Source organism: Ursus americanus, chromosome 14, assembly GCF_024610735.1.
Source record: "Ursus americanus isolate L20-20 chromosome 14, mUrsAme1.1.p, whole genome shotgun sequence".
NCBI lineage: Eukaryota > Metazoa > Chordata > Mammalia > Carnivora > Ursidae > Ursus > Ursus americanus.
This window is the reverse complement of record NC_142140.1, coordinates 33,249,129-34,402,561: the sequence shown is the minus strand read 5'-3', so window position 1 is coordinate 34,402,561 and position 1,153,433 is coordinate 33,249,129. Positions and strand designations below refer to the sequence as shown.

The following is a 1,153,433-nucleotide window of genomic DNA, read 5'->3' as shown; positions in this document are numbered from 1 at the left end:
ATATTAATAGAAAGTAATTGCCTTTCTCCTTCTGGTTTATTTCACGGGCATAATGCCCTCGAGATTCATCCATGTTATTACACTTGACAGGATTTCCTTCTTTTTATGGCTGAATAATATTCTATTACATATATGATATATATATATAATTATATGTAATACGTATAATTGTAATAGAATATATATATATGATATAAACATATATCTCTATCCATTCATCGACTCAAGGACATTTAGGTTGTTTCTGTATTTCCATATCTTGGGTATTGTGAATAATGTTGTAGTGAGCATGGGTGTGCAGATATGATATATGATTATTTGACAATTTCTTTGTTAAATATTTGCATTGTTCCAATCTTTCATCATTATGTACAGTGCTGTGATAGATATCTATATATATATATAGTTGCTGCTTTCATGATTATTTCCTTAGGATACAACCCCAGATTAACAGGGATTCTTAACTAGGTATTTTTTTAACTTCCTAATATCCTTTTTATTTTTTTGATCAAGATATAATTGACATTTGACACTATATTAATTTCGGATACGCAATAGAATAATTTGATATTTGTATACATTATCAAATGGTCACCACAATAAGTCTAGTTAACATCCATCACCATACATAGTTATAAAAAAAAGTTCTTTCCTTGTGTTGAGGACTTTTAAGATTATTCTCTTTGCAGCTTTTAAATATGCAACACAGTGTTATCAATTATCAGTTACCATGCTATACCTTACGTCCTCAGGACTAATTTTTTTATAACTGAAAGTTTGTACCTTTTGACCCTCTTCACCTATTTCCTGAAGACAGACTCCCAGAAGTTAACAGGGATTCTTAAATTAGCATTTCATTAGTGGACAAAATAGGCTACGCTAGCATAAAACAAAGATGAGTCTAAGAGCTAATTAATTTATTAACTCAGTCTTCAGTAATAAAAAGCATGGAAAAACATATCCAGGGATTGATCTAGTTTACTTTTTTAATATTAGCTTTAGAAATATTTCTTTAAGTACATTTATAGTAGTCTGTAAAAAAATGCACAAAATTTTGAAAGGTAAATAAAAACACACAACTCATGGACCACAATGTTTACCCCTGCAGAAGGGGTAGGATTGGAGATGGCCATCAAGAGAACTATAACTTTCTCCAAAATATTTAAATATTTTACAAAGAGAATAGGTTGAATTGCTATATTCTTATGAAATTTACAATATTCCTTCTTTTATATAGAAGTCTTGAAAAAAATAGGATAAATTTTACTCCCTCAAGTCTATAAGCATGGAAATAACATATATCCTTAAGGAGATTTACATAATTTATGGAGGACTTTCTGCTTCCTGATTAGTTATCACAAAAGCCTCATAAGCCAGGTATTATTGTATTTTAATCTGTAAAGCAGATACGCACATTGAACAGTGTGTGTTAAATCCTCAAAGTTCCTCCCGGGCTGATATTTGGGAAAATGACCCTGTTCGGTTCCCCCTAGGTGTCCTCCCTGCTCTGTTACCAAAGCTCATTCATTCTCTCTCTTCCTCTCTCCCTCTCTGCCTCTCCTACCCCCTTCACCTCCCCTCCCCCCTTCGCTCTCCCTTACTAGCTTTACTAGACGAGTCTAGCTTTACTAGACTACTAACTCACTAGATGAGTTAAGAGGCCATATTGGGGAAGCCCACATGGCAATGAGCTGTGGGCGGCCTCTAGGAGCCAATGACATCCTTGGCTGACATCCAGCAAGAAGCCATCGGTCCTACAATAGCAAGGAATTGAATTTTGCCAACAAGGTAAATGAGTTTAGAAGCAAGTTCTCATCCAGGTGAGCCCACAGCCCCAGCCAAACCTTTGAAGTCTGGTGAGGCTCTCAGCAGGGGATCCAGCCAAGCCACGCCTGAACTCCTAACACACAGAAACTGTGAGATAATAATGTGTGTGGTGTGAAGCCATGAAGTTTATGGTAATATCATTACATCACAATTGAAAATGAACACCTGTTCCATGGAAGGAATTCAAAAATTGAGGCACATCTTTGGGAGCAGACGATGTCGAAGAAATGATAAAATTGGAATACCCACCCTCATATTGCTCATGCTGGGGATGAAGGTCAAGGTAAGTCAGGCACCCGCCCCAGGAGAGCAGCCCTGACCTTTCTGAACCAGGATTCTTTTGTTTTCGCTCTATGGAAGTGCTGACATGGCAGCTGTTTCTGCATGTGTGAAAGGATCTTACGCAGAGGACTCATGGCTTAGAGCATGCATGTGGTGTTTGTACAGCAAAAATAATGTTGGTTCACAAGACCTACGTATATAGGATTTTACTGGAGCAGAGAGGCCTTGGAAAAACCTTCCAACCCAGCAAGCTTGCGTTTTCTTTTCAAAGAAATACCCACCAAGCTTAATTTAAATCAATACTGAAGGTAAAGGGGAAGAAAGGGGAAAAAAATTACCTAAGCACTAGATAACAACAAAGAAAGTGGTAGGCAACATACATGAACATGAGGGGAGCAAAATTCAAGTAAAATGTAAGTGAAACTAATTGTTTCTCCCAAAGAAATGTGGCTGATTTACCTCCCTATTAGAAGGAGGTCCTCACCGAGTGCGTTTTCATTGAAAGGAAAGCATGCACCTTGCCCACGTCACAGTCCCTGGGTGACCAAATGTTGCTGCTTTCTTTCCAGCACCTGTGGCGAGAATCAGGCTATGCTGAACTAGGAGGAAAAAAAAAAAAAAAGAGCAAAAATATTAGCAACATTGTTTAAAGGAAAAGCTGTAAGAGAAGATGGAAACAGCTTACAATGATCCAAAAGAGAGACATTAAGGCAAAGAGGAAACATTAATGTAGGCTAAAAACACTTCTGTCTGGGAAGAAAATGAAAAATTCCCCTAATGGGTGATTCAAAAGCAATAATAAGCCCAGTAAAAGTCGAATACACACCTATTGAATTAACAACACGAATACGGCAAATGATGAGTGAGCATTTTGAGTCGTCATTGTACTAAACTTTCATCCATTTAGCAAATATCGGCTTGCCCTCACTCTTTTCTTTTCTTTTTTTTTTTTTAAAGATTTTATTTATTTATGTGACAGAGAGACAGCCAGCGAGAGAGGGAACACAGCAGGGGAGTGGGAGAGGAAGAAGCAGGCTCCCAGCCGAGGAGCCCGATGTGGGACTCGATCCCGCAACGCCAGGATCACGCCCTGAGTTGAAGGCAGACGCTCAACGACTGCGCTACCCAGGCGCCCCTTGCCCTCACTCTTTTCTATTTCACCACAACCCTATGAGGTAAACAGGGTTGTTCATCTCCATTTTACAGACAAGGAGGCTGAAGGAGATTCTGTAACTTGCCCACCTCGCAGGGCTGGAGAGTAGAACCGGGTTTTGAATTCAGGGTTCTCGGATCCGAGTTTTCGCAGGTGCTACAGCGATCGCAGAAAGGAAGAGCAGGGCACAAAGTTAAGAAATGCCCGCGTGCAGGTGGGAGGAAAAACAACTCGTTACTCCTGCGGGTTATAAGGAGCCCAGTGATTGCAGAAAGATGCCCCTGAAAGATGAGTAGAACCATAGCAACGAAGGCGCCAAAGACACAAGTGTGAGAGATGCTCTCAGGATAAAACGTAAGAATAGTGGAAGCTTAAGCCCCTGTTCTTTCATTTTAAAACCACTCTCCCAACCCCCATGCCGACCCTGGAGTGAATGAAAGACAATGTCTGCTTCAGGATCACCTGCGAAGGCTGTTGGAGTCCACCTCCCTGGGCAGCCCCCGAGAATGATTTTAACAAGTCGCCATTGACTAGGGGACACTCCAAAGCTAGAGAAAGATTCTGCTCCAGGACGTAACCAGGGGAATGCTACTCACGGGGTAATAATGGCCACAGTCACTGGATACATTTAGGTAATACTGACAAGAAGGCTAGTTCCCTGGGGAACCCAAATCATAGATTCACCTGGCCCAAAGCCAGGCATGGGTATAGCATGGGTAAAACTGTAAAAAAAAAAAAAAAAAAAAAAAAAATCATGAATAAAGCGATCTCTCTCATCCCTTCCCTCTATCCTAAACAAACTAGCAAATGAATACAGGAGGGAGACATGTAGGCTGACGACATGTGCCCCGGGGCCGGTCTCCCTGGCGGAAGCCGGAACGAGTGGAGGTGAGCCCCGCGCCCATGCTGCTGAGGTCCCCCAGCTGGACCGCACACAGATGGCGGGCCGTGTCCTGCGTCAGCAGTGCCAAGCCCAGGGGAAGTCTGGATGCACAGTCAATTTGAGAAACACCTGAAAGATGCCTAAAATTTGAGAGTTTCTATAACAAAAAAGGTTCTGTGGTTTTTTGCTTTTTTGTTTTATCTCTACATGTTGGGTGTGTTCTTTATTCAAATGACTGCATAGACATGACTTACGGTACTTGTGAGGGTGTTGCCTGCCATCTCCGCTTCTCCTCATCAGATCAAAGCCGTGGAACACGGGATTTCACCTTTTCTCGTTTAAAACTCTTTTCCAGCTTTATCGCGATATCATCGACATATCACATTGTGTAAGCTTCAGATATACAGTGTGTTGGCCTGATACACTTACACAATGCAAAATGATTACCAACATCCTGTGAGTTAGCACCCCGATCACATCACATAATTACCATTTCTTCTTGGTGTGGAGAACCTTTCAGACCTTCTCTCTTCCCGCGTTTCAAGTATATAATACATTATTGTTAACCACGATCCCGGGGCTGTGCATTAGACCCCCAGAACTCCGTCGTCTTCTAATGGAAGTCTGTACCTTCACCTTCTTTAATGTCATAACTCCTTGGTGAAAGGGGGAAAAGCAGACTGGAGATGAATTAGAGAGCTGGTTCCTTAAGGAGTCTAACAGAACTTTCCTCTCCACCATTTCTGTAGGAAGGTTTTATTCCAGCATCTGTATTTTATCCCAGCATCTCACAAATCTCTCCTAACCCAGACCATTGCCTGAATCCCCGTAGCTCTTGTACTTCTAAAGGCATCCCTGCGGTGTGTTTACCGCTATTACTCTCGCCAGCACACAGGAAACGGAGATAATATTTCTAAAAATAAAGCGGCTCCTCCTTTCACTACCTGTCTCCAAAACTGGGTCTTCAAACAAAGCCAGGAACACCCTTCATAGTGACTCCCTCGCTGCCGCTGCTGGGAGATTTGTGTTCAAAGCGCCTGACAAGCCACAGCCGATTCATCGTCAAAACAGACTTGTCAGGGGAATAAACAAGTGTCAGAACTTCCCGAGAAGTCGAGTGATGAAAGGACCCTTAACGATGAACAAATTAAATTCAGTTCTCACGCCAGCAGCAGAAAGAAAGTGACGTGGAGAGGCGCAGAAGATGAGCACAGGTATGATTTCAGATAAGGCTGGAGATGAGCTGGACGGTTAATGAGAAGCAGATACACCAGGGCTCTCCCAGACTAGCAGACGCCCGGGAGAAGGGGGCTGAGCTGGGAACGTCTTGCAGCAAGGAGACGTACTTTGGGGCTGACAATTAGTTAGCTTTTTATGAAAATATCCCATGCACGGGCGTCTACTGGAGAATCATCTTTGCACCTGCTTTTGCCACTGGCATCTTCGCGTCTCTTCTCATGGTCTCCTGTCCCAGGGCAGACACGTGCACACAGTGATTTCCTTGCCTCTGCATTCCTCTCTACTGCTGTCAGATCAAATGAACACGCTCTAGGTGACCGCTCAATCCTTCAGGCTTCAGGCTCCTCAAAGCCAGGATGTTAGATGAGCTACAGCAGGCTAATGGTGTGATGGTTTCCATTAAATTCTGAATCTTGCCCTGTAGGGATGCAGCTAAAAAATGCATAAATTATTTAATGTAAGGGCTTTGCTGATGACTGATAAAATCAAATTAGCTGCTTTGGGCTAAGGATGAATTTGAAACAGAGTTTCCTTCTTTGAAGAGACAGTGACAAATCTATTTGATAGGTCTGCATGTCAAGTTTCTTTGGTAGAAATTTTAACAGAATCCTTTGTTAGGCAAAGTGAATGAGACTGGCTTAGGTTATGAACTAGTTTTTTCCCCCAAAAAATGTTTATTTTTGTCACATTATTAAAGCCATACCCATCCATATAGATTTTATTTTTAAAAGCGAAAACAGAAACAAAAAACAAAAACTCTCACCCATAACTCCAAATGTCCAATAAAATCTGACACTTGGAGAACTTACTTACAGCCTTCTATCTATGTGGGTGTATTAGTACACAGATTTTTTTAAATATTGAAGTCATTTTTTTATATATGGATATTTACTTTCTTTACATAGTCATTAAAACCTGGGGATATAATATTCTATATTCTGACTCCATTTTCAATTATTGCTTTAGAATAATTAATTATTCCACCAAAAGGCACAAATATTTTTAAGGCCTTTGATATACATTGCCATATTATTTTCCAGAAGCTCTGATTCAATTTATAATCTCCCCAGGTATGTATGGGTTTTTAATGTTTGGGGTTTGGGTATTAAAAACTCGTAACAGAATTCATTTCGCACATATGGATACTTTTCAAAACATTTGCTAATTTGCTAGGTGAAAATACTATCTCATTGCTCTTTGACTTAATTGACTAATGAAATTTATTACTTCTAGGCTCGCAAGTTACTCTTTCAAAAACATTAGATTAGTGCATGAAGAGTTTCACTCTATTCTACTCCTTCCTGGCCACGTGACTTCCTAATTCTCTGGGTACTATGACTGGTGTAACCAAGAGTACATGTATTGAAGTAAAAACATGTCACTTTTTTATGACCTGAATAGCTCCCTGGTCACATGGGTTGTAGTCTTAGTCTGATTTCTTGTTTAAATAAACATGCTACAGGAGCCAAATTAATAACAATTTCAAAAACATACATTTAATTTTACTTCTCTCTCTTCAAGAATGTTTTTTAAAGATCTAATTTATAATCCATGCTATTCCTTTAAAAATGACCCTGCTTCTTCTATTCTTCTATTCTTTTTTACTTATTTTTCTATTCTTTTTTACTTATTTTTTGGATAGCAGAAAGCTTCTTTCTCTCTCCATCCATAGTCTCCATCAGAAGCTGCATCCCATATCCCAGAGCCCTCGGGACTTGCCTCTTACATCATATCCCCTTCCCTCCTGACCCTCATGTCTTGATTTCTTCTACCCCTACTGCAAATCTGGTATCAGAAAAGTCTAGAATCATGTTGCCAAAGAATGAACTTTGATGGAATGATAAGACACACGTGCACATTGACATATCTTTTCTCCACCCTGGCTTTCTACACTCTGCTGGCTGTTAAGCCGTAACTGATGCTTTGCCACACGTCATCTGTGTTAGTACGAGAGTCCCAGCTCAAACTGAGTTAGCACTTGTTGATGTCCAAGAACGTAAAGATTTTAAAAGTCATTATCAAGTGCTCACTACACCCAAGGTGTTGTACTTTATGCTCAAGAAACGGGGCAATTTACAGAGATATAGAGTATCTTTGTAAAAAATTTCCTGCCCCCCATGTGCCTTCAGTTGGAAAGATGAAAATTAGAAACAAGGGGAGAAAAACCCTACCTATCAACATAAAATGTAATAATGATGCAATTCAAGAGAAATGGTTTAGAAAGGTCATAGAGACTAGACTAGTACAATACTACTTGAAGGCATATTCCCCCATCCCCTTTCTTCCAACAAAACACATTCATCCCAGATTGAAAGATATGGCAGCAGAGTCTCCAGCTTCCAATTTTTTTGGTAAAGTCCAATCCAGAGAAGGTGCTCTCAAATTTTGGATTTTCCAAACGTAGTTTTGTTGATGTTAACAGAGGTGCTACAAAGGCCTACAACAGAAGAGTGCCCTTTGGATCCCTTGTTCATTGTATGTCTACTCCGGGCCATTCACTGGTGATATCTTTGTGGACACATCAGACATGGTTCTTGCTTTCCTACGGTTTTCAGGAGGTATATTTCATGAACTGGCCTCCACTTTGGCTCTAGTTGACTTCGTTTTCTACTTCCCTGATCTTTCTTATTCGTGTTTTTGGGTTTCCCCGCCCCCACCCAGCATTGTGTGTTTTTTTGTAAGATGCCATAAATTCCTAACACAAAACTAGATGTAAACAACAAAAGGATGTTTCTAGTTGATCACGTGCCAGCATTTCTTGCCTGGTACTTGATTATCTCCTTGAGGACGGGGATTCTGTCTCCCTCATTAGGATACGGTATTTATTTTTGCAATCGACTTACTACTCAGCATTGTACGCAATAAATTTCTCCATAAATGTCTGTATATATAATGTATCCCACTGAACTAGTTTCTCTGAGCACTGTCTTTGATTCAAACAACAGTTCTCCCTCCGTTCTGCAATCGCTCAGGCAAGAGGTGCTGAAATCTCCAAAGGCAAGCATTTGCACAGGAAATATCAGGCTTAAGAAGATCTGCCAGGTCATGAATAGATAAGAGTCATCCCAACTAGCTAGCTTAACTTTCAAGGAACAAACAGATGGTCAATAGTTCGTTAAAATCACTGTAAAACAAGATGAAAATGGTCTCACTCGAAAGAGGAATTTCACTGCATCTAGCTGAAGTTCAGGATCAAGCTGAATGAAACCGGGCTGTTGAAGAGTAAACTGGATAATTATATCTTGCCTGGTCTCCACTGGACACCCAAAGGGAAGAAAATGAGAAATGAAAAGCTTTGGTTTTTCTTCGGAAACGGTCCTTCTCCGGTTCGAGTTTGTAGGGAGCCCTAATGAAGTAACGCCAAGTGAAAAACGCGGGTGGCTGACCCAAGACTTGATCAACACAACATCTGCTCAGTTTGGTTCGGTGATCATCTCCCTGTCTGTTCTGTGCAAGGCACTGCCCCAGGCAAGATGCGAACGTGAGGGGGATAGAAGCAGGTGGGGGAGGCCAAAATGAACAACACACAGAAGACATGAATTCTGGCCCCAGAAATTGGGGAGGAGCTCATGGAGCTTTGGATGGGGAGTAAGTCGGAGATCCAGTAATGGAAGGATGGTTATTATTCTAGGAGGAGGAAACCCAAGCACGAAGGCATGATGACAGAAATTGTGCTCTGTAGTTGGTAAGGCGGGTTGGATGGCTGGACCATTGGGGTGACGTCACATTACCAAAATATTAAAATATTTGGAGATACATGGGTGAACTGAATTATCGCCTCAGTTCCACATAGACGATTGGAGTCCTGGACAGCCTGATCCAGGCCAGGGAACTCTATCTCATGCATGTTATGTGGGTACTGGGGGGAGCTCATGGAAGTCCATGCTTTCCCATTCCCTCCCTCCACCCTCAGTATGCCAGGACCATTTCCACAGACCTCCTGGGAAGCCCAGAACTAATACTGTTATCTCATTCATATGGAGGAGTGGTTCTTTTTTTTTCTATATCAAAAATTTCATTAATATTAGCACTTCAGATCCAAGATGATCTTTTCAAGGCATATTTCTACTGTATGAGTGGTTCTTAAGATACATTCAGTGGAATCCTAAGATTCCTTTGGAAACACCTCAGGGTTTCCCTGGAATGCAGAAGGAAATACATCAACATGGGGAGGAAATAGGAGCAAACACTCACCCCATTTCAAAGAGAGCAGATCTGCATTGGTCCATTTTATATATTAGCCCTCTGCATAGGACTTCATTTGGAAAAAAAAAAAAAGGGGGTGATTCCATATCATGAAAAAAAACAAAGCAATAAAATACTGTCATAATCTAATATTCAGGAAACAGTGCCAACCTGTGGGAGTGGGAAGGACATGAAGGAGGGATATAGACATCCAGACATCAATATTAATGACTGGAATAATTGCTTTTGTAAAATATCAGGAATTGATTTGAATTTGCTTGGGGGAGGCAGTCTCAAATCTACACCTAAGTATAACTTTGAATGACTTTTACCGTTCTGAAAAAAAATGGAAGAATCCAGTGCATGGAGAGAAGATACATTTCTCGTGCCTCGGGCAAGCCATACATAGGAGAACTTCAGTAATACTACCTATATTTACGGAGAACTTACTCTATGGCAGGTGCTGTGCTAAGCGTCTTTATGTCCATTAAGGCTAGTCTTTATGACAAATCAAAAGGTTATCATTGCTTTAATCTATATTTCTTTTAAATAAGAAAACAAGGTTCAGAACGTTACGTAACATCCCCCAATCACACATTTAATAATAATTAATAAGAGGGGTAATTCATAACAATAGGAACAGCTGATAGACATGATACAAGAAGTTTCCACTGCCTTCAAGTCCAATTTCAAGGGCAAACACTGGTTATGGGACCCAATAGTGTTATATTGGAAAATTCCACAGGAAGAAATTCATCCATCTGCCACAGCTACCGCAAACTTCAGATCTTTTACTTTATGACTCTTTCTTATCTCTTGTCTCCTTTCCCCACAAGAACTACAATATAGTGTTTTTTTAAGCAATGAGATGGGTGAGATATACCAAGCATTACATGTAAAATACGTGATTAATGGGACTGTAATTATGTCTTATCAAAATTTTTATCAAACTATTATCAAAATTTTATCTTACTTTATGACAATAGCCCCAAAACTTCAAAGAAATATATTAAAATTTTTATCTTAAAAAAAGATTTCTATTATCAATCAAATATTACGTTCCAGATTACTTTAGGCCAGTGTCTCTTGAGTTCTTTCCTATCCCTCATCTCTCAGCCTCAGTAACTCATTGTTAAACAGAAATAGGCCCATCTTGAAGACCGGTGTCACGATTACAAATAATGGCCATAAAACATGTCCTCTGAGGCCTGGTCCATGGTAGGTATTTGTGCTGTGATGTTGATAATCATTGTAAGGTATGTGTCTTTCTCCTCTACTTGAATATAAAGTCCCAGATGGAGTAGGTGTTCTGTTCCGTTGATAATTATTTCACTGCTTTGTGAGTTTGTTATTTTACAGGTACTGTGAGCTTGACAATCTAGTTAAGTCCACAGCACTTGCACGTGAGAACTGGGAAGGAGGAGGCATGGGGCCTGCCCAGGGCACACACCTCTAACAGTTCCAAGACGTGGGAGCCAAAGGAAAGCAGATGAGAATGTGAAGCAAAAGAGGAGTGGGGAGGGAAGGAAGGACAAGCACCCAAGAAGATAAAGGGAAGAACAGAGCAAATGGGGGCTTTTCACTCTTTACTGTCAATGTCCAAATGCCTCCTCATCTGAATGGTTCTTGTGCTTCATGACCAGCAGAGTCTTCCCTCCTCTCATCCCATGACTCTCCCACTCAGGTTCTTGGCAGACGACTCTTTTCCGCCGCCCCCTCTTGCTGCCCCAGGCTGACACGAGCTTCCCCTCGTGTGCATTCTGCATTCTGCCATGCTTTCTTCTGCTCGCTAGGCTGGATCTGTGCAGAAGTTCCGTCCATGTTTGCTGAACTGGACTGCTAGAAGGTTCTGCACCTCTCACAGATCCAGGGTATAAAGGGAAGTGTATACTCCTCCTGGGGATGAACTCGCATCATCCAAGTTCTACGCAGCTGACACCCAAGCAAACCTGGTGAAATATGTCTTGGTGACCTCTCTGTCCTCGTTTGGGACGGCCAGAAGTGGATGTTAATAAGCCTCCTTTTGCAAGCCATTTTATGAAGTGGTTTAGTCAGAGCAGAATCGAAGCATCCATCTCAGAGGTGGTTGTGGAGAGCACCAAGTCACCATCTGAAAGCCACCTTCTAGCTCCGAGGGCCTTTGTCCACCTGGTCTGCAAGGCCAATAACTGTCTGCACGTTGGTGAGAGCAAAGCCTCCGCGGCCTGGAGCTGTCGTGCACTGGAATCCCTCCCCGTGTGCGACTCACGTGTCAAAAGGCAGCGAAGGGACAGAGTAGCTGAGCACTAACAGCTAGTGAAGCTGCTGTGCTCCTCACACCTCCTACCTGCAGCCCTCCAGGTCCCCAGAGTAGGGACCGATCAGATTATGGTCCCCACGACTGTGCCAGTATCAAGTGCTTTATGTCGTAAAGACACAGGCTCGCCTGCAAGGCTTGGCAACAGCGAAACACTTAGCACGAGGGCAGAGGACCTAAAGAACTTGGCCTACACCTGCTTTGTACGTGCAGAAGGAGCTTATGTTCTAGGGCCCGCAGATCCATGAGCACAGCTCCAGAGATGTATTTCAAAGATGCAAGGGCCATCTGACCGTGTAGGGGATTGAGTACAAAGGGTCTTTGAGCTGATAATTGTCAAGTTCTCTTTCAGAGAAAAGTCTTTAGGAATAACTTCCCTGGAGATGCCCTTGATATCCGGAAATCTGTTGCGAGTCGGCTCTCCTAAACCGCCTGATGCAGCTTTGTCGTGGGGGCCGTGCATGTAGGATGTTTGACAGCAACCCCAGCTTCTACCCATGACACGCCAGTGGCAGCACCCTCCTCCTCCCAGCGGTGACAATCGAGGTTGTCTTCAGACATCACCAAATGTTCCGTGGGGAGCAAAAATGTCCTCGGTTGAGAACCACCCGTCTACAGAGTGGTAACTCTCATCTCGAGCTGTAAAATGAAACCTAGTGCTGAAACCTCACTCGAAATACAGTCGGAGCGACCCTGACGACACCCCATCTAGCTGTTCAAGATTTCAAGTTGGTTGCATTTTTCCCTAAGCCTAGTGCTAGCCCACCAAGTCCTTTAAACTATCGCAACTCATTGAATGCAAAGGACCCAATGTCTCCCTGGGGGCGATATTGACATACATGACAATGGCTTCTTCCGGGTCATTCATTAAACCAACAGATTTTTATCAATCAATATGCCAGGTTATAAAGTTTTGGAAAAATCCATCTGAAGCTTCTTATGCAGTAAAGTCCCTTTCCTGTCTCAAAGGAAAGAAAACCCATATATTTTTTTAAGCTACTAACAATCAGGTCTTCCGTACTGTTTCTGGGTAATGTGGTCACTTATTATCCTTGGGCTCGATCACCCTTCTGCCTGTTCAGGGCTTTACTTTGTGTTATCTCTGTGTTAACAGGAGCACAGCACGATGCTTTGCAGTTATCACAACGGAGAGCCTTTCTCCAGATAGCGGGATCCAGAGAGCCAGAAGCAAGCGCAAACTGCTGATGGAATGCCTACTGTCTGTCGGATACTCTTCTGCGGATTTCACGTATACTAGCAACTCGGACCAAAAGTTAGCGTTAGACAACCTCACAGACAAGGAAACTGCAATCATGAGACATATGAGAAAAATCCATGCAAACTCAGATTGCCACCCGGGATGGCAAAGGAAGGCTCTACCTCATCAAGAGAGGCCCACAGACAAAATACTTAGAGTGCACACCAACAACGTAGGCTGATAGCGTATGTCCAGAACCGTGGCCCTTTGCCGTGGAAATTACTCTCTGCTGCTGCATCACCCCAGCGCTTTACATGTAAGTCTGCTGTGCCCTTTACACGTACTGCCTTACCTTATCAGGACCTCTCTGGGTGTTTTCTTCTCCATCAGTCAAGGGCAGGCCCTTGAGGATCCGGCCCTGCCTGTCCCCGGGGGCAGTTCGGTTCTCTCTGCCGCACAGACACTTGGTACTAGGGCCGGGCGCCTACGGACTCTTCTGTTCGTCCTCTTCATCGTGATTTCCCCACCAGTGATGTTTGACTTGCAGCTCAGCGGCCACCCTCTCTACGGCGAGTTCCTCAGCCACGCCCTCCGAATTAGTCATCCAGTGCCCTGGGGAGAACTATTCCAGAATACACAGGCTTGATCATTATTTCTTAGTTCCGGGACAGTATTACTCCCAATAAGCGTTGCATTCTAACACGCTGTTCAGGCACAGAGTCTGCTTGTGTGACTGGGAATCGGAGACTCCTCCCAGTCCTCAAGAGAAGGATGATAAATAAAGTGGCGGACAGAAGACAGAATGCTCACACCTGGCCCGGGCCCCGGTCCGGTTAATATCCTGCCTCGTCTTTCACACCATGCTCTGTGCTCCCTGCAGAGACATGAAATAGCATCTGAGGGAAAATACCGTGGGTTAAATAGAACAGCACGGATAAAAAGGCCTCCTGTGGGTAGACCCATTCTTCTCTGGGCCTTGGCCATAAATCCAGATAATAGCACCTGCGTCTTTCCAGTGCAAAAGGAAGTTGTGAAGGTCATGAACAAACGTAAGAGTTTTGACCTCAGGAGGCACTTGCTACTTGTATTATTATCTTACCCACATAGTCAACAGTTGTTTTTCGGTAGATGCTATGCTAGGGGCATAGTGCTTGTTGGGCAGAAAGGAGGACACATAGGTTAACAGGACCTTGACCTGCTCCTGAAGGGCTTGCAATAAAGCCCCGCAAAGCAGGGCTCCATGGACTGTGCTTGGCCTGTGGGTTGTTGGTGACGCTTTGTGATGAATAAGAAGGGAAAAATGAGAGCAAGCATTCAGAAACGTGTATAGAAAGTCGTTATGTTTGTTGAATCTAATAACAAAAATTCAAATTTTCATTGTATGTCTTCTTTCTCATTCATTTCTACAAATACTAGCCTCATTTTACAAAGGTAAGTGTCCTCAGTGGATTGTAACTAAAAAACAACTTGTCCTTAATCACTGACAGTTTGAGCAACACCGGTCAAATATACACAGGATTAAAACAGAAGGCAGATAAAAATAAATGTCCTAAAAAGCTGAAATAGTTCAATGGTACACAGGAGGGGAGGAAAATTCTGGAAAAGATGGGTGCAAATGTACAAGAAGGCTAGAAATTACACGACTTCACTCTCCAGGCCGAACAAAAATAATCGAAAGAAATAAAAATAACAAAGAAATGATGATTGACACTGCTAGTAGATAGGGTCCCAATGTGACAGTTTAAATAACCAGAAATATCATTAAGGTATGAAACTATTGGCACCACATGCAAAGAAGATTCTGGAAATCTTATCAAAGTTTCCTTCTGGAAGGAATGAAGAGAGTTGGTTGAAAACAAGCAAGGAAATTCTCAAACATATCCACCAGTGTCTCAGCCTGAAGAAGGATAAGAACTGGGCACTGGGGAGGACTCCCTGCGAGCAAGTCCTTCAGTGTGCTTTCTAGGGTCACCTTTCTTTACCCCATAAACAAAATTTTAAGGCCACAGGGGTGGAGTTGGAGGAGCAGATAAACTTAGTAACAGCTTCCGCTAGCCTGGCAGATGGCAGAAGCCAAGTAACAATATTGCAGCAGCAAGTGCCTGGCAGACAACGAGTCCAATTCAAAGGAGGAAAACGCCTGTCACCACACCAGACCAGCCGCTGGCCAGCTGCAGGCTTTCTCTGGAACGTGGACTCTCTAAAGGAGACTGCTCACACCACAGATGGGAACAACCGAAGTCTGAAGGATGCCGGGTCCTTGGGATGGAACCTGCTGTGTCTTGAGTGAGGCGGTGTCTGGTGCGGGCGTTTCAACCAGACCAGCAGTGGACCAGACTGAGGCAAAGCTACCCTGCTTGAGAAGCGGACAGAATATCCACATGGAGCCCAGGCTCACGTTGCAGGAGAAGAGTGGACACATTTCAGGTAAACGTCATTTGTCTGGCTGACAGGCAGACAGACTACCCACCTTTTAAAAAATGAATGAGGAGAAAAAAATAAAAGGGAAAGAAGGAAAGAAAAAAAGAAAAGAAACATTAGCATGTTTCCTGCATGAAAATTCTGTTCCCGGACGACAAGGGCTGGAGCAGGAAGAGTGAGAGAGGAAGGACAGAGAGGGGGAAGAGGGAGAGAAGAGGGTTTCATTTTAGAAGAATTTCAATTAAAAAAAAAAAGGCAATTGTACTGAATTCTCAAATAGATTTTAAAGCATGGGTGAAATAAACGGCCAAGATGTGGCAAGTCAATACAATGGTATAGTGAATAGGGGTTTAGCAAAACTTAGGAAAGATACAGGGACTAAGTCATGCTTTTATAGGACATAAAACCACATCCAGAGCAAGGAGCAGAATCACCGCCACAGGAAATGTGGTTTAGAAAACACAAGAAATGTAGCAAATAATGGTAAATAAATACAAAATGTTAAAAGGAAGAATGGCAGCTCTAGAGGGAAAGACAACATCTATACTGACATATAGTCCGCATATTAAGCAGTCATAATAATTTAGGATATATACTTATATATCTGGCAAATGAATAATTGGTGATTGTTTTTATTAGAATAAAACAAATATTCACATGAGGAAGAACTACATGTACGCACTGAAAGGGTTGACAGATCCTGGAAAATTTGATACACATTGAACAAGGCCGAGAAAAAAAATTCAGTCAAATTCCTGTACTTCAGTGATCGAGAGAATTCTACAAGTATCTATGCAGACGAAAAGAAGTCGCTTAAGAGAGGAAAAGAAACCAGGCACATGTTCCAGAGAGTGAGACACCAGGTAATAATGATGGCGGCAGGTCAAGGCCATGGGCTTTGAGGCAGACACGCATGGCTTGTCCATTCATTTGCTGTGCTACCTTGTACTTGGGCCAGCTACTTGAACCTTCTGGTTCTCAGTTTCCTCATGTGTATGCAAGGATGTATAAGAAAATCTTGGGGCGCCTGGGTGGCACAGCGGATGGGTGTCTGCCTTCGGCTCAGGGTGTGATCCTGGCGTTCTGGGATCGAGCCCCACATCAGGCTCCTCCGCTATGAGCCTGCTTCTTCCTCTCCCACTCCCCCTGCTTGTGTTCCCTCTCTCGCTGGCTGTCTCTATCTCTGTCAAATAAATAAATAAAATCTTTTAAAAAAAAAAAGAAAGAAAGAAAACCAGCCACTGCATACTTTTCTAAATTCAGAGAGGTCATGAAGAGACAGACTATCTATCAAAATACGGAAGCCAAAGAAATCACCGCCAATGCATCAGAATCCTCAAGAGAGTTGCTGGAGATACGAGGAGAAGCCTCAAGAAACTGAAGAGGGAGGGCGACTTTATACACATCTCTAGTCCCCATCGGGTCAAGTAGGAAGCAAATTAACAAGCAGGAGTGGATTTAAATGGTGTAATCAGTTAGATAAATATCTGCTTTATGTCCCACAACCAAGAATATATATTAGTAAGCTCAGGCAGCATGTACAAAAATGTTCCAAAGTACTTTAAAAAAAATCCCAAGAAGTAAAAATAGTACAGGCTGCGCTCTTGAATCGCATGCAACGAAACACAAAATATGCAAAAGAGCAACTACTACCCACAGCAAAGCCCCTGCCCAAATGAAAAATAAGAGTAAAAAGTCTCCGCGGTATCTCCAGTGTTCAAGGGGACATCAAAACCACAAACGTAAACCATACGGAAAACAGAATGAGACCGTTTCACCCGAAATTCTGTAGGAAATGGCAAAAGCTCATCAGGTAAAGATCCAATCCTCACACACATTTGTTATTAAAGCAAAAGTGTAGAAACAGCCAGATGAGCATTTCCTCAAAAGTAGAACACACTACAAAAATAATTAAGGCAGCACAGGGAGGGATTCGTAAAGATAAAAGTAGAGAATTGATAAAGGAGAAAGTGCAAGAAGTGATCCTTTGAAAGCCCAGCAAAACAGAGAAACCAGTGGATAGTTTAATCAGCAGTCAAAAGAGGGACAGACCGCTCAATACTCAGAGCCAAGAATGGGGAAGAAAAAAACACCCGCAAATTTAGACTATTAAGAACCAATAAGGGGACACGAAAAGATATTCACGTTCACAAATAATCACAACACAAATCAAACTAACATTGAGATAACACTTTTAGCCATGAGATTGGCAAAGATATGTCACTCTCCAGGTTGGGGGGTGGGATGGGGGACAAGGAGCCTGGTTTTGAACTTGGTGCGGGTAAAAATCCATACACCTCTTCCGGAGGGAGATTTGGTAATATGCACCAGACTTTTGGGGCAATATGCCCGTAGCCTTTGACTAAATACCTTCACTCACACGGATATGTTTTAAGAAGATAATCAGACACACACATGCCCACGTGTGGCACAAGCAGCAAAACTTAACATTCGATATCTGAGAAAACATGTGCCTTTTAAAAATTATGTTGTCGATTTGCATTTATTGACTTGGAAAGATGTCTACAGTATGTGAAGTGAAAAAAAAAAGAAACATGTAAATGCAAAATTATAAATTCAAGAACAAATACTTTGAATACCTGCTATGTACCACACATCCACCCAGGAGCTGTAGGGAGCAGCAATGGCTAAGACAGAGAAAGTTCCTGCCCTCATACACATTGGAATAAAAGCCTAAGCCAGCACTATCACGTAACACGTACCTGAGGGAAATAGTCACCATCTATGAACAGTAGTTATCTGTATGTAGTAGGATTTGGGTAATTTTCTGCTTTCTTCTTCATTTCTCGGTATTGTTTCATAGTTTTATTTTATTTTTTTAAAGATTTATTTATTTGAGAGAGAGAGAGAACATGAGTGGGTGGTGGGGCAGACAGAGAGAATATTCAGCAGACTCCACGCTGAGCCCGGAGCCCCATGTGGAGCTCGATCCCACGACCCATGAGATCAGGACCTGAGCCAAAATCAAGAGTTAGACACTCAACCAATGGAACCCAGGCACCTCTTGTTTGATAGTTCTAGAATGCACATATCCAGTGATTTCATTCAGGCACAAGATTTGTTTTCTGAGAGGTATAGAAATCACTTCTTGAGAACTTGGTGGACTTGGCATTTGAGCAGGGTTGGAAAATAAGGGTAGAATTGGCATTTATTGAGACTTCAGTGGGTATTTCCCATTATGATCAATATATTATCATTGTTTATCAAATTGAAAATGAGAACAATACACCTGTCCATTAGGAACATACAGTGACTCTCACACAAGATTTCGTGTCTGGATTTAGCAAATCTAGAAGACTTTTGAGTCTCCCTCATCCAAAGATGAATGCAAAAATCAATTGACTACAGCCCTTTGAGGCCTTAAATAATCAAAGTTTCTCCAGGCAAGGTGAAAGAGCCAACGGCTAACTCCGTGTGGCTCTAGGTGGAGGCAAGTCTACTGCAAAAAGTAGCAATTTCTTAGATTTCCGTAACCTCTTTTCCTTTGGAAAAGCAATAAAATACTTGAAAAAGAAAAAAATGCATGCTTGAAGTTCAACTTATTTTTCATGTTTGACTTTAATTTGGGGACTACACACTTGGTATTTTGATATTGACATCTGTTTTATGTTTTGATTATTCTTAAATGTGCACTTCAGCGGATGTGAACTCCTCAACTTTTGGGTGACGTCTGTCATCTGAACCACAAAACTGTCTGCGGTTTCCCCAGGAGCCCATCGTGGGAATAACGGGGTTCGCTGCCTTCCTCAGTACCACGTTCATTCGTCTTCTTTATAAGGCTGACATTAGTGTTGGAATGTCCTGATGGCTACTGTCTTCCGGAAGCTGTTTGAATCTTCTTGGCCTGGGTCAGAGGTTTAACTCAGGGCAGAAGATTGTCAGTGGCCCCATGTTCTTATGTCCCTCAGAGCATGTCTGTTCTACCCTTCGGCCCATCTGTCTGTTAGGATACAGTTTCCCCCATTCAACCTTCAAATTGAAAATGAGTGTGTGGGGGGAGGGGGGAGGGTGCATCTCATAGGTGCTCTGGAGTAAAATGTGAGAGAGGCTTGAAGACGCAAGTTTTGAAAATAATGAATCGTGTTTTGATGTAATAGTTTGGCCTGAATAAAAGGAGCTTAAACAAGATAGAAGTTTTATTTTCAACTAGATAAGAAATTAGAAGCTAGAGCACCTAGACAACTTGACAGAGTCATCAGACATTTTGTCCCAATATCCCTCGGTGGGCCCTTCTCTTCATGGTACAAGATGACTGCTGAAGATCTAGCCATCTCGTTAGCCTTCCAGACAGCAGATTAAAGGAAAGAATAGGACACCTTCTCTCCCTTTTTTCGAGACATCCCACCAATCCCACACAATACTTCTGTCTAAATCCCAGTTTAGTTACTTGGCTCCTATGGATACAAGGAAAGGTAAAGGAAACAGTCTTTTTAACCAAGTGATAATGAGCCAGCTAAAAATCAGGACCCTTTTTAATGAAGAATGGGAGAATGGATAGAATATTAGGAGGCAACATGTAGGCACATACCGGCCCAGGTAGGCATAATTGTAATAACTGTTACCAAAATTCTTCTGAGGAAAGGGGCTATCACTACTGAGGTGCCACCAGGTACCAATAAGGCAAGATCTAGAGAAAAAGGGCAGGACTGAAGTCAGGCTGAATCTCAAATGGAAAGATTCTGACTTTGGCTGTTGTGCCCAAAAAAGAAGTGGGGTGAAGATCAGTCACCAAGAATATGTGAAGGGGCCAGAGAATTCTGAAAGGTAGTGCAGTGAGTTTTGAGAAAGAAAAAGAAGGAAAAAGAAGGGGAGGAGAGGGGAGAAAAAAATATCTCAGTGGTAAAGCAGCTAGATGGATTTGTCGAACAGGAATGGCCAATGTGCAAACCCAGCCCCTTCTGCCCAAACTTACTACATTCACAAAGCCCCTGTGGAGGGTGTATGCTGTGGGATGAGGGTGTAAATCTAGAAAAAAGCCTCGGAAGGACGCTCAGCTGGGTCAGTGTACTCCACGGGGGGACAGTGAACACGAGATCACATGAAGCAGAAGCAGTAGTTTCAAGACAAGTGTGGGTAGAGAACAAGAGACCTGCCCCCCAACCCCACCCCGTAGTCGCAAACATCTGGGGCTCTGAGGAACAGACATACTGCGAGTCATGACGTGGCATTCTGAGCCAATTCTCTCTAGAACTTTAAGGGCACTTCCACGTGACTTAAGTTGCCATTAAACGTTGGCTTTTCCCTCATGTCAATCTCCCAATGTACATGTGAAGAGCTTGGAGAAATGTTTATTTGAGCTTTAATAAAACATAAGCTTTATAATGAAGAAAAACAAAGTTAAATGCCATACAGCTGGTTAGTGGTTCAACTGGAACCAGAACCCGTGCTTCGTATGGTCTCCTTTATTTAGGAGGGAAATATGTGTCATTATCTCATTAACCAGAGAGGTTCTGGAGTGATGTGCTCGAATGCATGGCTGAGTCTAAGCTTGGCAGACAGAGCTCCCTCATCAATTAGTAATGTCTGCGCTGTGCTTTGGACGTGCGGCGTGAGCTGCCATGCGGCAGATGTACTGTCCTCCTCAGACCACGATGACACTCTAATTGCTGGGATTTACAGCAATGCCATTAGGTGTAATAGATGTAATCGGCCATGAATGTTCAGACTTGCTAGGAAGAGGAACTTTAAAATTGCATAATTTTGACTGAAGTCCTGTCTAAAGTGGGGCAGAAGATCAAAAGACACACTCTATGACTTGCAGATACTTTACTTTATCTAGTCCAATCTGCACTGTGATACTTCGACTTCTTCCATAACATTCTATTAAAAAGTCAGCCATCCCTGGCATTCCTCACGGAGCTAGAATAATAATAAACCTGGCAAGAGCAAATAGCATGGGCAAAGCCTCCACTATGTGCCTCATGTTATGCTAAACACTTCACAGAACACTGTCTTACCTAATTCTCTCAGTGACCTATGAAGTTCATGTTCCCATTATCCTCATTTCCTAGATGAGAAAACTGACAGCAAAGGTTAAGTCTCCCGCCCAAGGTCTGACAGCTGGTATGTGTTGGGTCTGTGATTCTCACTCTATTGGTCACCCACATCTTGCTGTCTCTAGGAATGACCACGGGGAGCAGAGTCCCACCAATTCACGGGAACAGGAAAGATTTCCATTCCACATCTGAGTCCTTCCCAGGGACTTGATCAGTGCCTGGGTGGACTCCTATCCATAGAAGCAGCTGGGAGGGTAGTGGAATGTTCATTCTCAAGCATCTTATTGACTTGGTTCCTATTAAGAAGGGATTCTCATTAGTGAAATCTGGAAGAACAAATATTTTTCTAAAAATATTTCCTTCCCCACAGCACTCCAAGAAAGAGACCAAATGTCCTCAGGCTAAGGTTGGATTGTAGTAACTAAGGCTTCTAAGTAGATAATTCCTATACTCTCTCCCTGAGGGACGAATTAAGAATTTATTGATCCTTCCCCTCATTAGTGTTTCAGTCAATGGAATGTGATTTTGTCACTAATATTCCAGTAGGAATTTTCCAGAGTGATTAATGAAGACAAATCCATAGATCCCAATTAATGGCAGGTGACTGCTTTCAGGTCAGGAAAGGCACAAAGTCTTGGGGATACATTTCTCATCTCCTCTAGACACAACAGTGTGAGGACATAGAGTGTCTGTCGTCTAACCCTACTATGCGCTCATTCACTCATTCGTTCCTTCTGCCTCACCCCTAATATTACAGACCCATAGGATGTGCCAAGCCCTATTTTGGGCACCAGGGATGCAGCAACAGATAAGCCATAAAAGGTTCCTGCCCTCTCAGGATTCATAAGTTCATTGTAGGAGACAGACAGACAATACACAATGACCAACGTTCCTAAAAATAATTTCAGATGGTGCAATGTCCACAAGGAGATAAGAAGTGACTCTCAGAGGAGCTTTAAGGACCTCTACAAAAATCTATAACACCCAACTAGACCATTCCTTAGAATAAACTCTAATAAGGCCATGCAAAGCCCATGAATTGTGAAGAGGCAAGGCCATCTTCCTCTTAAAAATGGGTCGCATGCTGTAGGATTCATTATCCATAGTTTCACACTGGCTCTTTTCCACCCCTGACCCAAAAGGAAGAAAGCTTCCATCTGGCCTGGCATTTTTCAAAAATGATGCAGTCATGAAGAATGAGAAGACAAAAAATAATAAACTCCAGAGCTTGCCCTGAGAATAATGTTTTACGAACAGGATGTGTCATAAATATGAAATGGCAAAGAAAGATATTCCAGGATTTGTCCTTTGTCCTTTGTTAGCCAGACAGATAATGAGTTACCATCAGGGAATTTTGTTTTCTCATTTAAGCATGAGCTACATATAACTTCCATACTTCTGTGAAAAGGAACCCTATAAATCACAAGTTATTGTTTCCTAGAAACTGGGATTATACAAGCAAGAGCCAAACAAAACCCTTTGTTTCATGAGCTTGCAACTTTTTAATTAAATACCACTTTAAACTCACACATGCATAAGCCAAATGTTCTCAATCCATTCTGCCTTCCAGCCTGGTGTCCAAGCTCCATTTTCTGTCACTGTTGCTGTGGTGGGGGTAGGATCCTTGCATTTATTTGTCTTATTTTTTTTTCCTATATCAATTTAGGTGAACTTAGGAACACAGATCACAGGACAGGGAATAGTTCTTAACATATTTTTTTGTAGTCATCATGACCAAGGACCAGGCCATACATGTAAGACTATAAACAAATAAGGAAGTGAAGGAGGTAGAGAAGGGGAAGGAAAGGAGGAAGGAAGGAAGGAAGGAAGGAAGGAAGGAAGGAAGGAAGGAAGGAAGGAAGGAAGGAAGGAAGGAAGGGGGAAGGGAAGGAGGGAAGGAGGGAAGGGGAAAGAGGAAGCAAGGAAGAAAGAAAGAAGAGGCTCCTTAGCATGTAAGGACCTTGTAAACCAAAAACACTTAATCCGACCCCTCCAGATCATTGAGGCAGAATCTAATTAGTTTTTCACCACTGTCTCTGTTTCCTTTGTCTTTGGCATACTTCTAAATTGCATTTCCCAATTTCACATGAGGACATGTGGCTAATTCCCCACAGAATGTGGGCAGAAGGGATGTGCATTCCTTCTAGGAATGGCCCCTAACATCTCCTGCTCTGTTCCTCATGTTTTCTCCCCTCTCTCTTGCTGGCTACATGCAAAGGATCGAGTGGAGCGCTCTGAGGCCCTGGAAGGTGAGAGCCACACATGAAGACACCTGGGTCCCTGAATGACTGCGTGGAGCCCAGCACTCCCTTCATACGGGACTGTGACATGAGAAAGAAAGCAGAACACCAAGAGAGGAGAGTTGTTGCCATATCGTTAGCCAACCCTGAACAATACAGTCCAGTCTTAGTCTGCCCGGGCTATCACAAAGTACCATAGACTGGGGGGTTTAAACAGCAAACATTGATTTCTCGCAGTTCTGGACGCTGAGAATCCAAGATGAAGATGCTGGCAGACGTGGCGTCTGATGAGAACCCACTTACTGGTTCATCAAGGGCGGTCTTCTTGCTTTGTCCTCACATGGCAGAGAGATGAGGGAGCTCACTGGGGTCTCTTATTTAAGGACGCTGACCCCAGTCCATGAAGCTCTGTTCTTATGACCTAGTCACCTCCCAAAGCCCCACCTCCAAATATCATCATTGGGGATTAGGATTTCAAATTATGAATTTGAGGAGGGGCACAAACATCCAGTCCTATAACAACTCCTTTGCTCCATTGTTCCATCCATGAAGGTGATAGTAAGATACTTGGTGGATAAATCCTCTCTTATACTATTCTCAAACATTTATGCCACGCTCCAGACATCCCTAATCTCACAGTCAGAAGATATCCCTGAATGTGAGATCTTATCCCATGACTCTAATTACAAAATTTATATTTTTAGCCAGTTTGCAACCTACCCTTCCCTACAATTCCTATTTTAAAAGGCCTTTAGGAATGAGTTCATGATGAGAAGTCAAGACAAAAAAAGTGTTCTAAATCAGCGGTCAGCAATTTTTTTTTTCTGTAAAGGGCCAGATAGAGAACATTTTAGGCTATAAGGGTCTCTGTTGCAGCCTGTCAGTACTGTCTCAGTGGCACAAAAGCCACCAGAGACAAACACAAGGAACAGGAGCAGCTATGCTTCAATCAGCTGTGATTTACAAAAACAGGCAGATTTGGCCCCTGGGCTGTAGCTTCCTGACCCCTGCTCTAAATCATTCCTACATTTTCACTAAATATGATAGAGGCCACATGTAAATGCCAGTATCGATTTCAATTCCTGTGTCATTGGTTTATATTTATTCGTTTGTTGTAAACATCATGCCTTGAGAAGTATCGGTTATGACAAATGAAGTTGTAAACACGATTTCATTTTCTCTGCGCCAGCATTCACTGTCCCTGGCACAAGGTAAGAAGCAATAAATCTTAGCTCCTTTCTACTTTCCATAAAGTTTGTCCTTGAAGGTTAGACTGGAAGTCAGATCTGAATTTAAGTCCCATTTCTTAGTCTGTGGCTTTGGTCAAGTCACTTTCTCTTTGTAAGCCTTGCTCTCCAAATCTGAAAGATGAGGAAAAGAATATATTACTCGCAGGATGTTTTGGAGGGGGAACCAAATGGAATAATGTATATATTTTGTGAAATGTAAAGCCCAGTACGGAGGTAAAAGACTATTATTATAAGCTGCCACTCCCTTCCTGGATTCCGGATTTACTTTCTTCCCACCCGAAACGTGTTTTTTTTTTCCCCCTGACAAATCCCAAGGAGGTCCACTAAATCCCCATTTAGCCTAGGCCAGGAGGCTGGTGTGGTGGGGGGTGGGGGGTGGGGTGGCACACAGACCAGCTCCACCTGTGTTCTGATTGACTGTCAGAAACCTGAGCCTTCTTTATGGGTACTAACTGGATCCAGAGAAGGCAGCTCCAACTGCCAAAAAGGGTTGCTGCTTTAAAGAGATAAAATGCAATAAACATCTTTCTGTAATGGGCATTCTCAGTATGGTTTGACCGGCCAATGACACAAGGCACTTGGCCTTGGACCCAATGATATTTGAAGTGAGCTGGGAATTGTGGTCCTATTCCCATCAAAAGAGTATTACCCTTAGTAGTCCACAGCTAAGACCTTCAAAGTGCAAAAATCAAGATTTCTTTTAGTCATGCATTAAAGTGGTAAAAAAAAAAAAAAAAGATTTGTAGATAGGATATTTACTCTGTCATTGCAAATTTTCATGTCTGCCCCATTCAGCTGGAAATTGCCACGTGTATAAAACTCCAGACTCTAGAGTAAGTCTTAGTCCTTCCTGCTGCAGGCAACCGTATACCATCTAAGAGTAGTGCACAATACCACTCTCAAAGGAACAAAAGGCTTTTTGGCTTCATCGGTGATGCTTGCATTAAAACCCGAAGGAAAAAAAAAGACTTGAAGGAAAACATTATAATTGGTTCTTGTTAACTAGTCATTCAGTACACGCCCAACAGAGTCTAGAACAGTGCCTGGCAAGAGAAGGGCTTCAACACAGATTGGCCAACAGACCAAGCCCTATAAGCTGGACCTTGTCTTGTATCTGATAAGGTAGGGATGACACATACCCAACAACTGTGCCATACTCCTCCACCTGTGTTCACAGCAGACATCGATAATTACTCAGGATGGTTTTTTCCTGATGAACCAACACAGAACAATGGTAACATCTCAACCAGGGCAGCTGCTCTGCATCCTGCATAGTCATGAGTCCGGGATGATGGACCTTCTATTTGTACTTTGCATCTCCCCAAACCAGGTCCTCCCACAATCTTAGCTAATCATAGTGAACTAATCTACTCAAGACCTCCAACTGAAAACCTGGTAGTGTCCTTGAAAACCCACCAATGGCTAATCAATCAACCAATCCTATGCACTCTAATGCCCAAAGCTAGTTTTGAATTGCTTCTATTCAGCTAGCTCCCTCATCACGAACCTGGACCATTTTTGGTCTCAATTACTTCAACAACTTTTAATGCTCCCTTACTTCTCTGTCAGCCCCCTAAGCTTTGTTTCCCATACGGCCTCAAGAGGGCCGCTATTAAAACTTAAAGAAGATCATGTCAATAGCTCACAGATGGACCACGTAAACTGCATAATCTAGATCTTCCCTCCCCTCCCCTCCCCTCCCCTCCCCTCCCCTTCCCTTCCCTTCCCTTCCCTTCCCTTCCCTTCCCTTCCCTTCCCTTCCCTTCCCTTCCCTTCCCTTCCCTTCCCTTCCTTTCCCACACCAGCTCTGCTTGCTCTCCTCTCCTTTACCGCAATGCAATTGCAACTTCGCTGACATTCTTCTGGTTCTTGGAAAACATCTGGGTCTTGGTCCCACTGAAGGCCTTCATGCATGTTCTGTTGTCTACCTATAAGTCTGCTGCCCGTGACTTTCATGACTAAGACCTGATTCTCCAGATCACAACCAAACTCCTACCTTCTCAGAGAGATCTTCCTGTATTACTCACTCAACTGCCTTCTTTTCTGTCAACCTCGATGCTCTGTTCTCTAACCTTACTCTTCCCCTGAAGACTTGGACTTATTGGGAGTTTCACACACTTGGAAGCTGCAATTTTGGGTAAAAAGGAAACATCCAGTGAAAACAGTACTACAGTAATTTCCTAGGAATTACCATGTTTCACAATGTTATTTTATTTTTTGTTTTTTTGCCACTTCTCTAAACTAATGTGGAGTAAGTTCTTTTGAGAGTGGGGACAATGTTTGCCTTGTCAGTGTTAGAGAAAAACAAGACACACACACAAAATAAACAAATACCCCTTCACTCTGTATGGTAAGAAATTCTAAACCATATTCATAGACACATTTTTTGGCATCTACCTTTCCCAAGAAATCCGTATACATGTAGAATGAACACCCCAAACATGAGTAGACCAGATCTCCATGTTGGAACCATGGACACTGTCCATGCTCACCATCTGTTCTTGATATTTGCCATCAACTGCCTTATCCAAGATACCTTGAGGGCAGGGATCACACTGGGACTTGCCCATTTTCAAATCCAGCAACTGACACTAGTGGCTGCTCCATAATTATGTTTTGAATCTGTGAAAGGACAGAGCCAGGTAGTGACCCAGACATCCAGGTTTTGTTTATTGGGTGGCCTGGATTTGGTTTAGGCTCCAGGAATCTAATAAAGGGACACCCAGAAAGATGAAATTAAATCCTTAAATGCCTGTTCATTCAATTATCCTAAGATCATTTCTAATAAAATTAGAAACAAAGAGCAATTGTGAAGGGTCTTTGTCTGTCTGCCCCCCTCCTCAAAGAGCCTCCAGGGGTAGTTTTCAGAGCTTTGGATGAGGTTTGGCCATGAAGCCCCATTGTTTGTGGTTCCATTGGAAAAGTGAGTCTCTCCTCACCCAGCCTCCATGAAAGTCTTTGAAAATGACACTCAGCGAGGGCATCCCTTGCAGAGGAACTTTGCCCTTAGGGGAAAGTTCCAGATGACAAGTCATAAATTTAGAAGGCCCTGGTCTCAGAAGGCATCCTAAGTGAGTTCAAAAATGTTCAGAAGGAAAGGGTTGTTTTAAAACTGTTCTACCAGAGGGTTCAGAAGGGAGAGGTCTATGCAGGAATATAGCCCGTTTTATTTCCTAAAGCATTCACACGTTTTCTGATCACCCAAGTCACATATCTTTTGGTATCAGTAAAGAGGATATTTACCTATCCACTTGACAGGTAGGCAAACTGAGTCTGGGGATTGCTGAGCACAGTGTCAGAAGAATACCTTGGAGGGGGGATCCCCAATAGGCCAGGCCATGTACTCCCATACCTCTTCATACTTAGAATATGGACTTGACTGGGGCACCTAGGTGGCTCGGTCAGTTAAGCGTCTGACTCTTAGTTTCAGCTCAGGTCATGATCATGGGGTTGTGAGATGGAGCCCTGCATGGGGCTCCACAATTAGCGTGGAGTCTGCTTGTCCCTCCCCCTCTGCACCTCCCCCCACTCTCTCTCTCTTTCATAAATAAATAAAATCTTAAAAAAAAAAAAAAAGGAATATGACCTTGATTGACATAACAAATGATCAGCCTGATAAATGGAGATCTCTTGTCTTAGATAAATTAGATGGATTTCAGGATGAGAGCAGATTAAGTGAAGGCCACCATAACAGAGGGAAATAGTGAGCTCAGGTACTTTGGGTAATTTGCATGAATTCTCCTGTAATTGACAATGGCACTGATCAGACAGAGAACTGATTTGACTTCCTTTTGGGTCCGGTGGACAGCTATAGGGAAGGTACAAATCACCTTACTTGTTAAACTTCCTTCCTCTTTGTACCCTTACTTTATTTCCAGCATTCAAGATACTGTCTGACATGTGGTAAACACTCAATAAATATTTGTTATATTGCTATTAATGACTATGATCCATTTACCCCTTCACTTTGGCCTCAGACATTCTCTAACTTTCTGGGATTCATATCACTGTTCTAAAATAGGTTACTTTTTTAAGCATATGTTTTGACCATCGCTTCTGCCATTGAAGGAAAATGCTAGTTGAGACCACCCTTGGTCACAACCCCAAGATATCCCTTGGTGTCTCTGAGGTGCCTTGTGCAGAGATTGGACAGCACAAGCTTCCCCCACGCCAGGTCTAAAGGAAGAAGGTACAAACAGCTGAGTATACAGCCCACGCACCAGATCCCAGTGAAGTCACTACTTTGGGGGCCCGGGACTGTCATCACTGTCGTCGCAAGTCCACGCTTCTGGACTCTCGTGCAGACACCCTGCACCTGCAGCGATGTGGGTTCAGACTCAGCGAGTCTGGGACGAGGCCTGAGATCCTGTATTTCTACCAAGCTCCCAGGTGATACCCATGCTGCTGTCGGGCGCCCACAGGCAGAGCAGCCATGTCGTAGGCATTCAGTAAGACAGCGAGAGAACTAGAGGGAGGTCATTATTAACATTCATAAGCATCACAAAGAAAATTATTCAGAATTATTATCAGTAGGAGCATTTAGGTGAAAACCCATGAAGTTACCACCGGCCAGGTTTAAATTAGACTGTTTCTGGCCCTTCGTCCTTTCAGGCGGGTTTGGCGATTCCATGTGAAGCCTCCTTCAAGACCCTCCTCATAAGCCCTAATGGAACTACAGAAGTCAAGGGCACAGTGAGAAGATATTTTACTACCCATGTATTTATGTATGGGTTTTGGGGGTTTTAAAACTGGCAATTAAAACCTTGTAAATTTGTATTATCAACAAAATAAATGTAGACGGGTTAGTTACTCATTGCTAATAAATTTGATCATTCATTTATAAAACGAATGTTCGCCCAAGAATCACAGAGCACTCTATAAATATCACTTCACTAAGCCACAAACCACCTCGACAAGGAAGGCACACAGCACCCCTGAGGGGTTCAACAAACCCTCCCGGGCCTGGGGGAGGGGAGCGCTGCCTGAACTCCAGGCCCTCGTCCCCTGCCAGCACTCGGGTTCGGCTTCTGCCCCACAGGGGCCCACTCTTTGAAGCATGATATCCGTTTGGAAGCATTTCAAATCAGCCTGCCAGGAGGCTCCGTCCCCAGATAGCCCCAGGAACCTGTCTGTGCGAGTCGGAGAAAACCCGATTTCTCTCATTGGAGAGGCTGAAGAGGACTTGCCGCCCCCTCCTTCCGCTTTCCTTATCTTGCACCCCGTCCGGGTAGTTCAGCTACTGTGCAGGAAGGAGCTCCCAACCCACCGGCCCAGCTCTGGACTCGAGCGTGGAGTTAATGAAACAGCGCTGTTGAACCCCAGTTTCCCAGGTCAATACCCCCTCGCCCAGCCTTCCCCACCGGGGGTCCTCTTCATTTCTCTCCCATCAAAGAACTCAGGAAACCCTTTGGTCAGCAAGTCCCGGTGCCCTCAGTGGAGCAGGGCTTTGGTATCTAGCAACACAGGGTGTGAATTCCAGCCCCACAGCGGAGCGGGACCATGGATCTCACGTCCCGTAGGCTGTGAATTGGGATTGTATAGCCTATGTCACCAGGAGCCTTGTGAGGATGTTCAGAAATGATGTGTGGAAGGGGCGCCTGGGTGGCACAGCGGTTAAGCGTCTGCCTCCGGCTCAGGGCGTGATCCTGGCGTTCTGGGATCGAGCCCCACATCAGGCTCCTCCGCTGTGAGCCTGCTTCTTCCTCTCCCACTCCCCCTGCTTGTGTTCCCTCTCTCGCTGGCTGTCTCTATCTCTGTCAAATAAATAAATAAAATCTTTTAAAAAAAAAAGAAAGAAAGAAAGAAATGATGTGTGGAAAGCACCTGGCTGGCTCAGCCCTCATGGGTGGAATTTATCACTGATCGGGCCGGCAGCGTGATGTTGGCCACAAATAGCAGAATCTCAGGCTAGATCAGGAATGAGTTTTGGGAACCCTAACCTGTAAAAAGGATGTGGTGCTCTGTTAACCTCTATACACACACACCTGTCACACATACACACACACACCTACATGCATGTGCCCATGTACATCTTCACACCCACACCCATCCATCCACACATGTGCACACACACATACACACACCAGCCCCTGTGCATCACTCACCCATGCTCTCCTCTCCCACCTGGTCACAGACCCCCTGCCACACACACATGTCATACAAAAAAACTCAGTCCCCAAAGCTATATTAATGCTAAAATTTCAATACCATTTTCTGATGTCAAAATCCTGGAGAAGCATATAAAAACGGACCTCCTGTCTCTGTGGTCTGTCTGCTTCTTTTGTAGACAGGGAGCACTGGCGGGGTGGCCCCTCTTTCGCTGATGTTCAAAGCAGAGTGTAGCTGCCTGCAGGGGCGAGGGGGGGCATCTGGCCTTACTGGGTATCACCTCTCACTTTCTCTTCCCTAGATCTCCACCAGACCATCTTCCTGAAACACCTTTCTGCTGCCCGCTCTGCTGGTAGGAGGACCCCAAATCTCTGCTCCCACAAAGTGTATGTTCTCAGCCCTGGTTTACTTATCCGCTGCCCTTGTTCCACCTTCGCCTGCCGACCTGGTACATGCATGTGCTCTTCGGTTTACACGAGGCCTCCCGGACGGCGGGGTAGAGGTTTATCCTCACTCGTTCTCTTTAATTACGTACTGACCTCTTCTTAACTGCGGGCCATACCTGTGTTCTCTCTCTGGATATGCAGTCTCTTGAAAGAGCAGGACTCATCCTAGAGTAATGAGCTTTATTCCAGTCTTGCATCGAGTAGGAATTTAATAAGAACTGGAAATATTCTATTCGTCACTGCTGCCTTTAGTAGATCAACATGGAGAACCATAGAATTTTTAAGCGGAGAATCAAAAATAGGAGAACATGTAGGATATTCAGCTTGCAGAGACATGCCCACAGAGCGGAGAGGATCTCGAAGCTATTTCATGTATCTTTCTATTAAAGGATTCCTGGTTTGCCCTGGGCTTGGAATGAATCATCTCCACTGAAGGCTCAAAGACAGTCATTGCTCGGGCGACCTGCCCCGTGAAGGCTCTTCTCTGCAAGGGCAAGTGTCTGCTCTGGGAAACGCGACGTGACATTTCACCCGTCTGAGCTCGGCTTGCTTTTGACCACCCTGTATCAGCCTTCCAGCCAAGGACAGAGGCCAGATGATTACCAGAAATAGACGTACTAGGCTTAAACTGTTATCGGAGTTCATGTTTTATAAAGTGCTGCTGGCAGTTGGCAACTCCAGACCCATATGTAATTTCTTTATGGAAACAGTTAGTGATACATTTTGCTTAGGAGAATAAAGGTTGCCTACCAACACACCTTATGATGTGAATTTCAATTACTTCTTTTTTTTTCTTTTTTTTTTTTTTTTTTTTTTTTTTTTTTTTGCCTTTGACTTCCAATACAGAAGTTATCCAAAAGCCGTTTATTTCTGTATTTGTAGGTATGGTTAAAAACTGCCATACACCTCTTTTGTTTAATTCAAAGGATGTTGGTCAGTGTTTTCTGTTCCTGGCTTTTCACCTCTGGAGCTTGGCTCACACCATTTCTTTCTTCTTTCTTTCTTTCTTTCTTTCTTTCTTTCTTTCTTTCTTCTTTCTTTCTTTCTTTTTTAAGATTTTATTTTTATTTATTTATTTGAGAGAGAGAGGGAGAGAGCACAAGCAGGGGGAGGGGCAGAGGGAGCATGAGAAACAGATTGCCCACTGAGCAGGGAGCCTGATGATAGAACTCGATTCCACGACCCTGGGATCATGACCTGAGCCAAAGGCAGACACTTAACTGACTGAGCCACCCAGGCGTCCCTCACGACATTCCTTTCACCCAGTGAATCCTTCCTGCATATGCCCACTTCTATTTCATTCTTCAAGGCACATTTGAGGCTCACAGCCTTTCAGGCTCAAATGCCCTGTTCTCAGGTCTTTGCTGATTTCTCCCCAACGTGCGTGCCCCTTCACTCGAGAAATTGCAAGTGTCGCTTCATTCCGTTTTCACGAGGCAAGGCGTCTTGGCAAGTCAGGCTAACTTTCTTTTCCACTGTTGTTATTACCAGCTTTATTGAGATGTCATTTACATACCATAAAATCTGCCTTTTTTAAGTGAACAATTCCATAGGTTTGGTGCATACACAGTTGTCCCAACATCATCATCATCATCTGATTTTAGAAGCTTCCCATTTCCCCACAAAGAAACCCCAAGGACAGGAGACATCAGCAGTTGTGCCCATCTGCCCATCCCAGAACCCGAGGCCACCAGTTACTCTACTCTCAATGTCCATGGGTTTGCCTATTCTGGACATTTCAGGTAAGCATCCTTGTACAAGACCTGATCTTTTGTGACTGGCTTCTTCTACTTAGCATAATATTCTCAACTTCATCCATTTTGTAACATGTACCAGCACTTCATTCCTTTTAATCTAATGTATGAATAGATTAAACCCATGAAACATGTTCATTAGTTGATGGATGTTTGGGTTGTTTCCTTTTTTGGCTAGTATGAATAATGCTGCTGTGAACATTCGTGTCCACGTTTTTGCAGGGACGTGTGTAGATATCTAGGAGTGGAATTTCTGGGTCATACGTTAACCTCGCATTGAACTTTTTTGGGAACTGCCAGCGTGTTTTCCAAAATGGCTACACCCTTTTACATTCCCACCAGCAAAGTGAAAGGGTTGCAATTTCTGCACATCCTTGTCAACACTGGTCATTGTCTTTTTTTTTTTTAAGATTTTATTTATTTATTCGACAGAGATAGAGACAGCCAGCGAGAGAGGGAACACAAGCAGGGGGAGTGGGAGAGGAAGAAGCAGGCTCATAGCGGAGGAGCTTGACGTGGGGCTCGATCCCATAACGCCGAGATCACGCCCTGAGCCGAAGGCAGACGCTTAACCGCTGTGCCACCCAGGCGCCCCTGGTCATTGTCTTTTTAATTAGCAGGCATGCATCCTTCGTCTGAAGCTTTATTTCAGAAAAGTCGGAGGAAAATAAGGGTATCTGGAAAACTTACCTCAAAAAATTTTTTCCCATAAAACTCTCCCTGAACCTCTGTCTCTTGAGCAGTCATGGAACATGGAAAGAAAGAAGCCGCCCTGTCTCTGAACAAGGAAGCACCCCATGGTTTCCTTCTCAGCACCGAGATTTGCAAATGGTATGCCTTTGGTAGATTTTTGTCCAACCCTTGGTTGCCGCATAGGTAAAATGATGATGTTTTCATTATGCATTAAAAAGAAATGAGACATGTTTGTGTAAACATGTCTGGAAGCCTACACAGAATGCAGGAGGCACTTGAGAAAGTTCATTTTGAGTGGTTCTCCCTGAAATCTTATAGTTTTGTGGCCTTGCCTCTCCACCAACAGACCAAAGGAGAAATCTTGATTAATTTTTGTAAATATCCCATCTGGGTGACAAGAATAGGTGTTCCCTATTGAAGACAAAGATATCAGATACACACGCATCAAGCATGTTAAGTGTATAAGTCAAATTCAATTGACCTTTTTTACTTTTGATCTCCTTGATTGCTTTCTGAAGAAGTGGTGAACAGTTTCCCACACCAAGTGTTCATTCATCCATTTCTCTTCGCGTATCTCTCATATCTTCACAGCAGAGATTCCTGTCTCGTCCTCTCGTAAGGGCTCTGGTCCATTCCCAAGCCCCCCAGGGCTTGATGGAGCTTTCCTCACGGGCTGAGAGCAAAGTAATGTGGCTCTCAGGAAGCAATGGAGGACCACTGTGATGGACACTTCCAAGACTCGTGAACCTGAGTTCAAATCTTGGCATCAGTGATTCCAAGTCTGCGAACTTGGGGAGCTATCTTCACTTCTCTGAGCCTCAGAGTTGTGTCCATATGATGGGGAGATTAGAGGGGCTTCTACTCGGGAAATCTGGACAGATTCCATGAGGAAAAGGCATGGAGAGCACTTAGCCCCGAGCCGGAAACAGGAACCTGGTAAGTTTTTAGTGAATGCCATGTTTTGCTGATAACGATAAACAACAACAGCAGCACGAATGGCTGCTAACCTTCCTGGGAGGCCTAACGTGTTCTGGGCACGAAGCCAAGGGCCTCGGCTGCATCGGCTCCTTTCACCCTCACAGCAAACCTAGGAGAGCAGGCTGACCGCCATCACCATTTCACAGAGGAGTCACCAGGGTACAAAGGAAGGAGGCAGCTGGCCCAAGGTCACCAGCAAGCTTCCACCATGGGAGCCTGGGCTCATCTTCTGATGATAATGTGGGTCATGGAACTGACAAAAAGACAAACCACAAAAGGGACTATTTGTCCCACATCCCTTCCTGTGGCCTCCCAGAAGTGCCCCACAGCACCAGGCTGCTCTCTGGGTGGCTACTGCGGTTCTTCCTTTGTGTCTGGGAAAGAAGAGGGCTCGATGGGATCCAGCTGCCAGCTCATTGCGTCCTGACCTGTGTATATCCACAGCAGCTCCTGGGCCTAGGACAACAGAGCCCCTCTTAGCCTCCTTGTTCCGAGCATAGTCGCAAACATCTGAGAAAAAGCTGCGATGGAAAACCGAGCAAACCTTTCGAATGCGTGCGATTCAAAGGCACTGTTGGGACACACGTAGGCACGGCATGCTGCACCTTCCCAAGTTAACACTCTTGGACAGCAGCCCCGGTTCCCAGTGCAAATTCTTTTTTAGAAACAAATATACAACACACAAATATATTCCCACCGTAAAATGAAAAAAAAACCCTCAAACAATAAATAAGTATGATGAATAAAATGAGAAGCTTGCTCGTTATGCCCCACCTCCACCCTGAACCCACATCTCTTTTCAGTGGTAACCACCGTGGATGGGCTGGATTGGTCTCCCCCCAAGCTTTTCCTTTTGTATTTGGATGCCTGTCTGTGTGCACATAACCATGCTTCATTTTGGAAAAATATTTTGTTTCTACACAAATGGTGTTATATTTGTTTGCAAAATAGCTTTGTTTGCTTTATTCCCTTAACAGTAGGTTGGGGAAGCCTCTCCAAGTCTGTGCACACATGTAGTGACGTCATTCTTATTAACTACCAAAGCGTTTCCCATGGTATGGCACCACCATGAATTATTAAACCTCATCTTCCTTGTTGGACATTTGGGTCATCATGGTGGGCAGACTCTGAGATGGTCCCTAGCGATCTGGTATGTATGCCCCTGTGTAATTGTCTTGCCTTGACTGCGGGCTGGCCCAGCGATTTGCTTCTAATCAATAGAATAAAGCAAAGGAGAAGAGATGTCACTTCCACGACTAGGTTAGAAGAGAGTGTAACTGGACTTTTGCTAGCAGACTCTTTCTTTTGCTGGCTTATAGAGAGGCTTACATGGCAAGGAACTAAGGGCAGCCTCTGGCCACCAGCCCACAAGTAACGGAATCCTGCCAACAACCATGTGAGTTTGGAAGCAGATCCTTCCTTACTGAAGTCTCAAATAAGTCTTCAGTCCTGGCCAATACCTTAATTGCAGCCGTGAGAGACCCCTGAGCAGAGGGCCAGCTAAGCTGTGCCTAGATTCCAGATCCACAGAAACGGAGATACTAAAAGTGTGTTGTTTCGAGCCACTCGATTTCATATCCAGCGATAGATAATTGGCACAGTTTCTAATCGTCTTCTACCACAAACAACACTAGAACAAATGTTCGGCTGCATATAATTAGTGGACTAGTCTAGGATCAAGTCCTAGACCTGAGGTTGCTCCAAGGGTAAGGATATTTAGCATAGATAAACGCACTAAATTAGCCTCTAACAAGACTTAGCAAGTTACATTCATGCAAACAGAATGAAAATCTCTACTTCTTCTGCATGCCCTTGACAAAGCATCGATCGTTTAAATAATAGCAGTCTGAGAAAATCAATACTACATTTCTTTGTGTTTTCCTGATTATCAGTCAGGGTGAGCAATTTTTTTAATAAATTCATTGGCTATTGTTTACCCCTTCATCTGAGACTTACATCTTGATATCCTTTGCTTTAATCCTATTTCAATTCAACAACTAGAGCTAGGGCCATGAATATTACATCTGGAGACCCACGATCACATCTGCCTCACTGCGGACGCTCATGTTAATCACCCAAAATGTCATCCAGTGTCTCCACTGTATACTTACTACTTTGTCCCTTGCGACTAACTCACAAGCAATTCATGGGAAGATTCTTTGAGATCATTCAAACATTCTGCTCCTCATCAAAATATCCCTGTGGACTTAGTAGTGTCCCTTGATGATTCTTGAATGAGCCAAACTTTATTACAGTGGATGCAAAGTAATGATTTCCCAACTCCCAGCACCCCCTCCATATACACCAGCCCACATTCAGCCTTCTTCTGTAGATAAGATCTCCTCTCCTCCCCCATTTATTTATTTATTAGTAGTACAGACCCACAGTTTCCTGTTTTTCTCAATGGTTTATAATTCATTACTGTCCTTAACTCTTTTAGTGCCCAAGTTTTCCCAGATTTGGCCAATGGAACCCCGTCAAGTTGGCTATGATTCCCTTGCAATATGCTTGCTTCTTTTTTTTTTTTAATCATTTCTTTACTTTCTGGCACTACAAAATATTCCAGGCTCATCTTGCACAAACCTGCTCCAGCCCCAGAAGTAGCCATGTCTTTGAAGAACCCTGGTTTCTTTGAGTGGGCAAAGGTATTAGAGACCGTGTCTGGGCACCAAGAATACTTATTCAAGTAGACCCATTTTAAGGGCAGTTTGGTAGGTTGTGATGAATGTATGAACTCTTGTAACTACCACCAAAATCAAGATATAGTTTCCTTTACCCCTCAAAGTCCCCTATCTTGCTGCTTGCTTTTACACAATTTCTTCTGTCCCAAATGCCCCATTTTCTGTCCCTCACCCATTCTGCAAAACACAGATCAAACTTTCTTTCCTTCTTAGAATTTTGTTCAGCTTCCCCAGCCAAGGTTCCTGGTTCCCTCTTCTCTGTTCTCATAGAACAGAGAGTAAAAGTGTTCCCTCAGCAGCCAAAGGGCTCTAGTAAAGATGGGTTCTCTTAGCAGCTCTGTGTCTTTGTAAGAGTTAACCAACCTCTCTCTGTCCAGGGTCTTCCCATCTGTAAAATAGGTCACTCTGGTACGATTCCATATCCACCACATACAATCCTGTCCGTTTGACCTTCAAAGTATCTCTCGGATCTTTGCGCTTCTGTATGTCTCCACAGCTACCATTCTAGTATCTCTTTCCATTAGTACCTAGATTAGTATCTGATAATAGCAATAGATTAGTATCTAATCTCCTATTATAATGCATTCTCTACAATGCAGCCAAAGTCATCTTTAAAAATGCCAATTGGCACTGTGCCCTTCCAGGTGCTACACATTCCAGTCGCTTCTCAGTGCTGTGGTGAGGACGACATCCCTCCCCACATGGCTTGCAAGGGCCTTGTGGGGCTGACCTCCCCTTGCTCATCTCATACCGCCTTCTGACTTGCTTTCAGTGAGCTCATCCAGTTCTCTGCACACTACCCTGCTCCCTTCTGCTGGAATACTTTCCCCATCTCACCTGCTTCATTCTTCATCCTTCAGATGGTTCCACCATCAGAGAAGCACCCCCTGATTTCTCCAAGAGGTCAGATCCACCCCCCACCCCAGCAGTGGGTGCACTCTTCTAGCTCTGTGTCACTTTCTTGGTAGCACTTACCATAGCTGTCCCATCTCATTGATATTTTGGTATTTTTGATGAATGTCTGTCTCCCTGACTAGAGTCAAATCTCATAACCATGGGCACTGTGCCTCTCCTAGGATTGACACTCAGCGGGTATCCGTTGAAAGAACGAATACCCCGTTGGGTTGATGTCAGAGTAAAGGAAATAACACATGGCATGGCCAAAACACAGCACCACATTTGCAAAAGCACTCCGTGTGGGCGGTGCGTTAAGCTGTTGCTGCATGAAGGAGAGAATTGTCTGCGTAGTTCCATCACTCTCTTACCATTTTCTAGCATGAGTTCTTATTTAGACGCCTGTTCTTCTCTACCATTCCCAAAACACCTTGAAGGTGGGGACAGAGTCACAGTCTTCTTGTGCCTCCAGCCCCTGGTTCAGCATCTGTGCTTAGTAAGGGCTCCATAAGTGCGTAGTGAGTCTGTGAGAGGTTAAATAAATGAATGAAGTTGTTTAACCTCCAGATGCTTCTATGTTCCCATATGGAAAGATGAAAATACGAGCACCTAACTCATGGACTTGTCGTGAGGATTTAGCTGGATTGATATTTGCAAGTATTTGGACCAGTATTTGGCAAATTGTTATGTTCTCTGCCTGTTAATGGAATATATGCAAATATGCAAGACAGCAGCCAAATGTAAAGGATTTGAGTTATCAGACCTGTCATAGAAAAGTTGTGTGGAAGGGAGAGGGGAGTTTGAGGAGGGGTCATTTCTCTCTCCACACACAAGACAGCGTATGTCTCTGTTTAAGAAAACCCTAAAGAGCTCATCCCTGACCTCTTTTCTTAAATTCACATCACATTTTCCTCTTGCACATTTTTAAAGCCAATTATTGACGGTGGGATAGAATGGATTTTTCCTTAAATTGTTCTCCACTGTTCTATAAAGCCATTGCTATTCACTCCTGTTCATTTAATCAAACCTAATTGGACTGTGAAGTGTTCAAAGCAAATCAAAACAAATCAAATCTGAAAACGCTCAATTTGGACATTTTTTCCCAGTTATTTATGATTATTAGTTTCGACCACATATGTGGATTTTTTTTACCTCTCCCAAAAGAACTTTACAGCTCCACGTACAGCCCCTTCTCAAAACCTCAATGAGCATAAAAAACAAATCTCTATGAATTCTCTGACTTCTAATAAAAATCTGATAAACTCCAGTCTTACCAACAAACCCAGTGGCTGGCAGTTGAACAATTTTGTCACATTGGCTATTTAACACCATGACATCAAGTGCCTGAGTCACTTATGTCCAAGATGCTTGCCCTTGAAGGTACGGTGCTCTTTAATGAGTCAAGTATAAGGCAATGAGACCCCATCAGTGACTATCTGCTCGGAGTGATCCTTCTAGTTCTGAATGAGAAATTCAAAGACAGCAGCTGTCTCTTTAGTATTCAGTTCATAGTTGTGAAGCCATCAACATTTTCCATTTAAATTTTATTGGTGTGAATCCCCTCTTGGAAATTAAATCATGCTTTCACTCCCTTACATCCCAGAACATAATCCTTTTCCTTCAGAAGTAAATAGGGCAGTATCTTGGGCTTTTTCTGAACGACTTGTCAGGCAAAAAATCCTTTTTTTTAGGGCCAGCATTCATCAGTTGTGCTTGTCTTTTACTCTGACTGAAAAAGAAAATGGCCCAGTCTTCCAACTGGCTATTCTCTGGTTGCCTTAATTCATGGGACGCCAAGAAGGGAAAAATTGGTAGGTTCAACAGTGTTGGACAAGGATAAACAGAATCATATCACATTAACTGTAATTTAGAACATTTCAACACATCCCTGCTTCTGCCAAAGCCAGCAGGATCAGCCCCCATTGGAAAAAAAAAAAAAAAGGAGAAGGAGAAGAAGAAGAATGGGGTGGGGCTGGAGGTAAAATAGAGAATCTGAATTTCTATTTCCTAAGCTAGAGTTTGAGAATTAAAGACCCATCAGCACTTTCTTGAATGTTTTGCTCATTCATGCTATAAAAATAAATATCACAAAATATTTTCTGGACTCAGCCTAGTCTGTTGCTAAAACCAAAGCCAACATGCTTCCAAACAGACTCACTGAGGCTCATTTCACAAGGACGGACGTTGTCAGGTTGGCAGGCAGCCACTGGAAGAGTCACTGAAATCCAATTCAAAATGATGTACTCTGCATGAAAATGCCCATTTATGAGCATTCAAAAGGATGGAGACTTTCTCAGGAAGATGACAGCAATGACAACTTCTAGGACCGACCAGTGTTGCCTGGAGATGATTACCTCCAAATACACACGCACTCCCAGAGTTTTGCTGGAGAGTCTTCTGAAGCCTGGACTGTTTGTGTTCAGATGAAATCTCTGTAGATGAAGCTATTTATTACAGGCTGAGTAAACAAATACACGCAATAGGGGCTTGGTGGAATTTGTAGCTAAAATACCCACAGCGGGGTCGACATCATGAATCCCAACCAACTGGTTTAGAACGCCAGAGTCTAGGGCTGAAGCGACCCCCTTTCTAACATGAGTGCTCCCCAATATGCCCAGGCAAAGGACATCTGGAAGTTATGATCTCTCTAGAGAACCCCAGGAAACACTGATACCATTTTTTCCAGCACATGACCTAGGAACAATCTTTCTAGCTAAAGCTATGGCTACATTATGGATATGCAATTTACCAACTCAACCCTCAATATTATCCTTTTAAAAAATTGTCTCTTTCTCTAACAAGATTGAAAGGATCTCTAGGAGGGCAGGGACTTAATCTCATTCACTTCTGCCTTCCCAGGGCCTGAACAAACATCCTCAGAAATGCCTGATGGTCAAAACGTATGTACCTACTCCTTTCACAGTTCTCTCAGAAATTTTATTTGCTGCTATGGACTTGGTAAGTGAGATGGGTAGCACTGTAGATTTTAAGAGGAACTTGTGGGAGAGGAGAATGCTCAGCGATTAAGAAAAGCCTGTTTAGGGGCGCCTGGGTGGCTCAGTCATTAAGCATCTGCCTTAGGCTCAGGGCGTGATCCCGGCGTTATGGGATCAAGCCCCACATCAGGCTCCTCTGTTGGAAGCCTGCTTCTTCCTCTCCCACGCGCCCTGCTTGTGTTCCCTCTCTCGCTGGCTGTCTCTCTCTGTCAGATAAATAAATAAAATCTTTTAAAAAAAAAGAAAAGTAAAAGAAAAGCCTGCTTAGCAATATCCTTTCTCCGCATCTTCTCCTCCGTGTTGGAAGAAGACAATCATCAACACATTTAGGGGTGGTAATTTCTGAGGTTATTTCTAAGGTCCACCTCTATTGAAGGCCAGCTGGTGGAAGCAAAGTTCGAGAATCATCAGCCTAACCTGTCCTGACATTGCTGAAAACATGGGTTTAGAATGGGATTATTTTCTCTCTCAGGTCAGATTAGGAAACCTGATCGCCAGCTTAACTGATTCTTGTCAATTAACGACCACAGAATGAAAGCATCACAGGAAGTGATTCCATCTAGTTACGCAAGTCCTGAAGCCAGGGATGATTGGTCCCCACCTCCATCTGGAGCTTTGCATACGTAGCTTTGGGCTTGGAGGGCGGAGGCATCCTTCATTCATTTGGTAAATAGTCTCTCAGGGCCTTTTTATGGGCCAGGTTCTATCCTGGGCTCTGAGAAGACAGTGGGGATGAAACCAAGTCCCTGACCTCATGGAAATTATTTCTTTCTTGTAGAAGAGAAAGGTACTTTTTTAAAGAGTATAATAGAAGGCCAGTTAGTGACAGGAGCTTTGAAGAAAAATCCAGGAAGATGAGGGGAAGGTGCTGGTGATAGGGAAGGCTTCTCTGGCGTGGGAACATTTGAACCAATTCTGGAATTTAGTCAAAGCACGCACTGTGTGATAATAGGGGCCACTGACATCTGACAAGATCCCAAAGGGCTTTTTGGTCTGAGGCCGCATCACACAATGACAATCAGATGAGAACCATCCATTGCACAACCATATTTGAGTGCTGAAAATAATTGGAAACATCTTGTTTCTTCCACCAGGCTGGCAGAAATTTCGTGAGGTATACAGAAAAGGGAAGGGCATAAGGACACATAAGTAAGGAAAATTCTCAAATCTAGGCCTGCCTAGTCATAATGAAAAGCAATGGGCAAGTTACTAATGAGACCCAAGTATATATTTGCAGGAAGTGTCGATCACCCTTAACTCCTAAGTATTATTTTTGGGGTCATTTTTCATATTCAACCTAAGAAAGAGAGGCAATACATGTCTTAGCAGAAACAGCACCAACACTGGGGACAGAGAGATGACACGCAAAGCCTTGGTCCTGTGACTTTTGGTCATGCCATCTTCCATCGATTATCTCCGTGAGCCAATCTGCACACTTGGGAAATGGGAACAGCCACGCTTGGTTTGTGGCGATGTTTATAAAGGTCTAGCCCATCCTGCCAGTAGTGGTGGAGATATAGTAATGCCCACAAAATTACACAGAAAATCAGAAAGCAAAAAACACTTCCCTTAAAACCCCAAAAGTAGCGCTTGGGGAAAAATTTCCTTTACCCTCCCCCAAATTACTATCTTTAAATCTTAACCCATTAGCACTGATGCCCACCATCCAGTCTACTCGTGGTTTAGGTATGTATCATACGGTCGCTTTTATATATTCTCTCTCCTTGTGTTTCAGAAATGAATGTCTGCACACACAGTCTCTGGAAACTATAGAGCTTCTGAATTGTCAAAGAAAATCAACTCCCACCGACTGGTGACTAATTCCAACCTGAATTAGAAACCTTCCAATCCACAGGTTATTTTAAGAAGTTTAACCTTTTATAAACCAACTTCCTAATTAGAACAAAAACAACCTCGTGCTACCTCGAGGAGAATAAACGTAATCAGCACATATAAATGGAGGTAAAACAAGGATTTGTTTCAGTTAAACATTCGTCCTCGACGTGTCCATCTCTATGTTCATCCGGCCAAGAGATATTTATTGAGGTTTTGCTATGTGCCAGGCACTGGTTTACAGGGCCGGGTTTCAGCCATAAACCAGCCCAGGCGGATGCTAGCTGCCTGGAATATTCTAGTGCAGAAGACAGATAAACACAATTAAGAAATAAATTTCCAAGTAATTTGAGGTATTCCCCAGGGTTACGAAGAAATTGTATTTGGGAGAAGTGGAGAATAAGGGAAAGCCCAGGGGAGGTAGGTTGGGTATTAAATGGGGTAGTGCCTGTGAGGCAAGGGATGGGGGCAATGAAAGAACGAGTTGTGTCAAGATCTGGAGGAAGTGCCTTCTGGGTAGAGGGAGTAGCAAGGCTCTGAGTCAAGAATGAACTAGACATTTTCCAAGCATGACAGAGCCGTTGAGACTGGAGCCCTGGGCAAGGGGAAATGGTGGGAAATGAGATTCAAGAGGGATTCAGGGCCATGTCACCGAGGGCCTCATAGGTCATGCTAAGGATCTCATAATTGATACTCAGTGTGAGGGGAACCTTTCGAATTTTATATATTTGTTTCTTTGTTTTCTAGTAAGGGAGTGATTTGATTGGATTTCCTTTTTGAAAATGCCTCTCATTGCTATAGGAGACACGGAGTCTGTGTGCCCTGCTGCAGGAAGGGGCAGGGTCTGGAAGTGGAGAAGGAAGAAGAGAAAAAAACCAAAAACCAGAGTGACCCATGAGGAAGTTACCGGTCTGGTACCCTCGAAAGAAAGGTCAGGGACTTAGCACAGAGAAGTAGTAGAAGGTCGTGAGAGAGCCATCCCATGAGGGATTTAAAATCCCTGTTTTAAAGCAGGGGGAACAGAAACTTCCAGTAAAGATACAAAGGAATAAGGAAAAGAGAGATATCAGGGACAATGTCCATTGTTTCCAGCCTGAGCTTCTGGGGACATTTATGCAGATGGGGAACCAAGAAAAGGAGCAGACCTGAAGAAGAAATCAAGAGTTCCTTTTAGTGCATATTAATTTGAAATTCTCCTTACACATCGAGATAAGGACACTGAGCAGTCATACAGAGAGGAGACAAATAGCCATGATTTGTTGCTGACAGGTTCAATGTTAAAATTCCGGGATAAAAACTCAGCAAATATGGCTTTCTTACCCCTTAACCTTTGGAAAATAACTTCATTTTTTTTTCTCAAGAAGTAGTTTCTTACCAACTTGACTAATTGACTATATCTAGAACTGCTAAGCTCCGTAACTACTGAATACAGATCCTTTTTTACGTATATACAGAACATTCACCAAAATAGACCACATGCTGAAGCAAAACGCAGATCTCCACGGATTTCAAAGGAGTATGTTTTCCACCTTGGTGAAATTAACCTAGAAATCAATAATGGAAAGATAACTAGAAAAATCTCCAAATGCTTGGAAATTAAACAATGCCATTCTGTACAATCTCGGAGTTGAAGAAGCAATTAAAATGAAAACTAGAAAACATTTTGAACTGAACAATAATGAAATATGTTATATCACAAGTGTGTGGGATATAGTTGAAGAAGTGTGTAGAGGCAAATTTGTAGCTTTAAATATATATATATTGGAAAAGAACACTGAAAATAAATTGTCTAAGCTTCCACTCAATAAACAGATTAACAAATTCAACTCAAAGAAAGGAAAAGAAAGGAAAAAATGCAGGTGAGAGCGGAACACAAAGAAATAGACAAAGATACACAACAGGGGAAACTAACAAAGCCAACGGTATCCTTTGAAAAGATAAACTGATACGATACGTAAGCCTTTGCTCAATTAGCAAAACTGATCAAGAGAGAAAAACACACATTACCAATACCAGGATTTTAAAAGGCCACGTTTTTGCAGATTATGTAGACATTAAAAGGTCATACCGATAAATTAGATGAAATGGATAAATCTTTTGTAAAACACAACTTATTAAAACTAACATGAGAAGAAATAAGAAATCTGTTAAAGAAATTAAAGCTTTAACTAAAAACCTTCCTACAAAGAAAATTCCAGGCTCAGATGTTTTCATGGGTGAAGTCTTCCAAATATGTAAGAAGAAATAATAGCAATTTTATGTAAACTCTTCAGAGTTGCAAGAAAGGGAACATTTTTAAGCTCATTTTATGAGGTCAGCATAACCCTGACACTAAGATGTGACAAGGCCATTACAAAAGAAAGCTACAGGCCAATCTCTCTCATAAACAAATAATAATAAAAATTTCTTTTAAAAAGCACGTTTTTCTTAACATATTCCTTGGCTTCATGTCTTTTTTTGTTCAGTTAGACTAACCTGTAAGTACCTTTGAGACACCTTTGATGGCTCTAGGAAACACTTCAGGAGAGGACATTTTTCAAACTGGAGTTTTGCATTAAAAACTAGGTGTCGGGGCACCTGGGTGGCTCAGTTGGTTAAGTGGCTGCCTTCAGCTCAGGTCATGTTCCCAAGGTCCTGGGATCCAGCCCTGCATCGGGCTCCCTGCTCAGTGGGGAGACTGCTTCTCCCTCTCCCTCTGCTTGTGTTCTCTCTGTGTCAAATTAATTAATTAATTAATTAATTAATTAATTAATTAAATAAAATAGAAAGTAGGTGCCTATAGTTTGCCTGATATCCCCAAAGATATACTTGTGTCCCTAGGACAAAAGGAATCCTAATTCCTCTTTCTAGATCAAACCCACCTTTTGGTCCCTTTAAAGAAAATAATTCAAATTAAGAGACTAAAATGACATCAGCTCAGCTCCCCAAAACTCATTCGCATGACCAATACCTGCTAACATAAAGGATGCTAAAGGGCAGCTCACTCCCTGGTGTAAGCTTGTGATGAGCTGCAGGTGAAAACAAGTACACGGTCACATCCGGGGAAGTACTCACGTATGAAAGACTTCTGTAAACTTGGCACCAATCATAGTGAGGACGGGCTGTGATTTGTGTTAGACAACATACAGCAATACACCACCTCAAGTTATTTTTGTATAATAAACAGATAAAAAGATAATAGCTTCATGCTTTCTTGCCTATAAAAATTTCAAGTATCTTCGCATGCCATTTTATTTATCTCGGTACCCCTGAAATATGTTCACCATGACTTGGGCGTTTGGGAACATAAACCAGTTAGGCTAGACTATCGGCAATGTCCCTGAACAATCAAACTGGCAGATTTATTTTACTGACTTGACCAGTGTTTCATAGGTGCTTACAGACCAGTCAGCTGTGGTTGCCACAGAGCAATGGTCCCCAGATCAGCCACATGAGCATCACCTGGGAGCTCGTTAAAATGCAAATTCTCGAACTCAACTCAGGCCCATTAAATCAGAGACCAAATCAGAAACACAGCCATTTGGGCTGTAATAAGCTTCTGACACCCCCTCAAGTCTAAGAACCACTAAGAGAACCACTGAGGACCCAAGAGTTATCAATTTCTTTCTTTTTTTTTTTTAAAGATTCCATTTACTTACTTGACAGAGAGAGAGAAAGAGCACAAGGCAGGGGGAGCGGGAGAGGGAGAAGCAGGCTCTCCACGGAGCAGGGAGCTGGATGTGGGGCTCGATCCCAGGACCCTGGGATCATGACACGAGCCAAAGGCAGACGCTTAACTGAACCACCCGGGCGCCCCGAGTCATCAATTTCTTTAAGGACTCCCTCCCTTCTTCCCCTTCTTCCTATTCGTACACAACATCTTCCCCTAAGACACAGTTTTCAAAGAAACAGAAGGAAAATTCATGGGAAAATAAAAGGGTACAGTAACTTGAAGTCTCTAACTATTGATAGGAGATCAGTACTTGTGGCATTTTGGTGATGGCATAGATATACTTGTGTATAGATTTAGGCATGATCTCTCTGGCTTTAATTCCATTCCTCTCTCACTCAAGAACACTTACCTGAATTGTAAGCTGTTGTGAGGGACAGCGGGGTCCACCATGATGATTTGCGTACGGGGAGAACAGGAGGTGGTGAAAAGGCTGGGTGGTCTCCGGGGCCTGGGTTTGAAGTTCACCTCCTCCTATTGGTTGTGAGATCTTGGGCAAGTCTCTTAACCTTTCTGTGCCCCCACGTCCGTATCTGTAAAACATAGATAATAATTGTTTCTACCGCATGGGGTTAGGAGGATTAAATGAGAGAATATGTATGGATAACATTCTTAGGATGGAGCTTGGCACAAAGCAAGTCTCAGTATATGTTAGCAGTTGTTGTTAGCACTGGTACTATGAGAGCAAACGAAAGTAATCTTTCATAAATTTCATTTTGAATGATGCATCAGACTGAGCTCTTTGGACAGCAAGTGACAGAAACTCAGAGCTAGATTCGGCAAAAAGAGAGAATATATTGGTTTGTGAACATCATGGAAACAGTGGCATGAGTGGGCCCCAAGGCTGCCTAAAACCAGAGACCCACCCAGGACCCTGTCTCTCTCTCTCCTCTCTGCCTCCCTGTGTATCACCTTCGTTCTCAACACTGGCTTCTCTCACCGGGCAGGGAACGCCGTCCCCAAGCGCTTCACGGCCTCACTGTTTTGTGACCAGAGAAGATGATCCAGTTAAAGCACTCCGGGGATGACCATGACCCGGCCTGGGTCATCGCCCTTCTCAGAACCAAGGACTCCTTCCCGTTCCGCCCACCAGGCCTGGCAGCTTTACCAACCCACCATGCATCTTGCTGGGGTTTATGTCCCTTTAAGGTAAGCCATGAGCAGACTTCCTGAGCCATCTGGCTTGAGAGAAGTAACCAACCATTTTATTCCCTCTTCCTGCTGTTGCTGTCATTCTGACCATTTCACAATCTGGTCCTTGATGAGTGTCCCATCTTTCATGGCTTTTGTTGAGTTTGACCCCAGGCTGAAAATGGGACGTGTGTTTATTTTACCTGACAAAGTACCCACGGCTCAGGCTTGGCGCACTCCAGTACTGTACTTTCTCCCCCTCCAGATGGGGCTGTAATTATAATTTAACTGTCTGGGTCCAAACTAAGGTGAGGAAAAGATATATTAAGTCTGCACACATGGTATTCCCCTACCCCCACCCACATCCCTTCGGCTCCCCACATTTCATAGGCGACCACCTTTTGGGGGAGGTGTGTGTGTATGTGTGTGTGTACACACAGTTGTGTTACAATTCTCATTTTGCAAAGTTTATGCAAAAACCAAACACCTGGGTTCAGAGTTTCCTAAAGGAGTCATCTGAAGTAGGAGCTTTATGCCAAAATGTCACAAAGATTTATGTGCTTTCATTTGTGCATTAAATTGAGGACAGGTGGGAGAATGCTCGAGCCTGAGAAAAACTGATAGCTCATTTCTCCCTTAGAAGGGAGATGGCTGCTATGACTACTGCTGGTTTAGATAAAATAGATACAGACCTTGTAAAAAAAGAAAAAGAAAAAAAAAACGAAAAAGAAAAAGAAAAAAAAAAAAAAGAAGCCAAGGAAAAAAGAGGGCTCATGTTTGAAAAGCAATATTTCAGCAGCCAAATAATTACCTCTGCGATCATGTTTCTCACAAATGGGAACCCTGGACCGGGATCCCGAGTTGAGTCCTGCCCCCAATTCAAGCAGAACGGGCAATCCCTTACCCAAACAGCCAAGAAAATGGCCCGGCCTCCATTCGCACTTGCAGAGAAAGGGTCTCTGGAACGGAGGCAAATGGCGGCCTCAACACATTCCATTTTAATGGCTTGCAACAGAGTCGGTTACACATATGTAACCACTCATTTTTTAATTTGATTCTTGTTTCAAACACCTTTTCGGGACCCAATACATCTACAAGATGTCATCACTTGATAGGTCGCTACTCTATGCCTGGCCTTGAAACAAGTGATTCGATGTGCTGAGTATTTGCCTGGATTTGAAATGAGAGTGTGAATTTGCATTTCAGAAAGGGAATACTATTTGGGAAACAGTCAAGCCAGATTTTTCACAAAGGGAAACGAGAGCCGCTCTTGGAAAGCCTGGTGGTCAGCTTCCCCTGGGAGGGGACACTGCTTGTCCCTGCAATGACCCGGAGGCATTTGGGATAAATCATAATGATTCTGTGCACTCGATCGCCTGCGGTTCAGACTGAGCTCTGAATCAAATAGAGATCAAACCATTGACTGGTTTCTGAAGCAAGAACTTTCTATTTGGAGATGGGAGCTCTATCCACACTGAGGGGCAAAGAACATACAGTTAGTCCCTGTTTTTGCATGACTTCACTCAATTACATGGATACAAATGAAATTTGAAACCTCCCAGTGATTTCTGATCTTTTCTTGTGTAGGCAATTACTACAATTCTAGTGATCTGTCATTTAAAACGACCGCTAAATATAATAACCAGATAGTAAAAAATGCTCAATAAGCAACAGGGAAAGCTTTCAGAGAAAATACTCTATGACTCCCAGACATTTTTTGTGTAAGTTTATTCAGCAGCTCCGCCTGTGATATGTGTGTTTGTGGAGGGGATAGCTATGACTGCCGAAGGCAGGTAGATAAAGGAAGACATTTTATAAATTGGAGATAAATGGTGTTAATAGTTCAATAAGATAAATGCTTGTCTTTTAAAGCTGAATTCCAGAAGAAATTGCAACATGGGAACTGACACAACATTTTTTTCTCTGCCAGAAAAACACACCATCTTGCAGATTGGAGAGTGGTATACAAGAGCCTGAACAATATTGGGATGGTGCCCTATTTAACTTCTAGAATATTACATTTCTTCTTGGATTCCTTTTTAGCTAAAGTTTTGATTAAAATTCCAACTGCTTGGTGAGAATAGTCAAAGATTATTTTACTATTTAAAAACAAATAAACAATTCTATTCCCCATCTTTTAAAAAACATGCCTTGAAAGAGAGCCCTACCTTTAATTTGCACTGTTCTTTATAACAATGGATCCTAACCATTTTTGAGATACACAACCCAAACATACAAATAATTGTATACCGTGTTAGCGAAACTATGGACTGTTTTTTTTAAATTTACCTTTTTTTTTTTTTTTTTTTTTTTAGAGAGAGAGGGGAGGTTGCGCAAGTGTGGGGAGAAAGAAGCAGAGGGAGAGGGAGAGAGAGATTCTTATGCAAGCTTCACACCCCGTGGGGCTCAATCTCATGCCCCTGAGATTGTGACTGAGCTGAAATCAAGAGTCGGACGCTTACCTGACTGAGCCACCCAGGCGCCCCAATCTATGGACTATTTAACGGCCATTGATGGACGCTGTGCAGTGTCATGGAGTCCAGTTACCACCCCCAGCCCTGCCCTTGCACCTTCCTTTAGAGTCTCTCTCACTTGATTCAAATAACCGTCCTTTGAGGATCTTATCCCTCGAGCCCCGGTCATGCTTACCTCAAAGAGAGCCTGTGGAGGGGACTGAGAACCCAGAACTGCCAACTAGTCCAGAGGGTCCTTCTTTCTCTGCTCCCTCCCTGACCTTGGGTCTCTAGCCTAACCTTCCCAGCTAGGGTCGTAGTTAAGGTTGCACTATGTCTTGTTTGGTGGGCTGATTGGGCAGAGTATGAAATACTTTTTTCTGGAAGGAAATGGACAGTTGTTTAGGTTCCCAGTTTGTATCTCTACAATGCCTAGTGGGTCAGGAGTGTTAGTCCTTTACCTCCATATATCACCAGGACTCCATGAGATAATTCACTGTGGCTCCTATGGGGTGAATCTCGTCTTACCATGGTAACACCGAAACATACTGTCCCAAACCTCTGGAGCAAGTAACTCCCCTATTTCCCTGTCATTGAAAGTGAACTCCACCATGACTTAAAATCATAAAAAGAAGATCTAACAATTAGTACTGGCTTTGTGCCAGGCACTCGACACATATCGACTTAGTTCATCCTTACAACAATCCTACTAGGTAAGTGCTATTATTCTGCACCTTTCACCATTGTGGGACCTGGGGTGCAGAGAGGGCTTTTCTAGATTGCTTATGATCCAAGCAAGTAAAGGTTGGAGCCAGGACTCAAATCCCAGCTCCTAGTCCAAGTTCTGACCCCTTGACTCTACCTAGTGATGAGGAAAGAAAATGCACACGTTTACGAATAAACATACATATGTGAGGGGTATTGACTCATGTTTTTTTAATTTATTTTTTAATGATGTGAATATGAAATCAGGAAGACTGGGATTACCCCATTCAGGTGATGGGATATGGAGTTTGAGAAGAAAGCTATAAGGTGTAGGGGTGAGGGGAACCAGAGCGTGCGGTGGACTCAGCTATGAAGGAAAGCCACGGAAGGTCAGCCTCTCCCCTTTGTCTAGCACCAACCTAGCGAGAGGTCATGGGGTCACATAAGGAGGAGAGTCTGGGTGGAAGTCAAGGGGTAGTTCCAGAGGGTAAGGAGTGAGAAGATGAAAGGGAAATGCCACGTGATGCCACTCGGCTGTAGCCAGAAAGTCCAGAATAGCTCACAAGCCATGTCTACAGTTCACCGGGAAATAGAAGTTGGAGACTGTCCCTGTGTACATACTTATGACCTATTGTTGTTCTGTCTGCATGCCTGTGTCATACTGTGTACGGTAAAGCTTACGTTAGGGGGACTTGTTTCTAAAGTCAGCAAAGCGAAACCTGCTGAGACTTAACCTTTCCCTGTGTATCCTTCAAACCCTTCGTGAAGTAGATACATACACAGACACAGCTCTGTCGGTGAGGGCAACGTGGCCTGTTTATCCACCAGTAAGGAAAGCCATTTCTGTTTCTTCCTTGGAGCAACCGCAGAAAGTAGTTGGCTTGAATTTAAGGGCCATGTTTATCAACCAATATAGATTTTTCAATAGCGGAATTGCCCTCATCGTAGCTGATGCTTACACTAAGAGATGTACTATGGAACCAGGACAGAAAAAGGAAACACCAGATTCCTAACTCATGCCCACCTAAGGCATAGCGCAGCTGAAGGGAATGAGACCCAGAATTGATCTGGGTGGGCGTGGTTCCATTTGACTAAGTTAAGCATGTGCGCGAGAGATTCCTCTTGTATCTTCATAGGCAAGGCTGGTGTTTAGTCATTACGCACTGGTGTGCTGGACTAAGTGGAAGTTCTAATTGGTCAGTGCCTAGAGTGCCTTGCTGTACCAGTTTGAAGTTTTGACTGTCGTCCTCTTGAAAGCATATATGGGCCCACGCATGCGCGTGTACCTCCACGTACTTGCATCCCCACCACTGCAGCCTAGACCTATTTCTGGTACTCCCTAGCTTTAAGGCAGGCTTCCTTGCTTCTCTCCAACTGAGCATTATCTCTTCTTCCTTTTACTTCGGTCCTTTTGCCATTTCTTATGCTCTTCCCTTTATTATAGATGATTGGAGATCTGACATCCCATCTAGGAGATGAGCTCATGCATCCTTAGTGACCCTTTTTTCAAGACTATTAGAGGGTTGCCTTTTACAAAGTCAGTGTTCAATAAGTCTTTCATAAACAATAAAATAATAATGAATGATTTCATTCATGTGTGTGGACCAGAGAGAGCCATGAGAAAAAGAATGTATTAAGTATGAAAGCATCAATTATATTAGCACAAAATGTATGACCTTCTGAATCTTTAATGTGACCAAACCATTCTTGTCTGTGTCCCCCAATCTCTCTTTCTAATCCCCTAATCCCAATTGCCACTATTGGAAGGAAAGATACAATAGAAAACCACTGAATGACAAAGGAATTAGGGAACTTGGAATTTGGAATCTATCTTGGTAGAGAGACGGGACCTCCCATTGAGTCAAGACAGCATCTACCTATGAGGTTTTCTCTAAACAGAAAAGACTATACAAAATACCCCCCCCTCTCTCTCTGTCTTTCTCTCTGCCCATTTGCTCACCATCTATTTTCTCCCTAGTTTACTAATTTCCTAATTACTCTAATATCTTACCAGGAAATAACTTCTTCCCATTGCCCCACTGTGGTGCCTTGTAGGGAGTGTAATTCTGGTACCATCTTCCATCATGGAAATCAAAGGGCCAGAGCCAGACCCACTTTTCACAGATCCAGCATAGATAGGGCAAGCTTCTCTCCTGGGACCTTGAAGCTTGGTCTCAGAACTCAAGGGCAAAAGGTCAACCCGTTTGATCAGGCTGACCTGGTTTTGCTTCTCTACCTGCTATCTTTCTGGCACTTCCACCAGCCCTTGGTGCCTGCCCAGCTTCCCAGCTTCTCATCCCCCTCTGTGAGCTCCCCAGTAGTCTCTCATAAATTCCCCAAGGCTTCAAGTCACCAAAATCTGTTTACATTGCTAGCAACCATTACTTCTAACCAAGAAGGCGCTTCTGGAAGAAATGTTCTGTACATGCTCTGATTCCACACGTGCCGCCACTACTGCGGGCAAGAGGAACCGGCTGTTCACTAGTCTTGTGAGTCACACGAAACAACTTCGGCAGGTGAGGAGCTGTGCTTTCTGTGGAAACATGCCCACGGCCCAACCCAGATCTAGCTGCCCTTCAACACCGCCTGCCTGGGATGTCTCCTTGCAAACGGTTTAAAAGCTGACTCAAATGAAAATATCACACACATACACAGCAGCTACTTCAGTTTTATCAAAGATGAGTTTTTCACACCATGTTGTCATGGACCAATCCATTCACTAAAGAGAATTAGTTTCTTTCCTTAATGAACCTGACTCTCTCACCCCATCCCCTTGGGAAAGCCCTATTACTATTACTTAACTACCTTTAGGGGGATATTGAAAATGACTCCATTCAATTGGATCTAACTGGTTAAAGTAGCCAAATCAAAGCTTCAGAGTTCCAACCCAAATATTTCTTTTTTTGGTTCTTATACACATAATTACATATGATTTACAATGACGCACAAAATTTCCGGAAATAAAAGCAGGAATCTTTGTTCAAAATTTCACCCAATCCAGAAAAAATATACCCAGGCAACAGAAGACATGTCATGAACATGGGACACATGAGGTTGGAAAATTTTTGCAGGACACATCTTCACCATCCCCTGAAATCCCATAAAGGGCAGGAAGGCAAGATCTCAGTGGTGCCTGGGGGCAGTGGTGGGGGGTGGGGATAAAGTTCACAGAGCCTCCAAAATCTTTTGTGTTGCTCTAACAACTTCCTCCCAGTTATCCAGTGATTAGAAATATTTCCCCACCAGTATAAAGCTATCTGCAGGAGTGCAAACTCAGAGGGAGGGGTGTGTATGAAGGTGGCAGGGGAGGACCCAAGCATGAGGGGTCTTAGAGAAATACTCAAGGTAAGCAATGCGGTTGAAAACATACTGTAGCTACACTATAAAGCTGGGATGGCGACATAAATATCCAAAGGCTGGGGGACTTGCAGCTCAGGACTTGGCCAGTAGGGAAGATGGGAAGGTAGGAGTATTATGTTGGCTCATGAGAGAAGGTTAAGCAACCAAATCTTAAACTGCTTATCTGAACTGAACTTGTGAACTGCTGAGGTTTGCCCATCCTGGGTAATAATAGCTGTGCTCAATTATCAGCTCTAAATAGCAGCCATCATGGAAAGGGAACTGGGCCAAAACACTGACTGGGGTTTTGCAACCCCAATGGTGAAATCAGCTTCATGCAGTTGGCCCTGGGCGTATTCTTCCCCATCATCACACTCTCAAAGACAGAGAGAGAGAGAGAGAAGATTGCCCCCTCCAACCATGGACAGATTGGCTTCTTTGGGTCAAGTGGAACCCCTGTTCTAGAAGGAAATGCTCATAGCCCATATCCCAATTTAAGTAGACAAATGAGTGGCCTGTCTTTGATGTAGGACCTACAAGGGTCCTTGTTCTTGGGTCCTTGCATATCTCCTCGGCCCACTTCACACGTCTCTTCCTCTCACACCTCTGGTATACCTGCCCCTCAGCCTTCCGCCACTTCCCGGACATTCTCTTTAGCCCCTTGGCATCTTTGTGTTTGCTGTTCCCCTGTCTGGAATGCTGTTTCGCACAACCAACCCTTCTCTTAGCTCTACATTTATAAGTCAACCTCTGCGGGAAGCAGTTCTCCGGAGACCCTCTTGGACAGTTCCCACCTTGTTATCTTCTAGAGCAGAGTCAGCAAATGATGGCCTGAGTGTCAAATCTCGTGGGCCACCTGGTTTCATAAAGTTTTCTTGGTACCTAGCCACGTCATTCATTTACACTGAGTCTGTGGCCGGTTTCATGCTGCAGTGAGAGATCTGGGCAGTTGTGACAGAGACCGCGTGGCTTGTGAGCCCAAAATACTTACTATATAGTTCTTTATGGTAAAAGTTCGCTGTCCATAGATTTAACACATTCTATAGTTATTTTCTCTCTATTTATTTATTATTTTTTCAACTCAAATCTGTAAGTCCCGGTAGGCAGGATTTTGTCTTTTTATCTCCAACATCCAGCATATCGCCTGGCACAAAGACTACACACAGCACTAAAACTAAGCAGGAATTACTATTCCTATTTTCAAGATGGAAATATTGAGTGTGAAAGAGAGAAAATGTATCTGGAGTGGAGGGGTTTCCCTGGAGGTAGGCTTTTATTTCTTTTGCTTTAGTCCTTTTTAATGGCCCTTATCCATATTGGTTGGTTTAGAATCTGTTCCCCCAACTGGGATGTGAGCGTGGAAGAGGCCTTTTTTCTGTCAGTAGCACCTTGAACAATGCCTGGTGCTTAGTAAGAGTTCAATAAATGTGTTGAGTGACTGAGGGAATGGATAGCCTTAGTTGTAGAAGGCAGTGCGTCTGACTCCCTTAGAGCCGGATGGACAGTATGGAGCACACTGAACATGACTGCAGTCGTAATCAGCATGGGTATTATTTCTCAAAAATTATATGTTCATGATCCTATTATTCATGCCAGTAGAGAGATACCCTGGCTCTGGAAATCCTGAGTGCAAATGGCCCAGGCATCCATTCTGTTCGGATGAAAAAAATACCTTCTCTTCTGTAGTTGTGACCAGGTGAACTTTCCCAGGGGGGATTCATTTTTACTAAATCAGTCAGTTCTCTCCTTTAAAGGTGAGCAGAGGAGGTAGGTATGGTAGGAGGAAATTTTACAGGCATTATGACTCTCAGTCCCGGGCTGGAACCAACACTTATTGGTTATATGACCTGGGAATGAATTCAGGAATCCCCCCAAGCCTCAGTGTGTCTATCCATTAAATATCGACACAACTAAGTCCATAAGGAGCTGTTCATATCAGCAGCAACATCATCAGTATCAACTGAAGAGCAGAGTTAGTGTTCAAAGAACTAGCAGGATGCCGAACTAGTTTAGAATAATAGTCAAGAGTGTGGACACTGGAGCTAAACCACCTCAGTAGAAATCCCAGTTCTGCCATCTATTAGCTGTCTGAACGTAAGTAAGTTGTTCCTGTTATCATTATTATTGTTAATGGTTTTACTCCTCAAAGGTCTCCCAAGCCCCTGAGAGCTTTCACCGCAAAGTCAAGAAATAACTTGCTATTGGGAATAAAACATGGGTCATACACCTCGTGACTCTCGGAACCTTCCCTCTAAGCCATCCTCCACCTGGAGCTAGTTCTCCATCACCTTCTGCAAAATGGCACCTTTCAATGGCTTGGACTGAAAAGAATTTAAATGCAAAATAAGCTTGGAACATCAGCACTTGGTCTGTGAGGGGAATAGAGAAGGTTGTCAAAGGGCAGAATCTTTGATTAAAGTGCCAATTCCCCCACCAATCAATGGCACAGAGCCCGCTCAATCCCCTGACATTACCCTGGAAGTTAGAACCTGCCTGAGCTTTACTTGGGAAGGGCATGCTAACACAGCTCTCCTTTGAATGGCTTTTTCCTTTTTATCTGGGAAGTGAAGACCAGTGACCAGACTCTCTTGAGAAAGAGAAACCAGCCTTGAGACTCTCTTACCCAAGTTTTTTTTAAAGATTTTACTTATTTATTTGAGAGAGAGAATGAGTGAGAGTGAGAGAGAGAGAGAGCACAAGTCAGGGGGAGAGGCAGAGGGAGAGGGAGAAGCAGGCTCCCCTCTGAGCAGGGAGCCCAACGTGGGGCTTGATCCCAGGACCCTGGGTTCATGACCTGAGCTGAAGGCAGAAGCTTAACTGACTGAGCCAACCAGGCACCCTCTCTTATCGAAGTTTTAACTGAGCCAAAGATATACCTACCATGTGGCTCATTCACCTTTCTTCAGTCAACCTCGCCACTGTAACCTTGGACATAGTGAGTTGACCTTCTGAGGTTTTTCTCCATTCTTTTGGGATCCGCTTAAATCCCTTTGGCTTGAGTGACACTCTGGGCAAGTTTTCATGAATGAGACAGAGGAAAGCTGCCTGAATCACATGACTAATCAGAGTATATATTTTTTTCACTTATGCCACCATAAGCCCTTTTTATTAATGTATTTAGTCAGTTTGGGGATTTTTATTAGATATTCATGTTTCTAAGTCTTCATCCCAAGGATAAGGCAGGCAAGAATTTGCTTCCAAAGCAACTTACTGTTGCTACCTTTTAATAACTGAAGGTTTTAGTACAGTGATTTATCCTTAAGCCTCTTGATAATCCCAGCAACCTCTAGGTGTCAGAAAATGGAAGGCAACCCTCCTGCATTTTGCCCGGTATCCAAGACATAGCGTTAATGGAGTCTAGCTAGACTAAAGACCATTTCAAAACAGGAGAATAAGATGTGGGCAAACCAAGGATCCCACATAAATCCTTCTGTGGAACCAGGAAATGAGCATCTAGTTGAAAAATGTGCCTGTTTTTCTCTCTCCACACCCCTTCCTACCATCTTAATGTTACTTTAAGATTTAGCCCTAAATAACTGAAGCATGGGCTAGAGCCACAAAATTTAGGCAGCGAAAAATCTGTACTGGAGCGCACCAATAAAGCTAATCCCTTTAATGCTGACGATGGCGCCATTTTTGTCGCCAACCTCTCACAGCCTGACAGAGATGGGAAGGGAGTGGGAATTCCCAGAGCCAATAAAGACCCCTTTTGGGTGTAAAAAATCAGCATCCCCAGGCACTTCTGAAGCCCTCACCCCAGGCAAGCTGGGAGAGACAGTGTACATTTTTTAGACGGGGGACTGCCCTCACAGGCAGTCAGAAGAGAGCCATCCATTGCCAGAAACCATTCATCAGACTCTGTAGAAAAGGCTGTCAGCTCGGCCTACAGGCCTCAAGCCAGCCTGTCAGGATCTAGGCTAACAGCCAGAGTGTCAGGGGCTGCGGCTGGTAGCCAACCAGAACTTTGATGTCTAAGGGTTGGCCAGCTGGTATGTGAGGGTGGCCGATGGGCTCTCTGAAACCATATACTCTGCTCAGAGGTCATGAGTTCTGAGAGTGAGCTGGCCGTTAAGAGGATCTCCAATAAAGATGGAGGTAGACATTTTCTATTTTTTTTTAAAAATTGTTCAAATTATTTCAGTATTTGTTTTGATTTAAATTTCCATTACACATGCTTTTCATTATGCAACTCAATTAGTATATAAAAGATTTTTTCTGTTTAAGATGTTTAAATGAACATAATTGTTCAATTTGGAAAGATTACAATGCTTTTATTTAATTAACACTGCAATAAATACATCGCTCGGTAATGAACCCCATACTTTTAGGCCATTAACCATTCAATAAATTTGCAATATGGAAGGTTCTTTATGGAGAAGAAGATAAATAAAGCCATATAAATGAATGCACGACAGCTATGATGCTAAGCAGCAAATTACAGCTTTTTGCTTCTCATCCGCTAGAGTTGTACCTTGATTACAAACACATGTGCGTGTAATAAACAGCATACATTTCAATTACTATTTTGAACATGAGGTACACTGGACGTTAAAGAAAGAATTCCACACCATTGGTGTGGGCTGTCCTCCATGGCAACTTCCCAACGAGAAGCTCTTTCAGAATTTGTCCAAAGGCTCCTCTGTCATTTGCCTTATCAAACCGGGCCTGGGCCCTTATGTCCGGCAGGCAGCCTCTCAGAACCGGCTGTCTCTACAGTGATCAAAAAATGAAAGCCACGTCCTTCACGTGGCGTTCCCTGACACAGCACCATTACCTGCACCTTCCCACCAGCCACAGATCTTGGTAGGTCTTGACGCGGCCAAGGGCATGTCTTCCATGGCCAAGGGCTTCCAGGCCCTCCCCTGCCTTGCCTTCTCCCCCTCTCACATCAACTGTAGTGAAGTGACAAACTTTTCCATGTGTACCACCCTCGGCGCTCTCTAAACCCCGGCCGCTCCTTCTCACACGGAGCCCTGCAAGGTCAGCAGACAGTAGCAGCTTCTAGTAAGCCCAGCGTTCAGGTGAACCCACTGAAACTTAGAGAAGTTAAGTATTGGCAAAGCATCAAGGAGCCAAAATCAGGAATCTAAGTTTGTCTCTTACCCAATAACCATGACTAGTATTGGTAGCTATAATATTAATAGCAGCAATGGCTAAACTAAAGTGTCGACATTGAAGATGGGGTCCGAAATTGAGTGATTATTATGTACGTGCCAGGGATTTTATAGATGGAGAAACCAAAGCTTGGATGGTGGGGAGCCTGCTTCAAGGTCACAGGGAGAAAATCGCAAAATCAAGCCCAAGTTCTCCAGCTCCTCCGAGGGTTCTCTTTCCAAGAGGTACCTGGGAAGGTCCCCGAAAACCTTCCTTTAATTCTTAGCACCCTTGCCTCTGCTCTCCTTCATTCCATCCCTGTGGTTTGAGCCTCTAGCTGGGAAATCTTAGAAGGATCACGAATGGGAGCTCTTCTTTCACCCTCTTCTCCACAAGCCAGGCAATACCTCTCTTGGTAGCCAACTGGCCATATTTGGCCCACAAGACCAAGAGCTTTCAGGTACGGGGGCCAGAGTACATGTGCGTGTGGAGCCAGGCCTGGTTTTAAGCTCCCCCTCTGCTATTTATTAACTGTGTGACTTCAACCACATTACTTATCCTCTCTGTGCCTCATTTTCCTCTACTCACCCTACCTTCATACAGCTATCACGAGATACAAATCAGATAACCAGATTTATCTGAATTGGCGTAGTATGTAGCAAATAGGAAATGCTTAGTACCTAGCAAATAATAAAGGCTTAGTAGAAGAGTCGTGTCCATGTTACAGGTTTAAAAAAATGTAAGCAATTCAGTTGCTCACTCAACAAATACTTATTAAACACCTATTATTTCTGGATTCTGCTCCAGGCATTTGGGGTAGACAGGTGAAGTTCCTCCTCCAGCATGTACTTTATAGTGTATGAGGTTGGGGTGGGGGGTATGAGGGGGAGACAAAATAAACAGGTAGACCAAAAAATACACACACACACACACACACACACACACACACACACACACACACATATAATATCTCAAGTTGTGACAAAAATAAAGAGAGGTGGAAGTACTGACTGATAAGAGGGAAGTGTGGGCCATTCAAGGAGGTGCCATAAAACCAAGTCCTGAACAAAGATTCAGGCGATGGGGCACATGTCATGGTGTCTGAGACAGGGTAGGAGGTCAACAGACATGCAGTGGGGATTCAAATCCAGACTTCCACCTCACCTCCCCAGTAGTCCAGTCTGGCCAGATTTGGTCAATCCAGCATACAAACTTTTACAGGACCTGCTGTGTGAGAGGCACTAGAAGAGGCAGAAAAATTACCTCCGGGCTTAAACTAGCTTGCAGTCCTTCTGCATTGTGACGCTGATAATAAAGGGTCAGAGTGCTGGCCTTTTGCTAGACTCCAGAACATTCCAGGACCCGAATCTCTCTTCTAAGAAGATGAGGATGGAATATGAGGGAGGGGACAGATGGAGCCACGGGACAGATGTGGCGAGAGGACCACTGGGTGGAATCCAGGTTTGCTCATACAGTTGGAGGCAATATTGCATATAGCAATGTGAGCTTCTTGCCGAGTCTCTATGTCTTTATATGGAAAATGGGAATGCTAGTCTCTGCCTCACAACAAATTAGTGGAATGATTTAAAATGACGTGTGTAATAGAAATACACCAAATCAAACATGCCACGCTTCGCAGTTGTCGATCCGAGTTGCTGAGTATGAGATGGTCACTATTTCTGTATATTTGATGATCTCCCTAAATAAAATATCAGAAACAATATTAAGAAAAACAATACATGCAAACTACTTAGGATAAAAGGAGATATTAGATTATAGTTATTTTGATTTTTTTCATTTGGAAATAAATTCTCAATTCCCACATGGCACCAAGCTCTGCCTTGGAATTGAAATGAAAACAGACCTTCTCCGATATCACTGGGTGTTATATGTAACTAATGAATCATTGAACACTACATCAAAAACTAAAGATGTGCTATATAGTGGCCAACAGAACATCACAAAAATAATAATAATAATAATAATAATAATAATAATAATAATAATAAACAGACCTTCTTTGTCTTTGAGGAATTCACACTCTCTTATACTCTTAACATCACCATTCTATGTCTCTTCATATTATTCCTGGACCTGATTCCCTATTTTTGCTTCAATTTTATCATTATCACCTTGTATGTGTTTATGTCTTAAGCCACAAATAATTTAAAGGACCAAACAGGATATAACTATCTGGGTGGAAGGACAGATGAAGGGGTGGACAGGTCATTCTAAGGAAAATCTGAGACTTTGCTCAGAAACCTATGTCGTTGGTCAATTAAAAACAAAGTCTGGGGGCGCCTGGGTGGCACAGCGGTTAAGCATCTGCCTTCGGCTCAGGGCGTGATCCCAGCGTTACGGGATCGAGCCCCACATCAGGCTCTTCCACTATGAGCCTGCTTCTTCCTCTCCCACTCCCCCTGCTTGTGTTCCCTCTCTCGCTGGCTGTCTCTATCTCTGTCGAATAAATAAATAAAATCTTAAAAAAAAAAAATCTGCCTTCGGTTCAGGTCATGATCCCAGGGTCCTGGGATCAAGCCCCACATGGGGCTCCCTGCTCAGCGGGGAGCCTGCTTCTCCCTCTGCCTCTGCCTGCCACTCCTCATGCTTTTGCACACTCACTCTCTCTCTCTCTCTCTCCCTCTGTCAAATAAATAAAATCTTAAAAGAAAAGAAAGGAGAAGAGAAGAGAAAAAAGAAAAGGAAAGAGAAGAGAAGAGAAAAAAGAAAAGTGGGATAACTCCCCCATTTCAATGGCTGAACTGAGCTTCTCTTTGTTGGCAGCTCCACCAGCCCTTCGAGCTCCCCGTTACCCCTTCCTCTGGTAACAGAATCTACCTCCTTGGCCACAGACTGAGCCGATGACTCAGGCTAAGCCAATCATATTATACCACCATTCCAACCACATGACCCAAGTCAGGCTAGAGACGTGGCCCAGGGTTTCCTCCTTGCTCATAGACCTGTTAGGATGTTAATGCAGGAATATAAGCACCATATCTTCCCATCCCTCCTTCCCCCAAATTGCCTGAAGGAGGAAGTCAACACACAAAGTGGAAAAAAAAAAAAAAGACTCATGTAGCTCCAGGTGTCCCTGGTTCCAGTCATCTCTGAGGCCAGCCAGCTCCATTCACAGCAAGTCTCGTGTGTCTGGACTGATGGACTCCTATTCCACTCTGCCAGTGGGCATGCCCCTCTCTCATCGTCTCTCAATGTAATTTTTTCTAATAATTAGTCCTGAAGACCTCCAAAGTGCCTGGGCCTATGTTAGAACCCACTGAGTTTCAGGAAACTATTTTTTATTCTAGTTGTGATGGTGCTGGGAGGCAGCAAGACAGCAAGTTATGAAATAAATTGTTAGAATAGGCAAAGATTTCTTAAGCTAATCCCAAAAAGCACTAACTGTAAAATAAAAACATTGATAATCTGGATTTCCTTGAAATAAGAACCTTTGTTTATCAAAAGACACCATCAAAACAGTGAAGAAACTGGGAAATATATACAAAATATAGAAACCTAACAGAGGACTTCTATCCAGAATATAGAAATAACACCTACAAATCAATAAGAAAAAGTCCAGAAACATAATAGGAAAAAAAAAATGGGCAACAGTTGAACAGGGACTTCACAGAAAACGACATTCAAATGGCCAATAAGCATACTAAATGGAGTTCAACATCATTACTCTTTAGGGAAATGCAAAATAAAACCCCTAGGAGATATATTTCTACCAACCTACAAGAATGGTAAAAGATAAAAGCCTGGAAATACCAAGTGTTAGTGATGGTACAGAACAAGTAAAACTCATACAATGCTGGTGAAGCATAAACTGATAACCTGGTTTAGGGAAAAAAATATTTAGCTATTCCTACTAAATGTAAATCTAACCTAGGACTTGACAATTCCACTCCTGAGTAGACATGCAAGAGAAATAAAAACTTATGTCCGCCAAAGGACATATACAAGAATACTCACAACTGCTTTATTCATAATTGCCCCAAACTGGAGACAGTTTAAATATCTATCAACAGGAGAATGGATAAATAGCCCTATATTCATACAACAGAATGCTACATAGCGATAAAAAAAGAACACATTCTTTTTTTTTTTAAGATTTTATTTATTTATTCGACAGAGATAGAGACAGCCAGCGAGAGAGGGAACACAGGCAGGGGGAGTGGGAGAGGAAGAAGCAGGCTCATAGTGGAGGAGCCTGATGTTGGGCTCGATCCCAGAACGCCGGGATCACGCCCTGAGCCGAAGGCAGACGCTTAACCGCTGTGCCACCCAGGCGCCCCAAAAAGAACGCATTCTGATACACAAACATGGGTCAATCTCAAAGACACTGTGTTGGCCAAAACTAAACACAAAAGAGTGCATACCATGTGACTCCATTTGTGTGAAGTTCAAGGTCAAGCCAAACTGATCCATGGTGACAGAGCTCCAAGAGGTACTATGTTAGTAGGAATAGCGCTGAGCGGAAGTAGGCCCAAAGGAACAATCCAGGGTGCTGGAAACATCGTGTATTTTGTTCTGTATGTAATCATGCAGGTGTAAGAAAATTATACCCACACATCAGTAAAAATTCATGGAGTTACACCTCCAGGCACATGACTGGAGCCCTATCTACTACCTAACTAGGGGAAAATTAGGAAGTATGATATTTTAAAGCCTAATCCCAATGTCTTCCAAGAACAACCCCTTTATAAGCAGGGTAGGACCCATGCATTGGAGGTACAGTGCTATGTGTGGGGTCTTATCTGGAAGCGTTCTCTCTCCCACAAATCATCACACACCTCATACTTACATAATACTTTTGAAGGGCAATTCATATCTCTTAGATCGTTTGAAATGGCAGCCCTAAGTGACAGACAGGACAGGTATTTTAGTGCCTATTCTAGAGTTGTGGAAGCTGGTGGAAAGACTTGCAAGGATCTGGGAACAGTCATGAACTGGAGAAACCAAAAGATCAGAACCAAATTATCATGACAAACAATTCAGATTCTGCTCGCTCGCTCTCGGGCATTCTCTCTCCCTCTCTCTTTTCCTCCCCATCTCTTCTTTCTCTGGTGTGCTTTCACCCTTCACTATTTTTAACCCTTCCCCGTTCTCTCAGCTCACTTTCTCCTTGCTTTTGTTTTCCTTTCCCTTCACTGGACTCCTCTCCTCCCTTTCTTACTCTAGTTTACCATGAACCTACCACTGTTTGCTGCAGACTAAAACTGCATTCAGAGCTTCCCGGGTCCTGTGCCAGCTCTCAGTTCTGTGTTTCCTCACTTGCAGCATCTTGGCATGGAGCACACACGTAACCTCTTCCCAAAGCCATCCTGCAGCAGAAATCTATCATTCTATTCCTGGCATCTAGTACCCCCTTTCTAGGAAGAGAACACCACTTCTCCTTGAGGAAACCATATTTTCTCTGGTCTCCATGTGTCCCTTTCCTTCTCGCTCTCCATGGACCTGCACACATCTGGCCAGTAAGAGCATTCTGGCCCCCAAACTGCAGTGACTGATGCATAGATGGGCACACGACCCAAGCCACGCCAATGAGATCAATCCTAGGATGTTTTATGCTGGGTTGTGAAGCTAGGGGGTGAGCCTAGACCTGTTTGGGATCATCTATGCCATCACAGGGGACACATTGCTTGAGAAAGAGACCAAGGCAGTGGTAAGCAGAGCCGAGGGATTATGATGGATTCCTAGCCACTTTGAGCACCAGCATCCAGTCATGACCGAAGTTAGACTACTCTTAGTCTTCCGAACTCTATAAGCCAATAAATGCCCTTCTAAGGTTAAGTCAGCTCAAAGTGGGAGAATAGATTAATCCATCACTCTCTCTCATTTTATTCTTCTTCTTACATGTGTGTTTGCCTTGAGAATTTGCAAATTTCTCTAAAGAAGCAGAGTCTTATTTCCCCACCCCTTGCCCACAGTCATACTCCTAGAAAGTATGAGAGTCAAGATGCAAAGTCAGGTCCTCTGCTTGTAGGACCCTTGCTCTCAACCACTGAGTCATGGGAGCAGCAGTTGGGTTGGTGACTGCCTTAATGTACTGGAAAGCCAAACCCCACGGAAACGTGAATCCCCGGGAAGTTTCGTCCATATTTTCTTAACGACCCTAACTGCACATGAAAACAAGTAAACATTAAAAACTGAGGGGTTTTTTTTCTTTTTTTAACACACCAGGAAGTCTAGACACCTGCTTTTGTATATTTTCTGGAGGGGAAAAAATAGACTCATTGTATGAAATGTATTTCAGCCACCCGGAGAGGTTTCAGTAAAGATGGGCTGCGTTTGTGACTCGGCAGTGAGACATAGATGTTTAACAGAGGGTCTTCCTCCTCACCCCCCTTCCCCTACGGATGCTTTGAATAATGCAAAGTCTGTTTTAAGCTCTGCTGATTTACTCAAGAAAAGGATCAGCATATTTGGAACTATTGGTCATACGGTCTGGCGGACGGGAGCATTAAAACACTGGTAAAACTCAACAAGCTGCTTCCTGTCAGCTGCTTCGCAAGACTTCATGGGCTCATAACACTTAATAAAAAAACATGAGCTGTAAATAATACGTGATTTCAACTGCATTTTTCATCAAACGCACTAGACATTTGTGAGACGGTTTTGTCCTCTTTGTGCACGAGATGCTCGTCTCCCGCCCCTTCGGTGAGGACCCACCGTGTGGAAGGTGCTTTGCTATCAACCTGGTCCGCACGAAGTAACGAAACTCGAACAGCCGCCCCCAAAAAGGCGATTCCTTGCGGCTCCAACTAATAGATAGTTTACACTTCTATTCATGACGCGGGTCCTCTTACTCTCCCCGGTTCATTAGAAGAGCAGCTCCGCGAGGACAGAAACTCCTCCGCTTCTTTACTTCTAAGTCCTCAGTGCCTACAACAGGGCCTGGCACACAGTAGGTGCTCATTAATTACCGGATGGATGGATGGATGGATGGATGGATGGATAGACAGACAGGAAGCTAAAACTTTGGGAGGCCATCCAGCAAGGAAGTGGCAAAACCAGGCTTTGAACCCAAGTCCGCTGCAAAGTCTCCCACTCACCGAGCGGTCGGTTGGGTAAAGGGAGAAGGCACCAATGGCCATCTTCATCTCTAGTCCCGTGAGTCACCGCCCGTGGCCTTTCTCTAGAAGTCGCGCCCTGTGTCTGTGGGCAGAAGAACGTGGGGCCGCCCAGCGCAGCACAGCCGACCGCCTCCTCCCAAGGGGGCACAGCAGAGGGCAAGCTTGCTCCCCAGCCTTCCGGATGCCCCCTGATGCGCAGAACGGGAGGGCAGGGCCCAGTCAGGGCTTGCATGGAGGGACAAAGGTCCCATGGGTCGAGGTGACTGACGGGAAGGGGAAGTCCAAGGCTTCCCTGAAGGCGTGGGGAGCCGTGTCCCCATTCTCCGCATCAGCCCGCAATGCCTCGCTGAGTGAGGCCCCCAAGGGTTAACCAGGAAGGTGGAGGGGGCAGAACAGGCTGGGGAAAATAAACCTGGAGGAGGAGGAAGACGGGGAAGCAACTCGGGCTGGGATCGTTTTGTTTTATGAATAGTTTATGAGGCGTATCAGGAGTCACACTAGCGGGCGAGGGCTGGAATGTTTCCGAACTTTCAAGTGAAAGCCGCCCACCAGGCCACGAGCGTGGGAGAGGCGAAATATGAAAAACACGGAGGCCCTCTCGGCCCGGCCCAGCTCTCTTGTAAAACAGGGATCTCGGGGCTGCACACACTGGCCAATGTGTCTCTCCCTGTCAAGGCTGAAACCGCCGTGGAGTTTTCCACAACCACTGGGCCCAGCTGAATGTTTTCGGGTGACTTATCTCCGCGCCTGGAGACGTGTCACGGGGTGGACCCTGGGGCTGAGGAGGGATCCGGAAAGGAGGGCCTCAGAACCCACGGGGTGCCCACCTCCCCACCAAGTGCTTTCCGTACTTGGAATTATGCACTGGTCACCATGGGGCAAGGAGGAGTTCCCCCAGGGGGAGGCAATCTTGCCAGGGAGGACGAACGTACAAGGAGCCTCAGAAAGGAATCTTTATTTGTCCAAATCAGCTCAGTGCCATTAACAGCTCCCTCTCCACCCACAGGCGAAGCCACAGGCGCCCCATAAACTGACCCCTCCATCCAAGGCCTCAGGGAATGCCTCCTCCCAGCCTTCCCCGACCCGGGGCTCTATCTCACAGGATGGAGCCCACACCCCGCAGCTGACCCCCAGGGTCTGGGCTGTTCCTGTGCTCTCCCCGCATCCCTAGAACATATTCCAGCACCATCCCTCAGTTCTCCAGGCTATGTCTGGGATTCCCCTTTGCCCCATTTCCCACAGTCAGAGCCTGTGCCCAACTGGCTTCTGGACCCAAGCCAGGGTCTGGTTGTGGGCCCCTTTCTTGCCTGGAATATAAACTCAGACATTAGCAAGAAAACGTAAGGGGCATATCTGTCATACAGGCTGTGCACTCCATCTCTGCATGCACCTTTTCAGCCCCTACCCTGTGACACACTGCCCTCTGGTCTTCCACTCATGAGCTCTGAAAATCTGGCTCACCAAAACATCCCACTCTCAGACCTGCTCTCCACGTCTTGTCCCTCGGCAGAAACCAAGTCAACACTTCTTCCTGATGAGGTTCTCTCTTGCTCTGAGTTGAAAGGTTAGGCAGTTACCCTGAGGGTCAGAGATATTTCTTGGTGTCCCTCCAATGCTACCTGCTCTGCCCCTGAACACACTGTTTTGAGTGTGTGTGTGTGTGTGTGTGTGTGTGTGTGTGTGTGTTTCCTGTAAGACGAAGTTGGTATATCCAGCTGGGAAGACTCTGGTCTTCTCACAGTTCATTCTGGGATGTTGTTTGCACAAAATCCCTCTAGCAAATGGATATTGGGATATTAGTGACGATATTAAACATGGTATTCGGCCAGGGAATTCATAGATGTCTAGCCCTGCTCGCTTTCTTCTTTCATTCATTTACTATTCAAAATTAATGACCTCCTGCCATGTATCATGCCCCATTCTGTATAATAAAATAGCAGCAAAAAAAACCCCAGATGTGGTAAAAGTTCCCGTGGAGTTCACAGCTCACTGAGGGGAGAGAAACATGAAGTGAGTACACAAATAAATTATTATAATCATGCAGGAAAGTAACAAGTCCATGAAGACATTACTGGCATTGAGCGTGAAAGGCAAAGTGGGAGGATGAAGGGGGACGAGGGTGGGATGGGGAGGGGGTTACATATAACCACAGAGAGCAAAGCAAGGAGAACCAACCCTATCTTCTGGAATCTTCGGTCTCCAAACCCAATACAGTGTCCTAGAGAGTTAGTGTGAGCTCTGGGGAAAACACCCTTTCCCTGAAGACGGCCGCTCTGAAAGGACAAACAACGTTTTACTGGAAAAGGCTAAAAACCCAAGTACTGATGTTGGCTTTTCAACGGAAGGAGAGAAAGAGCTCAGTTGCCAGGAACAAAGGACTGAGGAACTGAATGAAAGAAGGTGTGTGAGTGTGAAGGTCCACATCATTGGCCTCGCCCATGCGGAAGCTGCTGGATGATGAGAGGGGGCCCTTCCCAACCTTCCCAGTTGTAGGCCTGGACAGTGGGACCACCGACAGCAGCTGCTGGGCACCTTCCTAGGGTGGAAAAGCCAATATCTCCCCCTAGAAGCCAACAGATGGACAGATCCCAGCAGGAGGGCGCTGGCATATAGGGAGCTTTGGAATTTGGGGATGTCCTCAAGTCTCTTAAGCTATTCCAGTTTGCTTCCTAATTTAGGTAACCATGGAGGTGGTCATACGCTGCAAGGGACAGGGCTGGAGCAAAGTGGTAGATGCCAGGGAAATGTGAAAATGCCTTGAGTCAAGGGCCTGGCCTCAGGTGAGGGAGGCTGAAAGGTTGTTAGGCCTATAGTTCTTTGTTAGTCTCATGTTTCTGTGTTTGTGTTAGGGGCACACTGTGCCCCTAATGAAAACTTCATTGCAAAAGCCAAACTATGTTCTTGAAAGGGCTCAAGGAAGATAAACCTTTTAGAGAGGGAGCAGAGAGATTTACAATGAACTTGCTGGAAAAGAACAGGTAGCAAAGCCATTTTAGGAAGGAGGAGACACTACAGAAGCAGAAAAAAAGTAGAGATGCTAAGAACCAGAGGGAGTGGGTTTTCAGATTAGGGTGATCTAGGGCTGAGAGGAAGTCATCAAAGGATCTGCTCATCCAAACAGTTGCTGTAATATTCATAACGGCGGCCTGGGACATTTGTTTAGCATTTACTAGGTGCTAGGTACTAGGTACCACACTAACGGTTTCATACACATCGAATCATGTCATGCTTGTGACAATCCTTGAAGAGAGGTATTATGACTTTCGAGATGCTTCCAGAAGGGAAATTGACTTTGAGATCATTCGAGTAACTCTCCTGAGATCACACAGCTACTAAGCAGCACAGACAGGATCTGGTGACCACGGACAGAGAATCACCGAAGGGCCCGATGGACAGGAGATTCCCAGGCCCCGCCAGACATGTGGAATCACAGTCTGTCTGGAGATCATTTCAAAAGCCCCGTATGTGATCATTAAACACACTCTGGCTTTGAGAAGAAGGAGCAAATTCTGGTTGGTAGAGTGGGTTGGTTGGAACAGAGGCAGTTCGTGGTGCCTAAGGATCCAAGAGATGGAGGTTAGCAGGATCATGTGAAAAAAATAATTATAATCAGCCCTTCGAGAAGAGATGAGGGGCACCAGTACCTCTGGAGAGGTCTGGAAGGACCCATTTACCCGACAGGGCATGAGGGTAAACGAAGACTTGGCTCAGAGACCTGCTTCACGGCTAGAGGGAAAGTGGGTGGTTGGGAAGGATCTGTGTACAGATAAAGGCCAAAGACACAGACTTCTCAGAACTCAGGTCACACACTCAGCAGAGTTCAGTTTCAGGGAGCGGGAGACAGAGGAATGGAGACAGGGCTGGGGACTCAGAAGGTTAACCCTGCTCCCCTGGTCCTCCCTGGCCACGGCTGGGGGCTGCATCCGTCACGGGGTGGAAGAAAGGGCACAGCTCTATTTCTCAGGAGGAGAGGCCCGAATGTTCTCTGTGGTCCTGAAGACTTACTTGGAGAGAGGCAAACTACTGAAGGGGCTCTCCTAGGTTCTGGCATTTTCTTATTCCCAGGCTCTCATGCTAGAGGGGTCTTGGCCCTGGATCTGCCTCCGTGAGCCCCGAACAATGTTCTTTGTGCCACCGGCCGCATCAAAGGACCGAACCCCCACCGTGTGACCCGTACTGTGAAGACAGGAGGTGCAGTCAGGGTGACAAGGGAGTGGGCTTTCATCTTCCCACAGAGGGGCTGCCTTTGCTCTGCTCCTGCTTTGCCTTTCTGGGGGCCTCGGATAGAATAGTGGGTCATTGTGGCCGAGGGTCCACCACCATCCGGCTGTTAGGCTCCCGTGCGTGGACACTTTGGACGAGGGAACAGGGCCCTCAGGCCTCAGCCCTTTGAAGGCCCCCCAACGAGAGGTTGGAGGGCTGACAGTTCCCTCTCTGGGAGGTGGGAGAAGCAGGACCCGAAGACCCTCAGCCCCACCTTTGGAACACTGGGGCTCTTTTCTCAGTCTTACCAAGTGGGGAGGGAACATCCTGGTTAAAAGAAGAGACATCGTGTGGGCTTGGCCAAGGGCAAACGTTTACACCTGGCTGGGATAAAACTTGCCAGATTGTAGAGCTATTCCGGCCAGAGCACCTCAGTTCCTCACTGACACGAGGGCACATACACCCAGGCACACTCAGACACCCTGTCCTCGCGGGGCACACCCCATGACCCCGTCCAGCTCTCCCCAGGGTGAGAAGACAGGTGAACGCAGACTCGTAAATGCGGCCGGGTGCTCATGGGTGGGGATGCCGCCTGGGCTGGGTCACCCGGCAGGGACCAGACCTTGCTCGGGGCGTTGGTAGGGCAACCTAAGGAGTGAGCAGATTGGCCCAGAGGTGGCCCCAACTCCCCAGTGGCCACGCTCCAGGGCCGCGCGCCACTGAAGAGAATCCCAGGAGCTCTCCGAGCTTCTCTGTGAAAATGCCTCGGCCCATAATCAAGCTCAAATACTTGTCCACTCGGGTTCCATTAGCTGCTGGCGTAGCACAGAGCGTCCAGCAGGCTCTGCCGATGCGGCTTCCTCATCACAGAGGGGCTATGCGTTTATGTCTCCCTAAGAGGGGAAACTGTCCTTAAAAATAACTCTGTGTGTGGGTGCGTGTGTGTTGAGTCTGGGTGTGGCCGTGTGTGAATGAAGGGGAGAGAAACAGAGGCAGAGAGAGAGAGAAACAGAGGCACAAAGACACACTGAAGGACAGACACCCTGACCTTTCCAGAAAGGACCCACACTCTGACAAACCCAGCACAGCAAATCCAACCAAATCCAGGCGTTTCCAAGGAGAGCAGTGCATGTGGTCACCACAGAAACAAGGCTGTACACAGCAGAGTTAATCCTCTTCACACAGCACACCTGCAACTTTTCCACAGCGTGTGTTGTTTGGTTTTGCACACCCACCCCCAACGAGCATCTGAATTAATATAAACATTTCTTAGCTGGTCCTTATGGCAACAGCAGCAATATGGTGGGAGCAATGGACGCAGACAAAGCCTGGATAATGCCTTCTTTGTGTCGTCCTTCTCAGTGGAGCAGGGCCCGCGAGGCCATCCGAGAGGATTCTGGGGTGGTCCACCGGTTCATCAGGGGCCTGGACTTGTGTAAGATGGGGGGCCAAGGACAGGGGTGTGTTCAATGACTCCGTGTCTGTGACACATGCAAAGGGAGCTTCAGCGTGATGGGAACGTGGGCATGGCCGGAAGGAGCACTGCTTTTGCCAAAAGTGATGCATTCACATAAAAGTAGGAAAGGTGGGGGCGCCTGGGTGGCACAGCGGTTAAGCGTCTGCCTTCAGCTCAGGGCGTGATCCCGGCGTTATGGGATCGAGCCCCACATCAGGCTCCTCTGCTATGAGCCTGCTTCTTCCTCTCCCACTCCCCCTGCTTGTGTTCCCTCTCTCGCTGGCTGTCTCTATCTCTGTCGAATAAATAAATAAAATCTTAAAAAAAAAAAAAAGTAGGAAAGGTGGCAAGAGAGAGGACATGGGGGAGGGGGGTGCGGGCACTGGGCAGAGCTGATGTGGGAGTAGGGAAGCTGGAAACCCAGGAGAAAAGCAAAACAGTTTTCATCAGCAAGAATGGGGAGGAAAAATCAGTATCAGAAAATACAAGCCTAGTGATAACCAACATGTGAGTTTTTGCCGTGGCTGGTAGGGGCAGAAATCTCCCCTGCAGGGGAGGGAAGTGGCAGAGATAAGACCGCAGAACCGAAATGTCTGTGAATGTTGATGACGGCTCAGTTACCTGTCCAGCTGAACGCCTCCCTTTTACCGCGCCGTCCATCACTTGCTGTCCACGAGAGGTGCTGGCCGTACACAGTGAATCCGACAGATATGTAATCTGTATTCCCGCTCCTCTTTCTCTCCCTCCTTCCCCCTCCCCCGGACAATGAGGAAGCTTTACTGAAGTATTTATACATTTCAGGGGATGGAAAACAACAAAAAAGGAAATTACAGTCCAGGATCCCAAGTTAGGCCTTCCATTGCGCAATCAACCTGCACCAAACAAACCTTTATTTAAAAGTATTCCTCCACTCGCGTACCACAGACAATAGAAAACCACCAGAGCTTGCCAGCAATCCAGGGGCCTCCTAGAAAAGTCAGGTAGTCTAGGAGTTGGGAGGCATGAGAGGAGAGCATTCCTCTCGCAAAAAGACTCCTTTCCCAAATTTGTATGGATATACTTGGAAGAATCAAAAGGTCAGGGAGCATCAGAGAAGGGTCAGATTGTCAGATGGTGTGATAAGCCCTCTAATTTCAGTACAAAGTACAGAGGAGCTGGGCACGTGGGGTGGAAGTGCATGTCTCCCAGGCAAGCGTGTTGGAGAGGAAAGTAGTGAGCCAAGGCTTCCCGTAGGAAGTGCGATGCATCTTAGTCCTTAGGGATGAGCTCAGTTCACCCAGTGAAGAGGTCTGTGTGAAGTTTTGACACAGGAGGGAACTGTTCCAGATGGAAGGGAAATGACACAGACAAAGGTTCAGAGGTTGGGGAGGATATGGTATGTTGATGGAATGGACAGTGGTTCAGCAGAAGGGATGATACATTGGTGGTGGAAATCGCAAGAGTTGAACACACAGGCCATGTTATGAAGGACCCCATCAGCTACCATAAGGTGTTTAGGTCTGGTCCTAAAGCTATTTTTCTAACTTCGCTGGTGGGACAAAGACCAGGGATGTTCCAACTGGACTGCATAAGTGGCCTCATAGGGGAGATAGCAAAGCTAGAGGGAAGGTGGAATTAGCTGAAATCATGGTTTCCTCTGTTCTTTTCACACAGGAAACTTCAGGCCAAAGAGTACTGGGCCAATTTCCTGCAGGGCTGTGAGGTCGCTGGCATTCCCCCCACCCCATTTCATTTGGCAGCCTCTTGGGAGAAGGAAAGCACTTATTCCAGAGAGGAAGAATGGGCCCCCAGGCCTTCCATGCGGAAGCCATCCAGTGGAATAACATGGAATACCTAGGTGGCATGGCTGAAGATGGGTTTAATCAATGGAGTGATGGAAGCAGCCAGGCAGGCTCTGCTTGGTTTCATTTTGGGAGGTACCAATGGGGAGCAATGCTGAGGTTGGTGTGTGCACCGATGCGCTCAATCTCTTCTCTCCCATTCCCTTCACTGGCTCAGAGCCAGACTCAGGACTCATTGGGAGGTCGCAGGAGGAGCGAGGGCCATCTTCAACACGTGCTGCACCATTACCAAGCCATGGGCCAAGAGTGAGAAATTCTGCCTCAAAGTCTGGAGTTGGGGAAATCTGGATTGTAATGGCAGCATGACCCCTTGCAGACTCCGGGAGCCTGGCCCATTGACGTTCCATCTTAACTCAGCCTCTCCATCTGTGAAGTGCCGTTTATCATCATACTACCTCAAAGAGATATCTATGGCGAGGGTTAAATGTGACAGTGCACAGCAAGTGCTTAGCATGGGGCCCGGCTCAGTCAACGCTCAGTAAGTGACGTAACCAGCCTGCTCCTGTTATTAGCCACAGCAGTCTTAGTACTAAGTAGTATTCACGCAAGTCTTCCAAAGTATAGGGAGACCCACCTTTACTGATGACTAGATGCTTGGCTGCACAAGCAGATGCTGATGGAGCCACCCCACATTTTGCCTAAGGGCTGGGAAAGCCACGTAAAACCACACGGCGGTTACGTCAGCAATCCTTACCAGTAGGAAGCAGTGAGGTTGCCGGAGACGGAGTTAAGTTTTCACTTTCTGGCTGGCAGTGGCGGTCTTGGAGTACAGCGTGAAACAGGGTTGTGTGAAGTAGTCAAACACAGAAAATGTCTTGTCACACACCGGGAGCAACCATGCATTGTGACCAATGGCAGAGTGAAAATGAGCCACACAGAGAGCTGGCGGGGTGGGGAGCGGGGCGTCTTCCCAAATGCATCAACAAAGTACTTGTCACACAACTCAGCACCCGGTGAGATCTTTCTGGTGCTGGGAATCCACAGATGATGTGTGACATGAGGCAAGAGCAAAGATCAGACTTTTATAGGCTTTGGCTTCCCATGTGTTTATGGTGTTGTGCAAATGGGAGCTGCTGAGAAACTGGAATCATGAAGCAGTCCACCTAAGAATCAGGGCCCTGGGACTGCCACGGAGACAACGCCTGTTAGAAATGCCACAAGAGGGAAAGATGAGTAAGACGCAGCCCAGTGTTCCGATGTCGACGGCCCCTGACAGCTTACATGTCTAGCTTTACCAAACCGGGATCGTGCCATGCTTGCTATTTGGTGTCATGCCTTTTCTACTTAAAAATATATTTTGGAGAGCCTTACGTATCAATAAAGGAGCAGCTATCTCCTTATTTTAGAGGTGCATAGGGTTCTCTTGTAGGGTGCAAGTAACTTTCGCCTCAACGTAAATTACTACCCAGCAGTTTAGTCAGGATGGGTATAAATTATGCTGCAGTAACAACTCCAAAGTGCTAGCGGTTTACGGCAGACAATAATCAAAGATTGTGACATTTTACCAACATGACCTTCGGAAAGATTATACTACTTTATAATCCCAAAGGTGATCCAGGAAAGCTGCCCAGTTCCCCCATACTTCTATGCTTTAGGAAGGAAGATCACAAAGCAGGTCAATGAAAAGCATGTACTTGGCAAAGGCATTTAGTTGATGTCTTACCCTCAGTATCATGTCCTACCTTCTTCCCACCCAAAAACTCCCAGACATTCTCTAAAGAAAGCCTCTGTGCAGACACCGATCTGTCTGTTAATTGCATTGTGTCATGTTGCTTCCAAACTCGGAGTCAATAATGATTCCCAGGAGGGCCGTCTTCCTGGCAGGATGCACTCTCCAACTCCATCCCCCCCCACAGGCAAATCCGTGCCTCTTCTAGCCAGCATGACATTTATCTTCATAGCTTTGTCATTAGCACTGTGCAAAGCTCTGAGTGGGGAAGATGACAAAAAAGAAGAGGAAAAGATGACAGAACATTCTTTAGAAGCCACCTTCTTTTGCATTCTGAAGTTTTAATCACTGCTGATAACTTATCTCCAAAGAAATAGTCTGAGTTCCAAGAAGAGGTGCCTGTAGCTTCGCTGGACCTGGATATGGCCCCGAGAAGACAGAATGCAGGAACCGGGCTACTGAAGAGCCTCAAGAAAATCATTTTGCCAGCAGATAGTTATCTGTCCCCACAAGCGCTGGGAATGCCCCAACCACAGTGACATTTTCCAGGAACCAGACAGACACAGGCTTATGTTTCTCAGGGTTGTGACAACTGGTGGACCTCCACCGTGTTTCTTCTAATCATTGCCAAAGCTCGCCTCGCGGGGACCCGCAGGAGGCCTGCTACCTATGACTTGCCTCCAAGCGCTCCCCCCGCCCCGGATGGCTTTCATCTTCCCCTTTATAGTTACACCGCATAGGTTTGCATCCCAATTTATCAGGGTCCAAGGAGCACAGACTCAGAAAAATTAGCATTTCAACCTCGGCTCTTCTGCTTCCTAACGGTGAACTCAGTAGCTTGTTCTTCCCGAGTCTCACCTTGTAAAACATGGATGTCGGCATGTCTCCTGTTGGTTGCTATGCAGATTAAATGAGGCTATGATATAAAACTCAAGCAGTTCCAGACCCACAGTAAAACATTCAACCATCTTCACAAGGTCCTACGATCTATGTCCACTCTCTCCACTCTCAGCCTGGCCTCCTCACCTCACCCCAAAACTAACGCAATTGACTCCTATTGGCTTTGTCTCTACCTCTGCTCTCATCTCTTGAATTCCACGCTGAACACTCGGTGGAGAGATCTGTCATTCATTCACTCATTCATTCAGTAATTCAGTCTTATTTTGTGGGAGCCCAACTAGCCTCCTGGTTAGTTCTGGCACCTGGTAGACCCAGTTTGGTGTGCTGGACCTGCCGGTTACGTCACGTGGAACCTTGGGAAAGCTACTGAAACTACTGAAACCAGCCTCTGTTCCCTCACCTAAAAATAGGAAAAATAAGATCCACGCCATCAGGAAGTCGTTCCAAAATTTGAGTTTGTATAAAACCCATCTGGAGGGGAGCCTGGGTAGCGCAGTCATTAAGCGTCTGCCTTCGGCTCAGGGCGTGATCCCGGCGTTCCGGGATCGAGTCCCACATCAGGCTCCTCCGCTGGGAGCCTGCTTCTTCCTCTCCCACTCCCCCTGCTTGTGTTCCCTCTCTCGCTGGCTGTCTCTCTGTCACATAAATAAATAAAAAATCTTTAAAAAAAAAAACCATCTGGAAGCTTGTTTAAAGGAAGATTCCTGGGCAAGATCTGAGGTACAGCTAGATAAGCTAATCTCTAAACAAGCCTCCGTGGGATGCACTGTCATATTCTGAGAAGCTTGCTCTGAAGATAGAATCAGATGTTGCCTGTCAAGAGCTCAGTCCAGTGCTTTGCACATAGTAGGTGCTCTTACTATTAGTTATAGCGTTCAACAGACTTTTGGACCAATCAAAAAAATGCATGGAGCCCCTTGCACGTGCCAGGCGCTGCGGTAGGTAGTATAATGCATCAATAACCCGGAGAGTTGCAGTCCTGCCAGCGAGTCTAGAAGGGAGGGCAGACGCTGGACAAATATTCTAAGTATCACAAAAAATGAAACATGGGGCACTCTAAATCATCAGGGAAATGATTCAGACATTTCTCTTCCCCCATTGCCTCCTATCCCAATCTTTTCAGACCATCTTCCTGAACCATACAGACACTGGTATGCTGAGCCAGCTCATACCAGCGAGGGGGAACCCACTGTTGCTTTTTTTTTTTCAGTTTTGTGAGCTGAGTGACCTCTCATTGTTAACTGCCTGTTGTGGGGAGTACTGACACCATGGAAATCCGGAAACGTCACCAATTAGGGTTCTCCCCCCCCACCCCAAAAGCCAGGTGTTAAGTGCTTCCTAGCACACCACTGCACACCAATCCTCTCACCACCGCTCCTCCGTTCTATGCCTTCTCCCACAGTGCTTATGCTGGTGTGATCCCTACCCCCCTCCCCGATCCAATTGACTGGCTCAGAACCACCCAGATGAAATCTCATGCCATGTTTAGATTTTTTTTCCCTGGGAGAGTGGTTGAATGCCAGGTCACCAATCCCGCTGGCAAGGACGAGCATCTTCATAATGAATTCCACCTGCTGGGCACACCCTATGCTTCTTGGTGGATAATGGAGGGAAATTTCCCTCAAGTAACCATGATACCTAACGGAATTTTTCTCGTCATTCCTCTAAAGGTCCACTCCTTTTCCCCCTCCACCACTGTGTTGCTCTCTTGGGTCACAGAATAGGCTGTTTCTAGAAGTCCCCTCCACATGGTGGGGGCATTCAGGTGATATCACCAGCCAGGTATCGCCCCATGCCCTGGAAGGGAGGAGGGCTAACCCCGACAGGCCCCTACAGGAGGTCCCCTAATCAGATCCCTGGCTGGCCCCACCGCGGGAAATTCTTTTCTCTTGTACAGAACATTCTCTCCTCCCCAGATTCCCTCTGATAGAAACTCAAAAGGAGAAATGCCAGGCCATAGAATTTAAACAGAAGGGCCTTAGACAATTTATCTCACACTTCAGCAACTTTGGAGTTTATATTTGTAAACCTCACTTATTTACTTGTCCTGTTTTTGTTAAAGTAAACTCATTCGGAGCCACCACATAAAAGGGTTTTGTTTACATGGCCCCTGCTTTCAGTTTAGATTCCTGGTTTAGTCTATTAAAATGAGTTCCATTTTATTCTCCCAAAGAATAAGAAAACTCTAAATAAAGTTCTGAGCTTCCCAGACACGGATAACAGGCCCAAGACTTTGCCCAAAAGGCCCAGAGCATGGCAAGAGAAGGGTGGGGAGGCAGAGAAGGAATTTGTGGGAGGCCCGGGCCTGGAGTCCACAGATCAGGCTTGCCTGGGTACTAGAGTTTGAGGCTTGAGGCTTGCCAAGGCTTTCTGGCCTGAAAACCATGATAGGGTTCCTTCAGGACGGAGCTGAGAGCTGGTAACTCATGTTGGCTCAGTGGGGCTCATGGGAGGGTTCTCCGAGTCTCACTTCCACCCTGTTACCTTATCCCCAAGGCCCTGAGAGTCAGCACCTCACTGCGTGCTTGTGGGAAGCCCCATCCACTCGCCACACAGGAAATGGTCTTATTACCTACAGAGACAGCTAAAGAAGGCTTATTGGCATTCTGTGTGTGTTTGTGTGTGTCTGTGTGTCTGTGTGTGTGTTACGTGTGTGTGTGTGCATGTGCGTGCACAGGGGGTCTTTCTGGAGCACTGGGGGCAGCAATCACCGCCATGGGAATTACCCACCGACAAGGGTGAGCAATTGGAAAGACACTCATCCATTTTTCTCCTCCTCTTCTGGCTCATTTACGTTTCTGGATGCTAGGAAAAGAAAGGCACCTCCTAGCAAAAGATTGAAACAGGAGAGACTCGAGAACCATGAGAACTTTCTTACAGCTAGGAGACTCCTCCACAAAGTCTGTGGGGCACCCTCTCCCTGACACCCTTCTTCCTCCTTTCCAGGCAGTGGCTGAGCACAGCTCGCAGCTGAGGGGCCTCGGTGCGAAGGGGCTGAGGAAAGGTCTCGCCCTGCCAGCAGTCACTTTGAGGGGAAGCCAGAGAACTCACGGGCAGCAGTCAGCAGGGAAACAATGACGGTGTGAGGAAACTCGTCTGTGGAACGTCAGATGACAGTTAGCATGAATCGGATACGTCGGAAGATCTGAAAGGGGAAGGTCAGGGAAACACTGTCCAGTTCAAAAGCACGTGCAACACAGTGTCACGTACGTCAAAAGCACAAAGCCTCAATTTCAACGGCATTATGCTGAGTGAAAAAACACAGTCAAAAGGATCAAATGCTGTGCGATTCTGTTGATACAACATTCTCCAAATGACAGAATCATAGCGATGGAGAAAAGCTTGGTGGTTGGCAGGGATTAGGGAACAGTAGAGGGCAAGGAGGCGTGGCTTTAAAGGGATAGGTGATGAAACAATTAGAGTAATTTCTTGATGGAATAATTCTGTACCTTGACTGCAGTGGGGGCTCCGCAGATCTACGTGTGATGAGTGGCGTAGAACCGTATCCTCCCATTTTACCGACGTCATTTCCTGGTTTTGTTATCGAAGTACAGTTACAGCAGATGTAACCGCTGGGAGAAGTCTCAAGACAATACCATATATTCGCATAGATCTATCTGTAAGTAAATGGGAAAAAAAAAAGCCCTCCAAAAACTATAAGGATGTATATCCTACTGATTGCTGTGGTCAATTTACCAAAATAAACATATTTTAGGCTAAGGGCTGCTCAAATAGGTGTTTAACCTTTTCTGTAATGTTAGAATATTTTCCTGACAGTATGCATTTGCGTATTGTTTTTGTACCTTATTTTTTTTAATTTTTAATTTTTATTTTTTTGATGTAAAGTTCGACGATTCATTAGTTGCGTATAACACCCAGTGCACCATGCAATACGTGCCCTCCCTACTAACCATCACCAGCCTATCCCATTCCCCCACCCCCCTCCCCTCTGAAGCCCTCAGTTTGTTTCCCAGAGTCCATAGTCTCTCATGTTTCATTCCCCCTTCTGATTACCCCCCTTTCTTTATCCCTTTCTTCCCCTACCGATCTTCCTAGTTCTTATGTTCCATAGATGAGAGAAACCATACGATAATTGTCTTTCTCTGCTTGACTTATTTCACTTAGCTTATCTCCTCCAGTGCCATCCATGTTGCAGCAAATGTTGAGAAATCGTTCTTTTTGATAGCTGAGTAATATTCCATTGTATATATGGACCACAGCTTCTTAATCCATTTGTCTGTTGAAGGGCATTTCGGCTCCTTCCACAATTTAGCTATAGTGGACAATGCTGCTATGAACATTGGGGTGCATATGGCCCTTCCCTTCACTACGTCTGTATCTTTGGGGTAAATACCCAGTAGTGCAATGGCTGGATCATAGGGTAGCTCAATTTTTAACTTTTTAAGGGACCTCCACACTGTTTTCCAGAGTGGCTGTACCAACTTGCATTCCCACCAATAGTGTAAGAGGGTTCCCCTTTCTCCACATCCTCTCTAACAATTGCTGTTTCTTGCCTTGTCAATTTTTGCCATTCTAACTGGCGTAAGGTGGTATCTCAATGTGGTCTTGATTTGAATTTCCCTGATGGCTAATGATTTTGAACATTTTTTTCATGTGTCTATTAGCCATTTGTATGTCTTCATTGGAAAAGTGTCTGTTCATATCTTCCGCCCATTTTATGATTTGTTTATTTGTTTCTCGTGTATTGAGTTTGAGATGTTCTTTGTAGATCTTGGATACCAGTCTTTTATCTGTAGTATCGTTTGCAAATATCTTCTCCCATTCCGTGGGCTGCCTCTTAGGTTTTTTGACTGTTTCCTTGGCTGTGCAAAAGCTTCTTGTCTTGATGAAGTCCCACAAGTTCATTTTATCTTTTGTTTCTCTTGCCTTTGGAGATGTGTCATGAAAAAGGTTGCTGTGGCCGATGTCGTAGAGGTCGCTGCCTATGCTCTCCTCTAGGATTTTGATGGATTCCTGTCTCACATCGAGGTCTTTCATCCACTTAGAGTTTATCTTTGTGTATGGTATGAGAGAGTAGTCAATATTCCATGCTTATGGATCGGAAGAATTAACATAGTTAAAATGTCCATGCTACCCAGAGCAATCTACACTTTCAATGCTATTCCGATCAAAATACCAATGACATTTTTCAAAGAACTGGAACAAACAGCCCTTAAATTTGTGTGGAACCAGAAAAGGCCCTGAATCGCCAAGGAATTGTTGAAAAGGAAAAACAAAGCTGGGAGCATCACAATGCCGGATTTCGAGCTGTACTACAAAGCTGTGATCACAAAGACAGCATGGTACTGGCACAAAAACAGACACATAGACCAATGGAACAGAATAGAGAACCCACAGATGGACCCTCGGCTCTTTGGGCAACTAATCTTTGATAAAGCAGGAAGAAACATCTGGTGGAAAAAAGACAGTCTCTTCAATAAATGGTGCTGGGAAAACTGGTCAGCTATATGTTTTTGTAATTTAAAAAGGCATCATTAACTTTGTAGAGTCAGCCGAAATTAACAAGTATTGATTGTTTGCTATGTGCCAGATATTACGGTGGCAGCAGTGAAAAGCCAGACACAGACCCTGTCCCCATGGAAGGATGGTCCAGCCATACAAACAGCCATTAAACAGATGGTGACGAAGATGATGCTTGCCAGGATTCAGCAGCATCTAGAACAATGAAGATGTGGCACCCAGAACCTAGGATTCACCTCCATAGCCTTCATGACCTCCCTGAATCCAGCCGCTACTCACTCACTTGTTCGCTCACTTATTCACTCATCAAACGTTTGTTATGCCTTTCTGGATTACCCTGCAGAGACGGAGATGAACAACTAAGGCTTTCTGCCTTAGTTACGGAAGCACATCCAGAGACTGACCATATACAAGTCTGGACAATGCATTTGCCGTGGGGTGAGGCTTCTTAAAGATGAGAGAGAAAAAGGCTGAACCACTGGGACCTGCTAGAATGAACAGCACGAGGCAGTCTTGTGCTGGAGCTGGGCCAAAAGGACTACTTATTAACTCTCCTGGGATTCTGTGAACCAACTGGTCAACACATTCAATGATTAAAACTTAAATTATAAACAACTCACATTAAAATCAAATAAATACTCAAGATCTATCACTTCCTAGTTATTTTTTTTGAAGATTTTATTTATTTATTTGACAGAGAGAGTGAGAGAGCACAAGCAGGGGAACAGCAGAGGGAGGGGAAGAAGCAGTCTCCCCACCGAGCAGGGAGCCCGACGCAGGGCTCGATCCCAGGACCCAGGGATCATGACCTGAGCCGAAGGCAGACGCTTAACCATCTGAGCCACCCAGGCACCCCTCACTTCCTAGGTATTTTACTACATTTTGCTATTACCTGTACTCGAGGTTATTAAGAGTTTGGGGGTATCTAAACAGTGAAAATACGTATATTGGGGCATGCTACTGAGCATCTCTTCCCAACCTATGTCCAGTGATGTGATGTTGATAGCCTGAAATCAGCCATGGTCGGGGCACTGACGTCACGGAAATTAACAAATGCCACCAAGCCGGACTCCCTCCCCACATGCTCCCTTACCCCCCAGAGAATTGGTTGTTAAACATGTCCCAGCACACCACTGGACCAAGGGCTCGTTCTGGAAAGGGTACCTTGGCCATTACTGTTGAAAACATTCATGTCGTTTCATATCTTCCCCTTTCATTCCTGACCACAGGGCCAGGAGTTCAGCAGATGCTCAAGAGCTCATTAGGGGGCAGAAAAAAGGCAAGACAGGAACCGAATATTTCTGTGATGCTTTCTGGTGGCTTCGAAGCACACCTAGTGTTTCTTTAGCAAGTAATATCCTTTTATTTTTCTTTATTCTTCCCAGGGGCGAGGGAAGGCATAACTCCTCTAAGGCCCTAGAGCAGGCCTCTCATAATGTGATGCAAGCAGACAAACCATGCTGCTGGCACAGCCACACAAGGCGCCCATGGCCTGTGCAGGAATTCCCACTTGAGCAGCTGGTGACACCCAGGATTAGCACTGCAGAACAGTCCACAGCGAGTTCACCACTTTGTCTTAGCTTCCTATACAAATCCTCCCCCACACCCAGCCCCTCCGCTTTTCTGTGTATAAACCCTCTGCCCTCCACCCACCATTTGTGACGTAAGACATATGCTCCCTTCCATTGCTGATGGAACTCACACTGCCAACTTCCCAGGATCCCTGCCTCCCCACCGTGAAATCCCTTTAGATTAATACAATGGTTTTCAAACTTGATTGCATTCAAATTTCCCGTGGTGGCCCCCCATAAAACAGATAAGGACTAGGTTGCTGTAGTTGAAATGGAGTTTGGGTGAGCGGGCTGTCTATACAGACCCCATAACATGAATAGTGCCCCCTGGAGGTGTGTGATTCAGTAGTTCTTAACCTGGGTGCGTGGGTTCCCCTGAGTCCTCACCATCCTGCTTCACCCTACCTCTCAGAACCCTTCAAGGAGCTCCCCAGAGCTCTGTGTGGGGATATCTTTCTTTTCTTTCTTTTTTGACTGCTCAGCAGCCCCTTCCCCATCTTCTAGATTTAGTACTTTGATGTGCTTGGGGAAACCACCTTGTTTTTTCTCTCAGTTTCACATGATTTAATGTAGCCAGACGGGCAATCAAAGCCCTAGGCATGGGATCATCAAGACAATGAGAGGTTCAACTCTAAAACTTCTGGGGGAATTGTTGAAAAGAGACATTGTTTCCATAGGGCTTGTGAGAAGGGTTGGTGTAGCCCGAAGTTGCTGGCAGCCATCTTGTTTGAGAATGAAATCAACACGGAACAAAACTGAGCTGAGGGAGAGTCTGAGTCCTAGAGACATCTTTCGAGCATTTGGACCCAGCTATGCCTGAAAGTCTGAAGCAAGAAACTCCTGCACTTTTTAGTTACATGAGCCAGCAAATCCTCTTTTTTTGGCCTGAACCAGTTTGAGTTGGGTTTCTACACAGTTTGAAAACTGATGCCTTCTAATTAGCCTTTTTGGCATTAGCTTGGACAACCAACAATTTCTGATAGCGTTTTGGAAAAATATTGAAAATAGCTCAAAGGAGCCCCTGTTTAACCTGAGGGCCCGAGCATGCACACATTTTTTCCATGGCCTCCTTCCCAACCGAACCCTTCTAAAATGGCAATCAAGGATCGAAGGAGCCATCAAGCTGCAGGACCATGAGAACAAGATATCGAAGACGAACAAGAGAGGTCAACAGAATTGGATGGCAGGAGTTTCCAGATTGAAAGGGTCACCAAGTGCCCAAAACATAGAGTGAAAAAAACATTCACACTCAGATAAAGAGAAGGGCCTAAAAGCTGCCAGAGAGAGAGAGAGAGTGAGAAAACGGACAGCTTACGATAACAAAGAAGGGCAAACAGAATGGCAAATACTAATAGCATAGAATACTAATGGATTTATTTTTACTAAAATTGGGAAGTAAAACCAGTGACTTAAAGCAGTTTCAGAAACTCTCTGTGCCCCAGTTCCATCATCAGTGAACTGGTGATAAAACAGAGGGTAGAGGAAAGGAAATTAGGTTCATGAAGGGTAAGCAGTGTAACAAGGGCTCAGTAAAGCAATTGATGGGGAGCTCCTTTAACTGCTGATCAAAACCCACCTTGGTCAGGACACGGCCCCCAAAGCAGCCCTGTTCCCCTTTGGGAGGGGCTCAAGACTCCTGCTATAAACCAGCACAGCTCAGAAATCTCCTCCTTGATGGAATGAGAAGCTAGACCCTCCCACAGAAGGTACCAGACCGTGGGTTGGGCCCCGGTGAAAAGTCCAGTTGTGCAATCCTGCCTCATTCCTCAGATGTCTCCGTTGCCCGCATCCCTTGGAGGAGGTTACGGGGAGGACCCGCTAGGGCTCTAATGGCCCTCCAGAGTCCGTCCTCACAGATCATGGTTGGAGATGGACAGCCAGAAGCTCTCACCCGTGGCGTGACTGTGAGCAACTCATTCCCCATCACCACCCAGAACTCCTGCCACACAAAGACCCTGGGCTCTCCACGCCCGCCTCCAGTGCTGTCAATTCATTCTTGCCTCCACATGGCCAGCCTGCTGCCAGCCTCTCCCAGTTCATCTCCCACATGTCACACTGCTTTTCATTCCCAAAATACACATCTTATCTTAGCATCCTCTGGAAACTTCTAAGGCTCTTCATTTCAAAAGCAATAAAATCCCAGCTCCCCAGGCTGCCATGTTTGCCCCACTGTATGGCCTCTAACATCCCCACTCCAACCACACTGGACTCACCTCCCCTCCTGAAACATCTCCGGCTCACTCTCACCTCCAAACCTGTGCGCAAGCCATTGTCTCTTCCTGGAGGGCTTTTTCCTCCTATCCTGTCTCCCCACCAGGCTTCCTTGGAGTCCAGACTTTATGCGAGTTAGTTAAGAATGTCTGCCTCCAAGAAGACCAACAGAAAAGAGTGACCACAGTAGACTTAAGTCTGAATCCCTGAGAACATGCAGCACAGCGGTGAGCATTTAACATCAGTCCCAAAGAGTAGTGATACGTCAGTCATGTCCGAGGTGTGGCGATAAAATTCTGAACATCTTGACGCCCTTTGCCTTCTGGTCAGGGCTTGGTATGTTCTCCATTAGCCAGGGTCACTAGGGAGAAGATGCTCTGTTTTGTCAATTATGCATTAATTGCTATTAGTCACATTGTCTCACTTGTAGTTAAAACTGTGTCTCATTCATTTTTTCTGCTAGAGAAATGAAAAGCATCATGCCACACTCCATACATTGGACGCCAACCAGCAAGAGACGGGGAAATTTGGTGAATCGGAACGTCCTTCAGTGCGGTGTGGGGGTGGGGGTGGGGGTGTTTATTCCTTTTGACTAGTGGTAGCTCTTGTTAATGGAATCCCTTCCCCCTCCCCATCCCATCACCACCGTCTTGCTCTCTGCTGCAGGACAAGTGGCTGGCCCTTTGCCACGTTAAGAGTGGCAACCACTCCCTTCTCATTCGCATGTCACAAAAGTGAGGCTCACATTATTTGGATCCATTTTTTTTTAAATTTGCATTCCTCTTTCCCACTCCTTCCTTCCAGAACCTCCAAAGTGAACCAGAGATGACCTGAGCCAAGATAGAAATGAACCAGTAACTGCTTTTTAAGTTTTCTTTTAAAGATAACCATCATTATTCATCCCTCCCTGGAACAAAATTATTAATAATAATACACGAAAAACAATCACAATTGAATCCCAATACAAAGATCTGGAAGACTCATTAGAGACAGACGTGAGACCCAAGTTCAAGAAACACAGTAGGAGGAGAAACCAGCAAAACCCCCTGACTTTATCCCAGATAGGTAACATGTGTGGTTGCTCTCCCTCTGCCATTGGCTCTCCTAAAGGGAAATCTATCCAAACAGCAGGGTCCAAACACCCCCCTCAGCGGCCTCTGCTTTTGGGATCTTGACTGTGGCCAGGGGAAGTTCTTCGGAGAGCGTGTGTTTTCTTTTTCCCCAAATGCAAAGTGTTTGGGACCAGGCGGAAGATGACTGCTGTGCAAAGGCCCGGCTCCTGTAGGCTTGCTTTCTGGCTCCCAGAGCACAGTGCAGATCTGATGTTCGCCACCATTCCGCGGGAGGCTGCCTCCCACCAGCCTGGCTTGAGTCACAGACATGTGGCCACGGGAGCCTCACCTGACATGTTGGGACCTCCATGCTCAGCAGTTTACCTTGGGAGACCACGGATCCCGAAGCCTCCTGGAGCCCGGGTTCCAGCTCCTTCAAGGCAGAGTGCTGTTCATTTCGGCAGACGTTTCCAGGCTCCTCTGCCCTGCAGGGACACGCCTCAGCAAAGAAGGGAAAGGCCTGGGGCTCCGGGTGGCTGCAGGGGTGACCCCGCCGCTGCAGAGGGCCGTGGGCGCGCAGGAACTATGCACGGACCCCCTCGGGGTGCTCCTGGATGGCAGTGAATGGAAGCATCTGTCGGTGTTTGACACTCATCCAGGAGTGTGGCCCCCTGAAGAATTCTCCATACTGAGAAGACCCTGCCAACACCACCACCGATCCAAGCTCGGAGAGAAAGAGAACAGAGAGCAAGACGCCCTCCCCCCAGATGCTGCAAGATGAGCCGTGCCCATGAGGGTCCCAGGACACTTCCACCCAATTCATGGCGTGGCCAGGTGTGGTTTAAGACTTGAGTGCTACTGGTAGGTTTGCTGGGTCCCTCCAGGGGCCCCACCTCACTGAGCGCCTTGCCGAGCTCACCCAGCATAATTTCAGCAGCCGCCTTTCGCAGTCGGAAGCCCCGGGGGAGTCGGCAGCATTATCTCCCCATCACTCACACAGGTGTCAGCCAGGCAACGACATCAAAGATGTGGCTGAACCACCCTTCACCTTGATCTGCTCACCCTGGGATGCTGATTTCTAACATCTTAGGTGCCCTGGGCCTGGTGCTGGGGGAGAGGTGTCAGGTCAGAGCCAGGAAAAGTAGCTTGTCCCCTCGCCAAGCCATAAACTGTAACCATATCCAGGCAAGAGGAGAGACCATCCCTCTAGCACACGGGTCTCAAACTTCAACAGAATCAGAATCACCCGTGGGGTGGGGGCAGAGCTGTTCCTACAGGCTGGCTTCAAGAGGGCTGGAGGTGCCATGATGTGCCTTTCTGACAAATTGGCCAGCAATGTTGACGCTGCCAGTCCACGACGACAGTAAGACCCACTCACAGGCAATGTGCTGAGATGCGTCCCCAGCTGGCGATGGGCCCAGAGCGTCACCAAGTGAAGAAGTGGCCACAGTCAATGTAAACATCATCACAGGTTCAAAGGCAGGGTCTATCAAAGCTGTGGGGCACCAACTCCATCTAAGGGAAAGTTCACACTTCGTTCAGTCCTCATGGGCCCTGCCTCATTTCCGTTGGTCATACCTGGGTGCTAGTGTGTACCTCGAGGTTCAAACTTGGCATGAAATATCCCCAATATATCCTGATTGAAAAGCTATCAATTAGATCGTACATGCCGTGTGCCAGGCACGTTTATGCATTATTTTATTTAACTACTCACAGCAACACTGTGTAGTAATAACATTAACATCTAATATTTAAATAACACTATTTTGTGCCAGGAACTCTGCTAAAAGCTTTAGGTCAGGGTCAGCAAACTGCTGCCTGTGGACCAAATCTGTTCTATCATCTGTTTTAATAAATAAAGTTTTATTGGAACACAGCCATGCACATTAGTCTCTGTATTGTCTGTGAGTGTTTTTCTGCCAAAATAGTAGGCAGAATAGTTGTAACAGATACCATACCCCACAAAATCCAGCATATTTACTCTCTGGCCCTTTACAGGAAAAGTTTGCTTAAACTTGCTTTAGATATATTAACTTACCTAATTCTTGTGACAACACTACATGTAAATGCTGGGTTTTTATTGTGGTAAATACGCATAACATAAAACTTACCATTTTAACTTTTTTTTTTTTTAAGAGAGAGAGCACAACCCCGAGCGGTTGGCGGGGGTGGGGGGAGGTTGGGGCAGAGGGAGAGAGAGAATCCCAAGCAGGCTCCACACCCAGTACAGAACCCAACGTAGGGTTCAATCTCAGAACCCTGAGATCATGACCTGAGCAGAAACCAAGAGTCAGACGCTTACTCCACCGAGCCTCAGGCGCTCCCCATTTTAGCTCTTTCTAGGAGTACACTTTGGGACATTAAGGACACTTACACAGCCATAACCACCACCCATCTCCAGAACGTTTTTCATCTTCCCACATTGAAATTCCATACTCATTAAACAATAACTCCCTGTACCCCCAAACCCCAAGCCCGTGGCAACCCCCACTCTGCTTTCTGTCTCTGTGATTTTGACTACTCCACATCCTTCATATAACTGTAATCACACAGTACTTGTCTTTTTGCACCTGGCTTATTTTACTTAGTATAATGTCTTCAGGGTTTATCACTATTAGAGTACGTGCCAAAACTTCATTCCTTTTTACAGTAGAATAGTAGTCAATCATGTATATACCACATTTAATTTATCATCTGTCTTTCCCACCTCGGACTATTGTGTATTCACAATATTCACACTGCTGCTATGACCCTGGGTGTACAAATAACAGTTTGAATCTCTGCTTTTGATTCTTTGGTGTTTGTACCCCGAAGTGGAATTGCTGGATCATATGATAATTCTACGTTTAGTTTTTTGAGGAACCACCGTACTGTTTCCCACGGCAGCAGTACCATTTTACACTCCCCTCAGTGACGCACAAGTGTTCCAATTTCTCCACATCCTTGACGATGCTCATTATTTTGTTTTTTGTTTTTTCTTTGTTTTTCTTTGCTTTGTTTCAATAATAGCCATCCTAATGGAGATCTCATTGCAGTTTTTATTTACATTTCCCTGATGAACAGTGATGAGCATCTTTTCATATGCATATTGGCCATGTGCATTTCTTTTTGGAGAAAAATTTATTCAAGTCTATTCATTTTTTAATTGGGTTGATGATTTTTTGTTGTGGAGTGGTAGGAGTTCTTTATATATTCTGGAAATCAATTCCTTACCAGATATGTGATTTTCAAATATTTTCCCCATTCCATTAGTTGCCTTTTCACTCTGTTGATCATGTCCTTTGATGCACGGAAGCTTTTTGTTTTGATGAAATTCAATTTATCTATTTTTTTTCTTCTGTTGCCTGTGTTTTGCTGTCATATCCGAGCAATCATAGCAAATCCAATACCATGAAGCTTTTCTTCTGTGTTTTCTTCAAAGAGTTTTATAGTTCTAGCTTTCAGGTTTAGGTCTTTGATCCATGTTGACTTAATTTTTGCACAAGGTGAGTGTCCAACTCCATTCTTTTGCATGTGGAGATCCAGTGTGCACAACGTCTTTTGTTACAAACCTGTCCTTTCCTGTATTGCATGATCTTGGCACCTTGTGAAAACCCATATCCAAGAGCTTCTTTGAGGGCTCTCTATTCTGTTCTATTCTATTCTATTCTATTCTATTCTATTCTATTCTATTCTATTCTATTCTATTCGTCTCTACGTCTGTCTTTATGTTAGTGTAGACTCTTGATTACTGTAGCTTTGTAGGAAGGTTTGAAATCAGGTAGCATGAGACCTCTAGCTCTGCTCTTCTTTTTAAAGACGATTTTGGCAATTTGGAATCCCTTGAGATTCAATTTGAATTTTAGGAAGGATTTTTCGATTTTTGCAAAAAAAACCATCATTGGGATTTTGAGGAGGATCGCAGTGAATCCATACGTCACTTTGGGGAGCACTGACATCTCACACATAGTAAGTCCTAATCTCACACATCCTAATCCACGATACAGTGTATCTTTCCAGTTACTTGTGTTTTCGTTTCTTTCAGCAATGTTTTATAGTTTTCAGTATACGATAGGTCTTCAGCCTCCTTCAGTTTATTCTTAAGTTGATATTTTTTGATGCTATTATAAATAGACTGTTTCCTTAATTCCCTTTTCAGATTGTTCACTGTTAATGTACAGACGTACAACTGATTTTTGTGTGTTAACGTTGCGAAATTAAGTGCTATTTTAATCCCCATTTTACAAGTGGGAAAACTGTACCACAAAGAGGTTAAGCAGTTTGCCTAAGTCATACAGCTATAAATCAGGGTTCCAACCCAGCCATCCTGTTTCCAGAACCCCTTCTCTTCACCATTACTCTCAACTGCCTCTTCTGAAAAAGTAAGTAATATCTTGGCCAAGGTCTCACTTATAGTAAGTGGTAAATCCAGAATTTGGACTCAAATCTGACTCCACACCTTTGGTGGTAGGATAATAGCATTCTCGCGGCCTTAGGACACCCTAACCACAAATCCGTCAATTAAATAACTTGAGTATTCAGTGTGGGGGAAATTCAAATTTTGAGTGTTGTTTTTTAAATAAATTGGGTGTATGGAAGGGATGAATGAATGAATTCAGCTGAAGAGTAGCCTCGGTGGTACACTAAAAAAGAGGTAAGCCCTGTCCTGATTTTCCTCCAGATAGGCCCAGAGGCTTCATTCAGTTTAGATGATATGTTTTATGGCGGCTCTAAGTGTGGACACGACATTTCCTCAACTGGTCAGAATTTTAAGTTGAATTTTAAAAGGCAAGAAAGGAAGGTAACATACCTGAACAAATTTCTTCTGAATCCTCCCAGCATTTATTTTACGCCTCTCTCCTCTGAAGAGCACGGTGGAGCTGGCTGTTTAATGAGGAATTTCCCACTCTGAGCTACAAGGTGAAGATTCCAAATCCTGTAAGAAGCCCAGGGGTGACTTCCAGCCTTAAGTGCCAAACGAAATGACACCAGGTGGCCTTGTTTGAATCTGTGGGACTCCCAAGCTGCCCAAGAGGGGGTCATTGTACCTTACAAAGGAATGCCATGGACCCATCCCAAAGACCTTGGGCAGCAATGCCAAAAGGCAATGAACTTGAACTAAATAAGCCTCCTCATTGGCTGCTGCTATTGATGTTGTAAAAGATTCTGCCCAATGGCTTCGGGCCTGAGTAAATGTTGGCTTGGCTGACCCGGTCCACTAAAACGAATTGGGCATGACTAAGGTGCATGGATGCCAGCCCTTCCATTAACAGGGAAGGCATGCAGGGGCAGCAGAGAGGGTCAGCATACCAAGGAGCAAACAAAGATTCCTTTGGGAAGGGTGAGTTACAGGGAGGAGGGGAAAAAAGAGAAGACAGACTTTGATGTTCTTGGGGGATGGGCTGCTTAACCAATCCATCGTGATTGCAATGTGGCCTGAAGCAAGAGCACTTGATGCCCCTAAGCAAGCACATGGAAGCAACTCTAGCATCCATGAGCCTCAGCCTTACCCTCTGTAAAATGGGATTCATAAACCACTTTGCTCCTAATATAACTACAAGGAGTTGTCATAAGGGTCAAATATTAGGAGACAGGAGAAAAGGGAAAGAAAAAAAAAACACCTTTACATAGTTAAATGCCCTATAGGAATCTAAGGTATATTCTTAGATATATAATCTTACAGCATAGGTTGGAACGCTGAAGACAGTGGCAGGAATCAAAGGGGGCTTTGGCTTTAAGTACAATGCTTTCATTTTGTTTGGGGGTGGCAAATTCATACATATTTTCTGTGTATTTCAAAGGCATGCACCATGTAATACAGATACAAATCCATACATTCGTATAGAGTTTCAGCTCAGATGCCAACACACAACCCTATTCTTATCCCCGTTTGCCCATTCAAACCCACTTAAGGGGGCCAATTCTTTCCCACCTCTTGGAAAAAGCCCAGAGATGGGCCCATCAATTTTCTGGTCGGAGACCACAAAATGTCCTCTTGTCACTCATGGTTTCAAAAATTGTGTCATTTTGATAAATACTGTACAGTTCCATAATATAGTCCCAATTCCACTCAAAGCTCAGGCGGCCTCAGGTTGGTGTCCATCTAATGGGGGAAGAAGCATGCAGATTCTTCATTTCCTTGTCTTGCTCATATCTTCCTGCCCCCAGTGGCTGGATTTCTGACTCCTCCAGGCCTGGGTGGCAGTAGGAGAGAGAAAAGGCAGGAAGGGGCTCCTGGGTCGATACCAGTGTAATCTGACATTGGTCCTCTCTGGCCTTGGCGGATGTTTAAAGCCAGACCTTTGCTGGCCGGTCTGGTTTGTTGGGTGTTCCCTCCATGGCTAGAAGTCTCTTCCCCAGTTCCTTCATGCAAGCCAGGGTCTCCTCACTGGCTGCTCCACACTCTTCCCTGGGTCCCTGGTGTTCAGGCTCCGTATCCTGAAATCTGTAGGCAAGCTGTGCAAACCCATGGGCTGGCCCCTTAAACCTCACTCATGTGCTCTGGGGTTAAGAGGGAGCACACTTGCCGGCACTGAGGGGTGGAGATTGGGAGTAGGTAAGAATCACAACGTGTTGGTGGGAATGCAAGTTGGTACAGCCACTCTGGAAAACAGTGTGGAGGTCCCTTAAAAAGTTAAAAATAGAGCTACCCTATGACCCAGCCATTGCACTACTGGGTATTTACCCCAAAGATACAGACGTGGTGAAGAGAAGGGCCACATGCACCCCAATGTTCATAGCAGCATTGTCCACAATAGCCAAATCATGGAAGGAACCGAGATGCCCTTCAACAGATGACTGGATTAAGAAGATGTGGTCCATATATACAATGGAATATTACTCAGCTATCAGAAAGAACGAGTTCTCAACATTTGCTGCAACATGGACGGGACTGGAGGAGATAATGCTAAGTGAAATAAGTCAAGCAGAGAAAGACAATTATCATATGATCTCTCTCATCTATGGAACATAAGAACTGGGAAGATCGGTAGGGGAAGAAAGGGATAAAGAAAAGGGGGGGTAATCAGAAGGGGGAATGAAGCATGAGAGACTATGGACTCTGGGAAACAAACTGAGGGCCTCAGAGGGGAGGGGGGTGGGGGAATGGGATAGGCTGGTGATGGGTAGTAAGGAGGGCACGTGTTGCATGGTACACTGGGTGTTATACGCAACTAATGAATCATTGAACTTTACATCGGAAACCGGGGATGTACTGTATGGTGACTAACATAATATAATAAAAAAACATTTAAAAAAAAAAGAATCACAACGTGCTCAAACTCTCTCCAAAGGACTTTTCCCCCCAATTTCCCTCTCAGCTTCTTCAATTTTATATCCTCCACTGAGGGGTTAAAAGTTGCAAAACCCATCCTCACCTGCCCAATCAATCTGTCCCACATGGACAATCTGGTAGATTTTTTTTCTAAGTATTATAAGATATCAAAAGGCAACTCTTTGTTCATTGTCTGCAGTGGCCCCAGTGACACAACAGGCATTAAAAACTTCTAGGCTCTTTGCTAAGTGAGACAGACGGTTGTCATAACACCGTGTAGTAGGAGAAAGGCTAGAAGCAGCTATGTCCTGTGTCATTCCAGGGGCTGAAACTATGGGTAACGTTTTTTGTTATGCTTCTCTATATTTTTAAAATGTCAATTTAAAAAAGGAAAGAAAAGATGGAAGTAAAATTAAGAGATGAAAAATTCTAGAAAATGGGGAGAACGTGGGAAACTAGAAAAGAAAGAAAGGGAGGAGAGAGGCAAGATGGGTCAGGAAAGGTGGGTGAAAAGGAGAAAAAGCAGCAGCCAGGGCAGAAAAAAAGATGCCAGAACAGACATGGCTATCTTCTTTAAAAGTGTGCTTTTAAAGTGATGTCAGCCTTGGGGCGCTGGGTGGCTCAGTGGGTTAAGCATCCCACTCTTAGTTTCGGCTCAGGTCCTGATCTCAGGGTCGTGAGATCGAGCCCTACAACCGGCTCCACCTGGGAATGGAGCCTGCTTAAAATTCTCTCTCTCTCCGCCCCTCCCCACCCCCCCCCACACACTCTCTCTCTAAAAATAAAGAAAGAAAGAAAGAAAGAAAGAAAGAAAGAAAGAAAGAAAGAAAGGAAGGAAGGAAGGAAGGAAGGAAGGAAGGAAGGAAGGAAGGAAGGAAGGAAGGAAGAAAGAGAAAGAGAGAGGGAGGGATGGATGTCAGCCTCTGCATGGAAAATGCACAGATTAATTTAGAGCCAGCATTGCACACACCATCCCCTTTGTAAAGGGTAAGAAGGCAGGCTAGAACGAACCGTCCGCTGCATTTGGGTGAACCAACTGATTTGTCTTTGCATGAAGCCCAGGCACAGGCTGGCTCCGCTGACCAAAAGGAACTCAGAATGGCGATCAATCCGATGGAACTGGTGTGACATTGGCATTCTGCACAGGCCGTGTGGGAGGAGAAGTGGGGAAGTGAAGACGGAGTAGCTGTATAAACAAGACTGCCGAGACCACCTACAAGCTCCTCAAATAGCATTAATTTAATGGCATCCATTTGAACAATGTGCTAATCTCAGAAAATCTTCTCGTGAAAGCAGGTGTTGGCATCAGCTCTTACTCTAGCTGGAAGAAGCAAGGAGGCTACAATTAGTTTCTCTTTAATTCTAACACTTTGACTTGCCACTATTTGAGACGGGATAGCAGGCATCAGGCCTGAGTGCAGTGGGGTGCCGCTAGCATGGTTTTAAGCAGAGGAGCTGTGTGTGGGATCGTCTGTGTGCCGCGTGCCCCCAGATGCACTCTCTACTCTTCTCCATCTTGTTCTGTACCCCTGGAGGGTGACCTCCACAGAGTTCGTCCCCTGGGCCTTTCTGCGGTCTACATTTGAATTGGGTTCAGTCAGTGGAAGGTGCCAGAAAGATATGGAACAAGGAGAGAGAGATTGGGGTATTTATTCACTGTTCATTCATTCATTCTACTGAAGGCCACCTCTCCTGGAGTTATTATGTGTCTTTTCCTACAGCCATACAGGTCTTGCCGGGGTCTGGTAACTGCCCCCTCTGCTTGCCCCTTCAGATCAGACTGACCACAGAAGACATGGGGCTCAAGGATGGGCAAGAGAAGATTTTGGGAGATTAGTCCAGGAGGGAGATGGTGATGGTTTGGTCTAGGGTGTAGTGTAGAGATGTAGATAGGTTATGAAATCATTAAGGAGATAAACTCCATTCAACCAATGGTCACAGATCGAACATGAGGGTCAACAAGAAAACTACTAGGTTGTAGGTCTGAGAAATCTGATGGATAACGAGGCCATTTGCAGTGGTAAATAAAACTTGGATTCAATCATTTTTTTCAACGAAACTCACTTTGTGAGTTACTCCATTGGAGGTCGCGGCTGATCTATTTGGAAAGAACCTAATTTTCTCTTTGCCATTCGCTATGAGACCGCAGAGGAAGCAGGAGCCAGGACCTCAAGGGGGAGAGCATTTTAGGGGCAGCTCAGTACGGTTGAAAGAGCCATTTCCACGTCATGCATTTGAATAGCGAATTCTCATTTGCCTGTGCCCAGAAGTCACGGACTGTTTCTCTTACAGACCTAATGAAGACAGATCAGGCAAAGCAACTTAAAAACTTAACTTCTTCTATCTCTCTTAAGTACCAGAAAAATTGAATGTGAGATTTATAATTACTGTGCGTTTTGTTTGAGAGAGAAAGAAAAAGCTCATACGCAAAGAACATTTTCATAAATCATGTCTATGATTAAAAAAATATGGTTCGAACAGACACAACTGTGTTTTACCCTGCATCTGTTTCACATACACAAATGTGTCAGGTTTACATAAACCACACTGATACAGATGAAAAATAAGGGAAGAACAAGATAAAAATAGCTCTTACGGTATCAGTCACACATCTTTTATTATTACAATATATGATACCGTTGCAATCAATCACGCTGTTAGATTGCATTGACTAGTGACCTGAAGGCCCATGAAGGAAGAGCTAGCCGACATCCAGGAATCGATTCGGAACTTCAGCTTGGAAAAAAAATCTCTGAGATCGTTTGTCTGGATTTCTGGTGACAATTTCGAAGATAGTGAAGTGAAACCAGCTCACCCCCGTCTCCATCCACCCCTGTTGTCAGGTCCTGGTCTCAGATTCGTTCCTTTCACAGGAGACGCTCCCAGGGCACGAGCGGGAAGGGAAACTGACACGCTGCCCCTTTCCCGACGCTACCATCGCCAGATCGTCTGTGACGGCAGCCACCCAACCAGCCGCTACTAGCTTCCCAGGCCTGAGAGATAACACCGCTGATTTGCACTTTGTTCAGCCCCTCTCCTACTGTCCCTGACCAGCTGAGCAGACGCACAGCTGGAAAACCCAACTCATTTTTTTCCTTCAAATAAAACATTTTACGTCTATACTACAATTATAAAAATTGCTGAGGTCTCCCCGGAGGATTTTTTTTTTTTAATGCATGTAAACTTGACCCTAGTAAGTAAAACTCTGCTTTCTCATTCATTGACTAAAGCATACTTTTTTCTCACAAACTTTTACTACTTAAGTTTCTCTCGATGCTTTCGCTTTACTTTTCGTACCCTCAGTGGCTCTAATCTTAAAGCCTATTGATCCATAAGCAGATACTTTCTTGTTCTGCCAGAGGCAATTTTATTTAAGGATGAGGATAAGGATTCGATTAAGGATAAGGGGCAATTCTATTTAATGTCTGGTGCACACGTTTACCCCGGATATAATATTGAACCAATTTTAATCTTTAAATCTTGAGGTTGCTTAAAATTCTACTTTCACCTTGCTATCCCATTTTAAAGCATTTGGTATTTTCTTTTTTTTTTTTAAGATTTTATTGATTTATTCATTCGACAGAGATAGAGACAGCCAGCGAGAGAGGGAACACAAGCAGGGGGAGTGGGAGAGGAAGAAGCAGGCTCCCAGCGGAGGAGCCTGATGTGGGGCTCGATCCCATAACGCCGGGATCACGCCCTGAGCCAAAGGCAGACGCTTAACCGCTGTGCCACCCAGGTGCCCCCCCCCTTTTTTTTAAGATTTTATTGATTTATTCATTTGACAGAGATAGAGACAGCCAGCGGGTATTTTCTACATGTGTATCAGAAGATTATATTTTTTCATTCTTCAAGAGTGATCTTGCGTAAATGTGTAGTCAGTCTCTCTCTTTTAGGTGTTGTATTTATTTCGGGCTTTGTGTTTGCCAGTTGCCCACTGAATTTTCATGACAGGCATGTGACATTTCCCAGGCAAGAAAGGATGAGCAGTTGAACTCTCCCATTACCTCTGACTTGATCACATCTACCAAGCTACACTGAGTAAGAAATAGAATCAATCGCACGGAGAAACCCATGGGGCGGAAACAAGAAGTCTCCTACTGGAAAATGCTCGCCCCAACTCCCGTCACTCCACGGCTTCACAGGGGGTGCCGTCATCCTCCCCACACCAGGAGGCCCAGTGACAAGCTCCTGGAGACAAGGCCCGCTTTCGGGCTTCTCCCTCAGGACTGAATAAACATTTGGTCGTTAACTGGTAGAGATTTTACCTTGATTTTCCCCCCTCTTAATACCTGTTCATCCATGGGAAATGTGGATTATAAATGCAAATAAAAAATGAAAAATTAACACTGCATCCCATGACCCGCTGACAGTTAACACATTGGTGTACATTGTTTCTGTCTTTATTTCAATGCGTAAACTGCTTTTGTCGTGGTGGCATTTTAACACAGCTGTGACTACACTCCGTGTACTATCCTTATATCCTCAATTTTCCTATCGGGAATATTTTCACACAATAAAATCCAACAAAGTAATTTTTTTCGTCCGCACCATGACGTATCTGTAGCGATGTAACCACACAGCTCCTGATTTGAGTTCAAAGCTACACCATCTGCTTCTGCAATACCAAGGAAAGGTCTCAGTTCACGATGGAGCAAGACAGACCAATGAGCTACAAATTTAAGCCCGTTTCATCAAGTCTTCTCCCACTTGTATACCTCCTGCCACCCCAGTGCTCCTCTGGGTAAAAACAGAGAAGTCTTCAGTCTCTGAAGACGTTCTGAGTTTCTTTCAGTTCCCCAAACACAGCACACTCCTGACTCCTAGCTTCCAGGCTTTTGCACATTCTGTTCCTTCTGTTGGAAATGCTCTTCACCTTCTTGACCCTCCCTTCTTCACTGCAGCCTTAATGGAACCTGAAAATTTCCTGTTCTATTTTCAGGCCTCAAATAAATTACCTCCCCATCTAAGATGGGAATGATTCCTTTCCCATGTACTTCTCACCATTGGCACCTTCCACACTAATTATAACGGACCGCATTCCAGTCTTCCCTGCCAGGGAAAGGACCATCTTGTCCAAGAAGACAAGGATCATCATTTTCTTGCCCACCATGAGATGTTTAACACACTGCTTCTTCATGGTAGACATTCAATTCAATAAAGCTGCTCTACGAATCAATAAATAAAAGCACCATAAATAAAACCATAAAGTTGAAAATATTTCCAAGTCTTCTTATCTAAGATAGCATAGTCAATGTACAAAAGATGTCAAGAGATTCTCCCTAGACTCCTCTCTAGCCACTGCTCCTTCCTTGTAAAGGCCAATGGGAATTGATCACTTGGCAACTAGACCCACGATGACCCACTCCCTAAGAAATTTCACCATCATTTGGACTTTCCCCTCCTGACACCAAAGCCTTGAAGGTATGAAAAATATGGACTCACCCAAAAGAAAAGTGTTATCCTCTCTCAGAACTCACAACTGTGTATCAGGATAATGATCTTCAACTCTGCTATGAAGAAACATTTACAGGCAGCCCCTTCAAGATCATAAAATCTCCTTTGCCAGACATTCCTGGTCAGGGAGGGAACAGGAAAATCTCTTTCCTGCAGGGCTTTTAAATTCTTTCAGTTCTGAAATATAAGGCTTACAAAATTTTAATTTCATCCCCAAATTCCTAAATCCCTGGGATGCAGGCCTGCTGGGCTGATTCTTCATGGCCAGTCCTGGCCCATCAGTGAGAGCTCAGGCACTTCCAGGTAAGGCTGCTGCCTCCATTAGAACCATGGATGTTGTACTTGGACGGGAAGCTCTGGGAAGAGCTCAGTAAGGGAATCACCACACCTCTAATTCCTCAGACCCACAATGATCCACTTGGCAGAAGGACACCTACACGGGAATTAAAAAAGGAAAACTTTCCAGTAGTCTGCAAAATTTATGAAAACCGCGCTCAATCCAAAAGGGTCTCATAAATATAGTGACACACTTTTGTACACACACACACACACACACACACAATCCCTCAAGCAAAGAGTAGAAAATGGCAAAATGATGAGTTTTTCTGGTCTGGTTATTTTTACAAAAGGTCTTACAAAGATGTAAAAATTAAATCCCATCCCATTAAACTCATCAGGAATTATCTTTACTAAAAAGAAAAATATTATATGAAATTGGGGCTGTCCCAGAAGACCTTAAGCTACTCAGATGGTTACTACCCCTGGGTTCTGCATCCAACAAGAGAAGCAGGAAAAACAGAAAAATGGATCCAGGGCTTGGGCTCTATCCACTTAAAGGAAATACAGACATCATTAGATTCTTGACTCCCTATAATTCATTAATTCTCAATAACTTATGTATGCCACAAAATACCTTGACCCTCCGTACTGGCAAAGTTAATGCCCCACCACTGGAGATACCCAGTATTCATAATGATTTTCTCTTAACCTATAAGATAACTTTAATTCCAGGAAAGGAAGTGCCATGTGCTGTTTATTTGTGTCCCCCCCAAAATTCCTATGTTGAAACCCTAGCCCCCCCCCAGTAGTCATATTTGGAGATGGGACCTCTAAGGAAGTAACTAAGGTTAAATGTAATAGGATTATTGCGTTATCAGAAGGGATATAAGAACTTGCTCCTGCTCGCTCTCTCTGTCATGCTCTCTCTCTGCAGACATGCACCGAAGAAAGGCCATGTGAGCCCCCAGGAACAAGGCGGCGGTCATCAAAGCAGGAAGAGAGCGCTCACTAGAAACTGCATTTGCCAGCACCGTGATCATGGACTTCCAGTCTCCAAGACTATGAGAAAATAAATGTGTTGTTTAAGCTCCCCAGTCTGATATTTTCTTCTATCAGACTAATAAGGGAGGGAATACAGAAACGAAACCATGAATGACACCACACTTACGTCCCCTTTCTCCTCTTCCTCCCCCTCCTCCCGTGAAGCCCATTGGGGTCATTTGTACCATCAAACCATAGCTCTAGTCCCAGGAGCTCATGGCACGGCAGTGCTGCCTGGCGGTTAGGGACGTAGCCCTTCAAATGAGCAAACATGGATTTGAATCCCAGCTCCACTGTTTGTTACCCATGTGATGCTTAAAAAGCCACATCACCTCCCCACATCTTGGCTCTCTCACTGGCAGGATAATGGTGTTGTTAATAACAGTACCTGCCCACGAGGGTTGTTGACAGTGTTAAGTGAGATAATGTCTGTGAAATGCCAGAGTAATAATTCGGCTTCCAAACAGTGGCTTTGTTGAGAAGCATCTTCTTGGAAATGATAACCTATGGACACTGGGGAGAATTAGTTTGCCTTAGCCACCTGATGTTCTCCCCCAAATTTAGAAGTGGTGACATTTCCAGGCAAAAGACCTGGTGATACTTCATCGGCCTAGAATGGAATAGACCTGAACATGGTTTCTCTGGAGATGACAAATTAGGAATAAGAAGAAACATTGTTAGGAGCTATAAACCAACAAGGCTGCTGTCAACGGGCCATGAACTCGGTGAGGACAGGGCTAGACTTGTTTTGGTCATCACTGTTCATGCACTGGCTAACGTAGTGCATATCACAAATAGGACTTGGTCAAGATTTGTTGAGCAAAGGGGGAAAAGGACTAGCAAGTGGTTACTGACCAAATGCCAGTTGGCAAGTCAGAGCCCTATCATGGGTAGGCTTGGCAATGCCACCCGTGGAAGAGGCAAGGTTAAATGTCACCTTAATTAAGCATCGCAGATTACACTGATGGCAATGAATGGCCTTGTTTGTTAGATCCTCCTTCTTTGTCCTGACTGGGTGTGTGACAAATAAAGCAACAAGGACTTTAATAAATAAACTCACTGCAAGTTTCAAGCCGACCGTGACCTAGCGTAATTGTCACTCTGTGTTTTCACTTGCCATCATTTCCACTGACTAATGCCTAAATAAAGGAGATCAAAAACCTGGCACCCAAATGTTTGTTTTCTGAGCACACAGCAGATATTTGTAATCAATCATGACATTTTTCTCCCTTGGATTGGTCTCAGGCTATTTCTCAACGTGACATTCCAGAGAGCCCCTGACAATCACCGGGGCTGGCCTTCCAAGCTGGAGCCATTCTGTCTCTGTTCTTCACGGGTTTCATTTGACATCGTGGTGATGATAGTCATTCACGAGCTTGCCTCCCCAGCACCCACTCCTCCTGCCTAGGAAAACATCCTAATTTTCACTGGAGGACCCACTTCTCTTCTACTCCTAATTTATTGGCAGCCCGCGACAATGACTCCACCCCTGGATCCAGGGTCACACACGTGACCAGAGGGTTTGCTCCATTCCCTGGGCCACAGCAACTGGCTCAGGGTTAAATAAGGGAGAGTTGGGTGTTCTGCAACTTGCAACCAAGAGAATCAGACTTAAAGCAACGCCCATCCTGATGCATTCTTCCAACTCTTCAATGTTATGGATCTCTAGTAAAGATCCCCCCAGGCCTACCACTTGGCCAACCTAGCCTCGTCCTGCTCGGGAAAACACACAGGGCTGCAATCACTTCTCTGGAACTGGGGCAAACACCTGCTAATGCAATGAGAGTCTTGACAAAAGAGCTGGATGAGGCCTTACAGGGCCTAGAGACCACCCGGGCACCTAGGTCTGGGCTTTGTCTCCACCCTCCTTGCCATGTCAATGTCCCCAGTCCTGGGAGGCTTGCCACCTTCTTGAAGTACCATTTCCACATCTGCCAGCTCAAAATTCTTCAGTGACTAGACCTTTCGGGGAGAGAGGGGGAGTGTTAACCCTGAGCTCTTCATTCTGAACGACAGCCCACAACAAGCACTGTTTGCCCACTTCTCTGGCCACTCATTCAGCTCTTCCTACACTGAGTAAATACTTCTCAGTAGTTCCTGCACATCTGGCACAGGTCCAGGTATTTGGGAGATAGGAGTGAACTAAACAGAAAGAAGCCCTGACTCATAGAGCTTACATTCTAGAGATTTTATTTCTTTATTTATTTCTCAGAGAGAGAGAGAGAGAGAGAGCACAAGCAGGGGGAGAGGCAGGCAGAGAGAGAAGCAGGCTCCTCGCTGAGCAAGGAGCCTGACGCGGGACTCGATCCCAGGTGGAGCTTACATTCCAGAGACAGAAGACAAGCGATCCACCATAACTCTGACCCTTAGGAAGTGACAAGTACCTCAGGAGAAAACAGAGTGGGTTCAGAGTGACGCAAGGCTTGGTTTTAGCACTGGAAATAGTGGTCAAGGTGGGCCTGCCTGGCAACAGGACGCTGGGCTCTGACTTGAAGGAGGCGAGCGGTGACCCATGCAGAAAGCTGGGGTCCTGTGACCAATTTATTAAAGTTGCTTCCCCAGCTCCCCACCTTCGGAGCTACCTACTCTGTCTCCAACCACCAGTATTTGTTGGTAACTCAGGGCTGTATCCATACACGAACCAGTTCAACTGAATTTCTCGCTATTTTTTTTGTTTGTTTGTTTTAAGTGTTTGGGTGGTGAAGGGTGGAGAGCTGTCCGACTTCAGCAGCGAGAAGTTGAGTAATGTTCCTGGGAGGTGGGCCGACCTCACAGTTTGCTTGCACACCGCCCCCCCGGGGCATCGACTCCATAAACGTCTGGGAACCTGAGTCAGGACTCTGACAAATGTGTGACCCACAGCAACACCTGACAGGGATTTTTCTTCTCCTTCACAGCAGCCAGAGATGCTGCCTCTGCCAGGGCCCGAGACTGGCTGACCCCGGTGTCCTGGGCCTGATGAGCGACCACGGGGAGGTGGCCTCCTTGGCCCCGGGGCTGCCCCAGACTGGGGGTTCTGGGAGTCGGCCGCCCTTCCCATATGTGTTTGGGCTTTCTCATTCCTGACCTGTCCTCCCACCGGCCCTCCCACTTGCCTGAGATTTATGGGCCGGCGTCACGCTCACCCTGGATCCTCTGAAGAAAACATAAAACAAATCCCAAGGATTTGGGAGGGAGGGGCCAGTCATCGGTTCCTGTGAGGAAAGTCAGAGGCAGCTACACACAGCCTCCCCCGGTTCAAGGTGCGCCTTGATGTTGGAGCCCAAATCCCTTCGTTGCCAAAGCTGGCCGGGCTGCCTGCCGGGGCCTAGTCCCGGGCGGCTCTTCGGTGCTTCCCAGTGAGAGGCTAACTGGGGCACTGAACATCCCTCCCAGGCGAAGCCCTCTGTCTGTCCCCTGAGAGTCTGGGCAGGATGACAAGTTTGGGAGGCAGGGGGTGGGGCTGGACCTCCAGCCTCAGGGAGGGAAGTGAAAATCAGTCCCCCTTCTTACCTGTGAGAGCTTGGGCAAGTTCTCACTTCTGCATTAACTCGCCTGCGAGCTGGGGTAATGACAGTACCAAGTTTATCTAGGTATAGAGACAGCAATGATCTAAAGCTTACCAAATCCTTCGTGCCGTTCTTGGTATACGAATGGCGCCAAGAATACCAGCTGCCAGCATTATAGCGGGTATATTACTGATAGAAACACACACACACACGCACACGCACACACCACTGCCTGGAACCTGTTGGCTCTCCCCATCTCTGAAAGTTTTTCTCAAGAGCAATCCCCCTGGAAACATGATGAACAAAATCCTCTATTTTATTACCTTATCCTTTATTCAATGACTTCAAGGGGTGAAGCAATTTGTACGACTGCGCTGCCTGCCGTTTCTTTATGGGGACTATAAACCACACACGTTGGCACCAGCCCAAAGCCAGGGAGAAATCAGGCTGTAAAAACAAAGTCTTTAATGGTCATACCCGTCTAGTCTCCCAAATTACTTCAGCACCAAGGACACATCGATTCTTTAACCAAGACCAGTGGGAGGCATCTGTCCCATCAAGAGATAAATCCCAGAGGACCACGCTCAGCACCGCGGGGATACAACATGCTCAGACACACATAGACACAAATGTTCACACGCACGGATATGCACGCATGCAGACGCATACACAGACAACATGCACAATGTTCACACATACACACACGCAGACACACGTGCAGAGGCGCACACACACGCATTCACATAAACACAACTCACAAATCTAAACACTTCACATGGAAATACTTAACAGCTCACCTCCATGCAAATCATCATTTGGGTTAGGGAATTATCCTTCCCGTTTTACACGTGCAGAAACTGTAACTCCATAAAATCAAGCACATGCACAAGCACATGCACAAGCTGAGAACCTGACCTCAGCTTTGCCTGTTTCCCAAGTCCATGTCCTTTCTCATGCACGATACAGTCTCTACAAATATTTAGCACACGTGGCCCTGGATACCTGTCAGGATCCACTACAAGTTGCCATTTCAAGTCTGGTTTGTGGTCTAGCTTCAGATGGAGGGTAAAGACAGGGGAATGTGGGGTTATGGCAGTGGTTCTCAATTGGGAGTGATTTTACCTTCTTGGGGACACTTAGACGCATTTTAGTTTGTCACAACTAAGTGAGGGGATGTGACCAGCATCTAGTAAGTAGAAGCCAGGGACAGTGTTGAACACCCGACGATGCACAGAGCAGAGAATCCCTCCATCTCCAACGTCATTAGTGCTGAGAGCGACAGAGAGTGACAGAGAGACGCCATCCTGCCTGCAGGTTAGATCCAGAGCTCTCCCGTGCAAACTCCTTGCTGGGCTCAGCTGACAGTCATTCTCCCGTCCATAATGAGTCGCTTACTTTATTCCCAGAGTTTGGGCATTCTCCATAAATTTTCAGACCCATATTATTTCCCTATTTTTTATTAAGAAAATCTTTCAAATAATGACTTGCTTTCTCTTTCTCTTTTTAAGGTAAAATTAGAATCTTTTCTGGGATGAGTGAATCGGGGCTGTTATTGTTGATAGCTACCTCAAAGCCTACTGACTTTCTGCCAGAAAGAGTATTTTAATACCAATCAAGAATAATTGCACTTAGGGAATATAAACCACATTTTGCTACTCAAAACGTACCCTTCCTTTTTTATCGGTTTGAATCATTTTCTCCAATTAATTCACAAACATGCGAACACTCAGAATAGGCCAAGGGGTCCTCTCGCAACCAGGATGATGTTTAAGTAGTCCTATAAAGTCTGTACGTCATCTAAGGCTAATAGGAGATCAAAGTTAAGCAATTATGTTATCGGGATTCTTCAGAGAAGCAGAACCAATAGGATATAGATAGATGGACCTAGAGATAGAGATGGAGATTTATTATAGGAATTGGCTCACATGATTATGGAAGCTGAGTAGTCCTAGTATCTGTTGTCTGCCAGCTCGACACCCAGGAAAGCTGGTGGTATAACTGAGTCCAAATCCAATGGCCTAAGAATCAGGGGCTGATGGTATAAGTCCCAGTCTGAGACTGACAGCCACAGAGCCAGGAGAGCAGATGTCCAAGGGCAGGAAAAAGTGGACATTCCAACTCAAGCAGAGAGAAAATTTGCCCTTCCTCTGCCTGTTTGTTCTATTCAGGCCCGCAGGGGATTAGCTGATGCCCATCTGCATTGATAAGGGTGATCTTATCTTCCTTATTCAGTCCACCAATTTAGAGGCTTATCTCTTACAGACATACCAAGAAATAAGTTTTACCGGCTATCAGGACACCCCTTAACCCAGTCAAGTTGGCGCATAAAATTAACCATCACAGCAATTAATCACTGACATAATTCCTAAGAATGAGAGTCATATTGATTCTTGATTATAATATAGGGATACCTTGATCAAAGCATATCATAACTCTTTAAGTCATGATTTGATTGAGTCATGAAACTGAAAAGACCAGAGGAGGGATGACTTTAGGCATGGCTGGATCCAGGTGCTCAGAAAGCAACACCAGGGTAGGAGGCATCACCAGGATCTGTTTCTCTCAGTTTATCTGCTCTGCTTCCTCTGTGTTGGCTCTGTTCTCACAAACACTTTACCGTCACGGCAGCGAGATGCCACTCCAGCTTCTTCCTGCATTCTTGTAGGTTCTAGTCCAGTAGGAAATAGGATGTGCCTCTTCTCTGGCATTCCCAACAAAAGTCTTAGTGTGTTTCTGATTGAATCATATGTCCATTCCATTCACCGAAGCCACAGGAACATGACACACCACTTGGCTAGGGCCCCTCAGTGTTGTCAGAGGGGATGATGGGGAAAAGAAGGTGGCTAATGCCGTCCAAAACCACATGGACCACTTAAGAGCAAAACCAAGATATTCCAGTCAATAAAGGCTTGATCCTGAAGAATCAAGCACCTGATAGGAGTCCTTATGGTGACTGACAAGCCTTACCCTAACTTGCCAGAATGGCTCTGAGCAGGGCACCTGTCCTCTCTAAAGAGACCACAAAGTTCCATCCATTTCAGAATGCTTTCCTCTATGGATGCCTTCAAAAGTTGTTTCAGGATGTGTACTTCAAGGGAGTTAGAGACCAAATGTCCCACCAAACACAGCAAATGAAGAAAAACAGGACAAGGATCAGCAGAATTTTACTGTTGCTTTATGACTTCTCTGGTAGTTACAAACAAACCAGCAAATCACTTAGGATAATCTACTTGGTTTTTAAATTTCATGGTAGCGTAAACTGTTCATCTGAGTAGGTTCTGACTGATACCCTTTAACACCAAAATGGTACTGTACCATGGAAAGCAGGCTGAAGAAGAAGTCCTCCAGTGTCTGACAAAGACGGATGGGAAGAAGGAACAGAGACTAGCATGCTTACCAGTCTGGACAGGCTTGTCTTTCCCTCAAGGGGGAAAATCATTTTCTGGTGCTCAAATTGGGTAGTGTGGAACTGTTATCAATATTATGATAAAATGATATTCTTGGTTGCAAGCATGAAGCCTGTAATTATTGATTTCATCCTCTGTTGTGGCCAATTCCGGATACATATATTGGGAGTAACTCAGTTGGGCTCTTGGCATTACCTACCAGAGAGTTGGCTGGAAGTACTTGGGTGTCTTCTAGGCAAGTAAGATAAGCATTTAGTGGTGTTGCATGTGATCTATCGAGGCTGTAATTGTGTTACCACACAGAGTCTGTTTCTCTTAGCCAACATATTGTCTCTATGTCTACAGCTGAAAAGATGTGCTCTTCACCTAGAGAATGACAGGGCTTAAAACAGTAAGACCCATTTCTCCCAATGGAGGCATAACACTCAATAGTTAAAAGCAGTAACAGTAACATGTAACCACATTTGAGCAGTCCTCTGAGCTGAAGAGGAATTAATTGGAAGACAGGAGAGTATCCCAAACATAGTCAAGTTAAAAAGATGCACAATAAGCACAAAGGTTAAGACACACAGATGGGGCGCCTGGGTGGCTCAGTCGGATAAGCATCTGCCTTTGGCTCAGGTCATGATCCCAGGGTCCCGGGATCAAGTCCCACGTCAGGCTCAGCAGGGTAGTCTGCTTCTTCCTCTCCCTTCTTCCCCACTTGTGCTCTCCCTCTCTCTCAAATAAATAAAGTCTTTAAAAATAAATTAACAAAAACCTTTAAAAAAAAAAAAGACACACAGAAGATGATGTGAAAGGTTTAACACAAATCTAATTCAAGTTCTGGAAGGTGATAGAAGACAAAACAGAGGCAAAGTATTACCCACGAGATAACGTTACCCATTTTCAGATTTAGGATTCGCCATAGTTGCATCATAGTGAAACTGCCGAAAACCAAAGAAAACAAAACAATCTTAAAAGCAGGTGATGATAAAACACAGATCACCTATAAAGAATTAGATTTTGGAACAGCTGCTGACTTCCCACCCACAAATGTTCCCAGAGGAGCAGAGTGTCTTAAGTGGACTGAGAGAATTACCCCGTGAAATTCTCAATAATGATGTTAAAATAAGAACACAAACAAAAACTGAGGATTTATCTGCAAAATAGTAACCTACAAGATATCTTTAAAGCTTTAATTCTAAAGGATGTATGTTAGACCCAAGAAAAATGATCCCACACGAAAACAAGATATAAGTAGCGAAAAGTGAGCAAAGGCATTGGGAAATGTGTGGGCTATCTAATGATTGTATAAAGTGATAATACAAATACCAAATGGGATGGGGCAAACAAAAATAATAGCTGAAATAATACTGACCAGTAGTAGTAATAGAACTCCAGCTGAAATAGTAATTACGGATAATAAGAGTTGGAAGGAGGGTGGATCTGGAAGTGAAATTATCCAAAGTTTTGAAGACTGTTCTGGAGGAGGGGAAATGTGTTAACTAAATCTGGACTCTGTTAAGCTTAAGTACGCTTCCTAAAACTGCTAGTGTAACTACTAAAAGAATAAGCATGAAACATTCATTCATCAAAGAGGGAGCAGAGAAAAATGGAATAAGAAAACACAATCCTGAAGAAAGCAGAACAGTGGGGAAAGGAATCAGAGGAAGCAGGACGAACCCAAAGCACATGATGAGATAGAAGAAAGGAAGTTAAATACATCAGCATTCACAATGAATATAAATGGATTCTATCTCCACATAAAAGACAAAAACTGCCAGTCAGAGCTAGAACTGAAAAAGTTCAATGATACGCTGTATATAAAAACAAAAATTAACAGACCTGCAGGAAACAAATCCACCAATATAACAGAAATTGTTTCAACACACCTCTCTCAACGATGGACAGATCAAGCAGACCAAGAAGTCATTACGAATTGAAAAAGGCAATTAGAAATCCTGATTTCATGGGTTACGCAGAACATGGAGCTTGGCAATTGGAGAATACGCACCCCCTTCAAGCGCAAAAACTGGCCACCTATAATGCCACAGAGCTGACCTTGGAAAATGCAGGAAGTTGGCACCATCCATGCCATGTTCTCGGACCAAATGCAATTAAGTGAGAAAATGGGCGGGGGGGGTGGGGGGCGGGAGATAATTAGAAAAACTGCATATAATTGGAAAATTTTTTTAAAAACCAAGCAACTAGTGTTTCGAAAGAAAAATAATACTGGAAATTAGAAAATACTTAAACCTGTGGGAGGCAGCTAAAGCAGCATCACAGGGGAATTATACTTCCAATGCTCCAATTAAGAAATAAGAAACAGGCTCCAAATTAACGCACTCAGCATCCAATGGACAGATTCAGGAGGGAAAATAAAGGCATATGATAAAGACAAAGAAAATAAACAGAAAGCAATAATAAAGGTGAAAGCAAAAATTAATAAAATTAAAAACCAACACCAAGAGTAAAGATCAACAAAAGTCGGTGTTCTGTGATGACTGATAAATAGAAAATTATTGTCAAAGTTAATCAAGAAAAAGTAGAGGTAAAATGCAAATAAAATTAGAAGTGAAAGAAAAGACATTACAGATGCTGCAGGGATATTAATAGTAAATAGCAGGTTATTATCGACAACTTTGTGCTGATGATGTTATACATTTTGGTAGAATGGACACATTCCTAGAAAAATACCTATCAAAATACCTAGAAAAAGTCCTATCAAAATTGACTCACGAAAGAAAAGAAAGTAGGAATAACCCTATAATTGTTTTTAAAATTATATCAAAAACTTGGAATGTCACGAAAAAGAAAATGCTGGACCCAGATGGTTTTATAGGCATGTTCTACCAAACAGATAGGAACAGAGAATTCCATATTTACACAAACTCTTCCAGAGCATTATTTTTATTAGGCCAACCTAACCTCGATTCTAAATAAGACGGGGACAGTATGACAGGCCAATTGCACTCATGAGCATAAGTGAAAAATGTAAATAAAATATTGGCAAGTCAAATTCACAAGCACATGAAAATAGTAAAACATTATTACCAATTTGGGTTTGGTCAAGAAATATAAACTTAGCTTAATATGGAAAATAAATGATTTCAATCATCATATGAACAGATTAGAAAAAAAATACCACAGTTATCCTGGTAATGCAAAAAAAAAGACTCTCCCTAAAGTTCCACTCAGCCTGATGAACCTGTAACTCAACTACCAGCTCAGGTCATGATCTCAGGGTCCTGAGATCCAGCTCCGAGTTGGGCTCTGCACTCAGAGGGGAGTCTGCTTGCCCCTCTTCCTCCCCCCACTTGCTCTCTCCCTTTCTCGATTAAATAAATAAAATCTTTTTAAAAAAAGAAATAAGATTTGTAGTGACAAAAGTTGAGAGTGTTCCATCTAGGAATATTTTTAGAAATACAAAAGAATAACTTTATTACTTCAGTAAGAGAAGCATTTTTAAAATAAGACATAATAAGCACAAACCATAAAGGAAAGATGGAAAATTCTGACAATTTAAAAATAGAAATCTGTTTCATAGGAAACAACAAACTGGGGGGAGATGTTTGAACCCATAACCAACAGAGGATTCGTATCAAGGATAAGAGACTCCTATAAGTCAGTGATAAAATGTCATTACTCAATAGAAAAAAATTCATAAACATTTATTAAGCAGAAGATAAATAGACTATACACATATTAAAAGTTGATCCAACTCAATTAGCAACTGTGTAACCGTGAGTTAAAACCGTATTGAAATTATTACACAGCCATAAAAAAAGAATGAGATCTTACCATTTGTGGCAACATGGATGGACCTATAGGGCATTATGCTAAGTGAAATAAGTCAGAGAAAGACAAATACCATATAATTTCACTTATATGTGGAATCTTAAAAACAAAACAAACAAACAGAAACAGATTCTTAAATATGGAGAACTGGGAATTGCTAGAAAGGAGGTGGATGGGTGGGGAGGGAGGAGATAGATAAAGGGGATTAAGAGGTACAAACTTCCAGGTATAAAATAAATAAGTCACAAAGATAAAAAGAGCATAGAAAATATAGTTCATAACATCGTAAGCTGGCAGATGGGGACCGCCCTTACCACGGGAGCACTGAATAACGTATAGAATTGTCAAATTACTACGTTGTACACCTGAAACTAATTTCATAGTGTATGTTCATTATACCTCAATTAAAAAATAATTAAAAACACACAGAGATATGCTTTTGGACTGGGAATAATTAAAAAGTCTAACCGCACCTGATGTAGGCAATGGTGGAGTTACGGGTTATCACGACATTGCTAACGGGAATATGGTTCGGAACAGCCACTCTGAACAGTACCGTGGCATGACTCAGTACAGGTGTCCACGCACAGGCACTGAGCCCCAGTAATTCCAATCACTGGTTGGAAAATCCTTGCAAAAAGTCCTCCCTCAGAAACTCGGACAAATGTGTGCCAAGGAACAAATACAAAAATGACAGGGCAAGATTGTTCGTGTAAGTGAAAAACTGGGAACAACCTAAATGCCTACCCACAGTAGGATGAGTAGAGACATGTGGCCCATGCTGCAGTGGATAGTATCTGACGGTTAAACTCTTGCCTGACATAGAGAATTGCTATCAGGGAAGTATCAAGAGAGACCTCGGAAGGTACTCGAAATGTTTGTTTTTAATTAACATGGGTGGTAGATACTTGACATTCATTTTACTCTATTTTTTTTAAGATTTTATTTATTTATTTGAGAGAGAGAGTGAGAGAGAGAGAGAGAGAGAGAGAGAGAGACCACAAGTGGGGGAGGGGCAGAAAGAGATAGAGAAGTAGACTCCCCACTGAGCAGGGAGCCCAATGTGGGGCTCAATCCCAGGACTCCGGGATCATGACCCGAGCTGAAGACAGACATTTAACTGACCACCCATGTGCCCCTTTTTATTCTTCTTTAACTAGGTAAACACATTTTACAAATTTTTATATATATGACATATTTTACAATTCAAAGAGCATTTAATAAAATTAGTCTTCTTTTCAACTTTAGAAAGACTCTGAAAAGAAACAAGATATTTCATAACGAGTGTTTTAAATGTTTTAAGTCCACCAGCAGTACGGTGTTCTTTGAAGAAATGCTGTAATTTCCAATGAAATAAAGAACAGCATAGAGATAACATTACTATTAGGTAATATTCTCTTTTTTAGATTTATTTATTTCTTTGAGAGGGAGAGAGAGAGCACGAGTGGGAGGGGCAGAGAGAGAGGGAGAGAGAATCTCCAGCAGACTCTGCGCTGAGCACGGAGCCCCACTCAGGGCTCGATCTCACAACCCTGAGATCACGGCCTGAGCTGAAACCAAGAGTCAGATGCTTAAGCAACTGCACCATCCAGGCGCCCCACTATTATAAAATATTCTTTATGCTACAGCCAATGCAACTGGATGATAACATTAAACCAAAAGTAAACATATTAGAAAGGAAGATCATAACTATGTATTTTGCAAGTTATTTTTTTAACATGGAAAATCCAAGAGAATCAGTTAAAAAATAAAAACTAATAAAACATTGGGGTGCCCGGTGGTGCAGTTGGTTGAGCAACTGACTCTTGGTGTCCTCAGGTCATGAGCTCAGGGTCACGAGATCAGGCCCCATGTGGGCTCCACACTCAGCATGGAGTCTGCTTAGGACTCTCTCTCTCTCCGGCTCCTTCTGCCCCTCCCCCCTGCTCTTCTCTCGCTCTCTCTTTTCCTCTCTAAAATAAATAAATAAATCTTCTTAAAAAACGAATAAAACCAGAAAGAGAGTTAAATAAGTTACTCTCAGCCAAAATAAACATATGAGAATACATAAATTTTAGGCAATATCCTATTTTTAAAATACCAGGAAAATATCAGATTTAAAAAAATATCTTAAGAACACAAGATACCTAGAAATATAAATCAGACATATTCAAGACTTACCTAAATAAAATAGTAAAATTTTACTGGGGTACAAAATAAAGACAAATAAGAGATATACCATATATCCTGGATGGGAAGACATGATGTATCAATTTTCTTCAGAACTAGCCCCTAAAATAAATAATTTTTAAAAATTAAAAATAAAGCAATAAAGAAATAAATACCATCTCATTGCTTTGGGACTTGATAAAAATATTCTAAAATTAGTCTGAAGAATAATCGGTGAAAACTGCAAGAAAAAATATTTTTAAAAAGAACAGTAATGCTCTAGCAGAGATTTACCAAACTCCTGGATATTAAAATACATCATAAAGCTTTGGTGACTAAAACAGTAAGACATTTATTCAGGTACAAGGATATCATCCCAGGATGTATAAAAGAATAGGAACAGGGGCGCCTGGGTGGCACAGCGGTTGGGCTCTGCCTTCGGCTCAGGGCTTGATCCCGGCGTTGTGGGATCGAGCCCCACATCAGGCTCTTCCGCTGTGAGCCTGCTTCTTCCTCTCCCACTCCCCTGCTGTGTTCCCTCTCTCGCGGGCTGTCGCTATCTCTGTCGAATAAATAAAATCTTTAAAAAAAAAAAAAAAGAAAAGGAACAATCCCAATGCCTGTGTACATAAGCCCATTTACTAAATTATGTGACAGTCATACACTGAAATATTAGATGAACATTAAAATCTTAAATAAAAGCTCATTACATCTAGATACTGCTCATTAAATTGCAGGACACCAAAACAGAGAGAACATCTTAGAAGCAGGTAGGCCGAATGCTGTATTATGAACAAAAAGACGGCCCTTTAACTGGCAGGAAACTTCTCAAAAACAACAGTATCGGTCAGGAGTGGATGGAATAATATACCAAAAATAGTGAGCGAAAATAAATAGCCGAGAATTTTCCTCTGACTAAATTACCATTCAACAGTGAGAGCAAAGGATAAAATAAATGGGCTTCCACACAAATTTTGCAAGAACTTGCCACTGAAAGCCCCATGCTGAAAGAACTCTTAGAAAGAAGGGGTCCGAACCTCCCGGGCGAGGGGAAGGGGACAGATGTGGTGAGCACACTGGGTAAATCAAAAGCGAGACCTGGGTGCAGAAATAAGAATCGTGAATTTTGTAGGATAAAAAGGGTGAGACGCAAACATGAGATTACAAGAATATATAATCAGAGGGGTAACGAGAGCTAAAACATTACACATACTTCAATTGTAAGCTAAGCAACCTCATGAAAAATATTTTATGGAGTCTTTAAAAGAGAGAAAAGAAACACACAACGTGCAAACCAGCGAAGGGATCAAAGAAGAACTGTAAAGAAAAGAAATCGAACAATTCAAAACCACAAAAAAAAATGGAAAGGAGGGAAAACAGAAGGAATAAACAAGGTGAAGAAAATACCCAAACGGGCATACGTCCTGCTCCTGTTTAGGGAGAAGAAGGTTGTGGGTGAAGCATTTCGCTTGGTGAACAACAAGAAAGCACCAGACAAAATTTTTAAGTCATACTATTCTAAGGAGCTAGTAAAGAACAGTGAGAAGCCTTGAATCACCCAATTACAAAGAGAAAAGGGGCTTCGAAAGGGGGGAGAGCCTCAGCGTCAGTTTGGGTGCAGATGGACAGGAGTGGGCTTCCACCATCAGATACCATCAGATAATATGCACAGGTAAGAAGGAATGAGCCAAACCTGAAATGCAAACATCGACTGGCAGGCTGGATCCCAACGCAGAGCAAATGACTCATTGCAGCGACTCTCGCCCCCTCCCGCACCCTCAAATTGTGCCAAGAAAGCATCGATACAGGAGGAACAGAGAACACGAGAACACTATTCAACAGTCTTGCTGGAGTTGAATTCAGAAACAAAAAATGTGGGGCGCCTGGGTGGCTGAGTCGTTAAGCGTCTGCCTTCGGCTCAGGGCGTGATCCCAGTGTTCTGGGATCGAGCCCCGCGTTGGGCTCCCTGCTCCACTGGGAGCCTGCTTCTTCCTCTCCCACTCCCCCTGCTTGTGTTCCCTCTCTCGCTGGTTGTCTCTCTCTCTGCCAAATAAATAAATAAAATCTAAAAAAAAAAAAAAGAGGAAGAAAGAAACAAAAAATGTGAAACGACAGCCAACCTCCTCCTAGCTCAAAACTCACAAAATCATAAAGGGAGTGACTGATACGATGGGAAGGATGCTTTACCTCTGGGCTTTTTCTCCCCCAGATTCAAGTCCAGCCATGAGAACAACATGAAACAAATCCCAGAGGAGGGGCATTCCACCAAATGCCTGACCAGTACTCCTCAAAACTGTCAGGGTCCTAACAACAGGGAACATCTGAGAAACCGCCGTAGACCATAGGAGACACAGGAGACGCAGTGACTCAGCGTCATGTGTGATCTCAGATGGGATCCTGGATCTGAGAAAGGACGTGAGCAGAGAAGCCATTGCTGTCTGAATAAAGTGGACTTCCAGTCATAGTGATGTGCAAGTACTGGTTTCTCAGTTGTGGCAAATGCATAACAGGAATGTGAAACGGTCCTGCTTGGGAAAGCTGCACGAGGGATGTGCTGGAGATCCTTGTACGGTCCTTCCAACTTTTCTGTAAATCTAAAACTATTCTAAAATAAAAAGGCTATTTTTAAAAAAGAAAAAAAAACCCCAACCATTTATAAAGTGCAAAACATTTACGAAAAAAAAAAATTAACAGAGGAGAAGCAACACTGGCCTGTGGAAAACGAAAACGATATAGCTCACAAAAAAATTTTTAAAACACCGAACTGATAGGAGAGATACTCCATGTTCATGCATTGGAAGTCTTCATATTGTGAAGGTGTCATTTCTGCCCCAAATAGATTGGCTGATTCGATGTACTCCCAACCTAAACCCAGCATGCTTTTTTGTAGAAATTGATAGGCTGATTCTAAAATTTAAAAGAAGAGCCAAAACTACTCTGGTAAAAAGGAACAAAGTTGGAAGACGTACACTGCCTGATTTCAAGACCTTCTAGTACGGGACAGCAAGCAAGACAGTGTGGTGAGGGCAGTCTACACAGACGTAGAAATAGAACGGAAATAGACACGCATACATAGGGCACCTCGATTTACCCCACCGGAGTCAAAGCGAATCACTAGGTAAAGGACAGTCTTTTTGACAAATGGTACCGAAATAAATGGCCATCTGTATCTTTTTTTTAAATGAGTAAATACTGCTATGTCATACCACAAACAAAAATTAATTCACAGCGGCTCATAGATCTTCATGTAAGGGCTGAAACTATTATAAACTTAATTCAGGAAACAATGTTTTACAAGTGTAGGGTAGGTAAAGATTTCTTCATTAGGCAAAAAGAAATGAATCATGAGAAAAACTGATAAAATGGAGTTTATAAAAATTGGAAACATCAGCTCTTTAAAAGTTATCAGTGAGACAAGTAAAAAATAGACAACATACTGGGGGAAAATATTCACAATGTACACATCTATCAAAGTATTTCTATCCAAAACAAAGAGAACACAGTAACAATCAATAGTAATAAGATTACTGATCCAATAAAAATGGGTAAAGAATTTTAAACGCAATTTATAAAACTGTAAAAAGATATAACTTATACACATAGCCAATTAGGACATAAATCAATATCCTAAAGTCATCAACATTGTATGTCAACTACACTCAAACTTTTTTAAATCCATAGTCACCAAAGAAAGTCAAAACCACAATGAAATATCACTACCTACTCCAGAATGGCTAAAAGTTTTTAAATTGATAATATCCACTCTTGGCCAGAATGTCTAGCAGCTAGAGCTGCGGACGGCCGTGTAAAATGACCAGACAACCTTGGAAAACAGTTTGGTAGAGCTTATAAAGGTAAGTATCTATTTATCACGTGACCCAGAAATTCTACTGCTAGATAGTGACCCGAGGGAAATGAAGACACGTCCACAAGAAGTTTTTTAAACAAATTCACAAAGAGGCTTCATTCAAAGAAGTCCGAATGTAGGCGCAACTCCACCGTGCGTCAGCAAGAGAAAGGGTGAACGGTTACACAGTCGTTCAATCAAATGCTACCCATCAGGAAAAAGGATCTAGCTTCCATGCGTGCAACAGTGGGTGTAGATCTCAAAAATACTATTTTTTGCAGAAGAAGCAAACACAAAATACGTACAATAGACTTGCATGTATGTAAACTTCTCTATGGAATAGAAATCAGAACAGCGGTCACCTCTGGAAGGAAAAGGATTGCGTAGACAGGAGGCTGAGGGAATTTCTGGGGTTCTGGAACTATTCTAGATCTTGGTTTGGAGTGTGTACATTTGTTAAAACTCATCTGTCTCCAGATGTGGTGAGCAGTCGTCTCGGGCCCGTGAGCGTTTTGTAAGCCCGTGCGGAGTGCGGCTAACCACCTATGCGCCGGGGTGAGGTAGGAACCCCTGCAGTCTGCCCTTAGGTACCATCTCATCCTGCTGGGAGCCTGCACTATGCCCTCAGTCAAGCAGCGAGCACTCAAGGCATGGGGAGCACCCAATGGGGAGAGGCAGGCAGAGAGAGAGCTAGAACAGGGAACAAGAGCTTTCCCCCACGTGCCCATATGCAGCCTTATTTTCAAAGACTGCCATTTGCAGCAGGAGCCTCTCCCAAGTGGCTTCCCGGCCACCCCTACACACCCGAACGTCCCCGCAGATGACCCACAGGCTCACCGCTGACTGACACAGCCTTTGTTTCATCTTCTAAGTGAAGTGCAACTTCCAAGTACAAGGAACACAAAAGCCTTCCGCGGGCAGTAACTCAGCCACTTGCTCCGTGAAGACATCACCAAGGCCCCTCATGGCGGGAAGCTAGCAGGGGAGTGCTGGATTTGGGGTCTTCCAGGTCGGAAGCCTGATTGATAGTCTTCTGAGGTGCTCTGCTGCGAGGCTCTACGTGACTGATCTCCACGGGCAACCAGATACTACGGTGGGGAGGCGGCCTGGGCACCAAAGCCTTGAGATAAAACTTCCCCTTCACGGCCTCAGTTCCCTAAATCCTGTAGCTGCCAAATGGTGCCTGTTAGATCCTTTCTGCCCTTCATCCTAGTCCTTCCCCTACAAAGATGAGGAGAGCTTGTGAGGGCGCAGCTGGGTTTTAGGATACCACACGTGCGCAGTGGGTTACAGGCAGAAAAATTAACTGCTGGTCCCGACCTGCAATCTGTCTGGTTCAGAAATTGCAAGCAAACCCTCTGACTCAGGAATCTTCATCCCTACATTGGCCTGCTGGTCAAAGACCTGGTGTGATGCACACTTGTCCTTTTCCATTGTTCCTTCTATCCCTTTGTCTGTGGGGGTGTGTGTGTGTGTGTCTTTTTAGTTACCTTTTGAATCTCTGTGACAAGTCCCCTCACTAAACTAAAGGTACTTCATTTCTGTGCCCTAACTGAAATCAGTGCAAAGAACAGCTACCTGCAGGGGCGCCTGGGTGGCACAGTGGTTAAGCGTCTGCCTTCGGCTCAGGGCGTGATCCCGGCGTTATGAGATCGAGCCCCACATCAGGCTCTTCCGCTATGAGCCTGCTTCTTCCTCTCCCACTCCCCCTGCTTGTGTTCCCTCTCTCGCTGGCTGTCTCTATCTCTGTCGAATAAATAAATAAAATCTTTAAAAAAAAAAAAAAAAGAACAGCTACCTGCCTTTGCCTGGCTTTAGCAAAGGAAACAACCTAGCCTGGAAAAGATAAATAAATGAATAAATAAAATAAAAGACAAAAGAAAAGAAAAAAGAAAGAAAGAAAGAAATTGCAAGCAAAGACCTCAAACGGTGCTGAAGCTCCAGTTGGTCATCTGCACAACTGAAACGTAAACAGTGTCTGAGTGCATCTGAGCTGCCGTAACAAAAGACCACAGAAGGGGTCGTCTATAAACAACAGAAATTTATTTCACAGTTCTGGAGTCAGGACATCTGAGATCAGGGTGCTGGCCCCGTCGGGTAAGGGTCCTCTTCTGGGTCACAGACTTCCTGCTGTATTTCGCATGGAGGAAGGGCTGGAGGGATCTCTCTGGGGCCTCCTGCATAAGGGCACTGATCCCATTCATGAGGGCTCATGACCCGAGCACCTGGCAAGGGGCCGGTCCCCTAAATACCATCACCTTAGGAACTGGGATTCTGACAGAGGAATCTGGGGGGGACACAAACATTCAGACCATAGCAGATGGGATCTTCTGACGTTTCCCTTCAAATCTCCGATCCTAGGAATGTACATACTTGACTAATATTCAGCTTTCGTTAATTTATGCCACAACTATTTATTGAGGGCTGGACCCTCTTCTAGGTGCTATGAATACAACACCAAACAAACGAGTTGGAAATTCTGCTCTCGTGGAGGGCACGTTCTAATGAAGAAAGAAATGAACACAAGAACTTCAGATCATGAGAAATACAGACATGGGAATGTGGTGAAAGCATTCAGTGTGACTTGGTGGGAGGGATGGCCCTTAGCTAGCGAAGCTGGGGAGCCAGAAGACGCTCTTGGTTCAAGCACGGGAAGGCACTTTGTGTCTTCATTTGTCACCTATTTTCCTAACCTCACAGCCCAGAAGCCCAGCTGCCAGAGCTTTATACTCCTGAATCTTAGCTCTTAGTTTATAAAGAGCAGCCTTCTACTAGTGTTTAGGGACGTGAAGCCTCTATCTCTTTTAATCGCTCATCCACTTAACACCTTCTACGGGTCCCATGGGGAGCTGGCATGAGGGGATATGAGTCCTCCTGCTACTTCACCTGAGGGAAAGAGTAGAGGAAATGCTAGAAGAAATCAACCCACTATACTCCACTAGAGAAACTAGAAGGTGGCAACCCTTCCCCCAAGGCTCTTTACCTCCTCTTGTCTAAAAGTTGTCATAATCACAGTCATTCCTTTTTTTGAGAACAGCGCTCTATTGATATCTGCCAGAAAATGTACATAATAAATATCCAAATTTACAACATTTATGCTATAAATGGCGTCTCCTAGAAGTGGACTTTTGTGCAGTGCACGATCTGCACAGCCATACATAGTGACCTATGGGGGGAAAAATCATGTAGTCCTTGGAGAAAAGCACTGATGTGGGCACTCGTTCCAGATCTGACCTAATGTTCTCTGTGATTTTGGAGTTGTGAATTGACCGGAGCTAATCATGCTGCAGTATTAGATTTTTGGCAGATAACTTTCATTGATTAAATGTGGATGGGGGTTAGCCCTACCCCACAACCTTACTACAGAGCACAGATTTCAGCTTATATCTGCCCCACCGGAAGACCTTTTATAAACAAGCATTAACTGGGTAAGGGCGCACGAAACAGTCCACAGAGCCTGTACTACAAGGTTGATGAAATCCCAGCCCTGTGACTTCTCAGGCACAATGACCAAAGCTTACATGAAAGGTTGACTCAAAGCAGATGTTCCAATAGTCTAGAGTCAAGTTGGTGTTGCCTGTAGAGTCAGCCTCAGACAGACAGTGATCTGAGCTCCACTGGATGACAGTCTCATGGAAGGTCAGGCCTCATGGTCTAGCCCCACATGAATAGGCCATGGGTTTTTACACCCTGTTTAATGTGATGATAAGAAGTTGTCCCCAAACACTGAGATACCACCTTACGCCAGTTAGAATGGCAAAAATAGACAAGGCAAGAAACAACAATTGTTGGAGAGGATGTGGAGAAAGGGGATCCCTCCTACATTGTTGGTGGGAATGCAAGTTGGTACAGCCACTCTGGAAAACAGTGTGGAGGTCCCTTAAAAAGTTAAAAATTGAGCTACCCTATGATCCAGCCATTGCACTACTGGGTATTTACCCCAAAGATACAGACGTAGTGAAGAGAAGGGCCATATGCACCCCAATGTTCATAGCAGCAATGTCCACAATAGCTAAATCGTGGAAGGAGCCGAGATGCCCTGCAACAGATGACTGGATTAAGAAGTTGTGGTCCATATATACAATGGAATATTACTCAGCTATCAGAAAGAACGAGTTCTCAACATTTGCTACAACATGGACAGCACTGGAGGAGATAATGCTAAGTGAAATAAGTCAAGCAGAGAAAGACAACTATCATATGATTTCTCTCATCTATGGAACATAAGAACTAGGTTGATCGGTAGGGGAAGAAAGGGATAAAGAAAGGGGGGGTAATCAGAAGGGGGAATGAAACATGAGAGACTATGGACTATGAGAAACAAACTGAGGACTTCAGAGGGGAGGGGGGTGGGGGAATGGGATAGACCGGTGATGGGTAGTAAGGAGGGCACGTATTGCATGGTGCACTGGGTGTTATACACAACTAATGAATCATCAAGCCTTACATCGGAAACTGGGGATGTACTGTATGGTGACTAACATGATATAATAAAAAATCATTTAAAAAAAAAAAAAAAAAGAAGTTGTCCCCAAGGGCACCTGGGTGGCTCAGATGGTTAAGCGTCTGCCTTCGGCTCAGGTCATGATCCCAGGGTCCTGGGATCAAGCCCCACGTCGGGCTCCTGGCTCAGCGGGGAGCCCGCTTCTCCCTCTCCCTCTGCCCCTGCTCATGCTCTCTCTCTGTATCTCTCTGTCTCAAATGAATAAAGAAAATCTTAAAAAAAGAAAAAAAAAGAAATTGTCCCCAGTATTTTACAACCAATCCACAGTTACTGACAATACTAATTTCACCAATGAGAAGCCATTTCTAACGCCCTTCATGCTAACGGACAAGCCGCTCATTTCACCAAGGAAAACCCATCCTTTGCATTCCTTATGCAAATCCCCAGAGCCCATGATATGGATAGAGGAGCTAAAGACAGCCAAATGGGCTTTCTGATCAGAATGTTGGTTCACAGATCCTGGAGTATGACTTCCATCCCGAGAATTGGCTGCCTGAGGGTGTGACAGCTAATAGCACATTCTCAAGATCCCACTGCCGAACATGCATTGTAAAATATAGACATCCCCACCACAAGAACACCACCCAACATGCCTTGCCCGTTTCCCCATTCAGTCTACCTCATTAAACACATACTGTGAGAGAGACTAGAGATCATTCTGCCCTAAGGAACTTGAAAGTCTAGATCTTAGAAGGCAAGTAAATACCATTGCCTATTGCCAACCCATTGGTAGGAGCTATTTAGAGTAGCGTCTCAAGAAGAAAAGCTCAGTGAGACAAGATGTTTGGGGTAAATAATAATATTTGCCAGGCATGAAATGGAAAGTGGCCATACATATTTATGTGCTAGTCCCACACTAGACATTCCATGATGAAAAGGAGACAGTTTTACCAACCTCCCTAGATAGTTACAATAATAAAGTACATTAATTAATTGTAGAACTATGTTGAAAAGCGTCTTAAAACCCTCTGCCAACTTGAGGCATCTTTACTACCAGAAGTAGCTGCCAATTCAAGCAGAAAGATGGTACCACACGCCCATCTTCAGGGATTCAAGCACACGAGAGATGAAAAGAGAGAAATAAAAGTGTGGCGAGCTTTACTTACAGCAATTTCCTGTGAAGAAAGGTCAGTACATACCAGGTTATGCCAACATGGCTTCCATTTAGCTTCTCTGAGAAACCAAGAAAGGATCCAGTGGGTGAGCGCCCGGCCATGCTCGGCACAAGACGCCCATTCTGCAGTGAAACCACACCGTGGGCTTGCGCACCAATGATCTGAATCAAACCTTAGCGGCTGGCACAAGCTCCCATGTAACTGCAAACCCCCTTTGGAACAAGGGCAGCGTTCTACAGATGCATGGCCAACACCATCAGTTTTGCTAAAACACAGCACAGGCATTCCTAAAAATCACCACACGATGCAAAATTATGCAATAAAAAACCACAGGGCCTTTGGGGAAAAAGGTGTTGAAACACAATACTCAAAATCTTCATCAATAACACATTTTTTTTAAAAAAGAGAGGAACATCACAAAAATGGGAGCACAGTTGAGAAATACATAGTATTACAATGAATATAGCAGTTTACCTGGAAAAAGATCTGGTATGTCCTTATGGAAAGTGGTTGTGGGAAGAAGTGTGGCAGCTTGTTTACGGTGCAATGGAGGAAGGAGGTCGGCTGAAGTTGGACCAACAGCTGTGGTACCACACGAGGATTCACATGGTGTGGTTCACAACACACGTGGTGACCTGAGGCAGATGGTGAGTGTTTGAGGTGTGCACATTTGTGTGTTCCTACGTGTCTTGGTTCAGCTTCCCGAGTTCACCAAGTGTCCGTCCTGGACAAAACTCAACATACCCAAACATAAAATTTGTGTCATGCTCAAATTGTCGCTAATATATCAACCTTATTGGAAGAAATATGAATTTCTAAAACAAGCATCACCATAGAATGGACCGGATAAAAGTCTCACCTGGAGCACAAAGGGACTAACTAATTCATCATAGTTGTCACTTACCAGCATCACAACCCATTCACAAAAAGGGTAATATTTACAATATTTACAATTAATAATATTCTGAAGCTCAGAAAGTAAAATATTTGCCCCAAATTATTCATACTATCAGTGGTAAAGACAAGATTTGAACCAAATTGGCAGAAATACAATGCCCATGCTCTTCTCTGCATCTATTACTGCCTCCCCAAGAGATGATTACATGGGAGGAATAATTTATCCACTCATCGATTCATTCAATGGTTCTGAATATGTCCTTTTTATACTGTAGCACACCTGCTACCACAAATTGTACAATAGCTATCTATCTCAAGTGATAGAAAGATCAAATTAGGAACAAGGAATTGGGACTAGGCTATTATCTAAGCCCCTGGTCCCACCCCAGAGGATGGCTGATTTAGCTCAGCATGGGGCTGATGCTAACATCTCCTAGTTGCATGAAGACCAGAAAGAGCACCACAAAGCCATGGGAGACCCTTGGACTACACAGGACCCATCTCCAACAGCGGCACCGTGTGGTAGCAAAAGGTAACTGCAGATGGGCTGGGCAGAACAGAAAGGATCATTTACCTGTAGAAAACACCAAGTGATGGGTGATGCTCCCATCAACACAAGCCTGTGTGTCCGGATATTTAGCTCAAAATCATACGACGAATAATATTGAGATGACTTTGGCAAGTCACATCAGAATTTGGCAAGTGGTGCTCGTCAAAAGTGTCACCATCAAATGGTGTCTTACAGAAACTGCAAAGGCACAGGGTCAGGCTGATAGGTATGCGTGGAAGGCAGACCTGCCTTTGTGTGTTGGCTACATCTCTTCAGAGCTGTGTCATCTTGGCAAATGATTTGGCCTCTCCACACCTCATTGTCTTATCTGCAAAAATGAGATAATGGGTGAACCCAACAGGGTGGGTGTGGCAATGAGTATGAAACTCAAGGGCTTAATAGATGGTAGCTTTTGCATCAGCCGTATTCATCACTGCCATTATGACCACATCTTCAGGAAAAAGGGCCCAATACAGCAAAAAGGGATCCCAATCCATCTTGCATGGGGATGTTGTCAGAACTTCCCATGCAAATTAGAAACCAGATAAAGCCTTTCCAAGGTGGAGGAAATATGGAGAATTTTCATTGGTATAAAAATACTAGCTTTAAAATGCAGTCCAATGCTTTTCATTGGTGCTTGCTTTCTGAAAACCCTCACTCGACTTCCTCAACTTTGAGAAAACCAAGTGCCACCCAAACACAGAGAGCCAATTCCAAAATGACTCAAAGAACCACGGGAATCAGAAAAAATAAGTTAGCTGCAGTCTTGAAAAAACTTTAAAGCAGCAATTATGGCCTGTTCAGTCATATCCTGTCCCTTGTATTATAAAAAAAAAAACAAAGTACTCTTAGGGGACTAAGGAGCTCTGGTTTGCAACGAAGTAAATCCAGTATTACTCATTTTGACCAAGACAACTCTTCCCAAATGTACATTTTTTTTTAAATGTAAAAGGGTACGCAGAATTCAACTCGGCACCTCCAAGGTACGTAACAGATTTCCCAGTTTTCAGGTTGTTGTAAGTCGGGTACCAAATTCAAGAGAACCAGTGTGGTTAAAAGAATATCCTCGGGGACTCACATTGCATCGCCCTCCGTAGGAATCTGGCACGACTCCCCTGCTATCGGTAGCATTTAAGGAGCTACCCTGTCCCACCCTCCCCCCTACTTAGGTCAACTGACCATTACCTGAGACATGACCAATCAGATCTCATTCTCCTGGCCAGAGTGACGGGCTCAGCGATGGGCATAAAATCCAGTCAGTCAGCGGTACCCAATGAGACCTGGGTCAGCGTTGTTGGGATAGAAACCAGAGTCTTTTCCCCACACCACTGGAAGCAGAAGGATGGGGCTCATCCTAGCTACTGTGCCACAAGGAGAGGCAATCCCTTCTGAGACCGGACCTCTGTCAGAGAGCGGGAGATGAAGAAGGAGAAAAATAGGATCCTGGCGGCATCATTAGAATATATAGCTCTACCCGTGCCCGCAGCCGTACGCTCTCATGGCATATATTTACGTGGGACATTAAATCTGCTTACCACTTACACCCAAGCCTGGACCAGGCCCACCTTCCTCCAAAAGAGTTTCCTATGTGGAATGCCTTCATTATTCTTCCTCATCTGTCTTAAATCTAAACACCCCTTAAGGCCAAGAATCCTGTCTCAGCAAAGTCTCCCCCCAACCACTCCAGCCCCATCCACTGCTCCCTCCTCTGAGCTGCCAGCCACTGGCCACTGGCCCCATCCCTACAACATGACATGCCAGCAGAGAAGCTAGGTACTCGCCGTGTATCCTCCATTATGCTGGAAGCATGTCGGGGGCCACAAAGCCCCTCGCAGAGCCTAGCTCAGTTTCTTATACACAGGAGTTCTTGGAAAATTGACTAATGAAGCTGATAAACCATGAGTTTCTGGAACCCAGAAAATGACATTTAGTAAAAGGAGTATTTTCTTATCACACAAATGGAAAAAAAGATCAGAGCAATCTTTTTCTTTTATAGATTCCATATCCTTTGTCGTTTTTATCAAGAACCCCACCACGGCAACACCAACTGTGCTGACCAGGTGATACTTTGTGCGCTTATGGTAAGTCCCTTGAGTGACATTTTATTCCATCTTTGCCACAAACTCAAGAGATTATCCCATGATGAGCCCCACTCTATAAATGAGAAAGCCAAGGCTCAGAGACGCAAGGTGACTTGTGTGAGGTCACAAGGTTAACCAGCAGCAGAGCCGGGATCTGAACCCCAGCAGCCCGACTCCAAGGTGTCTGCCATCTCTGTACTGCACTAACTTGACAATCGCAGCCTCCCCACTAATGCGCACCAGGACCGCATCCTGCGAGTGGTGGCTGGTGTATCTCGTTAAATGCTCTGTGGGTAAATCGTTCATAATTCCTACGAATGATACCACAATTATTTTTGTCAGTTCGATGCAATTATCTTTTAAAACACTTCAGAACTATAGAGATAGGCTAATTTTAAGATAATTCCTATTAAAGGACTGCATCAGTAAATTCAATGATGCCTCTCCTGTAAATGGCCATGTTACTAATGTCCTGTCCATTATTTTCACGCGTGCTGCCCTGGACGTGTATTAAATCCAGGGTCCAACGATAAGATGAGAAGCCTCCTTTATAACACAACTACCTTTTTAAGTAAAACCACATAGATGTCTGGTAAAAGCAGGTTTAATGTTCTCTGTAAAGATGTGCCCTGAGATCGCACACGGGAACTGCAGAACCCCAGAAGGGAGGAACAGGATGGAATGAGTACTGGTCTAGGGACGGCCGTCGCTGGGACCAGATTCTGCGAGCCGATGTACCCCTGCCAGTGTGGACCGTTCAGCACACTCGCCTCATCATGGTTAGAGCCCCCGAGGCTAGCCCTTCTGAGTCTGCACTTGAGATTTAGATCTCCAAGCGAGCCCGGGGGAGTTGCACACATAAACACTCAACTTCGGAGACTGCAAGTACAATTGCTCAGCAGAACAGGTTTTTGTTTTGTTTTGTTTTCATCATTCCTTAAAAAAAAAAAAAAAGGCTACTTCATGGTTTCTGCCAGCTTGCCAGTGGGTACGTGTCCTGGGTGATGCAAGGTTGCGATGGCTATGCGTATGACTGATCTCGGCTCTACACCAGAGAGGGTATAAGGAAGAGGAGAGGACGAAGAGAGGGAGGGACTCATTGAAGTGAGCGCGGTTCTAGCATTTAGATGTGTATGTCATAAAGACCAGTCTCTAGAGGCAAGGCTAGTCTTTATCCAGTGCTCAACCAAAGAAACAGTGCTCTGTCCGACACTGAAGGTAATGATGACGATTGTTTATTCTTGCCTTACATTCTTCCTTTAGGACCCAACTCCTGTGCCAGATACAACTCACTTGTGTAGGAAACATGTCCAATATTCAGCAAAGAGGCAGCAGCTGCCATGAGAGCCCGCTATCTTCTGGCTGGTATGTTCAGCACCTCCCCCCTTGACCATCCACCCATCCTCTAAGCTGTCAGAGTAATCCAACTGGTGGGTAGATTTCTTCAAAGAAGGGAATGGATCATCTTGAATTCTCCAGAGCTTAAGTCCCCAGAACCAGATAATCATGTGGCCCATGGATTGAAGAAGGAGTGGAACTTTTGGGCAGAGGGGAAAGTTGAGTGACCTGGGTGACCATCAGAGCCATACTCAAGAGGCTGAGATTCAGTTCCTACGTAAATGTCAACTGTAAGAATTCTGTCACTGGCTCACTGAAAATTTCCATGAATAACCCTACAGGGACCCTAAAGACTTCCCCACATATTGTTCTCTCCGACGTCATCCTCAAAGGTTTATGGGTGTTCATAAAAAATCATTTCACAGAAATATACATGAACATACAAAACTCACATATGTGAAAAAGACAAGCATATTTGTAAAAATGTCAAGAGGGGATATTTCCAGGTTAAAGGATTATGGGTGATTTTTATTTCCTTTTATGGTGTTTTCCTCCTCCCTGCCACCCCTCAAACTATGTTCACATTTATAATTTGAAAAAGAATAAGTTCTTTACTTAATATAATGATAAAACACTGATAAAATTTATTAGTTAGACATTAATAGAGCAATACAATTAATACAAACCTTGGGGAATGATGGCACTGCTTAACTTTATATGCATAAGGCAGCTCACAGGATTGAAGGAAAAGCTGACCAACAAGGCCTCAGAAAGGCCAGGGATGGGAGTTTCTTGGGGATCCAGGCAGCAGAAATGACTTAAGACTTCAGTCCTTTTCAGTCCTTGAGTCTCTAGGCTCCAGCATCAAATCCCAGGAGAGACAATTTATGGGTCTTAGACCACATAGTCACTTCCTTCTCTGTTGAGGAAAGTTCACCTAAACTGACAGTCCCAGTATGACTCCATATGGTAGAGGAGGAGGAGCTCCCCAAAGGAAAACGAGGTGCTATCAGTAAAGGAAAAGTCTATGGAAGTGAAGAAATCCACCAACGAACATCCGCCGTGATGAAGACACTGAATATCTAGTGGGTACATAGTACGTACCATCAACCCAGCTAAACATATTCTTGGCGTAGATTGCCCCACTTGATAATAATAGGTAGACTCATGATTATTCTCAATTGACAGCTGAGGAAGCTGAGGTTAGAAAAGATTGCGTAACTTATTTATGTAACACAGGTGAGTGGGAGGGTTGGGATTAGCCCCATTTCAAAGGACTCTAAATCCCACACTCTCAGCCACTGTCCTTATAATGCAACCAAACCTCCCCATCATTGCCTTGTTATCTGTGCTAGATGCTCCATTCCTTCTTCAATCCATGGGATAAGAGATTATCTGGTTCTGGGGAACTTAAGTTGGAATGTCAAAGACACCGGGCATGGTCAAGTCAAGCACCATCGCCCCACCATGCCTCATTAAGTAGCTACCCCTGGGAGGCAGGGATAATACTATTCAATATGAGGGGCTGAATGCTGCTGCATCCAGAGAAGTGTGTTGAAAAGGCATGAAGAAATCGTCTCAGGAATCACACCAGATTTCACCTCTATTCTGTTATCAGAAAGTAGTGAGGCCAAGAAATGTGAGTGCCAGAATCCATGGAAACCCTGAACACGTCTCCCTGAATGCTTCTCCTTCTGGGTCTGGCCTGGGTGTATTTCCTGGAAAGACAATCTGTCTGTTTCTAATCCACTTACATTTAATTTATTAAAACGTTTTGGGCCAGGGTTATTTGAGTCCCAAAAAGCATTATGGGTCTATTTTACAAGACTTTAAAAAATCTATTTCCTTTGAACAAAGAAGTTCTATTTGCCTCAAGTGGTTTGACCAAAACCTCAAAAAAAAGTAAAATTGCTTCTAAATTCAGAACTAAATATACTTAAGCCCATTCTAAACTCCATAAACACTCTTGTCTCAGACACTTGAACATGCTCAGACTGTCTAACCACATGGGGGTCATCTGGACCCCTCAAATGTTGACCACCAAACAAACAGGAGATAGCATGATCCAAAAGGGTTCAAAGCTAAAAGGCTGAAGAACTGGTCACTCACTAGCTGTGTGGCCTCCACTCATCCATTCCCCATACCTGGGCCTGGGTGTTCCCTTCTCTTACACAGAAACAGAGTTTATGTTCTTAGTCCACAGGCTGTCCAAGGATCAAGAGAGAGAATATACATAAAGGCTTCACCACATAGAAAAGGTCATCTCCATTACTACCATCACTACAAACTCTACAATGAGAAAGTAGAAATAATCAAATTGGTATAGCCAGTGGCTTAACCGAAACAAAGGCGATACATTTTCCAAGTTCATAGTCAAGATTGGCCATGCCAAAAAGATTCGCTCAAAGATCTCTATTTACAGATGTCAGCAAAACTCCACACTCAGGGTGTAGCCCGTGTGCCCATCACTATGGTAATGGGTTTACATGAGAGCATGCGTTTGTGTGTTCAGGACTAAAATAGTCACGGCATAAATTGTGAACAAATTATCCAAATAACTCTGACTCCTGCCCCTCAAGCCCAGTAATAAATGTGCTAGGCATGGCTTACACAGAACCTCTCCTTGAATTTGATCATGATGTAATTTTTATTGCAGGCTCAAATAGGGAAGGTTAATGATAGAGCAAATGTGAAGGGAAAGAAGCTAATTTGGGTGAAACATTAACTCGTTCAACTTTCAGACCGCAGCAGAAAATATGACGGTTAATTTCGCATCTTTGTGCGGAGCAATGCACAGAACCGTAATGGTCTGAAAACTAACTAGCAAATGAAGAATTAAGTCTTCCAAATACTCAGAAACAATTTGCTCATTTTATTAAAAATGTATAGCAACATATATTATTCACGGACTCAAGTGACATATTTTCCCGTCAGGAAAACCAAATTGCAAGAATTACATTTGTTTCCCAATGTATTCCAGGGGACGGTGCCAAAAGGCAAGCTTATGGGTAGGAAACTTCATATCCAGAGGAGATTTTCCACATGTCACTGCTGGTTGAAAGCAGCTCCCCAAAGAGGCAACGTCTGCTCCCAGGGATCACTGAGGGCAATAGTCAGCCAGAGGGGATTTTTATTTAGGAGATTCTCCTTTGTCAACTTTGCTGAAGTTTTGTCCTTTTCGACTGATCTGGAACTGAGACGAGTTGGTGAGGGCGGAGCAGTCCACGATATTTATTCTACAGGGTTGGAACGGAGATAAGCTAAGGTAAACCAAGAATCCCTTCCTCCAGGAGCCTCAGGGAGCCGAGAGAAAGTATCTCCCCTTCCACCCACTGCTCTAAACCAGAGTCGCTGAGCTTTTCCGTAGAAGGTTGGGTAATTAGTATTCTAGTATTTATGGGCCAAGAACCAGATAGAGAATACTCTGTAGTTACCTCACAACCATTTGAAATACAAAAATCATTCTTAGTTTATAGGCCAGACAAAAACAGACACCAGGCCAGATTTGGCCCACAGCCTTGCCGTTTGCTAATCTCAAAGTAAGTCAATAGGCTTGTTTTAAAATCTGAACTTCTGAGGCAACTCGCTAGGAGAGCATAATGTTTGGAAATAGTGCGTTATTCTTTTTTTCCCTCCCCACTCTTCCCTCAGCCTTTTCTCTATTCATCCTGAGTTCATTGCCTCAGGACAAGATAAGAAATAAACAAAAATCTCTTCCTGGCTTTTGAAGTCCGCAAACCTGTCTTTCGTTCTCCCCCATGTGGGGAGGTGACAGAGGGAAAGACCCTTGTTTAGCAGCAGATGTAGAGGAAGAGGGGACGGGCCCCGGTGGCAAAGCTCCCCACCTGAACACTATTAAAGGCCTCAGTCAGTGGACGGTGAGGGCGGGGGACAAGCCCGAGCACGGAGACTTGGGTGTGTGGCCAGTGGTGCCTTGTCAGAAAGGGCACCAAGCACCAGTGCTTCCACCCCACGGCAGGCTGAGGGCCCACAGAATGACCGGAGACCTCAGGTCCCCCTGGCTGGTGTGCAGCATCGGGAAATAGGAGAATCCCAGGCCTCAGAGTCCGCGTAGAGGCCCAGAAAATACCAGGATGTCAGAGAAAAGGTGACTTCTCAGTGGGCTGAGCAAAGCAAGCCTCAGACAACCTCACAGAACTCCCTCTACCCCAGAAGGACACACTACCAGCCAAAAGATGCCCCATCCTTGGAGAGGAGCAAGGATACAGGGCCAGTGGCCGGAGAAGGAGTTGGGTGGGAAGGGACCTTGCACCTGGAAGGAGGGGTCACTCAGCAGCAAGCTCCAGGGACGCAGACCAATGCTCAGACTCTAGTGGGGGCCACACACCGGGGTGCCAGCATGCCAGCAGAAGGGTGGCACCGGTAGACGCCAGCCCAGAGATGTGACCAAGGAGAGACCATATGGGACTACCCATGCCTTGCCTCCTGGTGCCCCCCAGAACTTGGTACAGCTCCAAGGGGAGAAGCGGGTGCTGTGTTGCTGCCACAAACAGAAGCGGCTGGACTCAGAAACCGAGTACGGGTGGGGGTCGTTCGTAGCTATCCGTCTTGCACACGATGGATGGTGGCAGACACGCCACTGTGTCCTAGCCCTGGGCGGTGACATGCTCTCTGAAGTGCTTTTTCATTCAGAAAGTCAGTAGTTCTTCAAAATGCCTGACTCCCAGGAGTGGTTCTAGAAACTTTTCTTAAGAAACGTTTTCAGAGTTCAACTCACCGTAACAAAAGCCAGCTAGGGTCAGAGAGGTGACGGGGCCAGCCCTGGCACAGCGGGTGGACCAAGCAGACCTGCACGCTTACGGCTCCACGCCAAAAACTCACAGTGAAGTGGGAAGAGGACTGGACGTGGAGTCCACTTCTCTAAAGCTCTGAGTCCCCGGGTCTCCCTGGGCCTCACTACGCTTCTGTGATACTCAGCCCCAGAGAATGTCAGGAGGATCAGAAAGTGGGAGCTGCATCCGTCACACAGCGGGCACTCAATAACTGCCCATTTTCCCCCCTCTTGCCCTGGGGATTGCATTTGTCAACAAAATGGCGGTCTACAGAAAATTCCTTTCTCTCCAGGGAGGCCTGGGGGGGCTCAGTCAGTTAAGCATCTGTCTTGGGCTCAGGTCATGATCCTGGGGTCTGGGGATCGAGCCCCGCATGGGGATCCCTGCTCAGTGGTGAGTCTGCTTCTCCCTCTCCCTCTGCCCCTCCCCCGACTCTTACGTGTGTGTGTGTGTGTGTGTGTGTGTGTGTGTGTGTGTGTACGCGCTCTCTCTCTCTCTCCAATTAATAAAAAAAAATCTTAAAAAAAAGAAAAATCCTTTCTCTCAGAATATGAAAATCACTTGTCCTCAGAAAAATTCTTTTTAGGTTTACAAAGTACAGAAATTTCACAATATTTTTTTTAAGAAAGTTGGTTTTGACCTTCACATGGGAATTTCATAGGGAGCTTTCAAGGAAAGCAGATTGCCAGATGCTGCCTTAGACCTCATGAATCGGAATCTTTGGGTATGAGACCTGGGAGACTATGTTATCACGATTCCGACACCCACTAGCATCCAAGACCAGCATTTTGGGAGGCTCTTATAACCTCTCCCTATACCCCAAACTCTAAGGTTCATCCTCTCTACCTCCTAGGGGGCCTTCCCTGACCATCCTATTTAACACAGCAGCCCCCCCCCCCCAACCTGGGCCTCCTCATCTCCCTGCCTCATTTTATCTCCCTAACACTTTCCACGTACCTTGCCATCCACGTATTTTCCTCCTCTGGCTCATCCTACCCCCTGCCCCGCCCCCCCAACATCCCGAATGTCAATTCCACAAGGGCAGGTCCTTTTTGTTCACTGCCACATTCCCAGAGCTGAGACCAGCAGCTGACTCACAGCAGGCACTCAGTACTACTAGAACAGTAGTTTCTGCCGCAGCCCATATTCTCATTTGACCTTGGAAGGCCCCAAAAGGGAAGGTCAAAGATACTAGAAAGTCCGTTCGTGGAAGGCTGTATAATGACATGGGTGAAAACACACTATTGTAGAAATGTTAAGTACTGGTCCGGTGACCTTTCAAGATAAAAAGGAAGCAAATGATCCTCTCGAAGGTCCCCCCAACCTTGACGATTTTCTCAACTAAAGGGCTAATCTATACTGTGGTTTTCAGCTGCTTGGGTGGGTGAGGGGTGAGACATGGGAGCACAGGGCAGACCTGCGACTCCCCCTGTTGGGCCACTCACAATGTCCTCAGTGTCTGCTCGCCTCCCAGCAAGAAGTTCTGCTGTGCTGCTCTGGCTGCCCCCTGGTCCATGCCCTTCACAGCCAGACCAAGCCTGGCACCATTCTCCCTTGGCCCCGAAAAAATGAGGGTGTGGCTCCAAGCATCTGGAGATGAGGGGGGAGACTATTATTTAGCAAAAGAGACCATCATTATTTTCTTGCACCAGGATCATGTTTCATTTAGCTGACTTCACTCTCTGTTTAAACAGCATCCCCCAGGCAAATAATACAATTAAGCAAATGGAGAGGAGATTTAGTAACAAGAAATTCCATAGAAGTGGTCATTCTTTTGCATGCAGTTTTAAAAGGAGTGGAGCATTTAGAAGGATCAATCACCCTGAATCTCAGGGGCTCAAATATTATATAGAAACTGCTAGTAAAAGCTGATGAGGATTTGAAACACACACACACATACACACACACATGCAGACACACAAAAACACACCCTGCGTTAGGCCTAGACATACTTTCCTTTTTTTACAGTCCAATAACAAAAGACGATTATAAAAATAAACTTAGGATACACATAGAAGAATGCAGGAGGCCAAAATGGAAAACAAACTATGGGATAAAATCTGAGAGCCAATCAGGGAGGGAGAAGAGGCCTGGGAATGGAGCTCTGTGTTAGAGCAGATGAAGGATTGAATTGGGAACCAGGAGACCTGAATCATCCTATCAGCTCCACCATGCATATTCTGGGTAATTTTAGGCAAGACAATGGCTTTCGTAGGTTTGTATTTCTCTCCATCTAGAACAAGCCGTTGGGGCGCCATCACCACATTTACTACCCCCAAGCCCCACTTGCACTGCTATTTACTCACTACTTTCATTAAGTCAACTCTCCTTTATGTGTGCATGGTCACACACTGGGGAAGGAAATGAGTATTTATTATACTATTTGTTGCATTTTGCCACAACTTGTACGTATCTCAAAATAAACATATTTACTTGGAACGAAAATTATTTCACTAATATAAAAGGAAAGCTAGAATTACTGGTCTTAAAATAGAAGGTTAAGAACAAAAATAAGTACAATGGACTCCTGCTTTTACTCCGGACAGACTAGCTTGCTTCAGACCAGCCCCTTTGCCAAGAACAACTAAAAAATCTGGGTAGAATATTTAAGACGTAAAAATAAAAACAAAGAACTTCTGTTTGAAGACATTGGGGAGATACTAAAGCAGCTAGGACCTGAAGAGCCAAGAGCCCAGAGAGAAGGAAAATACACTGAAGTCCATCCAGTATTGCCCATCCCCTGCTGCCCTCCAGCCACTTGCAGATGTGTACATTTCATAGGCCCCAGAGGCTCAAAAGTCAACAGTCGATCTCATAATAACAAAAATTGAAGTATAGGGTCCACCAAAGAGAGGAGCCCTGGTAAACATTTCAAACTTCCAATTGGAGCCATGCAAGTGTTTCACGCACAGAGGTGAGCGTGAAATGGAAATAGCTCAATCCTTACAAAGACTAAAACCCCATTTCAAGCCAGTTCAAATCCAGATGAAACAAGAATCCAGTGCTCAAAACACCAGACAGAAGCAAAAGAAGATGTCATTCTCTGGAAGAAGATCGTATAATCCAAAGCTTCCAATTGCTTCTCCAGTGTGCCATGTACTGTAACCAGCATTGAACAGAAATTACCAGGCATGCCAGAAGACATAACCAAATAACTAAAACCAGGGGGAAAAACAGACCCACATGTGAGCCACAGAGTTATCAGATGCAGACTTCAAAACATCCATAATTAATCAGTTCAAGAAAGCAGAGGATTAAGATGGAGAATTTCACAAGAACTAGAATCTTTTTTTTTTTAAGATTTTATTTATTTATTTGACAGAGATAGAGACAGCAGCGAGAGAGGGAACACAAGCAGGGGGAGTGGGAGAGGAAGAAGCAGGCTCATAGCGGAGGAGCCTGATGTGGGGCTCGATCCCATAACGCCGGGATCACGCCCTGAGCCGAAGGCAGACGCTTAACCGCTGTGCCACCCAGGCACCCCTAGAATCTTTACAAAAGGAAAAATGCAACTCTAGAATTGAAATATAAAATCATCAAAAAATAAGAACGCACCAGATTGGGTTTATGGCAGATTAGACAATGCAGAAATGACCAATAAACAGAAAAGGGACATTCTGTCCCATTAATCATTAGAGAAATGCAAATCTGCAAACCAAAACCACAGTAAGATAAAACCACCCACCTACAAGAATGGTTGAAAACTGTGTACTTAACGGAAAGGAATAGTTCTGCAAAAGAATGTTCCTAGCCACCTATAACTACCCACCCCAAACTGGAAACAGAGTCCATCTATCATAAAATGGCTAATAACTTGTGATGTATTAATACAGTGGAATAATACACAGCTAAGAAAAAGAATGCATATTACATAAACAACACAGACGAAACTTAGAAATATAATACAGCCCCAAAGAAGAAAAAACACAAAAGAATGTAAACTGAGTAATTTCAGTCACATAGATTTCAAAGCTGGAAAAGCTTAGCTAAGGTATTAGAAGTCAAAATATTGTTCTCCTTTGTTGGAGATTGGTGGGGAAGGAGACACTTACAGAGAAGGGGACTTCTGAGATATCCCTACTACTTTGTGTCTTAATCTGGTTGGTGGTTACATCCATGTGTTGCCCTTGCCAAAGATCATCAAGCTGTATTCTTAGGTGTCCTTTCCTGTACAAATGTATACATTGATTACAACATTATTTAATGTTGTTTTTTTAAGTCAAACATGTAAGAGAATACCTATCATCATCCTAATGCTTTTAGGAATTATTTGAATCAAATGATCGAGTCCTTTCATGTACTATACTAATATGAGTCCAGAAAAATAAATATGAGTCCACAAATAGATATGCTTTTGGAAAAAAATAAATAAATTCAGTGAATTCAAAACTATGTTATCAAATTCTAGTGAGATCCTATTGCTTGCTGAGCACAAGGCCTGATCTCTCTTGGTTAAACATGTAAATAGGGAAGTGTTCAAGAAGCCCTTAAGATTTACCCCCAAGGGGAGATTGCCTCTTGATATGCAACAAAACAGGATTGAAAAGGAAATTGCTTTTTCAAAACCTGATATGGTAACATCCATTGCTATGTATCACCAGAAACTCTTTGGCTAAGCACCAGGGGCCTCCCCCACACTGTGGGACACACTGGCTTATTCGATCTCAAGAGTCCCTTCCTGATGACCTTCTGCAACTTGCTGATGGGAGCCTGCATACTCACTGAATGCTACAAATGGTAATAAACTCAAAAATGGTTTCAAAGTGGAAAATGGAATCAAGTCCATTGGTTGCAGAACTTCTGAAAGTAGGTAGATGTCTATCTATACCTCTGGTGGTATCATGATCCACCACCCCCCACATGTAACAGGCCTGACCTTGAGAGGAGGGAACTCCATTCAGGGGTGGGGGGAGGGGGTTCCCTCTCCTGCCCCACATCTGGGCTATCAGCAAAGCCATCAGCTCCACTTTCAAAGTATACTTGGAATCCAACCACTTCTCACCATCCTCCAAGTCGCCAAGTCATCCCCATCCCTCACCTGGTGGCCTCCTAACTGATCTTTCCACTTTTACCTTTGTCCTCCTTCAACATGTTGTCAACGGAGCAGCTAGAGAGATTCTGTCAACCCCCAAGTTAGACTTCCGCACTCCTCTGCTCAAACCCTCCCATCTCATGTAGAACAAAAACCAATATCCTTGCCCTTGACCTGACAGCCCATTGCCTCCCTGATATCACCTCCTATTGCTCTTGCCCAAGTCACTGTGACCTGGCTTCAGGGGTCTCACTGATGATCTTCAGCCATGCTCAACGTGCTCCCGCCTCAGGGCCTTGGCACCTGCTGTTCCCTCTGCCTGGGACACTCTACCGTAGATACCCCTGGCTCACTCCCTCACCCCTTCAATCTTTACTCAAATTTCCCGACTAGTGAACCCAGCTCTCACCCTCTTGTGCGAACTTACACTTCCCTCCACCCTCCCAGTCCCCGTTCCCTGTTTTCTTTTCTGTTTAATATTCGTCACCATCTAAAATTCTATGTGTTTATCAATTTACCTTATTGGGAGTTTGTTGTCCCACCTCTTTATACCACGAGATTTCTCAATAAGCAAAGCAGACTCTGAGATTCATGAACTTGAAATGACACGCACCGCCTTCTAGCTTCAGAGTGGGAACTGTGCCATCAGTCACGATCCACTTGGGTTACAAAGCCCCCTTCTTTCACTCTTATTGAGCTGATAAAGCCAGAAGGAGGGTCAAGCTGCTGACAAGAAGCTACTGTTTATCCTTCAAACCATGACATTCTGCCCGATCCCACCCTTCCAATTCCAGAGGTCTTCCTGATTCACAGTGGGGGAGGGGGGAGACTTCATCTCTCACCCCCTCAGGGTGGGGGACTGCAGCTGTTCATTCAGCAAATATTTATCAATTACTGTTTACGCACCAGGGAGCTACGTGCCAAGAACACAGAAGAATCTGACATCGCCTTCGCCCAAGTGAAGCTCACAGTCCCAAGAGCAGAGAGGAAGTGGTTCTCTCTGCACCCGGATTCAACCTACAGAGCCATGGTGGGCACGACAGATGTCACGTTGCTGCCAGCAATTTGTAGGTAATAAACTATTCACATTTGCAATCATCTCGTCTTTATTTGTAATTGAGAGTAGCTGGAAGGTTGTGCCTATGCTGACACCTTCACACTCTGATCTGTTCCTTAACAGAGAGGAAAGGAAGCACAGGAAACTAAACAGAAGTGTGGGGAGGCCCATGGAGTGGGGATGCTGTGCACAAGGTCATCAGGGTGCAGACTGGAAACAAGTTGAGAACCTCTGCTAAAAACTCCTTCCCTTCAGTTTATACCTTGTTTAAATTTACAGGGGGCAGCGCTAATGACGGCTGTTACTGCCGGGCGCTGGGGCATTCAGGCACGGTAACAGGCACTTGGGTTCATTTAACCCACTTAATCCTTACTACAAGAAGGGGTGTAGATATTAATTTTCCTTTCAGTTTTATTGAGATGTAATTAACACACACCAGTGTATACGTTTAAGGTGTAAAGCATAATGACTGGACTTATATATATATATATTGTCCAGTGATTACCACAATAAATTAACACTCTTCACCTCATAGAGATGCTTTTTTCTTCACGATGAGAACTTTCAGGATCTACCCTCTTTCATCTTTTAAATATACCATAGAACAGCATTAGCAGTTATCATCAGGCTGTGCATGACATCCCCAGTCGTCTACACTCCAGTTTTCTCAGAACACCTGCCTCCAATTCCCCCTCCCCGCACCTGTGGCCTCTGGTAATCATAAATCAGATCTCTTTTCCTATGAGTTTGTGCTTTGCTATCGCACACATAAGTGAGATCATACAGTGTTTGTCTTTCACTGACTTATTTCACTCAGCATAATGCCCTCAAGGTCCACCCATGATATAACAAATGGTAGGCTCTCCTTTTTTATGGATGAGTAGTATTCCAAACCATAGGTATTAGTCAACCCCAATTTTCAGATGCAGAAATTGGCAATTGGGTTTGTGTTAAATACATTACCCAAGGTCATTCCAACACTAACAGGTGAATTTGGAATTCAAATCCAGATTTGTCTGATTCTAAACCTTTTCCTATTATCTTCCTGGCATGCAACTTGGCAAATCAAGTTGGAAGTCTTTGGAATCAAACTTGCCTTTGAAGAGAGATTTGATGCATTGATGAGCCAATTTGTTACAACCAAGAATTATGTGAAATGAGTTATGTAAAGTGGGTAACCCAAGATCTAACCCAGAGCAAGAGCGAGATGGTAAGTTCTCACCACCATTGCCTATCACCTTTGTCCTACTTTCCTTCCTTCTTTCCTTCCTTCCATCCTTTTGTGCCTTAAACTAGCTACCACCTAGTCCTGCTCTTGAGCCTTCTGGTTGCCTGGGAAGTTCTGCTGAACAAGGCTGGACTCAGCTAACCTTGCTCATGAGTCAGCTTGTGAGTCAGCTGGGGACTGGCTGGTCCGGGATGGCCTCAGTCATATTTTAGAGCTTGGCTGGGATTCACTTTGAGGTGACAGGTATCCAGCTTGCCTGGGCTTGTGCGCATAGTGGCAATAGTGTTATAAGAGCAGGAATATAAGCAAGCCAGGCCACTGGAGGCCTAGGCTCATGAGCGGTATTCCATCACTTCTATTCCAGTTAAAGTCAGAAGGCCAGCCACACTCAAGGAGCGGGGAAACAGACTCCTACCTCTTAATGGGAGGAGCCAAACAAAATCGCAAGACTGCTCCCCGTTGTTGTGTCCTGACAGTTCTCCTGGTAGACTAACAGACCAGCACAGGCAAACGGACTTGCTGCGTTCACACAAGTTCCCACACTCAAGTTCAACCTGACCGACGACCTATTGTTTAATGCCAGTAATTCTTTTTTTTTTTTAAGATTTTATTTATTTATTCGACAGAGATAGAGACAGCTAGCGAAAGAGGGGAGCAGGGGGAGTGGGAGAGGAAGAAGCAGGCTCCTAGCGGAGGAGCCTGATGTGGGGCTCGATCCCAGAATGCCGGGAACCACGCCCTGAGCCGAAGGCAGACGCTCAACCGCTGTGCCACCCAGGCGCCCCTAACGCCAGTAATTCTTAATTCTCCTCTCATTTAGGCTTTTTTTCCCCTTTCCCTTTTCCCTTTTTCCCTTTTCCCTCTCATTTCTTTTCCCATATTCCCTCGCAATATCTTTTCCTAATGGAGTTTCCTCCGATTTGGGGTCCAATAGCGGTGAATAAGCACGTCATCCAGTACTCCAGAAGTAAGTAGCCCTAAAGTTCTTCCCAAGTCAGAAGCCCCACCTGAAGAGCTCTGCAGAGCCACCCCCGTGCCTTCAGAGCCACCATGACCTGGCCCAAATCTACCTCCTGCCACTGGTCCATGGGTAGCCTCCTTCTGGGTCCCGCTGCCAATGCCTCCCTCAACCCACATGCGATTCTATGTGCTCCTTACTTTTGAACATACTGTTCCTTCTGCCTGAAATAAATGTCCTAAGCCCTCTTCTCCACTTGGTGCACCCCCATTAATCCTCAATCACCCAGATTATGTCTCATTTTCATGCATGCCATCATTCAACAAATATGTACTGGCCTGCCCGGCCCGGGATGCATATGGGAATTGAAAACAGACTCAGCCTCTCCTCCTCTCATGGAACTTATGGTCACTCTGTTGTGAAGCCACCCCAGCTTCTAGGTTCCTGTCTCTGCACACATGCATGCATGTGTACGTGTATGTGTGTGTGTAAGTATGCACAGGTATGATTGTACACACTCACACACCACACATGAACAAACACACATACCTTTTACACCACAGACTGCATTGGACTCTGAGGCTTTCTTGGTGAATTTTGCTCTTCCATAAGACGGTGAGCTCTTTACAGTCAGGGAATCACACCTCATTATTCTATCACTATGGTTAGATCGCCCAGTACTTTCCTTATTCAAGATTCAAAGGAACATTTGTTGAATAGACAAATGAATGAATGTCAGAGGGAAAGGTGTTTTTGGAGGGGGGCTTAGCTTCATCCCCTCGTTTGGCAAATGAGAAAACTAAAACCCTGGCAGATTACACTACTTATCGAGACTGTCCTGCCTTCACACAGGAAGCAACGTGGTCCCCCAACTTCAGGGTCACAGGGGGACTGTTTTACATTTTAAACATAGAGTATGGATTTAAGGAAGTTGATTTCGCATTGTTTTAAAATGTTCGGTGAGTAATATATAGTGTATCAAAAGTGATTTAAAACAAAGAAAAAAGTGATTAATCAACTGGGTTTTCACACGAGACAGATCTGAAATAAAATTGTAGCACCGTCTGACCTGGGACGAGCTTTTTCACCACTGGGTCTCACTTTACTCACCATAGAATAGACCTGCCCATTAGTACCTGCCCCGGACATGTCGGGAAGATTTTAAGATTTAAAAGCGCAGGGCTTCATCCTCATAAAATGTGCACTATGTGAAAGCTATTATTTTCTTATTATTTTGTGACGAATTTAAATGATACCTGGAAAACAGCATCAGCTAAATGGTTAGAGACTCAAGTGTAACCATAACTGTATTCAAGGGGTCTCCACAAGTGTTGCTTTCTGAAATTAGGGACAGCAAACCTCTCTAAAGTTACAGAAATATCAGGTGTCCCTTTGTCAGAAATTTCGGCTGCAGAATTGCTTTTTGTCACAGGATTTACCTACAGGAATTAAAACATGAGCAGGGTCCCTGAGCACAAGAAAATGAATGCATTCCAACGTATGATGGCCAGCCCAGTATCACAAAGAGAGTGATTCAGATGCTGTTACTGAACTAGTAGAACTTGCTTTTGATGGCCAGAAGATGTTCATTTCCTGAGGCTTGGTTAGTGTACGGAACAGTCCTTTTTCCCATGCATCAAAATGGAAATGTAAAGGTTAGCACACTATGGCTAAGAATGGTCTTAAACAATATTTTATGGCATCTGAAAGCAACCCTTTTATCTTTTACATCTTCACTTTTTATTGTCTGGGCTTTTATGAGCTGTGTGCTTGAACTAGACCCAAATCCTGGGTGCCACACTCAAAATCATATGGTACATCTGTTTCCTTGACTGAGGATGTAGGGGGTTCTGCGTATCAAAATCTTCCTCCCGTGCTGAGATCAACACACTCACGCTCAATGGAAGAAAAGGAAAATGTGACCTCTACGCGCTCTCTGAGAAAGGGCAGTTTTGTTCACATTCCATGGGGGCATAGGCCAGGGCATAGCCCGAGTCACCGGGAGGACCCTTGACATCCTATTTGCTGTCTAGAGCTTCCTGTCCCAGCATTTATCTCTCGGAGGAATCTTCAATGCCGGAGGAGCACCAGAGCCTTGGCATTACCGAAGATGTCCCCAGAGTGTCTTGTGTGTGGACCTTGAACTTGGCTGGCACTCTCTGCACAAAAGGAAATGAATGCTCTATCATCATTTCGAAAATCAAGCAAATACCTTTTAGCCTTTTTCCAAATATAGGATGGAGCTTTTAAATGAAAACGTGATTATTTTAAATGAGTAGAAAGTCAGGAGAGACTAGTGTATTGAAGCAGTGGTAGGAGTCCTCCTGTTCTCTGTAGAACTAAGTGAATTTTGTCTGGCAGACGCAGTTTTCTCTCCCAAAAGGAATTTGTATTTATAAAAAAATGTTATGCCAAAATTAACTGAACACCATCAACTAGGTCCCAAGCCTGCACGTTTCACGATGTTATCCAGAATTCACCCAAACCATACACCAGAATGGCTGGGTGAAACGTGAGAAACAAGTTGGGGAATGCCAGTGGAACCATTGAGAACAGAGTAGTTGGCCTATAGGGCAAACTGAAAGCTGTGGTTGGAAATTATACTGGAAAGGTCTGTTGGGGTGAGATGAGGAAAGGTTTTGAATGTCAAGTGTAAAAAAGGTCTAGAATTCACACTCTACACCATAGGAGGCCATTGAAGTTTCTGAGCGGATCGGTTTCTGGAGCTCACAGGGGCCAGGCTGCTCCTGCCCTTTGTAACCTTCCTGAGCTCCCTCACGCTCACCTGTAGTTACTCGCTACCCCAGTTTCATATACTGCCCTGAACTGGCCGAGCGTGTTACCCAGCGCACACCTGCTGGAGATTTTCGGGTTCTCCTGCGATCGAGCCTATCACATGCCCTGTTGCCATTTTCTGTCTTCTGCTGTGTAGAGGCGAAACCATGAGGGCCTTGCAGGTCTTGGTGGTTTATCCTTACTCCTCCCATTCCAGAGTTTGTAGGACTACCTTGGATTGGGGGTGGGGGTGGGGGTGGGGGTGTTCTTTTGTGGGCAAATGCTGACCGTTTGTTTATGGCTTTGCTACCCAACTGTCCTTTTTGTATGTAGGAATTTGGAGAGATTAAAAAAAAAAAAAAAAAGATGCATCCACGGCTATGTTTCCGAACCTAGAACTGGGTTTGGTTTTGGTTTTTGGTGGAAATCAAGGACAAGGGGGAATTTTGACCTGGAACAGCACGGGGTAATAAGAATATACAGGATGGTGAGACAATATCTTTTAAAAACTAAATTGAAAAGGAGAAGAGCTCAGGCCTACAGATGGGCATGAGAAGGGCAGCCCCTGGGGAAGAACAGAGGGGTCTGTGAGGGCTTCGGGCTTCCTCCAAAGGTGCACACTGGGAGCTACCATCTGGTGGAGTCCAGTCAGGATCTCGCCAAGGGCGATGAGTGGCAGGGTTGTCTCTTCTGGGGTTAATGTCTCCTCAGGACATTCCCAGGTTTCCAGGTAAGTGTTCAGATTCAGCTCTGATGACCACTTCCTAGGGAGGAGGCCAACGCGTGAAGACAAGCGATATGAGAATTCACACAAATGGAAGCTGAAAAGGATCAGCTTTACTACTCGGGAAATGAATTCCACAAGGTGAGGATGACGGGGTTGGTAGGACTGACACGGGATGGAGTGCTGGGATGGAGTGCTGGGATGGGAACGTCCGGAGGTGGTTCCTTACTGTCCTGGAAGGGAGATAATGTCTACCCTCATTTGTGAGATACATGCTGAGAACCTCATTCAGCCCTGAATCGAAGCCGGTGCCTCAATCCTTCCCTGCTGTCTGTGACGAAAGCCTTTCTGAAAAGAAACAAGGCCCTCTCCTTCCCTTGTTCACGTGGCAAAGTCCAGGGACATTTTCAAAAGCTGACAATGTGGGGGAAACCCCTTAGCACCATGCCAGCTGTGTGAGCGACGCTCCCATTCACAACTGCAACCCGTGACACAGAAAGGCAGCCACAGGGGGCTACGACAATGCAAGCCAGACCAGAACTCCAGCCTCGCAGCAGGCCCCACACCCACGTTCCACAGGGTAGAACCCACCGGACCTGTAGATGTGGCCTAAACCCGGTGGGGGAGGCACATTTGAGGCAAAGCTGCAGTGGGTCGGTGGACTTTCTTAGCCAGAGTCCGACCCGAGACCCCTGCCAGGCTGTAGCCACAACCGATCCTGGCAAAGTCATGAACAAAGGGCCGCCAATCGTTCCTCGTTCTATCCTGCTCTCCCGCTCTGCCCTCAGGGACGTCTCTTCCCTGACCTGATGCCTTGAGGGGAGATCAGAGCACACACTTCCAAAACAGGGACTTCGGGCACGTCTCTTAGCTTTTCTTCCTTATCTATAAAATGGGGAGGACACTTAGCTTATCATTTCTACAAACATAGACAAGATCTCTCCATACAAAGGGAGCTCACGCCACCCTGTTGATGCACGTTACTCCCAGTTTTTGCCTGTTGCCCCAGCTCTCCATCCAATGAACTCCTCCTTCCACTCCCAAAAGCATCCCGGTTTGGATGATAAATTCTTCAGCCACCCTATAATACAGCTCCTAACACAAAACTTGGCCGGGAAGAGGCAGGCAGGCCTTCCTGACCCCAAATGTGCTTTCAGAGAACTTCAGTCACACTGAGGTATCAAAGTTTGACAATATTTAAATATTAGCCCTGACAGAAATCTTAAATTAAAAACCTCTCTCTCTTGTGGCAGAATCTCAGATACCAGTTAATGGGGCTGGGAAGATACTAACTAGGGGAGGAGGGGGACTGGGGGCCGTTGTACCTCCCATGCATAAGACTGACCCCCAGTGGCCATTCTGAGCTTTGTGACTATTCTCAATCCTTACCTGTCACCCCCAGCCCCTCCACCAAAAACATCCAGCATAGATGGCTAGATACCATCAGAGGTAGAGGTCTGAGCCTAAAGGTTATGTTTCCCAGACAAGTACTTTCTCCTCCAGCTGGTGCAAAGGCTTCTGTCTCAACAGGGGCTCCTGATATGCCCTATACCTTCACAGCAGCAAGAGGACACAATGCACCACAACCTCAGACCCACCAGGAAGCAGGAATCTGACCCCGGAGAGGAGGGGTCATTAGACGTGAGTGACACGGGAAGAACCCTGAGCCTTACAAAGCAAATCTGTTTTTAAATATTAAATTAAAAATGTACTCCACCGCTATTCAGTTCGGTCATTAAACAAACATATGGAAGCCTGTTATGTGCCAGGCACAGGGGTAGTCCCAGCTGGTCAGCAAGATGGCCAGGATCATAAGAACAAGGAGGGGCGGGGGGCAGAAGAGGCAAACGGTGCACGCGGGGACCACAGTGAAACTCCTGACCAGGGGCAGATGCTGCAGCCAATTTTAAACCTAACCCACCCAGAATCTTCTTTTTCCATTAAAGAAATATATATTTGTTTAAATAATATGTTTTCATTATTAAAAATTTGGCAATTGACATAAATTAAGAGAAGTGCAATTTTAAATGCAATCCCATCAGGCAAATACAACCACTATTGACTTTTGGTGTTTTTTCTGATCAACATTCTCTTCTGTCCTTAGTTACCTTTGCTCCTTCTTTTTGTGACCCCCTGGAAGATACCATTTTTTTTTTAAGATTTTATTTATTTATTTGACAGAGACAGAGACAGCCAGCGAGAGAGGGAACACAGGCAGGGGGAGTGGGAGAGGAAGAAGCAGGCTCCCAGCAGAGGAGCCTGATGTGGGGCTCCATCCCATAACGCCGGGATCACGCCCTGAGCCGAAGGCAGACGCCCAACCACTGTGCCACCCAGGCGCCCCTGGAAGATACCATTTTAAACATTTATTTCCTTTGATCACAAAAGAAAATAGATTATAAGAAAGGTGAGAAACACCCTCAATCCAAAGGATAGGATAAAATCAACCACAACTGGCCAACTATGGACAACTATTAGTGAAGCATGGAAGTGAATTTAATCAGTTTAAAACCACAAACACACCATTTTGCTGATTAAGAGAACCAAGAAAATAAGGTCCTTAAAGTTTTGGTGCTTGATTTATCCCCTTAGTAGATTCTTTTAAAGCTACTATTAGTGAAATTTCTTCTGTAAATATGATTTCTAACGTCTATATAGCATACCATCAATGGATATAAAACCATGTCGTCCTCTGGGTAGACATGGAGGTCTTATGTGTATCTTTGGTTTTTGTTTGTAATTTGCAGTTTGCTCATTAATAATTCTTTGCCAAATGTCCACCATCTGCTAGAAGCTATTCTAGGCTCTGAATATACTAGGAACATGACTGACAAAAGGTCTCTGTTTACTTTAAATAGATTTTTCTATATACGCTTTGGATTATTTCTTTACAGTACAATTCTAGAGGCAGAAACATTGGACTGAAGAATCATACAGATTGAATGTTTGCTCCCAAAAGTGAAATAGAAAAGTCCTTCTTCCTCTCACAAATAATGACTTTCTAACAGCTTTTGAGTTTGGGAGAAGGGTGATCATTTGTAGGAAGCCTGAAGGTGAAGTTCTAGTGAAAATCCACCAGGGATGAAGAAAAAGCTCCTTATTCATCATAAAGTACTAAAACAGAAGATGTGGCCAAGCACCCAACTCCAGAGTCAGACTCTTTTAATCCTGTTCCTACCACCCTTTAGTGAGTGGCTCTGGGAAGGTGTTTGTATCCTTCCCGTGCCTCAGTTTCCTTCCCGTGCTTCAGTTTCCTCATCTTTAAAATGGGAGTAAAACAACACATGCCTCAAAGGGGTATCCTGGTGATTACAGGAGTTAAACACACAGAAAGCACTTAGAACAGCACCTGCCATGGATTAAGTACCTGTGTGATCTTTGTCACATAAAGTCTAATCTACAGGACTTCCTACAGCACAACTGTTAGGGAAAGCCACGTCAGCCTAGTTCTCGAATTCCCAAAGATTTTAACTTGTTGATCCAGAAAAATCATGAAGGAATATCAAAAACTAGGTGTGAAACCTAACAGAGATGCAGTTTTTTATCTTCCTTCTATCAATTTCTCTACAGCCCAGCTCCTCACGCAGGTCCAGAGGCATCATCAAGCCCTTCTTGGGCCTGAGACCACAGAACATTCTCTATTTCCTCAGTCTGAACAGGACCATCTTTCTACAGACACCAAGAACCACAGACCTCGGTGGAAGAAATATCCTGCCGGGACTCTCGTTCTGAAGAAATGCATTCAACAGAATTATCGAAAGTTCTGGTGCCTTTGGCTTGCAGGAAAGTGCCGGGATCTGGAGAGACTTGGCATTTTGAGTTATGCAACAAATTACCCAAAGAAGGCAGATTTCGACAGGAGCTGTAGCTGACTGTGAATTCTGACGTCCGTCTGTTGGTGATTAATGACATCAGGGAAAACAAGCCAGCAGGCACCCATGTTAAGAGAGAAAGCTATTTTAAACATCTCCCATTCTAATTAAATACTTCTTCTTATAACACTTGCAACCTAAAAATAGGTTTGATCTGTCCATTGGGGGCCACTGCTTGTTGACAGCCGAAGTTTAATTAGATCGCCGCAAGCAGGAATGCTATTCTCCAAGGTTTTTGACGCGGGCGTGAGCTCCAGGACTGAAGGTGTGTATACGGCACCTGTTAAAGTGGAAGAGAGTATTTTCTACAAAATCCTGACAGCAGAGAGGGTCTGGAAGAAAGGCACACTTCACTTGGTGTGTTAGTCCTGTAAGAATCCAGCAATGGGTGAATATGAATTTATCGAACCCTTTAACACAGAAAGTGTTTATACGCTTAGGCTCCAGTTCAACAGAGAAGCACCCAGAGTGTGCTTGGCATGAATGCCTGATGGAATAGAAGACACCATCCCCCAAGGCACCATGTTGACCGAATTCACATCAATTTAGTCAACCCGCTGGTAGGTAGTTTGTGAAACTACTGGTCGCTTGGCAACCTAGACTGTTGATACACTTAAGCAACCCCACGTCGACCGCGGAGAGAGTCTCCAAAGTTTTGTTGCTCAAGACACTCTAGCATCCTTGGTGTCTATTCGGGGATCCATTCATTCAACCAGTTCTTATGGAGCCCCCATTAGGAGCACACCGGTGGTGCCCGAGTCCGACAGAGTCCCCATCCTCATGGTGATCAAGGAAATACTATGCGAATCTCAATCGTGAGAAGCAGAGCCATTGAGTTTGGAACCTGGCCAACGCACAACTATGCTGCCTCACCAATGTCGACCACACACTTACCCTTTTTCGTTTTTATTCTTCACAATTTGACAGGCAGAACGTGGTATCTCAGGGGTTTTGGGGGGGCGGTTATTGCTAAAAAAGATTGAACATCTTTTTCAAATATTTGTTGGCTAGTTGAATGTATTTTGTGAGTCATTTGCTTATGTCCTTCACCTGTTCTTCTGTTAACGTCCTTATGTATACAATTCTACATATTCTCTACCAATTTTTCAATTGTTTTTCTGTCCATGATTCGATCGTTTTACACATTAAAGAAATGAAGCCTGCTTAACATCACTCATCATCAAGGAAATGCAGATCAAAACCACAATGAGCGAGCACCTCACACCTGTCAGATGGGCTCTTATCAAAAAGACAGGAGAGAAACACTGGCGAGGATGTGGAGAGAAGAGAACTCTCATGCACGGTTGGTGGGAAGGTGCACTGATGCAGCCACTCTGGAAGACGGGATGGAGGGTTAGAACTACAATACGGTCCAGCAATCCCACCTCTGCGCGTATAGCCAAAGCAAACAAAATCATTATCTTGAAGACACCTGTCCTCTCATGTTCACTGAAGCATTATTCACAATAGTCAGGGTCTGTGTGCACCAACGCACAAACAGATCAAGAACAACGGAATATTCTTCAGCCTTTAAAAAATAGAGAAATCCTGTCATTTGTGACCCCATGGATGAACATGGAGGGCGTTATGCTACGTGAGCTAAGCCAGACAAAGACAAATACTACATGCAAAATTGCACTTCTGTGTTAAAAAAAAAAAAAAGTCCAATTCAGAAACAGAGTATAGAAGTTGTCACCAGGGGGGCGCCTGGGTGGCACAGCGGTTAAGCATCTGCCTTCAGCTCAGGGCGTGATCCCGGCGTTATGGGATCGAGCCCCACATCAGGCTCCTCTGCTGGGAGCCTGCTTCTTCCTCTCCCACTCCCCCTGCTGTGTTCTTTCTCTCTATCGAATAAATAAATAAAATCTTTAAAAAAAAAAAAAAAGAAGTTGTCACCAGGGGCTGGCTGGTAGGAGAAATAGGAAAGACTGGTAAAAGGATACAAGCTTTTGGTTATAAGATAAACAAGATCAGAAGATCAAATGTATAACATGATGACTGTAGTTGGTAATACTGCATTATGTAATTCAAATATGCTACGAAAGAAGAATTTAAGTGTTCTCACAAAAAAAGAGGTAAATAAAAACGTTCAAATAAATTAACCCTTTGTCAGCAAATAACTCCGTAAGGTTGTGGTTTCTCATGATTCTAACGGACTGGGGTGGGGGGCTGTGCTAATGATTTTTTAGCTCTTATGTGATTGTCTTCGTATTTACGTTTCTGCTTTCGGTAACGTATTTAGAGACATTCACGTTCCCGAAATCATGTGTTTTAAATGTTCATTCATCTTTTCTCCTTGTTTAAGTCTTTAACTCATCCAGGATTTTGATATGAGGTGAGAGGTAGAGTCTAGTTATATTTTCCCCCAAATACAACCAGTTGCCTGAGTTTTCTTTAAACTTTCCAAATGTTTCCAAATGGTGTCCAGAGACGCTGCCCAAACGGGGCCTCATTCAGCCGTCCAAAGCATCGAATGACCGCCAGTGGAATGACCACAAGGCAATAAACAGGTTCCATCAAAAATTATGGAGGAGAGAGCCAAATATTTTCCCTCTGAGAGTATTATTAAGAAAAGTATTTTGACTCAAAGCTATAGCAGGGGGGACAAATGCTATTAGAAAAAAAAAAATCAGAGAAATATTTATTCTGAGCCAGTGGTCAAGGTGAAGACTAAGGAAGACAAATGATACAAACACCAGATGGGATTGAAGATGGATTCTCATTTTTAAAGATCAAGAATAACTTTCCTCATCAAAGCAGGTAGGTGTTAATTTACTCAGATGTTGACTGCCTGTGCCAGGACAAAACGCCTGTGACCTCTCCACGGGTTAGAGTTCTGACAGCCTGGCTGGGACACCAGTTTGGAGGGTTCTTGCTGGACTTGGAAGAATCTCTGAGCCTAGAAAATACAGCTCGTGGGTGGTCGATTGTTGTCTTGGCTAGAGGCAGGAGGAAGGACTTGATGTCCAGAAATAGCTGTTGACAAGTCTTCAAATGCCTATCTCTGCAGTTGTCCTTCTTTTGTTCCTTGCTCCTTTATTCCTTGTTTTCAGAAACATGATGGCTCCATGTTTGAGATGCGTCTGATCAGCCCCCGATACAGCCTTCTCCGCCTTCCTTCCTCCCTCCGCTACTTAGTGAGCAAGTTCTCCGTCCCGAGAACTGGTACGGAGTTGGGGTACTGGGAAGGACAAGGCACACGGGCCGCTGGCCTCACGGGGCTTACATTCTAGAACAGAAACTGGCAAACTCCAGTCCACAGGCCAAATCTGTCCCAGGACAGAGCCAGGAATGGTTTTTACGTTTTTAAAGACTTTTTTTTTTTTCATCAAAAGGAGGATATTTCCTGACACATGAAAATGACATGAATTTCAAATTTCCACATCCACAAATAGAGCGCTGGAACACAGCCCCCTCTGTTCCCTTGCGTGGTGCCTCACTGGGCACTTTCGCACTAACACACAGAGATGAATCAGTGTGACAGAGACCGTGTGGCCGCAGAGCTTAAAATATGTTTTATCTGACCCTTTACTGAAAAGCCTTGCTCTTCAGAAGGCAGACTAAACAGGAAAATAAGATGATTACAGACTAAGGAAGACTCTGGAGGACATGGTCAGAGTGAGACTCAGGGAGGCCCTGACAGCAGGGGTCAGGGAAGGCATCGCACAGAGATGGGACTCCTCTCCCCCCTCCCCCCAAGAAGGACAAACAACCAGTTTGGGAAGGGCCACCGGGACCAGAGCTCCAGGTGGTAGAAATGACCAAGTCCGAAGCCCTGGCGGTGTGAAGGGTCAGGCAGGACGTGTGCTGCGGCGTGTGGGAATGGGCAGGGGGCAGGCTGGGAGAAAGAGGAAGGCAGGGTGGAAGCACGCCCACAGCCTAGGAGCATGGGGGGTGGGGAGGATTACTCCAGGTGCCCAGGAAAAGAATGCAGGAGGCTCACACCAGAGCAGTGGTGTGGAAATGCAGATTCTGGGTAGAATCAAGGCACAGGTTGGAGGTAGAACCCACAACACCGAGCCCTGGACTGACTGCAGGGAAGGGGCAGAGGCGAGGGTAGGGCTGGACCTCTGGCTTATACCGGGCAGGTGGTGGCACGGTTGCTGAGACGGGCAGGGACGGGGGTTAGTTTGCAGAGGAGTTGGGGGAGACATCAAGAACTCGTCTTTAAAATGTTCAAGGAAAGATGTCAAATGGGGGTTGGACCTAAGGATCTTGATCTCTGGGAAGAGGCTGGCGATGGAGATGGGAAATCTGACAAACCTACCCTCTGAAGCTGTGTGTTTAGAAAGACTCACCCTGAAGATCCTACTCATGAATTGGCCACGTCCCTGCCCACAGGCCACGGGGCTGCTGTGGCTACCAGCAGCCAGATGCTCTAAGTACGTCCTCCCTTCCAACCAGAGGAATGCTCTGTGGACATCCATTTGACCATCTGATAGTCGCTGATGATTAGTCCCATTATCTCAAGTCACACATGTCAGTCACTACCTACGGTCCCTTGGCATGAGGCAGGATTCCTGGAGGGGGGACGAGTTTTCATTACAGGAGGTCACCACACCTCATTATATAGGGCTCAGGAAAAATGCCTCCTGCTCCGCTGAAAGCAACTCGGGGCCTGTGAAAACTCACCTCCTGTTTTCAGCAGAAGAGCTCAGCTTGGAATGCCTGGGGAGTTAGGGAGACAAAGCTCTGGACTTCTGTGAGCCCTGGGATGTATTGGGGTCACTGGAAACACGATTAGCAGGGTCACTTCTCAGGCACCACTGGCACTGGTTCCCCATCTCCTTGGCAAGCCCCATCTTGTAAGTACGCAAGCATAAAATGACCCAATTTGTACCCTAGAGATCCCCTCCGCATTATTTCAGGCTGTGAGCGCCTCCCCAAATCAGTGTTAAGCAGCGTTTGCCAGCTCCCAAGGTCCAGTGCAGATCCAAGGCATGAAATCGCCACCCGCACTCCATGGCACTAAGTGACGATATTCCAAGTACCAGGAAAACCTTCAAGGGATGGTCTTGACAAAATTCAGGGTTTTACGCACTGCCATGGAAACACCGCTAGCTCAAAATGAGGAGCTGGGGTTCCGGTATTGCTGCTTCCACCAGCCGGCTGTTTGGGCACGGAGCATCCCCTCTCCGGGTCCCGGGCACCTCACCTATAGCAGGAAGGAGCATATTCCCTATTTCAGAGACATGCGATGAGCACCTGGACCTGGGGGTACAGACACTGGTAGACAGGTGCCTGTCCTCAAGGAGACTAGAGTCTAGGTCCATGGGTGCAAAAATCACAGCCATAGGCAGCAGTTTACATGCTACACTTACACTCTCGGGGCTAAGCCCATGACCTGAATGACCTCATTTCACTCAGCAATCCTAGGAAGGGGTCACTTAACTACCCCATTTTAACAGATGGGAAACGGAGGTCTAGAGAGAGTAAGCGACCTGTCCAACAAGGTCACACTGATAGCAGGTAAGAGGCAAAGCCAGGACTCGAGCCCAAGCAGGTGAAATCCCAGTGTGTTTGCTCCTCAACCTTTGGAGGCCTTCTCGGTCAGGTGCGGCTTCCCAGACGGGGCTCCTCTTGCCATTTCCACGCCAGCTTTCAGCAAGCCTGGGACTGGAAGCCCCCGCTGCTTTATCAGTTCGGAGGCTTATGTGCTCCGTTGCTTTCTCAGGGTGTCTGGCTCTCAGCTTCCCCAGAAGCAGCTCAAGGTGTCCAGTAGAGGCAGAGCCTCAGAAGCCATCAGGGCAAACCTCTCCTTCTCACAGGTGGGAGAAACCGGGGCAGGGAGCCCGGAGTGACTTTGTCAAAGTCTCTCCAAGAATGAGCAGGGGAGCCATGGCCGGATCTCAGTGGAGTCCAATGTCGTGGTCACTTTCTTCTCCACTACAGCTCTCAGGCTTTGTCTTATCCTTTTATGGAGCGGGGGTGAACAACTGGGGCTCAGATGAAGGAACTGGCTTAACCAAGGTCCCCCAGCTAGAAAGTAAAACATGAGGCCTGGAAACCATTTATTGCAGGAGGCAACACGGAGACGGGGTGAGAGCAGGAGCTTTAGAAGCCGTGGGAATTGGGATTGGCTCTTCCTAGCTATGTGACTTCGGGGGTTGACCAGACATCTGCAAATGGGAACACTTATAGTGACCCCCTCATCAGTCTATTGTGAGGATAAGCGAGACCGACACACACAAAGGGTTAAGCACACTGCCTGGCAAACAGCAGCCCTCGCGAGTATTTATTGAGGGCCTACTATATAACAGATCCCATTTCAAGTACTTTTATTTTTTCTAAAAACCTACTGCATAGGTCTTATTATCCCACTTTTCAGATGGGCAAATTATAGTGTCATTTATCGCAACTGCTCTCCTGTGAACTGGTGAGGCCAGGATTCAAGCCTGTGCAGTTTGGCTCCAGGTGTCAGAACTCTTGCCTGTCAAGCTCTTGTCCCGCCTGCACCTGCTTTCACTGTTGTAGTAAAGCAGGACTCAGGAAGGCACGGTTGGTATTCTTTCCATCGCATAGCAAGATGGTCCTTCTACTCAAAGCTGTGGGGGTGAGCAGGGAGAGGAGCCGTGGACGGGCAGGTCCTTCTGTGCAGGGAGGCAGGAAGCAGCGTTCCCAGGGCTGGCGGAAGACTGAACATATCCCAGCCGGGGAGGGCTCAGCAGCCCAGAGGGAGAAAGAGCCTGGGTCCCAAGTCCACAATCCACGTTCAGGGGAACCCACTCAGGGAAAAAGCGAGTTGGATGAACTTTGTGGTGTGGCCAACATCTGGGGAGAGCCCCGCTTTTGCAGATCCCACAGAAGCAGGTTTTCACGGGTCAAAAGACTCGTGCCCAGCCTGGCTTTCCTCCATCCAGCGATGGGCAGGGTTAGGAGGGGTTCACCCTATTCACCCTAAGTGACAGCTGGGTGCTTGGGAACAACAGGACCGGATCATGTACAGCAACCACGCTCTTCCACCATGTCGTCTTTATTTGTCTTCCTTCTAGTGGCTTTTCCCTTGTTCAAAAGTAGATTATGCAACGGCTGTTCTTCCAGTTCGTTCCACTCTTGTTGCTGATTTGCTCGGGCTCTCGGCTCATCAACATACGTTAGAGAACTAATAGAGAAGAGGACCACGGGAGGGTCTTCTCTTCCCTGTTGAAATACACTTGCATCACATTTCCTAAAAAGGAAGGAACGGGCACAAATGCTAGATTTGCACTTTTCTGACTTGATTTTTCCCTTCTGGTGTCCTTACCAAGAATGAAGTAATCTGCTTGAGTAACACTCCCTCGCCTCCAATCTCACCATCATGGGGCGTGCACGAGCACTGCCCAGAGAGCCACTTGTGCAGGACACACAGAAGCACAGGGACGGTGGAGATCACCTGAATCACACGGGACTTGGAATCAGGAATCCCCCAGAGTGACACCAAAGCTAAGATGCTATGCCTACCACCCCAGCATCATCTGAAGCAGGTAGGACGGGATAAGCATCCCTCTTGTGGATGAGGAATTTGCCAGTAATAATAGTCAAGCCCTATAACTGCACAGATAACTCCCTGAATCCCTACACTAATCACACGCGGCAGGTACTAGTATGGCTCCTATTACAGGGATGAGTGAGCTAAGTCATGAGAGGTTGAGTCACTGATCCGAGGTCACACAGGTAGTTTACAGCAGAGCCTAGGCCAACAGGCTCCAAGCAGTGCAAACTCTCTAAGGTAGTCCAAAAAGATAGTGACCTACCCTCAAGATCTGAAGGCATGGCTCAGAAGCCAGCCTGTGAGCTTACCAACCAAGCACCCCGGGTTTAGAGCTCAGAGTCAGCCGATCCGACGGACACGCTGCACCAGATGGCACACGCCCTTCCCAGTCTCCCCATCTTTCCCCAGCGTGCCCTTCCCATTGCCACCAAAGTCCATGCTATCTCTTCTTCCAGAACTTTGAACCCTCCTGTTCTTAAGCTTGGTGCACCCATACCTCCCCCTGAGCCTGGATCACCCCTACTTACCCTTTGAAGCTGAACAGAACCTTCCCCGCACCCTTGACTTCCCACATCTGACTTTTGTGCCCCTACTGCATGCACACATATCAAACCCAGCTCCCCCGTCTCTATGCGTATCACAGTAATGCTAGATGGGAACAGGCCTCTGCTGTCCCCTTCTAGACTGTCGGCTACAAGACGGAAGGGATAACTCTGTACTTGGCATGTCACAACATCTCAATCTCAATAATAATAAGAATTTAAGGGGTAGATGGAATTTGTTACTGTCCCAGCATACCCTAGGCAGAGGATTCATTCAGTCTTCCTTCAGCTCCTCTCTCGGGTACCATGCTCTACCTCACCACTGGACCTTTGCACATGCTATGCCTATGTCTTAAACACTCTCTGATGTCCTCCTTTTTCATCTAGTCTCCTGTCTCCTAGTCTAGGCCAGGTTGACTTGTTTTAAGCTCCCATAGCCCCATGTACTTTTTTTCCTTTAAAGAAGTAGTTCCCCAAGTGTGATGCCTGGACCCCTAGGAGGTTCTCAAGACCCTTTCAGGGAGTCTGTGAGATCAAAACTATTTTCATAAATCACTAAGCACTAATAAATATAGTATAACTGAAACTAATATGTTACATGCCAGTTAATATCTTAATTAAAAAATACAAAGCAAATCATAATTGATGCTCAATACATATTCAGAAAATGAGCAGACCAAAGCCCTACTGATGGGTCTGAGGGTCAAAGTGCATGCCTGAGACAAAACCGCCATGCCAATGCCAGTTCTAAATGCCACACTTGGGAAGGGGCTGCAGAAAGCTCCTCCTTGGGGACATAAGGAGAGGAGAAGGAATACAGGCAGCCCCTCCCCTGGGACAGAGTGCCCACTGGCCAAAATCTTTGGGCCCAACACAGTGCTATAAATGCATAACTTCCCACTTGGCTCTGCATTTTTCCAGTTTCTTGCACACGCATCTGGAACATATTAGAAAGGGGTCAGACTGGTTTGGAAAATGTTTGGGTAACTCTGGACATGGGAGGTGGAGCTGGAAACCTGTAGGAAAGAACATGACCCCCAGACAGAGTTCATGGTTATGGCCAGAAAGCTGGGGCCTGCCAGTCAAGGACAAGTTCCCTGGGTCTCCCCGACTCTTGCCCTACCCTTCTGAAAGGCCTCTGGCTCTACCCCCTCAAAGACCCCCCTTTCATACTTGCTTTGGTCAGGAGACATCCCTCCACACCCCCCACCACTATCCTTCTCCTGTTGCCTCTGCTGACCCAAACCATAAACTCAGCCCAGGCCCTGCTCCATGAATAATGACGGTAATGACAGTAATAGTAACCCATAAATTATTTCCAATCTACTGAGCCCTCATGTCCCAGGTAAAGAGCTTTGCATACATTCTCTCATTTAATCCTTTGAATAAACCCTCAAATCATAAGTATTCCTGTTCCCACTTCATAGAGAAAGAAACTGAGGGGCAGAAAGGTGACCTAATGCCCCCATGGGCATAAAGCTTAAAATCAAACCCAGAATGACCCATCACCAAAGCTTGTTTCATAACACACACAATATCCACAACCCACCAATATTTCAGGAACATAAAAGAATCCTTGTAGAAGCCAATTCCTCTTCTCTCAAATCAAGGAGATGCAAGGAGCTAAGAGAAGCTTGAAAGCAGAGGCAAAGTTCCTATCCACAGCACCTGGCCACCTGTACCAACGAGCTCCTCTCCTAAGTTCACTCTCCTCCACCCTCCGCCATCGCTCTCAAATCAAACCTTCTCATCAAATTCAATTCCCAGCACTATCTCACGAGCTCGACACAACGTCAGCTGCTACAATGGACTCATTGCTCAGCCCACCCCACTCCTCAGAAGACAAGACTGCTTCAGGATTGAGAGGAGTTAATTTTCTAAAACACTTCTTTGGTGTGGGTGATCCCTGAGAAATCCAGGGTTAATGTTTAACTCTGGGCTTGCCGCGGAGACCAGCCCACAGCTCAGCAGAGCAGAGAGAACAGAGGCTGGCCAGGCACGTCCCCTGCTCACGGCTCCTGGTCCAAGGACCCCCACAGCCCTGCCACCAGGGAAAAGACACAACTGCAGTCAACATCACACAAACTTGTTCTGGGTCCAGAGCTGCACTGTCCCGCAGGAGCCCGCCGTGGCTCCCGGAACAAGGCACAGTCAAGACTTTCTGCGTGAAATACACTCTGGATCTTGAAGACTTTGCACAAACGCGAATGATCTCAGTAATAATGTTCAGATTGATCTCATGTGGAAATGATCCATATTTTTGACATTGGGTTAAATGTATTATCAGAATTAATTTCACCTCTTTCCTTTTGCTGTTTTTATAGGCAATTAGTCAATTTCAAATGACATAGGTGGTTGGCATCCCATTTCTATCTGACAGCACAGAATAGACGCCCTGGACACAACCGTTCCTGGTACTTCTTCCTCCCCCTCCACCCCGATGGCTCAGTCACGTCCTCCTTGCTAAAGTCTGCCCCTCCCTTGCTCCAGAGCTCCCCTGGGAGCTCCTCCTGACAGGTCACATCAACCCAAGGCCACTCTCCCTTGCCTTCCAGGCAGCCCTGGTGGCTTCACTGGCCCTGTGCTGACCTTAGCCATCTCCTGGACCCTGGAAGCCATCTCCATCCTCTTTTCATCCCTTCTACCTTCCTGGCATGCTGCCCGTGCAGGGCAAAGAACAACCCCCACCCCCCGCCCCCATTCCTCGTGGTCTTTTACCTTCAGAAGTTTGCACGTAATTACTCCTTCCCTCCGCTTTAATGAGCTCCTGGCTCCCGGGGTGCAGGGAACATGGGCCCAGACTTGCCCTCCTTCTGGGGCTGCTTGCTGCCAGCCACACCCACTTTGCCCCAGTGTTCGTGCCCAACAGCTGGGGGCCCCCTGATCCCAGCCTGTCACCCTTGCTGCATACCTGTCGGGCACTGACACCCCCGCAGAGTGACAGGGACTGGATGCTCCCTGCTTCCACAGCTTCTCCTCGGGAGCTCCCTCGCTGGCGACCATCTCCTCACCTGCCCTTCCTTTGAGTAGTCAAGCTCCTCCTCTGCTGGGACGCTCTCTCCCACCACCCCAGGCTTCCTTGCCTTCAGTCCAGCAGCGCCCACACTTCCCGCTCTTAACAACTCCAACCACCGGGGCAGAAGGAACCCCCTACTGTCTGTGGTCAGATGCTCACCAAACAACTTCACCTGTAGCATTTAAGCCTTGCAGCTATTCCATGTGACAACAATCATGCCCAATTTACAGATGAGAAAACCGAGGCTCGGAGTGATAGAGGGTATGACTCAGGATCAGGCCGAGCCAGGCTCTGAAGCCAACAAGTCAGTCTGTAAATTTCTGTGCTTTCCTGTGTTGTCAGAAGAGCACAGACAGACCAAGGTTTGAACCCCAGCTTTATCATTTTCGAGGTCCACGATGTTGTGCAAGCTTCTTAGTCCCTCTCTGCCTCAGTTTCCTCGTTTGTAAAATGGCAGGAATTATCTCAGAGTTGCTGTGAGGATTAAATTGAGCAAGGATTGCACTGAAAACAATGCTAGCGAGGAACCTTACTGGCTCAGTTGGTAGATCACATGACTCTTGATCTCAGGGTTGTGAGTTCAAGCCCCACGTTGGGTATAGAGATTACTTAAAAATAAAATCTTTTTAAAAAATGAAATAAACAACACAATGCTAGAAGAGGACCAGTGGCACTGGAAGCAAGGTCAAAGCGATGCCATTGCTGAAAGGGATGCGAGCCAGGGAGGGCAGACCACCTCTAGGACTGGAAAGAGAAGGAACAGACTCTCTTCGAGCCCCCAGGAATGGAACCCTGCCACCTTTGATTTGAGCCCATGAGACCCACTGTCAGACTTCTATTCCAACCTGCACAGCCATAAGACAATACACTTGAGTTGTTTTAGGCCCGTTAGAAACACAAACAGTGCCTACAAGAGCCATGTAGTAAGTGCTCCATGAGCTTTAGCTGTTGGTATTAATGAGGACCCAGTCTTGTTCTCCACTAGGCTGGGAGCTCCTGGACGATGAGACATGTGCCCTGGGCCACTCTTGGTCCCCCTTCCCTAGTCTACAGCAATGGTCTTGAGGGTGCCATGATGATGAGGGTGAGAGGGAGGGGGCCGGGAGAACATAGGTGTTGTGGACGGAATGTTTGCCCTCCCCCCCATTCCTATATTGAAACCCTAACCCCCAACATGATTGGGAGGTAATCAGGGTTAGATGGGGGCCGGAGGATGGGGTCCTCTTGATGGGATTAGTGAGTCTCCTGTTCTCCCCCTGCTCTCCCTGTCACACGAGAAGATGGCGGTCTGCAAGTCAGGAAGAGACCCCTCCCCAGAAGCTGACCGTGAGGGTACCCTGATCTCACCCTCCAGAACTATGAGAAAATAACCAAACTCCTGTTGTCCCAGCCACTGTTCTCTGGTATTTTGCTGTGGCAGCCTGAGCAGACTGAGACAGGAGGTCAGTCTGCTTTCACTCCTTGTTTAGAAAAGCCCAGAAGATGAGGAACCTCACAGAAATCTCCAGAGCTCAGTGCTTCATGGCACAGAGGCCCTTGTAGCCAGCACGGAAAGACAGTCTTCTCTCCACATCTCTTGGACCTTTCAACCAAGAAAAGAACTGGGCTGGAACCATCTGTGGTGTGTGAGAAACAAGCCCAGGGGGGCTCATCTGGACACCAGCCAGGTGGGGTGTTCTCTCTCTTCACAACACGGGGTCCAGACCATGCTTTAAAAAACAACACAATTCCTTTTCCTGATCCCTAAAGGAACAGTGCACATTGCAGACATGGTTTTAGGTGTACAAAAGAAAATGCATATCGATCCTGCCACCCAGAGAAAACACACTCTTCATTTTTTGTGCATGTCCCCCAATCTTTGTAAGGCCTGTATAAAGAGGGAGACCTCTAAGATCCTTGCACAGCCGGGCTCGGGCTACAGATACTCTTCTGTGGCCTCCCTTTCCCCTTCCATCTTCGATTAGAGCTATTTTCCTTTGTCACTAAAATTTCTTCGTAAACCACATTTGAAGACTCAAATAACATTTCATCATCCGGTGGTACTGTAATTTATTTAACCATTTCCCCGTGGTTAGACGTTTAGGTGGTTTCTAACAGCACACCACCGTAAATAATGCCACGAGGAACACACTGCTACACAAATTTTGATTCACCTACAAACCCCTGACCACGTCCTTAGGATGGATTGCCGGACGCAGGATGACTGAGATTGCCCACGTGAGCTGCGTTATGACTCCCGACCCACCCTGCGTGGCGGACGCATGAGAGCATCTGCTCACCGTATCCCCACCAGCATTGGGTATTCTCTCTTTTCAATATTTTGATAATGTACTATGCTATCTGTTGGTGTATTTCTTTAAATGCTAGTGTGAGAGAATTGGCACAGGTTTTGATCATTTGGCTCTGGAGAAAAAAAATAAAACAGGTCAGAGAAATGTTCTACTGAATCTGACACCGGCTGGAATTAGACGTTTGTTTTCAAGAAATGCAACATTATGATATTTACCCGAACTTCGGGATTCTAACTTGTGGGTAGCAAAATAAACAATGTGGAGGTTTGAACAGCCTGGCTTTGGGAACAGATAAGCAAACGGGGAGGCAAATACTAATATTTATTGCGTGGTTCCCAGTAACTTGTTCTTAACGAGCAATGCCATATTAAATCTTAAGTTCTATAAAATAATGTTATTTCTAGATCTACAGACAGGGAGAGACTGAGACCCAGAGAGCATTGGTCGGCGACCCAGATGACTCAAGCAGTAGCAGCATACCGGGGATTCTAACACAGGCCTGTCCGCCCTCCGGGCAACCTCGTTCTTTCCACTCTCCCCACTCGGGCTGCTGTACAAGCCACGGGCTGCTGAGTCTGAAGGTCGGCTCTCTCGTTTAGGATGAAATGCCCCATACCACCTGCTTATGTCACTAGATTCTTCAGCAAACTGTTTCCCATAGAATGGGAGGGAAAACCGTATTTATCCGTTACCTAAATCATCGACTGACAACAGGCATGTATCACAAACGACCTGATACATTGGTATGTATTGTATTCCTAAAAATGTATATGAAAGTTAAATGTAAAAAAAAAAGACTCCAACAAAGAAGGACTATGTCTTATCAAGGAATTATATTCAAAGAGAGCTAAAACCAACACAAAACAAAAATCCACAGGTTACGGTTGTAAGCGGCTTACGGTAGTCACTCTGGTTGCTCTCAGACGTGGGCACGATTATTGACAATACGCCAACACATACAAAACACTAGCTCCCAGGAAATAAAAATTCATTTCTCTGAAATAATTACGTGCTGCACGTCCAAGTGTATTCTGAAGTTGCATTCGGAAGGCGGGGACTCAGGGCACCTGGATGGAGCTCAGCAGGAAGTCGGCTTCACCCTCTCCCTCTGCCCCCCCTCCGCTCATGCTCGCTCGCTCTCTCTCAAATAAATATATAAATAAAATCTTTAAAAAAAAAAAAAGAAGATGATGGAAAACTCTGATTTTAGTGTCGGGAAGAGGGGCTTATTGGTGGTTTTCTACGAGGGGCCAGGAGTCCACTGGCAGTAATTTAATGCTTTTTACCAAGTATTTTGAAAAACTGGGCAAGAAAAGAATTGATAGGGACGCCTGGGTGGTTCAGTCGGTTAAGCATCTGCCTTTGGCTCAGATCATGATCCCGGGGTCCTGGGATTGAGCCTCACATCTGGCTCCCTGCTCAGTGGGGAGTCTGCTTCTCCCTCTCACTCTCCCTCTGCCCCTCCCCCTGCTCGTGCACTTGCTCTCTCTCTCTCTCTGACAAATAAATAAATAAAAATCTTTAAAAAAAAAGATAAAAGAATTGATATCCATCTTTCTCCTCTCCATAAAGTGAGCTTTCTCAAGCTACATCCCTTTCAAGAATACCAGACAGGAAGCTTAAATATATTCCTGGCTATAAACGGTTAGCCGGGGGACTTGGAAAGCAAGTGCCTTGTATTTCAGGCTGGGTCTTGCCTTTTCCTTGTGAACCAAACCTGTCTGTCTGTCTGCCAGCCTTTTCTGTTTCCTTTCTTCCTTCAACTTCTCTACTATGAATTACAAATAGAAATAACAGCATTTTGGTATAAAGCCCCAAGCTTTACAAGCTCTTCATGACCCCCCAGCTGACCTTTCCAACCCAGTCGACCACCATCACCTCATTTTTGGTCTTCTTGTCACATGGGCCATCTTTCAGGTTCTATTCCTGAGATGCTATTCCACCACAGGGCCTTTGCATGTGCTTTCTTTTTCTTTTTCTTGTTCTTTTATGACTGGTACACTCTCCCCTGACTCCACTCCTCAGCCTTGCCTTTGCCAAGGTCCCTCCTGCTTACTCATCAAGCCTCAGTTTACTCTTCAGCTCAATTTCCTTTTCTTTGAAGGAAACCTTTCCTGATTCCACAGATTGGGTCAAGCTCTTTATTATAAACTCTCAGTGCACCCTGAGTCCTCTGCGTCAGTTACCAATTGCACTTCTGCATTTATTCGTGGGATGGTTTCTTTGTCTGTTTTTCCAATTATCTGGTTAATCCCGTAAGACAGAGTCTACACTAGCTCATCCCTGATGCCTCGGTATCTAGCACTGAGTTTGGCTATATGCATTTTGCCGATTACAAGGAATGGATAAAGAATTGTAATTGTATACTCAAGAAAACTTCCACTCAACATTTCTGGTCAAAGGAAGACATTTTCAATAAAACAAAAACTGAGGCAATTCTCAGCAACTCACTGTGGAACTTCTAAAGGCTGTAGTTCAGTCACTAAGGAAAATGAGTTCAGATCACAGAAGGTCTAAAGGACAAAATGTTGGCAAATAGGTTAGAAAATCTATGGGCCACTTGGTTAGCTCAGTTGGTTAGGAGGCCGGCTCTTGGTTTGGGCTGGGGTCATGATCTTGGGGTTGTGGGATCGGCCCCACACTGGACTTCGTGCTTGGTGGGGAGTCTGCTTGAGATTTTCTCCATCTCTCTCCCCCTGCCCCTCCCTCCCCTGGCTTATGTGCTGTCTCTCTTTCTCTCTCTCTCCTTTCTCTAAAATAAATAGATAAATCTTTGAAAAAAAAATCTACACACACACTGACTGTGTAAAATAATAATTATGATGTCTATTCTTGGATATTAAAACAACCACTATACTGGTCAAACAAGAGCATTACATTAGGAGGAAGGCAAATAGAATTAAAATAATCCAAGAACCTCTCCTTGTTTGCGAAGAGAATGGAGGCACTGATTAACCATACGTTCTATTAAGCACAAAGGTTTAGGTACCTACGGGGTCCACATTTAAAAATTAGATGGAAAGTATAGCTTCCAAAACAAAAGGGTGGAAAAATAGAATGAGGGAAAGGCAACAAAAATTGTCTAAAAGAAGGGAAAAGAAGATAAAAGAAATAAAAAGCAGGACACATACAAAGCTCAAAATATATCAAGGATCAGAAGCAATATAATGAATAAAACTTTTCAATTAAAAGCTAGAGATAAAAGAAGATTTAAAAAATTAAAGACTAAAAAAAATATTCCAACCCTGGATGTTTAAAAGAAACACTCACAACCTAAAGACACGGAGTAGTTGAATAGAAGGATCAAAAGAGCAAAATACCAACCCCAAAAAAGAGAATGGTAGCCATATTAATGCCCAACCCAATAGACTTGGAGGTTCAAAGCATTGCTAGCTTTAAAGACACTATATTATAATGAAAGCCTCCTTTTGGCAGAAAGATACTAAGGTGAAGAAATGGGTACGATTGCCATCAATTCATTTACATCTCCAAGTCGTTGGGAAAATACATTCATAGAAAGGGGGCACTCCGTCAAAACCAAGGGGGAGCTCACCCGTTGGCTGCCGATGCATCACTATGCTAGGGGCATGTGAACCCCCGTACCGCCTGCCTCAAGCAACGAGACCGCCCCCCCCCCCAGGCTCAGCGGGGCTTCGTTTCCCTCTACCGCTGGCCAAGTCATCTGACTCCTGCTACTGCCCCGCACAGGTCCTCACGTGTCCCACTGAATGCCACGTATCTGAATGCCACGTAGCTTACGTATCAGTGGTCCCTCCTTCTTGCATCCCCAGGGAAGAAACCTAAAGGGACCCAAATGCTCTGTGCCAAATAATTCCCTTTTGATTCTCCCTCTTCCCCAAACTTTACTGTGTAAGTCCGAGCTAAATTCTTCCTTCCTTCCTTCCTTCCTTCCTTCCTTCCTTCCTTCCTTCCTTCCTTCCTTTCTTCCTTCCTTCCTGCATTCACTCATTCATTCATTCATTCATTCATCCTACACTTTTGCACACATACCAGCTGCTGGGCACTGTCTGAGGTACACAGGAAAAACTTCTTGAAGTCCCCGGGCTGACTCAGTAGCCAGCCTAGAAAATCCTGCTGCTATCACCGCCTGGCGAGGGGGGTGTGTGATTCCACCTGCCAGACGGCTGGGCCATCTTCTACCGCTGGAAAGAGAAACTGTCCCAGCTTCCAGCACACAGGTAGCCCTCAGTTACCCTTTTCCACAGTTCACGAGACGTCATTTCAAACATGTCAATCCTTATTTCACTTCTCTATTTATATTTTAAAATGACCTTTAATTATTGCCCAAAATTAATGTTCATCACAGAAAAATTAGAACCTAAAGAGTGATGAAATTGAAAACTGATTCTGCCACTTAGAGATAATTACTGTGAGTGGTGTTTGGTGTACTCTGTTCGGGCTGTTTTCCCTCTCTCGCTCTCTCTCTCTCTGATACACACACACACACACACACACACACACACACACACACCAATCTTTTTGCCCACTGATTTCCATTACGAAGGACTATTCTGTCTGAGGGCAAAAAGGGGGTGAAGACCCTTGCCTATCACCACGCCAGGCACTTGGAGCACGCCTTAAAAATCACACATTCCCAGGGTTAACGACAAGTTCTTCGTTGATAATTGGCAAAATTGACAGCACACCAAATAGTAAGAGAAATACCTTTAAGCAGTGCCCCCCCGCCCCCCGCCAAAGTAGAAAATCTAGTTCTTTGTATTAGTTGTCTGCAAACCCATGACAGCCGGCCTCGGCACCTCGTAGGCCTCACAAGAGAAAGCACCGAAAACGGCATGGCCCTTGTAGGAGACGTGTCTGTGTTCTCTGAACTCCTCCTCCAAATCCTCTCCTCTTTTTTTAAAAATTGTGCTAAGGACACTTAACAAGAGAGCATCCCTCTTCACAAAGTTCCGTGTGCACAGCACCGTGCTGTTAACCGCAGCCATAATTCTGTGGCAGAGCTCTAGAAGGCAGCCATCTTGCATGACTGGAACTTGCTATTGTTCAACAACTCCCCGTGTGCCCCTCCTCTATCTTTGTCTCTATGATTTCGACTGTTTGGGGTCCCTCTTGGGAGTGCGCTCGTGCGGTGTTTGTCCCTCTGTGACCGCCTTATTTCACTTGGCACACCATCCTTCAGTTTCATCCTTGTTGTCACACATGGCAGGATTTCCCTTGTTTAAGGCTGAATAATATCCCATTATATGTATATGGCACATTTTCTTTGTCCATTCTTCTGTTGATGGAGTTTAGGTTGTTTTCCTGTCTTGGCTATTGTGAATAAACAGGAATGCAAATATCTCTTTGCAATCTTGATTTCAATCATTTCAGAGACACACCCAGAAGTGGGTTTGCCGGATCACATGGCAATTCTAGGAAACCCACATATCAGGCTTGAGCCAGGGAGTAGCAGCTCCCCGCCTGCCCCTCCACAGGCTGATGGGACAATGGGCTGTCAGGCGGGCAATCAGATCCTCTGGCTCCAAACCCCAAACCAATCTGACAGATTCCTAACAGGACAGATCATCGGGAGAGCTGGGGACACAGGTTTCCAGATGGCAACTCCAGTGTCACTTGAGGAACCTAGAAAAATACAGCTTCCCAGGACTCACTCCAAGCCTGATGCATGTGAATATCCAAGGGCGAGCCCTAGAATCTGTATATTATGACTATCCTAGCTGATGCCAGAGCTCCGTCAAATTTGGAAAGCACAGCAGAGGGCAAGTTCATGACTTTCTGACCACCCTGATGGCTCAAGTCTTTCTTGGATTCCAGGAGACATCCCAGCATCTTCCAGCAAGCTTGTGTCATGTTGGACTCTGTGACTGCACCGTAAAGACCCTTAACTAGTGTAGCCTAGAGCCATTGGCGCTCTGAGCACCTGCCACGTTACAGCCCTCCGTTTTGCGTCTGCGTCTCTATGGCGTGTTTTCCCATGTCTGGGCCTTACACATACAGGGAAAAAGGTCCACAGGACAAGGCAGCTGATCTGTGAGTTACAAATTCTAAATTCTAGGGACACTGTTCCCTGTAAGATGATTTTTCTGATTTCAATCACTTCCCTGTTGGCCACAGGTGCTTGTGCTAAAGACGGTGGGGGCCACTCTTTCTCCTTTGGGGGCGTTTTGAGCCTCTGGTGGGGGGCGGGCATGGTTCTGGGCCAGTGCTGCCAAGAGACCTTTCCTCCATGGTGGGAGGTCCTATGGCCGCCCTGTCATTTTGGATATGTGGCTATTGAGCGCTTGAAATGTGGCTAATGCAACTGAGGAACTGGATTATTTTATTTTAATTAACTCACATTTAAATAGCCACAGGCGGCTACCAGCTCAGGTTTTGGACAGTGCCACATGAGCCGGGCAGGGAACACCAGCTTAGTTTTACAAACCGGTACTCAGAGAGAGAAAATGACATGCCTGAGGTCACCGAGTGAGACAGGGCAAGGATTCAAACCCAGATTCAATCCATGATACGTTAACTGCTTGCCACACACACACACATACACACACGCACACACATACACACACACAGGCGCACACAATGTGTGTAAAATGGTGATAGGGGATCAAATACAACTGAACATCCCATTTCTGAGACATCAGCTCTGTTTTAGTTACAAAGCCAAAACAAAAAGGCAAGCCACGAAGCAGGACACACACTATCAATTCTGCCTCACCATGTAGCCGCCCGGCCAAGGGACTTGGCTGTCTCCTCCGCCAGCCCTGGCTCGAGAAGGGCCTTGTGGTCGTGCGGGTTTTACTGCGTGCCCAAAACTCCAAGATAGCTGGGCCTCCAAGCACACAAGTGATTGCAGGGGGAAGGGGGAAGGGGGCCCAGAGGCTGTCCCCGCATCTCCCAGGGTGAACACCACGTCCGTCTGACAGGTCACGTTCAGGCCACCGCACGGATGGGGACAGGGCCCCACCGCCCTGGGAAGCGTCCCCAGCCGCCCCCTCTGCTCACCGCGCCCAGGGAGACGTGGGTTCTAGCAGTTACGGTCAGCCATTTAAATCACATTACCCTGTAAGTGGATATACAAATTGTCAGCCCTAATGAAATTTAGGAGGAAGCGGTGGGAGGGGTGAAAACACTCAGAACTGGTTTCTTGGTTTTCGGACCCAGATTCAAGTGGTTTACACTACTCGCTGAAAACGTGCTTGGAGTGCGGTTTTTCTGCCAGCTCTCGGAGGCTCCCCCGGGAAGCCGGGGTTGAGTCTTCTGCCCCTGTTCACCCTGAAACTGCGCTGTGGGGCAGAGCCCCGGGCAGACACGGCGCTGCTCCCCGCAGCAGAGGGTCGTCTTCATTTCTGCACCCCACAAAAGGCCCGGCGCTCAGAGGCATCCAGGAAACGGGGAATCAAAGAGGCAGAGCAGACTGCCCCCATGCACAGCCTGAATCGTGGAAGTCAGAGAGGCCCTAGGAAAGGAAATCCACGGGGCGATGCCAGAAATCCCTCCGTAGAGACTGCGGGGGCGCGGCGGGCGGGGAGAATGGCCCCCTTTCAGGGTCTTCTCTCGGAACACTGGGACTCCGGAGACAGTGCGCGGAACTCCGTGTCGGATTAGCTAATGAATTGTCTGCCACTAAATAATCGATCAGGCTTCTCTCTCCGGGGCGGACAGGACGGCTAGTGGAGGAAGATAATAATATAATGGGCTCCATTTATTCGGTGGTTACCCCGTGTGCCTGTCACCGCGCAAATACTTGGCCCTGTAATCCTCACGAAACCCCTGCACCGTGGATATGGTGTGCCCCCTTTACAGACGAGGAAAGGAGAACTCAGAAAGGTCAAGAAACTTGCTGAAGACTCTGCAGGGGTTTCTGATTCCACAGCTCACATCACAGTGGATGGGGTGGGCTCGGGGGCGGGCGCGGAGGAGGGCTTCCCGAAGAGAAGCTTTCCTTCCATCACGGGACTGCTGGGCCCAAGCAGCGTGGGCCAGCTCTCGTTTGCATTCCTTTTATTCCCAAGCATCAGGCCTTGAAGTCCTGTTCTTCCACCTTGCTAGAGACTCCACTTGCTGGGACACGGGGACACGACATTGCTCTGCAGGAAATCAAACTCACTCGGGCTTTCCCGTCCAAACCACGGTGCATGTGTCAGAGAGCAAGGCCCAGAGAAGGAAAGGAATGTGCCCAAAGTCACACAGCAAAGTGGTGGCCAGCGTGGGACCAGAATCCAGATAGTGAAAGTCTTGCTGGGGCCCTTCGTACAGCCCAGGTCCAGGATTCTCCCCGCGCTGGTCCACGTGCAGAGGGAAACTCTGCCTGACACCCACTGGGGCGCTCTGATGGCACAAGAATGAGACCTCTGAGGTGGCCTCAACTTGAAGACTAGCACAAGTGGCTCTGGGTCAGGAATGAAATGTTACATTTGTAGCATTTCTAGCTCTCCATCTTTCTCTGCCCAGCAACCCCGGTGGGCCAAGAGACCTGGCTTTGCTTCTTACCAGCTGTTTAGTCTGGGAAACATATTGAATCTGGTGAAGCTTCTTTTGCTTCTATAAAATAGAGACAGAAACCCTTCTTTTTGTCAGATGCTGTGAGCTCAAACAACATAAGGTAAGTAAAAATATTACGTGCTTAGTTAATGGGAGCAGTTGCTAATAAACCAGATCTTCTTACGTCCATTTTACGGACAGGAAGACTGAGGCCCGGGGGAAGCTTAGTGCCCTGCCCAGGGGGCGCAGTTTGCTACCCACAGGAAGTGAAGTGGGGCAAAGGGTGTGCCTAGGATTCAGGAGCCCGGGCTGCTCTTCCCAGCCTCAGAATCCTGCTCTGTAAGGAGGTACACCCCCACCCTGCTCATGTCATAGTCTCTCCTAAGACATGGGAACTCATTCCGCAGAGTTTCCCATGGAGCGGGGAGGACTCGGCATGTCTGAGCTGAGGCTAAGCCCATCCTCTGACTCCCCACCCTCTACTTCTCCAGCCTGAACCTGATCAAGAACCTTCAGGAGCCCCCTCCCAGTGCCTTGAAGGGAGCGCCCTGCAATTTGCTGAATCAGGGAGGCTCATGAGTCATTGAAAGCCAGCGATGGAATGTGGCTGGTTTCTCCCCATGCCAGTGATCACCACCAGCTCCACCATCCTTACTACCACTTGAGTGCCTTCCTGGTGCCTAGCCTAGTTCTTACCCATAAGAACACTGAATGAAGCTCAGAGAGGTAAGTAACCGGCCCAAGGACACACAGCTAAGAAAAGCAAAGCTTGGAGCCAGGCTTTCTGAGCTCCAAATTCTTTGGCCTCCCCTCTGCACCACGCTTATGGTGGCTTTCTAGGGGTGAGAGAAGGGTATCCTCCTGCAGGTGCTGTCACAGGAGAGAGGGGAGATAGACCGCCACTCAAACACACTGAAATCTTGACCCATGGGAGAGACTGTTTGCAAAGCTACCGTAACAACTGCGATCCTGTATGGATCCCCTTTGCAATGTGACGTTGCCACTGCTCTCAGCCAGAAGCCGAGGCTAATTCTCCACCTCCGTGAACCCAGGCTCCCCGTGGGATGCTTGGACTGATACGGTGCTGCCGAAGTGATACATTGTAACTTCTGAATTCAGGCCTCCAGAGGCCTTGAAGCTCCTTTTCTCACCTGCATGGAATGTGGTCCCACGGCATGATGGAGGCCAGGCCAGCCTCCCTGAAGCTGAGAGACCACATCGAGAGAAAAGCCAGGGCAGCAGCCACAGTCAAGCACTGACTTGCGAGTGAGGCCATGCAGGATCCTCGAGCCCCTAGCTGACCTGCCAGGCCCCAGGTAAGAGCAGAGGAACCCCAGCTAACTCCGTCCGAACTGTTGGCCCACAGGACCGCAAGCAAATACAGTGGTGATTGTTTTTAGCCACTAAAGTTACGTGCGATTATTGTGTATCATTCAGCAGTAAACTGATAAAGGGAGTGACTTAATTTCTCCTGGCCTCAGCTTTCACATCTGTAAAATGGGGATGACGTTCATATCCATATTGGATGAGCTTGTTATGAAGAATGAATGAGATGAAGCCCGTGAATCAAATCTCGGGCTGAGTCTGGCATGGAGTTAGCATCACTGTCCCCAGGTCACCGTTGGAGGGCACAGCTCACCTGGTGTCTGAGGCGAGTGGCATGAGGAGAGCCCTTTGGTGGGTGGGGGGAGTGTGTACGTAGAGGGCGGCCCTGGGACAGGAGTGTGAGGTAGAACTTACAGCAGGTCACACTAGTGGAACAGAGGTTGGCAACCATGTGGCTAGAATCTTCTCAGTTACAGCGTCTTTAAGGCCTTCCCAAGTTGGGGTAGAAGCCCAGGATTGCAGGGTTTTAAGCCAAGGCAATGCAACACCAAAATGTCCCCAAGATTATGAAGTCCTTCAGGGTCCAAGAGCTAAGGAACTGAGGAGGTAGATGTCTCCACAGGGTCATTAAAGGTCAGTTCTTATATGTCCCACCGCTGTCAGATATCTTCCCATGATTCCCTATCCCCCAAAGGAAGCTATCTAGGCCCCACCTAACTGTAGTGTGAGCTGCGGTGCACCCCATCCTCCTCGCCCACCATTCCCCTTCCCCTTCACAAGCTGATGTACCCCTCAAATCACAGTTCCTTAGATGGACCACATCTTCTCCTACCCCCGGGCCTTTGCACAAGCAGTGCTCTCCTTCTTGAATGCTGTTACCCATGCTTCTCCCACTTAAACTAGGTAGCCCCTACTCGCCTTTAAAAGCTCAGCTAAAATGTCACTTTCTCTAGGGAGCACCCTTGATATCCAAGTCTGGGTTTGGCTTTCCCCTCTGGGCCCCCTCCAGCACTCCATCCTTCCCTGATCTCCTGTCATCGTGACTGCCCATTTCTCAGGGAGGCCTGGGCCACGTTTGCTTTGTGCACCTCTGTAACCCATCCCCTAAATCAGTGCCTAGCATATGGTAAATGTCCATTAACCGTCCATCCTACTGAGTAAATGATAAAGCAGTAAATGAGTTGGAAGGAGCTTTAGAGAAAAAACAACAAAAAGGAAATCAGAGGCTCAGCAAGGGGAAGAGATTTGCCCCAAATAACACACAAGCTATGTCAGAAGCAGGAAAAAGCCCCACCTTTACTGAACGAGGCCTATTTTCTTAGATGGCCGGGAGGGACCCTGGTTGATGGAGGGAGGAGCCCTCTTTGATAATGAACGTGGATGCGTCAGGACATGTCTGAGCTTTCCAGGGGATGGTGTTCTCCAGGTGCAATGGCATGCTTCTCAGGGGCCAGTGTCGTCTGGGGGTGGGATGGGAAGATGTGCAAGGGACCTTCCCAATCTGTGACCCTTCTGCCCAGGGACCCCCATTGTGTCCAAGGACTCGGGGACCGACCTGGGTCCTGACCGCAGGAGTGTGGCAGGTGGACTGAAGTACCAGGAGAAGCAGTGTGCCGGGTAGAATGACTACTTGCTGTAATCAAACTCCAAGATGCCTGTCAGTTGATAGAAGTTTATAATTTAGTCACATAACGGTCTAAGGAGGGAGTTTCTGGTTAGCGCATGGCTTTCCTCTGTGGGCGGGGGGGGGGGGGGGAGGAGTGACCAAGGACCCAGGTTTCTTTCTTGCCCTGGCTTCATGAATGCCTAGCACGTCAGAGCCCGCTGCTCCCGACTGGTGGAAGGGAAAGCTAACACAGAGGACTAAGACTGGCTTCTCGAAAACTCCCTGCTCCAAAAGCCACAGACACCATATGTTCCATTGCTAGAAACTAGCCCTCTGGTCACACCTAGCTGCAAGGGAACCTGGGAAATGCAGTTTTGGGGTAGACAGCCCTCTCTCAGGATCAATTCCACGTTGGTAAAGGAAGAGCATGAATTTGTGGTGGACAAATCCGCTCTTGGGTCAGACTTAAGTTCTTTAAACTTCCATTTCTTCATCTATAAAATGAAGGTAACAGCATTACCTCAGAAGATTCTTGAAAATCTTACTGAAATGAGTGAAAGATAAAACCCTGAGCAAGTACCAGGTACAGAATAAATGTTTGTCGAATACGACTTTCCTACCCCACCGTTTTTTAAACCATTAGAAATGAGATTTGTCCAAAGGTGATGGGCAAAGGACATCTGGACCCCCTCTTGGCTTCCTTCACCTCCTCTGCTTTTTACACCTTCCTCTCTCCCTTTCTACCCTTCTCTGTTCCCCTTCCTGTCTTCCGTTTCTGCACCTTTGTGGTCTTTCTGTGTCTCCAGACTCCCCTCGTCGCTTCCCTGAGCACATTCTTCCCCTCCTATCGACCCACGCTTCAAAGGAGACGAGCCGCCACTCGGGACCAGCCTCCATGGGTACGAGGAACAGACTCCAGCTCTCCAGACATGGCACGAGGTCGTGCCCCATCCCCTGGGCAGCCACGGACCCCAAGCCAGGCAGCTCTGGACTCCACAGCACCTGCCAGAGAGAGGGGCGCTCAGCCCCAGCGCTTCCCAGCTCACCACGGGGTAGGAACAGGTGCTAAATGGACAGAAGTCAAAACCTCCGACCAACTCCGAGTTAAGCAGCAGGGGTCTTTGGTGCTGTTCTTCTGTTTTAGCATAGCCAGGGAACATCGTACATCTCTCAGTGGGCAGTAAGCCGTCGTCTGTCATCTCCCAAGCTTGTTTGGTCGTGACATGCCTTCTGTTGAGCATCTCCTGGGTCTTTGAGTGATGGAAGGCTCTTTAGAAATTGCAGCTCGAGATCAAAAATCAAAGAACAGAACATACCTTTGTCAAGCTACTGGGGCAGGCTGGTTAGAACAATTTCACTGATAATTCATTGTTTTTGTTTTTGATACTAATCCCCCCCTCTTAAGTCGCTACTATTTTTGGGCTTTGGAGGTGGCCTTTGGCAGGTTATATCATGTAATTTCAGTATCCAACCTAATTGCTCGTATGCCCATGTTTCAGCGGAGGACACGAAGATCAGAGATTCGAGAATGACGGTGGGGCTACAACCTGAGAATGGATGTGGTTTTCATTCTCTCGTAAAGTAGTTATTGAGCTCCCGTGCTGCACCAGGCAGTTCTTTACACCAGAGACTAATCTTCTTTATTTCTTTGTTTAACCTCGTTGGCTGATTTATAAATCCAGATCTTTTCAGTTTAGCCCAGTGGGTTTCAACGAGGGTGATAGAGCCGCCCCCGTCCCAGGGAGCATCGACAATGTCTGGAGACACGGTTGGTTGTTAGTGCTGGGTAGGTGCTATCGGCATCTCGTGGAGAGAGGCCTTGGGATGCCACTAATCACGCTACGATGCATAAGAAAGTCAGTCCCTCGCAGCCAAGAATTGGCTGGCCCCCCATGTCCACCATGGTAAGGTTGAGAGACTCTGATTTAGCAGAAAAACACCTTTAAAAACCATCACAAGTGCAAGAACCTACAGGGGTCAGTTAGGTGACATTAATGGCTCGCTCAAAGGGGCAGCGGCTGCTCGGCTCCAGCTGACTGTTGCTACAGAGAGCCGGTGATATCACGTATCCAGGTGGCCGGCTCTTCCCAGTTTTCAAGCCAGAAATCCAAATCTGATGTGCAAATACTCATCTTGTTGGCAACTCCTTTGAGCATTTTTTTAAAATGCTTTGCCAGTCACACAAAACACATCCAGAAACGTGGTGTAGACAGTGGGCCACAAGTGTGCCTTCCTAGCATCACGCTGGCCCGGTGGGACTGTGAAACAGAACTGGCTCACGTTTCTTGGGTTTAGTCTTCAGACTTACTCTATCCTTCCTAGCGAGCGTTTAGCGAGCACTTACTATGGACTAGAACCGTGCGCTAAGCACTGCAGACACGTTAACTCATTTTATCTCTACAACAACTCTAAGAGGTGGGTATAGTACTGCCTCCCATTTTAAAGCCAAGGGTTCAGGGGCACAGAGAGGTTATGCAACTTCCCCAAGGTGACACAGCAAATGTTGGTACCGGGATTTGAATCCAAACAATCTGTTCTTAACAGCTAAGCCGGGCTGCCCTATGAAGATGTTGCATCTCCATTTCTACACAGGAAAACTTGCATGGGAATTTTCTAGCTCATTATTTAATTTAGGCAAGTGAATAGTCCCCCCCTTGTACTTAGCCTGTATTCCTCAAGTACTCAGGACCTCAGTCCCCCCGCCTGAAGCTGTGGTTCTCAACTGGGGGTGATTTTGGTCCCTGGGGCACATTCTGCAATGTCTGGAGACATTTTTGGCTGTCACGAATTGGGGGGGTACTGCTGGCATCTAGTGGTTAGAGGCCAGGGATGCCGCTAACCCCTCCATCGCGCAGGAGAAGCTCCCACAATGAAATATTAACCCAGCCCCAGATGCCAACAGTGCCGAGGTCTTAAACACCTGGCTCGAAACCGTGCACTATGTGAAAAGCAACCAGCAGAGTATTTCAGATGTTTCAGTTTATTTCGAACATGATTTTCTCTCTCCCCTCAAATCTAGTCTTTCTTCTCTTGCCCTGGAATTTTGTCATAATCCCATGTCACCGTGCTCCATTCCGACACTGAGTAATAATCTCCCAACATGACCCTTATATGTTAGCAGCAGCAGAACGAAAGAAAGAAAGATAAGCATCAGGCAAAACAAAAATGAGCCCGAAAATACAAAGTAAACCCTCAAAATGGGACCACAATATCACACACATGCATGAAACGTGAATTTCTTTCTCTGGACGCCCTAAGCCATCACCATGCTCGACGGCCACGGACACCATCTCGGCTAAACACACACGCGACTGCGCCAATTTCATAAAATGATTTTAATAGAAAAGTACAAGGTATGAACAAAAATAAATAATCTTTATCTCATTTCTAGCCCAGCAAATTGTACACTGCATATAAAACTGATCTAAGCGGCAATTTCCCTCGTTTCTTTTTTGCTTTTGAAATACTGAGACAGCATTTGAATGAAATCTAAAGTCAAATCGATACATTTTTTGCTTTAAAAAAAATCATACCAACCCTTAATCATTCTATATCCATTTTTAAAAGTTGTCTAACAAGATGTTGTTTCACTAAAATAAAATACCATCCAATCATCAGCTTTAAGTTTAAAGTTTGTGCAAACAGGTAAAAGATGAATTCCCTAAGTTTTAATTCCTACATTGCCAAATGTTTCCTGTATTAAAAACTCATTTCATCGTCTTACTTTCAAAACACGGCCTCTGGTTCTCCCCATTGCATAGAGAGAGAGGAGACTAAAAAATACTTTTTTAAAAAAATAAATATTTTAAAAGTATACTTTACAGTGATAATGCGGTATCTTCGACCTATGCCTTGGTGCGTATTTGCATTACATATAGGCTTCAAGTTATAAGTACCTTTTCTATCTGTCTCTATATTATGCACCACTCAGTCTTTGGGGACTGTTTCTGCTAACGAGCTCTTGGAGTCAGCCAGTACCAGTCTCTCATTTGGAGCCCTTATCCTGCTAGAACGTCATATTTGATAATTCCAGTGGACTGAATAACGTTTTGCAAAAACAAATTGAAAATTGGTATTGGCAAAACCGTAAGAGAAAAGGGTTTGGGGAGGCTACTAAACCAGTCTCCATAGCTCAGCAGCTCGAAGAACTGAACAGATAAACCCGACTAAAACTTAGAACAGTCTTCCTTTTCCTTGAGCCCATAATTACTATTTTGAACACGGCTCTGTTTGCTGCTGCCTATATATAAATTTTTTGTTAATTTTCCTGTATTGGGAAGATCTTGAATGCACTCCAGGATGAGAAGGGAAAATATGCTGACGCCCCTAAATGAAGTATATGTTTTTGCAATAAAGCACACTGGTCAATATACAACTGAGGAAAAACTGAAACAGATGTGAGTCCTAGAACCACAAGCGTTTGAATTCGCCCAGAAATGCTATTTTAAACACTCTATATGTTGGTCTACTGTTTTTTTGTGGAATAATGCATTCTTGGCATCCTTAAAAGGTTTCAATATGTTACAAGGTTATCCGGAAAGAAAAAAGCAAAGGGCTAATGTATCAATCTGGGCAGCACTGGCCAGATTTCGGTGTACATTTTCAGAAAGCACAAGAACTCCTATTAATTGCACTTAACACAACGAACCTTTAGTTTCCAATGAGTTTCATTCTCTGCAGACTGAGGCTTGCTTTTCATAGAACTGTTTTCAAAGGGGGCATAAAGACAATCCGTAGTAACTTCAAACAGAGAGGTGCAACAGACCAGCGGTAAACACAAATATACTTTTGGACTAAAATACTGGTCATGGATAAAAGCATGTGCCTTTTCAGCTCTCCTCGGAGATGTTACAACAGCAACACGCTCTAAAACAATTAAGTTACATGCATAATGCTAAAAGAATGTGAGCAATCCTATAACCAGCTTTAAGCCATCTGCTTGATTTCTTTTTTTTTTTTTTTTTTTTTGAGGAACATATATAGGAAAGAGAATTCCCCTTTTGTTCTGTTACATATAGAAATCTTTTGAAGCTCCCAAAGCTTGGTTTTGGTAAAACTCTCTACTCTTCTATTATTCTGACATGTAGGCATTCTAAACTATCCCTCATGGTTTCTCAAAAAAAAAAAGCCTCCACATGAAATATCTGAAGGACAATTGAAACCACTTACCGATATACAAGCAACGTTTTATTTTATATTCTATCTTCCATTTGGCATAAGCCTTTCGATGTTTGTTTTTTAAACCAGTGAAATATACAAATCACGCAAGACAGAAATATGTACATTAAAAGTACAGAATAAAGGCCATAGAAGATATACATAATATCTGAATGACAAGTAGAATATCTTACATTAAATAGTTTCTTTTAAAAACTAGGATTGTTAAACTCAACTCTCTTCATAAACATGAATCACTAAAAAGGAACAAAATCTGGTTTAGCAAATAAAAAAATTACTTCATGGTTTTTGTATAATAAAAACCAAAAAAGTGACATTTTAAACTAATTAGTGCTTTTTAATTTCAAGATCTTCTGCTTGCAATTCACTGCAACTGAGGGGACGAGAATATCTTCGTGCAATAAATTAAAGAGCCACAGGTGGTGGAGGTGACTGTGAACGCCACTGAGCCTAGGAGGGTCGCGGGAGATGTGTATCTTTCCAAACTTTTCAAACAGCGCTTAAGTCTGAGATAAGAACACATTTGATGGCACTTTTAGGAAACAGGTGTTTCCTAAAAAAATTATTTTTTTCTTTTTTTAAAACTAGCTATGCATGTCATGAGCTCGATTTTCCTTACGGACTCAAACAGGTACGACCAGATCTAACAGGCACCGGTTTCCACTCTGCAAAATGAACCAAGGAAATGGAAACGTGGACAATGCTTCTGAGTTTTGAATCTCTCTTCGTTTCCACGTCTATGACAAACGAGTAATGCCCTTTCTGGAAAGTGTACAGAAATGGAGGTTGGAGAGAAGGGGGTGGCACAGGGACGAAAAGAGAAATCTTCAAACCAACGTGCATTAGCAGTAGGACCTTCCAGATTCCTCAGAAACAAGGCTGCTCTGTGATGCTCCAGGTGTGACCGATCGCATCAGGGCCGCAGCCCAAGCTCAACCTGGAAACCTCTTGGAAAAATCCCAATGGGATGGCCATGAAGGATAACGATGCTCTAATCCGAGAAATAACCCCAGAGTAAACTATAAGTCACTGGCTGCACTGATATAATTATATTTATATTTATATATAGATGTGTGTGTATATATATATGTTATGTACAAAAGACTTTTGAGATATCAGGCACCATTAAACCATACCCCCCCCCCTTATAAATGCAACTGTTCGAGTACACTAGGAACAGTCTTAGGGTACACCGGCAGTATAATAGGAAAAGCTAGAGTGGATAGTCTACACACGGGATCACAAGAGTGAAATGCTGCAATGCCTCTGGGAACTCCAGTAGCCATGTAATGTCATCAAAACATATAAAACGACTGCTCCTCAAAATAAAAGTTTTAGGGGAAAAAAAAAATCCCTAAGTAGCAAACTGTTTCCCAAGTGGAGCTTGTAATGTTTCATTTCCTGTCCCACAACCAAAGGGGACCCAGTGGAGCTGCCTTTGGGCCAGCATCACATCGCAGCAAGGCAAGGAGGAATCAGGACTCGGGGTCAAGAGGGAGGGCCAATTTCATGGTTTCCCCTTCGCACAGGGTCTCTGCTCTGGTGTAGTGCTGACCTGCACGAAGTTACCTTGTTGTTTGGGCTGAGGATCTGTGAACGGAATTCATTTATTATTTTCATCATTATCATTTATTAACCAAGCATCCCTAAGAAAATTACAGCATATTTTTCTTTTTATATTCAAGCCAACCTCCCCGCCTCTCTCCAAACAAAAAGGCTAGTACCCAGAATCGTTCGGAGATCCTTTTCCAATCTGATAACCTAATTCCTGTAACAGTGTCAAATCCGTATCTCGATACAGGCGTTTTTAAGGTTTTTAACTTCCGGGGCTTTCCTCCCTGTTCCCCAAGTTTCAGTAGCTACTAGTACAGGACCTTCTGCAGATCGAACGTTTGACAAAAATGAGACAAATGATAGATCTTTGAGGGATGTGAGATTCTCGCTGTTACGTTGTAAATTACCATTTTGAAAATGTTTCGGGCTGCCAGCCCCTAGGGAAGAGGGGGGGGTCTCATTTTTTGTTTGTTTCTCAAGACCTCTCCACTTTCCCCAGAGCATTTACCATTCATATTGGTCACAGAAGCTGAATCATGCATAGAGTTGTACCACCCCCTTCCAGCTGGATGCTACCTGTCCTATATTCGACCCTATAGTTGAGAAAAAGAAAACATCTTTCCTTTCCCTAATAGATGTGCACACAACTAAGGGTACATGTAATCCCCCCTCATCCTATACCATCAAAAGAAGTCTTGTCTTACCTTTTCAAAGATGCACAAAATAAATATTTGTCTTGGTTCCTAACCCCCCCATTATTGCCAAATAATAATTATAATATTAATAATAAACCACAGAGTTCTTAGATGGGAACAGAAAAAAGAAAATGGTTCCGGTTGCAATGCTTGGGGGGGGAATAAAACAATATTAAAGGAAAAACCAGAATCACTGTACTTTCTATAAATAAGTGGGTCCTGGGAGCGGGGCTGGGTGACGGGCGGGCGGCGGGCGCCCGCTATTTGCACACGAACTGGTCCACGATCTCCGTGCACTTCTTGCACTTGACGTAACAGCACCAGTGGAACTTGCAGTGGCAGCGCTCCGTCTGCACGGTCTTGAACTGGTCGTAGCCGCGGCCGCAGCACATGAGCTCGCAGCCGTCCATGCCCTCCGACGTCTTGTTGCACAGGCGGCCCTGCGTGCCCAGCGAGCCGGTGCTCTCGTTGCGCACGCAGTAGTCGGGGCTCGGGTCGATGTAGACCAGGTCCTGCGTGGTGGGCGAGTTGAAGCGGCTGTTGACCTGCACCAGCTTGCCCCGGCTGTTGAGCCGCATGGCCGCCGCGCTGTCGTACTTCTCCTTCAGCGCGTCGCCCACCTTGCGGAAGTCGGCCAGCTGCAGCCAGCACGTCTTGAGGCTACAGGAGCCCGACACCCCGTGGCACTTGCAGGCCACGTCGGCCAGGTTGTACACCGTCTGTGGGGACACGGGACAGTCAGTGCACCCACCCGCGGGGGAGCCCGGAGCCCCGCGCCAGAGGGTAGGTTCCCAAAGCTCCCCTGTCCCTTCCCCGTGGAGCGGGGATCACCGGCTCCGCCAGGGCCCGGCCTAGGTCCTCCTCCTCCTGTGCTACCAGAAGGCTGGGGTGGCCTTCTTTAGAAGTCTACAAAATAAATAGGCTCTTAGCCCCTCAATAGTACACATCGCTGTGAGCAACAACCAGCTTTTAAATGGGAACAGGAAAAGTTCACTCCAGTTGCTTCTTTTTTTTTCCAGGAAAACGTTACAGCAACTAATACGTTGGGAATGCTCGTCCCAGAGATGATTCCAATTCCTCGCCTTCATCACCTGGATTAACCCCCTCAGCCAGCCTATGACAGAAGTGCTAGTATTGTGCCCATTTCACAGACAGGAAAAGTGAGGCCCACAGAGTTGTTACCCAGCCACTGGAAGGCAGCGGTGCCAGGATTTGAACCCAGGCAGTTGGGATTCCAAGCTCATGCTCTGTGACTTGCCCATGGGCACCCAGCTGCTAAGTAGGAGGGTGGGAGGGGGGCCAGCCCAGGTGGGATCAGGGTTCAAATCTCAGTCACTGTTATTACTTCTGTGTGCCAGGCACTGTCATCGGAGCCTTTATACTATTTATCTCATTGAATCCTCCCAAATAACATTATAATGGATTGGATGATGGCACATGGCACAGACAGGGTAAGTGGCCTGCAGAGGCCACAGAGCTAGAATGTGGAGAAACCAGGTCTGGATCTCAGGCATTCTCACTCCTGCTTCCTGCACAGTCCCTAACCACCCCCCTCCCACCCCACACACTGCCTAAGCTAAGAGCACCCACACCAGACCTAGGTGGATGTGAGTTTTGTCCTAACTCTGCCCCTGAAATTAGGCAACTGGCTTCACCTCTCGGAGCCTCCTCATTCCATCAGGGAAGGGGAACTGTAATGGTACGAACCTCGCCATGCTGTTCTAAGGATGAAATTAGGGGATGCAAGGAAAGTGCTGGGCATACAGGATGCTATCAGTGAATCTGCTCTTTCTCCAGGGTGATGCGCCCATGGCGTCTGGGTGCTGGTCCTGGGCTCTCACCCGGTCACCTTGGCCTCCCAATAGCAGTGTTCACTGGCCTGGCCTCACAGCACTGTGCCCAGCCGTCTGGGAGATGATGGCTGCCTGTCTAAAGTCCCCACTGCCCACAGCTCCTGTGCCAGTCACCCTCCAGAGTCCGAGTGGTGCTGGCAAGCTGCAGACGGCCTGTCAGGAACCTAGAGGTTGGACGGCTCCTTCCACCCAGAACAGTTCCCTTCGTCCTCTAAGGATTCATAAGGGGCTTTTTTAAAAAGGGGGGGTCAAAATGTACTCCTTTGGCATAAAGAGTTTCAGGCACTCAGCTAATGTGTGGAAGGGTTTTGCAAATGTATTTAACCTTTGCTCCCCTTTGAGGAAAATAAAAAGCGAATGCCCCGAGGCGATTCTAATAGGATTTCCTGGCACAGTGTCCAAATTTCCTCTTCCCTACCCCCACTGTCCTGGAGAAAAACTGTCTTCTATGTAACCTCATCTGTCAGGATCCAAGAGCAGCTCACTGCTCAAGTTTATAAAACCTACAAAAAGAAACTCACTCACTATTTAAAAATGTGGATGTTAAAATGACATTCTAGTAGCAAAGGTGCTTTTCCAATTCTCCAAAATCCCCTCTTTCCACTTGGAAATCCCTTGACCTTCTCTCCTTAGTTGCTAAGCCCCTGATCATCTCTCTTCATGACAGAAGTCAAAGAAATCCCCTCCATGGATGAAAGTACCAAATATGGATACAATGGGGCCCAGAAGAGTCAACCACATTTCTGTCCTGGAGTCACTTCTGGTCTGAGGCCCTGGGCACACTGTATGCTCAGAGTAATGGGGTGTGCCCCCTGTGAGGACAGGGGCAAGCTTTATGGGCTCCCACAGAGAGTGGGGCTAACATGTCCATTATGTGGCCTTGGTCAGCTGCAGTGGGGAGAGACAGCAACGGGAGGCTTGAGAAAGGAGAGGCCACACTCCCTCCGGAGCAATAATGTGACCCCTCAGGGCACCACAGGCAAAAATCTGCCAAGTTTAGTCCTTCCCCAACACTTCCACATGCTTAACATCAATGTGAGAAGCTAGGTTAGCTGGAATTGTCTAGATAATCTTTGACTTCTCTATTCCCTACTTCATAACGTCTAACAATTAAGTTATGGTTTATCAAGCACTTACTACAGGCTGACACTAAACTCAGCCCTTGGACTGAACCACGTGAAACTCTTATTTTACTGGTCAGAGCTGGCCAAGCATTGGTAACTTCGTATGGAGCCACCTCCTATATGGTCCCAGTTAGTCCTCCCATAACCCCAAGTGATAGTTCATGCCACGGCCATCCAACAAGTGTGGAAATGTGGAAACTGAGGCTCATACACGGAAAGGACCAGAACTGGATCTTAACCTAGATTTCTTTCATTCCAAAACCAATCGCCCTTTTACCCCTGAGCTGTGACGCATGAGTTTAATAAAAACGTGCCTGGACTTGAATCTCAATCCATCAATTTTCCCCCATGGCCATGAAGTGGTTCTCTAGGGCCTCAGTTTCCCAAGCTTTAAAAATGAGGGTGTGTGGTTAGAGGGTTCTAAGGCTCCTCCCAGTCCTCTATATTTTACTCTGTGATTATCTTCCCTTTTCCTCACCCCAAAATACAGAAGAGTGAAAAATCTGACCAGAAAGTTCCTGGCACCTACCTTGGGTTCTGCGAAAAAAATAATGACCCTGGTTTTCAATGCTGCCAAAGTTAAGAAAAGTTTCACCCCTTCATTTTAAAGCAGCCATAAAGTGCCATGTGTTTAACCGCAGGAAAAAAAGGGTCTTTTTAACTATTGTAGAGAAGCTTCCCACCAGGGGAAGGAAAGAGTGGACCCAGAAGGCTGGTGAGGGCTTGCAAAGCTGGTCTCTCTGGGCACTTCTGAGTGGCTCTCTCTTCTATGCAGAGCCACCCTGGATTGGCCTGATGGGCAGACCCATAAAATTCCACACTCCTAAAAATGCTGTAGTTTTCCTAGAAAAGTTCTTAACAAAACAGAACAAAACAAAACCCTCAATGTCAGGCCTGCTATCTAATGCCATGAGGGGAGGCAAGGAGAAGGCAAGTGAGGGAAAAGCTAAGTCCTGGTAGCTGAGCTGAGGGCTTTCTCCACCGGGCACCTACCGGGATAAAGAACTCCCTCTCCCAAATTTAAGCCCAACCACAAACATGTTCCAGGGAGGAGGGCGAACTTGATTCACATTTTTATTTCTGAGCTGGGCTGGCCAATTGCACTGGGGACTAATTTAAAAAGCAGAGAAAGCTCTCTTCTCAGGCAACTGCAGGAGCACCTTTGCTGGAGGGGGCCAGGCAGGGCGGGATGATTCACCTCCAGGAGGCCTTTCTGGGGCGTGCAGAGGCCTAGGTGGAGGTGGGGCGGGAGGAAGGGAAGGAGACAGGGGAGCTGAGAGGCAGGGAAAGCGACCCGAGACACAGCCGGCGTCAGAAGGGGAGGAAGGGGCCGGGCGCCGAGAGCGACCGGGGTGCAGGTACACCTGGAGGGCGGCGCGGGGCGGCACCGAGGGCCGGGGACGCCGCCAGCCGCGCCTGGGGAGCGGAGCGGGCCGGGGCAGGCGGGGCGGGACTCACCCTGCGGCCGGCCTCGTTGTTGTGCAAGTTCATGAGGATGCGCGCGCTCTCGTACGAGCCCTTGGCGTGGATGCGCTCCCGCTCGCGCGCGTCCACGAACTCCTTGGCGAAGCGGTAGCCGTAGTCGATGTTGTCCCCGCAGCCGCCCCACAGCCAGTCCCGCGGCAGGTCCTTGGGGCGCGCGGCGCGGCTGCAGCCGCAGGTGGACAGCTCGCCCTCGCGGCACGCGCGGCTCATGGCGTTCACCACCCCCGCGGCGCTCACCGCGTACGTGAAGGCCGTCTCGCGGCTGCCTGCAGGCGGGACGCGGGGGTCACCTCCGAGGGCCCCGGGAAACCCACCCGGCCACCCGGCCAGCGGCCCGGGCCCCCGGCGCGGAGGGGCCGGGGACGCCCCAGCCCGGACACAGCCGGGCCGGCCCCCAGCCCCAGGGGAGGCCGGAGAGCCGGCGCTCCAGGCGGCGGCAGCAAGTGCCAGGAGCAGCGGACCGCTGACGTCCCCGCTCCGACACTCGGGAGCCCAGAGCCGCGGGGGCAGCAGCGCCCGATTGCTCTTCCCTCCAGCCCCTGAAAATCCTGGAAACTTACTTCCCGAAACGCACACGAAAGGAGTCATGGAGGGAGAACAGAATGTGGGGAGTCTTCCTTACACTTATTTTAAGGTTTGGTGTCATTTTCATTTTGGGTTACCTCGGGCGGGAGCACAGAATTTGCTGGGCTTAGAGCCTCTGACAAGTCTTAGGCCCTGGCACCCAGAGGCCGCAGCAGCTCCACTCCTGGGGCCTGGCTCCCCCTGCTCCATCACCATGCAGCATGGGGCCTGTCTCAGGACAAGGCTCTTGACGTCCCCAGAGGACATTTCTAAACCTGTTCCTAGAGTATTATAGGGAAACTCGCCTCTTCTTAAATCCCAAGTTGACTGGCCTGGTACTTCTCATTCAGGAGGATGGAGGTCTACTTTTAAAACAGCCTGCTATCTCTTACCATATTTCTGCAACGCCCCACCACCCCACAGCCTCAGAGTGTTGGAATAAGTAGCAAGAAGGAAGAAAGCACAATCTAAGGGGAAAAGAAAAGTCTTCCTCTTCCCAAAACCTGTGAAGACTACTTCCCTGTACAACACGGACAGAGGAGTCCCATTTGTCAGGAGGAAAATGGAGGCAATCATAGACTACCTCAACTCCCACTTGTACGTGGAGACGTTTCTACGTGTAACAAGAAGCCACTTGATACAAATGTAGTGGTACCAGAGAGAAAGGGTTAACACCCTGCCCACTGAAGCTGGGCGGAGGGGTGTAGTGGGAGGTGGGGGGACCCACTTTCTTCAACTATAAAATAAGGGTATTGAACTAGATGCCTGGGGGAAAAAAGGCCACTTTTGGCGCTGAAATCCCTGTACCAGAGTAAGTTTCTCCGACACTTAAATAGCTTGCTAACCATCTTTTTTTTCAGGGGGGGCGGTTAGGGGGGAGGTGGTACAGCAGAAGAACACCTGACAACAGGACTCAGCCCCAACTAGAAGGGTCAGTCTGAAGGGGATGGCTATGCCAATTCCAGGATTCAGCAGCTGCCCTTTCTGGGACTTGAGTTCTTCTCTTCAATCTACAGACATTTGTGATTCCTTCTTCCAGGAATGGCAAAGGCTCCCAGTTACCACAGACCTTCCCCCCCACAATTTAAAAAATGAATAATTTGAGGAGTGTGCTGGTGGTTGGCAGGAGGATCTAGAAATTTCCTAAGGGGTGTTACATCTATCTAGCTCAAATGAGAGAGGCAGGGCCCATCAGGGAGCGGAGAGAAATGAGGTGAACAGATAGATTCTAGGGAGTTATCTGAGGATTAACACTGATAGTACAGAAAAAGTTGTGGCCCTGGATGGGAGACTTGTAGAATAAGGAGGTAGCTAGAGGAAGACGGATAAACAGTCCTGTGGAGATAGAAGAACATAAGGCACCGTCCTGTGAGTAGACAGTGCATAAAAGGGCTTTTATACAAAACACAATAATGCCGTTTTTTTCCAGGGGTCTACCTTGAGCGTTTCCGTTGTTTTTTTTTTTTTTTTTTTTTGCCCTGGAACCCAAACCTGGTAGAAATCTTAACGCTCATTGGTCACTGCAGGGAAAAACGTCCGTTTGAAAAGTGCTCTTTGGCTAATAGCCTGTGGACACAGCCATCCCGGATGGAACACTGCTGGTTCGGGTAGGTTTCCCTCCACTGCGAAATCTACATCTCTTCAGACCCTCACACCCCTTAAAAATGGAGCCTTTCTTATATGTCTTTTCACAGTGTGGAGACAAAGAAGAGACGGAGACAAAAGCTGGAGGAAAGGATAGCGTGATGAAAAATGAGAAAGTTTCCAAATTGAAGAGTGGGCCCTTCACTGGCCAATTGTGCACAGTGCCTCCCAGGCAACTGGCACCCTAGAAAAATGAGTCAAAGAGGGATGGAAATGGCAGCCTGAGTTTCTCAGACACTGGCCCCATCACAGGGTCAGATTCTCACAGACACGAATTGCTCCCCATATCCCTGGTTGTACTAAGTGCTCTGGAGTGAGTGCACACGCGTGCGTGCATACACACACACACACACACACACACACACAGACACCTCTTGCAACATCAAAGGTGTCTTAAATTTTCCCTTAGCTCCTTCTCTTCAAACAGACTCATAAATAGAAAAGTGAAAGCCAAGTAAATTTCCCACTGTTGGGGTTGGGTCCATGTTCCCCTTCTACAAAAATCTATTCTGGTTTTCCTTCTCTCCATCTCTTTTTTTAAGTAAACAGAAGAGAAGGCCCCCCGCAGTGTTCCTCGGAAAGCCCAGCAGCAGCTTCCTGCTATAAGACCCCAGAAACCTGGGGGACTTTGGGCAAAGGAGGATGGGGTGTGCTCTCAGATGCCCAGGACATCAGCTAACTTGATGGCAGTATCTAGCAGGGTGCCCTGGGAGGCTGCCAGGAGGTCTAATCCCACCCACTTGCCACCAACCCAGATGGGAGTACCACACAGCTGAGGACCAGACAGTGTATTTGCAAGGGACAATTAACCATAAGCCTTTGTACCAAAGGTTCTGCTTGTTCCCTGAGGAAGCAGACTCTTTGAATCTTGGACCACATTTTAAATAAATCTCCAGCAGAACTCAAATCCACTTAGCAAATGATAGCTTATTCTGAACATTTTGGCCCAACACAGGCTACATAGGAAGACGAGAAGAGGATCTTAAATCAAAGCCCTGTTCCAGTGACGACACAGAAAAACCATTCCAATTGCTGTTTTGCTTCCTGGTTACCATCAAAAATGTATGGCTTTTGCAAATTCATATACATGTGAAAAACTGCTCCCAGCCTTTGAGAGGAAGGCAGTTTAGGGGGGACTATAGAAGGCAAAGGTGAGAAAGGAAAGCTGACAACTTACCATTCTGACACAGCTAAAAAAAAACAGGTTTTGAGCTTACTCACAATATCACCATGCAGAAGGGAATCTGCACCACGCCAGTTAACTTAGACGGGGCAGTCCATGTTCAGGGCAAGGGAACACATGTCCTGTGTTCCTGCCGCTTAGCTCCTAGATTCAGACCCCAGTATAGACATTAGCACATTTTAATCATTAACGGGAAGGACAAAGCCCTATGAAACTGCAGGCGGGGGCTGCAGACCCTTTTGCCATTCAATTAGAGGAATGGCTTCCAGTCCCGTATTATTTTAGTATATGAAGTCCCTTGGCTCAAACATCCACTGACAACTCTTTTTTGTTCTCAATGAATGCACTTTTCAGGGTTTTTAAAAAAGCATTTTATCCGTCCGTGACGGATATTAGGCCAACTTTTTTATCTTCAGTCAGTCTAAACAGTTAATTGCTTTGATAAATGGCTTCTTATTTTAGGAATCACCGCGGTCATATTAATTATAAGGGCTTGTTTGCATAATACTAAATGGACCTAAAATATTCACACTAGAAAACGCACATGGGATCACATCTGTCAGATAGTATCCTATGCTATTAAACCAAACCAGAGGCAAACTGAGTTTCCAAATTCTTTGCCTTTAGCCCCATTTTTATGCCACCTCCTCCCTGCGTGGAATACCAAGTTCAATGATATGTTTAACATAAAGAATCTGTGAGCCATACATTTAGGACTTTTTCTAAGTTTCTAGGTTGGGATCTGAAGCATGTGCTTTTATATCAACTGCCAAAATCGCAACGTAAATTGGATCACTTCTAATTAAAATTCTTTCTGGGACTAAAAATAAAGCTTTTAACATATATATCTCTATAGCCTCAGGAAATATCTATATTAAGAAAATTAAAACCTTATTCACTTCCAACATAGCCAGCATTTGAAAGAGGACAGTATTTAGTGTGATGCGTGGGCCATTTGAATTGTGGCTTAAGAGACTTCTAACCGTTAAGAGTTTCAAAGTTTAAAAGGATCTAAATGACTCATCTTTCCTCACCTCCTTTCGAGAGACCAAAATAAGCGTTCTGCTTCTCTTCCAAACACAAGGCTTTTTAGAAAAAATTCAGTGTTCCGAAAAACGAAGGTGTCTCTGATGCGTCCCTTGTGATTTGGCTAAAGGAGGCCCCAAACTTATTATCATCAAGGAGTGGGAACAGGAATTGAGGCCAGTAGCAGCAGTGAGGCAAATTCCCCCTGCCCTCATCCTGCTGGGAGATTCCCTCCTTAGCAAGCCCCTAAGTGCACACGGAAGCCCTTGTGCGGGAGAAGGCTTGGTCTGTATTTAAACGTCTGTGGCGCAGTGTCCTACCTATCTGCATGACCCTGCCGAAAACGGAGGTGTTATCCACGGTGCTGCAGTTCCACCGCCGGTGCCGGAACTGGTACTGGCACTCTTTGATGCCCGTCTTCGCGCCTTCTCCAATGTACTGCATGTGGTCTTGGTACAAGTGGCACAGTTTCTTCTGTCCTTGAGAAAGTCCTGCCAGCTGGCTGCAGAGAGGCTGTGCTCCTATGATATATACTTCTGACATCTGAACAGGGTTATTCATACCTAGCGACCTAGAAAGGGGGGGAGATGTGCATTCAAGATTTACGTGAACTCTCGAGGTAGGCCCCCTGAACGCTTGTCAGCAAGACAGAGTTCGCAGCACACAGATGCTTTTTCTCTCCTGCTTGTCCTCATGACAAAGTAGGAGAAGGGCTTCATAAAACTTCTCTGTTTAAACTGCGCTCAGAAAACGAAGTATTGTATGGTCCCCACCCCACCATCTGGCTCCTCAGTTAGGTTTTCACTCCCTTCCTTGCCCCCGTTGCCACCTACCTGAACCCATATTTCCTAAATGCACTCAGAAAAGGGGGGGAGATGGCGGCTTTGGGGACGGGCCTCTGACATGAGAGAAAGTGTGACTCACTTTGCCCCACAAATTGGGCAGATCTGCCTTGAGAACACACGAATGCTGCAAGGAGGCACAATTAGACGTGGGGAGGAGGAGAGAGCAGCTCCTTCTGACTGATGCAAGACCTGGGACAGGAGTATAGAGACTGAAGAAAATTCACCATGTTCTGGACATTTTAAAAGGGCTCCTTATGTGATTGTGAAAGACCCAAGACAGGGTATCCAGTGAAGACAAGTCATATTTGACAGCCAGAAAAAATGCTGCTCATTTACAGGGAAAAAATATCCAGAACGCCGTCAAAAATAATCCTCTGGATATACTGCAGTCTATCTACAAGGGCCCTAACCAGAGAGAAACGCTCATTTAGGGACGTTTGGCTACTTCATGTTCACCTCCAATTTCAAGCCCCAATACTTCCCCACTTGCAGTGTAGCTGTCTTCCTAGAACACTCTGCCTACCTCAGACCCTGAAGGTTAATAACCTCAAGTGACAGAAAATAAAAGCTGGAACTCACTTTTACTACCTAGAGGTGGCAAAATTTTATCGATAGACTTACAATTATTAGAGAAGTGGATTTCGGTCCCCTTCTATTACATGATGTACTATAAGCAGACATCTGCACAAGGGCCTCATAGAAAAAGGTGTAGATTTATAGGGTCCCATTCCCTAAGGAGCCAAAGATTAAGCCTGACGATATTAACAAGTTGAAAGAAAATTCTGATTTCCAGATAAATAAACAAAATATATTATGCACATGTCTATCAGATAAAGGCACTCAAACTCACGATTCAGCTTTAAATAGTGCAGCATCGTACCCATGAATCTTTTTAAAAAAATAAAATAAAACAACATGTACTTAGAAGGAACTTACCACCAAGAATTGGCTTCTATTACAACCTGGGCGAAGGAGAAAAATATGGCCAAAGCCATTAGGAAGAACTTGGAAGACATTGCACTTCCAGCCGTCCCCAATGCAACTCCTGGGCTTAATATTCCAATCGACTTCTGGAGAGGGAAGAAAGAAGCAGATGTTTATTGCCTCTCAGATAATTTTCAAGCATACAAGTTTAAACAACGGAAGCATCCGGGGTCTCTTAAGTTTACTGTTGATTGACTGCGCTTCTCCTCCGTGAGTTTTTTGATGGCAAGATATAGGCAGTTTCTTTTTCCAAATTAATCCTCCTACGCAACCTCACCAGGAAATCTGATTTCGCTGGGATCCTGCGCGCGGGGCACGCCAGCGATTACAAACATGTCTCAATGCTGTTGAGTCAAAGCCCCGGTGCCAAGCGCTGCCTGCTGCCTCTTTGCTGCTTGTTCGCTTCCCGCACCCCCTCGCTCCCCTCTAGTCCGCGCTGTGCTGGGTCCCTCCTCGGGGATTCACTCGGGAACCCGCAGCCACCCTCGTCCGCTCCCCGACCTGGGCCGAGCAACAAGTGGAGCCGGACTTAATTCCATGGGCGAGAGGAGCGCGAAGGCGAGTGGAGCACGCCGCCGGCGGCTGCGGAGGAGGCGGGGTGGCCGGCGCGGGGGTGGGGGTGGGGGCAGGACGCGGGAGGGAAGGGCAGGGGGTGGGGGGCGAGGCCCCGGGGAGCGGCGTGCGCGAGAGTGCCCAGCTGGGAAATGCAGCTCGGAATTAACAGTGTATGTTTCCTAATCAGTTTACAGGCCGCTTTGGGGGAAGCCACTTCCAGAGGGGGAAGGGCAGCCTGGGTTTCCTTAGGACACTGTTCAACCAGATTGGAGTGGGAAGGAGATGGGGGGCACCGGGGATAACGGGGAGAGAGATCTGTTCTCTCAACGAAGGAAACCGGAAAACAGTGCCCCCTCCCCTGCCTGCGGCCTCCTCCTGCAACTCAGTGTACCCCAGAGAAGGGATAGCACCCCTGAGGAGAGAAGGGGGTCCGGGTCCCGCTGTCCTGGGAGAGGATCCCTTCCCTGCCCTCCCACGAATTCTGAGTTTTCATTTCACTCTCCCTCCCGCCCCCGTTCTGTCCCCACTCCTGACAGCTGCCACGGAGAAAAAGGAAAGGAAACCAAAGGGGACTCCAGTTTCCTTTGGTCTCGGTCTGGGGTTGTCGGCCACTTCGCCATCGCGGCACTGTGAGCCTGGCCTTAGAACACCTCCACCCCACCCTCCAGCCCAATTCAGACTCGGTTCGGTAAGTCCCGAACGGTGAGGGTGCAGAGCGAGGCCACAGCCGGTGAGAGTGAGCCCTCGGCGGCGCCAGAGATGCGCTGGCTCCCGCGCCACGGCTGAGCCCCTGGATTCAAGGGCGCAGAGGGCCCGGCCGCGAAGTTTCCCGTCGTGAAGAATTTCGGGGACAGGGGGCGGCCTTGAAAGCTTTCGCGGCCGTTCCTCCCCACTGGTGACTTCTCCACCTGTAGGCGGCGGGGCGCGAGGCAGTGGCCCGTGCGGGTGGGAGGAACGGGTTTCCAAAATCCCCTTTTACGTTTCTGATAAGCGTAACCGGCTGCGCTGCACCACCCTCAGCCCCCGAGGGAGCCCCTTCCTCGGGAAAGGAAAGGTGAGCCTCCTCCAGGAAGCCGAAGGACCTGGAACGTGAGCCGTCAAAGGGACAGAGGGGACCTAAGCAGCCCGGGAAAAGCGAGGGGGCACAAGAGCGTGCCACGGCTTTACTGTGCCAGCCGTCCTTTTGACCAGGACAGCTCCGGGCTTCTCCAAGAGGAAATGCTTATGTGGTCCCCCGTGCCCGCTAACCAGGGCTCTGAGCCCTTGGCCCACTCGTTCTCCAAACGCCGCAAAGCTAGGGGCGCATCCCGGAGAATAGAAACCTGGGGTTTCCCCAGCCTAGGAGAGAGAAGGCTCGGTCTCCCTCCCCACCCCCGCCCGAAGTGTCAAGTTTCCTCCAGGGGAGGGGGTGGGCTGCGAGATCTGCCTTCGCGCGCGGCCCAGGCTGCAAAATCGACTCTCCCCCTCCGCGGCCAAGGCCGCGCGCGCACACACACTCACAACACACCCATGCACATTCACACACTCAAACGCGTTCATAGACACACACGCACCGACGTGCTTCCGAGACGCGGGCGGAGATGGCTGCTGGCCGCGCGCACTTTCCGAGCTTCCCGACGGGCGGGGCGCGCGGGGCGGGGCGCGGGCAGCAGAGAAATTGATAACAGATTCGGCGGATTACAGCGGACCTCTTTGTTATAGGCGAAGCCACACAAACCGAACCGACTTTGGGCCCGATGACCCCGGGGAGAGTCCGCCCGTTCCTAACTGGGAGTGGGTCATTGGGTCTCCAAGACTCGGGTCACCCCAGCTCTAGACTGGGGGCAGGCCAGAAGTGTCCCAAAGGGGATCCGGCAGGAGAGCCCTGCGAGTCGCGTCTCCACTTAACCCCGCGTGCTTGCCCGGAAACACCTTGGCCCTCTTCCCGCTCCAATCCCCGTGCAACCAAAAAAAAGGCCCCACAAGTTTGAAGGGCTGAAAGAACCCACAGCGAACTCACTAATAAATACATCGACTCTGTAGGGTAAACACCCCTGCCTGTTTACCAAGAGATCTGATCCAAATAGTACGAAATGAGACCTCTCCGGAGACGGTTATACCAGGGATAAAACAAAAGTTCTGCGCAGAGGCTGAGTTTACTAAAGAACGGGCTAAATGTTTTCGAACACTTTCAGGGCCACGAGAAGCCCACTTATGTAAAGATCCTCAGAGTCTGTTCCTAGCATGCGATGGGGTGGTGGATTGCGGGCCCTTGAAAGGTTCTAGCGCGGGGGAGGGGTGAGGGGGTAGAGCATTCGTGCGCCCCAGTTTCTAAAGCCAGAGCAGCCCAACGCAGTGACGCTTATTCTGTCTCTCCTCCAAAACCTCCGCATTGGATTGAAGGTGTTCCTAAGCCTTCTTTATCCACTGGGGTGCAGGCTGGGGGTGATGAGGTGTGGGAGGGAGGAAACCATCCCTCTGGTTAGAGGACGTTCCCAGGCCACAGAAAGCGTCCAAACGGGCGCCCAGCACCCAAGTCCTCAGCCCCGCGGCACCTAAGGAGAACTTCCGCAAAGGCAGAAAGAAGATTCTCGGGCGCTACTTCATTCGGTCTGCGCATCTCCTTCCACTAGGTTTTCTTGCGTCCAGGGTCCCCCAAGTCTGGGAGAATGGAAACGAAGAGGGAAACCAGCTAGGAGTCAGAAATGAGTTTGACCTGGTCTCGAGGTGGCTAAAAGGAGAGGAAACTCCAAGAATCCCTGCTCTTAGTAGGAAATAAACTTGTTTCCCCACTGTGATCTCTCCCTACAGGAGAGAAACAGAAAATTGAGGGAGATAAAAAGGCTGCAACCACAAAGTTGGGACGCCCTGCCCCGGGAAGTGCCGAAAGAGAAGCGGGATCGGATAGGGATGAGCCTGGCGAGACCGACAGGAGGTCCGCTTTGGGGGAGCAGACAAGGACATAGGGCTTCCCTAAGCCTCATGTTGTGTGTGTGTGTGTGTGTGTGTGTGTGTGTGTGTGTGTGTGTGTGTGTGTTGGGGGGGTGTAGGGAAGCCCGAGAGAGAAGGTGTAGGAGGCTCCTTTGGCCCAAATCAGTACAAGGATCGCCCGGCTCAGGCCTGAACAGCAGGTCCGAGAACAAGGCGTCTCCAAACGAAGAGCAGAGGCCAAGCCCAGTTCTGTACCCTGACTCCCCACTTCCATCCCAGGACAAGTCTCTTCAGACTTCAAGACTTTCTCTCTCTCCTCTCTCACATCACTTACACCTTCTCGCACAGGTTAACCTCCAAGCACAGGCTCTCAACTTTATCCAGAGGAAAAGCAGAGTGAAGGAGAAATAAAATTAAGGATCAGTTCAACCCTCACCCTTCAGAGGCAGTTTCAACTTCACTTTGTAATAGACGAAGAAAGGGAGGCCGAGAAAGAGAAATCAACACTTGTCGTCTTTCACAGCACTGGTGGGAGCGCCAAGGCCGTACCCTAGGCCTCCTAGGGTTACGCTCCTTTTCCTAAGCCCTGGGGAGGAGTTAAACCCTTCCTCCCTTCGCCGAAGCCCCGTTTGCTGGATCGGACCCCTGGCCCCTTCCGTGCTGCGGCGGCCACGCAGAGCAGCTTGTCTTCTGGGGGCCTCCAAGGGGCACTCGCGAAAGAGGAGGACCTGGTGGTCGGGAAGGACAAGCGCAGCCAGAGGTGGGAGGGAGAGGCAAGCAGCTGACTGCCCACTCCAAGGAACAGACTCCCAGGCGTCCTACCTCAGGGCAGCCAACAGGGGGCAGCCGGCACCGCACTGCGAGAATGAAAAGGCAACGGGAAGAGCTGAGCTCGGTGCGCAAGGCGCTAACCCCTTGTGCACCGGGGCGCTACGGTGAGGAAAGGAAAAAACCAGGGACTCTCCGGCCAGTCCTCCTGGGGAGGGTCCTCCTTTGTTGGGCCCGGTGGGACTAAGGCTAGCTAATAAGCCCAAGACTTGAGAATTGACCCTTTACTCCCCTCGCCCCCCACACGCTGGGCACAGGTCTACACACTCGAACACAATTTCCACGGCGTCTCCACAGCTTGCGCGCTCTCAGCATCTCCCCCTCAAAGCTCCCCTGGCAGAGGCTGTCTAGAAACGAAATCTCCATATCAGGCTGGAGCAGCAGTGAATCTTGGCGGGAGGGCAGGGGCTGAAGAGGTGCGATCCCACCCCTGGCTCCAAGTGCCTTCCAAACAGCGGGCTGTCCATTTAAAAAACGGGAGAGGAGAAGGGGCCCCGATGCCAAACTGGAATTGGAGAGTAAAACAAGGCCCCTGGGGTCTCCGGATTGGGGGTTCTTTTTAAAAGTTTTCTGGGAGGGCGAGCGGGAATTTGTTTGCTCTAGGAAACATCTTAATTCTAATTCCGACCTTATTTTCTAGAAAAGTAAAATGGGAGAGGTTCAAGAAAAGTGGAAATAAGGATCGAAGCTTGGAGGACACACAGAGAAGTTGTTTGGAAAATAACAAGTTATATTGCAGGAAGAAATGTTAACTTTTCGCAAAAGTGAACTCCCGGTGACCCTCGGAGTGTGTGACTCGGCTTTAACATACAACTGACAATTAAAACAAACAAGAGTTCACAAACTGCCCCCCGCCCGCTCTCCCAAAGCGGAGGCCCAAATGTTTCCAAAGGACAAGGCAGATTCCGCGCAGGGGGCCGGGGCGCGCTCTCGCAGCGGACGGGATTAAAGCCACCACTGCCAACACTCCCCGCCCCCATCGCCGCGGCAAAGTGCCGAAGCTCACCCAGTGGCGGCTAATAATGCTAATAATGCGACCAAGCTCCCGCGCCGGGGTGCGCGCTGGCCCCCCACAAGGCACTCTTAAAGGCACACGGGCCTGCAACGCTGGGATTCCCTGACTGGGACGAGCCTGCAACCTGGCCTCCTGCAGCAGAGGACAAGGGAAGAGGGGGCGGTGCACTGCTCTAGGGTGTCGGCTCCTAGTCCTGCTGCCCGGTCTCCCAACCAAGGAGTCCTCCTCCCCTTTCCGAGCCCCGGCCACACACCCTCTTGGTACCCGCGCAGTGGGCACTTCGTAAATATTTGTTGAATTGAATCATTATCCTGGTACTGAAATATACATAGTAAATTACACTGGTGTTTCTCGGGGCAAAAAGAAAGTCTTCGGTGAACCGCTCTCAGTTCTTCTGCCCTAGCTCAGCCTCACTTTTTCTCCAAAGTCTAAAAGGTTTGCAGAACTTTTGGTGGGACGAGAAGTCTCCCGGGAGACAGAGGCAGTGCGCGGGGGGGAGGGGGCGGTGGGCGAAAGGGTAAGGGTCCCTGCCAGCTACACAGGAGTTCCATCTTCTGGAGGCAGTAGAAGAAATGGAGGGATAGGAAGAGGTGTGTGTGGGGGGGGGGTCAGTTAACTTCCAAAAGCAAAAAAGTAAAGGGGAAAAAAGTGGCGAGCGTCCGCAGCGCACAGAACACCTACCTTCATGGCGAGGGGGAGGGGACGCGGCCGCGGGGAGGAAGTCGCCACCAGAGCTAGGGCAGCCGAGGAATCCGAGCGGAGCGGCCGGGTTAAGCCTGGGGGGACGATCCGGCGCAGAGCTTCGGGCTCCTCCTGGGCGCGTCCGGCAGGCTCAGGAAATCGGTGGCGAAGCGGTCACTGACGCCCGAGTCCGAGGGCCCGAGCCGGAGCAGCGCCGGGATGCGCCCGGAACCAAGGCGGCGCCGAAGCCCGCGGGCCGGCAGCAGGAGCAAAGCCGGGCGGGCGCGCAACAAGGGAGCCGCCGGTCCGGCGAGGGCGTGCAGGCGACTGTTCCGCGGCGAGGCGCTCCCTCTCCAACGTCCATCAGCGACGGCGGTAATTAGGGCTTTCCAACCCCAAATGTGGGCGTGATTGTGCAAAAGACTTTACAACAAATAATAAAAAAAAAAATTCTTCACAAGAGGGTGAAAAAAATGCCCCACTACTCAACTCTGGCCCGGGGCGGGGGCGGGGGCGATCCGCGCGCCCAGGTGCCCCCAGTTCATTCACACCACGGATTCTGCAAACTCCCAGCGGCTCACGCCTCCTGATCTCCAGCTCCTCCTCTCCAAGTCTGTGGCCGAAACGTCTGCTTCCAGGCGCTGATCCTGCGGCCGCGAGTGTGTGGACGTCTGTGTACACACACAGACACACACCCACCACCCACCCCCACCCCCACACACTGAAGCTTTGGGGCCACAGAACAATCAGGCGCGCCTGGCTTTTTCTCCGGGAGATGCAGCTGAAAATGCACAAGTCGCCATCCGGACTACAAGAGTCAGCGCCAACTTTTGTCCTTTCATTTTAGGGTTTGGCAAAAAGGGGGCGCAAATTGGGTAAAAGTCGTCCCTCGAACGCGCCGCGCAGTGGTTTCGGGGGCGATGGGCGATTGCCCTAGGGGAGACACTGGCTCCCCCCTCCCCACTCCCTTCTTTCTCTCTTCGGGTTAATCCCCGTCTTTTCCCCGCCTTCCCTAGGCGAAGGGCGAAGAGGGGCGAGGGCACCGCGGGCGTGGGGCTGGGGAGGGGCGAGGGCCAGGGGCTCCGCGGCGGCTGTTCAGCTCTGGCGGTCCATGGCCGGCGGGGCTGCCCACCTCCTCGTTTGGCGCCGGGACCCGAGGGGCGGGCGAGCGAGCAGGCGGGCGGCGGGCGGTCGGGGGCACGGCGCGGCGGCGGCGGAGGCGGCGGGAGGAGCTCGCTCGGCGGCGGCCGCACCGAACCGGACTCTGGGCGGCGGAGGCGGCGCCTTGGAGCTTGCGGCAGCCTTCCACGCGATCCTGTGCCCCGCAGACAGACTGACCCACCGCAGGGACCGCGACCCCCCCCACCCACCCCCTGGCCCTCCTAGCCAACTGCCTCACTCTCTCTCCCTCTCTCCGGACTCCTCTTTCCCCTGCTGTTCTCAGAGGGGAAAAAAATTTTTTTTTTTAAGTTGCAGAACCAAAGGCGGCTGGAAAGAGAGAGGAAAGGGGGGAGAAAAGAAAGAAAAAAACTCAACTTCGCCTATGCGCATGCGTGGTGTGGCCGGCCTATGACAAACTCCGCAGGATTTTAAAGCCGTACCACGGCTGGGGTGCAGGGGGGGTGGAATACGCTCCCTGCTCGAGCCCCCTTCTCTGGGCTCCCCATCCCCCAAGCATCTGCTGAAAGAGAGAGGTCCACTCCGCAGCCGCTATCTGTCCGCCGCCCGGCTGTCTGCTATCTTCCAAAGCCACGGACCCTCGGGAGGCTGAACCCCAACTTCCCGGTCTGGACCCTTTGGCTCGCCTGTCCCGGGCCGTTCCCACTGGAGCTGCAGGGGGCCTGTTGTCCTAGCACGGAACCTCTGGGAGGACCTCCTCCCCATTCTTACCCCTGAGGGAGGGTCCCTAAGCCCCGGGGCTGGAGAACAGGGTAGACGCCCACATCCTGCCTGCATCGCCCCAGTGCAGTAGCTTTGGGTACCGGGGCGCGCGCGATTCAGCCTCCGGCTGCGACCCAGCGCACCCGGACGCGACGTGTGGTGCTGCCCGGTGGATCGAGGCGGTTGCCCTCAGGTGAGAAGCTTGCGAAGTTCGGCAAAACCGGATTCCAGGCACTGGAACTTCTAGACAATTGCGGACACCTGTGGTTGTCCCTGCGGGGACGCGGTTGGTGGATGTGTGCCCCGAAGTCCAGCATGCCAGGGCGCCGCCCCCAAACCGTGCCTCACCCTGGAGCACCGTTCTTGTTTTCAGTCCTCCCCATCCTCTAGACATCCCAGATAGAACGAACACACACACACACACACACACACACACACACACACACTCGCACACGGGATTCAATTTCCTCCATCCAGCAGCATGCACTTGACCTTAAGGGGGAAACTGCAGCCTGGGTTCTTCAGGGTGGTGGTGGCTGTTTTGTTTTGTTCTTCCATCCCCAACTCCCACCCTTGGCTGACCGCCCCATGTTGCGCGGGAAAGGCTCCTGAGACTCTGCCCAACCCTTCGCGGCCCCTTCCTGGACCTTACTTGTCTCAGCTGACGGGACTCCTCCCCAGCCCTGGCCTCCTTTTGCTACACGCACCAAAATGGCAGTGTGGGCTTCCCAGGGACTGCAAGACACGCCCTTTCTCCCTCTGACTTTGCTTTATTCAGCCAGGGGTGCAGGAAGCCTTAGGGAGGGGGAGCCCAAGGTCATCAAATCTCCTCTTGAGACATCTCCCCTTCATCTCCTGAGTCCCCGGTCCCCTCACATTTTTTAGGCCTTAACAATGGCCTAGTCACTTTACAATGACCTGTGGGCATTTTCCAGTTTTCCAGTCTAGTCCGAGATCTGCCAATTAGAGAGGAGGGTCTAAACATGAGGGGTCTGTGCAGGGAGAACAGCCCCTTGGCAGGGCCCCTTCCCAGTTCCCTCTCTCCCTTTTTGGTTTTGACCAGCAATGGAAGCCTGGGATCCCCCTGGCCAAAGGGGCATTCCTATCTCCTGGGCAGGCAACCTAGATGCCCAGAGGCAGTGATTCAGCAGACCCAGTACGCATGTGAAGACACCCGCAAGTGGCAGGACATGAGTTGTTCAAGAATGGAGCTCTCAAGGGGTGCTGAAACCACTCCATGCCTGAGTGTCCCTGAGTCCATATAGATGATCTTATTGCTAAAATAGAAGGGCTGTTAACTTGCTTCCATCCCTACAGCCTATCCAGAAACATTGGCTATCTAACACAAACCTTTTTCTAAAACTTGCCAAATTCTGAATTATCTGGATTATTGCCTGCTTTTCCCCAGTTGCCTTTGCTTATGTAGACACAGCCCCAATAATTTTTATTTCCTATTTTGCTGTGTTTTCTCTAGAGGAAGGTGGTGTTAGGTAGTTGTTGAGGGCAGACGCGGAAGTTCCAACCCTCCTGGGCTACTTTCTAGCTGGCAAATCTTGGACAAGTCACTTAGCTTCTCAGTGCCTCAGAATCCTCTCAAATACACATATAAACACACAAACAAACTAAAGACAGAGAAATATAATGACCTGTGGCAGGGGTGCAGTGAAAAGGAAATGGATGACCTTGAAAATCAGGCACGTGGCAAGAATGAACAGGGAGGGTCACAGAGCACTCAGCGTGGGTCACTTGCCAGGCACTCCATAGCCACTCTTGAAACGGCAGCTCTGAAAACAGAAGTTTTCAGACTCCTTTGGTGGCAGAACTGGACCTCATGTGACAAGACCATATATAGTCTTGATTTATACCAGTTGCGGGGAATAGTTACACTTTTCGTTGAAGAAATACGAACAGCATTGAGTTATTGGGTACTTCCCCAGATTTCACTGGAGCTGTTTGCAAACTAAATCATTATATGCCCCCCCCATTTTATCATCCCAAAAAAATCTGAAATATCTGACACACTGATCTGGCCCCAAAGACTTCAGATACGGGATTGTGAATTTTCTCTGAAGATACTAATAATGGGTGTGCTGAGGTTTCACCCCACAAGGATGCAGAGAGCTCCCCCTAACAGTATCTTTCATGGCTAGAACACCAGCACTTGGGCAGTGCTCAGCACCTAGTAGGTGTTCAAAACTATCTGTCAAACGACCAAATGAATGCATGAATGGCTGAAAGGATTATTTCCAGAGAAAGATGTCAAGGGCAACCCACTGGAAATCCACTTTGAATCCTCAGTCCAGAAGTGCCTTTCTGGAAAACCAGGCTGGGTTGTAAGAGCCAGTCCGCCCCCGGGTGTTAATGGAATTGGCTAGGAGGTGAGCAGACAGTTCAAAGGAGGGGCACCGATGCCTCCCCATCTCCACCTCAAAGGTTCTTGTTCGGTAGACCCCCGTTTGTCCAACTCCCCTTGCAAACCGTGTGCATTTGGGCGTGTGCCCCCACATTGAGTCATCTGCAGACACACTGGCAAGGCATCACGACGCTCCACTCATTAAAAATGCTTTTGAGTCCGTGGAACAAATAAATCAATATTCTTGGCTGCTCTCCCAACAGGGTTATTTCACAAAACAGAGCGCAAGATAAGGGATTTATGAACGATCGCATCCCTGGGCCGCCTTTCCCAGTGGGAGAAAGCAGGGACTGGGTTGTCATTCTGGGAAAATCTCCCCCCCTTTTATGCCCGGCAAATAATATTTTATGGCCCTGGGTTTATGGTGGTGTTTTAATGATCCACCGTAGAAAGCGGTTTTCTCTCCAGTCACTAGAATTTGTTAAGAAGGGCTGGAAGCCATAAAAGAGGGATGGGCCCCAGGGACAAACAGGCTCCATCTTCTGAAATAAACTAATAAAGCACCCCAAGATGTTTACTCCTTCACCTCAGAGTCAAGACCAGCCGGGCTGCCTGGGAGGGGCCCACAGATGGAGCCCTAAACAGGACAAAGAGGCCGGAAGAGGGACAGGGGCTTCCTCACCCCCGCATGGCCACAGTCAAAGTAATTCTGTCCTGTCTCGATGCCACCAGCCACTGGGCTGGGAAGGACAGGGACTCCCTTGCGGGTAGAGGACTAGAGGACATTTGGACACTGGGCTGACTCAAGCTTTCTTAGTGCTGTGTTCCCCTCACTGAGAGCCCTCTTTATTTTTTATTGTCAATGGTGCTTTTGGGGGGTCTGAATGGATGTCTTTCTCTTCCTTCCTTCCTTCCTTCCTTCCTTCCTTCCTTCCTTCCTTCCTTTCTCTTTCTTTCTTTCTCCCTCTCTCTCTTTTTTTAGTTTTAAGGGACATCAGGGTCAAAAACGCCTAAGTCTGAATCCCAGCTCTGCCTCTTGCTGACTGAGTGGTCACTTCCCCTTCTGAGCCTTGATTTCCTCACCTGTAAAACGGAACAGGTTAGGGATGTTCTAACAATTGAGATAATGTTCTAAAGGCCTCGGTCCAGCCTCTGCCCGTGGCAAATAAGTGTTGTGATTATTTCAACACGAGGAATGTCTGTCCCTGGGTCCCTGGGTCAAACCTGGAGACATGAGTTGCCTGAGGAGGGTAGGGGCAGGGGTCCAGGAAAAGAAGAGAAAGGTGGGAGGCAGTTACACGATTATCTGCAGTGTCTGTGTGATTCAAGTCAGTAAGTACGAGGCTGAGAAGTGCCTCACTCAATAATGACTGATGAGTAGTGATGATCGCTGGTAACATTGCTGCTGTGACTGTAAGCCAGATATCAGCCTGTTTGAACCTTCATATTCATTGATGTGTTTCGTCCTTACTGCCGCATGAAGTAAACCCCATTACTATCTGCATGACATGGAGAAGGGGAAAGGTTCGAAGAGGTCACAATTTCTATAAACTCAAGCTGTTTTAGTGTCCAGCCCCCAGGGTACGAACCCTGGTCCTCTGACTCTCAATTACAAAGGCTTAACGACCATACTTTATCTACCTATAAAGACAAAACTCATTTTTAAAAGGTGTCTTCCTGGTTCCCCAAGTGTGCCCACACTTTTCTCCTGGGCCTCTCCCACACAAAGCTTACTTTAATTGGAAAGAGTCTTTTCTGAAAGCTTCAGCGTTCACTCCACTAAGCACCAAGCACGAAGACCAGCAGAATCGGCCACCCCAAACGGCCTGGCTGATGTCCCATTTGGCAGAGCTGTCGAAGATTCGTCCTGTCTTCATTAACTGGCTTTCAGTGAAGCCCTCCCTCCACCACCACCCCCATCAGGAACCACAGCATCCACGCTCCGCAATCCACGTTGAAGTCTGACCTCCTGCGGGGCGGTGTCCTTTGACTTCCCTGTCCTCCCAAAAGAGCTGGGTCTGGTGCTCCCCCCGCGTTATCCCTGACATCTCCATCTCTCTCTCACCAGCGCAGCTCGGATTTTCTCATCCCCCTGCCTAAAGTCTCTCAAGGACTCCCTCGATTACCAGATAAAGTCTAACCCAGTCCCCACCTGCCTGCAAGACTCAGCAGAACGTACCCTGTGAATGTGCTGCTCCTTCGGCCTGAAAAGCTGTTGCTCTGACCTGGGCACATCACCCTCTTCAGGGCAGGACCTCAGTGCGTATATATCAACTGTATGTGGCCCCTGCTCCCCTCCTGACGACCTCTGTTGGTGTTCTTCTTGCATCCTGAGCTAAAATGATCTGATTTCATTTGCATGCATGTTTATTTCTTTATTTTCTGTTTTCCCCGCACGAGAACATCCACGCCAGGAGACCAGGGGTCTTGTCCGTGTTGTTCAAACCTATACTCACTAGTAACCGGCACAGAGAAAGTGCTCAGAATAAATGAGTGAATGATCATACCCATAGCCATGTAACTGCTAGCAAGAGCTTGGACCTGGTCATCTGGCTCTAAAGAGCAGGGCTTCACCACCATACTTTATCTTCCCATAAAGAAAGGAAAACTATTTTTTAAAAGGTGTCTCCCTGGTTCCCTAAACGTGCCCACACGTTTTCCTCTGGCCTCTCCCACAGAAGGCTTACCTTAAGTGGAAAGGGTCTGATAAGAGAAATAGTTTTCCTCTGAAGAAAGACAGTCTTCTCTTCCTCTCCTTTCCTGTCATACGGTTTCTTCTGAAAAATTTTCTCCTAACTGGCATTTCTTCATAAAACACAGCTGGTATACTCACTCCTGTTATCCATCCATGCGTGTTCCCTGTGGGCCACTGGGCATCCAGATACTGGGTTTAGAATGCGGAGTAACCACTTCCGGGGGGACACAAGTCCAGTTACCCGAGAACCTGACTTTCTCATATCAGAGAGAGGAAAAAATGTTGCAATTTTCATTCTGTCCTATTTTGCTTATTGTCCAGAATTTTCAATATCGTGTGCCTAATTCTGTGTGTTAGGATTTGGAAATCTGATTCAGTCGTCTCGTGACCACTTTGGTTCCCAAACAAACCATTATCCAGCCGCACTCCTAGGTATATAATAGCATGTTTTTAAGCTCTTCCACTAAGTTCCTTTCCCTGGAAGGGGGATCCAGAAAAGGTGTAATTATTTTCTCAAACTATTTTTCGGACTCAGGCATGCCGTGAAACTGGCTGGCAGACAGATGAAATCTCATCAGACACCATCTAGATAATGAGCAGATTTGGCTCTTTTTTTTTTTTTTTTTTTTGAGGTAGAGAGAGAACACACACACACACACACACACACACACACACACACACGCAGGGGAGGGGGAGGGGCAGGGGCACAAGCAGGGGCAGAGGGAGAAGGAGAGGAAGAAGCAGGCTCCCCGCTGAGCAGGGATTTCCCCACTCAGGGCTCAATCCCAGGACCCCTGGAACATGGGAACATGACCTGAACTGAAGGCAGACAGACGCTTAACTGACTGAGCCACCCAGACGCCCCAAGCAGATTTGGTTCAAACTAGATTCTAATACAGATCACATCTATCCTTTCCAGATGAGAAGCGAGGAACAGTCTTCCTTTCATGACAACCTGGAAAGCCTACCATGAGGACACATTTGGATGACTGTTAAAACGGATTTTGCCCAAAGAAGAAAAGTACATCCTGGCATCTCAGAACTACCTGCGAATATGAACATCTCTCTTTGTTAATTTCAGCCATGTGACACTTAAATTTTAATATCAAACCAATGGTGGAGAAATATTTTAAGGGAGAGATACACAATAACAAAATATCTAAGTAAGAAAGACAGAGTTTACCATTGTTCAGTTACTTGTCTTCCTGACGCCAAGCTTGCACAAACCATCTAGGAAACTGAGAACATTTTTAACTTTTCAGGACTGTTCTGACTTATAGCATTTCCACATCTTATTGAATTTTAACTGGAGTGATTTTAATATGATTTCTTTCTTCTATGCAAATATCCTTGACCTCCTTGAAAGAGACCACAAATAATTCTAAATAGCAGAATTAAATCCCAAGTTCTCTTAATTTTGTATACTTTGCCATTATAATCTTCAATGCTTAATAAAGTGACACTGTTATGACTTCCCAAATCTGTCTCAATAAATCAGTGAATTTCAGATAAAAGCTTCTTTCCTCTACTCAGTTTAATCCTTAATTCAGTGATCTACAAGTGTCCATGAAGGTCAAGTGACAATTCACTGACTTTGAAAAACATGAGAAACACTCCCAGGGCAAAAGATCCCAACGTCGCTGAATGTATTTAAAGTAAGTGGTTTTGACTTAAGCAAAGATTTCTACTTAACCCAGAAGAAAAGCAGTCACTCCTTGGAAATACCACAGAATTCAGGGAAGTGAAATGAATAATGGCAAAGGATTAAATGCACCTATTCCAGTCTGTACATATATCTACAGAGTATATACAGGAACACGATGGCTCCACTCACGTGTTGTTCGTGGACAACCCTCTTCTTCTCAGCCCGGGAGCGTGATCCCCTCCGTCATGCAGATATGTCATAACAGAGATTAGTGGGTCCATAGGCACCATCCCTCCCTGGCTCTGCACGCTCCATTCAAGGATGTTTGAAAATATCTTTTTGCCGTTTGAAAACGGAATTCAGTCCGTATTGATAGCAGTCTCTATTTCAAAATTCAACAACAGAAAATAAAAGATCATAAATTTAGAGTCAGTTCGCTGGGACGAAATTACAGCTGCAGACAACAAATTGAAGGGCAGCTTACCGCATGGCTATGGCACGACCAATAGGTATTCATGCATGCATGCATTCATTCATTATTCACTCTATTGTTCACTCATTCAACACATATCCATGGGTTGTCTACTCTGGACCATCCCTCATTCATTTAATAAGCATTTATGGCACACTGTAATGGATTCATTTATCAAATTAGTATTGTATGTGCCAGATCGTGTTGGTTTGTCCAGTGGAGCCAAGGGATAATTACTGAGCACTTACTAAGTGCTAGACCTTAATAGGTTCTAGAAAACAGGCTCAAATGAATGGGTGAGATAGAAGCCCACAAAATGTGTAACACATCCGGGATGTTATTGCTACTTGGGTGATGTCATTGGGCCTGTGGCTTCTTAGTGTGTTTGGAACAGGGCTTAAAAAGGGCTTAAGAACCAAGTTTAACATGAGGAATTCCTCCTTGCTCTAGCTGGCCACCCTAGACTTTCGGGGGGGGGGGGGTCCAGCAGGAGACAGCGGTTGATTCTGACCCAGTGCGTCACCACCAGGAAACAAACACTCTGTAGCCATGTCATTACCAGAGCCCCCAAACACTGTCTTCTCCTAGGAGGCTCAGAGAGCAGAGGCATGGTGACCTCTGCGTGGGAGGCTGGTTTGAAACCGGGCAAACTTGCAACCAAAACCTGTTTTCCACAATCTTGACTACCCCACAGACATGGGGTCTATGGTGAGCATTTTATAATACGTAATATCCTCAAACTTGACCTGAATAATAGTAAGGGCTGTATTATCCAGAAGGTAGAGCTAGAAAAAGGAGAAGTAAGGGGGGACGAAAGCAGAGGAGAGGGAGGTGGGAAGGGTGAGAGACGGGGATGAAGAAGGTGCTGAGTCAATTCTCCGGGAAGTCAATTCTCACAGAAGCGGAAGCACAGAGAGAAGGGATTCTATCTGCTCTCCGCTCTTTGTTGACAGAGGATTAGCCTCAGGATACCAAGCACCCGTATGCAAATCAAAAACTGTAATCACTGCGTGTTGCCATAGACCCCGTGAAGCGGTCACAAGGCCAAAGTTAGATCGCTTCTTTTTCTGAGCCGACTCATCATGGTCCACTCTTCAGTTTGCTCCCAAACGGCACTGTTCATGATGGAGAGCTTTCACTCGGGCCGTGAAACAATGTCTGTGCCTTGGAACGAGGTCCCCCAACCAGAGGTTTGAACCCCAGAGGGTTCATCTTTCTCTTCCTTTTTCTGACAAACTTTCCCCAATTATGTACTGTGGGCCAGGAATTATGCTAAGCATCGGAGATGCAGAAATGAATGAGCCACGGTCCCTGCTCTCAAGTCCTCACGATAAAGCAAGATAGCCAGGCTCCCGCAATGATGGTGTGGAGGGTGACGTTTATTCATGCTGCACAATACAGTACGTAGGAGACGGAGCAAGGAGAAAATGCAGGCTCAATACTAAAGAGAGGAGACAAAGGCTTATGTGCAGAGATAAGGGCCCTTCGTCTGGGTGCTTAGAGTGTGCCTGTCCAGCATAGACTCCTCCTTTCCCGGGGAAAAAACACCGGACTCTTGGGGCGCCTGGGTGGCTCAGTCGTTAAGCGTCTGCCTTTGGCTCAGGGCGTGATCCCGGCGTTCTGGGATTGAGCCCAGCATCAGGCTCCTGTGCTGGGAGCCTGCTTCTTCCTCTCCCACTCCCCCTGCTTGTGTTCCCTCTCTGCTGTCTGTCCCTGTCAAATAAATAAATAAATAAAATCTTTTTAAAAAAAGCACAAAAAACAAAAAACACCGGATTCCCCTTTAAGGATTCACCTCCACTCTCCTTCCAGGCCAGCGGAGTCCACCCTCCAATTCCAGGTATGAGCGTGTGACTCAAGCAAGGCCCCGTGGAGAAGGGTCACGTGACCTAGATTAGCCCAATGAGAGATGGTCTCGGGACTGCTTTTTGGCAACAGTGCAGCCGGGGAGCTGACCTTCCCTGGAGGCTGCGACCCAGGTTGGCTGTACATGTGTTTCTGGGTGAGGCGTTGGGAAGTGCTGCATGACACAAACAGCATGGAAAATGAAGACAAGGAAGTAAGCCCAGCCCAGACGTGGAGGAAAGACTAAGAGACTATTAGCCTGAGCTGGTTGGAGTCCTTGGACGCAGTTGTTCCTGAGGTCCGTATTGCGCTCCTCACCTTTCCTTCGTGAAACTAGTTTCAGTTGGGTGGTATCACATGCGATTCAAAAAGTTCCAGCAATCCAATAATGTTGGGTCGTTTTAGGGAAATTCATGTTTGAGCGAAAAAGGCAAAGTCAGCTTTACAGTTAAATGCCAAACACCCGTTCCGTTCTGTGCTGGGTTTGGACCAGCCCTTGAGAGTCTAGAGGAGACTTGACCCAACACCACCCTCAGGCTCCCTCCAGACGGAGCGTCTTGTCAGCCCGGAATAGCCGTGGGGAGTCACCACCACTGTATGAATGGCGTGGAGTGGGAGGCCAATCGATATATGAGCCAGGGGGAGATCTTGGGGGCGCTTTGAGGATAAGCCAGTGAGGTCCAAGCCAGGAAGAGAGTATGGGAGGAGCTTCTCTTGCAGACAGAACACTCTGCCGCGGAGTGATGGAGGATGCAACCTGTGACTATACCTACAACTGGAGGACATCTGGCTTTGACATCCTTGGGACCATCAGTGGGAAAGTCAGCAACTGTCTTTTAAAGTAGACTCTTGATTCTTCTGGTCTCTCCGTTGCTACTTCATTTGGAAACATAAATAAACTGGTTTAAATAAGCTATATCCACCGGGGTTTGATTTGGGGTCTTAAAATCCAAATACGCGGGGCAGAGAAAGGACTTCAGATTCCCGATACCCACTAGGAATAAAATTTTAAATATCTACTTTCTCCATGTGGATTCATCAGTATATTCCACCGAAAAAATGCTTTTTGCGAGCTTCCTGTGTACTGGGCGCTGGCCTACAGGCAGGGCTGCAGAGGTGGGCCCAATTAGATAACATTCTTGCCCCTGGGGAGCCTCCACCGCTTCCCTGCATGAAGCCCATCCTCTGCTATGCTAATGAATCTATTCATTCAGTCAGTCAGTCAGTTCACGGTTTATTTCTTTGCACCAGCTTGTGTAACTATGCATATTACACACGGCAAAGATAAAGCTCAGATAGCAGGATGTTCCAGAAAAGAGCTATTCTTTGAGGGCGAACTAATTGTTTGATAAACAGAGAACATAAAAAGTAACGTGCCAAACTCTCTTACGCTTCTAAACCTCCCCTTTTTATTACCTTTGTTCAAACTGAAAAATCTATGATTTGCTTCCTCGGTAAATGCGGTTGGGGAACCCTGGTTGATACAATCTGCCGAGAGTCAGGCATGATGGTGCAGTGCCGAGAGCTACGGTGTGCAGAACAGTGATCGTGAACCCAGGCGACTGCTGACTGCTGAAAGACGGCTGGTCCAAATTGAGACAGCCCGTAAGTGCCAAATATAAACTGACTTTCAAAGCCTTGGTATGAAAACAGAAAAAAGTGGTAAAGTTTCTTATTAATAATCTCTATATTGGGGCGCCTGGATGTCTCAGTCAGTTAAGCGTCCAACTCTTGGTTTGGCTCAGGTCAGGATCTCAGGGTTGCAGGATTGAGCCCCTGGTCAGGTTCCGTGCTCGGCAGAATCTGCTTAAGATTGTCTCCCTCCCGGGGCACCTGGGTGGCTCAGTCGTTAAGCGTCTGCCTTTGGCTCAGGGCGTGATCCCAGCGTTCTGGGATCGAGCCCCACATCGGGCTTCTCTGCTAGGAGCCTGCTTCTTCCTCTCCCACTCCCCATGCTTGTGTTCTCTCTCTCGCTAGCTATCTCTCTCTCTGTCAAATAAATAAAATCTTAAAAAAAAAAATACTGTATTTGTGATTGTCAACATATTAAAAAAAGATTCTCTGTCTCTGTCTCTCTATCAAAAATAAGGAAGAAATCTTCAAAAAAATAATCTCTTTATTGACTGTGCTGAAATGATAGTATTTTCAGATATTTTGGATTAAAGACAGATGGAAATTAATTTCTCCTGCTTCTTTTCCCTTTTTAAAAAACATATGGCTACTAGCAAATTCAAAATGACTTACATGGCTCACGTTATTTTCCGGGGGACAGCACTGGGTTAGAACAGGACTCTGGAGTCAGAGTGAAGATTGAGATCTGGCTTCTCTATGTAATAACTGTGGCACTGGAAAACTTCACCTCACTGCACCTCAGGCTCCCCCTCCGTAAAAGGGGTTATTGACCGTCCCCACCTTGTGACGATGACGTGAGGAAATAGATACACAGTGTTAGCACAATGCCTGGCATGTAGTTCCTTTTTAGTAAATGCCAGTTATTCAGAGCTACTCCTCAGTGTCGCCCCCGGGAAGTCAGGGGATTGGGCCAGATCGGTAGCAAAATAGAAGATAGGGATTTGGATAAATCTCTGACACAGAGTTGTTTCCTTTCGATTTGCCATTTTCCCAAGTCTAAAGCGCTCGCAAGAGGAGGGTGTTGTTAATGGCCAGCCCTGGCTGGCTGGCTAATGAGAGACGAGCCCTCAGGGTCATTCTCTGTGGCCCTGGAGGGTACGTGCACGGACTGTGGCGCACACTGTTAATTTAGGTGATTTTTCCTGTGAGCCGACCAGGGGTCAGACATCGTGCCAAGCATGTTATCTACAGGTTGTCTCCCAACAGCCAGCCCGGAAGCACAGGAGGGCCAAGAGATTTGCCGTGAGTCCCCCGGCCAGGAATTGGCAGAGACAGGACTCAACCCACGTCCGTCTGACCCCAAAAGTCAATCTACGTGTTGACCAAGGCAGAAATATTCTGGGTAATTCCTTGTGGCCATGCTATCACGGTACCTTCCTCAGAGTCCCACGGACTGTTTAGATAGAGGAGAAAATTAGGTTTACCGCAGGAATTTCAGATTGTTGCCCCAACAAAAGGGAATCAGAGATTTTATAGGAACGAAAAATTCTACTTTCAAAAGGTGTCCATTCTCTAGCGAGAAGGCAGCAGAGAACCACCTGCCGTCAGGACCCCATTCAATGCAGTCCTTCTCATCTGTGGCTTGAAAACATGACCAGCCAGAAACAAGAAAGTGGTGGAACTTTGTCTCTGGAGAATTTTCCAGGACCTTACAAACATGACCCCATTAATCCACTCAATACCCGGATGAGATAGGTAGCTGCAAGTTATTACTATTCTCCCTTTCAAGATACAAAACATGAAGCCAAGAGAGATTAAGCAATTAGTCCAAGGTCAAGTGGTGAGCTAGACCGACCTGGCAACGGAACAATTATCTTCTGAAATTCCACTCTAAGACACAAACCGATTGGCTAGTCCCCCCATGTGCCCATACCCACTTAGATGCCCTTGCACAAATGGACTGGCTTTTGCCCGAAATTTCTGTAGCTGCCTTTGACTGAATTTGTACGGATTGGTTTAATATCAGTGTCCAAACTGACATCGGATTTCTCCAAAATATTGGCTGAAGGCCAGTACAGCTCCCTGCTCCAAATGTGGTATCCATTTCACCTCGCTCCGTTACATTCAATCACACCTACACAGCGTAAAGGGAGAATTGTTCTACAAAGAAGTCCTTTTTGTATTTTCTTTTTCTTTACAGATAATCTGTAGCCCATAAAAAGGTTTAGGGGCATCTGCCATTTTACTGTGATGTTTAGACTGAGGAACGATGAGCGTAAACTGTCTCAAAATTGTACAAAATCTGCAATCCCATGGCTCACCTTGGAGCTCACTTTCAGTCCTCAGTTCAATAGCCCTTACTCTTTTCGGCTAGGTACCCCTGGCAGTAGGTACAGTTATGTGAGCCAAAGTCATAGGTTGGGGTAAGAGAAGACTTTCAGGGGAGCCTGGAAGATTCTTCGCTGTGAGCTGACATTGCAAAGGCACTGGCACAGATAAAGGGTCCGTTGGGGACAGCGCTGCAAGTCATCCCTCTTGTCCAATTTTGCAAAAGGCTCTGCCTCTCCGAATGTAATTTAAAATCAACTATTCTGTTATCAGTTTTGACTGGTTTGGGGCAACGTGAGACATCAATGAAACTGTTGTTGTGAGAAGGGAAATAAGGCCCCGTTTTATTAACTTGGGAGGATGGCATCTACACTTGTAGAAATGATGAGCCACACTCTGAGCTTATTGGTGAAGATGTCACAGAGGTCACTTTTGGATTTGTTGAATTTGGTTTCTTTGACCAGCCAAATGAGGCTGCTAGCGAAATCCTTCTTCCATGACTTCTTAATTTCTGCAAGTCCAGGAGATGTGGTCTTGGTCATCCTAGAAAATTCCGGTTCTGCCCCTCTCACTGTTCAACTTGCTCAACCTTTCCCAACCCCTTTGGTCCTGTGCTGATGTGGACAGCTCCTTCCAGAAGCACAAACTCGACCTAAGCCTACTTGCTATCTTGCTAATAACGCACAGACCCTGAAGGGGGTGGGGGTGGGCAGTAAGCTTACTCGTGTTCTTCTTTCCAGAAATCAAACATTTTGGAGGAATGCGATGGCAAAGCCATCCTTTCCCTGAAACTCACTTCTACCTCCTTTCTCATGGACTGAAAACATGACACTCAGAAATGAAACATCTTTAACTAGTTTTTTTGAGGGAGGGAGGAGCAAGTCCAACATCTTGCAAAGGACCATCTTGAGCATTTTCAAATGGAGTTATGGTGTCCGAATATTTCCAAAAATCCTAGTATGTTGCTGTCTCGGGATATTTCCATGGAGCCCATTAAACTACCTGGTTTGAAGGGTGTTGAACAGGATAGCACCATTTGCAAACAACCACGCTATAAAATGAACTTAGAAAGCCACCACATTACCGAAGGAATGCTGAAAACCAAAGCCATGGGTTTTGGCCAGAGGCAAAGGTACTGATTCCCAACCAACCCACGACTAATCCCGGAGCCTTGATTCTTCTTCCAGCTGCGTGCGGCATTTGGGAGGGAAGGGGAAGTGGTCCCCTCCAGGGGTGCTTTGCTACACTGCAATTAGTCCTTGTTCTGTCTTCCTAACCAGGCACACGTTTCTTATCACGTAAGTTGGGCAGAACTTTTCTGTATTTTAAAAGCCCCGTGTTTCATTGTCCAAAACCCTTGCTCGCTCTTGACTTGAGTTCATGTGTTTTGTGGAAGTGCAAGTGGTAATTACACAAGTCTTTCCTTCCCTGTCATTGGCAACAGTCGCCAGGAAAATTTACAGCCCCCAATCTCCAGATCTGGGAGCTGGTTATTAAACAGGGTCGAGGAAAACCCTGACGTGGCAAACGGGATCTGAACAAGGACCAGCTCAGCAGCGATTCCTGCGAGAGAATGGCGGGGAGTCAGCGAGGGACCATCAATTTTATTTCATTAAATATTTTTATTATTTATGACAATATTACTACTACTAAGCGTTATCATTTCCATTCATTCAGAATCTATTATGAGGACAGCATTGTGTGAAGTGCCCATTTGATCCTTGTTAAAAAACAAACAAACAAACAAAAAAGCACTAAGACTTCTGGGAATGTAGTATCACTTTAGGATGAGAAAACATGGAGAGGTTAAGGAAGCAGCCCAGGGTCACCTCTTGGGATGTTGGGCAGTAGGATTTTCACATTCGCAGAGGCTGCGAGCTCAAATACATCCAGGGGTCAGGCAGGTAACACCCCTGGGTCCGGCTGGCCGGGTGTAGCCGTTCGGAGAGGAATGAGGACAAGGGAGAAACGGGACTACGACTCACCCTTCACCAAGCTCCCGGCCCCCAAGCCTGCCTCTACTGCCCTGTCAAACAGTTCTAAGTCACAGCACTGGCCAGACGAGAAGGTTTCGAAGCCTGAGTTCATTCCACAGGCTTTAGTTTTCTCGCCTCTGTAATTTGAAACTGGATTCGTGCCTAATGATAGCAAACATTTTTAGGATAAACTCTTAAAATAGATATAAATACAGACAGAAAAGTATCCAAATCGTATCGCTTGCTGAATTTTCATAAACTGAACATAACCGTGTTGACGAACTTCCAGGTCAACAATCAGAATGTTACCAGCATCCCAGAAAACCTATTTTTGTGCCTTACCAGCTACTAACTCCCAAAGGGTAGCCAGTTGACTCCTAACCCCACAGATTGATTTTGTCTGTTTCTGAGCTTCCTATGAATGAAACCACACAGTATGTTTGCTTGTATCCGTCCGCTTTCACGTAAAATTCTGCAACATTCACATGTGCTGGGCACGTAGCAGTACTTCCTTCCCGAGGCTATTGTTCTCAAATCTAGTGCTCGGTCTAGTCACCCAAATACCTCCCAACTAAGCGACTAAGGAGGAAGACCTCCTTCTCCGCATATAGCTTCTGAACATTGAAATAAGCCATTCTAGGACTTTGCAGAATTTTATTGTTATAATATTTTTTCTAAGCATTTTCTCATTGATGGTCTCAGTTTCTCTTTTCATATCGCATGTCAGGCGGTTAAGAGACCAATCATGCCCACTGATGAGATTTGGAAACAGACAGAGCACCGCCCACTCTTGCGTGCACGTGGCCACTGAGATTTTGGTGGAGATGTTGGTTGGTTGCCTGTCTAAGGCTGGACATGCGTCCTGGGTCAAAGCTCTATTCGAAGGAAAAATAAACCAGTCTCTAATGTCATTCCACTGTGTGTCCTACTGCTGTGGGCATTTGATGTTTGCCTCCTGCCTTATTTGAAAATTTACATTCCCCTTGTGTCCAAGAGCACATGACTCTTCCTCCAGGGAGAAGGGTTTAGGGTTTAGGGTCTCACTTGCAACCTTGAAAGTGCTCCAGGATGGATGAACACTGAGAAAGCAAAACCAAGAGAAGGAGAGTAAGACGTTATTTGAGCCCCTGGGACAAGCCGCATCTGAAACCCACTACCTCTCAACTGTCGGTTGCATGAAGCACTCTACATGTATGTGTGTGTATATATTTATTTTTGCTCAAGTTATCTTGTGTTCTTTTTTGTTGTTGTTCTTTTATTCTTTTTTTGGGGGGGGAGGGGGGGTGATACTTGCAAAAGAAAAAAAAAATCCTAACGGATACCCTTACTCAAATAAACATTCATATGTCTCCTCTCCAATAGCCACACTGTCTTTATCCAGTGAGTCGCACTTGTGCAGACATGGAGGGTTTGTCTTGAATTTATGCAAAGGTTTTCTCCTGCGTCCTCTCTACGTGGCACAGACAATATCTGTTTTTAAACTATAGAACTGCTGGCTTTGCCTTGAGGTTGGGAAAGAGTCTTGTCTGCCCATGCGGATCATTTCTGCCGTTGTTGCCTAAGTAATTCAACAGGGGAAGGCAAGGCTGGAGGGGGCAGAGTTATTTTCAAATAGAAGGGAAAACCAGTCCAAACGGTAAAGCTGCTGATTCAACGATTTTGATCCAAAAGGCTTTTAGAACTGTTTTCTTCTCTAGCCAGCACGTCCTCTGCACTTGCCAGCGGCATATTGTGACACAGAGATCGGATCATTTATGTATGTCCGCACTTTGAAAGTCTGTCGCAAACAGGGGGGAAGAGTAACTATAGCGGAGAAACCTGATAAGCACGACCTCAGGTGATCAAGGTCAACACCGATAGTGAGAAGTCATGCTGATCATAGGTACCGATGATGTCTCTGTGGTGAGCATAACATTTTACCTTCGTGGTCTTCCTCCTAAAACCCATACCCCTACTCTGATTCTGAGAAAAAAATCCCAGGAGAGGGGCAGCCCACAATATGTCTGACCCATACTCCTCAAAATCATCATGGTCTTTATCAAAAATAAGGAGAGTAGAGAGACGCATGGCCAAGAGGCACCTAAGGAGGCCTGCCGGCCCATGTCATGTGCTGTCTGGATGAGATCCTGGAACAGGAGAAGGACATTAGGTAAAAACTAAGGAAATCGGAATGAAGCACAGAATTTAGTTAATAGGATGACGTAGAGATATTTAGTTAATAACATTGTATGTGTGTTGATTCAATTAGTGACAAGTATACTGTACTAATATGTTAATAATAGAAGAAACTGTATGTTTGTGGGAAGGAAGTTTGTATGGGAACTCACTGTATTATCTGCTCAAGTTTTCTGTAAATCTAAGACTGTTCTAAAAAATAAAGTCTATTAAAAATAAAGTTTATTTAAAGATCCACCACTGGATTTCTGTTGCAGCAGGTGGGTTCCTAAAATTCAGAGATCAAAAGGGTCCTTGAAATGTTGTCCACCAACACAGTCTTAAGTAACCCTGAGCCACATGGTTAAATATGCCTTCACTGATCATTTTTCGATCCTTCTGATTCAGTAACAAGGAGAACTCTTGGTTTAGCCCCCAAACACTTCTCCAACCCTCGCCTGTCTCCCTTTTTAACAAAGAAAGAGAACGACCCAGGCTCAGAACTTTGTCTTCATTATTTTTACTGTTCTTCTATTTGGTGATGCCTATGAATAGAAAACGATCCTACTTTCGCCTTTGTGATAGTGGTATTTTTTTCCTACCCTTATTTAAATAGACAAGTGAGCCCATTTAATTTTTAAAAATACTTTGTAAGACTATATACTGTCCTCAGCTATAGCAAGAGTCAGGAGAGTGGTATTTAAATGACCGAAGTTGAGACCCCATGTCCTAGGTCTATACCCTTCCGCTTGGTGCTCAAGGCCCTCTCCCACCTGGGGACACCTGTCCACTGTCTTGTCACCAGATGCTCCACCCTGCAAACCCAAAACCCCCTAGGTCAAGGGTGCTGATGCCCAGACACTGGGCGCTTAGAAGAAACTGAGAGGCCCATGGATAACAGGTGTAAATCCAATGCACTGTCGGGGCTGTCTTTTTCCACGTGGCTTGATTTCCACCGGGATCCATGGCCTCGATGCGTGGCCATCCGTTCTCTCAAAGTATTGGCCAACTGTGGCATTCTTGAAGCAACCGATTCCTTCAGGTCTCTGTGAGCTGAATAGCCACGTTGGAGCCCAAACTTGCAACACAGAAGCACTGCCAGGTGGGAACGAGTGGAATCTGCATCCTGGCTGGTATGTCCCTGGGGCCTGAGGCATCCCTGGAACAGAGGGGCTCTCTGATACTGGGTTCGAAGCCTGGCTCCACCATATACCATCAGTGGGCCCCTGGGTGTGGTATGCAAGTTTCATGGGCCTCCCCTTCGTTGTGTGAGAACGACTGTTCCTGCCTCATGAGATTACTGTGAGGAAAAGTTAGCGTGAGCTCAGCATTTAGCACAAGGCCAGCACCAGGGACATGTTCTGTAAATGCACGCTCCTCGTCTCTGCTGGCCCAGAATCTCCCTCACTGTAAGGTGTGGATCATGACAGTATCTGCCTCATGGGACTGTTGTCAAGAAGAGACAAGTTCATGCATGCTAGTCCTAGCGCCATGGCCTGGCTCCTAGCAAATGCTCAATCACGTCCAGTTATTTTTATCTGTGCTCATCGACTAGTAGTACCCGTATTACTGTGGATTAGCGCTTCCAAGGATTAGAACAGCTCTCCAATTTTTTGTGAGAGCAGTTTACAAATACAGGCAGCAGTCAAGGCAGATTTTCAAGGTCAAAGCCTCAGGCAGACCCAAATCACGTCCCTGCGCTTCGGTGGAACTAAAGTACGGACTGCCCTGTGGGTGAGTCCCGCCGCGCCTAGGCTGCTACCTTTCTTAGCGAAAGGAGCGGTTTGTGAGTAAAGCAGCAGAGGCTCCATCTGGCCAGCTGGGTTTACATAATCGGGCTTGAATGCAAGCCGGCGGCTTCAGGAAGTTCTATGAAGTAAGAAATTCTTGTCCAACAAAAGTTCTTTTTCTACAAAAAGGCAACATAATGAAAAGGGCACGACTGCAGACTGCCCCAAAATGTTCCGGGCTGTGGGAGAACTTCACACGCAGTGGCTGTGAGTCCATAAAGCAAATGATTCGTCCCCTGTGTCATCAGGGGCCGACTGGGGGTAGATTCTGTCCCATCCTCTCCTCCCCAGAGAGCCCTCAAGGATCTATATTTCTGTTTCAGAGCCCTGGGGACAGTCTTGCATTGCAGTGAACTTACCATACATGCTTGAATCAGTCACGTCTAACTGGGTCTCAGTTTCCCCATCTGTAAAATGAGACTATTGGACCCAGGGCATCTAACATACTTTCTAGCGTTGATAATCAATTACTCTTTGATTTCAATAATGGTAAGATTTGGTAGTTCATTTCTTGGAATACAACTCAAACCTTGAAAGAAATCAGGAGCTGGTTCCCCACCATGATCCACAGTTGGGCTGTGAAGACTGTGAGTGATTGCATGGATGATTTTGTGTGTTTTTCTGGATGATTTTGTGTGTGCAACCAAGTGTATCTAGGGCTACCTATTATTCTTGCCTGCCCAGCTTTCTTGTCCCTCTCTTCTAGAATAAAGCCCATTTTTTTCCCCCTTTGGAGACTGCTCGTCCCACATCAGTGAGGCTGTCAATCACATGGCTTCTCCCCCCCCCAACTTCCTTGAATAAGGTAATTAGATGCATGATCCAAAAAGGACCAGTCAGAGTCCCTTTAGGGGGCTGATATGGATGCTTGGAGGGAGGGGGTCCCTGCTCTCAAGGCCCAGAATGCTCAAAGCTGCTGGGAGTCATCTTTTCAGCAAGTAGAAAGAACCCAGCAAGGACTGATGTCAACCCCATGGAAAGTAAAGAGGAAAGAGGGGAAAAAGAGAAAGGGAAGGAGGCGACGAGAGAAAAGATGGGAAGGAGGAAAAGAGGGAGAGATACGAGAGACAGAGAGAGAGAGAGAGAAGCAGGGGGCAACTGAGAGAGAGAGAAAGAAAACAAAGGGGTTGGGAAGGCGGGAGGGAAGGAAGGGCGATCCCACCAATGACTTAATTTCTTAATATGAACCTCCGGATCCAGCTACGTGTAGAGGGAAGTTTGTGCCTCGGCCGCTCCAGTGAAGTGAGTGTACTGCTTCCTTCTGCCATTCTTTGTTCTCCAAGACTGACCTTAGGTTCCTCAAATGAAGACCCGTGACCCAAAAAAGATTAGAGACGACCCCCATCGGAACATTTATTAGAGATGGAATGAACTGACTTCAGAAAGAAACAAAGTTTATTTGATGAATATAAATAAGGCGATCAGCACAAAGTACTTGTCATACACATGATAACAAAGTTATGAATTGTACATACCTTGTATGCTGTCGTAGTCCTACTAGACACGAGGTCACAACGACTGGCTAATACATGCCCACTGGGAGTTTCTGAGGGTTCCTTAGTTTTATTTATTGTTTTCATATCGAAGTCCATAATCACATGGTCAATATTCACAACCCACATGCCACTCACTTGAAGAAAAATTACAAGAAGCACTATCAAACGAGGGTCTCTGGGAATTAGATACACTGACCCCTGGCAGCATTCAAACGCCACTCTACACAAACACATCTCAGATAGAGCTTATGTCAACACATTGGAGGTCTCATCATAAACACTGTTTAAAAAGTAAATTGAAACCCACTTTCAAATGAAAGTTGACACGCTGTTAACGTGCATACTGGATACACAAAAATCATTAAATACAAAATCGAGACTGTACATCAGAATCAAATGGGGTATAAAGTACAAGTCTGCTTTTGCACAAAGCAAGAAGACCAACTTCTCCTAAATGTTAGCCTCAACTTTTTTTTTTCAACTTCATTATGATTAGAGGGGTACCTGCTAACGTTTGCGCAAAGGAAATATCTCCCCAACATCACAGTGTTTGTTGTAAACCCAGAGACTATTTTTGTGAAAAGGGAATTTTTTTGGTATCCCCCAAACATCAGAGAATATTACACGAAATGGGAAAAGATGCTATGTCAGACGGAATTTAATTTTTTAGGGACTAAATAATACGCCCCCATAACGGTAAGATTGATAATACTTTAAGCCAACAAAAGTGGGGCAAAAAATGTTCCCCCAAACAATAGCCGTGACAAAATTGGCACATACTTAGAAATAGCTAACTATACATGGTTGGTTGCTTTTTCTGTTTTGAGGACCCTATTTTCCCTAGTGGATTTCCTAATCCTACTTCAAGTATTCAGTTGCAGAGTTCAGGTCAAGATCTGGCTGTAGGAGGCAGTGAGGACCGCCTATTCGAGGACACCCAAATTATTCATGGGGACACATTTGTGTGGCCTGGGTTTTCAGTGCGACATTACGTCAAAATGTGCTATAGATGCTTGCAAAGAACTCTGCTGTTTTCTCCAACCGAGATCCTAAATCTCTTTGATAAAGGACACACTGTTTAAACATGAATGTATTTGGATTGTTTATGCAACACGAAAGCTTTACGTAGTTCGCTATACTTACTGACGACAAGAACAAAGCCAGAAGCAAGAAACCTGCTTGAATATATTACTCCTAACGCACCAAGGATGAACAGCGCAGCTCAGACACTGTCTCATCTTCCGCGACAAATAAGGTGTCTGTCTTTTAAATATCTCTATGGCTCACGGGAGAGGTCCGGAGTTAATTGCACCAACATTTTGAAAAGTAATAATAACAACTAAATTCAATGCAAGACTTCAGGAACACCTGTGTAGAATCCTTCCCACAGCAGCAAAGAAAGACAACTGTATTTATTAAGGCCACTCATGCTTAACTTCACTGTTTATCCTTTTAAGAACGCAGATTTTCATCTCCCACTTGCATACCTGTGGAAGGCTTCCTTCCATGGACGAGAAAGTGGATCAATGCGAGAGTTGCACACGTTTGCCAGACCGGTCGTGAGTTTTATGAAGTTAAAACAACTTTTGTTATTTATTAATCTTCGGAGAAAGCAGTGGGAGTTAAATTCTCCTTAGTACCATGTCACTGTATGCAAAAGACCTCCAAATTTGGTCTCTGTCCCTGGCATGTGCTTTAAATAAAGACTCTGTACCCACAACACATGTTGCGTAGAGCTATATACAGATACACAGCTTTTGTGATAATTCCTCATTCATCAGTGTTTTCATGTTTGATGCTGAAAATGCTTTGGAATCCATGTTGGAGACATTAAAAAAAAAAGAGAGAGAGAAAAATGACCCTTCATTTCCAGAAGATCTACGCTTATACTGTTTGCACAGCATTTGGACCTGGAGATGTGAATGAGTCCCAGCTTCTTCATGGAGACCTGCGTGCATGGAAATGGTAAGAGACTGAGGCTTGGGACGCATGGAACAGAATGATGCGGGTGCCTCAGGCTTTGCCACTCTCCAGTACAAAAGCAGGGTGGATAAAATCATGAATGATCGGTTTAGATGAGCCATGCTTTGTCAGAGACACACACCATGTTCTCATAAGGCGATTTCTTGGCAAGTATTAGTGGTTTAAAAAATTGATTTCATTTCCAACCTGGCCCAGAGGTAACTACAGGTCACACCATCAAAATGCGGTTCTTCAGACAGCGGATTAAAGAAACAGAGGAGGGTAAAGGCTCGCCATTTTTGGTGTTTTGGTTTCTTCGTCAAACACTCCATGCATCTTGGTATACACACTGCCAACACCACTCACTCACAGAATTCACACTTTTTGATAATCTAATGCATTAGGAATGAACACTTTGACCAAACCAGCGGAAAAACTGGAGATGAAGCTAGTGGTCCAACAGAAGCTGAAGCCACAGGTAAGATCCCATGGAGTTCAAATTTATCCCACGATGTGTAAGTAACATAAATAAAATGTATCAAATAACGACATTCAGAAGAAATGATCACATTTTAAACGCCCAAATCCCGACAAAAAAATGGAGGATCTGTCATTTTCCTCCTCCTCCTCATTCTTCCCGTCCAACATATCTGAATCCATGAGAAATGACATGGGAGGATAAAAGAAATATCAAGTTGAACAGAACTGTGCGCCATAACGAAAATGAAAGCTCCTCTTCCGGTCCTGATGAGCGTTCCAGGTGGTAATGGCCAGTGACGTGAGCCACGCTGCAATAGATTATCAGAATATTGCTCCTGCAGGGCTGCATTTCCCCTTTAGTTAGCTCTTCTGATAGCTGCAACAAGAAAGCACACAATTTAGCAGGGAAAGCAAGCGCCATTGATAGAGGAGAGAACCCCCACTGCACTGACCCTCCGCTACTCGCTTTGGTTGGGGTTGGTTGGGATGGGGAGGGGCTCATGGGGAGGAAGCACAGAGGAAGGACAGAGTGAACATGAAGTTAAATTACATCCTGTAAACACATCTGAGGCCTCTTTCAAAAGATGTCGCATACTGGTAAGAAGTCTCTTGATAGGCAAAAGGAAAGTGAAAGGAAATACACCAAAACGTTCCGGTGATTACCTTCTACGTGACCAGATTATGTGTTCGTTGCCTTCTCTCCACACTTCTCTACAATGAGTAAGTTCTTAAACTATTTTTAACTTGACTTTATAGAGATTAGAGGGTGAAAGATGGTCAGGACACCAGAAAGCTTAACAGCTGAGACCAAGAACGTAAAAGAATACTAGACCTAGCCATTTCCACCAAGTGGTGTGAACGCAGAGGAATGGAAACAGGGACACCACAACCAACAGGTAGCGACAAATGCCGGGCATCTACCAGCAAAGGCATGGCTAAACAAAAGTGGTATCTACATCCAGTGGAATGCTACTCAGCTCTAAAAGGAGTGAAGTTCTGATTCACGCCACAACACGAATGCCATCTGAAGACGTCACGGCAGTGACGCAAGTGAAAGAAGGCAGACACCGAAGGACAAACACTGTACGATTCCACTTACATGAAATATCTCGAATACACAAATTCATAGATGCAATGAACAGATTAGAGGTTTGCCAGGGGCTGGAGGGGAGGTGGGGGAGGGGAGCTATAGCTTAGCGGGTGCAATTAAGCCATCATTTAGGATACTGAGAAAGTTGTAAAATGGACAGTGGGGGTTGTGCAACCCTGTGTATGCACTAAATGCCACTGCATTACACTTCAATTGTACATTTAAACTGGTTAAAATGGTGCATTTTAATGTATATTTTGCCACAGGAAAAACGCATATTTTTAAAAAGGATATTGATCTCTCCTTAAATAGAGAAGAACGAAACAAAGTTGGCCTTCCTCCCCGCACGCAATGGTGTGCGCATGCTTGACCTTAAACCATCTGTCCGCATGGCACGCGTCATTCTCCGGGGCACGGATAAGCGGGAGCACCCCACGTTTTCTCATGGCCCCAGCAGGAGGCCCTGGTGTGGAATCCAAGTACTGCCTGGGAAGAATCAGCGAAATGGGTGGGAAGAGAGGCCCGGCCCATGTGACCCTTCAGAGGACGACTGGCTTCCCTGCTGATGTTCATTATCATTCACATATGGCCTTTGAATACTTGGGGAGTTTCCGGGCACATGGCAATAGTGCAGCTATCTGGGGAATATGGCAGGGAGGGGAAAGATCAAACACACACACGCACTCACACATGTGTGAGCCACTTTTTGTACATAGCCCGAGCCGTCTGACTTGGTGGTTGATGCACAGAATTTCTCCAGCCACGCCGACTAATGAGTGTGCCAAAGATCCCGGTATCCCAACAGGTATGCAGTTCCTCCCAGCCCTGGTTAAACAGTACAAATGAAATATGCGGCTTGGATGAACTCTGCTAATTCATACTCTGAGGAGTTTGGTGTAACCCTTCTGGTTAAGAAACTTGAATCGGGGCAAAAAAATGACTTTTGCAGAGCCAGAAAGCTAGGGAGTTCCTAGAGCGGATCATATTACTCATTCTGGCACATAAAATCTCTGCAAACTTCGTATGAAAATTGTAAGTCCGAGCACGCTTTCTGCTTCGTGAGCTGTGCATAGCTCTAATTCTTTTGTGCATTAAGCATTTCTTAATCATCCTTTTAAAGGGCTGACCAATATTTAAAAGGCCGCATGATTAAAAGGTAAAGAGAAACCCAAAGTAGTACTAAAATGCACCGGTCATATTTTACAGATGGGGAAACGAGTGAAAAATAATTACAGTGAATGCCTGATGTCCTTGATGTTTTTCCAAGATAAAGTAGCAAAGAACAATCATTTATTCAGTTGAGAGAAAGATTTCCAGCTGGGTGACTGGTCACTAGGCAGAATACAGTGCCTTATAACGGCTGCGCGCTGCTTTGGGGCAAGGTTTATGCTGTGGAAAAGGGAACGCTCAGAAATGGTTTGCTGCTCCTTCCACCAGATGATCCGTTCTGTTCGCTGGGAGGCCGACAGGGCTTTGAGAGAAAGACTCAGATGACATTGCCAGCACTTAGAAATGCAGATGATCCCTTGTTGGGGGACAAATAAGCCTCTGCCTTAAAAAAATAAAAAAGGAATCCTCGTTCCCAGCCATGAGGCAATCCAGGCAGCCACCCACTGTGGGATCATCTCTGGCCAGTCCTGCCTCCCCTGGAGGGTCACAGCAGGCCCACTCTGTCCCCATGCAGCTTCTCCTGAAGCATCCCACTCGGTATAGCTCACCGGTCCCCCAACAGCGCTATTCCAATAAGGCCAGCTCCTCCATCTTGGGCTTCCTGGGTACCACCTGCATGCACAATCCCGTTGCCCCTGGGCACGGAGGAAGGACTCTGGCCGTGCTGGCCCCTCTCTCTCCCGCCCCACACTTCAGGTTCCACCTGTGCTGGACTTGCTTCTGCAAGCTCAAGCTTTCTTTCCTCCTCATCTCACAACCCTGTCTTTCTCTGATGTGCATTTACACCGACCCTCCTCGTGCCTGATGCCTGCTCGCTCTCTGGTCTCAGTTTCGATGTCACTTCCTCCCTGGAAGCCTTGCCTGACCCTCCTGAGTGTGGGACGTGGCACAAGGAGTCTCACGCACATTTCGCTGTCCCCTTCTGGTGATGTGTCTGGACTTCAGCTAACCAATAGCGTAGCCACCGGCCACACGTGGCTCCTCAGCTCTTGAAATATGTTGGTACAAATTGAGATGTGCTGTAAGTGTAAAATATACACCAGATTTTGAAGATTAAGTAAGGAGTTATTTTTTTATGTTGGTTTTACATGATTATAAATTAAGATATTAAATTTTAGATTTATTCTGAATTTAGCTTTTTTATTCTTTTCTTTTCTTCTGAATTTATTTAATTTTTGTTTCTTGAAATTCCAGTTAACATACAGTATAATATTGGTTAGTATGAATTTCATTTTTTTAATACTGATTTCATGTTAAAATAATGTTTTGGACATATTGGATCAAGTTAAATATAGTATTACAATTAATTTCACCTGTTTCTCATTACTTTTTTTTTAGATTTTATTTATTTGTCAGAGAGAGAGAGAGAGAAAGAGCACACACAAGCAGGGGGAGCAGCAGGCAGAGGGAGAAGCAGGCTCCCTGCTGAGCAAGGAGCCCAATATGGGACTCGATCCCAGGACCCTGGATCATGACCTGAGCTGAAGGCAGATGCTTAAACAACTGAGGCACCCAGGCATCCCTCTTATTACTATTTTTAATGTGGCTACTAGAAAACTGAAAACTCCTGATGTGGCTTGCTTTATACTTCTATCTGAATAACACTGGTGTAGGCTATAAGATCTAGGAGGGAGGGGCCAGGCCGGTCTTGCTCACTTAGCATCCCCTGTGCCTTGCACAGTTCATGGAACAAATCGATTCACTCATGCATTCCACAGGTATTAGAGGGCATCTAGAGTAGGCAGAATCCCACCCCCCACCAAGATTTCCTGCTCTGACCCCTGAGACCAAGACTGTGAACTCTCACACCATGATTATGCCACCCTGCAGATATAATGAAGGTCACTAATCAGTTGGCTGTAAGTTAATCCAGAGGGACGATGTGAGTGGACCTAATCTAACTGCAGGACCTTTGAATAGCACAGACTTTTTGTGCCTGAGAAAGGGACACTTGAAACATGACTGGGGTTTGCTGTGCTGAGATGGAGGGGAATCGTGGGACAAGGACCTGAAAGTGTCCCACACAATCAAAATGCAGTTCCCGTGGACAGCCATCAAGAAAACAGGACCTCAGTCCTACAACCACAAGGAACTGAATGTGTCAACAACTCGAATGAGCTTGGAGGTGGGTTCTTCCCCAGGGCCTGCAGGTTATCGCTGTCCAGCTTGGTCAACACCTTGACTTTGGCATCATGAGACCCTAAGGGGAGAACCCAGTGGTGCATGACTTGGCTTCCGATGTATAGAAACTGTGAGATAATAAATGAGTGCTGTTTTAGTCACTAAGCTTGTGTTAATTTGTTATGCATTGATAGAAAACGTATATCGCGCCTCTCTGTCAGGCAACGTGCCTGGTGCGGGGGTATAATGATAACAAAGACAAAATCTACACTCTCATGGGGGCACCTGGGTGGCTCAGTCGTTAAGCGTCTGCCTTCGGCTCAGGGCGTGATCCCGGCGTTATGGGATGGAGCCCCGCATCAGTCTCCTCCCCTGGGAGCCTGCTTCTTCCTCTCCCGTTCCCCCTGCTTGTGTTCCCTCTCTCGCTGGCTGTGTCTATCTCTGTCAAATAAATAAATAAATAAAATCTTAAAAAAAAAAATCTACACTCTCATGAAGCCTGTATTTTTAGGAGTAAGACAGACAATAAATAGATACACAAATAGATAAGAGACTGAGGATTTAAAAAAATTTGTGGCTCAAAGGAAATGAACAGGGATCTGTGACAGGCATCCTTAAGATTTATTGACTCTATGCCAATCATGATGTATTTCTTTAATATGGAAAGCTGTCCATAATTTTCCAGTGAAAAAAGCAGATTATGATTCTTTATGTGTAGTTCAATCTTATTTTGCAGCAACACACTCCTAAACGTAACCACTTGCAAATGCACAAACCAGAATATTGTTAATAATGACCTCTGCGTGGTGGTTTAAAACTTTCTTTAGAATCTCTGTTGTTGCCGCACTTCTTAGATTTTTTTAAACCAAAGAATGTGTAACTAGTATCATAGTAGAATAGAAGTCTATTTCTATTGTGAAAAATCTTGACTTGGCTCTCTGGAAGGGAACCAAGCCTGCAGTTGGTGTGCAGGGGTGGGGGTGGGGTGCCTGTGGGGGTGGGGCAGGCAGGCTGAGCCCCTCAGTAAGATTCCGCCCCAGGACAAGCGCCCCCAGGAGAGCAGGCTACAAACGTGTGGTGTCTCACAAATATTCCTTCAGACTGTTTTTCTTTGGAATAAAGACACCTGCCCGATTATGACTTTCTTCTCCTGCCCTTTCAGTAGTGATTTGCAGAAACTGGCTGGGAGAAAGGGGTCTTTGGTAAACACGGAGGGGTTAAAGGGGAAACTGTTTAATAACAGTAGTAAAATGCAGGCTATTTTTGACATCTGGGTTAATGTCCATTACACTCCATGTGCTTTCCAAATGTGTGCTGTGCCCCCACGTACAAAAACACACACCCATTCACCACGGCTTCGGATGCCCCTGACATTGCTCACGGTGCCCATGGAACAGCAAGCCCCTGATAGGCTCATTAACAGCTGCCCGAAGAGAAGAGCTGCTCATTCTGGGGGGGCAGCAGGCATCCTGCAGAATACCTCCACTAAGTGATTCTGCTCACAGGAAAACCCAATAGAGTCGTTTCTGCTCAAAAAAAAAAAAAAAAAAAATTCTATAACTACATCTGTGTTATTACTTAACATCTTTTAAAACGGGGCGGAATGGGTTTCCCGTTTTTCTCATGAAGATTTATTTATTATTGTTGTGATCAAAGTGGCAACAAATTATGTTAAATCATTTAATTTTCTTGATAGGAGCAACCACCTTGAAGCCATAATTCAAAAATATGAGTGGAGAGCAACATTTTACCTTGCGAGTGGCCTCCTACAGCTCCACGGGGCAATAAAATGTAACACTTGAGAGCCCGAAGGGCTGGGGGTGGGGGCTGGGGTGGGCCCAGCCAGGGCTCAGCTCAGAATTGCAAACTGCTGTTAGGGGTGGTAGAGCTTTCTGGCCCGGGCAACAGAGAGACTCTGGATTTGGATTTCAACTTGGGGTTCTGCATGCGGAATGCAACTCACCCACAGTGTTTTAAATAAAGGACATCAAATGCATGGCAGCATATACTGCTAGGTCTCCTTAGGATTTATTTCTGTAGCTATTATCGTAGTCAGAATTACTCATAGCTAATGTTTGGGGTGCGCCGTCTGCCGTGGTGCTCTGTGATTTTGCTCCAACGATCGCCAACAAGCTTGAGAGCGCCATGGTACTAATTGGGGTGACAGCCCCTGACACAGATGAGGAAACCGTGGCTTCCAGGGACTGAACACTTTAGGTCAAATTCCCACCTTCCTGGGGTCTGATTTGAACCCGTATCTTCTCACTTCTAGAGCCCATTCTCTTTACTATGATACCAGAATTTTCTAGACCTTGGTCCTTTGTTTTCCACCTTCCCGATTTTTGTAGTCTTCATAACACCTGTCACATTAAATTGATAATTTTCTTTAAAAATCTTTTCTAAAAACTTAAATTTCCCTTCTAGGAAAGATTTGTTTTTATGTAAGTGCTTGTTCGCATCATTCTAAAAAATAGAGCTTGTGCTCGAAAAACAAAAAAGATTTATTTTAATGCCGTAATGGAGCCAGTATTCATCTAATACACATTACAATAATTGCAAAGCTATTAAAATAAAAGTGTCCAGGAAACACCTGAAGCTACCTTCTTGTGGACGCGCAGGGCCCTGCCTGCCCCTAGCCCCGTCTTGGAGACCATTCCCACGGCCCAGCCGCGGCCTTGCATGGGGCACCTGGGGTGGGTCATCGGGCTCACGCTCTCTCCTACTCGGGCCACCAGCCATTCTCAGCACTGCCTCAGCTGACATTTTAGGCTGGGATACTACGGGCCAGCTTTACTCTTCTCTTTTCAGGGGCAGACAGAAGCAGAAGTGCAAGTCGGACTAACATAATATAATAAAAAAACATTAAAAAAAAAAAAGAAGTGCAAGTCAGAACTCTGCCTCTCAATATCAGCATTAGGTACCCTGCGTAATTTTTAGAACATCGACTGAATAGAAATGTGCTTTCAGTTGTAAGTTTCCTTAAGATAAAACTTCCTCAGCCTGGGGCACTGCCCACAAGCCAAAGGGCTTTGTTACTTGACTCCAGGATTTCTTGATTTGATACCATGGACACCTGGAGCTGAGTCATTCTTTGTGGTGTGGGTGCTTAGCAGCACCCCCGACCCCACCCACTAGACACCAGCAGCCTCACCCACTCTCCCAGTCATGACAATCAAAAATGGCTCCCAATGTTGCCAAATATCCTCAGCGGGGGGAGGGGAATCCCTCCCCGTAGATGAGGACCCTGGTCTAATCCATTGCTTTTGTATTTCCTGGGTTGACTGTGCTGTTTTAAATATAACTGTATTTATAGTAAGGCATGTGTCACATGCCTGCATCTACCAACCTCTACAAGACATGAATAATTTCGCAGAAATAAACATCTATTCTAAGCCGCCGTCGTATTATTTGAGACACGGCAGCACAGATTGAAAAGTCCCGTGGAAATAGGTACAATCTAAGTAATAAAAATAATGAAAATGTCCAACTTATCTGACATAAAGTAGAAATGCCACAATCCTGAGATAGCGAGACACCTAAGTCACTTGCTGAGCTAACTGAAAAGGTAAAATCTAGTTTAAATTTATAGCATTCCTTCAGTGTCCCTCTAGGAGTTTGGCATCTTGCCAGGGTTCCTTGTTAAAAATTTGTTAAACGTGTTTGGCATTAATGCAAACACAAAGTGGTCATTTGTTACAAATTCTATTGGAATGCATTCATTTAAGGCAATGAAGTAGTTACCAGAAAAGAAAAAAAATGTTCATTAAGTACATTTTAAAAATACAGTGATGTATGCGGTGTGTAGCGGCAGCGGCCCAGCGGCCGCAGAGTCGCTGACAGAATAACCACACATTGTGTTTAGTTTGAAATCGGAATCTTTTAAACATAAGTGATAGAACAAAAACTGGTTTTGTTTGTTGTCAAAACCGATGTGAGTCTTTCTTTCCTGAACTAGTTAAAATAACCAAAGGTTTGGCATACGATTTCTCACATCTCCAATCAGTGAAACGTACAGGTTAAGATAATGCTTTGGGAATCTCTGGGAGCGCCGAGAGGGACACTGGAGACAGGGACTGTTTCAACAAACAGAACACCCGGGCCCGGCCCCGGAGACAGGGGAGAATGCCCGAGTCATCCTGGAGAACCCCACGCGGCGTGGGGAGGGCCACCACCTCCGTGCCGCCGGTTGTCTGAGGTTATGAAGGGTACCTGGAGAGGGAAAACCATCGGCTTTCATCGCAGAGACAAGGGAACCCTATGAGCAAATATCCTAGGCCTCGTGTCCACCTTTCTGTCCCACCCTGAGCTGCTCACACAAAGGAATTACTGCTGAGTAACGGTCCCTCCCTAGCTCGCCAGAGAAAGGGGTCTGAGGCTCAGCTCTGGGAGAGGGCGGTTATTTGTCACCATGGGGCATTTGGCCCTGCAGCGCAGCTGACTGCGGATGTCGGTGCAGGACGCGCCGTCTCGGAGCCCCCAGTGCTTGCTAAAGCCTCTCCGAAAGGTGAATAGAAAACTCGCACTTCGCGAGAATGTTCAGAAATTATTCACTGCTTTCTTCTTCCCTCTCTCTCGTCCTCTGACATATTTATTGCCATCCAAGTGTCCAGATAATAAAATCCCCGTGGTCTGGAGAGTCCCAAGCCCAAATCCCCATGTCCCCCAAGCCTCTCTTTCGGTTGGTCTCGCTTGTCATCCGAGTTTGGTATCAGCCATCTTCCCTTGAAGGGCATGGATCCAGGGTATCTTGGCCCCAAAGTTCTTGAAACCGTCTCCTAGACCAAGAGTAAACCTAGACAAAACCTAGAATCCTACATGTGGCCTAGAGAAGTTTGCCCTTCTCTTTCCAAGTAGCCCAAAGGACCAAGAACCAGTAGGTCTAAGAACAGGGAGAAAATACTTAACTTCCAGAAGTCACAAGAGTATCCGATACAAAAGATAAGGAACACACTCTATGCTATATTACAGAGCACGTCTTGGTTTTATACCTTTTAGATCTGTTTGGTGTAAACAGGATTTTTCGGAGCGGAGTTTGGTTTAGGAAGAAGAGAGCATTCGGTGGGCCCTCTTACCGAGAAAGAGCACACAAATAGTCCACATCATCAGGGCCTCTCCCAGGGTCTTGGGAAAAGTCTATCTACTTGCGGGGGGCCAAAGCCTAAGCCCCATTAGCTTCATGATAAATGCCTGTGCCTGCAATTAAACCGTATTTTTGAGATGGCATTTTCAAATTCAATTGAGAAGGAAGTAAGATGTGTTTTGAAATCCCTTACGGACAAGAATTCAGTTTTAGGCTGAGCTTGCCATACACAGCAGACCCACAGGGAAACATCTCTTCAGCCTGGGTGCTAGGAAAGGGTCATGGGCAGGAACGAGGTGCTGCTCCTAGAGAGAGGAGCCGGCAAGGCGTTTTGCAGAATTTGAAACATGAAGGAACAATTTGATATCTCAAGTTTGCCGACGAGAAGTGGCTCAGATGACAAGTGTTTACAACAGGATCTTCATAGAGCCAGTAATGGCAATTAGTCCCCAGAATTTGAAGGCTCCCTTCCCGCCGCCTCGCTGAGGTGGAATGCCATTTACTCTTGGGCTGGCGACTAATTAGGGGTCTCTTTTGAAGATCAAGGTTTTGTGATCCCTGCTTCTTAATAACATGGTTTGCCTGTCGGCCACCTGGGTCCAGGCGAGACCTCCCTTTCCCCCTCCCCGAACAGCAGGCACTGCCTTAGGCCAGGAGCAAGTGTGGGCAGGAAAACACAGATCCAGCCGGTTGAGCAATTTAACCTCTTCACCACCGAGGGCCTGCAACCCAGGGCTTGATTCGGCTGCCCAGAAACTGAGAGTGGACTTCGTTTCTCAGGCGGGGCGGAAAGCCTGAGTGTAATGCAAAGAACCCCCTGGATGGTGCAAACACTATGCAGCGTGCCTTCTTGTGCAGGAAGGGAGGCGGGAAGACTCCCCTTTTCCCGGTGAGTGCAAATCAAGAGGCCCTTTGCACTTGCTTCAGGCTGGGCCATTTCCAAAAGGGACTGGCGTAAAGAAGGCTGGAGGTCAAGGACAGTCAAGTGCACCTTCTGGGGCTCTAATCTAACTGGTCATCGGGCCCAAGAGGCTGAGGCGTCAGCATCCGCAGAGGTCCTGCCAGGGTCCGCACACCCCTGCTATACATGCTGGTGGGCTGGCGGCTGCGCTCTTTAGTTGGAGAGGCCAACACAGCAGGAAAAGTAAGCTGCAAAGAATTAAACTTGTAACAACTTGGGCAAAGCACACACAGGGAGCAAGGCTGGTTCTTCGGCTGTTGACACACTCTGGCCTGGGTTGGTTGTGGTCACTAAACCCATTAGCGTTCCGATGTGGCAACAGCTAATGCAGCAAGTTCAATGTGTTTTTGTTTAATCTCCAAATGCTGGGTGCATGCTGGCAATGATGGCCGCCGAAGGCAGTCAGCCCCACTGCCATAAACACAGTCGTCATTGTCGCTGATCTGAAATTCATATTTTAAGCTATTTATTTTTGGCAGATAGGGGCTGAATGAAGTTTTGCATTCAATTAACTGTGCTTTAATTTCAACTTGCTTCAACTTTTCTGTGTTTTCGAAGCAACCACAAATCAGTTTCCTACAACAAAAGGTGCTAGCCTTCTTGGGGGTGGGGAAGAGCCTTTGGTAGGTGGAGAGGAAAAAAGGAAACTATAAACACAAGCCAGCAACAGCTGAGGGAAGGCAGGGCTTTTGGAGATATTCAGGGTCTCTGAGCCCTCTGAGACCTAATCCACACCTACCTGCAAATAAGGGAATAGGAAAAAAGGGACCTCATTTTGGTCGGCAGAGTTGAAAGGGATATGGTCGGCAGAGTTGTGTCTTAAATGAGACACAAAAGGCAGATTTGGTTTGGATTTGATATGGTCTTCAAGTTACGCTTATGAAAAGTATGAGAATCCTTCCTTCCATCCTTCCTTCCTTCCTTCCTTCCTTCCTTCCTTCCTTCCTTCCTTCCTTCCTTCTTCCCTCCCTCCCTCCCTCCCTCCCTTCTTTTCCTTCCTTCGCTCCCTCCCACAATTTTTAAAGCATCTATCAGGAGCCATGCTAAGTCCTGGGGACGTGTGGCCAAACGAGACAGATCCTGCCTTCGTTAAAGCACATCTAGTGAGCATGTCAGACATTAGATTCAAAAAAATAATTAAAATGAACATATGATTAACTAAGTAAAAATTTGGTAAGTACCGAAATTCACTGAGCACAGACACTTGTTCTATGGCATCCAGTCCTTAGGCTGCTGGAGAGGTTGCTCTCATCAGCCCATTACACCGCTCCGGAAACAGGAGCAGAGAGGTCAAGTTACACACGCAGTCACAGCTGGTCGGTGGTGGGGCCGGGGTGCAATTTTGCACACTGAGATATCCAGTCCCAATTTGCAGGAGCACGACGGGGCCTGACCTGATCTGACAGGAGGGCTGGAGAGACTTTCCAAGGAGGTAACATCGCTGGTGGCTCCATACACCTACTAGAAGGGAACGACTACTTCCTCCTCCTCTTCCTCGCCTTCTTTTTCACTGTGCTAACAGAGACGCATGTCTGTGGATTTCTATGCATTCCTAGGTCTTGTCCCAGACTCTCTGTCCTTTCAAATGGATTTTTAGTTGATGCTTTTTGTCTCTCAACTAGAGCTTACCTACGGGTTCTTTCAAAAGCCTCCCCTTCAGAGTTAGCGAGGTACATGCATCCTCCTTCCCCTCCAAGAGTTTGCATCGTGGCCTTCCAGCATCATGGCACTGGGATGATTAATCACTTTTAAATATGAAAAAAATTAACGTGTCCGAAGCATTCTTCTCCACCGTCAAATGTTTTGCTTTAACATAGATACAGAATGGCTCCCTTTCCCAGCGGTTCCAAAGCAATACATTTTCGGTTGGAAATTCAACGGCAGAAATCCCATCCAGAAGCCCCAAGCCATATATCTTAACATCTTAATTTCATTTAGGAGGAATGTAGTGATTGATCATTTATCATTCTGAGATTGAGTGAACTATCTGGAGGATTCCAATCTATTGCTCCTATGCAACTGATGGGATATTCACATGTCCTCTGGCTGCATGAGGGCTTCGGGGTCCAAGTTGTCTTTGAAGGAGTGGAATGCTAAAAAGATTATTGAGGGAGGGTCTGCCTTTACCGGCAAAGTATAACTCCAAGGCTTTACTTGCTCCAAATTAGAGCCTCCCCCAGTGATGGCCAGGATGTCTGCTGCTGAGCTACTCCCACTCCTCCACCCCCCACATGGGGAATCTTGCCTTCCTGACCTTATCCTTTGATAGGTAACTTTGAAAGGTCTGGGGAAAACCTTTACATGAAATCCATTGGCATGGGTGGGACTTGACTTCTTTTCCATGAGATTTCTATTTAACCTAAAGCTGCTTTGTCACAAAGGAATTTTTACTGCAGCATAAACAAAATGGCACCTTCCTGGGACATCTGGGCCAGGCCATTGGCATCACAGCTGCTATTCTGGCTTCTACTCAGGGTATCATTACAATCTCTTCATGTTGGGTAGGGTTGCTTGGTTGGCAGGGAAATGGCCAGAATGTTATAGAACAAGATTTCTGGAGTGTCTATAGTACCACTAATCTTGTGCTAGATGGGGGGGGGGGCAGCAGGCAATGAAAACATGGTCCTCAAGTCCGAGTATGTGTTCTATAATGGCGGCTCCCAACTGACGATCCACCATGAGTTTCACATGGGGTAGGCTGTAAGGAACACACACAGAACAAGATGCCTCCAAAATCGCAATCCTCCTCTGCAAACACACACACGCACGCGCGCACACACACAGAGTTTGCTCAGGAAGCCCATTGCTCAATGGACAGTTGCTCAAAGGGAAATGATGACACCCACTCCCAAGGAGGAGCTACTAGAGGAAAGCAGAGGCGATTTCTGCATTTCTGAGGAAATCCAAGGCCAGTCACATTTGCACAGCACTTGAAAGGAGACAGCCTCTCTGGTTTGAATTTACAATTAAAAGAGGCTGTCTGCCCTTCCGGGTCGGCAGGTAATACAAGGCCCAGCCCTGGGTCTACGGCTTCCAGCTCCTGCTCAGGGATTCAGTGAACTTGGTCACTGCCACCAAGCCTGAACAATGGGCCCCTCCGGCAGACCCATTCTCCCATCTGCCATGAGGCTCCTGGCTATCACAATTGTTTCCAGCTTCAGTGTGCCCTGAGAGGCAATTCCTGTGCTGCTTTTGTCGCTGGTCACTTTGAAGATTAAAGAGGGAAAAAGGCATTTTCATAATATAGGAACTGGCTGGAAGTTTCCCTATTAAATCCCAAGGTCCTGGCAGGCAGAGACTGGGTTTAACTCTTCCAAGACAGGCCTGGCAGCCAGGAGTGAGGGCTAGGATGCCTGGAGGGAGAAGTAGGCCAGAGATCAAGGAGCTGGGGCATGAAAAAGTGGACACCTGCTGCATGACACCAGTGGGGGGACATCTTTGGAGCCACTTCCAGAGACCCATACCGCACGCCTCCACACTACGCTAGCAGTCCCCTTGTGATCCAGGGGTTCATACACCAGAGGCCCGGGCTTTGCTACAGAGAACTGCCCGAGGATCCAGTCCTGTGAGGTGCTGCAAACCCCTGCAAAATCACACAAACCTCCCACCCGGTAGCGCCGATCTGTGGAGACAGATTCAGGTGCAGAAAGAGGCGCAGAGCTGGGTCCCGCTTCAGGGCTTTTGTGCATACAGCCCCCTCCTCCTGGAGCACTGTCCCACCACCCTTCACCTAACAGCCTTCTGCTTGTCCTCAGATGTTGGCTTAAATGCCACTTCTTCCGGGGGGCCGTCCCTGACCACCGTTCCTGGTCACATCCCCTGGCCCAACACACCCTCCGCACTCCCTCCCTCCTCTCCCCAGAGCAGCTTCTGCTTCAGAACAAGCTAGCATCATGCACTTGTGCTAGCACTTGACTCAGTCACAAGGACAGGCTGCGGACGTCTTGCTCACTGCTGTATTTCTTACATGCCTGCCACATGGTGCGTGCTCAACAAACATGGAAGAGGATTAAGGGGACAGGGGAAGCCATCGATACAACAAATTTGTACTGAATGCTCACGATGTGCCAGGAATATTCCTAAATGCTTTACTGCAGGGATCTTCAACTTGGGCACTACTCACGTTTGCGATTGGATCATTCTTTGTTCTGGGGGCTGTCCTAGGCTTTGTACGAGTTTCTCAGTGTCCCCGGTCTCCACCCACTGGATGCCAGCGGTGCACGCAGCCCTCCCCAAGTCATGCTGATCAAAACTGTTTCCAGACATTGCCAAACGCCTCTAGCGCGGGCAACCCCATGCCCCACCCCCTGCCGAGAATAATTGATGGACACATATTAACCTATTCGGTGTGCACAATCACCCCAACCTCGTGTCAGAGTTAAGAAAACAGGCCCCGAGTGGTCAAGTGACTTGCTCCGAAAGTCACATCACGAGTCAGAAGCTATGCCAGGCCCCGGGCAGTTCAGTTTCTCCACCTGAAGAGGTGCTGGAGTGATAAAGGCCTGGCTCCAGGCCACACGGGTAAAGAGGTGGCCATGTGGGACCTGGCCTTTCTCCTCTTCACTCACGGAGCTTCCTGGCCATGGCTCTGGGCTGCAATTTCAGATTGTCCCAACCCAGGGCCCTTCTCTGGGGCTGGGCTGGGTTTCTGAAAAGACTCCTCAGAGATCGGAAGTGGCTACACGTCTTCTGCTCCCTGACTGCCTCTCTTTCCTGGGTCAGTGGCAGTGATGACCAGACCCTCTGGGAGCAAGGCTGTCAGAAACTAGCAAGATGAGGTCAAGAGTACCTCACTCTTAGGCACGCAGAAGGCTCGATGGAATGTCACCGGGAAACCAGGCCTCAGATCCAGGTCTGCTTGCATCTCACCATGGTGGGTCCATAAGCCCCAGACCGCAGTCCGGCCAAACTTGGTAGCAATCCAAATGTGGGGACCACCTACCTTTCTGCACCTGCTCAAGTGACTCCACGTGGGGACCCTTGGTCTCTCATCCAAGGATGGATAAGAGGGACGCCACTGTCCACCTCGGAGGTTTACCATTGGACGGGGCCTAAAAGCAGCTCTGCGTACATGACCTACCTGTCACTTCTTCCTCTTTCTAGTTTGGCTGCCCTCAGGTAAATCACTTAAGTTCTCTGAGCCTCAGCGGTTTTGGTTTTTGTTGTTTTCTTTTTCATTTACAAAGTGAAGATAATAATTCTAACCTTTCCAGGTGGTTGAGAGGATAAAATGAGTTTGCTTATAAAGCCCCTAGACCCGTGCCTGACACGTAGTAGGTGTTCCATTACCAGTACTTCTTGTTACCTCCTCCTCTACACTCACCCACACCAAGTAGAGAGCTGGGCATCAGGACCAGCTTGATCCAGAGTCTGAAAGTTCCAGCATGGGGTGTTCATGCCTAGGTTATTCATGGGCTGGACCAGGGCCTGATCACCTTCATCAAAGGAAGTATGCAGAACAAAGAGGGAGCACATCACAGGGGCCCGGAAGGAACCCAGAGCTTCCCCCAAACTACAAATTCCATGCGTCCAACCTGCGGCACCCCTGGCAGCCAGCCTTGTTGGCAGCCTCACCCTTTCTCTTTGGGCCCTTCCTGTTGGCACAGCCGACCTGCTCTCCAAAGCTTCGGTAGGGTTTTTTTTTCGTGACTCCAGCTGGTAGATAAACTTTCAAGGATATTTCTGTGGCAGGTACAAACCTGGACAGGAAGCCTCAGGAAGAAATCCTAAATTAATTATATGTCAACATTTAAGCCACAAGAAGGAGCAGTTGTCATAAATTTTTGGGAGGTTAGAATCCAATTTTAGTTGTAAATGCAAGCAAGCTCACTGACTCACTTGTGAACTGGTGCCAATAAAATGATATATTTTACATTCTTTCACAGCTTGTTTTGGCTAAACACAATGAAGAGAAGGGGGGAGGAATACAGTTTTTATTCTTCACTGGGCCGATATGGTCAATCACGCAAAAGAACTACACCATGTATGTGCCAAAGCAGAAGAAATGAGCTCAGTTTACCCACTTTTTCTGTTGCCTTCGACGCTCACTGAGAAAGGAAATGGGGCTGAAAAATCAAAAGAAGGTCTTAAGTACTACAGTCACCTTTAGCATGACCCAAGGCTGGACATTCCTGACAACAAATCGAGATCCCCTAGGAGTCTTGCTCAATTTCTTCAGCCCTGACCAAACCCTGGCATAACAATGCCTTCTGAAACATCATTTCTCTGCCCATTGGTCACTAGTTAAATTTGGTGTCAGGCAGTCATTGGAAGAAAGGCAGAAAAGTCTTTGATCTTCATAAAATTAAGAAGGTGGGAACTTCTGGGTTGGTGGAGATTTGGGGAGAGTGGCGTGCCTGGAGAGGCCATGGGGGCTCTGAGCCTTTTCCTTATGCCTTGCCCTATGTATCTCTTCTGTCTGGCTGTTCTTGAGTTATTTCCTTTTATAATGTCCCTGTCATCTAGTTCAAAAAGAAGAGGAAGAAGAAGGAGGAGGAGGAGGAGGGAGGGGGAGGCGGCAGAGGCTAGGCTAGGCTACTGCTATGGGTTTTACTTTCTGCTGACTTTTTCATTCATTCATTCAATTGATTACTCTAGTAGCATTTATTTTTGCTGAGCTAGGACTGGGGATATAGTGGGGAGTCAGACATAGACCCTTATCTTAACATCGGACAGCCAAGTCCAAGCCATAGGTGAGAGTAAGGACACAATTGCGATGCAATGTGATGTGTGAGCGAATGTGGGTAGGTAGGAAGGGTGCCGAGGGAGCCCGGGAGGCACCAGGATACAGTGTCAAGGAGGGTCTGCGATGACCCCTAGAGATGACTTCCAGGTCGAGATGTGAGGAGTAGTAAGTAGGAGTTAGCCAGAGAAAGAGGACAGAGAGGAGCTCTCTGATTACAGGGGAAGCATATGTAGAGGCCTAATATAAAGCCAGACCAAGGCCCACTCAGAGTTGCAAGCACCAAGGACAGCTGAACACAGAATGTGAAGTCTCGGGGTGCTGACAGGGCAGTGAGGAAAGCAATGCCGGCCACACAGGACTTTGGCTACATTGGGGAGACTGGATGCTCCCCTGAGGGCGGTGGGATATCATGCAAGGGGTGTGATCTGGCCAGATGTGTGATTTAGGAGGATCCCTTCAGGGCAATGTGGAGGCTGGGTGGAGGCAGCTGGTGAGGCTGTGGAGAGGCCTTAAGGGAAAGACAACAGCATGGGTAGTAGTGTGGGTTGAATTGCGTCTCCCAAAAGGAGATGTTCAAGTCCTAACCCCTAGTACCTGTGAATGCGACCTTATCTGGCAATGGGCTCTTTGTAGAAGTAATCAAATTAAGAGGAGGTTATACTGAATTAGGGTGGGCCTCAGTCCAAGGACTGGTGCCTTTAGAAAAAGAGGGAAACGTGGACACAGAGATACAGAAAACCCACACAGGGAGAACACCCTATGAGGATGGAAGCAAAGACTGAAGGGATACATCTTCAAATGAAGGAACACCAAGGATTACCAGCAACCGGCAGAAGCTCGAAAGAGACAAGGAAGGACCCTTGTCTAGAGCATGGCCTTGCCGACACGTTGATTTTGGACTTCTGCACTCCTGACCCACGAGAGAACACGTTTCTGTTGTTTAAGCCACCCAGTCTGCGGCACTTCGCTACAGCAGTCCTAGCAAATGAACACAAGAATCATGGCGGCGTCTCGCTGTGCTGCTCGTGACAGCACGGCCTGTGTGCTGAGACACCAGCGTCCATTTGGGCGAGAGTCATCTGCGATCCAAGAAGCATCTATCCGTAACTCTGGCTCCCTTTGACCTGGTCGAGCAAGCTTCGGGGCCTGCAGTGGGCCTCTCCCAAGGGTGGCCATCCGTGAGAGAGTTAGCACCAAAAGTCAATATTTGTCCCTAGGCAACAGTTGTGTTTGCGCTATGAAAGCTGCACCAGGTTTTCTCAGAGATTTCAGTCCGTGTGGTCTTCAGGCCGTGAGGTAACCTTGTCCTGAGGAAACCCCTGCAGATGAGCCAGGAGGGATGCAAGTCCCAAACAGTGGGCTTTGGCAGGAGTGGCTCAGGAAGCACGAGGTGACTGGTCCCAGGGCCAGGGGCTTCAGGGGGCCTCAGCAGACAATCGCTGTGCTTGTGCTACTGGCAGACTGGACTTCCTTCCGTGGCCCAGCTGAGCCTCCCCGGGCCCTCCCTCAGTGCTGATCAGCTGTTCCCAGCTGGAAGCGCTAATGTCATCCGCTTCCCAGGGACACCAGCTGACACAGCTGATGGGACTGTGGGCCGGGCCGCAGGAGTACATGTGTCCCCACACCTCCTGCACAAGGAGGAGACGCCTTGCCACCCTGCTTCTGCCTAGGTAGGGTTGGGGGTTAGGAAGCAGCAACAGGGTCCCTCAGGGCCTAGTACAGTGCCTGGCACTAGAGGGTTCTTCATAAATGCACATGTAAATAAATGAAGACCACGGGCTTTTGATTCAACGGAATTTGAGTTCAATCCTGGCCTGGCCCAGGGTTGGTTGTGCAACCTTGAACAAGGAATTGTACTTTTCTGGGCCTCGATGGCCTCATCTGTGAGACGGAGACACTAAAAATACAGAGGTGTTGAGAGGATTAAGTGAGATCATACATGTGAATGCTTAGTAGAGCGCCTGACAGTATAAGGGCCCCTAAATATCAGCCATCACAATCCCAATTTTTCTTCATGCTGTCATGTGCCAATGTAACAAGAGTGTTGATACTTGCCAGTTCTAGACTTAGGGGAAAAGGTAGGGGGAGAGAAGAGAGGGTGGAAAAATCCTCATGAGAATTCCGTTTGCAAATTCCTTCTGTTGCTTTGATCACTATTGGCTGTCATGACAGCTCTATGACATAGGTCAAGGGTTGTCATCTCCACTTCTGATAAGAGAATCTGAAGTTCATGGCAGTTTAGTAACTCAGGCAAATGCTTTCTAGTGATAAGTGGCAGAACAAGCCCCGGACCCAGAAGTTTTCCCACCACATCCTGACAGGGCACAGAGGCACTCGACGACCCCTCCCTGACTGACTGACTGACTGAACGATCCAATTGGAAAATGATCCACAGGTGGGGAAATAAGGGCAGAAAAAGACAGGATGGAAGCATCCGGAGACCGGCCTGGGCAGCACGTCCTGTGTGGGCTTGGGCAGTCACCTCTCCTTCTCCAACCTCTGTCCCCAAATCTCTGCCAATTCTCAAACCCTAGGAGGGGTAATAAGGAGGAAGGAGAAGCTACTGACTAGCATTCATTTAATTTTCCGAGCCTCAGCTTCCCCATCTGTGCAATGGAGACGACAGCACCCCCACAGTCTTTTTTTTTTTTTTTTTTAAGATTTTATTTATTTATTTGACAGAGATAGAGACAGCCAGCGAGAGAGGGAACACAAGCAGGGGGAGTGGGAGAGGAAGAAGCAGGCTCATAGCAGAGGAGCCTGATGTGGGGCTCGATCCCAGATCGCCGGGATCACGCCCTGAGCCGAAGGCAGACGCCTAACCGCTGTGCCACCCAGGCGCCCCTGCCCCCACAGTCTTGTTCTGAGACTGGTGATACGTACATGAAAGGGCTCCACAAGCAGCACCAGTATTTAAAAGGATGAAGCAAAATATGATGGCACATTGGAAAAGAGAACTGGAAGGAAGTGGCCCAAGATAAAAATGCATTAATATTAACCAACAGGTTCCTTCAAAACAACAAAGCAATAAAACAATAATTTTAGAGAAACAAAACCCAGCCTAGGAAAAGTCTGCCAGAGGGAGCGGAAATGAAGGCACAACCAAGTGGCCCTTGGCTTACCTATCTGGAAAACACAAGATGAAAAAGATTCTTTGTAAACCAATATTTGTAAAAGCCCCACTGGGCTTTCTGCCTGCACAGACTGCCTATTATCTTGGCAAAGGATGAAAACAAGGGAATTCTTATTTAAAATGAGCATGAAACAAATTCAGGTTTGCGTTATCGGCATCCCCTTGAGCTACCGTTTACTGAATACCTACTATGTGCTGGGCACTGTGCCAGGAACTGTGCATACTCTCTCCAGAAGAAAATTTGTTAGCACTCTTACAAAGCAGGCATAATATTCAATCATTCACATATTCATCTATTTTCACAAGTTTATTTGTTGAACAGATATTTCTGGAGGGTCCTTTATGTGCCAGATACAATACTGTCTGTTTCAAATAGAATGAGAAACAGGGTCTAGTCCCTTTCTGTAAGTCAAGGTTTCTCAATGCCGGCACTGCTGCCTTTTTGGGCCACTGCTTTTCGTTTGAACAGTCTTTGTTGTGGGGGGCCGTCCTGTGAACTGTATGGGGTTAGCAGCAGCGCTGGCCTCTCCTCACAGAGATGCCAGTCTGACAAAAACATCTCCAGAACTTGCCAAAGGTACCCTAGAGGGTGGAGAGTGGGATGCTTCCAGTTTTGAACCACTGCCTTAATAAAATGATGGAGTGAATCCCAGAGAGGCTAAGCCCAAGGTTGCAGCGCTAGAAAGGGAGCTGTATTAAGCAGAAGCCAGAGCTGATCTTTGCCTACCTGACTTTGTTTCTGCACGCTGAGATCCCGGAGGTGGGGCTTCCCAGGCCAGAGCCACTGTGATCTTGTCTTGTTTACCAACAGTGCATGTCTACCCCTCAACTCTCCCTTCGGATTCTTTGGCTTTTCTCTCCGTATCTGCCACATCATATCAGTCACAGACATTTAATTCCTGAACGTTGGAGGAGACTCTAGGTAACCCACATGCTGAACCCAAGACGTCCCCGAGCCTTGCTGCAAACGGAAGCCAGTTCTCTAATGAGCCCCTGGATGGCCCTTTGGAGCAAAGTTCATGTTTCGGTTCCTTAAACAGCAACTCCGTGGGGGTGTGCAGAAAGTCTCAGAAGACAGAGAATTGGGATTCTTATATTCCCAAAATATCTTGAGATTTTTAAACTACTAAGTTGTATTTCAGTTTCAAGATTAGCCTAACCTTTGCAAGGGTTACTCTGCAAATATATGCAAGATAAAGAATTCCCTGGGAGAATGTCTGCCAGGATCCTAAGCCTACATTCATATCTAATTTATAATCGCGCTGAAAAAAACGGGTTCCTTTTTCAAGGAGCTCACATTACCCCTAGTTTGGCATTGAGCACAGGAGTGACAGGTGCAATTTATGTGAATAATCACTGCAATCAGCCACCCTTAAGAAGGAACCAGGGACGTACCCTTCAGAGACAGAAACTGCTGAGTCACAGAGTCAACCATCACTCCCCAAAATGGTGCCAAAGCCACTGGTTACTACTGACCAAATTCAGAGGACACTGCAGAAGTAACATAGTCATCTAGCGTGATCTAAGTTCCCCGGCCTGGGCAACCACGGTGCCGGTTCCAACTCTGCCAGTAACATGCCACGTCCCGTGGATCCAGAACTTTCCCCTCACTGAGCCTCAGGTTCATCATCTGTAGAATTACATCATTGGACTAGATGAGACAAAGGATTCCTCTGGCTTTATCAGTCAATGATTTTCTTCTCCACAGTAGTTGTGGTCTGTATATAGGCTGGGAGGTCCTCTGGGAAGGCGCCAAGAGATGATGCCTTTGATAATAATAGCTCCCAGCAAAGTACTGCTTGAATGAATGACTCAGTGAATGAGTGTGGGTGTGGTTTTCCTGCAACTGGAGCGGGGAGCCGCCTCCGCCATCATGTGTGATCCCAAACCAAGGAAACTCACTCCGGGACAGAAGTGATTTCCAGGTTTAGGAAAACCATGGTGTGGACCAGGGGTTGGCAAGATAGTAAAGGGACAGAGTCAATACTGGAGGCCTTGCGGGCCTCATGGTGTCTGTCACAACGACTCCCTTCTGCAATTGTGGCATGAGAGCGGCCATCGACAATAAGTAAATGAAAGGGTGTGGCCGCGATCCAATAAAGGAAATATAGGTGGTGGGCTGGATTTGGCCAGGGGCTGTCGTCGGCCCCCGGTGTGGCCAACCAACTCACACGTGTCCGCCCCATCTCCAGCAGCCCCTGGTACTCTGGGCCTGGAGAGCCACACGGCCTCTTCCTGAAATAGCTGCCATCATAGAAGCCCCATCCCTCCCTCGGCTCATCTTGCTGTCGTCAGAGCTGACAAAAATCTCCTTGCGAGAGCCAAGTTTTCAGCTGAGGAGCAGAGAGCTCTAAGATTATTGGCATCAAAGCCACACTGTCTCCCTGCATTAGGCTGGGGCCTCAAGAGCAGGGAAATGAGACGGAAGGGATGGATGGAAATGGAGCACCCATGCATGGGAACTTGGCTTGTCTTCCCTGGAAAATCAAATCCAAGTGTTAAAAGAGTTACGATGCCCAATTATCGCAGGCAGCAGTTGAAGGAGTGGGCTTTGCTCCCACCAGAACACCTTTCCGGCTCACACATGAGCACAATTTGGATTCTAACAGGACTACGAAGGAATTGTTTGATCGTGAGGTCATCACATGGGGCTCCGGAGCCCAACTGACCTTTTGAAGTCTGCTCAGGGAACCTCATTATGTCGCATTTTTGAGTGACCCCTTCTCTGATTTTTCCAAGTCGCTTTGCCCCTGCATTCCTCTGATTAGATTTTTGCCTCGATAGAGAGGCACAGGATGAGGGGAGGGAGAGCCATGGAGGGAACCAGGAGGAAAGACCTGATTATTAAGTGAATAATCTACCCTGGGGGCCTTGGACTGCTACTCCTTGGGCTGGGCTTGCTGGCTAGAATGTCTTTAAGGAGCAGTAATTCTCCAGAAGGCAAGACTCCCATCGCTTACCAACACAATTTGGAATGAATTGATGCAGGCCTCGAGTGGCAAGCAGGAACCCTTGCCAAAGCAAGCACAAAGTTTCCCGGCTTGTAAAGCAGTCACTGGGAGTAGCTTCTAGAGAAAGGAAGCTGATCCCTCCCCGTGACAAGCCACCCCTCCCTTGCCCCTTGAACATTAATGTGTTTGCTCAGCCCACTGTCTGCCCCCGGTGTGCATTTGTGTCCTTGCTGCCATTTTTCATAGTAATGACTCTCGACTTCCTGCTAGCAGAATGTCAGAGCACAGAGAGGTCCCCAAAGACTCTCGGTTCCCTTTAAAAAGATGATAAAGGGTGGCTTGGTGTATAACCGCATGCACAAATCACCGATACTCATGATCTAGTCAGGAAAGGAGGTAATTCTCCCCCTGACTTCAACCTGCTGACGGGAACTCTCAGCCAGGCCCTGGCTTCCAGCACAGCGATAGAAATGACCTCCCTGGCCTGGCTGCCTTTCTTAGAAAGCTGGGCTTTCCCGGGACCACACCTGGCATGGATGGGACACAAAAAATCCCCCCTCTTCTCTCTCTCTCCAGCTTCAGCATATTTGAAGAATTTTAAGTCACCAAGCAAACCTGGGGAGCTTCTCTCACTTGTTTGAATGAGAGGCTTGGAAATTTCACAGTCATTCATCACGGTTGTAAAAAGGTCGGCAAATACAACCCAGGGAACTGTCCTCCAGGCTTTAGCTTTTCTGGGTGGACGCTGCGTATCCCAGGCTGCTTCCTCGTAACAAGACTCCAGGGCCATACAAGACCTTGCGTGAGCCGCGTCATCCCCTCCATAGGAGTTCCAGATTTTTTTTGTGGTTTAAAGGTACTGAGGGCCATTTCAAAGTAACCGTGACTTGGAGAAGCCCCCACGTGAATGGAAAGACCACAGGGCTAACCTGTGGTCCTGCCTGGACCTGTGTCCTCGTCCCAGCTTCCACACTGACACAGAAGGTGACCTGGACTAAGTCACTCAACTTTTCAATGCTTTGATCAGGGCCCCTGAGCCGAATAGGTCTCTCCCTCTGACCTATGGACCAACATGGGATGATTGCTTTCCCTTCCCAACACAAACATCACCAGCAATAGGGGCTCTTAAGCATGTGCCAGGCATGGGCAGTATTGGGGTACAAAACTCAGTTAGACTCACTCCTGCCCTCAAACAGTCAAGCAAACAAACTTCTCTGTCTAATAGGTCAAGTGTGTCATCGTGAGGACAATACCTACTAAGCACGAACCAGGTGTCAAGGGTGGTTTCTAAGGCCCATTCTATATCTTAATTCATCGATTCTCCCCAAGTGCCTCTATTTTAACAATTTTATTTTATTTAAATTCCATTAACATACAGTGTATTATGAATTTCAGAGGCAGAGTTCAGGGATTCATCCACTGCATTAATACCCAGTGCTCCCCAAGTGTCTTTTAAGTGCATACTCTCCTCATCCTAGTTTGAGAGACGAGAACACTAAGGACCTAACAGGTCAAGACAATCGCTCAGAGCCACACAGGTACCAAGTGAAGGAGACAGCACAAACCCAGCCTGACCGGAGGGCCCTCTCGAGCTGCACGCCTGTCGCGGGGACGGAGAAGCGGCGTGGGGTTCCTTCCTCACCTGTGCTGTGCTTCCAGTGAGCAAGTCGCCTTTTCATTTATTCCAAAACATTTTAATGAACCTCTGGGAGGAGCCTGACCCAATGGTAGGTGCTGGGATTGTGGCAGCGGCTGAGAAAGGCAGGAACCCTGCTGTCACAGGGCTCACCGTGGAGTAGGAGAGACCTCCTCCCCCACTACCAATGAGCCTTCTTCACTGGTGAAGACCCTTTGTCCCCAGAACCCTGGGGCACAGGTCGTAAACTGTCTTCCCAGCTGACAGAACTCTCTAAACTGCAAAGACAGAGTCAATGCTGGGAGGAGCTCAGGGAAGACTCCCCCCCCCCCCCCCCCCGCCTTTTCCCCAAGTACATTTTTCACCTAACATGGGATTTTCTCAGTCAGCAGAAGATGTATTTCTCAGGGGACGCAGTGAGGTCCCGCAGGGGCATCACAGACAGGAGCGCCTAAGGTGACACAGAAGCTTTCCGGGCCTGGAGGCTGAGCATGTGGAATCTCGGTGCTTCGGTGATTCTGGAAGCTGGACCGTGGGGGTGGGGTGGAGGGAGAAGTACGGGACTGAAGATTATAACCAAGGCTCACGACTCCTCCCCTGCCCCCTCATCTCCATCACCCTCCGTGTCCTTATGATAATGGCAAGATCCACATTAATCCTATTAGGCCCCACCATTCGTCCAGTGCCCTGTGCCAGGCCCAGGGCTGAGCGCACGACTTGGAGTCTGGCATTCGGTCTGCCTGCCCCCCTGTACGGTGGGTGAGACTATCCCAATGCCGGTCCTGCTCTCTGTATGGCCATTATCTCAGACCAGAGGGGGCAAAGCACCAACGTGTCCAAGATGGCAAAGAAGGGAAGAGAAGACGAGAGGTGGTAAAAGAAGTTGAGGGGGCTAAGGGCAGAAGATGGGAGGCCCAGAGGGAGTTTCTACTCTTTGGGCTGATGCGCAGAGGTCAGGATTACAGCAAACAAAACAGAACCGTGTGAGCCCCTCCTCAGCCCCTTCCTGCTTCCCTCTGACCCTCACACACCCACATGACATCCACGGCAGGCCTGCATTTTCTCTCTTCTATATTCTGAGGCTCCTGACATGATTTCCTAAGGTTCCATATCATTTTGATGACGTGGAACAGTGAAGCCCAGAGAGGGGTGGGTCTCCCCGCAGGTGAGCGATGGCACCAGGAGCTGGTTAGGAATGTGGCCGCTCCTGTTGGAGCTGTGGGGTTTGAACCCCGGCTCTGCTGCTTCCTGGCCTGGTGCCTGGGGCAAGTTGTATCACCTCTCGAGGCCCAGTTCCTTCCACTGTGAAACCGTAAGAGGAAGTCCTCACTGGCCGCAGGGAAGGCTTTGCTGAAACGTGTCCTAAAGGACCTGTCACAGAGCCTGGCACAAAGCAGTAGCTCAATAAGCAGGAGCAAGTATTACTTTGAGTCTCCTTCAAATTCTGACGCTTATTCTCGGAGTCAGGCAAGTCAGTGCCAAACAATGACATGAGGTCCCTCAGTCACTTCAGAACAGGGACCCAGACAGAACTGTGTGGTCCCCCCATGGCTTTGGAGAGAAAATGGGTATGCAACATGGTCAACGAAAGACAAGGGTGGAGAGGTGCGGTGTCCCCACAGAATCCGGTGACTGGAGGGTAGCATCTGGAACAGCCTGGGGGCATGTGTGCCCGTAACTCCCCACCGGGGCATCCAGACCGCAGTATCTCACCCTGTGTGACGTCAGCGTGTTATTTCAGTGACTCAGAGCTTCATTTCCTCACTGCGATTCTGAGTGACGCTGACACACGGTCCCTCTCCTCTTGCCTGACTGGAGATTTCACTAGGCCCTGATTCTAAATGACAGGGGAACCATCCCCTGGAATATCTGAAAGCAGGAAACTACTTTACAAAAATAAAAGGGTACCTTATGCCAGCCTCCCAGGAATCTACTACAAGATGGCCTTCCAGATTCCCAGACGGACAGCAACGTGTGTGCGCTCCTGCAGGCCGGGGAAGACTGTTTTTAGGAAGAAAGGCTGGGAGCAGGGGGAGGATAAAGTGGAAGTCTAACCAAAGCCACGGTGGAGGAGTGACATAGAGCAAGAGACTTACACCCTGGATGCAAGTGTTTGGGCAAGCTGAGTGTCTGGTGACGGGGCTGAGCCCCAGGTAGCAGAGGACAGGAGGAAGGGAGGGGCTAAAATAGATGCAAGGCTCCCACACGTGATGGGGCTGTCCATACCCGCTCCCTGCCCCAGGACCTGGGGTGCGACCCTCTCCCCCATCCAGCATGGACCCTCTTCCATCCCTGGTATCCAAATAAAACAATAGTTGTAAGTTCCAAATTCCGATTCGTTGTCCCCAGCATAGCCAGTGTGAACCTACTGAAACATAAAAGTGACGAGGCCCTCCCTTGTGCAAGAGCCTTCAGGAGCTCCCTGTTGCTTCTGGGAGAAAGGCATGTGACCATTCACCTCTTCCGGCTTCCCTCTTTGTCCCAACTGCTACCATGCTCTGATCTAGCTCTCTCCCTTCCTGTCACCTCACAGACTTAAACGCACCCTGCACCCTTTGAATCTCAGTTTAGACAGCAGCTCCTCCTTCAGGAAGCCTTCCCCGAGCCCCCGGTCTGAGTCAGATGACACTCCCCTTGCTCCCAAGTCCCCCACACCCAGCACCCACTTGCCACACACACATTTGCCCGGTCTTCCCAGCTATACTGTGAGCTCCAAGGGGACAAGGATCCTGTGGGGACAAGGACCCTGTGTCCAACCAATGTTTGCCGATCCACTGAGCTGACTTGATGTAGGGCCTGGAGTGTCTTACAGAACCCAAATTTATCAGTCTCTGTCTGAGTTGAAGTCATAAATTGACAGATTGTGAAATGTAAAAATTGAAACTGAAAGAGTTGGGCAGTAATGAATCTGAACTTCCTGCCTCCCACGGAAGGGCCACCCTAAACACAGGGAGGGTGGGCAATCGCTGGGTGGGGGGAGGCCCCTACTATCCGGTTCAGTTACAGGGAGACACTGCTAGAAGTGGGGGCAAGCCCGAGGCTGCTCTCAGTAACAGGCCAATGGCCTCCCAGCCCCCTCTGCCAGGCCTCCACTCTGCCCTACAGGAAGGGACTGTGGAACCTCAAGCTTTTGCCTTGAAATTAGAGGCATCTAAACCTCTAGCTTAAGAACTTTCGCCACATGTAATTATTGACCTGAGACATCAGTCACCTTCAAAAACTCTGCGCTGACAGAGGGCAAAAGAAAAGCGTCTAGAATATCAAAAGGTAAAGGGTCCAGATTAAAAAGGGAGATGCAGGGAGGGCTTTTCCCAAGTTGTAGCCTTTAATTGACTCCAGTCTCTGCCAAGCACCCTGGCCTCCTTTGTCAGCATGCTGGGAGGTGGGATGGGTTCCCTTGACACCGGAAACAGCGCGGCCAGCAGCCACATTTCCTGGAGGAATTTCCCCTCGCTGCCACGCTGGGTGCCACAAGCCATCAATGTCTACAAGGGACAAGTGTGCTGAAAGAACAGTCTTAGAAGCAGGACTTGGAGCACAGAAATGGAGGACTGTTCTGTCTGCCCTTCCCACCCCCACCCAGTGTGACAGACTCCAGAAAACCTCTAGAATATCAAAGGGTGAGATGCCAGGCCAGAGACCTGACAAAGCCTGGGCCAAAGGCAGGCTGGCTGGCTGGCGTTTTTAATTCAAAGGTCAGTTGAGCAAATTTCATAGTCAGCTCATTCCTCTGGGTCCAGGCTTACCAATCTGTGAAGTGGTTCTAGAAAACTTCCTGTGCCTCTGCCCCCCACTCCCACCTTAGAGCAGAGGCACATTTTTAATAAAACAAGGCTCCCCTCTTGTCACAAAGGATGCATGTGTCAGCCTCAAGTTCAGTATGAATGCAGCTTTGCACCGTCCCAATATAAAGAAATCGCAGGCTGCCTTGGAAAAAAGCTCAAAAGACAAACCAGAGTAATTCCCACAGAAAGCTTTAGAAACCAAAGTCCTGTTTATTCTGCATGGAGAACACAGGGAATGAGGACACATATTTCAACCTCTTTTTTTTTTTTTCCATGTTTCATTAGCATTTTACTTTTCTGCAAAGAAGTCCAAAAATGAACCAAAGGGCTTTTGAACCACCAAGGAAAGCTGTTCCTTCTGGTCTCTCAGGACACTGCACCCCCCTCAGCCCTGGCTAGACTGTGGATGAGCCCAACCACCTTCCATTTGTCTCTCTGGCAGGCATGTGGGAGGCAGGAAGAAGGAGATGCTCTGTAGGACTGGCCTGTCCAATCCTTTGAGTTCATTTAGGATAAAAACTGGTATCAAAAGGAATGTCAAGCAGAGAAATCTAAATATTTCAAACCTGTTTAGTGACTATAGACAGCCCATCATCTCTTTCTCTTGGGGTTTTTGTCCTTTGCTTTTTCTTTTTCTCTGAATTCCCCACCAACCCGTGGGACTTTGCTGGGTAAAACTCAGCTCTCCTCTGGTTGCTGGGCTGTGCTTATTAAATGGGGATGAATGTCAATGTCACCCAGCTCATTAATAATTGATTTCCAGCCCTGTCTCTATTTGCAGAGCAGAAGCCACTTACAGAGTCTATTATTCCAACTCTGTGTGTGGGTCACAGGGCCAAAGAGGTTCCAGCAGGGGTAACCTTTGTTGACAGCGATCACCATGGCAACTCCACACATCTCCAGCCTCAACCCCGATGCCCAAGAAGGTGCGTGTCCTGCCCTGCACTGGGGACTGGGCTGGAGTTTGCTGAGCTCAAGGGCTATATGAGCAACTCTGCTGGCAAAATGGGATTTTTCCGTTTTAATTTTTGGTCTTTGTCGAACTGCATCGCATTCTTTAACCAACCTTCTCGGAATCTGGAATCGGGCTTGGAAAAGGACATTTTCAAATTTAAAAAACAAAACCCTGCTTTTCTTTCTGTCTCCTCAGGCAAAAAATAAAGACAAAGTAAATCCCCTCTGGCTGCTTTTAGGTCATTTTAAGTCAATGAAACCTATATAATCCCAGAATAACCCATTGCTTCTTTTCTACCCAACCAAAGACTGCAAGCTTAGACCAGAAGAATTACTGTTTTGCTTTTAACCACCTATTAATATTTTGTCCTACCAGCCATGCTTCCTCTATCCCTCTACCCCTTCTTTGAAGATTCCCCCCACTAAATTAATGTTTAACAATTAAATGAAGCCAACGGAAAGTTTTGAAAGATCCACACAATTACGGAATGGGTGGGCATGCAGAGCCTTTAATTTAAGTGGGAAATGTTTCCCAAATTATGGCCTGAGACCTCACAGCTAATTACATAATTTTCTGCATCTGAAAAAACATAAGCTGAGAAAATGCAAACAGAATCACACTGATAATGAGAGAGAAAAACCTGGAAGTGGGTCCATCTATTATCTTAGAAAACAGAGCTACTAGTTATGTCAAGGAAGAGGACGTGAAAGAAGCCCAAAGCTAGAATTGCACGTGGTTTGAGAGGTCATCTGTCCCGTGTTTGTCAGGTTGAGGCAGGGTGCGTGATCCCACAAGACCACTGTGGCCAAACGTGTTGGAGAAATAGTGTGTATTTCATCTGTGCTTGGAGATTTTCTAAGGCACATTTTCATACTGAAGGCTCTACTAAGCCCGGCAAGGAAGCAACATATTTAATCTTGTTTTGTCCAGAAATGGCCAAATTCATGTGATTTTCTAAAAGAGTCCTTATTTAAGTAATGTTTATTAATGTAAGTAAAAGATTTTTAAAAAGCCATTTTAAATAAATAATACTGATTTAATACATCCTTTGGGGAATCTTTTTTTTTTTTTTTAAATAAATGTTTTATGGTCCCATGAATCTGTGTTTCTCAGAATGCACTTTGGGGGCGCCTGGGTGGCTCAGTTGGTGAAGCACCGGCCTTGGGTTCAGGTCATGATCCGGGGTCCTGGGATGGAGTCCCTGTATCAGGCTCCCTGCTCAGCGGGAAGCCTGCTTCTCCCTCTCCCTCTGCCTGCTGTTTCCCCTACCTGTGCTCTCTCTGTCAAATAAATAAATAAAATCTTTAAGAAAAAGAAAAGAAAATAAAAAAAGAAAAGAAAAGAAAAGAAAAGAAAAAAGAAAAGAACACACTTTGGGAAATGCTAATCGAATCCCATACCTCATAAACAAAGATCCTGAGTCCCAGGAAGAGGAAAGGATTTGCTCAAGGTCGCAGTGGCATCTTAGGGGGTTCTTGGAAGAAGAAGACAGTGGATCACTACATTGGCAGGCCAATGCCCTCTGGATTACAGGTGCCCTACCTTTGAGGTGAGAGTAGAGAACTGAGACACAGACTGGATGGCCTTTAAGCCCATGATCAGGGTAAGCCAATGCACTTCTCTGTGACGTCTTCAAAGGATCACACTTTTAAGTGAGAACACAGAATGCACTTGGGCAACTGGTGCCTTTGGGAGGCCGGGGCACCTGCTCATCAGAGGATGCCCACCGAGCATTCCTGTGACTCACTTCACACGTTGCTCTTCTGCTCTGTCTGATGATAGCTTGCTGTAGTAGGAATGTCCCAGACCGGCAGCGAGGAGACTAGGCTGGTGCTATTTCAGAGGGATCTTTGCTACAAAATATGGACACTGAGGTGGCTGGGGGGGTTGGGGTGAGAGGTAGCCTCTCTTCACTTGGGGAAAGAAAATATAAGATTTCATGAAAGCTTGGTCACTGACTTCATGTGTGAGCTCAGGACATGCCTCCTTATCTGAGGTCTGAGAATCCCCATCTGTAAAAAGAGGGATGTGAACCCCAGTAGTATCTTGAAGGCCCCTCCCAGCTTTCACATTCTTTATCCTATGCTCCCTCCCAGGAGGGAGTGACACTCAAAGCCACATTCACACAATGACTGTATCATGAATAGCTGCTTTTAAAGTCAAAATCCTCTTCTCTGGGAAAGAATCTTCTTTGTTCTTTCAAAAAGCAAGGTCAGTTCAGACCAGCACCCCACAGAACAAATGCTTATGCAAAGCTTGTGACATTTCTGGGAGGCACCTGGGGTAGTCCTGTAAGGCTTGGCTCTCCTTACTCCCCAGGGCCTGCCAGCTCCTCAGAGAACAGCTTCTCTTGTCTGGCTCCCACCCCCTAAGAAGAAAGTGGGAGGTACAGATGTGCAGAAGCCAACAAATATATATATGTTTATATTTATATAAAGTTTTATATATATAAGTTTTCTTTGGAAGAGAATTTCAGAAACTCTGAAAACTTAGGTCCCAAGTTTGGGTTCAGCTCAGGTCTTCCTCCTGATCAAAAGTCTCCATTCCTGAAATGCTATCTGAGTGAAAACAACTTCATTCAGGACATCAAGCCGTGAAGTCATCAAGTTTTGAAAAAGATCAACCTCCCAGACCACCATCTGTTATGCAAGCTATATGCAATGTACAAAGTTGCTAATTTTTTTGGCCAGAACTTCAAATTCCATGCTTTTAAAAATTAAGATGACAAACAACTTATTTTTACAAAGACCTTGAGCCAGCCAAAAACAGTCCGGCTCCCCCTCAGGTCCCAGAAAAAACACAGTTTTGACTAGAGGTCTTAGATTGTCAAGTCATGCCACTGGTGTTTGCGGGGTTTGGACCCTGGATCGGAGCTGACAAGACCCCTGGTGATGGGGGTCCTAGAGGAAAAGTCATTGGCTTTCCATTGTAAATAAAAGCTAGGAATGGCCGTTCCCATTCTTGCCTCTTATCTGGCATGCGCATCTGACCATCTCTGGTAAGGAAAAGTTCACAGGACAGTTCAATGATTTATCTAGGGCAGCTTTCATAATCTTTTTTTTTTTTTTTAAGATTTTATTTATTTATTTGACAGAGATAGAGACAGCCAGCGAGAGAGGGAACACAAGCAGGGGGAGTGGGAGAGGAAGAAGCAGGCTCATAGCGGAGGAGCCTGATGTGGGGCTCTATCCCGTAACGCCGGGATCACGCCCTGAGCCAAAGGCAGACGCTTAACCGCTGTGCCACCCAGGCGCCCCCCAGCTTTCATAATCTTTATGTTACTTTCTCCAACATAAAAACTGACCATTTCTCAGCACATAGCATCCACAGAATCCAGAAATTGTGCAGCTGAATGTCTCCGCAAAATAGGTTATCTAGAAAGCCAGACAAGGACTGTCATTAGATTCCAGATAATAGTCCAAACAGGAATGTTTTTGCACTGCCTGGTTTCAGAGATGTTGAAAACAGTCAAGTCAATGTGCTAACGTGCTAAGTCATCGTTGTTTGAATCAACTCGGCCCCACACAAACTGAGTGAACAGACTTGAAAGAGCTTTAAGGTTTCCCTCACTTTCCAAGCGACCCTTTAGTGGACACCTATTTTTCAAGCACCGTGAACAGCAATGACACATAAGGTACCATCTTTAATCCTCAAAGCAATCCTACATGATTAATGGTATGAAACCCATTTGTAGTTGGGGAAAACTGAGACTCAGAAAACCTAACGATTTATCCAAGATCACGGGGTTTGAATATGATGAAGCCAGAGTTTGAATTCAAGTTTGCCAAGCTGGGTTCTTTCCCTCAGATCCTGTCATTTCTGGTTCTTTCAGTATGGCTGTCATGGTGGTCACCTTCCCCTCTGCCACCCAAATCCCCAAATTCTAAGATGATGGAAGATTGTACCAAAAAGAGAACATTGCCCAAGATGGCAAACATGTTTCATCTAGGGGGTTAATTGAGATGAGCCAGCCCTGGTTGCCTGGAAAGCTGTATTTACAATGTACTTACTACGGACCCATGAAAAGAAAGCTGGGAGGTATCACAGCTTCTAGCCACGGGAGAGGAAAGGTGTGGCAGATTTCTGTATTTTCTGACTCTGAGCTGTAGGATGCTATCATAACCAAAATTCATCTCTCTCTCTCTCTTTTTCTCTGTATCTCTCTCTTTTTCTCCCCTTCCCTTGCTTCCTCTCTTTCTTTCATGCTTTGAAAAAGCAACGCTTAGTCTAACTCCATGACACATGCCACCAAATTTCAGTCCCCCCAGGGACTTATTCCAGCAGTGAAATACCCAAGAACAGAGAATAGAAGATGGCAGGGGCACCTGGGTGGCTCAATCAGTTAAGCATCTGCCTTCAGCTCAGGTCATGATCCCGGGGTCCTGGGTTGGAGCCCAGCGTCAGGCTCCCTGCTCAGCAGGGAGTCATCTTCTCCCTCTCCCTCTGCCCCTCCTTCCTGCTTATGCTGTCTCTCTCTCAAATAAATAAAATCTTAAAAAGAAGAAGAAGAAGAAGACGACGACTACGGTGGCATACATCTCCTTTCATGAAAAAATGGAGAATCCTGAGTGTCCCCCAAGTCATTTCCTCTTTTGCTTCTTCTCATAACAGCAGCTCTGGGTCACCTTTTCATCCAACTTTTTGTCTGCTTCAAGGTGACCCACAGTTTGCCTAATAGCAGACCAGAGAGCTCTTGCCTGACACCAACAAGGAATGCTCAAAGGCTTCTTCAAGTCTTCTAATGGATCCCACTGTGGCCAGTACTTATATTCTTTTGGCCTCCTATTTCCGCCCAGAAAGGCATCTGGTCTTCCTACAAAATCATATCTAGTACTCTCAGCTTCCACCCCCCAGAGGAGGGAAACCTCTGTAGAGATCCCTCCCGGGCTCTGGCTGCTGGGGTGGTCTCTTAGGTCCTGTATCTGCTCAGAGTTTCTGCATCCCGAGTATTCCTCTGCAAGCCCCAGAGAACCCCTTCTCCTGGACTGCCTTTCTGCCTTCCTGCGCCTGCTGTGTTTAATCTGTCCTTCCATCCGTCCCTGAACTCCACTGGACCTCTTCTCTGGGAGGAATGGAAGAGCAAGGCTGAAAAAACAACAGAGCTGTTGAGGAGTTGTCTGGAAGGGGAGCGGCAGCGATGGGCTGTCCACGCGTAAGCAGTCAAACATCTGAACTTGGAGGGAGAGCTTCAGGAAGACGGGGTTTATATCAGCCAGTAATATCGAGGGCCAGAGCTTAGACTAATAGGAAGAAATAAAAAATGGGAATGTTTCGGCTGGACATCAAGAAAAACATCCTGATGAAAAGGGAAGGCTCCCACGTGGGGGATGTTCTCATAAAGATGAGCGAGCGGCCAGGTCACTGCTGCGCTCCCCCAGCTCGGCTCCAGCGAGGTTATAAACAAGGCCGTGCTGCCTCGGGTGGGTTGGAGCCTGGCCTCCTTCCAGTTTGTCTTCCCTCGGAGAAGACCCCGGAGGTGGGGCATGGAGATGATGCAGTGTACGGTCAACCTGGGTTGTTAGAATCAAGGAGGCACTTAAGCTACTCCATGAGCATGGGAGTCTGGGGAAGTAGTTACTGGTCTGGAGGATCTGGAGAAGTGTCAGGAAATGGGACAGCTTGAAACTCCTCCCTCCTGCTTGTGCTGTCTCTGTGTGGCATTCAGTTCTCCCTGCTGACCCTCTTCCTCTGGTTCCTTCGGATTTCTTCGTCCTTGCAACTTACATTTGCATGTCATGCTGGGCCTGGCCTCTCTTACCTTGCCAGCCTTGCGGCCTTGCCTCTCACAGCTAACCAATGCTACCTCTCCATGTTCCTCAATTCAGATTCCCAAGAACAAGAACCCAACTGGCCCATTTCATCGGTTCCTGAAAGGCCAGGTCACAGCTCACCATTTGGGCAACGGTTGGCTCTTATGGGTTCAGGTGCCCGATCTTTATCCAGTCCCTGGTGGCTGGGGCTGGGCTGGGCAGCAGAGGCCTTCCCACGGCTGCCTCTGCAGCAGGAGCTGAGGGCTGGCAGAGGTTTCTTTAAAAGTGATGTGAGCCGCAGACCTGTCTGGGACTTTCCCTCTCCCTTCTGTCAAGCACCTAACTCGGTCTTGCAAACACTGTGTTTCAGCCTCCACTTTAGAGCGTGACCCCCTCCTGAGCTCCAAGTGCCTCCTGCTTGGGTTGGGTGAGTGCTCAGCAGATGGAAAAAAGACGACCTTCTCATTCACACATATGGCCCAGTGACTGGCTACTAGGTTTATTGGGCCTCACCAAGAGCCTTTTATCAGTGACTGATGTGCCATTTGTTCCCCCCCCCCCAATTCTACCACATCCACCCCCTTTGCTTCTGGCTGTGAAGAGGCCAATCCCTCCCCACCTATGATGTCCCCCATTTCCCCTACCCTCATATCAATGGAGTGGGGAGAGAGGGACATCCTTCCATAAACTGTCCCCTAGGGGGTTATTTGTTTTCCTCTCACTTATCAGTGTCATTTAGGATAAATCTGAATTCTAAAATGGTTGCCAAATGCTGGCTCCTTGCTTGCTACTCCTTGGATGTGTTGAAGAATTCAGCCAAGGAACTACTTCTGAGACCCTTACCAGGCCTGGGGTGGAGAGAGACAATCCAGCAATCGCTATCACTCAACACAACAATCTACAAATCCCCACAGTGTGCCAGACACAGCTACGGCTATCACCTCACCGGCTCCCCGAATGAGCCTGCGAGAGGGGGCTCATCAGTATCTCCATTCAACAGATGAAAAGACATGGTTAATGACCATGCCCAAGGCCTGGTGACTGGTGCCAGACGTGAGACAACTGGACACCCACGGACCAAGAGGCGAATTTTGAAAGGCACATCCCTTTGTGGTTGTCCTGGTAAGATGACTGCCACTTAGCAGAGAAGAGCCCCTGCTTCTCTCACGGGCTATGTCGCACCCTCCCTTGTATTGTTGGTTACCATTTTTCCTGCTCTACGAGAGCTTTCACCAAAGCACTTCTCCTTTCCCATTTAATCAGTCACCAAGCCCTGTTGCTTTTATCTTTAGAGTGTCGCTGGGAAGTGGCACCTCTTGCCTATCCTCACTGCCACTCCTGCCACGTCCCTCTCCCAGATTCCTGCCCTGGGTTCCAACCGGGGCTCCCCGCCCCCAGTCCTGGCGCCTCCTCGGCCACACTCCAAATGCCAAATGGCAGCCAAAGGGCTCCTCCTAAGAGGTACCGCGATTGCGTGACTCCACTGGGGAAGGACTAGAAGGAGTGGTGACAAGCAGCAAGCAGAGTGCCCCGAGCACACTGGTGACCTCCTGAATTTCTGCAGAGCTGTGGAAGGCTCTGGGCTGATGTGTGTAGGATCAGGTGGACAGGTCACAGAGCTCATGAGCCTTGAGCCTCTGAGGAGCAGTTCCCCTTCTCAGGAGGGCTCCTCGGGACGATCTGCTGCAGTTGGAGAATTCTTCCCCCTGGAGTGCTCAGTATCAGCAGATCTCTGCCTTCCAGGAAAGAATTTCTGTCTGTTGCATGCAGCAGAACCAGTACAAAGAGCGGGATGAAGAGGAAGGAGTCAAAGAAGAAACAGGATGGGTGGCAAGCTGTGCTCACACCTGCCGTGCCGAGGTATGGCCCCCGGGCTAGGTCCTCCTGCCAGGGTCCCAAGAGTCAGAGCCCAGAGTTCTGGGGCTTGCTTCCGAGTGTGGCGGGACAGACAGGAGTCCCCTCTGTTCCTGGAGGAATTCGAGGGGTAGGGGACTTAGAGAAGCCCATTTAGGGGGCCCTACGTCCTGCCACCCTATCTTCTAGGGTCTTCCTTAGAGTCTCTGAGCACTGACTGGCTCACGGCTCACACGGGCACTCAGTAATTCCTTCAGAAGTGAGTAGATAGAAGGAAGGTACAGCAGGAAGGGAGGACCCGGTGGCCAGGAGCCAGGTGGTAGCACCTCATAAGCTGGTAAGGGGTAGGTCAGGAAAAGCTTCAGACAGGTGTGGGGGGTCCAGACCCCCGGCTCCACTGTTCATTACTGTAACGAAAACAAGACCAACCAGGTGCTGTTCAAGGAGCTCTACGTTTGTCTCCCTTCCAGACACCCTGGCCTCCCTGCTGTTCCCTCAGACCAAGCTTACTCCCACCTCAGGGCCTCGCCCTCCCTGTGCCTCTGCCAGGTACGCTCTCCCCTCATCTCCGTCACACTGTTGCTCTAAGTCCCATTCCAGTGAGAGCTTCCTTGGTCACCCTATGAACCCGGTTCGTCAGCCCCAGTCCCTACCCCTTCTGAGCTGCGTTTTTCTCCAAGCTATTTACGTCATCTTCTGACACATGGCACTATTTCCTTATTTATCATATTTCCTGTCTGTCTCTTCCACTAGAATCCAGGTCGCACGAGGGCAGGGATTTTAGCCTACTTCTAGTGTGGCCAAGCACGGTGCCTGGCACATAGATGGTGCTCAATAAACGTTTGTTGAATGACTCTTAGCCGACACAACGACCCTAATCAAAACCAGGCGTTGTGGCTCTTCCCGTTTCATTGCTGAGTAAACTGAGGCTCGGCAAGGGTGGGGAACTGGCGAAGGGCCAACAGCCAGGAAGGGGTGAGGGAGGAAAATGTGTGTGTGTGTGTGTGTGTGTGCGCGCGCGCGCCCTGGTCTCGCTGATACTGAGCAGGTTTCTCCCCACCCCACGTCTGTCACTTCCAACGTAGGTAGAAAATGAGGAGTCTGTGCCTGATGACTTCCAAGGCTCTCCGTCCGGAGTTCTGCAAGTCAGTTTAAGTCCATAACCATTTTCTCACAGGAGGCAGAGCCACAGGGGTCTGGAGCAGTGTCTTTGCAGGAAGAGTTTGAGTTCTGTTTTTCCCACTCAGCCCTGGGACCTCGGGGCACGTCTCAACACCTCTGAGCCTCTGCTTTCTCTGCTGCAAAATGGGGATGCTGACAACACATCTGTCCAGGGCCATCAGGGAGCCGGCCGCGGTGCACGTCAAGGGCTCCTCAGCGCCTGGCACAAAGCAACACTAGCTGTTATCACTGCGGCCATTCCGCGGATGCCAGGGACCTTCCCCTCCAGCACCCCAGCTCTGCTTCCGTCCAGGTCCCCCCCGCACTGAATCTCCTGGGTGGGGAAGCTCCCCTGACTCATGTTATCCTCCAGATCGGCCAGGACCGACGGTTCCGCCTCACAGAGGCGGGGTAGGGCCCAGCGGGCCGTGTTTGCAGCCCAGCAAATGTTCCTGGAGCCTTGTTTTTTGTTCTGTTGCTGGGCCATTTGTTTTTATAGCTTATCGTTTCTGCAGGGGGGCTTTGAAAGGCTGCCATTGCTCCAATGGATGTTTCCGGTTCGCCTCCGTCAAGCCACATTTAATGAAAACCAGTTTAAGGTCTTCTTTCTCATAAAATGTCTCATTGTTGCTCCGGCAGCTCGTCTTTGGAAATAATGAAGATGAACGCTCCCTCCGTGGGGTAGCACACAAAACCCTGGGCCGCAGGAGAGCTTTGCTCAGTCCCCGGGAAGTTTCAGAGAGCGGAGGAGAGAAACAAGCCAGCGCAGCCTCTATGGAGGAGGCGGCGAAGCAGAGGCCTGGGAATTCTGAACGCTGCGGAGGCAGGAAATGGAACCTGGGCTCCTCGTCCCCTCTGAAGGAATTGTCAACCAAAGAATGTCTGCCGCGGAAGGGGCTGTTCCATAAGCCCCTCAACAAAAGCTTGCCGTCCAGAGAATGACTTTTCTGCCAGGGGACCTCCTTCAGGCTTGTCAGGCCTCGGCCAGGGTCAGGGTGCCTGACGAGGATCTGATGGGTCTGCAGGGAGCAGGGGGAGGGGGAGGGGAACAGCTTGTGGCCAGTGTCACCGACAGCAGGAGGCCTCCTCCAAACACAAAACACAGGATTTTAGGCGAGCGCTTGAATGCCCAGGCGCTCCGTGGTTTCCGACGTGAGCACCCTGTCCACACGCGCCGCACGGACGGGTCCCCCACGGCAGAGTAATGCCCTTCTCCTGAAGATGCAGCTGGTTTTCCCCCTTCACGATACCTTTGCGGTAGTAAATCCTTCTGGAACTCTTCTCCTAATTGATTTTGCCACTTGTTGCAGGGGATAAAGGGTTAAATAAATACAGTTGAATGGTCTGGGTCCTTGGCAAGAGGCACCTCCCCCTCTAGTGCGCCCATGCTCACTCCTCGCTGACTCCTCACTCCATCTGCCGCACTTGCTCTCCCCGAAGCCCTTCTCCTCCGGGCAGGAAGACCCGGAGCAGAAACGGCCAGGCACGAGCCTTTCTTGTGGACTTGGCTGTCGGCAAGGACGGGAGGTGAGGCGGGCGTGAGGAGGGCAGCCAATCCTCTCTGGCTACCCGTGCTCGCCCCCACCAGCTGTGTGTCCTCTGAGGGGTCACCTGCCTCTCTGGGGCTCCGTTTTCCCATTTCCAAATGAGGAGGTCGGTTTCGACGAGGGGTCCCAGACGTACAGTGTTTCCCACAGTCCCATGGCAGGAGTGGGAGGGGTGCAGGCCGACTGGGGACGTCCTCGCACTGACTTGGGGCAGCCACCGCTCCCTTCGGGCCGGGGTTGGTTTTCACAAACGGAGATCCTCAGCAGCCGGAGTCTCCATTTCTCAAGAGAAACTAAAACCCTATTTTTATGTGAACCACCAAATTCTTAAATCTTGGCAACGAAATCCGATGTTTAAGACGGTGTGCATGCAGGTAAAAAAAAAAATCGATTTGTTGATCCCTAAAGTCACCCCTGGTTTAAAACTCTATGATCCATACTTATTTATGACAGAAGAGTGGAGTGTGCGTAAAACAGAGAACTGACTGGCTGCCCCGGACAGGAGCCGGGGTCCCGGATGCAGTGCTGACTCACAGCTCCCCACACCCGGCCTCCCGGCCCTTCGTCTACCAACGGGGAGGCGATCCCAGCGCCCTGGGAGGACCCGGTGGGTCCCTTTTACAAAGGGGTAGCTTGAGGGAGCGTAGAGTGCCATGCCCTGGTTATTCTCATCGTGTAAAAATTCTTCTCACCACTGGGGACCCTGAGGCCCAAACCTGGAACTAAGCTGTCTCACATCTCCGAGGCTGCTCTCCCGAAGCAAATGCCTCAGACGATATGGAAACCAGATGCAGAGCAAACACCGCCTTACCTTTTTTTTCCCCCTCAGTGCTTTTGTAACTTTTCAAAGTCGTTCCACGTTCATGAGCTCTGATATCATTGAACTCACAGCTGCCCAGCCAGGCTGTTAGATCAGGGATGATTACGTTCCAGATGGGGAAACTGAGACTCAGAGAGAAGAATGACTGGGCCAAGGTCCTAGAGAATGTGAGAGGCATGAGATGGAGGTCCCATGGGCTGCTGCCTGCTGGCAATCCTTTCTGGGTGGCCGGCTGCTTGCGAAGCACACACCTCTCTAAATACAGGCTTAAAGCAGAGGGCCCTGCCCTCCGCCAGTGTCAAGACAGCCGGAGCCTCTCGGTCAGTCCCGTTTTCGGTGGCAGTTCTAACAACGGTAAAAGCAGCCGTTGCTTCTAGCCACTGTCACTCCTGCTCGGGGAAGGGGGCTCGTGGCCCACTGGGCCCCCTCTGCCGCTTCACCAACCCACTAAACCATAAAGTCCAGGGTCATCTTTGCAGGAATACTGGCCTCTTCTCTCCCTCTTCAAGGCCTGTGCACTACCTGTTCCCCCTCAGCGCCAGCATCACTGCCTCCAGGGCGCCCTCCCGGAAGCCCCCTTTCCAGCTCACATTCTTTTGCTCTCAGGGAATCCTGCTTCTTTACCTCAAAGCCTTTATCTCAGTTCGTGATTACACATTCTGTACGCCCGGGCTGTGATGATCTCATCATTTAGTGCCACCTCGTCCACTGAAGTCTGCTTGAGGGTAGAGATCGCATCTCTTTGCGTTCAACGTCCTAACTCCAGCACCAGAGGTGGCAAACAGGAAGCATTTCTTGAACCAGTGCATGAATAGATATGTGAATTAAGTGATACCCACCATGTCATGTAATCCTCTCTAAACTCCACGAAGTAGATAGTAGGAGGAGTCCCTTATGGTAGGCGGGGAAACAGAGTCAGAGAAGGTCAGTGACTTGCCCGAGGTCACACAGTTAGCAAGAGATGGAGGCCAGATTCAGCCACAGGTCTGCCTCATTTCTAAATTTTCAAAAATACACTAAGAAAATAATATAGTGAACCTCCATATTCGTAAATGTTCTCCAGAAAAATAGAACCAACAGGGTACGTGTGTGTGTGTGTGTGTGTGTGTGTGTGTGTGAGTGTGTGTGTATGGAATGAGAAGGGGGGGAGAGACTGATGTTAAGGAATTGGCTCAATCAATTCTGGAAGTTTGGTAATTTTATAATCTGACAGGAGAGTCCAGCAGGCTGGAAAGTCAGGGAAGAGCTGCAGTTCAAGTCCAGGGGCAGTATGCTGGCAGAATTCCTTCCTGCTCTGGGGAGGTCAGTCTTGCTTCTTTAAGGCCTTCAACTGATTAGATGAGGTCCACCCACATTATGGAGGGCAAGTTGCTTTACTCAAAGTCCACAGATTTAATTATTAATCTCATCCAAAAAACACCCTCACAGAAACATCCAGAGTAATATTTGAAAATACCTGGGCACTATGGCGCAGCCAAGTCAACACACAAAATCGGGCATCGCCACCTCCATATACCCATCACTCAGATTCAACAATGATCAAGAAGTTGCTACATCAGGGCACCTGGGTGGCTCAGTCGGTTAAGTGTCACCTTCAGCTTGGTCATGATCCTGGAGTCCCGGGATCGAGCCTCACATCGGGCTCCCTGCTCGGCGGAGAGCCTGCTTCTCCCTCTGCCCCTCACTCTGCTTGTGCTCTCTTACTCTCAAATAAATGAATAAAATCTTAAAAAGAAAAGTTCCCACTCTAACTAACCTTCTTCTTTTTTTTTTTTTCTGTTGGTGAAGTGTTTTGAATCATACCCCTGGCCCCATATTTTTATTTACCAACCTACTTTTGAACTCAAGCCTACCCAACCACAACACATGCCCTTAATTCCCTGCACCTCCAAAAGCGGGCTCCTGTGCCCAACTTGGAGAAACACGGTCTCTCAAAATGTGGAGAGGAGGCTTCCAGTGCTCAGGGCCCAGCCTCTGCTGCCTAAAGGGAAGGTCTGATTTGTGGGACAACTTTCACAGTCTCAGTGAGACATTTCCTCTGCACTCCAGCAAGTCAGCCTATAAGGTGACCTTCGCCAGGGCGGGGGTGGGGCAGGTGGCAAGGCTTGCACCATCGACTTCAGAAAATCACTCTCCGTTTTTCCACAGCCATACTTTTGTTTTCATTTTCATGTTGCGCCTGCCTGCTCCCCGCCTGTTGATTGCTTTCTTCTCCCTCTTCCTCCCTGGCCTCCTCCCCCTCATTCTTGTCCTCTGCCTTTGAGGGGTCTGGACTTTTGTGCACTAGAGAAAGGGACCCATTTAATCTACCATATTTACAAGCTTCGTAAACAAGGTACAGTGAGTGAATCATGGAAAAAATGCATTTTATGTGAAAAAGTTCATTATATGACTTTGTTCTATTAAAATTGCCTGGTATAACTAACCCCACCCTGTGAATTAAAAAAAAAAAAAACAGAGAGAGAGAGAGATGGAGAGAGAAACAAAAGGGCCCTAAAAATGACCCATTTGGCATTTATGTCCCATAATTTCGTATCAATATTCATATCATTTCTGTGTTTAAAAACCCTTGAATGGCGTTTTCCTCTAGGCAGAAGTTACAGGGACACATTTAATGTGGCTTTCCAATAATTTTCCCTTAAAAAATTATTTTTTAATTGTCCGGATGGATTTAGGCACTAGGATTTAAAAACTGACCAACCAAATAAATTCTTGTCTTGACCGGTTGGATAATTTGTAATCATTCTTCTACTTTAGTGTCGTTTTGTTTGGCTTTTGTAACTTAATAATTTCGTGTTGTTAGGATTATGGGGCTTCCAGATTTTTCTAATTTTCTTATGATGATGATAATAACAGCAAGTATATGAAAATGCACCAAGCACTCTGCTGAACACCCTAGATTAATAATTTGGTTTAATTCTCACAAGAGCCCCATGAGGACGCGGAGGCTTTGCAGCGTTAAGTGGACTGGTCCCAGGTCGGCATGAGGAAATGACAGCCCTGAGACTGAGACCTCACAGCCAAAGCTCTGCATCATTTTTTTTTTTTTAAAGATTTTATTTATTTACTGGACAGAGAGACAGCCAGCGAGAGAGGGAACACAGGCAGGGGGAGTGGGAGAGGAAGAAGCAGGCTCCCAGCGGAGGAGCCTGACGTGGGGCTCGATCCCAGAACGCTGGGATCACACCCTGAGCCGAAGGCAGACGCTTAACGACTGCGCCACCCAGGCGCCCCAAAGCTCTGCATCATTTAAAATCTAATTTTATAAGTTGAAAAAAAAGAGGCCAGGAGACCAAGACATACTAATAGTAATAGAATTGTCTTGAGCAGGTAGGGACATGGGCAACTTTTAATTTCTTCTTTAAACTTCATTAAAATTTTCAGATTTTCTATAATGAATCATGGAATAGTGCTTATATAACTGTTGTGGGGGGAGTAATGTAATCCTGCCCAGCCTTATCTAAGGAAGACTGAATGTCTTTTATAAAGTGTTTATGCCTGAGAGTGTCTGAATACAGAATTTGCCTGATACTTTGTATATCGGGATAGAATGCAGTGTTCCAGGATGCAGAGGACTTGGGCTGTTCGGGCTGTCCAACTGCTCATCTGTGATTATGTGGGCGAGCTTCTCCCCTTCCCCGGCCTTATTTGTCTCATCTGTAAAATGGGACTAGTAGATTGAAATGCTTTTAAGAGCCCTTCTGGCTGCAAACTCCTGTGACCTCTTTAATTGCTTATGAAATAATCTACATGGCCTCTTTGTCACCAAATATTCAAAGACCCTGCTTGATGGGAGCTCATGATATCCTTAACAGTGTAGAAAGCGCTCTTAGGCATTTTCTGTCCTTTTATTGCGGCTTTCAAGACACAGGTGCAGAGAAGGTCGGAAGGGCTTAGTAGCCAGGCTGCAGACGGCCTCTTAGGGACTGTGACTGGAGACATAGGCCTGTTTTCAGAACATACCAAATGGATGACACCCTCTCCTAGGATATGGAGCGTCTCAGGCTGCTATGATCAACCCTTCCGCTCCTGAAGGCACAGACTTGGAATCAATATCAATGACAAAACAAAGCCACCTGCAAATTGCATGGCTGTGATTTTTTCTCTGCTGCTTCCCAGGGCCTGGGTTTCCACACATGTGCCCCACACTACAAGCCACCCTTGTTTTAAACCAAGAGTTAGGGCTGAGACCAGGGGCCTGGCCAGCCTCATCTCTGAGCACCTGGGTTCTCGAGAAAGGCAAACATCTCTCTGCCCAGGCCTCTAGAGAGGCCACAGCTGCTCTGTCTGTTTTAAGCCTGCAGCTCACACCCGTCCCTGGAAAGGAAGGAAGGGAGCCTTGGGCTACGTAGAGGTGAAGCCCAAAGCCGGCCCAGAGCCCTGGCTCCCAGACAGAAACTTCACCAGTGATTCTGAGGATCCCATTTCCTACCACCACATCCAGCCACCGCAGGGAAGTTGGCACTAGGCGCCTTGGAAAAGAAATCAAAATGCAGGCTCAAATAATACGAATAATCCTAATAATCTGAGACCCGCCGCCCTCGCTAACAGGACCATAAAGGGCATTTGTTTCTAATTAAACACCAAAACCCTAAACCTTTCAACTCTGCATCCACAACTACTGTAAATGTTTATGAAAAACGGGAAATTCTCATTTAATTCAAACCATGCCAGAAATGCGTTTTCGTTGTCTCAACTGGTGGAGAAATCCTATCGGCCCCAGCTCGAGCACATCTGAGCTTTAAATTAAGAAAGGCCACAGTCCTGGGAGCACAGCGAAATCCTGGGGAGGACCTGTGTGAGGCAGCTGCGTCTCCTCATCACAGCCAGCTTCTCAGAGGAGCCTGGAGCAAAAGCCGAAGTGCCTTCCAGAAAGAGAAATGGGTACCAGAGGCGAAAGGGAGGGTCACAGACATCTCAGGAATGGGTCCACCTGCCCAGAAAAATGGTTTCAAGCAGAAGCTCTAAAATCAGACAACTGGGCCAACTTCTTACCACCTGGGTGCCCTGGGGCAAAGCTGTCCGACTTTCCGAGACGTAGGCTCTTCACAGATCATTATGATAATTAAATGAGATGAAGCCCTAGGTGTGGCAGCTAGCAAATACGGCACGGTCCTTGCCCTGGGAGGCCGATGGACCCGGCAGAGAAGCAGCATTCATCAGGTACTCACGCCCAGCTCGGGGTATCTCCGGGCAGGGCTCCTGTACCGTCCTCAGTAAACCCTCGCAGTTGCTGAAATCGTAGCCCTCACCGAGCTAGCATGTCGGAGAGGAAAGGTTCCAGCAAGAGAGAGCAGCCCTCGCAACAATACCAACACGACTGTGCCCCAGGACTCGTGGAACCTCTCGAATGCCTCTCACCCAGCTCCCAGGCTGGAGATCCTGTACCCACACAGATAACCCCACGGGGCTGCAGAAATTCCCAGAACGGGAGGAACCTCTGCCTTCTTAATCAGAGGATGAACGTCCTCCCTTGGAGACAAACATTTCATTTTGGCTGAGAGAGAGCAGGAAAGAAGCCTCGGGGACTCGCTTAACTGCATTTCCTAACGTTTCATCCAGCCTTAAAAATTGGGGGATTTCCTTTGCAGGTCTTTGGGGAGAAGGGTTAGGACCTAAAATCTGGGGCTGAGTCATCCTTTCTCTCACTGTGGATATTCCCACTCTAACGACGTCAACAGTGGCCTTCCAAAAGCGGGGAGGTCCACCCTCCCATATTACTGCCCTTTAGGCAGACCAGACGAGGCATGGGTGTTGCCCCATAGCATCCAGCGACCCTACCTCCAGGAAGGTAGCCCAGATTCCCATGTCTTCCTCTTCTGTCCACAGGGTCCACCCCAGGCCCAGCCATAGAGCATGTGACTCAGCTTGGCCAATCACACTTTCATATTCCCTGGCCGCAGGGTCTCAATGGATCCAATGAGGTATATCAAGAGTTTTGCTGGACTATTAGAAGAAAGGCACCTTCTCTTTGCCAATGGACCTGAACCTGGAAGCATGACAGATGGTAGCCCTTGTGTTACCAAGTGGGGCCTGAGGAAGTAACCAGGCCACAGAGAAGTACAGGGACAGGATGGAGAGAAATCAGGTCCTTACCACGTATATCATTTGAGCCCCTAGGTCCCACCATGCCTGAAGGTGGCATCTCAACCTTCCAGTTCCACAAGCCAATGCATTCTCTCTCTTGCTTATGTGATTTGGGGCTGCTTCGTTGAAGACAGCAGCATCCAGCAAGTACTTCCTAAAAGCCTACCATGTGCCTGGCTCTGGGCTGGGTACACTGCAGGGTACCGGGACTCAAACACACAGAGATCTGGAGTTGACAGTCTCTCAGGAGAGGAGGATGAGACATAAGCTTGAGTGACGGTAATAGTAAAAAGTACTGTGGCAAATGCTGCAAAAGGGGGACACAAAATCCTGATGACATACAAGGAGTGAGGAGAGCCTTCTTCAGGCCAAGGGCCAGGAGAAGGTTTGTGGAGATAGCATTTTAGCACAGTTTTTAAGAGTCCACTGACAAGCAGAATTTGGGGTGGAAAGTGGCAGACAGGACCCCTGGTAGAGGGGACAGTGTGAGCCGCATTGTGGGACACATGTTTTAGAATGAGGGACAAGGACTGGGGAAAACACTGGGCGGACCGCCAGAATTCTGTGGGGGCGTGGCCAGCCCCCTCCCCCCCCCCCCGGGGCCCATGCCCATCTGCTGTCTTTGCACCACTCTGAATGCTGTTCTGCCATCCCCGGCTGCTGGCAGCCAATTTGTGTAACAGATCTCAGCCTGCAAAGGAATCTAGCTTTTGCTTATTCAGATTATTCAGGCTACCTCTGGAGGGAATACTTTACTTACTAAGTGGTTGCTATGTGAGCTCTGCTATCTCTGAAAGTTAGCCAGTTCACTTTGCACTCCCCAAAAGGCCACTTCCAACCATTAAGCCATGCAACGTGGGCAGGAAATCCACTTGGGAGAAGCCTGGGAAGAGCACTCCAGTCCATGCCTTTGCAGGGTCTGGCCCTTGCCAACCTCTTCTCACGCCACCAGCCTTTTTGCTTTCTGCATTCCCCATGGCCTCCAGCCACAGAGCCTTTGCATGCGCTGTTCCCTCCACCTGGAACACCATCTCTCTACCTAATCAGCTCCAACTTTTCCTTTAGATCATGACTCAATTGCCATTTCAGCATAAAAACCCTCCCGGACTCCCAGGGCTCTACTCCTAGTGAATGGGTTAAGGATCAGCATTCCAGGGTCAAAATGACTGGCTCCGAATTTGGCTCCAGTGCCTTCTAAGTGTGTGATGTTTTCATGCCTCTGTTTTCTCATTTGTAATGTCGACATCATAACGGAGAGGCTCAATAGCAGCTGTAACATTAGCACAGAAGAACACAAAACAAGCACGAGCCGTGGTCCTATGACTTCAAAGCACCATGTCCTTCTGCCTCCTGCCTCTTCACTGGTGTACTTTCATGTATTCATATGATCCTTTGATTGGCATCTGTCTTTGCCAATTGACTGAAAGCCCCACGAGGCAGGGGTGATGTCTGGGTTTGCCCATTGTTATATCTCTAGTACTTAGTACACTCCCTGGCACATAGTAGGTACTTGATAAATATTTCAGGAATGCAGGCATGAAGAAAAGAATAGAGGCAGAAAAAAGTAAGATCCCAAATATTCTCATCATTTGCAGAAACCCTGATCTAAAGATGTCCCTCCAAGTAACTCAGGAGCAAGATCTTGAAGTTGCAAACATCTGTGGTTTCAAAGATGAAGAAAACAGATTCCAGAAGATGCTCCAGCCACTGAATTCCCCTTTAGCAATTCATTTCCTCCTTAAAGAAGAATACAAGGCTCAGGGTAAGCATGGCCAGCCAGCCAGATGCAACCCTCTGAAGTCCGCAGAAGTCTGTGTGATGTGCATCAAATGACTGTAATTCCTCTCCTAGCATCCCTGACGGTTCCAGGGAAGTTTCTGCATTTGTGACCTTTGGCCCAGATTTTAAATAATATTATGCTTTTCCTCTGCAATGCTATTGTCTGGGAGTTTACATATTTGGGGTATGTTTTTAATATGTGTCTCATACCATTTAATGGGCCAAACTCTCCTCCGAGATCCATGCTAGATCTCCAAAGTATGGAATACGTTATAGATTGAGGGGTAAACAGCAGTTTCCATGCCAAACTTTTGATCCCTCATTTTTCTGTGGTCCTCCAGAAAGGATGGCTCGGTTGCAAATGACCAAAAGTGGGCTTGGGGTTTGCAGTAGGGACATTTAGCATTTCCCTGTGCAAAACTCCTCAGATCAGTCCTGCAGAAAGGTTGAGAGAGGCGGATGTGAAGGCTGAGCACTAATGGGAATGGAGTTGGGACAGCCAGACACGGGAGCCTCACCTCTGCACGGAGCAAGTAACGCCGCTCTGTCTGGGCGCTGGTTTCCCTGGAGCAGGGCTCCTGAGGCCTCCCTCCCTTCATCCCACTCGCCTCAGCCAGCCTGGCAGCATGCACTCCGTGTGTCTCTTAGCCGGTTTGAACCACAGAGATGTTTTGCTTCCCGGATTGTTCACCCTTCTGAAAGTTTTCCTGCATATTTCTTCCTTCCCCAAAAGAAATAGTTCTCCACCTCTGAGGTTCTGATTCCATGAAGCATCTGGGGAGAGTAGTTCTGAGCCACCCCCTCCCCTCACAATGGCTTCCCACAAGGATAAAGTGCTAGAGGAACAAAAGACGCCTGCATACACTCACAACTCACACCCCTCACGCTGGCACTGAAATCACACCCCTAAAATCTGCCCCCCCATAACTTACCAACCTGAACTCCCACCCTTCTGGGGTCTTACCTCCGTACCTCGTTTTGGTCTAAATATCTACTTGTTTAGCAACGAAGTTGCTGGAAATCAATGCTAGAAATCAAACTCGCCTCCTCAGATAAATGTGTGTCCCCGAGTGACCCAGCCGGTGAAGTGAGGTTGGGTGGAACGCTCCAATGGTTGGGATCTGAGCACTATGGTGGGCTAGGTTTTCAGGGTACAACCTAGATCCCTGCAAAACTCCACCCAAAGAGGCCTCAGAGGACAACACCCTCACTCTATCCATCAATGTCCTCCTTGCCCTTGGCCTCTCTCCATTGGAGATGGCGAACAAAGAGAGAACAAGAGAGATTAATTTCTTTTTAATCCTTCCCTTCGAGCAGGGGCCTGACCCCGGGCTTTGGCCTATTTCAGCTCCATCCCGGGCAAGGCCATATTTCACACCAAATCATTAGTTTCTAGCGGAACAAGGCACCACCCATGGGGTATGGATGGCTTCCTATCTCGCAGGAGCCCACAGGGGCTACTCAGACATGATCTCATCCATCCCCACCCTCCAGAGCAAGGTGGGGGCAAAGAACATTCTCTTGGCTATGCTGCTGAAGGAACTCTAGCCTGGAGGTGAGGCCCCTCTCTCCAGTTGTGCAGGACCAGGGGCGATGCCCACGCCAGCCCTCCCTAGCTCCAGGCAAATCCTCAGCAGCCCCTCTCTTCCCGGGCAGGACAGCATGGTGGTGACAAACTCTTTGTACCACAAAGCAAATATAGGTAAATGAATGGCTATGGCTGTGTTCCAATAAAACTTTATTTCCCAAAACAAGCACTGTTTGGTCTGTGGGACAGAGTTTGCCAACCTCTGCCTTCATATAAGGCCTGACGGAGGTTCCTGCTCAAGAAATGATCTTAGAATGTCAGATTGGAGCAGGGTTCCTCAACCTCAGCATTACTGACATTTTGGGCCCCCTAAATGTTGGGGGGGGGCTGTCCTGTACACTGTCTAGCAGCATCCCTGGCCTCCAGCCATTAGATGCCAGTTGCACCTCCCCTAAGTCATGACAATCAAAAATACCCGCAGACATTGTCAAGTATCCTCTGAGAAGGAAAACTGCCCAGAAGTTGAGAAGTACTGGGTTGGAGGGAACTTAAAGAGCGCGTGACATTTGTGTGCCCAGCCCCCCACATCTGTGTTATTGCAGCCTCGGTTTGCACACCTGCAGACAGAGGGATAGTGACGCTCCACCTGGAACCTCTCTTCCTGGGTGCTCCTGTTTCCTGAGCACTCCTACGAGCCCCGCTCGCATGCATCATCACGACAACGGCACGAAGTGGGCACTGCTTTACCCCCACAGGAGAGCAAAGCAAGGTGGGCCCTAGATCACATAGCAACAAGTTCAGAGGCCGGAACTCAAACCCGCAGCCCAGCTGCCCATGCCCTCAGCCCCTGAATCATTCCGGGGCTGATGTCAGCTCCCTTTGTCTGCCTTCCTCCCTCAGACTTTCTGACACTGGCCTGTCTGCCCAGGATGGAGACTTTCCCCCTCTGCGTCTGGGCAGGGCAGTGTAGAGACAAGAGCTAGACTCCTCCAGGTCCACACTTAGCTGCCTGACTCTGAGCCAGTACCCCATTCTCCTGCAGCCTCATGTTCCTTGTCAGTGAAGTGGGGATGATAATAGTACTGCCTTTGAAAGGCTGCTGGAAGACCAGAACGATAATGCAGAGTAAAGGCTTGGCAAGCCCTGAAGTCCTGAAGAAACATCAGTATCATTACTGTGACTGGGGCCAATGGTCTCTTTCCATAGGGTGGCCGTGACTTCCAGACTGGCTCCCTCTCTAGCTTCCTTCTGAGTTTGTAGGTTTCATTTTGGGGTCTGGCCCCCAAGCCCTTCTCGGAGGTTCTTTTTGCACCCTCTGGAGCACGGCAATTAGTCAGATTCCAGGTCCCCTTGTGCCACTCTCTTCACCCAGAGCACCTATGTTTTTATCTTTTGTAAATACTGAGCCTCAGCTCCAGATTTCTTTTGTAAAATGGGTTCATCTGCTACATAGAGCTAAAAACCATCGCTCAAGGGCTGTGTTCTCTAGGTGTGGTCCTTGAACGTGCACATCAGCATCAAGCTTCACCTGGGAGATCGTCAGATATGCAGAAGGTCAGGTCTTGTCCCAGACTTACTGTCTCAGAACCTGCGTTTTCACCAGGTCCCGCAGAGAAGCTATGCCAGCTGAGTCTGAGGAGCTCTGCTCTAGGGGTCCTCTGATGCAGAAGTTCACACTGTTGCAGCTTCCTGAGAGCTCCTGCACGGAAAAAGCCGCACCGCTTTGACTAAGCTTATCTGAAGCTGCAGTTAGGAAATCCGTTGGGAAGGCGGAGATTTCTGTAATCTGCACCAGGGGATTGGAGCCACAGTGTATTACTATATGGAGTAAAGATGACCATCAGAAGTGAGTCCCTTTTCCCACCCCTTGAATCTGCTCTGGTCTGTGACCAGTGTGGTATGTTGCAAGTGATGCTATGGCCCAGCCTCTGCAAGGACTTGTAGCTTCTGACTTGGTCTCCTGGAGCCTTAAGCCACCATGTAAGGAACAGGTCTACCCAGATGGAGAACCCACAGGAAAGCACTCAGATAAAGTACATGCAGAAGAGAGGCTCAGTAGAGCCCAACCTGCAGCCATGCCCACCAAAGTGTCAGGCATATGACCGAAGCCTTCTTGGATTCTCCAGGCCAGCCCAGCCCAGCCCAGCCCAGCCCAGCCACCAGCCGAATATCATCAAGTCACAAGGTACCAAACTGTCCAGCTTAGCCCTGATGGAATTCCTGACCCACAGACTTGTGAGACATAAGAAAATGAGTGTTTCAGCCACTAAGTTTTGGTGTAGTTTGCCATACAACAAGAAATAACTAGAATAATTTCAGAGGAAGATCTGTCATTTTGGTTAAAAGTCTTACCAACTCAGGTTAGAAATATGATCAGATGGGAGCCAAATGATCAGAAACTCACTGTTGTGGCAGAGTGTTCAGGTCACTCTCTTGGCAGACTATCAGGCTATTAGCCCCTCACCTCCCTCTTCTGAGTGCACTGAATCTTATCTCCAGCAAGACTCATGCAGCAAAGGAGGGAGGGTGCTGCAGACCTCCTCCCCGTGGCTTGGGATGCAAATCGGAGAGGTTGGCTCACCCACATAATCAGTGGCTAAAGGCAAATACAGTTTCATCAAAAGGTTTAGATGATGCCAGCATGTTCCCAGTAGAAAGTTCACCAAGTTGTTGCTTCTTCACTTTAAAAAAAAGAGAGAGAGAGAGAGAGAGAGAGAGAAAACCTCTGGGCTAGAAATCAGACACCCTGGGATTTAGAACCAATTCTGTCACTTTGAACCATCTCTGTAAACTTGGAAGGTGACAAGCTTTGCAACCTTGGGCAAAATCCTTTGCATCCTGGTTTTTAATTTTTCCATATGGCCCTTATGTTTCTGTATAAAGTTTTCACCTATAGTTCTTAGAAGTTCGTGGAAGATCCTCAGAGACTCCATGTGTCTATGGGGGTTAGCAGAGGTGAAAGGGACAACTCGGCAACCTGAGCACTGGGTCCTCCAGCTGCACTTCAACCAGAGGAATTTACTGACATTTGGCAGAATTCTTAATTTGAAAATGAAAAACAAAACAAAAACAAAACCATTCCTGAACACCACCAGTCTTTATGATTTGTAAGGGACTTTCTAGAACTCTCATCCCTGAATTCTCTTCTCCAAATTTTGAGGGGGAGTGGGTGTGGCAGTCCGTGCACCGATTTCCCCCACTGCAGACTTCAGAAAGGTGGGCACGGTGGGCCACTCTTTGTCTTTCCTGCATGGCATTCACCACCCTTCTTTTAATAATAGCACCCCAAATTTCCTTGGGGAAATCACCTCTCCTCTCCTCTCAGTCTAGGCCCCATCTAAGCGGGAGCACATGACCAGACACAGTCAGTCAAAATGCAGTGTCCTCTTGGCTTTGCCATACTGTTCAGTGATGGATGGGCACAGGTCCCAAACCAGCCCAATGAGAGTCTGTCCTGTCAGCAAAACTGGCCACCTCTTCATGGAGTTGTAGAATGCCAGGTGGGAGCTGACGGGAGTTATCTCGCCACCTCTGTGTGACAACCAACCAAAGAATGAATCCACACCAGAGGAGAGCAGAGCTGAGAGGAGTGAGACAGTACCTGGATGATATCATATAAGCTTCTGGATCTGGCTGAACCTGGAGTCAAAAGGCCCTTGGACGTTTTAGTTATTTAAGCTGAAAATTCCTCCTTCTCTCTTTCTTTTTTAATTAAGCCAATTTGAGTTCAGTATTTGTCTCTGAAACCAAGGGTTTCAGCTCACAGAATAGGGGTAGATAGAGCTTACTTGAGTCTGGGCATGTCACATGAGAACAATCTCGGTGTTTTTTACACCCTGACTGCAGAGAAAGCAAGGCCTGAGAGTCTGTGCAGCACCCAGGAACACCAAGCGCACCCAGCACAGTCACCCTCCCGTCCCTTTTTGTATTTCTTTCCAGCTGCACCTTCTTTTACGGAGCTTATCTTTCTCCAGCCAAGACATCCCAAATGACATGCTATTGGAAGACATTTCTGTCTATGCTAATACCTGTGTTTAAATTTTTTTGTTGTGGCTTAAAAAAAAACCGATCATGATGTGATAGCAAATGAATGTTGGCAAATTACCAACTGACAGGCGTAAAATTTTATGAACGTGCACATTCCAGAGGAATGTGGAAATAAGCCATCCACTGTAGCCAGTTTGGCAGAAATATTACAAAAATATAAGTTTGGCATATATTGTAATTCATTTAAAGATGCTTAAAAACCCATCCATCAACCTTGCATGGAAGGTCAAAGAAACACATGGATCCCAAATAAACAATAACTGATGTACAAGGAAAAGGCCTGAATATCTGCCCCGAATACCAGAGAGAAGGCACACATGTGGAAAAGATGGTGGCGAGGTTTGAAAGGCTGAGCTTCTAAAACCTTCATCAATGTTTAAAAAAATAATAATCGCTTCTTAGTAATATGTAAGGTGGGCTGTTTCCCCTGAATGGCCATCTGAATTCTGCTCCTCAGAGAGAATTTTGCTAATGGACTGATGGGTATGTGTGCATCCTTAAACCCTTCATATTTTTTTACTTCAAGAACCACGTCTAAAAAGAGCAAAAAGAGCACAATAGATTGCTCTTGCATATCTGGCATCCAGACCCTCCCTATGTCGTCCGGAGTCTGGAGGGGCCGACCTATTCCTTCCCAATCCTCAGATGGGTTCCTAACTTGGACCCGGCCAGTCAGATTATTCGTGGTCATGGTGATTGGCTCAAGGATGGCAAGTTCCCCATCTGAGTCTTCCATAACCTCTGATAAGTGAACATATGAGAGACAGACAGAAAGAGAGAGAGAGACACCAACCATTTTCCTCCAGGATCCTGGGGAGAAAGGACCATAGGATGTGGAGAAATTGCTACTTTCCCCCAGCCTTTTCTAGAAGAGAATGAAGCCAACATCCTCAGAGAAGCAGAGAAGAGAGATAAATGCAACAGGGGTGGGAAAGATAGATAGATGGATGAATAGATAGACAGATAGATAGATAGATACATACATACATAGGAAGACAGAAGCAGAGAGATCTGAGATCCAGCTGTACCTGCAAATAGAACCACCACCCCTGCCTGGACTTCTCAGTAACATCAGCCAATAAATATTCTTTTCAGTTGCAGCCAATTTGAGCTGGGCTCTGCTACTTGGAACTGAACTAATTTTGACTGATACAGTTACCCACAATATTTGCAGCATGATCAAGACCATAAAAGAAACTGGACAAAGGAGAAGGATGACATGGTTATTACTTCAAAGAAACTCACCATTTAACTGTGTTCGGTTTGGTAATGGTTTGCTAAACATCTATTTTGTTCCAAAACCTGTATAAGGGGCTGAGTGATCCTAAGATGATTAGAACACAGGCCTCACCCTAAAGGATCTCCCTGTTGAGTCAAGCAGCGGCTTTCTTCTTGGTGTTTTGGAGATGGGGAGATGTGTGGCTATTTGGAACCAGGAAGGCCCCATTCGGCACTTGAACAAGGTGGACAAAGTCTAGGGGAAGAAGGAAAGCTTGAAGGATATGGACTCGGAGGTCCAGTTTTAGTGTTTTGGTACAGTGGAAAATTAGGAAAGGAAGATGCTTCCCTGATGTCCTCCAATCCTCCCATTCTAAGTGGCCTATTTTTTTTTTCACATTTTAACTATTTGTGAAACTGGGGTGTGGCTTATAAATTGCTGACATGTTCGAGAGGCAGTGTTCCCAACTGTCACGTGGGAATAATATCTAAGTTGCAGAATTCCTGTGACAGACATACTGCTAGTTGTCCATCTTTTGTTTGCCATTCTTCTTAGTCTTAGGATCCCTGACTTTTAAATGCGCTCATGGCTCCTAGAATAATGACTGTATTTCTTAGCCTCTCTTGCAGCTGTGTGTGACCATTTGCCTAATTTCTGACTGACGAAATGTAAGCAGCCGAGTTACCTGCAATTTCTAGGATGTGTCCATGAAGGAAGAAGAAGGGCTCTTCTTTTATCCTTTTTTCAGTCCTGTTGCCTAGAATACAGCCATGAAGGCTGGAGCTTTAGCAGCCATTTTGAATCAGAAGGCAGAAACCATGTCCTAGGACAGGCATCAACAAATGTTTTCCTTTCAGGGTCGGATAGCAAGTATTCTTGCCTTTGCAGGCCATATGTTCTCTGTGGCAGCTACTCAACTCCGTTGTAGTGCAGAAGCAGGCATAGACAATACGTAAATGAACAAGCATGGCTGTGTTCCAATAACACTTTATTTACAAAAGCAGGCGGTGGGCTGTAGGCCACAGTTTGCTAGGCTAGAAGAGCAGCAAATTAAAAAAACCAGCGTTCCTGATGACATCATGACGCCCATTCCCTGAACATGGACTGCCTCTTCCCAGAATTATTTTATATGAGAAAAAAATAAATTTCACGATTTTTTTTTTTAGAATTTCTGTCATTCGAAGCCAAACTTAATTCCAACGAAAATAGTTGTTTAAGGAATGAATAAGCGGCGCATGTGAAATATCCAGAGTACACATTAAGACAAGTGGTTATTGCATAAAATGGGTATTTCATAACAACAACCAGATAGCTGTACTCGAAAAAGCTTTAACCACCTGCAAGTTGAGGACCTGGGGGCCAACAGATCTGAAGTCGGCAGGGATGAGAGGGAAGGAGTCAGCTCCACGGGCAGAGCGTACAGATGAACCCTTTCTGACCTTGGCCGTGCGCCTCTGCCCTGCACGGGGCCCGCGATCCCACGCTCCGCAGCTGCACGGCCCTCTATTGTCTTGTACTGGTATTCCTTCCCACCTCTGAGATGTTACCATCAGGACAACAATAAAGCACTCAGAAAAGAAAATGTGCTAACCTTTATTGACTATAATAAAAAGATGACGGCCTAGGCCCATGTAAGCTGACTTGGGTTAGAGCGCCCAGGCTTGGCCATAAGTCACCCTCTGGCAACTGAAACCACATGAAGCACAGTGTTGAAAACTTGCTACATCATTTGTCACTCAAAGGCTTTTAAAATAAAATACTTTCAGAAATAATCATTTGATTTCAGCCTCCAAACTGTGGGCAGCACTGAGCTAGATATAATGCTCTCTCTTCACAGGCACATTCAATGGCAACTGAAATCAAGGCCAGTCAAAAGGCTTTTGCTGTCAAGTTTCAAATCCAAAAATACACTTCCCTCAAATTCCAAATTTCTTCTTCCTCATGCCTCAAATGAAATTATTACATCCAGTGGGGAGGCAGAGGTCTCTAAGCCTGGGGGGGAAAAATGTCCTGGCCACTGAGTTTTCTGGCTCTGGATTTAAGTAAATTTGACTTTCATGCTATGATATCCACTCATTGAATGTCCTACTGTGTGTCAAGAGCATCTGCTCTAGTCTGACCATGTGGGTTCAAACCCAGGCTTCACTGCTTGGCAACTGTGAGACTTTGGGCGAAGGTGTAACCTCTCACCTGCAAAATGGGTTACAGGAAGAATTACATTCATTCATTCATCATGAAAAAAATTTTCTGAGCACCTACTATGTGCCAGGCACTGTTAGATGTGCAGGGAACACAGTAAACAAATGCCATGCATGTATTATGCCTGATGCAAAGTAATTATTCAATTAATTCTCATTGTCATTTATGTTGAGCATTCAGATAACAAATACGGATGTATGTACACTAGACCACATTCTAGGTGCTGAAAATCCAGAAGGAAATGAGAGTCCATCTTCTCATAGCACTTACATATAGTTGGAGAAGGCAGGCAATATGTAAGTACACGAATAAGATCCTTTCCTAAGGTTATAACTGTCATGAAAACAACTAGCTGAGGTTATATGATGGAGAGTAATCAATAATGGTGTGGGCAGGGGAGGTCAGGGGAAGATTGCTTGAACCACCATCTGCAGATCTGGGAAAAAGCATTCTGGGAAGTAAGGTAGGCCTGTGTAAAGACCCTGAGGCCAGAAGGGGCTTGATGTGCATGAGGAATAGATAGAAGACCAAGTAAGCAAAGGGGAGAGTGGGATAAAGTACAGTTGGAGAGGTGGGCAAGTCCCTCACTGTATGGGGCTTTGAAGCCCTGATAAGTCTTTCAGATTTTATCCAAATGAAACAAGTCCTATTGGAGGGTTTTAAGGGAGAGCTTAATCTGATTTTCATTTTAAGACTTGATCCTTATGAATGTGTTGAGACCAGGGTGGAAGCAGGATGACCGGCTGGGAGCCTGCTGTGGTCCAGCCAGGAGATGATGGGCTGCATGGTGAGATGGTAAGAAACGGACATAGTAGGGCCACCATGTTGGGTATAGGAGGTGGGAGAGGTGGAAGAGATGACAACGATTTCCAGTTTTTCAGAAGGAGGTCCAGAGCTGGAACGAGGGTGAGAAGACACCGTGAAGAATTACCACTGGGGATAGAGACAGCAGTCTGGAGGCCTGCTTCAGGCCTCAGAGTCATCACCCATGGATGGAAGATGAAGCCAGAGGGATGGATGAGGTCACCCCAGTGATTAGTGGAGCAACAGACAGCAGCCTGGAAAATTTCCTTCCGGCCTTTCCCCTCACAACTGTTTTATTGCTATCTGGTGAGTTTCACTCCTGGTGATGGCTTCCCTCTTTGGGCCCTTCTAATCTGTTTCCTTTTAGAAGGTGGCTGTGTTCAGTGGTTTTTCATTTCTTTCTCCGGACTAATTTTATTGCTCGTAGCCCTCTCTTCAGCTGCCTTGGCAGGGAGATGTTGTATATTAAAACAGTTATTATTTTATTTTATAGCTCAGTTGAATCTATATTCAGCTCATTAGAAGTGTATGGGTCCCACTAGCCAAATACATTTCATAATGGTAAGCTCTTATTGAGAGAGAAATCTCATGTTCTCTTGGTATCTCCCAGAAGGCTGCCCCCTAAATTGTGATGAATCACATGTGGGCACAAGAAGTCTACAGTTTGGGTCAGTGCTAGTTAAACCATGCTCCTGGTTCAACTTGGCAATATTTATAAAGCTGGGACCCATGCGGTCCAAGCTCAGAGTGGTAAGGAGGTGGGAGGAGAATTATTCAACGTCTCAAAATTAACATTTCCCAAACCTAGCTCCCGATCATCAATTCGTCCCCTTCGGTAATCTTCCCTATTTCAGATGGTGGCAACACCACTCTTTCAGCTTCTCAGGCTGAAACGTTGGCACCATCTTTGACTTCTGTCTTTCACACTCCACATTCAATCCTTCAGCAAATACTGTCATTTCTTCTTTCAAAATCTATCAAAAATCTAACCACTTCCTTTTACCTCCACCATAACCGTCTTTGTCCAAATCCTCATTATCTCTTTTCTGGATTATTTTACCAGCCTTCCTGGCCCTTGCCCCCTCCTGTCTATTTTCAAGTGGGCCAGAGAATTCTCGTGAAAATAAAGTCAGATCATGACATACATCTGCCCAAAACCTTCCAATGAATTCCCTTCTCACTCACAGCAAAGTCAAGTCCTCCCTGTGGCCTATGAGGCCTTACATGGTCTCTCTGACTCATCCCCTGCTGCTTTCCCAGTGCTCAACATATTCATGTCAAGTTTCATGAACACATGTCACACACATTCTACTTCAGGGCCTTTGCATTGGCTGTTCTGACAACCAGGAATGCTCTTCCCCCAGACATAAGCAAAGCTCACTCCCTTACCTCCTTTAGGCCTTCACTCAAATAGGACATCCTCACTGAGGCCTTTCCAAGCATCCTTAGCTAAAACTTCAACTGTCCCAAACCTTTCATAGCCTCTTCTTTTCTGGTTCCATTCGCCTTAGCAATATGAACCAGAGGCACTTCTCATCAACAAATATTTTCCATATTTACCTTTTCCAAATCCTGTGTCTCCCTGAACGAGCATATAAACTTGCCAAGTGTAGGGACTTTTGTTTTGTTCATTGATGTGTCTCCAGTGCTGCAACCAGGGGCTGGCCCACATTATTGGTGCTCGGTAAACATTTATTGTATTAATTAACTCATCAGTCAATTAATGAAAAGACTCTCTTTACAAATTCAATTTTTTGATTGGGTTGTCTTTACCACTACAATGGGCATTGGCCACATATCAGCCAGAATACGCCAAGTTACACTGTAGGAACAAACAAACTGAAATCACAGCGGCTTTACACAGCCAAGTTCATTCCTTTCTCACACTGTGTGTCTACTGAGGGTCAGCAAGGGGTCCTGCTGGCAGTGGTTCCTTGGGCTCCATCTTGGCACCTGCTCCCACAGCCAGAAAGGCAGGAAGGCAGAGCAAGGTTGATGACACATGGCTCTAAAAGCTTCTGCCTAGAAGTAACGCACATCACCTCTGTATCTCATTAGTCAGAGCAAGACACAAGGTCAAGTCTGACTTCAGGAGGAGAGGCCTTGTGCCCAGAGTGAGACTGGGGAAGGGCCCCAATGACCACCCCAGTCCAGAAGAGCAGAGTAAAACCCCCTTCATCTGTCTCTACTTCTCTCCTTCACTGCAGCTGTCCCAGTTCTTCCTATATCCCTTCATCTCCCAAAGCTCCTTCAACAAATTCTCCTTCCTTCTTCAAGGAAGAAGTCCTAACTCTCCCCCAAACAGATCATTCCCTGGATTCTGCACCACAGAAGCCAAGTGCCCGGTTCTGCACAGCCAGCCTCCACACAGGGTAAAGTCGGTGGGGGCAACTCGGCTGGCAAAGTCAGAACCTTTTCAGCAGGCTGACTGGAGGGCAAGGCTGGAAAAGCTCACGAGTTATGAAGCTCTGTCCGGTAGCACAGGCACATGGCATCCTGCCCACTAGACAGAGCACAGCGCTGGCTGATTTCCAGAAGGCTGACACCGAGATTTTAGTGATCAGAGCAAGAGCCAGCCTTTTGGCATTCTGTTCTTTAAAAAAAAAAAAAAAAGATTTAGACTATTTTTTTAAATGTATGGAATCTATGAGGGCTAACAAGACTATCTGGTTAGCAGTCCCTGACTACTCCTTTTAATAGAGATTTAGTATGTCAATAATTTTGTGAATACTTAAATCTCCATTCATCATTTCAGCCATTTTTTACTGAGTATCTACTATGTGTCAGGCACACGGCAAACAAGACAAAGCTCCTTGCCCTCAAGGAGATTAAATTCCTCCAAGGGGCAAGAGACAGGGAACGAGATAGGTGAGTAGTTGCCATGGTACCGGAAGGTGCAAGTGACATGGGAGAAGCCGAGGTGGAGCAGAGGAAGGGGGCTCTGGAATGTGGCTGGAGGCAGAGCCGGTGTTCCAGGCCCTGGCAGACACAGGCACTGTGCAGGAAGGTCATGCGAGATTCTGGTAAGCTGTCAGGTCACCTGTAGCCCCCGCGAGCAGCATGGAAAGCTAGTGTCGCAGGGACGCTGTGGGTGGCTCTCATCACCCCCTGGTCTGGGGACCACTGCTTCTTTTTCTCCTCTCCTTTTTAGAGTGATGAAAATGGAATGGGCTCTCCATTTTCCTCACCTTTCACTCATCTCTCATTGGGACCATTCCAGGAACTTCTGGGTAATGTGATTGAGGGAGAGGAGCGAAAAGTTGCCTCTGGACCCACTTCAAGGAAATGTCACTGAAACCCCAGAATTCATCCCACTTCAGTGAGCAGGTACCCCTGTCTCCAAGGAGCTGAGCTGGCAGCAACTTTCCAACCTAGCTGATTAAACAAATACAAGAGAAGACCACATTTGGCAGCAACAAAGGATTAAAAAATCCCTCCATGATTATCTTGGGCCAAATCTGAAGAAGGAATCTGCATTCATCCTGATAACATGTTAAAGTTCAGTGGCTGAAAAATCTGCAGAACAAGTTGGGTCTCGGTGTGGAAGGGGCAGGGAAGGAGCATGCACTCGCTCTGCCAACGAGGAGGAAAAAAATTTTAACGAGGGCAAGATAAGAGCCAGACGTGTGGAAATATTTCTCTTTGAGGATATTCTTTGTACCAATTACTCTTCAAAGATATCACGTTAGCGTTTTTGGCACAACTTGACAATTAAATTAGACGAATGGTTTTCAATGTTTTCGCATCTGATGTGCCTGAAACTCTCCTTAATGCTAACATTTTCAGCCCGTCACACACATTCTTAAAACTTGGGCAACTCGCATAAACACTGATTTCAATTAAGTCAAGAATTTAAAAACATTTCACTATTCATCTCTTTTTTAAAATGACATGACAGGTAATTAATTGGGCTTGATTATCATTTTGTGGTGCCTGAAGTTTGGGGATAGAAAGAACACAGGCAATAAATTTCTGCTTTTAGATGATGACTTCCAAGATGGCTTCATTACTTATATTCATTGACTCTCCTTTCCTCCCCAGGATTAATGGTGCCTTGAATCACCCCCCTCCCCCGTTCAATTTCATGCTCCCTAATGGTTCTTGTCCTGGTCTGCTGTCACCGTCGGTTGCCCAGGAGAGGAGGAGAATGCAGCGCTGGACATTGGGAAGGAGCATAATAACAGTGTGGTCCGAATAGGAACGTCAGCCAGAGGAGAAGCAAATTCCAGGTCTTATATCTAGGGTTATGGTTTCCCACTTGCTGATGTGACAACGTAACTTGACGAGATAATGACTTCCAGGTTGGTTCCAAATGGTCTGGGATTGGAAGGTGAATGTGGATGGAGGGCCAGGTGGAGTTGCAGCAGCCAGATGACGCATAGATTGGAAGAGGTGGCTATTCTGCAGGACATCTCTCCCAGGAGTTCAAAGAGTACTGACGATCTTCTCTAGCTGGCCGCTGACATCCCAGGAGAAGCACAGATGGTCGATGGTCAGATAGGCCAGTAAGACTGGCACGCGATAAGGAAGTTCAAGGAAAACTCCGAAACCTTGTGGCTTCCCTTTCTTCTCCACCTTTCCCTCACTTCTGGTCTTTCCCCTCGTACCCGTCATTCTGTTTTCTTCTCACTTTTGAGATGCTCCAATTTTTAATTGGTTTAGAAGATTCCGATCAACATCAGTAATGAGAAGTGATGTGTCCTTTCCATACCCATTCTCTGTGCAGAGGGCTCTTTCAGGCCATCAGGGATATTCACTTAAACGAAAAATCCCAAAGAAATCTGCTCTTTCCCTATTTTACCTCTCGACGTGTTTCGTAACAATCAGTAATCTGATGTCCTCTTTCTCGCTGGATGGAAAATTCCTTGAGGACAGGGGTCAGGTCTGTTTTGTGTACCATGTACCTCCCCCCAACCTTAGCTGTACCCAACATGTCTTTTTATTCCGATGTCTTGACATCGGGGAGCCTTACTAATCCTTAGGGAGACCGATCATCTGAGGGTCAGCCAATTCTGAGAGATAGCATGTGACTTTCAGATGCAAACCAATCAACCAAAGCCCATGCACCCCAGCTACGTCCTTTACGGGGCACTGTACCCAACATGTCTTTTTATTCCGATGTCTTGACATCGGGGAGCCTTACTAATCCTTAGGGAGACCGATCATCTGAGGGTCAGCCAATTCTGAGAGATAGCATGTGACTTTCAGATGCAAACCAATCAACCAAAGCCCATGCACCCCAGCTACGTCCTTTACGGGGCACTCACAGAACTCTTTAACACTCCAGGCTAATATTCCTCTGCCCTAATCTCCCTGGGCCAGGTACCTCCCCCCAACCCAGAGACTGCCAAAGTTATTCACACTAGCCAATCCTAAGCCTGTTTACTCTGCCTTCTCTTCCTTTTCCGATGGAAACCACAATAAAGGTTCTTGCCCACTTTCCCCTCATCCCCTCTGCCTCCTGACTGACCCTGCTGCTTCCCTGTGTGGCCCCGTGTGGCATGGTGTGTCTCCTCGGGGTCTGAGTAGCGAGCTATCTTTCCAATGAAAGTTGTCTCCCGCTCTGTTGGTCTCGCCATACCTGAATAATAGTAGAGCCTCTATTGTCCAACACGAGCACAGTATCCAGCACTCAGTAGGTGCTCAATTAATATTCGTGGGAGACTAAGTAGATGACTCTTGCAGCCCTGCCTCCAAACTTCAAAGTCCACAAAAATTCCCTGTCCATTATTTCCTCAGGCTTCTTCCTTCCTCACACCAGGCTACAACCTTGGCCAAAATTCAGGTGGTCTCTCCCAACCCAGGGGGTGCCGTTCCTCCTGCCACCTGCAGGCTTAGTGTGGCCCAACAGGGCAAGCCTGATGGTGCTGCTGAAGGGAGAGTGTGCTAGGACATCGAAGGGGCTTTTCTTGGCTGCCTGTCATTATGAGACATTCCAGCTAGCAAGGAGAACAAAGACAACAGCCAGGGAGCCTCGCCTTTTATGGTCCCGTCCTGGCAGCACTTCAGGAACAGCCAGAACGTGGATTGGGGGCCAGGCAGGCTTTGTCGCCTTACTTACATGCGTCCCAGCCACCGGTCCTCCAGCTAGAGGAGCATAGATGCAAGAGGCACGGGGATCTGAAAGTTCGCACATGGTGGTGGAAGGGGGACACCATTCCCAACATTAGCCTTCCTCAGGCCCATCCCCCAAATCTCCCATAAACACCTGGGCTGGCATCAGAAAGAAAGAGCTGAAATCATCCCATGCTAGGATAACACCAGTGACTTTTTTTTTTTTTTTTTGGTCCCCTGGGGGATATTTGGAATCTTCTACAAAGTAATAAGTAACATTTATCAAGCAGTCACTACATGCAGGGCACCATTCTGGGCAATTTGTGTATGAGAGAGCCACACCTCGCAATAACCCTGCAAAGGGGTATCACCGTCTCCATTTTCAGATGGGAACATGGAGTTTGATTGTGGTAAAGGGACTTGCCCACGCACACAGTGAGGGTGCAGCCAGATGTAAACTCGAAATACGTGGCTTCAAAATCTCTCCATTACTCCACATGGCCTCCTTCAAACAGTCAAATTCTGTTCAGCATTCAAAAGCCTCAGCTGGGTGACTACTCAGGGCCTCAGTTTCCCTCTTTCTACTGTGAAGAGGTCGCTCCAGATAATCTCACTAAAAGGCTTTCTGTGCTTTATTCTTTTGACTCAACAAGTGATACTTCCAAGCACTGTAGATGTCCTCTGGGAGCTAAGGGGACTGCAGGGCATTTGAAGCCACTGTTACAGGTTCTGTGACCTTGAGCAAATTGTTCAACTTCTCTGAGACACAGAGAAGGGAACAAAATGGTCCCGAAGCAGGTCTGACTCCAAACCCCCAAGCTCTTTCCAAGAATTCTCTACCTGTACCACTTCCTTCCTCACCAGTATTCCTGTCTCAAAGCAAATATTTCTGGAATGTGATAGAATTACAGGACACGACACATAAAAGTGTGGGTAAGGAATGGGCTTTGATGTTGGACAGACTGAATTTTACCTCCACTACTTACTAGGAAATATTCAGCTTTCTCTCTGACTCAATTCTCTTATCTGCAAAATGGTCACCGACAATAGTCATGGTTCCATAGACTTATCTGAGAATTGCCTGAGATGATGCATTTTGCATGGAGCTGGGCAGCAGAAGCACTTAGTGAACGTTAGCCATTAATATGATCATTGAACTTTATGATTTACTCTATTCTTCACATGCCTCCCACATCTGGAATGGTGATGTGAAGAGCAACAGATGGGAGGGCAATCAGGACAGCGGGGGCCACAACCGCCATCTGGTAGCGAGCTGGAAGGCAGCACCAAGAGGCAATGTCACAGCTAGTTGGAGGCAGCCTATAAAAGGGAAGACTGGGGTAGCCTGATGACCCATTGGGCTACCCCTTGTGTGAGGAATAATTGTTCCTCACAATCATTACTTCCTCCATTTGCACAACCAGTGTCTGTCAGTCCCTTAGTCATCTGCTTGCCAGAGTCAGCTGCCTGGACCTTCTTGAGCTCCCAGGTCCCCGCCCCATCTTTACTCTGCATGCACGCAGTTCAGGCATCCAGGAAGTCTGCCACAGGCCATCAGCCTAAGTAATAGTGGTTCTGTCTACAAACTTTTTGGTGTGAGGAAGAGCCACGAATTTCCACAGTCTTAAAATGCATACTTTCCCTACCTTTAAGGTTTTCTGAAATGAGAATAGAGTTTACATTTGATGAATGCACTTGATGTAGTGTTTCTTTTCATCACCCAAGAGCTGTTGATAGATGGGAGGGGTGTTTTAGAATTGAGGGTGTTTTAGAATTGAGGGAATTTGTCCTGGCATTTTGTGCACAGGTTACACACCGTCCTGCTAGGGCTGGCAGTAGTAATTATAATAATTACCATTACTATTATTAGCAGTTACTTTGTGTTGAGTTCTTACAAAGGCCTAGGACTTTGCATGTACTATTTTTTATCCCTATAAATAGAGCTCTGAAGAGTAGGTTCCGTTACTCCCATTTGACCAGTGAGGGAACTGTGGTCCATAGAGGACCTCTGACTCTCTGAAGTGAAGTGACTCACTCAAGGCTTCAATGCTGTACAGCTGAAGGGCCCAGATTCAAACCCGGGCCCAAATGGCTCCAAATTCCTCCTGTATCATCTACACTATTTGGTAGTGTTTCTCTCTCAAATCCCTGACAAAATCTTTGATAGGACCTTCCTTTGCCAAAGTCCCTTGAGGAAATATTGCAATAAAACAAAATTTTCTCTCCCAAGTCGTCGGGCCAATGCACGAACCTAAATAAAAGGATGTCGAGAATAGATCATCCTATGGATGACGGGCTCTCTGCTACTGGATATGTCCAAGAGAAGGAAGATGCCCATGATGGCGGTGTCAAGGAGAATTCCTGTGGCCTTGGGTCTGTCGCCCATCAGTATGTGACCCGGGGTGAATCAATGTGCCTCTCCGAGCCTCCATTGGCTTTGTGTTGTGCATATGAGCAATGAGGATAGGAGTCTTCCAGAATCATTTGAGGATTCAAGATGTTCACTGGGTGACACTCACAGGAGAGCTCGAACGATGGTGGCTTTGTTACTGTGACTGTGGTCATCAAGTCTGGTCCCTCAAGCCCCAAAGTCCCGTAACTTCTCTTCAGAGAGTCAGACATAGATTAACTGTATCACTAGCACCCCCGCCCCAGACATAGGTCAGAATGGGCTCTTATGTTTCCCTGGGCCAGTTCGAAAGCCCTAGCGGATCCCCACTGCCACACAAGCACCACTCCGTCCATGAGAGAGAAACCACACACCAAAGGAGTGGTCACTTTTGGGTCCTCTTCTGAACTATTGGCTCATAAAAAGTCAATAAACGGAAGGGCATTTCAGAACTATGAAAATACACTCATTTATCCCTCAAAACTTGGTACACCTAAAATCCTTCAAGGGAGATATGTCTACAACTATATCTATATAGCTAATTTTACAGATGAGGAAACTGAGGCCCAGAGAGGCGAAGGGGTGTGCCAAAGGGCAGTGATGCAGCAGGACCGGAATCCAGGTCTGCAGGGCTGCAAGCACTGGTCCTTTGGCATTTTGTATGTCACCACCCTGTCTCCCCATCTCCGGAGTAGACACAGGAGATGGGCTTTCCCTCTCCAGCTCTCAGCCAAAAGGACAGGTAGATAACCAGCTCTGAAGTAAGGCTACCATCTTGTGGGCCTTCCCGCTGATTGACAGCCCTTTCAGTCAGTCACCTTATAGCTTCAGCTGATGGCCTCTTCCTGGTTTCCTGTCCCACTGACCCATGTTGTAAAAGTACAGCTTCAAAGTGGTGACAAGCATAGTCACACAGCATCATGAGATGCTCAGGGGAGAACATTCTAGGGGGTGATATCACACCCTCAGGGCCCCCTGGCCTTTTCTGAGCCCTATTCAGAGTCCCTAGACCATGGCTCTAGTCTCTCTGTCCAGAGAAGGGACTTGTCACACATGGTCCTAGACAGTTCAAGTGATAAAAGATCAAAAGGCAAGCCGAAGCTTGTGGCTTGCCAACAGGCTGTTGTCTGCCCCGTCTCCAGAGCTGCCTTCCAACCTCAGAGACCAGCAAGCAGCCCCTCTCCACCCGGCCACCTTCTCTTTCACAACTGATTAAAAAAAAAAAAAAAATCCCCTCCTGCTCTTAATTGCATGCTGTGTGTTCAGATTTCCTGAAGTTCATGAACTGCTGTGAAATTTAAGACAAGTCTGCATTCCCCCTGCATTGCTACTTTTTAATTCTAAATTCCACCCACCTCCCTAGGAAAAAAAGAAAAAAAAAAAGCCAAGCTGAGTCAAAGAAAATTTATGCCAGTTGAAAGGAGAAGGCCAGCCCCAAATAATTCTACTAATAAAAGGGCAGTGAGAGACAGGGTAAAAATAATAAGGTTATATCCTCATAAAGTTCCTTTATTTGTGATTCCCAAGGCACTTGGGGAACACTAGCTCATCAGGGCAGGGTCCCAAATGTAGCATCTGCTCCCACTGGTTGCCTCCGTCGCTCCGGGGGTTCCATAAACACGGGATTGTAGCACTCGAGAGTCTTCGAGGTGGGTTGGTGGGAAGCGCAGACCAGAAGAATTTTACAGCAGGAGAAAGAGGTGCCAAAAACCCTAAAGACTTCCCCACAGTCACCTGATGAGTCAGACTGAACCCCAAACAGACCCCAGGCACGCACTGCTCTCCAGGCCTTGGAGAGGAACCCACTGGGCGGTGGCCACAGGCCATTAAGAGATGCTTTGTAATGAAAAGACCGTGTCCTGGAGGCTTCATGGGGCCTCCACAGTCCTGTGAAAGAGGAAGAGCACCCCTCCCAAGGCATGGAGTGAAACAGAAGAGACTGCACAGGACATCAAGCATGAGTTAGGATCCAACATGTAAAACAGAGCTTTCCGAAGGCAAGCACTTACTCAGGCCCTACTATGTGCTAGGCACTGGAGATGGGGAAACGAAGCAGACAAGGCCCTCTCGTGGAGCTCGCCATTACCCGGTGGGGGCTCAGGTAGGTATGCAGCGGGCTCTGGACAAGGAAGGCCATGGTGAGTGCTGTAGCAGGCATAAAGGGGGTCTGCCTGCTTAGGGCCATCTTCCTCTGAGCTGCGTCTCCCATCTGACTCGGGCAGGGGTGCACCCACTGGGTTCCTGCAGCTACCCTCACACCACACCACAGCCAGAGGGAGGGCATGAGGTCATCACTCTCCCGTATCAAAGTCCTCTGTGGCTGCTCCCAGCACGTGCGCCCAAATCCACACTCCACAGAGTCTAGCCCCTGCCTCTCTCCCAGACCTCTTCTCCTGCCCTTTCCTTCCTACTTCATTATTCCTGGAATCCTGCCCCAGGGCCTTTGTACCTGCTTCTCTCTGCTCCAGGACAGCTCGTGCCTCTGCTCTTCCCACGGTCAGCATCCTCGCCATCCTTCAGGGTCTGCTCACCTGTCTCCTCCTCAGAAAGGCCTTTGCCCGGCTTCTACAAAGTAGCCTGCACAAGTCCCTCCCCATCATGTGACCCTGTTTTATTTCCTTCAAGGCGGTTGTCTCTTTCTGAAATAAGACGTAAGTTGTCTACGTATTTGTTCACTTAACATATCACCAATCTTCCTATATTAGTTAGCTATGTAACAAAGCACCCCCAAACTCAGTGGCTTAAAATAGCGACCGTTTACTATTGCTCATGAGTTTACAGGTCAACTGGGTGATTCATCTGGTCCTGGCTAGGCTCACCCATGTGTCTACAGGGGTTTATTAGAGGGCTCTGCTGATCTTAGCTGGGCTGTCTCACACGTTTGGGGGTTGGCAGGCTATGACCTAGTATAGGATGGTCTTGGCTGGGACAACTACACTCTCCTATACATGGCCTCTTATGTACCAGCAGGCTAGCATGGGCTTGTTTTCATGTGGCTAGGCAGAGTTCCGAGAGGGAGCGAGGGAGGGGGAGGGAGGGAGGGGAGAGAGAGAGAGTGAGAGAGAAGGAGTTCACAAGGCTTCTGAAGGCTCAGGCTCAGAACTGGCATGCTGTCATTTCCAGCACACTTTGATTGCTAAAGGAAGTCTCAAGACTAGTCCAGATTCAAGAGAAGGTGAAACAGAATCCCACCTCTTTATGCGAGGAGCTACAAAACCACATGGCAGAGGGTATAGATATATGGATCCTGAAGATCTGGGGACATTCTGGCAGCCAATCTAGCACATTCTCCTTCTACAATGTAAGTTCCATGAGAGGAAGGACCTCAGTGCGCACCTGCCACGCACCACACGCAGACTTCACCCTCCGCTTGCAGAGCGTACATAATTCACAACCTGCGTTTGGCATGTTCATCGACTTTTTAAGAAGTGGCACACACCCCTTTATAACACTGGATTCTGGGACAAGGTTGTAGTCTGGCCGTGACAAGTTACAACAGGCATCTGCTCTATGGAGGTGTTCTGCACTGGGAGACATATCTGCCCCAGGGGATACCAAAATCCATGTAATAACAGGTCATGTTATAATGAGGTTTCGCTGCACATGCTTGCTCTCCATTTAGACAGCAGGCCCTGCCAGGTCTTCCTCCAGCTGCTGGCTTCAGACCTCTCTTTCCAGAAGGATAAGAACTACCTGTCAAAATGCAAAGCTCTAACAATGAAATATACAGCGGATGCTGTGGGAAAGCCCTCGCTTTACTTCCACAGGCTGCAGCTGGTGTGCACGGCTGAAATGATTCATTCCTCCTCCCAGCAAAACAAGTCCGTTTACAGGGTCTCCTAAACAGAACACATCCTCAACCTTTCACATGCTCTACACTCAGCTCGTGATTTAACCTCCTTTTCGTTGAAGAGCGGCAGACTGGACGCTGGAGCGGGAGGCTCCTTCCTGCACTGCTCTCTGCTCCAAGGCAATATACTGTTACATTTCTAGGAAATCAGAATGTCTTTTAAACTCTGCTTCAAGTATCTACACATTCCATGCTAAGCTGCAATGCTTAATTTAATATCTCCACAGCAGTGGTCAGGGTTTCCAACAATAGAGCCCACAGCCTCAGGGACATGGGAAAAAAACTCAAAAGGTGATATAATAATTTGGAAATGATTGTGCATTTGAGATGAGGCAAAAAAGACCAAAGAGCAAGAGAGGCTTTTGCCACAGTTGCCAAGAGTGAATGTAAATGCCACTTGATAGCAACATCAAGGGCATCTTTTTTCTTGGGGAAGCTTGAATCCTAGAGGGTTCCATTTGGGGAGGGGGCAGTGCTGCTAGAGGTAAAGAATAAGGCTATCACTGGGCTCAGAGAACCCAAGGGCAAGAACCGATTTCAGTCACAAAAAGAGCAATAGCTTTTCAATGTCAGGGAAATATGGAAGAAAAGACAGAGGACGGAGACCAAAAGAGGCTGAATTCATTTCCTTGGGAAATCACTGCCTGAATCAGGGGTCCTCAGATTGTTATCTACTCCCATGAGAGCCTTGAAATCATTTCTCCAAATCAAAGGTGCTAATTGCTTTCATCAGGGTGTTGGCTAGAGCAGAACCCAAGAGCTTGGTGAGTGTGATTTTCTCATTTCTTTGGGCCTGAGCGATGCTTCAGTTTTGGAAGGTAGGTTTCTTGATTCACTATATATAATTCTGATCCCTGAGATGCTTGTTTGCCTCAAACCTGCCCAGGACATTACTGGTCCATTGGTTCATTAAATATGGATTGAATACCCCTAATATGTGCCATATACTATTCTAGGCGGAGTGAACAAAACAGCCTATATGCTTGTCTGTCTGGGGCTTATAAATAAAATCTATGGTGAAATACAACAGTATGTTTGATGATGGTGAGTACCAGATAAATCAGGGAAGGGGGTGGAGTTTATTTTTAAATTGGGTGGTCAGATGAGGCTTCATTGAATAGGTGACATTTGAATAAGGACTTGAATGAGGTGGTGAGTGAACCATGTGGTTGTCTGGGGAAAGAGAATTACAGGCAGAGAGAATAAGCAGTGCAAAGGCCTTGTGGCAGTAGGTGCCTGGCTTGTTTAAGAAGTCTCTATGAAGTCAGTGGTGGAGGGGAGTGATGGGGGTGAGAAAGGGACACATTGTATAGGGACCTTGTATAGCACCAGTTTAAGGATGTGTTCCTCGGGGCACCTGGGTGGCACAGCAGTTAAGCGTCTGCCTTCGGCTCAGGGCATGATCCCGGTGTCATGGGATCGAGCCCCACATCAGGCTCTTCTGCTATGAGCCTGCTTCTTCCTCTCCCACTCCCCCTGCTTGTGTTCCCTCTCTCGCTAGCTGTCTCTATCTCTGTCGAATAAATAAATAAAATCTTTAAAAAAAAAAAAAAGGATGTGTTCCTCTAACTAGGAGGCAGGTCTGGGTGATTCCTATCAATCCTCAAAGGAATCAACTTCAGGATGAGCAGTGTAGAGGGGAAACAAAGGTACTATCGATCTTTTTCTTTTCAATACTTGAGCCATAGTTCTCCCACTGCCCCTTCCTTTAAAAAGAAAGGTGAGTGTGGGAAAGGAAATAGCATCTGTAAAAACAGACATATAATAATATCATTTTGTCCTGCCACGGGGCAAAAAAGTGCAATGTTTAGGGTCATCCATCTGGGTGAGTTTATAGACTGTAACTTCTATAAGACAGTAATTACACTGAAGGCTGATTAACCCAGGAAGTTACCCAGAGATGGGGACTTTAGATGTGTAAGCAGAAGTCCTGCACGACAGGAAAGGTGTCAAGGTTAGACAAAGGGCATTCAATGCTTGTGTCCAGCACTGTTTCCAAGTGAAAGTCAAGATGACAGCAGACACAACAGGGTTCCTGGCATCCTCACTTCATGGGTGGGCTTCAGATGGTACCTGTGACCCTTCTGAGATGGTAGACAACATATCCTGTGTGTTGTGTGCTCTTTCCTGGGAAAAGGGTCCAGAGCTCAGAAATTTTCATGACTTCCTCCAAAATGAAGAACAATTGACTTGGCATAGAGCAACCTGTGTTCTTACTTCTAGGTCAGTAGATGATCCCCTGGGAGAACTCCGTGATCAGGGAAAGCATAGCCAACATCTTCATATTATAGGGGACTTCATTCAGGGTCATGAGATGCTCCATTTTTCACCCAATACCCAAGAACTTGGATAGTCACATGCATGCTGTCCCCTCCCTACTCCTAAATCCAACTGGCCCAGACATCGTCCAGTCACCCAACTGAACACAGGCTCTCACTCACCTCCTGGCTCCACACGTGCTGTTCCCACTGCTTGGAACACTCTTCCCTGCTTTTCATATTAGCTAACTGTCACATCACTCAAGTCTCAGCTAAAATGCCATCTCCTATGGGAAGCAACTAGACCACATGATGAACCCTCATAGTACCCTACATGTCCTCTGTCATATCCCATCAGAGTTTACTATGAGCTCTGGTTTCATAGAAGTTTTTCCTGCTAGAATGTAAGCTGTATGAGGGCAGGAAGCGGGGTTCTCTCCCTCTGCACAGAGCCCTGGTCCTAGTAGGCACCCAATAGGTATTTCTAGATTAATGGATAGATAGGTATGCTGATCAATTATTCTTCTCAGAAAGGCCAGTTTTTCTGGACACTAACCTGCTTCCCCCCCATCCGTGGCCAGATTCCATTGAACAGTCTACTACAACCTTCAAATGCCTTTCTTACAGACCTGGGTAGTTATACCCAAAAGAAGGCTATCAGTCTTTTGAGGTAGAGTCTTTTTTTGGGGTGAGGAGAGTGGAGAGGCAGAGGCAGAGGGAGAGAGAGAAGCCCAAGCAGAGTCCACACCCAACATGGAGCCCAAGGCGGGGCTCGATCTCACCACCCTGAGATCATGACCTGAGCTGAAATCAAGAATCAGACTTAACCAACTGAGCCACCCAGGTGCCCCAGAGGTAGAATCTTTTTTTTAAAAAAAATTATTGATCTACCTCAAAAACTGAATTTTGCCCAGTTGATTGATTCCCATTTCAGGTGAGTTTTTAAGCAAGCCTGAACTACTGACTGCCTTGTCCCACATCAGTCTTCACGCTTGCTCATGGTGGTCTTTCTGCAGGGCTCCACGCTGAGCCTTCCCTTGCCTGGAGAAGTGAATGCGGAGCCCGGCTTTGAGAGCATTTGTTAGAACAGACAGGATGACATAGGTAGCCTGAGTTCAAATGTAGACTTTATCACAAACCAACTAAGGGCCTTGGCAGAACATTTAGCATCTTTGGGCCTCAGTTTCCCCACACTTAATTCACTCAGTGCACCGCATGGTGGTTAAGAGTAGAGGGCTTCGGAGGCGAAGCCCTGATTTTGAATTCTGCCTCGACACTTGCCAGGCAAGTGGCCTTTCACAGGTTACATAATCTTTATGGGCTTCAGTTTTATCATGGCAAAGTGGGACTAAGAAAGGTTTATTTGCAAAAATATCAACCAAGACTGAACACAGTAAGTACCTACTAGTTACTGTACCAGTATCATTTTGTATTGCCCTCATAGTTGTTGTTTTACTACGTAGAGTGGAACACAATGGTACAGCTACTCCTACAGCTAAGCCAGAGGGAGAGGACTGGAGCCCCTTCATCAGGTTTACCCAGTCTTTAGAGTCAAAGCAAAATAGCTATGTTCTTACCCACCAAGAGCTGGGTAAGTCTCTTTACATTAGAGACTATGAATCTAGAGAAATTGCACGTAAGGTCAGGCATCTGTTAACTACTGGCTAGTTTCTAATTCATTCATCCGTCCAATCATCCATCCATCCATTCATTCATTCATTTATTCACTCAGGGAAGAAGGCAAGAAGGCACTGGGCAATATCGGCTTCCCTAATAGTTTACTGAGCACAGTTCCGGGTCAGCGACTATGTACAGTGCTATGCTGGTATCAGACAACATGGGCTGGTGGAAACTGGGAGCCATGGGAAATCCTGGCTCTTCTGAGTATGGAAGGGCTCACTGAGCTGCTTCTTCCACTGTGGCCCTCAAAGGACAGCAGAGGGCCAAATGGGAGTCATTGCCAGCAAGTCTAACCATACTCCCATTCTCTAGCTCCTCCATCCCAATAAAGGCACAAGCGTCAGGAGTCCAACTTCCCAGGATCTTCGGGGCTAGAATCTTGACTCCTCCACATATTAGTTATGCAACTCTGAGTAAGTCACTCAGCCTCCCCAAGCCCTAGTTTTCTTATGCGAAGTGTAATAAGCACTGTATCAACCTCAGAGTGACTGTAAGGATTACAGGAGAAAATGCAGGAAAAGTGCCTCTTTAATCGCACCTGGCACAGGGAAGGCACTCAGGAGGTAGTCATTCTTAGCAGCAGTCCCAGGAGCCTCCGAGACCCCACAGGGTAGCCTCCCGCATCACAGGTCAAGCTCTGGAGCCCGATGACTAGGGTTGGAAGTCTAGGCCTGCCCCCTGGTTGTGTGCCTAGCCATGGGCCACCTGGGGCAAGGTGCTTAACCTCTCCCAGACTCAGCTTCCCCATCTGCAGAGTGGAATCAATAACAGCACCGACCTCCTGGAGCTTCGATAAGGACTCAGTGAGTTAATAGGCAGGAAGCCCTCGGAGCTGTGCCTGCTTTATCAGTGCTCACTGAAGACGGTTGTGGTTACTACTAGCCATTCAGGCCGGGTGTTCTGGGCTTGGTTCCTGGCTCTCCCCCTGCCTCGCTGAGACTCAAAGGAGGGGCAATTCTCCTCATTTAGACGAGGTTTTAAAGCCACACCTTTCTTACCTTCCCACTCACTCCACTGTATACGAAGACCCTGAGGCACCGGGCGGACTTTGCAGAGGCCAGAGACTCTCCCCTTTCACTTCCACGTGTCACTCAAATGGACTGTTTATGCTCTTGCTCTTCACAGCTGTGCATCCCGCTCTGGTGAGCAGAAGCAGCGATGGCTCATATGTCTCTGCTAAAGCTGGCTTTTTCAGAAGACCCCCAAACTGGGGTGGGGATCGAAGGACGTGTGAGGGAAGGATGACGGAAGACAGAGGTGCTGGTTCCTTACGCACTAGGAAGACTGACAGGAGGAACTCCACCAGCAGACTGGAGTCACTCAGGCGTTCCCACCCAAAGAGGTTGGCGTCCAAACGAACGGCTTGTCTCAAGCTGAGCAGAGGCCCTGATTTTATCACCGAGTCAGTGGACAATGAGAACCAGACTTGCCTGCAAAATGCCCAGGGAGTTAACAAATCCAAATACAGTCTTGGCTTTGCTGTTTCGGGAGCCTGATGTATGTCAGTCCGTTTGGTGGGGAGGAGCTCAGGCGGAAACTGGGGTCTTTCCTGCTGCCGCTTCTTCTGCTGGGGTCCCTGAGATTCGGTTATTTGGGTTCCCTCATTTACTGTACAGTTTAAGTGCTGCCATCTATTCAGTTTAGATTCTCTGGTTCGTCCTGGGATAGAGCGTACCCAGTATGGTCTGTTTGTGCTGTCAACCGGGCAGCTCTTGGCAGGATGAGGCGACAGGGTTAGGACTCAATTTCTAAAAAGAGCCTTCCTTGGGTCTCCTGTTTCTCCTGTGTTAAGGCTCGGGGCTTTTGCACAAGAAACTGTCCTTGGGCATCGGTGGCCCCTTAAATGGCTAGGCTTACCATCACTGAACTGGGGCTTCATTCAGCCGAATGCTCCTCCACCAAGCACCTCGACCACTTGTGACCTCAAGTGGCTGCTGCGCCCATAATAATCCAACCAAGGGCCCAGTTATTAAATTTTGAAGGAAATGCCCAGCATACCCGTCTTCCTCCTATAACTCCTAGAGTTCTAGACTTTAAAAGAATGAGATCTTTGTCATAGGGTATTGCTCAAAGATAATATTTCCACTTGAATTCCCTTGTTAGAGAGAGCTCACTGGGGACTTCACCCTGGAAGATAACAAAACCCCAAACGTATCAGTATGTTTAACTGTTATTCCCAGTCATCTGGGCCAAGGGTAAGGCTACTGAGGGGCCTCTGTGGGTTTGAGGTTTTTTTGACCCCAGTCTTTCCTTTGCGGCCATGTGAACCACCTTCTTGATTATTAAGAACACAGAATGACCTAGAAAAATCCGCAGGTTTCATGGAAATGAAAGATCCACAAACAAACACAGCTGGTTTCAGCTTTGATGCCGATAAACAAAGCAAGGCAGAGCAGAACCGCAGAACGAAAATCAAAAAACCAGACTGAAAACAAGAAAAGAAAATCCTTCTTCTCAGCCTGTAGATGTGGGAGGGAGGCTCGAGGAAGCTTTGCAAAGGGCAGTGTTTGAGAGCAGGGCTTCCCGGAGGGGAGTCCGGGAGCCCCCAGGCTGTGCCCTGGTTCACACAGAGGCACTGGCGGCAGGCCTGGAGTCCAGAGCACTGGTGCACCCAAGATGACCCTGGACCAGAGAAGGAACAGGGATGATGGGGGGAGGGGAAGAACGGAGACAAAACCAAGAGGGGGGTTGATACTTCCCCAGAGAGAGCAGATTGGGTGGATGGGACCCTATTCTAAAATAGGAGAATAACATGTTTATAAGAGGGAAAAGCAGATGCCCACAAGCTCTCCTCAGATGTAAGAGAATGACGCTGGCATTTAAATGCCCCAGAGAAGCTCTGGAAAGCCAGATGTGGAGTGGCTCTTGGACTGTGGATCTTTTCCTGCATTTTCAGTATTAATTCCAAACCCTTGCAGGCCAGCATGAAGGTGGATTCCAGCCATGATGCTTAGAGAAATGCTTTTCATAGATCCCACCATACTCTGGGAAAAGATTTATAATTAAAGTATAACTTTATGTTACTACATTTGACCATCACTGCCAAGAAACGCAACTATCACGAAAAGCATCTTACCGGGAGACTTCCCCATTCTGTGTTCACAAACAGAAACAGTTGGTGACTGAGTTGGTGACCTATTTAGCGGTTACTAATTTTTTAAAAAGTACATTTAAAACAAATATTGGTTCTAACTGATCTCAAAAAAAAGATTGTATATTTTTAACCAAAATTGAAAATTATATTTAAAACGCTTATATACCCACTGTCTAGTGGAATAAATACATCTTAACATTTTGCCATATTCCTTTCAAATCTTTTTTTTCTTTAATTTAAGCCCCCTTCCTTGATTTCCTCCCCCCTCCCTTCCCTCGTCTGAAGCAAACACTGCAGTTCGAGAGTGTTATTCCAGGGCGTGCTTGTTTGATGTTTAATACTGTTGCATGCTATGTATTCATTCATTAATAAATGTAGAATAAATCTGCAAGTTTAAAAATTTTAAATGTTATCATACCACATTTATCACTATCAAACATGCTTCTTTCAGTCAACATTACGTTTTTGCAATTTATCCATGTTAATGTAATTGGTTCAAGGCATTTTAATGCTGTGATGTATGCTATTGCATAACATACCAGAATTCTACTGATGAATATTTGGATTGTTTCCAACTTTTTGCCATTACAAAGCTTCAATGATGCTAATTGCACATGTCCTCTTGTACGGAGATTCAAGCAGTTCCCAAGGGTATGTACCTAAAGGCCGAATTGCTATGTCATAGTGAATGTCTGACTTAAACTTGACTAGGTAGTGCTGAGTTGCACTCCAAAGTGGTTGTAAAATCCACACCAGCAGTCAGGGCAATGCCCTTTCCCTGGGGTGCAGTGTATTATTTACCTCGTCTGCTAAGCTGGTGATAATACTATTCAGTGGTTTCTATTGCCAGGCGTTGGGCTAAGCTATTCACACATATTATTCCATTAATTATCCCATGTAATCCTAGCAATGACCTTATAAAACAGGTTTTATCAATCCTATTTCACAGACAGGAATCAGAGGCCTGGAGAGGGAAACCACTTAGGGTCAACCTGACAGTGAGTGGTGGGTTGGTAATAACGACCAGCTGTGTCTGGCTCCAGAGCTCTTAAAAAGTAAATATCATTGCCTTCAAAACTGCAAAAACATCCTTTTTCATTGGGCAGACACATGGTTTGAAGCCACAGAGACAAAAAAGTTACCCAAATCCTAAAAAAATTGGTACACATCCCTAGACTGAACCCAGAGCTCCTGACTCCTTACTCCCCAACCTGCAGCTGGCACAAAGGTCAAGGTTGTTTCCTTGACAGCCTTCCCCAGAGAATCAACAGAAGGTTCCAAGCTGGGTGGCATCAAGGGCAGACATCCTTGCTTCCGGGCCCCGCTGTAATGGTGTTCACAGATCCTAGCCCCTCCTTCCAGGAGCAGTCCTCCAGCCAGGGCCTCCTCACCATCAATCAGGGTACTGTGGAGTGCATCAGTCATGCAAGCCATTTGGAGCATTCTTCCAAGAGAGGGAACAACCTCATAAAGCCTCAGCAATTGAATCAGAACAAATGGACCCTAAAGATGGCTTTCGACTCAGGCCCCAGTAAGCCGACAGAATGTTAAAAAGACACATGAACCTCAGAAGTGAAAGCAGAGAGCGCGAGGGAAATCCCCTTGGCCTGATGAATCAATTCCAGAAAAACCCTTTCACCTGGTCCCCATTCATCAACACCAGAGTCAGGAGATGGGAAGTGGTGGCTCTCACTCTTAGCACCTCTGTGTTACAGTTATCCATACTCTGAGTGTGGTCAAAGAAAACCAAGCCTGGGACACAGACTAGGAAACCCTGCTTTGGGAAGAGTATACAGCAAAAAAGTGGGTTTCTCCCTCTGACAGGAGATCCAGGGACGCTGACCCTCTGCTCAGATTCCTATGGGGCAGGCGCTATTCTCCAATGCTTTGGCTTTAGTTCACAGAAAGGTGCTGCTGGATCATGAGGGTCCCTTGGGTAGTTTCAAGTTCATCCTGGCTGCAGGAGTAGTGCTCACTGGCCACGCAACCTTTCCAGAATGTTGCAGGAAGACCATGGTGGACAGGCCGATTGAACCCAGTGCTTGTACCATCACCATGGCTCGGGGGTATGGCAGAGGACTCTTTGGGGACAACTGGATCTCAATACAGAGGAAGGGCAGGGCAAAGTGAAGCACCGGCTTTGGGGGCAGCTGGACCTGAGTTTGAATTCACCTATTAACTGTGTGACTTGAGCAACTTAACCTCTCTGAGACTCAATTTCCCCTGCTTTAGAGAGGGAGGTAATATCACCAACCTCAGCAGGCTCCGGGAGTGAGTTTTTTAAAAAATGTGTTCAGAGCACTAAGCACCGTGCCTGGCACATGGTTAAGCCTCCTGCTTACAATTATGGTGATTCTATTTTATAAATTAGAAAGAAAGCACCCTTCTTCAAGACAACTAACTGCCATCTGATAAAAATACTGCTGCAAAGCTACGATGACCATGCAGTGAATGGTGCCCCTGAACGTGTGCAATGGACAATTTGCACCACACCGTAAGCACTGGCATTGGAAATGGTTAAGCGCTCAATAAACAGCAACGAATACTTTATCAGTAAGAATAAAAATACTATCACCCAAGAACTCCATGAGGCGTCTTTCAGATGGCACTGAAGCAGGTTATAAATGAGTTCCCAGAACCCCAGGAAGTGTGCAGAGCTCATGGGTGGAGGATTTGGGAGGGGTAGTGTGCAGAGGGCAGTGGAAGGTTGTCAGGCAACAGTCCCAGCAGGAGACGAGCAAGCGGAGGATTCAGAATGCTCAGGTCAAGCCCAAGAGGCAAGCCTCATCAGTCAGGGGCAAGTTGAAGGTCTGACAGCCAGAAGGTCATCCAGAGCGCAGACTACCTCCCAGAACTGCACTGGGAGCATCCGGAGCAGTGCTACACTCGAGAGGAAAAGCCGTGAGCTGCGCAGGACACGGGAGGAGCTCCACCACCCATCTCCGCTCCCTGAAACCCTGGTTCTCCCAACAGCCTTGGGGCGGGGGGGGGGGGGGGGAGCGGGTGTCTTACATATTCAGAGTACCTTGAAAAACATCACTTATTGGTTTCTTTGTTTACTAATTAAAATTTTAAGACCATATATTTTTTAAAAAGACAACAATTTCACTCAAAAAATGGGCCACAGATACAAATGGGCAACTCTTGGGACAAAAATGCCCATAAACAAATGGAAATAGCTAAATCTAAGAGGAAACAATCTTTAAATGAGACAGTTTTCTTCTCATCAGACCAGGCGAAAAAAATTAAGACTGATAATATCCAAAGCTGATAAGATTATGGGGCAATGGATGCTTTCCCATCCTGCTAGTGCGTGTATAAGGTCCTTTGAACACTGTGGAAACCAATCTGGAAGACTTTATTAAAATTTAAAGAGAGTATACCCTCTGACTCAGAAGTCACACTTCTATATTCTACAGGCATGAAAGCACTAGAACACATAGCAATATATGCAGTATGTTTGCTGCAGCCTTCTTGCTAGTACCAAACCACCCTCCCCAAACAAAAAGTAACTGGAAATAACCTATCGCCCAATAGAAGGTTATAATCGAATAGCTACAGTTTTTCTATGGTGTGAACATTACGGTGTATTAAACACAGAAGGTAGATTTATTTATACTGACCTGATAGGATGCACTTGATATGGTGTCAAGTAAACTGCAAGTCGCAGACCACAGTTCTGTTAAATTTATGTATATATGCATGTATACATGGAAATAGGGACACGTGTTATAAACTCAGGGGGGAAAATGGGAAGGACATATACTAAACTGTGAACAGTGGCAGCATCTGGAAGTGTAATGAAATTGCCAAATTTGATGGGTGCAGAACACTGACTTCCTACTTCGTATCCTCACATCTTTAAGGGGTAGCATTGTGGATGATTTTCACTTGCACTTAGCTAATTATAAAACAGTTGGGAAATACTAACAAGATTTTTTTTTTTTCATTTTTGCTTTTTGTTTCTTCTCTTACTTACGGTTGTTATATCGTGTATGACTTCACAGTTGTACCTTTGTGGGACCCATCACCGTGAGTGGGTGGGGGAGTCTCTGGTGTAGAAAGTCTAGCAGAGCGTTCTTAGATATCAGGGATAGAATGGCACCCCAAAGCTCATTCAAATTCATTGAAATCAAGTTTGCACCCTTTGTTTTCCAGGTGTGGACACTGAGACCCAGGGCGCGGGCAAGGCCTGGAAGATGTGGTTACACAGGTGAGGAGCTATTTACAAAGACAATGAGCACTCAAAACACAAGCATGTGTGTGGTTCTGTTTGAAAAAGCAACTGACCAAGGCCCAAACCAAACATCCACAACAGTAAACAAACAAGTCTTGACTAGGTCCTAGGGGTCTCTCCAGCCAGGTCCACTGCCCACTGCTGACTTCCTCCTCTTTGCCAGACCCTCTGTCAAGCACCTTGTCTCCATTATCCTCATCCTCACCACACCGTGAGGCAAGTTTGACTTTACCAATGAGGAAGCAGAGGCTCAGAAAAGAAAACTCAGTGGCATAAGGTCCCATAGCATACAAAGGGACGAGGCATATTTTAAATCCAGCCATGTCTGTCTAATGCTCTGACACGTAGCTTCTAAAGAAAAAATGACTTCCCTGTCTCAAAGGCCTTTTTGTAAGAAACATTTGTGGAAAAGAGCAGCGCCCCCAAAGATGCTAGCTCAAAGCAGGATTTGTGAGGGACATCTCTCCGATCATGCAGGCCGTGTGCCAAGGGATGGCTGGTGAGGCTTCCTCGGGCTGTTCCAGTGTGTGGGCAGGGCAGGAAGTTGGGATTCTAAGTGGCCGAGTGAAATGGGAAGGATGGCCAGGCCAGATGCAGCCTTCCTGGAGCTTATGGGTAACTCGCTGGTGAGCCCTGCTCACACAGACGCTGCCTGCCGCCGGAGCAAACGGAACAAAAGCTGCTCTTGCTGACTCAGTAGCTCAGGCCACTATGGGCATGTCCCCAAGCCCAGGCACAAGCTCTGCTCATTCCATTTTTCTCATCTGTTGAAAAGTACGTGATCAGTAAGCTTTTGTTTTGAAAATAAACACCCTCTTGGATTCCACACTCTCTAGGCCAATCCCTTCAGCCTTTTATTGATGATTCCATCTCTCCCATCTGCCCTCTCCTTCTGAAGAGATATTTTTCTTTTATTCTTTTGGGATTTGGCTGACAATTGATTTCTCCATGCTGGTGGAGTCATGGGGAAAGGTAGAGAAAGATCTTATTTGTGTGTATGCGGTGGGGGGTGGGTAGAAAGAGTGGGTGAGAGTGAGGCTCTGCTTCTTTATTTAGAACCCCTTTTCATCTCTCTTTGCCTCCACCTCAGCTTCTTGTCTGCAATGACGAAGTATATATTTTTTTTAACAGCAAGAATGAAAAATGACTAATCACCTTGGATCAGATTACTGAAGAGATAGGAGCTCATTTTCTATAAGCCAAACCAATAGATGTAGACATGGAGGTAGTTAAATCTGAGCAATTCTGGAAAGCCTCCACCCAGCTCTGCTGAAAGTATATTCTTTCGCCTGCCTACCAGTGGTGGCTGACATCCTATTATTAGAGAGTCATTCCTGGGGCTGATATTGTGCTTGTTAAAATGCACATCAGAATAGTAGTCCCTCACATTTGCATAGAATGATGGGGTGTTTAGAGATCTTTTATATCTTCATCTATTAACCTAGTCAAATAAATTCTACAAGCCCCTACTGTATGGCAGATGCTAGATAACATGCTGGTGTTGCAATGGCAGGTAAGAGTGGGCTGACACCCTGTGCTACAGGAGGGCACAAGAACAGGTTAACCAACTAGACCTGGGACTACACTCCATGCCCTTGACTCCTGATCCTGCATTCCTTCCATTTGATTACTTGTCACACTGATGCCTGGGTGGGATGAGACATTACACCTTTGCAGTCTTCCTCACCTCGGTGAAATCAGTCCATCAGTTCATTTCTAGGTGATAGTCATCTGCGAATAGGGCTGGGCATGGGCAGAGGGAAAGGGAAGGCCCCAGGGTGGGGAGTGGGGGCACTGAGGGCCACCTGTGGGATTCCAGGGTGCTTATGGTACACAAAAGATCCTAGGGACAGAAACCAGGGTGAGAATAGTATGGGAAGATCCAGAAACATGCACTTCCTCCCCTCCACAGGGCTCCTTGGCAAGTCTTTTCATCATTACTGGTTGACTTCCTGTCCATTTCAGATAGTGGTTCTTTTTAATCTTTCTCCCCAGCTTTCCATGCCTGCAAACATCTCTCACTCTCTTCAGAAACCTTACCTTTTTTTAAGAGAAAGTCAAGGTCATTCAACATAAGTCTCACAGGTTATACTTTTTCTCTCCTAATGCTATCCCGAGTGCTCACTGGAGATGTGGCAGGTGGTTTTATGGGCCAATGAACTCATGCTCCCTCCTCTCCCATTTCCAGTAGGACCAAATACCTGAAACCTCCTGCATTTGTATCTTCACACTCAGCTTCCTCTGGCTCCCTCCTCTTGGTCTACAAATAGGCCTGATTCTCTCCTACCTAAAAAAAAAAAAAAAAAGTCTTTCCACAGTACAACCTCCTCTTTCTTCAATTTAAATGATCTTCATCTCCTCATCTCCCAGATATTCCTTTACTTCTCTTCTTTCATTATCCCAGTGATTTTGTGTCCAATGCCAACACTGAACTTCCAGTGCCAGGAGAAATGGTCTTGCTCAGCCTTCCTCATCCTCACATCTTTAAAAATATTAAGAAATATTAAATTTTTTTTATATTAAAAAATACTGACCTTTTCCCTCAACCTGGAACCATTTCCCTTTCTCTGCTTCTGTGACACTACACTCAGATTCTGTCCCAACCTCAGTACAGGCCCTTCTTTTTCTCCTGCACTGCCTTCTCTGAGTTCCACACTCATGTATCCAAATGACCCCAGGAAGACAAGTCTGCAAAGAGATGACCAAGAAATGTCCAAGGAGACCAAAGAAGAATTCTAAAACATCTGATGTCACAGAAGCCAAGGAACAAACAAGGAAGGAAATGGATACCAATAGAATCAAATAACTCAGAGTAACATTTCTTGGCTTTTTCTAAGACAAATCCAGGTCTGAAAACAGAATTGCATGAATGAACTAGGCTTTTGTTGTTTGCTGTCTATAGTAGAATTTTATTCTGAAAGGACCTCCTCGTGACTAGAAGGGCCTAAGTAGAAGGTAGGGGACTGGAAATCAGGTAGTACCAGATAATTTTACCTTTTCTCAAATTCTTTGATTATGTGATAACTTCTCTCAGACTTTTCCAGGGGACTTCTAACATCCAGTTATCATGACCACCACCATCATTCATCATCATCACCACCATTATCACCACCATCGTCAACGTCCTTACCACAACCACCACCACCGCTGCCATTATCTTTATTACTGTTCTCCCCACCACCATGAGCAACACCGTTATCAAATGTCACTGAATCGTCCCCTATGATGTACCAAGTTCTGTGCTGAGGACTTCACATATATTCTCTTATTTAATGATATCAACTCTGAAAAATCAGTTATTTCAGTTTTATAGAGGAGAAATCCAAAGCTCAGGAAGGTTCAGTAACTCATCCATGATTACACAGTTAGTATGACCTAGGAGGAGAATTTAAATGTTAATCTGCCTGACTCATGCCAGGCTGCCTCTCTTGAAATGTGAAAGAGGACAAACCTGCCAGTGACATAGTCAACAAGCTAATGCAGAAGAGGGAGTTCTTTTAAAAAAACAAGCAAGAAACTTTGCCATAAGTTGCAAACATGTTAATTCCAGGAAAGTTAACATTCTCAGGCCCTGGTCATATTAAGACAAGTCTGTCTTTCAACAAACACATTTTCCAGCTTGTTAAATTGAGATGACTTTACATTTGTTCATAGAGTTTGGCATCTTCTGCAAAAAATGTTGAAAATCTAATGCAACGATCAGAAGATAAAAGCTCTCTCTTTTCTTATTTGCTTAGAAGGACCCACCAGTTCAGAATGTTTTCTCTACTAATATACACAAGAGAGTTTATTAATCCAAAATCAAGATATCTGTTTAAATGTAGAGCAAAGGATTGAGGTCAAAAAGACATAGATACAACTTGCTTATCTTTAACAGGATACATTGAAACTAAATAGTGGTTTAATAGCATCTTTCCAACATTTTGTCTCCTAATGGGCTTTGCAGGATTATTTTACATTGCAATTTTTCCTGTCCAATACTAAAGTTCTTCAAAGACTCTATTCCCATCCCTTACCCTTTTGGGAGATGGCAGGAGAAGGAGAGGGGGAGGTGAAAAAGCCCTCTTGCAAATCCTTTTCCAAAAATCTTTGGCTGAACAAAGACTTTCCCATTTAAGAGCAGGTGACAGTAAGATCTCTCCCATAGGCAGCACATTAAGACTCTCTGCAGAAGTAAACAAATCCGTTATGATGAAAGCCGGACATTCCTCAGGACCAGGATCTAATGAAAATGTCAGTGTTTTATGCAGTTTAAAAACTGACAATTCAACAGTTTTACAGGAGCTATTTAATGTTTATCATCACTTACAAGAGCTCAAATGTAGACAAGGAGAAGGGCAACAGAAGATACCAAGTAACTCCTTGCTTAGAAGCTGCTATGTTACCCATAACCCATGAGGGTTTTACAGTTTGTCAAGTACCAGAACCCTCAGGCACTAGGGCACAGGTCTTGGCAAAGGCAAGCTGGAAATCCACACTCCAAGATATAATCATCACAGTGACCATGCTCTGCACTTTCATTTGCACCCTTCCCCATTAAAGACCCAGCCACTGGGAAGTCAGGATACCAGAGAAAGCTGTTAAACCAACACAAAGCAATGCATTAAGAATCTCTGAATGTTTGCCAAATTCTGCTTTAGATACTATCCAAACCACTAAGAGAAGAGAAGTGGAGTATGTAACTTTAACACCAGTAGAGGGGAAAGTAAAAAGAAATAAAGAAAGCACAGTCAATTCAAACAGGACAGTAAAGGAGAGAAAAGGAAGAAGAGGAAGAGGAGGAGGAGGAGGAGGAGGAGGAGGAAGAGGAGGAGGGGGAAGTAAAAGACCACCTATGGTAACAGAACATACAAAATAAAACAAAGAGAAGTCAAGTAGATTAGTCACAATAAATATAAATAGCTTAAATTCACCCACTAATGGCAAAGACCCCAGATTTAAAAAAAATAAAAATCCAGCTTTATGTTGCTTATAAAATGGACCAGTGACACACAAAAGCTGAAAATAAAGGGATAGAAAAAGCATACACTCACACAAATTAACCCAAAGGATGTTGCAATAGCAATATTATCAGACAAAATAGAATTTATAGGTAAGAGGGGTGCCTGGGTGGCTCAGTCGTTAGTGTCTGCCTTCGGCTCAGGGCATGATCCCAGAGTCCTGGGATCGAGCCCCACATCAGGTTCCTCTGCTGGGAGCCTGCTTCTTCCTCTCCCACTCCCCCTACCTGTGTTCCCTCTCTCAATGGCTGTCTCTCTCTGTGTCAAATAAATAAATAAAATCTTAAAAAAAAAGAATTTATAGGTAAGAGTATTGATAGTGATAAAGAGGGTTATTAATGATAACAAGAACAACCCATCAGGAAGTTATAACATTAGATAAAGAAATGTAACACAGTTAAGATCATAGCCTAGCCATAGATAAAGCAAAAAGTGATAGGATTACTAAGATAGGATTACCAAGGATGACCAAATCCGTAATCATCATGAATTTCTAAATGCTTATCTCTCAGAAACTGAGCAGCTAAACAGCTAAAACATTAATAGAGGTACATGAGATTTCAGTTACACAAGTCATAAGTTTCATCTAAAAACATACAAAGAATATGAACTCAGAGAATATATATTCTCTTCAAATACACATGGAATGTTTACACAAAATTGTCATGTGCTTGGCCATTAAAAAATCTCAAAAAATCCCGAAAAGTGATATATGCTTGACATCTGAGCTTCTCCGTTGAAAGAATATTGAAATTTTACAACCTTACACATCAAGGCTATTTCACCCAATTCTTCGCCTAGAAAGTTTTTCTCATTTTCCAGGGCTTTTCTTGCTCTCACCTCCTCAGAGAAGACTTTTCTGATTACCCTAGCTAGAGCAGTGCCTTCCATCCCCTGCCACTCTATCACTCTACTGTATTTTCTTCGTGCAACAAACTGGTCCTTGAAATCACCTTATTTGTGTGTTTGCTGGTTTACTGTCTCTCTCCACGCTCCAACTAAAACGGACTGCATTTGCAATCTCTTGCTTCTGGAATGGAGCCTGACACATAGTAAGCAGTCCATAAACATAGGCTGGGGTCAGCACGCCTTGGCAGCCCGCAGCACTCATAGTCTCTCATAGAGTACGGATCTCTCCCCCAGAACAGGTCACATTACGTTAGAATTATTTGTATGATTGTCTCAGTAAGAGATAGTGAGCTTGTCATCATATCTGTGTACGTAATTGACGCCAAATAAATGGTTGTTGAATAAACTATGACCTCCCTTGTGTGCCAGAAGAAGTCTGAAACCTTGAGAGGCCAAGTGACCTGTTTAAAGCCACATGTTGTGCCTGATTCTTGACTGCGAGCATCACTCCGATCCCCTCCAAGTGACCTCTGTATCACACACTATCATGTGTTGAGGCTGCAAATGAGGACAGAGGAGACAACTTGGAAATACCTTTTTCAACAAACTTGGTGTTTCTGTTACTATTACACAGATACTAGTCTTCGCCAATTCTATTACAATTGCCTCAAATAATTTCTTATAATGGCTACACATCTCTACAAGGACTGGATTTTCCAATTTAACAAGGGATAGAGCTTAAAATAATAGCTTGGGGACTCAAAATCAGCAACGTGGCTGTATTATCAGCCTGGCGGTTAAAGAAGGAGGAAATACTGTGTGACCTTGGACATGTCATTTAGTTGATCTAAGGCTCAGTTTCCATATTGATGAGATGGTCATAACATCAGTACTTAAATCACAGGTTGCTATGAAGACTAAATTAATTCAACAAAGCACTGAATATCTAGTACGTGTCCCAGTGTACTTAATAAATGCTGCAAAGATTTCAGACCCTTGTGTAGTCACCTTGATTACTCTGCATTAGTGGCTTGAGAGTTTTGCTCAAGAAACCTGGTTTTGATAATCTGCCTTCCAGAGCTCTTCCAGAGATGTAGCGCTGTTATAGAATGGTTCTTAAGGTTCTTTTGAATCTGATCAAATCCATTCCTTGTTGTGAGAGCTGAGCTAGAAAAACCCTGGCCAATGCCACAAGTATTGGTTGAATGGCTTTTTTAGTGAAGATTTCAGGAAGATGAGGCTGCTAGAGGGGCAGCCAAGGTGACAGCATTGATTAACAAAGGGGCATATTGTCTGGCACATTCTTCTCTGACCTAACTCTCCTCCTGCCTCAGAAGGAACTATTCTAGAATGGAAAATTTGCACCATGAACATCTGCTTGCCAGATCTGCTCCAACACTGTAGCCACTGGGAAAAGCCATCAGACGTTAAGGATTTTCCCTTGGACTGGGCACTGCTTGACCAGGGCAACTACCAAACTTCAAATTTGTCACGGAAGACAGGAACAGCATAGTTTAGATGAGCATTCTTTTTAAAGATAAAAAAAATTTTACATAGCCCTCCACCTGAGTAATTTTATTTCTTTTATTTTTTGATTCAGAAAAACACCTGGTGACAAAAAGCTACCAGGAATTCAGTAAATTTGTAAGTGACTTATTTTAGAAGTCACAATAGTCTCTATACATATGTCAGAAATTGTCACTTGTATATTTATGAGGCTTTCTATTTTGGTCCAGGATTGCGTATGTGTGTGTGCCGGGAGGAGGGGTGGAGGGATAGGTCTCCCAAGGGGCTTTAGTTCACAGGAGACCGTAGTTCACTGAATGTAAAATGTACAATTTGTTCCCTTTAAACCAGGATTGTTAAACCTCAGAACACTTTGGGCTGGAAAATTCTTTGTTGTCGAGGCTGTTCTCTGTGTTGTGGGATGTCTAGTATGGTCCCTGGCCTCCACCCACTAGATATCAATAGCACCCTTCTCACACATAACCTGAGTTGCGATAACTGAAAATGTCTCTGGACATTGCCAAATGTCTGCTGGAGGGCAAAAGAGCCCCTGACTGGAAACCATTGCTTTCAACTGTCTCCACGTTCTAGCTCTCTCTAATGAAAGTTGCTTGTTGAGGCAAGCGCTGCTCCAGAGGAAGGAGATTGAATAGGGGGCAAGCAATTTTTGTTAGAATACTCACACTTAATAGGTATGAGATTTGGTTAGGTTGATGATAATGATGGTTTTATCTAATTATTTATTTTACACCTCAGAGTCAATCTTGCAAGTGGAGTCTTGGAGATAAAAAGTGCCCTGGACTGGGAGGAAACCAGAGTGTTCTTCCCACCTCCACCAGGAGCCAGTTCTGTGACCACTGGTCAATCACATCCTTCTCTGGGCCTCAGTCTCCCCATAAGTCTGGTGCACTGAGGCAGAGGGCCATAGGTAGGATGGAAAATGGAAGGGGATTCTACCACCCACCACCCACTAAGAATGCAATAATGGACTCACAGTTGACATCAGAAGCAGCTAAGACCTGAATCACCATTGCAGAAAATAACATCAGTGAAACAAGGCATAAACATACCAGGTTATCCCAGAATATAGAGATGTAACCTAGGAGGGACCAGATGAGGGGCACGGGCATTAGACAGTGAAGAACTGAGGTTAGCAGATGCTCCAGAAGAAAAGGCTAAAACTAAGAAAAGAAGCGCTACATGTATGCAGAGGTAGCAGGCTAAAAGGGCTTAGTAAACACCAGGAATATATAAAGGAAGCAAATACTAGACATAGGTTAGCAAAATTATTGGCTTGTCTGCATAAAGAAAAAACAATCCACAAGCATCTCGTAAGAAAATAACAGGCTGCCTTTAAGAAACACACATCGGGCCTGCCTCTGGAACCACTAGACAGCGCGGGACCTCCCACACGTATGCACAGGACAAGGCAAGTATTTGCGTCTACCATCCCCCCACCCAAGTCCCAATTTTTGTTGATATATCTGGGATTTCAAACTAAAACATTTTTGGTTTTGGCGTTATATCCCTTTTCCTTTAAGAGCCACTTTGGACACGTGTGCTCTGGCTTGGAATCCATGTTTATGACAGTGGTTTGCGATGCTCGAGACGAACTCAGGAGGGGGATGGGGGCTCTGAAGGGTGCTGATGAGAGCAGAACACCTGTCAAGAGAGCAGGTGGGCCGTGCACGGCTCATGCTGTGGGCTCTCCGAAGCTGTCCGGGGACCGGACCCCAGAGCCCAAGCCAGCCCAGAGCAAATGAATCAGAATCCCTGAGGTGGGGCCTGGGTGAGCGCCTACTGCATTCTGACGAGAAGCTCAGGTGGAGTGGTGATACACTGACATTGACCCGACAGGCCCTGCCACGTGGCAGCTGGACAGGTGGGCGTCATTCATGCTGCTCCCACCACAAGGCCCTCTTCTGCATGTCCTAATCAGGGTTCCGCACTGTGCTGACAGGAACCAGGGAGGGACCGTGAAGGAGGGATGCGAGCCTGGTGTAAGCAAGATATCAGTGACCAGTAAACTAGAAAGGGCAGGCTGGGGTGGGAGGGATTGCTGTAGCCATCCGTGGGAATGTGGCCCAGTGTAGCCAGATCATCTGACTTTTTCTCCAAATCCAGAACGCTGGATTATATGTGATATTTGCAGGTTTTGGAGGGATCCCGTGTGGGCCAGCCCAACTGCCGCCTGGGCAGATTTGACTTAGAGGCTCTGTTTGGGACCCCAGCCTCAAATTGTTCAGGTCTGTAGAAATGGCCCCGTCTTTCAATCAAAGAAAATGTTTGTCTCCTCAGAAACAGGCTAGGCCTTTTTCAGCAAGTAGAAACTCAGATGCTCCAAATAACTGTCTTCATTAATTTGTTAATTTTTTTAAAAAGCCACTCAGGCCACCCTGAAGTTTAACTGCTCTCTGTCATTTTGTGCTCCCGGGCTTTATGCAGACGACCAGGGAGCTGTCCTTAGGCACTCTGAAAGTCAGAGCTCAGGCCATGAGCTCCCTCCTATGGGAGAGTCCTGCCTCTCTGAAGAGAAGCAGACACGCTCAGAGCCTGGTACACTGCACTGTCACTCCCAAGTGACAGGAGAGGCATGAACAGCTGCAAAATTCAGGGGGACAAGAACACAAAAGGATTCAGAAGGCAGAGTGGGCTTTGTACTCCCTCTGTAATAACCAGTATTGACTGTGAACTTACCATATCCCGGGCATCATGTTCTGACCGCACAGTTAAAGAGGAAGACCTCAATAACCGCTCTTGGGTGGGTGAACAAATAAATGAATGAATCAGATACCACTTTTATTTCATACTCCTCAAATCGAGCTTCAGCATTGCAAGATATCTGGATTTGCAGAATCTCCTTTCTCATTTGTCAATTATTTCTGAGTGCCAGCTCTGTGCAAAGTCATACACACACACACACACACACACCCAAACAAAACAGACAGAAAACCTGCCCTCGAACTGACTAAAATGCCTCCCTAAAAGCCACACAAGAATCTTCCAGAGTATTATAAATGTCCCCTACAGGCAGCTTTGCTCTCAAGGAGGAGAGTAACAGAGGCTGCCCCGAAAAGAAGGGGGTCTCAGAGAGACCCTGGAAGGGTCAGAGGCCAGATGCTGGCATCAGGCTTAGGCACAGTGGTGTGAGTACTGTCAGTGCACACTTGCAAATCTGTCTCTCCTCCTTTCAGGGGCTCACTCTGCAGCCAGTCTTTGGGTGTTTTCACTCATGTGGTTGCTCAGAAGATTCTCTGCTGTGCAGTCTCTACGGGCAGAATCCCAGCTAGTATGGGAGGTGGTGCCAGCTCCCTGGGGACACTCCCCATACCCCCCCCCCCTTGCCACCAACCTAGGCACCTACCCGAATAAACACCTGGTCATCCTTTGCTTCTCAGCTTCAAACTCGTGTCCAAACAGAAGGCCGCCCTGCCAACCCAAGAGGGAACCTGCTTCCCTGTTCTCTGCCCTCCTCACGCTCTTATCTTGCAGAGCACCTTTCAAAAAAGTGTGAAAACACACCTTTATTTGACTAGTTATTTGCCAAAGTCTCCTGGCCTCCAGGCTGAGGGCTCCCAGAGGGCAGGGACAGGCTGTGTCTGTCTTGTCCACACATGCACTGTCAGCCATCTGTGGCAGCCCAGTTTCGCCTTCCAGTAGGAAGGGCTTCCTGGTGAGCTGGAGTGCTTATGCGGTGGGGAGACTTTCCTCCGTTCCCTGGGAGAACTCCACAAGACAGGTGAGACTATAAGGCTGCCAGGATCCCACCTCCCACTCTCCTTGATGACTCCCTCAAATCCACATTTCCCTCCTCTAGTGAAGAGCTCAAATGAGAGGCTTTGTAAAAAGCAGATAATGCACCAAGCCAGAGACGCTGCACTTGCACTGTATAGTCTGTTACTGCAAAAGAGTTGTGGGTAGTCAAAACAGAACCAAAAAATCATTGCCCTAGTTCCTCACTCTGAGAGTCCCAAATCTTTAAGAACCCCTTTGCCTCAAATTCAAATAAGTTTTTTTAAACAAATCATATTTAAAATATATCTTTCCCCCTTCTCATTATAAAGAGAATCCTAAGAGAGCACTATTTTTCACATTCAATAAAAATCCAAACTGCTGCTTTGTTCCCAAATCACAAGGTACCTTTACTACCCCAAAGATCAAAACTGGCATTCTCAGATAACTTTTTATAAAGACAAAACCTAATGAACATGGTCACCATCTTTCCTAAAAATGAAGCCAGCAAGATTCATGCAGGGGCTCCACGAACGTTCTCGTGCCACACAGAGGATTTCACTCGCAGCACCTCGTACCTCCAGCTGTGTTTCTTCTGTTCTCAGTGGTTGGCTATGCCCGCTGGGCCAACTTTCAGAGAGAGAAATCAATCCAAATACGTAACACTAAGACCAAAGTAAACTACATTCAATGTTTACTTAACGATTCAGAAACTCCTTTCAGACTTGGCTACACTACAAGATGAGGCTGCTAATATTATCACGTCGATGCATACAAATATCAATATATTAATATATTAGCCAAGAGGGCTAATTGGTTTAGAAATATTGTACCATACGAAAAAATACTTCAGTGACCAAGCCTATTACCGAACCTTCGCAATTTTCTCTCTTCCTTCCCCCTCCTCTCCATTCCTGCTGACATCACCGTCAACAGGCATGTTTGAGGATTAGAAAGAAGGCCAGTGTGGTGTGGGAGAGCACCAGGGGAGGGAGGGAATGGCACCAGATGAGGCTGGGCAGGTAGGCCAAGGATGGTGCATGCCAGGCCTTGCAGGCTTACGCCAAGCATTTAGATTTATTCCAAGCACAAAGGGAACTGCCGGAGGCGCTTAGGAAGTAAGTGTATGATGTAACTTACAGTTTATAAAGATCATTCTGCTGAACTGTCTGATGAATTTATGCCTTGTGCCCAAAATGGATCACGAGCTCCAGGCTGACAGGGCTATAGGTATACTCCTATTAATGACCTCACCTCACGTACTCACAGAGGTTTAAAACCAAAAGTTCTTAAACTTTTGTGTGCAGCAGAATCACCAGGAAGCTCATTCAAACCCAGCTTGCTGGACCCCACCTGCGGAGCTTCTGATTCAGTAGGTCTGGGTGGGGCCTGAGAATCTGCATTTCTAACAAGTTCCTAGGTGATAGATGCTGGAAAGCAGGTCCAGGCAGGGCACTTAGAAAGCCAGTGCTTAAATCTGTGTGCTGAATAAATCAGTCAATGAAGGACCATGAAAATATTTTTTCAAACAAAGCAATAGAAACAATTAGTGGTTTGAGTCTGACCTAAAATGGCAACCATTTATTCTATTTTGTCTTTTTCTTTTCTTAAATTGTTCCTCTTCACCACGTTATGCAGTGATAACCAGAGAACTAAGCCCTACATGCAGAAATATTCTGAAAGGACGTAAATCACTGTGATTAGACAAGATGAGACACTTCAGAGACCACATCACCAAGTTTAATTACAAATCAAATGTCATTCAAAAAAAAAATTTTTTTTTTTTTTACAAAAGTATGTGACTTATTTGTGTAGGCAGTAATTATCTGCCTCAATCCAGAAAGGATATGAGGTGGCAGGACATCCATTGGTGCTATTCCAAAACTGAAAATTAAATTGAACTTTTTCTTGGAATTCAGGCATAAAGCTCACCATGGCCCACCCCTATCTGATTCCAAGCGCACAACATTGGTGAACACACCTATTATAAGAAGAGGTTGTTCAAACTCTCTTTCTTGAAGGAAACCCCAAAGATCCTGTTTGAGGTGCTTATTATGCCAAAGCAGAAATGTAACTGAAGAATAAAAACGATACAGAGCCTCCAAACCCACCGAGAGAGAACGTGCTTTAGACCCAGGGGAGTGTGTCCAGGCCAGTACACTATGGAAGCAGCACACAGGGCTCCGAGGGCTTCCTTTTCCCTGCCACACGCGAGGCTGTGGTTTCCACAGGCAGATGTCCATACGCCCAGAAACTGTTATCATGGCCCAACCAACAACAGGCAGCCAAACTAAGGGGATTTAGGCGCTTATTAGTAGGAAGCCCTTTTGCCCGAGGCCTACAAGGTCAGAGGTTCACATTCTGCCTAGGGAAAAAGCTGGTTCGACAGACCCCAGGGCTGTGTAAGGCTATACTTACACACTGAGCAGTGGTCTCAATGCCGGCTCATGTCTTTGGTAGTTATTCAGGATCCCATGGTCTAAGAGGATGGGGAAGGGGGGATTCAAAACATCAAAAGCCAGAGAATCAAAACAAGAAAACGCTGTTGAAAATCACAGACCTTGAAAAGCAAACAATAAATAGTCATGAAATAGGAACCAGTGAATGAACCGTACTCTCTGTCCACATAGCAAGACACAAACAATATGAGGCCGGTACGAGAATTTACATCATGTGGGTGATGAGTCTGGATTCTTGTTCTATGCTGGGGTAATCATGGAACAGTCTGGTTGTGACTTCAATACAAAAACAGCAACCTGTACATGCTAGCAAAAAATAATGTGTGAGCCCCCAAATCCAAGATCACTGCGCAGGTTTCTTGTTGAAACCCAGCTCCCCGTGGTGTTTGCAGTTACCCACCTCCAAAAGGGTAAAAGTAAACTTTGGACCTGCTCTGGTGTTAAACTGCCACCGGATCCTCCCCGCTGTCTCCCTCCTCCTCTTCTTCTTTACAGACAGGTAAAGTTGGATCTCTTGAAGGAACTGGGGGCTCCCACTCTAGGCAAAGGTTGGACAGGTGATCAATGTACAGCATGAGATTGGACTGTGCCTCCATGCCTCCGACAGAGCTGGATCATCTGGGGCAATGAAAATTATAAGCAACAAGAAAGCGGTATTAACAGCAAGGGTAGGGAAGCCCAGGCATCACACACCACGATTCCCTAGGACACTCAGCAACCATTCCTCTCCTCATTCAGTCATTCTTAACACACTCATCAAGCACTGTGCCAGGCTCTGGGGATATAGCAGTGACAAATATCAACACAAGCCCTGCCCTCATGAAGCTGATGGGTTTTCAGGACAATGAGGCAAGCAATTAAAGGACAGTGGATAAAGGAACCTAGAGGGTGCCAGGCAGCATAAAGCAAAGGCAGACAAACCAGACTGGGGTGGGGGGTGGTCACAGAAGGCTTCCTGGAAGAAGTGACATTTAACACTGAGCCTAGAGGACTCATGGAGTTAGCCAGACAAGACTATGATGTGTCAGCATGTGCAAGATTCTGAGATGAGAAAGCATGGTTGATCTGAGGGGCCGTTCTCATCACAAGGTGCTCCCCCAAACCCCACAATGCAGTCGTTGTTTTGACCTCTTCTGGTGGGACGTCAGGAAAGAACCTAGAAAATAGTTTGCTTTATAAGAAGACAGAAAAACAAAACAATAATGCAGAGTTGAACTGCTATAGACTAGACCCAAGTACAGCACTCTGTTCTCTGCACGCCAGCGTCACAGGTAAGTGAGATGCCATACTTAGGACTGTCAAAACAAGATGCTGGGCTGAAATTCAGCATCACCAAAATGGGAGCCCCAAGGCTTCTTCCTTTCCCTTGGGCTCTCTCATCTTGCCCTTTCCTTTCCTCCAAGTTCCTGGGAAATCGCAGAGGGAACACTTTGCTCCTCTTACCCTTGATGTGATGTCTAAAAGGCTGCCATAGAAAGGATACCTCCCACTTGCCTTATGCAACTAAGGAAAACCGGATAGCGTCTGAAGCCAGTCTTGTCAGGGGGCTCCATGCAGGAAAACAAAACAAAATAAATAAAAAAACCTGTGAAAGCCCCAGTATCTTGAGTGTTGCCCAGCATTCTAGCTGCCTTTGCATTATGAAAGAGACCATTGTAGGGGATGGTTTAAGACATGGCAATAAGCACGTGGTCATTTCACCAAAACGTACAGTCCAAAGTAGCTTTCCTTTATATTTTCATATTAGCATATAATTCAAATCCTGCAAACAACATCTCTGAACACGAAAAGAATAAAACCCTCACTTCTAAAAAGCAGAGCAAGCAGCTATTTTAGAGACAAAGAAAGGATGTCTTTTTAATCTATGACAACACAAATTTGTTTAGGTTTTCCCTCCACTAAGTAAGTAAGCAATTAGGTTTTTTCCAATAAAAATATCCCTGTGCATGTGCAAACACCAGAGGCAATCATATAATTACCCTGCCCAATCACATTCAATTGCTGACAGTTGAGTTCCCACTGCTCATTAACTTCAGATCGCAATGAGGTCTTTACGGAAGCCCTTTCCCGTCTCTTTACAAAGGTTCCTATGATGCTGTGAGCAGCCCCAGCACTACCTCATTGCAGGATAATCATCCCAAAATGGCCAGGGCCAAGGCCAGCCTACTCTGACTTCCCTGTGAAAAAATAAAAAGAGAAATTTGAAGAAACACTGGCTTGAACACCCTTGCTTCATTTGGGGATCTCACTTCTAAATATAATAGTAACCTTTCACCCCCACACTTTAAGTGCCATAATTATATAATTAAAACCAATTATGTCATTTAACAGAGAGACTTTTTCAAGATCCACGGCAAGCCAATTACCTCAACCATTGACCTCAGAAGATTTCCCACACTGACCTGTAACAATGAGGATTGGGATAAATTTAGACACTGGCTTCTGAAGGCTGGAAGAGACTAGCTGGGTGGGTTGTAGCTGGTCTCCTAGACTCCAGAAGCCGAAATGAATCCCTTTGAGTCTAATGCCACCATCACTTGCTTGCACAAACTTTCCAATATCCCAAGGTTGATTTTTCACAACCACCCTAATGGTATTATTACTTCCATGCTGTGGTTGAGATAAAGGAGGCAAGGAGAGTTATGGAATTATCTCAAGTGATACAGCTAGTTAATGACAAAGACAGGTCATTAAAGGCAAGGGCAGGGCAAGGACCTGAGGCTTCCATCCCAGAATCCAAAGCCTCTTCCTAGTAAGTAGTGTGTGTGTGTGTGTGTGTGTGTGTGTGTACTCTCCTGGACATCCATCCCTTCTATTTTGATTATCTTACCCCAATTTCCCTTTGATGCAACACATGTACCCACTTCCAGCTCACAGGCATCACACCAGGCTCCGGAGTGAGCTAGAACCTTGGCCTCAGCCAATCAGCTTCTAGAATTCCCCTAGCCTCTTCATTGGCTCAGGGATGAGCCAGGGATGGCTCAGGGGTGAGCATAAAAGCCAACGAGACACACTGAGGCTTTGCCAAGGATCTTGGGAGAGAGACTCACTCTTCTAACTGGGCTTGCATATGGGAGGAGATACGTCCGTGGAACAGCCATCTAGCTACCACTGAAGGAGTGAGGGAGAAGGGAGCCAAGAGATGTAGAGAGAGAAACAGGGTCTAGGAAACACCCCTGGAATCCCTTCAGGTTGAGAATAGTGGCATGTGAAACATGGGGTAGTTCAATAGCACATCAGAGAAAATATGAAGAATGCCACCACCTACAGCTTGGGTAGGCTTGATTACAAGGATGGAATTAATTGACCGTGGCTCTGAGCAGCAGTTCTGCCTCCTGCTCACAACACAGTTAAATGCCTCCTATTTTTGAGTTATTTAAAGAACATACCATTTTATGGGCAGGAGGAAGCACTTTAATCTGCAAAATGATTTTTATCACAAACTAAACATCCTTGTAACTTTTTGGTCCTCTGCTTTGGTCTGAGTTGTCTCTCCTTGGAGCTGAGACAGCTGTTGGAGCTGAGAAGACCTGCCTTGACCTTGCACTTTGCCCTGCTCAGTGGTACCCTTGTGCTCTCCAATTCCTGGATCTGTGTGGGATGTAAGAACTCAGGACACTTGCACTCATGAAAATGGAGCATTTCTCTTTTTTTTTTCTCTTGTCCCAGGCCTTGAGGAAAAAGAAAAAAAGACCCAGAATTCTTCTAATGCAGGATTTTCTACTTTGGTACTATTGAAATTTGGGGACAGATCATTCTTTGTCGTTGGGACTGCTTTATGCATTATAGGATATGTAGCAAAGTCCTCTGCCCTGTACCCACTAGATGCCAGTAGCACTTCTCTCCCCAAACTGGGACAACCAGAAATGTCTCTTGACATTGTCAAACATCTATGGGTCTCAGCCAAGATTACCTCCATTTGAGAACAATTGCTTCCATTTTCCTCACAGTATCTTTGAAAATATAATTCCTTATAATACTACGATGTCTTCTACTTAAAGTGTGAGGAATGAGGGAACCACTGCACTCCTAGAACTTTCCAAGAGCCTGTAAAATGTTGGCTGAGGAGAGCTGACTAAACAAAAAGACCAAATATAGCAGTATCCCTTGCTATCAGGGCCATGAAGCCACAGGAGACTCACTGACCCATTATGGACCAAGGTGGGGAAAACTATCTCAAATATAAATTATTTTGGGGCACTTGAGTGACTCAGTCAGTTAAGTGTCTGCCTCATGATCTCACAATCCTGGGATCGAGCCCCACATCAGGCTCCCTCCTCAGCAGGGAGCCTGCTTCTCTCTCTCCCTCTGCCTGCTGCTCCTCCTACTTGGGCTCTCTCTCTCTGTCAAAGTAAATAAAATCTTAAAAAAAAAAAAAAGAAATTATTTCACCTAAAGACCAGAAAGAGGAAAAGGTTGTGGAGAAGGAAATTAGAAATGAAGAACAGGCAACTATAGGTTGAGTCCAAAGTAGGTATCTGGCTTCTCATTCCCACAAGGAAAAAAACGAACAATCTTAAGATTGTTGCTGGGTTTCCTGGATTCAGCTTCAGCCAAAAAGGTGGAAGAGGCTGGGCTCAAACAAAACTGATCCCTCCAACAAAGGCCTAAAACTCACTCTGCAGAGCAAAAGCCCAAAATGGTAAAGCCTTACTTCTTTCCACAAATGTGGGCAAAGACATTTAAAATAAGAAAAATTGATGGATTAATAAAATATTTTTTAAAGGAAAGGCATTTATTGACTTTCTTTGAAATGCCAGCAGTAACTAAGAATGGACTGCCAGAGGTCCTTCAGGATTGATTTGAATGAAAAGGTAAGATAAAACTTATTTAATTAGCATGTGCATTGTTAAGCCTTGAAGAAGGGCTTTGAATTGGTTTGTCCTCTCAATGAGCAAATTGGTTGTATCTTCACACAGGCAGCTCAGGGAGTCCAGCCCAACTCCACAGTAGCGGGGTTCCAATGAGGTTTTGCTTCAAGGCACAGACTTCTGTAAACCTTAAATTACTGACTTCTGTCAGAGAACCGGGTTGGTTTATGTGTGATGACTGGCCTTTGATGGGGCTTTGTTGAGTGAAATTTTTGGATTCCAGCAAATTCTCTCACTGGAAGTTCTAATGTCTTGGGGGATGGAGAAGTATATCAGGGGAGTTCAGATTATCAGATCTGGGACATGACTGCTTCCTCAGTTCCCAGGTGGCCTCCCCCTCCAGCTCTCACCGTGCTTCAGCTGCCCCATTCTTCTGGCCCCTCATTCTTCAATTGCCCTCCACTTCTCCCCTGCAACCAGTGAAATCCCATGGCTAGGGTGTAACCATGTTTCAAATGGACAAAGAGGAAGAATAAAGGAGTCTCTGGGGGCCTTGGCTCTCCTCCCCTTCTGGTTGTAGGCTTATTGTTTTTTTGTTTTGATAAAGAGGGAGAATAAACAATAATGGAAAAAATAGAATTACTTGTCCGGAGGTTCTAGCAGAAGTCCACAGGGACTCTTACAAGCTATATAAAGAACTATCCTTTATAGAATTTAGTAATTAAATCTGCAGGAGCTAGCCCTCAACTCTTGATACCTAATGAATTTCTCAGGGCACACTCTTCGTGTAGATAGGTATCCCCATCCCAGCCCCTCTCTACTGAAATCATTCAGCTCAGCCTACTTGTGTTTCTCAGAATACCTGGGTATGTCAACACAGCTAACTGAGAAGAGTAGCCCGCTTCCAACTCTAGCTGGCATTAAAACCACAGGATGAGTCTTGTGTGTCTTGATGGAGGTGCTTCCTGACTGAGTTTACACACTGGCGTGTGAGCATCTTGTTTGTAACAAAGACTTTAGTCAAGGTGAAAACAGGTCCACTTGAGCAGTCATGTGGCCATTTCCTAAAAAAATGAAAACCAAGGCTCTACATATACCCTAAGACAAGTTCTGCCTTCCCCATGTCCTTCTCAGCCTGAAGTAAGAAGCAGGCAGTCTCACTGGGGTGGCAGGTGTCACAACAGGTCACCTTCATAGTCAATAACTGAACAAGACTTCCAAGAGCAGCAAGTCTTTGTTTTAGCCAGGGATGAACCTTACTCCAAAGGTCAAGAAAAGGATCTTAACAGTGTGCAGAATCTGGGTTAAGGTAGGAATTGAGCCTCAGTAGATCTAGAAATTTTATACAAAATTTGATCTAGGTGCTTTCATGCTTTATTCCGAGGAGTGGATTTATGGTTTTTATCATGTTCTTATATTAGTTTGAAACTCAGGATGAAAAATTAAACAACAATTGTTATAAAGCCCTCCCTAATTTTTTTTAAAAACAGTTTTCTGAGGTATAATTTACATATCATCAAGTTCATCCATGTTCAGTGTCAAGTTCAACGATTTTGATTAAATGTGTAGAGTTGGGCAACCATCATCACAAACCAGTTTTAGAACATTTCCATCACCTCAGAGAGAGCCTGTGCTTGTTTATAGTGAATTTCCTTTAATTTTTGCAACAAAAGTTCTGGAGTTGAAAGAATGCTCTTTGCTTATCTGAAGAGCTGATCCATTTTTCTCCTTTCTCAGGAGTTCTTCTAAAGCATAAGTTGTTGTTTATCTGAAATTTAAATATAACTAGGTATGCTGTATTTTTGCTTGTGAAATGTGACAACCCTAATCCAGAACCCAAGCAGAATTAAGCAAGTGAATCATTGTTCATATCTAGAAATAAATGTACTTTTCTAGAGCACAGTAAATACACATGCATTATTTTATTTACTTTGAGCCATCTAAGTTCAAATATGGCTAGAACCTAGTCCCAGTTAGAATCCAGGCTGAGAACAAAGGCTACAGAAACACCCTAAAGAATTCAGGCCCCAACTGCTGTTTCACAAGCAAGCCTGGGACCTCAAACATCCATATGGTTTATATGCTACATTTGCCAAGAAAGGTTAAGAAAGTGAATGTAATTGTTAATCTTGCAACTCACAATCAGAAATGTGACTGTTAGGGGCACAGATCATAAGGAAATCATTCTTAATCCATTTGAGGTTCACAAAGCCCTTTGAGAGAATCTGATAGAAGTTATGGGCCTTCTCCATAGAAACATGCATATATGCACATTCACACAATTTTGCAATCGGAAGGGGTGGACAGAATGTGTTCATAGATTCTGTGACAATGCTCATGGACCTTTCAAGGGTCCAAGAATGCCAGAAGGGCATAGGCGAGTTGACTATAGCCATCCTGAAGTTATGCCTTGCTTTTCTTTTCCTCCCACTTGTATAGGAAGGGAAGAAGTTGAGGTGATGATGAATGAACTGGTTAGGGCAAGAAGACATAGCCAGGCTGCTCTCCAACATCAATGGTGAGAATTGTAGCAACTCCCTAAACTCCATCAACTCAAAGTTCATTGTCAGTAAAATGGACAGATTGGCCTGTTTTCATGTTATGTCCCACAGATCTAACTGACAGGTATCTGAGAAGGGCGTTCTTAGATCCTGGAGCACTGGTAGTTTAAAAAATGTTTTAAAACCACTGGACTATGGGGGCGCCTCGGGTTCAGGTGGTTATGCATCACACTCTTGGTTTTGGCTAGGTCATGATCTTGCAGTCATGAGATCAAGCCCCATGTTGGGCTCTGCGCTGAGTGTGGAGTCTGCTTGAGATTCTCTCTCCCTCTCCCTCTGTCCCCACCCGGCTGCACATGCGCGGGCGCTCTCTTTCTCTCTCAGAAAAACAAAAACAAAACAAAAACAAAACAAACAAAAAACCCAGTGGACAATATAGTCATCAAAATGATCAAGGTTCCAAGTCATCTGGTATCTGATTGCAGAATCTACAGAGTAGAGGTCAGGAGACGGTTAAGAAAGATTGAGAATTCTTCCTCTTTGAGTCCAAGGGAAAAAGGCAGTTGACAAGTTTAGGAGAGAAAGACATCTCAGCCCTTACCACTCCTCAGTTCCGCAACACATCTCTCCTCCTTTGTGCTTCTCTCCCTTTCTTTACATGGAAAAGTCAGAAACTGCCCAGATTTCCTTTGGTAAAATAAAAAAATATTTTCCCCAATTACATGAACTTAATTTAATCAACTTTTCTTTGGGTAACAAAGATAGCCAACAATCTATTACATCATTATATAATGCCACTAACTATAATTGGAGCTCAAATGGATAAAGGACATGTGTGGTTTAGAGACAATATCTTTTTTGTGCCTTAGAGCTCCTACAAAATATTATCTCCCCCATTTTTCAAAAGAGAAAACTGAGGGAAAAAAGTTAAGTGTCTTACACAATCCACCGAGCTAGCCAACAACAAAAAGAGATTTCAAGTCTGAACGCCTACACACGTGGCCACTTTACTGTGTTAATAGATTAATTATATAACCTATGACTTAAAAAAAAATACAGACTTCACTCATTTATTTTCTCTCAAAAACAATCTACCACTTTAAGGAAGCTTATTATCATGCCCAATGATATGAACCATAAAACCGTTTTGAATGTTTATTTCATACTTATTGACATCTACTAAGCAGATCTACCATGTGCGTACTTATCATCTCAAAGGAAAATACATTATTTAGTTTTTGGGTTTTATCTTATCCATTCTTGGTCCCTGAAACAGCACAAGAAATGTGTACACTCTGTTCTTATTTGTTGTCATAAGATACTAGCGGCATGCTGGGAAGTAATGTTCCACACTTTGTGTTAAGGCTTTTCTTTTTTAAACAGAGCTTGTGTAAATCACAGACAAAGTTGACAAATTTCACGGCTTAGTCATGGCTAGCATATCAGATTTCATGGTTTGACAGAGATTAACAAGAAAATCATATTAGAGTTACAACTATTAGTAGATTCTTAGATATTTGGTCAAGAAACTCCAAGCTCTCCAAACTGCATTGCCCACTGCATGCCACGGCCATTCCTCCGCTGGCTGCAGAGCTCCCAGGACTCCAGGCATCCTGGAGCATTCCACCAAGTCACCTCCTGGCTACAGCAGGGGTGAGCTGGTGCCTAATGGGCTCCAGGGAAAGGGCCAGCAGTGTGGAATAAAGCAAGGTTTAGCATTTATGACCCAATTCATTAGAGCATAGGGATAAAAACATACCGTGTGTGTCCATAACACAGGCATTCCACCCAGCATTGCACGTGCTAAGGAGGGGAATGAAGGACCAGAGTTGTTGAAACTAAGATATTTTAGGTAAAAATTAAGTTTTCACCTCTTGATGAGGAGGCAACTCAGCGGAGGCCTTGTTAAAAGTGGTGGCATTCAAGCAGGGACTTCAAAAAGCCTGCTGCCTACAGAGCCATTTGGCCTGAGGGCTCTGCATATCCTCTTTCTTTCGGGTAAGAGCTGGACTAGCTCGTCAACTTTGCATAAAAGACAGCCAATTTGTCAGCCATTTGCTTTCATTCTCTTCCCTAGTCTTCCTAACGATAAACTCCATACACCTTCTGGTCTTCAATACCACGTAGCTGACTGGAGGATGGAAATTAACTTGAGTCTCAGTCCGGTTTCCTTCCCAGGCGATCCTCCTGGGTCTTATAGGATGTCCTTAATCAGAACCACATTACTCGGCTAGAGGAAGTCCTTGCACAGACGCTGGCAAGACACTAGGGCAAATTAGTTTCAGAACGCGGAAGGTCAAATTGGGAATAAAAGCTGCAGTCATCTATTGTGTTTTCTTTAGTTGAGAAAATTAAGGCAGGGTGCCTGACTCATAAGAAACTAAGATTTGGATAAGCGGTAGCCACTTAGGAGTGGAGTTCCCTGGACTGCTGAGCACAATAGTCGGTTGTGGAAAGGCAAAGGCCTCAAACATTCCAGGTATTTGGGACAGAAGCAAAGATTTTCTCATTTTCTCCAGATAGGTTTTTATATTTCAGGAGCACCCCAGATTGGTAAAATCACACTACCTAAGGTATTATAAGTTTTGTCAAGAAATAGCTGCCGACTAAGTGTGTGTGTGCTTGTATGCATATGCACATCTGCACATATATGACGCATATTACGTGTCTTAGATGAATAAAGCATATTTTAATAATAATCATAAGAGTTGCCATTTATCGTGCTCTTAAAGTGACCGGTACTATGCTAAGCACTTTACATGAATTATTTCATTTATTCTCTCAACCAATTAGCATGATGGGGACTATCTTTGTCCCTAATTTATGATTTAAACAAATGAAACAAAACAAAACAAAACAAAACAAAATTGAGATCAGAGGGGATTCCAGCCACAAGGTTAGTCAAAGAGCCCTAAGTTGATCCCAGGGGTGCCTGACTCCCGAGCCTGTGTTTTTAACCACCTCGGTATGCTCAGCCTTGCAAATTCTCATCACTTCCATTGAGATGAGTGCCCAAGCTGACTCTGAAAAAAAAAATACAAATTTCCCAAGGAGCAGGGATGGGGGCCATATTACTCCACTGGCACATGAGTGTGAAAGAGTTCTGCCTACAACTCTCCAGGCAGATGGAGGTGAGGGATGTGAGAAGAGAGAAGTTGTTGCAGAAATCTAAGGCCTGGCTTCTCCACAATTTCACCCAGGACCAGCCTGCCTGGGGAGACGCAGAGAACCAGAAGGACCAGGAGGCTTAGTGGAAATCTGTCCCTCACCCAATTTCACATTAGTAGCCTTCCATTGTCGTGAATGGGCTTGCCCGAGAAATTTGGGGGAAGCAGCATTTTTAGGGTGCTTCTACCTTAACTAACACCACGGGGCAGCTAACAGTTACAAAAGGAATGAACTTTTTCATCATACGCCCTTCCATAAAACCATTTCCCAGGAAATGTAACACAGCATGGAGCTAGCCGACTGCAATTTTCCATCAACAATGAGCATCGCGGGGCACAGGTACTATATTTAAACGATTTTCCTCCAGCTTTTTGGCAAGGCTCTCTCTCAAGGAGACTTAGTTGGGCCGAGGTCTCATTCCCCTCCGGCCAGCAGGATCGGAATGTTTAATACGACCCTGTCTCTTCAACACCCATGTGTAAAACGCCAATAAACAAGCCAGCAAAGACCTGCAGGTCTAATTGCCTTTTAACTCCGCCAAGATGATAAACTCCCAGAGCAAGGAAGGAAAGACTCCCAGGGATTTAACAAGTTTATCTGCCTGCCACTTGAACATTTTCTGTCTGCCTACACTTCAGTGAATTCACCAATAAAAGGATAAAAGGGCCCCGAACCTCAGACCCCTCAATGGCCAAGAAGCGCCAGATTCAAAACGTATGCCAGCAAAAATCAATCGGTTAACTGAATTTTGTTTTATGTGTTAGTAAGATCTGGTGCAAGGAAAGTGGGACCACTTGCTCATTTCTTGCACCGGCCACTTCCCTTTTATTGACTGAGGCCTACAAATCTTCACCTACAACAAAGAAAACTGTCCTCACAAGGAAACTGGGAAAGGCGACGTTCTCAGAAATCTTGTACATTCAAGTTAAAGGACTGTACCCACAGGGGAAAAGCCAGACGAGCATCATCCTGTCACTTCCACGAGCACATTCTTCATCTCTCCCTCCATGCACTGACTTCCACGTTTAGCATTTTAGCTGTTTTGCTGGGTTTGCACCCTACTATCCAGAAGAAACATTCTGAGAACTCAGTTCCAATTAGAGTTAAACTGGAAAAGCAAAGTAAAACAAAACCAAAAGACTGGAGGGGTATTAGAGCAAGGTGATGCCGTTCAAGACACAAAAGTATGGTGAGGGGCACCTGGCTGGCTCAGTCGGGGGAGCGGGTGACTCTTGATCTTGGGGTTATGAGTTTGTGCCCCACATCGGGTGCAGAGATTACTTAAAATCTTTTAAAAAATAAAAGTAGGATGAATGGACATAGACTCTCTAGGAGGCCACTTCACAATATGTATCAATCCCTTTTAGGAATTTATTCTAAAATGCATAAAGATGAAGCCAAAGGAGCTATGGCATTCTAATAGGAAACATTTAAAAAGAACTAAGTGTTCATCGTTAAGGACTGGTTAAATAATGCAAAATTCTACACTCTGAAGCTACGAAAATGATGCTATAGGTATAATCTATTAATGTGGAAACATGTCCAACACACAATGTTAAGTTCAAATAGCAAGTTATAAAAACATTTACTACATGGTTTTTGAAAAGAGGCTAGATCAAGAAAAAAAAAAAAGAAGACTGTGAAGGCACATAGCTCACCAAAATGCTAGTATTTCTGGATGATGGAAGTCTTTTGCAAAGACTTCTGATTTATTTGAAATCTTTAATAATAAAAATGCATTGCCTTTCAAATCAGTTTTAAAGTACTAAAGCTACACAATAAAATATCCCACCACCACCACCACCACCTGATCAATAGAAAGACAATCACATCTGAAATAACTTAGGGAAAGATCCAGCTTTCCTTTCCCAAGGAGACACGAGTAAAGAACATTAAAGGATTTGGTCTTGATTTATCGGTACATATAATTGTTGTTCAAGTGTATTCTCCAATGAGATGAGAATGAATGGCAAACCACAAGTGGGCTCAAAACCCCAGAGGGCCTATTTCCCCAGGGGGCCCATGACTGTCTGTCAGGGTACAAACACTGAGAGCTCCTCTATTAAGCTGACCTGTTCCACTCAATAAAACAAGAGCAGCTCTAGAGGAGGGTGCTTGCCAAATGAAAAATCTGAAGCACTATTTTTCTATTAAAATCTCATCCATGTTTTTCCTATTGGAACCTGGAAACTGGACAAATTCTGAAGGAATCCAAAGGAATTTCTTTAGAAAAGAATTCTGTTAACACCAAAAGCTCCCCAAGCACTACACAAAGCAAATGTTTGATTGCATTATGCTGAAATGTAAAAGCAGGGGTTCAAACCCAAAATGATGTGTCCTTCGCACCAGGCTTTGTGTATATCGGAGCTTATGCGTTTGTACACTTACCCTTGTACGTTTCTGCATCCCCCCTCCTTCGTAATTTCATAATCAGTTCCAGATTTCCTATTTCTTCCACATTGTAAGGCATGGAATTTTGGATTTGGAAGATGCGAGGTTTAAAGGTATAGAAGTACAGTGGAAAGTATGATAAAAATAAAACCAAAATTGAAGTTTTGTTTCATACCCCCCTGAGAAGTAATGAATTGAGTGCATGTCTCAGGGCCCATCTGACCCTCAGAAACAGAACATGGACACATGCAAGAATTTCATGTGCAAACTGGACCCTTTGGTTGGGACATGTCCTTACGAATGGATGAAGCTATGGGAAGCAAAAAGCGTTCCTCCGTGCTATACTCTGTCCGTGAGAGGTATGTCTGCCAAAGCACTGTAATGCTACTCTCAAAATTCAGAACTCTGTCCCTAGTAAACAGGGGAAACTGAAAGATCAGGTTAATCTAGGATAAACTTCATCTCTGGAGTTCAAAGACAACTGGCCTCTCTATGGGTTTCAATTGGAGGCTTCTTTGAAGGATCGTTCTCAAATTCATTAAAGAATTTTCACTGACTTCACAGACTTTGGCATTAAATAGATAACTTGAGCTCTTCATTGCCCTGCAAAATGACTGTTCACCTTTGAAGCTCTGCAAATTGGGATTAAGTTGGCTGTTTGCCTTTTACCTCAAAGATGACTCCACTCCACTGATCACTGAGTCCAGGGCAATGACCTGGTTGATCAATGATATCAAATTTATCTCTCTAATGTGTCTTTTTAAAAACACACGTCCTCTGGTGGGTTGGTTTTGTTCTGAATTTTGCTTCAGATGTAATAGTACTGCTTGATATCAATGCCTTCTCTTCATAAAAAAACTTTAGGAAATACAGTATGTTTAAAAACCCAAGTTTAATTTTCAACTACCTTGAAAGTCAGGTGGAGCTTTTAGATGCATAAACTCATTTTAAAATTCTTCCCTGAATCCCACCTACTCAAAAGCTGCAGAGGCTGCGGCTCTCATCAGGTCCTGGGGTGCTCTCTGGTGCAGCACTTACTTGCTTTTCACAATGACTCTGCACATTCCAAAGAGGGCTCAGCATAAACACATGCACCAACCAGCCTTCAGCTTACCCCCTCTAACCCCACCGTCTGCTTCCTGCACACCCCATAATCTAAAACATCTCTTCTTCGCAGGTATATGGTCTTGGATTTGTCACGGTGAACGCGAGACTTTACAAGGCCAATAAAATGACAGCTGCACAGAGAGGACAGGGTGGCTTTTACCGACTCTGAAACACCACTGCCTTTAACTCCCAGGGATCAGGAACTTGAAAGCACTCCGATTCACTTAGCTCTGTGTTTGTCATAAAGTTAAGGCTAATCAGATTTCCCCCAACTTGCAGCCCTATCTTAAATCCCCAAGCTTCTCCTATGCAAACTTAACTGATGGAAGATGTGATTATGCCTTCTCAGGTCATAAATTCTAGATATTTATAACATAACTGTTGTCATTTAGGTCAATTAAGATGCTTTTACTGGCTCAGAACAACTACCTATGGGGCTTGTCCAATACCCTGACAGTGGTTTATGACCCTTAGGGTGATTTTATCTCCTAAGGATATGAAAGATGGCTGCATGTGAAAATGTTCAGGAGACTCTTGAAGAATTTTCCCCATACTGTGATCATACCCATTGCCACTCTGTTCCTAGAAGCTCAGACCCCTTCTTATCCATAAAAACCACTCTCTGACTCTAAAACTTCCCCTAGAGTTGGTGTCTTTGATCACCTTTTCTTCCCCAAAGACCCGAGAGGAGAGATAACACCTCCTGAGACACTCTATGATAAAACTCCCAAGTGGTGGGCTGGCCATACCCCCAGCTGGGAAATTCCAGACTTTCCTACATGCATAAAATGTCCCTGAAGACTTGTGGGTTTTACTTTCTACATGGGGCCAACTGCTCCCTCATGGAAGGCAGAATAGGGTAAAAACAAAGAAAGAATGGAACATATTTGGGGATTTCATGTAGATATGTTTTAGCTTCTCCTTTTCCCTTGTGGAATATCACTCATCTACCACCATCTTCCCCTTGCTGTTTCTTCTTTCAGCAAGGCCCCTGGGCACCCACTATATTTCAGGTACTGTGCTAGGTGATGCAGAGATCGAGAGACTCCCAGGAGACACAGGCACATTACTAATTAGAATACAAAGTGTTAACAGGTCAATCAATGCACAGCAAATTCTGGAAGCACTGAGAAGTGCCATTTCCACTTTTGGAGGGGATGGGGATGGTCAGGGAAGGTTCTTGGGGAAAAAGAATTCCTTGTCTGAGGCTTAGAAAATGCAGGCAAATAGCTAGACCAAATGGGGGAGAAGGAAGAGCCTTGCCAGCAGGGAGAGCACGGATTCGAGGAGGGCAGAGGATGTGTGAGAACACCAAGCAGGGTGGTGCTGCAGAGCATTGCACGCCCACTCGACAGGGAGATGTGAGAGCTGAGGCCAGGAAGCAAAACCAGGACAAGCCCTTGTGGGGTCTGTATTCACGTTACATAGTGATCACCTTCCTTGTTCAAAGGAGACCTGTATCCTGGTGCCCTTTCCCCCAGAGTAGCTAGACATAGCTGAGTAATAACCATGTCTTCTTCTTACTCAAATCTATTTTTTCCGCCAGCATCAACAGCTGCCATTGTAAAATCCCCCAGTCTCACTTGACAAAGTTAACTCTTTGAAACTCTACTCACACCTCCCTTGGTGGAGAATGCTTTGCTTTTGATAGCACACCAACTTCTGTTGGTAGAAGCCAGGGAAAACCTCCAAGATTCTACCTGGTAAACATACACCAAGTGCTGACTCCATACAAGTCACTGCCCTGTGGATGACTCAGAAACGTGGTTCAGGAGGTGTTACCTCGGTATGCAGTGTGATTTTGAGGTACACAGTGACACACCCTGGATCTTGGAACTTGAAGGTCTTTTATTAACATGATTTTTTTCTTGCATTTCTGCTGATGATAATTTGGTTGGATTTGGCCAAAAAAACCTCGCCAAAACCAAAAATCATAAACAAACAAACAAATAACTAAATCCCCCAAAGCACAATATCTACTAGGCAAAAGGAGAGCACTAATGTGACAAAGACGCTACAGCAACAGCATTTGCAAGTTTGTAGTATGGGAAAATGCAAGCTCCCAGCAATCTCCCCGAATTAACTGCTTCAATGTACCGCAGAGATCCAGGGTCAGAAATGACAGCCTTGACCCAGGCAGTCACAAATTTATCAAAACCAAATTGTACTTCATTTTCGAGAGTCTTATGGAAGTTTTTGCTGCTGTTAAAAAGTTAAAATACTTTGTTTGTTTGTTTATATTCTACCTTGTCCCCAAAAGGATGAAAGCATCTAATACAAATAGAAGAGGCTCTTACTACTGGAGAAGGGGAGTGAGGGCTTGAGTTACATCTGCCATGCCAAGGTCAGGTTGGCTCCAAGTGGGATTGGACAGTGCTGATACACTCGGAATACTTTTCTAACACAGAATATTCCGGTTTAACACACAATCTCCAGCTGCTGGGTGACAGGGAGGGGAGGGCCTGAGAACCCAGTTCTAGAGGGAGTCTGGGAACCATGAGCTTCATTAGCTGCATAAAATCCCAGGTAAAAAGTTCACACTCTCTCATTTGTTCTCTATACCTGGATGTGTACTTACATGTATTTGACCCATCAGACAGTGTAAGGGGCACAATGCAGTGTGAAGGGCCCGGCTTCCCTGCCTGGTTTGCTTTATGGTTTCACCATCTGGGCAAGTCATCCAATCTCTCAGTCCCTCAGTTTCTTCATCTGAAAATGGAGCTACTACTTTACCTCAGAGGATTATTGTGACGATCATAAGAATTAATACATATAAACAGTGCCCAGTGTGTATTAAGTGCTCAATAAATGTTAGCTACAATTCTTATTTTCTAGTCCTTGGTTAAGCACAGAGAGAACAACAGAAATAAAGACCAATGCTTTGTCATAAGGAACTTAAGCTGGACACAAGATGGCCAGAGGGGAAAGATGGTGATCCAAAAAAGGGAATCCTGGAGAAAACTGAGTGAGGACACTCTAAGAGCCCCAGGAGGTTAGGAAAAAGAGATATAATGACATTTTCAAATTTTTTTAGGAGGCTTAAAGGATTATATGCAGGCTGAATCCAATAAGCAGGCTTCAGACAGAAAAGAGGGCATTTCAGACAATGGCAAACAATACTCAAGAAGACATGGAAAGAAAAATGAACGCTATATATTTTTAGAAGAGGAAAAAATATCTCATTATCTGGGAGTGGTGGAAAATTCATAAAAACTTCCCCGGGGGACCCATTTGGGAGGAATATGAGGACTGGGTAGAGGCAGTTGAACTTAATGTGGTTGGAAACAAGAGGAACTGGCAGTCTGTCATCATGGGAGGGACACAGAGAAAGTGTTTCAGGAAGGTGAACGTGGCTGAGGCACTCAGGTTAGATGGGCTGGGAAAGTTCTGAGTCAGGGAGGCCACCAAGAGGCCACCGGAGGAGTGAGGTCCTGTGTGGTCCATACCAGAGTGCTGAGAGGACAGAAGGAAGTGGAGAATGAGAGAGGCCCAGTGGTCAGTGACTAGACCTCTGGACATGAGGTCTAAATGCATTGGATGCAGAGTCCCATAGGATGGGTTTGAGGCCCAGCTCTGCCACGCAGGGGCCCTGAGCCTAGGGCACTGACTCTTTGTAAGTTTAGTTTCCTCCCTTGCAAAATGGAAGCAAAAATGCTTACTTCGTATGTATGAAAAGCTAAAGTCCACTTAGCAAGACACCTGGCTCATCCCAAAGTGGTTAAAAAAAAAAAAAGTAACCATTTATTTGGTGTTGGTGTGATAAAGAAGGAATTAAAAATTAGAGACAAGAAAAGAGAGGTTCTGCACCTGGTCCCTAAGCCATTGAAGAAGACACAGGCCTGGCTGCTCTCTGGCTCACTCCTCAGGAGACCTCATTAACATTTAACATCAGCCTTTACTGCCTCAGAGGCAAATAGAGGTGTCAATGTGAATGGACACTCGTGTATTATATCCCCTTTATTATGTATCTACCTCATTTCCATCTCACCATGGAAACCAAACCTTGCCAAAAATATCAGACCAAAGGAAAATAGTGATAACTTTGCTTCATTTAAAAGAAATAGGTTAAGATTTAAAAAAAAAAAAGGTAAGTACTTTGCACTTTATTTCATAAGAAGAGGGAGAAAAAAAAGATGACACATTGTACCAGTGATTACCTGCCCATTTTAAGCCCTGTCAGCAGCACAAAGACTTAAAGCAAAGCTAAATCCAGGTGCATTATTCCTTTAAGCCCCTGTGATAACTCAAGGGGACTGAAAGGCATGTCTGTGTTTCTACAGGAGGCTTGTGGTGGGTTCAGAAACTTTTAAAGAAGTGCCCTATTATCTCAGGTAGGTGTGTTCCGAAGAATTTAAACTGAATGTACTTTTGTTTTAGTTCCCTGGAAATGTTCCTCAGCCGCCTAACTTCCCCAAAGTCCATCTTGCACAATGCAAATTGCAGAGGTAAGCTGTGCTTGACCTAATCAGTCTGGAATGAATAGCTAAGGAAGTGGGTAACACAAGGAAATTCTTCATCAGCACGACTTTTTGACCCTTGCAGAACTGTCCTTGATGGCCCCGAGCATGCAAGCCTTTGCTTCCCTGTTGGGCTGCGAGGTATTTGCCAACAGAGTTTTGAGAAAAGCTACAAAATCAAAGGGGATCAGGCAAAGGACCCGTTGCTGACCAGTGCTGATGGGCAGCCCTGGTGGTCACCAGAGTAAGGACTTTAGACCCTTCAAGAAATCAGTGGGAGAGAGATGATGGAGTAACTTCCACTAAGTCTGCTAAAGCATATTCGCTGAGGAATGGACCCTCCAATCCATACACCTTCCTAGACTATGAAATGCCAGAGCAATTATCCTTTCTTCCATCTTTTACACATGCAACTAACTCATATTATGACACAAATGAGCTTCTGTTACCCAGCCAGCCTCCTTACTGAATACAGCCCAAGCCAATGATTGCTTTGATTACAGAAGGAAATAAAAGGCTTCTCAAGGTCCTTTGGATAAGGTGGCATTGGGAAAGTAACCTGTACCAGACACATGGTGCAGAAGAATTGCTCCTGCGGGGCACACACATAAAACCCACAGAGAAATACTTTCAGCTACCACAACATGCATAACTCGTTATCTGTGCGTAAGAGCAGTATGTACGGTCTCTCGCACTGGAGTTCTGCTCAACGCCTGAGAACCATGTGACCTTGGGCAAGTAGCAATAGCCCCGAGTCACCGTTCCTAGCCTGTAAAAGGAAGCCAATATCTACCTACTTCGCAGGACATCATACATGTCAAATAGACTAATGCATATAAAGCATTTAGATTATGCCTGCTCTGTGAGAACATTCTATAATTATTAGCTATTGCTATTAATGTAAAATCAAGAGCACAACTTTTACCCTCACTGGACAGTGTTATTATTTAGGGCTATGAGTAAATTCTTTTCAGTGGAGAAAACATCCCTAAATGAGATAGGAACAAATCATAATTTGGCTTCAGTTCCATAATACTGTTGAGTCAACTGTTTCTGTAGCAATTTCCCTCTCCTCTGGGTCTATTTAACAATCATCAATAGCACAGCAAATCAGACTGGTCATAGAGGTGATCTGATATTGTCACTTTAATATTTGGAAGTTGTAAATGTGTAGACAAGATTAGTGGGAGGACAGGTGATATAGAGTCTGGAATCATGGGACCATGGAGCTGCCTAGGCCCTTGGAAACCTTTTAGTTTAACTGCTTCAGGGTAGAGACACCAAGAAGGAAAATGTCTTGCCTTGATCCATTGGTCATGGAAGGGACAGAGGAAGGCCTAACATCCTCTCAATCCAGGACTTTCTGGCCACTGCCACTTTTGATTCAAAAGATTAGCTGTTCCTTGGAGTTTTAGTAGAATTTGACTGTAAAATTATCTTGACTTGGTTTGGTGAGGATGAAGGAGGTGGGGTCATTTTTTAGCTATCGATTTAGTTCCTTCAATGGTTACTGATATATCCAGGCTTGCTTCTTTTTATTTAGAGTCAGTTTTAGAAACGTTTATTTATTTATTTTTTTAGGAAATTTCTTATTGTACCTGGCTTTTATTTTTATTTTTTAATTTTTAAAAGATTTTTAAAATTTATTTGACAGAGAGAGAATACAAGCAGGTTGAGCAGCAGGCAGAGGGAGAGGGAGAAGCAGACTCCCCAAGGAGTAGGAAGCCCGACACGGGGCTCAATCCCAGGACTCCAGGATCATGACCTGAGCTGAAGGCAGACGCTTAACAGACGGAGCCACTCAGGCATCCCTATACCTGGTTTTTTAAAATACATTGGCACTAAGCTATTCATAACACCTTTTATAATAATAAAAAAGTCCCTACTCTATATGTAGTTATGTCCCCATATTTCTTCCTGATGGAGCATTTTGTATCTTCTCTACTTTCTCCTTCTTATTTACCCTGGACTAAGGTTAGACTATAGAAGAGATGTCCAACTGAACTTTCTGCCACAACAGAAATCTTCCCTTATGTCTTTTATACAATATGGAAAGACCTGCACTACCCAATACCGCAGCACTAGCCACTATCCCCGTGTGGTTATTGAGCCCTTGAAATATGACTAGTGTGATTGAGGAAGTGAATTTAAAATTTTATTTAATTTTAATTAATTTAAATTTGAAGAGTCACATGTGGCTAGTGATTACCATATTGAACAACACACACACACACAATTCAAAGATTCAGCTTTTATTTTGCGGATCATTTCTTATTATTATTGTTGTTTTCTATTTTATTTACTTATGCCTTTGGCTTTTTAAAAAGTTTCCTTCCTTTTTACCTCTATGTTTACTCCTTTTTTTTTTTTTTTACTCTAATTGTTTTTATGAAGACTTGTCATAGCCAAGAAACAGACCTATGCAGGGTTCTACTGAAGACTGAATGCCTTCCTCCTTGGATTCAAGTCCCAGAGGCTTACTAGGAAAGGTCCACAAAAAGGTGAATGAAGAGAGAACATGAAAAGCTGAAGGCCTCCCAGATGAAAACCAAGCCAGAAACCTGGCTGTTAAGAATATTTTCTCTCCTCCGAAAAATGAATTAGTTGAATCCAATGTGACACTCAAAGGAAAATCAAAATGCTTGAGGAGCAGGTTGTGGACTTGAACTCCCACGTAACTGGATTCCTCCTTGGGACTTACAGCTCTGACACATGATACTCTGTAGAGAGGGTCCTGTTAGCCTTACTGAAATCTGGACACCGTGGGCCTTTTTTATATGGAGAATTTTTAAGATAAATGGAGTTGAGAACTAGGAGCTAAGTTTCCAGGGATTTCTGCCATTTGGGACTACGAAGTAGGAGTGGAAGCAGCAGGAACAAGAAGCAGATGAACTACTGTAAAGGGACAAAAAGAAATCTCCTTTTGCCTGGACAGAGTTAGTCTCCAGGCTTGAAGATGAGAACCACCCTCAATAAAACAAGAATTCATTACACTTCTAGTCCCCCAGGCCTCGCTGCACTTTGAGCCAACATGCAATATATGTCATGAAGCTCGATATCGGAAGGGATGCCAGGGCGATGGGGTGATGGGAGGCCGAGTCTCCCAGAGATGATCAGAAGCCACTGAGTGAGTGATGAACTCTGGAAGGCTAGGCAGCTTCTGCTTTGATGCCTGGGGTGGGGGAAGGGGAGAGGTTTTCTCCAAAGGGACTCTAAAATGCCAGAAATAGAGGGAATGAAACTGAAACATTGAGACTTATGGTGAATTGGAGAGCACTTCAGGTAAAGTTAGCCTATGATTTTGAGTTTTCCTGGTGATTGTACTAGAGTTATTCAAGGTTTTGTTTTTTTGTTTGTTTGTTTGTTTTAATAATATTCCTTGTTTTTTATGACTTTTAGGTAATACTCTAAATTGAAAAAAAAAAAATCCAAAGAGCACAAAAAACCAATGTGATAAGGAGGGCCTGGAGGGCAGGAAGGGACTCCTGATGATGTGGACAGGGAGAGCCACTTCCAGCCATAACAGCTAAGCTGAGACCTGTGTGATGAGAAGGAGTTAGTCTAGCAGAGATGGAGGGGAATGGGTTCCAGACACAGGAGACAATAGATTCAGATGTTCTGATGTGGAAATAAGCTTGGCATGTAGGAGGAAGGAAAACTGGCATTCCAGGACTGCAGCAAACCAGGGCATGTTGGTGAGATGGGCATGGGAGAGGCACACAGGGGCCAGACCTGAGGGGCTCCTGAGAGTCAGAGTAAGGGCTCTGCACTAATTAAGGGTTCATGAAATATTTGAGGCTATTCTCTTAAAGCATCTTGTCAGCTAAGGCAGTTTCTATACTTCCACGCTGACTCTCAAAGCACAGTAGACCCTGATGTGGGTGAGTTTTCCCCAAAGAAAGGGCAGATTACATCGGTGCTTCTTGCTCAATGAGTTGGGCAAGAAACCAATGTTCCAATGTCTCTGACCATTAAAGATACTACTGTAGGGGCTTCACAGAGTTCAGGGGACTCCTGGTGGGCACACAGTCAACTTGGGTAGGCCCAAACCCTTTGGCAATCATTCCTGCTTCCGCCTCTGGGTTTTATACAAAGATTTTTTTTTCCTTCTGCCACTGGGAAAAGTACATAAAAATAGGCACGCCACTTGAAAATTAAACAGACAGTAAATACCCGGGGCAGCTGGGCTGTGATCTAGATAACACCAGCGAATCTAAGAGTGGGAAGTCACGTAACATAAGAATAAGAAAGAAAGAAAGAATCATGGCAGTAATGATCGGTTTGGAAAAACAAAAAAATAGATGGAAAGAATTTGGAAGGTAACAACTTCCAGATGGTCCTGGTGGTGAAGATAGCTATATATAGAGAAAGAGGGGCTAATTAGTTCCTGGGCCGAGGCCCCAGTTTCTGTTAAGTGAGTGATTGTTTCGTGGTGGTTTAGTTCAATGCTAGGGGACACACACCACATCGCGAGTAAATTAAGTATTTGGGTTTTTTTCCAAGCAGTGGGAATTGCCTAACCTTAATACAATTAATTAAGACTCAATGAATGTTTAATTTAGTTCTGGTGCTTGTACCAGGGACACAATGGGCTCTTTGTTTTGGCCAAGGCTCCTAAATATTGGAAAAAGGGAGGCAGGCTGAAAGAGAGCAAGGGTTAGTCAATAGCTTTTCCCCAAATGCTCAGATGCACAAGTTGGTTTCCAAATGTAACAGCCAATTCAATGAAACCCAAGAGATTGCCCTAGAAGGAGGCTGTGGACCTTCCAGGAGAAAAGAAAAAATACTGCCTCACGCCTCCGGGTTGGCATCAGAAGTTACAAGCTAGTCTTTCAAACACCCTCTCCAAAACTTTCACTCTGCCAACTAAACGGACCATCTTTACAGTGCATGCTCAACTAAATTCTTGCTTGGTTTCTTCCTACTTTCAAGTCAGGAGCCCGCGGCAGTGAAAAGAAGGCTTGAGAAAATTTAGGAGCTAGGAAGAGTAGTTGGAATGCTGAATACTTCCAGAAGACTGTGACCAAATGGACCACTTTTGGCTGGCTACCAACCATCACCTGACAGGCGGCTAGACAAGCATGTGGGGATTTTTATCACTATCGAATCCACACTCTTGGCTCCTAAGAGAATTCCATGAAGAACAACAATAACAACAATAAAAAGTGCTTCCGTTTACTGTGTATCTACTGTGCGTCAGCCCCTTGTGTGGTGTTCCATGTAGATTATCTCATTCAACTTTCACAATAACAAGTGGTCAGTGTTCTTATCATCCCCTGTGGAACATGTGCAGGAGCTAAAGCTTTGAAATATTAAGTCCTTTGCTCAAGGTCTCATAGCTAGCAAACGAAGGAACTGGGATTGCAACCAAGGATGCATGACCCTCCAGCCTGCACTAACTCTCGCTCACGCCTGATACTGTGCTGAGTTACTCTCTAGGTGAACTCCCATTGGGTGGATAAGCTAGAGGGATTGCCAAACAGCTGGCTCTCGCTACGCACATCAGCAGAGGAAGGCTGAACACTTCAGCCAAAGAGCAAATGTGTGCTATGTGCCCATTTACACACGAACTTGTAGAGCTGGCAGGTGGTAGGAAATACTGGTAGATCCATAGAACAATGGCTTCCCATCCCAGTCAATCAGACAGAAGAAGCAACTGGTTAGAGAATAGAAGCAAGGAGGCCCAGGGCATGGATGACTGTAAGGCTCAAGCCATTTTTTTTCCCCCCTTGAATCTGGTCCTTTTCACTTTTAATCCATTTCTGGAAAGCTGTCAGGCTCTGGAAGACAGGGTGAGATGGAGGTAAGGAGGCAAGGATTATTGGCCCCAATTCCCATCTCTCCATTCTCTTAAGTTTGGTTTCAGTGGAAGCCCAAGGGTTGGCCCAAAGACATCTAGTTTGGCCATGGATTAATAATCCCTCACCTTCACCTTATCCTATAGGACCTTTAGCAACCTGAGATCCTCATTGTGGTCCTAACCTAGAACTTTAAGACTGCTCAGAAAATGTAATTTATCTAAACTCTCATTACACTATAAAACTTAGAGCAGGTAGATAGGGATAAATTAGGGATAATTTAGACCAATATCATCTCTCTCCCAATTATCACTGACCTATAGCCAAGATCCTAAATGCAATTCTGTGGAAGAAGGGGAGAGAAGAAAAGATGGTTAGCCAGCTAAGTTTTTTTTTTTTTTTAAAGATTTTATTTATTTATTTGACAGAAAGATAGCTAGCTAGAGAGGGAACACAGCAAGGGAGTGGGAGAGGAAGAAGCAGGCTCCCAGCGGAGGAGCCCAATGTGGGACTCGATCCCAGAACGCCGGGATCACACCCTGAGCCTAAGGCAGACGTTTAACGACTGCGCTACCCAGGCGCCCCTAGCCAGCTAAGTTTTTAAGAGCTTAAATGACTTACGAAGGGTCACCAGGTTAGTGGCAAAACCAGGACAAGAAGACAAGTATGCAAACAGTATGTAGCCCATTATATCATCCTGCCACTACTTTTTCCTGAGTTTCTATAAGTTGTGCATGTGTGCATCCATTCAATCAAGAGAATCCTTATTACCTACTATCTGCTGGGCACTGGAAAGTGCAAAGATGAGTAACTCCCATCTTTTGTGGGCTTTTGTGGGCTCTAAGACTCATATATAGAACTGTGCCTGGCCTACCACTCAATAAATATTTCCTGAAGAGATGCATGAAAGCACCCAGATAACACAATTCAGGGCAGTGTAAGGAGCTAGAAATATCCCAACAGTGGGAAGAGTACCTGGTGCAGAGAAGGCATTCCGTAATATTTGTTGAACAAACAAACGAATGAATAAATAAGTAAATGAGCAGAGCTGAGTCCAGCATAATCGGCACTGCCAGGCTTTAAGAACACTAGGTAGCAGAGTCTGTGGAGAAATTACTCCCTCATACGACCTTTGCTAAGGGGTCTTGTGTTCAGCACAGACCCAGATCTCTGGAATCTGGAATCTTACAGAACGCCGGAAGACTTCCATTAGAATCCAGCTCTGCCACCTACTCATCAGAGGTCCTTGGACAAGTTAGCACTTTGTCCTCTCTGATTCTGGCTCTATAGGAGGGCAAAGTAGGAGAACCTGCCTTGTTAGGCTGCTAGGAAGATTAGAACTTGGCAAAGTAAAATTCTCAAGAAATACAAGCAAGTCCCACCAGAAATTCCTATCAGTCTTCGCCGAAAGCTTTTTCCTATTTAATCCATCCATCCATTTATCTCCGTGCACTTCCTATTTACTAGGCATTATTTTAGCGCTCTAGAAATATTAACACACTCAATCCTCACAACAACCCTAGGAGTCAGGTACCATTATCCCACATTTTACATACAAGGAAAACAAGGAGCAAAGAGGTTAAATGATTAGCCAAAGTCTCGCAGCTAGAAAGTGGCCGAGCTGGGATTCCCAGGAGGCAACCTGACCCCAGACTCTGTGCACTTGGCCGCCATGTTATGTTGCTTGCCAACAGTGGAAGGATGCTCACTTGCTGTCTCCTGAAAACATGATGGTCTTTTCACCACTATCCCTGCATGGTTCAAAACTCAGGGACAGTAATTTTCAGGAGACTAATACCGTATACTTAAAAAAAAAAAAATGATCCTCAAAATGGTCATGTCAGCTTGCCAAGGTGTAGCTCTGAATTCACTTGGCAGAGGAGTGATGTGGCTTACTGAAGCCAACAGGACTAGGATACCAGCGACTACATGCTCACCACCTGGAGCTCACCACCATCAGATTGTGACAATACGGTTTCCCCTACACAACACAACTGGGTTGGTCTGGGATGTCAATTTGATGCCAGAAGCACAAGATGTCCAGACAACTCTGGTGGCATTTCTCTCTTTGGAAGATTCCATCACTGCCTTGTGCACCATCTTCTGAATTCTGTTCTATATACGCTAATTCTTCATCTTCCTAATTACATTTATAGCAATAACCAAAATAATAGACCTTATTCTTAGCAGTGCAAGCCAGAAATCTCACATATGTTATCTCATTTAACCTTGTAACAACCCCACTATTAGGTGTTGCTATCTACATTTTTAAAATGCGGTGCAGAGCGTTTCCTTTATTCTCTACCCATCCATCTGCCGAGCCCTATTATATGTCAGGCCTGTGCAAGGCACCGGGACTATAAAAATCAGCAATACCTGCTCCTTTTATGGAGGTTAATCCACTAAATCCCACAAATAGTGGTAACACGACAAAGAATATGAGGAGTAATAAAAAGATGCCATGGGCTATGATACCCTAGAGTGAAGGGACCTGCCCAGCTTGGTCCAGGGAAAATTTTCCTGGGTAAGCAGGAGGGCATGAGTTGGAATTAATTGGGTCAAGGGGGTAGGAATAGGGGTGGTAGATATTATTATAAAATAATTTTAAAGGGTTAATGCATTCCTGATCCTTTTTTTGTCATTGTGTGATTTCTCGCCCATAAATAGTAAAATTATTGTCATGAGAAGGTCATGGAGCTGTGTCCTATACAAAGGGCAGGCAGAATGGCATTGTGGAAAGACTGACCTGGCTGTACTGGAACGACGAGCTTGTTAACCATGGCCAAGGCAGCAAAGGACACAACCCTCGAAGGTCTCATGTTTCTTTTTATTGCCAAGCCTGTGTGCATGTTCTTCCCATTGTCTGGATCATTCCCTGCCATACCACCCCTAAACACGCCCAGCCTGGGAATCAAGGGTCTCCGATGGGAAAGGTCACATGCTCTGCTCATCTCCCATGTGGCCTGATAGAGGCTCCATTTATGTTCTAGGAGCAGGGGACCTACCATTCCAAAGAAGCCCCTTCAGATGTGGTGAGTTTGTCAGCACTTCTCCAATGTAGCCAAGATCTCTTCATTAGACCAGTTTGGTACAAAAGGGTCTGGTTCCCTCCTCTTCCCAAGTATGTGGTTTTGACGGGGGAGCTGAAGGGGTGGTTAGGAATTCTGGTCATGGAATGCCCCAGACACGAAGATGGTTTATAAGAATCTGCTCCTGCCATAAGTTAACTGACAAGAGCTGAAAAAATTGATTTTTTTTTGAATATTACATTTTATGTATCCATGCATTCTCTCAGGACGTCCAATACCCAGACTGCCTGCAAGCTACTCAGGATGTATGTACACTACACACCCACGCTCCTACTATTTATTGGGACCAGCTTGTTCCATTTCTATGATCCTGCCTGTATTCTACCTATTAAATAGTGTCAGTCCCGGCTGTAACATAATCCTGGCTGAGATTCACATGCAAGATGTAATCTTGACAAGCCATTTGGAATCTCTTCTAAAAAAATGTAAAAGCCAGCATTCTTCCAGAGGAATGAATCAGTCTGATAAAAATGTCTACAGGGGAAGCCTAATCAGTTCATATGAGAACCTGTCAGTAGACCCTCTACTTGGACTGTGAGATTAAACCATCTTCATAAATTGTCATTAGAAGGAGGCAGGGTTCCCTCAGCTAAAATGCTCTTCTCTTATTTCCACGCAGAAACTCTTAAGTTTGCATTTCCCCAGTGGAGACGCTGGCAAAAGCCACATCTAGAATGAGCACCAAAAAGATAACACGATCTCACTTTTGCTCATGAATATCGTTCCTTTCTAACCTGCTAAAGCAGGATGCCAGTCTCTGCTCTCCCTTAGCAGTTTGGAGTTCTGGAAAAACCTGCCTCACTTTATTATTTCTTTTTCCTAAACATCCTTTTTTCGAGCTCTTATCCAGATAATCACCCACTGATTATTTTAAAGGTATGCTAATATTTAGACAAATCCTCCAAGATGTCCCGAGTTGGAACAGGAAATGCTTTATGTCATTTTAATGTTTATCAACATTAGTGGTGAAATCATATCATTACAAGGGAAAACATTTTCAGATGATTTTTTGATATCATTGAAGCAACTAGTGTGTGAGTTAAGAACAAGGCACAATGAAGAACCATCTCAAAAGAGGCTCTGCCAAGTAAGTAGTACCTTCATTCACCCATCTCATTAAATTGCAAGAGTTTCTGTCAGAGATTTTTTTTTTTTATAAAAAAAATTTAGATTTTCTTTTTCCCCTTCTCAGAGTAATCCATACTAACAGGGGAGAATAAGGGCAAATGTGATTCCAGATCTGGCTCTGCCACTTGCTGGCTGAATGACCTTGGAAAAGTCATTCAGCTTTCCCCAGCCTTCATTTCACCATCTGAAAAATGGGATAATAACATCACTGACTCACATAGCTGTTACAAGGATTGAGCACACTATCTGGGACACTGTGAGCCTAGTGTAATGTTTAGAATACTTTAGATGATGGGTAATTATTTGTTCAATGAATGAATGAATGAATGAGTCAATGAATCTATTCCTACCAAAACTGTTATGTTCTAAATCAGGGGTTGTAGATTTTTCCTGCAAAGGGCCAGAGAAGAAATATTTTAGGCCGTGGAGTCCAAGTGATCTCTGTCATGACTACCCAGCTCTGTGTTGTAGCAGAAACTAGCCATCCACAGTAAAGAAATGAATGTGGCTATGTGTCAATAAAACTTCATTTGCAAACACAGACAGGGGACTGGATTTGGACCACAAGCCATAGATTGTAGACCCATGTTCTAAAACCCTAGCCTGCTAATGACAAACCAGACTGACTCTGAAAATAAGTGCTCAATCATGATTTATAAGCTCAGTGTTAGATCAAATCCTTCAAAGGGAAACTAAGAGGCAATGAGTCAGTCCCTCCCAGCTTCACTGCAACCATTTGCTGCCCCCTGTCACACTTCCCCACCACTGGCAGGGCCCATCATGGTCTCATAGGTATGCTGAGGCCCTTCTCTCCAGCCAGTGGATTCACCCGTCCTCTAAACCAGCCTATTGTACCCAATTCCTCCTTGGGACCAGGCTTCTGGTGACACCCTGGTAGGCCAAAGGCCCTTCTGGAATGCATCTCTTCCTTTCCTACTCAAATCAATGACAAAATCTTCTTCTTACAAAATCCTCAGACATGGAGATAGGAACCTCCTCATCCATGTCAAGAAAAGAAGTGGAAATGCTATTCCTTCTCACACTCCTGTTAATCTCGGGAGTATAGAATCATGTGGAAGATGGAAAGCCATGGGCCAGGATGAGTGAGGGCTTTGTTGAGATAACACTTCTCTGCACTGAAAGCCTACTGTGTTCAAGGCACTGCCTAAAATATCCCCCACCCCCATCCCCTGCCCCTACGGTACAGGAGAAGTAGAGGTCAGATAGCACAGAGGACTTGCCTGAAGATGCAGCCTGGAGCAGAAACTGGCACCTAAGTCGCTCTGACCCAGGTCTGACTGACTCGAAAGACTAAGTTATGAAAACCCACTCTCTACTTCCGGTACAAATGGCAACTCTAATCTACTGAGTACTCACACGAGACAGGCTTTCAAACTCAGCACAATTTGCAAGGATTTTACTTACTGATGTGCTCACTTTTTTTTTTGACATCTCCCCCACCGGATTATAAAATCAAAAGAAACCAATCTGTATCTCCAGCACAGTTCCTGGCACACTGTAGGTGCTTATTACATATTTGAAGAATTAATTAAGAAAGAAGAATAATGAAGATATTAGAAAGTAGTAACTGTCTATGGGCCAGACACCGGGCTAAGAATTGGACATACATCATCTTAATGACCCCTCCGATTCCACAAGTTAGTTACTATTATTTTTCCCATTTTATTGATGATAAAACTAAGGTTCTGAAAGGTTAACCCTTCTAGGCTAAGGTCAGAAAGCTAACAAATGGCAGAAGCAATAATTGAACCAATTCTGTTAGACTCTTAACCCAGATTCTTCTTCCTCCATTCAGTTCCCCCCACACAATGATCGCCCTTGTCCCGACCCAGACAGTGAGTCCGTTGGCTGAGGGCCCTGTTCCTTCCACAACAAAAAGTCATCTTTTCTCTTTTTCCCTGACCATGTTTGCTCCTAGTGTCTGGAAATCGCTCTCACCTATAAAACCAGGATAATTTTCCATTGTCAACATACATCCCAACCTCCTCTATAGGGTTTTTGTGAGAAATAACTCCATTTGCAGCCATTAATTAAGCTGTTAAAAGTACAAGTAGCTTTTTCTCCATTTTTACATGGCTTCTCAAATGGTTAATGCTGATTTCTTTCTTGGTGCAAACACAAGGAGCTCATAACTTTTCAATGGATTATGAAAGTTATTCCCCCAGGAGCTCGGCAAAGCAGTCATCACTGGGCATAGCTTTGACATGACGTCAGTGAATTCAGTCCTTCCCGTGCTAATGGTGGTTCTTAATAATATTATTGGAATTATTATTACCTTCAATTAAAAGGTTGGCCATGAATGACTTACTACTTCAGAGAGATTCCCCAAAGAATCACATTAGAGTTCGCCGTCTTTTTGCCAAAGGGCACCATAAGAACAGGAACTAGAGTCCTTGCCCATCCCCCAAGTAAATACATTAATTAATAAATACGCAGCATTCAAATATTTTATGTTTTTGGCTGGTTACCAGGTTTTAAATTGACTTCCTTAAAGGTGGACAGGGCTGGCTAATCACTACCACTTTGTTTTAAAAACTAAAAGAAAATCAAGAAAACCTGAACATTTCCCCCCGCATTTTTACTCACCAAATTACATTAGAATAGTATTAACAGTGCAGCTGCAGCCTACACAAAATGGCCCATCTCTTATCTTGCCAGAGACTGGGTAGCACAGGGGTTGGTTTCAAAGCAACCTAAGGAACGGTCCCTGGAAAAAGTAATTCCTATTACATCTCTCCTCACAATACTTGTGGGTTGAGAACACCCTGGAGAAAGGCCTTCAAAGCCAGGTGAATTGCTCATTGGGTTCAGGGTCAGTGAGCTGCCTGACTCTGCAAATGAGAGCTGGAGGTAGTTCTCAAAGAAAAAACTGGAACAGGTAAGTTCAGTCAAAAGAGGGCTTTGGCTGTGCCCGGAATCTGATGGTCAGTCACCATGGAAATATGTCATCCACGTCGGGGAGACCAGGTCCAGGTGCCTGGACGGAAACACCACCCTCCTCTTCATAAGTAGCACGCGCCCAGACCAAACGGACAGAGACGAGAACTCTCTCAAAGGTATGGGGATGACTTCTGGGGTCCCAGGTGCAGAATTTCATGGGAAGGAGCTCTGAAGTCAAGAAAGACAGTGAATTTATACCCGGGAGAGGAGGGAAGCTGGGGTGCCCACAGATGGGAGAGAAAGATTAAGCTGGGGCCGGAAAGGAAGAAGAGGCCGGGACACTGCATCTGCCACAGTGGACACAAACGTATATGTTAATGAACGAACGAACGAATGAATGACAGGAAGAGACCTAACATTCTGCTTGGCCTGAAAAGCTCTGTCAGCTTAAATCTACAGCAGTCAAGAAAGAATATTTGCGTGTAGCACCTAGGTTAATTTCAATACTTATATTTGAGAATATGCTCCCTTGCTCTTAACCCAACCAAACCGAAGCCAACCAACTTGCATGAATTTATGGTACTTTTGTTCCTGTAGGGTGTGTGTGTGTGTTTAATCTTTGTTTCTAATAAAATTACTTACTTAACCCCCTGGGCTGCTTATGAGTTTATCAAGGGCAGGAAGCAGATGTTTTCACACTTGGACCCAGGGCGAGAGAGAAGAGGTGGTATATCTCTCAGATGAGGAGGCAGACCGCAGAGGGCGGGAGCCTGAAGGACAGCCACATCAAACTGAGAGGAAGCAACTTGAGGAGGGCTGCCCGGGAGGCCTGCACTGCCTGATACTGAAAGATGCCACAATTCACGGGTCCTGTGTCTGCATCTTACCTCCCTCAGAGAAGAAATCCATGGCTGTGCTGGAGCAGTCAAGACTTGGCTTTGATTCTTTGTCTGCCTCCTTGGTGACAAACTTGGCCTCCCTGCTTCCTTGACAGCCTGTTCCTCGTCCATCTGTCTTTGTCAACGAATGAGATTCTGGGTTTTTCAACAAGGCTCCTATTCCAGGAATGGCCATGCAGCCTGATTCTGTTTTTGACACTTATTATCACTTTTTCTGCCATATCTTTCTAGAGATCCTACCTTATCCACAGCCTTGGAAGGAGGAACCCCACAAAGTGCTTGATCTGCCTTAACTTGCTAGGGTTGACTGTACCAAGCGAGGATTCCTGCTTCAGGCACATACCTCTAGAACGATAGCCAGTGACCTGTAGCTTATGGCCTAGTTCTGAGACTGACTAATGAGCTGCTTCCCCTAGAGATTGAGAAGGACGGATTCCAAGGGACTGAGTCAGTCCTTGAAAAGGCTGTGGGGACATGCAGGCTATGGGGAGAAGACCAAGAAGGTAGAGGAAGCTCTATGAGGGGGGGACAAAACAGACGAGAAAATACACAGCTATCCTGAGTTTCCACTCTCCAGATCTAGTCCTGTGCTGCATGGCTCCACTGCCAGCCCTTCAACTCTGTGACAGTCTCCTGCAGGTTTTCAATACATCCCCTGCAGCAGATGCTCTTTTTGCCTGCTCATCACTCAGTAGAGTTTCTTTTTGTAGCAGTATCTTGACTTTTTTTTTCCTTCAGGGAATCACACTTCACCCATTATAAGACTTCAGGGGACGGAACATAACATGGGCCTAACTAATCCAAAATATCCTATTTTTAGTACACAGTGATATGTTCATGGAGGGGAACATCACAAAAACTGGTGGGAGTTTCATCTGCGGACTTTTGCTGGACCTATTAAGAGAGTGAGGCTTCCATGCTTCTGGGGCACCTATATTATTATAGAAACATCTGAGGCTGTTAGCAGATGTTTTTCTATCTTATGGTGAATCTTTTGGTGGGAGTCTGCTAATGAATAGAATATCTCTAGGGAAAAGCAAAGCCAAGAGATGGTGAGAGACAGAGTCCTAATGATTTTTTTTATCCCCTGGATCCAGCCATACCTGAAGCCATCATATCTTGACTTTTTAGATATAAGGGCCAATATATTCCTTTTTTCCCTTTTAAAAAATAGGTTGAATCGATACTAAATTACTGACTGCTACATATTCCTTTTAGATTCAGATAGCCTGGACAGGTCACCATTCTTTGCAGCACAGGAAACTTCCTTCTTTTTCCTGTCCCCTTTTTCCTTCCATTACTTACCTTGTCAGGAAAAACTGTTAAAAAAAAAGAGCAGAAACTTCTACCTTCCATTATCTTGGTGCCTTTGCAAACACTATACTCACCATACAGCCATCTTTTCCACCCATTTTCCTATTCCATTAAGTTTTTCAGTTTGATGTTATCTATATTGCAATTAAAATTCTAAAAAAAGCTTCTCGGTTTTATTCAAGTAGTCGAAGTGTCTTCTAAGAGCATAAGAGGATCACGAGGGACATTTTATGTTGAAGAGTAGAAGTACTGTGCATCACTCCCACCCAAATTTTATTGGCCAGAACCCAGCTGCATGTTGGAGAAATAGCACTGGTGATTAGCCACTTTCTGCCACACGAAAACACCTTGGGTGCAATATTTGTTGAATGAATAAACAATGAGGAATGTGTAGAGTTAGGATTTGCAGATGACTTGGTGATTCCTTCCTATACTATCAGGAAAAAAGAAAACACATGGAACCTGAAAAGCCATATTCCATTGCCATCCATGAGTGTGTGCTTTCTCTCTCCTGAGAGGAGCCTCCTGAGTTCCATCTCTCTACACATTCACCCTAATTTTTTCTCTAGCTCTCATGCTTTCCACAAAACAGATTAACTGATTAATTTTGTTTTCTACCCTATGTGCACTCCATGTAGTTATATTGTAAATTCCTACACCATCCCAAAGTGTGCCACATATCCCATCAGATGAGGTGACGAAGAGAGAGGAGAGGAGGAGTTTGCTTGCTAAACTCATCGCGTATGGATTTAGGACCCAACAGTTCAGAAATGGATGAGGGTCAATATTTTCCTTGCCTGGAGAAAAATGATATTTTTACACTGAAAGTCACATACATACAGGTGTATATATGCCTCTTTTTGCCTAAAAAGGAAATAATTATGAAATCTTGTTACCACTTTATTTACCTGGGCTTATGTTTTCATGAGCAAACGTGGCATAGAAAATGACTCTTGAAAATTTAGAGAGAGTGGCTGCTCAGATTTGAGAAATCTCTCTGCAATGCTGGTCTGCCTGTGCTTGTAGGTGGGGTTCTGTGAGCACAATTTCCTGATACCATGAAGGTTGGTCAGCAAGTGCACACATTAAGCAAGAGGTTGTTTTTCTTACAAGTACAATGCAGGTCTGAATGACAAAGATTTTTGGCTTTCCCCCTCCATCGATGGAGGTCTTTTATTACAGATTAAGCCTTTGAGGTTTTTGTTTTTATTTAATAATACAGTATTTATCCCCAAAGTAATCTTACTTTAAAAGATTGCCTTCTTGTGAAGTTAAATTTTTAACTTCTCCTTAAATTTTTGTTAGGTCAACACAAATCAAAATTATATGTATATTTATACAATAAACTATTTTTCAATAGAATCAAGGTGTTTTGTTTAAAGGAGTGTTATCAGAGAGACATTAGAGAGAGTATTACTAAAGTAAAACTTAAGATTAGCGATTATCACAGACTTAGAATACATTTTTTTTTTAAATAAAAAGCTAGGCTAACATTGCCTCAAATACTTCCTTGATACTGATATTTCCTTGACGACTGAGATTTTTCAGAATCTTATTTTGACTTAAGGTAATCATTATGAGCATCAATTATCATCACGTGGATACAAAACTCTGGCAAACACAAATGTTAGATAACAGAGCCTCTGATGCATCCTTTACGGATTCTGTTTTCAAGGGACTTGTTATATCACTGAGTTGAATTTTATGGGATTTGAAGGAGTTTGCATGCAAATTCCTTATCAGTGCTTCAATCTTGGGCAAATGACTCAACCTCTCTTTGCTTCTGTTTCTTCACCTATAAAATGAGGATAACAATAATTCCTACTTCATAGGATTGTTGCAAAGATTAAGAAAGTTGATACACATAAAACACCTAATAGAGTATCTGGCACAGGGTTGACTTTATTGCTATGATTGTTTTATTATTACTTTTCAACATATTCTTGGACAAGTGTATCTTTGTAGAAATTGGTGGCTCCCATTTGTAGTAAAATTAGACTTTAGTAGGCATCTAATGTTGAAGATAAAATATTTAGAGAAAAATAAGAATGAAATGAGACTCAGAGACTGAGACTGAATTACTAATGCAAAGCAGTTTTCACTATAAATATTAGAGCTCTGGGTTTGAAAATATATGGAAAAAATAATGAGAGCCAAACTCACAAATGCCTCCAGACTTTGGGATGCTGGGGCAGGCTAACAAGTGACTGTAGAGATATAATGATAAAGGAGCCTTTAGGGCCAGGATGAAAGGGGTCAAAGAGGTGCCAAAAGTAGGTCAGGGTGAGAGGGCAGCATGGGCCCACATGTAGGCCCAGGTCTGGGCCAGGCAACCTGAGGGGGAGCATCAGTGAGCTGCCAACAGGTTGGTTGATCTTGGCAGGTAATTTAAGTCCCAAGTACCTCCATTTTACCATCTGTAAAAATGAGAGGAATAATAACACCTCCTGTTTCTTCGATTTAAAATGAAAAAAAAAAAAAGAGAGAGAGAACGGGTAGCACTTCTAAAATTGGGAGTTAGAAGATTTAACTGTTCTACAACGAACACGCATTTCTTGTGCAGTAAAGGAAACACTTTGTGAAAGTTACTAAATTAAGGGAAAAAATAGTGTAGTATGTGAACACGTAGAGTTGCCTAATGTTATAGAAAATGGGAGGGTTTAGGCCTTAGACAACCCTGGTGTTTGATATGCAAGACCAGTCACTTACCATGACCTTGAATGGGTTACCTAACTTTTATCAAGACTCTGTTTCACCATATGTTAAAATTAGGACAATATCATACCCCATAGGATCACTGTCAGCAACGACAAGGGATAAAAACATAACACACTCTGGCACTTAGTAGGTGTTTGTGTGTGTGTATGTGTGTTTGATAAATAAATAATATATGATTGGGAGGTGCTTGCGTGGCTCAGTTGACAGGGCATCTGACTCTTGATTGTGGCTCAGGTCATGATTTTAGGGTTGTGGGATTGACCCCGTGTTGGGCTCTGTGCTGGGTATGGAGCCTGCTTAGGATTCTCTTTCTCTCTCCCTCTCCCTCTGCCCACCCCCTTCCCTCTCTGAAACAAATAAACAAACAAACAAACAAACAAACAAATAAATAAAGGTTGGGAGACAGGGGTGTAGATCAAAGGCTATTAAATCTATGACCTAGTATCTATGATCCATGGATAGACATCAAGAAGGTAGGTGAGCCCCTTGCAATTTACTTTGTGCATGTGCATTTTCTAGAAAGAGAATCCTCAGTTATTATGTTTTCCTTCCAAGGGACCCATCACCTTGAAAACATTAAGCATCCCTATGTAGATACAGAGTTGATTGGTGGATACTTTGCTCCCATGTTGCCCACTGCCCCTAATTCAGAGTACATAAACAGTGGTCACCTAGAGCAAATTTCCCCCATATGCCAATTCACCAGGTTCTCCTTATTGGAGAAAAACTGGGACCTGGAGGAGACTGTCCCTTTGACAGGCACCAAAATTTCATAGTAAATAGTGGGAAAGAGAACTGGGAATTTATCTTAATAAATCAGGCTAAAAATTTTGAAAATGACTACATATATCTTATTTTTGATAAAGTTTAGGTTGCAACGTCAACAACTCGCTAGTTCTTATAAAGAACATAGAATGAAATGTGTGGATTTATTTGGCGCATTTCTTTTTCTAACCAGGTTGCATGAGTGCGTGATGTGATCTCCTTCACTCCCATATGCATAGTTATTAGGAGGGTGGCATTCACAAACATATTTGAGACTTTTACCATTTTCCCAAGGATCGATTATAAGCCTCTAACATCCAGGCACTCACTGTGAAGCCCCTGGGCTGTGAACATGCTTATTGACTTTTCCTCTTTTTAACTGATAACAAATTATCTTCATTGATTAATTTGCATGTGACACAAACTTGGTTTCCAAAATCACTTTTATCACCTTGATAAAATCTTGGGTCATTTGAGGAATTTGCTATTTCAATTTTCAGGTGATATAGATTCTATTTTCACTGTACTCCTGGCTGCTAGATAATCCAGAAAAGATAGATGTATAAAGAGCTGACTCAACACACTGGGAGGCCTGGCATTAAGTGGGGGAAGATGTCTAAGTGAGCCTAATTTGATAAGTGGTCAATTAATTCATGAATGTTTTAATGTTATGATTACTTTGGCTTTCCTACAACCTTTGAACCACTAGCCTCAGAGAGTGAATTTTTGGATAAAGGGAACCCAAGGAAAACCCCTGTAAAGTTAGTAAAAACTGGTACCAGGTTGGTGCAGGGACAAGAGGGCCCTTGGAACGAATTCTTCCATAAAAGCCATGTTGTGCATAGTGCCTGGTGAGGGGGAAAGAATGCATTTCAGGCAAGTGTATGTTAAATAAGCCCCTTCAAGGACCAGTCCATGAACTCCAGTCTAGTGGAAAATGAGGCCCACATTCCAAACCAATTTCACAACCACCCCCCCCCCTTTTTTAATAACAACTCATTTTTACGTAGGGGGTTGCCTATTCTGCAATTCCGTAATAGTGAATTTTTGCTTATTGTGTTTCTGGATAACAAGGTGTGCCTGTGTTTCCTTCTCACATATCAGTTTGCAGAAAGTAATTGCCCTGCAATTCTTAACCCCACCCCTGCATGCATTCCTTTCTGCATTGTGCCAGTTTGCCCTGTCTGTGTTGTCACCTGAGAGCTGATCTTCCTTGACTGAAGTCCATTCGAGAAGCATCTTTACCCTTCAAGGTGTCTGGTGCAAAGATGGGCTGTTTTGACTGAACTAGCAAAACATATACAGAGCATCCTTTCCCAAAGTACTCTCATCTTACTTCCCAAAGAAAAATCAGTTTGTAAAATAAAACTGGTGGAATTTAGACTCATGACTTCGCTTCTTTTTATTGGGAGGGGGGAGTTACTTTATAAATATAACCTAAAGAATAATAATATTAATACTTGCTCCTTTTTTACCAAAGTCTTATGATGTGCCAGATGCTGTGTTAAGCATTTCATATACACAATCTATGTTAGTCCTTATAATAATCCTCTCTGTATGTTTTTTTTTCCCCCTGCAGAACGGAAGTTTCATACGGGCAAGTATTGTACACTTTTGTTTATTGTTGCATCCCTGGTGCCTAGAACAGTGCCTGGAATAGAGCAGACACCCAATCATATTTGTCAAATAATGAATGGATACCTATTTTCAGACAGGGAAACTGAGGCACAGCGAGGTCAATTATAAGCAATTTGCCTAAAGTCACAGAGGTAATAAGTGACAACTGATATTTCAAACAAAATCTAATACCAAAATCTATAGTCATAAAAGATAAGCTCTCTCCCTCATCCAATACATGTGCACACATTCACCCAGTCACACCCACGAACACACACGCATGCGCGCGTGCACACACACACACACACGCACACACAGCCTGCCCCAGACCATCTGCTCCCTCAGCAAACCACTGGCCAAATTGCTGAAGGGCAAAACCCATCCCCCCTCACCCCAAATCTGTCCTCCAACAAAAGTCCTCCGTGGGCTCTTCTGTCGGCAGTTCTCACTAGTATTTGGTGACCTCCTTGCCCAGTTCTCATTCCCTGGGCCACAACCCCCCACCCCCAGAAGACTGCTTAATTATAACCACCACACAGTCTATACCATCCGGGAGAGAGGCAGTTTGGCAGCAGCTGCGAAAGCTGAACTAAGTTATTTGGGGATTAATCCGCTCCTGAATGTAGTCTTACAAGTATGGCTTTGGGGGGAAAAAAGATAAAAGGAGCTAATGCCGTTCGTATAAATGTGAACTTACATACAACACAGATGCAGGCACACCCACAAGTACGGGGACTAAAAGTTAAAATATGATTATCAAAGGATAAGAAGGACTTACAACTGTAATGTAAAACATTAAGAAATACGTCCCGGCTTTCTGTGTTCTGCAGGGATACAAGTGTGCTCGAGCCAAGGAGAGGAGGGAAAAAAGAGAGATAGCAAATTGAAATATCTTTAGGTAGACTTAAATATAGCTTCAGAGATTATAATTCAGATCAAGGCTAGAGCTCCATTTCAACATTCCTTGACTGCTAGTAATACAACAAAGGCCTGCAAATTGGGAGGTACGTCTGCTTGGGAAGGGATGCTTATCTGATCTCAGCCCATCTTTCTTCATGTTTCAGTCCCAGAACAGCTGCCCTCCTCTTGGTGAGAAACTTAGCAGTGGCGGCCCACAATCCGACAGGCTGAAAGCCCAGCTGACTGAGAGCCAGATGAGGCTGCCTCAGCACAGGCGTGCGTGCCCACCACGGAGCGGGTAGATGCGGGCTGCTGGGGGGACATCTCGGGGGCTGCCATCAGGCAGCCGCCATGCCCCACAATAAGGTAGTGCCACTTGTCCCCTGGTGGGAGGAGGTGGCAGGACAGAGAGCGACAACATGACCTTAAGAAGGCGGTAGCTCCAAAGGGGCATGGCTGCTTTCCCCCTGTGGCCAGGCAATGTCCTGAAGCTGGGGGGGGGGGGGGTGTTAACCTTTCCTCACATGCTCATTCATTCATTCACTCACTCATTCGTTCATTCGCCTTCTGTTCTGAAGAAGGTGTGGTACAACAATCATAGGTGCAGACTTGGGGGGCAGACTTGGGTGGGACTTCCAGACTTCACATGCGCTGGCTGTGAGACTTTGGGAGAGTTACCTGACCAAGCTTCAGGATCTTCACCTACGCTGTAGAAACAATTACAGAGCCCCCCCCTCACAGAGTTGCTGCCAGGAGACTGTAGGTTAGTGCAGGTAAAGCTCTTAACATACTACCTGGAGCCCAGGAAGTGCTCAATAAATAGCAAATATTAAGAAGAGGATGACAGTCAAGCCAGAGCCACTAGAGATGCATTACACAGCTGTTGCCTCCTCGCACACCTTGCACGGCTGTTGAGCAGAAAAGGCTTATGCATGAGCAACAAGGTAAAATGTAAAAAGTAAAAAAGCCCCCAAGGAAAGTTCCAGTCAAAGCCCCACAGAGAAAGAGAGACCGTTGGACCTAGAGTTTATCTACCGAAAGAGGCTATCGCTGTCCCACTGCCTCAGTGTCAGAGCTGTGGCTGCTGGGATCGGGCATCAGGCGGGAAAGTGACCTTCTAAGGGGCTGCAGCGCACGACGGGCTCCCAGCAGGTCCCGAGGACAGAAGCTGTATCTGCTGTCATGGTCCTTCAGAGACAGCCTTTGTGGGTCCCTGGGGGACAGCAGAGGTGGGCAAAGTGGGGTGGCGGAGGGGACACACCACGGACCCTGGACAACCCGTTGCGCTGTGTCATTCTTGAACAAGGCTGAGCAAGGACGTGAACGGAGGCTCCCTTTCATCTCTAATGGCTCAGAACCCCAGGCTCGTCTGATAGACCGGTTCCCTGAGAGCATCCTGAGGAGCACAGATTCTATGAGACGTCCTCCCCAAAAGCGTTCCAGGGCCACGTACGTAAACACATTTGTGACACGCACCAGACTGTACCTCCCTCTTAGAGTCTGAGAGTGCTCATTAGCGGAGTAAAGGTTCTGAGAAGTCCGACAACAATCTGCTTAGCTGAGTTTAGTTCAAAATTATTCAAAGTAGTTATTTGCGCCTGGGTGGCTTAGTCGTTAAGCGTCTGCCTTTGGCTCAGGTCATGATCCCAGGGTCCTGGGATTGAGCTCCACATCGGGTTCCCTGCTTGGCGGGAAGCCTGCTTCTCCCTCTTGCACTCCCCCTGCTTGTGTTCCCTCTCTCTCGCTGTGTCTCTGTCAAATAAATAAAAAATCTTTAAAAAAAAAGGTGGTTATTTAATAATACCTATGTCCCCATCCTCTCATTTCATATATAAAGGAGGAGTGCAGGCCCACAGTAAAGAAGAGACTTTCTCAAGGTCACACATACAGTCAGTCAGGGTAGAGCTAAACCTGAACTCGGGCTCTGGGGAACAACTCTTTGCCTTCCTCCTCCTTTCTCCATGGAGCCAGGACGGCCCTGGTGTGTGCCACTGCTCCTTGGAGTAGGTGGTGACAATGCTGACACTCCTGTCAAGCACAAGTCATTCAAAGTGACTGCCCCAGGGCATACCGCTAAAAACAAACCCGAAAAGCCCCCTCTGAAATGCCTGGTGGGGAACAGACGTTAAAGCCGAGTCCCTGGGAACATGCTGGTGGGTAAGGGCCATGGGAGAAACACAGGAGTCACATCCCAGGTTCTGGGCACCGGCCCAGGCCTTCCCCTGCCTGAGCTGCCCACATGCACTGAGTCCCCAAGACTCCGTTTCCTCATTGTGAAACAAAAGGGTGGCTTTTAGTGCTGTCGATTTACGATCCTAGAGAAGAAAGGCTTGGTAGAATCCAGGTGGAGTCCTTGGATTCTGGGGAGCCCCAAATCCATCACTGCAACTCTCACCCACCTTGGTGATTGTTACGCTTCTCTGCCTCCTCACACGGCACAGCATCCCCTGCTCAAAACCCCCCCCAGCCTCTCTAGTTCTCCGGGGCGAATGCTCAGCCTCCTTATGTTAGCTTGAAAGACTGTGCAAATTAGCTGCTCCAGAACCCTCTTACCACCTTCCCCTTCTCACTGCACCACCTCCGCCCTGGCTTCCCTTGTGCTGACCTCCTCTCAGGCTGAGGGCTTACATGTCCCCATCGGCCTTCTGGATAATTGTATCTGAGGCAGCAGCCCTCACCCTTAGGCTTTTTCACCACATCACCTCATTTCCTTCTTTGCACCTGTCACTATCTAAAATCATCTTATTTATTCATTCAATTACCTGCTTAATTTCTGACTCCTCACAAGAGAACGTAAAAATGCTTGAGGGCAGAGTATTGTTTGCTCACCACTCTGTAATTACTGCTCCTTTACCTGGCACAGAGATGGCAAAGCGAAGGTGCTCGGTAAACCTCAGTGAAGTGAATGAATGAATCAATGAATGAATGAATTCTTTGCCAAGACACAGTTTGCTTAAGATGCAGGTCAAATAAAACCATCTGAATCATCAGGCAGAACTGAAAAGCCAGCTGCTTTGTTTTCCCCATAGCCCTTTCTGCCGTCCCCTCAGAGGCCTGTGAATGCAACTCTGTCGTCACACCTTGAGGGCATACATCTGCTTTCAGGGCAGGGACCTGTGTGTGCTGTCCTGTAGGGTCTAGGCCTTCGCTGGAGGCTGGTCCCCTGCAGGTCCTCCACAGTGCTTAGAGAATTAACGAATTGCTCTTCTAGAACCCAAACATCTCTGTATTGGTACAATCAGGGATTTGCTTCCTCTCCAGGGAAGATAAGCCATAGGAGTTTTAAAGTCTACATTTAAACTGTTTACATCTCCATGTCCCTGTGTGTCCCCCAAGAGAAACATCATCTGGAAGCCAGGTGGTTTAGTGGAAAGAGCGTTCGGTGGGAGGCTTGCATCTTGGGTTCTACGCTCAGGCCTTGCTGAGACATCATGAGCTGGCCTTTTCACCTCCCTGAAACTTTGCTATCTCCTTATTACAGGGAAGGGGTTGAAAAACCTGTAACCTGAATACCCTCCCAGCCCTTCCTTGTTTTGACTTTGTGGCTCTGTCTCCATCCTCTCCCTCTAACAGCCCATACATACAATGTGATAAGGAATGTGTCTGATGTGTAGCCAAATAAGTATTCTGCTAAGAAAAATGTTATGGTCAAAAACAAAACAAAACAAAACCAAACCTCAAGAGTCATCCACTGTGCTCTAATTGGTGTTTTAATTCAGGCTGCATCTGCCATGCTCAAGCTTGTACCAAATGACGGGATTTGCATATCTGTTAAAGGTTCAGGACTTTTCACATACTGAAAAAAAGTCAAAATCACAGCAGCTCCAATGTTGTATTTCATTTTACCCAGCCTTGCAGATTAGCTTCAAAGCCTGCTTGGTCAGCAAACATTTCTGCTGGCCTGGAAAAGCTCTTCAGTTCTTCCCAACCATTCCCTACCAGCACTGGGACACCAGAGCGATGAGGAGTGGGGATAAGCCATTTTCCATTCCTGTGAACATTTCAGGGCCTGAAGCCTGCCTTCTTTCAGATTCCATGGGCCTTTGCTAATTTGTATGACAGCTTCAATGTAAATAGGACACATCTGCATGGGTTAAAAAAATAGCCACTCATTGCAAAGGGCAGTGCACTGTGTTTATTTATTATCTACAACTGGAAATCAGGTTCTGTTTCTGGTCTAGAACAGCTGATGGTTTGCGACAACCTCCAAGGCATTTTGGTATAGTTTTAGTTGACTATTGACTTTAAAAATCATTTTATACTCCTTTTCCACAATTCTTTCTCAACTACCCAGCTGGGAGAAGAAAATGAGCATCTATAAAAGCGGATATTTAGTGTGTATATCTCATGTATCTCGTGAGGCATACACACCTGACAGATGTCAGCTGTCTGCTGGTGACCATGTTCTTTCTCCTATTAGTAATAACCCCTATTTACTGAGCAGGTACTTAGTGCCCAGTAAGCGCTTCATGGGCCTTCTCTCCGTTAGTCCTCAATGACATTAGGAAGCACATGTCATCATTTTGCTCTGAGAAAGGAGAAAACTGAGGCACAGAGAGAGTTAAGCATACTAACACTGTATGCTGGAAAGCACTGGAATTGAGATTTCAGCCCACAGCCTATGCTCTTAATCATCTTAGCATCTTGTAGTAGCCTCACACTTAACTACCAAGCTGGGCTACGAGTCAAGGAACACACGCAAGTCTTAAGTTAAATCTGGGCATGTGGGTAAAGGAGTTCCTTCAAAAAAGGTACCTTTAAACTCAGGTTTGAAAAAGACTTCTTTAGTTTTAGTTTAGAAGGACATCTTTAGTTTTACTCAGACAGTCAATGATCTCTCTTGAAATTGATTATGCTTTACACACACATCACATGTATATGTACACGTCCAAAACTGCTATTTCTATAGTTATTTTTTTCATGAATTCCTCTATTGTCCACTTTAATTCTATTGAATTCAACAGGTAAGATAATAAAAGATTACGCTTACTGGTAAGAATGATAATAGAGTAGCAAGTAACATTTTTGGTTATTTACCAGAGTCTGAAAATTTAGGAAGAAATCTGAGACGTCATCTCTAAAATTGTAACAAATTATTGTAATCTGTCAAAAGAGCACTATGAAGCAATGACAAAGATCACACTGATGTGGAAAGGTGTCCAGAGTACATGAAGTGCAGAACAGGGAGTTACACAATAATTTACATAATACAAGCTCGTTTCTTATGAAAATGCATGTGTGTCCATAAGTCTAGAAGAATCTCTGGTAATACACAGAAGGGGTGGATTTGGGGATATTGAAGAGGGAACTTCCACTTTTCACTTCAAGCATCTCTAGTCTGTCTAACTTTTCACGTGCATGTATTTTTAATTTAAATAGAAATCAAGCTGACATTTAAAAGCACTCCCAGCCAGCTGACACAGGCAGCCCAGCTCACCACTGATGTGCTCTACACTGAGATTCCTGCCATCGCGGCCATATCTGCCCTCCTGGGTCATCTACCCACAAGCCTCTCTCAGTCTTGGAAAGCCCACCTCATCACAGGGTACTAGGGTTGGCTAACCCATCTAAAACACACCGAGCATCTTTCTGTGTGGTTTTCAGCTATTTAGGTCTTCCTCCTTTTCCTCCTCTTCCTGGCTACATATTCCCATGGCCTCACCCTCTGCATGCAGCAAGGACAATGTAACCAGGAACTGTTAGCACCCCAGACAAGAGTGCTGAACTTAGTCCTCTTGATACGTAAGGCTTACTCCAAGCCAGGTAGTCAAGAGGAGATCAAAAGAAACGCACAGGTTTCAGTCCCTCCAGCCAAACAAGCCCCCAAGCTTGAGTACCCCTTTGCCCCTGGCCTGCCCAGCAGGCCCACCTATGCTAAGCTCTCAAACTGGTGTGAAAAACTCGCATGTTTGGTTTTTCAGAAGGTGCGCTTGCCCAGCCTATTTGCAGGACACACTTTGGGTGCTGGGTGGCAGCACCTGCCAATCAGATGGCTTTGCCTCATGAGCCTACTTACCCTGAGCTTTGAGAACGCAGTTTCCAATCTGACTTTCATGTTTCAGGGCTGAAGTTTCAAGGACGCATCTGGACAAAATATGCTTTCCATGTAGGCCAATTTATTTATTTATTGCTTATGACATTGTACTTGGCAGCTAAGGAGATATAAAACAATTTGAACCATTCTGCAGAAAACGGTTGCAGAGTTGCCACTGGAGACCCCAGTGGAAGATAATGGAGAATGGAATCTTGCAGATCTTTCTATAATTGACAGGCAGAGCCCCGAGAGGCAAGCGCGGCCAGCGGGCATTCCTGTTAGGAGCCCACTTACATCTCTTTCCAGGCTCAACTCCTGCTTTGGCACAAGCAGGAGACCAGAGGCATGTGTTGGAAGCTTCATCTGACAGGACAATGAAGGCAGTGTGAGGGCTTTTGCCATCCGCCCCTCATCACTGGGGTAGACGGAATGTTTTGAAGTGTCTTTTGAACACTTGCTAATGCAGTAGCTAATGCTGACTGCTTGCTTCTGCCCTTCCTCTGCTGACACTGTGTCCAACTGCTGACCCTCACCTGCCTTTGCCTGAGCCCCCAGGGTCCATCCTAGACAGGCTTGTGGCAGGGGAGGGGTATGAAGGTTTTGATCCCCTGGGGGAGCAGCCCTCAGTCAATGACTAATGGGAGGCAGTGTATACATATCCCAGCTCCCTCTTCCTCCCTTCTAGGCAGGTGACTCTAAGGCCTGTGTCCTACACTGGCTCCCAGAGGTCCCCTGCAGGATTAAGCTCCAGTTACCAGTTACCCATAGTGGTGACCCCTTTTATTGGCTGCCTTCCCATCCCTGTTCCACTGCCCCACAGCCCTACTAATGTTTCCCAGAGATCTGTCTCTTCCTCTCTCTCTCCCCAACTTACTCTGCCTTCCCAGCACCCCAAACATCATCATACCAGCTTAGCACTTCTTTTTCCAGAACCGAGACTCATTGGTCTACCTGGGTCATGTGTTCATCACTGAACCAATCACTGCAATCCAAGGGATAGTTCCTCTCTGAGTGATCAAATCTGGGGCAGAGGATTCTGATTGGCTGACATGAGTCACATGCCCATATCTGACACAGTGTGGGCTGCTGGTAGCAGGAGAGAGGGAGACAGATTATGGGCAGAGGACAGCAGTAGATAGTAGCCATACACCACTACCAGGCACTGAATGCATTTCACACACTTGCTCATGAAAAATCGCTCACCCCTGATATAGTTACAGGAATAAGAAGAGGACTGAAAGACCATCACCATGCAAGGGGATCTGAGTAACCCTGACCTGTCAGCTTATGACAAGGCTTAGCCATGGGGTCATAGCAGCCACAGGTGTTTAACCAAGCCAGTGCTGCTAAGCCCCAAACCCACAGGCTTTTCCCAGGGCCCAGTCCCAGCTGACTGGCAGCCCTGACATGACAAGTCAAACTCAAGTGTCAGGACACCTGTCAAGATATCACAGCACCTCAGGGCATATGGGATGGGCAGATCATAGCTGCACTGACCCTTCTCCAACCCACAGAGCAACCTGCACCTACCACCTTCATCAGAAAAGCCATTGTTCCCTGCAGAAATAAGGACAAAGGAAAGAATGTGAACATTTGAAACTGTGTATCATTTCCTGTTTATTAGGGTTGAGACTTTGTTTTCTTAAACACTTGTTCTGTCAGCATATTCAAAACAACCAACAGGAGTCACCTGCTCTGAAAGACCCAAGATGCCCATCCACAGGGGTGCTCTTGGCTGCCCCGTGCAGCAGAAAGATGTGCTTCCTGCTGATCCCCCTACTCTCCAGGCCTTCCACAAATTACAAATCATAACCCCATCTCACCTCTGCAGACCACAGCTCTGGTGTGTCAGGACAGAATGATATTTGGATGATGATTTAGCCAAGTCAGGCCTGGCTGTCATCCTAGACTCCCTCCACTCCACAACCAAATACAGTTGACTCTCCCTCCCTGATATCTCTGGAATCCAGCTGCCTCTCTCCATCCCTAATCTCACCCTTCTTTTATACATTACCCCTAGCCTACCAACAGTATCCCTGTATTCACTCTCTCTCCTCCATCCCTTCTTGGCAATGCCACCAGAGGGATCCTTCTAAAGCATCCACATCTGATCATGTCCCTGCTCAGCTTTTTCTTTCAATGGTTTCCAAGTTCCCTTATAATAATTTTCAAACTCCTTAAATAGTAGAAAGTCTTTCTGACCTCAGTCCTTACTGATGTCTTCAGCCTCAACCTTTGCGATTCTGCCTCTTTGCCTTCTCTACTCCAGATATATTTATGAACGTATATGTATATTTCTAGATTAGATCTACATTATGATATTCCTCTTATCTGGAACGTTCTCCTCTATCCCATATTTTCTTGGCTAACTCCTACTTTTCCTTTAGGCCCCAGTTTAGGGGCCACCATTTCTGGCTTCTGAAGGCATCCGGTACCTTCTCCATCTCAGCAATTCTTTTACCGGTCTGCAATTGCTTGCTTATCCATTCTCCTTTCTCTAGCCTGGACGACTTAATGAACGTAGAGTTTGTCTTATTCATCACTGTACCCTCAGCTTCCAATGCAAACCAGCACACAATAGAAGCGCAGTTCATATTCGTTAAGTGTTGGAACACGTGACTGAATAAATGCGAGGAGACTTGCATGCTCAGACCTTCCACTGGTTGAATTTGAGGTCACACTTTTGGTACAGACAACTGAGATCAAGTCAGCATACTGCCCCCCACCCTCAGATAAAATATAAGTTATGCCCCACATTTGTTTCACTTGATACTCCTTTTAGCTCCTGATGTTTATGTTCAAGGTATAAAAATGTCTCCATCATTAACTTTCACCTCTAGAATTGAGTGCCTGGTGTGGGGAAGAGAGCACAATCTTTGACACAATCTAGAGCAAGTGGACCTCCAAGGGTTTGAAGAGAAATACAAGAGTGTGCACTGTGCTTTGGCTTGAAGAGCCTGGGCGTGGGGGATGGGCAGGAGTTTCTGTTTCCTTGATCATCCAACTTTGATTTTTCTTCTTCCTTGCTCAGCATCGGATGGTGTAGTATTCTGAGGGCATTAAAACAAGGTCAGGAAGGTATTCTAGGATGTGAATGTTTGGCGAGAGTTTAAATATTAGTGATTTTGCCTAAGGAAGCATATTAATATCGGGGGTGGTGGTGGTATGCTGTGGAATACAAGGCTCAAATGCACACGCTTGGGTGTGATGTCCTGTAGATATGGGTTTGAGTCCCAGCCCTGCCATTTATAAGCAGTGTGATTTCTGCCCAGGTACCTAACCTCTCAGAGGCCCAGTGAGTTCATCTATAAAACAGAGATAATAATAAAACACCAATCCTTGCAGGGCTATTTGCAAAGAACAAAGTACGGAATGTGCATAAAACACCTAGCACAGCACCCATCTTATATAAACATTTAGAAAATGTGAGCTAATCTTCATATTATAACAGTGGACCCAACCCTCCTTCAGATGCTAGCAAGTAAGAAACACCAGCCTGACCTATGGGTGTATTTCTGCTACGGCCAATACATTGACATTGGTTCAACCCCTGTATTCATTCTCTATTGCTGTCTATGACTAATTACGATATTTAGCAGATTAAAAAAATCTACTTATTTACCTGTCTGCTGTGGGTCTCCCAAGACCAAGGTGTTAGTACAACTGTTGTCTTCTCTGGAGATCTGGCATTAACCTACTTTCAAGCTCATTCAAGTCATTGGCAGCATTCAGTTCAATGTTGTGGGACTTTCCTTGGTGACTGTCGGCTAGGAGTCATTCTTAGCTTCTAGAAGCCTCCTGCATTCTATGGCTTGTGGCCTGTTTCCTCTATCTTCAAAACCTCTCCTCACACTTAGAATCACTCTGACCTCTCCTTCTGCCCCATCTCTCCTTCCTCTTCCCTCTTTCTCTGTATCTCTCCAACTCTTTTATTTTCCTCTACTACTTACTTTTAAGGGCACATGTCATTGTTTTGAGTCCACCTGGATAACCCAGGATAAGTTGCCTGTTTCAAGATTAGCTGATAAGTAACCTTACTTCCATCTGAAAAGTCCCTTCATCCAGTGTCTGGATTAGTGTTTGACTGAATAACGAGGGATGGGAGGCTTGGGGAGATGTCTTTGGATTCTGCTTACCACACCCTGTTAGTTTTACTTTAAAATCTGCTATAAAATCTATCAACATAGCACACTCACTAGGGTGTTAAGTTTTGGCTGTTTTGTGAAGTTGGCTTAGCTAGGAACAAAAACATGAAAAAGTTCTTTTCAAAAAGAATAGCCCACCTTTCTTTCCCGAGAGACTAACTGCTCTGTTCAATATGGAGTTTTTAATCCATTTATCAAGGAAACTCCCTTCATTCTTCTCGTTTCCACTTTCTGCCTAATAAAATCCATACTATTTTAAGGTATTTAAATATTGTAGCTCTAAGGTTTTTAATCTAGGAGGCCCAACTCCGGCTTTCAAATGTCAGCCAGCAGTGTCCAAACATAGAAGACTCTTGGGTAATTCTGAATTAATTCAAACAAGGCAGCATGGGCTGTCTTGAGAAACTAGAGATTCAGGTTGGAATGTATTTGCCAATTGGCAACTGATTCCATTCTCATCAGCTTACCAGACCCATTTGATGTAGAAAATTAAAATTCTGGGTCTCAGAAATACTTACAAATATGTCCAAAGACATAGACACAAAATCACTTACCGCAGTCTTGTTTGTCATAACAAAAATGGCAAACAATCTAAATACCCACCAAATGTGACTGGTTAAATAATCATTGGCAGGAGAATTCCATGGAATATTCCTATAGCTATTAGAAAAGAATGAGGTAGATTCATATGTACCTAAATGGAAGGCTTAGCAAGACATACCCTTATGTGAAAACTGCAAATCACAGAAGAATCTGTGTAATATGATCCAATTTGTGGTAGAAATGAACTTTGGGGGCGCCTGGGTGGCTCAGTCGTTAAGCATCTGCCTTCGGCCCAGGGTGTGATCCTGGGGTCCTGGGATCGAGCCCCACATCAGGCTCCCTGCTCCGCTGGGAGCCTGCTTCTTCCTCTCCCACTCCCCTGCTTGTGTTCCCTCTCTTGTTGGCTGTCTCACTCTCTGTCAAATAAATAAATAAAATCTTAAAAAAAAAATGAACTTTGTAAATGTACATATATTTTGCAACTGAATATGAAGCGCATATCTACCAATTAATTGGTGTATGCTGCTTCTGGGGACAAGTGTGGAGTTGGGGGATAGAGGGAAAGGGGTATTGAGGTTTGAAGCTGTTTATTTCAGTATACCTTTTTTTTTTTTTAAAGATTTTACTTATTTATTTGACAGAGAGAGACAGCCAGCAAGAGAGGGAACACAGGCAGAGGGAGTGGGAGAGGAAGAAGCAGGCTCACAGCAGAGGAGCTTGATGTGGGGCTCGATCCCAGAATGCCGGGATCACGCCCTGAGCCGAAGGTAGACACTTAACGACTGCGCCACCCAGGCGCCCCATATTTCAGTATAGCTTAAATCTTTTGCAATGAGAATTGAATCATGAATTAATTGTAGACCAAGAACATTGGGTGAAATAGACCAGGCTGGACATACCACAGAGAAGTAGGGGCATGTAGGACTTCTACAAATGAGACTTGAGACATGATCTTATTTGAAAGTGTTTCAGAAATCAAAGCCGGCCAAAGTGCTAAAACGTATCATTTCTGAGCATTTCAGCTGAAAATTCCATGCTTATTAATTGCTGCAGTAGAGCCAAGCCTAAAACAGGCTGGACAAGAGAGGACAGTTTCTAGATAACATGGCCTTCCACAGACCTGGCACATATTAGGTGCTCAATAACTGCTGGAAGGATACAACAAATGGCACTATTCAATTTGGGGAAGTATGGTACCTGGTACCTGCCTTTGATTAAGTCAAGCATACTAAAATTGTAGTAGACATATATATATATATGTATATGTACATGCATATATGTGTATATATATGTATATATATGTGTGTATATATGTATATATATGTATGTATGTGTGTACATATGTATATGTGTGTGTATGTATGTGTGTGTATATATACATATATATACATATATGTATATATACACGTATATACATATATATATATACACACACATACATAATATTCAACCCAATCTCAAGAATGGATGGACAGAAGGCAAATGCTTCTATTATGGAATACAGGCAAGGAAGATTTGGATTTGGAAGATTTGGACTATAGGCAATCCTGATGTATTTTAAAATAGAACAGGACAAACAAAGAACCCCCTGAAAAACCAGATTCTAACCCTATGCAGCCCCCTAGGGCAAAGCTTTTACAGGGCGCTCGCCAGAGTAGCCAAAGAAGAAGAAAGGGACTCAGAGGAGGAGGAAGTTCTCCACAGTTTCTACCCCTTCATCTGTGGAATTTAGGGGCAGGAATAAATGATTGCTAACCTCCCTTCCAGCACCAACCTTCCTGCAATCTGTAAATGGCTGCTCTGGTGGCCAAGGAGCCTCAAAGGAGTTGGAATCAGTTCCTTTAGCTTCAAAGGAACAGAGCCTTGAGTTTGCATGTTAAATGCAGAGTAAACCTAAGCCTAGCCCCCACCTTCTCCACAGATCACCTGTTGGGGGCTAAGCTGCAGGAGTCAATGTGGCCCCTTCGTTGTGAAGGGCCAGTTGGGAAGGGAGGCAGAATGTGGCAAAATGTTACCCCAAATACCCTCAAGCATAAAACTATATTATTTTTAGCTCTTAAAATGCGTTTTTTTTTTTTTTTAACTCTGAGTCTTTTTATTCTGTTATGGCCATAACTTCACTTTGACTTTACCGTCATTAAATAAGTGACTAAGTAAATAAATACATAAAGCGAACATGAGTAACATATTGGCTCTTGGACTCTAAGCCGGGGAATTCAGGGAACCCTATTTCTAGAGATGTATGCATACTCTTCGCTGCTGTTGGCTTGTTTCTGCCAACCACTGAACAACACTTTGTAATGTGACTATCCTGCGAGCCATCAACTTGTTTCTAAATTGTAGCAGATGCTCCTGCACTAACTCAGTCTCATGTTTCCATCACATTTTTATGTTGTGATGATGTACACCCTTGCCACTCAAAGTGTGGTCCACACACCAGCAGCATTAACATTGCCTGGGAGTAAGGTTGCCAGATAAAATACACGAAATTCAAATTTAACTGGGTATCCAGCTTTTTTTTTCCCCCTCTCTAAATCTGGCAACCCTACCTGAGAGCCGGTTGGAAATGCAGAATCTCAGGTTCTCCCCAGAATTGGGGAATTGGAATCTGCATTTACTAAGATTCTGGGTGGTTGTAAAATGCAAGAGGCACTAGTCTACTTGGCTCCTGCAATTTTAACCTTTTACTTTTAGGTCCTGCTGGCAAATTCTGATCTCATCAAATGCAGATGAAAAGAATAATCCGTCAACAAGGTTGGTTTGTGTGTCTCCCTCTTTGGACAGGTTTGGAATGGATTTTATTTGCAAACGTGTGCGTTTTTCAACCTGTGCATGCAGGGCACCCACTTTCAACCACTGATCAGCCAGAGCTGGTCCTGCAGGCTGAATCCCATCACTCCAGAGGGGACGCCAGGCTGTGTTAATTGCTTGCTGGGTGGTGGGGAAGACGGGCGGGGTTACCATCTCGCCTTTGATCAGGAGGGAGAAGTAATGGTTTTACTTACATCCTGCTTTGCCTCTGCACAGGCTGAGAGCCTGAGGATCCATTTCAGGCTCTCTCTTTCTTCCTCGTATTCTGTTACTGCCTACATACCGTGGCCCAGGGCTTCAGGGGGGAAAACCAAATGCTCTTTGTGGTACACCCACATGACAGGCTTCAAAATGGAAACAATATTTAAGTTAAACCTGGAAGATCAAGTTTGCTCAAATCTGCAACACAGGGAGCTTTTGAAAACTTCAGCAGCAGGTCTGTGTTTGATGGGGAAAGGCGAGCAGGGATGGAGAAGTAAGGCCCTGTTAACAGACAATGAATATGCACGAGAATCAACATTTCCCTTTATTCCTGATAAGTAATGAGGATAATAATAATGCACCTAGACAGAACCTCCAGAGTTTCAAGGTGTCTTTATAGCCACTCTCATCTTCAGCCTGTAGAATAATTTTTTTTAGGGAAGGGGTCAAGGTATAGAAGGTAGTCACCATTAGCCCCACAGGACAGAGAAGGTACAGCCAAATAAACAAATTTTATTAGTCAAAAAAACCAAGACACTTCCCTTAAGTGGCACATTTCCTGACTCCTGAAATAGTTCTTTCCCCCGTTCATTTATTTGGTCATCCCAAACTACTTGGACTTCAATAATCCCTCATGGGATTTCAGAGCTGGAAGTAACCTTAAAAAGATTCATAGAATCCTGTTATGGGTTGAATCTCATGCCTTCAAAATTCGTATGTTTAAGTCCTAACCCCCAGTAACTCAGAATGTGGCTGTATTTGAAAATAGGGTCATTGCAGATAATAATTAGTTAAGGTGAGGACATACTGGAACCCAAATCCAACATGACTGCCATCCTTATAAAAGGAGAATACTGGACACAGACATACCCACTCAGGGAGATAGCCATGTGAAGATGAAGGGGGAGGTCTGGTGATGCATCCCCAACCCAAGGAATCCCACAGATGTCCAACAAACCAACAGAAGCTGAAGAAGAGTCATGGAACAGATTCTGTGTCACAGCCCTCAGAAGGGACCACCCCTGCTGACGCCCTGACTTCTAGCTTCCAGAACTGTGGAACAATCAATTTCTGTTGTTTAAGCCACCCAGTTTGAGGTCGTGGCTACAGCAGCCCTAGCAGACTAATACAAATCCAAAGGTGGAAAGTGCCATCTTGGCACTAATGCTGATGCCAGTCATGGGGTAGAGGGCTTCACGTGCACTGCCACATCAAACCTGGGAGATAGGGACTAGAGATGAGTAAGCTAAGGCTCACAGACGCTGAGCTACTCAATTGAGATGACACAGCTAGCACATGGCCATCCAGATCAACACTTGGGCAGTCTGAGTCCAGACCCTCTTCTCTTAACCGCTAAACATTACAACCTCAAGTGGAGTGGCCAGGACAACTGACTCACATCTAATAAGCCCTTTCAGAAAGCATGACAGGCACTTTCAGGAACTTACAACACCACCACGGTAGAAATGAACATTGTCTATGTTTCACAGATGAGGAAGCAGAGACAATGACGTTAAATGACTGGCCCAAGGTCACATAGCTCATTGGTAGTGGAGCTGAGGTTTGAACCAGGTCTGTGAACTTAGCAGGAGCCTAGAGAGCTCAGATTTGCTGGGTCTCAATGGGAGTGTGTGTCCCTTTCCAAATTACCATCTCCTCCCTCCCATGTCTCGATGCAGGCACCACCCTTCTCTCTTTCTACCCACCATGCAGACCCTGTCATTCCCTTTTTCTATGTCTTAATGCACACACACGGACATTTTCAGAGAGTTCTTTTCTCTTCCCTCCCTCTACAAGAAAGCTCTGCTTCTTCCAAGAAGTCCAGAAGATGGCTTCATGGCTATAAAGTCTATGAAATTGCTTCAGTCTATGGGTGAAACTCTGATAATGTTCTAAGTCAATTCCAGGAATTCTCCTGGGCCACACATGTAGAGCGCATCTGGATGGAGAGCAGTGGTTCTCGGCCAAAGGCAATCTTGCCCCCGCGTGGGAACATCTGCAATCTCTGGAGTCCTTTTTGGTTGTCGCAGCTGGGGTGCAGGGATGCTACTGGCATCTAGCAAGTAGATACCAGGAATGCTGCTAAACATCCTCCATTGCACAGCTGCACAACAAAGAAGTGTCCAGCACCAAATGTCAAGACGTTGGGCTGGAGAAATCCTGACATAGCGTGTGCCCTCCAGAGGCAAACTGCCCATGTATAAACTCCAGCTCCACTGCTTCCTCGCTCTGCAACCTGACGCAATTTTCTTAACTTTCTAGGGTCCTGTGTTCTTACCTTCAAAATGAGACAAAGAACGGTACCCACATTATGGGCTTGTTTGGGGAGGGGGAGGGTGCACGTGTTAGTCCATGACGATGCACTCAGACAAGTGCCCAGCACAGTGTAAGTGCTCAGGAGAGTCATCCTGATTATTTCCAAAGCTGGAATTTAGGTGTCTGACCGTGGGGTTTCCCAAGCTGCTGCTCAAACGTACTATTCTGCAATTTTAGCTGAGATGAGCAGTCTCGGACTTACGAATGCCTGACTCAGGCACTTACCATATGCACAAGCAGCAAGGTGCGATATAAAAGGAAGTTTCTTCGTTTCAAAAGCAAAATCAGGCACAATAGATGATTTAGGCCATCCCCCTCTAAAACCTTTAAAAGCATTCAGAAATTCCCTTTGGAATCTTCTCAAAGGTCTCCATTTATCTATGTAAGAAGCATTTACATCACTCTGACAACATGTCAGACACTACATGGTTTAATGGATTTAATCCTCAAAACAACCCCATGAGTGGGCACTGCCATCCCTCGTTCTTTTTAAACAAAACCACTTCTGAAGTATCAGGACCCAAGATCAATCACTGCTTTATTAAGTTTTCATTCAATATTATTGTTCGTCCTACTACATTATGGCTATTGTCTCCTGGTAGGCTCCCCAGTCCTCGCCACAAGCATAGGAATTTAAGCAGCATGACATAGGCTTTTGTGGGTTAGCTTGGGCACCCAGCACACTATTTATCATACAATACAGGTTTTACCTGCTATCTGAAAGTTTCTTATGAAATCTTTCCTAAGCCAAAATGGTGTAAAGTGAAGAAGCAACTACCCTTAATTTATGCAGAACATTTTTAAGCATTCCCACACCCAAAAAATAACCTCTCTAGGTTTTTCTGATACCTTAGGACACATCTTGCTACCGGATGCACAAAATAAATCCAGACAAAGCACAGATGCTCACAGACCCAGGTCAAAACTATGGGGGCCTGGTAGTGGGAGGCTGAGTATGGTTGCCTCTATAAGGGCTTACTCCAAAACAAATGCTAAAAGCTATTCTTAATTTTTCTGTAAAAGTGAAAATACTTTTTGGATTTCTTTTAGTTTGTGAAAACAGGTACTAATGTAAGTCTTTTGCAAAAGCAAAGTGGTAAAACGTAAACTTTTGAAATGTGGGGGATACCTGTACATATTTTATATAATCATGATTTGATTTCCCAACCATGAGTCAGATGACTTAGAAACTTTTGGAACTTTACCCACCAGGGGAGAGATTTCGGTATGTGGTTTAAAGAGCTGGGTCTGAACAGCCCCATGCTATATGGTGGCTGGTGTGGTGGTGAATGACAGAATAATGGGGTTCTAGCCTGGGCTCCTCACCCCAGATGTGTGACCTCAGAGGTCTCTGGAAAACGGGACAACCTGAGACCTACATGTTGTGGTAGAAGACCAAGTGGAATTGCATGTGGACAAAGAAGACATTTGGTAATGGCTGCTCTCCACCTCTGAACAAATTCTGTCATTGTCATGACTTGGATTTCATGGCTTACTTAGCCCCTATTCTATGGGACTAGTTAACTGATGACGACCTCACATTTCAATGCTGTTGTGTCACTGTCCTATCTCCTTTAGTTCCTTCATGTGTTACCCCTCTCTGCCACCAGCCCTGGTGTCCAGGCCACATCACACACCAACTGAATTGTCCATGCTAATGTATTTCTACATGGAATTGATGGCAATGCAGACCACGCAATGTGAACCCGCCCTGTGCTAAACTACAGAGTCCTTGAATTCCTCTTATAACCTGCCATTGACAGAGAATTAAGAATATGGCTTACTTGGGTAAAAGTCACTCAAGGAGATCAGGAGCCTTATTTGTATAGTTTCTGTTATATCAGTAGGTATTTAATAAATATATGTTGAACTCATTGCTAAACAGGTGAGCATTGGTTAAGTGCTACATAATGTGGTATGTGGCATTTTTCCTCCCAGTATCTTGTTTCATTCCTTTTCAAATAATCTGAATAATTTGTAGGCAGGAGCACGAGAGCTTAGTTGCTAATCTCATCAACAAAGAACCATCTACAGAGGAGACATGCCTTTGGCCTTGGTTGTTGGCATTTCAGATGTAATTACATTTTTCACCCTAAAATTTCCCAACAAGATTAAGAGTCACACACAAAGTCTTCTTAACCCTCTGCTCAGAAGTTTGCACAAGGAGTTCTGCCCACTTTTCATGGGATTTCTGAAAGATGCCAGCTGCTGGCAACCATGAAACATGAAACACAAAGGACCCGTAATCTCCTGGAACATACCCTGCTTGCACAATTCCTTGCAAGCCTCTCGAAGAACACACCACAGCCTGCAAGCATGTACTTGCTTTCCCGCAGGCAAAAAAGATGCAACATGGCCTTTCTCAACAAGCTGCTTCCAATATTTCCTTTATCTATTCCGGATCAGCCAAGATAAGAGAGGGCAAACATCTAGGAAAAAAGGCAGTTCTAGCATTTTCTTTGTAATTTCTTTGCTTTATGGCCTCTGTCGGAATGTCTCCTGACTTCACATTGTGGTGATATTTCTTTTAATGACTGAAAAGTTTTAAGCTTCTTCATGAATCTGATTCCAATTGGCTACTCACTCTGCTAGATTTTTGGGACTGTGTATTGAGGGCTTTTGAATTTGCAGGCCCATATTTTTGTTGTTGTTGCTGAGGCCATCAGCTTGGCCCTAGGAAAGTTATGTCCAGCCGTTCCAGGCCAGGGGCTTTTGGTCCAAAACATGAAGATCCCGGGGAGGCCGGTTCCATCCACTCCTTTGGTATTGTGTGCTCAGGCAGAGTGATCACAGTGTCAGACTGGAGCTCGGCACCCAAGTTGATTCAGGATGCATCCACTGAGTAAACCTTTAAGTCTTTACAACACATAGCAGATACTTGATACATAATTACAGAACTACTGAGGCTGCCACACTGTAAGGGGTGATCAGTAAGGAAGATATCAGAGGAGGGGGTGGTGGGGAAATTAAAAAAACAAAAACAAAAACAAAATGACGGCTAGTATTCACTGAATCCTTAGTATGTACCAGCACTGGGCTAGCTAGCGTTTTATATTATTGTCTCATTTGATCTTCATGAGAACTGCACAAGGGAAGAAAATAAAACTGTATTTTCCCCATTTTCCAGATGAGGACACTGAGGCTCAGTGAGATTAAATAATGTGCCCCGGGCCATATGGCTGTTTCGGGGTGGATCTGGGACACAGAGCTCTACCTCTGTTCCATGAACTCCTATGTGTGCTGGATGGATACTTAACTCATGAGAAGGGGAGGAAAAAGAGAAGGAAGATTAGGTGATAGACGGTATGAGCAGAAGGAAGGGAGGAAGTGGTCAATGAAGAAACTCCTCAGGTGAAGAGGAGGAAATGGCAGAGCCCTTGCTGGCTATATCATGATTCTCAGAAAAGCAGGCCCACCTTCCCTTTCCCATGAGAGGGGCTGGGTGGAAAGCCTGAAGACTGGAGTGGAGATCTGAAAGGGTCTGGGAAGACCGGAAATGAAGAAACCTATTTAATTCTGTTTAGTCTAGTTTTGTTCAAACTTACTTGAACATAAAGTGTTTTTATTATAATTTTTAAAAATAATGTCTCTTAATATCCAATACCATCAATGCTCTAAGGAATATACTTAGGGAATTACTAACAGGGGAAGAAGCGGGTGACCAAGAGCCAACATTCTTACTTGGTAAAACAGGTACAGTGCTACCTGCCTGCCACCCGCATAGAGCTGATGAGGGATCAGATGAAAATCAGGACAGATATGGGGGATTTCCTCTAAACTAGGAAGGGAGCTGTGTGAGTGAGAGAGAGGTGAGTGAGAGAGAGGTGGGAAAAGCACTTGGAAAACGTTTCCAGTGATGAGTGGACCAGGCACAAAGCTGCCTGGCTGAAGGCCTCCCCTCAGCTGCCCCTACCCTCGGTCTTTGCTGGGACAGCAGTGACTGACCCAGGGGGGAGATGGAGAGAGGCCATCTTTCTCTGTCCCTGGCCCTGCCCATGGCGACAGCCTCCTGGTTACACAAAGTTCCCAGGAAACCTCCATGGGTGGGAGTCCCAAGCCTCAGACCAGATGTTCACACTCCCCCACAAAGCATAGAAATGGCTTACTAAACAGTCTGGCCTCTGCAAACATGTTAGAGCATTCATAATTTTTAAAAATAATAACATGGAGAAAATTCACTTGGCACATCTCAGCCCTGTACCCCCGCACACGGTCAACTGCCTTCTCTGACATATTGGATTTCGCAGAGTCCCAAGCCTATTGTGTAAGGAGGGACAAAGATTGCTCTTTGGCTCTGGAACACTTCCTCATTCTCCCTCTCTCCTTTCCACATTCCATGAGAGGGAAGGACAATTCTTTTCTGTGGCCAATTGGAGTGAATGACCTATGAGACTGAACTGCACTTCAGATCAGCTGGTGGAGGTGCAGTTACCCCGGGCAAGCTGTGCCCCTCACAGAAGAAAACAGGCATGCTTCCATTTCCTAGTGTGTCTTTGCCTTTGGGCATAGAGGAATGCAAAGGATTTCCTCTAACGTGACTTCATCATGCTCCCAAGCTAGTGCCCTGGCACCAGCAGATACAACTCCAAAAAGTTAATAAAACCATAAAGTGACCAACAAGAGCAGCAAAAAGGCCAACATGCAGAGCCTGGTCACAATCCAGTGCCATGAGGCAGTGGGGAGAGTCCCTTTTTCATCATGGAGGGGTTTCAGTTTTCTTTGTTGTTGAGGGATTTGTACAGAAACTCCTCTCAAATAATGCAGTTACATCAGAGATCAAGGTGCGTTGAAAGAAGAATGGATGTTGAGGGATCAGCAGGGCTGATAATTGGGCCACATGCTGACTCAGGGCAGCCACAGGCATCCGGGCTCCTGGGCTGACACCTGAGTGTGGAACAATGAAGCCTCATATGCTGCCAAGGACAAACGCGCTGGGCAGTGTTCATGACTCTCACGCCCTCCCCCCAGCTGCAATGTGCCTACCCCTCCCTGCAGAGGTTCTCCCAACTGCCTGGTGCAGGGCAGACATCAAACTTACAGACAGATGTCAATTTGTCCATATGGAAAGACAGTCATACAGTCACGTGACTGTGAGTAAATAACAAGAGTTGGCCCAAGGCAGCAGCTTAAAGTGATGGAACCAGTACTTGAACTGGTCTGTGTTTCTGATGTCCACTCTAGTGCGAGGTGCTTACCAACCACTTAGGACCAAAGGCTATGTGAAGTTGGAGTTACCCCACCAAGTATACTTTAACATGATCATATCTGTATATGAAAAGGTAACTAAAAATGCTACTTTCTCTGAATGAGGACTTTAAGAACTTCTTTTTTCCTGATTCTTCATTAAACTTTCTCAGTTTTCTACTAAAAACATAAAAACTAAAATGAGGAAAATAAAGCCATGGCTTTAAGAAGCTCAGATTTTTCCAGTGAAAGTGATCTTCATGATTTTTATTTCAGAGTCTCATTCTATGTTTCTCTCTGAAGGATGAAGGTACAATGTCTTTAGCCATTTGGGCATTTCCTTTTTATTCTGGGTCTAACAGGTTTCTCCGAGAAATGATTTTGCCTCAAATTGATTGTAACAACCTCTCTTTTACATCCTTCTGGGAGCTCTGTTTGCCCCACTCTGTGTATACACAGTGACTGAGGCACTAAGGAAATGCTTGGGGACAGGCAGAATCCTGACTACCAACTCAGACAACACAGAAGGGGCCCGACCTGTTTGGGCACAAAGTGGCCAGGCTGACCCTCAGGCTGTGGGAAGCTCAGGAAGGCTGAAAGAAATGGCAGGACTCCTCCTTATGCAGATTCAGCATCTCAGGAATTTTGTCACCATGGAACAGCCCTGTGAGCTGGCTGGCAAGCGTGGCCTGGCGTTTGAGAGTATCAGATCTGCATGGGACAGATGGGGGCAGCTTAGACCAGGGTGTGGCAGGATGGAAGTTCTCGGTGGTTGTATGCTATGACTCTTAGCATTTGCATTACATTTCCTAGAAAATAAGGCTAGAGGGAATGGACATTCCCAACACAAAGTCACCGATGGACACATTCATGAGGAAGATGCCTTGTGGCCCTCCAGGCAAAATGGGTTTCATGAGCTCATCTGGTAGCCAAGTGGGCCAACACTTCTCCAGCAGGGATCATGTTACTCTAGGGAAGGCATAAGGCAAGAGGCCTGAGGATTGAGTTTAGACTCACCTGGACGTGGCCAATAGCCTCCAGCCAATTGATGCCTCAATGGCAGAAAAGAAAACAGATATTCTGGTTAATACACCCAATGGTGGCATAAATATGCATTCTTGTTTTGGATGTTATCGTGTCATTTTTCCATTTTGTTGGGGCTGTAGAGATGGTTGAAAAGAAATGGGGCTTGTGTCCCTCTCCCTGAACTACCAAGACAATTCTGACCCAGCTTTTAAACACTGTCTACCAATTGGATGGCTCCCCAAAGTAGGCCTCCGAGAAGTGTCTACCCTGGTTGTCCAAGTTTGGGATGAGGCCTATGAGTCTTCTCAAGTCCACATTTAATATTCCAAGAGAAATCCCTTGTGCTTTCCCTGAAAATGCCACTCTGGCCATGTGTGTGAATGCTGACTCTTGTTGGGAGTTCTGGATCCACATCCAACATTAAATGGTACCTTGACCTCATTTAGTGGCTGCACTCTTTAAAAACCCTTTCCATCTTTCTGGTAACAAGGGTGAGCCTCTGGAAAAGACTGTGCACAACATTATTATGTCCCAAATGTAAGACACAGTTTATGGGCAGGATTGTCACAAATGGTGAGGTATGTCTCGTTGGCACTTTCTAGTATCTGGACCTTGTTAACTGTCGTTGGCACCTCTCTCCCTGCTCTCACCCATGGCTGGATTTCCTGATGTCCACTCAGTTTATTGTTTTTCTTTTAGCCTTCAGTTTTCCATAGTCCTCCCACCCATTGATATCTGTGTTTCAGATTAATTTTCACCAGATGTGAGTGTCTGGACCTCTCCAAGATTTGTTACTCTCCTTCCATGTTCCTAACCTTCTTTGGGCCATTAGTGTGATTTCTCTGACCTTGCTAGTATTCCCAACACCTCCCAAAGTAGTGTCATCTGCAACTTTCCTTCACATGCTCTTTTCTCCCCTTTACAGATCATTAATAAGGAGGTTAAACAAGACCAGACCAGCACCGTACTCTAGAGCAAATGACAAAGGGGTGGGAGAGGCTAGAGTGCTCCCTGTGCGCCAGCCCTGGCACAGGAAGGATGTAATGTAATGCAACAACACTCCAATAGACACCTCCCGCCTCTGGCTCACAGTCATTTATCACCACTGTTTGTTTATGATTTCTCAGCCAGACTTCAGGTCCTGAGAGTGTGGTCATATCCAAGCCAACATGTACTGCTTTGCCAGGTAACTCTCACAAGCTCCAGAAAAACCCACAAGAACTTATTTACTGCACTTGATTTTGCTTAAAAGCTTCTACTCCAGCCCCTAAGTCCATCATACTTGAGAACAGAAAGAGGAGGACTGAGACATTATTACCCTTCTTTCTCTTCCAAGTCATCAGCCCATAGTTGTTTGTCAAATATTTGTTGACTTTTCATGTTTATACACTCAATTTTTCTTTGAGCTGAAAGAAACCTTCCTCTAGTAACATGGGCTAATCTATAGTCTCCAACAATCAAAACATCCTTTGCTAGACCAAAGTGTCATTAAAATCAAGGGTAACTGAAGAGGATTTTTTAGGGTAAACATGCTTTAAGACCTGCTAGAAAATGTGTAGCTGACTTGTATAGCTATGATCATGGGAATAGATTTCCTCTTTTGGCTTTCCTTTCTTCTGTCTTTTTTCTTATCCTCCAATCCACCCATCTCACATTATCAACTACTTTCTTCAGTTGGCTTATAGAGTCTGCTCTTCCAAGCCTGGTAGTAACAATAACAGTGATATTCTGATGAGAACTGGGCTCTGGCCATGCACCAGACATGGCTAGTGTCTTACTCACCTCATGTCATCTAATCCTAAACACAGCCCTGTGAGGTGTGCACAATATTCCCCAAATGAGGTAATGGAGGGACAGAGGGAAGGACACTTACCCAAGACCACCCAGCCAAATAGTGGTGAGTCAGGATCCAAATCCAGTACCATCTAAATGCAGAGACCACATTATGAGCCACCCTACCACACTGACACCCAGTCACTCATGGATGAGTGTTCTCCTTTCCTGAGTTACTGGCCCCATGAGCATCTGTGGAGGACCATAGATGCTCTCCTTGGAACATGTGTACATACCCACAATGAAGACTGTTAGCCATGTTAAAGGATTTACAGACCCTTAGGGGTTCATGGACACCAGCTTGAGAATCTGTATACTACTCTAAATTCTTCCAAGGTAGGAATTGTACTTTGTTCACTACCTCAACAACAGGACTGAGATGAAGAAATATTTTTTTTGAATGTGTTATTGATTGCAAGGACTTTGGACAAAACATTCAAGCTGTAGCTCCGAACAACAGCTTTATAAGATACTTTCTAGAGTAGCAGAGGAGGGAGAGAAAGAGGAGGAGGAGAGGGAGGGGGAGGGGGAGAAGTAGGAGGGAGAGGAGAAGGGGAATGAGGAGGAGGAAAGAAGAAAAAGAAAGTGAGGGAAGAGATAAAGCGAAAACATTTCACTTTGCCCAGGAATGAATTCTGCATTAGAAATAAGGAGAGTCTTTGTCATGGTTGTTCTGAAACACTTCATAACTACTTCTGGTTACTTCTCCTCTGAACTCCTGAAAACAGGTTATTGAAAGTTTCTTCTGCCAGAAATAATACACTCAGAATTTTAAGATGGGAATCCAATCCTTATGAGCAGGAAAAATCTCATGAAATGTGCCTCAGGTGACCGAATTTTTGGTACCTGAGGATCTCAGGGGGAACTGTGAGAGCCAATGGCATCTTCCCCCTACGTGTAGGTCCTTTTCATCCTTCTACAACGTCAGGAGCTTTGTTTTCTGTAGACCGCTATGCTTCATGTCTCCCTAGTATAAGACTGCTGCTTTTCCTTTGCGACCTTTGACATACAATTGTCTCCTTTTCTTTGAGAGTCAGGGGCTACACGTTCTGGAAGCTGGACTTCAGCTATGCTTTGAGCTTGGCAGTCTGCATGTCACTGCAACGAGAGGCCAAAGATTCCCATGCTGATATGCAGGCAAATGGAAAAGAAGGAGATCAAAAGTCTGCTTTTCCTTTGGCCAGCCTGACAGGACACCTGGGGAAAACAGAAGAGAACAGGACTCCTACTCAGCCCTCTGCCTCCAACAATGGCCTGTCCCAGCTTTGGCACCCAAGGTAGAAGTTTGGAGGCAGTCCCATTTAGTACTTTCTCTTACCTGTCTGTCAAAGTCCTGCTGGCTTCACTTCCTAGTCTCATCTCCAACTTATCCACTTGTCCCCCGCTGAATATCACCTCTCCCATTGCTCCCCTGGGTCAGCACCATCAATTATCTCACAAATGATGGAAGAACCCCTACTTCTGCTCTTCCTGCCTATGACAGTTCATCCTCTACACCACAGCCAGGCTTGTTCTGTAACTAAATTGAATCATGATGTTCCTGCTTAAAATCCTCCAATTTTCTTTTCATGTTTTAATTTTCTTAGGATAAAACCCAAACTCTCTACCTTGGCCTAAAAAGGCTTTACATAATCTGGCCCTTTCCCACTTCTTCATCTTCATCTCATTGTCTGAATTTTCTACCCCAGGTTATGGTCTGCGTGCTCTGTCATCCCAGAAAGCCCTTTCTCACCCTCTGCCATTTGCACGCCTGCCTGGGGCCGCCTCCCAAACACACATCCTGACATGGACTTTCCTGCTTTCAAAGCTTTGCATAAAACTCACTTCCTTGGAGAGATGCTTACTGAAATCCCTTCTGAAGTAGATTAACCAAGTAGGTTCCTCTTGTTAATCTTGATATCTTCCTGGTTTCCATCAAAGCAACAATCAAAATGTATAAGGTTTCCACTCACAGGTAATTCTTTATGGTCTATTTCCCTCAACTATATTGAAAGATCCACAGCATAGCAACCACGTCTATGTTACCCATTGTTTTCTTAGCATGTAACCAAGAATTTAACCATTTGAAGAAAGAATGCATGAATAAGTGGAAAACAAATGGATGAATAAATGAGTGAAAGGAAATGGCAAAAGGACGAGATGTACCTGATCCTCAGCCGTAGGAGACAGAGGGCGGTGTCCCTGCACAGGAGGTATAAGAAAACCTGCACTTTGCAGAGAAAATGGGACTTCAGTTAAAGAGACTGAAAGTCCAAGGCTCTTTCCATGACTTCTGTCCCAGCCACTAGGTTTCTTTTGTCCCAGTACAGGTACAAAGCCTAGCGTTTAGACCTTTCCTACTGAGAGAAAGCAAGGAAGATATAAACCTTCCAGCCACAATAAAATATCTCCTTCCTCATTCTCCTGACCAGAAGCAAGACAGGGAGTTCTACCAGCCTCTGAGCACTGCTTCTACGTGTAAAAAAACCCTTCCTCGTGTCTAAGTGCTCTGTGATTCACACTTGCACTCCTGTAACAGTGTCCACGTGCTGGTGGCACAGAACTACAATTCTTCATTTTGAACAGGATGCACCTACCAGCATCGTGGCCCCTTGCCAAACTCGTTAATGCCCACATCTGTATTTTTATGAACAGGTCCTAAAAATTTGCATATGTTTTCAATCTAAAAAGACTTCTTCCTTTCTAGTGGTTTAAGAAATAAACATGATCTTGTGTTCGATGTCTGCTCCATTATAAGAGTTCACAGTAAAAGCTCAAACATTCAAATGTCATGGCAGGTGCGGCCCTGGATGTCCCAAGGTGCCTAGATTTGGTCCCTCATTGCTCCACCTCATTGAATGTTCACGGAACAAAGCACCTCTTGGGAGCCCAAGGAAAACACTTCCATTCAGTGGGAATGAAGAGTTATTTGCTGACATAAATGATTGCCACATCAGGTGGATTTTCCTGAAGGAAAATAATGAAGACGTAAGCTGCTGCTTTTTTCTGTTTTGCAAAGCAAGAGAGAAAATGCAGTAAGGGCTCTAAGAGCACATTTTTGCAATCAAAAATAGGGGGTGAGAGGACAATGATTGAACACACATTGCAGGGATACCCATGAGGGCAACAACTTGCTGGAGAATGTGACCCGACAGAATCTCTGCAAGAAAACCAGAAAAATAAGGCAAGCCAAAGGTAAATTCTAGGCATAAGAAAGTAGGAGTGGGGGTGAGCCAGCAGGGAGGGAGAGTAGAGAGAAGGTGGAAGCAGAACATAGGAATATACGTTGAATTCAAGCAGCACCAACTATGTAATTTGTGCGACCCAGTGCAAAATAAAATTGTGGGGCCCCATGTTCAAAAATCATTAAGAACTTGAAGACAGTGACAAGCAGAGCATTAGACTAAGAGTAGAGCCCTTCTAAGGCTGGGGTTCTGTGGACTATATAGGTCACACGCTAATAAGGTTGGGCTGGGGTGTGAGGTTTATGGGGAGAAAGCCTAGCTCTAGGGGCTGTCAAAACTCTTTAGAAAAGAAACTTTCCCCAGTTCATTTTGCTCTCAGAAAACACCACCCTTGAATGATCACAGTGAGACAAATAAATCATGCCTGGGCTAGTGCTTGGAAGTGGCAAAAGAAGGAGGAGTTGTCAGGGCTGTTATGTTAATTCCAATTTGTTGTAATTTTTGGAGCGACTTTTCCTAAACTGTGATTCATTTCAGCACCAAAACACCAGATTCAAGTCACAGACTTCTGATGCTATTATGAGCATATTACTGATGGCTAGTAAAATAACTTCTTGTGATGTTTCTTTTATAAGGGCCATAAATCAAAATATTCAAAACAGTTAATTTTTAATGTGCCACTATTATCCATCTTTAGTTATAAATTTAATGTCTCCTTAGGCCCCACAGATTGTAATATGACTCAAAACACGCAACGGCTGTTCAAAAGTGGAAGGTCCCCAGTATCTCATTATTTAAATCCTTAAGATATGGTTTTAAAAGCCTGAGGATATCTGAGCAAACTTGTTTAAAGGAGTCATAAAGGAAGATAGGTAGTTTTCCTCAGAAGTCTATAAAATTTATTATAACATATTAAAGTAGGATTATATATTGAATAATTTTCAGAAGACATTTGTTTTCTGGGGTACATGGTGCTTGGGGAAATTCACGAAAGAATAAAGGGGGTAGGGGCTTAACACTGTTGTCTCCATTTGCCTTGAGCAAAGCAAGTTTCTCTGGGAGACTTTGCACCAGTTCTACCCTGAGGATGACAACACAGGTCCTATCTTAGGGGACAGAAGGGTGGATATCATGAATCTTGTGAAAGAGCAATAAAAACCTTTATCATGCAGGGGGAGACATGAATATAGCCCAGCATCCTAACACTTACAATGGCAGAAGAGAGAGCTTCATGGAGGAGCCCCAAGTAGGACCGGCTCTTCTCAAGGCCACCCCCAGATTCTTAGAGCCTTCCTTTGCCTACCCGTCTCTGCATGCTGTGGGCATGTTTCACATACTTACTTTTTAACATTATAAAACCTTTATTTCGTATTTAATGCTGTTGTAGGTCAAGTGACATGTGTATTAGCTTTTCTGCATGAATAAATATGATGTTTCCCTTTAAGGCTTTTTCTAGATAGGGACAGAGTCTTTCAGATTGGACCTTAGGGATTCTTCTGGTTTCCCCACCTCTTCACACTGGCAAGCTTCCCTCTGGAACCACTCTACATTTGGGAGAGTTGGTTCCAGTGTCGTTCTCCCCTTTACCCAGGAAAGGGAAAAGAGAGGAGATAGAGGGTCTGATGTAACTGGGGAACAGGTTATACTCGCAGAAAATGGATTCAGGAGGTGTTAACAACTTTACTATGCAGAAGGATGTTGTATCTGAAAATCAACCCCTGTGTATTCTCTACAGGACCATAGAAAGCCATCTGAGTTATTGGTGGGACCTGCAACAGGTTTAATTAAGCAGTGAAATGCACCAATGAAATTGTCACTTGCGGGCAAAACACACCAGTTATCGTTTTAAAATTCGACTGAAGCACCACTATCATGCAATATGAAGGCAAGACTTGGAGAAGGGCACACCTGCTAAGTTATCCCAAAAAATTGCCTCTTGTGACATTCCATATTGTCCTAGAGAAAGAACCGCACATTGAGTACTTTTTAACCACAAAAAATCACCATGGCGCACAACTGACCACATTCCTTGTTCTGAACAAAATGGCATATACAGTGTCATCCGTTCAACAGCATATTCTATGGAACCATAGGTATATTCAACTCCGGGGAGTTTATGACTTGTTAAACAACCTGCAGTATCCTGGAGAGGTGCGATTTGCAGCAGCAAGTCCCTAGAGTTCAACGTTCCATTTATAACCTTGTGGTAATTACATATGCCACTATTCAATTATAATGCAGATAACACAGAAATAAAGGGTGGGTTCTCAATGGGTAAAAATCAGCCTTCAAAAGAGCAAAACCCCTGAGAAAAAAATGCAATGCATGAAATTTATAAAAGCAAAGCTCCGTAGAAGCACAATTGTAAAAAAAAAAAAAGAAAGAAAGAAAAAGAAACCAGCAGATAGAAGGCCACTAACCTGCCAGTACTGATATTTCTATTCTAATTCATTTAAAGAGATACAGTTATCCATTCACCATTACTATGCCTTGATCCTTGTGCTTTCTTCAAAACTGCCATAGAAGAGATAGTACAATCCATTAAATGGGCTTCTTAGAGAGGATAGTTTCAGCTCCACGAAGTTTTACTTTCCTTATGCCTTGCCAAACATTTGACACAACCAGAAGGACATGAGAGTCACACCACACTGGCATATCTGGTAAAAGCAAGCAGTTGGCTGAAAGCCACTACTGGAGAATAGCGACAATTTCTGAGTCCACAATCATGCCTTTAAAAAGTGTGTATAAATCCTAGCAAGGGCACAGTTTACATCTTAAATAACACAGAAACATTTGAATCGTGCTCAACCCAGCCCCAACACGGCAGAGCAATAATGTGGTTGCGGGGAGGGGTAGTAGGAAGGAGGGGGCTCTTGGGGGATGGTCACAGAACACAGAAGCAGACACGGGGCACAATCACAAACATCAGCGAACACAATTGAGCACACATACAATACAACACCAGAATGCAATTTTTAAAAGAAAAATGATATAAAAGATGGTTTCTCACCCCTCAAAACAAAACTGGAACTTTGGTTTACAGGCCCGGCTATGCCCATATGCCCTCCTCGTCATCCTGTGGCCGGCCCGGGTAGGGAGGTGCACGGAGAGGAGAGGAGGGGAGCACCAGAATGAAAGAAGAGAAGGTTAGTTACACCGTGATGCACTGGAAAGGCACACTGATCTTCACTTTGTTTTTTAATCTTAAAGAGTGAGGGAAAAAAATCTATAGTAACTTAAGTTCCACATCACTGACTTGTCAAATACATAACTGAGTTTTGTATCTATGGCAACCCCCACACAAAAACATTCCACCCACCCGGCTCTGACTCTGTGTCAAGATTGGATTAGAAGATTAAAATTAGTCTACATTAGCAGATGATTATATTTTTGGAAAGCATGCAATCTGAATTGCATATGCCTAAGGAGTAGATTAAACCTTTTAAGTAAGCAGAGAAGTAATTATAGTAATCAAATACCCTTAATTTCTCTTAAGCTTAGAGTATCAATAAAGGCTGAAGAAGAATTAAAAAAAACATCAACTCCATCTACTTGGGTGGAACAAACTTTTGCAGCATGCGATAATTCACATCGGTTATTTCACAAAGGCTCAAACACGCTGTGATCTTCTGGATTTGTCAGGTTCTATTTTGCTCTCAGCATAAAAGAGGATGTGCACGCCATGGAATGATTATACATTTGCATGGAATGATTATACATTTGCAATCAAATAAGTTTCAAAGAGAAGAGAGTAAACTTCAATTCAGTAGAATGCTTGTAGAAAGAGAGTTTTGTTTAACTTAGAATTGTGCTCAACTATGTATAAACTGAAACTTATTTGGTCTGAATTCTTGTTGTTGAAAATGTTTCCAGAATGGCTCTGGCCACTTTCTTCACTTAGTGAAGTGGCCAATAGGCAGAGAAACTGAATCTCTGAAGACAGAAGTAAATCTACCATCCCAAGGTCCTGTTCTGAACAAGAATTCTCACTTTTTACTGCAAGGATTGAAACAAAGTGTAGAAGACTGAGTGGTTCATATCCTGATCTCACACATAATTTGGGAGCTGTGTCCTTTAATAAATCCCCAATGAAACTAGGTTTTGCCATGATTCGCTTCTTTGTTTTGAAAACCAGGAACAGGAAACAAAATAACTTGGATACTTTCTCACCATTTGGATTCTTACTGCATAAGTTGTTTTAATATTTGTTTGAATTGTATAAAAATGCCAATATTTCACCATTTTTGATCTAGAAAAACAGCAATTTCATACAGTTCAATGAATCTTGCCTTTGTCTTTGAAGTCAGTTTTCATATAATTTTTGTCCTTTTTTTCTGTGCATTTTATTTTGCCTACTTGAAAATATTATTCTGAGAAGAGAGCCCGAGTTTACTGGACTGCCAAGGGGATCTATGGCCCACAAAGGGTTAACAATCCCCAAATGATTTGAGTCCACCAAGTGATTTGCACAGAGTACAAGCTGGACAACTCAGTGTGAACTTGCACTGACAGTTTAGATAGGCATATTCTAGCAAAAAATAAGGTACAATTGATCATTTTAGCTGGATCTTCTCATGTATAATTTATCTGTGTTAATTAACTACAACAAAATCTAGCAATTGCTCGTGGCAATAAACTTCTCTTTTCCCTACATAACTTGAGAAATACGTATTTTTACATTCATTGAACTTCCTCTCAGTTCCTGGAGAAAAGCAAAGTTAATGTCCCTTTTTATGCTAATGAAGAAGTAAAGTCTAAAGCATGGGAACCTCTGGCACCCACAAATGGGCTTCCAGGGGCCTAGCCACCCCCTGAAATTTAAAGCAGAATGCTGTGGGTATGCGTGTAGTATATTTCTCTGGATGGAAGCTCTAGCTTTCATTATAAGGTTTTTTGACCCCCAAAGTCACTGCTGTAGGAAAACTCCAGGCACAGAGCAATGCAATGATTTGCCAAAGTCACAAAACAAAATAGAAGGTTTTCCCTAAAATGCAGCCCACAGCCCCTGCTGAGCACTTCTAAATGGCTGTAAAATCACTTTCCTTGCAGAGCACTTTATTTCATTTTGCACTGAAAACCCAACAACATGTATACATTTAGTTTGTTTCAAATCCACTCATAGAGGGTTTTAAATTTTGAAGAAGAAAGAAAAAAAAAGAAAGCCGCTGCCACCAAAATCTACCACTATTTTCTTAACAGTGAAATGTGGTCTAATGCAAATGACTTTTAGCAAATTAAATATATTAAAAAGTGGTAATTAATTATGATTGAAACAGACAGGAGTTGTAGGTTGAAAATATACACTGCCAATATCACTACTGAGCCTCGTCCACCACAGAATAAAAAGGAGCTCCCAGATGTCCAGGGTTATTAAAAACCAGATGTTGAGATCGACGTCTTGTATGCTGGTGAATAAAGTAAAGAAATATGACAATCCAATATAAACTTTGCTAACATTTAACATGGCAGAAATGTGGATAAATTCCTTTAGTGAACTCGGGATATTATGCATTTTTTTTCAGGTTTTTTGTTTCTAAAGTCGAAAGTTTTTAACAGAAAATAGAAAGGGAGGTGGTGGCCATTTCTGGTCTCTCTAATCTTCAAAGCTTAAACATGAATTGACCCTAATCGCCAAGTGATCTGGGTCAGAGTGAGTGTCCGCTTGGGGAATAAAAAACAAAAATGCAGGAGCTAATCAGAGGGGGAGCTCCAAGTATTTCCAAACGTTCACAGCTGTCTGACTCCTGCACTGCTTACATCTTTGTATGCAAATATTAATTTGTTCAGCGATCTTACTGCACAGAAATGTAAATTTGGGGGCCAAAAAATAAGAAACAGATAAATGTCACTTGATCCCTAGCTTCATGCCAAGTTATTTAGAAATTCTTGGGACTTTCAAAATGCATCTATCAGGTCTGGGAGAGTCTGTTTCCTTGTTTTTCTGTTTCCAGATCTACTTTGCAGTGGCTTTTCTGGATGTTGCCTGGTGTTACCTCCCTTGTGTGTCCTTCTTGAGTGATTGCTATGCCAGGAATTGCCCAAATATCTGGATGGGGAGAAAGCCTCTACTCCATCAGTCATCCGGGTGCTTTTTTCCACAGCATCTGGGGATGGGAACATCCAAGGTGGGCTGAAGCCCAGAGCACAGTGACCACAAAACACAGCAAACTTTGAAGAGTAGGGAGGTTTAGCTATCAAATAACCTTAGGATGAATCTATAGCTCCAGAGATTATATGAGGCCTTGATGGAAATCCTGCAGTCCCAGATGCTGGGCCCTAATGGGATTCTCGAAATACTAAGATAAAACAAAATTCCTCACCAGATGGGCCACTCACAGGGCTATGCTGATGACAAGCTCTAAGGGGAAAGGGATGAGACATCACTGACAAGACAGGTGACTTCTTGTTGTGGGGGGCGTTTGTTAGCCCCAGCAAAGAAGCTGTGGGAAGGAACTCTATAATATGCTATGATAAATGGCCCAGTGTAAACTTTTAATTGGTCTCTATTTTCAAGTATTATCTATAGTCAGCCAACAAGCCCCAGCCCATCACTGGATTTTTTTTTTTTTTTTTCAAAAACACCTGCAATTCTTTTGAGTTAACAGCCAGCTTTTTTCTTGAAATTGGAGGACTAGGTTCCTAATGGGGTCCTTACTATCACACCTGTCCTAGCTGAAAATGAGAGTGAAATGAAGGAAGAATCACCTCCAAATCAGCCCACTGCCTCTCTGAGAATTCAGCTAGCTGTCTCTGCCAGAAAGTTCACACTGGCTTCCTTGGGGGGAGGGAAGCAAAGAGATTGTCCTGGTTATAGCAGGGTCTGGTATAGACAGTCACCAGACTTCTCCCTACCCCCACTTCAGTCCGTGCCTTCTCTGACACTTTCTGGAAACATCAAGCTCCAGGACTCTGCTAACTTTGGCTGCACAAGTCCTGGAAGCAACACTATAGTGTGGGATTTATGATGTGCCCTGTGTCTGGGTTCAACCAAAGCAGCTCCTCTTGGCATTTCCAACTGCAGGTTTGGCCGGAGTCGGGGAAGACAAACACAAGTGCAAAGGAAAAAAAAAATGGGTATGAATCTGGAAAACAGGGCCACCTAGCCTGGTCAGGGCACTAGTAAGTTTACTCTCGGGGTCAAGCCCAAAGCTTCCCTCTGGGGACCTTCCATCCCTGCTTTTCACCTCCCCTGCCTCCTGTAATGCTTAGCCCATGGATAGATGTCTCTGTTCAGGTGATGAGGTCAGGAATGCCTGTAAACTCTTACATGATCTGTATTTGTTATAGCCTGTGGGGCCCATTTCCAGATAAGTTCCCCCCAAAGAAGAAGAAAGTCCTAGGTTCAGATACTTTGCGCCCTGTTGAAATATAAATGTTAGCTTATTTCTGACCTGGGCTGGATCGTTTCTAGCACCTGTGCTGGATAGTATTAGCACCTGTGCAAGGTTAGAGAGTATGACAGCTCTCTGTCTTCAGTTTTTTTTCACTGAGTCTCACCACTGCCCCATGACACAGGTGTTGGGAGGCCTTTTGTGCAGATACAGAAAGGAAGGCTCAGGAAGAAAGATCAGGTAGCCACCAAAGGACACCTGGCTAGGAGCTGTGGAGCCAGGGTCAAATTCCAGTCCATCTAACCACAAAGGTATACCCGCCTGACAGGTGAACTCTGAAGCCACAGAAGGAAGGGCTCATGTTGACCCTGAAGGCATTTGTCAGTTCTGCTTTTCTCAGCTCTGAAGTACTTGGGACTTTGCACTGCCCTCTTTCCAAGCTGTTGAAGGGCCTGGATGGAGTTGGATGGCACAACTCAGGTTGGGTCTGTCTGGCTCTTAGAAGAAAGAGAACCTCACATGCAAATAGTACCTGCCCTTATGTGGGCATTATCAGCAGCACCCTCATGGTCCCTGAGGGAAAAGGCAGAGCCTTCACTCACTTTGCACTGCCTCACAATGTCTCAGATGTGGGATTTTAACAAATTATTTCCAAATGAGTAAGTATATAGGATCAGTTCTTGCTTTTCTGAATGACTCAACTCCTCTGAGACAGAAGGCTGCCTGGATTCCAGAGTTCCTTAGGGTTGCCAAGATTCTGTTTACTTGTTTCTCCCAAGAATGGCTCCTTCCCCCTTTGCACCGCACCAGCCACTTCCCTGCTTTACTCTTCTAACTCCAGTTGGTGAAAGCTGAATGTCATTGGCTGAGGGGAATTCGACAGGAGATGTTCATATTTTAAAAACACTAGCGTGTTTCTCAAGGAAGAGGTAGATAGAGACTGGAAGCCTGTGCAGTCTCGGTTGGTTCTTCTCAGCAAGTTCAACTCACAGGGCCTGAGGAAGGGCAATCATCTGAGTCCTTTGCCAGACCACTGAGAATATTACGGGGCGGGGGGGTTCTCCTTCACATCTAATGAAGTTTCTTCAGGCACTTTCTTAATTTTGGGGGGCCTTCATCGTGGGGCAACTTGAAGAAAGTAGTTTTCTATTTCCTTCAAACAAAACTAATTCTGACAAACCAGTCTTTGGTGCATGGTGCCAGATCTCTCAGCTGAAAGATGCAAGATACCCAGCTGTAGATGGAAATGCTGGAAGGCTCTACGTTGGCCAACAATATTGTTTCAGAGCCCAAAGTCAACATCTGTTAAAAGCTGAGCCATTGCCAGATAGTCATAAAAAAGGGGTGAGGGTGGAGACAGGCTTTATATTTGCTCCCTCATCCATCAGTCATTAACACTTGGCTTTGTTAAATACAGTGAAAACTGTGTTTTTAACATGACTCTGGTCCTGCCATTTTCTGGCTAGTGGGCAAACAAATCCCTTAGACTCTTGACTCATCACTTCCTCAGCTGCCTCAAAAAGAAAATGGGATCATATCCTGACCCTCATACTTCATAGGGTGCTGACTGAATTAAACTGAAGAATGTAAATTAAACCACTTTGTAGATGTTACAAACATATACAAATATAAGCAGGCACACCATCCCTGTTGGTAGCATTTGATAGTTTGCTACTATTATAACAAATTATTTGACATTGCACTAAAGCCAAAGGCAAAAGGGTATGTGTAAAAAGGACCCAATAGTGTATAAAATTTCATCCTTAGACATTTTAGCATCTCTGGGCTGTTCCCAGCTAGAGGTTATTCAGATCATTCATATAGAGATGCTGAACCAATTTTTAAAGAGCTATTACTGTGTATAGAAGGTAGTTTTCAGAATTGGTGTTTGTGCAGTGGACGTTTAAAAGATGTTTCTAATTCTCTTTCCTGCGCTTCTCCTTTATCTTCAGGGTGCTGCAAGTGACTGGTGTGTGTAAGTCAAACATGATCCTTATGACATCAGTTCAAAAAAAAAAAAAAAAAAGAGGAGCAATGGTGTTTAGCAACAGAGAAAATGGATCTCTCTGCTTTCAGACATTTCAAGGTTGGCCACCCCCCTTTCCACAGGGGAGCCGAAGTGCTGCCTCTTAGACAAATGTGACTGGATTAAAGCAGCAAGTTGAAAAGGAATCAACCCTCCAAATGTTGCCAAGATGAGTTACATCTACAAGCTGGGGAGTGCAGGCAGTGTCTGAAAACCCTTGTTGACTCAAAAGATACTGCAACAAATCTTTTAATGAAACCCTAATACTGTAAACAAGGTTTAAAACTAAGAGGAATCGGTAAAAGGGGGGACAAAAACTTGACCCAAAATAGAGTAAGACTGGTCTTCAACAGGCTCAAAGCTTCTGTAAGGCAAAACTCCTTTTCTACAGGAGGCTCCTGCTGCATTCAGCAGGTCTGCCTTTTTCCCATGCACAGAGACCCTACCTGGCAGGGTTTATCAGACCGTGCCCTCATGTGCTTACATGTCAGGAATTAACATCACACCCAGATTAAAGAGCTTTGGTAACAACCTGCTCATCTGCAAAGCCAGCTTCCCAGCGGCTGTCACCCCGCCTCCCTGGCTCTCCTGTGGCTCCTGATGGCTGGGTGAGCTCGCAACTGCTGGTAGGGGAAGGAGAGTTAAATACTCCCCCAGCAACAGTTCAGATGTTTGTCCTCATTTCCTTCTTTACCTGTGGCCTCACAGAGAGCCCTGACAGGGTCATTCCAGAGCTTCTGCTCTTAAAAACAAGCAAACAAATAAACTGCCACCTTTATTTCCCAACGGTGAGAAACAGCGCATTCCTCGTGTTTTAGTAGCTTCAGGGATTTTTAATAGTCTTTGAAGGATAAAGAAAAAAGTGATATCTGAGCTACCTTTCTATCTCATCTACTTCTAAAAATCTGTTGGGTTTTAAACACAGCATCTTCCAATCCATTTGTGATAAAAGGAGTATCAGCAAAGAGGCAAGTAATCACAAGAAAAAAAGAATTTGTAACTGTGTGTGGTGGCGGATGTTCACTAAACATATTCTGCTAATCATTTTGCAATATATACAGGTATCAAATTATTATATTATGTGTCTAAAACTAATATGATGTTACATGTATTATATCTCAATTTTTAATTTCTAATTATCTTTTTTCAAAAAAAGGAAAGAGACAAATGGCTCGCAAAATTTATTTCAAAATGCATCCCAGGGTATCTTTGGCTCCGATTGTGAGAGGACCAGCCCAACAGTGGGAACAGCTGAAATCTCTGAACCCTTCTCCCATCCAATCAACATCAGCCTAACAGAAGCCTTCTTCATTTTGAATTTGAAGCCTTCATCTCTTCATGAAGCCAAAACCCAAGGCCTCGTCCAAGAAGTGGGCCATGAAATTAGGTTTGCAGTGTTAAAAAACCTGATTGCTTCTTACTCAGACCAGCTTCAGACATACTAGCTTGGATGGGAAACTGATATTAAAAACTGAAGACATGTTAACTTTTCTTATTAGGTTACTGTCATAGGGAATTCAAAATTTCTGCTTTGTTCTGTTGTTCTGTAACTATACTTTAGTAAGCTCTGATACATGGTAGTTAATTTTTCTTCTATGTAGGAAACATGAAAACGTATTTACACACACACGTATATATGTATATATTATGTATATTCAAACATGTACTCAAGGGAAGTTAAGGAGAGAAATTTCCAGTTAAACATGATCTTGAGAAATTCTTCCATATGTGGAAAAGTCCTCAGTTCGTCTGACATATAGCGATACATACATATATACACACAGGACACTATGTATACATTTATCCCACATTCATTTAACCTCAAAACATAAAATAAATTCTTTTTTTTCCTCGCTAAGCAAAAGCTAGGAATAACAATTCTATATACAGAATCCATCTTCGGAGGGCAATGGAGCAAGTTAAACCCCTTGTCTGTTTGTTAGAATTCAAAGGGCTGCACTTTGGCTAATCTGTTGGTGAAAGTACAAGGCAAGCAGGGCATCAATCATAAACCCCGTCCACCATTTCACAGAGAGGGCTGTGGGCAAGTGGGGAATCCAAGGGCCTTGAGTTTGCTTTCTGACAAGTAACAGGGCCTCGGGAAGGGTTGCTGTGACAGCTTCCATCTCCTGGTGGACAATGAGACTCTACCAACTCCTTCACCAAACATAAAATGCAGGCCTCTGGGAGAAGGAGGAGGCGGAGGATGAGGTGGAGGGGGAGAGCAAGGGACTTTTACCCCACAGATCTAGGGCTAAGAAACACCTGGGGTTTGGAAATGTTGTCACCGGCCTCTAGCCACCACCTCAATGAGGACCTAATTGTAGGCGTGGCTAGACAGTCCCCTCCTATGGGAAGGCTCTGAAGGACACTGACTAATTCTATCTGAGAGCTGGTACCTAAGGCTCAGGTGTGTGCAGCATGGACAGAGGTGGGACGGCAAGAGGGTAAGAACCCCATTTTTATTTTGAGCTAACTCTACTTACGGCTTTTTTGTCTGTAAGGGGGAAGACAGGAGATGTTTGGGGGCTAGAAATCTCAAAACTAAGGTAGCAAGGGTGGCAAGCTCTGCGAAGCAGAGCATAGGTAGCAGTCAACCTTGGTGCGATCACCAAGATCATTTCATGATAGCTTAAAATACAGCCTGTATATCCGTCCCATATACGTACCTTGAAAAGAAGGCCATATCTAGGATCTTTAGTGACCAAGTTATTTGATGGCTTATGGGAAAATGACAGATGTCTCAGGTAAATCTCAACAGGAATTTTCAGCGAAAGGTCAAAGTGGACATTCAGTGCTCTGAAATATACCTAACCATACAAACTCCAGTCTTAGCTGAGAGCCAACATGTGCCAGGATCACACAGTAACCAGGAGCAACAGAGAAAAACCAAAGTTCACTATTTACATTTGCAGACAAATTCTGGAAATTGCCAAGTGGAGTGAGCAATATTTAGGACTAAGGCAACCAAGTTTCTGGGAATAGATTAACAGAGCAGACACCCTAATGTTAAGGATGCAAAATGGAAAACCCAGCTTCTGCCACAGTAAGGTCACTACCTTGAAGTACGCCCCAAGCCCTGGCAGATCTGACAGCAGCCCCTGGCCCAGGGAAGCATCCTGTTTTGCTTTGGGAGCCTGGCCTGTCTCAGGCCTCGTATGTGCAGACTCATACGTGAGTGAGCAAGGGGCTGTGGGCCCCGGCAGTCCACTGCTAAGGGCCCTCTGTAACCCAGAGCAAATCCCCTCCCTTTCTGTACCATGCTCTCCACTACTTGAGGATCTCACTCGGGTAGTTCCATGGCAGTGGGAGAACTGCAGGAAGCGGCATTCTCACTGGCACAGGTTCAGCAAGAATAAAGAGTAAAAGGGAACAGGTGAAATGGGAGGAAATGAAAGGATAAAGTCATGTAACAAAAGAATGTACATAAAGACAATGGGAGCCAGGGAAAACGGAAAGAGAACTGAGGAGATGACATTTTTGTTTCAACTTTGAAAAATACAACAAAATAGGATAAAATTTACTATAATTCAATGGGAAGGGGGACAACACATGTGTACTCTAGAGAAAGTTGACATTATAGCCATGCAACCATATTTAACACCTGTGGTTGTGTAAATACATCCATACTGACATCCAAAGAGGTCTGCCACCAATTATAGCACTCAGAGACTCAGGACCTCATCTTGGGTCTGTCAATTTTCAGGTGTGTGACTCTGAATAATTGACAACATCTCTGAGCTTTAGTTTCTTTACATGTACAGTGGGGATACTTTCATCTGCCCATCCTATTTCCCAAAGGTACTTAGGGAACAACTCTTTCAACAGACATTTATTGAGGGCCTACTATGGGCCAGACAGGTATGAATATACTTTGAGGTATGTAACAGAGTATGAATAGAACATAAAATTCAGCCAACTTTTTCCACAATAACTTAGTAAGTATTATGCTTCCATGCTCCTGGACTCTGTAGCCCTCCTTTAGAAGTAGGATTTCTATAAGTAAAGTGTGAAATTTAAATTTTAAATGGGATCTGAAAGTCTTCGAAATAGTCAAAATCCTTGAGCTCTTCAACTCCTGTGAGTAAGCATTTCCATTCAAAAACAAGGGAGGGAGAAGAGATGCAAGTTCTGGGCTTGGAAAGTGGCCATATATTCTGAGGTTTCCATACAAAAAATGTTTAGGATTTTGCCATTTAGGCCCCTACAAATTAGCATAAGAGCGGCAGATGGTTTAAGAAATGGAAGCACATTTTGCACAAAAAGCAGTGAGATCTAGGTCCTTAAAGACCAAAAGCCCACTCTAAGATCCAGGCACGGGAATGTGAGTCCTGGATGCCCAAGGACAGCCTGAACTAGGCCTGGCGTTTTGAGTTGGCTGGAGTGTGGGATTTCACTCCGATGTTATGCTTTTCTTCATACCTGGAAGCCATTAGGAGATTAATAAAACACGATTTTTCCTGGGACCATAAATATCATATGATGCCTGGAAAATAGTAAAAAGACTTGACATAATTGATATGGCAAATAAAGATGCTCCTTTGACAAAATAACAGATAATGGTGACATGCACAGAGGGCATTTGGGAGAAGTTGAGTTTCCGCTTAGCTTTTCTAAAATCAATCGTGGTCACTTCACTGAAAATAAAATCACAAGTATGGTTCCAGCATATTCCATTTATTCTTTGGTCTTTGTTGTTCCTCAAAGCTTCTCAGCAGCTTGTGTCATAGGAACTATTTGTTGTCTTCCCTTGGAAATATTTGTGCCCACCTCTTGGTTTGAGAAATTTCCTAAGGTATTATAACTAGGATTTGTCTGAATGATCTACCTGGACGTTTCAATGGCTATGGCCATCATGGGGTCATAGGCCTTCAAATACCATGCCTGCTCCTTTCTTGGGTAAGGGTCTAGGCTGTCAGATTGCCACATCCCACTGACCTCTCTTATGTTCTCCAAATTGTCCCTTCCCCTCATCACACTCATTTTCAATTTCTGAGGGTTGTGTATTTATGATTACCCTTGCTTTCCTGGGTCGTCACCCTTATACTGGTTTCCTTAGCTCAGATCTACTGGGTTTTTGGTGGGATAACTCATTCTCAGACATTATAGCCTTTAAAAAGTATCCCAAGAAATGAATGAAAGAGGCACTCTCATTTTCTGCTATGCAGGGCACAGCAGAAATTGCCTCAAAACTCCACCTTCTGATGGAAAACACTGCTGGAAACTGGATCAGCTATGTTTTAAACTGGGTAGTCTCTTTCTTCACCTGATACTCTGAGAACAGTATTTCTCAGAGCACAGATGTTACTAGAAAAGAAAGGAAAAGAAAAAAAAGATTCTATGATCAAATAAGTCTGGGAAATGCTGGATTAAATAAAATTGGAGAGCTTTCTTTCTTATATGACTTTTTAGATCCTTTGATCTGCTAATTGCACCAAGACTCTCTAAGATTGAGTTATAATATGCAGCATTTCCCCCAAATTCTTTACTCACTGAATCTTTGTTTCAAGACTTTCCTCCTGGGACTAATGTTCCAAAAGTTACTTTGGGAAATGCTCGTCTAGACTTATAACCCTTGGATTCAGTTTCTCCTGAGGAGAAATCAAAATCATAGTAAATGAGAAAGAGACAGGGAAGAAATGGAAAAAGAATCTAATTCTGCAAGTGCCCAGCAATACTTAAATTGAACTTCCTAAGGAAAAATGAATTTCTCTGGAAAAGTAGCAAAGTGACTGGTTTTCCTTATATTTCTTTATTTTCATGTGTTCTGATCTTTTAATAAGCTCAAGGGACAATAGCAACATTTTGTAGTCCCTCTTCCAGAAGATGTTGGTCAATCCTCAGGCCACAGGAAAAGTCAGGGCTGGAAGATTCATGGGAAGGAAATCAGGAATCCATTGGAAGAAATCTCTCCCCTTTAAGTCAATTCAGTTAACACGGGTACATTATGGACATTTAGTTTAAATCCCATCCAAATCAATCCAGTGTTCAGACTCTTAAGCTGTCATCATAAGGCTGCCACTTTCTCCTGAGAAGTAGCTCCACTCCATACATATTAGAATATATGTTTTCACAATTATACATAGAGTTTGTAATCACCTGGGAAAGACTTCCCAGCCTTCCAATGACTGTGACATTCTGGAAATTAGTTTTATAACAACCCATATATTGGTATATGAGCTGTTGGTGATTATAACAGAGGGTATGATTGTCCTAGACCCGAGACTCCTAGTCAAAAAGGTCACCAGCCCAGAGGATCTTGCCATTTCCATCACTGGAGTCAACCACTCATGCAGGTCTTCTTAGTCAATTCTCGTTTCTCTAATTGAAAGAGTGTAGCAAGGAAGCCTTATAGCTTTGCTGACTCCAATTTAAAACTGCAAAATTATCCTTCTGGTCAAGGGTATGTCACTTTCAGGTGAACTTCATTGCAGAGTGAGTTCCTAAGTCATGGATCCCTATTTAAGTCATAACTGTCTTTTCAATGTCATGTTCTGATTGACATGATCCGGAAAAAACTGAACGAGACCTGGATTTTTGTCTTCAGACTAGACAGCAAACTCCCTGAAGGCAGGGGTCCTGTCTTGTCCATCATGTTCTTTCCCAAGGCCAGCGTGGTGACTGGCATGGAATACGCGTTCCAAGTATTAGCTGAGTGAGCAAATAACCAGAAGCAGGACTCAGGTCAGCCCACCACCTCCCCTTCCAGGGCCTGAATTTCTCATTTGTAGAAGAGGATGAGGTTATCTCCCTCTATGTCGATGGGCTGCTTAGTCACTGAGATGAAGGATGGGAAAGTGGAAGCCTATCACCATCCTCTTAACAGCAGCAATGACAAAGGTATAGCAGAGATCCTGATGACACATCTTAGCCAGATACCCCTCAAAGGACACTAACTCTTCTGGGAAGGGCATTACCCCTGAGCAATGATTTCTGCCCTGTAACAACCTCTAGCGTTGGTAGACAAACATAAGAGGGTCAACGAAGCCAGCAAGTGTTTTTGTGTTTAAAGATCTCTGGAAAAGCAGGAGACTAGCTTTTGTGAGAAATACATTCACAAGGCAGATAAATTTGATCTGGTGTCCAGTTTCTAGCAGGACGTATTAGCATATGTGTCTCTGTGATGAAAAAAACCTGTTATCTCAGGAGGTCCTTGTGTGAGTCACTCTCCCAGTTGGGCTCCAAATCCTTCTTTCTGCCTCTACAGTGCTCTCTGCTCCTATCTCTCAGGGGGAAAGCCCAGGGTGGCCTTCTAGCATCAATAAAACCTCACATTTAGCCCTCCTGGGAGACGGTCAAGGAGCAAAGGGCAGTGCGCCAAAAGGCAAGGACCAAGAACAAGAATGAAGATGTTAATTAGTAGGGTGCCAGGTATACTAGGATGGGTGAGTGCGGGGGAGGTAGTGGTGATGGCAAGGGATGAGATTTGAAAAAATAAAGCTAAATCAAAGCAAAACCACAGGCATACAAGATAATGACATGAAATTTATATCTCTCTCTACTTTGCTGATCGCTAAATTAAGAACCATTTCGAGAGCTAATAACATGAACTGGTGCCTTTCTGCACTTGGCTTCAGAAAACTAGATGTCCTATATGAACACCTGCAGTGTTGGGGTCTCTGAGGGCAAATGCTTCCTGGTACAAGAGTAGGGCAAAGCTGAGTGTCAGGGGCAGGGGGCCTCCTTGTTGGAGCTACTTCATGTACTGCTCCAGGAAGCACTTCTTATGTTGCATACTATATAAATGGCTCCCCCTGGAGTTGTACTCCTGGTAAAACATCTTGGAGACTTGCAATCTTAACTTCTCCCTTGGGATACTAGTGACATGAGGTGCATAGGAAACAGAGCCATCTGAAAAATATCTTAGGAGCATAATAAGCACCTCCTCCTCCTCCAACAAACAGTTAAACCTCTCTTCACACAGGTAATTCTAGTAAGCCCTTCCTCCCCCACATACCCAGAAATATACAACAAAGGCATTCACACTTATCCAGATGATTCTATTCCATTACCTATGGCCCCATCCCTTTTGAAATTTATTGTATAAGTTACACTAGGATCACACACACAAGAAGCTTATAATACAATAAAGGGAGGAAACACTGCTACTGTTGACTGTATTAACTTGCTAGTTTGCATTTAATTTCATAATTTCCATGACGTTCACCTTCAGGAGTTTTAATCCTACGCATTATCAATAGTTTTTATGTTTGGTAGGTGAATGCAAATATCATTGAAGACCGCAGGAGATTTTTGTTTTTGTCAATCCATCTTTTCACTTGCTTCACTTAGTCAAGGGAGAAGATAGCGTCCAAATCAAATAAACCAGACCCCTTGACTTCACCAGCTAAAATGCAAGCAAAACTGATTTCTCTTCATGTTGTTTTACCCCACCATTAATTTGCATCATTAAGGAATTTTCTAGGAAAGTGCTCAGCAAACTCAAGGCTTCTCTGGTTGCCAAGCTCATGGAAACAAAGTGCTTTCTCTTAAAACTATGAAAGAGACATTCCAAAGTAACCCACCATTAGATACTGAGCCAGCAATAGACTTCATATCTATGAAAATAGAAAGGAGGGGAGGAAAGAAAATGCATAACATAAACAAGAACAGACAAAACCTTAAAGAGGAAGGAGAAAGGAAAACATTTAGACTCCTTGAGTGATGGAAATAAATACCAAAGCTATTAGTTTCAGTTCAAAGGACGTATCACTTTATGCTGTTTATTATTTCTTGAGGATTATTTATTTTATCTTAAAATATCCAAAGGGTAAAAGGGGTCCTGGAGGTAAACGGCAATGAAACTGACCTGGTCGGGAGAGGGCCTGTGATTGGAGTGTTGCGACCTCCCAGGAGATCGGTGGTGGTGGTGATGGTGGTGATGGTGGTAATGGTGGTGGTCCTCATCGTAGTTGTCCGCCATCAGCTTCATTCTGTTCTGCGTCTGCGCAGAACAAAAACCAGAGAAGGCTCCATCAGGAACTGGAAGACCAGCCAAGAGGATTCAGGGCATAATTACAGTACCTATAGGGCTTCTTTTGTTTCTAGCCCAGAAGTTTTCGTTTTTCATCAAACTGAAACTCAATAAAGAATGCACCATGCCATTTGGTAAAAGAGGCTTTGTCACATCCTAGAAGCTACTATGTTCTTGGACCTACATGAAATGTAAGTGTACTCTCCCCCCCAACCATGTGATTTAAAAAGGGGAAAAAAAACGGACATATACCCAAAGGTGCTCTGTTTTACATTATCAAGCAATCACACAGATCCAGGTAAGCTTATAATCAGGAACTGCCAACAATCATGTCCTACATTCTAGAGCAAGCACGAGAAGGAAGCCCTGGACAAAAAAGATGGGACGCAGCTGGGTGGAGACACAAAACTACAGACAAGTAATGGTCTTGCGAGACAAAGCAGAGGAATCCACTCAAAAGCTGCCAAATGCAAAAGTAGCGATGGAGAAGGTTTGTTGCTCTGAAGGCTTCTAGGGAAAGGGCTCTCTATGGACAATTTACCTGATGGTGCCCTTTGTGGAAATTGAGCAAAAGGAGCAGAGTTGATGTGAAAGACCTGACTGCTATCATTTATGGCCCACTATGTTTGTCACATGAGTCAGCTAGGTGTCATGGTTTAAATTCCCAGGACAAACAACTGTATTGTTTTATTATGTAAAGCAAGAAACAGCAATGAGTTGACCCAACAGGATCACAGAATCTAGAAAAATGCCTAAAGACAAGGGGAAAAGGCAGATAAAAATATCCAGCCCAGAAAGCCAGGAAATGCAGAGAGCACACATGTGTATTTGGAGAGAAGACTAGATTCAAGTCCTGCTCTACCTCTTTGCTGGTTACGTGATCTTTTGAGAGTTAACTATTTGTAAGCTTCAATTTCCTGAACTATACAATGTGAGTAATGGTGCCTCTCTCCCTGGGGTCTCTGTGAGGAGCAAGGGATCCAATAGGCTTCAAGCGTTAGTTCAGGACCTGGCCCGTAATAGGCTTACCATAAAAAATCAAATGTTGTTATTATTATTATTATTATTTTTGCTCTGTTTACAGTAAGGAACCTCTCCTTATACATGTTGTTTCCTCTGCCTGCGGTACCTCCCCCAATCACCTTCCCTCACCTCGATCTTGTGTGTCTGGCTAATTCAGGATTTTTCCTCTAGGAGCCTTTTCCTGATCCCACCCCTGATGCCAGGACACGCACACCGCCTGCTGATTATCTCTCTGTAACCTCAGATCTATCTGTCCAACTGTTGGTAGACTTGAGGCTGCTTCTTTCACCTGCCTCTCCCCAGAATCTAACAGGGAGTAGTAGATGTAAATACACTGTGCATGCTGCCGCAATGAGGGGACTGAAAGAAAGCAGGGCCAGAATTTTGAGGAATGCTGCCATCCTACAGGCAACTGCACATTTGTTTTTAGCCAGGGAAGGTCACTGAGAGTTGAGGACATCTTATGAGTTGCCCTAACAATCCCACTGGTGGCTTGAGATGACAGAGAGCCATCACACTTCAAGAGAGCTGGAAACCAAAGGCTGGCAGAGCTTCCAACCTGTTGGAATTTTATTATGTAACAAACACCACTCTGATAATAATTCTGGACCTAGCACAGTATATTCTTGTAGTACAATCTAAATGGTCCCCAACACTTTCCTGGGAGGAACTATTACTCTCCTCTCTTGCAGCTGAAAATGAAGGCAGAGATTTCAGCCCCCAGAGTCTCCTTTTTTCCACAGAACATGGAGATTTCCTGGGTCTTCCAATTCTCAATTTCTAGCCTTTTCTCTTTGCCATGCTGCTGGCAGAAAAGGCAAACAGCTCATCAGGTGGAAATAGCTTTCCTATAGATGCTTTGGTTCTGCTAAGTTTTGGAAACACTTCACATCCCAATCTTATCTGTCAGAGGATGTCCCATAATGTACTCCATTTTGAGAAATGTGTACAATATTTGAAAGTCCTCACAGTGGGTGTAAAAAATGCGTGCATGTGGATAAAAACAATAAAAATGGAGAGAAAGATCCACCTAACAATTAAATAAAAAATCCCAGGCAACCTTTGGCAGATGATAGCATTTTCATCCTTCTCCCGACCATTTAAAGCGTCAGAAGACCCAATGGACAAGTTACAGCTTTTGAGAAAGAGCAGGTCATCGGAGCTGTTGCCGACCAAGTACTGAGAGTCCCCTCACTCAGCCCGCCCTTTTACAAAAGATTCTGAATTCAGTGTTCACACTTAAAACTCCAGTATTGTCAGGAGTCTGTACATTTGAACTCATGAACTAATAAATCTGAAATTGTTTCTTCTAATAGAACTCGGAGAGCCTGAAGGGAGCTGTAAGACCTGCTATGGTCAAGAAGGAAGGGGCTCACCCAAGACTGAACGATGAAGCCTAAATGAACAAATAAAAACTCTGCTATTGTAAACGTCGTAATGTCCTTATCCTTTGGGGAAGCTCCTGTGATTTTATGAGATTATTTTCTTACCAGCAACAAGCCTAAAGTTCCCTACCTTTGAACTGTATCCCATAAAAGAATGTACAAGCTAAACAAGATGCTATATGCAGTCCTAAATGTGTCTGCTGAAATGAGGTGTTGGAGAATAGGCATGTCATGGGATAAAGACTGTAAATGAATGATGTCATCTTTCCAATTTGGTGCTGAAATATAAATAAACCATGTTGTTCATGTGAATACCAGATCTGGTGGAAATGTACACATAGCAATTGTGAGCGGAAGAGGCTTCTTTTGATTAGTCTGGACTGGAAGAGAAGAGTGTGAAACAGAGATGAATAATGAGAGTTTGGCCTGATACTCTAGACCATTTTTATTTATCTTGCTTATAACATATCCCCTAAACTGTGACCGATTTCTTACAGGCTGGTTGCTAGTTTTCCCTTCTCTAAAAAAATTTGACCAATTTAGCCCGCTTAATGGTCAAATTGAAAATGGATCGCTCTTAATTTTTTTTTTAATCTAGATTACCAATTCTCATCCCCACCCAATTATATTGGTTTCCTAACATACCAAGAATGGTCTGGAAGGATAAGAAGCCATGAGTAATACTCCTTGAAGATTGATGGAAGAAAAACTGCAGAAATTTGTAACAAGGATAGCATTTGTTCAACTAACTCCAGACACGCTGACCAGGTGACTCCATGTGCAATGGTTCATATCCCTGTAATTGACAGATACACAAGGTGCCCACCACAAAGTCTTAACCAGCAATTTTTCTGGGCAGTCATAACTGGAGTCCCAGGAAAACTAATATGGAGTTCGAAAGAGGGAGAGCTTTCCACAGCACTACACTTGGGAACTCATGGACTCACTTAGCAATGTGCTGAAGCCCATTTTTATTTCCTTTTCAGTATCTACCAAACTGCTGACCTGACACTTTTGCCTTTGGCTAACTGTGTTATATTCATTTTACTACATTATGTCATGACTGCTGAGACATCTCTAATCAGATTTCATTTTCCACTTCCTCTTTCTTCCAGGCGCCACCTTATTTCTCTAGGGTGAAAGACTCCTCTTACAGTTCTCACACCACACTCCTGCCTCCCACTGAACAAAATCTATAGCCAGGGTGACATCAGACCCCTGTTAGTCCCTGACTTCAGGCTCCTCAGAGACTCCTGACTACCTTCAGGAAAAGAGCCCCAGCTCCTCCACAGCTTACAAAGCTCTTACAGGGCAACTGCTTGCTGTTCACCTCCCCACCTCACCTCTCATGCTCCTTGTCCCCAGCCCTGGGATGTGCTAGTTTCTGTTCCTGCCATATTCTTCATCCTCTCTCCTTTCACCCAAGTTATACCCATTTTTAGCTTCAACACTGTCACTTCCAGAAATGCCTTCCCTAAGCCTGCCTCAGAAGGGATTAGGTGCTCTCCCACTGTCTTCCCCAGGATCATGTACCCACCTCCCAGCAAGCCCCCTTCCATCACAACACTTACCCCAATGAATTGTACATAAGTACGTGCTTCCTTGGCTTTCTCTACCACTAGGCTGAAATCCTCTGAGGGAAGCACTATGTCTGAATCACCCTTGTACTCACCACCTGCACAGAGTCTGGTGTATAAGTAGTAAGTAAATATGTGTCAAATCAATGTATGGATGTGTGAAGGAATGAATAGAATGGGTATAGACTACTTTAGAACAGATGAAAGGGAAAAGTACATAATAAGCTTCTATGATAAGCCAGTTGAGTATATAATTCTTCATTTGATAGTTGAACTCTTCCTATTATAGATTTGTTTTTGGTTGCTGTTCTTGGGAGTGGGATAGCAGGTTAAATGCATAGTTTTGGCGCTGTTGGAAAAGTTGAATTGCTTTTCTTCAAGATATATTCCATTCTTTAGTACAATGGACCTGGTGAAATGCTCCATATCCCTGGTTACTTACCTCATTAAGAATAAAAGGTTTGGTGGTGTTATGGGATTCATTTCCTTACTATCCCCTAGCCTTTAGAAGAGCAGGGGCCTTTGGAATACTTTTGTTAGCACCAAAAGTCAACCATGGAAAACTGAAACTTTATCCATTAACTAAAATCCCTGATGAACACCATCTGTGAAAAGGTGCCATATACTCCATCTCTTTGACATTTCTGAAGAGTTTATCCAAGGAGCTCTTGAAACAAAATGAAAATCCTTGATTGACTAGTAATAGACTCAATAGCTTAATGGCAATATGTAGCTATAAAAGTGTAATATTAAAACTGCCTTTAAAAATATTTTAGCAAGGTGGCAATAATGAACTATGCTTTGATCAGTCATCTGGATCAAGTTAACAATAAAACCTTCATGAATATGGTTTAAATAAGAAAAAAATATAATAAGATTTGTTGCTATGGGATATGGAGATAATACCATACAATAGCAATTACACTTTCTTCTATCAGGGTTTCTTTTCTCCCTCTTTCCTGCCAGGGAAATCTGAAATAGTCCAGAACTCTTCTACTGGTCTTGTTTCTGCCAAATCAGAGCAAGGTCAACAGTTCTTGTCTCGGGCAAAAGATGGAGAAACCAGACAACAACTGGACAGTGAGGAGGAGAGGGATTTCCTGTACATCCACCAGGCTCACGTGGCAATGAATCATAACTGAGTGGGGTCTGGGTTCCAATGCTTGGGTCACTCTTGAGGACAAAATGAAGCAGGAAGATGAAGAAGCTATTAGGGGAGTATGCTGCATTGGAGAACTTTATGGGATTAAGTAAGAATCAATGATGGAAAGGCTTCCACTCTGGACATTGCACAGAAATTCATTCAAAACTTATCAAACTTCTGTAACCCTAAAGACAAGAACAATGATGTGCCAGGCTAAATGTTTGACTCGTATGCTTTTGTTGACTCCCTGCTTTTGAGAAAGCTATTCTTATGAGCCTTCTTTTACAGATGAGAAAACCAAGCCCACGATTGCTCAGTTGGTGAGTGGCGGAAAAGGACTGAAACTCAGGTTTCTGACTCCAGAGTCCTACAGTAGTGATGTGAAGGATAAGGGCTCATGCCAGAGACTGGGGACAAAGCAAAGATAAACAAGACATGAGGAATTAAAGGACTCACTATGACACAGTATGGGAATGAAAATAAAAGTGAAGGGATTGTTCACATAAATGCCCGGAGGCAGGAAAAATCCCTTCCAGCTGAGGGCAAGGGCACAAATAAGGGTCCAAGGGTCAGATGCCTTGAGCTAAGACTTAAAAGTTGGCATGGGTATGGGTAAAACGAAGAGTAGGCTGGGGAGATTCCATAGTAAATTCACCTTGAGAGGAAAAATAGATCAATAGGGGAACTGGAATCCAGGCTGTGAGGAATATGTGTGTGTGTGCAAATATGTGTGTGTGTTGCTTTCTTCATTTCTGTATTGGATGTGGGGAGAGCAGGAAACATATTTGAGATGATACTTCATTATCTCATTTTTCAAAAGACCTTATCAACTTGGGACATTTTAGAAGGAATTTAAGACAGAGCCATAGTCATATGCTCACACATGTCCAACTAGGATATCTCTGGGAAAACGGGCCAGGCTCTGGACATCTCTGTATTTACAACCGTCTACACAATTGCTACAACATCAGTCCTGCCTTGAAAACTGATCTGATAGCCTCAAACTCATTCAACTGATCAGTCCTTCCTGCCAACCATCTGCCTCCCAACTTTGTTGAAGGCCCTTCCTCAGTCTTTATTTATAAACGGAAAAGTAGTAGGTCACTATGGAAAGTTTAGAAGCTATTTTTGTTATCTACTCATTACCCTGATTTTATTTTATTTTTAATTATTAAAGAGAATGTCAGTGCCCCTCCCATATCCTCTTGTTCTACCCTAGAAGTCACATGCAGCTTGAATGGACAGTCCTGGATGTGCTGCTGTCTTCACACCTCAAATCCATGTACCTCTCTGCCTAAGGTCTTCCTCTGGCCACAGGTGCAGGTTTGGACAGGGAACAGTGTAGACCAGAGTGTGGAGAGCTCACACCCTCAGGATAATGCTCCATCTATGAGGGAGGAAGGAGGTGAGGCATAAGTAACTAGTGTCCCAGTCCTTTGGTGGGACTGCCCTACGGTGTGTTTCAGAATCTCTCAGTAGGTCCCTAGCAGAGTGCAACCCTGGCTGATCATGGCAGGAAAGCACACATTAATGCACCTTTATTGACATTTTCACTTCCCTGTCTTACTTCTCAATTTTCTCATGTTTCTTGGGATCACCTCCCAAATATACTACCTGCACCAAATCTTTGTCTCTGGGTCTGCTTTTGTGAGAATTCCAGCAAATGATTAATAAGCCTATGTCTGTCTAACTTTTGCACAGGACTAACATTCTGGTGACTACCATGCCTTTATATGGACAGCTCTTGAGATTTCTCATCACCTGCGGAGATAGAGCTCTCGTCTTTCTTAGGGGAGTAACACAGGTTTGGCACTAATTCTGCTTCTGCCAAATATTCAGTCTGAGAATCAGGCTGAATTATTTTTCCATGAGCCTCAATTCCTGAATCTATAAAATGGGCAAGAGAGGGAAGGGTATCTTTAGCATGAACAAAACTTCACGTGGATTGATGCTGGTCTACTGTTCTTATTGTACATTTATGTCTTGCTGTACATTTTGCAGTTTCTCTTTCTTTTTTCCTTCTAAAATCAAGGGAGGGAAATTATTCTGGTAAACTACTTACTGCTGCCACCTTAGGAACCTGAGGAATTCCTGCATGGGTTGTGGATAATGCTTGTAGGGAAAGCATGCTTGCCTCTGTTCTACTCTCAGCCACTGAAGCCCATGGGGGGAATATTATCTCCAGAGAAAGAGTTCTATGTGCTCTGCTGATAATGGGGAGGTTAGGATCCTTCACAGTGGGAGAAAAAGGCCAGCGTTGTGAGATGGAGCCACCTGTAAATATCAGTGACAACAACTAATGCTTACCTTGGCCTGCTGTGTGCCAAGCACAGCACTTGGCTCTTGTCACCTAATTTGGTCAGTTACACCAACAGTGATGTAGGCTGGAGGTGGGGGGCATATTCAAAATAGCTGCTATGAGAGGGGCACAAACCTGTAAAAACCGAGTGACTCAAGTGTGCAAATGACCTGGATATCAGTCCTGGTAGAGGCTATTACTACCCCCACTTTACAGATGAAGAAATGGATGTTTATTTTTATTTTTTTAAGATTCATTTATGTTTAGAGAGAGAGTGAGCGTGGGGGCGGGGGTTAGGGGGAGAGGGAGAGAATCTCAAGCAGATGCCCTGCTGAGCACAAGTCTGTTGTGGGGCTCAATCTGATGACCCTGAGATCATGACCTGAGCCAAAATCAAGAGTTGGATGCTTGGGGCGCCTGGGTGGCACAGTGGTTAAGCATCTGCCTTCGGCTCAGGGCGTGATCCCAGCGTTCTGGGATTGAGCCCCACATCAGGCTCCTCCGCTAGGAGCCTGCTTCTTCCTCTCCCACTCCCCCTGCTTGTGTTCCCTCTCTCGCTGGCTGTCTCTATCTCTGTCGAATAAATAAATAAAATCTTAAAAAAAAAAAAAAAAGAGTTGGATGCTTAACCAACTGAGCCACCCAGGTGCCCAGAAACTGAGGTTTAGAAAGACTAAGAAGCTTACCCAATATCACACAACTAGTAGATTTGGGATTATAATTCCAGAACCTTCAATGCAACTACTGTACCGTACTGCTCAGATCCATAAAGACTGACCCCTATATTAAAAAAAAATTAAGATTGATCTGGGAATGGGCTCTGACTTTCTGGACATTGACCTCAGAGCCGAGAAGAAAAGCAGTTCACTTTTGATTTTAAAGTTCTCTGAAAAGAATGAAACTCAGGCATACTATAAAATCTTGATCGAGCTTCAAAGGAGTCCATGTTGCTGACTAACCCTAATATAAATTCAAAGTCATTATCCGCGATCCATAACTTTTAATGCTTCAACTAAGACGGTTTTGAAGCTAGGCTAACATATTAGCAACTGCAGACAACCAAGGAATTTCTAACATCCTGAGCACCGTTGGAGGTGGTGGGGTCTGGGGGAAGGGGAAGGCCGTAGAAGTTTCCACCACAAAGTTACTTAGTTAAGCACAGGTCTGTTTAATTAAGTAGTGGGCAGCACATGCTATACTTAGCTTTTAAACACTTGTAAAGTCCTCTTCATTCATTTATCTTACTTGTCACTGACAAGCTCTTCAAGGACTGTAACAGTATGCAGAGCATGAAGAGCCTGGGTAAACAACGCATATTTTATGTGGAATCTAAACTGTTTCAACTCAGAGAGTCAATAGAGGGTCTCTGAAAAAAAAAAAAAAAATCCAGACTGTCCTGCTAACTAAGGATGCATTCTGTGCATCGTCTATTATGAATTTCTTTAGAAAGTGAGTTTCAAAATCAATTGCCAATTTTTTAACTAAAAAGAAAAAAGGGGGGGCAGAAAGGAAGGAAAGAAGGGAGAGAGGAAAGGAGGAAGGAAGAAAAGGGAGAGAGAGAAGAAGGAGAGAGAGAAGACAGAGGAAAAAGGAAAAGAAAGGAGGAAGAAGGGAACAGAGGAGGTTATTTGCAGGCATTGGGATTCAGACACTAAAACTGTGCTGACAAGGGAGGTCAAGGTCTTCATTCAATTCATAGAGTCAACAAATATTTATTATCACTGGCCTAGGCAGAACTGACATCACCACATCTTCTCCTAAACTAATGAATTAAGAAAGAAAGAAAGAAAGAAAGAAAGAAAGAAAGAAAGAAAGAAAGAAAGAAAGAAAGAAAGAAAGAAAGAAGATAAAACCCACCCCAGGGTCTGGCCTAACAGAATTGGCCGATAGACTGGAAACTGACAGTGAGCGACTATTCAAAGAACTTGAAGGGCTTGAGTAATCCAGCAGCACCTCAACAAGGGACAGAGAGTCAGTCTTACACGTTGAGGGCTAAGAAGACAAGTGTCCACATACCTGCAGATGTACAAGAAGATTCACAGGGAGTAAATGGACTTTTTAATAGTCATGGATTTACTTTAAAAGGTATTTAGATAAATTATAACAAGCACATCAAACACAGAATTCATACACATTCTATCATAAGACGTGGAAAACATTGTGAAAGTGGTTCTCAAAATGAAGCTTGAGACACCCCCATCCGAAGGACAGAGCAAAGCAGCTGACAGTGGATTGGGTTGCAGACAGCAGAATCTAGGAATTCGGAGTAGCCCAGGGAGAATGACTGCATCCCCAAGAACTGTCAGAGGACAGGAGGACATTCTCCTCCAGGGGCTATTGACCTCGACGCAGAAATGGGAGCAAATGAAATCTGGACCTGCCCCCAGTTCTGAAGCTAAGCGGAGGGGCATAAACCCAAGACCTCCTCTGCACCTCACCCCCTTCAAAACAAAACAAATGACAACAAAAGGGGGAGAAAGGGAGGGTGTGAGCAACGCAAAACATGTGGTGGGGCTGCTGGCCGCGCTGCACACAGGGAGAGCCCCGGGGAGGGGCGGTGAGACCAGAGCAGAGGTTTGGCAGGGCGCAGGGCCCTGGCAGCCAGAGAGCAGGAGGAAGACAGGGAGAGCCAGCTCAGGCTCTGGACTGAGAACAAACCCCTCTCCCCAGCTGCTCTCACACTTGGGTAAAACAACTGGAGAAAATGTAAACACGCTCATTAGTAGTTTTCCAATCAGTTGGAAAACAAATGAGAAGAGAGAAATGGCAGTGGAGTGTCCCAAATACCAAATCTATGAAACATTCCCTCTGGCGTTTATCTTCTCACTGGGTTGCTCGCTGTTTGGATTTCAGTGCCCTTACTAGCTTTATATGGGATATGCAGAACTCACCCTAGCTAGGACCAATTTACTTCTACGTGGAAAAAAGAGTCTGAGTCAAATATTCCACTCCGCGTAGGTCTCTGTGGACGCCCCCCACCCAGGGACACGCAGACACTAGATCGGCATATCATTCGCGGGTCCTGTCACACGCTCCTCGAGCTGATATTCCCTTAGCATGCAAAAATGAAAACTCATCCATTACCATCACCTCTTCTCCTGTGAAAAATTATTCCCAAAGAAGAGGCGAAGTAGAACTCCTGGATTTGTGGATCTGACAGAAATCCAATTTCCAGAAAGGATGGAATTACGTTCTGATTTCATCTGGAGATGCCTGGTGTGCTGAATCGTGTTTCCCCCACCCCCAGCCCCCAATACATTAGATTAAATTCATCAAATGGAGGCATTTTGAAAATCATTTTCTCTTAGTCACCTGTTTAGGGTAGAATCCAAAAAGCCTGATTTTCTATCATCCTGAAGTTGAAATAGCATAAGGAGAAAATAGCCAAATGTACTTAAACTTGGATCCAAACAGAAGCCAATATTAAAGTATATAACTAATGCTTCTTCAGAGCACTTGGAGAAGGTGGGTAATCCGAAAGTTGAGGTGATCTTCTCTATGATTCTTGAGAATTTCAGAAGCTATCTCAAATACCTCTCCTACAAATGAATAATCCAATTCATGCAGTGTTAGTGCTAGGGCACACCTTAAATTAATGAATCCAAGTTTACTATTTTACTGAAGGACAGACTGAGGCTCCAAAAGGTTGAAGTTAGTCACAAACCCAGGACAATGCCCTAGAATACTCGACTCCTGGCCCCAGGCCCTTCCTCTGCCCCTGGCTGCCTTCCCATTTGATTTGCATGTGTAGACAAGTCCACCATGCCCATGACCAGTAACACCACAGGACCACCTTATGTCTTTCGTTTTGCATTCCAAAGTACTATGGTATTAATTTCCATTCTTGTAGTCTGAACAGCATCAAACACCTAATCATTCTGGTCTCAATGTCTACAGATAGGTTAAGGAATTTTCCATTTTCTTTGAGATATGAGTCTTAGTTCTCTAGCAGAACTACTGATTTAGCTTTATAATTTCTTCTTTTTTATAGCATCTATTAGTTTTTTATTATATAAAGCATATATACTAGCTATGAAAAATTAAATAGTACAAAAGTCTTTATGAAAAGAAAAATAATATTCCCTCTCTGCCTACCCCAATATCCATTCCCACTGTTAAGGTTTTTTGCCAGTTTTATCAGACAATTTTTATGCATAATGCAAGCACAGACACTTGCACATACCTTTTAAAAGTAAAATGCCCAATATCTCTTGGCTATCCTTCCATATCAAGATCATGTAGAGTGACCTCATTTCTAATGGTTACATTATTCCATTCCATGCATGTACTTTTATTTACCAATCTTATTGATACAGAACTCTTTTTTTATTTTATTACTAAAATAGCAGGCAGAACTCTTTTTTTATTTTGTTCAAAGTTGTATCCCAAGCACCTAAAACATTGCCTGGCACACAGTGGACACACAGTAAATGTTTGTTGAATGAGTAAATGAATAAATAAGTGAATGACTGAATAATTGAATGAATGAGGGACATTTGCATAATTTCCAGTTTTTCATTATTTCAACAGTGCTTTATTATTTTTTTAAATATTTTATTTATTTATTTGACAGAGAGAGAGATAGTGAGAGAGGGAACACAGAGGGGGGGTGGGAGAGGAAGGAACAGGCTTCCCACTGAGCAGGGAGCCCGATGTGGGGCTCGATCCCAGGACCCAGAGCAAAGGCAGACTCGACTGAGTCACCTAGACACCCCTCAACAATGCTTTAAAGAATACTTTTGGAGTGGCGCCTGGGTGGTGCAGTTGGTTGAGCATCTGACTCCTGGTTTCAGCTCAGGTTGTCAGGGTCCTGTGATCTCAGGGTCCTGAGATCCAGGCCTGGTCAGGATCCATGCTGAGCGGGGAATCTGATTGAGTTTCTTTCTCCCTCTCGCTCTGCCCCTCCCACTCGTGCTCTCTCTCTCTCTCTCTCTCTCTCTTTCAGACAAATAAATCTTAAAGAAAACAACAACAAAAAAAACTTTTCCAAAAGGACAGTTTTGCCTGTCCTCATGTGCTTGTTCTCAACAAGGATGGATGCCGAAACAGCTTATAAAAGCTGTTTCTATAATGTGCTAGGACAAGAGATTCAGGAGAGATCCCTAGAATAGGGTATACACATTTTAAACTTTCCAGTCCTGCATCAGGCTCCTTGCTCAGCAGGGAGCCTGCTTCTCCCTCTCCCTCTGCCCCTCCCCCTGCGTGTGCACTCTCTCTCTCTGACAAATAAATAAATAAATAAAATCTTTAAAAAAAAAGTTATCACCAAATTTCCCTTCAGAAATATTGGCCAACTTCCAGTCTGTGCCTCTTTCCCCAGACTGTGCCAATACTGAGTCTCTTCAAACTCTCATCTCCAAAAATCTGACACATGAAAATTTCATATTTCAGATTTCATATTTCCTTAATTATAATTTGAGGCTGAGCATCTTTTCATACATTTATTGGCTGTTTCTATTTCACTATCTGTGAGCCTCCTTTTACATCCCTTTGTAGGGTTGGGGAACTTTTTTCTTATTGGTTATGAAAATAATTACATATATAAACATATAGTGAGAGCTCCTTTCAGAAAGACAAGAACCTAAGTAAAAATGGGAAGAAAGCAAGTACAAGCAGGGTATGTGAAGAAAGGGAAATGTGCACAGACAGCCTGGATTTGAGGATGCCAGGGAACCTCTGATTATCGGAACACATCGGCATCTGGAATGTTCACTTGAGCAGGAGAGAAAAGGGGGAAGTCTTAGCCAGTTGGTGTGCTGGGGTGCAAAGCTGGCCCCGTTCCCTCTATGCCACATCCCCAGCAGGCAGGCGGTGGTTATAGGTGGAACATTAGCAGGAGTCCTAGTGTGAGCAGTTAATATGGTGCTTCACTTCTCTGCAATAAGTTTGTGGGTTTCTTCAAAGTCTGGGCCATCCAGGGGAGAGTACAGGGCACGTAAATGCCACTCACCATGCATGTGTTGGTGGGAAGAATCTAATACAACTTTCTTCCCCAAACAGGAATTCCCTGTGTAGAAGTCCTGGTGGATGCATTACCTAGCCGTGGGAAACACAATACCTTATGAGAGAATATATTAAATGGCTTAAGGGGGATGTCCTCCCTCCCCCGTGCCTGAAATATTTTGAGCTTTTTGGCTGCAGATTCAGTCCACTTGTCCTAATTCTACTTTTTGGGAGGGGGCCCAGGTCTTTAGACATTTCAATATAGTTATGTCTGCTATCTCTAGCTTACCTAGCCTGATCATTCTTTGTCTTCTCTACTGACCATTCTCTACTTCTTCTTGTCTCCTCTCTGTAACCCATCATACAAGGGGTCATTACAGTGTGTCAGGACTCCTCTTGGAGAATAAGACCCTGAACAGAGTCTGAATAATCCAAGTCTTCACACGTGTCCTTAACCTGCGCTAAACACTATTTTAAAATAATTAGTACACTCCCATGTTGCACTGATCTCTTAACATCTGCTGTGCAATGATGACTCATATTCAAATTTGCAATTGATTAAACTCATATCCTGGTGGCCAGTTTCCTTGCCATTTACACACACACACACGCGCGCGCACGCGTGTGCGCGACACGTGCCATATGCATGCCAGAATTTTAATTCTAAGTATAAACTTCATTCTTCTCCTTACTGAATATTTGACTTATCCTAACTAAATTTGTGTCTATCGTTCCATCCTGCTGATTTTCTCAATTCTAATTTTGTCTTCCATTGTTTTAAGTAACCAGCCTTGAGCCATCACATTTTCAAAAAGTGTGTTTTCAAAGACCGTATAATTAGGTCCATGTACATGCCAGAAGGACAGAGCCCAACACTTCCGGCAACCTCTCTGCTAGAGGTGACAGGATTCCCTAATCAACCTGCCTAGGGTGGAGTTGTTCAAACAACTATAATCCATCCGACTGGACCACGATTTAGTCCTTATTTCTCTGGTAAAAAAAAAAAAAAAAGAAAAAAAAGAATACAAACTGATACAAATGCCTATCTGAAATCCTGGTACCCTGTGTCTATGGCATTCCCTCAAACTGCCTTTATATTATCCTTATCAAAAAACAAAGTGAATTTGGTATTACTTAATCTTAGCAAACAAATAAAGAATCTTAGTGATTGCTGATTTTATTCCAGGTTTCATAACCATCGATTGAATAACTTGTTCTGGAATCTGGGTGTGGATGGATATCAAACTTACAGTACCTTATAAACACATCTGCCTTTTGGGCATTTAGAAGTAAAATTCTGGAGGTAGGTAAAATTCAGAAAATCCTAAGAAAAAGGGAAGTTAGTTTCCCTGTTCTTTAGGTGCTTTTTATCCACTGTTGGCAGGATTGTAAATTAGAATAAACTTTCTCAAGGGCATTTTGGTACTATGTATTAAAATTCAAAATATGCATGCCCGGGGGTAAAATAGTTTCCTCCTGAAAAGAAAGTTAGACAGGTACACAGGGATGAAAGGATAAAAGGATATTCACTCGGATGTTGATCACAGTAGCAATTAATGAGAAGTAAACAAAATGTTCATCTGTCAGGATTTTGTGAAACCAATTATTGAAAATCCATTATTATATAATGGAATCCTCAGAAACCATTCAAGAGGAATATATATTTATATTCCTCATAAGGAAAAAATATCATAACATGGAGTTGAATGGAAGGAGAAGCAGATGATAAAACAACATGTTCATATAAAATGATATATAAATATCTATACTTAAACATATTTGCAGGTTTACATATGTATGTGTGTACAGCACATACATACATACATGCATATGTGAGAAAGGTCCAGAAAGATGAGCACAAAATATTGATGGTTATTGACAAGTGCTTAGATTTCAGGGAGTTTACTTGTTCCTTTATTCCTTTGTAAATTATTTGAATATTCAGTAAATTATAGGAAATAAGAAATGAAACAATAAAAAAAATTTCTCTGCCCTGTAGATAAAAATGCTGAGATACAAATTATTCCTCAAATTAGAAGGAAATGGGGTTGAAATCATTTTAGTTCAGGGGAAGAGACTCTTGAGACTGGCGCTGTGGCTCCTGGTCTCCTGCGGTCTTCTGTTTCTGTGAACTTCAGCAGTCCAGGGTTAAATGGAGCCCTGCCTGCCTTATTGGCCACAGCTCTCCTCCTTTCAGCCTGATCCTTTCAGATTCTAGCAAACTAACATAGCAACTTCCTCCAGGAGAGGCATTTAACAAACCTGGCCCCTTTCAAATCCTGAAGAATGCATGTACTTCACAACTGCAATGAGAGGCATGGCTGTGGCTATGCAACACAGCTGGATGGAAGAGGAAAGATTCCCAAGTCCCCGTCAGGCTCTGAACCAGCGCACCACTGCCAAACTCAAGTCCTCCCCCAAGAGCCCCAGAGCCCTCAGCTGGATCAAGTCACTGTCCATCTGAGTTCCGCATCATGGGCCAAAGATTGGGCGTATCTCTTTGCTGGGTCCTTTCAAGTTGGGAGAGTTAATAGCACAGCTCCAAGTTCAGGAAATTTCTTGTAATAATACGGCATTGCAGTAATGTATAGGGTAAAGTCATGCAAAAAATATTTGTCTCATTCCCACACTCTGAAACTTGGTAATTATATAGGAGCTTGGACATTAAGGACCCAGACATAAAGGAGTGGGTTAAAAAGCATAATTATGGCTCAGAAACAGCATGAGCCTGGGGACATTTCAGGCCAGGTCCTACAAAACAAAACAAAACAAAACAAAACAAAACAAAACAAAACAAAACAAAACAAAACAAAACAAACAAAACAAAGCAGCACCCCAAATCAAATAGAGGACTCTCTCTCTCTCCCATTTTGGGAAATAACCCATTAACAAAATAACGTACCTATAATGATTATTTAGAAACAGACATGAGATGGAAATTGGCAGCAAAATAAAGTCTTTAGTTCTGGGATTTTAAGGTTAATGCACAAGGATCTCTCAGGTCCTGAAGCTTTATAGGACATGATTTGAAATTTGTGTTACAGAGAAAAGACTTCAAATTTCCATGTCTCATAGACTGTGTAATTGAAAGAAGCTGTTAAGTTATACTCTGGATGGTATGGGGGCGGGCATTAATAAAAGACCCAAGTCATTTCTGGCCAACTATTCTTAAGTATGCAGAAAACAAGAATATGCTCTGGGAGGCACCCAAGCTTCACCAAACCCAAAGTAAGCACTCATAGGTAGAAATGAACCAGAAACCTAATCTCAGAAGCCATTCTATCATTAATCAAAGATACTGGTTCCAAACTTATTTCACGTGACAGTTTTCATATCATACTCTCCCTTAAGAACACACAACAGCTCCCTATTGTCTTACGTATCAGATAGAAACGGTTTATTCACTGGGCAAGGCCAACCCTTCTCTTTCTTCCTGAACAATCCCCCTCCTCCCAGCTGCATCCACAGAAACTCTCCCCAAAGATGGTCTCCAATACCATGTACACACAGATTCATCTCTACCCTGGTACTTCCCTTGCCAGGAATGATCCCTTCCTTCAAAACCAGGTCCTACAGCCTCCATCATAGCTAGGGCTCAGATGTACCCCATTAAGACAATTTCCATTACTGGGGCACCTGGGTGGCTCAGTTGTTAAGCGTCTGCCTTCAGCTCAGGGCGTGATTCCGGGGTCCTGAGATCGAGCCCCACATTGGGCTCCATGCTCCGCTGGGAGCCTGCTTCTTCCTCTCCCACTCCCCCTGCTTGTGTTCCCTCTCTCGCTGGCTGTCTCTCTGTCAAATAAATAAATAAAATCCTTAAGGAAAAAAAAAAGACAATTTCCATTACTGAAAGTGTCCTGGAGAGTAAAGAAAACTAGAAGTGGGGTCAGAAGGCCTCAGTTAAATGGTCAAAGTTAAGTCACTTAATAGCTGTTTAACTACCAGCAAGTTATTCAACCTCTCTGATTCTGTGCAAAAGGCATCAGGAGACTGCTGGATACCAAAGGAGGTTCTTTGAGCTCAGTCTGTGGCTTCTGATACCTTTTAATAGTCCTGCAATATCTGAAATAAGGCTCAGATCCTCTTTGTGCTCAATAAACTCTGTTGAGCAACTGTCTCTTACCCATTACCATCGTGTGCCCTGTGCTGACTCCCATGCTCACTCCTGCTACATGGTCCTGTTCCAGCCCCCAGATATACTTCTTCTGGCCACAATTACAGCCAAAACCCATCCCAAATCTTGCCATTTATTTTATGTTTACAGTGCTTGAATTTGCAAGGCAATCTATATAAAAAGAGTAAGCATTTGGGGACCAAAGGATTCCCACCTTGGGGGGTTGCTGATTTCCTTCATTAGATCAATACCTTCCAAATGCTGATCTGTCAATCAGATCCATCAGCTTTTAGTGCTTCCCTGAGATCCTGAAGGTGTAGTCTGGAAGGCTGGTCCTAGAGTTGGTATTTGGTGAAGGTGGGCAAGAAGCCCACCACATGTCAAAACAGAGCCAAGTTTAGGAACTGCTATAACCATTTTAAACATTAACACACACATAAATTCTTTTTGAGAATTTTGCCGTGTGATAGCCAAAAACATTACAGAGAACTGGAAGTTAAAATAATAATCTGTATCATCTTTATAGCTTTTTCCTTTTATTTTCCACTCTAATTTGTGATCTTCCTTCCTTATCTATGAGTCTAAGAGTCACAGCATTAAGACTTTTGGGAGTTCCAAGCTGGGAATCACGGTATACTTGGAAAAATCCAATATTTCTTACTGTCTCTTCTCAATATGCCACTCTGAAGAATAATCAGGAAAGGATTCCTTCTTCCTCCTTTTCAAGTTTTCTCACTTCCTAAGGGATGCCTCCCTGAAGTCCTGGGAAATCCCTGAAGTCTTATGAAGCCCATAAGATCTTGGTATTGTTGAGTACGAAAGCCAGCATAAGCATACATCAACTCTGTCCCTAAATAAGTGTGTGGTTTTTATTTGGTTTGCTCCAGAAGCTCTTTCTTTGATTTGCATTTCAGCAGTGTACAAGATCTGAGAAACATCCTAACCTCCTGGCAAAGTATCAGGAGATTATTGCTTTAACTAGAGAATGGGGCCTCTGCTTTTCCAGAACTTTCCTTTTCATGCTCTGAGTTTGAGAACAAAATATAATATTTGAAAAACAAACAAATAAAGGAGTCAAGAAACAAACAGCAGAGGTTAGACCCAAAAACTTTATCCCAGATGGTTGAAGGTAAGGAGAATAATTGCCTACAAATCAATCAACAGATTGAGCAGAGGGGGGAAAAGATGCTGTGCTGTTTCCTTGATCCCTATCTGGATTCCCAGAGTTCCAAGGAACATTCCAAAAGTAATTTGGCTTTTATGCGCAGTGCACAGGGACTAATGTTTTTCAACAGAATGTCATAAGGAGATGTGGGGATAATTTTGGGTCTTGCTCTCAGCAGAAGCTGAAAATTGGGTGTGGTTAAGAGGACAGAATCAGGCTTTTTTATGGGACCACTCTTTTGAAAAATCACCCCAGAGATGAAAAATCGCCTGCCCTCACCCCACTGAGAATTCATGGTGAATTTGCCCAAGAGAATTCCTTCTCATAAAAATCCGCAAAACAGATCTGTTAAAACAAACCTATAATTATGAACAGAACAAGAATCTCACTTAAATAATTTTGCAGCTTTAATGCCAACTGATTCAATAACCCCCAAACCTGATTGGACTAGTCAAACTTGACAAGATTCAAGTCCCCTAAAGGTGATTACCAAGCATGCACAACTGACCATCTAACTATGTGAGATGCCGAAAATAAGAATAAAGCACAAGACAATGGCTTCCGACCTAAGCAATTTAAAATATTCAACAATGGTTTTCAATATAAAACTGTTTGGCAGGAAACAGGAAGAGCCTATTGGCAAGATACTTTTTGGACCAAATTTCAGAAATGGAAATTAAGCGACAGGATGTGCCCAAGGTCCCGTCTATGTGGGTGACCTGATAAAGGAATGTGGAATGCCTGACTTCCAGCCAATACCTAGCTCCTTCCACTTTGGAGGAAGGAGGACCAAGAGTGAGAGGATGCTCTGCAAATTCTGTGGCTGTACCTGCATCCTCACAGACTCTTTCCATGCTCAGTGGAGTTAGCATTAAACCAAAGCATCACACATCACTCTAAAATTTTCCTCAGAGAGAAATTGTAGCTTTCTATTCCTAAATTCTCTTGGTCTTGGTCAGAACATTAATATTTGTTGGACAGCATGTTTTTTAAGTGGGAAGATATTTCAAAAATCAAATATTCTGGTTTGTTTCAAAGAATATGTTCTCAGCTAAAGTCTGATGCTTTCTTCCTGTGGGGGTGAGCCACAGTTGGCCACGATTCACCAAAGTTTCCACCAGCTAACAATAAAAAATTATGTCCCATTCTAAAGAAACAAAAGAAAAATTATAGTAAAGTTGTGCATTTCCTTTCCAGTCCCCAAAGACAATCTGAAGAACTGGCTCAACATGCCAAATTAAGCCATGAGAATTTATCCATATCTAATAAGGATTAGCAAATGTTACAACACTGAACACGGCCTTGACATAATTTATATTACAACTTCTAAGGCACTGGGTTCAGCGTGCTCTCATTCCAGCCCTGACATAGGAGGATATGTTGAGCAGTCCTGTGGGGTCCTCTGAGAATCCCAATCATGAGTATGACAAGCAGGAGGGCTCTTCATGTGACAAAAGAAGATTTCTTTATACAGAAACAGTACCTTCAGAACCAGAACATGGTAACTGAGCTTACAGAACTAACTACTTAGAGGAAATACAGGCATTTCTCCCCTCGAGCCCAAGATAATCATTCTGGAAACAGAAAACCTGGTGATGGAACCTGCTTTGCCTCTTTCCAAAGCTGGGTGTCCACCTGCAACTTGGAAAACTTTGGAAACAGTTCTAAGTCACATATTTGGAGTGAAAAAGATTCAGCCTCCTGAACTTTGAGCTAGCCAGCTCTGATTGGGTCTGCTCCATTCCATTTCTCATCCATACTTGCCAAAAGCACAAAGAGGCAACTGGGACATTTGCTCATAGTATCTGCTATTAAGATAAATCAGCAACACTTAAGTGTCTTTTGTTCATAAAAAATAATCCCCTGGAGATGGTTGATCCCCCTCCAAAATATCAGCGTTTTGTTTCCCTTCCTCACCAAGGATTGCATCACTAGAAAGCTCAAGAACACAGAGGCTCTCCCTGGAAGCCCAATGTCCTGTCAAGAAGCCTCAGAAGACCTTAGCTCCAACAGACCCCCAGCAGCCTGGACAAGAAAGTCTAGGGCTGGGAGGTCTGGAAATGCCTTTCCTTGGAAGGAAGATGTCTGAACCTGCACTGAACTGGGTTCTTTCAAGGCAATGTTTGCACCTTCTGCACTACTTACGTTTTCTTCAAGGATGAATCAGGGTCTGCCTCCTAAAAATGCAGAAGGCAGGGGCCATTTATGAACATTGCTACTCAAGGTCTTTTTTCTTCAGTCAGGGGAACAAGTCACGTGGAGTGAGTTTGTGTCAATGGATTGTCACCCACCAGAGACAATTTGGGACCATCATTCCTCAGTGCTAACCTGTGGGGAAGAATAAGATAGCCTTGTCTTTGCTCCTCAGAATTGAGATCAATATTCTGCACATTTGTGCACCCCTCAGAGTTTTTTAAGACCTTGCCCCAGAGAAGATGCTTCATGGTAATGTTTCTCTGTGAGTTAGGTAGGAAACAAAAAAATACCCATTTTTACAGGAAGGTAAGTTGACCTGCTCACCATCATCCAAGTAATAAATGGAGATGAATCAGGATTACACCTGAATGAGCAAACTTCAGAGTCTTCCTTCTTCCCTATTGTCTTTGAAATCTAGACTCCTTAAATATTCCCTAGTGGGAAAGATGCATTGCAATGGGAAAACAAAGGGGCTGAGAATGCTACCCTACAGACAGATTCGCTCAAGGCATCTTGGCTTGAGCACCCACCAGCTCTGTGACTTGGTTTCTGTATCTGCAGAGTGGAGATAATGATGGTACTACCTCTTCGAGTTTTTGTGAGGATTGTAATAAAACAACGAAAGTACGACACTGTGCCTAGAATATCATTTGTTCAAGAAATGATAGCTGTGTTCATATCCTACTGAACAATGCATCTCTCCTACTCAACCATAGGCTCCAAAAATGACTGCCATTTGTCTCAGAGTCCTTGGTGTAGATCAAGTATTCAACATACTGTATGTGTGAATGTACTGGAATTGTCTCTGACTACCAAAAATGCAAGGAGTCTAGAGGTCTGTTGGTTTATTCCCTTCATTTTACAGATGAGGAAACTGAGCCTGTGAGAGAGAAGCAAAATGACCTGCCCTAAGTTTCTCAGGATGCTGGAGTCAGGGCTGGGCGAGAACTCTGATTCTCAGGTCTGGCACCTTCTATTACTTGCCAACTCTTCCTTGCTAAGGTATCTTTGTGCCTTGATGTGTTTAAATAGTTAACATCATACTTTCTAGATGGCTGCTTGCTGTCAGCTATCTCAGAGAACACTGGGGCCCCAAACCCAAGAAGACTGACAACAGAATCTGCCTGGCCTTGTGACCCCCACACCTGCTTCCTACCCGAACACCCAAAGGGGCTTTGGCACACCCAAGGTAGTCCATAGCAGTAGGGCTTCTGATTGGCTTCTGAGCTGTCTTTGTAAGTCTAGGTATGCTAGAGGAAATAAACCAGCCTCAAGATGATCAGTTAACAGGAGATTTCTGAGGCATAAGAACTACCGTGGATTACAACCTTTTGAGTTGTCATTCTTGTTCAGTTGATTTTCATTGTTCTCTGAAATGACAGCCTCTCAGTCCAACCTGAACTTATAACTTCTTTGCACAATTCCATTCCCAGACTGCATCAAAGATCATGGGAATAAAGATTTGCTGGCTGTGGCCAATGGGCATTTCCCAATGGCCATTTCAGGGCAGAGATAAGAGAGTGGGGTTTTGGTTGTTGTGTGCATATTTCTTAAAAATAATCTCATCTAAACATTGGTGTTGTGGGGTTCTGGCTCCCCCACCCTGTCAACTCAGCAACTGCACTTCAGACTGGGACCTGGGAAGAAGAGATTCCTACTCTCCTGGCTGTAGTTTGTTCCCTCTGAGGACTTCCTCCCTGCACCATATTCCACATGGATCACCCCCCCCCCACACCTTCCTGCAAGTCCTTGTTCACATGCCCCTTTCTCAAGGAGGTGTCCTGGGACCATCCTATTCAAAGGCACCCCCCAAACACCTCACAGAACACCATCTTTACTTTCCCCCACAGCATCTGTCATTGACATGGCATATATGTGATGTCTTTATTTTGTTTCTTGTTTGTCCCCTCTGCTAGAATACAAGCTCTCTTGGGGCAGGGAGTTTTGTGTTTTATACACTGCAGTGTCCCTCCCAGTATCTGGCTAATAGTATGTGCTCAATAAGATTTGCTGAATGAACTGCCCACTTCTTCCTGTTTATTCCTCTAAGAAGTTTTAAAAAATCTCCCTCTGCCTCTCCCTCTCTTTTACTGGTCACTTTTACTATTTAGAGTAATATTCTGCTCCAAATCTATGATTGGCATGTTATCAGAGTATAGACTTGACAAACGTAACACAAACAACTCACATTTTTGTAAAACTTAGAAATGTCAAGTACTTTGTAGGAGAGAGCCATTTCTTAATTCTCTAAAATCTTTAAAACAATTATAACTCTAATATTTCAACTTTTGGGCAACCAATCTTAAGGAAAATAACAGAAAAAATTTTTTTACTAATATATTCATCAAGTACGATTATAAAAGTGAAAAACTAAAAACAAATTGAAATTCCAATAATAGGAGAATGATAAAATTAATTATGGCAATGATGGAAATCATACAACCGAGATATATGTTTTTGAAGGCTTTTAAGGACATGGGAAAATGCACAACATTAAATGTTTATAAGGCTAAAAAAACTTTATTATGTAGTATGTCATGTCTTTGTTCAAATATGTATGTAGACAATGGAATGTAGGAAACTATAAATCTTAATGACAGTTATTTCTGAATGGCGGGATTATGGGTGATTTTAGATTCTTATTTACATTTTCTAAGTTTCTATAATGAGCATATATTATTTTTATGATAAAACATTTATTTATATGCTTTCAACTACGGAAAAGTATCATTTACATAATAAGGACGGTTACAAAATTAAATCCTTATTACTTTTTAATATCATGCATTACTACGAGTAAAAAAAAAAAAAACAGCACCCATGGGATATTCTAGAAGTTTAACTCTGCCTTTAGTAGCACATTGCAGAGAATGAAAAAAAAAATGGCATCTTCCCAAAAAGAATATGCAGTTAAGTAAGAGTAAAGATAAACTACTAGAAATGTTAAATTCTGTGTTTGATAACTGTCTTTCTGCACTCATGAGAAGGGAGGGGGAATATCCCCTTTTCTGCTACATTATTTGAAAAAGCCTAAAAAGAGGTAATTCTGAAGCTGGGGAAGGGCAAACAGTTTGCACACCACTGCTGACCAGTGACAAAACCAGTGTGATTTAGACACAGTTATGCAAGGGGCAGTGTGAACAAAAAAGGGAGGAGGAAAGGGACTTTTCTTTCATTTTGAAATTCAGCATCAGGAAGACACAAGGGCAGGAAGTTGGATCTTTTTTCAATTCATTTGAAATGATAAGGTGAAGACAGCCTGGAAGGACTTTTAATTATACGATGAGAGGAAGGAAAGGAGGGAGGGAGAGAAAAGAGACCGGGAGAAACCTGTTTTATATATGTGATGATGAAGAAGAAAGTGGAAAATGGGGGTGGAGGGGAAGGCTTCCAAGTAGGTATCTTGAGAAGGAAACACAAAGGCTACAAGAGGCAAGTGCCAAGATTTCATAAGGGAAGCAGAAAATGTGACACTTGATCAAGCCTGTGGCAACCCCTTCCCCATGGCAGTGGGTGACCCTGGTGATGCTGGAAGAGATAAGTTGCCCTTTCCAGCCAGCACATGTGACCTCAGGTCATGGCAGGAGCTGGGCGGGGGGGCCGGCAGGAGGAGCTGGGAGTGGTGCTCAGGGTCACAGGATAAAGCCTTCTTTTTATGCTACTTGTTAGCCCCGTGGCTTGGGGGCTTGACCTAATGAGGTATCTCAGCAACCTGGACACACGTGCGAGGGTATGGAAGAGTTTTGGAGTGAGACCCCTCTACCAGTTGTGGTGTCTTTGCCCAGTTCCTGGACCTTAGTTTCCTTATCTCTGAAATGGAATTAATAACACCTGGTTTTCAGAGTTGTAAAGATTAAATGAGATAATACATTTAAAATCCCCAGCCCAGTGCCAGATACACAGCAAGAGTTCAAAAAATTGTTAGTTTCTCCCACTCAAAAAGGTGAGTAGAAAAACTGTCATGAAGAGCAAGAATGGTGCACACTTAAGTCCCTTGAAGCAATGTCAGTCTAAGATGCCCCCAAATTAACCCAGTGCAACAGTGGGATCCCTCCTTTCCCAAAGTACAATGGCTTCCTGGTGGCCAACATCATGGAAACGTGCCCCATACACACTCTCTGGTTTGGTGGTGGATCTGAATGTTCTCGGAGGCAGTAATGAACAGGTTAAAATCGAGGGGATTTCAAACATGTCTAATCCAATAAGAGGCTTGGTAAAACATGCGTTATCACTTAAAGAATAAATGTTTAAAAATAGAGCACAGATGTGAAATTTGAATAAAAAAAGGGAGACAGCTCGTGAGAGATCTTCTTGGCATTTGTATGCTATTCTCTGTTTTGGTCACCTTCAGCTAAGCCTGTTATTCTAATGTGCTCTGCCAACTGCTAGATACTGTGGGGGGTGCTTCAAATTACTGAAACAAAGTTGGCAAATCACTCTGAAACTTAAAAGTCAGACCCATCTCTCCCTTTCTGTATTTCTAAAAATGGGGCAACACACTGATGAAGTTGGTCTTTTCTAGTTTTTCTACTTAAAAAGGTATGTTTAAGAAGTAAAGAGTAAGCTTTTCTAAAACTAGCGATTCTTACACGAAAATCCTTAAATACTTAAGAGAAAGTATCACGGATAGGCATCTGTCACAAAAGGTTGACTATGGACTGCCAATCATAAAATTCATAGGAATTCCCACTTCTGTAGGAAGCATCCCCTGACCTCTCCAGCAAGCACAAATTTTTGAATGTCGATAGCACATCTGCACCAAAAAAATAAATTTTTCCTGTTACCTGTTTCAAGAGCTAACATCTGTCCTACTGGTGGTAGAGATGATAAAAACCCAAGGCTCAAGGGCAAACTCAGTACGTCCTTCTGTAGCTCAGAAGGCCAAACACAATTTCACAAAGGTGCCCCATGAATGCTTAGGGAAGGGAACCAAAGTGGTTTTTAAAATATGACATTATTCAGATGAAAGACTCACAAAGTGGACCATCAGAGTCAGCTTGAAGCTCTGGAGAAATGCACCTCTAATTAGAGATTTGGGAAACCTGTGGAATCGCTGAGAAAATCTTTGCCTCCGCCATCTGAGTGCTATTTTGTGTTGCATCTGGCCGGCTGAGTGGATACCCTGACTACTGAGGCTGAGGCATCAGCTACTTAGAGTAGGGAATGTCTAGGCCAAGAGAGCAGTCCAGTGTCCTGACCAATAACTTGGACACTAAGAGGAAACTTTTCACTAACACTGAGTACTTCAGATTTTACCTCCTTGAGAATGCACTGCCCTTGGCCTGCCAAGGAGGGATCTGAGTACTTCCTTCTTAAAAGGAGGTTCTCTAGAACATACTGTAAAGACACTTTGCATTGAAATCAATGATAAATAGAGATGTGCCTAGATCCTACCAGTGAGACATGAACAGCTTACACACACTTACCAAAGTAAGTCTGCAGTGAGAACCAATGCATTTGCATTTCAGCAATTCAATCTGGGGCAAGTCTGTGATGCATTACAATGCTAGGATCAAATCAAGCTTTTCTGGAGCTCATCCAACCAAAACACGAGGCTATGGGAACCCTACTGCACAGAGTTCCTCCACTGCTGTTTAATTGTGCTCACCTCCTGAACCGTAAAGTGTAATTAAAAGTCATCTGCATACAATGCAATGGAAGTGTAAATAGGAAGCACAACCATGTGTGGCCTGGGGAGTTGGGGGGAGAAATGCCTGACCAACCATCCCACCCACTCAAGTGCTTCCCACTTTCCCTGACAGGATGGTTCTGTCTCTGCCAAGGTCCAGTTTGACTAGGATTCCATCTCTACAACCAGCTTCTCTGAACACTCTCCAGGGCAGCCTCCGCCATCTCCCATTCTTGGCCACACGTATTTGGCTAATTCTTAGATATGAGTCTGATGACCTTCTGAACAACACAGGGAAGGGTGGAAAGCTACCCAAATAGATACACTATGCAGACCTAGCACGGCCTCCAGAATGCTGACCTGGACTAGTCTCTCCTGGTCTTAATGCCTTCTTTTTCCCAAATGCCCACTATGTTTCCTGGTAGCCAAAAGCAATGCCCAGAACTGGTAGGAAAGGGAAAAGAAAACCAAGCACAATTTATCTCTGATCACAGAAGTATTCTAACCAGTTCTGAGAAATAAGCTGGTTCTAATTTTAGCTAAACAATAGTGTCTGGCCCTCATTTTAAGAAGGCATTTTCATCAAGGATGTGCATATCACTACTTCAGCACATAGGGGAGCATTTGGGAATAAGGCTTAGGGGGTAAGATTTAGTTTTAAGCTTTCTTCAAAAACCCCTTAGCAGCACAAAAAATCCAATGATTTCAGAATTAATTATTTTGATGTCAGTCCTTTCTTAAAGGGTGGAGAAAAAGAGTTCGGGGAGATTGGATCCAAAGCACAAAAGAAGGAAAAATGGTTATTTTTAATAATATTTTTCAGAACTAGTATCCCCACAGAAAGAAAAAAAAAAAAAACAACTTTACTCATTCCCATTTGAGACCTTCTCCCAAAACTGCAAAAATCTGGAAGCCAGATTTAAAAAAAAAAAAAAGCTAGAGTAAAAGTGTCAGAGGTGTGTGCTTATGAAAAAATGCAATTGGGGAGAATACAAAACTTGGACAGACTTATATATCTACTACCAAGCTATGATTAATCCTTTATCTTTTTTTATGCAACAGAAAGTTAATTTGTACTGCTCTCTCAGCTTTATACCTTGCTCAGCCTAAAATCAACCCAAATGTCAACACCTGAAGAGCGTCATAAAGATTCTTTTGTTGTTAAGCATAGTTGGAATTTCTGAACTCATTTCATATCACCTTCTCTAGCTCTCTTGACAGATGTTTAACAGGAGTTTAGGTATTTCTAGGCAAATTGATTTATGACACTCAGAAGATTTCAGGGATGAAGTAGAGGGGCTCCCTTCATAACAACAAGTCACCTTTGCCACATCTGGAAACTCAATGACATTTTATTCAAGAAGAATCCCTAAATTTGGAGGGGATTTGAACTAAAGTACAGTGAACAGATTCAGAAGAAAGGTTCAAAATGGCCACCATTACACACAATTCAAGTATGGGAAAAGGCATCTCTGAAAAGTATCTTGCAACATGGCAGGAAAGGACGTGACACCATTTTGTGGTCATTTGGCAAAAAAGTCTCATATCTTCTACCAACTCCTATAGGTGATGGCTGCCTAGAATACTGGGGTGAGAAGAATCATAATGCTAAGTTTTGTCTAAAGTCATGATTGGTCAGTAATGTCTCTCTCTTTTTTTAACAAGCTGCCTTGGCAATTCACCCACTCATTCATTTATACTTTCAACAAATATTTACTAAATGCCCACTATGTGCTAGAAATTGTGCTAGGCCTGGTGATAAACGGTCCACAAAAAAAGTCACAGGGTCATATTCTTAGTCCTCATGGAGCTCATAAACTAGCGGGGCAGATTAGTTACTATTCAAATAATCACAAAAACAAATGCAAAATTGAATCTGTTACCATGCAATTAAGTGATGTACACATTCCACAGGAGTGCCAAACTGGAGATTTGACACAACTGAGAAAGTCCCAGAAAGCTTCCCTGAAAAAAGTAATGTTGGATTGAGATTGAATGGGTGAATGGGCATTAACTAGGTGAGGAAAGAGGGAAATGTATTCCAGGCAGAGGGCATTGCACATGTACACGGCAGACCTCACACTGGTCTGAATTTGTCTTTAGCGCACCACTAAAGGAAGCCAGGGAAGATTTTTCAGCAGTAAGGGCTGGAGAGTGCTATGTGTATCATGAGATTTATCTTTAGAAAAGATCAAGCTTCTGCCCACTGAGGTCTGAGAATCTGCCTTGGCTAGGGGGCAGGCTGCACTTCCCCTAGGCACAGCCATCACCCAGAGCAGGCCAATGGCATGGTGGTGGCCATTAATGACCACCTGCCTGTCTCCTTACAGCAAGGAGAGTACAGGATCTAGACTCCAGTGGTATGGTACTGAGATTGCCAGATAGTCAAGGAGGGTATTTTGTCAAAGGGCTCTGTTCCCACTCAAAAATCTCACTAGCCATGACAAGCAAGTTCTGGTATTAGTTCTTCATGGCTCCAGTGGAAGTGGCAATGCTTTTTACAAATGCAAGCTAAGCACTGGGCTCCTTAGAAGCTGAAGGCCGGGGATCTGGAGAGAGGGCTCAAGTAGGGCAGTCTTGGACAGGGCACTCTGAGTGGTACCTGAGAGCCCTCCCTGCTCTGAGTTTGCACGGCTAATGTATTTTGTTTCCTAACTGCAGAGAACTTCTGCTCCAGAATGTACAACTCTCAGCAGATCCTGCACAAGAGTCCTACACATCCTATCCCCACCCCATTACTTCTCTGACAGCTCACTTCTTCACCTCCTTGCCTACTCTAATTCAGTCATACTGGTTTCCCTGTTCTTCCTCAAACACACCAGCATGTTCCTGCCTTAGGGCTTTGCACTGGCGATTCCCTCTGCCAAAACACTCTTCCCCTGGATATCTAAAGGGCTCTCCCTCTCTCACCTCCTTCAAGTCTTTGCTCAAGTGTTTCCTTTCCAATGAGGCCCATTTGTCTACCCTATTTTACATTTTTACCATGTCCTCAATTCTTCCCTGACACTCCTGTTCTCCCTTATACTGGTCTACATTGTTCTTTTCTTACCATGTGATTTGCTTATTTATTATATTCCGGTTTATCGCCTTTTTCCCACCCCCCCATCCCAACCATTAAAATATAAGCTCCACTAGGAAGGGGTCTTTATCTATTTGGTCACTGATGTATTCCTAAAATGCCTAGCCTTCCCTAATGCAGGGAAGGCACTCAATGAATATTGTTGAGTTGAATTCCAACATGGAACTTGGCCTCACTAAGCTACCCATGCCTTCTCACCCTTGTGCCCTGGGCAGCTGAGGAGCCATAGGCTGAGGCAGTGGAACTTGATTCCCCCAACAACATCTGTGAAGTGCGGGGGCTAATCCACGGCTCACGCTATTGCTTGAAGGATGCAGTACTTAGCCTAGCTAAGAGCAAAGTATCAACACTCCTACATCTCAGGAGCCCAACCCTGCACTTCCAGGGTTGGGTGGTATGTACAGGTATGGTAGTTGCATCATGTAGTCTCTTAGAGCCTTGGTCTGAGCAACTTAAAAATAAGAATGATGCTCTCCTCATTGTGGCAAATAAAATATCTGTTATGGGTGAATCCCCAGGACCTGGCAGAGAGCCTGGCACATGGCAGATATCCAATATGTTGGCTGGTTGATTATGAGGGAAAAGTGAGATAATGTTTGTGAACTTATGTATACATAAAGTGCTTGGCATAGAGCCTGGCATGTGGTAATCATGCATTCATTCACAAAATAAATATTTATTGCGTGCCTACTATGTTCCTGGCAAAGTGCAATAACTATGGGGATTGTTGAACAAGCTACTGATGTTCAGTCACAGGAAATGTCATGGGCAGCAGAAAGACCTGCATGAGATGAGCTGAACGGAAGGCAGCTTGCAGAGGGTGGCCTCTCTCATGAGCCAGTCTGCTTCAGTATCCTCACAGAACATTGAGCAGATGAACACCCAGACCCAGGCCTTCCCCTCTCATTGGCCTACCCACCTGAAAGAGCTCTGCCCTCCCAAGTCACTCATGCAGGTGATGACAGCTGGGGTCTAGGACTCGCTCTCCCCAGGGCACCCTCTCTGATTGACTCTATGTGACTGCAAACACAAACAAGCAAATTTAATAAGCACTATGAGCCTCTTCAGTGCACACTGGTGCTGGGGTCCACAGTTATTGACTGATCACTGCTCTCCAAGTGCTTGGGCTTTAAGGGAGGGAGAACCAGGAAGACTTAGGTACTAATGTCTGTCTGCTCTTTCTCCCACAGTTCACGAGTGTGTTCTCAACAAGTTCGGACTCCCAGGCTTGTGAAAAATATCAGCAATGAAATCAAAATCAAACCACCTTTAAGGGTTGGTGGTGATAAAATCAATTAGTAATGGTAGTAGTAGTAGTAGTGGTAGTAGTAGTAGTAGTAGTAGCAGCTCACAAATATACACCACCTATTATATGCAAAGCTCTTTATATACATTATACTTGCAACACTTTGAATTAGATTATTATCCCAATTTACAGACAAGGAAACTGAGGTTTATGGAGGTTTAGTATTTTGCCCATGATCACACAGCTAACAAGTACTCAAACAAGAGTAACCCTAAGCAGTCCAACTCTAGATGTCATCTGCAAAGTACGGTTATGGTTGTGTGGAAAAGGTCTTTTCAAGCATCATGCAATGTCCAACTGTGAAGCCTGAACAAGGCACCCAACCTCTCTGGACCTCTGGTTCCTTCTCCTATAAGAGCATCACCCCTTCAGTTTTGTTGGGAGTTGATGAGTCTGTGTATGTAAAACCTTTACACCCATGCCTGGCATGTGGTGAGAACTCAGCAGTATTAGGAATTATTGACATGATCAAATAGCTTAAGCCTAAGAGCTCTAGGCAGAACCCACCCCTTATGAATAGCCAGAGAACATTCTTAAATGGCATGTACTTCAAGCTTACACAGATAAGGGGACCTCACAGGTTCTGGAATACCCTTCTGCTTGTCACTCTGAATTCCTTTCTGAACTTGGTGGGGTATGTGTGGACTCAGGTGGCCTATCCAAAACCCAGGCTCTATTGCTTACAAGCTGTGTGTTTTAGGCTGGTTATTCCATGCTCTGAGTCTCAGTTATGCCCCCTGGAAAAGGGAGGCAATCCTATCACCCACACCACAGGGCTGCTGTGAGGACCAGGGGACAAAGTCCCTGAGGGACACTGGATACACATCCTGGGACAGAGCAAACACTCAATAAAAAGGGAGTGCTTTTATAAGCCAATTAATCATTATCCTTAGAATCGTATCATTTACAACAAGGGTACATCAGTTCATGTGCTTCTTTTTTTCCCCCTCTGTTGCCTACAGGGCGTGGGGAAGGATTTCAAACCTAAATCATCAAGGAGCCCATCCTTCTCGTTTGCTGCCTTTTTTTTCTACAATAGCCCTTCAGACCCTGCCTTAGTTCAGGCGGAAGCCTAACTGTGCATGGCTGGGGTTTCCCAAATGTGCCCCATGATACCCAAAACCAAGCCTGTCGTGAATAATGAAGGCTTTGTGCAGTTTCCCAGGAGCAAATTGAAGGGCTACACTCAATCCTTCCTGGAATCCAGGAGTACATTTTCATGATGTTGAGAAAGAAAAAAACAACCTTAAAAAAATTCTTTATTGGGAAAAGTAGAGGGAGATTTGGGGAGCAAGGTATCTAAGAGACAGAAAAGAAAAACATAATCCACTATGCCTGACAGTAAGGCCTCTGGCAGTCTTGGCTTTGCAGCAATGCTAGGCCATTTCAGAAGAGCTGGCCCCATAGGGTAGCCACAAAGTCTGGAACCCTTGGCAAATACATAATAAATGAAATCACATTACAAATCAAGATATAATGCTGTCATCTATGGTCTCAGGATTTTTGGCCACCAAGTACTGGAAATCATTAAAAGAGGTAAAGGGCAAGGCAGGATGTAGCTGTTATGCACCCCCACCCCCCTGGTGGGGGCAAGTGTCTCCTTAGCTACTGACTGACCTGAGACCTTTGGATCATGTATGCATCGTAGCTGGACCCGTGGTACTTGGCCGTAATATCTGGGCTGTAGCCAGCATCACAAGTGCATGGTATATTCGAGCTCAGGGGCTGTTTCCTAGGTCTATATACCTGTGGGAGAAAGCTACAATGGTTAGGTGCAGGAGGGGAGGGCACAGGGCTCACAGGGAAGGAGCTACGAGAAAGCAAAGTAGGGGGCTTGTCTTCACTTTCTGTGGTCGAGTGGGTGGAAACCCAGTATAGAAGATGCACAGCCCCAAACAAAGAGGTCAGATGTAAGCAGTCCCCAATCCCCAGGGCCAGCACTAGCGAGGCATGCTGCTCTGTGAAATGACCCCAATGTCTGGCAGTGACTGGGACCCTCCCTCTGCAGGAGAGGGCACCCAGGCGTGGCAGTGGTCTCTGTCTCTCAGCAAGGCAGCCCTATGAGAAATGGACTCTGCTTCAGGGCCAAAGGATGCCTTTTCCTTCCTGAGGAGGGAAAGAATTGGCCCAATTGTGAAGGGAAAGGGCTTATTTCTTTGGGCTTCCCTTCCACTCACCTTGCGCTCTATGCCCAGATCACCCTAGCAGGCAGAGAACCAGTCCTGGGGGCTGAAATTGATGTGGACACACTCCATGTGGTACCCTCTGGCATTTAGAAAGCTTCAGAGCCACATGTGACCCAAGGTAAGATGTGACAGCCACCTTGTGAGACCATAGACCATTGAGCCATAATATTTGCTGAGCTGGTTTCATAATAAAGCTAGAATCCAAGTGAGTATCTTTAACCACTGCTTCCCAAAGCCTCCAAGTTATATATGGAGAAGAAATAATGTCTGAAGATTTCAGGAATGATTTTGCAATATGCTTCAGGTGTAATTTCCATTCAAGTCACTTCCAGAAAACCCACTAAAAAGAAAAGAACTGCTTTCTGTACAAGTTAGGACTTTGCCCCTCCTTCCTTTTTCCCTCCTTTCTTTTCCCTCAGAAGAAATACAGTGGCCTAGAGAGGAGAAAAAGATGGATAATTGAGTAAATAGGTGATAAAAAGAATGTTTAGCTAAATAATGGCTGGGGAGGTCTCAAAGCATAGTCTGGCAGTGTTAGGGGCTGGGAGATGTTCCTTAGTCGAAAGGTCCTAAAGGAACTAGTTGAAGAACCAAGGTTGGAAGTATGGAGAGAAAGAAATCTAAAGAACTGGATGAGGAGAGTTACTGATGGGCCCCAGAAAGTGAGCAAGACAGAAGGTAACCAGTCCAATGGGAAAGAAGGTGCCCAGAATTTAATTCATAGTTTTTAAGATTTAGCCAGAAGTCATACAAAGTCCACTGGAAGGAAGAGACTGAGAACTACTTCTGTGGAGATGATGTGAATATAAAAGAAAGGAAAACAGCGCTGGCTGCAAACCACACAAGCTCAGGCACATGCACATAAACACAGAAAAGCGGTAAAATGATGTTCCAGCAACAACTTGGGCCATTTCATTCCTACCTGGTTTTAGCTGCTTGAGCCGGCACGATGGACATGGGAGAATGAAGAGTGGCTAAACCCAGAGAAAGCACCCAAGGCCCCCAAACCAGCAAAACACACCTTTCGTGCAGGAGGCCCCACCTGCTGCTTTAACTGATGCACGAGTCGATCTTTTTCCCGCTTGAGGGCCATAACTTCTTCCTGCGTCTTTTTCTTTTTGGAAGCAGACAATTCCAGCAAGGCAATATTTGCATCTTTTTCACTGATTGCCGCAAGCAGCGCTTCCTGTCTGGTAAAATAAAGAATATTGTGATCATTTTTATAAAATGTAAAAAAACAACAACAATTGTCATTTATAGCTGAAATGAACCATAGAGCATTGCCTTAATGGGAAGGAATTACGGACAATATTTAAAACAAACTAACTCTTGGATTCTCACAATGGACAAAGTAGTTTGGGTCAGAATCCCTGAGACCCATACACTGCTTCCTCTGAAGAAGCCATCTTTCTTTGGTTTCATAGACAAAGCTGCAAAGTAGAAATGCAGGGAGTCAATCTGTGCATTCACTTCTAGGACACTTTGTCCATCCATCCAACCATCTATCCATCCATCCATCCATCCATCCATCCATCCATCCATCCATCCACACATTCACCCATTTGCCAAGTAAAGTTCTAGGTACTCCAAGACAACCCAACAAAACTGGGCAACAATTTAAATATCAATATCATTTTTTTATGCAAGATTTTCTTTTGAAGGCAGGCAGAGATATTTAGTGGGATAGTCCTTTCCATTTTCAATGTAGTTAATGATGCTTTCCTGCTATTCCACCAAAAACCATTCCTTCCTCAGTCTTCCTTATCTAGTCATTATACCACCATATACTGAGTAGCCAAAGCCCCAAACCTAGAAATCATCCTTGATTCCTTCCCTTTCTTCTCTTCCCAGAGACACCCCATCAACAACTTGAGTAGGTTTTACTCCAAAAGACATTCCTTATCTAAACATTTTTAAAAGATTATTTACTTATTTATTTATTTTTGAGAGAGAGAGAGAGAGAGAGAGAGAGAGAGAATGAGCAGGGGGAAGAGTGGAGGGAGAAGCCGACTCCCCAGTGAGCAGGGAGCCCAATGTAGGACTCGATCCGAGGACCCCGGGATCATGACCTGAGCCAAAGGCAGACACTTAACCGACTGAGTCAACCAGGTGCCCAAAAGACATTCCTTATCTAAACTGATCTACTGCTACCAAACTTCTCCCAACCACCAGCATCTACTTCTGTAGCTCACTGGTCTCCCTAGAACAAAACACAAAGTAATCTTTAAAAACATTATAAATTTTGGGGCACCTGGGTGGCTTACTCAGTTGGATGGCTGACTCTTAATTTAGGCTCAGGTCATGATATCAGGGTTGTGAAATTGAGCACCAGGCAGGGCTCCATGCTGGGTGTGAAGCCTGTTTGAGATCCTCTCCCCCTGCCCCTTTTCACCCTCTAAAAAAAAAATTACAATACTTTGACTCCTTAATCTCTGATTATTGCTTACTCAAAATAGTATTAGAATTCCTTCCATTTTACAGTTCAATTTTCTGGCAACATCTATCACAAATTTCAACATGGGATTTTGGGGGACTATTTTTTTTTTTTTTTACGATTTTATTTATTTATTTGACAGAGAGAGAGACAGCCAGTGAGAGAGGGAACACAGCAGGGGGAGTGGGAGAGGAAGAAGCAGGCTCCCAGCGGAGCAGGGAGCCCGATGTGGGGCCCGATCCCAGGACTCCGGGATCATGCCCTGAGCCTAAGGCAGACGCTTAATGACTGAGCCACCCAGGCGCCCTGGGGGGACTATTTCTAACTAGAAAATGGCTCTCCTGGTGTCTTTCATTTAGTTCTTCTTTACATTAAGGAAGTCTTGTCCCAATCTGCGTCACTTCTGCCACATTCTAGATACCTTATAAGACCTCAGAGTCCTGGGAAAGTCTCTGTATTGAGTATTTTCTTTGCATACAAGTCCCAGGACTAAAACCTGGTCATGATCCTGTTTTGTCTTTCTTTAATTCCCAGACCAGGCCCCCTCCAGACCAGGCCCCCTCCAGATGTTTGAACAAGATGGTCATTATTTGGATCTCAGATTTTCCCCCTTTTCACTGCAGGGATTTGTATGGACTTTTCCGGGCCCTGCTAATGGCAGGCAGTAGGAGCTTCTGTTGGAGGCTCAGTCAGACATATGAGCAGCAGAAATGTCAGGGAATATGTCCACTCTCCAGAAGAAAACCAGTGCAGGCTGGACTATCAACAGCAGCATTCAAATCTAGCTTCACATACCCTGTCTCCTTCTGGATAACATCTTGAGACAATAGACATGCTTACCATTCACAGCTCATGCATATTTGTACATAAAGCCAAGCTGAAGAGGCTGCACAGCCTTCAACTCAGGGAGAGCCCATTCGCTACCTAACTACCACACAGCTAAGGTGGCTGCAATATTTTACCCCACTCTGCCCCAAATTGAAATGTCCATGTGAAGCTTTTTTAATGGAAACAACCTAAGAAATCATTAGTATGGAAATTGGGGATTGATCATAAATAATGCTGCATCTCCACACTTCATTCTTTCTTTTAAAAAGATTTTATTTATTTGTGAGAGAGAGAGAGCAAGTGTGCATGTGCCTGCAAGAGTGGGGGGAGGGGCAGAGAGAGAGGGAGAAGCAGACTCCCCACTGAGCACGGAGCTCCTGCGGGCGTGGGGCTTGCTCTCAATCCCAGGACTCTGAGCTCGTGACCTGAGCCGAAGTCGGACACTTAACTGACTGAGCCACCCAGGGGCCCCTCAACATTTCACTCTTTACAGCTATATGCAACATTTAAAATGCCAATGAAAAAAGATCTGTGAAAACATTTATTTGTTAAGAGACAATTCTCCATGTGTCTCATGTTTCTGCACATGTTACAAGCAAAGGCACTACCTTCTTTTCTCACAATCTTTCTAGAATGTTTGTATAGTAAATAGCCTTGGAAGACAGAGGTAGTTTCTCCCTTAGGATCAAAGAGTAGACATGCTTACTGCCCTCATATAATAGCATCTCCATCCAGAGCAAAGGGCAGGCACGTTAATGCCATTCTGTAAGCTCAGGGTTCTTCTCTTGTAATGCAACCCATTGTAGGTTCAGCTATTCACTGGACTCCTCTGCCTTGCCTCCATGGGACTTGAGGAAAGGAGAATTGACATAAATATGCTGACACTGCTCTCTGCACCCTGAGCAGTGAAGAAGTCCTTTGTTTCTGACCTCAGAGTCTCTGGTCATCTACCTCCATCCATGAAACTGAGGCAGGCTAACCCATTAGCATGCCACTAGGGAAAAATCTCAGAATCCTCACATTTCTTGATGTGCATGTGTATATACAATAAGATCTCCCATACATAAAACTATATTCATAGAAAAAAATGGGAAGGAAAGACACCAAAATGCTAATAGTCATTATCTCATGGTGGTGAAATAGATAGGCTGGTTTTTGCTTTTTTTTCTGCCTATACCTTCATGTGGTCTTCTTCTTTCTCACAAAATATCATCAGAGTAAATATTAAAAAATTGTAAATGAAACTTTTCAGTCATCAAATAAACTGCAGGTGCATGCCTCTAATACCTGGCATATGTGAAATTTGTTCATTTTCCCATCGAGGTATTCATTATGTTCTCTCTGTCCCTCTCACTCTTTATACACAGGTAAGTGCACACACACATACTTTCACATTATACACGTCTCGTACAATCTACATCATCTCCCATGTGGGCAATTGTAATCATTGCCTAAGTAGGTTCCCTGTGTCCACTTTTATATCCCTATGTCCTATGGTCCTTTTCAACACATTTTCCTCTTCCAGGTCAAAATTTAGAATTATACAGCTTTAATAACTGTTAAAAGTCATTACCAACCTAAAGAAGGACACTTCTAAACTCCTTTTGCCCAATAATTCTATAATTTAAGCTTTTCATGACTTAACACTTATGTATCCTCTTGTAATATCATTAAAATTCCCAACAAATTAATTTCTAATCTGTTGATCAGAAAACTGTTGATCATAAAACACGTATCAATTCCTAATTCTCTACAGATGTTATTACTATAGTCCCAAATCCTATTATTATTAATTGTTAAACCTCTACATATATTTAAAATCATTTTTTAAAAAGTACATTTAAACCACTACTCATCAATGTTAAATTGATACAGAATAACCCATTTTGTTCCTTGTAACATTTTCCTTACTTTTTAAATTTTGTTTTGTTTGCTTCTGGCTAACAAATCTGTTTTATAAATGCTAGTATTATATAATCACGGAACTCTGAACAAAATTAGTATAACAAGGATTATATATGTGTGTGTGTGTGTATATATATATACCCTCCTTTAAATATTGATCATAAACTAATGATAATTTCTCTTAAAATAACTTGATTAAAATCTACATTCAATAATTCTAGTCTAAGTCAAAGGGTAATTGGTAGAAAATAAAAGTATATAAAACTAGAAAAATGTGACCATTTCACACTTTAGGATATCTGGAAAGATGTTCTGAATATGTTAAGGCTATATTTGGCCACTTCTTACTTTTACAGGGAAGCCAGGCAAAGAAAACTCTTAATTCTAGGCTGATAGAACCATTGCATTTGTGGTTTTTTTTAAGCAATAAGCTTTATAAAATGAGTTTCAAATAATTCTTTATCAAGCTGACACATTTCAACTAGTAATTTAAATCGCTGTGAGCTAATTCTGCAAAGTTATGGGTTTTCATTATCCCTGCTTTAGAAGTCAGGGGCTTTTTGAGAGTAAGGGATACTGAACATACATTTTTTAAAGATTAATTTCATCTGCCAGCCCTATATCAGATTCTACACTTTTTGCAATTCCCATAAGGCAATTTCCTAATACATCTACTTAAAGCACTGAATGGCAAATACTTTACTGAAAACACACAGAGGCCTGTTTTGAGAAAATGGCAAACATTGTAATAAATTAGGAAGCTTAAATGTTACCACTTTTTTTTTTTTCCAACAGGGAATTTTGATTCAGTCTTTCAAAGTCTGGGAAAACTGAAATATTTGCATTTCTAATGCCCTTTTACATCTACATGTTTAAAAAATATGCTTAAGTATAAAGCATGTACCTGTGAAAAGACATTTGGATATAAACTGGAAACACAAAGAAAAATCCTCATTATTTTCCCCATAAAGTGAATTATCTAGATTCAAGGCCAGATTTACATTGCTTCAGAAATTGTTACAGTCCCATCAACCTGAAGCAAGTTTCTATAAGTCTGAAATCACCTTCAGCCGTTAATCTGTCCTTTCTGTTCACAGACAACACGAAAAGAACATATTTCCTCATCTTTAGATAGTTAGTGGGGTTAAGTATATGCCAAAGGCTTGCAAAATTATCTTTAGAACACTGCAATGCTTCAGTATACAATTACTAAGGTGATCTGTCTATGCCCCAAAATGTAGCTTAAAATATGAAAAGGAAGCCCAAGTAAGCTAGAAAGGAAGATAAGATAATGCAAAGAGAAATAAATCTATAAGAGTCTGCTGAATGCCAAGCTAAGAGAGTGGACCATAGACAGCATTTTATCAAAGTGCAGCCTAAACAAACGTCAGGGGGAATAATTTCTTTAACAAATATGGGCAACAATGAACTAAAAAGAGGGGGGACTTCTGTGCCCTCACACACATTTAGTCAGGGTTAACAATGGATAAAAATATGTGCAAGAACACATTTAATAACCCTATGCTGTCACTCAGTTTGTAGGAGGTAGTCAAGATACAGCTAATAAAACACCAAAAAAATGGTTTGAGCCACCCTGAAAAAAAAAAAAAACCCTCAATGGAATAAAACAAAAGAAGACTGAAGGGCGTCTCCCACCAAGATAAATGCCTTCTTTTGAGTGTTGCCTGTGGCTAACCTTCACAAAGAAAGCTCCAGAATCCTCTGATGGTAATACATCACTACATCACTTATCACAGTCAATTTAAAAGGGAGCTTTATAAACATTTCTATTTCACTCCCTGTTGCTGTCGCTCTATTAATGATGACTTGAGCTTTGAGAGAGGGTCCAAAATTAATTTTAGGAGTTGTAAATGAGGCAGACCAATTAGGAATTTTATAAATTGGGTTGGGGGGAGAAGTATTAACACATTTTTTTTCCTTGCAGACTCTTGTTTTAGTGAGCTGACCCATCTTCAGGAACACATTCAATTACAAAAGCAGATGCTTAAAAAAATGCATTCCATTAAGAAATGTTTGGATAATGACATGCAAGGGAGAACCTACATTATGTATGGTGCTCAGCCCGCAGTCATGTTCTAATCATACTGTGGGAAAAAAAATTCCGCTCAATCAACTTTTCCCAGTTAATTACTGTTTTCTTTCCCTCATGACCCTGAATCTTCAACCGTAAGTTCAGTAGGAGGTGACTTAAGACAGACGGTGACGAAAGATCCTGTTCAAAACAGCCTCTCTCTCACCCCTGGGGTGAGGATGGGTGGATGTTTGCTGTGATCAACCCTGGAGAGAGAGATGCTCATTTGCTTCAATTTTAAAAGCAAAATTTTTAAAACACATCTTGAGAAAGGAAAGTCTTCTGATATCAATTAATATCAACACTACCCACCAGCAGAATGATGTATTGTGTATGCAGAAGGACCCACGCAGAAAGCAAAGCTGCTCACATAAGGTGGGGCCCACAGGGTGAGATGTATTTGAACAACCACAAGTTCCAGCAAGGACAAAGAACAGACTAGATTTGTAAAGGCCAGGCTTTGGCAGCCCAGACTCCTTAATGCGGTTTGCTCTCTGTCGCCCACCAAAAACTGACCTCAAGAAATAGTTTACTCCAATTATGGAGAATTTTGTCTTTGAAACCTAATAGCACACGACTGGAATTTCCTAACACAGGGGCCACAAAGTCTTGTGGAAGCTCTTTGCTCCATGCACCAGCTTTTACCCCACTACTTACTCAGGGCATGACCTAAGTAGGCAGCTGAGCCATCCTTGGGTTCCGCCAAGTGCGGCTAAGCCAGGAAGCTCTGGAGTGGAAACACTGCATTTTCAGGACCCTGAGATAGCAAATGCCCACACCTCTTGTCATCCTGCTACAAAGGGTGTCAAGGAGTCTGAGGCCAACTGACTTTCCCATGTGGAAGAGGGCAGATGAGGATGAGTGTTAGGAAGAGCTACTGCCTCCATCCTAAATTGCTCTCTCCATTCCCATCCCTTGGGAGAACTGATAAAAAGGCAATGAGGGATGGGAGGAGCCCTTCTCAAGTCCTGGTAGAAGATGTGTGTGTGTGTGTGTGTGTGTGTGTGTGTGTGTGTGTGTGTGTTCGTACTGATTACTGTGTACCACACACACAAACACGAGATAAGAAATTATTTCTTTTGATTTCTAGTCTATTATGATTTTTTTAAACTTATCTACATAAATAAAATATTACTCATGTCCTTAAGACTTGATTAAGGTACTTGATTAGGGTAGTAATTTAGTGCCTGAGCTTTGGAACTGAATATACCTGGGTTTGAATCTCAGTAATATCTATTGTTTCTATAACCCTGGCAAGTTACTTAATGACTCTGAAATTTAGATTTCCTCATAATTTAACTAAGAAGGATGACAGTCATTATCTCTTAAATCTTTGTGAGAATTAAATGTGATAATGCACGTCAAGATTCTATTCAGTGTCTGACACAACCACACAAATGTTAGCAATTACTTATTATTACATACATGGATACCACCAAATGCAGAGATTCGTTTTGCCTTATTTTCTATCAGGCTCCCCTTTATAGTAAACATTCTAAACATGCCAATGGGTCTCTTGTTTCAAGGCTGACTCTCTGAAATTGGTTTCTGTGTAGGTGCACATTTGACTTTCACGAGATGATGTCTGTTTTGCAAATTTAAAGGAGAAAACAGAGCTTGAGTGTGGACACAGTGTGTTCATCATAGAAGAGTTGCATCCCAGGCCAGACAGCTCTGATTTAGTCAATAACTGCTCAATATCATTCCGTCCAGACTGATAGGAAAGGCCACACGAAAGTGGGCAAGACATGATTTCATGCCACATGAGAAATGGAAACATGTTTTGAAAGGTGACCTATTAAAAGTCAAGGTCAAGTGCAAAATCTAACCAAAGTCAAACAACTTCAAAACAAAACTTCTTCCATTAAAACAAACCCAAAAAACAAAAACCTTAAAAAAATGGTAAATTTGGAAGGCGGGGAGGGCAAGTAAAATGAAGGGCCTCTGACCCTTCACCAGGCACACCAGGCATACACTAGCACATCAGGCATTAGTGTGTAATTGCTCGCTATAGTTCTCATTTGTTCCCATTATTCTCGTTCAGTGATGAGAAAGCGCCTCTGTTGACCGATTAACTCTGCCAATGTAGCTTTCTATGTGTAATACACCCAACCAGACTCCCCGGAAGGGTTATTGATGATTGATAATAGGAAAACCAAATACATCTGGACTTCACTGTGGGCCAGAACTTTGCTAAACCTATTGTCCATGGATGATCAGTTACTGTCAAGACACTTGCCTTATCATATTAACTTTTTGGTTGCAGATGAATAACTGCCAGAAAATAGGTCACTAAGTCCAAGGTTTAGCGCTCAGGGTATCTGATCAATTATCTTTTTTTCTTATTGGTGAGATATATAAATGTATATATATGCATATATATATATGTATTTCCCAAAAGACAATATATTTTAATTTTCCCTCTACTGTACATTTAATGCTACTAAAATTTGTTAGTAAGTCTTTGCACAGAGCAGCAATTGCCCTCCTGTACCTTGAACTAAATATTTCCCCTCTTAATTGAAATTTTTGTGTTAAGTCAAACCTCCCTTTATTTATGTTTACATGGAATAGAATATTCCCAGAGGCTAAATTATAATGAAAAACAAAACAGCTTGTCATGTCATTGCTGTAAGAGGAATATGAGCAGAAGGGGGCACATTCCAGAATTTTGCTAATGCAACATTTGAAGAAAATTGAATTAAGGTTCTGTAAAGCAGATCTTGTAGAGAGAAATACAAAAAATTAAGTTTAGTGGAAGCAGCTCCTTTGTGACGGTTCCTATTCAGGGGAAGGAAAAAAGCCGTGCTGTCTTTACTGGGGGAAGGAAACATAGTGGTGTATCTGTGTGTGCCAAGCAAAAATTAGGTTTCCAGAAGGAGCAGGAAGGCATCATATCTGATAGGGAGGAGGGCTAAGCAGATTCCCCTCAGCTTGAAGCTGTTCTCCCTTGCTGTGCCTGCCATCAAAACGAACAGCTATTTGGGATAACTTGTAGGAGTCTTCCTTTGGGAAGCTGGTGGCTTTTAAAGCACCCTCAAAGACATAATTCCTCAAGTAAATCTCTTTGAGAAGTTTGGATTTTAGGTCTGCCATCTCGTGGCCATTGCAATAAATACTGCCCTTTTCCAGTCTTTCCCAAAGTAATCACACCTCTATCATCTATATTCTGAAAAGGTACCACGAAGGGTGCTTATTTAAAAAATGAACGTTAGCCACAGAAGAGCTCCACAAATGTAAGGAGCTAGGGCATCTCACATTCTAATCCCCTTTCTGCTCACATTTTTCATTTCGTGATGGAAGCTTAAATTCAAACGATCACTTACCAAATTATCAAATAAACATTCAGTATAGGATTGAGCCTGCTGAAAGGCAGCTTAAGAGGGGAGACGCATGTTTTAGTGCCTTTTTTTAAAAAGAGAAAACTTAATGGACACATAGTTGCATCCAAATGAATGAAAGGATCAGCATTTCTGTACTTGCCATACATGAATTTGCTAGGAGAACGTATAGAATAAAGTAGACTGTAAATCCAAAGGGGCTTCATACCTAAAAACTAGGATGATATGTTTTTCTGAACATACTTCAACAATGTGAGGGAGAAAAGTGAGACCAAATTTATAGCAGTTACATGTTGGGAAGAAATTGCTAAAATACTGCCATAAAAACACATTAGAGTCTGTCTAATGCACACTCACTAGCCACTTGTTGTACGTGTCAATGGGAGAGAAAGCAAATGCGTGTGGCCACTTCTCAGCAAGGTTTCACCAATGTATCATAAGCTCTAAGCTAAAAAGAGATGCAAGAGCATATTCCATGACCATAAATTAATTTCAGAGCCCAAACAGAAGTATAAAACTATGCATACACATACAGACACCTAAAGTATTGCATTGTGAAGCAACTGATTTAAAAGACACATGTACAATGAAGAGTTCCAACAGTCAGCTAGTGAATCCAGAAATAATGAGTTCTATCTGTTAGTTACCTAAAATTTCTGGATTCGTGAATATAATATATGGGACACTACTAGCATGCTCCTTCTCAGAGGTTGAGGGAATGTGAAACCAGACAGCGGATGCAGAATTAAAGAGTCTGGTAAACTACCTGAAAGCACTCCACATCTGGAAAGAATCGTGGGGGAACCAGCCCAAGACACAATGGTATAGAAAGCAGTCTCAGATTTACAGTATGGGTGGCCTTGTGGCTCATGGAAGTGAAATTTCCACTCTGGGAGGAGTGATCACTAAGAAGCAGGAATATTTCTGATGTGAAATTAGGAAGTCCACTCCAAAGCAACTGGAGGGAATGTGTTCCTCTGGGGTGGCTGTTTATTGACCACACAGAGAAGAATAAACTAACCAGATGATCGGAGTCCAGTTCTTCAATTCCTTGAACACATATTAACTGAGTACCCACTGCATACCAGGTACCAGGGAAGAAAGGACAAAGAAGACAGGCACAACTCCTGTTACCACACAGCAGACCCCAGAGACTCTCCATGCACATAGTCATGATGGCTGACCCTGCAATGTGCCACAAAACACAAAGAAATACCATTCTATTTCTGTCAGTAACGAATACCAGATCATTAGCAATACAAGGCAAAGAAGATATCCATGAATCCTGTTTACCAACCCAAAGGCTGGGCATAAGAATTCACATGGCACGTTCACCCATGTGCATCAAATACTGGGATAATTGATTCAAAAGCTCTCTCCCATCCTGTCCTCTTCATTCTGAATGTCCAGTGTGATGCAGTTACAACCCAGAAGCTCAAAAATGAACAAATAAACAGAAACCTGAAACCTCCTGTTCATAGCTATAAGGCTGAATGATATGAAGTGCACTTTTTGTGTGTGTCAGAAACAGTAAAATATCAGAGATTTCATGCAGTCTAACCTAACAATTTTCTTCCATAAAAAAAGCAACTTTATTGGTTTCTTCATCTGCTTGTTTATAATACATGCCCATAGATAATTATAATTCCTTATGACTTTCTAACCTAGACGTAAAAGATTAAAGGAATTCCCTCTCCACAATATCCAACTACTAATCTTACATGCACCCCAGACTACCTACTAGAGACAACCCAGTCCATAAGCGAGAACAGAGCAGGAAGAAGGGAACTAGAAGCCCTGAAAGGTGACAGATCCCAGTCCCTTACTGGGTGCCCCCAAACCTGGAAAACCACTTAGTGAGAAACTTCCTGGTGATCAAATCCCAACCTGATACTGATTACCACTCCCTGAGATACTGACCTGTTGACTGATTGCTTCGAGATCAGATCATCTATCTCCCAGGACAGCCTTGAGGCTGCCCTGCACCACTGAGCAGCAGTGGAGCACCTTCCTTTAGATTTGAACTTCAAGTCCCAGGGCATAAGGCAGAAGTCAGAGAAGAATGTGGCTGCAGAATGCTTAAAGGGTTTTCTAAATTCCCATTAGTGAAAGGACCAAGAAAAAAGCATCCTTGAGGGGGTGACACAATCATGGGTGGGTGAAATAAAAGTACCATCTAACGTCAATCTGTATCTTAATCTCTGAACATATCTGAAAAGAATTTACTATGGACAAACACTGTGCTAGATGCTAAGTGGGAGCGATAAGGGATAGGGCTTGCAGACTTCTGGTAAAGTAAACAAATGCATACGAAACATTAAATCACAAAACAAAAGACAAATAAGAGTCGATTAATGCCTTCATTGTTAGGATGGAGGATTAGCAATTATTAAGTTATCCTTTGTTTGCTATATGCATATGTGAGGCATAGGTAAAGCGCATAGTTTCATTTAGTCCTCTCCAATTATCCTCCAAAGAGAGAGTTATTATTATTCATATCGTGAAGTTCAACAAACTGAGTCTGTGAAATTTAAGCAGATTGCCCAACATTACATCATTTTTAAATGGTGAAACTGGAATTTGAATCCAAGTCGGTGTGACTTGGTCATTTCACTAAAATTCTTGGTTGTAGGAAGGAAGGAACATCCTTTTGGTCTGGGATGACGGGGGTAGGTTTTCACAGACTGCAGAGGTGGTGGTGGGGTGTGAAGGAACGCTGTATTGGAGGGCTCTAGAAGAAAAGAGAGGCTTTCAGATGGGGATAAGCATCTGAGGAAAAGCTAAGAGGATTCAATCATTTAAAATTATATCTGTCTTGCATATTTACTCCTATTTCCAGCTACATAACTTCCAGGGATTTTAGAGTACCACCACAGAAAACGCATGGTCAGATTAAGTGATTCCTAAGTGCCAAATCAAAGACTGGCACTTGCTTGTGCTGAAGTTCTCATGCGTGCACACACACGCTCATTTACACAAGCACATACAAGCACATACACTCTCACTCAGGCACACAGGTGAGGACATGGGAAAATATTGTAGGGATAAGATTGCCAACACCCTCTCCAGGTAATGGCAGCCTTTTATTCTGAAATTAGATAATGTCTTTCCTCATCTGTGGTGTTAAAATGCCCTTTTATCAAATGATGGTGATGGAGTTAACATTTAAATAGCCTTATTAAACTTAGTAGTTTAATAAGCTTTATATTGTTTTCAAAAATATTTTTTCACATTATTGGTCCATAACATTAAAAATCTAGAAAGTGTTCATTTGATTGCTGAATATTATTATAACGAGGGTATGTTTGAGGAACATCTGGCCATTCCCTTTTACTCTGCAGAGATGGGGGCTTGTCATTCCTTTTGAAAAATGCTTGACCTTTTGCTAAATATTGCCGAGATTTCCAAGCAGGTTGCCTTAGAAACGTCATGTTGAACCCCAATTGTTCTTACTAAGTGTCACTTACTAAGTGACCATTTCTCCGATATCTGTTTCAGATATTGTATCCCTAGGGTATAGGCGAGGAGTGATCTTTTATTTCACAAATAGTCCCCGCTACGCACAATGTCCAGGTCCTTCTCAGCACCCTCAGTTACCAGAAAAGGAAAGAAAAGTTGGGTCGGTCAACATTAACCGTTAGGAAAACCACATATAAAGGTTGGCCAGAGAGTCCAGTATGAAATATTAAAATATGACATACTCTGCCTCTCCTTGCATTGAATTTTTTTAATGCAATATATATATGTATGGCTATGAATGTGTGAATAATCAGTGTCTGGAAGACTTAGCCATATGGTAGTTACTCCTCCAAGTATTGGCTGAAGTGTACGGATGAGGCTTACTCCCTAGGGACGCTAAGATTTGAATTAGGAAATCACAGGTAGATGAGGCCGATGCCAATCCAATAGCAGAAAGAACTCTGGCTAAGTCACAGTTTCAAACAACCAGCACAAGCTGCCTCTTTCCCATCTCTGAAGGTATCGGTGCAGACAACAAAGGCCCATGTCAAGCAATTCCCAGAGCAAGAATTCTAACAAAAGATGAGTTTGGTTAGGTTTCTTTGGACTGTCAGCTACAGAAATGGACTCCAGCTAACTTAGCAAAGAGAGGAGTATTAGAGGCATACTTGGATAGGTCAAGGGAAAAAAAGACTAACAAGTGAGTCTTAGGAAAGTCAGTGAGAAAGATGCTCCAGTACCCTGGTAGCAGGAAATTCCAAATCCATCTTGGGAAGGCATACCATTTATATAGTAACTCTGCTAAAACCTTCAGCCTTAATGGAAAAAGGATATTTGACCTTCCTAGAAAGAAAATAGATTAGCCCAGTCTTGGTCAATCAGCTATAGGTATGGGGGCGGGGGGGGGGCGGGGATTGGGGGGGGGTCCCTATCACTGGGAACCCACCCTAAATAATGGTTTCACATCAAAAGAAAAGGGGATAGATAGGATTTGAGGGCCATTCTCATTGGCAATTACTCTAATAACCTCACAGCCTGAAGGGTCTATTTCAGTGGTGTGTTGGAACTGGCTGCTACTGGCTAGGGAGAGTCAGTTACCTGGATCTCTTTCCAACTCCATGGTCAGTCGGTACCTTGGCCATGGTAGGAGTATTTACACTATGGAAATTGGCAAATACTACCAATCAGGGATTCCCCCCCCTCCACCATTGCCCTGTTTTCCCAGCACACCACTGGCCTATTTCGAGATTATTGAACACTCTTGCCAAGACTGTTATCCCCCCCAGGGTACATGCCACAGATCCCACAATAGGGAATATTTAGCTAACACTCCCCAGCACTTTTTCTGTGCCAAACACTACACTATCCTACAGCACGATAGCACTATAACACTATACTATACACTATTCTAACTCTTCTCTTGTGTTAAGTCATTCAATCTGCACAGCCATCTAATGAGGCAGGTGCTATTATTTCCCCATTTACAGATAAGGAAGTAGAGACAGAGGGGTGAATTAGCTTGCTAGAGTTCACATGGCTAATAAAGGGCAAAGTGGAGATTTGAACCCATGAAGTCTATAATTTAATAAGTCTCAAAATAAAATAAACAACCTGAAACTGTTGTTCTAAGTAATGATGCCATTGACACAGAAAAAACTGACAACCCAAACACTTTGAACCCAGTGAGGACTTGGCTGAATTCCAATAAAAGGATCTCCCTTTAGTCATAAAGCTGCTGTCAGTGAAAGCAACCCAGGACAGCTCACAACTAGTGCTTGGATGTTCATTCCTTTCATTTTCTGGAATGCCTGTGGACTGATGCCAAATCTAAACCTGCTTACAAATCCTCAGAGATGAGAGCGATTCACCATGTATAGTGCCAGAATTCCCCAAGTGAATGACAACAGCGTTTCAGGACTCAGTGGGCAGTGAACTGGCCATGATGCCACAAGGCCAATGAGAAGGGGGGGAGAAGTCTGAACCTTCAACCCCTACCCCCCACTGGTACTAATGGGAAAATAGAAAGGAGGAGACTCCTAGAAAGACAGTCACCTGATTTTAGATGTGTGCCTTGGACAAGTCACTTGATACTATACATCTTAAATGAAAATACTGTTACCCACTCCCAGGGTCACTGAGAGGTTCAAATGAGATGATCCACAGGAAAGCATCTCATCAACTGCAAAATCTCATGAAATTGGCAGGCATTACTATGGGCAGTAACCCTACGCACACAGCTCTGATCCCTAAAGCCCGAACAGTGATGGATGGTGCAGCTTGATTCATCCCAAACAATATCTGTGATGGACCCACTATGAACTGGGCACTGCTTCCATGAGTTGAGCCAAATTTGTTTAGCCTGCTTAAAACCATAAGTCCAAATGGCTGGTGGGAGTTTCACCTGGGACAAATAGTGTAAGTCCACGAAGGGAAAATTACTATCTGGAGGAAATACAGCTTTCCTTTTCCAATGATTCCTTGAAAGAAGTGACCATAATCCACTTGCAGGAAAGACAACGGCTCTTTCTAAACAGAAATTTAAAAATTATCAATTTTTTAAATCCACTGAACATTCAATGAATATTTGTTGAATGAATGAATGGGATTCCATGGATCCGGATTCAAATCCTAGTTGAGCACCACTCGGATCTATTTGGGGGAAACTAATTCTGTGAATCGCGGTTTCCTTATCCGTAAGATGAGAATAATAATACTCACTCTTGTAGGGTATTATATGAGATAAAACATGTAAACCATTTAGCACATTTAGTCAAGTATAAGCAGTTATTGCTATTATAAATGCAAGCTATAGTTATCATTAATTTATTAATTCACTATTGTAATCAACTACAAGATAAATATGTTCAAATCTCCAATTGTCAAGGGAGTAATATGAGTATTCCCAGCTGCTAGAGACCAGAAGAGAAAACTATGTCTTTTTTAAAAGGAATGTTAAGCAACGATATTCTCAGTTTTCTGTGTTTGTATCTAGAGATTTAGTATGTTCCTAGTGTTTACCATGGTATCACAATTCCAATTGCACACACTTCAGCAAATGTAATTTGGAGAGTAGAAATGAATTTTTCTGGTAAGTGCAAAAAGAAAAACTAAACTCTAAATTTGACAGTGTATCCAAGACAACATTTCCACTCTGGATTCAGCCTTCCTTTTTTAAATCACTTAGCAGAACTCTTGAATATCTAAACCCAGTATTTCAATGGATCTTCAGAGCCAAAAAGCTTTCTGCAAAGGATTAAAGAAGTAGCAAAGTGTCATTAAGAATATAAATTTAATTCGCTTGAAGGGAAAAAAAAACGTGTGGCTGTGACAGTTGCTCGTTGTTACACAGAGAATTTTAAAACCTCACGAAATTATAAGGGGAAAAATATCAACGAACTGCTATAGTCAAATAAACGAAAGTCCCATCAATTTATTTGTAGTTTCTCTTTGAACTGCAAATAGACACAGGTGCTAAATGTCTTTCTTTGTTCTGTTAAAGAAGTCTGAAATTCTTAGGCTTTTCTATCCTAAACAACTCAACATGAGCTATGACAACTCTTTGCTCAAATTTAGCTTCTAGCTTAAAAAAATATAACGTATTTTATACAAGTTGTATAATATAGCAAATTAACCGCATTATATTCCTAGCTAATAACTGCCTTCTTTAAGTTTTTTCTTGGCTTAAAAGGGGGAGGGTAGAGGAGACACAACATTTGTCCTGTTTTGAAGAAAAAAGAATCTATCTCCATTTTAAGACTTCTAAAAACTAATTACAAACAAAATACTTGCAGTTCTAATGATTGGCTATTAATCTTTTTTTTTTTCAACTTAACCATTTCCTCAAAGATCCATCTGCACTTCATTTATTTATTTCCACATAAAGACAGCTTATAATTCGCTTATCCCAAATTTGAAATACTGGTTTGTCTGTAAATATGGAAGCCTAGAAGAAGCCCCGGTAATTGGTGCTTTTAGCTGCCCACTTAATCTTGCTTAAATTACCAGCGTTCACAATGAGGAATGACCGAGAGGCACAGGTTGAGTAACCATCAGGATGGCAAATGCAGGGTATGAGGTTAATAAAGATTATTGTCAGGAATCTGAACATTATTTCAAATCACGGCAACCAGTGACTCAGAAATTAAGAGCACTTGCTAACTAGAAGCAAGGTGACGGCCAAGTGGGGTAGTTAAGGCATTATTGCTTCTGTAAACGCTAAACGCAAGTATAAAGTAGACATGTAATCTTCAACTCCCCAAACACCCTAATTTGGCCACTAAAGATGCTGTTTTACATTTCCAAACATTTTCCCCTGTCACTACTTTTTATACTTCAGTTCTCAGGTTGTAAGTATTTGTTACTTGCAAAGCAGCCCCCTTTGAACACTGAATCATGGGAGGCATTTGTAACTAACTGCCAATGTTACCTGCCAAACAAAAACTCCCTGCTGGTGACATGACCACCTAGTGACCTCTAAAAATGTTGTAACAATGTGAAAAATAGCTCCCTCTTGTAGGAAACAGCAATTTTTTAAATTAAACGTACATTGAACGTTCGCTTATATACAGATAAATGGTGTTCAGAGTCACCTTCTCTGTTTCCAATTTCAATCTTTTGAAACCCAGCCCAAACCTAAATAAATAAACGTTGATACTAAGAAGAAACTAAGAGCTCAAGAGCCTTGTGATTTTGCAAACAGCTTTTTTCCATTTTCGAAAATCTAAACTCTGGGCCAGACACAGAACAGGTAATGAAAAGGAACAGGCTTGGCAGTCCCTCTGTGGTTCTAAGCTGAAAAATACGTCAGGCAGAAATAAGTGGCTATAATTTGGCAGGCTTAATGTCTTTAAAAGTTTGCAGCTTGCTAGAGAAAAAAAAATTTTTTTAAACAGTTATAACATTTACAAATTGAAACACAATCACTAAGCTAAAAAGCCACCTTGACATAATTTCATTATCCTCAGACTTTTAAGCGTACTTTTATCATCTTCGAGTATTTTTGCACCTACATAATAGGAGCTGCATGCATAATAGTAGGCATATGTAATAGTAGGCTACATCGTAGTAGGCACTGATAATTACTAAAACTGGGGGCACCAGGAGGCTTTCTGATGCTAACATGATCTTAGATGACTGTAATATCAGTGAACCTGGCTTATGCCATTTGACATCAAAATATTCAAGCCGAGTCTCATTTTAAAAGGTGCAATGAAGCTTCCTCTACATGCCCAATGGGACACAAGAAATGGGAAATTGGACTTGACAGTAAGTATTTTTGATGCCATGGATCACTGTTTTTCCGGTTCGCTTATCTTTCTGAAATTTCAAAATTAAAAGTCTAAGAGCACCAGAGGTATGACATGTCAAAGGCTGTTTCACTTTAATGCATCTGTTGTTCATCCTGACATCTCCTTCTGATGAATTATTTCCAAACACTGGCCGAAGCCACGAAAAATCAAATCACTTGAAAACAGAGTGGCACTAGCAACTGTTTGTTTCCAAGCCATTAAAATGCCGGGAAGATCACTTGTTTTAGAAAGGGCAGTCAGTCCTTCTTGCCTCTTTGAATCTCTCACCTATCACCCCATCTCCCCCTACCAAGGCAAAGAAAACCACCTCAGGATCCCTCCCTCAAACAGGGAGAAAGCCAAAGGGCCTACTTTTAACTCTGATTTTAAAAATGATAAAATACAAAGAAGAAAGAAAAAAATGCATACCCAAATCCATGTTAAAATACGCTTTCACCTTTTCAACTTTTAACTTAAAAACCACTTAGTTAATACATGAACACACCAAATTCAATATGCTTTTGGTAAAAGTGCTCCACTTTGAACTAAAAACTGCTCTGCTTGCAACTAAAGTGAATCCTGGCTATCACTTCCAGCCAAGGAGGTCTCCCCTTTATTTTGTGACATTTTCCCCAGTTTTAATTAACAATTCTGTAATATGTAAGTTGCTCCTGAAGACTTACCTTCTACAAAAGAGCACTATGATGTCACTAACCATAAAGCAAATTTGGATTTTTAAAGAAATTCAAGAGGTAGCAGAGGACGGCTTTCCAGACTGACTTCTATCTCAGGCTTCGTGCTGAGGCAGTTTACAGTGGAAATATGATTTGACTAATGTTATGTCCAAATTCATGTGATAATTATAACTATACATATAAAATCATTATAATATAGTTATATTTGGTGGATCTGTATGAAATTTCTAGTATGCAGGTAGGTTCAACCCACAAAAATGACAATATAGGATTCAATCTAACAATAAGGCGCCTTACTTTCTGCATATATGAAATTAGTATAAGGACAATATTCTCATAGGATTGATGTAGGAAGTCAATGACTGCCGTCTATAAAGGACTTAACAGAATGCCCAACACAGGGTAAGCATTCGATAAATGCGTGTGGTAGGAGAAGAAGCAATTATAAACCTGTAAAGTGCTCACTCTGAATATTCCAATCGTTTAGGCTATTGACACTTCCATAAATATTGGCTGTTTGTCAAATAGCTTACAATTTAAGAAATATAATCACAGTTCTTAGTTAATATTAACTAAGTATTCTCCGTCAAATATTTTTTAAAAAGTGAATTTTATTTTAGGCTCAGGTAATAGATCTCTTTTGTAGAAGACCATTCTAGAAATCAAGATAAATATTGGATCAACATACACACATTTATGTCTTTGAATTCTTATATTTTGTATTCAAATAACAATAAGGACAATTTTATCACATGGAGAGAATTACATTTTATCACTAGTAGAGTGGCTAAAATATTAACTCTTTTTGGCTATCCAATATTTCCTAGCAATTAGCTGAGCTATGCCGTTTGATGCTAGTAAACCACTATTCTCCCCAAAACATAGGGTGCTCTAAGTTCATGAAGAAGAGACAGCTCTATATATTAAGTTTGATCTAAAAATTTTCCAGGCAAAAAACTATATCATACCAAATTATCCATTTCTGAAAGATTAAGGAACTGGAATCTATGGCCAAGATAGTATAGGATTTCTGAAATGTGTTAAACCAAATTAAGTGAAATGGGTTCCCCAACTCCAAACCACCCACACCACAGCCACTCTGCTTACACCCAGGAAGGTCACAGAAACCTCTGCTTCTTCTCATTGTGTGGTTTTCCTAGAACTCCATCATCCTTGGACACATTTCTTTGATTGGTATCATGAAAGGTGAAGGGTGGACTGGACTCCTGCCATTCTTCAAAGCACCCCCCCCCCCCATACACACACACATGCGCCAGTGACCCTATACGCCCTTCAGGAATCTTTGGACTTTTAAGATCTCTGCCCCCATTTTACAACTTTCTGAGTTAGGTTTCCTTGTCTCCTAGGACATTGCAAGGCTGCACACTGAGAGCTGGCATTCAGACAAGGTGGGTCATGTCTATAGCCAAAAGAAATCCAGCCATTTAATCTAAGAAATTGTGGATGTTGGATCTTTCCACTCTTCTTATTATGCATTAAAAGCCAAACCAACTCAAATTATATAACATTTTCCAAGAACGTTATAGTGGGTTTATGTCAATGAAGGTGAATGGATCAAATATATTCTTCACTGAGGTCTCTACCAACAAATAAGGCTTAAGCATATTAAAAGAGAGTCCATTTTGGAAATTCAAAACACTTGGCTTGCCAAGGTGAGGGCTAACCACCAAATTCCACCAGATAAGGTGGTTTTTCCTTTTTCTTTTTAGATTATAAACTCTAATTCTTAATATTTTTAGTTCTTTGCAGTGGAATTTCAATTTGGAATTAAATTTTACTCCCTAACAATTAAGCCAAACCTCAAAAGCAACTCTGTTTTACAAGATTTCAGGTTTCCCCAAGTTTACCTATCTATGGAATTTCTCCTTTTGTATCAATTCAACAGAGCATAAATTAAAACAAATTGGGAGCAGTATTCTAAAGGAAACCAGTCCCTGAGTTGGTGCATTGTTGTGCCACTTCTTCTTGAAATTTTGAAAATTACAATTGTATTACAACTTTAAGAAACAGCTTCCTAAATTTTTCATAAATGAGGATGATGACTACTTCACAGTTCACTTAAATCACTCAGGTCTTACTCCATCTTCTCGACATTTGCACAGGAAGAAGGGTTCCCTACTGTCTCCTCCCCCTCACTGGGAGTCAGACCAGCTGGGACATTTTAAGTCTCTTTCATTAAAAAAAGAAGGTGAAGGTCAAAATAAGTATGATAAACATGGTAGTTTCTATTCTCAATACTCTAGGACGAAAGACTAAACAACAAAAAAATGTTACATTAAAATTCACTACATGTATGATGAAGCTTGTTTTTTCTTTCCGTGCAACATAATCATGGAGGAGGAAAAGGGTTTTGGAAAACAGCAGATTTTACCTTTAGCAAATCTAGTCTTTTAAATGGAACTAGTAGTTAGTTTTACAGCTGTGCATTTCTTTAATTTATATGTTTCCAATTATCTGCATGACTGACACTTTCAAGTTTTACAGTTGATCTTGAAGAGCAGTGCACTTAAACTTACATGGAGAATATTTTTACACAAAAGAAAAATAAGGAAACTGTTTTACTTTAATAGGTTCATCTTTATGCATTAGAAGTTTGAGCATTTTGGTTAAAGTTTCTTTAAAAGTTGGTCAATTCCAATGCTATGACTTTTCATAAGAGATACTTTGTTATTGGCTTTAACCTTTTTACCCACAGAGTGTCAGCCCCCCTCCCTGACATAAGCCCCCTACCAAACAGTAGTCCAGTGTCAAGGTTATCACATGAAAACAGACTGTAGGTTTCAGTCTCATTCTTCTCTAATGGCTGAAAAAAGCAAATTCACAGCCCCGATGGAATAGCATGTTGACATCTGAGAGCCTGCAGTATCATAGGTAAATTATGTGCCTCCCACTGCCCAAAGTCAAGGAGCAGACTGGATTCTTCAGAAACACATTCTGAAGCTGTTTTATCTTCCAATCACCTTCTTTCTTAAAGGTAATAGTCTACTGTCTGTAACGTAAGCAACTATCTCAGTGTGGTTGTAAAAAATTGATTAGGGGCACTTTGGAGACCCCGACCCAGTGTTTTCAATGATGGTTACATGGATCAGCTCTTTGATATTTGCTGCATATAAGGGCAGACATATTCTTTTACTGTGGCTCAGAAACACTCAAAATAGACTGAGTAGCAAAACTCAGTTATCAAATCTGGTTGCAATTCAATACATTAAAGTATTTTCACATATACAGTGGGGAGAAAAATAAATCCACTATGATGTACAATGAAGACATCCCTATTAAATGCTCATTCATATAGAACTCGGCTTCCGGGTGTCTCTGCTGGTCTGCCCGGAGGTGGTTCAGTGTATGAGAATGTGCCGCATAAAAACAACGCTCAGATAAAATAATCCAGAAATAATGCTACAATTATTTGACATGTACAGTACACATATGGAGTCAGTTAACTGAGGAATGAAATACAGCGAACGGTAGTGGTTCAGGGGTGTCTTGACTTCTTTCTGGAATAGGAGAGCCTAAAAGGTGTGATATAAACCTAGGGAAAAAAACAACGATGAGATACAGACCTTCCTCCAAAAGGAATAGATAGGCCCAGGGTTGATGGGGACATGGGGAGACAGGAGACGTATGTTTAGCATCACCATGTGCTCACTGTGTGATCCAGAACCTCTGCCAACATTAACATAGATGCTTTGAGGATTAGATGAGATAGCGCACTGAAACTGACAATGCAAATCAAACAGGCTGTTGCTGCTTTGATGACTGTTGTTCTTACTCCAGGTATTCCTATCATTATTATTGCTACAGCGCAGGTGCCAGCAAACTTTTTCTGCAAAGGGCCAGGTAGTAAAGACTTTAGGCTTTATAGGTAGGCTTACCCAATTTGGCAAACAAAAACACAAGAGTCCAGTTAAATTTGAATTGGAGATAAATAGTGAACGCTTTTTTTTTTTTTTTTAGTATTTAAGTATGTCACATGAGGTATTTGGGACATGCATCTAAGTGAAGGGGGTCAGTGGAAGAATTAACCATCTCCCAGGGATGCTGGGGAGACATTAAAAAGTTTAAACTAATTAGTGGAAGGTTTTCATCGTACCTAGGTGGAATGTGGAGGTGTCTAGAATTGATGGAATGCTGCCCATCCATCGAAGTCTCCGAGAAAGGGGAAAATGGCCATTTTGACAGAGACTGTCAAGAGAATTCCTGCTCTGGACAGGAGTTTGCACACATGATGAAGATATGTGGGGTGTGTCTGTCATTAAACACACCCAGATTCAGAGATAGACTCCACCTCCTACTAACGAGGTGACCCTGGGCTCCAGATCTGCCATCTTTAAAGGAGGATGGTTTTATTGCCTTTGAAGGGTTGTTGTGAAATTTAGAAAGAACAAATATCTAGTAGCAAGCATAACTGTCCTGCACATAGAAGGTATTCGGCAAATAGTATAAGATTTTCTGACTCTAAGTTACGGATATTTTCAAACATACAGAAAAGGAGAGGAGAAACACCCATAAGCCCACTGCCAAGACTTAACAGATATGTCATATTTTTTCATCTTTTATTTCTGAAATATTTTAAAGTTGGAAAACAAGACATTTCATCCCTAAATATGTCACGGTTTCTAAAAAATAAGAAATTTCTCCCATATTCCTAATAAAGAATAAATATTATTGATAATTAAAGCCTGTTCCCTTTAAAAAAATATATTGGATTCTTGGGGTGCCTCGCTGGTTCAGCCTGTAGAGAGTGTGACTCTGGATCTCAGGGTTGTGAGTTCAAGCCCTACGTTGGGTGTAGAGATTACTTAAAGAATAGAATCTTAAAAAAAGTTGGATTCTCATGATATAGCTTTATGAACACTATTTTAGTGTATTCCCTAACTCAGGCATGCAGACCTATCTCTTTCAATCTTGTACAGTCCCCAAACCAAGTTCTCAGATACTAACATTCTTAGAAATATGTTCACCATTTACCTTATCCTATTTAGTTTAGAATAAAGTTTTATAATTCTTACTTTTGAGCCCTTCAATGTTCTCCAAATTTAGAAAAAGTGTTTACCTCTCTAACACAGATAGTTCTAACTGAAATTAAGTCTCTGCAAGAGCCATATGGATTATGAAACAACATTTGTTATCACTAGCCTCGTTTATAAGCAATTTCTTTTTCTTTTCAGGCAATTTTCGCTTCCAGGTAAGCACAGACTGCTCCGTCCTCCTGAGCTCTGCCACCTCTTGGAAGAGAACTAAATTTTGCCACATGTGCTATGGCACTTGTACCATGTTTACTTGTTAATGGATTCGTGTCTGCTGAACTGTATGCATCAGGCCTATGCCCATCATAGTCTCCGATAACCTGGCCCAGAGCCTGGCGGATGCTAAACCCACAACAAATGTTGGCTGAATCTTTATATGAGTGAATGTGATACCTTAGGGCTCTGGTCACACTGTTATTTTGCTCATCAAACTTTGCTCTCCTAGACAGAGCAAAAGCAAAGCTCGGCTTAGGTCATATGATCTTAAAGTCTTGAATTAATGGATTCTAAACTAATTAGGTTTTCTGATAGTCTCTTAGGCACCCCCAAGATATTTTGGCAATCATTGAATGAATCCCTACTTTTATTTACCCACATATCTCCCTAGGATTCATCTGCAGACTAACACACACCCAATAAAATCTAGAAACCTAAGAATAGAGGCATGGGGCCTCTTTTTCCCTGTCTCTTAAATGAGGGGAGTACTTCTCTGCTGTATGTAGCTGAATAGGACTATGAACAACGGAATACGAGCCAGCCAGGCCCATTTTTGGTGGGGCTTTTCTTCTTTTTGGCAACACATCGGGTTAGAATTGGCTGCCAAATTCTAGAGCCCTTCAACTCTGTGCCAAAGTGTCAATTTCAAGAATTACCTATTAGAACAATTTCTAGGAGACGGGTTTTAATCCAACTCAAGATAGCTTCTTAGAAGTTGTCAACGTACTACTGATTCTTCCAATGGTCATAAAAGTAAGTCATAATCAAGTCTCCCTACAAGTCCACATGATCTATTTCTCCCCCACCCTTTTTTTTTTTTTTTGACTGAATGAAGCTGAAATTCCTAAGATAGAGAATTCAGACCAGGGTACATATGTGACCATACTATCCTCATAAATCAAATTATGCAAAACACATGCAATTATCCACATTACCTGCTTAAATAAAAGACTTTTTTTTTCTCTCAAGACACAAGAACAATCTAAAATCTAGTTTTCTTGGCGGATTAAGTTGCCCATCCATCTCCAGCCATTGGTACTTGTTCAAACTAGTGTAATGGCTCTGCACAGGCTGATCCTCAAGGTCCCCACATTCATATTTAATCTACAGATAAATGCAGCAATCAATCTTTCCCAGGGTCTAAGAGAGCTATTGTATTCCACTCGATGACGTAGCACGTGCAACTATTGTTATGGCTTTCTGCCCTAATGACTCAAAATGAACATTTTTAGATAATCTAAACTGGCAGAGGCATCCTCAACAGAGGGAACGTGCATTAGAGAGTGGGTCGTTACTTAAGGTTTTTCCTGGAGGTTCAGGGAGTAGCTGTCACTGGAGCTATTACATCATGCGGGTAGTGCATTAATACAAAACAGTGCAAAGGCTGCTTTAGAGAGGAGGCAGCAGACTAAACCAGAGGAAAAGCCTGAGGAAATCTTGCACGTGTCCAAAGCACTTCTATTCCTCGCCTGTTAAGGTGAGTTTGGGTTTAGTGTATTTTGCTGAATAAATGATTAAATGACCCCACTGTCTCTGTTTTACTTTTCAATAATCTCAGAAAAACATTTTTGTGACAGAATGAGTGTGAGAGTGGTAGAGTCTTGTGGTCGTTGGATGAACTGGCTCCAGGCTAGACTCCAGACTTGGGGAGGGGTCTGCCAAGGGGCTCAGGCCCCGCCATGGGGGCACCCAGGCTCCACATCCCAGAGCACTAAGTGAAATGCAGGAAGCTACTTCTACTGCCCAGGCCCGCAGTAGAAATCAGAGGCTGATTTCAAGGTCTGGTCTACCCCCGGCCAAGCTAAATCGCAGTAGATCACCAAGATCACTGCTGTTCCTGGGGGCGGGCAATAGGAAAGCTGGGGATGTGGAGAATCTGCTCCATTTTAGGTTAGAACATACTTCCTGGCTCTCTCCACAGGGAAAAGGAACAAAGACCCAAACTGAATAAAAGAGGAATGGACGTGCAGTGTTTGGGTGGATGATTTTAATTGACTCAAACAACAATATGAGAGCTCTCCCTGTCTACCCTTGGAAATGACCCAAGGAGGCCAGGCGGGGTTGGCATTTCAAGTGGATGTGAAGAAAATCAGACTGCAGTTTGCCCTAGGAACAATGAGGAGTACAGGAGATGAGTAGAGCTTGAGAGACAGGCTGAGATCCCACAAAGGAAGGTATCTTGGAAAGCAGTGCTCACCCTCAAGCCCCGCCTCTTCTGTCTGGCACAGTTTAGGAGGGGTTGATGACCCTCTTGGAGACCTCAGGCACTCTGGGGTTGGGTTATGTAAAGAACTCTGGGACTATAACCCAGAAATCATCTTCTCTGAAAGCCCAACATCTAGGGAGAGAAAGGGCTGCCCAAAAGCACTCTATATTTCCCCTCTGCCATCCCACCTCCACTTCCTGGAACAGGATTCCTGAGGATGGGTCACCTGACTAATCCCCCATGTCATAGCCCAGGTCACCTCCCCACTCCTCTTATGTCTGTCCTGTCACCTATTTCCCCAGGTCATTCAGGCAGCAAATATTTATTTGTTGTATGCCAGGCCCAGACTGGGCATCAAGGATAAAATAGTGAGCAAAACCAGGCAAGGACCCTGCTGTGTTCATGGAGTTATGACTTAATGAGTGGAGAAGGGCAATAATAAGTGAGGAAGTGCTAATTAAACAGTCATACAGATAAAATGTAAACTTTGGCGCTCCAATGGCATAATCAACTGGCATGCAGTACTATAAAATGTAAACTGTTCAGAGGGCTTTGGTTTTTTTGCCAGGAGTGCCAGCTTCCAAGTCACTCGCACCTTCTTCTATTGCTAACATATCTGCCAGCTCCAAAGTGGCTGGTTCCAGGGCCTGTCAAAGACCTCAGGGGCTTCAGTAAGGCAGTCTATTCGATTTTCACTGGCTGTCCTGACTGTGGGCTCCTTGCCTTCAGGCACATGTGTGAGGGAAGTAAAACAGAAAACTGCCGGTGTGACAGATGCCCAGCACTACTCAGAGTCACTTCTTGCCTCTCAGCCCCAGCTTCGTTTATGATGCTTTAATTTACGGGAGACAAGGTGGTCTTTCATGTGTTAGACCTCTAAGGAGACTGCCTAATCAGACATGCCCCAGATACATGAAGACAGCTTAAACCAGGAATGGCAAACAGATCTGCTCTGATCTGTAGGTGAAGCTCACTGGGAATACTAGATTCAAGAGGGTTTTGAGGCTGAGCAAGAAATGATTGTTTTGAGTGATCACTGATGTCATCTACAGACATGAAAATGAAATGTCCTCCCTATGACAACCAGGCTATGAACACCCCTAACGTTCATTTGACAAATATTTGAGTGCTTATTAAATACCAAATGTAGAAGGATGGGAAGAAGGCTGATTGACAGATCAGAACACCAATTCTGGAACAAATACAATTTCAGATAAAGACAACCTAAAAGAATAAAGTGATCAAGAGTTATAGGGAAGAAGGTAGACTTTAGCCAGGCTCTCCTTTGTGAAGAAGACATGTGAATTGAGGCCTGAAGCATGGAGGAGATGGGGCCACCTGTGGGCAGATCAGAGGGAAGAGCATATGCAGCAGGGGCAACAATGAGTGTAAAATCTGTAAGCCAGGAATGAGCTTAGAAAAATCAAATCGGTGGGGCTGGAGCTCAGAAGTGAAAGGGAGACGGATATCAGATGGGTGTGGGGAAGCAGGCAGTGGGCAGAGACGAGCTGCACATTCCAGTGAGGAGTTTGGACTTTACTGTATTTTTTGTGTTAATTATTGTGTTTAATTATGTAAATGCAGTGATATGTGTATGAAGATATAGTGCAGGAAACGACATGATCTAACACATGCCCTAAGACCATCCCTGTGGCTGCTATGTGGATGGATTTTAGGGTTGGGATTAGAGCTGGACCATGGTTTCTTCATCTGTAAAATGGGGGTGTGGGATGTCACAGGCTCCAATATCCCTTTGGCTCTGAAACTCTAGCATGTGCTATGCACTGGGCTGAGCTCCAGGGTCACAGTGAGCCTGTCTGCTGTGTTCACTGTTATCCTCCTCAGAACTCTGACCAGGGCCATGCACACAGAGGAGGTCAATAAATATATCCTGAATGAATGTCTGCTTTCCACACACAAAAGACCTGCCCTCTTGCCATTTAAGAAGTCTGCCCTCCTGGACCTTGAGGGTCACCATCATTACTGATGAGGTCAAACCATTCAGCATTTATTCAGGGGTAGGTTGGGGGCTAAGACTCAGTCCAGCCTGGGTTAGGAGCTCTGGGGCACATGAGGCTATCCTCTAATAGTTTATAGGGATGGCCCCCTTTCCTTCCTTGCTGATCCTATTCCCAAGCACATTTTAGGAGCAAAACCACAGAGTCTCTGTCTGGGGATGGCAAAGGTGGAAAAAGTACACACAAGCATAGGGGGTGAAAGGAACAAAGGTCTGCAGGTGGAATTACAGGGTATTGTTAGGTAATGTTGTATAGTCCAGACTTTAGCTCTCAGAGGATAAAAAATTATAAATATATTTGGTTGAGTAATATGAAATGGTCATTTTTTCACATTAAAAACTAGCTGAATATCAGCAATTTCATTCAGTTCAACCTAATATATAGAAGCCAAATTATGGAAGGCCTGAGTGCCAAGTTTAGAGATTGGATATTCACCCCACAATCCACAAAGAATTATACTTGCTTCTAAGGAAGTCTATATAGAGTCTCAGCTGGATTTTAGAAGATAACTGGCAAGAGTTGAACAAAACCCTGGAAGGGCAAGTGAATGGAAAGAGGAGGATTGGGCAGAAGGTTCTTGTGGTAGATTATTTTACCATTCCCAATTATTTGCTCCCTACTTTCCTGTAAGAGCAGCCAACATTCCTTCCCACTGCCAGGTGATTTGCAGGGCCTTCCAGTAGAAAGAGTGTACTCTCCTCCTTACCACTGACAGGTTTGGCCATGAGATCTGTTTGACCATTAAGATGCAAGAGGAAGTGATACATGCCAGTTCTAAGCAAAAACACCAAGACCACTGTGTAATTCCTCCCTGCCATGAGAATGGTAGTGTCCCAAACAGAGGCTGCTACTTCACCCTGGATGCCCAAGAGACAATGACATGAAGTGCTCCCAATGGCCCATGACTGATCTGTAACCACTGAGCTGTGGGGGTCATTTGTTATACAGCAAAGCTGACTAATACAACTTATAAACTGGCACCCTTCAAGGCATTTCTGATCCACAAAAGTATTTTGTTTGACTTTAATGGAATTTTAAAAGTTCTTTTGTTTTAATTAGTTGCCTTTATTTAAAAATCCCAATGTGGGGCTTTCTTTAACAATAGGAAGAATTAGTATTACTAAGGTTGTATTCCTACATGACAGAAATCACCTGGAAATGAGCAGGAACTGTCCCTTCAACGGAGCGGGTGTTCTCAAGTCCTCACTATGTCCTAGTGCCCCTCCGGATCTGGATCTCTGAGTTGGTTGCCAGTTATGACAACTGATAAACTTGATTTTTTTTAACCGGCCCAATATGGATTGCTAAGATTACAAATGGTCTTGATTATTTGCCTTAAAAATAAAATGAAGAATGACATCAGCAGCACCTATCCTGCTATATACTTTCCATGCATTATCCTCACTAAGTCTTTGAATCAACCCTACTATCAGTGCACAGATGGAGACAGAGAGGTTTGGAGAGGCTAACAGCTGCTCAGAGTTAGACAATTCATAAAAAGTGAGGCTAGGACTTGAACCCAGGTCTGTCTGTCTGCAAATCCCGTGCTGTTAACCTCTCTTATTAGTTTGTGGTAGAAAAATTAGAAGATAAAAATAAATAGACATGAGGACAGAAAAAAAAAAGACAAACCGAAACATTATGTTGTTCTTTCTAGTCTGCTATATATGTGCTTTCCCAACTTAATAACCTTTCACACATTTACATATGGCTTTGTGTCCTCAATTATTTCACTTGCCATGATATCATTATCCTGAGCTTCCCTGCTGCATGGAGATGGCTGAAGGAATTGCTTCCCTCTGGGGTGGTTAGGAGCAAATTCTAAGAAAAGCAATAGATTGAGATGGTTTAATTATCTACTCTTGTGACGGAGTCACATTTTGGATCCCAGTCTGCCGGTGTCTCTGAACACCAGACCTATCTCTCCAGGCTTCTGCTTTTACCCCTGTTGCGATGTTGAGGCACAGATCCTCCTAGGCTAGCTGTTTGTACAGGTGCCGAGAAAGAGCCACCTAACCACACCGAGCTTCCAGCTAACCACTGTCCTCTCTCAGGACCTTGTGGAGGCAGCAATGCCTCTCATTACCATTGGGCTGAGATGAGACTGCTGACCCTACACATTGGATGAGACTGTGCCCTCTGCAATCCCCACCCTATTACACCACATGCCTGCACAGGCAGGTTCTCCACTTGCTGTGGGAATTTCCCTTTGAGCAGAGCACCCAGTATATCGGTAGTTACTGGTTTTCTTAGAAGTCCTAACTATGCCTAGTCTTTTGCTCTTACCCACTGCAAGCTTCACAAATAGCCACTCGCTTTGCAGGGGTGAAATCCATCAGCAACCCAGGAACAACTCAGAAAGGCTCTGCACTCCAAAGCCTCACCTCTGTGGGCTTCTCCACCTGTAAGAAGGGTTGTTGTGTGAATTGGATAGGAAATCCATGCTCAAAGATGAGAATGGTGCTCTAGGTGTACAGTAAGCATTCAATACCCATTCTTAGAATTATCATTTATTTTTATTACCAAAAGGCTATTGAAGGCTATCTCCCTTCTTTTCCTTCCCCTATGCATTTTCACTCATCAGAACTGAGCCCATCATAGTGGAACTGTAGAACCTGCTGAGATGGAGAGAGTCCCTTAGGTTTTAACCAGTTCCTGCTACAGTCATCCTCATTTCAGTTCAGGACAGTTCCATTCTTCCCACTGCTCAGACCCAAAGCCTCAGGGTCAACTTTAACACCTACCACACTCTCATACCCTACATCTGATCCTTCAGCATTTCTGGTTGGCTCTACCTTCAAAACAGATACAGAGGTAGACCACCACACTACCACTTGCTGCCACCATCTGGTCTGGTTCACCATCATCTCTTGCCTGGATCATTATGATGGCCTCCTAGCTGGTCTCTCTGTTTCTGCTCTTGCCCCTGCAGCCTTTGCTCAACACAGCAGCCAGAGATCCTGTTGAAATGTTACACTGAAGCAAGTCATTCCTCTGCTCAAAAACTTCCTAAAGGCTCCCCATTTTACTGAGTCAAGCCAAAGGCATACTAACGGCACCAACCCTACATGACCTGCCCGCTTCTTAATTACTTTTCTAACATCATTTCTACTCATCCTTCATCCACGTACTCTATTCCTACCACAGAAATCTTTGAACTTGCTATTCCTTCTGCCTAGAATGTTATTCCCCCAGAAATGCATTTGGCTGGCTCCCTTACGCCCTCTATCTTTGTTCAAATCTCACCTTCTCTGTCAGGATTTTTTTTTTTTAACAAAAAAATCCCTAACCTCAACACTTCATATCCCCCCTTCTTTAATTGTTTTCTTCTTGGCACTCATCACCATCAAAATACCACATGCTAAGTTGAACCTTATAAAATTGCCAATTTTTAAACTTGTTGACCTATGAAAATGGCACTGTCATGTGGATCAATCTCATATTTATCTTACCTATCATGTTGATTGGTTTTGGCCCTCTCTAGAACATCAGCTCCATGAGAGCAGAGATGTTGGTTTTGTTTACTGTATTCCCAGCACCTAGAATAGTACTTGACACAAAAGAGTGTTAGCACAAACCCCCTTCCCCGCCCCCCCCCCACCCCAACCTGCAGTCACTAGTCATTCAATGAATATTGAACGTGGCTGGGTGCTTCAGTTTCAGTTAACAATGAAAAAAAAAATCTGACTGCTGACAGGTGTTCCTGGGAAAGGCAATTTTGGTTAAAGTATCCTGGGCTTTTTGAAAGTGCAATGGGGAAAGCTTTAAGTGTATTTTCCGGTTCACTAAACACCCGGGATATATTGAAAGGAACAGAGATTACAGAGGGAAAGGAGGCTGCCTCTGTATATATACTTATCCAATTTGAGATTCTTGTCATTTTATTCTCCTATCCCCCAAATTTGGGCTGCTACCCCTGCCTGATGCCCAAAGGATTCTAACCAGAAGCCCCATAATCATAATCTTTAAAAAAAAAAACAAAAACACATCCTTCTGGCTGCCCTGCTTAAGTTCAAAGCAGTAATTAACCCCACAGCCTTTTTCAGACATGGGGCATCTTCATATAACACACTTTTAATATGATACATTTAGTCCTGAACCAGGCTGGGCGAAATACGTCCTTACTTTAGGGAAAGAGGAGACAATGGGACATAACCGCAACCAATGTCCCAGTAGTCCAAGAACCACCTAAGCTGGGTTGGGAAGAAAGCCTGTGGGATCTCATGCAGGGAGGCATTATGTCAACATTGGTTCTTCCAGCAAGTTAAGATGAATTCCACAGCCTAAGCTCGGACCAAGTGTGCATTTAGACACCAGGGAAGTGAAATTCCCGGAGCTGTGGCCTGGAGCAGGATGACAAAGTGCTCAGGGACTCCCTGACTCCGTGGTCTTTTGTCAATTTTATGAGGCTGTGGTATCCGCTTCCTTGGCTCTCCTGTTCCCAGGTTTGGTTCTCCAGATCCTTTGCCCTAGGTGCTCTGATGGTTTTCCACAGACGTGGTTCACAGGTGGTAATGTCAATCCTCACTCTGCAGGTTTGGCTTTATAATGCCAGGCCTTTGGAGGTGCACATCTCCCCCAGACCCTCTGTATTGAGCCTGGGTGGCTGCCACCAGGTAAACAGCACAGTCTGGCCCAGCCACGGGGAACATAATATGCTTTTCCAGTCAACTTGCTTTATTTTCCATTTAAAAAGAAAGACCTTCATCAAAATAGCCATTAATATTAACTAATTACTAATATTTGTTTTAACATGGTTAAGAGAATGGCATGTTTTACAAGTTTTAGAGACATAAAACCCAAGCCCAATGTGGTTCTTGCCTCATTAAATCTTAAATTGTCATAGGTCACTGCTTACACCAACACTAATTCTAATTCCCTGGTCTAACTAGAGAACACACTTGAATTCAGTGGACATTTTAGGAGAGTCAGCACCCTTGTGGAGGCCTTTACACAGCTGAAGCAGAAGCCTCACGTGCCTCAAAATCCCCAGACACATCCCCCTGCCTTGAACCTCATTATTCGGTTTTCAATATACAAAACTGCAGGGGAAAAGACCTTCTGTGTCTTTCACTATTTTTTCCTTCCTTCCTCCCTCCCGTCATTCCTTCCTTCCTCTCAATGGTGATAAAGGTTAAGAGGGAGAGAATGAGAGAGAAAATAATATAAATAAGTGGGAGAGGATGAGACAGAGAAAAGATGAGAATGCCCTCCCCAAACTTTACCAGAAAAATCTAATCAGAAAAAAATACTTTCCACTCCTGATCTTCCAATATTCAGAGTAGCAGATAATTAGCTATGAGCCCAAACCAACTTTTGTCTGCCAGTCTCTGCTAGTTTCCAGATAATTTGCTTTGCTCTGTGTAAGGTAGGGGCAACTCTAGTTGGAGCCTAATTTGCATAAATCCACCTGCCTTTCAATTTTAAAAAAAAGAAGGACACCATAAGGGAAAAAGGATTAGAATGGCAGATTGGTAGTGGTCTCCAACCCTGCCTCACTGAGCTAAGTCTAAACCTCATTCAACCCTGAGACTGGCCAAGAGGGTCCCCTGGCTGAGGTCCCTGCTCTGAGGGCCTGCATATCAAAACACCTACACACCAATTTTTTTCCTGGCTCTTAAGGAAGTTGTTGCTGAAAGTTTACTAATTGACTAAGTGAACTGGAATTACAAAAAAAGGACACACAAGCCAAACTGGGCCTCCATTCCGTCCTCCCAGCCTAGGCCCTGGAAATGTCAGAAGCAGGCCTGTATGAGTCCATAGAGAGAGGATAAGTGTGGAAATTGAAGGAGAGGTTATCATGCAGAGGGCTAAGGAATAAGAACATACTGATGATTTAATTCTTCAGGCACAAAAAGTGATTGAGGGTGAAGAGAGAAGGCCTTCTCAGGGATGGAACAAGGAAGCTGACGAGTGGATGTGACATGGCCAAAGAGGAGATCTGATAGGACGAGGATTCACTAGGAACCTCAACTGAGGATTCTTGAAACCAGAGGAGTCTCTGATGGGCATGCGTGATGGACAAAATGAACCAGGTAAGGGGCAAGCCAGACTTGGGTTTGAGTACTGCCTTCAGAGTATTCTAGAGATTATAAGCTGGAACTGGTGACCTCAGATGTTTGACCCTGACCTCTCTAACCCTTGTGTTCCTTGTTGTAAATGGGACCCATCTCACAGGATTGCTGGGAGAAGAAAATAAGAAAGCACATGCAGAATAATAGCACAGTACTTGACATGTAGCAAATAGACAAAAATATTAGGCATTAGTGCAATGGTTAGATTAGCATTAGTATTAGTTTTGGTATTGGTATGGATAGTAGTTTTTCTGTTTAATGGGATTCCATTTGGCTGGTGGGTCCTAAAGAAACACTGTGGACATCTCTAACTCCTTGGGCCCATCTTTTCTGGAACTCTCTTGCAAAGACTTACTTCTTGCTCATAGGGCCCAGTGTCTCCCTCTTCTTTTACCCAAGGACATTTAAAAACACTTAAAAAAAAAAAAACAAAAAAAACAACAACCCAACAGCAATATGCAGCATCTCATAAAGGAACATGCCATTTCTTCCCAGGGACAAATGGCCCTGCCAGGCAGAAGCACTTGGCCCCCTAAGGTTCACACTCAGGATCAATGTTCAAGTGCCAGAGACATGCGACCTCAGTGAGGCATCTGAAGGCCCATGCATCTCCAGTTTCTGGAACAATGCCCTGTTGGAAGGCACAACTGTACCCACCTACAGCAGAAACAGCTATAGCTGTATTACAGTGAAAATAAAATTTCTGTGTGTGTGCTACAGACACGGCTAAAGATGGGTGTCCTTAACCCACACCCAAGGACACACCCTTCAGGCTATATCTGGATGAAAGTCTAGCAACAAAAGCAGCCTTACAGACACTTCCCCAGAATGGCAGAAGGGGATGTGAGGCTTGGTGTCTAATTTGAACTTATTTATAGTAGACCTCCAGCTCCACTGGAAATGTTGCTCATTACCCAGAAAGCCATATTTGTGCAAGTTAATTTACAACTTGAAGACATAATGTTATGGAGTAATCTAGACTTTGATTTATGGTAAATTTCCTACTGGCATGAATTTTTATACACCGGGCTTTAGCTGATCCCCCTAACCGACAAATAATGCTCAGCAATTATACACTATCAGGCAAACATGTTGTAACACACACTTTTACCCTTAATCCTGTATATAAATTTTACTTTTTACACTTGTGTGGTTCTCTTCCACATGTGAATTTCAGAATACTGTGCCCATTTAGTGTACTGTTTATCATGGTGAAATGTGACATAATTGACTATTTCCTATATGAGGCAATTTTCAAAAAATCAGCTTTGTGGGGTTTCTTTATTTATGTTTTTTGAAAGAGACAAAACTTTCAGTGCATAGGAAATTTCCTTGATGATATTTCACATCCGATTAGGTAAGACTATTAATGCTCACTGATGGTCAATGTGATCCTTTTTCAATGTAATAAATCCAAACACCCATGGGAAAAAATACATATTTTCAAGAAGAGATTTTGTTACACTAGAATCCATGTGTATAAACGCATATGCTTATGCACAACTAAATAGATGCGTGTGAATATGTATATATGTACATGCACATAAGATTAGACATAGTGCAGGTGTTCCTTAAATCCCAAGGGGGCTACTGATAGTAATAACTGTGGAGAAAATCAAGGCCTTTGGAATAGTGTTTGGGTAAGTCCTTCCACTCCACTTTGGGCATGTTTTATCCCCATTCAGAGTGGTGCGGTGAGGAAGAGGGAAAAAAGAGGATGAAGAGGAGGTTGAGAAGGAATGTTCGTTGAGTGCCTACTGTGTTTCACGTACCTCGCTGAACATAATGCCCAGTTATTTTATTTCTTAGCTTCATTTTCAAAATACTGGTGTTAGAAACACTTTTCAAAAGACATGAAATCTGGACACTGTAAAGGAAGAGGCTGAGATTCGTATCATTATAAAAGTTTTGTGGAGCAGAAAACAAACAACCATAAAAAAACCCAAAACAAAGGACAGCAAAGAATTTCACATTAGCAAAGGTGTATGACAAATGACAATTAGATGTGCACATTTCAGAAAAAGAATCTACACCCGTAATATGACACATTAATTTTAAAAAGGTCCAATACCCCAGAAGTATAAATATGGACAAAGGTTATGAATAAAATCACTGAAGAAGGGCACAAAAATAACTAAATATAAAGGGTGTTCACACATACCAAAAGTAGGAAAATAAAAATTAAAAAAACAGATGACCTCCTTCTTACTAAGTCTAATCAAGGAAAAAAAAAAAAAAGGCGGGAGAATTCAAGCAACTAATTACAAAATGACCAAAGGCAAGACAATATAACAGATAAAGAAGAGACTGGAATAAGGACAGTGGATATATATGTGAATGAACTGTGTAATACTCTAGAACAATAAAGATAATAAAATTCATTGGGAAAAGGGAAGATAATCTAAATGAACTAACACCCCCCAAATCATGAAATAAATGGAAGCTGTTGCCAAATAATTATCCCAAAAATGGCACTGGGTTTGGGCCACTTAACAGAATACTACTTTCATACTTTAAAGAACAGACCAATTTTTTTTGTTCGCTTAAATAGTTCTGGAAATATGGACTGCCTCACAATTTAACTTTCAAAGCAGCCACACAGTTTAGATACATTTAAAAAAAAAAAAAAAGAAAGAAAGGCCACTTCCACTTGTGACTATGACATTAAAAACTGTAAGTCATAATCCTTGCAAAGAAAACCCAGCAGTACATTAAAGAATAATATAAACATGACCAATTATTTAAGGAAAGGAGGGATGGTTTAATATTGGGAGTTCTATAATATAGCTCATAACTTAATTAAGTCAAGAGAGATATATGTAATCATCCAAATCAATGTTTCTTAATCAGTAGTACACATCAGAATCACAGGTCTGATTTCTATCATGGCAAATAATCCTGCAATAGATCTGGAGCAAGTCCTGGTCTTTTTTTTTTTTTTTTTTTTTTTTAGGTGTTCTTGGGGATTTTTACATATCCTTTGAGAAGTACTGATTTAGAAAAATGTGTTAAGAGGCATTTGATAAAAGTTAAAGAATTTTTGATATAAATCATAGGAAATTAGGAATTAATCCCTTTAATAAGGATGATCTCATCTGAATAGTAAACATAATAATGGTAAACCAATAGCAGCATTCCCATAAAAACTGGGTATAAGATAAGAATATTTACCACAATCGCTAGTATTTAGTATTGTTCCAGATATTCTAAATGAGCAATAAGACAAGAAAAAGATACTAAAACATAGCTATCATAAAAGAGAAGCCCAAGTGTGATTATTTACAGATCATATAATTATTCAGGAAGTGCAAGAGTCAACTAAAACTTACTTGAACAAAATAATTCAGAAAGGTGACAAGCTAAAAAAATTCATGAAGCTCTCTTATAACTTGCACTGCCAGTTCAAAACGATGACGGGAAAATGTTCCACTCATAATAGTCAATATATATACAACACCAATAAGTAAACCAAAATATCAATTATGAGTTCCAGCATGAAAAATATCAAAATGGAGAAAACTTGCATCTTAGATTTACATAATAAGTGAATACAAATAACACAACAAAATATAAAAGACTATTTCAATCATAATAACTACTACCTATTTACTGAATGTGTAATATGTGCCAGTTATTGCATGGAGATGAGTGTTCTACATGCCTTATTTTATTTCCAACAATTCACTTCTAGTTGGGTAATGCCAAATATTATACCCAGTTTGTTCAAGGGCACAAATCTAGCAGGTGGCAAATCCTGGATTCAAATCCAGCCAAATCTGCCATGCTCCTGATCACAAACTCTATGACAAGTATCTGTCCCCCACTGGATTGGGAGCATAGTGTTGTGTGTCAGTAAATGATATGCCAAGAAGAGCTCATGAGAGTCAAAATCTTTCCACGTCACTATTCACTAAAACTTCCTAAGTGGAGAAAAGTAACAAGGGGCTTCGAAGGAAAAGTCCAGGGTAAAGTCCAGGGCCTCAGCTTGTGGTATGTCACCCAAATACATTTGGACACTCTGTCGTGGTTGTTGTTTTGGGCTCTCGCCCAAGACTTTGTGTAAGACCTTGGACAAGCAAGTTTGCCTTTGCTGAGTGCTCTGACAACATTCAAAATAATGCTGAGGCAGCCTCAGCATAGGCCAGAAAGGGATGTCCAGGGCCATGACATTTTGCAGAGGACATCCCATATACATCACTGTGTTTCAAGTTCAGACCTGCCCTTGGAAACTCTTCCAGAGTCTCCAATTTGAGACTGAAAGCAACACTTGAACTATTGGCAGGAGAAGGACCAGGAAGGGAATGAGACCCCACATTCCTAAAACCACAGGCCTTCCCTGCCAACCCTGCTCTCCAGGGTAGACACTTAGAAAACATTCCCAGACTTCTCCATATGATCTTAATGGAGGCTGGGGGGGGGGGGTGCTTTGTTGTCTGTAAATTTTTAAGTTTATATAATACATTCATTTAATTTTTAAAAAACCTTTCTGTCATGCCTTGGTTCCTGTATCCCTTTCTTTCTCTCAGAAGGTCTGAGGAGTGAAATGGCCTTACATATATACATAAAGAGGCATACAAAGGATGAAGGACCCTATTGGGAAAGCAGCCTGTAGGTACCTTCATTTAATTCCCTGTGAAATGGGAATGGTGGAGTGTAAGAAGGGACCTGAGGCGACATCTCACTGCTCCTCTCCCCTCAGCTCCCATGCAGATGTCCCTGGACTGTCAGGGAGGGGCACCCCATATTAGTTCCACTGTGTACTCTGGGAAGCCTTTTAGTGATTATAAAGCTATCTCACATCTCAACTGGAATTCCTTTTCTTCTTACCTACAGGAGAGACAGCCCACTGAGGAGGGTCTGCATGTGTCATGCAGACATGCTTGCTGATACCAGAGGCCACAGGGGTCTTACCAAAGAGGCAATGCCAGCATTTTCCTGGGTCCCTTGGGTTGTTCTGTCCACTGGTTTTTCTACCTATCCGCAACTCCCTACACCTTTACCTCTTCCTCCTGCATTCTTTTGTATTTCAGCAAAAGATACCATCATCTGGCCATTTAATCACAACAGATATCCTTGACTTCTCTCTCTTACCCACCAGGTTCACTCCATTTACTCATCCTGAATCAGTACTCTTCTCTCCATTCCCATAGGAAGACTGCAACCATGTTACGTGTCACAAACCCAATAAACTCCTTACTTAATGTCTCACTTTTATTCATTTATTCAAAAAATACTACGTTCCAGGAACTATTCTAGGTGCTGGAACACAGTAATAAACAAACAAAAACAAGTAAACAAAAAACCATCTGGGAAAATGGGGTAGGGAACAAAGAGTACTGCATTCCTATCACAATTATCAGGAAGCTTCCTGATTAAATGACAAAGAGGCTCTTCTGTTCCCACCCTCTGAAAGTGCCTCCCCCACTCCACAGGGCAGCCAGACTATCTTTTCAAGATGCAAATCAGATTGAGTTACCTTTTTGGCATTTTGAATAACATTCATCACCCTCCATCATTTTTTTTTTTTGTCACTGTAATCAAGGGGTATCAAAAGAGTATTTGACAAATAAATAGTTTTACCATCACAGTGAATATTTACTCTATGCTCATTGCATGCTTGGTACTCCATCTGGTATTATGATTGGAAATAGAGAAGGAATTTATAAGTCATACTTCTTTTTTTTTTTTTTAAGATTTTATTTATTTATTTGACAGAGAGAGAGACAGCCAGTGAGAGAGGGAACACAGGCAGGGGGAGTGGGAGAGGAAGAAGCAGGCTCCCAGCGGAGGAGCCTGATTTGGGGCTGGATCCCAGAACACCGGGATCACGCCCTGAGCCAAAGGCAGACGCTTAACGACTGAGCCACCCAGGCGCCCCCCTAAGTCATACTTCTTAACTCCAGGGCTTACAATGCAATCATTGAAGCAACTATTTATTAAGCACCTATTATGTACCAGGAGTTTGATGCCAAAATACAAGCAAAGCTCCATTTCACTGTAGAATTTTGTCCTCCCAGCTAGTCCACAAGCTCCCTTCTATGCTTGTAATCTTTTTACAGCTATTCATACACTGCCCTGTACATGGCAGGTACTCAAGAAACATAATGAATAGACTAACATTGCGTATGTTAATTTGACAGGATGTTTGCTTCCAAGACAGGCAGAATATCACATATTAATGTCATTATGACACAATATCAACCACAGTAAGCACTACCATTTACTGAGCACTAGATTACCTGCTTTCTTCATGGTGTCTCATTTAATCAGCATTACACCCCTATGAGATGGAGGTTGTTATTCCCATTTTACAAAATGGTAAAGAAAGGTTCAGCAGATAGCAAACAGCAGAGTCAGAATTCACACCGAGACTTTAAATCCAGAAACAGCTGGTGTGGCGAGCCACAGCAGAGGCCACAAAATGGGGTACTTTCCTCTAGCCATACCCTGACATGTCCCACACAGAGAGGGCCATACTCTTCACCCACATTATCAAATGATTTCCTCCCAATAGCACCTGAAGGGATGCAGTGAATACTACTAACACATAAAATGAAGGATTTCTGTTTTTATAAACACTTGTGCTTCACACGGAGAAAACATGTACATAGCAAGGAGTATAGGCTCTCCAGGCCAACTGCATAGGCTCAAAGGCCAGTTTGGCCACTCCCTGACTGAGTCATCAGTCTGGGCCTCAGTTTCCCAATGGACCAAAAGGAGAAAATATTTTATAGTACCAGTCAGTGCCTTAGCATGATGCTGGGTTACTTGTTATTTTTAAAGCTATTTTGTAAACAAATGTCATTTCTCTTAATCCCACAGTCTACCTATCGCTGTTAGATTTATTAGTGCTGAACTAATTCCATCTCAAGTAATGAGAAATGTGGAATTCACTTTTTGAAATATTTTGCTCTTTCCCCTAGAATGATTGCCCTAAAGAAAAACTTTTCTGGGGGCGACTGGGTTGCTCAGTTGGTTAAGCATCCAACTCTGGATTTTGGCTCAGGTCATGATCTCAGGGTCCTGAGACCAAGCTCCACCCAGTGGAGCTTAAGATTCTCTCAGTTCCTCTTCCTCTGTCCCTCCCCCTATTGCTCTCTTTCTCTAAGACAAAAAACAAAACAAAACAAACCCCACTTTTCTGCTGATGCCATTTAAAAATATCATTATTATCTGCAAGCTAAATTTAGAGGTAGATTGATGGCATGCTCTTGATGTACATGTCACTTAGACGTGTAGATGGGTTAGAGAATGCCCATCCTTGAAAATACGGGAAAAATAGTTATCTGCCTAGTGTGACAAAGCATCACAGCTGCCTCTACAAATAACATGAAGATCACCAAACACACATTCTGAAGGCAGGGTCCCAACACTGAAAGCCACAGGTAGCCAGTAAAAAGATAGGACAGTAACTAAGAAACCATGGTTAGCTGTCATAGATCCAAAATGATATTGCCTTTCATGACATCTCTATGTCTTTTACCCTCAACCACTGTAGGTTACCACATTTCTTGTTTTAAAATAAAAAGATTTAAAATTTTTTTCATGTGATTAAGATACTATCTTAAACTGGGATATTTTCATACTAGAGGAAAAAAGTACTTGTTATAGTAGATACAATTCATTTTGAACAGGCAGATATAGACTAGGGCCTTTCAGGAGTCATTTCTCATGTAAAAGAAGGAAAATCCCATGTCTTCTGGGATCATGTGGCTTTTCTGTTTTAGAGAACTCTGGTTTGTCTTCCCAGTCTTTGTAATTTTCCCTTTATCTCCACAGAGAATGGAATGAAGCTTGAGAGAGAATGTGACTTGTTTTACAGAAGATTTAAAATTTACAGGTATGCCACAGAAGTTCATCATTTTCCATTTTGTCTGAGAAAGTTTCAAGAGAGTTTTTATAGAGCTTGTCAACATTCTTCATATTGGTTACCAATTTATAGAACTGTGTAAAAAAGGCTGCCTGGTGAGGCAGGTCACAGGGCCCGAACCAGTCAACAACAGAACTCCATGGACTTTGAAATACTTCATAGGAACTTATAAAATAAATTATGCCTATAGGTGAAAAAGTCTCTTATGGTCTGTTCATTGTTTCAAGTCCCTCTCCTAAGACAAACGACTTTGGAGAGCTTTCTTCACCTTTTTATGTTTTAATATCTGCTGTTCTTTTTTCCTCCCATGTTTTTCTAGGTTCTGTATATTCTACTCAAATAAAGTAGGTCTGTCCAAATCACAGTAGCATAGGTGAACTCTTCTGTGACTTTTAAATCCTGTTTCACAGGAAGCCAACTGGGAAACATCCCTTTGTCTCTTGGTAGTTGTCAAGCATTAGTCCTTCACATGTGGCTGAAAATTTCTGCCAACACTAGAGTTTCCAGAAGTGCCAACAGAAGAAAGCGTTGCTCATTTAGGCTTTTGTCAAATATTACTTAGCACTTAATATATGTGGATAATTCTGGGTAAGAGGGACATTTAAAGGAATAACCAAAGATTCTATGACAGAAAACTTCACAAGGGAGGCAACCATAGTACAATGCTGTGGAGGGGTTCAGAAAGAGTAAAGGTTACTTCCAGCTTTTGGAAAGACTTCCTGGAAAGGGTATCATTTGAGCGAGGCCTTGAAGGAATGGTGGGAATATTATAGAGGGATGGAGCATTTGACCCAAACAGAATAACTAAGACAACTACCTGGAGGTGAGATCACTTGGGGTACACATGGAGAACCTAGAAATAAGTCCTGATGAAAAGACTTTCTTAACATTCCTGCTTAGCCTGTCAGTGTTTAGATGACAGAAAGCGGCTATACAAATTAACCAGCACCATCCTGTACCTTCTCACCAAACCTCACTTCGAATTATTTAAAAAAAAAAAAAAAAAAGAGATGCTATTAAACTTGTGAAGTTTCAAGGTTTTGCTACCACTTTTTCACAGTTTCCTCTTTTAGCTAACCTCTGTCCCATTGCTGTAATTTTGAGCCTGCTTCTTCTTCCTGTCTCCCTGGGCAACAGCTGCTTCCTGTGGTCTTTTATCAACTGTCTTTCTTCCCTTCCAGACCCCTGCGTTTCTCAACCTCAGCTCTTCCCTTCCCATGGATCTCGCATGGCATTGAAGTGTGCTCTGCCTTGTGCCAATGAAAAGGTAGTGAGAGATGCCTCCCGAGCCCCATGCAGTCCAAATCTTCTCATTAATGCTGCCTAGAAGTGCCTCTGACTTTCAGCAATGCCTTCACTTGGGGTTAGTTCTCTTAACTGGGGCTACACAAAGCCAGCTCTGCACCACCTTCTGCTCACAGAGTGTGTTTTTCTCGGCCTCAAGGGCTTCAGTCTGATTGTTTCTGATCACTTCTTTAACATATCAAGGACACAAGGAATTCTAATCCTTTCCTCCAAGGTGCCAGCTACTTCTGAGTGGGTTGCTTTCCAACTCAGTGGTTACAGGGACTTTGAAATCAGCCATGTGTTTAAAATATTGAACAAAGACTTAGATCTTGAAATGTGCATTTATCCTTTCACTTATTTTCCTTAATTCATGAATTGACTACCACTTATGGATCCTGCCTATACATCTGTTTTAGATGTGGGAATTTTTTTAAATTCCTTCATCATTTGAGTTAACTCTCCATAGTATGTCACACTTAGCTTGCGATATGCCAACATTCAGTGGAACAATTATCTTTTCTTTTGCAAATCTGATCGAAAATGAACCAAGTTCTGCCTTTCTGTGCAATGTGTGTGAATGGTGGTAGGGTGGAGGGTAGGGGGTTCTTTAGAGAAAGCCAGAAACTGGTTTAGCCAAATTTTTTTGGAGGGGATTATAGTCTTCTATACATTGACTCTAATGCCCTGAAAATTATTCAAATGCTACCTTGGTGCCAAGGTCTATGTCCATTAGTTCATTCTAGAGGGATAAGAGTCTGATCTCTGACTTTCCATGCTAGAGTCACACCTCACAATTAATTCCATGTGTGTGACTGTGACTGTGGATGTATGCATGAGGCTTTCTTATTGCCATTGTTGATTACATATAATCATCTATAATTTTGTGACACTTACTGTGAGCCAGGCACTGTGCCAACTATTTTACGCTAATGTCTCATTTAGCCTTCCCAATAAACCTGTTATATGGTAAGTACTATTATTATCCCCATTTCATGAGTGAACAAACTGAGTTTTGGAAAGGTAAAGTCACACGAACCAAAATCTGTCCACTCCAAACTTTGGTCTCTTGATCAATCCCTGCATTGCCATTCTGAACTCCTAGGGAATGCTGGCTCCAGGTTTTGGCTGTGGCTAGAATAGAAGGTGAGTTGAACAAGCCCTACCAAGGACAATGGTAGCATCTCCCTCAAGATGATAAATAATGAGAACTGCCCCTGGCCTGTATTCGAAAGGAAAGATCTATTCAGCTAATGCTCCAGCCCTTAAAAGGATCACTCCCAGGAGAAAATATGATGCATTGAGTCCCTGTCCTAGAATACATATGGATGCAACATAAACTGTAGTGTAAGACAGAACCTCGTTTTAACATCAGCTCCCCTAATTACTATCTGATCTTAGGCAAGATGCTTAGTGTTCTTGAGCATCAGTTACCTCACCTGTAAAATGGAGATAAGAATATTATATGTCTATTGATACCTAGTTGGGTTGCTACAAGAAATATGTTAGATTATATGTTAGAGCCCAGTGCCTGATTGCTAAAAAAATGACTTCTATTTTTATCGTTGTTAGGCACTCTCGGCCATCTCCGTTCGGATATAGGGCTTGACTTGGCATCTCGATTAATTCTTATACAGCAGAATATTTCACTATTTAATGCATCATACCTTATATAAGATCTTTTGGTTACTAATATTTCATTTATTGTAAATGAGAAATAGGAACAAGGGAGGTAACAAGCATTCATCTCTCCAGTAAATCTACCAAGAACCAAAACAGATAGATCTCCATTAATCGTTAAGAGCTCACTAGAGAAAATTTACCACACCATATCTGTTAATAATACCCCTGTAGGCTCAAAAGAGTCTCAAAGCCAAATATTCAAGAAGTAACCACACCTCAAATGCAAATTAGTCTCCTGAAACACAGATGCTTTCTAATTCTTAAGACTTTTTACTATCTATGAGCAGAAAGCCATGTCTAGAAGACACCTCTCCAACTTTGAGAGATTTTTCATACAGACCCAGCCCCCAATCACCAGTATTATTAACTAAGAAACCAAGAACACATCTATTCTTTCAATCATTTCATTACATGAATCACAGAAAATAACCCAGTGCTTCCAGAACCTTATATATTAGACTTACCAGAAAAAGGGAGAGGAGAGGGCTATTAACTAATCCCTCATACACTGAATTAAACCATTCACCTGAAATATTGTTTAGGCCATGTCATATACTATCTTTCTTCTCTCATCTGAAAGCAAAGAAGAATGTGGCAGGGGTTGGGCCAGTTTCACTTGGGATGATGAGCCATGTGTCTGCCTGAAAAGGTGGTCTAGAACCTACCCTGACAATCTCAGAATTCCTTAAACACTGGGCAGCAGGAGCCACTCCTCAAAGAATATCTTAAATCCTGGCCATGTGCTGGGAAAGGGCTCATGAAATCTCCTTTGTTTCTCCCCAGCATGATTAAAGATACAATGGAAGGACAGGAGGAAATTAAAACAAACAAACAAAAGCTACACAAAAGCATCTTGATCATTTTGTCCTGTGGATTCTTATATTAGAGGTTATTTTCCTTTATAACCTTATCAATTTTCAATTCATTCATTGTGAATTCTCATCTGGTTACACTGAGTCCACGTAATTAGGATGATTCAGAGATAAGAGTAATGGTCTACGAGAGGGGTCCCTTCAGGCACCAGATCAATTCTGCAGCTGGGTACTTGGTCAGAGGCCTTGAACATACCGTCCCTCTTCCCAGATGTAGATATATATAGGCTGGAGCAGATGGCCATTAGGATTAACTCTGTTCAGTTCTGAGGCCTAAAATTTCCATTTTCATTTTTGTTTTGTTTTTAAATAAATTTATTGGGCGCCTCGGTGGCTCAGTCAGTTAAGCGTCTGCCTCTGGCTCATGTCATGATTCCAGGGTCCTGGGATGAAGTCCCACTTTGGGCTTCCCGCTCTGTGGGGAGTCTACTTCTTCTACTCCTCCCCAGTGCTCGTAATCTCTCTCTCTCTCTCTCACTGTCTCTCAAGTCAATAAAATCTTTAGAAACAAATAAATTTATTTTACTTTCAATAAATTTATTTATTGAAGAATAACATGCATACAGAAAATTCCATACATTGTAACTATGCAGCTCCATGAATTTCACAAAGTGATTATACCTGTGCAACCAGCAGCCATCTCAAGAAATAGGACATAACCAGCACCCACTGTACTTTCTCAGTTACCCGCCAAGAGGGGTAGTCATGATCATAAATTAGTTTTACTCATTTGGACTTTATGAGATCATACGTTCTTTTCTCCTTTGTGCCTGGCTTCTTTCCCTCAACATATTGGTGAGATTCATCTTTGGTGTGAAGGTTATGATAGCTCACTGTCATTGCTCTAGAGTATTTCACTGCCCCAATACACTGCCTAAGTTTTAATATTTGTGGTTACTATTAAACGTCCCAAATTTTGTCCTAGAGCTCAAGACCCACTGCGACTGCCTTGCAAAAGAAGCAGAAAAACCGAACAACACGCCTGAACTGAGAGACTTTGTTTACTACATCTTGGGGCCACGGATGCTGTGTTCTTTCAAGTCCTCAGAGATCTTATGCCTAGAGAAGTTGAAAGCAAAATGCCCACAGTATCAAACTTATTTAAGCAGCACCTTTTTGTTCTTGTTACTATTCCATGAGAATTATACAGATAAGACCTGAGGCCCCTTAGGAGTTTCCATGCAAAAAAGAACACTGATACATAGAGAGATTATAGACACAGGCAGGAAACCCAATACACAACCTAGTTTAAAGAAAACACATTCAGCATAAATGAAAGAAAATAACTCATGTGCAAGAAGAAAGATAAAGGCATTTCGTGGGGTTATGCCAGGTAAAATCACTATTGCTTTTGCAAACAATTTAGTCTGAGAAGAGCTCACAAGAACACTCAATGAGAAAGGCACAGGGTTGTAATCTGAGGATAATAAACTGAATAGAGTTAAAAAAAAATTTAGCCACGTTTTTGAAAAATGAAATAAAAACCTTCCTATTACAGCAAATGATCAAACGCAGAGGGTAATGAGCCTACTGGTGCTGCAGAAAGGCAAGAGAAGTTCCAGAGCCATCATCCACATTGCTTGACAAGGCCAGGAGACCTTTTGGCATCAACATGATTTGATTTGGCAGCTAATGTTGACACTCTTGGGACATGTCAGCCATGTCAGCCTGAAGACAGGCTGTTCTATTGGCCAGATTTGAGGCAGTGACTTAGCTTCACAAACCTGGATTATTGCAACATACTCCTAACTGGGCTTCCAGTTTCCAGCTGTGACTTCTTCCCCACATTCTTTGAACCGAAGCCTGAAGCATCTTCCCAAATGCAAACCTGATCATGATAGGCCTCCATTTTAGATCCTTCCATTTAGATTCTTCTCAATTGCCCACAGGATAAAGTCCAATTTCTCCATCGTGGCTTTCAGTGCTCTTGGAGTGGCCCTCTGCTTACCTCGCTTGCTCTCTCTCATCACACTCCAGCCATATGAAACGTGTTCTAGTTCCCTCTGCCTAGAACATTTTCCCCCTAGCCTTCACGAGGCTAATCCTGCTTGTCTCACAGGTCTCAGGGAATTGCTAATTTCTCTGGAAAGCCTCCTTTGATGGCCTCTTAATGCTCCTGTAGCATCCCACAACACACTCATTACAGACTGCAGCCCTGTTCCCTGCTGCTGCAGCAGCCCTGGCCAGTTCTTCACCCTCATCCCCGTGGCAGTCACAAGCACAGAATTTGCCAAGAGTCCTACTGCGCACACCTGCAACGCCACCTGATTCTTCTTGCCCTGCATGGCTCATAGAGGCCATGAGCACCAGAACTTATTGCTCTGGAGAGCATCCCTTAGCTAAGGGTGGAACAGAGGTGGAGGGTGAAGAGCCTAGCTTTCTCTCCCTACAAATAAGCTACCTGCACTCAAATCCTTGACTGAAGGCCCGCTTCTGGGAAAACAGCCTTGAGACCTTGGCCCATCTCCCAGTCAAACTGTGAGCTCCATGAGGCTAGCGACTAAGGTCTCTGATTTATCAGTGGGCATCATCAGTGCCTACCACATGCCTGGCACAGAATAGATATTTATTGAAAAAATGGGTGTGACACTCAGTGAACTCTTATTTCATTGTTGGTTTTCTATTTAAAGGCAATATGGAACAAAAGCAAAGGCTCTCGAATAAAAAGACTTGGGTTCATTTAAAAAAATGGAATCCTCTGCTTCTGACTGGTATAACCTTGGGCAGGGTGGGAGATGTGGGTAAGATTCCTGAGCCTCATTGTCCCCTTCTGCCCAAGGGGGTCTTTATGAGCCTCAAGGATTGCTGTTTAAAACTGTGGGGAGTTACACAAATGTAAATTGTCCTTATTTTAGGTGGTCATGTAATTCTTTGTGCCTAAATAGGGGGAAGGAGATTTCATCCCAGATACCACAAACACTTGTGGCAGGAAGAGGAAGTTGATGAAAACAGGGGCTGGGTAAACAGTTAATTCCATTTGGAGAGTCTTTAGAGGCTGACATCTCTGTTTTGATGGAAATAAGGGAGTAAAATAGGCTTAAAAGTCTAGAAGTAATTGCTAAAGGTAAGTAGACATAAAAGGTATGTCTGCATCTATCTCTGGACTATATTTGACAGTAGACTTCTAATGAACCACTTTAAATATGAAAAATCCTAGTATATTTTTTACTTCGTTTTTCTCCTTTAATAGCTTCAAAATTCCTAAACACAAACACATACATGCTGAGAAATAGCTGAGATTTTTTTCAGATCAAACTAAATCAAGTGTCATCTTAGTATCTTCATACTATTGCTTTTATTTTTTGAGACATGCCAAACCCTGTATTAACCCACCAGGCCACAATTTTGAGTATAAGACTTAATAAGAGAATAAGAATGAAAATTAGGGGCGCCTGGGTGGCACAGCGGTTGAGCATCTGCCTTCGGCTCAGGGCGTGATCCCGGTGTTATGGGATCGAGCCCCACATCAGGCTCCTCCGCTAGGAGCCTGCTTCTTCCTCTCCCACTCCCCCTGCTTGTGTTCCCTCTCTCGCTGGCTGTCTCTCTCTCTGTCGAATAAATAAATAAAATCTTAAAAAAAAAAAAAGAATAAGAATGAAAATTAGAATATAGTCTGAAACACTGAAATTTTTAGTTGTAGTCAATATCGAATATCAATATGGAATTAACTGAACCCCTTTTGACATCATTTTAATTTAAGGACCTGCTTAAAAAAGAGCCACAATTTAGAAATAAGAGAAACCTGAATTCATTTTCTTTCCTTCAGTTTAACTGTTTTGTGTTCTAGGCGTATGGGAAAGCCCTAATCCATTATCATACTGATTAGCACTATGTAAGAGGGAAGAGGATGTGCAAATTTTTACCCCACAGTTCTCAAAGTTAGTGCTTCCAGGGCTGGGCTTTCTCTCCAGACCCTCACCCACGACTGTGTATCTTATGTATCCATGCACATGGAGGACATAAAATACATGTCAAACAAAATAAAGCAAGTTATTAAGTACAACAAAACCCTAAATCTTGGTGGAAGTCAACAGATAAACAGACTATAACAGTAGAATAGTCTAAATACACAATGTATAATTCATGGCTAACCCAAGGCTGTGCTTGTGCAATATTTCACCAGACTCCCCTTGCAGGCTTTGAGGTTAAGACTGGGTAAATTGCACTGCCTTTGCTAACTCAGCAAAACTCTGGACAATCAAAAAGGAAAACCCCATCTTTTCCAATAAGGGGAACAGGCAAGAAGGCTGAGGGTAAAGAGAGTATGGTATAGCTCTTAAAGCTAGACATTAGAAAGTTGCTGTGTAGCAAGCTATTCACTATCTTATTAACAGATAATTTCATTGTTGACAAATGTTTATGTCTTCTTCAGACCATTGTGCTGCTAAATCGAAGAGAGTTGACCAACCTCCTTCCCCACACTTCATCACTGGCCCCTGTGCTCGATTCACGGTAGGCATCTGATAAACATTTGTTGAAGGAACTCTTTTTGATTTCCATTTGTTGTCCACTGGATGCAGCAATGAAATGCACACATGAATATATAATGCCCAATAACAACAGTAATAGAAACCTAAATAAAATTAAACATCTTTATGCAAATTGGAGTTTTAGACAATTTCTCACGTTTATCTTTTCCCAAAATATAGGATGAGCCAACAAATGAGTGTACATGACTTTCCCAAAGCTGACAAGGCAAAACCAAGTCTTTGGCAGCTCTCCAATGGCCACAAATGAGGCTCTGTGCTAAGGACCACCATGTCTTCCAGAGACTAGAAAGCTGAATGGGTTGTGGGATACAGTGTAGAGTGCAGTGCCATTTTTGGCAACTAAGACATAAAAGAGGCAAGTCAAATGTCGAGTCATCACCAGCATAAGTTCATGTGCTTACTAATACGTGGGAGAACTATGCTTGGTGGTGCTACAAGCCTGAACTTTGGGCAGTAAATGAATCTGTCCATATAATAACAGAATTTAAAAGAATGCTGTGAACACAAAAAGGTGAGAACTGGTTTAGTCTTTCTAAGCTAATGGATTCAACCAATCAATTACATCTTCTTTTGACTGTGTTGCAGTTGATTGTTTGCTGACCAAAAAAACCCAGGTGAACTTTTCAACTACAGAATGTCTGTGATTTATGGTGTCTACCTGACGGTCTGGCCTACGAGTGACCAGAGAAGATACTGGGCCTATGAAGTTTTTTCCAGTCCCACGGAAAAAGTTTTCTCCACCATTTGTTTAAATGTTTAAAGGGGTGGTAGGAGACAAAAAAAGTGTGTTTTGATTATTACACAAGTCATGTTAGTTTGACATATTAACTATATAAATATAATAACAAAATAATATTGTTAATCAAAAATTAAAATTTAAAAACAAATAGAAAAACCTTAATGAAGCAGAAATAATTTGCACTGAATATGCTAAAAGGGATAACACTATCTTTCCTATGAATTATTATAGAGTTTAGTTTAATAGCTTCAAAATTCCTAAACACAAACACATACATGCTGAGAAATAGCTGAGATTTTTTTCAGATCTCCATCTACACTTAACCAAATTATTGAAAACTTCTAATTTTTAATTTTGAAATTATCTATTAAAAATTTTAATGTGTGATATACCCAAGTACAAATCCCCAGGGAAATGCCTAGATATAGAAATGGTGCCAGATCTCTGCAACATAGGCAAACAAATTAGAATTTCTCTCTGGACCTTTAAAATATGCATTGAAAGCGAAACCATGCACCTTTCAAAATACAGAAAAAAAATGCAACAAAACACTACTGTCACAAACTGTGCCTTCTCTAAGTTACACTTAATGTTATGGCACCAGCTTCTATTGGGGGTTGTTGTAGGAGACAGCTCTATGAAAACCACATCTGCATTTGCTGGAAAGGGCTGTTGAGGGTATTATCCATTATGTGGTTCAATATTCCTATAGAAAATAACTCACAAGAAACTCTTTTTAATATCTGGTGCCAGGAAAATCTCTATCTCCAGGAACTAGTCTGTTTCCTCCTTTCTAATAACAAAAATGGTACAATTTATCCTGTTTCCCTTTTTGCCCTGGCTGCCAGGGAGTTCAGGGCCAAACTTGATGATCAATCATAGTAATTATAATGGACTTTGTGGTTAGCAGAGTTACCTCCTCCAGGTTTTCAAGGCTTTTATTTTCATTTTTTATTTTTATTAATTGTGTGTGTGTGTGTGTCTGTGTGTCTGTGTATGCACACATTCATGCACACACACTTGCAGACCTGGGCTTTATTATAACTTCAGTTCCTTTCTGAAAAATGATGGATTATGTTTATTGCATAAAAGTAAAAGATCCAGGAAGATGTCAAAATACACTTTTTCTTGGTACAAATAGTTTTCATACACATGTGTGTGAGCATAAGTATCTTATCTTTCTCTTTGGGAACAACTACTTCTACACAAGTTAAGTGCTTGTCAGTGTTATACCCAGACAAGTTTTATTCTGTTTATGGATTATTTCTTTGACAAAATAATATATCCTTATTTATAGTTGATGCCTTTTAGAAAATTAACACCATAATTCTGCAAAACTTTGTTAAGCTCACAGTTATCATGAAGTCCTTAAAGTTGGCTCTGATGGCTTGGCTGAACTCAAAGAATCACTGCAGAGAATTCATTTACACTACGTTTACCAAATGTTTGAAATGAACCATCATGTCATTTTCACTTCTCTTCAACGTTTTCTTTTTTCTTAAGTAATACATATGAAATTAATGGTTGATTTGTTTCAAATGGTCTATTTTCCTGCCCTGAGCCTATTCTATTAGCCAGCTTACATTTAAACATATTTTAGTCTTATAGATTTTCCACTGACTAATAAGCAAAACACAGCTTTTCAAAATCCTAAGAGAAGTACATTAACTTTTTTTCAAATTGTTGTTTAAAAAAAATGTTCCACACTGAATTCCCAAGCTTGGGACAAACCGGAAAGATCCCATGAGTTTTTAAACCATATTCATTTCCCTGAGCATGGGGGCTCTCCCTCCTGGATGGTACAATGCATTCAGTCCCCCTGTCAGTTAGAATTTAGGAAGTCATTTCTCTTTAATAGTTGCCAGACCTCCTGGATAAGCTGGGGCACTTTGCTTTGCCCTGGATCTCCACTGAGACTGGAACCTTCCTACTTACTTTCCCCTTTACCACCATAAGAACACTGGGATCCCGCTGGCATAAAACTGTTTTGACCCCTGAATCATAAAGCTGTACCTTAACAGTGGGATTGTTTGCAATTAAGTAACTGATCCTTTTCCTATTTAACTTGAGTCAGTTCATTTGATACTAACACCATGCTTCTGTAACCCCACCTCTCTACCCCCCACCTCTCATTCCCTTGACAGGTCTCCAAGAATAGCTGGGTGGCTTTGTTCTTTAACTCTGCACATAACCAAAAAACCAAAAGGCCACAGAGGGACTGGATATCAGCATAGGGCCTGGAATCAGACACACTGACCTCACATTAAATCTGGGGTCTGCCACTTACTGGTTCTACGACTTTAAGTTACTTACTTCTGTGGGACCTAAGCATCCTCATCTGTAAAAGGTGAATACTAGTAACAGTACCTCACTCAGAAAGTTGCTTCATTCATTCAGGAAATAATTACCCAGAGTACCTACTATTTGCCAGGAACTGTGCCAGGCAGTAGGTACACAGTCAGAATATACCTTATCCTACCCTCATGGAATGTTCGTTCATTCTAATTGGGCAGTTAGATACTAAATCAACAGATGAAAATACATACTTAGAAATTTGGTAAGTGCTCTAAAGGAAATGACAGAACTCTTTGGAGAGTAACAATGAGAAGTGGAGGGAAATGTCTTCGTAGAGAGAAATCTTCTTAAGCAGGAAGCATTTAGGTTATCATCTGAAGGCTAATGTTGAGGAAGCAGACACAGGACATTCCAAGAAGGGGAACAGCATATATAAAGTCCCTAAGCAGGCAAAGCTTGGCTTTTTTGAGAAAGAAAGTGGACTGCTGTGTCTTCAGGAGACTGTGTGAGAAGGGAGAAACTCCAAAATAAGATTGGTGAATATCAATGGAGATTCAACATGCAAAAATCAAAAACAAAAACAAAAAACAAAAATGTGATCCAGAGTTTGGAACAGATCGGATATCAGCAAATTACAGCTCATGGGCCTACTGCCTGTTTCTGTCATAAAAGTTTTATTGGCGTACAGCCACATTCATTTGTTTATGTATTGTCTATGGCTGCTTTCACACTACAACAACAGAGCTAAGTGGCTGCAACAGACCTGAAACTCTAAAATATTTACTATATGGCCCTTTAAGAAAAAGGTTGCCAATTCTGAAACAGAGTAACCTCCAATAAATGTTTAAATAAACAACAACAACAAAGTAAGCCAATACTGTATGATTCCAACTATGATATTCTGGAAAAGGCGGATTGTGGAGAGAGTAAAAAGATCAGTGGTTGCCAGCGGTTGTGGAGAGGTAGGAATGAATAGGCAGAGCACAGAGAATTTTTAGGGCAGTGTAACTACTCCGTGTGATGCTATAATGATGGATACACGTCCTTATAAATTTGTACGAACCCAAAGTGTGTACAACACCAAGAATGAATCCTAACGTAAACTATGGACTCTGGGTGATAATGATGTGTTAATGCAGGTTTATCAATTGTAACAAATGTACTACTCTGGTGGGGATATTTACAGAAGGCAAGGCTGTACATGTGTGAGGGCCAGGGATATATGGAAATTCTCTGTACTTTTCACTCAATTTTGCTGTGAACCTAGGACTGATTTAAAAAAAGAAAGTCTTTTCTTTTTTTTTTAAGTAATACGATCTTCACCCACAGATCATATTTCAGGCCCCAAATGGACTTTTTCTTAGATTCTACATAAAATGCAGCAACTCAAACTGAAGTCTTCCCTGAATTTCAAAATACCTCTGTTCTTACCAAAATGTGGATAAAGTAATTTTTTTAACTTAAAAAAAAAAGTAAACCATCTTGCATATCCATGCAAATTAGCAAGTAATGGGATTTAACTTGAAAATCTTTGAGAGAGAGGTTAAATCAGAAATTCTTGGATATTCTGGGAATGCAGGAATACTGTAAAATTAAGATGGATAAGCAAAATATTTAAAGATCATTTCTATTAATAGCTCATGCACACTGAGCATATGAAATAAGAAATTTCTGCTTCCAGCATCATGGCTGACTAGATGCTATGAAGACCTCTTCCAAAACATAATTTTTATTGCATTGTTGAGCTCATGGGAAGTAATGAAATCTCTAAAGGACTAAAATAAACAAACAAAACTCCAGAAGTGAGCTGAAACCAGAATATTGTGCTGAAAGCCCACATAAATAACAGGGATTGCTCTGAGAGCAAATACCTAGTCATTTAGAGAATTGAGAGACTAAGCCAGTGCAAGTTAGAGGAGCTTAACCTGGAAGCTCTGATTAAACCAGGATTCTTGAAAGAACTAAGTGGTCCTAGGTTGGTAGCAGCCCTTCTTGCTTCCAGAATAAGCAAAAATAAATCCCCTCTGTAGAAAAGAATCCCCATTTCAGTCATTCAGGGCTTCCACTAAGATTTGCCAAATATAAATGCTCAAAGATTACCAAGCATATAAGGAAACCAATTACCAATGAAGGAAAGACACTATAATAAACAAGAATATGTGCCTATTTAGATATATATACCTCCCTAATGGCTTCAGATATTTGAAATATTAACTATAGAATGTAAAATAGCTAGTTACTAAATCTTAAAGAAATCCATGCAACAACAGATTATCAAAAGTGACTAGAAAGATTTGAAAAACCCAAATTAAACTTTGGAGAATAGTGTGTGTGTGTGTGTCTATCTATCTATCTATCTATCTAGATATCTATCTATATCTATATATATACCTATACTTATCTATATCTATATCTATATCTAAAACACTAATGATTGTGTTTAGCCAGATTAGAGACAGTTGAAGAGAGAAAATGTGAACTGGAAGATATCAATAGAGAAATAACCCAGATGCAGCATAGAAACTAGGAGAAGGAAAATGAAAATGGGGCGCTAATTGATATGGAGGACAAAAAGGGAATATCCAACACATCTGTTAATTGGAGTGAAGAGAGACTAGAGGTGCAGAGGGAAGGTGATATTTAAAGAAATAATGACTGAGAATTACACAGAATTGGTGAAAGATATGAATTTACATATATAGGAAGCAGAATACAATAAAATTCATACCTATACATCATAGCAAGACAAAAAAAATCAAAGGAAAGCTAGTTACTTACAATTAGATGGAAAGCAGACTTTTCCACAGCAATAGCAGAAGCCTGATGTTAGAATAATATGTTGCTGAGCGAAAATAACTGTCAACCTAAAATTGGTTGATTCAGGAATGAGGGTCAAGTAAAGATATTTTCAGAGACACAAAAATTGAAGAGTTTATTGGCAACAGATGTACACTAAAAGAACTTGTAAAAGCATAAGGAAGTATAAGCTGAAAAGGAAAGTTTGAGATGTAGAAAGAAATGGCAAAGAACACTATTTTTTTTAAATAATTTTATATACAGTTTGGTTTAGAATTGCCAATATGATTTTTTTTCTTATCAGTATCTAATCCATTGATCCAAAAAAACGGGGATAATTAGGTACTGGACAAGAACATGTAAACAGGAGAGTGATAAACAGAGTTAACATGTTTTATCATCTTTATATTGTCTGGAAGAGGGAAGTCATTGACCCCACTGGCAGGAATATGGGCCATGCACAGGTCAGTCACAGTCTTCTCATCAAAGCTGATCTGATTACCACCACAGCTGATTACCAAATCTGCCCACAGCAAAGGCCAATACTGAGCCCTGGGTGGACTAATTAGCTACCTAGGGACATACTGATGACATTAGACTTCTCCGACTTTGAAGAGGTCAGTGCTTTGACTTAAAAAGGATAGAAACTCTGTTTATGGATTTGTCTTCTCTTTAGCACTTCTGCCAGGACAATTCTTGGACATACAAAGTACCTTTTCTATCCCATGGTATCCTGCCCAACACCACCCCCAACCATGGGATACATTTTACATCAAAGGAAGTACATCAGTGGGTCTATTACCCAGAAATGCTGGTTTAGTATCCAATGGGGAACAATACCCAAAGAGGCTGAGATACTGTCCTATGGGTATATGTCTTAAATCACAGGCCAATATATGATGCCATGTCCCCCATAGTAAGAATACGTGGATCAGGAAAGAGAGGAAGAGGTGACAGTGGCCCTTCTCACTAAAACACATAATAACTTACTGGGAGAACATCTGTTTCCATCAAAGAACACTGTCATGGTGTGATGAATTAGAAACTGAGATTGTCCTTTGGCCATTTTGGGCTCCTCAACACTCCACTGAACCAACAGACAGGGAAGGGGTCACCATTACTGCAATGGATATAAGAAAGGAGGTATGTAGAACCCAGGTATTCACTGAGGTACCCTCAAATGAAAATGTAAAACTGTGGTAACCCAATAAATTCAAAACCATCAGTAACTTAGATCTTGTAGGAATGAAGGTGTGTATGACATTACCAAGTCAAGAACTCTATTCAGCTGAAGGGCCAGCACAAAGTAAAGGGATCATAGAAGAGCTAATGGTAGAGGAAAACTATGATTACCAATGAGGCCTCATGGCCAGCTATAGAGATGGAGGCTACAGAAGTTACATTTTCTTTCACTAAGTCATTTCTTTTCCCCCCCTTTATCCTTTGCTACCTTACAACACTGGTGGTAGCTCAGATTTTAGATACGAATATGACCAATTTGACATTTTCTCACAATGATGTGGGGGCTGAGGTTGTGTTGAGGACATTAACTTTTCACCTGAAGAAAGGACACGAGGAGATGCCAGGAGGCAAATGGAGTAAACTGTGCCAGATATTGTTTGTTTTTCCCTGTAGATCTACCCCACTCTTCTCTCCTTGCTTTCTTTCTCATTGGCTTATATATACAGGTGACATCAGTGTGCTCTGTGTCCTTGGGATTCCAGCAGAATCAAGCTAATTGCAGAAGATGGATGTAGGGAAGAGAGTGACATTGGCATGTCTGTCCTTCTGGTTCCCTCCCTGAGAGTTCACTTCAAACTGGCTGTGTCCCTCTCAAAGCAGCTCCATCTGACTCTCTTCCAAGTTTTGGGAATGTATCCTTCCATTGTCTCCTTGGGCCTAGAAGTGGTGACATCTCTGCTGCAGTAGCCCTGGGTTCCTGCATAAACCCTAAAAGCTCCACTATACCATACTCATACCTTTGGAACTAATCCCTTTGTAAATAAATGCTTCTTCAATTATCTTAATTTGAAATAGCTGTTTCTATTGGGGCCTGATTGACCCACTCACTATGATTTCATGTTATATAACACAGTGTCTATGAACCAACCCCTATTTGGAGAGATTTTCTTTAAACACCCATAAACCCAGAACTCTGGGCAATTTGCTATGGAAACAAAATTGGTTAACTCTTTGGCACGATGTGACAGGCTCAGAAAAAGTTGTTTTAAGAACACTTTCTGAGTAACCAGAAAAAGGAAGTCCCAAGATGGACATGAAAAGTCAGGAGCACTCTACCTCTGGTTGTTAACTGTCGAGCAACTACAATGAAAAGTCAGGAGAGGCTCAAAGGTTTGTCTAAAACCCAGGTTACTAAGTCAAGTGAATGTTAACAGAACTTAGCAGTAACTTCACTTAAGACCAACTGCCTTAGAACACTTTGGATAGGCTTTAACTTATAATTAAATGACCAACTGATCAGATATCCAGAGGGAATCTGAATATTTCTCCAGCACAGAGGCTCTCAAACTCTGAGTACGCATGAGCATCACCTGGAGTCAAGACTGGGTATAGTGTGGTAGGGTTCAGGGCAAAAACGTGGGCCTATCATTAAGAAATTATTAAGAATTCCAAGATGGTGATAGCAAAATCATTAAACCAAGCACAAGGCTCATTTAAATGCAGAGTCCCCATGTCACTGCAGAAATTGCACAGCCATGAAGCTGCCCTGCTTGAAGAGCTTGTTACAACATTGATGCACCCTACTCCCAGAGATTCACATTCAGTAGGTCCGGGGTGAAGCCCAAGAATCTGCATTCTGAACAAATTCCTCGGTGATGATGATCTTGCTGACCTAGGAACCAAATCCTGAGAACCATTACTCTGGAGAATATAAAAGGGGAGGGGCAGGAATCTCAGGATGAAATGAACACACAACCAACTAATTCAGAACCCAAACTGATTACCTGAATAGATTTTGTATTGGATATCACAATACTTAACTCTGATTCATCAAAAGTTAAATCTAAGCATTTGTAAATTTATAGATACAAATTTAATATCCCAAATAATATTAACTGCCTATCTCACATTTAGATATTCCTTTTCTCAACAAATGCTTATTAAATGTTTACTATATGCAGGGCACTGTGCTTGCTCAAGCATTATCTATGAATAGGTCATAAATAAGTGAGGATATTATTTAGAATAGTGAACTCAAATATGGGGAAGTTGGGAGATCAGAGTTGGGATGAGTGAGATCCCCCACACTGGGAAATCTGAGTATGGAAAAACTGTATTATTTTTATAAACATATATTTATTATATGCTTATTGAGAAAATATAGCTTAACAAAAGCATCTTGGCTTTGATATAATTGATACATGATATAAAAAATACATCACAGATGATTTTAAAAGGTAAAGAATGCCTCATTTCAAATAAAGATAAGATATCAGGTGTTCATGCTGACCTATAAGAGTTTATTAAGAATTATGAAGTTTCATCCTATGTTGAAATACCCAGTGTATAAACACACAAACAAACCCTTCAGAAATTTTCAAATACTCTACTTGGAATAACCAAGGTACCAGTTAAGAAAATCAGTGAATCTAGGGTGATTTTTTTGTAAGGATTAACAAAAAGACACCATCTATGAAGATTAAACTATTCCATTGTCACTTTCAAAGTCGCACAAAGCCACTGCCAATTTATTTTCACAAATGTCCCCTTCATCATAGCCTATAAGAACCTATTCCAGCTTCAGGGTTCTGGTTTCTCCTCCTGGGTATACAGTGTGGCTGACGGTTGACTATTCATCATTACAATTTCAAAGGATGAAAAGTTTGCTCATGTGGAATGTAGGTATTCTTGACCTCTGAACTCCATTGTTCTGAAGCCAAGAAAAAATACGAGAGCTCTAGCAGTATTAAACAAATCTGATAAGGTCATGTCTGCCTTCAAAGAAAGATCAGCAGCTGACTCACAACAGTCTGCAATTTCCAGAATATTCTTCTCTCTAGGCATCAAGTGTTGATAATTAACTGCCTATATTTTAGGCTAAATCTATGCTTTTTCTATTGTAATTTAAGTAAAATTAAATAATTGTAACTGTAAAATTTTTAAATGACATTGAGAAAATAAAATGAATTTTCCCCCCACAACCTTTCTATTCACCTACTTAAACGTGAAGAAGATGAAAACGTTTGTACCACATTTTAAGAGTTTACTGGGAAGAATGTTGGATGAAGGGCGCTAGAATACCTATGCTAGACTTCTAGAATGTAATAACAAATATGGGAAACTCCAGTTCCCAATGAAAATTTGCAAATCAAAAGTATTTTCAACGGATGAATATTTAGTATGAGATTCTGACAATATTTTTTGCAAGGACCTCAATTTTTTTCAAGCAGAGATCAAAGAATATTTTGTATCTGGTCTACTGTTAATTTATATCAATTTAACTGTCAATATTTTTCACAATGAAATTACATAGGGCTCAATTTATAAATATATATCTATAAAGTTAACAATTGCGAACTGTGGTGGTGTGTCAAACTGTAAACATAGCCATGGAACACTGGTTCATTTTGAGAACAGATGTTGGGCCATCTCTATAATGGGGTTGATTGTAGATGGTACAGTAATGATAGGGTCTCTTTCTTTCTAGAGACTTTTAAAACACACAGGTAAATCCAAGGAAAGCAAAATGTGCCCTTGAGTCCCTACTCTATTTTTGCCACAGTGGCAGACATTACTAAATGATCCCGGAACTTATTCAGCCTTCAGGCCAGCCTTTGTAGAGCTCTCACAATTGCACTCTGGCAGTCACTGTCGAGTGACTGGAACTAGCACAAGATCAAACTATTTTCTATGTGTTTAACTCTTGCTTCTCAAATACTTTATGCGTAGCATATTTTCAAGTATTAGAAAGTTTGGTAGCACTCTTAAGGATTAAAAGATTAAAAGCAATGATAAATAAATTTCAACAACACTAATGATCTAGTCTGTCACTGCCTCACAGTGTCTAGTAAAGCAGTCCCAATTATCAGTTATTCATTTTATATCCAGGTTACCTTTGAGCATAACTATGTACAGTTTTGGTTCAACTCCTACAGTAAAGCTCTCTTATACCCGTTTGACATGCCATGTTCTTTTAGGCCCTCCTGGTATTCTCCTTAGGAGAACAGACTCTGCTATCAAGACAATGGGGTGCGACACTGTTGATGTGCCTTTAGAAAAAACACTTTGGTCAATGAGTGCTCACCCAATCCAGAGACAGAGACATGGTTAAGACCCAGCTGGGCTTGAAGACAATTAGGTATACCTCTTTTATGTGCCTTATCTCATTCAATCCTCTCAGCACCCCATAAGAAAACTGAGGCTCTGAGAGGTTAGCTCCTTGCCCCAGGACCCACTGTGAAGAAGTAACAGGGACACAGGAGGAGATACCGCCGACTTCAAAGCAGGTGAGCTTAGCCTCTCTGCCAGTCTGCCCTCTGGTGACCAATAATCCAGTCATCTTCAGCAGTAGGAGTGGATCTAAAAAATCAACAGCAACAACTGGCAAAACGAAGTAGCCACCATTCTTTCCACTGCTTTAGTAAGAGTTTGTTTTATTGAAGACAGGCAATCCACTTCCTGTTTGGACCAACTGTCTAAAAGCACCAGTTCCTTCTGCTTCCTTCAGGAGGTCTTCCATTTGAGCTGTGATCACTTAAAGTGGGTGGTAGAGCTTTATAAATGTCAAAGGCCACATACAACACAATGTGAATTAATATCAGGATTGCTTATATTTCAGCCCCCCACTTTCACATAGGAGCAATATTTTCACTGTCACTTTACAGGTGAAACAATTAAGGAAAGAGAGGAACCTTACTAACCCGAATTTAGCACCTAAATGCCAATGCTCAGGTGATATACATGGGCTCATTTAATCCTCACAACAGGCACCAAGTATACATTTTTAATTCCCTCTGGTTAATTTTTATTACCATATAACCTATTATATGTTTTGTGTATTTAATTTATTCTGTGTGTCCTGCCTACCCCGTTAGGTTCTCTATTCCTTTTTTTTTTTTTAAGATTTTATTCATTTATTAGAGAGAGCACAAACCGGGGGAGGGGCAGAAGGGGAGAGGGAGCAGACCCCATGCTAAGCAGGGGCCTGATGCAGACCCGATCGATTGATCCCAGAGTCCTGGGATCATGACCTGAGCTGAAGGCAGATGCTTAACTGACTGAGCCATCCAGGTGCCCCTAGGGCCTCCATTCCATAAAGGATTCAGATTTTGGTCTGTTTCATTTATTGTCATATCCCTAATAGTGCATGGCACATGGTAGATGTGCAATAACTATTAACTGTGTAACTGAATAGAAGCTCAGCAAGATCCAAAAACTTGCCTAAGATACACATTTTGGAACTGAGCCCTCTATCATCTGTACACAAGTGCTACCCAACACCCCAACTCTGGGCCCAGGGCTATTTGAATGATTGAAGAGTCCCACCAGCTAGGGCAGTACAGTAAGGATATCACTTGACAGTGCTTTGTGAATAATGGCACCCTTTGACCAGGGGAGTTCTGAAATTATTGCTTCTTCACAATTAAAAACAAAAAAACAAACAAACAAAAAAAACAAATTAAAGAGGCTTAGTCCTGAGACAGCAGCTATATCCCCAGACTTAGGAAACACTAAAACAAATGGTGTTGATGGAATTATACTAGCAGTAGACAATGCCTACAATTTCTCCTTGCTACTTCCCCTCCTAGCCTTCAGTCCCTGTCTGGATCAGATGGCTGCAATTCTACTCAACAAACACTGACTGAGGTCCATCCGGTCATCTGCAGTTGGTAATTGGGGCAGATGCATCCCTGTACTCAAGTAACTCACAGTCTACTATGAGGAGAAAGGCAGTGAATCACATAGGTTTAATATGAAGCATCATGAAGTGATAAAAACAATGTACAGGAGGAGCGCAGAGAAAGGAAAGGCTGGTTATCTGAGGCTGCATCAAGGAAGACTTCAGGGAGGAAGAGGCATGTGACCTGGGCTAAAAAGAGGGTTACTACCCAAGGATGGAAGAATCCCAAAGTCACCACCAAGCTGAAGCAGGGGAATAGTAGATTCCTGGAGTTGTAAGCAAAACTGAGAAGCAGTAGAATTTAGTCCAATGGTTCTCATGTGGCCTAAATATGGAGTGATTTGACAGTATTTGTCACAACTAGGGGGGGTGCTACTGACATCTAGTGGGTAGAATACAGGAACGCTATTAAGCATCCTATGATGCCCTCTATCTCCCCAAAGAATTATCCACTCCAGAATGCCAATAGTGGTAAGGTTGAGAAAGCCTGGCTTAGAGTAAAGAACATGAGCTTTGAAGGCAAAGAGACTTGGTTGTTGTCCCAGCCCTACCCCTAAGTAGCCAAGAAGCAAATGACACATCCCCATTGTGCTGAAGTGTGTTCATCTAAAAAATGGGAAATCCTGGCAGGACCTACCTCACAATGGTCGCTCCTTCACTCAATAGATACGTCTAAAGGGTCTCCTATGTGCCAGGCACTATGCTAGGTCCCAGAATACTGCAGTGGGTAAAATGAGTGTAATCCCCATCTTCGTGGATCTAATCATAGAAATCAGGCATGTAAGCAAGCAATAAATAATAAAGAGGTAAGGATGCTACTGCAGAGATGTGTTAGAGGCTAAATAAGCTCCAACAAGGAAGATCTACCCTAGAAAAGGGTTCAAAGAAGCCTTGTGGGAAGAAATAGCATTTAATTGGACATGTGAAGGATGGCGAGGGGTTGGTCAGGTGAAGAGGAGCAGATTAAATAAAATAACAAATGTGAACCCCTTACTATGATACCTGGTGTGATGTACTCATTCTATAATGGGAATTATTCTGAATGTCCCAAAGAGGCCCACTGTGTATATAATGCATTCTGGTTTTCAGGAGTGATCATTTTAATATGGTGGAGACTGCTAACTGTTTACCAAACTGTGTCTTCTTCCTAGGCTCTTGGCTCCCTGGCTAGACACTTCATAGCCTTCCTTAGTTAGATATGGCCATGAGACTAAGTTCTTGCCAGTAGAATGTGAGGAGTGATGTGTTGATTTTTGAGTGTGGGCTTTATGTCAAAGAACATGACTTCTCAATGACTTATTTTTGTTCCCCTCTGACTGCTAAATAGGGATGTAGTTGAGACCCAACTTCAGCCATGCCATGAATGGGTAGGCAAAGTCATTCTGTATAGGGTCAGATAGTAAACATACTCAGCTTTGTGGGTCATATGATCTCTGTCACAATTACTCAACTCCTCTGTTGTATCACAAAAGTAGCTGTAATGTGGGCATGGCTATGTTCCAATAAAACTTTATTTGTAGAAATAGGAAGAAGATTGATTTTGGCTTGCAGACCTCAGTTTGCTGACCCCTGTGCTAAGAGACGAAGAAGCAATAAGATGGAAGGAACCTGGATTTGTGGTGGCAAGGAACAGAACTGCCCTGTCAACCTGGACCCCTCCCCTTGGAACTGTTATAAGAGAGAGATAAACAGATATATTCTTTAATCCCTACAGCTTAGCCTTTCCCTAATAAACACATGAGTTTCTCAGGACTCTTTGGGTTTATTTAGACTGTCTGGGAACCCAGGAACTGTGTACATATAATAAGGTCTTCAGGTGAAATGGCGCCTGAACATTCAGCATTTAGAAGTAAGACTGCCTTCAGGCTGGCGGGAGCTATGCTTTAGCAACAAGGAGTCCAGAGTTTATCTCTTAGTTTTCACTCCCCTTTCAGCTGAGGGAAGCAAATTGAAGACGTTACTATCATTTATAAATTCAAGATTTACAGAAAATCTAACTCCAGCTGCTGGAGGCCTTTTGGTGTCCTCTCAGAAACCACCATCTAAATAAACAGCTGGTATCTTCAATCATGGTAGAAAGCACACAAAGGAGGCAATAAAATAGCAGACTCTGGGTGCTTCCAGTGGTAGGTCATATTGGCTGGAAATGGCCTCATTGACTTTACATAAAATGAAGGCTGACTTTCTTGTGGGCCTCTGGACCAAGTTCATTAGTGGTATTCATTATTTCTGGCTTGCTTTAACCCTGCTTTTGTTGGGGAAGTGGGAAACTTAAAGTGTCCTAGGAGACCTCTTTCCAAAAGAGTTTGAAATAAAATTACCATAATCCTTTTTACATTCATAATCCATTTATATCTACAACTATATTTTAGGCAACTGAACCTCCATCAGAAACTAACCATTGCCAACTCTAAATAATCCCTAGACCTTGACAAAATAGAGTTAAACCAGCCTGAGGCATGAGGAGAAGGGGAGAACTGCCAAGATGTCTGAGCTGGAAAGAATTTTAAAAGTATCTACTTTAGTCTCATTTTCTCATTTCACAGGTAAGAAAACTGAGGTCCAGAGAAGTTAACATTTCAGGGTCACAAAACTAAGTTAGAAATAATCCTAGAGGAGAACATAGGCAGCAACCTCTTTGACATCGGCCACAGCAACTTTTTTCATGATACATCTCCAAAGGCAAGAAAAACAAAAGAAAAAATGAACTTGTCGGACTTCATCAAGATAAAAAGCTTCTGGGGCGCCTGGGTGGCACAGCAGTTAAGCGCCTGCCTTCGGCTCAGGGCGTGATCCCGGCATTATGGGATCGAGCCCCACATCAGGCTCCTCCGCTAGGAGCCTGCTTCTTCCTCTCCCACTCCCCCTGCTTGTGTTCCCTCTCTCGCTGGCTGTCTCTATCTCTGTCAAATAAAGAAAATCTTTAAAAAAAAAAAAAAGATAAAAAGCTTCTGCACAGACAAGGAAACAGTCAAAAAAACCAAGAGGCAGCCCACGGAATGGGAGAAGATATTTGCAAATGACTCTACAGATAAAAGACTGGTATCCAAGATCTACAAAGAACTTCTCAAACTCAATACACGAGAAACAAATAATCAAATCAAAAAATGGGCAGAAGATATGAAAAGACATTTTTCCAATGAAGACATACAAATGGCTAACAGACACATGAAAAAATGTTCAAAATCATTAGCCATCAGGGAAATTCAAATCAAAACCACATTGAGATACCACCTTACGCCAGTTAGAATGGCAAAAATTGACAAGGCAGGAAACAACAAATGTTGGAGAGGATGTGGAGAAAGGGGATCCCTCTTACATTGTTGGTGGGAATGCGGGTTGGTACAGCCACTTTGGAAAACAGTGTGGAGGTCCCTTAAAAAGTTAAAAATTGAGCTACCCTGTGATCCAGCAATTGCACTACTGGGTATTTACCCCAAAGATACAGACGTAGTAAAGAGAAGGGCCATATGCACCCCAATGTTCATGGCAGCTTTGTCCACAATAGCTAAATTGTGGAAGGAGCCAAGATGAGTGGATTCAGTCATTTGATGACTGACTTCAACAGATGACTGGATTAAGAAGATGTGGTCCATATATACAATGGAATATTACTCAGCCATCAAAAAGAATGATTTCTCAACATTGGCTGCAACATGGACGGCACTGGAGGAGATAATGCTAAGTGAAATAAGTCAAGCAGAGAAAAGACAATTATCATATGGTTTCACTCGTTTATGGAACATAAGAAGTAGGAAGATCGGTAGGAGAAGAAAGGGAAGAAGAAAGGGGGGGTAAACAGAAGGGGGAATGAACCATGAGAGACTATGGACTCTGGGAAACAAACTGAGGGCTTCGGTGGTGGGGGAGAATGGGATAGGCTGGTGATGGGTATTAAGGAGGGCACATATTGCATGGTGCACTGGGTGTTATACGCAAGTAATGAATAATCATGGAACTTTACATCAAAAACTAGGGATGTACTGTATGGTGACTAACATAATACAATAAAAAATTATTATTAAAACCTAATTAAGAAGAAGGTCCTAGCAGGACCTGGCATTCACAGTTGAAAAAAAAATAATAATGTGCTTGTATGGTTTAGGGGGAAAAAACTGTGAACTTGGATATTTGTGAAATTGGGGAGGAAAATACAACTCTACTGTCCATTTTCCCTGTTGTTTTCTGTATTAAAAGATCCAGAGGTAAATGTGGTCCTCAATTTCTAAATCATTTTGTATGACCAAATCACAAACTCCTACAAAACTTGGCGTTAAAAAAACCTCTAAAATTTTGACCGAGTTCCTAACTTCACTTCGTTTTCTAGAGAAAAATGTATAAGATATTTACACGTGTTCCTGTCAAGTAAGGATAGTTGTGTCCCTCAATGCAGCCTTTTTTATTTTCCTACTGAATTCTGTGGCTTTTGGAAATAAGATGAGAGAAGAAGGGGGGTGCTAGTGGTCTGAACTGAGATGTTAAAGGGTTATCATGAGCAAAATTCAGTTTTCTTTTCTCAATTTCCTTTCATCTTTACATAGGTCCTTCTCTGTTTTCCCAAGCATCTTACAGCACACCCTAAGTGTAGAGAAAGGTAACACAACTCTATGTGGCAGGGCCCCTGGAACAGGCTGCTGTTCATTGTGGAGTTAAAAGTCTCTGGAGCATTTATTCCCTCTTCTCCTCAGAGTGGCCCAGATACTCAAGAAGTCAGGGAGACCCTGGCCCCCAAATTCAATAAACCATTGCTTCTTTGACAAGATGGAGTTAGGACATGAAAATGTTTAGAACATGGTTGCTGGGCTGTCGATTTTCATTTCAGCCATATATTTTACAGTACTTAGTGCAAATATGTATAAAAACTAAATTTGCCAGCCTGGTATTCAAAAGGATATGGCTGGCTGTGAAGTTCTGGGATTGCAATCCAATATCTGGGAGCTCACACCAGGACCATTTGTCTATCGACACAACCCAAGTATAAAAGGCCCCAATGAGCTTTCTTACAAGTCGGTTGGCATCCATGCCTCAAATCACAGAGGTTTTGTGGTAAGGAAGTAGCTGGAACAACTGCTGGCCACATTTTTGATCCCCCAAACTGCAGGGGAAATGCATGTACAAACCTTTTCAACACATTTTCAGATACACCAAATATGTTACAATCAAGGGCATCTTAGGTAGAGGAAAACAGTTCTGCCAATTCTTAAGGCTAGTGTCAAAGGGACTGGGAAGGTTTCCACAGAAAAAGCAAAGATGTATTTCACACTGAATAATCCATGATGACAAGATCTTAAGGAGATAAGTCCTTCTCCTCACAAAGTATGTGTAGCTCACTTGCATGTCTGCAAATCATCAGGCAACTACTGTACATTTTAAAAATCTATCCTGATAGTCTTCTGTTCACGCATGCATTTTCATATTCTGACATGTGCAAAGAGTTTCACTCCTTTTTTTGCTGTTACATACACAATTCATACCCTAGAGAAAAACTCAGAAGGCATAGATGAGGAAAAATAAAAATGGAAAACTGTGATCTCACTAACTAAGAATAAATAACTTACACACACTGGTAAATATTCCTCCAAATATTTCTTTTTTTCTCTCATGCACTCATTTTTCCCTCCCCTCTCCTCTACATACACAACACACAGACATAAACATCCTAAAGTGAATGCACACTATACATATTATTCTGACTTTTTTCATTCAGTAATATATGTAGAATCTTTTAATGAAAATAAATGCATATCTGTATTATCCGTTTTAACAGCTATATTGATTTCCACTATGAGTATTTTAAACATATGTATGTGTACAAACACACCATTATAGGCATACCTTGGAGATACTGTGGGTTCAGTTCTAGATCACCTCAATAAAATGAATATCACAATAAAGTGAGGCAAATGAACTTTTTTGGTTTCCTAACACATATAAATTTATGTTTACATTATACTGTAGTCCATTAAGTGTGTGCAATAACATTATGTCTAAAAAATGTACATACCTTAATTTAACAATACTTTATTGCTAAAAAATACTAACCATCATCTGAGCTTTCAGCAAGTTGTAATATTTTGCTGGTGGAGGGTCTTGCCTCAATGTGGATGGCTACTGACTGATCAGGGTAGTGGTTGCTGAAGGTTGGGCTGGCTGTGACAATTCCTTTAAATAAGACAACAGTGAAGTTTGCTGCATTGTGTGACTCTTGCTTTCAGAAACTATTTCTCTGTACCAGGCAATGCTGTTTGATAGCATTTTACCCACAACAGAACTTCTTTCAAAACTGGAGTTAATCTTCTCAAATCATGCTGCTCTTTTATCAACTAAGTTTATGTGATATTCTAAATCCTTTGTTTTTATTTCAACAATCATCACAGCACCTTTACCCAGAATAGATTCCAACTCAAGAAACCGCTTTTTTGTTCATCCCTAAGAAGCAACTCCTCAGCTGTTCAAGTTTTATCATGAGATTGCAGCGATGCAGTCATATCTTTGGGCTCCAAATTCTAGTTCTCTTGCTATTTCCACCACATCTGCAGTAACTCCCTCCACTGAAGTCTTGAACCCCTCAAAGTCCTCCATGAGAAGTTCTTCCAAACTTCTACTCATGTTGATATTTTGACCTCTCCCCATGAATCATGAATGTTCCTAATGGCATCTAGAATGGTGAATCCTTTCCAGAGGTTTTCAATTTAGTTGGCCCAGAGCCATCAGGAGAATCACTGTCTATGGAAGCTATAACCTTATAAAATGTATTTCTTAAATAATAAGACTTAAAAGTCAAAATTTCTCCATGATTCATGGGCTGAAGAATGGATGTTGTGTTAGCAGGCATGAAGGCAACATTAATCTCACTGTACATCTCCATCAGAGCTCTTGGGTGACCAGGTACATCGTCAGTGAGAAGTAATATTTTCAGAGAATCTTTTCATACAAAATGAGCAAATACTGTTGGAAAAATGGCACCACAGACTTGCTTGACATAGGGTTGCCACAAACCTTCAATTTGTAAAAACTGCAATATTTGTGAAGTGCAATAAAGTGAAATGCAGTAAAACAAGGTGTGCCTGTATTGAATCAGCCCCACTTCTGGACAACTGGAATGACTCTTTTCCCTTTCTGTCTCTCACAAACAATTCTTTGATATGGACATCCATGTACCTAGATCCCTACATACCTGCACAGTTGTTTCCATGGGCTAAATTCCTAAAAGAATGGTCACAACAAAGAATAGAAACATTTAAAGGCCTCAGAAGCTTACAATTCCTACATTAGGGTGAGTATTGTTTATAGCTGTTTAATAGAACTCTGTGATATGGAAATGTTCCATAGCTGTACTATCTGTATAGTAGCTACTAACCACCTGCAGAATATTGAGTAGCATTTCTCTACCCACTAGATATGAGTGGCATCACTCCTACCCTCTGATGTAACAACCTAAAATGTCCCAGACATTGCTAAATGGTCGTCGTTGGGCCAAAATCATTCCCAGTTAAGAACTGCTCATATAGGTCCACAAATCATTTGACTCAATGCTTTCATAGATTGTTCTCCAAAAGGGCTTCACCCATTTAAACTTGCACCAGCAGTGCAGGAAGATGTCATACATCTAGAGATACATCTTCATACACCAACTCCCACCTTTCCAATTTTGGCCAATCCAATGAGTATAAAGTAATATCTCAGTGTCGTTTTAATTTGTGTTTCCCTAAATACTTGCAAGTTTGAGCACCTCTGAACAGACTTGATCACTTGTATTTCTTCTTCCGAGAAGTGCCTGTTCTTAACCTTTATCTTTTTTCTATTGAGTTATCTGTCTATTGTTTGGTGATCTGCTGATGTTCTCTATACATTCTAGATATTAGTTCCTGGTCAATTTTTGACACTGTAATATCTTTTTTCAATCCATCATCTACTTTTAAATTGTGCCTATCATATACTTCCTGGGATAAAAATCCTAGATTGTGATGGAATAAAATTATTTTATTTTTCCATACCATGATTTGTACTTTCTGGATTCTAATTAAGAACTCTATCCCTACTCTTAGGTCTCAAAAATATTGTTATAAATTATCTTCTGTTAGCTTTAATGTTTTGCCTTTCTCATTTGGCATTTTAATCCAGGTGATACACTTTTGCATGTGGGGCCAAAAAAGGACCCAGTTTTACTTTTTCCACATAGTGATCCTATTTAATCAACTACTATAAAGTGGCTGACTGTCCTCTCCCCACCACTTTGAATATCACCTTCATCGTATATCAAGTTCCCAAATACCCACAAGTTCCTTTACCTCTCTGAATTCTGTTTTTTTATCCATAAAGTGGGAATGAAATTCATCCCTCCTGGGATTGTTGTGAGGATTAAAAGGGATGTAAAACATGGGGTCCAGAGCACAGCACAAAGGACACACTCCAGACAAGGCAGTGCTTGTAATCATCTCTGGTTAGTATCCTTGTCTTAGGAGCTCACCATTTATTTGGCCTCATGAAATCGATATAAGAAACAAAGACATGGGTGAGATGGTGTTCTGTGCCCTCCATGTGCAGACAGACTCCAAGACAGACTCATGAGGTTGATCAGAAGAAGAAATGTGGGCCATTGGATAAGACCAGAAGAAGAGTCCTTGGCTCACTTATCACAGCATTTGGGTAAAGAGATGAATGGATGTTCAACCTCAAATCAGGAAAATGGAATTCAAGACCACAAGAAGATACCATTTCACATTATTCCAACTGCAAAGTTAAGAAGTTGAACATATCAAATGTTGGCAACTATTTGGATCTCCACAAGATCTCACACATGGCTAAAGGAGTATAAACTGGCATACCGACTTCTGAAATCAACTGAGAATTTGTCACATACCCTATGGTTCAGTGATCATACTCTTAAGCACATAACCAAGAGACATTCTTGTACATGTATATGTTTACTTAAGCCCTACTTGTAGGGGAAGAAAAATTGGAAGTAGCACCAAGGGCCTTTGACAGGACAATGGAAAAATAAATTGTAGAGTGCTCAGACAGTGGAATATTATGCAACAGTAAAGTTAATAAACCGAAGCTAAATATAGAATATGGATAGTTTTGAATAATATTGTCTTGGCTGGGAAATAATCAAGTCCCAGAAGACTGCACACAGTATGCTATCTTTTTTGTAATGTTAAGCAAATAAAACCAAATTACAGTTTAAATATTCACATATATGTGATTGCTTTTATGAAAAGCATGGTAATAGTAAACACAAAATCCAGGGTCATGGGCATATATTAGGGAAAGGCCATGGGTGAGGAGGGGGAAACCCATACAGACATACAGTTACAAATCTTGGTGTGATTGTTAAGTTTGTGTGTGTGTGCATGTGTGTATATGCATGTGTATGCATGTGTCTTGCATGCTGCATGGACCAGTGATTGTAGTATGTCATGAATCAAGAATCATGATTCAATCAATTTTATAATCTGAAATCCATTAAAATATATACGAATGAATGTTAGGCACTGTTAAACACCTTACACTTTCTCATTTAAATTCTCACAACAGTCCAACGAGGTAAGTACTTTTTAATCCCATTTTACAGATTAGGTAATTGAGGCATCAACAAAACAAGTACCTTGGCAAAGTTCTATGGCAAATGAGTGTCAGGATTTACACTAAAAGCAGTTTGACTCCAGAGCTATAATCTTCTAAATCATTATGCCACAAACTTTTTGGACTCTATCAGTTACCTGTATTGTCTAATATGGTTCTTACTAGCCACATCTGGCTATCTGAATTGAAATTAAATGAAATTTAAAATTCCATTTCACATTGCACTGGCCACATTTCAAGCGCTCAGTTGCTCAAGAGCTGGTGGCCACCCTCCTGGAAAGTGAGATGGAGAACTCATCATCACAGAAAGTTCCATTGGACAGCCCTGGCTTGGCTGATTGCAGAACCAGGAACATAGTTCAAGTTGACTCATGCCTGGTTCTGTCCTCTTTCCACTACTCCACACGGCTTCCCAAACACAATTCCCTGATGTTGACGCCCCTTACAGAATCTCAACAACTCAGAAAGGTTCTTTGATATCTGCGCTGTGCTGAGCTGAAAGGGCACCAGGGGACCTGGGAGTGCCCGATGAGGTGCCCCGCTTTCGATGCTAGTCCTGTGCTCTGCACTGACCATTTTTCTTAAAAAACGAGAAACTAAAACTTATGAAACACAGAAATGTTCAGCATGTGTAAATAGTTACATAAGAGAAAATAAAAACTTGCTACAACACCTTCAAAGAGCTGGCCTTATTATAAATACCAAATTTTTATCATTCCTTCAAAATTATTTCTCCTATTAAATGCAAGTTCTTCCATCAAAGCCACATTTGCTCGTTTAGTCAACCGCTCTCCTAGCCTTGGGCAATGCACACTTTTCCATTTCTTCTCATGTAACCCTCTTGGCTACTGTGAATGCTACAAAACCCACTTCAAAGCATGTGAGAGGCGGGAACAGGATCTACAAGGCCAAGAAGAAAAGATTCCAGGGATGGGATAAGATATGAATTTTGTAGAGCAAGATGAAAGCATTTATGAACATCTTTGCAAATGCATCAGCACAGGCAAACTGCAGGAAAAAACAATGAAAAAGAAAAATAAAAGTGTATCTTTGGCATCCCAATCAAATGCCCTTCCCAGAAATCTGATTATTTAAGTGTCTTAAAATTCAGGAAGATGTAAGTTAGAAAAATGGCCTTTGGTTGTGAGACATGCATCATCAAATCTTCAAGGTCACTTCATGTACATTTTCTCCTTTTGATTCTCTTGACAACCCTGCAAGGTGCACAAAGCTAGTAATAGTATGTTCATCTTGCAGGTAAGAAAACCACAAACCACAGTTAGGCTTGCAAATTGGCAGAGATATAGGATCAAACGAAGATTTCTTGCTGCCAGTTCTGAAGAGTTTTTGCTATACTATGCTGCATTTTACTTTATTTTTTTTTTTGCATTTTGAAATGTGAATCAAATTCTCTTCTCTTTCAATTTAAGCCTACAGTGGCCAGGCTTAAGTAAAGAAAGCCTTTGAAATCCATAGCTAGGGCAAGAAATAACTAAAAAAATAGAAAAAATTGGCTGATGTGGTCAACCTTTCTATAAAAGTAGTTATAGTTACATAGCAGATGACAAGTTTTAAGATATATGTAGGCTGGTAAATGTGGGCTACTTATTTACAAGCCTACATGAAAGCTGGATGAATATACGGCTCTACTCACCTTTCTCTATGACCCACATTAGAGCATTTTCCCTGGCCCTCTCCTCTCCATCAAACACACAAGCATACAGCTCATCCTAAAACTCAATGGACCCTATGCAATGATAGCAAGTCGTCTAAAATAGGCATGGTATTTTTCAAGAGGTCTGCTCTGCCCTTTGCCTCTTTGCCCTGTGGCCTGGTTAAATCCTTCTCATCCTTTAAGTCTATGTTCTGGGGCTGCCACTCCATCCAGAAGCCTCCCTTAACTCCTCAGCGCTCCTGACCCCTTCCATAGGAGCTACCCACCCCAACTCATTGGAAAGATTCACTCTGTTCTAACCCCTGTTTAGTCTACCTTTGCCACTAGACTGTGAGCTCCTAGAAGGCAGGTTCTTCAAGTACCGGAACTGGATCTAACACAGAATGGTCACCAGTAATGTTTGCTAAAACAACTCCTTGTTGAAGTAACGTTTGTTTGTCCATGTCGTGGCTACATGAACAAATGATCTAACAAGTGGTTCCAGCTTTAATCAGGGTTCTAATATGATACAGATGTCTTCTTAGGTATTTGCTTAAGACACTTGCTCTCTTAGTGGGTATGATAGGCAGACTTTTGGTTCCCGTAACCTTTGTTCTCTGGTATTATACCAAGAATATGTTGCATGATATGGCATAAAAACTTTGCAGATGTAATTAAGGTCATTGAGGACTTGACTCTAAAATAGGCAAATTATCCTGGATTATCACGGTGGGCCCGCTGTAGTAACTTGAGCCCTTAAGAGCAGAAAAATAATTCAGAAGAGAAAATCAGAGAGATTCAAGACATAAGAACTCGACCTGCCATTGTTGGCTCGAAGATGGGGGGAGCTATGTGAAAAGCATGAGAAGGACGTTTATTCTGCCAAAATCCCAGGAGTTTGGCAGAGGAGCCAGAGCCCCAGATAAGAACTGTAGCCACAACTGATACCTTGATGATAGCCTGGTGAGACCCTGAGCAGAGAATCCAACTATGCTGTGCCGGAATTCTAACCTACAGAAACTGTGAGGTCATAAAGGTGTGATGTTTTAAGCTGCTGCATTTGTGGTCATTTGTTATGGCAGCAATAGAAAACTAATACAGGGGCTTTCTCCAGAAGTAGCAGACCCTCAGACAGAGTTTGACTCCCAAGTTTTTAACTAGGGAGGTAATCACCAAAAACGTGGTAAGGGACTAAAGACGTGAGCCCGTGAAGGGAAGAAAGCCGATACAATATAGGTTACCACTGCGGGAAACAAGGGTTCAGTCCTGCTGGGGACCTCTAGGAAACCTACAGAAGGAGCCTCAGTTATCCTCTTTGACGGCAGGAAGCCAGCGCACTGATCCACCTGCTCCCACCTGGCATTGGTGGGCCTGCTCCCAGAGGCATTAATTCTCTAGCACCTCTGGCCTTTCTATAGCTCCTTCTCCCTTACAGTCTCTGCTCTAGGAGAGGAAAGCGATCTGATACATGAACTTCTCAAAAAGCAGTACAGACTCAACTGTGACCCCTTTGGGGTCACTTAAAGGGTGCACTTACGGGGTGACTTACAGAAAATGGACAATATTTAAGCTTCTCAACAGTAAACCTCAAAGAAGGATTTTAGGATTGTACCTTTAGAAGAGTTTTCTCAACCTCCCTACTACATCTCCCTGCTACCTCCTCTCCCCCCACCCCCCGACTATGTCCACTGGCAAGGCTTGTCTGTCCTGAACCCTTCTGCAAGTGAGCATCTACCAAAGACACAGCTCTGTGAGTACAACAGATGTGAGCCCTATCAGTACTATGCTCTGTGTGGCCTCTCTCTACACCATTGTACACATCTTTAACCACTTTGGACTTCTCAAATAAAAGCCACATTATAAATACAAGATATCATTCTTATTCATTAGTAATAATGGTAATAAGTCTAAAAACCAAGAGTGAAACCTAGTGCTTGGGGACACTCTGAGGATGCAGGAAACTGAGGGAGGAACTGGTTTTTTAGCAGAGAGAGGCATAATTGCATCTCTGTCAGATATAATCTCACTCCCTACATGATTTCCATTATTCCAAGACAATTTAAATCCCACCTTTCCTCCGACAAAAGGCTGTGATTACAAAACAAGGAGCTTTTTACAGCAAGAATAAGTTGTGTTGTTCTACAGAATATATTGTATCAGAAAACAGTACCCTGAGCAACAGAGCTGGCCAGGTGGATATTCCTTATACAAACTGTGAAAGGGAGCTGAAAACATTTTCTGGTGTCCAGTGTGTGCGGCAGTACCAAGAAAGCGCTGGATGAGACACTTGCTTCTCGCATGTGGCAGTACTCCTCAGAATATGAAGTTGGGGCTAAAGTATCAGGCATCACTTGACCCCAGATGCTTCAAGTTCCACTCCTCAGAGACAAGGTTTGTGCAACATGAGGGGGTTTCCACCCATGTCCAGTACACACGTGCTGTTTTCTATTTTCTAGGCCCTGAGCTAGGCAGCATTTATGTAATAGTCATAACCATATTCTGCTATTATTCTTATCCCCATTTTATAGAGGAGGAAAGCAAGGCTCTCAAAGGCTAGATCACTTGCCTAAACAAAGGTCACGAACAGCTAAGACTTGAACCCCAGATCTGACCTGCTTCTCTGGTCCCTGCTTCAAACAATTCCCAGCTTTCTGTTTCACATGGTGCCAGGTACCAAATGGCTCAGCCTTCCAGCAGCCTCCAAGATAAGCTGCCCCCTGGCAGCCCTGGCTGGTGCCATAGCATCCACAACCAGACACTCCTGGGAGCTCACCCAAGGAATGGGCTTATCTGCAGCTTATCAAGTCCAACATCACCTCTTTCACTCAAGAAAGCACTTCACTTTGCAAATAAGTAACGTTATGTTGTTATAAGGATAACCTTGAATCCACTCTTGTATATTTAGAAAAAACTCAACCATTCCCAAACCTTGGTTAAGGCAATGTTGCATAGTAGTTAAGTCCTTGGCCTCTGAAGCCAAAAGAACTTTTGAGTTCACCTACTTGATTCTACCAATTACTAGCCAACCAGTGTGTGGAGCAAAGCAATTAAGTTCTCAGAGTCTCAGTTCCCCCATCTATCAAGTGGGACATTGTATAGTATCTGCACATGGGGATGTTATAAGGATCAAATGAAATTCTATACGTAAAGAGCTTTGCATAATGCCTGGGACATAACAAGCCCTCAAATGTTCATCCCATCGTCATTGTTATCATACTATTTTCCAGTTCTTTGTTATTAGTGGCAAGCCTCCAGCTGATGAGGACACAGCAACTCCAGCTCAGTCACAAGAACTGCCTTCCAGTTCTCTAACTGGATAAAGCCCCAGACTTGGCCTCTCCTTGTTGACCTTTGAGTCAGCCATCTGACTGCTTGTCACCGCCTCTTTCACGGGGCACCACACTTCTGGGGGATCATAAGTAAGATTTAAGATCTGCATGATGGGACTGTCAAGTGGAATTCCTCTTTTTTTCTGGAAAAACTGCCAAGGCCTTCCAGAGCTGCCCTGGAAGGAGACTATACCCTGAATGTTTCAATTCATTACAGTGACATTCATGAAACATACTCTGTGCACCAAGCTCCACATTCAGAGTTCGGACCTCACAGAGCCCAATCAGCCTGGTCCCCATGCCAGAGGAAAACATGGTGGCATGCCTTTCATCTTAGCAGCATGGAGCAGGATCTTAAAAGAGTAAATAAACCCTAAAAATCAGAATTAAAAAGCAGAACTATCGACTTTTATGCCTGGATGAATGCTTTCAACATAAGTTTGTTTCTGGATCAAACAGTGACCAATCGTCAAATGTTATTACCCTGATAAGATTTCTACCAAACAAACAGTACAACAGCATGCTAATCTTTCTTCTCCCAAAGAAAAAGACAGGAACACTGAGGCTGTTCGTTGGCTCAGATGGATCCAGGTTTAAATTCTGGCTGGCTTCTTGCCAGCCAGGCTTCTTAGCAGGTGAGCTAACCATGTAGGCCACATCCTCCTCATCTGCAAGATGACCATATCAAGACTACCAACCTCAGAGGGCTGCTGTGTGTGTGTAAAGTGTGACAAGGCAGCAAAAGCACTTAGCAATGCACCTCGTGTTCAGAAAGCATTAGAATGCTTTTTGTTAGTGAAGTTCCTCAAAATTCACTGTGTAGATTCACCAGCAAAAATTCAGCAAAGAAACTACTAATGGATTTAGAAGAGGAACAACAGGCTTATATTTCCTAATGAAGAGCATTTCAAAGTTAATGCACACATGCAAGTTCCTAAGTGTCCCTGTGTCCACTTGGGCTCATGGGAAGAGATCGGTTTTTCCAGGTCGGTGCTGGTGCCGGCTCATGTGGGTCACCCCATGGAAATTCAGTTTTCTGCATTAGCCTTTAATGGTCCTCCTCTGCTGGGCATTTGGGGCTATGGTCTGAAGTAAATGCACTCAAACAAACATCTTTTGGTGCCAGAACTGCCATGGGCACATACCTTTCTTTCGATGGTCCTGGGAAGTGGTTTGTTAAACTATTGTTCTCGATTAAAAACTCATGTGTTTGTTCAGTCCAATATGGGTCGCTGCTTTGAGTGAAAGATCCCCTTGACATGGCAAAACCTCTACTTGTGACAAGCCAGTGCCAAGTATGTCTTAACCAGATGCAGGCCCGGGTTTGATTAGCAGCCACCGAATTCCATGTAAAATCAGATAATGATGGTTTTCCCCCTCTCTGCTGAGCAAATAGCCTCGGCTTTTAATCAAGCCTATATATGAAAAACCTCTATATAAATAACTCCATGCAGTACAATGGTTTTAAACCTATGGTTCATCTCAGCTTTCCTGACCTCTGACTGTTTAATCTGAGAAGGACCTGTGCAATACCAACTAAAAATAAAGGGACTACAATATTTATTTTGGCAGATACCATATAGATATAATAGAGGGACATGTGGTGAGTGGAAATTCTCTACCACACACAGAGAGAAGAGAAAGAAAAGGCTCTGGAGTCCATTTTTGTTTTCCCACTTGTGGGATAGCATCTATTGGATAATGATGATATTAAGACTGCAAAGACACGTGCCGATTTGGAACGCTGCACCAGATTCCAGATTCCATGGCTGTGCATGGAAACCTCTTTTTCTGCCCCTTTGGATGTTCAAAGGGTCCAAACTGCAAACCTGAGAAACATGAGCCTTTTCAGAAGGGCTGGAGTCTCAGCTTGGGCTTCCTTTCCTTTCTTGTGGGCACAATTTGGGTGTCTGCAGTTAATTATTTGCAGGTGCATTTTTGCTGCATGCAATGGAGTGAGTTCCCAATTAGGCTCTTGCAGGTGTAATTAGCAATTTCCACCTCACTTTGAGGGGGCAAGGGGATAATTGTGCCCACAAGGTGGTAACGCTTCCTGACCAGGTTGAACAGAATGCTTCACTGCACACCGCTGTCTAGGTATCCAGCTCTGTGAAATGGAATGCTGAGCATTTAGGAGTAAGGGGCAGGTGTGCATCTGGAGTTTAGAAGTGGAGCCCTGCATAGAGGTGGGGTTTGGGGTACTCTGAGACAAAGAGGATAAAAGCTTGGGGCTGATGACATGGAATAATTCCATGAAAACTAGCTCCAAGAGAGAAGTGAACTACAGCTATAGAACTAACCTTTCACAGAACAAGAAAAGCATCTCAATGAGGAAAATAAGTCTCTATTAACTTTGCAATAAGCTTTATACTTAAAGTATTTCCATATAATCATCTTGTGTGAGCTCACATACTTAAAGTTAGAATATTCAGAATTTTAATGACAATAACACTTGCTGAATGCTTACTGGTCCAGCTGTTATTTTAAGTTGTGTGTGTGTGTGTGTGTGTGTGTTCAATTAATGCTCTCGACATACTACTTTAAAGAATTATTATACCCACTTTAAAGAAGATAAATTGAGGCACAAGGAGATGAAGTATCATGCCCCAGGTGACAAATCGAGCAAGGAGTGGAGCCAGATCTCAAAGCCCAGGGCACTAGCTAGCTTGCCACTCCAGATGAGAAAATTTTCATATGAGAAGATGGAAACAGGTAGCTAAAGGATTTGCTCCGCAGAACGCAAGATCATTCATTGGTTCATTCATTTTTGCATCTGTTTATTCATCCATGTAACAATCCAAGGTATATTCAGTGAGTGCTGTGGTCCAGCACAAATGTCAGGTAAATGTTTTATAACCTAGAAGTTTCCATGGCTGCTTGTTTAATGCACGGAATTTCAAAAGGGGAGCAAGTAAGAAAGAATAAAGGAAATAGGGAACAAGCGGAGGAGAGAGGTAGGAAGGGAGTGAGAAATGGAAGGAGGGCAAGTGCTAGACTGTGAAGAAAAGGGGTAAAGATAAGCCTTGGAAATGAGTTTGTCTTCTGAAAACAAACCCCTCTGTGAGAAATGGGGAGAAGTCACATCAACCAACCAGCAGGATTATACTAAGGAATGTTGAAGAGAGACCCTGTTGTACCACCCTTTGCGAATTTCTTACTTTAACAACAAGAGCAGGTATTCAATGGGACTGCCAAAAATTAGTCCCCACATTGACATCTGAAAACCCAAACAAACCCAGGCCCCCTGACCTGTATGGACTACGAAGGGGTTGTTTCTGAGCGTTCACCTTCTGGGTAGCCCATCAAATGCATGGCAAGGAGCTTAGAAAATCTCTGGATTCAGTGATGGAGCCAAGTGGTGCTGAGCCACATTCCGCTGTCCTATTCTCTTGCTGACTGACCAGCTGTATTCTGTCATCTTATTGAAGCACATTTTAATAACAGCATAATTACGTATTAACTTATCATCGGGATGAGTGTCTCAGACTGAAACAGAAGATTAGCAGTAATGTTTCCTAAAGGGTGAACAAAACTTGGGAAAGCACCAGACTAAAAAAAATCCAAACCATTGTTTCTTGACGAGGTTGATTGTCATTATAGTGAGAACAGTGTGCATGCTAACTTTTTCTCAGGGACCATTACTCAGTCCTCATGATGAGCCTATGAACTGCTATAAATCTACAAAACTAATAATAATCAATACATATTGAGGTCTTCCATGTGCCTCACACTGTGCAAAGCTCCGTACAGAGATTATTTGATGAGGAGGAATATCTCACAATAATTCTTTGAAGTAGATGCCATGGGCAGAGGCTTAGAAAAGTCCAGCACTTGCCCAAGATCACCCAGCTGGCAAGTGGCAGAACAGAGGGAATATGTACATTTGGATGCTTTCACATTCTGCAGCCGGCGTGCACATGGAGGTGGTTTGAAATTGATCTTTCCTTTGATGCTTCTAAGGACCTCACTTAAAACTTCAAATATATTTTCTTTTCTGAGATGGTGTTAAAGACATTTCCACCATAAAAGTCTGCCTGCTTTACTGGTTTTATTAAATAGCTGGGCATTTATTCTATTGGCTTACTATAAAGCCATGCAAACAGTATATGTTGGTTGTCCTTTCTACAGTGCCCTGAGATCTGAACTTTGCATAGGGCAGTCTCAGGAAATTTTGAACTTGGCATGATGATAGTCATCAAAAATGATTTCTTTTTAAGATCCTCACTTATAAATAAGTCAAGCAGAGAAAGACAATTATCACATGGACTCACTCATTTATGGAACATAAGGAATAGGAGGGAGATCGGTAGGAGAAGGAAGGGAAGAATGAAAGGGTAGGGTAAACAGAAGGGGGAATGAACCACAAGAGACTGTGGACTCTGGGAAACAAACTGAGGGTTTCAGAGGGGAGAGGGTGGGGGATTGGGATAGGCCGGTGATGGGTATTAAGGAGGGCATGTATTGCATGGAGCACTGGGTGTTATACGCAAACAATGAATCATGGAACACTACATCAAAAACTAAGGATGTACTGTATGGTGACTAACATAACATAATAAAAAATTAAAAGAAAAAAAAATAACTTCTATATCCAATAAATAAATAAATAAATAAATAAATAAATAAATAAAAAGATCCTCACTTATTCCACAAAGAATTTAGAGTCAACCAACCTGTTCCTGAAATTCATACTGTTACAAGATAATCTTCAAGTTACTCCATTAGAGCTAAGACTTGTTATATCTCTTTAGATAAATCACTCTACCTTACCATGGATTGCATGGCAATGAAAGTAAGGCCTGAGTGCCCCTCTCAGCGAGCTTTTTAAATTGTTTTTCTCATTCTCATCACTGCCTCTTACTATCAGCTGGACAGTTCTTGACTTGCAGGAATTGTGTTGTTGTTGTTGTTTTTTTAAAGATTTATTTATTTATTAATTTGACAGTGAGAGAGAGAGACAGCCAGCGAGAGAGAGAACACAAGCAGGGGGAGTGGGAGAGGAAGAAGCAGGCTCCCAGCTGAGGATCCTGATGTGGGGCTCGATCCCAGAATGCTGGGATCACGCCCTGAGCCGAAGGCAGACGCTTAATGACTGTGCCACCCAGGCACCCCACAGGAATTGTTAATAGCTATCATGCTGCCCAAAATTTCCATAGCAAACCCCTTCCTCCTTCCCTTCCTGCACCAATCAAACATGGCTTTGCCAGGATCATTTTGGCTAAACTGATGAGGTCAGGCACTGTGAAGTTCCCTTCATTTCCATTTTAAAAGATGTAAAGGAGTCACTTGGCCTCTTGGTGCAGAATTAGTAGACCAAAACTGGGTCCATTTTAATGAGACATTTTATGCCCATTATAACTGAGCCAGCCTCTTTAGAAAGCTGGCCATGGGCAGTCACCCATCTGAGTGATTTGAAGTGACCCTGGAGAGTTCAGGTGAACTGCTCCAGGGCCTTATATTTCCATCATTCAAGCTGGACCACATATGATGTTCTTTGGAAATGCCAATATCCTTCCAGAGCAAGCAGAGGCTGCCTTTGTAATGGACATCTCTTGTCTTTGCTGGCCCAGCACACTTCACATTGACACCTGTTGTCTTCACAATATCTCAAGCATGGGTCTTACTTCTCCCTGCCTCAGGCTGCCATTTTACCCAGCCTGTGTCATTCACAGTGCGTGTCCCTCCTCTTTCTCCCCTGCACAATAAATCACTGGTTCAGAAGTATGTCTGAAACCCAAGAGGTACCCAGTAAGAGGTAATGGAATTGGGGGCTGTTGTTACCCACTGCATGGAGAAAATTCATCCCTAACAGGAAAGAAGAAGGCTGCTATACAGCAGAGGATGGCTAGGGGACGATAGGAAGAACAGAGCCCTGATGACTGTGCTTGAGCACCACGTCTCTCCAGCTTCTCTAGGGGATGAGGACCAAATAATTCCCTTTCTGGCTTAAGCTACTTTGCACTGAAATTCTGTCAACTGCAGTGTACTATGCAGTAGAAAGCTTCCTAAGTACTTTGGAATTTATTTTATTTAAAGTTAAAAAGGATCTAAGTGAATGAGAAGAATAACAGGCAAACGTTGACAGGGAAGGCATATGGCAGGTCTAAATGGGGCCTTCCACAGGTGAGTCTGACAGATCTAGATCTCGGGGATCAGCAACAGGTCCACAGGGATGCAGCAGGAAGAATTTTCGGAGAGTAGGACCAAAAAGGAAGAACAGTATATGGAACAAATGTAAAGTCTTTTGGTACAACCACTTTGGAAAACTGTTTTGCAATATCTACTAAAGCTGTAAATATATATACCTATGTCCAAGCACTTCTACTCCCATGAGAAATATACATATATGCCCATAAAGGAAACATACTACAAATAGCAACACTGTTTGTAATTGCCTCAAACTGGAAACAGCCTAAGTGCCCATCAAGAAAATAATGGACACATGAATTATGATATAATCATGCAATGAAATACTACACAATAAGAATGCATATATTAATAGACTGGATACACACAACATAGACAAATCCCATAAACATAATGTTAAGTCAAAGAGACACAAAACAGTACGTATTATAGGATCCCATTTATATAAAGTTCAACAGGCAAAACTAATCTAGGAGGTGGAAAGTCTGTATAGAACCTGGAGCACAGTGATTGAAAAGGTGTAAGAGGCTGCTGCTGCTGCAGTGCTGGTCTTGTTCTAGTTCATGATCTTGATGTTGGCTTCATGGGTAAGTTGAGTTTGTATAAAATTCCTCAAGTTGTACCCTTAGGTATGTTAAACTTAAATTAAAAATTGGAAAAACTCCCCTTTCTTAACAATGTTGCAACTAATAGACTTGCTATTGAAACAAACAATCCTCCCATTTTGGGCTCTGGACCACGTAAACGGTTACTACTCTTGGCCTTCCCAGTTTCATCTATCTTGCTTTCTTCTTTCTGCCTTTCCTCACTTGCAACAGTCACGTATGCTAGGTTAAGGCCCATGAGCCAGAAGCTGTCCCTCATTCTGCAGGGATATTTTACCTTTGCTGGCACCCATCTACTCACGCCCCACCAAAGGAAGAGCTTTGATAGGGCTGGAGAAGGATGCTGATGATTTACTCTAGTGGAATTAAGAAGCTTTCTCTAGGGACCCTTGGGTGGCTCAGTCAGTTAAGTGGCTGCTTTCGGCTCAGGTCATAATCCCAAGGTCCTGGGATCAAGTCCTGCATTGGGTTCCTTGCTCCATGGGGAGCTTGCTTCTCCCTCTGCCTGCTCTGCCTGCCACTCCCCCTGCTTGTGCTCTCTCTCTCTCTCTGACACATAAATAAAATCTTTTAAAAAAATTGAAAAAAAAGAAGTTTTCTCTAGACCCACAGATGAGTGGTCCAAATGCAAAAGAAGAGGCAAATGTATCACAGACGCTATTTACTAATTTCACTTGATCTTCTTCTTGGCATGTAGCTGAGTTGTATTCTCCAGACTCCACTGCACTTAGGGAGCCATGTGACTGACTTCTAGTTAATGAAGTGTGAGTGAAAATAATGTGTACCGCTTCCAGGACAACCCTTAGACCCCTACTTGTATTAGTTTGCCAGGGCTGCCACAACAAAATACCACTGACTGGGTGGCTTAAACAATAGAAATTCATCTTCTCAGTTCCGGAGACTAGAAGTCTAAGATCAAGATGTTGGCAGATTTCGTTTCTCCTCAGACCTCTCTCCTTGGCACATTCTTGCTGTGTCTTCACATGGTCTTTTCTCTGTGCACTCACATTCCTAACATCTTTCTGTATGTCCAAATTTCCTTTTCTTATAAAGGCACCAGTCATGTTGGATTAGGGCCAACCCAAGGGTCTCATTTTAACTTAATAACCTCTTTAAAGGCTCTATTTCCAAATATGGCCATATTCTGAGGTACTGGGGGTTAGAACTTCAACATATGAATTGGGGGGAAGGGAGCACAATTCAACCCATAATGCTTTTCATGATTCTCCAGGCTTACTCCCCTTCTACCAGCTGGCTTCACATCCAAGTGATGTTAGAAGCCATAAGTTGAAGATGGCCAACCTCCATCATCCTAGGACCCAGAACAATTATATGGGAGCAGAGGCCCTATTAACTTGGACTCTCCTTGGGCTGTTTACATAAGTGAAAATAAGCTTCTGTATGAGCAATAAGCAAACGCCTCTATGTTTAAGCATTTATATATTTTGGGGTCTATGTGTTAAAGCATTAGTTGGCTCCAACTAACATAAAGGGCAATGAATTTTTTGACATTTTGCCAAAAATCAGTCTGGGTGGAATTATTATTTATGTTGAGGATTCTGAGAGCTCCCACAATACTTTATCATTTCTAGTATTATCACATGGTTTACATCAATGTTTCTCATGTAAAAGTGTGGAATCCTGGGCCTCAACCCACACCTGCTAATCAAAATCTCAGTGCATTTGGGAGTCTCACATTTTTAATAAGCCTATATGTCACTCAAATGCATACTAAAATGTAAGAAGTATTGGTTTACCTGGTGGGCCCCTTTCTAATTTTAAATGAACATTGAATGAGTACAGCAAAGTCATTCTTGCCGAAATGTGGTTAGCTGTTGAGATAGGTTTTTAGATTTTCCCTGTGGAATTATCAAACATGCTCATTCAATTTTATTTCCCCTGTTTTAGGTAAAACAAGTGATTCTCTCTTTCCTTTAATCACTATTATTTTATGGTGATTTATCACTGGTTGAGGTCCTCGCTAAAACTATCATTTGTTTATTATTATGACTTAACTTAGTAACTCTCAATTGAAATTACATTTGCAGTTGACAGCTTTACCCAGAGAGTTCTTCCTTGTGTCCTCATTTCAAATTGTGAGCAGGGTTGCTTAGTTCTTAACGTCACAAATTCAAGTCCACGCTGAGTCACAGAAGGAGTAACCCTGAAAACTACTCCTACTCCATTTTATATATGTGGGTCTTAAAATCTTACTGGCATTTCTTAAAGTCTGACAATGATTCCTTAGAATTTTAATAGTTGTTAACAAATAAAATGATTCTATAGTCAAAATTATTGGGGAATACAATGTAAAATTTATCAGATTTCTTTACATAATAATTGTACTTTGAACCTCTAAACCTCCAAGAATAGGACATAATCTACAAATTATCCCAGATTTAGTTTGCCACAAAATGTGTGTGTGTGTGTATATGTATGTATCTGTGCAACAACTTAAATTATCATTATTCTTCAGAAAACAACATTCAACTCAAAAATCCCTGATCATTATTATTTGAGGTCCTATCATGCTGGGGTTCTTTCTGACTAACTTAGTTACTTCTGAATTTTTTCATATTAGGACCAGTAAGTATGTATAATGATTCTTTCAGTCCTGTGATAATTTAGTCCTATGATAACTTATCAAAAGATATTTTAAAGAGAAGAGCTCTTTTCTAGAAAACTAGTATTTTATCTGTGGTGATATTACAAAGTCTTAAAGTTAATGTAAAATTATAGAAACTGGAAAACTGCCATATTTGTTGGTAATGTTAACTATTTGGCTCAGTGTTTTTATTGGAAGGGCCCTCAGTAACTACCTGGTGTAGATGGCAAACACTGGGCAAATGTGCCTTCATTTTGCCCTCCTGTGCCATGGCAGGCATCAATAATCAATCAGGAACTATTCTAGTGCACTAGCTAGTATGGACCTCAAAAATGACAATAAACACAGTGTTCCAGGAAGCCACCATAAAACAATGAGAATTAGGGCTCCAGTTAACCCCACTACTGACTAGTTATAGTTATCAAGTCTACCAGAGTCTACACAGTATACATTAATTTGAAGTCAAACTATTTGACTTTGGCAAATCAGCTAGCTATTCTAACTTCTCTAAGCTTCAATTCTCTCACTTGGGAAAAGGTAGTATCAGTAGTGTGTATATTACATTTATATTAGGGTTAAGTGAGATAATCCATATAATGCATATAGCACAAACCCTGACAATGATCACTGTTCAATAATCATTTTATTTTTCTTTTTGAAGATTTATCTAATTTATCTATTTATTTAAGAGAGAGAGAGAGAGAGAGAGCGCGCAACAGTGAAAGCAAGTAGGGGGAGGGGTGGAGGGAGAGGGAGAATCTCGATCATGACCTGAACCAAAATCAAGAGTTGAATGCTTCGCCGACTGAGCCACCCAGGCACCCCTCAATAATCATTTTCAATTCCTTGTTGGCTCTATTAGATATATCCTTCCTCCCTATTACACAAAGGGCTGAAAGTGAGGCCCAGAGTATTATAAACTATGTCAAATTAACAAGTCCACAACTCCTGATTTCTGTTTCATCTTCTCTGTCATTTGTTTATTCTGTAGAAAGTCTTTATTAAACTAATTTATCTATTAGCAATGTATGTATTTTCTTATTTTATCTCTAACTACTTGGATAGTTCCAAAAAGATTTAAAATAGCTTTCAAATAGAAGGACTGGTAAGGCATATTCTGGACTGGGAAGGGTTCCAACTCTTCTGCCCAATTTTCCTTGGCGCCAATGGCTATCATGGAAGAGCTGGTTGTAGTGAGAGGTCACAGAGCAAAGCAAAGCCTGTTTCATTTTAACAACAGCCTCACTTTACTTGTTACTGACAATGCCCTCCTTTACATTAGCTATGACCCCAGATGACTACCTTAACAAAAGGAAGTAACATGGTCTAATTGTTCTGGATTCCTCTGCAACAATTCCCTCTTGAGTGAGGAGCATTCCTGGCCGTATTCCAGTATTTTATTCATTCCTTCCATGTGGGAAAAAAAAAAAAAAAGAAGAAAAAGAAATGATAGTCACATGGTCATAATTAACCCCTACCTGGCTTCTAGAAATGTTATATTTGATTATTCATAAATGCCATTGCACATGTGGGAAAAGATAGTAACTGAATAATCACCACACAAATTTAATCAGTCGATTTGTCACGGAAAAATCTTTGGCATAATGTAAATCAAGTTATTGTTTTAATATATCCATTCCCATATAATGAGCAGAAACTTCTCTGAAAGCACAATATTACCTCTCCCATGGTACATGGGTCCCTATGAATTTTACATCTCTTCCATCCCCCACACTGACAAAGCCTGGGCTTAAGCTTATGGGAAATGCCAGGAATCAATGGGAGCCATATGACTCATGAAACAAGAATAAGAATTCTCACCAGTAGAAAGTTCCAGAATTCATGATAAATGCAGAGCTCCTCATGAGAGAGTGTCATTCATGATGTTTACAAACCTGTTCCACTCAGAAGCAATGGTGGAAGCCATACAACATTGCCTGTATTCTATACATTCATTGCTGTGGCCTAACCGATTAAAACCAGCTGGAAAGTTGTCAGCCATTTTAAACATTCAGCTTAGATCACAGTTGTGCTACCAAATGTGATGTTTAGAAAAATCACTTAAGCAATAAGAGGCAGGAAAGAATAAATTCTGAACTTAACTTTTAGAGAGCAAGGGGAAAACTTCATAATGATGGGCAACATTTAGTCCATTAAATAATTCCCAGAGACTTCACTATTGGCCAAGATGGAATAACCCACTACAGCCTATCTCTCTCACTGATTACAACTAAGCACTCTGGCCCAAATATAAAAAGCAACTACCTGAGGACGGTGAAAGTGATATGTTGGTAGCAGCCCTCACAACTAGAACTGAGAGAAATCTTGCCTTTCTGGCCATAGAACTGGGGAAAGAGGCTTCTAAGATCTAAGGAGTATAGGGGAAATCCTCATTTACCTCCTCTTTTTTTCTCTTCCAGTTTTGCCTCAAGGTGGATCATAGTTGCAGAAATGGGCTGTAATAGCTGGGGCAGAGGGAATCCCAAGAGAAATTCCATCTTTCTAATCTTCTAATCAGGAGAATGAGAACAAGGGCCTCATGAGCTGGAGAATATGGAGGGAATCCTGGAGGGGAAAAAGCTGAAGAAGAAAATCCCATAATCCTGTATATGTACCTGTAAAACTACCAGGCTTCTCCCTAAACAGTGTATGTGAAGGATAGACCTAGAGGCTTTAAAAACTGAACTGAACTGACATTGAAACCAAGATTCACAGAAGATGCAAAAGAACTTGCAGTGTGAACCTAACTGGGTTGATTGCCTGTTCAGTCAAAACCAAACCAAACCAAAACAACAACAAAAAAACCCAACCAAACAAAAAAACCCAACCAATCAACCAACAATCAAACACCCTCAATGTTCTCCAGAGGATTTTAGAAGGACCCAGAGTCCAAATTTCATATTATTCAAAATGTTCAGGATACTTGACATACAGAAAACAGGAAAAAGTTACCAATTTGCAAAGAAAAAGACAATCAATAGATGCCAACTTCAAAATGACCCAGATTATCAAGACGAAAACTTCAAAGCAACTATTACAACTAGGCTCCATAAGCTAAAGGTTAATACACTTAAAATGAATAGAAAAATAGAAATTCTCAGCAGAGATAGAAACTATAAAAATAAGGTATCTGAAACTAAGAATCAATGGATGTTTCAATGGCAGAATGGAAATGACTCAGGAAAGAGTCAGGAAACTTGAAGATAAATCAATAGGCATCATCCAATCCAAAGAAAAGGAGGAAAAATTTTAACAAAATATAAACAGATCCTCAGGGACCTGTGGAACGATATCTAAATGTTTAACATTTATGCCATTGGAGTCCCAGAAGGAGAAGAAAGAGTCTAGTGCTGGAGGAAAAAAAAAAGATTTGGAAAAAAAAATCACTGAAACTTATGAAACATTGTAAAATACATAAATTTACAATTTCAAGAAGTAGAACAAACTTGGATAGGATAAACTTGAGGAAAACCACTTACAGCTACATCAAAATCAAACTGCTAAAAACCAAAGACTGAAAAAAGAAAAAACTCCTGAAAAGAGCTAGAGAAAAATGGCATGCTACTTAGAGAACAGTGAATGGAATGATTGTGTATGTCTCCTCAGAAATCATGGAGGCCAGGAGACAGTGGAACAAGTCCTTTAAAGTCCTGGCAGGAAAAACCTGCCAGTCCAGAATTCTATAGCCAGCAAAAATATCCTTCGGGAATGAAGAGAAATGCATTCTATGATAAAGACACATTCAGAGAATTTATTAACAGCAGACCTGCTCTAAAAAACCCATTAAATAATAATAATAAAAAAAGTTGTTCAGGATGAGGTAAAATAAAACCAGAAGGAAAGCCAGAAATGCACAATAAAAGGAAGTTCAACAGCAATGAGAAATGCCTGGAAAATACAATAGACAATATTTTCTCCTCTTTGAGCCTTTAAAATATGTATGACCATTAAATGCAAAAATTATAATGTTGTCCAGTGGACTTTTCAATGTACATAACACATCTGACACATATAACATAAGTGGAAAGTGAAAAGAATGAGATTGTTATGAAGTTTCTCCATTTTACTTGAATAGTGACTCAAAGTAGATTGTGTTATACTTTCTAGAGCAATCATTTAAAAATTAAAGAGATATAGTAAAAAATCCAATAAACTGAAATATTAAAAAATAGTCAAATAATCTAAAAGAAGACCTAATGGAGAAACAGAAGAACAAAAATAAGAGAAGGCAAACCGGATATACATAATAAAATGGTAAACTTAAATCAAATTATATCAATAATTATAATGAAGTAAATAACCAGAACATATTAATAAAAATACAGAAACTTTCATAATGGAGAGAAAAGGCAATATCCTACTATATCCTATCTATAAGAAACTCACATTAAATACAAAGATACACATACATTAAAAGTAGTAAGAATGAGAAAGATAAATCATGCAAAAACTAAAGAAAACTGCAGTGGCTACATTAATATCAGATAAAGTCAATTTTCAGACAAAGAATATTACCAAGAAGAAGAAAAATCTCTGGTAATAAAAGGTCATTATATAATAAGAAGTAATAACAATATTAAACATTTATGTACTTAATAACAAACCTTCAAGATACATCAAGCAAAAACTGATAGAACTGAAAGGAGAACAAATTATTTTACTTGGACTTCAATATTTCTCTCAGAATAGTCAACAGAATAAATAGACAGAAAATGGCATAGACGATCTGTATAATGCTATTAACCAATTTGGCTTAAGTGACATTTAAAGAACAGTCCACTCAACAACAGTAGAATACACATGCTTTTCAAGTTCAGATGGAATACTCACCAAAATAGATCATGTTCTGTGCTATAGAATAAATCTTAAGAACTTTAAAAGAATAAAGATAATGAAAAGCACCTTTTTTAGCATAGCAGAATGAAATAGGATATCTATAACAGAGAGATATCTGGGAAAATCACCAATATTTGAAAATGAAATAACACACTTCTATATAGTCCATGAGTCAAAGAGGAAGTCACAAGAGAAATTAGAAAATATTTTGAATCGAATGAAAATGAAAATACAACAAATAAAAATATATAGAATTCAGATGATGCAATGACTAGAGGGAACTTTTCAGCAATATATGCCTTATTAGACAACAAGGTGAAAAAATTTCAAACCAATGAAATTAAATCCAGAAAAAATGCAAAAAGAAATCAATGAAACAAAAAGCTTACTCTTTAAAAGATCATGAATAGATAAGCCCCTAGAAAAAAAGGAAGTAGACAGAAGTTACCTATATCAGGGGAAAAAGGAGACCGTCATTAGAAATCCTAAAACATTAATAAGGGAGTTACCTACACTTTTTTGTCTATAAATCTGGCAATATTGATAAAATGGACCGTTCTCTTGAAAGAAACAAAATACCAAAGCTCACTCAAAAAGAAGTGAATAACCTAAGTGATCTCTTAAATTTATCCTGCCAGTCATGAAGGTAGCTTAAAATAGCAACAAAAAAAGATAAACTCACAGATCCAAGAAGAGAAGAACATGAAGAAAACTAAAGCAAGGTACATCATAATCAAACTACTCAAAACCAATGATAAAGAGGAATCTTAAAAACAACCAGAAGAAAACAAAGACACATTACATACAGAGAAATAAAAATAAAGATGACGACGGATTTCTTATCAGAAACAATCCAAGTTACAACATAGTGGAGCAACATCTCTATAGTACTAGTGAAAAAAATCAATTCTACATCTAGAAAAATACCTTTAAAAACAAAGGTGAAATACAGACTTCTTCAGATAAACAAAAGATTAAAGAATTCATCAGACTTGATCTACCAAAAAAGTTACAGTCAATAAGGACAAGGAATATTATATCACATGAATATTTCAACCTTTGAAGGGAATAAAGAGCACCAGAAATGTTAACTACATGAGTAAATACACTTTTTTCTTCTTATTAAATCTCTCTAAAAGATAATCTACCATTTGAAAATATTTTTTAAAAGATTTTATTTATTTGAGAGAGAGATTGAAAGAACGAGCAGAAGGAGGGGTGGAGGAAGCAGACTACCTTCAAAGCAGGTAGCCCGACATAGGACTCCACCCCAGGACCCTGGGATCATGACCTGAGCCAAAGGCAGATGCTTAACCAACTGAGCTACCCAGGCACCTGATAATCTACTGTTTGAAACAAACATGATAAGAAATGTTTTGTGGGGTTTATAAAAAAGCAGAAATAAAATTTATGAATAGCAAAACAGGAAAGGATGCTGTATTTTGACAAATGCTTTTTCTGCATCAATTGAGAGGATCATATGGTTCCTGACTCTTTTCTTGTTGATATAATCTATCATACAAATCTATCGATTTGCAAATGTTGAACCAACCTTGCATCCCAGGGATGAATCCCACTTGGTCATGATGGTTAATCCTTTTAATGTACTGTTGGATCCTATTAGCTAGGATCTTGTTGAGAATTTCGGCGTCCATATTCATCAGGGATATGATGAATATCTTTTTTTTTTTTAAAGATTTTATTTATTTGTTCAACAGAGATAGAGACAGCCAGCAAGAGAGGGAACACAAGCAGGGGGAGTGGGCGAGGAAGAAGCAGGCTCGTAGCGGAAGAGCCTGATGTGGGGCTCGATCCCGGATCGCCGGGATCATGCCCTGAGCCGAAGGCAGACGCTTAACCGCTGTGCCACCCAGGTGCCCCTGTAATTCTCCTTTTTGATGGGGTCTTTGCCTGGTTTGGGGATCAAGGTAAGACTGGACTCCTAGAATGACTTTGGTAGCTTTCCTTCTTTTTCTATTTTTTGAAACAGCTTCAGGAGAATAGGTATTATTTCTTCTTTGAATGTTTGGTAGAATTCCCCGGGGAATCCATCAGGCCCTGGACTCTTGTTTTTGGGGAGGTTTTTGATCACTGCTACAATTTCTTCATAATTAATCAGTCTGTTTAAATAATCAGTTTCTTCCTGTTTCAGTCTTGGTAGTTTACAGGTTTCCAGGAAGGCATCTATTTCTTCCAGGTTGTTTAATTTATTGGCATAAAGCTGTTGATAAAAGTTTCTAATTATCTTTCATATTTCATTGGTGCTGGTTGTGATCTCTCCCCTTGCATTCATAATTTTATTAATTTGGGTCCTTTCTCTATTCTTTTGAATAAGTTGGGCCAGTGGCTTATCGATCTTATTTATTCTTTCAAAGAACCACCTTCTAGTTCTGTTGATCTGCCCTATTGTGCTCCTGGTTTCTAATTCATTGATCTCTGCTCTAATCTTGATTAACTGCCTTCTCGTGCATGGGTTAGGCCTGTTCTTCTGTTCCAGCTCCAGCTTCTTGAGGTGAGAATATAAAAACTTCATTTTAAATTTTTCTATTCTATTGAGTGAGGCTTGGATAGCTATGTTATTTCCCCTCAGGACTGCTTTTGCAGTGTCCCATAGGTTTTGGACTGATGTGTTTTCATTTTTATTGGTATCCAAAAATTGTTTAATATCCTTCTTAATTACCTGGTTTACCCAATCATTCTTGAGCAGGATGGTTCTTAGTTTCCAAGTGTTTGAGTTTCTTCCAAATTTTTCCTTGTGATTGAGTTCCAGTTTCAAAGCATTGTGGTCTGAGAATATGCAGGGAATAATCTCAGTCTTTTGGTATCAGTTGAGACCTGTTTTGTGACCCAGTATATGGTCTATTCTGGAGAAAGTTCCATGTGCATTCGAAAAGAATGAGTATTCTGTTGTTTTGGGGTGTAGTGTTCCGTATATATCTATGAGGTCCATCTGGTCCAGTATGTCATTCAAAGCTCTTGTTTCTTTGTTGAGTTTCTGCTTAGGTGATCTGTCTGTTGCTGAGAGCGGAGTGTTGAGGTCCCCTACTATTAACGTATTATTATCTATATGTCTCTTTATTCTGGTTAAGAGTTGGCTTGTGTATCTAGCTGCTCCCCTGTTGAGGGCATAGATATTTATAATTGTCATATCCACTTGCTGGATACATCCTTTAAGAATAATACAATGTCCTTCTGTACCTCTAACTACAGTCCTTAGTTTAAAATCTTATCTGTCTGATATGAGAATTGCTACCCCAGCTTTCTTTTGAGGTCCATTGGCACGAAAAATGGTTTTACATCCCTTCACTTTCAGTCTGGATGTATCTTTAGGTTCAAAATGAGTCTCTTGTAGACAGCAAATGCATGGGTCATGTCTTTTTATCCAATCTGCAACCGTGTGGCATTTTATGGGAGCATTTAGGCCATTCACATTGAGAGTGATTATTGAGAGATATGATTTTAATGATGTCATGTTGCCTGTGAAGTCTTTGTTTCTATAGATTGTAAATTTCTGTTCTGTATCACTCTTGGGGCCTTTTTACTTTTATAGAACACCCTTAATATCTCATGTAGGGCCAGTTTGGTGGTTACAAATTCCTTCAGTTTCTGCCAACCTTGGAAGGTCCTTAACTCTCCATCAATTCTGAATGAGTGTAGGGATAGAGGGTACATTCCTCAATTTCATAAAAACCATCTATGAAAAGCCTATAGCGAATATCATTCTCAATGGGGAAAAGCTGAAAGCCTTTCCCTTAAGAACAGGAACACGACAAGGATGTCTACTCTCGCCATCATTATTCAACATAGTACTAGAAGTCCTTGCAATAGCAATCAGACAACAAAAAGGGATAAAATGTATCCAAATTTGCAAAGAAGAAGTCAAACTGTCTCTCTTCACAGATGACATGATATTCTATATGGAAAACCCAAAAGACTCCACCCTCAAATTACTAGAACTTATAGAGCAATTCAGTAATGTGGCGGGATACAAAATCAATGCTCAGAAATCAGTTGCATTTCTATACCCGAACAATGACACTGAAGAAAGAGAAATTAGGGAATCGATTCCATTTACAATAGCACCAAAAATTATACGTTATCTCGGAGTTAACTTAACCAGAGACATAAAGGATCTATATTCTAGAAACTACAAATCACTCTTGAAAGACATGCAGAAGACACAAAAAGATGGAAAAATATTCCATGCTCACGGATTGGAAGAATTAACATAGTTAAAATGTCTATGCTACCCAGAGCAATCTACACTTTCAATGCCATCCCGATCAAAATACTGAGGACATTTTTCAAAGAACTGGAACAAACAGCCCTTAAATTTGTGTAGAACCAGAAAAGGCCCTGAATCACCAAGGAATTGTTGAAAAGGAAAAACAAAGCTGGGGGCATCACGTTGCTGGATTTCAAGCTATACTACAAAGTTGTGATCACAAAGGCAGTATGGTACTGGCACAAAAACAGACACACAGACCAATGGAATAGAATAGAGAACCCAGAAATGGATCCTCGGCTCTTTGGGCAACTAATCTTTGACAAAGCAGGAAAAAAACATCCAGTGGAAAAAAGACAGTCTCTTCAATAAACAGTGCTGGGAAAATCTGACAACTATATATAGAAGAATGAAACTTGACCACTCTCTCACACCATACACAAAGATAAACTCCAAATGGATGAAAGACCTCGATGTGAGACAGGAATCCATCAAAATCATAGAGGAGAACATAGGCTGCAACCTCTTTGACATCAGCTACAGCAACGTTTTTCATGACACATCTCCAAAGGCAAGAGAAACAAAAGAAAAAATGAACTTGTGGGACTTCATCAAGATAAAAAGCTTCTGCACAGACAAGGAAACAGTCAAAAAAACTAAGAGGCAGCCCACGGAATGGGAGAAGATATTTGCAAATGACACTACAGATAAAAGACTGGTATCTAAGATCTACAAAGAACTTCTCAAACTCAATATACAAGAAACAAATAATCAAATCAAAAAATGGGCAGAAGATATGAAAAGATATTTTTCCAGTGAAGACATACAAATGGCTAACAGACACATGAAAAAATGTTCAAAATCATTAGCCATCAGGGAAATTCAAATCAAAACCACATTGAGATACCACCTTACGCGTTAGAATGGCAAAAATTGACAAGGCAAGAAACAACAAATATCGGAGAGGATGTGGAGAAAGGGGATCCCTCTTACACTGTTGGTGGGAATGCAAGTTGGTACAGCCACTTTGGAAAACAGTGTGGAGGTCCCTTAAAAAGTTAAAAATTGAGCTAACCTATGATCCAGCAATTGCACTACTGGGTATTTACCCCAAAGATACAGATGTAGTGAAGAGAAGGGCCATATGCACCCCAATGTTCATAGCAGCATTGTGCACAATAGCTAAATTGTGGAAGGAGCTGAGATGCCCTTCAACAGATGACTGGATTAAGAAGACGTGGTCCACATATACAATGGAATATTACTCAGCCATCAGAAAGAACGATTTGCAGCAACATGGAAGGGACTGGAGGAGATATGCTAAGTGAAATAAGTCAAGCAGAGAAAGACAATTATCATATGGTTTCACTCATTTATGGAACATAAGATATAGCAGGAAGATTGGTAGGGGAAGGAAGGGAAGAATGAAGGGGGGGGTAAACAGAAAGGGGAATGAACCATGAAAGACTATGGACTCTGGGAAACAAACTGAGGGTTTCAGAGGGGAGGGGGATGGGGGACTGGGAAGGCCGGTGATGGGTACTAAGGAGGGCACATATTGCATGGTGCACTGGGTGTTATATGCAAATAATGAATCATGGAACACTACATCAAAAACTAAGGATATACTGTATGGTGACTAACATAACATTATAAAAAATTAAAAAAAAAATAATAAAATAAATTTAAAAAATGAATAGCAAAAGCACAAAAACTAGGAGGAAAAATTGGAAGTATAATATTTTAGTGCTGTAAAGTTCTTAAACTGTACAAGAAATGGCATAACATCATTGGAAGGCAGATTGTGATAAGTTAAAGATATATAGTATAAATCCTAAAGAAACCACTAAAATAACAAAATAAAGAGCTATAGTGAATAAGGAACAAAGAAGATAAAAGTGAATCAATTAAAAATCCTCAATCAAAATAAGTCAGCAAAAGAAAGATTAAAGAAATGATGGGGGAACAGAAAACAAATAGCAAGATACATTAAAACTGACCATAACAAAGAATCAAATTAAGTGTATTTGGTCTAAATACCACAAACTAAAAGTCAGCGATTTTCATATTGGATGAAAAAGCTAGTCCCAAAAATATGCTGCCTATAGGTAATCCACTGTGAGTATAAAGACACAAATAGAAAGAAAGTAAAAAGTTGAAAAACCATATATTTTGCTAATACTAATCAAAAGAAAACCAAAATGGCTATGTTAATACTAAAGCTGATTTTAGAACAAAGAATATTAGCAGGGATAGAGAAGGTCATTCCATAATTATAAAGTGGTCATTTAACAAAGAGGATATAAGAACCTAAATGCTTATGCTCCAATTAACAGAGTTTCAAAATGAATGACAGAAAATCAGTAAGGACACAGAAGACTTGAACAACGCTAACAACCAACTTAGCCTAAGTGACATTTTTAAAACACTCCCACCAACAATAACAGAATATATATTCTTTTGAAGAGCATGTGAATCATTTACTAAGATAGTACATACTCTGGACCATAAAACAAGTCTCAATAAATGTAAAGGATTGAGTTAGTTCAAATTATGTTTTCTGATTACAACGGAAAATCGATAGAAATCAATAACATAAAGATAATTTTAAAAATCCCCAAATATATGGAAACTAAATAAGGCACTATTAAATAATCCAGGGGTAAAAATTAAGAATATCTGCTCTTCAAAAGATATTAGGAGAATAAAAAGACAATCCCCACAATGGAAGAAAATATTTACAAATCACATATGTAATAAAGCAGTCAAATACAGAATGTATAAAGAATTCTCAAAATTCAAAAATAAGAAAACAAACAACCCAATACAAAACAGGAAAAATATCTAACTAAACTTCACCAAAGAATCTACACAGGTGGCAAATAAGCACATGGAAAGATGCTCAACTTCACTAGTCATTAGATTGAGGTAAATTAAAACCACAATGAGATACTACTACATACTATTTAGAATGGCTAAATTAAGACTGACCATATCACGTGGCAAGGATTTGAAGGAACTGGAATTCTCATATACTGATGGTCAGAAAAGTAAAATGGTAAAACTACTTCTGAAAACAACTGGCAATTTCTGAAAAAGCCAAATGTATCCTGCCATATGACCCAGTCATTTCTCTTAGGTATTAACACAAGAGAAGAAAAAGATTTCTGCATACAAAGACTTGTACAGCGGGGCGCCTGGGTAGCTCTGTCAGTTAAGCATCTGACTCTTGATTTTGGCTCAGGTCATGATCTCAGAATCTGAGATTGAACCCCACATCAGGCTCCGTGCTCAATGTAGAGTCTGCCTACCTCTCTTTCCCTCTCCCCACTGGCACTCTAAATCAATCAATCAATCAATCAATCAATCAATCAATAAAACCCCTACCTCTCTGCCTACCTTTCTTTCCTTCTCCCCACTGGCACTCTAAATCAATCAATCAATCAATCAATCAAACCCCAAGACTTGTACAGGAATGAACATAGTAACTTTATTTATAATAGTTCCAAACTGGAAACAACCCATATGTCCAACAATAGGTGAATGGATAAATAATATGCTAACATCACTGGCATACTAGTCAACAATAAAAAGGAATGACCTATTGATTCATGTAACATGGATGAGTGAAAACAAGCAAGTAAAAAAAAAATACATACTGTGTGATTCCATTCATATAAAATTCTAGAAATTGCAAACGAGTCTATAGCAAGATAAAGTAAATTAGTGCTTGACTAGGGTGTGGGATGCAGGGACTATGGAGAGAAAGGAGGAATGGATTACAAAGAGGCATAAAGAAATTTAGGAAAGTAATGGATATGCATGCTATCTTGACTTTTATGTGTGCATCCATATGTCAAAATTTATCAAGTTTTACACATTAAATAAGTGTAATTTATTATATGTCAATCATTCCTAAATAAAGCTGCTAAAACTTTAATAAATTCTTTTTAAAGATAAATTATTAAATTTTAAAAAATCTGGCAGTGACTAAAACAACACAGCAGCAACATTTTACTCAGCACTTACTGCGTTCCAGTTGTTATACTAAATGCTCTTCATGTGTTCTACCACTTAATTCTTTTGAAAACCCTAAGGCAGGTACTATTAAAGGGGGTCTAAGACACAGAGAGGTTATATAATTTGCCCAAAGTCACATAATTAGAAAGGGGTAGAGCTGAGATTTGTTCCAGAGTCAATGATCTTAGCAACAGTACCATGAGGAAATAGACTCAGAGAAGGCCACACAGACCTGGGGATCCATCTTAGATCTGTCTGACTTCAGAGACCAAGCTCTTCACCACTTCATTATACTTCATCCCTTGTTGGAAATATCTTGCCAGAGACATAATAGTAACCCTGGACTGATCAAACCTGTACTAATTAAATGTGTACTTTTTGGCCTCCATAGTCAGCACAGACAGGACCCATGTTCATCCTCCCTCAGTGTTCACATAACCAACAACTTTTGCATGAATGAATGAAGTGAATTAACTCAAGGCTACTAGCAAAATTTCCTCATGTTAAAAAATAGAAGCAACTGAAGCTCCAAAGGAGATTATGAAATTCGCCTAAAGCCACCCAACAAATGAGTAGTGGTGAAACTGGAAGTCAAACTCAGGTTAGCGAACTCCAGAGCCGGATGACTTGTGGCTCTCTGAAAGAGATGCTCAAAATCTGTCTGTCAGAAAATTACACCCTCTAAGACGACCACAAGTGGCTCAGAGGTGTTGAAGGGCTGCAGATGAGCTGAGACAAGCTTACAAAGGAATGTGGGTGTCCTGTTCCAGGGACACACAATGAATGCTCAGCAATCCTTGTCTCTGAAGACAATGCATTCCAAGCTCCCAGCACTCTTGAAGAGTGGAGGGGTTCTGCTATTCAGCTGTCCAGCACCCTTGCTATCTCAAGGTTAACTAATTATTTTCCTTTATAATTCAGTGGAGACTGATAACTATTATTTCCTTGTCTAACACACACTTACGTGTGCTCTGGTTATATATAGGTTGTTAGGAATTAGGATGAACATTTTTTTTAGCTCAACTTTACCAAGGGTATTTATACTCAGGATTCTAGAACCATCCCAATTACCTCGGAAAAATTAACATGTAGACTGGGGTAAGACAAAGAAAAATTTTTTTTCCCCAGATTATGACCTGGGAAAGAACAGATAGGATCACAGGGTTTGCTGACCTGATTAACAAGGAACTTCCATGATCAAAAGCAAGTTGAGGAGCTGTAAGAGATGAATGCTATGCAAGAAGGAAAACAAGTAAGAAAGACAAGAGGTGAGAGAGATGAAGTCAGAGTCCATGAACAAAAATATCTGGTATATTTATAAAATCTCCAAACCCACATAGGATTGCTGGTTGTTCTCCAATATCCATTCTCCCCTTCTATAGCTATTTTAGCTGGCCTGCAGGCTTCAGCTAAGGGACTACATTTTCTAGCCTTGCCACAAACTGGATGTGGCCACCTGACTAAGTTTTGGCCAAGGAGATGAGTGCAAGAGCGATATATGTAGCATCCAGACTGTGCCCTTAAAGGAGAGGAATATGTTCTTCCCCCGTCTTCTGTTCTTCTTCTGGTTACAACACAGACTAGATAAAGGGAGCTGGAGTAGCCATCCTGGACCACAAGATGGAAACCATCATGTGCTAAGGATGGCAGTAAGATAAGAGCAGTAAGAGAGAAGAAGCCTGGGTCCCTTTCATTGTCAAACCACCAAGACAGTCCTTAATGATCTAAACGGACTTTGTTTTTGTTTGTTTGTTTGTTTTTTATATAGACTTTGATGTAAGGAAGCAGTAAACTTCTATCTTATGTAAGCCACTGGATTTTGGGATCCCTTTTTTTTATAGCAGCCTAATCTGAATTCTAATACATCAGATCATACATTGATCGATAATCAGGATAATGATATCAAATATACTAATGGAAAGAAGGATTTTATTTCATTGCAACTAAATTTCTGGAAACACCTCCTCCAACCATCACATGGTATAAATTCAAGAAGAGATCAAAAGTGTGATTTATTGCCATAAACTTAAAATCTAGAAAATGTAGTCAAGTTGAGCTGGCTCCATTATCGCTTGCAGCTTCTTTCAGATGGCCTGGAATATTATGCTTTAAATGTGGAATGTTTGGGAGAAGGACCTCCTGACTCTGGAAAGCACAAGTTCCTCTATTCCCTTAATCCCACTTCAAAAATACGTGGCCCCAATACTTCACATCAGACCCGTAGGCTCCTTCCTTTGTGAAGACTGTAGTTGTTACCTTAAAATCACACTGGATCATATTAGTTCTCTCCTCCCAATTTCCTTTTCTTAAAGCTTGGAGCCTCATCATATCACAATGAAGTATTGTAAAAATATAGGATAACAAATGTTTTCCTCTGGGCTTCGTAAATTGGAATGGGGCAAGGATTGTGCATTTACACTCAATTTACTTCAGACCATATTACCTATAGAATAACTTGTGAGTTCTCAGATAAAAGCAAATAAAGGAAACCATGCCAAAGTAAATGAACATTTTTCAATTCCTTTCATATATTAAATACTGATATATTCCCCCAGAAATATAAAAATGCACAGCATCATAGTCCACCTTCATGCAAAATGCAGTACATACTCTCTTTCATCACTTTAGAATATGCCTCCTACCAGCATTTCTACTCCTGGGAATATAAGCAACAGAAATGTGTGCAAATGTTCACCAAAACACAATTCACACTATTCACAAGAGTCCCCAAATGGAAACAGCCCAAATGTCCATGAAAAGCAGAATGGATAAAACAAACATTAAATACTCAAACAAGGAATACTCAAAGGGAATGAGATCGAATTGACTACAAGTACACAAAACCATATGGATGAATTTCACAAATAAGATGTTGCACACAAAAAAGGAAAAGAATGCGTACTTTATGATCCCAGTAACATACAGTTCAAAGCCAGGCAAAATTAATCTATACTGCTAGAAATCAGAATGGTCACCCTTGGGAGAAATAACGACTGGGAAGGGAATGGAAGACTTCTGAGTACACAAGATATTCTGTTTTGTTTTGTTTTTTTGTGCTGGTTACATGCGTATGTTCACTTTATGAAAATTTACCAAGCAGAAATCACATGATTTGTGTACTCTCAGGCATGCATGCTATACACCAATTTTTAAGATTTTCTTAAATACATGAATCCAAATAATCAAATTGGTTATAATACTAAAAGCAAAGTGAGAAGATTCTTGTAACCCTCCATCTAAAACATTTTTGAGACTAAAGAACACTATGCACAGATCTATAAAAATGTATGTTACATCAAAGGACAGTAAGAAAAGCTAGAGAATAGGCAAAAATGGAAAAGCAGGAGGGACTACCTTTTAGGAAAATCTGCTAACGACATTTGGGTCTAATGCCAACAATATAAAACTTTAATGCCAATTTTACCTACAAGCAGCAATTTTCACTCTTTTGCCATTCGGATTATTTAGAATCCTTTTTTTTTTTTTTTTTGCAATGGATACTAAAAGAAGATGATATGTTTTTATTCAGATTATCAGCAGAAAACCAAAGTCCACTGGGCTTATCAATGCCTAGCACACTGCATTCAAGAAGTTCCTTATGTGCCAAGTGATGAAGATGACTCAGTTCACAGGAGCCCAGTTTAATTTCTCAATACAGCAGCCACCTGTACTAAAGTTTGTGCAAATAGAGCGAGCGGCTGGTGAAGTTCAGGCTGCCTCTTTTTTTTTTTTTTATATTTTTTTATTATATTATGTTAGTCACCATACAGTACATCCCTAGTTTTTGATGTAAAGTTCCATGATTCATTACTTGCGTATAACACCCAGTGCACCATGCAATACATGTCCTCCTTAATACCCATCACCGGCCTATCCCATTCCCCTACGCCCCTCCCCTCTGAAACCCTCAGTTTGTTTCCCAGAGTCCACAGTCTGTCACGGTTCAGTCCCCCTTCTGTTTACCCCCCCTTCTTCTTCCCTTTTCCTACCGATCTTCCTACTTCTTTTGTTCCATAAATGAATGAAACCATATGATAATTGCCTCTTTGGTGTCAAACACAAATCAGCTTGGCATAGAAATGTCCCATCTTCTCTATGTGTCTCTTCCCTCCCCGTCTCCTTCTCCATGAGGCTCCACCTCCATCACCCCTCACCTGGATCATCCCTACAGCCTCCTAACTTGCACCTGTGCTTCTAACTGATTTTGGCTCCTATTCATCCTTCACACTACAGAGCCACCATCCTATTAAGCTGTTAAAAGTATTCCACATTACCCTCTGGCCCCAAATTTGCACTTCCAGCTTCACCTTCCCTATGCTCAGCCTTCTCTATCCTGAAGCCCCAATAATTGCTTGCCCTTAGGACAACTCGCCATTCTCTACATTCACCACCTGTGTTTATATTTTTATGCCATGGGTCATATTGTCCAATAAAAAGCAAATATTCCTACCTATTCCCTGATTATGGAAATCCTGCTTATGTTTCATGATTCAGATCAAATTGAACCTCCTTTACGGTCCCCTTGCTGATTCCCCAGTCTGGGAAACCAAAACAAAACCAAAAATGATTGCCTTTTTTCATCAATACTTCATTCTTCTAAGTGTGCCTAGGTCTTCTTTACTACAATGTGGAGGGGCTTGGTCTTTGCCTTCTGCTGGGAGGCAAGCCCCTGTCCTGTCTTCTAATCTGCTTTCCCTTAGGACTTGTATCTGCCTTCCAACTCTGACAGTGCAAAACTGGATCAGATCAAACAGCATGGAGAGCCAGACAGAAGCCCAGGCTCAAAATCCAGATCCCACCAGACTTTGTTTGAAATTCAAAGACTGCAGGGGCTGCCAGCAAATTCTTGGAAAAGCTCTGGTCTTAGGAAGAAACCTTGTTTCAACCTCTAAGAAAAAATACTAGATAATGATTTTTTTAAGCCAACAATGGGGCTGGTGTTGGGATGAAAATGCACGTGGTAACAGGACAGCAGGTGTACTGGACTGGAAGAGACTGTGTGGCTTCCCCAGAGCCCAGGCTTCATTCTCAGCATTCCCTATGATCAAGCAGCTCTTTACATAAACTTTGCTGCAGATAATGGCATTTGCTACAGCTCTTTACAATCAATTCTTTTTCAGTTGTCTTTATTTAACACACACACATGCACATACACTAGAGGGAATGCACTGGGAAAAGACATAACACGTTCCAAAGGAAACAATATTTTCCTAGGTTGTGTGCACAACTTACAAACTTGAGGATCACCAGAGCTCTGTACTTTGCTTCACGCCATCACTATGCAAGGCATACAAATAATTGGACTCCAGAGCTTTGGTTTTAGATACTTGTTCCTTACTTTTATTGTCTAGAAATTTAAAAATAGTTTTTATTATATTATTTTTTTTCTTTTCCTGCCCATTTAACATTAAAAAATTCTAGATAAACCATCTGCTCTCATTGAAGTAGACCACAGCAAAACTGCATTAAAAAATTAATCCATTGGATCACACAGGTATCATACTGATACTGGTGGTAGGAGTCTGACCTAATAATAAAAGAATATGACAGCAGCAAGAGTGCAGGGTCTGAGACCCTTTGCAGACAATGTAGTACCTTCACTGGCAATTAGCTTCAGGCTTAACCTACTCATTTATTATTCATTTATTAAACCCTACTCCTTTATTAAGCAATGTTTAGTCTTCACTTAAAAATAACTGACATAGCAGAATGTACTTTAAAGTAATTACATCATAAGAAAAGTCACTTCTAAAAATTATCCATTTTACTTCATGTCAGAGGCATGCATTCTTCACTGTAATACTACTCCCTCATTTTACAGGTGAGAAAATAAGGCCCAAATGGACCACATTGCTTAAGGTCACACAGCTACTTAGCTCACGGAAAGGGGACAAGAACAAGGACTCCTAGCTCCAGTTCTATGTCTCACTACCTCTGTGTAGCCACCCAACCTCATTACAAGATAGTCTGCACAGAAATGTAAAAATTCCTAAAAGAACCCGTAGCAGCATTAATGAAGTTACAAGTATATGGATGTTTTTGAATTCTCTACTTTTTATGGCTGAAGTCTCTCCATGAAGTCAGAAATTCAGTCTTCATTTTTGTTTGCATTGAGTCCCCGATATCTGTTTTACTGAAGTAGTAATAAATTGATGACAGCATAGAAATTAACTTCAGAACTACTTAATAAAAGTAAGTCCTACATTTTCCTCCAGATTTTTTCCCTGTAAATGACTGACAAGTTCATGAACCCTTGACAGGATTTCTCAAACTCAGCACTGTTGACATCTGGGCCTGGTAATTCTTTGTCGTGGGGGCTTTCCCTGCATTGCAGGATGTTTATTAGTGCCCTGGTATCTTCCCTGTAGATACCAGTACCATGCCCTCCACTCCCCACCCCTCCTCAGTATGACAACCAAAAATAATGTCTCCAGTTATTGTTCCTGGAGGGCCTAAAATCCTTGGTTGAGAACTACTGACCTTTGGTGACAGCATACCCCTCATCATTCATGAAATACAAAACGTGATGAATCAAATGGAGGCACATTCAAAGATAACATATAGAAAGTTCTCAGAAAATATAAACTGATTTGATATCATCTAATCTACTTATATCAAACATTATTACCATCGAATACATTATACTGTGTGAAATAAGCCTGTCACAAAAGGACAAAATACTGCACGATTCTACTCATAGGAGGAACCAAGAGAGTCAAATTCATAGAGACAGAAAGTAGAATGGTGGTTTCCAGGGACGGGGGGAGAAGGAAGTGGAGGTTATTATCTAATGGTTACAGAGATTCAGCTTGGAAAGATGAAAGGTTTCTGAAAATGGGTGGTGATGATGGTTGTACAACAATGTGACTTTACTTCATGCCACTGAACTGTACACTTAAAAATGGTTAAAACGGGGGCGCCTGGGTGGAGCACTCGTTAAGCATCTGCCTTCGGCTCAGGGCGTGATCCCAGCGTTCTGGGATCGAGCCCCGCATCAGGCTCCTCCGCTGGGAGCCTGCTTCTTCCTCTCCCACTCCCCCTGCTTGTGTTCCTTCTCTCACTGGCTGTCTCTGTCTGTCAAATAAATAAATAAAATCTTAAAAAAAATGGTTAAAATGGTAAATTTTACGTTATGTATATTTTACTACAAAATTTAAAAAATGGTTAAAATTCTTTTTAAAAAGTCATCACAAGGCCTAACTCCACAAAGCAAAAACACCTAGATATGCTTCAAAACTCCCATATAAAAACCCTGTTTTTTGTTATTATTGCTGTTTTGTTTCTTCTTATTGTGGGGGGAGGTTGGTGGGGGTTGTTTTGTTTTGAAAATAAACTCCATACCTAAGGAATCCAGAGACTAAGAAAATCTCCCTCTTAATTCATGACCAAGCTTTCACGGCCAGAAGCAACAGCAGCAAGCAGGGCTCGAGTGCCTGCTGCAGAGCAGTGCACATGCGTGCACCAGGGCACAGGCCCTTGGGGAGGCCCCCTGATTTAAGAGCCTTCTTTGTGTGAAACACAGCAAGTCCAGATCCCCTAAGGACTCAGCCTGTGGGCCACGTCAGCCCAGAGCCCTTGCAATTGCCAGGATGCTCTTGACAAAAGACGGTCTGGTACCAAGCAGCAAGGCCATTATTTTCATTTAAACCATACATGTCATGTCCTGTTTGTGAGAAACACGTTAAACAACTCAGAAACACATTCACAATGGGCTCCAAAGTGGGATTCACATTCCTATGGGCTGGCGTACTATAAACTGCAGGGGGAGGCTATTGGGGTGGGGGGATGGCTCATCCACCCTTGTTTTAACAGAGGGCCCCTCCCCAAAGCTCAGCTGTCAATGAGGACCTTCTCTTCATTGTTCGATCAGGGTCTCACAGTTTTCTTCAAGTGCCCAAAGCATAAAAGCCAGGTTATCTATGGGAGCCCAGAACCTTGGATTCCTTTAAGATTCTCTCTTAACAATTTTTATTTTCCTTGAAAAAAAAAAAAAGGATTAGAATTCAGCCCCAAAAATATCTCGGAGGAAGATGACTGCCCTATTTCCATCTAGACTGTAACAGAAGATGATACATCTATCATGACTGAAAGGCATTTTGGAGATATAAACCACCCTCTCGATAAACCCAAAATCTGTTCTCCTGACCCACTCCATCACAAGAGCATCATGGATGGAAATGCACTCACCTGTAACACATAAGATGAGAAATTCCTCATTTACCGATGAAAGAAATAACTAATAAACATGGAGAAAATGACTCAATCAAGTGTAATTTCAACTTGTCCTCCTGCTCACCCAGTCACCAAACATATAGTATTTATATACAAAACTCCAAGAAAAATATATTCTAATATATTAAAATTAGTACCCAAATCTAGGCCTGTGGCCAAGTCAAATAATAAACAGTGTAATAACTATGTCTGCTTTCATGCCATGACATTTCTTTAGGGGGGAAAGATTTATCATTTAAACTATACATATCATATCCTGTGTAAGTTCTTTAAAAAGTGAACTATTTTCTTTAAATGTTTAAAGGTAGATTAACTATAAAAAAACTGAATAAAACATAATCAAAGTGCTATAGAATCCATGAAGAATATTTTGAAGGGAATCATACAGTTAATTAGAACGAAGAGGGAGCTATCAGAATTCCTAAAAGCCAAAATAATACCTTCCCAGAGTCATCAGAAATGTGAAGGCTAACGCTAGAATGCCTTATTTCGCTTCATCAAACTGACAGTTTTCTTGTTGAAGTATACAAAAGTTCTGCAGCAATTTCAATTTTACTTTGGCTTTATGTAAAAAGATGTCCCTGGCCTTTTAAATGCAACTAGTGAATAATACTGTACTTGGCCATCACCCCCAGCAGGCTGCAACATCCTGTTCTTTCCTCTCTGGCATGTCTGTCAAAGGAGAGATGGACATCACGCCTCTCAGAAAGATGAAGATCGTGCTCTCCTTGGCACTGCTCAAAAAGAACTTTATCTTTGTCTTTATTACGAATGCAAGAGGATGTCTGTCATAGGCAGAACTGATTCTCCTGATATCAGTAATCAGCATCAAAACTGAACTTGGGCCTGTGGTTGGCTAAGACATCGTGGTATTTTGTGTGTGTGTGTGTCTTTGGATGTCAGCCTGAGAGAAGACTTGGTTGAACTTAACACAGCTGTGATATTCAGTAACAGCTCTTTTGTTTGAGTGATCCTCTCTGCTGTATTCCACCCAAAGAATGGCTTGAGAGAGAGAAAGACTAAAGAAGTAACTCTGTGGCTCAGGAAGAATTTTGTGGCTCATTCAGTATAGGACACCATTCATTCTTTATCAGCTAATTCATTTCAGTGGCACTGTGCTAAGTGCTGAAGATACAGCAAAGGATTAGATAAAGCCCAGGTTCTCCCAGAGCTTACATTCTAACATAGGGACATTCCAAAGTGGACAATGAACAAATAAACAAAATACATGTATATATATATATATATATATATTTTACCTACACACATATAGTGGTGGTGAGTGCTACAAAGAAAAATATCTATACCCTAGAGAAAAGAAAACATATATCCACATAAAAACTTGTTCACGAATATTCATAGCAGCATTATGCATAACAGCCAAGGGTGGAAACAACCCAAACGTCTATCAACTGATGAATGGACAAACAAAATGTGGTATATCACTCAATAGAATATTATTTGGCAATAAAAAGAAATGAAGTACTGGTATATGTTACAATATAGATGAACCTTGAAAACATCATGCTACATGAAAGAAGCCAAACACAAAAGGCCACATAGTGTATGATTTCATTTATATGGAATACCCAGAAGAGGCAAATCTACAGAGACAGAAAGTAGATTAGTGGTTGCCAGGGGCCGGGGAGAAAAGGTAATAGAGAGTGACTGTTTAATGAGCATGGGGTTTTAGGGGTGGTGAAAACGTTCTGGAATTAGACAGTGGTGATGTTTATACAACACTGCAAATATACTGAAATTCACTGAATTGTATGCTTTACTTGGTTAAAATGTTGAATTTTTTGTTATGTGAATTTTATTTAAAGTTTTAAAATATTTTTTAAAAAGTAGGAATAATAGAGCAGGCTAAGAGTACAGATAGTGACAGAAAAAGTGCTTTTTAAGCTAATGTGGTAAGAAACGTCTTCTCAGTTGACACTAAAGCAGAAACGTGAATATAGCGAGGTAACACACCAAGCAGATATTTGAGGCCTTTGTTCTCTGCTGTTTCTCTCTTTCTCCCTTCTTCTCCCTAATACAAAGCGTTTCATTTTAACCATTTTTAATTATAATATTGTGTAACTGTCACCACCATCTATTTCTAAAAAAGTTTTTCATTGCCTCAGACAGAAAACTGCTGTTCTTCTTTTAAAGCTACAGTTAGGTCCTTTATACAGATAACAAAACAGAACAAGAAAAACTGTTATACAAGAGTAAAGGTGAGAGGGAAAGTACTTAAGTCACTGTTTTGTTTCTCTCCTGTTCAATAAATGATTAATGATGATGACAGCAATAATTGTGTAATATGGGATACTCAGCCACTGTGTTGAGAGAAAATAGTGGGGAGGTCAGCGAGAAAGGGCTATCTGGCAAGATCAGCCTTTTGGTGGGAAAAGTCCTTCCCTTATCACGCAACATTTGATTTTCAAATATTTATTGACTCATGGAGACAGTGTGAACTCTCATGTCTGAAATAACCAGGTGCTGCCCATATCCATGTGCTTTACAGAATGAATAGCCATCCAACAAAATCCAGGTCTAAAAAAAATCGACCCTCCCCAAAAAATAATAAAAAGAAAATTTGAAAAGTTAAAAATCCCAACTTCTGTTCCCTGAATAGTATATAACTTCAAAAAATATAACAGAACTATTTTTCCATATCTTGGCATCAAATCATAACAACTCACAGAAAGAGCATGCTTTTTTCACTTAAACTAATTTGTAATATATGTATGTTCACACACACGCATGCACTCACACACACAATAACTAAACCTCTACTTTAAAAAGGAAATTTGTTACTTTAAAAGACAAAGAAATGTAAAGATGGCTAAAATTTTATTAGCTGAATTAATAAGAGTTCATTCCTATTAAACATAGCATTCTCAGCTTTATTTTCTCATAATGTCATTCTTATTTTGGTCTGTAATCCAGTTTATATATTAAGTGTCTTTGGTACATGTAAGAAGGAATTTAAATTTACAATGCTGGCAAGAGAAATGGATTTATACACTCTAAAATATAAGCTTTTATTCAACATACTTAAAGATACTTAAAACACTACTGATAGTAAGCTGCCATGAGGCAAATGTGTGAGCTAAACAGCTCTCTGAGCAAAAATGTTGAAAGGAGCCTGCAGCACTTATCATAAAGCACACCGATGGTCACAATGAAACTGAAGCCTGGCATCTCAGTCCTGCTGGAAAGCACCCCAGCTCTAACAAATAGACGTGTCCTTCTTGAGAGCACTCTGATTCACAAAATGAGAAGGAACTTTTCCATTCAAAACACAAATCTCCCCAATGTGCATTTAGACAAAAGTACTCTGCAATACAGCTAGGTCAAAAATACGAGAAATGCAATTCCTGGGTGTTCTCCTTTAAACCGGGAACATCATATAGCTGTCAAGACAGGCAGAATTTAGGCCAGCCTCACTACCACTCTGTGCTTCAGAGCTTAGGGGCGGGATCCTGGTTTTCTGGCATGCAGGACCTACATTCTAAATCCATCCACTTGCTGAGGTCCAAAACTGACAGCTTTCCCACTGCTCTTCCATTCCCTCCGCTCAGTCCCAGCTCCCCTCCTGGCTGCCCCCCTGCATTTCTGGCTTTGCAAAGAACTAGTTTGCCCCTCTTGTAGCCCCAAGGCACCCTCAATGCCTTACCATGTTGCACCCAGAAACTCTATTAGTTGGACATGGCCATGCACTTCTTCCAACAAGCCCTCAACCACCGACCACTCTCCAACAGGCTTGGGCTCTCACACACCCTCTCTTCTGATTGTCCCTATTTCAAATGGAGAGACTTGCAATTCTTTGGGGGTATACTTCCTTGGCTGCCGGAGGGAGGCTGCAGAACTTCTCAACTGTGTGCTCACTGTCCTTAGTTCCATGAAGTTACTTTACCCACAAAATCATTTCTTTTTATTTTTTCCCCCTCTTCTTCTTCTTCTTCCTCTTCCTCTTCTTCTTCTTCGCTTCCACCCCAACCTCACTCCCACCCTTGGAGTAACTTGAAACTGTTTTAGAACACCTTCATTCCTGCAGAGCTTCAAACAGCCATGCGGCAACATCTAGAATTGTAGGGGCTGCTAAAGCTGTCTTCGCTGTTGTCCGTGCCACTGGGGCAGGGGTGTAGAATGACCTTAAGTCTCCAGGCTCCCTGCCACGCCAGCCCAGCCAGGCTGCTCCTAATGAATAACAAATGGGCCTTCCCGATGCATTTGCTCAGGACAAGCTGCCATTACAAGCCCTTTTGTTTTTCTAGTGTTGCGGTAATGTATCATCTTGCTTGGCGGGATGTCATCTTTGAGAAGGTCACCACAGGTATGTGCGCCCTTCCCCTGGACTCCCCTCCTACCCACTCCCACCCCCATTACCACCCCTGCTATAAAGGAAGGTCTGGCAAATGTGGACAAAGCACTCAACACCTTTGTTCGGATCTGGGGAACCAGAAAACCCGGGACTCCGCCAATGGTCCTGCTTATCAGCTATAAATGCTCCCCACTTTGCAAGAGAAGTTCTGCAAAAGACGGTACATCTTCAGCATGGTTAGAAGACAAGTCACAGGGACTATAGCAGATAGCACTGTGCTTTGGAAACTGACTTGGAAATGGGGCAGGGGGAATGCCCTTTATCGTGAAACTGAAAAATCAGATCTCAATTCACAGAGTAGGAAAGGTTCTTTTCCAAGCCTCCTACTATTCATCTTCATTTCACAGATATTTAGAGCATGTATTATGTTGCTATGGACAATTAGCCTTTTATCCAATTTTACTTGAGAGTTTAACTCTCCCACCCGAAGGTTTTAATTATACCCTCAGCCCCATACTTAGGCCTCGGTTCCTGCAGCTGGAAATCTGCCCCAGTGATGTTATAACCTTGTTAATGTAACAAAAGAGGAGTTTACTTAAAACTGGACTGACTATGGACTTAAGCCAAATTTACTTGAAAGAGGAAAGAGTCTGTCAAAAATCCTATAGTAAACACGGCAAAGCAGTTCTTTCATTGCCTTCCCTTAATTCATAGCGACAAGCAATTTACATGTAAGTGGATTCATATGCTCTACCAAGAGGCCTCCTCTCCAAGCAGGGGTGGTGTGTGCTCCCCCCATTCCACCCGCCTCCCTTTTTCTTTTCTTGCCTCCCTTTCAGTTTTTTTTCCTTCTTTCTTTCTTGGTATGTGGAGTAGGCTGTTCGCCTTAGTGAAACAGCATAAATCCACGATGTTTTAATCGCCCCAAAGCATAATTAGAGCCCTCTAAACATTTACCAGACCAGTCGCTCTGAATAAAGGCAGTCGAAATTTCCAAAAGCTACTCTTAGACCTGACTGTTGTCCTGTCAAATACACACTTTATATTCTGTTGAAGCCTGCTTATAAAGAGCGAAAAACTCTCCTGCTAACGAGGTAAGAGTTGTAAGCTTTAAAGTGGGAGTTGTTGGTCACATACCAGAGCCCACGTTTTTCTCTGTTGCCAAAATCCTGCAGGGCTTCTTACCTTCTGCTGTTAATTAGATTACCTTTTTTAAGTCCACACACTAACAGAAAACATACATTAGACTAAACAAGAAATGACAACAAGGAAGGGCTGAAGGGAGAGCCTTCTGAGAAAACATGAAAGAAAAACATCACTCTTAATATCACTGGATAAAGAAAAAAAAGGGACTGCAGGTAATTTCAGCCTGCAAGGGGCGGGGGAGGGATCCCTAACATTTTAGAAGCAAAGACCAAAAAATTAATTCCCCCAAGAAGAACGCCAGGAAGGGGTTTACTTCAGTTACATTATTTTCAACTATGCTCCTTGACAAAATCCATCCATGGCAAACAACTGGCTTGCACTCAAGTTTCTTTCATGCACACTGAAAGTTTAATTAGTTCTAACTAGATCAAAAGTTGTTTTTCCCCCTTTTGGCATGTATCTGTATCATTTCTGTGCTATTTGGAAGCTGCTAGACATCAAAGGCAGATCCATCACTCTTGGGGAACCTCCATTCCTTGGAGGTGATTCTGATGTACCCCTCCTTCCATGCTACCGGATCTCATGGCAGCCACGGGCCACTCTGGCAGGGGCTTGTTGCACCCCAAGACATGCACACAGCTCCTTCTCACTCCTCCTGACAGCATCCAGCACCAAATGGCTTAACTGTTCCTAAGAATGCCCCTAGACAACCCCAAACAAATCATTACTATGTGGAATCAAGGGAAATGCCCCAAAACGGAGAACCTGAGAATAAATCTATGACTGAGAGAATCCAGAACTTAGCATCATTTAGGCCATTAACAGCCCATGATATGGAGACCTATTTCAAGTACTTCGAAGTTACCTTAAATTTTTTTCCCTTTTTTTTTTAAAGATTTTATTTATTTATGTGACAGAGAGACAGCCAGCGAGAGAGGGAACACAGCAGGGGAGTGGGAGAGGAAGAAGCAGGCTCCTAGCAGGGGAGCCTGATGTGGGACTCGATGCCGGAATGCCGGGATCACGCCCTGAGCCGAAGGCAGATGCTTAACGACTGCACTACCCAGGCGCCCCTTTTTTCCCTTTCTTAACAGGCAAACCAACTATCCACTAAGAACCTTCTACTTACAGGAGAGCTTAGAGGTTATAAAGACACAGGCAGAAGGCAAGGCTTTGCATCCCAGCCCTCCTCCACGTTAGCTGTATGCTTGAGGCAAGTTTACTTAGCCTTTTTGAGCCTCAGTCTCCTTCTCTGTAACCTGAAAAGAACATCTTGAGGAGACTGTTATAAGGAGTAAGTGAGATGTAAAGCACTGAGCCCTGCACCTGTGTTCTGTAAGCCAAATACCCTTAAAGGACATGCTCAATAAGTGTTAGACACTGCTCTAATCAAAGTAAACACTATTTGTCAAAGATACAGTTGTAGTGTTGCTTGGCCTGGTCTTTTAACTACAAAGGTGAGGTTGTTTCAAGGTCCATTTTTTAAATTTATAATATGTGCCAAGAACTCAACTACACACTATTTACATAGACTATATCTTCCTTTGTGAGAGTGGCAAGCTCTATGGGTTCCACATTCTAGCTCTTCTTCACTTACTCAGAGTCTCTGGCATATGAGAGAAGTCATGTACCCACCTCAAGCCAATGACAGAGGCAAAGGTCCTTTGAATGCCATGTCCCTTCCCACAGTTGAAGTTGTTTGGCATGTACCCTTCCTTCTGCTGGAATACAGATGTGATGGTTGGAGCTGCAGCAGCAATTTTATGACATGAAGACAAAAGCTGGCCATGTCAGAGGACAAGATAGGATGGCATAGTAAAATAGCCTACACTTTCTAGACTGCCTACCTCCAGACTTAACTTATGTGAAAAACAAACTATTCAATTTGGGAGTATTCTGTTGGGGCAGGCAAGTACATCCGTAGCTGATACCTACCCTGATTTCTCTTTGGCTTAGAAGATGTAGCTACAGAGAAAAGAGGACTTCTGGGCACCTGCACATTTGCCTGGGCCTATTTAAGGAAGGATTATACGGCAAACCGAGATGCATAATGTCTGCTGCCCGAACTCGTCACACTTCCCTTTCTAGTCGCCCCACCACATGCTGCAGGATCACACAACACAATTACTAAATCGTGGTTTTATCACTGTCTGTGATATTTTGGCTTCCCTTGGGTTCCAAAATATTATGTTTAAAAATCTCCATACTTGCCCTTGGTTGTGTTCCAAAAAGGAAAGACATCACTGGCGAGCATGTGCCTTCCTAAGAAGCACTGACGAGAGTACATCTTGAAGTGAGCACATTAATGGGTGTCCTTTAAACCCTCCACTTCCCATTTTCCCATTAGAGCCTCCTTAATTTAGCACCCCAGGATTCTACTTAAATTACCTTCTTAGTCAGGATTAGGGGAGCAAAAGGAGACCGCAGGGCCCTGACCCTGACAGTTCAAATTGTCAGCACCAGGAGACTGACACACTTTTCTCCCCACTAATCCCACACTGCATGGCATGGTCTCAATTTTGGAGAAATCCGAATGCTTATACACTTAGTCAATCCCCAAGTGATTCAGATAAACTTAGTACCAAATAAGTGAGGCATTTATGTATCTTGAATATCTCTACTTGCTCGATGCCAGGGCCTCAATATTTTGATAAAGTGATGACAGGAAGAACACAGAGAATAAAAAGTGAAAGCAAAGAAAGTACTCTAAGTACATGGAAAAATGATGAGCCTCTAGAATTTATTTTGTATATTTGAGAGGAGATATATGCCCATAATGCAATTTTCAAAATGTAGATTTTAGAGGCCAGATTGGTTTTCCTTCCTTTTTTTGAGGAAACCGAAGTAGATTTGGGCTCAGAATATTCAAGGGCAATTTCTAAAAGCCGCTTGGAATTGTCTTCCTCCTGAATCTGCCAAAAAAAAGTGCACTGAAAAGAACTTTCTGTTTGTAGCAGCACAGTCAAATAGAAATATAAGCCAAATTTTCTAATAGCCACATTAAAAATATAAGAAAAATAAGTGAAATTAGTATTTTTATTTAAGCCAATATACCTAAAATATTACTTGAACGTACACTCAATATAAAATTTATTAGAGATAATTTATATTCTTTTTCTCACACTAAGGTTTGTAATCAGGTATGTGTTTTACACTCACAGCACACCTCAGTTTGGACTAGTCACATTTCAAATGCTCAATAGCCATACAAGGTTCATGGCTACTGTACTGGACAACACTGGTCTATGGTAACCTATCCTGTAAACACACACACACACACACACAGAGTCAATGGCACAAAGACTGTCATCATAGCAGAGTAACATATATATTTTTTTGACCCCTCATGCCCATCCCATACAATTAGTGAAGGGAGGGAGGAGATATAAATCAGCATCGTCATTGTATAGCTTAATCCAGATGAAACTGCTGAGAAGCAACCATTTTTAACCTACAAAAATGGCAATTTCATATGGTTCAACTTAATATTATTAACCCAAAGTTTTCATGAGAGGGTTCATGGTGAGATTCAGAACTTAGGCTTACAGCAGGCCTCCAATACACTGTCTTGAGTGGTTGCTGATTGCAAAAGTATGGGTCAATGATATTTCAGGTCCAAGTGTAGCAATTCATTAACTGCTAAATTGTTTGTTTCCTCTTTTGTTGGCCAAAACACAGTTTCTACAAACCTGGCTGAAAAATAATATTTGTAAAGATAATAAGTAAGGCACTGGCCACTGATATGTGTTCCTGGTCACCATGTGCAGCTCAGGGACTATGGCTGCAGACTCCTGGAAGCACTTCACTTAGATGCCTCAGAAACTCCTCAAACTCAGTCTTTGCAAAACCATAACCTCCAAAACCACCATTACCACCATCATCGTTGTCATTAGTACCATCATCATCACCATCATTGTCTTCACCACTACTGTCACCACCACCATGACCATCATCATTGGGTCATCACCACCAACACCATCACTGTTGTTGTTATCATCATCCATCATCACTACCAATAGCATTATCACCATGATCACCATGCCTTCTATGTAGTAAGTCCTTACTTAATTACTTTACCCATGTCCCTAAGACATCTTCACTCTTTCATCCAGTGAACTCCTATTCAATCTTTAAGACCTCATTTAAATATCACTCCTCAGAGTTCTCCCCACCTCACAGGCTAAATAAATTGCTCTCTCACTTCTGTGGAACCACTGAAAAAGTTCTTTGTACGTGTCTAGGTTATAACATAATGACCCAATTATGCAATCTTCTCTCCCAACTTTCAGCTCCTAGCACTGGGTCAGGTACCAACTCTGTGATTCAAAATAAATATAAATTGGTTGAATTCAAATGAATAGGTTTCATTTTAAGGGCATTCACTGTGTAGACATTCCCTGGATGCTGAGCTAAAAAATGATTTTGAGGCTGTGATCTGATATTTCCAATCATCTTATATACATTTTGCCTTCAAACAGATTGTAAATAAATATGGACATGGGCCACAACTTCTGTATCTTTGTAGATTTCACAGCACTGTGCAGAGCCCCCCACTTTTAATAGCTTTGTTGAGATAGAATTCATGTATCATACAATTCACCCATTTAAAGTGTACAATTAAATGTGTTTCTGTATATTCAGTTGTGAAACTGTCACAATCAAATTTTAGAAAAATTTCATTATCCCCAACCAAACCGCATACCATCACTAGTCACCTTTTCTTCCTTCTCCCCAACCCTGGCCAACCATGAAACTAATTTCTGTCTCTGTATATTTGCTTATTTGCATATAAACTGGATCATACAATATGTGATCTTTTGTGACTAGCTTTTTTTATTTAGGATGATGTTTCTAAGGCTCTTCCATGTTGTAGCTTCTATCAGTACTTCATTTCTTTTTATTGTCAAATATTGTCCCATCTATGGATATACCTCATTTTTTGTATCCATTCATCAACAATCCACTCATTTGGGTTGTTTCTACTTTTTTCATATTATGCATAAGGCAGCTGTGGATACTCATATACGATTTTTTGCATAGATGTATGTTTTCACTTCTTTTGGGTATATACCTAGGAATGGAATTACTATGTCATATGGGAACTATGTATTTAACATTTTGAGGAATTACCAAACTGTTTTCCAAAGTGGCTGCACCACTTTACAATCCCATCAGCAATGTGTGAGGGTTCCAGTTTCTCCACATCCTCATCAACACTTGTTATTTTCTATCTCATTATAGTTATCCCTATGAGTGTGAAGTGATATCTCATTGCAGTTTTGATTTATATTTCCCTAGGATTAATGATTTGGAGCATCGTTTCATGCACTTAGTGGCCATTTGTATATCTTCTTTGGAGATAATGTCTATTCAAATCCCTTGCCCTTTTTTAATTGGGTTATTTGAATTTGTATTAAGTTGTATGAGTTTTTTATATATTCTGGATACAAGTCCCTTATGAGATATGATAGCAAATAATTCTCCCATTTTATGGATTGTCTTTTCTTGATGGTGTCCTTTGAAGCACAAGTTTTTTCATTTTGATGAAGTCCAATTTATCTATTCTTTTTTTAGTTGCTTGTGCTTTTGTTGTCATGTTTAAAAAGGCTTTGTCTAACAAAAGGTCACAAAGATTTATACCTATGTTTTATTGTTGGAGTGTTACAGTTTTAACTCTTACATTTAGATCTGTGATCCATTTTGAGTTGATTTTTATATATGGTATGAAAGAGCCTTTCACCTAGCTTAGGGTTTTTGGAAATAGATAGTCCACACATATTTTTTTTTATGTATCTCATATACATATTACCAATAGTTTCTCTTCAGTGGCAATGATACTCAAGCATGCTTTCTCATGAGCATTTTACAGACACCTGGCATTCAAGATGTTCTGAGAATTTTATACAGGGAGAATCTAAAAAAGCTAAAAAGACTGTTCATCATTGAGACACTGACAATGTTCATAAAATTCCTCACATTTTGATTTTATATTGTCCTGTGATATTTTCCTTTCATTGTTTTGAGTGATTTCTATATTCTGAATATTGAAAATTCAATAGATGTTTATGGTTTCTTGGTTTTTAGTGTTGTTTCTTCTCCTTCCTTATCTCCCTCCCTCTCTTCTTCAGTTCCTCCCTTCTTCCCTTCCTTCCTTTCTCCTTCCTCCTTTCTTTTTCTTCCTTCCTCCCTCCTTCCCTCTCCCCTTCCTTCTTTTCTTTTTTTCTCCCTGCCTCCTACTCAGCTTTCTGTTCTCCTTTCCTTCTTTCCTAACTACCTTCTCCCTTATTTACCTCTTAATTTCCTCTCTTAATTCTCCTCCTACCTAAAGTATAAGCTCACTGAAAATATCCTCTACAGGTCTTGGTTGTCTTCACAACCCTTTATCAGCCACCACAACCCCCCACCCCCACTGCCCACACACAGTGCCTAGAATAGGTCTAGGCAATAAGTGTTTAAGGGTTTAATCTGAACAGGCAAATCCTACCCATGAGTTCCAAACCAAACTATAAGGACTCCCTTCTCCACAGTGACCGTACATGCACTGTTACATCCATATTCAATTAAAAAAACATTTGTTTTATAATAATTGAACAAAAAGCATTACTCCATGTAAATGAAAAATATCAAGAGAAAAAAATAACTGCAATCATGACATGTAAAATGCATGCATGGGAAAACAGCCTAGGGAAAAGAGAGAATTCAAAATGTCAAATCCTTTTCTTGGGTATATTCTTTCCTCTTTCTGCCAATCAGTATTTGCCATAATATGAACATTTAATTTCCATTTTTTTTAAAAAAAGAGGTAAAATATATATTATTGCAAAATATATATTATTTATTCTTGATTTTTCAGATATAAGAGGCATGTAACATCCATGCTATCAGTCACTTGGAAATGTTACACAAGGGAAAGTATTTTTATAATTACAAAGTCCTATACAAATATGACCTACTACTGTTATGTTGAATAATAATAACACCATGAATCAACACCATTAAATCCATTATACCATTAAAATATCTAGCACTTACAGAATTTCTGATCATTTAGCACAGATAATTTTCTATATTTATTTGCCATGATGATAACCTAGTTCTTTCCTCCTGCCTTACTGATCATGTATGCATTTCTACATATTAAAGATTAATTTACTGGCTCCTTAACCTTTAAATGAAGTAATCTCTATACCTCTAGGGCTTATCAGGAAGCACATGAGTTGTGTGTGGAGGCCATGAACAAACACATGTGCAGAGTCAAGCCCTGCATCTCCAACAGGCAGGCTTTGCTCCTGCAGGTGGGGCAAGTTGGCCAAAACATAACCTGTGTCTAAGATGCAGGAACATCTGCTGGATTCCTGTATTCAGTTTGTTGGCTGGATTTAAGAACCCTGGAGGCTGCAGTTGATTAGTTCTGCTCTGGGTGCCACTGAGGCTCAAGGGAATGATGCTAAGAGAGTTTCAGAAGACAAGGGCATAATTCAGTCAGCTTACAAAAAAAGAAATAAAGCAATCTTGGCAACAGAAGCCTGCCCTCCTTCTCTCCCAGATGATTTTGGAGAGCCCTTGTTCTGTGGACTTTGACGTCAGAGGCCAAGGCTTTCCTGGTCCTTCACTGGCTGCTGCTCAATAAAAACACCATCCCATTCCATCATTTTGATCACCATTATTTCCTCAGTTAATAAAACTTAAGGAAAGCATGTTTTCAGAGATAGCTGCTAAGGGGCAGAGGCCCATTTTGGCTGAGGTCAGCCTTGGCAGAAGTCAACTCTTTTTTTTTTTCCTAAGGTCTTATGTTCTTTTGGTAAAATCATATTGTTTCAAAAATTAAAATAATAGAACATTAGTTATGCAATGGAAAGTGGTTCAAGTTTGCTGCCACAGAGTTTCATGTATACACTTTTTAGTTGTATTAAAAGCTAAACTCCATGCCAGAGTTTTAAATATTTTCTAAGCGCAATATCTCCCTGAAAAATTCCAGACTAGTTATGAGAGCCTCTTTCATTGTGTATTTTATTTTTAAAAATCCTTTCTTATTATAAATATATAAATTATTACTAATAGCATCATGAAGGAAGGGTAAGGCTGAAAATTTCATATCCAATTACAGCTGACCAGTGTGAATGTAAACCACATGACAACACATTGTGGACACAGCATCTCTAATGGTAGCTTAAAAAAAATGACTTGGGTTAGTAGCCAACTTTCAAGGGCCGCATGTTAAAAAGAAGGTGAGAATGGAGGGAAAGGGAGAGCTCTGTCCCTGCATAGAGGGAAGCTATTTGCTTTGAGGTGAGGATAAGACAGGAGTCAAGGATGTTGTGGTAGAAGATTAGCTATTATTGCAGCCTTACGGGGTGATATTTTTGCACTCCTACTGCCATATAAATAGGAACTTCCAAAAGAATCTCTTTTGGGCTTTTAGCAGGACCCAATCTGTTCAACTACTGAGTTATTTTTATTGGCCATTTGAATATTGTATTTGATTGTGAGTTCCATATCAAACACTCTTCCTTTCCCCCTTCTGGATCCCTTAGATCTCACATGAGCTGTTCCTCCCTCCTAGAAGCCCAATCCCTGTGCTTCCTTCCAATCTGGATTAGATGTCCCAATACCCCCAGGACCTTCCTTATCAGAGTACTTACTCCATCTTTCCATCTTCCTCATTAGTATGTGAGCTCTCCTAGGCAGGGACCATGTCACTAGGGCCAGACTCAGTGCCCAGCCCATATATAATGTCCAGTGACTAATTGTGGAAGGCACAAATAAAGGACACACAGAATATCCAAAGGAGATGGGTTAGAATAGTGAGGGTCCTCTAAACCTGTTACAAAACAGGAAAAGATTTAACTGGGTAATTTCAGATGGAGATGAAAAGATTCTGCAGTGTGAAGGGTACTGGGGAGAAGAGACAACAGGAGAATAGCCTTAAATACTCAAAGATTATAAAGATGGATTAAATACCTAAGTGGCCTCAAAAAGCAAAATGTAAAAGAACCAAAGAGCAAGAGGATGATAAAGAAAGTTTTTATAGTAGAACAAAAGGCAAACATTTTAAGACAGAGTTCTCTGAAAAAAGAATGAGTTCCCTCAGAACCCTCATGTAGATTTATTAAGACTTAGTAAGTAACATAACCATTTTATATGTATCAACCCATTTAATCATCAGAAAAACCCCGTAAGGAAGGCAATGTCATCTATATATTTGATCAAGGTCATAGTGCAAGCAGAGTAAGTGGTAGGGCCAAGGTTAAACCTAAGTCATCTGACCCTTCAAAGTCCAGGTGCTTGGCCCTTGTGCTAATGCATTCCTCACCACCTTTGATGCTGGGCAGAGGCTAAAGGACCCCTTCCCAGAGATGCTACAGAGGAGTTAGGGAGCACTGCCAGATGAGATAACAGGCTAGATGATATGAAACAGTTTGTTTCCATAACAACACTTAATTATCACCACTTGGTCTTGTTTGGCTCAAGGTCAACCAAATGCAATGGACATAAAGTTTGTCAACCAAGACGTAATGGACATAAAGTCTGTTTTCACGTGGGACCCTAGCTTTCACATTTCCCCACCCTTTTGGGACACCTTTTCTCCCTACCTCCTACTGCTGCCAAATTACTGGCCCGCCGTTATGACTTCTTGAGTCATTCTCTTCTAGAGTAACCCAATTCGAATGCCAAGCCCAAGACAAAAGTCTGGCTCAACCCAATGATGTCACATGGTTACCTAGTTGAGGGAGAGAGGGGCACAGAGAATATTTGGGTACAGAAGCCATCCCACTGCTTAAATCACCAAGGTTGGATGTACAATAGATATTCAAGCAGTCAAAACATCAAGACTAAGCTAAGCTCCTGGAAATCGGGGACTAGGTTTGAGTCACGACTGGATCAGTATCTAGCACAGTGGGAGGTCCCTAGTTATTGGTCAATAAATGATGGTTGAATGACAGCTGGCACTTGAACAACACGGGGGCTAAAGCACCAACTCCCTGCAGAGTTGAAAATCCTGGTGTAACTTCTGACTCCCCCAAAACTTAACTACTATTAGCCCACTGTTGACTGGAAGCCTTTCTGACAAAATAAACAGTCAATTAACACATATTTTCTGTTTTATGTTTTATATGCTGCATTCTCACAATAAAGTAAGCTAGAGGAAAGAAAATGTTATGTAAAAAATCATAAGGAAGAGAAAATACAGTACCATTTAAAGTACCATACTATATTTACATAAAAAAAATCTAGTTCAAACCCCTGTTATTCAAGGGTCAACTAAAACTAATGAACAAATGCTCTATAATAACACTGCAGAAATTACATTTTTGTCCCAGTGATATGGGGGCTTCTGGGAACAAGCAAATGTGATCATTAACAAAAATAGTGCAAGAAACTGAGTGGTTATCTTCAGGTCTCACTGGAAATTCAGGAGTTTAACCTCATTACAAAGAAAGCTTAATTTTAATTTTATTCTCTACAGAAAAGCAACCATTAATTAAGACCCAAGAACCCTTAGGTGTAAAAGATGTGACCAATCACAGTTCATGTTCACACTCTGAAAGTTATTGTTTATTTCTTTAAAATCCTGGAAAGTTACCTTTCAGTAAAGAAGTTGGAAAGAGATACAATCAAGAAAAGGCCTTCCCTTCCAGTTATGTGTAGAAATGTCAATAACTACTAAGAGATAACAAATACTCTTACCCAACATGTCATTGTATCAGCCCTGGGAACACTAAGATTTAAGAATAAATCAGGGAGAATAGAGCCGAAAATCGATCAAGGAATGTGTCAAGTGGTGTAAATCCTTCTGATTTCCCTGTATAATACCAGTAAGTGGTCCATGTTGCTGTTTTATAGCAACATTAAAACAAATTAAAATCTAAGCCTCTCATGTTTGGGTCCCAGGGAGTTTCAACTTTATGGGGAAAGGCCTTCATTAGAATTCTCCTTCACCCTAAAGTGTTTGTAATTTGGTGTCAAAAATGTTTATCTGAAAAAAAAAGAATGTTTATATTGAAGTATTTATAGATGAAATGATATAATGTCTGCGATTTGCTTCAAAACAACCCAGGGATAGGCATGGGGAACTGCCAGATAGAAAGGAAACAGGATTGTCAATGATTGAATAATTGCTGGAGTTGGGTAAAGGGTATGTGGGGGTTCATTTTACTATTGTATATAACTGGCCTTTAAAAAAAAAAGTTTAGCAGTATTTTGTCTAAATGCATTGGGCTACCAATTAGGAAAGAGATGATTCTCAAAGGAATATCCCTCTCTGTTCCATGGAGGTGCCCCTTGCTTTTGAACGAAGGGAAACTACCACTCATCATACCAAACTTATAGTCATATCTCATTGGAGTGCTTGTTCAGGTATCTGCATGGATCCCACATTAAAGGCAGGGTTCTCAAGGTACCTTATTTTCAAAATATGACTTAATAGGAATTTTCAACTGCCAAAATTCTTTAAAATGCTCTTCTCCTTTAAATATAGGCATTTGATAATTTCACCTTTCCAAATGAGAAGCTTACCTGACTTCCATATATTCTTCATTAAAAAGACTTTCTAAAGAAATGCAAGTCTGCATAGGAAAGCTTTGGAGAAGTTTAGAAAATTGTTGCTCTACAACATAAGATGCAGAGGATACTCATACATGAGAATGGATCATGTTGAAATCAGTTGCTTCGAACTTAAGAGCCTATGTCCCTGAAGAAAAGAAAATGGCTTTGAATGGTGACCAAGTTTCTAGTCTACCCCACTAAAGACTGTTAGATGAACAACATTGTTGAATGTGGAAAGGACTCCTTTCTAAGCTTTCTGAATCTACCTGGTCTGGGGCAACCTGCCTCCAGATGCTTCGAAGGCCTATGCACTGGACAGGCCAGGGTTACAATGCTACTGGTGCCATTACCACACTGGCTCAAGGTCCATGTATTCCAGAAAGGGGCTGAGCTGCTGGTCCACGGTGAACTATAAACATAATGCAGGCTAGGACTAGACCAGCTCTTCTCAATCAGGGCTGATTTTACCTTCTAAGGGGCTTCTGGCAATATGTCTGGAGACATTTTTTATTGCCAACTGGAGGAGGGGATTGCTCCTGGCATCTAGTAGTTAAAGGCCAGGGATGCAGGGCGCCTGGGTGGCTCAGTCGTTACGCGTCTGCCTTCGGCTCAGGGCGTGATCCCGGAGTTATAGGATCGAGCCCCACGTCAGGCTCCTCTGCTGGGAGCCTGCTTCTTCCTCTCCCACTCCTCCTGCTTGTGTTCCCTCTCTCTCTGGCTGTCTCTCTCTCTCTGTCAAATAAATAAACAAAATCTTAAACAAACAAACAAACAAAAAGGGATGCTACTAAACACAGGACAATCCTCACAACAAAGAATCATCCATCCCAGTGTCAGTATAGTTGTTGTGAACCCTCAGACTAGAGCAGTAGTTGCCACAATAATCCCCTCACAGCCCCCATGCGTTCACGGAGGGATGAAAGTGCTAGGGGAGCGGACACAGAGCAGGCAGGAAGGAGAAAGCCAGGGGCACACATCTCCACCACTCCCAGAGCCAATCTAACCCCCATCATGTAAATTCAGCTCCCTATGGGTCTATTGAAATCTTTCACTTCTCTTCTGTGGCTCCACTGCCAAAATCCTAAAACAAGCTCTTTCTCCCTGGAAGACTGCACCACTTCCTAACTAGCATGCCCATGACACCCAAATCTATCCTCTGTGCAAAAGGCAGAGACAGTATGGTGTGGTGGTCAAGCATGTGGCCAGACTACATGACAATGCTAAGAGGTTCAAATCTCACCTTTGTTATGTGACCTTGAGCTAGTTACTTAACCCCTCTGTGTCTCTGTTGCTTCAAATGTAAAATGGAGATGATAAAAGTACTCATCTTAGAGAGCCATGTGAAGATAAAATAAGTTGATGCTTACAAAGCTCTTTAAAAGTTTCTGGCACATGGTAAGTACATTGTAATTCCTTTTTTATTATTTTCAAATGCTAATCCCATCATGCCCCTCCCCTTCAGTGGATTCCCATTCTCCTTAGGGTAAATATTGATAATCTGACCATGGCCCTCAAGGTCCTGGGTGGTCTGGCCTCTGCCACCCTTCCACTCTTAACTAATCCTGCTCCCTGCTACGGTCTCTGTGTTCCAGCCACACAAGCCTCCTGTGAGCTAATGCAAGGCATGTCATCCCTTCTGCCACAGGGACTTTGCAGGGTCAGCCCCTGCCTCTTAGAATGTGCTCCCCCACCCGACCCTACTTACCAGCCCCACCTCTTCACCCAGTGAACTCCCACTCACCCAACACATCCTGGCTCACAGACAGAATCCTCAGGGAGCTCTTCTCCTACTTTCAGGATACTCTCATTACTACACAACCCTTTCCTTTTGTGCACACCTGCCCTCGCTATCATTCTGCATTCAGATTTCTAATCCTTTGATTGGACATCAAATTATTCATTCATTCTCTCAATCAATAACTTTGGCTTCCCTGAATGATTTGTTTTATGAATGAGTGAATTAGTCTATGATTGAACAAATGCCTGCGTCAATAAGGAGTGCTTAGCGTGTACCTCAGGCTACAGTGCTACATTTACAGCAGTTGCTTCTCAAAGCTGCAGTGCCTTCAGCTTTATGGAAACCCCAAACGCTCTGAGCTTGGTTGAAAGGAGGCTATCCATGGCCTGGAGGCAGCTGACTTGTACTCTGGTCAGGACGCCCTAGAATGTTCTTTCCTTCTATCTTAAGCACCTCTTCCCTCCTCAGTCAAGCCAACATCCCCAAGCCCGAAGAATTGGGGAAGAATTGTTTTCCCTTGTATATGGCAGGAGCGGGTGGTTGTTTTCACTAGTCCTAAGACTAAGGCTGACTCTGGGCACATCAGCCCCACATCTTTCTGGGGTCGGGGCAGCAGCCGTCATTCATATTGAAGGGTCATTTGGAAGCCAAGTGTTTTTAGAAAAACCACAGAATGGCAGTTTTGTTTCAGTGTTTTGACTTAAGCATCAAGCAATCTGCTTCTTTTTCCAAAATTACTTAATATGGGAAATGTAAACATTTTCTAACAGTGCTTTCTCAAATCATCCTAACAAATCTCACACATGTGACCATGGCACCATGGATTTCCCCACTGTACCAGACTGGGTCTGGCTGAAGACAGCCATAGATGGGTCTAATGAGGAGACTTCAATGAAAGGTCTACAGAGGAGAGGTGGGCAGGGTTAATAAAACAAACAAGACATGGTGAGGCACCCAGAAACTGGCAACGGTGGGCAGCCGTTTCCTTGCCTTTGGGTGAGGGGCAAAAGGAAACATGAGTTAATCCCAGTGCCAGCAGGAACTGGGTATGGGGCATTGCTGAGAGGGAGCTGTAGTCATGGAGAGAAGTCCCTACCTCCAGAGACGTGGCCACAAAGCAGGAAGCGAATAGGGAGGAAACTCTCTAGCTTTTTTCTACTCCCACCCTCCCATTTCCTACAGCGCCTCCTGTTGGCCTTGAACCCAACTAGGAGTCAGCCAGCAAAGGAACCCTAGAAATGCACCCCAGGGTGGGCAGCTTCCCAGGGCACAGCCTCCCCTCCCAAAGAATGGCAGGCAGTAGAAAAGAGCAGAGGATAACCACTGGGCCTACCCCACCCCATGTTGCCTTAGAATAAAGCCTTAGCTAATGGGAGTCTTAGAAATGTATCAAAGGGAAAGTTTTCCAAGAAAACTTCCAGAGATAGAGCCAAGAGGAGAAAGAAGCTCCAAGCACAGGGCTCATGAAGTGAACACACAAACACCAATTTCAAAACAGAACAGAAAGACAGCAATTTAACTTTTATCGTAACTGCATGCTGGCACTAGCTGCAGTACACTCTGCAAATCTCTTCAAGTAAGCGAAGTGTAGGGTATGAGTAATAACAGATTCTCAAAGTTGGCCACAGCCTCCTGCAGGTTCGAATTAAGATCCCAGGGATATTGGCTTAACCCAAAGATCAAGTCAAACACTGCATTTCAATTTTCACAATCCGTTGGTTCCCAAATTCCGTGACTGGAAAACAAAAGACCTTGGCCATGTCTGATTGGCGCTTGGCTTTAGGCTATAGTTCTCAATTGTTTTGCTGCTGGTGAACTGAGTAGTCTCCTCTCAACATCTCATTCTCCAGGCAAGATTGCCAGACCCAGGCTCTTCTCTCCCCCAAACATGTGTGTACATGTATGTACACACACACACACACACACACACTCCTTCCCAGGTGCTTGGTCTGCCTCCTGCCCAACAGTCAAAATTAGAATCTAGCAAGACAACCATTATGCTGAGAAAATCCAGAAAATATTTTGAACCCCAGCATTTTGTAGGGCATCAGAACAGGGGTAGGAAAGGGAGAGGAAAGGAAGAAGAGGAGAGAGGATGGTGGTTAGAAGTAAAGGAAAGAAGGAAGAGAGAAAAGAAAAGAAAGGGGAGGCTGGGTGGAAGAAAAGGCAGGAGTGGCCAAGGTAGAGAGAAAGGAGGAAGAGGCAGCTAGCAGGAGGCAGAATATAACTTTCATCAGCATTCATTCATTCCTCTAACACACTTTTATTTAAATGCTTTCCAGGGATCCAGAACATTCAAAGCCTTCCCCACCTCCATGCTACGCCTTGCCCTATAACCCTATACTTCTTCACTGACTTGGAGACTTTGTGATGTCCTCTTTGAGCGAGGATGAGGATCTTGATATTTACCTGTTCACCCTCCATATCTTAGGGTTGAGGATTCCCCTGATCATATCTGGACTACATTTTACCTATGCCAAGAAGATACCACAAGAAAGCAGAAAACCATCTAAGTTGTGATTCTCCCCAAGTCCTGCCCCTCACAGTTCTGGCAGGCAGCTGGCATCTGGGCAACAGTCTGTTTCCCATTGATGCCCTAAGTCTCTACTCTGGCATACATTCTCCCCTTTGCATTGTCCTCATCTTCCTTCTATCCTTTTGCTCTAAACAACCATTGCAAGAAGTGTTCCCTAGCAAAAGACCTAGCTACCCAGAGGGATGCGGTAAAGGAGGGAACAAATGGAAGGGAGAAATAAAGGTGGACAGAAAGGGGCATCAATTTATAGAGCTGGCTAGAGGACTAGCCCATTGAGAAATGTCTAATTTCATACCTTCAATTTATAGTTGGGCACACTGCGACAGCCACAGGTTAAGGAATGATGGAACACCAGAGTCAGAAAGGATTGCATGGTCTGTTGACCAATGGGCATGGATGGATCAGGTCTTTCGTATCTTAGTGAGGATTTATATTTTATAGGGACCACAGTCTCTTGGGGATCTGGATCTGAGACCTGTGACAATTCCACTGGGGATCTCCATGATGAGCTGGTCTATAGTCCCAAGAAATCAAGCCAAAGTCAAGAGTTCAAAGTCATTTACACAAAACAGAAAATTCCCAGGCCACCAAGCCCTCTGGGTCAAGATCATGATCCTGAGTGGGGATAACATATCCTGCGTGAGTCCCCTTTGAAAATAAGTCAAATTAAATCAGAGATGAGACCCTATAAAGCTTTTCTCTCTTCCTGAATTTAAACACACATTCTTAAAAAAGGGAGACTAGTTATGAGTTTCTCAATGCCCACCATTGGCATTCGGAGTTGGATCATTCTAATGTTGTAGAGGCTGTCCTGTGCACTGGAGGGTGTTTAGCAGTCCCTGGTCTCTACGCACTTGATGCCAGTAGCAACTCCCCTCTAATTGTGACAACCAAAACTGTCTCCAGACTTTGCCAAATGTCCCCTAGGGGGCAACATCAACCCCAGGCTGAAACCCACTGTTTAGAGAATCAGAGACTATTAATGTGGTCATCTGAGTCTAAAGCCCTGTTCACAACTGGAGAGACTGGGTCCAGCTGGCCTCAGCTCATTCAGCTGTAACTGGCAGATTCAGGCTATGAACTCAAGTCCCAAGAGCCCTGCTCACTGGACCAAAAATTCTCGTTTCAGGACTTGATATATGACCCTGGCTGTACTGACTGGCCCTTGGTTTCTCTTTGTGTGATGTAGCTACCCCATCCATTGCCTCCTGAGGCTAAACCTGGCAGCACCGCCCACAACGTTAGGTCAAGTACTTAAAAAATTCCTCCAACGGGATATTGCTCTTGATTGGGAGAAGGACCACAACTGTCCCTTTTGACTTGCCGTGCTTTATGAGGTTGGAAGGCCCGTACATTTCTCTTTCCCTGTCTTACTGGTTGACCTTCCCTAGCCCCCATGGAGCTGCTGTGAGGATGGAGATAACATAAAGTATGGTGGTTGGAATTATTTAAGCTCCACAATTCACAAGCATTTAGATTATTTAACTGCTGATTATGATTATTTAAGCTGAAAGATTATACCACTTTAGCTCAGAAAATGTTTGTATTTCCATTAAAAACCACCAGGCCAAGGGCCCTTTTGACTGACATTTTTCACTATTAAAACTTTACATACAGTGCATGTTTTTGGCGAGAAGACAGTGTGTCCCTTATTTTGTTTTAAGATAAGGAAGCTGACTTCAAAGGCCTCTTCCAACTAGCTCTCTCCCTGTCCCCTCCCTCCCATCATCATCCTAGTCTGCTGTCCTGTACCCCAGAGGCAAGTTGGAAGAAGCACCCATGTGCCCATTGCCTTCTACTATTTAATCAAAACCAGTCCTGCAATTTCTACTCTTAAAATTCTTATTACGATGACATCTAAGTTCTTCGCTCAGAGACAGTGTGCTCAATGGTAACGGTCATGGACTATAGTGGTAAACAGCCTTGCATTTGAGTTCCAGGTATCTGGGACTCAGTTCCTGCATATACATAGTGGGGATAATAATACTCCCCAGCTCACAGAAGGTGGCAGCAATGTGCCCCTGCCTGACATGTAATAAACACTTAATAAAAGTTTACTGGTAATAGTAATTCCATCACCCAAAGTCTTACATGCACTGAATAGTATATATGCCTGGGCTAGTTTAATTCTCTGAAGGCATGTGAATCAGAGACAGTACATTCCCTGAGGCAGAGAGAGTGAAGGGCTCTTGATTCTACCTGACATGCAATTCAACCAGTGATTCTTTCCCTATAATGATCTGTAAAACATGTCTCTGCTTGGCTAATACATTTTACATCTAAAGAGTCTTATGGAAAATAACACAATGTACAAACATACAGAAAAATTCTACTGTGGTCCTATTAGAGAAGATTGTGTCCTAAACCAAGCAATCATTTTTTACTTTTGGCAAGTTGCTGCACTTAAAGTTTCTTAAGGGAAGAACAAAGATTTCGGCATCTCCTAAATATCATCCGCATTTCGGGTCATTTGTTTAGTGAAATTATGGATAGAATTCCACATTGGAAGCACTGTGATCACCCTGCTGTTCCCTCCATGGGGATGGAAATTCCCTGCATAGCACCCAGAACAGGTGTTTTTTTGCTTGCGCGGGAATTGCCGACACACCCTGGGAGCTGCCTCCAAAGGCTACAAGTCCTCCCTCCTCCTTTCTGCTGACTGGAATGTGGACAGGATGGTTGCAGCTAAGACAAAAATCTTGCATTGGGGGTGAAAGCCATATGCCGAGAACGGCAAAGCATCAAGACAGAAGGAGTGGAAGTCCCCAGTGACTACACGGCTACTTGTAAGAGCTTCTGGAATGTGAGGTTTTCTGTTCCTTGCATTTAAAGTTAATTAGACCATTCCACTATTCTCAAGTTATTTTCTTCGCAGTTAAGTTTTACTCACCCACTATAAGTTTTGTGTACAGCAGGTCTTTTCTCTCCCGCTAAAGGCTCTAACACACCAACTTCAGGGTTACAAGAGAGAAACAGAAATCATGATGATAACCAACTGTGCATTTATGTGACTGCCTGCAGCACAAACCGCAATCGATGTTGGATGAGCAGTTCTTCATGATGTTTATTTTCTCTCTCTGTCACCTGTCCTCAACCACTGCAGGTAAGCTAGAAAGCTGTGACGAGCTTCAGCAGTGTTCTAGCTGATTCACTTTACTTTTCAAACTCAGCAGGTGGTAAATAGAAACAACCAGACAAATTAGGACATTCTACAACATATTACCACTGGTACTTAATATTTTTAAAATTGGACATGTTGAAGTTTTTCTAAATAAACCATTAGATACAGAAAGGATTTCATTGTAGTCCCCAACCCCCAAAATGTTGAAAGCATAGAGCTAATCTGGAATTTGAAGATAGGATCACTATATGTGAACTATGTGTTTATCTAACATGAATATGCAACATAACATGATATATTCATGTGCACTCACATATATATACACACGTACATATATGATCTTTTGCTGCTTAAAAACCACTTTCTCATAAATGTATGATTTCATTAAATCCCCATAACATCTCTGTAAGATGGTGTAACTGAGTTTATAAATTTTAAGTAACGGATGCCTTCCAAACTCCCCTCCCAGGCTTCATTTATCCTGTCCAAATTGCCAGGCACTTAGGATTCCTCCCTAAAGAAATGTGATTTGTCTTTTCTCATGCTGGCATGAAGTAAAGAATAAATTGATTTTATCATTTTCTGCACCCTGCCTCTCCTTTGAAGGGTACTTACCTAATGAGTGGCTCTCTCAAAAAGGATCCTAGATCAAAGAGGCCAACAGGATAATGCCTTGGAATAAGCTGCTGCCTTACCTCACTGTAAACTTCCTAAAATAGCTCAATATATACAAAGGCTTTTGAGGCTATCTGGAGAAGATGTCTAAAATGCAACAATACCCAGTAAATTAAGATGGATCTTACATCATCAGATGAGTTAAAAATGTAGAGGTTTCGTTAAAATCTTTACATAACACAAGCACCAGAAATCACCACAAGAAGTCTAAAATATACACTTCAAATCATGAACTATTAACTAGCTCTCAAAACCCTTATTCATTCCATATTTAATACTAAATTGAACATATCAGTCAGCCTGCCTGTCTGCCTATTAAATTACTATGCTAGTTTAAATCATCTGAGCAAGCACACACAGATAGATTTTAAGTACTGTATCTCCTGGCCTTCAATTCCTTTTAGCCACAGATATCAAATTCACCTGTCACAAATTAAATAATTGAGCTTTGGTTACTCAAATGTAAGCTTATTAGCCAGCATTAATAAAACCAAACATATAGAATGATGTTCTTAATATTATTTTAATAAAATTCCTTTTAAATAGGAGCAAATGTAACAAAGATGAGGCATTAGGAAATGTTGTAGCAAGAGGTTTTAGATATTTTTTAAGCAAAAGAATAATCTTATACACAAGGGAAAGTGAATACTGTGCTCTTCTATGAAAATGCAGGGTTGGGGCACCTGGGTGGCTCAGTCTGTTGAGCAGCTGACTCCTGGTTTCAGCTCAGGTCATGATCTCAGGGTCCTGAGATTGAGCCCCACATCAGGCTCCACTGTCAGTGGGGAGTCTGCTTGAGATTTTCTCTCTCTCTCTCTCTCCCTCTCCCTCTGCTGGTTTGCACTCTCTCTCTCTCTTAAATAAATAAATAAATAAATAAATAAATAAATAAATAAATCTTTTTTAACAAAAGAAAGAAAATGCAGGGTTGGGGACTTTTAGTTCCTTCCAGTGTCAGAATAATTACTAGCAATTAGAATACTAACCAATAAAGACCAAACTAAATGGGGAGGTGTGTGTGTGTGTGTGGGGGGGGGAGAATCCTTCATGAAATACAGTCAAAGGCTCTCCTCTGACCTTGGTTCCTAAAAGGGTTCTCAGTCGTAGGAAGTTACACTGAATTTTCCATGTCCCTCTTTACCTCAAAGAGCTACAAGGGTCCTTACCTTTGGAATAGCTTTCTAAGTGGGATTCCAAATTTCTTTGGTTATAGGAAAAAACTATTTTTCTCATCTATCTATTCATTTACTTGCTTATTACTTTGATCATTCATTTCCTCCACTCATTTTACTAAAGTGCAAGCTTGATCAGGTGGGATTTTTCTATTTGTTCACTTAGAACCGAACCTGCCACATCATAGGTACTCAATGAATATGAATTCATATGAGCTAATTCATCCTTTCATTCCTCAAAAGTTTATAAAATGCCCACCACGTGACAGGTTCTAGATATTCAATATTAAAAAGAAATTCCACTATAAATAAAACCAACTCATGAGAAATCTTTAAATTGGAAGAATCAGGCAATATTTTCTCATTCTAAATTCATTCTAATTTTAAACTAAGAAGATAATTCCTGGCCCTGCTCCAGGAGAATGGGAGGGAAAAATGTAGACGAGTATGGCACATGTCCCAAAATGATATAACACAAAACAAAACTCTGAGCACAAATGAAACAGCTGGGTTGTGGGGGTAGCTATCAAAAGATAGCATGAGGGATCTTTGTAACAATGGAACAGTTCTATATCTTGACTGTGACAGTGGTTACACAAATTTATACATGTGATGAAATTGCATATAACTAAATACACACACATACACACACAAGTGCATGTAAACCCAGAGAAATTTGAATAAAGTTGGCAAATTGTACCAATATCAATTTCTTGGTGTGATATTGTGCTGTAAGTTATAATTATGCAAGATGTTACCACTGAGGAAAATGATTTCTTACAACTGCATATCAATCTATAATTACTTTAAAATAAGTTAACAAAATAGAACAGCAGAATGCTTATCAAAACATTCTTTATATTGCCAAACATTAGAACCAAGATAAATGTCCAATAAAGAAGTGAACCTACATGACAGTATATTAAGTAATTAAAAATAATACAATCTTATGTTTAGAACATGGAAGGGTGTTCACCATCCAGTAAGCCAAAGAAGCAGGATTTGCAAAATATAAGAGTACAATCGAATTGTGTTAAAAAAATATAGAGCAAAAAAGAAAAAAAAAAGTAAAGAGTATTTGTAAAGGTGTGCACCAAAGTGCCATCAATGTCTGTCTGCATGGTAGAAGATCTTAGGTGATTTTCTTTTTAATTTTGCTTCTTCATATTTCTTCATTTTTCTTTTCTCAAATGAACACTATTATTTCCAGAAGAAATATCTAAAATGCTGTCTGTGCTGTGTATGGGGCTCAGGTGAATTCTGTGTGCTTTGAACAAAAACCAAGACAAGTGGGAAGATTACACAGAAAGCCATTTCGGCTCCATGAAAGTACCAGTGAGGTACCTGCAAGTGCCCATGACTTCCAGTGGGAATGGTGTTGGCCAGGGCCTGGTGAATTCCCTATTAGTAACTGTGTGGATAGGAGTCTGGTTTATGCACGCTGGGAAGTTGGACCCAGCTGCTTTCCAATTTTAAAACTCTGTGCCATTTAATTTTACAACGAATTTAACAGACACTACCTTTCATTTCAAAAGCCCCTTTTATGTTTCAAAGCACTTTCACATATGCTGGTTTATATTCATTTCAGTTCAGTACTTTAAAAAAAATCCTGTCTGTACAACAATTCTACAGAGTAGGCAAGGTAGCTATTATCACCTCCATGTTACTGAAGAGAAAACTGAGGTAACCAGGGAGTGATCTCCTTCAGTATTATGGGTAAGTTAACATATCCCACCTTCTTTCGCTTGACTCACGGCCCCACCCCTACATCCTCTAACACCATACAGCCTCTCCCTTCCCACCAGGGTTTGGAAATAGATAGACTTCGCCTAAAGTTGCTTACATGATGCCTGCCAAGTTGAAAGAAAACCAACAGGGCACCTGTGTGGCTCAGTAGGTTAAGCATCTGCCTTCTGCTCAGGTCATGATCCCAGGGTCCTGGGATCAAGCCCCATGTCAGGCTCTCTGCTCAGCAGGAGAGTCTGCTTGCCTCTGCCCTACCCCTACTCATGCTATCTCTCTCTCAAATAAAATCTTAAAAAAAAGAAAAACAATAATGCTTGGCACAGAGTGATAGTAAATACTGACAGGGATATACCCATCTAATTTTTTCCACTAACTTACACTGACTCAGTTAATGTCCAGTAACCAATATGTCAACTCAGCTTAAAAATCAAGATTGATCAAACCAGTTGGTTGACTTGAACAGCCCAGGAGGCTCCTGAATCTAATTGGGGTTGTTGGTCAATATAATTGCCTTGTACCTGTGTCCCCATAGTCCTGGGAAGGAGCCCATGAGTGGGGCTTCTGGGCCAGTTAAATAGTGAATAGGGTCCATATTGGGCTTAATGAAGTAAGGCTTTGTTACTTTTACCAAAGGAATTAACAGAAGAATTCTGTATTTATTTTGCAGTGGCAGAAGATTAAGCACTTGAGCAATAATGTGGCAATTCACCAAAAGAGGTCTTAGTTAGGTGCTATCTGAAATCATGAAATTAAGTGGGAAAACATACACATGGAAAAGGTTTATATGTTTAAGAAAAATAAATCCAAATTTTAGATAAATGATACTCTTCACAAAGTATACTAAACAAATGACATATTTTCATTGGCTGATAGCGTCATTTACACACATATATCATTTTCCATGTGCCAAGCCCTCCTGAGTGCCTCTCCTCTCAAACACTCCACGAAAGTCGTTATAGGAGGAAACAGAAGGGCCAGCGATGTTAGGGTCATTTCCCCTAAATCACACAGCCGCCAAGTGGAAGCAACAGGATTCCAACGTAGATGTGATGACTCCCAAACCAGTGTACTTCACCGTTACTTGCTCTCTCAAAACGTTGAAAGTATACGTCCTTTTTATAAACAGGAAGTAATGGAAGTCTCCTTACAAAAGCATGATAAATCACTCCAACAGATACAGAGTTAACTTGGGAATAGTTGGAGAACAATGAGAGAAACTAGGCTGAACTTCACTCATCACAACACACAAGGAGGCAGGAGTGGGACTGGTGAATGGAAAAGAATAAATCTTGATGGAATCAATGTACTGCTATTGTTAATAAATTATTGTTCAAGCTGGTAATGACGCAGATGTTTGAAAGACTTTTCTTCTTAGCTACATAAAATCTAGTCTTCACATTCAATCTATTCACTCATTCAATAAATAATTATTGAGCATTTACCATATGCTGGGCACTGTTCTAGGCAGTATGATAACCACAGTGATTCAAACTGATGAAAGTTCCAGGCTTGGTGGAATTCACATAAGCTCCATGAGAAAATAAGACAGTAGAAAGGGAGTTTGAGGTAGAAGATTTCAGTTTTAATCCTGGCCAGATGGCCTTAAGCACATTACTTGAAATCTCTCTGAATCTCAGTTCCCTCGCTTCTAAACTGAGGATAATAATATCTGTTTTTATTATATATTATTTTATTAGGAAAAATGCAAGTTTATGCATTAAAAAAACCTACTTATTCTTTGGTCTTGGAGAAACTGAGGTAGTTGACAAGGAATAAAAGTTTTGTCCTCATTATTAAATCCTTCAAAATATTTCATTCCATATTTTCCATGATCTAAGCTTTCTGGGTTTAATGTTAACCATGTGTAAGACTTGTGGGGTCAGGATGAGGTCATGCTTCCATACCTAGCCACCAATTTCAAAGTCTATGTTACAGGCTTAAGATGCCATAATTATGTATGTTTCCCTTATTGTGGAAGGAAGTTAAATTATATCTTGGTGATTATTTCATCTTAACTTATAGAGAGAGATGCTGCTTCTTGCCTACTTCTTTAGGAACAGATCCATAGCCAAGCGATTATTTCTAAAATCTTTGAGTAATTTCTTTCCTATGTTCTTCCATGGTGATATTATTTCATTGTAAGAATGAAATAAGAGCTAGGTGGAGATGGGTGTGTCACAAGCCCACAGGAAGGATCATTGCCCAGCATGAGGCCACACTTTATTGATTAAATCAAAGAAAGAGACTGGTTCTAGTCTCCCCCCTACCCCTCACCTACCCTACCCTGGGATGAGGGGGAGGAGGTGGCAGGGGGATTTCTAAGTCTGTTTTTATCAGCCCAGCAAATCAGAGTCCTTGCTTTCTAAACAAAGAGGTGCCAACCTTGAGACTCTATGAAAGCCAACACAAGCTACACATTGTACACATGTGAAAAGAATATAATTAGCAAAGTTATAGTCACAATTAGGAAATACCTCCTCAGAAAAGTTTCCACTTAACTCTAAGCAGCACTCAAATTACTATTGTGCTTAACGAGGCCTCTGTCTCTTGGCCAGCTCAGACCTTTGAGACAAATCTAAGAATAACAGCGCCGTCCACAAAACACAGACACACAAAATTTAATGCTGGATTTTTTTTTGAATAACAGATATGAAAAATGTGCAAATTGGGACATGGAAGCTATAATTAAAAAAAATAAGAAGCATAGTCACAGAAATGAATAGTTAAGTATTGGCTAAATTATTCTTTCTTTAAGCTCTTTGTCTTCTCTAGCCTTCCTTTCCCCATCCCTAAAGAAAAGTTAGAAAAGAGAAACTAGGAAAACAAAAATGGGTACTCACTTCATCTCCAGGATCTCCTCCAGCTGTTTTCTCCTTTCTATCCGGAGGTTGGCCAAGTGCGCCTCTTTTTCAGCCAGAGACTGCTGCGTGGAGGCCAGGCGTGCCTTGGTGGCATCCAGTTCCTGTCTGGTCTTCTCCAATGCATTCATCAGTTCCTCTATCTGAAAGGCACATGGCACGTGGTGTTATTTCTCCTTCATTCAAGCGCCAGGCCTTCCTTGCTAGCCTGTATTCTGACAATAGACACAAAGGAATCATAGCCATCCTTGAGCGGGGCACTGTATCTTAGAGACCATTCTTTCTTTGTCACTGGATGAAAGTAAATGTTTCAAACACAAAAAATGTCCAAATTTCTCCAGGGTCCTCATTCAATTGGATTGTCCAATAACCTTTATAGAAACTATTTAATATATTTATTAGAAGTGGAAGGTAACTGGCTTGACCCAATTTCAACCTGTGTTTGGCAAAAATCTCAGCTACTGCTTTCACAGTTGGCGGAAGGCAACACTCAAAATGCATTTGCCCAGCACAATATACTTTTGTGTGTAGGCTCCAGAGTATTCTGACAGGAAGTTAATCTACATGTTTCAGATTCATTCATGTTTTAACCTATCAAAGCGTTGTTTGGCAAAAGTGATTTGATGTCCAAGGGGCCTCAGGAGCCCCCTCTCACCTCACCTCCCTGCCTCACATTCAGGAAGCAAGGTTTGGCCAAAGGTAAACAGAATTCCAGCCACAAAAGGTTCAAGTTTGGTTTGCCCCTGAAGTTTGAGAGGGTTCTAAACTTGAAATAAATGACATGTAACTTTTATAGGGTGCTAATACACCATAGAAATAAGCCAGACTATCAAATATCCAGGATTTTTAGCCAGGTCCCAAAAAATTGGACTAGGGAGCCCCAAGGCAAGGCCTTATCCTCCCCAAACCATTGGGGGCTTTTAAAAGCCAACACACAACAAAGAGAGCTGGTGTTTACGGTTCTGTTCCAGAGACTTCCGTGGAGTGAGTTAGTGAAATGCCATCCCTTGCACAGATGCAGGCCGCATCCACCCTGCTGATTTAAAACCATGGTTCCAGGAAGTTTCTAGATTCCAGCGTTGATATTTGGGTTTCTAAGTCACCCCCCTTCCAGCTGAACTTGGCAGAATGGGATCATCCATCACTAAAGTCAACAGAACGCCCTTCAAAATGTGTCAATGACATGTTAGGTTCCAATTCATAAAGACTTTCTACACAATTTCTTCAGTTTTACATGGAATTTTTTCAGAATAAGCATCATAGTTCACATCCAAGGTAAATTACATGCTTTTAAGATTCAGAGAACCCTTCATTTTTCCCTGATAAAAAGAGGAATTTGATGACCATATAATGTAAATCAAAGTCAAAACCAAAAACAGCTTAAAAAGCAAGGAATATGAGGGTTAACCATGACAGTTCCAGAACCACACCTGCTTAATTGTAGAATTGTAGTATTATTCTTTAACTTTAGAAATATACAAAATTTAAAAAGCAATTATAATATTTATTTCTCATATAAATTTATGAAATATTATAAATATGACTAGCAGCCCTTCTACAAAGCAATACTTGGTGATCCTGAAAGAGATATTTCCCCCCACCCCCCATTTTTGAGAGCAGCGTAAAAAAAGATCAGAATTATGGTCATTCCAAGTGCCAACTCAGATTCAGTCTACCTTACCCTCTATGGGATGGACTGTGTCCTCATGACCCCATTTCCTTTCATAAATCTCTCTGTATTCCAAATGTACCATTGATCTCAGAGAAGAGGGAGACTATCCAGGATTCTTACCTGCTAAATCTCTCTCTCATTAAGTTGAAGCTGATCTGTCTGCAATCTATGTACAGTTACTCAACTGGGTTTCCCAGTGCTTAGTTCACCTGCCACTTTACTGCTAGTTTTATATTAACCCAACTTTAACAGTTATATAGAGTAATGACTTGCAGTCTTCCCTGGTCATTTCAGCAATAACCACATAGAGAAACCTGGGCACCTAAGAGATGCAGTCCAGAGTTTTTACTGATGGAGATGTCATTGGCTTCCAGCATCAATAACTCCTAGTATGAGGTGAGACTGCTATTCTCAATACCTAGCAAGCAGAGTCTCCAATAGTTTCCTAGACCAGGGCCTACGATTCCTCCAAATTCACATACCGCAGACCAGTATTGTACACTGAGGACCACTGGGGTCACTGGCCTCAGATACACAGTTCTAGTCTTTACACAGCCACTGTTTCTCTCTGCAAATTTGTACAAATGATCCCTTGATTCTTTGAGTCTCAGTTTCCTAGTGATGCCCATGATACCTCCTGTGTTAAACACCTAGAGTTCTGCAAACTATTTCCTTTGCTACCAAAGCAGGAGCATTAAAAAGCACCAAATGTTTTCCTGTTGTGGTGGTCATTAGGGTGGTTCACAATATTCTAGTTCTCCTCCTTAGGAGCACATGGTAGGGCCACACTTTGCCCCTCTGTTTTAATTGGGGTGAGGCTATGGCCAATAAAATCATTGTCATTTCCAGGTAGGAGCATTTAAGTGCTAGTACTTAACCCCAACCTTCCCTTTTCCCTGTGACTACAGAAGTGTGTTTCAGATCATGTCTCCTTCAGACTGAGTCTCCGAGTGACCACAATGAAGCCCAAGGCCAACCCACATCACATAAGCAAGGTATAAACCTCTGTTGTTCTATGCCATGAGACGATGGGCTGTTACTCCAGCCTGGCCTGGGCTGTCTTGGCCGGTAAACTGTCACACTTCTTATCAAGTGCCCTAAACCTGCCTCCATCTCCCCACCACCAGTCCCTTCTCATCAAGAAAGGAAATTGCTTTTCACTTTTGCTATCCCATGGAAACCCGACACTTGCAAGCCACTGGCACCTTCCTTCTTGCCATGTCTTTTTTTTTTTTTTTTAAGATTTTATTTATTTATTTATTTATTTATTTATTTATTTATTAGAGAGAGAGAGGACATGAACAGAAGGAAGGGTAGAGGGAGAGATACAAGCAGATTCCCCACTGAGCAGGGAGCCTGGTGCAGGGCTCAATCCCATGACCCTGAGATCATGACCTGAGCTGAAGGCAGATGCTTAACCGACTGAGTCACCCAGGCGCCCCCACATGTCTTTTCTTAATGTATTGTTTGCACCGCCAACTTCTTCCCCTCATTTGATATATCATTTTAGCTGGCTATGTATGTGTAGTTTATGCCTTAAAAAACACTGGATTAGAATCTCAGCTCCATCACTTACTATGTGACTGATACAAGTTCCTACATCTCTTTCAGCTTCAGTTTCCTTACCAGGAAACAGGGGACCATGCTGCTTATTCTATTCCATATTTGTGGGCATTAAATGAGATGCTGAAGCCTATACATTATTTATTCTTCTTCTAACTGATGCCAATAAAATGATTTTTCTTCTGTTAAGGAGAATAAAGTACACTCATCATACAAATGGTAAAAGATACAGTCTAAAACTTTAAAATTTCTCTTTTTATTTAAGATTAAATAATGACATTCTTTTTCATTAAGATCACCCAAAATCCCACCATCTGGAAATAAACACTAAACACATTTTGTTATAATATCTCCTTGTCTCTCTTTCTCTCTTCGTGTGTGTGTGTGTGTGTGTGTGTGTGTGTGTGTGTGTGTGTATGTATGTATAACTGGGATGCTACATATAATTCTAAACAGTTTTCAATAAATGTATCATGAGAATTTTCCCCTTGTCATTAAATAGTCCCTTGTAAACACAGTTTATTGGGTGAATGGGGCTATATCCACCCACCATTTTCCTAAAGCCAACTCTTCCCTTGAGTTCTCTGAAGGTCTCTTATAGATTGGAAACTTATTTCCCATGTTTCATTGGAAACCTATTTCCTAAGTTTCTTTTGTAAATTCTTCATCTTCCTGTAGTCTATAACTGGAACCTTTCTTTTATTACTCTGTCCTAGAGACATTTTTTTCATCCATGTGGATCCTTAGGAGGGGAATTGAGGTCTGCCTCCACAGGTCTCACCTATATACAGATACCTTTCGAACTTTATCTTTTACTCCCTTGACCTCTTTCATATATACCTAACCACCTGTTGATCATCTCCATTTAGATGTCCTAATATCACTTTAGATGTAAGATGACCAAAAGCCAACTCATGACCCATGCACACCTGCCTAAACCAAAACCCTATCACCCACTCCATGCCCTCCCAACCTGCCACTCTCTACGCTCCCTAACACATCCACAGGTCCAACACCCTGACCTTTATTCAGTCACTCATGTTTAAGACCTCAGAACCACATCTGTCTCTCTCCTCTCCTTCTTCTTTTATTTTCCATTCATCATCAAGTCCTATAGCTCTATTTTGGAAACACTTCTCAGATCCATCGTTCTTTTCTTTTTTTTTTTTAAAGATTTTATTTATTTATTTGACAGACAGAGAGACAGAGAGAACAAGCAGGAGGAGCGGGAGAAGCAGGCTCCCCACTAAGCAGGGAGCCCAACACAGGGCTCAACCCCAGGACGCCAGAATCATGACCTGAGCCAAAGGCAGACACTTAACCAACTGAGCCACCCAGGTGCCGCCCCCCCCCCCCCACTTTTTAAAAAAGATTTTATTTATTTATGTGAGAGAGAGCACGAGTGGGGGGTTGGGGAGAGGCAGAGGGAGAGGGATAAGCAGATTCCTCACTGAGCAGGTAGCCTGACACAGGGCTCAACCCCAGGACCCTGGGATCATGACCTGAGCCAAAGGCAGATGCTTAACTGACTGAACCACCCAGGTGTCCCCATCATTCTTTTCTACCATTACTTTTGATGTCTCAAGCTCAGGTTCCTTCCTCTCCCACATTTCTGATAGGGTTGAAAATAATTGCATGAGTGTGTGTGTGTGTGTGTGTGTGGGTGTGTGTGCGTGTGTGTGCGTGTGTGTGTGCGTGTGTGTGTGTGTGTTCTTAGCTTTTGTCTCTACCCGCTATCCTAAATAAGGACATAGCTTTGCCTGATCAGCTTCTTCCCATCATAATGTATCTCTGAGCCAGGTCCATTCCTGGATTTTAGGACATGGAATTAGCCAATGGGTAGCAAAGTGAACTTGAGAAAATGAGTGCAAAGGTACAGGACCTTGAAGCACAGGCTATGAGGATCTATGTAATAAAAAGTGGGAGAAAGAAGTCAGAAGGGAAAGAGGAAGAATGAGTCTTGAGACTGGGGATTCATTTAAGGGCAGAATTAGGAAATTGTAAAGAAGAGAAAAAGGGAAGGAGGAAAAAGTTGCTAGGGGCTATTCCTGGGGCCCCTTCAATGTTTTCCAAAGACACAAATTGAAGAATTAGACTACCCTTTTGATTTTTTTCAGCTGTTTTGACTGTGTGTGTTTCAAAGTGTCTTTAAACTGGGGCCTATGGGTCTGGGATTCAAAGATGTCCCACAGGACTCACTGTCATAACTTATCTCTACTGCCAAGACAATATACCTAAACCACCAATATTTTGTCAAAAATATCACTGGCCTGGCTCCAACATCTCAAGGAGCTCCCAATTACCCACAGTAGTGGTTTTCTAAATGTGTTCCTTGAGCACCAGGGGTTCCCAAGGGCATCTGGGGGCTGATAAATAGGTCAGTGGCATGGGAGGAGGAGTGTGAATCAGCAGAGATCTTTCCAACCTTCCCACACTCACAGGGAGTTGTTCCACTTTTGCTTTACATACAGGATTTTGATTTTTTTTAAATTTAATGTATTTTAAAATGCTGAGAATAATTAAAAGCATGATTATGAAGCCAGACTGTACTAATAACACCTGTTTTACCACATACTGGTCATAGAACCTTGGGAAAGGGTCTGAATTTTCTCATCTGTAACAATAGTACCTCTCATAAGAGTTACTGCAAATATTAAATGAAGCGATGAATGTAAAGTTCTTAGTGCAGACACTGGCAAATAAGAAAACAGAAGAGGTAGCACAGCCCAGTGGTAAAAAAACAGAATTCAGGAGCTAGCTTACCACTTACTATCTGTGCCACTCTGAGAGAGTTACAATAGTTCACTGAGCCCCAGGTTCCTCACGTGTGATGGGAGAGTAATAACAGAACTCAGCTCACAGGGTTTTTGTGAAGATTCAGTGGGTTAACATCTGTGATACCCTGAGAACAATGCCTAGTACTTGGTGCCACAGACGTGTTAGCTCTTACTAATACAGTGCCTGGTAGGTATTCAACCCATTTTATGTTTGCTTATTACTGAATTCAAATACTGTGCTTCCTGTCACCTATCCTCAACTGCATACACACACATGCATGCATGCCCAGCCCTGGACTGCCCGGCAATGACCCCTTCCAGTTACCAAAATCACCCCACTTTAAGGCTCTGTCACAGAGCCCTGGCTTCCTTCATAGCCCTGACACTCCTTCCAGTGTCCCTACTCAATAAATAGCTGCAGGATGGCAGGAAGGGTACAGTGATTAAAAGTTGGAAAAGCACATACCCGGATCAAGTTTGGTTTCACAACAGGATCTCTACAACCTCAGGCTAATCTGAACACAGTGCTTCCTAAACCTTGTTGCACATCAGAACCCTTCGGAGACATATTAAGAACTCTGATGCCATGGTTGCGTCTTCACCAATTAAATCAAAATGTTTGAGGGTGGGAATCAGACTTTTACATTTTATTAAAGATCCAGGGGCGCCTGGGTAGCACAGTCGTTAAGCGTCTGCCTTCAGCTCAGGGCGTGATCCTGGCGATCTGGGATCGAGCCCCACATCAGGCTCCTCCGCTGGGAGCCTGCCTCTTCCTCTCCCACTCCCCCTGCTTGTGTTCCCTTTCTCGCTGGCTGTCTCTCTGTCAAATAAATAAATAAAATCTTTAAAAAAAAATCCAGATGATTCCAAAGTGCAGCCTAGTCTAGGAGCCCTGGGTATTACTGACCTTTCTCTAAGCCTGCAAGTCCTCCCCTATATGGGGAGGACATAGAAACTACCTCACAGCATTGGCACAAGCATAAAGGGAAGTAAAACACATAAAGCATTGAACGCCTTCCGCTGGACCCCTTGGAAGTGTCCATGACAATTACCATTGTCCCTGGGAGGGGTTCCTAGCCACATTACCTCCATCCAACCCAAGTTCCAAGTACCAGTTCTTACTGTCTACACTTGACTTTCTACCACTTAATTAAATGGACTTCACATTTCTGCACAACTTTTCATGTGGATGCTTAGTTGCTACACTGGACTATAATCCCCTGGAGGGCAAGGACCACATCTCCATCCTCTTTGGAAGCCCCTTCAGCCCCTGACACAACACCAGTGTCCATACTCAGTAAGTATCTGCAGGATGGCAGGAAGGGGAATGCAAAGGTGTGATTCTGAAATACCCTCCTTTGACTCACTTAGTGCAATGATGGATGAAGTGTGAGTCCAAACCTGATACTTTCCTACCCCATAAATCAGTGGTCCCCTTGCCATCTTCACCAAACACCCTTCAAGGTCTTGCTCTCTGTTTGCCTCAAGCACCTTCTCCTTGCTATGGAGATGAGGGGGGCTCAGTTATTCAGCTCCTGAATGCAAGGGGGGCCTATATTCACTGATACCCCAGCAGCCACTAAGAGCACCCAGAAACTGTGAGGTTCAGGATGGCACAATAAAAACGTCCCAAGCTTTGAGTTGGGGTACAAGCAAGCAGCTTTTAGTCTGCATTCCACATGCTCTACCCTGGGACCTGGAAAATGTGCACTCCCTCCTTCTTTTCACCACCTCACTGGGCATCTCTTACGTGCCAGGCACTCTGCTGGACATTTGTGGCAGGATCATCCTCAGAAGCTGTCTGGTTTGGCAGACAAGCTGAAATCAAAAAACTATTTAATCACAATTGTGATGAAAGAAAGAAAGAAAGAAAGAAAGAAAGAAAGAAAGAAAGAAAGAAAGAAAGAAAGAAAGAAAGCTAGGGACGCCTGGGTGGCTCAATCAGTTAAGCTGCTGATGCTTGATTTCATCTCAGATCATGATCTCAGGGTCCTGGGATCCAGCCTCACATCAGACTCTGCGCTCAGCAGAGTCTACTTGAGGATTTCTCTCTCTCTCCCTCTGCCCCTCTCCCTGCTCTCTGTCTGTCTCTCTCTCTCTCTCTCAAATCAATCAATCAATCAATAAATCAATAAATCTTTTTTTTAAACTACTAAAGAAAAGTACTGAGTGATGAGCAAGAGTGAAACAAGACCCAGTCCTACCCTAGGTCTCATGGTCCACCTCCGTAAATCAGTCAAGTGGGAGTGGCTTATTGAAGAGGAAGGAAAAAATGAGCCCTGGTGGACCAGGCTGTGAGGCTCTGCAGTCCTGTGCATTAGCGAATTGCTACTTGAAGAATCACAATGATTATGAGTCAAAAGCCACTTTTGAGAAGCCCAGCAGGAAATCAACATATTTGTCTTGATTTCACATAGCATTTGCTGCTTTCAGAGATATATCTATTGGTAATCTACCAGACAATAATATTTCCTAGGGAAAAAAATTTAGAAAACTGTTTAATTCCTAAAATGCCACCTTCGATGAGAACAGAATTCATAGCAACCTCAGAAGTTTTTTATAAGACCCAAGATGTTCCAATTTAAAATAATTTCCTAAAAGGTCCCCAAATATGTCAAAACTGAATTTCCAATACTATATCTAGAAAGCTAAGATTACATTTTAAAATACATCAGCTTGTTGTTACAAATCTAGAACATAATAATCAAAGGTTTCTTCAAGCTAGATGTCTATTAGGCCACACCATTTAAAAAACACTTAAATAACTGTGTGTCATTTCTGATTTTATTAGTCATTCCATGTGGCAGATCATAAAAACTGTCTTATAAAATGGTTAAATTTCCAGGACTATTCAACTGCATTTTGAATAATTCATAACTCTGTACACTTTAAGAATAATGAAGCGGTTAAATGAATTTCTGAAGAGTCTAGTGCTTACACCCAGCTCTGGAGAAACTGTCGGAACTTTTAAAGTGAACTGCGGAGCCTTAAAACAATAAAATAAAAAACCTGTTTAAGACCTTAAATCATTAACATGTGTCGACTTAAACTTACACATACATTTGTGTTCTTTAACTAAATATTTGAAAACCAGCTTCTCTCTCAGTTATCTGCCAAGAGCCCCACTCTGGGTTCTGTGTGTCTCTTCCTGACACGTGGCAATGTCCTGTGCTTTTCATGAGGCTTGCTTGGCAAGAACTGATCTTCAAATATTTTGATAAAACTATTTTTTCCCCTTAAATCATATGTCAGTATTGAGTTAGTGTCTCTTTTGTGTTAATGATTTGGAATTTTTAAACAGTTAAACCATGTTTTAAAAATACATGGGCCCTTCTGCCTTAGCCTTCACCATCCATCCTGGTTTTCTGTCTTCACTCATCCTGAGTGCAAGAGGATGGTAGTTTTCAGTTTGCACCAGAACACAGAGCCAATGAAATCCCCATATCCCAGGTTATATAGCCAAACCGGAATGTGAATTGGTCCTGTGGGAATAGCTGGGACCCGGCCCAGGTCTGCTCTGGGCACAGAGAAGGTCACCCAGAGATCAGAGGGTGAAGATAAACGCTGAAACCCTCCCTCCCCAACAGCAAGAACTTCTCAGACAGTGATGCTTGTGGCGAAGAATCTGTGAAAAAGAGGGCGACTAATCTTATTTTTCCAATTACTCTTATCTGACATTTCTATCTCCACCTCCTTCCCACTCCCCACTGCTGCCTTAGAGTGACACCTTTTGGAAAAGGTTGAAACTGAAAATGCCCAGACTGCTTTCTGCCTGGACCTGACCACCCTCAAGATTGTGTTTGGGATTTGTTCCCTCCTTGCTGAAATTTAGGCATCTAGGAGATTTGCTTAAATATGTCGCCTCTGATCCTTCAAAAGCAAACAAATACCCACATCAGATGAGTGTGTTTGGGCTCAAGCTCTTTGATTTTGACTACATTTTAAATTCCTCCTTTTTCCTTCTTTTCTTCCCAGGCTTATTAACAAAACTTCAGACCATAATAGAAGATGGATAGAGAAGAAATGTGTAAAATACATACATCTGACTTAGATTCTGCTAAATCAAATAGTGTTGGAATACAAGTGAATAATAGTTTCCCCACAATGCTCTGAGCACTCTTCATTCCGGATTAGACAGGGCTCAGTGGAACCTCCTTAACAAAAAGGCTGTGTAGATGAGTTTCTGTGTATGTTTGGTGAGGGTATTTCTTCAACAACTGAGAAGCATTCTTTACTACATGTGTGCATGGTTCTGCAGCATGGCAAAGAGCTAGTCTTTTCCCTAACAGTCTCGGATTCTTGGAAACAGTATAGCTAGTGGTTAAGATTATGGACCCTGAAGCCAGAACGCTTAGTTCCCAATAAGAATTCAGCCATGTACGGGCTATGTGACTCTGTAAAAGATTCTTGACCTCTATTTACATCAGTTCCCTTCTCTGTAAACTGTGGATAATAACTGCAGCTCCTGGGTTCCTTGTGAAGAATCCCTGAGTTGCAGTAGTTACACACCGGCACATAGCAAGCACGCAGTAACCTATAATCATTATCAACACTGATGTTAGTTTAAACACTGGTGCTTAGCTTTCAGCTTAGTAGAGAATGAGTAAGCAAGACAAAGTCACAATTTCCATTTTCTTACATTTTCAGAGAGACACAATATTTTTCATTTTCAAAGGAATGGTGAAATTTTTTACTATGGAATCTATAACAAACCAAATTAATCACTCTCAAAATATGTGTTGTTCATATTTTTTGTCTAACTTAGAAGAATTCCAAATACAACCATGAAGGAACTTGTGAAGATATTAGAGCAGCATTATCCAATAGAACTTCCTATGATGATGGCAAGTTCTAACTTGCACTGTCCAATACACATGTCATTAACTACACGTGGCTACAGAGCACTGGAAATGTTACTGGTACAACTGAAGAACTGAATTTTTAATGTAGTTTAATCTGAATTAAAATTAAAATGTAGGGTGCCTGGGTAACTCAGTTGGTTAAGTGTCTGCCTTCAGCTCAGGTCATGATCCCAGGGTCCTGGATCGAGTCCCGCATCAGGCTCCCTGCTCAGTGGGGAGTCTGCTTCTCCCTCTGCCTGCAGCTCCCCGCTTGTTCTCTCTCTCTCTGTCGCTCACTCTCTCTCTCCCAAATAAAATTTTAAAAATTAAAATGGAAATAGCCATTCTAGTGGCTACTGTACCGGAAAGAGCCAGAGCATCTAAATTTTACAATGTATTGTCCAATGGTGTTAGAAATTATTTCAATCTTTGGGGTGCCTGGGTGGTGCAGTCAGTTAAGTGCCTGACTCTTGGTTTTGGCTCAGGTGGTGATCTCTGGATCGTGAGATCGAGCCCCGTGCAGGCTCCACGCTCAGTGCCGAGTCTGCTTAGAACTCTTGTTCCCTCTCCCTCTGCCCTTCCCCACTCCCACTGCTTGCTCTCTCTCTCTCTCAAATAAGTAAAATCTTAAAAAAATTATTTCAATCTTTGTGGAAAGTTCATCTTTTTTGAATATATGAGAAAAACTTTTAAATTCCTTTAAATTCACTATAGTTCATGAATTACCATTTGATCTGTGATTCCACTTTAGGAATTTATTCTAAGGCTATCATAACGTACGTTGCCAGAGGAAACTATTTTGAGGACACGTTCATCATAGTGTTGTTTATAAAAATCAGAATAAAAATTTAGTATGTGGTTATATATATATTTATATATATTTTATATATGTATATATACACACACATATAAATACAAATGCATACATACACACATATGTACACTCACCTTCCACATAAATGAGTTAAATAAATTCTAAAGTGTGTATGTATGTATAAGATTGCAAAGAAATTGGATAGTAAATTAGAGGAATCCAATTGTTGAGATGTTGGACAGATATTAAACACTAAGTAAAAAGACTGAATGTAAAGAAAAGAGGTTCATGAGATCCCAAGTGAGAAAAGCAAGTTAGTAAATAGTAAACATAATACAATCCCAACTATATGTGGGTTTTTAAATGTATATTCACAGAAAACAAAAAGACTAGAAGGAAACATATCAAAATATTAATGATGTGTTTGTTTCTAGGCATAAAGATTTCAGGTAATCTATTCTATTCTTCGTACTTTTGCTGCAAATATGAATTATTAATATATTTTTAAAAAAGAACAACTTCTAAAAAATTGCAACCAAGGAAGTTCTGCATAGGACATACTTCTGCTCCCATGGAACAACTGGTTGCTGGTAAACCAGCCTCCAAAGGAGAGTTATAAAGCAGAAGTCCTGAGCAGGGCAAGGCCCTCTGGTGGCAGGTACAGTGGCAGCTACCCTCAGCCAAAATAATCTTAACTCAGGCCACACTTCCGGGCATGGCTGCTTTGCTCCTGACAGTCACTTAGATTTATGCTGATTATAATCCCCGTTCACCAGGGAGTGCTTGAGGGTTGGTGACTCCAGAGCTGTCAACAGTCATTCCTGCCACCTCACTCTACCCCACAATGCACTTGAATGTTGCTCACTTCATTACTGTTCTTTCATAAAGTTCCTACGGTTTTGGAAGTCCATTATGGTTGTTTGTTCGTTTGTTTTGTTTTGTCTTTGTGTAGCATTTTATGATTTTGTTATTATTATTTTGTTTCTAAACCTCTCAAAATTAGTTGTTGGGCCCTAAAAAGCCAGAACCATTTGTTCACGCCTCTAAAACCACCTCTATTAAATGCAAGGTCTATTCATTCCCATTCAACAAGTTGGGGCAGTGTTCTCAAAAAGGCGGCCTCTTTTACTCTGAATTCTCCTACTGGCTTGGCTCTGCAGATGATACCTGTCCATTATGACAAATTTCAATCAGTCCATATCGAGCCTGACTCCACGCCCTTTCCTGAGGCCCTCAGGACCCTTGTATCAAAGTTCCATCAGCCTTGAGGATAGGTAGTGGCCTCCCTGTATGTCATCTTGATCCATGGTCATATGGAGTCTAATGCATCCTTCATCTTCCCACCAGACCCAGCATCTTCTCAAACACACAGTATATGGTCAGTAAATAATCATGCAAGGGATGTCAAGAGGGAGAAAAGAAGAGAAGGAACTATACTGTAGAAAGGTAATCATTATGTCAGTCAATATGGTTTCCTATAACCCATTTGACCCTCGCATACTTCCAAAGAAGCAGGCCATTTAACTGCTGAGTAACTCAAGCTCAGAAAAGGTAAGGGATTTACCTAAGAATTGTAGATGGCTTACTCTTTACCAGAATATGAGTCTGATTGTTGAATACAAATATAATGGGACAATTGTTAGAGGGGGCTATCCTGAGATGAATGGGGCCATGAGACTCTCAATGGAAAAAAAACAGACATTGGCTCATTCTCCTCAGTGTCCCCAGGCCTGAACACAGCATCTAGCATACAGCCAGCACCCACAGGTATATGGATGAACCTAATTTAATGAATAGACCTGGATCTCATTTGAGTCACTGGAATATTTACTATATGCTTTGATTCCAGCACTGTTCCAAAATATCCTACTAGACTTTTGTATTAATTTTCTATTACTATGTAACAAATTGCCACCAACTTGACGGCTGAAAGTTCTGTAGTAAAAAGTCCAGGCAGGAAGCATGATATGACTGATTTCTCCACTCAGGGCCTCACAAGATTGAAATTTAGATATGGCAGGCTGCATTCTCATCTAGAGCTCAGGGCCCTCTTTCAAGCTTATGCAGTTGGAGCAGAATTCAGTTCCCTGCAGTTGTAGGTGTGAGGTCTTCTTTTCCTTACTACTCCTAGCTCCTAGAGACCATTTGCATTCCTTGTCACATGGCCCACTCAAATCCTTAAAGCCAGCAATAGAAAAATGGCCCTTGTATCAAATTTTTCTCATGCCTTGACTCTTTTTCCATCAGGAATAGCCCAGTCCCTTTTAAGGGCTCACTAATTAGATCAGGCCCACCAAGGATAATCTCCCTTTCCTAAACTCAACTATGTCACATAGCACACCTAATCACTGTAAAAATATAAAACTGCATTTCAACATATATGTGTTAAATACAGGGAACTTCTTTAACATGATAAAGAACATTTACCAAAAATAATCTATATCTATCATCATATTTAATGGCAAAAGACTGAAGATCCTCTAAGATCAGGAGCAAGGCAAGAATATCTGCTCTCACTCCTCTTATTCAGTAGAATACTTGGAGTTCTAGCCACCGCACTAAAGCAAGAAAAAGAAATAAAAGACATAACAATTGGAATGAAAATAACAAAACTGTCATTGCTTATTAATAAAATAATTGTCTATGCAAAAAATCTTGAGGAATCTACAAAAAAAAGTGTAGAACTAACAAATATGTTCAGCAAGGTTGCAGATCAACACACACAAATCAACTGCATTTCTGTATATTAATAGTACACTGTGGAAACCAAAATTAAAAAGTACCATTTATAATCACTCTAAAAAATGAATTATTTAAGTATTAACTTAAAACGTGTACAGGATCTGGGGGTGCCTGGGTGGCTCAGTCTGTTAAGTGTCCAACTCTTGATTTCAGCTCAGGTCATGATCTCAGCATTGTGAGATCGAGCCCTGCATTGGGCTTTGTGCTGGGTGTGGAGCCCGCTTAAGATTCTCTCCCTCCCTCTGTGCTTTCCCCCTGCTCACATGCACATGCATTTTCTCTCTCTCCAAAAAGCAACAACCAAACAAAAAGAAAAGAAAAGAAAACAACAACAACAACAAAACGTGTACCAGATCTATATGTTGGAAATTATAAAATTCTGATGAAAGAAATCAAAGAAAATTTAAATAAATGGAGAATCTATGGATTAGAAGACTAAACATAGTAAGTATGTCAACTTTTCCAAGATTGATGTATAGGTTTAATGTAATTCCTAACAAAATCTCAGGAAGTTTTTTTTTAAGACATAGGTAAGTTTATTCTAAAATTTATATGGAAAGACACAGACTCTAGAATAGCTAAAACAATCCTGACAAAGAAGAATAAAGTAGAAAGAATCACTCTACCTAATATCAAGGCTACTGTATAGTTACAGTAACCAAGACAGGTAATATCAGCAGAGGGACAGACATCTGGGTCACTATAACAGAATAGAACATACAAACAGACATACAAGAAAATGCTCAAGTGATGTTTGACAGAGGAGCAAAAGCTATTCAGTGGAGTAAAGATAGATACCCTTTTCAATAGATAGTGCTGGAATAACTGGACATCCAAAGACAAAAAAAAAAAAAGCATTGAATGAAACCATACTAAAGAAGTCTCAAAACTCAACAGTAAAATTTCTAATATAATTCGAAAATAGATAAAAGACACAAACAGACATTTTGCTGAAACGAACATACAGATGGCAAATAAGCACACACAAAAATGTTCTACGTCATTAGCCATTAGAAAACTGTAAATTAAAACCTACACACCTATTTGAATGACTAAAATAAAAAGTAGTGGCAATATCCAACGCTGGTTAGGATACAGAGAAACTGAATCCCTTGTACATTGCTGGTGGGAATGTGAAGTGGTACAACCACTTTGGAAAACAATTTGGCAGTTTCTTATAAAATTTAGCATGCAACTACCATATGACCCAGGAATTGTACTCTTTTCATTATTTACTTCAGAGAAATAAAAACTTATGTTCATATAAAAACCAAATATGAACATTCATAAGAGCTGTATTACTAATAGCCAAAAACTGAAAACAACTCAGATGTCCTTTAACTGGTGAATAGTTAAACTGTGGTACATCCATACTATGGAACACTACTCACCAAGAAGAAGGAACAAAGTACTGATACAACCAACAATTTGGAGTAATCACCGGTAAATTTATGCTAACTGAAAAAAAGCCAATCTGTAAAGGCCACATCCTATATGATTCCATTTATGCAATGTTCTTTAAATGACAAAATTATAGAAATGGAGAGCAGATTAATGCTTGCCAGGGTTAAAGATGGGGAAGGGGAAGAAGTTGAGTGAACTTGGGCAGGGTGAGGGATCCCTGTGGTGTTGGAAGTGTTCTGTAACTTGATTGCATTAGTGTCAATATCTTGTTTGTGATAATACACTACCATTTTGCAAAATGTTACCACTGGGGGAAATGGAAAAAAAATATTTTTATTACATTTATTACACAAGATCTCTATTATTTCTTAAAGCTGTACATGAATCTACAATTATCTGAAAATTAAAGGTTAAGACAATTTTAAGTGCATGTTATATATATTAGGCGCCCACTTCAGCTGGGTAAAGGACAGCAAGAGCAAATACTGGGGGAGACAGGAAATGCTCACATAAGGTCAGTAAGGCCATTCCCATTATCCTGAGGAAGAATCCTCTCCAAAATGTCATAACTATGAGGATGTCAGCAGAGAATGCTTATGTACTAAATGCCTTCCAGTCCCGAAGACAACTATATATGCAGGCAAAACCTTCAGCATTCAAATCAATGGCTTGACACCTACTGACTCAGGATGTGAAAGTGACTTCCTTAAAAATCAAGTGATAAAAATGTCATAACTGTTGTCCCCTTTTTATAAAAGAAACAAACCATCATATGCATACACACATACACACACACACACACACAATTTTAAAGACTATGTTCAAAAACAACTATCAGTGCATCATAGACTAACTCATAAAGGCCACTAGCAGGTACCAGTTTCCTTATAATTATAATCCAGGTAAGTAAAAAAAAAAAAAATCACAGTAAAACTTCATTATCCTTAAACTAAATACATCCTCCAGACTTCTGGCTCGGTTAGCTCCTCAGTGGGAGGAAAGCAAAAACCAGACATGAAGTGCCAGAATGAAATCTTCCACTTCAATTTCTTCTTTATTTAAAACATTTTATAGGGCTTTATGTTGACCCTGTGGCTTCAGGAGAAGGAAATCCTCCCAAATGTGTCCCTGGGGCACAGCATCCCCCACAGCGACTTGGCTCCCTCCTCTCAGAGTGATTACTGCTACATGGAAAAAAGCAATTCTTAATTGGTTAACTTCGGGAAAACTGCTTCATAAAGAGAAGACTTGGAACAAAGACGCCCACCCAAACAGCCAGTTCTGTCCACAAACAAAGTGAGTGGGGATGAGTTTGAGGACACCACGGAAGTAGGGCTGACAGACGCAACAGAACTGTACTTTTGAGCTGGCTGGAGGGTTTATCCACTTTCCTTCCATCTCTAAGTGAATTAAGTATCCACCGGATCACAAGAGCAGATCTGCTCAACTGTGCCCCTCTTCTAATGCTAGCAGTCATCAGTGCGCAGCTCGACATCCTCCCTGCACTCTAGCTGGGGACTGAAACTTTACTTTCTGGCCATGCAGCTGAACTAATGAGAGTAGGGTTCTGACACTGGGCTCCCAGGACCAGTTACTCTGCTTCTCACCTGGCTCTGCACCGGAGATTGTCCCCCAACCCCTGCTACGGGCTGTGTATTGGTCCCAAGGGAGCCCGGCAGACAGTGGGTGGATGGCAAGGGTCAAATCCAGCCCATTCCTACGAAAACTACCAAAGTACACATCCTGCCGAACATAATTTTCACGCTTAAAAGCAGCAACTTTTGTTTTTCTCGATTACCCTGACACAGGGGAGCATTCACTGTTAATCTGAGCAGAGACAAAAACTACTCAAATCTTAATGTGTGACACTTTGTTCTTCAAAACTTCACAGTTGTGACGGAAAGTACTCTGTCGACAGGACAATTTATACTCACATATTAAATGCCAGGCTTCACCAAGTACTTGTAACAAGCTTTGGAATAGATGACTATGTTTTCCCTATAAGACATTTTCTACAATTTATGCCTTTGAACTCTATTTTCAAAATAAGTGATTCTTTCTCCAAGTAGCTCTTTATAAAAAAAAAATCACCATTTTCATTACCAGTATGGGATTATAGTTTAGTCCATATAAAACGATTAAACATAACCCTGAATCAAACATAATCCTGGTATTATATAGTCTCAAGACAAACATAAGTGAAAACATTGGATTCCTTGCTTGAATGCCAAATACTCACTCAAGGGTCTGATTGCTTCAGCTGGGACTTTTTCTCCCTTTTATAATTTCTCAAATATGTAAATTACTTTGTTTAAAAATATTTCTTCTCTCTGTTCTTCAAGGATTAATACTGTTTTAATTATCTATAAGGAGATCATGGTATCTGGACTTCACGAAGAGAAACAGCCTTGGTATTTAAAATATCTAACAACTATACATATATGGAAACGAATACCCCATTTTGATGGGTCACACTCAGTAACCTTAGAGGCGCCTCTATCTGGGCAATAGTTCCTTTTGGACGAAACACAATTAGGCTGTGTAATGTGCTGAATCCCTTCAGATAAACCGTTGTGCGCATAGCCGGGCCACTCCCGAGCTGGCTTTAAGGCTGGGGCTGTCAGGCCCACTTCTCTGGTTAATGTCAGTAGCACTATGTATAAAAGGTGACTCCAGTGTGTACAAATGTTGATCTTTAGAGAAGTCATGCCTAGACTCACACACACATCCACTCTTTCGTCCACTAGGTCAAAGGCAGGAACAGAGGGCGACCCTGCAAGGGGCTTGCCAAGAGCAGAGTCTTACTTGTCAGGTTACATTGCCCCCAGGGACTTCCCTGCCTGAGATTAATCCATAATCCTGTTTCGTGTTTAAAAAATTCAGGTTCTAAAAGCCTTGCCTCTGAGACAGTTTCAGAGGCGACGGGGAAATGTTCTAATACACGGTAACAAATTAAGTGCCAATGCAAGTAAGCATAGAAAAGAAAGAGACTGTGTGGAGTAGATGCCACAAAATGTTTGGCCTTGTCTAAAATCATTTCTTTAAGGTTCCAGAATAGATACTAAAAACATATTTGAATGGCTGGAGTACCTGTAGGTTAAAAAAAAAAAAAAGTTGAAACCATCTATGGTTTTTCAGCTTGCTGCGCAAGTTAAGTGAAATAAAGATGCCCCCTGATGGAAAACACAGCCGAGGTTCTGAAGAAATATAATATTCGCTGATGTGACTTCCAAACTAAATTTCATCTGAATACCAAACAGCAAGAAAACTCTCATCTCAGCTCTGAACAATCCTATTTTTATTACACCAAAATTGTTTCTTCCCTTGCCAACCTCATTCTACCCTTTTTTGCTACAAAGTTAATGTCCAGAAAGCGTCCTTTTACAACTCTAGCAGACCCAACCAAAAAAAAAAAAAAAAAAAAAGCAGGAATTCCCAATGCTGTAGAAACCATCATGACCATGTTCTCATCTGGATGATTCGAAGAAGTAGAACTCACTCCATGCTATGGCAAAGAAAGAGAACATCTCAGTGAACACAGTTCTGAACAAGATGGCCATGTGAACTCCTTGACACTCAGGAGCACTGAGGTGTGGACAAAGACAGCTCGCCTGGTGGCATCTTCTGCTTCGATTCAGAGAGAAGGAAAGTCATGAGAGCTAATAATACAAGTTCCCATTTATATTTGTGGACTCAGTTTTTGATTATAGTCATTCCAGCTGAGATTTAACTTAAAACATTTGGCAACAATACTGACCTCTTCAAAGTCAAAGGTGAGGGTGGAAAGAGCATTTCTATCCAGATGCAAACTCTATAATGTAAGAAAAGCAGCTCGTTTCCGAAGGTGAAAAAAAGGAGAGAAATCACCAACCTTGTTGCTCAGTTTGGCGCTACCTGCGTTGGTATGCGTGTGTGTGTGTGTGTGTGTGTGTGTGTGCGCGCGCGTAGCGTCCCTCCTGCCTGACCCCACCAGTCCCCCAATTCATGTTCCTACCCTCAGGGATGGGTGAGGGTGAATTACCACTTCCGTTTTTTGTACTACGGGTGGAAAGAGCCCAAACCGTACAATTGAGCAAAGGAATTTTTACACCTACAAGCACTGACTTCCAAAATCAAAATATAGTTTTAAAAGAGGCAGTGTGGTTTCTATTGCCTTGCAAATAAAACCCCAACTCCTTCTCCTGACCGACAAGGGCCCTGTTTTGTCCAGCCCTTGCCTGCCCCCTTAACGATATCCCATGCCACTTTGGCCTTCCCTGGACCTTGTAGAATCTGGTTTTTCTCCTCTATTATGCCTTGTTTCTCCCCTGTCCCTTCCAAACCCTTCAAATGACAGGCATCTTCTCACCTATCAGGTCTCAACATAAATGTCACCACCTCCCAAAAGCCCTTCTGAATTCCCTTAGATAAAGTTAGTTGCCTGCCTCCCACCTGTCCCTGGTATTTCTCATCTCAGCTCCAAGTTTGTTTCCTTCCAGCATGTATCACAATAAATTACTCCACTTAACAATTTCTTTGTATGTATCTTCCCATTTCCCTCACTAGGCTCTTTGCTTCATGTATAACTTACTCACCCAGTTATCTGTAATTCCCAGCTGGGGTCTAGCACATGGCTGGCACTTAATAAATAATCACCTAACTCATAACTAGAATTAATAAGAACAGTAACACCTGATAGTCACACGAGTGGTTTGCAAAGGGGGTTCCCCAACCAGCAGCAGCAGCTTCATCTGGGAATTTGTGAGAATGCACATTCATAGCATCCTTTCCCCTGCCCCCCTGCCTCCACCTACGGAATCAGAAACTCTGGGGTATGGCCCAGCTATCTGTGTACAGCAACCCTGAAGATAGATTCTGGTGCATGTTCAAGTTTGAGAACTACTGGTTCACACAATATTCCCCATTTTCCAAAGAGTATTTAAGCACCAATGTCACTGACTGGCCTCTATTTGGGAAAGAAAAAATTAGCATACTTTCACAGGAGATAAATCTTTGTAAGCAAACAATGACTATAATCATTCAGCCCAGAAAAGTCTCTAAATTCACGAGTACCTCTCTGTGTTTAGGGGAAAGTCAGTGAAAGAAAACCAATGCATTTGCAGGATATCCTCGTTCATTTCTGTCCATGCAGGCAGAGTGATCAAATCAGGCTGAATGTCAGGATGCTGCAGCCAAACCACTGGTATGGGACTCCTGCCTTATCCATGGGGATGGCCCAGAAAGGAGACCAGAAGAGTAGGGACTCTTGCCTCCCCACCTCCACCTTGATGGTAAGGGTCTTGACAGAGATCTTGCCTTGTCATCTTTGCACCCAGGCCCGACCTAATACCTAGCACAGAGTGGTCACTCAGAAAGTGTCTGCAGAAGAACTAGTGGCTCTCATGTCATCTGTACGGCTGGGAAGAAACAAACAAGAAGGCTTTGCTTACTGAATTTACTAATGGGCTAACTGCCTTTGTATAAGAAAAGTGGTTCAAAAACACAAGAGAGCTAATGGTGGGTGAAGAAAAAATAATAGGACTCAGACTCAAGAAAGATACGGATTTAGGGGTGCCTGGGTGGCTCGGTTACCCAACCAACTCTTTATTTCAGCTCAGGTCATGATGTCAGGGTTGTGAGTTTGAGCCCCGCATCAGACTCTGCGCTGCGCATAGGCCTGCTGAAGATTCTCTCTCTCCCTCTCCCTCTGCCCCTGCCCCAACTCCCGTATCTTAAAAAAAAAAAAAAAAAAAAAAAAGATCCAGGTTCAAATCGTATCCACTTGATGATATATGTCTTTGGCCAAGGTACCTGACCTCACTGAGTCTCCGATTCCTTCACTGGATATAGAGATTCACATCCTGCCACACAGGACAGTTGTGGGGATTATATGAGGTTACAGGGTAAATGTCCAGCATGGTACTGGGCATGTAGTGAGTACTCAAAACACTGTCATATGCATAATATCATTATTGCTTACTTGTTTAATTGGGGAAAATGGATCAGAGTTCTGAGCCTCTGAGGTAGTGTGTATTCTGGAAACATTTAATGTAAGGAAGTGAGAGTATTATACTCCTGCCTATCTCATAGCTTTCAATGTCCTGGGAGAGATCCATCAATATAAAACAGAGGCAACATAGGCTCTGAGGTTGGGTAGTTAATGGCCTGAATCCCTTCTCTGCCACTTACCAGCTGTGTGACCTTGAGTAAGCCACTTACACTCTCTGGGCTTCTGCCTTTGTTGATTGGAGATAATAATACACTTCACACAAGGTCGTAGTGAGGCCTGGAGATTAAATGTCCATGAAACACTCAGCCCTGTGCCCTGCCCTTAGTAAGCACTTGATAGATGGTAAGTATTACTCACTAAAACCAACAATAAGCAGGACAGAATTCCATCTCTGCTATAGAAAAGGCATGAGCAGAGTGTTAAAAGCATAAACAAGGAGAAGATACAGTTAGAAAAGCAAGACGGGGCAGGGGAAGCTTCTCGGAAGTGATAGTATTTAGACAATGTCTTAAAACAGGAGTCACAAACCTAAACACCGCAGGGCAGAGCAGTTATTAACAAGGAGTGATGCTGGACAGGCAGGGAAAATGCTCCTTAGCTGCCACCAATTCCCACCAGGCAAAAACGCAGGTTCTATGTGGCCAGATCCTCTAATTCAAAGAAGACAGAGTATCTGAATTTTTCTTGTGAAATCTTTTTTTAAATGGTGTCTCAACTAAAAAAACAAAACAAAACAAACCTACCTGAATTCACAAAATACATTTGTTGGTCACATCTGGATCACTGGCTACCAGTTTTGACTTTCTATTTTAAAGGACAGGTAGAATTTTGTCAATCAGGGCTAGTGGCGAGATCATCCTAGCAAGAAAACAGTCTGAGCTATGGTGGGGGAGACATGGAGGGAAGGGGAAAGGCCAGGCAACTTTCAGAAATCAGAATACTGCTCCAAGAGACTGAAAGGGAGAGGATGAGTAACAGAAGTGCCAGGAAACAACAAGCAGGTGGAGAAGGTTTTCAGGGAGAGGTATGGGCTGGTTTGATAGGGTAGGTCTAAGAATATAGACATGGAGAAGGAAGAACTTTGAAATGAAAAACAGCAACCTTACCAGGCCACTTTCTTCCTTTCTTTGGGCCTCAGTTTTCCCTTTTGTAAGGTAAGCTCCTGAATTAGATGAGTTCTAAGCTCCCTTCTGGCCCTCTCTGCACCACTCACGGGCACAATGGCAATTTCCCTACCTGAGGAACACCATATGCAGCTTCTGTGATCTTGGCTGTAGGGGATGTGACTGCAGCTCACCATCGGGAGGAAGAGGATTCAATTGCACTACTGGGTATTTACCCCAAAGATACAGACGTAGTGAAGAGAAGGGCCATATGCACCCCAATGTTCATAGCAGCAATGTCCACAATAGCTAAATTGTGGAAGGAGCCGAGATGCCCTTCAACAGATGACTGGATTAAGAAGTTGTGGTCCATATATACAATGGAATATTACTCAGCTATCAGAAAGAACGAGTTCTCAACATTTGCTACAACATGGACAGCACTGGAGGAGATAATGCTAAGTGAAATAAGTCAAGCAGAGAAAGACAACTATCATATGATTTCTCTCATCTATGGAACATAAGAACTAGGATGATCGGTAGGGGAAGAAAGGGATAAAGAAAGGGGGGGTAATCAGAAGGGGGAATGAAACATGAGAGACTATGGACTATGAGAAACAAACTGAGGACTTCAGAGGGGAGGGGGGTGGGGGAATGGGATAGACCGGTGATGGGTAGTAAGGAAGGCACGTATTGCATGGTGCACTGGGTGTTATACACAACTAATGAATCATCGAGCCTTACATCGGAAACCGGGGATGTACTGTATGGTGACTAACATAATACAATAAAAAATCATTTAAAAAAAAAAAAAAAGGAGGAAGAGGATTCAAGGTCTGCCCAAACAGCACCTTTACTAGCCATAGAGGACAAGCTGTCTTGAGCAAATCAGGGGGAACCAGAGGCCTTAAGCATAGACCAAATCCCTGGATAAAGCAGTAGCTCAAGTAATAAAACAATAACTTTCACTGAATATCTGCTTTGGGCCAGATGCTGGTCTATTTACTGAAAAGAATGATCTCACTGAATGAGGCAGGTCCACTACTCTTCCCATGTTACAGGCTTAGAATGGTTAAATAGGCCCAAGGTCCAATAGCTAGAAGTTGCAGGACTAGCAGTCAGGCCAGGGAGTCAGTCTGATCCAGTACCCTCAGTCAAACTGACTCTCTTCTAGTGTCTTTCAAATCTGTACCTTAGTCTTGTGTTCCTTTCACAATGGCGCCAAAATTATGTGGCACGATAATCCAAATGGGAATGTTCTTTAGTGATGGGTGTATCGAGAAAGGTTTAGGACTAGGATTCCCTCTCCTGCTCCAGAGAGAGTGGCTCAGGAGGGTTTGAGTCCTGGCGAGTTTTGTACTCCTCTTGACACAGAGGTGACATAAGAGACTTTGTTTCCAAAGAACTGGACTCCTGATCTGAGGAGTCAAATTGTCAAAATGAGTTTGAATGCTTGGGGAATGGCTGGACTTAAGAGATGTGGATTCTACCTCGGGTGACTGAAGGGGTACCGGATTTCACAAGGCAAGGCAGGCCCTGCATCACACCCTAAACAGCTCCCCAGAGTAGGGGGACAAGAAGCCCAGGACCAAATGCTAAGGGTAAGGGCTTAAGTGGCCACGGGAAGGAACTATTAGCAACTACCTTGGGCATGGACCCTGAACATCCCAGAGGCAGTCACCTGAACCAAAGACCAGAAGCCTTGCCTCAAGCACTCTGGGTGAATAAGTTCAGGGTTATTATTAGAACCCTGAGGGAGAGAGAGGGGCCCCTGTATTGCCTGAGATTTTATTTTCTGCTAAGCATGGCTGATGGGGAGGAGGTTGTGATCTAACAATTAATTTGGCTTAGAAAAAATAAAATATTATGTTTTGTACCCAAAGATTATGAAGTTAATTTGGCCAATTATATTTATTTACATGGAAAAATATTTATATTGAGAAGTCTTCATATGTTTGATAATTTTGCCCATCTGATTATGGAAAGCCTTCTCTGTCTTATGTATATACACACTATGTATTTTTATTGTTTCCTCTTTAAACATTCTATTTTTAGACTGAATCAACAGCTAGTCCAAAAGATAAATATAAAAACATATTTCAAAAAAATTAGTGTATTTTTCTATACATAGATACATAAATATTTGTTTCTATCTCCACTTAAAACAAGAGACACACCAAATATTCTAACATTTTTCCTAAGCTCTAATATCAATACCCAATAATGAATTAACTAATACGTATTAATACTAATTAATAAGTATATGGCATTTACCCTATGCCATGCATCGATCTAAGGTGTGTATGAATAGTTGTTTACAATCCCTTTTATTTCTTGTGACACTCTTAAGTCATCATTCCCAGTTTATAGATAGAGATATTGAGGCACAGAGAGGTTAAGTAATTTGCCTGTAGTCACACACCATTAAGTGGCAGGGCTGGTGCTTGAACTCAGGCTGTCAGGCTCCAGAGTCTGCGATGACCACTAGAGTACTTTGCTTCCTAGCATCTGTTATAAGATTTGAAGGTAGAACATTCAGCAGGTTTCAAGCTCTCTATAAATTCATTCACTAATTCAACAGAATTTATTATGGCACTTTGCCAGGTATGAGGGATTCAGTCCCTGCACTCATGGTATTCACTGTCTAGCAAGGAACTTGCTCTTAATTTTCTCCCTTCCTCCATCCCTCATGTTCCTAGGAAATTACCCACGTCTACAGACTTCATTTCACAACTTTATCCAAAATCTCACATGCACATACCCCAGTGATGTAGCTGAGTCTAATATACAACTTAATGGGTCTAAAAGAAAGCTAAATTTTACAAATTTAGCAAAGCAAATCACAAATATTGATCTCACAACCCAAAGATAGCAGGACTTGGTCCAATTAGAAATAAAAACAAATTGCTGAGACATGGAAGCATGGAAATCTAGAAGGCTTGAAAGATAACATTTGCCACTATTAAGGGATTTCTTTTGCATTCATAGTTCCCGAGCTGAGTGTGGTTTACAAACATCTTGGGGTTGGAGGCCTGTCTAAATGTAACATTCCTGTAAGGGAAAGAGAGTTGACTTCATCGCAAGGCAGGCCCTGCTGATGGCAGCCTAAGACTGGAATGTGCAGATAATTATCTTTAAGGCTAGTCAACGGCTATATGTCTCCTATAATATCACCTTTAAGATCAAGCCAAGACATTCCAGTCTGAATCAAGGTTTATTTATAAAAGGATTTAACACTTTTAGATCCCATATTGCTTGGAGGACCACCAATTTCCATTTCCAAATATCCAATTTCTTCAATTTCACAGAGCATGAATGAGATTTCAGGTTACCATATGTGGAGGGAAAAATTTAAGACACTAAAATTCCTTTTCTTCAATGAGGTGAATTTCTTTGCTAATGCCTCCACAAAATAAAATCACCAGTAGGGGACTGAAAGTAGAAAATACCATAAGTCATAATGCCACATTCATGTAGACACAACCAAATTTTCAGGTAATTCTAGCTGAATGGTCTCTCTTGTTCCCCTCAAACTTGAAAGGTCAAAGGAGCAATTTGATTGTGGGTGTTCTACATTGGCCACAGACGGGAGAAAGAATGGCCATTCTACCAGCAAGGACACAGAATTTAAAGGGATGCACAGATATCTAAGGAAAGAAAATGGATCCCTGTAAATTGGAGTGATGTGCTAGAGGGAACCAGTTAATCTGGAAGATTGTAGAAGGTCCTTCATTGGTGGTGTTAGGGACTAATCAGATATCCTTTTTGAAGAACTAGCATACACTGGCTTAAACTACATCATGGCTGGTATAGTATGTGGTGTGTAGTGAAAAGTGATACTACCCAGTGGGGACAAGAAAGGCAAGCAACCTCAGAGGAGATATTCCAGAGCCCAATATTTCAGCCTTACAAAGTTATTTGATAATTGTACATTCTAGAAAGAAAGAAAGACAATGATGACCAGGAAGGCCACCAACAGGCATAAAAATAAATGTAATTTTTTATAGGAAACACAGTATTAGTTCTTTGTTGATATTAAATAATTTTAGTCATTTCATGACCAAAAATAACTCAGAGATTAAGGAAGAAACAAGTGAAAACCATTTAGGATGAAGAATGATCAAATGTCTTATCTTTATTACCACTAATAGGTATTAATAATTGTCTATTACTTAATAATACAATATTAAATCACCTGTTAGTAAATACGTATTAGTGGGTATAAATATATACGCATGTGCGAGTGTATATCTATCTTTTATATAAGAGTTCAACCTTCCTGATGGTCATATCTATCATTCTCAATTAACTAAGGGACATTCTGGTTTTCTAAAACAAAATTATATACACATATATAGATATTCATGCACACAGCCAGCAAAGGCTGTTTAGAAAACTATGTCAGGGAATTAAAAGTAGTTTTCTTCAGCTATGAATCATGGATTTTTTTTTCTATTTCTCTTTATCCAAATCCAAAATAGCTTTATCAATACTTTGACCTCAATTGTCAAATAATATATGATTACATATTTTTAATTCTGAAATAAGGGAAAGTATGATAGAGAAATAAAAGCAAAAGAAAAACAAAAACACAACTCCAGGACCCAGAGAACCATTGATGATCGTATATATGGCCTTTCAAATTTCTTTCCATCTATCCCCATGGTTTTAACAATAGTCAATCATACTACACATACTGCTTTGTGGCATTCCTTTTAACTTAACAAAATACCATTGACATCTTCCTACCTGTAAATATTGATCTAGTTCATTCTCTAGTGGCCACAGTGTAATCTATCATAATCCCCTCCCAATGGGCCTTGAGGTTGTTTCCAAGTTTTCAAATTATATAAATAACTGTACAGAAATGATCTCTGAACATTTTCCCTGCTCATGATCCAGTTACTACTTAAGATAAGTTCCTGGAAGGGTACTTGCTAAGTCAAAGGACTCGCATATCTTTAAGATTTAGAATATAAGCCAACAAACTGGCCTCCTGAAAAACTATACATATTCAGCATGAGGGGCATATTTTATTTTCCTCTTTGTTTCTCTGTATTTTCTGCTGATATTTTCTGTTACTTACATTTTGCTTTAAAATTACTTGTGCAAAGGGAAAAAATAAGTAATTTATAAAATAAATAAATAAGTAGAAGGAAAAGGGACAATTGGAAGGTGACTTTTTCCAACAGAGAACTCTGAACCATGGGACAGGTGTTGCCTAGAAAGAAGATGGGGACACAGAACTCTGACTTGATACCACTGTCCATTAAACTCCTCCAGCTCACTCCCCTTGCTCATGCCGACAATGCTGTCTTCCCACACAACGCTATCTCCTTTCTATGGGGGAGAACAAAGTGATCAGCAAGCCTGAGTGTCCAGTCCTTTTAAATGGCTCTAATCATCACTTCACTAATAAAAGACCATTCTAGGTTTTCAAAACCAAGATAATGGCTCCCTCATTTTTCCTGGAATACTTCCCTTCAAGGCAGAGATTCAAAAGAATCCTCCTTAGGTTGAGTCAAGACTTTCCAATTACCTTCCCTCATTCTGAAACCAATAAAACACTTGCCTTTTCCTGTTACCTGATTTTTTTTTTTTTTTAAAGAAGACACAGGCCATTGAACCTGATAGCTGGGGAACAAGAAGACTGGATACTCATCCGAGCAAAGTCTCCAAAAGTGATACATTTAAAAAAACACATTCCATTAATATTTTGTCATGAGGTTTGTTAACTGTACAATAGGGAGAAGATACAGCAAGAGAAGAAATCTTGAGATATATGCAGAAATTAGTCCACAACTGAGAGTCCTTTTTATGAACTAGCTTCTTACCAACCAGAGCTGTGGGCTTCCAAACTCCCTCTGTTTCAAGTCTCATCTAGGGAGAAAGGGAGGCAGGGACTTAGGTCTCTTCTCTTTGAATACTAAATTATTCTTAACACTCTTTATTGGCTAACAGTGGAATAGAAGATCAGCGAACTCAGAGGCCATGAATATCTGCTTGCTTCAGAGGTCATCTTTAACATTTGGGAATACCATCAGCTTTTCTCGTTAGAGTGGAAACTACCTTTGCCAAAATCCTCTTTCTGCTGATACATACCTGAATCTCTTACCACTTCTAGAAAGCCTTCACCCTATAGTTCTTCCCTTCAGACATAAGGTCCGAGAAGATCATGAATGCCCCTGCTGCAAGTGACTTTTTAACTAAGCTTTACCTCAGGCCAGGAGAAATGATTTGTTCATTGATTGAAGTATTTGCCAACCAAGAGATGTACAAACACGCAAATCTAGACTCACAAAGGAAGCAGCTACGTGTTGAGTTGATTTTGAGGACTCTCTTCAAGTTTACCCCACAAAACTAGATACCCACCATTGGAAGGTGAAAGGAAAGGAACCAAATTACATGCTTCCTTCCTGGAGGTGCTTTCTTCTAAGCCCTACTGGCACCTGCAGTCTTCTATTTGGGTACATGATTCATTTTTGGAAATACATATGAAAATAAAACAGGTATGATAGAACCAAAGATCGTAAAAATATCAAATGACACATTGTTTTTCAGATCCAGTTTTTTATGAAAAATAAAAAACAGTTGTGCCATATTTCAAACATGTTTTCACCTTCAAAGTGTCCCTAATTAAGTCTCAGGATGGGCACTTTCAAGACATTAGTAGTTTCCATATTTGTCTTAACTATATCAAGTATATAAACCCCATGCTCTTTACCATTATTTTTAGCACTTTTTAAAATAAAAATAAAATGAGATTAGGAATTTCATATAATTACGCAATCATTGCTATACCAGCAAAGATTGTAATGCTTTTGGCGGCTTACAGAAGACATTCTCAGAGAATAGACAGAAAGGATCATTTTAGCTAATTTAAAAAGAAGACATTCTCAGAGAATAGAAAGGATCATTTTAGCTAATTTAAAAACAAGTCTAAAAGCAGTACATAAAAGGCTGTTGTGGAGGTATGTGGTATATAAAACCAAATACAAAAACAGGAACTACTTATATAAATTTATAACATGTCTTGGTTTTATGAAATAAGTTACTAAATTTAAATATTTGAGGCCTTTTATTAAATTCGGCCACTTCCATAATTTTGATTGTGAGTTGAACTGGTTTGGATTAATAAGAGACACACAATACTTGAGCTAACAGGGATGTGCAATAAGATTTCACTTATTCTTACTGATGTCAATATACCTAGTTACAGGTAACATCAACGAATTTTCTGATTGGCTGAGGGGGTGGGAACAAGATAACCACCCTCATTAGAAATATAAATATGAAGAAAGACAATAGGCTCTAATGAAGTTATTAGGAGGAACCGATTTTTAATTTACTGGCTCTACCCAGAGGCTTGTTGTTCACTTCCTTATTCATTGCTGTAATGCAGATAGGAAGAATGCTAGCTAAGTAAGTTCCTAAAAAAATCAGAAGTTATAGATTATTTCAAAATTATTTGACTATTTTTAAAAATTGTGACATTTTCAGATTATAGGATAAAAATAAATTATCACTAAATTCTTCCAAATAATTCATGTCTTCTAAATAAGACACACATATCCACAGTATTTGTGTAAGAACATCCCAACCCACTCACAGCCACTGACCCAGAGCATGAATTCCACCTTAAGGTCAAGCCAGGCAATTCTGAAAGAAGTGCTAAATCCTCTAACCACTGCAAACCCATTCCACTCGCTGTGGCAACAGCGCGGTGAGTATTTCGGTCCCAGTGGCCTAGAAGGATGAGTGTACTTCATAAAGCACCCAATTTATTCCCATAAAATGCTTGGCATGCCAGTTGACTTTGGGCTCATTTTACACAAAAATCCAGGTTTTTGGAAAGATTTACTCTAGGGTTTCCAAATGTTTATTGCCTCGCTGACAGATTTTTAGACTGGTACTTGTAACAGGTGATTTTTCACACCACTAGGAATCCAGAATGTGATTCCAGAACATTGGGCAAAAACTGTCTCTAAGATGCCAGCTGATATTAAATCACACGAATTCTAGAATCTATGAAAGCAGAGAAATACTTCTTAAATTAATAATCAGATGTGAGATAGTACATCATCAAAAGTTACACCCTTTATAAGGCCCATGCCTCTAGTATTTTTTCTGTTACTCAGATATACTGAACTTGTTACCCTCAGTGACCTCACACTTGCTGTTCCTAATGCCTGGAGTCCACTCATCCCAGTGCTTTGCAATGTTGCTTTCTGCTCATCATTCAGCTTCAGAAGTAGCCCTCCTCCTTCTCCACACCACACTGTATATCATATTGCCTGGTAACTTCCTTCATAGCAAATATTACAATCTTCAGTTGTCTTGTTCATTTTTTAAATGTATTTCTTATTAATGAGAGCAGAGCTTTTCTTCCTTATTCACAGTCACTTCCCTAGGACCTGGACAGAGTAGGGACTCAATAAATGTATGCTAAATAAATAAGTAAAAAATTTAATTAATCCAAAGTACTAGGACTTTTCCCTGAACTATAGTACAAAACCAAAGGTTTGACTTCTATTACATTCTAAGTATTCCAGTATTACAAAAACAAGATATATTCCAGAGGAGACATATTAAGATTAGGTTCATAGTCTGCAGAATGAAGGTGATTATATTACTTTACTCATTTCCAAAGTTCTATCATGAAGATACCCTGTTGTATTTTTTTCTTCCATGATGTCAATGCTTTTAAAAATAGTTTGCTTTTCAAATAAACTTTCTTCTATTAAATTGGTAATAGGCCCCTATGCACTTTCTATCAGGATTTTTAAAAAAATAAAAAATGACATGTAGAAAAAAGCATATAATGAATGTTCACAGCAACATTATTCATAATAGCCAAAATGTGAAAAATGCCATCAACTAATTAGATAATTAAAATGTGGCATATCCAAATACCCATACAATGAAATATTATTCATTCATAAAAATTAATGAAATACCAACATATGCCATAACATGGATGAATCTTGAAAACACTGTCCTAAGTAGAAAAAGCCAGACACAAAAGGCCACATAGTATATAAGTCCATTTATACCAAATGTCCAAAATAGATAAATCCATGGAAACAGAAAGCAGATTAGTGGCTACCAAGGGCTGAGGATTGGGGGTGGAAAGGTAGAGAAACTGCTTAAAGGGTACAGGGTTTCCTTTTGGGGTGATAAAAAATGTTCCCAAATTGATTACAATAATGGTTGCACAACTCTGTAAATATATTAAAAATCACAAATGGCTAACAGACACATGAAAAAATGTTCAAAATCATTAGCCATCAGGGAAATTCAAATCAAAACCACATTGAGATACCACCTTATGCCAGTTAGAATGGCAAAAATGGACAAGGCAGGAAACAACAAATGTTGGAGAGGATGTGGAGAAAGGGGATTCCTCTTACACTGTTGGTGGGAATGCAAGTTGGTACAGCCACTTTGGAAAACAGTGTGGAGGTCCCTTAAAAAGTTAAAAATTGAGCTACCCTATGATCCAGCAATTGCACTACTGGGTATTTACCCCAAAGATACAGACGTAGTGAAGAGAAGGGCCATATGCACCCCAATGTTCATAGCAGCATTGTCCACAATAGCTAAATTGTGGAAGGAGCCGAGATGCCCTTCAACAGATGACTGGATTAAGAAGATGTGGTCCAGGGGGCACCTGGGTGGTTCAGTCATTGGGCATCTGCCTTTGGCTCAGGGAGTGATCCTGGTGCTTTGGGATGGAGCCCCACATCAGGCTCCTCTGCTAGGAGCCTGCTTCTTCCTCTCCCACTCCCCCTGTTTGTGTTCCCTCTCTCGCTGGCTGTCTCTGTCAAATAAATAAATAAAATATTTTAAAAGAAGAAGAAGAAGAAGAAAAAGAAGAAGAAGAAGAAGATGATGATGATGATGATGATGATGATGATGTGGTCCATATATACAATGGAATATTACTCAGCCATCAGAAAGAACGATTACCCAACATTTGCAGCAACATGGACGGGACTGGAGGAGATTGTGCTAAGTGAAATAAGTCAAGCAGAGAAAGACAATTATCATATGGTTTCACTCATTTATGGAACATAAGAAATAGAAGATCAGTAGGAGAAGGAAGGGAAGAATGAAGGGGAGGTAAACAGAAGGGGGAATGAACCATGACAGACTGTGGACTCTGGGAAACAAACTGAGGGCTTCAGAGGGGAGGGGGGTGGGGGATTGGGACAGGCCGGTGATGGGTATTAAGAAGGGTACATATTGCATGGTGTACTGGGTATTATATGCAAATAATGAACCATGGAACATTACATCAAAAACTAAGGATATACTGTATGGTGACTAACATAACATAATAAAAAATTATTATTAAAAAAATAAAAAGAAAAAAAAGAAAAAATCACTGAATGGTATACTCTGAATCAGTGAATTGGATGATATGTGAATCATACTTCAATAAAGCTGTCATATATATACATATATATATATATATTTGGCATCTGGGTACCAAATATACCTTTGGAGATGAAGCTGGATGATTAACTCTCATCTAGACCTAAAGTCTACAAATAAACATACTATCTGTTTATCCTGGGATACATTGCTTAATGAAATGTCAGCTGCTCTAACAGATAAACTGAAATCTCAATGACTTAAGATTATTTCTAGCTCAAATAGATTCCAATCAACAGTGGAATGGGGTGTGTGTGTGTGATGTTTACTCTGAGCAATCCTTTCAGTTGTTATATAATAGCTTCACCATCCTTTAATCTGGGCCTCAGAGGTCAAGATCATCTGTATCTGGACCAGAAGGTAGAGTAAATTACACTTTGGTAATAAATTACCAAAGTAATTTATATGCCAAGTCTGAAATTGGCAAGAATCACTTCCATTGACCAAAATTCAGCAATATGGGCCACCCCTAACTACAGCAGAATGTGGGAAATCTATCTTTGTGTCCAGAAGGAAAAGGATTCAGGTTTTGTTGAAATATGTAGCAGAGACTTAGCAGAGTTTACTAACTAAAGGAAAGACAGATTTGGGAGAAGCCTATGAACATCTATTTTGTTATATATACTGTTTCTCCAAAGATATTCCCTCTTAATAAGTAGTTGGTACCAATTAGAGAATAAATTGGTAAAACTACTTTAGAAAGAAACGTGGCAACATCCAGGAAAGTTGAAGATATGTGAAATTCACGATCCAATGCGGTAGACTAGAAAGACCGGGCCAGAATATTTCGCAACTTCTTTTATCCTGTGAACCTGGGCTGGCTTTGCGACTTGTCTGACCAACAGAGTGAGGTGGAAGTGACGCTGAGTGGACGCCAGAGCCTAGGACTTAAAAAGCCTTGCAGCTTCTGCTTGGAATGATGCCTCAAGAATGCCATGCTGTGAGGAAGCTTGTCTGTTCTATTAGAGGATGAGAAGCCAAATGAAGATCTGACGTACTTTGCCTAAAGATAGTCCCAATGGCCAGACACATAAGTGAGGCCATTCTGGACTATTCAGCCATTCCTGCCATCATCTGATTGCAATCAGATGAGAAAAACTAACAGAACCACCCTGCCTACCCTTAGAATTGTGTAAATCATTATTTTAAGCCAGTTAAGTTTGGGGTGTTTTGTGACACAGCAATAGATAACTGATATAGCCAGGAATTTCACCTCTGAATATATACTATCAATAAACTCTCACACTTTAACCCAAAGAGAAATGCTGGGAAATGTCTCCATGGCACTGTTTGTAAAAGGAAAAATAAAAAAAAAATATATGTCAACAATTACATGGGTACTTAATGTATGATTTAGATATCCAATGGATTGCTACACAGCAGTGAAAATGAAACAGAGCTACCACTATTAACTTGGAATAAACTTCAAAAACATACTGGGGCACCTGAGTGGCTCAGTCAGTTAAGTGTCTGCCTTCAGCTTAGGTCATGATCCTGGAGTCCCTGCATGGAGCCCTGAGTCAGGCTTCCTGCTCAGCAGGGAGTCCACTTCTCCCTCTGCCCCTCACCTGTTCATGCTTGCTCTCTCCCTCTCTCTCTCAAGTAAAAAAAAAAAAATACTATTTTTTTCCAAAAACATACTATTGAGAAAAGAAAGTGAATTACCCAATGATATACATTTAGTCAATCACCCAATATTTATAGAACACTATGTAAGCTACTAGGATAAAGCAGTTATAAAAACAGACCCCCCCCCCAAAAAAAACACAAAAGAAAACAAATGAGCAAAATCCTTGTCTTCAAGGAACTTGCATTCTACTGGAGGGATACCAACAATAAAAAAGAAAATAAGTCAAATGTTTAGTAACCTAGATGGCAAAAAGTAGTAAAGAAAATAAGGAGAAGGGAAAGGAGACAAAAGATTGAAAGGGTTTGCAGTTTTAGGTGGGGTAGCCCAGGAAGGCCCTAAGGCACTTGTTTAAATAAAAACATGAGGGAAATAGGAAACTGGCCATGTGGATGTTAGGGGAAGGGCAACCTAGGCAAAAGGGAACTGCAAGGGCAAAAGCCATGACGTGGAAGTACAGCTGGTGTTTGCAAGGAATAGAGAGGAGGCCAATGCATAACTGGTCTAATAAGTAAAAAAGAAAGTATGAAACCATTTATGTTGCATTTTAAGAATGCAAAAAATAATGTTACTTATTATTTATGAATTCATAATACCTAGTAAAATTATAAAAACAGTCTATTTTGCTTAAAAATAAATAAATATGTCAAATAAGTATAAAAATAAGCCTGAAGGATACACATTGATTTCAGGATAGGATTCTCTTTGGGGAAAATGAGGTAAATGGGATCAAGATGGGGCATAAGAGATTATCTCTTTAAAATATGTTAAGTAAATATGGCAAATTGTATTTATTTACTTACTCATTTATTAAGTAAAATGTATTTAGTGTGGGTGTCGGGTAAATGCATTTTAGTTACAATATTCTTTGTACTTTCTAGTATGTTTGAAGTATTTCATAATTGGTTTTAAAAGTAAATAAAGTAGTAAGTATTTAATTAACAATCAGCAATTACTTAAGGAAGGAGACGTAGTTGGGGACACACACACACACACACACACACACAATAAGTCAGAAGGGTATTTGCAAATTGTCCAAAAACTCAACAGGCATCTGGGAATGGACCTCACTAAGAAGGACATTATATCTACCTGGAGATAATAGCTACCACATATTTCTCACATAATATTATGTAGGATTTAATCCATATCTAGTGAGTGTAGTTCTGTTTTGATGGCAAACACCAACATGGCTTCTGCTTTAACCCCGTAGTGCCTCTGTATCTGCTTCTAATATAATCTCAAGGAGCATATGCTTATACAAAACTGGACAGGAAGAGAGGAGGTTAATAATGATGGTAATAATGACAATAATAGCACTGACATTTATTGAGTGCTCAGTACTTTCCAGCCCCTTCTCACAGTTCTATCTTGTACAGCAGATTACATAATCTTCCTAAAAGTTCTTTGAGGTAGGCATTGTTATTACTTCTATCTGAGCACCAAAGAACAGAGGTGCAGAGAGGTGATTGACTTGCCCAAGGTCACATGGCTAGGAAGTGATTCAAACAGAGCAGCCTGTCTAATGGCAGAGGTGGAACTTTAACCATTAAGCTCTGCTGGTAATACAGAAACTTTTGAGCATACACTAAAACTGCTCCCACAATTAGCCACTTGTATACTAAAGTTAAAACCAACTGTGAATATGTTTGTGTGCCTCAGTAATAAATTATTAACTGTATGGTTCATATTTGCTTCAACTGATGGGATTATAGGCTTCAGTTGAATCAGTGTGAACCTTGATTACCCACCAACATGAATTTGAAATCTTGCAGACTGTCGTAAATAAAATTGCATCCAAAGTAGTTGTGACCTTTTAAACTCTTATAAACACTGTCATCCTTAAGATGGTGTTTGGAGAAGTTGAAGGCAGAATCCAACTTAGCTCTAAGAAATGCCTCCTGATTTTCACTGAAAACCATAATCGTTTCCCTAAAGGCTATATTACCACATGCATCAGTCCTATAGAGCTGTACAGGAAAAGTTTGGAGATTGCCTCTCAATTAGCAATTCTCAACATGGCAGGCCAAAATTCTGTTATTGTAAACTGAATGATCAAAACTGAATATGGTTTGGTTTTGGTTTTTTTTTTTTAAGATTTATTTATTTATTTGAGAGAGAGAGAGAGAGGACAGGGAAGGGGCAGAGAGAGAGAGAAACTCAAGCAGACTCCATGCCGAATGCAGAGCTCGACACAGGGCTCAATCTCAGGACCCTGAGAGCAGACCTGAGATGAAACCAAGAGTCGGATGCTTAATGGATTGCACCACCCAGGTGCCCCTGAATACGGTTTTTAAAAAAAGAGACATGCTGAGACCAAATGAATACAACACAAAGGCACCTAAGATCATGAAAATCAAGCCTGAAAAATGTAAATAATTGTGTTTTACCTTTAGCCACAAAAATGAAAAAGCACTAGCATACCACTTTTCTACTGGCTCTTGCTTAATAATAGGAGATTAAGTATGTATGCAGTCCATATATGGAGAAAACTATTCCTCATAAATGGAAATAACTGGAAAATCATGCTGTTAAGAATTACACGCAACGGGGGACATCAATAGTATTTGGTAGGATATCAAAAAACAAATTCACTGTTGGCTAATCATGTATTTCAGAAAATCTTTATTATTAATATACCTAATATTTTCCCTCATTTAAGCAAAGTTTTGTTAAATAAGATCAGAAACACATCTCTGTCCATCTCCTTGCTAAATTCTAATAACTGTATAGTACCAATTCAAAGGTACTGTCTCATCCTTACACATTAGCTCACACAAAGAACATTTATTCCCAAGCCTTCCCAAACACACCTCATTTAGTCTTCAAATTAAATAAATGGACTAAGATTTTCTGTTAACTGCCCCAGAATGTTTCTGATCCATATAGTCCAAATCACTGACTTTCAGATTAAAGCTTTATTTAAATTATTTCTATTACTAGAGGCAAAGTAAATTCAATGCTCCCAGAGTGATGTTTCTAACAAAACCAACTCAAACTTTGCTTCACTAAAATATAACCAACAGGGAGAAAAACACCATAAACATAGTAATTATGGTAAGATAATCAAAGGCCTCCACACAGAAAGAAAAAAAAAATTGTCCTAAAAATGTCACTTGTGGGTTTTGAGGCTTTGGAGCCTTGAAAGAGACTTATTTTAAACAGAAGTCAAGAGGAAGCAACACACTTTGGATCTCTCTCTGTCCCCTCTCCCCTTTCTCTCACTCTTGGGAAGGAGAGAAGATACAAGATTTAAAAAAGCAAAAAAAAAACCAAAAAAACAAGCAGCTCTTCTCACCACCACCACCACCCACACTGCCCCATTTTCTGTCTTCTTTTCTACTGTGGTATCAAAACATCCCCATTTTACTTAGAGTTTCTTTCCCCTCAGATTTCCCTGGCTTATAATTATAGTCACAGGGAGCTCCTAGAGGGCTGTCTTCAGGATCTTTCAGTCCTCATACAAGGAAATTCCTGGCTGAAATTGACTCTATCCTCTGCTCTTTAAAGAAACCAGCAGTGTGAACTAACTAAAAAGACTCAATTTGAATAGACATTTCTCCAAATAAGATATACAAAAGGCAGGCATATGAAAAGATAAGCAACGTCACTAGCCTGAGGGAAATGCAAATCAGCACCACGATGAGATGCCACTTCCCAGTGACCGAAAGTGTTCAAGAAACTGTAGGGAAACTGGAGTTCCTGTGCATTGTTGGTGGGAATGCACAATGGTGTAGCCACTGTGGAAAAGTGTATCAGTTCTTTAAAAAATTGTTGAATTGCCATACAACCCAGAAATTCCACTTCTGGGGATATGCTCAAAGAACTGAAAGCAGAGATTCAAACAGTGATCATGACAGCACTATTTACAATAGCTAAAAGGTTGAAACAACCCAATGTCCCTTGACTACCAAATAGGTAAATAAAAATGTGCTCATACGTGCAATGGGATATTATTCATCCTTAAAATGGAAAGAAATTCTGACACATACTACAACATGGATGAACCCTAAAGACATTATGCTAAGTGAAATAGGTCATACACAAAAAAGACAAATATTATATGATTCTGCCCATATGATGTACTTAGAATAGTCAAAATCATAGAGACAGAAAGTAGAATGGTGGTTTAAAGGGGTGGGGAGAAGAGGGAAATGAGGAGTTATTGTTTAATGGGTGCATGCAGAGTTTCAGTTCAGGAGATAAAAAATGTTCCAGAGATGGATGGAAGTGATGGTTGCACATCAAAGTAAATATACTTAGCTAAAGTCACAAAACTGTACACTTAAAAATGGTTAAAATGGCAAATTTCATGTTATATTTTACCACAATAAAAGAAAGTTGACTCAGAGGATATAATTATAAACACAGAATGGTTTTCAGTCAACTATTACTTTTATGAATCAACAAGCTGCCATTTTGCAGTTCCATACTAGGCTATAAATATGATGGTTCTGGGTTGCAAAGGCTCTCCTTTAGTGCCCATCAGATCAGAGGATAGGTTGTGGTATACTGAACCACAGTCATTAATGCCTTTAATTCTCTACTGCTTTAGGAAGAAGGCACCATCTTAAGACAAATGAATCACCTTCTCCCAATGCATAGATCCTGACAGACATCACTAATCAATCATAGCACTGCTTTGTGCAATTTCATAACCCTTCCTAATACGGGGTTCAGACAGCTACCAATTAAATGAAATGCCTGTCAAAATGAAATCTATTTGCTATAGTGGTCTAGATGGCAATCTGGTTGTTTTTACCCAAACTAAAATCCTACACATTAAAAACCAGTTACTATTAAGCTAAGGATGCTAAATAACAGATGTAAGAAGACAAGTTTGCCCCAATCTCTGCCTGTCTTTTCAGTCTCCTGGATTCTGAAACATACAGGGCCAGGTACAAGAAAAGGAACTCAATACAAGCAACTCAAGTGACGAGAGAGACAGAGATTCTTAAAGCCTAGTAATAAAAAGGGGTTATGTCAGTATAATAAAATCTTTCATTATAAGAGCCCTCATTGCTTTCTAGAGCAAAGGCTGGCAAACTTCTGTAAAGGGACAGAGAGTAAATATTTCAGACTTTGTTGGCCATGCAGTCTGTTGCAACTACTCAACTCTGCCTTATAAAAGCAATTATGGACAGTACATAAATGAATGGGCATGACTGTGTTTATAAAAACTATTACAAAAACAGGTGGCACATGGGATTTGGCCTGTGGGCCATAGCTTGCCAACTTGTATTCTAGATATTTCATCTTTGGTCCAGATGTCATTAGGGGCCTCTTTCCCCTTTTCTTTTATCCACCTTCAGAATTTAAAGCCATTTATATCCCGACCTGAGCACTGGCTCCTCTCCCACAAATAGCAGAATGAAGGACAACTGGTACAGAAAGCACAGCACTAAGCGGGAAGTGGAAAGGGGCAAAGAGAGAGAATCCAAGAGGTGCACTAACTTGTGTGTGTGTGTGGGGAGGGGTTTTGTATGTAAGAATTGAGAACTAAAAGCCAATAACTAAGGCCCTTCTCCCAGTGGGAGGCTGGGGGGATGGATCAGTAGAAGGGAGAAGCCACTCCTCAATTTCCACCCAACCACAAAAGCTAGATGTATTAGAATATGGGATTCAAATCCACCCAAAGTGAATCCTCTCTGGATGTGGTCTTGGATTCTGCGTGTAAGCTTGACATGACTAGGGGTCAGATTGGTTATGGGCTCTACTATCTTGCTAAGGGTCATACAAAAAAGTGATGTCCTTGTATCATCACTCTGGAGACTGGTGCAAAGCAAGTTCAAAGCTAACACAAAGTTAATGCATTCATTGCCATTTCCAACAAATTCTGCTCAATAACAATCAGATACAGCAGGATAAGTATGGACACGGTCAGAAGCAGGATAGCTCATTCCTGGGCCAGTTGCTCTAGTTCACTGATCTTGGGCAAGACAGTTAAGGTCTGTTTCTTATATTTAGAGTGGGAATCCAAACGCTGGTTTCATACAAGATAAGCAAACATACACATTCCGTGTGATGTGCATTCAGACTGAAAGAAAACTTCTAATAAAGGGGAAAAAAATCCCTAGCCCAGAAAGTATCTGATGGCCTGTCTTCAATACAAGGCAGGACTGAAAAAGATAAAGATACTTGGTCAGGAGAAACAAGAATGCAGGGGAAGAGCTAGGGAGAAAAATTGTGACTTGAGAATGGAATTATGGAAGCACAAATATCAAATACCTAAGTCAGTCTATAGGAACAACATATAGCTTCTTGGAGAATTTGACACATAAGTGGAGGGATACGAGAATAAGCAGAGGTTGTTGGGAAAGGTAAGTGGGAAAAGGGGCATTCTAAACATGAAGAGCCACAGGGACCAAAACTCAGGGAAGAGAAAGAACAGATTAAGTGTGTGTAGGGAGTGGATCTGTTCAGTATTACCAGACTCTAAAACCGGATGCAGGTTCTGGTGCAAAATGAGGCTGAGGGTTAGGCTTGGGCAAGACAATGGAGGGCCTTAAATGTCCCAATAAAACGCAGAGAGTGTATTCTGCAAGATGACAAAGATGTTCAAGGTAGTAGCTAGGGCAGTGATGAGGAAGTGTAGAAAGTTAATCAGAACACAGTGAGGCTGGAGGCAGAGGGGATAGCCAGGAAGCCATTGCATAATCCATGCAAGAGAAGATCAGAACAAAGGTGGGAGATAGCAGGGATGGAGAGGAGGATAGATTTAAGAAATATTTACAGGCTAAACTCAGCAGGACTTGGTGAGCAATTAGATATAAGGATAGGGGTATACAAGGAACAGGGAGGAACTCTGAGACAGGGTGACTCTCAGATTTCTGATCTGGACAGTGGGGTAGATGGCTGCACTGTATCCCTGTGAGGCCAGACCACACCACACTCCAAAACGATCTTTCCAACTACAGAGAGAGTTACTCTCCTGGGAAACAGGCAATCTGGAAAAAGTTCCCAAGAAAAAAAGATGTAAGGACAAAACCAAGTATGGAAATATCCTGGTAACAAGTACTGGAAATCATAATTACACACATATAAATAAAAGGTCAGTAGAGATGAAGGGCTAAAGGATGCTACCATTAAATCCGGTTTCACTGTACACAGTAGTATTTCTACAATGTTTCTTCAATGTGTTGTCTGAAAAATATACAAAGCTATAAAATGTGTATCACATGTGTGTCTGTGTGTTTTACAACCATACCATGCCTCAGATTAACACTTTCTGTCCTGTAGTATTTCATTAGACAGCATGTGTAAACAGTGGAGGAAATTTTAGTAAGTATGTATTTCAAATCACTTATCCAGAAAAAAGATTTGAGTAGGTGGGCATCCATTTACCGTTTAGGTTTATACGTTATTGTTATTCTTGTAACTTTAAAAATATTTTCAAGCAATCTTAAATAGTGTACACATCATTAAACGGATGCCAAATGGTTAAGGAAAAATGACATGGAATTGCTGGTCTCAGGAACTAAATTCAAAAAGGCATGTAGGGTGAGAAAAAACAAAATGAGCAATGAAAGGCCCAGGGGCTTAGCAAAATCTGTTCCCTGAGGGTAATTCAAGGACCACAACCTGTGTTTAAATTCAAACTAAGAACCAGGATTCTGGCTTCTACACTCCCACTGTTCCCCTAATGGAACATCTTATAAAAACAAGAACAAAATCCCTGCAAACTGGAGGACACACAAGATTTTATGTCATTTATCAGGGATTGGGATAAATTACTCTCACAATAGACTCCTGATCTTCCAGTTCCATACTGTGTATGCAAGTACAATTCAAGTTTGAATTCTGACTCTATCACTAGCTAATCATACTGCCTTGAATAAGGTATCCTCCTTTACTCCTGTACCTTCCATCTCTACATCTGAAACATGAAGAGGTGGATGAGATCACCATGGGCTGTGCAGCCCATGGTAAGTCCTCCCACATGCCTCTCTTCCATAGCAGTCAATCAGCTTATGGTTAATTTCCTCCTCAATGTTGGTCTTCACAGCTAGAAGGCAGCTCTAAAAGGATGGGAGTCTTATAACCTTACTGTTTCTAATTTTTAGTGCAGTGCCTGGCACTCAGGAGAAGCTCAATAAATATTTTCAAGTAACTGACTCCAGGAAACTCCCCCATTCTCTTTTTAAAAATGTTTATAGGGGCACCTGGGTGGCGCAGTCCGTTAAGCAACCTACCCTTGGTTGTGACTCAGATCCTGATCTCAGAGTTGTAAGATCCAGCCCACACTCAGCGAGAAGTCTGCTTGAGATTCTCTCTCCCTCTGCCCCTCCCGCTAGTGCTCTCATTCTCTTTCTCTCTCTCTAAAATAAATAAATGAATCTTTTAAAAAATTAAATAATACAATTAAAACAATGTTTATGTAGTTAATAGCAGTGCCAGAGTTACAATCCAGATCCCCCTGATACAACCCCAGGGAACGGAGGGTAACTCAGTTCCAAGTTTGATCCCTGTCCATCCTCTTTGCTGTTAGATCATTTGGGGACTTGCCTCATCATAAGCTTTTCCCAGCTGGTTCCTCTCTTACCAGGCCCTCAAGGGCCATGTTCCTAAACTACTCCCCAGATCTTTCTGGTTCTTCTAAAAGGAACTACCCCATTTATGTTTGTCTCAGAGTTTACATTAATACCTATAAAGAGGCTGAGCCTGGCTTTCAAAAATGCCACATAATAGGGAAGTTAGAAAGGTAAGTACAATCTCAAAGTAGCTTCTCAGAACTAGACCTTGTCTCCCCCAATTCCTCTCCTTTCTTAAAGATCCTTAGGGAATGACCTACCTCAGGGAGTTCCACCATCCCCTTATTCCAGTGGTTGAGAATCAACCTCTGGTTCTCTTCCCATCTTCTAGTCCAGGGTCCCTCTTCCTTGGCCAGCAGAGGGAGGCTCCCACTCTCATCTTTCTTGCATTATTCCTATCCATTGATTGTTGATCTCTCTCCCCTGAGCCTCAGGCTCTGGGCAAATGACTGGGCAAATGGCTCTTTCAAAGGGGCAGCTCCAGATTAGTATAAACAAACAACTCATCCTAAAACTCCCTGCTCAGAGCTGCCACCCTGCTGTGCACAGTCTCCAAGGCAAGAACTCCTCACCTGGCAGAAGGCACACTCCTGGGAAGGGGCTCTAAGCCAGCCCCACCCAGGTACCTCCACTCCCTCCCCAGCTTCTCCTAGAATTTTCCTCTTGCCACTAACCCTGGTTGAGTTGAAGTTTTACCTAGGTTTTTCTGCTGACTTTGAGTCTTCTTTACATGGCCACTTTTATTTCACTCCAGTTCCTCCAACGTGGAACTTTAAATCTTGCTTTCAAATAGACAAACGCGAAAGTGGACAAATCTAATAAATAATACATAGGGATACCACAATTGGGTAAGAAAAAACATAAAGGAAAGTAAGGCAATGATTACCATAGAAATTAAGAGAGCAGATCTTTTGGGGGGAAGAAATGAGTTGGTTTGAACAGGATGAGGGCTTCTGGGGTAACTAGAAAGTTCTAGGTTCTTTCATGAGTGGTGGATTCAAAGGTGTTATAAATTCATTAGTTGTACATGCATGTGTTTTTAGCTGTTTTCTGTATTTGCATTACACTTAATAAAAATTGTTGCTTTCTTTTTTAACCTCTCATCCTCTTCAACTCTACAAACTAAGGATCAACTGGTTTTCTGTAAATAGAGAAATGTACGAGTCTCTTCCCATGTTCCTGTGAGTTCTCATCCCTACAATAAATGTTTCCTATCCAACTCCCATCTGCTTGTCCCGTTCATGAATCAAAGCAGATCTGTTTCAAGACAGAAAGTATGTCTAAGGAAAACTAGGCCTGAGAAAACCTTGGATGATGAACAACCTAAGGGTTAAAAAAGGCCTGAGTTGTTCCTAGAACTATAACGCTCCTTTTCTTTTATGTCTGTTAGAGTATTTTTAAGAATTACTATGTACAGAGAAGAACTTTTTAAAGCAGATGGGGGCAATAATGATGTTATTATTATGACATCTATTGTTACTGTGTACCCAGGACTAAGTACTTAATGAACTTCATCAGATTTAATCCTTACAATAACCTTAGGAGATAGATACGATTTTCTTTAATAATTCTACATGATGTGTAGTGCTTTTACTCTGAAAAGCCAACTGATGCTCACCTCTGGACCTTTGCATGTGCTATTCCCTCTACCAACAATGCTCTTTCCCCCACCATTTTTGCCTGACTGGCTCCTGCTCCTCCTTCAGGTCTTAGCTTAAATGTTACACACTCCTCATTCCACCATTAGTCTTCTTTCACTTTTTGGTACCCCTTTAAAAATATTTCCAACACATTCCACATTCATAAAAGCAATTGTCCAGTTCCTCATTTCCTGATCGCAACTATGGTAAAATCTTCCAAAAGTGATAGATCATCCTGATGGCTGAGCCATCCTGGAATTCTTTTCAATAAATACCCAGCTGGAATAAGGCAATCTATCTTGAGATACACATACATTTTGAAAAGGAACCATGAAAAAGCAAGTAATTGATACATGGGCCTGCCAGAAAAAAATTTTTCTTGTTAATTACTACAAAGAATAAAGAAAATAATGGTGCCAAATCACGAGTGGCAACCTTCGGCTGGGAAGGGAAAAAACTTGCCCTCCATGCAAAGATAAGGCCAAAGAAAAGAATCTTAATTTCTCAGCAAAATAGCTATATATGGGCTTTGGTCAGGTCATGTTTTAATTACAATCTTTAAGCAATAGTAAAGATGGCAAACAAAATGCTTCACACCAGAGAAGAAAGAATAATACTAGCTGCATGCACTTAGTCCAGTGAGGAAGCATACAGAGAGTTTCTAGAGTTTATTTCATAGCTAAAATTTATGTTTAGCTTGGTTTTGTGGCTGCCTCTGCAGCCTGTATGTGCAAGGCATTATAAATACTATTCAGGGGTCCTGCCTCCATTCCACACCCCATAGCATCAATCAAATTAACCAAGTAGCCTTCAAAGTACTTTTGGAGGGTGCTCTGTGGCCCAAACCAGCTGCAGGTAAACCACTTGGCCACAGGAGCCATGCCATTTCCTCCTTAGTCTCCTCACTCCCATGGCCTCCAGTCTGGAGACAGCGTCCAACCTCTCGATTTACGGGAACCCCTTGCCCACCTCCTGCGCGTAGGTATGCAAGGCCATATTTAGCTCAACCTACCCATAGTTCATTTCACCCAACCAGGTGAAGCCAGACACCAAGGGAGCACAAAGAAGAAAAGGCTTTCTGTCTCAAGTATCTGTCTGTGTGAAGTTAGTGGCTTTTTAAAGGCTACCACTTTGGTGCCTACGTGTCAAATTCTTTGGGTGTTTAATTTAGAGGTGGAAAATATAGTCATCTAATGCCAGCACGCAGAATTAAGAAGGCTATGATGTTTCAAGTAGAAAATAAAACAACCTGGGAATGGATATACACGTGTGTGCATATGTATCTATAGACATGCATATATACCATATGTGCATGTGTGCTCAAACAATGAGGATATGGCTTACTGCCAAACATTAAGAAAAGTTTTAAAAATTTACGATGCTTGGAAAAAGTGTATGAAGACATAAATCTTAGATTTTTCTCCCAATCAGTGCTAAACTACCAGAACAGGCATGCAAATCTTTAATAAAGTATAATCCAAAGAATTGAGAGTTTAACAGAAAACCTAAAATTAACAATGGCCTCAACAATCATATCAGAAAATGACTATTTAGTCAATACTAACTACAGCATTGATGATGATGGCAAAAGTAATTGTGTCTGTCACTTTCTGAGCACATTCCATGCACAAAGAACTGAGGTAATGACTTTACATTGAGATGTCACTGGTTCATGCAAGTGTGTGAGGTAGTCAGTCTTCTTATCCCTTTTTTAAAGAGGAGAAAATTGAGGCACAGCAAGATTAAGAAATCTCAATATCACCCAGCCATAGAGTGGAAGGAGGGGGGAACAGATTACAGCCCTGTGTAACTATAGATTACATAGTGAAAAGTGATGGCCATTGATACGCAGCCTCCCCTACGAAATGGGAAGTGGGAATGGAACAAAAACCAAATCCAGAATAAGAAAGAAAATCAGGAAGAACTCAGGGAATTTTCTAGACAATGTAGGCCTCTAAGGAATCAATGTCATCCACAATTATGGCATAATCCGTAATTATGGCAACATAAAGTTTTTGTGTAGTTGTAAATGATTTAGCATCTTTCATTGTATAGAAGCAGTCATTCGAGAAGTTGGAAACTCAATCAGTGTATTATTCATATGATGCCTAAAAACTAGCTTGCTTCATTTCAAAATTTAAAAATGTGGTCTGAGAAAAAAAAGGTCAGTTGACAAAATATGCCAGAACTTTCCCATCTCCATGCAAATTGTACATCATCCTTATTCTAAGGAGTCACCTTGGAGGCTGTTAGTTATTCCGAAGAGCCAGGCTTTTCTCCAAGACAACTTGGGAAACTAGCCTTTGGAATCATTTCCAAAGTCTGGCACAGTTTTGTGACAAAGCATCTTCCCAGCAGCATAACTTAATAGTCACATGTCTTTCAGAACCAAGTCTGGGGAATAAGGCTGCTGATCAGAATAGGAAACTCTGGTTTTAGGAAAAAAACTTGTGTTGTGATTACAAAAGAGTAAGGTCTCTGGTGTGGCCTTTTAAATGGCCAGGGGAGCTCCAGAAAGCTTTTGAGTAATGGCTGCCGTGCAGGGAAATGTACATGAGTTCCACTGGGTGACGGCTGAGAAGGGAAGTATGCATTTGGAAATGACAGTGTCAAAACTAGCCTATTTAAGATGGTGGCAATGATGCAGCCATCATACTCACACTGACAGTGCTCCCTCCGTGGTGCCTGGCACACAGCAGGTGCCCACCGCACAGTTATGAATGACTCTGAGACTCCACCCATCTGTCAGTTAAACAATAAACTTATTCCTAATGAGAAAATTCTCCATTCTTACAACAGTTATTGGACCAAAGACCTGAACACTCACAATGGTATGGCTTCACTGCAGAACTAAAATAGGAAGAAAAACCTGCTCTAAGGGTCTCCTGCTCATTTTGCCACCTTTCCCCAGATGTTTCCAGTCGGCAGACTGTTTCCTAAATGTGTGCATATAGGGTGCCTGCCACACAAGGCAGTCACTCTGAGGGCAGTGTGGAATGAGGTTTCCTCTGGCCCCCTCACTATGCTGCCCACCCTGCTCTCAGACAGCCACTCCAAGCAGCTTCCAATGAGGATGGCTCCCCCCTGCAGCTGAAGTGAGGAAGAAAAATAACCAGGGTAGAGCTCTAAAGATGCACATCTTCAGGTGCCAACAAGAATGCCTCCTGCAGGAAAAGCCTGTTCAAAGAAGCCTCATAATAAGATCTAGATGATATACCCTCTATTGTCTGATTATTCAGCCATTTATTTATCCCACAGTTATTAATAATTAATAAATCATTATCTTATTACCTATTGGAACTGAAAATAGCAGCATTAAGACCTAGGCCCTCACTTCCAAGGAGGTCACCACAGAGTCCTATTTGGAACACACTCTCCCTGCTCTCTCCGAGCCCCCAGCATGCACTGCTGACCAGTTACACAATCCTCTTTCCTCCAGGACACAGCTCCCCAGTCCTTTTCTCTCTGTACCAGGCAGCAGCTCCCAATCCACAGAAATTCCATGGGAACTTATTTTCTATTCTGCTTACATATCATAATTCATGTATTCAGGTAGCCAAAAATATTTATTAAATGCCTACCGAGGGCCAACCCTGTTCTACTTGCCTTCACCTCTGAGCAGTTTGACCCTAGTACTTTGGGAATCCATGTATGAACCACTCAGTAGAGTCTTACACAGTCACAAATGTCCATTCACATAACATTAGTGGGGTTTGCTTTATAATTTGGGGGGACATGTAAGTATTTTTTATCTCTTTATCTTACAGAACTATAATTGTACCAGATGATGGAAAAGCCCTGCAGAGGGTCACTGCCTCTCACATAAAGAATGCTTGTGGACAGTTCAGGTGAAATTGTGCCAATAAATACAACAGTGTCAAAAAATAATAAGTGATTTTAGATATAACTAATTAAACAAAATAAACATCATAATTAGACATCTTGACTATTTTATCTATACCCCCCTGTAAGTTTATATATTCAAACTTGAAAAATTTTTGTGAAATTTTTCTTTGAGAAATAATAGATGGCTATATAATCAGGGTACTTATATTTGAGTATGTACAGTGACATTTTCTGACTCATAAATGATGGAAGAAAGTGCTCATCAGAACCAGAGAAAGGGCCCAGCCCTCAGCCTGAAAACATTTGCAGGGAATGCCAACAAAGCTGCAGGAGATGGCTTAGGTGGAAAAACTCAGGCTGCCTTTGCTTAGAATGTTCATCTTCGGCGGGGGGGAGGTAAACAGAAGGGGGAATGAACCATGAGAGACTGTGGACTCTGGGAAACAAACTGAGGGCTTCAGAGGGGAGGGGGGTAGGGGATTGGGATAGGCTGGTGATGGGTATTAAGGAGGGCACATACTGCATGGTACACTGGATGTTATATTCAAGTAATGAATCATGGAACATTGCATCAAGAACTGAGGATGTACTGTATGGTGACTAATATAACAAAATAAATATTATTTAAAAAAAAAGAATGTTCATCTTCTGAACTTGTACTGCTACCTAGTCCAACCTATAAAAAAAAATCTCTTTGGGCTATATTCCCTCGTCTCCTAGTATGTCTTACATTGTGGTATCTTTATGGTTTTGTCTGTCCATGAGACAGGGTGAGGGAGAAGCAAGAACCTAGTCCTAGAAACCCAGGGGTTTAGTACAAAACCTGACACAAATGGCTGTGGAATGAAGAAATATATAAATGAAACTTGTGTTTCATAAGCATTTAAAATATAGAGATATGTATGATCTTTTTTTTATGTGGGGATAAAACAAGCCTGAAAAATTAAAAACATTACAAAACCTGTTACAACTGAAAGGAGGGTCCTCCTATTGCCTACAATATACCTCCCAGACTTCCTAGCCCCTAAAGATGCACTTCTAACTACCACTCTGTCTCAAACATTGGACTCTAGTGTACATGTGGCAATTCCTGTGAAGTGAAACTTTATCCAGGTGACCAAGCCACAGTCTAGTACGGCCTTAATCCCCCATTTAGAGTAAGAGGCAAAATAACCTTGAAAGATGACTAAAAGGTAAAGCTATCATTAAGCCAGGTTAAGAGAGGTGCAGTTCATTCAGAAATTATAGGCCCATTTATGATCAGACTCAGGCATCCAGGAGACATACATACATTTCAAGGTTATATTGTTTAACTGTTAACATGTTCAAATTTGCGGTTTTCTAATTTCTCATAAGGATCCTTTCACAGCCAAAAAAGTACAACCAAAATAAAAACAAGCTTGTTGGTAATGACACAGGGACACTCTGTGCTTCATTTGCAACCCGTATAATTGATTTTGACAGCATAGCAGGAACCTAAGGCACTATCGTCCACACTGCCAATGAACGGCTTTAGTAGGAAGAGGGCAAAACTGTGTGCAAATGAGAATTGACAACGGATACCTAAAAAAAATGCAATTTTATATTTAAGGCTGGAATAATTTCCACATCTTCCTCCAAAACATTCTTCATCTAATTTGGATTTGGGGCATACCATAATGTGAGTTTATAATCAGAAGTCAATGTAGATCCCAAAGTCAAGAAGTGACAGAAGGAAATATCACTATGCCTGTCATAAACAGTTTTCAAGTTTGCTTCACATCAACTTTTTTAATAAGCTGCAATTTTTAAAAGGTATATCAGAAGTAGAATTTTCTTGGCCAATCATTCTAATAAAACTGCTTTTTCATCAAGTGGCAGCCACAAAGCCATTGCAAGATGCCCAGGTGAATTCTTATTCAGCAAAGATAATTTTATGCTTAATAAAGTGTCACTACAGAGTTTTTTCAACCTCCAACTGTAATCAAAGAGCTGATTGCATATCTCAGTTACCAGCACTGTGAATTGTCTAGATCAGCATTTACCCAAGTTCATAAAATACTAACTCTTGGCAATGTTAATAGATGTTCCAGGGGAAAAAACTGTTTTTGTTAAACTATTTGGAAACATTTTGGATTAAAGAACATTAAATTTGACTATAGAACTTCTCAGAGTCTTTACTATGCTAATATGCATGGTGGCTTTCCAAGTGAAGAATAGAGTATGTATTATTTTCCAAAAGCATTTGACAAATGGAACCCTTTCTTCTAGTGGTATCTCATAGAACTTCACTTTGATAAACTTTTTCGGAAATGTGAACCTAGATAGTATCAACCGGTTTTTGTCAAATTAGTCTCTTTTCATTTTCCCACAGTTCATTATGACCCACATAGTTGATGGGGGAAATAGCCTCTATGACATAGTGGCTTATTAAAATAATAGTCTACTTCACCAACAATTACGTTTAAAAGCCACATAGCTCCTGCCCTTGAGAAAGAAGTCTGTAACCCAGGTGGCTAAATTCTGAGGAGTTCCTGCTTTGTGTATCTTGTGTCCAGGCTGTCACTGTTCTAATCTTTATCTTTTACTTAAAAAGTAGCAACTGGTGAACGTGTTATTATAACTGACTATTCTGAAGAAAGAAAACGTAATGTTTTAGTGCACACTACAAAAGTCTTCTCAAAATGGCAGGCGTGGCACTTCAGATAGAGAACAGATAGAGAACAGAAAGTATCATTTATAATAAATGATACTTAAAGCCAAATAACATATTACAGGGCTGGTACTGAAGGAGACCAGTGGATTCCCAGCTGGAGGATGCCCTTGCCACTGATGTGGGTGCTCCACTGGGGCAGCAGCATCCCCAGTTGTCCACGAGTTGCCCTCTTGGATGGCACCTTTAATCATCACATGCAGGCACATATCAGTGAGCCTCAGGATGCCAGGATTTCAGAGTTGACAGTGGCCGTACCCCAGTACAAGCCTCTTGTTTTGTAGATAAGAAAACAGGCTCGAAGAGGAAAAAAAAAAAATCACTTGCCCAAGGTCACATGGCTAATTAGTGATTGAGCCTAGACTAGAACCCAGATCCCCAACTCCCCTGGTACTCTCATCCCTCACTCACTCAAATCCTTGTAGCCCATGGCAGAACTGTGATTCAGATAGGCTTCTGGAAGCTTCTGCTCTGGCTTGCCAGAGCCAAGGCTCCAGCTGTAGACACACTCTCATGGTTACCTCTTTCCAATGGTCTTCTATTTGAGAGCAAGCAGCCGCCAAGGAACACGTAATCTGGTTCACCTGCAGAAGCTGCGGCAAGTCAGATGCCAGGGAAGGACATCTTTACTCAGAAGAAAAGGTCTTGAGATATTCAAGGGTAAAGAATCTTGTCTTACCAACTGTTAAATTCCAGCACGTAGCACAGTACCTGGTACAAAGACCAAGTCCTCAAAAAACATCAGTGGAACTACTTCAGAACTCAGGGAAGACCTCTGCATGCCATGAAGAAGCATTTCAGTCTATCTCATTATTTAAAAGAAACTTAAACACTATCCCATAAATTCATATGAAGCCTCTTTACCCAAGTTTATGCTACCTAATTTTTTCTATTTTTGGAGTAGCCTGACCATTGTTTTCATTATTGCCATAGTTACTGGGATTAGTGAGCATATAAAGAAACAGTTTGCACAGGAGAGAGGGATGCCCCACTCAAGACTGAGACCTGAGAAAGAATACCAGCTCTTTCTCTTGTTTCAAATCACCAAGTCTCAATCTTCTCAACTGTACAATGGTTCCAAAGATGGTAGCTACCTCATTCATTTCTCAGGAAGATTAAACAAGTCAATATGTATAGAGAGCAACTTGGCCAACTAGAATTTGTTATTAACAGCTGCTTGTATTTTTCTTAAGATTTTGTTTATTTATTTGACACAGAGAGAAAGAGAGTGAGCACACAAATAGGCAGAGCGATAGGGAGAAGCAGGCTCCCTGCTGAGCAGAGAGCCTGGGGTGGGGCTGCATCCCAGGATCCTGGTAATATGACCTGAGCCTAAGGCAGACACTTAACCAATTGAGCCACTCAGGCACCCCAACAGCTGCTTGTATTGAAAAGAAGTATGAAGCTGGGTAGGCAAGAGTCCTGACATCAGCGGCATGTGTCTGCCATGGTCATCAAAGAAGAGAGCACCACATGCATATCAGATAGTCACTGGAGATGATATGGTACGCTGCCCAGATTCCTCTTCAGGACTAAGGCATTCCTTCCCCAGCTGCTGCATGGATGTGCCTTCCAGGGTTATGCCCTCCCTAGGGGTTGCCCATATCCACTCACTTGTTGATGAGAGTAACAAAGGCTCAGCCCTCTCTTCTCAGTTGGGGTCAATTCCCTCCAAATGGCCACCCCAACTCCATGGAGTGCTGATGGGAAATGCTGAGCCTCCCTTGCAACTATGTTCCAGTTCAGCTTCTCCAGTGCCTAGTCCTGCTTCTCTTCCTTCCTGAGAATGCCCCCTCTCCCTCCCAGTAGATCTCCTGCATGTTAATCTCACTCTCAGTTTCTCAGGGAACTCAACCAAAGACATTATCCTTGGAATAGTTCATTGCTCAATAAAAAGAATCAGCTAATATTCTAATAGTTGACATATCTAAGCAATCTATACTTCTTTTCCATGATAAGAGACTTTCTGAGTTGTTTTACAGGTGACATCCCTTTGTTGGATGAGGAAGGTGGCAAAGATACAAATAACTTAAACTGATCTTTATTTAGCATCTAAAAAGTCCTAAGCTACGTAGTCTGTTCTCACAATTTTCTTCACCACGATTGCTACTTTTTTAGTTATTCTAATTTTAAAGACATAAAAGAATCATAGAAGATGATAGAATACCCTGTTCATAAACTTTCCATAAAGCTTAGTTTATTGTAAGGAATCATTTATGTCATCTTAAATGGCCAATCGAATATCCACTGCTGAAAGAGCATAGGCCCAACCTTGGGGCTTATGGGTTAATGGTTCAAATCCTACCAAAGGTAGACATATCCTATGGAACCAGTGGGCTATACAAAGGGCATCGGACGAGGATGCAAAAGGCCTGGGATCTGGTCTCCCTTCTGCCAATAACTCCCTCTGAATCTTGGGCAGTTTATGTGCCTTTACTGGGCCCTACTTCCCTCATCAGCAAAGCAAGGGGCTTGTATTAAATAAAAGCTAAGGTCCTTCCTAGTAAGAAAAACTTACGATTGGTTAACCTTGCAGGGTTCTTCCAGGCAGCATAGCTAAGTAAGATGTAGAGAGAAAGTGTAATACCAGAGAAGAAATTAAAAGTGTCATAAATTCAAATTACCAACTTCCCAAATGTGTATTACAGGAGAGACTATTAAATGACTAGGAACAGATTTTATAGTTGTATTTTCCTTTTGCAAGATTTCCATCTAAATCATTGCCCATGTCATTGATTGTCATTTCCTTAATCTGGAGTGTTTGAATATACAGCTTAGCAATGCTTTGGACAAGCCATAAGTCAAAGTTAACATTTTAAAAAAATTAACCATGCCCAGGTCTCTGCCTTGCATAGAGACATGCTGAAATACCAACATCTATTAGAAAGAGGTTATTGATGTTGAGGTGACATGCACTGTGATTTGCAGGTGCCCCTCTGACTAACCTCTGGTGGCCATATCTCAGGGTAAACGTACCATAATTACCCTGGCCAGGAAGAGCTGGTTTAACTGTACTGGCTCTTTTGATGCCTGTTGAACATGACTGCCCTTTAGGGATTTCCAGGGCCGATGTGTATAAGTTATCATGTGAATTCTAGCTTTGAAAAAAATAAATAAGGTATGCTATCAGAATTATTTTTTTCTTTCAATCCCCCTTGCTTTCAAAGTGTAGGTTCTTCAGTAATACCTTCATTGTACCTACTTTGAAAATTATACCGCACTTCTATAGATTCAAGCAGAATGGAAAGACATATAGATGCTCCCAAGCACTCACCCTAAACGTCTCTTTTCTCAGTGGCTTTTAAAGCACAACTTCTGGTTCAGAAACTTTTGCCTGGGGAAGCAATTGTTTCAGTTTCCAGAAGCTGAGTCTGTCCTTCACAGGAAAAACTCTTATGCTCTGGTACCTCCTCAAAGCTTCACCTTTAATGAGACCTATGATTGCAGATGAGTCAGTGAACAACTGTTTCAGGCTCAGTTTCCCCATCTATAAAATAAAAACACAAAACTTGCCTCACCCAATCTTCAAGGTCAATGGGAGGATCCAGACTGAAGATCATCCCATGGAAGCACTTTGAGAAGCACCCAGGACTCTTGCTGAAATGCGTGGTTGTTGTTGTTGACTAACCTGATCATCTGCAGTGATTTTTAAAAAACATATTAAAATGATGTCTCCAATTTATTACACAATTCTTACCTCAAAGTAAGCCCAGAGGTCAGAGTTAAAGGTAAACAGAGAGGGTACCTGGGTGGCTCAGTTGGTTAAGCGTCTGCCTTTAGCTCAGGTCATGATCCCAGGGTCCTGGGATTGAACCCCACCTTGGGCTCTTGGCTCAGTGGGGAGCCTGCTTCTCCCTCTCCCTCTGCCTGCTGCTCCCCATCCTTGTGCTCTCTCTCAAATAAAGAAATAAAATCTTTTTAAAAAATGGTAAACAGAGGAAAGGCAGGTTCTACAAAGCAAGTCCCCGCTCTTTTCCTAGAGCTTAGCCACACCTATGAATGCTTCTAAATCTCACTGGAGAGCACAGGAGGATGCACACTGCCTTTCCCTTATCGATTTATATTTCAGGGACCAAAAAGAGAAAATGGAATAATATCTAAAAAATAGTCTGATTCTCCTTAGGAACCTCCTTTGAAATGAATAAGAAGATTACCCTATTATTCCAGCAAGATTCTTTTCTCCATCCCCCCTGCCCTTAAGCTTTGTCATTTCAGTGCATTCAGGACTCTGCTTCCATAATAACAATGATTTCATTTGACAAATATGTTGCATTTCATTCTGTAGGATCTTCAGCCTTTGACAAACAAACATTCGCTTTGCTGAGGACTAAGAGCCACTAATGGAGTGAAACCTGAAAACCCTTCAGAAAAGAATAATGAACCCCACTCTGTCTCCCGGGGGTAATTTAGTAGGTAGATTAGGCAACACTTGATTAAGGGTAAACCTCTCTTTTCCATAGAAATATATTGTGTTTGTATAGAGGGGCTGTGTGAAGTGGAGGATTAGGTCACAAATCCTCAAGAAAAAGCAGAAGACGTTTCTCAGAAGAAACATGCGAGTTACTGCACATTTGGAAAAACAAGTAATACTTTATTGGGAGGAAAGAAGAAAACCCCACATACAACAGTTTTATTTACACGATTTCACTTAACTTCTTGGAACATTTCTAACAAATGGTTAGTTCCCAAATACACTGCACAGGACGCCTTGTCACCCCTGACAGTCCGTGAGTTACTACAAAGAGTAACGACTCAACTCAAGGCTACCAGAGCTGATTGTTAAATAAGATTTTCCGAGAGTGCCTATAGGGAGCTGCTACAACAAAAGTCGTCTTTGGCTCGTGAGGGATTATAGTGTGAAAGAAAAACAAATGTCAACATAAATCCCCAAGGAAAGAAAGCACTTCTGTACTAAACCTCAGTCCTACCCTCCAATGTTCTGTGTCTTCCACAGACTTGCAAATACTTGAGTATTTCTTGTTGTCTGAAACCATGAAGAGTCTGGAAATGTTGGATGTGGCTCAGTCCACATTTCAACAACACGATAGAATTTATTCACAGTTTAATGGAACGTCCCAATCTCTACCCATCAACATAGAAAATTGCAAGGCAAACAAAACACTTTGCAATGTTAAAAAATAATAATATTAAATTCTAAGGCAAATTTGAACAAATGTGGATTTTTCTTTTAAACCTGTTTTCAGATGACTTTTCCCACCCTTTCATATGTTGAACAAGATGGCTGAAATGGAGCCTCCCTAAATCACTCTACACTGTGCCTACAGAACAGCCATGAAAAACCAGGAACTAAATAAACGTGTTTTGACAATGATGAATCTCTTAACTCTGCTGGTCAGGTTTCTTCTAATGGCAGTACTTAGAAGTGTACCATAACACATGAACATAGATCACAGTTAGAGTTACAATTTTAAACTTAGGGAATTGAAAGAGAAATGAACTCAGTGACTTGGAGAGATGAACATACAGATATGAGGCTTAAAAATTGCTGCTTAAATCATATGTATCCCTCTGCAAAGAAACAACTTACCAACGCTTGGGAACTTCACAATGAACTATACGTTTTGCTGAAAGCAATGCATTTTTTTTTTTTTTGAGGTTTATGTTGTTTGTTACACTTCCTCGGTTAGCTGACCCCAACTCTAATTGGAGAAGCAAAGTAAAGGAAGTCTCCTTGGCAAAAAGATATGGATATACAGACTCACACAAATTGAAAAATAAAATCGTCTTTCTAGCTTTTCTCATTTTTTAGAACTCTACTAAAAGGATAAGAATAAATGGGAACATTCATTTGCTTTTTAAACTGATCACACTTGGGTTTAACCACTGGCAGAGAAGAAACTTTACAGTTCCCTGGGAACCTATAATTTGGAAACGGAAGCACACAAGAACAGACTTTAGTTTTCAGGCAATAAATTGAAGAGAATTCTGCAGACATACAACAGAAAAAGAGCATAAAATATTGGCTTGTGCGTTTCTTAGAATGTTAGTTCATTAACTCGATAACTGCACAGGGAAAAACGCAGCCAAAATCTACAACGACATCCAATGGGATTTCAAATTGGCATATTTACTCAGCAAGAAATAGCTAGAGGTTGGGGGTAGGGGATGGGAAAGCATCCCATTCTGGTAATGACGATTTAGTGTGAATCTCCGGAAAGACACCTTGTTGAAAAATCTCCATGCAGTCTCTAATGGGACACACAGAAGCCCAAAGCCCCAAGGCCAGACATAAATATCATCCTCCATAATCTGTGTCCTGGGGAATAGTTCTACAGAATTATACAAAAAAATCACGATCTTTTACATTTACCTTTCGCACACAACTCAACATAAACTTGAAAAATGTTTTAATTTTTCCTCCTTATTGCCCAATATGTTGTTTAATGCTTTATTGGAAACTTTCACTTACTGGTGTGTGCTCTATATCTGTATTACTCATCAGTATAAAATAGTTCCTAAGGATTTGTTGGATGATACTCCCAATGGTCACTGTCTTCTATGGTTAAATGCTCATTATCAGTCTCTCTGGAGGAAAGCTTCAGTAACTGAACCCTACATAGATCAGGTACTGTGCTAGGTCCTTTCATAAAGCTCATCTTATTTAACCCTCCCAGGGTGATAGAGATTGTAATTCCTACTTACAGATGAAAAAAAGTGAGAGTCAGAGAGGTTCCCTAACTTACTCAAAGTCCTGAGCTGATAATAATAAGGGCCAATATTTGAAAACTGGGCAGTTAAGCTCCATGGTTCTTGATCTTTCCCTTCTTGCTCTCCTTACCAAATTCTCCAAAACATGATTGTAGGCATTTCCTCTGAGGAATAATAATTCAAGGTATTTGAGGTATTTTCAGACAAAAAAAGGACTCAGGACAAATGCACTAAACTGCCCTCTCTCTTGGATGGATCAAGCTAAGCTAGCCAGGGTGCTAGTCTCTTTACTTGTATCACATGAACCCAGTGGGACCAGAGTGCAGGGCTGAACAGTAGAGGCTACAAGTCAATGGTCAGTTCATCTGCACATGTGTTTCACTGGACCCAGAGTATTTTAAAAAATGCACCAAATCCATAGATTTCACATAAAAATTTATATTTTATGGCAATCAGAGAGTCCTTCAACCTAGGCCCACCTTTATGGCAGCATTCGGTCAAAGCTTAGCAGTCTCAATTCCTTTTGGTGAGCCGTGGGCTCCTGAGTTCCTCACAGCCCCTACCACCCTCTATCATATCCATATACTAAGGCCACTGTAGCTATAATTTTTCATTATGTTTATGTTACTGTTCTTTTCTTACGTAGAGAAATATTTCTCTAAATCTTGTCTCTTTTGACAGTTTGAATGATTGGTCTCAAGTCCTCACCCTTCCTTGTATCTGCCCCTTTAAAATGGTCTGTTCATGGGTAGAGTGTACTTCCCTAATCCCTGCTTATTTGCTCAGTGATGCGGCTTGCTTTGGCCAGTGGGGTGGGGTGAAAATCACAGTGTCAGTTTAAGGCTAGGCCTTATGAGACCTTTCGAGTTTTTGCTTACTCTCTTGTGCCTCTGCTACTGTGATCAGAAGAGTTTCCCCCTGTGGCAATGACCCCCTTCAGCCTTGGTCTCAGAATAAATATACGTGGAATGGAGCTACCACAGCCCCCCCCACAGACCTGCAGTGAGGAACAGGAATGCCTATTCAAGCCCACCTTGGAGAAGCTGAGCCACTTAGTCAATCTGAAAAATCTGTGACAATAACTATTGATGCTTTAAAGTCAGAGTTTGGGGATGATTTGCTACACAGCATTATTATGGCAACTGCTAACTGATACAGCTCTACCAAAAATTTAAATTAAGACAGGTTGAAAGAATGAGACATCATTCTGACTTTCTGATTACCCCCCCTTTCTTTATCCCTTTCTTCTCCGACCAATCTTCCTAGTTCTTATGCTCCATAGATGAGAGAAACCATATGATAATTGTCTTTCTCTGCTTGACTTATTTCACTTAGCATTATCTCCTCCAGTGCTGTCCATGTTGCAGCAAATGTTGAGAAATCGTTCTTTTTGATAGCTGAGTAATATTCCATTGTATATATGGAGGAATGAAGCACGAAAGACTATGGACTCTGAGAAACAAACTGAAGGCTTCAGAGAGGAGGGGGGTGGGGGAATGGGATAAGCTGGTGATGAGTAGTAAGGAGGGCACGTATTGCATGGTGCACTGGGTGTTATATGCAACTAATGAATCATCGAACTTTACATCAAAAACCAGGGATGTACTGTATGGTGACTAACATAATATAATAAAAAAACACTAAAAAAAAAAGAATTTGAAAATAAGAAAAATCACATTGACCACTGAACATTACAATATGGAAATAAAAGGTAATGACTCAAAATAAATAAATAAATAAATAAATAAATAAATAAATAAATAAATAAATAAATGAATGAGACATCATAATTTTTTCTTACATGCAAACCTGTTTCCTATTTATGCTAATAGCCTAGACCCTGGAGGCATCTGAGTTTGCAATTCCTGCCATAAAACTATAAACCTAAGAGCTAAAGAAGGTTGGGTTTGTGAAATGTTTCTTCGCATGACTGTATATCCAGATTGGACTGAAATAGCCCAGTTTTTGCCTGTTGCTATTATGTTCGGGTTTGAATACATTCAACTTTGTCTCCAATTATCATAACTAGTTGAATCTCTTCAATCTCTCTTTTGGAACCTCATCCAACAGCTATTATTGTTGCAGAAAATACTCTACCTGAGATTTTTCTGGATATGATACCTATTTGGTTGATCAAAATCATTAAGTCAGCATGTCCAACCCTAATAAAAAACTAGTATAGAATAAACCAAATTTAGTAGGTGCCAATCCCACAACTACTAACCAATCAACCAACTGTCCAACCAAACAAACTGGACCCCAGCTCACAGACACTTAGTAATAAGGCTTGAGAAGCTAACTCATAAGCAGGAAATACTTAAAACAACAGTGATATTAAAAAATCAAATGCCCCAAGAAAGGAAAGTTCTGTCTTCAGAAGGCAGTAATTACTGCATCTGAGTACATCTGCTTAACAATCCAAGAAAGTGGGAGTTTCACTCTCTATTAACCTTAACCAGAGACATTTTCATCAAAATTAATCGTGATTACTTTTTATTGCATTTCAAATACTATCCTTTATTTGGGGTGGTCAGGAATGCAACTAAGCAATCCCAGACCATGCTATCTTTTATGAATAGGTCTATGAGGTAGTTATCAAGAGGCCCCTTATAAAAATATTGCTATGCAAAAGTTCATGAGTCAAAACAAGACATTAATTTCCATAACTGGATGTGTCCTTAGAAAAGAAATGACTATATATAGAAAAGACAGCAAGTCTGATGCTCAATGCATATCAGAGTAGAACTGTATAAATGTCCACACATATCACAGACAACAATTTCACAAAATGTTCCTTTTACCTTTCCTTTGTTATCATAATAACAATTAATCATTAATACTTACTGTGAGCATAGCTTATGCCAAGTACAATTCTAAATTCTTTATTATGCATTAACTCTTTAATCCTCAGAGCAACTCTGGAGTTGATGCAATTATTATTATTCCCATTTTACAGATGAGGAAACTGAAATGAGGGAGAGTAAGTCACCTGCCCAAAGACATTCAATGAGTAAATTCTGAAGCTTGAAATGAAGCTCTGGGCATTCTAGCTCCAGAGTTAAAGAAAGATGGTAACACTTACCTCACTGACAACTGACACCATAATCAATCGGTCTGCTATGTTTTGTGCCCTACTGTACCTTGCTTTACACAGATTCTATGCCTTTGCAGACAGTTCTCTTTCTTGGAGTGCCTTCCCTACTGCTGTGTCCCTCCCATGTCAGCTCTAATTCCGTTCGCTCCGAAGACTCTCTGCCACTCCACTGTTTTCTTGTCATCCTCTTTTAGAACTCTTTTCCTGAACTTTCATCTTCTAAACATGGTCAGATCTAAGTTTGAGTCCTGGCTCTGCCACTTACTAGCTAAGTAATTTTGGGCAAGTTATGTAACCCCTCAGAGCCTCCTTCTTCTCATATATCAAATCGGATAACAGCTTATCTCCCCATATGATGGCTGTAGTGGATCTCTATGTTTTTACTGTCCAGCATCCCTTCTAGTAACAGACTCCTTTCCTTCTTGTGTGAGGTCACCTGTTCCCACTCTCAGCCCATAGGATTTGGGCGTGGCTAACCTCTATTCCCTAGGTTCCAGGTGATCACACCCTGGCCTGGCGAATATATGCATTCTTTCAGGTATGAACTTTTGCTAGAACCTTTCTCCTCTCCAAGCATGACTACACTCACACTGGAGGCTGGCTGCTGGTGGCCATGGTTGGCATCACTGTGGACAGCTCCTAAGAATCAGGGCAACAAAGAATAGAGTGCACCTATTAGTAGAATGTAGACAGATTTCTGATGCCAGTGTTGGGATATCTGAGTGTAGTCAGGCCTGAAGTTCACCTTGGCCTTTTTAGCTAACTGATTCCCTTTTTTGCTTACTTCAGATTGAGCTGTGTTCCTATCAATTGCAACTAAGAGTCCCAACTAACCCAGCTCATATAAGAATTAAATAGATGCTGGGGCGCCTGGGTGACTCAGTCAGTTAAGTGTCTGCCTTCAGCTCAGGTCATGATCTTGAGGTCCTGGGATCAAGCCTCACCTTGGGCTCCCTGCTCAGTGGGAAGTCTGCTTCTCCCTCTCCATCCCTGCCACCCACTTGTGCTCTCTCTTTCTCTCACTCGCTCTGCTCTTTCTCTCAAATAAATAAATGAAATCTTAAAAAAAAGAATTAAATAGGTGCTGCAAAGTACATATCATAGTACCCAGTATTACGAAAAGTTCAATAAATGATAACTACTACTGTGATTATTCCTCTACATTAGTTTCTTGAAGGCTGACTCCAGCTCTACCAAGTGTAAAATCACCAACATTGTGGTGAAGAACAAATGAGAATATATGCCTGGCAAGGCAATAAGATGTTCTACAAATTTTAATTCTCGTGATCTCAGTCTGTAGGCTCCAATCTAATATCTTGTATGATTGGTAGGGAAACTAAGCCCCAAATCCTGGGACAAGAATATTGAGAAAGCTGTGGATTCAAATAAGCTACCAGTCCATGCTTAGGTGTTCCCAAGCCTGAACAAAAGACTTGATGCTACTATTGTGCTATCGAAATCAGCCATCCATGCAAAGGGCCTTGATTGAAACCATTAAGGCACCTCTAGGACACAGAGAAAAAAGAAACTAATATTGACTAAGTAACCTTCATGTGCCATGCTCTGTGCAAGACATTTCCTTGTATTTCCTAATCTAGAATAATTATTTATTTCCCCTTTGGTCAATTAAAAAGATGAACTGTGAGTACATATTGAAACTATCTAACTTCTTCTATCTCCAAGGAGGAAACCTAATATATAACTGGAGAAAGACACTAATTAATAAGCAAAATTTAACATGAACTCTGGCCAAGTTGAACTTGAACTGTTCTGTTTAAAGGCACACTGGAATAAATAAAGGAACTTCAAAGCAAATGCCCTGTTTTAGCCTGAATGTTTTATTGAGCACATGGGGAGCACTCCTTTGCCAAAAATAGGGATGGTTAATGAGGAAAAATTGGTGTTTTCAGTCAGCCAGTTGGTTTCTGAGATAGGGCTGTCCATTCAGAGATAACTATATTCCACAGAGAAGACAGAATAATGATCTGCGTCAGAGCTTCAGAGTTTTAAACAAAACAAAACCAGTTTTGTAAACTGAGATCAACTTAATGCATCCTTTTTCAAATACCTTCCGTGATAATATGCATACATTTCCCTTCTACTGACGCCAAAATCACTGAAATATAATTCTAAAAGGAGAACATTTCTATGTTTTAAGCTTCTTGCCAACTCTATAAACGCAGCCCTTACCTTTAAAGTGAGACTGTGCAGTACTAAAGTTTCCACCATAATCAGCTCTTCTTGGGCAGCATTCTGAAAATGATGCTTCACAGTTGTAAAGACCTATTGGGTTCTCTGGGAGTATATTGTTCATTCTGAACTCAGAGCTAAAGCAAGTCTCCCATTTCTGTTCATATTTTTCCACAGTAACGGCTATATGTCAGAGACAGTCAATCTCCAATTATTTAGGTTTTAAGAGAAGAACCCTGAGCTCACCTGCAAGTGTTGTGAGTTGTCAGCCATGCTATCTTCTCGCCTGCGGACTTCTTCCAGTAATTGAGCATTTTTCTTCTTTTCCAACTGTTGATTGTGCTTGAGGTTGGCCACCTTCTTATTCTGATCCTTCATATGCCTAAGAAAAGTCAGCAGAGTGTGGTTAAATTCAACCACTGGAAGATCAGATGTTATCACAACAGAAGTAGTAAGGATAGAATATATTGATATGGATCCAGGAAAAGCTGAAACTTCAGAATATTCCATTCATTCCACCACAAGTATGTATTGAGCACCCTCTTAATGCCAAGTGCCAGGATGGCACTGGGGCTGCCACGGTGAATGAGACATGTATAGTCTTCACCCAACTCATGGAGCTTGAAGTCCAGTGAGAGAGACAGACCAGTACCAAGGAGACAAAACTTAGGTTTCCTAATGGAGAGGAAATAAATGGCATGCTGTGACAGATGATGATGTGCATTGCATGTGTGGACAGGCATGGGGTAGGAAGATGACTTTAGGCACTGTGGCCAGGAAACCTCCCTAAGGAGACAAGACAGTGGGAAAGACTCCAAGGAGCCAGCCAAGAAATCACCAGTGGAGGTGCTCCCCAAGTGGAGGGAACATCAAGGGCAATTACCAAGGCAAGAAAGGACCAACTACTTCTAGGAACTGGAAGGCTGCAGTGAGGCTTGCCCAGGGCGAGGGGGAAGAGAATCCACTCTTCCTGGGAACCTGGGACTGCAAAGGTAGGCAGTACTCAGGGAACACAGGGCCCCTGATCTATGACGGGGCATTTATTTTCTTCTAAGTGGTTGCTCTTCTAATTATTATTATTCTTTTGGATCATGTTCCTATTCTGAGATCATAATCCATTACTTTGATTTTAAAATAACAATTACAAGGCTCCAATCAAATACATTGTCATCACTTAGCTCAAACAGAATAACACTTTGGCTAATCATCATGTTAAGTAAAGCCCTGGTGCTTGGAATAAAAGTTCTTAATGAATCTACAGGATGTCAAAGTGCAAAATCGTAAAGTGGTCAAGTGAGTAAAAGTCTAAGGACAAAGGATGGGTTAAAAGAGTGGGGGAAGGAGTTCTAGGCTTAATATGGACTATTTCGGCAGCAGCGTTTAGCAAAACATTCCACAGATTTAGGCAACCATGTCCATGGCAGCTGGTATAAATCTAATCTCACACGTGAAGAGGCAGAGGGGCAGTACAGAGGGCTTGGGAGCACTGATTCCAAAATAGGAGGGTCGCAGAGCAGAATCTTTCGGGATCCTTCCGGACTCTCCCCACCCCCCCAATCCCCAGGCATTGGTAAGTCAGCCTCTGTTACTGAGCCCTGACTTCAAAAGCAAGCAAGAGAGAATCACTGTTCTTGTGGAAATGTGCACGAGATGAGAACTAAATGATACACAACAAACACGTTGAATTAAAACAATTACTAATCAAGTGGAAGCCATGCTCAAGAAGAAAGTTTTATTTCTAGTCCTCATAAAATTAAATATTCCCCTACTCCCTCACACTCCAAGAAAATGAACTTCAAGAGAACTTATTAAGCTGAATGATCTTCTATCAGAAATCCTGCAGATGAAAATATTCTGAACACTTTGGTCCTTATGAAAACTTACAGTACTGGCTGAAACAGTGATTTAACTATTCCTGGTGACATTTATTAAGAGGATGGTGGTGAGACAGAACAGCCATCTACTTGGGCAACGTTTGGATTGGATAATTATTATCCGACATTTCCTTGTTTTTACCCAATACACTAACTTACACATCTGAAACTACCAACTCAAGTCTACGTGCTAATCTTCTTTTAGAAAATTATCTTTTGGTTACTACAAAGATGTTGAGAACAACCTCTTGCTTCCTAATTGAACAAGGATATAGTATTTCCAAAACTCATACTAAACCCAGGGCAAGCACACTTCCCAGCTCAGGAAATAAGGTCCATGCCCAGTAATAGGATGTGATGGAGAGGTCAGTGTTATTAGTGAGATTATTTAAGTAGAGGACATTTTTATAAAGAAATACTTTTTATAATTTTGAAGCACACACTTAAATAGAACCAACTGCTAAACATTTTTCCCCAAGTACCACTGAAAAAGAAAACAGATTATAATTGCAAATATCATTTGCATAAAGAATTCCCACAAAGTTCTTGGGGCAGTATGAACATACATAGATCTGACTTTCAGGGATGATGCAGTGTTTTTTTCAATCCAAAAATTAAAAAATAAACCTCCAAATCCATGCATCCCTTAAAGCTTCTCTGAATTACAAATGAGTGGCTAAGAATAATGGAAAACTGAAGTTGAGACATTGTGATGGAGACCTATCTTCCACATTCTCCAACCATAACCTTCAAATGCTGCCTGATGTAGGACACTAGTGATTGAAAAAGAAAAGCTGGGTTTTGAATGGCACTGCTCAGGATTTGGCCAATTAGGTGGATGCAGAGCAAGGTGATGAAAACGATCATCTTGTCTTTGTACACATGAATATCAATAGATAGCTATAAGGTATACACATTCCCTTGCAGGAGTGCTATGGTTTTCAAATATATTTCTAGCACCAGAACACTTTCTTCTAGTAAAAGCTTACTTGAAAGCCAAAAAAGGAGAAGGATTGCACTGGCAGAGGTAGGAGAAAGGGAAGGGGTAGGGGAGACGGGGAGCAAAACCTCACCTCTAGACAGTCACTCCCTCAGGTACCCCTCAGAGAAGCCCTAGGGCTACCTGAAACCCAGGCTGAAACAGCAATTTATGGGGTAGGAAGAGAGACAGACAGGTAGAGAAGTCATGAAATTTAAAAATATGAGATTCCCTGATGAAGAGAAAGTTTCCCCACAGAAGCTCACTAGATACTTCTTGAAGGAATGACCATTGTGATTTTTGCTAGTAATAACTTCAGCATCTTCAAGAATAAAATCTGTAAGTGACCTATTACTCCCTGCATCTCCCCCCTCCTCAGAAGTAAACCCACATGCATAAATAAACTGGGCTAAACTCAGTACAATTCTCAACTGTACTAAACTCAGCAAGGTAGAACCCCTGGGGGCGCAGAATGCAATGCCCTCTGGCAATACTGCCTCAGAAGAGAATTATAGTTGATACCCACTTCCCAAATTCCCACCCACTAGGCAACTCAGATTCCAAGGCTCTGCCAGTAACTGACCTGCTCCACGTTCAGAAATAAAGTTTCCTCGGGGTGAACTTTTTTATCCAGAGAAACATCATTAAAAATATATTCAAGATGCAAATTTTTAAGAAAGCCATTATGGAGGAGGGGTGGATGGAGGTTAGCTGGAGAGTACAGCTGTAGGGTCAGTTTTCATCATTCAATTTAAATTGACCAGTTTCATAAAGCAAGTCATGTCACTTTTCAAAATCCAGCCATCATTAAGGAACTTGGATTAAATTTAAAAAATTGCAATAGGTATCAAGATTAACAACGATGGCTACTATACTAAGAATGAATGTCAGAGAGGACAGAATCCTGCTATTCACTAGAAAAGTTCATCAAATTAAAACCAAAATTAGAAAGTGTTCCCTAACTTGCTGGTGAGAAAGTATCAGGCTTTGAGGACTCTAAAATTACATAGCTGGGAGGGAGTGTGGAACAGGAAGTACATATGTGCATGTGTATATTGTATATAAAGGAGAAAATCAAGGCTTCTCTTTTTTTAAATCTCAGCAGAAAAAGATGTCATTTTTTTACCCTATCTCAAAAACATTAAAAGATTCATAATGTCCATTGTTGGCAAGAAGGCCAGAATCTAGCACTCTCATATGCGGTCAGAAAGGGTATAACTGACAAAAACTGGTTGCAAAATTATAAACCAATTTGGCAGTATCCACCAAAGTGTCCATACCTTTTGCCCAAGCAAACCCACTTCTAGGAACGTAGCCTACAAAAATGCTTGCACATATGCATGAATATTTATGTACAAAATTTTCATTATAGCACTGTCAAACTGAAAACTTGAAAACTGCCAAACTGTCCAGCAGGAGATTGGCTGAAGAAATCAAGTGCATTCATACTCTGGAACTCCAAGCTAGCTAAGAAGATTAAGGCAAAACTAAAGTATGGACATGGAAAACCCTTCAAGACATATCGTTAATCAAAAATGAAAGCAGGTAGCAGAATAATACATATAGTCTGATCTTATTTATGTTAAAATATAAAAGCCTATTTGGATGTATATATACACACATCCATTGAAATGGAAACTGATGGAAACCCCACACCAGTCTGTAAACAGTGATTACCACTGAGGAAGGGAATGGATTAGGGAAGAAGGGGGGATTTCCATGTGTTACTGTATGCATTTGTATGTGTGTGTGTGTGTGTGTATGTGTGTGTAAATGAGGTATAAATACATACAAGAAAATGCACAGATATTAAGTGTAAAAATTAATGATTTTTGACCAATCAAAATATAGAGCATTGCCATCACCCAGCCGCATGACGCTGCCCCCTGACAGGAAGTAATTGGTATCCCAACTTTTATCTGCATGGATTTGTTTTGTCTGTTCTTGAACTTCCTATATATAGAATCACACAGTACATGGCCTTCTGTGTCTGACTTCTTTGACTCAGCTAAGGTTTTTGAGACTCACTCATATTGTGCCTAAGTTCCTTCTTATTGCTGAAATCAGGTGGTATTCCATTATATGAATATACTACAGCTTGATTAGCCACCCCCTTGTTAAATGGATATTTGGACTGCTTCCAGTTTTTTACTGTTAAGAATAAGGTTGCAATGTAAGACAAAATCAGAGGGAGACAAATCATAAGAGACCCTTAACTATGGGAAACAAACTGAGGGTTGCTGGAGGGGAGGTGGGTGGGGGGATGGGGTCACTGGGTGATGGGTATTAAGGAGGGCATGTGATGTAATAAGCACTGGGTGTTATATGCAACTGATGAATTACTGAACTCTACCTCTGAAACTAATAATACACTAGATGTTAATCTATTGAACTCAAATGAAATAAAATTAGAAAAAAGAATAAGGTTACAATGAACATTCTTGTATTAATTTTTTGTGGACATATGCTTTCATATTTCTTGGTTAAATAACCAGATGTAGGTATACCTGAGAGTGTAAAATGGTATAACCCCCAATGGAAGACCATTCCAGGTTATAAGAACCCTCCAAGAACCACTGAAGGACAGGAGCTAGTAGCATAAACTCTGGAGCCAGGCTCCCTGGGCTCTCATCAGAAGTCCATCCCTCTCTAGCTATGTGACCATGGGCAAGTTTCTTATCCTCTCTGTAACTCAGCTTCTTCATATATAAAATGGAAAGAACTGTATCTAACTCTTAGGGTTACTGTGAAGAGTTGATAGGTTAGTACAGGTAAAATGCTTAGAACAGATTCCAGCATATTGCCTCTCTGTTTCACTCTTAGATCCCAATATAAACGTGTTCATGTGTTGTGTAATGTTATGAATACATATTTCGTGTCTTGCTTCCCACACCAGAATAGCAGGTATTCAAAATGCCTCAACAATGGACTCTGGAATGCATTATCAAACCCTTGTGTCATACATTTAGCTTCCAGTATGCTTTCCTTAATAAGATGAGTTGCATTCCTGGAAGGCTATCCTAATGGAAGTGTGCAGGAAGGTCACAACAAGCATGGGTAAGTGAGCTGGGATCCTAAAGTGACTGCACAAGTAGATGGGCCACATGCACACAATGGAAGCTGACGATGAGTACTGCATGCAGAATTTCCGATAATAAAGGCTTTTACTTTTAACCACTGAGATGATTCCACTTTTTTAAAGCTTGAAATACCATTCAGTATTCCAGCATAGCTATAAACTTTAGAAAGCTACATAACTATTCTAAAGATACTTTTATAGCACATACAAATGTGCTAAGTGTCATGAGCATGATATCCCTTCCTGCAAGAGAAAGTATCTGGCCAGCTGTGGCTACTTGAATCCAGCTCTCCTCCCAGCAAAGAGAAACAAGTAGGGCCAAGGTCTTAGAACTTAGCTCCAACATGACTTAGGACTAAACTCCTCCTACCGCAAACCCTCTTCTACAGCCCATATGCCCTCTCCCTGACCTCCACCATTGACTTCCCCACCCAAGCTGGGAAAACCTGGAAGCAGGTCACACAGCAGAAGCTGGTCACAATCAGCAACAAAAGGGTTTTTCTTGTAGATGTTTCACTCTAGAGAAGTTCTGAAGAGCTGACTTCCCTCAACTGTTCTCCATTATTCTGGCCCTGAAGAACCTCCTCCCCCAGATATCAATAGAGCATCACCCTAAATATAAGTGGAACCCAATGGCTGAGAGCCTATGCTGAAGAGAATAGACGGTGGGGGTCCTCCTTTGGAAAACCCCGGGGAGAAAGCCAGGTGCCCTCTGATAACCCTTGTCCGCCTCCAGATGCATTTGGTAGGACGGGCACACACCCACAGGAAATTCAAAAGGAAACAGGAAAAGGCTGGCCTGTTTTTCACCCTCCTCAGGACTTGTTGTTCAGTCCAGAGGCACCTATTTAACAAGACACTCTTCCTGGAAAGCAGACCATACACAGTTATAAGGGTCACAGAACTAACAAGTCTGGCTCACATTTACTATTCATCAAATAAACTTCTTATTGCTTGGCCTCTCATGTAGGTCTAGTGACCCAGAGAGCACAGACTGGCCTTGTAGGTCTGTGAATGGTAGCCTAGGAATGATTATTTTTTTCATTGTCAAGCAATAAATGTATTGTGATGTTCTACATTCCTCTCACTGTAGACCGGACTATATGCTCAGGCTTCTCAGCCCATATCGTCAAAGTTGGCAGCAGATGCACCACCAGGAGAACCCAACGCAGGGTCCCTGCCATCTCAACCTGCCTCGCAAGCATCCCCTACTTCAGCACACCATGGCTCCACCTATCCCATGGTAGTCTGATGCCCTGCTGAGAGCTGACTGTGCAGAAATGCGGATAGGGAAACAGAGTGGGCAGACCCCTTCTCTCCATCACTCCTGCCAGCACAACACCTCAAGTCACCATCATTTCCTGCCCTGGACCATGATGCTTTTCTCTCCTTACCAGTCTCCTGCTTCTGCTCTTGTGCCCCTTTTAAGCCATTCTCCACCTAGCAGCAAGAGTGAATGTTTCAGAACAAGTCAGATCATGTCCTCAAATCCTCCAACGGTTTCCCATTTCCCAGAGAACCAAATCACACATCTGTGGATCTCAGCACCCTCCTCCCAAACCATTTTCATCTTTACCCCCAGAATCCAGAATCCAGTCTTCTTTCAGTTCCAAATAATGCTAGTTCCTTCCCACTAGAGGACATAGACATGTGCTGTCCTCTTTGTTTAACTCTCCCCACCCCCACTTCCCTTTCCTCTCACAACCACCACTCTTATATGGCTGACTGATCCTTCAGGTCTCAGCTTAAATGTCCCCTCTTCAGAGGGGCCTTTCTGGGCATCAAATTCAACAATACCCACCTCATCAAAACTGTTATAACCGCACTCCATGCACCTCCTCCACTGCATACACTGCAACTTGTAATGATACATTTACTTGCATTTTTAATTGATTACCGGCTATTCTACCACCAGACAGGCATTACTGCCAGAATAGGGCCCAATCTTGGGGTGTTCACAAGAGTGAAGGAACAACTTCTAACCACATCCTCTCTGGCCCAAGCTACCATCACCTCCAAGTTGGGTGAGGATGCCAGCTCCAACTGGTCCATCTAATTCATTCTGCACAGGACAGGGGACAGAGTGTCTGGTATACAAACAGGATCATATTTCTTTGCTGCTTAAAACTTCTCACTGGATTTCTACTACCTATGGAAAAGACCATGTTTCTTTCCATGACTCTTATTAGGTCTACCTCTTCCCTCTCAAAGTCTTATCTCATCCTACTCCCCCCAGCCACACTGGCCTTCCATTTGCACCCTCAATACCCACCGTATGGAGGGCCCCTGCATATTGCTTTCCTCTCCTAGAAATCTCTTCACCTAATTCCCATCTCAGCCCTTTCATCACAGATAATTCATATGTATCCCTCTTAGGACATCCTCCTAGAAGCCCTGGTCAATCTAGAAAGTTGGATCCTCATGTCATAAATTCCCAAATTATGCTGTGCTTGCCTTGCTCAGAACGCAACACATTTCTGAGCCTTTAGTGTCTCCTTTGTTCTGCTATAAGCACCCCTCTGTACACTGATCACAACTGTCTTTTTCTCTTCCCTAAGAATCTAGCACAATGCCTATTCCACTGTCACCAACAGATTTCTGCTGGACTGAATTTAATTCTAAAACCTGCTGCTGCTTGGTCAAAGGATGAAACAGGCCCCCTTGTGTTGGCTAGGTGTTTTATATGAACCCATAAAATTATTTAGGAATGTGTATCTAGGGATTTACATGAATTAAGATTGCTCTCTTACATTTGTTTTGTTTTTGCTTTTTTAAGATTTTATTTATTTATTTGACAGAGAGAGAGACAGCCAGCGAGAGAGGGAACACAAGCAGGGGGAGTGGGAGAGGAAGAAGCAGGCTCCCAGCATAGCAGGGAGCCTGATGCAGGGCTCAATCCCAGGACCCTGGGATCACGCCCTGAGCCAAAGGCAGACGTTTAACGACTGAGCCACCCAGGTGCCCCTCTTACATTTGTTTTAAGAAAGACACTTTCTATAAAGAAGAATTGAATCTCACATAATGAATATCAGCTTATTGTCAATGAAATGGTACCCAGTCAAAGTAAAAAGAAATGAGACTGGACTGTTGATTAACACAACTGGGCATTATTATCTGATGCCAACACAATAACAACCCAGATATTCCTATATTCCTATAAAGGTCACTTTTGAAATTAAACTGAAGATCTACAAGGCTACACACAAAAGAAATGACCCAGTATCTCCTTCCTAACTTATTTCATATTCAATAGATGGTTTTTAAAAGTCTACATGGTTCACAGCAGACTGATGGCTTTTCTCATTTATGCTTTAGTCTAAAAACAAGGATCAGCAAACGCTTTCTATAAAGATATAGCTAGGAAATATCTTAGGCTTTGTAAACCATGTGGAAAGAATGAAGGAACAAATGGAAAGTATTAAGAATCCAGAAAGTATTCAACTTTGCCTCAACTTTGTCATTGTTTCATGAAAGCAGCCTAAGCATGCTACAAAAATGGGCATGGCTGTGTTCCAATAAAACTTTATTTACACAAACAGGTGGCAAGGCTGTGTTTGGCCTGAGTTTGCTGAACTTTGGTCTAGACATGTTCTAAAATTGCTATGTAATAATGATAACTAGAGGCAGAAAATACTCACATCACATGATGTGCTCTAAGCATCTTATACTTATTAGCTTATTAATCCTCACAACAACCCTCTTAGGCAGGTCCTTTGATTATTCCTCCTACAGATGAGGAAACTGCCCAAGGTTACAGCATGAGTGAGTACAGAGAGATATTCTCAGTCAGTCTGGCTCCAGAGGCCACCCCCATGCCCTTAACCTCTGTACTGTGCCACCCAGCTGTGGACAATGCTGCAGAGCTCCTTCACACCACTCTTACTTTCCCTTCTCCCAGGCTGCCGCAGGAAGGTCTAGGGAACCGCACCAGAAATTCTCAGGATATATTCTCTGTTCTGTAGCCCAGCCACTTTAAGGCACACCACTCCAAACTTTATAAGATGCCCTGAGCAGCAACTCGGTTGGCTATTAGAGAACTAGATACACATGAGGTAATTACCCAAGAATATTGGCTTTCCACCAGGGGAGCCTTGGAATGGAAGGTGGGAGCTTAACAGCTTCAAACTTCACGGTGGCAGCCACAGTTCCTGAAATGAAGACCCAGCTACGAAGCAGAACACAAAACCAACAAGAACGCCATGCAATTTCCCTATTAATTTCCGGTCTCTGAACCCGTTAACCTCAATGTGACCACTTTTTGAACAAATTATTTGGTTTTATGGGTGAATCTACAGCGTATTTCATATCCTGGAACTTCACTGCATCATAATGAATTTGGCTCTTCTTCCTGTACAGACAGATTTAATCAGAGACAAAGGATTTGGAGATGGTAAAGTAAGTGAAGATAAAAATAAGTAGACACTCAACAAAAAGGGAAAGTAAGAGGAAAACAAAAGGGCAAGAACAATAACAGATCTTAGGACAGAACTTCTGGAAACGTGGGAGCAAACCAAAGACAGGGCTAAGACATAAGGTTAAAACTCCTGCCCTGTTCCCACTCATATCTTCTCCTGGCACATCATTTACTTCTCCTCAAATAAAAAAAAATAGAATCTAAACACTTTAAAAACAAAACATTCCTATAATTGCCACAATTCCACAGGGTATTGTATTCTTCTAAAAGCCTACGACTCCACTGTTAGACATAGGCACATTAGGGCCAATTTGGTAGGGTGTCAGTTGTATTTACAGTTTGGGGTAATATAAAAACATATGGAAACTGTGAAAATTGACCCCCGGGGGGCTAATGTTGGAGGAAACCAACATTCCACAGTCTGGCCAGAGGTTGGGGGCGATTTGCCCAGACAGTATACAGCCAAAGCAACCTATGAGCACAGGGGCACTTGGTGTATGCAAGACCTATTTTTATTGCATCCAATCTGGAATTGGTCTGCAGCAGCCCAGACATAAAACAAAGCAGAGGTATAAGAAGATAAAAATCTTATATGCTGGTTTTCCAAATTAAAGTACAGAAATAATGTGTCAGAGTCTATATTATTTCTTATCAGAAATTAATGTTCAAATAGTGCTAAATAATAAAAACATCCTCTGTCTTTGGATGTCATATTAAGTGTCAGGCACTATGCTAAGCACTGTAAATATATAGCCTCAGTTAAACAAAACAAAATCCTACATGGACAGTAATTTTATCCCCATTCAACAGAGGAAGAAACTGAGGCTTAGAGAGGTTAGCATCATACATCATACAGTTAATAAGTAGAAGACCCAGAATTTGAACTTTCATTTCTATGATGCCAAAGCTCATGGACTTATCTATTATGCCATATGAAAATAATCTAATATTACTGTACATTATTATGAGATCTTTGTCACAAAAGTAAATGGAGCATTCTAGCCAGACCTAGATATTCCTTTTTGAGAGCCACAGTCTTTTTTCTCTAAGAGGGAGGCAAAGCACTAACATCAATACGTAAGTTATATTCTCTTTAGGATCTGGTCTGAGGTATGCTTATCAAACCATCCCAAAGGTAATTCAGACTAACACTGAACCAGTTTTGCAATCCTGCACAGCAACTTAACACAAACTTAGCAGCCTAAAACAACACTCATTTATTATCTCATAGCTTCTGTGAGTCAGAAGTTCAGGCACAGTTTGGTTGGTCCCTCTGATCCCAGCCTTACCAGGCTGAAATCAAGATGTTAGCTAGACTGCATTTCTCATCCATTGGCTTCACTGGGGAAGGATGTGCTTCTAGGCTCATTCATGTTGTTGGAAGAATTCCTTTCCTTGCAGCTGAATGAATAAGGTTCCTATCTTTTTACTGGCTGTTGGCTGGAGCTGGAGACTGCTCTCAGGTTCCAGAGGCTGCTTATAGCTCCTTGCCATGTGTCCCTCTCCATTGGCAGTTCATACTACAGCTATTTGATTCTTCAAGGCCAGCAGGGAAATCTCCCTTCAGTCTGCTAAGATCAAGTCTTATGTAAAGTAAAGTATGTAATGTAATGTAAAGTAATCATGGAAGTGCCCTCCACCACCTTCGCCTTACAACATACCCTGTTTGAGGGAGTGGTACCCATCACCTTAGCCACATTCTACTGGCCAGATTCAAGTCACAGGTCATGCCCACATTCAAGTAGAGAGGACTATTCAAGGGAGTGAAAACCAGAGAACAGAACAAAAACAATTAATTTTAATTATTTAAAGCTTCTCAAACCTTTATTTTATTTGGTTTGTGCTAATCTTTCAAAGATACTTCACAATCTTTTTACAGTCCACTTCAAACTGTTTACCACGGTATCTACCTAACAGACTTCATTTTTCCATTTCTCAAACTTCTTCCAAACCATTTTCACCAGCGCAACCTAAGGCATTTGGAAGGCATAACTTATGGCCAATGAGGGGTTATGGAAATTTATGCATCCTTACACTTTCTCAAGTATTTATCCCCATGACAACACACTGCAAAAATAAATGCCTGTTCTTTCCACTCTTCTTCTCATAACTCAAATCTCTTCTAACTCTCAGTCAAATGACAATGAGTAAAACAGAATCAGTGGTGGATGCCGGATGAAATGAAACTCAGTGAAGGATAACAAAGTGGCAGAATTATCGGCAAAGACGGTGTAAGCCACCTCCCCCCAATTATATGAGGAGACAGAACAAGCCATTTCCCCACAAAATTGCCTCAACAAAATTAACCACTTCCAAAGTCTATTACTGAGATGTCACCTGTTTCAGTTCCACTTGGTGATGTTTGCCTAACTCAGTGGTTTACAACACTGTTCTGGCAGCACTGGCTCTGGGGGATGTGATTAATTGTTGCAAAAACAAAAACAAACAAAAAAGGGCTAGGATCAAATAAGTCTTGTGGACATAGAAAAAAAATGTGAACAGGTTTCTTATACTGCAGAACTTTTCAGAGCCTTTACTATTGTGAAGTGCACTGTGACTCTCTAAAAAGGGACATGGTAGGATATATTTATTAAATTTATTTGACCTAATCCCTTTCCCCCTCCAATGATCATCCAACTGAATTACTATTCTGAGGTATAAAGTCCAAGGAAAAAAGTGTTAATCAGATTTTCTCAAGTTTTAGTTACTAGTGTATCATCTCAATGACTTTTGCTATACTATGTACTACCTGCGCTACTTAATATTTTCTTTAAATATTTTTACTTTACATACCTTTTAGCCTTAGATTCTTTCTAAGCAAGAATTAATGAAATCATGTTTATGTTTGGTCTGCAGTTATGGATGCTCTAATACAAAAAGGCATAATTAATAAAATACATAAGTGTTCGTGTGCACCACCTAAAAGCATCCTAATTCTTAAACACAAAACTAACAACAACAAAGATTCCTGGATACCACCAAAGCCATGACTAGAAATGATAGAGACAGCACTGCAGAACAAGGAAGAACAAGAGCCAAGTCCCCATCTTCCACAGATGACTGATGAGATAATTGTTCAGAGCAGTTCAGTGGCTTGCACACACATACTCAGCTGGTATGTCTAAAACCCTGGGCATCACTGGGAAGTGCCAGGTAAGCTAGGAGGTACAAGCAGTTATCTCTGGTTGCCACTGCACCAGTCCCCATGTTTCATCAGTTAGAGTTGCTTAAAACGTCTCCTTTTATTCAGTACTAGAGAAAGTCACCCTTTCTGACGTGTTCAGCAACTTCATTATTCCCAGGAAGGTATAGACCACTGACCTTCATTATCTCCTTGAGAAATTTCAGCCCTGACCAACCTAAGGAATTTGCTTGGAAGCAGAACAATGCCCTTCCTTTGCTTTTCACCAATGGGCCATCCAAGCTGAATCAGGACAGCCCTGAATCAGCTCTTGGTTTCAGGCTAGAAACAGGTCAAAAGTAACAGTAGGACAAAGTGAGCTTAAAGAGCTGTGACTTGTAGCCTAATTGCATGGGTTCAAACCTGAGATCAATCATTTCTTCACTGAAGGACTTGGGATGGGTGAATTAATTTTTTTATATCAGTTTCCTTATCTGTACAACAGGATATGAACACTAAAATAATACGTACTCAAAAGAGAAATAAATGAGATAATACAGGAAGAGTACTAGCATAGAATAAAGGATCTACAAATGCCACCTTACAACGACTTTAATGATAAGGAAAAGAATAACAAGGGTAGTGACTTCTGTCCTCCATGAATCCAAGCTGGCTCACTGTGGGGGACAGACACCTACCTTCATTCAATGACAAATGGAAAAATGTTGGAAAGAAGGTTCCCATGACCTCAACCCCACATCCCAGGACTCACAAAGTGCCATGAAGATGGCACCTATCTGAGGGCCTGGGCTATCTCAGCTCCACAGTTAAAAGCTCAAACCTTAGGAGGTAGCATGACAGGCTGATTGAGGGGTTCTGGAGGTGATATCTGGGTCACCTGTCTGCCTCTGCCTCTACTGGTTGTGTGGCCTCCAATCTGAGGTCTGATCTAAGTGGCTTTGAAAGCAATAAAGACAAAGATGTGGCATTTCTTGTCCTCCTGGGTTTGTGGAGCAGGACTTAGCTCTGCTATATAAGTCATGAAAACTCGCAGCCACCTCCCAATCATAAGACATATCGGGCAGCTCTTATTCTTCTTGTGAATCAATGTATTCCTGTTCTCTCCACTGCCCCCGTGGAAAGGTCTCCTACTTGATGACAGTGATTCAAATCAAAACAATGGGAGAAGACCAAGAGCCAGCTTAGACCTCTGTCCATTTCAGAAAGATTCTGAAAAATACAGTGAACTCTCAGGCCTCCTCCAGAGCCTATCTGTAGACTCCTGACCCCTCTCATGCTTCCTTCTTCCTGACCCAGACTATTTCCTCAAAGAACCCAGTCTTCCACACCGGAGTCATGATAGGATCTTTACCTGGAGGGATGCAGCAAAATCCTAAGCATCCACAGGAGTTTTTCATGCCCTTTCTACTTCCACCTGGATGACAATGCTTCTGGACCTCCCAAGGTCAGTGTGGCCCAACTTTGAGGAACTGTGGTCCCATCTAAAACCACAGAGCAGCCACCAGGACTGAGGTTCACAAGCAGGCATGCTATAGAAAGTAGCATTTTATCAGCATCTCTCTGCACTGGACAATGTACATGTTTATTCCTCAGGACCACTGTATGACGTAGGTGTCGTTATCCCCATCGTAGACTAGAAAGATGAGGATGAGCAAGCAAGCAACTTGCTTAGAGGGCTCCTGCAACTGGAAGGAGGCAGAACTGGGTTCCATTCCAACCCGTTAGACTCTACAACTCAGGCCATTTTCCTAACTTATCGTTGCTATTCTTGGATTTACCTCACTTGCTAATTTCTTATCAGAGCTAACCAGGATAATCCTCCCATCAAGACAAGAACAAAAACAAAAACAAAAGCAACTCCACCATTATTTGGCTATAAGATTGTTTCCCAAAACTATGTCACCACCAATCCCTGTCAGCCCTTCCAAGCATCTTCTCTTTTTACCACAGAAACCTCAGCAAATAGTCTGTTTCTTACATCAGGAGATACACACACAAACATACAAACATTCATACGCACACATACATATACATACACATACATATATTTAGTTCACACACACCTACTACTCATCCTTACTACACACAAAAACATACATGCACATATATATTCATATTTCTTTCATACACACACACCCAAGCAGTGCCTGTGAGGGCATCTCTCCTTTAGGCAAAGGCTCTATCCATTGTATAAAATAGACACCAAAGGAGACTAAAAATCGTCTGAAACTCTGTGAAGACAGACAGACAGACACACAAGAGGAAGCCTGCTCTCACATTCCTCACACAGCATTCAAGGAAACCATTTACCCAGTGAACAGCTGAGGTCTGGGAAATACTGGAAGTTGTATAAAGTTCCTACAGGATGATGATGAATGACTCTATTAAATGTAGCTGTCATGTAATTTAGAAATGAGAAATAATTTAAACTCACATCGTATGGACTAATTCTCCTACACTACTAGGTGATAACTCATATTAAAATTTTTTCACTTTTAAGAGAAAAACATCACCAATATTAATTAGATGAATATGAAAAATATTTAAGATTCAAGATAAAACAGAAGAAAAGGAATTCATGTGCAAAAACAGTGTTTTGCTCTATTAGTGTCTCAACCTCATATTTTTCACTTTAGGCAATACTTCCTATTACTAGTAAGCTCATTTGCTAATATGAACACTAAATTCTTTCTGGTTGCATCTTATAAAATGAGGATTCTTCACCATCCAAAGAAGAAATTGGAAGCAAGAAAGATTTTCCCCTTTCCCAACTGAAGATACTGAAAACCCCTATAAATTTAACATATCCAAGTCCAGCCCATAAGAAAAGCAACATTCTACTAGAAAATAATGTGTCAGGGCGCCTCGGTGGCTCAGTTGGTTAAGCAGCTGCCTTCGACTCAGGTCATGATCCCAGGGTCCTGGGACTGACCTGCTCAGCGGGGAGTCTGCTTCTCCCTCTGCCTCTGCCCCTCCCCCCTGCTCTCTCTCTCTCTCTCTCAAATATATAAATAAAATCTTAAAATAAAGAAAATAACGTGTCAAATTCTTACTAAATTTGGTACCATTGAACCCAAGTCCTGTATTTTTAATTAACTGATTTTCTTTCCCATTTGATTTTTCTTTTTTTTTTTTTTAATACATTTTAATTTGGATCTTCCAGAAAACCAGACTATTTCTTTATGTCCTGAATGTAGAAGGGAAATAACTCTAGCTTTCTGGACTGTTGGGATTTAATTTCTATATTGTTGTTTGGTGGAAATTGATTAAAAGAAAAGTCCTGGCAACACCTGAACACATGATGGCTTAAAAAAAATCACAAGTTTCTCACTGACTGAACTGTTGCAAATGGAATATTTTATGATACAGATTTACAAATCTCTATGAACTGGAAGCATTTCCTGGGCAATTAATCAAGGGGAACTTTTATGTAAAAACACATCTCGATTGAGCTATTCACAAACAATCCCACAAGCTGCAATGACTAATTGTAAGTCTCAGACCTGGGCAGTTTGCTGAAATGCCTTTCTTCAGGCCATTAAAAATACCATGACAACATACAAATTCAACAAGAAGAATAAAATAACTATGGAAAGTTACAATTACAGCAAGGAATTATTCAAAGTATGTGACCCTTGCACAAAAAATGATGCACGTTTATTTGATACTGCAGACTCTCCTCTATTTTTTCCCCCTTTGATAGGTCTGTTGTAATTCCTCCCAACATTAATGAGAGATATGTGCTAAAAATGAATAGCTGCTAACTCTAGCCATCTGTGCATTCCTGGTACAAATAAAATTGAATGTCATTACTACCCTATTGGATTTCTTGGTAATGCTCTTTGCTGATAAGAACTTTGAAAAAATACCAATGGCTTTTTTTCTTTTTCTTACTCATACAAAGCATGCCCATTCCCCTTGCTACATAAAGGAGTCTATTCTACTCTGAATCCAGGCAGCCACTGAGAGGTGGGGTAAGATAAATCCCTGCTTATCAAGATAACTGTTTCCCCACTCGGTATAAATGGAGACAAAGTATAGCCAGACTCAAATGATTAAAATGGCCAAATTCTTAGCAGGTTAACTCATTACTTTTCATCCTTCTCTTGCCAGCCCTGAAAGCTAAGTAGCTGTCTTAACAGCCTGCAGCAATCACTTCCAAACTTCACTTGCCCTACAGCTATGCTAAAACGGAGTTAATTCATTTTCCCTTTATGAATTACTGACTGTCAAGAATTTGAGAAAGGTCCCAGGCTTTAATGGAGACCTCTGAAAAGAGAGACCATGTGCTAGAGAACCCAAGAAGGCATGCTGGGGAGCCAGAAAAGCAGGAAGATTAGAAAGGCACTGGTCAGGAACTGGAATACACACGCATAGATGTATGTACCAGAAGAGAGGCTCATGGGACCATCTCCAAACATAGCCAAGTACATCCTCTGTGAGAACCAGGAACATAGAGCACCACAGGCCAGGCAGTTACAGCTTTGCTTCTCTGAGCAGCCAGCCAGTTGATCTTCAGCAAGCCAAACCTTGCTAAGGGCCCCTTCATCCACCCTTCTGAGAGGTGTGTGCTACGTCTTGCTACAGAAGACCCAAGGGTCTAATGATCAGGTGGATCACTTCTTCCTCTCAAGCTGTTCAGAAGGCCGTGGTACTTGGGATCCTCTCATAGATTTGATCATTAGATCTAGTTTTATATGACATATGATGACAAAACTGCTAAGAATATTTATTAGCTTGGCTAACAACTAAAGAAAAAAAAGGTAATCACAGCTCTCTGGAGAGGCTTTTTAAATTTCATTTTACGGCACTATAAAATGAGGCCATACCCTGAGCATTTAAATGGGCAAATTATTTGGTTGGAAGTGGCTCAAATTCTGAAGTTCAGTCACATCAGTAGACAAAAGCTAAGAAAATATTCAAGGTAAAGTCCATTTCTAAGGTGGCTAAAACATCACCAAATGAGGGAAGCATCTATTTGATACAAGTGACCATGTGTGTATTCAGAGAATACAGTATATATCTTTGGTGTCAAGATTACACTTTGAAAAAGTTCTAAATATTACCAAACTGTTCCTAATCCTACCTCATAGCACCCCCAAAACAGTAATGCCAATGTAAAACTGTCAACTGGTAATTTATTCGTAAGCAACATATTTAATTACAACAGTACAAATTCATGTACTTTTCCTGAGGCATAATTTTGTTAAATCTATCACCCTTCCAACTTACTAAAAAATGCCGACTGTTGTGTTTTTAATAGAACACAGCAAATGCAAGTGTAAAATTACTTGTACACAAGAGAATATAAAAAATCATATATCTAATAAAGGTCTAATATCCATAATACGTAAATAACTTTTACAACTCAATAATGAAAAGACTAATAACACAATTAAAAATGGGCAAAGACTCTGAATAGACATCTGTCCATGGAAGATACACAATTGGCCAATAAGTGCCTGAAAAGATGTTCGTCATCATTAGTCCTTAGGAAAATGCAAATCAAAACCACAACGAGATACCACATCGCCCTTCCAGGATGGCTATGACCAAAACGACCAGCAATAACAAATTTCGGTGAGAATGTGGAGAAACTGGAACTATTACATGGTACTAGTGGGAATATAGAATAGTACAGCCACCATGAAAAACAACTGGGCAGTTCTTCCAGAACTTAAACAGGATTACCATATGACATAGCAATTCCACTCCTAGGTACATACCCAAGAGAATGAAAACAAATACTCAAACAACAACTTGCACATGAATGTTCATATTAGCATTCTTGAGAATAAATAAAAAGCACAAATAGCCCAAAACTTGAACAATTAATGAATATATATTTAAAAAATATGGTATACTCACATAATGGAATCTTATTCAGCAATAAGAAGGAATGAAATACTGACATATGCCACAGCATGAATGAACCCAAACACATCATGCTCAGTGCAAGAATCCAATCACAAAAGACCACATATTATATGATCCCATTTATATGAAATGTCCCAAATATGCAAATCCATAGAGATGGAAAGTAGATTAGGGGCTGGGGTGGGGGGATGATTGGAGAAATGAGCGTGAGTGCTAATGGGTACAGTGTTTCTTTCTGGGGTGATTAAAATTTAATTCTGTAATTGGTGGTGATGGTTGTACAACCTTGTGAATACACCAACAACAATTAAATTATATATTATAAAAGGGTATGTTATTGTAGATTAATTATATCTTAATTAAAAAATTATACATGCTCATAATAAAAAATTAAACAGTACAAAAGTGTTTGTGAAAAGAAAGGTTATATTTCTCCCCTTCTACCTCCGCAATAACCATTCCCACACTTAAACATTTTTTGTCAATCTTTTCAGAGATTTTTGCCCTTATTACAAGGTTGTTGTGGGGATTAGAAAAAACATTTCACACCAGTGTTTTCTGCACAGAGGCTGGCCCATGGAAAGTGCTTAATGAGCAGCAGCAAAGTTTTCTAATTCCTTAGAAATTAAGAATTATCCAAATTATAAAAATATAGGGTCTTTAGAAAGGTCTTGTGTGCTTTTAAACTTCACAAAATTTTGTTGATTGATAAAAAAAATCTACAAATAACACTTAAAATGTAGAGAAATTGAGGAAAGCAATGTTAATCATTCTACCCAAAACCTCTTCATTTTAGAGGACTGAACAAAAATAAAACATCTATGAGAGATGAGAAGGTAAACCGAAGTGGCAAACAATAAACAGAAAAGAAATCCCCCTCTCCCCAGCAGCTCTAAGAACTGAGAAGCTAATATAGATCCTTTTTATCAGGCACACAGACAAAGTTGTTAAACCTTCAAAGTTTAAAGTTTAAAACTTTAAAAACAAAACAAAAAAACCCACCCAAGCTCTGCAGGAGGAAGACACTACATTTCGATGGCATGATACCTACCCTTTGACCTAGCCATAATGATGAGGAAGAAATGATTCCATACTATGATGACCGCCTGGACAAGGGTACTAGTACATGGGTTTGAATTCTCAGCCTCTGTTATGTGCTGCCAACCCTCCCACATGCCTCAGATGAGATCAAGGGAGATACAGATACTGTGCTACAGAGAAGACCATCTCTCTATCAGAGAGGTTTTTTTTGTTTGTACTGGTTTTTTCTTTATTCCAAAAGGAAACTCATCATTTATCACCAAAAAAGGCCTTCATTTCTTTTCAGCTTTTATGCTGCTGGGATTCTCTGATCACACTGTGTGGGGCCATGAAGAACTGTCCCAAGAATGATTCCTGGAAGAAGCAGAAAACCCCTCCTGGAAATACATCTTTTCTCTTGGCTGCTTCCCCAGAATTCCCCACTGGGAACTGTCTTCAGCAGGCAGGAGGATGGATGGCCTGAGGTCTTCCCCCACCTCTGCCGTCCATGTTTCTTGAAGCCCATCCAGAGCTGATGACTGTCTCTAGCCTACAAAGGCGCTGCTGCCTCCATGGAGTCCCACTCACCAAGCCCACTCAAACTCACTTCAAAAAGAGGAATTCCGCATTCCTGCTCAAGAGAGGGTGAAGACTCAGACTAGCAGCTCAAAAAAAAAAAAAAAAAAAAAAAAAGGCTGCAGAAACTGCCAATACAAACAGCTTCTCAACTTCCATTATAAGAGGTTTTCATCAATGCTTGGAATCCTTTGTGTTATAGAAATAGTTTTCCACCCCAAAAGAAGCACATTAAAGAGTGGTCCCTATGGTATCAGGAGTTAGTGGGCCAAACCAATTTATCCTAGCACAAAACTTCTCACTGTGGAATAGAATGCAGTGGTTGATTCTGGGTTCTGGAGTCAGAAAATTTGAATTTGAATCCTGGTTCCACTAATTAATAGCTGTGTGACAACAGGCTAGTTACTTAACTTCTCTGAACCTGGCTGTCCTCATTTCACAAATGGGACCAATAATAGTATCTGCTCTCTTGGAGTTGCCATGAAGAAAATGTGTGATCAACTCTAAAGAATATAGCATCATGTATAGCACCAAATATGCACTTAACTCTTTTGTTTTCTCTCCTACTATAACAGCAACAATAACTACAGACTGCTTGAGCAAAAAATCTCTGCCACCACACCTTTATTTTCTTCCTGCTATTAGAGTAGCATTTTATTTATTTGTTTTTCCGGCCGGCTGGCTCTTGTTAATTTCTTGTTAGTTTCTTCTAGAAACTAAAGGATAGATATACAGGCGTTGATTTTTGTGTTTTGTCTGTTTGCTTGTTTTATTAATTCTCCTTGCTCTCTTAAGCCTGTTCCTCCCTCTTCACCTCTAGTGCTACCACCTTCTTCCAGCACCATTGTTACCTCTAGCTTAGGCTACTGCCTACCTCTCTAGCACTGCAATGCTATAGAGTTAATCCTTCTGGAGGATATTGTTGCTTGCTGTTCCTAGACTCAAAAAGTTCAAAGTCTTGAGCTAAGCACTCAAGGCTTTCCCTATCTTGGCAAACCCTTACTGCCCATGTTTCTCCCTATTCCAGAGCTTAAGCTACAGAATCCCCTACCCTCTCTTCCAAGCGTTGTACCTTCTCACTTCTGTTGCCTTTGCTCATGCTCCCTATCTAGTTCTACATCTGATAAAATTCTTTCCATTTTTCTGGTCCAATGCAAATACCATCACATTCACAGAAACTTTCCCGAACCCTCCACCTTCTGAATGCCCATGACATTCATATTGAATGTGGCACACTCTGCCATAGGTAATGCCTCTTTGTCCAATTTCAGATTTTCATTCCTATCTGCCTACTAGATACAGCTACCTAGTTATCCCAAAGCATCTAAAACACAGCTTGGACAAAACCTCTCTGTTCTTAGCTCCTGCCATATTTTCCACACCTGTTCCTACATCCTGCAACCGTTAGGCAGGGATCTCAATCATGTAGGCAGGTCTCACTAAACCCAGGGAAAGCTGAGAAATTAGACTTCCTAAGAAGGAGAAAAAAAAAAGGTATTTCTGCTGGGTCTCACAGAGAAGGGTATGGGAAAGCCATCTAGGGTCCAAGATAACTCTAAACACAGAGCTGTTTTTATTGTCCTGTATAAAAATAGCTATCTAATCTTCCACCACCCTGTTGACTTGGATCGCCTCTATGTAAGCTTCGATGGCTCACATGCCACCTGCACATCTTTCTATAGCTTCTACTCATAATTTCTATCCCCTCATAACTTCAGTTCTTTACAATTCACTCTATTAATTCATTCTACAAATATTTATTAAGTGTCCACTATTTTACAGGCACTGGGTGGATAAGACAGGTCCTTTCCAGCTGGAAGTTCCACTCTAGACTACAGGACAGACGTTGAATAAGAATTAAGACTGTGCTTCATGTTCTAGTGGGAAGTTACATAAATTTATAAGAGACAAACCTAACCTGGGCTGGGCTAGCTCCAGTGAAAGGCAAACAGAGGAAGTGACATTTAAACTTCACTTGACCTAGAAAAAAGTAAAGTTATATCCATACTTCATACCTTACAGTAAGATAAATTCCAGATGGTTCAAAGACTAAATGCAGAAAATCAAACCATAAAAATATCACCCCCCCAAAAAAATCACAAGGCAACTGTTCTTATAGTAAGAAAGAGGTTTCTAACTATGACACAAAATTCAAAAGATATAATAGAAAAGACTGAATGTATTTGACTATATAAAAATAATTTTTAAAACTTTCTGTATAACCATTAGCAAAATTTTAAAAAAACCAAATTGGCAGGAAGGAGCATTTTAAACTCAAATCAGACAAATGGGTAATTTTTCTACTGTATAAAGAACTTCGAAATATAAATACAAAAAAACACACAAAAGAATATGACAAATTATGAAGATATTTAAAGATGCCCCATTTTCACCTGTAATAAGATAAAAGCAAATGAAAACTATGTTTAAATGCCTTTGTTTTCTTTCCATATTGACAAAGATAAAAAAGCTTGAAAACTACACTGCACTGACAGAGTTAATGGGGAGAGAGGTACTCATATATTACGATAGGACTATAAATGGTTTAGTCTCTGTTAAGAGGAAACTAGCAAAATTAGAAAGGTATTGGCCTAGCAATTCCACATCCAGAAATTTATCCTACAGACATATTCATATACGTATGAAATTAAGCCTATTCAAAGTTATTAATTATAGCAGTCTATATGAGAGGAAAAAATCTGAAACAACCTAAAAGTTCTTCAGGAGGAGACTGGTATGATGGAACTGTATGCAGAAGTAAAAAAGAATGGAGAGCTTTTATGTATGGATATGGAAAGATCTCAAAGACATTAAAAAAAAAAAAGAAAATCAAGGTGCAGAACAGTGTGTATTCCGTTATACCACTTGCGTAGGTATCATACTATAAATCCTATCAATTTGCTTCCATCTTTCTAGATGCTGCTTCTAGGAATAAATAGTTCAAGTTACACCACAGTGCCTGGTACTGAGCAAACATACAATTACTATTTGATGAAAGTGAGTAAGTTAATGAATAAAGTAAATAAATGGATAAGGAACAAACTGCGTACTTGGCCTAAACTCAACAGAAGGTCTTTTTATGCACAGATATGGAAAACCTGTGGCTGAATCTTAGCTATTTTGTTCCAGAAGAATCTAAAATACATCCTTAAGTAAGACAAAGATTGCTTTTTAATAAGCATAAGATGAAACTTTCTAGATTCAGTTATTCATATCCCTCAGGAAAGAAGCATTCAGCAGAGTAAGGTTGTTTTCAACCTTTCCCTCAAAATCTCTCAATGGCTTAAGAAGAAAAAGCCTTGAAGTCATTATTCCAGCAACTGAATTTTCTAGAACTAGGAAAGATGAGGAGGCTGCCTGAACAGATCACCTCTCACTCCTCTCCTGCATGAACCCCCTACTCTCACCCATTACTCTTGTCATGAAAACCTTCATCACAACAACACCACTTAATGAACATCTGCTGTGCGCCAGACTGTGCTCCATGCCCAAAGGTGCATTCTGACCACAAGCCTAGGAGGGATGAGTATAATACATTGTCTCCATTTTACAGACATAGGAAGAGGCTTTAATTCCTGTGGACGTGTACCCAACGTGGCCACAGCAATGAGGATGTTGCTTCTTAAGATGGTACTTAGTTTTCTACATGTAACATTCTGACAATAGATAGTGGAAGAACCTGGATTACAAGTGAAATACTAATATAAAGTAGGAACAGGTCTGGGACAGATGACACACATGAAATCCAAGAGTAGTGCTTCTTTATCTACTCAGGAATCCCTAAAAGCCCCTGCTTTGCATGTTTAGGTGGCGGAAGAGCACCCACACTCACCAGAGTGATAGGACACCTATGTGCCAATTGCCCAGTGAGTGTTTCTCACCAAGGCCCACTCATCACAGGTTATCAGAAGATTCTCCAGCTATTCATTATTATAACCAACTCATTCTCTCCACGGTAATTATCTGTGAGCAACATATCATGCTGTCCTTGGAACCATCAAAGTGACATATGATTAAATAGCAGAGGGCTCTGAAGTTAAATTTAAAACCACTCTCTTACACTTCAACTCACACATCACATCGAGATCTGTCCAGCCATGGGAATATGCCAGTTGACCAACACCAAAGGCCAGTGAGAGACTATTCCATGACTTCACGTTCCCATCTGGGAGAAGTGATGGTTATGTTCTCAAAACTTTCTAAAGAGATTTTCCCAGAACCTGAAGTAAAATTTTGCAAAGAAATTCACTGCCTGAAGTTCTGCTCCTGCCACACATTAAAATGTCTCAAGAGTTGCTTATGTTCACCGTGCGTCTTCACAATTATGTGTGGGGTCTCACATGAAATTAGTATAATTCGTCCACACATGGTGAGGATCACACACTTTTCAACTATCATTGGAAAAATTATTGCAAAACATAAATTATTGTACATTCTGCTCTATTTATAACAATAAGAATAATGCTTATATTAACAATGTTACCAACTAGAAAAAACTGGAAGAGAAGGTCAATGGGCAAGCTAGAGTTAAAACATAAGTCTCACTGCTCTTGGACAAAAAAAAAAAAAAAAAAAAAAGGCAACAAGAGATTCTTCAAGGGGAAATTTCTTTCCATTCCCTGACTCACTCTATAATTTCTAGAATTAAAGTTTTTCTATGAAAATAATTCTATACAGTTCCCTTTATTTTTGCAGGAGCTGCAAATTAGGAAAAAAACTTTTTCCCATCCTCAATAAAATAGTTGCACCCAAAGCAAAATCAGCCAATTTCTGTCTTCCCATTCTAGTTTTCATATTTCTTTAGCTTTATATTGCAATTAAACTTCACCTGTATGGTAGTCACCGAATTTAGAGTAAAATTTAAAAGAGCAGCAAATATTAAAATTATCACAATTCCTTACAAAGAAATTTCCAAAGCCTTTGTTAGATATATTAACAATAAGGTATTTTGTTCAGAGAAACATACACAGTACCTACTCATTTTTAAATAGGTCCCTCCAAAATGTAGGCTTCACAAAAATGTGAAATTACGCAGTGTGAAAATTCCAAGTACCTTTACCCAATACGGAAGAGAGTCCCAGTCACTAGTTGGATAGGTTTTCCCTACAACTTGAGCTGGTATTGTGGGTAATGAAGTGATAGAATTCACATTTCATAAGAAAAGCCATATAAAGGAAATAGATATTATTTTTCTAGAAAGTGATTTATAATAATACTGAGAAACTATTTTTTTAAAAAATTCCTTTCCCTTCTCAACATTTACAGAAAAGGCTAACATATCTTGAGAGATTTACTATTTGCTGATATTCATCCATATGGTTGTACCAACCAAAAGCCAGGAGTAGAGGAGGAACAGGGGGTGGGTTGGGGGAGGAGAATTTTGAAAAAAACACAAAGGAATGGTTAACCCTACCAACTTGGCATCTCTTCTTCTGGGGCCAAGACTTATTAGGCCTGCCTGGGAATATCGCTTGATTTTACTGTCATTGTCATTGTTTTAACGGATCTGCAGGTTGAGAATGGTTTTACTCATCTCCAAGGAACCTCAGAAGCATACCACAAAGCATTTCAACTACAATGCAAATTGTATTCCCTCTGTCTTCTTCACATTCTAGAGGATGCAGAGAGAGAGAGCCAGAGCAGCCACTCAGGCAAAAGTTAAAAAGTAAAAATAATACAGAGCATAAAGCCCTAGTTCTACAAATTGGAGCTGGCTCAGCAAAACATTAGCCATGGCAAGTCCTACCAAGGCCAGGTCGGAAAGGTGCAAGAACCAACCCCTGGCTACACCTCAAAGGTTCAAAAACATTTCCAAATATAGAACCCACTTTATGTTTGCAGGAGCTGTAAATCAGGGAAAACAACTTTTTCCATCCCCAATAAAATATTTGCACCCAAAGCAAAATCAACTGATTTCTGGCTTTCTACCAGTTCTGCTTGGGCATAAAATTTTCTGACACTTCACCAGAAATGTCAGCATTAGTATAAGGCAGCTAAAAGAGGGAAATAATTTTCTGACCTGTGGATAACCTCTTCAACCCCAACAGGAAAAGGAATTTTAAAAAACACCTGAAACCCAGTTTTTCCAGTTATTAGTATAAATGGGACAAACTATTTTTCTTAGTGGCCAAATCCTTCCTTATAGGAAGTGCTGGTCTTTGAATTCACTAAGGGGAGGGGTCATGTCTGTTTCACTGCTATATTCCCAACACCTAGCACTGACTCTCCCGCATGCAGAAGGATTTCAATTAACAGTCAAGAAAAGAGGGGGAAGGGGAGGGAGAGAAAGAGAAAGCAAAGGGAAGGAAAAGAGAGGAAGATGGAAGGAATGAAAGACAGGAGAGAGGTAAGAAGCGAAGTAGGGAGATAAGAAAGGAAGGAAAAAGGGAAGGACGAAAGAGCAGAGGAGGGAAAGAGAGAGGGAGAGAGGGAGGAAGAAAATGAAATACATCTAGAAGGAGATCTTTTCTCCTTTCATTTGTGTCTTTATTTTTCTTGAACTTTGAAGTATCCAGCTTGATAAAAAGATAATCATATCTTTTCTTAGGGCTTCCTGTCTGAAGCTATAAGATCTCCAGGGCAGTCAACTCTGCCTCCAGAAAGAGCCCACCAGCAACTCTCCATGGGGACCGAGTAGAGGGTGGAAGGAGTGAGATGAAGCTAATGGAAGTTCCTCTCTTCAACAGTCATTTATTCAACACACAGGAGTGTGACTGCCATCTCCAGTGTGTGGTACAATACCCCATGGAGCTGGAGACCCAGCCAGTGCTCAAGAAGGCCACCATCTACTAGGACACACAGTGCCTAATTTGAGGTAGGATATAACACAGGCCGGGGGATAGGGTCAGATAAAGCTCTAAGGAGATCAAGGCAGAGAGAAACTGCTTCTGCCTGAGGGGCTCAGGGAAGTTGGAGAGTTAACACCTGAGAAGAAACCAGCCCAAGGAGGGAGAAGGGCTGGAGGGGGAGGGAGGGCATGAATCTCAGGGCGAAGACAGAGGCTGGCTGCACAGGAGGCAGGACAGTATTTCCCCAAAGTGCTTCATGGGATATATTCTATGAACCTCATATCTGGGAAACCATGGATCCCACACAATTGCATAAATGTCCCTACTGTGGGCCTTCTCAAAGATTTTAATGCAATTGTAGCAGAAGTGGCAAAAGATTCCATTTGTATATCAGAAAGGACTGGCTTTTGGGTGAAAAAAACAATTTATTTACTTACTGGCTGTATTAACTTAAGCAAAATATTTAACTTTTATGAACTCCAGTTTTCTCTTCTCCAACATGGAAGAACTGACAGTCCATCATATAGTTGTTTTGAGTAAATACCATATAAAAAGTTATTAATTCAGTGCTGGCAATTAGTTAATGACCAATATTATTACTGCTGCTTCTACTTCTGTTATTTCTTTTATGATTAACATCAATGTGCATCATGAATATAAAAATGAAGAATGTCATATACATTATTTCTTCAAGGAATTTGTCAGTTTTTCATCAGCTGTATTTTTAGAAATGCCAGGCCAGCATATAATGCCAGGCCTAGCACACAGTAGGTACTGACTAGGTATTCGTGGAGAAAATGGGGCAAGAACTGACCTTAGCAGAGAGCAAATTGCAGGACAGAAAGGGAATGCTCTAAGCAAGTTGTTTCTCATTATTTCTTTGGGCAAAAGGGCTCTGAGGTCCTAGAGTAATGACTTCATCCTTTGCTAGAAGAATGAGAGACTGCGAGTGCAGTACTGAACTCTGGGGAAACATCACAGAGAGTTTATTTTGGTGGAAATGTTTGAAGTGACTCTGTAACAATGAGCTCATGCCTGCTGCCAAGGCACCAGCCACAAGCTGGAGCCTGCTTGCCAGGGAGATGCACACAGCCCATCGCCAATTCCACCTCTGCAGGACATAAGCAGGGAGGATCCCAGAAGACCTACTCCAAAGACAACTCCTTCCTCTCCAAGAGGGGATACTGTGGCACAAACTAGGAAGCAGCTGACCCAGCATCCAAAGTAAATCAGAGAGGCTGGAAGAGCCCAGAAAGGCCCGAGCCTTCTGGTTTTACTTGGTCAACTCTCTGGCAGGATTTTGAAGTGAATCCCAAAGGATACTTTTTCTTTTTGGGGGGGTCAATTACTACACATATTTATCTAGATAACTTCTTCTGTTATAAGCCACATGCTAATTTCACATATAGTTCCTAGAAAAGAGCAAACTTCACATAAACCCTCCCCCAGAGTGCAATGCAGGGATCCAATTAAATCTCTACAGCTTCCCACTGATTTTTGTGTAAAGAGATTCTTGACAAAAGTGGAGTTTTCTGGAGTGAGAACCTGAACAGGTTTGGAATATGACACTTGCATTTTACCAAACCAGATCCTTATTACATGTCCACCTGATTTCAAGCAGAGTCTACACAGAGTTTGAAAAGGAAATGAGGCCACTTTAAAAAGTAGTTGGAGAGGAAGATTTCTCATGGAGTCTAGCACAGAAAAATAGACCCAAGAGTTAGTCAAGTTTTCAAACTTCAGATTGGGAGGCAGGGAGGTGCAGGGCACACTACAAAATTCTACAGTAAGAAAGACCATACATTTTTTTAAAAATATGTGATATGTGTATACACACATATATGTGTATGCATACACACATAAATACATGTATTTCAATTGTGAGCCATATAAAGAAATAACATGGGCCAGAGATCCCATATTCAATTCAATTGTTACATTTCATTTGTTTTCCCTTAAATATTTTTTTCTTTTTTAAGTTTTTATTAAATTCCAGTTAGTTAACATACAGTATAATATTAGTTTCAGGTGTAGAATTTAGTGATTCATCACTTACATACAACACCCAGTGCTCACCACAAATGCCTTCCCTAATACCCATCACCTAGTTAGCCCATCCCCCTGCCCACCTCCCCTCCAGAATTAGTACATTTCATTTTATTTTAACTGGTAAACTTGGAAGTAGTTGGAAAAAAAGCAGAGTCAACTCTGGAAACTTGTCAGAGCTCAAGAAAGCTTCCAAGACCTATACATATTTTTGTTCCAGGAAAGCAGGGTTGCCCAATTTCTCTTGCACTAAAAATATAACAAGAGACTGTTGACAAGGATTGCACATTTTCTCCATTGTGTTCATTTGGGGCAAGAGATTAAATGATATTAAAATGATCTGAATCTTGATTTGACCATACAGTTCACACAACAAGACTTGGCCTGAACATTTTACCAAACACAAACAACACACCAAGCCCCTTATAGAAAGACCCCTTATTACCCACAACCTCTCCCAGCCCTAATCCTGCATCCTGTCTTCTGAGAGTCAGAGTTCATGTTCATTCACACGAAACAGGAAAAAACTAAATACTACACAGTACAGTTTCTGACACATAAAACACAGCAGAATGCCTGTGGACAACATCTAAAGGTCCTGGCAGGGAGCCTCAGGTATAATAGCCAAAGTGGTCCCTGGTCTCAAGGGCTTCAATATCAACAGGTGCAGATTAGGAGCAGCAGAGGGAAGGCAAAAAGAGAAAGAAAACAAGAAGACAGGCAAAGAGAAAAGCTTAAAGCTTCATTAAAGTAGTGGATCCAAAACTTGGAGGAAAGATTTGGATGCCATGGGGCCAACCTCCTCTTCTCTCACCTTCATTATGATGTCTCTATCTGCACATAGGGGCACCAGAAAGTGAATTAATAGTTATTAGTTTTGGGTGAGAGCAGTTCTGTTTAGATCACTGGAGAACTCTTGAGAATGGGCTCCCTTCAGTAAGATGAAGTTCAAGGCAGTTGCTGTGGGACACCCAGTGTGGTATGCGGGAACAGCAGAGATGTGGTTTCATTTTCAAGCACTATGAGCCACAGGGATTGGGAGCAAGCAGTGGGACAAAACTGGTATGTGGACAGGAGGTCTCACTTTGAAATTATCTGCTGTTAGCATAAATGCATTGGTTTGGTGGCTTATGTGATGAGCAATGGACAGCATAAAGAGGTGCAGATACTAAATAAAGAGAAGAAAATAACATTGCTTGCCTCTCAAAAGAGCGACTACACTGGCTAACAATTTGAGTCTTTTTTTTTTTTTTCCAAGACTTCGTAGCCCAAATCATACAATGAGCACCTTCTGGTAAATTCATTGACTGAATGAAGAAATCACTAGATAGTACTGCATATTATTATAAAGAGAAGTCTTGCTTGACTCAAAGGAGAACCAATTACTGACTTGGACTCCTATCTAAGAGGAATCAAATCTGGGATGCATTTCTAAAACAAAATATTCATTTTGCTTCTTAATATCAGGGTGTACATAGTCAATGCTAAATCTAGTTTTACATTTGGTTCCAGATGCTGTGCCCTAGGTAATTAAAGTATGTCTTACAGCTAATAAAAATGAAGTTAAAAAGTCAAAAACCAAAACAATGACAGGAAATAACATGTGTGTACAATATGTTACCAACACACTGATAATTTTCAAAAGTGACTTCAAAAAAAAGTATCATAAATCTTTCAAAACATAGTGATTTATTAAGCAAAAAGTCTGAGTGGTTTGCACTATTAAATTTAGCATTTGAGTTGCTGTGTCACAGGCAGATCTTTTGTTCTCCTAGGTTAAATTTAGCATCCTGGATTTTGTTTTTTCCACTGCAACATATTTTATCATCACACAGTCAATCTTCTGAGATGCTCAGGAGAAATGCTCTAGAATTTCACTCTGATTTCTCTTACTGGTTGTATAATCTGGGAATCAAATGTATCGAATAATCCAACAGTGATTTATTTCCCATCTTCTTCTTTGCCCTTTCCCACCTATACAGCTTTCTTATAAAATAAACCTTCCCTAGGCATGGGATGAAATGGGAAAAAAAATGTGGTGGCCAGAGGAAAACCATTTAAGAAATGTGTTTGTTAAACAAGTGCAAGCAATAAATTGAGCTTAGGAGGGAAAGGCGGTTAGAAGAAAAACTGAAAGTACTGACCTGAGAGTCAAGCTGATTGGAGCAAGGGTGAAAGCAGCGATTTGGAGGATAAGCAGAAAGGAAAAGGGATAGCAAAAGAGAATAAAAGGAAGGAAATGCATTAGTTTTAAACATACAGCCAACAGATGTTATATTAGCAGGTTTTATAACCAAATGAAGGACAATAAAGCAACTTTTATCTGATATTACCTCAAAAAGCCCTGGGCACACACTATAAGCTGTTCTGTTAAATATCACACGTAAGAAACCAGTATCTGCTCTCACGCATTATCACCATAAGCACTGGTGTAAACCAGAGGTGTGCTCCAGCAACCCAATAGCAGAATTTGCCCTTTTCTGGAGGAATATTCATAAGGGAAAGCTCCTATCTGTGTCCGTACAAAATTTTATTACTTAATAAACTGAAGTGGAAGTTATTAAGGTATTAGAGCTAGTGGTAAGCACTGATGTCGGAAAGCTTTTATTTGAACCAGTAAGTTGGATGGTTATATCTTATGAGATATTCTTCCTTCCTCCTTGAAAACCAAAAGGAGCTGAACAGTTTGGCTTTCCGCTCAGATTTCCATTTTAGGCACTCACAAAGTACCGCACATAGCAATAATCAAAGACACTGTGAGCAGGGCTTTGGGTGAGGTGCTGCCTGCCTATCAGCCTCCCAAGAGAGGACAGAGCAACTTCCAAACCTGAGAGTAAATTTTTTTCAGTTGTGAAAATGAGGATCAAACTTCATCACTGAAAATATCCAGATGCTTAATAACTTATTTGTGCAAAAATATTTAACATGCCCTTCTAGTTAGTCAAAATAATAAAGTCCCAAATCCAAGCAATAATTAAAAGAAAAAAAAGTCATGATCTTCTTCAAGCTACCACAGGAGCATACAGTGGGCATTCATTTTGTGAACCTATATAATGTTCTTTGTAAAAAACAAAGTGGATGAACAAATACGTGACCAGCTATCTGCTCAGGGGGACCCCACCGTTCCATACTACTAAGAAGTAATTTTAGGGGCATTTGATGGGCTCAGTCAAAAGAGTATTTGATTCTTGATCTCGGGGTTGTGAGTCTGAGCTCCATGTTGGGTGCAGAGATTACTTAAATACATGAAACTTGAAAAAATTTTTAAAAATAAGAAGTAATTTTAAGCATTTCACAGAGGAAGGAAAAACAAAACAAATCCTCAGGAGAAAGCTTAAACAAAAACATTTCAAATGAAAATGGTGTTGATCATAATGTTAAAAATCAAAGAGAAAATTCAGGATTAAACACGCGGTAAAAGCATTGGTCCAATAATCCTTTGTATCTGAAATCCCCTTGCACATTGTTTCGTGATCATTAACACACAACTGATTAAAAATAACTTAGATTGGGCCATGATCATTGTGGGCACTTTGGCCCTAGCTGTTGCTTCAAATTCTTCTGGATCAGAGAGGTATAAAAAACTGAGGTCCATGGCCAAGCTTTAGAGAATCCTAAATTGAAATAGCAAGTAAACATTTAAGATTAGTGCCTTTTCCAAGGATTCCTAGTTTTCCTCAAATTCCCAAAGGCATCCATGACATCCATGACCTTCCTCAAAGGGTTGCTAGGGATGATGCAAAACTATCTGCCACTTGTTTCATTGAAATTTCTTCACTTTACCAAACATAAATGGATATTTCTCAGCAAGAAGAGTTTTTATCAAAACAAACAGAACTGGTATCACGTTTCTTCAATGTGCCATGAGACTTCTAGAACATAGTACCATATTTTTCTACATAAAGCTTCAGTTTACATCTTGTTAAAAGTGTTCTGAAAGGCATCAAAGAAATTATGTCATCACATTACTGAAAAAATTCAGAAGGAAAAAATAACAGTCTGTTTCTCAACCTTAGATAAGGTGCTTTTAGGCATCTAAGATTATTTCTCAAATGTCCGAATGTCTGATGGCATCACTCCTTGATCCAGATAATCTAGTGCTGTTTTCTATTCTGATGTTATGTCTTTGGAGCAGAACCCCAAGGCACATGTGCTCCTCTCCACAGTGGGGAGGGATGTGATCAAGGGCTTGATTCGGGCATTCCCTGTCCCCTAGACAAATACCAACAAATCCCCTATCATATTTAGGATAATTATATGAACGGTCACCTGACTGATACCTTCCTGTGGCTGAGATGCAGAAACCTAGTGGCAGCAGGCCTTGTTTCACAAGAGATCTGTTAACTTCTCTCTTTCCCCTAAGGCAGAATTAATTCTGAAACTCTAAATAAAACTCAGAGCACTTGATGGACACTGACACAAAACGACCACATATTTCGCTCCCTCTAACGTCTGATCACCTATCTGATCATATAGCAGATGTGGTATCTAGCACCAGTGATCAAATAAATACTTCAGCCTGATTGGGACCAACTCTTAGGGGTATGCTCAAGGCCCTTCACCCACCTCGTGTCAAACCTCCCCAGAGTCCATTCGCCTGCTGTCCAAGGCAGAAGCTCCCTGCTGAGCCATCAGCATCAAGTGCAAAAGTTTATAGGAAAAACTGCACATGGGGACCACACTGGAGCAATATGCATTTTGAAAAGCAAAATCTTTTATGGTGATGTAAAACATCATTCACGTGGGATGTAAGAGGTAAATGCATCCATGTAAGTGCCAGGCATATGCTATTTGGAATGTATACATTGTGAAGAAAATAAAAAATGGGAAGATGAGCAGAGTAGAAAGCAAACAAGAATTGCCCTCTGAGAGAGAAGTAGGCCAGCATCAGTGTCATTTGAGTTATGCTATTCCTAACCCTGAACCTTTTGTTGCACATGACTAAAGTTCGGAATATTTTAGAACACTCGTTGCTTTTAAAAAGAAGTCTTTTCACTCTGGTAGGTCACATTACAGACCAGGGACCACAAATTTATTTCAAATTCAATTTTTTGGTTTTCAGAATCACAAACTTAATTGCAAACACTCCTCCATGACTCCAGAATGGAGATATATGTCACATTGCTAAGAAATCTTTAGTTCCCAACATTATGAGGTAGGAATTTTGTAGTTTAAGCCAGAAAATAGAGATACTGCCCAATTTGAAAAGGGCTGCCTGACAAACAAGGAAGATGTTTTGGTCAGAATACACACGGAGCCCGGCAGATAATGCTTCAGAAAGGCAGGCTGAGGCTGAGCTCGGAAGTTTTCCCAAGAAACTTCCCCTCTTACTTTCCGCCCCCTCAACTACCCCCAACCTCCTTTGGGGCCTGGACTGGGGCTGGGGCTCAGACATTTCCCAGACTATGTTCTGCTGCTGGACCCAAGATACCAGCAGGCAGAGAACTGGGACAGACTCAAGTCTCACCACACGTTTTATGAATTACAGTGCCTGGGAGGCATCAGCTTTAAGGAAAGGCAAAGGCAGAGATAAAGAAAATGTGCAGAAAGTACATAAAGATAAATGCCTGTAAAATCACTGTTGTTTTAATGCATTCCATATTGAGGATATAAAAATGTGAATATTCTCGATGATTTAATGGCACTAGTGTCCAGCTAAGACCTGTTTGTCCAACTGGATGATTAAGCTATTTTTATGCAAATATTTATAGTAGCTGATCCTTATTTTTTCAGTTACAGTTCTGGGGAGCTGGGTTAGCGCAGAAAAATGCCTTCAAAATGTGGGGCACATCACTTTCTCTCATGAAAGCTAATAAAGATGAGACAGATCTCCCGTGGCCCAGCAGCAATGCCTCTCTCTCTCTGCAGGCTATATGACTGTTTAGTGCTACTGGACTAAGTTCTTCCTTCTGGCTCATTGTTGGACAAGATTGTTCTCTGTCACTAACCTGTTAGACCTGGGTTCAAATTCTGACTTTGAATCTTATAAACTCTGAAAGCTTTAGGAAGTTATTAATCTGTATAAATCACAGTTTTCTTATCTATAAAATGAAGATAATGATACTTTCTGTGTTGTTCTGTAAGATTAAATGGTATATGGTATTGCAGGTCAAGTGCTCGGCAGACTACCTGATATACACTGTGAGCATAAAATATACATAATCTATTATTATTATTGTAATTACTATTATTAATATTATCTAGGGCATTGATAATATTATGCCCTTTAGAGGCTCACAGCTTCTCAGAACAGCAGACTAGGAGTCAGGAAACATACATTATAGTTTTGCCTATTTCTGACCACAGGACCAATCTCCAGGAGGTAATTCAACCTTTCAGTGCCTCAGTTTTCTCACCAATAAAAGAGATGTGATGATAACGTCCCTGTGATCTCACATTAGCTTGTCAAGAAAAATTTTGGTCCTAATATATAATTACAAAGTAGACATGTAGATACATCTAAAATTAACAGTGTTTTTAAGAGCCAATAGACTGAAGAACATTCCCACATTTTAAAATTAAAATTAAGCTTTTAAGGATTTTAATTTGTACACTTATCTCAGGAAAAGAAATTCTTGATTTAATCACTAAAATTGGTCACACTGTATAAAAATCCAGTTATCATCAAACTAATACTAAGATTTTTAAGTGAAGTATTTATTGATTTACAGTTTGAATATATTAAATACTATGCTTGAAAATTTAAGAATTGACCTATCCATTTAATACATGGCCACTTAATATTGAGAATTTGTTTTAGCATTCAACTATTCCTAATGATGTAACTATCCCACCAGGACTTGGCACCTGAAAAGTATGATACATTTTAAAAGACTGTTAAAGATTCACTTCTAACAAGATTTAGGGTCACACAGCTGGCACAAAGCAGAAGCAAAATTTGAACCCAGGTCTTTCTGTCAGTACAGCCCATGATCTTTCCACAGGCCACAGAGAGCTATTCTGCATATATCTTAAAGTTCTATCAGGCCTCACAAGTGTCTTGATCAGAGATGGCAAACATTCACTGATTTATTCAAAATTTGTTGATCTCTTCCATATGGACTGAATCTAGGAAAGACAAATTCTGCCTTATTGCTGAACCAATAAGAAATCCTCAGAGGTAATGGAGTTATGTAAGATTATTCAGACATTCTTTTCTTATATGAAATACAGGAAAAAGCATTGATAGAAAGCTTATTTTTAGAGTCTATCTTATACATAAATACAATATGGATATGATTTATCTGAAAATCTAAATACTCTGGAACCCTGATATAACCTTCTTTGTTTTTAGACAGAATTTGCTATCAGGTAGGCCTGCCTTAGACCCTATTCAAACATATTTATTTAACAAATGCTATAAGGTCCTCTAAAAAGATACATCCCAAGATGAACTTGTTGTGGTGTGCCAAAACACATCCAAAGGATATGAGCTCCTTTCTCCTTCTTCTATCTTGAACGAATTGCCAAATATATTCTTTGCTTGAAACAGACCTAAACCACAAATGCCTGTCTTTCATGGGAAAAACAAAACAAAACAACACTAAGGTTTCAAGTAGTCATAGCCTCAATTTCTCACACACTTTGCTGGCACGCATGCTAGATGAGGGACATCACTCAAGAACTTGGCCATTACTTTCTTAAACACTTAAGAAGTACATAAGCCCTCAAAAGATAAGCCAATTGCCTTCTTGAGTATCCCACAGAAACATAACATCATCCCTAACAGGCCCTATTCCTCATACGTAACTCGTTTCCAACTTGAAATATGAATGTGCATTCCAAATCCACTACGATCTGTGATGGGCAACTAAGCAATCCATGTTCACTCACTGCTGACAATTCACAACATGACTGCAAAATTTACCTCTCAAGTTCTGCAATCTTCTTGTCCTTGTCATTCTTTTCATTCTCCACCTCCTTGAGGATCTCCAGCAACCGGTCAACTTCCGCTTGGGCCTTGCCACACTCATCACGGTAGTAAGATGCCTCTTTATCAAGTTGTTTTATTCGGTCTGCAAACTCGGGGTTCATCCTGGAGTCATCTTCAATATTATGAGCCTTCAACATTATATTTTTAAAGAATGTAGTTAAGACAACAATTTAGAACAATAGATAGTGCAGTCACCAATGGCCCATAAATTATCTTTGGAGAAAAAATAATAACCATCAAGAATTATGGGTATACTGTCAGTTAAAAGGCAAAATGGAAAATCGCATATTTCAGTTACCTTAGAACAATGTTAATTTTAAATCATATTACGGTTTCACAGGAGAGTTTCTTTTATTGTTAATATTTTTGTTGCATTAAATGTTACTACTTTTGGGGTTTTTTTCCCCCACCAAGAAATGGGGATTGGGGGGGGAGACATCTTTATTCCTGATGCTTTGGCAAGCAGAACTAACATAATTCAACTCCTCACAGGTAAGGAGGTGATTCATACCAATAGCTTCCTTTTCCAGTAGAGAAACTGAGACAAAACAATATTAAATTATTTTTCCAAGAACCATCGAGGGTATATGTAAAGCCAGGTAACACGTAATAGACTGGTTGACTGATCACTGAACACTTCATCCCACTGAGAAATTTCAGCAGAAGATATAGGTTGAAAGAAAGACTTGCAAGTGAAGAAGGGCTTTCCAGCTAACAGTCATACCCATAAATTCTTGTTCTCTTGATTAAATTTAACCTGAACCAGGAGGAGGATGAGCTAATTCATGAACAAGCACACAGACGAGAATCTGCAAACACATGCATGGATAGATGGCAGCTTCTCACACAAGAACATACACAGGCAACAACACAGCAACAACACTGCAGAATAATTTGCAGCCAAAGTATTTGCGGTTTTGTGTGTCTGAAAGTGTGTTACGGCTTTTTTTTTCCCAAAATAAACTTTTGGCTGAAATATTCTCAGACAGATGGAAATAACACTGCACTGCAATGTTTTGCCTACCCCTTGTTTCCCATTATTCCTAATTGACTTCTTCAAAGAGTAGGCAGGGAAAAAACAAGTAGTTTAACAACAGTGCACATTTAACAGAGAAAGTTCAGAGAAGTCATATATGTATGTATCTCCAAAATCCATGTGTGAAATCATACAATGTTAACAATTTATTAGGACTTAAGTTGTTCTGCTGTCTTGCTATGTAAAACAGATGTTCATTGTGTTTTTATATCTTTTTGTTTAATTTCAGGGAAAAAACAAGGCAAGCAAGCTACAGCTACTGTGGGGTTAAATGAATCATGCATGGTTAGAAAAATTAATACTAATACTACTGTTACAAGGTTGACAGTTTTGCAATGATTTAGTTGAAAAAATTAAAAAATTAGTATAAAAATAAATTTCTTATTTATGACAAAATAATCATTTTAGAATAATATTCTTGCATGTAACATATTATTTAAGCATGAGGATAGGAGGAAAATAATCTGCTTTCATGTTCTTTAAGAGTTCCTTATTCAAGAAATAAACTCAACTATGCAAAAAGAACTTGGAAAAATTTATCAATTCAACATACTACTATCAGGTACTGGTTTATTCCCTTTTACCAACATTTCTCAGAAAGCACTTATTTTTATTTACTTAGTATATACATTAGATTTCATTCTAATAAGATTAGTGTGATTTTTCAGTATAATTAAAATAATCTGAAAGAGAATTTGAGCTAATATGCCTTAAGAAGTTTATTCTTCTAATAATTATATTTTAAATTGAAGTAATGAATATCTAAATTTGTTAATCTCCACTTTTAAAATGTAGAGTTGATATTCTACTTTAAAAGAAAATAACTAATCCATATACTTATTTCTATTTGTGATAAGAATCAATTCATTACTCTTGTATCAGAAAAGCACTAAAATATAGTCTTAAAAATTCCTAAGAAAAAGAAAACAAAATATTGATGTTAATTCTCTTCCATTTTATGCCATATTACCATTATGTTATGGCAGCGAAAAAGCTTTTCATGACATTTTCTCAAACTACCTGACCAACAATATTAAGATCTTTAAAAAAGAATTCATGAACTGAGCTAGAAACACACAAAACAAATATAAATATGCTTTGATTGCATGTTTCTGATTTAAGATTCCTTTCTTGACTCTGATTTAAAGATTCACAAAGAGCTAGCAGTTCAGTTAGCCACTGTGCTTTATTGTGGTTGTTTTTATTCTTATGATTATTATTTTCATTATTTTAAATAAATGGGTACACAATTACTTGTTGTGAGACCTAGATTCTAAATCTAGCCCTGTGTCTTATGACTACTAAGGGCAAAGGAGTTAGCCTCTCCAAGGACAGCAAAAGCTACCATACGACACACACGGGGAAGGTATTATTCATTTGTGTTATTATGAGTATTATTTTATGATATGCATCCCACCAGTGGGGCTTGTTATACAGCTAAGTTAATAGGTTTATTTAGTTTCTTATCAAGATTCTACATATGTCTTAGAGAAGTCTCCCCGCTAGGCTTACAGAGAAAGCAGTCTGCTGGTGGATGGGTATCTGAGCACATTCTTTATTTTAGCTCTGTGAAGGGAAGATAACCCAAGGCCAGCTTTCGACACTAGGTGAAATTAGATGAGTTGGTAGTCATTTCAACCGAACAAATGAATATGGTTAAAGGACACATGGGATGTTCAGAAATACAGAAAGCCTAGGAAAAGACATGCCTCAATCTAGACCACTGTTGGCCTCATGTGATATTAAAGTTAGATCATGTTATCAAAACAGATCACAGCCAAGTTTACAGATAGCTGGTATCTCTTAGATAATACTTATAGGTGCTGTTCCTCTTAAAAGGAATAGCAACCACAAGAACACCTTTGAGTTAAATACATCTCCATATCAATGATAGGTGCAAGAATTCTTCAAAAAGTTATTTAATAAATGTGTAAATAGATGGCTCTTAAAATTTGTAAGTCAATAGAAAGCTTTAAAAAAGAGTCATATAGAGATAGATGAGTAATAGTTGCTTCTGGGTCATCACTAGTATCCATGTGAAGACTCAAGGCAGGAGAGTTTCACATGACGGACAGCTGGTGAGTCCCCCATCCAACGCTAGTAGTGGGGGCAAAAGTCTCCACAGAATTTATAAAAAGTATTGCAGGTGACCACCTCTATTCAGCTTGAATCATAACTTTTCAGAGGATGGGCTGAAATTGTTAACCAGTGTAGCATGAGTGTGTTATACTATGGTCTACAAACATAAGGGTTATACTATACTAAAGAAATACAGGAAGAAATTGAGCTTACAAAGCAATGCTTCCTTCCACGTTAAAAGGCCAGAGCTTCCTCTAAAAATGAAGTGAAGGAAGCACTTTATTTGCATTTAGCAATGCCCTTGCCTTTTCAAATTATAACGTGGGTTCTTTAACCTAGAATGGCAGCTCCTAATGGGGATTAAAAGTAGACAACAGAATTGGACCTAATATATTTTAGACACTGCAGAAAAAATATATATATATATATATTTGAATAATCATTATCTGAACAAGTTCCTACCATGGCATTCTGACCCATAAAACTAAAAATACACAGCAATTATTTCCCCTTATGGATCTGTTGACTTGAAATTAGCTTCCCCAAAAGGTGGGGAAGTGACTGACCATTTCATTCCAAGGAACAACTTTGTCCCCTCTCTTCATGAGTCAGGAATCTAACTCTTGAAAATGCAGATTGGTGTGGATTTAATGGTTTTAGAAGCTACTTATAAATATAGGGAAGAACACTGTCACTTTCAAAGACATCCACCAGTCATTAAAAAATTCTATCAAAAAAATATCAATGAGCATTCTCTTCTTAATGTAAAGATGTAATTTTGCTGATTAAATCAGTCAGTTTAAGGGCAAATCCAGGTATCTGGTTCTGCCTCAACATATTTCTGGTAACTTTTAGAGCAACTCTCAATCATTTCACAGAAACACAGAAAAACGGGAAAAGAATATTTCAGAAATGTCTGTGTTGCATATTAGATCAGTAAGTTCTGAGGATCCCCCAATTATGTTTTCCTACATTTCCACATGTAAGGAAATTTCTCCACAAATGGGAATAATCAAAACAAAATTTGGAGCCTCACTGATGTGGGCAAGCCTTGGAATTTTGATCTGAACTGACTTTGAAAGCCTGAATCAAACACAAAAGAGAAATCTGGTCATGACTTAGGACAAGTAGTACATAACAATACCTAGTGGCTATTTTAATTATAGAATTTAGAACTATTTCAGGAAATAAGGAAAAGTTTCAGGTTAATATTATATTTAAAGTTAAGAGCAAAAAGAGACTTAAGCCAAACCAGGAATTGATAGTACCAATATGAAAAATCACAAGTTTATTAATAATTCTCTTGTAAAGTTTAGACGTTGATTATTTTCAATAGGATTCTAGCTCATCATTTCAAGTACCCAGAAAGGAAAGCATTAACTTTGGCCCAGAAACCTGCTGTGAAACTGGGCAGGGAATATTCAATTATAATATTATACAGCATTCTTTCTTTGAAATGGGGCCTAACAATTTTAAAAAATCATTTCTTTCAAAATAAACAAATGATTAGTCATGATCTTAAAGCACAAGCAGAACACTAACTAATGAGTCTGATGGTTTTTGTTCCCTGCTGCTTATGGGTTTTAGCAATAATTTGTTAAATTTATGCACAGTGAAAATATATTATTCTTGATTGCAGCACTTTTAGGGGTTTAAACATTCCTTTCATATCTGAGCAGCAGAACAGGGCATATAAACTACTTTAAACATTGTATTTTATTTCAATCTTCTAAAAGAAGTTCCAACCTTCACATAATTCTGGGCTATGAACAAACCTTACTTTTAAAAATAAAGGTTTTAAGGGTGATTATAGAACTTCTACATATTATAAAATTTACATTTTATTTTAACTCCAATTAATTAATACCAAATATAAAAGATGAGCCTAAATAATACATTCAAAATCTAATAATGATGTATCTTTGAGTCTTACACTACTTAGTTCTAGAGGAAACTTCTTTTACAATTCCAGCTATGTACATCCAGAATAGTCACAATTTTCATATTATAACAACTATTCCAAAATGAAACTTTTCTCACAGATGGAACAAATAGGATATTTTTAAATAAATGAACGAAGTTCAAAATAGTTTTTTTTATGTTGCACATATACAAAACAAAAAGAGCCAATTGTATGCTTAACAGTTCTTAAGACCATTTAAACAAAAATACAATTATAATGTAAACCCTTTTAACTATGGAATGTCATCAAATTAGCAAAGTAAAGGAACTGAACTAATTATCTGGATGTTCTGAAATAAAACATGTGACTTCAAATCTTAAGTGTTATTACAAGTATTACTTGAGTTCTTTAGCTCAAGTCTGCAGCAAGTGTGCAGTGAGTGTGTTTGTGTGTGTGCATGTGTTTATATATGCTATGTGCATGCTGGGAATTATCTCTTAAATATCTGTAATTTTCCATTGTGTTGGGGGGACTAGTCTATGAGTGAATCAAATAATTTTCATAAATAGTCCCCAAAAATCACAAAACTAAACCACCGTACCTGAACAGTGACTGTGAAAGCATTTATAATGCAGTCCACCATGTCCTTGGGATTATAGGTCCTATGATGACCTATAAATCAGGAAGACCTCACTGAACATTAAAAAGATTTTTTTCTCTTTCTACACTGGAAAAATGCTTGGTCTTTTTCTTGTGAACTGTTATATAAAATGTAAGCCCTGCAAAAGATGTGCTTGCAGAAAAGATAGGATTTCAATGGATAGTGACCAGGCAAGGGGGGAAATGTGGAAGCACATTAGAGTGGTCTCAAGTGTGCCCTGGCCAGTTACAAAGTTGTCCTCGGTGCCTCCAAATCAGTCATTTGCCTTGCAGCAACAAGGATACTATACAGCGCACTAAATTAAGAAGCCAAATCAGTCATTTGCCTTGTAGCAACAAGGATACTATACAGTGCACTAAATTAAGAAGCCAGAAGCTCTAAAGTTTTATTAAAAATTTATAAGAGACCTCTGGATACCATCTCTGGGCATAATAACTACTAGGGCTACGGCAAAGAAGGTATTTGGGACTGATGAATAAGCCATATTATTTGTCTGGAATTAAGAACTAAGGGAAGAAAAATAATTTAACTGAAGATAACCTGCATAGTGTTTATAACGACAAGACAAAACTCCTCCAGGAGTAGAGACTGGTAGTTAAGCTACAGAAAGGCTATTATTATAAAAAATAATAAGGATACAAAGACAAAATTTTAGATTCCTAAGAAATGGCATTACAGCATCACTTAGTACCTGGGTGACTAAAGTAATAGTAAAAGAGTTTCAAAAGTAGGTTTATTTCTATTCTAGGAAAAAAGAGTTCCCAGGAAGACTTCAAAGCTGAATCTTTATTTACTCTGATTTAGTTTAGATTAATGGACATAGATCTGACTGTAAAATGACCTTATTTAACAACAACAATTAAGTTATAATTCACCAAAATTTATAGGGTGGCCTTATTCAAAATAAACATACAATAATAAAAGAAATTTCCTAGGTACCAATAACTAGTTAGAAAATAAAAGGAGAAATATAGCATTCATCAAAAATTAACCTCACATAAATTTTTAGTAACTTAAAAATTATATATAGATAGATATACCTATGTACATATAGATATATCTATATAGATATGGAGATTAGTAATGAGATATATATAGATATATATATATAGATAGATACAGATATATAGTAATACTTAGAACTATCCTTGAAATATCACAGGCCTATAATAGGAAAATGTCAAACCTTTACTGTAAAAGATCTATGAAATAAATAAAAGTTGTATCAAGTTCATGAATTGGAAGAAATAATATTGGAAAGATATCATCCTAAAATTATTTTATAGGTTGAGTATAATTCAAATTAAAATCACCAACAGTTGTGCTTTTTAGTTGACAAGGTGATCCTGAAGTTTACTTGGAATAACAGAAAATTAAAGGCTAAGAAGACTAAAACAAAATGAAAAGCAGAAAAAATTACAGTAGAATTTGTTTCACTAGATACTTAAAAATATTATAAAGCCACAATAATTAAAATTCTGACCCAACAAGCAATAGACATTGATAAAACTGAACAGTTCAGAAATCAAGACATTCATCCAGATGAAAACTTAGTATACAATGAAATAGTATGAAGAACAGTAGTTAAAGAATTACTTGATAAATGGTGCTGGGATAATTAGATGATCATTTAAAAATATATAATGTTAAAATTTCACCTCTTGACATGAATCAAAATATACTAAAGACACATAAAGGGGTTAAACTGATGTAAAAAGTAACATTAAAAAGTTTTAAATGTGAGTGCCTACTCTTGAAATCAGAGAATGGCTTCTAAGCCTAAAGAAAATGAGAAAATTCTAAAGGGAAATACAGGTCAAGAAACCTAAAAATAGTCTTCTTTATTAAAAAAAAATTTAAATGAGGGGTGTCTGGGTGGCTCAGTCGGTTAAGCGTCTGCCTTTTGGCTCAGGTCATGATCCCCGAGTCCTGGGATCCAGCCTTGAATCTGGCTCCCTGCTCATCAGGGAGCCTGCTTCTCCCTCTGTCTCTCCCCTCTCTCGTGCTTGCTCTCTCGCTCTCTCTCTCTCAAATAAATAAATAAAATCTTTTTTAAAAATTTAAATGAAATGAAATATTGCCACAAATCTGACAAAGTTTCTATATAAAGTATAGAATGACTCATACAAACCAAAGAACAAAACGGTAAACTCAAAAACAAGTGCTTATATGACCAAAAGAAATAGTTCACGGAAGAAAAATACAAACAGCTAGTAAATGTTTTAAAAACCTCAACCACTCTAGTGATTAAAGAAAACAAAGTCAAAATGACAAAAAAAATTCCACCTATGCATTTGTCTAAGTTATGAAAAATGACACTTGTTGGTGTTGGTCAGGGTGTGGCAGAAAGGCTGCCTTTATCCAGTGCTGAAAAAAAGTTCATGGTAGAAGGACTCTAAAATGCAACACAGTAAGAACTATCAGGAGCTTTTAAAAATCAATGGCCAGGAATTTATTCCATGACAAATGTAGAAATGTGGGAAGATGTATTTCAGAGCATTATATACTGGCAAAAAAAGTGGGGAGGGAGATAAGCAACATTTGGGGAATGACTAAATACAGTGAAATATCACATAATAAAATAGTGTTTTGGAAAAATAGTTACTGGAGAAAATGCTGATGATATGTTATAAAAATAGAATATACAATTCAATAAACACTGACACAATTTGGTGAAAAGAAAATAAGAATATTAAATGAGAAAAAAGAAGAAAGGAGAGATAGGGAAAGCAAAAAGGAAGAAAAGGGGGAGGGAAAGAAGTGGGAGGAAGGAGAGAGAAAGGGAGAGAGGAGAGGATAAGAATAACAAAAAAGATGTCTGGGTAGGGAACCCCCCAAATGCTCCTAGTGATTATCTTTGTGCCAGGAGGTGTCTAGTCATTTTATTTTCTCTTATACTTCCATACTTTTGCAAATTCTCCACTGTGACCATATGTTACTTTCATAACCAGAATAACATGATTTTTTTTTTTTTAAAGACTGTTAAGGAAAGAAAGTCCACCATGCTGCATCCCTATCAGTCCAAAAAAGAAATGGACCCGGAGAATATCTGCAGACAGGGAGAGTTGAAATAATGAGAGGCTGGCTATACTGCCAGGATGCCAAACCAATGGGTTAGCTTAATTAATTCAAGGAGAAAGGTTAGTTTTTGCTTCCTGGAGACCTGCCACTGTGGTTGGAAAGTCCAATAAGTGCCGTATCATCACTATTTCTGGAAATGGTCTTAAAGTTAACAGAGCTATTTCTTTGGTCCTACCTATTCTGACAGGGATGCTGAAATCCTGTCATGTTTCTGATAACTCTTTGCTGCTCCCCAGTTGTCCTGCACATACCCAAAATGTGACATACTTAGGTTTTCTTCCTGTCCCCAACTAGTAAATGTGAAACAATTTCACTGAGATTATTTTATATTTTTTAAAAATGATCTAAAGAAAATACTCATTTTTCCCCAGGGTCAATTTTCAAGTTTAAAGACATTCCAGTCTTGTCTTTCTTCACCTACCCATCGTCTAGAGCCTGCTTATTAACACTCCCATTCAAGGGGTGCCTGGGTGGCTCAGTCGGTTAAGCGTTTGACTATTGATTTCAGCCCAGGTCATGATCTTGGGTTTGTGAGATCAAGCCCCAAGTCCAGCTCATGTGCTGGGCGTGGAGTCTGCTTAGGATTCTCTCTCTCCCTCTGCCCCCCCCCCACCCACAAAAAAACTAAATAATAATAAATAACACTCCCATTCAAATGTTAAGGGATAGGAAATTTGGATTATTTTTCCCACTCTGCGAAAAATCGTATTTGTGGAAAGAGGTTAATAAAGACGCACCAATGGAAATTGAGAAATTCTGTTTGCAAAAATAAAATCTGTTTTAAAGAATGGAGGGTGGAGGTTGAATCTAATTAAATACACCCAAGCATCTTGTGTATCATGCTGTATGTATCCTGGAATAGCAGCTTAACAAAAAGCTGTTGGCTGAATTGTTTCCTTTATCTATGCTATTCCCTTTTCCCATGAGGGGAATTCATAAATAGGAAGTAATTAGAATGCATGATAGCACAGATCACATCTGCCAAATGACGAATTCTGGTCACCTTTAGGTAATATTTCACCCAGTTACGCCAGTTGAGTTGACAAAACAAAAAGGTCTTTCTTCTTTAATAAGTTAAAGAAACAAATAAACTGCTTCATATAAATGCACACCTGTCATTAGGATAAAAAAATCAGTGGTGGCATCTGGGCCATTTTACATATATTTTTACTAGTTACCTGTTTTGTGTATCATTAAGCTATAATCAAAATTGTTACTATCTGTTATTAGGAGGCTATATTTTAGTTTTTCCTCAGCTAAATGACATGTTTTTAACTCTTACAAAACCCACAATAATGTGAGGCATTTACCAATCTCAAAGAGCATAGCCCTATTTTAAAATCTAAGCCTATTTTAACTTCTATCATTTGAATGTAATTTACATTGACTTGCTTGCTATTTTACAAATGCTATCCCTTTTCACATAGGTAACTCTGAGTTAGAAGGAACTAAGAAAGAGTTCCATGAGCCTAGATCTGCAGCTGACCTCCCCTTTTCTATAGCCTTAAAGTTGAAGTTAAGAAGGAGGTAAAATCAGAGCTGGCAATATTTTCTTAAGTTCTTAATTTTTAAATTTCATATTCAAAAGAAATGGCAGTAGCCTTTGCACAGGTCATTTCTTTTGACAGAACAGAAATGGGAAGAGACTCATATATATTTTTGAAACCTCCCCAGTATGGCACACCATGACATGTGATCAATAGATCCTCATGCTTTGATATGTTACAGCGGGAACTTTCAGAAATGACTTACTGGGTTGTACATCTGATTGAACAACTGCTCAGCTTGCTACATTGCAAAGTTGGGGAGGCATTGAAGCACAGACAGGGAAAGAAGGAAAGATCCAGAAAAACAGCATTAGCTCAACAAATCCAGTGCATTTGCACAGACGAACTGGTTGTTAAAAAAGAAGAAATTTCAGTTTCTAAACATTCCACAGTGAAAGTGAGAGGCTCTAGGGAAATAGAAATGTTGACTTTGGCTCCTAAAAAAGAATAGCTGGAATAAGAAATTTAAGGTTTGTGTTACTTTCCCTTTCTCAAGTTAAATAACCCATGAAATAAAGAAAGCTGTCCACTTTTGATGATACATGAAGTGCTGGCCTCTAGCAATGAATCAGAAGAAGTACTTTTGGCCAAGCCTGCAATTTATTAACTGAACTTCAAAGATGGTAATAATAAAAGATTAATTAAATCTTATCATTGAGTTTATAGCTCTTCTTTTATATTAACACAAGCCTGAAGTTTCTATTCAGTCTAATTTTAGGAAAATATAGATCAGCAAACAGCAGGTTAGCAATAGCAAAATATCAGTAAGCAAGACATTACAGGATTAACAGTAAATGGGAGAAGAAAAAAATTAAGTCATCAGGAAGAATAAAGGGAACCAAAATACAGTATTATCCTTTGCCCATTACCAGCTTCTACTGTTAGTTCATAATTAATAAAAATGTAATTTTTAGTGACTATCCTATTATGTTCCAAGTGCTTCAGAATTTGTAAAGCTCTCCAGTCTATTTTGTGTAGAAGATTTAAATTTTTGTGGATTTAAATGTACTGAATATTATCTTAAATATCACTCTCAGGTTCTATTTCTTAAATACCTACATCATTAACTTGGGGCTCAACGTCAAGGTGTAGAAGGTGAAATACTGTAGGAACTTTCACTTTGCTTTAAGCTGAGACATGTGCGTTTGAAGAGCCTGAATTTTTCATTTGTTTGACTTTGATGAAGTAAATGATAATTTTACCATGGTTAAAAAAAAGCCACTCTCCTCAAAGATGGTATTAATTGGAAAATTACCAAATCATAACATTTTGATTTGTTGCTTCTCGATTGATTTCTAGTTAGATAAGGTAAAATTACTTCTACATATTGAACACCACATACTCTTTTGAAAGACAAAATTATCCACATATCACTAATGAGGTTCTTCTCAACCCCTGGGTATCTACTTAAGATTAATGAATGCAGTAATTTGTAAAGCACACTCATAACCCATTGCTGTGCATCGTGGTTACTATCATTTTATCAACCTCATTAATATCAGGAAAACTTTCCTCACACATGAATATTTGATGGTATTGTTTTTAAGATGTGGGATGCAATGTGTAAGGAACAGTTCCTTTTCTGTCTATAACCATTTTTCATCATGAAGTATGTGGAGACCTAAATTAACAGTCCAATAAAGGGTTAAAAATAACAAGGCATGTGAATGTTCTCCACAAACTTTCATGTAAAAACTCACCTTACCAATGTCAAGAACTGTTCATAAGACAAAAATAAATTTAAATCACAATTTGGATCCCATTGTCTCTGGCAAACAAGGTTTCTGTTCAGCTAAACACATCTACGATGTTGTGTATATTTTATGGCAAAAATACATGGACGCTCACAAATCTTGAGCAAAATTCCATTGGGAATTCATGGTTTATTTATGACATAATAAAACTATTATGTTTTCAGCTTTCATTTAGTAACCCTTTATATTTTATTCACAAGTCACATACCCTTTTATTTAAAAGGAGGCCCAGACACTCCTTAAGCGTTTATAGCTGCTTATTTTTCCATGAGTAAATGATGTGTTTATATGTATATTCACATACTGTTGGCTTATATTTTCAAATATTTCATGTAGATCTCAATTCTTTTTAAGGTGATGGGTACTTGAGGTTTTTACGGAACTATTTATTAGCAGAAATTAAAGACTACTAGAAAAAGTATTTTAAACTTTTGAATTTAGTTGATTCTAGAGAGCCAAAAATAACAAAATAGCATCTGCAGGTTAGGCATGAAAATATTTAAATTATAATTAATTACCTTATTTAATTTCACTGTACTATGCGTTTAGGAGATAGTATAGCAAACATTATATACTTAGAAATAAGTTATCTTTTCATAAATTAAATAGGTCCTTACAGCAAAACAACCATATTTGTCACTTTAATCATGGTGATGTGGCAGAATGTTAAAATATTGTCAGGAATAATGCTAAAATGTTTACAGGATTTGCTCTGCGAATTTCAGCACACAATGTGTACCTGAGAGTTTAAGGAAACCACATGCTCTGAGTGATTCCTTGGGCAAATCAGAGCTACGTTGAAAGAAACTAAATTGAAATGCATAGACGTTCACTTATTAAACTAGTCAAGTCATATACATGGAAACTGTAAGTGTCAATACGGGACACTCCTCCTTATAATTATTAGAGGGTTTCAAATTCCATAGGTGACTTATACTAAAAGGGAGTATGTTGAGTATGTATCTGCAGAAATAATATATGTGGTGGCCTCAGTTCCACAATGACTACACAAAATTGATGAAGCTATCTTTCATGGCCGGATCTAATTGAGGTCCTCCTTCTTCAGGATTTCAGCACAATGCAACTAAGATAAGCTAATGCAAAGTGAGTCAATGAAGTTCTCTCACAGTTATCCTAGAGCTGCCTTGTGATCACAAAACTGTTCATTAAATTAAAAGTACCTTTCCGAGGTTCATTTCTTGATATGTACATGTATGTATAACATATTACAGAACACATTCTTATGTGTCAAGAATGTATTATAATACACTCAATGCATAAACAGCCAAGTCAATTGCCACTTAAGCACCCTCAAATGGGCCATTTAAATTCTTCTATTTATTGTTCGAGACTTCTGCTTAACTAGATATCACTTGAAAAAAGTGAGATGCTGAGTGGATTGGAAAGTAGATTTTGCAATACAGTGATTTTCTTGCTGTTTTGCTGTAGATGGATTTGATCTCTATTTTTTTCAGTAAGGAGACTTTACTAGTGTGAAATTTTTCAGGACAATTTCTAAAATTCCGTGAACAGAGTATAATCACATTTCAGTTATATATTGCATCATACAAAATAGTATATTCAATTTTTAAATATTCAGAATAATTTCTCCACAGATATATGATGCTTTAACATCCCTATCATCCGTATCATATATTTTCATAACTTTAGCAAATAAATCCCCATTCCAGTGTGCTATAAATTATACATAGTCAAATTTCATTATATGCTTTGCTTGATTATTTAGATTCTTATCACCTCTTTTGAATAAGTTTATAAGTTGTCAAAGGGAAACAAAATGCTTAAACTCATAAAGTTATGAGTTTTATGTGAACAATGAGTGCAGACGTACCAAACAACACAGGGAAAAAGTCAAAGGAACAATGCATGACTGGAAATGTACTCCACAAAAATGTCCAGTTCAGAGAAAACATGTTAATGCTTCAATGTAAAGATCCTGTTTTCTTTTCCAAAGTCTTCTACATTCAACAAGCTTTCTAAGATATTAAGGTCATTTTTGGTTAAGTACAAATAGTCATCCCACAGATATCCTAGGGAATTTGACTATTTGGGTGGATGTCTAGAAATTTGTTATTGTCAGGTAAACTTTTACAAAGTTCTAATACAAAAATTGACTTACTTCTGAAGGTAGTAAAAGTTTATCAACATATAATGGGACCCCAGATTCTCTGATTTGTTACAAACATTTTTATTTTATTTTTTATAGTTGAGATTTACCCAGAGTACCAGCTTATTTTTACAATATATATATATTTTACTTCCACTACTATTTTCATCTATTTTTCAAGTTTTTTTTCATACAGGAAACCTAAGATATTTTTTCAGGTTCACTGGCCAATTTGATGCAGACTTCATAAGTTAAGAGTGCCTAATTCTCTTATCGGCAGACAGCAAAAGATAAGGGATTTGTTTCTTTGCAAAATATCTCTTCCTTTTCCATTTTATAAATTCATTGTAAAATGAGCATTTTTTTTTCTTGGACTTCACTTACCTTTTTTAACTGTGCTTCCAATTTGCTACATTCCTCTTTCTTTTGTTCAATGGCTATTTCTAGAGATTTTAATTTGGAGTCCCTTTTCAGCCCTGCTGAGGCTAATGAAGATGCATGTTCCTTGAGGTCAATTAAACTAGACTGAAAGGAAAGAACACTAGTAAGTAAAACACTGCAATTTCTACTACTCTTCAATTTGAATACATTGATTCTCTGCATAGTAATAAAGTGTGCATTAGACAGAAAGGGTAAATATAGTCTTACTAAGGTAACAATAGCCAGCTCTAGCCAGGAAATTAAAATTGGCCAGCTTACAGAACCGAGCAGGATCTAATTGCAGTAGAATCAAATGTGACCAAATGGTGTGGTCAGTAAATGCATGTTTCACGTCTCAAAGTCATGCTAATGATGTAAGTCCCAGGGTGGTCTTTACATGTCATGGCAAAACAGACACTCTGAACCTTCCATTTACGTTTATTGCTGTCAAGTCGTGCAGACTCTAAGACAAATATGAAAGAAAATACTAACTTTAATGCTTTCCCCCCCCAAGGGCAAATCAAATATAAAAGAAGCATCCTGTTAAGTTTTTTATCAAATTCCATTTCTTTAATGGAAAAATAACCAATTGTTTTTAAAATACCCTCTATAGAATCAAAGATAAAATTATTTTTAAAATTTAGAGTAGACTTTACATCCCAGTCCTTGGTAAATCCAAATTCAACAGATATAATGAACCAACTCAGACATGGGTTTGCCTAAATTGTTCCACTCATCAATCATGCCCAGAAACCAAGAGCTCCCCTGGACAGTCTGAATTTCAAAAAGTAGAGAAGTACATATGTGCATATATCATGGAACATAACTTTGCTTAGCTAGGAAGGCAATGTCTATTACCAAACATGAAACGATTAGCACCATCTAACAATGTAACTAAAATATTCAGTTATTACCCCAAATCAGACTTTGTGAGTTTCCTTTATATCCATTTGCAGCACCTAGAAAAACACTAAGCACACAGTGGCCACTCAGTAAATGATGTTACCTAATACTTTGTGTCTGGGCTACTTCCTGGGCCCTGGAATAATCTTGTTGATGAAATAACACCACCATCACTCAACAAACTATCCAGTCCTAACAACCCTCTGAAACAGAGTAGCCACTCTCATTTTTCAGGTCAAGAAATTGAGGTTCACATGAACTGTCTTCTCCAAGGTTTCTGACCTATTAAAGGAAGACACAGGTCTCAAACCCAGAACTCTGACTTCAATTTCAATGCTCTTTATCATACCACTCCCACAGAAATAATAAAGGACCTTGCAATCTAGGCATTTTGTCATGCAAAGGTGATTATCACCCCAACTAAATTATAAGCTGACAACAATTATATGTTGTTTCTCTTTACATTTTAAATTGCCAGGTCTGATAGCTATATGCATCAACTTGGCTAGGCTATATAGTTCCCAGTTATTCAATCAAACACTAATCTAGGTGTTGCTATGGAGGTATTTTGTAGATGTGACTAACACCTATCATCAGTTGATTTTAAGTAAAGGATATTATTCCCAAGTCTGGATGGGCCTGATCCTATCAGTTGAAAGCCCTTAAGAGCAGGACTGAGATTTCCCTGAGAAGGAAGAAATCCACCTGTGGACTGCTGTGCCAGTTCCTGTCTGGAGTGTTTTCAGCCTGCCTTCCTGATGGCCTACCCTATGAATTTCAGACTTGCCTAGCCAGCCCCCATAACTGTGCAAGCCAATTCCTAGCAGTAAATTTCTTAATATGGTTAAATTTCTTAATACGGTTCTGTTTTTCTGGTAGAACCTTGACTGACACACCCATCCCAGTGGCAGGCACCTTACTATACAGGAACAATAAATGTTGGCTGAAATGCCTGTCTGAAATCATACAATGTAGGCACTGTTTACAAAATTATTTTTATTTAAAGCTATGCTCCACAATGTTATCAAGATCTCTTTTCAATTTTAAGTGTATATATATATATATATATTTTAAGGTGCAAATCCATGAATAACACTTGCAATCAGTTATTGGAAATGAGGTCAAAGCTTCCATGCCATCTGCCACATACCAACTACAGTAATTACAGATCCCCCAAGTCAGATGTAGAAGTGAAATAGTAGGAAGAGAATTCACATTTTTTATTTTCATATCAAAGAATAAGCTCCTCTGTAAAAAACAAAAAACTAGTGTGCTTACATTTTAGGGAATATGCATTTTGTTTCTATTACTCATCAATTCTCCCACTCTTGGAGTCCTCATTTAGACAGTACTTTAATTTGTATAGAATTACCAAAACCCAAGGGCTGAGGTAATAATCTGGGGCTGGAAAATGGACAACTATGCAGTAATATTGACCAACAGGAGGAAAGAATCTCTAACAGCCCTAAAGGAGATAGACATTTCGCATGGACAAAAAGAAGTGTGAAGGGGCCAGTTGTGGACAATGGCACATATCTCAGAGTTTTGGAGGCTGAACAAAATAACATGCAATAATGCTTCTCAAGCTTCTCCATCAAAGTATCCCTAAGTAAACTAAAGGAGTTATAGGTATCCCTCATTGCATGGAGAGTCTAGCCCAACCTATCCTCTCCATAATCCCCAGGCAAAAAATTTCTTTAAAGTATATTGTTTTACTTAAAAAAATGCAAGTAGGATTTGTATTCTGCATCTACGTTTGCTCTAGCATGAAAATACTGTTTTAAATTATTTACCATAATGTAAAATAAATATTCCAGAAGAATAGCCACATTTAACCTATACTTTGTGTACAGCATGGTACTGTATCCACTAACCTGGTGATTCGGTTGAACAGCACAGATGAATGTAAATCACCCAACACAAGGACTGGCATATAACAGGCCCTCAATAAGTGGAGATGTCATTATTGAGATTGTTGTTATCCCAAGCAAAAGATCATGGGACATGGAAAAAATACAGAATCCTCTAAGCCACACAAATGTGGTAAGATATCAAGAAAACTTTCCAGGAGCTACATTGTTTGTGGTTAGAGTAGAGAAGAGGGCATAGGGCATCCTGATGAAGGGAGTTACGGTAAATATTTTCCTTCGAATTCAGACAGCTCTGCCAAGGAAAGGTAACTACGTCCCCAAAGCCTTCACATAGCCCCTCAAACTCACTCTCTAGTCTCTTGAGGCTCCCATGAATAGGACTATCAGTATGGTTCATTTGTTTTTCCAGACTCACCTCTTTTTCAGTCAGTTCAGCTTGTAAAGCATTGACCTTCTCTTTCAGATCTTTGTTCTCTTTTCGGAAAGATTCTATCTCTTCTAATCTTTCCCGATCATCTCTCTCTCGCTGTTCTTTCAAACGCTCAATTATTCTCTCCTGTGAGGCAATTATCAAAAAAGAAGTGAGAAACCATCAATGTGTGTGCCAAGACACACTACAAAAGGAAATGGCAGGCGACAAATGTAGGAAATGCTCTACACGAGTCAATACACGCAAGATAGTCAAACTCGGGTTTGTGAAGAGAGACTGTGCATAACAGCATTTGGGAAAGACAAGCAATATGGCTTTTGGCTTACTTATAAAAGTCAGCATCACAACATTGCAAGAGACCTTAATGTTCAAGCTCTGAGACTGTTCTTGGTTTATGGTGGTACTTGGGAAATTCCAAAAGCAGTTCCAGAAGGGGGAGGTTTAGGCACCAAGACCCTAGACTTATTAAAGCCTTTAACGGACAAGTGGAAGAAGCAGAATGAACCTCTTGGTTCAACCCTCTTTGCTTGGCTTTCCCATTTGATATCAAAAAAACTTCCTTGGTTTCTGAAGACTCTTCTCTGGCTAGTAAGTGGGGCAGACCTAGGCCCTCTGGGACTTAGGTCTGAAATCACAGTGAAAACTTAAGGCAAAATAAAGAATGAGCTCATTGGATAAGTAATTTGCCAATGTGCCTAGAGATGTTAATTTCCTCCATATTTTTCCAATGGTTTCTTGGCAATCAGTAGAGACTCCAAAACATTGCTTGAATTTGACATAGTTCAAACAGCACCTTTCCTTTACTAAAAGCTTACTACATGCTAGGTGCTGTGATGTGCCCTTCTCCATCTAGACCTCATCACAATTGCACGGTCTGAACCAGTGCTACTAGTAACACTATAGCAGGAAACCAAGGCCCAGAGACTGGCTAACTCATCCAAGGTGACCCAGCACATTAACAGAAGGCACAGTCCAGCATCCAGGTTCTCTGAGTCTTAGCCATGGCCATGAGACTGCACTGCCACAAACAGACGCATGGTGCCCGTTAAGGAGATCTGAGAATCTTGCTGCCCTTGACTTATATGCTGAAATGAAAACACTGCTCTGGTAGACATGTTTTCCAAAAATGTGGAACCTTACCAGTATCAAAATAAAAGCCTTCTTCTTTTTTTTTTTTAATATTTTATTTATTTGACAGTGAGAGAGAGAGAACAAGCAGGGGGAACAGTAGAGGGAGAAGCAGGTCCGCCACAGAGCAGGGAGCCTGATGTGGGGCTCAATCCCAGGACCCTGGGATCATGACCCAAGCCGAAGGCAGACACTCAACTGACTGAGCCACCCAGGCGCCCCAAAGCCTTCTTCTTTTTAAGTAAAATTCCATTAGGGTTAAGTCTGAGTTAGATTTCTAAAATTTGTTTCAAATTACCCAACATATATATGAACTCCCTTTTGGATGGCAACATTAAAAAATACTGGTGTCTAACAACTACTCCTTAGGTTCCTGATATTATCTTTTATATTCTTATAAGTATGTAGTATGAGAGAAGGACTGATACATAAGACAACGTAAAACAGTATGTGATGCAGAGGGAAGTTAGTTTGAACACTTAGCCTGTGATTTAAGATCCCCCTGGGAAGCAACTGTTCTACCCCAATGACAATAATTTATGTATCTAATGCTCTCAAGGAAAAAAAGAAGTATCATTATTGTTTTGCAATTAGTTAAAAACACTTTAAAATGAAGTATATTATTACAACAGTGGGGGTGGAAACAGAACAAATCAGTCTACTAATTGCCTACATTTGTTTCTTCTTGATTCCAGTTATAGTCCTATTTGACTCTGTCTGTGACCCTGGTTAGTGGAAGATTATGCCATCTACAAAAGAAGAAATGGCCTCAGTGCACAGGAAGTCTCTCAAGGGCTTTTAAAAATTTCAGCAGCTGAACCCTCATGCCTACACTTGTTGCAAAAGCATCACAACTGGTTACCCGGCCACCAGGCCCTCTCCATGCCATCACTTCCACCATATGAGCTGCTGGAGTGACATTTTTTTTAAGTTCCAACTGACTATGTCGCCTCACTACTTGGAAACCTTCCCAGGAATCAATCTGGCTGGATCACGTGGCCTTTATTCCTACTTGGCGCCCTTCTTATGGTTTTACTGCATGTCCATCCGCCCAGCCTAGCTTTCCAAAGGGCAGCACTCAAATCCTGTGAATCTTTTAACTCAGGGCTGGGCAAACTGTCTGGCATACAACAGGCAATTAAAGAAGCTGAAGGAAGGAATAAGAACTCGGGGGACTTGGGGATCGTCTTAGCTTCAAAGGAAGGGAAATAAAATTAAGTATGCGTGTTAACATCCAGAAGGTGTCAGAGTCATTTGGTAAGTACGTTGATTCGCTCTAAGCACTTGTACTATTGACTGGGCATCGATGACAAAAAAAATCAGCAAGCACTATAATGTTTTTAAGTGTTATTGATGATTCGATACTACAAAATATTTCTCCGTCAATCACAAAACTAATTTAACTGTCAGCCACGCAGGGCCAGATGTCAAAAACATGTGTTAAAAGGCCCTAATATGCCATGATCTACTTGATTAACAACTAACTTGCAGAAATTCCAACAATGTGTTCTTGTTTTAGTCTTATTTGCATTGGCAAGTGTTTCTTGTGCACTCATCTGGCTCTGCACAGGTCTAATCTATTTGTGCTTTATCACTGAGCGGGAACTGAATTACAGCGGCCTCCGGCTCTGCTATCTGCCTTTCTCAACTGCTTATCTGCTATGTGGCTACAGCAAGGCTTGGCGAGACCAGCTTTATAAATACTGTGGGTTCCGCCTCTTGAGCTTCTGTGTGTCAATCCTAGAACTAAGTCATACTCAATCTTAACTTGCTAAGTGGCATTATTTTTTGCACTGTGAATACGTATATAAATTCTTAGAAACTAAAAGGAATAACACCTCCCTGGAAGGTCATAATTCAAGTGATCAGTGAATAGTGCCTAATAGGTTCTATTCATCAGCCAAATGACAGCAAATAATTAGACGTTCTTATGAGTCCATGATTTTTAATTAATCATTTTATTTTTTGTACCATATCTTGTTCCAGGGGATCTATTCAATTAAATGTGGATAAAACGGGAACTTGTGAGGCAAGGGCCATTAAACACGATTGTGATACTGTCAAAAGCACAATTATCGGAAGGTTTGAGTTTCAGTCCCATTCCATCACCCGTGAGCTGAGTGGCCTTCGATAGTCCAGGGGAGGCAACAAAGTCCCAACATAGGGCCAACTTAGATAGATTAGAAGTGGCTTCCGGGAGCACTGGGTTGAGAAGTTAGCATGCACCATGGTCTATCCATGACACCCACCTAGCACCCAGAAATGGGGAATGGTACTGCATCTGTCCAAAATTTTCATTTCTGGGCAAGTCATTTCACCTCACTAAGGCCATTTCCCATCTTTAAAATGTAAGAGCATAGGTTTGGTATTTCTCAAAGTGTGTTCATTGACCACTTTCATCAGAATCATTAGGCATGCTTTTAAAAATCACAGGTTTCGGGGCACCTGGGTGGCTCAGTTGGTTAAGCGTCTGCCTTCAGCTCAGGTCATGATCCCAGGGTCCTAGGATCAAGCCCCGTGTTGGGCTCCCTGCTCATTGGGGAGCCTGCTTCTCCCTCTCCTCCTCACTCGTGCACTCTCTCTGGCTATCTCTGTCTCTCTCAAATAAAAAAATAAAAATCCTTAAAAAAAAAAAATCACAGGTCCCTTGGCCCCACGGCAAAGCAACTGAATCAGAATCACTAGGAAATGGGACCCAGGAACTGTATTTTAAGAAGCTCCTTAGATGATAAAATTATTTGGATACACACAAAAGTTTGATATTGGAATAAATACTTAAAAGGAATCTACTATTCTTTGTCCCGTGATAAAGAACCTTGCCAGTTCCTATCCAACGTTTTTGTCTGTGCCTCTCAAACACACTTTCTGATTTTGTCACTTTTTTTTTTTAAGATTTTATTCATTTATTTGACAAAGAGAGAGAGTACAAGCAGGGAAAGCAGTAGGCAGAAAGAGAGGGAGAAGCGGGCTCCCTGCTGAGCGAGGAGCCCAATGTGTGGCTCAATCCCAGGACCCTGGGATCATGACCTGAGCCAAAGGCAGACACTTAACCAACTGAGCTACCCAGGCGTCCTGAAACTGACCACTTAATGCTGATATTGGCACCAGTGGCTTCTCCTTACTTTAGACTGATTATAGCCAACTCCTTTTTTTTCTTTTTTCTTTTTGGAGAGCTTTTGAAAATTCCCTTCAAATGAATTGATCTGTTTGCTTTTATTCTTCGTTACTGTGAAAGGCTAAAAGTTAGGTGCAAATAAGGTTTGAAAACTAAGAGCTCACAGGCCAAAGCTGGCCTACATCACATTTACCTTGAGCATCATAATATTTTAAAACCTGAATTTGAATGGTTTGAGGTAGGTCAAGGACTCTGCAGATTGCCATAGTTGCCAGCAGTCCCTACTGCCTCACACCAAACCCACTTCCCTCGTTTTTATTCTCTGCCAGGCTCTTCAATGTATCTAACTACTCGACTCCTCATCTATTGCCCAATTCAGATTCCATGTGCCTGAGATTGTGGATCAGCAGACTGAATAATTATTACCAAGGTAGTTCCAAAGAAAATGGAACTTAGAGGTCAGCTAATTTAAATGTGCATTTTGAAAATAAGGTACTAAGAGAAGAGGCTTGCCCCACGTGATGCAACTCTCATGTGGTGGCAAGAATATGAGGGGGGCAGACTCCCACAGACCTCAGCCTTTCTTCCCAGTCATCCCTGCAGTCTCAAAGGAAGTGCTTAAATAAAAGGAACAGTTTCAGATTCAGGAATTGTTTTGGGATTTAAACTAGAATAAATCAAATCTTAATAGGGCCAGGGGATAAAAATGATAAAATCCTGCCAAGAATCCATGACATGGAAAAATTATATGGTATATGTTTACTTCTGTAAAGTTGCAGAAAGAAATTGAGAGGTAGTAATGGACTGACATCATATCACTCAAAAACTGCAAACAGGATACATAATCATTAATAGTTTTTGAACCAACATTCCCTCATTCAAATTTTTACAAACAAAATTACTACAGAGTTTTGGTAATAAATTCTTAAATGTTTAAAAAAGAGTATTTTCCCTGAAGAATCATCTTATTTACTCTTTCACGTTTTCAAGTAAAATCTTGTATCTTTATAATTTAATATTAAAGTTATAATTTTATAATTTCTATCTAGCCATAGAATTACAGCTCTTCCTCTTTGCATCTCTTATTTTTTTATGTAGTGCAGTGGCTTTCATAATAGGGTAAACACCACAATGACTGGATGTTCACATCAGGAACCTGCTAAAGTGCAGAATCCCAGGCCCTCTCAAAGTTCTGATTTAGTAGGTATAGATGCAGCCTAATAATTCAGATTTTCAACAGGCACCTCCTGGTGATTCTCACCTAGAAGTCAAAGAAGTCGCGTATAACACCCAGTGCACCATGCAACTAATGAATCATCGAACTTTGCATCAAAAACAAGGGATGTACTGTATGGTGACTAACATAATATAATAAAAAATATTATTACTATAAAAAAAAAACAAAGAAGTCTTCTTTAAGATACCCTGGGAAAAAAAACAACAACCACCTGTGGACCATTTAATCTAATGCCTTCCATTCCACAAATGCTGGGAAAGAGAGCTACTTGCCAAGGTCATCTAGTTAGTTAGTGGCAGGGCTGGGACTAGCTCCTAGCTAGGTCTCCTTCCACTTGACTTCATTACTACAGTTAACAGACAATGATAAAGGGGAATATAGGAGACAGGCAGTCTAGCTTCCAAGTCCACATCCTTGACTACTGTGTAACACAGCTTCTCAGGAAGCTGAACTCCCAAAAGAAGAGGAATTAAATCTGCAGAAAATAAAGAACATTATAGGCTAGGTAATAGTGTGTGCAAAGGGTCTGAGAAAGGAGGGAACATGGCAGACTTGAAGATCTAGGCCAGCATAGCTAGAATACAGAGAACAAGGGAAGAGAGATGGGGGATGAGGCTGGGAAAGCAGGAAGGAAAGAAGAGGGAAGGTAGAGGAAGAGAGGGAGGGAAGAGCAAAGGAGAGAGGCTAGGAGAATAAGAAGGACAAAGGGAAAGAGGGTAGGAGGATGGGAAGGAGAGAGGAGTAAGGCAGGCAGGCAGAGAGGTAGCTGACCAGATCCGAGACAGATCAAATGAAGGGATAGATCGTATGTGCCAGGTAAAGGATTTCGATTTTTATCATCCTAAGAACAGTAACAAGCTAGTGAAGGTTTTTAAGCAGGGCCAAATGTGGTATGATCAGGTTTGCATTTCAAGGCTCTCCTGGCTTATTTAATGTGCCAAGTGTACTGAGGAGGGGCTAACATGGGAGAGGGAGGTCCAGCTGGGACGGAAGTTAGTGTGAGCACATGGAGAAAAGCGGGCACATTCAAATACATTTAGATCATCTCCTCCCAGCCATGTTTCCCTAAGTCCTGACACCCCCATTTTTCAGCCCAAGCTCACCTTTTCCGACAAAGCCTCTTCAAGTGTTGCTAGCGCAGTATCTGTATTACTGGAATCCGTCTGCAAGGACTTTACTCTGTCTTTCAGATTGGTTAGTTGTTTGTCTTTATCCCTAAGTTGTTCTTGCAAGTTTTCAATCTGAAAATAAAGATCACATTTAATGCATATTTTATTACATATCCAAGGCCAAGCTTCTTGAAGTGGTCCTGTTTAAAAAAATAGACCCCAGGTTATAGACATTGTCAGCATTGAGGTTACACTGACTTAGAATCAAGGCCATTTTGATGAGCCCTCATTCTTCCATGTACTTCAACTTTGTATTTAAATGGCGGTACAGATGAGCAGACTACCTCCTTCCATACTGATGCAAGCCCTTCAGACATGTAAACATTGCTATTTCTACCTATTTCTATCTCTCCTACCAGACCAGTCCATAATCTAATCTTCATACAGTGAATCAGAGAAAGACATATGCAGGATTTTTTCATTCAATGAAAAGACATGTATTGTCAAGCACCATATCAATATATAGCAGAACCTATGTAGTCATTCACTCACTCTTTTATTCAGTATTAAACTTTGTGATATGCCAAATGTTGTTGTCAAGTGGCTGTTTCAAAGTAACCACATGAAAAGCCAAGTAGGTTATCATCAGTAGACTGTTAATGGGAAGAACTTGTGATATAAATCAAATGTAACAAGTACTAAACACTCCATTTGGCAACTAAGTCATGTGCTGGCAACCAACCAGCCACTTTTATCCACTATCTGCAGCCTGAAATAAACACGCCAAATAGCTGATTATAACGCCTGCCCATGAGCAGCAGCAAGGACCTTTCCCGGGCATTGCATACATTATCATTCATGTTTTTATTCTCTGCTTTCAAACCATGTATTTCTTATCTAAGGATTAAAAAAAGCCCACTGTACAAACAATTTATTCGTATTAAGGGTTTTAAAGTGACAAGTAAAAAAAGCAGTACAACTCTAAGATAAGTCCATTCAAAATATTTGTATTCTGCACCCAGGCTTTCGCAGGAAATCATTCCAAATGCATGTTTAACAATGTGTGACTTAAACAAATTTTTGGATTATTTGATTCATTTAGCATAAATCTGGAATGCAACACAAATAGTGACAGCAGTCGCAGTAACAACAAGGAGGAGAACAGGGTGACAGTGGAGGTGACAGTAGTAGCAGCAGCAAAACAGCTCTGAATACAAAACAATGACCCTGCTGACCCTCAACTGGCAGGACATGGGACTTGGTTATTTTTTCCAATGGCTACAAGGGATTTGAACCAACAGAGATGGACTTTTCCCCTTTCCTTCCTCCCTCCCTCCTTTCCTTCTCCTTCCTTCCTTCCTTCCTTCCTCCCTCCCTCCCTTCCTTCCTTTCCTCCTTCTTTCCTTTCTTTTCCCCCCCAATGTATCCTTTTAATAAGACATGTTTTCTGCCTTGAGACAGACATCCTGGAAACTTAAGTTATAGGCCAAACAATTAGCCTTCTCCTTCATCAAAATGCAATGTATTCCTGCCCACCTACCATGGTGAGAATTCACTGTCCCTCCATGGAAAACACAGGAACTCAAAACGCATAATCATCTGCAGTCAAAACAAAGGCTTTCTCCATTCCAGACAAGTGTTCATGCAGTTACACAATACCATAAATAAATATATGGGTGAACAAGAATATGGATGGTTACATGTCAGAATGATACTCGTTATATAAAAGAAGCCAACAGCTGAGAGGACTGGTTCTTCAAGGAGAGTGTGTGCTATTATCTTGAGTACACCCACACCCACAGATACATTTGTGTACACGAATATGTGTAAATGCATGGTGGTTCCAAGCAAACTGATTAGACACCCCCGTCACCCTGGGTAACAGTGCCCTGAACAAGACAGAGGATACCTTCTCTCAGAGCATCAGCCCTGGGACAGTGGTAGGCACTGATTTCAAGGGATTTGGGGCACTGGAAATAGAAGCTAAAGAAGACTGACTATAAGCCTGTGAGAGACTCCTTGGGGCCTCTCCAAATCACTGAGAGGACTGAAGAAGTTTAGGGCCAGGGTCCTACCAGTATGCAGGTAATATAACACTTGGTTTTTTCTGGTTTTGGGTATAGTAGCCATCCTAATGAGTATGATGGTGTCTCCTTATAGTTTTGATTATTGTTTCCTTAATGACTAGTGATGTTGAGCGATCTTTTCATATGCTTACTAGCCATCTGTATATCTTCTGGAGAGAAATGCCTATTCAAGCCTTTTGCCCATTTTTGAATCACATTGTTTGATTCTTTGTTATTGTTGTTGAGTTTAAGGAATTCTCTATATATTCTGCATATTAATCACTTATCACATATATAATCTATATTTTCTCCAATTCTGAGGCTTGCCTTTTTACTCTGCTGATATTCCTTTGATGTGTAAACTCCCCCCATTAATACTGCTTTCTCTATACTCCGTAACTTTTGTCTTCATTCACCTTTTAAATATTTTTTCATTTCTCATGTGACTTTTTTTGATCCATTCATTTTTTTAAAGTGCTTTGTTTAATTTCCACAAATTTGCACAATTTCCAGTTTTTCTGTTACTGATTTCTAACTTCATCCTTTTGTGGTTAGAGAAAATACTTTCTATGATATCCATCTTTTAAAATCTATTGAGACTTAATCTGTGGACTATCATATGGCCAAGCCTGGGGAATATCCCATGTGTACTTGAGAAGAATGCACCTGTTGCCATTATTGGATAGAGTGTTCTGAATGTCTGTTAGATCTTACTGATTTATTTTGTTGTTTGATTCCTCTATTTCCCTACTTATCTTCTCTCTGATTATTTTATTATTGAGAGTGGAGTACAGACATCTCCAACTATTATTACAAAACTATCTTCTTCTTTCAGTTCTGTCAGTTTTTGCTTTACATATTTTGATGGTCTGGCATTAGGTTCATAAAAGCCTGTAATTGTCATACCTTCTTGTATTGAAACTTTTGTTAATTTATAAGGCCTTTATTGGTCTATTGTAAACTTTTCTGAACTAAAGTCTGTTTTGTCTCTTTCAGTTACTACTTGCATAGAACATATTTCTCCACCCTTTCACTTTCAACCTATTTCTGTCTTTGGATCTAAAGTGACTCTCTTATAGATAGCATATAGTTGGATCATGGTGCGAGTAGTGGGGAGGGGTTGTTTGTTTGTTTTCTTATTCTTAATCCATTCTGCCAATCTCTGTCTTTCAATTAGAGTTTAATCCATTTACATTTAAAGTAATTACTGAAAAGGAGGGACTTACATCTGTCATTTTGCTATTTGTTTCTGTATACCTTATGTTTTTATTCCTCATTTCCTGCATTACTGTCTTCTTTAGTACTTAGTTGATTTTTTTGTAGTAAAATGGTTAAGTTCTATAATCATTGTGTGCGTGTGTGTGTGTGTGTGTGTGTGTATTCAACAGCTATTTTCTTTGTGGTTACCATGGGGATTACTTGTAACATCCTAAATTTGTAACACTTAATTTTATAACACTTTGAATTTATACCAGCTTAGCTTCAATAAACAAAAATTCTGCTCTTTTATAGCTCCATCTCCACCCCTTTTGGTTGCTGATGTCACAAAATTCTATCTTTATACATTGCGTGTTCCCAAGCACAAATAATAATTCTTTTAAATCCATTAGCCTCTTAATGTATAAAATGAAACTTGGAGTTACAAACCAAAGTTACAATAATACTAGTTTTTAGACTAATAATTTTTGTAAATATATTAGTCTCCTAGGTCATGTAGAAAATGGATTCCATAAAATGGAATCACAAACCATTACTACAATAATATTAGCTCTTATAACTGCCAATGTACTTACCTTTATTGAGATATTTATTTCTTCACATGGCTTTGGGTTACCAACTAGTATCTTTTCTTTTCATTCTGTATGACTCCCTTGAGCATTTCTTGTAGGACAGCTCTAGTGGTAACAAATTCCTAAGCTTTTATTTATCTGGGAGTATCTTAATTTTTCCCTAAATCATTTTAAAATTTTTTATTTAAATTCAATTTAACTAACATATAGTGTATTATTAGTTTCAGGGGCTGATTTTACTGATTCATCAATTGCATATAAAACCCATATAAAAGTGCTCATTACATCAAGTGCCCTCCTAATGCCCATCACCTAATTACCCCACTCCCCAAACACCCCCCTTCAGAAACCCTCAGTTTGTTTCCTATAGTTAAGAGTCTTTTATGGTTTGCCCCCTCTTGAACAGTTTTGCTGGATATAGGATTCTTGGTTGACAGAAGTGTTTGTTTTTGTTTTTTCTTGTAGCACTTTGATTTTATCTACCCATTGCCTTCTGACCTCCAAAGTTTCTGATCAGAAGTCTGCTTATAATCTTATTTAGGATCCCTTGTAAGTGACAAGTCACGTCTCTCTTGATGTTTTCAAATGGATCTGTCTCTAGATTTCAAAAGTTTGGTTATAATGAGTCTTGGTTTGGGTCCCTTTGAATTTATCTTTCTGGGAGCTTACTGAGCTTCCTGGATGTTTATATTCATGTCCTTAAATTTGGAAAGTATCAACCATTATTTCTTCAAATATTCTCTTTTCCCCTTTCTCTCTCTTCTCTTTCTAGGACTCTCATAATACGTGTGTTGGCCCATTTGATGATGTCCCACAGGCCTCTCACATTCTGTTTACTTTTCTTCAAACTTATTTCTTTTTGTTTCAAGTTCATTGATTCTTTCTTCCAGCTGCTCAAAGTTGCCTTCCTTCTAGTGAATTTTTCATTTCAGTTATTGTACTTTTCAGCTCCAGAACTTCCTTTTGGTTTCTTTTGAGTTTTCTATCTTTTCATTGATATTTCCATTTTGCTCATACATTCTTTTCTTTACTTCCCCCACATCTCCCTTTTGTTCTTTGAGCATCTTTAAGAGTGTTGTTTTAAAATCTTTGTCTAGTAGATCTGCCATCAGGTCTTCTCAGGGCCACTTTCTGTCGATTTTTTTTTTCTTTGATTAGACCATACTTTCCTACTTTCTATATGCCTTGTGATTTTTGTTGTTGTTGGGAACTGGATGTGGTAACTCCGGAAATCAGATTCTCCCCATTTCCCAGGGTTTTTATTGTTTGGGGTATGTTGTTGTTGTTGTAGGCTATCTCTGTGCCTGAGGTATAAATATAAGGTCTGAGGTATAAATATAAGGTCTTTTTAAGTCTTTTCTGAGCCCATGTCTTTTCCCAGGTATGTGTCATCATTTTCTAATTTTCCTTATATATGCAGTTGCTCATGAATGTCCTAATTTTCAACGTATGGCTCTCAAAAGAGAAAAAGAGAAAATGAATGAGGAGGAAATGGACTGACAGTCCTTTAAGTCCCCTGGAAGTCAGTTCAGCAAAGGAGAAGGGGCTTGCACCAATGTGGAAAGGTGCAATAACAATGGCTGCTGACTCTGACTGCACCTCTGAGATGAGAAGCAACAATTGATGATCAGAACACAGATCCTTGATATTTGGAAGGTGGGTTTCTTTTTGCTCATCCTGGTTCCTTCAAGCGGTGTGTAGGCTGCTCCAGACACACATGTTCAGCTGCCTGCCACTTGGCTAAAGAGTGGTAAAAGGTTAGCTCTCACTGTGTTAAGAGCTAATATTGACCAAAATTAATGGCATTTTACCATCTAAGCCTACCCCTGGAAGTTGCAAGCCTTCAATAGACTCCAGAGTTCTAAAATAGTTACATCAGAGAGATTCTGACAGTGCAATCATTGTTCAGATGGAGAGACAAATTCTTGGTGCCTCCGACTCCTCTATCTTCCCAGAATCCTCCTTCAGAAATACCCTTTACATAACACCAAGGAAAAGGCAAAACTCGTTGCTAGTATAGGATCCACTAAATCATGGATTTAAATACAAAGATTTAGGGGCACCTGGGTGGCTCGCTGGTTAAGTGTCTGCCTTCGGCTCAGGTCATGACCCCAAGGTCCTGGGATTGGCTTCCCTGCTTAGTGGGGAGTCTGCTTCTCCCTCTACTTCTGCCCCCTCCCCTTGTGTACTCTCTCACTCTTGCTCTCCCTCTCAAATAAATAAATAAAATAAAAATATTTTTTTTAAATAAATACAAAGATTTAAATCAACCCACTTTATTGGGTTTCTTTACTGCATGAAATCTTAACACAAACTTTTCAGGTTAAAACAACATGAATTTATTGCCCCACAATCTATAGATCAGAAGTCCAAGCACGGTGTAATTGGTTTCTCTGCCTGTGGTCTCAGAAAGCTGTTATCAAAAGATCAATCAAGCTGAGCTCTCATTTGGAACTTGGTGTCCTCTTTCAAGATCATTCAGGTTGTTGGCATTTTTCAGTTCATTGCTGGCTACTGGCTAGCAGTTGCTCTCAGCAACTAGAACTTGTCTTAGGCCCTTGCTACATGACCTTCTCCATCTTCAAAACTAGCAACAGACCACTTCTTACATGTCAAATCCCCTCCTCCATGCTTTGAATTTTTCTTACTTTTCTGTCTCTGTCCTCTAGACTCAGGTTTATAATGCTCAAGTGATTAGTTCAAGCCCACCCAGATAATCTCCCTTTTGGTTAACTCAAGGTCAACTGAATAGCAACCTTAATTACATCTACAAATTCCCTTTTGCATAAAATATAATCCAAACATTGACATAACACCAAGGGGCCCATGTCATGAGGGCCACCCTAGAATTCTGGGTACTATACCATATATTTCATCTATAATAAAAACATAATAGTCTTTTAAAAGATTCCTTAAACAAAGATTCTGCAAGAGAAATTTATCCAAATCTGAAGAGTTAATTATAATAAGATGTGTGACATTTCAACATGGCATTTCTGATGCTGCCATTTTTACATGGCCTAAAGTTAAAATAAAAATAAACTTTAAGCTTATAAAATAGGTACTGTATGTACCAGACCTCTTCACTACAAGGCAGGCATTGTCCTAAATACTTGTGTTTTTTTTTTTTAACATTTTATAATGAGATAATTGAGATTTCCATGCAGTCATATGAGACAATATAAAGAGATCCCTTACACTTGTTACCCAGTTTCCTCTAGCAGTTAAAATCTAGCATAACTATAGCACAGTATCACAACCTGGAAATTGATGTTCATACAATCCATTGATCTTATTCAGTTATCACCATTTTTATATGCACTCATTGGTGTGTGTCTGTCTGTCTGTCCGTGTGCGTGTCTGTATTTAGTTCTATGTAATTGTATCACGTGTATAGATTCATGTGACCACCATCAAAGTCAGGATACAGAACAGTTCCATCCCCAAAAAGATCACTTGTGTTGTCCTTTTATAATTGTACCCACTTATCTCTGTCTCTGTCCCCATCTCTAGCCCCTGGCAATAATGAATCAGTCCTCCATTCTATAATTTCATCCTCCCATAAATGTTACATAAATGTAGGCACACGGTATATAACATAACCTTCAGCATTGTTTGTTTCTCCACTCAGTATGATTCTCTGGAAGCCCATCCAAGTTGTTATGTCTATTAATAATGTGTTCTCTTTTATTACTAAGTAGTACTCCATGGTATGGATATACCAGCCTGTTTAACCATTTACCTATTAAAGCATATTTGGGTTGTTTCTGGTTTGGGGCTATTACAAATGGGCTACTATGAACATTCATGTGTAAGGTTTTTTTTATAAACATAAGTTTTCATTTCTCTGAGATAAATGCCACCAGAGTAAAATTTCTGGGTCATGGGCGTTGCAATTTAGCTATATAAGAAATTGCCAAACTGTTTTCCAGAGTGGCTGTACCATTTTACATTCCCCACCAGCAGTGTAGGAATGATCTAGTTTTTCTACATTCCCACCAACACTTTTGGTGTTGTCATTACTTTTTGTTTTAGTAATTCTGATAGATGAATAGTGACATCTCATTGTAGTTTCATTTTGTATTTCCCTAATGCTTAATGACTTTGAACATCTTTTCATGTGTTTATTTGCCACCTTTACATCCTCTTTAGTAAATATCTGTTCATATCTTTTGGCCATTTTCTAATTGGATTGTTTTGGTTTTGCTTTACTGTTGACTTTTCAGAGTTCTTTGAGAGTATTCGAGATACCAATCCCTTGTAAGACATATGGTTTACAATTATTTTCTCCCAGTCTATAGTTTGTCTTTTCATCCTCTTAGCAGATGTTTCACAGAGCAGAAAGGCCAATTTAGAGATCATGCTTTTAATGTCAATTCTATGAAATCATTATTTAGCCTTAGATTCTGAAGATTATATCTTATAGCTTTTCTAATACATTTATAGGTTCTTGTTTTACATTTAAGTCCATGGTTTACTTTGAGTTAACTTTTTGTATAAGATGTGAGGTTTAGGTCAATGTTCATTTTTATTGCCGACAGATGTCCAGTTGAGCAAACACCATTTGTTTAAAAAAAGCTATTCTTCCTCCATTGAAATGTCTTTGCACTATTGTAAATTATCAATTAGGTATATTTGTGTGGGTATATACCTGGATTCTCTATTCTATTCCATTCACCTATCTTTCTATCACTCCAATAATAGGAGATTGTCTTGATTACAGTATCTATATCGTAAGGGTTAATATCACCTTTTTCTTTTCAAGAATGTTTTAAGTTAATCTTGACTTGTGCCTTTTCATACAAAAAATTATAATAAGCCTGTATATGTTCAACAAAAACTCTTAGGGTTTTGAAAGGAATTTCATTAAAACTATAGCTCAATTTGGGGAGAAGTGACACCTTTAATATGCTGGGTTTTTCAAACCATGAATACAATACATATCTCAATTTGTTTAGGTCCTCTTTGATTTTTTTAAATAACATTTTATAAATTTCAGCATACAGATCCTGTACATATTTTGGCAAATTTATTTCTAACTATTTCATTTTCTTTGGAGTTATTATAAATGAAATTTTGTCTTTAATTTCAGTTTCCATGTGTTCATTTTAGTATATAGAAATGTTAATTAATTTTTGTTTGCTGATCTTTTATCTTGAGATTTTACTGAACTTAGGGGGTTTTTTTCTCCTGACTTTCTACTTAGACAATTATTCATCTGCAAAAAAGGATGGTTTTATTTTTCAATTTTTTTCTTATCACAGTGGTGAGAACTTTGGAGTACTATGTTACATCCTTGCCTTTTACCTGAATTTGGGGGAAATATATTTAGTCTTAGTACTGAAAGTCAGAAGTAGATTTTTTGCATATGTTCCTTAGCAAGCTGAGATGGTTCTCCTCTATTCCTAACTTGCTTAAGCGAGTTTTAATCACATATTTAATCATAAATGAGTGTTGAATTTCATAAAATGCTTTTTCTATGTTAAATAATATGATTACATTTTTCTTCTTTATTCTGTTCATATGGTGGATTACAATGATTGATTTTTAAATGTTGAACAAGCTTGCATACCTGAAATAAATCCCACTTAGTCATGATACATTATTCTTTTTATAAATTTTTGCTTTTGATTTTCTAATATTTTGTTGAGGGTTTTTTTATTTAAGTTCATGAGATATAGTGGTCTGTGGTTTTGGTTTTGGGGGGTTTTGCTTTTTGTTTTGTTTTGTTTTGTTTCTTCTGTTTTGGTTATCAAGGTCATACTAGCCTCATAAATTAGTTGAAAAATATTCTCTCTTCCCTTTTCAGGAAGAAATTGAGTATAATTGGTGTTAATTCTTTAACTGTTTGGTAAAATTCTCCAGTGAAGCTATCTGGGCCTGGAAATATCTCTTGTAGGAGCTTTTAAATTAAAAGTTCAATGTATCTAATGGTTATAAGATTATTCAGGTTATGTATTTCATCTTGGTTAAGTTTTGATAGGTTATGGTTTTTGAGGAATTGGACTATTTCTATTAACATGTCAAATTTGTGAGTATAAAGTTGTTTGTAATAGTCCTCTATCAACTTTTTTTAAAAGATTTATTTATGTATTTTAAAGAGAGAGAGAGAGAGAGAGAGCACAAATGCGCATGAGTTGGGGGAGAGGCAAAGCAAGCACTCCCCACTTAGCATGGAGCACAATGCAGGGCTCTATCTCAGGACCCATGAGGTCATGTCTTGAGCCAAAACTAAGAGTCTGATGCTTAACCAGCTGAGCCACCAGACTCCTCTCCTCTATCAACTTTTTTAACGGCTACACAATCTGTAATGAAATTTCTTACTTCCTTTCTGATATTGATGATTTTCTTCCTCTCTCTTTTATCTTTATCAGTATTGCTGGATTTTATTGACTTTCTCTATTGTTTCCATGTTTTCAATTTTATTGATTTGTGCTCTACTATTATTCTTCCTTATACTTGCTTTGGGTTTATTTTGTTCTTTTCTCTGGTTTATTGAGGTAGAAACTTTGATTATCCATTTGCAACATTTCCTCTTTTCTAATGTAACCATTTAATGCTATAAATTTCCCTCTCAGCACTGCATTAGCTGCATCCCACCAATTTTGATACATTGCATTTTCATTTTCATTCAGCTATATGTATATTTTTCCTTTCTGACTTCATCTTTGAGGCATGGATTATGACTCACTTAGCATCTTTGTGTTTTTTAAATATTTTTATTTTTTTTAAGTAATCTCTATATCCACTGTGGGACTCAAACCCACAACTCCGAGTTCAAGAGTCACACTATTTACCAACAGAGCCAGTCAGGCACCCCTGCTTAGTATCTCTGAACCATGGATTACTTGTAGATTCTCATATCCTTCTATTATTGAATTCTAATTTGATTCCATTATGGTCACTGTATGAATTCAATTCTTTTAATTAAGTTCAGGTTTGTTTTACAACCCTGAATATGCTCTATTTTAATGAATGTTACATGAAAAAAATGTATAGTTCACAATTGTTGGTTAGAGTGACATCTACACTTGTAGATGTCAATTAGCTCTTGTTTGTTAATAGAGTTATTCAGTTCATCTGTATCTTTGCTAATTTTCTGTATTTAATCCTATCAATTGCTGATAGTGAGGTGTGGAAGTCCCAAGCTATAATCATGAATTTGTGTATTTCTCTTTTCAGTTCTACCAGTTTTTATTTCATATATTTTGTTTGGTGCATACATATTGTATCTTGGTGGATTATTTCTTTTATTATATAATGTCTCCTATTGTTCCTAGTAATTTTCTTTGCTCTGAAGTCTACCTAATCTGATATTAATGTAGCCATTTCTCCTTTTTAAAAATTAATGTTAGGAGCATCTGGGTGGCTCAGTCAGTTAACTGTCCAACTCTTGATTTTGGCTCAGGACATGATGTAAGATTGAGCCCTGTGTTGGGTTCTGTGCTAGGCATGCAGTCTGCTTAAGATTCTCTCTCACCTTCTCTCTTTGTCCCTCCCCCCCCACACTCACTCTCTTATGCTTACTAAAATAAAATAAATAAATAAGTTAACATGATATATCTTTTTCCATTCTTTTATTTTCAACCTATAATGTCATTGTGTTCGAAGTGAATTTCTTATAGACAGCATATAATTATTCATGGGTTTGGGGGTTTTTTGTTTATTTTGTTTCTGTTTTTGCTTTTGTTTTGGATCCACCTGGATAATCACTTTTAATTTGTATATTTTGGCCATTTACATAAAGTAATTATTGATATGTTAGGGCTTAAGACTGCCATTCTATTATTTGTTTCATGCTCAGTTCCTCCATTTCTTTTTTGCCTTCCTGAGGGTTACTGGATAAATTTTTAGAATTCCATCTTCATTTACTTATACTATTTTTGAGTATACAGTTTTGCATATTTTCTTAACAATTGCTGTATATGGTAAATTTTATATATGAAACATGTTATAACCTACTGATACAAATGTTTTACCACTTCAAGTGGAGTACCAAAATTGCACTTACTTAAGGTCCTTTTACCTTCCTCACTTTTTAAATCGAACTGTCTCATTATTTCCTCTACATACATTGAGCACCACAAGATATATTGCTACAATTTTTGCTTCAACTGTCAAATATGATTTTTAAAAATTATAAGGATGAAGATAGTTCTAAATATTTATCCATTTTTTTCCCATTCCACTCTTATTTCTTCTTTTCTGAAGTTCGAATCCTGCTGTTATCATTTCCCTGTTGTTTAGAGAAAGGTGCCTTTAGCCATTGTTCAAGGGTAGATGGGCTAGTGACAAATACTCTTGGTTTTCCTTTGTCTAAAAATGTCTTTATTTCCCTCCTCATTCCCGAAGGATAATTTCACCAGACAGAGAATTTACGGCTGGCAGTTTCTTCTTTCTGTACTTGAAAAATATGCCAATTCTCTCTGGCCTCCATAGTTCCGATGAGAAATCCAGTCATTTGAATTGGTATCCATCCCCCTATAAATATTGAGTACTTTCCCTCTGGTTGCTAAGATTTTTTTTTACTTTGTCTCAGTTTTTAGAGGTTTAATTATGATGTGTCTTTGGGGTTCACTCATCTTTTTAAATCTGTAGGTTTATATCTTTTGCCAAATTTGGGGAGTTTACAGCTATTACTTCTTTAAATATTTATTTAGCCCCATATTCTTTCTCATCTCTTTCTGAGGCTCTGATGATATGTTAGATCTTTTGTTATAGAATCACACTTCCCTGAGCTCTATTCATTTGTTTTCCAGTCTAGTTTTCCTCTGTTGTTCAGATTAAGTTCTATTGATCTGTCCTCAAGTTCATCAACTCTATCTTTTTTTTAATAATAATTTTTATTGTTATGTTAGTCACCATACAGTACCTCCCAAGTTTTTGATGTAAAGTTTCATGATTCACTACTTGCGTATAACACCCAGTGCACCATGCAATACGTGCCCTCCTTAATACCCATCAACAGCCTATCCCAATCCCCCACCCCCCTCCCCTCTAAAGCCCTCAGTTTGTTTCCCAGAGTCCATAGTCTCTCATGGTTCATTCCCCCTTCTGTTTACTTCTGACATTTTCACCCTACTATGGAATCCTTCCAGTAAGGCTTTCTATTTTTTCAAAGGAATTTGTAATTACTTGTTCAATTTTATGATAATTGCTTTAAAAATTTTGTCAGATAATTTCAATATTTGATTCATCTTTGTATTGGCATTAGTTGTCTTCTCTCATTCAAATTATGACTTTTCTGGTTCTTGGTATGACAAGTAATATTCTACTGTATCCTGGACATTTTGAATACATGTTAGAAGATTCATTTTGTTTTGTTTTGCTTTCCTATTTATATTTTCTATTTTAGCAAGCAGTCACCTTGTTTCAGTTTAGCATGTGGGTTCTGGCTGGCATCCATGGCTTGCTGACATTGCTGCCAGGGACAGGGCAGCTCACTGCTACCAGGGGCCTGGGGGCTGGGAATAGGTTGACCTGCCCTGACTCCACTGATGAAACTGCTGTGGGCAGCTTGAGCCTACCACTGCTGGCAGGTGTGAGATGGGGAATGCGTTGGCTCAGTGGACTCTGCTAGCAATGCTATTGTGGGCAGAGTGGGCCAGTGCTAAGTCCCAGGTGGGCTTCCCTTTCCCAGTCCTTTGGCCAGAGAGAACAGGCATTTCCTTCTTCTCTTCGCCACCTCCTCCCTCTTTCATTCCAATCTCTCTCTCTCTTCCTTCATCCGTCCTTCTTTTCATCTGTTTTCTCTTGGCAATTCGGGGTTACAGGGCTCTCCACATCCCAGGCAGGGATATATGAAGAACAAGAACAAAACCCAGGGAACTCATCATGGTGTTCTTCAATTCCTGAGGCCCCTAGCCAATCCTTCTTTCCCAACTTTCAGAGTTCTTTCATGATTGTCTGTTATTTCCTGACAATCTAAATTAAGTTGTATTTAGAGAGACGGACAAGGGAAATGTGAGTTTATGCTATCTTGTCCCCAAACTGGAAGCCACCAAACACTTTTTAGAAATAGATTGCTTAATTTGCTCTTCAAAATCCCATCACGGATTTAAAATGAAAAGAAGCAAACAAACTTGTTAAGTGACCCAGATAACTAGTGGTGAAGGGGAAATTCATATTCAAACTGTCCAACTCAGGCCCCAGCCCTGCTTCAGCCTCCCCATGGCTACCCCAGAAGCCTTTAGAGCAGTAATTCTCAGCCTCCTTCCTGCACTGTGACCCCTAGAGTTCTATTCCCACCAGATGATAGAAGGAAGGGAGCCAAAAGCTGGCTGGGCAGTTGAGTAGTTTCCAGACCTGACTCCTCCATTTGAGATTCATTCCCAAGGGGCATGAAGCTACATAGCAAGTAAAGTCAAACAAATTCAAGCAAACTCATTGTGTTGGTAAATATTCTCTTGGCCAAAATGCCAAACACAAAGTAAAGAAAAGGATTTACATGATACCATGAACAGCTACATTTCTTATCATGGAGTTCATACATAGTAGGTCCTCAGTAAATAATTCTTGACTGTAACCAAAATGAACCAGCCCTTTAGATACTGGATGAGGCTTGGCTCAAACTACCTCCCCACTAGACAATGTTCTTGAGAACAAACAACCATATCATGACACCCTGTGGAATATTTGAGATACTGCATGCTGTAAGTTCTACCAAAGTCCAAATTCAAAGGGACAGAGGGAAAGCAGGGAAGAAAACAGCTCCCCAAAATGTATAATCAATATTAAAGGTCTAGAATGCTTTTTTATCATCAGAAGTCTGACCCCAAAGGATAAGCACTCTCAAATAAAAGTGCCTGTTTCCCATGCTTGGTGCTTATCTGAATTCCAGAGCATTTATATGATTTCCTTTCCTTTAAAACTAATTTTAAAATGTGATCCAAACCCTAACCAAGACAGCATGTTCCCAAATAGTATGGAATTTTGTGTAATTTTTCCTTTAGACATAAAATGAATAGGCAGCAAATTTAAAACATCCCCAAATTGTCCTAAAATGGAACATCCTGAAAATGTCCAATGATAAAATGACAGGCAAGGCCAAGGGAGCATCTAGAAATTCTCATAATGTAAAAATTTTAATAAATGATTACTGTGGACAAAATCTCCAGGGTTTGCTAATCATGGCTAAATCTACTGAGAGCATGGCAGGATGGTTAAGAGGTCTGGAGCCTCCTAAACAGAAAAAACTTCTAATACTGTGCAAACTCATTTCTGCTAAATGTCATAATAGTTGGAAAGAAGATTTTACTTTTGTTTTCCACATTAAAAAAAAAAAAAACAACCCTGAAAACCCATCAAATTTAGAGTAAAAATATTCCAATGTTTCAATATTTTGTACTCCCAAATAAAAGAAAAAGCAAAGCATAAACAAGGGAATCATTATATGTAGCAAAACAGTTACACACATACTGAACAGGAAATAATTAAGAATTTTTTATGACACTAATTTTATCTGAAAGTCATAGCTATATACATTATACAGGTTTTGTATCAAATTTCAACCATGCATAAACCTTTCATATTTATGGACTTTTTTTATTCATTCAAATAGTAGCTGACATCAGAAAAATTGGTCTGCTTCTTGGAAGACACGAAACACTCATAGAAAACAGGAATTAAAAAGGAAATAAAGGAACAAATTTTTAAAAATTTTATATAATCTTTAGTCTCATGAAAACCACATATAGATGATTCTGATTCTGAGAAAGACACAACAGATCTTCCGTAGATTTCCATTTATGCATTTTCTTTTAAAACTTATAGATTCATTTTCCACTCTCTCTGTTCGAAACTTAAAATTTAGTTAGCAAGATACTACCTGCCTCTCACGCTTCTTTGTTGCTTTTTAATTCCTAGGCTGCAATTCAATTGCAACTAACTTTAAATTTTAAGTGTATCATATATTCTTTGGCTATTTAAATAATGAATATTTTAGTAATTAAAAATTGCCATTAAGATCACACACACACAAAAATCGTTAAACTATTTGGGATAAAAGTCTTTTCCTGTCCATACACTGTCAATAAACAAAGTGCTAATCTTGTCACTTTTTTTTGGCCACTGTCTCAGGAATGCTTCTTAAGTACTCAAAGAATTAAATTAAATCTCACCTGCAGACAGGCTTTTCAATTCAGCCGAAAACCTAGTTCCCAAAGGAAAATTACTTTCATCCTCTTAAGTTAAAACCAAAGGTTCTATCCTTTGGAATTTGCAAGAAAATAGCAGCATCAAAGAAAACAATTCACTTCAACACAGTTTGTTCTTCAAGACTCTGTCTAAACGAATTATTTCAGAGATAATTCGTTTTAGGAAATATTTTCTCAAGGTCATTCTAAGAGAGCCATAAAATTGTGTCATTTAAATTACTTCAAGTTGATGTCTTTTCACAATTTTGACTGTCTTCTTGGGGTTTTAGGAAGCTATTTTTTTAAAAGAATTATTTTATTTATAGTCCTTGTTTTGAATTCTAAATTTGGTTTATGGCCTTTTGTTTTTTTAAGAGATTATATAATTCTATGAGCTAAACATTTGAAACTCATGAAGGGAATTAAAAAAAGATTTATTTCTTTTGAGTTCAAAAACGAAATAATAGAAGAAACTGAATTTGAGATTAAAAGTATGTATGCATTTGGGAAAAAATGACAGCACTCTACCTAGTACTCAAGCAACTATTTTCCAACTTAAAGTATTCTATCTATGTTCTTTAATTTAATTTAAGAAATACTTAATAGGATAAAATACTCACATTGCAGAAAATTTCCTCCTAAGAAGAGGTAGCATTTCAAAAAGTTCCCCACCATGTTGTTATAAGAGCCACTGGGGGGAGGATTAGGATGCGGTTCATTTTTGGACTCTTGTATCTACTTCCTAAATAAACAAATCCTGGCTCTTTCTCCCCAAATCAAATACAAACCCAGAGGAAGGACAAGGAGATGAACCACTAGACTGAAAAATAGAAACATTATGTCAAAGTACCCTACATCATTATTTGCAGACAATTTATTTTGTTATTGGTTAGTATCCTTCATGCTAAATGTTCTGTCCCCTACAGCAAATGTTCCATTTCAAAAACATAGTAACATGTGCTAGAAATAGAAACCACCAAAGCAATAGTTCTGGTGGCTAGATAATGTATTTATGGTAGATTAGAAAAATGAACATTAATCCTGAAGCTCAGTATGTATGAATCTTATTATCAATATAATTTGTAAAATAACCCAACAGTATATCAGAATTCTTTTTCAATTGGAATAAAAGCTTTGTGAAACAGATTAAAGTGTTCTCCCTAAAAGGGGGCTCTGTTACATACATGTATTAAAGGCAAGATGGGCAAATTCACTTTTTATTTTCATCTTAGAAATAAGAAATACAAAGGAAAAATAACATTTCTTCAATTAGGTACAAGAGCATGACCAACTGGATGATTATTCTGTAACTTAGTATTTTTCCGTTGATTTTTATAATTGATTCTTTAAACAACGTGCTTTATCTGTACTTGGCAAGAGTTGTCCCACCCTAAAACCTTCAGAGCCCAGTCTTAAATGGTCCTGGCAGGACCTGAAAGATACATCTTACCTGTCCTCCCACTCCCCTTCACTTCAGGTGCATTTCTTTAGGGACATAAAATTTTATGTGTCTTTCTAACTAACTTCACAGTATTCTTCCTGAGCTTTACAAACGTTATACAGTAATTCTGAGCATCTTTAACATTTATCTCAAATATGTTGGAAGCTAATCATGAAAGGATCTCTGGAAATGAAGAGTTCTCATGAGGTTAAGACCAAATCCCTCCTCAAGAATTTTTTGTGACACAATGACTTATGCTCTTCACTGGACCAAAGGGATGGTGGACAAAAAGCCCCCAAGAATGTAATTCAGTTATCTCTGAGAGACACTAGCATCCTAATAATTTACACACCAAATACAGTCAGGGGTCCAAAAGGAATCACCTCTTTTTATCACTCATTATGTTGTGATTAATCAATCATACACCTACAAAAATGTACTCAATTATTAAACTATAAAAATTATCCAAAATAGTGTGGCTTCCAACTTGGCCACATACAAGAATCATCTCAGTAGCTCATAATGCAGATTCCTGGGCTCCAGGACCAGGGGTGCTGACTCATTAGGTCCAGGGGTTGCTTTGGTAACCCACATATTTAACAAGTGCTACAGGTCACTTTGATCAAATAGTTCATGGACCAGAGTTTTAAAAAATACTGGCACTGAAACATTTTACATCAAACTGAATATGGAAAATAATTTATCCCTCAATCATCATTCCTCTCCAAAAAAAACCAAAAAAAGTTGGGGGAGGGGAGGCACCTGAGTGGCTCAGCCAGTTAAGCAACTGACTCTTGATTTCAGCTCAGTCACAGTCTCAGGGTGGTGAGCTCAAGCCCTGCATCAGGCTCCATACTGAGTGTGGAGCCTGCTTAAGATTTTCTCAGTCCCTCTGCCTGTCCCCTCTCCCTCTCTAAACAAACAAAGGAATGAATGAAAAAACAGACTGGCAATATTTTCCCATACTCTCTCATAACTGAAGTTATTTTTCAAAGGTCTGAGAATTTAAAAAACCTCTCCAGAACATAGATCCAGGCAGAGGCTGGGGAGGGAGGAAGGAGGGGAGAGAACCTCTTCCCTTGCACCTTCCTTCTCTCAAATAGCATATATATCAGTGGTGTTTTCATTTGATAGGATCATCTTCTATGAGAAAGCAAGGACCTGGAAAGATCCAATCTCCCCATATGGCTCTCTAAATGGGAAGTTACCAGTTACTTATGATAAATCCTATCCAGAGCATCTGAGTGACTCAGTCAGTTAAGTTGTTGACTCTTGATTTCAGCTCAGGTCAATATCTTAGGGTCCTGGGATTAAGCCCTGAGTCCGGGCATGTGTTGTGATGAGCACAGGGTGTTACACGCAACTAATGAATTGTTGAACACGACATCAAAAACTAATAATGTACTATATGTTGGCTAACTGAACATAAAAATAAAAATTAAAAAAAAACATGATTGACACCTCCTTAGAAATTAACCTGGCTGGCTCTAACATATATATATATATATATATATATATATATATATATACACACACATATATATCTTAAAAAAAAAAAAAAAAAGCCCCGAGCCTGTCTCTGCACTCAGGAGTCTGCTTGAGGATTCTCACTTCTCCCTCTCCCACTGCCCCTAGCCCCAGCTCTCTCTCACTCTCCCTCTAAATAAATAAAATTAAAAAAAAAATCTTACCCATAGCCTATCTTCACTTGGAACCCATTAAAGGTTGAAGATAAGATAAAGAGGCTGAAGATATAACAAGTCCCCATAAAAATAACAGGACTTGGTTAATGCTAGTGGACAGAACTTCAGCATAATGGAAACAGATTATGTATATTCTCTTCCTCTCAAGTTGCTGGTAAAATAACTTCATGAGATCTTAAAGGTATTGGGAGAAAAGAAGCGCAAAAAGATTATGCCTGTGATTTAAACGCTGGGGCTGGAGAGAGGAGCTGAAATGGTTAAGCAGGCCTTTCATTTTTCTTGTTTTCAAAATTTAACTTCGTTCATTCCTTCCAGCAGTAACCGTCTGCATCTGAGTGGTCTGATTATAGCACATGCAAAATTTACAAAATAAAATAATGACGCAGGCCCCAGATTCATTCAGCTAATGGAAAGAAGTCTGTCTTCTGCAAAGTGTCAAAAATTCAATCTCATCTGCTAGCCTGACACTAAAGAAAATGTAAACCCGCTTCTTTTCCCAATTAGATTCAGGGCTCCTTAAACTTTCCTGGGAGGCTAGGCTTGTTCTGAAATCGGATATTTAAAGAAGCAGTCTGTTTTTGTTTATGCACTTTTGTTTCCTATTAAGATCTCGAATGTGTTTTGTTCTTTTATTGTCCAAGGCAGCTTCCCCTCGTGTAATTTCTGAATCTCACAGATCAGATCGATGTTTCGAGATGGCCATCGACAACTTCTATCCTTTGTTAACAAACTCCTCTGGTCCCCTAATACCATGGGATGCTTTCCTTAATCATAGAACACATCTGGGGTAAGTGATTCACATCCAGATGTATCCTAAGGTACCACAGAGCAGTTCACTGCAAAATACCCTGCAAAAGTATACTGAAATGCAAGGCGCTGCCGCAAGTCAGCAAGGGATTTTTCCAGAGGAAGATGGATCAGAGTTCATGAGTCAGATGCTTTTCCACTAATTAGTTAATGTGTAGCATGAACCAAATGTGAAACCAAATGCAGCACGTAAAACACACAGCATATTTAAATAAGCCCTTAGAATAAAATCAATAGGAAAACTGGGAATTATTTGAAGTGTTACACCCGGGGAAAGGTACATGGAGTTGCTGGTAGGTCCATTCCAAGGTGGCTTACATACTTTCAAGTGCTTTTTTTAAGAAGAAGATAGCTGTAACTTTTAAAAAATAAAAGCAATTTGCCCTCATGCTTGAATTTCCACAGGCTCTCCCCTAAGGCTTACTCTTTTCCATGATTCAGTAATTGCTGGCAAGAGGGGCCACTTGCACCTCAAAATAAGGGGCAAGTGGCTAATTATTTCTGTACAGGCCCATCTGCAGTCTCAATCAGTTGCAGATGTAGAACTGTACCAAAAAAAGGAAGCAGCTTCCACACCATAGGGCCCTAGATGCAGTGGAACTCCAAGAGAGGGAACACAATAACCCAGCAATTCATGGGGTACATCCCTACTTAGTCACCCGGACAGGCTGCCTTGGTGATTTTCTTTAAGACAAATAAACGGAACAGCCAAAACAACAGGATTTAAGTATATGCAGGTGATATTCTGATGAGCAAGACTAATCAGCTAATCAGCTCTCGATACTTAATCTTGGTCTAAGTGTGAAGGCTTAGGTTTCTTCCTCGTTTTGCCCAGCTCTACTTCAGTGTTCTTTTAGCTCAGAAAGGGAGGCAACAAGGAGGAAACCATATCCAGATGGAAGCCTCCCATGCCTAGTGCTTTGTTTGTTGACTGAATCTTCATGATGACCCTAAGCCTTGGTGATAATGATCCCTATTTCACAGATAAGAAAACTATCACATTTCTACTAGGTGGAAAAGTAGGACTTGAACCCAGGTCTGTCAGTTTCTAAACACTGTGCTTTCTTTCTTTTTTTTTTTAACCACTGTCATCTAGCCACTACTTTAATATTTATTTTTTTAATATTTAATGTAGATTGGATACAGCATGCTCAAGAATAGCTTTTCTATTATCATTTGTTCCTGATTGATTGCTCCTGACTATGTACTATTAACACTTCCCTTTGCCCACCTCCCACGGGTACGGTCTCAATAAAGATCAAACAGGTACAAGACAGTACACAGTAAATTGTTCATAAATAAGAAAATCAAGGCATCTTTTTCCCCCAATATGTCTGGATAGAGAGAGAGAGATAGGTATATATATACACACACTTTTGAAATTTTTATTTTTATATATTTTAATTTTTTTCAGTATTAAGCTAATATTTGTATGCCAGGTATCCTTGCAGACCTGGTAAAGAAGCCAGAGAAGCTCCCGGCCTCCACAAGAGTTTATGTCCATTAGGGGACAAAGTTAATAAACCAGTCAACAAATTATCATAAAACATAGAAACTTCAGTTAGTAGCACGTACAAAGTACACCAAAAAAAAAAAAAAATTAATCAGATCAGGGAATAGAGACTGGTGGAAGTTAGAACAGCACTGTGTCAGTTGGGGTGCTTACGAAGACTTCTTGGAGGAGGTGACCTCTGAGCAGAGACATGAATACTACGAAGAACCAACTGGGGAGAGCTACAGTACAAATGCCCTGAGATAAAAAGGAGATGGGGGAGTTCAGGAACAGCAAGAATGCTTCACAAACCCAGACCAACAGACAGCATTACATCACCTGGTAGCAAAGCTTTTAACTTCCAAAGAGATTAAAATGTGATTAAAATCTCTATAAGAGCTGAGGCAGTCAGCCATTCTTTTGTTATTTATTTATTCACTCATTAATTTAACAGATAATTACTGTCTACTATAAAAGGGATATCTAATTAGATGACTTACAGAGCCATGTTCCCTACCATGGGACTCACAACCTAGGGGTCAATTCACCAATAGCATATCAGAACAGACTCCACAGAAAGAGAAGAGAAGCAAAGCCTCATGCTTGGAGACCCAGACAGACCCTTCCCCCAAAATCCAGAGAGTGCCAAGATGAACTCAGTATTAGATTGTGCAACCCTGCAGGGACAAGCTGATCAAGTGGTGTTCAGTCTTACACACTCTGGTTGGGATGCAGGAACATGTTTTTGAACCTCAAAGAAGCTAGAGTTCTATTTCTAGGGGCACTACAAGGTTTCAACCAAGGTTGAAAGGGGTGTGGGAAGTACATGCTGCAATAAGACACTGTGTAATGCAGAAAATTAGAGAGGATCCCTACACTCTGGAGTTATATCACATATGACAGCATAGATAGGCCCAAGAGATGCTGAGATTCCCCTAATTAGCTGAGCATTCCAAGCCTCAGTGTTCTACTGTCTATAGCTGGAATGATAATGATGTTTCCCCAGCCATCCTCATTAACTCGATACTAGTTGAATGCTGGGCACCCACTGGGTACTGGGACAGAGCAGTGAACACCACAGCTCCTGTCTTCAAGGATCTTATGTCAAAAGGGAGAAAACCTAGAAATAAACAGGGAATTACAAAGCAGTGTGATGTTATGAATAAGTATAGAGCCATCATGGCACTTAGGAAAAGAATACCATCTCATTCTGTGGGATCAAGTAAGATGTCCTGTAGAAACTGATAACTAACCTGATCCAAGGGACAAGTAAGAGTTAACAAGGTGAGAAATGAGGTAGAAGGAGAGAGGACTATTCCAGTCCAAGGGGGGAAGTGTGCAAAAGGTCAGAAGCAAGAAAGAGCAATGAGTTGTTCTGGGACCTGAAGTAGCTCCAAATGGCTGGAAGAGAGAGTGAAAGGGAGAAGTGGTACAGATGAGGCCCCGATTACAAAAGATGGTGAGAATGTTAAGTACCATTATCCTGAGGGCAATGGGAGCCTTTAAAGTTTGGAGCATGGGGATAGCATGACTTGACTTGTGTTTGATCAAGATGATGCTGGCTGCTGTGGGTGAATGTACAGGAGGGCAGAGTGAAAGCAGCAAGGGCAGGCGGCTCCCACAACCATACAGGCAGGATGACTGTGAAGAGGCACCCAATATGACAGTGACTGGACAACTTCAACATATGAACGGACAGACAACTACAGTTCATCCACACGATGTAATACTATTTGCAATAAAAAGGAATGGACTACTGGTACTCACAACTGCACAGATGAACCTCAAATGCATTATGTCAAATGAAAGAAACCAGACCCAAAGGGCATGTAAGTTGATTCCACTTACATGATATTCTGCAAAAGGCAAAATTACAAGGACAATACAACAGATTAGTGGTTGCCAGGGGCTAAGGCTGACTGCAAAAGGGCACAAAGGAATTTTGCAGGATGATGAAAGCGTTGTATATCTTGATTACAGTGGCCGTCACATGACTATATGCATTTTTTAAATATTTTTAAGACTTTATTTTTTTAAAAGCAGATTTAATCGGTTCACAGCAAAATTGAAAGGAAGGTACAGAGATTTCCCATATATCCCCTGCACTCAAGCATGCACAGCCTCCCCATTATCAGCATCACTCACCACAGGGTACATTTGTTACAACTGATGAACCTACACTGACACATCATTGTCACTTAAAAGTCCATAGTTTGCATTATGGTTCGCTCTTCGTGTTGCACATTCTATGGGTGGAACAAATGTATAATGATGTATATCTATCATTATAGATCATACAGAGTATTTTCACTGCCCTAAAAATCCTCCGTGCTCTGCCTATTCATCCCTCTACCCACCCCAACCTTGGCAACTGTTCTTTTTACGTCTCCATATTTTTGCTGTATGCATTTTTTAAAATTCATAGTTATATACCACCTATGTACCCCAAACAGGGCAATTTTACCATATATAAATTATATATCATATTTTTTAAGTGACTAGACTAGACTAGTAAAAAGTGCTTATATATCTAAAGATTAAACCACTAAAACTCAAATGAAAGGCAGAGCCCATGGCCTCCACTGGATGTTTCTGTACAATGTCCTCAGTGTGGAACACTCTCCAGTTGGGTTTGGGATCTTCAGGAGATGAGGGTAGAAGCTAGCTGGTTGATTGCTGAGCCTCCCTTGCCTCAGCTTTACACACAAAAAGAGGTGGGAAAGTCTTGAGGTCAAGTGTAAAATCCACGCATGCATACAAGACACCACCACCACCAATAGGCCCTGCTTAATTGTCCAGCCTCCTCTCAACCCTGCCCCACTGAAGTCCTTGAGTTGATAAGCTCCCCCAACTCCACACACTCTAGCTTTGGCAAACATTTTGTCTTTTTCCCCCTTGCCCTGAAATGTCACAGATTTCCCTGAGACCTTCCCATCCCTGTCAAGGGAGCAAGCCCCTTCCCCTGCCCAGCTCCTGCTCTTCTGCTCTGGGCACCTGCATTTCTTCATGACCCTCCCTGCAACTATAGTCAGGTCATTAACTCCCTAACCATAAGCACAGCTTGACTTTTGTTTATTGACTGTCACTTTCCACTGAGGCTTCCTGGGGTCAAGGACTCCATCTCTCTCTTCTCCTGCTATATCCCCAGCCCCTAGCACATAGTAGGCCTCAATACATACATGTTAAATAAATCTCAGTCAGTAGCTCATTAAAAATATCAAGTCTGTAAAAGATATTTTGGAACATTTTCTTGATTCTTCTAAATGAGTAATTAATAGGGAAAGCAGGTGAGAAACTTCTGTAAGGCTTTTACAGAGAGAAGAAAGCCTCTTTCCCACTCATTTCCCTGACACACACGCAGCTGAAGTACTCAAGATAAGACACATGCAGGCAGGACCCATTTGCAGTTCAGAATGAGGCACTTGCCTAGGCTGTAGTCTTCACCGGAACTTTGCTCTGCTTGCTCTGAAATGAATGCAATTCATGATTTGCAGATTCAGTAAGAGGCCCAGGAATAATTTTCCAAGGCCCTGTTGGAACTCAGATAAGTGCTAGAATGAAAACATTTACCAACAGATTAAGGCAGTTTCAACATTTCCATTATAAACCCCTATTTTCAGGGACTTACATGATAAGCCAGCAGTAAAACTTAATTCTAAACTGAAACTTGCCAAATAATGATGGACTGTCTTCACAGATTTTCTTTTTTTTTAAAGAAAGGGAGAGAAAGAGTCCAACCCTTAGCCACTTGTAAGTTACTGAATTGCCAAAAAAGAAAAACTGAAAAGCAGTTTGGGTGTTTCTTTAAATCATCCTTATAGAGAGAAAAAGTCTTTGTTTTCAACATCGATCTTGAGGACCAGTGATCAGATGAGACCACTACACAAACATGGGAAATGTTTTTATGGGAAAGTTGACTCAGGCAAAAAAGGGGGTCAACTTCCATCACCACAGTACACTGGGCAGCCATTTAAAAACAAGACAAATTTAACCTGGTCACATTTATTTGTCAGACTTAGTGTCCCAAGATGTAGGAAACAGCAACTCCTGCTGTTCTTTAGACACAATAAATTGAGCATAAACTATGCTCTCTTAGGTCCCTTAAGGCCCCAGAGAGAAAACCAGACTTTGAGAAATGTGGGCAGTGCATGCACTGTCCATTTTGCTTAAAAGAAAGTATAAATAACAGCCACACAATTCTAGCAATGTGCCCTTGGCCCAGACTGTAAAATCCCAGCATGTCTCCATCGAAGTTCAGAGGCAGCACCATTATGGATGCCCTATGGATAGTTTAATGATCACCATGAACTTGTTCACTCTGTGCAAAGCTACAGATTGCTTTCAGCAAGAAAAAGAAAAGGAGCTTGAAACGATGTGGCCATGTGGATTTTGTTCTCAATCCACTTTAGGCTTTAAATTAGAGACATTAAATAAAGAGCCGGTATTATGGAAAAAGGCAGTACAGTAAAGTGCAGGGTCAGCAAACTCTGGCCCGCAGGCCAGTTTCCAGCCCACCACCTGTTTTTGTAAACAACATTTACTGAAACCCAGCCATTCCGTTTGTGTACATGTCTATACCTGCTTTATTGCTTTGTTACAAATGGCAGAATTGCGGAGTTGCAACACAGACCATCTGGCCCTTTAAGAAAATACTTGTTGACCCCTGAAGCAGTGGATATGAGATTAGATCTCTGTGTGACCTTAGGCAGTTAGCTAATCTCTTTGAGCCTTGGGTTCATCAACTGTAAAATGGGATAATAATAATAATAATAATAATAATAATAATACCTATCCCACAGGGTAATTATGGTGGCTAAAGGACTTAATGCATCTATAGAAAGCTAGGAGGGAAATGGGATAATAAGAGCTGGCACCTGAATTTTATTTGGAGATAAAAATTGCCCTTGCTTAGGGAAATCGGAAATATTACATAGTCCTTTTCATATAGGAAAGACAAGGGGTTGGAGGTGTTGTCCACAGGGAGACAGAGAAGTACACTGAGACCTGAACTCCACGATACTCAAGTAGGCTGGGGCAAAGGTGTAAAGGAAGGTAGTTAGGTGAGCCAGGGAGAGAAATAGGCAGGAGACACGGCTGAACAGTTTGGCAAGCTGCTGAAAGGAGTGGACAAAGGTAACCAGTCAGAAACTCCACAGGATGAGGCAGCACACACTTCGTGAAGAATCCGGAAGCCCGGTGCTCCACTTTCTAAAGTCTGGCCTATTGTGGCCTGCTCTCCCACCTCAAAGTTTCAGGAAGTGCTGCTCACCCATCACATGCCCTGTGTGAGTGATAAGAACGGAAATTAAGTGGCAGGGTGGGGGTGGGGAGCTGTGCTCCAAGGCTGGGTAGACAGAACAACCAGACCCATTGGCGGAAGGAAGTGTAGGCAAGCTCAGCAGTGCCACAGGGGTGGAAATTCACAACTGAAGGGCATCCTGAGAACAGGAGGCTGTGAGGGATGCTGAGGACTCTTAAGAGGGATGGGCTTCTTACTGGATGTGGAATAGGACAAGCAAGCTGTATTAACTCATCTCAAAGGACAGGGTGACCTCAGATGGCATGAGAGTTACGCACATCAGGAACTTAGCATGAAGACTGACACATAAAACACTTCCCTGATCTTTCATATGCCCTTGCCAATATGATTACTGTTGCTGTTATTACTTACTGGGAATCAGAAAATGTGATTCCCATTGTTTTTCTGTCTCATGAGCTCAAACTCTTTAACTACTTCTAGACCTCAGCTTCCTCATCTATAAAAATAGGCATGATAATAGCTGCCCTGATGACCCCACAGGGTTATGGAAGGGATCAAATGGGACATGTGCCCCATGAACATTGTAAAGCCCCATCCCAGTGTAATGTGGCATCATTAAGAAATAGTTGACTTTTTGGTAAAACATTAACCAGTCTGACCCCTTAAAACCAAAACTTCAAAGATCTTGAAGCAGTTTACATTTTCTCCCCTCTTAATTCCAGGCAATAAAACTGCTGACCCCCTCAGAGCTGCATTAGGAGATATGAAGAGGTAGACAGGCCAACTGCAGCTCATGGTCCTCCTTTTCCAATAGGCTGAGACCATTTACTTTAAAGTGCACCTTTAAACCATCTTGTACCTTTCCTTCAAGTTCCTACTAAGTTAAACTTTGCTAACAGCTATCAAGTATATGGCAATCATTATATCCACTTGGTTTTTAGAATGAAGATCACACTCCTTTGGGAAAACAGATGAGAAAAATATAAAGTCATCCTTGAAATAAAGTTGTATGTAGTACCTGCATCCTGACCCAGGGAGGTAGGGGTCTTTCTTCAGAGGATGTCAGGTAGTGTTTAAAGAGAAATAGCAGGCCTATGCCCACACGTGGCCCAAAGTGATGACCCTGCCTTGAATTAGAATAAGCAAAGCAAACAAGGCTGAACAGGAGAAAGTGACCGCAAGGGTTTCAAAAGAAAAATTCAAGAGAAACTCAATTTCAAACCATGACAGCCAACTTAATTTCGAGATAACAAATAAGTGAAGCCCAGACATGGATCATGGTGAGTGAACAATAACTTCGAGTAAATGACTAAATAAATGCCATTCATATATCCCTCTTCTCATTCCACTCTCATCACAATCCTATGGGGAAAAAAGTGTTTTTATTTTATCACGGAGAAAACTGAGGCTTGAAGCAGTAAATAACCGGACTAATCCACAGAGCTAGTAGGTCACTGGTTCAAAATACTGTCTGTCGATAAAAATGCAGTCCGGCTCCTCCCGAACAATGGTTAAAATCAAATGATTTTGCCGATACCCAACCAAGCACGTAAGAAAAATGGGTGCAATGACATAATCGAAAGCCTGTTTCCAAGACGTTCAATTTTTATTAAGTCATTCAAAATTGCCCTCATGCTTAGTATTTATACTTTCATACCAAAAAGCAATTAAGATCTGACGTGGGCAAAAGGTTGGTCTTCAGAGGTTCCCAGCCCTCACAGCAGTGCGACGTAATCCAATACTCCAAGGCAGTGGCTCCTAAAGACAATGCTAGTGTTGAGTTACAGAATTCGTTACCTGGGGCGGGCGAGACACAAGCCCTCTGTGTATAAGCTATCAAAGCCCCACTAAACTTACACTGAAATGCTGAACACAGCAACACCGGCCCCCTTACTCAACATCTGCTCAACAGTTTGCCTCTCCACCCGCCAGCAAAGGAAATGTGATACGGCCTTCTTGCTATAAAGCCTGAGTAGGCTGAGGGAACAACCTGAGCTGGTGCATTCTAGATGGGATGGCAGTGTTCCCTGATGGGAGGGCAGACCTGGGGAGAAAAGACAGGCATTGGTTGCCTTCAAGTTTCAGAAATTTTCTCTCCCAGCAGAATAGCATATGAAGCAAGTCATTTTCTTCCCTTCCAAGGAGTGATTTCACTTTTTTCAGACAATAAAATTCATGGAAAGTGAAATGGTTTGATTATCTTTAGCACCAGTAAATTTTATTGTAATCCATGGCCAAATATATTTATGTCTGGTTCTGATATACAACCTTAGCTTCTATTGTGCAGAGGAAATTTGACTTAAAAGACATGAGTCATCAAGTCTGCCCCGAAGAGCTCAAGCAGTACTTTTCCTACTAGAATGTCCTGCAGAAGAGGCGAGACGGACAGACTGCAGAGGTAATGGAGGCTGGCTTCCAAATCTGCCACTCTCCGGGGGGCCCATCAGCCCCATCATTAGAGCACAACCCAGCTGCAGAGTCTTCTTATTTTCAGCAAATTCATTCCATCTTCACCTCTTGGCCCACCCTGCTCGGAGTCCCTCCTCTCTCTACCTGTGTTTGTCCGTGTTGAGAGCTGCATGTTGTGGTTAGTATTATCTGCCTATATTTCAACAACAATGACAACAGGGGTGGATCCAGATTTTGTAGGGCCTGAATTGGGTGGGGGTGGGGGAGGTTCTTTAAAAAACAACACAGAAATATCTTAATTTTGCAACACTTACCAAAACATATAAACAAGAGAACACACTGCCGGGGCTTTGAAAGAGACTTGCAGAAGGAAGGGGCCATAACTTTGAATCATTAGTTTTCCATAAGTAATAATGCATGCTTATTGAGCAACATCCAGAAAACCCTCAGATCATCCTGCCTTGCCAGGCTATGACCTTCACTGTTTGCCATGTGACAATCTTCCCTTCACCTGGAGTCAAACACTTGAAAACCTGTCCCTGAAGGACACAAGGTTTGGTCTGTTCCATTCCTAAGAGATAATTTATATCCATTCCCATAAGGGAGAGAAGGATGACATGAAACGTCATTGGGTCTTTACAGCTTCCTCAATATCATAAAGGAATGCTTACTATGACTTTCTGAGGTTTCTCTTGGGAAACAGGAGAAATCTACTTCTCAATGCCTCAAATAAGAAAGGAAGAATTACAACTCAATGGTCCTACTGTCCACCATCTCAGACAGAAGACAGAGATGCAGATCAACAGCACTAACCAGATCATGTCCTTGAGGCTGACCTGGAATAAATCTGTGCACTTGGGCTACGTCAGTACATAAAACAGACAATGATCCCTGCCGCTGTGGAGCTTAGATTCCAGCAAAGGGATAAAGGACAATAAACATAATAAGTAAATGATAAGAGTGTATTGATAGGTGAACTATTACTGGTAAAAAAGAACAAGTAGAGCAAGTTAAGAAGGATAGACTGCTAAACGAGGGCAAGCAGGCCGCACTGCTGCATGAAATGGTCAGGCAGCCTCATTGAGAAAGTGACAGTAGAGGTAAGGAAGTTACCCTTCTAATATGTAAAGTACCTAACACCCAGCAAAGAAGCCGCTTAATAAATCTTAGCTGCTGCTGTAAAATAAAATAATAATCATAACGATGATAACAACCACAAATACCTTCTTGATCTCTCCCCCAGGAGGTCTGGCAAAGCTATAGAAGTACATAATAAAGTTAAACATTTATTACTTTTCTTTGCATTATTCTCACACTAAATTCTCCTCTAAAAAATTGATTTCTACTTATCAGATACCCTCAAAGTGCTGTAATCAACATGATTTTCAGAGAAGCTCTTGTAAAACAAATCATCAATCCAGATTACAAATTGCTATATTAAGATATCCTGGACTTGATAATCAGCTGTCCTTCAATCATAATTCCCAATACCCAAACATATTCTATAAAGTGAAGATTATCCGGAAACCCACCTTGAACTCACCCCTCTCTTTCACACCTAAAGAGACACATATCCTGGCAGGGCGTATGTACAGACCTGTGACTGGTGTCCATAAGTGTTGTGACCTATGGACTTATTTCAAGGACTGGCTCTTGGGAAAGTTGTGAAGTTGGAAACATTTTACCTTCAGATTCACAAAATTGCTATTGCTCACCATACCACTCTCTAGATACCTGGTATCCAGCAAGTGCCTGACAGCTCTGCCATCGCCCCTAATCTTTGTATAGGTGAAGTTTCTCAGTGCTCTGATTTGATGTGATGGTCAATTTTATAAGTCAACTTGGCTAGACCACAATGCCCAGATATTTGGTCAAACAGTATTCTGGATGTTTCTGTGAGAGTGTTTCTGGATGAAATTTACATAAAAGTCAATGGTCTTTGGCAAAAGCAGATTGTCCTCCATAATGTGGGTGTACCTCACCCAATCAGTTAAAGGCGTGAATTGAACAAACAGTTGATCTCCCCCAAGCAAGAGAAAATTCTCCAGCAGACTGCCTTCAGGCTTCTGCAACATCAGCTCTTCCTGGTTCAACAGCAGACTGCCTTGGACTCAAACGGAAATTCCTTCCTGAGACTCTAGACTGAAACCTCTTCCATCAGTTTTTGGACTCACCAAGCCTCCTCAATCAAATGAGGTGATTCCTTAAAATCTTTCTCTGTCTCAGTCTCTCTCCTTTTCGAAAAGTGTGTGTGTGTGTGTGTGTGTGTGTGTGTGTATACACACATCCTATTGGTTCTGCTTCTCTGGAGAATCCCAACTAACACATTTGCTCATTCTTTCCCCACATAGACACCTGGATCTGGGGCCTTCCTACACTGCTCTAGTCAAAATCGTTTTCTAAATGATAGAAAACCATTATTAAGATCACATCCTTTCACATTATCTGATACTAGTCTTTCATTGAACTATTTCATTTGAACTATTTTGCAACCTGGTAAACTGTAGATAACTCATAGCAATGAAAATAATTCTTGTTTATAATCATACAAATTCTAACCTGTGTGGTAGAGGTTATATTTACTCCCCTCCACACTTGGGGAAAACCAGTTTTACCCCCATCTGCACACCCATTTCAATATTTTTTTTTAAAGATTTTATTTATTTATTTAACAGAGAGAGAGACAGCCAGAGAGAGAGGGAACACGGGCAGGGGGAGTGGGAGAGAAAGCAGCAGGCTCCCAGCAGAGGAGCCTGATGTGGGGCTCAATCCCAGGACTCTGGGATCATGCCCTGAGCCGAAGGCAGACGCTTAACGACTGAGCCACCTAGGCGTCCCCATTTCAATATTTCTGATATACAAATATTTTTGCTCTCCAGGTTCTCTCGCAGGTTCTAACATCTGCCTGATTCCTTCACTGATTAATGAGTTAAGTAAAATCTTTAATGCACATTCATTTTATATCTGTATCAGAGTCATAATATTACTATTTTTGAAAATTATCTCTGAATAGGTTCTGTCTCTTCTGATATACCAGGAATTTCTTAAGTACATTTAAGATGGTTGCTGAATGAATGAACAACTGAATGAATGAAATAACGATTGAACATACATTTTCTCCATGAGTATATAGGGATACTATATGCATAGATAGTAATTAAGAATAAAAATCAGACTACTTGAGTTCATGACATATTACTGTTACGTATCAGCTACATCACTACTGTAATTCTCTATACCTCATTTTTCCCATCTGCAAAATGGAGGCAAAAACTCCCCTCAAGGGTTGTCAATAGGATTAAAATAAATAATCCATGAACAAGGCTTAGCACTATGCATGGCAGCTCTGTAAGTATTCAATAAATTGTACCAATTATCACCATTTTTAAACAGGTTGACCATTTGGACAATTGTGCGCAGTCTATCTTTCTTCTAGCAGTCCCCAGAGTGCCCCATACCCAACAGGTGCTTCATAAAGTCTAATGACAGTGGTGGTGACCACAACAGTACCAAAGCCTCCTGGCCTGCCAAGCTTAATAAAGTGTGTTATCCATTCTTCCAGACCACTGCTGGAGATGTTACAGCCTGACCTTCTATTGATCCCAACATCGTCCCAATGGACCTTGTTCCATTGTAATTTATTACAACAGCCAAATTGAATCCATATGACAGTGTTCAGAGCCAATTCTCATTGAGGTTCTCCCCATCCCCTGCCCCTGCCCCCACAGCCCCCAAAGATTTGTGGAGACACTGAATTAGATGATTTACTCAATTCCAGATATTACAGCTATTGAATTCCTTTCTTTAATCTTGCACGTCCACCTAGAAAACGATAAAGATGGCCTGGCATGATTTGTTCTGTACTCTCGTAAATTTATTATTAATGTGGAGTCAGTAACCTTTACTTGCCTGCTCAATTCTTCCCAGCCATGGTCTTTATCTTGAGGAATTCAAGTTGCTTGTTGCTACTGACATCTCCTATATTCCTCAAGCCTTTACTCTCAGATAGAAAGAAGCAAGTCCAGAAAGATAGCTCTCTGGCTGCAGGCATTACTGTACATAAATAACAACAGGGACTAAGCAGACCCTACATGCAAGTTTGCCAAAAGATGTCTGAGCAAATTAGCGCCTCCCATGCACTGTGAGGCAATTTTAATAGCTAAAATTGACGTTCTTGATTTTTCCTTCACTGCAACAGAGGGATGGTGTCTCAGGCCCTTTCCCTGTCACAGCTCATCACTTTTGTAAGCATTTTGGACATTATTTTCTACCTTCTTCCTCTCTCCCTGGGCTAGACTAATCCACTCTGACACTCCAATTGGGAGACTTATCTAACCAAAATAGTTTGTCAACTACCATAACACTTAGCACAGTCTCTGCTTAGTTCCCATATCCTTGATCATAGAGACTCTACAGAAGGAGGGAAGGGACTTTCAGAGACAAATTATTCAAAGAAAAAAGAACACTTAGTTTAAAATTCTAAGAGGAGGTCTGGTGGTACTGATGTGAAAAAAAACACATAAGCCACACAGAAATGTACAACAAATGCTTGAACTATAAACGGAAGTGAAATACCAAACCAAAGACACAATTACAGTTCCTCAAGAACTGTTTCCAAAGAGTTTAGATTTGAACATGGCAAATATCCTATATTTCCTTATGATAACTGCCATGTTTACCACAGATTTAAGTCAAAGATATTGTAAACAGAGCAAATATATACATTACTTCGGACACTGAACTACGTTCTGTATCTGTGACATTCAGACAACTGCTATGAAAATTTTTCTAAAGAAAGGTTTAAAATAAGACAAAGAAAAATATGCAGATATGCATATAGGTATAAACATGCATTACTATGACCAACATAAATTAGTGAATAAATGTTTCATGTTATTTATAGAAATTTTTTCCATATTATAAAACATAAATCTAAATTTTCCTTAAGGTTAAATATTTATTTTATTCATTGCATTATGTAATAAAAATGGATAAATATTCTATATAGATTTAAGAAATTCCATTTTTTCCATTTTTTTTAAGTTTTTATTTAAATTCCAGTTAACACACAGTGTCATATTAGTTTCAGGTGTACAATATAGTGATTCAACCCTTCCATACATCACCTGGTGCTCATCACAAGTACCCTCCTTAATCCCCATTATCTATTTAAAAGAGATTCTATTTTTAAAAACCTAAGTTGACTTTTAAGAAAGAAAAACCAATTTTGTTATTTCTTTTAAAGAAAGATATATAATATTGTACTTACATGTAAACTAATTATTTCTTAAAAAGTAGTGCTGTGCCTTAACAAATAAATGATTAAACAGGATAAATAACAAACGATAAAAGGGCTTTCTAATTCAGGCTTGAGAGCAAACCATATGCCTCTGCACATTTCAGAATCTAGTGTGAGCTTTCTATGGGAATCTGGTGCTCACCAAACTCACATGTTTAAAGGAATAGGCCATGAAAGAAAACACCTATGACACCTGCTGGCCACTCTCCAAACCAGTGCTTAACTATGAATGCTAGGAAATGGAGGTAGATTGACACAAATTCACCCCTATTGCAAAATAATAATGACAGAAAGTCCTTTCTTCTTATTCTAAACACAAAGAAGTGCTGGTTTGTTTTCCTTCTAAAAATAATTTAATGTCATCCTTTCAACACAATATATCAGACCACACACACACACACACACACACACACACACACAAACTCCACACCCCTTTCCCTACCCTTCAGGGACTTTTCCTCTAGTCCATCGCCAGAATGATTTCCCCTTTCTGACTTCCAATGTAACTTTGCTAGTTTAGCATCAAAGCTCTAGATTCTGGTCTTAACTCTGACTGGAGCTCACCTGGGGAATGCGTGTGATTTCTGGCTCTTGGAATCCTCACCTTCTCAACTAAAGCTAAGTTGAACTAGGCTGTCTATCCAGTGTTCTTGGGTGCTAACACTCTGCACTGTCACAACTCTGGCTTCAGGATAACCTGCCAGATAAAAGACCTGGGTGGTTATGATACAGAATGTTTCATAAATAATAGGACTTATCTTTAGAATGAACTATTGATAAAGGCTGTAACATGGATGAATTTCAAATGCATTATGCTAAGTGAAAAAAGCCGGATGCAAAAGGCTCTGTACTGTACAATTCCATTTCTATGACATTCTAGAAAAGGCAGAACTATAGGGATAGGGATTGCCAGGGACTGGGGGCTGGGGAGAGGGGTTGACTGCAGAGAAGGCAGCACGAGAGAGGTTTCTGAGGGGACAGAACGGTCCTTCATCATGATTGTGAAGATGGTCACACAACTCTATGCTTTTATCAAAACCCAGAGAACCGTATAACACAGAGTGAATTTTACTGCAGGTAATTTAAAAATAAATTTAAAATGATCTTTATGAAGTAATTCCACTTTCTTTCCAAGCTCTTTAAAAGAGTTGATGGATCCAGCATTAAATTCTGATTTTATATAAAGTAATAATTTTGTTGTGTACCAACAGGGCTGGGCACTTTGTTCATTCAACAAATACCTCTTGAACACCTAGTCTTCTCAGAAGAATTGAGACTGAAAGTGAGATGTAAGCTTATCCTCATTCTAAAGATAGGGAAAATGAAGCAGAGAAAAATGTAAGTAACTTGTCTACGTTTAAAAAGCCCATAAGCTGAGCTGTCACAGTCCATGTTCTTAACAAACTGATTCTACAGACACATGCATGTATATGTGTATATGTTTATGTATAAACTTTAAAAAACAAAAATAGAGTTGTACTGTGGTGGTGAGGGTATGAGAAAATAGGCATTTTCTCTGATCATTTTCTGTGCATATGTATCGGAAGCAGTTTATCTCAATTAACAAAATAATGTGAATCTCTTTCTATGTCCTTGAATATTCTTCTATAATATAATTTCTATTGGCTGAATTTCCATGTAGGCAAATATCATCATTTATTTAGCCACTCCTCTACTTTATAATATTTTCACTGATCAGCCAAAAAGAAAAAAAATTAAAGAACTAGCTATGAACAAGGCTGTGGTTAAATCTATGCCTACCTCCTTAATTTTTCCTTAGGATGAATTGCTAGGTGAAGAATAAGTAAATGGCAGCTTTGGTCAACTGCCCCATATTTGTCTTTCCTCAGCTACCTGACATTTCATACCTGCTTCTATCTCTTTCGAAGAACGTTTCCTGCAACCTCTAATGAAAAGTTGGTAATATGGAATGGTCACAAAGGATCCTTGCCCTCCTGGCCAACCTTGTCTATGCCTCAAGCTATTCACAAGTTCACAAATATTCATAATTTGGAAAAAGCCTCAGTACAAGTATGATACCCTTCATATATTTTTGTAAGTCTGAGTATCATATGTGATCTAAAGAATGTAACTTCATATTTCAACGCTACAGAAAGAAATATCTCTATCCCAAGTCATATAACTTCTCCTAAGTCATTCAGTACCATTCATTTGAACACATCCTGTTTGCTTAGCTTTGCCCCATTCAAAATTTACTCACAAAAAAGCTACCAGAACGCCATAGAACTTGGGAAGACCTCACCCTTGGGAGTAAATGATTTACTTCCCATTGATTGAAGAACATCTGAGGCAAATAGTAAGTAAAGCCCCGAAAAGAAGTACACTTTGTTGAACTCCATCAAATATTTGGAATATATTTTTTAAAAATTTCAGTTGCCAAGAAGGTTGTTAAATGGTAGAATTGCCTCTAAGCTATAATAACTTGTGATCTACACCAGAGCTATCAAACTATACCTCATGGGCCAAATCTGGCCCACACCCTGTTTTTGTAAATAAAGTTTTATTGGAACACAACCATTCCTATTGGTTTACTTGCTCTGAACTGCACCAATATGTTGGACAGACTTGTTTATTCTTCTATTACATTTCAATTTTCCAACTAACACTCATTAAGCACCTGCCACATGCCAAGCACTGTGCTTGGTACTAGGAATAAAAAGATAAGTAGGACCCAGTTACTTCCTTTGCTGAGCTCAGCGTTTAATAAGGAAACAGACACAAACACAAAACATCACATTTTAGAAATCTTATTTATGCAATCTGAAATAGTACAATCTGAAAACTAATAAGGGCTTACTCCTATATTTTGAAACAATGCAAGTCCCCCTACAACTATAAAAATTCATCAAAACTCCCATGGTTTCTAAGCTGAGCAGTCAAAGGCAGTGGAAACTGCTTTTATTATAGTTACAAGCCATACCACTTTAGTGGGCCAACACTCCTTGTCAGTATCCTGTGAACTCTACTACCGTTTAACTTGCCTCTGGATTTCTGTAAGAGATTTGTTACTACTGAACAGTTATATTAATATGCATTTGTATTGGTTTTCTCTTGCTGTGTAACAAAATACTATCAATTTAGTGGCTTAAAACAAATTCCACTTATCAGCTCACAGTTCTGTGGGTCAGAAGTCCAGAAGTCCAGCACAGTCTGGTTGGGGTCTCTGTTCAGGATATCACAAGGGTGAAATCAGGGTGTCAGTCAGAATGAGTAATTATCAGGAGACTCTACAGAAATATCCACTTCCAAGCTTATTCTTGTTATTGGCAAAATTCAGTCTCTTATAGTCTCAGGATTGAGGTCCTTGCTTCCTTGCTGGATGTCAGCAGGAAACACTCTCAGCCCAGAGGCTGTCCAAATTACTTGCCACATGGCTCTCTCCATCTTCAAGTCAACAATAAAGAACGTCTCACACAGTGAATCCCCCTCATATTTGAATCTCTGACTTCCCTATCTCTGACCTTAGGACCCAGATTTAAAGGGTGCATGTGATTAGGTCAAACCCAGTTAAATTATATGCGTTTCTTAAAGTCAACTGTGCCGTATGACATCATCTAATCATTGGTGTTGAATCCATCATATATATTCATAGGTCTGGGCATTATTCAGGAAATACACACCAGAGAGGTAGGAAATCAGGGGGCCATCTTAGAATTCCACCTACCATAACACTTTTGTTAGAATTGTAAATTACTTTTATAAACTATAATTATATTATCCAAGAGCTGATTACATGTTGGTGTTATTGCTGGTTCTCAAAAATCAGCAGACTAAAAAGGAGGTAAGTGTAATAAAATATTATGATGAAGGCCCCAAACTGCTATACACTGTGACATTAATCTAGAATTCAGTTTCTGTGAAAAGCAGTTATATCTTTTTAAAGCAGTTATATCTTTCAGTTTGCAAAATGTAGAGTATAATCAGGTAAGGATAAAGCAAAAAAATGACAAGGAGGCTGCAATATCAGTACATTATTAAGGTGCCCCTTACCACAATGACTGTGGCATTATATGCCCCAAGAACATATCATCCCTAATTTACATTTATTCTTATGGGAAACTTAGACATATAAAAGTTGTGAATTAGGAACTTCTCTCTACAATACAACATGATAAATGCTAATACGGATATGCGCAAACTCCTCACAGCAAAGTAGAATTCATTGCCAAACACGGGATAAGTAAAAAAGACAGACAGAAAATTTTCCTTCCCACATAAATAAGGTTGATTTAAATCAAATGGCCTGGGGAGTATGTGGGAAGAAAAATGGAATCATCTCCAGACTGAAATATGTGAAGGCTCAACTACCTCTAATCCCATATCACAAAACAACAACAGCTGGCAGCTGAGATTGACAGATGTGTCAAGATGCCTGTACCCATTAGGGTAGCAGCCACTGTCAGGGCACTCTAAGCATTTTTATTTTAAATCTTCAAGGGATTTTACAGGTAATTATAAACAAACCTTTAAAAAATCCATCATGCTGAAATGGAGTACAGAAAATAAGATCTTAACCCAGAAGCAAATATTTATTTAAAAGAGAATTTGCCTCCCCTGGCTCAGGATCAGCTCTCTCATTGAATAAGAATCAGTTCTCAGCATGATCTGGCCCTGAACTGCATTTTGAAATAACACAGATAATCGCTCCTGCCACTTGCAAGTCAAAAGGGACTGGAAGAGAATATTTATAATATGGAAGTCAGAATGACTCTCAAACCTTAATTATAAAATACATTTTATTGCTAGAAGACATAAAGAATAGAAAAACTTCTAACTGTGAAATTTTTTCCCCAAATGGGGCAGGAGAGTATGGTCCATCTATATTAAATTACTTTTACTTCTAATTCCACCAAATGCCCTGTGCTGCCTCTTCCAGTCAAATCTTTACAAATGCTATTCTCACTGCTTTGACTGGACAACACCTCCTAATCCCTCAGCTCTTGATTTAGTCATCAACTTTTCCAGAAGTCCTTCTTGGCCCTCTCTACTCCCAATAGGTGAGGAACCCCTCCTATGTGTACCATGTACCTAGCTGGCATTGCACACAGCACACACTGCCCTGTAATTGAATCTTTAGTGTTTTGTTTTGTTTTTTTCCTGAGTGTGAGCTCCCAGAAGGCAGAAATTATATTTTCTTCAGTAGCCTATGTAACCTCCAGTGTCTGCAGAGCATCCTGACCATTACAGATGCTGAATATGTTCTGTTGGATGACTGGATGGTACACAGGAAGGGAAGGCAAGCTGGCCAGAATAAGGCAATGGTGCCCAAGGCCTCAGATGTCATCGTCAATGTCATCTCTAAGAGAAGGGCAACTTCAAATCCCTTAGCAATCCCCATGAAAAAGAAGGCTGGTGAATTTACTGTTTCATTAAGAAGCATAGGTTTACCAAAGAGGCCAGCCACATCTCTACTCAAGAGATGCAAAGTGACCTTCAAAATATCACTTCATTGGAACACAATGGACTTCTTGCCAATAGGATCAATTGGTTAAAATCACGAGGCTGGTTTTTACCTAGGTCATTGCTAACAATGGGCTAATAATTGCCAAGAATAGGAGGCACACATGCTTCATGATTACTTGTCCTGTGAAATTTAATTAGTACTAGAAACTCTGGCATCAACTTCAAGCCATCATAAAGATACAATACATTAAATGATGCCAGAACAAAGATGTTCTGCTTAGACCCAACAATATGCAAACACCAATAACCACATAAACACAGAATACATGTAGAGACTTTGTTATATAATGTAGTAAGTTAGGATTTTCTTTTATTTTCTAGACTGAAGAAGGCACTGTTCAAAAAAAACTGGCAAATCACAAACACTAATCTAGACAATATACTTTAATTGCAAATATTTAAGCAACATATTAGTTAAAGCTCCAGTCAGTCCAAATGACTAGATAAAATATATAAAAAAATATATTAAATGTGAATTCAGAAATCAGAGTTTTAGCCCCAAAGGCAAAGTCAAGCACATTAAAAAAAAAAAAAAAAAAGCCTTAAAGGTCACTTTTCCAAACAACTAGAATGCTGGCATTTAGCCAAAGAAATTTAAATTAGGTGATACCTGCTGGGTGACCCACCACTACTCTGTCCAAATAAGATTTTTTTTTCTATTATAAATTCCCTATACCATAGCTGACCAGCACCTCTCTCTAAATTAGTTGATATGATCAGTGTGGTCAAAATAGTTTCAATAATTCTAATAATTTTAATAATTCAAGAATGCTATATGTACATCAAAAATATAAAAAGAGAAAGTAATAGTAATAGTTCAAATATCATACATACTCATATGCACACATACAAGATGTTTACCTCTGTAAACTTCCTACAATGATGCCAGAGAAAAAGTGTAGCTAAAAATGTTAATCATATTAGTTGAGATAATACTCAGAGATACTGGAGAGAAAAATGCCTGTTATATAAAGTAAAAATCATTTTAAGGAATACTATTTCAAGAAAGAGCCAAGATGAGTTGGACAGTCCACAAATGGGAAGAAATGGACTCCTGTAGAGTCCTTTCGGCCTGGGTATTTACTGCTTTGGAGGGCAGGTGATGTCTCTTGTGCATTGCAGGATGTTTAGCAGCACCCCTGGACTCCCATCAGATGCTTACAGCAATCCCCCCTGCTGTGACAACCAAAACTATCCCCAGACATTGCCAAATGTTCCTGGGCTGGGAAGGCTGTAAAGTGCCTGCCAGCTGAGAACCCTGCTTTAGATCCACAACCACCCTGGTTGCAGCTACAACCCTTGGATGCCAGCCCAGTTTCTGGCTTTAGATGCAGAGTGAGCCCACCAACACTGATAGGTGGGCAGCTTACTTCAAGGTGGAGCAGCCTCCCAGACTAGTTACTCTTGGGACTAGGTGAGGAGTCTTCCAAATCATGAATTCATCTGTGACTCATCCAAGAAAGCTGCTTAGAAGCCTCTAATCACCTTTTGAGGTCTTGTTCCTTTAAGCCAACTACCAAAACAAAGTGAAACTACTATGATAGCAAAAATGGTGCAATCCTTTGAAAACAAAGCAGCGAAACAATCCAATTGCTTAAAATGATACATAAAGAATCTCACCGGGGAAAAATAAACAAACTAAAGGTCATCACAATCTTTTTTCTAAATATAGCTTAACATATATATTAACATATTTTTAAATTCCTGAACTGATGTCGTATTTTATTAATTTAATTGGTTTCCTATTTTTCATCACACTATTTAGTAACTTCATCTCTGTTGGTTTGGTATTAAATATAGACATCCTTGTATGTTAACCTCAGGTAAATTGCTCAAATTATAGTTTAGCTAATCTCTAAAAGTTAATGATCCCACTTGCCTCATGAGTGGGGCAGGATCACAAAATAGAAAAACACCAGAATAGTGTGGTGGTTAAGAATAGCTCCATCACTTCCCTGCTGTGTGACTTTGGGCAAGTTACTCTTTAAACCAGTCTCTTATTTTAAAAATAGGGAGTATGGTAGTACCCATGTGCCATTAGGTTTGTTATAAGGACTCATAACCTAATGGTGCAAAACTCTCAGCACAGTGTCTGGTGTATAGTAAGGGCTCAATCAGCAGCAGATAATTCTTTTGTTATAAAAAATTATCATTTGCATGGTTATAATTAAAAATGGTCATGAATAATCAATAATTTCATTTTATCACTCTCACCAGAATACCATGCCTCTAACAATCCAGTAAGTTAGAAGTGGGAACTGGAGGAAGAAGCAGTATTCTCTGCAGAACAAGACAGTATTCTTCATAAATGCCACATTTTCTTTTTATTAAAAAGGAAAAGGAAGCAAGAGTAGCTAAGTTCCCTTACTCAAGCCTTAACCCCCTTTTACCTCGTCAGGGTAATGGACCCAAAGTTGGAGGTGTTATACGTGGGTAGGACAACAGTCATTTCCCCATTTTGTTTTACTATCCATGGGTTGGTTCCATCTTGCGGCCTACATAGAACATAGTGTACTGGGAACAATGAGTGAGTCTGACATTTCACTGGGGCAAAAGACTCCTCCCACAGCTAACAATATTCGTTGGCCAGGAGTGGATCTCAAAGCGGTTTCTCTTCTCCCAAGTCCTCATTCATTCAGAATTTGCTGATATAATTTATTCACCCAATGTATATTGATTGAGGACCATCACCTGCCAAGAATTATGCAAGGAGCTAGAGGTATCTTGATGACTATGGTTGGGGCACTCACGGAGATTAGCTGTGGGAGGGAAGCCAACATTCACTAAAGGGATGCAGAATTTCAAACTGAGCCAAGAAACGGTTCTTTAAAAGTGTAAAACCTCTCCCAGCCTGCCATGTCAGCAAAGACTTCCCCGAGTAAGTGACACAAGAACTGAATGGAAATCTCTTGGAATCACATTTCCCAGGTTCCTTTTACGGCAGGTCTGGTTAGATCCTGCCAATGAGGGGCATCTGTGTAAAATTTGGAGCTCTCTCCCAGGACTTTAAATCTTAACCAACAGTGTGATGTAAGAGCACCAGGAGGAGGAGGAAAGGGCAGCCATCAGCGGAGAAGATGCCTGACCAGACATTCCTGGTTATGAGATCATGGCACTCTCTCCTTTCTCTTGGTCTCCTACAGCTGTCCTCGTTCTTGATCATTCCTAATCTGGTTCTACCAGCCAGATACTGGGGCTTTAGATATCCTTGCCGTAAATTCCCTTTTGCTCAAGGTAGTCAGAATTACCTTCTGCTGTTTGCATCCATCAAGCAGTTTGCTTCTGGTAATATACCATGTTGCTCTCCATTATGCATGTCTATCTCTCCAACCAGACTGTCAGCTTCCTGAGGACTGGAGAATGCCTTATTTCCCTTTGAGTCTCTAGGACCTAGAGTAGTGACTGACTGACACATAGGAAACATTCAGTAAATGCAAAAAGAATATGATTTCCCATATGTTCAAAATACAGGTGGTTTGCTAATAATAAATATAAAGGCGCAACTGGATTTTTAAGCACCAAGAAAGAGCTCAGTTCAGTCAAAAAGTCCTCCATAACTTACATCAACTTTACACTAACATGGAAATCTCTATGTTCTATAATCATCTCCTCGGATACTGTTTTTTGATAAACTCCATAGAGAAACCCAGTATGCTAATGACCATACTCCTGTAGCATCCTTACCTCTGAGCTTATCATCATTCAGAATTTTCACCGCCACACTTCCAAATTGGTAGAACAAAGCTGCTGAAGTGGGCATGTCCATAGACGCCACCCCCAGAAGCCAGTTCCACTCACCTCTCCTTGCCCTTTCCAACCCACAGGGCAATCCATGAAGCCCGGTAGGCAGCTAGTGAACTTGGGTTTCAGAGAAATCACCATCTGTTTTTCTCCCCCTAATAAATAAAGTACCTCTGTTCTATAAAGTGGGACTGAGACCTAGAATGAAAATGGAGATAGAATTTTTGTCCAATTTAATGGCTTTTTAAAAATTTCTCAGGTAGTAAGTTTATGTTGCATGAGCTACATAGCAGTCTGAATTTGATCTGGTTCAAATAATGCTACCATGTCCTATAATCCTGGGCATTATACACTTTCCAAATGTACAATGTCATCAAGGTTTTATGACATTTCCAACAAAAGCTCAATAGTCAGGTAGCACTTCATCAGCTGAAGTCTGAATTCAAGTATGAGAACAGAATGCAAAGGCTGCAGCTTGAAAACTGTATTGCTCCTCTGACTTCAGCATCACAGCCATAAGAGGATACTCCACTGAACAATTTTCATACATGCATATTTTTGTCCCCTACTAAAAGAACTCCATATCTGGGAATTATGGAGTAGAGCCAAAAATATAGCAGTAGAACTAAAAATCCACGCTCAATGACTGCTGTTTTCCTACAAAAGCTTGCTCAGAGATATTCTGTCACCTGGGGTTCTCTGTTTATTCAACTTTACTTCCTTCCTCAAGTAACAAAATGCTTAGAGCATTGTGTCCACACCTGCTGCCTAGACATGTGACCCATTCACATGACTCATGGAGGACACAAGATTTCTGAGACCCAAGGCTCTGAAGGCAAGACTGACAGATACGAGGTGCAAGCCTAGCTTCACCAGGTTAAACATGGCTATGAAAGGAGCATACCCATTTCTACTGGCATCAAAATACAGTGCTTGTTGCCAAAGAGTCTATAAGAAAGAAATATTAATACTACATGTCTGACATTGATATAAGTTTATTATTTCTTCCATGCCAACACACCCTAATCCGAAGCTTATGCTGTTCCAATCCAGGCCTGCCCTAAAAAAGCCAATTATGCTGAATGTGGTCAAAACTTGAAGGAGTCTCCACTCCCAAAGACAATGCTTCATTGACCCATTGGCTTCTGTATTAGGTTCCATATTTTGAGTAGGTTTCTGAAATGTGTGCATTACTTCTTTGGGTATTATCTCTCCTTTACATTGCGGGTATAATAGAACTCCTGTCCCTTCGCTATGTTGCCAATGTATTATTTCCTCCTCAAATGGATTGGTTAACACTCAGTGAATAAAACTTGAAGCTGAAGAACCTCTCTAAATACACATGAAATATTTCCTAATCCATTATCTACATTGTTTAAATAAGTGCGGTTATAATCATGTTGCCCAAAGGGGCCATAATATACAATTGGCTTTGTTCTAGAACTTCCAAACTAGTTCCCAAACCTTTAAGCTTTACTTTTGGGGCAAAGTATAAAATTTTGCAAAATGTGCATATCAGCAAATGTCATTCATCACTTAAACACTGAAAGTACCTTCCCAAATTCTTTACCGAGAACATCAATGCCATTTATTCCTCAAGAATAACAGCACTTAGTTTCAACTCCTCGTGAAACAAGCAACTGTGATGTTCTTCATTGATTGACACCTGGTGTCATCATCATAAAACTTGAGGTCCATCAATAGCCATCAGGGAAATTCAAATCAAAACCACACTAAGATACCACCTTACATCAGTTAGAATGGCAAAAATTGACAAGGCAAGAAACAACAATTGTTGGAGAGGATGTGGAGAAAGGGGGTCCCTCCTACGTTGTTGGTGGCAGCCACTCTGGAAAACAGTGTGGCAGTCCCTTAAAAAGTTAAAAATTGAGCTACCCTATGATCCAGCCATTGCACTACTGGGTATTTACCCCAAAGATACAGACGTAGTGAAGAGAAGGGCCATATGCACCCCAATGTTCATAGCAGCTCTGTCCACAATAGCTAAATCGTGGAAGGAGCCAAGATGCCCTTCAACAGATGACTGGATTAAGAAGTTGTGGTCCATATATACAATGGAATATTATTCAGCTATCAAAAAGAACGATTTCTCAACATTTGCTGCAACATGGGCGGCACTGGAGGAGATAATGCTAAGTGAAATAAGTCAAGCAGAGAAAGACAATTATCATATGGTTTCTCTCATCTATGGAACATAAGAACTAGGAAGATCAGTAGGAGAAGAAAGGGATAAAGAAAGGGGGTAATCAGAGGGGGGAGTGAAGCATGAGAGACTATGGACTCTGAGAAACAAACTGAGGGCTTCGGAGGGGAGGGGAGGGGGTGGGGGAGTGGGATAGACCGGTGATGGGTAGTAAAGAGGGCATGTATTGCATGGTGCACTGGGTGTTTTACGCAACTAATGAATCATCGAACTTTACATCAGAAACCAGGGATGTACTGTATGGTGACTAACATACTATAATAAAAAAATATTAAAAAAAAAAAAAACAACTTGAGGTCCAAAGGAAAATGAGGCTTATTCTCTTAACTTGCAATTACGATTTTATTCTATTTTCTCAAAGACAAAAAACCAAAAAAACTTGTGTCTAGGTTGCATAACCTTGGGCAAGCCTACCACAGTCCTTCAGTTTCCTGGGGTTAACAACTATACCTGCCTCATAGGATTGTGGTAAAAAATAAGTAAACAGTACATGTAACTAGCATAGCAAAGTATCCAGCATACAGTGTTCAACATAAGTTCAATAAATGTCAGCTTTCATCATTATTCACTACTGGGGATTTTAACTGAGAAGTTTTCTTTTGAATCCTTAGTACCTGCTCCAAGAACTGCCACTCTGTCTCTCTGTTAGTCCCATCTTCCCTTGACAGCCCCATTGATTCAAGGGTCTTCGGTCATGTCTTCTGAGCTCTCTTCTAAATATCTGTATTAATTAGCTATAGCTGCAAAGGGGAAATCAAATTACCAGGGCCTTGTATGTAAAGATCTCGACTGAAATGAATTAATAATATGACCCATCAGAGCACCAATACCCTGAGAGTGAGGATGGAAGCCACAGGGGCTGGGGGAGGCTTCATGGGCATGCGACTTGTGTAGCTGCATAGGGCCCCATGCCCAGAAGAGACCTGGCCTTGGTTTCATGCTCATTCAGAAATTCTCAATAAAGTTTGAATGATTTTAATTTTGCAAAATTATGTAGGTGGCTATTATGACTAGAGAGTTTTGATCAGAGTGATATAAAATGTTTTATCTTTTAAAAGGCCTACTCTGGCTTTTATGTTCAGAGCAGCCTATAGGAAAGGTAAGGGTGAAAACGAAAAACAGCTAGGATGCTGTTGATATAAACAAGGTGGAAGATGATAGTGGCAAAAGACACCAGAAGGAGGGGCCATTCATCTGCAGCTGCAGCATGGGTGCCCAGCAACATGTCTGTCTGCGGCAGCATCCCGTTCAGCTGGCTCCTCTTGCCTACCATTGGTTCCTGCCCAGTTTCCATGCTGGTAGCAAATGGGAATTAAAAAAAAAAAATCAGAGGGCATTCCCCACATCTGGATCCCCTACAATAGAAAAAATGAGCTGCTAAAGGAAAAAAGGAAAGAAGGGCCCTAGCTAGATCAAGCATCTTCTGTGTTAGGTGACTGTAGTCAGAACTTATTATATATTCTCTCACTGATTCCAATTAAGTAACAGGTGTAAACGTTAGTCCTCCCCCCCCCCACCAAAAAAAAAAAAAATCAGTATGGGTTCAGCAAGGTAAGATGTACTAAAATTTACATAAATAAAAAAGGCATCTAAAATATCTTTAAGACCCACAGAATACATTGCTCAACCCTCCATAAGGAAAAATAATTAACTTTTCAGACTTGTTATTATTTTAGATGTATATATAAATTTGTATAATTATCTATATGTTTCAGCTGGAAAATATAAAAAGAATCATCACTATTTAGTTTTCAGGTAATCAAACAGAAAATTCATCAGGCCAGGCTAAAAATGGCATGATACAACCAACAGTAAGTTAAATACCAGTACATTAAAAGTTTACACTTCCTAATCTAAAAGCTTAAAAAAAGTTTCTTCTCTTCCATATGCTCAAAAATTTCTCTGAAATGACAACACATGGATGATACCAATCCCCAATCTAACTTTGGCTTATGTCAGTTACTCACCTTCTTCTGAAGCACATTGATTTTTCTTTCCTTCACTTCTAACATATCCTTCATGTCTCGAATCTCTCCAGCCAGTGTCCCCTTCTCTTCCGTGAGGTCCTGCAGCTGTTTTGTTTTTTTATTGAGAAAAGATTCTTTCTCCTCCAATCGTAACCTCAGTGCATCTACCTGAGGTCAGGAAAAAGAAAGAAGGGGCAGTTTTACACAGCGGTCATCAGTAACCATCAATCACGTCCTGGCGGGGAGTGGGGCATCAGTGTACCTTTTCAGCACAGCATGGTCAAACCATTGCTCATGCTCATCTCAATGCCATGTGCTTTAACAGCCTGTATCTACTTTAAAGTCCTGTTGTGTATGTATCTGAACAGTGACACTTTTTAAAATATAAGGTATATATGAAACATAATGTGTCATGAAATAGTAGTATGTCTCCCTGTTGCGAATCCATAAGCTGGAAAACAAAGCACACTGATACTCCGTTGTGCAGGGAGGGCAGAACACTGCTCATGCTCTGCAGCATCCTCCAGGAGTATGGAGAACACAATGAGCCATGCCACGGACATCTGGAAGAACAAGACTGACAAGCAGAGAAACACTCCTGCATTAGAAAAATACAGGTTGCCAAGAGGAAGGAAATGCTATGGAAATTACCACTCTGCAGTGTTATGAAAGACTGCTTTCCAAATACTAAAGAAAAAAAAAGAGATACAAAAAAATCCTATTTCTACCTTAGCTCAAAAATTAGATTATTACAATTACTGCTTTTCAAATGTCAGTAATAAAGTGCAGAAACATAAGCTTTATTTTTTAGACTTAATATTCTGAAGACCATGTGCAAAAAAAAAAGTTTACACGGGTGATGTGCGAGTTGGGAATAATGGAAGATTAATCCTCACCCTCCATACCAGAAATCTGATAGACAGTAGCTACATCAACAATCAAAAAGTAGTGAGGTAAGCATGTTACTTAGAGATATCAAAACAACCAGGCAAAAAGAGTTAAAACAGGTTGTCTTGGGGAAGAAGAAATGGAATAGAGGTAATTAAGGGTCTGCTGCATCTCATCACAAATCTTGTTGAGCATTTTTCTATTATACTACCAGCAAGTAAAAGTTGGATGAAAACACACACACACACACACACACTCACACGAAAAATTAAAAAAAAAAAAAAAGAGGCAGGAATACCATAGTAAGCCAAAATAAATAGATATGTAAATACTATCAGGACACAGACTCAAAAGGCAACTTGGAACACTGGAAAGGACACTTTGGTTTTAGGCTGGATTCTGCTTCTATCTAGCTATGAGAATCAGGACAAATAACTCCCCCAACAGCCTCCAGCCTCAGTTTCCCTATCCACAGAACAAAAAGGTTGGAACCCCCAAGTGCCTGACATTTTATTATTTTAAAGACAAGAATCAGTCTTCGGGGGCGCCTGGGTGGCACAGCGGTTAGGCGTCTGCCTTCGGCTCAGGGCGTGATCCCGGCGTTGTGGGATCGAGCCCCACATCAGGCTCCTTCGCTATGAGCCTGCTTCTTCCTCTCCCACTCCCCCTGCTTGTGTTCCCTCTCTCGCTGGCTGTCTCTATCTCTGTCGAATAAATAAATAAAATCTTAAAAAAAAAAAAAAAAGAATCAGTCTTCGGTAGAACGCATCAGGGAAGGATGATGATTAGAAACAAAAAAGCTGTCAGAGTAGAAACTCCTTTTCTTACCCCTTTCCAAGAAAGGAGCACCAAAGTTTCTCCAGTTTCTGTCCCAGAGAAGAGGTCCCAGCAAGGAAAGGGGTGAAACAAGTGCTTGAAGCCCAGTTGGCAGAAGGACCCTAACCACATTCGAGACAAGATGGACATGGTCACCCTGTGACCGCACAAGGTGAAAACAGCATATTCCTTAAATATCTGATGGCTCTGCCTCTTCTTACATAAGGGCCATAGAAATCTAGGAGCTGGGAAGTGAAGGGGATACCCATGTCCTGGGGATTTTCTCTTGCCAGTAAATGAAATTCATGCCAGCTGCACTAAAGCTTAAGCATCCCAGATTCTCAAGTGGCCTTTGTTTAAAGTCATCTCCATCTACCAACCTAGAATAACATCAGTACTTCTCTTTGGGGGTTCATCCTATCTGGCAAAAAGAGAAATGTGATTTTTAGTTTATACATAAAGGGTGGCACTCCAGATTATAGTAGTGGTTATAAGGAGTTACATTCGATTGTAGAGATTTCCCACCGGCTGACCAGAACTCAGTGTGAATTTGAAAAGAAATTGTGGTCCCATTAGCCCTGCATTCTAGCTATCAAAGATGGATGGTCTATATCTGGACTACAGGAAACACTCAACATCCAAAACTGTGATATAAATAAATTACAATATGGGAGGTAGTAAGTGGTGCTGGAGAGAGTTTAGAAAAAGAGACTTGATAAATAATATGCTTAACATTTACTGTGCCTTCTTGCCATGTGTGATCTATTAGTGCCCTGCCACATCTTCCTGAGCCTAGAAGAGACAAAACCCTAGGTGTAAGAATGTTTCTCCAGGAGTAAAATAGAGAGCAAGGATGGCCATGATCAACACACTGCTCGCAACACCCAAACTCTAGATGGTCTTCTGTTTGGGAGTTTATTTTCCATGCACCCCAATACATTTATTAGCTTCAAAGGAATTTGAATCATGACCTTCAATCACTTCAGGCTACGCTTATGGCTTTGCAGTGTCCTAGAATCAAGACACAAGGTTTAAGGATTTTTTTTTTTTAAATAAAACTTTGACCTGAACCGCATCCAATTCTCAACCAACATTAGCCCAGTTTGCAGTAAGCAAGTATGACATCATTTCTAAAATCAAATTTTAACTTCCAGATGGTGCAAAAACCACAAGCAGGCACACAGGCCTCCTGATGTGCAAAAGTTTAAATACAGGGAAGATCAGGAAAGAAAGAATACAATCGATTAAAAATTAGAATATATAGTTTCAAATGGAGTTCTCCTCACGAATATTCAGACTTCACTCAACAGTGTACATCATTTATAAAAGAATCAGAAAAGCCTTCAAGGTTAGATTATATTCCAACATCAGGTAGAGACATAAAAGTTAAAATGTTTGGGAATATGAAATACCTTTCTCTGCCTCTTCACTCAACACCAAATAATTTTAAGGGCCTTGACTCTCTCTCTCTTAAACTTTGGCAGTTGACTCAATAATAAAACTTGGCAAGGCAAAGAGCACCATCATTTCCCAGAAAAACAAAAGAAAATTAGAAGTGTATGATATAGTCAGCGCACAAAGACCCATAGGTTGAATTTCCAATTTTTACATATGACTTAACCGCGTGGGAACGAGTCACCTAATGTTAAAACTAGGACAATCTTTTCATTTTAGGATTACTCATACCCTTCTGATCCAGTGTATGTGTATTTGTGTGTGTGTGTGTGTGTGTGTGTGTGTGTGTGTAAGAGCATGTGTGTGTGTGTGTGTGTGTGTAAGAGCATGTAACGTATGAAAATTTAACCTTTTATCTGACAGTATAAAACATGAAACATTTATCACTTCAGCTCCAGGTAATAACTTGAAAGAAAAGGGTCATGGCAATAAAATTGGCAAAAATTGCCAAAATCAGAGTTAAATATTATTAATCTTTATGTCAGCACCCAGGAATTATAAGCAGTTCCAATGGTGAGGTATGTTTCTAGAAGTGCTATACATAAGCCTCCCAACCTTTCTGCTGTATTTTACACAGGCTTCAGAAACAGTTTCAATGTTGTGACCAAACACTAAGTGCTACTTGATGTGCCATAAATAATTTTTAAAAATCAAATGGTTCATTTCAATCTTAAAATGACTACAGCAACACTTGAGGGGGAAAAAAAAAAGCCCTTGAGAGGGGAAAAAGGGGCCACTTGAAAATTTTCACAGATTAAATACTACTTACTTGACAACACTTCAGGAATTGAATAAACACACTATCACAAAGAACAACTTTAAAAGAATATGAAACTGGAACACTCACAGAACTCCCAATATAGTTTTATTTCACATTCAAAATTTCATTTGTTTGTTTTTCCTAATAGCAGACTTGGATTAAGGGTATATTTGAATTTGATTCAACTTGCAATCATTCAAATGGGGAGACAGTTTCAAGTTGAAAGTATGCATAATGTACACAGCCTCCAAAGACACAAACACTAAAAATAACCTAAAATTGAAAACTTACTGTAGTGGTAACCACTAGTTCTCACTCATATCCAATTCTCCTTTCCTTCCTGAATCCAGGGAAGCTCTCCCTTCCCAGCCCCTTGCAGGAAGATGGGGGTATGTGTTTTATTCATGAAATGTAAGTAGAAGTGACATATGCCACTTCCTGTCCATCCATCCCCACACTCTTTACCTTACTCAGAGATCTTGAAGGCTACATTTTCCAGATGGTGGAGCTACAAGATGGCAGAACCCCCATAAATCTGGATCCAAATGACCATGAGAAACAGGATCACTCCCTACCTTCTGCTGCTCTAATCCTCACCCTCAACATGGGTTGGACTTATAGTATAATCTGTCAAGCCACTAGGAAATTATTATAATTTCCACTGGTTTTGCTTAGGAGTAAGAACCTTAAAACTAGAAAGGTATGTTGGTCTTAGAGATTGCTATAAACCTAAAAGAAAAAGGGCCATTATTCCTCCCTTTACTGTAGGACCTCAAAATCTACTTTCCCCTATCCCTTTAACTCTAAATCCAAAGAAGGGGGGGGGGAATGACAGAAAGCCAAGGACAGAGCTAAAAAGAGCAAGTAGCAGAACCCTGGGGAGTGGACACTAGGGCCAAAGGTCAAGATCTTGGGAGCAGAGAGAAAGAGATCAAAGAGGAAGAATCCCCTAAAGCACGTTGGTTTGAACTTCCATTTGTAGAGACAAGTGGCCCAAGTGGACAACTCTGTTTTGCGAAAGTCTCTGCATTGCAAATATATATGTTCAAGCAATCATGGTAATGGCCATGGACTTACCCACAGGTCTTCCAAATGTCAGGAACACAATAAGGTGTTAGAAGCAAAATGAGGATAATAACAATACCTCCTTCATCAAGTTATTTTGAGGATTAAATTAAATAACATGCAATGCACTTAGCACAGTGCCTGGCACCTAGAAACACTCAATAAATCTTTGCTATTGTTATTATACTATTCTGCTTTCTACAACTACTAACCCAGTGATTTATATACTGTAGGAATGCAATAAAGGTTGCTAATCAGCAGCCCTCAGGAAAAGTGGAGACTCAGCAAGTAAGATTTTGTGCTCTAACATGTAGCAGGGTATTATATTGTCTGTCATTTATTTTAAAATATTTCAGCATACACTGTATGATATGTGTGTGTATGTGTGGAGGGGTATAAGGGTAGGTGGGTGGATGGGTGTATTTCCCAACTGGAAATAAATTCTCCAGGGGTAGTTAATTAGCCTATGAAAGACTTTAATTAAAAGCTGACATGCCAGAGTCAGCTACCAAAAGTTCCAAGATATTCTTTATATTTGACGAACACCTGAAATTTGGTCAATTAACATAATTGATGTGAGGAGTGATTTTTCCTTGGTGATGTGAGTGGTGTTTGAGATGTGTGGATTGGCTAGAAATGCTACACAAGTACTCCTACTCTTCCAGGAGCAAGATTTAAGACGGTTTGTCCAATGGAGATATGATGCAAGCCATATCTGTAATTATAAATTTCCTAGTAGCCATGTAAAAAAAGTAAAAATAAACAGGTAAAATTACTTTTAATAATATATAATTTGACCCACTATGTCCAAAACATTATTTGACCTGTAATCAATATGAAAAATATTAATGAGGTATTTCACATTCTGTCTTCTTCAAAATCCAACATTTATTTTACCCTTTCAGCATATCTCAATTAGGACTAGCCACGATTCAGGTGCTCAATAGCCACACATGGCTCATAGCTACCATATTGAACAGTGAAGGTCTATGACTAGTAAGCACAAAAATTTCAAACTTTAGATTTCAATATCCCCTGCATGTAAATGCTTCAGGGAGGATTATGGCCCAACAGCTAACAAGGTTGGCTGAGCTCTACCCAGAAAATATCATCGCATTGACCTAGCTAGTGTAAACCATTTGTGGCCTCAAAAGGATAGACAGCTGGAACTTGAAGGAGCACTCTGAGAGGTTGTGATGTACTACCTAAAGGCAAGGTCATGGGGTGGGAATCCTACAGCCTTCCTTTGTCTAACCATCAGAGGTTACTGATCTTTACCAAAGAGAACCACATGATTGTCAATGATCTAACTGGCTTTGTGATTCTGTTAGCACGGTCTTTCTGGAGTCTTGTTGAAGAGAAGAATTCAGAATAATCATTACTTTTCAAAAACTCTTTTTATACCAATCCTTAATTATAGCAAAAGTTGCCTTTCAGAAAAAAAGTCCTTCAGCAGCTGCACCATCATACACCAGCTATATAGATGAGACTATGTCCATCTCTTATGCTACGCTTGGTTGAGTTATGCCCTTCTACTCTTGGATTTCTGCAGCTATTTTGATTTCAGATTTCTCCTCTCTGTAGGAGCTTTTTTTTTTTTTTAAATCTACAGTAACTAGAATTACACATTCATTTAACAAATATTAAGAATCGATTTTGTAGGGGCGCCTGGGTGGCACAGCGGTTAAGCGTCTGCCTTCGGCTCAGGGCGCGATCCTGGCATTATGGAATCGAGCCTCGCATCAGGCTCCTCCACTATGAGCCTGCTTCTTCCTCTCCCACTCCCCCTGCTTATGTTCCCTCTCTCGCTGGCTGTCTCTGTCTCTGTCGAATAAATAAACAAAATCTTTAAAAAAAAAAAAAGAATCGATTTTGTAGCATGCATTGTTCTAGGTCAGAGATACAGCATTTTAACAAGGCCATCAGGTCTATGAGTTATTGAACCACATATTTGTGAAGTTGGGGGTGCGGTAGAGCAAACAAGTATTATGTCAATATCATCAGTAACACAATTTTTAGAATAAGTGGGAAGTAATACAAATATAAAATCTAAAAGCCTATGTAAAATATTTATAAAAAACTGGAACAACAAAAGGCTAATTTGTGGATATTTTTATTTATTGGTAAAAATGTATATGTGCATATACACAAAATAATAAAATTCGTGATTTAGCAAATATCGGCTATTATAAATCAAACCTGGAGAGACACTTTGGTATTCAGTAAAATGGTTTATTTAACCAATAGCTGCTCTTTACTGTGCAATCTTGGAACACTAAATGGTCTTCATTGATCTTTAAATCCGTTGTGCTTTATACCTGCTCCACTGCTTTCAAGATAATTTTGAATAAATCTGGGTCATAAAAAAAAGGCTTGTAATACTAATAAGTATGAACAGATGATGTATATTCTCTTTTAAAAAAATTATTTTCTAGCTTTGTCCATTAAAGAGGCTTAGAAAGGGGTACCTGGATGGCTCAGTCAGTCGAGCATCTGCCTTTGGCTCAGGTCATGATCCTGGGGTCCCAGGATTGAGTCCCACATTGGGTACCCTGCTCAGCAGGGAGTCTGCTTCTTCCTCTGCCCCTCACCCCACTCATGCCTCTCTCTCTCTCTCTCTCTCTCTCTCTCAGTCTCTCTCTCTCTCAAATAAACAGATAATCTTTAAAAAAGAAAGGTTTAGAAAAAGTGTGAGCACCTACCCAAAATGCCCAGACTGTGGTCTTTAAAAACCATATCTCACTAAAAGAAATCAGTTTCATGGTAGAAATGCTTAATTTTAGATCTGTGGCAAGAAATGTACAAGGTGGGGGCGCCTGGGTAGCGCAGTTGTTAAGCATCTGCCTTCGGCTCAGGGCGTGATCCTGGCGTTCTGGGATCGAGTCCCACATCAGGCTCCTCGGCTGGGAGCCTGCTTCTTCCTCTCCCTCTCCCCTACTGTGTTCCCTCTCTCGCTGGCTGTCTCTCTGTCACATAAATAAATAAAATCTTTAAAAAAAAAAAAAGAAATGTACAAGGTGAATATAGAATACCCTGTTGAATCAGAAAGTAAAATTATTAAAGGCCAAATAGTCTTTTTTATTGGCCATGCCTGGGACAGTTGGGTGCTGTTGTATGAACAGACAGGGGGCAGGAATAGAGTCTGGGGCAGGTAGGGAGCTACAGCAGTCAACCAGAGGAGAGACAGTAGCTGCCACAACCAGGATGGAGGTGATAGAGAGGAAGACCATGGCTGTACTTGAGATATATTTTGAGATACAATCAGAAGGCAGCTGGCAGAACTGAGGGTTTGTATGTATAGAGATGAAAGGAAGGAAGGAATCAAAAATAATTCCTGGCTGGAGTAACTCTTTAGATAATGCAATTATTGCCTGTGCAGGGAAAGACTAGGGAGAATCAGACTTGGGGGTAGGAAACCAAGAGTCTGAGATTACGTTATGCATAGTCTGAGATGCAAGGAAACATCCAAAGGTAAATGGCTATATAACTTGGAGGACCCTAAGACAATAGAACCTGAACTACAGTCTAACTTATGTGTGGATAAGCAGTCCTGTAATTATATCTACATTCCTCCAAAAGACTAATTAGGATATCTACTGCCCACTTACAGATTAACTCCTACTTAGATGCAACTGTTTGAGACCAAGTTAATAAACACTTGTAAAAAGATGACATCAATACAGTTGAAAACCAAGAGATATCCCTTTCCTAAAAAGATTCCTGTTTTTTTATCTTTATTTTTAAGGTTTCTCTTCTCCACACAGTCATGAGTAGCAAGAGATTTGGTCATTTCTAAAAGGCTCTTAAGTTCCTCAAGACAAATGTCAATGATGTATTTACTGTTCTGTTGATCACTGCAGTCGGTAGACTGATAATGACTGGGAAAAATCGGGCTATATGGTTCTGCTTCTGTGGGCTGGCTTTCCTTTAGCAACCAAAAGCTTATGCATTTGACCAAGGGAAAAACCTATATTATATTTTAAGATATTTAGATAGCACTAAAAGAAACAATAATGGCTGTATTATAAAGTGCTTCATAATTTACAATATACCTTTCTCTTAAATTATAAGTCTGTTCCCTTATACAATTTCAACTCAAAAAATAAAATTCAGGGATATTTAGTATTATATAACCACATGCTGTGCTTATAAAAGTTAAGTTACAATCACCAGCTTGTTAATAACACAGTTGAGATTTTCAGGTTGTAAAGATGCATTTTGTCTTACCTACCTGTCAAAAAATTTTACCCAAGACCCACATGCCACCTACTTGAAGAAAACAATGCTTGGTTAAGAGTGCTTCGTATCACCCACATGGAAGAATTCATATCATATGCGGGTTAATAATCCAGCCAACTTTATAAAGCCTGTTTTCATACTTAAGTTTTTGGCTACTTCTTACACTAAAATTAGGTGGTTTTAAGTGACTAGTCCAAAGTTCAAAATTTAATGTTCAGTTCAGTTCCAGCAAATTTCTGAAAACACATGGGAATTGTAACTCATGTGTTAATACTTAAAGTTTTTGTTAATAAAACTTCCAACACTAACCTTACCTCATTGAACTTACCTCACTGGTTTTTATGCTCACTATAAAACTATAGCTGTCATAATATTTTTGAATTACTACAAAAGGAAGTAAGCCATTCCAAAGTCAATGTTATTTTGCAACATGATGATAGTTATAAATTCAAAATACTTAAAACCAATTTGCAAAGCTATCAATCTTAGTACCTCCTAACATTTAAAAACCCCATCTTCAAAACATTCACTACTATCAAAAAAACAAGTTAAGAAAACACCATGTATCATTCATATTGCAACTTCCCTTCAAGTAAGCACATTATATTTAAACAAGAAGATGCATTTTAACATAAAATTTTAAAATACTGGTTCTACTTAGATATACCATGAACTTTCTAAACTATCACTGAAGCCCAAAGAACTTGAATCACTGAGAATTTAGTACCAAGATTAAGGAATAATTTTGTGATCTCAAGGTCAGTGCTTTTCAATAAATCCAAATAAATAATCTCCATCTAGGTATACTTGACTTGTTTGTCAATGACTGAGAAATTGGGAACTGTAGTCATTTTATTTAAAAATGAATTAAACCCATATTTTAAAGTCATGTCTCTTAAATCAAGACCCAGACTCCAGAAGGATGGGCACTTGTGTTCAAGGATACATGAGTTTCCTTGAAGAGTTGTTTTATGTTGTCTTTTCTTTTTGATGATTATCTCAAAAGTTAAAATGAACTTATTCTGGATCATGTAAACAACCCCTCATAAGCAAGAATTGTTAAGAGATTTCAATATCTGCCTTTGTGTTTGCATTTAAGATTCCTTTGGGGTAAAATGGAGAAAGCACAGAAGGACTTCTTATTTCTCTGATATGTTCCCTTAAAATTTTTGCCATTGGACATCATGGTGGCCATGTAAACAAGGCGTTCATCAGAACTACAGGAACAGCAATCAGTGAGGAAAGCAGGGTAACACACAGAACAGCACTATGCAGACCTCCTGAACTAGCACCTGAGCCATAATGGTTGGCATCATAGTCATATCAAGTATAAATTAATGTCCAGCAAATAATCCTTTTCCATATAAAGTTAATATCATTAATTTAAATTTTATAGGCTTTGGCACTGTATTTTCATTTAGTGTGTAATTTTGATTTGGCTTCATAGTTCTGTAAGAGTTATAGACGTGCCTAGTCTTATCTTTGTGCCTAATTAAGTAACATAAGTAATAATTATTACGTTAAGCAATATTGAGTGTCTATAACATTCTTTTCATTTTTCTCTTTTAAAAGGAATTTCCTTTTCTTCCCAAGTGTGAAACAACCTGCTCTAAGTAAACAGTATTTATTCTTTGAAATCTTCCTGGGTGTTGTGCAAATATTAAATGGAGGAATAGAGGTGTGTTCCATGATCAAGCTAACTGGGGAAATGTGGCTAGCTCTCTTAATTTATGGTAGACATTAGCACACTATGTTTTGACATCCCATAACAAAGATCTTACATAACTCACCTTTTCTGGCATCTATTTAACCGCAAAACCCTTGTTTTTCTACGAACATATAATAATATCCTTCAGAAATGTTTAGGAAAGATTATTCTCGAGTATCTTTGAGCCATCAAATATTAAGGCATGGCATAGACATGAAATGTTTGAGTGTGGTGAAATGAGGACGCACCACTGAATTAGATTCAGAAGGCCCTGGCTCAGAGTTAATTAAATATTTTTAAGATGTCACCTGTGCCTCACAGTGTGTTAGGTGATGCACCAGAGTGTCTTATGCATTTCTCAGGGCCACCTGGAAGGGAGGTATTGTTTACAAGTAAAAATACTGAAGCTCTGAGGGCTTGTAAGGCTAACTCAGTAGACTGCATTAAAGCCCTATCTTCTGGTCCAAGATTCACTCCACCAGTCTGCTTCCAGGTTCACTCATGGCTCTGCTGGCACCTGGAGGTGGGGCCTTTGGGGAAGTCACCTGCTTCTCAGGGACTCAGGTACCACCTCTATAAACCAACACAATTCTGTTCAAAGTCTAAAGTCATCACCTACCCCAAATTTTTATGATGCCTGAAAGTGAGTGATCCAGATACTAAAACATATTTTAAAACTTTGGTAATTAAAAGAGTTTGGCATTGATGCAGAAAGAAAAAAAGGAAGTCCAAAATTGATTCATATACTTATGGAAACTTAAAGATTTATTTATTTATTTGACAGAGAGAGAGAAGAGCAGGGGGAGAGCAGAGGGAGAGAGAGAACCTCAAGCAGACTACACAGGGCTCAATCTCACAACCCTGAGATCATGACCTGAGCCAAAATCAAGAGTTGGATGCTCAACTGACTGAGACACCCAGATGCCCCATACTTATGGAAATTTAATATATGATAAAAGTGAGATTTAGAGTCAATAAAGAAAATATGGATTATTTAATTAATAATGACTGAAAACTGACCACCCACTTACAAAAATAATAAAGATAATGCCTTACCTAACTCCTAACCACAAAAATAAATTCCTAATAAAGAATTAGATGTAAAAAAATTAAACCATGAAAATTCTAGAAAAAAATATGGGGGCTCTTCTTTTTATTTCTGAAGTATATTAGTCCCCTCTGATCTGCAGGGATATGTTCCAAAACCTCTGGTCGATGCTTGAAACCACAGATAGTACCAAATTCTATATATACTATGTTTTTTCCTATACATAGATACCTATGATAAAGTTTAATTTATAAACTAGGCTCAGTAAGAGACTAATAACAATGACTAATGTTAAAATATAACAATTATAACAATATACTTAATAAAACTTATGTGACTGTGGTCTCTCTCCTCTCTCTCTCTCAAAATATTTTTTCTATCATACTCACCCCCTTCTGTTTGTGATGACGTGAGTTGATAAAATGCCTACATGATGAGATGAAATGAGGTGAGTGACATAGGCACTGTGACATACCATTAAGCTCCTATTTACTTTCCGAAACCATGGAAAGCAAAACTGCAGATAAGTGGGGGAGTACTCTATAGAAGTACTTTCTGAGCAAGAGAAAAAGCTTAAATACCATAAAGGAAAAGACAGACAAATAAGATTAAATAAAAATGAAAATGTCTTCATGAAAAAAGACAAAAGGCAAACTGTAGAAAATATTTGCAAAAGCCAAATGTAAAATGCAATGTGGGTTCCAGTATAATATGTTTCCAATTTGTAACTACAGAAGGAATATGTGCTTATGTGTACATAGAATATTTCTGGAAGAACACATAGGCAAATAAGTAAGAGTTTATTAAATGTCTACTATATGCTCAGTTGCATAGGTGATTAAAAACAAGGATTAAATTAATGTTAGTCAGTTACACTTGTAAGCTAACTAGGGCATCCCACTGACTGCTCTGGGGAACTTAGAGTAAGGTAAATCCAATCAGGCCCAGAGCTCCCAGAAAATCAACTGATCATCTGCCTTTCCAACTGACCTCTTCTCAGGGCAGAAATGCTGCAGTTAGAGAGACAGGCAAGGGCACAATCTTTCCTAGAAGAATTATTGTGGTGGTACATATTATAACTGCTATGACTCTTTATCTAATATATTATTAATACATTGTTCAAAGCCAAGTAAGAGTAATAGCTATACACAGAGCTTCTTAAGCTAGACTCATCAAATTCATATCTTAACCTATTAATTATATATAATACACATTTACATATAAATGATATATATTATAAAAAATAAAATATACTATTTGCAGCCATATATTATATTACACAGTGGCAAATAATAACTCTATTCTCTATCCATTTCTAAAATGCTCTGAACATTGGAGCACATCGAGAGAGACAGCATTCACTGAGAGACACCCCTGGTAACAAAGGAATTGGCTGATGTGATTTCCCTCCCATGCCCCTCAGCATTAGTACAGGTCCACTTCTGGGAACCAGCCCAGTGCAGACATTCACTACCTAGCTTGCTTACACCAAGCCCCACACTCCACACTCCAGTGGAACCACACCTAGTCACACGTGCCTCAGTCCCAGCAGAGCAGGCCCCCTCCCCCAGATCAGCCCAAACCCTTGCTCACACCAAATCTCCCTATGGGGGAGTTCCAGCAGTGATGGCGACAGGTCTCTTTTCACAAGCAGACCAGAGCACACTTAGTTAAAACATGCCATTCAGGCCAGTGTCCAAACACTGCCTACAACAAGCAAAAAGAGCCTCTGCAGATGACTGACCTAAAGTACAAAGTGGCCAGGACAAAACAGCAGAGCACAGGCAGCACACATTGGAGATATTCCCAGAAGTGCCAGACCCTGGGGAATAGGGGACACCACATGGCAGTGCACTACAGGACCTCTTCTTCATAAGGCTATTACCCTCAAGAACAGGAGATGTAGCTGACTTTCCTAACACAGAGAAACAGGCACAGAGACTTAGACAAAATGAGAAGACAGGGAAATTTAACCTAAATGAAAGAACAGGACAAGGTCATGGCCAGAGATCAAAGCAAAACAGATACGTAACATGTGTGATAGAGAATTTGTAAGAACATTCATTGAACTTAAGAATGGAAGACAAAAGTGAGACACTTAACAAAGAGATAAGGAATAACATATCAGAGATAAAGGGCTCAATAAAAGAAATGAGAAACATGCCTGATAGAATGAATCCCAATGGAAGAAGCAGAGGAGTGAATTAGTGACCTAGAAGACAGAGTAATGGAAAGTACTCAAGCTGAACAAGAGGAAAAACAAAACAAAACAAAAAAACCAGAATTACGCAAAACGAGAATAGACTTAAGGAACTCAGTGACTCCATCAAACATAGTAACATTCATATTATAGGAGTCCCAGAGAAAAAGAGAGAAAAAAGGGGGAAGAACATTTATTGAAGAAATAATAGCTGAAAACTCCCCTAATCTGGGGAAGGAAACAGATATTCAGATCCAGGAGGCAGAGAGAACTCCCATCAAAATCAACAAAAGCAGATCCACACCAAGACATTTGTAATTAAATTGGCAAAATATAGTGATAAAGAAAAAGTTTTAAAAGCAGCATGAAAAAAGTAGACAGTTACTTACAAAGGAAAACCCATAAAGCTAGCAGGGGATTTTTCAGCAGAAACTTTCCAAGACAGAAGGGAGTGGCATGATATATACAAAGTGCTGAAGTGCTGAATGGGAAAAATCTGCAGCCAAGAATACTCGAGCCAGCAAAGCTAGAATAGAAGGAGAGATAAGAATAGAAGGAAAGATAAAGAGCTTCTGAGACAAACAAAAACTAAAGTAGTTCATGACCACTAAACCAGCCCAGCAAGAAATATGAAAGGGACTTTCTGAGTGGAAAGAAGAGACCAAAAGTGACAGGACCAGATGGCTTCATAGAAAAATTCTATCAAACACTTAAAGAAGAATTAATACCTATTCTTCTCAAACTATTCTCAAAAAAATGGAAAATGAAGGAAAACTTCCAAATTCATGCTGTAAGGACAGCATTACCCTGACACCAAAACCAAAGACACCACTGAAAAAGAGAACTATAGGCCAATGTCTCTGATGAACATAGATTTAAAAATCCTCAAAAAAATATGCATAAACAGAATTCAACAATACATTTTTTAATTTATTTTTTTTAAAGTTCCATAATTTATTACTTGCATATAATACCCAGTGCACCATGCAATATGTGCCCTCCTTAATGTATTGTTGAATTCTCATGGGATAGGCTGGTGATGAGAATTCAACAATACATTAAAAAAATCATTCACCATGATCAAGTGGGATTTATTCCTGGGTGGCAACAGTGGTTCAATATTCGCAAATCAATCGACATGATATATCACATCAATAAAAGAAAGGATAAGAACCATATTATCATTCCAGTAGACTCGCAATAAGCATTTGACAAAGTTAATATCCACTTCTGATAACACCCTCATCAAAGTAGGCTTAGAGGGAACACACCTCAACATAATAAAGGTCATATATGAAAAACCCACATCTAGCAACATCCTTAATGGAAAAAAACTGAGAGCTTTTCCCCTAAGGTCAGGAACAAGACAGGGATATCCACTCTCACCACTTTTATTCAACATAGTACTACAAGTCCTAGCCACAGCAATTAGAAAACAAAAAGAAATAAAAGGAATCCAAATCAGTAAGGAAGAAGTAAAATTTTCACTATTTGCATATGACATGATACTATATATAAAAAAACCTGAGACTTCACCAAAAAACTGCTAGAGCTTATAAAGGAACTCAGTAAAGTCGCAGGACACAATATCAATGTACAGAAATCTGTTGCATTTCTATACACAAATAATGAAGCAGCAGAAAGGGAAATTAAGGAATCAATGCCATTTCCAACTGCACCAAAAATAATAAGATACCTAGTAATAAAACTAACCAAAGAGGTAAAGGACATGTACTCTGAAAACTATAAAACAATTTCTGAAAGAAATTGAAGATGACACAAAGAAATGGAAAGACATTCTACACTCATGGATTTAAAGAACAAATATTGTTAAAATGTCTATACTACCCAAAGTAGTCTATACATTTAATGCAATCCCTATTAAAATATCAACAGTATATTTCATAGAACTAGAAAAAAAATCCTAAAATTTGTATGGAACCACAGAAGATCCTGAATAGTCAAAGCAATTATGAGAAAAGAAAAGCAAAGCTGGAAGGTTCACAATTCTGGACTTCAAGTTATATTACAAAGCTGTAGTAATCAAAATAGTATAGTACTGGCACAAAAATGGACACATAGATCAACAGAACAGAATAGAAAACTCAGAAATGAACCTGAAACTATATGGTCAATTAATCTTTGACAAAGCAAGAAAGAATATTCAATGGGCAAAGAACAGTCTCTTCAACAAATGGTACTGGGAAAACTGGACATCAACATGCAAAAAAAGAAACTGGACCACTTTATTACACCATACACAAAAATAAATGCAAACTGAATTAAAGACCTAAATGTGAGATCTGAAACCATGAAAATCCTGGAAGAAAATACAGGCAGTAATCTCTCTAGTATCAGTCATAGCAACTTCTTCCTAGATATGTCTCCTGGGACAAGGGAAACAAAAGCAAAAGTAAACAATTAGGACTACATCAAAATAAAAAGCTTCTACATAGCAAAGGAAATAATCAGCAAGACTAAAAGGCAACCTATGTAATGAAAGAAGATATTTGTAAATGACATATCCAATAAAGTGTTATTATATAAAATATACAAAGAACTTTAAAAACTCAATACCCAAGGGGTGCCTGGGTGGCACAGTCATTAAGCATCTGCCTTCGGCTCAGGGCGTGATCCCAGCATTCTGGGATCGAGCCCCATGTCAGGCTCCTCCACTAGGAGCCTGCTTCTTCCTCTCCCACTCCCCCTGCTTGTGTTCCCTCTCTCGCTGGCTGTCTCTGTCAAATAAATAAATAATCTTAAAAAAAAAGAAAACTCAATACCCAAAAAAACATGCAATCTAATTAAAAATGGGCAGAAGATATGAACAGGTATTTCCCCAAAGAAGACATCCAGGTGGCCAACAAATACATGACAAGATGCAAATCAAAACTACAATGAGGGGGCGCCTGGGTGGCACAGCGGTTAAGCGCCTGCCTTCGGCTCAGGGCGTGATCCCGGCGTTATGGGATCGAGCCCCACATCAGGCTCCTCCGCTATGAGCCTGCTTCTTCCTCTCCCACTCCCCCTGATTGTGTTCCCTCTCTCGCTGGCTGTCTCTATCTCTGTCAAATAAATAAATAAAATCTTAAAAAAAAAAAAACTACAATGAGATATCACAATCACACTTGTCCAAATGGCTAAAATCAACAAGAAATAAATCAACAAGAAACAACAGGTGTTGGCAAGCTTATGGAGAAAAAGGAACACTTGTGCACTGTTGGTGGGATGCAAACTGGTGCAGCCACTGTGGAAAACAGTGTGGAGTTTCCTCAAAAAGTTAAAACTAGAACTACCCTACAATCCAGTAATGGCACTACTGGACCCAAAGAACACTAAAACACTAATTCAAAGGGATACATGCACCCCTATGTTTATAGCAGCATTATTTACAATAGCCAAGATATGGAAGCAGCCCAAGTGTTTACTGATAGATGAATGGATAAAGAAGATGTGGTACGTACACGTACACACACACACACACACACACACACACACACAGAGGAATATTATTCAGCCATAAAAAAGAATGAAATCTTGCCATTTGAAACAACATGGATAGAGCTAGAGTATATTATGCTAAATAAGTCAGTCAAAGAAAGGCAATTGCCATATGATTTCACTCATATATGGAATTTAAGAAAAAAAGAAGAATAAAGGGGGAAAAAGAGACAAATTAAGAAACAGACTCCAATTAAAGAGAACAAACATGGTTACCATACGGCAAGGGGTGGGGAGATGGGTTAAATAGGTGATGGGGATTAAGGTGATGAGCACTGGGTAATGTATGAAATTGTTGAATCACTATATTGTACACCCGAAACTAATATAACACTGTCTGTTAACTGGAATGAATGAATGAATGAATGAATGAATGAATGAATGAATGAATGAATAAATAAATAAATAAATAAATAAATAAATAAATAAATTGCCCTGAACACAATGTCATCAACAAGAAAATTCTGCAAAATGCCTACACTATTTCCTCTATATATTCTTATGTTCCAATGTTTCAAATTCAGCCAAATATTTACTACCGAAATAGTTTTCACAGATTTGCTTTTCAAAATAATGAAAATACTTCCATCCTAAGATATTCAGAAACATGTTTTACATACACAAATAACTGAAGGAAAAGAAGATTCACTACTACAGCTCCATTGTAACACACCCCGTAAAGTGTGTATTGAATTTAGGAACACATTTTCACTTTTAAGCCAAGTTGAAGCTTCACATCATTGACTTTTAGGAAGAGCATAAATGATTCTGAAATGGGTGGTAACACCAAATCCTGCACAAATTTACTTTGGCCAGAGCAAGAAACTGTTTTTCTGTTGGGACTTGTTACAGACTCTTCCAATTTATAAGCATTTTGTTACTAAGGAACGTGGAGCTGGAAATAAACACAGCTCCAGGAGTGAAGAAGACAATTGATCAATCATTATAAAAGCCAATTAACCTAGAAACAAGAACTGCCATGGCGTTTAAAAAATTCAAGTCATGCTAAATACATTCTTTGCTCATTTTTTTTTTTCATAAAGAGAAACAAACAGCCATCCCTTTCTGTGTTCACCATCATTGCTCCTGAAAATATTTACCATGATCACAGCATTATTACAGCGGGAAACATTTTGGTATGGAAAATCTGTTTCATCCTGCAAATTTTCTGTGTGTGTGTGTGTGTGTGTGTGTGTGTGTGTGTGTGTGTATGCACACGTTAGCATGTGCTGTATGCATGTAAATCAAATTACCATGTGAGCAATAAGTCAACAATATTCCATTGTATTATTCTTGCAGCAGTGCTTTCTTTGTTTAGAGTCCTAGAATCTTAAGAGAGAAATCAAAAGTGACCTGCTCAAAGAGTAATAATCAGTGATTAGAAGCTCCCACCATTTTCACATCTGTAAAATGAGGAGGTTGAACTCACTGATCCAGTTCCAATTCTGACATTCTGTGATTTTATGAATCTATTTTGTTAGTTCATATTCTACAATACTGGAACTTATCAAACCACCCACAAACTAAGGGACTGTTATTTCTGAGTAGGCTGATATTCTATAAGCAAACCCGGTCACTAGGTGTTCACCCATTTAAAGAGTATGCATTTTTGGTGCAAGCTAAGGGGGAATACAGACAGCACTTTGCATCACATTTGGTCTTGCAAACAAAGTGTCTTGAATAGAAATAACTAAAAATCATAGTCCCACCTTTCACAATTACCAATTTTTTGGGGGGTGAGAGTGGGGGGATGTGCTGACAGCATCAAGTCTAGCCGAAACACAAGAAATACCCAGAAATGAGAGAGATAATCTAAAAGGAAGTACTGTCTGAGCCAGAGGGGGAAATATATGTCTAGAAACTACAACCTTCTGATGATGGAGAAACCAAATGCACCAAGCAAGCTTGCCACTCTACTGCATCTCAAATACAAGTAAGTTTATACAAAAGACAAGATGACTAAGGATGTGCCAGGACAAACATATTACCAGACTCCTTCACATCCATATCCAGGCAGAATTTGTCTTTTAGAAGCTATCAACATTAACCAGCTTATCCTGATTTCTTCTGTAGATTAGGAAGTGGAACACAGACAAGGGCATTTCTTCCCTCCTAAGTTTCTTCACACCAGGCATTGTAGGGAAGTATATAAAGGACCAGAGGCATGCACAAATACCCCCACCCTATCCCAAAGCATTCCCTACAAGAAATACATGCCTCGCTGGATAAAATAATATGTTTGTGTCCCATTTCCTTGGTCTCTTATGGAACTCTTTCAATAAGACTGCCATGCATCTTAGAAAATCTCCTCTGTTCATCATCTCAAGGTTCTGTTTGTTCACTTCACATGCCCACTCCAGGCAACTAGAAGTAGCTTTATAGAGCCTGGTGTTAAGAAGGACCCTTATGCCAGAGCCAGACTTGGTAAGAAGATTGGCAGCATGAAGAGGTGATGAGTTGTTAGGTACAGAAGTTTGGGGAACAATGGGTAGGACTATAGAGTCTCTCTGCATCTAGAACACTCAACCCTGAATCTTTACCCTTACATGCATGGTTGATCCCCTGTTCTTACAGTAGGATTTTCTTATGCATCCTCTGATTTTGAAAAACCTACTTCATATCTGTAGTGAGTTAAATGGTGCCTCCCCCCAAAAAATATGTCCCTGTTACAGAATTTATGAATGTGACTGTATTTGGGGGGGGGGAAAGATCTTTCTAGAGGTAATTAGGGATTTATAGATGAGATCATCCTGAAGTATCTGGATGGGCCTTAAATCCAATGATAAGGACCCTTATGAGAGACACATGGAGCAGAGACACAGATAGAAGAGGAAAAGAAACCACACAAAGATGGAGGAGAGGTTGCAATTATACAGTCTGAGTCAAGAAATGCCTGGAGCCACCAGAAGTTGGAATAGACAGGGGCGCCTGGGTGGCACAGCGGTTAAGCGTCAGCCTTCGGCTCAGGGCGTGATCCTGGCGTTATGGGATCGAGCCCCACGTCAGGCTCCTCTGCTGTGAGCCTGCTTCTTCCTCTCCCACTCCCCCTGCTTGTGTTCCCTCTCTCACTGGCTGTCTCTATCTCTGTCGAATAAATAAATAAAATCTTTAAAAAAAAAAAAAAAAGAAGTTGGAATAGACAAGGGAAGATTCTCCCGTAGAGCCATGGAGGGAGTGTAGCCTTGCCAACACCTTGATTTTGGATAACTGGTTTCCAGAACTGTCAGACAATAATTTTCTGTTGTTTTAAGCCACCAAGGTTGCAGTAATTTATTATGGCATCCCTAGAAAACTAATACGGCATCCTCTTTCATTCATCCACTCACTACCAACAACCAATGTTCATTATTTTTTATGGGAATCCAAAGATAAATACTACCCTTGCTCTCCAGAGGCCTATGTTCTAGAGGAGTGGCATATAAACCGACAACCATGACAGAGAAGTGCAGAACTCTCCCAAACAAGTGCTGAAAGTGTTCTCATAGGATGTAACATCTGACCTGAGTCTGGGAGAATAAGTTCACAGGGGAGAAGGGGCTGCACACGATGCCCATGGGGTGGGCCAGCAGGACAGAGAGGAAGTCACCAGAGAATGGAGCCATGAAGTGAGATGACAGATCCTAAAAACTGTGTATACCACATTAATGAGCTTGGCATGTTTTCCTGCAGGAAAGACAGGAAATCTGTGGAAAATGCCTTTCCTAAACACGTAAAAGATATATGAAGGTTTCTTTTCCTACCTTGGTTGCACTCAAGAATTCAAAGTTCAAACTCATTCCCAATATAAACACAGCCTTTCTGTTCCAGATCCTAGATTGCCATTCCACCTTGCTAGTGACATTTGTAGGAACTTTTCTTCCCCTCAAAACTCTTTGCTATGTGTAATCTTAGCATTCCCCAAAGAATTTCTAGAGCAAACCAGTTCTACAAGTACTCTTGTTTGGGGGGAAAAGGACTGGAAGTGGGGTAGGGGCAAATGTTCCACGGTATAAAAAAATATATATATGGGAAATGCTCTTCCAAGAATTTACAAAATGCTCTGAGAAGTCCACTTTAACTTTGGTTAATCAGCATTACTCAAGCTTATTTACCTCTAATGCCCTCTTTCTTATAACATCCTATTAATATCCAAGGGAATATACTGTGGAAAATGCTACACTAGAATAATGTTATTTTTTAAATGTAAGTTTAATATTATATTCTACGCTCAGCAGGTTCTCAATATACATTGTTAGTTAAGCTCACAGTCTGAATGTTTTCCCCTTTCCTACCCAGAACTCAACACCTTTATCAGAAAACATGGGCCTGAACAAATGCCCTCTGGACCACTGAGCAAGCACGGACCAAGCACCCATCTCCAGAACACAGTGGTAGGCCCTGGAAACATAACATGTAGAAGATGGTGTCTGTGCCCTCAAAAGTTTGACACGGCCACACATTATGCAATATGATTTAATTCTGCACCTGACAAAATAACCACACAATAAAAGTGGGTTAGAGTAACCCCAGTGGAAGGAGATCTTTCATCTTGATTGCTAACAATTCTAAGTATTGTTTGCACAAAGGGGCAAAATAGCCTATAAAATTTGCCATTTTCAAATGCCGAATTTTGTCAGACTCATAAGAATCCCCACAAACTTGAAAAAGGGCATTTTCTGAAATATCTCCCTTCAGAAGACCAGGGCTAGGGTTTACACCCATGACATTTCTATATATCCCCTGTCATCATTAGTTACTTTCATTAGCATTACTTAGTTGCAATATATTTATGCTTGCACCATGGTACAATAAAAGCTGTTAAAATAATCTCTTGGTTATTTCATGACTACACATGCTATAAAGATTATAAGGAAGATGGAATTACAAGGAAAGGAGCCTAAAAACTCATTCTCTTACCTCTGACAATAGTTCTCAACATAGTAATTTTGGAGTAAATCAAATTAAGGGGTGGGGAAGAAACCTTCTTCTGTTTTTCTCTTCTTGGTACAGTTCTGAATGCAAAGTTATTTTCCAGACAGAGATGAATGGAATTCTGCTCATTCTAATCTCTATAAAAAGTTTAAAAATAAAGATCCATTTCATTGGATAGGATGATGTCTGCTCTTGAAAAGCAGCCATTTTCTGACATGTTTGGAGATGAGTGGGCAGGCCCTGCACTTTTGGAGCTGTGGGCATGTGGGCCTCTAGACTGCACCTCCATAATCCTTTCAGACCTTAGGAAAACAGATCCTGCCAGATTGCTTTCTGTCGCCAATGAAGACAAGAGCGCTTACAAGTTAGACAATAACAACAATATTGTAACCAAAAAAAGAGAGACTATTTTCCTTCAAAGAAATCATGTTATTCATATATATGCCTTCACTATTCATACAAGTTTTTGAGGGGCTACATTCTAGTCCCTCTTTAAAACAACAACATTGTGATAGTAACAAAACCTACTGCTATTTATTGAATGCCAGAAGTACTACATGCCAGCCTAAGGGTATGATGATGAGGTGGAAAGCATCATTCCTCCCCTGTTTTCTGAGAAGGGAAGTGAGCCACAGGAAAGGGAAGGACTCAGCCCATGATCCCAGATCCACTCAAAGTCAGAACTGAGGCTCATCTGTCCATCAGAATAGCCCGAACACTGGGAGACATGGGGCATATAATGACAGACAAACAGGATCCAAGAACTCAGCTTTCTGCCTCCCAAATCAGGGTCCAGAGAAGCTATTATAGTTTTAGTGCCCCAGTAATGTAGGGGAGGAAGTCATTCATTAGAGAAGAAAATGCACTAGGTTGGAAATACTCTACCCAGCAGGAGGAAATTGGGTTGCTCTGCGCCTCAGAAGACAGAATCAAGATGTTTGTGTTCAGACCTGCTGAGCTGAGGAAAGTAGGCTATACATGCCTTGGCCAAGGAGCATCACATCTTCCCCTCATCCTCTGCAACCTGTATTAGTATTGGAAGCATAAAAATGGATTTTGTTTGGGCTTCTTTTCAGAATAAAGTGTAAAATGAGGCACTTTCAATAACAATTGTTAACAGATCCTTGTTACCTGGATGTTCTTACACTCATATTTTATTCAAATGTTCACTGGCTAACCTTTCCCTCCCTTAACTTCACTTACACAGACAATAAACACTGGGGCTGCAAATTAAATGCCAAGCAGGTCAGGCCAGTAACACTCAAGAGTAAGCAGTTAGGTGGGGACTGGGCAAACTGGGGAGTACACATCTCATCCTAAGGGGCAGCCAGCCACTGCCTCAGTGCCCACCCAAGGTCACTGAGAGGACATCATGACGCTGCTGAGAGCTTTACCTTACTCAACAGAAACTAGATATCTACATTATTACCTGACATGGCATGATTTTTTCATTTCTAGCAACTTTTTTTATTCCCCAAAAGGGGGGGAAAACACAAAAGAAAGGACAATGGGTGAGCCCGGAAAACTAAGTCTGGATTGGATTCACCTTATGGGTTTCCAGCTTGTAAAACTTCGCTAAACATAACAGTTAAAGAATGAGGAATAAGTTAAGATCATTTCATTGTTAAGCGGAGATAGCTTAATGGAGTTATGTTTTCCAAAGAAAAGGTTTACTCTGAATTTACAATGAGACAAAGAAGAAATATGTAATTCTATGTTCTTTCTATTGATATTTTGATATTCTAACCTTCTAAAATGTTCAGGGAAAGATGGAAAGTTAGATTGAATTTCTTCTAATGAACTTATTAATACTGTTAAAAACCTATGTATTATTTACTAAATTGGTACATTAATACTATTTTCAAACATTAATTTCACAACTTTTTTGGTCAATATTGACCAAGTTCCAGGTTTTTTGTTGAGTTTTAAAGAAACAAACAATGAAATGAGATAGTCCTATCTTTTTCACTGGGCTGAACCTAGCAAGAATTAAATAGCAATCCCAAAGTTTGGCTACCACTTATGATAAGGAAGGTAGACAGTGCTATGGGAACACCTAAATTAATCTAGGATAAATTAGGGAGAGCTGCCTGGAGGAGGATATTGAAGCTGAGACTGAAGGGATAAAGGTCAGTAAAAGGAAGGAATCATTTGAGATGGAAAAGACTTCAAATCTAGAGGCAGAAAATAATGTTACTGGTTGGAGAACCCAAAAAAAGCTTGATGTGCCCACAGAGTTCAACTGACAGGGTTGATTGGGGGGCAGTAGAGAGATGAGAAAGGTGAACAGAGCCATGTTGTGGATTTGGGGTTTTATCCTGATGAAAATGGAAATGGCATAATGATATATGCCCTTAAGAAGGAGCCCTCACACATATTGCATGGTGCACTGGGTGTTATATGCAAGTAATGAATGATAGAACATTGCATCAAGAACTGGAGATGTACTGTATGGTGACTAATATAACAAAATAAATATTATTAAAAAAATAAAATACAATCCCTTCCCAAAGCATGCATAAATAAATAAATAAATAAATAAATAAATAAATAAATAAATTCAGTGAGATGGAAAAAAAAAAAAAGTAGGAGCCCTCAGCAAAGATATACCAGCACCAAAGTATCACGTGTGCACAGACAAACACTTCCCTCCTCTAAAGAGGATGAATTCTCACTTGCTGGGTCAGCTCTCAAGCTCTCCTTTATTGTACAAAACTCAAACAATGAACCAAGATAAAGGCTCTCAACCAGGACAACCTTGCCTTCCAGGGGACATTTGATAACGTCTGGAGACATTTTTGGGTGCAAGGGCATGATACCTAGTAGGTGGAACTCTCCAGCCCAAAATATCAATAGTTCCAAGGCTGAGAAACTCTGAAATAAGCTACCAAATAAATAAATAAATAAGTCGATCTATATATATTTTCTTAAAGGGGCAGGAGGAAAGAGGGTGAGAGATTCCAAAAAGCTGCATGACTTTGACATCAAAAGAAGTTTGCAGGGATTTTTAAAAAGTGAGAAGATACAGAATAGCTGAGTGTTAAAGAAGGAACCTGAGATAAAAAGAAAGAATGGTTGATAGGAAGCTCTGCTGTCTACTAGCCTGGTGTTGACTCACTGCAGGAAACCAATTTTTTAGATGTATGAATTAATGAATGAACAAAAAGATGAATGAATGAATGAACTGGATCATTTAAAAGAGTCACAAGAATTGAGGATTGAGACTATGTTTGTCATTGTGACTCTGATATGACAGTAGAACCCATGTCAAGATCTTAGCTGTTTGTTTCAGGAAATCTTTGCCCTTAAAGGCTATAAACCAATAAATTGACTATTAGCTTCAGGAAATTCCCATTGATCATTTTATTGGGGACAATAATCTACTCACCTGGTCAAATGATTTATTTATCAACCACAATTATTTATCATGATTCTCTTCAAGACCCTCACTTTGCTGCACTGATCAACCTTAATTTATTAAATCCCAAACTTTGGCCAATTCCAATTAGTTCTGCCTAAAAGGCCTATCTTAAACCACTTGAGCCCGAACCTCAAAGCCCTATAAATATTCCATTGCTAATTTCCCCTTCTGAGAAACTGCAAAGGCTTTGTCAAGGTGGTGTACTCCCTCACTAAAATAAGTTGCAATAAATTTAGCTGGTGATATTTTGGGGAATTCAACAGAATGGAACTACTTTTTAATTACTTTAGTTATTGGGCTATGTATCTTAGAATATGACAGGCCTGGATCACATGAGATCCTAGATATTTTTTTGAGTTGTATTACAGGACCTGTTTGAAACGCTGACCCAAACTTAAGTATCCAGCTGCACCATATCTTAAAACATCCCCCATAGAACTTCATTAGTTTATTTTAAAATATTCAGAGTACCTACTGTTTTCCAGATTTTGGGAATATCAGTGAACAAAATTGCTGTCAGTCTAAGTAGGAGGAGGGAAGATGACAGGAGAAAGACAATAAATGGTAAAACACAGCAAATAATTAAAATTATAGAATGCTAGAAAATTATATAGAGCAGGGCAAGGGGAATCCTGCAGTTGGAGGGGGCTGCATTTTAAAAAGGGTAGGCCTCACTGAGAAGGTGGAGGATGCAAAGAGAATTGGCAATGTGGCAAGCCAGAGGAAAAAGAGTTCTAGGTAGAGGAAACCAGTATAAAACACCATGGGTGGGCACATGCCTGGCATGTTGGAAGAGCAGTGAGGAGGCCAGTGTGGCTGGAATTGGGTGAATGAAGGGACAAAGGCTAGGAGAAAAAGTTATAAGGCAATGGGAATGGGGTAGGGCAACAGTAAAGAGAGATCACATTGGCCTGGATGTCACTGTGAGAACTTTGGGTGAAATAAGGAGCCCCTGGAGAGTTCTGAGCTGAAGAGAGACAGGACTGGACTTACATGTTAACAGGCTCACTGTGGGGAGGCAATGGGAGAGGCAGAGAGCAGCTAAGAGGCAATCAGAACAATCCAGAAGAGAGATGATAGTGACAATGAGAATGGTGGACCAACTCTAGGAAGAGCCAAGAGGACTGACAGGTTGGTTGAGGGATGTATTAAATAAAAAGCAGTCAACACTTAAGCTAATCAGGTCCTTCAACGTGACAGCTGGACTGCTGGACTGTTGGACTCAAGGTATGTAGGAATCAGGGTCAATCCGACCAAGCCATCCTATCATTATAGTACAACCTCAAAGAGAAATGGGGAAATGATAGAAAGTTGGCATGTAATTTTAGAAAGAATGCTCAATGCAGGACTGGGTATTTCTGAGACATAAAGAAACGGACAAGGCATAATTTCAGTTCACTGACTGAGAGAATTTCTCAAAAGTCCTTTATGAAATTCCAAAGTATATCTCAATTTTTACTATAATATTTATGGGCATCCAGTTTCTTAAGAAAGTAAAGTCCCTTTTACAGTAGGGGTAGGTGGGACCCTTGAGAAGGGCCTGTCCTCTAGGTGGAAGGTTCCTAAGGAGGAACCACAGCAATCACAGCCAAGCTCAACCTGGCAACACTTCCAGATGCACAGGGAAATTACACTAGTCCTTGTAGAAAGAAGAGAAAAGACAGATGTCCACCTGTAACCAGAATGACACAATTATATATCAGATCTCTCTTGTGTGGAGGTCTACAACTGGGAAGAAGGGACCAAAATTATTAATGTTTTACACGAATAAATAATAATTGTGCTTCTTCTTTATTTCCCCTTCCCTTGCTCCAGGCATTGAAGGGGGGTTATTCTCATTTTTCTCTGGGGCCCTCCGGAGAAAATAGAGGGAACATAAAAACAGCCCCAGATATTAGGTCCATGTTTGTTTGTTTGTTTGTTTTTTAAATGCTTAAAGGGCAGAGAGAGGAAGAAAGAAAAGTCACAGAGCTTAGAGAGTAATAAGGAGAGAGTAAGAGTAGTCCTGAGTCTTCTTTCAAATGGGAGAAATATTGCTATTGTTTATAAACTGGTGAGCTTGTTACGTTCTTTAGGATATAAAGAAAAGATTACTTTTTTAATTACTTTGGTTGCTAGAAGTATTTCACTGACTGTGACTGAATCAACACAATGATCTGGTCAAGATGATCAGGTAATTAAGCCAAACTAATTATAGTGCTTCTTAGAACCATCCAATGCACCTAAATTTATTCTGTTGAGGTTGAAAAAATGAGAGGATGTAATTCTGGGTCTGTTGGTGGCCCCAACTTCTTACAGCATATAGCCAAAAAAGGAACAAAAGACCAAGATGTTAAAAAGAAAAATGAAAGAAGAACAAAATGATGTTTCAGTCCCTGAATCCAGCTCTGCTTGAAGTCAGTACAACCCTGAAATTCTCAATAGTACAAATCACTAAATCCCATTTTGCCTAAACTAATTTGAAATGGGTTCCAGCTACTTGCTAGCACAAGAAGGCTCACTGATAGAAACTGCAGTCCATTAAACGTCTCAACCCCTCTTTAAAATCCTCAAGCTATCTTTTAAAAATCATCTGCAGGGGCGCCTGGGTGGCTCAGTCATTAAGCGTCTGCCTTCGGCTCAGGGCGTGATCCCGGAGTCCTGGGATCGAGCCCCACATCGGGCTCCTCTGCTGGGAGCCTGCTTTTTCCTCTCCCACTCCCCCTGCCTGTGTTCCCTCTCTCGCTGGCTGTCTCTCTCTCTGTTAATAAATAAATAAAATATTTTTTTTTAAAATTAAAAAAAAATCATCTGCAGCTTAACTGAATTTATTCTCTGCATCACTTTGAATGTATTGATGACCATGTTAACATTCACAGCAGGCACAAGCTCTGGAAATTCTAAAGAAAATCTCTGGTTCATGTCCCAAATAAACAACACTAATTGCTGAATAAAAAAAAAAAATCCTCAAGCTTAATTCAATAATCTCTGACTCATAGGTTATGCTCTCAAGGTCAATATGGGATTCCACATTCACTCTCCCTACATCTTGGTAGCCCATATATCCAACTCTATACTTTCTCAGTTCATAAAAGACAACAGATTATATCAAAAAGAAACCTAGATGAGCACCAAGGGACTTTGGGTCCTCGTCCCAGTTTTCCCATGATAGACACCTGCTCATTTGATCTGATCAAGCCACATTAACCTATCCATGCTTCAGTTACCTCATCTGAAAAATAAGGGGCTTTTAAGGACCCTGTCCACCTCTGATACACTGCATTTACCCTAAAAATATTCAGGCAGCTAAGTACCAAAAAAATACTCCCTATCACCAAAGCCACCCTTCTGATTTTTTAACTACACCAAAAAATTTTACCTAAATAAAGTATAATTAATTGAAGAAAACTAAACACATGCTAAAAAAAAGTCATTGTCCAAACTTCTCATTCTAACTTAGAACTAAAGGGAGAAACTTGAGATGTGATCCCACCCAGAGAGGAAAACCTAAATTCATAGAAAGTTATTCCTTCTAAGATGGCAACTGAAGATTTTTTTTCAAACTTTCAAGGATAAAATAATTTCCATATTAAATAAACTACTTGAGAACATAGAAAAAAATTAATTTATACTACCAAAAGACCCCACTAATTTATACTACCAAGAAACAGATTCTGATTTTAAAACCAAGCTAGTAATATATAAAATCTTCCTTGTTAGTATAGATACAAAATCCCTAAATAAAACTAGCATATGGAATTTAAAATACTTTAAAAATCAAATAGGCTTTCACCTGGCTCCTTCAGCATAAGAACTTTTGTTAATAGAAATACCAAAAAGTAGAAAAAGACAATGAGCACTTTAATTGATGTTAAACCACAATTTAATAAAATGCAACTCTCATTCCCATAACCTTTTTTTAAAGGAAATAAAAGGTCTCTCAACATTAGAAAATGCAAAGCATAGCAAAGAATCCATATTTCCATTACTGGAGAACTCTAGGCTTTCCTATAGAAAATAGAAACAAACTAATTTAAAATAAGGACTCACAAAAAAAGCTTTTCAAAGTATAAATACTGAAAACAAAGGGAACAAAATGTTATTATTGAAATGACCAATAATTTTTCATAATTCTTACAGTAAAAGAGTAACTGATCTGAATACAAATCTATGTTTACACACACATATATATTTCACATAAGTATATAGTGCAAAATAACATCACAAAAGATAAAACACATAGGAATAAACTTAGTAAGGGTCATAAAACCATTAAAAGTAGGGAAATATCTGATAGAATACATTATTAACTTACTTAATTACTTTAATTTGATCAATTCTCACCAAGTTAATTTGCAAATAAGTACACTTATATGTAGATTTTTAGATGACTCTTCTTAGAAATAAACAAACAAAAATAGTTCTTGAAATAAACTGGGAAAAAATCCAGTAAGCATATCAAATATCATTCTGAAAAAGGCTAGAATGAGGAGAACAGTCTCCCTTCCTATCTAGAACACAAAGTAGGGAAGCTTGAGGCAAGATACAGCAGTAATCATAAGGCTGACAGGAGAGAGAGGCTCAGAACAGCCAATGATATGTAGAAAATAAGATGAAGATGGAATCAAAAACAAAGAGGAAAGACCACTAAATAAATTGCATTAGTATAGTCAAATGAAAAGATTTAACTTAGATTTATACCTTGCCAGACGTGCTAAAATAGACTTTAGATAGATTCTACAGAGCAAGTTTTTTTCAAATAAAGGCAAACTGGCTACATAATTATACTCTCTGCACCTAAGGGAATATGATGCAATAGTGAAAAGCATGAGGACAACTATCTTTTGGGGGTGGAATGAGTCCTTGGGCATATTGCTAACTGAAGTACATGAGGGTACACAACTACTGACATAGGACACTTCAAACTTCGATCTTAAATTATTTTGACTTTATACATATATCCTGCTTTCAATCAATTTAGATGTGCACATAAAAATCCATAAAAATCATTCATATTCTTTGATCCAGCAATCCAAATGTTCAAAGACATTCACAATGAAATAGTATCTTTATCAGCAAATTTTTTTTCTTTTTTTTCTTTTTTTCATTATAATACTATTTTTTTATTATATTATATTAGTCACCATACAGTACACCCTCGTTTTTGATGTAAAGTTCGATGATTCATTAGTTGTGTATAACATCCAGTGCACCATGCAATACATGCCCTCCTTACTACCCATCACCAGCCTATCCCATTTCCCCACCCCCCTATCAGCAAAAATTTTTAAAAACAACTGCAATGACAAAAAGTGGGAGTATGGCTGGGGAGATCACAGCATCCAATGTGATTAAGAATAAAAATCAGGTTTATCACCACACAGGCATACTTTTAATGACACATTAATTTTTTTTAAAAAAACTACATTTTAGGTATAAGAGGAACTATGCCAAATGTAATGTGAACACAGCATAACAAAGATGAGAAGGGAATATGGGAATAATTTTTTAAATTCTGTCATAATGTAAAATTGTAACTGATTCAAACAATATCATCAGAGCATATTAATAAGACATTAAAAGTGGGAAGAAGAATGATTTCAGGAAAGCGGCCTGTAAGTAGTATTAAAACACACAAGCATTTTTCAAAAATTTCCCCGGAATGATATGACATATCAAATACGGGCTTATTTGATTCTACAAATCTAAATGAATAATAAGAGATTTATCCAGAATGAAAGGCTGTGGGAAAAGCCTTTGAACTCATATCCGCCAAAGTCACCTCTGGAATCCAGGACACACACCTGCCCTTGCTAGGATCCCCACCTGTTCGTATGGAATAGCCCTGCCTCTTCGGATTATTGAACTGATCATTACCCATCAGATGCTTTCACAGGGGTGGTGGGGGAAGCCCACAGCCTTACAAGCACTCAAGGACTCCAGTGCTCTCTCCACTTGAGGGCACATGGTCTCTACAACCCTACTGCAGACCCAGGAGCGTCACACATCACACCTTTAAATTACTAGAAAAATCAGCCAAGTAAAGGTAGGCATGTGCCATTCTCCCACACACAACTTATAAAATGTCCAACAAAGAAATGTAGGTGCAGCATTTGAAAAATATTTTTACAGGAAAAATTTGTTTTTCTGTCATGAAGCACAACCCAGAGCCTATACTGAAGGAACACGCTGCTGAGGATCCTCTGACCGGCCCCTTTGAACATCCCCTTGAAGCTCTGTCCTAACTGGAGTCCTGTGTTTCAGGCCTAGTGTCTTAAAGAGATTCACTATCAATCAAGATCAGTAGGTGGTTTTGACACAAACAAGAAGACAAGCAAACAGCTCGTTTTCTCCCTCTCTTTCAGTAACTCCAAGAGTGTACCTTCTTCTGGTTTTGGTACTGATAATGTCTGAAAGCACCAAAGGGCAAAATCGGCCAAATAAGGGGAAATCAGAAAAACAGCAGCTGGTTCACAAAGAGAACCAGCGCGTCTCACAGAGCAGACCCCTCTGGGCAGCACCCACACAAGAAGACTTAGTAAGTCAGCCATACTCATCATTAAACCATCTAAGCCAAAAAGAAAGGAAGATGATGGTCTAAAATCCATTCATCTAATTTCAAGACAAAGATGGTTTTACCTAACTTTACAACAGCCAGTGTCCACTGAACCATGTCACGGCTGCACAAGAAAGGCCAAACGGCTCATTACAAGAAAAGTTCCAACGACTGTTACTTAATGTTTAGCAGCGGTTGCTTGGCTTGGCCACTGCAACAAATATTGCTGAACTGTTTAACTTACGAGAGACATTTAAAAGCTAAAAAGCCCAAATTCTAAATATGTAATTCATAAAACAGCATATTTTCTTTAATTCATTTTCTCAAAGTTTACAATATCTGTACTAATTCTCTGTAACTAGATATGTTCTGGATACATTCTCAGAGAATCTGTGCAGAATAAAAATTTGAAACATCTTAAATCTAACTAAAAACATCTTTCTAGTATGCTGCAAGGCAAATGCTTTTTAGATGTTTTGCATTTTTATGCTAAACAGTGCAGCTGCAATTGATAAAAAGCAATCAAGCTAATTTAAGTCAATCAACTCCAGGAGGTTCTCATCACTTGGATAAAAATGCTCTCTCACTCCTTAGAAAATAAATAAAGATTTAACAGAATGAATGTATTTTCTTGACTCTGTTTTCTTGCCATTCCAAAGGCAGCATATAACCAAGAAATCATGTTAAGCAATTTCTGTCACTAGTTTAAAGCATAATGCAAACTTTTAAGTCATGTTTAATTAAGCAATCCTGGGCAATAGCATATTAGCAGAGAGTAACAAGCCTTGAGTGATAGAATAACACACACACACACACACACACACACACACACACACCATGAAAGGTACAAAACTGCTGTTAGAGAGGCTATCAATTCCTCTGTAGTCTCTAAGGAGAATATCACATTAAACGATTTAGTTCTGGCTGGTTGTCATTATTAAAAGATGATCCTGGAGTTTTAAAATCACAATTTAAAATATGTAAGTTCAGGGATAAACTGGAAAGCAGAGTTCATGCATTTAACTAACTTCATATATTATGAGAAAACCAGTAGGGATGGTTACAAAGTACTTTACCATGATAAAGTTAATACATGTTTAAGATTCAGGATGGGAAGGGGAGAAGAGAGTCTAAATCCCCCATTTCCACTAGCAGCTCAACACCGCACTCCTCTGACTGCAAAACTCTAAGATGCCTGCACATGTGACCCAACAAATAAACCCGAAACAGTATCTGATAAAGACCCATCATCAGAGACATTAGCTACCTGGGCAGGAAAAATAGACCAAAGTCATTTGGTCTTTCAGGGAAGTGGTACCCAAAAGGCAACATGAAAAATCAGGAAAAGCTTCTCTGCCTCTCTTTGGTATAAAACCCTGGAAAGTTACTGAGCAGCCCCAAATATGTATTTCTCCGTCTTATAGAGGGGGGTGCTAATAACTGTTTCGAGAATTAGCTTGACAGCGCCCAGCATACAAGCTCTAGTTACAGGAGACAACAGCTGCTGTACCAAAGCTTCATGTGAACACAAGTTTTCTTTCTCAGTTTCTTGAATATACAAATAGGGGTGCATTTAGGAAAAGGCAATGATGATTAAAGAAATGAAGTTGAAAACATTACTCTGAAAAGCTTCTATGAAATTAATCATGCAAAAAATACTGAAAAGATGAATCAGGTGTTTTTTATGGTGCTTCAGAGAGTCAGTCGCTTCTGTCCATGAAAATGCCTCATGCCTGGTACCGAGCAAGCAGGTAAGAGGATGTTTTCCTGGAACAGCTGTCTGCGACCTAACATCCATATCCTGAAACCACACTTTTCAGTGCTGTGCGTATATGCATGTGTGTTCTCTTTAGGAATATCGGAGTTTCTTTAAACTCCTAAAGGACACAATTTCCTTGCATTGTCAAGGACATAAGTATATTAATGATACCTTTTTACTTTCTGTATTCTGATGTTTTGATACTTGTGGCCTTGCTGACCCCAAGAGACTGCCCCTCCCAGGGAAAGCCAATTCCTAAAGATAGTAAAAGACTCAACCTACAATTGTGCCTTTCATGTGCAAACCAACCAATCCAGAGCCCATACCCCTATCCCAACTCCTTCATCAGGCTCTCATACCCAGCACCACTGTTCCCCTGCTCCAATCACCCCAGCCAAGGCACCAGGTAATTAGGGACAGCCCCTATGCCCCAGACACCTCTGAAATTATTCAAACTAGCAATCCTAAACCTGCTTACCCTGCCTCATCCACTCCTTCCATTGTAAACCACAATAAAGCTTCTTGCCCATGTTTTCCCCTCATTCCTTCTATGTCCTGACCAACTGTGGTGCTTCCTTGTGTGGCCCCCATGGCATGGCATGGCTCCTCCTCTTAGCAACTGTAACAAACTATCTATCCAATGGTAACTGTCTCCTGATCTGTTGGCTTCACCAGACCTAAATAAAAATAAAATCTACATTTTAAAACAGTTTAAAAAGCTATGCTTCACTCTGTTTTATCCTCACCTAAGCAAGTATGGCCCAGAAGCCTGGCTTCAGGAACAGTTACAGTCGTTGGGGGGGTGGAGGGGTAATGCAGTTTCCTGCCATGTTGTAAGAGCAATTGTATCTCTGGTATTGAACTTGGAAGGGACAAACTTGTCCTGCCACATGTGATGTCAAGGCATTAATGTCTTAAGAGCAGAGTAGCAAGCTTTAATATCTTCTTTCAGGAAAAGGAGATCACTTTGCAGCCTCTAGGAATGGCAGGTATCCACAGAAGAACAGTTGCACATTCAGTGGGACAACACCACATACTTGCAGTCATATGTTCCAGAAATATTTCATTCAATATTCATAAAGTCAGACTCTCCACATCTTTCCATTAGCCCTCCCCTTTCCAGCCACACAAACCCATGAAGAATTCCCTGAACACACCTTTCCTCTTATCTCTATATCTTTGCTTACACTGCTCCCTCTGCCTGGAATACCATCTCCTCTGCTAGCCATTTTTGCCCACCAGGATTCTCTTATCCTTCAATTTTAATTGCCTTCATGATGGAGCTTTCCCACATGGCGGGAGGAAGGAAGGGATTCCTTCCTCTACTCTCTGACATCTCTTTCATGTTGCCTTGTTTGGTCCTTCTTGGAGGACCACGTTTATCTCTATCATAGATAATAGCTAGTCATAGTTAAGACTTTACTAAGTGTACTATATGTGATGGGTACTGCACTAAATGTTTTACTGCATCTTATCACTGAATGCTTATCCTAACCTTTTGAGGCAGGTATTCCTCTTGTTCTACAGTTGAGAAAACTAAGGTTCTAGGAAGTTAAGTGAATTGCCCATGATCAGAACATTTATTTGTCAAGCAATAGAGCCTGGATTGGAACCTTGGTCCCTCAGACATAAAGCCTGTGCTCTTAATAGGTGGTACTGCCTCTTCCTGGGCTACAATCTGCCTGGGAGGGTAAGACTGCCCCAGGCATTTGCAAATACCCTATGCTCAGCTCAGTGTTCACTCATAGTGAATAATGGGTGCTTAATGTCTGTTAAATAAATAATTCTAGTTATGTTTGAAAATTATAAATTGCAACTGTTCATCCTTTATGCTTTGTCACTTATTTGGTAATGACCCCTTGCAGAGGTGCCATGAAAATGACATGAAGCCTGACACATATAAAGTGCTAGCAAGCTGTTCAAAAGGAAGGAGGATGAAGAGAATGATGATTGCAGCTCACTAAGTACACAGGAAAAACCACACTAAATGAGTGCTTGCTGTGCAAGGGGCTCATCGTAGTGTACACTGCATTGTCATTTCAGCATCCAATGAGCAACCCAAATGTTCAACACAGGCTGGACAAAGGTCACCATAGCAATGAGAACCAACTTCTCTAAGACACAGGGGTTTCAAGGTGAGCAGATTTCAGACAGTGGGAAGCAAAAAGGAAGACTACTCTGAGCAAAGGAAATGCATTAAGGAAGCTGTCCCAGGGATAGCTGTCCCAGCCTGGCCACAGGAGTGACTGAAGCAGTCCTTTTACCCACTCTATCTGGATTACCCATGGGACATGGGGTGACATGGTGATGGAGAGTATGTTCAAGTGCTCTGGTGCTAGTCAGGATGAAGTTAGAATCTGAGCCCTGCCACTTCAGAATGTGGGCCTCAGAGCAAGTAACCCACCTTCCTAGGCCTCAGCTTCCCGTTCTGTCAGATGGGGTGGTTTTGTAGGGACCTATTACTCATGTGAGCACCATGCTTGGGCATGGAGTAAATGCTCAGTCAACTGTAGTGTTTGTTACTTATACAAGCAGAGCCTGTAAAACAGGGATACTTCTATTTAAAAGAACCATTGTAAAGGTTCAAGGAGATGATATACAATGCTCAGACAGGGCTTAAAACACCGTTGGTGAGCAATAAATGCAAGGTACTAGTGTTCGTAGTGGCAGTAATAATATTGATATAATATGCATAAGGCTCAGCATTAAGAGCAGGGGTTTCTAAGAGGAGAGCAAAAAGAAAGAAGATAGTGTTCAGAATAATAAATAGCAGCAGCAGCATACTATATGCCAGGCACCAACCTAGGTCCTTTCCATGCACTAATTTGTTCCTTTTACACAGCCCCATGCACAGGTAGTATAACTTCCAGTTTTCCACTGAGGAAGTGCCTACCAATACTCGTAAGCAGGAATTGGCAAATTTTTGGGTAAAGGGCCAGGTAATAAATATTTTTGGCTTTGTAGGCTATGCAGTCTCCTTTGCAACTAATCAATTCTACCACTGCAGTGCAAAAACAGCCATAGATAATATATAAATGAGCAGGCATGGCTCCGTTTCAATAAAAATTTATTTATAAAACCTGAAACTAATGTAACCTGTGTCCTAATTGTACTTCAATTAAAAAAAAAAAAACTGGCAGCAGCAAGATATGGCCTGTGGGTCATGGTTTGCTGACCTCTGCTTTAAGCCATTGAGATTTTTGAGGTTGTTACGGCAGCATAACCTGGACCATACCATCTGATATAACCATTACTACACTTAACAAAGGGAATCCTGCGGGCGAGCGGCAGAGAAATAATGGCACTTCCATGTTTCTCTGAAAGAACATTTGTTAAAATGGAACCATGTACAACTGAGTTAGGTTCAGCTTGTTATTTAATCTTCTTGAAGAACATCAGTGTGATTTTAATGCCTTAGGAAGAAGGCACATACTGGACCTTCAGTCAGAAATGCTATTCCATCCCCTTCTCACCTAGTTTACTCCAACTCATCTTTCAGATATCAGATCAAGCATCTCTTCCTCCAGGAAGCCCAGCGGAGAGCCAGCTAAGGCTTTATAGAGCACTTAGGCTCCCTTTCTCATTACAACTGGTATTACTGAAATTATTTGATTAATATCTTCCTCTTCCACTGGACAGTGAGCTGTAGGAATGCCAGATCCATGTTTGGTTTTGTTCACTGTGGCATCCCCCACACGTAACCCAGTGTCTGGTACATGGTTGGTACTCAATAAATATTTGTTGTGCTGCAAAGCAATTAAGCAGATCATTAATAGTCACCTTTTACTGGTGACTCACAGTGCTGCAATGACCCATCCAAGGTAACAAAGTTATTACATGATAGACCTATAATTCAACCCAGATTCGGCAGATACTCAAGCCTTGATCTTAAAAAGAACACCCCACTGCCTCCCAGGGATCTTGGGATAACATATGTGGGAAATAAAAGCACTAAAGAAAAGATCACCTTGGCCAAAAGGTAGGAAAGTATGGAGGGAGTTGAGTGACTAACTTCAAAATAAGAAGTTCAAAATTTTTCTTTGGTTCACTAAGAGACTTCAAGTGATATCTAACAGATGTGTTTTGTTTGCCCACACACTATTGCAAAATAATTTTTTAATTAGTTGCCAGCATTACAAAGAGAGAGATTCCACCCAAAAGTCTGGATTTCCTGCTTCTCTTAATGTCAGAAATCTGGCAACTCTGGACCCCTAATTCCTGAGGGCAAGAATTAACTTTAGATTGAGCCTCTGCTCTCCAGTTACAGCACTCTCCACTCAGCCAGCTTCTCCAAATTATAAAACCTACCTGGACCCTGTCACATTAATATGGGAACCCCTGGGTTATATGGAAACTCAATAGAGGTGATTTAGGGGAGGAGGGCTACAAGACAAGTAGAAATACAGAAGAAACTGATTATTTCATTTCCTTTGGAAAGGATATCAAAAGGCAAGAAGGAAGGAATGGAGAGGAAAGAGACAAGCAGAGAGGGAAAGAGAGAAATTGTAGTGGTGAAATTAGAAGCCAAAATAGAAATACTGAGGAAGTGGAGGTTTTCACTTTAGTCACAATATTGTATCTGTCTAAACACAGGACCTGGGCAGAAAGAGAAATCGGCTCCTGGAGCACATGGCAGTGATGGAGGGAGCATCCACAGTGGTTCCTGCCAGAATGATCTGATTTAGTATCATATGATCCAAGGGCTTGTGAATACCTAAGACAGCTACCCAGATGCAAAATCCTAGAAACTATTTCATTCAAACCCTCCACATCTGGGAGCTGTGTTTAAGCGTGGGGATCAGCAAACTACTCTGTAAAAAGGTGTCTAACATTTTGCTTACAAAGCTCTCTGATAACCTTGGGAGTTAACCTAAGACCTTCAGAACATGAAGATCTATTTTACAGTCAAGGTTGGCCAGTGAATTTAATAATCAGGATACTTTAATACCATAAGGAAGGAGGGCTATTTCAGTTCTAGAGAGTAAAAGGACTGATAAATCCAAAAAGGGGCGGGGGGAGACCCCAGAATCACACAGCTGAAAGAGTAGTGGAAATAGGTCAGCCCTAGGTTAAAATGCTACACTACCACTTTTTAGTGGTATGTCTTCAGGACATTTACTTTACTTCTCTGGGTCTCAGTTTTCTTATCTGTAAAATGGGGATAGCACCATCTGTTGTACAGGATTGCTGTAACAATATTCTATACTAAGACCAGGTTTGTAAAGTCTGTAGCACACACAGGTTGCTCCTTCTCAGCCCTTGCCTCTCCCAGAAGCAGGTATAGGAATATCAACCATTTGCATCACCTTACTGTCTTTACTTTTGAGAGTACTAGCAAAATATATAGTTATGATATAAGAATAATCAGAACACTTACTATCTTTCAGCAAGTACAATGTCTTTCCGTAAAACAAAAGTGTATTCCTTCAAAGAAATCGTGGCTTCCAGGGTGCCTAGGTGGCTCAGCTGGTTAAGCATTTGACTCTTGATTTTGGCTCAGGTCATGGTCTCAGAGTCCTGAGATCAAGCCCTGCACTGGGCTACACACTGGCAATGGAGCCTGCTTAAGATTCTCTTTCTCCCTCTGTCCCTCCCTACCTGCTCGTGGGCTCTCGCTCGCTCTCTCTCTCTCTCACTCTCTAAAAGAAAGAAAAGAAAAGAGAAGAGAAGAGAAGAGAAGAGAAGAGAAGAGAAGAGAAGAGAAGAAAAGAAAAGAAAAGAAAAGAAAAGAAAAGAAAAGAAAAGAAAAGAAAAGACATGGAAAAAGAAAGAAAAAGAAAAAGAAAGGTAGGTAGACAAATCCTGGCTTCCATGAACCTATCTATAGAAAGCATACAAATTATGACTGCCCTAAAGACTTAATCTACTTCATGTTTTTAGATTAATTTTCAAACACATGAATGATCTGACTTTTAAAGATCAAACATCCAGGCATGCAATGTAGTTAAATATTTTTCCTTCTTAAGAAATAGTTATTACTTCTTAAGGCTGAACTTTGAAGATACTGTTTATCCTTTGCGTGTTTAATTAAAACTCTTAAATTTAATTCAGATATTCTCATTAAACTTGTCTCTTTAGAAGATTATTTTAGCAAAGTTAATATTTTCTTTTACTAGGTGTTAATATAAACAGCGTAGTTTACTTCAAGCTTTCCTTGAGGAGACTGCAACATTGGAGTCTCACCCTGCCACCCCACCCCTGTCCTAATTCCTCCCCGCAGCAAGAGAATACGAAGAAAATTGCCGCCACATGTGCCTGACTTGCAACCCACACAAGCTCCATGGACTCTAACTGCAACTCAGCACAACCCAGGGCCGAGATGCACTGCACAGCCGCCTAATGACAAAGAACTTCACCCAGACTACTTTGGTTTTGCCCAAATGGTGAAAGGTCACATAGTATCACAGCCCACCTCTTAAAAATAAGTCTATAATAGCAGAAACATTGGAAACAATCTAACTGATCATCTATAAGGGAATGACTGACTAAAGTATGGTCAGCGGAATAATGGAAAGCCATGGACAGTAAGACAGGTCTGTGCACTGACATAGAAGAAACTCTAAGAAACAGGAAATGAAAAAAGACAGTGATTGTTTTTCATATTCAATATGATCTCATTTATGTTTGGAAAATACCACAATAACTATATATATATTACATATATTTTATATAGTATGTATATATATATATAGTATGTATATAGTATGTATATATGTCATATATATATGATAAGTATGTAACTACTTAGAAAAGTATAGGGATATACCCCTAAATGATAAGAGTGGTTACCCCTGGGGAGGGGACACACTTCAGTGTGTCCAGAAAGATAGAAGAGGAATTTATTTCATGTTTTCATCATTTATTCTGCATTTTTGACAATACAAATATTTTTTTGCATTACTTTATAACTTAGAAATAAATAAAAATCCATTTGTAATAAGAAATATATGGGGTGCCTGAATGCCTCAGTCAGTTAAGCATCTGACTCTTGATTTGGCTCAGGTCATGATCTCGGGGTCGTGAGCTCAATTCCTGCATGGGGCTCTGGGCTGAGCGTGGAGTCTGCTTGAGATTCTCTGCCTCTCCCTCTCCCTCTGCCCTCCCCCTGCTCTCTCTCTCTAATAAATAAATAGGGGTGCCTGGGTGGCATAGTTGATTGAGGGACCAAATTTTGGTTTTGGCTCAGGTAGTGATCTCAGTGTCATTGAATCAAGCCCTGCGATGGACTCCACACTAAGCATGGAGTCTACTTGGGTTTCTCTCTCTCTCTACCTCTGCACCTCCCCCCCACCCCCAGTGTGCTCACTCTCTCTCTCATAAATAAATAGGTAGGTAGGTAGGTAGGTAGGTAGGTAGGTAGGTAGGTAGGTAGATAGATAAATAAATAAATAAATAAATAAATAAATAAATAAATAAATAGAATATTTTTAAAAAAATATGTGTCTTCCAACATAAATAAAGGTGTAGTTGTACTATTTTGGCTCATCAGGTTGGATGAGTAGACAACTTTGGGCTCTTCCAGGTAGAAAAAGCTCATGGGAGACAAAAGGAGGGCCAGAAAATGGTGAGCAACAGTACAGCTAGGTCTCAGTGGGAATGGAAATTCCTTTCTTGATATCCAAGGAGACAGGGTGGATTAGGAGTGATGCCAAACACCCACTGCTCTTGTAATTCAACCTCTTTGCCACTGCTTCTTCTACTGTTACAAACATCCTCCTTTTCTCTCCACCTCATGGCTTCTGATTGCTCTTAAGTTCTACTGCCTCATGGCTTCTGCTAAGTTCCTTCTCTTTATCCTCTCTCAACATCTCTGCCACTCTGTGGGCTTTGTGTCTTTATATCTTGGGTTCAAACACCCCAAGAGAGCACAAAGCATATTTAATGAACTCATGTACCATTCCATTTACCTCTCCCACCCCATTTAATCCTTGGAACAGCTCTCTGGAATTCAAGGAGACAAGTGACTTGCCCATCCAGTTAGTCTAACCTCAAATCTCACAATTTGTCCTTAATTCCTCTCATTCTTCACCTCTGCCTCCATATCTAATTCATCCACATCCTGACAACTATCCCTCCAAAATGGGTGGCAAAACCATCCTCTTTTCTCCATCTCCACACCATCACTGGACCTAGGCCACCATCATTCCTTACCAGGATATCTGCAGGGGCCTCTCAGGCCATTCCCACACAGCGGCCAGAATGGTCTTTTAGGAATGAAAATCAGACCACCTACCACCTTGTTTAAATCCTGCCAGTGGCTTCCCGTTGCACTGTGAACCCAATCTTATTTCCTTGATGTAGCCAACAAGATCTTCCTTAGCTTGCCCTCTGCCATTTCTCCAAGTTCACCTTCTCCTACTCTCCTCTCATGCATTCTTCTTGGGCCTCACTGGTTTCTCTTTGTTCTCTGTATACAAAGCTCACTCTTGACTGAGGGCCTGGACACTCGTGCCTCCCTCCATCTGGGATCATTATCTGATCTAGCGTACTTACTGTTATGTTACATGGCCCTTTTCATAAATGTTTCTTTTCTCCACCACCTTCCCCCAAATCTACACTTGAATATAAGCTCCATGGTAGCAAGGATTTTTGCCTATTATGTTTACTGCTCTGTCCCTAGTATACAGGGTAATGTCAGCTTCATAGAAGACATCGATGAATATTTGCTGAATGAATGAATGAGCAAATTTTCAGCTGACACAGAGCTAGGAAGACATAGATTTGGCACTCTAAAGCACTCTTGTTTCTGACCCCAAAACTGATGAGCTCAACCCCTATGCTATACAGCTGATCCACCCATCCCATCCCTATTTCTCTCTCCTATACACACACACACACACACACAGAGCAAGCAGGATACACCAGTCACAAAGAATTATTCACTGTTCCTTATACATACAGGCCACACTTTTACCCTCTGCACTATTTCTTCTACTTCAAATACCCCTTCCATCACCCCTTTTCCATCATAGTAAACACTGTTCCTCCTTCAGGGTCCATCTGAAAGTTCCCTCCTCATTAACACCTGTCTCGACTCCCTCCCCCATAGACATGTTAATTCCTGGTGTTTCATAGTTCTCTGTTCCTGCCTTTATTATTGAACATATTCCATGATATTATTTTTGGTTCTGAGTCTCTACACAGGGAGACCCTAAGGACAAGGGAATATCCTTAATCTAACTTACCCTGAGGTTTCTGAGTCAATATGTATTACAGATGATAATTATTAAAATCTACTCTATGACCATTTTGCACACATAAAAGTTTTATAAAAAAAAAAGGCTAGCAGATGTACCAGATAGTACCAACCTCATAAGACTAATATGAGGATGATTTGACATAACAAACGGGCTCGACATCTGGTGTTTAATAAATATGATATCCTACTATTGTTTTGGTTAATAATACATAAGACTTCTTGTTGGCAAAATGTGTCAAACTGTATTAGTAACTTCATTCTACTGATTTTACCAATTGCAAGCATCTAAGGGAAAAGCACTTTAATTATGTTTATCATCAGTATAAAGCATTAAGTGGCCAATAAAAATAAGAACTATGTGCTTTAGAAATGTTGCTAACTTGAATTATAAATTTCAGCTTAGGAAATAGTGCAATGCCCAGGATAAGACTTTGTGTAATAATTTCTCTCTAAAAAACTGGCATTATAGCCAAGTACTATAAAAATGAAAATAAATGCAAAGCTACATTCACTTTCCCATAGTGGTCACTCAACACAACATCTTCCCCGGCTGGGAAACTTTCCCAGACCTTGTCAAGATTCTTTGATAAAACCCACACCTACAGTAGCTAAAGAGAGGGAATTGAGCAAAACTAGATTTTGCAGAAACAGGAAAACATACAAGTTAGGATGGCTCCATCCTCAAAAAACTCATAGTCAAGTCAAAGAGCAATTCTGGAAACTCAATGGCAAGTACTATGCTAAGAGAGAGCAGAGAAAGTGATCAAGGCCACATCATCCAGGGATCATGAGCACAAACAGATTTCTACCAGGACCTAAAGATACATGGAGAAAGAAAGATGAGCAATTTGTCCAAAAACAAAAGGGGAGGGAAAAAAAGGAAATGAGCTTGCCAGAACTTAGCTATACAAGTTCTAAAACTGAACAAAAGAAATATTTTTCAAATCGCCCATGTCTTAATTCTCTCTCAAATCTTACATAAATTAAGGAGCATTCTTTTCTTCCTTTATGTTCTCAAATTCACTCTACAATACATTGAGATATCTTGATAATGATCTTAGCTCTATTGTACTGCACTCAACATGTGGTACCACTTTGAAACTCACTTTCTAGAGAAAGACTAGAGAAAACTGGTTTAGTTCTTCTAGACTGGGATTTAGATAAACTCAATTTACAAAACACATACCCACGCACTCTAACAATTCACTCCATAGTAAGTATGCTTCTCCTTTTGTAGTATTTAAGAGGCTTCAAAACCAGGACAAAGAAAGAATAAAATTAACAAGGTTTCACTACCAGTATTTCATTTTTATATAATTTTTCTTTCTAAAATATGTAAGATAAATATTTAGGATTCCTTGAACTAGACTTATGTTTTACTAATAAGAAAACACTGAGATTATGAGAGGAATAGAAGAATCCAAACAGGCAAAATAAAGTCTTCTAAACTTCTAGGCTGAGTGTGAAATAGAAATTAGATCCTCTGATGACTGATACCCACCAATGTGGGTGAAAGAAATGATGTCAAGCGCAAATTGTATGGCCATGGTCTGTGCCTGGCAACCCAAACCATTTCCAGGGAAGTTCTCAAGGACGGACCCTGCCTAAATGGAGTGAATCATTAGCAGGTCCCTGACATCAGCCAGCTGCAGTCTTATAGCAACCGGCTAGATTGAAAAAAGATTTCCAAAACTTCAATATAAAAAAGCTCAACCTATTCAACTTCCCTGTCAGATTTCCCAATGCTTTCTTCTAGGTCTTTTACAACCAAATTACCTTTTCATAAAGACAAAAACTTAAAAAACTAGAAAAAGTTAAAATAAGACTTTTTCCTTCTAAAAAGTATACTTCCATGATCCAGTAAAAGGTCTGAAATCATCTTCAGGGTCACCATCAAGTTTAGAATAATTTAGCAGAAAAAGCATCTGTATACATAAAGACACAATGTGCCAGAGTAGGTAGGCAGGAGACATCTTGTGGCATACTGTGTCACTGGGAATGAAATTCACAGCCTATGCAGGCCACTATTCATTTATTTTTATTTTGTTTTCAATGTTTTCTTACATAAATTTCAAACATATTCAAAAACACAGAAAATAACACAACGAATTTTCATGCACCCACTTCTCACTTTACATGTATCCACTCATGGCTACTACTCCCGTTCCTTCTATGAACCCCAACCACACACCCTTCCCAGCCCCCTAATTATTTAAAATTGAATACCAGACATTGTATTATTTCATCTGTAAATTCTTTAGTACGTATTTTTTTTTTAAGATTTTACTTATTTGACAGAGAGAAAGAGAGCACAAGCACAAGCAGGGGGAGCAGCAGACAGAGGAAGAGGGAGAAGCAGGCCCCTGGCTGAAGAAGGAGCCTGATGCCGGGCTCGATCCCAGGACCCTGAGATTATGACTCAAGCCAAAGGCAGACATTTGACAGACTGAGCCACCCAGGTGCCCCTTTAGTACATAATTTTAAAAGATAAGAACTCTATATTAAAAATTCTATCATCACACTTAAGACAAATTTACCAGTGATTGTTTATTATCAGTTTAACCTACAAATTCCCCCAATAGCTCACATTTTTACCATTTTGCTTATTTGAATCAAGATCCAAACAAGGTCCATACATTATGATTGGTTGATAAGTCTCTTAAGTTTTTTAGATCTACAGTTTCCCTCTCTACCTCTTTCTCTTTTTCTTTGAAAACTTTTTTGTTGTTTTAAAACAAAAACAGAGTCATCTGTCCTACAAGAGTTTCCCATGATGGGGAACTTGCTCACTGCAGCCCTTGGAGCTGTTTGCCAAGTTCCTCTCTGTCCTATTTCCAGTAAAACTCAGGTTTGATTTTTCTGACAAGACTTTAATTGCAATAGAGTGTACTTCCATCTGGAGGCATGTACTATTTGATGTGACATTCATTAAAACTCGATCACCAGGATCCACTAATTAAATCATTAGAGGATATAAAATGGTGATAGTCTAAGCATTCTTCGTTTATTAGCTGGAATACTTCTATATAGAGAATCTTCTCTTTGTCAACTTTTGACTACTGTAAGTACAATTTATATAAAAGAGTTACAATAAATGCTCATTTCTTTCCCTTTATTTACCAGTTTCAGAAATGATGTATTGGTTCCCTAGAACCTACAAAAGAGCTTTTTTAAAAAGAGTTATCATTCTGAACTCATGGATTTAATCATATTTTATGTGTTATTGATGTTCAAATTCTTTGTCCAGTGGACACATTTTTCTTATTTGTTCCTAGTCTTTTTGACATGCCCTGTCTTTGATAGCTTCCCCACTTCCTGGCATGACAAGATGTTCTAGGCATCATTCCCTGCCCCAGACATAGACTTTTCCATTTCTACAAAGGCTTTTCATGGGAAAACAGTAAATCTGACACTAGGAATGTTCATTGCTACCAGATTGGTTCTTGTTTCTAGGGCTTCACAGAGTCATGGCTAGAATATAAATATAAAACATTTATCTATATAATTCTATATGTTACTAAAGAGGAAACACAACCTAAGACTACAGTCACAACTTTTCTTAACTTCATCAATCTTGCATTGTATTTCTTTTCTCCTAAGCTCTTAGTGACACAAACAGAAACACTCATTTGTTTTATCCCAGTTTTCACACACACCTGCCTTAGAATAATAATATCCACATTACAATCAATAATATGATTATTGAAAAAGGTTTAAGTTCTTTGCATATTTTTTTTGTCCTGAACTGTATGCCACTAGGGATGTACACTCAAAGTACTCTGTTTTAAAGCCATTTGGAACAGATCCTCTCTGTGCAGTTATACTGCTATTCAGACACATAGATAGGTTTGTTTCATTTTCCTTTTAACTTTTTAGGGATTGCCTTTTTAGATTTAATTTTTCTTTGTAATTATGTATTTACATGGCTCCAAAGTCAAATCTATAAAACAAAATATATTCAAAGAAGTCTGGGTTCTCTCCCTGTCTACTCATTCTACTGTGAAACAAGTAATATTATGGTTTATCCATCAATTTTTTTTAAATATAAGCAAATACATACATTCATATGTGTATTTGTGTTCCTTTAATCTCTTAGGTAAACTGTAGCATGCCCTATACATTTCTTACCACCTTCTTCTTTTTTTTTTTTCATTTAAAAATATATGATAGAGGTCACTCCATATCAGTATAGAGAGATATTCTTCATCTTTTACACAGCTACAGGTAATCCACTTTGTGAATCACAATGATTTATTCAATCAATCCCCTCCTGGTAGTCATCTTGGTGGTTCCCAGTCTTTTGCTATTACAAATAGTGTTGCAATGAACAGTCTCCGATATTTTATATGTCCGCCAGTGTATCTTTGGGGTCTAGAGATTCTGGGAAGAACTGGGATTGCAGTCAAAGGCAAACGTGTAATTTGCTAGATGTTGCCAAATTCCCTCTGAAAGGGGATATACCATTTTGCATTTTTACCAGCACTGTTATTAGAGGACTAGTTACTCCCACAGTATTACCAATAAATAAGAGAACATTTCAAGTCTTTGGATTTTTTGCCATTCTAATAAGTGAAAATTGTTTTTCAATGTAGATTTAATATGCACTTCTCTCATCCTGTTGAGCTCATCAGGTTGAGCATCATAATTAAGCACCATTTACATTTATTTTTCTGTGTACCACGTATGTATCAGGCCCATTATTCTATAGGATTACTGGTTCTTCAGTTCTTTGTTTTTAAAAACCTTATTTATTAGGGATACAAGCCCTTTACAAGTTGTTATCTGTCTTTTACCCTGCCAGATATTTTTTTGCCCTGCAAACATTCTTTACCTCATGTCATCAAATTTATCATTATACGTTATTGCTACCAGATATTGACTCACAGTTAGGAAACTTTTCCCCATACCTAAGTTATAGAAGAGTTAATCAGTGTCTTCTACTACTACTATCAAAACATCACCTGAGACTGGATACTTTCATTGCTAGTGTGATGTAATATCTCATCTAATTCTCTCACTACACCTCCAATGATATAGGAGAGCAACAACGATCCAATAAACATTTTTGGAGTTCCTATATTATGGTAGGCATGGCTCTCAGAGCTTATATACCCCACTAAAAAAAAAGCAAAAGGTCCTTTCCTAAAGGAAGCTTATACTGCAATGAAATTTTCTTTCTATGTAAATATTAGGTTAATAAAGGGACAAAATAAACACTTAAGTGCAGCACAGTAACTAAAACCCCAGCCAGGCCACAATGTTCCTGAGGAATAAGATTATATTTTTGTGTCCCACACAACCAATATCAAGAAACTTTATCCGACAATGTGACCATTGAAAATTTAAGGATTTGTAAATGAAAAAAGCTCTAAGCATTAAAACAATTTCTCCTTTTGGTTAGGTACTTTCATAGACTTACTCAGAGGCCCTATTGTATGCCCAAGGTTTTTACAGGTTCTGTCAAGCAACCAACAATTCACTAAATTGAATCTTTTATGAATCAACCCTAGTGAATGCTCGAGAACAAAAAGAACTACAAATAATCTTAAATTTTTTTCAATAATCACATTATGGGTGGTAATGTTGGCAACACTTATCTCTTACTTACTTCTGTATTCCTGGCACCTGGCACCATGCTTAACACACAGTAGATACTTTATAAATAACCTACTAGAGACCCTATAAAGAAGGTTACCAAAATGATACTGGACACCTAAATTTCATCTTAGTGTTCTGTCTCTTCCTCTTTTACTCACACAGACACACACACACATACATGCATGCACAGCAAGGTGCAAATGATTAAACTTTTCCAAATTAAATCTTTAAAATTCATGTACATTTTTCCACAAATGCACACTTTGATTTTGGATGGGAGTGAGGTTGAAGAGTTGACAAATCCTAAGCTCTAGATCTCTGGCAGTCCCAAGCTGTTCTCCAAGTCACGCTTTTCCCTTCTTCCTGTACTGCCCTCAGAAGAGTTGTCAAAGGTGGTCATCACTATGGAGAGAGCTGACACCCAGCTTTGCTGGCACTAGGCTCAGGAGTCACACTCAGTAAATGAGGAGTTAGATTTTCTCTTTTCCTTCACATTTGGCAAGATCTTAATGACAGAACTTAGGATCTGTCCAGTTTCAAATTAACAACTGCCAAGTAGTATTTTATTATCGTTCTGTTATAAGGATTTAAGAAATCACCACATTTGAAAATAAGAAAACAAAATACAAAATAATTGCAAGAAAATAAATTTCATACATTTCAAGACGGAAATGCTTGCAATAAAAACAAACTTCTAGGGTTAAAGTGGTCCTCAACTACACAACTTTTTACCTCAAGTTGTATTCTCTCTCTCTCTTTTTTCTTTAATAAAAAAAGAAAGGAAAAGTATATGTCTGTATGGAATAAATATCTGTATTTAATTTAAAAAAGAATAAAGTTCATATGAAAATGGGTAAAAGATTCTTGCAGAAGCCCTGAAATTTAACTTCACTCTTTGCATTTTGGTTTGATATGTAAATATACACATAAAGAAACCCTACCACAGCAAATGTTAGCCTTTTCCAGAGGAATAGAGGCAAGTGTTACAAATGTGGGTCCAGTGTCAGGAGAACATAATCATAATGTAAACTGGTTATTTCTAAATGGTGCCCTCAAAAGGAAAAAAATGAATGGAAGTACTTAGTAAATTCTGTTTTCCATAAAATTCATACCAAAAAAAAAAGAGAGAGAGAAAGAATGTGACCATGGAGGTCAGTGAGAGTTTTGTTGAATTTCCCTCCTCCTAAATTCTGTCATCTCCTTTTTAAAGTGGCAAGCCAGCTTCCCACAGACATGACAGAAATACGTTCTTTTTTTCCTACAAACCATTCACCAGTAAGTAACACTTACCAGAGGACATGCACTTTCCCATAGACGATTGGCTAATTGGATATTGTCACTTCTAGTTGAAGCTTAATATAGTATAGACAATGCCTTTTTCAAACAAAAATATAACCAAACAAAAGTATTAATGATCTATTTCTTTTGTTTCAAAGAATATAAAGGGCTCTGACCCCATATTTCTACATTCCAAAATAATAGATGCAGATTATGAAGGGATCTATATAGAAATTAAAATGACTCGGTTATCTTAATTACATGTTTAGCCACATAGGTCAAATAACATCCCAATGAACTCAAAAAGAAGAGCCAAATTCTTTTGTTTCGCTAGAAAAATAAGTTGCTCAAAATAAGTTGACAATGGGCTAAGGACTGGAAAGTTTTTGATTAAAAGGGAATTTTTGTTGGAACACTTATAATGAGATTTGAGCTGCAGTAACAATATAAAATTGAAAGCAGAATTACATACAAAATGAGTACTGCAAAATATCATTATTTTAGTACAATGGAAAATAAGGTGTTTGTGGTTTTACTCTATAAATTCTGTGTTGTCTGCTCATATGTATCCCTTCTTGGCCGTCCTCTGAATAGCCATTCTGATTTCAGAGCCTTCTGCATCAACATTCATTTGTGGTAGGGGGAACCCACACAATCAACATCTCCTAGGCTTTACTTTTTCCCTCCATTTTATTGGCTTTTCAGGACTGATTCATGCCCACGCATCACATTGGTGTTCAGTTACAAGGCAGACAGTGAATTTTCCTAATCCATTTAGCGTGCTGACAGAGCCATGTTCACAATTTATAGAATTTCCTTTTAGACATCTACCTATTTCACAGTTCATTAAGATTCAAACTGAACACCTGTGTTTATGAAGTCAAAAGCAATTTTATACTAACAAGGTGTTAAATAAGGCATTCTCTGAAAGCCTGAACAACAGTAACAACAACAGAAGTACTAGACTCCCGACCTATGGAATGAAATAATGTCTGTAGCTACCTGCATCATCCTTTAATAGGCCAGAAATTGCTATGCAACTGCAGCCAACAACTATAACACATTTTACTTCCTTCGCCACAAGTCTTTTATGTTTTACCTTAAGAAAGCAAGAGTATGAGGCTGCCTTGCACATTTCACCCGGATATCTAAAATCTGCAAAACAGCTAAAAATCTTAGGAAGTAAAATGTGGCCCTTTTAAACAATGTCTTCACTAGCTAGATATAAGGACATTTTCAGCATTCTGGGGCTCGAAAAGCCTGACCCTGGCTCATTTTTATATAACCCCAAAGTTTTCACATCATTAATAAAGAGAGAATCAAAACAAAGCCCACAGACATTAGGGGAGGGAAAAGTGTGTAGTTTGGCACTGCCATCATAAATACCCTCAAAATGAAAAGGGAAAAAAATAAAATGCATGTAACAGAGGTGGTGACCCCTATAACGACTGTGGTTCCCAACAGCTTTTTTTCTGCCGGTAATAAACCATTTTGCAGACCTCCCAATTGTGGCCACCATGATAGTTACAGCTTTGCAGGTTTATGTCTTTTCCTTGCAGTTAAGAGTGTTATCAATAAAAATTTCAAATGATGCCTTTCCCAGTCAAATAAAAACATTTTAAAATGTGAAGCCAACAACAGGATTAGAATGGAAAAATACAAGTGACATCAGGATTTTCTTTTGTATGTTTTTTTTCACCAAATCCCTTAATTTGTTAATTTTAAAGACATTCCTTGCAAGTCTTGAAAGTGAAACAATGCACCCTGATGCAACGTTGGGGTAATCTGATAGTCCTAAAAATTAGTTTTGTCATATGCTACTGACTTTTTAGAAGAAACACCTCACTTTTAAATGCCATGATGATAATGTTCACTAAACAAAAGTCTATCTCAAAAAGGTCATTTCGAATATCCTTTGAAGCCGGAAGTGATTAAAAAGGACTTCACTGCTTGCCAGTCAACCACAACAGGAGGCAGAAGGAAAACTGAAATTACTGGTTAAAAGTAAAGGAGCACTGGGTGATGGGCATTAAGGAGGGACTTGATGGAATGAGCACTGGGTGGTATATGCAACTGAGGAATCACAGAATTCTACCTCTGAAACTAATAATATCCTATATGTTAATTACATTGAATTTAAATTTTTAAAAAAAGTAAAGGAGCACTGCCTGTAAATCCCACCTTATATATTGTGGCAAATAGTACTTCTACCCTCTTAAAAAAAAAAAAAAAAAAAAAACTCCTTTGCTCAAAACGTGTGAGTTCAGAAGAGTGGTTCCTTAAGTATTTGGAATAGTTTGCAAAGCCCTGTATGAATGCATCTAGTCCCAAGGTCCCTGGATGCCACAAAGCATTCCCAACTCCTTGTCACAGTGACCTATATAACCAAGAGTCTGGGCCTTGTCAAAAAATGAGGCTGAGGGCCCACCTCAATGCAGAAAACCAAGAAACAAGGAATCATAAATTGTGTTCTTTTCTCCATGTAACAACAACATTTTCATTGTCAAAAGCTTGGTTTTTCTGATCCACTTGAAAACTGACAGCCCAAGTCTGCCTTCTGGTTATGTTATCACACTGAAACATCTGTGACTCACTGGCCAAAAATGCTGCCACGGGCCCAGAAAACACCTCCTCCTACTCCATCAGCAGCACCTTGCCGAGGAAACAATCTCCCTGAAGAAATGATCAGCACCCCTTCTGTTAAAATGCATTTAATTTTTTACCTTACAAATGTACAACATGTGTATATCATAGACAATTTAAAGATCCCCTGAGTTTCCAACACAAAGAGAAAACACAGTAAGGTACTGTTGTCCATTGTTTTACTTTTTTTAACAAAGTATGCATGCATGCATAAGTATAGGTATGTACATATAATCATAAACATATTTAAAGAAATAAAAAGTAAATATTATATAATAAATTCTTCTTAATATACTAGGATTCTAGACTTCATGAAAAATGGTTCCCTCCCCAGAGTTTGGGCAATATCCTTCATTATTATGGCCACAAATGTAATGGTTATTATGGCCATAGTGATACTAGGAGGATTTAAGTTGCAGAATTATTCATTCTTAACTCTTCATAGCCAATACAGGGTTTTACCTAATAAGCACTGAACAGCAGTGAACTCACCTGTTAAGAAAGGATTACAAAACTTGACATAAACTTTGTCGTGAAGATTAAATGGAACAATGTATATCAGCTCCTTGACACAAAAAAAGCGCTCAGTCCATGGGGGCCCTTATGGAAAGCACTAGATTTCTGGTTAAGAGCTCAGGTTTTGCAATCCAAGGCCCTGTCACTCACCACTGTATGACCTTAAACAAGTTCTGAGGCTCTATCCCCTCATCTTGAAAATGGGGTTAATAATATCAGCCTCACAAGTTGTAAGTCAAGTTTAAGACAAAGTATCACTTGGGAAACATTTAGCTATATCTCCTGAAACTCAGTATAGCAGCCACAAGACACTCAGTAGCCATTTGGGCAATAGAATTAAATTAAGAAGTCCAAGACCAATAGCTCATGAGATTATGGGTCCCACCTTGTTCAGAACCCTGCACATGATAGATGCTCAATAAAATATTATCAAATGACACCTCCTTCATTTGGACAAGTCGAGGGAAGTGTCTGTCTGAAGTATAGCACAGCATCAAAGCATTTCTAAGTAGATGCAATAACTCCTGAAATAATCCAGTAGAGTGTCTGTAACCCCATAAATACCATTCCCTTTCTCAAGGAAAGCCGAGTTGCTTGAGCGTGGATTCAAAGAGGACCAGTTTAATCAAAACATAAAATCTTAACATTATCAGAGTAATCACCTTAGCAACATTAGCCTTCAATTTTATGAGATATAAATGGACATTTCATACAGCTTACATGCTTTATCTTCAAAGGAGATAAACATGTATTTCTTTTTATCTTCTTTCCTTCCTTTACTTATCTGCTTTTAAACAACAGGAGGAAGATGAAGTCCAATTAAGATTTGGTGTGGAATTATTATTAACCAGTGATAATGAAATCACTGAGCATTCATGGTACTATAAATATGTTAGTTCTCTATCGTATATCCATATACCCAATGAAGTGTTGGCTGGATAAAGGTAGGCATCATATCCAGCAATAGTAGTCATTCAAAAATTATGTGTTGAATGAAAAACTGCATGAAATCCACAGGGAAGGGATCTTTAATGTAAAATTCTTGGAAATGCTTCAGCGCATCTGTAAACTGCCTAAAATTATATACATGATTGCAAGTGAACATAAATGTATGTGTGCCAAGATAAATCTTTCTAATGAGTGAACCTATAGATTGCATGAAATTCTCTTCTATACTGATTACATTTTAAAAACAAAAACAAGGGATGCTTGGGTGGCTGAGTCAGTCAAGGGTCCAACTCCTGATTTTGGGTCAGGTCATGATCTCAGGGTCATGAGATCAAGCCCCGCATAAGCTCCACACTCAGTGGGGATTCTGCTTGAGATTCTTTCCCTCTGCTCCTTCCCTCCTCCCTGCTCTCTCACTCTATCTCAAATAAATAAATCTTTAAAAAACAAAAATATTATGGACCTTTGCTATGGAGCTGTGACCAACCTAACCTACATATGCTGCCCCTTGCCTTTATGAATACAAACCCCTACATATTTGTTAATAGGTTCTCAAGCATTTATTTTTAAACAAGTAGAACTCTTCCCTGATCTATTTGGAACAGAAATGAGTATAAAAGCAAGCATTATATGCCATTGTCATATAACACATCAAACAGAAAACATGCAAAAGAGTTGTCATGCCTGGCAGTTCGGAAATCATGCTGGGCTGGGGAAAAGTGGACCTGCCAGAAAACCGAAGGAAGTCTCTTAATTTGGGGACAGAACAAAATAGATGGCACTTTCATATTTTCTTCATTTCTCTGTATCATTCTAAGACATAAAAAAGCAACCCAATTAAAATATATAAGTCTTGGCTTAGTAAATGCAGACACACAAATTCAAAGGAGACCCACAGAGGCAGAAAGCACAGAATGCATGGTAAGAAAAGTGAGGTAGAGGATTCCCCAAACATCCCTGATATACAACAGTAATAATAATAACAACAGCAATGATGATAACACAATTTACAACTAGAACCCCTTCCTAGAGTCAAAGCACTTTTCACAGAGATGCATCAGGTTGGCACAGTGACTGACATCTCATAGATCAAGACATTGAGGCTCAGACAGGTTTAAGTCTTATTCATGTTGCCGTTATGAAAGGGGAGGCAAAGGCATGTCCATACATCTCCCACTTCTAAACGCTATGTTCTTCATACATTTTACTTCAGATCATAGAATAATAGCTAGGCCTTTCTTCTTCCTAATTTCTGAAGATGTTGGTAATTATTCATTGAAATCCAGAAAAATCAAGGTGCTAAAAAAGCCAATTCATGATTATCTCCACTACCACGGGATTAATGTGTTGGCAGATGGGGGTAAGTTGGTATGTAGAAAACATCAAGGGAAGCAGCAAAATAAGAAACTTGGCCTTGGGGTCCTTTGAAGCTATTTTAAAAAGTAAAATGTTATGTTAAGAGCTATGTGGTATATCTCTGTGTCTGTGTAATTATTATTCCATTGATTTATTGCACACATGTCAAAAAGCGTCTGGGCATTTGTACAAGTTAAAACAAACCAATCCAGGAGCCAAGCCACATAGCCACAAACCCAGACAACTTGCCTCCCACCCCTCGTCCCCACCCTTCATCCTACTACCTCCTAAATGCAAACACCCTGATAGCAAAAGCCTTCCTTGCAGAGATGAACCTTTAAGCCAGTGGCATCTGTCCTTTATACCATATTCTAAGAGTAGCCAAAACCCAGATGATGGTACAGATTTTCCAAATAAACCAACATGCTCTTCCCATTCTAGGGACGGCCCTCTCCTGTTTTGGCAAGAGCTTTCAGGAATGACTCAGGAATCTAACTGGAAGGAACTATCACTTATAACCTCCTCCAAGAATGAGCACCATATCTTTCATAGGAGTGTAAACTCAGGTCTTTCATTGTAGGGCACAACAAAACATAACATATCTCATTCACTGACTCACCCACTAACCACCACATGTTGGGTAAGGAGACTCTTATTTCTGTCTGTTTCTCCAAGAAGCGGGAAAATTACTTTAATGTACTTTACCCTGCTGCCAAAAATCCTTTGCTTATGATCCAACAATTAGAGCTAATTTCAACCTCAATTGCTTCCCCTAAGAGATGGACATCATTAGGTAACATTCTCCACTTCCATTTACAAAGATTTTAGAAGAAGAAAAAGGCAAAAGAAATTTCCTTGGATGTTTCCAGCTGATAAAATCATTAATCTCGCACTCCCAACTTCAAAGCAGGAAACCAGAAAATCATCTCACTTTCTCTGCCTGTGGAGAATAATTTTTTCTACTTCAAAGCACCATCTCTTTATTGGGTCATTTTAATTATTGAACATGGATGGAAGCTATCCACATAATGCTACCACTGTCTTTTTCATGAAAAATGTATGGGTCTGATTTGGACTACATTAATTGGAGAAGAGTAAAATACAGGGGAGAGTATAAGGAAAGGGAAAGAGGCTGGGGGACACAGTACTTATCAGTGTAAGGTAATGAGAGGAAGGTAGTAAGCCTTTTTGAGCTGACTTTTCTTTCTTTCCTGCTGGAAAGGAACCATCAAGAAGACCGATTCCCAGTTCAAGCAATACCACAGCAGATTGCCTTGCTTCTTAAATTTCCTTCTACCTAAATAACACAGCAACAGAATTACACTCACTTTATTAGTAAGGCTGGTATCATTGCCAACCCAAGACAACCGTGTGTTGTGAATAACCACTGTGAAAACAAACTTGACCCTTGTTCTACAACAGGGGTCAACAAACTATCTGGCCCTGTTCAGACTATGACTGGTAGGGAGAGGACATTTTATTCCCCCTCAACCCTCTTCCCACAAAATCACAATGCCATGGCTTGGCAAAGTTTCTCTATAAAGGGCCAGAGAGTAAATATTTTCAGCTTTAAGGGCCAGATGGTCTCTGTCGCTATTAAGTTCTGCTGCTGATGCCCAAAAGCAGCCAAAGACAACACATAGATGACAGGGTGTGACTGTGTTCAAATAAAACTTTATTTATAAAGACAGGCAGTAAGCAGGATTTATCCCATAAGCCATAGTTTTTAACCCCTATTTAGACAAGTGCTAGACAGCAGAAATGTTCTATAGCTTGCTTTCTCATACACTAGTCTAGCCACATACTTTAAACATGGCTAGTGTAACTAAGAAGCCACATTTTAAATTTTACTGAATTTTTTAAATTTGATTTCCCACATGTGGCTAGTGGCTACAGTATTAGCACAGCTCTAGATAACTATTTACTGCAGCCTCTTCAAAAGAGATACAAGCTGTCTTCCAATTTATGGCATAGTTCAAATTTTTGTTGTGAAAAATAAAATATCCATGCTTCCAAATTCACAATGAAACTATACAGAACTGAAAATGATATTTTTTAAATGTGAGTATCTACATCATTGAGGCCAAAACGATTATTTTGGCTTGCAGCGATCAAATAACTGCCTATAAGCCAATGTCAAGTGCATAGCAGCTAAGCCACATTCATGCCAAGACCCATCCAATCTGGAAGTTGTTTCCTTTCACCTCTCAATACTCTGCTGCACCTTGACTGAGGGCATAGGCCTACTCAATGGCCCCATTAACTTCAAGGAAAATCTAAACCTCCCCACAGACCCAAAAACATATACAAAGACATGGCTTAAAGAGCACAAGAGAGAATATGCAACTCAATTAGATTGCCTTTTCCCACAGTAACCCACATAACACACTACCTCAAAACAAAAAATCAGGGAGATTCACCACATTCTTTGCTATTGTCCACATGCAATAATTTATTTTCTGGCAACTGTTTTACTTACATAACTAGCTTGCGTTTTGCCTTTCTTAGCACACCCAAAGATATAATTCAATGAGGAGAAGCAAGGAAATAGGATAGTAACATGTATTTGGTTTTCTTCTAAGTATGAATAAGAAGTAACAAATCAACATTTAAGAAACTCACATAATATCAACTTTCTTCAATGGATAAAAGAATCTTAAAAATTGAGGATATTCTTTAGGAAGTAAGAAACCCCTGGAATCACAGGTGCCAAGAGAGGGACCCGTACAGATACACAGCAAGTAAGGTAGATGACATTCTGACTTTTTCATGATTTTTTGATAATACCATTCTAGATCCAACCATTTATTTATGGTTCCCAAATCCAAAAAACCCTGAAAAATGAAAAAAAAATTCCAATATGAAACAAACTCTTTTGGCTGCACAATCTGACATGAACTAATAAGATGCTACTTATAGAGTCTTTATTTATCCTACTTTAGTGTGAGGAATTTTTTTTTTTTTTTCTGCCGAAATAGTCATGTGTTTGTTACAGGCTGTGGCTGTATCCCCACTGGGAGTGTTATGCAATCTGTTATATGGGTCTTACCTTTCCAAAATCCCTGTAATATCTGATATCCAAACACATCTGGTCCCAAAGGTTTGGATAAGGGATAGGGATCTTCTAAAGAAAGCTGTCCAGGTAGGGTATTTTCTATCAACTCAATGTCTGCTGCCTGGAATCGTGAAACAGTGCCTTACCTCAGTCTGAAGGATGGCAGCCCTCTGTTCTTTGGCAGTAAGCGACTCTTTAAGCACTTCGATGTGTTGCTTGCAATCTGAATTTTGATTGCTAAGGGTTTCAAGCTTTGTTTGTAAGGCAAGAAGTTCTGACTCCTTCTTTGAAAGCTCCTGCTTCAGCTGATCAATCTGTGAAACAACAACATTGCAAGATATTAGGAGCCGGAGTTTCTACTCTTTGCATTTGAGAACTGCTGATTTCTCTTAATTTTCAAGAGTCAATAATCATTAATCCAACAAGGCAAGCCATAAGTTTGCTTAAAAGATGGCCTTGGAAGTTCTTTTGGGTCTGCGGAGGCTCTGTAAAGGTGGCTAAGAGTATAGAAAACAGAAAGGTAAGGTCAGCAGACTGCCTTCCACCTTCCACTCCACCGAGAACCAAGGTTCACAGACCTACTCCTCATCCATGAAACAATATAGACTATTCACCATCATCCTCAGAAGGGTCAACACGTTGCTAATAAAGGTAATTAACCCAAGACGTACCCTGGTCCTTCTCTACTACTCCACAGTGGAAATGATCATTCAAGGCAATCATTTGATGAAAAAAGAATCCTCACCCCCCCCAAAAATAAAGTAAGCATTAAAGGTTTTTTGTTTATATTAAAACTGAGAAGACACAAAAGAACATAAAATTATGTTAAGTATAAGGAAAAATAATATAAGAAACATTCATCATTCAATTCACCAAAAAAGATCATTAGAATTATCTATGTCCCAACCATTTCTATCTTCTTCTCTCCTCCTTTAGAAATAATTACCACCCTAAATTGCATGTTTGCCATTTCCTTGCTTGTTTTTACATGTATTTTTTTGCATTTCAACTTTATTTTTTCTGAGAATTTTTTAGTACTTTGCTTCTTTCTACTCAGTCTTATGTCCTGAAGATTAAATCGTGTTATTGTACATACAATTTGTTCATTTTCACTGAAGTACATAATTCCATTGTAAGATTCCACCACAATTTATTTGCCCATTCTGCTGTTAACAGACATTTTGGTTTGTTTCCAGGTTTTTTTGCTAGAACAAAAAGTGTTATTCTGAACGTTCTTATATATAGCACCTGGTACTCATAGCAAAAATGATCTAGGAGTTAAATGCTGGACTACATAGTATGCATATCTTTAACTCTACTAGGTAACTCCAAAATGTTTACCAATGCTGTTATACTTATTTTCAGGGTCATAAGCAGTGTGTAAGTGTGCCAATCACTCCATATCTGTGCTAATACCTTATGTCATCAGACTTTTACATTTTTACCAGCCTGATGGTTGTGGTAGATGATCTCCAAACATGACTGCCACCAAGTTTTTCCTGCTCGTACACACATGCTGTAGAGGTGGAGTCTGTTTACCCTCCTCTTGAACCTGGGCTAAACTGTGACTTGCTTTAACCAGTAAATGCAGCCAAAGTGTCAGTTCTGGCCCTTGTCTGTAGGAGGACAGGCACATTTAGCCTCCTCCAGCTGGAAGCCCAACCGCCCTCTGACCATCATGCTGGGAAGAAGCCGATAGCAGCCACATGGGCAGGCCATGCAAGAAAGACAGAGAGGCCTAGAAGAAACTGTGGCTCCTTCATCTTGTTCCTGGTCTTAAAGGGAAGAATTTCAATGTTTCATCATTAAGTTTGATGTTTGCTTTAGCTTTTTATAGGCACTCTTAAGTTTCAGAAAGTTCCCTTTATTACAACTTTGCCAAGAGTTGTTTTTTTTTAATCATTAAGGAATGTTTAATATTAATAAACATTTTTTCTGCTTCTCATGATTTATCACACTTTTCACCTTTAATATGTTATTGTAATGAATTACATTAATGGATTTTTAAAATACTCAGTTCTCCTTGCACCACTATGAAAAACCCCACTTAGTCATGATGTATTATATTTTTTATATGTTACTGGATTCAGCTTACTAATATTTCGTCAGGATCTTTCATCTATGTTTATGGATAAGACTGGTTTGTAATTTTCCCATTTTGTGCTGTCCTTGTCAGGTTTTTAGTACCAATTTTGCCTTCTAAATGGAGTGCTCATTCTCTTAATGTGTTTCGAAATGGTTTGTGTAAACTGAAATTTTTTTCCCATTAACATTCATTAGAAATCCCCAGTAAAACCATCTAAAGCTGGCATTTTCCTTCTCCAAAGACTGTTACTTACTTCATCTATCTAATGGTTATAGGAATATTCATGTTTCTAATTATTTGAGTCAATTTTGCTAAGTTTTTTTCTCCTAAGAATTTTTCATTTTATCTAAATATTCAACTTTACTCAGCAGGAAATTTTCATAAAACCCATTTATCTTTCAATACCTATGGCATCTATGACTGTCTTCTATTTCATTCCTAATATTGTTTAATTTTATTCTCTTTTCCTTGATGAGGCTCAACAGAGGCATGTCATGTTAAATAATCTCTTCAAAGAGCCAATTTGTGGCTGTGTTGATCATCTAACATTCTTATTTTCTATTTCATTAATTTGTGCTCTTATTTTTTAAATTATTTCCTTCCTACTACTTTCTTTGGTTTTATTCTATTTTCTTTTCCTAACTTTGTAAGTTGGATACTCATCTCACTAATTTTCACCCTTTTTTCTTTCCATATATATGTCTTAAGACTATAAATCTCCCTGTCAATATCATCTTAGCTTGATGCCACTAGTTTGATATGTAGTACTGACATTATTATTCAGTCGTAAATATTTTCTGATTTCCATTATTATTTATTCTTCAACTCACAAATAATTTAGAAGTATGCTTCTTATTATACAAATACATGGATGTTTCCTAGTTATCTTCATGTTTCATCTTGCTTGTTTGCTTTGTGAACAGAGAATAAGGTCTGTTTGATACTAATCATTTGAAATTGGTGTGTCTTGCTTTATGACAGAGTATGTGATCAGTTACCATAAATGTACTTTGTATACTGTGTGCTAGAAAAGAATATGTATCCTAAAATTACTGAGTGTAACAGTCTATATTTATTGGCTTGAAAATGGTTTCCTTGCCATAAAGTCTACAACAGCTTTCTCACAGTTAATATTTGGCTGGTGTGTCTTTTTTCACTTTCAATGTATCATTTACTTTATGTTGTAGATGTCTCTTGTAAATAGCATATACCCAGATTCTTTCATCCCATCTGATAAAATTACATGGAGCATTTATTATCATTACAGATATATGTGATTCTATTTCAACCATCTTACCTTGTGCTTTCTAAATATACTGCCCTTTCCATTTCTTCTCTTTTCCTCCTTGCCTTTTGAATGATTTTTTTCCTATCCTATTTTTTGCCTCTACTCATTTAAAAGTTATACTTTTATTTATATTTATGTTTATTTCACTTATTTCTAATCTTTAGGTTACTACCCTAGAAAGTATAGCATGCTTACATGTTTAATTTACCTAAGTCTAAAGTCAATATATGTTTACATTCTTTCTGAATAACAGAAGGATCTTGAGACACTTTAAGTTCAACCACCATCCCCTTGACATACACATTATTGTCATTTATTCCAGTTCTTCCCTGTTTTGTTTTTAACTCATCATTACTTTTTTACAGTCCACGTTTTAAATTTACTCCCCCATTTGTCACTAGCTTTGTTTGCTATTCATTCCTGCATCTCACACACTGTCAGAAATCTCCTTTTGCCTAAAATGCATCATTTAAATTTCTTTTAGTAGGATTTTGTTGGTGGCAAACTCAATTTTTGTCTAAAAATATCTCAACTTCATTTTTTTAAAATATTGTTGTTCAGTATTAAAAGTAATTTTCTAGGATAAGAGATATTTTTCTCAGCCATCTTCTGGCTAACAGAAGCTATTAAGAAGTCAAGCTATTACTCCAAATTCATTCCTTCATAGGTAAGGGGACTTTTTTCCATTAGCTGCCTTTTTAAATAGCTTTATTGAAATATAATTTATATGCCATACAATTCAGCTGCTTAAAGAGTACAGTTGATGGTTTTTAGTATATTCACAGAATTGTGCAACCATAATCATAATCAAACTTTAGAGCATTTTCATCATCTCAAAATGAAACATTGTAACAATTAGAAGTCATTCTTCATATTCCCCATCCTCTACCCCCAACCATAGGTAATTAATAATCTACTTTCTGTCTATTCTGGGAATTTTATATAAATGGAATCTTAAAATACACATACTTTGTGACTGGCTTCTCTCACATAGCACAATGTTTCAAGGTTCATCCATGTTGTAATACGTGTCAGTACTGCATTCCTTTTTATTGTTGAGTAATACTACACTGAATAAATATGCTACATTTTGTCTATCCATTCACCAGCTAAGGGACACTCAGGTCATTTCCATGTTCTGGCTATTATGAATAATGCTCCTAAGAACACTGCTATGCAAGTCTCTGTGGATATAACGTTTTTATTTCTCTTGGAGATAGATAGAGAGAGAGAGAGAGAGAGAGAGAGAGATAGATAGATAGATAGATAGATAGATGGAATTGCTAGACCATATGATATGTTTTCCAAAATGACTGTACCATTTTACATTCCCACTAACAATATATGAGGGTTCTAATTTCTTCATACTCTCAGCAACACTTGTTATTATGTCTTTTTTTTTTTTTAAGATTTTATTTATCTGACACAGAGAGAGACAGCGAGAGAGGGTACATAAGCAGGGAAAGTGTGAAAGGGAGAAGCAGGCTTCCCGCTGAGCAGGGAGCCTGACATGGGACACGGAGCTCAATCCCAGGGTTCTGGGATCACGACCTGAGCGGAAGGCAGACGTTTAACGACTGAGCCACCCAGATGCCCCTTTTACTATGTCTTTTTAATTATAGCCATTCCAGCGTGTGTGAAGAATATCTCATTGTAGTTTTGATTTCTTAATGATATTAAGCATCTTTCCATATACTCATTAGCCATTCCTACATCTTCTTCAGACAGATGTTCTACTTTTTAAAACTTTTTCTTTGCCTCTGAGATTTGATGGCTTTACTCCCATGTAAACAGACAAATTTCTTTCTATTTATCCTCTTTGGGGTATTCTGAGCTTCCTGAGTTTATGGACTGGTACCTCCAGAAGTTTTGGAAAATTCTCAGCTCCCTGCTCTTCAAATATGGCTTCAGTGCAGGGACTCTGTCCCCACTCCCCATCTCTCCTTCCCTCCAGAACTCTGATTAGACATATGCCAGATCTTTTTATTCTGTCTTCTATGTATCTTAATTTATCTTTCGTGTATTTCATCTTTTTATCTTTTATTTACTTTATTCTACTCTGTTTTCTAGTTCATTACATGTCTTTTCTGCTATGATCACCCTGGAGTTAAACCTATTTACTAAACTTAAATTTCCATTTTTATATTTTCCTTTTTTTTAATGTTTTTTATTATATTATGTTAGTCACCATACAGCATATTTTCCCATTTCTAGACACTTTTTTGGTTCTCTTTAAATATGCTTAGCATTTTTGTAGTTTCTTGACCTTTATTCATATTTTCAATCCCGTTTTATTTATTTAAACATATTAAAATAAACATACTTATTTCAAAGTGTTTGTCTTGAAATTCCCACTTCTGAAGTCCTTGCCTTCCACTTCTGCTGTTTGTTCTTTCTACCAGCTATCAATTACGGTAGCTTGATTTCTTTCAAGTTTTGTGATTTAAAAAAAAAAAATTTCTGTGTGCTCATGTTTCTTGGAACTTTGGAGAAAAACTTTGAGGTTTAAGTTGAACATGTGGCCCTTCGGAGCATTTGTCTCTACCAATACCTGGGGCATTATCAACCAAGGACCCCTTTAACTTCCATTCTCTACGTGAAGTTTTTGGATCACCTTACACTGCACATCTGTGCAAGAGCCAACTGCAGTTAGGGATTCTCAAAGCTAGGGTTCTTTTTACCTTTCACTTGGCTCAAAGTTTTAAAATAGATAGTTTTCCCTGGATTCCCCTAGTCTAAGTGGGAGGAAAGTACAATGGGGAGGTATTTAGTTTACCCTTGTACTAAGAGTGTGGCTCTCTGGGATCCCAGCTTAATTGTGGTAGTGGTAGTGGAATTCCTACTTGACTCTTCATCTTGAACAGACTCAGGCTTCCATCTCTTTCCCTCAATGTCCCCATGACTGTAGAAATTAATGCCCAAGTTCACCTGTCTAGAAAATGCCAACAGGAACATAGAACCAGCGCTCTATTAGCACTCCAGCCCCTTGCTTTGGCTTAGTTTTGTCCCTTGAGATTTTTTCTAACTTGACAGTTCATAAGTACATTTGAAAATATGTGGGTTTTTTTTTTAAGATTTTATTTATTTATTTGACAGAGAGAGAGAGCCACCGAAAGAGGGAACACAAGCAGGGGGAGTGAGAGGAAGAAACAGGCTCCCAGCAGAGCAGGGAGCCAGATGCGGGGCTTGATCCCAGGACCCTAGGATCAGGCCCTGAGCTGAAGGCAGATGCTTAACGACTGAGCCACCCAGGCGCCCCAAAATATATGTTTTGAAAATAAATTTTATCCAGGATTTTTTGTTCTTTTCAACAACTAAATCCAGCTTAAACAAGAACCAAGCTACTGACAATAGCTGCTGGGAATGAACAGAGTCGGATGCTTACAAAGAAATAGGACCCCCTTTTTCAGAACTGTTCGTGTTGTGCAATTCACTAGAAAGACTGAGGTGGAATCCCATTTGCAGGATGAAGTCAGACTACAGCAGGGGAGAAATAGGTTTCACCTTGCTTGCCAAATTTAAAGATTTGGTAGTGACTGGCAGCCTTGAGAAGGATTCTGAGTATGCTTAAAGATGCACTGAAAAAGAGTTGTGATGGACTATCAATATGCTATGGGTATGTGTGAACAGATGGTGGCAATGATCAGGTATATGAAATCCATGAAACACATTTCTTCTTTATAATTTAATGAATCATGAATCTATGATCATTTTTACCTATAATAAAAGTTCTCTCTCTCATACAACAAGAACAGAGTATAAATAAAAAGAGGGAAAATCTGGATTAGGATTGACTAAAATTATAAAAGAAACAAAATCTGTTGTGATCATCAAGATCAGCATTCTTCACATGGGGTATGTATGGTTCTAAATCACAGGCAGTTGTTGCTGCCAGCACAGAATAGAATTGATTCCACATATGAAACTGATTCATCTTAAAATAAAGCTAAAAAAAACTTTGACCTTTACATGCCTAAGCAAAGATGATGTTTACAGTATAAAAAAAAAGATTTGAGCTAACTTCTACAAGTATCAGAGTAGAAATCTAGTGTGGGAATGGGGTATTGAGAGAGGAATTTGAATGAAATTAACTTGATCAACAGAATGGTATTTAATAGGAAGGAAAACATGACAAGTTCTACATACACCTACTTTATTCAATAAAAATAGATTGATAATGATAAAACTATTTCAGTCTATAAATATTAAATAGACAGTTGCTTTAAATAGCTTTCAGACTATCATTACCATGAGGTAAATTTTAAATAAATATTTTATGCAGACAATAACAGAAAAGGGCTTTTCTAAGGGGAATATAGTTACAGGGTAGAAAATCATATTCTTCCATAAAAATATGCCTTTTGCTCCTTTTATAGCCATAAACTCAATAAAAATGGAAAGTGATGCAATCGAACATACATGAGAACTGAGGCTGGGGAAGGTCTGTCTCGGTGATGGCAAGAAGAAAAGCCAATCAGAATTACATCACACGCTTTATATAAAGTCCATGTGGACATCAGGAACACTTCATCTCGTCTGAAAGTTCTTCCACCACTTACGTCTGTGACACAACCAACACCCTGAAAACACTCCCTTGCCAAGGAAAACAGCTTCTTTTTCACTGCAGATATGGCCCTCATGTCCAGAAAGTGATATGCTTATTATCATGCAGTTTGGGTTATGAGGTTTGTAATCCTTCAGAGGTTAATAAGAAAATGTGTTACAAATTCAGAATAAAAGAGGAGATCTAAGACAGCAGAGTGGTGTCTTTGGCAAACTCCTAAAACAGAGGGAGTGACTAATCCAGAAGTACTGAGATCAGTAGATGAAAAACGTGTTACACTAGGAACAAAGCCTCATATAGAACAGGGGATGCCATCATTCTTTCCCTAGAGAAAAACAATTATTTACATGGTACAATCCATTCTTAAAGGCTTAACAGTGCTCCTGAAGGTAACTCTTAGCCTCGTAGATTCTGTCCACACAGTCTGAGTCCTCTAAGTTTTCAGGGCTGAGTCTCAGTTCTCAGGGAAAACGTGCATGTGCCAAAGGGCTTCAAGATGCAGGGATTTCCATCCTGGCCAACTGTGTCTGCTATCTGTGCCTTCGCACAAGTTGAGACTCTAAACTGTACTTTTACATTTTTGCAATTTACTTTCCACCTCTAAAAACATGTTATGTCATGGTTTTTCTATGACATCATATTTATAAAAACAATTTGGGTCTTTCTTCACTTCTACTTAATTTAATCACAAAGCTTTCAAGAGGCTCTACCAGTTGTAGTCATCTGCTCAGCATCAAAATGGAAGTGCATGCCATTTCACATGGCTATTTCCTTTCCCTCCAACTTACATGCTTTCCTCATTTTAGTAATTAACACAAGCAGCACTCCCTTTACATTCCACAACATTGTTTCTATGTCAAATTTTCATTGAAACATTTAAAATTACCTATTTCAACATACTTCTATATCTAAAAATGAGTTTGTATACAAGAATTATTATTAGCTATTTTTATTACCTACTTTTTTTTTTCCTTAAAGATTTTATTTATTTATTTGACAGAGAGACAGCCAGCAAGAGAGGGAACACAAGCAGGGGGAGTGGGAGAGGAAGAAGCAGGCTCCCAGCAGAGGAGCCTGATGTGGGGCTCGATCCCAGAACGCCGGGATCATGCCCTGAGCCGAAGGCAGACACTTAACGACTGCGTTACCCAAGCACCCCTGCCTTTATTACCTACTTGGAGCAACAACTATATATTGAGATTGAGATTGAGATTGATTTGAGGTCATGCCCTGTTAATGAACAGCAATCAAATGCTGAGTCGATTTTATCAACAATGGGTTATAAAAACAATTTTCAACTAAAATTTCCCCCAAAAAAGTCAAATGAGAATGTAAATATGTGTTTATCCAATTTTAGGAGCTTTTTTTTCATGATGAAGTTGAATTTTTTTATCTTATTTTTTTATTTAAAAGTACTAAAATTCCAAAGAATCATGATAGAACTCATTTTAGATCTTATTAAGAAATAATCAGATCAAAGAGCACCTCCAAGGCTGCTGCCTTTAGCAAACAGTTATTATTCTAAAGGTGCTTCTCTAAAACACCAGGTAAAAAAAAAGTTCTCTGGCCACTTTTAAAAGCTTTCTACATATTCATTACAAACAGCAAGAAGTAGTAACAACATTTAGGTGTAATTTCAGATTTGGTTCCCAGAATTCCACTCCCCTCCTTATGGAGCATCTCAGAAGAATTTCTGAAATGTTCTACCAGGACGCTGAGTCTTTATAAACTGTTAAGACAACAGTTTCTAAAGTCAACTATGCCTGCATTTTTTGCTAGTTGGGATCCAAAGTCACTTTCTGATTTCCATTTCTATCACTGCCTCACTAAACCCCTTAGTTTCACAATTACATTTCCATTTCACCCAGGTAAGCTTTAGAGCCTCTAGGTGTTCACAATTAAAATTTAACATTTCTTTCCTTTTTTGGAAAACCTGCCATTTCACATAGGCTGGGTTCTTCCCACTTCCTCCTCTGTGTGGAGTTGGGGTGGGATGGTATTTTTACTTATCCTTTTAGGTTTGCTCAGTCACTGATTTGAATTTGCATTCTTCACCAGACTTGTCATTGCTATTTTGCCAATCTGGTTATTTAGACAAAGAACACTAATTAAACATAAACCACTTGCATTACTCCAGCCAGAAGTGAACTCTCCTCTCATTAAATCTTCAGGGTAGTTTTTCTAGGACATTTCTTACTTTCCCAACTATGTGGTCAGTATTGGCTTTGAAGTGAGAAAACATTTTGAATATGCACTACTTTTAGAGCCCCTCAGTAGCTAGGCTCCGTGTCATGTGCTAAAACCAAGGTTTAGAAAGTCTTTGGGAACCACAGAGCTCAAAAATCCACCACTGAAAGCTTTATCCATACAACTCTGTGTAAATGAAAGAGTTCAAGAGACTGTAATGATGACACTAAACAATTGTTCTGTCCATGTGTTTAACCAACTAGTGCAAAAATTAACCCTTCAGGTATCTGTGATAATGCTGACAAGCAACATATTCATATAAATCTTGTAGAAAAGTTACCCAGGGGCGCTTGGGTGGCTCAGTCAGTTAAGTGTCTGCCTTTGGCTCAGGTCATGATCCCAGGGTCCTGGGATGAAGCCCCACATCAGGCTCCCTGCTCACCAGGGAGCTCCCCGTGCTTGTTCTCTCTCTCTGTCAAATAAATAAATAAAATCTTTAAAAAAAAAAATAGGCCACAATAGACCATGAACTATGCTAATAATCCAATTTTAGAGGATATCAATCCATGCCTCTAAAATTTAATGAATTCCATGACAAGTGATTCACCCGACTGGAATCAGTTCACACAGGCTCCAGCATTCCACAAAGCACAAAACACAAGCACTCAGCACTAGATGCTTAGCAATAGCTACGTCTTAATAGACCTGTTCGACCATACCCATGCTCCCCTCTCAAAGTAGAAACAAGAAAAATAAGCAGTTGAAGTAATGATATGAAGTATAAACAAAAATGTTAAGAGTTAATCCAATAAGAACATTCTTTCAATGGAGAAAATATAAAAAACTAACTCATACTAATACTTTTTAGCTATCTTTTATCAAGCTATAAGGGATTTCTGCATGACATTATAAAATCTTATTTTTATTTGTATTCTTAGAAATCCATTTTCCCCATTAGTCAAGTCAAATATGACATTTATTATTATTATTAGGTTATACTTCTTCAATAATAATGGGGATAATTATTAGCTACTTTTTTGAACCAAGCATTTTAATTACATTATTTCATTTAAGCCTTCTCCCTCTAAGGTTTGTGGTGCTGCCCCATTTTATAGAAGAGCAAAATGGTTGAGTGACATAAGTTACTCCTCAAGACCACGCAACTAGCAAAGGCAGGCTAGAGATCTGCCAGAGTCCACTTGATGTGTCAGCCTACACTCTTTCCACCTTACTCCATTTCTCTCCTCAAACATCCTTCTGACCTGACCACTTTGGGAATCCTAAAAAGTAACCAGACATTAAAAGTTAAAACCAACTCAAGGACCAATGGTCTCTCAGATACCTGTGGACTAATAAAGGCCTGCTTGCTGAAGACCATATACATGTTTTATTTACCTAAACAAATTTCACGGCATTTTTAGTTGTAAAAGTGGCTTGAACTATCTCCTACTGTTGAATGACAGGATGGGGAGGAAAAGTTTAAGCCAAAAAAATAATTTTGCCCAAAAGTTATGAGTTCACACTTATCTTCATAGCTTCAATCCCAGAGTGAATGGTCATTCTTTGGTCAACAGGCCACCCTACCACTGGGCTTGCTATATCCCAGCTCAACTCTCTGAAAGGGAAGGACTGAAAAAAAGAAACTAGGAGAGAGGGCTGCACAGGGAAGCCCATTCTGCATTTTGTGAAACTCCTTGAAAGAAAGGGGTTACATTTAAATCCACTGGACATTCTCCTCAGATCTCCCTCCACTCCTTCATCAAAACTTTTGTCATAATCTCAACGTCAACTTACAAATGTAAAGTTGGCAGAAGTAAGTAAAATTTTTGTTTTGTCTCTAGAGAAATGCACATACATGCACACGCAGACATGGTGAAATGCTACATATTATTTCCTCTCTGTAATTTGCAAATTCTCTGCAATGAGTATGCATGTATTTCACAATGATAAAAATCATACCATCATTAAAATTTTTTTTTCTCTCCACTTCCACTGGTTCTTCACAGAAGTCTGCACTACTCTTAACTCTGCTGCATTTTATAAGGCAATAAACAAAAGTAAAACTTAGAACAAGAACATGGGTGTTTAAGAGTACATGGTAGAAAAAAGAAAAAAAAATTTTAATTGGTGTGGTTATTATTTCATAAGCAAAACAGTTTAAATCCAGGAATAAATAAAAGCATCTCAAAGTCTCAAAAGACCTACTTGGGGCTATTCATAAATTTAATATTTATGCATGTGTAAAAATAATAGATATTTATGCATTCAGTTCATTTGTAGCCCAAAATTTAATTCTGAAAAGTAATAAACCAAATTCTTCAAAACTGGCAATACCAATATAAATTAATGGAACAGGTTAATATAATTGTATTTTATAAATATTCCATAGCAACAGATACCAATAATAATAATAACACTATCAGGGTGCCTGGGTGGCTCAGTCAGTTAAGCCTTTGGCTCAGGTCATGATCTCAGGGTCCTAGGATGGAGCCCCTTGTCGGGCTCCCTGCTCAGCAGGGTGTCTGCTTCTCCCTCTCCCTCTGATTCTCCCCACATTCATGCTCTCTCTATTCTCTCTCAAATAAACAAATAAAGTATTTTAAAATAATACTAATACAAAAATAATGATAACACTATCAATAACAATGCCTGACATTTATTGAATGCTTCCTAGAGATCAGTCAGGGGCCAAGTGTTTTAAATGCATAATCTCTTGGAATTGTCAAAGCAACCCAATGATGAAGGTGCTTTCCTTTTTCCTATGCCTATTTCGTGGATGAAAAAACTGAGGCTTAAAGAAGCTGAATAATTTAAACAAATAGTAATACTGGAATGCAAAGTCAGTTCTACCTTAAACACTATGCTAAAACTAAAATGTCTTCATACCATTGAAATCAGTTAAATTGGCTTCTAAGATCAACACCTTTGGAGACAGTCATCTTCTTAAGGATGGGCCAAAATTTGGCAATGATAAAAACTTCACAAAATAGCAAGCTTATGAAAACTCAGGAAATTTGGAAGAGAGGAGACTATTAAAAATAAATGTTAACTCCCAAGACACCAAACTTACGGATTAGAAAATCTTGAGCACCTTAGTAAGTAGAAATTCAACCAAAGATGTTTCCTGATCTCTTTTTGGAATCTATGCTTCTGAACGAAAAATCTTCTATGTTCTTCTTTATTGTCCATATATTTCACGATATCACATAAAACAGGTTATGTGGGTATTTGGGGAAAGTATATATGTAAACTATAACTTTCCAGTCACATTAAGATTATAAAAGTTTATAACTTTGGACCATACCTTGGTTTTCATGAACTTGGAGTGACTTTTGTAAACCTCTATTTGTTTGATCTCTTCCTCGCGGTCCTCAGTGTTCAGCACACCATTGGCTTTTAACATCTGGATCTCATCCTCTAGATCCCTTATGTTTCGCTCCAATGAAGCGATTTTTGTGTCCTGTTGTTAAAAAAAAAAAAAAAATTGTTTTTTCAGTATCATCAAAACAGAATTCCAGAAAATAATTTGGGTAGTAATACATTAACTATGGTATAGACATAACCCTGAATTCAGAACAATTTATGTTTTTCACTCATGAGGATCATTTGCGAGATTATTTTTTAAGCTCCCAATAAAGATCATGTGACCATACAATATGGAGAGTTGCCTAGATATGTTTGCTAATATCTGGCAATCAAATTACCAAAGCAACAGTGACAAAAGTGATCTAAAGTGTTAAAAAAAACACCATTTAAGTGGACAAATTTGTAATTTCAGATAAAGTGTACCAGCGTACAATTTCCAGTCTACTTGTAAACACAAAGATAGTTTGTTCATGTGTATACTCTGTGCCTGGTTTTATAAGGCATGCTTGGAATTTGACTCTGAGAGACAAGGAAATTAAAATCTACTAATGAGGAAAAGGACTCTCATCTAGAATACAGACATCAATGAAATTAAATAACTGAATCTTGACTTAGTATGACTGATACACTAAATATTGAAAATTCACAGCAACTGGAAATAATATATCACAATGTCATGATTTATTTGGCAAGCAGCTCCCTGCGTGACAAAAAACATTTCTACCTTGCAGGGCATTTCTAATCTACTGACTTTCAGAGTTGAAAAAACTAGAAATACTACACTCAAATGTGGGATTGAGGGGGAAATAAAATAGAGAATTTTTTAAGGAAATGACAGACTCTACACACTAGAGCATAGTAAGAAATGATGCATTAAAAAGAAGAGAAGAGAGAGACTTTTATAGGGGAAAAAAAGGATGTGTTAAACTTCAACCAGTCTTTGGAATAAGACACAATGAAAGTTTGACTGTAAGTTTCCTCCCTGACACCACGTACCTGTCCATTTATTGTATAGATCCGAAGAGCTGATATTACATTTGTAATTGAATGTTAATGAAAAACAAACCACTAACTCATTTTTCTTTTTTTACCAACTCATTATCAGAAATCTGGAAGACTAAAGAGTTCCAAAAGTAAAGATAATTAATGGCCTATTCTATTTATAACTAACTCATAGGAAAAACTTCTCAACAAATACATCTGTCCTGCTTTTGTGGCTATTTTCCATTTTAATTTCCTATATTATGTGGTCGATGGCATGTCTCATGGGGCAATATAATAATCATTACAATTATCATTTAACATTGTCATCATCATTAAATGGAGGAAAATGAGGAGAAACAACTTCTTATTGAGTGACACTACATGTGAACATCCAAGCGCTGAAGACATTTTTATTAACTCTCTGAAAAACCTCAAGAAGATGAAATAAAAAGATTTTGAAATCCACAACATTATTATGGAATGTCATATGCTCTAGCATTTCATTTCCCTTTAAAAATAATATTTATTTTACTTTTTCCAGTTATAAAAGTAATGCACCTTAAATTCCTAGAAAATTGAGAAAATCCTCTCTAATCCTACCATCAAGAGATAACCATTACTCATCTTTTTCTATTCTAGATGCAATTTCTAGAAATCCTGTAAACTGCCAGTTTGAGTGAAAGGAGTATCACGGACTAAATGTCTGCATGCCTCCAAAATTCCTATGTTGAAGCTCTAACCTCTAATTTGATGGAGATGTGATGGTATTTGGAGATGAGGCCTTTAGGAGATGATCAGGGTTACATGGGGTCATGAAGGTGAAGAACAGACACTCATAAGGAGAGACACTAGAGAGCTTCTTTATTATCTCTTACTCTCTGCCATATGAGGACACAGCAAGAAGGTGGCCATCTGCGAGCCAGGAAAAGAGCTCTCACCAGAACCCAACCCTGATCTCACCCTGATCTGGGACTTCCAGACTCCAGAACTGTGAGAAAATGCATTTTTGTTTTTTAAGCCACCCAGAAGTGGTATTTTGTTATACCAGCCCAAGCTGATGAATGTAGGGAGGCATCTGTAGTGACTCCTTTGCATTCTGAACTATGAGAACTCTGTAGATAAAAAGAGCAGCAATAATAAAATGGATGCAGAAAAAGAACTTCTAAACATTCATAAGAGCCTTCTTAAATAAATGGCAGTCATTTTAAATCAACATTTTTTTCTGATTATAAAATTAACACATGCTCACTATAGGGGTGGCTCAGTCGGTTAAGCATCTGCCTTCGGCTCAGGTCATGAGCCCAGGACTCTGGGATCAAGCCCCACATCGGGCTCCCTGCTCTGGGGTGAGCCAGCTTCTCCCTCTCCCTCTGCCTGCCACTCCCCCTGCTTGTGTGCTCTCTCTCTCTGTCAAATAAATAAATAAAATCTAAAAAAAAAAAAAAAAAAGAAGAGAAAAAAGGACATACTCACTATAGAAACTTGAAAAGCTATGTAGATAATTATGACTGCACACAATCCCATCACCCAGATATACCCGCTATTAACACTTGTATTTATCCCCATGAAAGCCTTAAGATTATATTATTACTTTAAAACATACAAAAAGATATTTATCAATTAAAACTCTAATCAATATGACAGAGATTTCCTCTTTTTGAGATACAATCTTTCAGCATTTATAAAGATCTAAGAACAACGTTTACAAGAGTTTAACTGTAGTTAAGTGTAAAAGGAAAGGCCTACACCTCTGCTATTCTAATACAAAATCTTCTAGGATTTCAGACCCAAGTCTCAAGTGAGCATATTCAGATGTATGTATGTATGCACACGTATACATGTATAAAGACGTGTGTGTGTGCAATATGGTTTGTGGTCCTCGTGTCCTATATCTTAATTTTTGATACACTTAGAATTTCAGGTCTCAATCACATGGTGGGGTGGGGGGGATTACCCTCAGTTTTCCCCTCAGTCAAATCCTGAGGCTTTAGTTAGCAATGACCACAATCACCGGCTTCTAACTGGGTTAGAAAGAGCTTTTTACCACACTTTAAAAAATTACACACTGCTAAAGAAAGATCAGAACAGGGTTAAGACAGAAAGTTGTGTAACATAAAAAAATTATCTTGACTGATATGCGTCTGAGTTAAAATTTCACCAAATAGTGAAACACATTTTAAAAATAGTATTTTTAACTTTACTGATTTCCTTAAATTAACCAACTTTTCTTTATCCTCACAAGCTTTTTTTCCCTTTAGCCACAGGTATCCCAAAATACTAAAAAAAAAAGAAAGGTGTTGTGGAAATCACTTAAATAATGATCTATTTTCTTCCTGTCCTTGTTTATGTTTCTGTTCTTTAAGAAGTCCAGTTTAAGGACAAGAGAACTCATACCTGAAATCCTGAGCATAGAGCAAAGGAAATAGGATAATATCATTAAGATCTACAGAGAATAGATACAAAATACATAGATATATCAGATGGTGTATTGACTGTGTCCAAGAAGATACTCAAAATGCTGAGGCAGAAAATGATGTAAGGAAATCCAAGTGTGAAATATAAAGGTAAATAAAATGATTGCCATAGTCACAGCTGCTCTACTGCCTCAGTTTGAGGAATTCAGGGAGAAGAAATTTCATCTACTGCCTCAGTTTGAGGAATTCAGGGAGAAGAAATTTCATCTTTTTCTTTTTTTTCAAATCTCTAAAACTAAGATGAATTACTATAAACTTCTATATTTAAGAACTATGGAAGGCTGGGGCGCCTGGGTAGCGCAGTCGTTAAGCGTCTGCCTTCGGCTCAGGGTGTGATCCCGGCATTCCGGGATCGAGTCCCACATCGGGCTCCTCCGCTGGGAGCCCTCTTCTTCCTCTCCCGCTCCCCCTGCTTGTGTTCCCTCTCTCGCTGGCTGTCTCTCTGTCACATAAATAAATAAAAAAATCTTTAAAAAAAAAAAAAAGAACTATGGAAGGCAACCACCGCACAGTTCCTAATATGGCTCAATGTGGTATATGTTACCCTTCAAAACTGATGCTAACTGCACATCTCAAGAACTCTAAGCACTGATCTAGAGTGAAGACATAATGCTGTAACATCCTGAAAAGTGAAGTTTCAGAAGGTAGAGCAATATTTACTCCCAATTACCAGAGTCTTCTTCATCTGAACATTTTCACATGTTACTTACCACTGATACTTTAAAATAATTTATGTAGTGACTTTCAAGTATTCATTTTGATTATGTTCCACAAATAAGCAAACTCTCAAAGCAGATCATTGTGGGCCGTCCTTGGAGATGGAGAAAGTGAAATACAACAAAGAACAGCTTTTCCCAAAATCCACAGAACACAAAAGCTCTGTGAAAAGGGCGTTGCAGGGTCAAATAAGTTTGAGAAATGCTTACTGGGGATCCCCTACACACATTAGCATTAATGGCTCTGGGGAAGTCCTACAGCAAAGTATTCTATTTAATTTGATTTTTCCAGTATTATTCCCCTAGAAGTCAATTCTTAAAAAAATAAAATAAATTTACAAAATTAGGATTTTAATGACCACATTAAGATCAGGGTTATAGACTAAAGTGAAAAATCAAAACAGTGATTTGGATTCTTCAAGGGAAAACTTACCATCATTACCCTCCATTTAAAATAATTAGGTGCTTAAATATCCAGATCACCTTGTTGGCTTCTGTAACTCAAAAGTGGTCTACTGACAGCCTGCTCTGAGCTCAGAGCAGTGAAAGAACATATGCTCTCAGAACCTACCACTCCATGTCTCAGGTAACATTTTGCAAGTAGTCTTGAGATAGGACAACCATGAAATTGTTTTTGCTTTTATACCGTATTTTCATTAAGGACCGTAAGAATGTGAGACATAAAGTTTCAGGACGGGGAAAAAACAGCTGAAATGTGTTTGCTCAGTCCTTATTAGTTAGAAAAAAATATCTGAATTGAATATCTTTCAAATCACTTCTTTCCACACCTTCATAAAATAATACTTATAAAAATTTTATACATCAATTGCAGATCATAACTCCTACTTAAAGATTCATACCCAAGACTATTTTACATTTATCATTCAAAAGATGTAAAATAGGTATTTGACGGGCAATTAATAAATAAACCACTGGAACTGAATCCCTAGTAGCCATCAACCCAACAGGCCCACCTGCTGATTCTTAAACCAGCCATAAGTATTAGCACAGGTGCTGGACTACAGCAATGAAAATGAAAATCAGGTGGGAAGACTTAAATTCATTTATCTTTGCTTTGGTATCTTTTTTTCCCCTTTTCTTTACTTATTTCTGAGTTTTTCTAGGATGTGTCTGCTACAATTGATAGTAAACTTAGACGCAGGGAGTTTTCTCATTCATCCAACAAATATATACTGAGAATCTACTGGGTACCAGTCACATCATCAGGTTTGTGAGATACTAGGTAGATCTCAACAAGATTCACAGGCACCGTTCTCTCTCTAACATGGAGTACAATCTAGATCACTATTACTCCAAGTGTGGTCCACACACCAGCAGCACTGACATCACCTGAGAGAGTTTTAGAAATGCAGAATCTCAAGCCCCAACCCAGACCTACTGAATCTGAATCCAAATTTTCACAAGGTTCTCAGGTGACGTGGGTGTTTTAAATGACTACAGGTGTCCTACGTACATGAGGGACAAGACTGACCAGTGCAGAAGAGACCAAGATGACTTTACAAGCCAAGTACATTTAGAAAAATGTTAACCTACTCTCAAGAGCTATCCATCTCAGCCTAAGTGTACACCAACCCTGGGAGTAAACTTTCTGGAGCATCTTTGTCAGTCCAGATGCCTTTATTACCCTTTTTGTATTTGTTGAACATTATGTTCCCTTTAAACAGCAAGAAAAAGATTTCAATTCCTCTCTAGAACTGTGAACACTGAAATGATGAGTAGGTGGAACATCAAAAAAGCAATATCATTTAGTCACAAAAAGTAACAATTATGTTATTGCTGAATGTCACAATGTGATTTTTTTTTTCAAATACAGTAAGAATTACCGGTTTCATTTTAATATCAGGCCAAGAAGAAAATACAAGCAGTTTTTCACAGAGCATGGAACTCACCGTGATCGCATATCGGTCTATGGACATTGATCAACAAACGTAACGCCAATTTGGTTTAAGGAAGAAGACGTGATCTAATGTTCAGGAAACATCCCAACCTAATTATATTATGCTTTATTTAGAATAAAATTCTAGACTATTATTACTGGATGCCACAGAGGCTCCTGAAGGCTTAACTTTTAAAACTCATCTAGTTGTAGTTGTAAACATAACTCAGCTTCCCTTGGTCTTAGGCTATCTGAGGAACGCCCTGACTTTGGAAGGGTTTACTGTGTGGGATTAACCACAGTTTTGTAAGCCCAAGTCAAGCACTCCAGAAAGAAGTCAACTTGGGCCTAAAGCATGTTAGAAGGAAAAACTAAAAACAAAAAATCAGTAACTTAACTTCTTTGGCCTTATCAAACTGTAAAGAGATAGTGACCTAGATGAGAAGATAATAGGGGACATGCTGTTTTTTGGTGACAGTATTGGTTTTTTGTTCATACAGTACCTAATTCTTCATAGAAAAATCTACAAGGACAGAATCAGGTCAAATTCAAAGCAATTAGGGTGCTTCAATGTTTCTTTTGCCTACTTCTGACTCATTCTTCACGAAGTCCATGCCCCAGGAATGCATCCTTCCTGTCATCCTGTCTCTGTGCACACAGCTAATGACCATGGGCAGAAGATGTGTTTCTTTCTGGACACTATGCAACCATTCAGGTTTGTGTCTCCATATATGAATTTGTTGTTTTTGTTATTGCTGTGTTGTTAACAGACTCAAGTTGGGGAGGAAAAAAAAAAGAGCCAAAGATAAAACAATCCTCCTGACCCTTCAAGAGTCACAAACCTGGATGTAAAACCTGGTTCAGGCTTTTACGTCTTTGGGCAAGATCCCGAGGCTCTCTGAAATAAGACTATGCTCAAGAGCATGTCATGAAAGTTACATGTGACCTATAATGCGTGCAAAGTACCTATCATGGAACCTCCCCCATGAGAGTAAAGGGTTGCCATCATTATTATCACCAGCCAACAACAGTATAGTAAGTCCCCACCCATTCCCCAGTTCTGTGAGGTGCACATGTAGAAGACATAGCTTCCACTTTTAGTCTACCCTGTCTAATTTTGTGAACATGTTCCTAAGGTCACTAATCCTATAACCTAAGGTTGTTATAAGAATTACATGAGTGAGGGGCGCCTGGGTGGCACAGCGGTTAAGCGTCTGCCTTCGGCTCAGGGTGTGATCCCGGCGTTATGGGATCGAGCCCCACATCAGGCTCCTCCGCTATGAGCCTGCTTCTTCCTCTCCCACTCCCCCTGCTTGTGTTCCCTCTCTCGCTGGCTGTCTCTATCTCTGTCAAATAAATAAATAAAATCTTAGAAAAAAAATTACATGAGTGAGAATATGTACACCTTCCAGAATAACAGCCAACATACAATGGATGCTCTACAAAGATTACCTTCTTCCCATTTCTAGCTGTAACATTTATCAATTACTTTTTTTATCTGTCTGCTAAGCTTCTTTTCTTTTTGGGAACTACATCTCCCCAGTTCCCTGTGGTTTTAGTGGTGTTTTCATGTGGCAAGTACCATGGATTCTCTGGATGTGGACTGATCTGCAGTGACCTCATTATGCCACTAAGGCCAATTAGAGTTCTTTTAGGGGACTAACATAAATTCAGAGGCCTCTCCTTTTCTGAGCCTATGTTTCTCCTTTTCTGAGATTATGAATGATAAGAAAAATATGGGCCTGTGGCTGGTTACTGCCTTCTTTGATACCATGATTAAGAATCTGCCTGAATGGGGGCGCCTGGGTGGCTCAGTCGTTAAGCGTCTGCCTTTGGCTCAGGGAGTGATCCCAGCGTTCTGGGATCGAGCCCCACATCAGGCTTCTCTGCTAGGAGCCTGCTTCTTCCTCTCCTACTCCCCCTGCTTGTGTTCTCTCTCTCTCTGGCTGTCTCTCTCTGTCAAATAAATAAATAAAATCTTTAAAAAAAAAAAAAGAATCTGCCTGAATGATTGGGCCCTTATAACATCATTTGAACAGCTAGGTACAGCTATATCTGAACCATCTACTCCCCTAGAATACCAAAATACAATAGCAGGGTTTCAGCCACTTGCAACCAGAAAAGTATACCACAAAAGTGATAGTATGAAAGGTAATACCAAAATACAATTAGATACAATATTCTACAAATCTACAAAGGGAGGTCAGAAATGGGTAAGACCATCATTGAAGAATCAACAAATCTCCAGAAAGCACAGGAGCCTAAAATAGGGTCTGAAGATGGATAAGAATAAGTTTATCATAAGGAAGATGAAATTCTTTCCAGCCAGAATAACACATGCAAAGTCAAGAGTACTCAGCATGGTGTCCAGCACATAATATTTAATTAATATAAATTGAAAGAATAAGATAACAAGCATGAATTATGTACAAAGAGGAGTAAGAAGACAGGACTAATTAAAAAGTATAGATCACTTTTTGTTGCAGAGGAGTCGAAAAAGAAGAAGGGGCTGAAATGATAAGCGCTCTTCAGAATCAAGTAGGAGTTTGCATCTGGGTATGACTGGGAGTCATTTATAAGCTGGTAAAAAGAAGGCAACAAGATGCCCTTTGGGAAGCTAATAATAAAAATGGAAGCCAAAATGGGAGTTGAGACAGTAGAGATGAAAGATCATCAGCCTAGTGGTGAAGGAATTCTCAGACATGGTTAAGAAATAGTATAGAGAAAACAGCACAGGAATCAAAAGGAAGAGGTGCAAAATTGATGGAAATCATGAAAAAGTCACAAAAAATAAGAGAGTGAAGTTTCAAGAAAGAGAGTCAGAAAAGGTTTGAGCAGACTTTAAATTCCATAGAATCAGGGTGATTGCTGAGTCACTCAACAACCAGTACAGCATTGAACAAGAACCAACCAGAACAGACACCTCCTAGAGCAATGGAACCAGATCTGGGAAGTCTCTGAAAGGCCAGGGGCTATCTCTTTAGTTGCTGGAGTGGGGGGGGTAGTCTGGGGATCTGAGATAACCACAGAAGTATTTCAATATTTTAACAACCAGTGTAGTTGCACTTGTGCCTCTCAGCTGACTATTGGCCCTTCATAGAAAGTTGCTTCAATTAATACTGATAGCTTTCTACATTCCCAATGCATGGAAGGGAGTACTGGTTAATTCAAAATCATTTCCATGTGCCTGTGAAACACACTAATGAAGAGGCTCCCCAGGGCCAGTCTGTGGACTAGGTGCATCAGATTCATCTCGGGAGTGGATAAAAAGTACCAATGACTTGGTGTCACCCAAGGACATTCCCTTTCAGGATAGAGGTGACACAAAAATTTGTATTTATTTATAAACTTCTCAGAGGGGACCAACGCCACATTAAAAGATTTCTTTTTTAGACCTATGTTTTCTTCCTCATTTATGTTGAAGATATAAATATATTTGCATTATCTGAATATATAGAAAGAATAGTACAGGACAGAAGCAATGTTTCTCCATTCCATCATTAAAAATGCAGTTAATAATAACAACAGCTAATGTGTACTGATTACTAATGCAAACACTGTGCTAGAAAATCTCATTTAATCTTCCCTATAACCCTGTGAATTAAGTACTTATTTTACTCATTTTATAGGTCAGGAGACCTATAGAAGGTAAATAACTTGCCAAAGATCTTCCCTTTGTTGAAATAACTTTCTAGGTTCAAGATGGCTCAACTTCTGCCTGGGGTTCCTTGTCAGCAAACCAATACTTAGATAACTTTCACATCCCTGTAAATGCTCCACTTGACCAGACATGCAGTGTATCCAGTCAGCCAATCCCCACATGCCAAGCCAACTCCGAGTTCTAATTTCCTTGTTCCTTCTCACCTTAAACGAGTTTTACTATGTGGTCCCAGCCAATCAGATATCTTCTACTTTTTTTTCTTCCTTGTTCTTTATTCTTTATCCTATAAAAGCTTCCTTCCTCCCACCCCATTTTCCAGTTCTCCATATGGAGAACTTCTAGCTTCATGATGTGCTAGGTAAAGTCTGTTTGTATCACCTACATTGTCCTCTTCAGGCACTTTTTAACACCTTTAATACACTGGAACGCTTCCCTCCACATATAGCAGAGAGGAAACCACGCAGTGGGACCTTGCTGTCTCCAGGAAAACCTCAGGAGAACTGACTTCAGATAAGGTGTGCCACCTAGAAGCTGGGCTATTTTGATCCTTTCTTCCACACAGTACGATTAGCCTTTCAAGATCACAGAGCAAGGTCAAAAGAAAATAGTGAAGAGGTTGGGGAGAGAGGATAGGGAGGAAGAAATTTCAGAAACTGCTTCCAGATGAGAGCGTAGCCCCTCAGTGTGTGCTGTGTGCAGCCCTGCTCTCCCTAAGGCTGGTTCAAAGTCATCTTTCACATACTCATAAACGCAAAGAGAGCTTGAATTCCCAGAGATCCAGAGAAATACTACTTTGTAAAACAGTGACTGCATTTCAAGGAGTAAGGAAAAGATGGACATCCAATACCTCTATTCTCTTCCAACACTCTTTAGGAAAAGATTGGGTTACGAAGCTCTCTTCACTGGCCTCTAGCAACCTGAACTTGCTCTTCCCATTCCTTTTTAACTGTCCCCACGATGCCTTCAACAGCCCTGGTTTGGGGCTTCATTCTTAGGATCTCCAAAACATACCACAAATCTTTCTATGTTCAACCAGTTTGTCTCATGGAAAAAGCAACAGGCGGCAGAGGAATTCAGGCCACCCCAAGTCACCAGCACGGCCTGATGGATGTGGAAACTGGACCATGCCTTAGGGATGAGGCATGTGACGGCCAGTACACTGTCATTACTGAAACTTGAAAGGGGAAGTTCACATGAGGCCTGTGGTTGACTTCTCAACCCTGCTGGCGGAGGCGCACGCCAATAAGGAAATTGCAATCCCTAAATAAACAATAGGCTGGGAACCTGAGCACCAACAAGGGAGAATGCAGGCACTGCTGGCCTGGGTAAGGGCTGGCCAAAATGGAGCAAACAAAGCAAAGATTTAAACTTTGCAAGAATGTCATGTCAATTCAGACTCCCCAGGCAGGCCCTTTGAGACTCCAAATTGCCAGTCACCAAGCCTCAAGACTTGGTAGAATTTTTAAAGCAGGACTCTTGGTCCAATCTCTTCATTTGCCAAATAAGAATAGTGAGAGCCAGAAAAGACAAGTGACTTGCCAAAGGCCCAACAGCCGGAAAGCCAGGTCCCTAGGTCATTTATTATGCCACAGCCCTACTGGGAATTGCTATTTTTTTCTCTACGGTTTCTCCTTTCAAAGATGCTTTTAAAGTCTTTCCATATGCCAGCTGTGTATGTATTCTGAGCTAAGACTCTGCCTGAAATAAACTTGTTGAATTCCTTCTCTATCCTTGTTCAAAGATATCATCTTATTTATAGGTAAAACTCAATTTCCAGACTGAAAGGGAATGGATAGAGAAGAAAAAAATTCTTTGGGCACTTATTATATACCAGGATTTTCCCATGCCTTACTTCATTTTAATATTCTCCACAACCCTATGCAGGCTGGTATCATGGTCCCATTTCACAGATGGGAAATTCGGAGTCAGAGAAGCAGTAAGCAGCAGAGCCAAATTATCAATTTCCATAATCTAAACTTCTCCTCTTTGGAACCTTCTCTCTTCAGCCAAAGAAAATCAGGATAGAAGAACTGTGCAGCTTTAAGCTTTTTTTAATGAACTTACTGTTGTTTTTCCTAATAATTCCTGATCATTCCTGTGTAATGAATGCACATTACTGAAAACATAAAAATTTGGAGAGGGAAAAAAAGAGGAAAAAATCCTTTATAATCAACTCATTCAGAATTAGTGTCAACATTTTGGTACATTTTTCCCCCAAGCTTTCATTCCACACTGATAAATATACCTTCTTTGTATATTAAGAATATTAAGTCTCCAACTACTATAAACCTTAGAAATATATCTCCTGATTAGTTATAATTCTGTCTATATTTTTAGTTTTTAAGTAATCAAAGTTATTGATCCTTTCCTTTGAAATATCTTTATTTTTGAATAACAGCTTTACCGATATACAGTACATGTGCCATAAAACTTATCCTTTTAAAGTGTGCTATTCAGTGGTTTATGCAACAACACCACTCTCTAATTCCACTGTATTTTCACCACCCATTAGCAGTCATTCTTTCTCATCTTCCCCATCTCCTAACAACCACTAATTTACTTCCTATTTCTAAGGACATATCTATATTGGACATCTCATATAAATGGAATCATTTAGCATAATGTTTTCAAGGTTCACCCAGGTTATAGCATGTATCTGTACTTCATTTCTTTTCATGGCTAAATAACATTCCACCATGTGGGTATACCATATTCTGTTTATTCATATAGGATAATGGACATCTGGATTTCTTTTTGGCTATTATTAATAATGGTGTATGAGCATTTGTGTACAGGTTTTTATGTATGTTTTCAGTTTGGTTGGATGTACACCTAGGAGGAGAATTGCTGAGTCATACAGTAACCTTACGTTTAACATTTTGAAGAACTGCCAAATAGTTTTCCAAAATGGGCTGATTGATTTTATATTCCCACCATCAATATGAGAGTATGGTTTTTCCACATCTTCCCCAACCCTTGTTAGTTACTACCTGTCTTTTTTTTATTATTTTAGCCATCCTAGTGCGGGATAAGTTGTATTTAATTGAGGGTTGGATTTGCATTTCCTGTTGGAACATCTTTTCATGTCCTTCTTGGTCATTTGTGCGTTTTCATTGGAAAAATGCTTATTCAAATCCTTTGCTCCATTTTTAGTCAGATTATTTGTTTTTTTACTGGTGAGTTTTTCTTCCTTTATTTTTAAATAAACTTTTTACTTAAAGTATATTATACATAAGAAATTAGCTGAATCATAGGTTTTCAGCATGATGAATTATGACAAAGTAAACACACCTGGACACAAGCAAACCAAGTCATGAAATAGAATACTACTTGCACTCCAGAAGTACTTCCTTCATGCCCCCACCCAGTCTAAATAACCCCATACTCCTGCAAATTATCCACTATCCAGACATCTAACACTATTCATTATTTCTGCCTATTTTGGAATACACGCATATAAACAGAATCATATTGTATGTGTTCTTTTGTGTCTGGATTCTTTTGTTCTTTTGGGGGTATTAAATTATATTGTTATATGAAGCAATAGTTTGGTCCTTCTCATTGCCATATAGCATTTCATTGCATGAATATTTCACTATTTATCCACTCCATTGTTGATAGCTATTTCACTTTTTTCAAGGTTCTGGTTATTCCACACTTAATTATGTTTTGAATCTTCTATTTAAATTGGGTCTTGTACCACCATTGTTAGATTTGCTTCTAGATATTTGGGGTTTTTTAATGCCATCGTAAATGATATTGTTTTCAAAATTTCATTTTGTAACTGTAACTGGCATGTAGAAATATGATTCATTTTTTAAATACTGACTAGAGATCTGGCTAAATTTGTTTATTAATCTAATTGTTTATATATGAATTCATGAGATTTTTTACACACACTATATTGGTGCCTCTGAATAAAAGTGCTTTTATTTCTTTCTTTATAATTCTTATACCTAGGATGTCCAGAACATTATGGACGAGAAGTGACAGTAATAGGCAATTTTGTCTTATTTTTTATAACATAAGGAAAGCTTTTAACATTTTACCAGTAAATATGATGTTGATTGTAGTTTTCTTATAGCTGCTTCTTATTAAATTAAGAAAATCCTCTCCTAATCTGAGTTTGCAAAAAAGCATTTTTTTCTTTTTTACATGGATGGATGTTGCATTTATCAAATGTTTTTTCTGCATTTATTGAAATTACATTTATGTTTCTCCTTTATCTTATTAATGTAGTAAATAACATTGATTGATATCCAAATATTAGTCCAACCTTGCATACTTGGAATAAACGCAACTTGGTCATGTCATTTAATTGTCACTTGGTCATGTCATTTAATTTTCAGTTCTGTAGGATATTTTGCATAAACATTTATGAAAGAGATTGCTTGTAATTTTCCTTTCATGTAATGACTTTGTTGGGTACTAATATCAAGGTTACATTGGCCTCATAAGATGGGAAGCGTTCCCTCTTTTTCTGTTCTCTGGAATAGTTTCTGTATGACTAATGATAATTTTTTCTTCAAATATTTAGTAAAATTCACTGAAGAAGCCATCTGGGCCTGCAGGTTTTTTTCTTTGGTTTGGTTTTTGGATTTGAGGGTTGCTTTTTTGGTGGTAAGATTTTAAATACAGAATCGTTTTCTTTAATATTTAGGACTACTCAGATACTCTATTTCTTCCCATGCAGTTTTGACAAGTTGTATTTTTAAAAGAACTTATCTAAAATTTCAACTTTATTATGATAATGTTAATAAAATTCCCTCATATTTTTAATGTCAATAAGATTGACAGTGATATACCTGTTCAATCCTGATATTGGCTATTTTTCCCAATAATTCTAACCAGGATTTGTCATTTTTGTTAAACTCTTCAAAGAATCAGTGTTTGGCTTTGGTATTCCCTTCCTGTATATGTTTTATTTCTATTTCATTGATTTCAGCTTTTTTATTATTTCTTTTCTCCCACTTTCTTATGGTTTTATTTGATCTTCTATTATTTTTTGAACTTAAGAAGTCTTCTCTTAATCAAACTGAATGACTTGCTCTTCCCCAGATACTCTTCATACTTTCCAGCCTCCTTGCCTTTGCTCCTACAGTTCCTGCTGTTTATAAATCATCCCTCTCCCATTTATTAAAATCATGCCAGCTTTTCAAGGCCCTCCTCAAATGCTACCTCCATTAGGAATCATTCCCTGCCCCTCTCTCATTTGATATCCTCTGAGTCCCTGCAGTCCAGTTTGCCATTCTTAGATCCCAGCTTATGTACTTCCTTCCATTAGCCCCTTAAAAACTGAGTGCTCAGTTTTTCTGAAAGGTCTACCATGGTGCTGTGCACAAAATAGCTCCTCAGTCCACACAGGTGTTTGTGATTCAACTTCAGGAATTAAATTCACACAAACTAAACCTGTTCGTAGCAGGAATTATTGACTGGCAACTCAAATATTCAAACACATCATAAGAACAGTTTGGGCAAAAAAAGGAAAGAAGTCTCATCTTTTTTTTTAAAGTCTTCCTTGCTTCCAAATAACAACTATATATCATCCAGAGCTAACATTTAGCTTGACATTTTGCTTTTTCTGGCTATCACTTAAAACCCACATTTTTTCCCCTTATTTAAGGAAAATAGTTAAATGGGACAAACTTTTTTTTTTAAGTTGAAAGATGAGACGATGAAGAAATTTCTCAAGAAAAAAATAAGCTAAAGGATAATTTCTGGTATCGTAAATGGATAGCACAAATCAAGAACACAGGGCTTTGCAAGTATGAATGAATTATGCTCCAACTGTTATAAAGACTTCAGTGCAAGACTTAAAACTCAGGAGGGAAATAGAGGGCATACGTTGGCAGTAGAGTACATATTTGGAGCCCTATTTGGAGGGCTGATAACACTTACATGTAAAAAGGATGCCTCTAACCTTGTAGCACAAAGCACATAACACTTTCCCAAAAATACCAGAGACCTCTCCAGCTCCCAACAGCTGCCTCAACCTGTTCTATGATACAAACTCCAGTGCATAATTTCCAAAATAAGTTTTTGAAAGAAAAACCAGTTGAACCTATGGTATGTCTTCAGTAAAAGCATACAGAACTCAGTTGCCAACTGTCTAGATGTAGGACCTTAGCAGGCTACTTATCCTCCCTAAAACACAACTTCCTCATCTGTGAAATGGAGCTAATCATGCCTACTCACAGGTTATTATATGTTAGGTCCCTGCATCTGGCTTCCCATGTGTGGTTAGTGGTATTCAGGCTGTGGGCTGTCACCAATGGTGCAAGGTGGTATTTTTTTTTTGTTACTGCTCTTATTCTTTTTAACAGCCACAAGCAGAGTGGGGCATAGTTTTAAGGTCTAAAAGCCATCATAATGGCTTGGCTAGAAAAACTAGACTTGAAACAAATATTCTATGAACATCTCATCCTAAGAGAAGAAAACATTCTAAGTAGAGTGCAGGGTTTAGACTTAAACAGGTAAGAGTTCAGAAAATGGAAGAAATAAACATAGGGAGGCCTTAGAGCCAAAGAAAACATTTCAGCCACAAAGTGGTATTCTTGACTAGATCCCAGTACTCAAATGAAGTTTGAACTGGGAATTGGGATGCATTCAATGGCCTACGTTTGAACTTGAAATCACTCCTTTCCTAGGTGTGTGACCTTGGGAAAAGTTGCCACTTTGCATCCCCTCCATGTCTAGTGGCTGAATTTGACCAAATAATCAGCATATCTTTTAACCCAACCGCAGCTCAGCTCCACTCCATGCAGAACAGCAGTCATCTGCCTGAGCAGTAAGACAAGACTTGGGCATAGGCTGTAACCTCTTCGACATCAGCCACAGCAACTTCTTTTACGACACGTCTCCAAAGGCAAGAGAAACAAAAGAAAAAATGAACTTGTGGGACTTCATCAAGATAAGAAGTTTCTGCACAGCAAAGGAAACAGTCAACAAAACAAAGAGGCAACCCACAGAATGGGAGAAGATATCTGCAAATGACACTACAGAAAAAAGGCTGCTATCCAAGATCTATAAAGAACTTCTCAAACTCAATACATGGGAAACAAATAATCAAATCAAAAAATGGGCAGAAGATATAAACAGACACTTTTCCAACGAAGACATACAAATGGCTAACAGACACATGAAAAAATATTCAAAATCATTAGCCATCAGGGAAATTCAAATCAAAACCACATTGAGATACCACCTTATGCCAGTTAGAATGGCAAAAATTGACAAGGCAAGAAACAACAAATGTTGGAGAGGATGTGGAGAAAGGGGATCCCTCTTACACTACTGGTGGGAATGCAAGTTGGTACAGCCACTTTGGAAAACAGTATGGAGGTCCCTCAAGAAGTTAAAAATAGAGCTACCCAATTGTACTACTGGATATTTACCCCAAAGATACAGACGTAGTGAAGAGAAGGGCCATATGCACCCCAATGTTCATAGCTGCATTGTCCACAATAGCTAAACTCTGGAAGGAGCCAAGATGCCCTTCAACAGACGAATGGATAAAGAAGATGTGGTCCATATATACAATGGAATATCACTCAGCCATTGGAAAGAACGATTACCCAACATTTGCAGCAACATGGATGGCACTGGAGGAGGTTATGCTAAGTGAAATAAGTCAAGCAGAGAAAGACAATTATCATATGGTTTCACTTATTTGTAGAACATAAAGAATAGCAGGGAGATCGGTAAAAGGAAGGGAAAAATGAAGAGGGGGTAAACAGAAGGGGGAATGAACCATGAGAGACTATGGACTCTGGGAAACAAACTGAGGGTTTCAGAGGGGGTGGGGAGATGGGCTAGCCCAGTGATGGGTATTAAGGAGGGCACGTATTGCACGGAGCACTGGGTGTTATATGAAAACAAGGAATCATGGAACACTACATCAAAAACTAATGATGTACTGTATGGTGACTAACATAACGTAATAAAAAATTTAAAAAAAAAAAGACAAGGCTTGGTCTTTAGTTTTAATAACAAAAGATCAACCTTGCCACTGGAGTTTAGCACCTGAATGCCAAGTCATATTCTTTGATCAACAACACAACTACAAATCAGCAACTTAGTCAAGCGCAATGTTGAATTGCTCAATGCTCATTTTCCATAGAAAAGCCTGGTGGGAACAAATGTTACTGAAGAAGAACCACTTATGATACACAATTGCCTGGCTGGTAATGTGACTAGAAAGCTAAACACCCACAATTCTCACTTTAGTTACCACAGAAATACTGTCACCTAGTGACATTATGCTCCTAGCTTCTTAATCCACTTTAGATAATAAATTCGCCAGATCAAATACATTTTCTGCAACTTTTACTAAATCCCTTACAGCACTCACTTAGGTCCCATTTGATAAATTCTGCTGAAGTTAGTGCTAGCATAAAGTTTGTTTTTCTTGATGAATGAGTGCCATTTAATTTATTAAGCAAATGAGAACTAGGAAACTTTGTGTATTTCCTGTTTAGCCTGGGCTGTTAATTTTAGAGTGAAGTTTACACACCATCCCAGTAATTATCATTATTCTGGGTTTGGTTTCTTTTTTGCATTTCCTTAAAACACAACTTTCTTCCTATCCTTTCCTTTTGTGATTATTAGAGCTGTTATAGCCATCTTGCTCAGATGCGCAGACAAGGGCTGTCTGAAAATAAGAGTTTACGTGAAAGAAGCCAATGAGAGAAAGTGGGATCATTAACATCCTTTGAGCCCCTGGATCAAGCTGTGCCTGAAGCAATACCATTTCTATCCAGTTGAGTGAGCCAATAAATTTCCTTTCGGCCTTAGCCATTTTGAATTAGATTTTCTTTCACTTGGAAGATTTAACTAACAAAGAAAACAATTTTAAGATTATCTGACAAGTACTGTTGTTACTGTAATTCATTTTCTTAAAAAGAAACTGGGTACAGCTTTATCAATGAAACTCAGAAAGTGAAACCTTTGGACATCATCTTTATGTCATGTCAAATTTATAATAAAAGTAGGTTAAAACATTCTTTCAAAGGAATTAACAGTAAAAAAAAAAATAAAGAGGGAAAAAGCTTTTTAACTACCATTTTTATTGACAGAACTCCATAAAAGCAGGAAAGAGGAGCTTAGTAAAGAATCTTTAGACACAAAAGCAAGAAAAGGAGGAGCATTGCACCATCTACAAGAAAACTCATTTCTGTGAGAAATACACACCATGTTCTAGTGCAAACCTGGAACATACCTGCCAGAGCAAATCAGGATCAAAATTAAAACTTGGAGCTTCCTGCAAGAAGATAAATCACAAATAACTTCATTCACTTCCTTTCATTTTCATTCAGATGACCTTAACCCCCCTGGCTCAATTGGCTGCAGTAGATGTGAGGGCTGCAAAAGAATTACTCCCGCTTTGATGCCGGCAGATGGCCCTCTCCAATGCTTGCCCACAGAGATGTATTTTCACAATGTACAAGCCGAGAGGTGCACGTAGAGATCTGCTGAAACCTCCAGACCGAGTTTCTAAAACTACTTGAATTCAGGCAAGATTTCACAGATTTTCACAATAAACAACTTTCTCAAGCTGATGCAAAGTGTATGTGTGGCGAAGATGAGGGGTCAGAGTTCACCCTCAGTTTCTCTCAGAAGCAAGGAACTAGTAGAGGTAATTTAGCCCTAATTCACGTCATCTCCCTGAAACTATAGGTCAAATTTTCTCTAGGAAAGTTCCTTTTAACTTTAGATTTTGTCAAGGCAACAGATGACACCAATGTTTACCCAAAGGTGTTTAAGTTAAAACACAACGATGTCTTAAGTTCCACCCACCAGGTTTAAGGGGCAGTCATATTTGATAGTCAACCCTAAAGTTTGTAAAATACAGGTTTCTAATATTCCCTCCAAATTCGCAGGGATGTAATGTACAAAATTGGATGAGGTCACAGCCTCTGTCACAAGCTACACACACAGCTGAAAAGATGACCTTCTACCATCTGCCTCCATAACTCAATTTTTACATGGTGAGTATAGCTGCTAATGGGACCCAGACTTCTCCACTGACAAAACAGAAGGCAGTGGTTTGGAAATTAATACACATCCGAAAAACAACAGGAAAACTCCAGGCTCAATTCCCTGACAAGTATATTGATCATCATTTGTCCTAAAAATGTGTTCATTGGCATCCACAAAAGAAAAACTCCAGACTCAATTTACTGATAATATATGGATGTGAAATTTGCCCTAAAAGTCATGTTTTATGCCTTCCCATATAGATAGCCTAAATGAGTATATTTACTAATTTTTTTTGTTTTCTTATAAAACATACGATACTAGAAACACTCGTAAGTAAACAGATTTTTTACTTCTAAAAGTCACCAAAAGCTATTAATTGTCTTTGAATAGAGATCTTTACATGAAAAATGCCCACTGCTCTGGAAGAGATGTCATTCCTGGTTTCTCCAAAGATTCCTGGAATTCACTCTTACTCTTTTTCTTAAAAGAAAGGATAGTCTGGAAATAGATTTTATATACATCGTCTTTCCCATGAGTAACTGTGCCAGAGACTGGGGTGGTAGGCATGGAGGTGGGCGGAAGAAAGACTCTTTCCAAAAAAGTAAAATAAAATAAAATCTTTAAAATAATATTTTTTGTCTTTTTTCTTTTCTTTAAAAAAAAAGAAAGAAAAGAAAGAAAAAGCCCTAACCAAGTTTCAAGTTTGGTTCCAGTGTAAAGTAAGGAAGAAATCTCAGTTATGAAACACTCCCCCACAAGTGTAGAATGATAAGTTTCTTTTCAAAACAAGTTTAAATTACATAAATTCCAAATGAATTGATAAGGCAAGATTAGCAAGGATTATTCAATCTTATTGGCATTTGGTTCCTTTGACAATATTCTTCAAACCAATTTGCTGCAAATGCATTATGAGTGTTTCAACTCATAAAACCTCATTTGGGGGACACAGAGTTTTAAAAGCAAATGCTCTACATTATTTCCACAAAAATTCACTTGGATGAAGACACTGTCATTGACAAAAAAAAAAAAAAAAAAATCCCAAGTCAGAACTGTACATGCCAAATATTCAATAACTGGTGTTAGTTTCTTTATCCCCAGGACTTAGGAATTTTTTGGCAGACAGTTCAAAATCATGTGCTATAAAAAAGACAAAAATCATTATCCTATCCTATCAGCAACCTACAGAATTCTCTTGTAGGCTAATGGTGATCAGCAAACTCTCAAATGTTAAACTCTGGAATACCAGATTGCAAACATCATTGTCATGAATTTTTTTTCTTCATGAAACAATTTAAATCAAGAATTATTTACTCTTAAGATAAACACTATTTGCTTCCTTCTGGCAAACACTGAAAGTAAAAAAACTTTTATTTACATTTCTAGATACTGACAAAGCAATTGGGTTTCATTTAAATCTATTTCTTAATCATACATCATGGCTCAGCCATCATCATTTATTTCATTATTCTTTAAATGCCCTAAATCTATCCATGAGGATCTTTGATTCTTTTAAATAACATGCCTCTATGCTTCCGCAGCTAACTAAGATACCTTATGAGCATTTAATAAGTTATTATTACTTCCAGACTTGGTTATGAGAAAATACTGAAGTCCTGGGAAAGTATTATTCTTTGAAAAGCGCATTTTGCTGAATGCATAATTTTAATTATTTAACGACTTTATTGCATATAAGGCAACTTCTCTTTGCCAAGTCTTAGTTTTTCTTAAGTGTCTTTTCATTGTAATGTGAATGAAAAGGGGGAAAAAAATTATTCTAGCTTTAGAAATTTCCTTTTTTAAACACACACAAAACCTCCCCTAGGGTTGAAAGCATTGGCCATGCTCTGGAAATGAACCCAGCTCCTTTCAGCCAAGGGATACTTGAGCCCTTTATTCTTTTGCCTAGAAAAGACATCCTAATTAAAGGGCCAATAAATTAAATGTACCCAAGAAGGCAAAAAGATCCAGAAGAAAAGCACCCACCAGGGTGCCTAGAGAAAAACACAAGGTTCATTTCAAGTGTTTATGTTAGGCACGATCAAGTTAGAACAAACTCTGGAGGCACAGCTGTTTTTGACAAATGTGAACAGCTCCTACCTTCATTTCAATGACAGTCTGGAGAGCCTTCGTCTTGGCTGGCTCCGGCTGAAGTTGGCTCCTTCGGTGCAATTCCTGGGGAGGAACACGATAGAAATAAGCCTGACGGTTCATCCTTCCGTTATACCATGACCTTTACATAGGTACCACACAGCCCACTGGGTGCAGGCTCGCTGTGCACAGACATAAACAAGCCACAGGTGACTCTTCCCCCACCCTCTTTAGCATCCCTCCTGCCTGGAGCCTGCGTTCCGGTGAAAAGCTCCTGGCACATGCGCTACTTCTGAAACTTCCATCAATAATTAATGTCAACTGTGACAAAGCCAGCAAGTAATCATAGTCCAAATACTGTTCAACACTGGGGCTGTTGCCCAGCCATCAAATCATAATTTACTAAATTACATTACTCTGTGCTCCCAATACAAACACAGCATGGAAACGGAGGAAAGAAAATGACTAACGTGGCTGCAAATCCACTGCATGCATGGCATTTTGCTACTGAGGTAGGTTTGAAATGAGCAATATAAGACCTTTTCAGTACCACTGTGTCACTTTTTGGAGTGAATTGATGTGATGAAACACTGTGAATATCTTGCTTCCTAATTTACAGTTTCAGTCCTTATTCAAAATCACATCTGTGTGTGATATGTTTATGCACTCATGATGCCAAGAAATTAAAATTGGCATTAATATCAACAGCGTTAGCAAGGAGACAAAAATGGTTAAAGCCAGATGCAGACCCAAGAACTTCTGGAATATGACAAATATAACTTTAGGTAAAACACAAACAACATAATTACAGTTTTAAGCTGGAAGGCTCACTTTTTGCATGCCTCTTCTCCAAAGAACAGTTCTGTCAAGACTTTGAAAGTTTCCTTGACAGAAGAAGAGATAAAGATAAGGTTTGTTCATTTATGCTTTGATTTTCTGAATAATAATTAGCAACAGTTTTATGAAAGTAGCCAATGAGAAGAGTAAACAAAAGCACTCACATATGTCCATGCTGCTGATACAAGTCACCTATGGAACAATTCCGTAAGACTTATTTACTTGCAGAAAAATCATTTAAATTCAACATGAAGTAGTTCTAGCCCTTCTTATTCCATTGGGCCACAAACATTAAAAACAAACAAACAAACAAACAAAAAAACACCGCAGGCTTTAGAGAAGAGAACCAACGTGACGTCTAGCTCTTTTCAAGTAAAGATATTAAAATTAATTCTCATTCCACCACTACCATCTACTACCATCACCATTTCATAAAGACAGAACATATTAATGCAAACATTGTCAGAAAAACAGAGTCCCAAAATAAAAGATAATTCTTCTCAGGATAATAAAACAAACAATCTTTTGCCCATATTTTATTAACATTGTTCTTATTTGCCAGCAGCTGAAAGAAGACTGGTCTTGGAATGCTGTGTACATGTCTAGGGACCAGCCACTGGAGAATCACCACTAAAGCTCTAGAATGTAGCATTTCTTCCCAAAGTCACCACTGGCACAAACCAGCAAACCTATGCTAAACTACTTCTCAACCTCCAATTTGAGAAGAATTTGAATTAGTGCTTCCTAATTATTCAAAGTAGTCTCACATCATTTAAAACATTTTTTCCCTAACATATCCTTGGAAGAGACGGAGTCAAGTACTTCCAATTTTATGAATTGACAGACAGAAATCTCCCGTCCTTTTAGAGGCCCTGGACTAAAAACAATAATCCAGCAACACTGGTCACTTTTAGACTCCGTGGAAACGGCAGAGATTTTCTGAAGGAATGACCTTAAAAGCAGCTTCCCTTTACTGAGCATCTACAATGTGCCTGCCACTACATGTCTCTTTCAAGTCTCAACACTTACCCTATGAAGAATCTGACCTGTGTGGTGAGTCCAGTGGGCTACTGGTAAACATTTAACAACCAGCACCCACCATGGCCAACTTCAAGCTACTTAAGTGGTATCACTGAATGCAGAGTTGGGAAGAGAGGCACAATAGCACCCATTGTATAGTATTTCTTTTTTTTTTTTTTTAAAGATTTTATTTATTTATTCGACAGACATAGAGACAGCCAGCGAGAGAGGGAACACAAGCAGGGGGAGTGGGAGAGGAAGAAGCAGGCTCACAGCAGAGGAGCCTGATGTGGGGCTCGATCCCATAACGCCGGGATCACGCCCTGAGCCGAAGGCAGACACTTAACTGCTGTGCCACCCAGGTGCCCCCCATTGTATAGTATTTCTATCATATGGACAAAATAAATGTAATAACCTCAGGAACATAAATAATAGTAAAATATAACAAAAAAATTAGTAAATCATGAGTTTTAATACAATGTCTTTAATCATGAGTTTGTATATTTAAATTGTAACATTATCTGTTAGAGCAAGTTTCCAATTTTGACTTTCATGGACCAGTACAATCCAGTTCCAGCACACCATTGGGTCAATCACATAAGGACTTCAACCTCCAAAGAAAGCTACTTAGCCTTCAACGTACTTCCAAGATTGCTGGAGTTCACTGGACCAATAAAATTTCATAGATAAAAAATGGAAAGTAAGTCACTTGTCAGAGTTGCTCCATGGTAGGTGGGAGAAGAAATACATTTCACATGTCACTAATTCTGATACCACGTGGCATCAAAAGCATCTTAATGAAAAAAAGCTGAGAATCGAATTCATGGTAATTTCATACTACAGCCAAACCCAGTTCCAGAATAAAAATCATAAGATAATTTGAGGAGAGAGGTTAAGCTTCCATAAAACAAGCAAAAATAATTAAGAAGCAACTAAGTAACACAAGTAGAAAATAAAAACCATAGGGTAAAGGCATGCACTATTATAATTTCTGCCAAGCGCAAAAACATTTTTAAGGGCAAACATGCAATAACAAAGCTAAACTTGTAGAAATAGTTTTGAAAAAATGGAAAGAGGGGCCCCTGGGTGGCTCAGTTGTTAAGCGTCTGCCTTTGGCTCAGGGCGTGATCCCAGAGTCCCGGGATCGAGCCCCACATCAGGCTCCTCCGCTGGGAAGCCTGCTTCTTCCTCTCCCACTCCCCCTGCTTGTGTTCCCTCTCTCGCTGGCTGTCTCTCTCTGTCAAATAAATAAATAAAATCTTTAAAAAAAAAGAAAAAAGAAAAAATGGAAAGAGAGTTTTCATTGCTTATAATTTTATAAGTTCCATTATAGTGTAAACCAGCTCAAAATCCAGATTGGGCCCTTAGATTCTGTGTCACTCCTTAAAAAGTAAAATAAAATAAAATCTCCAATAACCTGAAAATTGCAATATTCCTATCTTAACTATACTATATTTCAATCATTCCTGACTTCACAGTTACTGAGGATCACCTTAATTCCTAAGATGCCAGGAAAGTGAAGATCGTAATCCACATACAGATATCATGGACTGTCTGAAAGTTCTGTCTCAGACACTTCATCCATTTCTGAGATTTAGGATCATTAAAATACTCACTCTGATTGTAGCAGACAGGAGCAGTTGTCTGACTAAGATTTGTGCTCCTCTTCTTTAATGTGGAGTGTTGTTAGGAAGCATCACCCCCACTGCCCTTGTATCAAGATGGTGCCATGTGACTTATTTCTGGCCAGTGGGATATGCGCAGAAATGAAGAATTCAACTTCCATAAAAACCTCTTACTCTGTCCACAATTCTCCCTCTTTTCCTGTCTGCTGATTAAAAGTAAAGAACTCCAAGATCCAAGAAGATAGTAGAACTCCAAGATAAAAGGAGCCAGGGTTCCTGAAATGCCACATAAAAAGGCCACTGAACACCCACATGGGATGGTGGTGTGCGTGAAAAAGAAACCTCTGTTGAGTTGGCCTCTGCACTTTCAGACTTTCTCTGTTAAGATCCCAGTCTTCTCTGCCTTAACTAGTGCAGTGACTATAAGGAAAAATAATACCTAATCAGCCCTGTGTTGGTTGTAGCTTTTGAATCACAAAAGTGATTTTAATGAGTGCTTGCCAAATTTCTCTAAATAGACAGTAAGATGTGTTGGTTGCTGGGTGTTCCAACTATGCTTAACTATCTGAAAAGTGTACCCATTATGCACTAATCCTAAACTACTAAACAATTTCCCTAGAAGCATCCGGTGTAGATATGCGGGAGTACAAGATTTAACTCACTCTGGTAGTTTTTAAAGGACAATATTAAATCAAGTACAGCAGACTTGTGCTTTTCTGGGTCACTGATCTCTATAAGAATTAGATGGAATTAGATGGATTCTCTCCAGAAATGGGTACAAAAGCACACACAAACAAAATGGTGTGCCCATTTTGGCTGGTTCACAGGACCCGCTCCAGCACCTGGGAGGTTCATCTTTGAACTGGACTATAGGCTAAAAAACATTTATTGAGAAGGAAGAGCACTGTATGGGGAGTCAGGAGCCCACAGTCCCAGCCTAAGACCTTGGGCACACCTCTTCCCCGCTCTATACAGAATGGGGAACTTTATGAGTGGGTTTCTTTGAACATCCAGATTTTTAATAGGCAGCTGACTTTGAAATGCTGATCACTGGCTGTTATTTCCAGTTATACTAATTCTCAGTTTTAAAAACAGAATAAAAATAAAAGAAGAAAATTGGCAGCATCAAAAACTTAAGTATTTCACTGTGACACTGTCACCTGGAATGTATATTTTCCTATCATTTCAAGACAAGGTTGGCCTTAGCTGGTCTAAAACTGCCAGCTCCTCCAGGTGACCAATATAGAAATACACCAAGAACCCAGAATTTTAAGCATGAAATCTCAAGTGGTTCATTAGGATGACATTTCTGGGAAGTTAATGAATATCTAGAGTCTAGTGAGTTAATGTGGATGGACACTAGCTTCCAAGATAAGCCTGGAAGAATAATGTTTGCACACAGCATCTACTCTCTTCAGTAGGAAACACACACACACACACACACACACACACACACACACACACACACACACGCACACACACCCAAAACCTCAAAACTTAACTTTCTATGCAAAGGTAATTCACTATTTTTATCTGACCTTTCCCCTTTACTCTTCTGATAATCTACTTCTATGGAACAAACCACCCCAAATTTAGTGGTATCAGACCACCACCATTTGATTATGTTCATGAATTCTAGATCAGGAATTTATAAAGGATAGACTGGGGAAGGCTTGTTTCTAAAGCATGATGTCAGGGACTAGAATAGCTGGGACTGGTGGATCCACTTCCAAGGAGGCTTCTTCACTCATGTATCTGGTGTGTTGGCCAAAAGAAGACTTGAAGGCTGGGTTTCGCCAGAATATCACCTATATATGGTGACACCTATATATTGCCTCTCCATGTGGCTTGGGCTTCTTCACAGCATGGCAGCCTCAGGATGTCAACCTCTTACATTTAGGCGTAAAGACACTTAAGAGCAAGCGCTTCAGCAAATAAGCCAAAGACTGCACAGCCCTTTATTACCTAACCTCAGAAGTCCCATAGCATAACCTCTGTCATACTCATTGGTTGAAGCAGTTACAAGCCTGCTCAGATTTCAGGGAAGAGTGCCAAAGAATCTGAAGCCATATTTTTAAATTACCACTTTTGAGGAACAAAACCAGTTGAAGAAACTGACAGGAAAGTAGCACTATAATCTCAAACATCAACTCACATCAGTCTTAAGATATGGCAGATTCATATATTCAAATAATAATTTGATGCAGGGCATATAGGAAACACAGCAGTGTGCCACGCAGACAAATACCCCAGCCCTTATGCATTTTTAATTTCAATGAGAAAGATGCACAATAATTTAAAAGGGAAACCAAACCAGTTTGTTGTTAAGTGTTTTAAAGGAAAATAAGTCAGAAAGGTGGAACAGGACACACTGTGTGAGGTAATCGATTGCAACTTTAAAAAGAGTGATTAGGGAAAGCTTTGTGCAAAGGTAACATTTGAGCAAAATCTACAGGAAATGGAGGAACCAGTTGTAACAGACATTCCAAGCAGAGGGAATAGCAAATGTTTAAGTACCAGGCTAGCACTACATAAGGGATGGGGAAAATAGCAGGTCAGAGAAGTGCAAGGGTGCAGGAGGATACGTTGGGTCCAAATTTGGAGTCATTGTCTGAACAATGGTTTTACTCTGAGGAAAATGGGAGCCACTGGAAGGTCCTGAGCAAAGACAAACGATGATATAATGCACATCCTTAAAAGTTTGCTCAGGCTGCTTGACTGCAATATGGTTTTGGGTTGAGGAAGGAGGTAAGGGCAGAACTAGAAAGACTAGTAGTAATAAGCAACTGGAATAACCCCAGCAAGGGATGATAAGCAATGAGAAGGAACTGAGTTTGGATATGTTTTGAAGGTGAGGCTGACTTAACTTCCTGAAAGATTGCCTGGAGAGGAAAGGGAGAAGTAAAAGATGGCTTCATGGCTTTTAGCCTGGACAACAGGAAAAATGCAGGTGGAAAACCAAGATAGGGAAGATTGGGGAGGAGAAGTGAGAGTTATGGGAACCAAGAGTTTGGTTTTGCATGGGTGAAGTTTGTGATGCTATAAAACATTCAAGTGGAGGTGCTGAGTGTGCAGGTGGATAGATGAGTTGGATCTGAGGGGAGAAGTAAGAGCTACAAATAAAAATTTGGGATCAGCCAGTAGATAGTACGTAAAGCTGTAAGCCCAGATGAGATCAACTGGGGATTGCGCATAGAAAGAAGAGGAGAGAAAAGAGGACTGAGCCTGGGGGCGACCCAACATTAAGGGGACTGAGAAGTGAGGAGGAAGCAGTAAAGGAAACTGAGAAGGAATAACCAGTGAAGTAAGAAGAGAACCAGAAATCAAGTGAAGAAATGAGTCCAGGATGCAGGAGTGACCACCTTATCAACTGCTGCTGAGAAGTTAATAGGATGAGACTAGAGGATGGACCACAGGACTTGGGAGCACGGCAGGCCATTAGTAACATTGACTGGAGCAGTTCTGGTGGAGAGTGTGAGTGAAGTTTGACTGGAATGTGCTGTGGGAGAATGGAAGGCTCTATTTCCATAGGGTGCTATTTAATTGATCATTCATTTCATCAAAACTGTGATTTAGATTTGTATACCCGTGTTTATAGAAGCATTATAACAATAGCCAAAATGTGGAAACAACTGAAATGCCCATCAACAGATGGATGGATAAACAAAATGTGGTATATAATTACAGTGGAATATTACTCAACCTTCAAAAGGGACAAAATTCTAACATGTGCTATAATATGGATGAACCTTGAGGACCTTATGTTCAATGAAATACAGCAGTCACAAAAAGATAAATACTGAATGATTTCACTTTTATGAGGTATCTAGAGTAGCCAAACTCATAGAAACAGAAGATACAATCCTGATTGCCAGGGACTGAGGGTAGGGAATGCAGAGCTATTGTTTAATGAGTATAGAGTTTCTGTTTTGCAAGATAAAGAATTTCTAGAGGGGCGCCTGGGTAGCTCAGTCAGTTAAGTGTCTTCCTTCGGCTCAGGTCATGATCCCAGGGTCTTGGGATTGAGATTGCTTTGGGTTCCCTGCTCAGTGGGGAGCCTGGTTCTTCCTCTCCCTCAGCAGCTCCCTCTACTTGTGCTCTCTCTCTCTGCCAAATAAATAAATAAAATCTTAAAAAAAAAAAAAAAGAACTTCTAGAGATTGCTTGCATAATGATGTGAACATCCTTAACACTACTGAACTGTATGCTTAAAAGTGGTTAAGATGGTAAAGTTTATGTTGTGTGTATTTTACCACAATTTAAAAAATTTGCAAGCCATAAACATAACAAAACCTGTTGGAGTCCCACAGCCCTTACCATCTCCATTCTTCTAGAAAGAAACCATTCCTTAAAGTTGGTATCGTTCTCATGCATGTTTTTGTGCTTTTATTACATATGTATGTCCTTGTAAACAGTATACATTTAACAACAGCGCACATTCCATTTTAATTTACATAAATGCCAGCTGTCTGCCCTACACAAAGCTTTTGCATTTTAGTTTTTACCTCAACAATACTTACGTTTTTAGAATTTATCTGTGTAAATAAGTGTTTCCCACTCTTTCAATTCACTACAAACAATGTTGCAATAAACACAGTACCAAAAAAAATGTATCTTTACATTCTTAACTGAATAACAGCTCTCTTCTTCCTGAAGCATTCAGTTTCTTCTGCTTGGAATAAGCCTCTACCCTTTTTTGTTCTCTTTTTGTCTACAAGGATTAGCAAACTACAGACTACAGGCCAGATCTGCCCCACCATCTATTTTCATAAATAAAGTTTTATTGAAATACTGTTATATCCATTAATTTACATATTGTCTATTGTTGTTTTCACGCTACAGTGACAGAGTTTAGTAGTTTTAACAGAGATCATATGGCCTTGCAAAACTGGAAATATTTACTATCTGGCCTTTTACAGAAAAAGTTTGTCAATCCTGGTCCAGAATATCTTCAATATTCATCCTAGCCATCTCAGAAAAAACACCAATTCCTCATATGGTAGTTTCAAATATGTCCACAAATTCTTTGACATTCCCTTTATAGGATGAAGCCTAAATATCTTCCCCTTTACTCTCAACTGAGCTTAGTAACTCAGTCTAACAAATAGAATATGGTAGAAGTGACATCTGCAACTTCAGAGGCTTGGTCATAATGACATTATGGCTTCCTTCTTGCTCACGTTCTTGGACCACTTGTTCTGGGAGAAGCCAGCTGACACATCGTGAAGATACCTCGAGCTACCCTATGGAGAGGCCCAGGTGGCATGAAACTGAGGCCTCCTGCCAAAAGCCATGTGAATCAGCCATACCAGGAGTGGGTCATCCAGCCCCTGTGAAGTCTCCAGATGCCTGCAGCCCCACCCAACTGCTTGATAGCAACCTCATGAGGAACTCTGAGCCAGAACCATCCAGCTAAGTGATTCCCACATTCCTGACCCACAGAACCTGCGAGATAATAAGTGTTCATTGTTTTAAGCCACTAAGTGTTTGGGGTATTTGTTACAAAGCCATAGATTACAAATATATCACAGAAAGGCTATTAGTTAACCCTCCAGACTAGTCTACATCCTGCAGCCCCATATATACTCTCATAGCATTGTGTCCCTTTCCTTCATATCATTGGAAATGGCTGCAATTTTACACTAACTTATAAAATCAATGGATTCATGTCTATGTTCAGCACTGGGTAGAATACTCCATGAGCACAGGGACTCTATCTGTCCATTATATTCCCAGTAACTAACATAGTGCCTGCCAAGAGTAAGTGCTCAATAAATATTGACTGATTGAATGAAACAGACCAAATGACATTATACTTACAAGGATGTAAGTTCTAGAATACCTTTGGACCAAGAGGATTCGGATGTGAAGGACGGCAATAGCTAATAGTTATTTATACATGTGCTAAGCACTTTGTAAATATTAACTTATTTAATCATCACAATAACCTCTTCAGATAAATATTGTTATTATTTTTCACTCATAGATGCAGAAGCATAGAGAAGTTAGTGACTTGCACAATCTACTGAATTGCACTGCTGGGACTTGTCCTAGGCAGTCTGGTCCCAGGGCCTCTGCTCCTAACCACTGTGCTATACTGTCCGTGTTTCACCACGTAGCTTTGATTTGATATTTGAAGCTGACACTTAGCTCTCCATTGGCTTCTTTCATTGTAGTCACCTCCTTATTTCTCCTTTGATTCTGTTTTCCACTTGTCACTCCTCTCTTGAGGACTTGAAAATTTAAAGAGACTTTTCTCAATAGCATTTGTCTGGTACTGATATCCATATTAGATATTAAAACTTAAATGGTAACATGGTTAGGCATGCAGAAATAGAGGGAAAAAATGATTGCTTTCAAATATTAACATCCTTCTCAATCTTTGACAGATCAAACATTTTTAAAATGACCTGAAAGATTTAAATGATATAATTTAGTAAGACTAAATTAATAGACTATTACAGTGAACTTTAGATCCTACGGACCCCCATTTCAAGACTCCATGGAATATTTAAACAGATTGATCATATACCAGACCACCAAGAAAAACCTTAATCAGATTCCAAATGGCAGAAGTGATATAGGCTACATTCTTCGTCCACACACAATAAAACAAATTAATAACAAAAGTTAAAAATGAAACCTTACCATTTGGAAGGTAAAGCTCAGAAAGTCTTAAAATTCATCCTATACAGTTAAAACAGATCCTGTCCTCACATACCTACCAGGTGTGTGACCTGGGGTAATTCCTGAATTTTCTCTGATCTTTAGGATGGTGAAGTTGAAATGAGAGAAGCACGTGAATACTTAGCTGGCCTGGCACACAGCACACTCTCAATAACTGAAACTTATCCTTATTATTGTTGTGTTCCTGCATGATTATTAGTATTCTGAAACTGTATCAGAGAATGCAGCCTGGCAGAATGCATTCCCTGCCCACTTGTTCTACAGTTTGATACTGGCTACCATTAAAGCATTGCCCCTAGGTCTGCCTGAATAAAATTCAAGAAATACTTGCTGAAGGCCCACTATGTGCCAGGAAAAACACACATAGAATCCCTGCTTTAGTGAAGCTTACATTCTAGTGCAGGCATTTTCAGTGGAAGTGGTACCATGCCTACAGGATTCCAGGGACAGTGAGTTGCCCAGTGTTGTTGGAGTGTAGGAAGTGATGAATAAAGTGTTAGAAGATGAGACCCAAGGGGTAAGGGCTACAGAGGAGACAGACTGTACAAGGCCATGTACGCCCTCATTAAAATCCTGGTCTTACACAGAAGCCTTCAAATTCTAGAGATGGGAAAACAGTTTCCATGGAAATACAAAAATATAATATAAACTTAGCATTAAATTATTTTTTTAGTCTTCATCAAAAAACAGACATTTGGGAACCTAAGACCATACCACATGAATCTGTACACACACACACATTTCGTTTAGTTTGTTTTAATACATAACCTACTCCTTTTCCTAAATTTGCATTTAAGATTATTTGGCAGATTTGTCTTAGTCTTTTGGATGATATGATCCTGGGAACCATATAAATTAGCAGAACAAGATGCCAGGTTCCAAATATTTGGCCAGTGGCATTAGCAATGTCCTAGGAGTAACAACAAAGTTTAGTTATTTAATTCAATAATTACTGAGTGCCAAATACATGCTAGACAATGCAGAGGGAACAAAGATAAATGAAATATCATGCCAGGTCTCAAGGAACTTGATTTTCTGGTGGAAGAGGGAGTACATAACTAGAATACAAGACTGCAATTAATAACAGCAGCCACCACTTACAGAATGCTTACCATATGCCAAGCCCCATGCTTCTCGTCTAGCCCCTGACTGGATCTGCACAGCAACCCTATAGGTAGGAGTTACCACCCCTATGGGAAAGCTGCAAGCAGTCAGACTCAGAGGGGTAAGAAACATGTCCAAGATTACAGTGTAGTAAGACTTGAGAGTGTAACCACGGTGTCTGACACCTAAACTCACACCCTTAATTACTAACATAACACTTGGTTTATATTGCTAGTTGTGGTCCCTTCATGCTCTACAAACATCTAAGATTTGAACAGGTAAGTATATCTGACTTCTGGTTTGTTTCTCAGTTCCCTGTTAGGACCCCACCAGTTCTGAACAATATGTTATGGGGTGAGTGAGAGGCAATCAGCCACTCCCTGAGGAGGGAAGGATGACTGTCGAAAGCTTCATGGAAGAGTACATGTGGGTGGCCCAAAGTCTTTCTTTGTAAGTAGTCATTACTCTGTCCACTACGTATATGGCACGGTGTTAGGTGCTGTCAGCAGCATCCTGGTCATTCACCCCAGCCTACACACCTGATCTTGTCTGCTCTTGGAAGCTAAGCAAGTTTGGGCCTGGTTAGTACTTAGATGGAAGAGTACCTGAGAAAATTGGATGTTATAGGCTTTTAGTGTGGAGCCAAGAACCAAAGATTATTCCCATGCCTCAAAATCCAATGGAGTTTGCCCAGCTGGATTTTGAAATTGCATTGGACTACTGACTCCATTTTATTTTCCATGTCTCCCGTCTGAACTGGAACGACTGCAACTGTTATACCAGCCTGTCCCATCAGTGTCTGTTGGGAGCAGATAAATTGTTTCTTTAATAACACAGGTCCATTGATGACAAGGAATTGTGACTCAAGAATTGTACTTAATAGATTACACACAGAGCCTCATCCATACATAATTTAGAAGATTTAGATGATGGGATTTTTTTTTTAAGATTTTATTTATTTATTCGACAGGATAGAGACAGCCAGCGAGAGAGGGAACACAAGCAGGGGGAGTGGGAGAGGAAGAAGCAGGCTCATAGTGGAGGAGCCTGATGTGGGGCTCGATCCCATAACGCCAGGATCACGCCCTGAGCTGAAGGCAGACGCTTAACCGCTGTGCCACCCAGGCGCCCCTAGATGATGGGATTTTTGAACTGATGAGATTTAGATGAGATTTGGGGCTTTGAGTTTATGTTGTCATGGGATAAGAATTTTGGAGACCTCGGAATAGGGAGAATGTATTTTTTATTTGGGAGAGATGTGTATCTATGGGGATCAGGTGGCGGACTGTAGCCAGCAGAATAATGCCCCCTACCAAAGATCCACTCCTATTTCCTGTGAATATGTTACATTGCATGGCAAAGGGGACTTTGCAGCTATAATTAGGATTGTAGATGTTAAAATAGGGAAATTATCCTGGATAATTTGGGTGGGTACAATTTAATCACTTGAGCCCTTTCAAAGCTCAGAAGTTCCTGTGACTGAAGGCAGAAGAGAGATGCAGCAGATGGGGATGTCAAAGATCCTAAGTATGAGAAGCAATCAATGTGCCATTGCTGGTTCTGAGATACAGGGGCCATGTGCAAGCACCAAAGGAGGTCTCTAGGGAATAAGGATGGTCCTCCAGTGATAGTCAACACAGAAATGGGGACTTCAATCCTACAAATACAAGGAACTAAATTTGGCCAACAACCTGAACGCGCTTGGAAGCAGATTGATCTCAAGAGCCTCTAGAAAGGAACAGAGTCCTAACAACAGCTTGGTTTTGGCCTCATGAGCCTCAAAACAAAGGATCCAATTAAGCCACGCTGCACCAGGACTGCTGATCTGTGAACTCATAAATTTGTGTTGTTTTAAGCTGTTAAATGTGTGGTCATTTGTTATGGCAGCAATAGAAAACTAATATAAGGTGGTTAATCTTTCACTAACTTTTGGACTCCCCTGTTAGACAGCTCTTCCTACACTGAGGTGACACACATGCCCCTGAAGCTACTATATACAAACCTTCATTCTATTCATTCAACGACAAAAGAAGAAATCACGTTCCTCACATGATGACAGCTTCATGGTTCAAAGTCTTTCTTACTGAAGAGTCCTATTCTATCCACTGTTTCTTAAAAGGCATGGCACCAGGGGCTCTGAGCAGTAACCAGGCCACTTACCTTAGTCTACTTGTATGTCTTAGGCCATACTCCTGAGAGGCAGAGCCTGAGACAGAGACTTTTATGCAAGTAATGTTATTAATGAAGGGCTCACAGGAGAACCCGTATGAGAAGAAAACACATCATAGAGAGAAGAGAAGGAAGTTAAGCAAGGATGTTGTTGTATAGAAAATGTAGCCTGAGCCTGAGCCTGAGCCTGCAAGGAGCTCTAGGGGCTAAACTGTGCCGCAGAATCTGTCCCACTGGAGGCAAGGGGGCCAGCCTCCCGTATCCCTGCTCTAATCAGTCACTACCTGTGGGTTGCCTGGCACTTCTGAACAAGACGAAGTCTGGCAACCCTAGTCACCCAGAGGCACACCTCCCAATAAAGATCACAAATATGAGTTGTTGGCGGCAGCACCCACAGCCACTGGAAGATGGGTACACCTGCCCAGTTGCCCACAGGGACCACCTAACCATCATTCCACGTTCCTGGATCTTTACACATTTTTCCTCATGTCCCTTTCTCTCTCGAGTACTTGGAGAAGGTGTGGGAGAAGGAGGGCCTGGCTGCTTCACACCTCCAGCCAGAGGGCCCATTTTAGAGATGCCAGCAGGGGATGGCATATGAATCAACAGTGTGTTCCCTGCACACCCCCACAGTCCAGATGGCTACACATCCCAGAAGCAGAGGGCGGCTCCTACGCAGACAACTTCCCTGGCTGAAGATACACACCACACTTTAGACCATGAAGGAACACACTGCAGTAGTCATGGTGACATTTTCACCAAAAAAAAAGGCCACAGTCTTTCTTTTGCTGCAAATTTTCATTTCAAACACCCATCTGTAGTAAAATCTTATAGTGTAAAATACCGAGGGCTCATAGAATTGGAAAGCCGCAAAGGAACTAGTTGGTCCAGCTTCTCACTCACAGCGTGAATTCCTTCCTTTCCCTGATGTGGGTCACTGAGCTGAATCTTGAATTATCTCAGATCTGGGCAGTCACACCTCCAAGAAGCAATTCTGATAGTTGGGAAGTTCTCTCCTTCCAGATGGTCAAAATCTGCTCCCTCTAACTCCTTCATTTGGTCTGGTTCTTCATTACACAGAATTTGATGATAACACTCATGCTGACCATTCACTGAGGCTTTGCCATGTCCCAAGCATTATGCTAAGTACTTGACATGAAATATCTCATCTAACCACCCACACTTGGGGGGTAAGCACTAATCTCATCCCCACTTACCAGGAGCAGACCTAAGTCTCAGAGTGGATAATGGAGCAGCCCAAGACCAAACGACTGAGAAGCAAAGCTGAGATTTGGATCCTTAGCTGTCATTCTCCAAAAGCTCAGCCAAGCTCTTGATGATCAGCCTCCACCAAACAAATTCACCTCTTTGTTATAAGATGGCACTCCAAGTATCAGAATTCTCTCTCTCTCCTACGGACTTTTCTTTCTACCAAAATATGTCCAGGTCATTCAGCCATTCTTGATAGAACGTAAGAGCCAAAATAAGAACCATCCTGGTGGCCCTTCTCTGAAAAGTTTTCGGGTTCTAATCTCTTTTCTAAAATGTGGTGCCAAGAACTGGCCATTCCATACGCAGCCTCTACAACAGCAATAGTAGAGTCTATCCTTACACATCTTATTAAGCAGTCAAAAAATGGGTCAGCCATTTCAGTAGTTGCAAGCTGACACTTTTCTGCATCAAATGAAGATGCTTCTGAATCAGAAATGGTGTGACCATAAAGGTGTGGGACAAGGAAGAGGTCTCACATCATGAGCCCGAGGCCAATCTCCCAGAGAAGTGCCCTATATATAGGAGGTCCTTGCAAACATCTGGCTTATGGGCGCCACAGTTGGAGCCTTTTAAACCATCATCCATACACTGAACTACAGTTTTAAGGTTTCAAATGGTGAACAAAACTTGTTACTGCTTGCAAGCCAGCCCTAAACCTGCTCAAAATCCTTACCATCGAATCCTTGCAGCAGATTCTGTGCAACTCTGTAATGTTCTTATTGCATTTGCCCTTATTATTTTACTAAAATTAGTGGGAAACTGAAGCAAAAGGACTGACATAAGTGACAATAAGCGTAAGCCAAAAGACTAAGACAGGTGGCACCAGTGCATTTTGCAGCTCAAAACGGCTCATCTTCACCATGAATTGGACACTTTAGCCAGGAAATTCCCTTTTGAGTATGAGTCTAAGTGATAAAACTATTAATGCTGCCAGAAAGTCATGCCTAAAGATTGTGTCTAAAAAATGAAAAATTAGATTTGAAAATTATTTTCACATCTATGGGAACAGTGGTCCCTTCCTAATGTAAACATGTAAGTGTAATCTGATTTGCAAATCACTTCTGACTTTACCACCAACCAGCTGTGAAACCTTGGACAAGGTGCTAGACCTCTCTGTGCCTCATGATCTCATCTGTAAATGGGGACAATAGCTGCACTCATCCCCTTTGTTATAAGGACGTGAAATGGTAAACAGGTATAAAGCCAGTATGCAATGGTTCCTAAAGAGTACCTGGAACATAGTTCAATAAATATTGGCTATTTAACATTTATTTAACAATGTGACTCAAGTGAAGAGATGGTATCCTCCTATCTGGAATTCAGAGGGCATTAAGACAAGCCAATGCAGGAAGAGCAGAGAGATGAAAAAGGGTCATGCACTACGGGAGGGGGCAGGAATGGTCATAAAAAGAGGATGCTCCCAGGATAGCAGATGGTCCGTTTGTAAAAGTGTAATAGGTGAGAGGCAGTCTAGGTGGAAGGGCAATGATGGGTCTCATGTGGAGTTCAAACACAGGCAAAACTGTTCAACAGGAGGCCTTGGCAGAGACCTGGTTGGACAAGCTGACAGCAGGGGGAGGCCCTGGGACAAGCTCTAGTTCTTAGGAGGTCCGGAAAACAAAACAAAACGAACAAAAAACAGGTCCCAGTCTAAAAGCAAAGAAGGATGAAATGCCAAGCCAGGAGCTACACTATAAACCATCTATGGGCAGGCTCTGTGTCATCATATAGCCCCCCCAGCACTCAGGACACCCTTCAGCACATGACTGAAACAAGAGAACCTAACATCCACTGCAAAGTGCTTTCTCTGTACCTGAGCCAGTTTAGATCCTCTTTGTGACCTCTCTCACACAACCCTCCCCCACGGCTCCCCAAGATCCTATGATTATCCTCATTTTACAGATAAGGGGACTAAGGCCCAGTGAGGTGAAATGAATAGCCTCAGTGCTCAGATGAGGAAGGGACGATGGATAGACGATGAAATAAGTTGGCAACATGGTCTCCAACCCAAGGCAAAAAGTATTTCCTAGAAAAAAGCTTCACATCACCCCCTAATCTCATCCTCCACCATAGGTCATGCTCATCCCTCCACACACCCCCAACACAGTCCCTACATTGTCCTTACTATTACATGCCCTTATTCATTACAGTCTCTCAAAAGCCCAGTTCAAATCCCATCTACTGCAAAAGGTTACACACACACCCCTATTAATTCTTCCCTCTCGCCCTGCTTTGCTTTTATTTCCATTATAACACTGACCACAATAGCCAACATTTTAGAGTAGTCTCTAAACCTGTACATGTTCTCTGTCCTTCAATCTTCGCAAGTGTTTCCATCTTATAGGTCAGGAAACTGAGGAACCAAGTGGCCTAAGAGAATACAGTTCTGATTCAATCCCTGGCCTGTGCTCTTAGCCATTAGTATCCAGATCTTTCCAATAGTCTTCATACACATATATGTGTACGTCTTCCACGGAGGGCCATGGAGGGTGGGGTAAAATGGGGCATCCCAATCCCTAACATAACTCCATAGCATGTGCCCACTGTTGACACTCACCACTGTTTGCTAAATCTAGTTGACTTATTTAAATTCCCTTTTAAAATGAGGTTAATACTTGTAACAGGACCTGGCATATGGTAAGATGAAATAAAATGCATAAATAAACAAGCAAAATGACACCATGAGAAATGTTATACATAATCTCTCTTATATTCTATCCATTTGTTTCTATTCAATGTTGTTCCAGGAGAAATTTAAGGCAATATTTAACCCTTATACTAATGATCAGAGGGATGCATTATTATTTCCATTTAACAACTAAGAAAACTGAGGATCAGAGAATTCATGAACCTTTACTCAAGTCACAGAGCTGGTGAGCAGCTGAGACTATTTGAACCCAGGCCTCTCTAAATGCAGACACCATGCTTTCTGTTCTATGGTGCTCAGGCTTGGGCAGGAGAGGGAATCACTTCAAGGTGGACTTGATAGTGTGTTACCTGAATCAGATGACTTCCCTTCAGTGAAAGGGGCTATGAGGTCTTAACTTGGGATAGTGCTGAGCCTGAAGAAGGTGACCTACTGGACTCAGCAATAACTCAATGGGGAACTAGAGAGCTTTAGAAACTGGGATACAGGCAGACCCCAAACCTAGACTCCAGGAAACACACTCATTTGACATTCAGTGTCAGATAGTTTCCCATAAGTTCTCCCACTAAGCAGTACAGCCAACATCAGCAGCTACCTCCCAACAGAAGGGGCCCAAGCAATAGGGATATCCTTTGAGTTGCTTGTAAAACTATCTACCTCATTTTGACTCACCTCTGTGTATAATTATTTAATTAATTTACAAAACTGGTATGTAATTTACAAAACTGGTATAAGATAGTTGGAAGCCTATATTAATGATGTTGGGGAAGAAAATTTACTAACACAGGAAAATGTTCACAATAAATTAAATGAAAAGAGTTGTTTACAAAACAGTACATACTTTTGTGAATCTACACTTTCCAAATTGCCTAAGAATAAGAATTTATACATACTTATCTTTAAACTGCCAATGTATAAGCTCATTTTAATTGCAGCAAGAACCCAATAAGGCACTATTATTATCCCCATTTTGTAGCTTAGGAAAATGAGGTTCAGAGAGGTTAAGTCACTTGCCCAGAGTCCCAGAATCTTATGATAACACAGTCAGAATTTGAATTGAGGAGCCAAAATCCAGAGGCCAAACTCTGGAGCTCAGAGGGACAGCATGAGCAAAGCCATGGCAACAAAATAGCCAGGTCAAGACAATTACACACCTATGTCTTCTTTGATCTTCATAATTTTCTTGTGAATTAGGCAAGGCTACACTACCTTTGTCCCCATTATGTAGACCAATAAACTGAGACTCCAGGAGTTTAATTACTTAATTACCTTGGGAAGAGCCCCCAACAAGGTAGCCATCAGGTCTGGTCAAATAATTAATTGCCTATTATCTACATCTTCTACCAGGCCCATATGGTTCCGAAGGTAAGTGAAGCATCCGTCATGGTCACAGCTATATTCTAACACACAGCAAGTACGCAGCAAACAGTAGGCATCTAATAAAGATTTGTTTAAAGAGTGAAAGAATGAAGTTCAGAAAATAGCATATAGTAGGTTAAATGGTGCTTATTCTCCCCTATCCCAAGAAAAGGTAATCTCCTTGGAACAGGCAAATGTTAAATCATATGGGAAAAGTGTCTTATGTTATAAGAGAAAGACAGAGGGAGATTTAAGACAGACAGAAGAGGAAAAGACACAGACACACAGAGAAGAAGGCAATAAAAAGATGTAGGCAGAGATTGGAGGGAATGTGACCACAAGGCAAGGAACACCTGGAGCCACCAAAGGCTGGAAGAAGCAAGAAACCAATTCTCCCCTAAGGCCTCCGGAGGGAGCATGGTCCTGCTGACACCTTGATTTCAGACTTCTGCCCTCCAGAACTGTCAAAGAATATATTTCGGTCATTTTAAGCCATGCAGTTTGTGGCAATTTGTTACAGCAGCCTTAGAAAACTACTACACAGCACTACCAACAGCAATGCAGTAGAACCAACGATGTCTTAGAACCACCTTCACACACATTACTTCACCTGGCCTTCACAACAGCTGCAGGGAAATGCAAGGTTGCTTGACCCATGTTTCAGATCAGCACAGTGAATAACAAGGAGTTGGAATTATCCTAGCACAGGGGAAAATGTAGGGGTGCAGTGAAGGTAAAGAGGTGACCAATTCTCATAAGACTTAAATGCCAGACTGAGTTGCTCAAGCTTGGCTGATGAGTTTCAGGGATCACAAGATCAGAAGTATGCTCAGTGAAGATGAATCAGTCAGCACTCTGGAGCATGGGGAGTTCAAGGAAGGCAGACCATCGGGAGCTCTTTCAATAAGGGACATGGGGACCTGCAAGGAATGGGGATGTGAGTGTGGAGAGGAGAGGGACAAGCAGGCCACACTGACATGTCCAGAAAAATAACAAAAGCTGCTCTTTACTGAACCCCTATTCTAGGCCCGGTCCCATGCCAACTTCTGACAGACATTACTGTCTTTCTACTCCTCACAAGGTAACAGGCATCATTCCCATTTTAAAATGAGAATCTGGAGATTAAGGAGCTTGCCTAAGTTCACCCAGCTTGGAGCAGAGAAGGCAGGCCTTGAACTACACCTGACTTGGGCACCTACATGTCCCAATAGAAGGTGTGGCTACACATACAACAGTTGGTAAGCAGCTTCTAGTGGAGGGAGCATTGGTTTAAAAAAATGCTGATCAGAAGAGCCACCACCAAAAATAGTGGGTGGTTTCCTTTTTTTTTTTTTTTTTTTCAAATAATGTTTTTTAAAAAGTGAATTTTACCAGTAATCCCACTATGAGAGATCATTGCTTTCAACAGTCTGGCATAAACAAGCTTTCCAGACTTTTTCTCCATGAATGTGTATACATATGCACACACACACACATGCTTGTGCGCACACCTATGTTCTCTTTAATTAAAAGAGGACAATACTATACATGCTGTGGGGAAGTCTCTAAATGCACTTAACATAAAATCCTAATAACCTGGTCTTTTATATAAATTTAACTATCAGGATGATAATGAGTAAAGGCAGCCAGGGGAGGCAGTAACAGTGGTCCATCCCATGGGTAAGAGAATTTACCACTGGCGTTGTTCACGAACACCAGAGCATTGTGAATAAAAGCACACTGATTTTTAGTCTGCTTATTATTGTTTCTAAATCCTCCACAGACAAACCACTCTGCTATCACCTGTACCTGGAAGGGGCAGCATATACTGTCCCGCCCCCTTTGGCAAGCTGCTGCACTAGGCAAGATGGGGACTTGGTGGGGGGTGGGGGGTCTCAATAACAGGGATGGCTCATTTGCTGTGCCACACATTGTAAGGCACACACCATGCTCTTGTTGGACGAGTAAGAAAAACTGTCCCCACTCCCTCCTCATGGAGATCTTGAGAAAACATACTAGCAATAACCACCATCATGTCCTTTGTGATCTTGAGAGGAAAAGGATAAGAAAAGATCAATTTAATGTATATTAAAAATGCAGCCCATCTTCAATGGAGTCCTGGCAACTCATCCACAGTCAGACAGTTCCCCTCTAAATTCACTGCTGAGTAGCAGGACAGATGACTTTCTTTCTTCTCCTTCTCTTGTCTTTTTTTTTTTTTTTAACACATCAAAGACTAAAACTACTTGAGATGAGTTATATTAAGAAGATATAAGGGAAACGGAATAAACTGCTCTAAAAACAATCCAGCTGTCCACACAGACACAATTGGAGTTTAGTTTCTAAAAACGATAATGGTGTAATTTTCCTGTTGGCCATTCCCTTAAAATAATAATTGAACTGGCAAATCCATTCCTCATAAACACTTTCATCATCTTTGGCTTGACGAGGCCTAGCTACTGAGCCACAGATAAAAGTTTCTTCAAGATAGTAAATCATGAGCCATATGTTAGAAATTACCCTACGCCCCTATAAATGGGACTATACCCCCCTTTGTCTTTTCCAAAACAGTGGAAGGGATTTTTGGCAGCCAGACACATATTAGAATCCCTGGGAATAACACTACTAATCCCCAACATGACACTTTGAAGCCTTCAGGGTCATATTTCACAACAGCATTTTCACAGTGTCTGGAGAGACCACGTTTATAAAAACAGAGTCAAAAAAACAACAACAAAAAGATAACCAGAAACTGAGCTCCAGCCACCTCACGTATGAGAAAAGCTCTTGATGTTGGCTGTGTCTGTGCATGAAACACAGGCATTGCCATGAGAGATAGCAAAATGTCACGATGGACAACCTGGGCTCTGTAGCCCAGTGGCCTGGATTCAAATCCTGACTCCACTAGTTGCTAGCTGTACGACCTTGGACAAGTAACTTAACCTCTCTGTATCTCAGCTTTGGTATCTGTGCAATGGGAATGGTAATAGTACTTGCTTCACATGGTTATGAGAATTAAATGTAACAATACAGAGGCTTCCAAAAAATTTCTGAAATATACTTTAGAAGAGGCCTCCTACTATAACAAACAACTTGAATGATAAGTTGAATCGAGATTTTTATAGGTCATGCTTGAAAGTGGAATATTCGCTTTTGCTTGTATTGGCCAAAACTTAGTCATATGGCCATACATGAAAGGCATCTGGCAAATGTAGTCCAGTAGTGTGCCCATGAAGAACAGGGGAATGGGGTACTGGTGACAACAGCAATCCATACAACACGGGTTTCACAGAAATGAAAATTTCATAAAACATTTCCTGTACTTACTAAACATAAGAAACTCTGATATTTCTATTCTGCTCCACTCAATTCTAATATTTTTCATTTAAAACATGTTGGTCATGATCCAATCAGTTGATTGTCACAATCCACTAATAATTTGCTCAGTAAGTGTTAGTTGTTGTTATGGTGGTGGCAGTGGCAGTGAGCAAAAGGACAAACTAGATGCTTTTGAATTTTTCAGAAAATTCTTGGTATTTGGGTCCACAAGACTACAATGATGACATACTTGCATTCTGACTTCAGGTACTAGGGGTCTGAAACATATATCTAGAAACACTAATCAATTCTTAGAGCCCAGGCTGTCTTTGGAACACATAACTAATTACAATCATACATTGTAGAAACTAACAGAAATAAACACATACATATCCGTGTGCACATAGAAATGAAAAATGACCACTAAAAAGAGATGAGATAATACATAAAGAAGAAGGAGCTGTGACAAGAAACAGAGACATTTATCCTCTCTGAATACACAACAGCAAGCACAGAGCCCAGGTACTATTGCTTTATCAATGAGTACACAAGTGGTACACCAGGTCTTGCTCTTCATATCCTTGCCCTATAAAGTCTTCACAATTTGTGCATAAGTTAGTACAATGTTCTTCCCCAGCTCTTGTAATGTGCTAAGGGATCTGAACTTCCTCTCAATAGTCACGGAAGCTATGCAAGAATTCAATAAAGGTATGACATAATTAGTTATGTATTTCAGATGACTACCTTGGGATATACTGGTGCTGGCCTGACTTGAAGCAGGGAGACAGTGAGGAGGTTGCTGCAGTCAGAGAAGACAGTGGCCTGAGCTAAGGTAGAGATGATAGGCAGAGAAAGAAGGGCCCTGAGTCAGAGGATATACAGAGGTTCAAACTGGTAGATTTTGTGACTGATTTACAGATAAGAAAAATCTCCAAAGAGGAAGCACAGGTTTCTGACTTGGACAACTGAGTAGATAAAGTGCTGTTTGGTGAGATGAGGAACACAGAAAGAGAAAACAAGGAATTTGATGAATTCAACTTTGTACAAGTTATATTTGGGGCACCTGAGGCTCAATCAAAAGATGGCCAGTCAGCACTGGAAACGTGAGCTAAAAGTGAGATAAGACTGCTGTAGAGACCCAGATTTGGGAATTATCAGCAAATGATGGTTAAGTCAGGGGGTCACCTCGGAACTGGATCTGACTATAAAGACACCACAAGTCAACCCCAAACCCTCAGTGCCACCAGCCCACAACACACAGAAAGTGGGGGTTGGGATGGGGAATGGGAAGGAACCTGAGTGCTTACTAGACAGAAGAGGCAATAGCATGACACCCAAGTGACCTAGGACTATGGCTCAGTTTCTTTATTCATTCACCAGCTGTTTATTGAGCCTCTACTGTATGAGATGCACTGTGCCAGGAACTGAAGAAACCATGGTAAACAAGAGAGACCTGGTACCTACCCATAGTCTCATGGGCAAAGAAGCTGAAAACAAGAAAGCAAATAAAAATCAATAGAGCATGCCATGAAGGAAACAGGGTGCCGAAACTGAGAATATCAGGGAAGGGGAAAGACTTACTTGGATTATAAGATCAGAAAAGTCTTCTCTTAATAGGTAACATTTAAATGGAGACCTCAAGAATGAGAAAGAACCCAGTGGGGAGAAGGGAAACAGAGGGAACTGGGATTTAGACAGGGCAAAGCAAATATATTGGAAGTGTGAAAAACTGACAGATCAGTGTTATAAAGTTTAGAAAACAGGGAGCATGATGAGTAAGGGTTAGATCATGGGAAGGAGTTTGGATTTCACTCTTAAGGTATAGAGAGCTATCAAAGTTGTTTTAAGCAGGAGAATAACATGATAAGACACATACTTTTAAGAGCATCACTCTGGCTGCCACATAGAAAATGGATGAGGGAGGAACTGTGGACTCAGGGGCACCTGATCAGAAGTGAACACCAATGGTGGTCTAGACCATGGGGTTAGTCGAGGACATGAGGAGGAGTCAAATGGCTTTGAAATATAATTGGAGGGATAATCATCAGGACTTGGTTATAAATAGGATAGAGTGGGTGAATGGAACAATCAAAGATGATTCCTAAGTTTCCTGCTTGAGCAGCTGAGTGGATTTTAGTATTTATCTCTCAAGGTTACTGTGAGGGATGAAGAAATAACATGTGTCCATCACTCAGCACCAAGGCCAGCACAGTAGGTGAGCAGCTGTGAACAGGTGTCTTCCACATCATTATTACTCTTCTCACATGAGAGACCCCCACCCAAAACCAGGTTTCAGGATTGCTCTGTCTTCATTGCTTACTCTCCTTCACCACACAGAACCCTGGACTGTTCCCTTAACTTCCTACCCATACATTTGGCTTACTCAAACCCTCATCAGAAGAGAAAAAAAAAAAAAAAAAAAAACCTAAAAAATATTTAGTATATTTTTGCTCACAAAAGTATCTTTCCTCCCAGCTTAACTCTCCTCCCAGCTCTAACAAGTGACTCACATTAGTCAGTTCCTCCCACCAGGGCCACCCTCATCCAGCCGAGAATCAAAAACCATTCCTATTCTCATGTCTAAAACTTCAAGTGGCTCTTGGCCAAAGATATGAATCTAGAAATTCCCCCAAGCAAAATTCACATCCCAGAGCCTAGCAATTATTTCTAATAATACAGCTCACATTAATACCATTTGTCTTTTAGTAACTGAGTTAACTTTCTGCTGCTTAGGCCAGAATTAATGAGAGAATACCTTTCAGATAGAAAAGAGGGGCTCCAAAGATCTCAACCATTATACATAAGAAGGAAGCAGTCAGGGATGCTTGGGTGTCTCAGCAGGTTAAGTATCTGCCTTTGGCTCAGGTCATGATCTTGGGATCCTGGGACAGAATCCCAGATTGGGCACTGCTTGGCAGGGAGTCTGCTTCTCCCTCTCCCTTGGCCCCTCCTCCCACCCCTCCATTCCCACTAGTGCTCTTTCTCTCTCAAAGAAATAAAATAAAATCTTTAAAAAAAAAAAAAAAAGGGAAGCAGTCAGCGGTGTGCTGGAATCAGCTTGTTACCATCTTGGAAGAGTTGACTGTGCACTCTTCTCAACTCTGAGTTCAAAGATAACACATTGGTAGCTTGAAATCAGCCACAGTAAAGGTAATTACACCACAGACCTCTGCAAATGATACAAATCAGGAGTTTCCCTCCCTTTTAAGGGCCAGTTGTTAAACATTTACCAGCACACCGCTGGAAGCAGCTTTTATTTTTAAGATACCATTTAATAGGCACTTGCTGTGTACCAGGCACTGTGCTAAGTGCCTTACTCTTGTTACTTCTCACCCGCTCAGCAACCCTCAGACAGGACACTGAACTTGTCAGAGCTCCTGTCACTCATCTTGCTGCCTCATTCCTCCTGGCCTAAACTGCCCAGTCCTTCTGCCTACTTTCCCTTCTCACTTCACCCCACCTTCAGTATCATCTTCCTACCATCTGGCTCAGTAATCTTTATGAAACCTTTGCTGAATCCTTCAGGAATTAAATTCAGCAAACCATCTACCATGTACCAAGCAAATGGAATTGTTACTCCTTCTGTGTCCCTTCTGTGCCATGTACAGACTTCTCTCATGGAAGTTTGTATTTTGGAAGTTCATCACTATTATTATTTGAATATATGAAAATGCTCATATTCATTTTTTTTACTTAGAAAACATTGGATAGAGTCATTTTGGAGTTAGTCTTCTTGGGAGAACTACATATAAATCAAAACTTTATTCCAGAAGTATGAGAAATCAGCTCATTCCAACCCCTTTTTCCTTAATTTTCTTTTCCTTTTTAAGGAACTGGGAGTAGAATCAGTAAAAGAGATACGAAGCAATTCTAAGCATCTCATTAAAACACAAACCTAGCAAAGTATCCATTCCCAACTCCATAATCTTCTGTCTATACATACACAGCACAGCCACCAGGGGAGGATTGATGAAAAGCCATTTGCTTCAGTGGGTACAACAGGTTAGACCCTCAGCAGAAGCCCAGTTTGTTAGGTGACTTCTTCAAAACAAAACAAAAACACTAAGACAATATCTAAAGCATCAGATACATACATTTTGCTATCAGCAAAGACTAAAAGGTTAAGAATATACTCTTATTCACAATAAATTAGTTCTTGTGGAACAATTTCTTCTTTTCAACACTAGGAACATAATGCCTTAATATGTTTCTAGAGAGTTCCTCCTTGCTTCTGGAAGCCTATTCTCTGGACTGCTTTCAGAAAGGATGCTATATTAACATGCTTGGCTACACAAGAAGCAAATGTTGCCATTAACTCAGAGTCAAATTACAAAAACATTACTTCTTCCAATGCCTGGATCAAAATAGTCATCAGAACGATGGTTTGGTATTCCACCATTAGGCAGGATATCACAGGCCATATGAGTGAAGCAGAAGGTTTTAGCCTGCTGGCAATATCCAAAGTCTGCAGTCACTTTCCCTAATAACCACTTGTAACCAAGAATGTCCTCAGGTGAAAATTCCATTTTGGTTTTGAAACCTCAAGTTACCTTATCCATGAATTGCAGTGCATTTTAGGGGGACATAAAAATGATTCATATTGAGGATCAAAATTGGTTTCTCTTAATTGTCCAAAACACATTATACTCTCTTATAAATAGCTGTAAAGATAAATTAAAATTACAAAATCTGAGTATAATGATTTTGTATCTGTATAAAGCCTCTGGAAATGTCCTAATTGAGGGACTCATATGTAATTGTACTGCAATCTAGAGTGAAAAACAGTTGGCAAACCATAATAGATAATTTTGAGCGTCTCTAAGCTCAAGCCCCTAAGAGGCAACTGAACCTATGCTACTAATTGGTTTAGAAAAATAAAATGCATTCCTCAACCACTGACACTGAAATCACACATGTTTTAGGTCCAAAGTATCTTGGGCCTTCAAAGTAAGAAAGCACTTGAGCAAAAGACAAGCTGATACTGCACCTGGGTTCATATTTCCTGAAAGACAGTGTAGAAGTTTCTTTGTACAGCTGAAACCTAAACCTCTTTGTGAAAACATTTCTGCCCATTAGCAGCATATCAGAGTCCATCAAGAATGGGATGCCCAGCATCTCCTTCTTGACTTGATTAAACTATGATTAAGTGCCCAAAAGGAGAGTGGCCTAACAGCCTCTGACCTTAAGTAACTCTAAGAGCTTTTTGTGGTAGCTGGAGAAGGCCAGATTTTTCTGGCCACTTCTGTACTTCTTGACTTCTAGCTTAGAAGAGGTACAATTAAGTCCTGTTCATCCTAATTAGGACAAAAAGAAGTACTATTTCTTACTTGAGGAAAACCCAATTATCAAATTATGGTATACTCTTGAATTGTTCATAATTGTACAGCAATTCCTTTTTTTTTTCTCTTTTTTTAGAGGAGATAGAATTGTAAGCAGGCTCCACACCTAGCATGGAGCCTGATGCAGGGCTTAATCCCACAACCCTGAGATCATGACCTGAGCCAAAACCAAAAGTCAGATGATAACCAATGACTGAACCAGCCAGGCACCCCTTTACAGAAATTTCTTTCTTAAAATCTGCATCAAGACTTTTTTTCAATGACTTAATAAGTAAAGTACCAACTGAAAATGTTCCAGATATGATGAAAAGGCACAATCCCTTATCTATACCGTGTCTACAACACATCAAGAATGACCACTCCCTGAATTATCCCAATTACTTTGTGACTATTCTCCAAGAAAAACATTGAGACCTTGGAAATAAGAATTATAATATTTATTTACAATGAGCTTGGTAAGTGCTAAGTAAATTCCATCTCATGATAAGCTCATAGACTAACCCAAAGAACAACCTTGGGTAGAGGACCTGATGGGAGATATTTTTATTGCCTTGAAAAAATACTCACAATACAACCTTGGGTATATTAATCAGATTGTTCTAAGTTCCATGAAGGCAGCAGTGGTCTATCACAACTGCTTACATCATTGTGCCCCATCTCCCAAAATGGGGCCTAGCACAGAGTCAGCATTCAGAATATATTTGTGTAGTGGACGCATGATTTAATTTTACTTTTGGTCGGCTAACTTTACTTGAAGTCTCATTTTTATTAAGAGACATGCAAACATTTATAATTAGATCCCCTGAAGTTTTTTTAAATGATATATACATTTAATCAGATATATATTTAGAAAGCACTGAAAAATCTTACGGTTACATAAAAAAGACATAATATGGTTCCAACAGAGCCACTTACACTCAGCAAGTCCGGGTTTTTTGAAGAATGGAGTATGTGTGCATGTGCTTACGCATGTGCGCACACGCCTGTGTGCGTGTGTGTGTGTGTGTGTGTGTGTGTGTGTGTGTGTGTGCGTCTCATTATGAATCCACTAAGTTGGGTTGAAGTTGTCTTTGAATTCTGTTTCTTCAAAAGTATTTGCACATAAATTCTTTTAACACTCCGTAAAACTCTGCCTTCTCTTAACATAACTGCTTGTCTCGTATAGAATTCCCCATTTATTTGAACAACAGCAACAAAAAAACCCCAATCCTTACTATCTGCCACCCAGGCATCAACATCTCCTCCACTGACGAAATTATCAGGGAATATGGTAACCAGGTTCCATCTGCCCTCAGATTTTATTTTTCAGACTGCAGACAACTAAATACTTAATTAAATCAAGCAGGAGCCTTTGTTCTGTAGCTGTGTATGACAATACTTACAATTGCTATGGAAATTTTCCTCATTAAGCCCATCTCCAAATTGTTGTCCCCATGTCCAGTGTGCTCTCTTAGAAAAGGGGAGTATCTTTTTACAATTTGAGTCACTGCAGCACATTGTATTCTGAGCAGGACCCCAATTACCCAGCATCTGATTAATGTCTGTCCAAACTCCTGCCCAGTAACAAGACCCTCTGTAACTCAGCTAACCACCTAACAACCCACATCATTAGGGCCCATTATCTTTTATAATGTTGATTTTTGGTATCCAAGGACTGTGGTTCAGACAGACTATTTAAAGGCATTAAAATAACAACAACCTTGCCAGCTGTGGGCATGGCCACCAAAACTACCATCAGGTCACAAGGCCAGATACAACAGATGCCAGGAACAAGACTAAGGCAGAGGGAGCACACATTTAAGAAAACAGATCCACTTGTTTTCCCAAAGGACACCATATCCCATGGGTATGGAGAATCAATAGAGGGCAATACAGATAACAGAACCCCAACTTCTTTGCCTAGCCCTAGCTGATCGTTTAAATTTTATCTCCTTTCTTGTCAAATTTCACCTTGAACAAGGCTTAAAGCTTTCAAATCTTGGATAAATTATATTTCTTTTTTTTCAGCCATAAGAGTCAACTCCACAAAAATCATATATGCAGTTTCTTGTAGCAAATGCCACTTGATGCTGTTCTTTCAAGTTAACCCATGACTATAAGCTCCTTATGGAATAGGTATCATTGTTAAGCCCTCTCTACTTTTCAGGCACTGTGAAGGATTCTGCCTGTATTATTTAATCTTACAATAATAGTTTCTGTTTCACAAATGTGGAATGATGTCAAGGAATGCTAAATAAATTCCTCAAAGTCATATAGCCAGAAAATGACAGAGCCAGGGTTTGAACTCAGGTTTCTCTGACACTAGGATTCAGGAGTTTTTTTGTTTGTTTGCCTTTTTTTATGTTCAGTTAGCCAACATATAGTGAATCATTAGTTTTTGATGTATGTTCATTAGTTGCGTATAACACCCAGTGCCCATCACCTTAATACCCTCCTTAATACCCATCACCCAGTTACCCCCTCCCCCACCTCCCTCCCTTCTGTAACCCTCAGTTTGTTTCCCAGGGTCCAGAGTCTCTCATGGTTTGTCTCCGTCTCTTATTTCTTCCCATTCAGTTTTCCCTCCCTTCCCCTGTGGTCCTCTGTGCTATTCCTTATGTTCCACAAGTGAGCGAAGCCATCTGATAATTGTCTTTCTCTGCTTGACTTATTTCACTTAGCATAATACCCTCCAGTCCCATTCACTCGATGCAAATGGTGGGTATTCATTCTTTCTGATGGCTGAGTAATATTCCATTGTATATATGAACCACATCTTCTTAATAGGATTCAGGTTCTTAACCATGACACTACACTACCTAAAAAAATTTTGGATCTTAGAACTTATACTAGACAATCTCAACTAGCAGTTCCCAATTATCTAAGGATGAAGACACCTTTCCAATGACAAAACAACATTTCATAAGGTTAATATGTAATGAAGAGCTTAGCATAGAGTCTGACACATACTAAACACCCAAGAAATGTTAGGTGTGTTACTACTATTAGTATTATTATGAAGGACTGAGGATAGTAACTACTTTTTGGATGCACTGATGATGCTAATGAATAAATTTCACATCCATTATAACAGCATTTACACTCATTTGAAAAAATTAAGTACTAATATATAAAAGATATGATTTGCTAAGTATAAAAAATCCCTATAAAAACGTATAAAAAATACGCAGCACATACATATATGCAGAATACACACACATGCACAAACACACACATATGCAAACATGCCAGATTCAGAACACTTCTTGAGATCCCAACTTTTCTCTCAGTGGCATTCCAGAATCCTCTAGCAATCTTCTCCCTCCCAATAGTGAACAGTGTATTCATAGTATCCTATACCTCCAAAATATCCCAAGTGAATTTTCACATCATGCATTATTTTTACTTAATTTCACCACTTTTAACAGATGTTAAGTTCGTGCCTAGGCTGGGTTTAAGTAGATGCAACTCAGCTAGATAAGTCAGCCTATATCCAAAATATAATAATTTCTCCCATATACCAATAACAATTCAGTTAAATATAATCAGAAGAACTGGATGGAGATAAGCAAAATGAAGGGCAGTTTCAAGGAGGGAAGTATAGTGTTTAGAATACAAGAAATAGGAGACAGGAGAATTCTCATCAGTTGCTGTTTCTCCCTGTTACAAAAAAAAACCAAGATGTTTGCTGCAGGTAACTCTATGACAATAAAATGTCTATTTCATAGAGATTCAAGACTAGAGATTATTTTTAATAACTTTTTCCCTGATTAAAAAAGACATGTTATTTTTGACAATAGGAAAAATACAGAATAGTTTAGGGAAAAAAATAATCACTATGCCCACACCCACACATTTTTCTGTACTTCCACCAATCCTCTTATCTATATATTTATTTTTCAAACTATAGATCTATTTATATTTCTGTAATTTTTTATAAAATTAAACTGGGATCATATGATATATTAAGCTTATATTCTTCTTCTTTCATTTAGCGTTATGTCCTGAGGTATTTTCCATTAACTACTCTTCAAAAATATTATATGCAATGGCATTAGAATATTCTATCTCACAGACCTAAAAGATCTTAAAGATCACAATTATCTTTTATTAATGTTTAGAAATTTGATTAGAGGGTTGGAAAAAGGTAAATTTTCTCGACGAGAAAAAGCTTTTAAAAATGATTTTTATGGTGTTCAGTTATTTGATAAACAGCAAACAAAAGGATATATCCTGACCAAGGCACCATGAGATTAGGGACATTTCTGTCTTATCTACATTATAATATCTTCAGGACCTAGAAGAGTACCTGGCACAATAAACATTTATTTAAAGGGAGGGAAAATGCTGGGGGCTAGATATGAGAGTCTGGAGGTTATACTTAGAGAGTCATACACTTGGGGTTTCTAGAAAACTCAATTCCTTAATCACTGTGAGCCTCCGCTAGATTAAGTAAAGCTCAAGAAGTAAAGAGCTCGCACACATAATTATGTTTTACTGTTTCATAGATGGCATTTTTACTAAGTGTAAACTGCTTCCATTTTGCAGCATGCAAACTAGCTGGCAACACAGCAAAGTCAATTGTGGTAATTTGATCCCCAAAATGCATAAGGGTTTATCAGATCCAGACAAAGTGGGAATAAACTGACGCATCTTCAAGCAGATTTTCCGATCAATCTCTTCTGGGATGTCAGCTTGGGCAGGATAGAATTTCCATGATTCAGCCTATCAAATCATAAAGATGTCAGAGGGACTGCCACAAATGGATCATTAACTGTTGCCAGGAATACTAAGTTCATTTTCTCTGACTGAAAAGATGGCGATTCGAAAATTCATAGAGAGATTCTGAACAAATATTTAAAAGTAAGATTTTTGCCCACAATTTAAACAAAGTTAATTCTAGCAAATTCTGCTTCACTCAACAGATCAGGAATTCAGGACACCTGCTCATTTTACCTATACTTGTCTCAAATCATAGTTTTATAGCACGGATTTACTGTATTTTATCATTTTGCAGATGTAATGGCAAACAGTGCATTTTAAAATGTTACAAATCCTCGATGTTCAGAGCAGCTAACAAGAAGAAGCAACATCTGAGGAAAGGGGAAATACGTGCTGTTCTTCACCCTTAAAAACTTTCTTGTCCTTAGGCTGTGTGGCCAGGAACTGACAACTATTCAGAAGTTGACTCAATGGCAAAGGACATTAGAAATAGGCGAATGGTAGATTCTAAGCTCTCTAGCAGGAAAGAAAGTATGGGGTATAAGAATGTATATAGCCCAGCTAGTGGTACAGGGTAGGAGCTGCTCTATAGTTAAGGGCGACGTCCGTTAGATAAAACAAAGAACTAGAATGTTGAAAAGAATATTGGGGCCTCTCTGCAAAAACTGAAGTTACAACAGCTTCCACTGAAGTTGCCAGGGGAAGCAGGGACTAGAATAAACAGGCTAGGAAATTATAGGATGGCCACAGCCACAGCTGCCTTAGCAACTCAGGCTCAGAAAATGAGGTGCTTGGTGATGCAGCTGGGCCCCAGAGTCCGCTCTCACCCTCCATCTAGTTTCCACAGAGCAGCCATGAGGGTAACTTGATCAATCACCCCCCGCAAACCCTTCAAAGGCTCCCCAGTGCCCAATGGGTGCTTGATGTGCAAGCAACTTAGGGCAACATTTGAGGTCTTTTGCTGACCTGGTGAGCCTCCTCTCAAACCACCCCTACTCCCCAACCTTCTGTCTCTCATTAGAAAAGAGAATTTGACTGATTTCAATTCCTGGAGAACATCATTCATGTTTTTCCCTATCTCAGATCTTTACCCCTGTGCTTCCTCCCTCCTATACACTTCTCCCCTTCTCTACCTGGCCTACTTCCAGTCTCTGTTCAGATCTCCAAGACACTTTGTCAGGCCTCCCAGACTAGGCTATGGAGTGCTAACCAGCACACTTTTCCGCTTGATCTCATTCCTCATTCTGGAAGTTTCCTTTGAGGTGCCTTTTAGACTGTCCCATGAGGAGAGAGACAACTTCTGTCAATTCACTACTCTATTTCCAATTCCTAGCAGAATGTGCAGTACATACCAGTGTTCAGGAAACACTCATTTAAAAAGTGGACAAATAAACTATGTTGTTCCTCTTTCAAAGGAACTCAAAAGGAAAACTATTGAGTCTTGCCTGGCGAGGGTAGCCCCAAAGTCCTCTCACAGGCAGAAACAAAATGAGAGTCTGTCTGGGGGGCCAGGCCCACCTTGGCAGCTGACTCTTACCATAATGAATGGTGTCAGTAAGCCCAAGGATCGTCCTCCTTATTTTCAACCTATATGCAAGCACCAGTTCTAGGCCTCAGAGAATTCTCAAGTGAGCTGACCATGAAAAATACAACTGAAATTTCCATAATGTCATGCACTCAGCTCCTTCAGACAGAGGAGCACTGTTCTGTGGAGTTGAGGGGGAGCATATTTCCCTTCTTTACTTCATTCTTGACAACATACTACAGCATAAAAACATATACTTTAGACACAAATCCCAAGCACCAACTTTAAGAGTAGTTTTAGGATCAACAGACATTTTCCCAATATCATCAGTAGGACATATGTAAACACGTATTGTAGCTAATTAAATTGCAAGTTCCTAATCTTACTTCTTTCTCCTAATTAATTGACAATAGTTTTCTTTTGTGCAAGAATGAACTACCTGGGGGCTGATAAATCAGACATCTAAGAGAGAACTTGGCAAGGGATTCTAATCAGTTGCCATGGAGATGTGCATCTGTGATGTTTCCTTTACTAAAAGTTATTATCTATGGGAAAGATAATTTGTTGAACCTACCTAATTGAATAGAAGGGAACAGGCCAAAAATGGCACATTTTAGTATTTATGACTCAAAATCTGTTTTGAAGCCTGGAGAATGCATATATAATAGGGTTAAACTGTTTTTTACATAATTTAATTACTGCCTGATGGCATATTCTTAAGGGAATTCATGTAGGTGTGCTTTGTACTAAACATTACATTTTATCCTCTAAAATGAATAATGCATTCACATTGTAGGTGTGGGCTTGTACTTTGTGCTTAAGTTACATTATCAGGCATTCCTTAGGAAATTCCACAACTGAAGACACAAAATTGAATTAAGCTAAGTAAAGGCCAGAAATCTCCGTTAAATGAAGAATCTTAGATAAACCTCTGTGCCTTTTCAGTAAATGCTATTTTGTTTATGTCTCATCTTTCAGATCTGCATGTGATATAAACTGTAACATTAACATGAAAATTATTTGACCAACTGAAGTCATTCAATTAACATTTAATAGAAGATACCCTGAACCCATATTCGAGCATCTATAATACAAGAACTTTACATACTGCTGCTTTAACCTTCACAGAAACCCTACAAATTAGATGTTCCTAGTTCTATTTTATAGAAGTTGAAACAAAGAAGCCAAAGGCTTAACCCATCCATTCTCGATAACGCCACCAAGGGGGCAAAAAATCTGTTCTTAGGTGGTTAGAAAAGCTTACATATTACAATGATTGGTGGCCCCACAAAGCCCAACCCTACCCCATAAAATCTTATTCTGTACTATTTAATTTCTCACGTTAGAGAGAATTTAAATTTGATTTTTCTTCTTAGGTGGGGCTATAAAGAAAAGAAAAAGGTAGAAAAACACTGGCATAACCTCTAGTAAGTGAGGAGCCATTCATTTATTAAGTGATATTTAGGAAATATCTATGGGCTAGGCACTGTGCAAGGACTAGGATAACAGTGGTGAACAGAGCAGACACAGACCCAAGATTACCAAAGCTTACAGACCCAAGGGGAATAAGAAAGCAAACCAAGTAAACCACAGAAGTAAAGATACCATTCAAAACCATGAAGAGTACTCAGATAGAAAAAGGGTTCTGGGAACATGACTGAAGAACAGAAACTGCCTCTTTTCACAAGTGACTTTAGGGGGCGCCTGGGTGGCTCAGTTGTTAAGTGTCTGCCTTCCACTCAGGGTGTGATCCCAGGGTCATGGGATCGAGCCACGTGCATGGAGCCCTGTGTGTCGGGCTGGGCTTCTCGGCTGGGAGCCTGCTTCTTCCTCTCCCCCTCCCCCTGCTTGTATTCCCTCTCTCTCTCACTGCATGTCTCTCTCTCTGTCAAATAAATAAATAAAATCTTTTTAAAAAAAATGACTTTAGGTTGAGACCTAAAAGGCAAGAAAACTCAAGTGAGGCAAAGATCACTGAGATAGAGTGCTGGGCTTACAGAACCAGCCAGAGCAACCACCATAATGCCTGGAAAACAAGGGAGGTAAGAGAGTCTGCACTCCCTGATTTGAGAGACACTTCAAGCTTAAGGGTCAAAGAGTGTGGACTCCACAGCTTTACTTCTGGTAATCGCAGGCAATTTATTTCATCTTGTTGTGCCTCCTTTTTGGTGATTGAAAAATAAGGATAACATTGCCCACACATGATGTTTATGAGGATTAAAATGTAAACTATGGTGGTGCCTGGGTGGCTCAGCCATTAAGCGTCTGCCTTCGGCTCAGGTCATGTTCCCAGAGTCCTGGGATCGAGCCCCACATGGGGCAACCTGCTCGGCGGGAAGCCTTTTCTCCCTCTCACACTCCCCTTGCTTGTGTTCCCTCTCTCGCTGTCTCTCTCTGTCAAATAAATAAATAAAATCTTTTTTAAAAAAAATGTAAACTACGGAAAGTGCCTGGCATATGGGAAGAGCATAAAAAATTTGTTGTCTACTATGATTATTATTACTATTATAAATAGAATAATATAACAAATAAAAGCAGCCTCCTCTGGATGGCACAAAGAACAGAACTGGGTCTGGCCTCTCTAGTTAATTGCCTACCTATTTATCCCCTATAATACCTTAAATTGTGCTTATAAAACTTTCTGCAGGTATGACTAGCTGCAGACACACACAAGGACTTTCTAATCATAGTCCTTTTCATAATTTGGCACTATCCCCAGGTTTTGATATGTCAAGCAACTCTACATTTCCCAATATGTTTTCCAACATAGTAATCCAATGAAATGCTCAATGAAAAACAGGTTTAAAGACAAATGGTTTTGGAAACACTCTCTATAATGCAGGTCACCTACGGTTTGAGTTGTAAGCCAAAAACTGGTTCACTGAGTGGAAATGTATTGAAAGGTTATATGGGACAGCTCACAGGATCACTGGGATGCCTCACAGCTAGGATCTCAACCCAAAGCACCACCATATATCTAGCATGGCTGTCCCAACCACGACCATGCACTGACCACTACACATTGCCACTGGCTCCCTGACAATTGTCCCTAGAGGCTATATGCTTCAGACTTTACCACTGCCACAGAAAGTATCTGTCCCTAGCTTCTGTTCCAATACCAGAATTAATGCATCGGATTGGCTGAGTCACTTGCTTGTACATGTATATGTAAATTAAGTATACACAATATTCTAATATTATGTTGCCTAAGCAACCTGTTGGAAGTCACACACATAAACAACTATCTGTTAGAGATACACAGTGAGGTAAGGAACTTCAAAGTCCATAATTTAGTTTGGCAATTTGGCAGCTGTTACTAAGATTCTCTTTTTCTCTGCTTCTTGTCAGGCTAACATTAGGTACTGACTAAGCATTAGCAAGTGACAATAATAAAGAAGCCACCTACTTCTGCAAAACTGAAAAGTGAGTTCAAACACTATTATTCTGCTGGCTTTGGTTATAGAAGTCAAGAGATACTATTTCAGAGGCTACAAAAGTTACCAGCGCATCACAAAAACAATGGTGACTCTTGTTTGTGGAGAACCTACTAATCAGCACGCCCTGTAGAATATTAAGCGCCTTACATGGAGTTCTCCCAGCTGCTCCACGATCAGTTAAAGAAGAAAAAACCAAGGGCTATCCATCAGGTTATGAACTTGCCCAAAGCCACACTCCATTCCAAGGCTTGTTACTTACCCCTGTGGCAATATCCTGTCATTTTTGCACAAAATCTAAGAAGCATTTCAAAATTCCCGAAACAATCTGTACAACAGTTCCGTGAGAAGTTCTGAAATCTTCTCATTAAAAAAAATTTGAGGACACAAAAAGTTATGATGATGAATCACAGAGGAAGCTTAGATAATTCACTCACTGGTACAAGGAGAGGTATCATTTTACTTTTACTTTGTCATTTACTGTCAAGAGCATACTGACATGTCTTAGTAATCAAAGACAGTGTTACTAACAACCCATGGTGGGACTGGAGAGGCTAAAAATATTGAGGATGCCGAACCCAAATAAAAACTCCCTGTGCTAAGAATTGCAGATAATACAAAAGGTATCCTGGTTTACTGGAAGGATATATCAGGTTATGGTCACAGATTATATCCTCTGTTTCATATTTGTGAAAATGTGCACAATGTATAGTTTAAACCAGGGACCTGAGTTCTCTTAGCTACAGCCAAGAGTTTTCTATACAAACAATTTCTCTGCTTTTCCCTCTTGGCAGATGATGCCACTCTGCCTGAAACACCACGGACACAAGCATACAACTGCCACCACCTGCTTCCTCCATCATTCATTGGCCAACTGCAATTCCTCCCCCAGTTTTCAACTGCAGCATCACTTGCTTTGGAAGGCATTGCCTGACCATTTAAAATAAGTTTAGGTGTCCTTTCATAACTCTTCCTATATACTCTGTCCTTCCCATTTCTGAACAAACACGACACTTTTAACTATTCAGTTTTTGGCTCCCCCTAGAATGGGGTCAAAGTTCAGGCACCATGTACATCTTCTTCAGCAATAAATTCTCTGTACCTCGCCTGTAATTAATGATCAACAAATACTAAATAGATGGATGAATGAACAGATGGATGAATAGCAGCTACAGCGAAATGCAAAATACGTCACAGTCATATTGTTTCTGTGGTTCAAATAACCAAACAAAAGCCCCCTGGTCTGACATGTCAATGGAAAAAAGGAGACCTAAAGACAGACTCCTTCAAGAAACTAAGAAAGATTCCTCTCTAACTGAGCTGTAGGCAATGCCTAAACCTTTCTTCCATCTTGAGAACAACCAGTTCCCAGAACAAGTTGGCTTCTGATTGAAGCCATCATACTTCCCTCTCCCTCATATTTTCCCAGTGAGCAGCCATCTCCCAGTTGGGTGCCTTTTGCCACGCCAGGAATGAAGACACACAGTGCACCACCACAGACCAAGCTCAGAGAGAGGAATTTAACTTGTTCCCTCCCAAACACAAGGCAGCCGTCCATGTCTGTTGACAAATGGGGCTCTGTGGAATCTGTACTGTCCTCACCTCTTCACATTTCATTTTTCAAAGGAATCTTTGTGACTAAAATGAACATTTTGGAAACCAGAAATAGAGCATCCAAGTAGGTCAGTATGAATGATCCCATTTGAGTAGATTCCTTTGCTGAGAGGGCAAGACTTGTCAGCGTTGTGGTGGGACCCCTGTTAACCACTGTCCCCGTTTCACACCAACTGAATTATGCCTCTTGGATGGGAAAACATTTACCCAAAACCAAGATAGCACACAAATATGCTAGGAAATGGCATCCATGTCTGTCAAATAGACAGGGGACAAATTAATAGAGGGACAACAAACCCAAAGGCTATCAAAGAAAAATAGCTGAAAAATGACAACCAGTAGTTGATTTGGCAGGATAACCATGCTATTTCTGTTGACACTTTAGCCCTATAATTTATGTAAATCTCTCCTCTTTTTTCTTCAATCTGCTGTTTCTTGGCACCTGCACCTTAGCTACTAAAGCTCTCTTTGGGATCTCCCTGTAGTAACTAATCATGTCCCAGCTCTAGTGGTTGACTTTATCGAAGAGTCCTTACCCCTTGAGTGACCATTTCTATGTTAAAATTTATTTGCAGTGTTTCCTCTCCACCAAATAGCTTTTTTAAAAAATTCTATAAAATGTCATCTCTGAAGGCTAAAAGCTTCCAAATATACATGTTAATTCACCCATATGTTTTGGTATTATATTTTTAAATAACTTTATGTCAATAGTATTTAAAAAGGTATCCATAACAACTTAGAATATCCATAACAACTTAGAATATGAAGAATGGAAAGTGACACATAGATTTAAAGTTTCTGTATGTTCACTACATGTCAATTATATTTATTAAGTCATATATACATATACATACAAAGGGTTGCATATAATCATACTTTTAGATTCAGATCAGCAAACATGCAAAGGTTTAGCATAGCCTACACTGGCCAGAGTTGGTAAAACAGGCCCTCTCAAATCCTGTTGGTGAGTGTCTAAACAGGCACAACTCATTTATAAGGTAATGTGGCAAAATTTTAATTGACTTACCCACCAATCCCACTGCTAGGAATTTACCCAATGGATTTATTTAAACAAGGACCTTAGTGTTTATGTAAAAGGACATATAAGGTAACACTATTTATGACCAAAAAACTTAAAAAAAAAAAACACCCAAATATCAAAATCCAGAATAAAGAGGAAATAAAGGTAAAAAAAGATCAGAAATTCTTAGGGTAGGAGTGAGGGGTTTTTCACGGTAATGGGAATAGGAATCGTGGGCAAGAGAAACACAGATCAGGAAGTAGGTGTGAAATCATATCTCATTGTTTATTATTATAAGGAAGTATTGCTGCAGTCTTATGCTTCTTATCGTATTTGAAAAATTTAACTACAGAACTTTGAGCTACTTGGAAATTATTATTGTGGTTGCTAGACAGAGATACCATGCAAAGACTGGACTACATAGGCCCAGGCTCTTTAAACACACACACACACACACATACACACACACACAGGTTTTAATGTGCACGTATACCCAAGATTACAAACTCTTAATCCACATACACACATGTATTCTACATACCCTTACATCATTCTCTGTGGAAGGCCCAGAGATACCAATAAAACTAAGAAGAATTTGTGCACTCACCATAAGCCAGGCACAAGCTAAGGGCTTTACATGGCCACCAACACAATGGCCAGCAGGCCACCCAGAAAATTAACTCAACGTATATTTCTTATCATCACCTCTTTTCGTGGCCTGTGGTGGGAAGGGAAATGCAACCTCTCCTTTCACTCTTCCCTGTCGGTCCCTTGTGTATCCAATTAATCTCTCTTCAGATAACCTCTCTCTCATGATCACCAGCTCTTTTCACATTCTTCTACCTTCTCATCAGCCTTCCACCCTCTACCTAGTTTCTTCAGTAAAATGTCTCTCTTCAGATTCAGCCCCTCTTTCTGCATACCCCCTCTTTTTTTCCCCACTTATTAGCTAGCTGCTCCAGGAGGAAGCCTGAAACTGTTAGCATGCTAATGAGAGGGGACAACATTGTCTGACATCCAGAAGCTGGTCTGGCATTTGTAGCTGGGCCAGATTAACCTCCTGTTGGACATAAATGACCTCACAGAACACCAATATCAGACAAGCTTATTCTGAGACCGTGATAAAAAGAGACAAGACCACATTATAATTTTGCCTAAGCACAGACAATAATAAGGTCACTATGCCACCAACAAAATATCAAACACCTTTTCTTGGCTAAAATGAGAAACTGCTATACTTATTTACAAATGACAATTTTATCTCTGTTCTAGTCTGCACCCCCCTCCAGAAATAAGATTTATTGAGCTAATCGATCACAGAATTGCACCCACTTTCTTGAGGCATCCAATTTAGAGCAAAACCCCCTTCCCTGAATCACCCAGCCCAAGCCCAAATCCTATAGTAAGTTTTTCTCTCACACCCTCTTATTGAAACACACCAAGTTTCCCCATAGTGCCCATTCTCCCTTGCTGCCATGAATAATAAATCCCAGTTATGTTCAACAAATGTGTTCCTGGTGGTCACTGGCTAGATGGCACTGACACTAGTATCAAAGGAAACCAAGCTCTATGTTCTGAAAGGAAATAAGATATCATCCTACTGATGCTTCCAGCCCATCAACCACTGGACACACAGGCCCTGGCCCCTATCTCACTGGGCTCTGGCCAGAACTTCACCTCCTTGGATATAGCAATTTGCCTCCCCAAGCTCCAGCATTCATGAAAAATGGAAACTATGCCTCATACAATTGCATCAACTTTCTGTTTATTGAACAACTATTGCAACTGAGATACTTTCTATTTTTCAATGAAAATATATCACTATTTCAGCTACATTAATAGTTAGCAGTTGAAGCACCTAGGATCCTAATCAAGAGATATTATTTATAATTTGCTCCAAGATACAAATTAACTACATACAAAAGATTTCATGATCTGTATTTCACTTATGATTGTTCCCATGAGCAATTAAGTCTCACATGCTAAATTAGAGCAAACACCTCCAGCCCACATGCAAGAAGACTGTTTCTGTTTTGTTTAGTTTTAAATTAATTCTCTGCAAGATCCCTGGAAGTCTGTTTTGTTTACCGTCATTGCCCCCAGCACCTAGCACCATGCTTAGAACATAATGGAGGCATAAAAATCTTACTAACATTTTGTAGTTATACAAAATTAAAAGTTCATGGGAAGTGATTATTTAAAAAAAAAAAAACAGAAAAGAGATGTGAAAAGGTGGAAGTCTGCAGGGATGAGAAGATAGCCTGAGGCACTGTGAGAATGTGAAAAGGGTCTCCATCCCACTCTCAGGCCACTGCTAGTGGTCAGGGAGAGTCTACAAACAGTCCCACCTGGAGGTCCTAGGCTCACAGTTTTTTTCTCCATCCCAATTCCTCACATCCTTTCTGGCAACTCCCATCTTCTTGTGGACGCATCCATATGCCCAGGCCTCTTGTTCTTCACCTCCTCATCTCCAAAAATATTTCCATTTGTTCTATGGCAACATGCCTATGAGTACTCTCCAGACCTTGTCAGCACCAAAAACTGTCCCCCTTTTAAAATCTTTTGCTAACATCCTGCTCTTTCACCTCACCTCCCACCCTCCATCTTCCTTGCTCAATTACCTCCACCTTGTGCTGATCTCTAACCCATGGGTCTCACTACTCTGTCATCAGCCCTCCATGGTCATTTCCCCCACTTCCTCTGCTTAGATTCCAAATCACTCATAACCACGCCTTTGCAAACACCCTCACATCCTCTGCTCTTCCCATCCCATAGCATTCACCCCCATTCTTAATTTTCTATACATATAGGTATTTTGCTACAAGATATGTTTTCATAAACCAATGAGCTCAGATGTGATTGGTGAAGAGGGTAATGAATTCAGTATTATGTGTAGGTTGCATTGGTTCATAAGCAATTTTTCTGAGATGAAGAGGAGTAAGAATATAGGAGTCAATTTATAACCTCCAGCAGGAAAGAAACAGTTCTCAGTTTGAAGACATTTTGGCTCTATTTTTTAAAAATTAAAAAAAAAAAAAAAACCTCCTGCATCTGGGCTTCCTACCCTGAGTCACACCCAAGCCCTACCTGGTCTCAGGTGGTAGCAAGCTGTACTCTTTCCTATGCCCTCCTTAACAGAAGCCCCACCAACTCAGCTCTATTTCCACTGCACAAAGCAGCACTGCAAAACGAGCCTTTCCACCCTAGTCGTTTATGTGTTTTTGTTATTTCTTGAGTCACCAACAATACCAAGAATTGGTGAGGAGGTGGCTCAGTTGGAATGCTCATACAATATTGGTGGAAGTATAAATTGATAAAATCACTTTGGAAAAAGCTATTGGGCAGTATCTACTAAACTACCTTGTGACCAAGCAATTCTACCCAAGAGAAATGGGCGAAGATGTCCACCAAAAGATATATATAAGGATAGTCATAGCAGTTTACTTATAATAAACAAAAGCTGAAAACAACCAAAATGTCATCAACAACAGACTGGGTAAACAAGCATATTCATATAATGGAATATTACAACACAATAAAACAGAACAAACTACAAATAACAACAATATGGAAGAATTGTATAGATATGATGATGAGAGAAGAAGCCAAACACAAGAGTACATAAAATTTAAGTCCATTTACGTGGGCTTTAGAAAATGACAGAATAGGGATTACCTCAAGGGGACTTAACTGACAGGGAGAGGCACAAGGGGTCTTCTGGAGGCAGGAAATATATCTTGATTTGAGTGGTGATTATATGAGTGTAAAGATTTTCCTTTTTTTTAAATTGTGGTAAAAACACATAATATAAAATTTACCCTTTTAGCCATTTTAAGTGTACAGTTCAGTGGCATTAAGTACATTCACATTACTGTACCACCATCACCACCATCATCCATCTCCAGAACTTTTTTATCAACCCAAATTGAAATTCCAATTTATTAAACAAAATCTCCCACCCCCCACACCCTCAGCCCACGGCACCCACCATTCTACTTTCTGTCTACTTTCTGTCTCTGTGAATTGGACTATCCTAGGTACCTCACATAAGTAGAATCACATGGTATTTGTCTTTTTGTAACTGGCTTATGTCACAACACAGTGTGTTCAAGGTTTGTCCGTGTTGTTGAGTGCATCAGTTGTTCCTTATTTTTTAGGGCAGAATAATATTCACTATGTATACTCCACATTTGTCTATCCATTCATCTGTCAATGGACACTTTGTTGTTTCCACCTTTGTCTGTGAATAATGTGAATAATGCTACCATGAACATGGTATACAAATACATGTTTGAGTTCTTCCTTTCAAGTCTTTTAAGTATATACACAAAGGGTACAAACACTTTTAAAAATACATCAAACTATATAATTAAGATGGGTACACCTGATTTGTTCACTATACATTAACAAAAGTGTAGAAGAACCTAAATGTCAACAAAAAGACATCCCCTAAATCATCTTCCAGCAAGACTTAGATGTCTGCTTGCGCTATGTTTTCCTGGAGTGGGGAAAAGAGACACCAACTACTGGCTTTGTAAGTGCTTTGACTACAAATGTACATAGGTATTGAACAGTCTATATCCATCCTATTTTTCCCATAAGCCCCAAGACTTTTAATGTATGATTTTACAAAGTGCAATTTTTAAGACTGTATATATTTGTTATATGACTTAACAATATGTGTAACATGTTTATTTAGCATATATTTATCAAGTGCCTACCATGTGCCAGGGATTGTTTTCATTTATTGAGGAGATAGCAGTGAACAAAACAGACCCAAAAAAGTCCCTGCCTTTCAGGAGCTCACATACTAATATACAGATACATATATTTTTTAATGGGACAATTGGTGGAGATACTCATGTATTGATTTATCACCAGCTCCCCCACTGCACTATAAATTCCACAAGGGCAAGTTCTGTCCACTGTTCAGCCCCAAGTATAGTATAAAACACACAGAAGTCACTTCTACCATTCTTCAAACCTTGGAAACCACACGCTTCAGATTTTATGAATAAAGAAAGGTGGTTTCAGAGAAATGACGATAGCCTCCCAAGTGACACTGTTAGTATCAAACTGAATAGAATTTGGGTCCTGGTTTTCCTCTAGAACCTTTTTTAGTACAAGACAAACTATAAGAACTTAAGGTACTTGAGTATAATATTTAGGTACAAAGTTTGAAGTGGTTTGTCTTTGCCAAAGAACCATCTAAGAAGAAAAACCAGAAACAATAGTAACAAGTTAAAACACTCAAGGAAGATGAGGCAGTCCTTGCCATTTCCCCCAGAATATTCTTAGCCTTATTATAATGCTTATTAATAACTTCAGCAGAACACATGATATTAAGACATCTCCAATGATAAATAGAAAGAGAATATGCTTCATCATTTTAAATAGTTCTTATCACACTATTGAGCCTTACTTTTGTTAAATAAAATAATTTATCATATCCACCATTTGAAAGGGTGATAAAGGCAATCTGAATAAGGCAAGACAGCATCCATAAGGCACCATAGTAAAGTGGTTTAAAATCACCCAAATTATTACAGAGTAATAGGGTGTTCCCTTAGGATCCTTGAATTCAAAGTCATTAAGGCAGGAAAAAGAAAAGACTTCATAAATTATGTATGCCAGAATTATAAATGTCAGAAGATATTAGCTTCTTTATAAAAGTAAAATAATTAACACTGAGCTCCTGGGTGGCTCAGTCAGTTAAGCATCTGCCTTTGGTTTGGGTTGTGATCCTGGGGTCCTGCATCGGGCTCTCTGCTCCTTGGGGGGCCTGCTTCTCCCTCTGCCTCTCTCTCTCTGTCTCTCATGAATGAATAAATAAATAAATAAAATTTAAAATGATTAATATTTGTGATTTTTAAGCATTTTGTCACTGAAGTAGGAAAAGAAAGGCAAAATAAGATTATGTCATAAAATTAAAATAGTACCGGGGCGCCTGGGTGGCTCAGTTGGTTGAGTGTCCGACTCTTGATTTCAGCTCAGGTCATGATTTCAGATCATGATCTCAGGTCCTGGGTCCCTGTTCAGTGGGGAGTCTGCTTGTCACCCTCTGCCCCTCCCCCTGCTCCCTCTCTCTGTGTCTCTCTCTCCTAAATAAATATCTTCTTTAAAAAAATTAGAATAGTACCAATGGCATTCAAATGTTCTTTACCAGTTCTCCCAGCATCTTCAGGACATGTACTACCCTTTACATCAATTATTGCAATAGTTTTTAGGCATATTTTACCCAAATGATAAGAATAAGATTAAAATTAAGGTGACAACGTGTCAGTTGTTGATTAAAGGCAAACCACAATGACATGAATTTTGTTTATCTTCTTTTAATCCCTAAGACAACCTTATGAGGCAGGAACTATTACTAATCCCGTTTTACAGATGTAGAAACTGAGGCTTAGGAATACTTAAGTTATTTGGAATTCAAATTAGGACAGTGATTTCAGGGCTCACACCATTAAGCATCATACTATATACATACACTCTGAATTCAAATTCAAAGCTTTCTAAAGCATGGTGCTTCAATAACTTGAATGACTCCTTCTGTATTAAGAAAAAAAAATTTATTTTATTGAGGTTTCAAAGCCCTTCCTCCCTGACCCCATACCTATCTTTTAAGACCTGTCTCTCACACTTCAGTCATTGAACTGAACTTTCTTTCCTCAATACATAACAGACTTTTCAGGCCCTTCACCTGGGTGCACACTCTTCTCTTAGGAATGCCCCACCAATTAATCTGTTCCAGTCAAAAAACTCCATGAGAGTCTATGTGTAAAACTGTACACACTACATTATAAATTAAAGAGGCTGAGCTTGAGGCAATTATGCAGGGGTTACAATTATGACTCATTTATCTGCATTTGACATACTTCTCTATCTTTTTTGAACCGCAGAGAACCAGGTCAGGCCTGATACGCTGAATTCTGGCAGTCAATCACCACCATTAGCTGTTCTCTTCAAGAACAATATTATTTAAATTGTCAACAGTGACCTTAGTAACAGACACATGGCCTAGTTACTGCATATCAGACAATTTCTCTCAGGGAATGTTTAAATAAGAAAGGGAAATCATCCTAAATAAATTATCTCTTCACTCTAAAAATGCCCTTTGGCCACACAAAATAAACATTATATATTATATACTAGAAAAAAGGTTTCTTTATAGAATATAAGATCTAGACATATTCCTTCATTGTAAACCAAGACAACCAAAATAAGAAACAAAAATTCTCTCTAAACTAGATATATGGGATTAAAAAGACTAGTTTCGGGATCATTTCCCAAATTAAGCAGGGCCTCTCTCAAAGGGCTTTCTCCTAACGATCTAGAATTCCCCTCCTTTCATCTTTCAGGAAACATCCTCCCATGCTCCAATGACCTCCATTCCAGAGGAGCCATGTGCAATTATCAGCTCTATGGATGCTTGAGATTTTACACTTTGCAACAAGTCACAATTCCAATGGAGCACAAGCATAGATAAAATGCTCAACCACTGTATATTCCTATCTCCTTTGTCACAGATTAATTGACCATATTTATGTGGGTTTATTTCTGGGCTCTCTGTTCTGTTTCATTGATCTGTGTGTCTATTTTTGTGCCAGTACCATACTATTTTGATTACTACAGCTTTGTAGTATATCTCGAAACCTGGGATTGTGATACCTCCAGCTTTGTTCTTTCTCAGGATTGCTTTGTCTCTTTGGGGTCTTTTGTGATTCCATACAAATTTTAGTATTATTTGTCCTAAGTTCTGTAAAAAATGCTGCTGGTATTTTAATAGGGATTGCACTGACTCTGTAGATTGCTTTCGGTAGTATAGACATTTTAACAATATTAATTTTTCCAATCCATAAGCATGGAATATCTTTCCATTTGTTTGTGTCATCTTCGATTTTTTTATCAGTGTTTTATAGTTTTTAGGGTACAGGTCTTTTACCTCCTTGGCTAAGTTTATTCCTAGGTATCTTATTCTTTTTAGTGCAATAGTAAATGGAATTGTTTTCTTAATTTCCCTTTCTGCTATTTTGTTATTGGTAAATAGAAACACTATTAATTTCTGGGTGTTAATTTTGCATCCTGCAACTTTACTGAATTCATTTATTACTTCTAGTAGTTTTTTGAAGGAGTCTTCAAGGAATATAGCCAATGATATTGTAATAGCATTAGATAGTAACAGATGGTAGCTATATTTGTGGTGAGCATAGCACAACATTTAGAGAAGCTATATTGTTGTACACCTGAAACTAATGTAACATTGTATGTCAGCTACACTCAAATAAAACACTTTTTTAAGTACTCAACCAGCAACCCAAAGAGAAAACTGAAAGTGAAATGGCCAAGGCTATCCTTTATCACACATTGCAAGGAGGACCCCTACCCATCAGTAGTGAGCAGTGCCTACAAGCAACATTTACGATGGACATAGGGGAGAGAGACTTGCAAAATGAGAATGGTAAGGAGACATTTAGAATTAAATTTAGCCAGCAGAATAAAACTGAAGTTTACTGATGAGATTGCAAAGAAAAGAAAGGAAGAAACACGCTGCCTGACAATGAGAGAAGGTAATCCAAAGACACACCAAAATAGGGCAATGCCTCATGGTTGTGAACATTGCTTCTCTGAATCACAGTGTTTACAGGCCTTACTTTGGTAGCAGTCTTCAGTTTGAAACTTGGTTTACCAACTCTGTAGCCTTGGGAACCTTACTTACTCTCCTTGATCTTCAACTCCTCATCTAAAACATAAAAATTATACCTCTTCCAAGTATCTGGGGATTGAGAGAACGCTTAGAATGCAGATAGCACAGTGCCTACCACATAGCAAATGCCAAAAATTATAGCTGCTGCTATTGTCTGTCTAAAACTGTGCTGCCAACACAACATTTTGTGATGATAGAAAAGTTCTATAGCTGTGCTGTCCAATGTGGTAGTTACTAGCCACATGTGGCTATTGAGCACCTGAAATATAGCTAGTCCAATGGAAGAACTGGATTTTTAATTTTACCTAACTCTGATTAATTTAAACGTAAACACCCACAAGTGGCTAGTGGCTACTGTATTGGATAGCATGAGTTTAGAATAACTACAATACCATTTTCCTTTGAAGGTTGAATGACCTAGCCCTACGGCTCTAAAATCCCAGCTCATAGACCAGTGCCAATGTGCTCTCAAATTTTCACTAGTCTACAGCAAAACAAACCAGAAAAGTTCAAGTCTATGAATTTTTCATTAAGCCAAATCCATTCCATCTAAAGGACTACTGCTCCTTTTGAAATTGACTACTCAATCTAAATTTTTCATGAAATTTAGTCATTCTTGGAACAAATGTCTATTGTAAGTCCTCTGTGTATGTCAGCCATTATTCTAGAGATACAGAGTAAATAAAAGATACTCTGCTTCATGAAGCTTACATTCTAGAGCAGGAAGAAAGACAACAAACACACACACATATACACACCCACAAGGAAAAAGAAAGCAAGATAATAATAGGGTGGCGGAGGAAGAGGGTCAGGGAAGCCCTTTCCCCTACTGTATCATTTGCATAAATATCTAAAGGAGGTAACAGCTAACTATGTACTAGAGAAAGAACACTCCACGCATATGACACAGCAAGTACAAAGATTGGGAAGCAAAAACAAATTTGGCAGATCCAAGAGAGAGTTTAGTGTGGGTGAAGCCGGTAATTTACAGAAGATAGGGATAGAGCATTTATCAGAACCAGTTCACATAGGGCCTAATAGGCCACAGTAAAGACTTGGGCTTTTTATTTCTTAGCTAAAATTTTAATTTTGAAATAATTTTAGGTTTGTAGAATAGTTACAAAAATAGTTCAGAAAGTAATCTCTCAGTCAGTTTCCCTAAATGTTGAACATCTTACACAACTGTCGTATGTATACTTGTCAAAACTAAGAAAATCACATCTATACAATAGTAGTCATTAAACTCTAGACTTTATTCAGATGTCACCAGTTTTCCCACCAATGTCTTTTTTTCTGTTCCAAGATCCCATCCATGATCCCACATTGCACATAGACATGTGTTTTTAGTCTCTTCCACTCTGTGACAATTTCTCAGTCCTTCCTCGTTCTTCATGCACTTGCTGTTTTAAAGAGTACTGATCAGGTATAAAGTTCTGAGAACCTTAAGTCTAAATAATATCTCCAGCTCCCTTTGCTATCCTTAGCAGTTTTTCAAAGATTTTCCTGGAAAGCAGCCTTTTCTTGGACTGGAAGTTTATACTCTGGAGAGGAGAGGGGAGGCATGATTTTAAAGAGTTCAAGAGCATGGATCCTCTAACAGCAAAGAGGTCCAGAAAGCAGTAATTACTTGGTGCTGTCTCATGGCCCAGTGACACTGGTGAGGCAGTACACGTGGTGGTTAAAAGCAGAGACTTTGGAAGGAGTGTGGGTGTGCTCCAGCTCAGCCACTTATTAGCTACAGAACCCTGAATGAGTGACTCCCCTCCCTGAGCCTCTGTTTGCTTCTCAGAACAACGGGTTCTTCTTCTAACGCAGTGAAGCCCTATGCACAATGCTATGCCCAAGATTCTTGGCCAGCTGCAATTTTAGTGCAATGCTATCCAACAGAGAACAAAAATAAATCTTCTAACAAGAAAATTTCTTTCAGTTGGGGAAAGAGGTGTGAGAGAACTAATTAATGTCACAAGCAACCATTTATAATAATTTGTTCAAATGCCTGTATTCTACCAGCTGCCTTCCTAATGAAGAATAAATTCTTTCAGGGGCGCCTGGGTGGCACAGCGGTTGGGCGCCTGCCTTCGGCTCAGGGCGTGATCCCGGCGTTACGGGATCGAGCCCCACGTCAGGCTCCTCTACTATGAGCCTGCTTCTTCCTGTCCCCCTCCCCCTGCTTGTGTTCCCTCTCTCGCTGGCTGTCTCTCTCTCTGTCAGATAAATAAATAAAATCTTTAAAAAAAAAAAAAAGAATAAATTCTTTCAGATATAGCATTGGGATTTGCAATTCTCATATTCAAAATAAATAAATAAGTGAACAAAATTCCAGGATGACGACCTTCTTAGAGGAAGCTCAGAAAAGGAGCTAAAGAGAAAACCAATGTTTATTCCAGGTCTTACATACCAAGTACATACAGGCAGGGCAATTTCAAAGATTTTTCCCCATCTACTTAAGCAGTAGCTATCAAGCTTTAATGTATGTAAGTCAGAATCACCTGGAGGACTTATTAAAACATAGATTGCTGGGGCCTACCTCAGAGTTTCTGATTCAGTAGGTCCGGGTGGGCCCTGAAATTTTGCATTTCTAACAAGTTCCCAAGTGACGCTGATGCTGCTTGTCTGAAGACCACACTTTGATAACCACTGCCCTAAAGAATGCCTGTTATGTCAAAGCCATAGCTGAGATCTGTATGGACACTAATCTCTTTTATTTATTTCCAGCGGGGTAATGATTGATAGCCAATGATGCCTGCAAGAGTTGAGCATATGATTTGCAAATCCAGTCCTAGATATTTACTGTGTGAATCATTTTCCAACCATCCAGAACTTCCAGGAATTCATGAACACCAAACCACACACTTCTGAAAGCCTTCCCTAAAAGGAAAGCTTAAGAGAAGCCCAGAGGATATGAAGTAAAGACATTCAAAAATAAACTCAACAATTACTTCATAGCAGTATTATCAAACCTTGACATAACCAAAGGCCATATGAAATATACTAGAAATTGACTACACAGCAAAATCTAAGTAATTCAGAAAAAAGTAAGATGACCAGCCAAACTGTGGGGAAAAAATTTTTTTAATAAATCTTAATACTTCTTTTAAAAACTATACCACAATTAAGGACTAATAGGAAAAAGGAGGAAAATTCAGTTAAAATTGCTCCACATTATAAAATACAAATAAAAATTCAGAATTATATCACCTACTCAAAAATATTTGCATTCATAATTCATAATTTCATAATTTGAATTAAATATTTGTTGAAAGTATACTCTGGGCAAGGCACTATTGGAATGAAATATACCCCTCATGGACTCAAGGATGTCCACAGTATGAGCTGATAAGTATCATAATAGGAAAACAAATATCATACTGAATACAGAGGGAAAATAGACCATACACTGGGGAAGTTAGTTTTGAGATGGACTTGTAAGAATGGAAGGGCATCCCAGGTGAGAGCATGGCAAACACCAAGTTCTAGAAGCAGAAATAGCTCAGAGAGGGACACCTGAGTGGCTCAGTTGGTTGAGCATCTGCCTTTGGCTCAGGTCGTGATCCTAGGGTCCTGGGTTCTAGCCCCAAGTTGGGCTCTCTGTTCAGTGGGGAGCCTGCTTCTCCTCCCTCTGCCTGCCTCTCTGTCTGCTTGTGCTCTCACTCTATCAAATAAATAAATAAAATCTTTTTTAAAAAAAGAAATAGCTCAGCGAATATTGAGGAAAGGTTGTAAAATGTGCCAACAGTTGAAAAGGCCCTTGGGATTATAGTGAAGGGTGAGACTACAGAAGTGGGGGTGGGAGGGCATGACCATGTGAGACCCCCAAAGGTAGCCTATAAGAGTTTGGACTTTGCATCACATTTAATAGGCACTAAATGAATGAAGCTTTATCCTAGACAGGAATCAGAGCATCCCCGTCAGAATGCAAAATATAGGCATAAATATGGTAATACCAGATGTCAAGTATGAAAACTTTCCTGAGGTTCAAACAAAATGGTAAAACAGGTAGCAACAGAAATCACATTTTTTATTTCAAATATTCTTACTCTTTCCCCATAATCAGGTACAAGGCAAGAGTCAGCAGAGGATCCCCAGGTGAGACTCCATGGGCTGAGTTACAGGGGATTCTAATATGGTGCCCACTATTGGAAATCCTGCCAAAAACCAGCAAACTGTGCAGCATTGTCCAATACCAGTGGGAAAGGCAATGAAAACTTAGGCATAGGCTTAAGAAATCACAGCTTCCACCCAGGAAGCCAGGTTATCGAGTTCCATGGCATATACCTTTGTTGCCACTTGTGTGGCCTGCTTGCACGTGGTATCTCTTCAGAGGTGAGACCCATGTATTCCGTGGCAGTAGGATGAAGGAAACAGGTGGGGTGGAAACAAACAAGCTTGTTTACAGAGGCCAATGTACAAAACAACCAAACTTGTTTAAAATTATTTATCTGTAAGTATTATTCTAGTATCAAACGAACATAAAGGGCCAAGGAAAAAATAAAGTATATTCTAATGAGGTTCTCAAGGGGCCATCTTCACGGCTACCACATGGTCCAGGATACCACTACTCTGGCTCACCTTGAGACTGTAATAGCCTCCTAGTGCCCAGTTTGCTTGGGTTAGCCCTTGTTGATGTTGTCCCAGCAAGAATTAACAGCACTTCCTCTCACTCTCAGAAATGTCCCAGTTTGGATGAAGTATGGTCACTTCACACCCACCTCACCTCATTTATTCCCACCTCACTTCAATTCTTTCTCCCCATCACAGGCAAAACAATACTATATTATACAGCCCTTGGTTCCTTCCAGCTTAAAAACCTTCCTTGGCTTCCAGTGTGTTGACATCGAAGGCCACTAGGCTCATTCCTGCACCTCCCTCCTATCCACACAGAATTCTTTTGTTCCCCAAGGATGCCGGAGATTTCTGCCTAAGATCCTCACACATGCTGTTCCTGCTACCAGGAATGCCCTTCCCCATCATCTCCCTTTCCTTGCCAATTCTCACTCAGTGTTTGGAGCTCAACCAAAAAAATCACTTCCTCAGAAAAGCTCTCTGTGATTACCTATTCAGACTACTCGCAATTCTATTTATAACACTGTGTGACTAAATACTTGTGTGTCTGGTTGTTTAATGTCTTGTCTCCATGGAACACAGGTCTCTGGGGAGAGGGATTATGATGGGGTTTGCTCACCACTGAATCTCCAAGTTCCTTGAACAGTATCCTCCATATGGCAGGTGCTTAATTAATACTACTGGATAAATGAATTCACTTACCAGATCACAAGTCACAATTATTGGCGTGGAAAATAAAGCTATCATTTGTAAATAGCCTGCATTTTGTTCACTGGTATAGTAACTTCCCATTGCTGTTGCTACAAATTCCCACAAACATATGGATTAAAAAATACAAGTTTTCTATACTATACCTCTAAAGGCAAGAAATCCCAAATGGACCTCATTTGTTAAAGGAAGGTGTCAGCGGAACCACATTTCATCTGAACACTCTGAAAGAGAATCCCTTCCTTTGCCTTTTCCAGCTTCTAGAGGCTACCTGAATTCCTAGGCTCATGGGCACATTCCATCTTCAAAGCCAGCAATCACGAGACTCTGAGATCTTCTTCCATCATACCATCTCCCTCTGCCTCTAATTCTCCTGCCTCCTTGTGATCACAGTGGGCTCACCCAGATAATCTAGGATAATCACCCCATCTCAAGATCCTTATTTAATCATACCCACAAGATCCTTATCCCACATAAGGCAACACAGTCACAGGTTTCAGGGATAAGGTTGTCCACATCTTGGGGGGGGGGGGCATTAATCAGCCTGTACTTGGCTTTAAATGTGCCTCTTTCCTTGTAAGAATATTAATAACAAAAACAATAATAGGAACGAGAGTCTATTACAGTTCTACATCTTAGAGAATCATTATGAAAAGTCATCTACAGACAAAAGAGTAGCAGCATAAAAATAAACACAATTGGCTCTCTTCTTGGAATAATTTCTCATCTCAAATGATTTGCTCAATTCAAAGCAACTGCCTTAAGAGCCAAATGTGGAATGTAGGAAAATGGTACATACAACTGAGGAGGACACTTTCCTTTGAGTGGGCTTTTTTATAAACTCAACTGGATAACTAGATAGCAGATAATTTAATTCAGTTAAACTTCCTAAGTTTTATACCAACACTCCACAAATAAAATTCCATGAGATAGACTATTACTAACATCAAAGGTCTTGACCCCCTTGTTTTTAACAAATTTTAGACCATGAACCCTGGAATTTCTAGGATATTCAGGTAGTTTGAGATATGAAGACAGAACAGTTTCAGTTGGGATATGGACACCATGACACATAGCAGCAGCAGCATTTTCCCTATAGTCTTGAAACAATTGATTCTTCCTGTCGTTCTTTAGAGTTTACAGTGAAATAAGTGCTTTCACAAAGAGCCTCCCTTGCCCAGAATCCTTTGGTCTAATCCACTCCTCCCCCCTTCTCAAGGAACAAGGCATACTCAAGTGACATACTGTGTTCTACCAAGATCTGATCTCTTCCCTTAAACCCACCGCCATGTAGTGAGTTATATCCAGAAGACTTTCTCCCATCCAGGCAATTGCTTATCCATGCAGAAAAGCAAGCTGGATTTCATCCAGAGACCACATTCCCTGTCTTTTATTTCTTAGGTTTGGCTTTTTTCCTCCTCTTTTAATTTATTTTTACCTTATACATCCAAAAAGCATTCAACAAATATCACTGAGTGCCTGTTCAATACCAAACTGAATACTGAGTCATAATAGTGAACAAGATAGATATGGCCCCTGTCTACATGGAGTTTACAGTCTACTGAGGAGACAAAATTAAGCAAAAATTATACCAACAGCTCTAATAATAATACTTGCCATGGAGAAATCACAGAAGTCACAAAATGGCTACACATGGGCAAACTCTGACCAAGAATTTTAGACAGCTGCCAACATTTTTTTTAAATAAGGAAATTTCACAATAAAATAAGGATTTTCTGTTATACTTCTTAAAAATTAGCTAGAGCTGAGCAACAGCTGTCCTTTTTTGATAAGGTACATGGTTTCTGGTTTTCCACAGTCCTCGGTATTCCTTTTTGTCTCCCTGACACTGAGCCCAAGTTCTAGTCATTGTCATCATATTTATGCTGGGGTTTTTTTCCTATAGGCCTGCCTGTGCTAGTCTATTATAGTTGCCACTAGCAACATGTAATTATTTAAATTTAAATTTTCATTAATTAAAAACTAAATAATAACTAAAAGTCCAAGTCTTCAGCTGCACTAGCCACATTAAGTACTCAAAAGCCACATGTGGCTAGTAGCTACCGTAATAAACTAGGCAGATATAGAACACTCCCATCATCACAGAAGATTCTGCTATCACCAGTCCATTTCATCCTTGGCTCCTACAGGCATATCAATTTGCAAGCCCTGCTATAGGATGATAAGACATTGTTTAAAGAGGAGAACCAGGGGAGCCTGGGTGGCACAGTCAGTTAAGCATCCAACTCTTGGTTTCAGCTCAGGTCATGATCTCAGGGTCATGAGACTGTGCCCCATATCGCACGGAGTCTACTTCAGACTCTCTCTCCCTCTGTCCTCTCCCCCGCCCCCCCCCTCAAGTAAATAAATAAATCTAGAAAGGAAGGAAGGAAGGAAGGAAGGAAGGAAGGAAGGAAGGAAGGAAGGAAGGAAGGAAGGAAGGAAGGAAGGGAAAACCAAACTGGATCTAAGAATTCAAGGAAGGCTCACCAGTGGAAGTGACCACAAAGCTGGGATCTGAAAAATGTACCAACAATAGTTGTCTGAGGGTAGTTGGAAGAAAAGCGATCTAGACAGAGAAGACAATGTATAAGGAAACGTAAAGTGGGCATTTATCCTTACAGAAATCTTTCCTGATGATCTCAGCTCACTTCATGTCTCCATACTAAAAAATACCCTTGGTTAGCACATATCTAAGCAATAGAGGGCCATATATAAAGTCGGAGCTTCAGATAATATTGCCATACTTTTTCCCCCCAAGTAACACTCAAGAAACCATCTCCATTTGAAGAGCATGTACCCAGAAAACCGAATTTTCTTCCTCTCCATTTCAGGATGATAGTTTCCAATCCTGAGACTGTCAAGGCCCTAAATGTGAAGGCCATCTGCTGAGCAGGCTGTTTCCAGGGGAACAGCAAAAGTTCTTCTCGAATGGATTGCACTGCGATGCTTTTCTGTTCTAAAGGACAGTGACTTCTCTGTAGCGGAAGGCATCCTCAGTTTTCTTAGAATTTGCATCTTGCATTTTTTTAAGAATTTGCAGTGAGAAAATGATATGCTTTGGGAGTTGTTTTAGATCTCCCACTGCTGAAAGCCAAATTTTTGCCAACAGCTTCTCAAGTGCTGGGGTCTATTTATTATTTGAGGAATTTCCGGACCCTTGGCTGATAAGAATATAGAAGCAGGTCTGATCTTTCCACCAAGGGAGACCTTGCCTTTCTGGTTCCATGCAACCAACCTCTATTAAATAACGACTATGTCCAAAGTTTCATTAGTTCTTTTGGGAATAGGGAGAAAAACAGATGCCTAAGCACTGTCCTGAAAAGCTCACAGCCCAGGGATAAAGCCAGACATGTAAATAAACATAATCCCTCCAATCAATGAAAAAATAGACATGTTACAGGTGTTAAATGAACAACCAACACACATGCTGGTAAAAACATGAAGGCAAATCAACATATGAAACCTACAGGGGAACCATTTCTCAGACAGTGCTTCCACTGGCCCTCTTACAGAACATCCAGGTGCAGTTATCTGAGGCAAAAACAAACCCAACCTGTCACTCCCCAGTGTAAGCGCTTCTGCCCACTTGCTTCTCCCAGATCCTCAAGACCAAAAGGATTTAAGATTTTATTCCCCTCAACAGACTCCCAAACCCACAAAATACCTGCTTGTGCCTAACGCTACATTTCATACTTCATTAACCTGGTATTTTTCCAGCGTCAGTGGGGATCTCCATCACCCCACCAGATGACGGCATCACCCTTCCTGGACTCCACATGTGTTTATTGCAAGAAGAAATATAAAATCCTCCACACTCGAGTCCTTCCAGTTGGCCTGTCTAATACTTGCTTGTACTTTCATCTTTACTGTGAAGCAACCTTGCTAAAAAATTTATTTTTCAGGTGCCACCATGGATAAATCAGCCTTTTGATCAAGGAGAAAGCATACGTGAAATTGAGAAGACACGTTTTCCTTTTTCTGGGAAGGTTTTGGGGATGTCAGTCACTGTAAAAATCTTTTCTTGGGAATGCCGTCCACATCTGCAAACTGTTCCTGTAAGGCCTATGCACAAATCCATTCCAGTATATAGCTTTGCTCCATGATAAGCAATCTTCCCTGGAAAACACCAACCCCAGCCTCCTCAGCTGAACTATAAAGTCATGTTGCTTTTTTTTTCTTCCGTGACAGGACAGAAGGAAGTGATTCACACACCTGAATTCCCTGAAATGGAAAATTTCTCACAGGAGAGTGTTTTGATAGCCTTTCTTTCTTTCGAAGTCACGATGTACATGTGAGTTTTTAAAGGATCCTTATCCAACTGAGAAAGAGAACTTGAGATGGGGCAATGATAATGTAAATAATACATTATTTAAATGATTTCTGTCTTTCCATTTTCCCCTTTTTTGTACTTTATCAGAAGAAAGCATGTTTGTAAGTCATAAGGTAGACAGTACAAATCTGTAGTTTCTGAAGAAGGCCATAATGCCTGTACCACTAGTTAGCTATGTAATGCTGTCCAAGCCCCTAGACCTCTCTTAGACCTAGGACAGAGGGGCCCTTTTCCTGGGCCACACACTAGATGGCTCCACACAGGACAAATTCCAAAATGGATTTCTTTTTTCTTTTCAATATTATAAGGAAGTTTTGTTTGTTTTTTTATTTGGTAACCGCCCAAGCCTATAAAGGGACTCCTTAGCTGAACTTGGCCTCCAGGCCAAAGGACACTGAGATGAGAATCCATGAGAGGATGAACCACAGACTCTGCCCTTAGAAACTAAGGACAAAATAAGTGTCTCCCAGATAACTCTGTTCCCTCCCTTCTCCTTGCTCAGATGATATAATATGAGAGTCACTTAGAAACCCCTGGAAGGCCTGAATCAGACAAGTAAGGCCTGGAGGTGGAATAGCTGCCCAACACACCTCCCTGGAGAGCTCAAGCAGGTCATCCTCATTTGGGGCTCAGTGGGTCCAGGAGTCTTGGGCCTGGCCACAGCTTTTACCCTATCCTGCTCTAGCAGACTCACAGGGCAGCCCTGGAGAGACTGAGGTCCCTGCTGCCTCCAGGCACTGTGATGCAGCTTTCAAGGCAGAAAGCAGGCAGAGCTTGATTAGACCCTTAGCATATTTAGATATTTGGTCTGTGGGTCTCGATTAGCCTTTTCCCTGGCCCCACAAAGGGTAGGTGCTGCCTGACTCTGGTTCTTGTGTAAAAATAAGCGGACTCAACTAAATTGTTCTTCAGTTTGGGCCTACTCTAAAAAGTCATTATATTTTTCACTTTAAGGTAAAGCAAGGTAAAAAAAATGCAATTCAAGATGTCAGAAAAAAATAATAAAATTTATTTTTCCAGAGTTATTTCAAGAAGAAATCTTTGAATGAATTGCAGCTTCTGGCTTGCCCTTTCCTACCTCTCAGGTTGCATGCCTTATGAAAAGAATGTCATTAAGTAAAACTAGTTTGAAATGCCTTGGAATACACACACACACAATACCACAAATACCACACTGTAAAATTCTCCATGTGGTATAAGAATCACAGTTTATCTCTCTCTAATGACCAACTGCAATTAATATTTAACCACCTTCTTGCACTGAAGACCTTTTCTAAAATACACAAGAGGAAAAAACTATGTAGAGATTATTTTAAGACTCAGCATTCAAACAATAACTTTAAAGAGGACAAATAAATGAAAGCCATGCCAAAAGGAGGCAAAGACCACTAACACTGAGGAGTATTTACTATTACTACTTAGTGGGATTAACTGAGAAATATTTAGAAATGTCAACTGTGAAATACGAATCTGAATTTTAATTTTTCTGATTTTTTATACTAATTACAAAGACAGATGTGCTTACTATGCACATTGACTAAACTATAAGCAGAGTATAAGAAACAGCTTTCCTCTTCTGATAGGGGGCATAAATAATGTTTCTATATTATGTTGTGTTCCCGTATATCACGAAACTGGTTGAAATGTATCTCTAGCTACCGTAAATCATAAATACAGTTAAGTGGAACCTCCTCCTCGAATGTAGAAAATAAGCACACGGCAATAAAATCCAGAGTTACACATGATTTGAGTGTAAGTTTCTTCATAGTCCATTTTAATTGATTTACACAGACAGGAAAGAGGGGGAACATTAAACCTTTTACAAACCTTCCCAAGCTCTCCTAATTAGGCCAGTCCTGCATAAAGAACTTCGTAGTTTTAGAGAATCTGAGAGCAATGAAATAAAAATGAGATAAACTGGGGAAAACACATATATTCCAACACCTGTTCTCAAATTCTGTGCTTCTAACAAAGAGAATGTTATAGGTAATAAACCTATGACCAGGTTCCTCACTAGACCACAGAATGGTATTTCTGAAATTTTGGTCTATATTTTACCTTTATGAAGGGAATCTGTGAAACAAGTCAAAATTATCAAAGAACACGGGAAAAGCTGTGCTTGACATGAGAAGTTTATTTAATAGAACATTAACTAAGACATGTAGTAGCCATTGGCTACATGAAGCAGCCAATCCCTTTTAGGACTTACAGTATTAGTTTAAAAAAATGCATTTCCAATCTTTATTGAAATGTTCTCAGAATCTTTGTATCTAATAAGTTGCTGAGTAAATGTAAAAGTAAAAACTAAAATATCTACCTTAAATGACCCTGTTTTAGAAAACACTGAAAGGCAGTGCTAAAGCAGCTACCATATTTCTTTTGAATCCAAGCCACCAACAATTGTAAGACACATCTTAATTTATACCTTCAGAGAAAGGAAAATCTTATAATAACACCATCAACTGTGAGATGCATCCCAATTTCAGAGATGCCAACATGTATAAAATAAGCCATTAAAATATGGAAAACATATCCAACTTTTACACTGGAAAAAATGAGAATGAACATTTGTCTACAATGACCACTTAGCAAATATTTGTAAAATACACGAAAAAATTAATAACTTCACAAACAACTTTCTTGATAGGAAAGTGGAACAAAGAACAGTTCTATATATATGATCATAGAGACAAACAAATAACCTTCTGTCATTAAACCTCTCCCATTAAACCTCTCCGGGCTAGCCTTCTCTCCCACCTCAGTTCCTACAGTGCTGACGGTAAGAAACACACACTCGAATAACTAGTTTTATATGCATACACACATCCACATATATATACACACTCATCCACACTCTAGACCAGGGGTCAGCAAACTGTGACACACAAGCTAAAGCAGGCCACCAGTTTTGTCAATAAAGTTTTATTTGAACATAGTCATGCTAACTTATTTATGTATCATCTATGGCTGCTCCAACCACACTACAATGGCAGAACTGAGTGACTACAAGAGACTGAATGGTCAGCAAAGCCTAAAATATTTATCATCTGTCCCTTTAAGAAAAAGTTTGCTTAGCTATGCACTATAGCGTAAGGCCCTAGAGGACAGGGGCTATATTATAAACTGGTCTTACTCTTCCAGTAGCCTCTGGCCCCAAGTGAAAAACAGTTAATGTATGTTTAGTGTCAGAGATTTTGAAATCTAAGGGGAGCATACTTCTAAATCAAGCTAAAAGGTCTTCTAAAGGCTAATTTCCATTTCTAAAGGAAGCTCTTTGCCCTCCATTTTACCCTTTTTTTTAACAAGTTAAGATCTAGTCTATAAATCAGTCCCACACTAGCTATATGACTAATAGAGTAATTCCATTTATCTCCCTGATTGAGTTCATTAAACAGACACTTTGATGCCATCAATTGCCTTTCCCACAACAAACAATATATAACAAAGAAGCATTAACCACCTAACAGCAATTCAAGGCATCAGTCATTTCTGAGACATCTGTTGAGCATGCTCTCTATGCTACTCTACATAAGGAGTTACCAAATAGAATTAGACACAGACCTACCCTCAGGGAGCTAAGCATCTACTGAAACTTCATCTCTTATTTCAAAGTAAACACATTGTAATAGCATGACAGCAAACAGAACCTCAAGATGATGACAAGGGTAAGACCCACTGAGATATTTAATCAGAACTTGGGTACATTGTGCAAAAGCCCTGTGGCAGATAGAAGAATGTACAGTCATGGCTTCTTACCTTGAGCTGTATACAATACAAGGACAAGGGTATTGCTGTGACCAGATCCAACAAAAGGCAAATGGAAGAATACAGTCCTCTGGGCCCCTCAAGAGGGAGAGATTAATTCTGATACAACTGGGTCGAAAAAGAAATAAGAGAAGATCTTGTGAAGAAAGTTTTTGAGTAGATTTTAAAAGATATTTCCATAAGAAAATCTTTAGGGATGAGGGAAGAATAAAGGCACAAAGATAGGGTGGCACAGTGCCTAGTGTCTGTACTGGGTCTACAAAGAGAGCTAGTATTATGTATTAATCAAATGTTTATTTATTGAGTGCCCATTCTGTGCTAAGTGATATATCTGGGAGCAAAACAAGTTCTCTTTAGAGGCAAAAAACAAACAAACAAACAAAAAAACTGCCTCTAAAGTTGGCTTCATATTATCATCACTCTGGTATAAGGAGAGCACAGTGGGGGTGAAGAATATGGTGGGAGACAAAGTTCAACAGATAGGTTGGAGACCGCAGTGAAATACCTGATATGCCAGGTCAAAGAGGCTGGATTCTATTTTAAAGAATATTTATAAGATTTTTTATTAAATATTTATATAATAAAGGTGGCTCAGTGAGTTGCATCTGTCTTTGGCTCAGGTCATGATCTCAGGGTCCTGGGATCGAGCCCTGCATCAGGCTCCCTGCTCAACGGGGAGTCTGCTTCTCCCCCTCAGAAGGTCCCTCTCCCCCACTTGTGCTCTCTCATGCATGTGCATGCACTCTTTTTCTCTCAAATAAAATCTTTTAAAACAATTTATTTAAAATATTTTATATAATTAAATAAATACATATTGAATACATTATAAGTTCTGCTTATGTTCTAGGGCACTAGAGATCATTCTAACACTAGATTAGTCTTCTAAACCAATTGTATTCATAGTGAAGTACATAGCAGAATGTGAATTCAACTCACAAGAAAAATACCACTACTCATTCTCAAATGTTTGAACTTGTTCGTTTTAAGATATACAGAAGAGACCTAGTATATGTAAGTACACAGCTAATGTGATGCTGGCTATGAATTAGAGGTTATTTCCAAATAACCTTAATTTAATATTCTACATAATTTACCAGCTATATATTCATGTGTGTGTACATTTGTGTGTATAAATGAACACATTACCTTTAGTTTTATTTTAAAAGCAACAAAGGTTCCTCCACTAACTGAATGTTTCTTTATAAGACAGCTCCAGAAGCAGCAGGAAGAACATGCCTTTCAGCAGCATAATCCCTAAATAGCGTCCCCATGGCTTTCTCAAGCTTATCTCACCACTGTCTTGTGTCCTATTTCCTAAAAGCAAACTTCCCTTAACTTTCCTGAGTGGCCTTTCTTCCCTAGCCATCACAGTAAGTCTATTCCCTAGATTCTTTTTTTTAAAAAAAGACTTTATTTATTTATTTGAGAGAAAGAGAGACAGTGAGAGAGCACAAGCAGGGGGAGCGGCAGAGGGAGAAGGAGAAGCAGACTCCGCAATGAGCAGGGAGCCTGACTCGGGGCTTGATCCCAGAACCCTGGGATCATGACCTGAGCCAAAGATAGACGCTTAACCGACTGAGCCACCAGGTGCCCCTATTCCCTAGATTCTTAAATGAAATATTTATCTTCATGAATTGCCTTCCCTTAATATACCAGGGTAATTTAATATTTCAACTTTTCTTGGCTAATTTATCTTCACTTACTTGTGCTTATTATGCTCTAAACCAGGGTTTCTCAACCTTGACACCATTGACATTGGAGGTCAAATGATTCTGTGTTATGGGAGCTTCCCTATGTACTGTAGGATGTTTAGCAGTATCCCCAGCCTGTACCCACTCAGTGCCAGTAGTACACACGCACACACACACACCACATTGTGATAATCAACACTATCTCCAGTCATTGCCAAATGTCTCCTGGGAGGCACAATCACTCCCTGTTAATAGCCACTGGTCTAAATTTATTTGTTCCATTTTATATTAAGACTAAGAGGTAATATATATTGAGGTTTACAATTGGCCATTCACTATTCCAATCATGTTTATAAGTTAACTCACTCAATCCTCAAAATATCCTATTTTAAAGATGAGAAAATACTCAGAGAAGATAAGTGGCTTGTCTAAGGCCGCACTGTTACTAAGTGGTAGAACCTTTTATTGAACCTGTATCCACTGATGTCAGACCCTTAGCTCTTAACTACGGCACCATTTTGCCTTTCTGGAGATGCACAAAATTGAGAGGAGTAGCCCAGGTACAGTCTCTCTCCATGACTTCCCTATTTTTGGATCCAGAGTCATCCAGGAGATCCACCACACATTTAAGAATGTATCATTTGCATAGCAGGAGCTCTTGCATCTTCCCAGGAGTAAAAATTCAATGACAACTGATGTGGCTTGGGCATGGAACAATCCCACATATACAGATCATAAACAACCCATATGAGTATGACTAGCCATCTGATGTCTACAGGATAAACGTGAGCTCTACATTTTCCTCAGCTGAAGTTTTGTTTTGTCCAAGCAGGCACTGCCTTAGTCAAAAGCATGCATTCAGGGGCGCCTGGGTGGCACAGCGGTTAAACGTCTGCCTTCGGCTCAGGGCGTGATCCCGGCGTTGTGGGATCGAGCCCCACATCAGGCTCTTCCGCTATGAGCCTGCTTCTTCCTCTCCCACTCCCCCTGCTTGTGTTCCCTCTCTCGCTGGCTGTCTCTATCTCTGTCAAATAAATAAATAAATAAATAAATAAATAAATAAATAAATAAATATCTTTACAAAAGCATGCATTCAGACAGCACTAAAAAATGGGCATAAATAGAGGCGCCTGGGTGGTACAGTCGGTTAAGTGCCCAATTCTTGGTTTTGGCTCAGGTGGTGATCTCAGGGTCGTTAGATCAAGCCCTGCGTTGTGCTCCATGCTGAGTGCACAGTCTGCCTAAGACTCTCTCTTCCTCTTCCTATGTCCCTCCCCCACTCCACACACTCTCTCTAAAATAAATAAAGAAATCTTTAGAAAAAAATTGGCATAAGTACCTCAAAAGAAGTAAGAGATGAGATCTTTAAAGAACTTGAAATCTCATGGGTGAGGCAAAATACCCAGCTACAAAATGACATTACAGTATATCACACAGCAAAAGCTAATTCCATCTAAAGGTGAGAAAAATCTTAAATTAACTATATCAAAAGTTAGAATTACAGAATATTTTTCTTTAAAAAAATTTTTAAAGTAATCAATCGGGTTAATAAAAAGTAGTGGATAAGGAGTACTTAAGCTTATTTAACAGACATTAAAATGACCTGAAATTCACCTATCAATTTGTTTATAATGAATACAGTTTTCAATTATGCATGAAAGCTATTTGTGCTCTTTAATAGGATAAACGTTTCCTTTATGCTCCAGTGTCATCTATTAATTCACTTAGCAAATCCTTTGCAAAGACAAACTTTTGCTCAGCCCGTACAAACTGGTACAAATTTTAAATGAGTGGGTTATGAATTAATTAAGCTTTTACATGAGAAATAACTGACCTCACAACTATTAAAGCTGACCAGCAATAAATTGGGGGGTTCTCAGCCAATCTTCTCTGCCCAGTAAAAATCATCTGGGCTTCATTTCCAGTGATTCTGACTTAATTGATCTGGGTGAGACTTGCATGTCTGCATTTTTAAGCTCCTTGGCTTGTTCTAATAAGCCCCAAAGCTGTGAACAACTGGGTTAAAGGAATGTCCGTGAAAAGGGAGAATCAGAAGACACTAGGCACACTGCAAAACAGACTGTAGGCTCTTGTACCCCAGACTCTATCATCTCTTCTACCAACTCCTATTCTGTGATCTTGAGCTGGTTATTGTTTCTCTCTGATCTTTGGCTTTTTCATCTGTAAAATGAAGATGTTCAATGGAATAAATGAGAAAACAAATGTAAAGAACTTAGCACACTCCCTGAAAGTGCTCAGTATATTTTAGAAATTATCACAGGCTTTCCAAAGAAGTGACTTTTGAGTTGAGTCTTGGCCTTGAAATAAAAATAAACTCATGTGCCTCTAATAATGCACTCATTCCTACCAATTAATTTCTTTAAAAAGAGAGAGATTCACAGAATTCAGTGCTATGCTGTGTGGACTTCCTGTTTATAATTGGCATACAAGTTTAATGATCAAACTTTGTATTTGCCCTTCAGGCATCCGGAATCCAACTGATGTGTTACTCTTTGCCACTTGAATCTTTGAGGTCCCTGAAAAAGTTCTGCCATCCCTCCCATCCTTTACAACAATTACAAAAACATTTGCACCACCTCCAACTGCTAAGACAAAGATATGTTCTCATCTACATGCTTCCTTGCAATAACTAATTCTGCAAACACAATAAAGTAAGTTCCAGGCAGGGTTGAATTTTTTATAGTATTAGTTATAAACTCCTAAAGTAATTTATAATGGAAATTATGAGATGTTCTTCACTATGGAGGATATTGGTTGTAGGCCCAACGACAGAACATGTGTTCATGGGCACACACAACTGTATGTACGCAATACACATGCACAGAAAAGGGTTCTGTTCACTTAACTCAAATTTATTCAGAACAGTTTTATGTTATTTATTTTCATGAGTTTTAGACAAGATCTTTTTTAGCACATTACAGAGGCCTGGAGGGGCTTTCTGCATAAAAGACAAAGCCAAGCACTGTTAATGCAAAGTATAGTAACTCAGTGTTTTGAGAAACATGGCCAAACATATTTGAATATGAAGCCATCAGGCCAAGAAATCTTGGTGTCTAGAGCTGAGAACAAAATTGGCAGTTAAGTTCTCATTATCAGGAGATTTCTTACTACCTTGTGGCCACTTGGCCCAGCCTATCTCAACCTTACAAAGATTCATATGCACATTCCACAAAATATTTGGACAAGAACATTTCATATCTTTCATGTGGTGGTAAAACATAAGCCATGAGAAAATGCCATAGAAAGGACATCTATCCCCCACTTTCATCTAGAAATGCCATAGAAAGGACATCTACCCCCCTCACGTTGCTCTAAAGATTAAATGAGCTAATACATGTAAAATGCTTGCTTGGCACAGTACCTGGAACAATAAGCACTCAATACACACCAACTATGATTATTATATTTAACTGACATTTTCATTATAAACCACACTTACAAAATCTGCATCAAAATTCTCAAACAGATACTCTAACAAAATAAGAGTACAACACACAAACTATGCTAAAAATCTAAGGCCCAAAGATTAGCTAAAAACTAGGGCCTGTGCCATGCTGAATACTGTGAAGGAAAAAGCTAAGAGAAAACGCAAAACATGAAGCAAGAGATGGTAGCAGATCTGATAGTAATGCTAAGAAAATTACAATTCAGACAACTTACCTTTAGGAAGTATAAGAATTTTAATGTCCTCAGGGTACTATTTGGGGTTCAGAAAGAATCTTTCACTGGAATAAGATCTAAGAGGCCTTACAAAGATTTCACCTTCAAAAAAGTAGCATTGAAAGAGCAAGATGAGACTCCAGTCACAGAGTTTGGCTTGTCACCCCCACCCCCAACATACACACATATTTCAGGTAATTCAGGAAGCTGTTCAGGAAGCCTCTTCATTATACTTTTAAAAGCTCCCTTTCCATCATTAAAAAGGCACACATTTCTAATAGGTAAACATCCTTCAGTTGAACAAACTCAAAGCATGACTATTCCTTAGTAAAGTTGCCTTCATTTTCCAAAACTCTTGGGCACACTTAAAGGAACGTGTGAAATTCCATGAACTCCAGGGAAGGGGAGGGGATGCTAATGTGCTTAAGCTTACAACAGTGAGACCCAGTGAAAGACAGACTAACTGACTAACCCACAGACCAGCAAAATCTTAATGCCTAATAGCAAATCATATTTAATAAAGAACAATCAAAATTTTACTAGAAAATGAAGGAGACTTTAAGAGACCACTTACCATAGCCTGTCTAGAGAGTCAGACCTTCTGACGATGGACTGCCATCTAAGCACAATAATATTTCAGTGATCTCTAACAAAATATACACATGTCACAGCTGAAGACACTTCTTACCCATCATAGAAACTAAAGAAAGTTCCCAACTGCCACCAGATTCCCTGACAGCCTCACAGTTCCACATGTCAACCCAAACGTCCAACTAAACTTTGTCTGGCTAAAGTCTGACTTAAAATGTGAAAAAACAAGACACATCAGTATTGTTCAAATCATTTTTTTTTACAAAGTTATTGCTCTAGTGAGAAATAAAACATATTATTTCAACCTTGGTTGTTATTTATTCCTACAGTTGACATAACTGTTTTATTTTAAATAGCTTGTAAAATGTTACCAGAATGGCCTTAAAATCAATTTCATAACTGATCTCTCCTAGTACATGGGAAAAGCGGTGTCTAAAAAGGTCCAAAGAGAAACTAGTTGAAAATAAAAAGTAAATCTCATTCAAGGGTGCCATCTAGTGGGAAAATCATGTTGCTAAGCAACCTCTGGATGGCATGTTTAAAACTCCAGAATCTTGAAGCTTGGGAAAAAAAACTTAGTTCAGTGTTTCCCAAAATATGTTCCTTGCTAACAGGATTCTGTCATCAAATATATTTAAGTCATGCTGGGTGAAACGCTGGAAAATATGTCTTTACTACAGAATATCTCACAGCCTAGAATAAGCTCACATACATTGGGAATCTCCAAAGGGGAATGTGGCATTTGCCCCATGTATTTGATCAGGGAAACTCTTTACTTGTGGTTGCCTCTGAACTCCTCAGAGAGCACTGGAGTTTCTCAAAATAATGTTTAGGAAATGGTGATTTAATCCAACTCCTGCCTCCACATTTTACACATAAGCTTTCCAGCAATTTAAGTAACTTGTCCTGGTTCCCAGTACTGCCTGTAGCCTGTCAAGCCTACAGGTCTGTCTTTGTAACCTGAGGAGTGAGCAGAAGTGACCTGAAGGAGGTAGGCTACAGGACACTTTCCTCTGCCCCTCTCCTCTAGCATTAAAATTCTATTGTGGAAGGTCTGGAGGCTTCATTTTAAGTGCTCGTGAGGCTGGAAGGACACCCTATTGCACTTAGATAATACTAAGTATTGATTTAAAAATCTAAAATAATATTCTCCTTTCATGTTCTCCTGGTTATTATTTTTTAAATCTGGCTATGGATTGATCTTAATGTTTATGTATCAACATGGGTGGTAGTTCATCTCTATAAATTTTGTTATAGTTATATTTTTACAGAAACAATTTCAGAGTGCATAAAAATTATGTCTGATGTCTCCCACATATGTCCCATTTGAGTGTGAGCCTGAAAGACAACCACAATACCTAGTAGTGATTATGGAGATCGGAAATCAAAGAATTAGAGGCTAAAAAACTCAAAGAAAGGCAGACTTTATATACCCCCCTTCCCCAAATACAGCAAGTATTACATGGGATAATAACGACGGGATTACAAAAGCAGCTTCCAAGGATTTTTGCTACAAATTATTCTGAAAAACTAAAATATATTTTCACTTTTAAATAAATTTAAAATTTCAACAACAACAAAAAAAAAAAAAAAACAATTGTGGCCAATGTGTTTATGGGCATCCCAAGGAATCAATGAAGTGACAGCCTCACAGCTCCTCTCAGAGTACTTTGTTCACCTGTTTCAGTGTTTGTCACTGCTGTACCTTACCAGCTGGTTATTCTAAGGAATTATGTGTTCACAAGACAGAAAAATGGGATAATAATAACTTGGAATGAATATTATAAACACAAGTAGTAAGTAATAAAGTACCTTTGGTACTGTTGTTTTGTTTTGTTTTTTAAGTAAGCTTCACGCCAGCATGGAGCCCAATGAAGGGCTTGAACTCACAATCCTGAGATCAAGATATGAGCTGAGATCAAGAGTCAGACGCTTAAACGACTGAGCCACCTAGGAGCCCCTTGTCTGGTAATTTTCAAATCATTCTGGTGGTTATATAACATCACTACTAGTATTATATTTGGAAATTATTAAGTTTTATCTTATTTAAAAGTTTTCTCTTACTGGGGCGCCTGGGTGGCTCAGTCGGTTAAGCGTCTGCCTTCGGCTAAGGTCATGATCCCAGGTTCCCAGGATTGAGCCCTGCATAGGGCTCCCTGCTCAGTGGGAAGTCTGCTTCTCCCTCTCCCCCTGCTCCTTCTCTTCTCTCTTGCTCACTCTCTTTCTCTCAAATAAATAAAATCTTTTTAGCAAATAAAAATTTAAAAATTTTAAAAGGGGGAAATTGCTCTCAATATCTTTGGGCATAAAGCTTTTTCTTACTAAGAACTATCTCTAAAGGATAGATACTAGAAGTAGAATTACAGAATCACAGGGTAAGGACTCATTTACGTTGACAAACTTCTTCCCCAATATGATTGTCCTAATAATTTACATCAAATATGAGACTTCTTATCACTCAATTATAAATGAGAGGCTTGAGAGATAACTGTAGGGGTGTAGACCACTCTCAATATAGTCCAGGTGGAATGTGCACAGCATCTGGAAGGCTCTGGAAATGCTCACTAGTTTACACACACACTCAGACTTCAATGTAAAGAACCCTCTCCTATACGTGAAATGCAAATTCTAAAAATTTCCAAAACTCAAAAACCGTAAGTTTTCAAAAGGACCTGTTCTTCCAGTAGGTGAAAAAAGCTCTCAATTAGGACCCCAACCTCAAGGTGCTAACAAAAGATTTAGCACCTACATATAGAATGGGTATTTTAACCAGATCAACATAAACCCACATGCAAAGTGGAAACAGACAAAAGTACTGACAGTTTGGTTGGACAGGCTGGGAGAAGCCTGGTGCCCAAGTTCGAAATTGGCACTACTTTGCACCAGAGAACTGGCTGTAATTTCTTTATATCTGCCCTAGAAAGCTATCCACTCTTATTCTGCTCATGGATTACAGCAACATGATGGGATGTTGTAAAACAATTCTAAGAGGCATGAACTGATATGAAATACTTTCTTGGCCCTTCACATATTTCCCCCATACTATACTCAGCCCAAGAGTTAACTTTTCTCAGGAGTCTCTAAACCACAAAACATTTTTTTTTAACTTCTAAAACTCTTTTGCTTTCTGTATATTTTCTGACAGGACCCACGAGTATTTCCAAAGGCTTGGCTAGGAGTTAGAATGCACAGCACATTAGAGACAGCTAATTCACTGAGAGAAGGATCCAGCTCTGATTAATTTTTCTTTCCTTACCTTGCTCCAAACAGGATTCCCAATATACCAACTAGCCAGCTGACTCTGCCACACAACGGAGTAATCATTGATTCATTCAAATATTTATTGTGCTCTTATTATGTGTCAGACCAGTTCTGAGAGTCTGAAATGGATGTTGAATCAATAATTCTAGCCTCATTCATTTACCAGGTGTGTGACCTTGGCCAAGTAAGCTCATTTCTCTGAGCCTCAGTTTCCTTAACTGTAAAATGTGGGATAATAATGGACCTGTCTCACAATATTAAATAATCGTACATTCCTCCCAAATTAAGTGAAATAATATACATAAAGAACATGGTTTCCAACCCCCATTAAATATTCAAAAACTGAAGCTTAGTCATTAATGTGACTTTTTAATTTTTTAAAAAGCATAATTAATTTAGCTGATTCTGGTTAAAAGTTACCATAGCAAGTAAGAGACAATGTGCAAAATATAACCTTATATTTGATGTACAAAAATGTAAGTACATCTCTATATCTGAATTTCAGTGTAGCCTCCAAATTCCTAATTACAACCCCTAGTAAAGAACAAAGGTATAGCAACTTAACCTTGACAGTTAGAAGTAATCAGTCACCACTACTTAAACATTAGTCTTTTAAGATTCTCTTTTTTCCCCATCTTCTCATTTATCCCTAACTTCCTAGATGGGAAAGCAGCCTCTGGGGCATATTTGCCATCTACAGGTAGTGTCTGAGTAGCTGTGCCACCTTGGATTTGGGTGTTGATGTCTGGCATCGACTGATGACTACAGCCCCTGCCGTGGACTTCAACAAGATCCACATACTCTGAGTCCTTCTCATCCCTGCTGCAGGTCTCCCCAAGTCTTCCAACCCTCTCAGAATCTACCACGGCTTCCCAGGAGAGTTTAAAACCTCTCTGCTGCTTTTCCTATACCACACTGGAGCTTGGGTCTCATAGGACTGTCCTCAGCCCACTGTCACTTCTCCACTCACAAGGTCAGTTGAATGAGCATCATCGGGTCTCCTGGGGCTGCTCTGGGAAGCAAGCTAAGTTCCCCCACTGCTTTAGATTCCTCCTGAATTATCTTCAGAGATTTCTGGATCTGAGGAGACCATATCTAATTCTCCCTTCCCTCTCATGAAATGGGGCTGTGTGTAGGGGAGCTCTTCCCAGACACTTTCCAATTCACTTTCCCACTCACTTTCCAATTCAAACCACACCCCCTTGGAAAAACATTGGGCCAATATGCTTAAGTATTCACGGGCTGTGTGACCTTGAGAAGTGCTTAATTAGCAGTTTCCATATCTTTAAAATAGGGATAATAACAGCCATCTCACAGGGACACTGTGAGGATTAAATGAGATAATATATGTAAAACCTCTGGAATGAAGCAAGTGCTACCCAACCCCTACCACCCTTTCTAGATTTTCCCTTCTACATGACCTCTGGTCACTGCACCATATGTATAAATTGTGCTTGCTCCAGTAATAAATTCCATCCTCCTTTATCTAACACCCTGAAAATTCATTTGCAAACGTATGCCCCAAGTTTCTGCCCATATAAATTGGCAAAACTGTGCCATTCTTTTGGCATATCATATACCTTAATGCATCATAGTTTAAAATCTTTATCAGGCGTGGCAAGCTTGATAACCAGCTGCAGTTTATGTGGTTTAACCTAAAGTAAACCTAATGGCCTTATCCTTATTGCCCCAATCCCAAGGCTCCATTTCTCACCCTGCGTAACTCTTACAACTCACATTTAGATTTTCACCTAGGTTACAAAAATAGAAACACTTAAGGAAATTAGCTAAGTTAAAGGCCATTTTCCATAGCATCAAGTTCAAGGCCAGATTAATATGTTGATATTTTAAGAATTAGAACCAAAGTTGAGGATTTGGCACATTTTACTTTTCAGCCATAGCCTTGTGAGTATGAATTTCAGCTCTAGTCATACCTTCTTTTTAAAATCTGATTGTAGCACAGAAAGAAGGTTAGCATCTCTGCCTATAAAAAGGGAAAACAGCCTGCCAGAGACTGAAAAGAAATTTCCAACAAATCAGTAATTACAGAGGTCCACCTCAGTGTCCAAATTCCCGACAAGGGTTTTTGTTAAGTTGGAGACATCATGTCATGGCAACAATCAATTCAGCTCACAAGAAGATAATTAGACATTCGCAGAGAGACCCTCTCTCTGTTCTGAATGCCTTCCTGGGCTTTCAGATCAGTAGCTTTGATAGCATTTTTAAAGCAGGATGATCCTTTCTTTCTCCATGTCACATCTTACACAAAAGCCCAACAAAGCCAAACTACTCTGGATGAAAACAGGACCAGGGGCCCAGATGCCTTGCTCTGCTAGGTCCCAGCTCTTGGCTGATCCCAGTCTGCCTCACAGAACTCTAAGACCCCTCAGTGCCACTTTAAAAGCCACTGCCTCAGATGATCTAAACAGGGGGTCAGCAAACTTTTTCTGTAAAGGACCAGAAAACACACATTTTCTGCTTTGCAGGCCATAAATGGTCTCTTGTTGCAATTATTCAACGCTGCTATTGTAGCATAAAAGCAGCCAGAGACAATATGCAAACACAGAGGCATGCCAGTCCTCTGATAAAAGTTTATCTCAAACAAGTGACCAGCTAGATTTGGCCCATGGGCTGTAGTTTGCCAACCCTAAACTAGAGATGTATCTTCTTATTGTCTCTTGGTTCAACATGTTATTCAAGACGGAGAAGTGGAATATATCACAGGAAGCACCACAAACTCCAATTTGTATAAGTTGAACGCTGATTTACTTTCATTTTACCTAAAATATTTACCAAAGTTGTTAAAACAAAAATTCTACTTAGGGGCAGGTGGTTTAGTCAGTTAATCGTCCGACTCTTGATTTTGGCTGAGGTCATGATCTCAGGGTTGTGAGACTGAGCCCCAAGTCGGGTTAAGATTCTCTCCCTCAGGGTGCCTGGGTGGCTCAGTCGTTAACCGTCTGCCTTCGGGGGATGTACTGATGGTGACTAATATAACAAAATAAAAATTATAAACAAAAAATTAAAAAATAATAAAAATAAAAAATAAAAATAAAAAGGCATCTACTTGCTACTCACAAAAAAAATATTTAAAAAAAAGTGTCTGCCTTCAGCTCAGGTCATGATCCCAGTGTTCTGGGATAGAGCCCGCATCAGGCTCCCTGCTCAGCGGGGAGCCTGCTTCTTCCTCTCCCACTCCCCCTGCTTGTGTTCCCTCTCTCGCTGCCTCTCTCTCTGTCAAATAAATAAATAAAATCTTTAAAAAAAAAAAAAAGATTCTCTCCCTCTCCCTCTGCCCACCCCTTCGCTCCCCCTCTCTTAAAAAAGAAGTTAAAAAAAAACTCTGTCTCATTCATTTACCATGTAGCTGTTTAGAGCCTTAAAACTATGTTTTAATTCTATAAATCATGATCATATCAAATGTGATTTTTAATACACAGTGAATTTTAATTCTTGGAAGATGTTCCCTGAAATTTCTCCTCCCCAAAAAACTGCATCTCATATAAGTATAATATAAAATTAGGTTTTGCCCTTCCTCCCCTCATGTATAAATAACTGATATTATGAAAAACAAGGCAAAATCAAGAGTTTTCTTGTAATAAGCATTATACCACAGTGGTTGAGGATGAAACAGATATAGGGGGAAAATGGGTTTTGGAGTAATTTTTATTTATTTATTTTTTAAAGATTTTATTAATTTATTTAACACAGAGAGACAGCCAGTGAGAGAGGGAACACAGGCAGGGGGAGTGGGAGAGGAAGAAGCAGACTCCTAGTGGAGAAGCCTGATATAGGGCTCGATCCCAGAACGCTGGGATCACGCCCTGAGCAGAAGGCAGACGCTCAATGACTGTGCCACCGAGGCGCCCCCTAGAGTAATTTTTAATATGATATCTCAGGCACTGCTTAGGAAACTATTATGTATGTATTTAATATTATATACTTAGTATATGGTATGATACCATAGTGACACCATTCTGACAACACCCATGCAGAACTGCTGCCCTAAGCATCAGAAGAGGGCCCAGAAGCTATACTTGTTCCATAAGGTCTTTCTTAGCAAGTCAGGCTTGGCTGGAGCAAGGATGAAAACTGACCCAAGCTGGGCCCTCTCACAGGTTCCAGCTGGATCTATAAAAGGTAAATGCAAGAGCTTAGGGTTGGCTGATTTGACCATATGGACCAAGATGCAGCACAGATAAAGCCTCTGCTCGGAAGCACTGGAACATCCTGGCAACCCTCAGGTCCCCCTTCCTCAGGACCAGTAGCATCCAGCACTTGGATTCCATACACTGCCCTTTTAGTAAAGACTCCTCTTCTAATTGTGCTAGCTAGAGTTTTTTGCAACAGAATCTTAATTTCCACATATGCTGCCTGCTCCAATTCTTGTTCCACCTTCCCAGCCACACCTCTCAGTCTGTTCCAGAGAGAAAGCAAATTTGCTCCATCAGTCTGTTTGGTCTGCAACTGGGGAAAGCAAGCTCTATGAGAATGATGTGGGGGACCTTCAGGAAACCACTCCTCTCCAGTAAGTCCTGGGACTCTCTGCCACTGCCAAACACTTTCTTATGGGAAGCAGATGAGAATAACAGACTTTCCATAAAAGTTTAGTGAAAAGCTTACCAAATAAGGTAAAAGAAGACTGGATATGATGTCACCAAGGGCCCTTAATTTCTGCACCAAGAGAAACAGAAAACAGGAGAACATTGCCCCCATGCCCCACCCCCAGAATGGCAACTCAGAATGGCTCCCAGAGGCCTGTTGCAAGCTCAGTTAGCCCCCCTTCCAATCTCCCTGTAGCTGTGTGACCCAGGCCAGCTCCAGTGCCAAGTACTGCTCACATAGTTGAAGCATCCTTGTCAAATTGAAGATGGCAGACCCAGATTTTTCCTCTGGCAATTAGGTTCTAGAGCCTGCATTATTAATCACAATGCTCTACCTCTTCCCCCTTTGACCTCTGTACCTCCATACCACTCCCCACTCCAGATCAATCTTCCTTAGGGACAGCTTTATGACTACACTTCCTTGCTCAAATCCAGCAGTAGCATCCTGTTCTCAGGCCAACTGCAGAATGCTAATTTGATTATGTCCCAACCCTTCAGAAAATCTCTTAGTGATTCCCTAAAGTTCTAGAATAAAGTTGACTGCTCACCATGGTTTACATATTCACAAAATCCCTCTCTGATGGTCCTCGTCAGCATGAAAACCTCTCTCCCTCTTGTCCGCTCTGTTGTAGGTATTCTAGACCTCTGCTGTCCACTATGATAACCACTAGCCAGGAATGGCTAATTAATTCAGTCACTTGGTTGCAATAGCCACATTTCAAGTGCTATAATGGACAGCACAACTTTAGACTTTCCCTGGTTCCTACTATGAACTCAGCTCCCTGATGCCTCCAGATTTGACTAAACTCTGCCCTTTGCCTCCAATTCATGCCCACCATCCCCTCCCCATCTCCTCTTTGAATTTCTTTTGATCCTTCAAGTCTCAGCTTAAACACCACTGATCCAAAGAGTCCTTCTTTGCCTCCTCTAAGTAACGCTGTTAAACACTCCCAGGAATATTTAATTGAAATGATTTAACCATGTGCAATCTATTGTTTCCCATAAGGCTCATTACTGTCTATTACAAACAGCTGTATCTACAGTGACTGGTGGGCAGTCGGTAAAGACTTCCACCTACTAACTTCATTCTAGCATATAACACCTTGCAAGAAGGGGAAGCCTCACCAACCTTCCATCACAAACTGCCTCTAATCCTCCATGCCTTTGCTATGCTCTAGCCAAATTATACAACCTACTGCCCTCTGAACTTGTCCTGTGTGTTCCTACCCTTGAGCTTTTGCTTGGCTGTGCCCTGTCTTACTGCCCCATCCCATTTCATTTCCTGAAATCTGTCCCCTTTCAAATTCTGCTTCCTACAGGGGTTTTCAATACTTAATGGAAATTGATCATTCTTTGAGCCTTTTATACACCATGTTTGCTATTACTACTCTTCAAGTCCCTGCTGTATGACTAGATAGGCTACATCATCCTATCACCCACCACTGTGTCTGGCACACATCTTACACTCAGTGAAGGTATGGTGGTGGGGAACCACTGAATCTCAGAGCCACCAACTAGTGACAATCTGTGAGCTGGGATAATTAACAAGGATGATAGCAGGATAGGAACTTCAAAAGAAAATGATCGAATAACAACAGATTAAGGAGGCCGCTGGGAAATGTGAAGAAACTCTCTAATACATTTTTGGCAAAATGACTGTTTTTTCAAAATGGCAGTGCAAAGGTCAAACATTGACTGACAGATATTGTATCATGCTAGCTGTCAATTTCATCAGAAAAATTTCATACCAAATCAAAATTGATATTTGGGTTTCATTCGTTGTCCTTTCTAAAAATTACCTACACTTGTCACCTACATTTTGTCAAGTGTGAGATTCAAAAATTTCCTTTAATTAAGTACTATTTAATTCCATTTGCAAGATGAAAGTCCATACTAAACTTACTAACTTTACTCATTATTTATACAAATTGTGATCCTAACTTGGTCTCAATATAGACATCCTCATGCAAGGAGGACCTCCTTCTTAAGAGTAGAGTCTTACTAATCCCCAGCATTAGTTAAAATTCCAAAGACTGTCACTTGTTCTTTGGTCTTACATTTGTGCTACAGTGTTATAGCTCTAGATGTCTTCAGAGCCATGAGCTAATTTCCCTAAAACAGAATTATCCTATTACTACCCACAAGGAGACAACTAGAGAAGGCATTTTCAGAACAACGACAACAACAAAAAATCACCGTAGCAAAAAGTAAAATAAAACAATACTAGCCCATTTCCATTCATTTTATGGTCTTTCAGGTAGAAGAGCCTTTAACCTTTTACTCTCAGGCTTTGTGTAATTTACAAGACACTACCAAGTTCAAAGTGATTTTTATTTTTAACCTATTAATCCAATCAGCTTTTGATTTTCTCATTGACTTAGAAATACAAGAGATTTCTAACGTGCATATTTGTTCTGCCCCCTATATACCCACAGAAAGTAAAAACTTGAGAAATTTTCAGTACGCCAGAATAATACAGAATTTTTAGTTTGTAACTGAAAACTAAAACAGCTTCTAATTTGTTATATTATATTAAGTCTAACTGGTATAAATGACTTCACTTTCCCACTTAATCCAAAGCAACTCTAATTACTTTCAAATTTCAAACAAACACTGAAAGACAAAAACAGACAGGCTGGCAACTAGATAATTTACTCTCATAGTCTAATAAAACAAGCTGAGGGAAACATACTGCTTAAAAAGTTTAATTTTCACCTGCCTTCTCCTAGACCCTTCCACACTATATGCAGCTGACTTCTTCAAGGTATTAAGGAATATGATTTTTTTTCAAAGTCTAACATCTTTATTTATAGGAAATTTTTTTATAATATTTTTTATTATATTATGTTAGTCACCAAACAGTACATCTCTAGTTTTTTATGTAAAGTTCCATGATTCATTACTTGTGTATAACACCCAGTGCACTATGCAATACGTGCCCTCCTTAATACCCATCACCAGCCTATCCCATTCCCCCACCCCCCTCCCCTCTGAAGCACTCAGTTTGTTTCCTAGAGTCCATAGTCTCTTATGGTTCATTCCCCCTTCTGTTTACCCCCCCTTTCTTTATCCCTTTCTTCTCCTACCAATCTTCCTACTTTTTATGTTCCATAAATGAGTGAAACCATATGATAATTGTTTTTCTCTGCTTGACTTATTTCGCTTACCATTATCTCCTCCAGTCTCGTCCATGTTGCAGCAAATGTTGAGAAATCGTTCTTTTTGATGGTTGAGTACTATTCCATCATATATATGGACCACAACTTCTTAATCCAGTCATCTGTTGAAGGGCATCTCAGCTCCTTCCACGATTTGCTATTGTGGACAATGCTATGAACATTGGGGTGCATATGGCCCTTCTCTTCACTATTTCTGTATCTTTGGGATAAATACCCAGTAGTGCAATGGCTGGATCATAAGGTAGCTCAATTTTTAACTTTTTAAGGGATCTCCACACTGTTTTCCAGAGTGGCTGTACCAACTTGCATTCCCACCAACAATGTAGAAGGGATCCCCTTTTTCCACCTCCTCTCCAACAATTGTTGTTTCCTGCCTTGTCAATTTTTGCCATTCTAACTGGCGTAAGGTGGTATCTCAGTGTGCTTTTGATTTGAATTTCCCTGATGGCTAATGATTTTGAACATTTTTTCATGTGTCTGTTAGCCATTTGTATGTGAATTTTAACCTGCTGTGAGGCTTTTCCAAATTTGATTACTCAATGTGATGCCATTCCTATTTCCTAGTTACACCCAGCTTGGTTGAGGATAAAGATGTAAACAGGAGGCTAAGTTATTAAAGATAAAAAAAAAAAAATCAGGATCTGCCATTAGCAAGAAAACAAGGGAGATTTTATAAATCTTTGGCTACTTTGGCTAACATAATTAAATATGCAAGATCCAAACAGTGCAAATAACACTCTGTTACACGTCCAGATGAAAGAAAGGATATCTCAAAGGAGTTGAGAGGGATGCCTGGGTGGCGCAGTCAGTTAAGTGTCTGCCTTCGGCTCAGGTCATAATCCCAGGGTCTGGGGATCATCCCTGCACCATGCTCCTGCTCAGCAGGGCGCCTGCTTCGCCCTCTGCCCCTCCCCCACTGCTTGTGCACTCAGGAGCTTGCTCTCTTTCCCTCCCCCTCAAATAAATACATGAAATCTTAAAAAAAAAAATGAAAAGAGTTGAGAGTTCCCACCACCATCTTGACTAAAAAGAAGTGAAGTCAACATTCTGAGGCATGAGACCCTTCCTGGTTCTGATCTGAAATTCCCCACAAGCTTTATTTCACCATTGTCAAAACCCACAAAGAGATATCTAAACATATTTGCACCACAATTATCTAGAAGTCTTATCTAAGGTAATTCAAGTTCAACACACTAAGACACTCAACTTACTCAGAGGTAAATCTGTTCAAACCCTACTTACCCTGCACACTTCTAACAAGCTTGGCATTCTAATTCCCAGTCTCCAGCAAATTAACAGTAAAAAGATGGAATGTGAATCAAGTACCAGAGACAGCAATATTATTAACAAGGATAGATATCCTCTAGCACCATAGGAGGAACCCGAAAAAACAACAAAGTAGACAGAAAGCGAGATGATCTGAGACCACGTAGGAGAGAGGCAAATAACCCTATATTCCCAAAGCCATCCCAAGGCAACCACCCCTTCACAGGAAATAATAATAATAATAATAGACACTGCTAATCTTAACCCTGAGCTATGAAGAAAAGTCTCCAATCTGCTGAGGACATTCTGTATAAGAAAGCCAGAAAGTATTCAAATAGCTATAATCTATAAAGACTTTCCTCAAAGTGGTTAATCATTTTTGAAAGTGTTGACACATAGAGGGCGAGGCTCTGGTCACTTGGGGAGCTGTCTTATAAGAAAAGCTCCCTTCTCCCACACCACCAGTTAACGAAGCACTGCATACATACACTCCACGTCGGAAGCCGTTCCAAAGACAGCATTCCAAAATCAGCTATAACAACAAACAACAGATGTCCTGAAAAGGCACAGATATTTCTTCCCCACACCCAAACTGTTTAAGGAGGGGGGGAATAAATAGACCAAAAAAAAAAAAAAAATGTGTGACCAGATAAGCAAACTATCAAGGAGTTGAAAAATAAAATTTCAAGTTTCCAATGAAGGCACAAGAGCACCCCAAAAAAAAAAAAAAAAAAAAAAATCATCTCATTTTTACAAAGAAGGACCCAAATAAATTTTCTTTTGTATAACTGCCAGGCCCACAGACAGCTCTTGTACCATGAGATGATAAAACCTAAAGAACTTCCTCAAGGGAGTAGACACTTCCAAGTAGCAAATTTCCATTTTAAAATAAGCATATTTATTGCTATTTTCTCCCATTACAACAATGTGAATGGTTGTCAAATACTAAATTCTACTTTCTAAATCCTATAATGGAGGCAAAACAGCCCACATTCAGGGCAGTGTCAGGTGAGGGTATGAACCCTCCACCTCCAGCCCCTAGCACCAAATTACTAAAATCCATCAACTTAGTGCAAAACAGGACCGAGACATCTGGCTTAAATGCAACCACTGTGGCCAAACCTGAAGTGTCATAAGTGTGTTTCCCACCATCATGGCAGGCTATTTACTTATGTATTTATTTATAACCTCTTCTTCACCTGCTTTTAGAAAGACCCTGAGGATCCCGGCTGATGAGCTGCCTAAAAGACCAGGCCTGCAATTTCTTCACACATTTTCTTTACATCCTGAAAAAGTGTAATGGAAAAACCACACTCTCATCCAAACTGTCCAGAACACACGTAATGAGAGCAAGAAGGAAGAAGCAATCCAATGATTCCCCCCTCATCCTTACCTTGTCCCTACGATGGCATACAGGAGTAGGGTGGCCAACTCCTCCTGATTTGCCCAGCACTTTTCCAGTTTAAAAACTGGAAATCCCACATCCTGGACCCCCCACTCCCTGGCAACTGGAGCAATCAGTCATCCTACACGGAAACAGTGACATTCACACATCCCATGGCAGTCCAGAAATGTGGTTATGTACAACCTCTTGTCTTTTTAGCTCAGGGATATATAACTGCAAGTGGGAGTCCATCAGTCAGACTTGGGTTCAAATCCCATTCTTTCCACTTCTGAGCATTGTGAAATTAACCTCTCTAAGCCCCAGTTTCTACACTTACAAGATACAGATAATGGAAACCTCCTCAGAGAACTATGGGCCCAAACTAAGCTTTCTATTATATGAGCTATCTAATATTGCATCTCTTAGTTATATCATCATTTTATTTTATATCATGACCATATAATTTAATTTTAACACATTATTTGCAAATTTCATGACCCTAACTACTAAAAACAAATTTCCTACAAGGCTCACAACTTAGACACACAGTTAAGAACTCTAGCATTAGGGGATGCCCGGGTGGCTCAGTCAGTTAAGCATCTGCCTTCGGCTCAGGTCATGATCCCAGAGTCCTGAGATCAAGCCCTGCATTGGGCTCCTTGCTCAGCAGGAAGCCTGCTTCTCCCTCTACCTGCCACTGCCCCAGCTTGTATTCTTGCTCTCTGACAAATAAATAAAATCTTTAAAAAAAAAAAAAAAAGAACTCTAGCATTAGTAACAAAAAAAAAATGACATCATCCCCAAGAAATCCAGGTAAGATCCTTCTTTGCAATCCGGTCAAACTGACCAATTTGGGCACATCTGGACCCAAGAAAAATAACCCTGAAGTTTACCACTTGAACAAAAAAGTAGATTTTCCTCCACCTGGTGCCCTGTCAATAACTGCATTCTCTCTTTTCTACTCTGCCCATCTAGAAGAACTCTCGGTTTGATATCTGTATCACCAACACACTGCTACATCTAAAAAGGCCAAGTTGACAATAGCCAAGATATGGAAGCATAGAAGCAACCTAAGTGTTCACCTACAGATGAATGGATAAAGAAAATGTGAGATAGATAGATAGATAGATAGATAGATAGATAGATAGATAGATAGATAGATAGATAGATAGGGGAATATTACTCAGCCATAAAAAAGAATAAGATCTTGCCATTTGGGACAACCTCAAGGGTACAATGCTAAGTGAAGTAAGTCAGAGAAAGACAAATTCCATATGATTTCACTCATGTGTGGAATTTAAGAAACAAAACAAAAAAAGAGAAAAAATGAACACTTCAATACAGAGAACAAACTGGCATTCACCAGAGGGGAGGCAGATGGAGGGGGATGAGTGAAATAGGTGAAGGAGATTAGGAGTACACTTATCTTGATGTGTACTGAGTAACATATAGAATTGCTGAATCATTATAGTGTACACCTGAAACTAATATAACACCGTATGTCAACTATATTTGAATAAATAAATAAAGAGGCCAAGTTAAACAGACATTTTTCCTTCTTCAGGACCGTTCATGTAAAACAGCAGCCTATCTCTAGATGGAGGTAAAAGTAGAATAAAATAAACAGAATAAATAAACAGAAAAGTAGAATAAAATGTATCAACCCAAGGCATGACACTAGATAAGCCAACAATGCTCACATGATCAATGTCAAGTTATATGAACAGCCCTCAAATCCAAGAAGCAAAGTATTGAAGAAAAACATACATTTGATAGTCTCATGTATAAATTGAGTATCTCTGTTCCCATCTCTGTAGCACAAACACTGTGTCACACCTTCCTTAACTTCTTAAATTTCTCCTTCACATGGAAAGGATGGCAACATACACACAGGCATTCGTGATAGCTTCTAGATGAAAGTGATGTTCAAACACCTCTTTTATGGGGGGATTCTTTTTCATATGCATGAAATGTGGAAATTAAACAAATTGTACTTTTCTTATGGCTCTTAGCCACATTTTGACTTCTGGGATAATGATATATATTGCTTTGCACACCAGAGTAGAAGCTTCCAAAGAAAGGTGAGATGGCAGGGCTGTCATTAGCTCATATGGCACCTTTGTATAAATTATAGAAGGAAGTCCCTTCCTCTAACTGCCAGAAAACTGTTGCAATATGATTTTGTTGGAACAAGTGGCTGTGTTGCCATCTCCTTTTTTTTTTTTTTAAGATTTTATTTTATTTATTTATTTGACAAAGACAGCCAGCGAGAGAGGGAACACAAGCAGGGGGAGTGGGAGAGGAAGAAGCAGGCTCCTAGAGGAGGAGCCTGATGTGGGGCTTGGGATCACGCCCTGAGCCAAAGGTAGACGCTTAACGACTGTGCCACCCAGGCGCCCCTATATGTTGCCATCTTCTAACAAACTCATAACGTATATGCAAATCTATAATGTCCATGGTATACATGGCACACCCAGAGTGGTGCAATGCCTAATCTATATGACTGTACAGTGATTCTGGACAATGTCCCTTCATCTTCATTAAATCACAGTACTACAGATAAACTACTTGTGATCTGCCTAAAAATTGTCCTGACAAGTCAGATTTATATATTGCTTGTGTGGGTGTGTGACTGCATGTGTGCATGTATGTACCCATGTTATCTATTATTTTTCTAATGAATTTTGCAAAAACAAAAGAGAGAGAGAGAGAGAGAGAATTATCTGTCAGGTTAGATTACTGGCCCAAAGCTATGAGAACAGCTATTCTTGATATATCAGGATAAGAAATTTAAAAATACATGCTTTTATACAAGGCAGCGTCATGGTGGAAGAAAGAGGAAAGGGGAAAATTTTGGAGTCCCATAGCAATCAACTTATTCCCAAGGCAAAAATATTTATTCTTACTAATGATCAAAAATTTTACTAATGGTCATAAAAATAATTGCCCCATTTCAAAATACACTTGCTATATAGCACAGGAATAAAGTTTACCATGTGAGCTTCTTCTTCCTTAAATAGTTTTACATTTAGCCGCCATCAACTTCACCTTTCCCACCTTTAGATTCTGGCCTCTAAATGAGACCATTAAGAGTTCACAAGGCCCAAGATAATGAGTTTTCCAGAAATGGGATCCCAGTTTCCCAAGCAACAGGAAGACCAGACCACAAGAGCCACAGCTTAAAGAAAGTAAATAATTCAAAAATAAAAATCTGTAAACAGGCAGATTTTTTACGGCTCCTTCTACTTGCAGAGCACTGACTCAAACATACTGCTTTTCCTCATCCTCTTATATCATCACTACGAGTAACAGTAAGCTCAGCAAGGCCAAGAAAAACAGCTTTATAAAGAAAGGGAAGAAAGCCAGCCCGGTGAGATTCTAATAATGGCCAGGTGCCCTTTTCCCTGCTTCAGCTATATTCGCTCCCTTTATTCTCACAACACAGAAGGTTTTCTCAGTCCCATTTTACAGAGGAGCAAGCTCTCAGAGAGGTTGAACAACTTGCCTAAGGTCACACAGCTATTATCAAGAAGCCAAGTCTGACTCCATAGCTCTTGCCTTTCTGCTATACCACACCGCCCTGAGCAGAGTTTTAGGTCAGCACTTTTCAAAACATTCATGTGCTCACAGGTCTCCTGCAGATTTTTTTATAAAACAGATTCTGATTCCAGAGGCCTGGGGCAGAGGCTGAGATGCTGCATTTCTAATTGTGGTTTTGGGGGCCACATTTGGAGTAGCAAGGTTTTTGACCAGTGGCTCTCAACTGGGGACAAATGTGCCCCCCAGGGGACATCTGGCAACGTCTGGGGACATTTTTGATTGTCACAACTGGGGGTGGTGATGCTACTGAATTTTGTAGGTGGAGGTCAGGGATGTTGCTAAACATTCTACAACATACAGGATGCCCTCCCTCCCAACAAAGAATTATCCATTCCAGAATGTTAACAGTGACTCAGTTGAGAAATTCTGCTTTAGAGGTCCCAAGTTCATTTAAACTTCTTCCAAAGCTACTGTAGTTTTGCAAACTTGCACTCGGGTCAAAGCTCCAGTATTTCAAAAATTCTTCTTAAAGTCTGATAGAAAAGTTGATACCGTGCAACTGATGGCTAGAGTATAACGAAGTTTAATTTCCTCACAAATATTCCACCATCACACTGAAGAAAATCAAATCAGCTGATTACAAAGAAGGGTTTCACAAACTGCCTGGAGTTTCTCTAAGGTCCTTGTTTCATAGCACTAGAGTTCACAATTGAAAAAGAAAAAGATAAGATTATTTTTAGACACAAATTTTATAATTTCCTGTTCTGGCAGTTCAAACATCTACCCTGTTGACAAGGATCACATGAAACCATCTCTTACTATTCAGCATTAGTTATTGTGACCGACCATCAATATTGCTGGGACACTGCAGTGCTTTGCACCCAGCATCCCTTCAATTCCCAAAACTCAGTAAAGAAATCAGTGATTCATCTAGATCTTTAATATTTATGGCACCAAATAACTAGTTCAATTTTAATATTTTTTTACTGAAATAGCCATACTTTATTGTCTTCAAATGTCATTTTGTTTGATTATAGTATATGCTTTAGGAAAACTGTACATTTTAATATAATGGGGGTTTGAATATAAATTAAGGTGTGGTTAAAATCATATTGCTTTTTTGGGGAGGTGGGGGGGTCTAAGAAAGAATATGATATGTGTCACATCTTATGAGGTTCCTACCATACACCAAGGACAATGCTAGATCCTATGGATGTTCTTTGTCTGGATATTCTCATTCAAGTAAATGGATATTTAACAATTTCTATAAGAACTAAGCACAGGCAGGGACCCTAATTCAGTCTAGGGTGAGAGAGAGTAAAAGTGAGGACTTCTGAGAAGGTAATGCCTGGGCTGAATAATGCAGGACAAATAAAGGTTGGTCAAGTAAAGATGGAGGAGGAAAGGTGCCCCAGACACTAAGGGGAGCTGCACGAACAAAGGCACAGAACTCAGAGGCCAGTTATTGAGCAAAGCAGTCAGAGTTTGAGGTGACTGGAGCAGAGGAAAGAGAAAGAACAAGAAATAAGACTGGAAAAACAGGGAGGGGCCTTGTGACCAGGCTCAAGAGTTTGTACTTTGTCCTCCTGGTAATGGAGGCTTCAGAAAAGACAGACAGGCATTTTTTTTCAAAGATGACTACGATAGCAGTGCAAAGAAGGACCTACAAGAGGTACAAAGCTGGGACACTAGTTCAGAGGACCAGGCCAAACGTAAGAAGATTGGAAAAGAAAAGCCACAGGCAGATCTAAAAGTCTGTAGAGAGAATAAACAAGATTTAGTGATATAGTGGATATAGGGAATGTGCTAGGCTGAATAATAGTCCCCCAAAGATGGCCACATCCTAATACCCAAAATTTGTCTATACATTACCTTACATGGCAAGAAGGACTCTAAAGATATGTTTGTTAAGGATCTTGGGATGGGAAGATTATCCCAGATTATCTGGGTGGACCCAATGTAAGCACAAGGGTCCTCCTAAGAGGGAGGTGGGAGGGTCAGTCAGAGGGAAGGAAATGTAACAACAGAGGCAGAGGTCATAGAGAGAGAGATTTAAGGATCTAGGAAGGGGCCACAAGCCAAGGATTGCAGCTGGCCTCTAAAGGCTGTAAAAGGCAAGGAAATGAATTCTCCCCTAGAGCCTCCAGAAAGGACACAGGCTTGCCAACACACTGATTTTAGCACAGTGAAATTGATTTCAGACTTCTGACCCCCAGAACTGTACGAGAATAAATTTATGTTGTAAACCACTAAGTCTGTGGTAATATGTTACAGCAGCAATAGGAAACTAATACAGGAATGATGGAGAAAGAGAAATTGATGATAATTCACAGTATCTGGATTGGGTGGAGAGCTAAACGCTGGGGGCAGTCAGCGAGACAGAGACACAGGGGGAAGAACAGTTGGAAGGAAGACAAGAAGTTCCATTCTGGACAGGCTAAATTTAAGATGTCTCCACAACCCACAAAATGCTCACTGGAAAGTTAAATGTTATGGCCCTGATGCTCAGGAGAGGGGTCCAAATTGGAGATGGAATTTTCCACAAACTTGGTACCCAGTATATGTTTAATTAGGTCTACTGGATTTTCATCTTCTTTTAATAAAAAGGTTAGCTGCAGGAAAATTACCACTACTATTATAATGGATATGAAATACACTATGGAGAGTAATTATTTCTATAGGCAAGAATAGGATAGTGGAAAGAACTCTATTCAAATTCTAACTCTAACATGGTAGCTATGTGACCCTGTAAAAGTCACACCTATTTTGTGCCTCAGTTTCCTCATCTATAAAGGGAGGATAAATCCTGAGATTAAATGTATAATGAGTGACTGGCACTTAGTTGAGTGTCAAGCACAAAGTTAAGTGCTCAATAAAGGGCAGCTATTGTAAGTACTACATATGTACAATTCATTAAAAATATTTTTATGAATCATAGGAATTTTTGTGTCATCCCAAAAGTTGTAACAACTTCTAATTATTTCATGCTTTATTTCCCCAGTCATTCTCTATATACATCAAACACTTTGGTCATCTATTATACTACATTAAAGATGTATAAGATGATCTCTCCTCACAGGAGGCAGATGTGTATCAATAATGATAAACACGATCTGTCAGCATCTACTGTGTGCCAGGTGCTGGTAATATTAAAGATGAATAAGACGTGATTCCTACTCTCAAAGAATACACAGTCTTGAGAGGAGATGTAGATAGGTGGATAGACATATAGATATATAGAGATAAGTATATAAAGATCAATAAACTAGGGGCGCCTGGGTGGCACAGCGGTTAAGCGTTTGCCTTCGGCTCAGGGCGTGATCCTGGCATTCTGCGATCGAGCCCCACATCGGGCTCCTCCGCTGTGAGCCTGCTTCTTCCTCTCCCACTCCCCCTGCTAGTGTTCCCTCTCTCGCTGGCTGTCTCTATCTCTGTCAAATAAATAAATAAAATCTTTTTTTAAAAAATAAATAAATAAATAAAGATCAATAAACTAACACTTATTGAGCACCTACTATGTGCCAGCCCTTATATGTATTCATGCATTACATGTAATTTACTTATTAAATGCACTACATTTAAGTTTATTCAAACCCTGTGAACTAGATATTTATCATACAACATAATCTACTCTATAACATTATTGAATAATTACAAAGTGAACCTGGGATAGTGGAGAGAAGGTCACTCTGGAGTTTGCACAGCTCAGTATGAACACCTGTGCCCCAACAAGTGACCTGTAAAATGCCACCAGGTGAGGTTTTATTCTAAAGAGAGAAGTCAATGGTTTGTAAAGGGAGCATGGACTTGCTTTACAAGGAGACCAACTGATGTGACCATAACTCCTGCTTATCTTCTCCTCACCTTTCTTCAAAGAGACATAAATGACATTTGTTAAGCCAAGCCTTGTGCAAAGTGCTTTGTATAGGTCATTTCATTTGAGACCAAAAAATAAACTTGCACAGGTGGATGAAAGGTTTTACAGAAAGCAGAGAAAACTGCTGATTAAAATTATATTAGGCCAGAAGTCTCCTGTAAATTTCACTAACATTCTTAGGTCTCTTGCAAAAGCCCAGAACTTCTACTTGGAACATAACAAGACAATTAACCTCATAAAACAATGCAGATGAAAACACAAAAGGAATTAAATGATTGAGGTTAAAATAAAAGAGAAGGAAACTGACATATTAAGAGAAAGAGTAAGATTTTAAATGAAGTCATATAATATGAGCCAGATCAGAAACCTAAATAGAAAAGGAAAGTTTCAAAGAAAACAAATCAGAGACAGAGAGGAACTGGGTGGGAAGAAATGACTAGAAGTTATTTTGACTTTCTATAGAACAGTAGATACAATGGTTCCCATCTCTGACATCAAGTCCCCTATGAGATATTAGGCAAGCTACTTAGCTGCCCTGATGAAGTAATGAGACAATGTCAGCACCTACACCTCACAGGGTTGCTCTGAGGAGTAACTGAGTACAGCACTCAGCTCTGTGCCTGCACCAGAGAGCCTTATATTTTTTACAGTGGAGGTAAAGACGATGATGATTTATGCTATTTACAGCACCCTGCCAGGGCCTCCCACAATGAGACTCCAACCTTTCTCTCTCCATGTGATAGCGTTCAGACAGACCACGCCACACAGATTTCTCAAGAGGCTGCCATGATTTCAGAAAATGTGGTCATTTTAGACCATTCTCCTTGAGTCCTCCCACATTTGTGCCTGTGAGGCAAGCAAGCAAAAAGCCAGCATGCAAAGATAACCACAGCCTAACAAAAAGGGGAAAACATATTGAGTTCTTCAAAGACATTTCATGTCTTCTGGAGAATCCTGTATCATCATGTGTCAGAAGTCCCCACTCAGCATAAGAATCCTCAAATCTCCACGAAACTCCTGTGATCCCTCTCCCTGTAACAGTTGCTCAAGAGGCAGCCTAAGAATATCCATTGAGGTTAGCACCTGGCAGGTTTTTCAGGCGTCTCAAGCTTCCAGTGTGGAATTGGCAAAGATCCAGTCATGTGCAACATTCTGTCTTTTAAAGCGACTAAAGCTTGAGTCCTTAAAACCATCTAAATCTTGACATGCATCATAAAAGTATTGCAACAGAGACTGTTGGCAAGAACACCACTGGGTATCATGAAGCCATGGTGGAATACCTACATTGTTATTTCTACTGTCTCAGGCACAATCAGGTTCTGCCTCTTCCTTGCTGGACTATGGACTATGACAGACGGAAAAAGATCTTCACTGCCCTTTAAAAGAAAATCACCTTGGGGCGCCTGGGTGGCACAGCAGTTAAGCGTCTGCCTTCGGCTCAGGGCGTGATCCCGGCGTTCTGGGATCGAGCCCCACATCAGGCTCCTCTGCTGTGAGCCTGCTTCTTCCTCTCCCACTCCCCCTGCTTGTGTTCCCTCTCTCACTGGCTGTCTCTATCTCTGTCAAATTAATAAATAAAATCTTTAAAAAAAAATAAAAATAAAAATAAAAATAAAAGAAAATCACCTTGTAATGCATTCCTGTTTGGATGTGGATGGAAAAAGCAATGCTTTACAGCTCATTTGTCTGAACCAGAATTAATCTCCAGCATGCTAAAAAGTGCTCACAGGTGGTGAGGGAGCTCTTGATTCCAGGTTCAAGTGATTAAATCTAAAGAGATTTTCTTTTTAGCAACTATTTAGAGAAATATGTTTAAGTCTGGCCAAGAAATATAAAAAGAAAGTAGCACTAATAAACCCAAACGAAGCTAAGGTTAGAGAAGCAGCTAATCTCCATAAATAGGTTTCTGAGTGGGGGAGGTGTTGACTGTTGATAAAGCATTTCCTTTGTATATGATCACTGGACCCAATGTGTGGCACTTGAAGAACACAGAAACTCTGCCACTCATCAGTGGAATTCTCTGGGAGAACAGAACTTTCCTCCATTAATAACTTTTAAAAACATGCACTAATTCATGCTGACAGTCCAAATCCTCCCATCAAACTTCATTAAGTGATCAGGCTGAGTTCAAACATATACGCAGGATAAAAAGAAAAACTCAAATCTAGAGAAAATTGGGGAAGGGGAAAGGATAGTGAACAAAATCCTATAGTCTAAACTTAAAGTTTTAGGGTCAGGAAAAGAGGGTAAAACTAAACTTGGTGAAGTGGATCAAAAAATAAAGGTCTCAGTTGCATAAAAAGCCAAATATGAGTTCAGACTTTTTAGTGTATGATATACATAAATACTTGCTGCTATTTTAATATTTGCCTTTACTTGAGATTTAGTAGGAATCTGCCTGAGGCAAGATTTTTTAATAGTAATAATAAAAATACTTAAAAGTACTTAGAGCAAAGCATGTGTGGTCATGATGTTTTAAAGGAGAGAAAGAAAAGGTAATTCTGAACATCTGTACTACATTTCCACACGATAAAACTACCACACTCCAAAATTATTCTGAAGTTTGGTGGAGCTGGGGAAGGGGTGGATAGCAGTTCATGTAGAGAAATGTTTATTGAAAAAACAGAAAGGGAGACTCTGAGGCCATTTTGGGGAAAGCAGGGACGACAACTTTTACCGTAAAATAGAACTGCTGATTAATGGTGAGAGTCCAGTAGACAAAAAGTGAAGTTATGTGTCTTCTCAGATCTATAATTATTACCTCCATAAATACTCCTGAGAATCAAACACCTTTTATTTTCACAAAGTCCAGCTTTCCCACGTGGTATCTAAGATCAGAACACCACCCCCAACTCCTCCCTTAGATTTATTTTCTAGGACTTGCCTAATTCTCAGCCCTACCTTTCTTGTGGGGGGGGCAGGGGAGTCAGAGGTAGCTTCTCTCATTCTGTCACACACACACATACACACACACCCCACTTCTGTTTCTTTTCCGACTCAAGCCCCCACCTCCCCTCAGCACATCTGTTTCCTAGTTCAATCCCCTGAAGGCAGTCTTTGGGTCAAGAATTATCATGACTGGGCTGCCCTTCCTCAGTAAAACAGAGTTTCAAGCAGGTGGGGCTGGGAATTACTCTATTTTGCCACAGCCACAGGCCGGCCACCAGAAGGATGTGTCAATCACTCTACACCAGCAGTTCACAACCTGTGTGATTTTGCCCCCCCCCCAAGCCCCCAGGAGACATTTTCCAATGTCTGGAGACATTTTTGGTTGTCACAACTGGGGGAAGGGGAAAGGTACTATTTGTACCTAGCGGATAGAAGCCCAGGGTACTGCTACACATCCTACAATGCACAGGACAGCCCCCACAACAAAGACACATCCTGTCCCAAATGCCAATAGTGCTGAGATTAAGAAACCCTGGGCTACACCAAGGAAGCAAAATTTCAAAAGCAGATATAGGGTCTTCCCCCAATACTACATATGCTCAAACAGCTGACAACCCAACCCCTCTGTTACCAGAACAGATCTTACTCCCTTAGAGGCTGAAGGAAGGGCAGAGAGTGGTAAGGGGATTTCTAGGTTGTCATCCTGCCCAGGCCCTGGCTTTACCTGATAAAGAATACTTTCCATAGGAAAACCTAGCAAATCTATGGTACATCAATGATTACTACATCTAACTATCTTTTAACACGATTTATATATACACAGTTTCTTTTTCAGGCCAGTTCCTTCAAAGCAGCCACAGACTTAAAAAAGCATTGTATAGGCCTAAAAAGTGTCAGTAAGCACAGGTATTTAAAAAAATATAAAAAAGAGGAGGATTTGGAAGCTGTGTTTTTACTAGGTCAGGAATTCCTGGTTCCTTAGGAGTTTGAATGGCAATCTCCATTTCTCTGGCATTTTAATAGGTTAGTGAATTCTTCCCACACAGTCCCTTTGTAACCCACAGGTTACCTCCCCAACACCCACCACTCCTGAAAGAGCTGCAGACTTTCATGATAACTGGCAATGCCCAAGGTGCTACAACTCTGGAGATGAAAATCACCAGCCTAATCATTATAAAGGAAATACGGGCAGAAACAACAGGAAAAAAAATATTGTCTCCTCATTTTAAAAAAATACTCAAAAGCTATACAAAAATAGTCAGATTTGATACTCTAAATATAACTAATTGCACATATGCTTTTTACCAAACATCTTGATTCAAAAACTGTTTACTTATCTAATTCAGGAGTAACCACACTTTTTCTTAAAGGGCCAATTAGTAATAATTCAGGAGTAACCAAACTTTTTCTTAAAGGGCCAAGTAGTAAAAATTTTAGGCTTTGAGGGCCAGGAGGCAAAATCGAAAGAGGTTTTCTTTTTAGCGACTATTTATATATTATATACATATGTATATATATTTAGGATATTATATACTTACATAGCCATTTCAAATATAACCATCTAAAAAGGTAAAAACCATTCTTAGTTCCCAGGCCATAAAAAAACAGGTGGTAATAAGCCATGCTTGCCCCACAAGCATGTGCCCACTCTTGATCTAATTGAGTAGTAAGTCTTTATGTTTATTCTAAAGGCTCACTCATCTTTCCTTCTTTTTCCTTTTTCTATAAACCACTCATATATAATTATATCTTTCCTTTATTAAGGAGGTTTTGATTCCTTCTTCGTATAAGTCACAACTGCTGTAACTATAAGCCAATTGTAGGAATCACCCAGCAAGCATTCACATTGCCCTATTTAACCCTCTACCCAAAACACTTAAGACACTCTTAACATATATGCCAAACTGGAAACACAAATAAAGTTTTCCCTTTCACATCCAAGCCAGAGTGGGTGAGAAAGTAGATTTTGCTTTTCCAAAGTTTAGCCACCTAGAAGAACAATGAACTTGAAGAATTTATTGGAGGTTATAAATTATAAATAGAGTTTTAATGTCTCACACTGACATACAGAGAAACCCAAAATACCCAATGAAAACTAAATAAAAAGTAAAGTCAGTTTGGGGAAACATAGGCAATGAAATAATGACAGGGTTAAAAAATTGAAAAAGAAGGCTAACTTTGAACAGATAAAATGGGGAAGGTCCAGCTCTAAGCACCTCCTGTTTTTCCTCATTCTCTGTTCACAAAAATTCATCTATTTCCTAGGAATTCATGGAGGACCTACATGTATAGTACCATTCTTTGTATTTTAATCTAGTACTTTAACTTTCATGAGCGACAAATGGACTGAGGAGATCCAGCTGTGATGCTGCATTCTGCGTGGCACTGTTTAACCCTTCTACTGCTCAGTGACCTCATACATTGATTTATAGTCCTGGATTCAACAGGCCCTACAAGATGTAGCAAGAAAAAAAATCAGAGCCTTTTGCATTTTTTCCTGACCGAGAAAATATCCCTGAGGAAGAAGTCAGAAGACCAGAATTCTAATCTCTGCTCTAGTCAGGCATTATCCCTGGCAGTGTCAATGAGTGGTTAGGAACAGGTGCCTGAAATCAGCAGGCCTAAATTTGAATACCAGATTCATCACTACTTGCTCTAAGAAGCTGGACCAGACACATCACCCCCTTGTGTCATAGCTTCCTCATCTGAGAGCAGGAAACCACCACCCACCCCAGAGTATTGTTGGGAGGATTAAGTGGCACTCCCTGGAAATTGATTAGCAAAGGCTGATGCCCTTGAGTGCCCAGTAAATGTTATTTGTCATTACTTCTTAATCTCTCTGACCCTGTTTCCTCACAAGGTTACCAGGAGCATTAGAAGAAAGCATTAAAATAGTGTATTCTATGAACTATGAAGCCTCCTTCATATGTAAGGTATTAGCTGATGTTCCATCCAAGACAGGTAAGGACCTCGGTATAACTGAGCTGTCTCAACTTCCCATTGCCACACTTCGTGACATACTGAAGTATCCACAGTCCTGGTACTTGGAGTACTTTCTTGCCACTAAGGTTTCATTTGTGGTGCATGGTTTTACCAAACGTGATAATAATAAATTAGGTCAGCTACCAAAAGAATATTTTTCAAAAAGCAGTCACACCCAGGGTAGAGCAAGAGGACAGGGAAATGAGAACAGTAATGACCGTCTCTCCCAGCATAACCATCTGACATTCTCCCCATCCCTATCACCTCCCCTCACCTCCCTCTAACCTGCCACTTTCTTTTCTCAGCAGGTTCCAAAATGCCTTGTGCCTAATGGCTCCCTGGGGCTCCACCAGTCTCTTTTACTGTAAAAAGCAATCAACGACACTCATTAAAATCAATATGGGGTAAAACCTGAACCATTTCAAATTAGCATGCAGTGTTCAAACTTTAAAGAATATATTAGAATTTAAAGACAAGGCAAATGATGCTAAACAGAAACAAGAATAGGTGCATTCCCTTTGTCATCAGAAATGTGTGGGTAAAAGTTATGAAATTCTGCTTTTGAAAGTATTGTTAATCAGGGTTCAAAAGGAGTGCTTTCCTATAAAGATGCTTCATTGGCATTCATCCTGTACAGAGTGCTTGGTGAAAATGGAACTCAGTGAGAACAAAGGGAATCTGTATCAAGTTGGCACCAGTCAGTGAAAATTCTATGTAATCTCAAAGGATATACCATAGTCAAAATGACATGCTTACTCAGAAAAGAGGCATGAAGGAGAAGTATGCAATCCTAAGGCCACCCACCTCTTAGACAACAGTAGGGGTGAGTGACAAGACAAACTTTGGAATGATCACACAAACTGGGGACTTGGTAGCCACAAATGATCAGGTGTGTGTGCAAACAACAGCAACAACATGACCAAGAGTCAGAAATGCCTTGTGCACTTGGGCAGAACTTCACAGTCATTTCCTCAACCATGTTCTCAACCCTGTTGGACAGCTCCACCAGGATTTCATCAAACTCAAGCCTAGCGTACTCCCGCTGGCCCACTATCCCACCACCTGTCTGCGCCCAGGCCCACAGAAGCTGTCTGCTCCTCACAGTTTCTATAATATATATGGGAAATAACTCTTGCAAGAGAGAGTATGTAAAATGTTATGTTAATGTGGTCACTCATGTTTAGGAATATTTTCTGTGATAAGCTTTGTTGGTACAAATAGAACGTTTAATCTGTAGAATCAGAATTAGAAATGCCTGCCTCAGCAAAATCATGGTTTAGCCAGCAGAACTGGAGACAAATTTTTGTTACAAAGAAAGAGGCCATATGGTTTTGAGATGGGGCACTATGGTAGAGTTTAAAAGTCTGGGCAACGATCATACAGTGGAGGTTTGAGCCATCGGTAAAAAGGTTTATGAGCTCAAGAACTTCTGGGTCACAGACTCTGCCTTGGTGGATCTCCCACCGGCCCAGGGACAACCTGAGTAAATAATGAGGAAAGAAAGAATTCATGTTGCTTTACCCTCCTCCTTCCTGCCCCAATCGCAGCATGGTGGAAAGCGCAAGCCCAGTCTCCTGAGTTAATAGCAACTGTGACCTCCAATGACTTGATTGCTCTTCAGCCCTTGCAACCAAAGATGGGCAAGCTGCCCAAAAGGATTAGCATAGGAATCAACAGACATGTCAGCAGAATATACACCCTTCCCTTCAAACACCCTACAGTGCAATGAGTCCAGAGACTCCTGACTCTCTTCTAAGGCCCAGACAAGAAAATATTGAGGAGAGTGAATATAGGAGGATCTGGCATATAAACCCACTTTTTCTTTAATGAAATCAATAGTATTTTGGGTACTTGATTACCAAAACCTTTACAGGAACAATATGTTCTGTGCAGAAAAAGCTAGAGAACAAGGTAAACTATTACCACATCCAATAATGTCTTATCAAATCAACCTGTATCCAAAAGTATCCCACGATACTAGTGAGTAATGCTGTGTTTCAGCCAACACTTCGGCTCACATTAGCACATCAGTTGTAGTTCTTGGGCAATGGTTTTGGTCTTCCAAATAAGTTGAGATCATAGTCTTTTTGTTGTTGTTTCCTGCCAGGCAAAGAAGTGGTTTCGCCCTCAGCCTTTTCCAGACCACCGAAAGATAACAAGACACTAAAGCAACCCAACCCTCCCCATGTGCAACTCCTGCCAACTCAAAATCTGCTCAAACAATAGGCTAAACAAGACCAGTATTCCAGGAGATGGGGTTTATATGAGGCCCAACACCTCTGCCTGAGAATGAATCATAAAACCACTAGCACTCCATTCTCCAACATTACGCCATCTAGCCCCAAACTGGGTTGAACCATGCAAAATGAAAAAGAAATCAGGAACACACTGAACTTAAAACCTCAAGTACATTTTAAATCCTGTTTTAGATTCATTTAAATTAACAGAGGTCAGGCTACTTATTTATTCAAGCTGGGCTATTCTTACTGTTTTAATACCAAAAGCAGTCAGCCACATTTTTCCACTAAAAAGTAAAAAAAATACCCTGACAAAAGAACATTCTAAAACTCAGTAGAGAATATGGAAACATCTTACAATAAACTTTGCCTTCTAGAATAACTAATGAGGGAAATTACTCAGTTATTTGGCCATGGGAAATAACTATTTGTATATTTTTACATATTTTGCAGGTCACGAGTTAAAAGCAGCCTTTTTATTTTCTAGCAAAGCTTTTTCCCAAAGTGTTTTACCAAGAAAACCAGTGCAGCAAGACAAAAGCAAGTTAAATAAGCTTAAGAACCTTTGCCTTCCTGGGAAGGACTGATGCATACTTGCGTATTAAGGAGTCTGAGGAGTCCTACGGTAAACTGTGGAATCCAACATTTTCCCAAGTTCATTTGGCCCTGCAGGCCTTTTTCTCTCATAGCACATTATTAGCATCCCACAAAATGGCTGTTCTGCAGAGCACATTTTGGGAAAGATTCCTCTAGAAAAGGGATTTCATGAAATGGTTTAATGACTGAAACCACTGGGAAGCTAAGCAAGCTTAGTGTCACCTGTTCCTCAGTTCCTCCAGGTAAAATGGGCCAAATAATAGCACCTACCTCCCAGGCATGGGATGGAATAGTCTTCTGAGAGCTTCACATGGCCGGTTCCTTCTTGTCATTCGGGTCTCTGTTCACAGTATCACCCCCTCCAAGAGGTCTTCCCTGACCACCCAATATCAAGTTGGCCCCACCCACGTTACTAGTTCTTCATCCTCTTCTCTTCTTCATGATACTTTCCTGTTTACTATTAAATTATGTTTCACCCCCACAGAATACAAGCACAATGAAGTCAAACTTTATTAGTTATGATTGCTTTATCCCAAAACAGATGCTTAGTAAGTGCCATTGAATGGATGCATAACTGTATACGAGGTAGTTGTGAGAGTTAAATATGAATCAATGAAAAACATTCTTCGAAGTACCTGACACATAAGCACCTATCCAGATGCTGTTATGAAAACTTCTAATGAATGATAAGTGGTTAAGGCACTCATAATTCTTGCACTATTTAACTTGCCTCTTCTTGCTGTATTGTGGGTAAACATTTCATGACATTTACTCAGAGATATGTTGGTAAATGGGCTTTAGGGATGGGGTGGCAGGGGCGTAGGCCTTGGGGGTAGCATTTGCTGATTTCCATGGTGTAAATACTCCCACCGTGACTAATTTCATGTTATCAATGGTTTAAAAGCAGGCTCACAAAATTCCTGAAAATGTAACCAATGGCTGTCAGAAGCTAGTACAATCCTTCTCTTGGGGAACGTCCTTTCAGGCCTCCAAGTGTTTCTGTTGAGTTAAGTTAATGAGATTTTTTAATAGAGACACCTTTTCCACATGCACCCTCTTGATAGGCCAAGAAAAAGGCAATCCACTGACTTTCATCTGATGCTCAAGGAAACTAGCTGGATGTGTTGGGCTGAATTTTCTGCACCACTCTCTGTGGGCTCTCAGACTGATGGTTAAGGCCCTGAACATGGTCTATTTCCATGCCAGACCACTGTGAGGGCAAACTAATCTTGTAAAACACAAACTGAATTTTGTTTAAAGATTCATTTAAGTGGAGGCATCCACACAATAAAATCAAGGCACCTTTCTACTTAGTGCTACCAATGAGCAGAATCTAATAACAGAAAAAGAGTGACTCTGCCCTGACCACAAGACCCCAACATGAAGTCAAGGTCAATGCTGCAGATGGAGGTTTCTCTGGCATCACTGCCCTGCTGAACATCCAACATGATCCCTTGGCACCCAAAATAAAGCAGCAGCTTTTTTCAACTACGGCAATCTCTAGCCACAGTTCTAAGATAACACAACCAAAATTTCAAAGTCCACAGTTGCTTTACATGCAAGTGATTACTGCCAGTAGTTATTGCGTCTCTTCTGTAAACTAAATGTAAAATCTATGGAGTAAGGCAGGAAGAGATTAGTTTCTGCTCCACTCTATTCATTATCTATTGCTGTGTAACAAATTACCCCCAAATTCAACACACATTCATTATCTCACAGTTTCTGTGGGTCAGGAATTCAGGCACAGCTTAGTTGGGTCCTTTGCTTCACAGTGTCTCACAAAGCTGCAATCAAGGTGTCAGCCCAGGGCCTGTCATCTTATCTGAAGGTTACACTGGGAAAGGATCCACTTCCAAGCACACTAAGTGGTTGTTGGCAGTTTTCAGTTCTTTGTGGCTGTTTGAGTGAGCATCTCAGCTCCTCACTGGGTGTTGACTGGAGGCTACTCTCAGTCCCTTACTACGTGGGCCGCTTTCACATGGCAGCTTGCTTCATCAAAGCAGGCAAGCTGAGAACACAATGGAGTCTGCTAAAAAGATGGAAATGACAATCCTATACAACCTAATCATGGAAGTCACATTGGCATCCCATTACCTTCACCATATTCTATTGTTTAGAATCAAGTCAGTAGGTTCAGCCTACAGTCAAGGACATAGATTGACACAAGGGTATGATTTCCAAGAAATGTAAATCATTAGGGGCCATCTTAGAAGCCTAACCATGACATTCAGCCTCTTGGAATATGGATAGGCAGATCCAGTCCCAACAAAACATCTCTCTAAGCATCTCAATCCAAAACGAAGCCATGTGGTTTTCCCAAGCATGTTGTTAATGTCTCGTGAAAATAAAACAAGGGAGAATAAGCACAGAGGACATTAAGTTCGAAGACACAAAAGTCTGCTCAAATGTTCTAAGCAAATACAATCTATATCAGAGAAAACCCCTGGGAACATCTGCATCAGCAAGCCCCACCATGGAAGCCATGTTTTCTGAACAACCAAAAAAATGACTCACAAGAACTGCCCATCTGAAAAGGTATATAATGCCAAGAAATCTAATTTCGTCTGAAAGCAAATATCTTTTGGAATTTTTATTTATTGCCATAGAATATTTTTAAAATATACTTAATGCCATTTTATTGCTTCCTATTTTCTGTGAAACCTGTGTCTATCTCAGCATTTTGCCTACATGGTACTTTTGAGATCCACATCCACCATAGAGGCAAGGAACTGCTGTAAAAATTTTAAACCCTGGCCGTCACCCACATTTTTTCTAAGCTCTATCCAACTACATATCCTCAAATATCTGAGCATCCCAATATTCAATAGTGGTGGCAGGCCAGACAGCCTCTGAAAGACTTCAAATGATTCAATCCACTAAGTGCAAAACACATACTCAGAAAACCTGGGACAGTTTGTCCTAGACAAAAGAAAATGCAGACAAAGATTATCTTAAACCTAAATGTTCAAAATTGGTCTGCACATTTTACCATTCTTCCCAGAAATATCCATACGGTTTACTTTCTGCAAATGCTGCCCCAATTTAGCTATAAAAATATTTAGGTTCATTGTTTTGCTAATCACCTATTTGTTTTGCTCCTTTAGAGAGATGTATTTGACAAACATCTAAAGCTGAGTACTGTACTTAAAAAACCCTCAAACTAGGGCCATCTGTGGGAAAGCAATTGTAAACCACCTTAGAGTTGGCATGTGCTGCACACACTTGGACCCTGAATACGTGTCGAATAACAATGGAACATATGTGTAGTGAGCAGAGAAAAAACCTAATGCAAAATTTCAGTTTAAAGGTGATAAGCAGACAGGAAGATTATAAAACGGATGCCAGGAAATTTTGTTAAAGCTGCAGATATCTTTCAACCTGTGAAAATAACTTGGTAACATATTTTAACTTGTAAGGATGGCTCTGGGGAAATAGAGTGAATGTCCTTACCTCTCTAAGATGTATGTTTTCCTTCTCTTTCTGGTCTAAAATCACTTCTAAGTGGCTGACTTGAGACTCAGCCTCTGCCATCCGCCGTGTCCGCTCATTGTCATCCTCGAGACTTTTCGAAGGCAAACCTTTACTTTGCAACATCTCGAGAAGCTTTTTAATCGACTCGTCTCGGGCGTTGAGGGTCTGCTTCTGTGTTTCAATTCTCAACTCCATTTCCTCCAAGGTCTTCCTTAAAAGGAACAGCTCCTTAGCTTGTCTGTCATGCTCAGCTTGGAGCCGCCGGAAGTTCTCCTCAGTCAGCTCAATGGTGAAGTGCTCAGCTCCACGGTTGCCACTCTCTTGCTGCAGGAGGTGATTGAGGTCTCTCTGGGTCCGAAGCTCATCCTGAAGGGCTTGGATTGTCAATTGCAGGTGCTGTGATGAGAAAGATGGAGCAGGAGAGGAGAAAGAAGGAGAAAAAGTCAATGGAAATGCCAAGCGCTATTTGTTACTACCACACTATGAAGATGGAATGTTAATCATGAGGTAGGTCCAGAGGGCCAGCCGTGAAGTCCTCCAGGGTGACTTCAGAAGCATGGGACAGCACATGGAGAAGGGGAAATTAATTCACGGATGCTTTCTGAATGTCTTAGGAGAAGAGAAATGTACACATACACAGAAACAATATATTAGTGTCAGTCACAAGGGAACTTATACATCTAGAGTTTTAATTGAGGAAGTGGAAAGGGTTAGAAGGGAAAGTCTCACAAACACACCTTTTTTACGCCCGCAATGCTCCAGACTCAGTATTCCTTGTTTCCTAAGGTGTTCTTTATTCTACTATTCATTATTTTCCGTGATAAATGCATTTCCATTTAAAAAAATGAAAATAATAGCATCCACTACAAGTAGACACAAACAAGGACTTTATTTTTTACAAATAAAGCTGTGAACAGGTTTAGTAAACAGGATTACTGCATCTGCAAGCAAAAGGGAACAAATGCAGACAGGGACAGACACAAACACACAAGGAGGTGAGGCTGTGCAGAGCAAAACAAACAAGCTGCAAAGAGTGGACAAACCTTGGTTCTTCTGGCATCCAGTAACTGAACAGCATGGGAAATGGAAAAAAAAAATGAAGCAAAAAATCAACACAAAGAAAAGTCCAGTGCAAGCAAAGGATATTTAACAGAAAGAATCAACATAAAGTACCTTCACAGAGAAGAAAAAAAAAGAAGAAAAAAGAAAAACAATTTCTTATTACAGCAAAGATCCAAAAGCTACACAAAATCTATAGCACTGCTGTTTGATAAATATGATCAAAAGAAAAAAAAAGAAGAAGAAGAAGAAAGTGAGGTTAATTCCATCTTTTGTTTTCCTAAATCACACTGACCCAGGAACCCAAAGTCTTCAGTATACTACCAGAGAAGAAAGCGCAACACTCCAGAAGTACCCACATATTATTCCAAGTCACCATTTTAACCAAAATCAGAGTGAAAACACCAAAGAAACAAAATAGCTACCGGTTATGAGAAAAGAAACAGTTGCACGAGGACAGTTGGTGAATTCCCCACAGGGCCAACCCTCAGGTTGGTCAGAATGGGCAGCCATAAGCTTGAAGGCATTTTAGTCCTACGAACAAACCAGGCCACTTCCAAATTCAATCACCAAACACATACTCCTGCCAGTAGACCAGACACAACGCTACACAAGGGAATCAAAATGAACACAAGGCATAGCGCCTGTACGCCATAAATAATACCATAAATACCATAAATAATACCATGTCTAAGTCATATAAATATTGGAGCAGTCTACATTTTGAAATCTTTCCGAATTCCTACAGCTGGCACCCAGAGGTGTTGAGATCTTTCTGAATGTGGTCTATGCCCAGAGATTAGCATTGAGTATTGCAACATTTTGATTAAACTATTTGTGGATCTATTTCATCTCTCCATTTAAGAACATCCATTGAGACATTCCCAGAGCACAAAGAACAAGTATTCTCTTTCTCATCCATGTGCCACAGTGCTTCACAGGACAGTGACTGGGAGTGAGCAACTGGTATGTATTTAATGATGGCAATCATGAATTTTTTAAGTAAAATTCACTCCTGTAAAGTGTAAAATTCAGTGGCTTTTTGTATATTCACAGAGCTGTGCAACCGTCCACACAATACATTTTAGAACATTTTCATCATTCCAAAAGAAGGTGCAGGATACAAAATTAATACAAAGAAATCTGTTGTGGGGCGCCTGGGTGGTTCAGTTGGTTAAGCATCTGACTCTTGATTTTGGCTCAGGTCATGATCTCAGGTTCGTGAGATCAAGCCCCACATCAGGCACAGCACTGGCAGTGGAGCTTGCTTAAGATTCTCTCTCTCTCTCTCCCTCTCCCCCCACAACCCTCCTTACTCTCTCTCTCTCTCTCCCCTCCCAAAAAGAAAGAAATCTGTTGCGTTTCTTTAGACTAATAATGAAATAGAAGAAAGAAAAATTAAGAAAACAATCCCATTTACAATTGCACGAAGAAGAATAAAATACCTAGGAATAAATTTAACCAAGGAAGTAAAAGATCTCTACACTGAAAACTATAAGACACTCATGAAAGAAACTGAAGACAACACAAACAAATAGAAAGATATTCCATGCCCATGGATTGGAAGAATTAATATTGTTTGTTTGTTTGTTTGTTTATTTGTTTGTTTTAGAGAGGGATAGAGAGAATCTTAAGCAGGCTCCACACCCAGTGCGAAGCCCAACACAGGTCTCCATTTCACAACCCTGAGATCACAACCTAAGCCAAAATCAAGAGTTGGGCGCTTAATTGACTAAGCCATCCAGATGCCCCAGGATAAATATTGTTAAAATGTCCATTCTACCCAAAGCAATCTAGATTCAGTACAATCCCTATCAAAATATCAATGGTACCTTTTCTCAGAGCTAGAACAAATTTTTCTAAAATTTGTGTGGAATCACAAAAGACCCCAAATAGCCAAAGCAATCTTGAAAAAGATGAACAAAACTGGGAAGTATCACAATCCCAGATTTCAAGATATACTACAAAGCTATAGTAATCAAAATAATATGGTACTGGCTCAAAAATAGCTATATAGATTAACTGAACAGGATAGGGAGCTCAGAAATAAACCCATGCTTATATGGTCAACTAATCTTTGACAAAGGAGGCAAGAATTTAAAATGGGGAAAAGACAGACTCTTCAATAAGTGGTATTGGGAAAATGGGACTGCTACATGCAAAAGACTGAAATTGAAGAACCTCCATACTATTTCCCATAGTGGTTGCACCAATTTACATTCCCACCAACAGAGTAGAAGGGTTCCCTTTTCTCCATATCCTCAAAAACACTTGTTATTTTTTTCATCGTTTTGATAATAGCCAGTCTGACTGGTGTGAGGTGATATCTCAATATGGTTTTGATTTGCATTTCCCTGATAATCAGTGACATTGAGCATCTATCTTTTCATGTGCTATTGACCAGCTGTATGTCTTCTTCAGAAAAATGTTTATTCATGTCCTCTGCCCATTTTTTAATCAGGCTGTTTGGTTTTTTGCTAGTAATTTATGTAAGTTATTTATATATTTTGATATTAACCCCATATCAGATATATGATTTGCAAATATCTTCTCCCATGCAGTAGGTTGCCTTTTCATTTTGTTGCTGGTCTCTTTTGCTGCGCAAGAGCTTTTTATTGTGATGTAATCCCATTTGTTTATTTTAGCTTTTGTTGCCCTTACCTGAGGAGACTGACCAGAAAAATATTGTTAAGACTGATGTCTACCAGCTTATCGCCTATGTTTTCTTCTAAGAGTTTTATTATTTTAGGCCTTACACTCAAGTCTTTGGTCCTTTTTGAATTTATTTTTATATTTGTATAAGATAGTAGTCTAGCTTCACTCTGGCATGTAGCTGTCCAGTTTTCCCAACATCATTTATTGAAGACTATCTCTTCCCCATTTTATATTCTTGCCCCCTTTGGAATAGATTAGCTGACCATATATGTGTGGGTTTATTTCTGGACTCTGCTCTATTCTATTAATCTATGTGTCTGTTTCCATGTCAGTACCATATAGTTTTGATTACTATAGCTTTGCAGTATAGTTTGAAATCAGGAAGTACGATACCTCCAGCTTTGTTCTTTCTCAAGACTGTTTTGGCTATTTGGGGTCTTCTGTGGTTCCACACAAATTTCAGCATTTTTGTTCTAGTTCTGTGAAAAATGCCACTGGTATTGTGATGGAGATTGCACTGACTCTGTAAATTGCTTTGGGTATGGACATTTGAACAATATTAATTTAACAATATTAATTTCTCCAATCCGTGATCATGGTGTATCTTTCCATTTGCTGGTGTCATCTGAAATACCTTTCATCAATGTCTTAACAGTTTTCAGAGTACAGGAGTTTCACCTCCTTGATTAAATTTATTTCTAGGTATTTTATTATTTTTGAAGCAATTATAAATGGAATTATTCTCTTAATTTCTCTTTCTGATGGATTATTAGTATATAGAAGAGCAACTGATTTCTGCATGTTAATTGTGTATCCTGCAACTTTACTGAATTCATTTGTTCTAATAAGTTTTTCCTTTTTTGTATATAATATCATGTCATCTGCAAATGGTGACAGTTCTCCTCCTCCTTACCAATTTGAATGCCTTTTATTTCTTTTTCTTGCCTAACTACTGTGGCTAGGAGTTGTAATAATATGTTGAATAAAAGTGGCAAGAGTGGGCATCCTTGCATAAGCCCTGACAAGTGTTTTCTTTCTTTTTTGCAATGAAAGTACCTGACTTAAGATTTGATTGCCAAGGTATCCACTTTAAAGAAGTAACCACTTCAATTGATGTCTACCTCGAATAAACACATTATCAACCACATGACTAGATAAAGAGACTCCCTGGCCAAACTGAGGCTCCTTTATTTTAAAGATCTTGGTTGATTTCAATCACTGACCTTTTGAGCCACTTGTTTTTTCTCTTCCCACACTTCAAATCTCCCCTCTTATGTTTTAAATTCACCAATAAAGAAGGAGCCCACAAAACCCTAGGCCCCCATCCTTGACCCCAATAAAAGCAAAACTAGGCCTATGCACTCTCTACCCATGACCATACTGTAGGGCCCCAGCTCTGCTGTGCAATTTCCAGGTTCTTTAAATGACAAACCTCTATTTTTTTCAAAGTTTCTTGATGGTTATTGCTGAAGGGCATATTGCAATCATACAAAGAACCACAAGGGCTAATCCAACCACAATACTGGCTATTGATAGACTGAGACCAGCATAAAAACAGATTTATGAGATGATCTAGGCTTATTTGGAAACAAACATGAATTGGGATGATCAGACTGGAAATCATCCTTTCTGAGAGTGACCAAAACTGACTGGTTTTCTTATGTGGTTCATAGATTGGCCAAAAGGGAATTCCAAGGAAAAACTGCCAAAATGTTTTGAGCAGAGACAGCAACATTGGAAGACAACTCTGTAAGGAGTCTGCCCCTTTGGATGGGCAAGTTGCCTATCACCCTGATCCTGTTTCCACACCTGCAAAATGGGGACAATCATAATGCTTATCTCACAGAGTTCCTGTGAGGAATAACTAAGATAATGCATCAAGGGCCATGTCTGAGAGTGAAGGAAGAGAGGAAGTTTGGTAGAAAGGAAGGAAGAAAGAAAGAAAGTATAAGAGAAGAATGAGAGGAAAGGAAGAAAAAAGAAGGGAGAGAGAAATGGAGGGAAAACTGGTCCATTTATCCATTCAATATATATTTACACAGTATCTCCATTATACTCACAAAATAAGGAAGGAAGGAAGGAAGGAAGGAAGGAAGGAAGGAAGGAAGGAAGGAAGGAAGGAAGGAAGATCGGTCCATCTTCATGGTCCACGTAGATAAGTAAACTGATAGTAGCTTTACTATGTTATGAGGGTTATAAAAGAAGTCATAGCCAGCTGGCTAGAAATTCAGAGAGGATGTCACCCAGGCTGGAGACATGTGGGAAAACATCCCAAAGGACCACCACTGAGCTGCATCTTGAAGAGCAACTGAGAGGCAGCCCCATGAAGAATGATGGAAAGAGAAGAGAAAGTATGAAAACCCAAAAGACAGACCAGACCTATTAAGGAACAGTAATAGCAAAAATCTGGATAGTGCTTACCACAAGCCACACAATGTTCTAAGCTTTTTTAATCTAGCCAACTGCCCTGTGAGGTAGTCACTGTTTAGGATCTCCATTTAATGGATGAGAAAATGGAGACGCAAAGTGATTAAGTAACTTGCTCCAGGTCATCCAACTAGGTAAGTGGCACACCCAGGTTCATCCAGGCTGTCTGATACCAACTCTCCTGCTCAAACCACTATACCACCTAGCCTCTAAATTGGCACAAATATTTCAGGATGCTGGAAAAAAAGAATGTAAGGCAGGGGGTAGAAGTTGTGAGAGGAGATAGGCAGGCAATTATGACAGTTACAGCAATTCTTCAAATTTAAAGTTAGCCATCTAGGCTGTTCCTCATTCAGAAGTTGTCATGATAGATGCTTCCAGGTTGTATATTCATTAACAAGCAAAACTACTTTCTAGGTAGCCATTTTATTAGTAACTAAATGACTTCAGCACGACCAAACACAATCTGATAATCAACCTAAAATTTAGTGTTCAAAACTTTCTCAAATTTGTGTCGTTTAGTTTTCATTCTCTTAAAATATTTAAAATTAAGCAGTGATTTGTTCCTGAAAAGGAATTCTTGAGCAAAAGGCATGTACGTTAAAGAGTCCTGATCATCTTTCTGCATCATATACTGGAGGATGGGGAGGGGATCTAAAGCAACCTCTCGATCTATCTGTCTCTGCCCTCCTTCACTGTTCTACTTTTAAGAAATTCAAATCAATCAAGTTTCAAAATTCATTTACCAGATAGCCATTTCTAGTTAGGTATTTAACACAGGCAATTTCTATTTTAAAATATAAACCTACTTGTAATAAATAATCTACTGAAAAGAATATCCTCTGTCTCAGTTTCCTCATTTGTAAAAAGGGAAGGAGAGTAATAATTCCTACCACATAAGATTGTTGTGAAAATTAAATGAGTTAAATATCTAGCTGTAGAAAGTACCAAGTACAGAGTAATCACTTATATCAGTCAGGATAGGCTAGGATCTGCTGCCTTGACAACAGCAACAAAAACCCATATTCTGAAAGACATAATCCACTTGACACACTGATGAAATGAAATCAGAACTCTTACAGCTCAAAGAGACCTTAAAGGTTAGCCTGTTAACCTCATTTTACAAATGAGAAAATCAGATCACACAGGTTAAATGACAGACCCAAAAGAGCGATCATATTGCCAAAGCCAGAATTTCAGTTTCTGGGAGCACGGAATCTTGTCTTCTAGGATCCTGAACTCCATCCTTGTATATATTCTAGTAACCCTAAGAGTAGACTGAAAAGGGGTGGCTCTCTACTTTAACAACTTAGGAAATGACAGTGGTATCTCCTATAGGGAGGCTGAGAGATAACCTAAATCATTTCACTTACTGGGTCCCGCCCAATAGTTAAATAGCATGGGACATTTCAAGAATAATTTACTGAGACTTCTTTTCTACATCTTTGAAATTAGACTGTTAGTGAATTAAAATTGGCTACTGGAGTACAAGCTCAATAAAAATTAGCTCTAAAAGATCCAGATACAATACAAATGAAATTGCTAGCAATGCCAAACACCTTCTCTAAGGGCCAAAAAGAAAAACAATGCAGTTTTCAATTCTACCCTTCCCAGATTATTCAATTCCTTCAGACTGAATCACCTCCACCTTCTCAACCATGAAAGCACATTTCTTTTAAGACAGTCACCCAAACCCTACAGGATCAATAATCAAGAGCATTCATTTCAGTTTGTTATCTACATCTGGTACCTACCTACAAACCAGCAACCTATAAGGCTGTATTCTAGGGTCATCTCTTTGGAAATTCCCAGTCATCATTATGGTCTCAGCTTCCCAAAGCCTCAACCCCTCCTTCTGTGACTTCCATTCCTTTGCATATTTGGAGAGGGAAGCCCTTCCTATGTCCACCTGCACTGGGATAAAACATCACCTGGTGATCCAAACTTATACCTGGGTCCCAGTCAAACTGCTGTCAACTTAGCACTTATGGCAGAAGTGCAACAGGCAGCAAAACCGCTAATTCCCTTTAAGTACAAAAATGAGTCTGTGAGTGGATGGGCATTCAGAAAGCTTTTTACTCTCCACCCTAATTCTGGGATCATTCTCCAGTTATTCTCAAAGAATCAAAGCTCAAACCGCAAAATCCCTTCTCCACAGTCTGCCACTGAGACACCACGGAGGGAGGCAAAGCAGGTGTCACAATGTCATCCGGATTACTCTTCATTGTCACTCTGCTAGGAGTGCAAATAGAATGCATCGTGTTTATCCTGATACCTAGCCTTCAACCCAGTTCTTTTTAACCTTTTCCCTCTGACACTTAATTGCATACTTTGAAATCTGCCCTGGATAGTCAAGACTATCCCCATCTCCAGTCCACAAAAGGAAAACAAAAGTTTAAAATCATTGGTCTGTCCTTTAAAAAAACAGGTAAACAGAATGGGAGCTTAAAAAGATTAGCCTGTCCAATTGATTCCACGTCTCAGACAACAAAGGAGATCATAATGACTTCTTTTTCTGGCATTATGGCAGGCTATGTTTTCTGATAAGCCCTCCCACTACACAACAGCTAGATAAAAGCAAATACATCTTTCAAAGCATTGCTGTGCTTATAAGAAAGTAAGGAAAATCTCCAAGAAAGAGAAAGATTGAGAGAAAGAAAGTGAGCTTTTCAAGGGCAGGTTCTGGGCCAAATTTGTATTATACCCCCAAATCTAGCACATAATAGGTATTCGATAAATGGTGAAATGTGGACAGAAAGATGAGAGGACCAGAAGAGAAATTGTCTCACCAGATGGTAGGCACAGGGGAACACTGTGAGAGCAAATAGGTTTCCATTCCTCTTTGCTTTGCTGTACTTAAGACTAGGGGTGTGAGAGTGTGGGGCGGGTGGGGAGGGAAGGGGTGTCCTTGACCTCAGATTACTCTGTCCTGTTCTCTCCTCCTAAACTCAAAATGCCTCACGTCCACCAACTCACTCATCTGACAAGACTGCTCTGACACTGCCAGCACTATGTCCACTTCACAAGAGGATAAATTGGGCTGGCTTAAGGGATTTGACTGCAATCACATTGTTAGCAGATATGGGCCAGTGTCTAAAACTGAGGTTTCCTCCAGCCAATTCTAAAGTTGCCCGTGCTATAAAAAATATAGAGAACTTCATTTTGCACAACTCTTATAAGCTCCCATAGTCACTTAATCTTGAAAAAAAAAAAGGAGATAATAAAAATATAAGAAACTAAGCTGTACTTGAGTTTATATGGAAAAGGGGGGAAAATATACTTTGCCTTAGCCAACATTCAGAAGAATGACTTCCAATAGCTACTGGAGTCAGAATCTAATCCAGATTTCAGAATGTCTAAAACACAAAAAGGTAAATAGAATGAAAATATAATTATATATGTATGATGTGCATGGAACACACAATTATTTAAATAGGGACTAGCCAGATGTTTAGAATCTACTGTGTCTTATCCCCAAACATGGAAAATATGAGTTCCTGGCAAATTTGAAAAAATTTGTGACCTTAAGCTCTTTTCCACACTATGGGGAAAAAACAAAAAAAAATGATAAAGTTTTGTACTATAAAGCAGTTTAGGGTTTCATTGCTATGAAAACCGTCTCTGAGCTATATAAAAATATGAATTGGCTTATATCCAAAAGTCTTGAACTTTTTTTTAATAAATCCATACTTCTTCTCAAGCAAGGGCTTAACATAACTCTTTCAAAGAAAACAATCTCTTTGCAGACAACTTGGCCTGCTCTGCTTCTCCTGTGACTTTATTTTCCTATTTATCATTTTTGAGTTTGTCTCTAATCAAATTTTAAGGGCAGGTTCTCTGATCCCTGTTTCCATAATCCCATGTGCAGGATGTACAGCACTCCTCATGGCTTCAAACCTTCCACAGACCATGTCATGTGTGTGAAAAGACAAACAGCAGACGTTGGCTAAAAACATGTGGCCCCAGTGTGCTGTGGAAGAGTCACTCTACTTGAGAAAGGTATAAAAAGATTAATATTTAGACATATGGTCCTAGACTTTCTCCTTTAGGGTAGATAGAATAAGTACATAGAGCTAATAGAGAATACTGATAGGCAATTTTTAAAAGCACTAAAGCGCCAAGATCCTGAGATCCTCACACAGACACGTCAGTGATGACTGCAGAACCCACTTTGGTCGATAATGTGACATTTTGCCAAGATTCATAACACTAGGAACAGTATACATGGAAAAGACCTCTTGGCAGTTGCTTGTGTAAGCAAGGAGCTCTGGTTCTCATTACAGAACAAAACTATAAGGTGGCACAGTATTGGAATATTGTGCTGAGCTGAGAGCTAAGGACTTAAGTTCTAATTCCAGCTTTGCTACTAACCAATTATATGATCTGGGGGAAATCAGTAAATTTGTCTGGGCTTCCAAGAACAGTGGTGATGAGCTGGGTTTTGAATCCGGGATCTACCTACTATAGCCTGTGTCACCTTGGACAAATTACTTAAGTACTTTGAGCATTGAATTATTCATCCATAAACAGGAAATAATAATTGTAACTAACGTACAGCGTTCACACAAAGACCACATGAGATGTTCCTCACGTAAGTGAACAGGCTCCCATAAAGCATAAAGCACTGGGCCTGGCATATAATGAACACTCAGTAAATGTTCACTGTTATTACTATTGACACAGTGGTGGTGGCTAGGGGCCCAGAATTAAAATTTCTCTCCTTCCTCCCATTTGGGCAGGGAAAAGAAATGAGTATAATGAACATAAATTTTTGATCATCAAATAAATGCAACAGTAGGAAACAAAATGCTAAGCACTTTGGCATTTTTTAAATAAGGGAAACAGGAAACAGTTGTTTTAAGACCAACTTAAAGATGGCTAAAATTGATTTCCCATTAACTGGTCTATAAATAACTCTACAAGGGGCTCTCAGGAATAAAAACATTACTGTTTTGGAAGTCAGGGTTTTTTCCCTACTAGTAGCCAGTAATACATAAGCAACTATGGGACAGTGGCATCCCCTGCTGTTGACGCTACTCAACCTGTTATAGGAATGAATGAATGAATGAATGAATGAATGAATGAATGAATGAAAACAAGTTTAAGAAATACTGATATTTTTTAAATGTGTCTACAGCAGCAACCCAAAACATGTAATCATGGAAACAATGGTTAAAATTGGAACTTTTCCATTATTAATAGCCACACACAATTAGAGGACAGCTCTTTCAATCTAATTGCTTAGCAAATGTTTAAGGTAAATGACATTTTAATATCGTTGATTACATTTTCCTTTTCTGTCACCTCTTCACCCCACATGTTTATTTAACAAAATTGCTAACCATCTAAATATTTTTAAGACAGGTAAAAGGTTTTACTAAATTAGTATCATCTCAAATAGCTGAGTGGCATGCACTGAACTGCTAATTTTTTTCCCTACGCTGGGCCACATGGTTCCCTCAGCCAAACTGTAGTCCTTTCTCTTCAAAGTTTTGAATCTCTCCTCAAAATGAGGAGAGATTTTTCCTAAATACTTTACTCTCCTGCTTCTCTCTGTTTCTTGTGTCACTCCTGGGAAGAAGGATAACTAACCTCCACAAAATTCAGAAGGTGATCCTTGGACCAGCAGCATCAGCATCTTATAAGAAAGATGGAATTTCAGGCCCCACCTGAGCCCTGCAGTATCAGAATCTGCATTTTTAACAAGTATTCCAGGTAATCTGAAGCAAATAAAGGTTTGAGAAGCACTTCTCTAGACTTCAAAAAAAAAAAAAAATTTCAGCCTTACTACTGCTTTAAGAAATTATTACTTAGTAATAGAAAGGTAAGGAAAGAAATCATCATGAAAAGAGTACTATGGTATAGTCCTAAGAAGTATATTGAAAACTTAGTTTGTGTGCTTCATAAAATCTGTGTAAACAATAAGTAGTGCTCCCCAATATAAGACACTACTAGATAAAGCAGACAAAGCAGGATTTGTTCATTCATTCAACCATTATTGAGCTATGTGCTATTTGACAGTCATGGATACTAAGTGTCCTCTCCACGTCAAAAAAGAAATCCTGCCAGCTTAAATATAAATAAACATCATATATGTAATATATTTTATTATATACACAAAATATACAATTATATATTATAAATAATATATATATTGCTATATATACTGTTTATTTTTAAGAGATACATAATATCTGAATTTTAATTCTGTACTGTTATTTACTGTTATTATTTAAAAGATCTAAGGAAAATTTTCAAGAGTCATCTGAAATGACAGAACTAGGCTTCACAATCAACTGTTTTATTCACTTTTAGTCTTATTAAATAGCATTTCCATATGCATGTCTGTGCTCTTGGTGGAATTTTAAATGACTGGGGCAACCATGAGGAGTCTGAGATGAATCTTCTTTTTCATATTATAACTTGAACAATTTAGGGAACTTGAACACTATTGAGAAAATGTGAATATACTGCTTTCTAACTGGCCTACTCAATTCTCTAAGTATTTCCATTCTATCAGTGCAAGTAGAATCAAAACTCTGGACTCTCATTTCTTTCTCTGGTGTGAAGGTGAGATACCTACTGCATCCAGATAACGTCTATGGTCTTTAATATTTTACATAAAATATAAATATATGTGTAAAAAAATGTGTGTGTGTATGTGTGTGGGGGGGGAGAGAGAATGAATGAATGAATATTCTGTAACCCACAAACAAAAACTGGCCAACATACCATAGGAAAGTAATATGACTAGACAAGGAAAAAAAACTAGAAAAAAATACATCATAGCAATCATTGCTAGGGAGAGGGGGATGGGGAATGACTGCTAAAGAATATGAGGTTTCTTTAGGAGGTGATGAAAATGTTTTAAATGTATATACTAAAAATCACTGAATTGCACACTTTTAAAGGGTAAATTTTATGACACATGAGTTATACCTCAGTCAAGCTATTAAAAATGATAGGAGGTGGGAGCATTAAAGATGCCTTTCTTGGGGCACCTGGTGGCTCAGTTGGTTAAGCATCTGACTCTTGATTTTGGCTCAGGTCATGATCCCGGGGTCATGGGATCAAGCCCCATGTCAGGCTCCACACTCAAAGAAGAGTTGCCTTGGGATTCTCTCTCTCCCTCTTCCTCCCCATCTGCTCCTCCCCCCATTCATGCTCCCTTGCCCTCTCTCTTTCTTTCTCTCTCTAAAATAAAGAAGTTTTTTTTTTAATCTCGCTAAAAAAAAAGGATGCCTTTCTTTGTATTTCCCATTTTTACTTAGCAAATATTTTTTCCAAGAATAATTTTTGAATGCCTACTGATATAGACTAAATGTTTATGTCTTCCCAAAATTCATATGTTGAAACCCAGTCCTCACTGTGATGGTATCTGAAGGTGGTACCTTTAAGAGGTGATTAAGTCATGAGGGTGGAGACCTCAGGAATGGGAATGATGCCTTTATGAAAGAAGCCCCAGAGAAGTGCCTTGCCCCTTTCGCAATGAGGACACAGTGAGAAAACAGCTCTCTACGAACTAGGAAGTAGGCCCTCATTAGACACCAAATCTGCCAGCACTTTGATCTTGGACTCCAGACTCCAGAACTGTGAGAAATAAATGTTGGTTTTTTATAAGCCATGCAGGCTATGGTATTTTTTTTATAGCAGCCTTGATGGACTAAGACACGGGCCATGTACTCATCACTGCTAGGCTAGTTAATAGTCTTTGAGTTGCAAGCAACAGAAATTGACTTGACCTGTCTTAAGTCAAAAAAAGGGAATGTATGAGAAGATATCAGGGTATCTCCCTGCATCAAAGCAGCAATTGTAGAAACAAAACCCAGGAAAAGAAGGAAGCAGGACACACCAGGAACCTTTGTGAAAGGTTTGCAACTTGGTTTCAACAACTCCTTGGTCAAAATTATAAATACCCAGGACAGAAGATAGAATTGTCCTGGTATGAGCCATGTATCCACCATGAATCAATCAGTTACGGCAGCTGACCCTGCTCACCAGGAGCTCTTTCAAGCGGAAAGAGATTTTTTTAAAGGTGAGTAGAGATCCCAAGAAGAATCTACTACAACTGTTGCTATAATTAAAGATTTTAAACGAAGCAACATATGAAAAATATAAAAGTGCTATGGTTATGTTTACTCAGGGGAAGGGTTTCCAAAAGAGCAATATACACAAGACTCAGGTGAAATTCATGGTACAGACATAACCACGCAAGTGCAAGTTTCTGATATCCAGCAATGAACACTGGAAAATGTAAAGAGAATTAGAGATTAATAAGACTTTGGAAATAAAAAAGTAATTAATTTGACAGTGAAAGTCCTAAATATTTTATCGAGAATAATACCTCCAATTGAAAACCCTCTCTTTGATGTCAGAGGCCTTGGGCTGATCTCTGGCTTGATTGCTCAGTAGCTGTGGGGTCGATCTGATCACACACTAGCTGCAGGGACCTACAGCCTTGGGAGGGCTGTATGACACTAACAGGTTACTTCTGTTTTCTAGGTCTCAGCTTCCAGCACTTTTAAAAACGGCTAAAATACAAACATTTCACAAAACCATGATAAGGTTAAACAGATAATGCATATCAGATACTTAGCAAGTCCCACTTCAGCCCACAGGAAGCCATCATTTTTAAAAGCCACTGTTATGAATATACAAACCCAGATTGCAAACTCTCCCAAAACGCAATGGAAAGAAATGAAAGTAGACTACAGAAAAAAATGTAAAATTATGTTTGCCTGTATCATATACAAAAAAATCCTTTAACCCAGAGGAACGTTCTGGCTTGGCCACTTTGGATGCTAACCTTTTAATAATAAATAAAATACTTTGAAAGAACCACCCAAGATTTTCTACAAGCTGGTATAGGCATTTTAAAGACACAGCAAATATTGAACAACAGAAATCACTGAACATTGGTGATGAAAGATCAGAAAGATAATCATCTTTGCTTCTTTTTACAGGAGGATAAACTGAGGCCCTCTTGTCACCTGAAGCCATAGAAGAGATGGCAGCACTGCTAATTATAAAGCCCAGACACCAAACTCTCAGTACATTGCTGTGTCCCGGTCTCTCCCTTCTAGCCCATGCACCAGTTTTATTTGGTCACTGAACTGCAAAAGGATTCTGTTACCACATAATTAGTGTCAGGGTATGTGCAACAGCTGCCACGAGCCAGATTTCCACACTGGAGTCAAACATCTTTGGCCCAGACGCATCTCTTCCACCACACACCACCGATGGTACAGCTGCTGTAACCACAGTCCATACCCCAGCGGCTCAAAGACTTCAGGAGCTGGAACAAATGATTAATTCCATCCAGGATGAAATAACTCTTCTCTCTGAAAGGACTTCTTAAGAAACACCTTTAGCAAATTTTGAAAGATTTAGCATTCTTCCACCTGAGAGCTTAAAGACTTGAAAAGGGTTTAGAGGAAATTGTTTCCCCAAAAAAGTATGTGGGATAAATGTCAAGAATGAAGGGGGCCACTCAGAAACCTAGAAAAGATAATGATAAGTCACAGGAGATCCATGCTATCGTTGGGCAAGCCAAAGCAAAAACTAGAAAGAATGAACAGTTCTTTTGCAGATGCCATCACTGGAAGAACATGTTATATGGCTGAGAAATAAGATCTCTTGATACCAATCCTCAATAATATCAATTTGAGATTATTTTTATTTTATCTGGATAATTTTGTATATATTATTAAGACTAAGAGTTTTCCTTAGCAAAGACTCAGAAACCCACATATGCATTCATGAGTGTAGAGATACATTTCATAGGCTTTAAGATTCTTTCTCAAATCTTTAAACCAGTAAAAGAGAATAGGGTTTTCTCCAAAAGAACAGTAAAAAGTATTTTTAAACAAGGACTGCAAAGTGCTTTTTTCATCCCTGGATATTTATTTTGTTTTATAATTCATTTGAGACTTTTAAAGTCAGGAAGGGAGGGAAAAAAATGGCTTTCAAATTTGAGTCTGGAACAGAGCTAACCTATCAAGTCCAACAGGGATATAGAGAAAGTATCTAACAGCGCAGACACTGCTGGTGCCCGGAAAAAAGCATTATTGAATGGAAGAAGAATTTAAATTGAAGCAAGCCCTTATGTAATACCTTAGTAACTCTAGGTCCTACTGCCATTTTTCCTAATAAGATGAATTATTAGTCCTGGTTGATATAAATTTCAACATACCAGGGCCCTCAGAGAGATACAGGGAGGCCAACGGCCCTCTTGAGTTCATACCTCTGTAACACTATTTAAAACAAGATTGTCCCTCTCACCATCATTTGGGTCCCTAACTGTGGACCATACAAAACCGATGGAGACAGGGGCCCACAAAATGAGTGGAGTCTTTTGCTGTATCTTTGAAGGTTTTCTTTCTTTAGTTTAAAAATTCAGAGGGAAATAAGAGTGGAAGGAATTACAAATAGGCTTTATGGTCTTATAAAGGTGGAAAAAATAACCTAGGATGAGTTTACAGTTTACAGTCTGTGAAGAGCCTCCTTCCCCATTTATTCCTTTAAATACGCTTTCCAATCACCTTTTAAAGGGGCAAAGAAAACTCTGTTATCATAGGAATTGCTGAAATCCAGTATGGGAGACTAGTTAAGACCTGAGTCCTATACTCAAGCAAGAATTGGTTCTACCACTGTTTGTCTATACTGTTTAACCCCTGGCAAATTATTTGCCCTCAATTTCTTACACTGTAAAATGAGGATGATACAATTATAGTTATGAGTAAGCTTACATATAGGAATATATAAAAATATACTTATAAATAGACACATAGCTTATTATAGTCTATGAGTTCAATAAACAACTTAATGTTATAAGTAGTATTAATAAAACCACATTATGCTGGCATATATCTTTAAAAGTTATTTAGCAACTCATTCAATGAACTCTAGGCCAGATAACATTTGCTTACTTCCTCAGAAAGAAGACTTTTTACTTTTTTTGAAAGAAGCTTTTTTAAGAATATGACACAATCTCCCATCAAACCCCCTATCATACAACCATTACGCTACAAAGAATTCTTTCATTTGAGGTCACTCGGAGAGTTTGAAAGTATAAACTAGTCATTCATTTCTGCCATAACCACTCCCAGGCAACACTCACTCAGCTCATAGTTTGCTAGGCACTTTGATAAGGCATCAAGGATATAAGCACAGAAAAAGCATGAGACGTTGTCCTTAGCTTGGGATGCTCTCAGTCAAGAGAAAGTGACAAATGTGAAGACCGGTAATCACAACAGAAAGGAATGTGACATAAGGAAGCATGTACAATGTGCTGAGGCAGCAGAGAGGAGGGAGGCCTCAATCTGTATCTGTGCATAAGCAACAACTCCACAGAGGTTGTGAACTCTGAATGGGGCCTAGAACAAAGAATTTCCTAAAGGCAAAAAGAGAAGATATTCCAGGCAGGGTGAAGGGCATGGCCAAAGGCACAGAAGTGTGAAAAAATGACAACATGTTGGGCGGGAAAAGAACACGGAGCTTAAGAGCCGAATATAAGATCAAGAATGGCAGGAGGCAGCTACAAAGGTGGTAATGCTCATCACAAAAGGACCCAAATACCATAGAAAGGATGTGAACTTCATAAAGCAGAGAGTGATGCAAATGGAGTGTTTAGTACTGCACATTGCAAACTGGGCTTATGAATGCATTCTGAGAGGTCTTTGAGTTTTATAAAAATGTGAAATTTCTTTGTTTAATTTTAATGATAATTTAAAAATAAAATTATCTGGAAATTAAGATACAACTTTTATTTGTACTAATAATTTTTATTTCATTCATTTGTTCAAAAAATATCTACTGAGGGGCGCCTGGGTGGCACAGCGGTTAAGCGTCTGCCTTTGGCCCAGGGTGTGATCCCGGCGTTCCGGGATCGAGCCCCACATCAGGCTCCTCCGCTATGAGCCTGCTTCTTCCTCTCCCATTCCCCCTGCTTGTGTTCCCTCTCTCGCTGGCTGTCTCTATCTCTGTCGAATAAATAAATAAAATCTTTTTAAAAAAAAAATATCTACTGAATATCTACTATATGCCAGGCACAATCCTAAGCATTGGAGATATAACAATGAGTAAAAGAAAGAGTGCCTGACCTTGTGGAACTTAAGAGTCTCATAAGGGAAGACAATCAATAAAGAAAAATATAGCATATCAGGAAACAGTGCTACACAGATTAATAAAACATAAACATGGTGAGATGGTGTTAATTTTATTAAGGGTAGACCAAACTAAAGTTTGGTAGAAAAATAGGGAAAGGGTATTTTAGAACTGGAAAATAGCATGAAAGGATGGGTAATTAGAGGCAGAGAAACAAATGAGAAAGGTATTGGAATAATCCAAGGGAAATAGAGGATGGTGAGAATGTAACCTGCACTTTGGTTTCTAGCAATTGGAAATGCTGAGAAAATACAACAATGTCATTTTGTATGCAGAGATGAGCATGCATGAAAGTTAAGAGAGATCCTCAAGGGCCAAAAACAAAAAGGAAAACTAAAAATCAGATAGGTGAGAGGAGCTGAAGGTTTGGCTATCAAGAGACTAGACAGAGCAGGTAGCTTAGGTTAATAGCCTTGGAAGTGGGTCAGAACAGGCTGTAATCAAGTTAGAGCTAGACCTTTCCATTAAACCAAATCAGTGAAATGGTGGACACAAAAAGATGATAGCCTGAACTCTGGACTCAGGATAAGATAAAACTATTTTCTCCAAGGATCTACCTTCATGTGAATTTGGGACTCATTTTATAGTGACTCAAGATCTGAGAACATCCAAAAAGAGAAATAAAATTATATATAAAAATGATCCCAAAAATGCCAATGATACCTGGCAAAACCAAACACAAAAGTGCTCTGAAGGAACAGTCTCTCAACCCAGACCACACGGAAGGCCAGAGATCAAATGATATTCAATGAAAGTCTAAAAAGTCTCTAAAACTCAATTAAAGATTAAGGGGAGCAAAATGGATAAGTAAAATTAAACTCATGCCTAAGCACAGCAAAGTAAAACTACAAAATGCTAAATACAAAGAGAAGATTTTAAACGCAACCAGAGAAAAGGAACAGATTAACTACAAAAGAACAATGTACAATGACAATGGACTTCTCAAGGAAGCAACAATATTATTTCAACAACAATACCTTGAAAGTGCTAAAAGAAAATATCTCTCAACCTTAGAATTTTATTCCCAGTTAATCTGCCATTCAAGAATGAAGATGAAATAAAGATTATCTCCAGACAAAAACAGTTTACCACTAACATAAGCCACCTGAAATAACAGTGTGCTTATACTGGCTCATAAGAGCCAAATTTTCAGGAATTTTGAGTCAGTTGACAACATGCTGATAACTTGTATTGAGCTTGGTAGGAGTACTTACACCTCGGAAATCAGAAAACATTAAAGATCAGGCTTTTTTGCCCCCCAGGGAACGAGTTGTTAAACATTTACCAGTGCACTACTAAACTTAAAGATATTTCTAGACTATGTGCTTCAAGAAAAAAGAAAAATGAATCCAGAAGGAAGAGTTGATATGAATGAAAGAAAGGTAAGCAAATAAATAAGGTGAGTGTTATAATTCTAAATAAGTATTAACTCTATAAGACAATGATAATGATGACAACTAACTTGGAGAATCGGGAGTTTATCCATCAGGTGATCACTGTATGCTATGGGACAATCCCAAAGTCTCTGTGGCTTAAAACAATAAATGTTTATTTCCACTCATGCTAAATATCTTTCAGGGGTTAGCTGAGGACTCCACCCATTGTAGCCCCTAAAGCATGTGACCTCAAAACCTTCTTCAACAAGTACCACAGGTCACATAGTGAATTGTACAGTGGCTCTTTAAGCTTCCTGTTTCTCATACTTCACAGGCCAAAGCCAGTCACATGGCCATGCCTAATTTCAAAGGAAACAGGAAAGTACAATACTACTATATCCCCAGGGGGATATAAAAATAAAAACACATAAGATGAGGAGCAAATGGTTAATGTTAAAGTGTTCTACTCATCATAGTTTTTTTGTTTGTTTGTTTTTAGAAAACAGAAGATAAATAGATTAACTTTAGACAAATGCAAATGGATATGCTAAAATTTTAAGGGGAAAAGCTAAAAGAATAAAGAGTAGAGTTACAACTTTCAAATCTGTAGGAAAAGAGAATAAAGAAAATACAATCAGAAAAGAGGAAATAAATAAACAGGAAGTATAAAATAAACAGTAGAAATAAATCCAAATATATCAGTAATTACAACAAATGTAAACAGAATAAACTTACCACCTAGAGGATAGAAATCATCTGTTTGTATTCTTTTTAATGCTGCTGTATTTACTTATAAGAAATATACCTAAAACTTCAGGGCATAGAAAAGTTGAAAGTAAAAAGAAAGATTTAGAGCACAGGCATGATATCACACTGGCATGGAAGTCACACATCCTAGGTATAACCTCAAGCAAATCACTTAACCCCTGAAGAGTGGCAGTTTCCTCAACTATAAAATGAACTTCACAACATTACACTCGCTCCACATGTGAACAATGTTACTCAACATTCACAACACTTCACAATGTTATTCAGTTTATATGCACTGTGCGGGGGCACCTGGATGGCTCAGTTGGTTAAGCATCTGCCTTCAGCTCAGGTCATGATCTCAAGGTCCTGAGATCGATCCCCACGTCAGGCTCCCTGCTTAGCGGGGAGTCTGCTTCTCCCTCTCCCTCTGCTCCTCCCCCCTGCTCATGTGCTCGCGCTCTCTCTCTCTCTCAAATAAATATATAAATAAATAATCTTAGATGCACTGTGTATAAAGTGCTTCATACAGGGCCTGGTTCATAGCAGCAGATTGACAAATGATAGCTATCATCTTATAATTACCCCACCTGCCCAAACAATGGGATAGAATGTTTGTAAACAGGGATTCAATCACTCCTCCCATCCCTTTCCACATGCCCCTTTGCAATATGACTTTGCTACTGCTCCTATCAAGTCCAGTTTATACCTCCACCCTTTGAATCTGGGCTGGTCCTGGGCTTGTTTTGACTAATAGAATTCAGAGGTGATGATATCTGTAAGTTCTAAGCCTAGACCTCAAGACACCTTGTCACTTCTACTTTTATCCTCTTGAGAACTTCCACTTCCAGCCAAGATGGAGTTACAGAGACAGAATAACCTCCTTTCCTGAAACGACTAACAAACTGGACAATATATATCAAACAATGGTTTCAAGAACAGTAATCCTGAGAGATAAAAACCAAATGTGATGAGCACTATAACCCCATAGCCTACTGCCTGGTGACAATGTCCAGACTGCAGCAGAGGGAGGAGAATCCCAGGCAAAGATGTATGGTCTGCCTGACTTGAGGATATGAAGCTAGGAGTCTGAAGAGAGCAAGTCAACTGGAGTTCATGGGCAGAGAGCTTCAGAAGGTCCCCCTTGAGTATTCAGCTATTAGTCTTCACATGTGTGTGAAGAAATTGCATAAGGCCAGGAAAAGAACCACCCAAAAGGATAGAGGAAACCATACTTGGAGCTACTCTTTAGCCCTCTTGATAAAGAAGCTCAAGCTACCCTATTTGAGGATAACAGACCATGAGAAGAGAGACCCATCCAAAGCCCAACACCAGACATGTGACAGAAGCCATCTTAAACCAAACAGCCTCTATCAAATCAGCAGATGACTGAAGCCTCATGAATAACCCTAGAAGAGATCAGCAGAAGAACAGCCCAGCTGAACCCAGCCAAGACCAGCCAAAACTAATGAATCTCAGAATCATGAGCAAATAAAAAGAGTTGCATTAAGCCACCAAGTTTTGGGCTGATTTATTACACTGCAATTGAGAGCTGATACATAAGATGTCTAAAACAATGTTGTATATATAGAAAATGAGCAATAAATATTCAGTAAATGCCCCATCCCTGCCACCCACCAGAAAAACCAATACCTAAGGGCAGCCAGCCCCAATGTAGCAAGAGTCACAGCCTTCTTCACTTGCAGGAACTTAGAACCATTGTGGAAACATGTTTGGAATCAGAGAATCCTGAAATATCAGAACTCAAATATCACATGCACTGTGAAACATTCCCAAGATTCTGCTGAGGGAAATACCCACTACTTCTTGCTTGCTTCTATGGAACACTGAGGATAGCCCTGCTGTGGCACCTATGTCAGTGTATTTTATGGGTCTCCTATCCTCAGCAGCACCTGGTCCCAGGCACAGCTAAACAGTTCACCTCTTACTCATGGTGAGTCACTCAGCCCGGTTCCTGTCCCTAAACATAACTACACTGGATGCAGCATGCTGGGCTATTTTAATCCTAGAGAAAGGGGTCAGAACACAGAGACAGGATTAAAGGATGACTAAGGAAGCAGCTCTATAGTAGTGATGATAGAGAGAGCTGGCTTTAACTTTATCAGATCCCCCCCCAAGCATGACTCACCCTACCCTGGTGGGGAGAAATGCTGAGCACAGTCTCAAGTCTCAAGAGCCAAGAGCCTACAACATAGTTCAAAACTCTAATGAGGCTTCCTGCATCTCCAAAGTCAAGCTGCTTCAAAATGGGCATCTGTCTGCTGTCCTTGATCATAGAGGAAACTGACAAGCCAGGAGGTCAGGCTGATCTGAGAAAACCAGATGAGCCACAGACACCAGATGTAACTGAAACTGTTGGAAATCACCCCTGGCCTCTGGCTTCCTTGGAGACCTCAATTCCCACTGCTCTCACTTTCACTCACTAGGTTCCAGTCACCCCAGCATTCTTGCTGCTCCTCAAGAATACCAAGTACGTGCCTGCTTAGGAGCTATTGCCTTTACTCTTCCCTCTGCCTGGAATGCTCTTCTGTCAGACGTTGAATGGGTCTCTCCCTCACTTTATGTAGTACTCTGCTCAAATGTCACTCCTTCAGAGAGGTCATCCTGGGCCACTCCATCTAAATTAGGTCCCCATATACATTCTGTCATTCTCTTTCACCTTACCCTGCTTTTTTTCCTCATAGTACATAGCATCACCAAACATCATCTATCTATCTATCTATCTATCTATCTATCTATCTATCTATCTTAGTGTGTATTTATCTTCTAACTATAGTGTGAGCTCCCGAAGGGCAAGAATTTGACTATTTGTTAAAAAACTGTACACTCCATGCCAACAATGCCACATACCTAGTAGATGGTCAATAAACATTTGTTCAGTGAATTAATTTTCTAACTATAAGAGGTCTTCTATGCATTGTAAATGTGTTACCAAGAGCGCTCTATGTGACCAGCTCATGAAAATTACTTCCTTGTTAGACTGAAATCTCTATAAAGACAGATACGTTGTCTTATTCACTTATGGACCATACGTAAAAATAATAACTAACATTTAGAAAGTGCTTATTCTGCACTGACCCTATGCTAAGTGTTCATATGCATTTTCCCATGTTTTCTTCAAAACAGCTTCATAAACTGAGTACAATGACCATTCCTTTTTTACAGATGAGGAAAGAAGCCTCATAGAGAGGTCACTTGCTCAAGGTCAAGCCAAGATTTGAGTCTGACTCTGAAAACTGGGCTCTTAAGCCCAATCTACACTGCCAAGTAGAAAATGGAATGAGTGAATGAGTGGATTATGAACCAGAGATGTACATCAGGACTTGCTCTGGTTGCAGCCTACTCCAAACCACTCTATCCACAGCTGAGCTCCATGTCACAAGGCCCTGCTCCTGGTTCTTTCCATTTCAGGAGCTAAACAGACCAAGAGATGGGACTCTTAGATATGGCCTGACTGGGCTGTCAGATGCCTCTCTCAGAAAATTTGAATTGGAAACTAAGAGCCTGAGCCAGTCAACAGAGGAAGCAAAGTTGCAAAGAATTCCTCAGGAGGATATGGGGCCTTGGCAAATCAAAGCCCCAGGGAAGCCCAAGTTCTGAAGAAGCAAAATGGACATGGAGAAGGCTGCTGAAGTAGATCACTAAGAGACAGCAGAGCAGGAAAGCCACAGAAATGCCCTAAGAGAGCAGCTGACTTAGATCCCAATAGTGTTTCAGTTTCAGTTCCAGTGAACCCCTGGCTTTCTCAACCCACATAATCAACCATATTGCAATAGATTGATTAGAGCAAAACAAAATATATGATGAGAAATTCTTGTCCAATAGGACCCTATCCGGACCTGTTATCCAGAACCACCTTGAATTACTAACTAATCCTGGACATGCAGGAGTGAGTGCTGAGATCCAGATTTTAGGTTTTTCTCTCTCTACCACCACTGACTTTCCCCAGGTCACCAACTTCTACTCCTCCTGGCCATTTCCTCAGGAGGACTGGTGGGCTCCAAGTGACTCACTTCTTTTTCTTTATCCCCAGTCCTCTCATTCCCAGGAAGCAGCAGGCTAGAGGCTGTGTTGGCCACAGTTGGCATCTGCACCACCACTCCTCTACTCCTTTGATCTCTGTGAATCCTCCGCATTCTTGATTTCTTTTCTCAAAGGTCCCATGATCTCTCTCAGACAGATCTGTCAGATATCTCTCAGAAAGCAATCTGGCTTTCTCTGGGGATCCTCAGTCCATCAAAACAGGGTTACCTATGCCTGGATTCCACTTATATTCATTAAGAGCTCAAGTTCCTTCCCACAAATGTTCCATGATACCTGGGGGACCTAGGAGCATACAAAGGGAGTGCTGCTACCCAACTGTACCTGCTGAGCACTTTCAACTCAGTTCTAGTCAAAATACCTCCTTAGAAGACCACTGAAAGATAATGGACCCATTTTTACACACCTCTACTATAAGCACACATTCATGCTGACATCTACGCAACATGTAACTCCCTCCAGATTTCCTCAAGGGAATCACAGAAACCCTAACTATAAGGACCCTAATTCAATCTTTCCAGTTTGCATATGATAAAACCAAGTCACAAGGGAAAGAGAAAAGTAGACCCAAATGAGTGAAGTGTGAGTAAGGAGAATTCCTTTGTAGGATGTACCCTCCTCAAAGCACAATTGGTCAAGTTTGGAAAACACTAACTAAAGAGCAGTTCAAACAGTGTTATACAGGAAGCACTGACCACACAAAGATAATAAGGTCTAATCTTCCTCTTCAAGGTATTTGTAACTCAGTGGGAAAGAGACTGACCCACATATTTATATAAGATAGGTATTTGCACATGCTCTACCTGAGGCAGAAAGAAAGTGTTACAGTAACCTAGGTCAGGGGTGTCAAAGAAAAAAATGTGATCAGGAAGGGTTCCATGGAGATGATGGAATTTTGGTTAATCCTTGAAGGCCCTCCTCAGGCTTCCAGTTTCACCTAGAATGTTCCGTCCTCACAGAGCCTTCCATGACATCACAGGCTGGGTTTGTGCCCTGGCTATACAACCCCACAGCACCCTGAACTTTCTTCCACTTTCATAACTAACTCATTTTCTTCCATGTTTTTCGCACAAGATGCAAATTCCATAAAATCAGGAATCTCACCCTCCGTACCTACCAGAGTGCTTTTCACACTCCAGGTACTCAGTAAATAAATATGGGTGTGTGTGTGTGTGTGTGTGTGTGTGTGTGTGTGTGTGTGTGTGTTAAATGAAACTGAGCTGAAAATCAGTAGGCTATCCTATACCCACACTAGAGAGGGAGAAGGTACAAATGGGAATTTTCAGAATACTCTACTTCTAAAGGCAAAGAAGTAAGAAAGGAGCAGAAGAGAGAAGGGACAAAGGAAAGGGTAACATAATAATAGCATCAACTAACATTCACCAAATCCTCTCAACAAGGCCTGCATCTGGATTACCCTATTTAATCCTCCCAACCACTCAAGGAGGAAGTTAATATAATTGTTCCTGTTTTACTGACAAGGCAACGAGGATTGAGAGAGGTCAAGTAATCGCCCAGGGTCACAGGCTGAAGAGTAAGAGCCAGACAGAAACCCAGCAAGTCTGATCTCAGAAACTGAACTCTCCATCACCACCTGACACTGAATTTGGAAAAGCATAAGCAGACTTTGTAAGATGAGAGAGAAAGAAGCCTAGATTTGGTGGTTAGAAAAGTACAGAATCATCTTCTCTGAGAGCTGCTTCTTTAAGGATGAAGCCCCAGCTATAAGCATCCTAAAAGTAATTCAAGAAAAGGTGAAAGAGCAGAGCAATGGACAAGTCCACAGACACTGAAGCTTAGATACTTTCCTATTTCTTCCCACTGTGCCCTGCCCTCCCCACCCTTGGTCACCTTCTTTTATTTTTCAATAACAGGACACTTATGGATCCTGAAAATAATTAAAAGTAAAATCTTTTTGCAAATTGCAACATGGGATGTGGACTTCTGATGTTCAAAAGACTTTATTAAAGGGGTACCTGGGTGGCTCAGTCAGTTAAGCATCTGCCTTCAGCTCAGGTCATGATCCAGGGATCCTGGGATCAAATGCCATGTCAGACTCCAACCCTCAGTGGGGCTCCAACCCTGAGTCAGGCTCCCTTCTCAGCAGGGGAGTCTGCTTATCCCTCTCCCTCTGCCCCTCACCCCACTCATAATCTGTCTCTCTCTCTCTCTCTCTATCACTGACTCTCTCAAATAAATAAATAAAATCTTTAAAAAATAGGGGTGCCTGGGTGGCTCAGTCATTGAGCGTCTGCCTTCGGCTCAGGGCGTGATCCCGGCGTTACGGGATCGGGCCCCGCATCAGGCTCTTCTGCTGGGAGCCTGCTTCTTCCTCTCCTACTCCCCCTGCTTGTGTTCCCTCTCTCTCTGGCTGTCTCTCTCTGTCAAATAAATAAATAAAATGTTAAAAAAAAATCTTTAAAAAATAAATTAAAAAATAAACGATTTTGTTATAAACAGATTAAGTATAAATTTTGGGGGGAAGCTACAAATTATCTTTTAACCCATTATTTAGAACATAAATCAGAAACAATCCAGTTATACAAAATGTCCAACAATTAGGGCTGCCTGGGTGATGCAGTCATTAGCATCTGACTCTTGATTTCAGCTAAGGTCATAATCGAAGGGTCGTGAGATCAAGCCCCAAGCAGGGCTCTGTGCTCAGCAGGGAGTCTGCTTGAGATTCTTTTCCCCTCTCACTGCCTCCACCTTTGCTCACATGCACGTGTGCACTCACGCTCTCTCTCTCTCTCAAATAAATATATAAATCTTTAAAATGTCCAACAATTAAAATCATTTAGCACAATGGTACTTTTAAGAAATAAATTAAAGGACCTTCAAAACAATGAATGCTTAAATAATTGTCTGATATTTAAAGTACACCAATGGCTTCTATGACTTTCTAGCTTTTGTAGATTTTGAAGATTCACCGTATTCTGAAGTGGAAACTATTCACGGGTTTCTGTTTAGTAAAATATCCACCATTTTACTACCTGGATTACTCCGAAAGAGCCAAAGACAGGTGGGTTGGTCTTTTTATCCACTCCCTTTTTCTTTTCTATCACACTTGTGATAGAAGCATCTGACTATAACCACAAAACAGTTATACTTTTGCTGCCAGCTATTATCAGCTATTATTTATTCTAAATCCTCTTCTTATGTCCAATCTAAGACGGACGGAACAAGGCAAGAAAAATATTACTATTTTATATCTTTATTTTTAAAAAGTTATAAAAAAAAAAAAAGTCCGAGGTAGGGGGGTTAGTGTTGGTGTGCCTCCCTCCCAAAAAAACACACACACATTCATGTGTTTTATCTTCAGGAACCCTACCAGGTTTTCACAGTGGAGATGGGAGGCTAATCCTCTGGTTCTTCCCACAGGGGTATGGGCAAAGCAGCCACTTTGAAATATTCCCAGAGCATTCTGTTCCTTTTAGCAACGTCTGCCTTCAAAGAAAACTTTTCACCAGAACCTAACTGACTGAGAGAAAGGAAACACCCAACCCAAGCTCTCCCCAGACTTCTTGTCTCTCCTAAGCGGGAAAAACAAAACAAAACTGAGAAGCACCAGTAAAGGTAGACAGCCCAGGGGCACAGGCTCACTCACAGATGGAGACCTAACCATAGGACTACTAAGAAATAACATTAGACAAATATTGGTTAAGTCCTTTCTAAGTTTTCCAGTACTTTCACTATATTTTCTCACTTCATTCAACCTGTGGAACAGGAAAGGAAGAAGGCACTGTCCCATTTTATGGATAAGAAACTAAGGCTCTAAAAGGTTGCTAAACTTTGGTGGAGCCAGATTTGAAATCCAGCTATTCAGACATTCAGTCCAAATCAGTTTTTACTAAACCACATCTTCTATATTAGTTATAGATTAGAAAGGTCCATTAAATTAAGTTCACTGGATCAAAACTTATAGTCCCCAACTTATAATGCTAATTCCATTTATTGAGCCCTTACTTTAGGATAGGTGCTGGGACAAGCCCTTCCTGTGCATTATCTCATCAGGTACTCGCTGCTTTCCTTATAAGCGAGGTACTATTTGGTCCATTTTCTGGAAAGAGAGTCAAGATCTAGAGGCCAAGTAACTTGCCTAAGGTTGCACATCAAGCAAGAAATGAATCATTTGGAGGAATTCATGTGTCCATTTCTCACTTGCCACTTGTGCTTCATTCTAACCATGGCAGGTGACAAAGACTGTCACCCGGACCAAATTTTACTTAGGGTCTTCTGAGCCGTCTTGTTGACCAGACCTCACCTTGGCCTCTGCTCTGTGCTTGCCAAGCTTGCAGAGCCCAGTCTTAGCAAGAATCCTGTCATTTCAGAGCAAATCTCCAACCCTAAATATCTGATGATGTTCTTCATCTTTCATCTTTAACACCTAGGCCTGCTTTTCACAAGAATCCTGTTAGGTCAGTTTAGCAAGAATCCCCCTATCCTTGATGTCTTTCCTTGGTAATTTTCCATTCAGAGTCCTTCACTTTGCTCGTTGGCTATAATCCCAATCTGTCTTTGCTATAACTGGAGTGGAGCCTGATTTCTCTCCTCTATTACAATGCCTCTATTGCAATAATCCTGAATAAAGTCTTCCTTACTATTTTAACAAGTATCAATAATATTTTCCTTGAACACAGGAATGATACTCCAACAAATTAACAGTTCTTGGGCTTAGGAACTTCTAGAACTGTTTCTACCACCCAGAAGGCTCTGGGGTCTGTACACACAAGGATAGTCAAGCATTTTAAATCAGTATTTGATCTGATGGGGGAAAGAAGTGCAAGAGAACATAAGGGCACCAAGAACCTAAACATGGGAGGTAGTAGCTGATGGATTCATATGGAATCAATCACACTCCAATAGCCATACCACTGCCTCCACCAACCTAGCTAGTGTTTTGTCGGCATGTGGCTTTGAGGCATAACACCTTCTCACTCTCCCTCATCACCAAGGCTTGCCTTCTGGACACAAGAAGTCATGAGGATGGAAAGAAAGAGGCTTCACATATAGATTTTCAGAGCGAGGCACCCTACTCCCAGCCACTATATGTCAAAGCCCAGATTATGTAAAGCCTGAATTCATGCTAAAGGTTCACTGAGGAGCTCTCACTCTCATGTGCCTCTACCCTGAGGAGCTTGCAGGGTTCAGGAAGTAGTACAGAGAGGATGAGAATCTAACAGCTGCCTATAAGAATTCTTCTGATGCAGGCTCTGGGGAGTGATTCCAAGGCGGAGACTTGCTATATTGCACACACACGCACACATATATGCATGCACACACATTAATGCACAGAGATGCTTTTGCTCTGTGAGGAAAGGTGCTTAGGGAGGTATTAGGAACTACTGTCAAAGCATCCAAGCTCATATAACACCGGAGTCATCATCATAACAATAATAATCATAACAAAAATAAGAGCAGCTGCCAGTTATTGAACACCTATTGGTGCCATCAATGTACTAGTAAATTGAATCATCTTGTATACTCCTCACTCCCCTGTGAGTTGGCTAGATTTCTCAATGAGGAAACGGAAAGGTAAAGTAATGTGTGCAACAGCACCCAGCACAGCCAGGATTTCTACCCAGATCTGTCTGATTCCAAGCCAGTGTTCCTTCCACTTCACCCATAACTTCACATCAGTAATCATTTCCATCAAATAAGTGAGCGGAACACAATACCCAATATCTCAGAGTCCAGTCCTTTTGTGGGCCAATTAGTTTCACATGGCAACATACTACAGCCACTGAGTAGGTGGTCGATAAATATTTGCTGAATGAAAGAGTCTCTTTCATTTCTTAAACCACGCTTCCAGTTTATTGGGGGCTATAACTTTCACTTCAGTTTCCTTCTCATCAGACTTCACTGCTTTTGTTGGTCAACAATGGAAACTATTGTAACCTTTTGTCATGGACTGAATGTTTGTGTCTCCCCAAAATTCACATGTTGAAATTTAACCCTCAGTGTGATGGCATTAGGAGGAAAGGCCTTTAGGAGATGATTAGCTCATGGGAGGTGAACACTCATGAATGTGACCTTATAAAAGAGACCCCAGAGATCTCTCTTGCTCTCTCTCTCTCTCTCTGTCATGTAAGGATAAAATAAGAAAACAGCCATCTGCAACCTGGAAGAGGGTCCTCACTAGACCCTGACCATGCTGGCACTCTGATCTCAGACTTCCAGCTTCCAGAACTGTTGAGAAATAAATTTCTGTTGTTGATAAGCCACCCAATCTGTGGTATTCTGTTATAGCAGCCTCAACCTCGATCCCATACTTGCACTCCTAGGAATCAGACCCAAGAGGATAATCTAGAGGCTCCTTTATTTTGACAGAGAGACAGAGACAAAGAAGAAAAAGGAAGAAGAGGAAAAGAAAAGAAAAATGTGAACACTGGACTTTTCATTTACTTGGCTTTAACAGTAAAAAATACAGCATTTTTGAACCAAGAAATGAATCATTTGGAGGAATTCATATTTTCATTTCTCACTTAAAGGTTAAGATCTTCAGTTCATGCTGCCAGAGCCTTTTCCAGTATCCAACACATGGTCACACTTCGTTCACACATAGTAACCCCTCACAGACAGGATAAAATCAGTTAACTGGACACATGAGCTAATTGTTAGAGACAGGCCATTATACTCATAGGCTCTCTCTCCTCTCCAGCTGGTAAGAGCATAAACTGAAACAACCTCTCAAAGTGCAGAGTGGCCATCTGGTTCCAGAGACTTAAATGCGTGTCTCTCCTTTGATCTCCTGAGTCCACTCCTAGGAATGAAACCCAAGGAAGTCATCTGAAAGGCAGACAAGACTTTAGGTGCCAGCACATTCTTTGCGTTTCTCACGCTGACAAAATTTAGCAAACAACTTCAATGTGCAACACTGGAAAAATGGTTAAATAAACCGTGGTTTGGCCATTGGGTGGACTATGAAACAGAGAATAATAAAAATCCTATCTCTAACATATATTTCATGGTAAGGGAAAATGTTCATAAGAAAACATTAAATAAAAAGCCAGATTCAAAACTGCATAAACAGTATTAAGCCAATTTGTCTAAAAAAAAAACAGACAAATTATTTTATCTTTACATATATGCATACAAAAGACTACAAGGACATATATGCTCCAAAATGCTAAGTAATTAACCAAGATGCTATCTCCAGCTATTAAAATTATTTTTCTTTTTCTTCCATATACTTTACCTTTTCCAAATAAACATATATTCTTTTCATCTTCAGAAGAAAAGGAACTTTTTCAAAGACTAAATTTTATGTGGAAAATCCAAAAGCCTTCACCCCGAAATTGCTAGAACTCATACAGGAATTCAAAAAGTGTCAGGATATAAAATCAATGCACAGAAATCAGTTGCATTTCTATACACTAACAGTGAGACAGAAGGATGAGAAATTAAGGAACTGATCCCATTTACAATTGCACCAAAAACTATAAGATACCTAGGAATAAACGTAACCAAAGAGGTAAAGGATCTGTACTCAAAGAACTACAGAACACTCATGAAAGAAACTGAGGAAGACACAAAGAAATGGAAAAACATTCCATGCTCATGAATTGGAAAAATAAATATTGTTAAAATGTCTATGCTACCCAGAGCAATCTACACATTCAATGCAATCCCTATCAAAATACCACTGACATTTTTCACAGAACTGGAACAAATAATCCCAAAATTTGTATGGAACCAGAAAAGAACCCAAACAGCCAAAGCAATCTCGAAAAAGAAAACCAAAGCTGGTGGCATCACAAATCCAGACTTCAAGCTCTATTACAAAGCTATAAGCATCAAGACAGTATGGTCTGACACAAAAACAGACACAAAGATCAGTGGAACAGAATAGAGAACCCAGAAATGGACCCTCAACTCTATGGTCAACTAATCTTCGACAAAGCAGGAAAGAATATCCAATGGAAAAAAGACAGTCTCTTCAATAAATGGTGCTGGGAAAATTGCACAGCCACATGTAGAAGAATGAAACTGGACCATTTTTCTACACCATACACAAAGATAAACTCAAAATGGATGGAAGACCTAAATATGAGACAGAAATACATCAAAATCCTAGAGGAAAACACAGGCAGCAACCTAGCAACCTCTTTTTTTTTATTGTATTTTTTTGTTTTTTATTTATTATTATTTTTTATAATAATTTTTTTATGTTATGTTAGTCACCATACAGTATATCCTTAGTTTTTGATATAATGTTCCATGATTCATTATTTGCGTATAACACCCAGTGCACCATGAAATACGTGCGCTCCTTAATACCCATTACCGGCCTATCCCAATCCCCCACCCCGTCCCCTCTGAAGCCCTCAGTTTGTTCCCCAGAGTCCATAGTCTCTCGTGGTTCATTCCCCCTTCTGTTTACCCCCCCTACATTCTTCCCTTCCTTCTCCTACCGATCTTCCTGCTATTTCTTATGTTCCATAAATGAGTGAAACCATATGATAATTGTTTTTCTCTGCTTGACTTATTTCACTTAGCATAATCTCCTCCAGTCCCGTCCATGTTGCTGCAAATGTTGGGTAATCATTCTTTCTGATTGCTGAGTAATATTCCATTGTATATATGGACCACATCTTCTTAGAAGGCAGCAACCTCTTTGACCTCAGCTGCAGCAACTTCCTGCACAACACGTCTCCAAAAGCAAGAGAAACAAAGGCAAAAAAGAACTACTGGGACTTCACCAAGATAAAGAGCTTCTGCACAGCCAAGGAAATAGTCAACAAAACTAAAAGGCAACCTACAGAATGGGAGAAGATATTTGCAAATGACATATCACATAAAGGGCTAGTATCCAAGATCTATAAAGAACTTATTAAACTCAACACCCAAAAAACAAATAATCCAGTCAAGAAATGGGCAGAAGACATGAACAGACATTTCTCCAAAGAAGACATATAAATAGCCAACAAACACATGAAAAAAGGCTCCATATCAGTCGGCATCAGGGAAATACAAATCAAAGCCACAATGAGATACCACCTCACACCAGGCAGAATGGCTAAAATTAACAAGACAGGAAACAACACATGTTGGCAAGGATGTGGAGAAAGGGGAACCCTCTCACACTGTTGGGAATGCAAGCTGGTACAGCCATTTTGAAAACAGTATGGAGGTTCCTCAAGAAGTTAAAAATAGAGCTACCGTAGGACCCAGCAATTGTATCACTAGGTACTTACCCCAAAGATACAAATGTACTGATCCAAAGAGGCACCTGCACCCCAATAGTCATAGCAGCAACGTCCACAATAGCCAAAACATGGAAAGAGCCAAGATGTCCATCGACAGATGAATGGATAAAGAAAATGTGGTATATATACATACAATGGAATATTACTCAGTCATCAGAAAGGATGAACTCTTACCATTTACACTGACATGGATGGAACTGGAGGGTATTATACTGAGCAAAATAAGTCAATCAGGGAAAGACAATTATCATACGGTTTCACTCATATACGGAATATACGAAACAGCACAGAGGATCATAGGAGACGGGAGGGAAAATTGAATGGGAAGTCATCAGAAAGGGAGAAAAAACAGGAAAGACTCTTAACTACAGGAAACGAAATGAGGGTTGCTGGAGGGGTGGTGGGTGGGGGGATGGGGTAATTGTGTGATGGGCACTAAGGAGGGCACGTGATGTGACGAGCACTGGGTGTTATACCCAACTGATAAATTATTGAACACTGCATCTGAAACTAATGATGTACCATATTTTGGCTAATTGAATTTTAAAAAAGAATAAATTTTAAAATCTATGTTCACCTTTCAAGAAATTGATTTATAGTATCTATAATAGTCAAATCACCCCAGAGAAGTGACAATTCACTAAAACACAAAACAGAAAATTCTAAAAAATGAGTAAACTCTACCTCTGAAATTAATAATAACCAAATGTTAATTAATTTAAACTTAATTAAAAAGGAATAAAGAAATTGCATATATTAAATTAATTAATTAATTAATTAAATTTTTAAAAAAAGAGTAAGATGACACACATTCCAAAATATAACTCCAGTCACTGTCAGGAGGCTTTTCCGTACATTTAACCCATTCCCTCTCACTGTAATTTGTGCCATTTAACTTGGTTTATAATCTCATTATTAGTCCTTGAATCCCTAGAGGATAGCATAGTGCCTGACACAGAGGTAAGGACTTGACACAGAGACAATAAATGTTTAGTTAATCTCAAGAGCGACCACCAGTGAAGTGGTTTCATTATTCCCTCAAATGTTCTTGTCCTCCTTCTTCAAGGAATGGTTCCCCTTTGTTCTGGCTAATTCATGGTCCCTCCTCCTGGCTCTGATGGGGCTATCAGTCAGTTATTCACAGCCCCCTGACCAGACATAGGGACCGTTCAGGGAGGGGGAATATGGGCCAAGCAGGGTCAAAGTCCTTCCCTAAAAATACACATGGGAATATTGGGGAAGAGAAGTACTACCTCCCAACATGCCACAGGTGCCAAAGTGTGAGAAGGTGCCTGGAGCATCCGGGGGACACCTTCTCCAGCCACATGAAGGAAGCCATGTCTGCAGGAGAACAAAAGGAAGCCAAATGGCACAGGGAAGGAGGGCCATGAAGGAAGAGAGACAAAGCAAGGGCTGGAGAATGATGCCATAGGCCAAGAGGAGCTGAGACCAATCATGGCACATACAGAGAGAGTTCTGGAAGACTTGAGAACCCAGTTCCAGCCCTGATGGCCCCATTTCTGCAATTTAGCATCAATTCTGCCTTTCCCAACTATGGCAAGACAATAAATTCCCATTTTTCATAGGCTGATTTGGTTTGGGTGTCTGTGTTTGCAACTAAAACCACCCTGACTTCTTTGTGTTTCTAATAACCATAAACATGTAATATTAAGTTAGAATTCTTAAGAAATATTACATAGGAAAAAAAAAACACTGCTTTGTTTCTAAGAGACTAGGGAAAGGCCATGCCTGATAAACTTACTTATTAAAATAGCTGAAAACATTTGAAAAGTTGCCAAGCTGATTGATACTGATTATAAAGTTGATGATAAAAATCTCCCATGAAAAAATTTAGATGTAAGGCAAAGCTTATAGGATTAGAATATAAAAGCCTATATATTTACAGATGGAAGGAATTTATACTAGCACATTAGATTAAAATGTGATTTCTAAAAGGCTGGTAGATTCTCTATTCAATTATTTAAACTAAGAAGACCAGTTAACATGCTCACAATTAAACAACCAACCGAAAACTCATTTCATCCCAGGGTTCCATCTTCTCTCAAGTTAGCATATAAAAGTCCACATGGGACACAAAGATGTCAGCTGCAATTCCTCCATGATTTCTCCTCAAAGAGGTCATGATTTTCACAATACATGACTAAAAGGATTGTTTTAAGTCAACTGAGAAAGGTGTGATTTAAAAAAAAAAGTGGGGGATATTCTGATAGGCAGAAGCTCCAGTGTGCACTATGTACAGATTAGAACATTCTGCCTAAGTGTTATTAATGACCCAAAAACATAAGATGAAACACAAAAACATGGGCAGGACACCTTAAGCTAATGGAGCCTTGTAAATTAGAAGGCATTGCCTGAAGGCAAGTAGATTGAAAACTAAAAATACATATTAAAAATTCAGATCAATCGGGCACCAGACCAAAAGAGCCATCTAAACAATAATTAGAAGCTGTGTTCATTTAAGTTAGGGCTTACTTGAAAACTATATCTGGGAATAGAAAAACAACTCTGTCTCTGTTACTCTGCTGTGAGCCATCCTTCCATTCACTCATTCTTCCATTCACTGAATGAACAAACACCTCCAGTTATGCAGTTGTGTGCCCAGCATGGGAGACCTGGGGATAAACACCATGGGTGGGCCTCAGCTCTCATGGAGCTTATAGTCTACAAGGGAAAGCAAAACAGTCAACTAATAATTATAATGGCAGCAAGTATTCTTTAAAAAACAAGAAGCATCTACCTTAGCTCATAGGCAGTTCAAGCAAGTACATTGAAGCTGGGTTCTTAAGAGGAAGAAATACTAATTAGGTAAGGAAGGGTAAGGGAAGAGCAGCTCAGACAAAAGGAATACCAAGTGCAAAATCCCTGAGGAGAGGAATAGGGTGGGTTGAAGGTACTTAGAGAAGTTTATGAAAGAGAGACAACACAGTGCAGTGGGTGAGATTATAGACTCTGAAGCCAGTACATGTAGTTTGAATACCAGCTCTGCCTGACATTTACTAGCTGTGTGACCCTGCACAAGTAACTTAACCTCTCTGCGCTTCCTACTTAGAATAGGAATAACAATTTCTATACAATAGAATTATTAGAACAGTACCTGGCACATGGAAAAGTGTCAAGTATTGTGGTCGGAACTCAGACAAAATGGGAAAGTAGCATGAGGCTAGGAAAGGGTAGGTGTAGCCAAATCACACAGAGCCTTGGTGAGAAGAAACATAAGCAAACTAGGCTTTTTAAAGATCCCATTGGCTGTAACAGGATGACTGGTGGGGGTGTGGTGATGAATGTAGACGTACCAGCCAGCCAGTAACAAAACTTCTGTGGTATGTGGCTTAAAAAAAAGAAAAGGTCAATGTAAACAGTGCTAAGCCTTTGGATAATGTTTATACAACATCATTACTCTATGTGTCTAAGATTTCAATGTTATCACTAATAAAAAGAACTTAATAGAAAAGCCAAATACTGACCCACCAATTATTTGTGGTTTTTTTTAAAGCTTTTATTTATTTATTTGAGAGAAAGAAAGAGCTCGAGTGGGGTGAGGGACAGTGGGAAAGAATCTGAACTAGACTCTGCACTGAGCGGTAAGACTGATGCAGGGCTCGATCTCAGGACCTGAGCCGAAATCAAGTGTCAGACACTTAACCGACTGAGCACCCAAGAGCCTCCCATCAATCACTTACTACACTAATTCCTGTTAGAAAAATTCATGGATATTTTATAACCTCAGAATCTTAATAGGGGCCTAGGAGGTATGGTCAAGGCATAGTCTTATGACACTTAAAAAAAATTCTTTTGAATGGACTAATACTTAAGGCAAAAGTCTCGGGCCCAAGCCCAGCTGAGCCTGGCCCTAATGGTGCATAAACCAAAGGAGGCAATAAATGCTTCAAACTCCCAGCTATCTCATTTTCCTCCATGTTTTTTTTCCTTCTGGAAAATAGGATCTTTCTTTAAAGGAATGACTGCCAACAGGCTTGACCCACATCTGTGGACTAGGAAGGCACCTGTCCAGTGTGCCAAACCACAGTTCCCACACTCTCACTACCAGGTAAATGCCAGCCTTTCAGGATGGAGATAAGAGCTCAGGTTTTGGAGTCAAGGAGCTCAGAACCATGTTTAGGTCCTGGCTCTACCACACACTGTTACATGACCCTAAACAAATTACTTAACCTCTCTCTAATCCTCAGGGTTCTCATCTGCAAAATGGAGAAAGCAATTTCACTTGTCTCCATGGGCTGTTGTGAGGATGACTTAATATACTATTTATAAAGCATTTAGCACAGATTCTCATACAAAGTAAGCACTTACTAAATGGCAGTTATGATTATTATCCATCTGTGGTTCCTGTGATGCCACCAAAATTGGGGATTAGAAGATGTAGAGAAAGAAAATACTGCTGGTAAATCGGTCACCTGTTTGGAAAAGTGGCATATCAACTAATGGTGAAGATATACCTAAACCCATGCCCCAGTACTTCCACTCCCAAGTGGGCACCCAACTGAAGTGCACCTCATGTGCACCAAGAGACAAGAATGAGAAAGCCCACAGGAGTATCATTCATAATAGCCCAAAGCTGGAAACAATTCAAATGTCCATCAACAGTAAAATGGAAAAATAAATGAGGAAATGATGGTATATTTATATAATAGAATACCACATGGTGCCAAAAATGAAGAAATTATGGCTATACTCTACAAAAAAGATGACTGACTCAAATCCAATGCTAAATGAAAGAAGCCAAACACAAAAGAATTAGACTAGACAGGGTAGATTTGTATAAAGTTCAAAAACAGGTAAATTATTAATTCTAGTGTTTAAGGACACATACGAAGGTGGTAAAAGAATAAAGAAAAGTCAGGGTAATGGTTGGCTTTGGGGATCATGGGGCTCGTGATTGGGAAGGAGAACATGGGGCTTCTGAGGTTCTATTTCTTGACCTAGATGATGGTTATGTGTGTGTTATACTGATTCATTAAGCTGTATGTTTAGGTTTTATATACTTCTTAACGTTTTGATATTGTACAGTAGCTGAAAAACTAATCTGCCCCTCCCCATCTAATCCATGCCCTCTTTTCAGGAGTGTCAGAGGACTGGGGACTGTGGCTTATGCAGCTAGCTCTGACTTTCTGAACCCCATCTACTTGAGCTAAAACCTTAGTGGAGGTTGACAGGCAGGGAGGATGCAAGAGAGGTGAACAGGTGAGCCCAACACCAAGGACTATCTTTTATATATATATGATTTTACTTATTTGAGAAAGAGAGAGAGAGAGAGACTACAAGCAGAAGGAGCTGCAGGCAGAAGGAGAAGCAGGCCCCGCTAAGCAAGGAGCCCAATGCAGGACTTGACCCCAGGACCCTGGGATCATGACCCAGGTCGAAGGCAGACACGTAACCAACTGAGCCACCCAGGCATCCCACCACCAAGGACTATCTTGATAGAAGTGTCTAACCTTTCCATCCCAGTCTCTAGGGATAATTCCAGGGTCAGCCCCTGTCCTGTATCATGTCACTTTTGAGGCATGAAAAAAAGAAAAGTGAATGACGAGGCTTACAATCAGCATAAGCAAGGAATTAGAGACACAAGGAGAAATGCCACATGGACTATTCATTCAACACTTACAAAGTGTCAGGCCACAGTCATTGTTCCAGGAATGGGCATATGACCCAAGCAGAGCCAAAGTCCCCTAAAATCCATACAGACATATTGGGGGAAAGAAGGACCTTTCTCCCTGAGGCTACCAAGCTGCCAGAATGAGTTTGGAGATTCTGGAGGCCACTTTCCCCAGCCCTGTGGGGGAAGCCATGTCTGCAAGTAGAAAAATAAGGCTGAAAGGTGGAAGGAGGGCTGAGAGCTGGAGACAGATAAGGCAAGGCCCTGAGAATTAGGCCTCATGCCAAGAGGAACAGAGATCAGTGAAAGCTGAGAGGGTTTAGAAGGTTTGAGTCCCCAGTTCCACCACTGATGCTGATTTCTGCAAATTAACCTCAATTCTGTCCTTCCCAGCTACAGGGAGACAACGTGGGTCAGCCCTTGTACTCAATTCTAATAACACAGAGGAAGTAATAGACAGGACTTCCTCTTAAGGATGTCTCAATTTAATTAAGAAAACACATATCAACAGATAGTACAACAGAGTGACTATGAGAGTCATATGGACGTGGAGCATCTTAAGCAGATTGGGAAAGGAGAGGAAGGGTCAGGGGAGGATTCTGAAGGAAGTGACCAGTTGGCTGAGCCCTACAGAATGCTTTGGATTCATCAGGAGAAAGAGAGCAGAAAAGGTGGTCAAGGCAATGGGAAAGAGGCAGGGGTGCAGCTTGAGCAAAGGTGAGGAGTAAGAAAAAGAAATTAGGGGTGCACTAAGAGCACTTTGGTATTGCTGGAGTGAGGTGAGGTTGGCAGGAGAAGCCAGAAAGGTGGGTCATAAGGAAGCTGAGAGCCACTTAAAGGAGTCTGGACTTTGTCATGTGGTAAAGGAAGCCTTTGAAAAGTTTTAATAGGGGGAAAAACAGGGTCCAATTTCCCTTCTAGAAAGAGCAAGATGTTTCCTAAGGCCACTAACTGACAGCAAGATCTCTCTCTCTCTCTCTCTCTCTCTCTTCCTCCTTCCCACTTAACATTCTTCCCTCCCTCCCTCCCTCCCTCCCTCTCTCCTCCCCAGTGGCCTGAATCTCTAAAACTCCCATCAGCTAAAACATTCATTTCTTGCAACTGTCGCCCTATTATGTAAGCAACAGGGACAGCATCAGCTAATAATAAGAGCAGCAGACCAACTGTCCTGAGAGCAAGGTTCTAATCCTGCCCCACCACTACCAGGCCTTGTGAGCTAGAACAAGCCACCCATGCCTTTGGCCCCATCTTCTCCATGGGCAAAATGAGGAGTAATGAAATCAGCTATACACACCTCAAAGAGCTATTGTGAGAAGTGTGATAAAGTGGGTCAAAAATCACATCCCTAGCATCTCTGAATCTGCCAAAGGACTTTGGTAAAAGTAGCATTCTGATGCAGAATAGCATTAACAGCATACTTTGTTTTCTTATTCATGAAAAGTATATTAATCCTACCACTTGGTAAATACCTACAAACACGGCATCTAGATTTTATTTAAAATAACTTAACAAAGACTTCTGAGACCTGTAGGTGTCCAATATTATATTTGTAGTAATCTATTTTGACTTTATTATTTTCTCTCTAAAGAACAGCATTAAATACTCCCACTAAGAAAATTTATATTGACAGATACCTAATATTTAGCTCAAAGTGGAAAAAAAGAAAAGAAAAACATGCTAATATATGTTGAAAACAGAAGTCTTAATAAAAGAACACAGATAACCAGACAAAGTTCTCCACAGATAATAAAACACTGGTACCTCAGCAGGGTATCAAAATCCCTTAGGAAGAACCAAATGTTTCCTGAAATTAGGTAGCAATTTTACCTCTAAGATGAAGCTGCACAAACCTAGTGGGAGAATCACTGAGGCTTTGGGGTTTTTCTAATCTAACTAATTTACAGAGCATAATCTTCAAGCATTATTAATTGCCTAGGGGCAAGTTTTCTTTTAATGGTATGCATAATAGTCTGACGATTGCCCACAAGGTGGCACCAAATTCATGTCCAGAAGACAACCAAGGGAATTTTTTTTTAATTGTAGAGCAGACTTCCAAATACTCAACAGATGGTTTCCTTTATAGCTTATGTTCAAACAATGAGCCAGATTTATAGGTATTAGCTTCCCCTTATCCCTATATGATACAAAAGTTAAAATTATTGCCGACTATAAGAAAACTTTAAAAGTAGACAGATCTCCTCCTCTTAAGATAGAACTGTTCTACTTCTGTGCAGTTTTCAACAGGAAAAAAAAAAAAAAAAGTATATAAGTCCTAAAAATAAATGTCCCACTTCTTAGTGGGGAAAAATCCTAAAGCTAATTTAATACACTAAATTATACCCAGAAGTTGATCATTCTCTCCTTTGTTTTACATTTTATTTGATTGAGCTTAGATGAGCCAGTGTAAATCTTTAAAGAGCTGAATGTTATTTAAAAATTGAAACAGATTTGCAATTAATACTTAATGTAACAGGTCATGGTTATTTTAAAAAGATGAGATCTATAATTGGAGACTCTCCTTTCTACACCCTCCATTCTCTTCCATCTTACAAAGGCTATACACTAAGGCAAACTGTCCCAGGCTGGCATGAGCTCTGGGAACCTATAATGAAAGTCATCCTGGGAACAGACACAATGCATCACTGTTGTGTTAAGAGATATTTCTGCCAATTAAAAAGAGTGCTCTGGGCCTAAGCCCCTGGGAGCCAAACCTTCCATTTTGAAAAAGCAGAGGTTGTGCAGAGTTTGTGCAGAGCGATAGATAATCCTCAAAGGACCCAGCTTCCTGTTAGCATGAGAAAAGAGAGCTACCTGTTAGGAAGAGTTTGTTTATTCCCATTTGCAACACCCACCACAGATAAGAGTGACCATTTGTGAAGGGCTAGTGACATGAGGTCATCAACCTTTCAGAAGAAAAATCTGAAAGAAAAGAACAAGGTAGATGAATCCGATTCTGAGACCACCTAGATCATCCCACTGGGCATGCCCAAGAAGGTTCTTTAGTCCCGTTAGCAATCCTGAATCATTTGTTCAGCCCCCAGAACATTGTCCCACCAAGGAAACAACCTTAATTGCAACCTCTTGGCTTCTACTTATTTGTGATCCCTGAAATCACAAGCTAAACCTCCTGTTCGCTAATTTGTTTTAAGCAAGGCATCACATACCCCTGGACCATGCACAAGTGGTTTGAGATCTCAGGAACAACACCTTCTGGGAGGCTTGTGAAGTTGCTTTCTGTAGCTCCTTTGCCCACCTACGCGGACACTCCCAAAGACTGGCTGGAAAGGCAGAGAGGCAAACGGGAACAAGGGTATGGTAGCATTAACAATGATCATAAAGCTGCTGGTTTGTCACTCTGCATTCTACAAACCTGCAGTCCTGACCCTGCTCTGTCTTTCCCTCCATGTGAGGAACACAGAACTTCAGCTTCTCAGAGATAAAACTCTCTTCCAGTCTGAGCTCAGAGCAACCTGAAAGACATTTTAGCTCAAATGTCCCAGACCATTTTTAAAATGCTGCACAAGCCCTTTCTTGCCCTGATTTTTAAGCCAACAATACTACTTACTGACATCACAGAATTTAGAAGAAATTCACACAAGATACTATAACCACAAAAGCATGTATCAATTCTCTTAATTCACTAAGCAATGTAAGAACTATAAGACTTTAACAGGGGAGTGGTGTAATGAAGCTTCAGTGTTAGAACCCATAATAATAATAGATATCCTTAGTGATGCAGCATTTGATTAAAGTAGGTAGGAAACTACCATTCATTAGACATTTTCCATTTGCCAGCTATTGTGCTAAGCATCTGTCAATTTCCATTTAAAACTGATTTCATAACAGCAAACTTCCAAAGACTCATGGCAAATCCTTGGGTGTGCCCCCCTATAGCATTCAACACACATTAGTCACCAGGCTGTGTCAAGTACTATGATGGGCATGCAGATGAAGTGGTTCTGGTCTCTGCCCTCAGAGGACTCACACCCCACTAAGGGAGCGTATCTGTGAAGTATGTGTCAGGTACTGCTAAGGAGGGAGAGATGATTCATCCATGTATTCTAGACCTCATCTTTATTAGAACAATCCTTAATTGAAGAAAGAACTAATGCAATGCAAAATTGAATACAGTGGAGTAGAGAGAAGAGAGAGAAGTCATTAAGAATCTGAAGAAATGATTATCCGTGGGATGAGGAAATGATCTCTGAGGATATTCTTTTAGCTCACAAAGAAAAATAAATTCTCCAAGAAGGGAAGAGTTCACTCTGATGAAGTTTAAGCCCCTTGGCCTGTCTCTGCTTTATCTTCCCTCTGTTCCCATGCAGGCCTGGGGGCTGCCCACACCCCTTCCTTTTGAAACTGACCACAGCTAAGCACTTGCCAGGCCATCCCAGGCTTCTTTGCCTTCATTCCACAAGCTCCTTCTCCACCAGGTTCAGGTTCACCTTGATCTGTCCTTGAGGTACCACCTCCTTTGGGCAACCTTCCAAGATCACACACACAAACACACAGACACGCACCCCACAGCCAACATTTCCCCACTACACTGTAAACTCCATGAGAGCAAGGACTTTGTCCTGCTAATCATTGTACCTCCAATGCCTGCCACATAATAAGCATTTAATACATAATTGTTCAAATTACAGAATTTTAATTTTTAGATCATTTTCTCCCCCAAAAGACTGTAAGCTCATAAAGGACCAAAAGTGTCTGGCTTCCAGAAAGTGCACCAGAAATGTTCACTGAATAAATAAATAGCAAACATTCAGCCACAAAACAGAGCTGTCTAAATTAAATTATTGTTCCTTATTGTAAGGTTGGGTTTTTTAATCATAAATTTCCTTCCCTCACAAAGTCTTACAGTCTAGCTTTTGCAAATTCTGCATGTATTCAAAAGTCACAATATAATGCCAGACTGAAGATTCAATAACAACAAAGAAAGGATTACTTATTTCAATAATCCTATCTGTTGAAATTTAACATTCTTTTTTCCCCAGAGAATACATGGCATGACCCCTGGCTCCTAACCCAGCTATGCCTGTGTTACTAGGACTTACCAGAGTAAACAGGCAGAGAGAGGCAGATGGGTATTTCAAATACCACATAAAATAAAATATCCTTTCACATTTGTAAAATAAATACAATTTCATTGCTCATATATCCTGGATAAAGCGGCAAGAAAAAAACAGCAAAGAAAACAAATATAAGAAAAGGACCCAAGATCTCTCAGAATGTCTAGTAACTTAGGTTGAGCTGACCATTTGAGCCTTCAAGACCTGGAACATAATCAGGCCTCCATGGCCCTAGGAAGAGCCCTTCCTTCATCCTCCTCCTGTTCTTTTCCACCCTCCCTGATTAGCACACCGAGAAACCTGACAGCAACATGCCTTCATATGGTCTATTGAGCACAAAGCTCATAATTAGTCTAACCAAGTACCCTAACGTTTGCCTCTAATCAATGCCTGTTCCATCACTCAGAATGAAGAAGCCAGGAGCTGCTCCCTACCCCGTTCCCTCCACACCAAATCTCAAGAAGCGACAAGGACAAAACTACCATTCTTTAATAAAATACTCTGGAAATGGGTTAGAATTATTCTCTCAGTAGCTTTTTTTCTGTTATCAAGCCACTCCATCACACCATTAACCCCAAACAAGTAAGATATCAGAATTGGAACATTTTCACTAATGGCACATCAGTTGATTTCATCGTGTCCTAGTGACAGTGGGTCCTTCACTCAACGACTGATTGCCTACTATGTGCCAAAGGACATACACTGTATCTTCTATTTGTCTATTGGACATTTCAAGGACAGAGCCCTGTATTTCCAGGTGTAAGCACAGTACCTGTTACTCAAGAGGTGAAGAGACGTACAACAAATCTTTGTGGGATTTGTTGATGAAATCCTTGTGGGATGTGTTCATGGAAAGCCAACGTACCAGTTCCCAGTGTGCATATACATTCTCATCAAGGCCACTTACAGCACCACGACACACTTTGAGGATCCAGTTTATATTCTCCGAAAACAATTAAATCTGAATATAGGTTTGCCTTTAATGTGCTTTGTTCAATCATTCATTCAACAACTTTTATTGAACATCTACCTTATGTGAGCCCCTGCAGACACAAACACTAAGAAAGAGGGGCACAGCCCAGCCCTCATGGATTTTACAATCTAGTTCAAAGGGCAAGCACTCAGCCAAATGTTACTCAAAGAAGCTGCAGGGGCTATGAAGATAAAACACAGGTGCTCTGGTTCCACCGAGGCAGGGAAATGAAAACAACAGGTCTATGGACATAATCATTTGTAGGGTAAAAGAGAAAATTGCACTGGAGTAGTGCAGAGATGAGGCAAGGTTGTCTAAAAATAATGAGACATTTATATAAAGAGGAAGATTGCACACTCACCCTTGGGAGTGCTATGAGATAGTTGCGCACATGCAGGAGAATCATCTGTAAGCATATATCATGGAGCATAGAGGGTTTATTAGGTGTATGAGGCCCTGAGTGGCCTCTGGAAAGCTGGGAATTCTGCATCACTCACTTCTCACCCTGCCTACTGCCTCTGCCAGGCCAATAGGAGAAAGTAATCTCACACAGCTTTCAAAGCCTCGCTCTCTTTATTGGAGACCTGCCCCTCACTCCATAGAGGAAGGCCAAAACCATCCAAAGGGATATCATCTCAGAGAAGGAATCACTGAGTCATAGGATATGAATATTTTTGAGGTTTTTTGATGCATTCTGTCCATTTCATTTTGGCTTCTTATATTACTAAAAATCTCTGTAGAACACAATTCAGTGAAACACTTGGAATAAAAAAATTACTATGTATATTAAAAGAGCTGCCCTTTCTGAATTTGCTAATATGTTTTTAGAGACAAAAATATTGTCTTCATGGCTGTGTCAGTCATTTTTAAACTGCTACTTGCTGACTGGAACATTTTAAAAACTGATATTGGCCAATTATATGTGATTATTAAAATAATATCCCTCATCCTTTTATAAGACCATGACAATAAAAAACAACTAATTTTCACTGACACAGATTAAAGAGTATTTTAATCACCTAAACATCTGCTAAAATATAAGGCCTTTGATGTGATGCATGTCATCCTCCCCTCAAAACAAATAACAACCATAATCTTAGTAAATTTTGTTACTGAACTAAAATTGTTTGTCATATCTTTTTGCTTTTCATAATTTTTTTTTATTTAAGTATTGGTGACACAGAATGTTACATTAGTTTCAGGTATACAACATAGTGATTCAGCAAGTTTATACATTGTGCCATGTTCATCACAAGTGTAGCTACCATCCATCCCTTACATCACTATTACACTACCACTGATTATATTCTTTATGTTGGGCCTTTTATTCCCATGACTTATTCATTTCATAACTGCAAGCCTGTTTCTCCCAGTACCCTTGACTCATTTTGTCCCACCCACTTCCCCCTCCCCTATAGCAACCATCAGTTTGTTCTCTGTATTTATAGGTCTTATTCTGCTTTTTGTTTATTTGGGTTTGTTTTTATTTGTTTGTTTGTTTTTAGATTCCACATATAAGTGAAATTATGTCACTTGTCTTTCTTGGTCTGACTTGACTTAGCATAATACTCTCTAGTTGTCTCAAATGGCATGATCTCATCTCTTTTTTACAGCTGTCTAATATTCCATTGTGTGTATACCACATCTTCTTTATCCATTTGTCCACTGATGGACACTTAGGTTGCTTCCATATCTTGGTTATTTTAAATAATGCTGCAATAAACATAGGGGTGCATATATCTTTTCAAATTAGTGTTTTTGTTTTCTTTGGGTGAATATCCAATACTAGAATTATAGGATCATATGGTATTTCTATTTTTAATTTTTTGAGGAACCTCATACTGTTTCCACAGTGGCTGTACCAATACACATTCTCACCAACAGTGCATGAGGGTTCCATTTTCTCTACATCCTCACCAACACTTATTTTTTGTTCTTTTGACTTCAGCCACTCTAACAGGTACAAGTGGTATCTCATTGTGGTTTTGATTTGCATTTCCCCAATGACTAGTGATGTTGAGCATCTTTTCATGTATCTGTTGGCCATCTGTGTGTTTCTTTGGAAGATGCCTATTCAGGTCCTCTGCCTGTTTTTTAACCAAATGGTTTGTTTTTTTGCTGTTGAGTTGTGTAAGTTACATTTGTCCTATCTTTATTTTATAAAAACATTTATTCCTTACTTTAAAGTAACAATAAATGATTCATTCAACAATTACAATCAACTATATGTTAGACGTTCTGCTAATTACTTGGGCCAAAGTGGAAACAAAATTCAGAAACTGCCCTCCAGGGGTGCCTACGTGGCTCAGTCAGTTAAGCGTTTGCCTTTGGCTCAGGTCATGCTCTGCAGGTCCTGAAAGCAAGCCCTGCATCAGGCTCCCTGCTCGGTGGAGTCTGCTTCTCCCTCTCCCTCTGCCCCTCCCTCCCGCTCATTCTCTCTCTCTTTCTCTCAAATAAATAAAATCTTTAAAAAAAAAGAAAAGAAACTTCCCTCCAGAAGATGACAATCTAGTAAGAGAATCAGGCATGCAAGCAAGTATATTTAATATGTTAATATATGTAAAGAAGTTTGTACAAAGAACAAAGAGAATGTTGAAAAAGGAACATCTAAGTACATTTGGGAAATTCAGAAAGGCTTCACAGAAGAGGTAACTTTTGAGCTAAAACTTGAAGACACAAAGAGATCGACAGGCAGACAAAAATAAACAGAGGACACTTGGCAGAGGACACTAAAGGTAGTCAGGAAGGAGAGCACACAGAGGGAGTCTGGGCAGATCATGGAGAGGCTCACCCACCATGCTGAGGAGTCTGACTTTCTCTCAGGTATAGCAGAGAACCTATTCTCGAAAAATGAAGGGACAAGATCCAATGTAGGTATTCTACAGGAGACGGGGTAGACTGGGATAAGATGATAAAAAGAGGAAGTAGTTAAAAAATAGTAGTTCAGGAGAGAGGTTATACAGCCCTAAAATAAGACAATAGTAGTGGGAATCAAAAGACGTGTATAATACATGTGGAATTAAGGAAGTAGAAGCTAAGGGATCTGATAATAGGCAGGATATTAAGAGCAAGAGAAGATAGAAAAGAAGAAGATAAATCCCAGGTTTCTGACAAGTAAACTTATAGTTGCACCATCATATGACTAAGAAATAAAGAAGTGACAGATATGGAGAGTAAAATAATAAGTTCCGATTGGACATGTATAGGTCAAGCTAGATTAAGATAAACTATGGTAACAGATAATCCCCAAATCTCAGTGATTTAAACAACAAAGGCTAAATTGTCACTGATGCTACATTTTTCCTATGCTCTAACAGGCTCCCTCTCTCTGGGGCCCAGACTGATGGAGGCCCTACCATCTGGACACTGCTGCATGCAAAAGCAGGGGAAGGGAGTACTAAAGAATCACACCCTGACAATTACATTTTGACCCAGAAGCATGACACATCACTTCCACTCACAATCTATTGGCCAGAAATAGACATAAGATTGTGTCTAACTTCAGGAGGCAGAGAGGTTGCAATTCTTTTAGAAGCAGCCCAGGGGCGCCTGGGTGGCTCAGTCGTTAAGCGTCTGCCTTTGGCTCAGGGTGTGATCCTCGTTCCTGGGATCGAGCCCCGCATCAGGCTCCTCTGCTGGGAGCCTGCTTCTTCCTCTCCCACTCCCCCTGCTTGTGTTCCCTCTCTCACTGGCTGTCTCTCTGTCAAATAAATAAATAAAATCTTAAAAAAAAGAAAAGAAACGGCCCAGAAATAGCCCAAAAGTAGAGGAGAACTAAATATTAGTGGTCAGCAGATGGACTTAACAGATATATTCAGAACATTCCATCCTAAAGCAGCAGAATACACATTCTTTCCAAGTGCACATGGAACAGTCACCAGAATAGATCACATATTAGGTCACAAATTAGGCCTCAACAAGTACAAATAGATTAAGATCATACCATGCACCTTTTCTAACCACAATGCTATGAAACTAGAAGTCAAACACAGGAAAAATTAGGAAAGACCACAAATACATGGAGGTTAAATAACATGTTATTAAACAATGAATAAGTCAACTAGGAAATCAAAGAAAAAAATTAAAAATACATGGAAACAAATGAAAATGAAAACACAATGGTCCAAACCTTTGGGATACAGCAAAAGTGGTCCTAAGAGGGAAGTAAATAGCAATACAGGCCTACCTCAAGAAGCAAGAAAAATCTCAAATACACAACCTAAACCTAGACCTAAAGGAGCTAGGAAAAGAACAACAAATGAAGCCTAACGCCAGCAGAAGGAAGGAAGTAATAAACACCAGAACAGAAATAAATAATAACAGAAATGAAAAAAACAACAGAACAGATCAATGAAACGGGGAGCTGCTTCTTTGAAAATATTAATAAAACTGATAAACCTCTATCCAGACTTATCAAAAAGAAAAGAAAAAGGACCCAAATAAATAAAATAACGAATGGGAGAGGAGAAACAACAACCAACACCACAGAAATACAAACAATTACAACAGAATATTATGAAAAACTATATGCCAACAAATTGGATAACCTGGAAGAAATGATAAATTCCTAGAAACACAGAAACTACCAAACTGAAACAAGAATAGGAAATTTGAACAGACGGATAACCAGCAAAGAAACTGAATCAGTAATCAAAAAACTCCCAATAAAGAAAAGTCCAGAGCCAGACAGCTTCACAGGAGAATTCTACCAAACATTTAAAGAGTTAATAACTATTCTTTTCAAACTATTCCAAAAAAATAGAAAAGAAAACTCCCAGATTCACTCTATGAAGCCAGCACTACCCTGATACCAAAACCAGACTCCACTAAAAAACAGAACTACAGGCCGGTATCTCTGATGAACATGGATGCAAAAATTCTCAATAAAATACTAGCAAACCAAATCCAGCAATACATTAAAAAATAAATAAATAAAAATAATTCACAACAATCAAGTAGGATTTATTCCTGGGCTGCAAAGGTGGTTCAATACTAAGAAACCAATCAACGTGATACACCACATTAATAAAAGAAAGGATAAGAACCATATGATCATTTCAATAGATGCAGAAAAAGTATTTGACAAAGTACAACATCCATTTGTGATAAAAAACCTCAAAAGTAGGTTTAGAGGGAACATACTTCAACATAATAAAGGCCATATATGAAAAACCAACAGCTAATATCTTCCTCAATGGGGAAAAACTGAGAGCTTTCCCTCTATGGTCAGGAACGAGACAGGGATGTCCACTCTCACCACTGTTATTTAACGTAATACTGGAAGTCCTAGTCACAGAAATCAGAGAACAAAAAGAAATAAAAGGCATCCAAATCAGCAAGAAAGAAGTAAAATTTTCACTATTTGCAGATGACATGATACTCTACATAGAAAATCCAAAAGACTCCACCAAAAAAACTGCTAGAGCCGATAAACAAATTCAGTAAAGTCTCAGAATGCAAAATCAGTGTATAGAAATCTGATGCATTTCTATACACCAATAATGAAGCAGCAGAAAGAGAAATTAAGGAATCAATCCCATTTACAATTATACCAAAAACAATAAAATACCTAGGAATAAAGCTAACCAAAGAGGTGAAAGACTGGTACTCAGAAAACTATAAAATGCTGAGGAAAGAAATTAAAGATGACACAAAGAAATGGAAAGACATTCCGTGCTCATGGATTGGAAGAACAAATATTGTTAAAATGTCTATACTACCCAAAGCAGTCTACACATTTAATGCAATCCCTATCAAAATACCTACAGCATTTTCCACAGAGCTAGAACAAACAATCCCAAAACTTGTATGCAAGCACAAAAAACCCCAAATATCCAGAGGAATATTGAAAAAGAAAACCAAAGCTGGAAGCATCACAATTACAGACTTCAAGTTACATTACAAAGCTGTAGTGTTCAAAACAGTATGGTTCTGGCACAAAAATAGACACAGATCTATGGAACAGAATGGAAAACCCAGAAATGAACCCATAACTGTACGGTCAATTAATGCTCAACAAAGTAGGACAGAATATCCAATGGGAAAAATACAGTCTCTTCAACAAATGGTGTTTGGAAAACTGGACAGCAATAGACAAAATAATGAAATTGGACCACTTTTACACCATACACAAAAATAAATTCAAAATGGATGGAAGACCTAAATGTGAAACAGGAAACCATAAAAATCCTAGAGGAGAACACAGACAGTAACCTCTTTGACGATGGCTGTAGCAACTTCTTTCTAGATATGTCTCCTGAGACAAGAGAAACAAAAGCAAAAATGAACGATTCGGACTTCAACAAAATAAAAAACTTCTGCACAGCAAAAGAAACAATCAACAAAACTAAAAGGCAACCTATGGAATTGGTGAAGATATTTCCAAAGGACATATCTGATAAAGGGTTAGTATCCAACATATATAAGGAACTTAAAAAATTCAACACCCAGGGGCGCCTGGGTGGCACAGCGGTTGGGCATCTGCCTTCGGCTCAGGGCGTGATCCCGGCGTTACGGGATCGAGCCCCACATCAGGCTCCTCCACTATGAGCCTGCTTCTTCCTCTCCCACTCCCCCTGCTTGTGTTCCCTCTCTCGCTGGCTGTCTCTATCTCTGTCAAATAAATAAATAAAATCTTAAAAAAAAAAAAAAATTCAACACCCAAAAATTGAATAATCCAATTAAAAAATGGGCGGAAGACATGAATAGACATTTTTCCAACGAAGACACAGAGAGAGCCAATAGATACGTGAAAGGATGGCTCAACGTCACTTACCATCAGGGAAATACAAATCAAAACCACAATGAGATATCACCTCACACCTGTCAGAATGGCTAAAATCAACAACACAAGAAACAACAGGTGCTGGCAAGTATGTGGAGAAAAGGGAACCCTCTTGTACTGTTGGTGGGAATGTAAACTGGTGTAGCCACTCTGGAAAACAGTATGGAGGTTCCTCAAAGAGTTAAAAATAGAGCTACCCTACAATCCAACAATTGCACTAGTAGGTATTTATCCAAGGAATGCAAAAATACTAATTCAAAGGGATACATGCACCCCAATACTTATAGCAGCATTATCTACAATAGTCAAATTATGGAAGCAGCCCAAATGTCCAACGACTGATTAGCGTCCAATCACAGAACAAAACAAATGTGGTGGGACAAGTCTCTAAGAGTCTGATTCTGAATTCAACATTCTTTCCGCTCCACTGCAGATGCTTCTATCGAAATGCCCTACTTGGACAGATTCTGTCCAAACAGCTATTATCTGTTCAAGAAAGATGGCATTATCTTGACTTTATTAGCAAATCAAAAAATTGCCCATTTTCTGAGAAAACCAAGGTAAATTTTGGTAGTACTCACGCACATTTGGACAATGTCTTCATTTTTTCAAATAAAGACCTATCCCGTGTGTTTGGTTTTTACAGTATGAGAATTACTTTTATAAACTTATGTGTCATACTCCTCTGTTTTAGAACTAAGGAGAAACTGAAATGTACACTAGAGAAGGAGAGTGCAAGGAGTGTGTATTTTCCCCGTAAACAAACAGACATGGCTGTATTCCAATAAAATTTAATTTATTAAAACAGACAGTGAGCCATATCTGGCCCAAGGGCTATAGTTTGCCAACCCCTTCGCTAAAGGACAAAATCAATTAATAACAAATACTACCTTGGGGTACATCATAAAAAGATCAGCAACTAAATGCCAAGTTGGAAACCAGACTTGTAAAAGATGAAGACCTAGAGATCACAAGAACAACCAAACTCTCCTAAATTACATTTATGAAATTGGAAATGTGGGTTTTTGTGTGGTGCTTGTGAAGCCCTCCAAGTTCAGTCTCAAAGTTCCTTACTGGTTGAATGGACACTGAATCTGTAATTAAGCCACTGTTTCTCAGCTTCGTACCCATCTTCCCATACCATCTCTGTGATGCTACAGCTGGGGCCTTTCCTCTATGCCCGCTGCTGCCTGTCATGCTGTGCCCATAGGGGTGGAAGCCAAGGGACTGAGGAGCGGTGGAGCCTAGTCCTTCCTATCTGCTTCCTATTGGCTTCCAGCCCCTGTGGATGTGGCCCAGCCACATTCCTTCACTCTAACAGAAGCACTTCCTTCCCGTGGCAACTGCTGAATTCAGTTTACAGTCTCTCTGGAACCATCCTCATTGTGCCCCCTCAGGGACCACAGTTCCAGCCTCCCCCCCTCCTCAGGTCCACGTCCCAGTCCTAGCCTGCCCCACACCTGAGCTCAGAGACTCCAATACCAACCAAGTAGTACCACCTCTTCAGAGTTCTGGGTACCAGGCCCTCAGCTTTCCTCCTCCTTGCTCAGAGGCCCTAGCACCAACCATCATCTGGAGATGGGAGTTCTGCCCCACAGGGCCCCTCCTGCAAGCTTCCAAATCTTAATAATCCTAACCCTGGTAGTGGCAAATGCCTCCTGCACACCTTAGTGTTCTCTTGTTGCCTTTTCAGTTCTTCAGTATCAAGTTGATAATTTTTAATATTAAATTCTTTTAGTGAAAATAATTGGTGTGGTTTCTGTCTGTGACTCAACCTAGACTGACAGAAACACAACCCAGCAACTTCAAAATAACTCAAATCCTAATTTGTGTTTCTTAAGCGCTATGAAGTAGACCTATGATTCTGAACTTCACTTAAAATCGCATCTGCCACTCTCAAAGACTACAGCTGCTTCCAGGGCTGGCTCCTCAGGAGTCTCCCCTTCCCCTGAAATTCCTTCTACCCTTTGCTTCTTCTCTGGTCTCTTGTCTTCCTCTTCCACCCTTTTCCTCCTAATTCTCCATCACAATACCCCAAAGACCAGTTTACAAAAAAGATGAGCCATAGAGGGTGGCAAAACCAAGTCTAGAGTCCAGGGCACTTGGGCTCCGTTCCTCACGACAGAGGTTAGAAAAGGAAATGTTCACCTCAGACTGAAATGGGAAGGTGGGAAACACAGGAGAGAAGTCTTCCAAGCATATGAACTCTGGGACTCCAACATCACTAACATGAAAGTATATTCAGCCTCAGAGTCAGACAGAGAAATAGGCAGTTGTGGGACTGCAAAGCATGTGTTCTGTCTACATGTCAGAGCTTCAGTTTTCCAAAGGAGGCTGAAATAAATAAATAAATAAATAAATAAATAAATAAATAAATAAATAAATAAATAAATAAATAAATAAAGATTCCTATGTGAAATCGCTAGGTTTCTAAACATTGGTTCAGTTTTCTTTAACACTCCGTGCAGGTTAAATGAAACTTGCCCAATCCCACCTATTTGCCCTATTTGCTACTACTACCCTATGTTGGCCCTAAATCCATTCAATATATTCCATTTTCTTTATAAATAATTGATGATTAAAACTGTTTATTTTTTTAATAATTACCTACAGAGCTCTAAGCCGTAACAGCAAACCAAAAATAGGATTCTTTTCCCTGCCACTTTTCCAAGTTACCATGAAAATGAAAGCAAGAAAGAATTGAGTAACAGAAGACACTACTTGATGTAAACCCTCAGAAAACATGGGATTCAATTCTAAAAAAAATTAAAGAAAAAAATAGCTCTCTCAAGTAAAGCTTTTAAAGTTTATTTTAGACGAAGATAACAGTGCACGTTATTTTTTAAGTAATATTTACAGAACAGTTTGTTCTAGAGTTCTAAATGACACAAATAGAGTAGGCCTGGTATACACACACCAAAATGGTGACAATGAAATTAGAGCTTGATCTGGTGGTAAATTACCCTCTGCTCATCTCACCAACACCTAAGGCTCCAAAATGGAGAAGGTGTCATTTGAATAAGTCGACCACTTGGGTACACATAAGGCCACACACCCACTTACCTCCCAACACCGCCGCCCCAAGTACAATTACCCAATCTGCAAAAGAAAGACACACTGGCTCTATAATTACCAGATGTGAACTAAAAAACCATGCCCTTTTAAAAGCTTAGCTATATTTCCCAGCCACACTCTACCAGCCTCAGAGCAAACTCCAAAGCAAGGATGATGTCTGCTGCCTGAAATGTCGAAGAGCAAAGAACAATGTGAAATCCATCATTGAGGGACAAAACAATGCCAGTAATGCTAGAGTTGGGGAGAGAGGTGGAGAGAATGGGTTAATTCCTTATTTCTTTTTTTTTTTTTTAAAGATTTTATTTAATTCCTTATTTCTTATTCCAACATGTTCCTGTGTGTTATTGCTACAGAAGGAAAAAAATACGTCCCATAGCCAACTTATTTTGCTTCACCTCCACAGGGGCACATCATCAACTACAATGAGAACTTAGCTATCTAAAACCCACAACCTCACTCCAAGAGCAAGAAAGGAGTAAGAAAAGGCCTCTGCAGAGCTCATATGGTCGGCACAAAGGCCATGCCCTAAAGACTCCTTGGAGACCCATTATATCTTCAGTCCATTAACTTTTACTTGACACAAAATTCTAACTAGCCCATGTGATTTCAAAGTTCACAGATCAGACTCAGGAAATTTCAGTATGAAGACAAACAAAAGGCACTTGGGAAAGAAAAGGGCATATATATTGTGAGATGCCAGAACACATGGGAGAGACACCAAATACGGAAAAGAAAGGCAGATATGTTAAATAAACAAAGAGGAGTGCACAGCCCATTGCTCAAAGTGGGTCTTAAAGTGACAGTGCCACTTGTTAAAAGGCTAGAACAGACTGTGGAAAAGGAGAGGATAGAAACAGGCAATACGCTGGGATCAACAGCAAGGAACTAATTTGAAAAACTCCAGAGGCACAAAAATATCATGAGTCTGATAGCTGTCAGAGTAGCATCTGACGTTTATTGTGGACTTAGGCATGCAGGCTTGATGCCAAGTATTTCACCTGTTTTTTCTTACTCAACCTTCTCAGCAGCCCTGTGAAGCAGGTATTACATTCATTGTACAGATGAAGCTACAGAGGCTTAGGGAGTTCAAGCCCAATGTCACCTAACTAGGAAAGGGCATAACTGAAGTGAATTCCAGGTCTGCCTACTTCGAAAGCCTGCCCTGGGGAGAAGAGGCAGGGGCAAGGGAAGAAAAAAAGAATGATACTCTTCAATGATGTCCCTGGCTCTCTGCAGTCTATAGCCATCACAGCTCTATGAGGGCAGAGACCACATTTCTCTAGACAGCGTCTGGCACATGGCCTGTGCACTTGGTATCTAATGAATGAGGGTATGATTATTTTCTTAGGACAACTCTGTAATGTAGGTATTGATATCCCCATTTAACCATTAAAGAAACCAAGCAATTCTTTAAAGCAGTCATTCTAAAAGAGAAGAAAAAACTTTCCTGGTGAAAGATTAAACCAGGAGTTGACAGACCAAATAATTGCCCTTTGTCAAAACAATTGACAGAATACTGGGATGGAAAATAAAGCAGAACTACTAGGAGATGGAAAATAACAGACATCTTGTACTATTTCTTCTTCTTTACTTTAATATTTAAGATAGCATAACTTGCAGTAAGATTAGTAAAGGAAATAGCTCTCTTTGCAACAGAAAGTCATTTATAGACCATACCCCTAAAAAGTTTGCCCCATGCTGCAGGACATGATTACTTGAAAGAAAGGAAAGAAAGAAAAAGAGAGAGAGAGGGAAAACTAACAATCCAGAAAACTAGACAGCTCATCACGTGTTTTCTTCCAAATTCTGCAGAATCACACTTTAAGTGACAGATGTGAAGAGGAAAAAGGTTCACACCCAGAGAGGCAGGAGAACTATTTTGGGGAGGTTAGAGGAGGTGGCAAGGTGCCTGGAGAACTAGTGCACAGATGTAGCTCTGCCATGTGTATTCATTCATTCATGCATGCATGCATGCAACATTTACCAAGCCCCTACTATGAGCCTGGCTAATCAACAGAAGGTGGAGATACTGTGGGGAACCAGACATAGTCCCTACCCTTAAGAAGCTCACAATGTGTTAGAAAATTTCAGGCTAGTACTAAGTCAATTAATTAATACCACCCATGATGGAGTATGTCCCAGGGATTCTAGGAACTCAGCCTGGAAGACTCGGGACAATTCAGGAGGAGGAGTTGAGGAACTCTTCTCAGAGGCGACATGTGAGTCTTGAAGTGAGGGATAGCCAAGAAAAGAAGTGGAAGGACGGTCAGAGAGGTTATCAGGGATAGAGCTTTGCCTGCCATGGCAAGAGCTTTATATTTTATCCTGAAGGGAATGGAAAGCCATTCAGTGTCCCATTATCTGGGGGATTACATGTCCAGATTGGGATTAAAAAACAAAAATCTGGAGACAATGTGGATAACAGATTGGAGAGAGATGTAAACTAGAGGCAAGGAGGTAAGTCAAGAGACTACTGCTATAACCTAAACTAGTGTATGGATGGGGAGAATGAAAAGGAGAGAACTGAGTCAAGAAACACTTGGGGGAGAGAATCAGTAGGAATTTGGGACCAATATGAATAGGGGTTATGATGAGGGAAAAGGGAATCAAGGAGAGCTTCAGAGTGTGTAGTTTGGTTGTGCTTGGGTTGGGATGCTAGAAACAGTCCCTAAGAAAGGGACACAGGATAAGATTGGGGGAAGGTAGCAAGTTCAGACTTGAACATGTGAGTTTAAAGGGTCTTTGTCTGGTGAGAGTGCCTGGTCATCCATCTCTATATCACACTCACTGTATTAGTTATCTATTACTACATAACAATATTAGCACAAATTTAGCAGCTGCAAGCAACACATATTTATCTCATAGTTTCTGTGGGTCAGGAGTCCAGGTATGACTAAACTTGTTCTTCCGCAAGACTGCAATCAATGTGTCAGCCAGGGCTGGATGCTCCTCTGAAGCTCAGCTGAGGGAAGACTCCATTTCTTATCTCGGATGTCTATTGTCAGCATTCAATTCAATGCAGACTACTAGATTGAGGGCCTCAGTTTCTTACCGGCAGCTCCTTGCTACATAGCCCTTTCCCTAGGTATCTGACAACATAACAATGTTCTTCAAAGGTAGCAAAAATGAGCGACTCCTTGCAATACAGGCATTGCAATCGCATACATACCATCATCTTTGCTGTATTTTATTGGTTAGAAACAAGTGACAGATCCCCACCTTATACAGAGGATCACACAAAAGCATGGATCCAAGAAGTGGGGATCATGAGGGCCACATTAGAGTCTATCCACCACACTCAATTTCATTTGGTCTCCAAAAGTTGGAAATTCCTGGACCCACTTTTTTACCTCCTATGACCCAATGGCCTAAGCAACTAGATACTGAGTGGTACGCAAATACAGTTCCATAACCCTCTAACCCTCTCAATTTGATTTCTTTCATGAAAGCTTCCCAAAGAGCCTATCCCCTCCCCCCTCCCATTCTGGTCTTATAGCACTTAAAATCTAAACTAATGGCTTCCAGAATATGAGGGTCAAAACACCGCATATATCCTAAAATAAATAAATGCGTACTCATTATACTGGAAACCATATATGCAATATCTCGTTTAATCCTCCCAATGATACTAAGTGCAAATATTATTCCTTTTGTACAGATGGGAAAATTGAGACACAGAGAGATGCTAAGACACTTAGCCCAAGTCAGACAGCTAATTAAGTGGCAGGTACTGGACAGTCTGACTCCAGAGTCCACATTCAAAGCCAGACTAGGCACTTAAACATCACCAGCTGCATTTTTAGTATCTTCTGAGTAAGAAAATACAAAATAGCCAAAAGCTACTTTGAGTTCAGTAACAGTTTTAAATACATTTGTAATTTTTTCCCTCAATAGAATCTACAAATATTTGCAGAACACAGTACATACATGTGCAAACATTTATTCTCTCCACAGATAATGTGGATTGGCAACCATTTGCAGAGCCTCAGAGCCCTCCCCATATGGCTCCTCAGCTGGGCATCAGTGGTCCACGTCACGTTGCTTGGTACTCGGATTATAATCTACATCAGCAGTTCTCAACCAGGGGTGATTCTGCCCTCCAAAAGACATCTGGCAATGTCTAGAGACATTTTTGATTGTCATGACTAGGGAGAGGGTGTTGCGGCATCTAGTGGGTATAGGCCAAGGATGCTGCTAAATCTCTTACAATGCACAGAGCAGCCCCCACAACAAGGAACTACCCAGCCCAAAGTGTCAACAGTGTATGTATTTGTATTATTGTATTTGTATTATTTGTATGTATTTGTCCTAACTCTCCAAAGATAAACCTACATGCCATCAAAGCAGGGACTTCATGAGTTCCTCATCACCCTACCTTTCCCAGCTTATACTTAATCTAAGTTTGTTTCGAAGACATAGCAGGCTTTATTCCTACAAGAGTTATTTATTCAATAATTAACATATTCCCTCCAAATTACAAGCTTCTACTTTGAATTTGCTAAAGAGTACTTTCCTTCTAAAATTAATACAGCCCCACCCAGAGCAGCCTCTAGCACCCATATACTTGAATTAGCAAACAAATCCTTGGTTTAGAAAAATCTGATAAACAAAACAATATGCAAGATTGTGACAAATAGACCCAAAAGCATCAACAAATGCCAAGGACTAGAAGGTGTTTATTTCCTTATACAACACTCACCCCTTAAGCACATGAAAGCCAAGGACGTACAAAATGGACTAGGTTCCAAAAATGATCCTTTTTTTAAAATCACAAACCATTGTTAAGGGAAGAGAACATTGTTCTATAGCATGTAAGATGTATTTGGTGAATGATGAAAGAGTCCCCATAGTTTGTTACCACAAGTAGCAGCTGCGTATATATAATTCTAGGAAGAAGGAGCTATTATCCCATTTTTCAACATATAGAAATCTAAACCTGCAGTCCAGACAGTCAAATGACCATCCCAATGAATTTTCTACCAAGCAGGGAAATGCCACATTTTATAATTTCCATGCCTCTGTAACCCAATCTCAGGGTACAGTCTGGTTTATCTTTCACTCCCAGATAAACAAAAACACAAGTCCACTGAATTCCAAAATAACCTAAAACCTTTGGGACCATGCCTACACTGCTAAGAGGGCTCCAAAATTGTTCTGTCTGCTCAAGCAATATACTTTCCATGGGGAGATGAATCAGACCGGACAGGACAATGCCGCCTCTGAAATTCCTCAGGAGTGTCTTGATTATACCCAATTAGTGAGGCTGTACACAGAAGCCCAGTGAATCAGACGGCCTTGCAACCCAGCAGAGTCAGCAGGGCCAGAAAACCAAAGCCATTAGCTCCTGCTGTTCTCCACCTCTCGCAGAATCAAATCCACACTGGATGTGAAAGACAATGGCTGCTTTGTACAATCAGCCACAGATTATTTTTAATGGGGTATGAGAGATTCAAAGCAGTAGGGAACCCCAAAATCACTAATAGTCACATTTGGAATTCTCTGAAAGAACAGACTTAACTTCTCAAACATATTTTCCTAGACTAATTTGAAGATTACCCCTGAGCTCCCTGAGCACATGACAAACAGCATCAGAAAACGGCAATACAGGTATGTACCAGGACTGGAGTAAGGTTGCCTGGGGGTAAAGTTGATCTCAGCATTAGCCTGGTTCTGTGGGATGGGTGAGCTCATATGGGTAGACTAAGCCCTGGGCCACGATCTGGTCTGGAATGTGAGTGAGCATCTAGTTGGCATCTGTCTATACCCTTTCATTCATTCATTCACATCTGACTCCTCAGCCCAGACCTCAAGATCTACCTCTCTCTTTATTCATTCCATCTACACTGGCTTAGCATTTACTCTCACATGTGGGGTGTTTATTATGAACTTCCCTTTCTTTCTTGGTGTCTGCTTATCCAGATTCTGCACATTCTCCAAAACCCAGTGGCCTAAATCAAGTTCTACCTCCTCTAAGAAGCGAACCCTGACCAAATTCAGCCAACATAGTCTCACAGTATTCTCTGAATGGTGGGTATCAGGGCAACTGTTTGTTGAGCTCTTATGATGTTCCAGATACCATGCCCAAATCTTTATATAACTCACCTGATTTAATTTCCCTATGCCACGTCATTACCCCTACTTCACCTATGAGAAAATTGAGGTTAAGAGAGGAAAAGTTAAAAAAAGAGAGAGAGAGAGAGAAACAGACAGACAGACAGAGGGAAAGTAACTTGACCCAGATCACACAGCTAGTAAATGGTGGAGCTGGAACTCACGCCTATGTCTTTCTTAGGCACTAAATCAAGCCTCAGTGAACTTTTTAGTAAATGGCCAGATAGTAAATATTTCAGGCTTTAAAAGCCACACATTCTTTGTCTCAACCTCTCAACTCTGCCTGCAATGATAGTGTGAAAGCAGTCATTTAAAAATGAAAAAAAAAAATTAGCTCACCAGCAGTTATGAGAACAGGTTGTCCACAGGCCTGTAAGAAACATTAACCTATATACAGTCAATGGGCTACAAGACCTTGGCAATGCCCCTCCCAGCACTGTACACAGTCTAGACCTACCCACAGTAACAGCAACCTGTACCAGGGGCTTGTTAGAAGCCAGACTCTGTCTATGTTTCCCAAAGATCCTACAACAATCCTCCCACAAGGCAGAGGCCAATACTACTCCCATTTGAGTGGAAGTGCTTTGAGAAGTGAAAGAATTTCACAAAGTTATCTTGCTGTATACCTTGGCTGGTAGGCTAAGATTTAAACCCAGGCTGACTCCAGAGATGCATTTCCACCTGCTCAACCTGTATATGATCAGACTTACTGAAGCTGGAACCAAAACCTCTCCAGTGTGAGCACGCAGAACGCAGTACTGGTGTCTTGGCTGTTCTGCTACCCTTGTGCATCCATAGGAGGTATTTACAAAGTCACAGCAGCTTCTAGCCTTCCGATACAAGTCTCATAGAGAGTTCTGCCTCTCACTGCTTTGAACAGACAGAAAACATTTCAGCAAACTAAAGATCAAGGGTCATTTCAGAAGGCCTGATTTCATATTTCATTGTTAAACTTTAATGAGCCATTACATCCAGCAGAATGAATGATCCAAGGGATTCAATACATCATGCCCCAAAATGAAATTTTTTTAATTATAAATAAATATTGCAAGCACCAAGGAAATCACTTCCCAGAGCCCCTTTCATTTATAGTCCCCACGCCAGGTGTGCCTGATTCTATTTTGAGGCACCAAGCTGCCATATTAAAACACGTCCTCATACAACATTCTCTCCTCCAGAAGACTTCTTCTGCCCTAATTCTGCAAATACTAGATAAAGACAAGCCCCACGCTGGCAGAGCAGAGAAAAGGGGAAAATGGGTCCTGATTACAAAGGAATAAATCCTTGTTCTCCCATGGGCTGATATGTCATCCAGTGAAGAGAACATGAGTTTTAGAGTCAGAAAACTAGTTTACTGTTGGAGTGACCTTGAACTTCACTAATCCTCAAGTTCCCCATCTAGAACATGAGAACAAAAATGACTTCGGCACCAGTCCTGATTAAATGAAACAATATTTCTAAAGCAACCAGCCCAAACACTAGTCCTCACCTTCCTCATTCCTCTTATATAAAGATTTTTTTAAACCACATGAAACAGAATAACAGCCATACTGTCTATTGTTTTGCTTTACATACACATTCTTTTAAACTTCCAGATAGTTATTAGCATAAGGTAAAAGAGGCACTGTGACACATTTAAATTGGAATTATCTAAAACGGTAGTCTTCCTAGATTTGTTTTTGATCCACAATCAAGTTTATGAAATAGTTAATAAATCAAAAGCATACTTCAATCTAGCTTACATACTCAGTGCAGGTAATATAATACAACTACCACCTAATGCAACAGACAGAGCTCAGTTTCCAAAAAGCAATTACATCCAAAACTGTGCGGTAGATGCACACTCAGGCTAATGGAGTGAGCCAATGGGAACTAAAGCCAGGCTCCTTGGGTCCCATCTCAACTCTGACACTTAGAAAGTGTGGATGTGGGCAAGCCACTAGCCTCTCACAGACTTGTTATCCTGATCTACAATATGGGATGAAGATGCCCACCCCATGAGCTTGTTATGAGGGTGGAAGGAGTTAATCCATGTAAATACATATTAAATCCATGTAAATTCATATTAAATGTAATTTAATATGCTGCCTCATTCCTTGTAAGGATTCAATACCTATAAGTTGTGATATTAGTGTTATTATTAATGTTAGCTTGTTATCATTGAGGAGATTCTAAAGAATATGCAGCTCTGAAAGGAGAACTCAAAGAGAATGCTGAGCAATAAAATTACTGGAAAGAGTGCATGGTCTAAGGTGACACTTGACAAGGGGCTGACTCAGCAGAAATTCATTTCAACATGTGTGCACGTGTACATGAATTTGCAAAGATGTGTATATGTGCAAATTCTGGCATATTTCCTAAAAACTCCACCACATGATCCTCATGCCTCATCTATCTAACCAGACTGGGGAGTCTATCGCAGAACAACTGTCAAGTTAAAATTAGATCATCGCTGTCCAAATGAAGGCAGTTTCTCAATTTCCTTTTTTCTTTCTCCACTTCTCGTCACCCTCCCACAAACGAACCTGCTTATCCATGCCAAGAATACACATCTCAGAAATGAGTTCAGGAAAAAAGTAAAAATGAAAAAGACAGACCTAAGAGAATGAGGATGTAAGAGAAAGTATCAAAGAGCAGCACCAGTTGATTATTCACACAACAAAACTGTGAGCTGCCCTACACCAGATACACTAATTATCTTCTTAGTTTTGTTGTCTCTAATCTGATAATCAACATGTGAAGTACATATCCTTATTCCCATTTCACAAATCAGGCCAGATGAAGTGACTTGCCCAAGGCCACAGAGCTGGTAAGTGTTGAGTCACAATCTAGACCCTACCCTTCTGGTAACAAAACTCTTCCTAATAGCCCTTGCCACTTCTCCAAGCTCTGTGACAGGCTGGGAGGCCCTCTATAAAGAAACTAAGGTTTGTTCTTGTCCTCAAAGAGCATATACTATAATGGGAAGGAAAGAGAAAAGCAAGTAATAATGATACATGTGAAAACATGTTTTCCAAGACTAAAAACAATGTGTCATGGGAGATCCAAGGAGGAAAGGACTCAGTCCAGGAGTGAATAGGCAATGCAAGAGTTGGGTATTAAAGGATGAATAAGAGTTTGCCAGCCAGAAAAAAAGGAAACAGGCATTCAGGCTTGGGGTTATCATGAAAATAGAAGCACAGACATAGGAAAGATCCTTGCACATTGGAGGTAGTAAGATGACTGAGCTGTGAAGCAAATGAGAGCAACCTGGAGGGGTAGACTAGGGACTGATAGTGAAGTCTTGTCAGCCATGCTATAGAATGTGGAGTGGATTCTGTAGACCAGTTGCAGGCATAAGGAGACCAGCAAGGCAGCTGCTATAAAAGGACAGAGTAGAGAGGATGAAGAAGGACAATGGGGTGAATTTAAGGCACACTCATGGGTGGAGAAAAGGGAGATAAGGATATCACAGGCTGACATGAAACACATGGAATAAAAGATGATACCTTCTCAAAGGAGGTCTACCCAGGCAAAAACATCCCTCAAGAGAAATAAGAGCAGTACAGGATTCTTGATATTTAGAACACAGAATTTAAAACAAAACAAGCCAATAGCATATTTGGTTTAGACCATTAAGGAAAACAGAAAGTTTCAAAAAAGTGAAAATGATGGAGATTAGCACAAGGTCTCTGACAGACATTAACAGAAGCCAAAATGTAAAAGGTAAGCCTCGATATTCTATGTGTTAAGAGGAACTTAACTCCATGGAATAAGAAATTTCATTGAAAGCGACCAAAAAATAAAAACAAACACAATTAGTTTGGTTTAGAGGTGATACCATTGGACCACAGGATACTCACAGGATTTCAAGAAGTGATCCAGCACCATCATTTAGAGCAAACACGGTCAGCCAAGACAACATGGGTAGTAAAAATGGTACATATTGCTACAGGGACAGGAGTCATTCACACAGGGTTAGTTTTCTATATTTTCCTCATAAACCATAAATCATATATAGATGAGCAGTATGGGTTCCAGGGTACAACCCAGAAAACAGTAAGACCTAAAATAACAGCACAACTTCCTTGTTATCCTCAATATTGCTCTCGTGATGCTGGCTGCAAGTCATGACTCATACTCAGAAATTAAAGGTCTCAAAGGAAAAAAAACTTCTCCTTCAATTATACAGACCACTACTATAAAAAGGAAAGTGATATATTTCTATTGATGCAGAGAGAACTTTAAAGTCCAGCCAATCCTCCGTCAGGGGGATTCAGGAGAGTTCCCAATAAAGACAAGATAAAGACCAAACACTCTATTTCCTGCCAAATGGAAGGAAGGACATTGGTCAACCAAAACCAGAGTAAACACAGAAGAAAGGTCCACAAGCTACCAGGAAACCAAGGAGTGATTAGTATTAGTGTTAGAGCTGCCAGGTTCCTCAGAGACCATATTGCCCAACCTCCTCCTGCTTTATTGATCAGGAAAATAAAGACCAAAATAAGGGAGATACTCACAGCCTCATATAGCACTTTGGAGTGGGTGTGGAGGGGAGGGAAGAGGGTGGGGACTGGGAACCAGGGCTTCTTACACCTTCCATTCCAAGATGCTGCTTTTCCCAAGGTCCAGAACCAAAGTCCTCAGGTAAATGAGCCCCTTCCACACTGGTAGACTCAAAACCCCCTTGAGGAAAGAAAGATCAAAGATAAACCAGGCACACCCTGGTTCTGGAGCACTCTAAATTACTGATTTGGTTGATGGATAGATGGTTCTTATGGTTCCATTCTCAGAGCCTGCTCCTGTTGTGTGAGTGTCTCCAGTGCACCTTGAATTATTTCTTCTCCTACAAAAATTCAAGAACGGTTACATACAAGCCTATTCAGAAGGGACAATTAGTTATTTACTTCTGCAAGGAGGTGACAGTGGGCTCTTCCTAACAGATGCCATCCTCCTCCCATGAGAACGCTTGCCCCACTGGAACAGAGGGATCCTGCTCTGGAAGCTCCACCCAACAGCTGGAAGGCTTCTCCTTCCTTACAGTACAGGCTTTCTTAGGGTATTTGAGTCTGAGCTCTCTTGGTGTCTCAAAAATCTGACCACCTATTGGCAAACCCACCTAATGGAGGATGTTGTCTCCTCATATCCTGCTGTCCCTTGCGAGAGGTAAACAGGATAGCTGCAATTGGTTTTTAGGACAGCCACATATAAAAACAAACAGTAGTCAGTCTATATGGCAGTATAATGAGTATCATTTCTTCAGAATAATTTTATGATATGAAAAAAAAAGGAACTGAATCTGTGGATGGTGATTCATTAAGGAGTAGAGAACAGAGCAGAGTAGGAAGGACTATAACGAGAAATAGATTAAATGTGTAATCAAGCCTTAGGAATAAATTCCTGATGAATAAAAATGGCCATTTTTTCAAAAAAGAGATTTGCTGAATTTCAATTTGAACAAGCCATTCACAGCAAGAAAAATAAACACACAATATTTCAACCTTAGAATTTAATCCCTTGTTTTCAGATCACTTCATTAAATACTCATGACTGTCCACTCCAGAACCAAATACCATGGGACATAGGAGGGAACGGTAAAGTAGGTTCCTTACACAAAGTTGCTTAAAACCCATGTTGGTACAAGCAAGGTGTACCCGATTGATTTAATGAAAAAGAGAATTTATACAGTTAGAGGCAGAAGTCATCAGGCAGTGACACTGCAACATCAGGTGTTTCTTCTAGTCAAAACAAATCCCCAAGTGCTAATATTCTTGCCTTAAAAAAAGATGCAACTACAGAGTGGTTTTGTTTCACTTTAAATAGAAAAACATTTTACCTATCATTGAAATTTTAAAAAACAAATTGAGAAAAACTACAAATTAGTGTTCCAACCTTTAGTCCAATAGTTCTCAAAATAAAGTCCAGGAACATCTGCATAACAATCAACCAAGACACAGATTTTAAAATGCAGGTTCCCACCCTCAGTCCACCCTGAGTGAGGACTTCAAGGTGGGGCCAGGGAATCTGCACTTTTAGAAACACTATGCGCAACTCTGTTTACTCAAGTTTGAGACCAAAATCACCAAGTCCCAGGCCTCTTCCATACCTGTGCCGGGGTGCTCTTTCTGAAACGGAAATCTCATCTTGTCATCCCCCAGCTTAAGAAAAGGACAAGAAAAAAATTTTTGCCATTCCCTCATTGCGCACAGGAGGAAATCCAAACTCTACAGCATGGCTTATAAAACTCAGCCCACTCTTCTACTGTCTAGCCCCTGCCTACCCAGGAACATTTTCACAGCATGCTGTTAAATTAAAAAGTAGGCTACAACGCAATATGTACATCTGACACATGCTACAATATGGATGAAACTTAAACATTATGCTAAGTGAATAAGCCAAACACAAAAGGACAAAATATATGATTCCATTTACATGAAATATCTAGAACATGCAAATTCATAGAGACAGAAGGTAGACCGGAGGCTAGGAGAGGCTGGGAAGAAGGGAAGTAAGCAGTTATTGTTTAATGGTTACAGAGTTTCGGTTTGGAGCAATGAAAACGTTTGGGAAATAGTGGCAATGGCTGCACAACACTGTGAATATAATTAACACCATGGAATTGTACACTTAAAAAAGGTTAAAATGATGAATTTTGTGTTATATATATTTTACCATGATTTTTAAAATTTAACAATGTAACATACCAAAACCCACTAAATTGTACCCTTTAAATGGGTGAATTGTATGTAAATTATATTACAATAAAGCTGTTAAAAAGATGTACAATATGTACATAAAATACTACTGAGAGAGAAAGACAGGAATGAAATATTGTAACTACTAACAGGAATTAATTCTGGATGGCAAGATGCAGGGGATCCTATTTTCTTTTCCAAGATTTTCTACATTCTCTCAATTTTTCATAATGAGCTTGTGTCATGCTGCTTTTATATCTGGAAAAGGAAGAATAATTGTCATTTTAAAAACACCAAAACATTAGGGGTGCCTGGGTAGATCAGTCGGTTGAGCATCGGACTCTTGATTTTGGCTCAGGTCATGATCTCAGGGTTGTGGGATCAAGTCCAGAGTCAGGCTCCGCGCTCAGGGTAGTCTGTTTGTCCCTCTCCCTCCCCCTGCTTGTGCGTGCTCTCTCTTGCTCTCACTCTCTCTCTCTTGCTCTCTCTTTCAATCTCACTGTAAAATAAATAAATAAATAAAATCTTTAAAAAAAAAAAAACACTAAAACTTTAAACAAGACAAAAATAAGATATAAGCAGTGACCTTCTCCTGTTGGGAGTCAGGGCACATCCTGGTAGCCTGGCAGAGGGGGTCCCTAGGCACCTAGTGCTGCCTGCTTTCTCCTTCACTGAGTGAGCCCCTGACCACTTCAATGTGTCTGATTATGATGATGTGTCTTGGTGGTCGACAGAGCTAATAATGCAGGCAAGGACTCTGGAGGAAGACTCCCAGGGTTCCACCACTCATTGAGCCTCTCTCTGAGCCTCTGTTTCCTCATCTGAACAATGGGAGGAATAATGGTACTACTTCATAATGTTATCAAGAGAATAAATGAGATAATTTATCTGAAATGCTTAAAACCACATCTGACACCTGTACTTTGACCTAAGTGTTTAGTCAACTATTGGCTGCTATTACTTTTACTCTTACTGTTGCTCTATTACACCCATGTGAGAATTTATCCATTCCCTACTAAGCCGGGAATAGCAAACTATGGCCCAAGGGCCAAATCCAACCCACCATATGTTTCTGTATGGCCCATTAGCCAAGAACAGTTCTTACATTTTCAAGTGGTTGAAAAAAAAATCAAAAGAGTGAAATTTCATGACATATAAAATTTATATAAAATTTAAATTCCAGCATGCATAAATAAAATTTTACTAGAACACAGGCTCTCCTTTACATTTATATATTATCTCTACCTGTTTTCATACAGTCACAACAAAGACTGTCTGGCCTGAAAAGCCTAAAATATTTACTACCTGGGCCTTTACAGAAAATGTTTGCTGACCCCCAGGTGTGGTACCCAAGGAGGTCCCTTTTGCCTTGCTGTCACAGCTTGTCAACTCTCTTTCAATGTGGTGAGTCAGCACTGGGTCTGACCACCACTCTCTTTGCATGGAGTTCTTGGCTATTTGTTCTCCATTTGGTAATACCCAGATTTTGTTATTGGTTCCCATCTGCTCAGAGGACTCATGCCATTCTTTTTTTTTCTCTTTCATCCTTCTATTTTCTATTGTGCTATCTAAAAGTATTGTTTGCCATAAAAAGAATCACAGTATAGAACACAGGTACTAGGCCCTATGAACCTACTGTTTGAGCCAGTCTCACAGAGTGGTGATTTTGTGGTTCTCACTAGACCAGTGTCCATCTGGGCAAGCTTTTCTGTGAGTCACAAATGAAACTGGTAAAGATTCTCCTGCCATCTCCATTTTTGGTCCTAAGAGTTTGGTTTTAATACAGAAAGATCATTCTCTCTAGTCTTCTTACTAGGGAGGCATACATTATCGTGTCTGCAATGGAAGGCAGACAACTGTCAGGTTGAAGGTCCAAGACACTAAGTACACAGGCACTGCTTTCAACCACCTGTTGCCAGCTCTCATGGGGTCATCAAAATCTAATTCCTCTCTTCCTCCAGGAAAAGCCCCTGCTTCTTACATGAACTTTCATTACAATCCTAATTCTTGCACCCATCTCGCCTCCTTTCACCAATGCCACCTTCGCTGGACAATCTAGAAAACATTTGATTAAACAAAATTGTTTATTTGAGAGGTGCCATGGGGGGGATTTTTCAGGCCCAATGGGCAGCATTTTTTTAAATGAGTTGACACAGAAGAAAATAAAAATACTGAGTGATCACTAAGGTTGAACAACACTTACTCTACAGTTCAAAGAGAACTTACGGTTGTTGAGCAGTTAATATACATCGGGTGCCACACTGAATGTATGTTACCTTATGTAATCTTTTAAACAGAGCTGGAAGGTAGGGATTAGAATTCTTCATTTAAGGAATGTAGAAACTAAAACTTCCTCCCAGATTACAGGAGCTAGTATTTGTTGGGTTTTTGAGGACCTCCTACATTTGAAGCCTTTGTTTATTGTGTGTGTGTATGCTGTACATGAATGCATGTGCATGTGTGTGGGTACACTTGTGTTCACAAGTGAACATGAAAGAGACTAGAAAGAAAAATATACATATCTTCTTTGTCTCTAACATACAGATTTGTTCCTCCTTCTTAGGCCTCATCTCAGTGAAGGCAACAGAGGTTCCAGCTGACCTATTCCCCTCTTACTCCAAGGTCTAACTAGTGTTAGGAAGAGTAAGTGTTCCTGCTCACTTGGCTTCTGACACCCTCCATGGACCTCTGCCCCCACTGGCCCATCTAATTACATCTTCTGGGGGCTCCACACATCACCAGCCAGGGAAGGCTTCCTGCCCCACCCAGTCCAAACCATAGAATTGAGCAACCCTCCCATGTGCTCCCATAGCACTAGAAGCCATCCTTACACAGCAGCATTTTTTTATTGGCAGGTAGAGGCCTCCAAACAAAATTCTGATTTTAAAATTGCCACTGAAAGATTTTTTGGCCAAAGCTAATGAACAATTTAATCATCTTAAGCAACAACAAACTAGACTCATGTCCCTAGTAAATCTTCCCCTGCCCCGTCCTCCATTTGCCTCCCTATAGCCAGGCTTCCTCTTTCCCCTTATCCTTCTGCTCTATCTGCACCTTTGTTATTCCTCTTTCCCTTGTCCAATCCTCTACCTTTTCCCAATAACCCCAAGATGCCAGTTGTGTCTAAGGATGCATTCCATCCAAGAACTTGGTATTTAGGCAACTACAGAATTTAAACGTCAGACCCAAGCTGAATAAGAGCCATACGAAGGGTTTTCCTAAATCCAGACAAGACCAACAACTATTCACAGAAGAATTCAGAATTCTTTTGAATGCATATGATCCAGGGTTACCAGGTTTTTGTCAACTTGTACGCATGTTTGTTGGAATCTAAATTCTGAGTAGCAAAAGTTAATTGGACTGTAGGAAAAGACCTACAGGATCTCTCTTTTCACAATAAACCTGAGGGTAAAAAACAAAACAAAAAAAAAATACAACAAAAGGCCTGAAAAGTAGGGCAAAATCTTCTAAAAAGCCATACCCAAAATGTTTCCAATAAAAATAGACTGGACCACAGTTCAATCATCCTGAAGATGAGAAAAGATGAAACTATAGGAGATTTTCAAAATAAGCTATAAAGTAACTGTCGACAACATCCAGGAGTTAAAGAAGGTGCTGATCTGACAGTGGCTCTTTCATCTTGGCCAAAGGTACTCCCACTAACCCTTATGGCAATGTGGTCCACTTCCTTGGGGACACATTATTCTCCTATGAATGAATAACTGAAAAGCCCATCTGTTTAGGGATTATACTTCAAATACTAGATTCTGTCCTGCTAGTCGCAGACATGGCAAAATATCGCAAGGGACTCATGTACTATAGCCAGCCCTATCTCCAACAGGTGAAGGCCTCCTTTCTACAACATCTTCCTAAACAGCCTCTCCATGATCTTCAATAAGATTTCTCAATTGAAAGAAACATCAGAGAAAAACCGCTCTTGAACCTTGCTGGAGGAGACATTATCTGGTACTATTAACAACAAATACAGCAGTGAAACTCCAAGGAGTCAGTCCCTGGGCTCATGCTTCACAACTAGAGACACAGAATTCCACAGAATTAGAATGCTACTCCAACCTGGGGACCTCAAACTGAGGATTCTCTGGGACCCCCTAGAAGTGGCTGATTCTCAGAAGTAGACAGCTGACCCAAGACCTCTGCAACAAGATGACAACCTCAAATAGGGGACAGCTTCCACTCAAGGGCGCTTCCAGAACCTATCTAATTCCTGTTTTGTTTTTCATCTGACTCCTTATAATCATTTTTCTTTCCCTATAGACCCCTGGTTGTTGTCCACCCATGATAGCATTTTTTCTCTTCTCTTTCTTCTGTATTGTAATTGTTAGGAAAGAAAATGTTCATTCTTAATCATCCTAAACAGTAGCCACTTCCTCAGTGTTACTGACTGCCATCCATCACTAGATACCCATGATATAGTCCTCTGGACAATTTCAGTCTCATCAAATGAGATCACTGGGAGTTATAGTCAGTGGCACTTCTACTTACAACTATGTGGCCAAATGACCTTAACCAAACCAATCTGTGATTCTACTAGTACCCTCTCTCCCAGAGGAGGGGGAAAAAAAAAACGAATTATTACAATCTGTTGTTCCAATCCTAGGTAATTTCACATTTGAATTCAACAAATTTCCTAAAGTAAGGGTCCAAATATTTGCCACCTGAAGGAAACTCTTAGAAATTCAAATGCCTAACCCAACTAATGTGATGCTTCATGTTATGAACAACTCCTTTTATCCTGTATCTTCACAAGCACCTACCACTCCTTCTGCAGCCAAGATGCCTGATCCCGTTTGCCTCAAACTAATACCTCATGAACTTTAGGAATAATATTCCAAGACCTGTCCATGCACAAAGCCTCTAATTCTATATATCACCAAGGCTGGACATGCACTCCAAAATGAGGCCACCCTTGATTATTCAGGCACTCTACCTGGGGAAATGACTGACTCACTGTTTATGCAAACAATCAGAGCAGTACTCCCAATGATGGGAATCTTACAAATAGAAACATCTGTAAGAAATTAATGACTAACTCTGGCAGACATTATTAATAATACCACTTCTACTCCAGATGAATACAGATCAGTCTCAACTCAATGGCATAAGCAGTGATGAAACTGCATTGCTCTAGATTTCTTTTTGGCTAAGTGATGGTGGTGTCTGTGCCATTGCCAATGTTGCTTGCTACACATGGATCCATGAAACAGAAAAGGCAAAATAGGCTAAACAGTGCCTTAAGGAAACAGTTACCTGCCTTCCTAAGATTGATTCTCAAGGCCTATGGAATTTATTCTCTTGGCCTGGGTTAAGCAATCCGTGTTTCTGGTTCTGAAGCAACTTATAAGGACTGTTAAGTGTTTTCACTCTATCATAGTGGTCAAAGGACTGCTCTGAAATACAACAAAAATGTCAAGAAGATCTTGCAATGCAATTGTCTATGGAGAAAACTGGACCATCTCTGTCAGGGGAGGGTCTGAATCTCTAACCTCCCATGAATTGGTCAGCAAGTCACAAGCAAAAGAATGATGAAAGAGAGAAATGAAAGACTGAATACACGAATGGACATGGGTGGCCGTGACAGTAGAATTCTGCCTCAAAAACTCTGCTCAACCAGTCTGCAACGTCAGGCTTGGTCAATGACTGCCAATTTCCTTATTTTTTTTATTCTGGCTTCTAACTCAGGACCAACCAAAGGAAACCAAATATTCTCTCCAAAACAAATCACATAGGATGCCTTGCTTCTAGTTAGCCTGCCTGCAGCTTCCCCATGCCAACATCCTCCAATCAAACCATATATAACTGAAGTCTCCCCTTCTTTCACTGTTGAGATTTTCTATTCCACCCACTGCCTCTAAGAATCTTTGTCAAATGCAAGTGATGGTGACTCCATTCCTTGTTATGGCCAGCTCTGAATACATAGCCTCTGTTAGCTCTCACTTAGGCGATCTTCATTTATTTCCACACAAACATAACCCCCCCACACACATATACAGCAGGAACATGTGAAAGACACTAGAAATTCCAGCAGTCATATAAGGAGAGTCACTCTTCTGTGAGGTATCACCTTCCTCCTCCACTCTACCCCACCAAAAGTTCAGGTCCAGTTGCAACCATCTATAAATATGCCCTTACCCCGTGGGCAAATTTGGCCTCCTTGAATAGCCTAACATCCTACCACTGCATCCAGACTCTGCTCAGAGACGGAGCTGCCTAACTGTACACCATGGCAAAGCCATATGATTGTGGGTTACCAGTGTACTGAGAAGTCATTGATTCTCATGCCACCACCCCAACCAGGCATTTCTAGCCACGGTCAACATTAGCCTCTCACTCTAGAGTGACAGGGAAAGATTATAATTTTCTGTGTGTGCCATGGCCTTAGAAAACTGGAAAGGAACTAAGAAGTTTCCATACCACCCAGCCCTTGGATCTCTTGTGCTATAGTGCTAGCTTTTGCCCTGGGAAGGAATCTGTATGGGCTGATGGGGCTTTGGCAAGATGCCCAAAATGGGGGAAACATGCTTTTGATGGGTGAGAGAGTCACTCCCCAAGGAAATGAGCTAAAGAGTTCTGTGGTTAGGAGGTGTTCCATGCTTTCAAATTCTAAGAGCTACACCAGCTACAAGCTACAACATGGCTCCAAACAGGTGGGGCCCATAATATTCTCACATTCCCACTGATGGCAGAACATCTAAATTATATTGATTAATATTAGCAACATTAAATAAGATTAATTAATTTATAACAATACATCTAACACTCAATAAACTTTCACTATATTCCATGCACTATAACCAAGTACTTCACATGTTTTTTCTCAATCTCACAACCATTTGATGATACAATTCTGTGAATGAATCCATATTACAGATGGGGAAACTGAAGCTAAGAAAATTGGAGCAAGGTCAAAACTGGAGCAGAACAGAAGCTAGAACCCAGCTATAATCTGTTAGACTTCATACCCCGAGCTATTAACTTCTAATTTAAAAGGCTACATATAACCCATACTTGAGGAACCGCAAATGAGCAACTTATGCTATGACAGCTTAATGACAGCTTAATATGGAGAAAAACAAATGTATACAAGGGAGAGAAAATTCATCATTACTCAGCAACTGAAAATTAATACATAAAATCAAATTTATATCAAGTCAACTATTACTACTATGTCAATTCTAATTAGATCCTTGTGTCTTACTTTCACAAATACAGAATATAAATTCCTTTAGTGTTTCAATTTCCTGTGGTTTTAAAATTGACTTTGTGTCAGCAATTGTCTCCCCAATTATTTGAGATGATAACTAGAGTAATTTCATGTATTGTAATGGTCTATTTTATGCACCAGGACAGCACTTCATCTGCATTTTTCAGTCTAATGTTAATGGAAATTTAACTAATATATTTTCATCATAATGATCCCATAAACTTACATGGAAGGCAAGCTAGTAACAACCAAAAAAAAAAAAAATCTACATATCATACTAATGTGTGTGCTATTTCAGAAAAAAGTAGATTCAATAACTTGATATTTTTATACAGAGTCCATTTCTGTAACTAAAAGAGGAGGGAATTTGAAACTCATTTAGTCTATTCAACCTCAGGATGTGTTACTTCCTCAATCTGAATATGGTATGTGACTAATCTGGGACATCACCATATCATGAAAGCATACTTAAGATTCAACAAGCGATTAGTTGCAGAGCTTTTCGGCTTCCCCATCTCACCAGCTCCACCCCTCCCAACTTTATGCCAGAAATAGACAGCAGCATATTGATCTAAAGCAAGGGTCAGCAAACTTTTACTGTAAAGGGCTAGATGGTAAATATTTTAGTCATTGCCAACCAAACAGTCTCTGTCACAACTACTGCAACTCTGCCAATGTAGTACAAAAGCAGCCTGAGACAATGCTGAAATGAATGAATGTGGCCATCATATAAACTTTATTTTATTTTTAATCAATTTTTTATTTTTAAACTTTGTTTTTAATTTATTTTACGAACTTCACTTTTGGACATTGGCATGGTCATTAGTATTTCATGTGCTCTAAAATGCTGTCTTTTGGATTTTTTTTCAACCATTTAAGAATGGAAATCCAGGGGCGCCTGGATGGCACAGCGGTTAAAGCATCTGCCTTCGGCTCAGGGCGTGATCCCGGCATTACGGGATCGAGCCCCACATCAGGCTCCTCCGCTATGAGCCTGTTTCTTCCTCTCCCACTCCCCCTGCTTGTGTTCCCTCTCTCGCTGGCTGTCTCTATCTCTGTCAAATAAATAAATAAAATCTTAAAAAAAAAAAAAAAAAAAGAATGAAAATCCATTCTTGCTCATGGGCTTTACAAAAACAGGAAGTGGAACTGACTTGGCCCTCAGGTCCTAGTTTGCCAACCCCTGGTCTAAAGCGGAATTGCCCAGTTTTGTTTTGCTTTTTTTATAACCACATCCTCAATCAAGTTCACACTTTGCATCTGCACCTCTATGCAGAGAGGTCATCCAGTATGTGTTTTCAAACAATGAACACAGCTAATACTTATATTAAATGCTTACTGTATGCCTGGCCATATATGAAGTGCTTTGAGTGTAATATTTCATTCATTCCACTCCCTAATGTTAAAGGTAGGTTCCATCATTATTTTCATTTTACAGATAAGACGACTTAGAAGTTAAGTAACTTGCCCAAGTCATGAGACTGGTAAGTGGTAGAGCTAAGCAGTCTAACTCCACAGTCCCTGCTATTAGTACCCCACTATTATATACCTTCCTAAAAAGGCTTCTGTGGGGCAGAAGGCAGGAGAGAAAAGTAAAAAGTCAACCAGGAAGCTTTAAATATGAAGAGTAACAAATAGGAGACATCAACAGATCAGAGATCACAACCAACATAGTAAGAAAATCTCCTATTTCTAAATTTCTTTTGAAAATGACTAGTCTCTGTTATCTCTTTAATTTTTTTTACAAGGCAACCCCCTTTTCTTTTCTTTTTTTTTTTAAGATTTTATTTATTTATTTGACAGAGAGAGAGACAGCCAGCGAGAGAGGGAACACAAGCAGGGCGAGTGGGAGAGGAAGAAGCAGGCTCCCAGCGGAGAAGCCCGATGTGGGGCTCAATCCCAGGACCCCGGGATCAGGCCCTGGGCCGAAGGCAGATGTTTAACGGCTGAGCCACCCAGGTGCCCCTGTTATTTCTTTTATTTAATGGTGAACTCTGTTAGTTTCATTGTAGCAATATTTATCAATGAGTGTGAGTATGAAGAGCTAGGGTTTGCCAAAATCTAACTGTCCAGAAAGGCCACCCTCATATTTTAGCTTTTTGAAATGGATGAGAGCAGCCATCCTTGTTTGTTCTTCCTTGGTACTTGCATCAAAGGGGAGACCCAGGATGCTCCCAAGGTTACCAGGTCATATCTTCCCAGATTTTAACCCATAACAAGGGAGATTTACATAGTAATCGCCCACCAAAATCTTTCCCTCTGGGAAAGAGATTCCATACTTCTCTTCCTGGAATGAGAAGGCCAGGACCCTGGAGGCTGGGTTAGGTATGGGAGAAGGTCAGGAAAGGGAGAATGGAGGCAAGAAGAAGGGAGCTCTGGGGCCAAAGGGGCTTCCAAAAATCAGGTCTGAGATGCAAGAATTAGGTCTAAAGTCAAGGGTTGTCACTTGGGGTCAAGTAAACAGGGTGGGTCCAGGAAACCCAACAGAAGCAAGCAGTTGACACAGGTGAGAAGAGAAGTAAAAGTTTTTATTGAATTTATCGCCTCTTCCACTCCTTCAATACTGAACATCACTTTGTGCCACAAATGTAAGCCTTCAGGGTGCAGTCATGGACAACACAGACATGGTCCCTGCCCTCATTGGGTTACAGGCTATAGATGGAAGGCAATCCACTAAAATAAAGGTGGAGGAGCTGACAATGAGGAAACACTGAGTCCTATGTGAATACTAATTGGGAGAGAACCATTAAGGATGTTGCATTAGGCAGCTTCTTAAAATGTTTTCCAATGATCCCCATCTCCTGATACACATGCCCTTCAGAGTGGTCTCAACCTATCAACTTGCTTCAATTGAACAGATTATTGCAAAAAGGATGGGATGTCGCTTCTGAGATTAGGTTATTAAACACTGTGACTACAGCCTTCCTTATACCCTTTCTCTTTCTTGTTTTCTCCTGCACATTCACTCTGAGAAAAGCCAGCTACCATGTGTGAGCTGCCCTATGGAGAGGCCCCACTGGCAAAGAACTAAGGACAGCTTCCAAAAACAGCCCATGAGGAACTGGGGTCCTCAGTCCAATAGGTTGCAAGGAACTGAATCCTTTAACAACCTCATGGATAAGGTTGGAAGCAGATCCTCCCCCCATCAAGCCTTCAGATAAGACTGCAGCTTCAGCTACACACTGATTACAACATTATAAAGACCCTGAGCCAGGGGACCCAAATAAGCTGCTCCCAGATTCCTGACCCACAGAAACTGTGAGATGATAAATACCATTGTTCAAAGCACTACGTTTTGGAGAAATTTGTTACATAGCAACAAAAAACTAATACATATACCAGACCAGGTTGCCCAGAAAATACTCACCAAACTCTTCGTTTCAAACTTCTCATTTCCCCAAAAGAAACACTGCCAAAGTCCAGAAGCTCTGATATGGTAACATTGATATTACAAATGGAAACCATCCATCCCATTGGGTTGGGCTAAACTGGTTCCAACTATTCCATCGAGAATCTCACTTGCTCCCAGAAAAGATAGGGAAACAAAGAAAGTCTCCCTTTTGCCAATGGGCTAGGTATAAGAATTGGGGCAGAGTAAGGAGATTCTAGTACACTGAGAATGGCAGATAAGAACAATAAACAAGTCACAATAAATAGGAGGAAGCTGTTTCTAACATATCATTCAGGAGGCAAGAGATAACTAGCTTCCCCTACATTTATTTTTTCAAGTGTAAGAAGCACATATGATTATAAGATAGTACTCCGGTGCTCTCATAGCATGCCATATTTCCCCCATCAAATCCCTTAAGATGCTGAACTGCAACTGAACTGCTTACTGTCTAGTTTCTCCTATTAGAGTGGAGGGCCAACGTCAGTCTCAGTCACCACTGTATCCTCAGCGTCTAGAACAATGCCTGTCACACAGTAAGAATTTAATATATATTTTTTAAAGATTTTATTTATTTGAGAGAAGACAGAAAGAGAGAACACAAGCAGAGGGAGGGGCAGGAGAAGGGGCAGAGGGAGAAGCAGACTCCTGCTGAGCAGGGAGCTGGATGTTTAATCCCAGGACCCTGAGATCATGACCTGAGCCAAAGGCAGATGCTTAACTGACTGAGCCACTCAAGTGCCCCGTGAATTCAATATGTTTTTGCCAAATAAGTAAAACATGATCTCATTTCCGTAATAGGATATATGCATAGAAGAAGACTGGAAAGAAATACATTGAAACATAAGAAGTTGTGGAATTCCACTAAATGGAAGAGTATAATCCTTTTTTTATTTTCTTTGATAAACTTGTCTGCATTTTCTAGAATGTCTTTAATGCAGAAAGAAATACCAGAGACCACATAAGACAGACTTTTTGGACCCTATGCTGTTCACTTCTACAATTTTATAATCTTGAGATTGCTGCCATAACTTTCCAAGTTTAAAGACTTATTTAAAATAGATTGTCATCTCGCTTGTCTATTTTTCAACCTGACAACTGAATTCTTAAGCACCATGTAGGAAAAATATAAATTAAGAGATCAACACCTGCAGGGCAATATTATGCATACAGTTACCACTGATTTTTATCTTTAAGTAGAACTAATCATTTCACACTTTAGGCCCTAAAACAGGTATCAAATGGGAGAAAATATTTTATTACAAATAACCACATGAGAATCTTTGGACTGTGCAGTACATTAGCTCCAACCAGGCTTTAAAATGCATTGGAGTATCCAATCTACAAGACAATTACCCCCAAATGTAGTCAATTAAGTAGAAAGAGATTTTGCACATATATGTGTAAACTTCACATTTTTATCATGAATCGCTGGACTAAATCACAAAAGTAGCAGGAAACAGCAACTCTCCCAGAGTTTAATACCTTCCATTTTGGAAACCAAAGGCAGCCACATGAAACTATTCTCCAGATGTACTTTAGATTTATATAGATAGAAAACATTTCTTCCATATATTTCCAAGTTCCAAAAAGAGCTCAAAAATCATCCACATGTCTCCAGTTTACAACGTCACCAAATAAGCCAGATGAATTGGGTTTAGAGACAGGCTCCCATTCCTGCCTTGTCATGACTATAACCATGATGTTCCAGTAAAAATTATGGGACATCTCCACTGCAATAGGGGCATTCTGACTCTGGCAGATGCACCTCCATTCATGAAGTCCTGCCTCTTAGGCTAGCTCTGTACAATCTAATGGAAATGTAAAGCAAACTGCATATGTAATTTTACGTTTTCTAGTAGCCACATTTCCAAAGAGGAATATAAACAAAACATCTTCAAGGCTCATTGCTGAGAAGTTCTCCTCCTACTACAATCACCTTTAGCTTCCCTTTCCATCTTGTGCTCTTTGAGCTCTACTTGTACCCACGTTTTCACGGCTAATCACCCTTTAGGTCGGCTTGGTATGAACGAACAAATAAATGTTTAAAGCCTGAATACCTCCTTATGGAGAATGTGTGCTCATGTTCTTAATACAAAAGCCTAACCAATAGCAATTAAAAGCCACAAATATGTTTTTATAAAGAAATTAAGCTATCAGCATATCACCTTTGATATGATGTGAGATGTGGCTAAAAACATAAACTTCACAAATGGAGCTAAAGTTCTAATTGATACAAGTTGTAAATTAGTTCTTGAAACATTAAACACATGGGAAACAGAAGCTGATTATGTTGTCCTATTTTAGTATGTGAAAATTACTTATAATCTGCCTGTTAAACAATTCAAAATTATTTTAAATGATAATTGACTATCAAAGTAGGCCAATTTACACCTACAATCCCTCTGAAACCACCTAAAAACGGGGACAACCACAGAAGAAAAGAAAAACACTTCCATGTGTGTCAATTTCTTTCTGTTTCTTAACCATCAGTCCCCAAGGCTAAGAGGGAAAATCAGAAAAGTTTAACTAAACACAACTGATTAGTAAGGTAGCACTTTCCAAGCTTTGTAAGTTTCACATTATTTGATTTGACTACGCCAAGGAAAATCCTATGACTCACACTTAAAACAAGTCATTATTCCAATGTTGTTCATGGGAAATTTCAGGTTTTTTTAAGGAAAAAAAAATGGGAATTTCTTCTAACCACTTCATCATCAGTATTTTTAAAGAACTGTATGATTTTTTCAATGCCTTTATCCCATCCCAAAGAAGGAAAAAGCATTTGCATTCATATTTATTTAGTTTTTCATCAAAATGCTCAACATCACTCAGCATCAGGGAAATACAAATTAAAACCACAATGAGATACCACCTCATATCAGTCAGAATGGCTAAAATAAAAAACACAGGAAAAAACAGATGTTGGCGATGATGTGGAGGAAGGGGAACCCTCTTACACTGTTGGTGGGAATACAAACTAGTGCAGCCACTCTGGAAAACAGTATGGAGGTTCTCAAAAAGTTAAAAATAGAACTACTCTATGACCCAGCAATTGCACTACTAGGTATTTACCCAAAGGATACAAACAATGATTTGAAGGGGCACATGCATGCCAATGTTTATAGCAGCAATGTCCACGATAGCCAAACTATGGAAAGAGCCCAGATGTCCATCAGCAGATGAATGGATAAAGAAGATGTGAGATTTATAGATATATATATATTTATATATCTATAAATATATCTAAATATATAAATATATAAAATATATAAAATATATCTAAAGAAGATGTGAGATTTATAGATATATATATTTATAGATATATATAGATATAGATAGATATAGATATAGATATAGATATATAGATATATAATATATATATATTTATAGATATAGATATAGATATATATAGATAGATATATAGATATATATAGATATATAGATAGATAGATAGATATAGATATATAGATAGATAGATATAGATAGATAGATATAGATATAATATATATATCTATATATAGATATAGACATAAATATATATAGATATAGATATAGAAATACAGATATATATAATATATATATAAATATATATAAATATATAAAATATATAAAATATATCTAAAGAAGATGTGAGATTTATAGATATATATATATTTATAGATATATATATACATATATATAGATATATATATAACTCAGTCATCAAAAAGAACAAAATCTTACCATTTGCAATGACATGGATGGAACTAGAGGGTATTATGCTAAGGGAAATAGTCAGAGAAAGACAAATATCATATGATTTCACTTATATGTGGAATTTAAGAAACAAAAAGATGAACATAGGGGAAGGGAAAGAAAAATAAAATAAGGTAAACACACACACACACACAAACAGAGAAGGAGGCAAACAATAAGAGACTCTTAACCCTAGGAAGCAAACAGGGTTGTTGGAGGCGAGGTGGGTGGAGGGATGAGATAATTGGGTGATGGGCATTAAGGAGGGCACTTGATGTAATGAGAAATGGGTATACATGCAACTGATGAATTACTAAATTCTACCCCTGAAACTAATAATACACTATATGTTAATTAAATTGCATTTAAATAAAAAGATTTTTTTTAATTCTTTAAAAAGTTGTCCATGCTATGGTCTCCAATTAGAATCAAGCTTTTTCCACCATTTCCCCAAAAGAGCTCTTAGCAACTTTGAGGTCCTCATCACCTTTATTAAGTCAACAATTTTCAGTTCCCATATTATCTGATCTATCTGAAGCAATTGAAACAACTGGTTATGTCCTGCACTGTGAAATACTTTTCTTCACTTGACTTCAAGGATACCATACTCCTTATTTTCATTCCACCTCAACTACTTGACCTCTTAATGCTGCAATATCTGAGGGCTCAGTTCTTGGCCATCCTCTCTTCTCTGTTTATACTATATAGTTTATATTGCACTCACACTCTTGATGATCTGATCCAGACTTCTGCTGATCAGTCCCAAGTTTATGTCTTGAGACTGTCTCTCCCTTGAGTTCCTAACTTACAGAACCTAGTCATCTCCAGTTGGAAGTCTAACAGACATCTCAAGTTTCACATGGCCAAAACCAAATCCCTGGTTTTACCTTCCAAACCTGCTTCCCTAAGATATCCCCCTCAATAAATAACAACTCCATCCTACCACTTGCCCAGGCCCCAGACCTTGGAATCATTCTCAATATGATATATATACACACAATGGAATATTATTCAGCCATAAAAATGAATGAACTCTTGCCATTTGTGACAATACAGATGGAGCTAGAGAGTACAGGGCAAGTGAAATAAATCATTCAGAGAAAGACAAATACCATATGATTTCACTTACATGTCGAATCTAAAAAATAAACAAAATGAACAAACGACAACAACAGACAAACAGATTCATAAATATAGAAAACAAATTGGTGGTTGCCAGAGGGAAGGGGTTAGGGGAATAGGAGAAATAGGTGATGGGGATTAAGAGGTACAAGGGATTAAGAGGTACAAGCTTCCAGTAATAAAATAAGTAAGTAATGAGAATGAAATTTATAGCATAGGGAATATAGTCAATAGTATTAGAATAACTTTGTATGGTGACAGATGGTAACTACACTTATCATGGTGAGCCTTTCATAATGTAATCGTCGAATCATTACACTGAAATTAATGTATTATATGTTAACTACACTTCAATTAAAAATAAATTTTAAAAAGAGAGAAAAAAGAGAAAATGGGAAGAGTTGTTTATTATGAATAAACGAAGACCCCAAACTACATCTTAAGAGCGAACACAGCTCCACAAAAATTAGAGATCTACTGGAAATAATTAGGAAAACAGTCAACAATGGTTTGTATCTACACTGTGAAAACAAAGGTTTGTATCTACACTGTGAAGCCCCAGATTGCTTGGTAAAGGAGTGACCATAGGTAGAAAATCAAGAGATCCCAAATTCACTAACAGCAAAAAAAAAAAAAAAAAAGATGATTTCAACTTCAGAATATTCTAGATTAAATAAAATATTAATGATTAAGTCAGAGTGAAACACCTCCAGCATCCCCGATTCCTCTGACTCTTGTTCTTGGTACAATGCTTATAGAGAGCAGCTCTGATTACACTTTTCTCTTAGTTTTTCTTTTTTTTTTTGAAGACTTATTTATTTAAGGGGCACCTGGGAGGCTCAGTTGGTTAAGGGACCAACTCTTGATATGGCTCAGATGATGATCTCAGGGTGGGGGGGCACCTCAGGCTCTGTGTTCAGCGGAGAGTCTGCTTCTCTCTTTCTCCTCCCTCTGCCCCTCCCCCCATTCATGCACTCTCCCTAAAATAAATATTTATATAAATATAATATAAATATAAACTTATATTTATATTAATATATTTATATAAATATAATATAAATATAAACTTATATTTATATAAATATATTTATATATTTATATTATATTTATTATAAATATATTTTATATGTTATAAATATACTTATATATTTATAAATATAAACTTATAATATAAATATAAACTTATATAATATAAATATAAACTTATATTTATATTATAAATAAATATAGAAAGAGGGAGGGAGAGAGAGCACATGTGCGAGAGTAGGGCAGAGGGTCAAGAGGGAGAGGGAAAGAAAATTTCAAGCGAACTCCATGCCAAATGTTGAGCCAGATATGTGGTTCAGTTTCACAACCCTGAGATCATGACCTGAGCCGAAATCAAGAGTCGGATGCTCGACCAACTGTGCTACCCAGGCACCCCGGCTTATTTTAATAGAAAGAACAGAATTATCCTCAGAGTTTTCTCAACCATGGAAATCCTCCAAACCTGCTGGAGATATTTTAGAAATACAGGCTCCACTCAAAACACTAAATCAGAATCTCTACAGTTGGGTGTTGTTACCTGTTTTTTCTTATTGTTTTTTAAGTTTCCCCTGGGCTGATTCTAATAATAAGTGGGGCTTGGAACTGTTGGTCCAGACCCCACAACTCTACTGGTTTTCCATGCTGGAGAGACAGCATTAGCAACTGGCTCTACCAATGAACAGGGCACCACTGACACTGGGAGATAGCTACTGCTATTAAAGATGATGAATTCTAAACCACACAGAAACATGGAGAAGTGCATACAACATAATGCTAACTATAAAACAAACACAAAATATAAACACTTTACATAATTTAAGGTTGTGGGCAGGTAAAATAATAGGTACTACATAAGCTCTTTCATCCAACATGAATAGCACATCTCAAACTCAATACGCGAGAAACAAATAAATCATAAAATGGGCAGAAGATATGCACAGACACTTTTCCAATGAGGACATACAAATGGCTAACAGACACATGAAAAAATGTTCAAAATCATTAGCCATCAGGGAAATTCAAATCAAAACCACACTAAGATACCACCTTACTCCAGTCAGAATGGCAAAAATCAACAAGGCAGGAAACAGCAATTGCTGGAGAGGATGTGGAGAAAGGGGATCCCTCCTACATTGTTGGTGGGAATGCAGGTTGGTGCAGCCACTCTGGAAAACAGTGTGGAGGTCTCTTAAAAAGTTAAAAATTGAGCTACCCTATGACCCAGCCATTACAATACTGGGTATTTACCCCAAAGATACAGATGTAGTGAAGAGAAGGGCCATATGCACCCCAATGTTCATAGCAGCATGATCCACAATAGCTAAATCGTGGAAGGAACCGAGGTGCCCTTCAACAGATGACTGGATTAAGAAGCTGTGGTCCATATATGCAATGGAATATTACTCAGCTATCAGAAAGAACGATTTCTCAACATTTGCTGCAACATGGATGAGACTGGAGGAGATAATGCTAAGCGAAATAAGTCAAGCAGAGAAAAACAATTATCATACGGTTTCACTCATTTATGGAACATAAGAAGTAGGAAGATCGGTAGGGGAAGAGAGGGATAAAGAAAGGGGGGTAATCAGAAGGGGGAGTGAAGCATGGGAGACTATGGACTCTGAGAAACAAACTGAAGGCTTCAGAGGGGAGGGGGGTGGGGGAATGGGATAGACTGGTGATGGGTAGTAAGGAGGGCACGTATTGCATGGTGCACTGGGTGTTATACACAGCTAATGAATCATCGAACCTTGCATCAGAAACCAGGGATGCACTGTATGGTGACTAACATAATGTAATAAAAAAACATTAAAAACAAAAAAAAAAAATGATTACGACAGAGCCTGAAGCCTTCTGTTGGTAACCAGGAGTTGCCTAGAACCACCTATGGGGGCGCCTGGGTGGCACAGCGGTTAAGCGCCTGCCTTCGGCTCAGGGCGTGATCCCGGCGTTACGGGATCGAGCCCCACATCAGGCTCCTCCGCTGTGAGCCTGCTTCTTCCTCTCCCATTCCCCCTGCTTGTGTTCCCTCTCTCGCTGGCTGTCTCTATCTCTGTCGAATAAATAAAAAATCTTTAAAAAAAAAAAAAAAAAGAACCACCTATGAGAAGGAGTCAGGGGGGCGCCTGGGTGGCACAGCGGTTGAGCGTCTGCCTTCGGCTCAGGGCGTGATCCCGGCGTTCTGGGATCGAGCCCCACATCAGGCTCTTCCACTATGAGCCTGCTTCTTCCTCTCCCACTCGCCCTGCTTGTGTTCCCTCTCTCGCTGGCTGTCTCTGTCTCTGTCGAATAAATAAATAAAATCTTTAAAAAAAAAAAAAAAAGAAGGAGTCAGGTGATTTTCAAGTATTCTCCTGTCACAGATTTCCCTTAGATGAACAGAAGATCTGCCAGAGGCATTCTCCCTCTTCTTCAATTCAATAGGAACAGAAATCCAACTGCACTGGTCATAACCAACAGGCCTTTTTTTCTTTACAAAATAAGAAGTCTGGAGGTAGGTGGCTGCTGGCATCGGTTGTGCCATTTAATGATGCCATCCAAAACCCAGATTCTTTCAGTCTTTCTTCATTCTTACCTTCATAATTGAATCACCAGAGCAAAATGGCCACTTCAGCTCCAGCATCAAGTCCAGGTTCAAAGCAAAAGGAAGTGGAAAGGGGACGGCATCAGCTTTCCCAGAAGCTCCCTCCAGGCTTTTTCCTCTTAATGTGTCAGCAGTGCACGGGTTACATGACCACTAACTATAAGGGATGCCAGGAAATAAAAATTCTATCGAAGAAAGTAGGATTATCTTGACCAATTTACATCAATCCTGGTTCATCTTCTGGGCCTGCATTTTGTTTGGTGATCCAAACAAAATTAACTTCTGTTATCAAGAAAGATGAGTAACAATTCTTGAGTAGAAATAGTTTCTACTACAACTTTCTTGCCTCAGGTTTGAAATAAATATCACAACAACAAAAGAATTGACATGCTTTGCTTTAATTCAATCCCATAATTTCTGAAGAACTATGACAGGCCAACCATTATGCTAATCACATCAAGGGCTAAATTTGGATCAGACAATGGCTCTGTCTGAAACTTAACCCAACCGGGACCTACAGTAAAGCTAAGGAGATAAGGCTTGACCGCAGACAACCAGAATTGAGGCAGGTTAAGATTCATAAATATGTACTACTAAAAAGGTCCCTAAAAAGTGCTATAGTGAAATAGCACCCAAAGAAAAGTCCCTAATCTAAAATAATTTAATACTCATATAAAAATTTTAAGTATGTGCAAATTTCAGCTAAATTATAAATACAATAGAGACATTAAGGAATGTCAAATTAACTTTAAAAATGCAAAAGTGCCATGAATTGAAATCATTTACAATTTCTGTGGAAGATTTAACAATTGTTATGACTACAGAGAAATCTCTGCTACGAAATTCAACAGTTTTGACCTCCATCTAATTTTGCCTAAACCTGAAGAATTCTCATCACATTATGGATGTTCTTAGTTTCTTTAACCCACACAATGTAAAATGATCTTTTAAATCCTCTAAAACGGACATGGCAATAAAATGGGCAGTGGACCATATTAAAGATTACTTCCCTGCTGTCCCTCCCTTGTTTGACTATTCTCTACCTTTTTGTGTCTGTGAACCTGGGATCAGGTCAGGCAGGTGCAGGATAATATTCTTTCACCATGACACCACCTTTACCTCTGCTAATGCATCCAAGCCTTCGAAAATGACTAGAAGATTTTAAAACCTCTCCAGTTGGACTCTTCCCACTGCCTGAAGAGAGGAGAGGCTAATCAAATTCCATTTCAAAGAAAAATATCATTGCCCTTCTGTCACCTCTTTCTTTTCCAAGAGTGTTCTCGCAAAAAGTGTATAACTCAGCCATCAATGCTAAAGAGAAATGACTGATTGGGTAAGGGGAAAGAAAGAGTATCACATTTCTGTCTCTAACTCTCCTTTTCAAGAAAGGCTGTCTGCCTGTGATGAGAATAATTTGGTATGTAGAGAAAGCCAGAATTAACAGATGAATACCATTATCTTCTTATACATTTGTAGATAAACATGATCCTCACAGATGATTCCTATTCTCATCTTCCAACCTTATTCCTCCCCATGATCACTCCTTTCCTTTCAGTAAGACTTTTCCAATGTCATATTTACATATCCAAATCCCAACTCATGATTTTCATAATAAACATTCATGGAGCACTTATTGTACGCTAAGGACTATGCTCAGCCCTATGAATACAATGGGACCCAAGTGTCCACAGAACCTGCCCTCATGGAGCTTAAAGTCTAGATTTCCCATGGCTATTTCAAATGTCACCTCCTCCAGGAGACCTTCCATAGTTCCTTTCCTTATTCTACATGCCCACATCTGTATCATTTTCTACTTTATATGGCAATTGTGTACATATCTCATCTCCCCTATTCATTTGGAAGAAGCTAAAGCCTTCATTCATTTTTGAACCCCAAAAGCACCTCACCTGATACCTTGCTTATAGGTGGAACCCCTCAAAAAAATTATAAACTGAATAAAAAACAAAAGGGGAAAAAAAGGTGGCTAACTTTAAAATGTTATAAGCTACTAATTACATTTCCAGAGTCTAAAGAGGAATTACAGATAGGAAGAGAAATTTATGAATATTATGGGACAACAGAAAATTCATAGTATTGGGAGACAAAGAGTACAAAAATTATAGTGCACATATTATAGAACTCTTCTTCTGTGGATGAAGAAGGAATGGCTCACTTTCTGGTCTGACCACATTCTATCTGGGGAAAACAAAAAATATAAGCCAGTTAGGCAACAGATGTTAAGTGTTAAATATTGATCACAGGGGGAACTACTGAAAGGGAGCAAGGAAATATATCAAGGAATTCAGTTAACAAATGCAGAAGAAACTGTGCCAGTCATCCAGAGCCTGAGGCGAGAGTCATACTTCATGGAGAAAGAGAGCAAACAAAATATAGAGAAAAGGCAGGTGTCACTGAGGAATGATCTGTGTTCATTTTACCACAAGAGTAAGGCACACAGAAGGAACCTGACTGAGCAGTGCTCATGATCTCCAGACCTACATACAGTTATGCTGACAGGGGTACCCTAGTTCATGTCAATGGCATGACAATGAGAAAAGTCACCTCCAAATGAAATGAAGCCATCCCACCTACAATGGCAGGTGAGGTCCACACATGGTCTTGCTAGTGCCACCTTAGGGGTTGTGCCACAGAAAGAAAAATGTCCCAGAAAGAAAGACCAGACATTAGGTCGAACCTGTGTTCTCAACAGCACTGGGCCTGTTGTTTCTCCACCTGACTTTTCCTGAAGTCAGCAGAGATAATAAATCACGTCATTGTCTAGTCCCATTATCTCACTCTGTCTAATCTTTGATGCTGTGCTTGGAAGAAAATCCTAGAAATCAGGAAGCCTAAGCTGAGAACCCATAGATGTCATTCTCTAGGTAAAGAAAGGTTCAAAGCATTCAAGAAACCTGCAGGAATCTGCTGTCTCTTGACCTAGGAGGGCTAGACCCATCCAGATGGAGGTCAAGAACAGGAAGTTAACAACAACTAACCACAGCTCTAAAAATCCAACTTCGCAAAGCCTACTAAATTTTGTGGTTAAATCTATAGCTGACTCTGAAAGGGAACCTAAAATAAGGCTGAAATTTTAACAATGAAAAATGATCTTAGTTAATAATTCCTTTTTCCATTCGAAACCAGTGACAGTCAATAAATAAATGTCCATGTTGAACTCGGGAATGGAATAGTGTTCTTACAATGAAAAATTTAATCCTTTTCTCAAAACCTCTCTCAACAGGATAAAATGCCCTGATTAGTAACTTTGTTAATTAGCTTTTGCATCAGGTTTTCCATCAAGTGTATTTTACCCTCTATAAAAGATCTATCACTCAACTTCTTGGAAATCCTCCTGCTGAGTTTCAGGGGAAAAGATCACAACCAACTCAACACTAGGTCTCTAATAACGTTCCTATTCATACAACAAAAAATAGAATTTCGTGCCTTTCTTCTCGTAGCTTGCTTTTCAAACTAAACTGACTCTATGTGATTAAGTAATGAGAATGTTACAAGCTACATTAACAATGAAAAGGAGAAAAAAAAAAACACACAGCAAATGATAGTGACTGGCTGCCTTGGTGCCCTGGGTTTAGAAAGATTCCAAAGCCAAAACTAGGTTTAGTGTTGTGGAAAAGTGTTATGATTAATTAGTGATTTTTGCCATTGGAATCAAAATGGAGAGCAGCAATATATCTATCATTGGGGCAATCTATATATACACTAGTTGGAAGTAAGAGGAAAGAATTGAAAAATATTTTCAATAGGAATAAGATTAATAAGGTGTTTTTTTAGGATTCAGGTAGTACACATGCCACAAAAGAGTTCACAGACCTAACCTGATGAAACGGTGGGATTATCATGCCACAGGATGTAATCTTCACACTTTGGGCCTAGGTCGCATCCAGGATTAGCAGGAAGTACTATTCACAAGTACCCCTCCCCGTTGCAAAAGACCACTCATTCTGTTGTACTCCGACATCCTAACAGAGCTATGGGCAAAGGGCTATGAAGAAAAATCACTGACCTTAGAGCACCAGCTTCGATCCCTAAATTTGACTCAGACTATGTCAGACTGACCCTTAAGCCTTAGTTTTGTCATCAGTTAAATGGTGATAATGGTTCTTGCACTCATCTCATCCCTTGTGGAAATTAAAATGAGAACCTGAATGAAGCATTCTGACCACAACATACCTTAAACACCTTTTGATCTCACACCTGAAAGACATTCCAAAAATAAATGCTAAATTAGGTTCCTAAATACCAGCGTTGCAAATTACTCTCTACTGAAAGATTACCATAAGAAACAGGAGGCTGAGTCTCCCACTGCCCCCTATATTGAGGCCACAGTGTCACTTCACCTAAGGTGCCTACTCACGGCTTGCGATGCACAACACTGACAACACTCCCCTCATCGGTAAGGGGATAAGAACAAAATAATGTCAGTGATTAACGTCCATCTAGAACTTCAGAGTTTATCGATCACTGACCACAAAAAGACCCTCACATACACTAGAGATATTACCATCATTGCCATTTTTGAAATAAGGAGCCTGAGAAAGAGAAAGAGTAAAGGACAAAGAAGTGGGGGGCGGGGAGAGCCTGGATTCTAAATGTCGTGCCATGTCTACTGTTTAAGGTAAGAATTATCAACTCTAGTAAGTAGGTATATTGTGACAGCTGAATGATGACCCCACAGTCTCTGTTATCACTTAGGAAGAGATAGAGAAAATGAGTTTTAATTAGAGAGGTAGAAACTGAGGTTTCATATAAGGTGGAGTATACAGAATCATGCACAGGAATGGATTACTAATGACACTGTGGAGAACATCTCTCCAGGGGGTAGAAAAATATGCCTGTAATTAGATACTTTTTTTATTTGCCAAATTAAAAAAGGCCTATGGGCTTTAGAAAAAATACTAAAAATAACCTTCTCTGTCCCCTGGGCATCATACTATCCCAAATCATATCTGATGGAAGATTAATTTTTCCATTCCATGAATGCTATTCAAGTCAAACCAAATACTTAACCATGCATCTACTGTGTACAAAGCACAGTCTAGCAAATGATGTGCTATGCAATATATTCGAGTAAACATATTAGAACCATGTACTGAAAATATTAGCAAAGATACTACCTACCCTCTGCTAGATAAAGGTGAAGAGACACTTCAAAGAAACAATTTTACAGAAATGGCTTTAAAGAAATGGTTCAAATATCAAAATTATCAAATGCAAGCAGATTCCTCCAAGCAAAAGTGTGTATGTATGTATATATGAATATCCATGTAACATTTAATTCCACTACACGGTTTTATTTCCTTTATGTTTTCTGGCTATGAACTGTGGAAATATCTCACTTACATCTTTGGCTCTCCATCTTGAACCAAGTTAACTTCGTGGAATGTTTATGTCATCATGATATTTGCTACCAACAAAAGCATCCTCTACCTATCTCGTTGAGTCTTATGATAGGACACTTTGAAAAAGAAGTTGTGGGCATGTACACAGTGACTCAAAACTCTGCTTCTACAGGGAGATGAAAAATATTTATGTTGACTCCCTTACTGAAATTTATTTTGCCCAAAGGTACTTGTACTCATTAACTTCTGGAAATCACCCTTCTTTGACCATTATACTAGAATTCATCAAAGTATAAAGTCCTCTTTCAGGACAAACTAACAGAATGGGGAAGAGTTAACTAGCTTTCCATGGAGGTAAAAAAGGAGAAAAAAAATCCTTGAATAAGTTTGTTTTGTTTTGTTTTCAATATGTATTTTAAAGTGTCACTTGCACATGACACTTCTATACAAAGTTCAATAGTAAATGGCTTCCAATAAAGACAGTGGTGGTTATAATCAAAGAATGTCAATGATCAAGGGCCTCATATTTGTGAACTTCTCCACACTAGCCATTCACTGTGGCTGGAGAAGCTGAAACAAGCTGCCCTGGAAGTCCTACCTAACAGGACTACTACCAACCTTTATAATCTCACCTGAAACTGCCCTCCCTTTAGCTCTTTCTTCTCTGAAATTCCCTTTCAGTTCCTCCCACTTACCACTTTGCCTGGAACATCCTGTAGCTCCACCCTTCCCCAGTGATCCTTTGTATTATAGCTAAAATGTCATTCCCTTTGCCTGGAACATCCTGTAGCTCCACCCTTCCCCAGTGATCCTTTGTATTATAGCTAAAAGGTCATTCCCTCAGAGAAGCTTTCTCTGTGTCCCACACAGGTGAGGCTTCCATTACGGCCCCGAATTATGCCCTCTTAACATACCACTTAACACTACTGTAATTCATTATTTCTATAGCTATTTAGGAACTATCATGCTAGACTCTTAGTTCTTGAAACCAAGGATTAAGTCTGTCTTTTTCACCTCCGTATCCTTAATAGTTAAGACAGTTTCTGGCACAGAGCTTAAATTCATAGAATAAATGAATGAATGAACTGAACTAAATAACCAGAAAGTTCTTTAACCAAGAACCTTTCTCCTTTCATTATTTCCCAAAATCAAACACCAGCTAGTTAACTGAAAGCCAGGACCAGCAAACCATCAGCTACACTACCATAAACCTCAGTAAAGACCATAAAAGCATCATAGCACAAAGTTCAGTAAGCCATCAAACAAAGTTTCTTTTTCAGGAGATGAAACATTCTAAAATCGATTGTGGTAGTGTTTGCTCATCTCTTTAAATATACTAAAAATCACTGAATTGTCCACTGTAAATGGATGAATTGTGTGGTATATAAATTACATCTCAATAAAGCTGTTTTTTTTTTAATTTCAGAATTAAAGCTATAAAAACCAAAGTGCCAAGGTCTTTAATCACTTTATTACAAACCTTAAGTTCTTTAAGTTGTCTCTGGGTTCAGTCTTCAATTGTTAAAAGGGAAACGAGTTTTTTGTGGCTTAAGAAATTATCCAGTTGGAGACTGCTGTATTTTGAATGGGAAGTTCATGAAAGAATACTTTTTACCAGTGGGTTAGGCTCTCTCCTTTCATAGAATGGACAGTTCACTAAGGAGAAACTCCAAATGGGTGCTAAACTAATGTGATTACAAAGAATTTTTTAAATGCAAGTTAAAAATGAAATTTAATTTTTTTGCTTATAATACAGGTAAAAGGCTCGGGATTGGAAAATGCGTGGTTAACAATTCATACTCACTGTTGGTGAGAGTAGAAATTTGCACAACCACCTGAAGGGCAATTTGGCAAGAGCTATTATAATTGTACATGTTCGTATCATTCTATCTTGATACTCTCTCCTACTAGTTTCATTCTTCAGAAACACTTGCTCAATTAATTATTTGTAATACTGAAAAACTAGAAACAAACAAACTGGATGTCCGTGGTAAGGGGCTGACTAAATAAAATAGTCTGTCCACTCAATAGTATATTTGATAGTTATTAAAAAGAATGAGGTAGGGGTGCCTGGGTGGCTTAGTAGGTTAAGCATCTGCCTTCGGCTCATGTCATGATCCCAAGACCTTGGGATTGAGCCCCGCGATAGGCTCCCTGCTCAGTGGGGAGCCTGCTTCTCCCTCTCCCTCTGCAGCTTCTCCTATCTGTGCATTCTCTCCTTCTCTCTCTCGCTCTCTCTCTCTCTGTAAGAAATAAATAAAATCTTAAAAAAAAGAAAAAGAATGAGGTAGGGTTGCCTGGCTGGCTCAGTTGGTGGAGTGTGAAGCTCTTGATCTCGGGGTTGTAAGTTCGAACCCCACATTGGGTGTACAGATTACTTAAAAATAAAATCTTTTAAACAAAACAGATGAACATAGGATAAGCAAAGGAAAAATAAAATAAGATAAAAACAAGGAGGCAAACTGTAAGACACTCCTAACTATAGAGAACAAACTGAGGATTGCTGGAGGGGTTGTGGGTGGGGGATAGGTTAAATGGGTGATGGACATTAAGGAGGGCACCTGTTGGGATGGGCACTGGGTGTTGTAAGTGATGAATCACTAAATTCTACTCCTGAAACCAATACCACACTATATGTTAACTACCTTGAATTTAAATAAAAACTTGGAAGAAAAAAATAAAATAAAATCTTTTTTAAAAAAAGAAAAAAAAACTAAAAAAATAAAAAGAATGAGGTGGTTTGATATGTACTCACATGGAACGGTGTCCAAGATGTATTGTTAAACAAAAAAAAAAAAAAAAAAGCAAGTTAGACTATAATATGCCTTTATAATGTTAATACATACATGGAAAAAATATGAAGGCATATACTCCAAATTTAATGGTAGTTATCTTAGAGTGATGGGATTTCATATTCTACCTTAAATATTTCTATCAAGTTTGAATTTTTTACAATTCAAGTTTTAATTGCATTACTCTTGTAAGCAGAAAATGGAAAGTTGTTTTTTATTTTGTTTTGTTTTTAATTTTCCCTTTCCTTTGTTTGGCTCTCTAGAAAATGGGGGCGAGGGGAACTGAGAGAGGCAAAAATTGCAACTATCTCCAATAACTAGGAACATGGGCAACTTTTTAACTTCCATTGTGATAAATCATTCCCCTCCCCTTTTCTTATTCTCCTATGGCCCTTCCTTTCTCGATTTTGAAACTTAACTATTCTCTACCTCAAACTACTGAATGGATCAATCAATTCTCTTGCCTTTACCCTCTGTTGGAGCACAAGCTCCTAGAAAACAAAGGAATCAATTCATCTCTAGGTCCTCCAAAGCACGAAGGACAATGCCTGTGCACAGTGTTCTGGGTTCAGCAAGCATATCAGAACTTTTAAAAAACAATTTTTATTGTTAAAGTTTATTAAATGGTTTGGGTTTTAAAATTCAAACAGTACAAAAAAATTAAAAATGTCTGTCTTCCTCTCATTCTGGATTCTCAGTTCCCCGGTACCTGGCAATGACTGTTAGACCAACGTCTTGTTCATTCTTTCAGAGATGGCCTGCATATGTACTGTATATGCATTCCTATAGCTCCCTTTCTTTACACAAATGATAACATATGCTTTGTTCTATAGCTTGCTTTTTTCACTTAAATAATTATGCAAATATTTCACATTGGTACATATGGATCTTATTAAAGGCATCTTAATATCATATTTTATGGCTGTAATACAACTAATTTAGCCAGTCTCTCCCTCACATATCAGTTTGTATATTATTTAGGATAAGGTCTAGCTGTACTCAAGATAACAGTATCTTAAAATGGGATAAAATTAGCTTTATTGTGGAAGTCAGTATTACAGGGCTGTTCTGGTACTCTACAATGTCAGGCACCCATGTCTCTCCTCTCTTATTATTCTACCAGGCATGGCCTCATTCCAAGTTCACTGCATAGTCCAAGATGGTGGCTCCAACTCCAGCTTCTATGTCCAATTCCAGTCAACGAGAAGGAAAAAAAAAAGGAGAAAGCCATGCCCTCCCTTTAAGTGCACTTCCCAGAAATTGTACATACCACTTACACTTACAACTTAGTCACATGGTCATACTTTGTTCCAAAGAAAGCTAAGAAATGCAGTCATTACTCCAGGCAGCCATATGCCCACCATAAACTACAAATTCTTTTACTACAGTATATGGGAGAAAACAGAGAATTGGAAATAACAGTCTCTAACATTTCTTCCAATCTTTCTCAAGTCAAACAAAACAGCAAGGAACATCCTTATGTATCTGCCTGTGTACACTTATGTGAGAGTATCTTTGGACAAATTCTTATAAGAGCAATAGGAGAGGTTTTAGAGATCCTATCCCATTCCCTCATTTTACAGATGAGGATTAAGATTCAAAGAGGTAAAGTAACTTGCCAAAACTCATATAACTAGCTCCCAGCAGAGCACGGTTGCCAGATAAAATATAGAACACACAATAAAACTTGAATTTCAGGTAAACAAACAATTTTTTAGTATAATGTCACATGTAATATTTGGGACATACTAATACTGAAAAATTATCCTGTGTTTATTTGAAATTCAAATTTAACTGGACGTCCTATATTTCTATTTGCTAATTCTAGCAACTCTACAGCAGAGCTTTAGAATTTAAATCTCTTGACTTTAGCCCACTGGTTCTCCTATATACAATGTGGCCGTGTCACATGGATGCTCAGTTAATAAATGAAGTAGAGCACACCAATAATTCACAGACAAAGAATATACCTTCCCACCAAAGATTAGCCTTTATAAAGGATCAGACATCATGCTATCCATGCCATATGCTTAAATTAACTGAGTTTTTCTGTCATCAATACATGGGAAACAAAATATTTTTTCCATGGAGGTTACAATAAATGCAACAGCCATTAGAGCATACATGCTCCTATTTGAAATAAAATTAGCCTTAAATTAATGCAGATTCCCAAAGGCTGAAAGTAGGCAAATTTTGCCAGAGTTCTGATTTATTACACATGCAGAAAAGAACACAAGGATGGAATACAGACATGCTACAGCATTCAGATCCTTTGAAATTCAGTAGTCACTTCATAGTAGTGACAATGACTGGGAATGGAGAACCAAGATGAAAATTACAATTATGCCAACAAATATATTTCATTTCATTCTCTATAAATGGTTAAAATTTTTAAACCTAACAAATTAAGACCTCCTTATATTCTCTCTTCCTGATTACAAATAAACAACTCTGAAGATTTTACAGGCACACTCACATTTTATAACAAAAAAATCAAGAACTGTAGCTCCAAGCATATTTTTCATGCTAAGTTATGTACATTATTTCCCTAAAAGAGAACCACCTGAAAACTTAACTTTAAAAAAAAAAAAAAGAACCTAATTGGTATCCAGTCTCTAGATTCAGCTACCAATTTCCAGAAAACACAAGGAACAGAGCAACATTTTAAACTCTGCAGGGATGCAATCAACAAAATCCAGGCCACAGGAATCTCAACAGGACAAACAACCTGGTCTCTTCAGTATCTAAATAACAAATGGAAAAAAAATAAATGACACTTAAAAAGCATCATCCAATCACAATGTGTGATCCTTATTTAAAGCCCAATTCAAACTGTTTAAAAAAAAACAAATCAAGGGTGCCTGGGTGGCTCAGTCAGCTAAACATCTGACTCTTGATTTCAGCTCAGGTCATGATCTCAGGGTTGTGAAATCAAGCCCAGCGTGGGGCTCTGTGCTGAGCGCAAAGTTGGCTCAAGATTCTCTCTCTCTCTCCCTTCTCCCTCTGCCCCCCCTTCATGAGTGCTGGCGCTCTCTCTCTCTCAAATAAATAAATAAATATCTTTTAAAAAAACAAAACTATGGCACCAATGAGAAGATTAAAAATTTGAACACTGCCTAAATATTTGGTAGTATTAAAAAAGTACTGTTAATTTTTCAGTGCATGTGATAACATTACAAGATTTCTATTCCCTTACAGCTGACAGTTCTTGGTCACGCCACTTCAAAGAATGAAAATGTAGATCAAACGAAGCATGGTGGGAAGAAAGGCAAAGTTTATTGAGCAATAGTACAAAGCTCCCAGAGAGGGAGGGGACCCAAGAGTGTTGCCGTTTTGCCATTCAAATCTTGGGGTTTTTATAAGCTCTTCTGCGGAACTATCTTGAGCATCCTGAGTGTGGGCCCCCTGTGGATTGGCTGTCAAGGCGTGCCAGTCAAGGACTTGATCATGCACCCGTCTACCTATCAGGTTATTGTTCATGTGTTGACGGGATTTGGGGCTGACATCTGGAGACTAATTGCCTCAAACTGTGATAGTGACCAATGTTTTATGGCTAATTGTTTTGTTTCAGGCTGTTTTGTAAAAGTCACTTCTGTAAGAGGCTGCTAGACAGGATGCTAGTGTAGTTTTGTCTTAGCTGTCCCAGCTCCGTTTTCTCGTCAGGACCCTGGCCCTGACTACTTAATTGTCCAGCGAACTCCTAACAATAATAGCATTATATTAGAACTTGTTTGAAGATCCTCATCTTTTAGAGATAAAAACTAAAATGTTTACGGACGAACTGACAGAATGAATGTCTGTGCTCTGCCTCAAACCAACAGAGGAGGAGGAAGTACATGAGTGAGGATAAGGCAGGAGTGTCCACAAGTTGATGGCTTAGGAAAAGATTTTAAGTACACAGGGAATCATTACACTATTTTCTGTTTATATTTCTGCATGTTTGAGATTCTCCATAATTTTTTTAAAATGTCTAGTACATGCCAAAAAAATTAAACTAAAACCTGAGGACAGTTGCAAATATCTGAAATATGATAATATTCGATCAGAAAAATAACTTCAACAATCCACTATTTCAGATCCTATTGTGAATAATGCATTAATTCAGATAAAACCTTTTGTCTTAAATATTTTTCAGAAGGGCTTGACTTACCTATTATAAATTAAATGAGGAAAAATACAAGTTAAAGTAATTTCAAACACATAAATTTCCTACAAGCCAGCAAAATCAAGAGCTCTCTCCCAAAAAGCAATTATTGTTTTCCATCAAAAAAACTGTAAACACAACCCTAACAAATAATTTTTCTAATACTTGTTTTTACTATGTTCAATACTCTGTGGTCCAGTTTTTAGTCTGATATATAATTGGAACATCAATCAAGAGAAGGATAGGGGGCGCCTGGGTGGCACAGCGGTTAAGCATCTGCCTTTGGCTCAGGGCGTGATCCCAGCATTATGGGATCGAGCCCCACATCAGGCTCCTTCGCTATGAGCCTGCTTCTTCCTCTCCCACTCCCCCTGCTTGTGCTCCCTCTCTCACTGGCTGTCTCTATTTCTGTCAAATAAATAAATAAAATCCTTAAAATAAAAGAGAGAGAAGGATAAGTTAGTCTGATTTTAATAGAAGCTAAGAAACCTAAGCTCCAAGCATTTTTTTTTTTAAAGGTTGCTAGTGAGAAACCTCAACAGCCATACTGTGAAATAATTTTTATCAGCCTCATCAGCCATAACCTTGAAAAAAAAATAAAAGCCGCCTTACTCTTGCATCTTCTTTCAGGTTGTTTTCTCTTCCCAGCAATTACCTGAAAAGAGGGAAGAAGGCAAGTCCCAAGGTTGTGCAATCTAAACAACGCCTGGGGAAAACAGCCTGTGAATTCTTCTGGCTCACTTAAAATTTTATATCACAAAAGCTCAAATAATTTTAAATTAGGCCAGCGCCAACCTGGAGGCATTAAACACAGAATGTCTTTTTGCAAACAAAGCGTCAATTTCAGTGTAGGCATCTTGCAAAATGAGTAGACTGCTCAGGAATTACTCTCACTTTACACATGAAGAAACTGCAACTCTGAATCAACAGATTTGTCAAATGAGAAGAGTCAAGGAGTAGCTGACTTGAACCCAAATCCCCTGACAACAAGTCCTAATATTTGCCCATTCCCCCCAAACGTAAACACATGGTCATATGTGTTTTGCAACATGAATTACTATTCTGTAACCTGATCAATATTTTTTTTCTATCATCAAAATCCTTCCGTTCATTAAGGTCCACCTTACTATGCAAATGGTTGCAGAATATTCCATGGCAGAATGGTACCATAATTTATGTAGCCAATCCTTTATATTGGACATTTAGTTTCTCTTCAATCTTTGCCATAGTAAACAATGCTACATAATGCATGTCCAAATATGCATATCTACATGAATCTGTTCCATTATTTCTCCAGGATAAATTCTTAGAAGTAGAATAACTGGTGAGCAAAGTGTATGCCCATTTAAAATATGGATTTTAACAACAAACTGTTCCCAGGAGGGCTGAGGTAACTTAGAGCCCCCATTAACAGTGATTAAGGTCCATTTTACCACTCTGCCCACTACTGTGCATTAGCTTTCCCTTTAAACTTTGGCAATATGATAGCTGAAAATAATCTCATTATTTTAGCCTGTATATATATATATATATATATATATATATATATATATATATATATATATATATATTTTTTTTTTTTTTTAAGATTTTGTTTATTTATTTGTATGTGAGAAAGAGGAAGCACAAGCAGGGGGATCAGCAGGCAGATGGAGAAGCAGGCTCCCTGCTGAGCAAGGAGCCCAATGTGGGACTCAATCCCAGGACCCTGGGATCATGACCTGAGCCAAAGGCAGATGCTTAACCGACTGAGCCACCCAGGATTCCAGCCTGCATATATTTTTATCAGTAGTAAGGTTACTATCTTTCCCCGAATCTTTTTCCCTCCTGGGAATTGCCTGTCCGTGTTTTTCACTAATTTCCCTACTTCATTGTTAATCTTGTTATTATTGATTTATAAAAGCTCTATATATATTAAGGCAAGGTTCCTTCACTTCAGCATTATTGACATTTGGGGCTGGATAATTCTTTGTTGTGGGGGACTGTCCTGAGTTTTGCAGGAGTTTAGCAGCATCCCTGGCCTCTACCCACTAAATGCCCGTAGCATTCCCTCCAGCTGTGACAAACAAAAATGTCTTCAGGCGTTGTCTCTGGAGAGCAAAAGAGCCCCTGGCTGCGAACCACAGTGTTACATAGATTCTCTGTTCCAACTACATGCTATAGCCTCTAGGGTAGTAGTACCCCCCACTCCACATCCAATAGGAGTGTCCCTTCTTCAATATTCTTTAAGGATTCTTTACAGACTTGATTACTATACTAATTTTCTAGACAGCTCTCTCAACATTGAATGACTACAGTTGCTGCAAAACTCATAAAACTAAAATGAAGTCTAATTCCCTTTAAGTTCCAATCACTAATTTTAGTTATACCACCTAGAAATGTACTGTTAATACAGTAGCTACTAGCCACATGTAACTATTTAAATTTAAATTAAGTGAAATTAAATAAAATTCAAAATTCAGTTCCTCAAACTAGACACATTTCAAGTGCTCTATAGCCACATGTGGCAAGTGGCTACCATATTGGACAGCACAGATATAGAACATTTCCATCATCTCAGAGTGTTCTGTACAGAGCTGTTCTAGAACCTTGCCACTCAAAGTGTGGTCAAAGGGCCAGCAGCATTGGCATCACCTAAATGCTTGTTAGAAATATAGAATCTTGGGCCCCACCCCAGACCTATTAAGTCAGAATCTTCATTTTAACAAAATCCCCAGGTGATTTACATGCACTCAGAAGTTTAAGAAGCACTGCACTGGGAGACTGAAACATCTGAGGTCAGTTATCAAAAGTGCCTTCATTCCACAAATGCTTACTTCTCCAGACTAAACATCCTCAACTTTTCATCACATGGCCTAGTTTCCAAATCTCCACTGATCCAACTCTTCACTGCCCTCTATCATCTTCTCGTCTATAAAGGACAGAAGGCGAGGCTGTGCTTCAGGAGTGGTCTGAAATTGAGACATCACCTTCTTTGAGCTGAATATCAGGTTCCTTTCAATGTTGTCTCAATGTACATTAGTTTTGTCCTTACCTAGTAATTTCCCATCAGTTAGATCACACTAGAGGCATGTAATATACTTGTGGCCAACAGGTTCCTTGCCTTCTTCATAGAACTGCAGTAAAGTCACACATTTCATAAACTTTTACAGATGCTTGTTTAAATTGATGTTCAGAAATATATAATTATCTATATTAAATTTAACCTTGTTGGCTTCTATCTTTTGGTTTCATCTACGAAGTTCCTAATGTGTCCCAATTCTTTCATCCAACTTTGAAAACTTGACAAGCATGCCTACTTCTTCTTCCAAACACTCAAAAATGTTAAACAGGAGGAAATCCAGAACAGTGACCTAGAGTCCCACAGAATCTTCTTCCCCCTGCCTATATGAATCTACTGAGATTCTTAGGTATATTTCTAACCCAGTCATTAATCTGCCTAATGGAACAGATACTTGAAATAACTTCCTAACTCCAAAATGTGGTGCTTCAAAAATCAATAGAGTTTTTCTAGCAAAAAAAAAAAAATATATATATATATATATATATATATTAGATTTATATTGTTTTAAAGATTGAAGACCAGCTAATTTTTCCCAAATCTTCTCTCACTACCAATACTTTATAATAAAAAAATGACACTCTCTTTTCTATCCAGTCCCCAAATTAGATCAACCAAAATGACTGCCTTTTCATCAAGATATGAAACAAACAAAAGTAGTCTTAACACTTAACTTGTATCTGTGATGGGATTAACTCTCCACTGCACAAATGTGGTTTACCCACAGAATATCTCATTACTTACATCAATGACTCAGTTGTCTTTAAGTCTTATAATGTTCTCCTCCTTATTTTTACAAATACATTCCACATAGATGAATGAATGATGTATCCATGAAGAAAAACACTAGACATATGACAACACCTGTGAGATGGCCTCTTATTTTCAAATAAGTTAAAATTATCTTTATTCTTCCACTAATTTAATTTTAGAGTTTTAAAATTTTTTATAGCCCCTTTTATCCCTTTCTCATTTTGCTATATCTTTTCTGTGTCATCCCTAGAAATTTCCTGTTCATGTTGCCCTCATCATGCAATTAACTGAACATATGCACTAGGAGATTATATATCAAATGACTCTTACAAGGGAGATGATTTGGGTGATTCAAAGATATAAAGGATCTCCTCCTTGAAGGGCTAATAATCCACTGAAGGGAAAAAAACTTGGACACCAATAATTCTGATAGAAAGCAATATGCAGAGCATGCTATATAAGTAATACAATTTATAAGCTAAAAAAAAAAAATCAGAGGATACTCTACCCCTTTCCTCAATGGTGTGAGGAATCAAACCAGAGAGGAGAGGGTCTACTGTCCCAGGGAGGTACAAAAAGGAGCCAAGGTCCAGTTAATTTTGCTTTATCCATATGACTGTGACTTCTCACTGAGCACCCCAGGACTTCACACCCAGGCTGACTTCACAGGTATGACCTGTGGAGCCTCATAGGGTCCCAGGCTTAGAAGAGCCCCATGTTTGGTTTAATGTCTGTTGTCCAATAATTTTTTAACAAGGCCCTGCATTTTGATTTTGCACTGAACCCCCCAAATTAGCCAGTCTTGTTCATACCCCACAGTGCCTAGGAGTGTGTGTTGCACATAAGAGACATTTAAAATTTCCTCCAACTAGCACAATATTATTGTGTTTATGGGAAAGGGGGAGGAGAAAAATCAAATTAAATCCACATTAATTGCATCTTTAAAGAGTATGCATTTTTCAAAAAAGTCATTATCAAATTACCTTTTAATTTCATTAGTTACACAGTTCAAGGGGACAATGAAGTTAAAGTCACAGAAATTCAGAGGAGTCATGAAAAGAAAAAAGTAAACAAAGTCTTAAAAACCTAGAGAGACAATAATTCAGAAAAACATTAAATTCAAAGTCAATGAGAATTTGGCTTTTGCTATGACTATATCATCTTCCCAGTAGGTTCCTGAACTAAATAAATGTGATTTCTGCTTGGAAATTTTCCTGGAGGCCATCTGGAAAATTAAGACAGACAGGATAAGTGTCTTTTTATTATTCTGAGCCACATAAAACAATTGGTCTCAGGAGCCGATAAAAACTATTCCAGAGGAACCCACACCACTAATCTTGCTACCCTCAACAACTTTCACCAACCCCCAAATTTAATAGGCCATTAGTATCCCTAGTGTGAACACTGCCCTTTTCCCGAGCTTTATTTAAAGCTTAGATGATCAAAAAGTATTTGAATTCTGCAGATGGATTCACCGAAGGGAGGCTCCAGACTTCATCAGGCCAGAAGAATTTTCAGGTTTAAGTTCAAGTCCACATCCTTCTCACATTCTTACTCCTATCCCAACTCCCATCCTGACATTCTCAAGAGCATGTTCTTAAATCTGGTCTTGGATCAATTGCTTCTGAACTACATTCTTAAGAATTCTGATTTCTGGGTCCTATGCTTGACCTTCTGAATCAACATATCTGAGAAGAGAATGAAGAAATGGACTGATTCTTTTGACCAATGTTGGGTGAGTCTATGGGCAAACCAGAGCTTCTCCCTTCATTGTGTACACACATCACCTGGGGATCTTGTTAAAATGCAGGTTCTGTCTGATTTACCAGGGCTGGGGGGGCGGGGCGTTGAGAGTCTGCATTTCTAACAAGCCAAGAGCAGCAGTTCCCACCCCAGTTGCACATTAGATTGTACAGCCAAATTCCAATTCCCAAATGAATCAGAATCCTTATAATGGAGCCCAGGCAACACCCTGGAATGAAACTCTGGGAAGGTACTCCCCGAGGCTCAGTTTCCCTCTCTACAAAATAAGAATAATAACCACATGAGATATCATTCATCACTAGTCATCTCCCAAACTCCCTGCTCTCCCACTATGCTGTCCTTCACTTTGGAGCCTTTGCAGACAGGATTCCTCCACCGCCAGTTACCCCCTCATTGTTGACCTCGTTAAACCCTACGTTCTGTCTTCACGTTGCAGCTCAAATGTCACCTCTGCTGCGAAGACTTCCTGACCAGCCCCCAGTGCAAATCCAAATGAGGTTCCTGCATTTATACTGTTCATAGCACCCTGAACATCCTTCAGAGCATCACATATTTTATAATGACTTATTTTTGTGCAAGTTAAGGAATAATGTCCATCTCACCTCACTAGTCTTGGTGGGCCACAGATCCCCGTCCTCGACTCATCACTGTAACCTCAACAGCTCCCCAGCACTTCACCCTAACAAATGTTAATGTGGGTTGAACTACCTTACTCTGTGCCAGCCTCTACTCTCAGCATTTTACAAGATTCAATTAATTTCATCTTCACACAATCTTACAAGATAGGTGACATTATTATCCCTATTTTATGGATGAGAAACTGAAGCATAGAGAGACAAAGTTGCTTGCCCAAGAGGTCACAACTGGAGGCCCCTAGTGGAGGAAACAAGATTTGAACCCAAGTCATCTGGATGAAGAAAGGGGAAAAAGCGCAATGAGGGACTACAGAGGTTTCCTGGAGATTCTTCCTTTGCTTTCTTTCTTTTTCTTTCTTGCTTCCTTTCCTCCCTCCTTCCCTCCTTGCTTCCCTCCTTCCTTCTCTCTCTCTCTCTCTCTCTCTCTCTCACACACACACACACACACACACACACACACACACACTTTATAATGGTCACAATGCCGGGGCAGCCACAGCTCATTTATTCTATTTGCATGGTAGATAACTTAGCTCATGCTCATTCTTTTAAAACAAAAGTACTGACAAGTCCCTGCTCCGATGGAAGCATTATAGAAATATGTAACAGACTCGATGTACCTATTACCAGACAGGTAACGGGAATAAGCAAACAAGGAAACTGGTTAAATGAACAACGGAAATAAATGGGGTGGTGGGGTAGGGCCGGCAGGCTCCTTCACACACCGTCAGGAAGGTGGGCCTCTCTGAGGAGGCGCCGTCGAGCTGGAACCTGGCGGGGACAAAAGCCAGCTCTTCCCGCGGGAGGAGTGGGCAAGGCGGGAAAAGCCATGCAGGCAGAGGCCCAAAGCACCACTCTGCCGCCACGCCTGAGAAGCGAGGGCCGCTGGTGTGACGGTCGCTGAGGGACGGAAGGGACGGGAACAGGATAAAGTGCGCGAGCCAGCAGGGCCACATCTCACCTCCAGATTCACGAACTGCTCCAGCCATGTGATCACCAGTCCAGTCACCCAAATCTTTACTAGAAGGTTCACATACCCTTCACAGTGTTCTGGTCCCCTTGAACTAAGAGGCGGCGCGGGGAGGCTGCGGCTTTGCCGCCAGGACCCACCAGTTTTCGCTCATTGGTCCAGAGGTTGGCACGTGACCGCAACACATCCAATCCTGACCAGCCCGCAACCCGAGACAACGCCTAGGGCAAGCCTTCCGCTCACCCACGGGGCGTGGCATTTAGAGGAGTCCATCAGATTCCGCCCGGAAATTAACCCCGACAATGAAAAGAACAAACTTGTTAGAGGTGAGGAGAAATGTGCGTGGGGAGAGAAAATAACTGTGGAGAAGACAGGTTAATAACAGAACTCGAGTAAATATTTAAAACCCTTATTCCTTTGCCTCAAGTGTGGCCATGTATTCAGAACTTCAAGCCCCAGCTAGACCTTGGTTCTTATCATTAGATTTCTCGAAGAATCTAGCCCTCTTAATACCATTTGAGTAATAATATCGCTTATTAAACACTGTGCTTTGCGTTAGGGGCTTTCCATGCTATCTCCCATAGTCTTCGCTAGCATGTACTGAAGCAAGAATCACTCTCCCTGTGCTACTTATACCTAGAGGCATCTCCCACGAAGTTGAGGTACTTAACCAAAGTCATAATAAAGCTGTAATGGGCAGACCTGGGACTCCAAAAGTCTGCACTTTAACCACTATGATTAACTGATTCTTATTTTCTTAAAACAGAGCCTCATTTACTCGAGTTGGTCTGAGTGAGGCTCTGTTCCCTATAGATGGAACAGAATATACTTTTCAAGTGTCTGAGTATCTATCAGTGCCTATAATGAGAGTGATGGCTTTTTAAAAAATTATGTGCAAAGCTGTATCCAAAATGTCAAATGTCAGGATATATATAGAGCAAACTGATTTTAATTTATGTCCATGTAATATAGAATATAAATTTAGTAAATGAACTTCGGTGAAAGATTTAAAGACAGGTAATAAAGCATGCACGCATTAAATGTACCATGCAATGTGATACATAAATATCAAGCCATATGAATAAATTAACAAAATTACTCCATAGACAACTCTTCCCATGATACTTTATTCCTATAGTAATAATGAATAACATTTACTGGACACTTACTATGTGCCAAGCTTCATGCTAAGCACTCTGTGTATATTATCTCATTTAAGCCTCACTATTGGGAAAACAGTAAAATGTGTCCTTGACTACTTCAAGCAATCAGCACATCTCAGTCAGAGCACTTATCATACACTATGTTGTGATGGTTTATTTGAAAATCTATCCTCCACTACAAATCCGCCTTTGAAGAGTTTATGGACTCTCCCATTCACCTCTATCTCCTCCTTGCTTAAAATAGAAAAGGAATATAAGATTAACACAAAGCAATTAGCTCATGTATTTTTAAAACAAAACTTTGGCCAATAATCTCATCTGCTGACTCTAGGCTGTTGGGTGAATTTTGCAAGGCGCTGAATTATCACAGAAAATAAAATCAGGATCCAGAACACTAAACTTCATTTTAGATACAAAAATCAAACTGCAGTCAGTCTCCACACAGGAGGCTGCTAAGTTCCTCAGCTTCTTATTAACAGATTGATTTGTGACAACTCTGTGCCACTCAGAGTAAAGGGAAAAAACTGAGCATCTCTGAAAATTTCTCATAAAAATTATCTGTAAATAACAAGAAAGATGTTGAAATATTAACGCCTCCTCTATGAGCACATCAAAATGCTCCCTCAGCCACCTTCCATCTGCTTGCCCGCCTCTTCCAACGTGAGCACAGCCACGCTCCGTTTTCAGCTTATTTGATGTCTAAAAAGATTAAGCCAAAAATTGTTTCAGCACTCTGGAAAGTATAATCCTCACATTTCAGACACATTTGGACGTCCTAATTTAAAATATGGTGGAAAAATAGCATACTTGTGGGTTGTTCCTTGCCATATTTTAAATGCATCCTTGTAAAATTTATTTCTCTATTAAAATCATGGGCATAAACTTAACTTCTAAGTGGAAGTAACAACAGCAACAACAATAATAGCAGCTAACACTAACATAACATTGTTCTAAGTACTTATGGTCATTCACTTAATAATCCTGTAATGTTCCTATTACTAGCTCCATTTTACAGACCAGAAAACTAAGGCCCAGAGGCATTCAGTGGCTTGTTCAAGGTCACAGAGCAGAGCCACTGCTTGAAACCAGGGGTCTTGACACCACATACTATGTTCTTACCCACCATATCAATCTACCCAGGAGGCATTAGCCACCACCTAACTTTGAGCCTTTCTTTTCCAATATCTTTTGTCACTGTCATATTGCAGCACATAAAAAGCTGGATCATGAGTGTAGTGGCTTGAATAGTGGCCTCAAAAAAGATATGTCTAAGTCCTTACCCCCCGAATCTGTGAATGTGACCCTATTTGGAAAAAGAGTATTTGCAGATATAATTAAAGTTATAGATCTTGAGATGAGATCTTCCCAGATTTAGGGCAAGCCCTAAATCCAAGACAAGTGTCCTCATAAGAGGAAGACAGACAGAGATTTGAGACACAGAGACATAGGGGAGAAGGTGATATGAAGTCAGAGGCAAAGATTGGAGTGATGTGTGTACAAGCCAAGGAATACCAAGGGTTACTGGCAGCTAAGAGAAAGGCATGGAATGTATTCTCCCTCTGAGCCTCCGGAAGGAAACAACCCTGCATACACCTTGATTTCAGACTTCTGGTTCCCACAGCTGTGAGAGAATAAATTTCTGCTGTGAAATTTAGCCACCAAGTTAGTGGTAATTTATCATAGCAGCCCCAGGAAGCTAATACAGTGAGTCTTGGGCCCAAAAACCCTGAACAGAAATCACATCCTCACCTTATAGATCAGGGAAACTGAGGTTCAGAATGAGGAATTCATTAGCATGCTGTCAATCACCCAATAGGTTTGTGGCAGAGCCAATTCAGGCTCTAAGCTACATGCTGATCTCCCAATTCCTGGGCCAGCTCCCTCAACCCACCCCTTTGAGAGACAGAATTATATATGCACTTTAGACCCTGACTACCTATGTTGGTGTCCTTGTTCTGTCATTTGCTAGCTGTGTACCTCTGTTTTCTCATCTGTAAAATGAGAACAGTAATGACAGCTACCTCACTGTGTTATTTTGGGGAACAAGTGAGTCAATACATGTGACTGGTATGCAGTAGCTCTCAACAAATGTTAGTTATTACTATTATTTAATTCCAATATCTATTTAGCCATTGATGAAGGGCAAATTATAAAATCAAGAACATGGGAGTGCCTAGGGGAAAAAACCCTGATAGACACATGAGCAGGGTTTATGTGTGGAAATTCATGACAAACCTTATTTCCCAATTTCTTATGAAGGTGTTGGCATCAAAAGGTAAGGTCCATCATCCTTGACTTATACCTCTCTGACATTCTTCACAGGCTCCACTCCCAAAAAGGAGTGCCAATATGACTGACCAGTGACCAGGACATTGACTGGAACGTGGGTGCTAGCAAAAGGAACACCACTATGCCCCACATCCTCAATCCCACTTGTGCAGCCCCAAAAGAGTAAGCGGCCCCACGCCTCCCATCTGCTTCCTGCTTTCCCATGGTGACCACTCCTGAAAACACTGCCTTCTTAGGCAGTTCTGCCATCCACCCAACTTTCAGCTATGGGTACCAGTAAAGCAGGCAGGGCCTTTCCCTGTCTGGAAGGACAGGACCGTGCCCACCTTCCTTTACCCTTTCACTTCTGGGTATCCATGTGGTAAGCACAGCAGAACCTCCTCCTCTTGCTAACCTTGATTTCCCCCTGAGCATTGTGGCTACATGGAGTCAACATGCAGCAGGTTTGGCCATCTAGAGGTCGGATGGGGAGGGAATGCCAAGCTCCCTCACCTAGTCAAAAAAATCCCTGCATGGAGGGATACTGAGCCCATGCTCGGGGATTAATAAAACCTTACTATGTTTCTCTTTTGACTGCTGGTCTTTAGGTATATATTCCTTTTTGGTCAGACCCTGGATAGGGGCAGAAAGAAGAGTGGCATTCAGACACCAAAACCCCACCCAAACTCCTAAGAACCTCATACTACCTTCTGATGGAAGTGTACAATAAGCTCAATTTTCTCAAAGAGTAATGCTCATTACAAAGTGTCCTCCAATGTATTGAACTTCCTATTAGTCATCTGAATGATACTTGAAGAATACCAAGAAAATGAAACACTTGGGGAAATTAAAGCCATTTATCTCCCAAACCAAATAACTATCAATTTTTTGTAATGGTTATCCTGCTCTAATTATAGCGCTGGATCTACACACACACACACACACACACACACACACACACACACACAAATACACACTACACCCCTTGTCATATCTATCCCAATATAAAATCCAAGCCAGCTGCTGGAATTAAGCTAAATACTATTGGAATCAACAGTGTCCTTAGGAAACATAGGGCTGGGATGCTGATTTCATCACAATTCTATCTGCCTGTACTTTTTCCAGGAAGTTCAAGAACCATGAGCAGCTGTAGAAATCCAAATCATCAGAAAAGCAAACAAAGGCAGCTCCTCTCCTGCAAAGCAAATTCCCTGAAAGGGCCTCAGCATCTGCCTTCTTAGCATAAAGGGCGAGACCTTAATCTATGGTGAATTTTTAATACTTCTCTCATCCTTTTTGTTCCAATCATATGGGAAACATGATCTTTTTTACTACAGGCCAGGCACCAGACTTCCACCATCGCCCATAATCATGTCAATTGTCTTTGACTTTCAAGAATTAACCAATGCCTGACACACCTTACCCATTTCTCCTTCCCCAAATATCAAGAGGAGGTCCTTTCCCATTTCCAAGCCTGGGTGCTGGCTGATAAACACCTACAGGCCTGGAGAATTAAGATGACGCCGCCACCCCTCTCACAGTAGGGTCAGGATCTTCATTCAAGTCTCTGAGACTCAAAGATGCTCATACCTTATTAGCATCTTGAATTTGGAAATATTCTCCATTTCACCTTCAAACTAAGAATGTATACCTGTCAACCAAGGGGTAGACTAGAGCAACCTGGAGAGACAACATCCCAGCTAAGGCAAGCAACAACTATTTAGCTCCAGCTCACTGGGTTCAAGGCTACCCCATGTGCCCAGTATTGAAAAGATTCAGAAATCCAGGTTTCACATGAAGTCTCCCAATTTCACAATGCAGGCAACTAGTTCCCAAAGTCACACGGCCAAATTATGGCAGAGTGAAAACTAGATCCAGGCCTCCTGACTTCACAAAGCCCAAGAGGTCTTGGCTCTGTATATCCTTGTGCATTTTACTCAACAGCTATTTACTAAACAATTGCTATATTCAGGGATATTATTTTAATAAATAGATGGATTGATGGAGAGACAGCCAGATATTTATTAAGGAACTAAAGAAGAAAGGAAGAAGGAGGAGAAGGAGGAGAAGAAGAAAGCAAAACATAATTCCCAAGTTTACAACATACCTTTTTAAAAACAGATACACGGGGCAGCTGGGTGGCTCAGTGGGTTAAGTATCTGGCTTCAGCTCACGTCATGATCCTGGAGTCCCAGGATTGAGCCCTGCATCAGGCTCCCTTGCTCAGCAGGGAAGTCTGCTTCTCCCTTTACCCTTCACCCTGCTCATGCTCTCTCTCTCAAATAAATAAAATCTTTATTTTAAAAAAAACAACTAAGACACAACATTTAATTCATAACTATCATTTTCCTTCCTACAATAATTTAATTTGCAATTGATGTTGAATAGGGAGTAGGTCACATAGTCTGAAATCTAAAAGTAAGGCAAACACAAAAATTCTTTTTAAGCCAGAGCATCTTCCACTAAGAAAACCATGACTAAGGAAGCACTGTAGGTTTAATCCACAGGTAAAACCTCTTCTTGGATTATTTAAAAACAACCTCTTTACTCCTCTGCACTCTTGGGAGCTCAGGGTATATTTCTGCAGCGTTTCTATCAGGATGGTAATTAGTATAGCTGAGAAATGCCATCAACAGCAAAAGTAAAATTAGCCTTTACTTGTAAAATGTCTCCTGGGACATGCCGGTGGCTCCTGTCTCCACCCAGCAGAGTATTGGGCTTGCTGTGTCATCCCACAGCAAGCAAATTGCCCCATCAGCAGCACCTGAATAAAACCACCAACACATCATACTGACCACCAACACATCTTCCTTTGCCTATTTCTCTTTTTTTTTAAAGAGTCACCCATTTATTGAGAGAGAGCGCAGGAGAGAGGAGCAGAGGGAGAGAAAGGGAGATAGAGAATCTCAAGCAGACTCCCCACTGAGCATGGAGCCCAATGTGGGGCTCAATCTCACGACCCTGAGATTGATCATGACCTGAGCCAAAACCAAGAGTTGGACGCTTCACTGACTGCACCACCCAGGCGCCCCTTCTTTTGTCTATTCTAACCACACCTGCCTTATCCTAGCCACATGCCCCCATCAAATTGCACACATGATTCTTTTGCCACCGTGGCACTCCTAATTTCCCTGAAAATTTAGCTTAGACCTGTGGCATGTTTTACCTAACATGAGCCTTTGAGACCATTTTATTCAGTATAGTGATGCAACAGGGAAAACTGGGACTCAGGGAGAGGAGGTGATTTGGCCAACATCACATCCTATTTGGCATCAAAGTGAAATGTAAGTTAATTCCTAGTCTGAAGCTTTCTCTTTTCATTAAACCAAGCAATCTCTGTAAGTTTAATCTTCTTTTACTCCACACCTACTGTCTCTTTATCTGGACCTTTCCTGACCACCTCCTCCCTGGAGGAGGAAACGTCACCACCCACCCACAGCTGAACTCATCTTCTCCCTCCCCTTTCAGACTTTGTTTCACCAATAAACCTTTCTCTACTGGCCCATTCCCTGAATTGTAATGTGTCCCATATTGGTAAAAGGAGATTCACCAAACTCTGCATCTCCTCCAGTTACCACTTTCCAAAGCCAAGCTCCCTGCAGAAAGAATATAAAAATCAACATTACCACTTCTAACCCACTGCAGCCCAATACCTACTCTCACCACCTCCATAATGTTCTAGCAGAGGCCACAAGACAGCCAATTCCACCAAACCCACATCCCTACTTAGCATCACCACTTGGATGAATGAGGCTTTGCAACAAAACATGATCAAAGAACAAACTCCTGATCTCCCCACATACTAAGCCTGTTTGGCCTCAGTCTTCCCAATGGCTCAAGCCCAAAACTTGACTCTTTTTGTTTCTCGCACTAGAATGGAAGCTGCATACCAGCAGGAATTTTTGTCTATTACTATACACTCAGCACCTAGCCCAGCACATCGTACATGTTCCATATTTGTTGACTTGACCCATTTCAGCCATTCAGTCGTCATCTTGCTTGACCCTTTTGGGGGACACCAGTGACACCTCTAGTGGAAAATGGGTAAACACATCTAAGGTCAATGGAGAGATTTGGGTTAAAGAACTTTGTCTGAGAGACCATTCCTGTGGTACAAACTGCTGAAGTATCATTGTACGAGTTTTAGTTGGCCAAAGATTATGCAGCAGATGGATTCAGTAGACAAAGATTAGCAAAACAGGCCAAAGTTTACAAAAATCAATCAATCAAACATCTCCTATGGGTCCTCAGGTTTCTAGCTGGTTGGATTAATGTGCGGAATTATCTAGACCTGGAAGCCATGTGACCTTTTTTGGGCAACTTGAGAGTTTGCCTTTCCTGAGGGTTCAGACAACAGCTTTTACTGGGAAGTCATCCTCATCTTTTTTCTCTATTATTCCCTATAGTGATACAAAAATTTACAGTTTCCATCTCATGCTGCAGAAAATATTTCAATTCAGCCTACCAGAAAAATGTAATATGATTCCTCTTTTTTTTCTTTTTTCTTTTTTTTTTTTAAGAATGAGAAAAGTCTGGCTATGGCCCAAAATTTTCCAGAGCAGCCATCTGCAAAACATGATCTGGCTTGGATTCAGCTAAAGGGGTCAATACCTCGGTCAAGAAAACTCTCTCCCCAAGGGGATCCCTCCTACATTGTTGGTGGGAATGCAAGTTGGTAAGCCACTCTGGAAAACAGTGTGGAGGTCTCTTAAAAAGTTAAAAATTGAGCTACCCTATGACCCAACCATTGCACTACTGGGTATTTACCCCAAAGATACAGACGTAGTGAAGAGAAGGGCCATATGCACCCCAATGTTCATAGCAGCATTGTCCACAATAGCTAAATCGTGGAAGGAACCGAGATGCCCTTCAACAGATGACTGGATTAAGAAGCTGTGGTCCATATATGCAATGGAATATTACTCAGCTATCAGAAAGAACGAGTTCTCAACATTTGCTGCAACATGGATGGCACTGGAGGAGATAATGCTAAGTGAAATAAGTCAAGCAGAGAAAGACAATTATCATATGATTTCTCTCATCTATGGAACATAAGAACTAGGAAGATCAGTAGGGGAAGAGAGGGATAAAGAAAGGGGGTAATCAGAAGGGGGAATGAAGCATGAGAGACTGTGGACTCTGAGAAAAAAACTGAGGGCTTCAGAGGGGAGGGAGGTGGGGGAATGGGATAGGCTGGTGATGGGTAGTAAGGAGGGCACGTATTACATGATGCACTGGGTGTTATACGCAACTAATGAATCATCGAACTTTACATCAGAAACCAGGGATGTACTGTATGGTGACTAACATAATATAATAAAAAAAGAAAAAAAAAAGAAAAAGAAAACTCTCTCCCCTAAGAACAGGACAACAACAAGAACAAAACTGTTCCCAAAATTGTGATATGGTATTTCTTGGCATATAACAATACTTACACATCCAACAATGACATTTTGGAGATGGCATCTCTCTCTCTCTCTCTCTCTCTCTTTCTCTACACACACACACACACACACACACACACACACACACACACACACACACTAATAATAGAAAAGGGATGTCAAAGAATTAAGCCAAGGAAAATTAAGCTATTCTCAACCCAACAGATCCATAGCTCCTGCTGGGTTCAAAAGCACCTTTCCCTTTTGGCCTTCAGCATATTGACAGAGGAGCTCTTAAAGTCATCCATCTGCTGCGCCGTGGCAGTCCCAGAGGATTTCACAGAGCTAGGAACATATAGGAAAAATCATAGAAACAAAATACAGTTTCTCCCAACATATGTCTCTGTACATATTATGCACCATAGTAACATCTCTTAATTCAGAAAAATTAAAAAAGTAATCTCCAAGGGCCAAATTCTCCTTCTCCTCTCTAGATAGAAGTGCAATACTTGGGCCACTACTTTTGCCCTACCTCCATATCTATGCTTTATAAAATAAAGCGCTAGTTATCTAGTTTTTCTTGGCCATTCCCTTCATTAAGAATTTGGATCCCCTATGACCAACCCTTTCTCCCACCTACCATTTTGAATAGTTGTCCTTCCTCAGGGACTATCTCTAATGCCACCTTCACTATATAGTCTTCCTTCATCTCTTCCTTCTCTGGGCTCCTAAATCAAGTTAATTATATTTTTTAATGGCAGGGACAAATTTCTTCCCTTTTTTTACAGGTCTTTTTTTACAGGTTTTTATGAGTACAGCATTTTCTCTGCTAGACTAGTTTCTCATGGCAGGAGCTGGGACTTCCTCATTTTTGTAACCATAAAACTTCTAAACAGAGAGCCCTGAATATTCATGGCTCTATCAGTCAAGATGCATTGGGCTATTAGTAACAAAGCCTGAACTCAAACTGGCTTAGACATAGTGCAGGAAAATCAGAGATGGGGCAATCTTCCGATATGGCTCTGATACCATTTCTCTGGCATTCTTTTAGCACGCTACTTCCCCATGTGATGCCTTTGTCCTCAGACTGGTTTCCCTCATGGTTATCATCATTATCTATTATTTGGACATTTACTCATGTTGGCATGGTACTAAATATTTTTTACATGAACTCCCTCATTTAATCCAATTAAACTTAAGTCCTATTAAATTTACTCCACTAGCAGTAAATTTACCCCTAAAGCAGGTACTATTATTACACTTATTTCACAAGTGGGGAAGCAGTTTCAGAAAGATAAAGTTGCCTGATGTCCCACAATTGGAAATGGAAACCAAGCAATCCACCTCCAAAGCTGGTACTCTCAACCACTGTCAAAGACAGTCAAGCAAGACCCAAGAAGGCAGGCCCCACTAAGGCCACGTTACCAGTCTGCTCACAGAAACTCTAAACAGACAGCATATCAGATACAAAGGGTAAAATTGGGGCTGCCAGATGACAATAAAAGCATCATTTAGGAATGTCACTCCAGGGGCGCCTGGGTGGCACAGTGGTTAAGCATCTGCCTTCGGCTCAGGGCGTGATCCCAGTGTTCTGGGATAGAGCCCCACGTCGGGCTCCTCTGCTGGGAGCCTGCTTCTTCCTCTCCCACTCCCCCTGCTGTGTTCCCTGTCTCGCTGGCTGTCTCTGTCTCTGTCGAATAAATAAATAAAATCTTAAAAAAAAAAAAAAAAGGAATGTCACTCCACATCCTACAGTAAGGGCAGGAAATACCTAATGGTATTAAGAAGTGGATCAGGACTGGTACCAAGTTGAGACTTTCTCACTGAAGTTCATCAGAAGTACTAGATGAGATTTGGAAAGGCAATGACTTTCTCATTGTAAAGCCCAGTGACTTGGGCTTCCAAGTTGTGTAATGAAGAGTCCACACCTGTCCTAAGATCACCTTGTGTACACACGGCTGGCTACTCCATACTACAGTCAGGGCTGACTAACTGGAGACCAAATTTGGAGTTACTCTGGCTGGGCTCAACTGCAGCTCTGCCACTTACTAACTGTAACCTTGGACAAGTGATCTCTCTTCTAGACTTGCCTTACTCACAAATGAAATAGTGATTTTTTAAAATGATTTTATTTATTTATTTATTTATTTGTCAGAGAGAGAGAGAGCACAAGCAAGGGGAGTGGCAGGCAGAGAGAGAAGCAGGCTCCCCACTGAGCAAGGAGCCCAATGCAGGACTCAGTCCCAGGACCCGGGGATCATGACCTGAGCTGAAGACAGATGCTTAACCTACTGAGCCACCCAAGCATCCCAAAATAGTGATATTATTAACAGTACCTACTTCAAAGGGTCATCATGAGGATGAAATGAGATACCATATGTGAGCCCATCAGCACAGTGTTTGAAATATCATTATTTCATTTAGGGTATACGTAGGAAGTGCTTTACAAGCTATACTGATCATTTTTATTCTTATCAAGGGAACATATTGTAGTCAGGTGGGTGTGCTAGATGGGAAAGTGATTCACAGATTCACATGCTTGCCTGAGAAAGGCAGGAGCCCAGACTTTCTCCAACTCCCCCTCCCCAACCCTTTCCAGAAGCCCTATACTATCTGGGTGTTGGAAAGATGCTGTGCCCACTCTCCCGGACTCTGGCTAGGCTTCTACATAAGAGAAAGCTCACATCAAGGGCTCTTCTCAGAAAGAGAATTGAGCAAGAAGCTTCCTTCCCTAGCCCAAATTTCATGCTGAAGTAAAGTTCCAAGGTAGAGTAAACTGTCAAGCTACATCATTGCTATGTTCCATAGTTATGTTCTACATAGGAAAAAAAAATGGGTCTCTAATGATTTTCATAAGACAGTAAGGGTGTCTTACACTTTAGAGTCCTCTTCAGTCCTTAGCCTGTTACTGGGAACACAGTAGGTACCCAATTACCCTTACTTGGTAACTTCCAAAACTCTTTTTTTCCTTGCACTATCACAAATGCCTACAGCATAATTTAGTTTTCAGTGTTCCGTTTTACTTCTAATCACAAAAAAAGTGAAATAGAATTATCTGCAGTGAACTGGGAATTTTGGCACCCCAAAACAAACATAATGAACCAAAAGTTCTTAATGAAAATATGTAAACATATATTTCAGTAGACACCCAACACCATGCAAACTCTTCTAGGATAACTTATTTCTGAGTGTGGACTAAAATATATCACCTCTAGGATATTGTACTTAAATATGTTTAGTGAATGTGGTGCTGTCCATATCAGTTTCCACCCTACTAATGTACACACCCTTTAACTATCATCAAAATCCTGGCACATGTCCCCTACTTCTCAGCAAAGATTGAAGAGCAGTGAACTGAAGACATGTCTCACATTACCAAGAGCTCATTCATTTCATTAGCTACCAGGAACTACTTATTTCTAATACATGTGCAATACATAATATTAAATAGCAATATCTAGACAGAGGTTTGACCTAAATATCTTCAGATGCCCTTGGGGTTCAGAGTGGGGATAAGGAAGTGAAATGCTGTGCACAATTCAGGTTATGCACATTTTTCTAAAGAAGATGTAAAAGTTTTCATTGGCTTCTAGAAGAGTACATGGCTCCCCAAAGTTAAAAACCACAAGCAGAAGTTTAAAAAATTTGAGAAAGCAAACTTTATTATTTGCTACATTTCTAAATTTGAGCAATTTCTAAATTTGGTCATCATGTGCACTGTCCAATTCTCCATCTCATATATTTACTTATTTCTCTGGTTCTAAAATTCCTTGGGAACTTTTATATTATTTTACATGGCTATTTCAGAAAGCTCATCCAAGGGACGAATCAGTGAATTTTAATTTTTTTTAATTCCTTTTTAGATAATATATGCTCAGGAGACAATACTTTTTAGAACTCAAGCTAACTGTTGTAACTTAAAATAGAAGATGCCAGATTATAACACGCCTAGTTCTAAAAGTTTATAACTGGCATCACAGTCTCATCCACTTTGGAGACCCAATTCTCCAAAAGACTAAAAGAGTTTATGAAAAGTGGAGAATTTTTTAAAGTTCCATAGAGGATGTGATCTGACATAACATAAAGAAACCACATGGGTCCACTAAGACAAGACAGTATGAATTGATCCTGGTGTCAGTTAATTCCACGTCTGGAATTTCTCCAGTGGACATAATCAGAGGTAGGTATTAACAATGTGGGTGTGAAGGTTAGGAGATCCCAAAAGGCTACTGATGTTGCTGTTGAAACAGCTGTCCACAGACAGAGGTGACAGTAGTTAACTTTCTTTGGTCATGGTCTTCTTAAAAACTGAAATAAGGTAAGCTCCCATTTATGTGTTGCACAGAGGTATTTCCCAGGAAGGGCTGTCCTTTCCTCCTTACCACCTTATCCTCATGCTCCCTCCTTAAGAATCTACCCATCATCCCCCTTTCTTAGAGAGAGTCTTTCCATAGCTCTACTGAGTATGGTTCTCATGACTCTCTTGGCCAAAGCTAGCACAAATTCTGGATTCAAGCTGGGCCAATCAGATTTTTGGTTCTCTGAATTTGAAATTGAAACCAAGAAACTCTAGGCAGTCTCTGTTAAGCACTTAAATGGAGAAGATGCTTTCCTTGAGTGGCCACTTTTTCATAAGCAGCATATAAAAACAGATATCAAGAAAGAGACACATGAGATAAAAATAGTGAGAAACTGACTTTGTCCTTTTATTCCTGATTATTTTCCAACTAACTTTATTCCAACCCCCCAGGACACCTGGTTGCCCTATCTACACTTAGGGTCTGAAAAGAACTCTTGGACATTCCTAGTAAATCCCTTCTTTTCCCTTTCAACATGTTTGAATGGGCCTCTGCTACTTGCAACTACATTTTCCCTTAAATAAGTGGTGACTGAGTCAATTAGTAAAAAATGAGCTGTATTCTCAAAGAGGACAACGAAGAGGTTTCATAGGGGAAAGTTGCTGGGAGAAGTGGAAACCAGGAATGCTGGGACCAAGAAGGGAAGATCGAACCTTAAGACACAAGACTGGGAACAATCCAAAGACAAATTCTGAATAGGTGTGACCATTCCCGTGAGGTGAGAAACCACCTGAAAAGGATACTGAGAGCTCCAGTTAAGGGGACTCGGGGTCAGGAAACTGTCCATGTACCTTGAGATTCCTGTAGATAGAGGCAAGTTCAGGTAGAATTTTAACTGGATTAATGAGACCATCCTCACTGGAGTACAATAACCCATAATAAAGAACTTCCCCATTCCTGAAGCCCTGCCCTTATGGACCCAGTGAATTTGTCCAAGTCATAACCACCTGAACAGATCTGCCAGAACTTTAATGAGCATTCTGAGAGATAATCATTCTCATTCTTCTGCCACCTGCAGTTTTAATTTTTCAGCCAGTCCTTGGAGTTGCTTCCTCCCATCCTTCTGGGTGGGTTTCCAAGATAGGAGTTTTCTTCTGGCATTCACCTCTGCACATGTAATTGACAAGAATGCATTTGCTTCTTCCTGCTTGCCCCCTCTTCTCTGTTGCTCTTGACAACATGCTCCCTTCCTTGTTCTGGCTTTCTGTCCTTCCTGCATAACTTCTTGACAGCATCCTTAAGATACTGTCAAGCAGCACATTCCTGCTTCCACTCTGTATTAGAGCTTCCATTTCCACACCAAATTCCCTGGTTTTCAAGCAAATCTGTTGTTTTTCCCTTTAAGACAATAGAAAGAACACACTTTTGAAGCTAAGCATACCTCAGATTCAAATTCCAGCTCTACCTAACGGTGAGACCTCCAGCAGGCCATTTAATCTGTCTTGTTTCTCGTCTATAAAATGGAGATGCCACATGTTTTGCAGGGCTGTTGAGCTCACACACATGGAAAGTAACTAGTAAACTCCTGGTACATAGTAGGAGCTCAAAAATGCTTATTCTCTCTCCCTTTCCTTGTCAAGATCAACATCAGACATTGTCAAAAAACACCATAAAAAGCTAGTAAGGTATAAAGAAATGATGATTTAAAAAATAGATTTCAGGGTGCCCGGTGGCTTAGTTGGTTAAAATGTCCAACTCTTGATTTCAGCTCAGGTCACAATCTCGGGATTGTGAAATCGAGCCCTGTGTCCAGCTCTGCATTGGGTATGGAGTCTGATTAAGATTCTCTCTCTCCTTCTTCTTCTGTCCCTCCCCACTTCTCTCTCCCTTAAAAAAAAAAAAGTTTCATTTCCTTAAAGGGCTGTCTATTTCCTTAAAAGATTAATTTCTATTTCCCAAATGTCTACCTCTAAAAGAACCAAGGTACTTGAAGATTCATGCTTACTAGTCCAGGTCAATATTAAAAAAAAAAAAAAAAAGACATCATTCACAATTAATTCTCTCCCACACAATGTTGAATCAGGTTTTACCTTTTATATGAATATTTTTGCATAAATACATACATTTTGATCACTTCACAAAGTGAAAGAATTGAGTGTAGGCAAAGTATTAAGAAAAACAAAGATATTGTAATCATCCAATTAACTCTGGGTTTCTCATCATTGTAGCTATTGACATTCTTTTAGGTCTCAACTCTATGCACTTTGAGCTGTTTAGCAACATCCCTGGCCTCTACCCACTGGATGTCACCTCTTCCAGTAGTGACAACCAAAAATGTCTCCAGACATTGCCAAATGTCCCTTGGGAGGCAAATTGCCCTCACCTGAGAACAAGTAAGTTAACTTGAGCAGTGTACACAGCCAAACCAGACAGTACAAGCCTAGCCATGGGTTTATAAGACAGGAAGTAGCTATACTTTTTCTCTCCAGAATGTTCCCACTGAAAACAAAATGGCTGCACATCACTTCCAAGATATAATCAAACGCTGGCTTCGCAGAGCAACAGAGAAGAAATCGCACGTGCCAGAATTCTGTTTGTCAAGCTGCCCTAGCTCTTGGCTACATGCCCACACTCTGCCTAAAACCTACTTCCCAAACTTTTGAAAATGCTTTCCACAGCTTTCAGAACCTGACCTTTAGAGCAGCTTTATCAATGTGTGTGTAGTGTGTGTGTGTGTGTGTGTGTGTGTGTGTGTGTGTGTGTGTGTGAAATAGATTTACAATTTTCTATATTCCTGCAAAGCCAAAACCACTTACTGAGTCCAAATGCCAACTGGGGGTGGTGGGAATTTGCACACAGATGTCAGTGGACTCCAAAACAACAACATAAGAGCTCCACCTGCAACTAATTATAGAAACTGAAATTGCACTCTGGCCAGAGGAGGCTAGGTTCAGAACCCACCCCATCTGCTTCGGCCGATAAAATCACTCTGTTAACTTTTCTCCTGTTGACATAGACTTGCTTCTTAAAATCCTCTCAGGATGTTGTCTACGGGGAATTTTATTAGGCAGTGAATGTTTTGAGGGTGACCAGTCCCTCTGCCTTCCCTCCTTGGAGCTTGGTTTCAAAAAAAGTGCCTTGGCAAAAGTGAGACTAAAATAATCTATCCATTGAAATATTCCAAAATGTTTTCTTTAGTTGCTTGTATGCTGTTGCTATCCCATCGCCAAAATAAAGTGATCCAGAGAGAAAATGGAAGATGGAAGTCATTTAGCCCCCCCAAGGTCCAGCATACAGGAATGTTTATATTCCTCCCCCCATTAGCCAAGTCTTTCATAAAATAAAACCTGGGAATAGAAATCTTTAAGGCTACTAATGCAGTACACATGGCTGATCCTAGGGCTGACTGCAAGAGATTACTGAGGCAAAAACCAGCTGACATCTGTGACAAAGATGTGTGTAGTTCACTTCAAATCATTCTCCTACATTCTAGCAAACAAAGAAATCAACTGTTGGCTCTGTGCCATCTCATCTATCTTCAGAACCAAAGGAAAGGAAGTTTTCACATACCCATGAAAGCCATTTAAAATTGTGGTTTCCGTCTAAGTAGGTCATTGCCTAAGTCTGGACCAAAGTTTTTCCACCTTTCTGGAAAGGTAGACAAAAGCTACAGTTCTCTGAAGAGCTGAGGAAGACTATTTCAAGATGAGGAAGGTGAACTTTTTTTGTTGTTGTCCTCCTAAAATTCAGGACATGTCCTTCTAAAATTCAAATTATGCTGTGGTACTAAACTGGTTTATATTATCCGGTTCCATCTAAATCTGAGTGCCTATGTAACATTTGGGAAAGCATACATAAACACACATACTTTAAATCACAGTTAAAATGACAAAAGTTATATACTTATATGACATTTGATTGACTTCTTAATTTCTCAGGTCTCTTTTTTTTTTAAGATTTATTCATTAACTTGAGAGAGAGAGAGAGAGAGAGAGAGAACACAGTGGGGGAGGGGCAGAGGAAGAGAGAGGGAGAGAATCACAAGCAGACTCCCCCCTGAGTGGGGAGCCCAACACAGGGCTCAATCCCACGACCCTGAGATTATGACCTGAGCAGAAGTCAAGAGTCACACACTTAACCGACTGAGTCACCCAGGCACCCCTCAGTCTCTTAATACGATTTATGAACCATTAAGATATTTGAAGAACGAAGGTGACTAAGGCCAGTTCAAGTCAGTGCAATGAACATCTGCTTTTGTCCTACAGCATCCCTTTGTCCTTCATCTCAGTTCCTATAAAGAACTGCCCCTCTCCCAATGCCTGCAGTCTACAGGGGTCACCAGTCACAGTAACCCCTTCTCACATACCTACCCCTTCTCACATACCTGCCCCTTGCTGCAGCCATACACACTCACCAAGTCCTGGAGGCAGGATATGACCAAGGGAAGACCAAAGTCCTTTAATAATTTTCCAAATGGGAAGTGAAGACATAGGGATCTCTTAACACTTCATTTATGACCCTGGGGTACTGGCAGTCAAGACCACCCACCACATGAAGGACAAAAATGAAGCTTACACAAGATAGAGGTAGATATCAAGATATCAAGAGGTAGATATCAGAGATGAACAATGGAGAGAGAACAAATCCTGCTACAGTTTGAGGCACTGGATCTACTCAACCCCAAGCTCCATGTCTGAGCCTTTCTGCAATTTCATTACAGGAACTAATAAGTCCCCCTTTCTTACCTACACAGGCATTGAGGAGCTTTTGCGTCACTACTTTGGAGTGTTGCCCAATACAATTAATAAGTAGGTTTCTTCATTCTAATGTGTGAGGTCCCTTAAGATCTCAATTCACCTCACTGAAATGCACCTATTTTTCTGGTTATTATGACTGATAATTATTATGAATAATAGTTATGCATTAATAATTTTTTATTTTATCGGTTAGGAAGGTATTGAGCTGCAAGTAATAGAAACCCAACCAACAGTGACTTAAACCGCTAGCGGTTATTTTCTCACATGACTAGAGGTCTGGAGGCCAGCCACTGTGGGTGCTGTTGCAAGCGCTCAGAGATGGCAGGACATACTTTCTATGCTTGGCATGGCCTTTCTTTCATGGTTACTACACAGCTGACACAGCTCCAGGCAACAAATCAACACTCAAGACAGGAAGAAGGGGGAAGGAGCATTGCTGGTGACATTTACTCTTTTTATCAGGAACACAAAAGCTTTCCCAGAACCTCCCAATTATGTTTCATTGGCCAGTTACAGGAGGCAGAAAGAGAGAAGCCTGATGCTGAGCCATTAAACAGGGATCACTAAGACACTCTGGAAGGCCCAACCACTGAAGGAACCTTTGATGACACTGAAAGTGCTCATCTACCTTCACAGCTCTCACACTTTAATATCTTGCTTCCAGAGCTACTCCTGAAGCAGTCTTTTCCAAAGTGTGACCTTTATTCCCTTAGTTCTAAGAATATTTATAGTAATGACAAATAAGATTATTTAAAATATATATTAAACAATATATATAATAACATACATATACACTATACATACATACATATATATGTGTGTGTGTGTGTGTGTATATATATATATGAAGGACATATATATATATTTTTATATGTATATATATATGACTTGGCAGGAAGTACATTCCCCTGACCCCACTGACTTTGGGCTTGGCCATGTAACATGCTTCAGGCAATACAATGTTAGTTGACTTGATATAAGCAGAGGCTTTAAACGTGTCTGTGTGGTTTGGCTGGACTCTTGGCATCTATGATCCACCATAAGATGAATTCTTGAATAGCTTCTGTCCCAAGGAGAATGTGGACACATGTAGAACATATTTGAAGCCAACTTTCAGCCTAGAGCCTGGTGTCCCAACTCCAGCCCTGCCCAACTAAGTTGCGCCCAATCTGCAGATACATAAGGAAGAGGTAAATGCTTATCTTTTTAAGCCAATAGGTTTCAGAATGGCTTGTTACACAGCATCACTGCAGCAATAGCTGCTCAATATACAGATGCTTGGTTTAAGGTAAAGTTTCATGGTCTTTGCCGGGGTTAAGCGAACTTAATAATTTTTTTTTCCTTTTTTAAAATTTATTTTAGGGGGGATGGGGCAGAGAAAGAACATCAAGCAGACTCCCCACTGAGCATGGAGCCTGACGTGGGGTTCAATTTCACGGCCCCAAGATCAGGACCTGAGCCGAAATCAAGAGTCAGACACTCAACTGCTCGATCGACTGAGCCACCCAGGGGCCCCCTTAATAAATTCTTTTAACTGCAAGAGTTAGAGCATTTTATTTCACATGCTGATATGTTTTATGAGTTTGTTAGGACCGCCACAACAAAGTATCACAAACTGGGGGGCTTAAACAACAGAAATTCATTGTCTCACAGTTCTGGAGACTAGAAGATCAAGATCAAGGTGTCACCAGGATTGCTTCCTTCCGAGGACTGTGAGCGAAGAATCCAGGCATCTTTCCTTGGATTGTAGATAGCCATCTTCTCCCTGTCTCTTCACATGGTCTTCTCTCTGTACATGTTTATGTCTGTGTCCAAATTTCCCCTTTCGATAAGGACATCAGACATATTGGGTTAGCGCCCACCCAAATGACCTCATTTTAACTTGATTACCTCTAAAAAGACCTTATCTCCAAATAAAATCACATGCTGAGTTATAGGGGATTAAGATTCCAACATATCTTTTTGGGGGGAACATAATTCAACCCATAATATACGCATTATGGATTTCCAGGATAGGAGTATCTAGTATGTCATGTCTCAAGTTTATTTAACTGGAAAATCCCCTCTGGAAAGTGTCATTTCCCTGGAAACACTCTGGAAAACTGACTTTGAGGGATCCATGATCTCCGATTCAGAGTAGCAGAAGGAATGGAGTCTGAAAGGAGGCACAGGGATAAAACAGGTCTATCTGAGTAGTGAATATACGTAAGTCCCATCGACAAACTGGATGGGTCTGGACACTCCAAGGCTGAGCCACTGATTTCACAAACACCCAGTACTCAAGGTGACTGCAGCTGCATTTAACAGTTAGTGGACACCCTCTTCACATCACAGCTACCTCGCCACCTTCCTCACAGGAGACAGAATGAATTCTATCACCCACTTCCAACTGGTACAGCTCTTCATATCTGGACACTCCCAGTGACATGAGTATTTTAGAACAGATTTTAATGACCCCTGTTGAAATGGCCCTAGTATTAATCAAATGAAACAAAAAACAATGATAAAAGAAACATAGAAATGTGACCCATCTCAACTTGTTCAAGTTACAGGCTCAAAATGAGAACCAATAAATCATACGTTGAAACTAGCTAAAAAACTCATCAAAAACCCGTACTAATATTGATTTAGAGTAGATTATTTCCTATTGTGTTAAGCCAGAAATAGAAATGATCACATAACCATTGCTTCAAAGCCATAAAACTCCCCAGGCAGGTTTACTTACACTTCTTAGGTTACGTTTCCCAGTGACCTTGTCCCACTTCTGCATGCACAAGATGGGTAAATATTAGATCGAGTACAATCTCCCAGTGTGTGATGCTATTTATATTCATGCAGATCCTTGGCTAGCCATGCACAAGTTAGGAAAATGTCTCAAACTGCTTAATACACATCAAATTTGGAAAAAGTTATCTATTAGAAATATAAAGTTAATAATTACCAAAAAAATCCAGGAATATGAAAAGTCAATAACTTATATGCATCAAACTGCAAGACATAAGTCCTTATGAACTTTCTGAAAATTTCTTCTCTACCATGTCTTCCTGATCTCTATCATGCAGGTAAATAGAATGGAGCTATAAAGAAAAGACAATCCTATAAACTTTTAGAGGAAATTAGGTCACTTCACTTTCCAGTAGTTGCATTCTCCTGCCCCCAACATCCATCCCGACTCCATAGGCTATTACAAATAATAAGGGGGCTGCCTCTTGGCAGCCAAACATCCACTCTGAATCTTTTCTTCTCACCTCTCCCCAAATTAGTCTACAGGTTTGTAGACATTGAAAGCATGGGCTATGGGTTCACACCATTCCAAAGAATTAGCTGTCTATAATATTTCACCACCCTCTTCTTCCATTCAAGAAAGTACATCATGAAGCAAAAAGCACAAGTGGTAACATAAGGGTAACTGTGCGTCCATGCATCCAGTGATTCCAAATGCCAATATCACAACTCTTAGTGGCCCCAAATGTATTTCTATTCATGTAGATCTACATGGCTGAGAAGTAGAGCCTTGCAGAGAATCTGGGGGATAGGAGTGGGGAGTCTGGAATATCCATCCAGGAATCTGAGTATCTATTCTTTGCACATAAGAAATTTGGTCATAGCCCCCTACCGATTGCCTCCAAGGTTCCAAATAGTCCTACACTTCCTATAACACAGGAAAGGTGTTCAACATCCTCCCTTAGATTTGGAGTTGGGTTCAGCTCCCTTGGACAGAATCACTACAACTTCAAAATATACCGCAAAAGAATTGATGAGTGGTTGCCCTCCTCAACACTTCACATAAGGGTGAAAGGTTTGTATTAGTGAGCATTAAATACACAGAACCATGAATTTCATATACAAGAGCATGTGAGCTTCCTGACCTCCACCCTATGATGGATCTGCTTCCTATTTGTATTCGCATAGTATAAATTGTTTTAGATCACCTGGATTTAGGTTAGGGAACTGCTAATTATCCACATACACACTGGTACATTTGTCGATGCAGTCTCTGGTTGTTGTGCATAAGAAACCACAGTTAAATGTCCCTCATCTCCTTTAGATTATTTTCTTCCATATAGAAAACTTTTCCATGATTTCTTCCTCTAAAGGGAAATTATAGTCAGTTATGGTAAATGGTAGAAACTCTAAACAGCACAAAAAGCCACTTCTGGGAAAAAGAAATAAATTCCTAATTAAGAATAAAAATCCCAATTAAACTAAATCACATTCTTAATCATTTTATCAGAACTAGTCATTTTTCTCATCTAACATATATGATCTTCCCATTATACTAAGATTACATTCACAGCTCAGTGATCCTATAAGGAGTTGGTGAACATAATTTAAGTCCTAGACATTAGCATGAACTAGACCAAAGCCTTAAAGCCCAGCTCTCTCATTAACTAGCTGTGTGAACTTGGGCAAGCTGCTTATTCTCTCTACATTAATTTTTCATCCGTAAAACAAGAAAAAGTCTAGCACCTACCCCAGGTGACTGATGCAAACAGTAAATAGGAAAACGTACACAAAGCTCCAAGAACAATGCCTGGCACATAGTAAGCCCCCAACAAAAGCCTATTGGTAGCAGAAGCAGTAATAATAGAAATAGCAGCAACAGCAGGAGTCTGGATTGTTCCCCAGGCTTTATTTCATCTAGCTCCACTTTTTGAGAAACACAAAAACCCCACCGGTAGAACTTTCTAGCGCTCCTTCATATCTTACTCTCCTTCCTGGAAAGAGGAGAGGACTATACTATACCTCCCAACCCCTTGCAATTGTGTCATTTCCAGCCCAAGGAATTGAGGAGCCAACATGCCATCTCCACACACCCCCTTCCTCTGGTGTAGCAATTCCTGAAGCCTTGTGCCAAGATGCAGAAAGTCTGGATCCTGAGTCACTGCCTGGAGGAGGGCTGCCCTGGAGAGTCACCTCACCTACTTCTGGTGAATAAGAAGGGAACCTTGATGAGTTAAGCCACTGAGATTTGATTGCTGCAGCAGGCTCTACCCTACCTTGACCAACAGGTACACATATACCCCTAAAACAGATCCTGACATAATTCCCACAGGAGAAGGAGAGGCACTTCAAATTTTTAAAATATAACTTGCTTTTTGTCAATCTTTCTATTGTAATACTACCTCATACTGCAAGTAAATTGACTTTTCAAACTCTCCATGCTTCTTCCACCTTTTACATTTTTTAACCTAAAAAAGAAAATAATTACATTTTACTTAATATTTAATACACAGATTAATACTGGACCTTTACTGGGTCATACGTCACATGGTCATAGGGCACCCATAGTACCCAAGATAGACTGTGATCATAGTATTTTCCAGAACTAGGAAGGGGTACTGGGAGCACCCTCAAGTATTCCCTTATTTCTGGCTTATGGCAACATGAGACAGTTAAGTAGAATTATGGATATTTCCTACTTTAAACTGAACTAACCCTTATGAAATAGACAAGGGGTTTTTAAATGTTTTTACAACAGCAAGAAGGTTTTGTGTGTCATTAAAATATACCTTAATATACTATTTATTTTATTTTGTCAGTTCCATATTTAATTCTGTGTGAATTCAGAAAAGACACATAATACATTGACATAATAGCACATCATGTAATTTATAAGTAAATATACATGTATAAGTGAGAGTCTATGCTCAAAAAAGAATTTAATGATAGCAACATAAGATAAAAGTAATTTTGGAGCTGACAGTTTAAAGAATGGCTTTCAAACTTTTTTGTCGCTACTTGCCTCATTCCTAAACGGCTGTAACCATTCTCCAAAACAACTAAAAAAGAAAACCAGCACAGAGCCAGGGAAATACACATAGCAGTAACAGGTTCACAAGGACATCATGAACCAGCAAAGTCAGGGGAAAAAAGCAAATGATAGTGAAGAGCATTAATTTGATTTAGGACTGAAGAACAAAACTTTCTGTTCCAACTAAAAATCACATTTCCACATCTGAAAACCAGCAAAGGCTCTGTCAGATAGTCGAAAGGATAAGGTGATTGCTTTCTACACATAGAAGCAGAACGAAAAGCAGATTCTCATACAGATCAGAAATACTTCTAAAGATACTTGGACTCCAAGGGGTGGTATCCAGGGAAACAGATAGGAGGGCCGCAGATAACCCCAAGATAAGCAGAGAGCTTTGTGAGGTCAACATCAAGACCAATTATCAAAGAATCACTAGTTCAGCCCAGTTAGAATTATCTCTAATTTCTACAGAAAGTTAAATGATATCTGGAAATTTTCCCTCCAAATGGCACAGCACTCTCTATTCCCCATCTCATAGCACTTATCTCACTACTCATAAGAGGTGAAGCTGGGATTTAAACCCAGGCATGTCAGACTCCAAAGCCCTTATGAAAACAGCAGCAGATAAATGAACCCCACAGAATAGGTAGGATTTGGAAATGGAGACTGGCCAACTCTGAAAGGGAAGAGGCAGGGAAAGGGGGTGCTGAGAAGGCCACTAGGGAAAGGGAACAGAAAAAGCAAAGGACTGAAGGGGGGAAACCCTCAGTATGTGCAGGAATTACCAAGTGGGAATGCAGGTAGCATAGGAGATGCACAGGGAGGGGGTATGAGATAAGGCTGGAAAGGCGGGCTCAGGCCTTCCCAATGAAGGTGCTGTCGGCTCAGCCAAAGAGGCAGAATTCACTCTGAAGGCAGTAAGTAATTATTGAGGGCTTTAAAGCAGAGAAATGGTATAACTGCAAGTAGACACTGGGAAAACCAATCTTGCTATAACATGGATGATAGATCAAAGAGGAGTAAGAAGGTGCCTTGCACATAGTACACGCTTATTTAATATGAATGGATAAAGGAAAGACCAGGTTGCAACTTTTTGTGTTTCTCCAACATGACATCAAACCCATTCCACCCAGTGTTAATTAATGTTATTTGGTTTGTTGTTTAGAGAATAAACTCCACTCGTTCTAGAAAGAAATAAAGTTGCTGTGACTTCAAAAATAAATCAATTCACCAGTCAAATGTGGCTCTCTAAATGTTGCTGTTAAAGTGTCTACTCTTGGAAAAATTAACATTTTCCTCTTCGATGCAGAGGGAAGTACATCTGAGAAGCTGTTGTTACTGCTGAAAAAGAAAAAAAATAACCAAGTATAAAAGTTAGGCAATAAAGAATGATTCCCCCTCTTCTGAAACAGTGTGAAAAAGTTATTGTAAAATAAGATCACAAGTTATAATTTCGTATTGCTTATGAACTTTTATAGTCTCCAAGTCAAACACATACTAAACCATAGCTTTCTTGATGATGCCAAACTTTATTCTGCGCAGGTCGTGGTGCCATATGCAAAGTATCAACTACTCAGTGACAAGCCAAGGCTGAAAAACACTGAGATGAGTCATAACCTACCTGATTTTCTTCATGGGAAACCCTCATCTGCTCCTTGAGGACAGACATTCGGGCTGCCTCTTCTTTCCTCAAGACTCTCTCCTTTTTGAGCTCAGGACTCCAGAAGGTCTTGATACTATTCATGGAAGATCCTAACTTGCTGTCCTTGATGTCTAGTTCTTTCCGGAGGAGGTCATTCTCTCTCTGAAGTTCCTTGAGCTGGGCTTGAAGGTCTAACATTGTGCTATCCCTTACCTGCCTCAACATGGAAGGGACCTGGTGGTGGTGATGATGGGATGAGCTAGTCAGACCACCATGTTGATCTGTGTATGAAAGAACATCTGTGTGGGAAAGTCCAGCAGAAGCAATATTGGGACTACTCCCCATGGCTGTGACTCGGCCTCCATATACAGCTCGATTTGTGGCCCTTCCCAGAGTCATGGTGCCCTTTGGGTAAGTTGTCGAAGCCACCCCCTCATGATCACTCAGATACATAGGTCCAGACGTAGCATAGGCTGCATTAAGGGACTGGATATTCTCCATAGACAGTGTCTTGCCTGTTCCTCCACCTCCCCCACTGCTTGTTCTTCTGTGGCCCAAACGAGGAGACCTTGGCAAACGAGGAGATCTGGAAGGACTACCTTCCAGATTGGTGATTGTTCTTGCACTTCCATACATTTTTCTTCTATTATGAGGTGCTACTGAAGAGAAGGAATGCTATACTAAGTTGGGGGTTAAGTCAGTATTTCCACTATTGGGAGAATTTTCAATGCATTCTTTTCACAGTCTGTACCAGAAAATGATTCCAGAGATCTGAAAAATGAGAAAAGAAAAAAAAAAGATAATCAAAAACAAACTTCCTTAGAATTCTGACTATATTTTTAAAAATATATTGATAGATCAATGATGATGATGATAAATACATGAACAATAGTCACACCCATATTCATTTTTTAAAAAAGTAGCCCCAAACTTTACTTACTACATGTAAACATTTTGTGTATTTCCCCCAACCTGCTCCCAAGCAAGCTCAAAAGTTCAAAAGAAGCAGCTCATTTTTCCTCAGGAAAATGAAGCTCTGCATTTTGGTTCGTGCTAAGTGACAGTTGGGACCTCCAGAAAATTTCACCATAGAATTCCTCATCATAGCGAACTTAGCTATAAAATACTCCATCCTGGGGGCATGACCCCCATACACAAGTGGCTTGATAGTGACCCTGAGAAGCTTTTGCTTCTTAGGATGTCAAATAACAGTCAAGCATGTTGTTACCTCCCCCTCCTGTGACATTCCAGACATCACAACTCCACCACAGTCCTCATTTCCGCTAAGGTAGGAACTCTTCTCAAAATAATACTGTTGACTCGCATTGACTCAGGAGTTGGAACCTATCGGTCATTTTGGAGCTAGAAGAAAAAAAGGTGGCTCTACCATCAAGACTCCTATACATCTAGCCAAATCCTAAATGCTATTTCCAGAGAAAATGGTAATTCTGTCTTCTTCTTCCTTCACACACTTCTTTCAGGCTGGTGTTTTGGGACTTCTTTTCCATTTTGGTTGGCCTAAATATTTACTCCACACTAATCACACCTGAAGAGAAATGGCACAAGGGAACAGTACACCACGTTAGAGTTCCTGGTCCCATACCCCCTGGAGAAAAGTAGTAGAAGCTCCCTGTCATGGTCACTCAAGTACTTTGTTGCAGAATTTTATGTAGCTGGGCTACAGGGTTGTGATTATCCCTTCAGTGTTAGGACCCAAATGGCCTCATTGTGGTTCATCACAGCCGCCTGCTCTTTCTCTGAGGATATGTTTAGTGTACTTTATTTTTCTTCACCTTTCAGACACTAAGACCACAGATTTTGGAGAAGGGCAAACCAAGGTTCAAATTTCTACTCTAACACTGACTAGCTGATTGACCTTAGGTTAGGGATGGGCATGTGACCCACACTGGCCCAAAAAGATTTATACCATGCATTAGCTGGAACAAGTGGGAACGATAAGCTCTTTTTCAGCTAGAATTGCTTGCTTCTGAGAGGGAGTTTCTGAGGACTACCATATGGAAACGGCAGCCTTGGGAGTGAAGCTAATGCAAAGGAAAGCAGAGCCAAATTTTTTTTTTTAAGATTTTATTTATTTATTTGACAGAGAAAGAGAGCACAAGCAAGGGGAGCGGCAGGCAGAAGGAAAGGGAGAAGCAGACTCCCTGCTGAGCAGGGAGCCCAACTCAGGGCTGGATGCCAGGACCCTGGGATCATGACCTGAGCCGAAGGTGATGGCTTCACCGACTGAGCCACCCAGGTGCCCCAGAGCCAAACTTTAGATAGCATGAAATCAAACCAACTGACATCACTTGATACCCTGGATCCAGCAATCATTGAAGATACATCTACCCCAGGCCATTTTAGTTACACATGCCAGGTAGACTGACTGAATTAATGGCCCCAATTCTTTACTACTTCCTGCACCTGTGTCCTTGGCAGTGCCCTCCCAATCTGACTCCAAGTTCACTCATATGATTTGCATCAGCCAATAAGGTAGTAGTATATGTGAAGGAAGCAAAGCCCTAAAGTAGCCCTTGTGTATCTACTCTCTTGCTCATTTTCCTCTGCAATAGTAATTAGAATATGCCCAGTCTAGCTTGCTGGAAGATACAAAATATGAAATAGTGTCAAGGTGTCCTAGCCAACAGCCAACCAAGCCCAAGACATTTGAGCAAGCCCAGTCAAGATCAGCAGAGCTGTCTAGCCAACCAGCAGCTGACCACAGACACATGAGCAAGTCCAGCTGACATCCAACGAGCCCCATACACTAACGGACTAAACAAATACTTCTTACTATGTCCCTGGTGTTTTGCAACCAGATGTTCCACAGCACTACTGCAGGAACAGACAATGGATACATTCGTTCATAAGTTTCTTTTTTCATTACATTCAACTCTACGTGGGATTTATACCCTAAAGAGTCCTCATATACAGTATAAAGAAATATTTTCCCTAAAGGCTCCTCCTTTCCCTAAAAAGTCCCTACAAAGAATTATACTCCTGTTTCTAACTAAGGAACTTAGTCTCAAATGTTTATGTTGCTCAGAGCTTTATTTTGTTTTACTTGAAAATATACAAAAATCATTTTGTATCTAAAATTTTTGCATGATAATCTGTTCTGTAGAAAAGGCAAATCAACAGTTCCAACGATAGGCTTCAGTTACATAAATGATAACAGAGACAGAGAGTGGATAGAATAATGTGAACATAACATGAATAGTTAATGAGATGGAAAGATATTCATGACATACTAGTCAGGGCAGGGTTGGGGGAACAGACTACAAAACATTTTTATGGCTTACATTATAAAACACACATACACACACACTAACTTCCAGAGAAAACTGGTAGAGCACACATCAAAATGTGTGGGATTCCAAGGGGTTTTCATTTCTTCCTTTTGTTTATTTGCATGTGTGAAATTTTCTATAAAAAAGATCTTTTCTATTGTCTTTTTAGTCTCTATTTTCTATTGTCTTTTTAGTCTCTATTTCATTTATTTCTGCTGTGATCTTTATTTTCTTCCTTGTACTAACTTTGGGCTTAGTTTATTCTTCTTTCTCTAGTCCCTCAAGGTGTAAAGTTAGGTTGTTTATATGACATCCTTCTTTTTTCTTAATATAGGTGTTCATCGCTATGAACATAAGAAAATATATTTTTCCCTTCTATAATTCCAACAGCTAAATGAATTTGTTATTTTGTCTACGCTTAGAATCTAGGAATCTAGGTTCCAGCAGAGCCACCACTGGTAGAGTTGTCCTCCTGGAAGTGATGAAATCTAACTTGTCCTTCCCTGTCTTCTCTTGTGTCTAGCGACAAACATTTCTGAGGTCTCTAGCTAGGTTGGAGGTCCCAATCCAAAATAAAATGTATATCCACACAGATTTCCTCTTTGGTGATTTTACCAGCCTTGCTGGTAAAAGGCGCTGGAAAATTGCAGTAACCAACAAAAAGCGGGTCTGATCATTTTGGAAACACACACAGAACACATAGATAACATACTATATACAGAGATATAGTAACTTATTTGAAACAATGTTTATTTAAAGAGCAATACATGTCAACAATGGCTCCCAGCTTCCTTGGGGTCTCTTTTTAGGTGTAGTATCCGGTTTATGTTGGTGTCATGGAATGGACTGAGAAACTTTACATTTTTCACATTTTCTGGAACAGTTAGCATAATAAGCAACTTCTCTACCCTTGAAACGTTTTGAAGAACACACCCATAAACTAAATGGGCTTGGTTGTTGGTTACCTTTAAATTTTTCACTATGTTAATGATCTATTCAGGTTTGTTACCTATTTTGTATCAATGTTCATTAAAATGTTTCTTAAGCAACAGTCCATTCCATCCAGATTTTTCAGCCTTACTGGCATTGTTTTGTTTAACTTTTCCTTAAAATGTTAAAAATCTCCAGTTATGTCCCCATCTCATTCCTGATGTTGTTTGTATTTTTCTATTTCTCTTGATGACTATATGACAAATGTTTGTCTACTTTTTTAGTGTCTTAAAGATACAGTTTTTGTTTTAGTGATATTTTACTACATTCTATCTTCCATTTCATCAGTATCTCTTTATCCCTAATAATAATTTCTACTCTCTTTGTGTTTACTTTGCCTTTTTGTATTAAATGTTCACTTATCTTCAAATCATATTTTCTGATGAATGTACATATGATTATACAAATTGGCTGCATATTCCAGGATTTTAGGTATAGAACTCTTGTCATCTATAAATAGCTTGCTATTGTTCTTTTGAATTTTTTTTTTCTATGCCAGGGATTATTCAAAAGATATACTTAAGTGTCAAAGTGGTTATAAGTTTTTGGCTAATTGGTTCTAATTTTGGCTAGTGGTTCTAATTTTTGGCATTGGGATCACGGAATATAACATATATGTTTCCAAGCTTTGAAATTTGTTAAAGACTTTCTAATTGGCCCAAGAAATTATCAGTTTCCTTAATTGTTAAAGCAACTGATAGATGATTATAGAAAATTTTTAAAATACAGATACGCATACAGAAGAAAACGAAAGCACTCCCAATCTTGGCACCAATAGGCAATATCTGTTAATAAGATGATGTTGTTGCTTCCAATCCCTTTGAAGTGTGTGTGTGTGTGTATAATTTTAGACAATAAAATTAGTTATTATATTCTATATAGTCTTGTATTCTTCTTTTTCTTCAAAGTTTTATCTCAGTGTCATGTCTTTTTTTCTACTTAACATTAATGCCATAAAACATCTTATTAAAACATGATTTTTAATGGCCACCATGAGTCTCCAAGATGGCCACCAATTCCTCCCCTTACTGTACACCTTTGTCTCACCTCCCACAAAGAGGTGAATTCTATTTTCCTTCTACCTGAATCTAGACTGGCCCTGTGACTCCTTGGACCAGCAGATGCTGCAGAAGTGGCTCTGTTCCTGCTCTGAGCCTAGCTCTGAAGAAGCCCAGCGGCCTTAAAAAACAGAGATTTAAGGTCCAAGCTATCCTACTGGAAAGAGAAGTCACATAGAAAAATCTCAGAAGATGAGATACCACATAAAGAGAGGCTACGAGAAGGAGAGCCAAAGTATCCCAGCTAAGAGCCAGCACCAAGAAAGACACCAGACTAGTGACACAGGCCTCTTAGACCTTCCAGCCCAGCTGCCATCTAAAATTAGGTGCATGAAAGAGAGAGAGCAGAGTAAGAGAGAGAGCAGGAGCGGAGGTTGGGGTAGGGGGGAGACAAAGGTCTCTCTCTTACTCTGCTTTCTCTTTCTCAAATAAATAATTAAAATCTAAAAATAAAATAAAAAAATAAAATAAGGTGCATGAGTGACAGCCAGCACTATGTGTAATAGAAGGATCAACCAGTCAACCCAAAGAGTGATAGGAAATACAGGAGATCAAAATAAGGACTGGTTGGAGTTTTGACTCTATTAGAACAAGAAATAAATATAAATCTCTATCTATTTTTCAAACACTCAACAGAGAAGCTAGACTGTCAAAAGGAATACAAGTCCATCACCATCAGTCTGTGTTGTCTAGGAAGTAAGGAAACAGGTGGATGTTGGTTACTGCAAGACCACACCAGACAAGGGGCATTATGTACAATTCCACAGAACTCATTAAATCAAAGAGGAATTTCAGAGACCATCAAAATGGTAACAGCATAATTTCTTCACCAGTACACATCTTCTTAACGATAAATCGTCATTAGCAACCTAGGCCCAACACTTTATTTGGGAATTACTCCCTTTCCCCGTATTTACAAAGAGTGGGATGGTTTCCTAGGACAATTTTGCCCTTATAGCTAGCTGCAGCACACAGGGTGATGTTCATTCCACAGATGAGGCAGGCCCAGTTGACAAGGTAAGCCAAGGCGAGTTCCCATGGCTGTCATGTCCTCCTAAGCCTCATGATTCCTACTTGTTCTACTGAGTCACTCACAAACCCCCCACCCCCAGCTGTGTTTAAGTCTCCTGATATATTTTTAGGTACTTGTTTTGACACTTGGGCTTTTTTGGGTTGTAGTCTCCTAATTCTCGACTATCCTGAATTTTTTTTTTTAGTTCTGTAAAATGAATCCCTGAGAAAAAGCAAAGAGATCAACTTTATTTAGCAATCAATAATGCAATAATGCCTTCTATTTCCCATGACTGACTTTAAGGTAACCATTTCTAAGCTTTTCCACCTACCTATAAATGCATTACAGGAAATAAGGTCAAAGTTAAGATTTTACTATTTCAAATACTATTATGAAGCCAAGATAGGTTCAATCATTAAGCTTTCTGGTAAACTCTTAAAAACACCTGCTTTCTTATACAGTTGTGATGTACAATCCTAAGAAGGATAAATTATTAATTAGATTAAACTGAGCACAGAAACAGACAAATGTTGCTGAATACAACACCAAAGAAATTAATTGCATGACACCTTTCACTTCAAAAGCATCTCATGAAAAAAATTCAAAGTTTGAAGATAAGGTCCATTTAAGGCTCAAAAACAAAATCAAATCAAAGATGCTATTATGAACCTCTAAGAATACTTTCTCTAATTGCATATGGATTCATAAATAAAATACACACTCATCCACTCATTCTTTAAAAGGTTTATGGACTCTTGATCTCTAAGCTCAGGGGGAAACAAGGTGGAGAGAGCCTTGATTTCTGTCTACCTCAAGTGTCTCAGACTATCATGGTCTGGAATGGTCTATTTTAAGATGAAAGCACTTCCTGCTATCTGCTCTAAATTAGGTTAAGTTTATTTCCACAGATCTCAGCCTCAGCCCATCACCTGAGCCCTGCTGACAGACCGTGTGAGCTGAGATCATCAGTATCTCCCAAGATTTAGCCCAAATTAAAATATCCTTTTTTTTTCTTCTCAGCATCCCTAACTTTTAAAATATTTCGTGTCACAGAGTACAGTTAATTTTGAAATTCTTCTAGAGGAAGACAGAGTGTAGAACAAATCTCAAGCAAGAAGCAGCTGCCCAGGAGCCAGATGCTGCCCGCAGATGTGTCATCTATGGCTACCACAGTGTTCTTTAGAATTTTGATCTAGTTGCCAACAGGGAGAGATACAGACATTTCACATTAAAATATAGATTGCAGCATCTTCTGAAAAATCTGAAAATCTGGCAATGTCAAACCCATTTCCCTACATGACAACAACTGGTGAGAGCCAACCAGCAGTTACCCCTTCAAAGGAGAGCATGCCCCCTCCAGTTTGCCACAGTCCCTTCTGTTCCTTATGGCCTTATATTCAGTCTGATTCCCTCTTTTCATGCTTGCCCCTCTAAGCATTTACATTTTACCACTCTTACCCATATAAAAATCTTTTTTTAAAGACTTTATTTATTTATGTATGTATTTTAGAGAGAGAGTGCAAATGGGGGGGGGTGGAGCAGAGGGGAAGGAAGAGTAAGGGGAAAAGAATCTCAAGCAGACTCCGCACTGAGTGGGAAGCCTGACATGGGGCCCAAACTCAGGACCCTGAGATCATGACCTGAGCTAAAACCAAAAGTCAGACACTTAACCGACTGAGCCCCTAAAATATCTTAAAAAAGAATTCATTCTCCGTCACCACCTAGTTTGAGTCCGTTACCAAATCCTATCAACTCTGCCTCCAAATCTGTCTTGATCAGCTCTCATCTCCACTTCTACTGTCACCACCCTATTGCACCAACATGATTTGCTTCAGCTCTCCCATACCCTCCCAAAGCATCTCTCCTTTTCTAATCCTCCTTCTGTCTCACACATCGTATTCTAAAGTGCACTTCTGATCACAAAATACCTCCCCTGACCCACTTAAAGCCCTTCAAAGCATCCCGATTCTCTTTGGACAAAGACCAAAATCCTTTCCGTGGCCTGAGGCCCTACAGGATTTGGCCAATGCCAACAGTTAGTTCCAGCCTCCTTTCTTGCCATTCTTTTTTTTTTTTTTTTTAAGATTTTTTAAATTTATTTATTTGACAGAGAGAGAGACAGCCAGCGAGAGAGGGAACACAAGCAGAGGGAGTGGGAGAGGAAGAAGCAGGCTCCCAGCAGAGCAGGGAGCCGGATGCAGGGCTCAATCCCAGGACTCTGGGATCAGGCCCTGAGCCAAAGGCAGACGCTTAACGACTGAGCCACCCAGGCGCCCCCTTTCTTGCCATTCTAATCACTGACTCTGCCTGAGTCCTCTCTCTCATGCTCAGTTGCCTCAAGTCCCTTCCCGACTCAGAGCTTCACCTGTGCTACTCTCTCTGCAGGGCTCATTCCCAGTCATCACTTAGATCACACCACCCAATAGCATACCCTTACAAGGTCTCACCCTTCCAAATCAGGTCTCTTGGCTACGTTCTCTCAAAGCATAATCCTTTTTCTCATGGTATGAAAGACCCAATCAAGGCTGCACCTCCTCAGACTCTTGGTTTGCAAAACAGGAAACCATACAGGAGAGTAATCAACATGCACAAAGGATTCTGGAGCCCCAGGGAGGAAAGTCACTGACACTCCAGTCACAAAGCCCAAGATTCAGAGTAAGTGAGCGTGGTAGGAGAAGATGAACATGGTTACAAACAATACTACAGCTAGCAGGAACAAAATGATTACTTCAAGGTAAGAGGGTATCCATGCTGGTGATTGGGACTCAAGACAAGTGACCCAGGAGTCATGGAGAAGCCTGTATGGACAAAGCATGTGGGTGAGGTGGGAAGCTCCTAGAGACCATGCCATGCTGTGTGGAGCCTGTGCAGTGGGGCACAATGCTATGTACAAGGATCTGACCCATGAGGAGGCCTAAGTGTTCCAGGCAGGGCTCCCCATAATCAGACACTGAGACAGGGATTTGGGTTCTGATGGTTCATTTAGAAGGTAATCCCAGGAAGCACTCAGGGAAGAATTTGGCACTAAAACATGGAAATGGAATAAGTCAATATGGGGTACATTTTCAAGGGAGTTTCTGCTGTGGGAAACTGGGTTCAGTCCTGCTGAAGGAGCTCTGAGAAACAGTGTAGAGCCTGCCTCAGAGTTATACCTCCATAAGGGTAAGGTACCCACTGGCCATCGGCAGACATCTGCTCCCCTGGCACTTCCAGCCTGCATTGCATAGAGGCCATGAGATAGCCCTCATGTTCCAAGTACAGTCCATGAGTGCTGAGATGTCAGTGAGGCACCATCAGCATCTGCTGCACCATGCGTGGCACACCAGTGGCCGAGCTGGCCACTGGGAAACTGGGTTCGCCTTCCCTTGCAGGACCATATAGTAGGGACCAGAGCATCTTTCTATCTGAAGAAGACCAGTCTCAATGCCAACACCTTGTTGCTCAAAGATTCAATCATATAGCAGAACAGTTGGACAGAAACTGTCTCTGGGCTTAGGTATGGGATTTATATCCATATCCCCCTCACTTTGGGGCAGTGTGATTCTGGAGTAGGGGGTCAGGAGAAAAGACACAGAGAGGTAGAGAGAGGTAGGGGGAGCCCTGGATGAAAGACCTAGAACTCCCAGCTAAGCTGGCAGGTGTGTTCCAGCATCTTTGGTTTAATTTGTACAAATCAAACTTGGAGCAAGGTTTTTGAACAACCCATATATGACCCAAAAGCCCTTCCACACTTTATAATTCTATATTAATTTGTGTGATTATTTATTGGGGCCTCTCTGGCCTCCTACTTTAAACCCTTACCCTGTGCCCCAGGTTTAACACTTCTAACATTTGTGGAGCCCAGGGCAAGGGTACAAATAGAGGCCCGAGTACTATATATCCATACATTTTACAGTTACAAATCAAGTTAACAAACTGATAAATAAAATATATTCTATCTTCCGACCTTGACAAACATAAAAATGTGGAAGGTGAAGTTTAAATTTTAAACTAAGAAATCTTGGATTCTTCAAAGTTCTAGCCAAAACATGGTGGCAAGAGGCAGGCCTGTCTCAAGCCAACATCCTTCTCTCCACACCCCTGGTTTAGCCATGGGTCTCATACACATGCACATGAATTCTGCAGCCTGAACACTAGGCTAGTTCTGTCTAGACCAGGGACCAGCAAACTTTTTCTATAAAATACCAGATAGTAAATATTTTAGGTTTTGTGGGCCATTAGTCTTTGTCACAACTACTCAACTCTGCATTTCAGCACAAAAGCAGCCAATCAGATGACTGTGGCTGTGTTCCAATAAAACTTTATTTATAGAAACAAGTGTTAGCTGGATTCAGCCCACAGGCAGTACTTTGCCGACACCTGGTCTATACTTTTACAAACAGGCGCCCCTTGGCAACTCCAGGCCTACGGGTATACACACCGGTAACATGATTTCTCCTCAGGAGGACAGACCTGGCAAAAAAGCCCTAACAGACCCTGGAAGACAACTCAGGGTCCTTTAGGAAGGGAGGTCTCAGGCCTGTGGGTACCCAGAGTGGACCCTAAGAATGCTGGCATAGGCTCCAGGTGCAGACTCCTCCCCCATGGGGGAGATGCAGTCAGATGAAGGCCAGAGAGGGCTCTTAGAGCTTGCGGCCCTGTGCAGGGGCTCTTCCCGACCAGAACTAAGGGTACGCCAGAAGATACGCAAAACAGTTTTGAATATTTGAAAGAACATATTTAATATTATGACATTTTCATCATATCATTGAAATCACTTCCATGACAATTAATACAACAATTTTGTTACCATAGCCAGGAAGGTGAGACATAGTGTTTGCTTTTTAATAACTTTTTAAAGATGTATTTATTTATTTGAGAGAGAGAATATGCCCACCTGTGCATGGGGTGGGGGAGGGGCAGCGGAAGAGGGAAAGAGAGTCCCAAGCAGACTCCATACTGAGCATGAAGCCCAACGTGGGGCTCGATCTCACAACCCTGAGACCACAACCTGAGCTGAAACCAAGAGTCTGACACTTAACTGTGCCACCCAGGTGCCCTGACATAGTATTTTTTAAAAGGAAAGAAAGGACCTCAAAATCAGATCTGATTGGAGACACATCTTTAATTTCTTGACGTGCAGCCTTAAGCAAATTACTTAACTTCTCCAATCCTCACTTTTCTCAGCTGTAAATGGAGATAATAGCAGTACTTTTCATAGTGATTGGGGAAAGACTGAATAAGATAATAAAAGAAAAGTAATTAGCACAATGCCCAGCACACAGCTAATGCTAAAAGAAAGCTAACTGTGATAAGTTCAAGGCTACCAGAACAGGGCACACTGGTTTCTAAATTCCAAATTGTCTTAGAATTCTCTCAGTCCCTGAAGCTTGCCTGGTCAGACACTCCTACGTCAAACTCAGCCTAATATTCAAAACTGCTCAAGACATCAACCATTTTTAAACTGGAAAGAAAAATGGCCATTTTCCCATCATCTTCAGGCTACAATATTACACATCCGTAGATATCGAAAGTCCCAATAACAAGCCATTTCATTTTTAAATTCCACAATGGTATGAATCAGGAAAAAGAGTCAAGGGGCGCCTGGATGGCTCAGTCATTAAGTGGCTGCCTTTGGCTCAGGGCGTGATCCCAGTGTTCTGGGATCAAGCCCCACATCAGGCTCCTCCACTGGGAGTCTGCTTCTTCCTCTCCCACTCCCCTGTTTGTGTTCTCTCTCTCGCTGTCTCTCTCTCTCTCTCTCTCTCTCTCTCTGTGTTAAATAAATAAATAAATAAATAAATAAATAAATAAATAAATAAAGGAAAAAAGTCAAGTTTGATGTAGCAGAGATTTTAAAAAATGCTTTCCCATCATTCTCCAAGAAGCACTCTGCAACTCAAACACATTCATCCACACATCACTACTCTCTCCTTCCGTTCCCTCAACTCGTTTTATAATTACTGTTTTCCATGTGAAGATTTAGCATGATTACATGTTCAGCTGCCTTGGCTCTATTTTATGGTAAGGTACTTAAGAGAAGAGGCTGACTATATTCTGTACCACAAGGTAAGGCCTCTGTATATCCATGTATTAGTTAACTGCACTTTCCCTTAACCATTTCCGTAGTTTTAATTTCAAACTCTGTCAATTTATTCTAAAGGATTAAATTTAAAACCTGAAACACCTAAAAACCTTTGTTAAAGGAATACCACTATCTAGTACACACCTAAACCCACAAGTTAAAAATATAGCAAAATCCCAAACAATAAACAGTAAAAATAGAAAAGCTGAGACGCTAAATCAAAATAAAAAGACAGTTATGGTTAATATAATATACTGACTATAACAACATTATTCATTGCCTCATAAAGCTTCATAAATGTAACAAATTAAGCTGGTTGCACTGACGAGATAAATAAGGTTTTTAGATTCATTTTTAAAACATCTGTGCATTTTCTTTAATCTGCAAACATAAAATGTCAATTGGCAAAGCTTTAGCTATAGTGTACTTACAAAAAAAAAAGAATATTCGGGAATTATTGGGTTCACACTAAAAAATTCTCCATCAACAGATGTTCTAGAGAAAGTGATAGAAAGGCAGAAGAATAACAACTCTACCCCTATGCCCTTAAAAACTCAATCACGCAAAATTTTTCTACATTTAAAATCAACATGAGGGATTATGTCTAAATAGGCTTTTGCTAGAACAGAATATACACATAATCACACACACAAGGAAAAATTCTGGCAAAGATTTTAAGCTATTCCAAAAAAAAGAAGAAAAAAAAAGGACCACCATCAATAGCAAGAGATGGGAAATGGCTTCAATGTGTACATTTTAGAGACAAGCATTCATCTATGTATTCTGCAAAGAAGAGAAAGAATAAATGCCATATCATAATTCTGGGGTCTCTGAAAAATATGACTGATCATCATGAAGGAGTCACATGAGTCTTTAGTAAGGGCCAAGCACAAGGCGGTGCTGAATGGTACTCGGAGATGCCTCAAAACAACTGAAATCCTAGTGACTGAGAGTCGGTATCTACCTTAAGTCATCAAGAAACTCCGTTAAATCTCTTAGTGCACAGATAAGGGTGAGCTTCTCAAATATAAAAATATATTAAAAGGGAAATTAGAGCACATAGTTCAAATCTCTTCAACAATATTTCCAGAGAACAAATCTGTAAGATGGTTTCTGACCTTCCAGATACCCAAAGCCCCCCATTTCAAAGGGGAGCCACAGCCCCTTTATTCAGGTAACATGAGCAATAACTAGTTATTGTGCAAGGCTGCCAGTCGTTGTGAACATTGGAAATAGATGAGAGCCTCTCTAGGAGTACAGGGTGTGGTCTCGATGGAGAGAGTCTCACGAAATAAAGACAGAGCCGTGCACGAGAGAGAAAACCCAGTTTTTTAACCTGGGCAAGTATGGAGGAAGGGGTAGGTCCACATCTGTGTATAAGGATTTACAGGGGCGCCCGGGTGGCTCAGTTGGTGACATGTCTGCCTTCAGCTCAGGTCATGATCCCGGGGTCCCCTGCTCAGCAGGGAGCCTGCTTCTCCCTCTCCCTCTGCCTGCCGCTCCCCCTGTTGGTGCTCTCCCTCTGTGTCAAATAAATAAATAAAATCTTTAAAAAAAAAAGAATTTATAAATCTCGTGAGAACTTAAGGTTGTTTTTATTTCAATACTCTGAAAACAAATAATGTCAGGATACCCTTGCTCATCACAGCAGCCAGGCCCAGCGTGTTTGAGCAACAAGCCCTACCCTCAGGAATCACCTTGGTTCAATAAGAAAGGAAAAAAGATGGACTTGGGAATCTAAATGATGTGTTCTTACTCAGTGAAAGGTAAGGGAGGTCAAGTTCCTCAACGTAAATCAAAGTTTCGCAGAAGTTGAATATTGTGAATATGGTGGGAAAACTAAGTCACCACCCAGTACATGGCAGGGTAGAGCAGCTGATACCAAAGAACCCACCCAGAATAGTAAGCAGTTTTTTACGTATTGATCATATTTATTTACAAGCAGTAACTTAGTTAATGCGGTTAAATTAATTTTATCTATTTGAATTAATAATATGAAGTGTACTTAATTTCTTTTTTTTTAAGTTTATTTTTAGTAATCTCTATACCCAATGTGGGGCTCAAACCCACCACCCCAAGATCAAGAGTCACGTGCTCCATGACTGAGCCAGCCAGATGCCCTGAAGTATACTTAATTTCTAAATTGATTTAGGTTTTATAAAGGAGTAGGAGCTAAAAAACAAAACAAAAAACCTCACCTGCAATTACATTACATATTACCATTATAATCACTAGACATTACATATTACAATCACTACAATACAATGATTTAAGTCAATTGTGGGGTGCTACAAATTAATTCTTTAAAAGGTATCTCATCTGGGTGCCTGGGCGGCTCAGTGGGTTAAGCATCCATCTTCAGCTCAGGTCATGAATCCAGGGTCCTGGGATTGAGCCCCTCCTTGGGCTCCCTGCTCAGTGGGGAGCCTGCTTCTTCCTCTGCCCCCCTCTCCCGCCCTGAACCCGCTGGCACAAGCACTCTCTTTCTCTCAAAAATAAATAAATAAAATCTTAAAAAAAAAAAAGTATCTCATCCAACTTTCGGAAATCTGTGTAAGTTCTGAATCCCATATTTATTACGTTTGAGTCCTGAATCCCACATTTATTATCTTTTAACCTTGAGCAAGTCACCAAACTTCTCTGAGCCTCAGTGAATAACAATGGCCACTGGAGTAACAATGGCTACTTCACCAAACTAACGTGAGTCCTGATTAAATCAGAGAAAGAGCAAGTGCTCAGCACAGTGCCCGAAGCTTAGTAAATACCGAGTACAACAACCCTCATCTCCATCAATATTAAAGGATGATCATCTTATCGTTAATAATTAGTTGTTTGCTCTCTATTAATTTCACATACGACTATGAAAAGCTTTCGAATTCTGAGCCTTGTGTTCTCTTTAATCTCGATGATCGATTCTAGAAAGACAGTAAATTGACTGAATTATTAGAAATAATAATACTACTTATGTGGATGGTTTTACATGGATTCCAAGAGGAGAACTAGACCCTTAAGCACAATATGTTTTTTCCTTATGTATAAAAGAGGAATAACAAGATCAAACACGTTGCAATGGCTCTACAAAGACTGGCTGATTAAAAAGGTTGCTAAGCAATTAGCTCATAAGGGTAAAATTTTTGCCAGTGCAACAAATTGCATCATTTGTTCAAAATATTCACTGTCCCTCTCTAGTTAGTCCATCCCCACAGTCTATTTCCCTTAAAAGGAGAATCCTTCCTGCCCTTCTGACATTAGGCTTGGCCATGTGACTTGTTTTGCCAGATGCAATCACATGCCGTATCCAAACAGAAGCTGTAAGAGCCATCTCAGGTGCAATCCATTGGTTTCTTCTTCTTTACAGTGAGACGGGCTCATCCAAGAAAGGAACCACTCCTTCAGCCTGAGAACCCAAATAAAGACAATGTAGGGCAGCACCACAGACGACCCATGAGAGAAAAGTAAACCACTGCGATTTGGAGGCTGTTATCTCAGCATAACCGAACAGTGTCTAACTAATACACCCAGCTCCCACAAATGCAGTACTAAAACAAAATATCTAACGTTAAGGTTAAAATATAGAGCAGCATTTTCTCACTGATTTCTCATTTCTTTCCTCCTTTTGCCACAGTACCAATCCGGTAATGTCATTCTTTCATGGATAAGATATCTCATGTTAGGTCTCTAGATAAATGCAAATCACTTGTAAATGATGTCTTTTGAGGCACAGATATACATAACCAACCATTTTAACTGTCTCTAAATGTATTCTCTTTAGCATTCCTGGGCCCTAATTTCTTTCCTAACAAATAGCTGTTCCTAATGCTTGGACATCAAGAGGAAGGCAATCATTGGAAAGGCTTGAAGGAGGATAAATCCTGCTGAGATAATATAGTTATGCAAACAGCTCAAGTGAACAGCAGGAAACATCAATGGGTGTAGGCTGGAACTCGTAACACCAATGGTCACCACATGTGTAAGTGCCTGCCTTGGAGCACAGTCCCACGAAGAGTCCAGCCATGCCTGGCCCAAGCATGCCTCACTACAGGATGTCAAGAGAAAGGGGTCCCCTGCACCTGCTATCTGTGATTCCATCTTACAATGATTGGCTCTATGAGTTCCAGATTGTACTAAGTAATGCCATCGTCTTCCCATGAACCTTTTGCAAGACAGATGATTCAACCCTGGTAGATCTTTAAAGGCAATAACCATGTCTCATTCATCTTTGTATCCCATTGCTATTACACTTGTAATTAAAGGCAGCTCAGTGCAGAGCAGTTAAAAGCATGGGCTTTGAGTCAAGAGTACAAGATTCAAACACTAGCTTCTCCACTTCTTTGTATAACAGCCTGATGAGTAGATGCTGTTAAGTGCCCTACTACTGTCCCTCTGACTTGAACATTTTAGAGTGCTCCAAAGGACTTCACACCGCCAATATCAGCATCTTTAGTGAGGACTTCCTTTGAACCTTGGAAAACTACTCCACTCTTACAGGGTGCGAGATGGAAGTGCGAGGTAATTAATCACCCTCAAAAACAACTGGCAGAGATGTTTATACACCAATGTTCACAGAGGCATTATTCACAATAGCCAAAAGATAGAAACAAACCAAATTCCCATCAGTGGATGAATGGATAAACAAAATGTGGTATATAAATACAATGGAGTATTATTCATCCTTAAGAAGGAATGAAATTCTCATTCATGCTTCATCAAGGATGAGCCTTGAATATATTTTGCTAAGTGAATTAAGCCAGACACAAAGGGACAAATTTTGTATGATTCCACTTGCATGAAGTACCTAGAATAGTCAAATTCGTAGAGACAGAAGGTAGAATCATGGCTTCCAAGGAGCTGGGGGCAGGAAGGAATGGGGAGTCATTGTTTAATGGGTGTAGAGTTTCCATTTGGGATGATGCAAAAATTCTGGAGATGGGAACACCTGAATGGCTTAGTCGGTTAAGCTTCTGACTCTTGATTTCAGTTCAGGTCATGATTTCAGGGTTGTGAGATCCAGCCCCGCATCGGGCTCCATGCTGGGTGTTGAGCCTGCTTAAGATTCTCGTTCATTCTCAATCTCTATCTCTCTCTTTCTCCCACCCTCCTTCCCTCTCTTAAAAAAAAAAAATTCTGGAGATGGATGGACATAATGGTTTCACAACATTGTGAATATACTTAACACCATAGACGTGTACATTTAAAAGCGGTTAAAATTGTAAATGTTATGTTATATATATTTTTCTACAGTAAAAAATAAAGTTAATAAAAATAAATTTAAAAAAATAAAAGGAAAAAACAACTGACAGAAACAGGTGGTTATACATCCCTGTTCCCTCCCCCCTCACGTGTGCTTATCTAAGGGAGGTGTTTTCCACCATCTCCAGAGTTTCCCTGTGAGATTAAACTCCAGTCACCACTGTAGTAACTTACTGAATAAGCTACTGCCTTGATGCCTGCCTGCTCCTCCCTGTCTCATACCCTTGCTCACGCACTGGTGATGCCTGTATGTCCCAAATAATTACGTTCACAAGAATACTTGTCTCAGGGTTTGCTACTGAAGGCAAGTTTCTTTACTTCTCTAAACATTAATTTCCTCACCATGAGAAATAATACCAGAATCGTGGACTTACTGTAAAGATTAAATGAGATAATTCTTGAACATGCTTAGCAAAGTGCCTGACACATAGTAGATACCTGTAAATTTCTTGACCTTCTAATCCAATAGTTATCTGCCTTTTCAGTTGAAGATAAACTAAGTCTCTCAGTTCAGGAAGAGACTGAAAATCCAAGAGCTATTGTTTCCCATCTTCTACCTGATTAACACCGCCCATAATTTATTATTCACCCTTTAACCACAAGCGGCATCAAAGGGAACTGGAATTTCACATCCCATTCAATCCTTTGTTAGAAGTGGGCTAGGCCCAAAAAGGAGTTAGATAAGCTCCCAGATATCAACCAGATTTTCCAAAACAGATCACCACCACACCTTTCTGACCTGGAGCATTGGGGGGCTGTGAGGTTAACTATACACAAACCTTAATTCCTACCCTTTCTCTTTGCCTCCAAATACACCATCTTAGCATCCTTAAGGCTTATGACGAAGACTAAGATGCATTTAGTCTTTGTTCTTCGGTATACCAAGTGAAACCATAGAATCACGAAAATCGATTGAAGTGTATCCTTTGCTAAGTACCATTTTATTTGCTTTGGTTTCTCTTTACTTGCTTGCCAAAATACACAGAGAATTTTGTTAGCACAATGATCATCTATGCCAACTCGCAAACCAGAGAAATTGGTTACCGACTGGTGGGCTCTCCTAAATAAGACTGATGAAAAATTCAATTTCTATCCCCTACTTTTATAGAAAGCTGAACAGAAGTTGCTAGACTTACGTGTCAAAAAGGGAAGCTCTGTTACTGAAACAAATAAATAATAAAATCCCAAATTACATCTTGCTCTTTATCATAATCCCCAAAGCTTGTTTCCAACATCTCATATGTCCACAGCCTTTAGCTTTGTGTTTGTCCCTCACAACGATATAGAGGTAGCCAACTTCAGTCCAAAGCATCTGACTGAAGGCAAAACATCCATACCAGACATGTCTAATGGTTTCCACCTTTACCTCAATTACGTTAAGTTTATGAGGCTCATACTTCTCCCTACATTACTGCCTGTATTTTTCCATTTCACTTACTTTTTATAAAACAATGACGAGAGTAAAGAAATATTCAAATGACCACGAAAACTCTGCTATACAAATATGGCAGTCCTGCTGAAATAAAACTATTTGTTAGGAGGTAAGGCTATGACTGCAATAGCTCTGAATGTTGGTTCACAAGCTGAAGCATGGAAGTCAGGATTCATGGATAAAAGGCAGTTGAGCAATGTTACCATCTAATGTGCAAAAGTGGTCTATGGAAGTCCTGCAAAACTAGAGTCACGGGCAGCTGGTATGCACAAGACACGGAATGTGGCTGCACACTCACTCTTGTACATTTCAGGGAGTAAACCATTTCCGTTCGTGAACTTTCACACAGCGCTTTCAGAAGCTGTATACTCTGAATTGCCTTCTATTAGTCTAACAAAGCCAGTTTAACGCCATCCATTAACCGCAAACGTTTGCAAAGATTTTAAAACAAGAGCCAAACTCTCCGGCTCTGCTCAAAACTCACTGAAAAGAACTTGGTTCCTGATGACATTTGGAGAGATTCTCAAAACCAACAAGTAGTGTGGAGCCCCACTACACATCAGGAGCATCTTCACTTAGAAAGTGGTCTTTTGAAGGTATTAAGGCTGCAGAAATTGTGTTTGGTCAATGGCATCAGAATGGGCGCTGCTAGGATTCCCAAGGCCATATTCATAATCTTTCTATTGCTTTCCAGGTCATTCTACCACTCCCTCAGCCCGATTTCAAACCCCACGTACTCCCACAAACACCAAAAGCAGGTAGTTATCGCAATGAATGCGGAATGAAAGAATAAAGAGAATTCAGCATCTCTCCTTGTGTCAGCACCCTACTGAAACTCCTTGGTGATTAAGTTCAAATCTCATCTCCTTAGTGGATCATAGGGTCTTCACACCTGCCACTCTGTCTAGCCCCTTTCATCATCCCCCATCCCCAGCCAAGCTAATCTCCAGTTCCACAGGTCTACTTTCACTCCCCCAACTCCCAAATCTCCCATTCTCTTGTTCTTCTTTGGACCTAGACCGTCCCCTCTGTTATTTGCACCATCAAAACCAAGGGCACCCAGATAACACCACTTGGGGCTCCACCTCACCCTAGGCGTCACCTTCTTCAAGAAGTCCTCCTCATCCTTCATCCATGAATCTCCTAAGTCCTCCATGACAGCCTGGGTGCTCCCCCATAATTGGTCCCATTACAATAGCTTGCTTATTTGTCTAGTGCCCCACTAAAGGATACAACCCTTGAGCCCCTAAAAATCACTTGCTCGATTTACAGTTGCACCCCCCTGGCAGAGGACTGGCATGAAGTATACACACACACATATGGTGACTATATAATACAAACACTTAACTCCTTGTTAATAAAGTCCATCATGAAAGCACACTGGCCATTCTTGTTTTCCAGGGTAAAACAGCTAATACAATGACAGTTACTCCATCGATTCTTTGCGTGAAGAAACGGTTGTAAAAAAATATATCATTTTAGATCTGGAGAAGGACTAGACGATTTTGACACACACCAAGGAAAAAGCTAGTGGCAAAGCCAAAAATGGAACTCAGGTCTTTTGACTCACAGGTCAGTGCTCACGTCTCTTTATCCAAAAGAATCTGCTCTTAAGTTATTCTAAGCAACTATCTGTTACCGAATTCAAGATGGGCTGTCAAAGTATTTGAAGCCTGTGTATGAAAAGATAGCTTTTTCTTGGACTTAACAAAAAAGGTAAAGAATTTCCCTTGTGTACACCTGCTAACTGCTCTGTGCTTGCAAGCCTGATGAACAGCAGTCACTGAAACTCAGTTTCCTTTGTATTCACCCAGCATCAAACAAGATCTGTTTTCAAAGAGTTCCTAAGAATGCCAAGCTATCATCCCATTCACAACCAAACCTCCTGCATGGAGAGGTTCCAGGAACATGATGTTAAAGGGCCAAAATCCAAAACAAAGAGGGGTAGGAGGGAACTTACCTAGAAGGAAAAAGACACATCATGGGAAAGAAAGAAAATCCATCAAAAGCCCTCTCCCGAGAGCCAAATGTGAAAGAGTCAATAACATTGCTCCCAGGATCCTGCCCTTTTGAACCACAGTCTCGCTCCTGCAGGTGATAACAGTTAATGTTGAGCTGGCTGGCAGGAAGGCAGGATGGCTAATCTGCCTGAACCCAGGCATAAGAAAGCCATCTTGGTAGAAGTTTGGCGGCCTCCAGTATCATCAAGAAAATAACAAGGGATCACGGTACCAATGCAACCACATATCTTGCAGAGCAGCTCAAACCTCCACCTTCAGAGCAGAGTTCACCCCCAGGGCAACTCCCAGACCCCACCTTCAGTCACCTTGGACCCACAGAGGATGAACTTTCCACCCTGACCACACCCACCTTGTTTTAGAGAAATTTGCTACATCAGAGCTAGTAACTACAACGCACAACTAGGTTTCCTTTCCTATCTAAAACCCTGGCCTTTCTTATTATAATTAGCCACAATGCTTTAGTGGAAAGTCTCTCCCAGTCTGCATAAGGATCTGAGACTATTGCTACAGAACAATCACATTGCTCAATTCCCATTCAAGCTCTTGTCTTCTGAGCCACTAAGGGGTTGCCTTGAATTAATAGTTTGTTCTTAATACATTTACGGAGAATGCACTTTGCTGCCTGCAATTCATTCATACTCTGAAATCATGTAATGACAACTACCTTTAGGGGTGAAAAGCTGTAAGGCAAGGGGAAAAAAAAAAAGAAACACTATCAGACCCCCCCACCCGCACCCATACCCACACACACGCACACACGTGAATGCACTGCATACATACAAGAGAATCAAGTGAGCAAAATGTAGAATCTTAAGTATAAACCACGGCAAAGTCAAGCTGCTTCTATAACGCACCTATGATTATTGTCACTGGCCTTCCATCTACAGGTGTATCCCAGGGATGCCCTCTGACCCAACCCATAGTTTTCATCTGTTGGGGCCACAATCTCCCTATTGACTTCCAGGAAAAAGTAATCACTTAGTTCCTTCCTGAAAGTATTGGCAGCCTTTCTTTCCTCTCTTCTTTCTCTTTTTAATTTTGTTGAGTGCCCACTAGGTGCCAGCAGCTAGAGATTTCCTGGATCTTCAAGAAATAAATCTAAAAGATGGAAGTGGAAAAGGAATGCCCAAAAAGTTAAATGCAGAACTTGAGGCACAACACTGGGAAACAGAGCCAGCCAAGGGCTAAGAAAATCTGACTAGGGCAGAAGTTGAACTGGCCCAAGAGAGGGGTGACCAATTATATCAGCAATTAAGTCAGTGAGGCTGTGGCCTTGAGCTTCCACAGCTGAGGCAGCGAATAGCAAATCATGCAGAGGACTCAGCCCTACCTGTGAAAGACAAACAGCCTGGCTCTTCCTGGTGCCTTTGCATGGACAACAGGGCCCGGTTGTTGCTTCTGCTGTAATCACGGGGCCACACACTGCTCCCAATATGGCAAGCAATAATTTAGCGACCTTGAATGTGGGTTCAAATTCTAGATCTGCCATGGCATTAACTTTGAGCAGGCCCTTCTGTTCATTCATTCAATAAACAGATATTTATTTGAGCATCTACTACGTGTTAAAAACTCTTCCCAGGGTGGTGCCCGGTCTCCATCAGTTAAGCATCTGACTCTTGATCTCAGCTCAGGTCTTGTTATCAGGGTCTTGATCTCAGGGTCGTGAATTCAAGCCCCACATTGGGCTCCATGCCCAGGGACTCCTCTAGGCACTGGGGATACAACAAAAAGTAAAAGCTCTTGCCTTCATAGAGCTTAGCAAATTCTTTGAGCCTCAGTTTCCTCATCTATAAAATAGGAATAATATACCTACCATTATAGGTAATTTGAAATGAGAAATATAAAGCAACTAACACATAGTAAATGCTCAGTAAATGGTATCCTTCACAGAACAGAGCTAACGTATCTACAACTCCCAACTAGAGTGCAAGCTCCAAGTAAAGAACTATCTATGGCTCACCTCTACAGGTCCCAGTACCTATCACATAGTAGATGCTCAGTAAATATTTCCCAAATCAGTGAACAAGTACTCAATCAATAGTAGCCATTATTATGGTAACTGATAATCATTATTCTTCCCCAAGCCACTGACCTCTATTACCTAAAAATGCAACAGGTCGTTCAATTAAAGCCTTTTTTTTCCCCAGGGAAGTAAGGTGCACTACACAATATATCTTCAGACTTTTTTTTTACATGAAAAAATGTTACTAAGCATAAGTATTCTAACCCAAGGAGTCTATTAGTACAGAGACCTGCATGGACAGCTGATACAGATGCCTACCCACTGCTTTCCTAACCACAAAGTAAGGACAAGTTGGACAGGCTTCAGGTTGATCCAGAAAATATGTAAAAAGTCAGTTAAATGATGGGGCACCTGCTGGCTCAGTCAGTAGAGAATGCAACTCTTTTTTTTTTTTTAAGATTTTATTCATTTATTTAAGAGAGAGAGGAAGAGATAGCTAGAGAGAGCACAAGTCAGAAGGAAAGGGGCTCCTGAGCAGGGAGCCTGATGCGGGGCTCGATCCCAGGACTCCGGGATCGTGACCTGAGCCCAAGGCAGACACTTAAACGACTGAGCCACCCGAGAGTACCTGAGAGTGCAACCCTTGAAATCGGGTCATGAGTTTAAGCCCCACATTGTGTGTAGAGATTACTTAAAAATAAAATCTTTATAGGCTCCTGGGTGGCTCAGTCGATTAAGCATCTGACTCTTGATTTCGGCTCAGGTCATGATCTCAGGGTTGTGAGATCAAGCCCCACATCAGGCTCTGTGCTGAGCATGGAACCTGCTTAAGATTCTCTCTCCGGCGCCTGGGTGGCTCAGTCAGTTAAGCGTCTGCCTTCAGCTCGGGTCATGGTCTCAGAGTCCTGGAATTGAGTCCCACATGCATCGGGCTCCCTGCTCCTGGGGGAGTCTGCTTCTCCCTCTGCCCCTCCCCCAACTCGTTCTCTCTAATTAATTAATTTATTTAATTGTTAAAAAAGATTATCTCTCTCCTCTCCCTCTGCATCCCCCCGGTCTCTCTCTTTCTCTCTCTCCCTCTCTCTCCCCCTCCCTCCCTCTCTAAAAAATAATAAAAAACAAAATAAGATCTTTTTTAAGAAAGTAAATTAAACGGGGGCGCCTGGGTGGCTCAGTAGTTAAGCGTCTGCCTTCGGCTCAGGTAACGATCCCAGGGTCCTGGAATCGAGCCCCACATCGGGCTCCCTGGTCAGCAGGGAGTCTGCTTCTCCCTCTCCCACTCCCCTGCTTGTGTTCACTCTCTTGCTGTCTCTGTCTGTCAAATAAATAAATAAAATCTTTCAAAAAAAAAAGTAAGTTAAATGAAGTTCGGCACATGTACTAAAGATGATCAGAGAGGCTAACCTTTTAAAAAAGTGTCCCATAAACAAACAATCACAAAATCTCAATGGCTTAAAACAAGGGCTTATTTCTTGGTCACGTTATACATCCAATGCCAGTTGCTCATTTAGTGACTCAGGGACCCAGGCAGATGGAGACTCCGTCTCAACACGTGCTTCCGCAACCATCACAGCAGAAGCCAGCCCTGGATGGGCTCACACTGGAAATTAAATATCCCAGCGTAGAAGTGACACAAGTCCCTTCCGACATACACCTGGAAGTAGAGAAAAGTAGCGAGGGGGAACGTGAACGACCTCTACGACAGGTGACGCTAAGACCAACAAGCGGGGGGAAGAAGGAAGGGATTTGTCAAAGAGGACGCTCCCGTAAAACCACCACACAGCTCCAAGGCTCTCGAATTCTAGACGTGGGAGGGTGCACAGGGATCCTTTTAGAGCATGGCCTCCACCTGAAGGCATCTCAAACAACATACACCTGGACTCCGAATTTTCAGAGCAACTCTGCTTTTTTCTCTAACTGTACTGAGGGTCCAGATACGTTTTTATTTAGGAAACACAAAAAAGTTTCTGCAGCTGAAAAACATTTGAAAACCACTAATGTAAACCAAATCCTTTGTTTTACAGATTTAAAAAAGTCGACAGAGGGGGGGAAAAAAGGGAGGCCCAGGAAGTTCAAGAGACCCCACCCCACCCCCAGGAAAGCTCTGGGATGCTTAGCAGATGTCCTTGGATCTGTTGTGCTGTTGCACCACCCTCTGGTCCCACCATTCATCTCTGCTCCCTTTAACTGGCACAAGACAGCCAGACCCAGACCAAGATCATGTCACCCAACAAATGGTATGGACGATAAGCAGTGCCCACCCTACTGCACTAAAGAATGATTCACATCCCATTAGCATTTCTCTACATTACTCATTCCCTACTTCCTGGCAAACGTGAAGCCATTAGTAGAAGTTAATACTAACCTTCAGGAGTCTTTCGTTTTGTTCTCAGAAGAACAGGTTAATAGCCAGCTATGATTTGTATTCACTCAATTCCATTCTCCTCTCACGCTCCCAGCTCTGCTTTGTGCCCAGCTTTTCCTCCACCTTCATTCACACTAAAGCACTGGGTGTCACCTACTTAAGCCTCAGTGGTCTTCTAACCTCCAGTCTCTGTCTTTTTCAAACCATCTTATACTTGCTCTCCCATGAAATAAAACTCAAAACTTTTCAACCTGGAGGTCAGTTACCTCCTCGATTTTACCTCAGCCTATTTTTCCAACATTGTCTCTACTGTGGTACTTACTCTGCCCAGCCAGAGGTAAGATGATGGGCCTGGAATTCAAAATGACATAGTAATGGATCCTAGATCCTGTGCATGCTCCTTAATCTGAGTTTCAATGTTCTCTCCTGTAAAATTGGTATGATGGTGTCTACTTCGGGAGGTTCTTGAGAGAGTGTAACAGTGAGGATTATGTTTGACTACAAACAATAAATAGTGGCTTGCAAGTAAGAAGGTTATTTGTTTTAGGCAATAAGAAGTATGGGAAGGGGGTGCCTGGGTGGCTCAGACGGTTAGGTGTCTGCCTTTGATTTTGGCTCAGGTCATGATCTCAGGGTTCTGGGATAGAGCCCCGAGTTGGGCTCCATGCTGGGCACGGAGTCTGCTTAAGATCCTCTCTCCCTCCCCCTCTGCCCCACCCCTTCCAAAAAAAAAAAAAAAGAAGAAGAAGAAGAAGAAGAAGAAGAAGTTTGGGAGAAGTCAGTTTAGGCTGGTACTATGGCTCAACAACATCATCAAGATCAAGACCCTTCCAAGTTCCAGCTTTGCCATTTTCAATACATGGTCCTATCTTTGTTGTTGTAGTTGGCTGCTGCCCTTCCAGGCATTGCACCTAAGTTCCCAGCAGCAAGAAGCAGAAAGGGGCCAAAGCTGTTGGGGTATACGAACCAAGTGTGTCCTCCTCACTAAGCTTTCAGGAAAGCCCCCATTCCACAACATCCACTTATATAATTATAAGTCCTGAGTGTCACGGCCACTCTAGGCTGTTAAAGGAGCCTTGGAAAGTGAGATGGGCATACTCACATCTCAATCAAAATTGGGGTTCTTTTAGTTAGAAAGGAGACAATGAATATTGGATAGGCAATCAGTAATATCTATCCCACTATTAAATGACATATTTTATGTAAAGTGCTAAGCACAGTAGTTAACAGCTCAATAAAAGTTGAGCTGTAATTATTGCTATTATTATGATTACTGTTGTTATTATTATTACTCACCTATCTTACCATCTGGCCAAATGGAATAATTCATTATATCTAGATGTTCTTCTTACATTTCTACTATATATGTATCTATATGCTCTATATGTATCTCTCTGCTTCAAGGTCCAGGAAAATGCCATTTCATCCAAGAAGTCTTTCCGGACACCTACTCCTAATAATAAGTTCTATGGTGGCAGAAACCACATCAGACAAGAACTCCTGTACTCATTATTCCATTGGGCATAGTCTCTTGGAACATGGTAGGTTCTAATAAACAGTGCCTTGATAATTTAAGTAACTCATGTACATATTCATACCCACATTTACAGTCAGTCTTCTAGAATCAAACATGGTATATTCCTGAAATGTAAAAGTGAAACACTAGCTTTATATGTCATAAAGCTAGCTGTGGGAGTGAGGAGATGAAAACTGTACTCACCAAGAATAAGAAGAAAAAAACCATAAAATTCTCTAAAACACCATACTTTTTATATGTTGTAGGAGTTCAGATTATAGTCCATCAAATGTTTCCTCCTCTACTATGGGCAGGGTCTACTTTTACCCATGGATGTTGGTCTTTACCATGTGACACGCTATGTCCAAGAAGGTTGTTTGTGAAAAAGACATTGCTTGTGCAGTTTGACTCAGCTATCAAATCCAGTTATCTGCCATGAGAGGGGTGTGCCTGCAGTAGCTGCCATCCCTTCCGCCTGGGCCCCAGAACACATGCGGAACAGACCAGAACCAAACGTGCAGCCGACAGCAGAGCCACCCCAGGGCCCAGCCTAGACCAGTCAAATCACAGCCAACCTAAAAACTCAGGAGTGTGAGAATTAGTACCTGTTGCTGTAAGTCAAGAAGCTTGGGTGCACAGTAAAAGTTGACTAATGTAACTTTTATCAATTGATGTATTTTAGCATTTCTTACATATTAATTCACTTTGTTCCTTTTCTTACACAAGAAAGAACAGACTGCAGAATCTCTCTGCCTTTGGTACACCCAATGATGTCTATCTTTGCTGGATCAACTGTTCTAGACATAAGACCTACAATTATCATTAATATCAGTGCTTTTCCATTTTCCATTTGTTCTATTTTTCTAAAATAAGGAAAGTCACAATAAAGTATCAAGGAATAATTGCTGAAACTAAACCATTGGCTGGCAAGTAGGTCTCCCATATAACAGCCACAATGTTAACTTCTTAGCTGATAAAAGGGGTTAAAGGGTGTCCCTAGTAAAACAAACAAAAATGTGGACTATAAAAAGTTAACCTCACCAAAGTCAAAGACTATCTGTTGAGGTGAATTTATGGATTCTAACACCATTCATTTAAACTAATACTTGAGGATATCTGTTTGGGCAAACCATGACCATGAGTTTCACCAAAGGGAACACACTGATAAGGCTTAAGTCTTGCGGCCTTTCCAACATAATAAAACAAGAAGGCCATACTATTTCAATAGAATAATTTTAAATGAAATTACATTTAATCACTAATGAAAAAGAGTCTCTTTGTAAGTGAAAGAGAAAATAAAATTCTAATCCCTTAGCAAAAGAAAAAAAAAAGCCAACTGAATGATAAGAGCATATACTCAACCAATACCTATTCAGAACTCCACCTGGAAATTTAAGGTATCAATAAAAATAGAAGAGCATGAATTTTGTCTTGTTTTACCTTCTTTTAAATAATCATCATTATATTTGGAACCAAATCTCCACTGAGCCAAAGCTGACTTACTGGAAATATACAGTACACAAAGTTACTCAATTTGTCTACTGGCGAAGTGATGGCCTTCAGAGTGGCAAGGCACACAGTGCAAAGGCCATTAACATCACAGTGGATTCTAAACTGAATAAAACCTATGTATGCTGGGAGAGTCCACACTTCAGAATGCACACATACACACGGCACAATCAAAATTTGAATTCAAGGCCAGAACCAAGGTCACAGGCTCTGGGTCAGAGAAACCTGGACTCAAGAGCACACTCTTACCCTAAACCGTGGCAAGATACATAATTCCTTTTAGCTTCCTTATCTATAATTCGGGGGCAATAATAACCCCTACCTCATAGGAGCTCTGAACGTTTTAAAAAGATAATGTATGTAAAATACTCCACAAAGTGCTAGCATTTACAATAGCAATAATACTAGTACTAGGAGTAATACTACCTTGACAAACCTGGCTCGCCCAGGAAAACCACCCTCACCAGTGTACTCACAATCTGTTCACGAAACACTGAACGCACAGCTTTATATACACATCCAGACACAGCTAAGGTAACAGGATCACCCAGTAATTTTTCCACTGAATTCAGGGAGAAGGGCACTGAAAAAAATAAGCCTTTCATTTATAGAGACTTGAGGAGGAGCTGGTCCTGCTGCCCACACTCCATCCACCCATGAAAGTCTTGCTGATGAAACCATGCTTCCATCACCGTCCACACACAGCCCTCCCAAACTGTGCAGGGCTTTTATTAAAGCACAGAGGCAGACAGACAAGATGGCTCACCTTAGACGCAAACTCACCTTAAAGGCAAACTCTTCTACCCTCCGGAAAGGATCTGGCTTGACCCCACTGCCACATCCAAACTGACAGCCAAACTCTAAGTGAAGAAGGCAAGCCCTCACTTCCAGAAGTTGAGTTACACTGTCAAAAACTAAAGGAAGCCCTTCTATCCGTGGTAATCCTAATAAAGTATGCTTGTCTGCTTCAAAAATATCTTATAAATCCATCAACAGAGCCAAGAGCCAATTACAACTGTATACTGAGAAAATGTGACTTGACAAGGACAAGAGTGACCGTAGGAGACAAAGTGCCACACCCTTTTTCCAGATAGCTCAACAGTAAACGGTGTCTCTTGTAATGGAGCCTGCAGTTCTAGAGAAATAGGTGGACAATTCTAACCCCCAGTAGACTCCCCCATCATTGCATTTTTTACACAGATCCATTTCATTTTCAATTTTAAGCCAATGGCCTGAGCATCCCCAACTACAACAACTAGTAAGAGGAGAAGGGGGAGAGAAGAAACAAACACAAGTCAAGCATACTTGCTTCTAAGCCCATTTTCAAAGAGTTTTCTTCCTGCTTGTCTGCCTCTCACAGCTGGAGCCTCATACCTGGTGGAAACCAATGGTTAAGTAAAACCACTGATTTAAAAAGCCAACCAGGAAACTAACCATGACAAGTGGGAGCTGCCCTCCTCTCCCGAGCGTTGATTGGCTCTTGAGGTTTTACCGGTCCCCGTTCTGCCCACATAAGTGGCAGGTGTGACTGTCAATCACAGAGGGACCTGACAATTCACCACTCTGGGAGTAAATTGCCTTTCATCCAGCAAAGGCAGGTAGCCGCCTAAAATCGATCCGCTCATAACAGAGAAGACCCTCCCTCTCTGGCAAGGAGAACAGAGACCCTTAAGTACAAAATAAATAAGGCCGGGCCGATCCGAGAGTTTATGAGCGCTGTTTTATTATCCCGCACCAAAGCAGCCCTTAATCTTCACTGTCCTAAGATGATCTTTCAAAGGCTCGGACGAAATTTTAAAAAAATGAAAATAAAAAATTAGGTACAACCTTCTAAGTACCCCTTTTCTTGTAAAATTCGGAGATGGGGAGGGGGAGGAAAGGAATGTCGTTCAGTTTAATTTCACATCGTATTCGTTTTCATACACCACCACCACCTACCCCTCCCCAATAAAGCCGGCTTCATTTTCCCTGACACGGATTTTTTTTTTCTTAACACGCTCCCCTCGGAGCCCACCGAGGCAGCCAGGCACCCCACCCCCTTGGACTGGGGCTCCACCTTTCAACACTTTGTTCTGCTTGGGGTTCCGCGAGACCCTTGCCCCTGAGAACACCCCACCCCTCGAGGCAAGAGGGGAAAAGCCAGGAGAAAGAGGGGGTAGCTGGGGAGAAGAAAGGCGATGGCAGTGAGGGTGGCTGCCGGAGAGGGACTGCGGGAGGTGGCCCGGGCCGCCGGGGCGAGCGAGCGGCGCCCGCGCGCCAGAGCAAGCCGTGCACTTGTTCCAATCCGGGGGTTTCTACATCAAGGCAAATCCGCCCTTAGGCCGCCCCATCCTTTCCCCCGCCCCAGAAAGCCCCGGTGGAGGCGGATGGTTCACCCCTCGGCTCCCCGCGATAACGCATTGCAGCTCCCCACGAGTGAGGGGGACCCGGCACGAGGGATGCCCGGCACGGGCGCCCCGAGGGAGCCGGGCGACCAGCGGCCCCGGCCCCGGCGTCGACGTCTCACCTTTCCGATGCTCGCCCCGGGGCCGTCCCACATGGATTTTTACAACCTCACGTCGCCCTGGCCCCGGGCGGCCGGGAGGAGCCGGAGCCGGCGCCGGAGCCAGAGCCCGAGCGAGCAGGAGCGGGAGGAGGAGGTGGTGGAGCTGGGCGGGGAGGGAGGGCACGGCTCGCACGGCCGAGGCCGGGCGCGGGGCCGGGCGGGGCTGACGGCCGAGGGGGCGGCACCCGCCGCAGTCCCGAGACGCGCGCTCGCGCGGCGCTGCCAGGGCTGCGTTCCGCCGGGCCCCCCGCCCGACCGCTCCGCGCGCTCGCCTGCTCGCCGCGGCCCTGACTCACATTCCCAGCATTCCCGAGGAGCCGCTGGGGGGGGCCGGGGCTGGGACGCGGGCGCCTCCGCGGGGGGCAGCAGAGAGCGCCTGGCCCCGGGCGGCGGGGGGTCTTCGAAGCGCCTCCTCCCGGGCAGCCGCTTTCTCGAAGCACCTGGCCCTCATCTCCTCTCCCCGACGCCCCTTCCCGGGTACCCCCTCCAAAGGCTGCCAGGCACTCCTGGGACTGGTCAGGTGGCTTTGGCGACAGGGTCAGGGATGGCACTTGGTAGAGGGGATGCAACTGTCTTTTAAGTTAAGCTTTAGAGTGTGGGGGGAGGGGGTGTGGAGGTTCCCATACCCTGGCACCCTCCTATTAGTTTAATCTTCTTTAAGAGAGTGAAGGGATTTCATAAGACTTTCACTTTTCTTGTTCCTCTATGGAAAAGAGAGAATGGAAGATGAAAAAGAGAGCAAGGGGGGAAAAATCGTGACCAACATCATAGTTGCCATTCATTGAATGTCTTCTCTGTGCCCTGCAATGTGCGTGCATCGTCCCATTTAAGGTAGAAAGATGGCGTCTGAGTTCATTCACGCACACACACCCCTCAGGATAATGTGCAGCAGGAATTGGACACGTTTTTCATTGGAAAAAGCTTCCATCCAACAATCTGGAGCCCCAGCCACTACCATTTTATATTAGGGAGGGGACTCCAACCCTCACTGGAATCTCCAGATTGGGTCTCTCACTGAGTAGTCAATTTGCAAGACTAGAGCAGTGATTTCCTTCCTGTCCTGATGAGTCCGCTGCCAGCAGTTTCAGTGGCCAAATCCAAATGTCTGCTGCTGGGAAGCTCCAACAAATGAAGCTAAATCCAGCCGTGGGACCTATGGATCAGCAGACGTATGGAATCAGCACAATGACTAGGGATGACTCCTTCCTTCCTCCCACAGTGAGAATTGCAATATTAAATGAAGGAAGTAGACTCGACTCAAATGCCCTCTTTCTTAAGCCTTTCTTTTACACCTCGGGTGGTCATAGTTTTTCACAGACTCGTGGCCCCTGAGGCCTCTGTGCCCTTACCCTCTTTCTCTCAGTCACCAAGAGATCAACACTCATTCTGTTGATCTGGATGCTTCAGGGTAAAACCAAGCTACCCCTGTTGTGTTTAGTTCTCTGTGCACCTCCTTGACAGCCTCCACTAAAAAGTCTTGTCAGATGGATAGATAGATACATAGATACATAGATAGATGTACCTTGTTGAGCGTGCTTTGAGAAGTCCTAAAATCCCTCTTCTTTTGAAATGTGACCAATGTTTATTGACTACCTCCTATGTGCACCACTTATGTTTTTTCCACTACTCTCACAAAAACTCTGTAAGATATTTACTGTCTTTCAGAAAAGTCAGGTAACATACTCAGCTGAGAATGTATTTAAATCTACGCCTAAAGCTCACTATTCTTGGCCACCCATTCTCTTTTCCTTTGATCCATGGGTTCTAAACAAGAATCATTGGACTTCATGGGGACAAGTTCTTATTTATATGCCTATGTACATTTTTCCCCCAGAGAGATGGATGGTTCTCAACAGATTTCTTTTGCGTTGGGTCCTTGAGAAAGTTAAGAATAATCACTTCAAACAGAGCAACTTTATGTAGTAAAACAAGGACTGAAAATTTTAGAGATCTCAAGTCCTCCCAGAGAGGACTTACTTTTCTGGTCTGAAAAATTAACAAGCTGCCCTAAAGGATCTTAAGGTACACTGCAGTAAGGGAGACAGACAAGAAAACAGGCCATTACAATACTGCTTATGAAGGAACAAAGCTCTGGGTATTGTGGGAGCCTATAGGAAGGACAGCCAACATTTTCCCTGGAGTTCAGAAATGGATTCCCAAGGAAAATGTCATCAAATTTGCTTGCTACATCCACCCTTCCTGTCCCACCCTGTGCTCAGAACAGCAGCCTACATACTCTGTGAAGCCAACCATAGGAGATTGAGTGTTTGGAGAACACCTACCCCTGGGTGGGCTGTCACAAGCTCTCCCCACAGTATTTGAAACTGGGCCATCAGAATGAGTCAGCCAGTGGGTACTGAGTGGTGAGCTTGTAGCCCAAATCAGAACTAGGGCACCCAAAACCATGGTGCCAAAGGCACTGAGAAATGAGCTCTAAGACCTTTCCTCGTGGGCAGAAAGGAGAATAGACAGCCAAGTAGACAGAAACTGAGATTCCTAAAGGTCTAAAAGATTTGAATATCTAACTGCTTACTTGATAACGCCAGTGTGGGTATCTAACTGGCATCTCAAACTTGATTTGTTCTAAACAGGACTCTGGATTTTTATTTACCAAGTCTTCTCCCTCCCAAGGTCACCCATCAGATTAATGACACCACCCTTTATCCAGTTGCTCAGGTCCAAACCTAGAAGCATCTCTGATTCCCCCTTTTGCTTATACCATACCTCTACCCCATCAGCCAGTTTTATCAGCTCTACCCAGTGCCATATCAGAGCCTGAAGAAGAAAGAAAACTGTACTCCTCTATATATCTTTTTGAACCAAGTAGAAAAAATTAACAAAATCTCCACAGTGAAAAAACACAACTGTATCTGAAGCCCCATGTTGCCCAATATGTTCGGTCACTACTACCAACCCTCATAAGCCTGGCCAGTAGGTAGACACAATGGCCAAGTGGCCCAAGAACTGAGCACTGGTTAGAAATAATTGTTCTTGTTGCACAATGATACAGAGTCATAAAACACAACAACAACAACCTCTCTCTCTTTTGTACATATACACAACTAAGAAGTTGCAGGACTGAGATTCAAATCTATGTGTTGTTACACGAACTGCCCCCCTTATGTGGAGGGCAAGGAGAGACCATAGAAAGAGGCAGACCACTCCAGATTGGTAGGTGGCAGGTTTAATAAGAAAGGGACCTTACATACAAGGCTCTCTCCAGTGGTTCCAAGATGAGTAGATCTCTGCACCTGCCCATCAGAATCTTAAAAGTTTATATAGAGTCTCTAACTGCATTCAGTCATGTATACTGTCCAGATGGTCTCAACAACACCTTGCTCTCTCAAGGCTACATCCTCTAAATGGCTCCCACTGAGGAAATGGTGAGCAGAGTGTACATTCTAAGGACTGGGGAGTGAACGAGGAGCTTCAGATTACCCAGGTCCAGCACATGGTCAACTGGTGAACACATTCTCTCAATTACTTCCTCCAACACAGGCAGTCTGGCTCAAGAATTAACACAGCAAAATCAACTGGACTTGGTGAGTGCTTGGATATGGGACAAGAGGAAGGAGCCGAGAATGCTCCCAGGAGTCTGTTTCAGGCAACTGGATAATGTGCCATTCATTAAGCCTGGAAATAAAGGTGGGGGTAGGTGATACAGATTTATAGAAAATTTATAAATAATTTATGGGTTCATTTGGAGCTTTTTAAATTTGCAGCACCAGGGACCTTAAGGTGGAAATATACAGAAGGTGACTATCTCAGTGTGCTTTGAAGTCAGATGAGAGATTATGAAGACAGTGTGTGAAAGTCATCACGTTTGGTAATTAGAGCCATGGGCATGGATGAGTAACCCAGGACAGTTATTAACCATGAGACGAATTTAGTTAGATGAGAAACAAAATCCCTAAACAACTCACAATTATCTGTCCTTCTTAGGCATGAGGTCATTTGTACATGTCTCTTAACAAGGTAGATTTAATTCAAGAGAAACATCATTGGGCTGCCATAAAAGAAAAAAGACCCAATTAACTGACTCACTAGCACCACCACCACCACCACCACAGTTAATCGGATCAAAATAATCACCTGACCTTTAGGAAGCCAACCTATTGTCTTAACTAAGCCAATCTAAGCCAATTCTCTTTGCCAGGAATGTTTTAAGACCTTTGTAGCCCTAAGCATCATAGCGAGCATATCAAAGTCCAGCATCACCAAAATATTTTTTCCCCTGTGGAAATTTTGGAAGTTTTTTAGCTTTGCTTTTACAATTATTTGGCTAATTTATTATATTGACTGTGGCTATGATATGTCCATAATCATAGAGCATACTCAAGAATTATTGTGAAATGAGAAGAAAATGTAACCTACAATTATTTTCAAATGGAATGAAATGTTTGTAAATACGAAAAACCATGGAGTTATGTTTTGTACACATTTATAATTAAACATTTATTAATTCACTATTTATAGTTTCTTGCAAATCTGTAATCTCAAGGTATGCAAGTCTTTCAGGGGCTTGCAAAAATGTTGGTTAAATGTCTATGTAATGTAAAATTACACCAGTTGCTTTAGTTCCTTGGTTTCTAATAAATTTCCATTTCCATAATTCTGGCCACTCATGAAATCTGGCCACCCTTGCTGTCCTTGGGTTCCATGAGATGCCCCTGTGTCCTTCCAATAGATACATACCATTCTTTTTTCTGCCTCAGGTAGCTTGAGCAATATTCTCTTCCTTGCAGCCACAATTACTCCCTGAATTGGAAGGCCAGCTTCCTTATGCTCAGACAAAGCCCTTCATTATAGTCCACTAGAATCCAGAGACTGAATGTGGCCCAGCTACCAGATTCCCCAAAGAAAACAAACCTGGGGGAAACCGCATACGTAGATATTGTTACAGTTATTGGGTATTCCTTACTCTGCTTCTGGAAAGATATGGCAAATGGCCATGCCAAGCCCTGAGCCTGGCCTGGGTCTGTTTCTTTATGGTATTTTCCATGATCTACTGCCCATCCCTTAGGCCTCCTCTTCTTTCTGCATTCCCTGGTTTGGCTATTTAAAGGTAGTTCATTAACACATTTTAAATTATGCTAAAAGCTGTAAAATTAAAAGGACTTCTTAACCAGGCTCATTTTTCAAGAACAATTTCAAGGTGGAAAAGGCCCCTTGGAAGACCTCAAGGAGAGAAATAACTGCAGATGCAGGGTTTAAAACCTTCTAAATGCTGCAGGCTCACATATTCTTTTGGCTTCACCCAAACCCTGGCTCCTTTAGACTTGTGCTTTTTGCTACTAAAGCAGTTACATTCAAACACCACCATGTTCTCTTTCTAAAAAACTAAAGGCCTTATGGAGAGTTAAGCTATTCTAGAAACCCATGAAAATTTCTTACCTTGAATCCTGTCCACATTTTCATCCATGCAGATGCTGAAAAGACCCAGCAAAACTTTTAAGGGCACTAATAATGGGATTTGTTACATGAGAGAAAAATAATTTTAAAAAACGGGGAGGAGGGTGTTGAAACATGAAAGATGTTTAAAATTTCAATAATGTAGCAAAGCCACCCATTTTTCTATTTTCCTCCCTGGTGGCATTTAATAGTCCAGCATTTAATAGTTATGTGTCTTCAGAGAAGTTACTTTTACTCTGAGATTCAGTCTCCTTATTTATAAGAGGGGAATAGTTCACAGTTTCTTCTATACATGGCTGTGACAAGGATAAAATAAAACCATGCAGGTCAAGTCCTTAGAAGACTCCAGGAATGGTGGAGTGCCCCTAATGCTGATCCTGTTAAGGAAGAGAGTAAAACTTCCATTAACATTGTCAGGAGTTTTAAACAAATTTGTGAATCTCCATGCTAAATGGTCAGGACCAGGATAAGGCAAGTGAGATACTAGCCTTGGGTGCAAAAATAAGGGAGGCATCAAAATGTCAGCAATCAAGATAAATCCTATCTTAATATAGTGATTTTGAAAAACAAATCAGCAAACTACAGCCCAGGGGCTGACTGTCAGTTTTTTTTTTTTTTTTAAAGATTTTTTATTTATTTTATGTGACAGAGAGACAGCCAGCGAGAGAGGGAACACAGCAGGGGGAGTGGGAGAGGAAGAAGCAGGCTCACAGCGGAGAAGCCTGATGTGGGACTCGATCCCGGCACGCCGGGATCACGCCCTGAGCCGAAGGCAGACGCTTTAACGACTGCGCTACCCAGGCGCCCCTGACTGTCAGTTTTTGTAAATAAAGTTTTATTGGAACTTTGAGGAACCAAAACCAAAACAAACAAACAAAAAAACCCACCAACTTTAAAGGAAACACAGAGAAAAAGAGGCTGAAACTTCAATTGTAGGCATTTTTTTACCCTGGTGTTCCAAAAAAGCAATTTCTTACACTCGAGCTTTTAACTAACAGCCAACATTCTGATGGGCTCCCGGTACATCGTTTCTGTGCTGTGAGAATGCCTGTGTTCATCTATTATCTTTACCACCTAGAGTCTTTCTGGGAGAGAGAAAAATACCTGCCCTAAAAGGTGGGTTCTTGTGAGAGAAAGGGTAACACGATGCCTAGAGATGTTTCTTGGGACCAAAATGGACTCGTTTACCCAACTTAACCAAGGACCCAAGGTCTACAAAATAACAGCTTTAGGCTACATATTTGAAAAGTCACTGAGAGAATGTCTGAATAAACACTCTGAGAACTCCATAAACATGAGGGGTTTTTTTTAGTAACGGGAGAATCGTTAATGTAATATAAAGAGTGGAATCCACAGTTAGACTGTAAAGATATAAGTGATGAGTCCATTAATCAGGCTGCCTCAGGCAGGGGTTAATGCTCGATGAAGGTAGAACGGGGCGCGGACCCAGAAAACAGGAGAGGGAGCTAGTTTTCCTTCCGACCACTAGGTATATATCCTACCACCTACAAAAATGGCTCAGATTACTGAGTGTTCTATCACCGAGCAATTCTTATAGACAGTAAAAAGCTTCATAACTTACTTTGCCAGAAATTCATCCATTTCTTGAAACAGGCTTTGGATCAGCTCTGAGAGAGAGAGTTCTTTTCCAAACAAAAGCCTTAACTACACAATTAAATGAAAGGGAACTAATTTGCTTGGAGGAGAATAATAAAAGAAAACAAGCTATTTTGAATGATAAGAATATGTGCCAAATTGGCAACAGCTTTAGAATGATGCTCCTGGGTTTGATTAATGAGATATATTATCAACTGAACAAACAAAGAGCATACTGGTTTCGGACATTTTCTGCTTAACTTTTTAATAAAAATCCTTAAAAATTTTTTTTTTAGCTTACAAAAGTAAGAAGAGTGGAATGTAAAATAAAATTCAAACATTCCAGGGGCGCCTTGTGGCTCAATTGGTTAAGCATCTGCCTTGCACTCAGGTCATGATCCCTGGGTCCTGGAATAGAGCCCACGTCAAGCCCGACATCAGGCTCCCTGCTCAGCCAGGAGCCTGCTTCACCCTCTTCCTCTGCCTGCTGCTCCCCCTGCTTGTGCCCCCACTCCGGTCAAATAAATGAAGAAAATCTTTTTTTAAAAAAGTTTAAAAAAAAATTCAAACATTCCAGAAAAAGTGAAAATCTACCCTCAGAGACAACCAACCACTTTTTTTTTTAAGATTTTTATTTATTTATTTGAGAGCATGAAAGGGGGCACAAGCAGGAGGAGCAGCAGGAGACTGATAGGGAGAAACAGACTCCCCACTGAGCAGGGAGCCCAACTCAGGGCTCTATCCCAGGATCCTGGGATCATGACCTGAGCCAAAGGCGGATGCTTAACCGACTGAGCCACCCAGGCACCCTGACAACCAACCACTTTTAAACACAGCTTGGCGTATATTCCCTTGGATTTTTTAAATGTATATTTTAACAAAAATTGGGCCCACTTATGGTTTTTATCTTTCAGTATCCCTTATCTTCTCCTTTTAGCTTTAGACTTTGTCTTTCTAGCTTCAGAGGTTTTCATATCGCCTTTCCTCCTTGGCCACAGTGACTGCTCCAAGGGCTAGATATCTGACCACAGCCAGTGATCCTTCCCTGGGATTTTCCAACTGGCTCTTTGTTCTCCTTTAGTCAAGGAGCTCTAAGAAGGTAATTACAGAGTTGGTGGTGTCCATGGCTCCACTCTTATAGAAAAGCTGCAAACACTGAGAAGCAGAGAGAGTTTTGGCTCTGAGAACATTCAGGTCCCTGGTTCCATTGCTGAGGACCCCAAAGTTCCCAGGATTCCCAAAGCTCTTCTGTGCAACATTGTCTCCAGATCTCTGAGCTACTCTGTCATCCTTCTAGTTCTTATATCTGTGCTAGACCCACAGTAAATTCTATTCTCACTGAAGCTATTTCCAATGGTTGTCTGCCACTTGCAACCAAGAGAGTCCAAAAACACATACACTTCTGCAATTTGATTTTGTTCAGCTGAAATTGTGTACATCACGGACAATTTCACGTCAGTGCACATCTCCCTTTTCCCTTTCAATGGCTGAATCATTGTCCATTGTATGGATGAATATTTTTTGACCTTCTTCTAGAGCCAGGGACACGAGACATTTTAAAAAGTGATAAACACAAGATTCTCAACATCACTAATACCCGGAAAATACAAATCAAAACCACAGTGAGATATCTTCTTACACTAGTCAGAATGGCTAATATCAAAAAGACAAGAAATAACAGCTGTTGGCAAGGATGTAGAGAAAAGGGAGCCCTCATGCACTGTTGGTGAAAATGTAAATTGGTGCAGTCACTATGGAAAATGGTACAAAAAATTAAAAATAGGAATATCATACAATCCAGTAATTCCACCTCTGGGTATTTACCCAAAGAAAAAAATAATATCAATTTAAAAAGATAAATACACCCCTATGTTTATCCCAGCATTATTTACAATAACCAAAATATGGAAGCATCCAAAGTGTCCATCAACAGGTGAATGGATAAAGAAGATGTAACACACACACACACACACAGAGGAGTATTACTCAGCCATAAAGAAGAATGAAATCTTGCCCATTATGACAACACAGGTGGACCTCGAGGGCATTATGTATGCTAAGTGAAATAAGTCAGAAAAAGACAAATACCATATGATTCCACTTATATGTGGAATCTAAAAAAACAGAACAGAAATAAATACCAAAAACAAACTGGTGGCTGCCAGGAGGGGATGGTCAAATAGGTAAAGGGAATATAAAGGTACAAACTTCCAGTTGCAACATAAATAAGTCACAGAGATGAAAACTACGGCATAGGGAACAGAGTCAATAATGTTGTAATAACTTCGCATGGTGGCAGGTGGTGCTACCCCCACCGTGGTGAGCATTGCACACGGTACGTCATTGTCGCATCACTACGCTGTACACCTGAAAGCAGCATAAGAGCGTATGTCAACTATTGCAATAAAAATGAGAATTTAAAAAATTAATTAAAAATAAATAAAATAAAGGTAAAAATTTTTTAAAAATCCTTCTCTAGAAATAAAAGCGGGGGGAGTAGAAGAAGGATGACTGTCAAGCAATGTTGAAGCTGAGTTCATTTTTGCTTTTTTCTCCACCCTCGTGTATGCTGGAAAACTTGCAAAATGGAAAGTTAAAAAGAGGGGAAGAAAGGAAACAAGAAAAAAAGAGAGAGAGGTAAAACATGCTGGAAATTTGTTCCTAAATGAAATAAAGTCTATAAAGTGCCATTCTTTTAAACAAGAAAGAGCGGTAAGCACAGAAAATTATATTCAGCTTGAAGAGCCGAGGCCACATCAGGAGTGGTGACGATTGTCATGTAAATGGAGGCCAGCACTGATGAAGTGCAAATGTCCCGTATTTCCAACTCACCCAGGCAGTACTCTTCACACCTGCCTTAGGGAGAGTCCTTCAGGCTTTTATTACCATCAGCGCCACATGAAAAAGATGACGACTTTTGCATCTCAGGTTTCTCCATCACACGTAGTAGTAAACTGAATTCAACTCCTCCATTCAGAGGGTCTTAACTCCTCCATTCAGAGGGTCTTTACACCTCCGTGTGTCAGAAGAGCTTTGTGAGTAACGTTGAGAGGGGGCTGTGCTTGCATTAGTGGTTGAGGTCCAGAACCATAAGTATGATTACTATTGAGTTTGAATTTGTCTAAAGATCTAACACCACATGTTTCCACCATGCAGTTTCCAAGACATGGAGCAACTGTAAAAAAGCTGACCTTGGGCTTTGTGGTCACACGATAATGGGGTCAAGGCCCTGTCCGTTTACCGATGAGCTCTGTGGTCTTGGGCAATTTACTTAACCCATCACCTAAGCCTGTTTCCTCATTAGAAAAAAAAAGGGGGGGGTGTGAAGTGATTAGTAGTATTTGCCCCATAGACAACTTGAGATAATTAAATACAAAATTGCATGGAAAGTTTCTATGACTGTGCTAAGCTTACAGTAAATGCTCAGTAAATGGGGACCAGCATCATCTTCTTGATGTACAGTAAATTCCGTTGCAGGGCTGTACGCTGTTTCCGCTTTCTGAGTTTCTCAATTGCCAGTGTGACTTTCAAAAACTGTTCTTTCTAAACTTTCAGAACACACATAAAAAGCTGGGTGCTGGCCAGAACACATTTGGAAGCACAACAGTCCTAAAAATAAGAAAGGGATGCATGACTTTTTTAATGTTGGGTTTCTCTTTAAGAGAGAAATTAAACTGTGAGTAAAGATCAAAACTCATTCTTTCTGTGACCTTGTTCAAAAACAGAGCTTACTGGAACATCATGCATGTCAGATGTTGTTTAGAGTGGCATATGCCCTTCTCAGGACATTCTGAACATACGTTGCATATCTGCATTTCTCTCTAGTGGGTGTTTCAGGGCTGAAGAGGGAATAAGGGTTCTATGTTGGACTATGACATCCACGGTGCTCAGACTTGCCCCGGATTATGTTCTGCAAAATACAAGTGGGTATAAAAAGGACAATTTCCTATAGCCTTAAGACAGTTTGCGAAATAAAATTCAAGAGCTTTCCCATATGGGTTTTGAGGCGCCTCAGGAATTCAGACTAATAGTCATAGAAAATCCACCACAGGAAAAAGTGCGACCTGATTTTGGACCCAACTGAATGCCTTCCCAAAAATGGACTCCTTTTTGTCTTTTCCTCTGCTTAACACCCTCCTCTCTTACGGCTCACCTAGTTAACTTCTATTCACTTTCAGCCTCAACTCAGATAGCATCTTCTCCAGAAGCTCTCCCCACGCCATCTGTTAGGTGCTCACGCTACCAATTCTCATTGCCCCCTGCAATTCTCTTTCATGGTTCTTATCATGACTATTCCTGGAATAACTGCACGATTCCGAGACCCAGTGCTCTCCACCCAGGGCTGTCCAGCATCTATATGCTCCAGCTCCGTCAGAAATAGGACCACATGTATTACGTTGACACCAAGGTCAGACCCAAATTAGTGATATAATAAATATCTGTTGAAAATTTGAGAATAAAATTTTTTATTTTGTGACTTTAGACTATAAGCTTTGGAAACTCAAAGAGTAGCTAATTTGCTAAGAAGCTTTCCTTATGAGAGTCAGAAGAATGCCTTTCTTCCATGTAACCAAACAAACAAAAAAAAAACTATAGCTATTTGATGTCATATCATCTACATTCTATGAAATTAATTGGTTATCAGTTTCAGGAAAGAAAGTGATAATTATAACAATTAGCGCTAATTGGATGTGCAACTGGTTAGATCCAAACAGGAATTGAGACTCCGATAAGAGGGGGCTTAGAAGCTATGCCTTACCTCCCCATTCAGCCATCCTTGAAAGTGAGGGTTCCAGAAAAAAGCCACAGGGCTAGAGGGTTGCTAATGATACTGCTTACCTTCTCAGATGACCTGCAACATTAGGTTTTAGCACAATATTGAAAGGAAAACAATTCTGAGACAGCTTCTGCTTCTCAGAGACTACGCTCTGCTTGGATCCACCCCGTGAGACAGGACTCACTTATACCATAAAGCAGTCCTTTCCGTTATTGAATGGTTCAAAGGGTTAAGTAATTTCTTCCTATATTAAGACCAACACGTGTCTGACTCTAATTCTACTCATCAAAACCAGAGCCAATGGATGTGTCAATAAACTAATATTCACCAATTTGGAAAATGAGGCTTATTGCTGTATTTTAAAATATAACAAACCTTTAAGTTTCATCATTCTGTGTGGGAATTGTGAGCAAGCATGTGTATGTGTGACTGTGTGTATGTGTGTGCAGGTATATGTGTGTAAATATAATCGTATTTTGTCACATCAACATAAACAGTTGTGGGTTTATAAGATTCTGGAAGGTTACTCCACTGTAGTTATTTTTATAGCCTTCTTTGTTAATTCTCAAAACTATAAAAATCAAAAATGCCTAAATAAGGTAAACTTAATTATGGACTAAACCCATAGATCTGCCTCATTTTTAATATAAGACAAGAAATGGAAAAGAGTCAAATGTTTTGTCTGTTGTGCCAAAGCCCAAAACCTTTCTTCTTTGGGCAAGGAAATACTTACACCATAAGGAGTAATTCTTTAATTGCTTCTAATTAGAATAAATGGCCAATGCGTGCTGGGTCTCAGGGAACATGACTAACACTTGCCTCACCTTGCAATGACTGCAGATGAAGTGTGGGTGAGGGTGTGAAAATAGGGGGGATCGCCTCAACACCACCTCCTCCTCTATCCTTGTAGCTGAAATCAGGCACCCGCTAATATCAGAGCCTGGAGGCTCTTTCCAACAAGTGTGAGAAATATTAGGGAAGCTCAGATACTGAGTCGTTCTTGAAATAGTTTTTGGGAAGAAGTAGCTTGGTCATTAGTCTATCCTTTGGAGACCAGAAGACATTCCTTCCCCCCGCCCCCCACCAGGTTCCACCCAGGCTCCACCTCAAACTCAGCCCTGGGCAGCTTACTTAGCTCTCTTTAGAATGGGGATAACACCTCACATGGTCGTCATGAGGATTCCATGAGCTAATTCATAGAAAGCTCTTAGCACGGTGCCTGGCATATACACTCAAAAGTCTTAGCTACACAGATATACAGGACCAGTCCCACGCAGTGATTTAACTGTCAACAGTGTGGCCCCTGTATGTTGTAGAAACCCCCCACCAGACAAATCTAATGTGTAGTCAGGACTGAGAACCCCTAGGTCAGTTTTAACCCAAACATTGATGAAGACTGAGTGAGAGCACCTGCTATACACGATTGAGCTCTAGTGGCAAGTCAATTACATGCGTCAGAAGGAGGAATAATACATTTTTCCTAAGGAACTTCTGCATTTCATGAGGGTTTAGCGGCGTTTGGTGTGGGGGGATGGTGAGAAAGAGAAGAAGAGGGTCATGCTAGTCTTGGGCAAAGACCGAGATGGCTGAGGACAGCTCAGAGTCTGTTTTAGATACTGGCGACGGCCTCCACCCACTGCCCCAGGAAGTCGTGTCTGAGTTGTACGCCAAGGGAGCCTGTAAGCCAGAAATGATGGGACCACTTCCATTGCATAAGGGTCTGTGAGACCAGGAGGCTGAAGCAAAGCTGATTCAAGGTCCAGGTGACAAGGGACAACACTCACAATAATTATGGTACCGCGGCCACGCTTAATACACATTTTTGCCAAGCACTTTGCATGTGTCAATAACACTAGCTGATATCCATCGAATGCCTACTACTTACCAGGCGATACTCTAAGTACTTTAAAGCCTTCATTTCGTTTAACCTTCAGAGCAACACTCTGAAACAGCTACCATTCCAGCTGCACTATAAAAGAAAAGGGAAGCTCAGAGAGGTGGAGTGACTTGCCCAAGCTCACACAGCTAGCAATCAGGCTCTAATTTGGTCATGTGCCTCCCACATCCAAGCTCCCGACCAACCGAGAAACAAGATTCTCACCATCTAACACATTTGAGACAGCTCCAGAATGCCCATCCCAGTCTTAGAAAAGCAATTGCCTCTTTAGAAGATGCTCCCCACACAGCCAGAGGATATAAATTTGTACCACCCTCCTCAGAGTGGACTGTGGTTGGGTGTTCTAATCTTAATTGTCCGAGGAGCTCTGGCCATTCAGTCCACTTTCAGAAAAGGCAGCTGGTGATCTGTCAAAATGAACACTGCAAAACATTTCAAAGGAAGGGGGTGGGGGAACAGATGTAGTCTCAAGTAGGAAGGAAAGTTAAAGAACACATTTCTTCCATGGGACTGGTTTCTAAAACATAAAATGACAAATGAATGTCAGCTTCTGGGCAATGGAAACTTCTCCCGGGTTATCAGCAATAATTGTGACTTTTTTTAGTATCTCTATGGTTCTTCCTTGTATCAATCCATTGATTAAGAAAGTACCTAATTAAGAGTAGACTTTCACAGCACCTTCACCTCCAGGAGCTGAAACACTTCCATGTCAGAAGTAAACCAGAGAGGACAACAATATTTCTGCCCCGTCTCTGCCTTTAAGACTTGCCTTTTGACCTTAGGTAAGTGATTGCACTGCAGGGAGTTCATTAGAGGAAGCAGAAAACAGGATGGCTGACCCTCTCACATTGGCTGTCCATAGAGGAAGACCAAAGACAAACCAATAAGGCTTTGTTCTGTCAATGGGTTGCTTTATGGGGTCAGGCTGTTCCCTGTTGCAGAACATACCCTTTGTGGCATTTACGAGGTCTCTAAAAGCTGACACTAAGGATTGCTGGTAGCACGTTTTTGCTTTCCATTTCTTAGTTTTATCACCCTACTAATGACCTTTTGGAGAGTGGAGTACCAATTTTATCCTCGCTGACAAATAAGGAAACTGAGGCACAGGGCTTGCCTAGTTTTATATGGCTGAGTTTAGCATTATGGCCTCTGACCTGTCCAATTAATTTGGCACCAAGCATGCTTATACAGAGATCGACTTAAAGCCTGTCTTGAACACTCTTTGACAGTAGGCATAACATAAGCCTTAAATAAACGAAGAGGCATATGAAAGCTGTGGAGTGGGGGATGTGGAAGAGAAAATACAGGAGGCCGCTAGAGCAGAACTTGAAGGACTCCCCGAATAATGATAGAATCGGCCTCCACTCAATGAACACTTGCTGTGTGCCAGGCACAGGACCAAGAGCTTTACAGACATACATTCCTCTCTCAGCACTCGCCACAATCCTGGGAGGTGGAATGTAATACTCCCCACTGGCAAGATAAGGGACCATGTCCCATAAAGTAATTCTCCCCGTATCTGGACCCTTCTCACACCAAAGCCATGACTGCTCACCAAAACACCATGATGTCTCCTGTAACTAATGGATTGGGTAAAGGAAAGGCATTTCTTAAAAGTAATTCAGTGGTTCAAATCTTAAACATACATTATCTTAAGATTTTGTATGCCAAAAAGAAAAGAAGGCAAGTATTTCTAAGGAAACTTTAAATTATTTCTATGCTTCCCATTGCTATATATAACATGGTGGCGTGGTTAAGCAGTCTGGCTGGCTTTGAAGCAGGAGAACTTTGTCAAGCCTCAGTTTCCTTCTTAGTAAAATGGGAATAATATACCACCTCGTGGTGTTGCTGTGAGAACTCAATGATGTATAAAGCATTTGGCACAACTGTTGTTACATAGTGGGAACTCTATGAAAAGACTGCTGCTGACACATCATGGGAATATAATGATATTGCCAATAATAGATTGGAGATAATTAACTGTAATAAGCAAAATATTCTGATTTTAGACTATAATTTTTTATTTTCTTTTTTGCTAATAACTATTTCTCATTGATGGGTATTTTGTTGGTGTTTATTCATAGAAGCTTAGATTTGTGACTTTGTTTGGTGGGGAGAGTTCTGGAATCATTATAGAGTGATGGTTGTTTCTGCTTGGAAAACAGCCAGAATAGCACCAAAGGTGGGGTGGAAAGATGTGATTTATTCGTTCTTCTCCTATTGCAAAACCAGCAAGGCAGATTCACCAGATGAAGACCATGAAGGAGACACCAGGTTTTAAGAAAATGATATCGGGCCATCCACCATCTGGCATCCAAGAATGCATGGGGCCTTTCTTGTTTAAGGTGAGTAACAGGGGTAAAGGCAGTGCCAGGGGCGCCTGGGTGGCTCAATCGTTAAGCGTTAAGCGTCTGCCTTCGGCTCAGGGCGTGATCCCGTTCTGGGATCGAGCCCCACATCAGGTTCTTCCACTGGGAGCCTGCTTCTTCCTCTCCCACTCCCCCTGCTTGTGTTCCCTCTCTTGCTGGCTGTCTCTTTCTCTGTCGAATGAATAAATAAAATCTTTAAAAATAAAAACATTAAAAAAAAAAATAAAGGCAGTGCCAGAAGTGTCTAAGTAGGCTCACCATGTGGGAAAAAAACAGCAGCAGCTCCAGTAGCTGGCTCCCTGATGAAGCTCAATGCCATTTGAAATGTCCTGAATCCCCAGGACTTACTGATACTCTTCGAGTAGCCATACAGAAAAACTCTGCAATGTTTTGTCAATGTTAACTACTCTATAACCATATATCTTGCCAAGTTTGAGATCCCATTTTCATGTTCATCTTCTTCATGACCCCAAGCAATTTTTTGCCCTCTCTGATCTTTGATTTCCTCATCTGTAAATTGGTTATAATAACGGAAAACCCAGATTTAGTTTAGAAACAATGCAACTTTGGGGCACCTGGGTGGCTCAGTCGGTTGAGCATCTGACTCTTGGTTTCAGCTCAGGTCATGATCTTGGGGTCATGGGATCCAACCCCATAACAAGCTCTGCACGCAGCAGGGAGTCTGCTTGGGGATTCTCTCCCTCTGTCCCCCCCCCCCAGCCCCACTAGTGCACACACTTTCTCTCTTTCTCTCTCTAAAATAATTAAATAAATCTTAACCAAAAAAAAAGAAACAATGCAACTTAGAAAATAACATTGCAATAGGTTCTACCTAACAAACTACTTGACACAGTACTGCACAACATTGTGACTTAGACCCAAAAGGTCTTTTACACCTGGATCATCTACAAAATTCTTTTTCAGTAGATAATTCTCAATTATAATATTTTTTTGTCAGTTTATACACTCTACTTCTAATTTACAATTGTGTTTCTCCCAAGAGTCAAAGTGCATTCCATTCCCATAAGATGCTCCTGGAAAAGAAACTGGACCCTACAGAAATTCCCATTACAAATTAACAAATTAAAGGTTCTGAGCAAGTGCAGTAGAGAAACTGGCTGCATTTAAGTGTGCTTCCCAGTTATTGGTCCACTGAATGCTTCTGTCCTTTAACATTCATTTAAATCCCATTTAAAATACAAGGAACAGGGGCGCCTGGGTGGCACAGCGGTTAAGTGTCTGCCTTCGGCTCAGGGCGTGATCCTGGCGTTATGGGATCGAGCCCCACATCGGGCTCCTCTGCTATGAGCCTGCTTCTTCCTCTCCCACTCCCTCTGCTTGTGTTCCCTCTCTCGCTGGCTGTCTCTATCTCTGTCGAATAAATAAATAAAATCTTTTAAAAAATAAATAAATAAAATAAAATACAAGGAACATACTTTGGGACAATGGTTCTCAAATTTTGTATGTTCCTTAGAATCACCCATAGAGCTTGATAAGCCACAGCTTCCTCAGTCGTGCCCCCAGAGTTTCTGATTTAGTAGGAGCCCCAAGAATTTGCATTTCTAACAAGTTTCTATGTGATACTAATGCTGCTGATTCAGGGACCACACTTTGAGAACCACTACTTTGAGATATGCAGCATTAAACCAAGTTTCAAGCTGTTTTGGTAATAACTCTGGACTGTCAAAATCCATAGCAGTCATAGAAAGTTAGATCTGAGATGGAGCTTGCATTCACTTCTTCAACCAATATTAATTGAGCACCAACTATTTGTGGGTTTTGCAGGGAGGAGAGGTTGGAGTTTTTTTTAAAGATTTTATTTATTTATTTGAGAGAGAGAGCACTCAATGCCCTGGCTACACACGGATGGGAGTGTGTGCATGGGGGGGGGGGGTGTTCCTTGCCGCAGCAATCTGGGGCAACTGCAGGACTTCCGTGCAATCAGCTGAGGCCTCTGTCGTCACTGGATCGTAGTTCAGCTTCTCTCCCTGCTTGATCCCGCTTTCCTCACTTCCCCTCCCTGCTGATTCCATGATGCCCCCCCCCACCCCCCGCCAAACTTCCTGCAGGCAAACCTCCATGTCACAGTCTGTTTCCTGGGGAACCCAGAGCACAGGTGGGAAGGACATTTGGCGGGACAAGTTCAGTAGCACAAGTGAAAGAAAAGGATAGCTTGCACTAGCATACTGGCTCTGGGATGGAGATAAGCAAACAAGTGTGAAGTATGTGGTCATTTGAAAGACAGGGAAATGGAAAGCAAGACGGATCACTAGTAGTGCTGTGGCTAGCCATAGCAGAGCCTGAGGCAGAACGAAAAACCAGTAATACTGAGCCTGTCTTTATTTAAAATCTTGGTATTTAGGGGGCATCTGGGTGGCTCCCATCGGTTAAGTGTCTGCCTTCGGCTCAGGTCACGACCCTAGGGTCCTGGGATGGAGGCCTTATTGGGATCCCTGCTCAGCAGGGAGTCTGCTCATACCTCTCCTCCCCGCTAATGCACTCTCTCACTATCTCTGTCACTATCTCTGTCTCTCTTTCAAATAAATAAAATCTTAAAATAAAATAAAATAAAATCTTGGTATTTTGTTCATCATGGGTATTTTACATTAATTTTGATTTTTAATAATATTATTTATCTTTGTCACTGAGTTTTTTGTCATGCCCTTAACTTTTGCACCTCCCTCACTTTCCCTTATCTCAGCCCTGAAAATGTTTGCTGTCCTAAGACACTAAGTTTTGGAATAATTCGTTATACAGCAATGGTTAACTAGTGGGCTAGCTGTCAGTCCTTTGGTAATTTACCCGATCTCTCGAAGCCTCAGTTTCTTAATCAGTGAAATAGGGATAATACCATATTTCACATAGTTGTTCTGAAAATTAAATGAAATATTATTCTGAATATATTCAGAATGAATTCAGAATATATTCATTCTGAAAATGAAATAAGGCAAAACCCTTAGTGTAGTGATTGTCACATAGCATTTCAATGCTTATATAATTAGCTTCAATAGAATCTTAAGAGTTAGATCCTGGTTTTAAGATCCCAGAGTAATACTGATCATTTTTTTTTCAGAGCACTGATGAGAATTTCCTGTTCTGTTTCTTTCTTTCTTTCTTTTTTTTTTTAAGATTTTATTTATTTATGTGACAGAGAGACAGCCAGCGAGAGAGGGAACACAAGCAGGGGGAGTGGGAGAGGAAGAAGCAGGCTCCCAGCCGAGGAGCCCGATGTGGGACTCGATCCCGGAACGCCAGGATCACGCCCTGAGCCGAAGGCAGACGCTTAACGACTGTGCCACCCAGGCGCCCCTCCTGTTCTGTTTCTTAAATAAATTTTCTGGGGCGCCTGGGTGGCTCTGTCGGTTGGGTGTCTGCCTTCAGCTCAGGTCGTGACCCCAGGACCCTGGGATGGAGCCCCACATCGAACCCCACATCTGACTCCTTGCTCAGTGGGGAATCTGTTTCTCCCTCTCCCTGCCCCCATGCCTGCTCGTGTTCTCTCTCGCTCTCTCTCTCAAATAAATAAAATCTTTTAAAAAAAGTTTTCTAATTTTCTCCATTTACTTTTTAAAAAATAATCTTTATGAGCCTAAGTCTAGAAGTTTAAAAATGAGGGGTAAAATCTAGTTGCTTAAGAGCAACTGGTAACGCATCATAAGGTACTATCTTAATTACTGTTAGCATTTACTGAGTAGTCATGAAGTGTGAGGGCACTGGGATAGGCATGTCAAATACATTATGTCATTTAATCCTCCGGGGCCACCTACAAAGCAAGCATTCCCCATCCCCCCAAGTTATTCTCCATTTTACAGACAAGTAAACTAAGGGAGGCATAGAGAAGGGAAGACCTTTGCCCAAGGGTACAGCTAGATGGAATTTGTCCCCAGCACTAGGGCTCCCAAGGGCTCCACAGCTTGTGTGCAAGTATTTCTCTCAATTCCAGCTGTGCCCTTGATTGCGCAAATCACCTTCCCGCTGCCCAACGCAAAAATCACATCAGGTCATGCTCACCCCAAATATTATGGGTGTTTCATCCCTTAGGAGTTAGCCCTCTCAAGGATTTCTCTAGTCACAATATGAATTGTAGGCTGATGCTGAGTCAGCACGTTGAGTCTTACTGGTATCCCCGCTTCTGCGTGAGTAACAGCGTGTGCTGAGTAAGAGCTTTGGCGTTGCTCTAATTCCCTGCCTGTGGCTTTTGCCTCCAGAATTGGCTTACTCCGCTGCTGGGGCCTGATACGCCGGCACAACGCGGCAGCCTTCGTGGGTTGCAAGACTCTCATTTTTTTTCAGTACCTGATGGTCTCTTTTGCCCTTGAACTACAGATATCGACTTTCCGCTTTAATGCACATTACCTCAAGAAATTCAAGGCCAAAGGAAAAGATTCCATGAGACTTGCCTCTGTAGGAAGTAGAATCGAGGAGGAAATGGGAGAGATTGTAGCAAGGCCACCTTTGTTCCCACCAGTCCAGATTGCCCGAGCATCCCTGAATGACTCCCTGCACAGCTGGAGGGCTTATCTTGTGGAGACTCAACATGCTCAGAAACATCTGGATTTCTTACCTTTTTGAAAAAAAAATCTGAAGTTTGACATCCAGAAGGCATAGTATTACATTTTTATTCTTTATATTTACTGAAATAAAACATCTCTTGGGAAGAAGGATCATTGTATTAGCGCAGGTGATTATGTATTTGCCAAGCCCGCATTAGACTGCTAAACACTTATCATTCATCTTGTGTTCCAAAGTTTCGAGAAGTTTAAAATCAGATCCAACTGAAAATGGATACCCCTCTCAAGAAGGTATAAATATCTTAATCCAAGAAAACAAAACCCTTGACCTTCTGAGTTATAGAAATCCTAGAAAGTGACAGAAGCTTATGGACTACACTATCTGCATAAAAGGGGGGAAAGGAATTATTTATTTATGCACATGGAGGATCAATTTAGCTTCATCAGTTCATTACACATTGTCAAGAGTGTTTATCAAGCACTCTCCCCAAAAGGTCTCTGCCAGCCGGAGAATTCTCTGACCTAATAGTCACAGAATCTTATACTTGGACAGGCTTTTTGAGGTCATCTCATCAAACACTTTCCTAGTGCAGAGCTTCCTCCCTGACGTTCCTGACAGATGGTTTGCAGACGCAGGTACTGCTCTAGCACCATCCCCCCAGCAAGTGTCCCTGACCTCGTCAGAATTCACTGCTGCCCCCACTGAGTCTCTGTAATGCTTCCTACATCACAGAGGCAATCGTTATTAGACCATCATAATAATTACAACTTCCTGAGCACCCACTATGCACTAGGCAGTATAGTTATCTAATATTATACAATAACCCTGCATAAGAGATATGATCATCCCCATATTTCACATAGGAGATGGGGTAAACTTGTTCTCTGGTAACTTGTTCAAGGTCACAAAGCTAGAAAGTGACAGAGACATGTCAAGTAGGAAGGGTCTTCAGCCTATACCCCCACTTTCCTCCCCATGCCACCCCTCTTATATAATACTCAACGGGTGATATTGGAATTGCTCTGTACTCATTCATTTCCTCTCCACTGATTATAAACTTTTGGGGTTTTGGGTTTTGGGTTTTTTTTTTTAGATATTTATTTATTTATTTATTTGAGAGAGAGTGAGGGAGAGTAAGCATGAGCAGGGGGAGGGGCAGAAGGAGAAGCAGACTCCCCGCTGAGTAGGGATCTGATGCAGGATTCTATCCCAGGACCCCACGATCATGACCCGAGCTGAAGTCAGATGCTTAACTGACTGAGCCACCCAGGCACCCCGATTGTAAACTTTTTAAAGACCAATATGGTGTCACCTTTCTTCCAATCTTCAGTCTCTACTACTGTGCCCAGCACATAGAAGGGTCTCAATAAGCATTATCAGTTGAGTAGGCCACTTCCCTGTACCTCTGCCTTCCCCAAAGCCTTAAACCCTGATTCTAGATCACTTCCTTTATTCCACTCGAATCACACTGATAGGGACTAATAATCAGGAAGCAAAATACATCATACTAATGTAGATTAAAATTCTTCAATCAAGCGATATTGATGAGATCTCAGACTTGAAAGAGGTTCTGTATGCAGAAAGGTATGATTATGTGGACATGTGTGTCTATTTTTTTAAAGATTTTATTTATTTATTTATTTATTTATTTATTTATTTATTTATTTATTTATTTATTTGAAAGAGAGAGAGAGAAAGCAAAAGAGATAACACAAGCCGGGGGGAGGGAGAGGGGCAAGAGAGAAAGAGAAGCAGACTTCCCACCGAGCAGGGAGCCCAATGTGGGGCTGGATCCCAGGACATCAGAATCATGACCTGAGCCAAAGGCAGACACTTAACCGACTGAGCCACCCAGGTGCCCCTATATGGACATGTATGTTTAAAATTGTTTTGCTTTTTATGTTTGTTGGTAGAAATTGAATGCATTAAGTCAGTTTAAGTGGGTAAATGTGAGAATCCATCCCTGCCAAGGGAGAAACATGATAAAAAAATGAGTTTATATATATTTTTTATGACCTTGGGATTGCAGAAGAGGGGAGGACTGATATGGAGTTTGGGAGCAATCCAAGCAGAGGGTGTAGGCTAAGGTCATATGGGAAAGATTTGGGGCTGGGAATGAAAGGTGGGGAAATGAGACCAACAGCTCAAGAACTTGTGGGCTCATCTCATGTATTCTTAGTATTAGCATCTCCACATGAAAATCCTTTCATATAACTAGGAAGAAACAAATCTTCCTCTTCTGGGTTGCTAATAGTTGAAGCAACTTGTTGCCTTGATTGCTGTCCTCTCTCTTGCCTCCCCCAAAGATGTTGAGTTCACTGGACATGGTGGGAAGAAGATTAACATTTACTCCAAAAGGAAGCTTTTGGGGAAAGCTTCATGGAAAAGCTCTTCATCTCTTCTATTTCCTGTCACCTAGAGAAAGCAGGACACTCCCTTGTACTTCCACTGTACTTCCAATGCTATCTCTCCGTCTCTGTCTCTGTCTCTAGCTCTATCTCCATCTGCCTCATTAGCCCCTCACTTGTTCCAGCACCCGTTCCTTAAATGCCTTCCTCATTAATTTCTCTGTTTGTCCATGCCTTATTGATCTTTCATGGCCCTCCTCTACTGTGAAGCCTTTGCTGATGGCACTAGCTTGCACTGACATCCTGTTATGGACTAAATTCTATCCCCCAAAATTCATATGTTGAAGCCCTAACCTTCCATGTGACTGTATTTGGATATAGAGCCTTTAAAGAGGTAATTAAGGGGGCGCCTGTGTCGCTCAGTCGGTTAAGCATCCGGCTCTTGATTTCAGGTCCAGTTGTAATCTCAGGGTCGTGGGATTGAGCCCTGAGTCGGGCTCCATGCTCAGCGAGGAGTCTGCTTGGGATTCTCTCTCCCTCTCCCTTTGCTCCTCTCTACCACCCCGCTCACATTCTCTCTATATAAAATAAATAAAATAAAATCTTTTTTAAAAATAAATAAAATAAAGAGGTAATTAAGGTTAAATAAGGTCATAAGGATGGGTTCCTAACCCAATAGGACTGGTGTCATTGTAAGAGGAGGAGTAGGGCACATGAAAGAAAAGCCACGTGAGGACACAGAGACAAGGTGGCCATTGGCAAGCCAAGGAGAGAGACCTCAAGACGATTTAACCCTGCCAATACCTTGATCTTGGACTTCCAGCCTGCAGAATTGTAAGAAAATAAATTTATTCTGTTTAAGCCACCCAGTCTTCAGCATTTTGTTATGGCAGCCTGAGCAGACTAAGACACTTTCCCCTGGAGATTTTTGGCCTTCTGTGTAACCTGCCTCTTTGGTAGTTTACACTGCCTTGTTTTCAGTCTTTGTATCAGATTTAAGTCTGTTCTATTTACTGCTCCCTTGTTCACACATTACTTCATCAAAATGCGTTTTATCTCCCAAAGCACATTATCAACTCACAGAGAAAAAAAAATCAGGTTATGTAAGTATCTTTTATTCTAAAAGGCCTAGAAAGAAGGTATAGACTCTGGGCATTCAACAAATTTAAATTGCTTAAATAAGTGGTAATTAAATTACTCCTCTTAGTTACCAGCTATGTAACCTGGGATAAATTAATCCTGCTTTCACAGCTGTAAATGGAGAATAAATTTTATTTCTTAAATAGAATTTTTCTGAGACAGCAGTGGAGATTAAATGAGATAAAACACATAGTAAGTGTTTCATTAAAAGAGAACTATTATCATTTTATTATTTTGTTCTGAAGCCACATCTGGGAAAAGGAAAATGGTCTCACCCAGTAGACACAAAATCACTGCAGATTCAGTTCTCTTCAGTGGGTGAAGAAGTATATGTCTCCTGCCTTTTGCTTTTTCTTGTTTTGAGACGAGCCAGACAGAATTTTACTGGTTGAAAGAAATAAATAATGGAACCCAGGTTCCCTTTTCTCTCCACTGGCCCTCCAAAATGGAATGCTTTTTGCCTCAGTGATGTTTTCTAGTCCTATTAGTTGTTATGTTTCAGTTTAAATAGCAATATGATATGGCCAAAGCATCAACTACAATATGCTCTATTTACAGAACACATAAAATGTAAAGTTGAGGAAATGTTAAAAGGCAGACCTACCAGTCCCTGGTTGTGAAGTCCCTGGTTTTAGCTTTATTTTAACTTTCTAACAATTCCAATGTCCTAAACAAGATTCTGAACAGATTGTACAGAAAGACAGCTTAACTGTATTAAGATCTTATTAGAAAATTTCTAATTACCCACATGCAGATGGAAGTGTAATCTGTTATAGGATTTCAGCCTTTGTGGTGACTCACTCCACCCCACCCCAGTGACACAAGTCAGAGGAACTATCCTACGACTGTACAATTTGCAAACTGGGTAAGTCTGAGGACTTAGATTGCTTTTATGAAGGATATATTGTAATACTCACCTTTAACTTAGAATCTTTACAGAGGATTCCTTCTATGGCTGGTTCAGGAATCTTTCCAATACTAAACAGACTTCCCATTCCCCACTGCCTCACTGCCCCTTCCAAAGTCAAGAGTTTAATCAATACTAATTGAACTTGGCATAAGGCAATTTAAAAATTATCCTTATAAGTTGGCATGGACCCAAGCCATGTTTTCCCAGATCCTTGGATTCAAAAGAGCAGCACCTGAAACCTCACAGACAAGAAGCCTTGGTGAGTGGCTTATACAGCCTTAGCTATCTGTTACCATAAGGCTTGCAGAACAGACATGTGAGCTGATCTACTCAGCTGCCGAGGGACTTTCGTGATTTGATTTTTGGTGAGGGATTTTTTAGCATAATATCAATCTCACTTTTAAAAAGGTTTCTGATAAAGTTTCTTGCTGGGGACCAAAAGGGGGAAAGAAAGACTAAGGAGAATCAAATTTCCTAGTGGCATTAAATACAAAACTGAAAAGAATTAGATTTTAAAAGGATACAGACACAAGGAATGGTAATATATTCTTCTTCAATATTTTGATTTAAATAATTCCTTTTTATCTTTTTAAAAATATACAATGGTACATGCTCATTGTATGTATGAATAATAATATAAATATGCATCAAGCAAGTGAAAAGTCCCTCACCTTTCCCCTGGCATCCCAGTCTCTGAACAAAACTTACCATTAATATTTTAGTTGTATGGCTTTCTAGATCCCTCTACCCATACATATGCAGATTTATTCACCTTAAATTATACTATGTATACCATTCTCTACTCTGTATTTTTTTAATCTAACAAAATGTTATGGTTCTCTTTCCTTGCCTATTCATATAAATCAACCTTCTTAGTGTCTGTATATTAATTGTTGAACCATAATTTCACCTGTCTCCTGCTAATAACATCTAGGTTGGTTCCAACTTTTTACCACAAGGAACAATGGTCTAATGTCTATATGATTGCAATATGAAGATACTGCATACTTTACTAATATTTCTCTAGGTTAAATACTTAACATGGAATTACTGGGCCACTCATTGATATTTTAATGGGTTCTGCCAAATTGCCCTCTAAAGGGCTGCAACAATTTAAATATTTTATTTTTAAGTAATTGCTACACCCAACATGGGGCTTGAACTCACCACCCGAAGATCAAGAGTTGCATGCTGTACTGACTGAGCCACTCAGGTACCCTAAGGGCTACAAAAGTTTAAACGCTCAGGAACAGTATGCATCTATGCTTATTTCCTCAATCCTTCACCAACTTTGAGCACCGTAGACAATTTTCATTTTTACAGAGTTCTTATTTCCACATTTGTAGTTATCATCGTTACAGTGCAGGGCTTGGCTATCGTTTACAAACTATGTGACAAAAGAGTTCAAAGTTTGGGTTCTTTAAGTTAATTAAAGACAATGAAATCTTTGGGGTGCCTGGGTGGCTCAGTCAATTAAGCACCTGACTCTTGATTTCAGCTCGGGTCATGATCTCACAGTCATAGGATTGAGCCTGGCTCCATGCTCAATGGGGAGTCTGCTTGAGATTCTCTCTCTGCCCCTCCCCTCACTCTCTCTCTCTCTAAAATAAATAAGTAAACCTTTTATAAAAAAAGACAATATAATCTTAAAAAAAACTTATCTTCTTTTCCTAGGCCATATCCTCTCCCAATTTTTGAGAATTGGCAGAAATTCCTAGTCTCTTTTGCTAGATGAAGCTTCCACTACAAGTTTCTGCACTGCCAATCTCACCAGGATTCCTGATGACAAAAAGTCCTCTCTTTTCTTGAGTGAGGAGCATATTGAAATACAGTCACTTGTGGGTGCCTGGGTGGCTCAGTCAGTTGAGCGACGGACTCTTGATTTTGATTCAGGTCATGGTCTCAGGGTCCTGAGATCGAGCCCCACATCGGGCTCCATGATCAGCACATAGTCTGCTTGTCCCTCTCCCTCTGCTCCTCCCCCCACTTGCTCACTCACTCTTTCTCTTAAATAAATAAATAAATAAATAAATAATAAATAAATAAATAAATAATAAATAAAATTTTTAAAAAAAGAAAGAAATACAATCACTTGCTTACCTTTCTTTGACATGCTAGAGCTGACTCAAGCTGTAATGACAGAGAAGGCTAAAGAATTTAGTGCAATCCCATACTCTAGACTAACACCCAACACCAATAGACTCTCAGCCACAGAACTTGGTAGTGGAGGCTCCAAAAGGCTTTCTAAATGTCCCAGTGTTACTCCAGTGAGATACCCATCCTACACATTTCAGCACCTGGACAGCTCTCTCGGCACCACCTCTAGAGGGAGATCATGATAAGCTGCTTGTTGAGCCCTCCAGTGGTAGCTTTAGTTGTTGCACAACTGTTTTTTAATTACTCAGATAACAAATGAAGGCATTACTGTTACAAAAGACCTAAGCATCTTAAGAATATAGAGAGTAAATATGAAAAATCTTCATTATCCTCTACACTCCCCTCCCCTTCTCAGAGGTAAACACTGATAATACACAACACACACACATACTTACCCACATCTTTTTTTTTTTTTTTTTTTGGTGATCAGATTCATTCTAGACCTGTTTGCTTTTATTACCAACTAATACAATTCCTAGGAGTTGTGTTTTTTTTTAAATCTGAGCACACATGTATCCTCATATTCGTGGAAGACAGTATAAGGGAGTGGTTGAAAGTATGTGTGCTAGCGACACACTGGTTATGAACCCTAACTCTGCCACTTCCTAATTGTCTGATCTTGGCCAAGTCACTTAACTTCTATGTACCTCAGTACACCCATCTGTAAAGTAGGGATAATAAAAAATTATACCCTACAAGGATTTTAGGGGAGATAAATGATAAAATATAGGTAAACATTCAATAACTCTTAGCTGTTATTATTATTACTATTAATTACAAATTAATTGGCGCATAGAATTTCATAGTGTGGTGGTATCATAAATTATGTAATGGCCCTCTTACTGATATCCATTTCCACTGTTTTCTAGTTTTCCTCTGTTGCAAACAATGCTGTAAGGAACACTCTAGTGTATATATATGTCTTTATGCCCACATGTATATGATTCTTTAAGATCTATTCCCAGCACGAGAGTGAAAACTTTTCAATTAACTTCCAAAGTCTCTGAGAGTCCACATTTGTTTTTTTTCAAAGCAGGGGCAATGCATAGAAGAGACCAGAGGTCATAGACGGGGCACCCTATTCAGATGGGGTGGTTAACAAAGATTTCTCTGTGTGAATGAAATTAGTAAAGGGACCTGAATGAAGTAAAAAACTAAACATAGCAAATAGTTTATAAATATATGGGTCCAGGAAACAATCCTGACTTTTGGGTCCTTTTCTCCTCTCCTCCAATGAAAGCAAACCTTGTATCCACCCCTCCATCCCTCCTACCTACTTGTACATTGTCTCTATTTACCTTGGGGTTCTCCCCCATCCAGCTTCCCCTACCTTGAACATAAGCATTTAGCAGGCAGGACTTAATTTCTTATGTTTCATAGCTTCTCAGGTTCCCGCCAGAATAGGTTGGATCCCGGGTTGTGCATTCTGTGGGTACTCCAATGTTAACTGGCTGGGATGAGGCTGCTGTTAAAATTAACTAATCCCTAAGGTTGCTATGCAACACGGCCCTTGGCCATTGGAACATACTCTACTCAGTGACATGAGAACATGAAAGGGGAGGCATTCAAATGTGTATTCTATGGGTGTCAATATTCCGAACAAAACGAATCCTCCACTAAGACCTTGGGCTTTAGTCAAAGGAAAGCTATTTTTTGCTGGAGCTGTGTATTAGATGTGGGAGTTCGTATTTTTTGGTATAGGCCTAAAGGCATACGAGGGTTTATAGAACTTATTTTGCTCTAATGCATTTTGTTCTGGGTTTCAGTTGTACCAATTAGGATGCTTTTGGCTGCAAGAAAGGGAAACCACATTTCAACTGGCTTAAAAATAAAAAAGTGTATAACTTCATTAAACTAGTCCAGAGGTGGTTGACCCCAGGACAATTTATTCAGGGGTTAAACAGCATTATCAAGGATTCAGATTCTTTCTGTTTTTCTGCTTTTCTGTCCTCAGCAAGGCAGGGTGACTCCTTGGTTTGGCTTATTTCAGCCCCAACATGGCTATGCTGTTCCAGACACCACTCAGCTAAGACCAAAAAAGAGACGGTGCCTTACACTGTGTCTCACAACCTAGGAAAATGCAGGAACCCTCTAGACTTTTCACTTTTTTTTTAAAGATTTTATTTATTTATTTGAGAGAAAGACGGAATGAGCACAAGCAGGGGGAGGGGCAGAGGGAGAGGGACAAGCAAATGCCCCCCTCCCCACCAGGGAGCCTGATGCGGGGCTCAATCCCAGGACCCTGACATCGTGATCTGAGTCGAAGTCAGATGTTCAACCAACTGATCCACCCAGGTGCCCCTTTTCACTTATTGTTGGCTAGAACTAAGTCACATGTGTATGTCTAAATCAATAACTGACAAAAGAATGGACCTACCGTCCCATTCAGCACCCTTCAGGTGTTGTTGGCATCTAGTGGCATGAACATGGATTGGGCCCATTTCTCACAGAGGAAAGTGGACATTTAAGCCAAGTCAAGGTTCTATTGGAGAGGAAGAAGGGGGTGAAGATTGTTGGGGTTTGGATACTATATTAATTTGTGAAGGCTGCTATAATGAAATACTACCAACTGGGCAGCTTGAACAACATAAATTTATTTTCTCACAGTTTTGGAGGCTGGAAGTCCAAGATCAAGGTGTTGGCAAGATCAGTTTCTTCTGAGGCCTTTCACCTTGGCTTGTAGATGGCTGTCTGTTCCCTATGTCATCATGTGGTCTTCTCTGAACACGTCTATGTCCAGATTTCTACTCTTTGTAAGGATACCAGTCATATTAGATTAGGGCCCCTCTAATGACTTCATTTTAACTTAATTATCTCTGCAAAGACTCGGTCTCCAAATATAATCACATTCTGAGGACCTGGGGGTTAGGACTTCAATGTATGAATTTTGGGTGGGGCACAATTCAGCCCATAACGGTTACCAACCACCACTGCCACTAGTTATTTGCAGAGTATACAGAGAACCAAAAAGAAGGAAATCCAAATTACTCATAATCTCATCATCCCTAGGGACCCACTATATATATCTTTCTAACCTTTTCTTACACTGATGCATATACAATAGAGATTTTTTTTCTCTGAAATGGCATCTAAGTGCACCTACTGTTTGCAGTCTGCTTTTTTGGTCTTACCATATCTTGAACATCTTTCTATATTCTACTTTTTTTTTTTAAAGATTTTATTTATTTATTTATTTATTTATTTATTTATTTATTTATTTATTTAACAGAAATAGAGACAGCCAGCGAGAGAGGGAACACAAGCAGGGGGAGTGGGAGAGGAAGAAGCAGGCTCATAGCGGAGGAGCCTGATGTGGGGCTCGATCCCATAACGCCAGGATCATGCCCTGAGCTGAAGGCAGACGCTTAACGACTGCACCACCCAGGCGCCCCTATTCTACTCTTTTTTTTGACAGCTGCATTTAGGGTACTTAGGAAGTTTCCACTTTTTTATTAGAAACAACACTGCAGCAAACATCTTTATAGCTAGATCGTGTCCCATTCCTATCATTTTTTTAAGATCAGTTTCTGGAAGCAGAATTGCTCATGTAATCTCTCCTGAAATGCTGAGTCAAGAAGGGGTGGCCCTTTCAGTTGTCATGACTGAAAGTCATGTCAAGAGCAGACATGACTACAGTCACTGTCATTGTAGAGTTGAGAGACAACCCAGAGAAGGCAGAGAAGGGAGCTGTTCCTCTGCTCCACAGAATTGTTTTAGCCCCCAGAGAATGTGTGATCTACCATTACTTCTTCTATTTCGTGATTTGTTTTATAATCAATTGGAGGAAACTGACAAAGATGTATGTTTAGGGGCCACAAAGCAAAGGACTTCACATTCATACCACTCAGCTCAGTTATAAAATCCCCCTCATAGTTTTGAGTGATAATTACAAATATCTCAGAAATCTCCGTTTTCCATTCCGAAGTGAAACTCGAAAGTGCAGAGAAAGTGGGTTACTTTCTCATCCTGCTTTTGTAAATTGGTTTCTAAAAAGTCTAAAAAGCAAATGAACTATACACAATATCCCCATGGAAAGTCTCCCATGCCCAGGGTGTAATATGAACAGCAGAGTGGGGTTGAAGGTATACCAAGGTATGGGACCATTTAAGTCCCTGGCTTTGGCACTGTAGTTCTATGAACAGGTTTTCTCGTGTGTCACTGCAAACCACACCAGCTATACTTATTTTCCACAACAATAAAAATGATACTTGGTTAAGGGGCTTTCTGGAAGGTTAAGACTCCACGTCCATATCAAGCTATTGCCAAGCATTGAAAATGACCATAGAATAATTGTAAAATTATCAAGTCTCTTCCTAATAATTCCTGTTTAAACTTTTTGACCAATCCTCAAAGTAATTTTTCTAATAGAACTTTTACCTCCATGTAATCAAATGAACCTTCCATTTAAATCTATCTACCATACTCAAAATAATAAAACTAGATTGTAAGCTCTTTGAGGGCAGGACCTTTTCTTTTTCTTTTCTTTCTTTCTTTCTTTTTTTTTTTTTTTTTTGTTGTTGTTTACTACATGTAGCATAGTTGGTGCTTGATAAATATTGTGGAGAGAAAAAAATAATGGTTGGATAGCTAACATTTACTATACACTTGCTATGTGCTGGAAACAATGCTAAGAGCAGTATACATACATTACCTCATAGTAATTCTGTAAAGAAGGTGTTATTCCTCTACTTTACAGATCAAGAAACTGAGGCTTAAAGAAGTTTTACATTTTTTCAAATCAAACTGCTAGTATGCAGCAGAATTGGGATTTCAATCATGGTCTGAATTTTAAACTTCTGCTCTTAACTATGACACTATGGAGAAGAAATTCAAGCTACTAGCAACATCCGGTACCTTAACAGAAGAGGATCCCAAAGAGAAACCATGGAACTGAATCTTTTGAGTGCCATGACTTCCAACTGTATTTCAAAAAGCACTATGGAATGAGTCATGCTCACTGATCATTCCAGCAATCCATCATTTCAGCCGTTGTGACAGAGCAGCAACTGACTGGTGGTATATATTTATTTTGAAAGTAATCAAGGTGATAATCCTAGTGCTTCTGAAATTCATTTCAAAGGAATGAAAGATCAAGGAAGCAGGTAGACAAGTCCATACCGTAGCAATGTAGTAATCGGTACGTGTGTACAGCGGCATTTACCCTCATGTAGTCAATCATATCTACTGGGCATCTACAAAAGATCTGTCACTGGCGAGACAGAGGAGAAGTTTATCACAAAATCCCCTTCTCTAAAGAAGTTCATTCTGTTTGGACAGTTAAGACAAACACACATGACATGGATGGAACTGGAGGGGATTGTGCTAAGTGAAATAAGTCAAGCAGAGAAAGACAATTATCAGATGGTTTCACTCACATGTGGAACATAAGGAAGAGCGTGGAGGACCACAGGGGAAGGGAGGGAAAACTGAATGGGAAGATATCAGAGAGGGAGACAAACCATGAGAGACTCTCGACTCCAGGAAACAAACTGAGGGTTACAGAAGGGAGGGGGTTGGGGGACAGGGTAACAAGGTGATGGGTATTAAGGAGGGCATGTACTGGGATGAGCATTGGGTGTTATACACAACTAATGAATCGGTGAACACTACAACAAAAACTTATAATGTACTATATGCTGGCTAACTGAACATAACAAAAATAAATAAATACAATAAAATTCATGTAACTGAAATTTTTTAAAAAATAGCATGTATGCTGAAGATGCCATGTGAGCTCGATAAAATATAATTTAATTATCTCAATCACGCTTGCAAAGGAGAGATTGTTGTCCCCATTATGCTAATGAGAAGACGAGGCACAGGGAGGTTAAACTAGAGGCTCAAGTCACACAGCTTGTATGCAGGAATGTCAGGGTTATCCCCATATTCACCTGATTCTGAAGCCCTGCCACTGAACCACTAGATTTCACTGCCTCCAAAGAAAGATACAGTTAGTGGTCAAAATCATCAGGAAATGTGATATGAAGACATGGGACTTGAGTCTGACCTTGAAGAGCAAACAGGAGTTGGACAGGCAGGCAGAAATTGATAAATCACTGTAAGATGCCGAAAAATGTGCACAAAAGCCCCAAGGTGAGAATTAGCCTAAAACGGAGGGCAGAGGAACAGGGAGGTGGGCCTTCCTGACTCATGGCAAGAAGTGAGAAATAAGTAGGAAGTGAGGGCAGATTATGACAAGTCCTGAAATCAGGTGGAGGCAGGAGGGGGTGAGGGAAGAGTTTGAGTATGTTGTGATAGGCAAATGGAAGCCTATTTGAGCCCGGAAGCAATATCAAAAGTCAGTTAGGACAGTGGTTCTTATCAAGGATGACATTGCCCTCCAGGGGACACGTGGCAATGTCCAGAGATATTTTTGGTTGTTGCAACTGGGGACGGTGTTACCGGCATCTAGTGTGTAGAGGACAGGGGCGCTACTAAACATCATAAAGGCGAAGAACAGCTCCCACCCCGGGAATTATCCACCCAGAATGTCGGTCGTGCCGAAGTTAAGAAACCCTGGTTTCGGCAGATAGTGTGGTAGTAGCTGTCAAGACGGGACAGAGGGAAGAGGATGGAAGCAAAGAGTCCAGGGAAGACACTCAGGGATATAGAAGTTAGACCATGTTTAGGGGGGTGGAGGCAAGAAGAACAGAAAATAGCAAACCCTCCAAGTAGTTCAAAAGAAAAAGAAAGATGCAGCGTGTTAATCCCTCTTACAGGTAGTTTTCTACAAAATGCGGGAAAACTAAGTTTAAGATTTTTTTCCTTTAAATCATCTAAGGGCAGTTTATTTTATGATCCAAAAACTTGTAAATGATATACAACTGCAAGAAAATTGCCACCATTGAGGGTATAGGGCACAGAGCTTTAACTGTAGCATAACATTTCCATTCTTTTTTTAAAGCAAAAGCTGAAGCAAATTTGACAAAATGTTAACATCTGTTACATTTGGATGGTGGATACATGAGTATCTGTTATATTATTTTCTGTACCTTATGTATACTTGAAAATGTTTGTGATTAACAAAAAACAGGGTGGAGGAAGAAAAAAAAGTCTTGGAGTGGTAGTTGATAGCTTTCATTAGAATTTTTATTGGTATTGATAAATGTCATTTTTTTAACTACAGAAGTTTCAAGTGAATATGTGTACATTTTAAGAGCTGTCCGACCATACAAAAAATAAAAGAAAAAATAGAAACTTCTCTTTCATTCTTCTTCAGTGCTTTTCTTTTCTCCTTAGTTAACCACAGCTAAATGTTCATGTGTATGTATATATCCAGATCTTTTTCTATACATTTATAGAAAGATGGGGAAGGAGGTTGAGAGGCAAGGATGAAGAGGGATGTGTGGCTTCTAGATACAGATATAGATTTATAGATCTCTCCTATCCATCTGTCTTACGTGGGACCACATAACTCATATAACATGTTTTTTTTTTAAGATTTTATTTATTTATTTGAGAGAGGGAGAGCAGGAGGGAGAAGGGAGGGGCAGAGGAAGAGGGAGAAGTAGACTCCTCCCTGAGCAGGGAGCCCAATGCAGGACTCGATCCCCAGACCTGAGCCAAAGGCAGACACTTAACCAACTGAGCCACCCAGGCACCCATAACATGCTTTTCTTATTAACACATCTTATAGGGCTGTCTTTCCATGTCAATTCATAAAGATCCGTCTCTTTTTACCTTGTCATAATATTTCATAGTACGGATGTACCATAATTTGTTCACTAAGATTACTGTATATTTAGGTTGATTTCAGTGTTTTGCCACCTCAAACAATGCTGGAACGTACACCTTTGTGTTCATTTGTAAGGATTTCTATAGGGAAGACTTCTAAAAACAGAACTTCTCGATCAAAGGGTAAGCATATTTCTAATGGTGATACAGAGCAAGACAGCTCCCCTCAAACAGTGTATGACCTGCCGATTTCCCCGAACCCTCACTGTTGCTATATGCAATCAACCTTTAACAGTGTTGCCATTTTTTTAAATCAAAACTTCACGTAGGAATCTACTCCACAGACATGCTCACGCATATGTGAAGTGATGAATGTCCAGTGCAGGGTAAATGGGAAAATGCTGAAAAAACAGAATGGGGTATATCTGCACCATGAAATTCTATACAACTTTAAAAAAAAAATAGGGGTACCTGGGTGGCTCCCTCGATTAAGCGTCTTCCTTCAGCTCAGGTCATGATCCCAGGGTCCTGGGATCGAGTCCGGCATCCGGCTCCATGTTCAGCGGGGAGCCTGCTTCTCCCTCCGCCCCTCCCGTTGCTGTGCTCTCTCTCCCTCTCTCTTTCTCTGTCAAATAAGTAAAAAAAATCTTTAAAAATAATAATAATAATGAGGATGCTACCTAGGGACTCATCAGGGTTGCTGTTGGTAGGGAGAGGACAGAGCAATGTGCAGGGCAGCATAGACAGTGGCTGAACATCTGAGCCTAAAGAGGGGCTAGTAAATACACATATGTCCCCGGACGAACATTAAGGATCTCTGGAAAATTACACAGGATACTGGTAACTCCGGTTTCACTGGGGAAAAAGACACTAGATGTCTGGGAGAAAGAACCAGAAAGGGTACCTTCACTGTACATTTTTACATCCTTTTCCATTTTTATCTTTGAATGCTTAAATGTACCACCTACTCAAATAATGTATACAATTTGAATGAAAACATTAAACATTTGCCAAATGATTCATGACACGTACACTTGTGGCTTGGAAATTACAGCATAATTCCCTAATTGCTAGTGAGATTGAGCTTATTTGTAACTTTACTAGCCATCCATACTTGCTTTCCTGCAAACTTCCTGCTTACATCTCTTGCACATTTTGCTTCCCCCCCAATTGTCTTTGTAGTTCTTTGTGTATTGAGGACTTTTTTTATATAGTTATATTGAGGTATATTTTACATACCAAAAAATTCACCCATTGTAAGTATATAATTCAATGATTTTAAACAGATTTATAAAGTTATGCAACCATTGCCGTATATCAAGGATATTTACCCATTGTTACAGAGTTCTTTGATGCCCCTTGATTACATAATCCTTTTCAAACATAAGTAGTGGAAATGTTCTCTCCCAATCTGTTGTTTATCTTCTAGTTTAGACTCTGACATGAATATTTTAAAATTTATCTAGTTAAATTTGAATACAGAAAGACAAAAAGAGACAAAAACGAGGAAAAAATGCCAGTCATACTGGGTCTCAAGAAGAAAAAAAGGCCTCATTATCCAAGCAGACCATATGGAATATATTTGATTTTGTCATTAATTGCATTTATAAGAAATAAATTTAAACTGTGGGTATCTAAGAACATGTATCACTACCTAAAAGCAATTAATGTAGTTAAATGTAGTACATGAAAAGAGCTACTTTTGAAAACATAAAATATAGGGGCAGCTGGGTGGCTCACTTGTTAAACGTCTGCCTTTGGCTCAGGTCATGACCCCAGGGTCCTGGGATCCAGCCCCGCACAGGCTCCCTGCTCACCAGGAAGCCTGCTTCTCCCTTTCCCACTCCCCCTGCTTGTGTTCCCTCTCTCGCTGTCTCTCTCTGTGTCAAACAAATAAATAAAAAATCTTAAAAAAGAAAAGAAAACATAAAATATATCATACAAGGTTATATGTAACTTACACAGTTTAAGCATAATTTTAAAAAACAAACAAACACCATAGTCCTAAAATAGTACCTTGAAGCTCTCTGTGAAAAAGGAGATTTTCAATCAGAAGGACGACACCCCCTCCCCCCACCACTTCCAACGCAGGAGCCCCCTGGGACGGGTTGATGGTTTCTGCTTTCAATGACAGCTCTGGGTCTCCTGTCAACTGCACAAACCTCAGAATTTTAAAAATGACCAAAGCTAACATTACTGACCTTTTTTTGTAGAAAGCCCCATAGTGAGCACTTTACAATTAGTGTCTCACTTAATTCTCACAGCAACGGTGACATGGTCCCGGCGTTACTGTGGATTTACAGATTGTGAACCTGAGACTGGAAGAGTGAGGTAGCTTCCCGGAGGTCACACAGCTGGGCGGTTGTGAGGATTGGCACCCAGGTCTGTTAGCCTTCAGAGTCCAGCTTTCGTAAACACCGAATTCTATTGCATCCCAAGATGGAAATGCTATTAAATGATTCTTTAAAAGTTGATAGCTCACATTTCTAGATAATTTTCTTTTCTCAGATGTACGTGGACACCATTTCTCAGCAATCAGCAGTATGTATGTGTGTGTGTTTTATTTTTTACTTTTTTCATAGTAAATATTTTTAGATTGTCCAAATAACTCAAAATGCGACTGTCCTACTCTGACTTTCAGATCTTCCTCTATCCAAGTGGATTTTTTTAAAGCAGCTTTTACCTTTTGGGCCCAGCTAGAATTTTATTTGTATTTTAAAACCATAGGCAAATGACAAAAGTTTTGCCTGCTGCCCGACTTTCTCTCCCTGTAGAGTCAGAGGCAGATATTTACATTGCTTTCCTACAGGCAAGCAAATACAGATAACATCCTTTTGTTGACATACCATTTTGGTAATGATAGTTTCTTACCTGAATTTTCATCTTCGTAATTCTAAAGGGAACTAGAAAACACTTCCATTCCATTCAATAAATAATGTTTGCATAGTTCTCCTTGCTAAGACTCCTCTGGAGATAAATCTAAGCCTAAATTGGATTTAAAAAGTAACTTCCACTTAAGGAGATCTCTTTCTAAGAGCACCTCAAATTACAAGAGTCATGTGAAAGAGTGCTGAAAACACCATCTTTCCCTGCACCCAGAGTTTGTCTATTTTCTGAGTTACATATCTGTTCTTTTTCTTTTTTTAAAGATTTTATTTATTATTTATTTGACAGAGATAGAGACAGCCAGCGAGAGAGGGAACACAAGCAGGGGGATGGAATGGGAAAGGAAGAAGCAGGCTCATAGCGGAGGAGCCTGATGTGGGGCTCGATCCCAGATCGCCGGGATCACACCCTGGGCTGAAGGCAGACACTTAACGATTGAGCCACCCAGGCGCCCCTGCACATCTGTTCTGAATAATGTCTTCTGATCTGTGTACTCTACTACCATGGCTGCTAAATACAGGGTTAAGTCGATTTGAATTGGGCAGTGCAAGCATCGACAGGTAGCTTGTATCTAGTCTAGAAGAAAAAAAAAATGAGTAGATTCAGATTCACTGGTAATTTGTCTCAAATCCAAATTGCCCTCGTAACAGAGGTGCCAGATAGAGGCATGCCAGCTCCTGCATGGGAGTTATGTTGCTTTATTTAAGTATTCATAAAGCAATCAGTAGCTGACACATTCATTGATCTTTTAGGATAGGAACATTCCCAAAAGCATGCTTGAAACATAAACACGTTACCAAACTAGTTTAAAGGATAATTTTCCAAAAAATCCAGCCATTTATATTTCCGTGGCAAAAATGACTATTGTTTGAATTGCTCTCTGTGCCGAGCCCTTTTTATATCCACCTGTTATCAACTACAGAGCAGGTATTCTTATCCATACCCTAGAGGTGAGGACACAGTCCTGGAGAGAGCGGCTGCATTGCCCAAAGGCACACTGATCACTAGCTGCTGAACTGTAGCTATTTGGCACCAGTTGCTGGGCCATTTTTATTCCCACCAGGCTCATTAACCCTTTTCCCAAGTTCAGCGGATTCATCAGCGACTCCTTGGACTTCACAAATTTTCTGTTCATTTAGGTCTTCATCTTTCCAGCAAGGAACCAGACTCCTTCAATAACTTCATTTCAGGGCATTTGCCATCAAGCTAAAAAATGATTCTCCTTCAAGATGGAACTAGGATGAGTATCTAATTACCACCACTCTGGTTTGCAGATCGTGGCTGCATTCAGTTTCTGGTTGCAGAAGAAGTACTCTGGATCTTGAATTACAGTTTATAGAATGGGGATGAAAATTATGCGGGATGAGTGCTATCCCCCCACCTCTATCAGCCAAGGAAGACATTAATAATCTATCATGTGTGGTAACCTTCTTTAGAGGGGTCAGGGTTGGCCTCAGCATCCTTCTCAATCTGACGCCCCAGGAAAATCAATCAGTCAAAATCAGGAAGTGACATGAAATCCATTTGCTATCACTGATATAAGAAAATCTCCTTTAAGCTTACAAGATGCAGAAATCTTTCTTAATTAGTAAAATGTCTGAGATACCAAAAATTATCCCAAAATAATTTCTTCTAAGTATATGCATCTGGAATTCAAATTGTCTTATGTAAATCAAAATGCAACCCAAAAATATCAAGAATTTATAATTAAATCAGAGCACTGGCCAAAAAGGCATTGGCGTCTACTTTAAACGTAATCATAGGAGCACCTGGTGCTGCTTCCCAAAAAACTAAGGTCTCTCGGTACCCACATTCCTTGTATGCTTTTATTGGGCCTCGGGTCTTTGGTATATCAAATGTAATTCCCAATCAACTCATCAAAGGAGCTGTAAAAATCATCTGACTAGGAATCCAAGGAGATTTAATTTTGTCTTCTTTTGCTCAAAGCACCTTTTTTTAATGTTTATTCGTTTGTGTAACGAATACTTACTGAGTGCCAACTCTGCTAGCCAGTGCTTGGTGCTAGGGATACCGACAAGACCAGGGCAGAAGGAATCTCTGTCCTCTCAGAGTTGCGCTCCCCAAGGCAGCAGACCCACTGTGGCCAGTGCAGTTGGGGAGGGGGGTGAGGGGAAGAGGCCTACAAACCCCTAATCTTGCTTGTTGTAGATGCGGTTCCAAATAGCTTCCAAAGCTTCCTGATACCTCTTTTTGAACCACATGGAGCATTTAACAGCCAACCTGATCTATCTCAAGAAACACACACACACACACACACACACACACACACACACGCCCTAAGCACAAGTATGGTCTTTCAGGGTTTGGGAAAAGCTGCTTTTATTTCCAGGGAGAACTCCAATGTAATTCCTCGAAAAATTTATTCACTATAAATTGAGGGTTACAGATCCATATCCAAGTTTTCGGAGACTCTTTCCTCTCCCTAATTTCTCCATTTTGTTTTAAAGAAAAAAAATGACATTAGGGGAAATGGGCATATCTGTTACGGATATACTGTATGGTGACTAACATAACATAATAAAAAATTATTTAAAAAAAGATAGAAGTTTGAGAAATAAGTACTATACATTCATTCCCAAATATGAAATGTGAATATTCTTTTCGGACGCTCCAGTGCATTTTGGCCTAGTTGTATGACTTGGGCATTTGAAACAGTTGCATATTCAAGCTATACATTTTCTTTTAAATAAGCATAACAGTAGAATGTGATCCTCACTAGAGTTCAGACTCCGCACAGGTAGGTATTGTCCCCATCCCTGGCACCTAGCACAGCACCTGCCATAGAGTAGATACATGATAAATAATTAAGGAATGAATAAATGAGTAAGCAGACAGCTGGCGAGGAGACTGGTGCATTATAATTACTGAATTCTATTTTCTATATTTATCATTTCCATTTTGCCTTCCTATCTTTTTTTGAGATTTTTATTTAAATTTCAGTCAGTTAACATATAGTGTGATATTAGTTTCAGGTGTACGATATACCTGATTTAAAATTGCACTGCACCAATGCTAGCTATAATACTGTGTGCATGACCATTTCTGTGGGCATTACTGAGCTTAGGAAATTTTCTTCTTGACATATTCTAGTGCTTTGATCTGGAAAAAAAATAAAACAAGACAAAGCACCGTATGTGCATCTTTGAAGGGTGAAATAACCCTGAAAATAAATTTCAACATATTGGTTTTACACTTCAGATCTACGATAAATAAAAGACTGAGTTTACAGGATGTAGTCTAATCAAGAAGAATATGATGGAACAGTGTATTTTTGACCAAACCCTGGGTACTAGTCCTAAAGGCAAATGGATTCTGGCCACTTATCTCCCAACACATTGACCCTCAGAGCAAAAAGCTGCTGAAGAGGAAATTATACCAAACTCCTGGGCCCATCCATTTGCACTCACAGTCTCCTGGGAAGAAAGGGACCATGTGGACATCTGGTGTTGTTGCTTGATAACCATTCTTGCTCTGTTAGATAATAGCACCCCTATTTTCCTTTGAATAATCAGAACCCATTGAGAGCAGTTTTGGTAGACTGTCAATCACAGCTCCACCTAGCCTGGATATGGTCACGTGACTCAAGCAAGACCAATCAGATGATCTCTTTAGCATCTGAATCATGAATTGAAAAACACAAGGACAGAAAAAATTTGAAGCCTAATCATTCCAGCTGCACCCCCTAACCTTCATTGGTTCCTGATCCCTAGATTCCCATAACTGTCTAAATTAATATTCTTCAACCTACCTGATATCTTTCCATTAAGTCCCTGTTTGTTTTTGTTTTGTGTTTTGCTTACATTGGCCAGAATCAGTTGTTTTGTTGCTTATAACCAGAAAAGTCCTGCTCAGGCTGGAACAAAGTCCCCTACCCATTTGAGTTCAAAGTTATTGAAACTTCTCTAGTAGCCTGGGGTTAAAACAGGAGATGGTTGGACCTACTGGGAGCTCAATGGCCCAAAAAGAATTAGAATGGGGAAGTATGTAACTCCTATAGAAAGCACTTCTGTATATGGTAAGGGTGGACATTTCAGAGCTGACATGGCCCCACTCTAAGCCAAAGAGTAAAAGACAGTGAACCCAAATATGAAGATTCTTCCCACTGCAGACTTCTTACTCCATGCAAATGCTAAGATCTCCACTTTTAAGGGGTACCTCTATGAGATGGAGTAGACACCAAGAAGCTCTGTCCACTCACTGGGTCCTGCATGTGTATCCTTTGCACTGATTATGTGCTGGCTTAGTGGTACAACAAAGAGAGGACAATTTTAAATCAAGTCCAAGTCATCCTTTTCTCCAGGATCCAAGTTCAGTCTATTTTTTATGGCCTGGTCCAGCTCAGAGATAGTCCTGTTCAAGGCAATAGAGATGGGAAGATGGGACAACGAGGCCCCAATGAAGAAATATGAAAATGCAAAGAGTATTGTGTGCTGTCCTCTGCAACAGGAATCAGGTGGAAGGAAACCTTCATTGTAGGTCCAACAGGCAGCCCAAACCAGATCCTGACCCATGCATCCATCTTTCCCAGTGGTAGATTGGCAGTATGAGAGAATTTACAGAACTATAACCCTGGGACCCATCAGTCTAGCAAAGAGCACTTCTCCCTAAATATAAGTCAGAGAAAAGGCATGTCCTCCCTCAAGAAGTCTTTGAGGCCTGGGTTGGGGTGTTCGGCAGCAGCAACAGAAAGAGTCAATAGGGCCAGCAGTTCAGCTCAAGCCATCTCTCTTCCAAATGCAGATAGACATATCGAATCTTGGCTTTGGCAGCATGAATGACTGTCATAAAGGACAGGTATATGTGGCCACTCTGGTGTATCTTTTCCAGCTGCAAATACTTCATTAGGAGACAATGCCAAGTCTCTGGTTCTGAAAGGAGCAGCATGTTCTGGATCAAGCAGCATACTGCGATGTGGCTTGGGAGTCCTCAAGCCTTGGAGAGGCATACCTAAATTCTATACATGAGGCAAGAAAAAGCCCTCAGAACCAACCCTAGACATCTTGGAGCTACTAGAAGAAATCCTACAAGGGAAAACAATAACAGAAGATGTGAGGGGAAGACTATCACTGAATTTGCAGTGTTTGCAGAGTGCAGAAGCAGAGACACCCACTTGGAAGTTGCTTAACAGGTTGGAGTTCAAGAGGAATGTTAGAGCTGAAGGCATGGGTATAGCGAGGAATAGAAGCCATGGAAATGGGTGGTGTGCCTCAGAGAGAGTGCATCAAGAGAACAAAACAAAAAGGGTAAGGAAGGAAAGATGGGCAATTCCAAAATTTAAGGGGGTGATAAGAAGAAAAAAGGGGTGCCTGGGTGGCTCAGTCAGTTGAGTGTCTGACTCTTGGTCTCAGTGTAGGTCATTTCAGGGTCATGAGATCGAGCCCCACATCTGGCTCTGTACTCAGCCCAGAGTCCACTTGAGAATCTCTCTCTCTCTCTCTGCCCCTCCTGCTTGTTTTTAAAAACTACGAAGAAAAGGGTCCCATGAAGGAGATAGAAAAAGAATGGTCAAGGATAAGGATTTCTTAACCTTAGCATGATTGACACTTGGGACCCAATAATTCTTTGTCACAGGAAGCTGTCTTATGTATTTGTTTAACATCCCTGGCCTCTACCCATTAGATGCCAGTAGCACCCTCTGCCCCTTGTGACAATCAAAAAATGTCTCCAAACATTCCTAAATGCCCCCTGCGGGGAAAGACTGTCCCTTACTGAAAACTGCTGGTCAAAGATGTAGGAGGAGAATAGAAACAAATTATGTCTCAGAAGCCAAAGACTTGCAAAGTAATTAACAATAATAAATGCCTAAAAGATATTGAGTAAAATGAGGGCTGACGGGGCCAGTGTTTGGCCACTAGAAAGTCATTGGTGAACTAACAGAAAGCAGTTTTGATGGGACAATTGAGGATGGATACCAGTCTAGCTGAATGTCCATATAAGAAATACATAGTAGGGTGCCTGGGTGACTCAGTCAGTTAAGCATCTGATTCTTGATTTCAGCTCAGGTCATGATCTCTGGGTCATGAGAACTGTGGAGCTCTGCACTGAGCATGGATCCTGCTTAAGATTCTCTCTCTTCCTCTCCATCTGCCCTTCCCAACCTCTCTCGAAAGAAAGAAAGAAAGAAAGAAAGAAAGAAAGAAAGAAAGGTAAAATAAAACAAAGAAAAATATATAGTAAAGGAAATTCAAGAGTTAAAAGGGTGTTTCTTGAACGAGGTGACCTTTTTAAAGTTCCTTCCAACCCTGAAATTGTGTGATTCCAGATGACCTCCAAGGAAGATCTTTCGAGATCCCTCAAGGCCTGATCTGCCGGTGGCTATTTTGTTTGCATGTAAAACCAGCTATGTCTCTGCTTGCCCTACTCATGTCACATGAAATAAAAATCCAAAGAACCACCAATTGCTATGCGGTTTGGCCCCAGTGCAAGTTGAAAACTAAAATATGTTTGTTTTTTTAATGTCATCGCATAACCAACAGTTAAGCAATAAAAATTTGCCAGGCAGTTATGGTTTAGAGAGAGCCTGAATTGATAAGTGCATCAGAAGGTGTCAGGCTTAAGCTTGGTCTGAGAAGAAAGAACTAGGTTGAAGTCACCCAAGGCCTGCTAGAAGAATTTGTGCATCATCCAACCACTCCAGACTTCATCCCAGGTTTGGCTCAGATGGAGAGAGCCTTATTCACAGATCAGACTAGGAGAGGCTGGCACGTCCTGAGAGTGCCATGGGAAGCCTGCGTGGGGAATAGCCAACACAAGTGCCAGCATTCTTCTCCAGTTTTTGAACAATCAAGCCAACTTCTATGTAAGTAAAAAAGAAATCCAAAGCAAAGATCAGGTTTTCCAACTAAATGAGAAAGAAAGCATATCAGAGAGGTTTTTTGTTTTTGTTTTTGTTTTTTTTGGTTTATGTGTTTTAGTGCTAAATTGTGAAATAAGACACAAATTTTTAGTCCTGGTGTAATTATTAACAAAAAGTAGGTCACTTCCTGTAGGGAGTTTAAACTAGATGCTAAGCAAGGTATCTTCTGTTTCTCTAGTCAAGTAGGGGGTTCGTGGCTTGTGTTTCCACTGTTGAGGTTCTTCTTTGAGGTTCTTCTCTGAGGTTCTTCTTTCACTTTAGAGTCATAGTACGGTCGTGTTTATTTAGATGTCCTCCCACCAGGCCATCAGTTCCTCCAGAGAAGGCTTGACCAAGCCTCTCTGGTGCACCAGAGTCCCCAGTACCCTGCAGTGCTTGATAAATATCTAATGGAGGCATACTAAATACCAGCGCCAAATGACTCTAAGAGGCAGCTCTAAGAAAAGGTGATTTGGTATAAATCTTTAAAAAGTGAGCCAAGATCGGAGCCTCTCCCTTCGCTTTGCTTCTTCAAGTTTTTATAAAAGTCCAACGATGATATATAATAAGTGGCAACATCCAATATTCCCCATACCTCTGACATGGATACCACTACCAGATTGTCTTATAACTTATAGATAAACTACAATTTTTGAAACTGTATTC

General features: G+C 41.6%; 2 protein-coding genes across 4 annotated transcripts; both read right to left on the bottom strand.

The window, feature by feature from the left end:
- Nucleotides 1–176,912: 176,912 nt before the first annotated feature.
- On the bottom strand, nucleotides 176,913–199,091 carry WNT5A (Wnt family member 5A). 2 transcript variants are annotated; one of them, XM_045807375.2, is made up of 5 exons: nucleotides 197,725–199,091; nucleotides 191,688–191,821; nucleotides 190,227–190,477; nucleotides 185,463–185,755; nucleotides 176,913–181,746 (listed from the first exon to the last, which is right to left on the bottom strand). In XM_045807375.2, the coding sequence occupies exons 1-5, from the start codon at nucleotides 197,728–197,730 to the stop codon at nucleotides 181,288–181,290; spliced, it is 1,143 nt and encodes a 380-aa protein (XP_045663331.1). In that variant the 5' UTR covers nucleotides 197,731–199,091; the 3' UTR covers nucleotides 176,913–181,287. The 2 variants fall into 2 exon arrangements, with proteins under 2 accessions (XP_045663331.1, XP_087723084.1); XM_087866958.1 differs by lacking the exon at nucleotides 197,725–199,091 and adding an exon at nucleotides 192,237–192,306.
- Nucleotides 199,092–219,812: 20,721 nt separating this feature from the next.
- On the bottom strand, nucleotides 219,813–1,077,985 carry ERC2 (ELKS/RAB6-interacting/CAST family member 2). Of its 2 annotated transcripts, XM_087866956.1 has the most exons (20): nucleotides 1,077,198–1,077,985; nucleotides 946,415–946,438; nucleotides 945,351–945,767; nucleotides 844,407–844,481; nucleotides 841,549–841,590; nucleotides 822,538–822,693; nucleotides 809,255–809,422; nucleotides 750,210–750,377; nucleotides 702,387–702,524; nucleotides 695,789–695,929; nucleotides 692,564–692,704; nucleotides 688,503–688,538; nucleotides 677,925–678,118; nucleotides 672,202–672,213; nucleotides 640,509–640,644; nucleotides 576,614–576,774; nucleotides 437,084–437,231; nucleotides 435,473–435,601; nucleotides 402,831–402,965; nucleotides 219,813–222,749 (listed from the first exon to the last, which is right to left on the bottom strand). In XM_087866956.1, the coding sequence occupies exons 1-20, from the start codon at nucleotides 1,077,852–1,077,854 to the stop codon at nucleotides 222,522–222,524; spliced, it is 3,306 nt and encodes a 1,101-aa protein (XP_087723082.1). In that variant the 5' UTR covers nucleotides 1,077,855–1,077,985; the 3' UTR covers nucleotides 219,813–222,521. The 2 variants fall into 2 exon arrangements, with proteins under 2 accessions (XP_087723082.1, XP_087723083.1); XM_087866957.1 differs by lacking the exon at nucleotides 946,415–946,438.
- Nucleotides 1,077,986–1,153,433: the final 75,448 nt, after the last annotated feature.

Coding starts and splice junctions, on each gene's coding strand:
- WNT5A (XM_045807375.2), bottom strand. Junction 185,756..190,226: donor CGGCAGGGTCATGCAGATAG/GTAGGACACTGC, acceptor TCCCGCCTGCAG/GCAGCCGCGAGACGGCCTTC. Junction 181,747..185,462: donor ACAACGAGGCCGGCCGCAGG/GTGAGTCCCGCC, acceptor GTGTCCCCACAG/ACGGTGTACAACCTGGCCGA.
- ERC2 (XM_087866956.1), bottom strand. CDS start 1,077,854: ATGTATGGAAGTGCAAGAACAATCACCAATCTGGAAGGTAGTCCTTCC. Junction 437,232..576,613: donor GAGGAGATCCTGGAGATGAA/GTGAGTACCCAT, acceptor TTATTTTACCAG/ACAGGAAGCGCTGCTTGCGG. Junction 435,602..437,083: donor TGCATCAGTTAAAGCAGCAG/GTGGGGCCTCCT, acceptor TTTCTCCCACAG/GTATATAGACCTAGGAAACA.